Source organism: Schistocerca nitens, chromosome 3 (assembly GCF_023898315.1).
Source record: "Schistocerca nitens isolate TAMUIC-IGC-003100 chromosome 3, iqSchNite1.1, whole genome shotgun sequence".
Lineage (NCBI taxonomy): Eukaryota > Metazoa > Arthropoda > Insecta > Orthoptera > Acrididae > Schistocerca > Schistocerca nitens.
In genome coordinates, this window is record NC_064616.1 from 928,893,558 (window position 1) to 930,046,990 (window position 1,153,433).

A 1,153,433-nucleotide genomic window follows, 5' to 3' on the forward strand; every position below is an offset into this window, starting at 1 on the left:
TTCTCCTTGTAATTGGATATACCCGACGTCTCTGGTTTCTAATAGCTTTCATTGCTGTTTTACCTTCGAATGCCAAAACTACTATCAACATGAATATAAAAAGTACTTGCATCTATTTGCATTCTTTGCCTGACAGCGAAATTATATAAACAAATCTAATTCATGTATAATATCTCAGTTAAGTGCATTGTATATGGAGTAGTAAAATGAAAATGAGACTGATGGGAAAAAGTAAGCAAAGTGTTCATTATTTCAAAAGTAATCACAATAATAGTTAATAAATTTATCCCAGGGTGAGACAAGATGGTCAATGCCTTCATGGAAAAATGTTTGCTGTTGCCCACAGAGTTGTGACTGTACCTAGACATGTACCTCTTTGTCTGAAGCAAATCAGCAGCCATAAATGTTCTTCTTCAGGGCTTTGAAAACATGGAAATTGCATGGGGAGAGATTGCGACCCTATCGAGGAAGTGCAAGTGCTCACATGTTACCAAGGTTGTTTCAGCTACACTGCAGAAATTTTGCTGGAAGCCCTTACACATCCTCCATACAGTCACAATCCCTCCCCAAGTGACTTCCATATTTTTTGAGCCCTGAAGATAGACATTAATAGCTGTCAATTTGCTTCGGATGAAAAGGTGCATGCCTAAGTACAATCATTGTTTATTAGGTAACCATGAACATTTTTCCATGAATTCACTGACTGTTTTGTCTCACAGTGGGATAAATGTATTAACAGTTATGGTGATTACTTTTGAAATACTAAACAGTTTACTTTCTTTTTCCATCTGTCTCCTTTCAAATTGACCTCCCATTATAGGTAGTACATAAAAATTATAAATTCATACTTTTAATATGTCTTGTTATTAATAAACATAGTTTTCTAATAGTTTTGAGTTATGTTCTGTAATAAATCATGCTCAGACATGGGAAATGCCCTTCAGAGAGAGAGAGAGAGAGAGAGAGAGTGAGTGAGTGAGTGAGTGAGTGAGTGAGTGAGTGTGTGTGTGTGTGTGTGTGTGTGTGTGTTTGTTTGTGTTCGTACTCTAGCTCATCAAAGGATTTCTTTCAAAAGCTACTAAGTTTCATTCTCTTTTGTGTGTGCCTGTTGACAACTCAATGGTTAGTTTGTTTGATGAGTGATACTCTTTATGCTTACATAAATATATATATATTTACAACACTAGAACATAAAACTTTAAGTGAATCTTAATTGCTGTATTTTTGTTTCTGCCTATTCTTTTCAAAATTTTCCACGGTACTATGTCATTTTTGAATTTTTTATCATCAGTACTTTGAAACTGTCCTATTTCATACAGCACATAATTAGTTTTTGAGTTTTGATTTCTGATTTTTTCTGTATAATTATTTCATTACATAGAGTCCATACAAGTAAAACATGTTGCATGTATCTGAAAATTGCTGAGATATTGAATAAAATACCATTTGGACAAACAAACATTATATATAAGTTCTTGCTTTGTAAATTGCTGTCACATTTTGTTAATATATCTAAAGTTGAATAATTGATTATTTACTGGTTACATTGAATTGACAGGACATGGAAGAGACATTCCAAAATGTGAAGTTCGAGGACATTATTGATCAAATAGGTGGCAATGGAAAGTTTCAACAACAACATAACATAATTTTCATATGTTTATCTGGCATTTTTATGGCAATGATAATCTACAGCAAAATGTTAGCTGTTACAATTCCTGATCACTGGTGTTATGTACCAGGAAGAGAGGAGGCAAATGTAAGCAGAGACATCTGGAAGAACATGACAATTCCTAGGCAAGTAAATAAAAACTTTCATTGTTAAAATGTAGTAGTTTTCAAAAGTATGTTAAAGTTTTGCATCATGATGAAAAATTGCCAAGAATCATTATTTTATTAATAATTAAATAATTAAGGGAGTGGTATTGACAACTAATGAAATTATTAAGTCACTGTATCATGAACAGGCACATCAGCAAGACTAAGAACATTGCTAGCTTTCAGAGGAACCCTCCTTCTGATCTATAGAGAACATGAAGTAAAAAGGTAATGCAGAAGACATAGAAAATTACCAGCCCATTTCCCCACTGTCAACATTCTCAAAAGTAATAGAATCAATTCAGAAAGACAGTTTAATGAGTTAGCTGAATAAATACAATCTTTTATGTGAATCCCATTTTGGTTTCCAGAGTGGTAGAAGTACAGAATCAGCCATACTAGAATTCAAAAAGGTGGTAATTAATGCTCTTGACAAAGATGAGTGTGTCACAGGCATATTTTTAGATCTTTCTAAGGCTTTTGATACTGTTGATCACAACTTATTATTAAATAAGCTAGAAGCATTAGGAATAAGAGGAGTACCTAATAACTGGTTCTAATCATACATAGCTGATAGGGTTACAAAGATTACATATAACAAACACAGCACATAAGTCTAAAGGTTAGTAAAACACATATCAGGGCCAAAATATATTAATATAGATAGATTTTTAGGATATAATTTTATGTTCAGTACTGTTCTTAATACACATCAATGGCTTTCACACTAGTCACACAAAACCTCCATCGTGCAAACCATGTTTTTATCATTGGTATAAAAAAGTCTGAAATGTGAGACATACAAAAGTTTTAGACATACATATTCATGAGTATTTGAAATGGGAGATACATCTTAACACTCTAAATAAAAGACTGAGTACACTTATGTATACTTATAGAATTCTCACTCAAAACAAAAGATGCTCATTGGTGGTGACATTGTACCATACCAAAGCCACTAATGATGTATTGCATAATTTTTTGTGGCATTCCACACTCAGTAAAACACATTTTTGTTTTGTCTCCTATTTGTTGTTATATAATTGATATCTTTCCTTTACAAATACTCTTATTCTATGAACATTAGACGAATTTTATTGTTCTTTTTATTGGTATTTTCAAATTTTTGTGCATTTTGTGCATCAATCATATAATAAATACTGATGACGAGTGACTTATTGCATGAACTTAGATACTACTGGTTGTGACATCCTGTTCTGTTTATAGGTGAAAAATCAATACTTTCTGTTTTGACTGTTGTCAGGTAAAGATTTTTCTAATATAGCACTGTTTCTGTTCTATAAAAGACTTTCTGAATATGTAAAACAAATGTTACTTAAAATTTAGTTGTGTGAATAGAGGCTTAACTTTTAATTTGCCTACTATTTTTCTCGTACTATGTAGTACTGTAACTTTTTTGACTTGTGCTTCAACAGTAGCTGATAAACTTATAGTATAAGAATTTCTACCAACTTACTTTCACTCTTTTGCTTATGTTTGATATAACTGTATCTGCATTTTGACTTGTTGAATATAAGTTATCTATGATGAAACTGGACCAATAAAAATTAGTCAGTCTTTGTGGTCAACAGACTATTCTGATGGCTTTATGTACCATAGCAGGGGGGCTAAAATGACATATCATTTTGTTTTTAGGTAATTATTGCTTCATAAACCATGATGTTAAATAAAATTTGTATCAGGACCATATCACATTCATTTGTGGGTTTTGCTATCTTGGTGCCATGTTTTTAAATTAATACAAACCATACATTTTTGACATTCTTTTAAAAAGTACTAAATATGTTGTTTTAGACTGTTGTCAGGGTAAAATGGCATAGAAGTAAGGAAAGTAAGAAATGCAGACAAACATTAGATATTTGATATATTTAATATATAAGTAGTTAAGAACAAATAAAAGATTATTCTTGAAATAATTCTATAGCAGTATCAGTTAAGGTTTCCCTGTTTAGTTATACAAAAAAGTGAAGACTGAAAGCCGAATTAAAAATACACTCCTGGAAATGGAAAAAAGAACACATTGACACCGATGTGTCAGACCCACCATACTTGCTCCGGACACTGCGAGAGGGCTGTACAAGCAATGATCACACGCACGGCACAGCGGACACACCAGGACCCGCGGTGTTGGCCGTCGAATGGCGCTAGCTGCGCAGCATTTGTGCACCGCCGCCGTCAGTGTCAGCCAGTTTGCCGTGGCATACGGAGCTCCATCGCAGTCTTTAACACTGGTAGCATGCCGCGACAGCGTGGACGTGAACCGTATGTGCAGTTGACGCACTTTGAGCGAGGGCGTATAGTGGGCATGCGGGAGGCCGGGTGGACGTACCGCCAAATTGCTCAACACGTGGGGCGTGAGGTCTCCACAGTACATCGATGTTGTCGCCAGTGGTCGGCGGAAGGTGCACGTGCCCGTCGACCTGGGACCGGACCGCAGCGACGCACGGATGCACGCCAAGACCGTAGGATCCTACGCAGTGCTGTAGGGGACCGCACCGCCACTTCCCAGCAAATTAGGGACACTGTTGCTCCTGAGGTATCGGCGAGGACCATTCGCAACCGTCTCCATGAAGCTGGGCTACAGTCCCGCACACCGTTAGGCCGTCTTCCGCTCACGCCCCAACATCATGCAGCCCGCCTCCAGTGGTGTCGCGACAGGCGTGAATGGAGGGACGAATGGAGACGTGTCGTCTTCAGCGATGAGAGTCGCTTCTGCCTTGGTGCCAATGATGGTCGTATGCGTGTTTGGCGCCGTGCAGGTGAGCGCCACAATCAGGACTGCATACGACCGAGGCACACAGGGCCAACACCCGGCATCATGGTGTGGGGAGCGATCTCCTACACTGGCCGTACACCACTGGTGATCGTCGAGGGGACACTGAATAGTGAGCATGTTTGGGACTGGATGAAGCGTCGTCTCACGCGGTCTGCACGTCCAGCACGAACGCTGGTCCAACTGAGGCACCAGGTGGAAATGGCATGGCAAGCCGTTCCACAGGACTACATCCAGCATCTCTACGATCGTCTCCATGGGAGAATAGCAGCCTGCATTGCTGCGAAAGGTGGATATACACTGTACTAGTGCCGACATTGTGCATGCTCTGTTGCCTGTGTCTATGTGCCTGTGGTTCTGTCAGTGTGATCATGTGATGTATCTGACCCCAGGAATGTGTCAATAAAGTTTCCCCTTCCTGGGACAATGAATTCACGGTGTTCTTATTTCAATTTCCAGGAGTGTATTAATTCATGAGACAACAAAATTAGTTTCCTTTTTGAAAGAATAATTATCACCAATCCTATCTATTTGCAGACATCACAAACAAAAATTTTTATTGTGGCTTACTCTAGCACATTTAGTGCATACTCACAAATTACACTACTGACACCTTTACCATTGTTCTATGGGTTTTGCATGTGAGTATAATTCCAGGCAGTTCAAAAAGTGACAATCTTTGGAAAAATCACTGTTGTCACCTAAAAGGTCTTTTTCATACAATATTTATTTTCCAAAACAAAGTTTCCTCTTTGCTTTTTTCTTTGCAGTGCACTCTTCTTTTTCGCATTTCTCTTCACCTCTCTGTTGAAATTGTTTTACATAGAGGCTACTGGTGAGTACAGTAGGTATATTGTTTTCTTTTTCATTTTCTTTGGAGTGCATCTCCAAACGAGCTGGAAGGAATGGGGATGATGTTCGTCACTGCTACGTTAGTGAGAGTCACATTCACTTCCACATTTTTGTTTGGTTCTTTGCCTTTGATTTCACAAGGAGAGGTGGTTGATTCAGCAAACACTTCTGATGTCTTTGGAGGTTGACAGTACAGAATATCTATAGTTGCTGCTACAGAACAGAGGTGTTACAAAGATATGTCACAGTTACAAGGCCAGAGTACAGTCTGCTGAAAAACACTAGCATCATTAGCAAGAGTTGCTGCTTTTTCATAGGCTTTAGTAAATAGAGGACACATTTGATAACGGGAAACTGTTCTTCCTGGATTACACTTACATAATTTTCTTAGCTCTTGATCAAAATAAGTTTTTAGTGGGACAGAGAATGAGACATCTAGTGGCTGTGCATTGTTTCAGGAAAATAGAGCATAATAATACCACTGTTTTTACCAAAACAGACATTCTAATGACTTGTATGTCCATCTAGCAGGAGGATTACATTATTGTCTAGAGAGGGCTTCACAATAGAAAAAAATGCTTGAGGCAGCGAAAAAAAAAAAAAATGTTTCCTGTCACCCAGCCCATTTCCTGGACAACTCCAACAGATCCTAATGGAACCCCACTGGTTAACTCTTTTTGCCAGTTCTTTCTAGGGTAAACCAGCATTGATGCGCAGAGCGGGAGGGACTCATGCAGCATACTAGAGTAACATGAACACCTCTTTCTGCACTAGTTATTGTGCTTACCGGCTTTTTTCCGTCTTTGTGCAAATACTTTTAAAGACTTCTGGACACTACTCAGACCATATTCATCAATGGTATGAATGTTACATGATGAAATACCTTCACTGTCCATTATTTCTTCAAGAATTGAAAAGAATTTTTTTACAACAGGTTTGTTAAAACCTGCAGCCCTAGGTGCAGATGTTGCCTCAGGTTTACGTCGGCTAATGTCTAGATTTCACTTTAAGAAGCAAGCAACCCAGTCCCACCCGGCCATATTTTTGCTTGTTGAATCTGTGCTCAATACAGATTTTCTCAATTATTTGGAATGCAAGTTGTCTCACCTCCTTCATAGTTGTGAGGTAATGGGCGAGTTGTGGTGCTCTGAAAATATTCTGAGTTCGGAGTTGGCGTGGCTGCACGGGCCGCTCGGCAAGCTGGGGCTCGTCATCAACTGCGTGGTCCGAAAAGTAGCCGGAGCAAGGGGGGTAGCCCCAGGACATGGCCCAGGCTGACCGCGTGGTTGCGAATTCCATGTTGACACTGTGTCGAGGAAGATGCTTTGTGTCGATGAACGAGATTTGTATGCCAGTAGTGCCAAAGCTGGTGAACTTTGTGAAACAATAATGGCAGACATTTCACAGTTCATGTAAAAATTAATAGCAGCCAGAGGAAACATCATACCTCAAAAAGAAACATGTACATTATCATTATTTGCACAATGATTCTGATGGTGTAATCAGATTTTCAATATCTTTATTAGTTTAAATTTTAGTATCTGACTTAGAATTTCCAAAATCTAAATGGTTCATTCAATTTTGTCAATCAACATGTCCTTAGGAAGCTATTAATGTAAACGTAAATTGGTATGAATTACAGGCATGTAACATGAATAGTACAGGAGTTATTGGAGGTCAAAGTGGCCAATTACTATTGATCGTGTCGGGCCATAAGTACTCCACAGTTACACAAGAAAATGGTAGCAGCATGCTTATAAATATATATTTATTCATCTATGTCTTTGTTTATATCCAATATATACTATTCATCAAGAAATTGGTCATATATTTACTGTGTTTTAGAAAGAACATTAACATTAGGCTGCTGGCCCACTTTTGCTTCTATTCTTTTGATATATGTTTATTTAATTTGCTTATGTATTTAATAATGTGTGTTAGAGCATGTTTATGGTCCAGCCGTAGGAATATTTATTTAATTTCAAGTTATTTAAATGTAAATCCCGTATTTTGTAAGTGTTTCAATATGTCTGTGAGTGTGCGTTGGCGTGGAGACACGACGGGAGCGCTCTAGCCAATCACAGCGCTCGTTACTACAGTAGGCAACTATCAAAGTCAATGGAGAGACTGTATGGAGGTGAGGGAGGAGCATCAGGATGCACAGCACACGGAGTTCTGGATGGGAAGACGTGGCAGAGGGTCACATGAAATGCTTGGAGAGTGTTGAGAAGTTTGCGCGTGGTCACGAGAGAGAGAAATATTTTGTAGTGCCAACTTGTGCACATGTGAGATTTCTGTGGCTTTACAGTGAAGATGTAGTATGCATTTAGAGGTGAATATCTCATGAGCTATGTTGTTGTTCGTAACTAATTACGTGAAGTAGGCATCTATTGTTTCCCTGACACTCAACTTATGTTTTATTTAATTGCTGGATCATTGACACCAATAAGTGTTTTGCAGAAATAAATGGCATTCTTAAAAGTACTTCTGCTATCGTACTCATCATTTAAAGTCTTTAAAATAGGATCTGCAGATTTGGTTTAAAATGCAATCTTTCATTTATAAATTTCTATGTTACATTCAAAATTCGCAATTGCCAAGTGATAGGAACCTTCGACCATTCGATTCATGTGTGTATTCATATTGTATACTGTAGACTCAGCAGTATTTGGCATGTAATACAGCAACTACATATCCCACCTCCTAGACATCGAAACCAGCCAAAACTTTTAATATTTCAACTTTGAGTCTGAAGGGTATGTAGTCGAGGGACACATTTTTATTCAAAAGCCTGCATAGTCATACCAAACATGTGCAACTTCAATAGTTTCAGGTGTTGTCCAGTTCACACTCTGATGCAGTGTTGAAAGTTGGTTCGAATCTATACAGTCCTTTCTGAACACCATTCAAGATTTTGTTTGTATTCCTAGTCTGTCTTCTAAGTGCAGCTTGGGGAACTATGAATGCTTTTGATTCTTGCCTCTGGTAACAGCATCTATATTCCCACTGCATCTGCACATCTCAAGGCTTTCTTGACAGTTTCCTTACTTTATTTGCTGACATCTGAACAGAAAATTCATGTACTTATATTTGGCCTGTGTAAACTCATTGCACTTGCGTATCATTGCATATTTATCGATTCATGTTTAATTTTTCATTTAAATTATTTTATCACAGAATGAATTACTACTATTTTTGCTAAATTTAAACAGATATTTAAAATTAATAGCTCAATTAATATTAGAGGTCAAACAGAACAGAATTAGAATTGATATCACACATGGTATGTCACTGTATACTGAAATGCCTTCTTTGATTCATTCAAGAAACATTCAACTATTGTGTGCTCTAGCAGAACCTCCTTCACTCAAAACATAGTTAAAAGTGTGCTTTACTAGATAACTTATACTCTTCTCAAACATGTAATTACATACAATAGTAATGGATGAATATATATGAATAAAAGTAAAAAACTGGAGGCTTACCTGTAAGTTTTTCATTCACAGAAACAAGATGGAAGCTGGCAGCCCATGACCATATACATAGGAACAGGGTTGCCAATCGGCCTTTCTACACAGTTTAGTTCAGATGGCACCACTCAACTGGTTTCATCCACAGCCTCGCTATAACATTTAACATGGGTATATCATTATAGCCTGGCTTCCCCTACTCTAAGAGCACTTATGAGTGATCATTAGGTAATCTGCAGTCTTAGCTGTTTGTACTATAGTTTCAGTTGTGATATGTGCAGTCTTGTACAGTTACTTACTCACAACTCTGGAGCTACAACATGGTGTCTTACTACTTACAGAAATAACCTCCTGTTTGCTGTTTTTGTCCTCTTTCTATGTGCAACTGGGTCAGTACATTTTCCTTCTTCTTTTCCACCACTTGTTAGCTGTAGAAACGTACTACTATACAATGGCGGTTGTAAGTTTCTGATATGTTTTAGCTAATGGAAGTAACTGAAAAATGTCAATGCTGCAGATAATGATCTGGTAAGTTATTCAGCTCACTTTTCCAGCATCTTAGGGATATGGGTTTCCTAGCATCTCAAAAGGTAAACATTGGAAGGCCTCACTCACATCTGAGATGGATTAGCATTTGGACAAAAATCATGGAACAAGTGTAAAAGAATAAGCAGCAACAGAAGGAATGAATCATCCTCTTGCCTGACAAGGCTAGGTTCACAAGAGATGCTGTTGGGAACTTTCATAATTAATGTGTGTGGGCGACTAAAAATCACCACACATTTGCAGAAAAAGGGCATCAGAACCATTTCTCAGTTACCATATGGATAGGAATTCTTGGTGAGATGTTAATAGGGCTGTTCATGCTAGCACAAAGATTAAATGGGGCTCATTATCAGGATTTTCTCATGAATGTTTTGCCTACCATGCTGTAGAATATGCTGTGTAAGCTATGACTGTAGATGTGATACATAGGCAGTGGTGCACCAGTACATTTTGGTAACAATATGTGTGTAACTCTGATGTTGCAAATTCAAGACAACTGGATTGATAGGGTGGGCTCCACAGCATGGCCTCCTTTTTCACAAGGCCTGAGTCAACTATACTTTTGGTTATGGAGAAACTAGAAGGAATTGGTCAGTACCATTCACGATAATGATGTGCAGACACTGCAGGATCACAAATTCTATGCATGCCAGCATGTAAAACAACAGCAAGGCCAACTTGAAAAGGTGCATGATTCCTTATACTGAGGAGCATAAGGGTGCATTACAAGAGATGAACACCAAATTTATAATCTCCTCTGAAAAAGTCTTCAGATCTCAAAAAGTATCACTCCCAGACATGTGTTTATTGCACTCATTTTTCTTGTTTCAATGAGTGCTACAGCCTCTTAAAATATGTCACACTTTTCTGATCATCCTCTGTATCCTCTTCCTCCTGCTATTTATTCCAGGCCTGCATAGCATGGACAGTGGAAGCACAGGATTGACAGCAAGAGGGAGGGGATATATAATATGATTCACAGAAGACACTAAGTCATCAGGACCACCTGAGGATGCCAACAAGTCAGGATGCTGAAATATTACCCTTTCTGTAGAATAATACTTGGTTCAGTACCTGAGAATATTCATAAACCAGCAGAATCTAAAATAACACAATATTTACATTTTTAATTATGCATTATAAGCTATTCATTCTGCATCTTTCATAGAATAAACTTATTTCATGGCATAACTTGTTTAAATATTCTTGTTGTCATTCAGGAATGGAGAGACCTACAGTAAATGCCTCATGTACAACAATTCAGATGAAAATAATGAGACAATTCCATGCATTTATGGCTGGGAATATGATGACACTTGGTTCTCCCTCACTGCTGCATCACAAGAAAACTGGGTGTGTGACAAAGCAATATATGCTCATACATCACTTTCACTGACCCTCTTGTTCTCAACAGTTATTGGAATAGCATTCTTCTATATTGGAGATAGGTTAGTAAACTGGGGATATTTCCTCACTACTAGCCTTAGTTCACATATTAAGACAATAACTGAACAGATTTTCCAACTTCATAAGTAATGATGATTATGTGGATTGCTCACAATGTGATGTGAACAACATTAGCACTGGTAAGTTTTGTCTTATGATGTAATGATACAAATAATCAGCAAATATAATCACACAATGCTCTAACACTTTTAATGAAGACTAACAACAGACTACAGCAAAAGATACTTGCTTACAATAGTGTTCATTTGAATTTCATATCTATTACTTGTTTCTGTGCATGTTTATAAGTGTATGGCTCTCTGTGGTAACAAAGTTTCAGCAACAGCTGCCAGAGAACTTTATTAACAACTCACAATTCACGCAACTTATTTATTTACTGTTTGCCATAGTAACCATTCAAGTACATCATTTTTACATATGAAATAGGACAAATCAGAAGCAATACAATTAATTTACAATTACGGTAGTTAATATATTAACCTACAAGTTTTTAACATGCATCAAAGTAAAAAGTGGAATAATACATAATGATAATATAACAAACTATATTTTGGAACTCATATTTATTTATTTATTTATTATTATGCTCCGGAAATTCAGGGGCGTAGCAGAGACAGTGGTGAAGCAACAATTCTTGATACTCCAAAAATTCAGAGACATAGTAGAAGCAGTGAGCAAGCAACATTTCTTTCAAATTTACTTTAACTATATTGAATGTCAGTATGTGTTTTGAATAAGAATGAATGTGATTATATGAGATAACTCCAATGCAATATCCCCCTCTTCTGTGTAAATTTTTACTTCTGTTTTTTTTGAAAATTATTGAAAACCCCAGAAAAAATAATTCTGTACACCAGGCTTTACTATTAGCAGCTGCAACATCTATGAGTGCATGACTGATTTTAGCACCAAATGGATTCTCACAGAATCATTTGCAGAATAATTATTAATTGCTTACATTGTCGAATGTCTTTACGTCAATACACTGTGCACAGCTGAGGCTGCTTCCCATAAACATTGTCATTGCATTCAAAATGTTAAATTTTAATTATGATTTGTGTATTTAAGGGATAACAGATGTAGTCTCACCACTCCCCTCTCCCTCCTGAACTATGGATTTTGATAACGTGAGGTGACTTTCCTGTTAGAATGATAAAGACTGTTATACTGTAGGTATATGCTGTTGGGGTATCTGTGAAGAGATGAGACTAACCTGTGATTCATGAAAAAGGAGCAGGGAATGGCAATTGAATCTCAATGTAGAAAAGTGTAATGTGCTGCGAATACATAGAAAGATAGATCCCTTATCATTTAGCTACAAAATAGCAGGTCAGCAACTGGAAGCAGTTAATTCCATAAATTATCTGGGAGTACGCATTAGGAGTGATTTAAAATGGAATGATCATATAAAGTTGATCGTCGGTAAAGCAGATGCCAGACTGAGATTCATTGGAAGAATCCTAAGGAAGTGCAATCCAAAAACAAAGGAAGTAGGTTACAGTACACTTGTTCGCCCACTGCTTGAATACTGCTCAGCAGTGTGGGATCCGTACCAGATAGGGTTGATAGAAGAGATAGAGAAGATCCAACGGAGAGCAGCGCGCTTCGTTACAGGATCATTTAGTAATTGCGAAAGCGTTACGGAGATGATAGATAAACTCCAGTGGAAGACTCTGCAGGAGAGACACTCAGTAGCTTGGTACGGGCTTTTGTTAAAGTTTCGAGAACAGTATATTGCTCCCTCCTACGTATATCTTGTGAAGAGACCATGAGGATAAAATCAGAGAGATTAGAGTCCACACAGATGCATACCGACAATCCTTATTTCCACGAACAATACGAGACTGGAATAGAAGGGAGAACCGATAGAGGTACTCAGGGTACCCTCCGCCACACACCATCAGGTGGCTTGCAGAGTATGGATATAGATGTAGATGTAGAGAAGCTTTGCCAGCCTCCCCTTCCCATACCTATTGAGGTGCAGGCCATGCCTAGTGAAACCAGATCTACTGATAGACTCAAATGGCACCACTGAAATGTGACCCACAGCCTCTGCCATCAGTGCCCCTTCCAGCCCCATGTTAATGTGCCTAACAGCCACATTAAGATGAGGCTGATCATGGCACTGAAACAGTTGCATGAAATGCATGTTAGTGCCACCAGTTGGAGTAGCTGTCTTTACCAGGTAAGCACCTACATTACATTCCCTGTCCCTGTCAAGACTGTTCCCTGTTCCACCTACTATCACTACCTAATCCTTCTTCGTAAAATTCCTACATAACTCCCCCATGTTGTCAGTCACGTGAGCCAACCCTGCACTAGGCTTCACAATGCTGGTGACCTGGTACTCACTCCCCAACACTTTCTGCAACTGCTGGCCCACACCTCTACCATGTGAACTACCTAGAAGCAGAACTTTCTATTTTCTGTTAGACTTTGCAACTGACCTAGGCCTCGTAACTGCTGAGGACTGCTGCATGTTTCCTACACTTACAGCTATAAGAGGCTCCTCTCTACTCAACTCTGACAGTTGGTCAGATATATTGCATATACACAAAGTATAACTGTACCTATCTCCTCCTCCTAGCTGCCTTCTTGCCAACTGCCAGTTCCCATTCCCCACCACCATTCACCCTCCTCAACCTATCTAGTTCCTCCTTTTGCACATTGGAACTGCACCTGACGGGCACAGATGTTACGCTCCTGCTCCTGCTCCTCTATCAACTTATTTCTACTACAGATTCTGCATTCCCAGGAGAGGATCTCGCTAGAAGACCCACTGTCTTTCCCACTGCATTCCCCCCAATGAAAAAACTTTAAACAAATCCCACACCATAACCCACACTTCTCACTCATGGTAAAATTTTACAGTTACTGAAAAAACTATATGTCTACATTACCTAAGTTCATTTACACCAGTAGAACTATTTATAGAACTAACAATAGCGGTCTCGAAATTCTCTCTCTACTAAGAAAGCAACTATTTCTATTAATACTACTAAAGCACAACTAATATCTATACCAATAATACTTCACAAAATTATTAGCTAAAACCAAAAATTCAAGTGGCCACTGGAACACTCAATGAAGTTAAAACACTGAATGAAAGTTTTACTGAAATATTTCACTAGAAACAATAAGAAACATCAGCTGAAAACTAAAGCACAAAATTTACTAAACAATTTCAACACACAGAAAACTGCAGTTATAAAGAGCACGAGGATATGAAAGGGAAGCAATAGTTGAGAAATGAGTGAGAGGCAGAGTTGAAGTCTACTCCCAACATTATTTGGCCTGTGCATTGTGCTGTAGTAAATGAAACCAAAGAAAAATTTAATGAGGAAATTAAGGTTTAGGGAAAAGAAATAAAAATTTTAAGGTCTGCGAATGGCAATATAATTCTGTCAGAAACAGCAAAGGACTCATGAGAACAGCTGAATGGAATGGATAGTAATTATAAAAACTCTAAAACACAAATGATGGTATGGTGTTGATGGACTTTCAAACAGAATTCTAAAAAGTTGTTCCATCTTCCTAAGTAACATACTTAATTATATATGTACTGCATCACTGGCACAGGGGGTTTTTCTAAACAGATTAAACTATTCAATTGTTAAACCTCTTCATAAGAAAGGTGACAAGACAGACTTAAACATTTATCATCCAATTTCCTTACAGACATCTTTTTTGAAAATATTGAAAAAGTAATGTTCTCAAAAGTAGTCTCAAACTTAAGTAGAATAAATTACTTAGCATATCATAGTTTGGATTCCAGAAGAGTTGCTCAACTGAGAGTGCTATTTATACAGTCACTCATAAAACAGTAAATACTTTAAATACTAAAATATCATTAGCTGGTATTTTTTGATCTTTCCACAGCATTCGACTGCGTAGATAATGTTACTGCCTTAGAAAAACTCAACTTTTATGTAACTGATGGTTTTATGCACAGCTTGTTTGAATCATAATTAACAGACAGAATGCAGAAAGTTATCCTGAATAATTCAAATAATGTTAAAAGGGGAGAAAATTTTAGTGACTGGGGTAAATCACCAAGGGATTACTACAAGGTTCAGTTGTGTTCCTTACCCACACTGCTGAGAAAAAAAATCGTACACCATTTTAGATTTTTCCACTTCGCTCCAGATTTATTGTTGTAACAGTGCATATGGTGTACATGATATGATTACATTTACAAATCAGTAGCACAATAAATTACAAACACTAGTGAAAGGATTCATAATTAAAAATCATGTCCTTATTTTTGTAAAGTCCAGGGTATCATCATAAACTGCAGTGACTTCAGTGTAATTATTGTCTTTGACTAAAAGTGTCATTTACATTTGCCTCATTGTGTATTTCTTTCATTTATCTAATGTACTACACTGTAGCAGTTCCATCTCTGTATGGTCCAAGTATCATTCAGCTGTGTTACTTGACAGTTACACATCATGCAAAAGGTACTTTCATCCTTAAGTTTTGCACAATAGTGTAGGCTATTATACTTATTTATCAGAGCAGATCAGCAAGTTACGTAGACTGTGGGAAGCTTACCAAAATTCAAAACTGGCAGTAGTCAGCATAATAACTCAACATCACTTCATCTGACTGATGACATAGTAACTTTACTGACAGAAAATTTGTCCATTACTGACTGACACTGGAGTTTGCATAATGAGTGATGAACAATAACCGATTAACATAGATATCCATATTTTGATTACTGGGCACTGATTAACTTTGAAGTTTACATAACAACTAGCTAGCATGAAGAGACTGCTGCAGTGTACTCAATTTTTAATTGTGGATGCACATATTACAGAAATTACAAAATACTAAAATATAAATTAAAATATACAAAGATACAATAGGCAGTGATGTGTGTGTCACAGACATTACAAAACATTAAAACATAAAAAAGATACAAAGATACAATGTGCAAGAAAGTAAATTTGTTTAACCAATAGTTGTATCCTTTTAACCCTGGAGTGGTTACGCAGTATCTGACAGATGCCAGCTGCACTTCATTCTCTCACTGTTGTTCAGCCAATGTACTGATGGACGTGTGGTGGCATCTACCTTTCTGTTAACTAAATACAGACGTATTCAGCTCATCAACATTGCATTAGTCAGTGTACAGTGTTGGAGAGAAGAGCATGTTTCCAGAGCTGCATCGCTGGAGTCTACCAGATGCCACACGACCTTTGCTGCTACTGAAGGTATATATTACATTTTTATTTAATGTAGTAGTTTTTAATACTTCTTAGTAACAGGTATTTTTTTACCTTCAGATCCAACATGAGCTCATAGAAGACCTACAGTTTGGAAAATGAATGTGATAGGCAAATTGTACTCCGACTGTTGTTCGAGGAAAATGATGAATCAGATGATGAGTTTGATATTTACAGTGATGTGGAAGAAGACAATGTGGAAAAAAGAAGATTCAAACACTGAGTAAGGTGTTGGCTCCAGTGACAGTAACAGTGATGATCATGTTGATGAATGTTTTCTAGGAAGAAATAAATCCACAAAATGGTCAAACGTTTCCCCCCCCCCCCATATGTTCGTACTTGATGACAAAACATTGTTACTCATTTACCAGGAGTGAAAGGAGCCGCTAAAAATGACAGATCACTGCTGGAATGTTGAGAATTATTTTTCAGTAGTGGATTACTTTCTAATATTGTTCATCACACAAATAAAAAGATTTCTGAAGTACAGAAAAATTATTCCAGAGAAAAGGATGCTCAACTGACAGATGTATCTGAAGTAAAAGCTCTGTTATTAATATTGTATTTATATGCTTCAATAAAAGATAACCATACTAACACCCAAGATATAGGGGCAGCCAATAAAATAGGAATTGAGTTATGTCGTCTAATAATGACTGAAAAACAATTTAGGTTCCTGTTGTATTGCTTGAGGTTCGACAACAAGGATATCCTAGAGGAAAGGTAGAAGGTGGATAATTTAGCCCCCATACGTGAGGTGTTTTCTTCTGTTGTGGAAAATTGTAAAAATGCTTATTCTGTTGGGGAGTAGTGTAGTATTGATGAAAAGCTGGAAGCTTTCAGGGGCAAGTGTTTCTTAAGACAGTACATCCCTAGCAAGCCAAATAAGTATGGGCTGAAAATATTTGCTTTTGTGGATGTTAGGATGTATTAAACAGCCAACCTGGAAATTTATGCTGATAAGCAGCCTACAGGTCCATTTGCAGTTAGCAAGAAACTAACAGATGTTGTGAAACATCTCACTAATGAGATCTCAGGAACTGGATGTAATATAACTGTAGAGTACTGGTTCACATCATTAGAATTAGCTGATTACTTGCTTCAAAAGAATCTTACTTTGGTTGGAGCTATGAGAAAGAAAAAACCTGAGATTCCACCAGAGTTTATGCAAACAAAAAACAGGGAAATAAGAATAACACTGTTTGGATTTCAGAAAAACTCAACTTTAATGTCATATGTCACCAAGAAAAACAAGACGGTTCTGATACTATCCACAATGCATCATGATAATGCAATTGATGCCACTTCTGGTTATAAGAAAAAGACAGAAATGATAACATTTTATAATGCAACCAAATCAGGAGTTCATACTGTCAATCAGCTATGCGGCACCTACAATGTATCAAGAAAAACCAACAGATTACCAATGGCGGTTTTTTTATGACATGATGAACATTGCAGGTATAAATGCCCAAATAATATACCATGCAAACAACAGCAGTGCTCATGACCAGGTGCAGTGAGTTTCTGAAACTTCTGACATGTAATCTAGCTGATGATTACTTGCGTTCACATTCCCAGTGCTTATCGCTGCCAAGAAATCTCAGACAAGATAGAACCTTTTTCCAGATGCAGCTGCTGTCCAACCCACAGAAGAGGACCAAAGCTCAAAAAGACAGAGTTGCTGTGAATGTGGTCCTTCAAAAAACTGGTACACCAAGTACAGATGCTGCAGCTGTAAGAAATTTTTGTGTTACAACATGTGCAGCAAGTATACACTGACTGCTGAGAGTAGTGCTCACTGAATGTGATATTTCTGTTATAATTTGTACAACGCAATTTACTAGTAACATTTTCATATAAGGACTGTAATGCAAGTTTTTGAAAAGTGTATGATAGTTTTTCCCCTTTGTAATGAAAGGCATTAAAAATTATATAATGTGACAGTCAAGAGTTTTGTGATGCACATTTATACTTAAAAATAAGAAAAATAAAATATTTTCCATTGGTCATAATGTACTCATCTCTTTTAGAGTACTTGATTAGTGCTTTTACAAATATAAACTTGAACAGATTCAACTAAATGTACATTGTTGGCGAAATAATGCTTAAGGCATCTGAGAGATGCCACGCGACCTACAATGAAACGATATCCCACGCGACCACTGCAGGTTTTAACTGGTAGAAATGATGTGCGCTGTTTCATGAGAGGGAAGTATTAACATGCACTAGAGCTACCAAAGCCCACCAAGAATTTTCTGGAAAGCTACATTTTATAATTTGGATATTTTGTTGAATCATATTATTTTCTAAAGTTGTACATTTTGCAGTGAGAAAAATCAGGACTATAAAATTATAACAGTAGATTTGGGAAAGGTTTAAATTTGAAGCTTGGAGCATTCTGCAATAACATTATTTTGAATACAGGTGTGTATTGAAACACAATGTTTTTGGAAAAAGTAAAATACTTTGTTTGAAAAATAAGAACAAGGACCTTCAATCGAGGTATATCAATGTTACAGTGGAGAATTATTAAATGAGTTGAATTTTAATATGCACAGATGTTGTAAGTCTAGGATATTTCCTTGAATAAAATATTTCTACATGGATTATTTACATTGTTATCATCAGCAGTCAGTAAATTATACTATGAACAATAACTTTAAAAAATAAAAAATAAAAAAAATATTGGCATCAGGAGTGGTATAAGGACAATTAGAATTATCCTACCTCATGCTATTATACTTCAACTTGTGCATTAATTTAGTTTCATAAATACCTTATGCCACCTTCAATTCTCTGACTGGTCGCTACAAATCCTATGTTACTGTTATTCTCCTCATGGCACAAATGTATGCAATAAGCATAACATGTTATACTCACATTGAATCATCTTGTAGACAGTTGTTTAAACAGTTCATTATTTCAACTACAACCTCACAGTACATATTTCATCTCATAAAATATATTGTAAATACTGCTTTAAATTTCAGAACATAATAATTAAAATCTCCTTTTTATTACTCTTCTTCCTTGCTTTATTGTTATAGGGATTATGGCAAAGTAACCGACAGTGGATGGTCAGATATCCATCCTGATCCTGTGACTCCCCTCAGAATAAAATCTGTGTACCCCATTTGTCTGCATGAAGAGTAAATCTCATGTTCATATGTGAGAACACTTTCTAAATCGTGGCATAATGTGTATCTGAGGTAGGACAAGGGTTGTTGTTGTGGTCTTCAGTCCAGAGACTGGTTTGATGCAGCTCTCCATGCTACTCTATCCTGTGAAAGCTTCTTCATCTCCCATTACCTACTGCAACCTACATCCTTCTGAATCTGTTTAGTGTATTCATCTCTTGGTCTCCCTCTATGATTTTTACACTCCACACTGCCCTCCAATACTAAATTGGTGATCCCATGATACCTCAGAATATGCCCTACCAACCGATCCGTTCTTCTAGTCAAGTTGTGCCATAAATTTCTCTTCTCTCCAATTCTATTCAATACCTCCTCATTGGTTATGTGATCTACCCATCTAATTTTCAGCATTCCTCTGTAGCAACACATTTCGCAAACTTCTATTCCCTTCTTGTCTAAACTATTTATCATCCATGTTTCACTTCCATACATGGCTACACTCCATACAAATACTTTCAGAAACGACTTCCCGACACTTAAATCTATACTCAATGTTAACAAATTTCTCTTCTTCAGAAACGGTTTCCTTGCCATTTTATATCCTCTCTACTTCGACCATCATCAGTTATTTTGCTCCCCAAATAGCAAAACTCATTTACTACTTTAAGTGTCTCATTTCCTACCCACCCAATATTTATCTAGTTGGATGTGAGAATCTACCTGAAAAACCACATCCTGGCTGGCTGGCTCACCAGCCCTTGTCATTAACTCGTGAGGGGAATCCAGTCTGGGCAAGGCTCACTACGATAGTAGAAGATTAAAAGTACCTTCACTGTTCTTCATTAAAATTTTTTTTAGCTTGAAAATAAGTGAATAATGTTTCTACCAAACTTTTTAATCAGTTACCCAATATTAAATACCCGACACATAACAAAGTTGAATTTGAGAGTAAACTGTTAAATACCTCCTGGACAATTCCTTCTATTTTGTAGATGAATTTTCATTAGAAACTTGTATCTTATTTAGTGCAAAGGTGTTATGGACTTACTTTTGTTATTAAAATAAATACTGTTTTCTGTTGTGTGAACACATCTGTACATTGCCAGTGTGCAGCCACACTTAACTACCAATTATGTTAATAGTCTGTAAACTAACTCACTCCACATAATTACAATATATCATACAAAATGGTAACATGAATAGAGCAGCAAAATTTGTGTTCCTTAGTTTGATTTCCAATCTTTCCATCACAAGATAATTATTTCTCATTGTTCTGATTATGTAAATACATTAAATTAATGTGAAATAATATTACTTTTTAGAAAATATGTGAAATAAAATACAATCTCTGTTTCACAGTTAATAAACTAAGTAAGTGGTGTAGACTTTCCTATCAACTCTAGAACTTCAGCATTAGTACATAGATTATTAAAATCTTAATTTACTTCACTCTTGCTGAATCATCTTCAATTATAATGACTTTTTATATTCAAAATATGACACAGTGTTTAATGACACAAATAACTAGTATTTATTTTGTCAGTGGCTTGATAAGAAACTGCCAGAGACATACAGGTAAGCATAATTCATGTTGCCATTGGCTGCGTGCCTACAGTGGTTCTCATTAACATCTCTGACAAGTACAATAACAACTTCACTTGCTCTTGCAGCTATATACACATAAAAACATGCTCAGAGACAACATATAGATAGCCTACTGTACATAACAATAATTAAATTATCTATCTCTTTCTGTCACCCTTCACAAGAGAAAAATAAAACCCTTCTAACTTTCTTTACTTTATACTTCCCTGATTTCTGCAATTAAGTCAAACAGTGGATGCATTACAGTAGTTAATATTGAAAGTTATCAGCTACTGGAAGAGCGAACAATATATAAAGCTGCTGAAAGACAGTGTAAGAATTCCCTGCTGAAAGATGAAATAATGCAAAAAAGTATAAGGATAACAAAATGGGTAATTGGTCCAAAAGCCTGTAATATGTGGATAGTCATTGGATTAGGAGATGCACAGTACCATTAAGAAAATCATGTGAATAAAACTCAGAACTGAAATGTGTTATCATGTCACCAGACTGCAGATGGAATTATTAACATGAAAAAATAGGTAACTTCAAATATTTTGATATCTGAAGGAGGACACATTAAAACAGAAAAATTGGATATGCAAGAAGAACAATGGAAGATTCAAGAAACATGTTGTGTATTAGCAATTGTGAAGGCATTCTGATGGCTAAAAAGGTCTTAGCATGCTGTAATTATTAAATTCTTAAGATATAAAATGTCTAAATTCTAAAGGTATTCTGATGAAAGAGTAAAACTACCAACTTCCACAAACATCCTGAAATGTTTTACTGATCCCTCTCATTACCTGTATACTGCATTAGAGTCTTCAAAAAATAGTGTTAGTTGAATTTAACTTGATAGGAATCAGAGAGATAGAAAGGGAGTTTCTGTAGCAGTTAATAAGGCAAAATGTGGGGGTAAAAATTCCACAGCATATTAACTGCTTATAAGGAAATACCAGGGACATATAGGACTGCATTCACAATTTAATAAAAGATTAAATATGATTATATGGCCTTACATCAGGAAATGGAGAAATTGTGAACACTGACAGATGAATATGTGGCAGCTTATACATAGGGCCTATGATATATACAGGGTAATTCAGCTGCTCATATCAATGTCATTTTTGTCATTTTATGCAACCTGCAGTGTTTTATCTGGTCTCCAAAAACCACATGAAAATAAAAATGAACAGGGCATTTAGGTAGAAAATTTAATTTATTAGGTTGCTACATAAGTTCATAGCATTTTTGTTTTGCATGTTGTTATTCCAGTTACTATGCCTTTTGTTTATTGATTGCCAACTTTTATTTATAGTTAAATGTTGCTATTTGAGTTTACATTCTATCATTTTGTCATTTTGGTGTGGTGAGTGAAGCTGTGGTTACTAGAAAATAGAGTCCCAAGTGGAGAACTCAAAGCATTTCTGACATATTCTTCTTTTTGAGTTCAATAGAGGGGTGACAGCAGTGGAGGCAGCCATAAGCATTTGTGTCATGTGTACAGAAAATGCCACTGGACAGAGCATGGCAACAAAATGTTTTTCTCATTTTAAGGAGCACTATTTTGGCATTAGGGGCTTTCCACATTCAGAAAGAGCTTCAGGGCTTGATAAAGATTGTTTAAACACATTAATCCACAATTATCCATGCCACTGTACTCGATAACAGACAAATGTGATGAATTGTGATCATTCCACCATTGTGCAACATTTGCAGGCAATGAGAAAGATTCAAAAATCAGATGTAGGGGTACTGCATGCTCTAAGCCAAAACCATAAAAATTAGGGAGTCCCCATATATGCATCTCTGCTTGCTTGTCATCAATTTGCTTGTGACTAGTGCTGACCATTCTCATTCTGTATCATTACTGATGATGAGAAATGATGCCTTTATGCTAACATAAGGCAAGAGAGGAATGGTTCAGCACAAAAAAAGCAGCAACTCCCTGTACAATGACCTGCATGCATTTACAAAATACACTGAAGCACCAAAGAAACTGGCATAGGTGTGCGTATTCAAATACAGAGATAAGTAAACAGGCAGAATATGGCTCTGTGGTCAGCAATGCCTATATAAGACAACAAGTGTCTGGTGCAGTTATTAGATTGGTTACTGTTGCTACAATGGCAGATTATCAAGATTTAAGAGAGTTTGAATGTGGTGTTGTAGTTGGCATATGAGCGATGGGACACAGCATCTTCAAAGTAGTGATGAAATGTGGATTTTCCCATATGACCATTTCATCAGTATACTGTGAATATCAGGAATCCAGTAAAACATCAAATCTCTGACATTGCTGTGGCTGGAAAAGGGTCCTGCAAGAATGGGACCAACGACGATTGAAGAGAACCCTTCAATGTGACAGAAGTGCAACCCTTCCACAAATTGGTGCAGATTTCAATGTTGGGCCATGAACAAGTGTGTGCATGCAAACCATTCAACGAAACATCATCAGTATGCACTGTCTGAGTTGAAGGCCCATTTGTGTACCCTTGATAACTGCATGACACAAAGCCTTTCACTTTGCTTGGGCTTGTCAATGCTGACAATGGACTGTTGATGACTGGAAACAAGTTGCCTGATTGTAAGAGTCTCATTTCAAATTGTATCAAGTGGATGGTGGTGTATAGGTATGGAGAAACCTCATAAATCCATGGACCCTACATGTCAGTAGGGGACTGTTCAAACTGGTGGTGGCTGTGTAATGGTGTGTGGCATGTGCAGTTGGAGTGATAAGGACCCTGATACACCTAGATACAACTCTGACAGGTGACATGTGTGTAAGCATCCTATCTGATCACCTGCATCCATTCATATCCATTGTGCATTCTGAAGGACCGGGCAAGTCCAGCAGGACAGTGGGACACTCTCCTGCGAACCTTCTGCGAGAGCTTCTGCAAAGTTTGGAAGGTAGGAGACGAGGTACTGGCAGAAGTAAAGCTGTGAGGACGGGGCGTGAGTCGCGGTCGGGTAGCTCAGTCGGTAGAGCACTTGCCCGCGAAAGGCAAAGGTCCCGAGTTCGAGTCTCGGTCCGGCACACAGTTTTAATCTGCCAGGAAGTTTCATATCTGAGATGCCGTGCCAGCTGCTGTTCAGAAGAGATCTCAACCTCCTCATACTCTTATGAATTTGTGGATAGCCCTGCAGCATTCATGGTGTCAATTCCCTCCAGCACTACTTCAGACATTAGTCAAGTCCATGCCATGTCATGTTGCAGCACTTCTGCATGCTCACTGGGGCCCTACATGATATTAGGCAGGTGTACCAGTTTCTTTGGCTCTTCAGTGTAAAATGCCATGCATCTGGTGTAACAGTAGTCATGAGGCCTACTATGAATTGCTTACCTGAGGTGTAACCATCACTGCTGACATTTACTGTCAACAACTGAGATGTCTTGCAGATGCTATCCAAGAACAATGACCAGGCAAACTGCATGAAGTGATGCTACTCCATGAAATCGCCCGTCCCCTTTCTCCTAGAGGGGAAAAAAAACTATACAGAAGTTGGGTTGGGAAGTCATTCCACACCCACTTTATTCGCCTGATCTTACATTCTCAGATTTTCACCTTTTTCACACTGTATCAAACAACTTTTCCTTGCATATGAAAATGCACAGCAACATAGCTCAACAAGTTCTTCACCTCAAAACCATGTGATTTCTACAGTCACGGAATTGAAAAGTTACCCCAGATTGATAGACTGTTGAAAATAGTGAAGGAGAATATATTATTGATGACTAAAGTCACTGTCATGTGTCTCTGTTGTGTTTAATAAACTTATGGAGGAATGCTACAAACTTATGCATCATCACAAGAGTTAAATATTGCACTGGGACACACTTTCATTAGAGGCCTTAGTTTTCGAGTTACTCAAGAAAAATGCACAAAATTGGCATTCAAATTCACCTACACACCCTCACACACCTGCAATGGTCAGGATATTGGTATGTCGATCATGGCACTCCCTCCTACCTCTGCACAAAAATTTGCAATTTTACGAATTATTCACATTCAACCCTTTTCGGTGTTCATTGACTGGGCTTATTGTACCAACAGCTCAATCAAGCACTTACAAATTGTGAAATTGACATTTGTGTAAATTTTTCCTAACAATTTTGTGAATTTTAACAGCATACAATAAACAATAACATTGTATTCATCAGGCCTCTTGACTACAAGAATACTGTGCTTGTAAGGGTTAAGTTTGGATCAAATTGTCAGAGTAATTAGTTTTAGCATAACATTTACAAAAGTTGTTTTTCTTTCATTATCCTCAAGGGCCTGTTTAAATCAAGAATTTTAATGGAGTAGTTGACTATGTTAGTGGCATAATTGCCCATCAATAGAGACCAAAAATTATCAAATACTGGGAACAGATAATGCAGTCAGATATTTTTGTACAGTGATAGAAGGGTGTGCCACAAATAATATAATAGAAATCCTGACTAGTGAGGGATGAGTGTAGTGATGGAGGTGCATTTGAGGGTAACTTGTCTACATTTTTCTTGAATAATTCAAAAATCATGGCCCAGAGAAAATGTATCCCAGTACAAAATTTAACTACATTAAATTTCCTACGAGAAGATCCTGTTCATTCCTTCTATAGGTCAGATAATTTGTGTGTAGCAATTGAGAGAATATGAAAATATTCCACGTGGGATTTGATCACCAGATATAACATTGTGGGTTTCATAAACTGAAATTGGTAATGGCAGTGGAATCACCCTGTATAACTATCATGCTGTGTTTATGTTCTACATCTACATCTACATTTGTACTCCGCAAGCCACCCAACGGTGTGTAGCGGAGGGCAATTTATGTGCCACTGTCATTACCTCCCTTTCCTGTTCCAGTCGCGTATAGTTTGCGGGAAGAACGACTGCCGGAAAACCTCCGTGCGCGCTCGAATCTCTCTAATTTTACATTCGTGATCTCCTTTGGAGGTATAAGTAGGGGGAAGCAATATATTCGATACCTCATCCAGAAATGCACCCTCTCGAAACCTGGACAGCAAGCTACACTGCGATGCAGAGCGCCTTTCTTGCAGAGTCTGCCACTTGAGTTTGCTAAACATCTCCGTAACGCTATCATGCATACCAAATAATCATGTGATGAAACGCACCACTCTTCTTTGGACCTTCTCTACCTCCTCCGTCAACCCGATCTGGTACGGATCCCACACTGATGAGCAATACTCAAGTATAGGTCGAACGAGTGTTTTGTAAGCCACCTCCTTTGTTGATGGACTACGTTTTCTAAGGACTCCCCCAATGAATCTCAACCTGGTACCCGCCTTACCAACAGTTAATTTTATATGATCATTCCACTTCAAATTGTTTCGCACACATACTCCCAGATATTTTACAGAAGTAACTGCTGCCAGTGTTTGTTCCGCTATCATATAATCATACAATAAAGGATCCTTCTTTCTATGTATTCACAATACATTACATTTGTCTATGTTAAGGGTTAGTTGCTACTCCCTGCACCAAGTGACTATCCGCTGCAGATCTTCCTGCATTTCGCTGCAATTTTCTAATGCTGCAACTTCTCTGTATACTACAGCATTATCCGCGAAAAGCAGCATGGAACTTCCGACACTATCTACTAGGTCATTTGTATATATTGTGAAAAGCAATGGTCCCATAACACTCCCCTGTGGCATGCCAAGGGTTACTTTAACGTCTGTAGACGTCTCTCCATTGAGAACAACATGCTGTGTTCTGTTTGCTAAAAACTCTTCAATCCAGCCACACAGCTGGTCTGATATTCTGTAGGCTCTTACTTTGTTTATCAGGCAACAGTGCGGAACTGTATCAAATGCCTTCCAGATGTCAAGGAAAATAGCATCTACCTGGGAGCCTGTATCTAATATTTTCTTGGTCTCATGAACAAATAAAGCGAGTTTATGGAATCCATGTTGATTCCTACAGAGTAGATTCTGGGTTTCCAGAAATGACATGATACGCGAGCAAAAAACATGTTCTAAAATTCTACAACAGATCGACATCAGAGATATAGGTCTATAGTTTCGCGCATCTGCTCGACGACCTTTCTGGAAAACTGGGACTACCTGTGCTCTTTTCCAATCATTTGGAACCTTCCGTTCCTCTAGAGACTTGCGGTACACGGCTGTTAGAAGGGGGACAAGTTCTTTCGCATACTCTGTGTAGAATTGAATTGGTATCCCGTCAGGTCCAGTGGACTTTCTCTGTTGAGTGATTCCAGTTGCTTTTCTATTCCTTGGACACTTATTTCGATGTCAGCCATTTTTTCGTTTGTGCGAGGATTTAGAGAAGGAACTGCATTGTGGTCTTCCTCTGTAAAACAGCTTTGGAAAAAGGTGTTTAGTATTTCAGCTTCACACGTGCCATCCTCTGTTTCAATGCCATCATCATTCCGGAGTGTCTGGATATGCTGTTTCGAGCCACTTACTGATTTAACGTAAGACCAGAACTTCCTAGGATTTTCTGTCAAGTCGGTACATAGAATTTTACTTTCGAATTCACTGAACGCTTCACGCATAGCCCTCCTTATTCAAACTTTGACATCATTTAGCTTCTGTTTGTCAGAGAGGTTTTGGCTGAGTTTAAACTTGCAGCGAAGCTCTCTTTGCTTTCGCAATAGTTTCCTAACTTTGTTGTTGAACCATAGTGGGTTTTTCCTGCTCCTCACAGTTTTACTTGGCTCGTACCTGTCTAAAATGCATTTTATGATTGCCTTGAACTTTTTCCATAAACACTCAACATTGTCAGTGTCGGAACAGAAATTTTCATTTTGATCTGTTAGGTAGTCTGAAATCTGCCTTCTATTACTCTTGCTAAACAGATAAACCTTCCTTCCTTTTCTTATATTCCTATTTACTTCCATATTCAGGGATGCTGCAACGGCCTTATGATCACTGATTCCCTGTTCTGCACTTACAGAGTCGAAAAGTTCGGGTCTGTTTGTTATCAGTAGATCCAAGACCTTATCTCCATGAGTCGGTTCTCTGTTTAATTGCTCAAGGTAATTTTCGGATAGTGCACTCAGTAATAATGTCACTCGATGCTCTGTGCTGAATGGTCCTTTTAATATTATAGATCAGCCTGAAACATGTGTCATCATTACTCCTTCAAAAGACTAAAGTATATATCTAAACATTTATTGTACATATTAAAATAGTCTTTGTAGAACTCTGTAAAGGCAACAACAGAATTCTGTTCTGCAAAAATTTTAACACTATTTTTTATACTAACTAGTGTAGTCATAGATAAATAGTAATTTCTACTTTTAATTTGTGTACCAGAGCTATATTCTCAGCAAAATTACTGAGACAACTATTGACAATGTGTTTATAAATTTGAAATAAAGAGACTAAAATGTTGGTAAATGTAATATACTAATTATCAGTTTTTGTTGATATAATTTTCAACTTAGCATAACAAAGTTAAGATTACAAGTTCATCATAGTTTGAAATTCCAGAAGGTCCTCTTCAATGAACATGTTCCAAAATATTTAAATGTAAAAATATGACCAAATCACCCTGTTTAAGATCTGTTTATAGAATTTGGCTGCATTAAAATTGGCATTATTTTGCAAGAACTGCAATTGTATAGTTCTGAATGTAGAATTAGTAACTGTTTCATGTAATGTTTAAATAATAGGAAGGATCGTATTAAGGGGATACGGAATCACCTATCCCCGCAATGTTAATATATGCCTACTATAGGGAACATTTTCTCACAAACTACTGGAGACAGAGAGGTAAAAATTTTACTGTATGTGCATTCATATGTTACAACAATACTGAAACAACAGTTTATTGTCAAAGTATTTTCTTACAGAGATATTGTACATTTATTTTTAAGTAAATTTTTTCCATCGCTTTTTACTAGACTATCACCCCTAAGTCTTTTGTAAATCAAGTAATTAAAAAATCGTTGTTTCAGTATGTAATAGGGACCTATGTCACTACGTCATAAAAATTTCAGACTTCTAGGTTGACCAGTACCTGAGATAATGTTCCTAGATGAAGTAAAAAGTAAACTTACGGGAAACGGAGAAAGAAGATTAAAACATTCCTGATCCGTAGCTAATACCCCCTTCACAGTCTTCATAATCATCTTCAAGTCTTCTTTTGGCACCCCTCTGCACCTGTCTTGCTTTTTTCACTAATGTCTTGATTATATTATCAGCATGCCTTAGTCTGTGCTGATCTAAAAAGAACATAGCACGTACCGTACGGGAACCAACACACATACCCAACTTTTGAAGGACCTGGCATTTAGTTATATTTCCAAGATTGAAGGTTGCCACAGCATCATACACACCAAAATGTAGTGTATTAATTCCGACAAACACTGTTTTTGGGAGACGATGCCATATCACACTATTCAAGCACTCGTTGGGGTTCTGCGTTTTTCCGTGAAGACATTTCATCAGAAGACTTCTGTCAGCCAGATCTCTGAAAATGGGCTTTATTTCTGCCATGATGGCTGATGGTAGACTGTGGTGGTGAATGTATTTCTCTCCTGTTGTTAGTCCCCTATTGTATTTACACCAGCTGTTTTCACCTTTGGGGCACAAACCATGTTGTGGATGCTCATCCGTGGATGCGGTGTGGAAATATAAAGCCCATATAGCTCTCCTCATTTCTTCAAGATTGCCTGTATTTTGCCTGATTGCAAGGCCATAGCAGTTCTGAATGTGGTCTATTATGGAATCAGTCAATCTTCCTCTGCCATCCAAGGTTTTCCCATCATCTAGTTTTTTCCCTTTCATAACTGATTTTAACCTTCTCAGCCTGGCACCCATTCTCTTCTGCACATGTCCTATACATTCAAGTTTGCTTATATTTACACTGTTCCCATATGGTTTGCTTTCCAAAACTTCTTTGAATGCTTTAGAGTCACCATCTCCCAGATATTTGACATAGCGAACATTATACCACTGTGAAGAGCGATGAAAAATTTTCTTCACCCCAGCAACCTCCATGCCACCACTACTACCATAATAATTAGCAATACAGTCATCACTGTGTTCATTTTTCAGCCTGCCTGTGCACCTACAGTATTTAGACATTATTGCAACATCAATAACCTTGCCAGTATCAACACTAGTTGCTGTTACAACACCATTGTTGGAGGTGTGGCCCCTTTTCTGCCACGTGCCATCAAACGCCACTGTGAGGTCACGACTGCCGTCATTTTCTTCCACTGCTTCTTCCACAGCAACCTGCATTGACTTCTTTGCTACATCTTCAACTGCAGATCCTAGTACATAATTGTAAGCTTCAAACTTTGAAGGTGCACTTGGAAGATTTAGAACACCACATAGCATATCACCAGCTGCTTTGCCCTTACCAATTGCTCGCAATCCATAAACTAACCTAATATTTACACTATAAAGTTCAGTTTTCTTGTATCCATTATTTACAGTTACTGAAACCGAACTTGGAAACTTACAGCTGTATTTACAAACACTGCATATTAAATTGAACTGGGCAGCCAGGCCAACATGGGATTCTACTTTCAGAGAAACGTTTCCATGACATTTTTTGCAGCACAAACTGTTTTCAAGAGCTTCACACAATATATTCGTATCAATGAGTTCAAAAACTTCATTCCCTCTATCAAGTAAATTATATTTCTCTTCCAAATCTCTTAGTTTTTTATGAGAAGCACTGTTTTCATTTGGTGTAAGTTCGTTCGGCAAATCAGTAATAAGTGGATTCACATTTTCCAACAGTGATGATGATGAACTGCTTTGCTTTGCTAATGAATCATTATTTCTTTTCTTTTGCCAGTTCACACGCTTTTTAAATACTTTTGCTTTAGCTCTAGGCATTTTCACTGCGAAAAATGAAGCACTAAATACGAAATAACTCAACAACAACTACTTTCTTATATCACACTGTTTACAAAACAGTCCCGCCACAAAGTCAAAGAGTAACTTGAGGAAACCAGAGAGAAACATTTTCGGGCAACTAGTGTATAAATAGTCGCTGGAAACCGGGATATTTGAATTCATGTCACTTTAAAGGTACAGCCAAAAAGTTCATGGTCAGCCACGAGAGACGTGTATAACTAAAGCGCAATACCCGATCTCACAAATATATAAAAATAAAATAGTTATAATTGTAGTAGAGCTATGTATGATACGTCATTTTAAAGAGGAAACATGGCAGAATATAATACGCCAATAAAAAAAATTCGACTTTTTAACCCAAAATCCGATTCCGTATCCCCTTAAACAGTACCCTCAGTTTTCACAGTTGGTGACAAATTATAACCGGCATTTCAATGTGTATTGGTTTTCTGTAGATATGCCATAATTTAGATCAGCCAAATACATGGTACATACAATTTTGAATCTCATGTTACGTTTATGATACAAGTACTGTGAGTGTAACTGTTGATTATCATGATGAAATTGTCAAGAAGTTATCTTAAAGGGCATGTTTTCAATTTTTAATGTCATTTGGTCTAATATGTTATGATAATTTGCATGACGAAATGAACATTGACGATAATATGCAGTGGGCATCCTTTAACATCATGCAGCCAGCAGTTTAAGCAAATGGTAATTTTTTAAAACAGATTTCCTAAATTAGAGAATGTGGTGTGATTTTAAATATGCTGTCAGAGAAGCAAAAGTTGTGGCTAGTCAACTCTGTACGTATAACACAGATGCCAATGTAATGAAAATTTAATTCAGTACAGAAATGAAATGAATAATCTATATTGGTCTTAAAATGGTAATATTTTAGTGGCTATACAAGATTATTTGATGTTGAAAACATCACTATTACTACTACTACTACTGGAATATTCATTTGGTTAAACTGATTCTTAATGTTGTAGTGTTTGTAGAAGATGTTTACTCTTCAAGTGACAATGTTATAGAGAGATCATATCAGCTGGCGATCCAAGTATTTTTTCCATATATTTAAATAAACCAGGCTCTTATTTTTTTATTTAAAGCAAAGTCTTATATTTTGGCAAAACATTGTTACTTCAGTATAAACTTGGTCATGCAGTTACATGTTCACAAAGTGTATTTCTTTTTATAGGTTTGGTAGGAGAAAGCAATACATTTTCAGCACAAGTCTGGCAAACATATGCCGAGGAGTGCTGCCATTTATAGTTTCTGTATATCCACTCTTTATTGCAGCATCAGCAGTAGCTGCAGGAGCTGCAATGCCTGCTACAGAATCTGCCCTTGCTATTGGTGAGAACAAAATAATTATTCCAAATATTTATCTCATAAGACTGAGACATAAAAGATCTTACCCATACTCTAATCTTTTCGCATTTTGTTTTTATTTAATTCTCTGTATAGTCTTATTCTGTGGTGTATCCAACCAATCATTCTACTCCTGTCGAACCTCGCAATTGTTAGCCCATCTGACCTAATGAATTCTCAGGCTGACTGTGCACTGCAGAGGGAAAAAAACACAGACTGATCTTTTCACAAGCTCAGCCACCCACCAGCTTATTATCTGAACAGCACTGTGAAATGGGTTTGCTAGTTACTTTAGCCCGTTCTGTGTTGTGTTCTGCATCTGTTTTCAATGCATATCTTTGTAGTAACCAAGTAATACACAAAACCAATCCAAATAACACAAATATGGCTTTATTCATAGACCTCTGAATCCACACATAATGAGACCCAGAGCAACAGATGTAAGCAGTACATCTGGATGAACATAGAGAGAGTTATTCAGTGCTGCTCCATGCATGTATATGTGAGTGTGTCACTGGCAGATGGCACAGCAGAGACTTTGTTGCATGTGTACCTCCCACAGGCAACCTCCAGCAGCTGGCCTGTGCTGATATTGTTGGCAGCCAACTCAAGCACACACATGCGGTGACACCACACTTGGCACACTCACACACAAGTGCACTAGTAGCAGGATACTGCACACCTGTCTCTCGTGCAACGTGGGTGCTCAGGTGACAGATGAGACACTGATGGCCTGGTGAGAGAGACATCCATCACATCTGGAGTGGCGGCAGCCAATTGCTACAGAGGGGACTGGATGATGTGCCAAGCAGACACTAGAGCATAGGACCAGAGTGTGTGGGGATGCGAGCACACCCAAAGATGGAGGACCTATGCAGCACCCTATGACAGCACTGGAGAGGAGGGTGCCATCACCATCTCTCTGTTGTCATCAGCAGGCAGCTCCCAGTGAGGAGGAGATGGGGCTGGACCCACTGGCAATAATAGCTGAGACGATGAAGGTGATGGGCCAGTGGAGGGCACCTGACTGGAACAGCAGGCTGTGGCAACACACTGAGGTCAGAGATGGAGTGGCACACAGCACCAGGAAGCTAGCACTCCAGGGTGCCGCACATGGAGGAGGCAGCCAAAGTGATGGGGATGCTTCACAACAGATGACGATGGGCTTGAGGCAGAGGGTGACAGGGTAGTGTGCAGTGACAGGGCCCAAATCTGCAAACCAGTAGCTTCCAGTAGGAAGTAGGGATGCAACTGATCAAAGTTGCATACCAGCAGCCCATCGGTCTTGTTGACATCCCAAAGATGGTGTTCCCAGCAGTGGACAACAGTGGCTGGTATCTACTTGGGCCGGTGACCAAAACCTTGCCCACACACTCGTGATCCCGGCATGAAATGGCCAGACAAACCTGACCACAGCAGGAGTGGTGCAGGCTGCAGAAGGTATGGAGGAGCTTGTGTAGCTGCCAGCAATGATGCACCTCAGCTGGGCTCCACTTCCCCATAGGATGAAGCAATAGGTGCTCAGAAAATGGAGGAGTGTTGTCTCTCAAAGAATCCACAACAAAATTTTTCATTTGGGACTTGAACATATGCACTAGTCATTCTGCCTCACCATTTTATTGAGGGTGGAATGGTGGAGTTGTAACACGATGAATTCTGTGGTGGGAACTAAACAATTTAAAAGAGTGATAAACGAACTGTGACTAATTATCAGAAACTAAGGTACCAGGCAACCACTCAATAGAAAAACCCTAAAAAGTGTATGAATTTTGATTTCAGCCAACATTGATACACACCAGAGAATGTAAGGAAACCAGGAAAATGCATCCACAACCAAGAGCCAATAGGAATTAAAGAAGGGACCATCAAAATCCACATGAATGTATTCCTATGGCTGGCAGGGAGTTGGCCAAGGGAACAGGGATGCCTTGGGAGCAACCTGTTGTCAGGCACACTGCTCACAAAGTGCGACTAAGTGGACAATTTTGCTATGAATCCCAAGCCAAAAAACATGCCTCCTAGCTAACAGTTCAGTGCACAAAACTGCACAATGGCCCTGGTGGAGAAGGAGTAGAACATCATGTGGTAATGTAGTGGCAATGACTACTCTGGGAGAGATATTTCCCATGGGCAACAGCAAAACACTGTCACACACTGAGAGCTGATACCATAACAAAAAGTAGTTATGCAGGGGATCTGAAGCCTGACCCAGGATTTCATCTGGCCAGCCCTGTTGAACAAAATGAACCATTCGACACAGAACCGGGTCAGCAGCAATAGCAGCTGCTATGTGCGAGCTCATAGTTTGGAAACTCTTGACTGCAGCCTGCATTTCAGTATCAAGATGGACACAAAGCTATTTTTCATGATGAAAGTGGGTATCAGGACCTGCAGGGAGATGGGACAAGGTGTCCGAATTGACATGTTTTGATGTAGATCGAAAATGGATTTTGTAATTGTAGTGAGACAAGAAAAGCATCCAGAATTGTAGGCAGTGTGCTACCTTGTGAACCAAGGAAGTAGGGGGGTTAAACAAGGAAACAAAGGGTTCATGGTCAGTAATAATGTGAAGCTTGGAGCCATACAAATAAACATGAAATTTCCAGAGAACATAGATTATGGCAAGAGCTTCTTTTTCCACCTGAGAGTAATGCTGCTTTGCAGGAGTGAGAGATTTGGAGGTCAAAGCAACAGGTTGTTCAGAGCTGTTGACATATCGGTGTGCAAGGGCCATGCCAAGGCCATACTGTGAGGCTTCAGTCACCAAAACTGTATGCTCATCCAGAGAGAACATAGCTAAACAAGAGGCCAAGAGTAGTTTGTATTTCAAGAATTGAAAAGCACATTCACAATACAGGCTCCAGCAAAAAGGTACATTCTTGCATAACAAAGTATGATATGGGTGGGCCAATGTTGCCACCCCAAGAAGGAATTTATGACATTAGGCTATCTTCCCTAGAAAGGCCTGAATCTACTTTGTGGATGAGGGATGAGGCATAGACATAACAGTGGAGATGTGGTCTGGCAGAGGGTGAACCCCATCTCAAAAGACCTCAAATCCCAAAATAAATAATAGAAGGTTGAAAAAAATTGAGATTTTGTGAGATTACACTGTAAGCCTGTGGACTGTAAGACAGAAAACAAATTGAGCAAATTTGTAAATTTTTCAAGCGATCGAATCTGGAGAAGCCGATGACAACAATATTATCCACATAATTAATACAGCCTGGTACAGGCATAGTCAATTGCTCTAAAAATCATTGGAAAACAGCAGAGGCACTAGCCACACCAAAAACAGGGGCAAATATTGATAGAGACCAAAAGGAGTATTCAGAACTAGAGCTATCAGAGACTCTTTGTCCACAGTGACCTGCAGATATACTTCAGACAAACCAATTTTGGAAAATTACTGCTCACCCAATATTTTCATCAAAGGTTCCTCCTGGTGTGGAAGAGTATATGTATTCATGATCAACTGTGCATTGACAGTAGTATTGAAGTCACCACAGAGGTGAAATTTCCCTGACATCTTCTGAACTACAACCAAACAACCATTCATTAGCCATAACAGGTTTCATCATCCCTTGAGACTTGTTTGTCCAAATCTGCTTTGGCGTGATCTTTGAGGGCAACAGGATTATGATGCGCATGACAAAAATGAGGTTGAGTCATTGATTTCAAAGAAATATGAGCAGAAAAATTTGTAGCTCATGCTATACCTCTCAAAAATAAGTCCAGAAACTCCTCACACAGTGTTTCCAATTGAGAGTACGGTAGCTGATCAGATCCAAAGTGAACTGTGTCGGTGATAGAAAATCCAAATGCCTGAAATGCATCCATCCCAAACAAGTTCTCAACACTGGCACCTACAAACCACCAAAATTGTAATGGAACGAACCATTCACTCATAAGAGACAGATACTGTAATTTGTCCCAACAGCACAATGTTCTGTTTGTTATAGCTGATCAGCTTCCGCATGACCAGTGTCAATGGCAGTGAGCCTAATCTCACATAGGTTCAATAATTCGATAACGTCATTGCAGCACCTATGTCAACCTATAGCTGGAGCACCTGGCAAAAACACTTAACTTGATAAACAACTTGGGAGAAGTCACAAGCAGTAGAGTCTCACAGTTTACGTCCATGTCCATATCCTGAGCAACCTTCGGTGAAGGACACTTGGAGGTGATATGGCCTTTCCTCTGGCAAGCATTACAAATAGCTTGGTGCTTAAGGCATGCCAAATATTCATGCGGGACAAAACAGAAAGGACAAGATGTCAATGGATAACACTGATGTCATGGCTGCTGGGGCTGGCCTTGGTCTGCTCAGTGGGGAGCCTGCATGTTTACCATTGCCACTGCTGCTTCTTCAAACAAGTTATCTGTCATCCTAGTGGGCACACTTTGTAACACTGCTGCCACACTACCCCAAACTGCAATTTGGTCACCTGCTGCCCAAGAAATTTCCAAAGATTGTGCTATTTGCAAAACTTCTGCCAAGGGGGATTTTCACAGAGTAAAGCCTTCTGGAACATTTTCTTGTCAGGAGGTAACAGATAATTGTGTCATGCACCATAGGGTCCGCATAAGAGTCATTATGGGTATCAGTATTAATTGACATGTATGGCTAAGGCCATGGATTTTGGCTGCCCTGGCCCTGTATGACTCTTTTGGTTTCTTGCAGCATCGGTAGACTTCAACTTGTGCCACTATGACATGCATTTGTTTGTCACGGTAGTTCAACAAAAAAAGCACACGTGATTGAAAGTAATAGCTGCCAGTTCTTGTAAAGCAGCAAACTGACACAGCACTTATACATTTTAGGTGTAATCCATGAGAAGAAGAAAGCCTTGCACAAATTAAAGTTTGTCATGCAAAAAGCCAGCTGTCTGAGTTTCTTTTTGTAAGCTTCCCAATACTCAGCTGAATCATCATATAGAGGAAAAGTTGATGACTGGAGCAGTGGAATGGTGCCCTGTCTGTTGATGTAAGCTGATGAAGTGGTCACTGCCAAACTAAGCTGTTCAATCAGGGTCAGCAGCACAGTGTCCACAATGACAACCTTTGATGAAATCATTATTAAAGACAGCACACATGGAAACTGTTCCAAACCTCTCACCAATCATTTAGTGACCAAGTAATACATGAAACCAATTCACGTAACACAACTAATTATATATATATGATAGATCTGCATGTGATTATCTTCAGAAATTTTTTCCTTCAAACCATTCATAGCTGTTGCCTCTTATCATTCCATTATTTTTATGGCATTGTTATAAATGATTATATAGGATTTTGGAGATTAGATGTTCCTCTACCTGCAGCACATGACTGCTATGTAAGTTACAAATCACTTGTTTTTCACACTCCACTCCTTCAAAAAACTGCCACATATCTAAATTTTGTTTTCACGTGTCTAAACATTATTTATTTTCTAATTTTAAATGAAATTATAGGGTAAAATAGTTGTCCAGAAACTGCTTCAGCCATTTCCTCATCGCCTTCTATGGCAACACCATATAGATACCATGAAGAAGCATACTAGTTGGAAGCTCTGATTTACTCACTAGTTAATTGCATCAACTAATTAAATATACTCTGGTCAAATGACTGCCCACTTCCTCTGCTCAGGCTGGTGTTTGATTGTTTATCAGCTCTTACCATTGTACCAGTTATAACCTGAGAGAGAGCACTACTTGAAATCTGCTGATGCTAGCCAGTTGACCAGATCTGCTGACTAGCTCTACAATGTTTATTACATTGAGTGTGCATTACATTACCTAATTAAAAGTACCCAGAAATCCTAATTTAATATGGAGTTGACCACTAGATGTCATGAGATGTGGACCCCTCCATGTAAATGAGACATGGAGTATTGTGTTGTCAGTAGAAAAGCAGTAACAGCAGAATGAGTCAGTCAGGAAAGCCCAAAGACTTTGACAGTGAACTAGTAATTGGATGTCACCTGAGTAACAAATCCATCAGGGACATTTCAATCTAGTAATGCTGTTATCAGTATCCCCATGTTCTGATTCCACAACTGTTTGTTGAGTTAATGACAAACCGCTCCTGTTGCTAGTGAAAACTTTATTGAGTCCACTACTGATTTCAGCCTTTGTATTGGGCCAATTACAAGTGGTTCTGAAAACTGCTTTAATGCGATGGATGTAAAAAAAAAAAAAAAAAGAAATTGAGAAAACAGAGTTTACCTATGACTAATATAAGTATAAAACTTACATTATGCTGTAGAAAAGTAACATCCAATGTTACATGCCCAATCGTATAATGACGAATGTGGGTGTGCCGAGATTATAAGGATTGTGAAATTAATTACATTATAAGTATCCTTTGGGGTTAAGAGGATTTATGTTTTGGGTATATTCAAAAAATCAATATTGCACGTTTTACAAATGAAAGACTAAAAATAGCTTTTTTGGTTTAAAAAAAAGTGTAAAATAAAAAGTTTAAGATAGTTGCAGTGGATGGTGCATCCAAATCCAGTGTAGAATTTCATACTGTTGTACACAAAAGTTGGACCATAGAGAACTTTAGAGGTCATTAGCATAGTTTGGATGCATCATGGAGTACTTACAGAACACGTTTATAAACTTGTAGATACAGCTATGAATTTGTGAATTAACTTTAAAGGAATTCATAAACATCCAGGCAGGTGGAAGATGTCCAACAAACAAGTGCTTTTAAGTGTGCATTGCTCATTGAGCAACTTTTGTTTGGATCTTTTAGGTGTGTGTAAACTTCTAATTCTTTGTATGAAGGATTACAAGGTTGTGTTCGATATTGTGCACTGTATGACTTGTCTTTTTCATGTTTCAAGTCTGAGTGTGGCCTGAGTTGCCTGACAGCAGTCATTTGTGTGTGTGTTGCATTTGCATGAGTGTGTGTTTATTGTCTCATTTTGATGGAGAGCTTACTGGCCAAAAGCTATTTTTGTGACAGTCTTTTTGTTGTGCCTATCTGTGACTCAGCATCTCTTCTAAATGGTGAGTAGCAAGTTTCCTTTTCACAATATTGTTACATCTTTCAAAGTCATTTTTCTTCCTGAATCATTCCACCCTGCTCAGTATGAAAAGGTCTTCTTCCATTCTTCAATAAACAGGCTCCTTACACTGCCACTACATTTAATAAAATAGAAAAGGAACTTAACTGGTTATGAAACACAGCCCAAAATATTGTCTCTAACAGTATGATCATTGGTGAAAGTTTTAGTTTCACAATGTCTTAAAGGAATTCATCTGACACAGATTGAGTAGCTACATAAAAAATAAATTGCATTGCTTGCTTTCTATGGTCATGTCTCATGCAGGGTAAGGAACCTTTCTAGAAACATATTTTACACATTGCACATGAATCTCAACCTTCACTCTTAGGTGATTTAATACATGACATTAACATAACACAAGGCTTCCAGAATGAAGGCAAAAAAATGCAGTCTTTGAGCAATGTACACTTAAAAGCACCAGCTTCTTGGACATCTGCCACCACATTATTGATAAATTCCTTTAAAGGTAATCCGCAAATTATAACCATATGTAGAAGCTTGTAAATGTGCTCTGAAAGCAGTCCATGATGTGACCAATCTACCCTAACAGCCTCTTTTGGATGCTAGAAGACTTAATTCTACACCTGATTTGGATGCCCCATCCAGTGCAACCATTTTACACTTTTATTAAACCAAAAAAATCTATTTTTAGTCTTTTATTTGTAAAATGTGCAATATAGAAGTTTTTAATATATCGGGACATAAATCCTCTAAACCCTAAAGAATACTTATAATGTAATGAATTATAAAATCTTTATTACCTTGACACACCCATGTTTCCCATGATATCATTGGACGTGTAACATTGGACATTATTAGTCTACAGCGTAATGTAGGTTTTATACTTAAGTTATACATATTTAAGCCTTTTTTCATCTTCTATTATATACAAAGTTTTTATATCTGTCACATTTGAGGTAGTTTTCAAAATCACTTGAAAATGGCCAAATATAAAGGCCAAAACCAATAGTGGACTCAGTAAAATTCTCAACAGCAGCTGAAGTAGTTTTTCATTAAGCCTTTAAAAGCTACCAAAGTTGTGTGTTGGTTATGTGATTATGAAGTGGAAATGTGATGGAACATCTGCAACTAAACCAATAACAGGTAGTCCTCATGTACTGATGGACAGGGATTGTCAAGCATTGAAGAGTATGGTTGTTGAGACATTCATATCGATATGATGTCACCAAACACCAATATTGCAGCAAATGCACTTCCTGCTAGTGTAGTAATAGGACATGCACCATGGCAAGAGATGATTTTAAGTTGGTGTGCAAGCGTGAAAGAGGCAAGAGTGGACTCTTGGAGGATAACTGGAAAGAAGTCTAAGAGCAGTCATGGCCATGTGAATGCTGCATACCCACATTGACATAGATGGGTATGGAAAGACAGCAAGGCTAGCAGTCTGAAGCTGGTGAGAAATGGATATGTGTTTACACAGGAGGACATGGCATGTTGTTGCTGGCCTGGAGGTCATGTGTGGAGGAGCAAGTATGTTGTTGCTGTGGATTGTGGTGGCTGACTTCATCCTCTCAGTCTGTTCACATAAATAGTGAACTTCCATTTCTAACTGTTTTAAGCTTAGCTTCATTGTGCTGAGCTTAAATGAAACTCACTGACTGTGCACCAGCATAACAGCAACTCTCTGTGGAAGCTTATTAATCAACTAATATACTGAACTGAAGGGACTCGTACAGCACAAAAGTGTACTGGCCGACCTCATCTGTTGACTGACAGAGACTGCTGACAGTTGAAGAGGGCCGTAGTGTGTAATAGGCAGACATCTATCCAGACCATCACACAGGAAATCCAAACTGCATCATGATCCACTGCAAGTACTATGACAGTTAGGCGGGAGGTGAGAAAACTTGGATTTCATGATTGAGCGGCTGGTCATAAGCCACACATCTTGCTGCTAAGTGCCAAACAATGCCTCAGTTGGTGTAAGGAGCATAAACATTGGGCGATTGAAAGTGGAAAACCATTGTGTGGAGTGACAAATCATGGTACACAATGTGGCAATCTGGTGGCAAGGTGTGGGTATGGCGAATGCTCTGTGAACATCATCTGCCAGCGTGTGTAGTGCCAACAGTAAAATTCGGAGGCGGTAGTGTTATGGTGTGGTCATGTTTTTCACAGAGGAGGCTTGCAACCCTTGTTTTTTGCATGGCACTATCACAGCACAGGCCTACATTGATGTTTTAAGCACCTTCTTGCTTCCCACTGTTGAAGAGCAATTTGGGGATTGTGATTGCATCTTTCAACATGATTGAGCACCTGTTCATAATGCACAGCCTGTGACAGAATGGTTGAACATCAATAACATCCCTGTAATGGACTGGCCTGCACAGAGTCCTGACCTGATTCCTACAGAACACCTTTTTGAACAACAACTTTGTACAAGGCCTCACCGACCGACATCGATACCTCTCCCCTGTGCAGCACTCCATGAAGAATGGGCTGCCGTTCCCCAAGAAACCTTCCAGCACCCGATTGAATGTATGCCTGCAAGAGTGGAAGCTGTCATCAAGGCTAAGGGTGGGTCAACACCATATTGAATTCCAGCATTACTGATGGAGGGTACCATGAACTTGTAAGTCATTTTCAGCCAGGTGTCCAGATAATTTTGATCACATAGTGTACTTACAATTTCATCTGCAACAAATTGTCACAAGGAAGCACCTGTTGATACATGAGTAATTGCTTCGCCATGAGGCACATGGGTAGCGTAGGCTGTGTGGCATGGACTGGGCAGTTTTTTAGGTTAGAAGGCCTCGGGAAAGTACGGGGTGGGCTGCAATCTCAAAAGGTGCATGCCAAATACAGGATGTGCTTGGATCAAGGAACAGTCTGAATTGTAGTTGTAAGTTGTTGTAGTTGTGCTGGGAAAGTCCCTGAGCTTCAAGCGCTAATAGAAAGCACAGAAGCTGAAACCGTTATAGGTACAGAAAGCTGGCTAAAGCCTGAAATAAGTTCTGCAGAAATTTTTACGAAGTCTCAGACGGTGTTCAGGAAAGATAGAGTAGGCAGAATTGGTGGTGGAGTGTTTGTGTCTGTCAGTAGTGGTTTATCTTGTAGTGAAGTCGAAGTAGATACTCCGTGCGAATTGGTATGGGTGGAGGTTATACTTAACAGCCAAACTAAGTTAATAATTGGCTCCTTCTACCGACCCCCAGACTCCAATGATATAGTTGTGGAAAAGTTCAGAGAAAATTTGAGTCTCGTAACAAATAAATACCCCACTCATACGGTTATAGTTGGTGGGGACTTCAACCTTCCCTCGATATGTTGGCAAAAATACTTGTTCAAAACTGGTGGTAGGCAGAAAACATCTTCCGAGATTGTCCTAAATGCTTTCTCCAAAAATTATTTCGAGCAGTTAGTCCACGAACTCACGCAAATTGTAAATGGTTGCGAAAACACACTTGACCTCTTAGCCACAAACAATCCAGAGCTGATAGAGAGCATCATGACTGATACAGGGATTAGTGATCACAAGGTCGTTGTAGCTAGGCTCAATACCGTTTCTTCCAAATCCACCAGAAACAAACGCAAAATAATTTTATTTAAAAAAGCGGATAAAGTGTCACTAGAAGCCTTCCTAAGAGACAATCTCCATTCCTTCCGAACTGACTATGCAAATGTAGACGAGATGTGGCTCAAATTCAAAGATATAGTAGCAACAGCAATTGAGACATTCATACCTCGTAAATTGGTAAGAGATGGAACTGATCCCCCATGGTACACAAAACAGGTCCGAACTCTGTTGCAGAGGCAACGGAAAAAGCATGCGAAGTTCAGAAGAACGCGAAATTCCGAAGATTGGCTAAAATTTACAGACGCACGAAATTTGGCACGGACTTCAATGCGAGATGCCTTTAATAGGTTCCACAACGAAACATTGTCTCGAAATCTGGTAGAAAATCCGAAGAAATTCTGGTCATATGTAAAGTACACAAGCGGCAAGACGCAGTCAATACCTTCGCTGCGCAATGCTGATGGTACTGTTACCGACGACTGTGCCGCTAAAGCAGAGTTATTGAACACAGTTTCTCGAAATTCCTTCACCAGGGAAGATGAATGGAATATTCCAGAATTTGAAACACGAACAGCTGCTAGCATGAGTTTCTTAGAAGTAGATACCTTATGGGTTGCGGGGCAACTCAAATCGCTTGATACGGGCAAGTCTTCAGGTCCAGATTGTATACCGATTAGGTTCCTTTCAGATTACGCTGATACAATAGCTCCCTACTTAGCACTCATATACAACCGATAGATCTGTACCTACAGATTGGAAACTGGCGCAGGTCGCACCAGTGTGTAAGAAGGGTAGTAGGAGTAATCCATCTAACTACAGACCTATATCATTGACGTGGGTTTGCAGTAGGGTTTTGGAGCATATACTGTATTCAAACTTTATGAATCACCTCGAAGGGAACGATCTATTGATACATAATCAGCATGGTTTCAGAAATGATCGTTCTTGTGCAACGCAGCTAGCTCTTTATTCGCCCGAAGTAATGGCCGCTATCGACAGGGGATCTCAAGTTGATTCCGTATTTCTAGATTTCCGGAAAGCTTTTGACACCGTTCCTCACAAGCGACTTTTAATCAAGCTGCGGGCCTATGGGGTATCGTCTCAGTTGTGCGACTGGATTCGTGATTTCCTGTCAGGAAGGTCGCAGTTCGTAGTAATAGACGGCAAATCATTGAGTAAAACTGGAGTGATATCAGGTATTCCCCAGGGAAGCGTCCTGGGACCTCTGCTGTTCCTGATCTATATAAATGACCTGGGTGACAATCTGAGCAGTTCTCTTAGGTTGTTCGCAGATGATGCTGTAATTTACCGTCTAGTAAGGTCATCCGAAGACCAGTATCAGTTGCAAAGCGATTTAGAAAAGATTTCTGTATGGTGTGGCAGGTGGCAGTTGATGCTAAATAACGAAAAGTGTGAGGTGATCCACATGAGTTCCAAAAGAATTCCTTTGGGATTCGATTACTCGATAAATGGTACAATTCTCAAGGCTGTCAATTCAACTAAGTACCTGGGTGTTAAAATTATGAACAACTTCAGTTGGAAAGACCACATAGATAATATTGTGGGGAAGGCGAGCCAAAGGTTGCGTTTCATTGACAGGACACTTAGAAGATGCAACAAGTCCACTAAAGAGACAGCTTACACTACACTCGTTTGTCCTCTGTTAGAATATTGCTGCGCGGTGTGGGATCCTTACCAGGTGGGATTGACGGAAGACATCGAAAGGGTGCAAAAAAGGGCAGCTCTTTTTGTATTATCACGTAGTAGGGGAGAGAGTGTGGCAGATATGATACGCGAATTGGGATGGAAGTCATTACAGCAAAGACGCTTTTCGTCGCGGTGAGATCTATTTACGAAATTTCAGTCACCAACTTTCTCTTCCGAATGCGAAAATATTTTGTTGAGCCCAACCTACATAGGTAGGAATGATCATCAAAATAAAATAAGAGAAATCAGAGCTTGAACAGAAAGGTTTAGGTGTTCGTTTTTCCTGCGCGCTGTTCGGGAGTGGAATGGTAGGGAGATAGTATGATTGTGGTTCGACAAACCCTCTGCCAAGCACTTAAATGTGAATTGCAGAGTACTCATGTAGATGTAGATGTAGATGTAGATGTAGAGGCAGCTTGTGTATTTATATGTGTTTCTTTTGTTGTATAGTTCTGAATTGTTATTTGTGTGTACTAAATTAAGCTGGCAACGAACCTTTGTGAACCAGTGGATTTTGTACCAACTGCTGTTCCTGAATATGTTGTATCCCACAGGCACTTGTATCCATCAGACACTACTTGTCAGGGACTAGTGCCACAAACAACTTGCCAGAACCAATATACTCTGCCTGTTTTAAAAGTTTGCTGATATAAGCAATGATTTTAAACAAAAAATTTGATTTTCAGATCATGTTTTGATTGTGATGTTCCAGTAGCAGAGATTTTTTCCTTTGATACCTTGGTTGCATTTAAATTGTTAAGTGTTGCAGTAAAACCTGGCTGGGTTTAGTTAAAGCAACTTAGAATAATGGTTATGTACTATTGTAATTTAATATTATTTAGGGTGATATATCAAACACATTCAAGTAAATTCAAATAAGTCAGTAATGTATAACGATCTTTTTTGGATGTTGCAAATTTTCATGGCCCTTTTGCCATATTCAAGTTGTTTAATTAAATGAGCTACTCTTCCCTGTAAACACCTAAAGGCCTACAATTTTTTGCAGTATACTGGACCTACAAGACCGAACATCAAGTATCCCATAAATACACTCCTGGAAATTGAAATAAGAACACCGTGAATTCATTGTCCCAGGAAGGGGAAACTTTATTGACACATTCCTGGGGTCAGATACATCACATGATCACACTGACAGAACCACAGGCACATAGACACAGGCAACAGAGCATGCACAATGTCGGCACTAGTACAGTGTATATCCACCTTTTGCAGCAATGCAGGCTGCTATTCTCCCATGGAGACGATCGTAGAGATGCTGGATGTAGTCCTGTGGAACGGCTTGCCATGCCATTTCCACCTGGCGCCTCAGTTGGACCAGCGTTCGTGCTGGACGTGCAGACCCGTGAGACGACGCTTCATCCAGTCCCAAACATGCTCAATGGGGGACAGATCCGGAGATCTTGCTGGCCAGGGTAGTTGACTTACACCTTCTAGAGCACGTTGGGTGGCACGGGATACATGCGGACGTGCATTGTCCTGTTGGAACAGCAAGTTCCCTTGCCGGTCTAGGAATGGTAGAACGATGGGTTCGATGACGGTTTGGATGTACCGTGCACTATTCAGTGTCCCCTCGACGATCACCAGTGGTGTACGGCCAGTGTAGGAGATCGCTCCCCACACCATGATGCCGGGTGTTGGCCCTGTGTGCCTCGGTCGTATGCAGTCCTGATTGTGGCGCTCACCTGCACGGCGCCAAACACGCATACGACCATCATTGGCACCAAGGCAGAAGCGACTCTCATCGCTGAAGACGACACGTCGCCATTCATCCCTCCATTCACGCCTGTCGCGACACCACTGGAGGCGGGCTGCAAGATGTTGGGGCGTGAGCGGAAGACGGCCTAACAGTGTGCAGGACCGTAGCCCAGCTTCATGGAGACGGTTGCGAATGGTCCTCGCCGATACCCCAGGAGCAACAGTGTCCCTAATTTGCTGGGAAGTGGCGGTGCGGTCCCCTACGGCACTGCATAGGATCCTTCGGTCTTGGCGTGCATCCGTGCGTCGCTGAGGTCCGGTCCCAGGTCGACGGGCACGTGCACCTTCCGCCGACCACTGGCGACAACATCGATGTACTGTGGAGACCTCACGCCCCACGTGTTGAGCAATTCGGCGGTACGTCCATCCGGCCTCCCGCATGCCCACTATACGCCCTCGCTCAAAGTCCGTCAACTGCACATACGGTTCACGTCCACGCTGTCGCGGCATGCTACCAGTGTTAAAGACTGCGATGGAGCTCCGTATGCCATGGCAAACTGGCTGAAACTGACGGCGGTGGTGCACAAATGCTGCGCAACTAGCGCCATTCGACGGCCAACACCGCGGTTCCTGGTGTGTCCGCTGTGCCGTGCGTGTGATCATTGCTTGTACAGCCCTCTCGCAGTGTCCGGAGCAAGTATGGTGGGTCTGACACACCGGTGTCAATGTGTTCTTTTTTCCATTTCCAGGAGTGTATATCCAAAGATCCACTCAGATTTAACCCCAACATTATGTAAATAGCGAATGTATAAAGACTGTCAGTTATTGTTTAAACGGCACCTTTATCACTTTTTAATATTTGGTAAAAGTCTGTTATGTTATTTGATCGGTTTGGCACAGGAGCATTCCACATCTGGATCCTTGCACTCTATCTGTAAGTGTCACTGATCTGGTAACACATTTCAGTTGTAAAAAGTCACATGAAATCGGTGGAAATAATCACATGTTAGTTCCACAATACTACCACCAGTCATACTAGCACAATGACTGCACATAGATAGCTAAAAGGAATGGCTTATAGTGGTTGAACTGTTCTTCATAAGTTACATGTGAGTATTTCTGCAGTCAGTGCTAAGCAACATTTGGCATGATATAATGAACACCACCACTGGGTGATGGAAATGAGTGATTTAGAGTCATGAATCATGTTATATCCTTTGGCAATCTGATGGAAAGCTTTGAGTTAGGTGAATGCCTGGAGATTGTTACCTGCCATGGTGTGTAGTGCCAACTGGGAATTATGGAGGAGGCACTATTACAGTATCAGTGTGTTTCTCATGGTTAAGGTTCAGTCCCATTATTGTGCTTAACAATAAATATGGAAGGAGATGAACACATTTTATGAACTTGTGTGCTACGTACCATAGAGCAACGGTTTGGGATGATGCCTATTTGTATCAGCATGACAGTGCACACTGTCATACAGAAGTGTTGGTGAGGCAAAGGATTGTAAACAATAACACTCCTGAACTGGACTAAACTACCCGAAGTCCTGACCTGAAGCCAATGGAACACCTTTGGCATGAGTTAGTATGTTGATTTTGTTCTGGACCACAGTGTCTAATATCACTATCCTCTCTGGTACTAGCATTGATGTAATTGTTGTTTAGCCGTCTGTCTAGTTTGTTGAGTCTGCTTACTGCAAGACATTTGAGTTGTTGCTTGGAAATATGTATGTGGTGTCACTAACCAGTCTTTTAGCAAAATAATAAAAATGGTGAGAAATCTGCAATCAAGAATTACATTACAAGCCATGGGCTACTGGCCATGGTGTGGCAACATGTGGGTCAGATTAACAACCATGGAAAGGCATTGTGAATCAAGGCTAGACGCACTCAGTCAAAAGCTGCACTGTGCAGTAATATTAACAGTAGAAGACTGGTCAATGTCATCACACTGGGGAAAATCTCTTGATACAGGCTATGTGACTTGGTGCCAGATTTTGTGAAGCAAATATGCCTTGGCTCAATATAAATATGTCTGAATTTTGAGGCACTGTCACTTCCTTTTGCCAGAGTGCTGCAGTACTACCATGACACCTGGGCCATATCAGACAGTCAGATGACTGGGCATTGCTAGCAGCAGCCATGGGTTCACAACTAGGCTGCACCTGCCTCTGCCACCATGAGTTCCTCATGGGATTTAGTGCCACAGCACTCCCAACCTGCCATCCGTGCCTGCTGCTACCAGTACTGAATTCCCCGCAGGACTTATCAACCCAGCGCTAACCACCATCTGACTCCTGCTTGAGGGCAGTGGGTTGAATCCCATGTAAAGTAATCCCCACACACCACAGTGGTGAATATGTGTGGTGCTCCAGGTGCCAATGCTGAAGGAGAAGTTGGACGTTGCTGACTTCGTGGCCATCATGTACAGAGGCCACCAGCCATCCATGGGCCTGCTGTCAGCAACACAGAGTGCCTATGCAGTATCCTCTCACCAGGGCAGAAGCTGCCACTCTTATGTCAATGGCAACCAGTGTCAACAGAGGAAGGTGTGTTTAGTCTCACTGAGCCTTGAAAAAGCATTAGCTTAATTTGAATAAAGCATTATTTGCTGACAGTAGACTTTCCACTGGGCCCTCTGGTCCATCATCCACACCACTTATGCTATCAAATGTAGCTGCACTCTTCTAAGTGATGTCAGGGGAGTCAACATCACCACAGTCAACAGCAGGAGGAGTGTACCAACAATGCCTCCCCCCACCCCCCACACTCTACCAGTACTCACAGCATGATGTCTGAGCCACATTCTACAATATCGTTAAACTTAAGGGGTAATCCAGAGTTCCTGGAAGGAGTTCCCAATAAAGATAAATTCACTGAAAATGAATGCAGAGGCAGAATGTGCCACAGTTGGTATGATAGGTGGTAAATAATATAAAGTTTTTTTCAACACTGAAATACATGTATCAGCCTCAAGAGAGTAGGAGTTGTTGGAACCCAACATGTTACAAGTTGTGTGGAGTAGGGGATAGTGATATATGACCATTGGGGTCAGTAATGATGAAGAAAGGTGAAAGAAATGAGAAGTAGCAGAAATGAGAACAGCGAGAAACTTAACCCCATGACAGACAGAGCAAGGACATAAAAAACAGACTAGCACTGGCAAAAAGGACATCCCTGGCCAAGAGAAATCTATTAGTGAAAAACACAGGCCTTAATTTGAAGCAAAATTTATGAGCATGTTCATTTTGAGCACAGAATACTAAAATAGTGAAACATGGACTGTGGGAGGAACAGGAAAGAAAAGAATTGAAGTTTTTGAGATGTGGTACTACAAAAGAATTGTGAAAATTAGGTAGGATGATAACAAAAAGAGTGAGGTGGTTTTCTGCAGGATCAGCAGGGAAAGGAATATATGGAATGCACTGACAAAAAGCAGGACAGTGTGGTAGGAGATGTATCAGAGAATAACTTCCATGGCAGCAGAAGGAGCTGTATAGTGTAAAAACTGTAGAGGAAGACATACGTTGGAGTACACTCAGCAAATAATTGAGGACATAAGTAGCAAGTGCTACCCTGAGATGAAGAGACTGGCACAGGAGAGTAATTCGTGGTGGGTCACATCAGGCTAGTCAGAAAACTTATCACTAAGAAAAATAAAATAATAATAAAAAATAAAAAAATATGAATTTTTCATTGGAGGCAACCAAGCTTAGTCAGTGTGTGGCAGTGGTGTCTCATGTATGTGAGGGCTACAACGTGATCCTAATGTTACGCTTCCTGCATGAGCATCATGCCATAATTGACTTTTGACACTGTTTAGTGGAGCTTAGTGGGAAGACATTCCAGCTAGGAGAATCTGTTGTCAATGTTGATCTGTTGTGAGCATCATCTAGTTTACAGGACAAGGCAGTTAAAATTTAAATAGTGACATTAAGGTTTAGTTCACATGATTGTATTTTAAGCTGCACCAAAGTCTCACTATGGATAAATGTGGAACCTGATTCATCAAGCAATATATTGTGTATAGTGGAGCTGCTGAATGATAGTGAGGTACTGGATGAAGCTGGTGAGATGTAGTAGTGTACACTTGCAATAGAGGAACAATGGAAAGGCAGTACCCACCAATGGGGGTAATTTTAGAGCTGCAAAGGTTAAATTATTGAAGGTGACATTGTTGGCTACATTGGAGATCCTGAATGAGAAAGATTGCTGCACAGGAGGTGTAGGCTTTAAGAGCACAGGATACTTCTAGGACTGCATATCATTAAAAACTGAAGCATTTAAAGGGGACAGACAGGATACAGATGGAGGAACTGTTGATCTATTTCTTTTTTTTTCTCTCCACAATGGCATTTGCCTGCTACACTAGTAACACAACACAGTATCCCAACAGGGAAGAAGGAAGAAGGCACCAGTGTATTGGAGGCTGTACAGAATACCATGACCTGTGCAATAAATTTTGAGGGAATTTATTAATCAACAATTGACTGATGATGCGACAGAAGAAAGTAGTAGCCCATTGAGGGGGGAAGGGGGGGGGGGGGGAAATTGGAATTGTGCTGAAGAAGTCTGCAGAGAGTTTGAAGAAATATCATTTCAGTTGTGACTCCCACCATTTAAACAGTAAAACTGCTACAGATGCCTGCCCAGTTTTGAACACTACAGAAATGATTGATAATTTTAGGCCAAGCTATTACTTCTCGACAATGGGCTTGAAGAGTGGGTACCATCAGTTGGAAGTGGTCCCAGAAGATAGGGTGAAAACTACACTTGCAACACATTGGGGATACTATCAGCACAAAAGATGCCATTTGGGTTGAAAAAGGCACCAGCAACATTTCAGCATTTTTTGTTCAGAACAGTAAAAGAATTAAAACTGTGTCAGTATCTAGTGTATCTTGATGACATAATTGTCTTTTCAAGAGAGATACAGGAGCATAGACAATGACTGAGGGAAGTGTTTAAGAGGTTACTGCAGCGTCTGTCCTGTCTGCCTGTAACGTTGGCGTGCTGCATGACTGGACAGATATATGGGGTACCTTCATCATAGTGAGTAAACCCAAAGCAGATGTTTATGGTATGACCAAGGCTGCTGCTGGAGACAAAAAAACAGCCTCATGTCTCAGCCAACAGCCACCAGGGACCACTACCTAAGTACTGTGGATCAACGGAAGCACCAGAGGTCACATCTACATCTACAACTACATCTACATGGATACTCTGCAAATCATATTTAAATGCCTGACAGAGGGTTCATTGAAACACCTTCATAATTCTCTACTCTTCCAATCTCGCATAGCATGTAGAAAGAACAAACACCTATATCTTTCAATACAAGCTCTGATTTCCCTTATTTTATTGTGGTGATCATTTCTCCCTATGAAGGTCAGTGTCAACAAAATATTTTCACATTCAGAGGAGAAAGTTGGTGATTGGATTTTCGTTTTAATGATGTCCAGTCCAAATCCTGTATCATCTCAGTGACACTCTCTCCCACATTTCGCAATAATACAAAATGTGTTGCCCTTCTTTGAACTTTTTCGATGTACTCCATCAATCCTATGGTAAGGATCCCACACCATCCTATGGTAAGGATCCCACACCATGCAGCAATATTCTAAAAGAGGACAGACAAGCATAGTGTAGGCAGTCTCCTCAGTAGATCTGTTACATTTTCCAAGTGTCCTGCCAATAAAACACAGTCTTTGGTTAGCCTTCCCCACAACATTTTTTGGTGTTCCTTCCAATTTAAGTTGTTCTTAATTGTAATTCCTAGGTATTTAGTTGAATTTATGGTCTTTAGATTTGACTGATTTATCTTGTAACCAAAGTTTAATGGATTTCTTTTAGCACTCATGTGGATGACCTCTCACTTTTCATTATTTAGGGTCAACTGCCAATTTTAACACCAAATCATTTATATAGATAAGGCACAACAAAGGTCCTATAACACTACCTTGGGGAATGCCAGAAATCACTTCTGTTTTACTCAATGACTTTCTATCAGTTACTACAAACTGTGACCTCTCTAACAGGAAATCACAAATCCAGTCACATAAGTGAGATGATATTCCATAAGCACGCAAACAATTTCACTATAAGCCCCTTGTTTGGTACAGTGTCAAAAGCCTTCCAGAAATCCAGAAATATGGAATCAATCTGAAATCCCTTGTCAATAATACTCAAAACTTCATGTGAATAAAGAGCTAGTTGTGTTTCACAAGAATGATGTTTCCTAAATCCATGTTTACTGTGTGTCAATAGAGGTTGAGGGAATATACAATAGCTGTAGGTAAACAACTAGAATTCACTCAGATACAGATTTATTCACACTTAGCTTCTACACAGATACAAGTCCAGAGGCTAACTGCCGTTAGCGTCCAACATCCTGCCCAAAGCCCTCTCCTCAAAGATAGCACACTTACGCACAGAACAAATATCGATATTTATGGCGCTCTATGCCACAAGGTAATTCTTATGTTCAAACATAATATAGGTTCCAAAATCCTGCTGCATATTGACGTTAATGATTTGGGCCTGTAATTTAGTGGATTACTCCTACTACCTTCCTTGAATATTGGGTGACCTGTGCAACTTTCCAGGGTTTTGAGGAATGTACAAGGATAATTACCAACAGAATTACAGTTCGTAGCTAGGCTAAGCAGCCAGGTCAGTTTTAATCACTGTGGGCAAAGCGAGCATGTTTAATAGTTCTGCTGCAGGTTGCTGACTGCCATTTTTAGACACATTGTAAATCAAGAGGTTGTGATTAGGCTAGAACATGTATGGAAATTCAGGAGTACAAAATGCATTGTCTGCCACAGTTCAGGCAATGGTCATTTAAAATTAGCTGTGGACAGAGCATCTCGTGTTCCCACCATACCTGGTGGCAGCAGCTTCCAACATTGCTCTGTGTTTAATGAACAGCATTTGAGCAATTGTGAAATGGCCCACCATGGCTGCATGTTGCCTTTAACTGAGCAGTAGCGGATGGGGCAACACTGTAGCATCAAGTGATACATGGCAACTATCAAGTAATTTTAAATGAACTATAAATATATTCTGGTCACAAGGACTTGACTACTTGTCGCAGAGGATGCTGGGAGTGTTATTTGTCAGTAGAAGTCAGAATTAATCATTTTAGGAGCAGTTACCAACCTATGCAATCTAGCAGAAGATGGAATTCCATTATTACTAGCACACATTTGTTATATACATTGAAGAGCAGAAAATAACTGGTGTGCAGAAGAAAAAAAAATTAAATAAATTATTGTATCTATTGGAGCAAGCTGTGCAGCCTGCAGCTGCATACAAGAGTCATAGCTGCAGAACTATAAAGAGAATTCTGCAGTCTGGCTGTAATAATAGAGTACTGTACTGCATTTGAAGATGACTGTCTCTGTAACCTGCCAACACAAACCCTTGTTACTTCTGTGTGTAATTTATACCATAGCTACAGATTGGTACAAGATGGACCCATCAGTGGGTTGCCAGCCCTGGCCAACAAACTCTCCCCACTTGTGCCTGAGATAAGCTGCCTTCTTTCCATAATAGATGATTTGTGCCGTACTTCTCATTTGTACTCAAAAAAATATTAGTAGGCCTATAATGCTTTGCCATACGTATGCAACCTGTAAAAAGAACGAACTCGTGAAACAGCATGTTCTGAGTCATAACTTGTAAGCATGGGATGTTGTTAAAGTCATTAAGTGTGGCGCCCCAAAGGTTTATCTTTACCAGGATTATCATACATCTTTCACTACACACGTGTAATAAAAAATTAATATATAAAGGAGAAGACAGAATCCAGCATGGCAAATCAAGGGCATCAAACAACTAAATTACAAAAACACGAATTATTAAATTAAGTACTGGTATTTAACTAAGGGACAGGTGCAAACCAATGTTAGAACACACCATTGGAAATTACAAATGATTTGTGCACTTATACCATTCAAAGAGATGATGAGCAAAATACAAATTCATTTCACTGGCAGTTTTTTCAAATTTGTTCAGAAACTTTCTCTTGTTTTGTTGGTAATGTAACTTGGTATTCCCTCTGACTCATTTGTTATCAAGTCTTCGAAGGAAGCACTTGAAATATGAAATCACAACTTCCAGAAATGGATGGCTCCAGTATGCCTAAGTCAATACATTTGAGTGTCTATACATGAGGTGCGTATGGGACCTGCAGATAGCACATTGAAATGCTGAAACTGGTGTTTTTGTTGTGTTGTGGTGATCAGTCCTGAGACTGGTTTGATGCAGCTCTCCATGCTACTCTATCCTGTGCAAGCTTCTTCATCTCCCAGTACTTACTGCAACCTACATGCTTCTGAATCTGTTTAATGTATTCATCTCTTGGTCTCCCTCTATGATTTTACCCTCCACGCTGCCCTCCAATGCTAAATTTGTGATCCCTTGAAGCCGCAGAACATGTCCTACCAACCGGTCCCTCCTTCTTGTCAAGTTGTGCCACAAACTCCTCTTCTCCCCAATTCTATTCAATACCTCCTCATTAGTTATGTGATCTTCCCATCTAATCTTCAGCATTATTCTGTAGCACCACATTTCGAAAGCTTCTATTCTCTTCTTGTCCAAACTATTTATCGTCCATGTTTCACTTTCATACATGGCTACACTCCATACAAATACTTTCAGAAAAGACTTCCTGACACTTAAATCTATACTCGATGTTAACAAATTTCTCTTCTTCAGAAACACTTTCCTTGCCATTGCCAGTCTACATTTTATATCCTCTCTACTTCGACCATCATCAGGTATTTTGCTCCCCAAATATCAAAACTCCTTTACTACTTTAAGTGTCTCATTTCCTAATCTAATTCCCTCAGCATGACCCGACTTAATTCGACTACATTCCATTATCCTCGTTTTACTTTTGTTGATGTTCCTCTTATATCCTCCTTTCAAGACACTGTCCATTCCATTCAACTGCTCTTCCAAGTCCTTTGCTGTCTCTGACAGAATTACAATGTCATCGGTGAACCTCAAAGTTTTTATTTCTTCTCCATGGATTATATTACCTACTCTGAATTTTTCTTTTGTTTCCTTTACTGCTTGCTCAATATACAGATTGAATAACATCAGGGAGAGGCTACAACCCTGTCTCACTCCCTTCCCAACCGCTGCTTCCCTTTCATGTCCCTCGACTCTTATAACTGCCATCTGGTTTCTGTACAAATTGTAAATAGCCTTTCGCTCCCTGCATTTTACCCCTGCCACTTTCAGAATTTGAAAGAGAGTATTCCAGTCAGCATTGTCAAAAACCTTCTCTAAGTCTACAAATGCTATAAACATAGGTTTGCCTTTCCTTAATCTTTCTTCTAAGATAAGTCGTAAGGTCAGTATTGCCTCACGTGTTCCAATATTTCTATGGAATCCAAACTGATCTTCCCCAAGGTCAGCTTCTACTAGTTTTTCCATTCGTCTGTAAAGAATTTGTGTTAGTATTTTCGGCTGTGGCTTATTAAACTGATTGTTCAATATTTTTCACATCTGTCAACACCTGCTTTCTTTGGGATTGGAATTATTATATTCTTCTTGAAGTCTGAGGGTATTTCGCCTGTCTCATACATCTTGCTCACCAGATGGTAGAGTTTTGTCAGGACTGGCTCTCCCAAGGCCATCAGTAGTTCTAATGGCATGTTGTCTACTCCCGGGGCCTTGTTTCAACTCAGGTCTTTCAGTGCTCTGTCAAACTCTTCACGCAGTATTGTATCTCCCATTTCGTCTTCATCTACATTCTCTTCCATTTCCAGAATATTGTCCTCGAGTACGTCGCCCTTGTATAGACCCTCTATATACTCCTGCCACCTTTCTGCTTTCCCTTCTTTGCTTAGAACTGGGTTTCCATCTGAGCTCAAGATATTCATACAAGTGGTTCTCTTTTCTGCAAAGGTCTCTTTAATTTTCCTGTAGGCAGTATCTATCTTACCCTTAGTGAGATAAGCCTCTACATCCTTACATTTGTCCTCTAGCCATCCCTGCTTAGCCATTTTGCACTTCCTGTTGATCTCATTTTTGAGACGTTTGTATTCCTTTTTGCCTGCTTCACTTACTGCATTTTTATATTTTCTCCTTTCATCAATTAAATTCAATATTTCTTCTGTTACCCAAGGATTTCTACTAGCCCTCGTCTTTTTACCTACTTGATCCTCTGTTGCCTTCACTACTTCATCCCTCAGAGCTACCCATTTTTCTTCTACTGTATTTCTTTCCCGCATTTGTGACAATTGCTCCCTTATGCTCTCCCTGAAACTCTGTACAACCTCTGGTTTAATCAGTTTGTCCAGGTCCCATCTCCTTAAATTCCTGCCTTTTTGCAGTTTCTTCAGTTTTAATCTACAGTTCATAACCAATAGATTGTGGTCAGAGTCCACATCTGCCCCTGGAAATGTCTTACAATTTAAAACCTGGTTCCTAAATCTCTGTCTTACCATTATATAATCTATCTGATACCTTTTAGTATCTCCAGGCTTCTTCCATGTATACAACCTTCTTTCATGATTCTTGAACCAAGTGTTAGCTATGATTAAGTTATGCTCTGCGCATAATTCTACCAGACGGCCTCCTATTTCATTTCTTAGCCCCAATCCATATTCACCTACTATGTTTCCTTCTCTCTTTTCCTACTGACGAATTCCAGTCACCCATCACTATTAAATTTTCGTCTCCCTTCACTACCTGAATAATTTCTTTTATCTCATCATATATTTCATCACTTTCTTCATCATCTCCAGAGCTAGTTGGCATATAAACTTGTACTACTGTAGTAGGTGTGGGCTTCGTGTCTATCTTGGCCACAATAATGCGTTCACTATGCTGTTTGTAGTAGCTTACCCGTATTCCTATTTTTTTTATTCATTATTAAACCTACTCCTGCATTACCCCTATTTGAAACTGGTACTGAAAATAAAATAATTGCAAGGCTATTTGGCAATTTTCCATATAAAAAATCATTCATCATTAGTTTGTTATTGTTACTATTATTCATTCACTAATGGGAGCTTTCCTATCCCTATTATCAGCCAACACACATTACCAGTGGACCTGGAAGAATAGAGTATTGGATGTTTCGAAATGTAGAATAAGCACATTTATCTTGGCATCTCATTTCTAGAACAATAGGAAAAGTCCAATAGGAAAATATGACAATAAGAGGCTGGTGAAACAGGCTCTACTGCAACAGTTTCTTCTGATTTAGCCCAATGGTGACAAGTAAACTCTTCTCATATTGTATTACACAACAGCCAAATATATAGTATGGACTCTGCCACTGCTACAGATACCTACAAATTTGTTACCACCACTATGGGTTACCATTGGCTCAGCTGCTGATTACAGTGTCGCAGTTGTAAATGGAAAACTATGTTTGATAATTTTGTTCTGCTGCTGTTCAATTGAGTTACGCCAATGGATAAATTAAGGTCTCTTCTTGCTTTTATTTCCACAGCTATGTAAACTTACATGAAAATTCTGGGCAATCATGTGTGAGTTTCATTTTTCATAAGCCATCTCACAACCTTGATCCAGTACCTCATGGGAGCAGGTATAATGGTCTGCCATTTGAATACCAAGCAACAACACACAAAAAAAGTCACTGGAAAGATTCAAAGGAGCAATCAGTGTCATGGATTTGGATTCTTTTCATCACTTAGGGAATAAACAAGAAGTATAAATTACAAAAGCAATGAACAAGCTAGTTGGTATGCTTTATATGTGTAGATCTCAATCTGAAAAACATATGAAGGTGAAAAATAGGTTCTGTGTTAATTAACATAAATTTCAGTTTCTTCTCTTCTGAACCCTGAAATGAATTGACTACCACATGGCATCAAATAATTATTCAACTATATTTCTTCTTGTTTTCATCCCCACTTCTGCATTCTGGTAGCCATGAAAATCTGTTTGCCTACATCACAAGAATATACGTAGACACAGTCAATTTCAAGGTGCAAAGTGTTGTATGCTGAATGAGGGGCAAATGTATTAGCTTTGCTACCTCTGCAATGAAATGAAATAATGCCAGCATTAACAACACCCTTTCACATTTGAAAGCACAAAAAAAATTATTAATTTGAGATGAAATTTAATTGAATGCCTTCAACATAGGTAGACTGAAAGGCGATGTTAGAAAATATTGGCAGATAACACTGCATAAAGAACCTTATGCACTCCTGTCAGCCCTCTGAGAGCTAGTATAAGATGGGCACAACAACCACTTTATGATATTGCTACCCTTAGCCCAGTAAAGAATTGCCAACATTGCTGCAAATATTTGGAAACCCTGTAACAATGCATTTACTTCTGCATGTGGCCGTGAATTGGTCCACTAAATTCATTCTTTTTCCACTTTCATGACTCATGCTACATAATCCTCATGGAAGGTGAGACACTGAGAGAGAAAATTTAATTTTTGTATTCCAGGAATTGTGTGCTTCATATAAAGAATAACTGTTTTTATCTTTAACATAGTGTTATCAGGCTCAGTGACCAATATTGTGATGAGAGAGACCTACTCCCAACAGCATCTTCGTTAGCTCAGGTGTTCCACACACATCTTGTGATGCAAGGACAGTGTGAGTTGTCAGTTCTAATTGCGGCGAAGACCAGTTCACCCTAGGTTATTATTTTCCGTTTTATTGAATGGTGCTGCAAATTACTAGAGGAAATTCCTTAGCAAAATGTGAAGAAAATCTTTACACATTAAGTCTTCTGACAAACTTGACTCACTAAGCAGTGTTAATAGTCATAGATGTCTTCTTTGTGAATGCCAGGCTTCTTCGTTATACAAACACCTCTGAAGAATTTTGACTCAACCGGCAATTATATGAATTTCAGTTTTGTTCATCACGTGGTATCCACATGTCAGGGGAATAATTATGAAGTGAATATCATTTCTGCTAGCTAAATCTGTCTTATAGAAATTAGGCAACCCTGTAGACATTTTCTAACACTAGAATTAGCAACTCCCTTCCACTCTACAAGTGGGAAATTTTTTGTGGAGCATCACTCATAAACAGTGAAGCATTTTATGCTCTCCAAAGTCATGATCGGTAGCTGACACTTTTAACAAAGGGTCAGGCATCACAGCACTGCCATGGTAGCCACTGCCAGGTAGTAGCAAATGGGTCCAGAGAACTCTAGTGCATGTGGCATTCAAATGCAGATTATCTATGTGATGCCTGTTCTTTTGGACTGAAAATTTATGCTGGACCGGGATTCAAACCTGCGTCTTCTGCTTACTAGGCAGATGCTCTGACCACTGAGCCATGCAGACACAGTGGTCATCACTCCTGCATGAAATTCCCCAGCACACCTCCTGTCAGAAACAAATTCTCAATTTATCCACACACTACTAATGTAGAGCCTCTTGCCATTATTCTCATTACTTGCAGAGTTTTGCCAGTTCCCGTAAGAGTTTGAGCCTGGCGTGGTATCTGCTCTGAAGAGATCATTGGCAATCCTCACCTTAATTGCATTTGTATTATATATATATAACTGAGACAATGACCACTGTGTCCAGATGGCTTAGTCGTCAGAGCATCTGTCTAGAAGCCAGGAGACCTGGGTTTGAATTCCCGCACAGCACAAATTTTCAGCTTTCCCCAATGATTTAAATCAATACCCATTTGCAGCCAATATCTGTGATTCATTTTTGTCCTAAAGGCAGATCATCTGCCAATAAATCTTTTGTGGGCAACAAACAGTTTTCACTGCAAAACGTTGCATTCAGACAATGCACAATTTACCACTAGACTGTGGTCGTAGGCAGAGCATAACAGCTAGAATAGAATACAAGATTTTCTGCAGGAACTGCCAAAGTCTACAGTGTTGGCAGATTGTGAAAATAGCCAGACTTAGCTAACCATCAGCCTGGCCATCTTATTTGTTCAGTGTGACAATCAGCATGGATTTAGATTCTGTAGTGACTGGCCACCAGCCAGGTTTTATGTCAAAGTGCATTCACCAAAATAATGTAATAAAGCAGGCTACTTTCTGCAAATCAACTTTTTACTGAATATCAAACCCATCAATGCACAAAAGTCAGAATACTTGTTTGTAACTTAATAAAATAATTTTCAAAGTGAATTTACAGTCCAGCACCTCATGCCAACTTCCATCTTGTTACTTGATAACATACAGACTCCAACTACTTTTTTATTATTCTATTGTTACACAAGTTTCACTTGCTATCAACACAATCGATTTTTCAAAACTAAAGAGACACAGACAATTAATATTTCACAAACCAAAGCATTTTTTATTAGTTTTGTCATTTTGAATAATTTTAGATAAGTGTGATCATAATACTGCATCAAAGGATTCATAATGTGAATTTATTGTGAATCATTAGTAGTGTATTTTCATGTTCTATGGATCACTTTCATGATAAATTGCAATTATATGGAATGAGTCATTTTAAGTTTGCATCACAAATAGTTTTGTAAATCCATCCACATGCTGGTCATATATAAAGAAGGCATACAGATAAGAGTTAGTAATTCCAACCCACCACCTTTTACACAATACAATAATAGAAATTCTTCATCTACATCTACATCTACATCTACATTCATACTCCGCAAGCCACCCAACGGTGTGTGGCGGAGGGCACTTTACGTGCCCCTGTCATTACCTCCCTTTCCTGTTCCAGTCGCGTATGGTTCGCGGGAAGAACGACTGTCTGAAAGCCTCCGTGCGCGCTCTAATCTCTCTAATTTTACATTCGTGATCTCCTCGGGAGGTATAAGTAGGGGGAAGCAATATACTCGATACCTCATCCAGAAATGCACCCTCTCGAAACCTGGCGAGCAAGCTACACCGCGATGCAGAGCGCCTCTCTTCCAGAGTCTGCCACTTGAGTTTGCTAAACATCTCCGTAACGCTATCACGGTTACCAAATAACCCTGTGACGAAACGCGCCGCTCTTCTTTGGATCTTCTCTATCTCCTCCATCAACCCGATCTGGTACGGATCCCACACTGATGAGCAATACTCAAGTATAGGTCGAACGAGTGTTTTGTAAGCCACCTCCTTTGTTGATGGACTACATTTTCTAAGCACTCTCCCAATGAATCTCAACCTGGCACCCGCCTTACCAACAATTAATTTTATATGATCATTCCACTTCAAATCGTTCCGCACGCATACTCCCAGATATTTTACAGAAGTAACTGCTACCAGTGTTTGTTCCGCTATCATATAATCATACAATAAAGGATCCTTCTTTCTATGTATTCGCAATACATTACATTTGTCTATGTTAAGGGACAGTTGCCACTCCCTGCACCAAGCGCCTATCCGCTGCAGATCTTCCTGCATTTCGCTACAATTTTCTAATGCTACAACTTCTCTGTATACTACAGCTTCATCCGCGAAAAGCCGCATGGAACTTCCGACACTATCTACTAGGTCATTTATATATATTGTGAAAAGCAATGGTCCCATAACACTCCCCTGTGGCACGCCAGAGGTTATTTTAACGTCTGTAGATGTCTCTCCATTGATAACAACATGCTGTGTTCTGTTTGCTAAAAACTCTTCAATCCAGCCACACAGCTGGTCTGATATTCCGTAGGCTCTTACTTTGTTTATCAGGCGACAGTGTGGAACTGTATCGAACGCCTTCCGGAAGTCAAGAAAAATAGCATCTACCTGGGAGCCTGTATCTAATATTTTCTGGGTCTCATGAACAAATAACGCGAGTTGTGTCTCACACGATCGCTGTTTCCGGAATCCATGTTGATTCCTACATAGTAGATTCTGGGTTTCCAAAAATACCATGATACTCGAGCAAAAAACATGTTCTAAAATTCTACAACAGATCGACGTCAGAGATATAGGTCTATAGTTTTGCGCATCTGCTCGACGACCCTTCTTGAAGACTGGGACTACCTGTGCTCTTTTCCAATCATTTGGAACCCTCCGTTCCTCTAGAGACTTGCGGTACACGGCTGTTAGAAGGGGGGCAAGTTCTTTCACGTACTCTGTGTAGAATCGAATTGGTATCCCGTCAGGTCCAGTGGACTTTCCTCTGTTGAGTGATTTCAGTTGCTTTTCTATTCCTTGGACACTTATTTCGATGTCAGCCATTTTTTCGTTTGTGCGAGGATTTAGAGAAGGAACTGCAGTGCGGTCTTCCTCTGTGAAACAGCTTTGGAAAAAGGTGTTTAGTATTTCAGCTTTACGTGTGTCGTCCTCTGTTTCAATGCCATCATCATCCCGGAGTGTCTGGATATGCTGTTTCGAGCCACTTACTGATTTAACGTAAGACCAGAACTTCCTAGGATTTTCTGTCAAGTCTGTACAATAGAATTTTACTTTCGAATTCACTGAACGCTTCTCGCATAGCCCTCCTTACGCTAACTTTGACATCGCTTAGCTTCTGTTTGTCTGAGAGGTTTTGGCTGCGTTTAAACTTGGAGTGAAGCTCTCTTTGCTTTCGCAGTAGTTTCCTAACTTTGTTGTTGTACCGCGGTGGGTTTTTCCCGTCCCTCACAGTTTTACTCGGCACGTACCTGTCTAAAACGCATTTTACGATTGCCTTGAACTTTTTCCATAAACACTCAACATTGTCAGTGTCGGAACAGAAATTTTCGTTTTGATCTGTTAGGTAGTCTGAAATCTGCCTTCTATTACTCTTGCTAAACAGATAATAGATACCTATTCTATGGAATAGAAGTTTGTTTTCAAATTTTATTTTGCTATCTGTCAGATTTTTTGCATCACTGGGTAAGTGATCAAAGATTTTAGTTGCAGCGGGGTGCATCCCTTTTTGTGCTAAATACAACCTTAATGTGCAGTAATGAATGTAACTTTTTATTCTGGTATTGTAATTATGTACATCATTGTTCCCTTTGAGCTGCTATAGAGTATTTACGAGAAACATCATGAGGGAATAAATATACTGCAAAGCAGTAGTCAGAATGCCCATCTCCTTAAACAAGATGATTGTGGGTGAGCACCACATATTATTCTTACAGCACATTTTTGAACAACAAAGACTTATTTTCTTAAAGATGAGTTACCACAGAATATTGTATGATATGACATTATTGAATGAAAATATTCAAAATATATAAGCATACTGATTTGTCTCTCCTCATGATTTTAAGTGATTCTGAGTGCAAACGTGGCAGAACTGAGTCATTTTAGCAGTTCCAAAAACTACCTTTTCTAGTTTAAATTTGCATCAGTATGGACACCAAATAATTCTGAAGTTTCCACCCTTTTATTATTTCCTTACCATGTGCTACACTTATCATTAGTGTAGTACCTCCAGATGTGCAGAACTAAATATGTTGTGTATTTCTAAAATTAAGGGTAGATCATTCACATAAAATCAGTGAATTATACTTTTAAGGACATTGTTTGCCATTTTTTCTGTTTCTGTATGTATGAATGCATGAATTGATTACAACACTACTGTCATATGCTAAAAGAACTATTTTTCCTTGTTGTACACTAAGGAACATTGAAAATATCACTGAAAAAGGTGTGCAATTGATTGAAATTAAATTTATTAGACTTAATTATACAGATGAGAGATTCACTTGATCCCAAAATCAAGACAAGTAAACAAAGACAGTGAGTACAAGCAGAAAAATACAGTGTAACATCAATAATATGTTGGACCACCTTGTGCTGCAATACATGCCATAACATGGTCTGGCATTGAGTTGATTAGATATGTAATATCATTCTAAGACAGGTTGATCCACAAATCTTGAACAGCCACCTCCAAATCATGCACAGAGAGATACTGTCACATCTGGCATTTCAGCTGGTTCCACTCATGTTAAGTCTGGAAAGCAGACCGGTCATGGAAGAGTTGGAAGTCTTGAGCAACTTGAGCTGTATGCAGACAAGCATTATCTTGCTGGAAATGTGCCCCTGGAGTCCATGCAGGGAAGACCCCACATGGGGCCAAATAATGTCATCAACATAACAATGACCCAGTAAGGTTCCACATACTAAAATTAGAGGGGACTGGCTATCATATGATATAGCACCCCACACCATTAATTTAACTGTGGATGGTGTGGCATGCAACAGAATGGGTGGAACTGTACTGTTCAGCAGGTTGCCTCCATACTTTTATGCAGGTATCACATACCCAAAACAAACAAGGTCTCACGGTACTTATCTGCAAAGTTTCATGTTTACACTTTTCTTCTCTCTAGATGTGCTGTTTTCAATGTTCCTAAGTGTTTATTAGATGGCAGATTGTTTAAATAAATGAAGAACAATAGCAGGCCAAGAACTGAGCCTTAGGGAACTTCATATGTGATTCCTCCCCAATCAAAATCATGTCCCAAGACTACATAAGTTGAATTATTAAGTACAACTTTCTGCTTTCTTTTGGTTGGATGTGACATCATCCTTTGGTTGGCTATACCATCAATGTAAATGGCATTCCCAGAAAAACAACACTTCTGAAAGCCAAAATGTGGTTTACTGAGGATATTATTGTTGCTCAGCTGAGAAACTATTGTAGAATTAATTACAGTCTCAAAAATTTTGAAAAATGATTTAAGTAGTAAAACAGGTTGTTAGTTATTGAAATCTTTCCTATCACCTTTCTTAAAGATGGGTTTAACAGCATATTTGTCTCTCTGGAAAAATGCCTTGACTTGCTGATGCATTATATATTTCTTACAAGATTAGGCTTATTGTATTGGAAGAAATATTTAGCATTCTGTCTGAAACATCATAAAATTCCGATGAGCTTTTATTTTTAAATGAATATATAATTTCCTAATTTATGAAGAAGAAGTTGGAGACACATTCTCATGATAAAATTTTCTGAGAGTTGCTTTTTCAACATATTGTTGTTCTGTACTTTCCAAAAAAAGGAGGTGTGTTGAGCAGTTTCAATAAAAAGTCTGTTAATACGTAGATTCCTAGACTCTTGTGATCAGATAATGTATATTATGATTGTTGTTTCACTTTACAATAATACTTACAAACTTGCCTCCTATTTCTTTTGATCTGTGTTCTGATTGAACTGTCTAGTGTTTCTGTCTTCCTGTTTGCATATATTAATCAAGATGAATAAATCTTTGTTATTAAACTGAAAGATATAATATTTATTTGTTGGATTTTCTCTTGGCATTTTCAAATATTTCTTAGTATTCAGGTTGTAGATCAGATACTAATTCATTTATTCATTTTTAAGAGACTAATATTTGTTTTTATTGTCCTTAATAAGTTCATACCATATTTAACTGCTATTGTTTTTACTAAAAGACACACCTCACAGAAACAGGAGACACAGCACATGAGCTACAAGAATGAAAAAATTGGAATTAATTATGCAGTGTCTAACAAATATTAAAACTGATAAGTAATTACATAAGAATTTAAAAGTCTCTAAAATTAATACAATTGTAAGAACACTAAGACAAATATTGCAATTGACTATGACATTTCAAATAAATTCATTATCTAGTGACAATTACTGTCAGAGACAGTAGAAGGCCAAAGATGAACAGTTCTAATCTTTTACACCACTTCAGTAGAGGGGACAGAGTTAGAAGTAAAGATCAGTTAAGAGAAAAAGTGGAAAGAATTATGCACTTAATAAATAGAAAATAAGGATAAATGAGTGGCAGTGGAAAAATAAAAATAGAAGTAAGTAAAAGAATAAAAATTATAAAAATAATATACACTGAAGAGCCAAAGAAACTGATACTCCTGTTTAATGTCATGTAACACTCCCACGAGCATGCAGAAGTGCCACAACATGAAATGGCATGGATTTGACAAATGTCTGAAGTAGTGCTGGAAGGAATTTACACCATGAATCCTGCAGGGCTATCCATAAATCTGTAAGAGTATGAGGGCCTGGAGATCTCTTCTGAACATTTTGCAAGGCATCCCAGATATGCTCAATAATGTTCATGTCTGGGGAATTTGGTGGCCAGCAGAAGTGTTTAAATTCAGAAGAGAGTTCCTGGAGACACTCTGTAGCAATTTTGGATGTGTGGGGTGTCCCATTGTCCTACTGGAATTGCCCAAGTCTGTTGGAATTCGCAATGGACATGAATGGATGCAGGTGATCAGACAGGATGGTTACATACACGTCACATGTCAGAGTTGTATCTAGACATATCAAGAACCCCTTATCACTCCAACTGGACCTGCCCCACACCATTACAGAGCCTCCACCAGCTTTAACAGTCCCCTGCTGACATGAAGGGTCCATGGATTTATGAGGTTGCTCCATACCTATACACGTCCATCTACTCAATACAATTTAAAATGAGACTCGTCTGACCAAGCAACATGTTTCCAGTTACCAACAGTCCAAAGTCATTGTTGATAGGCCCAGGCAAGGCATAAATCTTTGTGTTGTGCAGTCATCAAGGTTACACAAATGGGGCTTCAGCTCTGAATGGTCATATTGATGATGTTTCATTGAGTGGTTCACACACTGACTCTTGTTGATGTCCCAGCATTGAAATCTGCAGCAATTTGTAGATGCGTTGCACTTCTGCCACGCTGAATGGTTCTCTTCAGTCATGATTGGTCCTGTTCTTGAAGGATCTTTATCCGGCCTAATTGATATTGGAGATTTGATGTTTTACCAGATGCCTGATATTCACGGTACTCTCATGAAATGGTCGTATGGGAAAATACCCACTTCATTGCTACCTCAGAGATGCTGCATCCCATTGCTCATGTGCTGTTTATAGCACCATGTACAAACTAACTTATATCCAGATGACCTGCCATTGTAGCAGCAGCAACTGATCTAACAATGCTGCCAGACAACTGTTGTGTTATATAGGTGCTGACAACTGCAGCATTGTATTCTGTCTGTTTACATATATCTGTATTTGAATATGCATGCCTGTACCAGTTTCTTTGATGCTTCAGTGTACAGTCATGAGAAGGTATAAAAATAAAATAAAAATAAATTAGTAAATGACGAAGTAAGTAATTTAGAAAAATTATTTATTTCTAACATGTGAGTTTTTGTCACAGGATCATTATTACTTGCATTATTACTTTATTTTTCTATTATTTTATTTATCTATACGTTTCTTTTTCCTCTCACTATCTGTTCTCCTGGCTTTCTGTTCCTTAACTGCATTATTCTTCCCTCTTGGCATTACTTTTTGTGTTTTAATCTGTCTTATTTCTCAATCCATCTCTTCCAGCATGTCTGACTGAATCTGGCATAGCACCCACAGATGTTTAATTATTGACCTCCTGCTTTCTCTGATACTTTCTCCTTCATATTTACCACATTTTATCTGAGTATTCTGTGTGCTCCCACAGCCATATCCCACAAAAATTCCATTTTTAATCTTCACTAATACACCTTTCCCCCCTGAAGAAAGGAGTAGTAATTGTGTCACCTGATAAAGAGTATTTACCAGGTTTTATGTTTCCCACTAATTTTAATGACTTTCTCAGTTGAATTTTCACTATAACATTATTTTTTGCCTTATAGATGATTTAGTTATGGTTTACTTAACATTAAACTCTCTATTTTCTTTGTTTCAGGAATAGAATTATGTGGCGTCAAGCATCGATCAGCCAACAACTTTAGATCGTCTCTCTGTTTTGCTTTTGGATTTATCACCATAATATTGCTAGCTTGGCTTTTGAGAAACTGGATTTATTTCATACTTATTACAGCAGTTTTGAGCTGCATCCCATTATTGTTTGTCAGGTAACGTTAAAAGTTTGTAAAATAGAAATTTATTTCCTAATATTCTGTTAAACAAGCAGAACATTGAGAAGTGGTTATGAAAATTGGGAATATGTTGATAAATGGAAAACAAAGAAGAATGCAAAATACCATCAGATTATGTTCATTACTTAAGAATGAACGCCGGCCGCGGTGGTCTCGCGGTTCTAGGCGCGCAGTCCGGAACCGCGCGACTGCTACGGTCGCAGGTTCGAATCCTGCCTCGGGCATGGATGTGTGTGATGTCCTTAGGTTAGTTAGGTTTAACTAGTTCTAAGTTCTAGGGGACTGATGACCTAAGATGTTAAGTCCCATAGTGCTCAGAGCCATTTGAACCATTTTTTAAAGAATGCACCTAAAAATTGTGGTTATGCTGGACCAGTTCTCGAACCCAGATTTTCCGCTTGTCGCAGGGGGTTGCCTTAACCACTGTGGCTATCTGAGAATATGCCAATATGTCAATTTGTCCTGGTGTCTATTCTCCGTTTTGCTCACGCTATGTTACCGTGATTCCCATGTGGGATAAGATAATGTTTCCTTTCATCATTGCCTTGCTGTAGCATGAAATACTGCAGTGTTGTGTCTGAGGCAGTGTGTTGATGATCAACAGCAGCATTCAGTTAATAATGGACTTATCAATTGGGATTATGGTTTTGCATCAGCTGTAGAATATTTCAAAACAAGTGTAAATATTTGCCAGAGCAGGACTCAAACCCAGACTTCCTGCTTGTCATGAGCTGTTGCCTTAACCATTTCAGCTCTCTGGTCATGCTTCCAGCAGCAGCCCGATCTCCATTTGTCCTACTGTATTCCACAAACCATTCATAAACTTGACTTTTAGAGTTGACAGTGTAAAGTCTAGGTGCTTTATCATAAAGAAAAGTGAGAAAGTATCTTTACCCATGCAAACCATGAATTGAATGAGTCCCATTCATATCAGTATGAATAATCTCTAATGTTTATTGTGTTTTGCTTCTATTGTTTTGAAACTGTAAAATTTGCATTTTATTTTCAGTAGAAATGTTACTTCATAAACTTTGATTCTATATTGGTTGGCAATCCACCTCCTAACTGATGTTTACACAACACATTCAGATTGTTAAAATTTACATTTCCAAGTATATGATGCTATTTCTGCTTTGCTGACATAGTATCCTTACTACCCACACTATTTACATTAATCTCTTTCTTATAAATTCTACTTGTCATTTTGTACAACCTATCTTCTTTCAAAACACTCACAAGTAAATTATTGTCCTTAAAAAAAAATCAGATATTGCCTGCATAATAATTTTGTTTTTCAGCCACTTTAGCATAACTAATCGATTTTCTTTGATGTAAAATACATTATAAACTGGGAAATAACTAGCCGTGTCTCCTGTTTTTGTATCTTCCAGAACTTTACAATCCATATAACTTACATCCACAGAGTCTTTTAAAGTTACGCACTCAGAAACAGAATTGTCATTATTAGCAATGCGATTTGTGCAACCTCTGTCTAATAACCAATTAATGTGTACATTGTTACCTGGCTCAACATTATTACATGTCACTGTAGGTTGTACGTCTGTTACAAAGCTGCTTATGCTTTTTTTGTTCTCCTGATATCCTCTGTGTCTTTGATGATGTCCACCTCTGGAATGACACTGTTTACTTCAACCACATGACCAGCTGTTTTTATCCCCACTACCCTGCTTACTTGGCTCAGATTGCCAACTACCACATGTCCATGAATCTCTGCTTGTTCCTGCTGGCACATGTTCCTCTTGAAATGTCGTGGTTTGACACATCCATAACATAACTGCTTCTGGTAACTTAAACTGGTTTCCTTTTCATCACGAAATGCGTTGGATTTTGTATCCTCACTTCCATTCTTGCCTTTTAAATCAAACACTTTAATTTTGCTTTTAACATACAATTCTGTTTGATTTGTTCCCGGGTTTGATTCCCGGCGGGGTCAGGGATTTGCTCTGCTTCGTGATGACTGGGTGTTGTGTGATGTCCTTAGGTTAGTTATGTTTAAGTAGTTCTAAGTTCTAGGGGACTGATGACCATATATGTTAACTCCCATAGTGCTCAGAGCCATTTGGACCATTTTGATCTTCTTTTTTTGAAACATTGATCAAGTCCATGATTTATCTCAAAGATTCTGGCAAGTTCTCAGGTTGTTGTTTAACTTCTCCCTTTCTGCTACTTTTTTGCACTCTAATTTTAGTTCATTCACTTTTTTCTCAAAAATAATGAAGAGTATTGCCATATAAGAATTGTCTTTAAATCTCAGTTTGTCCAATTTGTTTCTGCAAGCAGTTTGCAGTGCAGTCAATTCCTCTGAGTATAATTTGTTGAACTTTCTCATTATTTCAAATGCAGTTTCCTTATCTCTCATGAATTCTAGTTGCTCGTTTGAAATTGCTCCACATATGTACTTCATTGCAGTCACATTTTCTTCTTCCCAAGTATCCTCCTTGTCCATGCTTGTTTTTACTCTTGAAAACATTGTATAACATTTCGTCATTTTCACATACTTGATTTGCTGTTTCCCATTTCCATAATCTTCTCTACCAAACACTGATATCTTGGTGTCAGCTACATCCAGTTTTGCAAAACAAACTTTTTGCATTACAGATTTCTTTTTTAGATCATAGCTTATCACTTCATTTTTGAATAAAAATTTCCTTTTTATTAAACAACTGTACTCTGCTACCTATTAATAGTATTTGTTAAATAAAAGTTAAATACAATGTACATCTCTCTTTCTAATGTGAACTCATAAATGGCAAGGAACTGACTGATTGTTTTGTGTCTGTGTGTATATCCCTCTTGATATTGTTGATACTAGCAATATAAATGTACCACATTCCAACACATTTAATGGCTTATGATGGTTCTGACCTTGCTGCTAATACTGCTCACGAGCCATTGCACAGTCCACAAATCGCCCTCCCCCCCCCACCCTCCACCCCCAGAGCATAACTTATTGCTCCTATTTGTCTGTGCTGCCCTACCAATCCTAGTGGCTTGTTGTGCTACCTTTGCAAAGTCTATATTCATCAATGTACATTTAGTATTCCAGGTGATATCATTAACCTTATACTCAAAGTAAGTATGCTGATTATTTTGTACCTCACATTACATGTCTGGCTGAGGAATAAACAGAATTTAAATAAAAGTTAATCTAAATGACAAAAAATGCACTTAAAACTAAATTATGCTATTTATCCCTATTGTATTCACAATATTACACTCTACATGCAAATAATTATTATGGTTTTATTTAATGTAGCAACCAAAATTGTTACTGGCCTCACTCGTTTGGCACTATGGCCAGAATTAATCATATATATGCTACTTATTCTCATCATTAATTAAGTATAATGTTTGATTCATGCCTCATGCTTCAGTTAAAGGGGGTATCAACCATAGTATATTTGCTGCAAGGTTGTGTTGCACACACATATTATTGTGGATGACTTTCTTGTCTTTCATCTGAGTTATCACTGGTTTCCCTACATGCAGGGTTTTTGGAGTGCAGATGAAATCTTAGTCATGCTGCACTCATCACATTGATGTGGTGAAATTGGTGTGCTTGTATTATTTGTATAATTTATTCCATACGTTTACAGATAGAAGTAATTTTGTTACTCCCAAGATGTGCCATTTTCTGTGGAAAGGTGCCACATTGGCATTTATCTTTGGGAGTTCCCAGTCTCTTAATCATCACTCTTCAGTCCTTTGACTGTTGTACTAGGGAGGATAGACTCTGCTCATGCCAACAGAGTGTTCTTCACCCATTAAAGTTTTCACAGCCCTGTTGGCACTGAAGCGTAAGTGTAATCTCACAGGCTCATGCAAGAATTTTTTAAAAATTAATACATAATCTTTAAATACAAATCACTTGCATTTTTGATAATAGCATAAAAGACAGGAGTTGTTGGCAATACTTCTACAGAGTTAGAAATAGAATTATTTTGTTTAACTATCAGCTGTGCATTCTTTAAACAGCTTTGATACTGGGTTCCACTTTTGTGGGTGGATTTACAAGCAAACATATTTAACCAATGTTTTCTAACAAAGCCAACCAAAATTGCTTTAGAAAAGATTTTGTGTTTGAAATATTTTACTAACAGGATTTCCCATTAATGGTTCAAATGTGTTTACATCCTACTAATTTTACAACCTCTGTTTCTTATAAGAACCTTATTTTTGCATATTAATATTCCCTATACTATGAAATTTTGGAAGTATTCAAAGTTTCTTTTCTGGGCTGCAGAATGAGGTACTAGTATATTTTAAGTGCAGATGGTTCTTCTGGATTTTAAATACTGAATATTTTCTCACGTACCAGTACATAGAAAGAGTGCCACAAGACAAATTGCCTATTGTGACAACCCATGGGAAAATTGTACAAGTACCACATTTTAAGTACCTGGGAGAAATCATCCAGCCATCAGGGATCAACCTAAAGGCCAATGAGGAAAGAATAAAAAAACTACAGAAAGCATATAAACTCACGTGGAACTATTATAACAAAAAGTCCATATCCATTAACGCAAAATTGAGGCACTACAACACCGTCGTACTTCCGGAGGCACTGTATGCATCTGAAACAACACAAATAGGTGGGCAAACTAAAATCAAAGAAATAGAGAAACAAGAAAGGAAAATTCTCAGGAAAATTTTTGGCCCGATACAAGAGCAAGGAATCTGGAAGAAGAGACCAACATCAGAATTATATAAATACACAGACAAGATTACAGGTACAATAAGGAAAAGAAGAATGCAGTTCTACGGACATATCCACAGGATGAATGAAAACAGAATTTCAAAGCGAATTCTTAAAGTCATCAACTCAGGCAGGGGAAAAACAAAATGGATAAAAGAAGTTGAAGAGGACCTCAGACAAGCACACATAACAGTAAATTATGCAGAAAATAGAACTGAATTCAGGAACATCATCAAAAAACATAAATTTGACACCACAACACAGAAGAGAACAGGATGCAAATGGACAGCGGAGCAAAAGAAACAACACAGTGAACACATGAAGAAAATTTGGGCTCAGAAAAAACATAAACAATCATCATAAAGGAATTCAAGTTCAAACGCTCTCTTAAATGGGAATAATCGAAAATAATAATAATAATAATAATAATAACTGTTGTTTAAGAATTTTTATGCTATTGCAAATACTATGTAGACACTATAGATCAAAATTGAAGAATAGTGTAATGTGTTTATTAGCAGTGATATCAGAAGAAGTAGGGCTGTTCTATCTTCCTCAGTAAATGTTTTTTATTCCTTATCCTTCACTGCAACTTTTGTCTATCAGCAAAAATATTGATAAATTTTGATCTCTACAAGTATTGTCGCATTTTGTGGTTCCTTATAATATATGGCTTGCACTTATTGTTGTGCAGTGTTTATTTTATACATTTTAAAGTTTGAAGGCGAGTCTACTGAACGTATATGGCATGACAGTGGTGATGAGAAATTGGTTACAGCTTCATTTTGTATCTACATTTTACAAAATTACAAGTCTTTTATTTACATTACTACTCACTTTTCTAGAGAAATGATACTTAATGGTATGTTAATACTATTTTATCATGGACCATAAAATTTCTCTAGATTAGTTAATCTATGATTTGATTCATTTATTTTTATTCTTCAAAGCCTTTGTTGTCCTAAATGCTTTGGTTTATCTCTTTCTTTTAAAACTGTGTACCTACATACAGTTTTTGCTTAAGAATCTACCCTTTAAACTTTAGCTAAGATACAAATAAAACATTCATAGCTAGGTATCTAGGGCATCCCAGGAGCAATATGCAACATATTTGGAAACTGTTATTGTGTTTAAAATATTTGAAGCTGAACATCATCAGTTATTGTTTGTGTCATACATATCTCAAAGATGTTTTATAGTACATGCTTATGGACATCAATCTTTATTTTAATTTCATTAATGTCACCATAGTACAATTAGTGTTTGTACACATGGAAACATTCCAGCTGATTATTACAGCTCCACTGAAATATCCAGGGTCATTCGACAGTAACTGTAAGACTTCGTGGGTGTAATGTATACATAAAAATAAAACATTAAATAAAGTTTATTCTGAAATGGCTTTATTTCAGAGTTATGCAACAGATTAGAGATCACAAGTGCACACAAAATTAATTTAGCTCAGAAAGCAAGGACACAAACGGAACTGAAATTCAACTCAACTGTTTACTGAATACAGTGGTGTGCTTGACTTATTACTGCACTCAGAATGTTGCATACTCTGTTCATCTCGTTCTTCACAGTGGCACAGCTATTTTCAGTTGGCTGCTGTAGTTGTGCTATATTCTCAATTCCAGCATCATACGCAAACTAATTGAGATGACACAAAGATAGAAGTCCGGGATGTTAAGTTCCAGAGATCTGGTGGGTCAAGCAACTGGTCCTGCATGACCTACACACTTATTGGGATAAAGAACTTTGACATACTCTCTTGTCTCCTGACTGAAATGAACAGGTACACCATCAACAAAGCAACATCAGTCAATATGCAGGCAAACACGACATACCAATAGCCTCTGCAGGCTCATGATGTTGAGGTGGATGTTCGGGTCAGTTACACCAAACAACACCTTATTATCAGGAGTTCATTTATCCACCTCTTTACACAAACAAGGCTTACAAAGAACTGGATGGTGGAACTGCACAAAGATAATGTTTAGCTTAGTTCAAAGATGATACTCAGATCGATACTGGTGTCGACCTCGAAGAACGGCAGTATGGAGTACTATTGAGTGGCCGGGGGGGGGGGGGGGGGGGTGACTACGGCGTCAGCAGGGGTGGTCAGCAGGAGCTGGACCACGGTCAGCTCAACAGCGTTGTTGGGGAGCTGTTTGGGTAGATGTCATCAAGGAAGGTCCGGTCACTGAACCTGGAAGTCGTTGAAGTGCACCGGGCGTCGTACTGGGTGTTCTGGTCGTGCAGTGACAGGTAGGCCGGCGGTTTGTGGGGGCAACAGAGCGACGACGACAATGTCTCCGGTGGGCATAGCGATCACACGAAGCATGTCCAGGTTGACATCGGGCGAGAGGGAAACACATTTCACCAGGTGGCAGGGAATGGCGGAAGTTGTGTCATTAGCACCGGATGAAGGGAAACACACGATGAACAGTATTATAGATGTGTCGTGGATTATGTCCAGGGGAACAGGCACACACACCTTGAGTGAGGGCACATTCAAGATGGGAGGGGGGGGGGGGGGCATGAGAAACCTCAACAGGGCAAGGCAGGCGAAGGGGGAGAGGTCGAAGGGACTGGCGAAGGGCCTAGCGGCGAGGGCGTGATCGTAGGTAAGCTCGACATGGGGAGCATGGGGTCACTCGATGGAGTGCATGAGACCGCAGTAGAGAGCGAGGTCAGAGGAGAGCTCAACGAATGGAGCAGGAAGTCACTCGACCGAGTGTGTAAGTCCGACGTAGAGGGAGTGGTCGGAGCGTTGTGAGCCACGACAGTGAGTGGCGTGGTCGTGGCCTGAAGGGGGGTAGAAGCGTGCTCGACCTGAGCAGGCTTAAGTCTGTTGGAGAGACTGTAACAGCTGAATCTTTTATCTGGATGTCATAGGTGTTGGCTGAGCGCCATAGAACTAGGTACGGGCCGGTATATGGAGGTTGGAGGGGAGCACGGACAGTGTCATCTCAGAGCATGACGTATTCGTAATTGTCCAGAGATTTCGGGATGTGAACCTTACGGTGGGAGTGGCTGGCAGGCATAGGTTGATGAAGTGGCATCTGACACAGTCCACGAAGGAAGGTAGGTCAGAATGAGGGAGAGAAGCGGAAGGGCTCACAAGTTCACCGGGGAGAACAATGTTCTGGCTGTATAGGAACTCGGCTATTGTGCCCTTGAGGTCTTCCTTATAGATCGCACGAATGCCGAGTAGCACAAGGGGAAGGGCCTCCGTCAGTGGAGAGTCGTGGCATCGAAGAGCCGCCTTCAAATTGCGGTGCAAGCGCTCAACTAGCCCGTTACTTTGCAGGTGATATGCTGTGGTATGGATGCACTGGATGCCGCAGATATTACAAATCTCGTTGAACGGGGCTGACTGAAATTGTCTGCCCTGGTCAGTCGTGATGATAGCTGGACATCTGAAACGCGATAGCCATGACTCGACGAAAGCTCAAGCAACAGTTTCTGCCGTAATATTAGGGAGGGGGACAGCCTCGACCCAGCGAGTTGTTCGGCCGATAGACGAGAGGACATAATGAAAGCCTTTAGAGGTGGGGAGAGGGCCGACAATGTCAATATGAATATCTTAGAAACACCCAGGAGGGATCGAAAAGGCTCCGAGGATGGGTGAAGTGTGCTTGTGTACTTTGCAGCATTGGCATGCAACGCAGGAGCGTGCCCATTGCTGGCAGTCCTTGTTGATATTTCTCCACACAAAGTGCTCCGCAACAAGGTGGGCGGACGCACGAATGCCGGGCGGGTTTGTAATGGCCGCAGCTAGGGGCTTGTGGTCCGTTAAAACATAGAAAGTGTGTCCCTCAACGTCAGTCTTGAAATGCTTGATCACTTCATAGACCGCGAGCAACTCCCTGTCAAAAGCGGAATATTTCCATTGTGCGTTGTGAACTTGCGCGAGAAGAACTGCAGAGACGAAGTCTGGCCATCGATTGTCTGGCTAAGGACAGCGCTGATGGCAGTATTGCTCACATCTGTGGTGATGAAAAGCTGTGCATTGGGATGAGGATGCGTGATGTTGCAGGCCTCGGCAAGAAGACTTTTGAGGGCGGTGAAAGAGTCAGTCATAGCAGGGGTCCATGGAACAGTCCAAGATCCAGAAGAGTGTGTGCCTGCCAAACCTGAATCTCCGCAGCCCTTCATTCATGAAGCATTGCCAGGTCTGGGTTGCGTTTTTCAGACCAAAGGGCATGAATCGAAACTGAAATAACCAGATTGGGGTGGTGATTTCTGTCTTATCGATGTCTTCAGGTCCCATGGGGATCTGGTGCTAGGCCCGTTTACAGTCAATGACAGAGAACGTGGTCACACCTGTGAGGGAACTGGTAAAGTCGGCAATGTTGGGTATGGGGTAAGTGTCCATAATTGTTTGTGTGTTTAGTCGATGGTAGTCTCCGCACATGCGCCATGACCCGTCTTTCTTGGGTGTCATATGAATGGGCATAGACCAGCTACTGGCAGAGGGTACAATGGCACCGGAGTTTAGAAGTTCAGAAATCTGATTTTTAAGGGCAGAGAGGCGCTCGGGACAAAGTCGACGTGGTTTACTGGAGATCGGGAGGCCTGGTGTGAGGCGAAGCTTGTGAACTGTTCCGTTGGTGATGACGGAAATGTTGCCGGCGGCACTGGGGGCTGTTTGTTTACAATGTGTGGCGGGTGGGGCAGGCAAGGCGTGGTCCTGGTGTTCGGAGACACTCGGCGGATCTGACGGGAGCTGAGGTGGCGAAGTGTCCCAGGAGTCAACGTGACAAGATGGCCACCGGCCCGAAGCAATGGCACCGCGGTCGGGTGAGCTCGGTAGAGCTCGTGAGCCATTAGTGAGTGCATTGTCGGCGGGCACGGCCTGTGACAGCACGGTTGCGTGCTAAGCGCTAGGTGCGAGTGCACTGTCTGTGTTGTCAGTGGCGGTCGCACGGCAGTGCGCAGGAGCCGAAGTTGCATAGTTTGAGGTGCTGTCCGCTGTCCGTGAGGGGAGGGGTAGGAGCTGTCAGTTCGGAACACGTGACGGTTGTCACGCAGGTGCACTCGTGTCCAGCCGAGTGTCAAATGCTGTGGTGTTAGGGGGGTGTGGTCCTGTGGAACTGTCAGTATACGTTATGGTAGACTTGATAGCACAGTTGCGAGGGGTAGCGGGATGTAAGCACATGGAGGCTCGATTGCTGGGACTACAAGCAGATTTGGTGCACTTACTGACCTTGCTTTGCCCTTGCTGCATTGTCTGTAATTCCTTTGCTGCGTCGGAGAACTGGAGCTGAGTTTCGTAGAGCCGGAGGGAGAGCTCAAAGTTTTCCTTGAATAGGCGAGCGACATTTTCAAGCTCAACAAGGCACTTGTGCATTGTTTCTTGTAACGTCGTCGACAGAGACGAGTATGTATGGATGAGATGAGCCCCGAACCACATGTCACGGGGGGGTTTTGCTCAATGGAGCACAGGGGAAGTGAGTTTTGGATGGGTGATGAAACACAGTGTTTCGCACTAGGTCTGGTGAAAGTTTGTGGTGTCGCAAGAAGTCAATGCCTAGTATAGGTTCCTCAATATCGCACACTAAAAAAGTCCACTCCAGTTTGCAGTTTGCGCAGAGTGTGACGACATGGGAGATTGAACCCAAGCATTGTAGTTTAGTTGAATTCACGGCTTGCAGTGAAGTATGATGAGGGCGGATGTTCGACGACACTAAGGACGTAGGTAGCAGCGAAACATCAGCGCCTGTGTCCGCTAGGAAAAAGTATCCCGACGAAATGTCTTTAATATAAAGTCGTCAGTAATTTCAGATTGTTCCCGGACAGAATGGAGCACTGGGAGGTGCCTGTCATGTTGTGCGCAGGAGGCAGCACCTGGACCTACCTGCGAGTAGCGTTTGGGAAGCAGCAGGGTGGGTTGCAGTTTCGTGCCCTCTCACCAAACTGTGTGTGGAAGTAACAGTATGGGTAGTGTGGTAGCATTTCCTGTGGAAACTTCGTTGTCAGAGGCAGTGGCCGAGGTTCGGTGGTCGCAGCAGGTTCAGTTGCAGGAGGGGGCGTGTCCATGGGCGGAGCCGGTGACGTCCCAGCTGCTTGTTTACTGCTTCCCTGAGCGAGCGGAACAGTCGGTACAGTACGGCCCCGTCCGCGTGATGCAGGGAGGCTGCGGAGGTGCGGGCTGTGTGAATGTTCACTGTTCATAGTCACTCCACTCAAAACGGTGTGCGGATAAGGTGAATGTCGTGGCACAAAACACTGAGACGTAGCAGTAGGACAGAGATGGAGGTCAGGCACAGATAACAAGTTATTGTTCCTGTTGCAGGCTGAGGTATCGAAGCAGGAAGGCATGTGTTGATGCTGAACCGAGGCAGGCGTGGGTGTGGTCGGATGCTGAGGAGGTTGATCTGTGAACAAAGCGGTTCTGGCCACATGGCAGGAATCTCCGTGGTACTGCACGGATTGCGGCATGGCAAATTGTTGTCCTGGCGGTGGTAGGTTGTCCAACGAAGCATTTGCAGAAATCGGCATTGGTCCTGCACTGCACGGAGATCCATAAGAGGTAACTGCACCGTCGATGAGGGAGGGCACATGTGGTGGGAACAAAGACATTTGATAGCTGGAGTCATGCACACTCCTAAACTCACTTATTGTTGCAGGCTCGAAAACGTCTGTCGATATCGGCGTAATCGTCGAGTGAGAGGCTTCGTGTTGCAGTCCTGGTGGGTGTACATCGCCCGCAACACGATGCATGTCGATTACAAAATCTGGCGTTAGGTATTGGGCCAAAGCCATTGTTCGAATGTTGTGTTGATGTAGTACACGTGAAAATAACCGACGCGTAGGTCACGGACACAGTAAAACAGCAAAAACAGAAGACGTTACAACTCGGGGTCACCAGTGAGATGGATTTTTGGGTCAGTTATACCAAACAACACCTTATTATCAGGAGTTCATTTATTCACCTCTTTACACATGCAAGGCTTACAAAGAACTGGATGGCAGAACTGCACAAAGATAATGTTTAGCTTAGTTCAAAGACAATACTCAGATTGATACTGGTGTCGACCTCATCGGCACCACAATGTAATTCCTACCACAAATGATATTATGTGTCATAAATTGGAAATAAAGCATTTTCAGAAAAATCTGTATGTCACATTTTACTCTTGTTTTGATTCATACAGTACATCCATGAAGTGTGTGCAGTTACTTTTGAATCATCCTATATATGTTAACAGGTAAATTTTTATTGTGGACAGTGTTGAGAATGATGCAATAGGCTACTGAACAAGTGTTGTGTAATTATGTGTTGGTGAAGGTATCTCACATCTGCTCATGTGTGCAAGGTAGGATGAAGTGGCTAAAATGATCCAGAAGTCTGCTGAGCAAACCATAGTGATGACAACTTAGAAAGAAAATCCTTTGTGGATTTATAAGTGTTATGCAGCACTGCAAAATTATGAACAGAGAGAACTTAGGCATTAAGATTTTATCCATTTAAAAAACTTAGAAAGTGTATGGCTAAAATATTCAGAAATGTATCATAAAATTATGAGAAAAAGAAACTGCCTGATAACATTAAGTAATAGACTAAAATATTCATGCAAAGTTTAAAAAAATTGATTGAGGAACTTGTGCAATGATGAGATAATTGCTTATATCTTCAAAGAAAAAGTGAACATGATACAGAATTTTAATATATCTTTAAATGGTGTTCTGGATAGAGAAAAGTGTTATAACCCTCCAAAAGTACTCCAGATATCAGTATGTTGTTAATATAAAGTAAATGAAAGCTAATAAAGAAACAAAAATAAATTATTAGAAGAAAGAATGAGAACAGGAAAGCTTTTGAAGATACAAAACTCAGTGCAAACTTAAAGTATGTTGATGAAACTATGGTGAAACCTTTGAAATACTCTTTGTAGACAATTACATAACATAACATAATAAAATATAACCCCATATGTTTCATGAGAGATGTTAAGACTTACAGAAGAAGGATGTTGAAAAAGATGTTAATAACTAGAAATCATGTCCTTTACTACTCATGAAAGAAACATATCAAAGAAAATGCATACGTCTAAAAAATGAGTCTGATGTAAAATGCAAAATGACTCAACAAGAATAGCTAGATGACAAATGGAGGGCTGTAGAAGCATGCATGACTACTGGAAAGGTAGATGCTACCTATGAAAAGATTAGAGAGACTTCTGGGGAATAGAGAAGAAGCTATATGATTATCAAGACCTCAGATGGCAAGCTGGTACTTGTAAAGATAGGAAAGCTAAAAGGAGGAAGAATTATATGGAGGACCTGTTCAAAGGAAGCAAACCTGAGGACAATATTATGGAAAGGGAAGACGAAGTAGGCTGAAGATGAGATGAGAGATATGATACTGTAAGAACAAAGCTGGCAGTGCACTGAAAGACCTAAGTTGAAACAAGGATCCCTGGAGTATATGGGATTTCTTCAAAATTTTTGAGAGGCTTGGAAGAACCAAGCTTGACAAAATTATTCCAAGGTGTGCAAGATATGCAAGGCAGAGGAAATATCTTCAGGCTTCAAGAAGAATGTATTAATTCCAGTTTCAAAGAAGGCTCATGCTGACAGGTGTGGATACTGCTGATACATCAGTATCCCAAGTCATGACTGTATTGATATAAATTACTTGCACAATAATGGAGAAACTGGTAGAAGCTGAGGTCAGGAAAGGTAAGTTTGTGGTGCAGAGAAATGCAAGAACACATGATGCAGTACTGACCCTTCATCAATAGACTAAACTCTTTGAAATTTTGAAGGCAGCAGGTATAAAATGAAAGGAGCAAATAGTTACTTACAACTTGTTCAGAAATCAGAGTGAAGCTATAAGGGTAGAATGATGTGAAAGGGAAGAAATGGTTGCGAAGGGAGTGAGACAGAATTGTAGCATGTCCTCAATGATATTCAATCTGCACACTGAGCAAGCTATAAATCAAAACTGGGAGAAATTTGGAAAGCAATTAAAGTTCAGAGAGAAGAAACAGCAAAGTTTGCTAATGACACTGTAATTCTGTGAGACATGGCAAAGAACTTGGAAGAGTTGCTGAACAGCTTGGATTATGTCTTGCAAAGAGATTATAAGATGAACATGAACAAAAATAACACAAGGATAATACAATGCTATAGAATTCAATCAGATGATTCTAAGGTAGTTAGAATAGCAAATGAGACACTAAAAGTACTCGATGAATTTAGTTATTTGGGCAGCAAAATAACTGATGTGGCCAGAGCAGAGAGAATATAAAATGCACACTGTCAGTGGCAAGAAAAGTATTTTTGAAAAAGAGAAATTTATTAATGTCGTATATAAATTTATATGCTAGGATGCTTTTTCTGGAGATATTTCTCTTGACTGTAGCCTTATGCTGCTCAGACAAAAAAAGGAAAATGGATATGTTAGTAAGGAGATTGATCAAGCACTCCATCAAAAAGGAGAAGAGGTCAGATGAGCTGAGCGTTAATGGCTGCCATCTAGAAAACCTTTTCTTGCATTCATTAATAAAATTATGGATTGTGCTGGGAAAATCTTGGCCAAGTATAAGGTTGAACTGATCTTTATGCCCACCAAGAAGAGTAATGAATACTTAAGAATGGTAAAAGATCCACAACACTGCTTAGGAACAGCTGGGGTGTAAGAAATTCCATGCAGTTGAGGACAAGTGTATATTGAAACCACAAAAAGAAGTGACAGAATCTGCATAGCTGAGCACAAAAGGAACTCTCACCTGGCACATACCAAAAAATTGGCTTTAGCAGAACGTGTTCTTCAAGATGGGAACCATGAAATGTAATTTAGTGAAATGAGCACTTTAGCAGCAACACCACAGTGTCATGATGCATATATAGAGAAGCAATAGAGATTCATAACAAGCATAATAATTTTAACAGAAAAGAACAAGGTTGGTGTGCGTGTGAGTTACATTTGCATGTGTGTATGTTGTCTAACTCAAATGAAGGTCTTTTTGGCTGAAAGCTTACTAGTTTAACAGTCTTTTGGTTGTGCCTATCTGTGACACAACATCTCAGCTATATGGTGAGCAGCATTCTATCCTATTTATAATATGGTCAAGAAGGTTTGAAGTTAGATAAAATATGGATGTTGACTTGATGTCAACAGAAGGGCAATCAATTACTTTTAATCGAGAATGATGATACCATCCAGACATAGTCACATAGTTGGCATCACGTGATGGATTATGGTGTCCCCTCTGCACTCTATAAATGTGAGAACCCCTCAAGCCTTAGTGGCAGTAGCCATTGTATATCAGAAAAAGTCCCCGACAGCTGGAGATGAAATGTCAGGAAGCAGTTTTATACCATCAACCATGCCCTCTCAGCCCAGAAGTTTTAACTGACAAAGACACCAGCTGTAAAAGCCTACATTGTAGGATTAAATGTCTCTACAGGAAAGATAAGTCAGTTTAGGTTCAGAAACTGGTGAGACTGTGCAATAACAAAGCTCAACAACTGTGTATGCTCATTATCCTGGTATTACACTGCTGGGATATTGCAACAGTTCCAAAATTTCTGAAGGTGATGAGAATGTTGCACTTGGCAAAAGCTAACTATGTTTACAACCACATGGAACCAGCAATGCTATGGGAATGGATCCACCAAACATGGTGAGAACTGGTGCCAACTAGCAGTAAGTTGTTATACCTCAATTTATACATCAGTAATGTGACTGGAATAAGGTGGATAGGACTATTGAACTCGGTGCAGAAGTTTTAAATTTCAGATTCAAGAAATCATTCACACACAAGAATCATACAAACATACTGTCATTTGACCATTGGACAGACTTCTGTATGGATGACATAATAATAAGCATCCCTGGCATAGAGAAACAGCTGAAAGATTTGACAGAAAATAAATCACCATATCTGGATGGAATCCCAGTTTGATTTTACAAAGAGTACTCTATAGCATTGGTCCCTTACCTAGCTTGCATTTACCATGAATCTCTCACCCAGCACAAAGTCCCAAGCAACTGGAAAGAGGTGCAGGTTACTCCAGTCTATCGAAATGAAAAAGAATGTTCCCGCAAAATTACAGCCCATTATCCCTAACTTCTGTTTGCTGCAGAATCCTTGAACATATTCTCAGTTTGAATATAATAAACTTTCTTGAGACTGAGAAACTTATGTCCACAAATCAGCAAGGTTTTAGAAGGCATCACTCATGCAAAGCCCAGCTTGCCCTTTTTTCACATGATATACTGCAAACTATGGATGAAGGGCAACAGGCAGATTCCATATTACTAGATTTCTGGAAAGCATTTGTCACAATGCCCCATTGGAGGCTTGTAATGAAGGTACAAGCATATGGAACAAGTTCACAGATATGTGAGTGGCTCAAAGACATCTCAAGTAGCAGAACCCATTATGTTGTCCTTGATGGTGAGTGTTCATCGGAGGCAAGGGTATCATCAGCAGTGTCCCAGGGAAGTGTGATAAGACTGTTATTTTTCTCCATATACATAAATGATTTGCTGGACAGGGTGGGAAGCACTCTATGGTTGTTTTCTGATGATCTGCTGTGTACAGTAAGGTGTCAAAGTTGAGTGACTGCAGAAAGATACAAGGCGACTTAGACAAAATTACAGTTTGTGTGATGAATGGCAGCTAGTGCTAAATGTGGAAAAATGTAAGTTAATGCAGGTGAGTAGGAAGAACAAACCTGTGTTGCTTAGAGGCAATGTGAGGACTGTGGTGGGGAAGGTGAATAGTAAATTTTGGTTTTTTGAGAGAATTTTAGGAAAGAGTGGTACACCTGTGAAGGAGACCATATATAGGATGCTGGTGCATCCTATTCTTGAGTACTGCTCAAGTGTTTAGCATCTGTACCAGGTGAGATTGAAGGAAAACATTGAAGCAATTCAGAGGTGGGCTGCTAGATTTATCAGTAGGTTTAAACAATGCATAAGTGTTATTGAGATGTTTTGGGAACTCAAATGGGGAATCCTTGGAGGGCAGGTGACATTCTTTTCGAGAAACACTGTTGAGAAAATTTAGAGAACTGGCATCTGAAGCTGACTGCCAAGCTATTCTACTGCCACCGACATACATTGCGCTTAATGACCATAAAGATAAGATATGAGAAATTAGGGCTCATATGGAGGCATATAGATAGTCATTTTTCCCTCACTCTACTTGTGAGTGGAACAGGAAAGGAAATGACTGGTAGTGCTAAAGTGTACCCTCCACCATGCACCATACAGTGGCTTGCAGAGTATCTATGTATGTGTAATAGGCAGAAGGGGAAGTTTGATGGCTTACAGAAAGGCAGATGTGAAACATCAGTCACTGAAAATTCTCAAACAGTTTTTAACTTGTCTGAGAGAGAATGAACCAAAGAATAAAATTCCATTCTATTGAAAGGAGGTAATTTTGCCACTAAAGTTTCCCACGGAGGACATTATAGCCAATGTGGAAACAGGAATCCATCTGTTATCATCACAATCTGTTGATGAATTAGGACAGAAAAGGCCAGAATATTATGCAAACTGAAGCCACCTATCAGTAATTTGTCTCAATCACAAAAAAGGCAGAGATCAATGCAGGTAAGTGCATTGTTGTACGTACAGCTGACAAAAGTAATGGCACACTTTTGATGAAGAGCATATGACTCACCAAAGTTTTCTTTGAGACAAATTGTCAGTGCCATAGGATCTCCAACCCATGAGATCGTCCAATATCTTCCCTCTGTGCAGGTAGAGCAGACAGTTAAAATAAAAACTCTGTACGTTTTCTTGAAACACTGAGGAAAATTATGTAAGCCAATGTGATATGCTTGTCAGCTTTTATATAGTGTCCCTCTTCACTATCATTCCTGTAAACAAAGCTATTTCATTCAGATATTTTTCCAACTGACGTAGTTGCTTTATTTAGACACAGCCATACCACAACTTATTTCCAGTACCACAATTAATTTTATGAACAAATTGATAGGGTGGCTATGGGCAGCTCTCTTAGTCCAGCTGTTGCTGATTTACACACATCAAAAAAAAGTTTTCCATTACCCAGTTCCCAGAACTCCTGAAGATAGACGTTGACTGTCGATATTGTATCACAGAGACAGTCCTTTTGGCTTGTCAAAGATGTCACTAAACCCACCCAAAGATGTAAACAACCATGCATGAGCAGCTCTTATTAGACTGAGGGAGTCCGACAGCTGATCAGTTCCAGTCGTTCCACCAGGAACACGGCTTGTGTTGTCTGTAGTTCAACCATGCCTAGACCGTCAATACCATGGTTTGATTGCATCCAAATTGTTACTTTGTACCAGGAATGGCTCTCAACAAGGGAAGAATCAGAGTGAACCAAAGCAGTGTTGTTTGGACATGAAGGAGATAGAGAGAGACAGGAACTGTCAATGACATGCCTTTCTCAGGCCATCCAAAGGCTACTACTGCAATGGATGACTGCTACCTATGGATTATGGCTCGGAGGAACCCTGACAGCAATGCCACCATGTTGAATAATGCTTTTTGTGCAGCCACAGGATGTTGTGTAATGACTCAAATGGTGCGCAATAGGCTTCATGATGTGCAACTTCACTCCCGATGTCCATGGCAAGGTCCAACTTTGCAACCATGACACCGTGCAACACAGTACAGATGGGCCCAACAACATGCCAAATGGACCGCTCAGGATTGGCATCACATTCTCTTCACCGATGAGTGTCACATATGCCTTCAACCAGACAATCGTTGGAGATGTGTTTGGAGGCAACCTCGTCAGACTGGAAGCCTTAGACACACTGTCCAGCGAGTGCAGCAAGATGGAAGTTCCCTCCTGTGTTGGGTTGGCATTATGTGGGGCCCACATACACTTCTGGTGGTCATAGAAGACACCGTAATGTCTGTACGATATGTGAATTCCATCCTCCAACCAATAGTGCAACCATATCAGCAGCATATTGGTGAGGGATTCACCTTCATGGAAGACAGTTCGCACCCCCATCATGCATCATCTTGTGAATGACTTCCCTTAGGATAATGACATCACTCGACTAGAGTGGCAGGCATATACTCCAGACATGAACCCTATTGAGCATGCATTGGATAGATTGAAAAGAGCTGTTTATGGATGACATGAACCACCAACCACTCTGAGGGATCTACGCCTAATCACTGTTGAGGAGTGGGACAATCTGGACCAACAGTGCCTTGATGAACTTGTGGATAGTATGCTATGGTGAATACAGGCATGAATCAATGCAAGAGGATATGCTACTGGGTATCAGAGGTACCGGTGTTTACAGCAATCTGGACCACCACCTCTGAAGGTCTCACTGCATGGTGGTACAACATGCAATGTGTGGTTTTCATGACCAATACAAAGGGTGGAAATGATGTTTGTGTTGATCTTTATTCCAATTTTATGTACAGGTTCCAGGATTCTCAGAACCAAGGTGATGCAAAACTTTTCTTTGATGTGTGTATTTATGGAGTCCTTCAAACAGCAGGCACTGCAAACAGCCAGTAAAAGACAAGCTAAGTGGTACTGCTAGGTGAATGACACCTTTGTAGTATGGACTCATGGTGCAGAGGTGCTGGTTGTCTTGGTGTATCTCAATAGTATTAACCCAAAGGTACAGTTTATGATGGAGAAAGAGAGCAAAGATCAAGTTAATTTTCTAGACATTTCCATAATCAAATGGGTGGATGGAGCTCTGGGCTATAATGTAAACAGAAAGGATACACACACTGATTGATACCTCCATAAGGAATCACACCATCACCCTTTTTTTTAAAAAAAAAAGGTGTCATTTAAACTTTGGTGAACAGAGTCAACAAAATGTGGTAGCCAGTTTATTTGCAGGGTGAATTAAAATCACTTACAGTTGGCCTTCAGAAAAAATGGATATGCTGGTAAGGAGACTGATCAGGCACTACATCAAGCAAGAGAAGAAGTTGGAAGTACTGAGCAACAATGGGTGCCATCTGGAAGAGTTTTTCTCCTGTTCATTAATAAAATTATGGAATGCATCATGAAAATTTTTGGCCAAGTATAGGATCGAAATAATTTTTAGACCCCCAAGAAAATCAATGAATATTTAAGAATAGCAAGAGATTTACAGTTCCCTGTAGCAACACCTGGGGTATATGAAATTCTGTGCAGTTGAGGACAATTGTATACTGGAACCACAAAAAAGAAGTGTCAACACCCGCATAGCTGAACACAAAAGAAAGTGTTGTCTGGGACATGCTGAAAAACTGATTGTAGCAGAACATGTTTTTCAAGATGAAATCAAATTAACTGAGATGAGTATTTTAGCAAGAACATTTTATTACAATACATGCATGTATAGAGAAGCAATAGAGATCCATAAACACCATAATAATTTTAACAGAGAAGAAGAAGAAGAAGAAGAAGAAGAAGGTTTGAAGTTAGATAAAATATGGGTGTTGACTTTGTGCCAACAGAAGGACACTGGATTATTTTTCATCAAGAATGATGATGCACTCCAGAGATAGTCACAAAGTCGGCGTCATATGATGTATTGATGTATGGTGGTGTCCTGTATGTGCTCTATAAATGAGAGAGCCCCTCAATCCATAGTGGTAGTAGCTGTTTTAGCATGGAAGATGTCTCCTGCAGTTACAGATGAACCATCAGGAAGCAGTTTTATACAATGACCGTGGCCTTTCAACTCAGAAGTTTTAAATGAAGAGATACTGAACAGTTGGCTTTCTTTACACAGTCACTGAACACTATAAATTTCTGATAACTGATATCAGTATGTAGATGTTCGTGTTACTGACACATGTTGTTATCACAGTGAATGCTGCCCTCCAACTGACTGCTCAATGTCAAGAGGGGGTATATAAAGACAGACATGTGGATAATTTATGAATTCAGTAATTACGATTTTCTTGTTATAGTATAAGGATCACATTTAATAGTGGTGTCCCTCTTTTAATTCAAGAAATAACTTTATTTAATTGTGTGACAGTTATTTATAAAAATATTAAAATTCAATCTACTATATGACTGATGCACTATATACCTACGTGATGGATCACCAGTGTTCATGTAAAGTTATCAGCTTCATTATCTAAGGAAGTAGAATGGTATAATATGTGGTAAATCCATCTCACTATGTTTCAGGCTCCATTCTCAATATTTCTTCTTGTTGAGGTCCTCAGTCTAAAGCCTGGTTTATTACAGCTCTCCACACTCGTCTATCCTGTGCAAACCTATTCATCATTGCATAACTACTGCAATTTTTAACTTGCTCATGGTAGTGGAACTTGTCTCCCTCTGCAATTTTACTATCTACAGTTTCTCCTTCACCAAATTCACAATTCCCAGATGCGTCCAGATGTTTCCTAGCAACTGATTGCTTCTTTTAGTTAAGTTGTACCATTTTTTTTTAGATAAATGGCAAATATCTCAAGAAAACACTACATAACACTTAAATTTATATTAAATGTTCTTTTCAGAAATGATTGTTGTGGTAAAGCCAATGTGCATTTCACATCATCTTTACTTTGGCCATGATCAGTTATTTAACTGCTCAAATAGCTAAACTCATCTGCCACTTTTAGCATCATTTTTTGTAATGTAAATCCTTCAGTACAACATGATTTCATTTAACTACATTGCATTCTCCTTGTTTTGCTTTTGTTGATATTAATCTTATAGCTTCTATTTAAGAACATTACCCATTTTGTTAAAGTGACCTTCCAAGCCCTTTTCCATATCTGACAGAATTACAATATCGTCAGAAAACTGCAAAGTTTTATTTGTCCCTAAAAATGCTTTGTTCATTTTATTAATTGACCCAGTGACCCTTATGGAGTTCTAGGCTTGTCTTAGGATACATACATTACTATACACTAAAACCTCCAAAATGTATTAAAAACAGATATATTCATTGTACAGGTACCTACCAGAGTCTCCACGTTGGCTTGTTGCCAAAGGATATCCAGAGGATGCTCTTAAAGTGCTTCAGAAAGTGGCTTCAGCCAATGGCACAGAATTGCCAAATGATACCCACACCAAGCTAAAATGCTTGTCTGACCAAAGAACAGAAAAAATGGGTTTGAAGACCTTATTTGTGAACAGAGTGTTGTTTAGAAATACACTTCTTCTCATTTGGGACAGGTATGTGAAGTACTCTCGTTTATAATATTCTCCCTTTTAAATATACAATCTCTCTCTCTGTCTCTCTCTCTCTCCCTCTCTCTCTCCTTCCCTACCTCCCTCTCCCTCTCCTCCCAGCATGAAAAAAACTGAAACACCCAGACAGTTTTGTCAGATGTCAGCGTAACTTTATACACATATATACCATTGATGGGTATGTAAAAGATTAGAGCTGCAGTTCTCTGTGATGGCAATTATGGCCACTAGAGTTCATTAGTGTTGGCCATGTTTAGTGTTATCACCAGGCCTGTTATGGAATATAAGAGGCATGGGCAGTGTCAGAAATTGAAAGGGGATCGTGAAGGACACAGCGATGCCACATACACATGTGAGAAAGAATTATAAGCACCTGACAGGGTTTAAAGCTGTATCATTCTGTGGCTCCACTTGGCCATCTGGTTGAATAATTCAACATCCAGATTTTTGGGGCATTTGTATATGACAGTGGCTTGATGTTAGACTGCATGGGAAGCAGAGGGCAGACATACTCATTGTTAAGTTTCTTGTCAACCATGTTTGACCACTATAAAGGAGGGTAACTGTAAATTGCACCAAGCATACGGTAATCCCTTCATATCTACACCTTCCATCTGAGAACAAGTAGTGGACTCTCTGCAATATTGTGTGTAATCACACACCATTGACCAGAGACTATCAGCATCCAGAGTTGGAAATTAGGTGCAGGCTACCATTACCACCACTATACAGTTGGATGTGTTAGAAGTGGTGCCATGATTAGGGAACATGGACTGTTGATGAATGGCATTGCGTTCTGTTCGATGATGAATCACAGTTCTGCACTACCCTGGCCATCATCGACAAGCACTGTGGCAACTTGGGGATGATTCCCATTCTTGTAGTGTTTTGGGGTGGTAGAGTGGTGTTACTCCTGTCATTGTGGCTTGGAGAGCCATCAGGTATGACTTCATATCAATTCTGGTAGTGACTAAGGGATCTCTGATGGTACAACAGTATGTTTCAGACATCCTGCAACCTCGTGTGTTACCTCTACTGTGACAGTATTGTGGAGCTATTTTTCAGCAGAAAATGTTTGCCCACAAATGGGATGAACCAGATTATTGTTGAGATACACCTACAGCCAATGAGTTCCCCAGATGTGACCCCAACAAAACGTGGTTGGGACAAGGGTGGACATCAACTCCGCCCCAGCGCCAGTACCCAGGTTATCTTGGCAACAACAGTTGTGGACCAGTTTACTTCAGGAGAGGGTAAAATGGCCTTATGATACCATTCTAAACTGAATAAATGGATGCATTTGGGCCAGAGGCAGTGCAATGTCACACTGATGTGGGCTCATTCTGCCAATCTGACTCAAATTTGTAATTTCTGGAGTAACATCACATACCCTCTCAACCCATGTACTTCTGGGTGCTCTGGGCTTGGAGATCATCTTTGTGAATAAAGTGTTGTTTAAAAATACACAACTTCTTATTTGGAACAGGTATGTTAAATATATTTATTTATAAGACTTCTATAAACACTTGTTATGATATCTGTTGAGCTTGGAGCTAAGCACAGTCAAATGCATGTGTAATATTGAATTAAAAGTGAGAATATACCAAGAAAAGAATTCCTGAGCAGTATTTGCAGTTGATGATGGGGCATTTCTTTTCTTTATTTACATTAATAACCAAGGTAGCAATGTTTGCTAATACGCAAGACTCTACATTAAGGCTAGCAGCTGCACTATGTAGTAATCAAGAAAAACAACAATGAATAAGTAATGTGAAAACTTGGTAAGCAATAGTTTGACTGTGTATCTTTGAAAAATTTATTTTATACAGTTGTCAGGAAATATTTTAACCCCAAATCTTTCAAAAAATAATCTTACTCAGCTTAACTAGTTCTTGGTCAAAGCATTAGCTGCTGTCACAGTAATCACAAAATATTTCTGCAAGGCATTTGCTTATCATCTTCTGGACCTGCTATATCTGCAATATAGTGGCAAGCTAATATATATGATGGTTCAAAAGAGAAGTAGAGGCACCTGGAGGAGGGGATGGACTATAATGTCCTTTAATGGAAAGTTGACATACAGAGCGACCTCTGCTCCAGTAATGAATCGTAGACAGTGTACTGAATAGTATATGTAACTTGACCACAAGCTACAGACTCTTGCTTATGGACCTGAACAAGTTATTAGTGGTCAGCCTGGGTGTGCTGTCTTAGAGATCCTATCAGTATGTTTTTACTGAATTTATTGTTCTGTAAATAATGGTGTCTTAGTTCCAACTGTGATGGTCCACACACTTTGGTCAGCTGTTAGCTCTTTCTGATACTGAACCAACACAATGACATCAATAACTTTTTTCTGTCTACTAGCATGTAAACTCATTCATCTTGTTGTACTATCTTTGTTTATGAAGTCTGCACCAACATTTTTAAGGTCTATAAAGTAAGGACTGCATAAAATTTTGCTGGGAGGGACAGACTGTTAGCATATAAAGCTACTCAAATTGTTGAATGTTTGTGTAGAATGAGGATTGCATGCAGCTGAGTTGAAAGGGTCAGATAGGTTGCAGTAATACTGTTTTCCTAATAAATAATTAATACCTTCATTACAGCACAGGACCAGAGACAAACAGTAACATTGGTTTAATATTAGTAAGGAAGTAGCTATACGAGGTGCGACAATAAAGTAATGAGACTGATGTGAAAAAAAAAATTGTTTAGTGTTTTAGTCAAGTTTAGTGTTGTCTCCTTCAAAGTAGTTCCCTTCTGCCATTGATGGTAACATTTCTGGAACTCATCTTCTGTAATATCCTCCAAGACATTCATCACAGCTTTTTGGACATCTTGTGTTGTTTGAAAATGGTATCCCTTGACACCCATTTTGACTCTTGGAAATAGAAAAAAGTCGCACAGAGTGATATCTAGTGAAGAAAGTGGCTGTGGTAGTACTGACATTTGTTTTGAGGTTAAAAATTGCTGTACTGACAGAGCAGTATGGGATGGTGCATTATCGTGATGCAGAATCCAATTATCAGCAATATTTGCACGGACACGCAGAACTCTTTTACGAAGTTCAGTTCTTCTTCAATCATTTTCACAGATAATCTTTGATCAGATTGTACGAGTTCACACACCCTGACCAAGTCGACACCCGTTCGTGAGGTTGATTGTCGTCCACTGCCGTCTTCATCTTCAACATTCGTTCTGCCTTCACTAAACATTTTATGCCAAAAAAAAACTTCAGCTATTGACATAAACTCCTCTCCAAAAGCCTTCTGAAGCTTACTGTAAGTTGTCGAGGCGCTTTCACCCAATTTAACGCAAAAAGAAATGGCATACCATTGCCCAATATTATGCGGTTCCATTTCCATGACGAGAGAGACAAACACATATTAACTTATTAAAGCACAACTCACGACTGAGCTGTTGCATTGATGTGCCACTTGGACTAGAAGCAGCTTGTAGATGAAGGTCAAAGATATTGTGCCTACACAAGCCTACAGAGTTGCCACATCTTGCAAAGAAAATCAGTCTCATTACTTTATTGTCGCACCTCATACACATAGCTACTTATGTATTCTGTCCCTTGCTGGGAAAAATTAAATGTACTATTGGTCACAGAATGTAGTTAAGAAACTAGTTGAAGACCTGCTCATCTGATCATTTTACTATATTGCAGGGTAATTTCCTAGGGACTATTAAAAATAATGTTTCATTTTATAAATATAATTCATATTTGTGCAATTATCTTCCTACATTTAATGATTTTATAATATTATATTGTACTGCACCTAAACAGAGTGAAGATCAATGACTTGTTTACAAATATCTAATATTCCCCTCACTACAATCTATGGAATATTAATGTACAGAAAGTTCTGGTTGAAAATTATTAATTATTTAGGAATAAAGGAGATGACTCACCGAAAGGCAGAAATGCTGCATTATTAACAGGCACACAAACAAAAGGTAAGGGCTTGGCTAGCTTTCAGAGTACACTTCCTTTTTGTAGCTATAGCAAAAACATGCACACAAAAAACACACACACACACACACACACACACACACACACACACACACACACACACACACACACTTACTCACATGCACACTCCTGTTCCTGTGCTCAGCTGACTGCCAGCTCTTTACTGGTAAAGAGCTGGCAGTCAACTGAGCACAATGGAAGGAGACAGTTGTATGCATGTGAGTGAATGTATGTGTGTTTGTGTGCATGTTTTTGCTACAGCTAGAAAAAGGAAGTGTATTCTGAAAGCTGGCCAAGCTCCTTACCTTTTGTTTGTATACCTATCAATGACACAGAGCTTCTGCCTTTTCTGAGTCATTTCCTTTATTCCTAAATAATTCATAAGCAACAGAATATGATTTGTAAATAATTCATAAGCAACAGAATATGATTTGTATCCTGCAGTGTAGAAGCTGAGACATCTGAGCATGCCTCACATGCCACATCAATGCTTCAGTGTACTAGGTGCAAACCCCTAATTTTGCATCAAGTGACCCATAAGCACTAAGCAGAGCATAAAGCCACAAATATGCAGATATTAATTTTTAAAAAGTGGCTACAAGAATGGAAATGTGCAAATCTGTCAATAACTTCAGTAGCAAAGTCTGTTTTCCTGATATTTTGATATTGTTGGTGGCACAAAAATTAGTGTCTTGATGACACAGGGACTGAAATGAGCAATATAAAAAGGTAATATGAAATTATGTCTTGTGCGTTCCAATGCAGTTCCACAAAGGCAGAACAAATAAATCCCCTCTGTTCAATACCACTGGAAATGGAAATTCCATTTACAGGCACTGGCAGACCCAGCAGTACCTACCAGCTGCCATGTCATCCTCAGCCCACAGGCATCACCAGATGTGGATACGGAGGGGCATGTGGTCAGCACACTGCTCTCCTGCCAGTATGTCAGTTTCTGAGACTAGAACCACTACTTCTCAATCAAGTAGCTCCTCAGTTTCCCTCACAAGAGCTGAGTGCACTCCGCTCGCCAACAGCGTTCAGCAGACCAGATGGTCAACCATCCAAGTGCTATCCCACCCCGACAGCGCTTAACTTTGGTGATCTGACGGGAACCAGTGTTACCACTGTGGCAAGGCCATTGGCACATTCAATACCACTGCTGCTGCTAAAATAACAGCAATGTTAATCAGTACAATATTTTTACACCTCATGAATAGAGAGAGAGTGGTAGGGAAGCGTGGAGGGGATGAGGTCTGCTTATGACATAGTGGCACAGGAGGGGAGATACTGTCTTTACTGTGAGATCTTATGAAGTGTTACTGTGGATAAATTGTATCAGCAGCATATTATGGACATATCACATGCTAGAGGAGGGCAGTTATTCTGCATTACTTGAGGCAAGGCATCCAGGATAAGACTAATAATTCTTGTTGACTGCTTGCAATGTGGGGGTTGGAGGGTGGGTGGTGGGGGCAGCGAGGGTGGCGAGAGGCTGGGATGAAGCAAAGAATGGTATTAAACAGGGCAACTTGCAGACGTGACTTGCACTAAAACAGTGTTGAAAAGTGACTAAAGTCACTAGTTATTCTGTTATCATGTGTGATAATCTTTAAAATCATTTTTTCATTAGAGTGACTGACAAAAGTGACTATTTTTGTTATCTTCTTTGCCTGTTGCTTATGATGTACATTAAGATAACAGAAGTCATAGGATAGTGATATGCACGTATACGGATGGTGATAGTATCACATACACAAGATATAAAACAATGGGGCATTGGCAGACCTGTCATTTGTACTTGGGTGATTCATGTGAAAAGGCATCCAACTTGATTACGGTTTCATAATGGGAATTAACAGACTTCAGACACAGAATGGTAATTGGAGCTAGACAAATGGGACATTCCATTTTGTAAATCATCAGAGAATTCAATATTGTAAGATCCACAGTGTCAAGAATGTGCCAAGAACACAAAATTTCAGTGATTACCTCTCACCACTGACAACACAGTGGCTCATGTGTTTCACTTACCTAGAGCAGTGGCGTTTGTGCAGGGTTGTCAGTGCCAATAGACAAGCAGTACTGCATGCAATAAATGTATAAACCAATGTAGGATGTACAATGAACATATCCATTAGCACAATGTGGTGAAATTTGGTGTTACTGGGCTATGGCAGCAAATGATCAACACGAGTGCCTTTGCTAACAGCACAACATTGCCTACAGTGCCTCTTCTGGGCTTGTGACATTATTGGTTGGACTCTAGAATGGAAAACTGTGGCCTGGTCAGATGAGTTCCAATTTCATTTGGTAAGAACTGATGGTGTGGTTCAAGTGTGGTGCATGAAGACATGAACCCAAGTTGTTAACAAGGCACTGTGCAAGCTGGTGTACACTTCATAATGGTGTGGGCTGTGTTTACATGGAATGGACTGGGTCCTCTGGTCCATCTGAACCAATCATTGATTGGAAATGGTTATGTTTGACTACTTGGAGATCATTTTCAGTCATTCATGGACTTCATGTTCCCAAAAAATAATGGAATTTTTGTTTGAAGAACATTCTGGACAATTTGAGTGAATGATCTGGCCACCCTCACCACCCGACATGAATTTCATCAAATATTTATGGCACAGACTTGATCAGTGACTTCATGCACAAAATCCTACACCAGCAACACTTTCACAATTATGGATGGCTATTGTGGCAGCATGGGTCAGTATTTCTGCAGGGGACTTCCAATGACTTGTTGAGTCCATGCCACATCAAGTTGCTGCACAATGCCAAGCAAAAGGAGGTCCAACATGATATTAGGATGTATTCCATGACTTTCATCATCTCACTCTATATATTTAGTCCACATTCCATTACATACTGAATATCATCCTCTGTGGCTACAGTGTTAGTCATTGATACTCAGTGCAGCATTATTTAAAATGACACACCACATGAACCAAATTCTCCTGTAAATAGTTCTTCTTGAGTTGTCTGCTCCAGTTTAAAGAAAGTACACATTTAAAGAGCTCAATCCTTCGTTTTAGCCAATTAAAACACTCCATTTGAAACTGAAGTAAAATATTTAACAAAAAGATCTCTATAAATTGTAATTCCAGGACTTGCCTCTTTATGAGAAATGAATTGGTTCAGAAATGGCTTATACCATGTCAAACTCAAACTTTACTACACAACTATGAGGGTATGATTATAGACGAGCTTTCTATCCCTATGAACAGATTGCCAAATTCATGTTCAGTGGCAAATTTGACTTACCAGTTGCAAAGAATGCTGCTCAGATTGACTTTGTCAACTTTTACATCTTCTTTACAACACATGCCGTTTGGATATTCCTGACACAGTGTAACACTACTGTCTCTCAACTCCAGTGGAAAATATACTTTCTACATCCCAGAACCCTCTTAGTCCAACCTCTATTTAACCCCGCCATCAATTAGTTTCTGCTGCCTTTCTAATATCTTGGGTCTGACTTACCCTATCCACAATTTTTTCTTTGTGATCCCCATTTACCTTTTACTATTCTCTTCCATTTTCTTGTTTCCAAGCTACTGATCCCACATTATTTTCTGTGAAAGGTGTCTATGGCAATGCATTTCTATGCCCCTCTACACCAGACACTATCACTGCCTATTATGTATGCATATATTTTTTCATTTTCATGGTAACAGTTCACGCCAATACATATGTATGTACATATGTTCATACATACCATAATGTGATCATGACACAAACTCTGGTAAGGAGAACATAGAAATAGGTATACAAAGTGGTGAAAAGTAACTAAAAAAGTTGAAAAGAAATAAGTGTACAGGTCCTGATGGAATCCCCCACATACTTAGCTTGCTTCTATTGTGAATGTCTCATCTGGCAGAAACTCCTAAGTAATGGGGGAAAAGTGCTGGTGTCTCCTGTATATAAGAAGGGTAAGAGAGCAGATATGTAAAATTACACACCAATATCCTTAAAGTTGGTTTGCAGAGGAATTCATGAGCATATTCTGAGTTCAAATATAATTAACTTCCTTGAGAGAGAAAAGCTTATACCTACAAATCACATGGATTTAGCAAGCACTGTTCATGTGAAAACCAACTTTCCCTTTTCTCACACAATATCCTGTGAGCTGCAGCTGATAGGCAGTAGGCAGAGTCCACATTCCTAGCTTTCTGAAAAGTATTTGACACAATGCCACACTGCAAACGTGTTACTGAAGGTCCTACCATACGAAATGGTTTCTCAAGTATGTTAGTGGCTTGAAAACTTTTCAAGTAATGGAACATAGTACATTGTCCCAGAGGTGAGTGTTCATCAGAGACAAAAATATCTGCTTCATTGACCAAATATTATTGACATAAAACATAAATGTGACAGGGAGAGAACCACTGAAATAGTTGCAGTTATTGAGGTGACTTGCTTGCACTATACATTTAGTATCTTGAGTATGAAGATGATGGTTGGCAATACTGTTAAAAATTCACATCTTGTGCCCTAACTTTGAACACGAGTCTAGTTCTTAATCCAGTGAATGATAATTAATATAACTAGCAGAATGTCCAGTTGGGCTCTTCTGGGCAGTGACTGTGGAAGTCGTGGTGCTATCTTGATGCACAGTATTGATACTGTTGAACTAACTGTTCACACGCTTTTCCATGTTCACACACTCTTCCTGAGTGGAGCCATGTGTCCGCTTACATTTGCATTTTCAGATGGTTGTCCGCATGGGAACTATTTGTGTGACATAACAGGAATTACAATGCAGTCCATGTTATGTGCGACTTCTATGGTTTCCGACCATACTATGTTGTGCCTCTCTAGAAGCTGGTCTTGTCATGTCTCGCCCTCTCTATGTGTGGCTGCATACATATCTTCTGGTGGACACATCATCCCTCCCCTGAATGATGTGGAGAGGGGGTGTGAAGCTTCTTACTTGCAGACACATGAATTATGCTAGGTGCCCTCATGTCACTACCCCTGGCATTCATCCATGATATCTGAGGAAACTATACCCAAAACCTGAATGAGGGAGCAGCCAGTCAAGCTGATCTCCCACATCAACATCCATATCTTCATCTGTGGGATAAGCTGCAATGACTAATTCTAAATGGACATTATGGACTTACTACTGCTGGTGGTGATGTTGCGGTCCAATGATGGATGCCATTGAAGAGCCCCAAAATGGCTAGCTGCATCAGAGTTGTGCAAGCCCGTATAAGGAAACAGCTTATTGGTGCTCGCTTCTGATGTATGTGCATGTTGCAGCCTCATTTGGTTTCTGTCTCAGGTTGTGACATCATTATCATTTTGGTCTCTCTATATTATGGGTCTGAGCTCTTGTATCACTTCCTCTGGTGCCCATGATTTCTTTCTATTTTTGTGCATGGTAATGAGTATCTGATCACTGACTTTGAAAATTTTTTTTACTTAATTGTTGTGTCTGCATGAATGACTTGAGTATGGGCAGTAGAGTCCAGTGCAGTCTGCCATGCAATTTTTCTTCTCGTGATTTTGTATTATGTTGGGTGGCTCTGTACTGGGAAAAAAAGTTAACAATCCGTTATCCTTATTGTACTGCCATGGTCAGCTTTGTCATATGAAATCTGAGTGTCCTTAAAAATCTTTCAGCAAGGCAGTTTGCTCTCAGGTTAAAAGATGTGGTTTTGAAGTGTCCTGTGTCATTTCAATCACATAATAGTTTGAACTCCTGGTATGAAACTACTGATTTTGGCAACCCTTCAATGACAACCTTTACAAAGCTTGGAATGTTTTCAGAGAAGTTACAGGTGATGTTTGTATTACATATGGTAATCTAGAAAATTCATCCATGACAATTAGCCAGCAACTTCCAAAAATGGTCCAACATAGTCTGTATGTGAATGTGGCAAGGATTCTGATCCCTATGGCCATGGAAAATCTTGCTGCAGGGGAGCTGACTGGAATTTTTGGCATAAATGTGGTTTAGCCCACATCACTTCTACATCTTTATCTACATCTACATCTACATGGTTACTCTGCAATTCACTCTTAAGTGCCTACCAGAAGGTTCATCGAACCATTTTCATATACTACTTTTCTACTATTCCACTCTCGAATGGCACATAGGAAAAAGGAACACCTAAATCTTTCTGTTTGAGTTCTAATTTGTCTTATCTTATTATGATGATCATTTCTCCCATGTAGGTGGGTGTCAACAAAATATTTTTGCATTTGGAAGAGAAAGTTGGTGACTGAAATTTTGTAAATAGATCTCGACTTTTTTTCAGTGATTGCCACCCCAACTCACGTATCCTATGAGTGACACTTTCATCCCTAACACAAAATGAGCTGCCCTTCTTTGCACTTTTTTGATGTCCTCTGTCTATCCTACCTGGTAAGGATCCCACACCACTCACCAATATTCCAGCAGAGGATGGGCAAGTTTAATGTAGGCTGTCTCTTTAGTGGGTTTGTCGCATCTTCTAAGTGTTCTGCCAGCAAAGCGCAGTCTTTGTTTCGCCTTCCCCACAATATTATCTATGTGGTCTTTCCAATTTAAGTTGCTTGTAATTGTAATTCCTAGGTATTTATTCAAACTGACAGCCCTTAGATTTGTGCGATTTATCGTATACCCAAAATTCATCGGATTTCTTTTAGTACCCATGTGGATGACCTCACACTTTTCTTTGTTTAGTGCCAATTGCCGCTTTTCATACCACACAGAAATTCTCTCTAGATCATTTTGTAATTGGAATTGATCATCTAATGATTTTACTAGATGGTAAATTACAGCGTCATCTGCAAACAATCTAAGGGGGCTGCTCAGATTATCACCTAGATCATTTATGTAAATCAGGAACCGCAGAGGGCATGAAACTATCTTGCAGAATGCCAGATGATTTACTGTCTATCACTACAAACTGTGACCTCTCTGAGAGGAAATCATGAATCCAGTCATACAACTGAGACAATACTCCATATGCACGCAATTTGGTTAATAGTCACTTGTGAGGAACGGTATCAAAAGCCTTCTGGAAATCTAGGAATATGGAATCAATCTGAGATCCCTTGTTGACAGCACTCATTACTTCAAGGCAATAATGTGCTGGCTGTGTTGCACAAGAATGATATCAGTCTATTCATCTATGCCTTTTGAAAATCAATGCTCACTGGCAATGAATGCAGTACAAAAGGAAGGTAAGAGGACAGGGGTTAATGTTTGGTTGACAATGAGGTCATTAGAGATGGAGCACAAGCTTGGATTGTGTCAAGGATGTTGAAGGAATCAGCTGTGCCCTTTCAAAGGAACCATCTTGGAACTTTCTGGGAGCAATTTAGGGAAATCATGGGAAACCTAAATCTAGATGGTCAAATGTGGATTTGAACCATCTTCCTCCCAAATACAAGTTCAGTGTGCTAATCACTGGGCCACCTCACTCAGTGCATTTGATATATATGATATCCCAGTGGCACTGATGTAGCATTTTGTGGAAGTGGCTATCTATTTGGAGGGAATTGTGTATAGTTTTTTGTTATTACTACTACTACTACTACTACTACTATTATTATTATTATTATTATTATTATTATTCTTTTTTCTTTATTTTATGAGTAGATTCTCTTTCATTCCAGTCAGGTATTGCTGGCTGCTGTGGGACCACTCCCATGGCTCACACTCATTAATTGGCCAATGTTGCTAGCCTAGCAAAGTTCTAACAGTTGGAGATTGCTGGTCAATAATGAGAGTGTAGGATAATGATCACATGAGACCTCAGCAGATGGAAGCAGAGTGATGGTTCCAAAGTGGATGCTTTCTCTGCAACCATCTCTTAGCCTTCAGCACGCCTCCTCCTGTACTCTCCCATCCTAATGTGCAGTTCAGTCTTAATAGCCCCCCTAAAATGTTTGGAATCTTCCCCGGTGTGCCCTCTGTATTCCTAATCATGAAATATACCAGGTTATTTGTCTAACAAATATGTTCCCTGTTCTTAAAAGCTACCAGACGTTCACTCCTCAGCCTCAGCTTCCCATTCTGTACATCTGGTGTCAGTCATTGGGATCTGACCCACGTTATGGTCCAGAAACAACCTATATTTTTGCAACTGGATGCTGCCATACACACAGTGTCACAGTTGGGTGAGAGGCTTGGCTGTGCCTAGTGATCGTCCCTTGATGCTGTGGTGTATGAGCCTATTTATTGTACCAGATGCATTTTGTCTTCATTACCCACTAACAACAAGTGGGCTGAGAGCCATGAGATGCTCTTCAGTTGCTGGTCCACAGCAGCCATGTCCAGATGCCATTACTGAGATGCTACCTGCCTGCCCTGCCATGCCGAGTGGCACCGAGCAAAGTCCAGTCAGAGTGTCATGTACTGAACTTATGTTGCAGTGCAGCCTGCTTGACCACAGCCCTGCTGCGGACGCACCTGCCACCATTGCACCATCACTGGTGCATGATTGGATTGAGAAAAGTCCCTGAGAACACTGCCCTGTCTGCTGCTGTGCAGGTGGTCCAGGTGATCACACTGCCTTACACTCTTGCTATTGCACAGCCTGTTTGATGGCCATTTAGTCAACACTATGGACCATGCTGTGTGACACGAGTCACACTGCAGCCTCCAAGCCCACCCTTCAGTGCAGCTGACTGCTGTGCACATGCCTGCTCTACCTGAGGTTTCTATATTCAGTGCTAGGGGCACCCCATGCCTTGCTTCCATTGTAGCCAGCCCCTGCAGTCAACCATGCCACAGCCCTACTGTCACAAATTTCTGCACCCAATGTAATTGTTGGCATGCCAAATATTGCAGCCACAGACTCATGAATGACAAAACTGTCTTAGACAATGGCACGATAAATCATTGTCTTTGCAGTAGTTACTCATTAGAGTGGAACATTTGCTCTGTTTTGCAATATTGCATTAGCAACCTTATCCCTAATCCATAGAAGAATGCCCATCACACACGCGCACAGGGAGAGAGTGGTGGTAGTGAAGATCATTTCAAAACTTTGCAACAGTGTGTTGACATACTGGCACATAAAACTTTTGACTTAGAGGAGAGATTAGAGTAGTTTTACGTGTTAAAGGAAAATGTGGAGACTCAGGCTACTGCTGTGGGGCCCAGAGAAACTGAAAGTAAGACTGCTGCTGTCCCAGAGTTTAGTATAGTGAGCAGCTTCCCTGATTTTGGAGGATTTGCTGTTAAATGTGGCATGCTTAAACTTTTCAGGTGGTGTGCTTACCTATGTAGAGTCACTTGATGCACTGAAGCATGCCAAAAAGGCTGAAATTCTTGCATGGATGTTAACAGAGAAGAACACAGACAAGAGAATCATCAGTTATTATTGCAATAAGCTAGACGCTCTTCAGCAGAGGCTGTGGAAAGATTTTGAGGCAGACAACAGAATCCAGATGATTTCATGTTGTGTCTATTATATTTTGGGAAGAGATGCAACACATAATGATGTCTTACTAGAAGAAGCTGAAGTTTGGTCAGTCAATATATTTACCTGAAATATCAGTCATAAAATCAGTGGTGAAATGAAAGTTACATCACTCTTCTCTTTAAATGAAGCAGTCCATTCAGTGCCACTGCACAAGGAATCAGGCTTTTGGATGGGTCATACTGCCAATGTTGAGCCCCCTACTGCCACCATTGCTAAGAAATTGATTATTTGGGTGCTGACTGCCCTCAGTCACAAGTTAGAGCAAATTATGCCTAGGACAGCTATCAGAAAATAAGGACCGTAGGAGAGCAAATCAAGAAAACAATAGGGGAGCAGTAGCAGCCATCTCTCTGTATTCCCAGTAAGATTCTTAAACCCTGTTAAATTTAGTGGCCTAAAAGAAGTGGCAGTCATGATTGCATTGGGAAAGATGCGAAGATGAAAAGTGAGAATTTTGGTTCATAATGGTGCTCAAGTGCATAGTATTCTTATCCCCTGGTGATAAGCAGGTGTTAAAGTCTTCCCACTATAGCATCAGTAGTTTAGGGGCTGAAATAATTAAGCATGTAGGAACTTGGTATGTCATATAGACAACTGATGGGAGGGCATATGAATTTGAGGTGGCATCTTTGATGAGGCAAGGGCAGGGAGGATTTTGATGTCATTCTGGGGAATGACTTTCTTCACTGTTATCAGGTTGTGATTGACTAGCAGTCACTAACTGTCTGATATGGAGAATTAATTCACCATTTTTCCAGTGACAGCACTACATAGATGAGAGAAACCATAGAAAACAAGTCTGTTCCTTGAGTGACTACTGAGCCATGTATCTTGGTGTTAAAAGCCATCACTCCTGTAACTATATGTGGTGCTATTGGAAGGGTTCTCTGAATGACAGCCAAAAGGAACTACTTTTCTGGTCAACCTGCTCAGCCAGAATGACATTCTTGACAGTCCTCAGGTTCATGTTGAATGAGGCCTTTGTAGCGTGGAAACTGTGAATAGCAAAATGTGTATCCCAATTTGCCTAGAGAGAGATTTTGTTATAACACATGAAATTATGATGGCTAGTATACAAGAGATGGAAAGAGAAAAATTCCAAAGGGATAGTAAACAGAGTCATTCCCATGAGAGAAGTTTATACAATCCCACCACTCCTTAGGTACTATTTGCAGGAGAACTTGTCCCATTTGTTTGAATCAAACTGAAGTATCCAGTATTGGAAGAGGTAGCTTGGTTGCTATCTACAGATCTAGTCTACCACAAAATGCTGACTGGAAATGCTAGGCTGATAGCACAAAAACTCTACTAAATATCATATCACTTTTAATCAGTTGTGAAAGAAAGTATTCAGCAACCGCTTGATACTGGAATCATACAAGCTTACTCTAGTCCCCAGGCCTCACCTACTGTACTCATTCCCAAAAAGTCAGTTAATGGTGATAATTCCTATCACCAGTAAATAAAGTCATCACCTATCTACTACCTCATATGGGCAATACTTTTAATAGGTGGGGGAATTTCAAATATTTTACTATCCTGAATGTGAAATCAAGCTATTGTCAGATTCCTATTGTGCCCCAGGGTAGGCTGAAAACTGCTTTTGTAATGTCCCCTACACTATACAAATTTTTGAGCATGCCTTTGATTTACAAAATGTGTGCTCCAAATTTCAGTGATTTGCTGATTTGTTGTTAAGGTCTGTTGCTAGTGAATCCATATAGAAAAATTGATTTTTTGTTTTTCATCTTAAAACAATGTTTAGTGTTTTTTGAATAATATGGTAGTTAAAAAAAATTGAATTGGGCATTGGGAAGTTGTTTAAAAGCCAACTCAATGATCTTTCATTGTGCAGCCACACATGTTTCCTCTGCTTTCACACATCAGATGTTGTCATTAGACACCTGTTTGAGCAAAGAATACTATGCAACCATTTTTTGAGTTGGTGGCCCTGTTACAGGATACACTTTGTGATGCTATTGCATTTTCTCTTATATATTTTTGGTTTCCAAGCGTTGATTTGCTTATGAACTTGTGTGTAGTTTGAGTTGTTACTGATCTGATATTCCTGGAGGTTATAATGCCTCCAGAAAACTGTTTTGGTAGTGGAAAATGTAAGTTTTATGGCAATTTGTTTATTGTGCCTGATTGCAGATACTGTGTAAGTACAATTACAAACTGACTGGATGTTAGGTTGACAGGAAAACATGTGCAACTAGTGAAGTTTATGTTCACCATCACTCCCTGCCATTTGCAGCTTTAGATGCAATGAAGCCTATATACAGGGGCCTGTGTAACAGTTAAGTCTTGTCATGGTACTTACAGAGAAAGACAAAAAATGTGAATGAATGTTGAACCAATTGATATCTAAATGCCTGCCAAAAACAGTGTTTGTTGGATTCAGAACTATGAAATTAAGTTTGTTGAATGCCATAATTTGTTTTAAAGATGATGCAAGTAGCATGTATCAAGTTCTAGAGTTGCTAGAAATATATTATGGGCTCAATATGAGACAATCACTGGTGGCAATTGATTCCATGAGAGTGGCTGCAGCTGAAAAGTGGAGCCTTGAGATAACTAAAGTTATTAGGATACCAAGGAGGAAAACAAAAAGAAGGAGAGAAAATGAAAACATGTAAACCAATAAGATTATGCAATGGGAATGTGTTAGCAACAACAGACTGTGTCTTAGATCAAATATAGCTTTGAATTGAATTTTCCAAGAATTAAAACGTCTGACATGTTTATTTTGCACTCAAAAACCTATTTGAGGTAACAATCTGAAAATTTTTGGATATTTCAGGATATTATTTGGAATGAAGTAGACTACAGACATTAACATACTATCAACAGGAAGAAAATAAATACTGATTAATTATTTAAAAAAGCAACCTTGATTTTCAGAATGAGATTTTCACTCTGCAGCGGAGTGTGCGCTAATATGAAACTTCCTGGCAGATTAAAACTGTGTGCCCGACCGAGACTCGAACTCGGGACCTTTGCAAAAGGGCACACAGTTTTAATCTGCCAGGAAGTTTCAACCTTGATTTTGATTATCAGATGTAAATATTTCTAGAATAATAACTTGAGACTGAAATGACATTATTGTAGTCTGCTTTTTAGACAGCACATTGTTAATGTGCACTTACAATTTCAAGCCCCTAAGTCAAATAGTCATTCAATGCATAGCTTCCAAGTATGAACCGGCAAATAAAAAAGGTAATTTTCTGATCTTCACAAAAATATTGTAATAAAGTCAATGTGATGACTAATGTGATTAATTTTACGTCAAAATGTTCAGCAAGAAATACTCCAATTGTCCTACAAGTTTCATTCTACTAAGAGTTCACTTTTTTTTATTTATTTTTTTCTTAGAGTAGTGTAAACTTTAGTTATTTAGGCATTCACAGACAAGTCACCTTAAGGGGTTCAAAGCCAGTTATGTGCTTGGTTTATTTAGATGATATTACTGTATTTTATGAGAGATGGAAAAACAGGCCAAATGACTAAGAGGCGTATTGTCACAACTGCAAGAGGTACATTTGAGACTGAAGTTTTAGAAATGTTCTTTTGCAGAATCGCAGGTTCAGTACTTTGCTTATATTACCAGTTTTGCTGGATTAAAACCAGATCTGCAGTTAACGGAAGCAGTAGACAATTTTTCTGTGCCCACCAACATAAAGAAATTACAGAATTTTATCGGTCTAGTAAATTATTATCATCATTTTGTCAAGAATTATGCTACAGTAACCAAAGCCTTAATGAAATTGTTCAAAAAAGCCATAAATTTGGGTGGATTGTGGAATACAAGCCTCCAGTGCAACAGGTAAAAGATGTCTTAACAAGTTCTTCCTTGCTGATACACCTTTATTTTGGGAATCTACTCCCAGGGCCTTGTTTTGATTTAAGCCTTTCAATGCTTTGTCAGATTCTTCATGCAGTATCATATCTCCCTTCTCATCTTCCTCTGCGTCCTCTTCCCTTTCCACAATATTGCCCTCAAGTTCAGCTCCCTTGTACAGACCCTCAATATACTCCTTCCACCTTTCTTCTTTCCCTTCTTTGCTTAGGACTGGTTTTCCATATCAGCTCTTGATATACATACAGTTAGTTCTCTTTTCTCCAAAGGTCTCTTTAATTTTCCTGTAGGCAGTATCTATCTCACCCATAGTGATATAGTCTTCTACATCCTTACATTTGTCCTATAACGATTACTGCTTACTGAGTGAATATGATTATAAAATGTGTCATTAGCTGGGGACGCTTCATCAAAAAGCAGATGGTTTAAGTTGGAAGGTCTGTGTATTGCAAGCAGATGAAGTGCTTATTGCAGAACTGAAAGCAGCTCAGAGACAGGATTGAGAATATCAGCAGTATGCCACCCTCTCCAATGTTATACTCAATGATGATGTTATTTACCACAAAACCCCACTTTGGATCCACTTAGTGACACCCAGAGTGCTTCAACAATGGCTAATATCCAGTGTTATGATAGCATGCAAGCCTGCCATAGCAGAAAATGTGTCACTAATGCATGAACTGTCACATACTACTGATGGAAAAATCATAGCCTGATGAGAATCATATGTGCTTGCCTTCTGTGTGCCAAAAGAGCACAGCAAATGTGAGCACAGATTCTGCTGCAAACTTTTTCAGAAGCTTCTATGCCCTTTAAGATTGCAGCATTAGATGCTATGAGACCCTTCCCACAGAAACAACAGGAGAATAAATAAATTCTCTCATTTATTTATCTTTTTTAGCAGTGCCTCATTTTGGTAATATTTGCTGATATGGTGGTAGAAACCATAGTAAAGGCCTTTTTTGAATCACTTAGTATTATCGTTCGAAGTTCCGACACCATTCTGAAGGAACAAGGAACATGTTTTACGTATGCCTTATTTTTACATGTGTGCAAGTTGTTGAGGATTAAGACATAGAGAACCACCCCCATCCAACTTAAAGCCAATCCCCATGTATAATGTGTTTGTAAGACTATTGTGAAGATGTTATATTATGTAAATAACACATATAAATACTGGGATCAATATCTGCCATACATATTGTCTACTTATAATAGCAGAATTCACAAACCAATGGAATATGCACCTGTGAGGTAGTATATGGATGCCTAATGAGCTTTCCCTTTGAATTCAGTAAGTTACCACCAAGTGTTGCTTTGAACAAAGTGGAATGTTTAGCCCAGCTGCTTCAGATGATTTGGAGGAATGTCTAGAAAAGTGATTTCAAAGCAGCAAGGAGACATATTGAGAGAAACAACTAAGGTGTAGTGTTACCATCCTACTGACAAGGAGATGATGTTCTGTTGTGAAACCTGGAAAAAAAAAAAAAAAAAAACCTAAATAGCTTTTTCCACCCAATGAAAGGCCATATCAAATGACATATGACATATCCAGTGAATGTTGAAATGCAGTTGACTGACTGCTCTGTGGCTATCCGTTTCAATAGACTGAAACCTAATCACAGGGCCACCATGAGACAAGTCCATTGTTTTGATTCAATTCAATTCAATTTGTTATCATCCATTTTATCATATACATGATATAGAAATGCTCATATAGAAAGAGAGAGAGAGAACATGATTTATATTTTTAACAATTAAGGGAAATAACATGTTCTTAATTGCACTTTACACATCTTGTCTTATTTTTACATGGAAGATGAAAAAAAAAAAATGCACAGTTTATACAAAAAATATCAGTTAATGAAAATAACATTTTCTTAATTACACTTCAATATTTTCTTAATTACGCTTTACATATTTTGTCTTCTTTTTACATGCAAGTTGGAAAAAACGAAGGTTTATGCAGAACAATCAAAAGATGAGTACTATCTGTTTAGATAGCAAAGAAATTCATAAACATTATAGAAACTTTGACCTAATAAGAGCATCTTTAATTCTTTTTCAAATATATGTAAGTTTTTATGCTATTCATTTCTTTTGGTAAGGCACTGAACATTATTTTGGGTAGATACATCACACTATTTTGGTACAGGAACTTTGAATGTATGTTTCTATGGAAATCATTCCTGTTTCTGGTTTGATAATCATGTACTTCACTATTTAGAGAAGAGAATTCATGATTTGCCTTCAGGAAACATACTGATTCATAGATGAATAAACTAGGGAGGTTCAAAATTTTCAACTCCTTAAAGAGACCTCTACAGGGATCTCTCTAGGAAACACCCTTCAGAATATGAATAGCTCTCTTTTGGAGCTTAAGACAACATTTTGTGAAACCTGTATTCCCCCAAAATATAATACCATATCTTAGATTACTATGTATGTAAGAATAGTAAGCTCATAGTACTGTTTCAGAATTGCAGTTTTCTTTATGTTTTCTTAATATATAACAGCATTTACTAAGTTTTTTATTCAATAGTTCAACATGTTTTCCCCATCTCAAGTTATTGTCCAACCATACACCAAAAATTCTGTATAACAAGTTTGTTTTGTCTGACATTTCCCAATCTCAACTCTTATATTATTTTTTACTTTGTTCCTTATGTGCCTAAAAATCATCCAAGTGTTTTTTTGTCATTTATAATTAAGTAATTGTCCTTGAACCATTCAGCTACTTCATTTATTGTTGAAGTTAAGGTTTCTTGTAGGTCAGCTTCACTAATTCCCTTGATAAGAAGGCTCATATCTTCTGCAAAAAGTGCTGATTTTGCTCTTGTTGGATGGTTAGTAAAATCATTAATAAAATGTAAGAAGAGCAGAGAGCCTAGAACAGAGCCCTGGGGTACACCGCAGTTGACTTTCAGATATTTTGAGTAATATTTTGTGCCATTATGTATTATTTCAACACTTTGATATCTGTTGCACAGATAAAATTGAAACCAGTGGTACGCTTTTCCACATACTCCATAGAAATACAGTTTCTCTATCAAAATATCATTGCTGATGAGGTCAAATGCCTTGTATAGATCTAAAAATATTCCACATTTTAAGTCCGCATTATCCATTGCAGTTAAAACCTATTCCAAGTAGTGATATACAGCTGTTTCTGTAGACCCGTTTTCTTGAACCCATTCTGTGTATTGGTTATAATTTTGCATTTGTTAAGGAAACTCAACAGTTTCTCATACATAATCCTCTCAATTACTTTAGAAAAACCTGACAGTTGTGACAATGGTCTATAATTTTGTATGGTATATGGACAGTCTTTTTTATAAAGTGTTTTTATTATTGATTTTTTAAATGCAGAAGGGAATCCACCAGTTTTAAATGATGTATTAATATTATCAACTAGTTCAGTTATTATTTTGTTTGCACTTTGTTTTATGATCTTATCAGGAATACCATCAAATCCACAGGACATTTTATTTTTCAGCTTATTAATTGCATTTCTTACTTCTGAATGCGTAACTGGGTACAAAAACATTGTCTTATCATTTGCTGGAACTTTTGACTTACTACCTTTTGAGTTCTTGATACGATTTTGAGCAGTAGTCATTGAATTTATTGGCAGCACATCAAGGGTCTTCAACAACTTTTCCTCCCTTTTTTATGATAAGATTATGATTTGTCACTTTGGATTTACCAATGTTATGTTTTATGATATTCCAAACTGATTTGGTTTTATTGCTGCTTTTTCTGATAATTAAATCATTGTTCAGTTTTTTTGTTGCATGAATAACTTTTCTGTAGACTTTTCTGTAGCACCTAACATCTAGCTTTAATGCTGCGTTACGCTTTGAATGCCATCCCAGATTTCTAAGAGTACCTGGAGATTTTTTAATTCCCACAGTTAACCATGAATTAGATTTGAGAGAGATTTTTACTTTATGAGGGGGATAGCATCATCAAAGCAGTATTTATAATAAGAGAAAAATGGCTCATATTTAGAATCTACAGTTTTGTTTGAGTCTCTGTTCCATTCATCACTATGCAACATGCTATGAAAATTCCAATGGCTACTTTCATTAATGTATCTTATTTCTATACAGTTTCTACTGCCAGAAACCAATATCTGTTACTTTCACCTCATAACTACAGGTCTCTTTGTTAATAAACACGTGTTCAATTCCCGAATGAGATTTTCACTCTGCAGCGGAGTGTGCGCTGATATGAAACTTCCTGGCAGATTAAAACTGTGTGCCCGACCGAGACTCGAACTCGGGACCTTTGCCTTTCGTGGGCAAGTGCTCTACCATCTGAGCTACCGAAGCACGACTCACGCCCGGTACTCACAGCTTTACTTCTGCCAGTACCTTGTCTCCTACCTTCCAAACTTTACAGAAGCTCTCCTGCGGACCTTGCAGAACTAGCGCTCCTGAAAGAAAGGATACTGCGGAGACATGGCTTAGCCACAGCCTGGGGGATGTTTCCAGAATGACATTTTCACTCTGCAGTGGAGTGTGCGCTGATATGAAACTTCCTGGCATATTAAAACTGTGTGCCCAACCAAGACTCGAACTCGGGACCTTTGCCTTTTGCGGGCAAGTGCTCTACCATACTGGCAGAATAAAGCTGTGAGCACTGGGCGCGAGTCGTGCTTTGGTAGCTCAGGTGGTAGAGCACTTGCCCGCAAAAGGCAAAGGTCCCAAGTTTGAGTCTTGGTCGGGCACACAGTTTTAATCTGCCAGGAAGTTTCATATCAGTGCACACTCCGCTGCAGAGTGAAATCTCATTCTGGAAACATGCCCCAGGCTGTGGCTAAGCCATGTCTCCACAGTATCCTTTCTTTCAGGAGTGCTAGTTCTGCAAGGTCCGCAGGAGAGCTTCTGTAAAGTTTGGAAGGTAGGAGACGAGGTACTGGCAGAAGTAAAGCTGTGAGTACCGGGTGTGAGTCGTGCTTCGGTAGCTCAGATGGTAGAGCACTTGCCCGTGAAAAGCAAAGGTCCTGAGATCGAGTCTCGGTAGGGCACACAGTTTTAATCTGCCAGGAAGTTTCACGTGCGCAATTGTTGTCTCACACCCATCTCCATACCTGGTGATATCAGTTACTGTGGCTTCTTAATTATGTGAGGTGAAGAGATTTAGCAATTGATTCTTGTGTGCATTATTATTACTTCTAAAATTGACATTGAAATCACCCAGTACAACTGTTGATGTTGACCTAAGTCCCAATTCATTCATTAAATCCTCAGGATTTTTTAAAAAATAAAGGAATATTCCCAGAAGGTGACCTGTATATACAGACAGTAACCAAACCACAGTCAGTCAGTTCACAGACACAGTATTCAAATTCTTTTTCTATACACTTTACATTGCTTAACTTTACTTCTTTAGAATTAAGATTGTCTCTAACATAAATACAAACACCTCCATATCTGTACTTTTCTCTGCAAAATCTGCTTATGATTTTAAATTTGGGAAGGGCTGCTGTGCATATTTGAGAGTTTTGTAACAAGTGTTCACTGACACAGAGCACATGGAAGAGGAATCCTCCACCCACAGTGCAACTTAAATATGCTCTGCATGCCAGGAACCCTTACACTTTACAAGCACACGATTAAGCATGGTATTCTCTAAGTTGTTAATGATATTTGATCAGGAAATGGAATTTTCTCCATCATGGCCTCCACTTTTAGTAATGAGTAAGTAGTAGACCATTAATGCTCTGCCTTGCTGTGCCACTGTGTTAGTACTTCATATTTTATGTGCTTTATATGATGATGAATGTTGTATTTCTCACACACATCCATAGTTGGCATGGTTACTCTTATTGTCATTATGTTTCCAATGTTGTAATTTGTACTTTTAGGTAATTGTCATTTATCAACATTGAATTGCTGCCTAAGGAGATTATGAGATATTGTTAGCAATGTGGTGCATCATAGTGCAGCAGCTACATTAGGATTTAAATATCTTTTAACAAAGGGCACGTGGAGATAACACAGAGTTGTGGTGTCTCCTCAACCAGTATAATGGCTGATTTTCACACGGGCAAAGACTGTGCTGCCACCTGGCCGAGCCAACGCATGTAGATGCCAAGACTACCACCTGAGACATGAGTATGGCCTTCTTTTTGTGCATGAACTTATTACATGGAGAGCTTATGATCTCCTAATGACATGTATTCAGTTGTGAGACTTTACCCTGAGCAGTTCAGTGATTTCCAGTTGCTAACACATTCATTAGGAAGTTCTGAAATTGAAGTGTGAGTTCTAGGTTTAGTTTTATTGCAGTAAATTGTCCACTGTTGGGCTTTGCATAAATGAACAAAATGTTGTTAAAATTAAACCTAATATTCAATAAGAAGGTTGGAACATTTTCATTGTTTGAATATATTTTGATCATGGTTTGTTTTTATGTGGGAAACTTTGGCCGTAAGCGCAAAGTGCATTTACCTCGGTACCACACATTACTTTTTGTGATACTTATATCTACCTTTTGTCTTTGTGAAGCGTCACCATAAAGTTCTGTTGATTGTTTACAACTTCTTTATATATCAACCCCATTGCAAAGATGGATGGCTATGAGCCAGGAAGGTGCAAGCAGGTGATGGATGTGAGACGATATCCTACGATGATGACGATTAGTGTTTTAGGGTGCACAACAACGAGGTTATCAGCGCCCGATGATATCCTACGAGGCTTCACAGAAAAGCAGCTGTAGAGGTAATAAGTTCTTTACTGAAGCAACTGTGCTGCATAATATACCTGGTCAGTGACCAGCTGGCCAATGAATTCTATGGGGCTGGCTGCTTTCACACCCCATGATGCTGACATGGATCCTCCACTGAATGGCAACAACTATGTTGCACATGGCAGCACAAATCCTGGGCCAGCAGTGTGCACTTGATGATGGTGTCTCTGCTATGTCCCCAGGCAGTTCATCATAGCGATGGATGTCCATCATGATAATATGCCCATCCTACAATGATGGAAGACAGGTGACGTGCATGGGGTGTGACCCATTGCCCCTGGGCAGCAGACGGCCATGCTGCTGGAGTCGACCTGGGATGGCCGACTGTGCTGTAACACTAAGGCTGGGTGGGGAGGTGGGGGGGGGGGTGAGAGGTGAGGAGGTGGGGGGGGGGATACGGGAAGGGGGAAGTTGGGAGGGTGAGAGGTGAACTTAGTTCATAGAGGTGTTTCCTTGTCGTGACCTCAAATCTGACTTCTACTGGCAGGTCCGTGTGGCAACCTCATCCAGCATCTTGGCAGGGCTTCAACAGAGAATAATTTCATTACAAAATGTTTAGTACTTACAGGCAACATCGGGCTTCATGTTATGCATATCACCACTATCAGTAACGTATCTTAAAACACTACTGCCACTGTCAGTTAGGAAATCTACCTTGTCCTTTGCTGCACAAGTCTGCACAGCACCATTGCATTCACTGTTTCAGCAAGCATCACCCTTGTTGAATTATTAAAGTGACAACATCCCACACTCACTTGATGTCAGCACTGCTGCAGTCAATACAACATTCAGGCTAATGCTAATATGCCCATATATGGTTGGTACTCTACATTACCCATTTCAGTGAACAACACCTGCTCCCCAGAGTCAACCCTAAAACCAGTTTCATATGTTTTGTATTACTCTACGTGTTTGTAAACAGAGAAATTTATAAAAAAAGACAACTGACAGCTTGCCCATTTGTGTTAGATAGCACATCATATCTTGCTATGCTGCTTATTTTGTCTTTATTTATGTGTCTATTTATTAGCCTTGTTTTGTGCATCTGGAAATTTTAACTCCATTGCTAGTCCCATTGCTCCCGTTTCTCTTAACCCTTAATTTACATTTTTCCACATCCACAGTACAATGTTACAGTCTGACTCTCCCTCTTAGGCCCTATGGATCCATTCTACTGGAATCGTGACTATTGATCGTTTACATTGACCGTCGGCTCTCTGTCTCAAAAGAATAAATGCTGTGCACAGCAGATTTAGAGCCTCTGTGGCACTTGGTATTGTGGCACTAAAAATAACTGTCCTGCACTGTTGTTCTTCTCTTGACTGCTCTATGTGCTGCATTAACTGTTGAGGTTATACAGCTTGATTTAGAAATGTTATATTCAGTGCTGGCAATAATTCCAAAGGTACATCTGGCCAATACAACTGTTCCTGTGAGATGTTCACTTGTGTGATTCCTATAATCATGGCTGGCAGATGGAAGGTTGCAATGTCATGTAGTCCTATTGATTAGTAACCCATTTCCCTTAAGTTCAGTCCATCTGATCTCTGTGAGCTCCCATTGCTCATAAAAATCCACCACTATTACTATGTCATCATGTTTTTGTTGTGGTCTTCAGTCCAGAGACTGGCTTGGTGCAGCTCTCCATGCTACTCTATCCAGTGCAAGCTTCTTCATCTCCCTGAACCTGCTGCAACCTTCATCCTTCTGCATCTGCTTAGTGTAGTCACCTCTTCGTCTCCCTCTATGATTTTTACCCTCCGTGCTTCCCTACAATACTAAATTGATGATCCCTTGATGCCTCAGAATGTGTCCTACCAACCGATCCCTTCTTCTAGTCAAGTGCGCAAATTCCTATTTTCCCCAGTTCTATTCAGTACCCCCTTATTAGTTACGTGATCTACCCATCTAATCTTCAGCATTCTTCTGTAGCATCACATTTCGAAAACTTCTATTCTCTTCTTGTCTAAACTATTTATTGTCCATGTTTCACTTCCATACATGGCTAAACTCCACACAAATACTTTCAGAAAAGACTTCCTGACACTTAAATCTATACTCAGTCTTAACAAATTTCTCTTCTTCAGAAACACTTTCCTTGCCATTGCCAGTTTACATTTCATATCCTCTCTACTTCAACTATCGTCAGTTATTTTGAGACCCAAATAGCAAAACTCATCTACTACTTTAAGTGTCTCATTTCGTTATCTAATTCCCTCAACATCACCTGATTTAATTTGACTACATTCCATTATCCTCATTTTGCTTTTGCTGATGTTCATCTTACATCCTCCTTTCAAGTCACTGTCCATTTTGTTCAGCCACTCTTCCAGGTCCTTTGCTGTCTCTGACAGAATTACAATGTCATCAGCAAACCTCAAAGTTTTTATTTCTTCTCCATGGATTTTAGTTCCTGCTCTGAATTTTTCTTTTGTTTCCTTTATTGCTTGCTCAATATATAGATTGAATAACATTGGGGGTAGGTTACAACTCTGTCTCACTCCCTTCCCAACCACTGCTTCCCTTTCATGCCCCTCGACTCTTATAACTGCCATCTGGTTTCTGTACAAATTGTAAATAGCCTTTTGCTTCCTGTATTTTACCCCTGCCACCTTCAGAATTGGAAAGAGAGTATTCCAGTCAACATTGTCAAAAGCTTTCTCTAAGTCTACAAATGCTAGAAATGTAGGTTTGCCTTTCCTTAATCTATCTTCTAAGATAAGTCACAGGGTCAGTATTGCCTCATGTGTTCCAGCATTTCTACAGAATCCAAACTGATCTTCCCCAAGGTCAGCTTCTATCAGTTTTTCCATTCTTCTGTAAAGAATTTGTGTTAGTATTTTGCAGCCATTACTTATTAAATTGATACTTCGGTAATTTTCACACCTGTCAATGCCTGCTTTCTTTGGGATTGGAATTATTATATTCTTCTTGAAGTCTGAGGGTATTTTGCCTGTCTCATACATCTTGCTCGCCAGATGGTAGAGTTTTGTCAGGGCTGGCTCTCCCAAGGCTATCAGTAGTTCTAATTGAATGTTGTCCACTCCTGGGGCCTTGTTTTGACTTAGATCTTTCAGTGCTCTGTCAAACTCTTCACACAGTATCATATCTCGCATTTCATCTTCATCTACATGCTCTTCCATTTCCATAAAATTGTCCTCATGTACATTGGCCTCTATATACTCCTTCCACCTTTCTGCTTTCCCTTCTTTGCTTAGAACTGGGTTTCCACCTGAGCTCTTGATATTCATACAAGTGGTTCTCTTTTCTCCAAAGGTCTCTTTAATTTTCCTGTAGGCAGTATCAATCTTACCCCTAGTGATATATACCTTTACACCCTTACATTTGTCCTCTAGCCATCCCTGCTTAGCCATTTTGCACTTCCTGTGGATCTAATTTTTTAAATTCAATATTTCTTCTGTTATTCAAGGATTTCTACTACCCCCTCTTCTTTTTACCTACTTGATCCTCTGCTGCCTGCACTATTTCATCTCTCAAAGCTACCCATTCTTCATCTACTGTATTTCTTTCCCCCAATCTTCTCAATCATTCCCTAATGCTCTCCCTGAAACTTTCTACAAACTCGGGTTCTGTCAGTTTATCCAGGTCCCATCTCTTTAAATTCCCACCTTTTTGCAGTTTCTTTACTTTTAATCTACAGTTCATAACCAATAGATTGTGGTCAGAGTCCACATCTGCCCCTGGAAATGTCTTACAATTTAAAACCTGGTTCCTAAATCTAAATTATATAATCTATCTGAAACCTTCCAGTGTCTCCAGGCCTCTTCCCTGTATACAGCCTTCTTTCATGATTCTTGAACCAAGTGTTAGCTATGATTAAGTTATGCTCTGTGCAAAATTCTACCAGGCGTCTTCCTCTTTCATTCCTTACTCTCATTCCATATTCATCTAGTACATTTCCTTCTCTTCCTTTTCCTGCTATTGAATTCCAGTCACCCATGACTATTAAATTTTTGTCTCCCTTCACTACCTGAATAATTCCTTTTATCTCATCATACATTTCATCAGTCTCTTCATCATCTTTGCAGCTAGTTGGCTTATAAACTTGTACCACTGCAGTGGGCGTGAGCTTCATGTCTACCTTGGCCACAGTAATGCATTCACAATGTTGTTTGTAGTAGCATACCTGCACTCCTATTTTTTTTATTCATTATTAATCCTACTCCTGCATTAACCCTATTTGATTTTATATTTAATACCCTGTAGTCACCTGACAAGAGGAAGTCTTGTTCCTCCTGCCACCGAACTTCACTAATTCCCACTATATCTAACTTTAACCTGTCCATTTCCCTTTTTAAATTTTCTAACCTACCTGCCCGATTAAGGGATCTGACATTCCACACTTAGATCTTTCCATAAGGCTTATACCATTATTGTGAAGTCACATACCAACTCTCCATCTTTACTGTAGAGTCACTGCATGCATCAGTGTGCTTCTTCAGATTCTAAGTCTCAATTAAAAGGGTACAAAAACCAGGGATGGGTCCTTTTTTCCCATTTTGACTGCAGGTCATCATATAAATAGGAAATTGTACACCTGATAAACATTGCATTTAAAGTTCAGTGAAACATGCTCTTCTGCATTTAAAGGAACCATAAAAGGCAACAGTCACAGTGCTTTAACATACATTCAGTTTACTGTCTGACTGGACTGTTTTACTATCACAGTTTGACCATCCTCTTCAGAAAAATCATGTATTCTTTGTGTATAAGTTATCAAAGACACTTAGCAACAGCTCACTGTGAATTCTCTTTATTAAAGAATGCTAAAATATAAACACTAATAAATCTGGTGAGGTACATAATTTTATTGACTGAATGACATGAGTTGAATATTCCTATAATGTGAAAAGTTTACTTTCCTTGTTTACTGCTGGACTACTGAGCCTATTTTTGTATATACTATAAATCAAATGTTTCAAATAACTGGTAGCACTCTAAGGTTCTCATTTATATTACACTGTTCTGTTACAGGGCAGCTGCAGGATTTACTATGCTTACTCTGCTGCTGAGTGATAAGACTTTTGGAGGAAATCCTTTTGTTCCTTTTATTGGACAAGCATCTCTTCATATACCAGCCATAAGTCTGTCCCATTATGTTGGCAACAAATTTGGAAGAAGATGTTCACATTTATTTATAGTGCTAACTGCTGCTATTGTATCCTTCCTTACTGTCTGCTCAATCACAGGTATAGTTTAAAGTACATTTTGTCTGGTGAATGTTTGAACAACGGACATGAACAAGATAGGTGTTCCTCCATCATAAAAAACTTGTACAATATGTGTATATATTTTGCAGCTACTTCATTGCTTAAGATAATTTGTTTCTCATGTAAATGACTCAAAACACTTCTCATTTTTGAGTAAAGAAAAAGCAACAAAACTAATAAAAGTGTTACTTTTGCACATTACAGTCTCTTCACCACAGTGGGTGATAACTACCAGCTCTCTGTTTATTCAGTTCTGTAATCAAGCTTCGCTCTCACTCACAAACTTACAGAGCATGGAGATACATCCAACATGTGTTAGACAAATCAGTGTGGCCATGGAATACATGGTTTCAAATGCCATTAGTTGTGTGGCTCCATATGTCGCATATGTGGTATGTATACAGGAGTTTAAATATTTACACTTGATAATAAGATAAAGCCCTATTAAATGTTATGTGAAAGCCTTTTTTTCTGGGTTGTGAAAAGTGAATCAATATACATTTATAGCTTTACACAGCCATAAAATGTACAAATTTAATTAAAATATTTGAATATTCATCATATATTGCCATAAGCTAAGGCACACAACACAATGTGGTTAGTGGTCAGCAGTGTAGGTTGGCATGTGACTAGTTCAAGTGTTGCCAATTCAAACCTGCCCTTGAGCACCTGTTTGTATTTAAAATTTATCATTTCTGGAAAGTTCTTGAAATATTTTATCTTTATAATGTTTTTATGTTTTGCAATATTCTATGTTTGTGTAAATACCAGAATTCTGGAATATTCATTGAATGCATAAATATTTGCACTCTCCATCCAGGAGGTCAGTTCTATTCTGGCATTATACTGGTGTTAGTAATAAATGTGCTTTCCCACACCAAGTGTTGTACTTCATTTACAGGGTCATTACAAATGATTGAAGCGATTTCACAGCTCTACAGTAACTTTATTATTTGAGATATTTTCACAATGCTTTGCACACACATACAAAAACTCAAAAAGTTTTTTTAGGCATTCACAAATGTTTGATATATGCCCCTTTAGTGATTCGGCAGACATCAAGCCGATAATCAAGTTCCTCCCACACTCGGCGCAGCATGTCCCCATCAATGAGTTCGAAAGCATCGTTGATGCGAGCTTGCAGTTCCGGCAAGTTTCTTGGTAGAGGAGGTTTAAACACTGAATCTTTCACATAACCCCACAGAAAGAAATTGCATGGGGTTAAGTCGGGAGAGCGTGGAGGCCATGACATGAATTGCTGATCATGATTTCCACCACGACCAATCCATCGGTTTTCCAATCTCCTGTTTAAGAAATGCCGAACATCGTGATGGAAGTGCGGTAGAGCACCATCCTGTTGAAAGATGAAGTCAGCGCTGTCAGTCTCCAGTTGTGGCATGAGCCAATTTTCCGCGGGCTACGCGTGAAACTTGCCCGCATGCGTTCAACCGTTTCTTCGCTCACTGCAGGCCGACCCGTTGATTTCCCCTTACAGAGGCATCCAGAAGCTTTAAACTGCGCATATCATCACCGAATGGAGTTTGCAGTTGGTGGATCTTTGTTGAACTTTGTCCTGAATTGCCGTTTCACTGTTATGACTGACTGATGTGAGTGCATTTCAAACACGACATACTCTTTCTCGGCTCCTGTCGCCATTTTGTCTCACTGCGCTCTCGAGCGCTCTGGCGGCAGAAACCTGAAGTGCGGCTTCAGCCGAACAAAACTTTATGAGTTTTTCTATGTATCTGTAGTGTGTCGTGACCATATGTCAATGAATGGAGCTACAGTGAATTTATGAAATCGCTTCAATCATTTGTAATAGCCCTGTACAATGCTGCACTCAGATGCGGACTTGATTGTTGTTTGGATGTGTCATTGTTTGATAGAGATGCCATGTACCTTAAAACAATCACTTCATTATGGCCACAATTTGGCAATGTAAAAGTCATCACCTACACAATCAGGAATTGGAATACAGTACATCATTCCTAAGATCTCTATATTCAGGAGACAGATGGATTCAAAAATGGCAGTAAGTCAGTTGCATGTTCCACATCTATCCATGTTTCCCAGAGATGCTGATCAGGACCCAACAAAATGGCTGAAAGGAGTTTGTGAGTTGACATATACAACAGGTGAGATGACATGATGTATTTGGCAGATGTGCACTTTCACTTGGGTGGCACAACCCAGCAGTGGTTTGAGAATAATGAAGAGAAGCTCAATAGCTGCAACAAGTTTCTAGTCAAACTAAATAAACTAAACAAGTAGTACCAAGTCTGCTTAGTGGAAGAACTATTGAATCATTCATACAAACAACATTGTACATAAAAAAGGAGCAAATTTTACAGGAAGAAAAAAAAACAGTTTTTTCATAACCTACTTGGGCTTTCTTGATGCAGGTGGGCTATATCAGGTAAAACACCATTCTTCATATTATTGTAACAGCTATTACACAGTTGTTAATGTTGTGTTTGAGAAACCAGTAATCCATATGCTATTCTGTCATTTAGAGCTGATTGAGTTCAAGTATCACAATGTGCATTGTCCACGTCAATAAGTAATTGTCACCATATGACATTGTCTTTTGTTGTCAGAACTGTTTAACTTTTAATGGTCTGCTCAGTGTTCATCTCCTTCACTGAGTCACCAACTGTGGGAACATTGATCCAGTTTAAGACCTATGCACGCATTATACAAAAAAACAAATGAAATTTATTTAACCCTCTATTGCTCATGCAGATGACACATGATTTTCCCACTCTATTTTGTCTGAGTGGGCTGGACTGCATTTGCACCATTTTCAGTATCTTTCTGTTAAAAGTCCATCTGTTAATTTTACCTGTCATTGGCTTTCAGTTATGCAACTTGCAATGTTTATGAAATGTTATTGTAGCCTGGAGCACACTGATCATCCACGTGAACACTGCTCCTACAGTTTAAAATGAAGTGGAGCTTGTTACTTCACTGCTTTTGTAGATTCAATACAATTTTCATGTGCATAATTGTAGGTGTTTCTAAAATAATTACAAGTAATTTACTTTTTACCTAGAATACTTACCTACAAAAAGTAAATATTCTCTATACTTCTAGTTTGTGGAATAATGTCAAAAATAAAAACTCCTAATCCAGAGATCCTGACATATGGCAGGAGGCATGAATAGCTGTAAGAGCTGAGTTGTGAAGATCCTTACTATGATACTGCTGACTCAGAGAATGCATACTGTGTGCATGAAAATGGCCATGATCTCAGGAACAGCATAGGAAGTGTCAGAAAATCATGAATTTGAATCACAGGAAGAAGTAATTCAAGAGGACATATATCTTTTATGTAAAGACAGAAGAGCTAAAGTGATGAGAAATAAATATACTACCAATGTTAGAGTAGGAGTTTTTAATGTTGTTATGTATTTACCTCGACTGAAAAATGAAGATTGTATAATAAAGACAGAAATAGATATTACAAAGCTAACTTCAATGAAAATATAACATCCATTATTGCAACTTGTACTAATATTTACATCAATCAAGTTCATGGAAATTTTTCTAGGGAAAGGGATGCTAAAGAAATTTGATGTTATAAAGATCAGGACTTTATTGGTATGTAATATATGTGTGGCGGCTCTCTGAGATGTGCTAGAATGAGTTTATCAGAGTTGTGAGATGTTGAATCACACTATCTGTGCATGAGTAAAAAGTCATTAAGGTTGCACTTGAGATGTCTCAGGTTTGACAGTATCCTTGTCAGAGGTGTTCGCAGAGAAAATGATACATTGGCTGCTGTCTAGAGGTACTGCAGCATTTACTAACAATTGCCAAAAATATTTATCACCTAGAGTATACCAACCTGTATTTGTGTCTTAAATGTATTGTATTTACATCTAAAGAAAACACTTCTAAAATCCTTCATATATGCCATTGAAAGTGTCCAGATACACCATTTATGTTGTGAATGACACCTGTCATCCATGCAAGTAACCTTCTCAGGAATTATCACATGTGTAATGGAGAGTTAATACTTGAGCAGTATATGCAAAACAAATCACAGATTGTGATCAGGTCTGAACTAAATAGAAGTACAAAGACCACCGAGAAAAAAGGTTAAGAAAGTCAAAGATGTCACTTTTCTCCTTCAACAGCTATGTTCTACTCTCAGATTTTGTCATTGCCACAATATTATTGAATGAGAACATGCTAAATAAATTAACTTTCTTATTTATTTCTCCACAAAATTTGTAATGATTCAGTGTGCAAATTTGGATGAACTAAGCTGTTTTAGGAGCTCCAAAATGTGAATCTGGAAGTCGTTGAAGTGCGCCGGGTGTCGTACTGGGCGTGCTGGTCGAGCAGCAACAGGTAGGCCGGCGGTTTGTGGGAGGAACGGAGTGACAACAACGATGTCTCCGGTGGGCGTGGCGAACACACGAAGCATGTCCATGTCGACGTCAGGCGAGAGGGGAACACATTTCACCAGGTGTCAGGGAATGGCGGAGTTTGTGTCATGAGCACTGGATGAAGGGAAACACATGACGAACAGTGTGTCATCATGTAGTATTATGGAGATGTCATGGATTATGTCCGGTGGGACAGGCACAAACACCTCGAGCGAGGGCACGTTCCAGATGGGGGGCCATGAGAAACCTCGACAGGGCGAGGCAGGCAACAGGGGAGATGTCGAAGGGACTGGAGAAGGGCCCGGCGGTGAGGGCGTGAACATAGGTAAGCTCGATGTGGGGAGCATGTGATCACTCAACAGAGTGCATGAGACCAGAGTAGAGGGTGAGGTCGGAGAAGAGCTCGATGATTGGAGCTGGAAGTCACTCAACTGAGTGTATAAGTCTGACGTGGAGGGAGTGGTCGGAGCGTCGTGAGCCACGACAGTGAGTGGCGTGGTCGTGGCCTGAAGGGGGGTAGAAGTGGGCTTGACATGAGTAGGCTTACGTCTGTTGAGAGAGACTGTAACAGCTGAATCTTTTATCTGAATGTCATAGGTGTTGGCTGAGCGCCAGAGGACTCGGTACGGGCCGGTATATGGGGGTTGGAGGGGAGCACGAACAGTGTCATCTCAGATCATGACATACTCGCAGTTGTTCAGAGAATCATGTCGGGGTCACCAGTGAGGTGGATGCTTTGGTGAGATACACCAAACAATACCTTATAATCAGGGGTTCATTTATTCACCTCTTCACACAAGTAAAGCTTACACAGAACTGGATGGCAGAACTACACAAAGATAATGTTTTGCTTGGTTCAAAGATGATGCTCAGATTGATACTTGTGTCGACCTCATTGGCGCCACAGAGATAATTCACAGAAAACCACCTAGTAATACTTAATCACTTATTTTGTTGCTTTATGTATATTTACATTGATTACGATACTGGTGCCACACACTTGAAGTCATCAGCAGTAGACCCAAAGGATGACCTAAGCAATGTTGGGCTGATACAATTCATAAAGACCTTAAATGCATGAACTTCCACCCAGATATAGCCCATGATAGAGTGCAATGGAGATAATGGACCCATGTAGCAGAACTCGCGGGCACGCAGGACAAACACTGAAGGAAAAGAAGAAGACAATACTGGTGCTATTGACCAAAAGAACTAATTCTGCTTGCTGCGTAATAGATAGGAGATTGTTTATACATATTAGAAAAAACAGTAGACCTAAGACAGTTTTGTTGCATCTGAAATGTGATTTCTTCCCAAAGAGAAAAATCTCCTTTCCTTACATTGGTTAAATTATTAAGTACAATTAGCTGCATTCTTTTGGTTATATATTAGATTATCCATTCATTGCCTATACCCTCAATCCCAAAAAATTGCATTTTATATAGGAGAGTACTGTGATTCACATGGTCAAATGGCTTAAATACCTCACAGAAAATGCCAACAGATATTAGTTTTGTTCATTAAAGCTTGTAAAATTTGGTGATTGAACATGCAAATGGCATTCTCAGTTGAGAATCTCTCCTGAAATCAAAACTCTGATTTGCTGAAAGTATTATTGTTGCTCATTTTGCAAAATGTCAGTAGTAAAACAGGTCAGTAGCTATTAACATCTTCCCTGTAACCTCTCTTATAGAGGGACATATTTTAGGAATGGCAGCACTTATTACTTGGTAACAAGTGTTTAATACTCCATTGGAAACATCATCGAATTAAGATGAGCTGTTATTTGTGGGATAATACATAATTTGCTTAATTTCAGAAGGAGAAAAAGAGGTGATAACCCTATAATTGAATCCTGCGTGAGATATAATAAATTCTAATGACTTAAAGAATCTGCCTTCTTGAAAGGACACATTTCCCCCCCCCCCCCCCCCTGAAACATATTTTACCAGAGTTGTGGCATCCTCAGTGGATTTTTTCCTTTCTTTTTAGTGTTTCTGAAACATATAGAAGAGCCAATTTGAAAGTAATGAGCAATATTTTTTAAAATTTTTAATCTTTATTTTTTTATATAAACTAAATACATTATCTTAGTATGCATTCTTTCTGTCACTTTACGACATTGTCACCATTTCTTTACACACAGTTTTTCCCATCATTCTGTAACTTTGAAAAATACTCTTATGATTGAACTCTATTCCAGCTTCCTGAAGACACTTATGCACTGCTGTCTGATCATCTCATAGTGTTGGCCTCACATCTTTAACAGATCCAAAAAGATGGTAGTCAGAGGGTGCCAAGACAGGACTGTGGGAGGGATATGGAAGAGTTTCCAACCCAAATGTCCTGATCTCATTCACAGTGGCATGAGCAGTATGAGGACACATGTTACCATGTTGTAGGATGATCATCTTCACAGGACGTCATTTATAGCTTGTCCATGTTCAAGAAATTCAATCAAAATGCATCCCTGTACAGCCCAGAAGACAGTGCCCATATCTGTCCTAGATGATGGCAGTGTCTTCACTTTCTTTTTTGATAGTGAGTCCAAGCAATTCCATACCATAGTCAGGCATTTTGTTTTATATTAATAATGGTGGAGCTACTTTCATTTCCTGTCACAATAATCACCAAAAATCAACCACCTTCATTTTGATATCTTTGAAGAACATTTTTGGTGATGGTTCTACCCTGAAGTTTGTGGTCTTTGGCCAATAAACATAGACCCAAGAGGCACAAGATAACTTCAGCTTTGAATGATTTCTTGCACTCCACTGTGTCCTACTAAAGCTTTACAGTTATTTTGTACATTTTGACATTCCTGTATGTCTTCTCTAATGAGCTCATCAACTCTTTACTTGTTGCATTCTGTGAAGGCAGTTCAAGGGTGACTGCTTTGATGCTCAACTTCGATACTTTTGTTTCCATCTTTGAAATGTTTCACACATCTGCTAAGACTGCTGGGACTCATGCAGACATCTCCATAGGAATACTGAAGTCTGAAGTGGAATTCAATGACAGCACATTGTCAAAACAAGACATCATTTTCCAAAATTTTTGAGAAGGATGATGTATTCTAGAATCTTAGCAACAATAATGTACTCAGAAAATCACAATTTCAGTTTCAGGACAATTGCTCTACTGAAAATGCCATTTCATGTTCACTCACCAGATTTTACAAGTATTAAACAATATAGTACCAGTGTATTTTCTGCAACCTATCTAAGGCCTTGGAGAGCATGAATCACAGTATTCTACCAGATAAATTGAAGTCTTATGGGATTTGTGGTATAGCCAACCAATGGATAATGTCATACCTAACCAAAAGAATGCAGAAAGTTGTGCTCAGTATGAATATAAACCAGGACATAATTCTGACTGGAGAGAAATCAAGTACAGGCTTCCCAAGTTCCAATCTTAGGTCACAATTGTTCCTCGTATATGTTAACAATCTTCTCCTAACACACAACAAGCAGAATTATTTCTTTTTGGAGATGACACTAATATTGTAACCAATCAAAGCATACATACAGAAACAGAAAAAATGGTGAACAAAGTTCTTAAAATTATCGTTGACTGGTTTTCTGCAAATGGTCTCACCTACAATTTTAAAAAGATGCAACATACTCAGTTCTGCACATCTAGAGATACTTCACCAGTGATAACTATAACATGTGGAGAGGAAATAATAAATACTGTGGAAACTTCAGAATTCTTAGATGTCTATATTGATGAGAATTTAAATTGGGAAAAGCACATTTTGGAACTGGTAAAACAATAAACCTCGGCCATATTTGCGCTTAGAGTCACTGCAGATCTTGGGGAGAGGGAAATCATTAAGTGGGAAAATTTTGCATATTTTCATTGAATAATGTCATATGGAATAATGTTCCAGAGTAGCTCATGTTTAAGAAAAAAAAAGTCTTTACTGCTCAGAAATGTAAGAACAATATATGATGCTTGCCCTTGATTGTCTTGTAGACATCTGTTTAAGGAGTTAGGCATTCTGACTACTGCTTCAGAGTATACTTATTCCCTCATAAAGTTTGTTGTAAGTAATCCATTACATTTCAAAAGAAACAAAAATCTATATAATTACAATACCAGAAGAAAAAATTACATTCATTACTCCACATTAAGAATGTCTTCAGCACAAAAAAGAGGTGCACATTGCTGCAACAAAAAATTTGTTCACTTACCCAGTGATATAAAATGTCTGAAAGAGAACAAAGAAAAAATGAAAAGAAACTTCTTGACAACTCCTTCAATTCTGCAGAATAATTACTATTACTGTACTGTGTAAAAGTTGGTGGGTAGAAACTACCAACTCACATCTGTGTATCTTTTTTTCTTTAAAAAAAAGTTATGAAATGTTCATCATGTAACCATATGTACAAATTAATTTGCAATGTGAATGTAAGATGACTTGTTCCACATCATTATGATTTATCATGCAAAATGATCCATGGAACATAAAACTAACTATATTTGACATCAGCCATTTTGGAAGTACTGACTGTGGTCACATGATATATGCTAATTTCTGAAATAATGTGCATCTACTTTGTTTTTAAATAAATTTTCTTAGTACCTTTGAGAAGCTTTTATGGAGTTCAACTGCTGTAGGATCCTTACTTGTTCTTGCCAATAGATACAGTTCCCTTTCCCTCTCACAAGATACTTTAATCCCTATGGTGATCCATGGTTATTTACTTTGCTGTTTAATGTTGTTTCTGACTAGCTTATGTTAAAGTTGTTTTCAAATAATGACATGAATTTATCATGGAATCTATGGGTGGGTTTAGTGACATCTCTGAACAGTCAAAGGAACTGTGTCTGTGATACAGTATCGACAGTCAACGTCTATATTCAGGATTTCTGGATACTGGGGTGATGCAAAACTGTTTTTGATGTGTGTAGAAGGAAAAAAGTATTGGCATGCTCAGTAGTGTTAACACTGATCATGTTCAAATATCACATATTGTGTAAACTGGCCCATTCCAAATCATTTTGATGAGAGTATCATTCAAATCCCCTATAGAACATTTAACCAACTGTGGGGCTGGTGGAATGGGCTTTTGCAAGTACCTAGTGAATCTAATGGGGGCTGATGGCATAGGAGTGGCTTAATCAGTTGATGTCAATGTTGTCAGTGTCAGTTAAATGGCATATAACAGTAAAGAACTGAGTCATGTGCTCCTGTTGCCAGAACTGTCAGGGTGATAAAACCGTCTCATAAGAGGGCAGTGGTCAGTGAAGGTGGTGAAAGGGCTTACCTCAACTGAAGGGTGAAGTACTACACTGCCTCATAGAGGATGAGCAGTTCCTGCAATGATTGTGGGGGAAGCAGACCGGTAGGTGTGTGCCAGAAGGGCTCCATTGATGAGGTTGTACTTAGCTCTCTTGAAACTGGGAGGCTCCATGGGAGGGGTTTCTTACCATTTGTATGCTCACCTACCTGGCAGTATGGCAGTGCAATAGTGAGATGTTCCTGAACAGAGACTGCATTTCTAAGGGGGGGGGGGGGGGGGGGAGAAGAAGAAGAAGAAGAAAGCCATGCTTAGGAATCTGTGAAGCTCTTTATACATCATAGACTGTGGAAATTCAGAGATCATGCTGACTTTCTCAGGCGTGGATCATGAACTGGAAGTGGAAATGGTGTGCCCTAGGAATTCAATCATGTCTACCTGGAAAACACATTATTCTAGGTTGAGAATGGCACCTGCTCTTTCCAGGCAGCCAAAAATTTCCTTGGAAGTGCTCACATTGTTCTGCCATGTCTTGGGAGTAGTGAGGAGTAGATAAGAATATTGTCCAGCAGGTAGGCAAAACAGCCTGGTGTGCCAAAGAGCACACTGTCTAAGAAATGTTGCTAGGTTTGTTTAGCATTAGGGAGAGCTGAAGGTCAGGAAGGGGCCTTTGAAGAGGCCAAAAGGCATGATATTGGCTGTCTTATTGACCTCCTCCAGTGTGAATGGAATGTGTGAAAGGTTTCACATAGTCTGTCTTACTAAAGATGATGGGGCTGGAAATATCACTATAGCTGCATAAGATCAGGGTGTGATAATGGTTGGGGATAGGTCTCATATGGAGCCACCAATAATCACCCCTACGGTGCCTCCAGATCCTGTCCTTCTTAGGTGCTAAATGATGTGTGGAGGACTAAGAGTGTTTTGATGGGTGGAGAGTTCCAGTGGCAATGGAAGTCTTGATTTCTGTCTGTGTAAATGTGTGCTTGTCTGGTGGGAGTGAACTGGTGGGCTGGGAGTGATTGCAGTGTAGCGCAGTTGTGCCTCACGGTGAGCAGTGTGGGAAGGTGGGGGGGGGGATCAGTTGAGGAGCAGGACTTGGGAAAGGAGACTGGTGAAAGGATCGGTGAAAGAAAGTTGTTTAAGGGCAAGATGAGCAGTGGATCGGGAATTGGGGGGGGGGGGGGGGGGGCTCTGTGGAGAGACCTGTCAGGCCATTGATTAGGTGAAGTTGTGTGAGGTTATGGGGAAGACTGAAATAGGATATAAAATTTGGACTGAAGATTGGATTGGTAACATCAGGCAAGGAGAAAGTCCAAAGAAACTCCTGACATAAGTGGCAGTCAATGTGATGCATGTAGGGACTGTATGTAGTGATGATGGAACTGTTTGTAGTGGTTAGGAGGAAAGAGGAGGAGGGGTCTGGGCCAGGGCAGGAGTTTGCATGGGAAGATGGACAGGTCCCAGGTAGTGTCAGTGAGGTAGTGATTTGTGAGATGGGGTTATGGTGGTCATGCATGAATGGGTGCTGGAAATTGCTGAGCAACCAGGTGTCTACTGCTGGTCACGGGCTGCATTTCAATGCCATGAGCATGGCCATCTGATATTGATGGCATCACTGCCAGAGTGGTTGTGGTACCAGCACAGACATGCACCCTGGAGGTCCCTGTGGAGGAGGGAAGCACAGTCACATGAGATGCAGGACTGGTGCAGGTTGGGGGGCAGAAACAGTTGGGTGTGAGCAGGTGAGGGCAGTAGTTAGCAGTTAAGAATTTCCTCTTGCTGCTCAGACATGCCATTATTTGCACAAGGTCTGGCTGTGCATCCTGAGTTGCAGGCTGTTGGGGCACCACTACAAGCTGCACTTCTGGATGGCTGAGGGACTAGTTGCTGTGGTGGTGGGAGGTGGCTGGAGGAGTTGGTGGGGGGCAAGGGTAAGGGGACTGGGTGGCGGTTGCAGCTGGCAAGCGAGTGGTCGATGGATTGAACACTTAGTCTGCTATAATGGTGGCAGCATCATTGCCTGTATGGTTGTGCATGGCATTCACTGTACTGATTTGTGGCAGGCAAGCAAGAATTCCGGTTATGGAATAAAAACTTGTTGAGCAAGACATGGGGTTTGGCTAAGGCATGCAGGTGCTGCAGGAATTGGGTGGACCTCATGTTGAAACACTCCTCCAGAGAAAATAGTGCCAAGGAGCACTGCCATTTGGACAATGCCAGTTGCATTATTAACTGCTTTTTTATAACACGGTAGATGTTGGGCTACAGAGGGCTGGTGATGATGGTTTGACTCTCTGCTGTGACAGCAGGATAGAGCTTAGCAATAATAAGGGAGAACTTTTTGTCACTCATCATTCTGGACCCAGCAAAGGTTAGCTTGGCAGAGAAAAACCACAGGTGTTATGGTGCAGAGAAGTGGGCAGAAGCTCTGTTTGACTCGTGGGTTGGTGATGGGACCTGTGCCTGAGGCAAAGCAGCACTCAAGATTTGTGCAAACTGAGTGAGAAACTGATTTAAACTGGATGCCTGAGCCAGCAGTTTGGACAGGCTATATGAAGGGGTCTGACTGGACAAAACAAGTTCCCCCACAGACAACATTTCTGGGGTCAGTTCATTGGATGGCTTTGCAATGTAGATTGCATCTGCATGAGTGTGATATGAATCTGACTGGGAGGGAGAGGAAAAAGATGTATGTCTGGCACTCACGAGAGTGCAGGCACATGGTGGAAATAGTGACTTAACATCACATGGAGCTTGTGAAGCAACACAGAAATACATGAGAGAGCACTTGCCTTTGACATTTGCACTGTTGTGCAGGTATTTTCACTTCAATACAGATACAAAGATAAATTAGGGGAATAAATCAAAGGAAATGCAATTAGTCTGTAATGAGCTACCAGAGATCATCCTTTTACCAAAAGACGCAGAAAATGTCCCTGAGCAACTTCCAAAATTTTGTTGATGGAGTTCAGATTCATCCTGTATAAATTACACTGTTCTACAAAAAAAACCTTTTTTTCTATTTCTGATAAAAAGTATTGTGATCCTAGTTGTAATTTGAGTGCTGAATTGAAAACTGTTTTTGGTTTTTTTCTGTCAGGGATAGTTTATGAGTAATCGCAATTTTATTTCTCTTTTCAGTTTCTGATATAGTGTAGCAAACGTGAGGTTAAATTCGACAAACAAATGCACATCTTTATGATGTTATAAGTTCATCACATTAATGGAGGGTGGGATCTAACATATAACACAGTAACCTTTGTGTATACACTTTGAAGTATTTATTTGACATGAGAAATTACAGAAAATTGACAAACAATGAGCCACTGCCTTGTAATGCACATCACTTTTTTCTCTTGTATTGTGAATCTTTCTTCTCTCGAATGATATTCCAGCAATAATCTACTAACATAGAAGGTACCCACTTCCCTTCATAGTGCCTTTCTATGATAGAAATGTCTTTATGGAATCTTTCCCCATGTTCATCCGATACGTCACTACAACTCTCTGTGAAGTAGTCCAGATGAGAGTCCATCATATGTACCTTTCAAAGACATATTGCACCCCAAATCCTGATATGCTTTGATCATATCCTTCACCATTGCTTTGTAGTTAGTAGCTGTTCTTCTTCCGAGGAAGTTTTCCGACATCGTCTTGAAACAGTCCCATGCGGTTTTTTATCGGTTAAACATGCTTCAAAATTTGCATCTTTCTGCAGCTCTCTGATTTGTGGGTCCACAAATACACCTTCCTTTATTTTTGCAGCTGAAAGACGGGGTAATTTGGTAGCTAGATATACAAACCCACAGTCTGTTGGATCCATGGCCTTCACGAATTGTTTCATCAGGCCAAGTTTGATGTGAAGCGGTGGAAGTAGTATATATTCAGGAGCTACCAGACTTTCACGTTGTACATTCTTTTTGCCAACTTTCCCTCTTCGCCTAGGCCATTTCTTTTTCACGTAGTGAGAATTTTGGTCTCGACTATCCCACTCGCAAAGAAAACAGGCATACTTTGTGTAGCCTTGTTGCATTCCCAGTTCCATAGCAATTACCTTGAAATCTGCACATATTTTCCATTTGTGTTCATTGTATTTTAATGAATTTAGCATCCTTTGTACGAATTCGTAATTCTCTTTTGTCAAACTAGCGTAAGATACTGGAACAGAGGGTATTTTATTTCCGTTATGGAGCAAAACACCCTTCAGACTTATTTTCGATGCATCTATGAAAAGTCTCCACTCCAGTGAAATATAAGTGAAGTTCAGCACTTTCATCAGGCCAGCAACGTCATTGCAAAATGTTAGTGCTTCGTCAGTTGAAAAATAAGAAATAAAGGCATGTTCTCTGTGCCTGAACACACTGATTTTAGTACTTTGGTGCAGTAGATTATACTCTTGTAATCTTGAACCAAGCAGCTGCGCCTTTTGTTTACCTTAGTCCTAGATCACGTACTAAATCATTTAAATCTGCCTGTGTTAACAAATGTGGCGATGACTCACTTGTGCAGTGATATAAAGAATCATCATCTGTGATTTCTTCAGTACTACTTATTTCACTGTCACTCAGAATTTGACCTCGAGCTCTTGAAGGTACTGGAAGGTTGTCGGAATGCTGAACTGGCATTCTCGCTGAAGGCAGATCTGGGTAAACAAAATGCCTCTTCGACTTTTTGCTTGTAAAACCCTGAATTTTTGTTAGACAGAAATAACAATCAGTAACATGGTCCTTAGGCTCCCTCCACACCATGGGAACAGCAAACAACGCCACATTCTCTTTACCTTTCCACCACTGAATTAGTTTGCAGTAACATGTAGCACAACAGAAATGTGGTGCCCATTCTTTATCTTGGTCTCCTACCTCTACTCCAAAGTAATGTTTGTATGCTTTCTTTATGACTGAAGAAATTTTCTTCCTATATCTGGCAAAAGTGAACTTCCCACAGATGTAGCAGAAGTTTTCCGGCTTATATCGACATCCACGATGACGTGGCATTTCTGCAAATTTAAAAATACCACTTTGGTAATACACCTGTATTAAATTAATAGTAGGGAACTAGAGGAACGCTGATGTGTAAAAACAAGCAGTCGTTTTACCTTCAGCACCAGGCTCAATCAGTTTACACACAGGAACTAAAAAATTCAACCGGGATCAGAAATATGACAGACAGTCACTTGTCAGCCAAAACACCCACTTGTTAAGACTGACACAAATTGCGCCTAACACCACTGTTGTAAACTCGATGCAACTGCCCCTAGGAGGCGTGAAGCTTTACTGCCGAGGCAGCGACCGGCTGTCGCCGTTCGAGTTAATGAGATGTTTCAGGTGGTCTTAATGACATAGGTGTGGCAGCAGTAACCTAATGATGTCTGATTCTTCCCACCTGCTGTTGCACAAGAAATTATCACGTTCTATCACTACTGGATGCAGCAACATAACCGTATTTCTCTATAACGTCTCTGTGTTTGCCATGAATTGTGAATATACATATATATACGTATTACACAAAAAGTATCCCTGACAACGATATTTTGTTAACATATTTGAATTTCCCACGGTAAAATGGTCTAGAAGCACATACTTTAATATCAGAAATAGAACCCATGTCGAACAGTGTTATTGGTTATCAAATAAAACACAGCACATTCAATTCTTTACTGCACAAGACCTGACTATACCTTGAAATTAACATGAGAGTGATTTGATAAATATTCTAAATTCTTGGCTGTACATTATGATAAGAACTCGATCATTTTATAATTCTAAACTCTATAACTTTTATGTAATAGACAATATCAGACCTCTGGAGTAACTCATCTTTAAGAAAGAAAGTGTTTATGCACAAAAGGATGTAATACAAGTAATATGTGGTGTCTACTCTAGAGCTTCTTGTAGACAGCTCTTTAAACAAGAAGGCATTAAGGTGACGATTTAATGTCCTATTGACAAGGTCTTTAGAGATGGGCTAGGGTATACTGACCGTAATCTTGTAGTACAGTTAATACTTCATGAAATTTGTTTTGCACTATTGTAAGAGATCACAACTGTGATCCATGGAACATGCATATAATTAAACTAATTTAAATTAAATTGCACATTTTTATGAGACTGGGGTTCATATTGCCTGCAAATATCTCAAGGTAAAAGTGAATTATTTTGTCTGTGCAAACTATAGAGCCTTTCTGTTCCTATTTACTAACTCATTCGTTCGATTTTGATACTGGTTGCTATAATTGTTTATCATAAGTGTGTATATCTTTATGAATATTCAATCTCCTTAACAGGATAGTACTGTTTACGTGCAAAGCTACAAAATCTAAAAAAAATATTACACTTGTTGCTAATGTCAATCATTCAACTTACTGCCTCTCAAGTTTCCTGTCATAAACTTTATTTTAGCACAGTAATTTTGTTTTAAAACAGCATTTGCTATATTCATTATTTTGTTCAGTTTTAATACAGAATTTTAGTGTTAAAATTTCTCTTAAACAGGGTGAGAGTTTCCACTTCATGACATCTCCTTTGACAATATTATCATAATATGTTAAAAACATGCTCTGTTGAGCTGTTGTGTGTATGTACAGTTCTAATAACATCTGCACCACCCAATCAGAAAGGTAATCAATAGACATATGAGGGTTAACATTAAGAACACAAATGATGGTGACTCCAAAACAAGCAGATGATAAATTTGTTCAATAAGAGAAAAATTTAAGTTCGCTCAAGGGCTGTCTTCATTGCCTCTAGCTGAATGCAAAAGTGAGCACTGAACTTGAATGATGATCAGGATTTTGTAGCTAGTTTGAAAAAAAGCTGAAAGAGTAGGAAGAACAGCAAGTTATCAAATACAGATTAATAAATAATGAACTCTGAATAAAGCTAGTATGAGTTTCACACATTTCAATTTTGGCACTGAAGACATGTGCTGGACAGTTCATGCCAAAAATTTCTCTTGATGACAGTATGGAGAGATTAAACCTAGTATTCACTTGTCTTGATCACAGAAACAGAAGTTCTGCTGTGAATAACAGCTGACAAAAGAGGAGAAATCAGGCTGAGATTGCATTTGGTATATATCATGAAAAGAGAGACAAATCTGGAAGTTGCTGAACTGGAATAAACATGGATAGAATTTTAATTTCTGAACTGGAGTAGACAAAGATGAAGTTACACACTCAATAGAAAAAGTGAGAATCATTCTCAAGTGCTTCCCTTCAATGTTTCCTTTAATCATAAGATACAAGAAACCATGTCCCACAAATTGATATAGATGTACATACTTACTTTTTCATTAGTCTCTGGGATTTCTGATTCATGATTACTATTTTCTCAGTGAAGATTTTGTATAGGAATAGATATTTTGATATTTTATTCTTCTGAGAAGGAAATTTTGATTAGATGTGTAGAAAAATAAGAGTACTAATTAAAACTTATTTCATTGTAAACCAAAAGAAAACTACAGAGAGAAATAATATAGAAGGGCTGATCAAAAAGTTTCCATTTGAGGGTGTTGCTGCAGTGTATATGCAATTTTGCATGACACTGATGTGGGTATATAAGCACTGATCTGCAGGCAAGGAATTGTTGTGGCAGTCATGCCTTTCAGACATGCTTGCAGTAAATGCAGAAACATGAACATTGTTGCCAGAGTAAGATTTTCACTCTGCAGCAGAGTGTGCGCTGATATGAAACTTCCTGGCATATTAAAACTTTGTGCCGGACCGAGACTTGAACTTGGGACCTTTGCCTTTCATGGGCAAGTGCTCTACAAACTGAGCTACTTGACTCACACCCCGTCCTCACAGCTTTAATTCTGCCAGTATCTCGTCTCCTACGTTCCAAAGTTTACAGAAGTTCTCCTGTGAAACTTTCAGGGCCAGCAATCCTGCAAGAAAGGATATTGCGGGTCCATGGATTAGCCACAGCCTGGGGGATGTTTCCAGAATGAGATTTTCACTCTGCAGCAGAGTGTGCGTCGATATGAAACTTCCTGGCACATTAAAATTGTGTGCTGGCCCAAGACTCGAACTCGGGACCTTTGCCTTTCACGGGCAAGTGCAATATCCTTGCAGGCAGTGCAATATCCTTTCTTTCAGGAGTGCTGGTTCTGAAAGGTTCACAGGAGAGCTTCTGTAAAGTTTGGAGGGTAGGAGATGAGGTACTGGCGGAATTGAAGCTGTGAGGACGGGGCGTGAGTCATGCTTTGGTAGCTCAGTTGGTAGAGCACTTGCCCGCAAAAGGCAAAGGTCCAGAGTTTGAGTCTCGGTCCAGCACACAGTTTTAATCTGCCAGGAAATTTCATGAACATTGTTACCAAATGCATCCAAACATTACCAACATGCTGTTATTCTTTTCTTGGCTGGCAATGAACAAATATCAGTAGCCATACATCAGAGAATGAAGAATCTGTATAGACAGCATGTCTGTCAGAAACCACCATTATGGAATGTTGCACCAAGGTGTGCTGCTGATTCATGATAACGCACATCCCCGTATCACAAATCCCCACATCCAGCCAGACGAGGATGTGCAACAGGCAGTTACAAACATCTTCATGTAGCAGGACACAAAATTTTACCAAGTGGGTATCTTCAACCTGGTCTGTTGGTGGGCTGATTGCCTCAGTGCTTTGGTGCTTTTTCCTGATTAGCATACCAGTTGTGGATTGTACAGCCTTCAAATGTAAACTTTTGGATTGTCCCTTTAACGTCAGGGATATTTATATTCTTTTTGTTAATGAGAAATAGTTTTAAAATTTACAGCTCTGTCAACTATAACATGCAGTTATCAAAGTCCAACTCTGTGAATTAGCTTCTCTGAGACATGGGGATTTCTGCTTTTAACATTTTTACTATTTTCTCATTTTAAAAATATTTCCCATATATTTCTCATCATACAGCTTAGCAAAAAATTGTTGTCATGTCATATCCTAATATATAGTAATATTAGTTATGGTTTTTTTTTCTTTTTCAGGGAACAGAAATTGAGCTCCGCTACATGTTCGGTATACTTGGAACTACAATGCTTTTTACTTCACTTTCAATATCATTTCTGCCAGAATCTTTGAATCAGAAGCTTCCAGAGACAATAGAGGATGCTACTGCATATGGTCAGAGGCAGAAATATTGGAGACTTTCACAAAAGAAACATTGTGAAATAGAAACTGCTAACTTACGTTCATCTGATCCTCCAAGCTGACAATTTTCATACAAGAATTGACCATTTATACTGTGAAAAAATTCAGAGTAACACTTCATACTTACGTTCTGCATCTTATCATTATTTCTTCACTGAGGATCCATATGCTACCAACTGGATCTTTAATTGAAAACAAGATATAGCTTAAAATATACAGAGGAAACATCAGTGATGAAATCAGCACAGTGAAGTTACTATATGTAAAAAAGAATTTATTGCTGTCTTGATAACTTCTGTTTAGGTGATCAAAGTCTTAGAATAAATTACTGTTTGGATTAGCATTTCGAGTGAAATGAAATATGCTGATAGTTTGTGTCACAATGTAAAATATCCAAATGACTAAAAATATTTGTTTGTGATTGTTTAGTTAATCTCTCACTTATCCAGCTTCTAGGAAAATGTTGAAATAAATAAATTCACCATTTCAATATTTTTATTTTTGATTGAGATTGTAATTGACAAAAATTTGTAAATATACAAGGAATATCTATATCAAGTGACAGAATATATCCATATTTTATGTTGGAATGGTAATCTATATCTTGTTTATTGACACATTTCTCCAGCCTCAGAACACTCTTCCAGTTCAGTCAAGACTGCTGTCAAGAAAGATTGTTCGATATACAAAGTGAAACAAGTTAGTAGAGTTTGCAAAGAAACTGACTTGAAATTGGATCCCCTCTGTGGTAGCACACTTCTTTATCACACAAAAGTGAAAATCTAATTGTATGTGTAATGGTGTTTGTTCACTGATGCGCACAACACTGTATTTTCCAGAATGAGATTCTGGAAACATCCCCCAGGCTGTGGCTAAGCCATGTCTCCACTATATCCTTTCTTTCAGGAGTGCTAGTTCTGCAAGGTTCGCAGGAGAGCTTCTGTAAAGTTTGGAAGGTAGGAGACGAGGTACTGGCAGAAGTAAAGCTGTGAGTACCGGGCGTGAGTCATGCTTCGGTAGCTCAGTTGGTAGAGCACTTGCCCGCGAAAGGCAAAGGTCCCGAGTTCGAGTCTCGGTCGGGCACACAGTTTTAATCTGCCAGGAAGTTTCATATCAGCGCACACTCCACTGCAGAGTGAAAATCTCATTCTGGAAACATCCCCCAGGCTGTGGCTAAGCCATGTCTCCGCTATATCCTTTCTTTCAGGAGTGCTAGTTCTGCAAGGTTCGCAGGAGAGTTTCTGTAAAGTTTGGAAGGTAGGAAAGTTTGGAAGGTAGGAGACGAGGTACTGGCAGAAGTAAAGCTGTGAGTACCGGGCGTGAGTCATGCTTCGGTAGCTCAGTTGGTAGAGCACTTGCCCGCGAAAGGCAAAGGTCCCGAGTTCGAGTCTCGGTCGGGCACACAGTTTTAATCTGCCAGGAAGTTTCATATCAGCGCACACTCCGCTGCAGAGTGAAAATCTCATTCTGGAAACATCCCCCAGGCTGTGGCTAAGCCATGTCTCCGCTATATCCTTTCTTTCAGGAGTGCTAGTTCTGCAAGGTTCGCAGGAGAGCTTCTGTAAAGTTTGGAAGGTAGGAGACGAGGTACTGGCAGAAGTAAAGCTGTGAGTACCGGGCGTGAGTCGTGCTTCAGTAGCTCAGTTGGTAGAGCACTTGCCCGCGAAAGGCAAAGGTCCCGAGTTCGAGTCTCGGTCGGGCACACAGTTTTAATCTGCCAGGAAGTTTCATATCAGCGCACACTCCGCTGCAGAGTGAAATTCTCATTCTGGAAACATCCCCCAGGCTGTGGCTAAGCCATGTCTCAGCTATATCCTTTCTTTCAGGAGTGCTAGTTCTGCAAGGTTCGCAGGAGAGCTTCTGTAAAGTTTGGAAGGTAGGAGACGAGGTACTGGCAGAAGTAAAGCTGTGAGTACCGGGCGTGAGTCGTGCTTCGGTAGCTCAGTTGGTAGAGCACTTGCCCGCGAAAGGCAAAGGTCCCGAGTTCGAGTCTCGGTCGGGCACACAGTTTTAATCTGCCAGGAAGTTTCATATCAGCGCACACTCCGCTGCAGAGTGAAAATCTCATTCTGGAAACATCCCCCAGGCTGTGGCTAAGCCATGTCTCCGCTATATCCTTTCTTTCAGGAGTGCTAGTTCTGCAAGATTCGCAGGAGAGCTTCTGTAAAGTTTGGAAGGTAGGAAAGTTTGGAAGGTAGGAGACGAGGTACTGGCAGAAGTAAAGCTGTGAGTACCGGGCGTGAGTCATGCTTCGGTAGCTCAGTTGGTAGAGCACTTGCCCGCGAAAGGCAAAGGTCCCGAGTTCGAGTCTCGGTCGGGCACACAGTTTTAATCTGCCAGGAAGTTTCATATCAGCGCACACTCCGCTGCAGAGTGAAAATCTCATTCTGGAAACATCCCCCAGGCTGTGGCTAAGCCATGTCTCCGCTATATCCTTTCTTTCAGGAGTGCTAGTTCTGCAAGGTTCGCAGGAGAGCTTCTGTAAAGTTTGGAAGGTAGGAGACGAGGTACTGGCAGAAGTAAAGCTGTGAGTACCGGGCGTGAGTCGTGCTTCGGTAGCTTAGTTGGTAGAGCACTTGCCCGCGAAAGGCAAAGGTCCCGAGTTCGAGTCTCGGTCGGGCACACAGTTTTAATCTGCCAGGAAGTTTCAACACTGTATTTTGGTTGACAAGTACACACACATTTTATTCATATGAAGTGATAAGTTTTTATACTATGAACAATCATTAGATTAGTCTACAGGCTAACACATGCAATTACAATGACAAGTAACTTATTCCATTGAGCCACAAAGCAAATATTCCTATTTATATGAAAATATGAAAGTTTTCATTTATTATGACACTGTTCAAATTTAGCATAGTCCTTAAGTAATTTGTTACAGCTTATTGTATGTAGGCCGTTCATTTAAGTAAGTCCATCACATGAATCACTGACTCTAGCAATATCTCCATCAAATGATAATGACAGTCCACAGTACTTGTTGATGACGTCACATTATGCAATGTTCATTAATTCAGGTCACAAAGATTACTTGTAAGTAATTAAACATGAAAGTTATTGAGTTTCATGGTGAGTGGAGTGTGTATTTTCATGAACAGAATATACATAATTTTGGTGTGAGTCAAACAATGAGAGTGCCATAGGTGTTACCTGCTCACTTTCACATCACGGTCTGACTATTCTGAGTGATTTTCAGTACTTACAGACTGGCATAAGAAGAAACAGTTATCTTGAAAAGTATGTAACATTTTAGAATATGAACAGGTTGGAATTCAATGTTTTTGATGGACTACAAAAATCATTAAAATTCTGGATTACAGAAAATGTTGGTGGTTCAAGTTATAAAAATATGCGGACACCATTTTTATGCAATATTATTCCCCGTGTTTACGTGACTGATTTCCATATTGCAAAAAATAGCAAATTACATGAAATTATTAATTGGTAAGTTAATCAATCAATGCTGTACATCATTTTGTACAGAAAAATTGAGAAACAAAAGAGAGTAGTCAAAGCCTGAAATTTTAACAGTGTTTTTGTTGAAATCTGCAATGCATAATGATATTAGACAAAAAATTGGATGTCAGTTATTGCAGCAGATAAATAGTTTCATGTAGTTTAATGTACTTTATGGGAATGTGGGAACATTTATCTTAGGAACTGTGTTGGTCACTTTCCACAAATTAATTGATTAGCTCACAAAGTTTTGCATGTCTCAAATTACAGTACTAACTTCAATTAACTGGAATTTTTCATTAACAGTGCCCCAATGAAAACAAATTATGCAAATGGAATCCTAATATTTTAAATGAGAATCTGAATGATAAATTCAAGTAAAATTTGGTCTAAACAAGAACTTGATGTATTTAAGCAAGTGCTATGTATTACTAAGTAAATGTATTGAAAGTAATATGAAACCCTGCAAATACATTTTACTTGTTTTTTGGAGTAGAAAAAAAAAGATGTATTTAGTTGATATATTTTTAGATTTTAATAGGTCAATAATGTGTCAGGTCATCCAAAAGCAGTATGCATCCTGAAAATAGTTACACATAATGCTGTATCTCAATATTCAGCGTCACGTGTAATATGTGAAAATGGTAAAGAAAGTTCTGTAAATTCTACATACGAGGTGCATTCACGTTCTAAGGCCTCCGATTTTTTTTCTAATTAACTACTCACCCAAAATCGATGAAACTGGCGTTACTTCTCAACGTAATTGCCCTGTAGATGTACACATTTTTCACAGCGCTCACGCCATGATTCCATGGCAGCGGCGAAGGCTTCTTTAGGAGTCTGTTTTGACCACTGGAAAATCGCTGAGGCAATAGCAGCATGGCTGGTGAATGTGCAGCCACGGAGAGTGTCTTTCATTGTTGGAAAAAGCCAAAAGTCACTAGGAGCCAGGTCAGGTGAGTAGGGAGCATGAGGAATCACTTCAAAGTTGTTATCACGAAGAAACTATTGCGTAACGTTAGCTCAATGTGCGGGTGCGTTGTCTTGGTGAAAAAGCATACGCGCAGCCCTTCCTGGACGTTTTTGTTGCAGTGCAGAAGGAATTTGTTCTTCAAAACATTTTCATAGGATGCACCTGTTACCGTAGTGCCCTTTGGAACGCAATTGGTAAGGATTATGCCCTCGCTTTCCCAGAACATGGACATCATCATTTTTTCAGCACTGGCGGTTACCCGAAATTTTTTTGGTGGCGGTCAATCTGTGTGGTCCCATTGAGCTGACTGGTGCTTTATTTCTGGATTGAAAAATGGCATCCACGTCTCATCCATTGTCACAACCGACAAAAAGGAAGTCCCATTCATGCTGTCGTTGCGCGTCAACATTGCTTGGCAACATGCCACACGGGCAGCCATGTGGTCATCCGTCAGCATTTGTGGCACCCACCTGGATGACACTTTTCGCATTTTCAGGTCGTCATGCAGGATTGTGTGCACAGAACCCACAGAAATGCCAACTCTGGAGGCGATCTGTTCAACAGTCATTCGGCGATCCCCCAAAACAATTCTCTCCACTTTCTCGATCATGTCGTCAGACCGGCTTTTGCAAGCCCGAGGTTGTTTCGGTTTGTTGTCACACGATGTTCTGCCTTCATTAAACTGTCACACCCACGAACACACTTTCGACACATCCATAACTCCATCGCCACATGTCTCCTTCAACTGTCGATGAATTTCAATTGGTTTCACACCACACAAATTCAGAAAACGAATGATTGCACGCTGTTCAAGTAAGGAAAATGTCACCATTTTAAGTATTTAAAACAGTTCTCATTCTCGCCGCTGGTGGTAAAATTCCATCTACCGTACGGTGCTCCCATCTCTGGGACGTATTGACAATGAACGCGACCTCATTTTAAAACAATGTGCATGTTTCTATCTCTTTCCAGTCTGGAGAAAAAAAATCGGAGGCCTTAGAACTTGAATGCACCTCTTACATACACCATATCCTGGCTGAAGAAAAAGTATATGTTAATGCCTGATACAAAATTAATTAATTCATATATGAGTAGTCAGCTTTCAATATATGTTTCATTCATTTATTATATTCTGTTGATCCCATTATGAAGGATAACACGCAACCATCTGGCAAGAGTCAAGGAACACATAATCAAGTGAAGCAGCTGTTAAGAATAGCATTAACAACTAATTATTGTTAAGCTACAGTGAAAAATATGTGCTCATTCAAGTTAAATTTTGCTTATGGTTGATAGGAGTGCACCTGTTTGAAAAAGGTTGCAGCATCCTCAGTAATATTGAATAGAAGCAATTTATCCACAGTTGCTAGCTGATCAATTCCCTGATGTCATTAAGATCATCATAGAACATCAGATATCTGTGTACCATGTGCCATAAGAATAAAAGCCTTTTTGCCTTTGATTTTTTTACTTGTTGCGCAGATAACAGGAATCATTGATTCTTGAATCAGATAATCCATCAACTCGCAGAAAGAGTAGCTAGTAAGTCACCAGAGGCACGTTTTAAATTTCCTTGAAAATTGATATGTATGCACAGTTTCTCACCGTACATAAGATGAGAGCTTGTTGAAGACCTTTGCACCACTCTGAATTCTGAGCAGGGAAGCAGAGGTTTTAGGGTTCTTATTTATCTGCACAGCATTGTGGTTGTCCAATTTTTATTATAACAATACACATCATTAAGGAATAAGAGTATCTAGGGCAAACCATCAAAGATTCATAGATCTAGTTAGTATGTGAGGTATATCATGGTAGTCCACAAGGTGAGATGCAGTGAGTGGCAGGGGTTGCCAATTGCCTCTGCCCTACCACTTCACAGACTGACATTCAATTTTAATCTGCCAGGTAGTTTTAAAACAGCACACACTTCACTACAGAGTGAGAGCACATTTTGCATATAAGGTTTTAATATCTGCCTGAATGTCCTACCTGTTAGCAAACTAATATGACAAATCTCATATAAACTGCATCCTCTCAATAAAGTAATTTGTAGATTGTAAGTACCTATTGCAAGCCTGTAGCATTAGTATGTTAACTGATTAACAAACACAAGTTTGAGTTTTACTTTCTAAGAGAGTGTGCTTTACCTCATTCAATCCCCTTTCTTCCATGTAATTAGTATAAATTACCCCTCCTTAGCTCAATATCTTGAGCACACTCAAGGAAGTGTATGATAAATGGATAATTAATCACCAGTTAATTCACTTAAGTGATGGCTTTATTGGTCTTATCATTGTATTAACACATAACACAAATCAAATCATATATCCATGAAAGCAGTATTGTAAGTTGATGTGAAAATTGGTGTTCAATTCGCTAGAGTTCAATATGTTTCTTGGCCAGTTGCCACTTTCTGTGCAGTCTGAAATATTATAATTGCGCTTGATTGATTTTTACAATTATGACTGTGTAACACTTTTGTGTCCTACGTTTTTACACCCATTCACACTTTATGTTTTGGCTCACAACAACCAAGTTGCAGAAAACAGTTCTATAACATGTATGCTATCTTCATCAATGAACATTTTATACAAGCAATAATTAGGAACAACCAAATTTATATTGTCTGTGAGTAATATTAATTTATTCATAAGTTTTCTGAATCATACCTGTACAGTACATGCACCTGAAGATATACAGAAAATGTACTCTACGATATTGGGCAAGTCATGGTATAATGTGATGGTTCCCGATATGAGATGATGTCAACAAAAACTTAAAATACATGACACTAATAGAATTTTACAAATTTTAAGTGTACAATTACAATTTCAAATGACCATATGTCGCTCTGTTCTAACCTTGAGAGTTTTTGTGGTAGGGGATGGTCTGATGCCCTTTCTGTCATCACCCATTCCAACCTCCTTTCTCCTCTACCCCACACAGGATGGAAATTTGTGCACCCCAACATCCTGTGTTGAGTGTTATCCCATGTGAAAGGGTGTGAACATATTCTAAATGTTTCTGAATCTTGTATTTGAAATGGGATATAGGTACCAGTATGGTACACATTCAGGCTGGTTGGCACACTGCCTCTTGTCATTAATTCACCAAGCAAATTTAGTTCAGAGCTAGCACGTCTCCCGGAATCCCAGAATCACTGTGCTTATGCATCAGGTATCTGGGCAGTTCGCATAACTGGCATAGCTAAAAATGATACAAAAATAGATTTCACATTACGGCTTATTTCTCTTGCAAAAATCATCCCTGCATTTCATTTCAACTTTACTTGAACACATGAACTAAACTAATCACCATCTGAACAGGCCTCAGAAGGCCCAACAGTACCATCCAACAGTCGTGTCATCTTCAGCCCAAAGGCATCATCAGATGCAGGTATGGAAGGGTGTGGTGTTCGCACACCACTCTCTCAGCCATTATCAGTTTTAGTGACCTTGAGCCACTACTTGTCAATCAAGTAGCTCCTCAACTGCCCTCACAGTGCATGGCAGACTCAGATAATCACCCATTCAAGTGCTAGCCGAATGATATTTAACTTCGTTGTATCCACCATGGTGAGGCCATTGGCAATTGAACACAAATGGATCCAAAATACAGATTCTATGTAAAAGTAATGATCAAGCAGGCAGTGTTTTAGATTCTGCCTAAACAAATATTCCTGAATGTGCTCTTTCAGAAAGATGGGAGTGTGGAAGGGCCTGCTGTAGTGAGGGGGATGGGGACACTTGGAGATGTTGGCCAGGTACTGAATTCCTCTGTGAGTGAGTGTTTGTGTTTGTGTGTGTGTGTGTGTGTGTGTGTGTGTGTGTGTGAGAGAGAGAGAGAGAGAGAGAGAGAGAGAGAGAGAGAGAGAGAGAGAGAGAGAGAGAAAGAGAGAGAGAGAGAGAGAGAGTGTGGTGGTGGTGGTGGGGGGGGGGGGGGGCGAGTTTTGTAATGGCGAGTATGCAGAATAATGTGCAGATACTGGTGCCACAAATTGCACCACTTGGTATAAAGCATTCTAGGAATTCTTGCTGTGTCAATTCAGGAAAACCTCAGTCTTTCAACAATTTCCAGTGTCATCTTCATCAGGAGCAACTTGATTGAAACAAATCAGTACACAATAAGTGATGAACATTTCAACAACATCAATACACAGCAAGACAATAATAAGAGAGAAGAACAAAGATAATAGAAGATTCAAAGACATAAAATCATACGTTGTTTATGGTATCACTTTTGTACGTCCATTTTGATCTCAGCAGTCAATATCACTCCCCCCCCCTCCCCCCTTTCCCACCTCGTGCACAGCACAGGGTATAGGAGGGAAGGGAACCCTCCTGCTGCACGTAATCTTGCAGAAAGACAGGAGGGTGGAAGGGCCTGCCGAAGTACATTACTGGCCATTAAAATTGCACGAAGATGAGATGCTGCAGATGCGAAATTTAACTGACAGGAAGAAGATGCTGTGATATGCAAATGATTAGCTTTCCAGAGCATTCACACAAGATCGGCGCTGGTGGCGACACCTACATTATGCTGACATGAGGATACGACTTTGATAAAGGTTGGATTGCAGCCCATCACGATTGCAGTTTATCACATCGCGACATTGCTGCTCGCGTTGGTTGAGATCCAATGACTGTTAGCAGAATATGGAATCGGTGGGTTCAGGAGGGTAATATGGAACGCCGTGCTGGGCCCCACGGCCTCGTATCACTAGCAGTCGAGATGACAGGCATCTTATCCGCATGGCTGTAACAGATAGTGCAGCCACGTCTCGATCCCTGAGTCAACAGATGGGGACGTTTGCAAGACAACAACCATCTGCTCGAACAGTTCGATGATGATTGCAGCAGTATGGACTATCAGCTCGGAGACCATGGCTGTGGTTACCCTTGATGTTGCGTCACAGACAGGAGCGCCTGCTATGGTGTACTCAATGATGAACCTGGGTGCACAAATAGCAAAACGTCACTTTTTCGGATGAATTCAGGTTTTGTTTACAGCATCATGATGGTCGCATCCATGTTTGGTGACATCACGGTGAACGCACATTGGAAATGTGGATTCGTCATCACCATACTGGTGTATCACCCAGCGTGATGGTATGGGGTGCCATTGGTTACACGTCTCGGTCAACTCTTGTTCACATTGACGGCACTTTGAACAGTGGACATTACATTTCATATGTGTTACAACCCGTGGCTCTACCCTCCATTTGATCCCTGCGAAACCCTACATTTCAGCAGAATAATGCACGACTGCATGTTGCAAGTCCTGTACGGGCCTTTCTAGATACAGAAAATGTTTGACTGCTGCCCTGGCCAGCACATTCTCCAGATCTCTCACCAACTGAAAACGTCTGGTCAATGGTGGCCGAGCAACTGGCTCATCACAATACGCCAGTCACTACTCTTGATGAGTGGTATCGTGTTGAAGCTGCATAGGCAGCTGTACCTGTACACGCCATCCAAGCTCTGTTTGAGTCAATGCCCAGGCGTATCAAGGCCGTTATTACGGCCAGAGGTGGTTGTTCTGGGTACTGATTTCTCAGGACCTATTCACCAAAATTACGTTAAAATGTAATCACATGCCAGTTCTAGTATAATATATTTGTCCAATGAATACCCGTTTATCATCTGCATTTCTTCTTGGTGTAGCAATTTTAATGGCCAGTAAAGTATGATTGGGCGGGTGCGAGAGGGCAGGGGGTTGGAATGGAAATGGAAAGGTCGTGTGGCTAGGGCCTCCCGTCGGGTAGACTGTTCGCCTGGTGCAGGTCTTTCGATTTGACGCCACTTCGGCGGCCTGCGCGTCGATGGGGATGAAATGATGATGATTAGGACAACACAACACCCAGTCCCTGAGCGGAGAAAATTTCCGACCCAGCTGGGAATCGAACCCGGGTCCTTAGGATTGACAGTCTGTCACGCTGACCACTCAGCTACCGGGGCAGACAGGGGGTTGGAATCACAGTCAGTGATACCTGGAGATGTTAGTCAGGTGTTTAATTCCTCTATGAGGGTATGATGGTCAACCAGAAGATCCATGTCAGTTGTAATGGAAATGGATGAAGGATTCTCTGGTAGCAGTGACAGGTTGTCCTCCTCTTCCAGGTCTCCCATCATCCAAGATTGCTTGAAGTGCTGGACCAAGACCATTGATGGTTTGCCATTAAGTTGGATAGAAAACACTTGTTCTCAACATCAGTGTACTACATAAGTAATCGGAATAAGGTTACTGGAGTGCATAACAGATGCTGTCATCTCAGAGTGTCATGTGGGTGCTCTCACCTTATGTTTTATGCATGAATACTTACTGGGCACTGTGATCTTGAGGAGATGACATACATATGTGAGGTATATCACATCTAACCTTGTTTACCAATGACAGTAACTGTGAGGTTGCCACTGGCAGGGATGGCAAGAGGAAGTCTGCAGGAAGCATTGAACATTCACCAAAAAATATTTCGGCAAGAAAAGATTTCAGTTCGTCTTTGTAAGCTGTCTAGATTCCCCATAAAATCTGCAGCAGTACTTTGGTCCACTGCAAATTATGACACCTCAATGCAACCTTCAGAGTACAGTGCCATGATTTGACCAACCTGTTACATTGAGGATGGTGGGCAGTTGTGTGAAAGTGTTGCACTCCACACGAAGTGCACAGTTCTGCACAGAGTTGTAATCCCATGAGCTGCCCCTGGCTGGTCTTGATTGACAAAGGGCACCCAAAATGAATGATACACATGTTGATGGAAGACAATGCTGTAGACTCCATTGTCATGTCTTTTAAGGGGACCGCTGCCATCTACATCACTGTCCTGAATGTCAATAGTAAATTGTGCGACATAGTCCAAGTGTCTGAAGTGACAGGGGAAAATGTTCTGTCTCAGATTATAGATTGAGTGGACTAATGGGTGGCAATTGGTGAAGAGCGTGAGGGGATGGCCCTCTATACTGACTTTAAAGTATTTCATAGCCTCATATATTGCTAACAATTCATGGTCATAAGCTAATCATAACTGTTGTGTATCCATCAGCTTATTAGAGAACTGTAGGGATTGTTGGCAACCAGCAAAGCTGCAAAACTGTACCTATAGCATTTTCACTTGTGTCAGTTGTGATATTCAAATGTGCCATAGGTAAGGGTTATGCCAAGGCTGCACCATTCTGTGAGCACTGTTTAATCTCTTTGAAAAGTTGAATCTTTTCCATCATTTAATGCACAGGTTGCTCTCCCTTTGTATCTTTCCTGGTAAGGACATTGGTTAGTGGCACCTGTATTTGAGTGGCCTACAGAACATGTCACCTGTAAATGTTTATCATTCCTAAAAATACCTTAGTTCCTTGCATATGGAAGACCTAGATGTCAGTTGTATTAGTCCAGTTCTATCTTCCAGTGGTCTGGTCCTGGAGCATAACACAGAATGTCCCAAAAATGTCACTGACTGTTGGTGTAATTTTCACTTTTCTAGATTGCCTAATTGATCCAGCATATTAAGGACCTGCTGCAGGTGTTCATGATGCTGTTAGGGAGAAAAAGAAAAAATTAACAATGCTGCCAAGTGTGTGTGGCATTTTTCAACTTCAGTGGCTTGTACAAAAAAACCTAACAACCCAAGGGCAATAATTATAACTGTCTTTGTTACATCATCTACAGCCATGGGTATCTGTAAATAAGCTGTTTGGCAGCCTACAACACTGAGGAATGAAGCACCTGATAATGAATGAGAGAAGTTCTGTATATTCAGTTTGGGTTACCAGTCAGGAATTGTCAGAGCATTAGAGGCTCTGTAATCTTGACACACTGGAAATTTACCATCTTACTTTGGAACAAAATGTACTGGGTAAGCCCATGCTCTCTCTAAATGATGTACAATGACCTTTTCTAATGATTCATCCACAGCACCATTCGCTATTTGCAATGCTTCTGTAAGTTCTCCATGGTTTCCAAAATCCCTGTGAGGTGGAAGTCAGATGATAGCTGATAGTTAATGTTGGTAAATGAGGATATTTTCAGTGATCATAGCAGATATTTATCATCTGCCAATTTGTTTCACTGGTCGTGCAGGTTATTGTTTAGTAAGGAATTCTCCTCATTCAGTGCTAGATGTTCTCTTTTGGTGTCCATCTACAGTTGACTTTTTGCAGCCAGTTGATCATTAAGGGAGAGTTGTAATCTTTGAAGTTTTTGTGTAGAAGTTTTGAATGCTTCTGCATGCTATGGAACACCTTATATCAATGGTCTACAGATTATATCTTCAATGCTATCACCGGTTGCTCTGTTGAAAAGTGCTCCCTCTATCAAATCATTGCACCAGTGAAAGTAGTGCAGAAAGTTTACCCCTAACAGGGATTCATTAACATCCACTAGCAAAAAAGTCCACATAAATGTTTTGCCATGACTGAAGCCAATGGTATTGGTAGTATAATCATATCACATAATGACTGATCTTTTTGTGACTTAGAGCTGGGGTAAGAGATCTGAAGTAGAGGACAGACAGTGTTGTTCAGCATCATGCTTATCTTGGAAACTGAATTGACCTGGTGTTAATGTCATTGTGGCTGTGATCTTTTCAGTTGGCCCAGAGGACCCAGTCCGTTCCATGTAAGACACAATCCATGCCATGATGGAATCACCACCAACCTATGCAGTGCCTTGTTGACAACCTGAGTCCATGGCTTCATGGGATCTGCACCACACTCGAACTCTACCATCAGCTCTTACCAACTGAAGTTTGGGCTCATCTGGCTAGGCCATGGTTTTCCAGTCGTCTGGGGTCCAATCTATATGAGCATGAGCTCAGTAGAGGCACTGCAGGTGATGTTGTGCTGTTAGCAAATGCACACATGTTGGTTATCTATTGCCATAGCCCATTAGTGCCAAATTTCGCCACACTATCCTAATAGATATATTTGTCATACATCACACATTTATTTCTGCAGTTATTTCATGCAGTGTTGTTTGTCTGTTACCACTGAAAACTTTAAGCAAACACTGCTGCTTTTGGTTGTTAAGTGAAGGCCATTGGCCACTGCATTTTCCTTGGCAAGAGGTAATACCTGAAATTTGGTATCCTTGGCACATCCTTGACACTGGATTCCAGAATATTGAATTTCCTGATAATTTCCAAAATGGAATCTCCTTTGCATCTAGATCCAACTACAATTCCTTGTTTAAAGCCTGTTAATTCCCATTGTGCAGCCATAATCATATTTGAAACCTTTTCACTTGAATAGCCTGAGTACAAATTACAGCTCTTCCAATGCACTGCTCTTTTATACCTCATGTATATGATATCACCATCATCTGTATAAGTGCATATAATTATCCCACAAATTTTGCCACCTCAGTCTAGGAACACATTACTAATAGTTGAAGTATGCTCACATACATGACACAGTAATGCGGAGTATTTCACTGTGTCATCACTAACATTGTAAGTGGAAAAAACAGATTCCACAACAGTGAACAGTGGGTTGTTCTGGTAGGAATTAAGGCATTTTTAGTGACACGCACATGTAAAAAGTGTTGGAAATATGACCATATGGCACTAACTGAGTCCATCTGGGGGTAGCATCAAATATAATCCAACTGTTTAGCCATGATGCAGAAAATTGAGATACCTTCTTGTGTGACTTGTCCAGCCAAGTTTGATCTAGAGACAGGAACAGATTCATCACCTTGACATCTGGCACAGAAGCACATGTCAAATCGGGAGGAGTGTGAATACAATTTTGTACTTGGGTACTAAAATCTGATGTAGACCCACTAACACTTGCTGCTATCAGTCTCTGCTGCTCCTTGGAAAGAAGCCAATTTGATCTGTCAAAGGTAACACAGAACTTTAGTACATGGGAGCAACACATTCTTCCACACACGTGGAAGGGGGGTTGTAATCACTTTCACTAGTAGCCTCCTACATGTATGTCTCCATATTGTTCATTGCACTATACAATCCATTAGAAGTACAGTCAGTATTGACAAAAGGCACTAATAGCCTTGAATGGTCTATGATGACCATATTCCTGATGGGGAGGTAGTGCCACATTTCCTGAGTGTGTTAAAACCTACCATTGTCGTGGGTCACCAGTGTGGGAATTTTGCAGCAGTGAGTATGCAGAATAATATGTGCGTACTGTTACCATCAATTACACCACTTTATTATTATGAACCAATACACAAATATGTGCATTATGCATTCCATTAGAAGCACAATCAATACTGGCAAAAGGTACCAACAACCTTGGATGTTCTGTGATGTCCATTGTCATGGTGGGGAGGTTGCCCCATATGTTTACTGAGTTTATTGAAAACCTATAGTTATTGTGGGTCACCAGTGTGAGAGTTTCATAGTGATGAGTATGTACAATAATATGTGGTACTGTTACCACGAATTATACCACTTTATTGACATGAACCAATACACAATGTGAGGCACACACTTTAAAAACACCAGTACACAGGAAGATAGTAATGAGAGAGAAGAACAAAGACAACAGAATATTCAAAGAAATAAACTCATCAGTTATTTTTGGTATTGATTTTGTATGCCCATCTCAATCTTGCTGGTCAATATTGCAGGCTTTTGTGATAAAAGGGAAATCATTAAAGGTGGAAGTTCAAGTTTTATGAACATTGACTTTTGTTTTCTGTCTGATACAATGATCATGGGGCATTCATATGTTTGCTAATTTTAGCAATGTTACTTTTAATAAAGTCATACACTTCCAATATGTGAAATCTGCCAAGAGGTAAAATAACTGATTTTTTAAGAGAAGCCTTCAGCTCTTTGTTGTCTTGCACTATGAATTACCCTCATGGATCTTCTGAGCATGACTGATGCAGGTCTTGCATCTGACCAGAATATGATTTTGAACTGCATTACATTATGAAACTGTGTATTGTACACAGTGTGAACATTCTCTGGGCTTCAGTTGTATGTAAAAATTAGCAGGCTGTAGTATGTTTTATGCAGCATTAATTATGCTGATATGTGTTTATCAGCCTAAATTGTGCTGGATGCATAAGTCTAAAAATATTGTTTCTAATGTGGGGGATATTTCAGATTCACGAATTTTTTCATGTTGGGCTCAGTTATCCCTATTTTTGGGTTAAAGATTATGTGTTTTTTATGTGCCAAACCACTAGCCCAACTCACATTTACCTTTATTTACGGTCTCCTGAAGCTCACTATCATTTTTCGATAAAATAAGGGAAAGGCAACCACTGGCGTATAGCAGATCGAAGTGCACAACAGAGTAACACACAATAAAAAACAGCATTCACACTGGCATTTGAGCACAAGCTCTTTTTCCAGCAATAGTACTCACATTCAAACCCACAACCACACAGACACACAAATGCACACTCCCATGGCCATGAAAAGACAGATTATTGATACTCAAATATTGAAAGCTTCGAACATTTTTGCTGTGGAGGAGGCGACTTATATCATCAGCAAAGAGTCCACTGGTTGTCATACTGATGATTTATGGTAACATTTAAGTTTTGACACAACAGGTTTCATCTACCTGTTGAACATAGGGATGTACTGTACCTTGAGCTATATCTCCATAATCTGAATAGAAATTTACGATTATGAACTTGATCATTGCTTGTTGCTACTTCATTTACAAAAAAAATGAGCTGAGCTACTTCAAAGGGATGCCTCTGATGCCACAGCACTACAATTTCTGTACTAAAAGTTTGAGGTCTAAGACAACAAATGCATTCGATAAATCTAAGGAGATCCCAATTTTTCTTGTTTTTTGTCAGTGTCATCTAGAATGGAGTGTATGTATTCATAAATAGCAGTGGTTGTGTATTGTTTTCTTCCTGGAGCCAGGCTGTGTATCACAGATAGTTTAGTTCCTTTCCAGAAAATAAATTAATATTTGATAAACTAATATTTCCAGAAGTTTCTTAAACGCTGGACACAGTTATATAAGTCTCATTTTGTACATTATTTTCCTTTCTTAAACAGTGAAATAACTTTCAGACTTTAAGGAGCTTTACTTGTCTCCACAGATTAATTTGACACATTATGAAGTTGGACAACTATTTTATTTATGTAGCTTTTTATGATAAAAAACGGAAATGTTTGCTTTTCTGGATGATAATTTATTTTTTATGCTCTTTGAGCTTAATTTAAATTCAACAACATTGGTTTTAGAAACAAATATAGAGACTAAGGACTATTTCATTTCGCTTTGTGTGTCGTGTGTTTGTAGTAATTGATTTACAATACTTCCACAGTAATTATTGAGAAGCTCTGCAGCTTCTTGTGGCTTCATCACTTTGAAGTTCCTGTGAATTAGAGTTATGTTCTCACGCATAGGAGACAGTTGATTTGTTTACATTCGTGCAATACTTGGGCAACAGCTTTGCCACAGTGGATACACCGGTTCCCATCAGATCACCGAAGTTAAGCTCTGTTGGGCGTGGCCGGCACTTGGATGTGTGACCATTCGGGCCATGATGTGCTGCTGCCATTTTTCGGGGTGCACTCAGCCTTGTGATGCCAATTGAGGAGCTACTTCACTGAACAGTAGTGGCTCCGCTCAAAGAAAACCATCATAACAACCTGCAGAGTGGTGTGCTGACCACACACCCCTCCTATCCACATTCTCAGCTGAGGATGACACAGTGGTTGGACGGTCCCGATGGGCCACTTGTAGCCTGATGACGGAGTGCTTTGTAACACTTGATACTTCTTTGATTTTTTAGCAAATGTTATCCTGTTATTGTCATTGGCCATTTGCCTGGCTTGTGTTACAAGTTTGTTGTGTGTTTTGACCTGTAAGTAGACCTTAATGTCCTTCCCTTGGGATTTGGCAGAGTGATAATTTTTTAAGTTGACAGTTTTGAATTATTGCTGCTGTGATATGTTACTTAAGGCATGTATTTCTTGTATTTTTTGAAAATAGAACATTTAGATGCTAGAGGCTTTGAGCACAGTTGTCACTACAAACTCTAGCCATAGGATCTATTGACTGAAAGGGACTTGTAAAGATAATGACCTTAGTATCACATATAATTTCTTACCTGTTGTTCAAGTTTTTGGTAAACAGATGTTCATAGTATTTTTTTTTAACTGAAGCAACAATGGTGATACTTAAATTTCAATCTATATACATTTATTTTCACAAACTCACACATGATGACTAGCTTGCAATTTACACTGTTCATTATTTTTCACAGAACTAGGTCAGTAAGTGCATAGAGTACTTGAGATCCAATCTATTTATACAAATGGTGGCTAATATCAGTTATCTACATCTACATTTCATAAATAGCTGTGACTTGATCATGACTTGAGTGCTGAACAGAGACTCTCTTTTATGCAAGCTTAGTAGTCACTGACTGCAGCATTGTCCTTGGTGCCTATTTAATAAAAGCTCACACAATAAATTTTCTACAAATTATTCACAATATCTTAAAACACTGACTAATTAGATATTCAATAATGACATAAAACATGGAAACTATACGCAATTCTATACACATTTGGCAATTCAGCTATTTCATTAACTATTGGCAGTGTGTCTTTAAATGGTTTTAGTTTTAAATTCAAATTTTATGGGGAGATTTTTAAAAGTGGACACTTCTCTTGTGTTTTCTAATAAAGCCCTCCAAGATTATTCCAGAAAAAAATCTTATATTTGAAATACACTGAAGCACCAAAGAAAGTGATATAGGCACGATGCATATTCAAATACAGAGATACGTAAACAGGCAGAATACGGTGCTGCAGTCAGCAACATCTGCATAAGATAACAAGTGTCTGGTGCAGTTGTTACATCACTTACTGCTGCTACAATGGCAAGTTATCAAGATATAAGTGTTTGAATGTGTTGTTGTAGTCAGTGCAGGAATGATGGGACACAGCAACTCCGATGTAGTGACGAAGTCGGGATTTTCCTGTATGACCACTTCACAAGTGTACTATGAATATCAGGAATCCAGTAAAACATCAAATCTCAGACATTGTTGCAGCCGGAGAAAATATCCTGCAAGAACAGGATCAATGACAAGAGAATCGTTCAGTTTGACAGAAGTCCAACGCTTCCGCAAATTGCTGCAGATTTCAATTCTGGGCATCAACAAGTGTCAGCGTGTGAGCCATTCAACAAAACATAGTCAACATGGGCTTTTGGAGGACATGACATAAAGCTTTATGCCTTGCCTAGGGCCCATCAACACAAACACTGGACTCTTGATGACTGTAAACATGTTGCCTGGTCAGACAAGTCTCATTTCAAACTGTATCGAGCGGATGGACATGTACGGGTATGGAGACAACCTCATGAATCCATGGGCCCTGCATGTGAGCAGGGGACTATTCAGGCTGGTGGAGGCTCTGTAACAGTGTGGGGCTTTTGCAGTTGGAGGGATATGGGACCCCTGATATATTTAGATATGACTATTACAGGTGACACATATGTAAGCATCCTGTCTGATCACCTGCATCCATTCATGTCCATTGTGAATTCCAATGAACTTAGGCAATTACAGCAGGACAATGGGACACCCCATATGTGCAGAATTGCTACAGAGTGGCTCCAGGAACACTCTTCTGAATTTAAACACCAAATTCCCCAAACATGAACGTTATTGAGCATATATGGGATCTCTAGCAATGTGCTGTTCAGAAGAGGTCTCCAGCCTCTCGTACTCTTACAGATTTATGGACAGCCCTACAGAATTCATGGTGTCAATTCCCTCCAGTACTACTTCAGACATTAGTCGAATCCATGCCACATCATGTTATGGCACTTCTGCATGCTCGGGGGAGGGAGGGGGGGGCTGCACAATATTAGGCTGCTGTACCAGTTTCTTTGGCTCTTCAGTGTATTTCATTAACTAACAGGTTTTCCCAGTTGTATAGTTGTATACATTTTTATCAACGTAACAATTAGGACTCATGAATGGTAATTCTGGGTTTCCGAGTAGTTTGCAGTCTATGCTTTGAAAAATCTGTGTTTCTTATGACAGTGGTACCTTTTAACAATAATATTTGACAAACAATGAAATTTTAACAAAGACAGAACGTTCTTTGCATACTAGCAGGTCAGAATTTTAAGTGCATGAAGGTTTGCTGTTTCTTAAATTATGTCTATCATGTAGACACAAACAAATATTATCTGTCTTCTGCATCTGACTCAAAAATTGATAATATTTGTTCTCATCAATGTGATAAACATAAATTAAGTATCATCTGTGGAAGAATAGCTGTAAATATCAACAATATTAATCCTAGTTATTCAATATTTCTTTAAGAAAAATACTTCAGAGGTAAGTTACAGTTTCAACAATAAGGATGAAGAAACACATCTTGTAACAGCATTTTGGTATTTCATACAAACACTGTAATTGGATTAGATTGGAAACAGAAAGAAAAACACCAACAATGCAGGAAAAAATAGATTGCTACTTAGAGTAAAGATGGCATGTTGAGTTGCAGACAGGCACAATTAAAAGACATTTACATAAAAGCTTTCAACAACAGCTTTTGTGAAAACAAGAAAGAGAAACATGTGTCATTCATTTATGCAGGCAAGTGCACCTCAGGCCCACATGACTAACAGCTCTGACAGCTTAAACTGAGCTGGTCAGTGCTGGCAGTCATGTGTGCCATGAGGTGTGCTTGCATGTGTGAATGAATGCTGGGCGTTTCTCTTTCTTGTTCTATATTTGCACAGCTTTCTCTCATGGATCATAGACCACAGGAGAGCACTTTCAGTGACATTCTTCTTAACTATGTTGAAATATGCTCTCCTTGGCTGCTCAACATGTCTTTTCCCATTTATAATATTTTAAAGGAATTTCTTGTCTGTCCTGGTTTCTTCAATCCATTTCATATAACCATATGGTAATAATCTACACTGGTGGAGTTTTTTCTGTAGACTGTATTTTGCACCTATATCCATTATGTTCATTCAATAACTTATTATTTTTGTTTGCCTCACCATAGGTCTAACAAACTTCATTTCAGCAGCTTGGATTTGGTAATTCTCCCTCTTTATCAGAACACACATCTACAGTGATCAGGTCAAAATGCAAATATACAAGGGGCATTCAATAAGCAATACAACATATTTTTCTTTTTGTTGAAAAAAAAAAAAAAATCCCCCCCCCCCCCCCCCCCCCCCCCCGTAACCTGCGTTCAGTACCACTCTGCTGGTCGATGTGATAGCCAACACCTCACTGCATCAGTTATGGTACCACCATCCATGTACTGTTTCCTCTAGAATGTACATTTCATTGGGCCAAACAGAGGGAAGTTGTAAGGTATGAGATCTGGACTGTAGGGTGGATGAGGAAGAGCAGTCCAATGAAGTTGTGAGGCCTTGTGTTGTCATGGAGAAGGAGAAGTTAGATTTCATTTTTGTGGTGAAAAACATGGCGAAACCATTTATTAAATATCCTAAGGGTAGCAAAATACATGCCAGAGGTGACTGTTGTACCATGTGTGGTACATCAAACAGAATAACCCCTTCAGAGTCCCAGAATACTGTCACCAAAATTTTACTGGCTGAAGGTGCAGCTTTGAACATTTTCTTCGGCTGCCATTTTGTTTCCTGTTTGAAATATTTCATTTGTTTGACAACAAATTGCCATGATCATGCTTGTAATGCACTAACAATTCCACGTAGTTGCTTCTTCATTGCTCTTTATGGTCTTCTGTTAGGCAGCAAGGAAGCCAACCTTCAAGTACCCCAACTTGAGAATGAGTGTGTTAGCACTACCAATGGAGTTGACCAGTTATGTAGTGAGGTGTTTTATTATAATCCATTGATCACCTTGAATGAGAGTGTCTGCACATTCCAATGTTGCAGGAGTCACAGCCAAGTGCAGCTGGCTGGAACGCAGGAGATTGTACAGGTTTGTGTTACCTTGTTGCAATGATGATAGATGCCTTGCCCAATGATTCACCATGCTTTTGTTCATTGCCAGGTCTCTATAGACATTCTGCAAGTGCCTATGAATATCTGCATTGCTCTGGTTCTCTGCAAAAAGAAAATCAGTGACACCTCTCCACTTAGAATGCACCTCTGTTGCAGATGCCATTTTGAAGACTGTGTATGGAGCCACCACTCAGTGGAACATCATGAAACTATAGGGGATGAAGCAGGAATATTAAATGATATTCCACAACAAATTGTGCGTTTTTTGACCAAAATTGGTTGAGAGAAAAATGTGTTGCATTACTTATTGAATGCGTCCCTGTAGCAAGTACTGAAAATAGTTTTGGTTTATGCAGTTCAGGTTATCCTGCAGAATCTGGTTACTAGATTCTAAAACTGAGCAGCTTTATGGGCATGGTTTAGAGCTTCACTACAAGTAAAGTTTTTATAATCTATCATACTTCCCAAATATGGGATATGTTGTACATTCTCCAGTGGTCTTCCATTCAATTGTATTTTGGGCTGTCCTCCTTCTCTACTAACTTTTTACAGTCTTTAATTCTCTAACAATGAGACCAAACTCCTGGTAATGATTGTTCCATATATTCAGTTTCTCTTGGAGCCCAGATCGTAACATCATCAGTGAACACCATTCCTTTCAGTTCATGTCAATACTGCTCATTCAGCTACTTTATCTTTTACGTGGTGTTATAGTGTGCTGCACATGAAGGGGGATGAGTAATGGTGGTGACACTGGAGGACCTAGGTGAAATGCTGTTGACAGTTACAAATGACTTTTATTGATTTCAGTACACAACATAGTCAGGCAGACATGCCTCTCCCCCTTGTCCCTGGCTGGTGCTGATGAACGGATGGAGGCTTCCGGCTGCACTTGCTGAACCAGTGCCCTGCATTGATGAGATTTGTTGCCTTTGGAGGCCTTGGCCATTGATATCAGTAATACTACATGTTGGGCTGCAATGGCATTCCGGTGCAGGAAGGGTTCCTGAGCTGTGCACATGATTGCAGAGGCAGTGTGTGGAGTCTGCTGCATGTGGGTTTGAAACCACTGCCTTTCAACAGGAATCGAATGGTGGCTGGCACTGTGGCACCAAGTCCCACTAAGAAATCAGCATCAGCGGTGGCAAGCACGAATAGTAGTTCAGCAGAGTTTTGTCACCAAGTCCCTTGAAGTACTTAGTGGTGATAACAGGCACAGCACAGTCTCGAACCCGTAGCTGCTGCTGTTGTAGCTCAGTCAACTTGCTGCCCTGCTTAGCTCTGGCATTGTGGTGATTCTGCTGGTTTCCAACAATGAGAAGTGATCCTTGCCTTAAAATCCAACCGAACGAGGTGGCACAGTGGCTAGAACACTGGACTCGCATTCAGGAGGATGGCGATTCAATCCCATGTCCAGCCATACTGATTTAGGTTTTCCGTGATTTCCCTAAATCGTTCCAGGCAAATGTGGGGATAGTTCCTTTGAAAGGGCACAGCTGACTGCCTTCCCTGTCCTTCCCTAATCTGATGAGACTGATGACCTAACTGTCTGGCCTCCTGACCCCCCCCCTCTCCTCCTTAAAATCCAAACTTAATTATATGCCTCCAGCACCTATTTGTTTCACTGAAAGTGAAAATTAGTTTCTGTCCAAAGACTGGGTTGTGGCACTGCACTGTCCTTTCCTACTGAGAAGAGACAGCCACCTGGTCCATAATTTGACCAGTCTTCCACCGTTACCCCTTACTCTACAGTTGAATTCAGTTGTTACTAAATCAGTTATTTCTATTTACTAGACAACTATTGCACTCATCCTAAACTTCACAATCTACTATCCACCCCGTTGCTTGGGGAACACAGTCCAAGGAATTCAAATTGTCCCTGGACCAGGCCTTTGAACATTGCATTGTCTCAGATACATAAAGACTAAGACGAACAAAGTCAGATTCACTACTGTGCTAGGAACTGTGAGACTTAAGTCAAGATTACCTGATGTCTTTGATCTAGATACTGACTTACATGCTGCAACAATTGATCTGCTGTGATTCATTCCTCCTTCATGGCTATTGTCTGACTGAACAAATTGTTCAAGTTGGGTTCCCAGGTGATATTAAGGCAGGTAAAGTTCTGTTGGGCAGCATATCTGGGGCTTCATCTGGCCAATACAGCTGTGGTTGTGTTATATTTAACAGAGTCACTCCCATCATAGTAGCTGGCAATTGGAATGTAGCCACCGTAATATCATACTTGATCCTATTGATCAACAATCCACTACCCTGTAACTCTAAACATTTTGCTCCCATGAGTCTCCCTTGTTCATAGAAACTGGCTATCACTACCACATTGTTGTATACTGAGTATATACACTGTAAATCTTATCTCTGAAAATACGGTTTTGATTCAGTCACCTCTTTTTGACATGGATGCCCCTCCATTCTGCCTCTGAATAATTTTCTGACATATGCACTTCCACCTATGGTGGCTCCACATCCCGGGCATATGGTAACCATCCCCTTTCAGCACTGCTGAAGCTCACCCTAGGTCATCACCACATCCCTGATCTTCCCCTGTTGATCCCTGTCTTCTGCTACTGGCCATACCCCCCTCTTCTCTCACTTGCACAAACTTCTCTACTGCTGCTAACTTCACTGGATAGGTTTTCACCACATAAAATTTGAATAGCACATGCTAGCTCATTACTGGTAGGCTCACGGACATGTACACTCATGCGTTATCCATCGTCACCTCCACTGCTGTATCATAGTGGTAGAATGGCAGGTTCTGGCTGCCCAGCTTGACTACTAGCTGCAGTTGTGGTGGAAATTCTTCCTGAACCTCCCTTATTCCTTCCAAATACTGCTCAGGGGCAGCAAGGCCAGATTCATCTGCCCATGAAGCACCTGATGCACAGCTTCCGTAAGTTTGTCAGCTCCACTTTTGCATCCCCAGTGCTATCCCCTAAGGACTGCAACAATCTCCTCAGTGTTATCCTCACACAAGTACAGCTTCCATTTCTTGATTCAAAGAACTAGCCAAGGCCTTGGCATAATCCATAACTGCCTTGATGAGCTGCTGAAGCATGTGTATGTCATTTAGCATTATGAGAAAAAAGTTATTTAAAAGCTGAGGATACAATGATTCTATGAACAATTATGACACAGATGTTACTCAAACATTGGGGAAACAATGACACAATGAACACTTACGTCATTATTGCACCAATGATTTTAGTTGAAATGATTCTCAGTCTGCAGTATTCATAACTTGTGTCACTATTTCACTGGATACGTTACTACACTCGCCAAACTGAAACATGCAACTGATAATTACGACAATGTTCTTTCCAACCCAAGTCACAACAATTGATATTTCCACAGAGACACAACTACCCTCTAGCAGCACCATGTATAACTACAGTTCTGATGGTCTTTCACTGCAGGCATTACCTTTTTCTGAGATGACTGGTGCAATAATGTTTATTTGGTGAATTTTGCAGTTGTGTCATTGTTCTTCTGGAACAGCAATATGTCATTGCTGTCAGCTATAATCACCACAAGGTCATCTTTTTTCAGTAGAATTGTCTGTGTTGTAATACTCTCCTCCACCGCATTTAACATGGCACCAGGCTTAACTTTCACAAAAAGTGATTGCTTTGAACATATACTTTCAAAAATGTATTTTGATAGGTCTTTTTGATGACTGTCGGTGTGCAGAAACAGTCCTTTGGGGAATCTTGGCATCAGAGAGTTCTTTTTTGGCTCTTTATTCAAAGTTTTACCATTTACTTTCTTATCTGCCTATGTTTGATGTATTACCACAGTCAGTAGCTAGTGCTGAGAATCTATTTGATAAGGGTATCACTGGAGCTGTAGTTACATCAAACTATAAGAGGCCTCTCAAACAAATCATATCAACTGCTTACTTCCATTAATGAAAGGACTGTCCAAGTAATGCACAGGTATTGTGTTTTATGGAGAACTATGTCACTAATAAATGGGCCATGACAGCTATAGTAAGCTATAACTTAGTAATCCAATATTTTAGGAAAAATATGGACAAAGATTGAGTAATAATTTATGTTAAAGGCATTGTAACATACATAGCCACAGACATTAAGAAATATTGTGTAGAGTAACATTTTGAACCATGTGCAGCTGAAATGAAATGGATATGTACTTAATAACAGCACTTACTATTTACAGGCATCTTTAGGTGATAAAAACATTCATACATGGTATGAAACTTCTGTTTTCAGTGTTACAACCCAAAAAAAGGTGTTGTAATTTTAGGCAATTTTAATGTAAACTGTCTGACTTAAAGTAAAAGTAAAGGTAACCTTACAAGTGTGATGACCACGTATAATCTACTGACAGTAACCAACTTTCCCATCAGAATTACATTTGAGTTGCAAACTGTGATAGACAATGTATTACCATACATTAATACATGCTGAAACTTCAATGTGAGTCAGGTTATATATGTTAGTTTACATCATGATGGACAAGTCCTGACTCCTTACAATATTAGTCTGTTCAAAAAACAATCTCATCAATGTAAATACATAAAACTAATGAACAAAGAGTAAAAGAAACTTTCAACCATAAGTTGCAACAAATGGATTGGTCTGTATTACATAGTCTTGATAATGTTGTTGATAAATTTAACTATTTTGTAAATGGGTTTTCTGCTCTTTTGAAGAATCTTTTCCAGAGAAGTGTGTTGGAAATAGTGCTTTCAGTTCTGTAATTACGCCTTGGATTACAAAATGTATTAGACAACCATGCAGAACCAAAAGGGATATTTACATTGCAAATAGAACATCTTAAGATGTAGAAATATGGGAGCACTACAGACTACATTGTAAAATTTTAAAGAAATTAATGCCGAGATGAAAAGTAATTTATTGTAAGAAGAAGATATACAATTCTAATAATGAAATAAGCTGGAATATTGAAAATTAGAGATAGGTACAAATGCAAACAAATACATACAACTGAAAAACTCAAATATGTGGAAAACTCCAAATGTGTGGCTGAGATTTTTAGCAGACACTCCCTGTCTGTCACTCAGGAAACTGGCTGTAAGCCCTCTCTTCATGAAGCCATGATTCTATGCCAAACTGCATACTCCTACATAAAAGCAGAAATGCACCTTAATCCTGTCTCTGTAGACTTGAACATGGCATTGTTCCATAAAGACTTGGTGTATGCCATTGTGAATTTCCTATGCAAGAAAGATGATAAAACTCAACTCACTAACTATTGCTCTATTTCTTTGTTAATAGCATTCCATAAAATTCTGTAAAAATTAATGTGTACAAGAGTTACTGAACATCTCATGAAGAATGGACTTCAAGCAATAACCAATTTTGGCTTTCTAAATGATTGTTCAACAGAAGGTGCAATACATGCACTTTCAAATGAAGTCCATGAGTCTCTAATCAAGAAAATGATAGCAGTCGGTGTCTTCTGTAGTTCATCAAAAGCTTTTGTCTGCACTAATCATCATATTCTCTTGCAGGAAGCAAAATTAGTTGGACTAACTGGCATTGCAGGTAACAGAATGCAAGTCTATCTAGCTCTGCTCAATCTAAATGGAATTCTGTCAGATGGGGGATGCCCCAGGGCTTCATTTTTGGGGCTTTGTCATTTGATCTTTATAAATGATCTAGCATTATGGGGAAACCTCCTTCTTAAATTTACTTTATTCACTAATGATACCACCATTTAATGAGCAGTAAATCAATTGACAGATGTGAGGAATCCATTAACTATATGTATGTATGTATGTATGTACAGGGCTATTACAAATGATTGAAGTGATTTCATAAATTCACTGTAGCTCCATTCATTGACATATGGTTACGACACACTACAGATACGTAGAAAAACTCATAAAGTTTTGTTCGGCTGAAGCCGCACTTCAGGTTTTTGCCGCCAGAGCGCTCGAGAGCGCAGTGAGACAAAATGGCGACAGGAGCCGAGAAAGCATATGTCGTGCTTGAAATGCACTCACATCAGTCAGTCATAACAGTGCAACGACACTTCAGGACGAAGTTCAACAAAGATCCACCAACTGCAAACTCCATTCGGCGATGGTATGCGCAGTTTAAAGCTTCTGGATGCCTCTTTAAGGGGAAATCAACGGGTCGGCCTGCAGTGAGCGAAGAAATGGTTGAACGCGTGCGGGCAAGTTTCACGCGTAGCCCGCGGAAGTCGACGAATAAAGCAAGCAGGGAGCTAAACGTACCACAGCCTACAGTTTGGAAAATCTTATGGAAAAGGCTAAAGCAGAAGCCTTACCATTTACAATTGCTACAAGCCCTGACACCCGATGACAAAGTCAAACGCTTTGAATTTTCGGCGCGGTTGCAACAGCTCATGGAAGAGGATGCGTTCAGTGCGAAACTTGTTTTCAGTGATGAAGCAACATTTTTTCTTAATGGTGAAGTGAACAGACACAGTGTGTGAATCTGGGTGGTACAGAATCCTCACGCATTCGTGCAGCAAATTCGCAGTTCACCAAAAGTTAACATGTTTTGTGCAATCTCACGGTTTAAAGTTTACGGCCCCTTTTTCTTCTGCGAAAAAAACGTTACAGGACACATGTATCTGGACATGCTGGAAAATTGGCTCATGCCACAACTGGAGACCGACAGCGCCGACTTCATCTTTCAACAGGATGGTGCTCCACCACACTTCCATCATGATGTTCGGCATTTCTTAAACAGGAGATTGGAAAACCGATGGATCGGTCGTGGTGGAGATCATGATCAGCAATTCATGTCATGGCCTCCATGCTCTCCCGACTTAACCCCATGCGATTTCTTTCTGTGGTGTTATGTGAAAGATTCAGTGTTTAAACCTCCTATACCAAGAAACGTGCCAGAACTGCGAGCTCACATCAATGATGCTTTCGAACTCATTGATGGGGACATGCTGCGCCGAGTGTGGGAGGAACTTGATTATCGGCTTGATGTCTGCCGAATCACTAAAGGGGCATGTATCGAACATTTGTGAATGCCTAAAAAAACTTTTTGAGTTTTTGTATGTGTGTGCAAAGCATTGTGAAAATATCTCAAATAATAAAGTTATTGTAGAGCTGTGAAACCGCTTCAATCATTTGTAATAACCCTGTATGTATGCATGTATTAATCCGGGGACCTAGAAACTATGGAGAGGCTTTGTCCCACCATAGCCTCAGTGGTTGACAACCACACAACGGGCCACAGCAGCCCACCAACCCCACCACCTCCCCACACTGAACCCAGGGTTATTGTATGCTTCGGACCCCAGTGGATAATACTCTTCTTATGGATTTACAGGGTTTTCATAAATGCAAAAGTAACCTTTCATTGTGAAAAAGTTAAATAACTTACAGCTCTGAGTGCAGTTTATCTTCAAGTTTTTCTGCCAAGTTCTATGAAGAAAATCTTGATATATGATGGCAACTGGTTGTGTTACCTGCTGTTGTAGCTAGCCAACATTTCCTGAAAGTTGAGGAACAAACACCCTGTCATTAATATAACACCATACACAAAAGTCCATTGGGGTTAAATCAGGTGATCATGGTGACCAGGATATTGTTCCGCCATTTCTAATCCAAGTGGGCACTTTCCTACAGAGCGACATGACAACTTCACAATGATCATGTGATGGCATGCTATTTTGCTGTAAATTAAATTCTGTGCCCATATTATGTTGTAATTGAGGCATCAGATAATGTTCAGTCATGTCTACATATGACATGGCATTTATAGTTGACTTGGCTAAAAAGAAAGGACCATAAATCTTACTACAGCTTACAGCACAGGAAACATTTACCTTAGGTGAGCCCCATACATGTTGAAGTATGTGAGGTCTTCTCTGCTAACCCCACATCTGAACATAATGTCAGTTCACTTTACCACAGGTATGGAAGGCGATTTCATCACTCAACACAATTTTATTAGAAAATCATCTTTAGTCTGCATTTTGTTAAACACTTCTACACAAACTCAGCTTGTTTTCTTTGTCACTTTCTCCTAAAGCTTGCTACAGTTCCAGTTTGTAGGCTTTGAATGACAGGCATTTCCGTAATAGCTTTCCCACTGTAAAACTAGGCATGTTCAGTTCTAAGCTGGCATGTCTCAGTGATTTACCCAGACTACGAATGTAAGACTGCCGAACTTGTTCAACTGCTGTGCCAGAGACTGCTGGCCAACACTGACCCAGAGTCTTATGTGATACACAGCCAGTTTTGGTGAAAAAATGGTACCAATTAATATCATTTTGTCTTTGAGGTGGTAGCTTGCAATATTTTGTCCTGAACTGTCTCTGAATTGTAGCAGCAGATTAGGATTAATGAAAACATAAACAACATTTTGCAAGCTCTATACTGTTATATGATTCCATGATGACAGTTGGAATAACTCATTCATGCATGCCACATAGTGGGAATATCAAGAACTAAAAGTACTAGGTGAAATAGAACCTGAAGATATACAGCATTCAGTGTCATATCAAACATTTCTGTAAGTTATTTGCCATTTTCATAATTGATGGTAGCTTTTGTAAAACTATTTGAGAAACACCTTGTAGAATAATTAAACCAGTTAAAAAGGTAAAAGGATTTTACAGCTCTCACAACATCTTGATAACCATAGTTTACAACTTCAGCTTTTGTACAAAGATCACAAATTTGAAAATTAAAAGGTATTCATATTATATTAGATCATAACAAAAACGTGTTGTATAACATTCTACATCCTTATGCTGACAAATATTAATTTACCCTGAAAAAAAAAGAAAAGAAAAAAATTACTGAGGAGGTAGGTGAGTGCAGATGCTTTCAGTTTCACAGTTTGTTATGCAAATTTTATATGTTCAGGTAATATATCATATATTTCCTTCCCTCTTGGAGTGAGCTATTCTGCCTGAGGGTTGTACTTTCCTAGGCACATGTAGGTCTTTTTTGTAAGTTGTATACATGAAGGTCCTCATTTATGACTGTCAGATCTAACATTTTCTCTATGAAGCCAGAAAGTACCTTTTGCTAGCAAGAAGCTTTGTATGAAACTGACCAATTTTTGTAGTCTTCCCTCAGTATCACCACTTGTTATCACCACAATGCTGAAGATCTACTTGAGTGTGGGATGACATTTGTTTACTGTTGTACATGAAATCATAATTTTGATGACATACACACACACATTTTATTCCATGTGAAGTTGAGTTATTTTTATGGTGAGAAGTTTTTACAATATTAACAGTTGTTGGCGTAATTATCCAAGCCACAGATGCTATTTGTTAGCTGTCAGACTGTTGACTGACTATTTCATAACTGATATGGTCTTATAAGTACCAGCATAGGAATGAACTGCAATTTTGAAAACTGCATAATGTTTTGAAATATATCTAAGTTGTAATTTACTGTTTTTGGTGAACTATAAGAATTAATATGATTTTAATTTATAGAAAACATTGCTAGTCAAAAATTTAGAAAAATGTATGAAACTGTTATCCTTATGCCATGTGAATCCCCTCATTTACATGAACAAGTGCCATATTGCAAAACTTATTACACTATACAAAATTATTAATTACTGAGTTAATTAATTAATGCTGTATGTCAGATGGTACAGAAAGATTGAGGTAACGAAATTAAATAGTCGAAGTCCAGATTCTAACAGTAGTTGTGATGAAATCTTTGATGAAAATTGAAAGGTGCCAGAAACTTTGATGTTGATTGTTGTGTAAGATAATCAGTTTCCACTAATTTAAAACACTTTACAGAAATGTGGGAATATGAATGTTTTGAATGCTGTAGTTCACCCTTCTGAAATATAAAAGTATTAGCTCATATGCAGCAAACTATTGTGTTAAATTTAAAAGACTCCAACTCTTAACTAACAGTCCACTAATAAAAACTAATTACATATATGCAATCAGAACTCTTTAAATAATAATCTGAATAATAAATTTAAATGAAATTAAGTTGTAAAGAGATTTTTATGTTATTTACAGAAACATCCAGATTATTGACACCAGCTCCATTGGTCGTAGGTTTCACACTCCACATGACTTGCATCTTAACGGACTGGGTAAGCAACTGATAGGCAAACAAACTGCTAATATTGTCACATCAACAGTAAAAGCTGGAATGTCAGCAACATCACAATCACCAGCAGCAGCACAAGAATCATCATTGGATCCAAATAAGGAAACAGCCTTCAAAACCTGGCAGCTGATACACCACCATCAACATTAGGGACCTATGGATAGTCATCTAAGGATACACTAGAGACTGTAGTGGCTACAACATTGACATCAGTATCAACAACAATTTCAGCACTGACAGAACAAGCAACATCTACACCAAATTGAGTAAAACAAAATCAACATCATCTGCAGCACAAACAACAGTGGCAGAAGCAGCACCAATTACAGCAGCTGTAGCAGCAACAGCAACAGTAATGGCAACAATAGTACCATCAAAAAGAGGGAAGAGAGCTAAGGAGGAAGAAACAGTCAGGTGTTATGGGTAAGTGCAAAACAGTGCCTCCTCTCCACCTGAATATTTTTTTAGTCAAAGGCAGCAGTAGGAAGAAACCTATAAGGTAAGTAAATGTAGTGTGATAGACTTTATAGCCCCTTGGCAAAATGTTCATTTGAAAGGAATAACAATTTGATTCAAAAATTTGTTATCTGAACATTCAAGGAATAAATGACAAACCATTTATTGTAAATGATTTTTGACTCAAGAATAAGTCTGATATTTTTTGTTTGGGTGAACATTGGTCCACTGAGAGTGAACTTACCAATCTATGCCGACCCACCACTCAGTTACTCTGTTATTACATTTGATTTAATTTTTTGTGTGTAGAACAGAACTTTGAAGCTGCTGGTATAGTTATTGATAGTTTTTAGTTAGGGATAATATCCTTCTACAGATCACGTAAGTTATCATCTGCATGTTTTTTTTAAAGAAATGGGAGATTCTGTTAGCTGAATGTAAAGAGACTAGTTGGATCCATTATGACATTGTAATAAGTGGGGATCTGAATGCCAATTTTTATGTAATGGCACATAAATGTAGTCTCACAAAACTGAAAAATTTACTAAGACAGTGCAATTTACACTCTATCCATAATAGGCTAACAAGAAATCCAGCTTGCCTTGACAATATTTTCATCAGTTTTAAAACTACTGAAGAATCATGTGAAGTGACAGTGTTTCTATTTTATTATCATAATTTTGCACCTTTAAATTATGTACAAAGGTTCCCCTTGATAAGAGTAACATAACTATGCCTGTCCGAAACATTGTCATTACTAAACCTGTCACTAAAGGGAAAAAGTCAGGCTTTGTAGAACACTTGCTGAAAGAGACTGGTTACAGTGACACACAATATACTTTAAGTAATGATTTGGCAGCAACCATAAGATTTGATATGGTTTTTATAGCGTTTTTGATACAATTTGATGACAACTTACCCATAAAGAACTGCTTCAAAATCAGGGTCCCAAACAAACAAAATCCATGGTACACTAAACAGCTGCCAAATCTGAAAAATTAAGTTACATTTGTTGTACGATATACACTCCTGGAAATGGAAAAAAGAACACATTGACACCGGTGTGTCAGACCCACCATACTTGCTCCGGACACTGCGAGAGGGCTGTACAAGCAATGATCACACGCACGGCACAGCGGACACACAAGGAACCGCGGTGTTGGCCGTCGAATGGCGCTAGCTGCGCAGCATTTGTGCACCGCCGCCGTCAGTGTCAGCCAGTTTGCCATGGCATACGGAGCTCCATCGCAGTCTTTAACACTGGTAGCATGCCGCGACAGCGTGGACGTGAACCGTATGTGCAGTTGACGGACTTTGAGCGAGGGCGTATAGTGGGCATGCGGGAGGCCGGGTGGACGTACCGCCGAATTGCTCAACACGTGGGGCGTGAGGTCTCCACAGTACATCGATGTTGTCGCCAGTGGTCGGCGGAAGGTGCACGTGCCCGTCGACCTGGGACCGAACCGCAGCGACGCACGGATGCACGCCAAGACCGTAGGATCCTACGCAGTGCCGTAGGGGACCGCACCGCCACTTCCCAGCAAATTAGGGACACTGTTGCTCCTGGGATATCGGCGAGGACCATTCGCAACCGTCTCCATGAAGCTGGGCTACGGTCCCGCACACCGTTAGGCCGTCTTCCGCTCACGCCCCAACATCGTGCAGCCCGCCTCCAGTGGTGTCGCGACAGGTGTGAATGGAGGGACGAATGGAGACGTGTCGTCTTCAGCGATGAGAGTCGCTTCTGCCTTGGTGCCAATGATGGTCGTATGCGTGTTTGGCGCCGTGCAGGTGAGCGCCACAATCAGGACTGCATACGACCGAGGCACACAGGGCCAACACCCGGCATCATGGTGTGGGGAGCGATCTCCTACACTGGCCGTACACCACTGGTGATCGTCGAGGGGACACTGAATAGTGCACGGTACATCCAAACCGTCATCGAACCCATCGTTCTACCATTCCTAGACCGGTAAGGGCACCTGCTGTTCTAACAGGACAATGCACGTCCGCATGTATCCCGTGCCACCCAACGTGCTCTAGAAGGTGTAAGTCAACTACCCTGGCCAGCAAGATCTCCGGATCTGTCCCCCATTGAGCATGTTTGGGACTGGATGAAGCGTCGTCTCACGCGGTCTGCACGTCCAGCACGAACGCTGGTCCAACTGAGGCGCCAGGTGGAAATGGCATGGCAAGCCGTTCCACAGGACTACATCCAGCATCTCTACGATCGTCTCCATGGGAGAATAGCAGCCTGCATTGCTGCGAAAGGTGGATATACACTGTTCTAGTGCCGACATTGTGCATGCTCTGTTGCCTGTGTCTATGTGCCTGTGGTTCTGTCAGTGTGATCATGTGATGTATCTGACCCCAGGAATGTGTCAATAAAGTTTCCCCTTCCTGGGACAATGAATTCACGGTGTTCTTATTTCAATTTCCAGGAGTGTATTTAATTGTCTGGAGACTGACCATGGCATATTAGCCTATGTTGTATGTAGGAATGAGTATAAAAAAAACATAGTGGAAGACAAAAAAAGCACACAATTGCAGCAGTATTGAGATTTCCATCAAGAAGTGCAAAGCTGCATGGAAACTAATAAATAATGTTGCCAAAAATGCAAGAAGAAAAGAAAAATTAATGTCAGTCCACAAAAATTCAATGGCAGCTGAAGAAGTAGGAAATGCTATTACCAAACCTGGTATCAGTTCATCAAAGCTACTTTCAAAAAAATTTCTGTATATCATCAACAAAGAGAAGTATGTTTACATTCTCCAAGCTCTCACCTCATTTCATTCTAAGAGTAGTAAAACAGTTGAAATCATCAGGCACCATAGATGTATATGACATGTCTTGCAACATGGTAAAGAAAGTAATTAGTTGTATTGTGTACCACTTAATGTATTATATAAACAAGTGCATAACCAAGAAATATTTTCCTGATGAGCGTAAAGTGTCTAGGGTAATTCTAGTGTACCAAAAGGGAGATATAGACTCACCTTCAAGCTACACACCAATTTCCATAGTTACAGTTGTGTCTAAAGTATTTGAATGTAATATTTACCAACAGTTATGTGATTATTTTGAAAATCTAGGTGTAATTAGTGATCACAATATGGATTTGGGAAAAACTTGTCAACAGTTGATGCTATAGACTCTGTAGTCAAATATGTTTTTTGGGTGTCTGAGGACAAAGGCGTAGCTCAAGTCACTTTTTGTGACTTAAGCAAAGCCCTTCACTGTTTATGGCATACGTACACAATTACTAGACAAAATGGACTTCTGTGGCATCTGAGATGGCAGCCTTAAATTATTAAAATCTTATCTACAGAACTGTAAGAAAGTTGTGTGTGGTGGGAAATAAATTTCGAGTGTATGCTGATCAGATAGAACATTATGACCATCTATCTCATAGCTGGTATGTCCACATTTGGTACAGATAACAGTGGCAATGCATCATGGCATGGAAACAATGAGTTCTTGGTAGGTTGCTGGAGGGAGTTGCACCACATCTGCACACACATCACCTAATTCCCATAAATCTCAGGGAGGGGATCAATGAATTCTGATGCCACATTCAGTCACATCTCAGATGTGTTCAATCAGGTTCAGATCTGGCAAGCTGGGGTGCCAGCACATCAATTGAAAATTGCCACTGTGTTCCTTAAACCAATCCATCACACTACTGACCTTGTGACATGGCGCATTATCTTGTTGCAAAATGCCACTACCATTGGGAAACATGATCATCGTGAAGGGGTGTACGTGATCTGCAACTAGTGTATAATATTCCTTGGCCATTATGATGCCTTGCATGATCTTCTTTGGGCCATGGATGGCTACATGAATGTTCCCCAGAACATAATGGGGCCACAGTACAGGTGTCAAGGAGAAGATGATAGATTATTGTCCTCCCATCACCATGATGAAGAAGGTATTGGGATTCATCAGACTATGCAATGCTCTGCCTTTACAACAACATCCAGTCCCAATGCTCACATGCACATTTCAGTCGTAGTTGCCAATGTCGTGGTGTTAACAGTGGCGCATGAATTGGTCAACAATTATATTCTGCCCAGCGTTGGAGTCTGATATTAATTCCACTGCAGTTCACTAAATGTTTTGTTTTACCAGTCTGCCCCACCTATGACATCCAAAATATACAATGAAGAGGTAGCCACCCAACCCCACAACATCTGGACATGGTTTTATCCTGGTTTTGTCACATGTTGAAGACACTGACCACAGCACTCTACGAACACCCAACAAGTCACACAGTTTCCGAAATTCTTGTGCTGAGCCTCCAGGCCATCACAATCTGCCCTTGTTCAAACTCAGATAGATTGCATGCCTTCCCCATTCTACACATGGACAGCATGCCGCTAATACTACAGGCACCATGCATGTGTCTGACTAGCATTCATTCCTTGCCAGGTGGTGCTGCTATCTCCTGGATGGTTTTATACGAGTAGTAGTCAGATGGTCATAATGTTCTGGCTGATCAGGGTAGAACAGATTAATGTAGGTGTTGGTCCTTTATTGTTCCGAATAATGAGAAATGACCTGCCATAATTTATTAAACCTAGTACAGTGCTGTATGCTGATGATGCTACCTTTCTTCACAGTTTCGATGATTTTAGCAGTCTTAAAACTTGTGCTCCAAAGACAACTGATCAAACATACTATTGGTTTAAAGCTAATGGATTCTTGTTGAGTGAAAAAAAACACAGCAGATGGTTTTTAGTCTAAAAGACAAGCTTCCATCAGATGATCCAAGTTAAGTTCTTGGGGTATAATTAGATGACAAATTATCTTTGGGTCAACTAGTCTCAGGTGATTATAATTAAAGTTAAACTTTCAAACTGCTCTAGAAATAACACCACTTGTCAGAAAGACAACAAATTGCAATGGAATATTATCTCTTTTGGTAATTTATTGTACAGCTTTATCCCTTGGTAGAAAATGCTGTTTTGAGTTTTACGTTTACTTTTTCTTAGTAAATGTAAGTTGAGTCTATCTCTTATTGCATGGTAATGGACAGAGCTGTTTGTGCAGTAATTACCAATGTTATTTTTTATGTGTATAGCTGACTGGTAAATGTATTCACATGGAGCAGATAAAATCCCCAGTGTTTTGAACAGATCTTTACAATGAGCTCGACTAATACTTTTGGTTATTATTCTAATTGCTCTTTTCTGGAGTTTGAAAATTGTGTTAACATTTTGTGCATTTGTTTCCAAAAAAAAAAAAAAAGAATGCCATAGCTAAGAATTGAGTATACTTATGAATAATATGTAACTAAAAGACACTGCATGTTACACACTGGTGATAGGATTCTAAGGGCATAACATGCTGATAACATTCTGTTTGCAAGTACCTTTGTGTGTGCACACCACTTCAACTGAGAATCAAAATTCATTCCTAGAAATTTTGCATTTGTTACACAGTCTATAGAGTTGCCATCTACATTCAATTTAACATTGTCGTTTTTCCTCTTCAAACTGAAATTCATGGCATTAGTTTCTTTATGTTCAGTGTCACTTTATTGCTTATTGACCAATCATAAAGTTCCTTGAGAGTTTCATTTGCTTTCTTGGCAAGGAGTTCTCTTGTTTTCTCAGTCATCAGCGAAGAGAATTTTTTCACCATGAGTAACACTAGTGGGAAACTCATTGATGTATGTCAGGAATAGTATTGGTCCTAATATGCTACCTTGCAGAACCCCTATATAAACGTATTTTGGTTCTGATAAGTGTTTTACTAAATGTTTAGATTTATTTGAAATGTGTGTTATCTCTACTCTTTGTATCCTATCAGCTAGGTATGATCAAAACCAGTCATTAGCTACCCCTCTTATTCCTAATGCTTCTAATTTATTTAATAGAATCTTGTGGTTGACTGTATCAAAGTCATTAGAAAGATCCAAAAATATGCCTGTGACACACTCATCTTTATCAAGAGCATCAAGTACAACTTTTGTGAATTCTACTGTGGCTGACTCCGTATTTTTGCCATTTCGGAAACCAAACTGTGATTCGCTTAACAGATTGTATTTATTCAAGTAATTCATTAATCTGTCTTTCATAATGGCTTCTATTATTTTTGAGAATGCTAACAGCAGGGAAATGGGTCAGTAATTTTCTATGTCTTCTGCATTACCTTTCTTAAGCAAAGGTACAACTCTTGGCTGTTTGAACTGCTCTGGAAATGTCCCTGATGTGAAGGATTCATTTATTATATTAGTTAAGGCTTCTTGTATAATCCCTATGCATTCTTTCAGTACACACATTTGTACTTTATCTAAGCCTACTGACTTTTTATTTTGTAGTTTTTGAACAGTTTTATTGACTTCATTCTCTGTAGCTGGAAGTAACATTATTGTATTTAGTGCAACATTATTTACAGGTGTTATATTTGTTTTGGTGAATTTTTGCTGCAACTTCTCTGCAATACTTGAAAAATACTCATTTACATAGTTTTTTGCAACAATCAGCACCTTCCTATAGATTTTTTGTATCTGTGATGGAAATTTAAGAATTCTGGATCATTGCAAATATTTTTCATGGAACTGAGGTGTTTAAGTCTTTCGGAGGACTTCTTTATACCTGCTGTTATACATCAGTTTTTGTGAGATGTTGATACAGGCAAGCATACTTTTGAAAATGCATTTTCAAAGCTCAATTTAAACAATGTGGAGAATTTAAAGAGTTTCATATTCACATTGGTTCCCTTACACACTTCATCCCAGCTTTGTTTTTCTAGTTCTTTTGAAAAATCTTTTTTTTAATTTCTGATAGATGCCATTTGTAGGCTTGTAGTTTAGGGAATGATTCAATGCCTTATTTTACTGCTGTTATTTGACAGAGATGGTCTGATAGTCTGAGATCTTTTACAGGTACATCACATTTTTCCCTGTCCATATTTGTGGCAACATGGTCAATTACTGATGCAGTCATTGTAGTAACCCTTGTTGCATTATTGACCAATAGGGACATGCCAAAACTTTGAAGGAAGCTTATGAAGGTGCTGCTGGAGTCATTTATGACAGTAGTGTTGATGTTAATGTCCCCACACAGAATTATGTTGACCTTTGTACTTGAGACTTTATCTAGTACTTCTGTTAATTTATTGAAAAAAAGTGTCCACACTACCACTGGATGATCTATACACATACAAAAGATTAATTTCTTCGTAATATCAAGCCCTGTTAATTCAATAGCTGATATTTCAAACTGTTCATCTTCACTTACATTACTGAGGTCATGTCTTGATTTGAACTGTGTTCCTTTTCTGATATAAATGAATGATCCTCCACCCCTTGAAGTAGTTCTGCAGTAAGAGTTTGACCTTTCGTACAATGATAATACTACATGTTGGATTTCTGTGTCTCTACACCAGTGCACAGTAATACAAACTACTGTGCAGTTCAAAGATTGGAGCTCAACTTCTAATAGTTGTATTTTATTTTTTAATGATTGTATGTTTTGATGGAGGATTGTTAAGTCTGTGAAATGCTCCATGTTACTCTTTCCAATGGTTTGTTTTTCTTTGTGACATCTGGTATGTGTGATATTTGAAGTGTTAAAATCTGTCTTGTGAGTGATTGTTTCAGTATTTTTTAAACTGTTGGAGAAACTCTTTAGGCAGGGGAACCTGTTGTCTGGATTTATCCTAAGAAAGACCTACTTTTTCTACCTATGGCAACAGGTATTTGACCACGTGTGGCCGATAATTCTAGCATTTCCGAAATGGCGCTTCGGCAGCTGCTTAACTGGATTTGCAATGTGCGGAGGTGTGCCATCTTGCACAAAAATGATCCCATCCACACTGTTGGAGAGTTGGAATGACATGGTTGTACAAAAGACACTCATAGAGCTTACCAGTGATGGTGCAGGTAACAGGATGGAAAACACCTGTATCTTCGAAAAAATATGGCCCTATCATAAATCATGCCATAAACCAGCACCACACAGTGACCTTACACACAACCACTCATCTCCTCCTGCATTGCTGTGGCCACTGCTTCCACTGATGTCGAGTCAATTCGAATCCTCCCTCTACCAGGTTGCACACCAAAAGAAACCATCTTGAAGTGGTGCTGGTTGATTTGCCTGTGAATTTTCTGTTGTCCATATTTGACAATTCTGTGTATTGACATAGCCTGTCAGATGGAAGTTTGCTTTGTCTGTCCAGAAAGTTGTCCATGGTGAATCGTTGTCCATTCCCATGTAAGCAAAAAATTCTAAAGCAAAAGTCTCTCTTGCTGGCAGGTCAACAGGAAGAAACTCACATGTGTAATTTTGAATGGATAGCAAAGAAGGATGTTTTGTAGGATTTTACACACCACGATCATGGGTATGTCTAATGTTTGGGCAATTCTCCGTGCACTACACGTTTGCACACAACCACACATCTCTTCCTGCACTGCTGTGGCCACTGCTTCCACTGATGTCGAGTCAATTCATTTCCTCCCTCTACCAGGTTGCACACCAAAAGAACCCATCGTTTTGAATTTCTGAACTATTTTCTGCAGACCCATGGCAGTCATCAGACCAACACCTTTTCTCAAACCCTTCAGTGTCCAGAACTTATGCAGAGTGATATGTGCACAGTCATTATTCATGTAATACAGCTTTACAAGCAGACTGTGATCCTGCATTGAGAAAGTCACGGTGAACGTCGCAGACGTGAAAGGAGGAAAAGCCGTTTATCCAGCATGTTTATACCAACTTCAATGGATTGTGTGCATGACAGGTGTTTTTATTTATGTATTCTATGAGGTACAGCGCCATCTATTGATTTACTTTCACATTATGTTTTTCTTCTGCTGTACGTTTGTCCCCTTCTCTGATAATATTCCATTGCAATTTGACGTCATTCTGACCAGTGGTGTTATTTCTACAGTGTTTTGAAATTTTTAACATAAATTATAATCACCCTGTATATTAGTGGTAAGTTGTCAAAAGAAATTTATCTATTAAGGCGGTTTAGGGATTGTGTACCTGAAATATATGTCAGAGCACCATATATATGTTTTAATTTACACAAAGAAGAAGTTACCAGAAGCACAGCACAGAGAAAATATGAATTGTCACAACAAAAGAAACAACAGAGTCAAAATCACTTAACAGCTGCAAAATGATGGGACACAAATTAATTAATAAGCTTCCATAAACTGTACAAGATTTACCAGAAAAACCATTCGAGCAAATGCTGTGTGACTGGTTAGTAGCCAACCCATTCTATGATATAAAGGAATTTACCAACTGTGTCATAAAACTGTCACGTTAATAGCTAGCCTTTTATTTCTTTTAAACTTAGCAACTGTATTATAATATGTATGTCACAGTGGCCTAATAACAATAAAATTATTATTATTATTTCTTTCTTTTCTCAGACGTTATGTCTGGTCAAAAATGGAAAGTGACGCAGACCTTGATCAAGCGTGACTTCCTTTTAACTGTACGGTATATGTTATATTGCATTTAGGAATTTTCGGGTAATTGAACATGTATCAATAATTGCGAATTTCTGTAGTTGTATATATAAGTTTGGATGTAGCTGTATTGCATTGATGTACTGGTGGATATTGTGTGGTATGACTCCTGTAGTTGATAGTATAATTGGTATAATGTCAACTTTATCCTGATGCCAAATGTCCTTGACTTCCTCAGCCAGTTGGATGTATTTTTTCATTTTTTCTCCTGTTTTCTTTTGTATATTTGTTGTATTGGTTATGGATATTTCGATTAGTTGTGTTAATTTCTTCTTTTTATTGGTGAGTATGATGTCAGGTTTGTTATGTGGTGTTGTTTTATCTGTTATAATGGTTCTGTTCCAGTATAATTTGTATTCATCATTCTCCAGTACATTTTGTGGTGCATACTTGTATGTGGGAACGTGTTGTTTTATAAGTTTATGTTGTAAGGTTAGCTGTTGATGTATTATTTTTGTTATATTGTCATGTCTTCTGGGGTATTCTGTCTTTGCTAGTATTGTACATCTGCTTGTGATGTGATCTACTGTTTCTATTTGTTGTTTGCAAAGTCTGCATATATCTGTTGTGGTATTGGGATCTTTAATAATGTGCTTGCTGTAATATCTGGTGTTTATTGTTTGATCCTGTATTGCAATCATGAATCCTTCCGTCTCACTGTATATATTGCCTTTTCTTAGCCATGTGTTAGATGTGTCTTGATTGATGTGTGGCTGTGTTAGATGATACAGGTGCTTGCCATGTGGTGTTTTCTTTTTCCAATTTACTTTCTTCATATCTGTTGATGTTATGTGATCTAAAGGGTTGTAGAAGTGGTTATGAAATTGCAGTGGTGTAGCCGATGTATTTATATGAGTGATTGCTTTGTGTATTTTGCTAGTTTCTGCTCGTTCTAGAAAGAATTTTCTTAAATTGTCTACCTGTCCATAATGTAGGTTTTTTATATCGATAAATCCCCTTCCTCCTTCCTTTCTGCTTAATGTGAATCTTTCAGTTGCTGAATGTATGTGATGTATTCTATATTTGTGGCATTGTGATCGTGTAAGTGTATTGAGTGCTTCTAGGTCTGTGTTACTCCATTTCATTACTCCAAATGAGTAGGTCAATATTGGTATGACATAAGTATTTATAGCTTTTGTCTTGTTTCTTGCTGTCAATTCTGTTTTCGGTATTTTTGTTAGTCTTTGTCTATATTTTTCTTTTAGTTCTTCTTTAATATTTGTATTATCTATTATTATTATTATTATTATTGCAGTAGCCACCAGAAAGATCGCGGGAGGCACACATCGGCACGGCGCGTCACGGACGGTGGTTGCCGCAAATAGAGTCCCATCCACCAGAGGGCACGCGAGAATTCGGCCGCGACCTCTGCCAACGGAACAACAACAACAACAACTCAGGCAGCACGGGCCCTGCCCAGTCAGTTCACATCGGGCATGCCTATGAGACTACTCTGAAGGGCGACGGAAAACGTGAACCGTGTTACTACACAATTGGCGACGAGTAGGGTCGTTCTTTCGCGTGTTGCGTCGTCGTTCCGGTTTCGCGCCTTATCCGCGGCATGGAGGATTTAGTGCGGGTTTTGGTTGAGCAGCAGACGGAGCTCATGGCCACCATGAAACAAGTGCTTCCGGCGTTGCTCTCCACGCCGTCTGCTCCGGCGCGGTTTCCTCCTCCCTTTCCCCTGTATGACGAGACGGCGGAGGATTGGGACGCGTACGAACATCGCCTTCGGCAGCATTTCCAGGCGTTTCATGTTGCCGATGCGGAGGTATGTCGTGCTCTTTTCTTGTCTTGGATATATCCCTCGCTGTATCAAGTTTTGCGGCGGCTAGCACCGTTGCAGGAACCCTCGTCCTTGTCTTTTGACGCATTGTGTTCCTTACTGTCTTCATATTATCGCCGCCGCACGAATGTTGTGGCGGCTAGGGTCGAGTTCTATCAATGCAAGAAACAGCCGCATCAGTCTTACTGGGCGTGGGCCGCTACCCTGCACGGTCTTAGTCGCAAGTGTCATTTTGTCACGGAGCAGTCGCGAGAGTCGTATGCCCACGTTATGGTGCGCGACGTCATTGTTCGTTCGGCCCCTGATAGGGAGGTCCGGCAACGGGGCCTGCAGTTGGAAGACCCTTCCCTCGAGGAAGTCCTGTCCATTGCTCAATCGTATGAAGTCTCACGCCGCAGGTCAACAGCTGGAAGCGTGGTGCGACGTCGCGGCGGTTCAGGGCGGCGCGGCAGCGTCCACTGCGTCCGGGCTGTACGACGTGCGAGCAGTACAATCCGGCCGTTACGGCCGCTCCCGCACGGCGCGTAAACAGAGTTCCGGCCGGCGGCCCCTGTTGCCGTCCTGTGCGTCGTGCTATATACATCATGATCGGTCAGAGTGCCCCCAGCGTTGGGCCGTTTGTCGCAAATGTAATAAAAGAGGACACATTGCTAAAGTTTGCCGCTCAGCCTCGAAGGAAGCAGTTACAGAGGACATGGGCGTTGACATTCAGGAAGTTTCATCGGGCCAGGCTCCCGACGCATCGGCCCACAAACTCTTTATCGAGGTGTCGGTCCGGTCGCGCCGATTACAACTGCAAGTAGATACGGGCGCGGCGGTTTCTTTGTTGAATGCACAAACTTACTCCGACCTTGGGTCGCCCCCGTTGGCGCCAGTTTACCGGCGTCTACGCGGTTATGGTAAACAGTTCATTCCCCTACTGGGTCAATTCACTACCGACGTGACTTACAAATAAGTCACTCGGCCTATTACTTTTATTGTTGTCAGTGATGCGAGCTCCGCTAACCTCTTCGGCTTGGATGCCTTTCAAGCTTTCGGGTTTCCTATCACTGACACCGTACAGTTGGTCTCCGAAGACGTTCCCTATCAATCATTAGAATCTTTGATCTGACTTTCCGAATATCTTTGAGGTGGGCCTGGGGCGTGTTTCAGACTTTGAAGCTCACTTAACGTTGAAGGCGTCGGCTCGCCCGCGTTTTCTACGCGCGAGGCAGATCCCCTTGGCTCTCCGCCCTCAGGTAAAAGAAGAGCTAGACCGGCTGACAGCCCTAGGGGTCGTTCTTCCCATTTCTTCTAGTGAGTGGGCTTCGCCCCTCGTTATTGTCAGGAAACCCTCGGGAAAATTACGTCTTTGTGGCGATTTCAAGGCCACCATTAATTCCCAATTGGTGGTGGACACACATCCTTTGCCTCATGCTGATGAATTGTTCTCCGCCGTAGCGGGAGGCCAATATTTTTCGAAAATCGATCTTTCGGAGGCTTATCATCAGATACCTCTTGATGAGGACTCCAAACGGCTGGCGGTTGTCAACACCCCGTTTGGCCTTTACCAATACCAGCGGTTGGCCTTCGGAATATCCAGTGCCCCGGCGATATTCCAGCGTTATCTTGAGCACGTCACGTCGACAATCCCTCATTGTATTAATTACCTGGACGACATAATTGTCACGGGCCGCAGCACGAAGAACACTTGCACAACTTTCGCACCCTCTTTCTCAAATTCAGGTCCGTGGGCTTGCGTTGCAACCTGCGTAAGTCAAACTTCTTCCAACCGTCCATTGAGTATGTGGGCTACACAATCTCTTGGCACGGCGTCCAGCCGCTAGGAAGTTTGGTCCGAGGTATCGTCGACCTTCCGCGGCCCGCTTTGCTGAAGGAGACAACCTTTTTAGGCAAGATTGCCTATTACCACCGGTTCATTCCCAGGGCTTCCACCATCGCCCGCCCCCTGTACTGCCTTCTGCACAAGGGTGTTCCTTTTGATTGGTCGCCTGCATGCGAGCGAGCGTTCACCTCGTTAAAAGGCCTCCTCACGTCAGCGCCGTGTTGGCTACTTTTGACCCCCATAAGCTGTTGGTCCTGGCTACAGATACTTCGCAGTATGGAGTAGGGGCAGTCCTGGCCCATCGCAACTCAGATGGTTCCGAGCAGCCACTGGCGTTTGTGTCTAAAACTCTTAGTCCCGCACAGGCCCATTACTCCCATGTGGAAAAAGAGGCTTTGGCCATTGTCTACACTGTTACCAAGTTTCACCCTTTCTTGTATGGCACGAACTTTCAGTTAATCACTGACCATAAGCCATTAATATCGTTATTTGGCCCCGCCTTTGATTCCGGATAGGGTGGCCCACAGACTACAGCACTGGGCCTTGTTCCTCTCTAAGTACCATTGACATTCATTTTCGCCCTACCGGACAGCATGCCAACGCAGACGCTCTTTCCCGACTTCCGGTGGGCTTGGATCCTAAGTTCGATCAAGAGGAGATTATGTGTTTTCATTTGGATGTGGCATCCCGCGAAGCGGTTGATGGTTTCCCGACCACTAGTTCTAGAGTCGCCAGGAAAATGGCAGCTGACCCGGTTCTCCGGCAAGTGGTTCGCCTCATTCAGCAGGGGTGGTCATCCCGACCTCCAGGCCGGGCCTCGGACCCTCTTCGTAATTATTTTGTTCTACAAGACCGCCTCTCCGTCTTGGAAGGAGTTCTCCTTCTGGCTACCGATGATACAGCTCCTCGCGTGGTTGTTCCTGCAAGTTTGTGAAGGGAAGTCCTCACGTTATTACATGAGGGGGCACTGGGGTGTTTCCCATACTAAAACCTTGGCTCGCAGACATGTGTACTGGCCCAGTATTGACAGAGAAATTGAGCACTTGGTGGCCGCCTGTTCCCAGTGTGCGAGCCAACAGCCATCTCCCAGGTCAGCGTTCTCTTCACGGCCGCCTGCAAACCAGGCATGGGAACGTGTTCACGTCGATTTTGCGGGCCTGTTTCTCAATGGCTTTTGGCTCATTATCATTGATGCTTATTCCCGATTTCCATATGTGGTTTGCTGCTCCTCAACCACTTCAGAGGTTGTAATCCAGGCACTAGCAAAAATCTTTACTGTGGAAGGTCTGCCAGTCACACTGGTCTCGGACAATGCACCTCAGTTTGTCGCAGACCTTCCAGGATTTTTGTAGGCGCTTCGGTATTCGGCATATTTGCTCCCCCTCCCCCCCTTTCATCCACAATCGAATGGGGAAGCCGAGCGCATGGTGCGCACGTTTAAGACACAGATGAAAAAGTATGTGCACGAATTTCCTGCGGAGGATGCGTTGACGTTTTTCCTGACGGCATACCGGACCACACCTATGGGAGAACGCAGCCCCGCAGAGCTCCTCCACGGACGCCAACCTAGGACTCTGCTGCACCTCCTTCGGCCCGGTCCTCGCCAGTCTTCGCAAAACAGAGTACCCGGCTTTCCACCGGGTATGTCGGTCTGGGCACGTGGGTTTGGTCGCAATCCACGTTGGACACCGGCGGTGGTCCTGCGCCGAAATGGCCGCCGGCTCTATACCTTGCAGACGGGGGACCGAGAGGTACGTCATCACCAAAATCGGCTTAGTCCACGTTGGGGCCCCCACCCTCCGACCCGTCGGGCACCGGCTTCCCCATTGCCGGCACCTGTATTGGTTTTTCAGGTGACGCTACCACCCGTCCCCCCTGTGATTCCGCTGCACTGCGATGGCTCTCAGCCTTGGCAGCCTCCAGTCACTCCAGCACCGGCATCACCATCATTAGCGATGCCCCAGTGAGAGCCGGCCCCCCTCGCAGGCCCGGTTTCTCAGCAGGCTGGTTCACCTGTGGTCGACCCTTCCCCATTGTCCCCGCCACTGGGTCTTGACCCTCCCGGGGTGGACCAGGATCCAGAGTGCGACGGCCTGTCTCCCGTTCTGTCCCAGGTTCCGGTGGTGGGACGTTGGGGGCCTCTTCGTGTGGGTCACTTCCAGCCGTATTCGAAGGTTCCGGCTCGAGGGTTGGCGGATCCCCTTGACTCCAGCCTTCCGATGGACGTGGAGGTCGTCACTCCTGCACAATGTTCCACCTTCCGATGCAGTGGATCACAGTGGCTTCACCCCCCGAGGGAGGAGGAGTGCAGTAGTCACCAGAAAGATCGCGGGAGGCACACATCGGCACGGTGCGTCACGGACGGTAGTTGCCGCAAATAGTCCCATCCACCAGAGGGCACGTGAGAATTCGTCCGCGACCTCTGCCAGCGGAACAACAACAACAACAACAACAACTCAGGCAGCACGGGCCGTGCCCAGTCAGTTCACATCGGGCATGCCTATAAGACAGTTCTCGGTCTACTCTGAAGTGTGACGGAAAACGTGAACCATGTTACTACAATTATCATTATTACTGATGTTATTATTATATGTCTGGAGATAAATGTATCAAAAAGAAGATTACACTTTGTGAAGAAAATGATTATTTTTGGGAGTAGAACAACATATGACATGTGAAGAATCCAACTGCTTTGTCACAAGTTTCCCAAAAGATTATCTCATATCTCAGTAGCAGTTCTACTTGGGCAAATATACGCTTTTCCTTGCATAGTTTATTTTTGTCTTTGGTTTTACTTTATGAGGATATGTGTCATCAGCAAATTTGACTTCCTTTGGATTGCACTGGAGGACTCAAGATCATTTGTCCTAGCATGGAACCATTGTGTGCATAATATTTAATATTTTGCTCTTTTGAATAGTACACTGGTGTGCAAAACATATGGACAAAAGTAACTTTTGTATGATGTGTCACTGTCAAGGTAACATAGCTTGATGAAACTTGTACCATAAATAGAAAATACTAAGACAGTACTGAACAGTACAGAGGGTAACTCAAGAAATACTTCATGAGATGGACAATTGACACTTTTATATGAAGACAAGAATTACACTGAAGTCACTGCAATTCATGCTGGTCCCCTGGACATTACAAGATTTCGGACATGGTTCTTTTAAAGCGTGTACAATCACTACAAAGGCAAATCATGCTCTGCAATGCATTTCTATGATGGTTACAAGGCTGGTAATGTGTTCTTCATTTATTTATTTATTTATTTTCATAGTCAACAAAGATGATGACTTTTGTAATTGTCATTTTTAGAATTCCTTGTATAATACAAACAAAATGGATAATTTATGTAAATTAACAAAACTGCAATACAAGCAAATAAAAGAGAATGTAAAACCACAAAAGTAGGTATACAACTAAAATATGTCTAATTTCTAATAAAACCAGTAAGATCACATGTTTTTCAAGTGAAAATTCAGATAGTGAGTACAAATATTTCTTTGTCAGGAATAATTAAGTTTTCCTTTGAAGATATTTCCATAATGTGCACATAAATCATTTGGCACTTTGTTAAACCAGATTTGACCACTGATGTATGGGCTGTAATCTGTTATTTTTTGATTAATTCTTTGCCTAAAGTAGTTTTTCTTCTGGACTACCAAAATGATCATTTTGACAATGCTGGATGGACTCTCATGTGGCAAAAGGTGAGAACATGTAATGCACCCAGGAACATTGTTGACCATAGTTTTGGGGCGGTCCAGGTTTTATAGTGTGGAGAGGTATAACATTGTGTGGGTCTACTGACCTTCAAGTCTCTGAACATGGTTACTACTGGTCAGTGTTACTGTGACACTGTACTCCTTCCCCTTGTGTGTGTCTGTTCACAGGTGCATTTGGCTCTGACTTACCTTTTATGGATGACAGTGCACATCTGCATCAAACAGCACATGTGCAGGAGCTCTTGGAACAAGAGGGTATTTTGCAAATGGATTGGCCTGCCTATTCCCCCAACTTAAATCCCATTGAGCTTGTGTGGAATGCATTGGGTAGACATGTTGCAGCATGTCCACATGCACCAATGATCACCCAGAAGTTGTGAGATGCACTGGTGGACAAATTGAGTACCCTACCACATGAGCTCCTTACCAACCTTATGGACTTCATGGGAGCACATTGCAGATAATGATTTCTCATCTCTGATCATCTCACATTCTATGAATAACAACGTTACATCTTTTGTGATGTCCATGGGACCATCACAAATTGCAGTGAGTTCAGTGTAATTATTATCTTTAAATAAGTGTCATTTCTGTTTGTATCATTGTGTACTTCTTTCAGTAACCCTCTATACTATATTGTAGCAGTTCTTTCTATCAATGGTCCATGTTTAATCAAGCTATGTTATTTGGCAGTGACACATCATGTGAAAGTTACTTTTGTTCTTAAATTTTGTGCACCAGTGTATAAATGCATATTATTGTTCTTTGAGTCTCATTTTCACTCTCCATTGCTTATTTTCTAGATATAATTTAATCCACTGTAGTGTTAATCCTCTAACACCTAAATTTTACTGTTTTATCAATAGCCAACTATGAATTATCAGATCAAAAGCTTTTGTAAAGTCAAGGAAGGTTGCTGATACACAGGCACGTAGCCCTTCCTATCTAGTGTGGTTAACACCTCATTTAAGAATGTGACTATGCCACTTTCTATGGATTTTAATTTCCTGAAACTGTATTGTGTACCACTAAATAAATTCTTTTTTCTATAGGAATTTTGTCTTTTGCAGAAAGTTTTCTCCACTATTTTGGCAAAATATGACAATAGGGCTACTTGCTGACAGTTCTTTACATCTGTTTCTTCCCTTTTTGCATAAAGGTGTTACTTCTGCCAGTTTCCAGTGGTTATGTAAACAGTATCAAGAAAAGCATAATGAAGAGAATACACAGAAGTAGCAACAGGCATCATCAGCAGCAGGCATAATAAAAATTGTGTTGAAAAAATCTCTGAACTCATAAACACAGCATAATAAAATGAATTGTATTGTATTGTATGTTAACTGGGGGCCTAGAAATGACAGAGAGGCACAGTCGCCGCCATAGCCGCAGTGGTCCACAACCCCCACGATGACTACCGCAATCCACTTCACCACTCCACCGCCCCACACTGAACCACTCTTTCAGGGTTATATTGATCGATTAAAGAAAGTAGATTCTGACAAAAGTAAAGTAAAAAATAATGTTACCATTTTTCACCAAAATATTGATTGAAGAATAAATTAGATGAGCTCCTGGTTTGTTTAGATGACATTGAATCTGAGAATGTAATAGATACACTATGCCTGTCTGAGCATCACATTGTGTCTGATATGGAAAAGGTAAATATCAGTGATTATAAACTAGCTGCACATATGAGTAGGTAGAATAAGGTGAGAGGAGGAGTTGCCATATATGTCAAAAGTTATCGCTGTGTAAAAAGCTTAGATACAAAAAGTTTTGTCTAGAGCAACATATAGAAACATTTGCCTGTCAACTTAAACTTAAGGAGTGCTCTTTTAGAATTGTATCAGTATATAGGTCCCCTTCAGGAAACTTTCATTTACTCCTGGAAAACTTGGATGCCATGTTGTGCTATATGTCAGATAGGGGAAAGCAAATTATTATTTGTGGGGACTTCAATATTTATTCACTGAAAGAGGGTAATAGGAAGAATGACCTGGAAGTCTTGCTCGGTTCTTTCAATTTGACATCTGTCATTAATTTTCGTACTCGGGTAGCAAAGGACAGCAGCACATTGATAGATAACACTTTTATTGACCAAGATAAGTTTAAAAACATAGATTCTTGGCCTGTTGAGAATGGCCTTTATAATCATGGTGCTCAGCTAGTTTTAGTATATGACATAGCTCCATTCAATAATTCAAAACCACCCTCCAAAGTTGTGCATTCAATTAATGACTCAACAATTAGAAATTTCAGAGAAAATCTTCAGCAGTTAGCCTGGGATGAGGTGTACAAGGAACCCGATGCTAATTTAAAATATAACTTATTTCGTGATACACTTGTAAGAGAATTTGAAAACTGTTTCCCCAAGAAAGTAGTTAAATCTAATTATAAGAAACCATGCAAAAAACCTTGGCTTACTAAAGGAGTAAAAATATCTTGTAACCACAAAAGGGAACTGTATCTAACAACAAGTAAGAGTAATGACCCAGAAACAGCCAAATATTATAAAAACTACTGTGCTACATTAAGAAAGGCTATTAAAAAGTCCAGAAGCATGTGCATCATGTCTGAGATTAATACCTCTGATATGATAACAAAATCAAAAGAATTTGGAATATTATTACAAGGGAGACAGGGCAACCAAGAGTACAGGACGATGGCATTGCCATCAAAGTGAATGGAAACTTGACAAACAACAAGCCAGAAGTCGAACACATTTTGAATAATCATTTTTTAAATGTTGTAGAGAAAATAGGATCTAAATGTTCATTAGAAGAAGCAAGGCAGTTAGTGGAAGAGACCTTACCCACACCATTTGATACAATTGAAATGCCACCCACCGCTCCTTCTGAAATTAGGAAGATAATAAACTCTCTCAAGAATAAAAGTTCACGTGGAATTGATGGCATTTCCAGCAGGATAATAAAAGCTTGTTCCCAAGAGATAAGTGGGATTCTTAGCCACATATGTAATAGCTCTTTGAACCAGGGTATTTTCCCAGATAGACTGGAGTATGCCATTCTTAAACTAATGCATAAAAAAGGGGATATGTCTGATGTCAACAACTACCACCCAATCTCTCTTCTGACTGCCTTATCCAAAATTCTTGAAAAAGTAATGTATTGTAGAGTAGCTTCACACCTTTGTAAAAATAAAGTTTTCACAAAATGTCAGTTTGGTTTCCAGAAAGTTTTTTCAATGCAAAATGCTATATATACATTCACTAATGAAATATTAAATGCTCTGAGTAACCGGAAGTCAACCGTTGGGATTTTTTGTGATCTCTCAAAGGCTTTTGATTGTGTAAATCATGGAATACTTCTAGATAAGCTCAATTACTGTTGTATGAATGGGAAAGCGCTCAAATGGTTTAAATCATACCTAACTGGAAGAGTGCAGAAAGTTGAAATAAGCAGTTCACATAATATGCAAAAAACTGGTGATTTTTCAAACTGGGGAACAATCAAGAATGGGGTGCCGCAAGGTTCGGTCTTGGGTCCTCTGCTGTTCTTAATATATATTAATGACTTTTCATTCTATATTCACGAAGATGCAAAGCTGGTACTTTTTGCCAATGATACAAGTATAGCTATCATACCAAACACACAGTAATTAACTGGTGAAATTGTAAACAATGTTTTTCAGAAAATCAGTAAGTGGTTCTCTGCAAATGGGCTCTCATTAAACTTTGACAAAACACAGTACATACAGTCCCACACAGTAAATGGAATGACACCATTAATAAATATAGACTTTGATCAGAAATCGGTAGCTAAGGTAGAATATTCAAAATTTCTAGGTGTATGCATTGATGAGGGGTTGAACTGGAAAAAAAAAAAAAAAAAAACACTGACGATCTGCTGAAACGTTTGAGTTCAGCTACTTATGCTATTAGGATCATTGCAAATTTTTGCGATATACATCTCAGTAAATTAGCTTACCATGCCTATTTTCATTCTCTGCTTTCATATGGCATCATATTCTGTGGTAACTCATCATTGAGTAAGAGAGTGTTCATTGCACAAAAGTGTGTAATCAGAATAATTGCTGGAGCTCATCCAAGATCATCCTGCAGACACTTATATAAAGAGCTAGAGATCTTCACTGTAGCCTCACAATATATATATATTCACTTATGAAATTTGTTATTAACAATCCGAATGAATTCAAAAGTATTAGCAGTGTACATGGCTCAACACTAGGAGAAAGGATGATCTTCATTGCTCAAGGTTAAATCTAACTTTGGCTCAGAAGGGGGTAAATTATGCTGCCACAAAAGTCTTTGGTCACTTACCTAATAGCATCAAAAGTCTGACAGGTAGCAATATAGCATTTAAAAGGAAATTAAAAGAATTTCTTAATGGCAACTCCTTCCACTCATTAGACGAATTTTTGGATATAGTAAGTGGGTAATGTCACCAACTAAAAAAAAAAAAAAAAAAAAAAAAAAAAAAAAAAAAAAAAAAAAAAAATTGTCATGTAATATTTTGTCTAATGTAATATCTTGTATAGACACCTTTTATTAACATGACACATTCCACATCCTTACAAAGTGTCATATTCATGATCTATGGAACAAGTACTAATCTAATATATATTCACTTGTAACAGGGCTCTGGGAGATGGAAACCAGCTTTCAAAACCCAAACAAACCTTGGATCTAAAAGAAAACAAGAAATTGTACATAAACTTCTTCACAACTTAAAAATACAATAATAAACATTTTGAACATTATTAGAGAAGTAGAACAAAGCAAACATCAGTTAAAAGGTAATAATATAATCATTAGTGACTTATAGGGACTCCATGCAGCACATGAAACAAATGGTTGTTCTGCAGCTGCATTGTATGTGAAGCTGTTTAGTAGAGAATGAAAGTGATTACCACTGTAATAATAACTGTGGAAACAGATCATATCCTCCATCTCACAGGATATCAATTAATGTTTATGAAAATTTAATCAACCTGGAAGAATAGTCAGAATGAATCCAGTCTTGGAGGTTATACAGAACAGTGGACCAGATATAGGTGGTTAAAGTGTAGAGAAATAATTCTTAGCATTTTTCCTTATATGACTGTAAAGTATAGTAGACACAGGATAGGTGGATAAGGTAGAAATTTGAAATCAGGCGCCAGAACACCTCAACAACATTAAAGGGTGTCAGTCCTAAAGTTTCAAGACTGGGTTAATAAAAAGTAGGGAAATGTTAACTTTGTGACTTTAATGCTTCAGGTGCTCCATATAGTCTCCCTCCACTCAAGTACAATGCACAGAACATTCATACAACCATGTGAAACTTCCATAAGTATCCTTCTCTTGAATGGTGTTCAACTCCTGCACCACATTGACTTGCATGTTGGTTGTGTCATCAAAGCATTCACCCTTCATGTGAATATCTGCCCTTCATCATTTTGTGATACTTTTTTATTGATAACACCAAGTCTCATCATCCATGATGCCTTTTTCCAGAAAAGAATTGTCTGTATTCTGCATTTAAATCAAGTCATGGCAGGCTTCCACATGTTGTTATTTTTGTTTGGGGGCTAAGTGTGCAGGGTAAACGTAGCCCACAATTTGCTCTTCTTCAAAACATTCTGAAGAATGTCCTGAACACTTGATTTAGAGATGTTGCTCCATTGATATTTGTGACACAAAGATGTTGACACACTATGGCTGCACATCCATTAGTTAACAAAGCCTGATCACAAGTGCCTCGTTGAAAGCACATCTGTTGTTTACAGTTGTTAGTTGAGGCTGTCACTGTAGTTACTGTACTGGCATTGCTTGTATGCTAGGTTATAAAATCATTCTCAGGATTATTTGAATGCATGGTGTAATGTTGGCATGTGAATGAGTTTATGCAAAGGAGAATGAGCACTCTCTGAGAAATGGATTTGCCTTATGTTTTGACTCATATAAGTCATACAGATAAGATAATGATGCAATTGTGAAAACAGTGGACAGAAGAAAATGATATGAACTGATCAGCTACGGGGAACAGGCTACCCACACTGACCATACTGTCATAATGAACCATACACCTCAATTCTGGAATGCTTGAATAGATGTTGACCAGTCTGCACCGATGGTTTTATATCATTTGCTATAGGCTGGACTGGTGGCACACATTCCATTGCATTAGCTTTCATTTTCCAGAAACCACAAATGCCTCAGACCACAGAATATTTGTTAATACTGCTGCTGGAATTCTGAGTGGCAGATTTCCAGCCTACTATCCCTTCAATCTACCCTACAGTAATGACAATGTCATGTGCTGGATACCAAAATGTTGGACACAGTGAGACAGCCTGAACTCAGGGAGGGCTTAGAGCATGCAGTTCCACACACTGTTATTCAGCACAACATTGTCTGTCCACATGTGGTGACAAATATGCAACAAGTATTTCTTGACCTACCTGTATACCTGAATTGTCACACATTGAACTATTATGGGATATTGTTGGTGAGTGACTTTTTCAGCATGGTACTTCCATAGTCAGTGTGGTTCCTTTGTGGACTCATATTAACACAGCATAGTGAAATCATATACATTTTATTTTATTTATTTACTTTCAAGTTCCATGGATCCTTGAAACGAGTGAATCACTAGGATGTAGAATGAGTCAGGTTGTTACAATAATAACATGTAGGCTAAATGATTATGACCCTGAGGCCAAGCAGTTCTAGGGGCTTCAGTCTGGAACCGCGCAACCGCTATGGTCACAGGTTCGAATCCTGCCTCGGGCATGGATGTGTGTGATGTCCTTATGTTTGTTAGATTTCAGTAGTTCTAAGTTCTAATGGACTGATGATCTCTGATGTTGAGTCCCATAGTGCTCAGAGCCATTTTGATTATGATACTTACAGTCTAAATCACATGTAAACATATACATGGAAAGCTATGTCAAAGTGTTCAAATAATATGTATCATAGTAGTAATAATTGTCACACAAACAAATCACAAGGCTTACATTCTGATTCATATAAAAAAACATTCTGTCAACAATTGATATACCAATCCTACAGAGTCAGTTCTTATACAAATGCTTAAAATTTAACACATTTCACTAATTAAAAGACAATATAAAAAATTTCCTGTGAAGAAACATAAAGACTTATCCAGAAGATGAAGTTTAAGTTTTTTTTTTGTTTTATTCATATTCCAAATGACTAATTTGACATTAATTGGAAGTTCGCCCACTTAGGATCAGACAGACATAACTACATTTTTGAGTTGTTAGTATCATAATGTACACAGAATCAAGACCTATGTTATGATCAAATCAAGTGTAACTCTATCTTATGTGGTGTCTGTTTTAGTTGTCAATGTATCTTCATTTTACAAAAAATAGTAAAGATCAGACAGATGAAAGAGCTGATCTGTTTTTAGACCACTGGATGCAGTGTTAATTTGTGAAACAGATTGGCTCTTATGTTTCTCCGATCCTAACAGAACTGTTAGAAGTTGCTTTTTCTTGCTACTTCTCTTTAGAAGCATTGTTGCCATCGCTCTGTGACAACAACCAAATGCGACTTCCTGACAAGGAAGATAAATACTGTTTCAGTTATGAAATATGTTTACAAGCAAGTAGGAGCACTATGGAGTCCAGAGGAAGAAGGATGGTGAAAATGTGCCTGGAGAAGGAACATAATTTAATTGAATGTTGTAAGTATTAGAACCTGTTTCTTAGTGTATATATTTCAGTAGTAAGTACTATAATAATAATAATGACTATTATTGTTATTACAAAAAAAAATGGTTCAAATGGCTCTGAGCACTATGGGACTCAACTGCTGTGGTTATCAGTCCCCTAGAACTTAGAACTACTTAAACCTAACTAACCTAAGGACATCACACACATCCATGCCCGAGGCAGGATTCGAACCTGCAACCGTAGCAGTCGCACGGTTCCAGACTGCGCGCCTAGAACCGCGAGACCACCGCGGCCGGCATTGTTATTACAGCTGTTGTCATTATTATTATTATTATTATTATTATTATTATTATTATTGCTATTACTGCTGTTGGCATTATTATTATTGTTTATATATAAACGTCAGGGGAGAGTTTTATACATCGACCATGGCCTATCAGCTCGGAAGTTTTAAGTTAAGACAATACTGGCTGTGAAACCCTACATTGTATGTCACTCCTTTGATTTTACAGAATCATGTAACCTTAGTCTTTATATGGTTTTGACAATGAGGATCTAAGTTAAACACAACTCTAAAGTCAGTTGTATTGTTAATACAACAAACTCAGATTGATGTATCTTCATAGATCATAATACAAAACATTCAGTATTACCACACAATTTTGTTAATGATATTACAATCACTTCAGCAGACCTGGAAACAATGAAATGAATACAGGATTAACTGCTTGCTAAGTCTGATTTAAAGTATCTTGGAGCCATAAAGTATTATCTGAGATCTGAACTTAATCAAATTAATAACAAAATCATATTATGTGAAGTCGTTGTGTCAGAGAACTTTAGACTAATTCAGAACAGATTATTACAAACCAATAAGGACTTGACTGGTAAATGAAGACAAGTAGGTTGTAAACACTGCAGAAGACAACACTCCAAATCAATTCAGTGAACTGATTGGAGGTCTGATGTAATCAGTGTGCAGACACTGGTGGATAAACCAAGAAGTAATTATAAAATAACAGAACAAAAGCCAAATTGTTGAATTCTTGATTCAAATGTTCCTTTTCAAAGGAAATTCAGGTAATTTTTTCACCTTTTAATGGCCATACTCATGAGAAGGTAACTCACATAATGGCCAGTGTTGGAGGTTTAGAAAATCAGCTTCAGTTATTAAAATCCAAATGGACCAAGGGCCATAAGTAGCAACTGTTGAGTTCTGTACAAAATTTGCAAGCGAATTATCTCATTTTGTGAGCCTTGCATAGAGAAAATGTCTTGAGCAGTGATATAGCCCTGTGATAGGAAAAAGAGGTAGTACTGATCTACATAATCCTGTATCACTCACATATATTTATAGCTCAACACTAGAACAAATTCTGATTTCAAACATTATGACTTACAACAAAATAACCTTCTTCAAGCAAGTTACCACGGAATCTGAAAACTTTAATCATGCAGAATTCAACTCATTCACTTTACACATGGTCTCCCCAGTGTCATGAATAGGAGAAACCAAGTCAGTTTGGTTTTCTAGACTTTTGAATGGCTTTTGATTTAGTGTCACATCAGTGCCCTCTAGAGTAAATATAGTCCTATGGGAGAGCTTATCAGGTTTATGACTGCATCAAAAATTTCCTGAGAGGCAAGACGGAGCACATGGAGCATCATCCATAGTCACTTAAATGATATTTGGCACGCCCTGGAGGAGCCCCATAGGACTGTTGCTGTTTATGTTACAGATTAATGACTCTACCAATGGTATATCTACCAGTTGCAGTTTCAAATTGTTCATAGATGGTGCTGTTATGAGAGTTGTGCTCTACCAAACCTATAATTTGGTAGTTTTGGTACATGACATAAATGAAATAGTAAATTGTATTATTACCAGTAGCAGTGGCCACTGGGAGCTGAACTGCACAATAACACTGGGCTCGGTGTGGGGCGGTGGTGGCGTGGGTGGACTGCTGTGGTCTACTGTGGGGTTGTGAACCACTGAGGGCGATAGCGGGGGATGAAGCCTCTCCATTGTTTCTAGGTCCCCTGTTTAATACACAATTCACACAATACATAAAGAAGAGTGTTTGAGAATGTTCACATGCATTTGTGACTGGTGAAAGAGTGCAACATAAATGTTGATTAATTTTAACTTGCAGACACACAAAGAAAGACATGCATCTCACAAGAAGCTGCTTAGGAAACTTCAGGAATGTGTTTCAGGGCAGGATCTATGCATACTCTGCAGCCTCCTACACATATATCCAGTAGAGATTGTGGGTATACGGAGTGATTTTGCAAAATGTGGACAAACAACAGGAAATGATCATTTAGACAATAAGAAAAAAAATCATATGAGCATATGTCCATAAATGTATCTCAATTGAAGTACAAACATTTGAAGTTGTAAATAAAAGATCTTTGACAATGTAGGTTTCAGTGTTATAGTTCCACACTCAAGAGGGTAATAATGTTGCACATGATTTTGGCACACTCACACACTGGTACTAGGGGACATCTGCTTCACTTTGTTACTGACCCAGTCTGCATCATGTAGCACTGTGCTGAGAGATGATGGCCTGGTATACCAGCCAAGAGCAGGTCAACATGGTCTTTACATCCAGACAGGCAAATCGCAATGGACAGAGAGCAGCATGAGTGTATCATGAAACACACCAACAAACCACACCATAAATTGTTTTCAACAATGTTTCGTCTCTTTTGTGGGACTGGTTTGTATACAGGACAGGTAACAATAAGGCATTTCATCATTTGTGTGAAGGTATCTCAAACTGGGCCTCAACCCTTTAGATTTCTACCTTTGGGAGCACCTGAAAGAAGTCATGCATGCAGAGCTCATCCTGGATGTGTGGATGCTGAAACAACACCTTCATGCTGCTTTTCAAGCCATTCAGTTGCAACTCGGCACATGTGAGCATGTGCATCAGTTGCTGCTATGTTAGATTTGTGCATGCTTAGAGGTCTATGGGGCCACTTGAAACCCCTTGTCTAATAGTGGTCTCATCACAGTATGTTGTGGACTGTATTGTTCTCTACAGGCATGATGAATTAGTAAGTAGCCTGTAGCACAAGCACCATGCTCTTTCAACCATATGTCATATGTTCACATGACCTTCTTCATTGCTTATATTCTCTGGCATCATTTGCTGCAGTTTTTCCCCATTTATCATAACATCCTGTAAAAAAAAAGGACAATATACTAAAAGAGAACATCTCCCACATTTTCACAGTGGTTTTGTAAGTATAGATGCAGATATAGATGTAAGTCAGTATGTTAAACCAGCACAACAGTAATCATAATATTGTACATGGGTTATTTCTTCAAGAGCAATGATGTTGTGACATTCATGCAAGTACAAAGCCATTATTCTTTCGTCAACTCAAACACACTCATGTGGAGCCAAAGAATGGTCATTCCACACTATGGCATCAGTAAAAAGAGAAATCTGGCACACTAAACATAATCTGCTTAGTACCGAGGTCACAGCGTAAGTCCAACTACTAGAAAGAAAAAGTGCCAAAATCATAATATGTGGATTAACAGTTCTTGGCCAAGTCAGAGAGTTCTGCAATACTAGTATGATGAGTTGCTAAAGCATCTGATCTACCTTTAATGTCATTACAGTGCCTCCCTCTCATCCTGAGGTCTGAGTGACTTGCCGTTCCTTTTTAACATTCTACAAGTTATTCCTCTCACCTCCCTGAGAAATGAACCAGTAGTTCCAACAGCTAGGACGGCATCACATACTTTTATTTTAGTACATGTTATTGGCAGTATTAAATATTTTGCCTCCTGTAAGTACTGCCACAAATTCAGTCTCATTTAATATGAAAAAAGCATATGTAAGCCCCTCTGAAAAAGTACTACATTACATTAGTAACTTGGTATACTATAAAGCTAAAATGGACAACATTTGATTTTTTACTATTGCTTTTATCTTAATCATGAAAACATTTATTTTTAAGAAAATTAATGATATTAAAAATGTCTTTTTGAAATGCAGGATGTAACTAAATTTTACTAACTTTGTAAATGCTTGCCTCACAAATTGTAGTCTGACACCTAAGGAACACTGCAGTCTAAACTATGTGCTACTCAATGAAGAAACATGTTAAATGTGTCTCTGCCTTCTTATTCAAATTTTGGTGAGGATATCATTTAAACAAATGATGTTAAATCAGGTTTTACATTTATATACACATTTATAAACAAAAAAATAAAGAAAGACCAGAAGAGAACTTGAATTTACTGTGAAAAAGAAACACAATGGGACGGAATGAGATCTTAAATATGTAAATCAACTGAAGCAGCAATGATAACATGTTGATTAAAATTTTACTTGAGCTTAACAGTGAAATTTGAAATGTGATTCATTCAACTCATAATGCACAATTTTCAAATCATCTCGTTTGATGTGTAGGAGACATCTCAAGATTTACAATAAAGAATTTTTTTTTTTTTACAGATGAAAATCAGATGAGGCTAAGTTGGGATCATATGGAGGATGATTGATGACAGGGAGCCCAATGTGTCAGATTGTTACTGATGTCACAGCACTCGTGTGTGGTCTGGCATTATCATGCTCTACAATATGATGCTCCATGTGTGGAAAAACTCATTGAATTCATGCTTTCAGTTTTCTGAGGCTGTAATAGTACCTGTTTCTCATGCACTGACACAGTTACATTTCACATATCCCTGTTACATGCTGAACTTCAAAGCCCTCTAGCAGTAGGGGGTTGCTACATGTGTCAGCAAAGTGAGAAAGTTGATTAAGTAATATGCATGACATGTAATACCTGACCCAATATTGAGAACAGAATTAAAAATTTGGAGGCAGTACTTTTCAGCACACCCATGTATACAAGTTTCTGAGATACTGCTACACAAACATAAACTACAGTTTCCAGTAGACAGAAATAAGATGTATACTTACCTTACGCAAAATATGAAACCGCCCTCAATGAGTTCTTCAACTGGACGATAACACTTTTCCACCAGATGAGGAAAGAATAATCTTTTCAGTGAACCAGTCTCAGTGTTAAAAATATTACTGCCATTTGTTTTACTGCAAATTTTTGACCCCATCTATTCTTTTATTTCAGCATAGAGTTTCAAATGTTGTGTCAGCAGGTTCAAATTCTCTCTGTGGTAAATGCTGTCGTTGTGGTCAAAATGAAAATAGTTTAGTGTATACTGATCTTTATATATGAATAACAACAAGTGATATACGAGGGTCACTCCAAAAGAAATGCACACTATTTATGTAAAAATACAGTTTTCATTATGCATGTGTGAAAGTTTTACGGTGTGTAGATACATCCTTCCCGCTTGTTTTCAAACTTAGTTCAACCTGTTCCCATGAGTGGCACCATCACATCATGTCTTCAAGATGGCTGCTACACTTGACGTTTGTCAGAAGCTACATGCTGTCATAGAATTCCTGTGCTGTGAAAACGAGACAGTGGAAAACATCCACAAGAGGTTCAAAAAGATGTTTGGAGATGCTGCTGTCGATCACAGTACAGTTAGTCAGTGGGCAAGCAGGTTATGTGATGAAAGCGGGCATGGCAATATTGAGGATTATCCTGAGTGGCAGGCCTCGTACTGCACACACTCCAGACAATGTGCAGAGAGTTAACAAATTGGTGATTGCTGACAGACACATCACAGTGAATGAATTGTCATGCCACATTGGGATAGGAGAAGGAAGTGTTTGTAGAATACTGAAAGTGTTGGCGTTAAGAAAGGTTTGTGCCAGATGGGTTCCCAGGATGTTGACAGTGGCACACAAAGAAACAAGAAAAACAGTATGTAGCGAACTTTTGGAGCAGTACGAGAATGGTGGAGATGAATTTCTTGGAAGAATTGTGACAGGTGATGAAACATGGCTCCATCACTTTTCGCCAGAGACGAAGAGGCAATCAATGGAGTGGTATCATGCAAATTCACCCAAGGAAAAAAAAAAAAAAATTCAAAACCACACATTCTGCTGGAAAAGTTATGGCTACGGTGTTTTTCGATTCTGAAGGACTCTTGCTTGTGGACGTCATGCCAAGTGGAACCACCATAAATTCTGATGCATATGTGTGTTCAACCACATCGGCAAAAGCAGGATGTTTTGCTGTTCCACGACAATGCATGACCACATGTCAGTCAAAAAACCCTGGAAGTGATCACAAAACTCGGATGGACAACACTGAAACACCCACCTTACAGTCCTGACACGGCTCCATGTGACTATCATCTCTTTGGGAAACTGAAAGACTCTCTTCGTGGAACAAAGTTTGAAGATGATGACTCCCTTGTGCACACTGCCAAACAGTGGCTCCAACAAGTTGGTCCAGAATTTTACCGTGCAGGTATACAGGCACTGGTTCCAAGATGGTGTAAGGCAGTTGAGAGGGATGGAAAGTATGTGGAGAAATGAAAATATTGTTCTTAAAGGATGTATCTACACACTGTAAAAGTTTCAGACATGTAGAATAAAAGATGCATTAAAAAAAAATAATAATAGTGTGCATTTCTTTTGGAGTGACCCTCGTATGTAAAGAGAGGGAATAGATAGTATGCTACTATCTTGCATGAACTACTAAGTTCATGCACATGAATGGATGTTTTCTTTATGATTAGTACAAACTCTAATTGAACCAAATACCTTTTTCAACTGCAATAATTATTTATTTCACAATTCAGTTTTCATCTTTTTTGTACGATGTTTTCTCTTATAAAGGAAAATATAGATGTGCTAATAGGCAGAGAGTTTCATACACTTTTTTCAAGATATATTTGTAAAACAGGTTAATATATACTTTGGAACTGCTTGAAATAGATAATTCACTTTTTAGTCACCGTTTAAATTTTTTATATTTCCCTAAACTCATAAGTGGATGAAGATCTTGTAGTTCCCAGCTATTGTATTGAAGCTGCATTTGTCTATGACACAGCTGCAATGAATCTGCTGTGAATGTGACACAAATTTACATAACACCTCTCATAACAGTTCTTAGAAAGAAAGTGTTGCCCAGTGTTATCAACACATACAATATTTACATCCAAAAGGTGTGAGCAGTCATTTTCTATGGTATCCATTGAATTTATGCACATTTAGCACCTCTCTGGTTGTAATTTGGTAGACCACTTCTTACTCTCACAACAATGGACAGACTATGTTAGGCAGATATCTGTATTGTAAGTTGGGTTGTACATAAATGAATGGTAATAAAATACTTTGTCCATAATTTTCAGATATAGCCTCAAGTTGAAATCCTTCATCTCTTGTAGAGGCTTTAATGTGAGAGTGGTATAGCATATGTTGTGTGTGCTACACTGCAAATTTCTTACCATTATAGCAGAAGGACTCCACATACAATGAGCTGCATATTTCAGATATGTTGAGTCTCACATGTACTTATACTTACCTGTGAAATTCAGAAATATGTGGTCCCCCCACACTCCTTTAAGAAGTGGCTAAATATCTGAAAGAAAGAATCTTAATTGTGGGGAGGAATGGACAATGGATAATAGCATGAAGGGACTTTATAAGGCAGTATACTCTAACGTCAGTTAGGTTGCACATAAAGAAGTGGTGGTCAAACACTTTGTCCATCATTTTCAGAGATAGTCTTCAGCTTATATCCTTCATCTCTCACAGTGGATTTAGTGGGAGTGAAGTATAGCACATACTGTGTGTGATAACCGCAAATTTCTTGCCATTACATCAGAAGTGCTCCTCGTCAGATTAACTGAATATTTGAAATATGTTGAATTTCACAAGTACCCATCCTTCTCTATGAATTTCTGAAATACATGGACTTGCTACACTACTCTAAGAAGTAAGTAAACATCTGAAAGCAAGTGTCATAATTGCAGTGCATTAAGTTTTACAAACTACAGCCACATCATAATACTAAAGATAAAATCTTGAGCTTTATGCTTCACATAAATCAGGCTGTGATCAAGCAATTTTTATTTTAAAATTGTATCCTTTTTTTGTTTCCTTATTAAAATTGTTGAGGTTCAAATTTTACTCCTTGGCATTTATAGATGTTGCTACACATATATTTTCAAATCAATTGTCAGTAGTTCTGGGTTATTCTTTGTGCAGTAAGTTACAAATACAAATGTTCTGTAATTATGTGCCATGCCTGTATTGTCAAACAACATCACAACAAAACTACATGCCTAAGGCTATCACTTTTGTCTTAGAGGTTGAGACTGTTAAATGCAGTCCCCCACCCTCAGAGCGCCACAATTAATTTTTAATCAATGTCTAACATATTACATACAGCCATATATGCATACTATGTTTTGTAACACTGTGATGTTACCTACAAAAAAATGGGCATACAGTACAAACTTTCCTGGACAGTGTTTACATCCCTGTTGATTTTTGTTCCTAGGGCATTAGACCACAGTCTAAGGCAGGCTTGTTTATAAAGTGGCTATGTGAGCACGAGTTCCTGGAAAGTGAGTGCCAGTGTTTAAATGGAGTTGTTAGACTTCATATAATGAGGGGGGGGGGGGGGGGGAGTGTGAACTGTGCACTGTATTCAGAGGCATGGAAATGGAAATGCCTTGTGGCTAGGGCCTACCATCGGGTAGACCGTTCGCTTGGTGCAAGTCTTTCAAGTTGACGCCACTTTGGCGAATTGCGTGTCGGTGGGGATGAAATGATGATTATAAGGACAACACAACACCCAGTTCCTGAGAGGAGAAAATCTCCGACCAAGCTGGGAATTGAACCCAAGCTGTTAAGCATGACATTCCGTTGTGTTGACCACTCAGCTACCAGGGGCAGACTTCAGAGGCACGATAATGCGTTAGAACTCGGCCTAATCATGATCTTACGTGTTAGTTGCTGCTTTTCAATTAAATTTTAAATAGACTTTTGATAAACATTTTTGTATGATTAATAACTTGAATACAATGTATTAATAAATTAAATACAATGTATTATATCTAAAAACAAAGATGATGTGACTTACCGAACGAAAGTGCTGGCAGGTTGATAGACACACAAACACACACACAAAATTCAAGCTTTCACAACGAACTGTTGCCTCATCAGGAAAGAGGGAAGGAGAGGGAAAGACGAAAGTATGTGGGTATGTATTGGGTATGTATTGTATGACAAGAAAGAAAGGTCAGTTAGTTTCCAGAAGTCATTGTATGTAAGCAAATCTTTGACACTTTCTTAATACCTGTCACTTAGTATACATATAAATGTTATGATTTATATTGGAGGGCATCTTTAAAATATATATATATATATATATATATATATATATATATATATATATATATATATATATATATATATATATATAAACCTTGTGAAAATTGTGTTTCTGTCTTCTAGCAAAGTTGTTATTTTTATAACGTGCCTAGATAAAATTTCCGTAGCTTGCTTTGTGATGTATATTGGTAAATCAAAAAACTCTAAATTTCTTGAAGGAGCAATTGTAGCATCCAAATACTAATGTTTTACACCACTGTTTGTTTTCATTTCCCTTTATCAAATTCTGAAGCATGGTTCTAAAATATTTTCCCAGATCTTTGAATACATACCTAAATGACTGAACATAAAGATGAATGAGAGTTTTGTATGTGAATTTTAATTTGTTTGGTGTCCATAAATCTAAATTTCAAGGCTTAAACTTTTGTGTGTAACTACACAAAGTTTGTTTTTGTGGCCACTAAATTATTTATGGAAAATATGTGTAGATATGTTACATTGTGGTATTGTCCTAACTTCGTCTAGTGGAGCTGTAATGTGTGTGTCATTGAGGGACATTAATATTTGTATCTACTAATTTATTGAATTAGATTGGATCCTGAACTGGACTTCAGGGGCTGATGTAAGTAGAGATACCATACCCAAACATGAAGTTTGTATTTTATCTACAATGCCATCTGTCTTGAATATCCAGTCTTTTGAATTGTTTAGTAGTCCATAGAAGCAAGAGGAGCTTCCAGTTTTTGCAGTATAAAATAAGCAGACAAAATGTGCACATAGGTCTTGTAGTTTATTTTACTTATAATTTCATTAGATACACTGACTAGAGCTGTATTCATATGATATTCACTGAGAAAGCATAATTGTGAAAGAGTGAATGAGTCATTTTCTGCGATGTGGCCATAAACCCATTCTCATGGAAATTTATCGAATGTTCTGCAGAAAATATCAGGTGTGATGAGTTGATAAAAGTAAATTGCCTAATTGTCCCTATTTTATCAGTTTGATTTATCTGGTACAAGTTTCACACTGTTGGGGAATACGATGACTTTTTTTGACACAATTTCAGCACTCATCATACCCAGAATATCCGGTATTTTAATGGCATTCATAACATCATCTTTACTTGAGAGGCCACTATATATGAAGATCCTGGATATTTTTGTTCCTATATTTCCACCAACTGTGAATAACAAGAGTTGTGTAATGTATAGCAGTAGAGCAATCCATTCAGTTTTCAATTTGATTTGATCCCTCCAGAGAATATTTTCATAAACAGAAGAGATAACTGTACAGTTTATATATTCATTTGTTTATCAGTTTTAACAAATTTGTTTATCAGTTTTAACAAATTTGTTTATCGGTTTTAAAAATTGCTAAAAGTCCACAAAAATGTCTATGACGAGTAAATCTGAAAGCTGAGTACGTGGAGTGACTGGGTATTGACGCTTTCTACATTTCTTTATATGTTTGACTATATGCTCATAAATAACTTCCAAGTCAAATGACTGAATAGTTTTTGATACAGGGTTCATATATGAAAAAGTTGTTGGTACAGGTTTTCTGTTCCTTTATAAATAAATTCGGAGTTACACATTTGTCAGACATGGAAGACAATTGGAAGGAAATGAGTGGAGTTATGGAATGTAGCAAAAGGAGTTATGGAAATGAAAATAAACATTTTTTTCATGAATTGTCATTTTAATGTTTTCTTTGCATCATTATACGATTTCAAAGTTTCTATTAAACTTTATTACATTTAAAGACACACACACACAACAGCACAGGATAAAACATATCTATTACTTTAATGTCAAGAATTTTATATGCAAACTCTACCAACTGCAGGTTTGAAATGAAACATTTTGAGACAGTTACTAAAACAAATTACACAGATATTCTGAAGTTATTTCTATGGTAAAATAAACAGCAATGCAGAATGCAGTCACAGTGGTGGGAAAGTAAATATGTCTCTCCACAAAATGCACACTTACAGAGCTGAAAATAAATGCGTTGGCAAGTGACAAAATGCATACTTTAACAGAATTATAAGCAATTCCAACATTTTCATTCCATACTTTTACAATGAGGGATATTTTAGGAACCTGTGAACATGGCTTTCAGTCTAGTAACAATTACCAATTTTTTATACTTCATGGACTTGAGAAAAAGTATTTGCTCAAATTCTACAACTTCAATGTTACTCTGGAAAACATCATGAAGATCTCAAATTTCCTTCAAACTTGAACTTTGACTTAACTTTATATGGCAGTGTTAGTGGAGTGTTTTGCAGTCTGAAGGTTTAAGGCTAATAAATGAGCAAATGCTAGACAAAATTGTATTTTTATAATAAATAATGAGATCTTTAAATGAATATCAAATAGTGAATGTAGGCTCAAATTTCAGTACACAGAATCTTCATAAAATTGCAAAGAAAAAATGGGTAATGTCATAACTCACTGAGTGAAGACAGATAAAACAGTGATCAATTATTTATTTGTTGTCCAATATAACAGTGTACTGTATCAAGCTGTTAGCATTAAGTATTCTTATGCTTTTTGTTTCTTTAAATGTTATGAATTATTGGAAGCTAAGTTGTTGTTAAAACTGCAGTGAAAGAAGTGGTGTAAAATCTGTGATATGACTTGTGGTAGTTTTATATATGTTTTAATGACTGCATGTATAATTTCAATAAGAGAGGATACGTACAGATTTATAAGTTTCACAGAAGTAGTTTTCAGTTATCGGTTAATAATTTTGTAGATGCTGTAGCACATTCAAGAATTAGGAATTACATTTTTCAGAACACTTGTTTTGAATACAAAACACTCCACAGCTATTAAGTTTGGAATTTAGCTACAAAATCAGTTTCTCTACAACCACAAAACGATTGTCTTTGAGGTAAATGCTTTCTCATTTGTCAGCCCATACCCAATCTTCCTTATGATAACTTATCCACATTTGTTAAATAAATATAAACACACAGTATTCATTGTTGCAGAGATTACAAACAAATTCAGTGAGACCATTTAAACATGCATAAAACTGTGTTTAGGTAGTTGTTTAGCAAGAGAAAAATAAAAAGACACTCTCAGCAACATTCATGTTTTTGTGCACAACATCAAACTCACACATACAGACATACATGCTCACACTCTTATAAGCTAAAACAAAAATATCTAATTTGTAAAAGGCATCATCAATATTACAGTGATGAAAATAATTAGTTACTGAATAACTGTAATAATAATGTCATAATAATAGTGTCATATATTGCAATTATCACAATTGTAATAATTTTTACACTAATAGGAACTTAAAGTAGAAGTAGCCAAACAAGTGTTTCATGGATCGTTATGAATTCTAGGAATGATTGTAATGGCATGATATAACAAAATAAAATTCTGTTGATCCTCAGTGTTTCTGTCAGAGTCCATGTTCTATAAATTCAGTTATTCCCAAATTACAAAATCGCATGTACTATACATAAACCAATAAATTTTGCATGAAAACTGTTGAATACAAAGTTGTAGTTTATTAAATTTCTGTAATTTTTTGCACCCTAACTCATAATTCCATACAAATACAGACTTTGAGGTAATTTCAGCAACTGCATACATTTAGGCTATTTTCAAGAAAATGTTGGAGAAAATTAAGATGTAAAAATAAATATTGAAGTGTTTTAATGTAACAAAAGTCACTTTTATAGACTTTTAGCAACATGTATGAGTTTTGCTTTTTGATTACAAAATATTTATTTTTGTTATCATATACTTCCGATATCAGATGAATGTATATACAATATAATTTAAATAATTCTGTATATCGAATTTTCAAGCATTTTCTATGCTAGAACATTTATACAAATTAAATCTGATACAGTGTTAAAGTGTATGATACTGGTATGACTGCTATTTTTAAAATATAAATCACTATTATAGTATAATAGTGCAAAGTTCTTTATAAAGGAACATATCTTTTTATTAAATTTACCATGAACAAGCAGTTAGCAAAGCATTGTCATATGGATCCAACAGCTTTTTTTATAATTTCATCATGAGGCACAAAATATAGTTTCTTCCCCCTTACTATTTCTAATGACATAATTATAAAACACTACATCCACACTATAGTACATGTTAGATAACTATTTTTCACGTAAATTTTTTTACATACCGTAGCATTATCAATATTCTGAATTTTAATTTTTTTTGTTTAATTTACAAAAGAAACATAATGTGTTTTCCCGGAACTGCTTCATAGTGAATGAAGTGGCTTTGGAGTGGAGTGCAGCATTGATGGATCTTATGTTATGAAATCATACCAAGAATCAAACGACCATTCCTTTCAGTTTTGCTATTATAGGCAGAACACAATGATTCCATGATAAAATACATCAGTAATTACAACCTTATGTTTTAAGCATTAATAATGATGTTGATGGTAATAATAACAAATATAATAGTGACAATAATAAAGTTAATTGTAGTAGTAGTAATAGTAATAATAAAAGTAATAATAGTGATAACCATGAACAGTAATAGTAGTAACTGAACATCATACAGTGAATATAACTATCTGGCATTGTTAAGTGTGATGTGTCTATAACGTTGAACAATTAACTAACGGCATACAGTTACTGTTAATCATTTCTCCAGAAAATTATCAACTGTATAATGTGTAATGATGAACTGTATTAGTTAAAACTATTGACTACAACATTCTGTAAACTATAATTATGGTATGGCATGTTAAAAATGTTGGAAGCAAAATATTATTTGATTAGTAACATGGGTATTACAGTAATAATTCTGGTAAATAATCAGGAAATACTGAGAGGACTAGGTCCAAAGGACATTTGTACCAATAATACAATTCAATTTGGGCCCCACATTTTCCTTGCAAATCTGTATATTTACATAATCCATCTTTATTTCTCTTATAATTTGCCACAGAGTATTGTGTACACAGTAAACTATATTTATCCATCATTATAAACTGCTAAAAATGGTTCCTGCAAGATGGCCAAGGAAGTACTTTGGAGCAAAGGAAGAAGGTATGTACTTTATGATTTTTTTAATAAAAGTCATCAGAATCACGAGTGTTGATTTGTAGTCTCAACAGAAAAGCAGCGGTCAATTTAATTTCAAATGATGCAGCATAGCAAACAGCATGTTTCTTTTGCATTGGCAGGGTACTGAATACTGCATGCTCATTTTGTATTTAGGAATGTTCAGTCAAAACTACTGGTTAAAATGATGTGTATCAAAGGGAGGAACTGAAGCTGTTGCAACATTAACACACAAAAGGGATAATTATATTCGTTTTATTCTCATTTTATAAGAGGCATCTTGAAGTCCACTGTCTGATAATTCGTAATTTTACTGTAAATGCATCAAGATACTGTCAGGTACTGCCCTTTCATAAAATATAGACAAAGGATCTCTTGCTATGTAATGCTTACATTCGATTCTGTACAGTGCACTTTAGCATATCTTATTGTTCAGTTAATAAGTTGCAGATCATTTCAGAGCTTTCATGGTGTTACATACTGCTACAATTTATTGTTGTGTTTAACTCACCAATGATAAGAAACTATGTCTCAATAGAGCAATATTGTTTCATTTTACCTCTCATACTGTCTTTGATCAGAAGCATTGAGGCATACTAACTGCAACAACTGATACAAAATTCTGAATTAATGTGGCAAATTAATAACTGAAATAGAGATAATGACTATGCTTAATACATGAAAAGAAAACGTTAAACACTTTAACTCTGTACTACATATGTATGTGCCTACTTTGATATAACATGCATTAAAATCTATCCTATTTATATGTTAATAGCAATATTGAAATAGCTGTATATTATGTGTACATATAGCCTAACTATTTTGTCACCTGTGTTATGCAATTCTGTGGACAGTTAACAAGTAAACTTAAATACATATTAAAACTGTAAGAGAAATATTCTTATCTCTAAGTGCACCTAAAGGCACACTCCAATGGAACACTGTAAAAACATCCATATGGTTTATCCAGTTTTCTTTGGTGTAATTTACAAGTAAAATGTGGTTTGCTTTAGTGGTCATCTGCATGTCCACAAACGTGGATGTGACTGAAGTCTGAAGAAAGGAAACAATTAGGCATAGGAGATATTTTAAAATTAATTTTGCTCATGTTTGAAGGACTGTACAAAAATTTGTATTCAGCAAAATCATTACTCTGAGTGTCACTAATCAAATTTCAGAAAGTATATTACTTTAACAAAGAACCAAAATAGACACAAATACTTATGAGTTATATATATGGGATGGTAGAACTTTTTAATTTATTCAGTTATAATAAGTGATTAATTGGCTCTTAAGAGCAAAATACTTAATAGAACTGGACTCGTTAGTCCTCTCAGTTTTTCCACATTTCAGTGTAATACATATTATAAATGTTTAAACAAAGAGCTTGTTATGTGGGTCATAACCTCACAATCCTGTTGAAATCATGCAATGATTGAATGAAACATGAGAGATGGGGCCATAACCTGCCACAGATCAGTACTTCTTGAACAAGCATCTGCTCTGGGTACAGCAATGATTAAATCACGTCTGAGAGCAGTACACAATTGAAGGCATATATAACATTTAACATTTTTATTTTCTGAAAGGTGTCAAATGAGTATTTATAACAACCTACAGTTTAGCTGAAAGCACTAGGACTGTAGATAATAAAATTAAAAAAAATGATGTGTAAAATTAGATTAATTGTGATACTTCAATGCTTTCATAGGCAATCAGCTTATCTTGTGAAACGCCCGTAACATAAATGGCATTACAAACTGGCTCAGAGAGGTTTATAAACCATAACAACCCAACTCTCTTGCCTCTTCTGTATTCTTTTCCATCTCTACAGCTTCATTCTTTCATAGTACATGGTCCGGAAACATAAATCTTACAGAACTACATTTTTATGTTTTTTATTTTTGAATATTTTGTTACTCCTGCAAGTTTAAAAATGGACACTTTACATTACTCAGTGTAAACTGGGTATAGATAAATAAAGAATTTCACAGTATTAAACAGAAAACCAACAACAAGTGAAAAACTTAAACCATATAACTAATACATGACTTAAAACTTAATAGATAATTTATTTTCTTTCACATATTACCAATTTCGATACACATGTAGGCCAGCTTTGACAGGATATATGCTTTCATATTGGGCCAATAACATACAATTTCAAATTTATGTTCTTAATGCTTAATTGCTGAACAGTGAAATCTTTACTATGTATTCACTTTAAAGAAATGTGTGTTCCTTTAAGCACCAAAAACTAGGTTCCAACATGGTAAAATTTTCAAAATGTACACAAATTATTTTAAAATATTCAAATACAGTACACTGTAGATAACTTTTAAAGTTTCTATTGCAAATTGTGATATTTATGTGTTACACACATTTGCCAGTGAAATCAACACTTTAATGCATGTGTTTGGCTATTGATTACATAAAAAGTTTCCAACTCTATGTATTTCAATGCTATTGCATTTTAATTATGTATACATACAGACACATACATATTGGAGTAAATGTATGTATATATATGCACTGCTAATAAGTAATTATTTTTGTTGAGAGAAGTTTCCACATGTAAAACAAGTTGAACTTGTGTTGCAGTGTGGACTATTGCAGTTTTGTGGAACACAACATTTTAGTAGGTTCACATAAAATGCGTGTTTAATAAAAATTATGTATTGCACATTGAGTGTTAAACTCAGTGTGCATCTGGGCTATTGCAAATTGTGATATTTGAAATACAAGTTATCCATAACTATGCCAGCTTCAATCCTTGACAAGCATGTTGACAACTTCCTGACCTTTCATATTTGTTGCTACTTTAAGTGACATTTATTATGGACAGCCTGCTTATGTGAGTATGGGTACACGAAGAATGTAGAACTCAATCGTGTATTGGGCTATTGTAATTCAGACTGTATATGTAGCCATACATCAACAAATATACAGTTAATGTGTTACATGCTGTGATACATAAAGTAGCAGACTTCTTATGTATTTGAATGCTATTCAGGTATGTGTATTGTGGATCTGCACAAGAGTGTAGCAACATCTTGTGCAGTTGGGCTATTGTACATTATGTCATATCAATCTGTTAAGTATCATACATATACATTTAGAGTATTTACACTCTGTATTATATATTTTGTAACTATTACTTTTACAAAGAGAGTTTGTTTAGTGTATGTGGTACATATCGAGTGTCAGACTCGATTATGTATTCGGGCTATTGCAGAATAAAATACTGTAAAATGTCAGCAGTAAATGGATACATTCGAGTGTCAGACTCGGAATGTATTTGGGCTATTGTAAATTATTGTAAAACTGTATTTCCTTATTTGTAGTATGGTACGCCTGAGTGTCAGACTCAAACGTATTTGGGCTATTGTAAATTATACTGTTTTGTATAACGATTATCATATATAATACATAACATGAGTGTGTGACTCAGAATGTATTTGTGTTGCATTTTATTTAAAGAATGTAATTTGAATATTTTTACTAGAATACATAGCATTTCGCTCAGGGCCCTCATATGTTTTGAGTTTTAAGCAAGAATATAAGGATACCGGTAGTATTTTTTCCGTTATTCTAGAACAGTTGACCTACAAGAAACCCGAATCAGCTTCAAATATGCAAACCACTACATATTACTCGGAGAGCTGCCGCACAAACCACAGTTTGGGAAATATTGCAGTGACTAGCTGTAACAGCTTACGTGTTCCAATAAAATTTATAAAACTGTACATATAATTAAATAAGCAGAAACAGAGATTCAATATTTATAGGTGAAACAAACAATTATGTGTCAACTTGTCAGCTTAAAACAATTTTGCAAATCTACATTAGAAGATAAATTTGATTATAGTCTTCTCATTAAACTATATACAAACTAACAAAGAATTAATATTATCTTTGGTCGGTGTAAAGAATAGTTATATAGTTATACTAAATTAACTCCAGTTCAGACTGTATCTGATACGAAACTTAAACAAATTTGAAAAGAAACTACTACCTAATTAACAAAACCGCTTCACAGTATTGCTTCTTCCGATTGTTCAGTTAGCCTCGGTCACATTTTCTCAAAAACTACTATCGGTACCATTATATTGAAATTTAGTACAGGCCGAAAATTTTTACAGGTATTTTTGAATATGTTCCAGCACGTAATAAAATAGCTGTCGCGGTACCTACTCCTCCGTCACGGCAGAACACGACTCGAGCAACGGGTACCGGGAATCTATTCACTCGGACAACTAAATTAACGGGAACTGTGCAACTCGACCTATAACGTACGTGTTGAAGGAAACAAATTTTTGCTGTCGGCAGTTGTTTCCGGACGATGTACCGCGAACGAAAGATGACTTACACGTAATAGGGCTGATACGAATTTCCACGATAACGAAAATTACAGTTTACGAATGAGGTAGGGAACGCAGTAGCTTTATTTTATTACGCGTGGAAAAGGAAATCGATCGATCCGAAGAGAGGGGATTTGTTCGAACAGATTTTGAGCATATTTAGAGGGAGATTATGTGTATCGACCAACTAAATATTATATGCAACCCAGTGTCAAAACTTTACACTACTATGTCCGTATGAGACGCGATGCAAGGTATCGAACTGCATATACGGATTTCAAATGGTCTTTATAGCAAATAACTACTCGTGTGGCACTGATTATAAAAAGTTACTGTTAATAATTACACGCGGAAGCGGCGTCTCGCGCGGAGACGAAACTAAAATTCTGCGCACCTAACGATCGTAACGATTTTGTACAAAACGGACAAAAAAATCCGGCGAATACAGCAACCTGGCGAGTTATAACAACTCGTAAGCAATTATTGTACAAGAGATTCACATTGAGCTCGTCAGGCGACCGTAACGGGAGGTGGCCGCGTACGGCGCGCCCTTACGGTCGTCTGACTATTCCTACGAAAAATATCCGGTATCACGCTGTACATAACCACTCGTACTGGTAGACTCGAAAACAAAGGAAAGCTGCGCTCGAACGCAGAGGAAGCGAAAACATTGGGTCGCGATTTCGCGAGGTAGAGCCGACTCGGGGAGAGAGGGCGGGTGCTCGCGGAAACGTGAGGCTGTCTATCCTAGCTACGAAATTACGATCACAGCCGACGTATACTTCCAGAAACTGAAGAGCAAAACAACGAGTACGTACAACGAAAAGGAGGAAAGGAAGGGGCAAGTGTGCAGTCTTTACGAACAGGAGATACTCGCCGGCTGGGGCTGGGCTGGAGGCCTAGGGGTTGGCGCCGCCGGCCGGGCCCTGCGCGTTGACGAGCGAGAAGCCGAGCGCGCGTGGGTCTCCGCCGTGCAGCCGGAGCGCCTGCTCCAGCCGCTGCTCCTGCAGCCGCAGCGCCTCGCTCAGGTCTGGCGACAGCTGCTCCTGCTGCTGGCCGTGCACGCCGTGCTGGCCGCCGCCGCCGCCCCCACCGCCCCCGCCGTGGTGGTTGAGGCCGGCGGCGGGCCCGTTGTGCGCCGCGTGGCCGCCGGGGCCCGGCCCGCCGCCGCCGCCCCCGCCGCCCCCGCCCATGCCGCCCCCGCTGGACGACGCGGCCGCCGCCGCCGCCTGGCTCACGGCCAGCCGCAGCGCCGCCTCCGCCTGCGAGCGCAGCAGCGCCTCCGCCTGGTGCATGCGCAGCGCCGCCGCCTCCGGCGACGAGGCCTGTTCCGACACACCCACATTACTTCCTCTCGCCTCTCTGCACAGTATTCGCAAAAAGGAGACACGCTGATACAGTGCAACACTGCTTTATATGTACAGGGTGATCAAAAAGTCAGTATAAATTTGAAAACAGAATAAATTTCGGAATAATGTAGATAGAGAGGTACAAATTGACACACGTGCTTGGAATGACATGGGGTTTTATTATAACCGAAAAAATACAAAAGTTAAACGAATGTCCGACAGATGGCGCTTCATCTGATCAGAATAGCAATAATTAGCATAGCAAAGTAAGACAAAGCAAAGATGATGTTCTTTACAGGAAATGATCAATACGTCCACCATCATTCCTCAACAATAGCTGTAGTCGAGGAATAATGTTGTGAACAGCATTGTAAAGCATGTCCGGAGTTATGGTGAGGCATTGGCGTCGGATGTTGTCTTTCAGCATCCCTAGGGATGTCGGTCGATCACGATACACTTGCGACTTCAGGTAACCCCAAAGCCAATAATCGCACGGACTGAGGTCTGGGGACCTGGGAGGCCAAGCATGACGAAAGTGGCGGCTGAGCACACGATCATCACCAAACGACGCGCGCAAGAGATCTTTCACGCGTCTAGCAATATGGAGTGGTTCTAATAAAACCCCATGTCATTCCAAGCATGTGTGTCAATTTTTACCTCTCTATCTACATTATTCCGTGGTTTATTAAGTTTTCAAATTTATACTGACTTCTTGATCACCCGGTACGTTATTAACTTCGGTGTAGGACAGTGGACAACGATGCTCTAGATATCAATTAAAATCCCCCAGTCTGACTAGAGAGGTTTCCCTCGGTCATTAGGCGAATGCCGGAACTGAAAAGCTCATCCAATAGTTTCCCATCTAGAATTCCTTCAGTCCCACTCCCAGCCTGTTGGGACGAGGGTCGAGTCCTACAACAGACCGCGCTGCTATGAGCTCCGAATGAGAGGTTTAAAAAGAGAAAAAATAATAAATAATAGAATGAATGCCCTCAGCTCGTCCAGGATGAGGCTCCACAACTTTCTTCGGGTGTCTATTTATTTATTGACGTTACGGAGTGACCCGCGGCCTTGGTAATATGGTGGGTTTTTTACTAATAAAAAGCAGTAACAGAGCTGCAGAGATTGCTTCCTCGTCTTTTTCTGCAGCTTCTCTCAGTGCTGTTATTTTTCTTCTCTTTTACATAATTACATTGTTAATTAAAAACAACACATGTCATACATAAAGTAAATTCTGGAAAAGGAAAATAAATTTTGCTACGTTCTTAAGAAGAAAGTAATAGGCGATAGAAGAGATCTAGATAATAAAAGAGGTCCCTTTATCTGTCTGTTTCAAATGCGAGGACTTCGGTAGACACTTCGAGACTGTTTCACCTCAGTTAGCATATTCTACTCGACTATGGTTACTGCTAAATATGGTCGCAAGGAGTGGGCGCGCGGTTCGAGGCGCCATGTCGCAGATTGCGCGGCGACTTCCGCCGGAGGTTCGAATCCTCCCTCGGGCACGGGTGTGTGTGTTGTTCTTAGCATAAGTTAGTTTAACTAGTGTGTAAGTCTAGTGACTGATGACCACAGCAGTTTGGTCTCTTAGGAATTCACACACTTTTTTGCTAAATATATGTGTGACATGAGATTAGCTGTACGTGGTTTGTCAGTATGAAGTTTGTTACTGCAATTAGTTTCACCATTGCCCTCCGCATAAGCGGTAGAGGACCCTCGGGTATGCTGTATCCAGTCAAAGCCACCCATTGGTGATCAGATGCCGCAGAGCTACCAGATTGTGGGGTTTCGATTGTTACGTTTCACCCGTTATCGCAAATAGAACCAGAAGCTTTATATGGCGTTCATATCGGTGATTTGGCGGCTCAGTGTGCGTAACTATGCATCAAACGAGTAGCGTATGCATACAGGCGTGTGAAAATGGTTGTCGCCACTTTGGAAGAAGGAAGTGTACACAACGTACTCATTGTGAAGATTTAGCAGACAGGGCAACATTTTGCCATTTTGCCATATAAACAGCGTGTCTCACTTTCACGGCAATGAGCGGGTACAGCTCTCTGTACGGAAAACATCGCCAAAAAGTCATAGACCCACCTCCGACCTAAACTACACGCTCCACACACCGCGGGTTAAACGTCTCATCTGTGCACTCGTCACTTTGCGTCGTCTGGAAAGAGGCAAAATCACGATTCGTCGGACAACCCCACATGCGTCCAGTCAGCTAGTGGCCGGTTTCTCTGTTGTTTGGCTCGTTGAAGATATGCAGCTTTACGTACTGATGTGAGCAATGGCCTTTTGCGAGGCACTCGACTCCAAATGCTCCTTGCATACAGTTCCCCTGTGGAATTTTCGCTAGGAAACTCGTCTATATGGGCTTACATCTACTGATAGCAGCAATTAATGTAGCATTTCGCGCGAATGTCACTGGTAAGGCGTGACACTTCGGTCCCTGTCGATTAGGATGTTGTTTCGAGCGCTATTCACGAGGTGTATATCATCCCTTGGAGACGTGTTCTACAGTCCGCGTTAGTATACCAGCAAACTAGGCAAGTTCACTCAGGGTGGGATCATAGGCACATCCAAACACGACATCTCTTTCCTGTCGTTCTGTCACGTGTTCGAGTCACCTCATCGCACTGCCCCGATTCCATATACAAGATTAGCTCGGCATGGCTTACATCAGTTTTAGAGGGTAAAATGACCGCCCGTTGACAGTTCTGCACAATCTTCAAGCGTCACACTAGTATTTCGGACGTTAAGTGCGCATTCAGAAAGATGATATAAATTGACCTGGACCGACAGTTGAAAATGTTTACTAGAACTAGGATTCTAGGTTGGAGTTGTTGCTGTTGGCGCACGGTCCCTCTGCCATTATCCTGCCTAACCACGCTTCTTCGCCTGACCCTAATTCTTAATGTCACTAGATGCTCCTCCCAGATGTCTATTACATGTTCTCCCACGAGGCGGAAACCTTTGGATAATTTACCCAAGAAATATCAAACCAAATGTTTACGTGAGTGCAGGCAGGGTTGTTCTGAACGGATGAATATGGTCAGTGTATCACGTGCCCAGGGCCGGTTAGAGAACGTTTTTCCACACAAATGACTTATCATTTGGCGCTCCCCTCCCCCTCCCTTTTCCCTCGTGTACTTTCACTAATTGCGATACCCACTGTATACAAATATTACACTTGGGCGTCCCTCCTGGCTTGGCTCGCCGAGCGGCCTTTACTAATGATGATATGCCCTGTACAGAAATGTAAGACTTGTGGCATCTTGGCGCACCAAGTGGCGACACGTGTCGCTTGCGCCTTAAGCCGACCCTGCGGGTGCCTCTTTGATAAAAGTGTTCCGTTAGAGAACTAACAGCACCGCTGAGAATAATCGTCGTAGAGAACGACGCGCTGTGGACATCACACATGAATGCCGAGTAGGACAACCTATGCACGAGCGGAGAACAGTAAACCGGAGTCAGCCGCGCGGGATTAGCCGAGCGGTCACGGGCGCTGCAGTCATGGACTGTGCGGCTGGTCCCGGCGGAGGTTCGAGTCCCCCCTCGGGCATGGGTGTGTTTGTTTGTCCTTAGGATAATTTAGGTTAAGTAGTGTGTAAGCTAAGCAGTTAAGTCCCATAAGATTTCACACACATCTGAACACAAAACGGAGTCAACCAGGCCCGAGTGTGTCACAAAAGTTCGGCGAAACCTGCTGTCCGTGGAGCTTAGAAGCAGATGCGCGGCGTCTGTTCCCCATGATAGCTACGCTGTATCGGCGGAAAAGATTCAAATTTTCTCAAGAGTTTAGACAATGGATGTTACCGCTTGGCGACTGGTGGTTTTTTGCGACGAATCACGTTTTATAATTCATAGAACAGTTCAACGAGGGCATGTCTGGCGAGACACTTCGAGAAACACCCTACTGGACGAACATTTCAGCTGCGGGAATCTCTTCAAGCGTTCTTTTGACCAGTTACGTTACGAATAACCATCATTCGAGCACGGTGACTGCCTTCTTTCGTGAGAATGAAATGTTTCAATGTCTCGAGTGTTCGAAACTGGTTCGAAGAACACATCCATTAGCCAAGAACGCAATTTCACCTTTGCGATATAAGCGATTTTCTGATATATTTCATTTGCTTATGGAGCAAAGCAAACGTTACTGTCTATAAGCGTAGACGCACACCCTAATTTCTCGTATCTTATTATCGTGATTCCTATGGGATACATGACGGCAGCAGACTACCACTTCTTTACCTTACCCAGCAGAATTTCACCAGAACAGAGTGGTCTTTCTTCTAAATTTACATTAACGTTCCTTGAGGATCTCTGTTGCACTTTCGTTAGTTGTTTATGAGCTGTCACGATCCTGGCATCGCATCTCTGAATTCGCTGGACGTTTACTACAGTGTCAATGACTGAGGATTTTTTTGTTAGGCAGGACGTGGCTTATCATTATCAGAAAAGGAAGTGACGTCATTTGTCGGCGGGGTAGTGTATCGTGACACTTGCTGTTCATGTACACACATCAAAAAAAGTTTTTCATCGCCTCGGTTCCGAGAGTTCCGGAACCTGTACAGAAAATTGGAATAGAGATCAACAAAAACATCATTTCCGCCCTTTTTATTGCTCATCAAAACCACACATTGCATGTTGTACCACCGTACAGCGAGACCTTCAGAGGTGGTGGTCCAGACTGCTGTACACACCGATTCCTCTGATACCCAGTAGCTCGTCCTCTTGTATTGATGCAAGCCTGTATTCGTCGTGGCACGCTATTCACAAGTTCATCAAGGCACTGTTGGTCCAGATTGTCCCACTCCTCAACGGCGCTTCGGTGTAGATCCCTCAGAGTGGTTGGTGGGTCACTTCGTCCATAAACAGCCCTTTTCAATCTATCCCAGGCATGTTTGATAGGGTTCATGTCTGGAGAGCATACTGGCCACTCTAGTCGAGCGATTTAGTTACCCTGAAGGAAGTCATTCACAAGATGTGCACGATGGGGGCGCGAATTGTCGTCCATGAAGACAAAACAGCAGGGAATCTCCACCTTGCACTCGCTGGACAGTGTGTCTAAGGGGTTCATCCTGACCGGGTTGCCTCCAAACACGTTATTCGACGATTGTCTGGTTGAAGGCATATGCTACACTCACCGATGAAGAGAACGTGATGCCAATCCTGAGCGGTCCATTCGGCATGTTGTTGGGCCCATCTGTACCGTGCTGCATGGTGTCGTGATTGCAAAGATGGACCTCGTCATGGATGTCGGGATGCGAAGTTGCGCATCATGCAGCCTATTGCGCACAGTTTGAGTCGTAACACGACGTCCTGAGGCTGCACGAATAGCGTTATTCAACATGGTGGCGTTGCTGTCCCTTGGGCGGCCTCAGCGAGGCATGTCGTCGACAGTTCCTGTCTGTCTGTATCTCCTCCATGCCCGAACAACATCGCTTTGGTTCACTCCGAGATGCCTGGACACTTAACTTGTTAAGAGCCCTTCCTGGCACCAAGTAACAATGCGGACGCGATCGAACCGCGGTACTGACCGTCTAGGCTTGGTTGAACTACAGACAACACGAGCCGTGTACCTCCTTCCTGGTGGAACGACGGGAACTGATCGGCTGTCGGGCCCCCTCCGTCTAATAGGCGCTGCTCGTGTATGGTCGTTTACATCTTTGGGCGGGCCTAGTGACATCTCTGAACAGTCAAAGGGACTGTGTCTGTGATACAATATCCACAGTCAACGTCTGTCTTCAGGAGTTCTGGGAACCGGGGTGGTGCAAAACTTTTTTGATGTGTGTAGTATATAAACGATATTGCAGACAGTATTAATAGTGACCTCTAACTTTTTACATAAGACACAGTTATTTATAATGAACCACTATCGGAAAGATAAGATTTGAAAGTGGTACAAAGGTTAGCAACTTGTTTTAAATAAACAGAAATGTGCCATTCAGAAAACACAGATTAGGTATCCTTTACTGGTTCAATAAAACGAAAAAAAAGTGATTAAGGCGTCTGACTTGAAATCAGATACCTTCTGGGTAAAAATAGAAAAAAATAAAGACACAGTAAACTGCCAGGCTGCGGATCCAAAGGTCTCGTGTTGGATGACCGGTCAGTCCTACGATTTTCATCTATCACGATCTCGTCTTTCACCTCTGGCAATGTTTATCGACTTGGTAAAGGCCGAACTGCACCGTGGTTCTCCTATAACTGGCTGGGTAAGTCAGTTCAAATGTGGAGGAAGGAAACGGTATTCCACCTGCCACTGCCTTGTAAAGTACTGTGGTGTTCACACCAACATTCTGATTGATGTAACGTTTACCTTATGGCTACAATATCAATAAGACACAACGTGTTATCAGTGAAATGATACAAGAATATGTGTGTAGCAATTTGTGAGGATATGAAATAAAATGATGACACAGTTGTAGGTATAGAAGGTGGCAGACTTCGGTTTATTCGAGGAATACTGGGAAAATGTGAAAAATATACTCAGTCTACAGAGCAGATTGCTCACAAAAGAGTCGTGTAGGACGTCCTAGAAAACTGCACAAATGTGAGGGACCTGTACCAAACAGGACTAACAGGAGATACTGAATGTGTATGAAAAAAGGGGGCCGCACGAATGGGCACAGGTATGTTTGACTCTCGGGAGTCGGCCGGGGTGGCCGAGCGGTTCTAGGCGCTACAGTCCGGAACCGCGCGACCGCTACGGTCGCAGGTTCGAATCCTGCCTCTGGCATGGATGTGTGTGATGATCTTAGGTTAGTTAGGTTTAAGTAGTTCTAAGTTCCAGGGGCCTGATGACCTCAGAAGTTAAGTCCCATAGTGCTCAGAGCCATTTGAACCATTTTTGACTCTCGGGAGAACGTCACTGAGATGCTGAAATAATTGTAAAGGCAGATTCTCTAAGATACACACAATCTATCCCGAAAAGGCCTACTTACAATGTTTCAAAAAACAATTTCAGGTAACGAATCTGGGAATACACCACAGCCCCCTCCGTACTGCTCCCGTAGGGATGTCGAAGACGATATGAGAGTAATTACAGCGCGCGCAGAGGCTTTAAGCTAACATTCTTCCCACACTTCGTACGGGAATGGAACTGGAAGAAGTCCTAATTAGTAGTACAATTGGAATATCCTTCACAGAGGATTGCAAAGTATTGATTCAGATATAGATACCTCGCATAGCAAAGACGAGAGAGAGATAAGAGTGAACAGAGTGTGTAAGGAGGGGTACAGTCATTTTTCCTTCGCGAAATACACGACTGGAATGGGCAAGAAAATGGAAAATATTGGTTCCGTGTCCTCTACACCTTGCACTGTGCAGTGGCTTGCGGAATATTTATGTAGATGTATATTAACTGAAATTCTGAAAAGCCTCAATTGACCGATTCTCAAGGATAGATGTCAACCGTGCCGCGAATGGCTACTAAAGAAGTTGCGAGTAGCAGTGCTTACCTGCTGGTGGTTGTGGTGCGGCTGGTGGCCGGGATGGTGGTGGTGGTGGTGAGAGTCGACGCCCATGGACTGGCGCATGGCGGCGTCCATGGAGCGCATGGAGTCGGCCATGGAGGCGGCGCGCATGGCCATGGCGGCGGCGTGCTGCACGTCTGCAGGCGGCGTGCCCGCCGCGCCCGGGGGCCCTCCGCCGCCGGCGCCGCCCCCGCCGCCGCCGCCGCCGCCCCCGCCGCCGTTGGCGGAGGAGACTGGCGAGGCGAGCCCGGTGGCGCCCATGCGCATCGCGGCGGCCAGGTTGACCGCCGCAGCCTGCACCGCGACCGCCTGCAACACCGGCCACTCGTCGCTGGTAGGAGCCCGCTGCGACAGGACACACACCGCTGCGGCTCGCCACTCCCACACTCTGCCACTGGTTTCCACAAATCAGAGCCAAGTCTGCTTCCTAAACCACACCGAGTAGCCGGATAGCCGGACTACGACTCCCTCAGAGCCGCTCGCGAACATACTGAGAAGCTTAAGCGCCACTCCTTATTTGGAAGTGCTTGTGGACCTGTAAGACTTAGATCCCTCGAGAGATTCCCGAACGAATTACTGAGCCTCCAAACGACAGGAGATTGCCAGGGGCGAGCACTCGAGATGGGACATCTGGAGCAGCCAGAACCGCGTTGGCGGAGGCTCGGCACCAGTGGAAGCAAAGGTGATCTAGTGAGGCCTTATAGATGAACCAGTAAACCTCCTATTCTTTAAGGTATCGAACTCCCACGCATAAAACAGCCTGGAACGTCTGATTACTTAAATTAATGTGTTAAATATTTGTTTTTGAGCGTATAATAGAGAAAAATTTAGGAATTGTTTGAAATTATGCTTAACGTTTGTTGGAAGTCGCTAACTGCTTTGAGTACGAATGAATATAGTCTGGATAATTTGGGCTCCATTTTAAGTAGAAGCTAGTTTTTCACACAACTCAATGTTTATGACTTCATATCTTCTAAACTACGTGTCGTACAATGATATAATTTTGCAAGTACATTCTGATACGTGTAGATACTATCTGAAGAGCGAGTTGCAAATAGAGTTCGTGGTAAAGAAGTAATAAATTAAAACGTCATACCTGATATTGAAGTTTCACCGCGCGTAATTTTGAACCAAAGTTAGTTTTCGACACTTCTAAATGTTTATGACGTCATATATGCTGAACGGTGTGTCGTAAAATGATTTAATTTTGCATGAACATTCAGTGATATATGCGGATAATGTCTGCAAACTGTGTTGGGAACAGAGTCCATAGTAAAGAAGTGATAAGTTAAAACGTCATGCTGAAGTTTGAATGCATGAGCAAAAACGAAGTAAGCGATAAACTGTCTTCCTTTCATCATCTGCGTGGGGTGTCAGCGAGAGCGAGTTTCGTAAAAGTTTGAAATTATGTGTAAATTTTGCTGGAAGTCGCTAAGTGTGCTCATTCCCAAATACTGGATGAATGGAGTCCGGGTATTTCTGCACCGTCAGTTACGCTGTTTCAAGAAAAACACACAGTTTCTAAATGTAAAACTTGTCTTATCGTGTTAAACTTTTAATGTAACGTTATACCTCTTAATGAATATATTAAGGCAGAATTTTAATTTCGGCCAATAATGACGCGAATTACTGAAAATTAAATTTTTGTTGGCCCTGAAAGCTGTTAGACGGGCGACCTTCAACTGTTACCGGCTTCCGAGAGAGCGGTTTAGTAATATAGATAAGATGAGAGATGTAACTCTGGCGAGTATCAGGGTATGGAACATCTCCTGATCTACACTAAGTGTCCCAGTAAATGTACACTCGATGAATTACGGTGGTTAAACAAGAAAGCATTGGACGCAGCTTAATTATAGGCTTAAAAAGTTTGATTTCTGGTCACGTAAAAACAAAATAAGTTGCAAAGCAGGGAACAGACAGTTGGAAACTGTGATAGCCATCGCCCAGGCACCATTTGCCGATCGAGCTGCGATCTACGACCGTTGGTGGTTTTTGCAGGCAGCCCGAACTCGGACAGAAATAAATGCTTTTTCGCCACTCGGAAGGAATAGTGCCACGATCCCTTGCCTTGCTGCTGCCAACGGAATGGTTACTGCATCCAGACATGTCCTCTACTCTCAACTTTCACTGCTCCCCCCAGATCCTCGAAAGCCTCGCTTTCGGCAACCTGTATCTTGAGCTATTTTTTAAAGTTCCCTCACATAGTCAGACATCCAAAACACTTTTCTGCTCCTATATCTGCCACCACACCGTGCAACATACCGTTTTCTGGTAGCACATGTGCGCTCGTCCAGTTACGAAAGCCCTGGGCCGATTGCCGGGACCCGGAGGAAGTAAGTTTTCGTCCTGGCTTCTCTAAACCCTACTAAATGGGTGGCTGTTCGGGCCATCTGTTATGTTTCCAGCGCCGAGTGATTTGGCCAGGATGGCTGGTGTCTCGACACCTCCTGTGCGAAATAAACTTGAAGAGCCCTGGCAGGAAACAGTTATTTGATGACTTCTATTAGTGGGAACTGGAAATGGCTAATTGAAAGATTGAAATTTTGTTCTTGAGGCTGACTGGTCGAAAGGCCTGAATGTCAAAATAATTTCTTGGAGAGGTTTTGGACCTCGTGAAATGGGGAAATCGACCGGCAGCCCTCTTAGTGTGCAAAAGGCACGTTTCGGTGCCTCTGGGCGCAGATAGTGTCGCGGGGTAGATTTTTGAAGTCGGTAGTCATGATCCTCAGCGATCAGTAACGGTGTTCTCCCTGTGCGGGAAGTTTCGAAAGAGTTCGGGAGTACGTTCCAGACGATGGGCGTCACAGCAGCATACTACCGAAATCTCTCGGCGAAGTTATGTGCGGCTATCAAGCTCCCAAAAGGGGTGTTTCGGTTCTACGACAACGTCCCAACTAATTCTGCACAGGACACAGCAACACATGCTGCCTCTTTGGACTATCAAGTGCCCCTCCTCTCTCTCAAATTCTTCTGACATGGCACGTAGTAACTTCACCGTCTTCTCTCATCCCTCAGATATAGACAGGTATCTGCAGAGTGACGACGAGATGTTTTTCGTGCTGTTCCCCGAACATCCAAAATGCAGACTTCTACAGTCAAAGCCTGCACGGAGTTATCCATCGTGGAGAAAAAATGTGGCGCGTGTAAGGGTGAATACATAGATAAGGACTAACATAACCAGCAAGTTTCATGGATGCAGCCTGATTTGTGCAAGGTGGTAATCAGAACTTTATCATTACCCCTCGTACTTCAACTTGTCAGTACTAATAACACGGTAATTTTAACTTCGCTCATGCACCGTGTGTTGCTCTCGCTTCATGTCGATTTATCTGTTTTCTTTTACACATATAGTGTATAGAATCTTGAACGGGAAATCCCCTCACAAATATTTTCGAATGGGAATCTCGTGTCCCAATCCTGGTTCTCTGAGATCTGAGAGATAAGTTCCGCGCTCACGGGTGGGTAAGATCTCAAACAATTTGCAAAAAAATCGCTTTCGTCATTTATGACGAATGTTTAGTTTCTCGTGGTGACTCTTTTACCTGACATTTGTAGATGCAGAATTTTTGAAGGATTCAGTTGCCATTTCTGAAAACTGTTGCCGTTAAATAAATGCGCAGTTAGGTCGAGTTGTTGCAGCGTGAACTTCAAAACGGCTAAATAACCGAAATTAAAATTCTGCAGAGTAAACATTTTAATAGTTAGAGGTGAAAAAATGTCATTGGCTAGAGATTCAGCGAGGCTTTGGACCCGGTAAAAAAGAAATGCATTTTTTACATTCGTAAATATGTCCTAATTTGAAAATGATTTGTGTTAGTTATGGCCGCATTGAATCAGTCCGTAAGGTGTGCTCGTAGGGTGTAATTGTCCGCCAGCGGGGTTGCACGCTCTTAACTTGTCACAAACAACTTGTTTCTCTGAAACTGCGCTTTCCTGTTACTTTTATGTCGTGTAATAGTGTCTACATTTGGGCTCAGTTTCATCACATGCTAAATGTTTTTAGTTATAGTTATTTTTGCAACTTCTCTTTAATTTATGGAAACCAGTGTTATTTTCTATCGTACAGTGACTTACTATTCTAACCTTCTTATCTAGTAGAATTATCGCTACTGTTACAAGTCAAACTTATTCAAAGGCAGAAAAGCAGATATACATCTGTGAATTGAAGGACAGAATGCAAAGAAGAAATAGTAGTGAAAATCTTACATCATGCTTGTCTCACAGTATTTTACGTTCACATTCGTTGTAAGCCACGGTTTTGATCCGCTCTCCGTGTTTTTCTATTTTGTTCAGTTTCCCGGCAAGATCAGAGATCATAACAATTATTGAAATTTCCGTGACTCAATAACGAGTTATTTTTGAAGAACTGTATGTTTACCATGTATTCTTTATTTTCTACCTTTTCCGGTCGTTGCAAACATCTTCATAGGAAGGGAAAGACTACATTAGATGGATATGCAGTTCAATTCTCCTTTGGATAGCCGGCCGCTGGTGGCCGAGCGGTTCTGGCGCTACAGTCTGGAACCGCGCGACCGCTACGGTCGCAGGTTCGAATCCTGTCTCGGGTTTAAGTAGTTCTAAGTTCTAGGGGACTTATGACCTCAGCAGTTGAGTCCCATAGTGCTCAGAACCATTTGAACCATTTCTCCTTTGGATAAACTGAAAACCGTCAGAGTTGAAATGCATATCCATCTAATTACAGCTGTTTTTTCTTCCTGTGAAGATAGTCGCTACGACCGAAACTGGTAGAAAGTAGAGAATAAATTTTTACAGTTGATTGCAAGCAATCACTTCTTCAAATTCCTGACACCTGTATCGGGTCACCTTATGAAAGCGTTAGAATTATTTTTGTTTTCTGTAAGATCTTTGCGTATCCTAGATTGAAGAAATGTGCGAGAAAAATTATCTTTTTAACGCTTTGTCCAACTAATCGTCTGGCTATATTCGTCTCCAGTAACTCGTTAAGGAGCTACATTTTAATTTAGTTTGAATGACGCTGCCTGTCGCCTGCCTCACAAGCAAGCACACACACACATACACACCACAACACACACACACACACACACACACACACACACACACACACACCAGCATCTCCTCTGCCGTGTGCCGCACGTGCACAAATCTAATGAAAGAGTCGTCCTTGGTTCGCTAAGAACAAACACTCCTGCAGCACGGCACAACTTGCAACACTGATAGGCGTTTCGAAAGGCGACCTTTGACCCGGGAGACGCATTGCTGTAATGAGAGGGCGCTAGCCACACGCTACTCGTCCCTTATCGAAGGGTCAAGGTCCGGTAGCCGTCGCTGTTGACTGTTTACCGTCCAGCCTGAAAATATCATCCCTGCGAAACAAAAGGAATTCCCTGGAACGCCACAATTGAGTATTAGTCGACGCACACCTCATGGCTACACACTTCTACTGCTACATATTGAATGAGGCTATGCAAACAGAGATAGCTCGAAATGAGTGGAAGTTATAGTCATTAAACGGCACGTAGAACAAAGATAGTTTGAAGTCACTTCTCACAGAAAATAACCTAAAGTAATCACGAAATTGGGAACAATTACATTTTACTTAAAATCAATTTTCAAAATAGGGTACAGTTTGGCATGTTACCTAACACAGGAATAGAAGAACTACTGTTACAAATTTAGAGTAATGACAGAGTAAATAAAATACAGTGCCTAAAAAAGGAGATATTTCTCTAGGGGACGTAGTTGCTAGGTTAGTGGATGCAGAAAGGCGTGTTTTAGTGCAAGATCAGCATCGTTCAAGATACACGGTGAAAGGAGTTGATCAGTGGTCAGCGGAGGCTCTTGTAATTAAGTCTGGTGTCAGCTGGTTGCCATGCTGCGTCATAGATTTTGCCAAGTTCTTTACCTACACGCCTTTATTGTTATTTCGCCTCCGTATGCAGGAGCAGATTGGCAGCGATTTCGAGGAATTTAGAGATCGCCTGCTTCATTTTAGTTCACGTTTATCAATTTTGGAGCTCCTGCCAGGTACACTATCCACGTAAGTACACTCTTCTGATTAGAAGAATCTGCATCTGCTTGCATATTCCGCAAGTCACCATACGGTGCGTGGCGGGGTGTTTTTGTATCACTGCCAGCCGATCCCTTTCCTGTCCCACTCGCAAATGGAGAGAGGGAAAACCGACTATCTGTCCCCTTCTGTTCGAGCCGTGATTTTTCTCATCTTATCTTCACAGCCCTCGCGTGAAATGCATGTCGGTGGCAGTAGGATTGCTCGGAAGCCTGTCGCAGATACCGGTTCTCTAAAATTTCTCAATACTGTTTCGCGAAAAGAACGCGTTCTTCTCTCCACGGATTACCATTTGATTTCGCGGAGCATTTCCGTAATACTCGCACGTTGATCGAACCTACCGGTACCAAATCTAACTGCACGCCTCTTAACTGCTTCGATGCCTTTCTTTAATCCGACCTGTTAGAGATCCCAAACACTCGAGTAGTACTCAAGAATGTGTGATAAAAGTGTCATGTACGTGACACCAATATTAGAAAATATATTTACTCCGGATATGTCTTCTAATTACGATTCCAAATTTCCAAAGCACAAATCAAGCATACGGGGACGGAATTTAAGGCAGGGTGGAATGGCCTGCTAGCCCGCTGTCTGCGGCTGGAACCTCAAACCATCGTCACCCACATTTTCACGGCTTTCGAAACCGTTGGAGAAGTGCCAGGCGTCTTCAGTCAATTCCGACAGTCCGTTCCCAACAGATCCAATGTCTGCTTCAATCCTGAAAGTGGAAACCTTAGGAAGTTATGGCTATAAAACAATGTGCCAGAAATTAAAGGTATTACAAATGGGAAGCCTGTCCCTATTCTCTCATTTTCTTCTACCTCTTTGGTAGGGGAAAAAAGTGTCCGATCCCCATTTCATTATATATAGAAGTTTCTATTCGTGTATTTAACAATTCATCGAAATTTGTAACAGAAGTTCTTTCCACGCATCGTACAAGGTGTCCCAAACATTTAGGGTCAACCTTTTACCCATGGTAGACTATCCTAAACTACTAATGGTTGGAAACCAACATTTAGTTTTTTTCGTACAATTTTCACACGTATAGCTACTATAAACTGTCCAAAGAAGCAACCGCCATTCTCAATGAACGCATTACAACGTAATCAACATATAGAATTGAAAAAAAAATCGCTTGAGGCCGGTACTCGCGCACGTCGTTTACGATAAGAGCGTACTTTATGCTTCGCTATTACTCGCCACGCTATTTCCTTCGGATCATGCATGATACAGGCAACTTTACAGGCGGTTTTTGATGAACCTTCTCCTACATTATCCAACACCGTCTCCTTAAATTCTACGGTGAGAACAATTGTCTGTCGAGAACCTTGCTAGCCCTCTGCTGCTTCACTGTTCCGATGTATTTATTCGGAGTAATATATTTATTTGGTGCAATATATTTTCTCCATCCGGGATGATGCCCATTACGAAACTGTTCTCCCTAAAATCATTCCGCTTTCCGACACGGTATTTCGCAGATTCCTATATTAAAAGCGTGTCTGTAACAAGTAATGTTCCATTTTCGACAAATCGCTCTGAGTTGTAAACAGTGGAGAACACCATGGACTCGTCACCGACTATTTTCTACTGTTTTTCGAGGTAGCACAATGGGCGTCGATTCCACAGGCAGTTGTTTATCATGCCGCATAAATTGTTCACAAATATCTGCATCGGTGACGTAGCTCATTCGAGATCTCTTACTGCCCAGAATATTCAGTTCTGACCACTAGTAGACTATTTCAAATAGCCCACTTCCATCCATATAACGTTGGGACACGACAAATTTGACATCAAGGACGACAGCAGGTCGTCACGTAGCATAAGCGGCAGGATTCACAAAATTTATGTCCTGTCTGCTTATCGTGGAAGGTCAAATGTTTGTGTAGGCATCTGGAGACGGCAACAGTGGCTATCGTCTCGTCATCGCCACAACCATGCACTAATTTCTACAGGCAGAAGACAAGCAAAGACATGGCCAGGCTACTGTACCTGCGGCCCGACGGCAGGACTGGCCACGCCGGACTGCCCCACGATGGCGGCCATGGCAGCCATGCGGCTCGCGTTGTGCAGGTCTTCACCGTAGCCTGCCATCTGATGTAGCCCGTTGTTGGGCCGCAGCAGCTCGCCCAGCTTTCCCGGCCCGTTGTTGTTGTTGTTGTTGTTCAGCAGCCCAGGACCTGTAACCACCATAGCACTCACACCTAGGGCAAATGCAGTCCGCCAAAGCTCACCAACTGGTGCCGCCTATTGTTGGGCTGGATAAGTTGGCCCAACCAACTTTTATTGATGTTGTTGTTATTCATCAACCTAGAAACAGGAACCAACCAGACCATTATATCCAGAACAAAAACAGTTGCCAGTCATCTGTTGCAGCCCATTGTTGGGTAAGCTGCTGAGTTGCCTAGCTTGTCCAGCTCATTGTTGTTTTTGTTGTCGTTTCGTCATTTGTTCTGTTTTGGATTTGATTGTTTCGGGGAGGAGACCAGACAGCGAGGTCATCGGTCTCATTGGATTAAGGAAGGACGGGGAAGGAAGTCGGCCGTGCCCTTTCAAAGGAACCATTCCGACATTTGCCTGGAGCGATTTAGGGAAATCACGGAAAACCTAAATCAGGATTGAACCGTCGTCCTCCCGAATGCGAGTCCAGTGTGCTAGCCACTGCGCCACCTTGCTCGGTGTTCTGTTTTCCGTCGTTCCTTAGTTGCTTCAAACTTCATGGAGGTATGTTCCGTCTATGCAACTAAATGAAAGACAGTTTGTTTATTGCCATACGACCTTCTTTTTACTTGTGAAGCATCTTCAGTGGTCTGTAATACATGCTTCTTTGTATAGATATAACAAATGTATTATTACGCAGTAGTTACAATATGTTACTATGTTATATTTTGTGATGTTTTTCTCTTGTTTTTCAGATTAGAATCAACTTTTGTGGCAAAAATTATGTGAGGTGAAATTATCGTCCGGTGCTATATTTCCAGTGCAGTTAGCCCAGATGTGTGGTCCTGGAGACGTGTTCATTAGTCCCCTTGCTCCAGCTGGCAGATTTCCGGCACTTTTTCACCCCCATTTGTTACAATACATCACTTACATCACTTGCACTTTTCATTTTGTAATCAACACGTGTGCGTTTACGGTGTATAGCGCTACCAACCGTCGCTGTGTTCACACATAACAAAGCACATACACACACACACCCACACAGACACACACAAAACAAATGACAAATATGAAACCACACAACAACACAAACAAAAGACAAAAGATAAACACACAGTGACAGTTGGCAACACTGTAAACACAGTTGATCAGAAAATGAAAAGTGCAAGTGATGAAAGTGATTTGTTGTAACAAATGTGGGTGAAAAAACGCCGGACGTCGGCTAGCTGGAGCAAGGGGACTAATGAACACATCTCCAGGATTACACATATGGGTTAACAGCACTGGAAATCGTAAGTAACAACGAACGACAATTCCACCTCACGAAATTTGTGATACAAAAATTGATTCAAATATGAAAAACAAGGAAAAAACGTGACAAAATCGAATATAGAAACGTATTGTAACTACTACGTAGTACATTTATTATATGTATGAAAAGAAACATCTATTACAGGCCACTAAAATGGCTCACAAATAAAAAAAGCGAAACTCGCATGACAATAAACAAATTGCCTTTCATTTAGTTAGATAGACGGAACATACCTCCATTAATTTCTTGTCTTTATTGTTATTGTTGCTGTTGTTAGCAGCCTGGGACCTGCAACCACCTGACCACCTACATATAGAGCAAAAGCAGACTGCCGTCTGGTGCCACCCACTACTGGACCACTGCAGCTCGTCCAGTTTCCCCGTCCCATGCTGTCTTTGTTGTTCGTGTTTTTGTTGTAAGGGCAACCACGGACCTTCAACCACTCGAACGCTCATGTCTAGAAGAAAAGGAGTATGTCGTAGGCCACCATCTGATACAACCCATTGTTGAGCTGCAGCAACTCACTCTTCTAGCCCTGCCTATCGTTGTTGTTGTTGTTGTTCTTATCTAGCAGCACTAGTTTTTCAGCCACACAAGCATTGACAACTAGAGGAAATGTAGCCTGCCGCAGCCTTCGATCTTGTACCGCAGTCTGTTAGAATGCAGCGGCTCGTTTAGATTGTCTGGTCCATTGTTGTTGGCCCATTTCAGCAGCTCGGGTCCTGCAGCCACATGAGGACTGACATACATTGCGAAGACAGTGTGCTGTAGTCCATCATCTACTGCTGTGCACTGTTGGGCTGCAGCTGCTCACCCAGTTTGCCCTCCCCTTTGTTACTGTTGTTGTTCAGCATCCCGCTACCTGAAACTGGGATACGTCCAGTTATATCCTCGAGGCACCCTCACCATACCTAAAAGTTCCTTCCAAACCATTGGTAAGAAAAGCAGAAAAATCCCATCTCTGATACGTTGTCTGGCAAAATGATGACGAACATTATAAGTCAAACGCTGGTGGAGACGTTAACGGTAGACCGCCACGAATAGAGTGACGAGCGATGGTCTTCACCGCCCTGTGGACTCGCGCCTGTAAGACATTACAGAGATCTGAAGGGAAAGTAGGATCCCCGTTTTTCGAGATGTAGAGCAGGGCACTCAACCTTCCAGTGGTAAGCGTATTTTGTGCAGGTGGTGGCGGACAGATCTTAAGTATTTGCAAGAAGTCATATCTGAAAACGTGAAGAGCTTGTGATAAAATTATTCTTTATTTGCAACTGGTTTAGATGATCAGATCTTCTTCAGGTAGCATAACATTATTTAAAACAATCTAAATGGCAACGTTCTTAGTGTGGTGTCAGATAAAATAAAATCCATCTTGCGTCAAGTATTAGTTGCCATCAATAGTAAAAAAAATTAAAAAGTCAGCACTAAAATTTAGTAACACAGTTAATCAGTCTTCAGATGCTGTTGGACTCAGGTTCCAGTAGTTCTGTTTGGACGCACTCTACAGTATGAAAATGTCATGTTTTCCTTCTTTCCTTCAGCAAGAGAGAACATAAGCTCACCGGACAAAATATTAGTTGCGCAATCGCAGGCGACAGATCGGTAGAAAGCAGCTTCCGTGTTTGGTGGTATCGAGGCATACTGTCGAACGGGTGAACAAGGGATAGGGTACCGTTTAACACGGTGGAAGAACAGTGGTCGTAATAATATACTGACCGACAGCGACCGGAGACAATTGTCACGTGTTGACAGTGAAAATCGGTTTCGATCCCGACGGGAAAACCGGCTGCCAGTGAATGGAGTTCGATCTTAACCACCTTACGAGTGATCACAGCGAAGGGAACAGCATTAAATAGACGTATGACCGGGTACCTCGCAGAAGGCCATTTTTCACACCGGAACGTAAAGCTGTTCCTTTTCAATGGGCCGAACGACACTGAAACCGGACAGTAACTTACTGGAAGAATGCAGTGTGCGCTGACAAGTCACAATTTTGGCGCTTCTCAAATGATACAGCCGGGCGGTCTAAGGCGCTGCAGTCATGGACTGTGCGGCTGGTCCCGGCGGAGGTTCGAGTCCTCCCTCGGGCATGGGTGTGTATGTTTGTCCTTAGGATAATTTAGGTTAAGTAGTGTGTAAGCTTAGGGACTGATGACCTTAGCAGTTGAGTCCCATAAGATTTCACACACATTTGAACATTTTTTTCAAATGATACGTGATGTCGAGTGCACCCATATGTCGCTTAAGTCACACTGTGTGGAGGTTTCAGTTCATGTCGGAGCTGTTTACATGCTGTTTTTGGAGTGTTTTTCGTACCACGACTTGGCTCACTCATTCACGATACAGTGAACAGGAACAAAGATATTTATTTCGACCGTTTCCTCGACATTTTCGCGATGAGTATGCTGTGGGAATTTCCGTCTTCCAAGATGACAACACCCGTGTTCAGAGGGCTGCATACACACACGTTTGTGGTATGACGAACTGTGAGGCGCCCCACTGCAACTAAGTGTGGCGCGCTAGACCGCCCGATGTTAATGCCACAGGAAATGCATGGGACTATTTAGGACAGCGAGTGAAACGTATCAGTGGACTTCCTCGCAGTCTGCCAGTTCTACGGTATCTGATCGTGAACGAGTGCCTTCTACATCTACATCCATATTCCGCAAGCCACCTGACGGTGTGTGGCGGAGGGTACCTTGAGTACCTCTATCGGTATCGCTTCTAGTCCAGTCTCGTATTGTTCGTGGAAAGGAAGATTGTCAGTATGCCTCTGTATGGGCTCTAGTCTCTCTGATTTTATCCTCACGGTCTGTTCGCGAGATATACGTAGGAGGGAGCAATATACTGCTTGACTCCTCAGTGAAGGTATGTTCTCGAAACTTCAACAAAAGCCCGTACCGAGCTACTGAGCGTCTCTCCTGCAGAGTCTTCCACTGCAGTTTATATAACATCTCCGTAAAGCTTTCGCGATTACTAAATGATCCTGTAACGAAGCGCGCTGCTCTCCGTTGGATCTTCTCTATCTCTTCTATCAACCCTATCTGGTACGGATCCCACACTGGCGAGCAGTATTAAAGCAGTGGGCGAACAAATGTACTGTAACCTACTTCCTTTGTTTTCGGACTGCATTTCCTTAGGATTCTTCCAGTGAATCTCAGTCTGGCATCTGCTTTGCCAGGTTAATATGGATTACCTGAAGAAAAGTGTGGGCTCTCTTCCTCGCCGCACTGAGGCCATTGTCGAAGTTGGAGCGTAGGTATAGGGTGTCTCCTCGAGCGACTAAGTTTTTCGTCCGGTGAGCTTATTACAATTGGGAGTTAAACGTATAAAAGTGGAGGAGTGTACAGTTAAATTGAAATAGTATTTAGAGGCCAGAGTACGTACCAGTGGCGGTGCCGGGCTCGGAGCCGGTGGAGGAGAGTCGGCCGCCGCCGGACGAGGAGTCGGACTGCGCCGACGGGCTGGCGCACATGGAGCTGGGCCCGCCCGCGGCGCCGGCGCCGCCCCCGCCGCCCACGCCGGGCACGCCGACGCCGACGCCCACGCCGCCCAGGCCGGCCAGGCCGCCGGAGGACGCGGCGACGGCAGCCGCCGCCAGCAGCGACTCGCGCTCGCGCCGCTCTGCGGCCGCGCGGCTCAGCACGTACTGCGCCGCGAACTGGTGCTTCGGGTCCATGCGCATGTGCTCCATGTGGCTCAGCAGCCCTGCGCAGTGAATAATATTGTGTCAGTTTTTTTGGGTGGGCATCACTCTTCTTGACAGGTTTGACGCGGCCCGCCTCGAATTGCTCCCCCGTCTCAGAGCAGAACTTGCACCCAGAGTCCACAGTTATTTGTAGAATGTATTCCAATCTCTGTGTTCTACAATTTTTGCCCTCTACTGCTCCCTCTAGTACCGTGGAAGCTATTGCTTCATGTCCTGTCATCCTGTCCATTCCTCTTGTCATGTGTCTTGTGTTTCCCACATTTGCGTCTTCTCGTCGATTCTGCGGAGAAACTTCTTATTTCTTATCAGTCCATCTAATTTTCAGCATCCTTCTACAGCATAATACCCGAAACCTTTCGTTTCTCTTCTTTTCCAATTTTTCCACAATCGATCATTCACTTCCATAATATGCTGTGCCCCAAAAGTACATTCCCATAAATTTCTTCCTCAGTCTAAGACCAATATTTGATAAGAACGTCGATAATAATTTATACTGATGAAGATGTAATTAATATAGTCTGTTATATAAACTGAAGGTAGGTGAAAGCCCGAAACGCTTCCTTCCATAAAATAATGTTAGACGAAAAAAATGTCTCCTTGCTATAGTTCTTAAAGTAACTGAGTCCATATCCTACGATATAAACTACGAATAATATGGATAAATTAATGTAAACATCTCTGTCGTTCCACAACACGTTTTCGCACTATAATGTTATTTTTTTTCCTTCCTCGGAAACCTTACTCCAAAGCTCTGCGATGGATAATACCAATAAAAAACGAAACTAAACTCCTCTAGAACAGGCTATGAAGGCCCAAAGGCACCGACCGGCCGCCGTGTCATCCTCAGCCTACAGGCGTCACTGGATGCGGATATGGAGGGGCATGTGGTCAGCACACCGCTCTCCCGGTCGTATGTCAGTTTACGAGACCGGAGCCGCTACTTCTTAATCAGGTAGCTCCTCAGTTTGCCTCACAAGAGCTGAGTGCACACCGCTTGCCAACAGCGGTCGGCAGACCGGATGGTCACCCATTCAAGTTCTAGCCCAGCCAGACAGCGCTTAACTTCGGTGATCTGACGGGAACCGGTGTTACCACTGCGGCGTCGCCGTTGGCAGATAATACCAATACCAACAACTTATCTCCTTTGCTGTTGTCATTGTAATCCTGTTCAGAGACGGTAAAGGACTTCGAAGATCGGTTGAAAGCAGTGGATAGTGTCTTGAAAAGAGGTTATATGACGATCATTAGCAAATGTAAAACAAGGACAATGGATGTAGTCGAATTTAGTAGATGTGGGTGTAGAATTAAATTAAGCGATGCTAAGGGAATTATAGTAGGAAATGAAATCCCAGATTTTGCTATTTGATCACAAAAATAACTGAAGATGGCCGAAGTAGTGACGATATAAAACGTAGCCTGTCAATAGCGGGAAAAGCGTTTCTGGAAAAGAGAAATTTGTTAAGATCGAATACAAATTTAAGCGTTAGAAAGTTTTTTCTGAATGAATTTGAAGAGTAGCCTTGTACAGAAGTGAAACGTGGACCACAAATACTTCAGGTCAGAAGAGCCCACAAAGAGTAAAATGTGGCACAAGTATATGCTAATGAAACATCTCTGTCGTTTCACAACACATTTTCGGATTCTTTTTCTTTTCTGGAAAATCTTACAACAAAGTTCTGCAATGGATAACACTAACAGCGTATCCACTTTGCCGACCCTTTTACAACAGAAGCCGTTTTAGATGCGATGGATGCTTACCTCAAGAAGGTCCAAAAAACTTCGTCAAAGATGTGACCGTCCCCCATGTGCCAAGTTTATCATTCTTTCCATAATCTTACGTAGCGTATCAGTCATTCTACAAGAACTTTTGCGCAACCAAAATATAAAATTTATGAAACAACTTAATTGCTCACAAAGTGGACAATGAATAGCAGCACATTAAATCGCTTAAAGTGGTCTCAGTTTTCCGATAAGATGCAATTTTTGAGCAAATGTGGTTCCTCTTTCATCGTCTTATACATTGGAATAATGTGGTATATTAAGACTAAATGTCCTACCCTCAAAGGTGGGTTATAACTGAGGCACAATCCTTTTCACTCCATATAACCGCCGCTTTGTTCTGTACATTGAGCAAGTAGTAAAGCAAAACAAAAGGAAATGTGGAAAAGAACTTAAGATTCAGGAAGGAGTAATAAATACTTGGATTTTTGCCGTTGTCGTAGTAATTCTGTTTAGAAACGGCCAGGGACTTGGGAGCGCAGCTGAAAGGAATATACGAGTATGATAACTCCGAAAGAGGCTATAAGATGAATATCAACATAAGTAAAACAATGGCAGTGGAACTGGGGTGGATGTTGACTGAATTATATTAACAAATAAAACACTGAAAGTAACAGATGAGATCTGCTATTTGGGTAGCAAAATTACTATTATGGCCAGAGTAGGAAGGATGCAGAATGGTGCTAGCAAGAAAAACATTTCTGAAAAGGAGATATTTGTTAATATCGAATATAAGTTTAAGTGTTACAAAGTCTTTTCTGAATAAGAAAAACATTTCTGAAAAGGAGATATTTGTTAATATCGAATATAAGTTTAAGTGTTACAAAGTCTTTTCTGAATATATTTGTCTGGGCTGTAGCGATGTGCAACGTGGACGGTAAACAATCTAAACAAGAGAAAAATAGAGGCTTTTGCAGTACAGAATACTCAAGATAAGATGACTACCTCGGATATCTGATGGCTAGGTACTGAATTTGAGAGCAAAGAAATTTATGGCACAATTTCACTAAATGAAGGGATTGGTTAACAGAACGCGTCCTGGGGCATCAAGGAATAGTCAGTTTGGTAATGGAAGGAAACCTGGGGAGGGTTCAAAACATAAAGGGAGACTAAGCCTCGAATACAGTAAGCTCGTGCAAATAGATGTAAGTTCAAGGAAGAATGTAGAGTTGAGCAGGCTTGCGCAGAATGAACTAGCACGGAGAGCAGTTCATGGATTGATAACCACAACATTCTCTTTCTGGATTCAATATCACACTGACTTTTCAGGCAGGCAAATGGGAAGTTGCAGTACAAAAAGTACAGGACAAAAATATAGAAACAACAAAAACGCAACACATCGTGATCAATAAGGTGTAAGAAACCCGTTGACATTCCAAACGGCGTACAAACATCTCGAAATAGATAAACACAGGTCCTGTATGGTCCTGAAGGGAATCTTATACAATTCTTCCTGCAAAATAGTGGAAAGTTCAGGAAACGATGATGAAGGTGGATAGGGATCACGAAATTTTATTTCCAAACTAGACCACAAAGGCTCAATAATAGTTAGATCAGGCGAGTGTAGTGGTCATGAAAGCTCATCCTCGAGCTCACAAAGCAGTCCCGGACGATGCAAGCTGTGTGAACAGGTGTCCTGTGTCCTCGGAGCACAGCATCACCACTGGGGAGCAAACAATGTACCACGATATGGAACTGACCATCCAGAATGGCCACATAATCCTTAACAGTAATGTATCCTCGCAGAGTAACCATGGGGGCCATGGAGCAGCACGATATGGCTGCCAAAATCATCACCGAATCCCAGGCAAGCTTCACTCTTAGGGCGTAAACTCGACTAGAAGTTGGAAACAGTGTGAAGCAAGACATATTCGACCAAATGAAGTTCTTCTACTGCTCCACTGTCCACGTTATATGAGTTCGGAACCACGTTATCATGTTCCGAGGGATTCCCTGCGGTTCCCTGCTTATGGAGCTCCCTTCGTGTTGTTTTGCTCCTGACAGGGTTCACGAGTGCGACATTCTGTTCTGCGCTGACTTTTACAGCTAATGTCCTCTTATTTTTCGTCACAATCCTCTTCAACGACCGTCCATGACGATCACTCGACACACACTTTCGTCCGCGTTGTGACTTAGCGGATGATGTTTTTCCGTTTTCCCTGTAAGCGGTATAAATATTCGATACGGTGCCTTTGAAATACCAAATTCTTCGGCTACCTTGATTACGGAAGCATCCACCATACGTAAACCAACAATTTGACCACCTTAGAATTCACCTAACTCCGATATTATGTACTCGCAATTGCACAGAACACTGTTCTAATCACGACTGACACTTGAGGACATTGTACAGGTGCTGTTCATGGTCAATTATAACAGCGCAAACTGCAGGCTTGCCTAGCATCTGCATTTGTGTTTAAGTATGTATTTATCGCGGTGTTTCCATACTTTTGTCCAACCCCTGCACAAAACAGCCATCACCATCACGGTCCTACTATCAGCTGATAGAGTCAGTATTGTCACAGTATAAAATTATAAAATAGTATCTGCAGTGATTCGTGTTCATAAATTAATGAACACTGTAGCACTAGCTTTTTACGTTGTTACGAACTTAATAGCAAGAATTTATAAACAAAAGAGAATTGTATACTAGTGATAAACTGTTTTGAATATATTAGCCTTGTATTTGGGAGGGTGAAAGCTCCAATCTCAATTCGGCCACCCTGATCTACGTTTTTCTAAATTATTTCATGCAAACGAAGTACCACCTACGTAGTATACAGAGTAGACAAGTGCTATAGTGAAAGCCACATATGGTGAACAGTCTGTGATGAACCTATCAGATCTCAAAAAGACATACGAATAATTTTAATTATGAACCACTGACTTAGAGAAGTGGGACGAACATTCAAATGAATGTGAATTTAATGTTGGTAAACTTACTAGCTGTGTAGTTTCCGAGATGCATTTCCTGCTGTGAGTTACTAGAGGACTGGAAATCTTGGAAGCAGCTATAGCTAACCCGTTTTTCCCATGGCAGCTGTGATCGGGGCGTTATCACAGCGTTTCGCAATTCTCGCAAGCTGAGGATTGGACTGGACTAGATTGAGCACAAGTGAACTCGCTTTTATTCATTGCATCTACTGTGTATTTGTGTCAGTGTGTACTACAAGCTATTGTTTACTTCTCGAGCACTGAGATATTTATAAGCTTTTTAAGAGGCATAATATACAATATCTACAAGAACCAAGAGGGAAGAGCGAGAGAGAAGTGTTCTGTTTAAAAAAGGTGGAAAGCAGGCTTTAGCCTCTACTGTGTAATATGTATATCGAAGAAGAATTACGGAAACAAATGAAAGGTTCATAAGTGGAATAAAAATTCAGCGTGAAAGGACATAAGTTGTAAGATTCACTGATGAAATTGCCGTCCTCTCTGAAAGTAAGGAGGCATTTACGGGTCTTATGACCATGTACGTCCGTAGTACGGCACTACATGGAAGTGACTCATGGACTATGGGAAAACCGGAAAAGGAGGGAACCGGCGCATTTGAGACGTGATCTTACAGGGGGATGTTAAAATTATTTTGATTGATAATTCCTTTGCAGAACTGGTGAGGAAATTAACACACAGAACACTTCAACTAAAAAAAGGAAATAGAATGATAAGACATGTTTTAAGAAATCAGCAAATAACTTTCATAGTGCAAGGGAAACAAAGCGTCAAGCAAAGGCCACGCCTTTAGTTCTAATTTCTATCATTATGCAGTGGGAATGGGAATTCATACGGCAGTATATTTACTCGTATACGGTTCACTAGAATCCTAATACTGTATACTACTTCGAATAGTGGTCATCGTCTGTTTTCACAGCATACAAATAGTACTTTTAAGCTATATTTAAAGCACACTGGTCTTTACAGAACCATTTCCAATTCTCACGAGTTTTGAGTATTATTTTCACTTAATACTACATGTTTTTGAATTTGTGACTGACTTCAAAAATTTTAAAATATGGTTCTCCTTGGCAGATTTCTGAGTTCTTCCTTTTTTAAAACTGCTCTACACATTAGATGATGACTCCATCTTCCAGTCATGTGTGGAATCATTTTAGAAAAAAGATAACTAAACTGCAAAAAAAAAGTTAGATACAATCACAACATTAACTATTTATGTAAACATTTGAATATAAATCATCAAGACATTGATTTAGCTTCCAAGCCAGAGAAAAACTTTCCTATTAATGAATTATTCGTCACTTCTTGGTAAAACAATTTTATACTTAAGGCTGAAAACGAAAAAAAACTGTGCTTTGCTGCATTAATATTTGCTGATTACGAACCAGTTTTCGGCTTAACAGGCCATCACCATTTCAAAACGCAGTTACCGTTTCCAGTGGCCACCGTCAGACTGCCTAAACGCATGTACTGCAAGCGATGACGTAACGTTGTCGACATAACATACACTCACAAAGCAACGGAAACAGTACATCACCGCTTGCAGCACATGCATTTACACAGTCTGACGGTGACCACTGGAACAGTTTTGAAATATATTTGTGACTGTTGTCGCAAACATGTAAAAACGAAGAATATAGGCAAGACAAGGATGCAAGATTTTGAAATGTCGTGCTACAGAAGAATACTAAAGATACATAAACGATGTAGGTGAGACTCTGAGCAGCCCTCTGAGATTGTTTATGGATAACGATTTCGAAGAGTTCTACAGATGAAGCACTCTCTCCTTCAGCATAACAAATAGTGGTGAGGTTGTGACTCCGTCAACAAAGTCAGACATTCTACAGTGGTAGCATCAACAAAGTGGTCTCTTGTTGTGAGAAACATGTTTGCCGCCAGGGTGACTATGTTGAGAATTAAATATGTAGACATGAAGAACCGGAGATGTAGAATGTTGATAAAATTCTTCTGGGTTGTTGACTGCATTATCAATATATAAAACTGTCCAATGTTTCCTATTAATGAATTATTTGTCACTTCTTGGTAAAACAAAACTTTTTCACGGCTTTGTGCAGCTCAGCAGAAAGCCCCGAGGAAGGCCACTTGCAATAGTGGTCGAAACGTCGAAAAAGTACCGGGTGATCAAAAAGTCAGTATAAATTTGTAAACTTAATAAACCACGGAATAATGTAGATAGAGAGGTGAAAATTGACACACGTGCTTGGAATGACATGGGGTTTATTAGAAAAAAAAAACCTCATATTTCTAGACGCGTGAAAGATATCTTGCGCGCGTCGTTTGGTGATGATCGTGTGCTCAGCCACCATTTTCGTCATGTTTGGCCTCCCAGGTCCCCAGACCTCAGTCCGTGCGATTATTGGCTTTGGGGTTACCTGAAGTCGCAAGTGTATCGTGATCGACCGACATCTCTAGGGAAGCTAAAAGACAACATCCGACGCCAATGCCTCACCATAACTCCAGACATGCTTTACAGTGCTGTTCACAACATTATTCCTCGACTACAGCTATTGCTGAGGAATGATAGTGGACATATTGAGCATTTCCTGTAAAGAACATCATCTTTGCTTTGTCTTACTTTGTTATGCTAATTATTGCTATTCTGATCAGACGAAGCGCCATCTGTCGGACATTTTTTGAACTTTGTATTTTTTTTGGTTCTAATAAAACCCCATGTCATTCCAAGCACGTGCGTCAATTTGTACGTCTCTATCTACATTATTCCGTGATTTATTCAGTTTTCAAATTTATACTGACTTTTTGATCACATCTACATCTACATTCTACATCTACATTTATACTCCGCAAGCCACCCAACGGTGTGTGGCGGAGGGCACTTTACGTGCCACTGTCATTACCTCCCTTTTCTGTTCCAGTCGCGTATGGTTCGCGGGAAGAACGACTGTCTGAAAGCCTCCGTGCGCGCTCGAATCTTTCTAAGTTTACATTCGTGATCTCCTCGGGAGGTATAAGTAGGGGGAAGCAATATATTCGATACCTCATCCAGAAACGCACCCTCTCGAAACCTGGCGAGCAAGCTACACCGCGATTCAGAGCGCCTCTCTAGCAGAGTCTGCCACTTGAGTTTGCTAAACATCTCCGCAACGCTATCACGGTTATCAAATAACCCTGTGACGAAACGCGCCGGTGTATATTGAAAATACGGTCAAGAGCACAGAAGAATTTTATTGACAATGACAACGGCCGCCGAAGCCTACGCTTACAAAGCTGTAGAATGTTAATAACGCTCGTTTTATTTAAAACGCTTTGAGAGTTCGGAGGCGTTACTTTCCAGCATGCCCTCGTATTTCGTTGACTTCCACCTATATAGAGAGAAATGTCCATCATGATGAAGTAAGAAGAAGCAGAGTTCGCATGGGAAGAATTAGGCGTCCACTATTCCCACGCTCTATTGAAGAGTGGAGCGGTAGAGAAATAGTGGCCCTATGAACCATCTGCAAACAGTTGACAGTGAGTTGCAGAGTAATCGTGTAGATGTAGTTGTAGGTTATATGGGTAGATAGAGTAACAAATCAGGAAGTACTAAACCTGATTGGGGAGGGTACAACCTAAGGGATCAACGGATAGTTAAACCTGTAATGGTGAGAAACGTGTGTGGAAGGGAGGGAGGTAAAAATTGTAGATGGAAACGCAGGCTTGAATGCAGAAACCAGCGGATGAATAATGGGGTAGTTATGCAGATACGAAAAAAAAAAAAAATGCACCAGGTGGACTAACATCAAACCAGCTTCGGAGGGCTGATTGGTACAACAACAAATGACGAGCTGGCGTGTACTCACCGGACTCGTGCGTGAAGACCGCCTGGCAGACGGAGCAGGGCCACATGCGCAGCGAGGTGGTGAACTGCGACGTTTCGGGGTGGCAGGCGAGGTGCTTCCTAAGGCTGCCCTCGTTCACGTAGTGCTTGCCGCACACGGGGCACGGGTGGTTCGCTGTCCTCCGCTTCGCTAAGTACGGATCGGCACGGGGATAAGCGAAAATAAACCAGGTCAATGCAGAAGCACGGGTTAGAGCGCCAACATACATACTTAAGAAAACACACACACAGCCCTCAACCACAAAGCGGAGACCCAGGACAGGTTATTCTGCAATCTGGAAAGGCGTGCATTAGTTTAAACATTTTCACTCTTTGCTCAAGCCGTGAGGTTACAGCAGTAAGCTAACTTTCTTGTTCTTCCAGCTCAGTTCTGCAGCGAAAGGCACGGAGAAATCGTTGCATCGCTAAAGAGAGAAAGGAAGAAGAAAATGAAGAAGCAAAGAAAAAGAGAGCTTCCAGAGTCGAGGAACAGCGACAATGTAATTTGACAAAGATAGCCGAAAATGTACACGTTCCAGTAAGGCAAACAGTTCTGAATCTAAGTTACAGCTGAACTGATCTGCACACCTATAATGACACAGGATAACTCAAGTAACCGGTCATACCACCAAAAAGACATCCGGTTTAACTACACGTTAACTAGGAAAAATGTAATCGTAGCCTAAAAAAATATTGTCAACGAGTACAGTAACAACTACATATTGACCCTCGGTTCCAGCTTGGTAACGCCTAATGATTTCAAAATCTTTCACACGCAGTAAAGTTTTCAAAATATGTTTCTACCCAGCACACTGGTAAAAAAAAGTTTGTTTGTGCCCTGAAGGAAAGGTATCGAGAATCATAAGCGACCGAACACTCGCTTGGAAACGCTGATTATTCGTGAAAAGTGATATTCGATGACCGATGATTTTCTCCATTTCAATTTTGCCCAAAGTCGTTGTTCTCTCTCAAAGACTCGGTACGTTAACTAGGGCGATCTTCCTTGGGGTGATATTACAAATTGTCGTTAAAAGTGATAATCTTGTGTTAGTGCACGCTCGCCTGTGAGTACAGAAGAGTGGCCGTGCGGTTCTAGGCACTGCAGTCCGGAACCGCGTGACTGCTACGGTCGAAGGTTCGAATCCTGCCTCGGGCATGGATATGTGTGATGTCCTTAGGTTAGTTAGGTTTAAGTAGTTCTAAGTTCTAGGGGACTGATGACCTCAGAAGTTGAGTCCCATAGTGCTCAGAGCCATTTGAACCTTTTTGAACGTTTACTGTAAACACCTCTTTTTATATCTTGACATAGTGCATGCGTTCATCAGGTAACTCGTAAGTGGTATATTGCGACAAGTTAACTCTCACTGCTACTTTTGCCTTTGCAGTATTTATCACTGTACCTTGTCGATGTTATTAATCTGAATGTTCCACAGAAAAACAATTTGTGGTGAGGTGGGAGATGTCAAAGGTTCTAAGCATATTTATGCTGAACAAGAACTGTGATAGTGAGAGACTTTCGCGAGCGTGCTTGTTTTCTAACAGCCAATAAAAAAGGGACTGAAATGACGATGGGAAATATAAAAACTCCCCTATGCGGAGGCAGACAGTGTTCTTACGAACGAAAGTCTACCTTTGTCTCTACGCTTATTTAAAAAAGTTATTGTGAACAGAAACTCATTCCCAGGCTGTGTATCGTGCCCTGTTTTCACAGTGACGGTTTACTTATTGGACATACACGTTCTTCCTTCCTCAGTGCAAGATCGTACTTTTTCCCATTCACTCATTCCGATGTAATTTGCTGAAGACCGCAACATCCGCAAGTGAAACATCCGTCTGGTCTCCAGACGAGGTGAAACAGGAAATAAGTTCTGCGCTTCATTTAAAAGTCCATTCCAGATGTTTGGGAATAACTTTCCAAGAGAAAAGTCAATAGCTTTCACGATAAAATGAATAAAAGTTGTTTTTAAAAATCAGTTTACTATAGGAGCCGCGCAAAGTTGGACCGCAGAGAGGCTTTCAAGTAATCAAGCGTAGTCCGGGCAGCCGAAGCTGCTCTAAGTGGCGAGTCGAAGCCACAGAAAAGGAGCGCGCTCTCCGATTAAAACGTGGAATCTGCAGCACAAATAGGTTCCTTCCGGTAACATCTTGCCCGTCCACGAGAAATAGGCTTCTGGAATGTTCATATTAACGTCGGCCTTCTCGCTGGAGCCCGTACCCGAGGAATTTGTCAATCAAATAACGGCACCGGCTGCGCATGCGAGACACCCTTTAATATGGTCAACGTACCCTGCCGGCAACCGCATACGCAGAGGAGATTCTTCTACGAAGGTAAACAACGACTGTTAGGGCATTCATAACTAACACAGTGTGGGGATTCCTAGTTGTTTAAAACGCCATGTTTCCTACGGAACATATACACTTTTTACTCGCCTACGTTATGCTAGTGAACACAATTTTCTTCTTAATTATCCTTCAGCACTTTTAGTAGCATTTGTGTACACAAAAGTAAAGTCGAAAAAGAACGAATTGTTACTCGGCAACTGCGACGTAGGGACTTCGGAAGGCACTTGAACGTGAAACACACAAAATTAAACATAACAGGAAGGATATCTCCGCTGGAAGTTTGTTCAATGAAAACACATTAAACATACACACTCTGGCGGCCACAGTCGCTAGAGAAGCCCGTGGCACGAATTATCTGCAATAAACAAAGTTTAGGAAATACAAAATATGGAAAACATCGAGATATTCTTACAGAACAGGGAAGAGGTTTTGATGAGCTTCCTGTGCACTATGCAAGGCAAACATTACAAATGATTGTGCAGTTTTATTTTAAACGGCTACCACAACTAGCCTACTTCCGTATCTTCAAGATTATTTTTTAGTATAGCGATATTTCCCTTTGTTAAGGCCGCGCGGTCTCAGCCCCCCCGTCGGAGGTTGGAGTCCTCCCTCGGGCATGGGTGTGTGTATCGTCCTTAGCATAAGTTAGTTTAAGTTAGATTAGGTAGTGTGTAAGCTTAGGGACCGATGACCTCAACAGTTTGATCTCATAAGACCTTACCACAAATTTCCAAATTTTTCCCTTTGTTAAGTCTACTAAATTAAGTGATTGCAATAAGCAGTGAGATGGAAAAATGTTGGTTCTATGAACAGTTTGTCTTGCACTCTGAAAGAGAATCACGGGTTTGCTACTGTAGTTTCATTTCACGGTTTTGATGGCCCGCAGACAACATGATCGTCATAGGTGCAAGGCTAGTTTATATTGGCGAAGGAAAAGGAAGGGAATCTTTGACTGCACTGAGAATAAAGGAGAGAATCCAGGAAAGAGCTCAATGAGGAAGACAGGAATAAGGCATTTGAGTGTCGCTATGATATTAAAAAATCTGCTGATGATTATTGTGTTTTAGACACCGACCACGTAGCTCCCAGCAATGAAAAGACAAATGGATGGAAGGGTACAGCCCTTAAGATGCACTCCCTCTGTGTCAGAAGCGGCCTAGTTTACCAAACTGCTGTACGGCGACGTTTTTCTGATTGTCAATCGGTACATAATTCAAAAGGAACTATTACACGAAGTGCAAGTAACGAAGCAATTGTAGCAGCGACTAACGTGTTTTGCAGTCCAGTTTGTTAAGAGTAACTTCCTGGTTCCAGAATATGTACAGATAAGTTTTCTGAATGCCGTCGCCATTCACAGCTCCCACAAAATCGAACCTAAAATGACTCATGATAGGTCTGAGAGAACTGGTAAACGGACCTACGAAACTCCACACATATTCTGGTGACGCTCTCTCTGTTTGAGGCAACAGAAACATACACTTGGAAAGCGGTTATTTATCCTCTAGAGAATTCTGCAGTGGTTGACAAATGACAACTAAGATATTCCTGTGGTTGGCTACACAGCGTAAACATTGGATTACTGTCGCCTGTCTAATGAGACGTAGGTCCTTGTTCGGTAGAGCAGCGTTTCGACACTGAAATGAGACATCGGAAAGAGCCCGATGGCGCGGTCACAAAGATTACTTACAGAGCGACCTATTATGCCAGTATGGTGAAGGGAACGCTCGGTGTGATCAAATGTATGGAACGTGTACCCAGCAGTACTCGAAACGATGAAAGTACATTCTGTGTCTTGAGAAGAATTGCAACACAGAATGTGCGTTATGCCTATATATGCCGTCGTTTTGAAACATGCCTGCACCATTTTGGTGTCGGATAAATCCAGCTCGTACAAAAACCATGAAAATAAGAACCGCCATCTTAAACCATTGCCAGTGCAATGTGCTGTGGCGTTAAGAACCATAGAATCACGCGCTCATACGATTCTTACTATTCACGCACCGGTCAAAACACAACGTGGAATATATGACACTACTCTTCACAGCAACAGTCCTGTTTACTCCTAAGTTGTATAATTCGCATGATGTTTGTACCAGGTAAGTATTTTTCACTAGCGATCTTGCGTGAGGACGAAGTAGGGCAGTACTCGCCTCCTGGCGTAGTCAAACCGTGTGGGTTCAAAATGGTTCAAATGGCTCTGAGCACTGTGGGGATTAACATCTGAGGTCATCAGTTCCCTAGAACTTAGAACTACTTAAACTTAACTAACCTAAGGACATCACACACATCCATGCCCGAGGCAGGATTCGAACCTGCGACCGTAGCGGTCGCGCGGTTCCAGACTGAAGCGCCTAGAACCGCTCGACCACAGCGGCCGGCAAACCGTGTGGGTGACGAACTAGTCCGCGGCACTGGCTATCCGACCTGCCTTGTCCTCAATACTTGTATCGATAATTTCACTGTTAATTCATTCAGTGGGCTAGCAGAGGGGTATGTTTGCGATATGCATATTTGATGAAAGCGAAACGGTGATGATTTACTTTAAAAGGATTCATTGTTTACATGATTTCTAAATATTTAAATGAGGAATAAAATTTTATTTTTAAAAAGTCTCGATGATACTATCTTTTTAAAATTTTTTTTCTTGTTCAACTCTGGTGGAAATTGCGATAGTAGTGGATAAAGTATTTCATAAAGTGAAGGACAAACTTCACGGACGTCTGTTTTGGGAGAAGGAAGATTGCATGGCTGTGGGGAGGTACATAATGTCTGGCCACAGCCGAACGAGGTCGGTGGAATGTATGGGTGGACGTTATGTAAAGGGTTTGCGGTTGATAGGATTGGAGATGAGGTGGTACAATGGTAGAAATTCCTCGTTAGGGTGAAAATGAAGGACTATGGAAAGAGAAGGATGAAAGGGAAGCACTGATTCAGGGAAGAGGGACGGTGTGAATTAGGTCAGGTGGGAAAGTCAGCAGCAGTAGCAGGCGATTTTGAAATTTCATACGGAAAGAGTTTCTGGTATTGTAAATGGGTAAAATTAAGGTTTGGAATTATTAGATTAGGATGTGGAGAGTTGAAGACGATTAAACGAAGTTGTGGAGGCAGCTGAAAGGAAGTGTACCAGCTTACAGGAGAACTTAGCTTTTCCACTTCTGAGTAAAGCAGAACAAGCTACGTGAACGGCAGTGTAGCTTTCAGAAGAGATGGTTCTTTGGTAGGACTATGTTCGGTTCGAATGATGTCTTTGGCTGTCGAGAATTGATGAAATCAATGATTCGGATGCAGACAACTGTAATGTTTCTGTGATGAGCAGTTGATCTTGGCAGTTGTAGGAGTACTGACACCAGCCAAAGTAAGCTGGAATTACACATCGCAATTAGTCGTTTACAAGATGGGGTAGGATCCCCCCCCCCCCTCTTTACCTCGCTATCTAAACTTCACCTCGACCCAGTCCAGTCGCTACGCGCGTGTAGTTCGTGAGAGGATTCTTCTACACACGCCTGACTTCGCAAGATGGCGAGGTGGTCATAATTCTCTTATCAATCTATGACGAATTCTACTACTAGTGCCTCAAAACCTCGAATTACCTGTTGCGGAATGTTATCTATACTGAAAAGCTACATACAAGAACAACATGAGTGTACCGCCGCTCATCACAGGATCTCCGAGACGCCTCATAACGACACCGATGCACACAATCGCTTTCGAGCATCCCTGCAGATGGAAATAGAGTGAATTACACTCGCACATGTAAAGCTACTGAACTGTGTGAGCAGGTGAAGCTTCTCGCCGGCCGGCTGCTAAGTGGGTGCGTTCCGCTGAAAGGAAAAAGGCTAACGATTATGTGGACCGGCAGCCGCGCTGGACGGACCAAGCTGAAAGGAGGTGAGTGGTGACAGAACATGCGCTGGGAACTTACTTGCCACTCCGGACGCGTTGGGGTCTTTGTGCGTGTGCTTCATGTGCTCCATGAGAGCTTCTCCGCCGAGGAACAGCTTGTGGCAGATTGGGCATGAGGTGGCGTTAGGCCCGCCGATGAGGGCCGCGTGTTGCTGCAACACAGGCACACGAAGCTGAAGTTCCTGTGGAGAACATAAAGTCTGGCCCAGCCACGTTTATAAACCAACTTCACGCTACATCTAGTTCGCGGCCTCGGAAACAGTGCGTGCTTTCGTCCCTCTCTGCAGCCGCGTCTAATAGTTTGCTGCCTCCCGATTGACGGGTTATATTTCTTGCACACGATAAAAAAATGTGTGATAAGCAGTTTTACGTTGAGTCAGGAAGCACGCACTGCGTTCCGAGAGCCGGAGTGTCATACAGTTTATATCATTTACTACCAATATAAAAAATATTTTTTAAAAAACTGAATATCAATAGCACACTAATTTTGCAAGTATGTGAAAGCCTAAAACTCTACTGACTCCTTCACATAGTTCTGAAAACATTAATTGAACATTTCGAGTAACATTATTCCACAAACGTAAATTTCTAAATATCAATTATCATTAGAATCAGTTATGTTTAGTTTGTAGACTTCATAGCGATTTAAAAAAAATAGTAGCTGACAGTTAAACTTTCATTTATAAAACCAGCTGAACATGCAACGTAAAAAATTTAAAAACTACGCCACATAACAAGGTGGAAAGGATGTTATTGAAATAGTAATCGAATATCATCTTTTGTACTTAACTCTAGTTTATTAGTTATGGCATCAGATACGAGAATGCACTTTTTTAGAACAGTCTTGGACGCTAAGTAATTAAGCATACACCAAGCAAGTTAATTATTTACACACACATTCACATATGAGGTTTGTCGCTCAGTCTGCCTTTGCAGCTGAAACCTAAATGTATAATGTAAATGAAGAAGTGCAAGCAGGAAACGGACGTAGTCTTTACATGAAGACTAATTTGCGTTCTTATGGTAGTCTGGCTTACGGTAAATATTGTCTTGTAAGCGGACAATGGTTTTACGTTACACATAAACAATGGCCACAGGCATAGCTGCTGGCGATAATGATGAAAACATCGCATCACGTGAGCAGCTCCTGCTTTCGGAAGCAGTGAACGACAGTCACGGAACTACTGAAGCCCAAATGTACACAGCACGAAAGTCATTTCAGAAGACCCAACTTATTTGGTCACACCAGTGACTATATTCATCCGCACTTTGTTTCGGCTTAAGACACCGTTAAAGAAGCGAAGACAGTTTACCCCTAAAGAAGGAAAGATTCGGAAAAAGGAGGCAGGTCGCAACTGAGGCAACTGTCGGGATTTTTAGAAGTGCAGGTTGTCTCCATCGGAAGACTTCCGTCCGGCTAACAGGTAACTGGGACGCGCCTTACACATAATTCAACAAGTTTAAGAGTGAGCGCTTCTCGCTTGTCGCTTTCAATCTCGTGCATTTTTAATTCGCTTTAAAGGTTACCCTTTGAAGGGAAAAAAAGGCGAGGAGGATTTGTTTGGAAGTTATTTTTAATTCATTTTCTAAGGTAAATGAACAAAGAAGAAGTATTGCTTTCCCAATTCATCCGCAAGGCAGAAGTGTTACTAGCCGGAGTACCACTTGCCACACACCTCCGAAGGGCGCTCAAATTTGATGAAACAAACCAATTAACACATTGATCTCAGCCGATGACCATAACATTATTGTCTTCGCTCATTGATGATGCCAGTTGCATAACACAGCAAGAAATAGTAACTGAAATTTCACAAAGTGAATTTAAAATAATCACCGTATGGCAGAAGAAAGGGACCGATGACTTCAGCAGTTTTGTCCCTTAGGAATTCACACACATTTGAATATCTGAGCAGAAGAAAAATTATAATTTTCTTCAGTCTTTGAGAATAAGCTTTCCCTATCATTTAGCACAGTTCTTGAATGAAAATTTTTTGTATATGTATTTGTGGGGGAGGGTTGTAATTAGAAAACACGAAATATAGTTAGGTCGTCATTGCGTGCCACGAACGAACGTCAACACTGAATTACCTCGAGTGGAAAGCTTCGTAGGGACATGACGGAGACTGAAAATGAAATGTTTGGTCTATGAAGGGGGTATGACGTAACCAGATCGTCAATGAGTGAAATTTTCGCTTAGGGAGAAACAAAAGAAATTATACAAAACAATTCATATTCCATTTATGTCGTACAAGAACGAAAATCGACGACAAAATTTCCATGAAGGAAGCAGAAACGAAGGCCCTAGAAGTAGATGAAGTTTTGAACCAAGTTTACCACACAAACAGCGAGTCAATTAGGAAATAACAATATTTTTAGCAAATGAAACAGAAAATATATAGAAAAGGGGCAGAAGGGAAACAATAGTGCAACTGGGCTGATGAGCCGTAAAGAAAGCTGTGGATACAGACCAAGAAGGGGAGACAGAGAGGTTAACGACGTCTTCCCTGAGCTCACAAATAGATTTTCTGTTTCGTTTTACAATGTGACGTGGTAAGTGACGCTGAGTCTATCCCGCTGTTATTGCAGTCAACCCCAGCCCGGATTTTATTCCACAGTCTGCTCCTGCTTCTTTCTAAATGCATCTCATTGTTCCACACGAATTAGATTGTAGCAGGACGAGAGATCCGCTGAAGGTTTCCTGCAATAGGAGATATTGAATCTTAAGAGAATAAGTGGCAAGAGATACGACTACGGGCGTTCGGAGACGCACAGGGGGGAAGGCAGCAAAAAATGAACGAAGAAGAAAATCTCTCAGGAAGACTCCGGCTTGTAAAGGGAATTATAAATTAAAATGTCGTACAGCAGATAGCCTTAAGTGCAAATGCTTTTTAAGGGGGAATTTAATTTGAGCGGAGCACAGTGTTATCCAGGTCGGCGAAGGACAATCCACGAACCCGTGTAAAACGAAAAAGAGGAAATTTCCAGTGTTACAGCGCTCTAGCGGCTATCTGCGAGACTAAGTTGCTTTCATAAGTTTGCCTTTTCATGACCGTTCACGGAAAAGGATGCCGTCTAAGAACGCGGTATTAAACCTCGACTGGATCATAGTAGAAAAAACGCTAAGTGGCGGATTGTGTACAGGAAACAAAACAAAATCAGCAACAGTTCGCATCGCGCTAACTGCACAGCTATAAGGCTCTTTCAGAGAGATGGTGTAATGGCACAGACACTCTGAGGGAGAGAAATTCAAACCCTCGTTCTGTCATTCCAGGTTACTTCACTCTTCTATCTGCTTGGGGGCCAGGAGCTCAGTGGGTAACTCTCAAGCCTATGAACAAAAGGTCCGGGGTTCGATCAGTAGTGACTCCCATAACTTTTTTTGTCACTTACCACTTATTTCATCTCTCGTAATGAATTGTGTATGTAAAAATTCCGAGATGAACCGTGGTTCGGAGCTCACTTTAGACTGCTGAGCTCCCTACAACTGGTTAGTAAGTAGGTTCGAAGGCAAGGGCATACCACATCTAACTAGACCATGCCTAATGAACCACTGTGATATTCAAACCAAATTCGCGGTTAATGACAACTCCACTTATTACATCATTGTCGGGATTCTTCTTGCCGCCCCTTTTCAAGTGAGCTCTGCTTGTAACTCCCCCCCCCCCCCCCCCCACCCGCTCACCCCCTCCCCCACGTAAGAAATTCTAGTCTGTATTCTTTTTGTGACATGAAACAAGACATGGACAGCGATCTTAACGCTTCTGGGGAACGTAATTGTACAGGTTCGTATCTTTGCTGCCACCGTATTTGTACCAGGGATCATACTGTCACATCTTATGAGTGCATCGTCTGCATTTTAAATTTACTTTTGGATTCAGTTTGCGTTTTGATGTCCGTTTGACGTTTTCCATCAGAGCGGTTAACGTAAGTACATTGCGACATATCGTCCAAGTCATTCGCGAATGTCCTGGGGAAGAATTTATAAAATAACACTGCGACTGCGATTCTTCGTAACACTGGGTGACACGTAATAGGGCAGTTATTTTTTAGGGACTTTCCCTGCCAGATGGATAAAAGATGCTTTCCTGGTGTTCGAGATTCAGTTCTGCAAAGAATTACGTCTGATTAGTCGTCAACGCAAGGCTGCGTTCCAGACAGGGATCACATCTGAAGTCTTTGTTCGCAACACTTTGGCGTCGAAATAGTGCGCACGAGGATGAAATTGTCAGCCACGCTGGTCACTTGGAAATATGTTTTCTGGAGCCACTGTTAGCCGCTGCATGCAGTAGGCAAAGCCAGTAACCGTGGGTGTCGAAATTGTTTAAAATCAAAAGGTAATGTACATATCACCACTTTCCACGACACGAAACTGGTAGAGATTGGAAAAGTAAGTAGCGAAACGTTGAAAAGACTAGAAAAATTATAAGATATTCTGAAGTGATGATGAGATCGCAAGTGCTGCGTGTAACAGATACCAGGAGCCATGTTTCTAGCACAATCTCAATGGAGGCAAATGACCTCACCAGCATCCGTCCCTTGTGAGGATATCTGAAGTAATAACAGATTTCTCGGATAAGATGGGTTTTCCCAAATCATTCCAAGCGAATGTGGGGATATATACTACCAGTAGGCTATCGCTGTACGAGAGCTGGATAAAGAGTAGTGGCAACAGTGCCGTAACTTAAGGGTGTGCGTCAGATTGCATGTGCGCTGTCTGTAGCCGATAGCAACGTCGGCTGAAGCAGTGAGCGGCGACAGCTGTGTTTGAGTCAGTTGCAGTGTGCACTGTCTAAAAGTGCAGGAGGCAGTTCAAGCACCCCAACAGTATGTTTGGGAAACACTTGCATCAAGACTGAAGTGGCACAATATTTTTAGGGACGGCGTGAGGGATGCGGCGTTGCCACATCGTACGATGGATAGATGTGTGAACCTGTTTCGGGATGACGTCATTCAAGATCGGCCGCATTTGGGGCGTCCACGGACAACATGACAACTGAGCTCATAGCCTCCCTACTGAATGTGGATCGCCGGTGGAGTTAGCCACGAAGGTAGACGTGTGCCACAAAAGGTGCTCCACATTTTGAGCGATATTCTTGAGTTCCGCAAAACTGCAGCGCGTCGGGTACCCCGTGCTATGACTGAGGTGCAAAAGTGGCATCCACCAGCTTCGTCCCGTACTGAGAAGAAAGCGACGGCACCTCCTGGGATTGCATACCTTCATCCTCCATGACAATGCACGATGCCACACGGTGAACCCCGTGCAGGAGCTACTGCGTACGTGGGAGAGCTAGATAGTGGAACTTCGCCGTGTTCAGCCCATGTGAGTCCGTGCGATTACGACCTGTTTGCGAAATCTTCGTGGCATGCGCTACAACACAAGAGAAGATATCATCCATGCCATAGGGCCGTCGCTGTGAGACATCGACAGAGGTCGACGCGCCGACAGTGTATGACGCCTTCCACCTATGTGGGGGAAAGAGATCGAGACGCGGGACAGTTACATTGAGGGCATGTAATGAAGTGAACGTGTATCAATTAAGTCTGGAATGAATTATGACAGTATTGCCACTACTTTTTATCCAACGGATGTACTTGCCCCTTTGCCATTTTTGAAATTAACATCTTAAATAAAGTAAATTTTCTATTATTTATTCAGTTTGTCTAATTGTGTCGTTGTGCTCTTCAGTCCAAAGAGTGGTTTGATGCAGCTAGTCTGTCCTGTGAAAGTCGCATCATCTCTGCATAACTAGTAAAGCCGACATCCGTTTCAGCCTGGTTACTGTAGTTAGGCCTTATCTCCTTCTACAATTTTTACCTCCAACACTCACCTCAACTACGTAATTAACGAGTAAATTATGCCCCAGGATGAGCCCTATCGACCGATGAATTTTAGTCAAGTTATTAATTATTTAACGTCGCAACACGTCCTGTAATTGGATGGTAGTGATACTTTGTTTCCGTGCAATAAGAAACTAATTAAAGACAAATAAAGTTCAAAAGGTCAAGCAGAGCGGAGCAGCGGGTCTAAGAGAAGAGTAGTTTTTGAGAGGAATGAGGAAGAATTGACGACGTCTGAAAGGCGTTTTGAGAAAATTCCAGCATGCAGTGTGAACAGTCTAAGAGAATATAGAAAATGTAAACAATACTAACATATTACAAGGGCGAGGAACTGTAAAAAAGGACGTTAACGAATAAAACCCTCACGGTTTTCCTGCCACGTCAGTCCTGGGTAACACTTCAAGCTTTCGACGGTGACATCCTTCTGCTTCGTCAGCATCACTGCCTGTCGTGGGTGCTGCCGTGGTGGCCTTTCTGCAGCCCACAGACGGCTTGTAATTGGTCGGTGTACGTTATCATTGCGGCATGCTGTCATAGGCGAGGCCCTCCAGAAAGAGAGGCCGCACTGCGTACGTCACACCACGTGACACTGCACGTGTTACGAGTGCCAGAAACTGTCTCCGGCAGAGAGCGAGTAACTATTTCAGACGATTCCAGTATGAGATTTTCACTCTGCAGCGGAGTGTGCGCTGATATGAAACTTCCTGGCAGATTAAAACTGTGTGCCGGACCGAGACTCGAACTCGGGACCTTTGCCTTTCGCGGGCAAGTGCTCAACCAACCGAGCTCCCCAAGCACGACTCATGCCCCGTCCTCACAGCTTTACTTCTGCCAGACGAGGTTAACAATTCTTGACTGCGTGTTTGAATGCTCTCGATACCGCACGTCAAAATTAAGACCTTCAGAGGGTACCTTTACAATTAAATACTGATTTCTGGGCCCTGCACGAAGCCGAGCGTTCGCGAAGTGTCGCGGACAAGCCGACTAGCGTGACGTCACAAGTTCGTTGCAGGGCCCGTATATCTCGCTGGTCCCGGTCACACATCGTGTCAGCTTCTGCGCTGGTGGCGCCACTTCCCAGTAGGAAAATTGACAATTCGACCCATTTCTCTGCATCTCCTCAGAATTGAGAGCTCGCTTCCGTGTACCATTAAGATTATAGCCACTGCTCGGGTTGAAGTTCCTCTCGCACATTCTGATTTATACTCCCCCTTTGTTAATAGAAATCCAGTTAACAAAAATATAGTTCAAGATTTTCGTTTCATGTAATATTATTCTGTGTTTATTTGAGAGGCTGTGCCAAAAAACAGCTGATTTCTCAATTTCCCCGTGGAAGTGATAGTAGAGATGGTTCAAATGGCTCTGAGCACTATGGGACTCAACTGCCGAGGTCATTAGTCCCCTAGAACTTAGAACTAGTTAAACCTAACTAACCTAAGGACATCACAAACATCCATGCCCGAGGCAGGACTCGAACCTGCGACCGTAGCGGTCTTGCGGCAGACTGCAGCGCCTTTAACCGCACGGCCACTTCGGCCGGCGATAGTAGAGAGCTTGAGGTTTTGCCCAGAAGTGATAAGAAAACGAAGAATGTTCATGCATGTTATGTCGTCGCGACAAACTTCGGCCCGTAAGGAAGATTAGGGCTGAATGTGCAGCCGACGACGAGCTCATTATATACGGAGCTGAAGCTCGGATTCGGGAACGAAATCGACCGTCTCCTTTCCATGGAACCATTACGGCATTCGCCTAAAGCGATTTAGCGAAAGCATCGAAACTGTAAGTAGGGACTGCCGGACAGGGTTCGAACTGCCGTCGTCCCGAATACGAGTGGAGTGTCTTACTACTGTGGCTCGGTCGGTTTTGCGAAATGTCACAGGACGGTTGCACCTCAGAGCAAAAGAAATTCGCGGTGGCGAACCCTCGAGGGCAGTGCCGTCGTTGGCTCGCTCGCCATTTTGGGGAGGGAGGGGAGCCTTTTTCTGCGACCGCCCACAGGCGAGAGGGTCCGCCCGGCGCAAAAAATGGCACGCAAAAAAATAATCGCGCCGATCGAAACGAAGGAGGCAGGGCGGGGCCAGGCGCGCCGCCCTTTTTTCCATCCCTCCCCCTCAGCGCTCCGACACAAGTAGGTCAGCGAGGAGCGGTTTAACACGCCCTTTTTTATTTTCTCGCCTCAGTCTTGTCCTGTCCAGTAAGTACTTAATGTACACCAATAAATACTCAGCCAGCCACTACAGAGTGCACAGTGGTAGCAAACTCGAACCAGTATTTTCGGTTTTCTTTCCTGTTCCATTCTCGCATTTCACGAGGATAAAACGACTGCCTATATGCCACTCTACGACCTCAAATCTCATTTACCTTTTTCTCATGATCCCTAATCGGGAGGCCGGCCGTGGTGGCCGAGCGGTTCTAGGCGCTACAGTCTGGAACCGCGCGACCGCTACGGTCACAGGTTCGAATCCTGCATCGGGCATGGATGTGTGTGACGTCCTTAGGTTAGTTAGGTTTAAGTAGTTCTAAGTTCTAGGGGACTGATGACCTCATCAGTTACGTCCCATAGTGCTCAGAGCCATTTGAACCTAATCGGGATATCTAAACCCACAAGTATAGTGTGTAAAGCACTGTCAAGCGCTGGCAGATGATATTTCCAACTGTACCACTATTAGGGCTTCATTCCGTTCCATTCGGCGGGTAGAATGATTGTTTGAACGCCTCTGTAATTAGTCTAATCTTGTCTTCGCGGTCATTACGGAAGCAGTACGTGGAGCATCCTAAAATATTCCTTGATTCCTCACTTAAAGCTGGTTCTTGGAACTTCGTAAGTGGGCTACACCTGTCAGTCCAGTTTTTCAGTACTTCAGTGAGGCTCTCTCATGGGTCAAAGAAACCTGTGACCATTCACGCTGCACGTCCGGCCATCCTGTTTTATTTTTTCCGTGATTTCCCTAAATCGCTCCAGGCTAATTCCGGGATGATACCTTTGAAAGGCCACGGCTGACTTCATTCCCCGTCCTTCCCTAATCCGATGAGACCGATGACTTCGCTGTTTGGTCTCTTCCCCCAAACAACCCAACCCTACCTCATTCACGTTGCCATTCTTTGTATACGTCCAACAACCAGTTAGTCCTACAAGAAGAGGCCCCACACAATTGGGCAATATTCTAGAATAGTCTGTACGAGTGTTTTGTTCGTAATCTTCTTTGTACAGTGATTGAATATCATAGTATCCTATTAATGAACCAAAGTCTGCCACCTGATTTACCTACCACAGGGCCTAAGTGCTCCTATCATTTAATATCCGAACAAATGCTTACACCCAGATATTTGTGTGAGTTGACTGATTACAATTATGACTCACTGATATTGTATTTATACGATACAGCCGGCCATTGGTGGCCGAGCGGTTCTAGGCGCTTCAGTCTGGAACCGCGCGACCGCTATGGTCGCAGGTTCGAATCCTGCCTTCGGCATGGATGTGTGTGATGTCCTTAGGTTAGTTATGTTTAAGTAGTTCTAAGTTCTGGGGGACTGATGACCTCAGATGTTAAGTCCCATAGTGCTCAGAGCCATTTGAACCATTTAAACGATACAACATATTTTCTTTTGTGAAGTGTTCAGTTTTACATTTCGGAACATTTATTAAGATCTGACTGATATGATGGTTGCACAGTCTACTTCGAAAACAAGTCCTCTACATTTACCCAGCAGTGTTTCTCGAGGAACTACTTCATCTGTCTTCCACATATTCCCGTTCAGTTTCCTCGAGAATTTCTGTTACACTTTCGTATCGGCTATACCAACCTACTACGTTCCTAGCAGCGCGCCTCTGAACTCGATTGATGTCTGGTGGCATGCCTACTTCATAAGGACACCAAACACTGAAACGGTAGAAATGGTCGCTCTAGCGTCTTGTGTATGAGTTTCTTTACACATGTAACGCACTTCCCCAGAACTCCTTCCAACAAATATAAACTTCTATTCACCTTCGTTAACACTGATTTTACGTAACCATACCATTTCATATCTCTGTACTCTGATAAGAAGTTTATGTTAATTTTTGTGCACTTTTACTCTCTCAAACCTTACTTTTAACGTTCATGTTTGCAAAGTTGAGAACATTACTGGCAAATATTACAGACTTGCAAGGACATAGCTTCAAATATCACATTCAGATATCTAAATCAGTAAAGTGAGAATATGGGCTTGGTAGCAGGAACGAGAGAGGAGGAAGACTAATTGAGTTCTGCAATAAATGTAAGCTCTTAAAAGCGAATACCCTGTTCAGTAGCCAAAAGACAAGGAGGCCGGGAGAAACGGGAAGATTTCAATTAGATTACATCATGGTTAGACAGAGATTCAGGGCCACTGATAGGTGTTTCGCTGCCGTAGGCAAGAAATGAAAAATGACACTCCTTCTTTGTTACTACCATTAGTGTCCCCAATATACCCCCTCCCCTCCGCCACCAGCAACATCCAACGTCACAACAACACAAATCTCGTATTATGCTTTCAACCGTCAAACTAAGGGGAGCAGACGTCCTCATTTTCTGGGGACAGTCCTCAATTTTCATGTTTTGTTCTCAGTGACATTACAACTGATTGAGGACAACAAATGTCCGCAGTTTCTTGGTTTTTGACCTTCAATTTTTGAAATTTCACAAAATAATTGAAATAGGAAGAAAGAGCTGAACATTTTAAACTGAAAATCAAATGAGTATACCAGTGCAACCAAATTTGGCGTCAGTTACTTATTTTATTAAATTGCAAGAAAATGGACTAATAAAGGTGTGAAACTATTTTCTGGGGTGAATGAAATTTTCCTTCAATTCAGAAATTATGCTATACTGATAGCTGACATGCCGAAGCATCAAACTAGTTCATCTGGATAATCATGGTGTTGTTTCATTTGTATTTTAATTGTCAACTTTTAAAATGAGGAATAAATTTAATATTTTTCAGCATTTACTTTCTTGCTATTAAATAAATAAATGACACATTGTTTTCATTTTTTATTGAGAGCTCTACGCCTTTTATTAGCCGCCCCGATGGTGCAATGATATAAGGGATTGGCTTCTGATCATTAGCCCGAGATGGGTCCGGGTTCGAATCCGGTGGGGCATGGATGTTGTGTTTGTCTAAAGATGATCTGCAGAGACAAAAACAAAAAGAGGTACTCAGGGAGATATGGTACCAAGTCGTCAGTGCACGTGCCCGGCCTCTGCGCTCGACAGATACGAAACAAGGTCATGTTTGTTTCCATTCCGTACTCAGTAGGGCTGCTTTAGTTTTGAGGTAGGTAGAGGCAATGTGTCCACTTTCGTAAAAGTAAGTAAAGACTTATTAAGTAACTGTTCCGTATGCTTTTGAAAGCAATTTGTTGTTATGGTTCTTCCTCTTTTTTTATTTTTTTTTCCAGTCATTCGCTAAAATTTATCGCTGTTCCATTTGAAGTTAATTTTTTCCGCCCTTTGCCTCCACAAAAATTGTACCGTCCTCCGCGGCCGCCTAGTCTCGTCTAATGGTAGAAACGGCGATGCAAAGATTGCGAAATCAGATATTGGTTAGTAACGCATAAACATGAGCAAATATAGACTCGATCACAATTTAGTAATGATGAAGAGTAGGCTGAAATTTAAGAGACGAATGTATGCGCAAAGAAATGGGATACGGATGAACTAAGGAATGAAGATATAAGCTTGAAATTCTCTACTGCTATAGATACTGCGATAATGAATACCTCAGTAGGTGGTTCAGTTGAAGAGGAAAAGACATCTCTAAAAAGGGCACTCACAAAAGTTGGAAAAGAAAAACATAGGTGCAAGGAAGCCAACAGTGAAGAAAGAATGGATTGCACAAGGATTATTTCAGTTGATCGACGAAAGAAGAAAGTACAAAAATGTTCAAGAGAAATCAGGCGTACAGAAATACAAGTCGCGTAGGAATTAAATAAATAGGAATTTCAGGAAACCTAAGGCGAAATGGCTGCATGAAACACGTGAAGGAATAGAAAAGAAAAAAAAAAAAAAGATTGTCGGAAGGTTTGACTCAGTATACAGTAAAGTCAGACAAGCGTTCGGTGAAATTAAAAGCAATGGCTGTAACATTAAGAGAACCATGAAAATTCCACTGTTAAATTCAGAGGAGATAGCGGATGGGTGGAAAGAGTACGTTGAAGGGGCGGACTTGTCTGATGATGTGATAGTTTCAGCAGGACAATCCTACTTCCGTACAACAAACACCACGACTTTCCAGGACCATTGTTTCCATGGACAAGTGATTTCGAAGAGTACTGTTTCCTTATTCATTCTCACCTGACTTATTCCTGCATGATACCTCAGAAACGATACTTACAAAACTCTCCCTGACACTTTTCCCGAATTGCAGTAAGAAACTGAACGATATGTTTGTAAATCCCTCAACATGTATTCAGGAACATGTAGCTCAGTTTTGAATTCCATAAATCGCATAATCGATGCCACTTCCACAACTTACGTAACTACCATATTTTTCTCAAAAGGGTGCGTTACTTTCCAAACACCCTCAAAGTACTGGCTCGATTTCCTCTCCACATCACCGGGGCCGCCAGAGGATTCACCCCATCTTTATCAAACGACGAAGCTACTGAGAGAGAGAAAGAGAGATGATGATGATGATATTTGGTTAGTGAGGCGCTCAACAGCGGGGTCATCAGCGCCCGTACAAAGTCCCAAATTCACACCGTCCAATTTTTGTTTTTTACACAGTCCAATCTAGCCACTGTCACGAATGATGCTGATGAAATGATGAGGACAATACAAACACCCAATTCCCGGGCAGAGAAAATCCCCAACCCGGTCGGTAATCGAACCTGGGACCCCACGATCCAGAGGCGGCAACGCTAGCCACTGGATCACGAGCTGCGGACGAGAGAGAGAGAGAGAGAGAGAGAGAGAGAGAGAAAGTGGAGAGGAGGGAGAGATATAGGGAATGAGAATGATAGAGGAGATAGGGGCGGAGAGAGGAAAAAGGGGGGAGGGGGACTACAACGGAAGCCGATGTAACAGTTACCAACTACGATTAGGACAGAGCAAACAGTGTGCTATAAAAACTAATACATAATTCATTCGAGAATCGCTGCACGGCCGTAGTTAACGTTTATACGACGTGGGATAGCTCCTGAAGTAGCCGTTGCGTGCGCTCCTTAATATATGTAAACAGGCGTAATGAAAGTAACACGTTATGGCCATCACCTGGCGTCCCCATGGCAGCCTGTGCCGCATCACGTTAACCAAGACTTGGCGACATTTTCAATGGGAAGTAAGTGATGGCTCTGGCAGATGCGATCTTCGTAGTCTATCTATTGGCGACGCGGCCGCTGCAATATACGAGGTGCATTCAAGTTCTAGGGCCTCCGATTAAATCGATGAAACTGGCGTTACTTCTCGACGTAATCGCTCTGCAGACGTACACATTTTTCACAACGCTGACGCCATGATTCCATGGCAGCGGCGAAGACTTCTTTAGGAGTCTGTTTTGACCACTGGAAAATCGCTGAGGCAATAGCAGCACGGCTGGTGAATGTGCGGCCACGGAGAGTGCCTTTCATTGTTGGAAAAAGCCAAAAGTCACTAGGAGCCAGGTCAGGTGAGTAGGGAGCATGAGGAATCACTTCAAAGTTGTTATCACGAGCCGGCCGAAGTGGCCGCGCGGTTCTGGCGCTGCAGTCTGGAACCGCGAGACTGCTACGGTCGCAGGTTCGAATCCTGCCTCGGGCATGGATGTGTGTGATGTCCTTAGGTTAGTTAGGTTTAACTAGTTCTAAGTTCTAGGGGACTAATGACCTCAGCAGTTGAGTCCCATAGTGCTCAGAGCCATTTGAACCATTTGTTATCACGAAGAAACTGTTGCGTAACGTTAGCTCGATGTGCGGGTGCGTTGTCTTGGTGAAACAGCACACGCGCAGCCCTTCCTGGACGTTTTTGTTGCAGTGCAGGAAGGAATTTGTTCTTCAAAACATTTTCGTAGGATGCACCTGTTACCGCAGTGCCCTCAAAACATTTTCGTAGGATGCACCTGTTACCGTAGTGCCCTTTGGAACGCAATGGGTAAGGATTACGCCCACGCTGTCCCAGAACATGGACACCATCATTTTTTCAGCACTCGCGGTTACCCGAAATTTTTTTGGTGGCGGTGAATCTGTGTGCTTCCATTGAGCTGACTGGCGCTTTGTTTCTGGATTGAAAAATGGCATCCACGTCTCATCCATTGTCACAACCGACGAAAAGAACGTCCCATTCGTGCTGTCGTTGCACGTCAACATTGCTTGGCAACGTGCCACACGGGCAGCCATGTGGTCGTCCGTCAGCATTCGTGGCATCCATCTGGATGACACTTTTCGCATTTTCAGGTCATCATGCAGGATTGTGTGCACAGAACCCACAGAAATGCCAACTCTGGAGGCGATCTGTTCAACAGTAATTCGGCGATCCCCCAAAACAATTCTCTCCACTTTCTCGATCATGTCGTCAGACCGGCTTGTGCAAGCCCGAGGTTGTTTCGGTTTGTTGTCACACGATGTTCTGCCTTCATTAAACTGTCGCACCCACGAACGCAATTTCGACACATCCAAAACTGCATCGCCACATGTCTCCTTCAACTGTCGATGAATTTCAATTGGTTTCACACCACGCAAATTCAGAAAACGAATGATTGCACGCTGTTCAAGTAAGGAAAACGTCGCCATTTTAAGTATTTAAAACAGTTCTCATTCTCGCCGCTGGCGGTATAATTCCATCTGCCGTACGGTGCTGCCATCTCTGCGATGTATTGACAATGAACGCGGCGTCATTTTAAAACAATGCGCATGTTTCTATCTCTTTCCAGTCCGGAGAAAAAAAATCGGAGGCCTTACAACTTGAATGCACCTCGTACAGTTGCAACGACTATTATCGTTCGCGGTAGAAATTTATAACAGCTTCTTTTCTTGTCTACAGCCGGCCAGTGTGGCCGTGCGTTTCTAGGCGCTTCAGTCTGGAACAGCGTGACCGCTACGGTCGCAGGTTCGAATCCTGCCTCGGGCATGGATGTGTGTGATGTCCTTAGGTTAGTTAGGTTTAAGTAGTTCTAAGTTCTAGGGGACTGATGACCACAGATGTTAAGTCCCATAGTGCTCAGAGCCATTTGAACCATTTTTTTGTCTACATCTACTGCCGCCGGCCGGAGTGGTCGAGCGGTTCTAGGCACTTCAGTCTGGAACCGCGCGACCGTTACGGTCGCAGGTTCGAATCCTGCCTCGGGCATGGATGTGTGTGATGTCCTCAAGTTAGTTCAAAAAATGGTTCAAATGGCTCTGAGCACTATGGGACTCAACATCTTAGGTCATAAGTCCCTTAGAACTTAGAACTACTTAAACCTAACTAACTTAAGGACATCACACACACCCATGCCCGAGGCAGGATTCGAACCTGCGACCGTAGCAGTCCCGCGGTTCCGGACTGCAGCGCCAGAACCGCTAGACCACCGCGGCCGGCCAAGTTAGTTAGGTTTAAGTAGTTCTAAGCTCTAGGGGACTGATGACCTCAGATGTTAAGTCCCATAGTGCTCAGAGCCATTTGAACCATTTTTGAACCTTCTACTGCCAAGTCAACAACAGAGACGAAAAATCAGTGAGCACATCGTAGACATCGTAGAGGGACATACTTTCCTTTCAGAGAACTCACAGAATTGTAAACCAGCCTTTGTGAGAGGAATCTAAATTTTAACTTGTAAAACGAATCAGCTTATAATTTGTATTTTCACTTCCAAATATTACAACATTTCTCATCAAGGCTAAAACAAAGTGCCTTTTCCAGATTCACGTGATATGCCGGTTATTGATCACTCCATCTTTTCCCTAATCTCTCTTCCTGGCCGTCCGCCCCCGGCAGCTGAGTGGTCAGCACGACAGACTGTCAATCCTAAGGGCCCGGGTTCGATTCCCGGCTGGGTTGGAGATTTTCTCCGCTCAGGGACTGGGTGTTGTGTTGTCCTAATCATCATCATTTCATCCCCATCGACGCGCAAGTCGCCGAAGAGGCGTCAAATCGAAAGACTTGCACCAGACGAGCGGTCTACCCGATGGGAGGCCCTCGTCACACGACATTTCATTTCTTCCTGGCCGGCTTTGCTTGGGATATCTCAGAGCCACGTGGCGTTTTCAATTTTCTCTGTACTTCTAGACCCTGTCGCTTACGGAAACGACACCTAACTGCCACAAAAGTCTTCATTTTTGACATTATCCAATGTGGACAGCCGAAAAGTAGTACTTAGGAATCTGGACAGCTGATTGGTCTTTCAGTGAGAATCCAGTTCCTTCTGTGCTTCGTTGTGTGTCACATTTTTCAAATGGTAAAGGACTGTGTCATATACGTACTGAAACGTATTAAGTTGGCTGAACTCTTCACGTAGCCTTCTCCTCTCGAAAATCACCAAGTGGCCCTCCGAGCTGAACGTCCCGTCCGACGGACGGATCACCTTCAATAGTGTCACATGTCCTCACTTCTTGAGACACCGTGGAGAGGTTTAGAATTGAACCAAGGCATTGGCGCAAAGGCTGCTGATCAGAAACTGACGCTGCCACCTCTCCTCCCCTTGCTGGCCAAATATTGACAGTGAAAACTTCATCCACCACCAGGACGACTCGAGCTCCACAGCATAGGCCCGTGTCTCGCTTCGAATGAACGAGTGAAGGTCGCCTAGACCACTTTAGGATAGTACGCCTTGCGTGAATTAGAAGCGTCTGGCCATTACGTGCGTTCTAGAAGATCGTTAACAGGATTTCAACCGTAGATTCGAATTCTGGAGGTGCGGGATTCCGACCTCTGGCGGCACGGTACTAGTTCTACAAATTTAAGTGATTTAAAATGGAGTGATCATATAAAGTTGATCGTCGGTAAAGCAGATGCCAGACTGAGATTCATTGGAAGAATTCTAAGGAAATTGAATCCGAAAACAAAGGAAGTAGGTTACAGTACACTTGTTCGCCCACTGCTTGAATATTGCTCAGCAGTGTGGGATCCGTACCAGATAGGGTTGATAGAAGAGATAGAGAAGATCCAACGGAGAGCAGCACGCTTCGTTACAGAATTATTTAGTAATCGCGAAAGCGTTACGGAGATGATAGATAAACTGCAGTGGAAGACTCTGCAGGAGAGACGCTCAGTAGCTCGGTACGGGCTTTTGTTGAAGTTTCGAGAACATACCTTCACCGAGGAGTCAAGCAGTATATTGCTCCCTCCTACGTATATCTTGCGAAGAGACCACGAGGATAAAATTAGAGGGATTAGAGCCCACACAGAGGCATACCGACAATCTTTCTTTCCACGAATAATACGAGACTGGAATAGAAGGGAGAACCGATAGAGGTACTCAAAGTACCCTCCGCGACACACCGTCAGGTGGTTTGCAGAGTATGGATGTAGATGTAGATGTAGATCCCCAAATGGATAGGGAGGAGAAGGGGGGGGGGGGTTTGACTGATATTTTGTTCGAAAGATGAGTAGGGTTCAACGTCCCGTTGACATTGACGTCATTAGAGACTGTGTCACAGTGGGGAAGGAAACCGCTTGCGCCCTGTCACAGGAACCATCCCAGCATTTGCCTGGAGCAGTTTAGGGATATCACGGAAAACCTAAATCTGGATGGCCGGACGCCCATTTGAACCATCGTCTTCACGCGTGCGAGTCCAGTGTACTAACCACTGCACCTCTTCACTCGCTGACATTTTGTCCAGTGGGCTTGCTGAAGGAGCTATTATTGTGAGAAAAATGTAATACTGGCAGTGTGAGTGACGTCATAGGGCGGGAAGTAGGCCGCGAAATTTTTGTAGGCGTGCGCTGGGCGGCGGCGCGGGGCTCGTCCGCGGACGCGGCCGCGGCGGGCATGAGTAAGCTGTGGCCAGCACGCACGCAGCGAGCAACCCCTTCCCAGGCTGCGCGGCGCTGCACTTTATTTTTGCCGGCCCCTCCGTTCGTGATGACGCATCATCGATCTCTTTCAGAAATAAGAATGGAAATGCTCGCTGCTACAAATTTTAAAACGCGCTTGCAACGGCGCGGACACACACACACACACAGCCGTACAGTTAGCCACTTTTCTCTCCCCTGTCATTTTCTTCCATCTTCCTGTAACTTTCTTCTTTTATTCCAGTTTTTATCCACCGAACGAAGCGGTGCAGCAGCTAAGGTACGAATGTTATTCAGATGCTCGAGGATTGCCGCGATTTAGGTTTCGAGCGGATTTACTAAATCAGCCGGACGAATGCTGAGACGGTTCCATCCAAAAGACGGCTACCAATTTCCTGGCCCGTCCAAATTGTTTTCTTACGATTACGGATAGTATTTTTTCAGATCAGTTTTAATGGAAATTAAACGGCTGATATTTACGACCAATATATCATTGAACACGTGAAACACAACTACTGAGATAAAACCCACTTATGCTTATGTCCCGCGGCCAAAAGTGAAATTAGAGCACACGGAGAAAGGGCGATATCTTCGATAATGTCACCGCATGTGTAAGCCACATTCACGAAAACGGTAGTTGTATCGCGCTTGTGGTTAATTTAATCGTCAGTAACAAAACACAGTTTTAAGTATTAACGATCCTTCCGTTTAGTAAGGCGTGATTGTAAAATACTCAAATGGCTGTGAGCACCTTGGGACTTAACATCTGAGATCATCAGTCCCCTAGACTTAGAACTACTGAAACCTAAATAACCTAAGGATATCACACACATCCATACCCGAGTCAGGATTCGAACCTCCGACCTTAGCTGCAGCGCGGTTCCGGACTGAAGCGCCTAGAAACGCTTGGCCACAGCGGCCGGCTGTAAAATACTAACACGATCTATTTCCAGTAGGATAGAACCACTGGTAGAAGCCGACACGTGGGATTTCCACAGAAATTTAGAAATATGCGAAGCGGTACTGACCCCTTGAATTACCTTCGGAGATCGATTTTTTTTTTTAAAGAAGAGAAACCTACATTTATAGCATCTGTAGTTATAGGAAAGATGTTTATGAGAATGTTGGGTGGGAGTCACTCTCTGAAATTTAGAAGTTGTTGAAACGTGCGGCCTCGTAATTTAACAGTAAACTCCTCTATGATACGCAACATCTCTCTTGTAGCGTCTGCCGGTGGAAATCTTTGAACATCTCCGTATCGGTCTCGCGCTTATCTAACGATCCCGTGACGAAACGAACCGTTCTTCTTTCTATCTGCTCTATTGCTTCTATTAATCCAACCTGGTAAGTGTATAACTTGCACAAAAACCTGACTGATGTTATAAGATTCGATAGACATGAAAAGGAGTTATAGCTGGGAAAGGAATGAGACAGCATAGAAGTAAAGGAAAGTACTATGAAATTGAGAAAAGGATAAGAATCAAAAGCTTTATGATTTACGGATGACTTTGCAATTCTCTCATGGACGGCAAAGGAATTGGAACAGTACTTGACGAAATGGATAGTCTCATGGGAAGAGATTATAAAGAACTGTAACAAGGGTATCGGAATGCAGTCGAGTTAAATCAGGTGACGCTGAAGAAATTATATTAGGGAAGGAGAGACTAAAAGTGGTACACTAAATTTGGTATTTAAGCAGCAAAATAACTGGGGAATGTCGAAGTAAAGGAAAGACCAAAAGTAAACAGATAATGGCGAGAAATGTTTTACTTAAGAAGGAAAATTTGTTAATATTGAATATAATTTTAGATTTTAGGGCGTCTTTTCTGAAATAAGTTGATAGCGTATACTTCTGTGTGGAAGCGAAACGTGGACGATAAACAGTCGAGAAGGTACGAGCATAGAAACATGGCAAATTTGGTGATAGCTTTCAAGCGTGAAATCATCATCTATTTTGTATTTCTAAGATTTACGACCAATTGAAGAACGCCAGTATTGCAAACGTACGAAGTCGATTACAAGTTTAGCATCCGGAGGCTTATGCGTTCTAAGACCGGGAAACTTACAATGCGACCATAGTGCAAGTAGTAGTAGTGGTAGTAGTAGTAGTCGTCTTCTGCCCAAAGACTAGTTTGACGCAATCTATGGAGGCATGCTGAATCATATGAAAAACTCTTAAACCTTTTTAAAACTGTTTCTAACATTTTACATTTTTATTCTTCCCGTCTACAAATTTGCAGCCCTCTGTTACTAGATCAATCCGAATTTTAGCGTGTGTCATGGCAGTGTGTAACGTAACTGGGTCGGTGCGTGAGAAACAGCGTGCTGTAACCGAGTTTCGAATTCGAAGAGTTCGTCCACACATGGAGCCCCTGTTCTTCAGCATGACACTGTCAGACCACACACGAGCGCTGCGACACCTGCAATAATCCGCCACCTTGTGTTCGAAGTCATCCATCCTACATACTCCTACAGTCCCGCCTTGACTCCACACGATTTTCATCTTTTTGCAAAACTTAAAGAACACACTGGAAGACTTCACTGTGATAGTGTAGACGAGGTGAAAGCAGAGGTGAAGTTGTGGGTCCTTCAAGAAAGTAAAACATTCTACAATGACGGTATCAACAAACTGGCCTCTCGGCGGGAGTGATATTGTAGTCGTCAAGGTGACTATATCGAGAAATACATATGTAGATACGAAGAATAAGGACGTAGAATGTTAACAAAGCCTGTTTTATTTAAACAGCTTTAAGAATTTTCACATAAAAAATGCGGAGACTTTATAATTTTCAGCAGGCCCTCGTACATCCATTTAAACCTGCTTGCTACATTTATTCCTTGGTCTGCCTCTACAAATTGTTCCACCAACACTTCTTCCGTTAACGAACTGACGATTTATTAGTGCTCAGGATATGTCCTGCTAACCTAGCCCTTCTTTTAGACAAGTTGTGCCACAGATTTCTTTATCTCCAGTTCTCTTCAACATCTCCTCATTAGTTGTTCCATCTACCCATGTAATTTTCACCGTTTTTTGCAGCATAACATTTCAAAAGTTTCTATTCTCTTCTCGTCTGAAATTTTTGTCGCCCACATTTCATTTCCATACGAGCCTACAATCCAGACAACTACCTTCAGAAAATACTTCTCAACACTTAAATTTATATTCGATGTTAACAGACTTCTCTTTTTCAGAGATGCTTTTCTTGATATTACGAGTCCGTATTTTGTACCCTTTCCACATCGGCTATCAACATTTATTTTGCTGCAAAAATAGCAAAACTCATCCACTTCTTTTACTGTCTCATTTCCTTACCTAATTCTGTCATAATCACCTGGTTTAATTTAACTATATTCCATTATTATAGCTATATTTTTGTTGTTAATCTTAAAATTTCGGCCGGCCGGTGTGGCCGAGCGGTTCTAGGCGCTTCAGTCTGGAACCGCGCGACCGCTACTGTCGCAGGTTCGAATCCTGCCTCGGGCATGAATGTATCTGATGTCCTTAGGTTAGTTAGGTTTAAGTAGTTCTAAGTTCTAGGGGACCGATGACCTCAGATGTTAAGTCACGTAGAGCTCAGAGCCAGCCAGTCTTAAAATTTCTTTTTGAGACAGTATCCATTCTATTAAGCTGCTCTTTCAAGTTCTTTGCTTCTCTGACAAAACTGCAATGTCATAGGCAAACCGCCAAATATTTATTTCTTCTCCTCGAACTTTAATTCTCTTTCCAAATTTTTCCTCGGTTTCCTTTACTGCTTGCTCAGTGTACAATCTGAACAAATCTGGAACAGGTTACAACCTGTCTCACTCCCTTCTTAACTAATGCCGCGACAGTATAAATAAATACTCAAGTATCCTTTTCCCCAGTAGGCTATTTTTGCAACGTCACTGTTCGGTTCGTCATATGGGAAGCTACGCTTCCCACGCACGATCTGTAACAGAGCAGGAAGAAGTCTAATATGTGTCGCAGAAGCGCTGTCACTCACACAGTTTTCCGAGTGTGGCCGCAGGCGGCAGACGATGTAAATTGGAGGCGCCGGCAGATACGTACGGATTTCCGTGTAAAACCGTTCCCCAGACGCCTGCATATCGATCAGGCGAAACTAAGGTCGCGGCCACGAAGAGGAGGCTCCCCTCCTCCATTGAGAAGCGAGGTCCTCCCCTAAATTAAAAATTCGCGCGGCTCGGCCAGTTTGCTTTCGCGCCGCTGACCGCTTATTGTCGCTTCATTATCGGCCCCGGGTGCCACTTCTGCCAGTCTCCTCAATTAACGCTACTTTAATGGACAGCCGGAGACTTTTTAGGAGTGCAAATTTGATATGCACTCGGAAGGTTTCTTCCTCCTTTTCAAACTATTGGCATAATTTGCGAGGAGGAGGAGGAATACTAAGGAGAGGGTCAACACGGCCTGCAGAGGGAGAGAGGCGGCGTCCCGGCCGGCAGCAGGCATATGGCAGAGGACAGAGGACAGTGGAGCTGGCTTCTGTTCCCAGCACGACCAATCGACCTGGGAAGGCAGCAGCGGCCCTGGTTTCGAACTACAACCGCGGGAGCCGTGTGCTAAACGCGTTCGCCTCCAACGAAGGATCTACATCTACATCTACATCTACATCCATACTCCGCAAGCCACCTGACGGTGTGTGGCGGAGGGTACTTTGAGTACCTCTATCGGTTCTCCCTTCTATTCCAGTCTCGTATTGTTCGTGGAAAGAAGGACTGTCGATATGCTTCTGTGTGTGCTCTAATCTCTCTGATTTTATCCTCATGGTCTCTTCGCGAGATACACGTAGGGAGCAATATACTGCTCGACTCTTCGGTGAAGGTATGTTCTCGAAACTTCAACAAAAGCCCGTACCGAGCTACTGAGCGTCTCTCCTGCAGAGTCTTCCACTGCAGTTTATCTATCATCTCCGTAACGCTTTCGCGATTACTAAATGATCCTGTAACGAAGCGCGCTGCTCTCCGTTGGATCTTCTCTATCTCTTCTATCAACCCTATCTGGTACGGATCCCACACTGCTGAGCAGTATTCAAGCAGTGGACGAACAAGCGTACTGTAACCTACTTCCTTTGTTTTCGGATTGCATTTCCTTAGGATTATTCCAATGAATCTCAGTCTGGCATCTGCTTTGCCGACGATCAACTTTATATGATCATGCCATTTTAAATCACTCCTAATGCGTACTCCCAGATAATTTATGGAACTAACTGCTTCAAGTTGCTGACCTGCTGTATTATAGCTAAATGATAAGGGATCTTTCTTTCTATGTATTCGCAGCACATTACACTTGTCTACATTGAGATTCAATTGCCATTCCCTGCACCATGCGTCAATTTGCTGCAGATCCTCCTGCATTTCAGTACAATTTTCCAATGTTACAACCTCTCGATATACCACAGCGTCATCCGCAAAAAGCCTCAGTGAACTTCCGATGTCTTCCACAAGGTCATTTATGTATATTGTGAATAGCAACGGTCCTACAACACTCCCCTGCGGCACACCCGAAATCACTCTTACTTCGGAAGACTTCTCTCCATTGAGAATGACATGCTGCGTTCTGTTATCTAGGAATTCTTCAATCCAATCACACAATTGATCTGATAGTCCATATGCTTACTTTGTTCATTAAACGACTGTGGGGAACTGTATCGAACGCCTTGCGGAAGTCAAGAAACACGGCATCTACCTGTGAACCCGTGTCTATGGCCCTCTGAGCGTGGACGAATAGCGCGAGCTGGGTTTCACACGATGAAGCAGTGGTCAGTGTCCATCGGTGAATCTTCTGCAATTCAGTGTGGGGCTAGGTTCATACTTCTTTAGTGAGAACAGCGACTACAGAGGACGACAAATGTGTTTCGTTGGCTGCTTTCCTGAGTTGGTCATATGGCTCTGACCTCTATGTGACTTAACATCTGAGGTCATCAGTCCCCTAGAACTTAGAACTACTTAAACCTAACTAACCTAAGGACATCACACACATCCATGCCGGAGGCAGGATTCGAACCTGCGACCATAGCGGTAGCGCGGTTCCAGAGTAAAGCGTCTAGAACCACACGGCCACGCAATCCGGACAGGCATTTCATTATCTCCTGGTATGTCTAATCTAAAACTCGAAAGTTGACTAGGACACGTTTCATTAAATTCACAAGACTGATGTTTTAAAGACTGTGACAGGAAATGCAAGTAGAGGAGTACATAAAACTTGCTGTAATCTCTCGGATTTACCAGAACATATCTGCAGATGTGAAAGTTACACGCGCTAAAGATGACCTCTAAAACAGATGGCGCACTCTATGATAGAATCATTCTAATGGAAGTCAGTGAGATTAGTGTTTATCGTCTCACAGGTGATGAGGTCAATAGAGGCAGCACAGCCTCGCTGTGGGGACCGATAGCGATATAAATCGGCAGCGTTCTTTCTAAAGAACCATCCCGGAATTTTCGTTATCCGGTTTAGGGAACCCATGACAACTTTAATCTGGACTGCTCAACTGGGATTTGTACCGCTGTCCTCCCGGAGACGGGCTCGGTATCTAACCAATGTGCCACGTCGCTCGGTTTTTATTGGAAATTTCAGGAATGAACCCTAAAAGATTTTGTTACACACACTCAGGGGGTCCCTGTGATTCATTCCCACCAGCTACAGTTATCAGCAACGACTCATGTCGTCGTATGCGGTCAACTGCTCTACCACTTCGATTTATTGCGTTGTTTGTGAGGCTTCTTTTCGTCACAGGGCGTCTTCACTCCGTACTCCGTTAATTCACTTGATCTTCAACAGCCACTTGTAACAACACATTTCTAATCATTTCATTCCTGTCGACCCCACTGTCCACGATTTGCAACAATACAGGGCTGTTTCGAAAACATGGGCTTTCATAAATTACATTGGTCCCCAAGGCCTATACTTTCTGATGTTATCGGCAGTCTCTTTTTACAGAAACCTGTTTTTTTTTCTTGTACAGTCCATACTACTACACTGCCGGGGAAAAACGCAACACTCCCAACGATTGTATTCAGTGCCACTGAGTACATAATGAGGGCATACTGAGGGATTGCAGTGATAGTGGTTATCTTGTCTCGGTCATAGGCGATCAGATGGCACTGAGGAGACCTGTTTGTGCTACAGTCTGGAACCGAGCGACCGCTACGGTCGCAGGTTCGAATCCTGCCTCGGGCATGGATGTGTGTGATGTCCTTAGGTTAGTTAGGTTTCATTGGTTCTAAGTTCTAGGCGACTGATGACCTCAGACGTTAAGTCGCATAGTGCTCAGAGCCATTTGAGACCTGTCTGTGAGCCTTCTGTTTTGACTCTGCAGGCAGTACCTACGCAGAATGAAGAGGTGAACAGAGTGCGCAACATTCATTCTAGGGTACAGCCATGTCCCACTGAAGAGTACGTACTCCTTCTGAACAACTTCAGGCATTTGAACAGAGTCGTATTATGGTCCTGTGGGAAGCTAGATGGACTTATCGACCAGTTTCCGCGCATGCTGGACCCAATGAATCGGTGATGTGACTGTGCTTTCAGTAGTGGTCTGTGGAAAAACCCCACACTCGCAGACCACGGGCGACGCAGTACAGAAGCACATCTAGATCGACGCACTACGAGAGTAGCAGTGGCCGGAAGAACATCATCCAGGGAAAAAATCTGGACAGAAGTTGCACCTGATGTGTTACGAAGCACCATTGGAACCGTCTGCTCGCAGCAGGACTAGACACCACGACACCGCCAAACATGGCTATTTTCCTGTCGTGAAACGGTCGACTGGAGGATGGAATGCCACTTTGTCTTCAGTGACTGTCTGTATGCGAGTAATGGACGTACACGTTTGAGGTATAGAGCCGGCGACCGGGCTATTCCGGTGTGTATTCGCCCACGACAGACAGGTCCCTCCCCAAGCTTCGTGGTGAGGGGGCCCTCAGTTACAACTCGCGGTCACATTTGGTGTTTCTGCAGGGTAAAGTAACCAATCCCCGCTACATTGCACAGATTGTTTTCCCCGTGCTACCGCCATTTCTTGGACAGGGGCTCAAATGGCTCTGAACACCATGGGACTTAACTTCTAAGGCCATCAGTCCCCTAGAACTTAGAACTACTTAAACCTAACTAACGTAAGGACATCACACACATCCATGCCCGAGGCAGGATTCGAACCTGCGACCGTAACGGTCGCGCGGTTCCAGACTGTAGTGCCTAGAACCGCTCGGCCACCCGGCCGGCCTTCGACAAGGGGGCGATGTGCTTTTTCAGCAGAACAATGCACGTCCACGTACGGCTGCTGCGATGCAAGTGCTCTTCGTCGTGTACAACAACTGCCATTTCCAGTACGAACTCGTTCTCCAGAGACTACAAAAACCTTTTTCTGTATTGTAACAAAAGGTGTAATATGATTGGGACGATCTGTCTCAGGTTTCCGTTCGGCACCTTTATTATCGTTTGCATGCGAGAATGCACGCCTGCATTGCCGCCAAACGAGGGTACACTGTGTATTGATGCGACTGTTTGGGCACCCTTTACTTGGCATTTGGTCTGAATCTGCTATCATACGCTCCTACAATGATGAAGTACCTGCCACATCACAATGCCCTATTCCCTGAGGAAGTTGTATTTCTTTGCGGCAGTGTACGTTTTTCATTTATTCTATTTCCGAGAGTTTCTTGTACAAGTTCAACATTTAGCCAGCCGGCGTGTCCAACCGCTGTATTCCTGAGCATATTATAGGCATGAGTTAGCACTCATGTCACTTCGGAAAGCAACCGACTCAGTTGCTAGCAGCTAGCTACATCATCAGCTGATCTCGGTGAGGTGCGAGGAGAGGGTGGAAGACTTGGTGACATTCACGCGGCTTCTGCCGACGACACATTCCGAGAGGGGCGGCCAGCAAGGCGCGGTGCGCATTGTTCTGCCCCCACCGCTCCCCCCCCCCCCCCCGCTTCTTTTTTTTAACTTTTTTCCCTTCGAGGATCACGGACCGGTCCTTTAATCACATTCATTCCTCGCCTGCCGCCACTCGGCACTCGTGTTTTATTCTCTTCGTTTTGTTTCTTCTCTATTGAGAATCTTTTTTTATACGCCCTCACCTAATAACAATTCTATGCCGAGGTATCCTCACTCACGCACGCCATTCACCAGTCGGAGAGAAAATCTTCCGAGGCCAGATGGCCGCCCGCGGGCAAAAACATAAAAGCTTTAAAGCTGCTCTATAATTATGAGTTCCCTTCTTTATTCCTTTTGGGGTGTGGAAACATATGTTTAGTTTAGGTGTTTGAAGGGCGGAACGGAGACGCATTGTGGCTCGCGAGTACAACGAAATCTCGGCGCCTTATTCGAAGTGAAAAAAAAAAAAGGCCGAGGCGTTTAAAAGTGTGACGACATTGGGAAAGTTTGCGGTCGGAGGAGGTACAGCCAGCCTGCAGTGACATCTCAGTGCGCCCGCGATGAATATATTTCCGGGCTTTTAAAATTTATTTCTCCGGGACTGTGCACCACGGACCGTCGAGGCATTTGCAAGAATCGTTCCGACCGTAACTCTCGACTCATTTTGTCTCTTTCCAGTCAAAAATAACTCAGAACTACTGCCTTCATTAAGCTGCAAAGTGACAGACACTATCTGCACGTACGAAAGTTAATTTCCGTACCTAACGCCCCCGCTATCCGCGGGACGTTAAAGCATAGCGCGAAAGAGAAAACAAGAACGAAATCCACCAGTAATGCCAATTAAAAGATATAGACGCAGTGAGTATTTTGTCCACACGTATTTCAGTTATGGTCGGTCTCAGATTATACAGTTTCTCAAGAGTATTCGGAAAAATTTCAAACGAATATGTAGACCACAGATTTATAATATGTAACCTGATTCTAGGAGCTGTACAGTTTTCTGTTGCTTTCCCATTTCGTGCAGTACTGTTTCAGCATGTGTTTACAGAAACTGAATTCGGCAACGCAATGCTATCAAGTACCTTTCTTGACGTGTTAGTCGCTGACGAGTAATGCCGTAATTTCAGGTAGACTCAATAGCCATTCGCAAACGCCATCCAGTTAAAGCTGCTGTCATAAGACTGTGAATTCTGTCTGGCTAAACCCAGCGCTATTCACACAGAGAAAAAAATAATTTGAAATAACCAGGACATTCTGATATCGACTAATTTTAACTGAAACAATTCTGCACTTGTCCCTGTTGCTCTTACAGAAACTACGATCACTAGCAGACGTTTCGGATGGGGCTTCATAATGAGAATGTAGGAACGCGCTTTACCTCCTCACATATTCTGGCGTCTACTCTATGTCAGCGAACCAAGGACGTCATGCCGGTAATTTCCTCGAGTTTTAAAAATTTTCCAGCAGTGGAGTATTGCTCGTAAACATGTAATTTAGCAAAAGACATGGAAATCTAAATTACTGAACAGTTTCTAGCTCTTTCTCAGTTTGCTCTTAACTAACACATCGTGAAAACATCCTATGTTGCTGTGCAGGAGTTGACCTGGGCACTACTGAACATCTATATCTACGTTATTCCAAGTAAATTTGAGACTACTGCACAAATTTAAACCTAAATGACTACTTGTTGTGGAGACATTGGCCAAGCAGAATATTCCACAACTGAAAACAAGTATAGAGTAAGAACACTTAAAGGATTTGTATAACTCAAGGAACGGAAAAATGAAAGAAGAAAAGAAAACTGAAGTCCGTTCATTTCGAGTATGTTACAGAAGATGAAGCACGAGGCAAATTCAGTTTCACTGAAGGAACACTCCCAGCATTTGCCTCAACTGAGGGAGAAAAAAAAAAAAAAAACTGTGTCAGACTGAAATCGGTTTGGACGAAAAGGAAATAGAAGTATGATCCTCGTGAATGTAACTCTTTCACCATACAGTGGAGTGTGCGCTGTTTTGAAGCTTCTGGTAGACCAAAATTGTGTGCCGGACAGGGATTCGAACCCGGAACGTTGATTTTCGCGGGCAGTGGTATTGGTGGCTTTTTTTCATAAGTTTGTTTAACGAATTAGATATTGCGACTGAGCTATTCAGGCAAGACCAGCTACCATCCCTCATAGCTTTAGTTTTTTGGAAACAATCTCCTAGGCCGTCGCAAAGCAATTTCTCCACAATATCCTTTCTTAAATGAATGCTACTCTCGCACTGTATGCACGAGAACTTCTGCGAAGTTTTGGAAAGAGGAGAGAGATGACATCGGAAGTACAGTCGCGAGTCGTGCTGGATGGGTTTGTAGACAAGAACATCGCCCGCCGAAGGCAAGGTTCCGCTTTCGAATCCCTGTCGGACACACGGTTTTTATCTGTCAGGAAGATTCAAATGAGGCATTGAGTGAAAAGTTAGTAAAGAACATCAGAGAAGACACGGTTTGAAGAGATAAGCACAGCGGTTATACAGGCTTCAAGAGAAATTGGTCGTACATCCTGCTGGCTAAAGTATGTGCACAAAGATAAGAGTCTAACTGGTGTGAAATGAACGAGTACTCCATACAAGAGAATCAGATCGCCAAACTGTGAGACAGTGCGAACAAAAATCCGAGTAAAGCGCGAACATCTCGGTGGAATGACATCGGAGAAAGAAGAACGGGAGGCTGAGGGCGTTTGAAAAGAATGCAAATTAGTTTAGAACAGGAAGTTGAGGGCAGTTTGTTTTCTCGTATTTCACATATGGCGTATCGATGCGAGTAAAATATAAGGGAAAGACAACATTCTGTGTAATATGGAACCGTACAGAGCTTATAATCTCATCCGTCTACGCGTTTGATACGAAGAAATAAAACCGAAAAATATAAGCAAAAGCCGGGAATGAGGCGAGGAGTGGCAGTGACCAGGTGGGGCTGCGCCGGCCACAATGCGAGTCGTTAGGGCCTCGCCTTCCCTGCTCTTAATTACGCCACCGGCAAACCTTGTGACATTTCACTTCAAAATGAACAGCTAACTACTTTCGCGTCGAACTTGGCCGGGAGGACGTTTTTTCTATTTTTATCTTCTCTACTGTCACCTCGCTGCAGCCCTACTGAACTACAGCCGCAAACCACGGGTCGCAGTTTGTGACATACGTTTCACAATATTTCATCAAGCGTAAAATAAAATCATTAAAAAGAATCGTATTTCAGAATCATCAAGGCCGATCATGAAACAAACCTTAATCTACCAGTTTCGATTAAACAGACACCATCAGGTACCGTATGAGCAGCGCTTGGTGCTTCTGAAGAACGGTATGGTATTTCTAAAATCCAGGGGTAGTCATAAAGTTTCAATGACGACATCGAAAATAGTATATAATGTCGTGTGACTAGGGCCTCCTGTCGGGTAGACCGTTCGCCTGGTGCAAGTCTTTCGATTTGACGCCACTTCGGCGCCTTGCGCGTCGATGGGGATGAAATGATGATGATGATTAGGACAAGACAACACCCAGTCCCTGAGCGGAGTAAATATCCGGCGCAGCCGGGAATCGAAGCCGGGCCCTTAGGATTGACATTCTGTCGCGCTGACCACTCAACTACCGGGGGCGGACATCGAAAATACTAAAGTTAGGTAATCAGTTTTTCGTATATTGATAGGTATACGTCTGCAGTCGTGGCACACAAGGAAATCCCCGTGTATAGTACCGTAGCACATGGCTAGAGAGCCAAAATAAAACAGCGCAGTCCGTAGATAAAGAGGAGTACGTGCTCGTATTTACCATCTGTGCAGCGACATCGAAGCAAAATGTAAAGCAACATGCCTGGCTACAGATTGCTGACTCAGTACTACGTTATACGTTTGGAAGTTTTATTCTTTAAGGTAATGAAGTCTGAAGGGATGCCGCAGAAACGTTTTCATTCCTCGACATAAAAGGCCAGATGAAGTAACGCGTGCACGTCTCAGCTCCAACAGCAGCACGCTTAGTTAGGTACTGTGCTGTTCTGCAATGGCTACTGCTTTACTCTGAATAGTAAAACCGGATATCGACAAAGTGGTTGTGTTCACACGTCATCTACCTCTAGGTAATACTTCATAAGCTACTAGACCGTGCGTGTCGGAGAGTAATTTGTACAAATGTTGGCGACTTTCTGTCTTATTTAATTCGCGTATGATGCAATGGAACAATGACTATCTATATGCCTTTTTACTTGTCGAAATCTCTCTTAGCTAACTCTCAGGATCTTTTCGCTAGGTATAATTACAATGGTGTCATCAGAATCGTAGCAGGTTATTACTAGAATACAGGTTCTCTAAATTTGCACAACTGTGTTTCGCAAGAACAGCGTCATCTTGTTCCCACAGTTTCCCATATAAATTCCACGCTCACTTCTCTTATACCTTCATCTGCTGCGCCCATCTGTTACGATCTTACCACCTGGTCCCTGAGTTCGTTCGCTACCTACCGCCATTCGCACTTTAAAAGAGCGAGCAGCACACTAAAACCTCACCGTACCAGCGTCTTGTATGCTCACTTCCAAAAATCCTTCCAAAAGATCCGTTTGCCTTCCCTAAAACTGATTTTATATGTTTTATTTCAAATCGGTTCTTAGTATTACTCTGAAATAAAGTATTAAAAAGTACCTATGCATATCTACAAACGCCGGCCGCAGTGGCCATGCGGTTCTAGGCCCTACAGTCTGGAACCGCGCGACCGCTACGGTCGCAGGTTCGAATCCTGCCTCGGGCATGGATGTGTGTGATGTCCTTAGGTTAGTCAGGTTTAAGTAGTTCTAAGTTGTAGGGGACTGATGACCAAAGAAGTTAAGTCCCATAGTGCTGAGAGCCATTTGGACCATTTTTTTATCTACAAACGCCTGGTGTTAGAATCCAAGCAAGCGGATAATGCAAGAATAAACTTTATGACAGTAAAAGAATAATGTTATTAAAAATAAAAATGATGCATGTAAAACCAAAATTTGATGCTGGGTGACATGCAATTCCGTGCTGCTCTACCTGGTGCACTGTAGCATTCTTGGATCCTCCTTAGCATGCTGTCCGAAATGTCGCTGCTCATACTCGTTCCACTCTCTGAGGCGACGCAGTGTTTGAAGAGGATTCCCGTGACACCACACAGCAAAGTTCAACTAGCCCCCCAAGCATTCTCGACTGGTTTCATGCCATCACATAGCGCACACCATATTCCACTCTGTTGATGTCTGCCTCCGGGTAGGAGGGGGGGGGCGGGGCAAGGTGTTCCTGAGGTGTACGCGGAATGTTCGTGTGTTATCATCTTGAAAGCCAACTCATCGCCGAAATGTTGACTGCAGGGCTAGAACATAGTTTGGAGGAGCCTGTCCTGATACTGGACATCCCACAATTTTCGTCTATAGCGATGACAGGCCTCCAACATCCGTACACGATACCGGCCCAAAACATGACAGATCCACATCCAGAGACGAGCATTGATACCTGGTCACCTCCACACTCTTCTAGGACGATAATCAACCACCAGACAAACCATGCACTCGTCAGAGAAGACTACCCGCTGTAGGTAGCAGTCATCAGCTGGTACTGTTGGCTGCGAGTGACCACTTCAATGCTTAGCCTCTCACGATAGCTACTGAATGTTCGAAAGACGTCGCTGTGATGTTCGCTAGACTACGGTCGCGGTGGCACCGAAATAGGTTGATTCCATCTACGACCGACATCGGCCGAGGATGGCTCATCTTTCTGAATCTGTACGCCTGTACGTGCGCGGTCACAATGTAGTCGATCTCATCGCCCGAACGAACAGACTTCGGACGACACTCGGTGAAATTCAGACCAGTTTGTTTTCTTCGGTCGAATCGGCCGGCGTTCGTGCATACGAAATGTAGACTTTGAGAAATTGAAGTTTACGTAAGAAGGAAGGAGTTTGTGGCATCCAGAAGATGAAAAACACCATAATCGTGATTTAGCTCGGAATCTATGGGCGGAAATCGCAATTTCATTGGAAACCACAAGTAGGCAAAATTTTTATCGGAAATTCTTATTTTCCTGCCACTCCAGGGTTAGGACTAGGCCTTGTTCCGGTCTCACCATCTCGTGCTCGGTCTTCTCACAATTCTCTTGCCCCCTGGTTTATAATCCGTTGCTAGTTTAGGAAATTTTATCGGAAACATTAGGCGTAAATTACAAGCTTAAAAAATAATTTGTTCGAGTAAGAGGGGTGGCGTATCGTATGCTTAAAGATACTAAACTAAACTCCACCCGAACAGGCCATTAAGTCCCAACGAAACCGACCGGTCACCGTGTCATACTCAGCCCACAGGCGTCACTGGATGAGGATATGGAGGGGCATGTGGTCAGCACACCGCTCTCCCGGCCGTATGTCAGTTTACGAGACCGGATCCGCTACTTCTCAGTCAAGTAACTTCTCAGTTTCCATCTCAAGGGCTGATTGCACCCCGCTTGCCAACAGCGCCCGGCAGACTGGATGGTCACCAATCCAAGTGCTAGCCCAGCCCGACAGCATTTGACTTCGGTCATCTGACGGGAACTGGTGCTTAAAGATAGTAGTGAAACATTTTTGGGTTGTGGCAGGTGGACGTCGGCTGTTTACAAATAATTTATTACTGATTACTGGAGTTTTTATATCAGTAGGGTGATGATTCTGTTATGTGAGATGATTTGCAAATGTGTGTGTTTCGACTTTTTGCTGAATTTATTAGAAGTTGTGAAGAGTGTAACTGGACGGCCTCTGGCAATTAATTCTTCTTGCCGTTATGGGTGCCACTCTGAACACGGCATTGGTTCGGCGGGAAACATCATGCTGAAAACACTCCATGCCGTAATGTGACAATCCTCCCAGCATCAAAGCTTGAAATCTCTGTATTTCCATCTTTTTAGCGATAGTCGAGGGATTCGGCTGTTCGATTGATGATGTCAAATTAAACACCTTTCAGCCGTCAATTTTCAACCTTATTTCATTAGGCAACCAGTTTCCGCGCTTTATTATGACATCTTCATGCCTCTGACCGACGTGTAGGAATAACCTACCTCGCTTTTGATCGAAGCGGGGTCAGCAATACTGATATCAGCAGATACCTACTTGCTACAACGACCACTTCAAAGGCGGGTGATTTTTGAAGTGGTCACTGCAGCAAGTAGATATCTACTAATATCAGTATTGCTGGCCCCTGCTTCGATCACAAGCGGGGTAGATTATTCCTATTCGTCGGTCAGGGGCCTGAAGATGGCGTAATAAAGCGCTGAAACTGGTTGCCTAATAAAATAAGGTTGAAAACTAACGACTGAAAGGCGTTTAATTTGACATCATCAAAGCTTGAAATGTCCGTTGGAGACATGTTGACAGACTGGACAATGTATCCTAAATGGCTGCAGGCAAATGGGATGGTCCCTTGGAAAGGCCACGGTTCATTTCCTTCCCCATGGTTAAACAGTCCGAGCTTACGCTCCGTCTGTAATGACTTCGTTGTTGACGGGACGTTAATCACTAATTTTGCTTCTTTTTTGACGGTATAGACAAGCCACACTGTCCTGTTCACGATTGGAGATAAAAAGTTCTCTTCTCAACAGCACAAAGAATGAAGGTTTACTTTTACGTCCATTGCACATCTGACTGTATGTAGCGATTTTTTGAGGTCAAAAGAGTGGTGGGAAAGAAGTTTCTAATAAAAAATCACAAACTGTGTGAGTCATGAGTGTTGCTCACGCAAATATACAGTACAGTTACAGAATTATACAAGATGGATGCGTACGTTATTAACAGTCATTAGCGAGTAAGCAGTTCGTCACATCATTGCGCCTTGTAGTCGTCTCTGCGGTATCCTCCCTGCTTAACTCACAGCCTCTCCCCCACCCCCAGCCACTAGTCAATGTTTATGGGTATGCGTGGCCGGGGGAGTGGAGGCGGAGAACCCAGTTTGACTGGGAATCAGAACCACAGTACAAGTTGAGTCTTGCATACACACAATAAGCACCAACTGGGGATCGAATGGCTGCTGACACACTGCTGCTCTAGCGTCGAGCCAAAATATGGGATAGCTGAAACTCGAAGAGTTGGTGGCTCGCGTTTCGAGTTTCGTCTTTCCAGAGGACCTATTATCAGCTGATTGCGTAGCCATATATCCGCAAGTAGTTGGCCTATTCATATCGTTGTTGTCGTATGTTCCCCAGCGCGTAGAATGGTCACAGCCGTATCTCTCTTGTCAAGGAGGAGGCGCTGACTGCTAGCCTAGCATGTTATCGTAACTGCCACTACTTGAACCCAAGCCTACCAGTAGACTTTCAAACGTCACTCCAAAGTGGCAGAAGAAGTCGGGGTTATTATCAAAACATTAAAACCTGCCGCATTACTTGACTCAAGTATAGAAGGATATTTCATGAGCGGAAACGCGCATATCCCGTGCTTCGGCTCGGGCACACAGTTTACTCGGTTGGGATCTGCAGTGAAAGTTGCCTTTCTGCAACAGCGTGCTCTTTGCCTCACGAATTCCTGTGTAATTGTCCTTGACAATATGTAGCTTTATACAAGACAGTATTTTACAACCAACAGCATCTAACAAAATTAATCATTCAGGTCTTCGTCGGGAGTTAAAAACATCGAAACTTGCACCTGTGCGTAATATTTTTCTTTTACTCTGAACAACTAAACGCTGACCTAGCTTACCTCAGTTCTAATGCCAAAAGTGTTCCACAGAAGATGAAGTGTCCAAATTTTATCTTATTTATGTTTTAAAAATCGATGATTACTCCTCGTCTTGCTATAGTCTAGCTGCGCTGTCCGTCTAATGTAAAAACATAACGGCATTTTTCTTTTTCTTTTTTGCTTTTCTTGGGAGTAAAGTTAATGTACGACGACATTTTCGGACGCAGTAATACTGTAGTTGAGATGGTGGAGCACTTATCACTTTAAACATGGTGGTTGTAATTAAACTTTCGCTACTTGAGAAGGTCCTCATGAAAAATGAATGATCGTAGGACATTGAAACTTTGTGGAAACATTTTTAAGGACATGCGGAAGGTAGATAGCGAATAAACCATTGAAAGAAACACATTTTGCTTTCCACATGAGAGAGGAACATATGTTAATTGCGTGCCATGTTTGTGTTCCAGGTTACAAATGTTGCTCAATGTCACGAACAGCTGCATCCATCCACAACAGCCTGGAACCGCACTAGAGATACGACTTCACAGCTGTTCGCAGCACTTTTCGAACGGTAGACCATAGAAATTTCAGCTGTCGTGACACAGTTCGCGCACTGCTTGAAGATCGCACATTGCTTCCAGAATTCTCAGCCATCAGTAACTTCTTAACAATTCGTGGCGCAATTGGCCGGCAGCGTTTCCCTGGAGCAATTTCCAAATCGTTAGCTAATTCGAACTTCGGAATCATGTTCTTCAACCCCGATGTGGAAATAGGACCTCTCCGTATGCCTTTAATGTGTCGATACTCTTGAGGAGCAGCAGTACTATTGCTGTTTTAGCTTTACTAGTAAAGCCGTGCTCACCTTGTCCAGACCCGTGTTGATTGTCTGCAGCTGTAATGCTCACTGATGCTTCTGCTTCAGCACTACGTCGCCGTACCAATACCGCCGCCTAACGGCAAGCTATCACACTATCAACGCGCATTCTGCAGAGCACAGTATGAACATCGTTTTTATACAGTTGTGTACCCTTACGGGAAATAGTTTTCCGTCCCCCAAGTAGCGAAAGTTTAATTATAATCACCCTGTATATCACCAAATTCATTAAGGCTTTGGCATCGTGAACTCAGAGCACTTTTGGAAAAAAAACCTGTCAATTCGGCAGGTACATTAAGTATGGAAATCTCCGACCGTCAACAAATCGGGTGTCTAATTTCAAAGTTCAGTTGTAACCTTGTGCTCAGTCATTCCGAGGAATCGGATAAAATATGACATTTGGGGATTTAACGTTGAATAAATAAATAATGGAAACACAGTAGTGCATCTATAAAAGGTATTAGGAATATAATTTAAAAACGAGGGGAAAAAAGGCAAATGCAGCGTATCATGATAGACGGCGGCTACAAGGTGTCAGCCAAACCTGTTCCCTTTGCGGCACTTAAATGTTGTACACATGTATGACAGCAGCATGAAGCCGCAGCTATTGCAAATAAGAGAAGCTGACGGCTTCCTCGGTGCCGACGTCCGACTAAAAAAAAAAGTAAAATTGCCCGCGCCCTTGAGGTAGTGGCTCTCGCGTGGACCGGCGGCCTGTATTTATTACCGAATTACCACCTCGTTAATGCGTAGCGCCTGTTTACTGAGATTTATGGCCAGAAACGATTTAAAACAGCTGCTTTAATTGAAAGTATAATCCAAGATTAGACTGGCCCCTTTGCGTTAGGGTGAAATTGCTCGTCTGCCAACTCTTTTGAACGAGAAACCGCGAAGCCTCTCTGCGATTCATCTCGCCTCAGACATTTCCTTTTCCCGCCGGGGAGAGGAAAAAGAAGAAATCAAAAATAAACCACCGAATATTTCGCTTTTCGGATCCAAAAACCCACGCTGCAGGAGAGTTTTTACAGGAGAGGGTATTAACACCGATTGCGAAGCTTAGCCAAAGGTGATCCGCGGATGCTGTAGCTTCCTCCCGGGTGTAATTTGATGGCCAGACGGCGTACCTTCTGTCTGAAAGTCGTCTTCCCTTGAAATTCCCTTCTTCGTGTACTCGGCCGACAGCCGAACAGAATTCTTCACAAAAATTTACTTCTTGCTCAGAACGATCAAACTTAGGCTCGGATTTAGTTTTCCAATTTACATACTTTGTTGTTGTTCCCAGTCGGATTAACTATAATTTAAAATCGCTGACAGTCGTTTTTCCCAATGCAAAACAGAGCAAGAAAATTTCTGCAGAGTATCTCTATTTTTACTTCTCATTTAATTAACTACCCTAGCTTTACAGTAGAGATTCGTCGTCGTTTTCTCGTACATATTTTTTTCGGAATCTTTGCCCAAGGATGAGTTGAACCGTACAAGGGAGTTTTTCATATCTTTCCGACCTATTTTTTCACATTTGTTCAAATTATTCACTTACAATAAGCGTGATATGTCGGCGTTAAGACTCTGAATATACTGTAGACGTAAATTCATAGGAAATTTGTACGCTTAAGTGTAAAATCGTTCCTCGCATTAGCTCTGCCTCATGTGTCCCATCTTTTTCCGATTTTTGCGCTAAGTATCTCCTTCTTATGTATTATAGCCGCGCGGGGTAGCCGTACGGTTTAAGGCCTCTTGCACGGTTCGCGCGGCTCCCCCCGTCGAATGTTCGAGTCCTCCCTCGGGCATGTGTGTGTGTGTGTGTGTGTGTGTGTGTGTGTGTTGTCCTTAGCGTAAGTTAGTTTAAGTTAGATTAAATAGTGTTAAGCCTAGAGACCGATGCCCTCAGTAGTTTGGTCCTATAATCCTTACCACAAATTACCAATTTCTTAGGTATAATAGTGTCTACAGTCCTCTGCTTGATGTTCTATTTCTCTCTCCAATACTTTCCCAAAATTTTAGTCATGTTCAATTTCTGACGTGATTATGAAACCGTATATAAATTCAGTTTTCAGATGTATCTAACATTACAAAGGTTTACTCTACTCTACTTCATGTCTTGTGTGACTGAAATCGGGTGTTGATATTTGGAAGAGAATGGAGACCAAATCCGTCGTTCCCTCATCAAAGGAAAGATTGCAGGATTCGTTGCTTAGCGGAGGCCATTACAAAAGACAATAACAATACGATATATTTGAAAAAAAAACTGTCTATTTGTGCGTTTTTCATTGCTTTTCAAACCGAATACGCTTCACTGCAGGTTTCTATGAATGAAGTCGTGTAGTGTTTCACAAGGATTTCAGCACTTCCTACCTCTTACAAATTTTAATTTGTATGAGAACTTACTTCGACCTAATTTTACAGTCTCTTGATGCTTTTCATCGTCGATTATAACATAGGAACCGCATAACCCATTTTCTGGGTCGATAACATTTGTTGTGTTGTTGTGGTCTTCAGTCCTGAGACTGGTTTGATGCAGCTCTCCATGCTACTCTATCCTATGCAAGCTTCTTCATCTCCCAGTACCTACTGCTACCTAAATCCTTCTGAATCTGCTTAGTGTATTCATCTCTTGGTCTCCCTCTACGATTTTTACCCTCCACGCTGCCCTCCAATACTAAATTGGTGATCCCTTGATGCCTCAGAACATGTCCTACCAACCGATCCCGTCTTCTGGTCAAGTTGTGCCACAAACTTCTCCTCTCCCCAATCCTATTCAGTACTTCCTCATTAGTTATGTGATCTACCCATCTAATCTTCAGCATTCTTCTGTAGCACCACATTTCGAAAGCTTCTATTCTCTTCTTGTCCAAACTATTTATCGTCCATGTTTCACTTCCATACATGGCTACACTCCATACAAATACTTTCAGAAAAAGACTTCCTGACACTTAAATCTATACTCGATGTTAACAAATTTCTCTTCTTCAGAAACGCTTTCCTTGCCATTGCCAGTCTACATTTTATATCCTCTCTACTTCGACCATCATCAGTTATTTTGCTCCCCAAATAGCAAAACTCCTTTACTACTTTAAGTGTCTCATTTCCTAATCTAATTCCCTCAGCATCACCCGACTTAATTCGACTACATTCCATTATCCTCGTTTTGCTTTTGTTGATGTTCATCTTATATCCTCCTTTCAAGACACTGTCCATTCCATTCAACTGCTCTTCCAAGTCCTTTGCTGTCTCTGACAGAATTACAATGTCATCGGCGAACCTCAAACTTTTTATTTCTTCTCCATGGATTTTAATACCTACTCCGAATTTTTCTTTTGTTTCCTTTACTGCTTGCTCAATATACAGATTGAATAACATCGGGGAGAGGCTACAACCCTGTCTTACTCCCTTCCCAACCACTGCTTCCCTTTCATGTCCCTCGACTCTTATAACTGCCATCTGGTTTCTGTACAAATTGTAAATAGCCTTTCGCTCCCTGTATTTTACCCCTGCCACCTTTAGAATTTGAAAGAGAGTATTCCAGTCAACAATGTCAAAAGCTTTCTGTAAGTCTACAAATGCTAGAAACGTAGGTTTGCCTTTCCTTAATCTTTCTTCTAAGATAAGTCGTAAGGTCAGTATTGCCTCACGTGTTCCAGTGTTTCTACGGAATCCAAACTGATCTTCCCCGAGGTTGGCTTCTATTAGTTTTTCCATTCGTCTGTAAAGAATTCGTGTTAGTATTTTGCAGCTGTGACTTATTAAACTGATGGTTCGGTAATTTTCACATCTGTCAACACCTGCTTTCTTTGGGATTGGAATTATTATATTCTTCTTGAAGTCTGAGGGTATTCGACTACATTAGTAATACAAAAAGAAAACAAGCAATATTCCCTTCTCAAAACTTCTCTTTTTAGCTTTCAGAGCTTTCTTGTGCTCTACAATTACTGCAATTATTGCAATTTATCGTATTTACAGACGTCATAACAAAAATCTTGTTTCGTTAATTTTTATCGACATTTAAGTAATGCGCCTGCTAAAGAACTAAGTCTAAAATATTTACATCTTTCAGTACCTTAAAACAAATCAATAAATGTCATCAGCAAAGTTGTTTTCTGACTGCTGCGATGCAGCATAGGAGTCAAATCTTCCTACCGCGAAACTGCTTCCGATTTCTCCTCGTAGTATTCTCCTTCACTGCATTAAGACGATTTTCTCTATGTTCAGTTCACTTAGATGATTCTGTTTTTGTCGTCTCACCGTGATTTTTCTGCAATTTACTCGATGAATTTCAGGAAAATATTTACTGTATTCTACAATTTGATTAAGATGGAATGTAAAAAAATTGTACGAATTGAGGGAATTAGCATTAAACGTGTTGCTGGAAGGGGCTCTCTGACAAAGTTTGGACACTTCTTGCTTTTAATTTTATTAATCAGTAGCATTTCTGTGTTTCTATATGAAATCATAATCGGTGCTATATGCGTTATTTCGTGAGTATTTCTGGTAACTACAGAACCGATCACAATACGAAAAAACTGATGAAATTTTAAGAAACAACATCCTCTAACCACAGTTAATCACTCAGAAAAACAGGCTTAAGTGTGTATACCCCGTTAGCCTAACGCTGAAAATACTTCTACTACACCATTAGATTACAGGCATATTCATGTCATTACCTGAAATACGGTATTGTTTTTAAAAAATAGCCCTGAATTCGTTGAATTGTCAATTAAATTTTCGTGCTGACTACCAGAACATTTATAAATGAACTAATCTCAACTTTATTTCAGACGTATTTGGTTCTCACTTACAGGCGTTCCAATGTCACATGGTTCCCTTGAGATATTACTCGGGATTTCAACTGCTGGGATAAATTTTGTGCTTGGAATTGTAAGGCTCTCTCCAATGGCTTTCGCGAGCAGGCGCCAATAATCTGTTTCTCTCAAATTTATTTAGATGTCTTATTAATTATGTTCAAATGTTTGAATTTACGCGCACAACGACCCGACTGGCTAACTTCAATGCTGATTATATCGCAAACGCCGCAACGTATCGATTTTTTTCTTAACAATTATTTCTCAGTACAACCTCCCTTGCAATATCCTTACAAACTTTTCAGGCTCTTTATAACGACCCTGTAAATGAACTGAACTAGAAAGGGCTAATGCCCATCAAAGTCAACATCTGATAACTGTCTACCAGGCTAGGAGCCAGTTGCCTCTACTCACAAGAATATCCTTTTTCGTCGCAAGATAGTGAGCAACTGAAATACGTGGAATTGTCACGGATTTCACAAGTGTTGTATGAAGTCTAGTAGCAGTAGGTGGAACAGAGGTAACACTCGTCAAAAAGTGTGTGTGTGTGTGTGCTTTTTTTTTCGACGCTGCAGCTGCTGTCGTGGGAAGAATGTAGCACAACACTCGCAATACTGCAGCGTTAAAGCGTCGATTTGTGGCACGGGGAACATTGTACACAGATAGTTACTCGCTTTCCCTGCATCGCGCCGGACTGTGAAGCGTGGTAGATTACTTGTTCTCGATATAAGTGGATGGGTCTGAAGAAGGCGATGTTTCAGTTTTTTGTGCGCCTCTAGCAATCTCTTGGCCAGGGGCTTCAGCATTCATATCGCCGTGCCTAATTCTGTTAGGACGCTATAGTAAATGTAACACTCACTTCTTCTTTCGCTCGTATTATTCACGTCTCGGTGCAAGTATCTATATGCTCACGTAAAGGTGAAGTGCCCACCAGGGGTGAAGCAATACCTGCACTTTGTAATGAGAAAGAGGAAAATATTAAAGTTTACGGTTTTGAACATTTCTTGAAAACGACTGCCAACAACCATTACGTATTTTTTTATGCACCAACACTCAGCTGTTTAATTGCATTTTGTTTTAAATACCGGCTTCGGTTTGTAGCATCATCTCATCTTAGGGTCTAATACTCACTCATTCCTTTTTATTATCTACACCTATACGTTATTCTATATTAGTCTTTCATTGATTCTGAGATGTTACAGTTTTCTTTTTCATTATACGCTTTTTCAACTGACTTGTAATTTTATTGCAATTTTTTATTCTTTACCTACTTCTGGAGTCAATGTTTTCTGCAACGTGTTGTAATAATTTTTAACACCGGATGCATGAAGAGGCATTACTTATATCTCTGCTCTGGCTTGTTTGGATACTCTTGGACATACGGCATTTAGTGCAAGAATACCTGTTTAGTACAGTAGACGTTTAGCAATTCAGCTGCGGCAGTAATTATACGGATTGCCATGTGAATATGATATGCTATAATATGTGATTAATATTTGATCATTTCTTAGTATTAATTTATACCACCTATGTATAATTGATTAGACTTCATGTATTTATAGTTGTTTCATGTTTTGTCTTGTCGTAAGCGGATACAGTACTGATGGTGTAAACCGAAGCCGCTAGTTATGAGGAAAGACAACTAGGCAGATACGTCTCACGTACGGTTCAGTGAGCCCTCTGCCAAACACTTATGCGTGAATTGCACAGTGGTTATGTAAACGCAGATGTATAAAAAAAACTAATGCTTTTGATTAGTATCGCGTGTTCAAATTGTGTTTAACGATAGTCAGCATGCTGTGTGGAATTTTTCTGTAGTAGCTGTCCTCTCTGCTATGTGGTTATTACCTCGTCCCACATCCACGAAGGTACGGAACACGAAATGTGAATGTACAACATATTGAACACATAAAGAATCCTACTTTGTGGCATAGTTAACAGAGAAGTTACGATGAATACCTTCGGCGTAATGGTATAGATATATTACAGCTTTCTCGGCACTAGAGTATTAAAATAATGAAATTCAATCAATTAATAACATTGTTGTGAGTTCTAGGAAAACAAATGTGGGAAACTACTTCATGTAACAGAGTTTTTACTAGTCGCATACCCAACGGGCAGCTGACATACGAGTACAACGGGGAAAAAGCACGGAGGGAAGATTGAGAATTAACCTCTTATACAATGAGCAAGTAGGCGACGTATGAGTCAAGTAACAGTTTGAGTACTTCTGGCACAGAATAGGCGAACTCTGAGCCGACATTCGAGGAAATATGAATGGCCTTCAGAACGTACCTGCGTCTTCGCTCGTTCCTGTCTGTTTTCACAATGGAGGAAGTACGTGGCACATTTGAATCCACTCTATTCCTCCCAAATGTTGTTTCTGTTCCTACACTGCCAACATCACCAAACCCTGGTTGTGCCCAGTAGAAGTGCCGGGCTCGAACCCTATTAGTGTACATTTTTATCGTCACAGGAGACGTGGCGGCGCATAGAGGGTGTGAGACACTGCTTACATCAACAACAAAAATCTGTTCTCAAATCGAAGTTTGTACTGAACAGCACAGTGTTTAATAGGCACGGATCTCCCTTGCCTTCCTCCAGCCTTACAACTGATTTATCCAGCCAGTCATAGTGGGACGCACAGATTAACATAGACTCTGAACCACGGTGCAACTTGACATTTTCTGCATCAAAAAATCAGTGCTAAAGATGAAAGAAGCGATGAGAGACAGACTTATCGACGACTGACCCTCGGACCGGGGCCCAAACTGGAGATGCAATTTTCTCCCACAGCCAAGGTTCGAACCGGCTGCCTCCGTATCGAGCGCCACCACACAAGCGTGCGTTTGCTTACTCCGCTACGAAGGAGGGTCGATATGAATATATTGGAGCCTTAGAAGCTTTTTACATGAGGTGCTGCGGAAGACTGCTAAAGATTAGGTGGGTAGATCAGAAAAATAATGAAGATGAGCTGAATCGCATTGAGGAGAAAAGAAATCTATTGTAGGACTTGACTAAAAGAACAGGTCGGTTGATAGGACATATAGTGAGGTATCAAGGAATCTTCAGTTTCGTAATGGACGCAGATATATGTGGAAAAATTATAGAGTGAAACCAAAGCTTGATAACAGTAAGCAGATTCAAGTCGAAGTAGCTTGCAGTGGATATGCAGAGATACTCAGCCTTGCACATAACAGACTAGTGTGAGAGCTACATCAAAACCAGTCTTCGGATTGAAGACCGCAACAGCAACAACAGACGTGTTTGTCAGTATTCGTTCCCAGTCCTCGTACCACTGGAAAGTACTTGATTGAAAGATACTCAGCACAACTTCCATCTTCCAAACCTTCTATAACGTGCCCGATCTGTCCATCCCAAATGAAGGCTCCAGCCCTCTCCCTTCCTGCCAAACCGAAATCGTACTATCCCCTAATTATCATGCTGAAACTATCTGTTCTTCGCAGCACGAACATCTAAAAACGTTTTCCACGAAATAATACACAATACTGGAACGTTATCGTGTGTGTCCAGATAGTGGCCCTACGCCAGACCCTCGCAAGCAGCTGTTGGGCGAGCAAGCTACAGAGCCACAGCGAGTCGTACCTTGGATGTGTGGGTGCGCAGGCTGGACTCGGTGGCGAAGCCCTTTCCGCAGATGTTGCAGTGGAAGGGTCGGTTCTTGGCCCGCTCCACCTGGGCGTCGTGGTTGCGGAGGTGCTGCTGCAGGTTCGACAGCTGGATGAAGGCGCGCCCGCACTCTGGCAGGTGGCACTTGTACGGCCGCTCGCCTGCAACGTCAAAACACACCGTACCAATCTCACACTAACACTTGCAATATTCATATTTTTTCATTGACGCGAACAACTTTCACCTTGCACTCAAAGCAACTGTTCAAACTGACGACCGCCTAGTTACGGTTGGTTACTGATGCATCCTCTCCCACACGATCTGATAGCATCTACTCAAAGTATACGTTAGAATCTCAGATAGGACTACAGGTCGAGACTTTAAACCTCATTTACTGACCTAGTGATACAGGCTGTCTCAAACCTTCAGGTTCAAAATTGTGCAGATGGTGGACCAGCTAAAAGTGACAAGGGAAGCATACACCCCAACCCAACAGGACACCGATTTTACTAATCTCTCACATGAATACACTACATACTTAACGGTAACAAATGCTGCTTTGATACGATGCGCTTGTCAATCCATTCTAAGAAAGCGAAGTTAAAAGTTTTACGAGCCTGTCGACTACCATACGAGGACACGAGCTGTCGAGCAGCGGCGTCAGCGTAACCGGTTAGGGGGGGCAGCCAAGCAGTGTACTGCCATCCAGCCTGGTAACTTTTTTCTGAACCTTCTACAGGACACATGTATCGCTACGGTTATGACCTGTTTACAAACAAATCGATCACTTCTAGTATCGAAATGAGGAGATCTGCAACACAGCACGTAGGAAAATAGGCAATCACGGCCCATTTCATTCGTTTAAATTCTGGGGAATTTTGCTGCCGAGCGAAGCTTCAAGTCTCTCGTTTTTACGTTGACTCGCGTGACACTACTGCCAACCTCGACGTTCGAGAGCTAGCTACAGATTGTCATTGTCGCTATGTCTGTAACTTGGCGAACTTGTCTGAGTACACTTATTTGTCCAAAAATAGAACTGTACTACTATTGCAGATTTCGTATTGTCTCAAACACGACAGAATATCGATCTTCCTGGCAGATTAAAATATATAGAGAATATCAGTTGAAAAAGTTTAATTTCCCTCTTACACTACTTCGGTGCTAGGAATTATATTAAACGTCACCTCTTAGATCACTGCAATACGATCTTTGTATGTATCACATAGTAATTTCACAAAATAAAGATTTCTTTGAACAGGTCTGCCGGACGTTTGTGTTTACAGGGCAGAGAAAAGAGTCGTAAGAGGTGAGAGCCGACAGCCTTAGGCTGGGCTTCCTCCTCTCATTTTCTAATTTATTTCTTTAATTAATACTAATCTGAGGTCCGATCATTTGTATTAAGACGAGTTTGATTTCGTGGGGGTTATGAGTGATTGCGAGATTTATCTTTAATTGGTTCTTTAGTTTATTTTGTCTATTTATGTCGTTTCATTTTGAATACGTTCTGTGCACGATTTTGGCGATACAAGGTGCACGGGGAGGTATTTACAGCCGCAGCCTACCCGTGTCGCGAGGGCCGGCCCCGTAAGAAGTTGGGAGGAGGACACAAGGGAAGAGTTGGCCTGGGTCGCATTCTCAAGTGGCGGGCGCCAGCACGTCGGAGCATGCCAGCGAACGACGGAGGTTTCCTCCGGAAATACGGTTGTAGACAACACGAGGGACTCAACTGTCTTTTCAAAGGACTCTCTATGGCGAGAGGGATCAAAAACATCACTCTGTTGCTAAAAAAGACGAGTCTCTGGAATGTCACTGAAGCACTGTTTTGAACAGATAACATGTTTCCTGTGTTTCGTGAAACTGAAGGGCACTGTGGGTTTCTTTCTCTGCTTGTGGGAGCGGAAATCGTAACCGATGTGCAGAGCCTCGGAACAGATTTGGGAGCCCTTCGCTATACGCGGGAACGTTTGTGATTGGCTTTTCCTTACAGATTAAGTGGTAGTTGATATAATATTGTACAATCCTTTCATCGGTATTGACTTCTGAGACGGAGCTCCTATTGGCTCTGGGAGTTGCCCAGCACGGAGATCAGGAGGAGAGAATCGAGCAAGTCTGGAGGGCTATTCGGTCACAGGCTGAGTTGGAGGATGTTGGTCTATTCAGCAGCAAGCAGTCATTGACTTGGCTTGCTCACCGAACTCGGTACTTTTCGCGTCGATGACTCGCAGAAGTGGAGGTTCAAATGGTTCAAATGGCTCTGAGCACAATGGGACTTAATTTCTTTGGTCATCAGTCCCCTAGAACTTAGAACTACTTAAACCTAACTAACCTAAGTACATCACACACACCCATGCCCGAGGCAGGATTCGAACCTGCGACCGTAGCGACCGCGCGGTGCCAGACTGAAGCGCCTAGAACCGCTCGGCCACTCCGGCCGGCGGAAGTGGAGGGAAGCAGTTGACGATATACATCTGGTCAAATCGCGACTGAAGTCGGCTCATTTACAGCGACGGCAACGCTTGCTTTCCTACCGCAGTCGTTAGTTCAGCGCTACCCACAGAGTTAGTAATGAAGTTTAGGAGCAGTCGATTTATGATTTAGTTAACATGGGTTTGTTAGATGGTGGACACGTGTATTTGCGAGACTCGCCGGAGCTTACTATCATAGAATCTTGGGCTTTGAGCAATGTTTATTACTTCAGTTGTGATTTTATTTCGAGTGTGATATGACAGAATTATTTTTCTCATTCCTTGCAAGTATGGTCTTACCTCCTAGTATTTCAGCTGAATGTTAATATCATTATTTTTGCTGTTTATGATGTGTTCTTGTGTACTGTCATTTTTTTTACATAACTCGCATTTGCTTGAATTTTTCTAAAGTAGAGGAGAGCATTTTCAAAACATTAAAATTGAAATATCCAGGACAGTGAATTTAATTTCGTAGTTATATTTCGCGCCTTTCCTTTACTATATACGGGGACTCCATCGCCATAACTTTGTTACTAGGGCCTGTCGAGGTACTTACTGCTGGCCGCTGTGGCCGAGCGGTTCTAGGCGCTTCAGTCCGGAACCGCGCGCCTGTTACGGTCGGAGGTTCGAATCCTGCCTCGGGTATATATGTGTGTGATGTCCTTAGGTTAGTTAGGTTTAAGTAGTTCTAAGTCTATGGGACTGATGACCTCAGATGTTAAGTCCCATAGTGCTTAGAGCCATTTGAACCATTTGAGGTACTTGCTAGCGTTTCCGTTGCGCGACACTTGTACGGTAACTGGGTTTATGGGAGCAGTCTATTGCATGAGAGTCCAGGCGTGACGGGCTCTTTAATCGAACTTTACTTCGAAGCTCAGACGGCGTCTCGCAGGTTAGACGACGACATGCACCCGTCTTGTTCCTTCGCCAACAGTTTTCCATACTTCGAAAGTTCGAGATCTGAAAATCAAAGGCCGGCCGAAGTGGCCGTGCGGTTAAAGGCGCTGCAGTCTGGAACCGCAAGACCGCTACGGTCGCAGGTTCGAATCCTGCCTCGGTGGTGGTGGTGGCGGTTAGTGTTTAACGTCCCGTCGACAACGAGGTCATTAGAGACGGAGCGCAAGTTCGGGTTAGGGAAGGATTGGGAAGGAAATCGGCCGTGCCCTTTCAAAGGAACCATCCCGGCATTTGCCTGAAACGATTTAGGGAAATCACGAAAAACCTAAATCAGGATGGCCGGAGACGGGATTGAACCGTCGTCCTCCCGATCCTGCCTCGGGCATGGATGTTTGTGATGTCCTTAGGTTAGTTAGGTTTAACTAGTTCTAAGTTCTAGGGGACTAATGACCTCAGCAGTTGAGTCCCATAGTGCTCAGAGCCATTTTTTTTTTTTTTTTGAAAATCAAATCTCTTTCGGAAAATCAATACAGCAAAGGCTCGCACAAAAGCTACAAGGTATTTCTGCCACAATATCAGTCGCACTGCTCATCTGCTATGGCCATTCGTACAACCACCCCTTTCGTAGCAAGGGAACACTCCAACCACAGAACCCAGAAAGATAGCAACGGATGTTTCTGATCACAGTGACATGTTCATGTTTCCGTGTTCTGATTTTGAATGAACTCTGATATTACTCACCCACTGGGCTGCAACGACTTCGGAATTAGTTTGACTTTCTACACGATGTACGTTGCTCTAGTTAATCACTGTGTGTGCTGTGGATCAGTGTCCTGGTATTCCTTGAGCGGTGAGCTGAAATAAAAATTTGAGCTTTCTTGGTTGGTTGGTTGTTTGGGGGAAGAGACCAAACAGCGAGGTTATCGGTCTCATAGGGTTAGGGAAGGATGGGGAAGGAAGTCGGCCGTGCCCTTTCAAAGGAACCATCCCGGCATTTGCCTGGAGCGATTTAGGGAAATCACGGAAAACCTAAATCAGGATGGTCGGACGCGGGATTGAACCGTCGTCCTTCCGAATGCGAGTCCAGTGTGCTAACCACTGCGCCACCTCGCTCGGTGAGCTTTCTTGCGAGTCAATAGGTACACTGTAATGGAATGTTTAGAACTAATTTAAGGGCCGGCCACTGGTGGCCGAGCGGTTCTGGCGCCACAGTCTGGAACCGCGCGACCGCTACGGTCGCAGGTTCGAATCCTGCCTCGGGCATGGATGTGTGTGTTGTCCTTAGGTTAGTTAGGTTTAAGTAGTTCTCAGTTCTAGGGGACTTATGACCTCAGCAGTTGAGTCCCATAGTGCTCAGAGCCATTTGAACCATTTTTGAACTAATTTAAGGAAGATTACAAGTAAACATTCTTTTGACATCCAGGTTAGAAGAAACGGAGCTCTACTTCCATCGAACAAGGACTGTGAGGGACATGGGCCGGCCGGCCGAGGTGGCCGCGCGGTTCTGGCGCTGCAGTCTGGAACCGCGTGACCGCTACGGTCGCAGGTTCGAATCCTGCCTCGGGCATGGATGTGTGTGATGTCCTTAGGTTAGTTAGGTTTAACTAGTTCTAAGTTCTAGGGGACTAATGACCTCAGCAGTTGAGTCCCATAGTGCTCAGAGCCATTTGAACCATTTTTTGACATGGGCCGGCGTCTTGTCACAAATCATCTGGGTACTGTCTTGGAGCACTTTAGAGAAGTCACTGGAAGCCTAAATTCGAGTGGTCGGGCAGAGTTTCCGGGCACAGAAACAGAGAAAATCTCGTTTAAAAATGCGACCGAGTACCGCAGTACAGAAAAAAAGTGAGCTGGTTAAAGCTGCTTCGCAGAGGAAACTGCCTGTCGCCTGCAGTAAATACTCATAATGTGAGAACTGCATTTCTTCGTGAATTTATTTTCCTGCGTAACGGTGTTTTTTATTTTAAATAAGCACTTTTCTCATTTTCGACAATTTAATTTCGCTCTCTAAAGCATCATCAAGCGACCTTTCACAAGAATTGCATTATGTGCTTAAAGCACGTCTTTTTAATTTTTAATTGTTGACCACGCCATGTGATGTTGCGTGATAGTACCTAGCTGAGCGAAATTTGTTATTCACAAATAAAATGAAATAAACTGTTTATTAAAGAAACATTTTCGGGCAAGAAAACGTGTCCGGCCATCCTGATTAAGGTTTTCCGTGATTTTCCTAAATCGCTCCAGGCAAATGCTGGGATGGTTCCTCTGAAAGGGCACGGCCGACTTCCTTCCCCGTCCTTCCCTAATACGATGAGACCGATGACCTCGCTGTTTGGTCTCTTCCCCCAAAACAACCCAACAACCCAACTCGGGTAAGAAAAGAGTTTATTCAAGAAATGTACTGCGGCTGTTGGCCAAAATATAAAAAGGGATACTGCATTTGAAAACTGAAATACTCGTAAATACCGGTATCGAACTGTTTGTCGCTTGACCTAATTTGTTTACAATGCTTAACTGAAAGAAATCGACTTCCTGAAAGTTTAGACATGTGAATAGAAAAATATACGCTATAAATAATAATGGTACAGAAGAATAAAAACGTGTTATTTACACGCATACGCAGACCGTTATTAGACGATTTACGCTATACGTTCCAAAGACACAGTTAGATTGGTTACATCTGTAGAAATACACGACAAACATGGTAAAACCGCAGAGGCTGCTTTCTACGAGTCGCTGCAGACTGCAGCTGGCGCGGTGACAACAATCCCGTTGTCACGAATAGCTTACAGAGCGCGTAACTCGTTTGCAGTTGAGGGCTGCGGCGGCGGCGGACAAGGTGAGGAGGCGCTAGTGGACAAAAAACGGGCCGTTGCGGTTCACATGTAAATTACTCATCTGCGCCGGAAGCGCTCTTGGCAACTCTTTCTTCGTGGCGCTCATGTGCGCCGAAGCAATTAAATTCGTGTAACTGTGCGTGGATTCCTGCAACGCCTCTCTCTAATTTCATCACCTAATTACGAGTAAAATAGAGTGAAATCGATACTCATTAGGGGTTCGTCAGGTACCTTCACCGGTTTGGGAGAAAATGATACGTCCACTCGCAAGGGGATATAATTAATGGGGCTAAATATATGTTTTATCGATTGAAAACGCTCGTTCATTTTAACACCGATGCGCGCTAAATTGGGCTGTGTTTTAAGATCTCACACCCTCTTTTCCGACCGACAACCTTTATTTTCACACAATCACTTACAGCCAACTGCTTTTCCGAGACTTTCGGCAAACTCCTTCGAAAAGGAGCAGCCATAACGGGCACAACGTCATACGTAAACAAACTTACTGCAAGGGAGATAGTTTACAGTTGCAGGTCTCGTATAATTCCAGCTAACTAGACGGCAGGATGGCAGAGGAAACTGAACGTAGTGTCACTGAAGGAACCCTCACAGTGTTCCTATCTTGTAATAACCAGCAACATGAAAGATTTTAAACTGCTTCAGCTACGTAAATTATGTACTGTACAAGCGACTGTACAGCGCACGATAGAGATGGTGCGTGCCCCAGTCCTCCTGATTACGAAAAGGAGATATCTCGTCGTGGGCAAGTATGTGAAGGAACCATCGCATTATACGCCTTATGGAGTTTAGAAAAAGCACGGAAAATCTAAATCTGGATCTGAATCAGCAGTCCAGTGCCGCCTGAACGGCCTTGCCTCCATAGTTATTCCGTACAACGCATTTACTAGTTTGCGCCCTAAAAAGTACTCAGAAACCATGCAGTTTCCAATATAAATTGCTATACCAGAGCTGAAAACTACTACATTGGACAGCAATATTAGGTTGTAAGATAAATTTAGAAGTAGAGCACAGCACACGCAGCCTTGTAGAGTAGATTAAAAAAAAAAAAAAAAAAAAACAGAACATAATGTAGATTTAGGACCACGCCAATTGAGGGAAGAGGCTCAAACTCTTGCTGACGTCATTGCCTAGTACTAGATAGGGCGTTAGCTGACCAGGAGCAAAAGGCTGAGTGAGGTGCTGCCTCCTAGACAGCATCAGTGGTAGTAGCCTACAAATCTAAACTCTTTCCTCTCTTCCTATTTTTCTTCCTTGCATACATATATTTTTTTAAAATTTTAAGCATTTCTGTTTTGTAATTAGTTATAAGTTTCCAAGTATTTAAAACTGATACTTTCTTAAAACTCTAAGAGGCAAATTTAACTTAATTTTAAGTACACGCACTATATACTATCGTGAAAACACGGTTAGTCCTAGTCGCTAGGCGGCTGGTCAAATGTAGATGGCAGCAAATAAAAATAAAAGTTTACGAATTGCTTATAACAACATACGTATTTAAGAACATGCTCCAAGTTTGCAAACGATACCAAACTGATCCGTCAGTAAGAAAAATATAAAGCTGTTAGTCTAGTAATCGTTGATTTATTCGCCAACATAGAGCTCGTGAATTTCATTGGAGTAATCACTACTTTTCGGTATCACTCTTGACGAGACTTTAAGCCGAAAGTGCATGACAAAAAAAAGAGAAACATTACCGAGCTGAACGTAGGTCACTGACATAAGCACAGTTGTATATTTCATTCGATTGACTTTCGACTTTGTGTAGCACTAAAGTGTCTCTAACATAAATCATAATTTATTTTTAATCCGAATAGGCGAAATGAGTAACGGGTTGGTTCGGGATAACAAAAAGAAAGGGATGCGCTTTCATTTGGTAAAGATTTTTGCAAAAAAATCGTTATTTCGAAATAATAGTTTTACGCTTATCATTCCTTACAGTATAGATAATCTTGTGTTTGATTCCATCCGCAGTTCCGGTGAAGGTGGAACTCCGCTCTGCTGCGGCGTTAAGCATATTTTGTCAATGAATTTGCCAGGCCCATATCACAGACATAAACACGAGTTTACATCAACTTTTACGGCAAACACAGGTCGCTCTGAAACGGCTGGACACCCCTGGGGGTTCCCAGCATACGAAGGAGATGAGCATTTTTTTCCCCTTTTCTGTTTAAGAAATTTGAGATAGGACGCGGAGTATTTGTAAAGAACGGGGGGCGAGGGGACAGATTGCTTCCCTACCCTTTTAGAGAATTTTATGAATTAACAGAGCGTTCATCATTTGTTTCCATCACGAATACGTCATCGGGAACAAATGGAAGGTAGCAGCGGGGGAATAAAGAATGCTAGCCGTGCAGCGGAGGCGCACCCAGCACTCTGACCTCCTCTTTTTCTACCCAGAAATACGGCTGCTTACTTGCGCCGAGATCTTTTTCCTGCCATCTGCAGGAATATATTCGTGTTCAGGTATGAAGCGAGCGTTTCCGTAGGAACTAGGCTTTGCAAGTGACTCTCGTTGGTGTGTTAAGCTCGCATATCTAGTATCACTGTAAAATGATCTGCGGATCAATAAACAACTAATATCCAGTCCCTGGGATGTTAAACACAGAAAAAATATATTGAACGTAATATCCCATTATCGGTGCGAACCTCGTCCATCGCCTATTGTTAGAGACGCAGAATATTTCAAAAGGCTTTCGGACTGATGATCCACACTCGGAGGCCTTCAGAATCATCTTCTCTCGCCACTGGATGTGACATAATTGCACTCGGCCTTACATCGAGTAACGTAACAGTATTCAGAGAAAATCTAATAATTATATCATAGCATTAGTAGTGATTTTATTAGCTAGAAGTCGCGGAACTTGTTAGCTTCCATCTGACAGACAGCAAAGCAGCAGGGTGCTAGATGACATGCATGGCTGATTACGCAGCCTCAAAGCATCCAGGCGACATGTAGAGAAACAAAAACAGTGGACAGTTCTGAGTCTCGTCAACACAGCGCTAACTGAGACGTTAAACCCAAATATATATTCTTCTTTAATAGGTGGCTAGAATTGCTGCCTCGGGATCACGGGGTCCCGGGTTCGATTCCCGGCCGGGTTGGGGATTTTCTCTGCCTGGGGACTGGGTGTTTGTGTTGTTCTCATTATTTCGTCATCATTATCATTCGTGACAGTGACTAGATTTGAACTGTGAAAAACTTTGGACTGTGTAAAAATTGGGACTTTGTACGGGCGCTGATGACCGCGCAGTTGAGCGCCCGACAAACCAAACATCATCATGCTTCAGTAGGTGAACCTGCGATAACAGTCGCCAACATACTAATGGTGTCCACCGCTAGAACAACTGAATTAAACAAGTCAACATACAAAATTGCTGGAAAACATTCGTCTGCTAAGCGCAGTGATGGAATTAATGGAAATGGCACAAAATTGATTGCTGAATTTAACGAGTGTCTGGAGAACATAATAACAACGAAAACGGCGCGTAGAAGCAAAATATTCGTGATAGGACTACCATTGTCAAACATCTTGTAAATTATACAGACGCAACAAAGAATTTTTGTGGCGCGTGAGACAAGAAGTCTGGTGTAGTATTTGATATGGCGGACGAGTCTCTTCCATACTGCTGGCTGTGTTTGTATGGAAGAATGACACTGCCTTGTGTCACCGTAGAGGTTCGGAGCGGTGTAAGAGAAAGTAGCAAGTAGTGTGTATTAAACGATTTCAGTTGTCAGTAGTGTTCCCTGACGCAAACTTTCTCCGGCATGAGGAGCGCATCTTTCGCGACGATAATACTCCAGCTCATAGGTTCGATTTAATTTTAATGAATACTAGAAAGAAATAACACGGCCTATCTAGGCACCACGGGACGTTAGATGTGACGTGCATGTACGGACGAACAAATGATTACAATTTCAGAAAAATTCGATGAATTATTCAAGAAAAAGTGAGTCACAAATTGAGCAAGTCAACAACGCGTTGCTCCAGCACTAGCCCTTATGCGAGCAGTTATTCGGCTTGGTACTGATTGAAAGAACTGTTGGATATCCTCGTAAAGGGTATCGTGCCAAATTCTGTCCGGTGAACGCGTTAGATCGTTAAAATCCCGATCTGGTCGGCGGTCCCTTCCCATGATGCTCCAAATTTTCTCAACTGGGGAGGGATCCGGAGACCTTGCTGACCACGGTATGGTTTGGCAAGCACGAAGGCAAGCAGTAGAAGCTCTCGCATTGTGCGGGCGGGTATTATCTTGCTGAAATGTAAGCCCAGGATGGTTTGTCGTGAAGGGAAACAAAACGGGGCGTACAATGTCGTCGACAAACCACTGTGCTGTAACGGGGCTATGCATGACGATCAAAGGATTTCTACTATGAAATGATATGACACCCCAGACCGTCACTCCTGGCTGTCGGGCCGTAAGCTGGGCGACAGTCAGATTGATATCCCTCGGCTGTCCGGGTCGCCTCCATCAGAGTTTAGTTCGAAGAGGGACTCATCACTGAAGACAGTTCTACTCCAGTCAGTGAGATGCCAGGCCGAACGTGCCCAGCACCACTGAAAACGGGCTTGTTGGTGTACAAAGGTCAGTGGTAGTTGGTTCATGGGGCGCTATGTGGTTAGCCACCTTTCTGTGAGCCGACTATGAATGGTCCTTGTGATCACTGAAGAACTCGTTTGATAATGATGAATCCGGGGCTCTGAGTTCCTCTCACGTTCTGTGGCCTCTCTAGGTAGACCGCGATTCACCCCTTCCTGGCAGTATCGTCGCATAATGGCATCGCTTCTGTTCAAAGGTCGAACGATTCGCCGATTATTCCAACCGGCTTCTTTGAGTCCCACTACACGGTCTGTCTCAAATGCTGACATCTGCTTATATTGTTCACGCACCTGTCTGCGAGGAGTTGTTACTGTCCAACTGAGTACACGGAATGAAATTCCCAAAGACTTTATGCCCTGGTGTCAACATGTCCCCTGTTTACTATCTTTGTCAGCTGCGCGGTGAAATTGCTTGCAGCGTTACACATCCATCCAGCGGCCGCCAAAGTTTACAATATTGCATTTTCCTTCGATACCTGTATGAATATCAGATTTGCATAACTCCTTCGAGGTGCGTCTTCTTTTTGTTTTTCTTTTCTTATAGTGTATTTCTTCTTCTTTGGTTGGTGAACTTGTGATAACAGTCGCCGATTTCTTGGTGTAATGCTGCGAAACTGTCCAAAGTGTCTACAAAGAATGGTGTACCACTCGCAACCATTTAACACTGCATAATAACAGCGGAAGTAAAAGGATCCTAACTAATAGCGATGGGAGACAAGCGTGAGTCCTTGTCAATGATAATCGGTTTTAAATCGAATAGGAATACTGCTGTAAGTGAATGAAAGGGTTTCCGAGCGAACACTAGGAACGGAACATCATGCACTGAACTTCCAGAGCCGGGTACCACACAACAGACGGCAGCACATAACGCTGCACGTCTTAAATGGATCAAACAAGACAAAAACTGGGCAGTAACTGACTGGAGGCGTGCAGAGTCGCCACTTTGTCTCGACTCAAGAGATGCGAGGCGTCCAGTGCACTGAAAGCCCGGTGAGGCGTTTAACCCGCGGTATGTGAAGGGTGTAGTTCACACCATAGGTGGTTTTGTGATGTTTTTAGGTTTTTTGTATCATTGCCTGAACACACTCATTCAGGTTACCGCGAACATGAATAAGGATGTTTATTCGACGTCATCGGTGACCAGGTGTTTCTTCTGCATCATCATGATGACTCTGTCGTGGACATATCCGCTTTCCAAGATGACAACAGCCTGGTTCACAGGTCTGCAAGCAAACCATAGTTTGACGAACATACAGGTACCCTACTGCACCTCGACAGGCACGCTGAACAGTCCGATCTTAATCTCATTCAACTTGTGTCAGACTATTAACGTAACGGGCAGATGCCTAACACTTGAAGAAAAATGAAAAAGAATAAGACTATATGGAACAGCAGGTTAAACGTAGAAAGTGACTTTCCTGAAATTTGGTACCTCTATAGGCTCTAATAATGAATGAGTGCATTGAGGTGGATATGGCATGCCTGAAGAAACTCTTCCTCGCGAGATGTCTCCTACGGCGTGCTTATTACCATGTGACGCGCAGCACTAATCTTGCAGTCGGATACCGAAGAGTGCTTTCTGAAGTATTATGGAGTCATTGTGGTCTGTAGCTCTCCTTTGCAAGTCTACATCTACATACAAACCTGCATACATATTCAAAAGTCACCATACGGTGCAAGGCGGAGGGAACCTTGCACCACAGCTAGTCATTCCCTTTCCTGTTCCAATCGTAAACGGAGCTAGGGATAAATGACTGGCTATTTTTGCTTCCGTACGAGTCCTAGTTTCTTTTATCTTGTCGTGGCGTGAAATGTACGTTGGCGACAGTAAAATCGTTCAGTCAGTCGCGAGAACCGGTTCTCGAAATTTCCTCAAAAGTGTTTCGCGAAATAAACGTCTTCTTCTGTCCAGGGATTCCCAATTCAGTTCACGGTGCATTTCGTAGTACTCGCGTGTAGGTCGGACCAACCAAATCTAGCAGCATGCCCCTGACCTGTTTCGATGTCTTCATTTAGTCCGACCCTGGTAGGGACGCCAAACACTCGAGCAGTACTCAAAACAGGTGGCAGTGTTCTGTACGCAATGTCCTTTACAGGTGACGTACACTTTCATAGAATTCTCCCAATAAACCAAAGTTGACCATCCGACGTCCCTACAGCTAACCTCACGTTTCAGTTCCATTTTATGTCTGTTTACAACGTGACTCTACATATTTAATCGACGAACGCAGCACTGATACTATATTCGCACATTACAGAATTACTTTTCTGACTCATCTGTACTTTCTTCAAATTTAGAGCACGCTGTCATTCATCACACCAAGCAGAAACGCTAATAGAGTCAACCTTTATCGTCATACAGTCACCCAACAATGACACATCCCCGTACAAGCGACTGGCTGTATGTATTTTATGTCTCAGAAGCACCATCAGGCTCTGTCCGTCAGACTTTTCGTATGAATTTGGATGTTTGGGACAGCAGGTTTTGGGATCTGAATGTGTGATGTGAGGGATTGTCCTCTGGTTTCCTGACAACCTACACCGAGCTAGCAACTAGGTTCAAATGGCTCTGAGCACTATGGGACTTAACATCTAAGGTCATCAGTCCCTTAGAACTTACAACTACTTAAACCTAACTAACGTAAGGACTTCACACACATCCATGCCCGAGGCAGGATTCGAACCTGCGACCGTAGCAACTAGGAAGGATTGATTGATGGATGAATAATGACTTGGAAAGGTGATGGCCGGAGACGTTTCGACAGAGAGGCTACTGCTCAGGCCTTGCCCGTAGTTCGACTTTCGTCGTATCCCGTACATTACAGCGTCATCAGCAACAGTCTCAGATTGTTGCTTACTGTAACCCTCAGATCGTTTATGTACGAGGGCGAGATGAAAAGCAATGTCTCCTAATTTTTTATGTGAAAACACTTAAAGCTTTAAAATATACAAACGTTATTAACATTCTACATCTTTATTCTTCAGGTAAGTTCATATGTTTGCAACCCACTGCCGCTAGAGGGCTCCGAACTGTAGCGTGTAACACGGTGGTGTGTAACGTAACTATGTCGGTACATGAGAAACAGCGTCCTGCAGTCGAGTTTCGAATTCGAAGGGTTCTTCCATACATGGAGCGCTCGCTCGTTGAACATGACAATGCCAGACCACACACGAGCGCTGTGCCGTCTGCAATAGTCTGACGCCTTGGATTCACTGTCATCGATTATCCCCCACATGATTTTCATCTTTTTCCGAAACTTAAGGAACACCTTAGAGCACTTCACTTTGATGGTGAAGCGGTGCAAGCAGAGGCGAGGTTGTGGCTTCGTCGCCGGCCGCGATGGCCGAGTGGTTCTAGGCGCTTCAGCCCGGAACCGCGTGACTGCTACGGTCGCAGGTTCGAATCCTGCCTCGGGCATGGATGTGTGTGATGTCCTTAGGTTTAAGTAGTTCTAAGTTCTAGGGGACTGATGACCTAAGGTGTTAAGTCCCAAAGTGTTCAGAGCCATTTGAACCATTTGTGGCTTCGTCAACATTGTCAGACACTCCGCAGTGACGATATCAACAAACTGGTCTCTCATTGGGAGAAATGCGTTCGTTGCCAGGGTAGCTATGTCCAGAAACAAATATGTAGACACGAAGAATAAAGATGTTGAATGTTAATGAAGTTCGTTTTATTTAAAAAACTTTAAGATTTTTCACATAAAAATTCGGAGGCATTATTTTTCAGCACGCCTCCATACATAGAGAACAAGGGGGTCCTAATTACACTTCCCTGGGGCACTCGACGGTAACTTTGTCTGAGACGAACGCCCGTTGTCCAGAACTACGGACTGGATTCTATTACTTAGAAAGTCTTCGAGCCACTGACGTACCTGAGAACGTATTCCGTGTACTGGGACCTTCGATGGCGGTCTGCAGCGTTGCACTGCGTCAAATGCATTGCGGAATACGGTGGTCAATGGACGAGAGGCGGCGAGAGATCCCATTGAGCAGTCGCAGGAGTTGGAGTGGGCAAGATGTGTCAGAAAGGACAACGAACCTTGGGCAGCAGCAGCGTGTGTAACGGAGCGCCGGGCGCCGGCCTGTGCGCGCGCGCATTGTTCGGACCCGAGCCATCTGGAAGGCGCGCGGCGCGCGGCGGCTGCGCCACAAAAAACCCGCGTTCCCACACTGGCCTGCCAGCGCCGGCCGGGCCCCCGCCCCTGCCCCCGCTGCCTTATTTAAATTATTACGTTATTTACGTACACTTTAAAATATATACCGTCTTATGACAGGGGCCACCCCCACATTCCGCTCTCTACCCCGCTACCCCGCCACGGCGATCATCATCAGCAGACGCGTCCCTATCTCTCATTCCTACTTCCTGTTGCTACTGCCTCAGCGCTTGAGACACTCGACCCCTAATCGTACGTAGCACGCGGGCTTCCACTTTCCGTCTGGGGACTCGGATTTGGATTTGCCGTGCTTTCCCTACGTCACTTAAAACGAATTCTCGGATGGTTCCTTCACACAGGTCACTGTAATTATATCCTTAGTCCTCGAAAGTTCCGAGACAGTGCCGCCTGTTACATAAATGGGACTTAATCTCTTACTTTTATTCCGTAATTCGAGTAAACAACGCGTATTTGGTGTAGAACCAATCTTGGTGCTGATTAATTATTTACGTTACTTATATTTTCTGGAAACGAAAAAGAACAGGGCAAGAAGCCCTGCAAGCATTAGGGAATAGGTTACTTTTCCTTCCAAAGTGCGGTCATTAGGAACTCAAATGTTGGCGAAGACCTACAAGATTTCTAGATTCTTAAGTATGTTTTAGAAAACTTGAAAACAATGTATAGAAGTGAATTCTACATCTACATCTACATCCATATTCCGCAAGCTACCTGACGGTGTGTGGCGGAGGGTACCTTGAGTACCTCTATCGGTCCTCCCTTCTATTCCAGTCTCGTATTGTTCGTGGAAAGAATGATTGTCGGTATGCCTCTGTGTGGGCTCTAATCTCTCTGATGCAATACTATAGAAATGGAAGGGGAAGTAACTGAGGATGAGGTGGGAGATACGATACTCCAAGAAGAATTTTAACACAGGACTGTAAGATCTAAGTAGAAGAAAGGCTCCTAGAGCAGATGACATTCCCTCAGAATTATTGAGATCTTTTAGACAGGAAGCCGTGACAAGACTATTCTGCCTAGCGTGCATGATATAAGGGACGGGCGAAATACCTTTCGGCTTCGAGAAGAATATAATAATTCCAGTTCCAAAGAAGACAGGTGCTGAGAGGTATGAATAATATCGAACTATCAGTTTAATAAGACATATATAGTTGTGGAAACAATGGTTCTTCCTTGAACAAACACAAATTCTTCTTGTTTAACAACCAAACATGTTTCGGTGAAGTTTCACCACCGCCTGTGGGTTAATTTATTTTGTTAGTATCACACTTTGATGTTCATGTGTGTGTCTGACATTTGCGGTACAGTCGATATTTCGTTGCAGTGTGTTATTTTTTCCGATTTTTCATGCCTCTACGTCGTATGTAAACTGTTCGTTCTAACACGCACTGTCACTGTTTATCAGATATACTCTTACCATACGCCGCAACGAATGTACCACACTGTTTATTATTATAATTATTATTATAATTATTATTATTACTATTGTTCTTTCTTTCCTAAAAAACATGATTCATCGTAGCGATATTAGTGTTTTAGTGGATGCTTGGAAGTTAGAAGAAAAACAGTAAATGGAGTGACCAGAAACCCAGTATGGGCAGAGCTCTAGTCAGGCGCTCTCGATTGATACGTAACAGGCTCGAAAAATTTTGCACTTAGATTTCTTGTAAATACTTGTAGAGAGGGTCCTGCTGGAGCAGCTAAGGTCTGTGACCCGTTGGGTGTGTGCTTCCCTTGTAAGTGACGAGCTGTCCCAGAATATGGTATTGATGAATGAAAATACGCAGAATATTTTAAGATGTTGATTTGTTTCTTTTCAAAAGTAGAAATTGTACGAGGAGCAGAAATTGGTGAACTTAGTTGTTTAAGCAGCTCAGTAATGTATTTGTTCCAGTTCAGGAGATACATCAAACAATTTGTAACATTCTGCTCTATTTACTGACCGCTGTTTATATGCTACATTAACTACTGCTGTTATTAGTACTTTTTTTTAGTTGTTTGTGTTGTGGTCTTCAGTCCCAAGACTGCTTCGATGCAGCTCTCCACGCTAATCAACGCTCTGCAAGAGTCTTCATTTCCGCGTAACTACTGCAATCGACATTCATTTAAAGCTGCTCACTGTAGTCACGCCTGTAGTCAAGTCTACCTATATAATTTTTGCCCCTGTTCTTCTCGCCGTCAAGCCTGTAGTCAAGTCTACCTATATAATTTTTGCCCCTGTTCTTCTCGCCGTCAAGCTTGATGTCAAGTCTACCTATATAATTTTTGCCCCTGTTCTTGTCGCCGTAAAGCCCGTAGTCAAGTCTTCCTACATAATTTTTGCCCCTGTTCTTCCTGCCGTTGCCAAATTGAGAATTCCTTGATGATTCAGAATATGTCCTATCAACCGAACCTCTCTTTTAGTCAGGTTGCGCCATAAATTTTTTCCCCCGGATCCGATTCAGCAATTCATGCGCTATCAGATCTACCAGTCTAATCTTCGCATTCTGAAGAATATTTCTAGCACAGACTTAAATAAACCGTTTTCTTTTCAAAACTAAGGGAGAGTCCGTTTTCAGAGATCCACTCAGTAACTGTTCGGAAACATCGTTAAAAAGCCTCGTGTCGCTTCCTCTCTTCTCGGTTCAGATAGCCGAAGCGCTACAACAGACGGTGTTTCCTGCAGGCTGCCGGGTTCGACGCCCGGCACCCTCCCGACGCCGCTCATTTCCATACGAGCACAATATTTTTTCCTCCTTAATGGCGCATCATTTACATACTGGCTGGCCGGCCCGGAGGGTCCGGGAGGAAAGGGTTGCGAGAGCGGGGAGGGAGCGGTGCGATAAAAAGTAAATCAAACGTGGCACCGCAGGGCCCGTGCGGACGCGCATACAACACAGGACTCCTTATAGCTAGCGCTGCAGCAGCCAGCAGTTGGACACGTGGCTTCGTTTTCCCGTGCTGCTCGACAGCATACGCTGCATACATCCTTACGATCGGTTCAGTGAGTGACGCTTACGAAGCTTCCCCCTCAGCTTTGACATTACGAATAGGTGGTAATACAGTGGCAGGAAGACGGAGCATCGAGCATTAACTCCCAGGCCTCCTCTGCCCCTCCCAGTTTTCCATGTTAGTATGTACTTATTCGTGTGGTCGGTTGACACTATTTCACATGGAGCTATACTCTACGATAGCCGGCCGCGGTGGTCTAGCGGTTCTAGGCGCTCTGTCAGGAACCGCGCGACTGCTACGGTCGCAGGTTCGAATCCTGCCTCGGGCATGGATGTGTGTGATGTCCTTAGGTTAGTTAGGTTTAAGTAGTTCTAAGTTCTAGGGGACTTATGACCACAGATGTTGAGTCCCATAGTGTTCAGAGCCACTTGAACCATTTTTTATACTCTACGATAACTCTCCTTTTCGAAATGAATTCCTCAGTACACAAAAGCGTGTTATGCAAGTAATGAATGGCGCTGGATGACGATCATCTTATCACCTAAAAGAAATCTTTTAAAGCGTCAGATATTTTAACAGCAGATTTACTATATGTACGAGATTTGTTCTAAATGAGCCGGCCGCGGTGGTCTTGCGGTTCTAGGCGCTGCAGTCCGGAACCGTGAGACTGCTACGGTCGCAGGTTCGAATACTGCCTCGGGCATGGATATGTGTGATGTCCTTAGGTTAGTTAGGTTTAAGTAGTTGTAAGTTCTAGGGGACTGATGACCTCAGATGTTGAGTCCCATAGTGCTCAGAGCCATTTGAACCATTTTTTTTTGTTCTAAATGATCCATCATAGTTAATTAGGAACTGTAATGTCCATAATTACGACGCTACATGAAACAAATCGGAATTTTTGGTTTTATCTAATGTTGACTTCGGCTCATAAAGTAGGAAATGATACTGCGACGATGATTTCAGTTCACCTTCCCAATGAAGTAAAATATATGAAGGATTACGAAGATAGTTTAAACCCAAACTGTCAATGTTTCCTCGTGGTAAGTTCTTTCACTCCACAAATTAATTTTTTTTTAGGCAGTTATAGCTTGTATAGCACATATTTCAGTAAACGGACAGCATGTATCCATGTTTGAACATTAATTATGTTAATAGCCTGTAAATAGTGACGATATGCTTGTCATAAACTGAGTGGTTACTGCAGACTTCTTGTATCTAACCATCCAAACAAGTCCTCTTACACCTCCAAAGTGGAATGCTGAACAACGATAAACCTCGTCCTTGAGAAACTGCAGGTAGGGGAACGCTACACTCCAACCTGGAGATGGGAAGCAGGTAGGGCTACTAGACATTACTGTTATCGCGAGGTCAAGCTTCATTATCAGATCAACCAGACTCCGATTCATGATGCTCTACAAAGAAACTATAATTGGCGAAACTTCTTGCAGTAAGTAAAAGAAAAAGCAAAACAACAAACACACACACACACACACACACACATACATACATACATACACATACACACGAAACCCAATAACACGATTTAATTTTTAGCGTCAGGATATAAGCATTTTGAATTAATAAGATCGTTATCAAACCGGCTGCTCCAGTCTGGCTGAGTCGCTGACTGAGGCGCCAGAAATCACGGGAAGACAAAGGATGCAATGTTAACAGCGAGTCGCTCCGTGGCCGAGCGGTTCTAGGCGCTTAGTCCGAAACTGCGCGACTACTACGGTCGTAGGTTCGAATCCTGCCTCGGGCATGGATATGTGTGATGTCCTTAGGTTAGGTTTAAGTGGTTCTAAGTTCTAGGGGACTGATGCCCTCAAATGTTAAGTCCCATAGTGCTCAGAGCCATTTGAACCATTTCGAGTCGCTCTTCTGCTGCTGAAGCCTGTACAGCTCTTTCCCCTCCATACGGTTCTGGTTGTAAAGGCATCCTGACGGACCACATACAAAACGGCGGCGATATGAGTAACAGTGAATAGTCGATCACCCGCCCCGTACGGCGCTGCGGAGCTAGTGTTACTGGCAAGGGAACCTCCCCATCGCACCCCCCTCAGATTTAGTTATAAGTTGACACAGTGGATAGGCCTTGAAAAACTGAACACAGATCAATCGAGAAAACAGGAAGAAGTTGTGTGGAACTATGAAAAAAAAAGCAAAATATACAAACTGAGTAGTCCATGCGCAAGATATGCAACATCAAGGATAATGTGAGCTCAGGAGCGCCGTGGTCCCGTGGTTAGCGTGAGCAGATGCGGAATTAGAGGTCCCTGGTTCAAATCTTCCCTCGAGTGAAAAGTTTAATTTTTTATTTTCAGACAATTATTATCTGACAAACTCGTATGTTTTCATCACTTTTTTGGGAGTGATTACCACGTCCGCAAGAAAATCTAAATCGGGCAAGGTAGAAGAATCTTTTTACCCATTTGTCAAGTGTACAAGTTAGGTGGGTCGACAACATATTCCTGTGATATGACGCACATGCCGTCACCATTGTCGTATAGAATATATCAGACGTGTTTTCCTGTGGAGGAATCGGTTGACCTATGACTTTGCGATCAAATGTTTTCGGTTCCCATTGGAGAGGCACGTCCTTTCGTCTACTAATCGCACGGTTTTGCGGTGCGGTCGCAAAACACAGACACTAAACTTATTACAGTGAACAGAGACGTCAATGAACGAACGGACAGATCATAACTTTGCGAAAATAAAAAAAGTAAACTTTTCACTCGAGGGAAGATTGAACCAAGGCCCTTTCATTTCGCAGCTGCACACGCTAACCACGGGACTACGGCGCTGCTGAGCTCACAATCTCCTTGATGTTGCCTATCTTGCCCATGGACTACTCAGTTTGTATATTTTGCTTATTTTTTTCATACTTCCACACAACTTCTTCCTGTTTTCTCTATTGATCTGTGTTCAGTTTTTCAAGGCCTATCCACTGTGCCAACTTATAACTAAATCTGAGGGGGCGCGATGGGGAGGTTCCCTTGTGGGTATCCGCCTTTTTAAGATCGCGTCCGGTCAGATGTTACAAGTCCAGCCTGTCCGGCTTTTGTTATGCTTTTTAGTGATAAAATAAAGAACTCACAACTGTGGCCCATTTGGAAGCTAATGACGAAAGCGCGAGGAATAAGTATAAGGAGGAATTAGGAGATATATCATAAGGACATGTAGATATACGAACCAATGCTATTCTTCCGCCTACATCCTATGTTTTTCTTCGAAGGTTGAACGAGCCTAACACAGACTGTCACAACCACACCAGGAGCAGAGCGAGTGAGGTAAAGTAGAATGTGCCGATCTGCGGCAACGCGCGCCTTTGTCCGCCTCCATATTTGTGCTTTCAGCGCGGCAGATTGTTAAGCGAAGTAGCCCGGGTTCGGTTCCTGGGTGCGTCGGAGATTTTCTCCGCTCGGGGACTGGGTGTTGTTGTGTCCTTACTCTCGTGTCGTCTTAGTTGACATTACTATTGAATTGGCTGAATGGTCACGGCCCGAAAGCAAATAACTTTAAAAAAAGAAAAAAACTCGTACCCTCACGCTCGCGCGACGCTCCTCCTACTCGTGTGGAGACACGCAAGTGTGAACGAGAGTTCGCCTGCATTGCGCCTTCGCCAGAAGAATAGATAATTGTTTAATGAATAACTTCTAGTCTATTTTAATATAAGATTATCTCAGGAAGAAGACTGAGCAGTTAAGAAGACTGTGCATTTAGTTGCTATCATAATTGCCAAATTTTAAACCTTTTTACAGATTTTTTTTTACTTTAAGCACATTAAATGTATACCTCGTAAAAACTGACAAAATGGATTATTAAGAATCGACTGAAAACACCCACCTGACTATTTCTATGTAAAACAGGTTGTCCAGATTTTACGGCAAAATGTCAGGCTAAATATAATGCCGAGACCGCCTTTTCTATTTTTGAACCAGCAACCCTACACGGAGGGGACGTGATGTCCATTCGTTTTACACTTGCGGTCATTTGGTGTTGCGTTTTAGGATTGTGGAAATACTGCCACTGCGTCATTTAAGATTCACCCTGGACACCTAGACACCGTTGACCTCGGAAACCCGAATTGTTGGGGTTTTCATTACCCATGCGTAATGCACCGTGAATCGTACCTCATTCAGAGTCGGGTGGATCGCGATGTGCTGGCAAATCCAATACACTCCTACCTGTAACAGGCTGGTTAATTCAACAGTTGCGCCATACGCCGCATCTAGCAGCAGTATACGTGGCACAACTTCAATTGGGACAACACTTCCCGTGACATTTCGCCTCTCAGTTCATAATTATTGTAATCTCTTCTAAGCCGTCAGAGTCTTTGACTCATCCGAACTACGGAGGAGCCGTTTGCTCGACTCTGGCGCATAGCAGTTGGCAAAAGAGATGACCCGTACTGGGAAAAAAATCGAACTGGCTGGTGCTGTGGTGCAGTGATGTGAGCTGACGGTGACAAGGACGGGGGAAGAGGGCTAGGTGGACAGGTAAGCCAGCTGACGCCAGCCCACAGCCCAGAGGGAGAAGAGCCGCTCCATTACGGAGTCAGCTGCGCCCCACAAATTGAGCTCGCCTCACTCCGTACGGGAAAAATAACGACACCGGATATAATCTGGAGAGCCGGCCCGCGGCTTTTTAAAACCGAATCGATACTGCCGGGCCGGGATCTCGCTCCGTCATTACGCTAATAAGGCGACGCAGCTGCAGGACCACCGCACCGTCGCTTCCGGTCGCGGGGGTCAAACCGAGGATCGAACGCGATTCTGTCCCTTCGTGCACTGCGGCTGCAGGAGAAAAACAATTTACATTTCCATAACGCTCACCGAAAAATGCATCCCACCTTAACGCCAGTTGGATCAAGAGGGTAATCGGTAAGCAATACACTTCCTGACAAAAAAAAAAAAAAAAAAAAAAAAAAAACAACTGAGGTACCCAGAAGAGAAACAGGAAACGGTTGGTAACGGTGTTATAAAGCCGTTGTATCCTCTGTTGTAACTGGCCATCCATACCCTGGACGCTGACACTCGGACGGAGTTGACGTCCGACTTGGTCTCACACATATTGGAAATTGGAAATTTGTGGTAAGTTCTATGGCACCAAACTGCTGAGATCATCGGTCCCTAGGCTTACTCACTACTTAACTGAACTTAACCTAACTTAAGCTACGGACAATACACACACCAATGCCCATGGGAGGACTCGAATCTCAGACGGGGTGAGCCGTACGAACCGTGGCAATGCACCTGAGACCGCACGGCTATCCCGAGCGGCTCCCACACATATACCACCGAGAACAGATCAGGGGGCCTTGCTACTCACAGGAGTACCTCAACATCACGCAGAAAGGTCATAGAGACACGCGCAATGTGTGGACGAGCATTGTCCTGCTGGAAAGTGGCATCACGATACTGCCGCACGAGAGACGGCGGATGACCGTGACGTATCGTTGGGCCGCCGGAGTTCCCTCAATCACTGCCAGCCGTGATCAGAAGTCGCACCCGATGGCTCCCCACACCATGACGCCAGTAGTATAACATCTACCCCACTACAACACTGCAAGAATGGGACCACTCGCCAGGTCGCCGCCATACTCGAGGACGACGGAACCTAGATTCACCGCCACTCATTTGCAGTTCGTGCTTCCCGGTCACAGCACGACTACAGACCTAGCCGCCGTATTGCTGTTTGGTAATTCCCTGATCCAGCTGGTGTTAGTCTCCGACCTATGAAGCGCGAGGACAGCGATTGTTGCAGGGAGTCAGTCACTTGTTCTCGGATGGCAGGTGCAGATGCGAAGGAGTTACGATGTGTTTGCAGCACAATACGGCAGTTCTCCGTCGTGGTGGTCAGGCACGGCCGCACGGAACATCGACGATGGGTGTGTGTGCCCTCGAGTTCCCATGCAGTCCACTGCCACGACCGAAGACCCAACAAATCTCGCTATTGCAAGATACGACTGGCCGGCCTAATGAAGACCCACAATGAGGTCCATTTCAGACTGACAGGTACTGATAACGCTGTCTCAATGACTACGCGTCTAACCGTGTCCATCACAGCGATCACTCATCGTCTGACGTTGTTCACGCCCATTATATGACCTACCAGGCATGGTGATAACACTAATGCACTCTGGTTACGATCCTACCTGTCACAGAGAACTGCAACTCTAATCATCTGCATAACTGGCGTTGGTCTGTACGTTTACAAAGTTACGTTGACGTCCCACCATGTCTTCTGAGTGCGTCCCTTTGTTTGTGAGGCTGTGTAAAAATGTTACTTACAAACAGTTACCGCGGGTACCTAGTCTGAGAGCAATTGGATAGGATGTGATGAGTTTGCTATCAAACCTGACTCTTGCTATGACAAAATCGCGAAGAGAATTGTGTGATGTGTATGTGTGTGATTTCCTAAGGGACCAAACTGCTGAGGTTACACACTACTTTAAACTAACTTAAACTAACTTATGCTAAGAACAACACACACACCCATGTCCGAGGGAGAGAACTCGAACCTCCGGCGGGAGGGGCCGCGCAATCTGTGACATGGCGCCTCAAACCGCGCGCCACTCCACGCGGCGAAGAGAATTGAAAACTGATATTATGCATGAGGGATATGAGAATAACTGCGAAAATAAATTTAAAAAGCTTTACAAGCGGGCCCCGAGATGCCAACAGGTCTTCTTGTCATCCTTGGCCTATAGTGTCTTTACATCTGGTATTGGATCAGCGCAACGCTCTTCAAGTCTTTGCCAGGTTTCCGAGCCTTTTAGCCGCTACTTCTTTAGCTCCTCTACGATCCTTTCGAAGCTGAGTGCACCCTTACAGTCTCCTCATACCAAGGAAAAATCTTTGACAGTATTGGGAATCGAACCCAGGTACTCAGTGAAGCAGTCAGACACGTCTAGCGCTCAGTTACTTTTTCTATTTCACATTTGTTACTTATTCAGAGCCTTCCTATACTTTTAAATTTATGGTACATCCACAAAAATGCGAAGTTTGTATTTTCAATGACAAAATTACTCAAATAAAGAAAATTTAACATACAAACAGCACCACACACATAACTACATGACACCCACTCTCTGGATATTTATCTGAGGATGTGGAATTGTGATTCATGTTACTTTTTTAATTCGTTATTTACATATCAGGCGAATCTCTGGCCAAAAAGATAACGGTGCACTATTGGAGGAGATGTTATGAATAGTTATGTGAGATGTGTGGGGGGAAGGAACTGGTAATTAGGATGTAAGTATTAGGAGATGATACGATTTCAGTTCGGCAGGAAGAAGATGGGTTGCAGCTTTCATTTTAGATGGAACAGGTGGAGCAGGTTCAACCGGTAGATCTCGGGGTCTGGGAGAAGGGGGCGGTTCTAAGCTACTCCCAAGCAAATCGTTTCCTGGCCCAGAAGAACTGATAAACACATGCTATGAGTAACACCGCTACTTCTGCCAGACGCATCTTCAAAATAGGACAGCTGAGTTACGGGGGATTTCGCATTACATTACTACATGCAACTGTGCACACCTGCTGCTCCGAGTCGATCGTGCCCAAAATATCCCTTTTAAAGTATAAAGCCACATGTGACACATCCAGCCTCATTCTAGCTTCGGATGGTGTCAAAAATGTTACCGTCCTCAGCTTCGTATGTTACTGTAATAATCAGTCAAAACCAAAACAAATGGAAGAATTTCATTTCATACGCTGATCTTTCTTAATTCGACTTGTGCCTGTGTGGATTGCCACGTTTGACATCCTTCTAGTTTCTCTCTAGTCAACTGGCCAAGGCATTCTTTCTCTCCTCATACGAACGGTTTCTCCGTTTTCCGGGTTCTGGTCCCGCTTCAAAACTTTGGTAAACTTGCCCTTGTCACTTTAGACATGTTTACCTAAGATTTTTTTCGTGTTCTCGCAAATAACTTCGTATTTTCTCTTTAAAGTGATAACACTCCATGTCTTCTTAGTCAGCTGGTCATATGGCATTCCAGAGATATGCCAGAAGAAGTGTAGTCTTCTTTTTCTAAGCGATGCTGCTACTGGTTGTACATTTCGACTGATTTTAATTTATCGGTCTATCAACAAATTTTTTGTCTAAAATGTTTCTCAATACCTTGCTCCCTCTTTTCACTAACTGACTGACTAATCCCTCTGTACTCGCTGCGATCGTATCTGAAGTTGATAAACCCCATCTATTTATAAAATATTCCTGTACAGAGTGAGCCACTAACTATTGCCACCAAGAATAGCTCCGAAATTATGATAGGAGCTTAAAAGTTTGTGGGACGAAAGTTGCATCGGACAACGGGGACCATAATATGACGTTGATTTTTTTGTTGCTAGGTGGGGTCGCTTCAGAGATATGAGGGTCAACTTTATTTATTTAAATGGGATGCTACAGTTTGGTACTTACTTTTCTGATAGCGGCTATTGAGGTGAATCCAATGACGTGTAACAGTAAGGTCTCTGAAGGTCAACGAACGTCACAAAGGTGGCATGAGCGTCCATTTACAGAAGGTGTTCGAAGTGATGACCATTGGTATCAATGCAGTGCTGCAATCTCCTTATCATGGATTGAGTGGTATTTCTTATCACATCGGCACTTATCGACGTACATACTCTGACAATTCTCTCTCGTATATCTTCAGATGTAGCTGGAACGTCTTTATAAACAATGTCTTTTACGAATCCCCACAACAAAAACTCATGAGGCGTCAAGTCCGGTGAACCAGCCGCCCACGACACATCTCCTCCGCGTCCAATCCAACGATTTGGGAATTGTCTCTGCAACTCATTTCTAGCCATCAGCGAAAAATGTGCCGAACACCCATCGTGTTGATACCACATTCTGCTCCTTGTTCCTAAAGGTATTTCTTCCAACAACAGACCGAATGTTTCTTGCAGGAATGTGGTGTACTTCCTACCATTAAGATTTCCTTCGATGAAATTGGGGGCCTATAATTCTGTCCTCCAGAATCCCACACCATACACTCACCGATCTCGGTTTTTGGTGTGCAGCTTGCCGCAGCCAACATGGATTTTTAGTTGCCCAATAATGCATGTTATGCAAATTAACATTTCCATGGTTCGTGAATCTAGCCTTGTCAGTAAATAAAATCAAATTAATAAATGTGTCATCCCTCTGAATTTGGAGTTGAGCCCATCGGCAGGATTCAATGCGACGCATACAATCCGTACCAGTTAATTCTTGGTGGAGACTGATACGGTAGGGATGATATTTATGGCGATTCAGAACGTGAACAACACTACTCTGGCTCATGCCAGATTCCCTTGCGATTTGACGCGAACTAACAAGGATCTCGAACCACAGTGTCAAGAGTACCAATTTCCGTTTCCTCGTTATATCTTTCCTTTGACGGATATGTTTCCGATGCGTTAAAGATCCAGTTCTTCTCAATTTATCATACACATATTTAAATGTACGCCGTGTAAGGTGAGTATGTTGAGGATGTCTTTCAGCGTATAAGTCTCTAGCTCTCACTGAATTTCATTGACATTCTCCGTAAATGAGAAGCATATCGACTTGTTCTTCGAAGGAATACATCATTCACTTTCGCTTGATTCGACAATATTAGTCTTACCGTTCCTATTAGTGTTGTACTGCGAAACCGTCGAATGGTGTTTACATGTCAATGGCACGTTAGATGGAAACGCTGTATTCGGCGACTATCTACTATTCGAACGATATACGAGTGCCGATGTGATAAGGAATACCACTCAATCCATGATTAGAAGATTGCAGCACTGCATTCATACCAATGGTCATCATTTCGAACACCTTCTGTAAATGGACGTTCATGCCACGTTTTTGACCTCCGTTGACCTTCAAAAACCTTACTGTTACACATCATTGGATTTGTCTCGATAGCCGCTATCAGAAAATAAGTACCAAACTATAGCACCCCATTTAAAAAAAATAAAGTTGATCTTCCTGACGCGACCCCACCTAACAAGAAAAAACCAACGTCATATTGTGGCCCCCGTTGTCCCACGCAACATTTGTCCCACAAACTTTCCAGCTAATATCATACTTTCGGAGTTATTCTAGGTGGCAATAGTTAGAGACTCACCCTGTATTTGTGAAGATACTCCGTGTGCTCGTATATTGGTTAGTAGTCGACGATAGAGATGAATGTCCCCCATAACATAGTACCGCCACCTTGAGAGCGTATTTGAACAGAATACGTATTTTGGTCGCAACTATACACTTGGTGCCACAGGCAGCGCGATTCATCCGACAAGGTATCTTATTTCCATTTCCCAGCGTGCAACTGTGAAGGACGATCTCACTGCACTATAAATGGTAGATGTACGGGTAATATGCTATAAGCATAATTGGTAACAATGTGCTATTGAAGACCTGCTACTGTTGTAATGTTACACTGCACTGCCCGATTCACGTAATTCGCATCACAGAGCAGACAAGTCTTCGACCGCCTTGCTCTTGCTCTAGACATGCACGCCCAACGTCTTCTTGGATCTGCTCGATGTTTTGCAGTCGTCGTGAACCGTTGTTGTATATTGATGACGAAAGCACACATTCGTTTTACGAAGATCGCTCTAGGTAGCACTCGAACATTTCAAACAAACTTTTTCTTATTAGGACAATATTCCATACTGGAATCAGTGGCGGCTCATAACCACACATTCGGATTTATCTCGCAAACAGCTCGTTTCCGTGCCGATCTCATTTTGCGTCCATACCGTCTTCTTTGACCAAAATAATTCCAGCAAGTTTTTCGCTTAACCTTTCTAACTTCATACACTTGAGATTAATTGCGGACTGGCGTTTTACGTGCTAACTGAGCTTAACTTTGCTCAGATTCACGAAACGGCTCTAATCAAGTCCTTCTTGTCGTGTAACAAGCAAAGTATCTTTATTCAGGAAGTTCACCAACTTTGTTTCTATTCTCTCGTCGGCAGAGATGTCAGGCTGTTAGTCCCTTTCGGACAGCGATGGAGAAGATTCTGTAGAGGACTTGTTGAGGGGACCGCGCCCTCCTTCTGCTGAAGAAATTTATGGAAACTAGCAAGATTTGAAGCCGGTTCTTTGCTGCTGTGATGCACACGTGATTCCACCGCTCGGTACCAATCAAGGCACGATCTGTGGTACTCCAGATTGTGCTGGCAACGAATGACTTGGCTGTGTACAATTTGAGCAGTTTCAGACGGGCGTTAAGAGGCGGGCGAACCCCGCCGTCCTCACACGCATCGCTTGGCCGCTTTATTGCAATCGCTGCGTCTCCTTTCGATTAATACCGCTCCCCTACGTCAGCATTCATTACGCAGTGAGGACCACGCATCACACTCATCGCGTTTCCATTTGGAGTCGATACGACGGGAAGCTCCTGCCATCTTCATTGTAAATCTACATATAAGGGTGGTCGGAAACTGTCTGAAAAGCTTATATGTATGTTGCTGGAGAGGTTGTGGTGAGAAATAACCGTTCAGAAAAATGTCGATATGTTTCGCTGAAGTTAGCAAATCAAGTCGTCGCGCGCGCAAATACGATGCTAGAGACAGCAGCGCCAAATGCATTCTTCGTTTGGTTCCCTCAAACCGAACAAGCGTAGCTTTAGCTCACTTAGCTTAGATTCATCACTTCCGATAAAGGCGCATTTTAACTGGTAATGAGCGTTTGAACAAGTGATAACACACGGACCCACATATGTCTGGGAATTACCGCATTTTTTAGTTGCTCGAATTTGCGCGCGCGACGACCTGATTGGCTAACTTCGACGCCAAATAACTCGGAAACGGCGCAGCGTATCGAATTTTTTCTTAACAATTATTTCTCAGTACAACCTCACCTACAACACCTTAAGTTTCTCAGACTGTTTCTAACCACCCTGTATACTCCACATGCCACTGTAAATGCATTCGGAGCAGGCCGAAGTGGCCCTGCGGTTCTAGGCGCTGCAGTCTGGAACCGCGAGACCGCTACGGTCGCAGGTTCGAATCCTGCCTCGGGCATGGATGTGTGTGATGTCCTTAGGTTAGTTAGGTTTAACTAGTTCTAAGTTCTAGGGGACTAATGACCTCAGAAGTTGAGTCCCATAGTGCTCAGAGCCATTTGAACCATTTTTTAGGTGCATTCGGGTATCGAGCGAAGGGAAAATGACTATATATATGCCTCAGTACGTCTCCTTATGTCCCTTATCTTCTTCTTATGATCTTTACACGGGCTATAAAATTGTGGTAGCATAATGGTCGCAAAATTTTCTTCGAATACAGGTTCTCTAAATTTAAGCAAGTTCCCCGAGCATTTCTTGTACAATTTCCTGAGAACTATACCGACCGGTTACAATCCTACTAGTATGTATCAGAATGCTTTCGATGCCTTCTGTCAAACCTACTCGACAAGGACTCCAAACGCTGCGTACAGTGTGTGCTCTGGAACTGTCACAGTAGCATTATGTATGCAGATTCCTTTACAGTTGCACTTCACTTTCCCAGAAATCTTCCAACAAAATGTTTTCCGTTATCCTTCCCTGCCACTGGTTTCGCGTCCTCATCAAATCCCATTTCAACGCCAAACGCCACCTTCGTGAAACACGCAGGAATTGTAACCCTGTTCCTGTCAAAACTCCGGACGTTGAGCTAGAACATACGATCACAGATCGGAGACCGGATGAAAAAGAACTGGAGACATTGGCACGAAGTTTCTCAAGAGCTACAAGAAGTAACGTGAGAAATCTGCGTGCGACGCAGATATGGAAGGGGAGAGAGGAGCCACGGACATACGCTATACGTAAAAGAAGGGGAGATGAAATAGGCGGGAAAGCTGCTACCAGGAAACGCGGCAGTGAGAACTAGGGGTGTAAGGAGAGCGCATTGTGGGTCCCTCGACCGTGACAACGGATGGCTGCCTGGCGCGACAACGTTCATTGGGCCTCGGAAAAAAACCGGGGGCTATCACGAGTTATCGGGGCAGCACACGTGCACCGATAGGCGGTGTCATTACGGGACAATTACGATTGCGAGCGTCCAGCGACGCGGGCTGCGCATCCGTCGTAAAAGCGAACAAAGAAGGCGGGCAGGATCGCTGCAACTGCAACTGCAACTGCACTCGCAGAAAAACCTGTTTGCAGATTGTGTTGCAACGGCGCGCCGCGCTGCAGACGACGCCAGCTGCCCCGTCTCTTCTAATTACAGCGCCCTGCGTCTCGGACACAGGTGCCATACTAGAAGAAAGGACGACACGTCCCAGTCCGTGACTTTTCGGAGTTGGCACGGCTATTCAGCTTTTTCCAGACCCTGAGGGTGCTAGAGGAGACTAAACTGCGTATAGCGAACTCCCGACTAACCAAGTCAGTGCTGCTGCGGGCCTGCACGGATAACCGGAAAATACGGATAATCCAAAATACACAGGTTATTTACTACATTCACAAAACGTACCAAATGTCACATTTGATAGCCCACTTTTTTACTTACGCGTTACCCACAACCAATTTACAAAATTAACTCATTAAAACACACGGTATTTCTTATCGCCTTTCATTCGCTTTCGGGAAATAATCGTCGTCATTATGTCTCTGTCTGGTTTTCATCACTTTTTCCAGAATACTGTTCTTATTTTTCTCGATCGCCTTCGCTTCGTTTTCTTCCTCTACCGAACATACTTTGTTCAATATATCAGTGTTGTGTTTTCGTCGTCTACGCCTTCACGACCAGAAATTTGTATTCTAAACGAAGAATATTCACTCTAATTATGACATAATACTTCAGGCGAGAAGCGAATAGAAGGTTTTGAAACGCGATGCTACAGAAGTACGCTGAAGATTAAGATGGGTAGATCGAGTAACTAATTTCGGATGCTGAAGCGAACCGGAAATCATAAATTTATGGTAGTGCTTGCTACAGAAGAATGCTGAAGATAAGGTGGGTAGATCACGTAACTAATGAGGAGGTATTGAATAGGATTGGGGAGAAGAGAAGTTTGTGGCACAACTTGACTAGAAGAAGGGATCGGTTGGTAGGACATGTTTTGAGGCATCAAGGGATCACAAATTTAGCATTGGAGGGCAGCGTGGAGGGTAAAAATCGTAGAGGGAGACCAAGAGATGAATACACTAAGCAGATTCAGAAGGATGTAGGTAGCAGTAGGTACTGGGAGATGAAGAAGCTTGCACAGGATAGAGTAGCATGGAGAGCTGCATCAAACCAGTCTCAGGACTGAAGACCACAACAACAACAACAACAACAATGGTAGTGCTTGATTAAAAGAGGGAATCTGTTGACAGGACACATCAAGGAATCGTCATTTTGGTAATGGAAGGAAGTGGGGAGTAAAAATTATAACGGGAGACCAAGGAATGATAGAGTAAGCAGGGTCAAAGGCATGCAAGTTGCATTAGTCATACGGAGATGAAGAGGCTTGCTCAGGTTATACTAGAGAGGAGAACTGCATCAAACCAGTCTTCCGTCTGATGACAGCAATGAAACAGAAACTGAGACTTCGATTTTCGTTTTTCTCGAAAATGGCCGAATTATGCACGGATAATCCGCACTCTGATAATCGGCAGCTTGATGTGCTTTTAGGGAAGAAAGTAACGATAGGGAATTTCATTGGAATAAAAAGCATACACCTTAGGCTAACAACAACAACAAATGCTCATAGAAGCTACCCAGACTGACAGTCCGCCCCCGGTAGCTGAGTGGTCAGCGCGACAGACTACCACTCCAAAGGGCCCGGGTTCGATCCCCGGCTGGGTCGGAGATTTTCTCCGCTCAGGGACTGGGTGTTGTGTTGTCCTAATCATCATCATCATTTCATCCCCATCGAGGCGCAAGTCGCCGAAGTGGCGTCAAATCGAAAGACTTGCACCAGGCGAACGGTCTACCCGACGGGAGGCCCTCGTCACCCGACATTTAATTTAATTTACTCAGACTGACGCCAACTAGCCTCAGTTCGTGGATTACAATATTTTTATGACAGGTATGTAACTGCTGCTCCACACTGAATTTGTTGAATTGCACATTTAACGGCTAAGAGTACAGCTGCTTATTAATGAATTTTCTCGCACGCGATCCAACACAAGTTGCTCAAATTCTTTGTCTCTGTGGCTTCAATAGCCCATTTTCTCTTAAGTTTCTATTCGTGACCACAAATTTCTTACAGTGAAGATGAGACACGTTTCGGAAATTTGTTCCGATTTCCGGCCACTAAATCCTGCAGCATCATACATTCAACGCATGTCTGCAAGTTCGTGTAATGAATAATGCTCCGTCTTCTACAACCACTCACGAACTTCAACAGCGGCAAATTCCACCGCGGACCCATCACGTGGGACTGGATACTGTTTATCGAGTTAGGGACGCCAACATCGATGCTGTAGGCAATTGCTGGCCTTGAAAACCACACCATTGTTCATTCAAAAACTCCTATCCCATAAAGCATTCATTTTCGACCATTTGTTGATTATTTCAAAACACAGTTTTAACCTGGAAGTTTGGGTCACTCAGTATAAGACGAATTTTCCACCGATAACAGTTTTAGTAATTCTCACCTTGCAATATTAGCTCGGTGCCAAGGTTCGAACAAGTTATTATCGCAGAAAAACATAATGCAATACATGTCACGAAACGTAAAATTCGTATCCTTTCACTGCAAGGTTTATAAGTCACAACTGTAGTCAGCTATGTCCTACAAGTTCCTGCAAGTAACAGTGCTTGGGGACATAAAGTGTAACGACCACAAACATTCAGTTGCAGATAAAGCAAATCGCAGTCTTCAGTTCCTTTGTAGGATACTGGGAAACTGCAGTTAGTCTGTAAAACAAGGTGCTTATAAAACACCTGTGTGGGATATAATCGAATACGGAACAATTCTGTATCAGCTCAGACTGATTGGGACAACGAATATTACGAGTAGGCCTATACTTGAAACGGCATAGATTGACTCGTAGAAATATGATTTATAATGCGAACTGGCGGGTAACTGCAGAAAAGCGCGTCTTATCTCGCATAAATTTCCAGCTACTGCTTTTGAGGACCGAATTTATGAGTACTCTTCAGCACCACGTGTATTGCTCGGCAGGGACTATGAAGGCCAAATTAGCTCGCACGAAGTCATATAGCCATATAAAGACTCATTCTTTCTACGAATGAAACATAAGGTACGTTAATATGGACCTATGGTGCAATAAGAAGGACATTTTCTCGCGCAATTTGCGAAACATAGGAGTAGTTGGCTAATACATGCAGCTTCACAATCGGTTGATAAGATAGCAGTGTAACAAGTCGCGTCAGCACGACGCCGCAGTCTTGAGTAACTTCGTCTTCCTAAGTTTAAAAACTCTAGTGCCCTTTATTACTGTGTCCTGTCGTCACACGGACACGTTACGCTCATTTGAAACGGACGGTCGCGTACTTCATCATTCGGATCTCCGAGTATTTTTTTTTTCGTTTTTAACTGCTTGTGTGTCATGTTTTTGAGGGCGCTAAGAGAAAACCAGCTCGGCATTTATGTAGACAGACTGACCAGATGGACGATCGTTACAGTTGTTGCAGTTCGCCTCCTTGGTTCGCTGGACAGCGTGCTACCGGCACTTCTAGCAAGGCAAAATAAATTTCTGCGGGACTTCCGGATATGGTGGGTGTATTGCTACGTTTATTCCAGAAATCATTGTGTCAGAAGACTTATAAAACGCCTGAAAGGAGCTCACTGCGAACAAGCTGTAATTATCTTGAACCTTACACACACATAAAGACAAACGAAATCCTGTTTCAGACTTTGGATAGATTAATAAAAAGTTGATGAAAGCTCCTTCTGTTCATAAGAGGTTTCAAGGATAAACCGAACTTTGTATGGGAAGATTCTGAATTAATTTAACAATACGTTAATGTCGCAGACGAATTATGCTGTTTCAGAAGAATAATGAAAGAATTACTGTCCGATAAAAAACATGGTGACGAGGAAATAGATCTCCCGTAGAGAAAAGAAATAGAGACAGTGACTAAGAAACAGTCCAACCGTCTACGGAACCGTGCAGTCGCTAAACTGAGAACTAAGAGCTGATGGAGCGCACCATTTTCAATTACCAGAGAAATATATTCCTGCTCTTTACTGATACATTAATTTGCTACTGACACTATAAGACGACCCAGCAGCACCATTTCGTCGCTCAACCGTTAATGGAATTATTCTTCGACTGTAGAAAGAATTTCAGCAGGCGTCGCGAAATGGTTTAACGAAAGTTTTGCTGGAGCACAAACAAACAAACAGGCGCAATAAGATAGACGCCTATAATCCACACACATGTAATGCGGTGATTATATGACTATAGAAGAACTGCGACGAAAACACTATTTACCTTCCGCGTTCAGCTGCGACATGTTATCAGAAAGTTTATATTTATCTGCTTTTTGGTTTTCCACGCTTTATCAAAGCGACTGGTAACGGAAAACTACGGCTAATCGATCATTTGAGACCTTCTTATTTATGGCACTCATTTCTACAAATTACGAGTACTGGAGTTCAGACAGCGCGTACTGAGGTGAAGACGATTTATGGTAGTCAGCGAAATATCGCATACCAAAAATTAATCTGTAACGCGACAGCTGAACATAAGTTTGATTGTTTACTTTGTGAAAGATATCAACTACAGCTTATCCTTGCTGGCTTCTCATTCTATGTAGGATGAGTCTTCCCAGTACTGCTAAACGGAAATCATTCATCATAACTGTATGCGCTATACACGACTAGACTTAAATATTGTACAAGAAATGTATTCCGCAGCGCTGACTGAGATGTGACTAGAAAGTTGGTAAGGATTCCGCATTCCATCTACGTACGTGCAATTAGATTACTTCTAAAGGCAAGGGGTGGGGGGTGGGGGCGGTTTCATCGTCGTTACTAAGGAATCAGGCAAGCATTCACCTGAAGTGATTCAAGGGAAGCCACGGAAAGCCTAAATCTGGACAACCGGATAGGTCGCAAATGATATTTCCGAGTCTTAACTTTCTCTATAAATTTAACTGTAATCCTGAAAATAGTGTACATTCTGTTCATTATTCCTATGCATAAAACTAACGGCAGTTCTGTGTGCATAACAAGCAGCGGTACGAATACACATTTCATACCTTAAAGCTGATTCTGCCAAAAAAAAATGTGTGTGAGAAAAAAATGTAACCGCGCAGCTACCAAATATGTCTATTTTGCTTACCAATTCAAGAGCAGTATAGCTCCAATTTCAATGGAAACGGTTCATTTCATTCTTTTAGGGTAGTAGTGTACTAAAGCCATGTCAGATCATAGTCCACTAGCAGTCAAAAGCAGTACAAGCGCCCAAATGACGTAGTACAATAATGAACATAAAAAGACGAAACAATAAAGGCCAGTTTCAAATTTTTTTGGCGAAGGAGCGTGTATGAACGGCAGATGTTCAAGTATCCTGTTGAGCGTTACAAAGGCAAGTGCATGACCTAAGAATCAAAATAGTTGATAGCACGGAGATTCTTTCTTCATTTATACCATGCAGGTCCAGTGCATTGACCACAGTCTTGAGAATCGTCAGGTATTCGCATTTCACTGAAGCATCCATCGTTCATTGTAAATTTGTGGTTCGAATTTTTCATCTGTTAAAAAATAGGGGAAACTGGCAAAGAGTACCGAGAACAGACGTTTCTGCCAGAGGACAGTCTGCTGAAGGAGCATATTTCACATATTTCAGACGGTGGATATTAAAGACCGCAGTTGTTGCAAACGTGACAGCGCCATTAACGGAAAGCTGATATAGTGGTGTGGACATTAGCGGAAGGGCTTTGTCTGATGCTGACGTCTCGCTAATGGGCGAGACAGATTTTCAACAAACTCGCATAATATTTTGTGGGAAAAAACGGTCTTTTAGCGATAGTCGTGGGAGAAGTCATTCGAATAAAATAATGAAACGAAACGCTCGTGGCGAAGGAACGAATGTTGCGTTAATGGAAAGTAATAGCGGACGCGCACAAGAATGATGCCGCCCGCTTCAGGAAGGAAGCGAAAAAAGGAAACAGTGTCTTCTGATTTATTGTGCGCAACGGAAATATTAAGAAAACCCTCTCCTTCTCGGGGCGCCTCTACTCGGCTCTTGTACTTAGGTTACAAACCTCGCTTCCTCTGGCTGGCTTTTGTGCCCGACGAAATAATTTTACACCGAAGACACAAATCAATTGGCGGCGGTCTAGCTGGCACGCACTCGCCACAGATAACACTTCTCACACCCCAGCCCACGAAATGGTACACGGCGCCGCCCTTTTAATTAGCGTATAAGAAAAGTTTTTCGCTTAAGCGGACCGTATTATTTGAGGACTTTGAAAATGGAAGAGTTTGGCGGCGAAATTCTGAAGCTGTGGGATATTAATATTGGATCGACACACGCGTTTCAACTTGCGGTTTTTTTAACCTAAAAGAAGGAATATAGTTCACGGAAGGTATTGTGGAAAATGGACTGTTCTAGTCAGAAGAGCAACCGGTATCGGTGCATGATATTATAGGCTAAATTGTAGAGGGCATATTAATTGCCTATTGCGATACTCGTCGACCGTGATAGAGATTCCTGAACCGTGGACAATGTAATTTCTCCGCGTCCGACACTAGTTGTTCACACCCGAAGATACTGCCTCCACAGGCGTCGCCAACTTTAGACGTACATTAAAGGCGTAAACGAGAGCAGCGGTGCTTGTTTTGAGTGCTAATAGAATTTAAAACAATGTCAAGCCTCACGCATAACAATTGCTAAAAACTGACAGCCCCACTGTCTGTAGTGGAAAACAGCTAAAGAACACGTTTTGGGGGAGTACTTTGTTGACAAATATTTCAGTAGGCGACGGGGGTGTGGCTGGCTTTGGGGCGGGGTGTCCGCGGTTCGACCCCCGCGTGCGCCATTGCTGCGCTAGGCCACGCCCCGCGGGCCAGCCTCCGGCAAAATGAGCAGGGCAATGACATTTGGCGCGCTCGCGCGATCGATACAAACATCATCGCATCGCTCCGTCCTTATTGTTTCTCCTGCGAGAGGGGCGGCGTTGCCAGTCTCGCGGTACCAAGGGCAATGTTTCCTCCAAACCACGCACGCGACAGCTGGACTAGTTCCTTACCGTTCCTTTCCTGAGCCTTCCCAAAAAGTGAGTTATGTCTACCATTTAAATTGCTAAATACGGGCACCAGTGGCGGCGAAAATACAGGTTGCTTTAGTTGTGACACGTTGCTCGTTGGGCTCAGATCACGCGTGGAGAACCAGTTCTGAACAAGAAAAAGTATTCGGGGACTTGAACTATTCATGAAATTCTGCAATATTTACTATTGGAATAAAGACATTTGACCCAAACTACGACGAAAGATAATGCTCACACTGCTTCAGTCAACACACTTTACACTTGAGATCGGCTACACAGCCGAAAGTACGTGGCAGTGAGCAGTATAAAATAAATGGATGGTTTAACCCAACAATAACAGCCAGTGCTGCACAGTCAAGAAATTTATCATGGCTGGGGAACCCACTGCAATTAAATTATTGAAAAAGTGGCTAGGAGGAGATTCTTTTTTCAAACAGCACAAAGTGCGCATCAGCACAGCGTGTTTAAAAGAAATTTTAATTACTTTTATATGTATGACAAGGATAACGTTTCTGGGAAAAAGATTCAAAACAGTTATGGTATATAGAGAAATATAATAGAACCACAAGTTATCTCAAGTGATTAGTGCGTCATAAAGGAATTGTTGCTGGATCGTGTAACACCCAGCAGAGAAAATTTACTTTTCAACGGCGAGTCTATATTTTTTCAAGCTCTAACAGTAATAATAGCTGTTACTAACCGTCAGATCAAAACTAGACACGTACAAGTTGAAATGATCTGTTCCGATTGAGATATGCACTTCCCTTTCAGCGCTTTTGTGGTATTTTAAGCATTTCTCTCCTTCCAGCGACAGGAGAACTTTCTGATTCCTCATTTTCTTGGAATCGATATATAATTATTAAGTTACTGTTTTAACTCCAGTTTCTGAACTAGAAATACATTCAAAAATTTTTGACTCATTCAACACCACTAAGGACCTATTTACTTACCTCTGGAAGGAACATTAACATATCCCTTGTTTTTAATACATTTTAAAATACTTCTGTCCATGTACGACTTCTCCATTTCCACTGTACTCCAATAAGTCCTTTATGTCTTTTTTATTTTGCTCATTTCCTCATTGCGTGACTGAAATCCTTTTTCTTTGTAATTTTCTGTTCCCTGACTCGCTGGGAGCGAAGCTTCTGACATTTTGTTTTGCAATCTATCAGTGGCGTTAGATCTGTTGGTATTATCAGTGGTGAACTTGACAAAATAATAAGCAACAGTAAATATTGCAATTGACATGTGTAGACAGGTGGGGCAGCCATCCGACTGGTATTCAGACTTACCGTTTAGAGGAAATTCTTCGTCGCGAGAAAAAATAACTGTCGTCAACGTTGCTGTGGATGTCCCATGTACTAAACTGTATAAACGAGTTACAGGCAGTCAAGTAACTGTAAAAGGAGCGGGTTATATTCGAAATGTTGCGTTAGAATTCTGAACTGACATCACCAGTGAGCTTGAAACCTTTTACGTTCTGTGATTAGTCCGGACTTAAATTACTTTGTCAGTTACCTTCTCGGTCAGGTACGATACAATTGTTGAAGCGCGATGTTATTGCTACGTTGTGATTTATTCTTCAGGTGGTCCTCTTTCTTAATAGCCTGCAAGTGCCTCCCAGTGACCGCGCAGTTTATCTATATGAGAAATCACCACAAATACCGAGCATTGCGATGTCTCTCACTGTGCGCATTCTTTCTCTTGTTACTTAAAACTTATGTTTGTCGTCTGGTTAGCATAAAATTCTCACAGCAGGCCTCTCATCTAGAATCGCTGCTGTCATTACGCCTAGATCAGTCTTCGCAGCCTTTCCTACATTCATTTTCTTGTTCACAAGTCCACAAACAGTGTTTGCACAGTCACAAGTTTGCCATTTGGTAGTAATCTAGTCGTTCACTTTGAACTCTACAACAAATCTTTTCACACCCTTAGATTAAAATACCTTAAAGAGTACGAGCACCTGTACTATTATTATCCTCGTATGTAGAACCTATGAAATGTTCTACCACGGGACTGGGGACACTCGACAAGCACACTGGCGTGTATTAATAAGTCTAAAGTTTTCACTTTCGATGCGTATCCATGTGGCGTATAGTGTGTTACACCGTCCTCAAAAAATGAACACCGGTAGTTGGGCATCCGGCAGAGACGCATAGACCAACTGGCAGCCCACATGAATGAGCTCTACAGTGGGGGTATTAGTTTACTTGGTTACTAAGTTCAGCTTAAACACATAATTATTCTCGTGAATTAATACTTCTCCAGAAGTAGCTGTGCTTTCAAATCCACAATAATCTCTTCCTATTATTTTCTTGGTATTTTTCCTTTTCTCGTGAATTTAAGTCCTTTCTTTAAACTCCGATTAAATAATTTGTTTCGAGGCATAAACTTCAGCTTTACTGAGGAACAATCTCTTTCCCGTTCTCTCTACAGGGTTACAATGCTGAAAACTGTGAAAGATTCAGGACAAACATTTCAACGAATGCAGTTTTTTTTAAAATTCTTCCGTTCTTAAATGTCTATTGTCTACGCAGGAAAACTATTCGTACCATATCTAAGGAACGTAATTTTTATTTTTACATCTATATTCTACAATCGCGTCGTTTTATTTAATTCGATGTACATTCTTTTTACTTTCAGTTTATTACACGATGGAAACAACAACTCTTTATAAACTATGTGCGTTGTTGTTATTTCATTGTGGTCGTTTTTATTATACAGTCTTCCACTGAAAATGAGAACAGAACACCTGTAATTATGAAAGATGGAAGGAGTAACAGCCTATACTGAAAGGTGCTGAAAGCCGAAGGCTGTGGCTCGTTACAGAAGACTCCGAAAAATAGCAACCGTTCAGAAGATTCCAACATGATTAAGAGTTCTATGGTTTACTAAGCGAATACTACGGAAGAATGAGAAGATACATTGAGCGCAGAAAAAACATAACATTTGTAATTTAGAGAACAAGTTTCGAATTTTCCATTATTCTCCTACGCCAATGACGACGAATACCGGGATAGTTTGTCACGGGAGAATACTTCATACACTGCGCTGTGAATGTAGCCTCGGGAAGAAGAATAGAGACTAAGAACTTGAATATCGAGACGTAACTGTAGAGACAACAGTTGAGGGAACTATACGGAAAACACGTCAAATTGTAACTCGTCTGCCCAGACCTGGTAATTGTAAGTAGGCTGTTTAGGTTTTTATATTGGTAACGCCACGTAGCGCTCTGTATGAAAATCACTGGCTGTGCTGTGTGCAGTCTGTGGCTGGGTGGCATTGTTGGAATAGTCGCTATTGTAGTGTTGGGCAGTTGGCTGTTAACAGCGCGTAGCGTTGCGCAGTTGGAGATGAGCCGCCAGCAGTGGTGGATGTGGGGAGTGAGATGGCGGAGTTTCGAGAGCGGATGATCTGGACGTGTGTCCATCAGAGAGAGTAAATTTGTAGGACTGGATGTCATGAACTGATATATATATATATATATATATATATATATATATATATATATATATATATATATAATGACTTTTGAACACTATTAAGGTAAATACATTGTTTGTTCTCTAACAAAATCTTTCATTTGCTAACTATGCCTATCAGTAGTTAGTGCCTTCAGTAGTTAGAATCTTTTATTTAGCTGGCAGTATTGGCGCTCGCTGTATTGCAGTAGTTCGAGTAACGAAGATTTTTGTGAGGTAAGTGATTCATGAAAGGTGTAGGTTATTGTTAGTCAGGGCCATTATTTTGTAGGTATTGTTGAAAGTCAGCTTGCTTTGCGCTAAAAAATATTGTGTGTCAGTTTAGTGTTGATCAGAATAGGTAAAGAGCGAAATGTCTGAGTACGTTCAGTTCTGCTCAGCTGTTTGTAAATCAAATAACGTAAGGGGTTTATCAGCAGAGTAATTCATTAAATTTTCTAAGGGTATGTTTCATAATATATTCGCTACATCTCTATGTATGGGTGACTGCACCAGGCAAGATCAACGATAGGCGATGAATTGGAAAAGACAACTTCCATGAAACCAGGCCCGTGAATAGGCTTACGTCAGAAGCACAGCCGTCGCCAACCGATCAAAATGCCAACTCACTCTGCCGACGAAACAGAGAAAAAATAGTCTATTTACGCACATTAATAAGTGTCGATGATATTAGACTACATGCTGTGCGAGCTACGGCACGGTGTTGCAACAGTGACTCATACGACGGACTGCTACGTTTCGTCTCCAGCGATGTACTAGTACAAGCAATAAAACACAGCTTGCAGAATTAGTTTCGAGTCGCCGTCTTTTTAATGGCCTCACTTTATGAAACTTTTACGCTTATTCGCTCAAAAAACTAAACGACTCGGAAATTATTTCGAGAGTCAGTTAGAATTTTTGCTGTCATATAATGGTTGACGGGTTTTCTAGATTTCTTAGTTATTAAGCGGCCTATAAAACGTGGGGAAGGAGCAGTAAGAATGCCATTACTTGGTAGGCCAGCGAGCACACACAAGCGCTCATTTATCTGCAGCGCAGTGATAATGTACTACTATATTCGCTGACACATTTAGCACGCATCACGAGAATGACACTCTTCAGAAAGCACCACACAGCATTCGGGACAGGGGCCGGCTTTAAGAATACGGCATACGACTGCTTTTTTAAAGACGATGTTAAAATAAGAGAGAGTACGGTAGTACCGCCACCACTTGAGGATTTATTTATTTATGCATTTATTTCACCTGGAATTTCTACCGTCTTCTAGTCTCCTCTTACATATGACCAGACATCCTCAGGGAGTTAATATTACAGTTTGTATCGTACATGAGCAATGTATAATAATAATAAATAAATAAATACAATAATAACAATGAAATAATGAACATATGGAATTTAAGTAATGCCAGTTTCATTAAAATTATCTTAAACAATTTCTTCATTACGGTCTTGTCGATTGTGAGTGATGACATCTACCAGAAATGTACGTCTGCAGTACAGAAGGAATCAATATGGAGAAGAAACTGACTGGGCAGAGAAAAAAAGAGAACTAATAGGGCAAGATTAGCAGAAATAGAAGGGGTTGAGATAAGCATGGAGAGATTACAGTAAGAAAGCAGTACAGGTTCCTTGTTGGACAGAACGAAAACAGCTGTGATACACCGAGAGGGAAACTACGTTGGTCATAACAGAGAAATCTCTTCTTGAGTACAAACTTGTTCTGGATGAAACGCACGTTACATGACAGTTTGTTCCAGAATCTTCTGGCTGAAACGGAGGAGATACATAAACACAAAACAAAACAATAATTTGTGTACTTGCAAAAAGGCGGACGCATCCTCCATTCATTATTATAATATTTAGTGTTATTCAAAGGCACAGCCAAGATGTTGGACGTATCCGATCTGAATTTATATGTAGCAGATACAAACACCACAGCGGAGAACGAAGACATACGCGCCACTTCGGTGGTCGGAATTATGTATGGGTGTGTGTCTTGCAAGAGTGGGATACGTGAGGCGGAATCCCCACAGGAGTATACTTGGTATATATGACATTCTGGCAAAACTGAAGTCAACCAGCTACCGCAATGCCTTCTGATAGAGAATCCCAATTATTTGAGCGTTCTTATTGCTTTCATTGATACTTCACAGGAGAAGTGAACAATGAAATGCTTGCCTGGAACGCACTATCATTGCTTCATTACGAGCACTTAATTTTGGACTCAGATAGAAATAACAGCAACCGGTGAAGTGGTCACTCTCGCCAGAATTTTTTATTTTATTGAAACTTGCCGGCTGTATTACGCATTCAGCACAGATTTGGAGAGTGTTTCGGACCGCCCATAAGGCTTCCATCGTAAGTACTAACGAGACATCTAGCACGCAAATCCTGTAAAGCTTCCGGCACACGCATTCTCTGGAGTACACCACTGCTACATTTATTCGTGAATGGCTGGACGATTTACATCAACAGCGGTCGGCTACAATTCTGCTTCCCACATCCAATGAGCAACTGCTCTCGGTTATAAGGGGAGATCAAAAAGTTTCCGCTCGAAGACCGGATAGGCCGAAATCGGGATACCAATCCGGCAAAATCACCGTGAGCACTTAGGCAATCATCCCACCGACACACCAGGTAGAAGATTTCCGTTTGGTCAAACACCGTGTCCTGCTGCGTGAACAAGTCTGTAACTGCCTGCTGCACGTCCTCGTCCGACAGAAATCATTGACCCGTCAAGGCCTTATTTAAGGGGCTGAAGGCGTGATAATCGCGTGGGGAGAGATCATGATTACAGGTCGGGTGCTCGAGTGTCTCCCACTTGAATTGGCGTAGCTTCTGCGTTATGACATTTGCGATATGGGGACGTGCGTTATTATGAAGCAGGAGCACCCTTTGTTGCAGTCGGTTTTCGACAGATGTGCTGCCCCACACACACATTCTTAATTCTCCGACGGATGTCTACCGATGTTCGTCATTCGGCAGCCAAGAAAAGAATAACGGCATGTTGATCCTGTTTGGACGCATAAAGACACGAATGCCACGCTAATCCCTTGCTACATGTCAGTGCTTATATACGCGCGTCGGAGTCTCGCTATGTTGCATATACGCTGCAACAGCGCCCTGAAACGGAAACTTTTCGATCGCCCCTAATGTATTTACGCAACGAGATGAAAACACTTCTTATTAAGAAACACAACAAAAAGAGAATGCACAGCTGTCACCTGCGGCATGGAGGACTGTCCATTTGCTGCGCCGGTGTAGGCAGCAGTGGGGCCGGAGAGGGAGTGTAACACAATCTGGCCAGTTATGAAGGTTACCGCCGCGGTTGCAGCGGTGCGCCAACATAATTGAGTCACTCAATGCACTTACTGAGAGCTGTTGACACTTTTAGATAAAATGCAAATGGTGTGAATTCGGTTACCCTTCTCACGCCATTATGTACACATGCGTTACTAACTAAGTAGTACTACGTACGAAATACACGCTCTACGACAAAAAAAAAGACCCAACACGAAGGAATTATCCGAATGCGACGGAAATCGGTAGATGTGGTGGACATATGCAGACAAACAAATGATTACAATTTCAGAAAAATTAGATAATTTATTCAGAAGAAAGAGCTTAAGAAATTGAGCAAGCCAAAAACGCGTTGGTCCACTTCTGGCCCTGATGCTTGCAGTTATTCGGCTTGGTATTGATTGCTACAATTGTTGGATGTTCTAGTGAGGGATATGGACCAAATTCTGTTCATTTGGCGCGTTAGACCATGGTTGGAGGGCCCTGCCCATAATGCTCCAAACGTTCTCAGTTGGGGAGGGATCCGATGACCTTTCTGGTCAGGGTAGGGTTTGGCAAGCACAAAGACAATATGTGCGGGCAAGCTTGCTATGAAGGGCAACAAAACGGGGCGTAGAAATCTTCGACGTACCGCTTTATTGAAAGGTTTCCGCGGATGACAAGCAAAGGGGTCCTGCTACGAAAGAAAATGGCACCCCAGACCACCGCGCCTGGTTGCCGGGCCAATGGAGGGCGAGAGTCAGGCTTCTATCCCACTGCTTTCCGGGTCGTCTCCAGACGTGTTCAAAATGGTTCAAATGGCTCTGAGCACTATGGGACTTAACATCTATGGTCATCAGTCCCCTAGAACTTAGAACTACTTAAACCTAACTAACCTAAGGACAGCACACAACACCCAGCCATCACGAGGCAGAGAAAATCCCTGACCCCGCCGGGAATCGAACCCGGGAATCCAGACGTGTCTTCGCAGGTCATTAGGATTCAGTTCGGTGTCACTCATCACTAAAGACAATTCTACTACAGTGAATGAGATTCCAGGCCGAAGACGTGCCTGAAGACTGTCTTGACAGCGGTGGGATACCAACCTGACTGTGCCCACATAAGCCGGCCGGGGTGGCCGTGCAGTTATAGGCGCTGCAGTCTGGAACTGCGAGACCGCTACGGTCGCAGCTTCGAATCCTGCCTCGGGCATGGATGTATGTGATGTCCTTAGGTTAGTTAGGTTTAACTAGTTCTAAGTTCTAGGGGACTAATGACCTCAGAAGTTGAGTCCCATAGTGCTCAGGGCCATTTGAACCATTTTTGTGCCCACATATGGCCCGACGACCAGGAACGATGGTCTGGATTGACATTTCTTTTCATAGCAGGACCCCTTTCGTTGTCATCCGTGGCATCCTTAGAGTACAGCGGCGCGTCGACGAAATTCTACGCCCCGTTTTGTTGCCCTTCACGGCAAGCCATCCCCGATTTACATTTCAGCAAGGTAATTCCCGCTCGCGGACGGTGAGAGTTTCTACCATTTGTTTTAGTGTTTGCCAAACCATTCCTTGGCCACGAAGGTCGACAGATCTCTCCTCAGTTGAGAACGATTGGAGCATTATGGGCAGGACTCTTCAACCATTTCGGGGTTTTGACGATCTAACGCATCAGATGGACAGAATTTGGCACGAAATCCCTCAGGAAGACATCCAACAACTCTGTCAATCAATGGCAAGCCGTGTAACTCCTTGCATAGGGCTGGAGGTGGACCAACGCGTTATTGACTTGCTCAATTTGTGAAATTCTTTCTCTTGAATAAATCAGCCATTTTTTCTGAAACTGTCGTCATTGTTTGTCTGTACATGTACATCACATCTACCGATATCCGTCCTATTCAGATAACTCCGTGGTACGTCGTGCGTCGTTTTTATGTCTTAGTGTGTATTAAAGCTGAGACTGTCCACTGCTGGTGTACCAGTCCTCTCGCCAGAAGGTACACTTAAGTCCACAATTTGCAGCGGCATATTATACTGAGGAAAATTTCAAACATTATAATTACGTGAACCAGTGTGTAGAGGTGTATGGGGGCTTTATGTTTCCAACATCTGATCGGTCGCGAAATGGTAACCACTGCAAAAATGAAAAATGTTTAGTTTGCACAATTTAGCCTCATCATCCAGCTGCTGCTCTGTATAGTCACCGTTACGACCTAGACATCTGTCATAGCGTGGTACCAACTCTCCAATACCCTCGTCATAGAAGTCAGCCATCTATGATTTCTCCCAGTTCCCTACACTGGTATGCAACTCGTTGTCTTTGCCAAAATACTGTCACCATAGTCACCAGAGGTTCATGGGAGCGAAGAGATAAAAACCATAGGGAGCCACGTCCGGGCTGTATGGTGTGTAATCAATTAAGTTCCTATCGAAAACGCTGCAGAAGCGTGTTCATCGCCCCTGCAACTTGCGGCCGAGAGTTATGAAGAAGGAGAAGAATGACAGTTACGTTATATGGGGTGAATGAAATCAGGCGAAGACATTCAGCAGGACTTCACACTCGGCGGGAGGCACTATTTTCTAAGCTTTTACGTGCTCACCGTCCACTCACACCTGTAAAATGCGACATGAGGCGATAGACGGGCATACTGGAGACATTGTGCAACACATTTGCGCAAGCTTCGCCCGACTTTCATTGTCCTTTTTTTTTCTTAAATTTCGCGACCGATCAGAGAGTGAGGAAAAAATATCTCTCGTAGGTGCCGGATCCATCTTCCATCTAACGGTTTAATGTTACAAAACGCGAATTTCGCATTGATACGTAATGACGGCGAGAATTTATCAAACAGGTCATAGTAATATTTCTTGCACAAGTTGTTCAACAATTTATGAAGAAACCGCAACACATGAACTATGATGGTTAGTGAGCACTGTGAAGAATGGCAATCCCATACGACGGCCAATTAACAGATTATCGAGTAGAATGTGATCAGTTCTATAAGTAATTGGCTGAATAATATCCACGATTCTTAGCCGAATGAAAGAATTATGTCATTTTACGAACTAGCCAACCCTGAGTACAAAAAATGGGCGTTTAACAAATTCAAATGGCTCTGAGCACTATGGGACTTAACATCTGTGGTCATCAGTCCCCTAGAACTTAGAACTACTTAAACCTAACTAACCTAAAGACATCACACACATCCATGCCCGAGGCAGGATTCGAACCTGCGACCGTAGCAGTCGCGCGGTTCCGGACTGAGCGCCTAGAACCGCTAGACCACCGCGGCCGGCTGGCGTTTAACACCATAACCACAGTAATGGGTGCTCAAGAATCTACGAGAAGAGCCGGAGCCCCGGTCATTCACTTTTTCATCACTCAGTTGCCTGCAGCATATGAAACCATTAGCTGCGAACTGTATTAACGATGAGCACTGAACATGCTCCCACCCGAGATGTGAGTTGTGTGTGATTGGTGGCACAGAGTTTCCCGTGGTCTGTACGGTCGTGGCTGTAAATCTACGTAATTTAGGATTTAGTTTCTGGGCTAGACAACTACACACTTCCTCGGCGATGTTTGCTTCAGGAAGCATCAAGAGAACCAAAACTCTTGTTAAAAAAAAGTCTTGCATCAAGTTTCTTTATGTGCATTGTAGTGTATTGTATTTGCAACCCATTAGGGAGGCAGAGCGCCTACAAAAGATCTATATTGTTACTGTTTGTTGGTGATACATTTGGGGGGGGGGGGGATGCAGCACCTACAAGGGCGAGACCATTTTACTGACAGAGGATGTCACTTGTAGTTTATAATTGTATGAGTATATGATAACAAATTCAGGCCAAATGGAACACACACATCGCAGTAAAGGGGGTCAAAACAGTCGCATCAACACCAATGTACCCCCTCTAGCGGGGACGAAGGCGAGTACTCTCGCATGCAAACGATCGTAGAAGTGCTGAATGGCATCCTGCAATAGATTGTTCGAAGCGTTTTGCACCATTTTTTGCAATTCGGTAATGGTTCTTATAGGCTCTGAAGAACGAGTAAGTTTTTGTGTTCAGCTGACGGGAGATCTGGTGCTCTTGCTGACCAGGCAGTTGTTGTACACCACGAAGAGGCAGTCATATCGTGCTGCTGTGGAAGTACATCGCACTCCTGTCGAAGAAGTGGCAGTAACACGGGGGTTACAACCTGTACCATGTAGCAAAATGGTTGGTTCAAATGGCTCTGAGCACTATGGGACTTAACTTCTGAGGTCATCAGTCCCCTAGAACTTAGAACTACTTAAACCTAACTAACCTAAGGACATCACACACATCCATGCCCGAACCTGCGACCGTAGCGGTCGCGCGGTTCCAGACTGTAGCACCTAGAACCGCTCGGCCACCCCGGCCGGCTGTAGCATGTAGCAGACACTGGTTGTCTAACTCCCCAGAAACACCAGATGTGACTTCGAGTTGTAATTGATGGCTCGGCCCGTGGTGGGACCTGTGTCGCGGCGCATGCTCACCGGAATAGGGTGCCCACCAGGTCTGCCGCGTACACGTGTACGTCCGTTACTCGCATACAGACAGGACTTACTATCATCACTGAAGACAACAGAGCGCCGTTCCACCCTCCAGTCGACTCTTTCACGACACCAGACTAGCCATGCTTGGCGGTGTCGGTGGCTGCCTGGTCAGATTCACAAGTGATTGTAGCCGTGCTGCAACAGACGGTTCCCAATGGTTTTCGGTGACACAGCGGGGGCAAAACGTGCCCGAATTTCTTCAGTGGACAATGTTCGGTCGGTCACCGTTGCTCGAACAATGCTTCGATCCTAACGCGCGTCTGTACCTTTTGTGCAGATGTAGGAATGTTCCACAGACCACTGCAGAAAGCAGCGGCACACCGCCGATACATTGTGCCCAACACGAGTAGCAATCCGTCCACGCGTCCATCCAGCTTCCCGCAGGTCCACAGTGCGACCCTGTTCAAATGGCTGCAGTTGTTCAACAGGAGTACGTAATCGTCGGTGGGCACGGTTGTACCCTAGAATGAATGTTGCAATCACTGTTTACCTCTAAACTCAGCACAGTTACTGCCTGCAGAATCAAAGCAGACGGCGACAGACAACCCTCCTGGCGCCATCTGGTCACCGATGACCGTGATCACTAACATAACAACCCCTCAGTATGATACCCTGGTACTACTGAACACAGTCCTCGAGGGTATAAATGTCACGAGTGCTTGGTAGAGACTGCCCAAGTTGCTGTAGCACATTCATATCGCTCAGAGAGGAATCTCATGCACTTTACGTCGTCCTTCTGCAAGGGACAAAGAACGTAGACTAAAGAAGATTCCTGCAGTTGTAACGCATCTGCAAGTGACAAAGCTTCGTTCTTCCCTGTGATTGACAAGCAGCAGGCACAGATTTTCTCTTAATGAAAAAAGCGATGCTCAAAACATTCTGATGATGTTCATATTGTTACTACAGGCGCTTAATCTGAGAGTCACAAATATTACGCCAATGTTTCACTCACTCACCTTCGTATACCGAAAATGGTAGTGTGTAAAGACGAAAATGGCGGCTATTTTCTTCACGGTAAGGGAATTATTCAAACCTGCGAGTCTCAGAAAAGAGAGAGAGAAGTCAAACAGAACTGTTTCGTTGAACGCTACCTGCCTCAAGACGCAAAAGAGCACAAGACACCGCAATAAAATGGGTGAAGATGTGCGAAATGCTCAAGCCCGTATCAAACCACAGAAGTTAGTGTTCCTGCAGCCATGGTGCCGCTGCAACAGGTGTTTGGTTTGATTAGTGCACTCAAAAGATGAGAACGTGCCTTGAGTCGAGAAGACGTTTTTCGCCAATGAACAAATGTAGTGTGTTGCAAAACTGCCGCCGCTTAAAGAAATTAAAAACTGAATGCACCGTGTAAAATTGTGCAATACAGTAGCCTAATATCTACTATTTTAAAAAGTTTATTTCTGTGGTACACTCCATTATTTGATACATTCTGTGGTAGCTGAAAAGACTACCGTTGTCCCTTCTTAAGAAAAATAATATCACTCATATTGTTTCATGTTGTCGAAAAGTTGTCTGGATGCGTCGAATCTGAAATCTGATGAGCTGCTGGAGAGGTTTTCTTGTAGGAGCGCTAGACTGATTCGCAGAATAACTTCCTGAACCTTGCTGCTACTTTTCCACTGGCTACATTTCTGTCGCAGGTTTCTGTAGTTTCCGATAGGGCAGCTCCGAACTTCGTTCACCCACTTTCTCACACAACAGAAAATGAATGTAATAGTAGAGCATGTACTATTAGTCTATGCTGCACAAGAGGGTGAAGTGAGTAGCAGCTAACGCACCTAGCTGTAGAGAGTAACCTAGAAAACCTGGTCAGTAGACGCAAGGGATGCTCTTAGCTGCACATCTGGATCTAGACATTTTGGGATTCACACTCGGAAAACATTTTCTAGTATTTACCAGCTGCATACAGTCCTTCGACGCTTGTAAAGTGCTATTTTATTCGAAAGCCTTCGATACATGTACGCTCGAAAGATTTGAGAGAGCTGCACTATACAGTTCGTTGGGCGCTTCTAAAAATTTAAGAAAGTTACACAGTTTAGAAACATTACTCGCATCTCACTGATAATATAATGTTCACTGTGTTCAGTGGAGGGGCCAAATAGAATTCCTTACCTTTATCACGCATTACGTAGGAAACACTGGAATTCGCAAAATTTTTTTAGGCTTAGATTTTCACGATCGACGACCGGCTGTTCCTTTCTTTTTGTTCACAGATAATGAATACGTGATATAATGATACAGACCTTGCTCTTTAACAGGGCTGCGCTACATGTGCCAACTGTGTTTTGTTAAAAAACGAGAAAGGTTCTGACTGCAGTTTGGTAGTCGACACACAGACATCACCCTTTCAGAATTCCGGTTCCTTTAAACATGTGCGCTCACTGATCGTAAGGAAGGCTGCGGAACGCTCTGTCGGCGTAGACGAGAGAAATCTCCAAGTATCGAGGAGGTCCTAACTTTCAGATAATCCTGTCTTCCGCAAATTTTCCTCTCCGCCAGCCCTCAAGCGCGCCTGACGAAATCATTCGATAGAATAAATCCATTATTCCAAGAAAATCACAGCACAATTCCAATATAATGAAAGAAGGGCCAGAATTGGTTTAGCACATTTTTTATCTCTTTCTTTCGGAGCGGGGGAAGGAAAGAATGAAAGAAATTATCTTTAGTTCTGGCCCCGCGCGGCGCGCGCGGCCCTTAGTTAGGCCTATTATTGAACTTTGAGGGGCGACCGCCACACCTTCCATTCTTTGCTTAAAAATCTTTTCAAAAATTAATCAGCTGGAAAAAATTAAAGGGGCAACAGACGTTAATTCTGAGACGCAATCGTCGGTGATGTGCTGCATATAAAACAGTGCGCTACGTTATTAAAACGTTAATATCGAGAACTCGAAAAGTTCGCCGTCAGGCGCGATGCCGAAGAAAAGTACGGAATGACCTGCCTCTCTCTCAAAGAGATACACTACGGCAGGTCGTGCAGCTGTGGAAGTTTTATTTGTACGTGCAAATCGACATGTTAAAGAGCTTAATAACGTTTTAAATACCTTAGACTGGGATGTGGAAACGATATATTTATTACAGCTTCCAAAAGTTTTCGCACTTGTCTCAACGACAACAGCAACCGAATTTGAAGCTCACCAAACACGTTTTATGTAGACAGAGTTTAATTTTCAAGGAGAAACGTTTTCGAGAAGGTACGCCGTTAAATATGACCTTTTCTGGAAACGTCTCGGAGTAATGAAGAACCTTCGGACGGAAAAAAGGGAGATCGCTAATAAAGGGACGTGGTGAAAGGGGCTGGTCGCATCCCTGATTGTGATTTAATGCAAATTATACGCGGCCACAAGTCTGTGCCGAGCTTTTAAAATGCCCCGACCCCTTCCTTTATTATCGTTACATCTTTCCCCTCAAGTTCACGATGGTATGCTGCCATCACTGTGAAAACGGACAGAGAAAGAAAATCACCACGACGTCGGTTCCTGCGCCCACAAAATGTAGATTGCCTCTCTGCGTGGAAGAGTGTGACGTAAGCCAGAACAGATACATACTTTGCTTCTAATACATGGAATCTGTTTTTGTGCGACCACTCTGCCGTGTTCAGTAGCAAATATCGCCACGTCTAAAATAAGCAGCCAGATTTTAACGCAATGATGCCAACTGCCAACTGCGATAAAAAGTGAAAGATAATTTCTTGATGGCAGTCAGTGGCGCGAAGAATAACTGCTAGTTTATGCAAATATGGAGGCTGCCTGTAAGTATGAAAAAAGCTAGTCGAGGAAAAAGGTGCTTCTCGGACACTTTCAACGTCGAAAGCTATGAGCTAAATTAACGGCAGTGTCCTCATATCCTTCTTACAAACGCTGGCCAAGAAAATCTTTGACGTGGCTCTGCAACGCAACAGGAGTTGCCTCAAACACATTCATTTTCCTTGAAACACGTAAGGCGCAATTGTTGAAACTGTTAACATTACTTATTTTTTAATTTATTCTTTGCAGTCAATTTCTGGTTTCATTGATATTGAAACCGCTTAGTGCAAGACTTCCACGTGGTTTTAATCTAGTGCTGAGTTGTTATTCGCAAATAACCATTAGCAGAGGTTTTCTTTGCTATTTACAGATTACAGAGTGTAGGACAGGGCACGTGAAGGAGACATCGCTGTTAAATCCAACAAGACTAGCACTTTGGCATTCAGAGCACAGTTAAAAAATCAGCACATATGATGTAGAATAAATTTTCAGTCTACAGTAGGATGTGCGATGATTTGAAACTTGGTGGCAGATTAAAACTTTGTGCCGGTCCGAGACTCGAACTTGGAAAGTGGGAGAGTGATACTGGAGGAAGCAAGGCTGTGAGGAAGGGTCGTGTGTCGTGCTTGGATAGCTCAGTCGCTAGAGAACATACTCGCGACAAGAAAAAGTGCCAGGTTCGTATCCCGTACCGGCACACAGTTATAATCTGCCAGAAATTTCAGCATACACATTTATGTCACACCGTATTTATTAGTTAGAGGAGCGATAACAAGATTTTTACATTGTCAGACCAATGATGGCTTGTACACAAAAAGGTTTTAGCAATTTAAAACATTTAGTGCAAAGTTTCTGCGTCTCTGGACTGCAATCTTGCTCTGATTCAATACATAATTGATGGAATAAATTTCGAAATACGTGGATCTGTCGGAGCTTACACTACCAGATGTAATGAGAAACTCGTTATGCAAATAGTGCAATTTCATTTTGTGTAACTTACTACAATATCTTATAAAAGTGTACAAATTATCGCTACAATTACGTCCAAGATATTTTTGCCTTATTGACGCGTTACTCTAATACAAATAGTCAGTGATTAATATCCGTATAAAAACCCATACAACTTCCACGTGCTTAAGAGACAATTAAAAGTCTGTGTGTCATTATTTCAGTCAATACCTGCTGAAACAAAGAGAAAATTTGGACCTTTCCCGAAAATTTCGAACATCACCTACCAGAGACCGTTATGGGCGAACGGCATTCATTCAATTTTCTGAAGACCACGCATAACCTCCGGAGGTCGTTGTGGTTAGCGTAAAGGTACATAACTGGTTGTTTTGTCTATTAACAACAAACCACATTAAAGAATAAAAAAAAGATCAGGGAGACATAACAGGACTGTATGTTAACGTGAACATACGCATTAATAATCGAGTGATTCACACGTGAAGTTCTGTTCACATAACGCAGCAGTTATCATAATGAGCGTTAATTTCAAATATGATCTGGTGCACTAAAATGTCAAACTTTCCTCGATTACTTAAAAAATTCTTGCAGCTGTGCAGATAGTTTAATAACTGTTCTTTTTGAAAGCATATACGTTGAGCGCTGTACAAGTACATCCGTTACTTCTGTCGAAGTAGTATCACAACCCCACAACACTGCTTCAAGCACTATGCCAATGCAAACATACCAACAGGACACGCAAGCGAAATGCTGCAGCTCCGTTGAGGGATTCTGCAACAGCATAGTTAATTGCAAAACTACACTGTCCAGTCACATTAATGTGGCCACCTGTCAAAAGCCTGAATATCCACATTTCGGAGCGCGGGGCGCTGCGAGAGGTGCGGGAAGAGAATCAGTGATATTCTGAAAGGGAGTTCATGGTGTGAGCAGCCCGATCGAAGTGGTCCTACAGATTCTCGATTGGGTTTAAATTCGGAGTTTGGTGGCCAGTTCAAAAATGGTTCAAGTGGCTCTGAGCACTATGGGACTTAACATCCAAGGTCATCAGTCCCCTAGAACTTAGAACTACTTAAACCTAACTAACCTAAGGACAGCACACTACACCCAGTCATCTCGAGGCAGAGAAAATCCCAGACCCCGCCGGGAATCGAACGCGGGAAGCCGGGCGCGGGTGGCCAGTGGATTACGGTAAATTCATCCTGGTGCTCTCTGAACCACGCAAGTTCACCACCAGCTGTGTGACCTGTTGTATTATCCTGCTGGTAGATGCCATCGTGCCGAGGAAAAATAAATTGCGTGTAGGGGTGGACATGGTCCCCAACGATAGATGAGTACTTTGATGATCCATTTTGCCTTCCAGAATGACGAGATCAGTGAGGGATGCCTCGACAATATTCCGCTTGCCATAAGACTCCCTTCTCCGACCTGGACCCTTCCGACGATTGCTGCAGGATGTTTTCTTTCAGGAGTTTCACTCCGTACAGGCCAACAGCCATCTGCCAGCGCTCAGTGGACGCCCAGCTACGGTACCGGCGTCCAGATTCCAGCCTTCGTTGCCGATGAACAGTAGCCAATACGGATGCTTGAATCGGTTGCCTATCGCGGAGGCCCATACGCAGCAACGTTCGCTGAACTGTCGTTGAGGAGACACTGTTGGTAGCCCCGTGGTTCATCTGGGCGATTAGTTGCTCAACAGTTGCACATCTATTCGCCCGTACACATCTCCGCAGCCGTAGTTCACCCGTGTTATCTATGCGCCGTTGTGTACCACAGTTTCCTCGGCACCGGTTTTGGATAGTGCCACTTTGCCACGTACGGTATACTTTAATCACGGCGGCACCCGAATTTACCAGTTTCGGAAATGCTTCTACCCTTGGCTCGGAAGCCAATGATCACGGCCTCTTCGACATGACGTAAATCGCACCGTTTCTGCATTACGACAAGGTTCAAAATGGCTCTGAGCACTATGGGACTTAACTTCTGAGGTCATCAGTCCCCTATAACTTAGAACTACTTAAACCTAACTAACCTAAGGACATCACACACATCCATGCCCGAGGCAGGATTCGAACCTGCGACCGTAGCGGTCGTGCGGTTCCAGACTGTAGCGCCTAGAACCGCTCGGCCACCCCGGCTGGCCATTACGACAAGGATTGCCGTCTTTTCTGCGTGGTATCGACACGTTTTATATACCCTCCACTGCTAGTACTTCCACCTGCCGTCTAGGAGTTGTTATTGCACACCGATGTCGAAGGTAGGTGGTGGTCACATTAATGCGCCTTGTATTCTGTTGTGTGGCCATAACATTTGTGCTGATATAACTTGTGGAGTTATTATAGGTTCATTCTGAAACGTAAGGCCGAGTGTGTTCAGAAAATGAACCTGTGCTTCGTAACAGGTGTCCCGAGTTTGTTTTATATTCAGAAAAGCAGTCACCAAACGCATGGAAAAGGCTTAAACGAAACGTTTTCCGCATCGAAAATACGCTGAAAGAGTCAGACAGAATAAACTTAAAATGTAGGCTCAGCCAAACACAATGCAAAAGCCCTAATTTAACACGTTTCGAAGGAACATAAATTCACCATCAGATATAGCTGTAAACAAGAATCTTCACTGCTCGGAATACATTTAAAAACACCATACACAGAAAATATCACAGTAGTGGTATTAAAGTGTAAAGGTAAAATGGTGAAAAGGAAAAATCCAGAACAATTTAGTGGTCACGGATTTATTTCTGCTGAAGTGCTGTTGCTGATGGTCTGCGTTTTAAGAAGAGGGCAAGGTTATAAGGGAAGCGACCACAAAATATTTATTGACTTTTCTTTTCTTACCCGTACACAGCAATGACATTATTATGAGGATTCTGTATGGATGAACGTTTGTAAATGTAATTCAGGCAATGTAGCTTGTTCTGTGTAAATATTTCCTATAATGAAGGCATGGTCTGTCTAAACGCCTTAAATCAGTGATTTGAGTGGAGTTTGGCGGACTCTATGAACGCTTGTAACTGTAGTACGGAAGTAAATCAGAAATGTTAACCATTCCATAGCACTAGAGAGGAACGGAAGAGTACGGAAGAACGTACACAAATTCCGGGTCACATGCTCGTGGACTAACTGTGCGTTTGTCCGCAGTGAAAAATGCAGCGGTACTTGGGCGGCGACTACTGAGCAAGCTGCAGCCAGTGTTCGGTCTTTGTTCACTGCAATATTTGAAAGTTTGGTGCCGCTCCTCCAGCGCGCTGTGACGTCACGCAGGCTGCCACCCTCGCCTCTCATGAAAATTGCTCGGCGCGTGTAAAGTGTGCCAGGAATACACCGACGCGCGAGCCGCCGCCTCCGCGCTCGCCCGACAACTAATATTCCGTCTCTGCGATGTGTAATCAGTTTGTTACCAGTTTGATACGAGGAAGGAAATGTAAGCTCGAGAAATAGTGCTACCTGGGTTGTCTGCACTAATCTAAATCATTTCGCGAACCTGCATTGTAAGGTGTGTAGCCGAGGATGAGTAGTCTAAGCCCTTCAAATTCCATTTGTGAGAAAAAGATTGAATGTCGTAGTCTTGACCCGAAATGTACTTAGTAGTTTTCAAACGTCTCCCGCTGAAAACGGAGACGCGCAATGTTTTGACTGAAGGACTTCCGAATATCTGCGATGGCCTTGAGCTGAGTACACAACCGAACAGTTCTATTGTATCGCTTCCGTTAATGCGAGATGGTAAGGATCCTGGACTGAAAAATAATTCGCGAGAATAGGTCAGATGAGAATTTTATGGATGTCCTCTTCCACAGACAAATTATACTAATTGTAACCACTAGATATTTAGTTGAACTGATACTGTTTAAGTTTCCGTGATTTACTGTATAACCGTAATTTAACGGATTCCTTTTAGTGCTCATGTGGATGATCTCTTCCTTTTTGTTGTTCAGAGTCAATTGCCACTTCTTGCAACATACAGATGTCTTGTCTAAATCATTTTGGAATTGGTTTTCATCTTCTGGTGACTTTACTATACGGTAAACGACAGAATCATCTGCAAAAAATCTAAGAGGGCTGCTTAGATAGTCTGCTAAATCATTTATATAAATTTGGAAGAGCAGAGGTCCTGTAACACTTTCTTAGGGAAAGCCAGGTATCACATCTTTACATTACATTTGCTTATGCTGAGTCAGCTGAAAGTCTTCACACTAAGTGATGTTCATATGAAATTATTCTTGCATTTTGTAAAAAAACAAATGTGTGTTCCACTACGCAGTCGGTGAACAGCGGCAAAGAGTTACTATCGATTCTTATTTGAATGTAACAGAGGAGGATGGCATTAACGATGAGACGAACTACTATTCCCTATGAATTACACAGCGACTTGAGCAGTGTAGAATCAGGCCCGTTTTTAGTTACTATGGGCTCCTAATTTACATCACATTTAAGGTACGAAAGTTAACGTATTTCTTTTGTAAATAGAAGTAAAATGAATTAATTTGATTTATAAAAAAAGTCCGCCACAGTGCATGGCGGAGCATGCTTCGTATTAATGTTAGTGACTCTCGTTCTGAGCGAGGGATACCTGTATCACAGACCACGGCCTAATCTATCTTTCCTTATTCTCATCGTCCCTAAGCTGCATAGAAATACGATTGCGACGGCGGAACTGCTGTGCAGTCTTCTTCAAACACCGTTCCCTAAATTAACCCAACAAGAGTGCGTCACAACAACGTCGCCTATCTTCCATAGACTCTGTTTTACGTTCCTTGAACCTGATATGGTCCTTGCAATGCGTCTCTGCATTCACCCGGTACCTGATATCATTCATACTATAAGGACTTCAGTGCTGGAGCAATACCAAAGAACTGGCTGTGAGAGCGTCTTGTATTACTCGTGAATATTTAAACGATGTGATTGGCGTCATAGGTTTATCACTGGTCTTGTAATCGGTCTACATCTTTCTCTTTGTTACGAGTGTTATCTTGAATTTATTCACATCTAGAGAGAGATGACATTCAGCACATCAATTCAAAATGTTGCTTTAGGGGTACTGTATTTCTTTTCAAACGATGTGGAGAACAGAATTGTCTGCGAATAATCTGAGTGTGCTGTTGAGTTAAGGTCCGGTTATATTTCTCTCGTCTTGCCTAATTGTGGAAATGCAGTTGTATACAAGACCAGCGGACCCACAGAAAAATGACTGCACCCCTTAACATACACACTAATTTCGTTCATTTGGTTTCTATGCCGGTTACTCTAGTCGTAAGATACAAGCAGAGCAATGTTATCTGTAAAAATTTACGATAAAACCTACGATAAATAAACCTGGGTGACACATAGCGTAAGCCAATAAGAACGACTCTCCATAAAATATCGTTGTCTCGTGGATCACGTCATGCTGGACTGGATTATGAAGATCTGAGATACCTGTAAGTGTGATGACACAAACAGAACTGTCCGCACCAAACATATCCTAATTAAAAACACGTGGCTTGCGAAAATGTGCAAAGTCCGAAACTTGTCAGCCAGTAAATAAACGACAGCTTTGATATTAAACATTTAAAAATGTTTTTTTCTCCAATATTTGATAGCTGCAAGACGCGACGTACTGTAAACGTTTGTAAGCTAAGACCATCGCGCAGCACGAGTGGCACATTGTCAGAAGAGAATACATGTTCTGGATTTCCTGCAGACACAAGTGCAGGGGTGAAACAGCGCGGTGACTGGAAACGTACTCCAAAGTAGAAATACGAGGGACTGTCGAATCTTGAGAGAAAAACGTCCAAACTGCATACAGACTCACCGTGAACTTATAGAGGGATGTGGATGAAATGCAGTCTCGTGTCCAGCCGTAGTTAATTGGTGCTAACAGTTTGACAAAGGCAGCAAAGACGTGGGCGATGCTGAACTGAAGGGAAGGTCATCGGCAACTGAGAAACCGATTCGTAGTGAGAAAGGTCATAAACGGTTTTCGCATGGCTCCGTGACCAAAGAGGGAACGTCTGTCGTCGAGTGTTTGACCGATTGGTAGAACGTTCCTAACGTTCTCTCAGGGACTTGGTGACTATGCTGAACAACAGTGTCATGTATCTGTGCGACTTTAAAGTATAGTGCAGCATTCAATAAAACTTGGCTTGCTACAAAAATACGTATATTACTTGTTGCATTCCTCTTGTATGTCTACTGTACTGGACCCCGACTGCGATGTATAAATTATCTCGAGAACGCCCAGATGTCTCACGTCTCCAAAAAATCTGCACTGTAGTACTATTTTAGTCAGAATGTCTCACGTATCCAAAGCGTCAGCAGTGTAGTAGTGTATGTTCAGGCGACCCTCTCTCACCGTGTGTGAAGCCTTGTCTCCGGCTGAGATTTACAAGCTTTCAATGAATCGGGTAACGACCTAGTCCCGACAAGAAATTGAGATTATTTTTTTATTTTTTGGTTGCTACTTTTATATATGATCTAAACCCTATAAGCTACACGGTTATTATCGTTATTGTTACAATCCACAGCACATTAATAAAACTGTTTCCTTCATTTAGAAATATTTATCCGTACAGGCCCAATTACTAACATCACGTTACATTATTTAACTATTCAAAAAATAAACATAAAAAGGTTTAAGGAAAATAAATTGAACTAGAGAATGTGAAAAGATAGAGGAGAAGGAGAGAACGAGATTGAGAAAAGCAGGGTACTGTCTAACTGCAATCAGACGTTTAAAAAACGTAAGACGTTGCCAGTAATGACAAGAAAAAAAGGGTAAGCTTCGAGAGGTACTGCTAGATGTAGGAAGAAGTTGTTCTTAATTGTGTCATTGTTTCATCTGGACTTATGGAGGCCGGTCCAGCAACCGCGGTCGACGACTCCGTATCCGCAGCGCGACAGCAGGGAGCAGAGGTGTCGCGAGCAGAGTGACCTGGGAGGCAGTCTCTAAAATAAAAGTGCGGGGCATGCAGGTCACGCCCGCTGCGGCGATCCCCACATTCCGGCCACGTGCAGCCATCACTCAATGCGGCGCCTCACCCCACCCCTTTTATGGGGCGCCTCCAATTAACCACCCCAACGCGGGGATCGTTTATCATTTAAGGGCCCTGCACCAGACCGCAGTACACATTCGCAACAATACTTAGAAACGCAATGTCACGGCGCTTCCCAAATCTAACGGAGGTTACAGCTTCATCTGTCGTTGACGTCTTCGTCCTTACAAGTAGGGAAGCTAGGTGATGTATTTAGGAAACATCCCGGCATTCGTCCATAGTGATTTCAGGTAGACGAGGTTCTCGGCCACTCTCTTCCCAGTATTCTGAACGTTTCTCCACGTCACCCATTCCCGCGCTGTAGGACGCCGGCCGTCCGCTGTCAATTGTGCGAGACACAGACCCGAAAACAGTATAACAGGGTCGAAGGGTAAACACGATACAATTCACTCTGTACATAGAGCAAGCTATGAAGGAAATCGAGAAGAAAAGTGCAGAGGGAAGTAAAATTCATAAAGAAAAAAGACAAACTTTGAGATTTGCCGATGGCGTCGTTATTCTGCATCTGCGTCCATACTCTGGAAACATGTACCAGCCCTCAGAGGTTCTTCCCGTTCCGTGCACGCAAGGAGCGCGGGAAGAATGATTGCTTGGACACCTCTGTGTGCGCTGGAATCAGCATCTCCCCACGGGAGCCATACGTAGGGGCTCTCGTTCGTCATTTACTCGCAGTACCGGTTTTTGAAACTTTGCAAGCAGGCTTTCACTTGATAGTATGCGTCTGTCCTCAAGCGCGAGCCACTTCCGTTCCTTCAGCATGACCGAGACGCTCTCCCATGGGTCGCCCTGTGGCCATTCGTTCTGCCCTTCTTTGTATACGTACAGTGTTCCTTGCTGGTCCTATCTGATACGGGTTCCTGTCCTGTCGCATGCAATGTTTAATTTACTAGACTCCTGTAAAGACAGAGAAAGAGCTGCTGGCATGCGTTCTGGTCGCTTCACTAGAAACTGAAGACACGCCAGGTGGGCTGTAGATTGTGTACCAGAAAATGCTTCGTAGGTACAGTGTCTGTAACGACGTTGGTGGTCGCCACTGTTGCAGTGCATCAGTACTGTTCTGCACTTACGGTATGCTGGGCTCTTTTTTCTTTTGGAATAATGTAAACACTTAATGTTTAAGTGTTAATACGAACAAACGTGCCCAGGTAATGAAACGCTGCTTAGTTATGTTTCCTTTCGTATTGTTATATTGTAATTGCACTGCGTCACACCTAATTCACTTCCTCAAGCAGAACTGGATGAGTTAAACATCTCAATTGAAATTGTCGTAGAACGGAAACGGTACGTTTCCGCACACGGGTTCCTATTCAAAATATTATGTACTCACTCACCTCTACAAGTCCTGCAAGTTCGTAATGGGAATTTGCGAACACCCTGTATAAGGGTCAGTCAGATGAAAAGGAGACAGAGGGGAAAAAAGTAAGTAAGCCGTTTATTATTTGCCTACGTAACCATGATTGTACACAGAACTGCACCTCTTCGTCCGAAGCCAATCGACGGCGACGAATGTCTTTTATTAGGGCTCCAGAAAAATGGGAGTCGCATGAGGAGAGATCGAGACTACATGGAGGGTGTGGGCGGGCCCGCATGTTGCAGAAGTTTCGCTGGGAAGCCCTTACACCTTACACATCCTCCATACAGTCCGATCCTTCCCCATGCAATTTCCAAGTTTTTGGAGTGTTGAAGGAAGACATTCGTTGCCGTCGATCTGCTTCGTCTGGGCACAATCATGGCTACGTAGGCAACCGCAAAGTTTTTGCGATCTTGTCTCACAGTGGGATAACTGGATTAACAGTTACGGCGATGACTTTTTAAATAATAGCATTTTAGTTACTTTTTCCATCCGTCTTGTTTTCATTTGACTGCCCCTTATAAGACGAATATTAAGAAAGGTAAAATAATGGCAAAGGAATGTATTCCAATTAAATCAGGCAAGACTGAGGGAATTACTGGGAAATGAGACACTGAAAGTAGTATGAGAGTTTTGTTATTTGGGCTGCAAAACAACTGACGATGGCAGAAACAGAAAGGACATAAAATGCAGACTGGCAATAACAATAAAAGTATCCCTGAAAAAGAGAACTTTGTTAACATTAATTAAATGCTAGGAAATCTTCTCTGAAGGTACAGATCTTGAATGTAGCCTTGTAAGAAAGAGAAACGTGAACGAGAAACTGTGCTTGCAAAAATAGAATAGAAGCTTTTGAAATGTGGTGCTACTAAAGAATGTTGAATATAATGGAGGTTCGTAAAAGAAATGAGAAGGTAATGTATCCTGTTGGCAAAAAAAAGTATGATACTACTTGTCAAAATGAAGGGATCATTTAATAGGACACAACCTGAGGCATTTAGGAATGGTGAGGTTGGTAATAGTGGAAAGTGTAGGGAGCAAAATTGTAGAGGGAGACCAACGCTTTTCTATAATACGAAAGTTCATTTACATGAATATTGCAGAAGTTAGGCAGAGATGAAGAAGCTTGTGCGTCGTGCACAAGTGTGGAGATTTGCATCAAACCAGCGTCCTGAGTGAAGACGACAACAGTGGCACAAACTCGTAAAGCTTACAGCCGGCCGAAGTGGCCGTGCGGTTAAAGGCGCTGCAGTCTGGAACCGCAAGACCGCTACGGTCGCAGGTTCGAATCCTGCCTCGGGCATGGATGTTTGTGATGTCCTTAGGTTAGTTAGGTTTAACTAGTTCTAAGTTCTAGGGGACTAATGACCTCAGCAGTTGAGTCCCATAGTGCTCAGAGCCATTTTCGTAAAGCTTACACGATCGGTACTAATATATTTGGTGATTTCTTTTTTATGGAAACTAGACCGTGGTCTAAGGCTGGTTTCTAATGTTGGCACCAGGGAACCGGCAAATTCGATTCTCCTATGCTATAGTTTTATCAAGGTCCAATAATGATACTGTACAGAGAGGCCATAGAAATTCATAAAACACAGAAACAACTTCAAGAGAAAAGAGAAAGCGCTGATAGCAGACAACGTGATGGACTTAGTGATAAATAAAGCAAACAGAGCTAACTTTTCTGCAGTGCAAGCCCGAAAACTCAGGTCAGCGCAAATCCGCGATCTTTGGTAGCGGTCGGATGACGTCACGGCCCGACCGTTGAGCTATTACGCACACAAACACTTGATGAGCTTGGTTAATTCTGAATATCGACTGACTACGCCTCCGTGGATGTCTTCAGCATTACGACACGAAACATTAGCCATTGAAAAATACCTTAGACAATGACCTGATGTTCATAAAATGCAAATCATCCAGAATACAAACCTGTAAGTTACAGCCTTTCTAATTAAACTTGTGGTGTACAGTTTACCTGTATACTGAGTGACAGAATTTTCAATTTCTTCAATAGTCAACATACACGTGACTTCACTAGAAAGTGCGATGATCAAACAAACTGCTGTCGAGTATGGGAAATTGAAAACAGAGAAAAAGTCCCTCGCGTGTTCTTGCCTTCGTCGAATAAAACGTCGTTACGAGTCCACCCCTGTGGCTGTCTGTCACACAAAAGAGCCAGGTCCACTGCAGTACTACTGAAGCAGGGCCATCACAGCCTCATGGGGAAAGCTGATGAGCTACTTGCAGAACAAGTAGCTCCCCAGGTTTCGAAAGCGAACCTTCGAGATAGGGGAGCCCTGGGAACGCCCTAGGGGGCTGTCACTAAAGAACCGGTGCTCAGAAGCAAACGTGGTAACTAGAACAAGGACACGGCGTTTCTTCCTGGATAAAGACGTTGCTTTAGGAACGGAATGCTGCTACTAGGCGCCGCAGCCCACTGTGGGATGGGTCAAAATGAATATGCCTGCGATGCTAGCGGTGTACTGCCGCGTCAGTCACTAATCTGATGTACTATCACTGGCTTTTCTCGAAGTACTACCTAGATTCAAGAAAAAAACAGAGTCTCAGTAACCCGAAATGAAAGGTCGCAGATTTGAAGTACTATCCTTACAGAAACAATAATAATTGTCAAGGTAATAACAGTGCCTGAACCTACTCTGGAGATATTTATCAAAAACTGATCTCAGAGTTTCTATACAGGCTGTGAACCACAGCGCATAAACATAAATGAGCATTTGGGTTGAAACATCGAGAGACGTTCAAAAGCTACGACCGTATTTGTTCTGTGTTTTCGTTGTTACCTTTCTATTTTTTTCGTTTACAGGAGAAGTCCTCGGGACAATCTAAACGGATAACAGAGGAAAAAATTGAAAACAATTCCTGCAAGCATGTTTTGTGGTTCTGAGAGCTCGTGAATGTCACACCTGTGACGATGCATAGGAAATTCTGGTAAAACGGGAAGATCTCGTCGCTGTGCGACTTCTTCTCAACAGATGGAAATCGTTGGAGCAGAGGTATCGGCACTCAAGCATTCGCCCTTGCTCGTTTTACGTCCTGAAACGCTATGACGACGCCAAACCCATTCAACATTAAGTCTTCGGTAGCCGAAGCTTTTCTTTTACATCAAGTGCTCGCAACCGCATTATTTCATCTTTTAGCCCGAATAAAAATCCGAAACTAACGCCGATATGACTGCTATGCTTCACGATAACTGATCTGATACATTAATTCGTCTATTGAGTAAAACGAAACAGTAGACATACGAACTACTGTTGCACAGTATGCTTATTCGCAGTGAAACAGAGCAAGCGTAAAGTTCCTAGTCACTCCAAAGCAACAAGTATTAAAAACTGCCACTGGTTCCATAGGGAACGCAACAGTGTTAGTTACTTGTTTTGACATATAACCAAGCCTACTCACTTCCAGGCGGATCAGTGGTATTCTGTACACTAGAAGAGTACATCTCACATCGCTGTGTTTCATAGCAATACTGCTGAATTCTTATCCGAAAAGCAATTAGCTACAAGGAAGAGATTATACGCACAAAAGAAGATGAAATGGGATAGCAATTTCCTAGAAGAAAGAGGTAAGCGGGCAGCGTCAAATTTATTAGAATCTGAAACAAAAACGATAGACCGGAATTAATACAAGAACAATGATGAACCTCGGTGACTGTGATAGTGCAGGAAGGTGAGCAACAAATGAGAGTTCAAAATTCATAGAGCTCTTCAAAGCTGTTGTTCGGCACAATAATGTCAATAACAGAAGTCTGAGCTCAGAAATTCTCTTAGGATGTAGACAAAGCCACCTATATTGATGGAAAAAATTTCAACGTAGCCAATTGCGGGGAATTAAACGGAGTTCATTGCACTTATTTTAACACAAAAATAGGTGACGAACGGAAACGTATATCACGCTCTCAGAATGATAACCGAGAACGATTTCTCGAACGGTAATGATATGTTTACAGACACTACACTGCGCAGGTGCCAATTTCTCTTTGAAACATTGGTATATAATCAAAATACATTAATGAAACGTAGCTGTTTCACTCAGTGTGCTACTGTACATTGTGTTATGTATCTGAAAGCGAATGAAATCTGGAAAGTAAGGCTATATCGTTCTTGGAAAAGACGTGTAAAAACAATTTGACTACCTTGGAAACAATACGATTTTCAAGGCGATAGATAACTAACCTACAATACAAAAAGAAAAAAAGTGATGCGGAAAAAAAAGATGGAAACGTATACATTGAAAAGCGGAACATGTTTACAGATTGTGTCGAGCACCTTCTCTGTACTGTTACGCGGCTTACGTTTTTTTCCACTGTCTCTCGAAGTATCTGTTAAGCACGGTGCTTCGTGTCTTGAGGAATGTTTACAGCTGTATAAAAATCTAAACCCGGAGCCAGCAAAGAGGGAATGACACGCTGTCAGTGACGTAACGAAACGAGTCGAGTGGGTTCTCACCGAAGGAGGAGAGAGAGCAAGATGTGTGGCGCGCGCCATGAGGCGACGATAAGCACAGCTGCAGAGCAAATAACTGGGGGATCGCGTGCACAAAATGTTTGCCAGTACAGACTGGAACACTGTCCTCCTCTTCGCGTAATAACGTTTCACATCGCGATAAACAGCCGCGTTACGACTGCTTCGCTTTTAGTGCATTATTTTTAAGAATATCCTCGAGGGGGAATAAGAAAAAAGACTTATCTAAGATGATCGGGCAATAAAATTAATGCAATCCGGAGCAGAGGAAAAACTTGAGAGAATTACCGTCAGTCTGAATGCGGCCATGTTATTGGTAGCGCCCGTCTCCGGATGACTGTTCGACTTTATTAAACTTCTAACCGAAAAGTTTTTGTCTTTCTTCGAGAGAGATGCTCTATTTTTAAACTGTGGGAGGAGTTCCACTGAAATGAAGGCGGACAGATGTTGTCAAGTTTAATACTTTGGCTCTGTTTTCCAGCATATAAATTATTGAACTTACCAGTGCACGGCGAAAGGAATATTCAGTTAAAAATCGCCTGTATTCCGGTGCACGAAGCTGAATCAGCCCGGGGCCCAAAGACACCTGTTCCATCGATTAGAAAGATGCTGCGCAAATACCTCGCCGATCTCACTCTCCGATACTGATACTTCTGTACAAACAGTCCCCCCCCCCCCCCCCCCAAGGACGTAATACTTACAGTTAAATCAGTTGCTGACTTCACAAGCGGATGGGCTACCTAAATTGTGACACGAAGAAAAAATCCAAATATCGTGTTGTTAGTAGTCGATGATGCTTTTAAAACAGAGTGGCAAGTTGCATAAGCCTAACGAACGGTCGATCATATTCACTGTTTGTGCTCAGAAGACAATAAAATTTGAAGTAAAAAAACTTTCCTTTAAAACCAGCATGTTTCTGCTGACGTTAGGACAAAAAGTCACGTAGACAAGAACTGAAAGTAATTAGATACAGGTACAGTCACAAAGTAAGGGAAGTACCGTCTTCTTGGAATTTCTGCAGGACCCAATAGTGAGATCAAACGTGTCTCTCTGTGAACCGGAAGTCGCGTGCCATTTTTTATAGCATCACAGCGTGTTTATAGTGGTTCAGAAGGTCTCTCCGTCTCCTATCGAGGTTGACAGCATGATGGAGAACCTCAATCTTCTATTACTAAACTCGTGCTCCGCTTATGCATTTACGATCCTCGGTTGTATTTGCACAGAAAGTTAGGAAGATAATTGACTGAGTAGTAACGTAGTGCAGAGCTTAGTAACGTGCGCAAGGGATTCTTGTCGACATACAGAGTGAAATGGAAACGGTGGGGAATTGTGTATACATACAGATAGTCATTTATTTCTTGTCTTACGCGACGTCCCCTCTTTCTCGGCGCGCGATGCGACACGAATGAGAAGGGATTCATGAAGAAAATAATTCTGTACGTGATCACAGCCGTGCAGCGTCTTCTGAGTGTGTTTGTCTTAGCATTAGTCTGTTTTGGTTCCAGTCCTGTGTGAGTTCTTTTTTTATTATTCTCAACGAATTTAAAATCTCGCACGTGTAAAATTCTTACACATCGAAAGTTGTAGGTCGATACTTGTTGATAGCTTCCAAGAGTTAACTTCTTATGTGTTACATGCAAGCGAATGATGTTGGAAAAGCACTGTTGTGCAGATATTCGAGTATGTTGCTCGAGTAAAGAGATCTTTTCTCTATTACTTCTTGTGCAGCTTATGTATTGGCGTATGTTTCCGATGTTAACGGTGCTAACATCTCAGTAGTAATGTCAAAAAAACCGCTTTCAAATATTCTACATAATGTTTTCATAAGTTTAGCGCAATTCCTAAACTACCCAACGGATTTGTATACAGCTGTGGTAGAATTTAAAAGTGTGTTTTGTACCCACAAGGGTAAATCAGGGTTCAAATAATTCATAAATCTGAGGATAAAAGAACTGATACAAAAGTCTAAAGATAACTTTATCGAGAACGAATGGCAAGGGTTTCACGAGGTACGTCCAGAATTCGGTTCCAAAATCTCATCATATGATTAATAAATACATATCCGTTTGACATCGTCATTTTTACTTTTAATGCGGAGAGTTCAGTTTTAATGAATGAAATGAGTCAAAGCCGCAACAGGTTTTGTGGACGGTTCTCAGGCTGCAACGAGTAAGATGACCAGAAAGAAGGAAATGAAGTATTTCACCTTAATGGCGCGCATAAGGTAAATGATACAGAAATGTTACCTGAATAGTGCTGAAAGGCATCAGTCCATTCTAAATTTGGAGAGCATAGATTCAAGGAAGCGTTGCGGAATATTGGACACTGTTTCTGTAACGGCATCAGGAAAAACGGAGCAGAGTGGGTTAGAAAGTATTCCACAGTTGATAAGAGAGAACATTGCGACAGATAAGAGTAAAGTAATGTATTTTCTATGGCATTGATTCGTGTGTTTATGAAAGTGCTGCACCACTCTCAGTTTAGGTGATGAAATCGAACAGGGTTCAGTTTTCAGTCCTGTTTTCCATAAACAACACAAGACTAGAGAAAAGTCGTCAACTGAGAACAGAGATTTCCTAATTTCTGTGACAATCGAAGGTACTAAATCGAAACATTCCCATAGGTAGGTAATGAATACGCCACATATCTGGCTGAAAAATGTACCTGGGTAGTACTTGATAATGTTTTAGTTTGTATAATACAACGACGTCTTCATTGCTTTCTTCTGACCATTTATCTCAAATTTCTGCAGTGAAGGCCGCTTTCCTGCCTTGATTTCCGGCAGTGAGCGGATGCAAAACCTCCAAAAAGGGTGAGCCGATTCTGACGTAGGCAGCTAGATTAACAAAGAATTACATCTGCACTGTGTGGATTTGATACTACTAAGGAACCACCGGATAAATCATCTCGTGTGGCATTTGACTATATTCATATAGTCGAACCTGGGATAAGAGCCAGCTCCCATATGCTTCGGGTACTAAGCCATGAGGATAAACTGTTCTAGATTAACTCAGCGCTCACCTAAGCTGAGAAGTGTGTTAAAAGCAGTCATCGACATATAAGTGCTTGTTTGGAGAAGCTGCCTACCCACACTCAGACAGCACTTCCGAAACTGGAAGTGACAGTCGCGTCAACTGTCTTATAAAATCGAAAAGCTAACCAGCGATATAACTCATTTACTTTCCTTATGGATAAAAACTTCGTGTCCAGTCTGAATATTTGCCTTTTACGGACAGTGCTGCACCGAGTACTCAAAAATGGTTCAAATGGCTCCAAGCACTATGAGACTTAACTAACATCTGAGGTCATTAGTCCCCTAGACTTAGAACTACTTAAATCTAACTAAGCTAAGTACATCACACACATCCATTCCCGAGGCAGGATTCGAACCTGCGACCGCAGCAGCAGCGCGGTTCCCGACTGAAGAGCCTAGAACCGCTCGGTCACAGCGGCCGGTGCCCGAGTACTCATCACGTACTGGCTCAAATCTCGAGTCTATCACATTTATCCTAACTTTTCATTCATACTAATAAAGAGTATGATATATAAGTGAGCAAAACTGAATACAGTTCCTTACGATCCTGTAATTAAGTATATGTATGTCGTAATCTGGAAATGTGCGAATTTTTTTACTTCTTTTTCTTTAATCTTTTTTATATAATTTACCGTAAAACGACCACTTCTACCGCATTTTAATCAGCACCGGCAAAGGAACTCGTCTCCGTAAAAATCTTATAAAAGTTTAGAATAAAGACAATGAGCTGATCGTACAACGCGGGACTGACTGCGTCTCTTGGTGAACAGTGAAATCTCGTTTAAATGTTGTCCTTCACTCAATATGTTGGTCAAGCAACAGAGTGCACATACTTTGCTGCTCCGCTACACACTAGGAAACGACTGTCTGAAACTATTATGTACGAAGTACAAGTTTGTAAGCAGTTTTTTTTAATTTGTCTTGTAATTTGATGAACAGTAGCGTAGCGGGTTTTTTTCCAAGTTGCTTTTGCCAGACTACATTATATACGTACTTTACTTTGACCACTGTCAATCATTTTTCTGCCCAAATAACAAAATTCGTCCCCTAGTTTTGGTGTCTCAGTTTCTAATCTAATATTCTCACCATCGACTGGTACAATTTGACTACAGTCCATCTTGTTTACTTTTGACGCTGTTCATCATATGAACGCTTTTTGATACACTGTCCATTCCCTTTAACTGATCTTCCAAGCCCTTTGCTCTCTCTGACAGCATTACAACGTTATCGGCAAACCTTGAAGTTTTATTTCTTGTCACTAAACCATAATTATTTTTCCAAACTTTACTTTAGTGCTTGCTCTATGTACAGACTGAATAACATGAGGGATAAGCTATAACTCTGTCCAACTCTCTTCTCAATTACTGACTCACTTTAATGTTTTCCGACTGTTACAACTGCAGTCTTCTTGCTCTAGAAGTTACAGATAAGTTTTCGCTCCCTATATTTCATCCCAGGTATCTTCAAAATTGTGAGGATTAACATTTTTTAATTTACAGTCAGCAGTTCAATTTACTTTCCTGAATGTTCCCAGCAGTTTTGTGTCTGAAACTATTTAAACAGAACATACATGAGACGTAAACGAGAAACTCGCTTGTTGAGTAGGCAGCAGACAGCGGACTTTAGGTTAATGCTGTGTTTCTTAACTTCCTTCAATACATTTGCGCACCATAGCCTAGTAAGGGAACCAAGTGGATGCGGAATATTCGAACTGACGTGCGATTGAATTCAAGACTTCGGAGTGAACTGAACTGTGTGTATCGAGAGGCATCGTGACTAGCGAGGAAAGCGTCTGGTGCGCCTCAGGTTAGTGTGACAGTACAGTACCTCCGTTATTCACTTGTGGACGCAGTTTCTAATTCCAAGTGGATGCTCGCAGATGACGCAGTTGTTTACAGCGATGTGACATCATTAGAAACTTGTTGCGAAAAGCAGAGATACGTGCAGATATTCACTGCATGGTCTAAAAATTGGCAACTGACCTTCAACATCAATAAATGTATTGTAACATAGTTGGGCAAAAGGATCTGGTATTGTTTCACTACGGGGTCGCTGCTCAATCACTGAAATCTGTCATTGCCTTTACGTACCCGGTCTCTGGTTGTGGTGCTTTAAAATGGAATGATCTCATAAATTTAGCCGTGGGAAAGGCAGATGCGAGAGTTAGATTTGTTTGACGGACCAAAAGAATGTGCAGTTCACGTACGAAAGACGTCGCTGATAGAATCCGTGTTCGCGGAATCCAAATAAGAACGGCATCACTCGAAAATGGCGTTTTTGGAGAAATAAAATCTGATTTATAAAAATCACCATTGATTCCGAAAACAAAGAGCTTGTAAAACTATTTTCGCTATGTTCGTCCATGAGATCCAGAGGTCTATAGACATTAGACATGGGCGCCTATGTTGATGGTGTGTTCCTTGACTTCTCTAAGGCATTTGATGCAGTTCCACACTGCCTTTTAGCGCACACAATAGGTGCTTACCGAGTATCGGGCCAGATTTGCGACTGGATTCAGGACTTTCTTGCGGACAGAACTCAACACGTTGCTTTTAACGGAACAAAATCGACAGACGTAAAAGTAATTTCAGGACTACCCAAAGGAAGTGTGTCAGGACCGTTACTGTTTACAGTATACAGGGTGTCCCAGGAGGAATGGTCAGTGTATATATATATATATATATATATATATATATATATATATATATATATATATATATATATATATATATATATATAGTCTTTAATATCGTTTGTTGTTAGCAATATTAGCTTATTCCCAAGAGTTAGCAGCTTTCACTCAGTTAATACTAGACAGAAATCAAATCTGCATGTGGAATGCACTTCCTTGACTTGTGCAGAAAGGAGTGCAGTATTCTGCTGCATCCATTTTCAATAAGCTACCACAAGAACTCAAAAATCTTAGCAGTAGCCCAAACACTTTTAAGTCTAAACTGAAGAGTTTCCTCATGGCTCACTCCTTTTAATCTGTCGAGGAGCTCCTGGAAGAGCTGAAAAATTAAGCAAATTCCAGTGTTACATTGTTGATTTTCTTTATTTAAACTTACGAATTGTCGCCTGAATATGTTACTTATATGTCATTTTATCTGTTTCTACTATCGTGTTATAATTTCATGTATTGACCCGTTCCATGACCGTGGAGACTTCTCCATAATTTGGTCCCACGGAACAATAAATAAATAAAAATATTCAGGGATTTGACAGAAACCACCACTCGATGCAAAAAAGTCTGATAAACATTGACTCTAAAATGCTGATATTAAGTGCTATGTGCGTTTGTTCAATAGAAGAGATGTATTTCAGAGCAGTGAAGACGGATGAGTGTTATAGCTCTTAGGGTATGCATTTTACAGTCCATGTTTACTAGACTTTTTTGCTTCCAATGATCGTCCCTGTCTTATCTTTGAAAAGTCGCTATTCCTCCAGGGACACTCTGCATCTAAAATATCTAGAGGAATCTTTATGAGGCTTTTCACAGTCGATGCAGTTGTTTGTTAGACGGTAACAACACCGGAAGACTGTAGGGAATTGGGAGAGAGCTGTGGAGAATCGATGGTTAGTGCAGGAAGTGGTAGTCGACTGTGAACGTAAGTAAATGGAACTCAGTGTTTAATAAAAGGCGAAGAAATCCGCTACAGTTCGTTTCACTATTAACAAGAACCGTAAAATGCTTAGGAGTAACCACCCGGAGAAACTTAAAAGTGGAATAATGGTTCAAATGGCTCTGAGCACTATGGGACTCAACTTCTGAGGTCATTAGTCCCCTAGAACTTAGAACTAGTTAAACCTAACTAACCTACGGACATCACAAACATCCATGCCCGAGGCAGGATTCGAACCTGCGACCGTAGCGGTCTTGCGGTTCCAGACTGCAGCGCCTTTAACCGCACGGCCACTTAGGCCGGCATTAAAAGTGGAATAATAAATTGTAGAAAACACGGATGCAATGCTGAGATTCAGCTTTAGAGAATTACACTGATCAGCCAGAACATTATGAGCACCTACGTAGTACCCGGTATGTTCACTTTCGGCACGGATAACAACGCCGACGCGCCGAGGCATGGAAACGATGAGGTGTCGGTAGGTGGCTGGAGGGAGTTAGCACCACATCTGCACACACAAGTCACCTAATTCCCGTGAATCCGGGAAGGGGGCGATGAGCTCTGACGCCACGTTCAATCGTATCCCAGATGTTTTCGACCGGGTTCAGATCTGGCGAGTTAGGGGGCCAGCACATCAATTGGAAATCGTCGCTGTGTTCCCCGAACCACTACATCGCATTCCTGGCCTTGTGACATGCCGCGTTATCTTGCCGAAAAATGCCACTGCTGTCGGGAAACATGATCGTCATGAAGGGGTGTATGTGTCTGCAACCAGTGTATGGCACTCCTTGGGCGCCACGGTGCCTCGCTCGAGGTCCACTGGACCCGTGGATGCTCACGTGAATGTTATCCAGAACATAATCGAGTCGCCGCCAGCTTGTCTCCGTCCCACAGTACGGGTTCAAATGGTTCAAACGGCTCTGAGCACTATCAGACTTAGCATCTGAGGTCATCAGTCCCCTAGAACTTACAAGGGAACCTCCCCATCGCACCCCCCCTCAGATTTAGTTATACGTTGGCACAGTGGATAGGCCTTGAAAAACTGAACACAGATCAATCGAGAAAACAGGAAGAAGTTGTGTGGAACTACGAAAAAATAAGCAAAATATACGAACTGAGTAGTCCATGTGCAAGATAGGCAACATCACGGCTGCTGTAAGCTCAGGAGCGCCGTGGTCCAATGGTTAGCATGAGCAACTGCCGAGCGAGAGGTCCTTGGTTCGAGTCTTCCCTCCAGTGAAAACTTTAATTTTTTTTTCAGTTTATGTGACAAACTCTTATGTTTTCATCACTTTTTTGGGAGTGATTATCACGTCCGCAAGAAAATCTAAATCGGGCAAGGTAGAAGAATCAATTTTACCCATTCGCCAAGTGTACAAGTTAGGTGGGTCGACAACATATTCCTGTCATGTGACGCACATGCCGTCACCAGTGTCGTATAGAATATATTTCGGTTCCCATTGGAGAGACACGTCCTTTCGTCTACTAATCGCGCGGTTTACCGCTGCGGTCGCAAAACACAGACACTAAACTTATTACAGTGAACAGAGACGTTAATGAACGAACGGACAGATAATAATTTTGCGAAAATAAAGAAATTAAAATTTTCAATGGAGGTAAGAATTGAACCGAGGATCTCTCGTTCCGCATCTGCTCACGCTAACCACGGGACCACAGCGCTCCAGATTTCACGTTCGCCTTGAAGTTGCATATCTTACGCATGGACTACTCAGTTTGTATATTTTGCTTATTTTTTCATAGTTCCACACAACTTCTTCCTGTTTTCTCCATTGATCTGTGTTCAGTTTTTCAAGGCCTATCCAGTGTGCCAACTTATATCTAAATCTGAGGGGGGTGCGATGGGGAGGTTCCCTTGTTAGAACTACTTAAACCTAACTAACCTAAGGACATCACACACATCCATGCCCGAGACAGGATTCGAACCTTCCAGACTGAAGCGCCTAGAACCGCTCGTCCACGGCGGCCGGCCAGTACGGGAGTCAAGGAGCTGTTCCCCTGGACGACGATGGATTAACGCCCTCCCACTGGCATGATGAAGGTATTGGGATTCATCTGACCGTGCATCGCTCTGCCACTGTGCCAATGTCCAGTGCCGACGGTCACGTGCCCATTTCAGTCGCAGTTGCCGATGTCGTGGTGTTAATATTGGCACAAGCATGGGTCGTCGGCTGCGGAGGCCCATCGTTAGGAGTGTCAGACACACTTGTGCTCTGCCCAGCGAAGAAGTCTGATGTTAGTTCCGCCACAGTTCTCCGCCTGTCCTGTTTTACCAATCTGCCCAGCCTACGGCGTTCGACATCTGTAATAAGGGGTGGCCGCCCAACCCACCGACGTGGTTTCACCTTGGTTTCGCCTCGTGTTGAAGACACTTACCGCAGTACTCCTCGAACACCCGACAAGTCGTGCAGTTTGCGAAAGGCTCGTACCGAGCCTCCGGGCCATCACAATCTGCCATCGGTCAAACTCAGATAGATCGCGCGCCCTCCCCGTTCTACACACAGACAGCACGCTCACTGACACTAAATGCGTGTGTCAGGCAAAAGTTAGTAGCAATTTGTGCGTACGTAAAAAGATCCATGCTCGAAGCATATAACAACTACCACCGCCATACTTTAGCAAAAGATCTTGCTAAGAACCCGAGAAAATTCTGGTCCTACGTAAAATCGCTAAGCAAGTTTAAGGTTTCTATGCAGTCACTCGTTGACCAATCTAGTGTGGCAATAGAAGATAGCAAGACAAAAGCGGAAGTTTTAAATTTAGCGTTTAAGAAGTCGTTCACGCAGGAGAATCGTACAAACATACCGTCATTTGACCATTTCAGGGCCGCGCGGGATTAGCCGAGCGGTCTGGGCGCTGCAGTCGTGGACTGTACGGCTGATCCCGGCGGAGGTTCGAGTCCTCCCTCGGGCATGGGTGTGTGTATTTGTCCTTAGGATAATTTAGGTTAAGTAGTGTGTAAGCTTAGGGACTGATGACCTTAGCAGTTAAGTCCCATAAGATTCCACACACATTTAAACAATTTCAGGGACTTCCGTATGGTTAGTAATAAACATCCCTGGCGAAAGGAAATAACTCAAAGAATGGAAAGCAAATAAGTCTCAATGTTCGCATGGAATCCAAAATCGGTTTTACAAAGAGTACTCAACGGCATTTGCCCCTTATTTAGCTTGAATTTATCGCGAATCTCTCCCCAGCGCGAAGTCCCAAGCGACTGGAAAAAAAGGGCAGGTGACTCTTGTTATATAAGAAGGGTAAAAGAACGGACTTGCTAAATTAAAGGCTAACATCCTCAACACCAGAATTATGTAACATGTTCTCAGTTAGAATATAATAAATTTCCTTGAGACGGGAACGCTTCTGTCCACGAGTCAGCCTGCGAACTATGGATGAAGCGCAGTAGGCAGATTCCATATCCCTAAATTTCCGAAAAGCATATGGCACGTGGCCCAGCTGCAGACTGTTAACGAAGGTCTGAGCGTAATAGGTTCCCAGATATATGAGTAGCTAGAAAAGCTTAAGTAATAGAACCCATTACGTTGTCCTCGACGGCGAGTGTTCATCACAGACAAGGGTATCGTCGGGAGATCCCCAGGGAAGTATCATAGTGCCGCTTTTATTTTATGTATCCGTCGGAGAGGGTGAGCAGAAGGCTACGGCTGTTTCCTGACGATGCTGTGGTGTAAAAGTATCGTCGTTGAGTGACTGTAGGAGGGTACAAGACGACTTAGACAAAATTTCTAGTAGGAGTGATGAATGGCAAGCACTAAATCTAGAAAAATATAAGTTAATGCAGATAAGTGGGAAAAACAAACCTATAAAAAACTTTGAGAGCTGTTTAACGTTTTACAACAAATCACTACGCGCTATCTCTCATAGTTCCCGAGTTACGATAGCGGGACTTTATGGACACCTCGTATTCCCTGCATAATTAGCACGGTGCCAAAATTAGGGAAATTCGGGCTCTTGCTGCGTCTTTGTTGGCCGGCCGTACGTACCCTCCACCACACGCCACACGAGACGTGAGCGGCGAGGCGCGGGCTGGTAGGAGGAAGCGCGTCCAGCGCACGCTCCCCCACGCGGCCTTGGAATCGTTGCGATTTTTAATTTAAAAGCTGATGATGCGCGTACGAAAAATGCTTGGAGTGCAGAGCGGAGGCGCCTGATTGATATTGGAGAGCGCTTCCCCGGGCCGGCCGACGCCACTGCTATTTTCTTATTAATAGTCGGTACCGAATTCCTTTACATATCACAGCCGGACACTCAGAAAGAGGGAGACTTTTAATTTAAGAGATTAGGCCAGTCATTTGAAAAATGGCTGACCGTACGGAAGTAAGCCTTTGGGGAAACGCGGCGATGTTCGTAATGAAAGAAGGGCAGGCGAGGGCCGCCTTCTGCCTCCTGGCTAATCGCAAGCGCCGCTGGCTGGACGCAGGAAGAGCAGCCGACAGCCGACAGCAGAGGGGCGGAAATGAATATTCCAGGTAGTGCGAGCTCTCACATCTGCAATGTGTGCCGGCCCTGTCTTTATAAACTGTGTATGTTTCGCAACAGACAATTGTCTGCCGAATCACTGGAAGAAAGGCGATGTAGCTGTCGCGAAACAGTGTTGGCTAAATTTAGAGAGCCTGTAATCGAAGAAACCCGTGCGACGATAATGCTGCCATCGTCGTATATACATCTGAGCGAGGTAGCGCAATGCTTAGTAAGCTGGACTCGCATTCAGAAGGACGACGGTACAGATCCTTTCCGCCCATACAGACTTAGGTGTTCCGTGTTTCCCTAAATCACTCCAGGCAAATTCCGGGAGTGTTCCTTTAAAAACGGCACGGTCGATTTCTTTTCCTATTCTTTCGTATTCCCAGCTTGTGCTCCGTCTCCGATGACCACGCTGTCGGCGGTACGTTACACTCTAATCTTCCTTCCTATCCTTTACCTCTATATATCTCGTAAGGGATCGTGATATTATGATAAGAGAGATTACGGCGCATACACAGGCACACAGCAAGTCATATTTCCCACGCTCAATACGCTAATGGTTCAAATGGCTCTGAGCACTACGGGACTTAACATTTCAGGTCATCAGTCGCCTAGACTTAGAACTACTTAAACTTAACTAACCTAAGGACATCACACACATCCATGCCCGGGATTCGAACCTGCGACCGTAGCAGTCGCGCGGTTCTGGACTGAAGCGCCTAGAACCGCTCGGCCACCACAGCCGGCTCATGCGATAGACATCGAACGAATTGAGATGTGCTGCTGGAGTCGTAACAGGTTTTTATAACCCGCTGGAAAGTGTAATAAAGTGTCCGGGGACCTCAAATGGGGATGTTTGGAAGAAAGACGAAATAGTTCTCTGGGAATACTTTTTGCTAAATTCAGACACATCTTCCTGTTTTACCTGATACAAGTAATTGTCTTACAAATTGTCTAGTTCGCAGTTACTTTTAAACAATGATAAGTTTTCAAGGACTGTTACGTTTGATAATGGGACAACATGTTTCATTACCATGAAACAAAATATTGGCAATGATGTATGATTTGTTTACAACAGAAATAGATGATTAAATGATATATACAGTGTTTTCCGTGGACATCATCTTTTATATCATAACAGAACCAATTTTGTAGGTTTATGCCTTTGTTGGCCGTGGATGTCATATGTAGAAAGTTGAAGAATTTGGATGTTGACCGAGTAAAGTAGTTTGGGTAAAAGCTTTCAGATGTGGAGTCCTTCGCTTCTGAAATGGTTTTAATTTTAGGTCGTTATGGATAGTTGTTTTTCTAAAATATCTTGCAACACTGGTTATTGTTGTCCGTGTATCATTTTAGACAGTCTGGAATAGGTTCATGTGCATAGGCGCACCACACGTGATTGAGGAAATCACGGAAAACCTGTGTTAGAATTGTTGGTTGAAAAATAAAATGGCTCTGAGCACTATGGGACTTAACACCTGAGGTCATCAGTCCCCTAGAACTTAGAACTACTTAAACCTAACTAACCTAAGGACATCACACACATCCATGCCCGTGGCAGGATTCGAACCTGCGACCGTAGCGGTTGCGCGGTTCCAGACTGTAGCGCGTAGAACTGCTCGGCCACAATTGTTGGTTGACTTCAGATTCCTGTTGTCTCGTAAGTAAGTGTAAATCTATGATCTCTCCAGGTGCAATTAGAGCAGTTTCCTGTTCGTTATAAGACTGCTTCTGTAATCTTTGTCATTCACACCGAGCGAGGTGGCGTGGTCGTGGGAGGAGGGTCGGTGGAGCGGAATCCAAACACACTTTCGGTCATCCTGTAATATCTTTACCGTGATTTTTGTAAGTCACTTTACGTGATTCCCCATACGAGGCCACGGTCTTTTTATTTACCTTCCCTTGTCAAAGAGAGTTTCTGCTACGTCCATAAAGTTCTCGATGTCGACAGGGCGTTAAACTGTAAATTCACGCTTCTTTCTTTTATTGCCCGTAAAAGGCAAATGTTAGGACACAGGCTGAGGGCTGAACCTCGGCGTGTTTGTTCGGTACTCACAATTAACAGTTACGCTTGTGCTATAAGTTTTTCAGCACTCTGGATAAATACTTGTTAGGACACGCAGTTCTCTCTGAGTTACCGCACAGCTGGTATTACACACTCACATCCGTATCATTAAATGGGTTTCCGGAAAGCAAAAGTGAAGGAGGAGATGCGCGCTGCGTGATGGATGACATAAAGAGATAGCGGGTGATAAAGTATGCAACCATCAAAAATATTGTTCTCTCCGCTCAGATGACCTCGTCTGCGAAAGAAGCAGTCCTTCACTTTAAAATTAATCGTTTCTCGTTCTTCGGGACTTAAACGAGAGGTAGGGGTTAGGGGAGCAGGCCGCCAGATAAAAATGAAAATGGAAGGAAATGAAAAGGCCGCTAAGTAGAAATCCTCTTTAATTCGGAACTTATGCCATAACTTTTCTGCGTCTTATGTTTTTTCTTTGTACCAATAACTCCGCTAAAGAGAGACTAATGGGCGGATTCTGTGTCAATAGATGAAAGCGGGCCTGTCATCACGCACAGGAAGCTTTCCTGCAGGGATAACGCCGGAAGTGGCATTGTCGGCTTATCCCAGTTACTTCATACAGGTACATCAGAAATAGCGATTTTTTTAAATCTAGTATCTCACTGGCGGTGTAATTCATAGAAAAGAATTAATTTAACCGGAGTTATTGAAAGTGGCTGGACAGTTGCGGTTCCGTATGCTGGATAATCGTTTAACCTGTGACGAAATACTAGGAGTGGACGAATTAACACGAGCATTCGTGTACAGAGTTTTTCCCTTGCATATTTGAGATTTCTTCTCGTTCTATGAAATGTTTTCAGTTATTGTGAGCCTATGCTCCTGTACGTGGGCGGTGCTGTGTTTTATCGGACCTCACAGGCAGCGACACGAGGACATTGTTTCCACTAATAACAAGAGCGCTCCCACTGAGCTTACTATCCGACAGTACGAAGAAACATTCCAAGAAGAATTGTTATTGTCATACATCTTGTAAAATAGACGAATTGAAAGTGCTGGAACGCGCAATAATCCTGAAATGTCTCAAATGAAAACATGTAGAGTTTTCGCCTGTACTGATTTGGCCTGCCAGTCATATGGTGGGTCATAAACGGAACGATAAAGTATATCGAACTATCTAGGTGAGCACGTTCATACAGTGGTGCTGGTATTGCACCGATCAAAGAACTGAATGTTACAAAATGATAATACCAGCATTCATAGCACTTTAAATGTCAAAGTTTCGTTTAATGAACAGGGGAATAAACTGAAACGTCCTTAGTGACCCCCGCAATCTGTGAATTTGACTATTGTCGATACTTTTCTGGAAATTGTAGATCGAGAGCACTACTTTAATTTTTTATTTATGTTTGCTTCTTTGATGCTAGTTTCGGGGTCATAGCTCCATTCTCAGTCACTCATTCTCATTTAAATCTGCCAAGCTTTCAATATGCAAACTGATAACGCAAGGACGCAACTTGACAGCTTTTTGAGTGATTACAAGAATGAACGTTTTAGAGTGGGACTGTAGCCCGGGAACTAGCAGCAAAGAAACAAATGAAAGTCAAGAATAACGCGGATCTGAGGATCAGCTGTTTCCATAACAATAGCTACAGTCACAAAAATACAATTATTCTTCCAAAATAATGGAGAAGATCATGAGAAAAAGGGATAAGAAGTAATCATCAGGTAGCATTCTCCAGCAACTCTGAAGTATATCAATGAAATTAGATTCGCAAGAATAAAATGAATCGATGACGCGGATGAAGTCAACGAAGATGGGACAAAACGAAATGACAGTAGCCACAAATGGTCAGAAATGCTGATTCCACAATGTACTGAACTTTTCTGTTCCAGACCGGGACTCGAACCATGACATCCTGTTGGCCCTGTAAAATATGAAGGTGCGAGGTAAGCGTGATTTCAGGATCATCCCAGAATTCTGCTACATAGCTGCTACGGAGCGTAGGCAGCAGCGCATGTTCTGCAAAGATGGAGAAATGTTAGTGTCACTTGGCACGGAAGTGGGTTGTTATCAATAGTCCCGCAGCTATTCACAGATGCGTCGAGTCTTCGCCGCACGCGTCCTGCGATTGCACAATTTTTATGCCCTTTACGCCTCTCGCTTATCTGTCCACAAACGTACCGCAACGCGCTGTTTACTGTTACTACACGACGCTTAGAGCCGAGCAGAGAAACTGCCATCACACGATGTGCAACAAAGCATTACCGCCGCTTACTTCTGATTCTGCTTGACCAATTAAATTGATTGGTTCCCTTGTCATTGCTTGCAAGACTGACAATTATCTACAGCGTCCGGAAACTAGTGATTTCCGCAATGCGACATATTACGACGGAGTACATGAACACCTTAGAACAGAATCCTCGAGGATCCAGATTGCAGATATGCGCTTGACAACAAAAGCGTTACAAGTGATCCACGCAGCCATCGTTTATGTGAAGGCAGGCTTCCCACGTCTCCTCATCGATGCACGTACTTGTTCAAAAATCCCAAGTGTATTCCGAATGCACTCACAACCATCCACAATTAATTTCTGGAATTCATCAACGCTGTGAACAGGGATAGAACACACCAAAGCTTTTAAATACCCCCACATTAAAAAATCCAACAGGTTCACGTCGGAGGACATGGGAGATAATGGCACTAGCGAGCCACGACCTTTATGCTTTGCTGTCGAAGATTCGTGCTACGATCTCCCGAACAGTCACATGGAGGTGTGATGGTGCACCATCGTGCACGTAACACATACGTGTCCTTTCACCTTAAGGTACACCATCCAAATGATCGACTAGCTTGTGTTGCAAGAAATGAAGGTACAGTCGACCGGTAAGTCGGCCAGGTAGGACATGTGGCCTTATTAACTGTACACTAACGACACCTGCGAAAAAGTTAACGGAAAATTTTTGATGATGTGACGTCTCCATCGTAGTATGTAGATTATCATAAGCCCAAAAGTGTGTATGTTGGATGTGCATAACACCGTCTCGGGTAATGCTTGCTTCGTCTGTATATAACGGAGCTGCAGATCATTCCCACACGGTGTAAGGATTCAGTGCAGAAGTTAACCAGGGTTGGAAAGGCAGCACCACGCCTTCTTTTGTCATGAAGGCAAAGGAAAAGCAGCCAACAGGGCTTCGTGTACCAATCCAAGTACTGACCACACCCAACGTTGTTCCGAAGAGCACAGGAGTATTCAACGAGGCAAGGCCCTTGGCATGGGTGAGGGAGAGAGAGACAGAGTGTGTAAGAAGTGAGGGATGAAATATTATCGATCGTTGGACACTTAAACATTTCTCCTGACTGATTGGTGCCGGCAGAAATAGATGGGATTGATGGTCCTACCCTGATGCAAATATTTTGTTTGTGGCGTCTAAGGAATAGAAAAAATAAAAAATAATAAAAAGCCCACTGATGATGGCGAGGTAGCGTGGAAACAAATTTGGGAATAACAAACGAAGAGTCTTCATCAAGGCGGATTCACAAGTCCCATATTTAAGTAATTCTACTGTACTCCTACATGTTGGTCACCTACTATGAGACACATTCCACTTCCTGATATCAGACGCGCGTGTGCGCTACTAAATGGTTCAAATGGCTCTGAGCACTATGGGACTTAACATCTATGGTAATCAGTCCCCTAGAACTTAGAACTACTTAAACCTAACTAACCTAAGGACAGCACACAACACCCAGCCATCACGAGGCAGAGAAAATCCCTGACCCCGCCGGGAATCGAACCCGGGAACCCGGGCGTGTGAAGCGAGAACGCTACCGCACGACCACGAGATGCGGGCTGTGCGCTACTACCTGAATACCAGAAGGTTGTTGATAATCCAGACATTGCAATAGTGAATGGAGCGATCAAGATTAAGATCAAGATATGCGACATTTATCACAGCCAGGATTCTTACTGAAAATGAATTCAATGCCATAAATGAGTCGAACGCAGTTGGCAACAAAGCTGTCCTACACAAAGCCTGAAACTGCCCCGCATACAGGAGTAGCCCTCTTGATTTGAACAGCCTCGGCCAATTTGGACTACTCTGAATGGCATCCGAACAGCACATGGAAGGTGTGCAGACACTCTGCATCTGAGGGGCGAATCGTCATCACTACCTTGTGGCTGTGGTGCCGAACGACAGACAGTTGCTCGTGTTGTATCAACGTGCCTGCAGGGGCCCTTCCAAAGACTTATTGACAGTGACGAGAGGTGTGATGACTTACATAAAAGACCTAGATATTAGCCTATAGCTACTGTCATTTGTGTTATACTGGAGAACTGTGTTGAAGTGTTGAAATGTAGTGCTTTAGTAATCTTTGTATATGCAAAGCTATTCTCATCTTTTATAAACTCTTAATGATGCCATACGATAAATAAATAAAATCTGGTCAAAGCAGAAATCAGATCTGATCGTCAGTGTAAACGACACCAATATTTGTATTCCAAGACATTGGATACATACGACCTCGAGTGTAACAGAAGGCCACTAGAAACAGACGAACAGCACTTATGCAGAACTGTTCGATAACTTTGCAGACAAAACTCAAAGAACGCATGTAACAGTAAAGAAATCTCTACAGAAGTTCCCGAGGGTTGTCTCCTTGTAGAACTTAGAACAACGTGGAAAAGTGATGCGTGGGGTCAAATTATCGTCCGAGCATTCTGACATAGATTTTCCGATTTCCCTAATGACAAGTGGTTCGTTCAACATGGTTACGATTAGGATATGCTGCACCAGCTTCAAAATGGTTCAAATGGCTCTAAGCACTATGGTACTTAACATCTGAGGTCATCAGTCCCTTAGACTTAGAACTACTTAAACCTAACTAACCTAAGGACATCACACACATCCATGCTCGAGGCAGGATTCGAACCTGCGACCGTAGCAGCAGCGCGGTTCCAGACTGAAGCGCCTACAACCGCTCGGCCACAACGCCCGGCGCTGAACCAGAACACAATAACAAACTTCAGAAGCTCCAGGGCAAGACACGGTCAATAATATTCGGTGCTTCAAGTTCAAATCCCAACAGTCTATAATGAACTTAAACTTTTAACTGTTCCAAAAGAGGTTCACTTCACATCTAAAAGATTTACCTTACGTGGCTAACAGCCAGATTCGCTAACTATCTGCACAAGAAAAGTACAAAAGTGTAAAGTTGTTTACGTTCTAATATTTAATTTGAGGTTTACGAACAAGACAATCATTATCTTTTAATCATATATTAGTGAACTTAAGCAACTCGTATAACATAATAAATATTTTTTCATAATAATGTAACGGTGGGAAACAACAGAACTGACTTTCTGGCCGGCCGGAAACAGAGCACGAACTTATGGAAGGACTATTTAGAAGAACTGTTGAATGTTGCTATGGGAAAAGGGCTGACTGAGGAAACTAAGACCTATGAGGACCACAACCAAAAGTGGATGAGCCTGCAAGGGAAATGAATGAAGTTCTAAAACAAATGAAGGACAATAAGATCCCAGGTACCGATGTCATGGCCAGAGAATTGCTGAAACAGGGTAAACAACAGAGTAAAGAAGAACGGAGAAAAGCAGCGGTATAGAATTATTTTGCAGTTCTGGAGGAATGAAAAGATGTCCGAAGAATGGCAACAAGCAGCAATAAATCCAACATAACAGAAAGGAAAAAGAACCATGTATGAGAATCACACGGATGTATCATTATTTCGTACCGCATATAAGATCTTTGCACGCATTCTCTTACTAAGGCTGTTACCATGTATAGAGAAAAACCGCGAAGAGAACCAGTCCGGATTTCGGAAAGGCATGTCAACAATGGACCAGATATTCATTCTCAACCAAGTAAGTGAAAAGATGTGGGAATTTGATAACAAGGTATACTGCCTATTCACAGGTTTCAGGAGAGCCTTTGGCAGTGTGCACTGAGAAGGTATATGGAGGATAATGGAAAAATCAGGGATACCTCCGAAACTAATCGGGCTAACCAGAATGTGCTCTGAGAAAACTAAATTTAAAGTGAGAGGTGAAGACAGGGAGCCTGAATGTTATTTTCGAAGTTTATAGTTATGAACATTAACCGTATAAGCAAAATAATCGTCCCTTTGTTTGCCTCCATTTGCTGGAAACGTGACTTAGATATCTTAAAGATTTCATTATATATTAGAGGTCACCATTACGTGCGACATACTGCCTCATGCATTTGAATTATCGTAATACACTTAACGTTTCATTTTCCAGTGTTTCGTTTTACATACGTATGAAATGTGTTAAATGTGTTGCCCCTATATTTACGATGTGTTAGTCATACTAGGTGTATTCGGTAAATGAGTGTGAGATCACGCTAGAAGAACGAAATGAAGAAGAATAAAAAAGGCGACCCCTTTCCAGTCTGGGCTATTTTTCAATCTATAATGACGTCGGCGTCGACGAGACATTAAACTCCTTCCGTGGAGTTGCTTCGTTAGAGAACTAGGAATACGTTAGCAGCTACCTTAAGTAGAGGTCGTTTAATGTGTAGCATCCGGTAGCTGAGTTGTGTTGCCCCGCAAAAGGTGAAGCTGGACTAGCGTCCTATGATTCAGACAGGATATGATGTTGTAAGTGTGACGTTTGCATTGAGTGTTGAGCGAGACTGTTTATTCCACAGCTACTGACTATGGGTAAGCTAGTGAGATGGCTCCGTATTCGTATAAGAAATGAAGACTGTTGCCAGCCCCCGTTAATGAAATGGCAGCGATCGTTACTGGGCGATGGCAACGCGCAGCCGGTATTTTTGACGGTGCAACGTAGGCCGGCGCGGTGCGAACCCCGGACACAAATATTTTTGCCGGCCGTTTTTGTGCGGCAGACGCGCTAAATTATTTGCAATGTGTAGGGGAGAGCAGCGGGGAGTGCTACCCCTCCTCCTCCCGCCCCAAAATGGAAATCATTCGTATCGATTGGTCATCGTCATCATCATGAGGGCGGCCATTGGTGCGCGATGACTGTCGGCCATTTTGGAACAATTGCGCCACTGGTGGAGGGGAGCCGACCCGGCCGGGTTGCGAAGCGAGGACCGCCTGCTGCGCAGCCCCGGGGGGAGCGCGAAAAAATACATCCCTCCCCCCCCCCCCCAACCACCACCCGAGCGCGGCCTGGGATTCGCATCCCGATCGCTGCTTTCATACATCATTCCATCCAGCGTTCCCAAACAATTTTTAATTCGTTTTTCAGGTCGCTGGTATATTTCGTATAATAACTAAGCGCGGCATCAGAAACACGGGAATTTGCGGGGCTGGGGTGGGCAACGGCGACACGTGACGCCGGCAGCCGGTAACGTGTTACCCCTGTCTGCCGTTACTCACCAGCCTCACCGCGTGACTTGTTCCCTACCGCATTCGCAGGAGCAGGTAAAAGGTACCTCACATCTTTTCCGTGTGATGTTTTTTACCCAAGGAAGGTTACAACGGAAAGTCAGGTTCAGGAGAGACGATGTACTAGCTCAGTTTGACAGAGGCTGCAAAGGAAACTGACTAATTGATTGGCTTCTCCATGGAGTGCTGCGTGCACAACGACCACATACGTGAAATTAGAAGGAAGGTCAGCGATGGCCGTAATATTGATGGTTTACTGATAGCAAAATCGATTTTCAATCACATAGTGGTCATCTTCAGTGCTGTGGTGTACAAATTAAACTCATAGGCTCTCGTATCAAGTTATTATCAGGAACAAAAACGATCACAATAACTTACTAACTGACTAACTTTGCATTTGCCAACTCTGATTTGGAGAAACCACGACAATTTTAAATCTGGATTGACGGACAAGGATTGACTGCGAGAGCACCATCTTCCAAACATGCCTCTGTTACAGAAATAAAACTACTTTGGTAATATCGCAAACGAATGGTGCGAGATTTCCACAATGGCAGGTGAGCATGTTATTAAATGACGCTTAGGAAACGCAGAGCTAATGCCATGACGCCACGGTCGTGCTCTGGCAGATACAGTTGTGGCATAGTCTCGTTATATATCTTACCTGAATGTATGAATATTACTGACGCCGTAAACAGTTTCGGAAAGTACATAATCATATCGTGGCTGTGCACCGACATCATTTTACTAACTGTGTTAAGGGGCGCCCCATTTTATAATTCTCGAGATATCTATTCGTTTCGCGACGAGAAATACTTAGAAAAGGGAACCGACGGTGCTGTAAACCGACAGTTTAACAACAATTGAACTGTTTCTCTCACAGCTGCTACGGGTAGGCAACCATTATGGATAACAAGCGCAGTTTCCTGAACTACTATTCAGGTGGAAAAGGGATTCGTCCTTCCGGACATAAGTTTCTGTGTTTTCCCTAAATCATACAAACAGAAAGCCAGGGATGGCGGGGAGCACATTCTTTGAAAAATCCACGGCAAAAAAGCTCCCCTAACGGAGCATTGCTCCACTTGTAATGACCTCATCGTGGACGCTAAGCGATAAGCTTTCATCCTTCAAAAGCAGTTGTTGAATCGCACACAATAATGATTTTTTCCACAACATAAAGAATCTTAAAACTACAGTAATTCATTCACATAGTGCATAGATGCCTTACGCCATAGAAGAGCAAACACGTACAGAGCAGCTAATTCGCGTGAAAGCATTATTTAACTAACAATATAATTAGACAGTCATCTGAATAAGTGATTGCGCTTTGCGACGAGTCAAAATACGACGATGCTCGAGAGAAAACTGCGATATCTGAAGTCAGTGGTAGTGGCCTATACACTGAGATGACAAAGGTCATGGGATACCTCCTGATATGGTGTCGGACCTCCTTTTCCCCGGCGTAGTGCAGAAACTCGGCTTGGGATGGAATTCAACAAGTCATTGGAAGTCCCTTGCAGAAATATTGAGCCATGCTGCCTCTGCAGCCGTCCGTATTCACGGAAAGTGTTGCCGGTGCAGGATTTTATGCACGAACTGACCTCGCGACTATGATCCAATAACTGTTCGATCGGAATCGTGTCGAGCGCTCGAATTGTCCACAGTGTTCTCCAAACCAGTCGCGAACAACTGTGGCCCAGTGACTTAGCGCATCGTCATCCATAAAAATTCCATCTTTATTTGGAACATGAAGTCCACGAATGGCTGCAAATGGTCTCCAAGTAGTCGAAAATAACCATTTCCAATGAATGATCGTTCCAGCTGGACCAGAGGACCCATTCCATTCCGTGTAAACACAGCCCACACCATTATGGAGCCATCACCAGCTCGCACCGTGCCTTGTGGACAACCTGGGTCCAGGGCTTCGTGAGGTCTGCGCCACACTCGAATCCTCCCGTCGGCTCTTACCAACTAACATCGGGAGTCACCCGACCAGGCCGCAGTTTTCCAGTCGTCCAGGGTCCAACCGACGTGGTCACGAGGCCACGAGAGGCGCTGCAGGCGATGTCGTACTCTCAGCAAAGGCACTCGCGTCGATCGACTGCTGTCGTACTCCATTAACGCTAATTTCGCCGCACTGTCCTACAGGATAAGTTCGTCGTACGCCCCACATTGATTTCTGCGGTTATTTCATGTTGTGTTTCTTGTCTGTTAGCACTGACAACTAGACGCAAACGCTGCTGCTCTCGGTTTCTCGTTACTGGCTCTGAGCACTATGGGACTTAACATCTATGGTCATCAGTCCCCTAGAACTTAGAACTACTTAAACCTAACGAACCTAAGGACATCACACAACACCCAGTCATCACGAGGCAGAGAAAATCCCTGACCCCGCCGGGAATCGAACCCGGGAACCCGGGCGTGGGAAGCGAGAACGCTACCGCACGACCACGAGCTGCGGACTTTCTCGTTACTGCATTGTCTGTGGTGAGAGGCAATGCCTGAAATTAGGTACTCTAGGCACATTCTTGACACTGTGCATCTCGGAATATTGAATTCCCTAACGATTTAAGAAATAAAATGTCCCATGAGTCTAGCTCCAACTACCATTCGAATCCTGCTTCGGGCATGGATGTGTGTGATGTCCTTAGGTTAGTTAGGTTTAACTAATTCTAAGTTCTAGGCGACTGACGACCTCACAAGGGAACCTCCCCATCGCACCCCCCTCAGATTTAGTTATAAGTTGGCACAGTGGGTAGGCCTTTAAAAACTGAACGCAGACCAATCGAGAAAACAGGAAGAAGTTGTGAGGAACTATGAAAAAAATTAGTAAAATATACAAACTGAGTAATCCATGCGGAAGATAGGCAGCATCAAGGAGAATGTGAACTCAGTAGCGCCGTGGTCCCGTGGTTAGCGTGAGTAGCTGCGGAACGAGAGGTTCTTCGTTCAAGTCTTCCCTCGACTGAAAATTTTACTTTCTTTATTTTCGCAAAGTTATGATCTGTCCGTTCGTTCATTGACGTCTCTGTTCACTGTAATAAGTTTAGTGTCTGTGTTTTGCGACTGCACCGCAAAACCGTGCGATTAGTAGACGAAAGGACGTGTCTCTCCAACGGGAACCGAAAACATTTGATCGCAAGGTCATAGGTCAACCGATTCCTCCACAGGAAAACGCATCTGATATATTCTATACGACACTGATGACGGCATGTGCGTCACGTGACAGGAATATGTTGTCGACCCACCTAACTTGTACACTTAGCGAATGGGTAAAAAGATTCTTCTACCTCGCCCGATTTAGGTTTTCTTGTGGATGTGATAATCACTCCCAAAAAAGTGATGAAAACATAAGAGTTTGTCACATAAACTGAAAATAAGAAATTAAACTTTTCAGTCGAGGGAAGACTTGAACCTAGGACCTTTCGTTCCGTAGCTGCTCTCGCTAGCCACGGAACCACGGCGCTTCTTGCCTCCCATTGTCCTTGATGTTGCCTATCATCGCATGGACTACTGAGTTTGTATATTTTACTAATATTTTTCATAGTTCCACACAACTTCTTCCTGTTTTCTCGATTGATCTGTGTTCAGTTTTTCAAGGCCTATCCACTGTGCCAACTTATAACTAAATCTGAGGGGGGTGCGATGTGGAGGTTCCCTTGTCAGAAGTTAAGTCCCATAGTGCTCAGAGCCATTTGAACTAAGTCAACTATCATTCCGCGTTCAATGTCGTCGTGCCGCCATAATAATTTTGTACCTTGTGTGCGCGACACTACCGTACATACCGCTATCCCAGGACCTTCGTCACCTCATTGTATAGCAATGTTTCGGTAGCGGTCATCGCCTTCGGCAGTGGCCCACGTAACATTACTCTCCAGTGCACGGAAAACACGAGGAGCACCTTGTCTCAACCTGTGTTCTACTGTATAAACAAACCAACTTCGTCCGAACAGGTGTTGGAGGCCCAACGGTATTGACCGACCGCCGTGTCATCCTCGCACAATGGGCGTCATTGGATGCGGATATCGGGGAGCATGTGGTCAGCACACCGCTCTCCCGGCTGTTGTCAGTTTTTGTGACCGGACTATTATACAAACAAACTCACATACAGCCCAAACAGCACAAAATGTTCAAACGTGTGTGAAATCTTATGGGACTTAACTGCTAAGGTCATCAGTCACTAAGCTTACACACTACTTAACCCAAATTATCCTAAGGACAAACACACACACACATGCCCGAGGGAGGTCTCGAACCTCCGCCGGGACCAGCCACCCCAAACAGCAACGGACGATGGTAACGGATGCACAGGCGTGTCCCACGAGCGATAGTCAATATTCAGAGACAGAACAGGAATGATTATTCGAAGGAAGAAATTACAGTAAACATGGGCCCTAAAATGCATACCTTAAGAGCTATGAGCACTTGTTCTGTAGAAAAGATGTGCTAAACGGTAGCAAAGATGAGCAAGTGCTCTTAGTTTTTAAGGTATGCATTTTAGATCCAATGGTTACTGGACTTTCTTGCTCCGAATGGTAGTTACTGTCATGTCCCTGAATATTGACCATTCCCCCTGGGACACCTTGTATAGAACATTAACTCGTGCTTCCTATTAGAAAGAAAGCATTGAGCAGCATAGTAGTCATCTCTGTTTCAAGACGACAAATGGACTCTCCGAAATGATAAGGTGATACAGTTGTGAGAGAAGTGGCGATTGGTAACAAGTTTAAAATGAGCCTCAGAAATGTGGATGCACATTTCTGTTTTCTTTTATTAATATTTTGCCGCCGCCATAGAATCTGCATAGTATCACGTTTAAGACACACATATACGAGCTTCAACGACATTACTGACAAAGTGGCACTATATAAGATCTGTTAAAGGCCACTTGGTACAATCGCTAAACTTTGACATGTATACAATGTGGTCAGATCAGTCTGAAAAGCTCATAAGGGTGTTGCAGGGTAGGTGGTGCTTCCGAGTTAACTAGCAGTGAAGTTAGCCAATTTGGCCGTTGCGCACGCAGACTGAAGCAGCCCGCCAGATACAAATAGTGTCAGTTGTTCTCATAGCGTAGATGACAGCACACGAGACTTCCCAGCCCCAAATTCGAGCCTTACTACCGTTCTATATCCAATTTTTGTATCGTTCTCTTGTTCTGTTTTAGGAAACAAAATACAAATTTGGCGACAACGTGTCTGGCGGGCCACTTCAATTTGCGCACACAACGGCCTGATTGGCTAACTTCAATGCTAATTAACTCGAAAACGGCGCAACGTACCGAATTTTTTTCTGAACAATTAGTTCTCAGCACAACCTACCCTGCAACACCTTTACAAGCTTTTTAGACTACACTCCTGGAAATGGAAAAAAGAACACATTGACACCGGTGTGTCAGACCCACCATACTTGCTCCGGAAACTGCGAGAGGGCTGTACAAGCAATGATCACACGCACGACACAGCGGACACACCAGGACCCGCGGTGTTGGCCGTCGAATGGCGCTAGCTGCGCAGCATTTGTGCACCGCCGCCGTCAGTGTCAGCCAGTTTGCCGTGGCATACGGAGCTCCATCGCAGTCTTTAACACTGGTAGCATGCCGCGACAGCGTGGACGTGAACCGTATGTGCAGTTGACGGACTTTGAGCGAGGGCGTATAGTGGGCATGCGGGAGGCCGGGTGGACGTACCGCCGAATTGCTCAACACGTGGGGCGTGAGGTCTCCACAGTACATCGATGTTGTCGCCAGTGGTCGGCGGAAGGTGCACGTGCCCGTCGACCTGGGACCGGACCGCAGCGACGCACGGATGCACGCCAAGACCGTAGGATCCTACGCAGTGCCGTAGGGGACCGCACCGCCATTTCCCAGCAAATTAGGGACACTGTTGCTCCTGGGGTATCGGCGAGGACCATTCGCAACCGTCTCCATGAAGCTGGGCTACGGTCCCGCACACCGTTAGGCCGTCTTCCGCTCACGCCCCAACATCGTGCAGCCCGCCTCCAGTGGTGTCGCGACAGGCGTGAATGGAGGGACGAATGGAGACGTGTCGTCTTCTGCGATGAGAGTCGCTTCTGCCTTGGTGCCAATGATGGTCGTATGCGTGTTTGGCGCCGTGCAGGTGAGCGCCACAATCAGGACTGCATACGACCGAGGCACACAGGGCCAACACCCGGCATCATGGTGTGGGGAGCGATCTCCCACACTGGCCGTACACCACTGGTGATCGTCGAGGGGACACTGAATAGTGCACGGTACATCCAAACCGTCATCGAACCCATCGTTCTACCATTCCTAGACCGGCAAGGGAACTTGCTGTTCCAACAGGACAATGCACGTCCGCATGTATCCCGTGCCACCCAACGTGCTCTAGAAGGTGTAAGTCAACTACCCTGGCCAGCAAGATCTCCGGATCTGTCCCCCATTGAGCATGTTTGGGACTGGATGAAGCGTCGTCTCACGCGGTATGCACGTCCAGCACGAACGCTGGTCCAACTGAGGCGCCAGGTGGAAATGGCATGGCAAGCCGTTCCACAGGACTACATCCAGCATCTCTACGATCGTCTCCATGGGAGAATAGCAGCCTGCATTGCTGCGAAAGGTGGATATACACTGTACTAGTGCCGACATTGTGCATGCTCTGTTGCCTGTGTCTGTGTGCCTGTGGTTCTGTCAGTGTGATCATGTGATGTATCTGACCCCAGGAATGTGTCAATAAAGTTTCCCCTTCCTGGGACAATGAATTCACGGTGTTCTTATTTCAATTTCCAGGAGTGTATTTCGGACCACCCTGTATGCAGGGTATTTGGGGTTATAGGTGGAGATCTTGCGATCATAGGTACACTAATATGGGTCCACTACCCACTTCAATATGCTAGCTGTTTTTTCCCTGTGTCTAAGAGAGCAAACACGTCACATAATTCACTATCTGATGTTTCCTGCACCGTCGCTGCACAACTAAGTGCACTAGACTGTCAGTAACTGTTTTGCGTCCACGCGTCCACACTTCAACACGTGACCTGCTGCTCAGGGGAAAATAAGCATCAATGGGTTACTTTCGCCACATGGAGATACTAACCAACCTAAGAACATACTACTACCGATAGCAATAATCATTATACTGCAAATAAAGGAAACACTGACGTAATGTTGTTCAATACACGGTCCTCAGTGACCCTAACACCCAGTGTATATAAGCCTACGAGCGGACATATCAGACCTGTATAGACAACAGGTTTTGTCTGTTTGAATGGATCGTTTGTGTCTCTGACTCTTTGCAGAATTTCTGATGTGTCTTTCCAAGATGATCTTTGCCCCACTCATTCTACTGGAATCTCTGCGATCTGAACGACAAAATGTCAGCTGTAAAAGCGAAATTTTAAGTCTTGGAATATCTCGAAGTTCTAAAGAACAGGTATAGTTGCCGCTTTCCGGGAAATTCGCCGATTGGCGAAACGGGTAGATTGAAATCCGTCACTGAAGGTATCTCGGCACTCGGTTCACGTTCGCGAGGAATGGGCTTCAAATCCGTGTGCGGTCATTCCGGTCTCAGATGCCTACGGCTTTCCAAATGCCGGAACAGCTCACGGAAAGAGGCTACAAATGGTCTGCTTCCTGCCGGAGCTCCCTCGTTTCCTTCGGACAGACGCGCAGGCCGGCCCACAAAAAACGCGGCAGGGAGCATAGCATTCTTTTATGCGGCGCGTATTGATTGACGCAGCGCCGCAGCGCGCCACGCCGCTCAGCGTACTGGGCCGGGGTTCGACCCCCGTAATCCGGCCCGGCAGATGAGTCACGGCAAGCTGGGGGGGGGGGGGGGGGGGGGCGACGGACGGCGTGTCTCTGTACCGCGCGCACAGCTCACTCTGCGCTGCAAAAAATTACACGGCCGGCGGTCGATGCGTCGCGGTGACCGTTGCAGAAATGCCCATTACTTGCGTCTCAATCCTGTTATCAGTATGACGATCGTCCGAAACAAGTCACACACAATTACTCAGTATATCACAGTTATTTAGTTACTTCTCAAGTTATTTGTGTGTTCCGTCGATCGTAATTGCGACAACTCGCTATTATATGGAACGATTAACTTCTACAATTAATGCGCATCTCCTCAGCGGAATATGTGGTAAGTTTATGGAGTATTAATCAAAGGAATAAGGACATTTGCTGTTTGTGGGCACTGAATTAAATCAATGGGGAAAGTTGAATATCAGCACCGGACAGGGAGTCGAACCCGGATTTTCCGCCTCGGCTATCCGGACACGGTCGCTGAGCGACCCAAATTCCCACCTTATCCACACACTACTGAAGTGCCCCTACCCATTACCTTCACTACTCGCAGATTCGGGCTTGTTTGGGCATCTGCACTGAAAGGATCATTGGCCGTACCGCCCTGTGTGTGTGTGTGTGTGTGTGTGTGTGGTGCTGTTCCTCCTTATGTCCGAAAGAACAGACACCGCATATAAATTCTACAGACTAAATGCAGTTGGGTTGGGTTGTTGTGGGGGAGGAGACCAGACAGGGAGGTCATCGGTCTCATCGGATTAGGGAAGGACGGGGAAGGAAGTCGGCCGTGGCCTTTCAAAGGAACCATCCCGGCATTTTCCTTGAGGGATTTAGGGAAATCACGGAAAACCTAAATCAGGATGGCCGGACGCGGGATTGAACCGTCGTCCTCCCGAATGAGAGTCCAGTGTACTAACCACTGCGCCACCTCGCTCGGTCTAATGCAGTTGTCAAGCATTTATGACTTCAGTGTGTGTTTGAAATTAACTGCATTATCGAATAAATTCGTAACATCACTGGATAGGTGGTCAAAGATTTTTATGGCTGAATTCCTCACTCGAGTTTAAGTCACAGAATTATGGATGGTGTAAATCAGTTCTCCTTTTAGTATTATGTTTCAGACGTCATAAGGTCGTAAATCTACTGTGAGGCTATTTTCAGTAAGCCAAACTGTTTAAAGAACTAGCTACAAGAGGTTCTTGAATGCTCACAACGTACTGTCCTTAGTAGTCGCTTTTGGACAACAATCATTTTTCTTCGCCGATGTCGAGATACTCCAGTCTCAAACGAAGAGAGTTTGGTAGTCCAGATCCGGGAGCGGAACCTCGACAACGGCTCTTGTAATGTGAAACAATACAGAACTCTACATCTACACTCTGCGGATTACTGTGAAGTGTGTGGCGAAGGATATTTCTGTAGTACCACATTTTAGGGTTCGTTCCATTCACTGAAGGAGCTTGGGAAGAATGCCTGCTGGTACGCCTCTGTTATTTGTCTAATTTTATCTGCACGGTCTCAAAGAGACGTCGTGAGCTGAAGAATATTCCTAGTTCGTGCCCTGATCCCTGTAGTGTAGTAAGCAGGTCCCCGCGAGATGTACGGGATCTGTCTTCGAGTGTCTGCCGCTAATGATTTTACAACATTTCTCTTAAAATATATCACCAGTCAAACAAGCATGTAACATTCACACTGTCATTCTTTCTATATGTCCCATGTGTCCTATGAGTCCGACCTGATATAGATCTCGTACAACTGAGAAGCATTCAAGCATGGTTTGTATAAGTGTTTTGTTTCCAATCTGTTTTACGGACAAATACCATTTTCCCATGATCCTGTCACTAAATAGTAGCCTGACATTTTCTTTGTGTACAATTAATCCCATGTGGTCACTCCACTTCGTGTCTGTACACATTGTATCTCCCAAATATTTGTATTCGGTGACTTACTCTATTTGTGATTCATTAATCCTGTAGTCAAAGTGTAACACACTGCTATGTTTCGTTTAGTGCACAACCTCGCATTTATCTACCTCAGCAGCTATTTCCAAGTCTTTGCACCAGGTTAATATTATGCCGAGTTCTTATTGGGTTTTACTACAATGTATATAATTTCAAGATAGATAGACTCGTTATCTACGAAATGCCCGAGACTGCCAGTGACAAGAAAAGCACCTGCTAAATCATTAATTTATAACATAATCGGCAACACTCCACCACGTATAACGTCAGCTTCTATAGATGAATCTCCATCCTACGTCCTTCCTGTCAGATAAGTTTCGATCCAGTCACGTAACTGGTTGGATATCCCATACTAACATATTTTCTTTGGGTAATGTGTACGTGGTACTGAATTAAAACCTTTCCGAAAGTCTAGAAAGACCGAACTAGTAAGGTTTCCTCGTCTATAGCACTGAGGATACCGTGTACAATGAGGGAGATTCTAGTTCCACGTGATCTATCTTTTGGGAACGTATGCTAATTTCCACAAAACAGGTTATTTTATTCCAGGTAAGTCATAAAGCTCGAACCAAAAAACTGTTCTAGTATTCGGCGACAAATACGGTGAGTGATATAGAACGGTAGTTCAGTGGTTCAGATATGCTTCCATTTTTTTGTAGAGGGGTGTGACATGAACTTGGCACAAACGTAACTGTCATATATGTACCTTGGGTATGTGCCTCTGGAAAGCTTCGTCAAGTATTCTTCCTTCAGTTTTTCTCGCCCTGAGACGAATTACTGAATCTAGTCCATCTTCAGAATTCTCGCGAGATATTCGAAGATGAGTACAGTGAGCGGAGTACAGACATTACTGTTACAGATTTTGGTTTCTGAATGAGATAATATGTATTGGTGAATTCTTTCGAAAGCGAGTTCCTTAGAGACGAGAAAGTTAAACGGCTCCAAAGGTTCGTGTTCTTAAGGCCCATATAAATAAAGGAAAAATTAAGCGTTGCTGATTTTAGTTTGGTTCCAATTCGAATTCATTGCAGTTAAGAAGCAATCGGTAGCCCGTGGAGGATGACACACATTACCCATTTGCCAATGCCTTATATACTTCTCAGAAATAACAGGTATTTTGTTGGAGGAGAGCAGCAATAATAGTAAGAGAATTGAATGATACGGCATACATCCAAAGGCACAGATTGGAAAGGTTCCAGAAGCCTAGAAGCGTTATCACGTGCCGATGATTAATTTTTGTCCTTTTTCTGCGAAAGATAGCACCCGACAACTAGACATACAAGAGTTCACAAACCAAACGGCTTATACCATCAACTCGCCCGTCTACGTGTTAAACGCGACCGCTTCCGGAGCGCGCAGGTATGCTGGCACCGGATCGAATTAGCTCAGCGCGTTAACGCAAGGTATCGGTGGATAAAGCTTGCATGTGGCTTTTAGGCAGTTTTCCACATGTTTTGCTACGAAAACACTTAGAACACTTTCTCATACTTGCAGACAGAATTTACGCTACACGCAGACAGATTGGGTACATTTCTCCTAGCCGAGCGGTTCTAGGCGCTACAGTCTGTAACCGCGCGACCGCTACTGTCGCAGGTTCGAATCCTACCTCGGGCACGGATGTGTGTGATGTCCTTAGGTTAGTTAGGTTTAAGTAGTTCTAAGTTCTAGGGAACTGATGACCTCAGATGTTAAGTCCCATAGTGCTCAGAGCCATTTGAACCATTCACACTGCTCCTATCCTGGTTTGTGAATAGGAGACTGATGACCTTCGCTGTTTAGCCTCCTTAAACATTTACTCAGAGTTAAACTTTTACCATTAAATCTGAAGTGCAGCAATCACCAATACGAAGAGTTGGAAGGTCATCACGACGTTTTACCAGGCACTGCGCTATTGATGTTACGGGCTGTTGTACTAATGTTCAAAAAAATGAAAGCTCAGCCGTTCGCCAATTGTTCCCAGGAATGAAATTATGTCTGGCACTAGGGAAAAAAACAGCTTTACGACCAAACGTGTATCACAGCCTAAATTTGTCGCTTATCTAAACTAAAACTTAGCCAACATAGCTTCCGAATCACGTAAACATTATAAAACAAAGATTTGTTTACGGAGTGATAATTTCAGGTATGTGGATGACAATAATGACGATTTTAGCACTGAAATAACAGATACTACACTGTTACGAGCAACCAGAAAACACAACAGGAAAAACAAATGAAAAATTTTCCTTTTTTTCTCGTGATCACGGATTGCGTGACTTACGTTTGGATTTGAAAGATTTGATAAGAAATATTCTTCGCTGTTGCTTGAAGAGCCATCGCAACGTTTTCCAGGATTTAGGATTTCCTTAAATAACTGAGGAAGAGAGTGTTGTGGTCCGAGAGCCAATTGTTCAACTTAGATTTACGTCGTGTACCGATTTATTATAAGTCGAAGTGATAAGAGAGCTCCCTCAATCCGCAAAGGTTCTCTCAACAAGCAGAAACACATCGCGAGCATGTCGGTCTTCAGACTCACAGACTTCTCTTTTTCTGTTTCATATTATGTGATAAAAAATTTTTGTTGTGTGTGAACAAGCTGCTACAGTTGACAGTGAGTTGACAGTGGTCGTCGCTGTAAGCAGTTGATAGTCAGAGAGTCGTAGGTTGAAGTCTCGCTCTAAGGAATACTTAAATTGTATCCTTTCGTTTTCAGCTAAATTTCCTGTGAAATCTATGTGGTGAACACATCATCTACTGCGGTTTAGTCAAAAGTAATTTAATCCGATGGTTAAATATATAAGATGTTGTACAAGGTTCAAATGGTTCAAATGGCTCTGAGCACTATGGGACTTAACTTCTGAGGTCATCAGTCCCCTAGAACTTAGAACTACTTAAACCTAACTAACCTAAGGACATCACATACATCCATGCCCGAGGCAGGATTCGAACCTGCGACTGTAGCGGTCTCGCGGTTCCAGACTGTAGCGCCTAGAACCGCTCGGCCACCCCGGCCGCTGTTGTACAAGTATAGAAGAAATGAGCAATGAAGCAGACACGCCACATCGCTAAATTCAGTTCAGCTTTAGAGGTTTGGAGCACTTTGCCAGGTATGTATTTACAAAAAACAATTAGCTTTCTAACGTAGGTCACTCAGATAAGTGAAGTAGGAAAACAGAGGAATCAGTCCGAGCCATGGGTTTCTATCGCAGCTGCAAAAATAAGACAAACGCTCGTTTGTCTTAATACAAGTTATTCGATCTCTAAGGCTGAAATAGTTCCCCACGTACGCTGTGTGACGGTGAAGAATAGTTACACTGGAGCTCCATCAGTTTTCGCTCTGAGTCTGAATCTGATTCATGGTGGTATGGTATTTGCGTAAGATTGGAAACCTTCTAATACCAGTGCGAGACGCAACTCTTTGCATCAGATGAGAAGCTAAATATTGTCTCCACTAGAACCTTTCCTTCAAAAGTATTATTCTACTATTGAAACAAAAATCTCGCAGCTGTCTAGAAAATTTGGGGGCCATTGAGAGATGGCAGCGACTTTACTTATCACTACCATTGACGCTCTAACAAATTGAAAAAGGAAGTTACATCTTTCCAGTCGTTCGAGATGAAGCTCAAAAAGAAAAACAACTAAATAAAAGAGGTTGTACTAAAATTCAGAATTTAGAAGAAACAGACATAGTTGCTGCGCCGACAGTGTCTGATAAAACAAAAAACACCCCTAAATAAGTGTGTCTCGAAGAACTGTTAGTAAGGGTATCCTGACGTGCCCGTTGTTACCATAACTGTGTAACAATTATTACATATGGAGGCCGTTCACAAACGTTAACTACTCTATCAAATTATTGCCACGGCTTTGCACGATACAGTTCATGCGCAAAACGAAATATCTAAACAGAAGAACTGAGAAGTAAGGAGGTAAATTTAATTTTACTGCGTAATTAAGCGCTGCTGTAGCGTAACGCTCCTTCTATACGTTTGTTTCCCCTAATATCGACGCCCCGAAAATAATGAGAATAAGGGACGCCAAACAAGTGGACGATTAAACATTAACAGAACTACGATCTTTGGACAGTGTTCATGACAACATTCAACAAATTTAATATACCGTACACCGCTGACCGATTAACATGCCGGTTTCGTGAAATGCTACGCGCCAAAGGATATAAGGTAGTAGGGGAAATCACTTTCGTAGAGATAGCCTGTATCAGAAAACAACAGTCAGTATTCTAAGGAATTCTTAAAGCGCAAAGTTTTCCAGTGCTAAGTTCATCTGTTGTAGGTTTCGAGAACGTATTACACTATTTGCACTCCTGCGGTACGGAATACATTTATCTCCAAAAATTTGTAAAAATGGGTAAATTATTTTTATGCATTTATTCAAAATGTGTTAACAAATTTGTTTTTAATGTATCCACTGATTCAGTCTTTCTACTTCCGCGACACTGCCGAGTTTAACAGCAGAATACGTCTGCCAATGCTTCTGCCAATGAAGGAATTCAGACATAGGCATTTTTTTTTTTTTTTCAGAAAGTGATATCTCTGCACCGCGTATACTCGTATTTTCCACCTTACCGCTAGAGAATTCCAGATTAGATGAACGAGTTGTACTTTGCATGACGTCACAGAATAGGGAGGCAGCAACTTGGATATCTGTGTCTTTGGGATACGGAATAGGAAGATGAAGACGTAAGGCAGACCAATTCAGGAGACGTTGGCGGAGGCTGTAAGCCGTCCACTGTGGGCCGAAACAACCTTTCGGTTTGAATCTGTCGGCAGCGGTGCTGCCTGAAGGTCGCTGGAGTTTGCAGAGTCAGCAGAGGAGGTATTTTTCGTGTTCAGCGAGTACAGCGAAATGACGTATAAAAGGTCGACAGAATTTCCCATTTAGACATACGCGTAGCAGTATACAGAGGCAAAATGCTACTACCGGAGCACAAAAAAAGGCTAATATACTCCAGTTTTAAAAGACACTGACTGAAAAGTTGGGTACCAGCTGCCTCATTCTACCTTCCTTAGAATCTTTAAAATTTTCACAAAAATCTTGGGATGAGAACATCCTCGCGATGTGTAACTCGCCCACACCCACGAGTCAACTGCCGTTAAGTCCCTCATACCCATGCACTCACACTTGCCCATTCTCATTCAGCCCAGATCATTGTTACTAACTGTGGTGTCACCGCCAGACACCACACTTGCTAGGTGGTAGCCTTTTAAATCGGCCGCGGTCCGTTGGTATACGTCGGACCCGCGTGTCGCCACTGTCAGTGATTGCAGACCGAGCGCCGCCACACGGCAGGTCTAGAGAGACGTCCTGGCAGTCGCCCCAGTTGTACAGCCGACGTTCATAGCAGTGGTTCACTGACAAATACGCTCTCATTTGCCGAGACGATAGTTAGCATAGCCTTCAGCTACATTTGCTACGACCTAGCAAGGCGCCGTATTCAATTGATATTGAGATTCTATTAATGTATCATCAAGAGCGATGTTCTACAAATGTGGATTAAAGTAAAGTATTCCAGAACCTACGTACTTTTCTTTATAGCATTCATTACGTATCCTGTTTCAGACCTCACGCCAGCCTGCGTGAGTTTAAGCGCGTTCCTTTCGGCTTCCTCTCATTGTGTCTAGGCTGTCTTGTCTAGACACAACACTAACTCTTAGTGTGTTTCTAACTGTCACAGTCTCCTGTCTCGCCGCCACAGTATCCTTCGTCCTGTCCCACTACTCCTGTCTCCTCTCATTCTAACCGTATCCCTCTTGCTCTCTCTTGCTGTTACTATATCATTTCTTCCTTCCCACTGCTGCTGTCTCCTCTCACAGTCACTACCTCGCTCTTCCTCTTTGTCATTATCATACACTCCGTCTTTCATTATCACAGTCGTTTCTTCCTCGCTCTATTTGCGAGTGGAACAGGAAAGGAAATGACTAGTAGTGGTAAAGGGGATCCCCGCTACGCACCGCACGGTGGCTTGTGTGGTATGTACGTGTAGATGTAGATCACATGTAGGTGTAGATTATTGGATCACCCCCCACTTCCACTTTCTACTTCTCTCCCACTGGCACTGTCTCCTCTACTCTTTTCCTAGCACTGTTCTGTCACTGTCAACTAAATTCCACTGCCACTGTCTCTCTCTCTCTCTCTCTCTCTGCCACTGTCTCCTCCATTCTCTCTATACCACAACCACTGCCCACTATCATCCAGCATTTATTACTTTTCTGTCTCTTTCCTGTTACCACTGCCTCCTCTCTCAGCATAAAAATGCGCGAATATGTTCGCATACCAAGGTGCTGAGAAGGGTAGAATGAGGCAGCTCGTACCCCACTTTTCAGTCCGAATCTTTTAAAACTGGAGCACGTTAGCGTTCCTCGGGCGCGATAGGAGTGTTTTTCCACTGGTTCCCCACATTTAACCTGCTACAGCAGGACATGTCACTCATATGAAAAGAACTTAATGGATCATTTAAAATTTTGATAGTTTACTTTTGTGAAATTGAAACTGATTTTACACCTCAGACCGGATGTTACGCGCATAAAAATTTTGCATGTACTTCAGTACTACAACATGGGTTTCCCAGAACCCTTCTGATGATAACGGAGACACTTTACGGCAAATTTCTTCGTGCTGCGTTATTTTATAAACTATGTTTTCACCTCACACCGGATATTACGTGTGTATTTTACGTGTACAAGTAGAGTAACTTTGAATATATGTATCTTGAAAACGGATAAAGATATAAAGAAAAATTTTAAGGTTGTTCGAGATCGGGGTCTTAGGAAGATATCGTAAGAATTTCAAACTTTTTTCTGGGTATAGCAGTCTTGGAATCCGCAGTTCGGTTTTAGTGCCCAAAGCCCGTGAACTAATTGGTTTCTCCATAAGCCCCTTCAGACACGACACAGATCACATCTAATGCAAAAAGAATCAATCGATTTTCTTCTATTGACTAAGCTGGAGGATGGTGTAATATTCAAATTTTGTCCCGGTACTGTAGGATAGTTACAGTACGACTATCATTCTGTTGGGCATACAAAGTCCCTAGCTCAGGGCTATCCAAAAAACTTGACCCTACCTTTGTATCACCAAGAGAACCCGAGATCTGAGCCCCGGAAGAATCCCATTTTTATGCTCGGTGTTTTGGAACATATTAGGTAGCGCATGCTGTTTCAAGCGTGCCGATTACGAAGCATGCAGTAAGCTGTACCAAGAAGGTACTCATTATATGAGCTGGAAGGGGGAGAGAAGAGCAACTCATTTTAGTTTCGCGGTGACGACGAAATAGTTTTTAGATTTCACGACCAATGCTCGAGGCTGCGCATCAAGCTGCTCTGTGCCCATCACATGTCCTCGTTTTTAGCTTTTGATACTAAACTGATATGTCTGTCTCTTTGATGGAGTTTTCCAAGATTTTTTTATGGGAGGAAGGGGCTATCCTCCCCTGTTCCACGCCCCCTCGCTGAGCTGGAATTCAAAGGTACCAATTACAGACTAAAACACACAAAATGCGACGAAGTGGCCTTTCACCATCATGTCTGCGCAAATTGGCCTTACAATCTTTTTTTATTTCAACACAACTTCAGGTTTTTAAAGAAATGGATATTACTAATGCACAACTTAAAAACGAAATATAAAAGACTGCGGGGCTCCCCTAAATAGATATTTGTGCCGTATGAAGTCCAGTTTTCATAGCTGCAGTTGGCTGTTAGTTTCTTATTCAATCTTTAGCTTCACTAATAGTATCGCATTAGTTTTAGAGGGGAGCTGTCTCAGTTTTGTTTTATTTAGCGCTGGAAACACGTTCTCTTCCCTACATTCTGTAAATGACTAATTTTCTTAGACACGGTAACAGGAACATTGTTATGTGCGGAAAATGTTGCGCTAACAAGAAGCTGTCCTTTAAGCACGGAGGACCACGTACTCCATCTGATCAGCGTTTGGTCCAACCACTAAATAATTTGAGTCGTTAAATCAGAACGCGGGCACGGAGCCGACAACTTTCCGCGAGGATCCGGTGACCGGTCGCCAGGTCTAAGCAGTTTTCTCCTGGCGTCCAGGTTGCCACCATCGGCGAACGCTGTCTAGCCCATTATTTCAAATATTTTACACTGTGAAGCAGCTGAGGCGATCTAGGGCAACGTAATATAAATCTTAAGTGTCCGGCAATGAATGCAAATACAACCACTAAACACGATGTTAACAATTACGGAAGTCGTCAGTATCATTTTTCGTCGTGTTGTTAAGAGTAGACGATATAAAAAAGTTATCGTACGTTCGTCTAGTGCTAGGAAGAAATATGCTGAAGTTTAGTCTCGTTTATATTAGCGTTTAAACAAAATCTGATCTAAATTGCAGTTGGGGACAGTGTAATGCATTTTTTTTTTTTTTACGAGTGATGTTTTCGCGTCCACGGAACAGCTTCAGACTTACGACATCGTACGTAAAAGACTATGGAATACAATGAAATGCTTTTTTGTTGATTACCAAAACACCTCGCACTGGATCTTTTCGAAGTTGCGTATCGCGTACTATTTGGCAAGCGTAAGCTTCGGTAAGTAGCGTTACTCTTTTGCAGTTCTGTCAATATGTAACTCGTAACAAGTATAAAGTTTAAAGTATATATCTCCTACGCGAATCACGAAATAATTTTGAAAGTCTCATAGATCTCTGCAGTCTCTCTTAATACGTGAAAAATCTGTATTTAAATTTTAGATAGAGCCGGCGTTACAATTATCTGTAAACTAGCGAAATTTTCGTTTCCCTTTGCGCACTGAAGGTGACAACACAGTGACAGGCTACTGCTTTAAATTTGGTTATAATTGCAAATAGGACTGACCTGTGTGGAGGCGCGTATGCTGCTGCACGTGGCTCAGCTGCTTGAAGCGGCGGTCACAGTAGGAGCACTTGTACGGCTTCTCTCCAGTGTGCACACGTATGTGCTGCACCAGCTGGTGGTTCGACGAGAACGACTTGAGGCACTGCTGGCACTGGTGCGGCTTCACCTCTGACCGGTGCACCGCCTCGCGAGCCTGCATCTGCATCGCCGACTTGTGCATGAAGATCTGTGAGCACGCCCGAAGGTTAGGAACACCGCCGGGGGCGACAAAAACTTAGGTCTAGGGGCCCGGCCGGGACGCCGCCTGGCGTGGCATCCCGCTCGGGCTGGTCGCCGTGTCTCGCCGCTCGCCGCTAGTCTCTCGTCGCCGGCCGCAGCTCTAGCTAGCCACACGCCTCGCATCCGGACAGCAGAGAATAAAGCGCGCCACCGCCCCACTGTACCCACAAACGGGTTAGCCACCTCATTCGCTACCGTTTCCCGCCTCGGCGAGATAAAATTCCCAGTTAGTCGTCAAACCAGTATCCGTCTCACAATCCGACAATCTGAGGGTAACGGCTGAACGTGTTTAGCTGCAAAGTGTCGATATTCTCGTTGTTACTCTAGATGCTTCGGGAACCACCGAAGCTTCCAGTTTTCATCGTGTGCTGTCCGTATGAGACGGCTGCGCTAGCAAAGTGTTTTCTTACTGCAATATCCTGAAAAAGACAAATTCGAGGGGAGAAAGAGTGCACCGGACAGCGAATTGTTCGCGATCCACTAAGAGGACAACCGAATAGCGTTTGCCCTTTGCAGTTCTAATCAATCTCGATCATTTGGCGGGTCAAACACACGCAGATGTTCTGAAGGCCAAAACCATTTTGTCCATCATAAACTGTTTAATTTACTGGAACAAGTAGAACATTTCCTTCGACACTTATTTTGTGAAACAAATGTCGAAATATATGTACAACCTGTGTCATTAAATTAAAAAGCCCTTGCTAAAACCATATTTTCCAACACCATAAAATCATTGAGGTTGAAGGCCAGAATATGATGACGCGTACATGCATTGCAGATAGCTGGAGCAGAAATAAAGACATTCACTAACCCGCCGCTGAACAACTAACCACTTTTCTAAAACAACTGTATTAATATATCACAATTTATTATAAACTAAGTTCGAGACATTGAATCGATTAATTATAAAGTAAGTTCTATTTGGAGATTCATTGGAAGAATCCTAAGGAAATGCAATCCGGAAACAAAGGAAGTAGGTTACAGTACGCTTGTTCGCCCACTGCTTGAATACTGCTCAGCAGTGTGGGATCCGTACCAGATAGGGTTGATAGAAGAGATAGAGAAGATCCAACGGAGAGCAGTGCGCTTCGTTACAGCATCATTTAGTAATCGCGAAAGCGTTACGGAGGTATAGATAAACTCCAGTGGAAGACTCTGGAGGAGAGACGCTCAGTAGCGCGGTACGGGCTTTTGTTGAAGTTTCGAGAACATACCGTCACCGAGGAGTCAAGCAGTATATTGCTCTCTCCGACGTATATCTCGCGAAGAGACCATGAGGATAAAATCAGAGAGATTAGAGCCCACACAGAGGCATACCGACAATCCTTCTTTCCACGAACAATACGAGACTGGAATAGAAGGGAGAACCGATAGAGGTACTCAAGGTACCCTCCGCCAAACACCGTCAGGTGGCTTGCGTAGTATGGATGTAGATGTAGATGTAGAAGATCTTATCAGGTGCCGGGGGAGACAAGTAATAAGTAAATAACAGAGAACAATTTTCAAGCTACCGAAGGGCAAATATGTTCGCACCCCGTTGTAGAACTACTAGACACCTGTCGAACCGTAGTTCAAATTTAGGTGTTATTTGAAAGAGAAGTTTTCAAAGCTGACATTAACGTCTCAGAGAACCGCGTGTCAACCCACCCCGCGTGAGGCTTCCAATACGACGACTACATCCTGAAGTTTATTTTAGTTTAGACGCGTGAAAATCATAACACTGGCTACAGTTCTTGAAAGAGAAGGAAAATATCGAAATCTGACACTGTCAAAATGGAAAAAACTTTTTATTGAAAACTGTCTAGATGCTTCTGGATTTGTGTACAACAGTTAACCGGTTTCGACTCTTTATATAAAAACTAAATGAGTGTATTTTTATTTTTTTTATTTATCTTGCACTTTTAACATGTGTATTTATTGCTAACTTTGCGTTTTCTTTTTTCTGTATTTTTTAGTTATGATCAGGACTCATAAGATCAAGCCTGGAAAACGGTTGTACGTCCATGCCATGCGATCAAATTTGTGAATAAAAAATGTTGAATATGGTCAATATGCTACAAAAAGTTGGGACCCGGAGGGCGTGGGATCTACATTGTCAGCCATTGAGAAGGCATTAAAGTGTGCCAGTGTCCAACACCAATTTAAGATTTCACACCGATTGGTGTCATTATAGTAAGTATTCAGTAGGATAATAATAATGACAGGGAGGATAACTTCCACACTGTCGAGATTGTCTAAGCGAAGCGAGAATACCAAATGATCAGAAAAATGGTTCCAGTGTGGGTTAGGATGACTTTTACAGCATTGGGAGAGAATGCTACTTACAAGGGAACCTCCCCATCGCACCCCCCGCAGATTTAGTTATAAGTTGGCACAGTGGATAGGCCTTGAAAAACTGAACACAGATCAATCGAGAAAACAGGAAGAAGTTGTGTGGAACTATGAAAAAAATAAGCAAAATATACAAATTGAGTAGCCCATGCGCAAGATAGGCAATATCAAGGATTGTCCAAGCTCAGGAGCGCCGTGGTCTTGCGGTTAGCGTGAGCAGCTGCGGAACGAGAGGTGCTTGGTTCAAGTCTTCTCTCGGGTGAAAAGTTTAGTTTTTTATTTTCAGACAATTATCAATGTTCAGGCACTCACACATAATCACCTTCGCTCTCCAAACTTCCAGGACATATTCAGATTTGCTTGGACATATGCAGGATTTGACGGTCTACACACGGAAAAATTTGAAAACGTTAAAAACATACGTTTTGACAGAGCACAGGGAAAACTGTGCTATTGTGAAACTGTTGCATTCATTTGTTGCAGTTTATGTGACAAACTCTTATGTTTTTGTCACTTTTTTGGGAGTGATTATCACATCCACAAAGAAACCTAAATCGGGCAAGGTAGAATCTTTTTACCTATTCGCCAAGTGTACAAGTTAGGTGGGTCGACAACATATTCCTGTCATGTGACGCACATGCCGTCACCAGTGTCGTATAGAAGATATCAGACGTGTTTTCCTGTGGGAGAATCGGTTGACCTATGACCTTGCGGTCAAATGCTTTCGGTTCCCATTGGAGAGGCACGTCCTTTCGTCAACTAATCGCACGTTTTTGCGGTGCGGTCGCAAAACACAGACACTAAACTTATTACAGTGAACAGAGACGTCAATCAACGAACGGACAGATCATAACTTTGCGAAAATAAAGAAAGTAAAATGATCACTCGAGGGAAGACTTGAACCAAGGACCTCTCGTTCTGCAGCTGCTCACGCTAACCACAGGACCACAGCGCTCCTGACCTCATATTATCCATGATATTGCATGTCTTTCACATAGACTACTCAGTTTGTATATTTTGCTTATTTTTGTCATATTTCCACACATATTCTTCCTGTTTTCTCGATTGATATGTGTTCAGTTTTTCAAGGCCTATCCACTGTGCCAACTTATAATTAAATCTGAGGGGGGTGCGATGGGAAGATTCCCTTGTTAGCACCATCTATAAAAGAGGATAAACATGACTTTATTATCCGGAAAAGTTCACATTATTCGAAGGGCTGCGTGTAAACATCAAGCTTTTGCCAACTTTACATAGTCTATAATGATGCTGAAGTAAGCTGAACGTTCGGAAATGCGTGTACTGTAGCGAGGGAGTCTTAAATTCACATGCACGCACGCACACACACACACACACACACACACACACAAGTACACGCTCTTCCGGAACACGTCTAGAACGCCCACATCAACCGCTTTGTGGCTGTTTCTGTATGACTGACTAGATGCGACTAATTCCTGCCCGGTGCACTGGTGATCCAACGCGCAAAACATCAGGTCCCCGACAGCCTCAGACCTATATACAAAGACGAAAATAGTCTCAAAGCAAATATCGTAGTAAATATTATTAATATTTAAAGTGTAGAACATTGCTAACAGAAGCACAGGCAAAAACTAAAATTTTCTAAATTACAGGGCTACTTAAATAAAATACATTTGTGCAATATACATTAAAAGCAGCAAAATAGTGCAGCTAATATCAAAGGGAAAGAGAATGAATGCTCAAGTCACACTTGTTACTGTTAAAATTACGAGATTTTAAGAGAAGAGTTGACCAGAATATTACGCATAAATCTCCTGCATGGCCTGGATGTTACGTCAATGAAATTTGAGCTCATTAGGAGGATTACTACGGGTCGCTGTTCCCGCACACCGTTTGTGAGTGGTGAGGGAAAGAAGTGAAATGGCAGCAGTATGTATGTCTACAGACGTAAATGATACGTCAGCAGTCCGTCATTCGGCTCTCCGTGTCACTCACGCACTCCACGCTGCCCCGCACTAGAATGAAATGCCTCCTACAAGCGTGGCGTCACTAATTGACGGACGGACCACAAGCTGAACGCGCTAAAGTGTTAAGTGATTCCTTCCGGGCGGTATAAAGAGATCAGTGGTCTGCCGCATACTTTACGGATTTAATCATACACGCCGCCGTTTCGCTTAATAATTACGCCAAATTACGAGTTTCTTAAATTACAGCGAAACGAAGGCGGGCGTCCCGGGTAGCGTGTTATTAGGCGCGTGCGGCCGACCGGCAATTTTGACACTTTGTGTATCTTTTCATATGATAATCCGGTGACAGATGCAGCGTTGCGCTCGACGCACGCAAACACGCCGCTCCCCGCGGCAAAAAAAGGAGCTGCCGCACAATTCTTACGGCGAACCTGCGCATTCAGCGGCCGGACATCTCCGCTAATACCAGCAAACTCGTCATATCGTACTCTTTTAATTTAGCCGTTCAGCTGCAGTCCGTGTTTTGTTTTCCGATTTTTTTTCCTTTCCTTATCCTAGGGATCTCGTTATATCTCCACTGCTGCGTCCCAATATCGAGTCGAAAGTCTTTGCCTCACAGCCTCATAACTCAGCTCTTCTCCTAATTACGAACATACTTCGGAAGTTTTTGATTTCTGCTCCAGTGTAATATGTCCTCGACAAAGCCAGAGTACGGGAAAATCGTGTGTTGATGTTAGCGCCGTCGGAGATGCTGGAATACAGAGACGTCTCGCGACAACAATACGTATTTATGTTGAAACGACACTGATCGTTTTTCAGTTATTTCATAAAAAAATTAAAAAACACACCGCCGTATCAAGACGAATTTTATGCACAGGGCGTTCCAAAATAACATCGACAAACTTCGAGGCGATGTAGAAGGTGTCTTGCGACGAACAAAATGAGGACAGGAACCCGTGTCCGGAAACGTACAGTGCGTCGAAGTTACAGGAGCCAGGGTCTGCATATATATGTATATTATACAGGGTGATTCCGCGATGATGTTACAAACTTTTACGGATAATCAATTTGAGGTAAAGAACCCTGGTCCGGAAACGAACGAGTCGAACTGTATAACGAAAATCATTCTGATACCTCTAACAAATGGCTCTGAGCACTATGCGACTTAACTTCTGAGGTCATCAGTCGCCTAGAACTTAGAACTAATTAAACCTAACCAACCTAAAGACATCACACACATCCATGCCCGAGGCAGGATTCGAACCTGCGACCGTAGCGGTCGCTCGGTTCCAGACTGTAGCGGCTAGAACCGCACGGCCACTCCGGCCGGCGATACCTCTAACAGTGCAATACATGTACCTGTACTGTTGTTGCTAATACTGTGGAGTACGCATCTTACAGAGGTGGTAGTGTGGACCAAAACAAGAAAAAAGTCTAGTAAACATGGGCTCTAACATGCATACCTTGAGAGCTATCAGCACTTGCTCAGTAGAGGAGATGTGTTTCGCAGCAGCGAAGATGAACAAGTGCTCATAGCTCCTCAGTTATGCATTTTAGAACCCATGTTTGCTAGGCATTTTTTCTTGTTTTGGTCCACACTGTCACCTCTGAAAGTGGCCTACCCCACAATCTTAGCGACAACAGTATTGTTAGAGGTGTCAGAACGATTTTCGCGTATAACATTCGACTCGTTCGTTTTCGAACCAGGGTCACTTAACTCAGACTGAAACATTTATTCTTCTCCATCATCCCTGCAAGTCTGTAACATCATCACGGAACTACCCTGTATGTACATATACATCGGGCGCTGGCGCTTATAACTTCGACACTTTGTACCATCGTTGGATGGCGTTTTCGGACACGAGTTCCTATCCTTATTTTGTTCCTCAAGACACTCCCTCGAAGATCGACGATGTTAGTTTGAAACACCCTGTATATTGCAGAAATATTGTATTAACGTAATGCACTTAACTAACACCTAGGTACCAATACCATAGAAGAAATTTCTCCTCCAGGTCGTCTTTTTTAAGGTGTCAGACTGAAAAAAGTTCTTGTAGTACTTTTTGGATTTACGGACACTCCGTCACCCTAGCGCACTTCCACTTGCCCACTAAACCATTCAATCTTAATCTCGAAGACAAAGCTGATGTGTACTTGGAATAGTGGCTGAAACCAGCAGTCAGCATACCCGAAATTTGATGGCTCTACGGGATGTAATCATCAGTGAGTGGCTTCAGTTGCATATGACATACAGAAGAAACATGTCGCCTCTGTCCCTCGTGGAACTGAGGATGTTTGGAGGCGATCTTATACGACATTAGCACCATGTCCCCTTGGGATGTCTAATTTTTGTCAGTATGTTTAGGTTTCAGAGCGAATAGGCTACAATGGGTAAATCTTTCAGTACAAAGAGTGAAGATATAAAATACGGTACAGACAGAGGGGTTGGGTTGGGTTGTTTGGGGAAGGAGACCAAACAGCGAGGTCATCGGTCTCATCGACTTAGGGAAGGACGGGGAAGGAAGTCAGCCGTGCCCTTTCAAAGGAACCATCCCGGCATTTGCCTGGAGCGATTTAGGGAAATCACGGAAAACCTAAATCAGGATGGCCGAACGCGGGAGGTACAGACAGAAATACATTATAGTAATATCATTAACAGTATTTGATTCTTCTCCCTTCGCTCTCTCTGTTTTCCCAGACACTCCTTTGCATATTAAAAAGCACCGAAATTCCGGCATCTGGGAAGCCGGACTCTACGTCTGATAAGGAAGGGAAGAGCAGGTATTCAGTAATGGAGAAAACATTTGCATCGTGTACGTGAGGAGCGGGCTTTGAATCCTCGTGCAGCTATCCAAGTATGCGTTTTTCGTTGTTTCCCTAAAGCATTTATGGTGAAAGTGGGAAGGGTTCCTTTGAAAACGAGATGGTGCATTTGGTTCGGTGTTCCCGTCCAGTCACAGCTGGGCAGAAGTGCGGCCGCCTGCCGCTGCTTGAGGTGTACGGCAGGTCGCGGCGAGGTGTCGCGACCGCTTTTTCTCCCGGCCTGCTCACTCCGCTTGTCCCAACAACTTCATTACCACAGACGCCGTTCGCCTACAAAATGCACCTCATCACTTCAGCCGTACCGATATATCCGAGCCCCCGTTGCCTTCCACAAAGGAGAGCGGGGAGTGCCGATACGTGAGAGAAACGCCAGTCCCTTCCAGTAACGCAAGCGAAATTCGATAAGTAAATGACTCTATGTAATTCGCAGAGATTGGCAACTGATTGGCCTTATAATTATCAAAAGCAGAGATGAACGGGCATACAATCTGTGAAGGCCCTATGTCTCCATATGAATGAGTTGAGGTGGTACCAGTCCGTGGTTCGACCAGAAAGCTCAGTTCTGCTTGCTTTGCACTTAGAAATCTGTCTCACTGCATTGACCTGCAAACGGGAAAGCTAGCATAGTCTGCACACTTTCATTCAATGCTTCCCTTCGGCGAAATGTTCTTGGGCTATTTAGCTAGGATCACAAAGTAGTTATTCCAGGTAGTTTTGCAAGGCGATAATTATGTAATGTTGAAGCCTTTCCAGTGTCATTGGGAGTCTTCCAACTACGTGCCAATCCATTTACTCCACAACGTCATTTCTGATTAATAATAGGGGCGAATTTAAGAGGAACTGTGAACCGCAACAAATAGAAGGAAGCGAGCACAATGGCGTATCTGAACGAGTTAAATATTAAATGAAGCATGAAAAATTTACAGAAATACTATCAAATATTCTAGACAAACACAATGTAACGGCGGACTTTGTGTGAGCTCAAAATTAGTTAATCAAACGTAAATAGGACGCAAAAAACTGCACTAAACGAGATAGTCTATCACTAACTTTAATAGAAACGAATAGATGTCAAAAGTAAGGTATGTTTCGGTCGTCCAAGTGTTTCATTGAGCGGTCTTCGTCGACAAATGATATTTAGGCAATTTTTGTTAACAATACAGAACAACTGAGATAAAAGTTTTATGAGTACGGTACGGAGTCATAGTGTAAAAACTAAAGTGGAGAAAAGTCATCATGACGCGGTACCGTACCCAGAAAACTTTTATGTCAGCTGACTCTGGCCACGGAAGCCTACACAGTTATAAAATATATAAAGCAAAAAAATCTCTGTCGACAATACTGCGACGCACGTTCCTACTGATGCACAGCTGCCGACAATGGAGCAGAGTACGGAAATAAATCTCTTGTGCCAGTCCGTAATGTGTAAAATATGGTTTGATAAATTACTGTAATTACGGAGAATTTATTCTTAATACGCTCGAAAGTATGTCAGTGATATATTATTTCCAGTGCTTTAAAGATACTACACAATTATGCGAAAATAATCCTAAACTGAGTTCTTATTTTCAAGTCAAAACGGCTAACTTTCCGAAAAAATTGGCAGTGAGGTGTGGGGTCCATGAGAGCTTGTTTGTGTGCCCCGTGGATACATCGACTGTGCTTGCGTGGGAGAGCGCAAGCAGGCTGAGTGGAGTCCCTACCACTATGCGTGGGATTAGCGGCGGTAGCGGCCAAGCAAAGGCGCTGATTATAACGCCCTCCCTCGCTCTTCCCGATTTTCAGCTCAAGTCAACCCTCCGTACTCGGAGTGATATTCTGTAATAGTAATTAGAATTTTGAAGATTCTTAAAGGACTCATTCCATCTTAATTTGAATATTTCCCGCAGCCTGAAGGCGATTTGAGAGAGCTGAAGTCGCCGGTTCCACTCGAGAAATCGGAGAGCAATTAGAGGAGCAAAAAGTGCCCGACCAGCCTCCCAATAATATCGATGCTCTCTTCCGTTACCAATGTGAGAAAACTTTATCCTGTGAGGTTCGCTCGGTGGCCACTGTCTGCTATAATGAGGTATGTCCACAATGTTTACTTTCCACGAGAAACGCGAAACAACAAAGAGGAAAGCTGGAAGAGATTCTGGGGTTTTTTGAGTGAATGTTAGGAGACTACACCGTGTAGAAATTTATTTGGTTCCCCAGAATATCGACAACGCTATTACAGTTACGATACTTACGAGTATGCACTTTTTATCATTTGGCACGATCCATTTCGGTTTCCTTTGTTTGTAACTTATATTTGGTACTAAATTACTTTGTTATTAGATACGAAGGTTCGAGTCCTCCCTTGGGCATGGGTGGGTGTGTTACCTTTAGTGTAAGTTAGTTTAAGTTAGATTAAGTAGTGTGTAAGCCTAGGGACGGATGACCTTAGTAGTTTGGTCCCAAAGAACTTACCACAAATTTCCAATTTTTTGTTATCAGATATAAAATTCCGTGCGCCTTAAATCAGTGTAGTACAGTAAGGCAGTAGACTGTATGTAATGTCAGAACAGTCCATGGAGGTACTGTCGGTCATCGTTATCCAACGGGCACAATATCGGGGCGAAAAATTGTTCGTTAGCGCAGCTGATGATGACCACAAGGTTTCTTCCCGAAATACTGTGCCCGTTGAACACCGGAAACCGCAGCACACCTGTGGACTTTTCAGTCAGAAAGATTTATCGGGCGAAGTTAACGAATCACAATATATGCAATGTTCCTACGTGCTAGCTTTCAGTCTATTGTCATCAAACTGGACGAGATGGAGCAGTACCGAAGACACTACAGTTGCATTTGCTAGAACTGTACTGCGGGTTGCTTCCATAGGACCCAGATTTCGTTAACCATTATCCTCCAGTCTGTTTTTGCTTCGACTCTAATGATCTCAGTCGATTGGGCGTAACACTACAAAGAGTTGCAGTCAAAGTGAAGTACGTCCGCATGCATACTAGTGTGGTCTTCTCATCCAAATATCGTAGAATTAAATTTTGTCTCGTTCACGTTATATATTACAAATTTGTGCAACGTTTTTGCGGCGTCATATTCCACGACCAACATTTTATAGTTTCCTATGTCGAAACACCGTTAATATAATGCAGCAAGCAATGTAGACTGAAGTTCGATTTCATTACATGTCTCTGACATTTGCAGATATAGAGAATCTCTCGATTTTACAAATGGCCTAACTACGATCATTGTTTTGACTTTGGAACACGGAACATCATTGTTATCAGCGCCTTGTGAATAAAATAGAACGTACTGAGAACAACAGTATAGGAGTTCCTTATATCAGTCATCTTACAAGTCGTAAATTGTCTGCAGAATGTAAACAATAGGAGAAAAGAAGCGTAGTACATGACACGAGGACGATTCAAAGAACATCGCAGATATGGCATAACGCTAATTGCTCTCAGTTTACACGACCGTCGGCTAATGAAGTGAACTGACCGAGCTTGTCGTCCTTACAATAAACACAGTAAACACTAGTAGCCGTTTTCTATTTGTCACGTGTGCGCATCAACAGAAACAGATTCACGACCTACTTGTTGACAAGCAAGTTGTCTTAGGTCAGTATTCACGTATCGTCCCGGTTTTTAGGTTCTGCTTCTTGCATAAGGCACATGTCACAGAAAGAATATCGGCCAAAGATCAAGGTCTGATTGCTCAATAAACGAGTACCGCTTTAGGATGAGCTGCTTGTCTGGTAGATACATGAGCAATTTTTTAGTATTGTGGATATCTTGAGTACAGGTCAGGAGTGTCACAGATATCATCAGCTGACGTAAGGCATATACTCGCCCTTCAGTCCTCCACTAAAGTGACTCCCCAACCCCGACTCCACCTCAAGTGATGCATACTTACAAGTTGAGAACTGTTGACTGTTGGACTCATTTCTTTTTTTAATGAACTGGTACTTACAGAGCTGGAAAACTGGAAGATTTACTCGAAGACGTTAAATACTATGTCAAGCTTTTCATTGTGTTATCGACAGCATCTGCTTGTGCTCTCGAGGAGCTACAAGATTAACAGCTCGAGGAGGTAAGGTGACGACACAATCTTTAGGAATGAAGCAGTCGCATTTGGAAACCTAGTGCCTCTATCCGCTGCTACAGCATCTGGCTCCTTTATATCGTTGCGTTAACACAAATTATTGATTCCTCACAAATGAAAAACAAAATTCGATCCCTGGGTGTCGAAATGTCGTACTGTGAACTGCAGACAGTCTATACCCGTATGTGTCTGAAGTATTTGACTAACAGAGACCACGGTTTAAACCCGAATTAGCCTCAGAACTTTGTCCTGATGCTTAACGCCGGAGACACGTGTATGGGTAAATTCCAAGATACGGTTAGTATCCTAAAGTATCTGTGGATCCAGCTCCTGTAACTGAAAGAAGATTAATGTGTAACTCGAGCCGGAGAAGAGGAAGGGCGGCCGTGCCCTTTTGGAAGATAAAACAGAGTGGATAGGTTTCGGGAAACCACTCCCGTAACTAAGTGAGTCAGAGGAAAGCAGTAGGAGTATCTGCCTGCAAATGCAGGATGTTGTTCGAGATAGATGTGATTATGGAGGAAACGTAGTCTAACTGCTGTAACTCGCACGTACAAAGGAAGATTATAGCATAAACTCTCGTCGATGGTTATTAGAGGCGGAGTACGTATTCCTGCTTAGTAAATCATCGAGTGACTTAGGGCAACTGCGAAAACCTAAACCTCTAAAATACGCCTGTCTAGCACTACAATGATGACACATTTTAGAAAATTTTATTGTTTCATACCAGTCTCGGTTTCAAGCATTTTGTTCATCCTTAGGTAACTTCATTGCATTTACGGAATTAACTGTAAATCATCTGATCTTTATTTTTATTTCTACTATGAGTTTCGGAGGTTGAACGCCCATCGTCTTGTCAATTAGAAAGACATGTAAGTACTGAATACGACTTTTGGGTAACTTGTGGTACTGTCTCCAGAGGTCACAGAGTGCTTTTCCTGCCATGTTTACATCACATGCAACCTAAATTCCTCTCGTTTTTATATCACATATGTCCTTAATTCCTGTGTTGAGAGCTGCGCGGAGTGGCCGCGCGGTTTGAGACTCCATGTTAAGGATTGCGCGGCCCCTCTCGCCGTAGGTTCGAGTCCTCCCTCGGGCATGTGTGTGTGTGTGTGTGTGTGTGTGTGTTGTTATTAGCATAAGTCAGTTTAAGTAGTGTGTAAGTGTAGGGGCCGATGACCTCAGCAGTTAGGTCCCTTGGCAGTTCTCTTTCTCTCTCTCTCTCTCTCTCTCTCTCACACACAGACACACACACACACACACACACACACACACACACACACACACACACACACTCCTGCGTTGAGAGGAATTACGAATGTCTGTGATCCTAACACAGTAGGGAAAGAAGCCTGTGATGACTGGAGATAGTACCACAGATTACCCAAAAGTCGTATACACTACACTTACACTTCTTTCTAACTAACATAAATCCATCTGATGATAGATGCTTAAACCTCCGAAACACGAACTGGATATAAAAATAATCAAAAAATTGTGATTGGTTAGAACAAACTTGAACTTTCAACTAATATTCATAACAGTCACTGTGAAACCTAATTTAAAAAGTTCGCATTTAAATTTTAATCAGTTGCCGAATGTCTGGATTACCACGGTGGCCTGCAGGACGTATAGCTGGAATCTTCCTTGCTTCCTTCGTGTTCGAATGCGAGATAACAAAACTGATTGATTCGCGGTAAGCCTCTATAGGCTGATACATAGCGGAAACAGCTACTCTGTCCGTTCGATAAGAAATTGTGTATCTCTGAGCTGGGACGACGATGTCGAGAGCCGCCGCAGGGGCCGCTAACGTTGCGGAACAGACACTGTCGCCGGCAAAACAAAAAACATCGAATTCGACAGACATGCTGCTCGGGAAGTCTGAGACTGCGGATGAGATTTTACGAGCTGATCGGATAAGCATTTTCTTTTTCTCCTGCTGGAGATGTGGCACGTGGAACACGAGCAGCAGATAGCAGGCACGGCCCTCCATAATTACTGCAGTACACGGCCGTTATCGCAATCACGGAGAAAATAAGCGGACGACAATATTTCGGCGCGGCGGCGGCCGTATTTTAGCGGAGAGATTTCCTTCCTGCCGTAATTCAGGGTGCGCTCCGCTTTCTTCGTCTGCGCAATCTGTCAGCGCGGCTTAGCGCGTGGCCCGCTGCAGCTCGGCGCATTCGCAACAATAATGCGAGCACCTGCACAGCAGTGGCGCACACATCTTTAAAATGCCGGCCAGCCTCGTCTGCTTTTGTAGCACAATCCAGATTCCCTGCTGTAGCGCTATCTCTAAATGGGTTTCTCCTGCCACTCGCTGCGAGACCCTACTTCTAACAAGGAAAACGTATATTATCATTAAAAATCTTATGATAGATGCAATAAATGGTAGAGAAGCTCAGTTCGCTGTGTTCGTTCGTGAGATCCAGAGCTCTGTAGACATCGGCGCCTCACTTGATGCCGTGTTCCCTGTCTTCAACAAGACGTTTGATACAGCTCCATACTGTCATTTAGTGAACAAATGCGATGTTACCGAGTTTCGGACCAGATTGGCGAGTGGATTCAGGACGTCCTTGCTAATAAAGCTCGACACTTTGCTCTTAACAGAACAAAAGCGACAGATGTACAGGTGATTGCAGGACTACTCCAAAGAAGTGTTTACAATCTACATCTACATCCATACTCCGCAAGCCACCTGACGGTGTTTGGCGGAGGGTACCTTGAGTACCTCTATCGGTTCTCCCTTCTATTCCAGTCTCGTATTGTTCGTGGAAAGAAGGATTGTCGGTATTCCTCTGTGTGGGCTCTAATCTCTCTGAATTTATCCTCATGGTCTCTTCGCGAGATATACGTAGGAGGGAGCAATATACTGCTTGACTCCTCGGTGAAGGTGTGTTCTCGAAACTTCAACAAAAGCCCGTACCGAGCTACTGAGCGTCTCCCCTGCGGTCTTCCACTGGAGTTTATCTATCATCTCCGTAACGCTTTCGCGATTACTAAATGATCCTGTAACGAAGCGCGCTGCTCTCCGTTGGATCTTCTCTATCTCCTATCAATCCTATCTAGTACGGATCCCACACTGCTGAGCAGTATTCAAGCAGTGGGCGAACAAGCGTACTGTAACCTGCTTCCTTTGTTTTCAGATTGCATTTCCTTAGGATTCTTCCAATGAATCTCAGTCTGGCATCTGCTTTACCGACGATCAACTTTATATGATCATTCCATTTTAAATCACTCCTAATGCGTACTCCCAGATAATTTATGTAATTAACTGCTTCCAGTTGCTGACCTGCTATATTGTAGCTAAATGATAAGGGATCTTTCTTTCTATGTATTGGCAGCACATTACACTTGTCTACATTGAGATTCAATTGCCATTCCCTGCACCATGCGTCAATTCGCTGCAGATCCTTCTGCATTTCAGCACAATTTTCCATTGTTACAACCTCTCGATGTACCACAGCACTATCCGCAAAAACCCTCAGTGAACTTCCGATGTCATCCGCAAGGTCATTTATGTATATTGTGAATAGCAACGGTCCTACGACACTCCCCTGCGGCACACCTGAAATCACTCTTACTTCGGAAGACTTCTCTCCATTGAGAATGACATGCTGCGTTTTGTATAAATGATCTAGTGGACGACATCGGAAGCTCCTTGAGGCTGTTCGCAGACGATGCAGTTGTCTATAGGAAGGTAGCAATGTCTGAAAACTGTAGAGAATTGCAGGGAGATATAGAGGGAGCTGGCGATTGATATATCGCTCATTGACAGACGAAAAAATCCACTACTGTAGGATTTTACTATTGGCAACAAGTTACTAGAAGCTATAACTGACGTAAAATACTGATGCGCAAACATCCGCCGCGGCATAATATAGAATGGCCACTCAGATGCCAGGCTGAGATTCATCCACGAAAGAACTGAATTACAAAACACTTGTTCGACCGATTCTTGAGAACTGCTCATTCTGGAGTCCTCGCCAGGTTGGATTAACAGAAGAGGTAGCTAAGATCCAACGAAGAGCAGCATGTTTCGTCTGGTGGTCTTTTAGTCGGTGCGAGAGCGTTACGGAGACGCTCAACAAATTCCAGTGCAGACGCTACAAGAGAGGCTTTCTGCGTTATGTAGACTGAGTACTGTGAAAAAGAAAATGTTCCGGGAGAGTCGGGAAACATTTTGCTTCCTCGCCCTGATACGTCCAGCTAAATGGTAACAACGAAGGAATTGTATACGCTGTAGCTGATGAGGAGGTTTGTCGACAATCGTTCTCCTCACGCGACATTCGCGAGTGGAACAGGGAAGGAAGACAAGATACGGTACCAGAAGTATGCTCCGCTATTCACCGTATGGTGGCTCGCAAGGTATAGATACGGACATACTTGTAGACAGCCTTTATGAGCTGAGTGTTTACGCCGCTAAGTAGTTGGAAAGAATAATCTGCGTGTACTCACCAACTCCTGTCCGCAAAAAACTATAGCCAAAACGTAAAGAACCTCAGCTTAGGAAACTTACATAATTTTCACTTGTACATCTTCCGTACTTCTTCTCAGTTTGCATGAAGCACGACGGAGGGGGATGAAGTTGAAGCTCTAATTGAACAAGTATATGGAAGGGAGTCACCCGTGACGTACTGAAAGAAAATATCCGAGGTGAAACGATTTAGTGAAACCACGGAGAACATAGTGCAGGAAGGGCGGGTGATGATTTAAACGTCCACGAGCAACCATTCCTGTTGTATGAATCAACTCTAAACTGTTCACTTCTGAGTTCCTGCTAGGGTGCAATTTTTGCGTATCTGAAAGACTTTGATTCCAGTGCTGTTTTCCAGAGGGCTGCCCTTCACCCCGTTTCCCACAGTTTCTCGCATACCTTTCTGTTTCTCTCAGTCACATTTTCCGTCGGCACTATAACAGCTGTAGCGAAAAACTGACAGTTATAGTAGCAAAGAAGCTGCGACACGATTGCTCAGACGAAAGGCAAATCCCTCGAACGCGGGCACAGTCGAAACGAAGTGAAAAACTGTTCTTGAATGGGAGTTGTAATTTAGCAAAAAGTAGCCTTGCTAAAGACGGCGTGGAGAATACAAGGCACGGAGCACCGTATCGCAGATGGTCGCCGGACTTCGTACAGTCGGTCGTTACTACGGCTCTTATTTTCCACATTTATACGGCGCGCTACCTCCTCCCAGGACACAATTCTGTAAACCGATTCCGGTAATGACTCGATCCTTTTCAATAGGGCGCCATTTTCGTATTCAAAGGAGACATTGTTGGATTTGTATACAATGTAGTAGAGTTGTAGCCGCCCTGACGGTGAGCCACCTGTTTCCTGTCCCAAAGCCGAGGTCTCAGCGCGCGTTAGCACTGCATTGTCGCCGTCTTCGACACGCAGCCAACAGCGCTGGAGCACGGTGCTTCCTAGAAAGGAGAATTCCCTATGTGCCAGAGTCACTTATGTGTTTAGACTATTTTTTTTTCTTATTTTCCACGGTTAAATGCCGACAGAGGCCTGTCACAGCGTTGACTGAGGTCCACAGAGACAAAGTGCTGTCTCCGTTGGGCAAGCATCTAGACGAAAATCGGCAGCTGACCTTGCTCCAGCAATCATTCCGACATTTGATATACGTGAAGGAGGTTTTATCTCCACTCCGCTCGAGTACGGATGTAGTGGTTACGCTACAACACCACCTCGCTTGGTAAATATCAGTACAATTGGCGGCAGGTAAACACGACTAAATTTCTATTGAGACCTGTAACCTTCGTTAGTATTGATCGGGATGTAGAAATTACTTACAAAGCAAATTAATCAATTTTTGACCTCACTCACTGTTCTAAAGACATTCTGCGAACAAGACTTGTTGACGGCATCGGCAGCTATACACCAAGCCTCGAGCTCACACAGCTTTGAAACAAGACAGTGATGTTGTTCTCGTGAGAGTACTGTTGCACGATGGGCCGAAGAGGCATCGTTTTGGAAGGTAGAGGATGAAAAATATTTGTCTTTACAGGGCAGTGAAAATATCTGCACGATAGTGCAAATATCGACGGTGTGTGACGCGCATTTTGCTTGTCTTGAAGCTTGTTCCAGACAGTCACGGTACTTACTGTTGGTAACAGTTTTTATTTTTTTGTAATGTCTTACGGGACCAAATTGGTAACAGTAATACCCACATTAGTCTTCGTCCTCAAGTTTACCTTTAGTACTGCTCGGTCCTACCTCAGGTTTTGTTTTCCCTGCAGTATTAGTTGTAAGATAATACTGATACACAGCAATATGGACAGGCTTACTGATCCACAAGATGCAAAAATTGGAGATGCAAAAGTACTGTGATGCCCTTGTCGTCTCTGAGGAAACAGATCAACGTAGTCACTCTCTCACTGCATTCAGAAATCCATAAACGACGTGCATATCGGCCATCTCCTCAAAAGTAAACCGGTCCTTACCGTTAACGCACAACTAACACTGTAGGGAAAAAGCAAACCCTACGCAGAACCGAGTAGTACTGAACGAAAGCTTGCGGGCGAAGAGAACAGTGGACATTACTGTTGTCAACAACAGGTAGCGTGAGTGAATGGAATAAGTTTGTTTCCAAACAAGATACACAGTACATAACATCAACATTTGTTCTGTTGGGCAGATATTTTCGGTGTAACACAAATACAAACATAACTGGGGGTAAGAAATCAAATGAAATGCAATTACTCTGTAGCTAGCCACAAGGGACCTCAAATCTCATCTGCGGTAAAACTCAGAAAAGATTCCTGAACAACTTAGGAAATTTTAGTGGTGGTGGTAAGTTCCTATGGGACTAAACTGCTGAGGTCATCGGTCCCTGTGCTTACACACTACTTAATCTAACTTAAACTAAATTGCGCTAAGGACAACACACACACCCATGACCGAGGGAGGACTCGAACCTCCGACAGGGGGAGGCGAAATTTTGTCTGTGGAATTCAGGTTCATCCTGCAGAATTCGGACAGTAAAATAAAAGAGATTATGGAATCAGTTTTCAACAAAATGTTGCTGCCTGGCTCCAAGTAGAACAGTAATGGCGGACAGAATAGATTAGATTAACAAATAATGTCAAATAATCCTGGAACGTCACAGAAGACAGAGACATAGAGAATGGTTGTCGATGACAATAATGACGACGTCGCTTACCTCACGGTAGTAAATGAGGTGCGTCCTCGCTTTCCGAATAAACGGCCGGAGAGCTAACTGACTTGGCCAGCTTCAGTGCGAAAGCGTTGAGCCTAATCCGCATTAAGCAAAGCACTTGCCTGGCGATGATACCTTTCTTAGTAAGCACGAGCTGTGTGCGTGGACGCATTGTCGCCATGCATCTCCGTTGCTGAATAAGGCGTCCAAGACAATGGCGACATTCATTCGTAAACATATTTACTGTGAATTCTTCTCTGGTGTATGCACCCCATTCAGGTAACTCGATCCTACCCGCTTCCTTGCCACTGAAACTCTCTTCGAGAAGAGCGTATTATTTTGCAGAGAAGTCTTATTTTCTTAATTTCGTTAGTCGTAATCGATGTTTTTGGAAAGCCTGCAGCTCTGTGATTCGTGAATTAAATAATAAAAAACTGCACCAGCTACTTATTTTTTTAATGCTTGGCACACCTGGTGTCGAGAATTTATTCTCATTTTCAAGTGTGTTTCTTTATATAATTTTTTCAATATGTTCACGACAGTCAGTCCACGTATTTCGCGGTGCTTGCGCTTCATTCCATTAACTATTAAATAATGTTAGAAACATTATTTCTGCTAAAGATATTTGTTAAGAATACTGGCACTATTATGCGGGTGAAACACTGTCAAAAATCTGGCCTTTTTTGGTGCTCTAAGCTGAACAGTGAAACCGAGGTCTGTCTTTACATTAGGTAAACATCAATCAGTTCCCATCTAATAAGCAAGCTGAGATAGTGGTTCGTCTCTGGTGACCTGGCTGTCGACGCGAAGATAAGCATAAAAAATTCTCTTAACTTGAAGAAATGATTCTTTACCAACCTCACATATAAACTGACGTAACTCCGACGTCGTTTAAGCAGAAGCGAAAATGTTGTAAAAATGGTTCAAATGGCCCTGAGCACTATGGGAATTAACTTCTGAGGTCATCAGTCCCCTAGAACTTAGAACTACTTAAACCTAAGGACATCAAACACATCCATGCCCGAGGCAGGATTCGAACCTGCGACCGTAGCAGCAGCGCGGCTCCGGACTGTAGCGCCTAGAACCGCTCGGCCACTCCGGCTGGCTGAAAATGTTGTAACCTCATGATTACAAACCTTTATAGATCCATTTTATTTCTCTGATACAAGAAAAAATGGGGTTTTTTGGCACATGACATTGGACAGAATCAGTTGTGGTACAAACCAGTTTACATTCTTAATCACCAGTCAATGAAGCAATGGCCGGACTGGAAATCTGATTCTCAGAGGCAGATTGCACGAAACCAACCGATTCATCAGATAACTTCAGTCTTTTGTACTATTATGGAAACTACAGTCATCTAAAATACATTTTCTTTCGATTTGAGAACTTGCAAGTAAATCACTATAGAAGAATTTTACACGGTTAAGCGCAGAAAAAAGTCAACACTCAGAAATATCGATACGAATAGTAAGCAGGAATAGTGAAAATGAAGATGGAGACAACGGTAGAAAAGGAGGAGGCCACATAAGAGAACGAGAAACAGGTATTGGAGGAAACATCCATCTGTTCTCTACTTCTGAAAACATTTGTTGTGTTGCATGCCACATGGGACCAAATCTAGACAAAACTCCAACAACCGCAAGGATTTACAGTGTAGATGAAAGCAAAAACGTGTCTCGTTCATTGAATGTCAACTGTTTACAAACAAGTACACGGCATGTGGAGTTGTGGGCGCCATCGCGTCCGAATGACCGAATGACCGAAAAAGTTTTCTTAACGCTGCTCACAGCGACGAATTAAAAAAAATAACATGTTAATTAACTAATTATCCAAACTAAGAAAACAAATGTCAATGAATCGTACTGTTACTGCGAAATGTGTTCGTAAATGTAATTATCTCACAAAACCTAATGAGGTTTCTAAGTGCATATAAGACTACTATTACGCTGTGTAAAAGTTCGATAAGCAAATACTTCTCAGTGTAGTGCCTATTTATAATCCATAAAAATTATCTCCGATTGCTCTTAGCCACTGAGAAAGTTATATATCTCTCCAACAAAAGGGGAAAAAACGTGAAATGTGAAGATAAGCTACTGCAGAGAAAGAGGAAAGAATTGCTGTGATTGTACAATGTCAGAGGAGACATTAGCCTGACCGTTTTAAAATGAATAGCCTCGCTTTAAAAGGTTCGCTCCCAAGTGGCATATTATTTAAGGTAGTGTGAAAATTCTCTTCAGAGAAAGCGGGTGATAAGAGCGAGGGGAAAAAAGGAATTGGAAGGGAGGGGATGAAATAAATTCCTTTGATATTGGAGTGTTCGGCGTGGCGTCCAGCAGAAGCCGTCGTAGGGCTTGCTTACTGCTGTCCTTAACGAGTGTCCCAGAAATGGCTCCGGGAAATGTCTGAGAAAGAAATTAAAAAGAATCTGCCCTCTCATCTCGAATAAAAAGGAATTTAATGAAGTGGAGGTATTTTACTGTGCCTTATGTTCGGGAAGGGGAAACGATTGGCTGCAAAGATTTCAAAATTCAAAAGGTCTCGCCATTTTTGCAACAAGTATTCATACCCTCGAGAAAGATATTTTTACAGTTGCGTGCGCAGATTTTTTTGCGGTCGAGTATAATCTTCTATAGACTAGCAGTATTTCCCTTCAATGTGCGACTTTTCTGTCCAGCGGATCTTGTCCAGGAAAATGTATACAGAATAAATTCCATAATCGATTATTTAGAAAGTTGTACGACCCCTGGCAACCGGATAGGGCAGTTAAAATTGCATGTGCCTCGTAAAAAATTAAAGACGCCGTTGACTATTAGTCAATTCGTCCTCTGAAAGTTCATTGATATAATTCGCGTAGTGAAATATCAAAACCGACGACGTTCTAAGATACTGTCGCACTGGTGACTCGAATTTATTTACACCGATTAAATAAAGGAATAGCTACAGATGGAAATGTACAACATGGCAGAAAAAGAGGTAATGATTTTAGATATGGATTTTTATTTTCTAATTTTATTGATTTTTACCGAAGTCATAGATTTGGACTCGGTTTTTCTTGGCCACTGACGAAAAAAAAAATGGTGGTTCAAAAATGGCTCTGAGCACTATGGGACTCAACTGCGGTGGTCATCAGTCCCCTAGAACTGAGAACTACTTAAACCCAACTAACCTAAGGACATCACACACATCCATGCCCGAGGCAGGATTCGAACCTGCGACCGTAGCAGTCGCACGGTTCCGGACTGCGCGCCTAGAACCGCGAGACCACCGCGGCCGGCACTAACGAAATTTGTGCGCATCTTCGAGTAGAATGATCAAACATGTGCTTTCGGTGTTTTACCTTCTCTTGCCCTTGAAAAACCCTTTTCGCACGATCACGACGCTGTTCTAGTCGAGTTTCGCACATAAATAGTCAAAAAGATATATACACTATCTCATCAAAAAGTATCCGGACATCCCCAACAACGTACGTTTTTCATATTAGATGCATTGTGCTGCCACCTACTGCCAGGTACTCCACATCAGCGACCTCAGTAGTCATTAGATAACGTGAGAGAACAGAATGGGGCGCTCCGCGGAACTCACGGACTTCGAACGTGGCCAGGTGATTGGGCGTCACTTGTGTCATACGTCTGTACGCGAGATTTCCACACTCCTAAATATCCCTAGGTCCACTCTTTCCGATGTGATAGTGAAGTGGAAACGTGAAGGGACACTTACAGCACAAAAGCGTACAGGCCGACCTCGTCTGTTGACTGACAGAGACCGCCGACAGTTGAAGAGGGTTGTAATGTGTAATAGGCAGACATCTATCCAGACCATGACGAATGACGGCACAGAATGTGGCGATCCGACGGCAGAGGGTGGGTATAGCAAGTGCCCGGTGAACGTTATCTGCCAGCATGGGTAGTGCCAACAGTAAAATTCGGAGGCGGTGGTGTTATGGTGTTGTTGTGTTTTTCATGGAAGGGGCTTGCACCCCTTGTTCTTTTGCGTCACACTATCACAGCACAGGCCTATGTTGATGTTTTAAGCACCTTCTTGCTTCCCGCTATTGAAGAGCAATTCGGGGATGGCGATTGCATCTTTCAACACGTTCGAGCACCTGTTCATAATGCACGGCCTGTGGCGCAGTGGTTACACGACAATAACATCCCTGTAATGGACTGGCCCGCAGACTCCTGACCTGAATCCTACAGAACACTTTTGGGATGTTTTGGAACGCCGACTTCGTGCCAGACCTCACCGACCAACATCGATACCTCTCCTCAGTGTAGCACTCCGTGAAGAATGGGCTGCCATTCCCAAAACAACCTTCCGGCACCTGACTGAACGTATGCCGGCGAAAGTGGAAGCCGTCATCAAGGGTAAGGGTGGGCCAACGCCATATTGAATTCTAGCATTACAGATGGAAGGCCCCACGAACTTGTAAGTCATTTTCAGCCAGGTATCCGGATACTTTTGATCAGATAGTGTACTTATAATTCTCTCCTTCTACTTTCGAGTGTAAGCCTGTTAGTATATTTTCATTCCAAGTAAGTAGAGATTTTAATTGGCCCGTGTCTATGAAATTCTAACTTATGGGCAACTGCTTAAGCTTCGTTGCAGAGGAGAGAACGATGACATGAATTGATCCCAGCTGAGTTTTCTGTGTCAGATTACTGTGCCGAGTATTGCTGGGATCCAGAGGCTAATCTATCTGCTTGAAAATGGTAAGTGCCAGAACAAAGTAAGGTCTTCCTTCACAGCTTCGTATCACAGAATATTCCTCTTCATCATGTGTCTCTGATAAAGAAGTACGAAAAACTATTGCTTTGTTTGGTAGAGAAATCACAAAATCTTTGTGACATTGGCGTAAGAAATCACTAACTATAAAGAAAGGAAAGAAGGAAGATAACGGTGTAACTTCCCATCAAAGACAGGTACGTAGAGATGGGGGCCAATACTCACATCAGCTGAAGGATCGGGGTGTAAATCGGCTGTGTCGTTTCAAAAGGAGCCAGATATCTCCAGTGTAATAACCACTACGCCACATCGCTCGCTTCAAAAGTATCAAATATAAACGTTCCACACATAACAACAAAGTTTTTTGCTGCCATTAATTGAATGAACAAAATAAACAAGTGATAAATGGCCCAAATGACAGTGTTACACTGACTTTCATCCATTTATTTCACATCTCAAATGTTAGTTTACAAGCTTAAAAGCCCAAACTCTGATAGCGTGATCAAAGCAAACATTTAACGTAACAGAGCCGTATAAAATGAATATTTTCCATTAGTAGGTAACTGTGATGAAAGTAAAACTATCGAACTGCATGTTTCCAGTATCACATTCAAAATCAAAAAATGGCTCTGAGCACTATGGGACTCAACATCTTAGGTCATAAGTCCCCTAGAACTTAGAACTACTTAAACCTAACTAACCTAAGGACATCACACACACCCATGCCCGAGGCAGGATTCGAACCTGCGACCGTAGCAGTCCCGCGGTTCCGGACTGCAGCGCCAGAACCGCACGGCCACCGCGGCCGGCCATTCAAAATCGAAGAAATTCTTCGTAACTGACACACTTGTTTAACTTAAGCTTGTTTCAGACGAAACTGCATCCAATTTGTGGTACTTTTCATATGGTGTGTTTGTCTGAAAAGCGACTGTTCTTAGCACGCTGTGAGGAACAAAGTGATTATGTTCGCCCTTGCAAAGGGAAGAATGTACAGAAGGTAGAATGCCGAAGGAATTTGTCTGAGACTCAGTATTTCAGATAAAATGAACGGGAATCAGATTCAAGAAAGTGAAACCTTAAATCTTATTCTAATATTTTTTATGGCGTTCTCTCATACCCATAAGTGGCATCTGGTCAACCCTGTAAACTACCCAAATATTATTTTAAGGACGCGGTGGTATACACCTTTTAAATATGTGATTTCGTAGGCTTTCCCAGGGTAATAAGTCTTGAAAGTCTCTTCGGGTTTGCTGCCGGGTCCTAAATTCAACTCGATTCAATATTTCGGTGGTCCGACTGTTCGCCATCTTCAGGAGAACGGTGCTTCTGCTGCTGAGTTACGCTGAGATTTGAGTACTCCTGAAGATGGTGAACAGTTGGATCGCCGAAATATTGAATCGAATTGATTTTAGGATCCGATACCTTTTAAATACTTTTTTTTAAAAAAAAGACAAAAAAGAGGAACAATAGCGATATGTCTTTTTAAACAAACTAGCAGTTTCAGTGAATTTACAGACCATCTTCAGTAATTACATGATATGCATAATTTGTATCTAGACCAGTTTTACACATTAACTGCATCATAGTTACGTAATGCGAGAAAGCACCCGGCAATACGTTAACAGAGCACACGGGCATACCTAAGGAGGGGCTGTTGTTTCACTGAAGCTGCAGTTTTAATAAAGTTACTAGTAGCTGTTATGTCAAACCGCGGTATTTAAAAAATTTCAAAATTTGTTTGTAAGCTCCGTTATAAACACTGAGGGAGAACTGGGGCTGTTAATACGACATAACAGCAGAAAATGTCTAATAAAGAACAGTGGAGACTCTCAGATCAAGCTACGCCTAATACACTTGTAGCACTCGTGGTGAACGTAGAGAGGTACAGAGGCGGAGTTTTCACACATCTCTTCGTACAACGTCCTAATCTAGAGCTCTGAAACAGGCCTACCACCAAATGGAGAACTCTCTAACGGCTGAGTCTCGAAGGGAGAGTTACCTGGTGGTGCGGCGGTGGGACAGGTACCGGCACGGGCACCGGTACCGTCAGCGGGTGCAGCGGTGGCGGTGGGGGCGGCGGGGGCGGCAGGGGCGGCGGGGGCAGCGGAGGCGGCGGCTGCGGAGGCGGCGGCGGCGGCCGCCAGTGGTCCTGCGGCGGCGCCGAACACTCGTGCTGGTACATAGCGCGCACCAAAAATGCCTACTCCGGCAGCGATTAATTCGCTGACTGAATCTTGACCGACATTACGTTTTTCACATTTATAGAAAAATTGCGCGCCCGATAAGAGGAAAATCTTGCGGACTAGGTCACACGGCAGGGACTCGGCATCCAGTGCGACAGCCGGCTAAGCGCCCTGTTCTACAGCCTCCCCCCTTCCCGAAGCCTCATCGCTGTTCCGTGACGCACGACGAAAACTTCCCTGCGCTGCCGAAAGTTGACAAAAAAGGACAATTAAAAGTGGTAACTGGTTCGAACGAAACGGCAAAGAAGGACACGCTGATTCGCTGCAAACAAGCTGCACTACGTGGACGCTAGGAGCGGCACTTAGGCGCTTTACGCTCTGAGTTCGGCCTACGATAAGACGCGTATTTTTACGAAATGTCTAGGCGGCGCCATTTTGAAAGAGTGTCGTCATGACCGCGCACTGCATGAGCAGAGGCAGTTGCCTGCTCCGATGGAAGCGACCAACATCTCGACCGTTCCTCAACCTGCTCGAATTTGGCCTTCGGTAACTGTGTTGTCATTGTTTCCATTTGGGTAAGAGGGTAATTAGTTGACATTTTAAATAGTTATTTGCGGTCCCTCCATCCACGTTATGGCTACATCAGCGTAAGGAACGAACACTGCCTGTTCTCGCTCTGTGTTCTCAAAATAACGATTTCCTCAATTCTTCTCACGTAGTTTGAACGACAACAGCAACTCAGACGCTTTATTGGAGCCTGCCTTTTTTCTCGGACAGTTCGAGTGTGAATACGCAGAACTTACAGAGTATGTAGTGCATTGGCAGACTTTATTTTGAGGTGGAATGTATCGATTTTCTTCAGTCGTAGTTTTAAATTGTGTCTGCAGCTGTTCAGAAACTTACGTGATAATGCAGAATCGAATGTTGGTGAGTGGTCCGTATAAGATATGTTCCCTATCTAAAATTCCGGCGAGATCAAGGTATCCGCTGATTTGAAATTCGTCAGGCCAGATAATTCCAAAATTATGAAAATATCTTGACGTTCCAGAGATCGAGCCAATGTCCCAAAAGGAGCTTACAATTATGAAACTCATACTGAATATTGGCTTTTTTATTTATCTGTAATGGAGAACCGCATACACTTCCTATTATTTTTGAAGAACAGGAGCCGACAATCCATTACCAGACATCCCGTAACAAGTCTCCGAACTGCACGACAAGACCAGCTAGACAAACCGGGAGAAAAAGAAACTGATTTCACAGATCACTAACGAATGTACAAACCTTCATGCCAATATTTCCACATGGTCAGTACTTTCTGAAAGAATTAGCCAAATAACAGCTACTACACATACGACGCTGAGGCTTTTGGTGTGCTTTTGCAGCATTACCTGCTTCGGTCCTATCAACAAATGCTTGGGCGCCGAACCGCACAATAACCCTGGGTTCGGTGTGGGGCGGCGGTGGGGTGAGCGGACTGCTGTGGCCTGTTGTGGGGTTGTGAAACACTGGGGGCTACAACGAGGACGTAACCTTTCCCTCGTTTCTAAGTCCCCAGTTCCATACAATACAATACGATACAAGTAAACTATTTATCATTTCAAAAGTAATTGCCATAACTGTTAATAGATTTATCCCACTGTGAGACAAGACGCTGATGGAAAAATGTTTGCAGTTGCCTACAGAGTCCTGAGTTTACCCAGGTGTGCACCTCTTCGACTGAAGAAAATCAACGGCGACGAATATCTTTCTTCAGGGCATCAAAAATATGTCAATTGTATGGAGAGAGACAGGGACTGCATGGAGGAACTGTAAGGCTTCCCACATGTTGCCAGGTTGTTTCGACTACGTTTCAGAAGTTTCGCTGGTAAGCCCTTACACTTCCTCCATACGGTCCCTATATCTCCCCATACGATTTCCAGATTTTTGGAGCCCTGAAGAAAGACATTCGAAGCCGTCGAATTGTTTCAGACGAATAGCTGCAAGCCTGGGTAAAATTATGGCTCCGTACTCAATCGCAAACATTTTAGCACGAAGGCACGGACCGTCTCGTCTCACAATGGGATGGATCTATTAACATTTATGATGATTACTTTTGAAATAACAAAGAGTTTACTTTCTTTTTTTCCGTCTGTCTCGTTTTCATTTGACTGCCCCTTATATATACTCGATGTCCCCTGTTAGTCTTACCTGATATGGGTCCCGTACACTCGAGCAGTATTCAAGTATGAGTCGTACAAGTGTTTTGTATGCAGTCTCTTTTGTAAACACACTGTATCTTCCCATCATCTTACCAATGAATCGTAGCCTTTCATTTGTTTCACGTGTAACTGTAACCATGTGATCTTTCTACTTCATCTCTCTACACATTGTTACTCGCCAATGTTTAAATGACATGAATGATTCTAGTTATGACTCATTATTCCGTCTGACAAAGGATGTCACGCTTTTAGGTTATGTGACGTGCAAAACCTTGCATTTCTGTTCATCAAGAACTAGTTTCGAAACTTGACAGAAGGCTGATATTTTGAGGTGCAATATCTGAATGTTACTACAATTTATACCGGCTACAATTGACCCATATATGACTGCATCGTCTATGAAAGGCCTGAGATTGCAACTAATTCTACCCGGTAAGTGCCGGCCGGAGTGGCCGTGCGGTTCTAGGCGCTGCAGTCTGGAATCGCGAGACCGCTACGGTCGCAGGATCGAATCCTGTCTCGGGCATGGATGTGTGTGTTGTCCTTAGGTTAGTTACGTTTAAGTAGTTCTAAGATCTAGGGGAGTGATGACCTCAGAAGTTAAGTCCCATAGTGCTCAGAGCCATTTGAACCTACCCGCTAAGTCTATAATGTGTTACATGAACAGAAACTGCCGCGTTACATTCCCCTGGGGCACAGTAGATGTAACGTTAGCATCTGTAGTATCCTGCCTGCCAGGAAATTTTCAGTACAGTCGCAGACTTTGTTAGATATCCCATAAGAACTTAATTAATTTATAAGGCGTCAAAAGCTTTTCGGAAGATTAGAAACAATGAATCAATTAAGTTTGCTTTATCCATAAATAAGAAGATATTACGCGAGGCGGCCGCGACCGATGTTTTCGGGAACCATTTCTGGCAGGCAGATACCGTTTCTCCCTCAGCCTGTTCATTGGTCTAACCTGCCGCCCACAAGTAAAGCGAGCGATAAGGTCATCTTTTAAATGACGAAGAAGTCCTATACTACGGGTGAAGAAATTGGAAGAGCGGTGCAGATAATGCTAGAAAACACGCTTCTAGTCTAGGTGGCGTCCCCAAGTTGCAGCACTGCAGGACACTGATGTTGGTGTGGGACTTGCATCACCGTGAGGTTGAGGCTGGTCGTGGCGCGCGCTCGCGATTCAGTTATGCAGCGCGCCTTTATTTATCTGGCCATCGCGGACATATGCAAGTCAGATGGAGCGCGGATGCAGCCAGCCAGCCCTTTGTTCCCAGTCGGTCAGCGGCCGCGCGACCCGTCAACATCGCAGTCCATTCACATACGCGGCCAGCACGTGGAATCACTCAGCAAAAACTCTTTCCTGGTACCCTCGCGTCGAGTCACCCTCAATAATACATTTTACAGTTGTGTTACCGAGCGAGATGGTGCACTGTTAAAGTCTTTCCGCTCCAATGTCGGATCTCGTCCGACATACTTATTTTCCGCTTTGGCTCCATTGTTCTTGTATAAAGTATTCTCGTTTTACGTGTCGCGTCAGATCTGGGTACAATCTCTAGCTTTCGACGAAATCCTTCCAAATCCAGGAGCAACTAACTATCGTATCTGTCGTCGTAGTTACTACTTATAACCCCTAGATACTTTATAATTTGCAGGCACACGTCGTCGTTATGTCATGCTGTCAGAGATCGTGTCGATGTCTGTGCTGGTGGTACCAGCCTTCTCGTAGGAACATAACCAATTCAACGCACATCTCTCTGTCTACTCAGCGTCGAGAGCGCATCTCCACCCGCTACTACGATTACAGCCGTTATTGATGTTGTCCTCTCACATTCTAATTTCTACTGCTTCTTTAATAAAACAACCCCAGTATCTACAACTGCAACAAATCTCGTCCTATAGCACCCACTCTCGTCATTAGATAGAGCAACTTTTCTGCTCTACAGTATACTCGTAGTATGCTACGTGCCTAGATGTTTGCAACAGACCGTGCACGTTCCACGTTGTTTTTGCTTGTCTGAAGGTGCCAGACAGAAGTGCGATAAGTGACGATGATACTGTGAAACTGCTTCGGGAAAAGACTGTGGACGGTTCAACTGGCTCTAAGCACTATGGGGCTTAACACCTGAGGTCATCAGTCCTCTAGACTTAGAACTAAGTAAACCTAACTAACCTAAGGACATCACACACATCCAGGATTCGAACCTGCGACCGTAGCAGGCACGTGGTTCCGGAGTGAAGCGCCTAGAACCGCTCGGCCACGGCAGCCGGCTAGACCGTCGATGAATGAGGGTTTAGGGATGATAGTGGGCAAGAAGAATCTCTTCCACAATGCAGTGTTATAAGTCGCACTGAATCTAAAATTAACGACGGAGTAAGCGGCGAAATTGTACAATCTGACGGATGAAAATGGACGGTTTACAGGACTGTGATCTTATGAACTTCGTGTACTCCGTCAGACAACAGGGCTTAATGCCTCCTCACGGTACTCGGCCAACTATGTAACTCTTAATACTTGCAGCCCTTTTTTACGAATGATCGTATTCACGAAATTGTACCCACAACAAATAAATACGCAGCAGAGAAACTATGGAACTGACTTAACGAACAAAACATTAAATGTCGCTCTCATGGAAAGATATTTCATTAGAAGAAATTGAGGTATTTATTAGGGTAATACTGAAAGTGGCTCTGAATTCGAAGGAGGAATTGGTTACTATCTTACCGACCAAACCGAATCCCATTATTCAACGGTGATTTCTCCTGTCTCCGAATTTTATAGATAAAAAAAATGAACGTATGGCAGTTTTGGCCGGAAGACCCCGTCTAGGGATGTTCACCCACGTAGTGCAAGTCTTTCTATTTGACACTACTTCTGTGACATGCGCGTCTGTGTAGTTAAGATGATATGAAGTGATTGCAACGCAAACATCCAGTCTTCGAGCGAAGAAAATCTCCGACCTGGCAGGAAATCGAACCCCGGACCCAGCGATCTAATCGCTACACCATGAACTGTAGACTTTGTAGATATATACTGAGCCTATATATTGAGCCTATTTCTTTCCTAAATAAATGGCAGTATGGTTGGTCAATTGGGAGACTTGTCCGGCCACCCTGGTTCAGAATTTCATTCGCAGTGTGTGTCTGGCTTTCACATCTGCACCTCACAGTCCATTCACAGATGGTGCACATCCGCATAAGCCCAGGGTTCTCGAGCCTTTTCTCTTGTGGTCACTAGGTAACATCTATGTTGTAAAACTTTCAACAACCCGAAGGTTGGTTTGACCCCACAGTGCCTTGCTATGCATGTTACTACTGGGGATGGTATGCCGTTGCTTCCTCCGACCTCATAACTGATTTAGCCAGACCGTTATTGGGGGAATCTACAGTCTAACGCAGACTCCGAATCACAGTACAACACGGGTTTTTCATGTTAAAAAATACTGCTAGAGGTGAAAGAAGTAAGAAACGGTGGATACAAATAATACGACTAATCGAGTCGCCGACTTTTCAAACTGTGACCTCTGAGGCTCCGAGCAGCACACCGGCTAAGTAATAAGTTTATTTATCCGTTTTGGAACATCCGGACTTCGAAATTTATATCTTTTAGTGGCGTACTACACTTCTTTCGTAGTGTTCTTCACTAGTCCTGGTTGATCAATATCGCTACAGTGGCGCGATTACTAAACTCTTTCATCAATTCAACTTGATAATGGTTCCAGCGTGACTCTATTGTCGGTCGGAGAATGCTTTTGTATGCGATCTACTTCAGGCAAATGCAAAGGTACTTCCTCCTCAATCCAGGGGCAACTAAGGTCATCTATAACAGCTGCGCGCTTTCCTAAATCGCTTAGCGCGAATGACTGGTTGATTCGTTTGAAAAGGCACGACCGGCTTCCATCCCCACTCGGAGCACCTGCTCCGTCTCTGATGATCATGTCATCGACGGGACATCAACCACTAAGCTCTTTCTTTATGCTTGAGTAATGGGTACTTCAACTGTAATTTGTTTCTTTTTTGGAGCACACAGGTATTTTCTTACCGATTTTGTCCAGAGATGTATCTGTTGTTTACTTTATTTGCAATCGATTGCGAAGCCTTTTGTAGCTTCATGTTAGGCACTTAGGCACAATTGTCTAATTTTATTGCTACACCGCAGCATCTTCTAATGTAGTAAATATACACTCAATAGCCAAAGAAAGTGGTACACCTGTCTAATATCGTGTAGGGTCCCGGCGAGCAAGCAGAAGTGTCGCAACTCGAAGGGGCATGGACTCGAATAATGTCTGAAGTAGTGCTGGAGGAAACTGACACCATAGGTCCTGCACAGCTGTCCATAAATCCGTAGGAGTACGAGGGGGTGGAGGTCTCTTCCGAACAGCACGTTGCAAGGCATCCCAGATTTGCTCAATAATGTTCATGTCTGGGGAGCCTGTTGGCCAGCGGAAGTGTTTAAACTCAGAAGAGTATTCCTGGACCCATTCGGTAGCAATTCTTTACGTATGGGGTGTTGTCGCATTGTCCTGCTGGAATTGCCAAATCTGTTGTAATGCACAATGGACACGAATGGATGTAGGTGATCAGAAAGGTTGCTTACATACGTGCCACCTGCAAGAGTCGTGTCTAAACGTTTCAGGGGCACCACATCACTCCAACTGCAGACGCCCCACACCATTACAGAGGCTTCACCAGATTGAGCATTCCCCCGCTGACATGCAGGGTCCATGGATTCATGAGGTTGTAACCATACCCTCACACGTCTATCCACTCAATACAATTTGAAATGAGACTCGTCCGACCAGGCAACATGTTTCCCGTCATGAGCAGTCCAATGTCGGTATTGATGGGCCCAGGCGAGGCGTAAAGCTTTGTGTCGTGCAGTAATCAAGGATACACGAGTGGGCCTTTGGCTCCGAAAGCCCATATCGATGATGTTTCGTTGAATGGTTCGCACCCTGACACTTGTTGATAGCCCAGCATTGAAATCTGCAGCAATTTGCGGAAGGGTTGCACTTCTGTCACGTAGAAAGATTCTCTTCAGTCGTCGTTGGTCCCGTTCTTGCAGTACCCTTTTCCGGCCGCAGCGATGTCGGAGATTGGGTGTTTTAACGGATTCCTGATGTTCACGGTACACTCGTGGAATGGTCGTATGGGAAAATCCCCACTTCATCTCTACCTCGGAGATGCTGTCTTTATAACCTGTCATTGTAGCAGCAGTAACCGATCTAAAAACTGCGCCATACACTTGTCTTATATAGGAGTTACCGACCGCAGTGCCGTATTCTGCCCCTTTACATACGTTTGAATACGCCACCAGCGGCCGGCCCGTGCATAACACCTTTGTCCAGTTAGTCTTCGATTTACAACATTAGAGGATGCAACAGCAACAATATACACATGCGGTGTATATCCTTTCGATAACTATGCACAACTGACTAAAGATGAAACTATAAAAGGCTTCGAAAACGATTTTAAATAAAGTACACAAGGAGCACAGCAGGGTAGGAATACAGCCTGCGTGCTCGAAAACAAAAGTGAACACAAAGCTCTCTTCATTCCTACTTTGGGGAAATGCGCTCAGTGGCAGACGGTCTGGTGCGTACGACATTATGACTAGACACCCTTTTAAGGACTGCGGCGCAGCGTCAAATGTAAATAGAAACGAAGAGGCAAACGGCTCCGCCGACAAAGCCTACGGTTGTCAGTCGTTGCGGCTGGTCCAGGACCACGTAGAGGTGGTAGCCAGAACGCCAGGCGTTTCAGCGGAAGGGAAATGTTGTGATGAGATCGCGCAGACGCAACGGGAGGCGGAGAGAAGGAAAGAAGGCTCGTCTGAGAAAATGTGAGAAACAGGCAGAAGGGGGCAGAGGAGAGAGTGAAAGCCGGCCTCTATTCCTGTCGCGGAAGGTCGGCGGACGTTCAACCCGGCATTTTATTTTTCGCGGGCCGGCTTATTTTGACCGCCGGCTCCTCGTTAGCAGACTAGACGGCAAGCCTGACCTGCGCCACTGGCCGCTGTGTTGTGCCTCGCCGCGCCTCGCAGTATTTTTAGGAGGGCCGGACCCACACTTCTCACGCGGCTCGCCAAAAAATCCGGGCTGCTGCGGTCAAGTGGACGCGCAGCGGAGGGGAGGTTAGCACCGTCGAGTCGGGGCTCCGCGCCTCCGGTCACTGGCGGAGAACACGGTCCAGGGTGGGCTAAAAAGGAGGAAGTGTCATCGTCCATTACACACCTCGGACGAAATTTGACCCAGAGAACGCAGCCCTATTCTTCTGCCATCAGAAAGCTTCTAAAGACGTCCCGCTTCAAAGCAAATACAAAATTTGCAGACGAATGTCACTAATGTCCGCCTGTTGTGGAATCGCATAGTTAATTTTAGGTCGAACATTATAATGTTCCAGGAGGAAAGTAGCTACTCTTAAGGAATCGGCACGGCATGAAACACTGTTCATTTTTCACTTACGATGTCTGCAAACTCTAAATTCATGTTAAGTCTTCGTAATTTTCGAGGGCGTTCTACACTGTACCACCTCGTCGATCAAGGATAAAGATACGATAATACTGTATCTACACAGGTATGAGACTGGCTCGAAGTAGCTTCTACTAACAGTACTCAGTACAAAATACTGGACGGTGAATGTTCTGCAGTAGCGAAAGCAACTTCGAGTGTGCCCGAAAGAAATGTCATAGAATCACTGATGCTCTCAGAATACACAAGCGATTGATTAGGTAGGGACAGCAGCACCGTCAGGCTGTTCCCTGACGATACTGTTGTCTAAAAAATGGCTTCTCTCTTTAAATGTGGAGAATTGGGAGAAAAGAAAAAGTACCCTGTAGCGCATGATTACAAGATTAGCGGTAAACTCCGGTAGCTTGGTGCAATGTTAAAACATTTAGGTTTAGTACGAACAAGTGACACCAAATGAAACATACCATAAACAAGCAGTAGGGAAGGTGAATGGAATACTTTCATGTTTTATGCACGTTCTGGAAAAGGGGAGTTCATTTCTAAAGGAAACAGCCTACAAGAAGTTAGTGCATCCAATACTAAACTATTACTTCAGTGATTGGAGTCTGTTTATCCCTCCGCTCAGTAGATGAGTGGAACAGGGTTGCTAATACAGGTACAACGTACCCTTCTCCATACACTGCGCTGTGGCGTGCCGGAATATGTACCATGTAGATACAGATGCAGAAGATGAAAGGATCGCCGTAGCCACGGGACATTAGAGTGTACAACACCGAAAGAAATTACAAATCATCCGATTGTGAAGAGTATAACAGTAAAGGGACGCGTCCCTTCACGAAGCAGTGAAGTGTAGAGCAGTATGAAAGGACGAGCTTGCGACAAGCGAGAACATCCAGCTTCTTGTGTTGCTTGAGGCTTTCCCGACGGACATGTTGTATATATGGTTCTCGGGCGAGACGTCGGATGTCATAGTGACGTCTCGCCCGAGAACCATATATACATCCAGCTTCTTGCTCTGGGCGCCGCCGGAAAGGTGTGAAATCTTCACTGGGCTCTCCATCTTCACACGGCCATTCTGATTATCATTTCCTATGGTTTCCCTAAATCGCTTGCGGCGAATATCGCGAAAGCACATTTCTGTCTTTTATTACCTCAGTGTGGACGGAACCTTAAGCTCAACCATTCTTTTCTTTTGTTTTTAAACCGATTTTCCCGAGTATAAACTAGTCTAGCCACTGAGCGTACTTGAGACAAACAGGACGTCTGGGTGTACGAAAAACTTGTTTTCCGAGTGAGTTATTAGATATTTACCTTCCAACCCCTCCTCCCCTCTCACATGTACACAAACGGGAACACACACACCCGATATTTTATTATAGTGTGATACGCGTCCTATTTTATGGAAAGAAAAGCGTATCATCGTTGCACGATGAAGCTAGAGAAATACAATTTATTATATGGACCATTTGTGACTAATAAGGAATACTTCCTGCTAAACAAAAAAAAAAAAAAAAACCACTAGTAATTCAGTACAGGGTGCGGTAGTGAGAGCTTGAATATCTTCTTGGGACAGGAATTATCCAAACTGCATGCGATGCGTTACGAAGTGGAACAATCACACGGAAACAGTAGTGGGAAGACAGCTGGAAGACTTCGGTTCACTGACAGAATTCTGAAAGAAAATGTTGTGCAGCTGCGCAAACGAGATTTATTCATGTACGTGTTCTGCGACTGGGATATTTACCAAGCAGATATAGCAGGAAATGGAGATAGATGAAGTTGGTACTCGAGATGCTAAAATTGTAAGCCCCCATTTCTGTCAGTACTAAAGTACTATGGTTTTTTCAGGCATCTTGGATATGGATCTTTAGAACAAAGACGAGGATGAAACTTCCTGGCATACTGAAACTGTGCCGGATCGAGTCTAGAACTCGTGTTCCTTCTAAGGACGAAGATATTTTTCACAAAACACTGTTGTAAAAAAGCGAACAGCTACTCGAGAGATCGTGAAATGATACCACAATATCCATCGAAAAGCTCGCAGAATCGCCACAAGAACGGAATAATGCAAATAGTTTAATATGGAAAAAAATTTTAAAAAATTGGAAATTTGTGATAAGTTCCTATGGGGCCAAACTGCTGAGGTCATCGGTCCCTAGGACTACACACTACTTAATGTAATTGAAACACAATAAGGAGAACACACACACCCATGCCCGATGGAGAACTCGAACCTCCTACGGGTCCAGCCGCGCGATCCGTGGCAAGGGGCCCCAGGCTGCACGGGTACAGTTTAATAGTGGCGCGGCGGCATACCCTCTCATGTCTCGCACTACATTTGCGAGGTGAACAGGAAATACCAAGAACGCTCGGCCACGCAATTTGCAGTAACTTGCACAGTATTTATGTTGATATAGACTGCGGGCCCATGTTATTGGGAGGTCAGCAGTCAAAAATGGTTCAAATGGCTCTGAGCACTATGGGACTTAACTGCTGTGGTCATCAGTCCCGTAGAACTTGGTACTACTTAAACCTAACTAACCTAAGGACATCACACACATCCATGCCCGAGGCAGGATTCGAACCTGCGACCGTAGCGGTCGTGCGGTTCCAGACTGTAGCGCCTAGAACCGCTCGGCCACTCCGGCCGGCGATCAGCAGTCAAACTTCTCACACTCTCACTGGACAGATACGTCCCATCGGTGACACATCTGTAAACTAGAAGGCCAAGAAAGAGGCTGTATACTCAACCCTCGGAAGACATTCCTACAATCAGATCGACAGGGGGTCTCACGCTAGCATGTTGGGATGCGAAACCACTACGAAACTACAATAATACTACGCCCTTAGTATGTCGTTCAGCAGCGAGATATTGAGCTCAAATTTTAGGTAGAGTCCCGAAAGTCGTCCCAAAGTGCGATACTGAGTCCTGGCCAGTATGCACATCATGGAGTCGGAGAGAAAGGGAATGAATGTACGATGTAGCGCCCCGTCCACTACGAGACAGCACTTGCTCGGAAGACTGGGAGGAACGTCGAGTCCTTTTTACAGGAAAGATCCCGAAGTTCGTCTGAACTGATCTAGGGAAAGCATGGAAAACGTAAAACCGAATGGACAGACGGGGATTTGGCAGCCCGTTCTTGCACAGGCCTAACTCGCTCTGGTGCAGCCAATAAAGGATCAATGAGTCAGGATAGATGACCTGTTGATAAGCAGTACGCTTCGGTCCGTATTCACAGCGAGATACCATAGGATACGATGGTGGACGATTAATGCAGACTGATCTTTGTGTGACATACTGTCTCCAGGTAAATTCTTAATTGCATATTAAAAGCCAACTTCGTTTTAGGTTTCTTCAAATGCATAGCCTTATATTTCTCCACGCTTAGAGCTAGTTGCAGTATACTGTTATATTTCCAAAATTTAAGTGTATATTACTGCATTATTTATCGTACATCGCTCCTTTATACGTGGTCCAGTGCCATTAATGTGACCACCGCCTATGTTCGACATCATCGTACAACAACCACTCACAGACGGCATGTGGTAATACTAGCAGTCGAGAGTATATAAAGCGTGTCGTGGTCCGTGGAAACAGTGCAGTCGCTGTCGTAATGAGGAAACGGAGCGATTTGTCTGGCGTCCAAAAGGGGATGATCACTGGATTTCGGGCCAAAGGTGGATGAATTTCCGAATCGGCTAAGTCCGTGCCCAACAGTGGTTAACGTGTACCGTGCATGGCAAAATGGCGCTATCTAAAACCGGCGCCGAGGCAGCTGTGGTGTCCCACGGACCATAGATGACAAGGGTGCACGATGGCTGCGGAGATGTTTACGGGCGAACAGGCGTGCAGCTGACCACTCAAATGAACCGAGAGGCTACCAACAGTATCCCCTTAACGACCGTTCAGCAAGCATTGCTTGTATGGGTATCCACAGCAGACGCCCGGTTCATGCACCCATGCTGACTGCTGTTCACTGGCGACGAAGGCTGGAATTTGCACACTAGTATCGCAATTAGACGTTCACTGACTAGCGACAGGCCAGGCCAGAGGAGGGAACAATATGAAGTGGGGAATCTTTTCATGGCATTCTCTGGTGATCTCGTCATTCTGGACGGCACATGCAGTTTGTTTTCCTAGGCGCGATGGTATCCACCAGCAGGACAATGCAACGTGTCACACAACTCGCAGTGGACGTGCGTAGTTCAAAGAGCACGAGGATGAGTTTACCATACTCCCCTTACCACCAGACTCCCCGTACTGAAACCCAATCGAGAATCCGTGGGACGTTTTATGCTCCTTCGTATTGAGGGCCACTGATGTCTATGGTGGCGCAACAATCGTCGAAAGGATCCAGGCCGGAGGATGATGATGTTTGGTTTGTGGGGCGCTGAACTGCGCGGTTATCAGCACCTGTACAAATTCCCAACCTTTGCTCAGTCCAATCTCGCCACTTACATGAATGATGATGGAACGATGAGGACAATACAAACACCCAGTGATCTCGAGGCAGGTGAAAATCGCTGACCCTGCCGGGAATCGAACCCGGGAACCCGTGCTCGGGAAGCGAGAACGCGACCGCGAGACCACGAGCTGCGGACCAGGCCAGAGGAGGGAACAATATGATGTGGGCAATCTTTTCATGGCATTCTCTGGTGATCTCGTCATTCTGGACGGCACAACGGATCAACACAAGTAGGCATCTATCCTTGGAGACCATTTCCCGCCCTACATGCAGTTTGTTTTTCCTCGGCGCGATGGTATCCACCAGCAGGACAATGCAACGTGTCACACAACTCGCAGTGGACGTGCGTAGTTCGAAGAGCACAAGGATGAGTTCACCATACTCCCCTCGCCACCAGACTCCCCGTACTGAAACCCAATCGAGAGTCCGTGGGACCACATCGACTCCACATCCTTGTCGGTAGCTACGAGAACTTCACTGACACCCTTCCTGCATGTCTGCGCTGCAACAGCTGGTTATTCAGGCCTTTGACAAGTGGTCACAACAATGTGACTGGACCATGTAAGTGAAGGCGTCACCTATGAGTAGTTAGGTATAGCAAATAATACTAATTAATAACACGAACAGTAGTGATACTACCAAAGTTCATGGGTATGCCGGAAGTGACATGTGTATCTGGGGACATCTCTATCTACCGATACATCCTGTATCTAGTCGCAAATGTGTTTAATGTCTGAAATGAACAAGCGCAGGTATTGAATCGAAAGATGACTTCTTTCACTGCAAATGACTTAACTTACCCTGCTCTGGGGATGACTCCACTATGGGAAAGTGACGCGTTACTAGTACATCTACTATTCCGATGCGATGGAGGTCTAATTTCGAAATAAATGCTTCGGAGGTAATAAATCACCATTTACAGATAACAAACTTACGATAGTCTGAGTGCAATGTTACGACAATATAGTGACCAAGCGTCGAAAACAGAGGTTTGTTTGCTCGCTCCTAACCATTCGATTGCTGGCCAAGTGGCCAGGATGGGTTGTTTGGGAACCGCCAAATTAGTGAGCTCTACTATTTTCTGCTAGGTGGATATGTAGCGTACGAGGTCCCAGTTGGAAATATTGGGAGGGTTATCGTACAACCAAGGAAAACTTGACTGGAAACAGTCTATTTTTACTTTATTTCACGTGTAATATATCTCAGACAAAAATATGTGTGCAGATGTGTGTAAACAAAGAATGCACAGTGTCGATGTTAAATAAATCTGGTGCCTGATTCTGTCGGAGAGAACGAGAGAAGAACTCACAAGACGCAGTAGTAGGTTGCGGAGCTGGGAAGATGCCAGCCGCAAAACCAGTGACCTAACCTTTAGGGCCTCTTTTGTCCCGTTCGAATTTTAACAGCCGACGGCAAAAAACGCCAGAGCTCGACCTTAAGCGACAGCGGCTGGTAGAGGGCGCGAATGCAAATCGCTTGTCGGGGAACACGGCCGGCGCATTACCACCCCGCGCATACTTGTAAACAACGGAAAAAGTCAGTTAGGCGCGACGGGCAGTCTCCTGAGGACTACAGTCGATGTGTCCGTCTAGTTAACAGCCGTCACGGAAAAACAGCGCGCTCACTGAATTAGTCACAAATCTGTCTGCGAACCGCGTCACGTCACAATATAACCCGATGTCAGCACTCCACGCAAGAAAAATGTCGACCTTTTTTTTGGGGCGTGAAAGGTATGTTCTGAAGATGTCAATAAGTTTTCGTTTCCTACGCTCAGTTTATTTGACCCCCTTCTTGATTTCCTACGGTCAGTTTGACTACCTTCTACTCCTTTAAAATACGATGTACTCCATGTATGTACTGAACTTATTTTAGGTGCGAGTAACGCTTTGACACATTATTTTTGAGCACTTATTATGTACCTACAAGTATAATTTGACGTTGATACCTAAATCAGAACATTTTACGATTTGAAGATGGCAATAGCCGAAACCGGTAGTAGTGAAGTGTAAAAGCTTGTGTGATCAAGACGGACATGTAAAATAAAGTGTCACAATATGATCACGGACTCATTTTCAGACTTTGGGTCTTCAATTGATAAACTTGATTGTTATATCAGGATTAACGAGATATTAGCGTAAGTAAAACGTCACTATAAATTTAAAAATAGGCTTCCAGATGTCCGCATCTGCTAAAGAGAGATACATTGACGTTAGGACACTTTCCTTGTACTGGAGAGGAACGGGATTCGTAGCCCCCGATTAGTATTTCAGAGGTTCATCAAAATCAACAAAGGAAAGTGCCAGTTTAAAGCCGTACTGGTTGTTGTTCGATCGTGACTGTTTAATAATATTCATGATCAATTTTTTTCGCAGACCACCACCAGTCAAAATTTTTGGTTACCTTGCTTAGATTACTTAACCATTCTGATGGACAGTGGAACTCACAGGACATGCCAAGACAATACAAAACTGCAGAGTAACAGGGCAGGAGACCTCAAAAGGCGTCCAAGAGGAATAAACCCTAATAAAAATCCAGTCCTCTAGGATGGGGATTGGTCGTGGGGTCAGTAACCCCAAATTGTAAAAATGCCATATTATGTAACCACAATAAGAGCCTCGGTTACTGTATGGGACATGCATTACACATGGGCGGAGGAAAGGAACTAAAGAGTTGGAAATAGTAACTGACAACATACGAAGAATGTTGAAACCTGAAAAATGGGAAAAATATTTGAAGAGGTCATGTTGTTTAAGTACAATATCGTGGCACTGCAAGAAGTGAGATGGCAAGGGCAACGACAGATAGATGTACCGAAATATTCTCTGCTGTATAGTGGACAGTAAGAAGAATAGCTCAATTTAGAACAGGATTTGCAATAAAAAAAGGGGCTAGGAGAAGTCTTTTGAACTTTGAAGCTAAACCGAAAGACTCATCAGACACAGAATAAAAGAGAAATTCAGAAATACAACGAAAGTAACAGCATATGCATTAACAAAGGAAGCATAAGAAGGAATAAAGTAAACAGTTTTATGAATGTCTTGTAAGAAAATGTAATAAAGTGCAATAATAGCACCTGATGCCAGTTTTGGACACTTAACTATACAGACTTGTCTCAATGAATGTGGAAGAGTATAAGGGAGATACATTTTACATGGGAAAAGTAATGATAACGGAACTATGCAATGTTTGCTGCTAGAAATAATTTACTCAAGAAGAGTACCTTTCCTCCAAACGAAATAATACATTTCTGGACATGTAAGTCGAACAATTAACCAAACAGACCACGTGTTCGTAAAAAAAACAATATGCCTCTTCAGTTATTGATTTACGGAGGTGCAGCGGTCCAAATAGTGATTTATACCACTATGGTTTAAAAGTTGTAGCAAGAAAGAACTTATCTGTAATACATAAAACTGGAATGGAAAGAAAAGAAAACTGGAAAATACTAAAAGTGAATGAACCCTAAACTTTAAAAACACATCAAATAAAAATTAAAGACGTCCTTACAACAGGTGAGGAAACAATATGAAATCAAGATAGGTGGAACAGGATACAGAAAGCGTGAAAGAGATAGCAGAGAAACAACTGGGACAAGAAGAAAGGAAATAAATGAACTGTTTGATGACGAATGTACACTAGCAATAGTACATAAAAATCCAGCAGACTTAGAATTGCTATACAGAGAGACAGGAAGATATATGGAGGTGTGTGAACATTTAAGGTTTAATATATATTGATTTATTTGTTGCTTATTTAGTCTGAACATATGATATACAAGAAAAAGAAAAAGGAACGGCTAAAAGCAAAATTACAAGAGACAGAACTCAAGAAGTAGAATGAAACAAGGAGATTCGATCACGGAACAGAGAAGACGAGGAAAATTTTCCAAAACCACAAAATTCACATAAAAATAGAAATGGTATGATAATCAGAGACGAAAAATATATTTCAGAGATGGGCAGACTATTTTGAGGATATTCTCAATACTGAATACCGACTCAAACCTGGCATCGAGAGATCTAAAAGAACAGAAGGTGAATACAGAGGCAAGAGAAGAAAAGAAGCAAAAAGACCAACAATGCGACAGGTGAAGTCGGTGATATAGCAATTGACAAATAACAGTGCGCCTGATGAAGTAGGTAGAGTATCAGAACTTATAAAATTTGGTGGTCAACCTCTAATACATAAAATACATGCACTAATAAACAACATTTGGGAAAATAAAAGCATGCCTGATGATTGGGAAAGTGGAATGATATGTAGTACACAAACGAAAGGAGAGAAGTTAGCTTGCTGAAATTATAGAGACATAAATTTATTGAATACAGCCTACAAGATATTTTCAAGTGTGCTAAATGAATGGATACAAAAGGGCACTGAAAATATCCTCGGAGAATACCGATGTGGTTTCCGACCAAATAGATACACTTCTGCCAGTTGTTTTTTCACTAGAGAAATAATAGAAAAATTTTGTGGATATGATATAGATCTCCAGTTGTTATTTTTTATTTTAAAGAAGCTTTTGAGAGTGTTAAAAGACCAGCATTGTATAAAGCAATAAAAGAATTAGGCATCTGTGACAAGCTACGAAGTTTCGTTAAGTTAACAGTGGTCGTATAGGCAAAAGTTAAGGTGAACAACAAAATAACCACGAGCATTAACTTCAGAGACGGAGTGAAACGTACCCAGCTGATACTGCAACTGTGGCAAGAGATGTAAATGTACGAAAGAATGGGAGCAGAAGGAGCAAAAGCTGGACCTTACTGCAAGCGAAAACGAGACAAAATACATGGCAACCTCGAATTCTAAGGCTAGCAGAACATCACATGACCTGAAGGACTCTAATAAATGTTTAAAGCTATCAGCAGCTTTCATTATCTAAGTGTCTCATTTCTTCCAGTCATCAGTCTTCTGACTGTTTTCATGCTGTCCGCCACGAATTCTTCTCAGAGTAGCAATTGCCACCTACGTCTTCAATTATTTGCTGGAAGTAATCCAATCTCTGTCATACTCTACAGTTTTTAGCCTCTATCGTTGCTTCTAGTACCATGAAAGTTAACCCCTGATGTCTGAACAGATGTTCTGCTATTCTGTCTATTCTTCTTGTCAGAGTTTTCCGTACATTCCTTTCTTCGCCGATTCTGCGGAGATCCTCCTAATTCCTTACCTTATCAGTCCATGTTCTTTTCAACGTTCATCTTTAGCACCACATCGCAAATGCTCCTCTTATCTTGCGATAATAGTATGAGACAATTTATTACAGAAAGGATAGAAGCAGGAAATAGAGCCTAGTGTGAGAAATTATACGTATTTAAGAATTCCCTATATACAAGAAAAAACTAGTTGAGAGTACACTATTCTCTTGTACGTCCAGTTATTTCATACGAGAAATGTGAACGATGACAGAAGTGAATATAAACAGCCTAAGGGCTGAAAGAAAAATCCTGCGAAAAATTTATGGGACTATGAGAGAGGCTGAAGAGTAAGTTACAACAATGACACACAAAGGTGATACAAGGGGAAGATAAACTGAAATTTATTAAATCTTACAGAATGCGCTATTTAGGACATATGGGGAGGATGGCAGATGTCACGATGATCAAACGAGTAATGAAAGACAGATCATATTTCTCCAGAAGGAAGGACGCCCAAGAGCTAGATGGTGTCGGCAAGCCTTATCAACATGGAGATCCAAGAATGCAAGAGAAAAGCAGAGAGCAGGAGGAGGAGATTAGCGTTTAATGTCCTGTCGACAACGAGGTCATTAGGGGCGGAGCACAAGCTCGGATTACTGAAGTACGGGAAGGAAGTCGGCCGCGACCTTTTTCGGAGGAGCCATCCCGGCATTTGCCTTAAATGATTTAGGATGGTCGGACGCAGGTTTGAACCGTCGTACTCCCAAATGCGAGTCCGGTGTGTTAACCACTGCGCTACCTCACTCGATAGAAAAGTTGAGAACAGAGATGTATGGAGGCAGAATGTTGAGGCCAAGCTAATCAAGGGCTGTATTGTCAAAGAAGAAGTGAGACAGCACAGGAGAGACCGGACACGTAATTCCATGCATACTCGTTCTATCGCATAGTGACCTCGACATTGACGGGGCGTAAATCTAAAACTTGACTCCTTTCCGTCAGTGTGGTGGGTAGGTCCCGAAGTGGTGTTACAGAGTGGGCGCGGCCGGAACATGGAAGCATAAATATGTTTGTTGGGCGATGGCTGGCGGTGGTAGGGAAGCCGCGGCGGCCGGCGAGCCGGCGCGACGCGCGAGGCCTTCGGGCGCGCTGACCTTGGCGGTCTTGCTCCTCTATTTCTGTCTGTTAGCCTGGCTCTCCTCTCCTCTCACGTACTGTTTAGCATGTGAACTCTTTGTACTCGCAGCCTACCTCCACAGATACCTACCGCGGCGCCACGTGTGTATTAAATACAATGCTCGCTAGCCTTTCTATTGTACCACGAGTTGTTCTCTGGCCTCCGAGTGAGTTTCGGTGGCATGCCGTACTTTTTACACCTGTGGAGGTAACTAATAAATCTGCACACCATTACCCGAAGCCAAGAAAACAAGAACTTTCTTTCCTTGGGCAACATTTTGATTGTCTCGGAAATATTGAAACTGCCGATACCACGATATTCTTTGACTAATAATGTCGTAAAAATAGCGGTCATAGACCATCGAGACAAATGTGATACGCGCAAAATACGTCCTATAGTAAAAATTTTAGTTACTTTCCTGATATCACATTTGTCAGCTTCGCTAACTGATAGCTATTCAGCTTGCAGTTTAAAAAACACCTCGGGCTACAACCTACGTTCCAAAAGACAATACTTCTTCCTAACAGGCCTCGGAAAGCCCAACCGTACCGACCGGCCGCCGTGTAATCCTCAGCCGATTATTAGGCGTCAATGCATGCGGATATGGAGGGGTATGTGGTCGACAAACCGCTCTCCCGGCTGCTGACAGTTTCCGTGACCGGACCGAAAGACAATACAGAGCAAAATAATAATTCTCAGTGTTCTGTTGCATCTTTGTTTGTGGACACTTAGGACGTCACACGCGACTACATCATTTCGGCACAGGTTAAAGTTGATCTCCTGCATCGGTAGGTTCAAGCCACCCGACCCGTGTTCGACATCTTCTATAGCTCGACATGACACTATACATTTCATAGTTGGAAGCAAAGTTTTATGTATTTTTAGCTTTCAGTCCAGCAAAATCTTCATTTTCTTACACACTACTGGCCATTAAATTTGTTACACCACGAAGATGACGTGCTACAGACGCGACATTTAACCGACAGGAAGAAAATGCTGTGATATGCAAATGATTAGCTTTTCATTGCATTCACACAAGGTTGGCGCCGGTGGCGACACCTACAACGTGCTGAAAATGGCTCTGAGCACTATGGGACTCAACTTCTGAGGTCATTAGTCCCCTAGGACTGAGAACTAGTTAAACCTAACTAACCTAAGGACATCACAAACATCCATGCCCGAGGCAGGATTCGAACCTGCGACCGTAGCGGTCTTGCGGTTCCAGACTGCAGCGCCTTTAACCGCACGGCCACTTCGGCCGGCACAACGTGCTGACATGAGGAAAGTTTCCAACCTATTTCTCATACACAAACAGCAGTTTACCGACGTTGCCTGGTGAAACGTTCTTGCGATGCCTCGTGTAAGGAGAAGAAATGCGTACTATCACGCTTCCGACTTTGATTAAGGTTGGATTGTAGCCTATCGCGATTGCGGTTTATCGTTGCTGCTCGCGTTGGTCGAGATCCAATGACTGTTAGCAGAATATGGAATCGGTGGGTTCAGGAGGGTAATACGGAACGCCGTGCTGGATCCCAACGGCCTCGTATCATTAGCAGTCGAGATGACAGGCATCTTATCCGCATGGCTGTAACGGATCGTGCAGCCACGCCTCAATCCCTGAGTCAACAGATGGGGACGTTTGCAAGACAACAACCATCTGCACGAACAGTTCGGCGACGTTTGCAGCAGCATGGACTATCAGCTCGGAGACCATGGTTGCTGTTACCCTTGACGCTGCATCACAGACAGGAGCGCATGCGATGGTGTACTCAACGACGAACCTGGGTGCACGAATGGCAAAACGTCATTTTTTAGGATGAATCCAGGTACTGTTTACAGCATCACGATGGTCGTATCCCTGTTTGACGACATCGCGGTGAACGCACATTGGAAGCGTGTATTCGTCATCGCCATACTGGCGTATCACCCGGCGTGATGGTATGGGGTGCCATTGGTTACACGTCTCGGTCACCTCTTGTTCGCATTGACGGCCCTTTGGACAGTGGACGTTACATTTCAGATGTCTTACGACCCGAGGCTCTACCCTTCATTCGATCCCTGTGAGACCCTATATTTCAGCAGGATAATGCACGACCGAATGTTGCAGGTCCTGTACGGGCCTTTCTGGATACAGAAAATGTTCGACTGCTGCTCTGGCCAGCACATTCTCCAGATCTCTCACCAATTGAAAACGTCTGGTCAATGGTGTCCGAGCAAGTGGCTCGTCACAATACGCCAGTCATTACTCTTGATGAACTGTGGTATCGTGTTGAAGCTGCATGGGCAGCTGTTCCTGTACACGCCATCCAAGCTCTGTTTGACTCAATGCCCAGGCGTATCAAGGCCGTTATTACGGCCAGAGGTGGTTGTTCTGGGTACTGATTTATCAGGATCTATGCACCCAAATTGCGTGGAAATGTAATCAGATGTCAATTCTAGTATAATGTATTTGTCCAATGAATACCCGTTTATCATCTGCATTTCTTCTTGGTGTAGCAATTTTAATAGCCAGTAGTGTATTTCCAATGGTTCAGAATCGAGCCAACTGAGACAGACTGCTTACTGACGAAGTATTGCTATTTTCCTCCGCCTTTCGCCAAGTCATTACGTGTTGGGGCAACCAACAATTATCTGTTAAAGAAACATCTCTTCTTGCCCCTACCAAGTGCGATGGCGCAGTGGTTAGCACACCGGACTCGCATTTGGAACGGTGACGGTTCGCTTCCGCGTCGGGACATCGAGATTTAGGTTTTCCATAATTATAATACATTTCTCCAGGCAAATGGCGGGATGAAGTCGTCGAAAGGACACGGCCGATTTTCTTCCCCGTCCTTGAAAGATACCGAGCTTTTGCTCCGTTTTTAATGACCTCGACGTCGACGGGAAGTTGTAGCCTAAACTTTCTTTCTTCCTTTTTTTTCTTTCCCCTCTCTTCGTTTTCATATCGCCTTAAGTCAGTTGTATGAGTAAGCCACGTATTTTGAAACCTAAGCGAATGTAGGTAGACAGTGGTCACGGATTAGATGTAGCTGGAAATACAATTCATGCAGACCACACGTTTACTCTATTCCGTTGGCCGATCACAGTGCTCCTGTGCCAATATAAGCGTACATGACGAAGTCACCGGTTCGAAAAGGCTACGTGGTACGGTTGTTTGCAGGGAAACGCCATCTGTCATTTACATTAGAGCTTGTTGCCACAGCGAGAAGCGAGTGTGCTTCGTGATAAGGCATCGACACCTGACGATTGCTGCCCCATCTCTTCTGAAACATTACTAAAAGCGGCAATGCGGCAACATTCTAAGGGCCCAATCGGTTACTATGGTGATCAGTTCCAGTCCCTGGCCCCTAAAAAAATGCTTTTGACACTGTCGCCTAAATTTGCACCTTCCCACTTTCGTTGTGCATGGTTGTGCATGGTTCATCGGCTTAGATTGGTGGCTGAAACAACATCCGCAGTCCCTATTATTTAGTAATAAACTCCGGAGGTTCAGTCTGAAACCGCGCGACCGCTACGGTCGCAGGTTCGAATCCTGCGTCGGGCATGGGTGTGTGTAATGTCCTTAGGTTTAAGTTGTTCTAAGTTCTAGGGGACTGATGACCTCAGATATTAAGTCCCATAGTGCTTAGTCATTTGAACCAAACTCCGGAGGCGGACGTTTCTTGTATTATCAGAGATACCATTTAGTTTGATAGCTTTACTTCTTTTTGCATTCATGAATGTAAATCTGAGTTTTATTATCGTGTCATGTATCGTACTCGTTTCTGAGGATAACTTGACTGGACCATATCGCTGTCAATGTGCTCTTAATACCAGACGGTTCGAGAAAACTATATACCTGACTGCCATTGCCCTACGCGGGTTCACAATAATAACTGCTCCCACAGACGGAAATTCAAGAACTACGTTCCTGATCCAACCAAACTGCCGTGTATAGTCTTTGAATGAGAATGAAGAATTGTTATGTGTGTAGGAAACGTTGGATGAAGCGATTATTTTGGTTACTAACAAGTCGTTTTCGTGACAATATGTTTCCCGCGTTTGGAACTCAGAAATAGCTTTGTCAGATAGCATTCTCGAGGACACGTTCTGCACATGCTGTATGTGTGAGCAGGTGGTTTAATAGAAAGAAATCTTTACAGAACAGTTTCAGATGCAACGATACAACAGTTTGTGCAAGCTTCTCTCAGTGGGTAGCTCGACGGAAGCTGCTTGAAAAAATTAAATGGCGTGGAGTTACTAAGTTTAGCTGCCGTTAATTCGTTAGTATGCCCGCTGCCCACTGCTCCTGAACCTGTTCTTGTGTTCGTGCAGGAGACTGACTGAATTGTAGGCTTGATTACTCTCATATCACAATAACTTGGCAGACGCGGAAGGATGACATCTCTGAGATCCTGGCTGTTGCCGGTCATTAGGCGTATTGCACTTAACAACGAGGCCAGGCTGACGAGAGGCAACTTGACACTGTGCACTTAAATAGTTTCACTGGCGTTATTCTCTGCTAAAATATGGAGGTTTTTCTTATTTTATTCCTGTCAGAAGTAGTTTCAGTAAAAGCGATACCACATAAGACGAACACTGTAAGCGTGCATTCAGCAGTGTCGGACATCTCTGTTGAACTGCAGTAGGAACGGGCACAAGAATCACAGACATCAAGTTCCAAATGTAGATCGCAAGAAGTGGAACCATGTGCTGGTTTAGTCACCGTACAAGCATACAGACACGTCAACATAAAACAGATACACTGATCTGTAATGTGCTGTGTGTGCTGGTATGGTGACTCATCCCGCACATGGTCGCACATTTTTCGTAATACAGACAGAACTTTATATCTGTGATCGTTGTGCCCGCATCTACTATAGCTGTATTCCATTATTAGAAGGAATCGCATTACATGTTGTTCTTTCCACAAAGATGTGAGTAAACCTACAACGTAACTTTAAGTGATGTCGCTTGATAATACCCAAGTGAGCCAAATTAGCTAATCTAAAGTAAAATGAATTGTTGCATACATTAATAAATATTATAAAAATTAGTCCTCCGCCACGTCTTACTGTCTGTATGAACAGGCTAATCTCAGAACTACTGCAGGGATTTTGATATGGTTTTCGCTAATAGACTGATTTACGAGGAAGGTTTATAGATATTTCGTGCAAACTTTCCAACGACGAAGAGGCCGCGCCTTTTGATAACTTACCTGGTGTCCAGTCATAGCCGGGCGGTGTGGCCGAGCGGTTCTAGGCGCTTCAGTCTGGAGCCGCGCAACCGCTACGGTCGCAGGTTGGAATCCTGCCTCGGGCATGGATGTGTGTGATGTCCCACAGTGCTCAGAGCCATTTGAACCATTTGCCCGGACATAGATACTTAATACTTCGTGCTACCAGCGAATAGCCTTGGGGGGGGGGGGGAGGGGGGAAAGGGGGGGGGCGGTAGTTTCAGATCAAAAAGAACCTCAAGCAGGAAAGTGACTTCTTTCAAAGCATTACAAAAGAGGCATGAAGGTAAGAGTTTGTAGTACGGCTGGGAATAGGTCATTAGGGACGAAGCACTAGACCGCTTGGGAGAATAATTCGTTCTTATTTTTTTTTTTTTTAGAGGGACAGCGCGAGCTGAAATGATGTAGGGAAACCGTAAAAAACCTGTATCTGGATGGCGGGACGGGGATTTGAATCACGGTGCCCGAATACCAGTCCTGTGTTTGCGAGATGCCTAAGAAAGAAGGGAGATAGGGTGTAAAATCCCGTCCTGGACAACAGAGCACGGTATCGGACTGGGGAAGGGGAAACTGACAGCAGTGTCCTTTTCAAAGTATACATTCCGGCATTTGTCTTAGTCACTTGAGGGAGAGAGGAATTTCTTAGTTGGACAAGAATGGTGAGGGGTAGGGTGAGGCTCGTGGAGGGGGACGGGGGAAGCAGGGGCGAGCCAGGCATTCCGAAATCTCGGTAACCTCAATTCGCCATGTCCACGAGGTGAACGGAAGTTGGTTACTCAGGATGAGTATTAGTGTGTGATACATTAAACGTCCCATTTAGGAACTTTTATTTCCGCTTCAATAGCCATGTAATTGGAGCAATACATTCACTGCTATATGAACCCACCAACACACTGTTGCTATAACCATCAATCCGAAGGTACTCAGTTCGAATTCCCATATGTGCTACACATTCCCATCGCTGAAATTTCGTGGGCAAGGGACAGAGAGGTTGTGACTGACTGCTCGTGATCCCATGGCCTGTGATAAGTGCCAGACTTCTACACACTGTGTCACGGAGTGCGGAAATGTGATACTGTTGATGGTGAGTCGCCAGCATGATAAGGACGCTATGCTCGGTGACCGCTTGGTGCTGTTCGAGAGAATTAGGATATCGTCTGACACCTGGTTCACCCTAATCCCTCACCATTAACAATAAAAGCAGCTTACGATATTATATACCACTGGGTTTGTACCGCTGTGTATTCAGTGAATCTAACCTCACTACACAAAATATTAGCCACCCTTTAAAGAAACATACTGGTCACTTCGAGGCGCTGTAGATGACGTAAGAACCAGATGATCATGTGAACGTCTACCGCTGACGGATGTCATGACAGTGAAGCATTGTGTATGTTTTCCGGTCGGTTGTATAAAATCAGCATACTAAGATGGGACAACGTTGAGACATGAGAGAATGGTGGAGAGAAATTATCGTGTTTTGGAGTGCCTATGACCATACCGTGAATTAAATTGCCAAATTTGTTGATGTACCGTTCCATACTGTCCAACGTGTCCAGAAGGAATTGTGTACCATTAGCTGCCACGCAGTACGGCGTAAGAACAGTGGTAGTAAAAACATCGTAACCGACAGGGACTTATGACGAGCTTTTGCCTTGTCAATGTCAATCGGTTTCAAATCAGATTGTAAATGCTACGGTCAATGAATGCAGGTCCATCTTAAGCAGTTTCCGACCAAAATTGTGGAGCCTAACACACGGAAAGGATCTTTGGAGCCTGGACGTTTCTCACAGCGGTGTACGAAGCTACAGTCTTCAGTTGGACAAACAACGCAAAAACCAGATAGTAGTTGTTTGGAGGCGTGTAGTCCGGTCCGGCGACTCACGATTTAGTCTCTTTTCCTATGATGCTAGGCATCAATGCACTGACTGTCCAATGAGGCGTTTAACGATCAGCGTGTAGAGGGTTTCGTTAAGGTCAGAGGAAGTTCTGTACGATTTGGGCTTCTTTGTCGGAGGTTGATTTGGCCCCGCTCAATTTCATCACAGTGACCGTGAACCAAGATATATATTTCAAAATTTTCAGTGACCAAGTATTGTCCTTTCTTCGATTTCTTCATAACGACTATGTCATGAACATTCTCAAGAGCCGGCCGGTGTAGCCGAGCGGTTCTAGGCGCTTCAGTCTGGAATCTGGCGACCGCTACGGTCGCAGGTTCGAATCCTGCCTCGGGCATGAATGTGTGTGATGTCCTTGGGTTAGTTAGGTTTAAGTAGTTCTATGTTCTAGGGGACTGATGACCTCAGATGTTGTCCCATAGAGCTCAGAGCCATTTGAACCATTCTCAAGAACGCAGCAGCCGTGTTCACACGGCTACCAACATACGTTCTTGGTTGGACACCCGAGTAAGCCGATCTCAATCCCATAGGAAATGTTAAAGACTGTTTGCACCAGCGGAAGAGACGTAGAAATCAACATCCTCGCAATTGGTAACTCTACGAGATCTATCAATGAGTGGATTTTGCTACATACTGTATACCCGAAGAAACTTGTGGACTCTGAGGTCATCATCAAGACTAGATCAGGTGTTACGCGGTATTAGCTTGATGACTCCTGAAGCGGACTAATTTTTTGTCCGGTTCGCTCACTATTACTCAATAACTTAAGCTTTGGACGCTAACTACCAGTACACGACAAAGTGCTAATCCAGTACCAGTCAGGTGCGGCAGAGTAATTCGGTGTTACGTTTCATTGGTGTACGAACCACCACGAATGCTACGCGTTCTACCCTCTAGCTTCTTACAAGAAGCATATAACTGAAAATGGCGCATGAAAAAAAGCATTTGTAAGCAACCAGCGCTGGTGATGAAGTTCTGTTAGCCTGCGCTGCTAGCCCACTGCATGATACGCGTCGCTATCATCTGGCCGAGCTTACACATTGTGAAGTTTAGAACCGCCACGGAGAATCACATGAAGTGACGGCCGCAAATAACGAGAACAAGATGCTGGCGCGGGGAACGACGCCGAGACAGAGATGAATCACATTTCCACTACACCGCGGCAACGCAAAATTCTATAAGAGCGCACTTGTAGTTCTTGAATTGTGCCAGAGTGGCTTGGAGGCCAGAGCCGCGAGCTCCGCGCCCGAGACAAAGGAGCGGCCATCCGGACAGAGGTCTACCTAAGGAAAATGCTGCCCGGCCGATTACCTTCCCCGTCGCGTCTCCACCTCCACTGAGCTCTTTTCGTGTTCCGTTTGAACAGAGTTTGAATTCTACCCAAGCTGTCCAAATTAAGGTTTTCCGTGGTTTTTAAAATCACTTCAGGTGATTACCGGAAAGAGTCCTACAAGAAAATCGCGACCGATTTCCTTCCAGATCCTTGACGAAATTAAGTCAGTGTTGGACCTATAGGGACATCGATATTGACGGGATAATAAATTGTAACCTACCATCATTTAACTGTACGCTGCTTTTACTTATTTTTGGTTGTATAGAGACTAGTCTCTACATTGGTGTAAAACTATAAGCTGCACATTTAACTAGAGTTGCGGAGAATATATTTCGAAAGACTAAATTAAATACCGAAAATACTGAGACATTAAAATTCTCTTAATAACGCAGCTAGAAGTGAGGGCAATTTCTTACGAATCATTGTCATATTATTATTAGCAACGGTGAGACACAGATTTTGGAGCAAACAACTTGATCCTTTTTCTTTTAGCACTGTTGACGTCATGGAGGTGGCCACTGCAAATGATAGTGTCTCATGACGCATGACGCTAATACAGCAGTGTATGCCACTTCTTGATCAACGTGTGTCATTCTGTCATTCTCTTTGCACGACAGTTGTGAAAGGAATGCTAGTCCAAAGGTATTTAAAAGATTTTAAAAGTTCTGAAAGGTGGAAATGTTTGTATCACGTTAGATCTTGAAGCTTTTCTCCATGTTCATAAGTTAGTTGTACTATGACTGAGATCTCTGACATGTGAAGCTGGTTGAAAAGCTTTAAGCTTATTTTACATCGTCAAGTACAGCGCAGCCGAAATGACAATAACAGAGTCGTTCAGAGCGAAATGTATCACAGTAACATATACATTACGAAAACACATCACGTGAATTTTCTGGAAGAGAAAATAGGATACCAGGGTGATATTCATCAAAGAAACAAGGTAAGTTGGGGGGGGGGGGGGTTGATTTGGTGGTAGAGACCAGAGAGGTCATCGGTCTCATTGGATTAGGGAAGGAAGTCGGCAGTGCCCTTTCAAATGAACCATCCCGGCATTTGCCTGAAGCGATTTAGGGAAATCACGGAAAACCTAAATCAGGATGGCCGGACGCAGGATTGAACCATCGTCCTCCCGAATGCGAGTCCAGTGTGCTAACCACTGCGCCACCTCGCTCGGTAGAAACTAGGAACCAATTCGATGTGCCTACTGCTATTACTCTTTCAACAATTTCACCACAAAATCATAAAATAAGACACTCATAGCAATTTACGTAAGTGTTTCCTACTCACTAAGTCCAACAGCGCGTCCATGATACTCGATATTTATTCCATATAGGACATGTAACCATGAGACAAAACGCCCTTACACACCATTGCAACAACGTTCTGAAGGATACGTAATGAATCGTCATAATAAAACAAAAATAAGGTGGATAAGTACAGAACACTAATTTAAAAGTTATAGCTTCAATTCTCTTTCGTTTTTAAGATTGTTTTTATAAATAAACGTCACTTGCACCTGTCCAATACCTCTCGCTACGCCTTGTAGCGCCATTGCATAACTGGTTAGACGGGGCAGTGAGGCTAGTGTAAAGTGAAAGCATATCACAACAAACACGATCACGCCTAGCAAAAGCCTTCTTTCCTACACCTTATCTGTTACACAATATCCACGTTTTACTTGAGATTTCACTCGTTATGTGAAATATTTAGAGGTGCACTAATATCTATAAGTACTATAACTACGTATTTTTAAAACTGGTCGATAAAAAGATTTAGGAGTATATTTAAGGGAATTAATGAGATGCATGGTAAGAGAAAACTAATAATTACTTAGAAAAAACTGAGTGTAACTAACTGCGTGTGGTACTGGTAGAACTTTTGTTCTGTTGCCTTAAAGAAAAACTCGCTCGCAGTAACTGTTCTTTGAAACAGTGTTAAATAGACGATATCCTGGAACACTAAGGGAAGGCTGGACATAACTATGGCTAAACCGTTTAGTCCAGTGCCTTGTTGACAGAAATCCGTCATCTAATCTATAGGTCTGTATGCAGCGTACTACATGCCTGAAACAAGAACGACTGGAATGTACAAGTAGTATTATTTCATTTTATATCTTTGCTCGAGGTAAATTTTGTATCATGTTTCGTTATTCGTTTGGCGAATACTTTTCGTTGATTAATGAATCTTCAGACAGTTGTAATGATAGCTGTGATAGTATTTGTTTCTATAAAAGACAAGAATCACATATTGTGGAGTCAATTTGTATCTGAAAAAGACAATAATAAGTTAATTTCACTTCACTTCTTTCAACTTTAGTGATGCTAATGACGTTTGGATTGTAGAGAAAGGTATCTTTGTCTCGAAGTGAACGAAAAGAACACAGAATTCCGGATTAAGAGTGAGCAGCGAGGGCACGATGAGGCGATTTGGCACAGAGAGTGGTACACCAGTAAAAATAGTCGCGAGCCAGAGGAGACGCGGGCTTCCCGAAACACTCACATCATCGAACACAAATCACACACGCGCCTGCGCCTTCTACCCCGATAGTCGTAAATCGTCCCGAATTTACAATTCTTAAAAATAGCAGTGGGCTTTTGGCAGCCGCGCGGCAAGGCGCGGCGCAGCGCCGGAGGCGAAAAAGTCTAAAAAAAAAAAGAGCGGTTCGCAGCCGCAGCCGCAGCCGCAGCGGGTTGTGGAATGTTTGGGCGGCGGGCAGCTTGAGGCAGGTCGGGAGCTGAGCGGGCCACTCTCTGACAGATGCGACACTTACCGCGACGTGACGGCGCAGCGGCTCCACGGCGGGCCACGAACCCGCGAGCCTCGGACCGGCGCTTGCAGAAAAGTGCACTCGACACCGGTAGGTGCACTCTTTTTGAAACGCCTTTCAAACATGCGGTGACCTTGTGTATGTTCCTTAACCCTGTGTAGGGGCGGCGGAGGGGCGGGAGGTGGGAGAAGGCAGCCGGGGTGGGGAAGTGGGAGGGGGAGCGGCTCGGCGAGAGCTGCCTACGTCACGTGACGCCGCAGCATCTCGCTTATCCTTTTTTGGCTCCTGTTATTTTTTCCCTCGCAGACTGTGTGAATTAACGAGATAGCTGGCGCGCCGAGGAGTCCTGCCTCAACATTGCGATAGGTCGCGGCCGGCTGTGTCCCCGCGTGCGTGTGTCGGTGTGCGCGGACTTGCCTGATTTCAGGTCAGTAACCTCGAGAAAGCTACTCGCTGGCCAGCCTAGTAAACTGATTGTATTCGAGCGCCGCCATAATACGAATGCAAAACGTGGGAGCCTCGCCTGATAATCGACTTTCACAGCAAAAGCGGGACGAAGGCACCGTTCATCCCTACGTTAACGGGTGCGACGATTATTTTACACTGACTCAGTATTCGCAGTTAAGATCATCACGTAAACAGAGTATCGGAACAGTTCATCTCCAAACTGATTGGATCTACTTCGTTTCCCTACCGCGATCTCTTCGTCTTGTCAGTCATCGTTAGTTTATTGGACAGTATGCGAGGTAATAGAGGAAAAAGGTAGTCATTCTGCTTATTAAATGGAAGTGAACGTAGTACGATGTGGTTCGGTAACAACAGACTGCATCTCTGACCTATGTTAACCGTATAAGTATGCAGTACAGTCGTCTACTGTTACAGGCACTGTCTGCTAGAAACGAAATTTTGTTTTTATGAAAGTACGAAGGGTCGAATTATAATAAACTTCCGCCAGTTAGAGATACGGGAGAAGTTACGATCTCCTTTTTTTGCGTACGTCTGAATGAGTGGCTCTTCCGCAGAGAAAGTAATTCGGTGTGTTATCAGGCAAGTGTGTGGCAGATAAAACCCAAGCCAATGCCCGATAAAGGCGGCAGCTGACGGCCACGACCTGCCCCAAGCGCGTGCCAGCCATTCGCTCGTTCCAGTAAACAAAACCTCGCTTCGGACACTGGATTCAAAAACAGTGCGAACAATGGCTTTGTAGCGGAGAGCTTCGCCGGTGATGCAGGTGCTGAGTTTTGGAGGTTATCACAACGAAACTGCTACATAAGCCGTTAATTTCTGCGTGTGAGTATTATCGGAAAAAGATAAAATAATACGCAATGAAAAGAAGGAAATACGACTATTTCTGTACAACTTACGTTACTGTGTGGCCGGCCGGAGTGGTCGTGCGGTTCTAGGCGCTACAGTCTGGAACCGAGCGACCGCTACGGTCGCAGGTTCGAATCCTGCCTCGGGCATGGATGTGTGTGCTGTCCTTAGGTTAGTTAGGTTTAATTAGTTCTAAGTTCTAGGCGACTGATGACCTCAGAAGTTAAGTCGCATAGTGCTCAGAGCCATTTTTGCGTTACTGTGTTGCGGGAAATTCTCGTACGCTGCAGGCACACACAGATACACGCTTTGTCTTACACTGGAGGAGCACTATAAAATTCCGTTCCCAAGAAGAATGCCATCTCTGACGTGTCTGCGGCTGATCCCAACGATTAAGGACCCGAGTGTTAGACAAGACTTTCTAACTGCGCACCGGCATACTTCAAAAAAACTTTGTGAAAAACTGAGCAAATGCTATAAACAATCAGGCAGACGAAACAAGCTTCTTCATGCCACTGTTGTCGCCTCCGTTGATCATTAATCGTTAACTGTTAGATGATTATATACTTGCAACAGTGCCCCCTTCCCCTCCTATTTTCGTAAGGGAAAAGGGGAAAATAGTGTTTACTGTCCTGTCGACGAAGAAATCTTTGGAAACGGAGTAGAAGCCCCGATTTCCCAACAATGAAATGGTAAATTAGCCGTAACTTTCCTTTATTCCCTCTTTTTATTTCTTTTTTCTTGCAGATATAGTCATTGTTTTCCGGTTTAAATGCCATCGATTTCGAAATCATAAGCCTGCATGAAACGATGTGTCTGCATCATGTACCATCTGATGTAGATCTTGTGGAAACTGGTCATCCATCCACGTGACAAACACCTCACTTCATCGAGCCAATGAGTGTGCCGCGTGAATCGGGATTGTTGGATGTGTGTGTGTGCCATCGTATCTAATACACCAAATAGCTCCATTCACTCTGCTTCTTTCGCAGTTCTTTCTTTCAGTTAAGAGTCCAGCACTGTTCTCTGTGTTACTACACTGGTATCCAAAATTAAAACAACAAACCACTATTTCCCCGTCCTGTGACTAATTCAGGACATAATCATACGAGCTGTCGACAGATGTCCTACGATCGTGTCCTGCACAGAAGATGGCAATCCGGTCAACGGACAATGCCAGCGACGACGTCAGGGCACGTATCAAACGGGATAGTGTTTGCCGGATAGTCCCACATCTACAGTCGCTATGTACACTGTCACAGACGGTGCAGTATGGCACAGAGAAGACGCCTACCAGGCTCTCTGCGGTGGAGGGCCATTGGAAGACGGGAGGCACGACAGTCTCAAACTGATGTGGGCCGGCGGTTTGATGCGAATCGTTCTGTTGTTTTCCGTATGTGGCGGCAGTTTATAGAGATCGAAACTCAATCCCGAAGACCAGGGAGGGTCGACCATGTGTAACATTAAAAAAAAGGGCTGTAAGGGTACGACGGAACAGCCTTACAAGGGAACCTCCCCACCGCACCCCCCTCAGATTTAGTTATAAGTTGGCACAGTGGATAGGCCTTGAAAAAGTGAACACAGATCAATCGAGAAAACAGGAAGAAGTTGTGAGGAACTATGACAAAAATAAGCAAAATATACAAACTGAGTAGTCCATGCGGAAGATAGGCAACATCAAGGAGAGTGTGAGCACAGGGGCGCCGTGGTCCCGTGGTTAGCGTGAGAAGCTGCGGAACGAGAAATACTCGGTTCAAGTCTTCCCCGGAGTGAAAAATTTACTTTCTTTATTTTCGCAAAGTTATGATCTGTCTGTTCGTTCATTGACGTCTTTGTTCACTGTAATAAGTTTAGTGTCTGTGGTTCGCGACCGCACCGCAAAACCGTGCGATTAGTAGACGTGTCTCTCCAATGGGAACCGAAAACATTTGATCGCGAAGTCATAGGTCAACCGATTCCTCCACAGTAAAACACGTCTGATATATTCTATACGACACTGGTGACGGCATGTGCGTCACATGACAGGAATATGTTGTCGACCCACCTAACTTGTACACTTGGCGAATGGGCAAAAACATTCTTCTACCTTGCCCGATTTAGGTTTTCTTGTGGGTGTGATAATCACTCCCAAAAAGTGATGAAAACATAAGAGTTTGTCACGTAATCTGCAACAAATGAATGCAACAGTTTCACAGTCGCACAGTTTTCCCTGTGCTCTGTCAAAACATATGTTTTTAACGTTTTCAAATTTTTCCGTGTGTAGACCGTCAAATCTTGCATATTTCCAAGCAAATCTGAACATGTCCTGGAATTTTGGAGAGCGAAGCTGATTATGTGTGAATGCCTAAACTTTGATAATTGTCTGAAAATAAAAAATTAAACTTTTCACTCGAGGGAAGACTTGAACCTAAGACCTCTCGTTCCGCAGCTGTTCATGCTAACCACGGGACCACGACTCTTCTGAGCTCACATTATCCTTGATGTTACTTATGTTGCACATGGACTACCCAGTTTGTATATGCTTATTTTTTTCATAGTTCCACACAACTTCTTCCTGCTTTCTCGATTGATCTGTGTTCAGTTCTTCAAGGCCTATCCACTGTGCCAACTTATAACTAAATCTGAGGGGGGTGCGATGGGGAGGTTCCCTTGTTAGTACTGCATGGCAACTGGCATCTGACCACGCAGCATTCTCTAGACGTGTTGAATCGAGGCAAACTGTGTGCAGAAGGCTTCAGCAGAGTGGCCTTTATTGTCGGAGACCTGCTGTATGTGTGCCTCTGATGCGTCTTCACTGAAGAGAACGTCTATAGAGTGGAGCCGTCAACATGCCACCTGGACGGTCTAACAGTGGGCCAATCTTCTTTTCGCAGGTGAGTCCCGATTTGGTCTGAACAGACGGGTTCTGGAGGGAATGTGAAACACGATTTCTGGACCCAAACATTGTGGAAAGAGACTGATATCGAATAGGATTCCTAACGGTGTGGGCAGGGAGTTTACTGACCACTCGAACACCTCTTCATGAAATTATACGACTAAATCGGCAAGGTTTAGCTGCTGTCAGGTATCGTTGGGGCCTCATGTGCGGTTGTTGCGAGGTGCTGCGGGCCCGGACTTCGTATTGTTGGACGATAATGCTAGACCTCATAGAGCACGGGTGGTTGATGCTTAGCCGGCCGAAGTGGCCGTGCGGTTAAAGGCGCTGCAGTCTGGAACCGCAAGACCGCTACGGTCGCAGGTTCGAATCCTGCCTCGGGCATGGATGTTTGTGATGTCCTTAGGTTAGTTAGGTTTAACTAGTTCTAAGTTCTAGGGGACTAATGACCTCAGCAGTTGAGTCCCATAGTGCTCAGAGCCATTTGAACCATTTTTTTGGTTGATGTTTTCTTGGAAACGGAAGATATTGCGCCCATGTCGTGTTCCGCTCGCTCTCTCGATTTGAATCCCACAGAGCGCGTCTGGGATGCACTAGGGACACGGGTTGCATCACTTCAGCATCCACCAACCATTCGCCAAGACTTGCGAGGAGCGCTACAGGAAAAATGGGCGTTATTCCCTCAGCATGACATTGATGACATCATTCACAGCATGCTCCGTCGTTTGCCAGGCCTGTATTGCTGCTACAGGTGGTAACACCCCATACTGAGCCCATTAACCACTTGTCGGAATGTGTGCGTGAATCCTTTAAGCTGGAGAAAACGAAGAACATTTTTGTCTACCGTTATGCATGTTGCAGGTGTTTACGTTCTGTATTCTTTATTTTGTTTCTACTTGACTGTCACCTGTTTATACTGTTTTGTCGGAAAATATACACAACCTTGCAAAATTTCGGTTTGTCGCTTTAATTTTGGACACCAGCGTAGGATGGTGACATGTGAGCTCCACAAGCGATCTTCCTTCTTCCACATAGCCACCGGTACGGAACGATGTACGCATTCTCACTCTTATGTAGGCGGACTAAGCCACCCCGTGTAGGGTAATTTCATGTGACTCAACGGTCTGGTGCGCCTTCCAATTGGAGGCCACTTCGGAGACTAGTGTTCCCTAAATTATCCTAATAATCCTACGGAAGAAAGGTGATCTACAACTGAAGGTGGACCCGAACAACGTGTCGTTCCTGGCGAATCTTCACATCGTCGAGAGACGAAGGCTACGTTAAAGGCAGATTAAAAGTTCTCTGGTCCGCCCGGGATTCGATCCTGCGACATTTCGGTTTCCCGGCGGGTGTTTAGCCAACAGACTACCAAATCGGACGCCAGGTAGAGTAGGAAAGAATTTTATCGCTCAATAGGCAGCGTATTTAAAAGCGAACACATAAACATTACAAATGATAGCAATGGCAATGCAATATTATTGCTGTACTGTTCGGCTATCAGAAGTGACACTATCACGATTGAGGTATGGAAACTGAGTCTCTCCCCATTCTTTGTTATGAAAAAGGAAGGAAGATTAGGAGCAATGGAGGCAGAGTTGTAGCCCGGAAGGGGTAAGAATAGAGAAAAAAGTCGCCGGTATCGTTTTCGAAGAAAATATTCTGACGTTTGCTTCAAGCGATTTAGGGAAACCACAAAAACTTACACATTGAAGGGAAATCCAGAAACACTGTCAAGAGCTGTGTTCAGTGGTACCTGAGTATAATATGTGCATACTTAGGTGTGTAGTTTTTGTGATCCATTTGTCACTGTCATCGCTGATAAGAGGAAGGCTTTCTGTGCGTCGTCTGTTTTGACTCTGCAGGCAGTAACTGTACTGTGGTCAGAGGTAAACAACATTTGCTACCTTAATTTTAGGGGAAAATCACGCCCCACCAAAGAGTACGTACTCCTGCTGAAAACCACTGTGAAATGCGTGACAGGAGGTACTTCCTATGGAGTGCTAGAATAAATTCACTACTGGTCATCAAAATTACAAACCACGAAGATGAGGTGCTACAGACGCGAATTTTAACCGAAAGGAAAAAGGTGGTGTGATATGCAAATTATAGGCTTTTCAGAGCATTCACACAAGGTTGGCGCCGGTGGTGACACCTACAACGTGCTGACATGAGGAAAGTTTCCAACCGATTTTTCATACACAAACAGCAGTTGACCGGCGTTGCCTCGTGAAACGTTCTTGCGATGCCTCGTGTAAGGAGAAGAAATGCGTACTATCACGCTTCCGACTTTGATTAAGGTTGGATTGTAGCCTATCGCGATTGCGGTTTATCGTTGCTGCTCGCGTTGGTCGAGATCCAATGACTGTTAGCAGAATATGGAATCGGTGGGTTCAGGAGGGTAATACGGAACGCCGTGCTGGATCCCAACGGCCTCGTATCATTAGCAGTCGAGATGACAGGCATCTTATCCGCATGGCTGTAACGGATCGTGCAGCCACGCCTCAATCCCTGAGTCAACAGATGGGGACGTTTGCAAGACAACAACCATCTGCACGAACAGTTCGGCGACGTTTGCAGCAGCATGGACTATCAGCTCGGAGACCATGGTTGCTGTTACCCTTGACGCTGCATCACAGACAGGAGCGCATGCGATGGTGTACTCAACGACGAACCTGGGTGCACGAATGGCAAAACGTCATTTTTTAGGATGAATCCAGGTACTGTTTACAGCATCACGATGGTCGTATCCCTGTTTGACGACATCGCGGTGAACGCACATTGGAAGCGTGTATTCGTCATCGCCATACTGGCGTATCACCCGGCGTGATGGTATGGGGTGCCATTGGTTACACGCCTCGGTCACCTTTTGTTCGCATTGACGGCACTTTGAACAGTGGACGTTACATTTCAGATGTGTTACGATCCGTGGCTCTACCCTTCATTCGATCCTTGCGAAACCCTACATTTCAGCAGGATAATGCACGACCGAATGTTGCAGGTCCTGTACGGGCCTTTCTGGATACAGAAAATGTTCGACTGCTGCTCTGGCCAGCACATTCTCCAGATCTCTCACCAATTGAAAACGTCTGGTCAATGGTGGCCGAGCAACTGGCTCGTCACAATACGCCAGTCACTACTCTTGATGAACTGTGGTATCGTGTTGAAGCTGCATGGGCAGCTGTACCTGTACACGCTATCCAAGCTCGGTTTGACTCAATGCCCAGGCGTATCAAGGCCGTTATTACGGCCAGAGGTGGTTGTTCTGGGTACTGATTTCTCAGGATCTATGCACCCAAATTGCGTGAAAATGTAATCACATATCAGTTCTAGTATAATATGTTTGTCCAATGAATACCCATTTATCGTCTGCATTTCTTCTTGGTGTAGCAGTTTTAATGGCCAGTACTGTAATTACTTAAACGCCTCTGTGTTGCTGTTATTAGGCTAGCTAGCATTGTCTTCGCGATCCCTACAGGAGCGATACGTCGAAGGTTGCACTATATTCCTGGTTCCCTCACTTATTGTTGGTTTTTGATTCTTCTTAAGTAGCCTTTCACGGGATAGCTTGCCTTCAGGCGTCGGACACTTCAGGTTTTACACTATCTCCAAGACGCTCTCCCATTGGTTACACAAATCTGTGACCATTCATGGTGGCCTTCTTTGTATAGTCACCCGAACCACGCAGTTTGGTATTTCTCTCTGAGGCATCCGAAGATCAACGATTGGCTTCAGCTGGATATGACGCACCTGAAGAAATTTGTGGGCTCTTTTCCTCGCAAAATTGAGGCTATTCTCGAGGCGGAGATACACTCCTGTCTCCTGGGGTTAACTAATTTTTCGTCCGATGTGTTGACATCTACATCTAGTTTCCTAGAATGCGAACACAGAGCTTTGATGTGCTCGCTCTTAGGTTGGTCAGACTGGCGCTAGTCTTGCCGCTGAAGCTTATTCTGATAAGCAGGGCAACGCAGTGCCTGCTGCCCGCGAACCGGTTCCGGTCGCAGCCGCCGGCCAGACGCTCTTTGTGCTTTCGCATTTTCTCTCGTCACTGGCGTCTCATCTCACGTCTCACTTCTTTACAACTAGTATAGCTTTTCACCCGTTCTGAAGCGTAGTTTCGTCAATATCCTGATTTTTATTTTATTTTACGCGACTAGTGCCGTTGGACCAAATTGAGGAGTGTATCCCCATGATCGTGGAATGTGTCAGTACATGAAATTATAACAGCAAGTGAAAACTGATAAAAAGTTTATGAATCCTAAAAAGACGTCAAGCTATAAGTTTATGTTAACGCAATCAACAATATAACACAGATATCAGCTTAATTTTCCAAGGAACTCTTCGACAGAGTAGAAGGAGTGACCCATGAAGAAACTCTTCAGTTTAGATTTGAAAGGGCGTTGATTACTGCTAAGATTTTTGAAGTTTTGTGGTTGCTTATTGAAAATGGATGCGGCAGAATAGTGCACGCCTTTCTGTAGTAGAGTTAAGGCACTGCGATACAAATGCAGATTGGAAAATGGGTATGGCTCTGAGCACTATGGGACTCAACTTCTGAGGTCATCAGTCCCCTAGAAATTAGAAGTACTTAAACCTAACTAACCTAACGACATCACACACATCCATGTCCGAGGCAGGATTCGAGCCTGTGACCGTAGCGGTCGCGCGGTTCCAGACTGTAGCGCCTAGCATTGCTCGGCCACTCCGGCCGGCAAACGACAGTAAAGAATACATATACTGAGAGGCCAATGTCAGAATATCCAGGCTAATGAACAGGGGTGGACAAGAGGTTCGCGAACTAACACCACATATTGCCCGAACCGCCCGTCTCTGAGGCAAAAATACCCTTTGAGAACGGGAAGAGTCTCCCCAATACATAATACGATACCTCATAAGCGAATGAAAATAAGAGCAAAGTAGACTACTTTTCGTGTCGAGCTATCACTTATCAGATATTGTTCTAATAGTAAAAATAGTAGCATTAAGTCTTTGAATGAGACCCTGAACATGGGATTTCCACGACAGTATTTATCTGAACAGCTAAAATGTTGAACTGTTTAGTCTCACTAATCATATGCCCATTCTGTGTAATTAGAACGTCAGGTTTAGTTGATCTGTGTGTGAGAAACTGTAAAAACTGAGTCTTACTGTGATTTAGCGTTAGTTTATTTTCTACAAGCCGTGAACTTATGTCTTGAACTGCACTATTTAAAACAGTGCCAACGCCGAACACAACATCCTTAATCACCTGTAACACTAAAGGGCATATCGTTTGTATAAATAAGGAAGAGGAGTGGCCCCAGCACCGATATCTGCCCCCACCCCCACCCCCTTTTAACTGTGCCCCACTTGGCCCCCACATCACTGCCTTTTTCAATACTGTGGAGAATTGCTTTTAGTTGTCTGTTCTTAAAGTAAGAAGTGAACCGGTTTTGAGCTATTACACAATGCTCCAATTTCTGGAGCAATATTTTTTGATCAACACCATCAAACGCCTTAGTTAAATAAAAAAATGGCCAGCATTCGAAACCTTTCGTTTAATCCAGCCAGTACCTCACAGAGAGGAAAATATAGCATTTTCAGTTGTTAAACCACTTCTAAAACCAAACATTACAGTTGATAGCAAATTATGTGATATAAAATGATCAATTGCCCTTACACACATAGCCTTATCAGTAACTTTAGCAAACACTGATGGCATGACAATAGATCTAAAATTGTCTCCATTATCCCTTTCTCCCTTTTTATACAGCTGTTTTACTAGTGAGTACTTAAATCGTTCAGGAAACTGACCATTCCTAAAGGAAAAATTACAAATATGGCTAAGTACTAGACTAACATGTGCAGCACAGTACTTTAATATTACGCTAGATACCCCATCATATCCATGAGATTCCTTGGTCTTCAGTGATTTAATTACTGACTCAGTCTCTCCCTTGTCAGTATCACAGAGAAGTATTTCAAATATCAGTCTCGGAAAGGCATTTTCCAAAAGAGTTATATGATTTCCTGTAGAAACTAAGTTTTTATTTAATTCAACGGCAATGTTCAGAAAGTGATTGTTAAATAATGTACATTTATCTGACTTATCGGAAATAGAAACTCTTTTATTATACTGACTTTATGTCCTTGACCTTGAGCTGCTGACCAGACACTTCCTGCACAACTGACCGTATGGTTTTAATTTTATCCTTTGAATTAGCTCGTTGCCTTTCTAATAACATTATTAAGCACCTTACACTACTTCTATTTGTAATGGCCTACTGCAGCTCGGTTGTGACAACTGCTAGCATTTTGATATAATTCCCACTTTGTTCTACATGATATTCTTAACCGACTATTCAGACACCTAGGCTGCCTTTTACTGCTAATACCCTGTTTAGACAGTTCTAATGGTATGCAACGTTCAAAGAGCATGAGAAGTATGTTAAGAAAAGCACTATACTTGTCATCTATGTCACCGGCACTATAAACATCCTGCCACTCTTGTTCCTTAAAGAGGTTTAAAAAAGTCTCTATTGCCGTTGGATTGGTTTTTCTAAGTAGTTTGATATTGTTTGTAATTATATACAGCATTTGTTTCAACACAAAGATCTTTTACTGTTAAAATTTGTGCATCATAGTCTGAAAGGCCGTTCACCCTTTTACTAACAGAATGCCCATCTAGCAAAGAAGAATGAATAAAAATATTGTCTATGGCTGTGCTACTGTTCTCCCGCACCCTGGCTGGAAAAAATACAGTCTGCATCAGATCGACGTATAATTAATTATCCTCCGCAACGTAGTTTTTCGCGACGATATTTTTCGATAAAATGACCTCGTTTTTCTTATCTCGTTGACTGTTAATAATGCCTCCAGCCTTCCCCGTCGGCCCTGTCAGAAGATGCGGCTTAAACTGACGCTGTGCTGGCAATCTTTACGTAGCATTGGTTCGTGACGCCACTCAGGTGACAATTAATGGGCATGCATATCGAGACACGAACAAATCAGCGGTTACTGAACACTGTCTCACAGAACTTAGGCTGCACACAGTCCTGATCGCTTCAACGTCCTACTGGAGCCGGCGAGTCTTCGTCATCCTCCGACATTTGAACTGACTCACCCAGCCAGTTACAGTTTAACGTGGACTACGAATCACGGAAAAAAATGACATTTTGAACAAATACAAATGATTTGCCAGAAGTGAGAGAAGTGATAAGAGATCCAGAAATCCAAAGAGACATCTGAGGATCGAAGCTTTCACGAGCGCACTCCGCCTTACAAGCGACTATGTATTATGTTCGTTGGACAAAAATCTTGAGGACGAAGGCGATCGACGAAAGCTTGAGATATCATTTAAACCTAAAGTGACAAGAAAATAGAGAGAATTTTACCCATTAATTATCCTTAATCGCCATATTTATCGAATCTTTCCCACGGTCGCTGTCTATAAAACTATTAGTTAAGCAGGTGGCGGTTACCTTGAACTTGTTGACTGTCAATGGTCCGACCTGATGCCTCGTACATAGCAAGAAGTCAGAGTCTTGTAAGAACATGATTACTTAGGAGGACGGAACATGTAAATTCTTAGGGAGACATTCGGACCTCGAAGAACAGGAGACGGTCCATATAGGTGACAGGCGAACCGAGAACTGTATAGCCGAGTGGAAAGGATCTTCGTTGGATATCATTAAAAAAAGGGAGACTGCATCTTCGCACACATCAATGGAATGGAAATGGAGGGAATCGAACTTCAGGTACTAAAGTTTCTCGTAAGCGAAAAATCAAAGTACGCTTGATTCAGGAGATACAACAGGATTTTGAAGAAATGGGAATACGAGACAGAAATTTACAACAGGGTAATTTTCAAATAGAAAATCAAGGCTGTCACAGATTTTTAGGACAGAATTAGATCCAGGACCAGAACGGCATGGACAGAGGAGATTTTTGCAAATTGTGACAGTGACATGATTAACATACACCACAGAGGATCGAAATGGAAAGAAGAAAACTAGCCTTTTTAGTAAATTTACAATCTAAAAACTTCTTTCTAGGTACCGTATTCTTATATTCTGCTCGTAACGCCCATTCTAGCTCATATTGTCTGTTCTTGTGCACAGTGGAACAGTTGAGGCAGAAGGGCATGGAAGCAAACCCGCTTTTACACAACTCCCGCCTTTCACGTACATTTGTGGCACTCTCCCCATCTTTCTGACCGGCAATTCTCCTTTATTGCTTCCTGCGGAACGGTCTATGAAGGACTGACACGCGGTATCGGTAGGGTCCTGTGAGTTCAGTACGTCCTAGTGGCGTAAACATTAGTAGTATGGTGTGATAATAGCGTAGCCTGCATTCTGTGCTCGCCCGAAGAAAGGAGAAAGCCGTGCGTAAGAAAAACAGCGATAGGAGTGGCCATCCGTTATTACCTTCTATGATTGCCGACGAGTGTGAACAGCGGCAGTAATGTCTACCCAGTCCTTCTCAACTTGCCAATGCGACTAAAAATTACACCAATTTCTGTAGTATTATAAGTTTGAGAAGAAATGGGTCGGTGAAATAGCTCGGCCAGAAGTTTGCTGCCTGATGACGGTGCGCTGGAGATATTTATAGCAGGGTTGTTACCAGCACGAGTGAGACCCCAGCGGTGGCCACTGCCTCCACCGTCGATTCCGCCAGTCGCCACGTAACACGAAAAAGAAAATAAAAAATCAAAAGAAAAATCGTTTCTGTCATCCGACCTCAGGTCATCAGACGCTGGACGAGGAAAAAAGGAGAAGCCATTTTTAGTCGGAGATGTGAGAATTTGATGTGATTAAGAAAGAGAATACAAGTAGATGTTGTGAGAATAACTGTAGATCCGAAGAATCAAATAACAAGATTCAATAACAAGATTGAAAAAGCTATGTAAAAGAAATCGTAGCTCATTCTAAACTCAGTGTTGGAGTATACAGGTTCGTTAGCGACGCTGCAAAATCTCCCTACATTTATATTCTGAGTGAAATAAATGTACCAGGTTAGTAAGAAAACGCCTCGGGGAATTCGAATGGGAATCGTTGGTAGATCTGTTCGCGTAACCTTTCTGGATACTCAACGATCTTTATGCTCTAAATTTCTTAAGTAAATTTTAGAAAAAATAGCTTGTGATTTTCCTTAGTAGGCACACGGACTTATCTCGAGAAACGAATTTTTTTGTTTGTGCCTACCATCGATGCCGAAAAATACTCCAACTTCTGCCTGATAAAGACAGAACATATTACAGGAGAGATATTATTCAGCAGAAACGAAAGTAACATCGGGTGTGTGTGTGTGTGGAGGAAGTGAGAATAAGAACCACTAATGTTTTCAGTGTTTCATAAATGATTTCACAGATATAGTCAACACCATTTCGTTGACGACACATTTGTCTTCTGGAAAGTATGATAACAACATAATGCAGAAACGATCCAGACTATATTACCGATTGCTGTAGTGAATGGCAGTACTCATAAAATGTGAATAAATACTAGAAATGCATTTAAACATAGGAACTAACACGACATAGCATTAGCGATAAACATCTGGAGCCTGTCACATTCATTAAATACATAGGTGTAATGTTGTGAAGCTATGTGAAACGGTACAGCCACATAAAGTAAGTAGCAGAGAAGGCGATAACTACAGTGTGGCCTAATCTAGGGCACTGCCCCAGCATTTTTTGTCCTATACCGTAGGTATGACAACACAAACAGGATCGTAACAGATCTGTACAATCCATATGAAAGTATACGAAAGATGCTCTGGGAACATTGGTGCAAAGGCAACAATATTCTCCTGAAGCCCTGTTGGGTAGCTTTATAGAACATCTATTCCAGGTAGACTGTGTAACGATTTTATTGCCCCCACCTCATATGTCGTGCAAGGACCATAAGACTAAAATGAAAGATTGCAGCACATAAGGATACACAGTGAAGTCATTTTCTCCCCTCTTAGGGCGTGAAAATAATAGGAGGGGAAGTGTCTAGCACGACACAAAGGCCGGCCGGAGTGGCCGAGCGGTTCTAAGTGCTACAGTCTGGAACCGCGCGACCGCTACGGTCGCAGGTTCGAATCCTGCCTCGGGCATGGATGTGAGTGATGTCCTTAGGTTAGTTAGGGTTAAGTAGTTCTACGTCCTATGGGACTGATGACCACAGCAGTTAAGTCCCATAGTACTCAGAGCCATTTTTTGAACGACACAAAGTAACTTCCGTCAGGCACAGTAAAATGGCTTGTAGATTATATGTGTATCTTTGATATACACACACGTTGCGAATTTTTCCTGCCAACAGGGCAGCTGCGGCTGGCTCAGGTCAGTTGAACACAGAACAGGATGGCCGTTGTAAGCTTCACAGATGCATTTAATACAGTGTACTGATATTCTGAGGACTTTCATTATTGCAATATTTCCGCGCCTCTATTCGACAGAACAATCAGATGTTTAAGGGTGCTTCTTTGATGTTGCTGGAGCACAGCAATCAATGTGAAAATGAATGGATTATAAATGCATGTATAATGTCCGAGTAGACTAAAAGCGATTTCCTTGTAACATACGACGATAACACCGTATAATGTCAAGAGTCACAGAGAAAGTTTGTGTCGGATAGCACAGAATCATAGCTCATATAATTCTGCTACTCCGATGGATGTTGTTTAGAATGCTACGTATCTCCCCTTTGTAGCAGATATTTTATGAGAAGGCGTCTGTTCTCGTAAGTTGTTGGACCTCTTGACTCTGGAGAAATGTGTTGTACTAATACCGACCAACAATGGCTGCAGAAAGCCCATCTAGCACACGTCTTCGGTATTTCTTACAAATTCATCAGTTCCAGTGACCACATCAGCAGTCGTGTTCTGCGGAGCGATGCGCTCACGAAGGAAGTCGCTGTTGAAACAAGAGGTCTGTGTCTGAGTGAGGGCTCAGATGAGAATGCCTGTCACATATCTTCTGACTACACGACAGTTTCAGTGGCCATAAGGCTGTGAGCATCAGCGTAATCAATACAGTCAGCATTTTTTCCTGACAAGGTATCTGTAAAACATGGTAAACCTCGATCCCATCGAAAAAAAGTGTTACGCATTTTTATTTTTTTGCCAATAAGGTAAGAAAATTAGGATGGTTAGGGCACATCAGAAGAATTTAAGAACGCAGATGGTACAAGTGAATGCTTTCATGGCAACCTCCTAGAAGGAGAAGAAGAGGAATACCACGGAAAGAGTGGCTAAAGGATGTCCAGGAAGCGACGGAGAGAAGAGGAATGAGGAACAATGGCGAAATCATGGCGTTTGGGGACAGAGATGCGAGATGCCGAAACAGCTGGAGGAGCCCCGCGATGACAAAAAGAAGATAAGAAACCACAAATTTGAGAATTATAGGACGGTAAATATGACCAATAACACATATAAGTTGCTGACTATAGTGCAAAATCGACCAATAGAGAGAAAAGCGAAAAACGTATTGGGCGAAGCTCAGAAAAGCAGTTCTGTGTTTGCACTTAGTAACGTTAATTAATACGATGACAATGTAGGGTATTTTTGTGCAACTGTTGACGTAGAACATTTGACAGAGGATCGAAATCCTGGGGAAACTGTAGGTAAAGTTCAAAGATGGACAACTAGTCTACAGTATACTATATGAGAAAACCGAAGGGGGCGGCAAGGGGGGGGGGGAGATGAAGATTTGGGGAGGGGGATATATCAAAGACGAAAGTCGTCAGAATATACTAACTGCACGTCGAAATAGGGGAAGACAAAGTAAAAGATAGACCTCTGTTATCTAGTAAATAAGGATACTCCAGATGGTCGGAGCAATGACTACTTTAGAGGCAGTGTGCTATTAAATGTGTGTTAATGACTTGGCAGACAATATTAATAGTAATCTTGGATTATTAGCAGATGATGCAATCATCTGTGTTAAATTACTGTCTGAAAAAAGTGGAAGAAACATTCGGTCAAAATCTGATAAGATTTCAAAGTTGTACCAAGACTGACAATTTGCTTTAAATGTACAGATATGTAAAACCATGCACTTGACAGAATGAAAAAACGTAGTGTCCTGTGACTATTCTATCAATGATTCACAACGAGAACCACTCAACTCATACAAATACCTGGATGTAACAGTTTATACGGATATGAAAAGAAATGATCATATAGTGTCATTCATAGGCAAGGCAGGTTCATTGGCGTGGTAATAGAAAACGCAGTCCGTCTACAGGGTCTACAGTCTCAGAATATCGCACAAGTGTGTGGGGCCTATACTAATAGGAGATGCTGACATTTAAAAAGAAAGGCAGCACGAATGGTCACGGGTTAGTTTGACTGGCGGGAGAGCGTCGCGGAGATGTTGAAAAACCTCAACTGGCAGACCCTTGAAGACAAACAAAAGTTTTGAGAACCAGTCTTAAATAAAGAATCCATAGATATCTCTCAGCCCCTACGCATCGGTTACGTAAGGGCTGTGAACACAAGATGAGATTAATTACAGCAAGCATACGGGCATTGAAGAGGTCATTCTTGTCGCGCTCCATACGCAACTGGAACGGAAAGAAATCCTAGCATATGATACAATAAGTATCCACTGCTGTTAACTTCAAGTTGGTTTGCAGGGTATGTGCGCGAGATGTAGATATGGGCTTATAACTGAGGAATATTTATCTGCACCACAAAATCTCCGAATCGTATGATACAATAGCAAAAACGGGACTTAAAAAAAAATTAAAAAAACTGGAAGAATTGAAATGTGATGCTACAGAGTGATACTAAAAGCCAAGTGGGGAGGTTCTCTAACACGTCCTGGAATAGTTAATTTCACACTGGAAGAAGCAGTAGCAGGGAAAGTTTGTAAAGGAACGAAAGTATGTGAAACAGATGTGGCTGGTGCACTGACATGGGCGTCAGGAAAGGAAGAGACGGAGGGTTGCACAGGACCGGTGGAAGGAGTAAGAAGCAGAAAGATAGCGCATCTCGGCGCGAGGGCGCGCGCGGGAAGAGGCTAGGCGAGGCAGCAACAGGTACAGTAGACGAGGCGCTAGGCGTGTACTTACGCGAGGAGCCGCTGCCCGCTGCAGCTGCTGGCGGCGTTCAAAAAATTCTCTGGCGCTCGCACACGCACAACTGAGGCTGAGGCTGCCTATTGATTGCGCGCTTCGAACCCCGGCCCGCTCCCCGAGCGGTCGCCATTACAAAACTCTGCCCTCCCCCGTGCTCGGTGCTGGCCGCTCACAGTTGCGGTGATAACCTCGCGCCGAAAAAGTCGGTCGTAATTGTGCAGTTTGCCGCCTCCGTCCGGCCGGCTCTCTGGAGCTTCGGCCGCCGAGAGCGTGCGAGGGCGTTACCACTTAGCAGCCGGGGGCCGAGTAACCAGCAGTACTCTCAGTAAAACTATATCATAGCTACGGTGGATACTTCCTTCTTTAGCGGTGTGGTTGTGTGTTAAATTTCTGGGCATCTTGAAAAATGCGTGCCGGGCCGGGATTCGAACCCAGAGCCGTTCCTTTGGTGGACACTGTTCTTAGCGATCGAGCTGTCCAGGAAGCACCCACCAAAACCGTCGTGGCAGGATGAACTCCCAGCACGGCACACGGTTTCGACCTGTCAGAAAGTGAAACTTCCTGGCAGATTAAAACTGTGTGCCGGACCGAGACTCGAACTCGGGACCTTTGCCTTCTGCATTCTGTCAGAAAGTCTTTAACACAGCGCCACTCCGTTAAAAGTATTCACACCCTAGATAAGATCTGTTTTGTCGAACAACTTTTTTTTTCTGAAATCACTGCTACAGGTTACTCCAATGTCACAAACTGCTACTTTCGCAGCTCATATGTTTCGAAATTTACTCTCTCCGTCTCACTGTACAAGAAAACGTTTCCATATTACCTACGAATTTATAACACGTCGGAGCTAAAACCTATAACTTTCTCCAAGTTTTGCAGTGGAATAATGTTGCTTAGCTATTCAAGGCGACACTCCTAATCATAAAAATTTACCCAAGACTATACCTGTGGTGGTTTTTAACGATTGCTTCTACCCTACTGGTGAAACTGACTCACAAGTGGAAATGAATTTTTACCGAGTCTAATTAGATTAAGAAATGAGACTCTGAAAGTGGTAGAGAAGTTTTTCTATTTGGGCAGCAAAATAGTTGATGACTGGACAAGTAAGGGAGACATAAAATCACACTGACAACAGCGAGAAAATTGTTTTACATCAAATCTGAATCCAAGTGTCAGGAAGTATTTTATGAAAATATTTGTAGTGCTGCGTTATATGAAACTGAAACATGGACGATTAATATTGCACACAAGAAGTGGACAAAAGTTATGAAATGTGGTGTTACAGAAGAACGCTCAAGATAGATGGGTAGATCAGGTATCCAATGAAGAGCTACTCGAGCTAACTGAGCAAAAAAAAAGTTTTATGGCGCTGAGAAAAATAAATGTACTGTTAATAGGCCACATCCTGAGTTATCAAAGAATAGTTTGGTAATGAAAGGAAATATATATGTGTGTGTGTGTGTGTGTGTAAGGGGGAGGGGGTCAGCGAGAAAAACTGCACACAAAAACCAAGGGTGACGTATAGTGAGAAGGTTCTAATTGATATAGGTTACAGCAGTTACATAAAGTTGAAGATCTGTACGGAATATGCAAGCATGGAAAGCTGTATCAAACCACTCTACGGACTGAAGACGATAGCCCATAATTCACTGAAGGTTTCCGATATCATGCTCGGACAATTTTCACAACAGGTTATCACTTCTTGCGAAGGCCAGCTGTGCGAGATGACTGTTCAGCACCCGTAACGCTTCGCTTATTTTACGTCTTAATTTATTCTGTAAATATTTCGTGCGATTGATTACACTGTCACCGCTAAATTTCAGTTAATATAAATGGTTTACAGCTTGTAAACTGGCCGGTCATAAATAATGTCAGATTTTTAAGTTCAATTTTCCTTTTTTTTCCCCTGAGACTTTTTATAAACAACTGAGAATACTAATGTGTACGTGAAGAAGTTCGCTATGATTTCGTAAGGTTATTTGCACTGTACTGAAAACACGGAAAGCCCTAGGAAGGTTGAACTGGAGTAGGTAACATCACCAAGACTATCACAGTCTGTTCGTTCGACGAGCAAAAGCGCGTGCGTTGGAGCTTCAGCCAGGCTAGTTGGCAAACATCAACAACAAAACTGTTTATATTTTTACGTGCACAAATAAAATCCACAGGAGAGGATATGAAACTAGGTGAAAAAGGAAATTACGGCTATGTTGTTAAAGTAAATTGAGGTTAAAGTTAAGAAACTAGCAGAGAGAATTTATTTATAAAAAGGAACTGACGACAGCAAACACTTTTTGTAGACGGACGGCTGTTTTTTTTCACTTTTATTCTAAATATCTTTGTGCTAGACAAATAGTAAAATGCAATTCTCAGGACTTGGTAGCAAAAGTAAGAAGTAGGTTCATCCATTTAACTTCCTTTCGACATTGAGTTCATTAGAGACGAAGCAATAGCTGGGATCTAACAACGATAGGGAAGGAATTCGAGTGTGACCTGAATGGTTAATCTGTTAAGTCTGTAAATGTGCGGTTACAACTGAATATTGCCCCAAGTACTTTTAACAGGTTGCGGTTAATTTTCGCAGGGTTTACCAGGAGGAATGGTTAGTATGCAGGGACATGACATGAACCATGATTCGAAGCAAAAAAGTCTGGTAAAATGCATATCTACGCTATGCTATGCTATGAGCACTTCGTCGCCGATAGTGTGAAAGAAATATCTTCCACCGCAATCTCTTTGTTTTGCATATTTTGAGAGGTGGGAGCATTAACGAAAACAAGAAACAATGTCCAGTAGGCATGAACTCTAAAGGGCATACCTTACGAATTATGAGCACTGCTGGACAACTGCTCATAGCTATTAATGTCTGCATTTTAAAGTCCATGTTTATTAAAGTTTTTTGCTTCGAATGGTTGTTTGTGTCATACCCCTGAATATCAACCATTCCTCCTGGAACACCTAAAATGTCTCGTTAGAATTTAAAACTGTAGTAAATGAGTTGTAGCAACAAAATAAGAGGAAAAAAATGTTTTAAAATTGAATTTAAAACACTCGTGAGCACAACAAAATGTTTATTGGCAACTACAACCGGTTTCGGCAAAATGTGACCATCTTCAGACTATATACACCATGATGGGTCTCGGTGGCGGTGAACGCCAACTGCTCATCCACGATACCTGCTCCGTTCACAGGCACCACTGCCGTCATGGTGTAATATGGCCTGAAGATGATCTCATTTTGACCGAAAACGGTTGTCATTGCAAATAAATATTTTATTGCCATCAAGACTGCTTTTAACTAAATTTTAGAATATTTTATCAAGACCGTTCACCTTCTCCACGAGAAATGTCAAAAATTATTCCAAATAAATCTATTTAAACCACTTCTTAAAAAAAAAATTACACGTCAAGCCCAGATCACAACAGACCTTACCTATCTCTCGTAACTATCATTCGAAAAAAGTAACCGCGCGTTGCTCCCCTATAAATTACGGAAATCGTTTATTACAAGATAAACATTTATTCCCTTTTTCTTTATTTTGTGCATAATAGTGATGAAACATTGAATTCTTCTTATACGTTACAGGGTATCAAAACTAAGCAAATAAAATATTTTAACCAAAATTGAAAGACCGTGAGGCTTAAAAAAGGTCTGAAATCATTAGAAGGACACATATCTGTTTAAAATAATGAGAACGTGCGTCACAGCAAGGAACTAGAATTAGCTTAAACAGGTATCAGACATGTGACACGTCGCACAGGAAACCAGCACTGAGACTGTTACCGGTCTAAAACATTTGTTCAATTTGAGTAATTCATAGATCGTTACTGAGCACACAAATTTGTAGGCGTTCTCTAATTTTATGCTATTGAAAGCTGGTCCTCTGCTCCAAGAGGCAACATCCGTCATATTTCACTCTATTATTAACGTCTACCAATGGTTCGTCACACAGAAAGCAGTTTTGTAACAGAACAAATCTCTTCCGGGCTCAAAAAGGTGCTGTCAACATGAAAAATTACAGTTCTTTTAGCACTTTGCTGTCCAAGATGTGCACATAACAAATGAAAGAGGCCGTGTTCTATTATTTTCAATTTGTAACTCATCTGGCTTCGTAGCTAACTTTTTACCGTCACAACAGAATCGAGAATTCAGCGTAAACAAAAGTTAAAATATGAATGAGGAATTTGAATCTACTATCTACAAAAATTTATCTGAATCACTCAGGCAACGACGAAGCACACTGAATCAGAAGGGGTTATAAAATTCGCACGAGTATTAGAATTTCGAAAAATTTATTGAAGCTGTTTTAGTAACTGATTTAGTGTTATCGTTTTGTGTTGCAACACACTTCTGAATAACATGTTGCACGAGGAAACGTGCGATTTGTATTCATTTATCGGAATATATATTTGCTCAAAATAAATAACTTGTGCTGCAGGAAAAAACAGCGCCGAGCAAAGCTATAGCTGCTCACGTGCAACATGTTCTCAGCAGCTCGGTTTTGCTAGTGTTACGACTTCTTCGTCTACGCGTGACGTACCATCAGCAAAATGTCGGCGGTAGCAGGGCGCTGACTGACCTTTGTTTAATTACTCGCACGGCGGAATAACGAAATTAGAAGCGGCCACTACCTGGAGGCGCACAAGTGGTCCATGAATATAAAGCATAGAAAAGCGAAACAAAAGCCAATACCCATCGTCATCGCGCTGCATTACCATACTTGACACACAGAGAGTGCGCCGGTATGCATACGAGCCGCTATTCTTTATATAAATAAATTGCTTTCTCATAATGAAAATGCAGACGGGCCGGGACCACCTCGGAAGGTGGCCGGTCGCGAATGTTTTTTGCCCACGAGAAACAAAAGGTGTGGCGCCGCGGTCGGCGGTCTAGCGAGCACTCCCTCTGCATTGTCGCCGGCTTAAGAAAAACGCACCGCGCCTATTTAAAAACTTCATTCATTTGCGCGGGGATGGCTTTTTTCTGTCCGCGCCTAAGTCGCCGTGTCTCGAGTAGAAAATTATAGCGTACCCGGCTCCCAGTCCCCGCGGCTCAGCCGTTACAGATGGGCTACTGCCGTGTCGTTGCGGTAGGGCAGCCACACTGCTGTGAAATCATGGGAAGCGTTCTAGCAACAATCTGCTACGAACATCTAATCTGAGGAAATGCTCACTCGCATTGTCACTTATTTTCCTCCTACACTGCAATATCCCACAATTTTATTACTTTTAATTTTTTTAAATATCAGTATCTTTACGCGAAACCGTGGATGCTACTACAAGACAGAGGCATCTACTGGTACACTGAGATATTTCTAGTAATGTTGTACATTGTAACAGTCTCTCACAGCATTCAAAGCAATTCTGGGCGCGGAGATTGTGCTTCCTGACTGTATGAGATTGTAACACGTGTTTTTTTTAATATATAGTTGTCATATTGAGTAGATCATTCACAGTGAAATTAAGTATTTCTAAAGCTACTGTAAACTCAATTTGAGTTTGTACTATTGCTAATATGAGTTGTTTCGAAATGAAACCACTGGAGCAGTATGTACTTTTGACAAAAATTTATTAAATTTTAGGCCCAGTTTTACTTTTCATTTAGGAGTATAATTTTTTTTTAGGCATAATGAGTTCATGGAAGTTTCGAGACGAAGAGTGTGTCTAGAAAAAATATGAAATTGCTTTAAAATATTCCTCATGAAATGATGGGTCGTTGACACCTCTGTGTCCCAGTGGTTCAAAAGTGAAATCGCAACTTTAAAAAAATTGATTGTTTACTTTTAGCCTATTTCTTCTTGTATTCGTTGCTTACTGCTATGATGCAAAAGGTCAGTTCTGTGAACAAATTTAAAATTAATTTTCCTATCGTATTGAGACTCGAAGGATTAAATTGAATACTTTGAGATAAGGAACTAATAGTTTATTGGAAAACTTAATAACAAATTCCATCTGCATGATTATCATTATTATTATTGTTATTTAGCACATCTCGAAATCACATCTTCGTCACCAGGCCTTACGTTTCTGTGTATGGACCTTCATTGCGAAGTCTATACCTGAAACGCGTATCTTCGAATTTCGTTGATTTCCTTTGTATATGATAATATATGGCATCAAAGTCAAGTATTCCCCACTCGCTGTTTACACAACATGTGGGAATTACTTCATTGTACTGTCGTATACGAAGGAAATCAAAGTGCTTCTGGTGGCTTAATACCGCAATGAAGGTCCTTACGCAAAAACTGAAGCCCTGATGACGAAGCCGTCCGTGACTTCGAAATGTACGTTGGCGTAGTGGAAACGCTATAAAAACTCAATAGACGAAATTTGTTATTAAGGTTTCTATTTATTTCACTGTCTAGGTTTTAGCCATTATGGCTAACAAGAAACAATAGTTTTATTGTCATAAATAACTATAGCAACAACGCCAGATTGTTGTAATTCATCAGAGTGACACCCTACACTCTCAAAGCATCCATTACAACGTTGTTTACGATTACTTGACCAGTATTCTCCATACTGTACTCTTCCAAGTGTCCATTTCAGGGAGCCGATGCTTATTCATGATTTTTTATCCCACGCGATCAAACCCCTCTCCTGAAATTCTGCTGCGTGAACCATATTTTGTCCAGAAACTTGACCACTTGTCTGTAACGTACAAGTTCGACAATTTGTTCGTGACGATACATTTATGTCCCGTCGACATCGACATCGAGATCATTGCAAACAGACCGCTATCCCAGATGGAGGGTTGAGCAAGGAGGCAGTGATGCACTGTCTGAGAAACCATCCAGTAATTTGCGGCTAGTGATTTATGAAAGCCGCGCGGGGTTAGATGAGCGGTCTGAGGCGCTGCAGTCATGGACTGTGCGGCTGGTGCCGGCGGAGGTTCGAGGCCTCCCTCGGGCATGGGTGTGTGTGTTTGTCCTTAGGATAATTTAGGTTAAGTAGTGTGTAAGCTTAGGGACTGATGACCTTAGCAGGTAAGTCCCATAAGATTTCACACACATTTGAACATTTTTGATTTAGGAAATCACAGAAAACATTAATCAGAACTGTAACTTGATCCGAATCCTAAAGCGCCTCTTTGGTCAGGCACTGTCATCGATAGTTGATCCTCAACATAAACAAATGTAACGCGCTATTGTACGGTGACATGAAACTGACACATGCATTCAATGTCTGAGGGTATGCGTACGGAACGACCACATAGAAAGTAATCATAGGTAAGACAAATGACAGACAGGTTCACTGGATAAGCCTGAGACACTGTAAACCACTTACAGAGGTAGCTTACAGAACCCTCGTTCGACCGATACTTGAGTATTTCTCGTCTGGCTAGGATCCTTACAGATAGGATTGGTGGAGCAGACAGAGAAAGCCCAAAGAAGAGCAGCGCGTTTCGTTATAGGTTCGTTTACTTAGTGCGAAAGCATCACGGAGATGTTCTTGCAATTTCAATGGTAGACGCAGCAAGAGAGGCGCTGCGCACCACGTTGTGGTTTGGTTTCGAAATTCTAAGAGCGGACGTTCCTACAAGAGTCAAGCAATATATTGCACATTCGCACGTATATCTCGTGAGAAGATCAGAAAAGTAAAATTAAACGGTTTCGAGCTCACACGAAGGCTTCCCAATTGTCTTTCGTCCCGCACACTACTCACGACAATGACAGGGAAGTGCGGGAATGACAGTGTTACATAAAATATCCTCCGCCACACACCATAAGGTGGCTCGCGGAATGTAGATGTCGACGAGTCATTGAACCTGCTTATAGTCAGTGTCTGGAATGACTGAGTTCAAAAGCTTTCATTCTACTGCAGGGAAAGATGCAAGTAGAACCAGGCGTGAAAAGCTCTGGTCAAATATTTACAAAATTATCTTTGGTTTTCTAAGCAATAGCAAACAGTGAGCTGTTAGAAATAGGAAAACTTCAGAGTGAGCACAGCTGCATACACTGGCTTCTGTAACATTGACATTATTGATGTATATTGTGCAGAGGCCTTTTAAGAATTCACTTAAGTTTGTTGCGTTTCTAGTGGGAGTATGACGTCTTGTGGGACAGATATCTAGTAAGCAGTCACCAACTGTTCGCCATGCTTCTAAATCAAAAGGGGTCTGTGTTCAGAGAAGAAAATTCTGCACATAACCATACCAGAATTTACAACATACCATCTACTATTTAAATGGTGCAGCCATCTAATAACATACAGTTGTCCTGAAACAAGCTCTGGTCTGGAATCGAGGCAAATGATTAATGGCCAGGGTTTACAGGCACGTTCCCTTAGATTTATAACTGTTCAACATCTTGATCACAGTGCGTTTCGGGCATGGGTGTGTGTGTTTGTCCTTAGGATAATTTAGGTTAAGTAGTGTGTAAGCTTAGGGACTGATGACCTTAGCAGTTAAGTCCCATAAGATTTCACACACATTTGAACAATTTGAACAGTGCGCTTAACTTGTCCTACAATTTCTCGTATAACTTTGGAGCTAGTAGGCTTAATAGATACTCACGAGCCAAATGTCTCAGTTTGTCTTTGTTATTTTCTTTATAATCTCAAAGAAAAAAAAACCTACCTGTTGTACTATGCAGAAAGTATAGATTGGACTTTCTGAAAAGACTAACGGTCCCGGAAAACAGTAAAGGCGAAGTTCGTTTACTTTTCTGATTTCAAAGGCATAATTATGGGCAATTACGCGACATATAATCACATCCTGGAGTGAAGTAGAGGGAATTAAAAATTGACATGAAGCAAGAGCGGCCCGGGCTCGCTCGCATGCAACGGCAGGTGACCTGCCACTTTCTTGTAAAATGCACAGAGACACAGCGGCCGGCCTTTATTACTACTCTAAGCAACCTGGACGCACAATTGTAATGAGTGGAGCTGGCCATTGTTGGCATGGCTCAAATGGAAGGGGTAAGTGACAGAGGTACACAAAATTACCCTCCGCCACATACCATAAGGTGAACTGTGGAGTATAGATGTAGATGTTTATGTCGATGTCACCACTATTTGTAAGACTTACTTCTGAGTAAGAGAAAAGAGGCTGATTTGCCACACGTTTTTATACTTGCTTGTGAAGGAGATATGGCTTTCTACGAATATGTAGCAGTGGTAAGTGATGCAGTGTTGTTGACAGCTGTTTTAACAAATGAACGGGAACTGTGAAAGGTAAAAAGATAAAACTTTGAAATACAACGAAGAAATTGAAAAGACTATCAGTCTTTGTAAGAATACAGTTTGCGAGATAAAGCTGCATGAGACCAGTACGTGGTAAATGTGAAATGTTTTCAGACGTCTGTTCCCACGGTTTCTGGTTGCAGTCAAATGACAAATCAATGAGCAACGGGACAGCAGAAGCGGGGAAGTCGCCACCCATACTGTCGCAGTAAGTACAAAACTAAATTTTCGGATCCAAATCGACTGTGAACAACACTCATGGCGATGCATTAAAGCAAGTTCTATCTTGTTGTCACAGAGCCAGCACCCAGCAGTATGCTTGAAATATCTATGTAACTTCTAGACAACCATCTGATTATGAGCCTGAAAAGGTTCGAAAGTCGGTTCATGGAATGAACAAATAACTATTTCAAAAAAGGTGACTGTAGTTTTATGTGTTTACACTGAATAAACAGTACGGGTTCTAAAGCATCTGTAGTGGATAAGCTTCATCGGAAACAAATGTTTGTGTGGGGACGACTTGCAGTCCGTATACAGGATGGTTATAATTAAAGTTTCGCTATATGAGCCAGTGTAGACGGAAAACTATTAACCTTATGGGTATCCAAGTTTGTAGGAATGATGTTCAGACTGTGTGCTGCAGGATTTGCGTTTTTAGTAATGTTAGTGTTATGATTTGCTTGCCGTCAGGTGCTGATAATGGTACGGTGAGGTAGGGTTGAAACACAAGAATCAGTGTGCATTACAGTTGCAGTCAACGTGTGTCTGGTTATGATGAGCAGGCCTTTGCTCGTAACCAAAACAGCAGAAAAATAGTGCTCCTACGCATTACAGGAACACGGGAGGTTCTCTTCCCGCACCGGGGTTGAAGAACACGATTCGCGAGTTAGAATTAACTGAAAATTTGGCAATTCCTCATGGGAGAGCCACAAATTGTCGAAGTTATTGTTGCCACGGCTGAAAATGCTGTACGCAATGTGCAGTATTCAAGCAGTGCGCGACAGCTGAACATTTCATGGTCCACCGTTCGAAAAGTGCTGCGAACAATTGTGAAATACTGTATCTAGTGCGGTTCGAGGGTGTGGTGCATGCAGATGGTGGTCACAATGAGCAACATTTGTAGCCTGGGACGTAAACATGGAACGCATTAAACAAATGTTACCTTCTCGTATGGAAATTAAAATGTTTCTTTCAATGGTTTATTAGTTATTTCTCTTCCGCATGCCATTACAAATGTTTCCACAAATTTTCTTTGTCCTACGTTCGCTCGTTTTCATGGGGACCCTCACAAGTACCTTGAACTTGAGGATACGTCAAGTGCTAGCTATAAGAAGAAAATCGAGGCAAGGTTGAAAAACATAGTTTATACGGAGTGCCGTTATCAAACGTCACATCTGTAATGAGTCATGCTACAGAGTCAACTTGGCAAAGCAGACCTCTGAGACATGTAGCCCGAGCCTGGAAATCTAGGGAAGTTTTCCAAAACAGGCGAGGCGTAACTATTCGATAAAGCCGTGGAAAACGGCAAGAAACGTTTAAATGTGGATTTAGTGTGCATGATTTTAGATAATGACACTAAACATAACCGACGCGATTCAGTGACAAATCACAATAGGATACAGCAATTCAACACTGAAATTGGTTCACAGAAAAGATTAAATCATACTTTTTGGCATAGGTATACATGATGTGACATTCACTGCACAAGAACAAGTCGTTTGAACCCGGATAAAAACTGCCCTCCATTACAACCACATTCAAATGAGATAACGTGTTCACTTCTGTATAACAACGAATATCAAATGCTAGTCTTCTTATAACGTAAACATGCCAGCTCGAATGGTTAAAACCGAACGAAAATGGATTTCAAGTACGAAGATATGCCTCTTCTTCCACCTGTCAAAGTCTTTTATGTGTAAAACTGTATTTGTGTACAATCAATGTCTGAAGGTAAACGAATGTAAAGAGTGGAGAAGCACAATTGGCTGAAGAAACTATACCGTGTACCAGACAGCTATAACCATCAGCTTCGCCACACTCGTAAAAGGTATATCATTAGGCAAAAAAACGTCAGATTTGCTCGAAACAATATATGTTAACACATGCATTACTTATAGATTCATATTTCCAGAAACAGAAGTTGCTGTGTTGTCATATGCTCTTCCTTTATTCGTCATCAAAATTCAAATGTGGAGTTTCAATGAAGTAATTGAACCCCAATGGAATGGGACAGATACGGTAGCAAAGATCCGGATTATTTTATCACTGTGACTTTTGATATCGGACTCCTACAGCGCGGATACGCAGAATGCGATGTAAGACGTCTTCACGTTGCACTTGTCAAGTGCGCATGACATTCCATGTCTTGTTCAGCGATTTGTGCTCTTGAGGTTCGTAAACCTTCAGAAATCGATCGTACACAAATGCGGAATTTTACACATAAATGACTATTTATTTATTGTGCCTATGGCAATACAAATGGTAGTGCAACTGACATTCGAGAATTGCAAAATTTTACAAAATGAACAGAATTAAACAACTACATTCACAAATTAATATGTAAATTTTCAGCCCATTCGAGGGCGCTAAGCTCGTCTGCTACAGCTAGATACTACGTGTTTGCTGGTCTGATGTTCATTGCCGCTGTCATATCGAGAAGATGAAGCCTTTCCCCATCGGTGGGGGCCTTCTGTACAGATGTCGTGGCATGTACTATTCCTATTAATTGATTTACAAGCACGTCTTGGTAATGCCATGCCGGCAGACCTTGTGCCAGATCTTATGACAGTTTGATATCCATCACGGCTGATATTATTCCACTTTTCTGACCACTTTCGGCTCAAGCTGAGATCCACAGCTTGCAGTGTTTCTGAGAATATGATAAGTGACTGCTTGCATTTTAATCAGCTCATTCTAAGTGCACGCACTTCAGAGTCGATTAAAAGCAAAGAAATTTTAGTTAATTTTTCATACTCTTTGAGAAGGGCAATCTGTCTTCGAAGATCTGGTGGCGCGATGTGCTTAGAGGTGGTAACCAGTGAAGAGGAGCAAAACCTGATGCAACTTATTATTGTCCTCACAGCTGCATTTAGCTGAACATCGACTTTTCTCACATATGGACTATGAAACCCATGAGGTACCATTCATCTTCTGTATGACTTCACTGCACTATCTCAGCTTTGATGCGGTGTTTTCTGTGTGTTTCTTGTACGAAAAGGTTCTATCAAATATATCAGAATCAAATATAATAAATGACTATGATAGACTTTGAAGCAGTTATACCTCCGCATATTGTAAGAAATTTTATTTGTATTTAGCTGTTCGACCTGGAGAACTTCCTCTCTCAGACAGACACAATGCAGCTATTGACCTCATGCAGGAAAGAATTTCAGATGTTCACAGTAGTCATGTCTGTAATGTAAGTCATACATATATCTGAACTAGAGTGAACCATGACTGCTCGACGATACGAATTCATACATTCTACAGGCTGGAAAATACTTTCCTTCTCACTTTTTTTAGTAACTCGAATACAATAATAAATAGACTAAATTCCAAATATTTCTTGTAGAAAAAATGACGCCGTCCTGTCATTCAGTTTCCGTAAATACTTCTGTGCTGGAGTCATTAACTCTTGTGCGTCGTGTCACCAGTCATAACTTGCACCTTCAAGCAGTTTCTATAAGCCAGTGTCACATTTATATTCGACCATCCTCTTTCAAATTTCCGGCAGTTTCCCTAAACCACTTTAGTTTAATGCCGGGATGAAACATTATTAAAAAATATGACCAACTTCTGTTCAAAAAAATGGCTCTGAGCACTATGGGACTTAACATCTGTGGTCATCAGTCCCCTAGAACTTAGAACTACTTAAACCTACTAACCTAAGGACATCACACACATCCATGCCCGAGGCAGGATTCGAACCTGAGACCGTAGCAGTCGCGCGGTTCCGGACTGAGCGCCTAGAACCGCTAGACCACCGCGGCCGGCAACCAACTTCTGTATCCTGAAGGTCAAATTACGCTAGTTTCATCACTGTCGCTGGGTTATTTATTATACAGCAAAAATGGAGACAATAAGAAAATACTTCTCCAGGTGTCAAGTATCGAAGCTAGGTGACCCAGTGGTAAAGACGGAAAGAGCTATGATCAGATCCCCACACAACCGTAAAGGTTTCCCAACATCGATTACCGGTAAGGCGAATGCCGCAATGGTTCCTACGAAAATGATCCGGTCCGTTTCCTTCCACAGCCTTGTCCAACTAAGTTAGTGTAGTTTATGTAATGTGAAGTATAATAAGTGTTGTTACTCATGTAATGGATTCCTGTTTACAAAAGTAAACATGTCATATGATCTACATCTGGATAAAAACAGTTCTCAACCTACCTCGTAACAAATATTTGTCCTCCTTGGGTTTCATCCCACTGAGAACGAAGTTGTAGAATTTACAATAACTTGCCCGGAAACCACTCAAACAATCGCCCGAATGGTTTAGAGGTGCTGCAGAACATCTAAAACAGATCTGACCCTCAGGACAAAAGCAGATGTGTAACGATCTGATGAACATGCTAGGATGGAACGGCCAGCTTGACCTCGGGAGCTGTTGGGTTACTTGCGATAAAGTAACGATGACTTCGCGAAAACGCTATTGCAGCAAAAAAGTTGCAACTGTTAATTAGACGAACAAGAGGAAAATGATATATTCAGAGTCGGAGGCTGCGGCCAGCTCAACCGGTCGGTAGGGCAGGGCTCCACGACGCCGCCTTCGTATGCACCCTTTGATGACGCTGCAAGAAAAAATTTCCCTAAGTCTTTTATTATATTATTTTTCACTGTTGCCTGTGCCACATTTACGATAGCTGAAAAAGAAAACCGGTTTCCCTCGCCTGCGCCGAGTGACGCCGCACGCACTGACACGCACACACACACCCAGTGTGACGAGGGTAGAGAGAGAAAGAGAGAAAGAGAGAGAGAGAGAGACCTAGGGAGGAGTGGAGAGACGTAGACGAAGCCGTAGAGGATCGGAAAACGAGTAAAAAATGGCTACATGCGGCGTACGTGAGAGCCACAGACGAGAAATGTAAAGAGCGTGGCGCATTTGCATATGTCTCCTGGCTTCTTTGTTCTTTGATCTGGATTGTCAGACGTTATAAAGAATGTTGTCGACGGGGGGAGATAAAGAAATAAAATGAATTACGCTCGAACAGGTTCCGTGCAGGTAAAAAAAAAAAAAAAAAAAAAAGAAAAGAAAAATGAAGCTTCTTGGGGATGGAGGAATTGCATCTCGGCCTAATACAGGCCGAAAGATGGGTAATACATTTCTGCTCAGATGGCGTTAACAGTGCACCCAGATACTAGAACGACTCCAATAATGGACGTGCATTTAGCTTGTGATGATCGCACGAGCAACAGTTATTTGCGCTGCAAGGCGGATCGGAGCAGCTGAAAATTATAGCGACCAAATTCATTTTAATACCGAGAATTGTTACTAGTGTTCCAAGTTTGGCAGAGTTGTTTATTTTCTACTAAAACTGGAGATACTATCCCTCTAAGGGAGCAAAGCGTCAAACAGTTCTACCGAATATTTGGTTAAACAATGTTTCCAGTAATTCGCTAGCCACAGTCACTAAATCTTTTCCTGTACGATTATAGTATTCATTTTGTGGAAGCCTTCGATACGAATATTCTGGTCCATGAAGAGTCTCAATGGGAACTGATTACGTTCAAAATATGAATGAAGAGTAGCCAGGAAGGTGCTTAACGTCCCACCAAAGTCGAGGTCATCACTAAAGGAGCATAAGCTCACACTGATAAGATTGTGATAGGAAATCGGCACAGACGTTCTGAAGGAACCTTTCAGCATTCACCTAAAGTGAGCTAGAGAAATCATAGGAAACGCAAATAAAGATGTTCGAACGAAGGTTTGAACTCTGTTCTTCCCGAATAGCCGATTAGATGCTGCAATTCTTAACACACTAAATTTACTTTTGGGAGGACCGGGATTCAAAACCCCGATTTAGGTTTCCTGTGGGTTCCCTAACCGCTAAAGGCATATGACATGAGAGCAGTCCTCCAAAAAAGACGCTTCTTATTTCCTGTGGCATCCTTACCTATTCTGAGCTTGAGCTACACCTTTAACGATCTCGTAGACGCAGGGAGTTAAATCGTAAAAAAAGAAACAAAGCCATCTTAACGCTAACGGATTTTAACACTATATTGCATGGACCTCTTCGAGGTAGTGTGTTCTTGCCTTGGCACTGCCTTATGTAGCCATTTATAGGTGGACCAAAAGTTTGGCGCGTACGCCAAACCAAAATGCGACTTGGCTTTTTCACTGTAAAAAGATCGTTCACAGAGGTAAAAAGGCGATAAAAGACAGCAAAAAGTACTAAGACAGACCGACGGTTGAATTTCCGGTCTTTGGACTTGTAGTCTGTGACTTATCTTAGAGGATAGACTGAAGAATGCAAGCCTATGTTTATAGCATTTATAGATTTAGATGAAGCTTTCGACGATATTGACTGGAATATACTCGTTGACACTTACCAGGTAGCAAGCATATTATGCAAGGAACAATAGTTAACGTACAACTTGTACAGGAATCTGGCTGTAGTTATAGAGTGTCGAAGGACAATAAATGCAAGCAGTAGTTGAGAAGGGAGTGAGATCTGTTGCATCTTCTAAGTATTCTGCCAATAAATTGCTGTCTTTGGTTCACCTTCCCCACAACATTATCTATGTGATCGTTCCAATTTAAGATGGTCGCAACTGTTATCCCCAGGTATTTAGTTCAGTTGACAGCCTTTAGATTTGTGTGATTTATCGTGTGACCGAAATTTAACGGATTCCATTTAGTACTCATTTGGATGACCTCATATATCTCATTATTCAGAGTCAACACTTAACACAGTTCAAATGGTTCAGATGGCTCTGAGCACTATGGGACTTAACATCTATGGTCATCAGTCCCCTAGAACTTAGAACTACTTAAACCTAACTAACCTAAGGACAGCACACAACACCCAGCCATCACGAGGCAGAGAAAATCCCTGACCCCGCCGGGAATCGAACCCGGGAACCCGGGCGTGGGAAGCGAGAACGCTACCGCACGACCACGAGATGCGGGCCTTAACACAGTATTAAAAATTTATATTTCATTCCACATAAAAATAGATTCATCTTGTAATACGTTGATGGTGCTCCCAACTACTTAAATTCCCCCTCCCCCTTAATGAGAGCATTAATATTGTAATTTACAATCTCAATTCGTTCAATCTCAATCTAGGAGATTACCGAATTTATGCTAGCCTGTCAATTATTCGAAGTTTTTAGTCATTATGGTTGTAAGTGGTCAACCTTAACATGGTGCATCATCAGAAACTTGCACCAACACATATCCCTAAAATACTACAATGTGGCTAGCGTGTGCAACTGCAGTGAGATCCACACAAGTCAGTATTACTGTTATGATTGCCTGACCCAGTACAGCCTCAAGGATCTCACTTCAAAAACTCCCAATGAAACTGGCGTCCGTCTGTTGTGGGCAGACTAGTCTAACCACTCTGTTTTACCTTGCACATTCTTTACTATAATGGTTATAAGTGTTCTTGTCTGCTCTGCAACAATAACTTTTACTCCACTTTTTCTTACAATCTGTAAACTGATGCTACTGACACAAACATTAAACACTGAAGTTCGATACTAAATATAGACCGGTAATGATACGACTGCAGTTCTGGAGTTATCTGAGCCTGGAATGTATAATTAAAAAAATACAAGATAGCCATTATGGCCGTATACCTAGTCTGGTAACTATCACCAAAGTTACCAACTGCACAGGCAACGAAAAGCTTGTTGCTTTTATGACAGGAAATGCCTGAGCTATGCTGACAGAATGAAAAGTTTTATGCCAATGATATCCAAATACTGCCTGAATGGAGTGTGCAGTACACAGCATCAGCATCTTGATAAAAGATATTATGGCTCGAAATGTCCGTGACTTTAACCTTGTAGCGCAAAAGAAATCTTTGAAATACAGCCGGGTTTCTAGTGCAGTATTGGAGGCATGTAAGAAACAGAAGCGGCTCATCTTCTTTCAACCTCAAATTTTCATCTGATGCAATGGGCTCATGTAGTGATACGTTTTGATAGCTCATTACAGAAGGGCGGAAACTGCCATTTTAACAAGGATATGAACCAAAAAATGGTAGAGTCTGTACAGCTAGTGAAAGGTACATCTCATGTTAGGACACCAGCAAATGCAAAACATAGCATTTTCAGATATATATCAGTACATGCTGAAGAGCAGCAAAGAGTTTAAGAGGGAAACAAGCAGTGCTGCAGTAAACATTATGGATCCACAGAGTAAGAGAGTATTAAATGAGGAACGTCAAGTAATGGAGTACAAAGCAACACAAAGAAATTTGCTTCAACTTAATTCCGGAATTATTGGGGCAAATCTCGTAGAACTTCGATCTGACTTATCGCCTCCCAGCCCACTTGTAGTTCCTCATCGAACATTTCTATCTGCACTGCTGTCAACCATGTCCCACAATTAAGATGGTCGTGAGGACTTTGCCCCGAGCAACATTTGTGTTTGGATATCCAGGATGTTAAATGTGCCACCAGCAGAATGCAACTGGCCCGCTCGTTGTCAGATTCGCATCACAGTTCGAAACTAGTTGGCTCCAACATAAGAACAAAAACAAATGTCATTGCAACAAAAGTAAGATACAATGGCAATAGAGTAAATGTACAAGATCCACCAGCAAACACTTTTTCTTCCCTCTTTTTCTTCTTCTTCTTCCTTTTATTGTATCAGATGGATGTCTGTGTATCATAAACTGAGTTAGTAATTCAGTGTATTTGGTTGAAACATCAAATGATCTTTCTGTGCAAACTCTATTTGCTGCAGTTATGTCTTTTAGTTAAGAGTAAAAACAAAGGATACAAACCATTTAACGAATATTGAAGATTTCTACATCTTTATTCATGCGTTGCAGTACAATCACATTTGTGACTTTATCTGTACGTCACATCCTTAACAGCCGGCCGGAGTGGCCGTGCTGATCTAGGCGCTACAGTCTGGAGCCGAGCGACCGCTACGGTCGCAGGTTCGAATCCTGCCTCGGGCATGGATGTGTGTGATGTCCTTAGGTTAGTTAGGTTTAATTAGTCCTAAGTTCTAGGCGACTGATGACCTCAGAAGCTAAGCCGCATAGTGCTCAGAGCCATTTGAACCATTTTGAACCACATCCTTAACATACTTCGATATCCCCACGCTTCAAATACCTCGAGTTTCTTACCTAATACTGCGGTAAGTGTCCATGCCTCAACTCCACAGAGCAGAGTACCGAACATGTAGCACTCAAGCAGACGAGCGCGAAGTGTAACTCTAATGTTACAGCTAGTCAGAACTTCCTTAATTTTTCTGGGAAGAACTTGTGGGCGTTCAATTCTGCAGAGAATTTCTTGGGAGAAGTGTCAGTTATCGTTGATTTGGCACCCAAAATATTTGTATGGCAGTACTCATTCGATCTTACTATTACCGGGTGCAAGAGTAGCCTGAATTTCGTCTCAATTTCTGCTGACACCCATCCGTTTTGCCTTTTTGGCGTTCACCCGCAACACTATGACATTGCTCTAGCATAAAATGGGCTTACATTTTAAAATGGTTCCCATCAAGTACAAGTCTCCCTCCGTCTCCGCCCCCCCCCCCCCCCCCTCTTCGCATGGCAGCACTTGAAACTGTGCATATACACTTAAATATTCCAGGTAGAGATTTGGCTTTTGAGCTTCTCTTCTTCTCCAAAATATAAGTAATTTACAGTAGGAAATGAGACACAAAGGTAATATGGAAGAGTTTTGCAATTTTGCAGCAAAATAACTGATTGGCCAAAGTAGAGAGGATATAAAATATAGGCTGGCAGTTGCAAGAAAAGCTTTCCTCAAAATGGGAAATTTGTTAACATCGAAAATAAGTGTTAGTAAATCTTTTTTGAGGGTACTTAAAGTTTGGCCTTGTATAGAAGTGAAACATTGACGATAAACAGTCCAGATAAGAAGAGAATAGAAGCTTTCGAAATGTGGTGCTACAGAAAAATGATGAAGATTACTTGGTTTGACCGTATAACTAATGAAGAGAAATGTGGTACAACTTGACTAGAATATGGGACTGATTGATAGGATACATTCTGAGGCAGTAAGGACTCGTCAGTTGGGTAATGGAGGGAATTATTGGAGATAAAAATTGTAGAAGAAGACTAAGATTTGACTACAGTGAGCAGGTTGCTGTAGTTATGTGCACAAGATAGACTATCGTGGAGAGCTGAATCTGATCAGGCTTCAGACTGAAGACCACAACAAGGGCAACAAAAACGGACATTTTGACACTGAGCCAAAGAATTCAGAGTTAAGCCCTAATTTTCCTTTTCCTCGTGAATACCTTATCAAGATGCACCCAGCAGTGAGTAGATAATACAAGGAGAAAACGGCTCAAAGTCTTAGCACATTGGCAGCAGCTAGACAACTAAAGGTTGTATAGGTGCTGTACCTCAAAGAAAAGCCAGAATTCCATCGGTGCCAGGAGGAGAAAGGACCCTCAAGTGACAAATGTTTAGTGTACCATCATTCACTGTGAAATATAAGGACCTAATGACAGGAATTTTTTGAGTTTTAACGGAAGGTGACAATCGTGACGTTTTATTCTGAATACTGTCTCACAACAAGGCTCTTCCGTCTCTGGCAGAGAACGCACTTTTAAAAAATGAGAGCACACTTGCAGAATTTTAGCTGCGTTATTTCTGAGCCCGAAACCAAGCATTCACATGTCCGTGCCCCGATTGAGCAGATGGCTAGTGGAAAACCTGCTCTGTGATTTGGAAGAATGAAGAAGGACAGTTCCTTGCAGCTCTGTAACAGTCCTTTGTCATCCGAGCCTGCTCATCTGGTTCAAATAGATCGTCATTGCCATATGCAATCAATAAATCCATTACCTGTCAGGTCAGCAGAAGAGCAATAGAGGCAGATGTAGGGACTACAAAAATAAGATGTTCGCCTCTGGTGATGAACAGAAATGCTTCATTAGAAAATTACTGATGATGTAGTGGCAAATAAAGGATTTTCAATTGTCTGAGCGTATTTAGGACTGATAACAGCCGCTTCTGTTATTTTTAATGGCCGGATAAAGTGTTTTGATTCATAAACGTTCATGTTGAGAGATTTGGTAATGATGGTATATATGTCTGCGAAGAATACACAGGCTGGTACCGGATCCTATTTGCATTACTGTAGCAGTTGTCTAGAATTGCTGAATCTGATGCTACCATGGTAACAGTTCTGAAGCTCTTGGTACAATTTAATGACATTCTTCATATAACTGTGCTATGTCACACCATTATCAACGTATAAAAAATCATTGTGCATTACGCATTAATAACTGTTTGATCACGTGAATGTTATACAAAGAGCGACTTGTAAATAAATGTGTGTATTAGACAATCTTATAATAAGTGCATTACACTTTTAATATTATGCAAAATATTTACGGTCGAAGTCTAGCTTCAAGTTACCATGCCGATTGGGTTAAAAACGAACAAAATTGTGTTCAGAATTTATTGTTGATGTGTTCGAATCAACTGCCCGAAATCAGCTTAGATTCATAACGCGTACAGTACAGTAGAAGTAAAATAGACCTAGTGATATAATGGGACGCTATCAGCAAAACTAACCGAATTTCGTAGTACAGTCAGGAAGTTTCCATCGTATAAAAAGACGAAGTGTTTTCTTTCGTTTGTTATCAGTTTGAGGCAAGAGGTGTTTGTATACGAACACAAAACAATAGTTTTATGAATGTGCAAAATTTATACATGCACAGTTTGTTCATAAACGTACCAATTGTGAGTGTACAGTTGCGGAGATGTGTGTATATTTTCTACAGTTTTTTCTAGTATCTAAGGAAGTTTCAGATTCCTGTACGTGTATTTTTAATACGTCTGTGAAATGCTACCAAAATGCCAATGATTTGGCGCAGAACCTGATAAATATTTGTTACTCAGTGTTCTCGTAGTAAAATAATACCATCAACGGCATCGTTGAAGGAATTGAAACAGATGCACTCGGCAAGAAGTAATATGGGGATGAATGCAGAAGTATCTGGCTTCCTGGAAAGGAGCCATTAAACGCTAACGAGCTATATTTTCCTCCTGGCTTCTTCAGTCTTATACATTTTCGTTCCTCTGTAAGAATGCTGAACATCCATCCATTTGTATGAGTGAACATGGTGCATGTGCTCAACGAAATGTCATTGTCATCATTTTGATTAGTAAATTGTTTGGAAAGGAGAGAAAAGGGGAAACATCCTTTGCTTTGTTTATAACATTATAAGTTGATGTTATCACAAACAAGGATCCCGTGCAAACTGTTTTGGGACGAAATGCAAGTCAAAGCAGAACAATTCAACAGAAACCGGCCGGAGTGGCCGAGCGGTTCTAGGCGCTACAGTCTGGAACCGCGCGACCCCTACGGTCGCAGGTTCGAATCCTGCCTCGGGCATGGATGTGTGTGATGTCCTTAGGTTAGTTAGGTTTAAGTAGTTCTAAGTTATAGGGGACTGATGACCTTAGACGTTAAGTCCCATATTGCTCAGAGCCATTTGAACCATTTTGAAACGGCTTATAAACTTAGCAAAAACTGACAGAAGCAAAGGACCGATACATATAGCGTAACATTAGATACAATTTTAAACAAAATAAGCGTAAAATAGTTAACATCGGAAGTAAAGAAGCAAAACCACTGTTCTGTCTGGTAGAGCATAGACAGAGGGGAGGAATACAGTAACACAGTGCAAGCATTTGTGATGGGCGCCTAGAAGCGGGACATAAGAAGTGCGAGCCACCAATAGGAGGGAAACAGAAAATTCAACAATCGGTATTTAACACGACTTTCAAGAATTTAAACTTAAATGCAGCAGCTGGAATCGAGAAAGTATTAGTATATTAAAATCATCAGTGGCCTTAGTAACTACAAGATTATGCAGTCTAATGTCAAAATTTTCTAATGACAAAGATGTTACCAGACTTTCCATAAATTTGTATTTACATCCACGAGCAGATAAAACATTGCACAGTCAGTCTCCCAACAAGGGAATTGAAGTTGTTAACTAGACAAACAGATAGGAGGAGAGAGAGACCAAATTAAGACACAACTACAAATTTAGGTTAAAAGAAAATAAAAGTAAACTACCATCAAGTTTACCATTGGTTAAGTGAAAACACTATAAATTTATAGCAGAGAAAGATTGTGCCAGTGGTGTGTGGAACAGTATTAGAAATCATGCGGAACGTCAGACTCAAGTGCATTACTATAATCACAAAACAGTCGATGAGAAGCACATATAAAAACACGAATGACTGATAGGTTGAAGACGTAGTGAAGCAGAAACAAGAAACATTCAGAACTGGAATGTGTATATAAGCAAAAATAAAGTAAATGCCGAGATTCAAGAATGACATTTTTCATTTGAATGTTGGTAAAGAGGGCGCATTAGAACTCTTGAAAGTTGAAGAGGAACTATTCAGCACAAAATTCACCGGAGTAACCTGAACAGAATCGAGACTTATGATTCGCAGCAGAAGGAGGTACTAGGAGATTTTAATCATAGAAACAGGAGAAAGTACATTTGAAGAAGTGGTGTACAAAACTGACTGGGAAATAAGAGAGTACTTTTGAGTAAATATGTTACACGGTAGTGACAAATAGACCATAGGAGAACACGGTGGGACGCCTTGGACGCAGAAAAACATCAACTGGTTCCATGACATTGTTATTAATTTGCACTACATTCTTTCCTATCTGTTTATTATACATTATTTTAGTCGTGATATAATTGATTTGCGTGCCTTCTTTCAAAACTGGTCTGTTAAGATCGTTAATTCGTTGTAGAAGTTTATCCGCACTAGAGGAAAGCAGTCGAATGTCATTAGCAAATGAAGCAGTTTTTCGTATGTTGTATTAACACACGTCATTCTTTGCCCCATTTTAGTATCTGCTAGGGCTGCTAAGAATAGTTTTTGTAATACCGAATGTGCTTTCCGGTCTCTGTTTAAAGTTATAAATTTCCTGACGTACTGATAGTCTATGTCTCACACAAGTTGTAGCATTTTCTTCAGTATACAAGTATCACTCACAATGCGACAATCTTCCAAAGAAGAAGGACCATTCGCCTTCACCCATAAGTGAACGCTAGAATCAGAATTTATCTTGATACGTCTACGACAAGACAAAGACAAATTCCCGTGAGGTAAAAGGTAGGAACCCTCACTAGCAATAATAATCTCGGAAACAGGAATAGTACGGTAGGCTAAGATTTCCCGAGTTTCAAAGGATTCCAAACCGGCTCTTCCTGCATTGTTGCAAGCAACGAAAGCTACAGTTAACCATCCGTTACCCAAACTGGAGGAAGAAGAAACTTTCATTAAGGAAAAATTTAACCTCGCACCACAAAATAAAGTAGGTCCATTAATAAGAACAAATTGAGTAGTTTTATCTACTCCTCTTGTTTCGTTCTACCCGCCACGGCACATTTTGACAAAATTAAGTCAAAAGTTTTCTCAAAACCCATGAATACTAAGCAAAGTCGTAATTAATTCCCATGTATTCATTAAATGTCACTAATAGTATTGTTACTCACACCTCTAGTTTTTCTTCTTTTACCTTCATACGTCTTTTGACGTATTATTTACATAGAGTGTGGTAGAAGTCTTATAAGAAGTTCCATACTACTCTGCTACGCGTAGGTTATTCTGAGTAGGAATGGGTATTGCGAGGAAATGTAGAGGTAATATTATTTGGGAAGAATATCACACATCCCTTCCAATAATTAAAAAACGCGAGTTAGCACCTATTAGGTCTCTCGCCTGATAAAAGCTTAATAAGCCACTTTGAAATGTAAATAAAATCCGTTAGTTCACTGCATATTATTATCGTGTCACAGTTGTTTCCTTCCATGGAAATTTTAACAGGTTGTTCCATTTTGCAAAAGACTGTTATGTTCCATTAAGACAGGGAGAAATGACACTTTTTATTGTACTGAAGATATTTCGGCCTGAAAAAGACTAAAAGCTTCAGTAGTATAACAGGGAGCAAAATTCTCCTAATAGGAAAAAAAGAACTCTTCATTCCCTTGACAACTCATTCTACATTCCGTACAGCATTTGCCTAGAAATATGGTGCATTTGTGTGTGTGGTTTTTTGCGTAAACACTTATTTCTATTGATGTTTTAGTTAGCTGTAAATTATCAACATGTAAGCAAGTACATGACTAGATGATATGGAGACTTCTTCAGAAACTGATATAGGTCGATGTGATGCGAAACATGCTTGAACTACAGAACGTGTCACTCACTCAACACCAGTGAGAAAGGCAGAAAGCACAAGCAGATGGGTGTTAATTGAAAAGATGCTCCGTGGTTCACAACTCGCGAAGTCTACTGTGGAGTGCTGATGGGTAGATGAGATTGTTATTAGTTCAGCAATCAAAGTGAGTAGGATTCTCTTCTTTCGTGACGTAGGCGAGTAGAAAACCTCTAAGAGAGGATTACTGAAGTAAACAGAGGAACAATGTAAAAGAAATTGCAAAAATGACTGGAAGAAGTCAACAAATTTGGAAGTAGACCTGACTTTCAGTTATGATACGACTAATAGTGGTTAACCAACATAACAAAAATAAAATATCACAAGTTAACTACTAAGTCATACAATCAGTTGAGGAATTTTTACATTTAGAACACTTGAAGATAACGACAGGGTGGAGGGCAAAAGAAATTAATAGAAGAGTAAAAATTATGTGCACTGTTTCTGTGAACTAAATACAGTGTCTGAAAAACAAAAGCTTACGAGCAATGTGTATTATAAATTTTGACTTACGACACTATGACATGGATTTGCAATGCGAGTCCCAGCGGCGCAGAAAGTCACTGCATTAGTTGCAGACCAGCAACCATATTCACAATAAACTTTCATAATTACGCATGTAGAAAAAAGTGTGAGAATCAGAAAATAGGAGTGGAAGTAAGGCTTAAGATCTCTCAATAGAAGAAGAAAAACGAATACAAGTGGGATTGTAAAATAAGCAAAGTAACGAACTGCTAAGACGAATGAGTACCACAAGTAACAAAACTGAAGGCTGCGATAGAAAAGTTTCACAAAACTGGCGATAAAGCTGAATGTGGCCTGCAGGAGGCTTAAACACACAGTCTAGCAAAATTGCTAACCAAAGTCTTAAGGCTAATAAACTCAAAAATTGTCATAAGTGTTCTGTACAACGCAGTTAATAAGTAAAAGAAGAAAATTTGAAATAGCATTACTTTTATGACAGAAAAGAGAAACGAAATTTTGCTTTGAAAGGGAATCCAATAACATTTCATAACAGAAAATCAGAGCGTGTAAGAGATAAATGGAAAGATGCTGAGAAACAAAAGCCACACTGTAGAAGAAAGGCAGTACATGGGCCAATTAAAATAAAAGTCACTCTGGATAAAGGGGATTTCCTTTATTTCTGAAACCGTGCAGAGAAATGTATTTGAGCAGGAAGAAAGGACACAATGAATGAAAACACGAATATGAAGACACATAATAAGAATTCACTAATTCCTCTCTCCAGGTGAAACAAATAAGGAAAAATTGTGTAAGAAAATGGTATCATAAATGCAAAACAGAATGATATAAGAAAAATTAATCTAAACAGAATATATGATACTTCGAAGAAGGCACCAAAATTCATGAAACTGATTACGTGAGATTAAAAAAGGCTACAAAATCTAAGTATATAGTTGAAATAATACAACCAAATGCTTTGTAAAAAGAAGCTACCTTAGCAAGGCAACGAAAACTGAAGTGGCTTTTTAGTTAACAGGAAATCTCTACAACAAGAAATCTATTTCCATAAATGCAACTCTCCAGCACTACAACGCTGTCATTAGACCATAATGCCTTTATACTTCAGAATGTCTTTTTAATACAGTCAAACATTTCGGTGAAAGAGAAAAGAAGGAAAGGAAAATAAAGAGTACAATCTTGGGACCAAAATAAGAGAATGAGAAATGGAAATCAAGAAGCAATAAAGAACTTTATGAAAGAGCAGAACGAATATTAGACATAATGAGCAAAGACTAAATGATAGAAGAATAACAGAAAGAAATTTTAACTCGTTTGACAGAAATCCAAAAACATCAGTGAGGGGAAAAATAGATAAGTACCGGAAAGAATGGAAGGAGAAAAGAAAGAATATGTAAGTCATCTCATGTGGTTTTCACCAGGCCACACCAAAAAAAAAAAAAAAAAAATTCCCGGAAATTTTCAGATTTTGAACTCGCAAAATGATGAAAGAATATGTGTTACAGGAGCATATCCAAAGCATTTTCGCTTTGCTTTTGACAGTGTGCTGTTTGTCCCTTGAGCGGATAAACTTTGCAACGAATCGAAGATCTTAATAACGTAAGTTTGAAAGTAGGGAGTGAAATACATTATAACAGGGTTAGAATAATTTACAATCAACACTGCGAAAAGAAAACCTAATAATTTAACAATGAAGAGGTTGAAGCGACTGACCAGTTTTTGATTGTAGGACAGCTAAATGCATAGCAAATGAAATGAGCTCAAGAATAAAAAATGGCCTGTAACAATTTTGACAACCCAAACACTGTTTTGAACTGTAAGCTTTCGATGTGGCTGAACCTAAAAGCTTAAAATAAGTGTACTAACAGTTTTGAATTACGGCTATGCGACTTGGACTTCGAACGCGAAAACCATTCAAACACAGAGGTTTACTCAGTGAGCAATGGAGAGGTGCTGCGATTACTGTATGCAGTGGAGATGGTCAGGACATGTAGCTATGCAAATGAACCAAGACAGTTCTTCACTGGATTTCAGTAGGTAAAAAGAGACTGAAATAAAGACCGGATGAAAGTGGAAAAATGACTTTAGAAGACATGCAAAAGCATCTTCGATGCGTACAGCTGAAGTTTATGTTGCATGAAGGACTATGAAGACTATGTTAGAGGCCTTTATTCAGCAGTTTAGATGTTAATGATGACTCCATTATCATGAGAAATAAGTACAAACATTGACAATGAGAAAAACATTGTCGTTATTCTGATTTAAATGTGACTAAGGCCACAATGTAGACCAAAAATATTTTTAGGGGCGGAAGTGTTCGGTGTATTTCCAAATAAATTTTCTTCAGCTAACGACGAAACACGAACGGAAGTATAATCTGCGTACATAAAACATATCCTTGGCCACAAAAGTAATTTTTAGGGAGAAACATTATTCTAATTTTTATTTCCAGGCAAGAACAGTGGAGTGGACTCATTTGTCACGATACAAGCAATTACCAACATTTAATGTTTGAGCACTGCACCTGTTGTCGTTTATTTAACAGTGATAATACAAGGGTATACACTGCGATAACTGATTTATTTTAATATTTGCGCTTAGGGGGAGATCCACCCTAAAACATCACTTATACTAAAAAAAAAGAAAGAAAGAGAGAAAGAAAGAAAGGCTACTTCACGTCTTTGTGGTGTTTACTCTTAGATCCCAAAATGATTTGGCTACATTACAATTACAAGTGCGCCTAAGAAACATTTCAAATATAGACTGCGCAAGGAGCTGAGGCGCACTGACAGTTGCCATTGTGGTCAAGACAATACCTGTCTATCAGGGACTTGCATCTGATGCACTACTGACCAGATGCACTGATGGCAAGACACAAAATCCAAATCAAAATTTGCATAGTGCCATTTGGTCCAAGTGTCCCAAAGAAAAAAATAAAAGAAAAAGATACTTTTGGGTCTTGTAGAAGCTATTTCTCAGTTCAGTATAAGATGTTTGAAAACTGAAGAAGCCAGATATTCCAACACTCCTTTTATCACCCTCACAGAAGAACGTCTGCTTATCTAAAGATGAACGATGGATCAAGGGGTCGACAAGATTCCAGAGAAGGAAAAATTCAAGGAAAATGCTACCCTAGTCTTGAAATTACAACAAGAAGAAACCTTACAGGAACAGGGAGGAAAACTTGTGGTGCTGGTGAATTTTAATGGGTATACGTCTTTTACTAGCACTCATTTTCAGTAAAACTTTAAAATCCGTTTTGCTGTAATTTTGGTTTTCTATGTTCAGTGCCAAATATTTCATCCTGAGTATTGCCCAACCACAACGGATTTTTTTCAGAAAGTACTCTTGAGGAATGTGCATTCTTCCATGCATTAATATTATTGAAACTGTAGTTTGTTTATTTTATTAACACGTTTATGTACCTATTATTAAAGAAAATTTAATTTTGAAACTTGAAAAAATTACTTTCTCATAAAATGAATGCATAGAACTATTGAACAATAACTTGCGAATGTGCGTAAAAATCTGGAATATGATAACTGATGTGTTAGTACTAAAAATTGGTTTTAAAAATATCATAAAAATCATATTAAAAATTCAAAAATCAGCAAGTGTAAGTGATAGAGATGCGCTTAAAATTCGGCTGAAATTGGCAAAGAAGAAGAAAAGTTAAATTCTTGGGTGAAGTCTCCCTGAAGTGTCGTGTGGCAGAAAATACAATACACATACACAGTAAGATGGCCCCATACAATATGTGAAACAACAGTATAGTGTGAGATTTAGCCTGTGTGTATTAGTGCAGTCACCAGTGACCACCAAGTTAGGCTTAGATGAAACCTTGATGTACTGAGGCACCTGAAAAGGTAGATTACTGCGAGATGTGTCAAAAAGTACAGAGACAAGTCAGTTAATTATAATTTTTACAAACAACAGATGTTAATAATGAATGTAGAAAACAGTGAAAGAGGAAAGAAATAGCGTTTTTTTGGTCTTACCTGATGCTAAAGCCAGAAATAATTATACGGTGATAAAGAATGAGCACGTACATGAAAGCTAAAGCAGATATATAAGGGACAACATCAATGAAAACAGCAACTACTAGGCGTCATAGTGTAAAAAAATTATAGGATGTACGCTGTTTGACGAGTCAGACTACAGAAGACATTGGAATAAGTAAAATACAACAAAATTCACCAGCAGAGTAAGTGCATTCGTAAAATGGGATGTGAACATAAAGGAGCCAGATGTTAAATATTACATGGCTCGTGAGAAAACACAAGACGTAACACGATTACAAAATCTTACGAGAAGATGCAGTACGCTGATAGAACGTTCCGCTTCCTACTCCGTATGAAAGCAGCAATGAGACGTAAAAAGGTAGGGGTTGAATATCTGGAATGTGTTGTGAGAGACGTCATGAGGCAATGTAGCAAAGGAAGGGGGATCAGCTTGCAGAAATAGACATCACATCTCCTAAATTACAAGCTGTGGGCTAGCGGGTGTTTTAAAGCTACACGACGAGCGCATCTACTAAACAGAAAAAATTCTTTAAATTTCGTAAAGTATGTATCAAAGATAAAGGTAACCTCTTTGGTTTTTGAAGAAGTGAATGTATCCGATAAACACAGTGTCGTGCGGTTAATAACGGGGTGAAACATCAAGGAAATTCAAAATTAAAATCTTTCGTAGAACTAAAATCACATGGAATTTGAATGCCTGAGGAAATTAACAATTACTAGAAACCACTCGCATATCTTTTGCGAAGCGGGGAACGAAGCTAGATGAGTGACAAAACTATAAAAGGAGCTGATAACTATTGCCAGCCTCAATTTTAGGAGTGCACTGAAAGTTTATAGATGGAATGAATAAAATGTTCAGTGAGAAATTTATCTATTTAATAAATATATTTGAAATATTAGCTATAAAAGATTGTAAAAATTATCTTAGTCGACGAGTATCGACGACTGACGGGATACATAACGAACGGTAGAAACAAATGAGAAGAGAACACAGGAAGCGATAACGCATACGAACGTGAGCAATTGAAGCTCGTTAAGCACTGACGCGAGATTAATGTAGAACTTCGGAAAGTCTCGTTTTGGGCACACTCTGCACAAAAATATTTGCCTTGTTGAGGACGGTGCTGTGGATATCTTAACGTTCGCCATGATGCTGGATCCCTCATCTCTTCCCCTCTGCTTCTGGCGTCCGCTAATGTTGTACAGAAGAATATATTTGAAACACAGTATTCTGGGCCACTATACGTTGTCGTTCTGTTGGCAGAAAAACAATAACTATTAGTGATAAATTTTAGTAAGCAGAAATTCGAGAAGTAAGTGTGAAACTTAAATTTTATCCTCTGCGGAAACTTGCCACTCTTACGAGGCTAAAGGTTGAGTTTTAATTATCAGTCCAAACGATGTATGAATACCACACATTGCTTCTGCTAAATAGAGCCATTTAGGCGTACCCCCAAGAAATTTCAGTGATATGTATTATTGTTAATAACGGTGTTCAACTCTCAAATAGTTCTGATGACCGTCAGTTCTCTTTCTAAGGAACAGCATGAAAGAAAAAAAAAAGTTTTATGACGAAATGATTGAGGCTCTACATGGAGCACGTAGCAAAACTACGCAAGCACTAAGCAATGTCTACTGTGCGTGCTGAACTACGAGTGTTAAGAACGGTTACCTTCTCCAGGAAACCAGTCTCCACCACAAAGAAAATATTCGTGCAAGCTACTTACGTTTCCGCTCATCTGACCATCACAATAGCTACAGCGTTAGTAAAACTGCAATTACAAACATGATAAAATTGAAATGTAACTCCGAATTCATGCTCTACTTACGGCTCTCTGCGGCAGAGATAACAGAATGAAAGTAAATCTGTTCGGGTGAAGTTTACTCACCTCAACGTAGACGGCAATAGGCGACCCGTAGCGTGCTTCTATGTTTCATCTCACACCGCGGTCTGAGCTTTTATTTGTACAGTACATTAGCGGCAATGGAAGGTGTGAGCAGGTAATAGAGAAACCACCTCTGATTTGACTGGACTTTAGAAGCTTTTAAAAGTGTAGCAAAACTGAGGGTAATTTTTAAAGGAAATGTATGTCTTTTTCTTTCTCGTCGGTGATAAATGTAGACTGATGCCACTGCACGCTTTGAGCCTCAGATGGTTTAGTGCGACCAGTTAATAGTTACGTGTGCAAGCTAGAGTCAAGATCTAAATACTACTGTATTTACCATGCAGTCGAAAACACTAAAATGCAGATCATTATTGTAATTCGCCTTAATCCTAGTTATAATAGTAGTAATAATAAATTGATGGAAGAATACTATACACAACGGAAGAGATGCCAACTCACTCGTTGAAGCGTCGACCAGCATTCTTCAAGAGTGCGGTCGTTTATAGCGGAATTCGATCTAGACTGTTGATCCATGGTAAGCACAAGAAAAACGATAGCTTCCATTATTTACAGGTAAACACATGTCACGCAAGTACACTTCTAATAGTTAGTTGAAACTACTTTTCAAAATTGTGGTAAAAATGAGACAGAGTCATCTATAATATTAGAAGCATGATTCCTTACACACTAAACACCAGAACAGTGAAAACAGTTGTTCACAGCAAAATGAAGAATTAGTATATTTAGAGCGAGAAATACAGTGAAACTAAGAATGAACCCATAGTACCTTAAATCCATTTGCAAATAGTCAGCAATTTTGAGGAAGCTGTAATTATGCACTACTGATAATATATGACTAGTTTTATAAGGATAGCACGAATGTGATGTTACTCTGCATAAAGACAAAACAGGTAAGTAAGGCACCAACACCGCAGGCGCGCCAATTTCAAAATACTGACACCCACACCAATCAACAAGAACACTGCTCGAGGCTCACGGGAGCATACAACGAGCTTTTATTTTTAAAGAGAAGAATGAAGAATACGTATTTATTCTACTGTCGTAAGTGTTTCTGGTCCTATTCAATCTTTACTTACTTGCAGGAAAGAGCTTTCAATAACCGCTAGCTTTCAGTTTCCTTACTCGTTCTCTCGTTATATCTTCCGCCGACGCGACCTGTAACCGGTGGCCGTGTCTGTATTACTATACACTGACGCTACAAGAAATCCAAATGTAGGAGTCAGAACACTGTCAGTAATGTCTCACTTACAATTCCGATTGTGCTGATGGCGGAAATGAAACAAAGGAACAACTTCAAATTAGCAGTGGGACACTTGCCCTTACTTGTCCCAAATTGTGCTACGAAAAGCCTGTTTCTGGAAAAAAAAAATTGCAAATAAAGTCTAGAAAAGGATGCATACGGTTTTACAAGTAAAGATAATAAAAGTCGAAGTATCTGGCTTGGAGAAAGGAGATTTACTTTTGCTTATAAAAATGTTACTCACAAGGGAACCTCCCCATCGCACCCCCCTCAGATTTAGTTATAAGTTGGCACAGTGGATAGCCTTGGAAAACTGAACACAGATCAATCGAGAAAACAGGAAGAAGTTGTGTGGAACTACGAAAAAAATAAGCAAAATATACAAACTGAGTAGTCCATACGCAACATAGGCAACATCAAAGAGAAGGTGAGCTCAGGAGCGTCGTGGTCCCGTGGTTAGCGTGAGTAGCTGCGGAACGAGAGGTCCTTGGTTCAAGTCTTCCCTCGACTGAAAATTTTACTGTCTTTATTTTCGCAAAGATATGATCTGCCCGTTCGTTCATTGACGTCTCTGTTAACTGTAATAAGTTTAGTGTCTGTGTTTTGCGACCGCACCGCAAAACCGTGCGATTAGTAGACGAAAGGACGTGCCTCTCCATTGGGAACCGAAAACATTTGATCGCAAGGTCATAGGTCAACCGATTCCTCCACAGGAAAACACATCTGATATATTCTATACGACACTGGTGACGGCATGTGCGTCACATGACAGGAATGTGTTGTCGGCCCACCTAACTTGTACACTTAGCGAATGGGTAAAAAGATTCTTCTACCTTGCCCGATTTAGGTTTTCTTCTGGTTATGATAATCACTCCCAAAAAAGTGATGGAAACATAAGAGTTTGTCACATAAACTGAAAATAAAAAATTAAACTTTTCACTCGAGGGAAGACTTGAACCTAGGACCTCTCGTTCCGTAGCTGCTCTCGCTAACCACGGGACCACGGCGCTCCTTGATTCCCATTGTCCTTGATGTTGCCTATGTTGCGCACGGACTACTCAGTTTGTATATTTTACTAATTTTTTTCATAGTTCCACACAACTTCTTCCTGTTTTCTCGATTGATCTGTGTTCAGTTTTTCAAGGCCTATCCACTGTGCCAACTTATGACTAAATCTGAGGGGGGTGCGATGGGGAGGTTCCCTTGTCAGTTAATCCGTCCCTTTCATGTTTTGCAGTCGTATATATGTTATTTACTTGAGTTACTCGTGTGGGTCTTAGCCATCAGGTGTGGTTACTGCCCTACAGACTAGACCCTGCGTACCCACATAATAGGACGCTTCGAATGTCAACTACATGCATTTATATAAATATTTATTTTTCCTTAAGGCACTGGCAGAACTCTGGGACAGGGGCCTCTGTATCTCGACAGTACAAATAACTGAGCCGTACACTCTATTAGGGTCCAGTGAAGACGTAACGAGTAATGTACCTCACAGCCTAAGCAAACAGATTACAGGTTAATGGAACAGAAATTGTGCAGCAAGAGTGTGAACTGTCTGGATAGCAGGACTAAGCTGTGGTCTTATCTGACTCTGACACTGGCATGCTTTCCGTTACACGGGCAGTGTGGCTTTGATTTCGCGGCGTTACTGCATTCAGCCCAGTTGCTTATCACTGCCTAGTTCCTTATCTGAGCCTTATCGGGAGGCCTCACACTGCACTCCTTGTGTTTAATGCCCTTCGCGGTGCACACAGGAATCGCACATAGTTTCATATGCCGGTTTTCTCGCTCAGTGTAGAGTCTGCAGATGTTATTTCATCCCCGATGGGTATTAAAATGAACGCTGCTGAGTGCTGTAAGATGCCTCTTACAATTACTATACTACACTACACTTAAGTATTGTTCGGAAACGCGTGGCAATCTGGCGAAGGACACCGAATCGATTATAAATTCAAATAAAATGCCCAATCACTAAATACTACTATTGCGGTATGGAAAATACTCACTTTATCCAGTTGTACAGTGGGATTCCGAAAAGGAGACTTTCGCCTGTGAAAATATTTTGCGCTAGTAAAAACTGTAAAACATCACCATTTTTTGGATTCACGTGAAAGTTAGGATACCCCAGCAAGTTAGATAGAAGGACGCCACGCCCCCAGTGCTGCTCGGAGCACCCTGTCACTTAATGATGCTTGAATATTTTACTGGAATTAATCAGTGAATGATTCGGCAATTATTATACTCAAACAGAACAGAGACTATTTGCTCTGCTGTGTATGCGCTCGCCTTCATTACGGAAAGAAAGCTAACCTATTTCGCTGTTCTAAGTTCGGGAATCGGAATGACATATCTCACTGCCCAGCGCTACTTTACCGATTATTTTCTTATCCACCGAGCTTTACCGCTAAAATTCACCCGATGAATCATTTCTTTCCATTGTTTACTATTTACTGTAATGAAGCAGTGCTGTCCGCAATCGCGAATTTTTTTAAGACCTTGCGAGGAAGTATCGCCCAAAAATTTGGTCCACAGTTTCAGTAACTTCATGGCCGATTCATGTAAAAGTTACTTGACGTCCTGCAATGTTTGCAGATGTTTTTCGCGCATTAATGATAATCTTGTCATTATCAGTATATAATCCACTTCAAGTTAGTCGTCATCAAAAGGAAGCGATTATCAGCATATAATCCAGTTCAAGTTAGTCGTCATTAAAACGAAATCAAAAGAACAGTTAAGTGGGGTAAAGTGCCTGAAATTAAATTACGCAGCTAACGTGAGATAAATCGTCATTCACTGACGCGTTTTTCAGATGTATTTATTTTTCTTTCCTTTAGACGAGCGCAAAGATCTAGTAAGAGATGACCTTACGATAGCAAAACATGGACGTTCTCTTCCGAAATGCCAAAGTGGCTTCCTAGATTGTTTATCTTCTTCCCACTGTACCAGAAAAGTGCTAGCAGAACTAGACTCTCAGAACAATATCCTACCGACAGGATAGTACCTGTCGTTATTGTTTTATACAGTGTAAAAGTTTTAATCGGGGGAGAAATGAAACACAGAAATTTAATTAAGGTGGCTGTTGCATGTAAGCCTTTAGGAATAATATATAGTTTTTTCTGAGTGATATAAACAATAATTTTTAATGGTATAAAGCGGACACTAAAGTATGTCTTTTTGTACGAAACTCGTAGGACGGTAGTTATAATGTGTAATAGCAGCTGGTAGCTGTGGATCCGTGTTTCACTGAGCATTTTTAATTTTCATGTACTGTCTTGCATGGTTTTGACGTATGTCCTGTAAATATTTTACAAAATTAAAAGGCTGATCACTTGGATGACTGCGGTAGTTTCAGCTGCTACTATCTGTATAGATAATAGGAACAATAATTCTTTGTTCACAGTTGTCCTTGATTAGCAGTAAACGATAATACCAAATATATTGTTAATATTTGCAGGCATCCTTTCTCAGTTGCTGTTCCAGTGCTGTTTGCCTTGTACATAAGAACGGCTATTACTCCTCGTATGGAACTGAATTTTATTTTTTGTTATCTCCTACAAACAGAAATAAAATTCAGTTGCAAAATACAAGTATTCTTATGCACAAAATAAACAGCAATAATAGCGAATCTAGATTTCGCTTTCTTGCATACAAGAAACAGAGATTTTAAGACAGAATATTTCAGTAAGTATTTTATAATTAGTGGGTATCGTGGTGTGATAAGTTATGACTTGGCTAGGCGAGCGATACACGAGGGAGGCAGACTCGGAAAAACTATATCGAATAGTTTCTCTCAACTTGTGGATGACAACGTTCCTTCTTGCTAAATTGAAAATGAACTCTACTCCACGAACTATAATACAAATCGCCCGATAGCTAAAAGTACATTCGTGTCGGAACAGTTATTGAGCGCGACCTTGTGTTTTTAAGGGCCTACGATGTCACTCCGTCCCGATTTTTGACTCGCGGTCTGTGATCTGTCAGAAGAAAAGAGGACGGGCGCTGTTTACAAGATGATGGATGAGTTCTACAAAGTTGAAGTACAGAAAGCAAATACAATAACTCTCGAGTCATAAAAATCAGAACTAAGTGCCTGACGTGAACATTAATAACGAAACGAGTTTTCTCAAATATTATTTTCCTTCGAGTGAAATCTGTACGAGCACTGTTCTTTCCAGAATTATCAAGGTTGCGGAAATAAGGATTATATATTATTTCGATGAAAACAAAAACAAAATTACCCTTAGTCCACCGTGAAACTGTATTATTTTTGGTTGGTGTAATATCGAGTTTAAATTATATGTCAAAACTGGAGATAAACTTTAGGGGTGTCGTTAGTGTACCCAGTTTTATTTTTATTCTCAAACAACCGACCAGGACGTAGTAATGCGTCCCACTAAATGGCTAGATCTCTCACCGTTTCTGATGTATACGTATACATGTTTTCATATGCTCAAATAAAAATTCGGAAAATTCGCCGTTGTCACTTTTCTCATTACAGTCCTTATTACAAATGTACGAATCCATGTTATTGGAAATGCTCTTGTTTGAACGGCGCGCATTGAATTTCAGTTTCATTTACGAAAACCTCAACAGGCGTGCAATCTAAACAACAGTTAATCCTTTGTTGCTGTATACAAATTCTTGCAAAGGAGAGAAGAAGTAGGAAGGCAGCTGAAAAAGGGGGGGGGTGAGGAGGAGGAGGAGGAGGAGGAGGAGGAGGAGGAGAGGGAGGGGAGCAATGTGAATCACATTTTGGGCTTCACGCAGTTTTTGAAAGCCGTCGGAGGAAATTGAATTCGTGGAGGCTGCGGGTGGACTCAATCACGTTACTATTACAAGGCATAGTCAATATCCGGCCTCCCCTGAGAACATAATTTAGTAATAATTGACGGAAAGGCGGTCGCGCGGCTACGCCGACAGCCGTCCGCTTCGAATTTCTTTTTAAATTTCTTCCGCGTATGGTTACCTTCACAGGAAGCAGCTTCTTACAAAACGGATCTTTCAAATTTCGTTAGATAAGACTGGTTATACAACTGTCAAACTTATAAACGGACAAGATGCAAATATTTACGACGTCAAAGGGTCAAACATTAGACGTTACATGGTAACTGGGAAGATGAACACGGTTTCTGTATTTAGCCTTTATTTCAAGTTTTTAGCACTTTTTTTTTAACGGACAACGATGTGTTGTTCGAATTTTGGTTTTGGTAATATAACACGATTACCAAATGCGATTGTGAGGACGAAAACATGCTGATAGAAAAGAGTTACGATGTAAAAAACAATTTGATATACTTCTCACGAGTTGAAGTACAAAAACTGTTAATAGTACACTTAGGGTAACGGACCGTGACGGGTAATCAAAGTTATTTTTAATGAAGCAGATCACCAGGTAAGAGTAAATACTTATATCCCACTGTCCCATTAGGGGTGGTTCTGATACCCCCGCGTTCTAAAAGTGTTACATATGTTAGATACAGCAAAAATTGCCTCGGAAAATGTTTGCTTAAGGAACGTCAAATCCAAATAGGTGTACGGGTGAGAGGGTGGCATGGCAGGTGTGGTACTGAAATGAAGCTGCACGTGTGGCCTGGAACGCGGGTTGGGGGGGGGGGGGGGATGGGGAGGGAACGGAGCCGGACCAGCTCCGCGAGACGCGTGCTGCTCGGGCCACGCAGCGCGCTCGACTGCGGCCACGGCGCGTCTCTACGGCGGCATCGCTATCCGCGCATGCGCACTCGCGCCCACAGCACGCGCCTCGACAACACACCCTCACCCTCCTCTTCAGATTTTGCCCGTTTTAGCGCGCTCCCTTACTATTTCGAACGGAACTCAGATGCGATGCGAATTTCCGCGATAGTCGAATACGTTACGGAAAGCTTTTGTGGTAGTATCACCAACTGTTCACCTAAATTCTACGCTGCGTCTCGTCCCGGATTATCTGACACGATTAAAATTTAATTAATCTTCCAAAGTTGTTTAAATACCCGTCCACTATTCTCTTTATTTTATCACAAGGCTATAATGAGGTGACCTCTGTCCTAAAATGATGACCGTATCCGTGATTATTATGCACTAGGATGACGTCAACACGACTAGGAATTCCACTATTGTCATTTCGCTTCAGGCGTTCACGGTTCCAAAGTCCCAACCCACGAGGTCCCTAAGCCTCACCTTAACTGGTTAAGATGAAAGGAATTTATCTCGTGTACTTTTTCTGAGCAGGATGAATGCGTATATTTATTCATAATGCTCATCAGTGGGTGATGAACATATTGACGATTGTCACCTTCACTGCGTATCATAGTTCCTGTTGCTATTATCGTCTCCTCTTCTAGTATGGGGACTGGAAAATTATTGTTAAATGAGAGGAGCATTGCAGCTGAAATTTGTGGTTGGCGTTAACAAGATTATTGCACTGGCAAGAGTACTGCTTTTGTTATCGCTCTGTGTACAATAGTTTCAGGACCCCTTGAGGTCTCACTACACTTATCTCTTGTCATTTTTAATGAATGTGGGCTCTGAAAGTGTCGGGGATCCGGGAATGCTACATCGCTCTTCCCGTACTTACTGCTCCTCAGGACAGCGCATTTCTAAGTTGCCATCAATTAGGAAACAATTGAAAAGAATAAAAAAAGATTAGGGTTTAAGGTACCGTCAATGATGCGGTCATTACAGGTGGAGCACGAGCATAGATTGGGGAAAAGTGGAAACCACGCTGGCACTCGTCCTAAGTGATTCAGAGGAACCACGGGTAGTTGCCGTTCTGGGATATGAACCCCATTCCTCCTGAACGTGGGTCCTGCGTATTACCACGGCTCTACGTCAGTTCAAGGCCGAAATAACATTCTTACGTATGTTCCGAGTCCCCTCATCCAACCAGATTTTTAATCAACTGAGGTCTGGACTGTTGGGGGCACGAACAGTTTTCTGTGTTCCTGCCACACAATAGTCGCAGTACCGCATAATCACAGTTATCACTACAGGCTCCTTCTGCATTCAGTCCACAATTATAAAACTGTACTCACGATCGACAGTAACTGTTTTCTCAAAATTCCGCGAAATTACACGAGAACGCATCAATCCATTTTTTCATCTGGTGTGTTCAAAGTCCACTTTACATTTTTATGATGTATGGATTACATATCCAGTTTTACGTTCGTTTTCCATTTTATATGGCTGTGTGACGGATGGGTTGCATACCCAGCTACTCTTACACAATCTGATTATGCCCCAAAAGGGTGAAAAACGTTGTTGCTATCAAATAACTTCACTACCAAGGCTGTTTTTAGTCTGAATTTTTTTATTTTTATTTTTAGTGTTCCTAATATATATCCTCGACCGGCCAACAACAAGGTACTTTTATTAGAATGTCGCTTCAAAGAGTTGGCAGTGGCGATTCCCAATTGTGTTTGGTCGATAGTAACATTTGAACTGCCTGTAATTTATCGGTTCCACATCACATATGTTAGGAGAGTAAATTTTTGCAAAAAATGCTTCAACGGTATTGTTTTTCATTTGGTGGTTATACAGCTTGCGAGAAAACATCAAAAAGTGTTCCCCCGTAGCAGTGCCCCTGCAAGTCATTCGATTGTGGAACATTTATTAACGGCGCTTCATCTCTCCATTGTTTTGAATGATCTACTTTTACATGGACTGTGTAATTTGTAAAATGACTATCGTTGGTCTCTATTCCCGAGTTTTGCACCTGCATCGATGCATGTAATTTCGTCATTATGGCCGTTACGCAGTGGAGGGTAGCTTCGCTAAGGTTACCCACATTGCTTCTTGAACGGACAGAAATACAGCTAGCATTCTTAAATTATGACTCGTGTCAACATAACTTGCTATTAATTTCACGACGAACAGTAAGTATTTCAAGACATATTAGAATAGAAAATTTCTAGTGAAAATATTTACAGGAACTTAACAGAGTACAAGGTACAAGGGACTTTTTGATCTCTCGCAGTCCCAACGATATCACCCTCGTAAAAACAACACCAAGTCTAAGGGAAAACAAAACCGCGCAGAAATATGTTTCGGAGTTTTTAAGAATTTAGTTCGAGCTGCCCGTAATTATTGCATTTTTCGATATGCATAATTTAACACTCGGTTTGAAGTTGGCGGATGCAGAACCGACGACTGCAATTTTCCGATGGACATTTGCTAATCGCTTATTAACTTCATTAATCATGAATGCCTTTTAGAGCTGCAGCTACTTTCACTGATGACGACATCAACAGCATTCGTAATTCGATAAAACGCTCGTGCCATCGTTCAAAAAAATTTTGATCGTCACTGCTCCGTAATTGTGTGGCGCGGTTTGACGGTGTTATTAGGAGGTAGTTAGCAAGACCATGTCGTTTTGCACCAGTCGTCAATCTCGGCTTCCCATAAAATTATTTATATTGACGGAAGAAACTGTTTCGGTTATTAGCACAGCGGAGCCTCCTGTGTTATCCGGACATCACGTCTGTTGCAAAAGTACCGTTCCGTGCCGCCCTCTCTCCCCAGGTTCGATATTAGTTCTTCACATTTTTTTGTGAAAGTGGGCGAAAAACTAAACAAAGTACAAGAGACTGTGTGATCTCTTGCAGTCCCAATAACATCACCCTCACAAAAACAACTCCAAGCCCCAAGAGAAAACGAAACCGCTCTCGGCTATGTTTCGGAGTTCTAGGAATTTAGTTTGAGGTGTCTGTAATTACTGTATTCTTTTTAAATAATAAAAGCATCACTAAGTTATTTGAGATAGTTTGGCGTTTTCATTATACTCTTTCCACGAGTAACATTCAGTGGCAGTAATTTAGCATGTATTAAATATTGGGCACGTCTTTTTATTCAGAATTGTCCTTCTGAATTTTAATCTCTCCGTCGTTGTTGATGATGGCGGGGTCACGCAGCCGCTATGTATTTCACTACGTGGAAAATTACAGAGTCCTTCAGGCTGCACGTTACTTATGTTGATCATTGAGACAACAGAAATGATCGTTTTAGGAATAATCGTTATAGTATCACATGTACCTGTACAAAACAAAAGAATCATAAGAAAACATCAGAAAAAACTATCTTCCTCGTTTTTAACAAAAAGTTACAATGTGGAAAACGTAATACAAAAATAACATGAGTCAAAAAATTGCTACCTTCGTTACAGTCTGAAATGTATAGTTATTCTCTTTCAAAAGTAGGCATAAAAATAGAAAATAACGGTAATAATAAAAAGATATAAAAAATGTAAATTCTTTTAGATATTTTTTGCCGAGTTATGTCATTATATGAAAAATCTAAGGTATCCGTGGCGGGTATATTACGTTGCGAAAACTGTCTTTTGCCTAGAGCTCTTTTGCTTCAACGCATTATTATTATTTTTTTATGTACCGTTTCACTACTCTTCCGATAGCCCATTAAATACAGTAATGATGAAAATTTTTTTATTCAGTAGTAACACTCGTCTTGAAACGATAATAATAATGACAAATATATGAAATACTATATACGGTAAATGACGTTACGTATAAAACCGCGTGGGACTTTTCGTCGTCATCGACAAACACTATAAAACTTCATCTTTGTTGAAGTAGCCGCGTGCAGCTAAGCAATGAAAACACGAATAGCATATCACACAAGTGGCGATATTTGACAGTAACAGAGAACTCATTTTGAATCGCTTTTCTTTTTAAATCTTAAAATTTATTGCAAAGTGAGCAACGACATCCATTCCGAAAAGAGCCATTTTAACTGTTATGGAAACAAAAATTCATCTGAAATTATATCTAAATTGTAAGAAACGGATAAATAGTTAAGCTAAAATATTATTCCAAGACGTTCTGTACGTATTAACAGCTTTTTTTCGAAATACGGGAGCATCGTCTACGCTCTGCAGTGTTAGCATCTCAGTGTATGCAGTTTCAAAAATTCTGAAAGACCTACATTATGAAAACAATTAACTATATAGTTTCGTTCTTTTTCTTCCCTTGTTTCACTCCGAATACTTTTGCTTCATTCAGTTAAAATAATGACCTTTTTTTTTCTCAAAAGCAAACGTCAGCGGAAGTCGACAGCTCTGTTTGACAGTTTCTGCTGGTGAAACAAAGTACTGCTTATAAAATGTACTATTGTAAATACAGTGGAACTCAATATTATCGCGAGCTGAAAACTGTGCGTACAAAAATTTCAGTATTGGAGCTCAGAGAACCTGAAATAGTGAATATTTCAGAGTTATGTATGTAACTACTGCTTATAAAACGAACTGGCATTACTATTGTAAATACAGTTGAACTCAATGTTAACGCGAGCTGAAAACTATGCGTGCAAAATTTCAGTACTGGAGATCAGAGAATCTAAAATAGTGAATATTTCAGAATTATGTATGTAAGAGTTTTGTCATCTGTATAAATAAAACGTTAATTTTGTAACATGACATACAGTTCGCTAGATATTAGGTGATTCTATTACACAGATTTAGCTACAGTGAACGGGACATTATACTGCGTCTAATTCTAGTTTTAAAATAATAAAAACCGTACAACAAACATTGCTTGCAACATGTATTAGCAGAAATTGTATCATAGAGTCGAGTAAATTCAAAATGATCTTAGAAAACTTGAACTCTGACTGGATAATAATTGCATATTGATCTTATTAGGTGTATTTTCTGGAACAAGTGACTAGGCGTATATTTTCTAATTTAAAAATCTTACTAGCATGCTCTCTTAGATATGACAAGAAGCGCTGTTTAACAGACTCTTCTTACAATTGATACAGAAAAGAAAACAATTGGGATTTTTAGATTTACTGATATGTTTCTGTCGCTTTGCCGAATAAGTGATAGGGTATTATTATTACTGACAAACAATCAAGCAGGAAAAATGTAATATTATTTATAGAGCTATCATAATGCTGCAGCAATACAAACGTGACTAGCACGTTCTTCACATTAAATATAGGATTGTCTTTTATAAATATATGAGATGTTTAGAAGCTAGCGAAATATAATAAAATCGCATTGCACAAACTATACTAACAGGTGCTAACAGAACAACTAAAGGATAAGGATACCATGGAAGCAATAATTGTATAGGGGCCTAGCTGTCTGTCTTCCTCTTCTCTACTATCAGGTGAAAGGATAGTTCTTTGTCACACTATTTTATTTATCAAAATAAAAAAATTGTTCAAAAATTTTATAGCGTTATAGTACCAGATTTCCGATATTATATTAAATATTGCAGCTACAAGCAACACTCTACAATAGTAAAGCGAACGTCGCAGAAGAGCTCGGAACACTACAAAAACCGTTCTGCGTTTTCTCTCCCGTCGCGCGCACAGCACGAGGAAATTTTGCCGGAACATTGTTTTCATATGACAAGATTCTACTATTCGCGATATATTCAAATTGTACGAAGCGAAATGCTACACACTAAAATCTACGCAAAATATTTTATGCCTAGTTCTAAACTTTAGCAAGTTTCCTTGACAGTGTGTCATCGGTAAGAATTTCATTTCCCCACAGAGTCATCAGAAAATCAAATTTAAATTTCATATGCACTAGGTACAAAATTACTACAGTGGAATTTTATCAGGGTTTCGTATTGAAAATCAAATTCCGTCAAGCGTCTCTAGACTGCTGACGTATTTTATTGCGAGAAAGCGCAATCTGACAGTACTTTTTGATGCAAAGCGCGTGACATATCTAAAAAGTAAGAATACTGCTAACTCATCTAAGCTTACCGGCATGCATTGAAATTGTAGTTCGCTTCATAAACACTGCATGATTGGTGACAGCATAAAACTAAATAGTATTTGATTCCGGGTATCTAAAACTCAACAAAATTCTGCAGGTATGTCAAGAGCGATGATTAAAAACCAGAGTTTACGTCACTCAGAACTATAAAATAATTTCCCCTATGTCAAGACCACAAATATTACAAAAGTTTTAATTATTTGATTTCCTGTCTAACGACAGAGCGTCAACACACGGGGGGTCTGCAGCAAATTGGGATGTCAGACCAGATTCGGTATTCTCCGCTTATTTTCTTATTAAATTTTAGATCTCATTTATTGAAACTAAGTTCTCTTCCTTAATAACGGTAGAACACTTCACAACGTGTAAACATGGCACACTTTTCACTGAATATGAGTCGGCTGATTCGACGCAAAACGACAGAGTAAACTAGTTTTGTAAGCTCATTTCGTATATTACGATAGTACATTATTCGTATAATGTTTGCAGAATAAAATGCGCAGCTATAAAATAAAAATATACCGAACTCAAGATGAAAATTTCGGCCTATGTGCTTCTGTGCGTGTGGTACATAGAAAATTAGACTACATGCCTTTAACGGGAGATGGTAAATTCGGCAATTTCTATAGTTATCAGGCATCATTTTAATCGCTAATTCTACTCGTTGACTCCAGTACGAGAGTCTCGTTCAGATACGCAGAATGTAAAAAATATACGCCCACTTCCACGCTGAGAATAGCGTGCTACCCTCTGGCTGTCCGCTGAAACTGTGTAGTCGCAGCACGGCAAGTCTCATTTCCTTATTCTAAAGAAATGAACATTAACCTTTTTTCAATTTCCCGATGAACATTGCGACAATATAGGTGCTGCCGAGGCACAAGAGGTTCGAATGTTTGAGAAACAAAAGTTCACAGTGACGGGTAGCATTAATTTTTAGACTATTATTAGAATACAGTATGTGGCCGGTTCCGCAACAAGTATTAAGTTTTATTTAGTCAACAGAAAGCGTATTTCCACAGCGACACAATTTCTGTCAAGACCTGCAGTGACGTACCTTCCTTACGCTTAGGAATTCAAGACTACGAGAAGACTTGCACGAGCTAAGTCACTGAACAAGTGATAGACAGTAAAACCGCGCAATTTCACTCGTAGCGCTATTTGTAAGGCCACTTTACAATCAAACTGTAAAAGTTCCACGATTCTAGCTACAGATCGCAGAGTTCATTCCACTAATATTTCTTGCAAAATATTGAAACTGAAAACATACGAGCAGAAACTGTCTACGTCTCTAAGTAGTCATCTTTGTCTAAAAATCTTTGCTCAGCTTAGCTAAAGAGGCTGCCGGGGTGATAGAAATTGTTTCGAACGGCAAGCCTGCAAATTATTAGAATCACATACAAGTTTTTCTTACGAAACATAGATGACGAGGAAATGCAGAGTCATCGTGTCATCTTCACCGTGGCGATGAAGACGCTAAGCGCGGCATGGGCTAATCGTATGTGCCAGTGTGGTATTTAGTTACATACGATATAATGCGGCATTATAAGTTGTGTAGACGAGCGATGCTACCAAATACAATAAATAGCAACGGCCCGTGTGTAAATAAGAAAATGAGAGTGTGTGCTTGTAATAATTTGCAAGCTCATTCCGGTAACCTCGTCATCGACAACTACAAGGAGCTAAGGAGGCGGCAGCCGCCGCGTCGGACGCGCTAGGCGCAAATGTTTACGCGAAGCGGGCGGTTGTCGCCCGAAGTACGGTGACGTAAATAAGCCGAATGTGGAGGAGAGGTGTGAACTGTGAGGAAAGAAGTGTGGAGGGGAAGCGGGGCGCGCGGCTCACCTGTAACTCGTTGACCAGCTTCTCGGTCATCATCTTGCTGTCGTCCGGCGGCGGGGAAGGCGCGCCGGAGCTGTTGGGCTGCTGCTGCAGCTGCGGCGACGACTGCGGCGGCCTCTGCTGCTGCGGCGCCTGCTGGGGCGCCTGCTGGCCGGCCTGCTGCTGCTGCTGCTGCTGTTGCTGCTGCTGCTGCTGCTGTTGCTGTTGCTGCGGCTGCTGCTGCTGCTGCTGCGGGCCGGGGCCCTGCGTCTGCGGAGGCCCCAGCAGCGGAGGCCCTCTCGCCTGTTGCCAGAAGTCCGGGTCCATCTTGAAGACCGACCGCTGCTGTTGCTGCTGCTGCTGTTGCTGCTGCTGCTGTTGTTGCTGCTGTTGGAGCTGGACGTCGGCCGACATGGCGTCGGGAACCGGCGTCGCTCGCAGATCCAACGGCGTCGGCAGCGAGTTGAGAGTTATGTCCGTAATCTTGGAAGGTGGCGTCGGACGTCTCGGGGGCAGAAGTGCGGTCCGCCGGCGTGCGGGCGGCGACGACGAGGAAGGAGGCGGGGCGGCGGGCGCGCACTCGCGCCTCTGTGTCAGCGTGCGGGCTCACTCAGCTGCCTTTTCTCCTCCGCGTCATTTACTCGCGCGTCGTCGTCGTCGTGAGCCTGGCCGGGCGGCGTCAGTTCGGTGCGGCGCTCCTGCAAAAAGAAGCAGGCGCACGCGGGCGCCGCGTTAGCTGGGAGCGAAGACGTGAGCCCGCCGCCGTCGCGCCACCGACTGCTAGGCACCTCCTCCGGGACGACCGACTTATAAGTTGAGACGGTGCAACGCCGGCAACCCCCGAGCCCCGAGCCGGCCGTCACACGGACTGAAGGCGCAGGGCCTTTGTCCCCCCCGGAAAAGGAAGAGCGCGCGCGCGCGCCGCGAAGGAGAGGCGCAAAGCGGACGAAAGGAAGGGAGCGCCGCTGCTTAGACGTCGCCGCGACGCCGCGCCCCCGCCCCCGCGCCGCCCCCGCCGCCCCCGCCGCCGGCGCCGCCACCGCCCCTCCCCGCCGGCCGCCTTTCCTTAGGACTTTGTGCGCCGCCGCGGACCTCAGACTCGTCCCTCCGCCGCCCGCACCCCCGCGCCGCTCCTAGCGCGGCCCCGCCGACGCCGACGCCGACGTCGACGCCCCTCACCCCGCCGCGGGAAAAAAAAGAGAGACACGCGAAAAAAATAAGCGGGGGAGGGAAAGAATAACTCGTAGGGGTAAAAAAGCGTGCGCCGGCGAGACTGGCGCGTCGCCGTCTGAGCGGGTGATTTTTTCGCTCCCCTCTCTGCGCTCCCCCTACCGAGGAGACGGGGAGGGGGGTGCGCGGCGTGGCGGGGGCAGGGCGCCGCCGCAAGACGCTCAGCTGTTCACAACCCCGTGCCGCACTCGCAACTCTTTCGACGCCGTGCCCGCCGGCCACTGCCCGGTAAGCTCCTAGCTCCGTCTCTCTTTCTGTAGGGAATCGCACCCTCGCGCTGAATAGCTTCTCACAGCCTGCCCACTCGGCGTGTGTGTACGTGTGTCTTACTCGGTGGGCAGGATCAGCATTGCGCCCGCCGTTTCCTCACATCGGCTACCGGAGCACGCTCCGAGACACGTAGGCAGCACGCCGTGCACACTCTCACCTTCCGAAGCACTCGCACTATTGAGACGGCGACCGGGCCCACGGCTTACAGCTACCGTTCTGTTAGTACGGGAGGACACTCACACTTTAAGAATCACCCCTTATTGCATCTTCTAACCCTTCGACATAAAATAAAAAACACTCGGGCCCAGTGACGCGGCACGCCAAATCGGTCCGAAAGGCACTTGGCTGCAGACAGTGGTCCCCCCAGCAAGTGCACTGCGCCGGGGAATCCCTGGTAGCGTGGGCCATAGCCAGTGTGTCAGTGTGCCGGCGACAAGTGCTTTTTTGTGTCTGGCCAAACCGGCTGGGTCGGCGGCCACTGACCCGCTCACGCGCCACACTCGCCCCCCGCCTAATTGGGCGCTGCCAAAAAGAAGCCCGGCTCCGAGGACGTGCGCTCAGCTGCACTTGTCCGGCAAGAGTCGGAGTTAAGCTCGACCCGAGTGTCGATGCGCTAGAGCACCTGGCCAAGTTATATGCACATTTCGGTCCTGGAAAACATCGTCGGAAAGTAGTAGCACAAAAATTTTCTAGGACGACTGAAAAAATCGGTAAATATGCGACGCCTCTGAGACGCCGAGAAACTGCTCGAGTCGATGATCGAGATGTTGCTACAAAAGTAGCATACCGTATTCCACTCGATTTTTTCTGGTTCAGAATAAAAGCAGAATTGCAGCATTTTATCGTCTCCACTGACTGATTTTACACCGAACGTTGCGTAGTGTACCCGTACTGTGAATAATATGTACGGTATACGGTACTGCAGAATTAACGCATCCAGTACGGCGTTTCGTGCTGAGCTTACGCGTTTGGCACGGCAGTTGTGTCATTACACGCAAAAGGCTCATATTACAGAGCAATACACAAAAATTTTTGTCTTCGTCCGCAGGTGATTGCAAGAATTGTTTTTTGAAAAAAAACTGCGAGCGAGGCTTGCGAGTACGGCGCTGGCTGGAGTGGGGATGTTGATGGACTGGTGGCGCCTCTAGCGGCCGCAGCCAGTTTGAAACAGCGCGGGAACGCAGCGGCAGCAGGGGTGTAACAGGCGGTGCGCGCGTGCAGCCAACAATGTTTACTGTGTTATTCGGGCGCTACGAGCTGAAGATGGGAAAAGGATATTGCACTGTAAACAGTGGAAGCTTTAGGGGAGTTATTTGTGGACGAAGCAAAGTGGCGATAGTCTCGCATGCGCTTGCGAGAGAATGCTTTGAAAGGTAGACGTGTCATATTCAGTAGTAGAAACATGCTGTGCTACGGCTAGCGTCAAGCAAAACTTATTGTAGGCTATAAAAATGCTTACATTCTCTACGCGTGCGCCTCGTAGGGATTGCAGTTGGGCTGTATTGCTGTTTCATTTCAGGTTAGCATTAATTATATAAAGTATCAAACTCTGCTTCATTAAGCACCAAACGCTACTACTTTGGAACACACGAAAGAATCAAATAATGTTAGTTTAAAATACATGCACAATATTGTATTGCACTAGCTACTATCTAACAACTCACATAAACAAAGTAGATTACTTTTCAAGACGCGTAAAGCAAATCAATGGCAATTTGGTGAAATATGAAAATTCCTTGTCTAAATGTACGGCACTACGAACGCAACTCTGCATGGCTATTGAAGGGCTGTGCGCATTTATTACAATATGAGCACTAGCGACAACATTTCGTACTTGTCTGCTTACGAAAATGGCGAGCAAAAAAAAAAAAAAGATTAATTTAGCTTCTCAGTAAATATGGACTGTATTTAGATCATTATACGAAAACTCGTTTCAGGTACGTAGTACGCTAGCATTCCAGAGAGAAAATATATGGAATTCGAGCTTCAGTTAACTCAGCCATGTCTGTTGTGAACCTAGAGGGCTTACAACCAACCATTCTCGGAAACAGGATCCGCTACACCGATTATTTTCAGACACCTTCACGAAAGAGGTACAGTCTTCTACAATTCTATGAATCAACTTAACCATACTGCACACCTATAACTCAATTATGCGAAATTCTTTGGTTTTTTTCTTTTTTAAAGAAAAGACAGCTCTGTAGATCTTGTCGGATTTGAAAACTCCATCTTCAAACAGATGTTACGGGCCTACATGGGTCTTCGGATTTCGGTCTTTTAGTGACGGGAAGGTGCACAAGAAGTTGAAAGAAGACCTGACGAAATCGGTGACGAACATGTCAGATAGCAAATAACGTATTTAAAGCAAATTTGTATCAATCTCCTTCTTTCAGTTTAAAATTCTTGCATTATATTGTGTCACAGCCATAGTTCTCGTAAGACTTTATTTTAGGAAGTAAAATTATATGGACATTCATTGTCATCCTAAAGTATTTGCGCTAAGTTTCAGTGGTCACTCAACTTGTTAATAATAAAGGAAATTTTATTTCTGTTATTAATTACGCACAGAAATGAATACTTTTCTTCATTCAAGCAAGAAGCCAGTATGTCCGTCAAGCCACAATCTTGTCCAGGTGGATTTCAAATAACAGCCATCCAGATTTGTTTATTCCGCAGTTTTTTCAAACTGCGCAAAAGACTGGTCTGCATTACGCCAGTTCCTTGCAGATTACTAACCTTTCTAAAATGAAGTAAACTCTAAAGCAGAATATTTATTATTAGTCAATCTTACTTTCATTTCAGCATTGTGTGGTTCAATGTTTTGATATTTTTAATTTCAATTTTTTAAATGTTACGATAAATAATGGTGTGTTCGCGATCATGTATCATGGACATGCGGCACGATTTGGCTGCTTGACAGAATTCTAGAAGACTGTACTCCTTTGCGTAAAGGAGTATGTGGGTAAAAAAGTAGTGGGACGCATTCTGCTTCTGAAGATCGGCGGCTACAGGTTTCTTAACGATCATCATCATAACAAAAATTTGAAACATTGATGTAGCAGATCAGTTTCGCTTCTTAATTCGGTGAGATATAATATTTTTCGAAACAGAAATAAAAAAATTCTACTTATTTTTAAATACTGTTGACACTCTACAAGTCGACAGATTATACTGACGGAAGGAAACGAGGAAACTAAAAAAAATAAAGGAAAAAAAGCACGGAAATTGGAGATTATTCTCCTTTATCCACGTCGTAACCCTGAAAAAAATCTGTGAAAGTGATATTCCAGCAGTCTGTATCATTTGTTTTCACTCTGTCGTCTTACTTTATTTATGTGCTTGAGTTTGGGTAAGTCAAATGCCATTTAGAAAGATTGCTTGTGTGCAACAGAAATAAAAATAAACATTTTTCGAAAGAAAATAGACAGTTATATTCCTCCTACAGGCCTAATTTGTTACTTATAAGCTAAAGTCAAATAAAAAACATATAAGAAATGTAACGGCATGCAGATCGGTGAATTCTTCTTTGGTTTTCTTCGAGGCTGCAGCATAAGGCATGGTAAACAAACCTTCATCTATAACCAAGTTTGATTCCATCAGAACAATTGTGTACAGCGACTGTGGTATACTTAAAAAAAAGAATTAAGCAATCAGTCGCAAATCCAGTATGTATTTGATTGCAGATCTAGATTTCAGCTGGTGCGCCTCGGTAGCTGTGCGGAGGTACTACACTAGTGAGATGACTGAATGACCACGGCCAGAAAGCCAGTACACTGAAAAAAATAGATTTCAGCTATTGAATAGCTATCCCCATTGCCTTTAAACGGAGTCATATAGACTGTCAAGCTTATGTCAACACACGTCACTATACCACTTTAACACGTAGATTTCCAGATTCCATCTGAGTCTGGCTATGCACATGTTAAAGTCGTATAGTAACATGTGTTGTCACAAGCCTGACGTGTCTATATGGCAGGCTGTAAACGCACTGTGGATAGCTAATCAATAGCTATGATCTAGATCTGCCAAAAATTACAGATCAGATTTGTGACTGATTTCTGAATTTGTTGTTTTATTTATAACATCCAGAAAAAATCATCAGTTTTTGACAACATTGTACTGCATAGAATAAATGCACATTGAAACGAGGCTGCGGCTGCGAAAATGCGCTCAAAAGTGAAGCCATATTCAACAAATTACAAACGTAATCATTATTTTTTAAAAATCACATGGAGAGGTCAGAGTAGCTACTCGCTCGGCCTTTTGCAAAGTGCACTTTCTCCTCTTTATATTCTGAGCAAATGTTGCGAGATATTTCATCCTCTGGCGGCCACGACTGAATTAGAGCAACGGTGATAGACTTTAGGCTGAGCGAAGCCGGCAGCACCACGCGCTCGCGATACTTCAGAAGACGTGCGAGTTGTCTTTGCGCTGGGAGAGAATGCCCCAGCGAGACAAAGGGCCAGAACAGCTGAGCTGCGGGATTCTCCAGGAAGCAGGTGCAATGTTTACTGCGCGCTTCGCCTTACAATTAGTACGTAAGCGAGATATCGGCGATAGCGTACGCCAAACATTCCGCACGCCCGTAACAGACGAGCGGAACTGGAAATGACTATTTTTTGGCAGATGCGTCGCGTAATAATGCCGCGTTCCCCCACCAGGTGGGCGCCGTCGAATGCGCCGGCGTGAGCTGCTATCGAAATGTTACGGAGGGCGAGGCTCGCAATATCTTTGATCGACAGAGGTGCAGTATACGGGTAATTGTACAGGAAGCAGGTGCGCCTCGGCTGGGGGCGTATCGGCTGCGCATCTTGTGCGGCGCTTCCTCTCGCAGGGTCACGTCTCTTTTCTTCTGCAACACGAGCTCCCCCTGTAGCGCATCAATCCGAGCTACTTTGCTGACAAATGTTTCTACCTCTATCCATATCTTAACGACATCATTGGTCTCCTCTCCTGATGTTTCTGCTCTTCCTTTCCTTTCCTTTTCAGCCGGTTTCCCGACAACACTGCCATAAACACGGCTTGTACTTTACTTCATTTTCATCATCGTAGCGTTCGAAGGCTCTAGTTTGAAAAGCGGGCACTCTACAGCACAAATATCAAATTGTCCAATCTCTGCAGTACGGTTCCAGTATAGGCACATCACTTGGTATCATATTGTGCGATAACAGTTTCTCGAAACTACATTTAAAGATGAATTCTTACTCGAAAATTTACACATGGGAAAATCATATTGGTGGAAAAATCCTCCGAGTTGAATGCTGGAAGGGTAAGCTACTGACTGTATAGTATGTGGAGGACGTTCATTGTATACTAGTATCATTTCCCTTCTCGTTCCGTTTTCCGTTTTTGTATGGTGAACTGTACGAATGACTCTACACAACCCCTAATCCATGTAATTCATAACTATTACGTGGGACAAATGTGGATGGAAGAATTATGGTTCTTAGACCGTAATGGAAAACTCAGTCTTTGATTATGAAAAAAAATGGAGATAAATGTCGACAGTAAGATGACTGACTGAAACTAATTGCAATAAACTGTGTGTTCTAAACAGTAGCTTTTTGTTGGCTTCATTTGGACACTCTTTTAACTCTTAAAAATCTGTGGCGCAGTATTTCCACCATTCGAAGGGAGTGTGAGGGGAAGCATTTACAATGTCTTTCCTGTAGAGTTTACCAGTGGAAATTGTTGTGTATAACTGTGACGATATCGCGATGATTAAATCAACCCCTGTCGCATCGTGTGGCTACTCAATGGATCATCTTCCGTAAGTCCAAACTGACAAATAATATTCAAGAATCGGCCCGTTTTGCAAGTAACCTCTTCCTCGGATGAATAAAAATTAGGTTTCTTCCAGTGCATCTCACCGTGACATCAGTCTTTCCCACAAGAGCACAATTAAATGTATGTGATCGGTCTGCGGCATGTACATATTTCACAGCTGGGACTTATTCCAATGACTGAGCGGTGCTAGTGTAATCAGACAATACCTGGACTTTCCGCCTATTTACAACCAATAACATTTCATTTGCGCCGGCCGGTGTGGCCGTGCGGTTCTAGGCGCTTCAGTCTGGAACCGCGTGACCGCTACGGTCGCAGGTTCGAATCCTGCCTCGGGCATGGATGTTTGTGATGTCCTTAGGTTAGTTAGGTTTAACTAGTTCTAAGTTCTAGGGGACTAATGACCTCAGAAGTTGAGTCCCATAGTGCTCAGAGCCATTTGAACCATTTTGAACCACAGATGTTAAGTCCCATAGCGCTCAGAGCCATTTGAACCATTTTTTGAATTGCATTTGCAAGTAGGATTTTGATCCCTGTATTCATTCGCGCGGTCAAAAACTCTTAACAGATCTCGCACGAGGAGTACAATTTGATATTTTGTTGCATTTAATTTTGTAATTTCCTGCAGAACGCGTATTTGTATTGACCTGGGCATTAACATTGAGGGCGGAAAGTTATTTTTGTAATAACTGTCTTCTCGTTCTCCCACCACGTATAAAAGAACGTAAATAAGATTTCTGCTGAAGGAAAGGAAATTAAATAATCGGCCGTATCGGAACACGATCTGCTATGTAAATGTGGTGATTAAGGTAATGCGACAGCGGTGCGCGCTGACCGTGTCATCCAGCGCGGTCGGTCACGACATACAGCTGCCTCCGCTATGGTAAGACAATGGCAGTTTAAGGAACCGACTAAGCTGTTGTGGCCACGTTTCAGTTCTGAGTGGACGCAACCGTGGCATGCAGCTGGATCTTCGGTTCGTTCACTGTCGATAAAGTTCCAACAGTAATCAACGACATTACCTGCTCACAAAGAAAGTACCTATATATATAGCTATTTAACATGTATATTTGATACGTATATTTGTACAACCCACAGGCAACTCGCGGACGAAAGCTTTTCTCATCTAGGGATAACATGTCAAACTATCGAATAAGTATGGGGTGGGCTTTATCTTCTAAGGTTTGGAACAATTTATTAGCACCAACATCGCAGACGTTGACAAAGAGTGTCTAATTAAAAAATTCTTAACAAGAATAGTGCTACTTACAGTGTCTTACGGCATTGTTTTGGGTGGGAAAATGGAGGGTGGTCCACAAATAACTCGCGGAGAACAAAGATTTTTATTCCGTACACGAACAAGTAGGTATGCGGAGATGAAGAGGTTTGCCCAAGAGAAACTAGAGCTGCATCAAACCAGTATTTGGAATGAACGGCAACGCAAAGCAACGTCCGAATTCTTCCTCGGTAATTGTTCCTAAAACGGAGCAATGACAGCGTAACTGACGGAGCACGGAAAGCCGAAAAAGAAAGCGCAGGAGAAAGACTGCGAGTAGAAACACGAGGGCAGCGTTGTGGGCCCGGCACTGCTGATTCTACTAGACATCACCAAATAGCGGCAGTGGTAGACTGCGCGGCAGCGGGACGGCGACTAACAAAGAATGTGCTGGCGGACCCACGTACTTACCGATCGCCGCCGACTTGCTGCCACGCTGCCTGCGCTAGCGACGCGCACCCATTTCCGCGCAATCCGCACTTTTCCATGTGGAAGGAATGCCGCTCTCGCTGGCGACCGTTCGAAAGAGGTAACACCTGCATAATAAAACGGCCACATCTTTCGAAAAACAGACGACGAGGAGTTGCGCCGGCTCGCCTGCCCGCTGCCCCCACCACCGTCCCCTCCTCTCCCCACCCTCCCCCCTCCGCGCGGTCGCGGCTGCATCGCCTTCACCTTTTCTCTGCACCGCCACAACAAATACGCAGTCTCGCCTCCCGCCTACAGACTCCACCTATCGAGCAAATTCTGAATACGGTATCGATAGCGAGGGTCTGGACGGAGCTGTGTATACGCCTGTCCACATACCCTCGCTCCTTGGACACACACTCACAGGGGGGAGAGACAGACGGAACGAGATTTAAGAAGGGTGCAGCTTTCACTTCTGTATGCACCACGGATGAATTCGCGCGTGAGAATGTAAGTTTCCCATAGTAATAGCACGAGCTGCTATTCCACCACTACACATCGCTAATTTCAATTAATATTCTAGAAGAACCTGAGTAGGGACACATTCAGCGAATAAGAATAGTGGATGTCTACATTTCCAAACCAATCTCCGCCGTCATTTCCAGACAGCTGAGAGTTTCAATGCTGGACGGCAATCGCTCATACAGTTCCACTAGTTCGGTATTTCGTTTTTCTTAAAGGAGAGCGGTATAGTGCAGGATTCACTTGCACTGCACGTCTAGTTAGTAATCTCTCAAGGAAGGTCGATTAGGGTCTTCCAGGTGACACAACCAAACAGTACTGTGATTGCTCGAGGAATCCCCCGAGGCCGAGGCGATCCATAATGAAGACAACGTGCTCCTCTACTAGTACGGCCGCAGTCAAAACTTTCCAACGCATCAGATATCGGCTTCTTCTTAGAAATACTGATAAAACATCGCAAACATAAGCTGAAGGCAATTTAACATTGACGGGTAAGCAATCTTGAAAATAGGGCAGGGAAGAATTGGCACTTACCGACCGAGGTGGTGGCAGTGGTGAGACAATGGATTCGTATCCGTGAGGACGACCCTTCAAATCCTCGTACGTCCATCCAAATTTAAGTTTTTCAAAATTTCCCTAACTCGCTTAATGAAAATTTCCGGATGGTTCCTTCGAAAGAGGACGGCCAAATTCCTTGCCCCTCCTACCCAGCCCTAGTTCGTGTTTCGTCTCTAATGATCTCGTCATCGACGTCATGCTTCCTTCCGTTTGGAATCTAACTTTTTAATTTAGATAAAAATTCTCGTCGCCATAGAGGCTGGACCAGTTTGTTCGACTAAAGAATTACTGCAGTACGGGCCACAGCTGTCAGCCTTCGATCTCCGAGAAGAAGTAAATGGTGTTATCCATACTCAGTCGTTGTAAATAGCTAGGTGCAGAGATTAAACAGTCTTCTTTGTGGATCTGACCATCAGGACTGAAGCATCTGTCTAGGAAAGGCTAAATCGAAACTTACCGTATATTGGTAGTAGGTCTCTATAAGACGAATCTGAGAAGTGCTGATTTATTGAGAAGTGATAGATGCAACAGCCGCTGGACTCTGTGATGTCGAGAAATTGCGCATTCGAATCCTTCATCGGGCATGATTGTGATTTTGAAACGTTCCATTACTAAATACGTCCTCTTTAGTTGAAATATTAAATGAATGAATTTGCGTACAGAAGTGCGAGCGATCACAGAAGTGAAGAAAGACTAAAGAAAAAAAATGGTTCAAATGGCTCTGAGCACTATGGGACTCAACATCTTAGGTCATAAGTCCCCTAGAACTTAGAACTACTTAAACCTAACTAACCTAAGGACATCACACACACCCATGCCCGAGGCAGGATTCGAACCTGCGACCGTAGCAGTCGCGCGGTTCCGGACTGCGCGCCTAGAACCGCGAGACCACCGCGGCCGGCAAAGACTAAAGACACTCATTGTAAACGTTAATGTAACATTAGTGCGTGTAATGAGTAAAACCAATGCTGCCTTAAGCTTCTAAAACAGAAGATGTGAAAGATATATGCCCTAGCTATCCAATAACATTTTCCTTTCTTCTTAAGAAGAAAATGATAGTAGTGTTAACGTCAGTGTCAAAATTATTCGAGTGCCTGAAGTAACGTGGCCTATGGCGGGATGAGGTGAAGCCATATATTTAGAACGAAGTGAAGTTAATGAAATGTAGCGACGCGTGCCATCATTGTTATCTAATCTGAGCGGCACCCTATCTCAGGCTTCTGCGTCTCTGCTCACTCTACGGTAAGGAAAGATGATCGATTTCTCGGCTCGCGTGGCATTAAATTACTCACTTCGGAAAGTACTGCCAACATCTGTGCGGTTACAGTAAACGTGCGCAGAAATCGTAGAAAAATTTAATACCTCCCTACGATTGACCAGCGAAAGCTTTTGTTACTATAAGGTAGAATAAGATGTTCGCAACCCAGAAACGAGCTTTTTTAAGTGGTAGACAGAGACGAGTAATGTAAATCATCCACAAAAACCCAGTAGTTGCAATAAAACTGACAGCTCAGGGAAGGAAATTCCGTGTTGAGAAAGGTGTAGAGCAGGTTTTCGACTCATCAATACTACTACTTATCCTGTGCCTCGAAGCGGGGCTGAAGAATATGAGATAAAACTTCTGAAGAGGAATGAAAGTGGAAGAGGAGCACATACTAAAGATGACGGCATATGCTCTCTGGTCTTAAGTAAGTAAGACTTAGAAGAAGACCTGTTGAATTGAATGGACAGAATGCGAGTTAACGATAAACAAAACTAAGACGACATCAATGATTCATAATTAGCATCAGTCAACTCATATAAATACCTAGTTGTAAAAATCCTAACATATAGTATCATGCTATGTGCAGTCTACAATGCACTTAACAGTGGTTTGTAGAGTATGTATGTAGACGCATATGTCGTACAAAGCGGGGCAATATCTACTTGAAATCAAAATTTATAATGAGACACTTGTGAAATAATTCTCCTATGTAATATGTAAGATCATACAGCATAGCCGAAGAAAGGAAGATGTCACAAGTCGACTGGTATATATGAAGAAAGTTTTCATCAATAAAAGAGCACTTCTTGTACGAAATATTTGTGTGGAATGGAGGAAAACGTTTCTCAAAGCTTTCGAGTGTGACGTCTTGAAACGAAATAATCAATGTGATGATGATAACATAGTAAAGCAGTCATCGCCAACACAGCGTCTGTCATTACGTCCAATCAACTATTTCCTTTTAACGTGTCGCGAACCTCAGCAAGGATTTTCGCTCTTTCTAATTCTCGGACACTCGTTATTTTCAAAAATGGTTCAAATGGCTCTGAGCACTATGGGACTTAACATCTATGGTCATCAGTCCCCTAGAACTTAGAACTACTTAAACCTAACTAATCTAAGGACAGCACACAACACCCAGCCATCACGAGGCAGAGAAAATCCCTGACCCCCGTTATTTTCATCAGTGAGTTTTAATATACATGATCGTATACTGTTTCTCGTTGACAGCGATTATAAGTCGAAGATACATAGCCCAGATATCAGTACAGGAACTTGGAAATACACAAATGATAATCTAACTGTACGGCCACACTGCTAAGGATAGAAGGCACACAACGATAAGCAGAGCCACTATCTGAACTATATTTATCTGCACCAAAGTTTTATTAATTTTGGTTACACTTTTTTAGATACTGGTCTCTGTAAAGCCAGTTTATATGTCAAGCCTATTTTTCAATGAGTCAAAAATTGCGTAGAAATGAGAGGTGGCAGAGCGTCGAAATTTCAAAGCGTCACTCCAATGAAAATCTACTTTAGTTTCGAGTTCGTTATTAACGTTATTTCGTATGGCTTCTGTCCAGTTCCACAGTTAAAAATTTCGCCGTAACTTCGAGATGAATTGCTTTCATCTAAGTGCCAAATACCGTTTCATTTGCCTGTTATACTAGCAAACGTTAAGCGAGGCTTAGTTTTCAGACTAGTGTCTGCAATAACGACTTGTGTAGTTAACCAATATTTACACTGAAGCACGTTCTGTTACTCTACAAGAATTTTCAGGACTGGAACGTTTCATTTACAAGTCTGTAGTACACAAAAATATAAATATTACCTGGTTAGATTCTTTTTGAGTGTACCAACGACCTAACATCAAATGGTACTGTGATTTTGTCCTCTTAATAATTTGCTCAGGTCCACAACTTAAGTGAAGGTTCTTTGTTTACAATCACTAACCTCAGATATACAGGAACTGTAGGTAGGAAATTCATTCACGACAGCCAGTTTTATTTCTAAGGTTTCAAGCACAGCCGCAAGTAGAAGACAGCAAAGTTTGGAACTACTGTGTGAAAGGAACATTGTTTGTGCAGTCTTAAACGTAATAATATTTGATGCAAACCTTTTCTGTGTGTAGTGAACAACAAAAACAGTTACCAGGCACTTCTTGTTACGTTTTTAAGGTTTTATGATTTTCTTGTTTTAGGCAGGTTTCAGAGGTGATATATGCCCTATCATTCTACGGCAAATTTTCTTTTCCGTTCTCCTGTGTTGCAATACGTTAATGTAACTTAGCGCTGTTGTATACACAGAGTATTTCGTTAGAATAGGCTTATGCGGAAGATAAAAATATCAGCAATATACGATTCAAATAGGCGCATTACTGCAATGGAACACTCAAGTTCGCGCAGATCAATTTACGGAGCCCAACAATATCTGTTAAATAATTAAATTGTCCCATATCCTACTAAATTACTTTACTTAAACTGTGTGGAATGAATATTTAATCCAATAATATCAATTCATGGGTGAAACACATATTTTGTTACTGGTTTCTCCGACATGACTCACATTCACAAGGACTTCCCAGCTTGGACCTCTGGAATAAACAATTTAATCTAACTTAAAAAAGAATAAACACTAAGATGTTTCTTTGTTTTACGTGGTTCGTAATACATTTCTTTATGCTCTCTTCGTAGAGAAGCACAAAGTTTGTTAGTGCATTATAACGTATGTGGTTCACTTTGCTGAACAGTCACACGCTGTCTATAAGGGTGCCTGACTAGCAATGGTCTTTCGTTGTAAAGTGCGAGTCGAGCTTTGCATTACTTCTTGTGTGACTAGACCGAGAGACGACAAACGCAGTGATGGAGTTTATGTAGATGTCAGATAAACGTTACTGCTTGAAATTGTCACAGAAGCCACGAAGAATCACTGATCACTTGTAAAACACATGCTAAAACACCAAACGGACACGCTACATAGGATAATGACTGCTACGTGACCACGGAATCCAAGAAACTGGCGAAGGAAGGGCATTTTACTGTGACACGAAGAGCCTCGTTCGTTCGTAACCGTTCTGAAATCTCGATGGCGAGTGTCAAACCACTGGCAAAAGAGTGCTTCTGCATGGGTAAGCATCAAAGTGCTAGGTTGCGGGAGCACAAGGTTATACAGGGTACTCACTCTTGTAGCTGCAGGAGACGCAGGTAATAAATGGCTGTCATACGACGCGAGAGGCGCATTGGATTTGTCGCGACTCGAGCCAGTGAGGGTTTGCGAGCCGTCCCCTGCGGCTGCCATTGCCGGCTGGCTGGCCACGACGAGCCCTGCGGCCACCGCCGCGACTGCACAGCTGCACGCGCGCCGCCAAAACTGCATAAGAATCCAAGATGGCGGCGCGCCGCCAATGTCAACAAGTGAAGTGAGCCCAGCGTCCGGGCTGGCAGGGCCCCAAGCCTCTCTCAGCTGAGCACGTACAACAGCCCCGCCGCCGCCGCCGCCGCAATTGATTCGCGGTTATATATAGCGAGATGGTGCTACTTCTCAGGGCGCAGCCTGGTGTGCCTTCCCTTCCAACTCGCGGGTTGGCGACTGCCATTCAGAGGGTCAGCTGACACTCTCGCGATGGCATTCCATTTGACTGCGATAAGTACTAGCCCAATACGACTGCCCAACCGAACCTTCAGATTGCATCCCACCACTGGATGTAATGTATTGCGAATATCACTCAGGTTCAGTGCAGCGTCACCTGGTTATAAGTTGGCGTGTGGGCCTTGTTCACTGTGGCAATGTGCGCGAGTCATTTTACCAGTCCACGGCTGTCAAGTAGACCCCAGAGAAGTTGTTTAGCAGCCCAATGGCTTTTTTTTTCTACGCGCACTCTCGCCTTTTTTTTATTTTTTTTATTTTTTGCAAAGTAAGAGGGCTGTGTCGTAAGTGTAACGTGTTTATGCTCTCAGAGAAAGAGGGAAGAAGGTGAAAATGGGTGCTCTCACGTAGACTACTCTTCTGTAATAGCACCTGGAAGGCCGCCGAATTTCGAGGCTCCTACCGACGAACGTGCCATCACTTTTCACATGTTCATGACCCGTCTGGGGTTTCATCCGGGTCACTGACGCATAATCTAGTGGTCATCAGGAATTGTACACCAGCAGCTCTCCACACGACAGCACACATTTGTTTTGCTTCGACGACTGCTTTTAATGCGACCTTGTGGCGATCAGAAACACTCGAAAGAAACTGAAGAATGTGTTGCACAAATGCATTTTATGCGCGGTCTCCTTATTGGTGCGCTACATTTTCCAGAACTCGCCCAATGAACAGTAGTCGGCCATTCACCTTCCCTACAACTGACCTTTTGTGCTCTTTGCATTTCGTGTTGTTTCACAACATTATGCCTAGGTATTTGAAGAACCTGATGACTAAAGCAGCTTACCATTAATAATGTTTGTGAGCATTTCTGGAAAATTTATCGTGTCCATTCGCAGCAACTTGTAAGTGTCCACATTTAAAGTCAGCTGCCATTCATTTTTCCAATATAAATTATTACCAGAATTCCTCATCATTCTGCAAGAATTTTCTAATAATGAGTCAAACTTTTCTTCTGTTACAGATTTATGCTAGACTCCACCGCTTTTTTGGGTCTTACCACCGGCACGCTAGGTCTGGACTGTAGGTCGAAACGGAAGAGCCGTGAATATCTCCTACGCGTGAAACGGGCTCAACCGGAGATAGAGCTTCTTACAGGTGTCGTCACCGCCTGCGATGTGATGGCACGTTCCTCGGCTTGTGAACGAGACTTGTTTATCACTAGGGAAGAGTTGCAAATATCTCGCTCGAACTCGCACAAGGGTGATACGTTTCGCACGGGCTGGGTACGAACGCGCGTCGGGGTTGCACAATCGAGAGTAGGCTACTATCAGCGCGCATGGAACACGTGGGTGTTAAGGTGCGTCGTGATAGAGCTGGCGCGTGCACACCACACGCTCGTGGCGTAAATAAGCCTCTTAGATAATGTAGCTCCCAGCTGCAGCTTTTTTCCTTCCCGCGATAGCGCCGGCAAGACGCTCTGGCAGCTGTGTTTCTGCAAACTGCGATACGAATTTGTGCCGCGCCCTTGACCGAGCTACTCGTCACGTGCTTGAAGGTGCTTTTCGTAAGACAGGGACGCGTGTGGGGCAAAGTGCGAAGCAGCGATGACCGGCCAGGCATTCGTGTAACGAGGGAAGCATACTACCAGCGGGGCGCCGATTTTGCTCACCTTCGCACGTTTGTATACTGAAGCGTCAAGGAAACTGGTAAGGTGTATTCAAATACAGAGCTATTTAAACAGGCAGAGGACTTCGCTGCGGTCGGCAACGCCTATATATGACAACAAGTGTCCGACGCAGTTATTAGATCGCTTACTACTGGTACAATGGCAGGTTATCAAGATTTAAGTGAGTTTGAACGTTGTGTTATAGTCGGTGCACGAGAGATGGAACACAGCATCTCCGAGGTAGCGACGAATTGGGGACTTTCCCGTACGAGTTTACCGTGAATATCAGTAATCCGGTAAAACATCAAATCTCCGACGTCGCTGCAGCTGGAAAAAGATCCTGCAAGAACGGGACCAACGACGAATGAAGAGGATCGTTCAACGTGACAGAAGTGCAACCCTTTCGCAAATTGCTGCAGATGCTGAGCCATCAACAAGTGTCAGCGTGCGAACCATTCAACGAAACGTCATCCTTATGGGCATTCGGAGCCGAAGGCCCATTCGTGTACCCTTGATGACTGCACGACAGAAAGCTTTACACCTCGCCTGGGCCCGTTAACGCCGACATTGTACTGTTGATGACTGGAAACATGTTGCCTGGTCGGACGAGTCTCGTTTCAAATTGTATCGAGGGCATGTACGTGTACAACCTCATGAATCCATGGACCCTGCATGTTATCAGGGGACTGTTCAACCTGGTGGAGGCTCTGTAATGGTGTGGGGCGTGTGCAGTTGGACTAATATGGGACCCTTGATACGTCTAGATACGACTCTGACAGGTGACCCGTACATAAGCATCCCGTCGGATAACCTGCATCCATTCATGTGTATTGTGCATACCACCGGACTGGGCAGTTCCAGCAGGACAATAGGACACCCAACACGTCTAGAATTGCTAAAGAGTGGCTCCAGGAACACTCTTCTGAGTTTAAACACTTCCGCTATCCATCAAATCTCCCCAGACATGAACATTATTGACCATATCTGGGACGCCTTGCAACGTGCTGTTCAGAAGAGATCTCCACCCCCTCGTACTCTTATGGATTTATGGAGAGCTTTGCAGGATTCATGGTGTCTATTCCTTCCAGCACTACTTCAGACATTAGTCCATCACATGCCACGCCGTGTTGCGGTAATTCTGCGAGGTCGCATGGGCCCTACACGATAGCAGACATGTGTACCAGTTTCTTTCACTCTTCAGTGTATAAGGGGCGATCAGATCGTTTCCATTTGAGGCCGTTGCTGCAGCGTATATGCAACCCAGCGCGACTCCATCGACATTTAGGCAACGGGCTAGTGTTGCCTTCAATCGGAAACTTTTTAATCGCCCCTTGCACTACATTAATGTGCAAAACTTGAAGACGAAAGTAACTTAAGCTTGATTTCGCTCTTTTCAGTTCTGAGAGCACAGTGAGTACGTAAAGATGCCTAGGAAATAGCGTCTCCCGCCAAGTACGAGTGCCTGGTGACATATTCCGCCTAATGTCATGCAGCCCACGTAAGATAACTCTCATGCTCTTCCTTCTTCATGACAATTCTCTGCCGCACTTTGCAGGGGCAAAAAAGATGCACCTGCAGAGTTTTTGATGGGAAGTGGTTGATCATCCACAATACAGTCCTTAACTGGCTGCCCATGAGTTTTATCTCTGCTCACATGAATCACTGGCTTTGAAAACAACATTTTGGTACAGTCAACGAGCTTTAGACCAGCACAGAGTATTGGCGGAAAACCACAGGCGGCTGCCTTCCACTATGAAAGTATTGGAAAGTTGGCACAACGCTACGACAAATGACTAAGCGCGAGCGGCGACTATGTTGAGAAGTAGGGGGGGGGGGGGGGGGAGGTGTGGCTAACTGTTGCAAATAATACGTTTTTGATTTTCACAGTGGTTTCCATTTCGCTACTGATCGGAACTTACTTGACGAACAGCCCTCGTAGAAAGAACTGCTACAGTATAGTACAGAAGAAAACTGAAAGAAACGCGCAATGGGACGAAGCAGACTGACATTTTCAGTGAAAGGCAATAACTACAGTGAAGGTATCGCGATTTACAACGCTCCCCTAGACATTACAAAAGGCGAGACGTGGTTTTTAGTAGAGTGTGTGATCACCGTGGCGCTTCAGTCTGGAACCGCGCGATAACTACGGCCGCAGATTCGAATCCTGCCTCGGGCATGGATGTGTGTGACGTCCTTAGGTTACTTAGGTTTAAGTATTTCTTAGTCTATGGGAGTGATGACCTCAGATGTTAAGTCCCATAGTGCTCAGAGCCATTTGAACCATTTGATTACCATGGACAGACAAACATGCTCTGCAACGCGCTCCCACGCTAGCAGCAGGTTGGTAAGGAGTTTTTCGTTGTAGGGCCTTCCGTACCTCCAGCAGTGCGGTTGACAACTGCTGGATGCTCATAGGTGCACGAATACGTGATAAAATACGTCTCCACAATCCATGCAGCACGTGCTCGATAGGATTTAATTCGGGGAAATGGGCAGGACATTCCACTTGCCGAATATCCTCTTGTTCCGAAGACTCCTCCACCTGCTCTGTTCGATGTGGTCGCGCATTGTCATCCTGAAAAGTGAAGTCAGTGCCGAATGCGCCACTAAAAACATACACACGGGGAAGGAGTATAGCGTCACAATAACGTTGATGGGTGAGTGTACCGTGTTCAAGTGTTTGGAGGTCAGTTCGCCTATGCAAAATTATGCCTAGACAACCAAAACAACCATGTTCGACAATGTTCCGGGGCCCATTACGTGTTACTAACTCTCGCCATATGAGGTTACGTTCAGAATCACCACTCAGACTGAATCTGCTCTCATCCGGAAAGATCACGCGACCCCACTCATCGCTTGTCCAGTCCCTATGTCTTGGTATTGCCACGAATGGTGCCTCCGATGAGTGGTTGTCAAAACGCAACACACTGCTCTTCGGGCAAATAGACGACTCTATGCAGACGCCTTGCCACTGTGGAGCGTGAGATTTGGTGTCTTACAGTCTTGTTAAATGTGGTTGCAATTGCATCCGATCCCTTCTTGCCCGTTGCCCAATGTAGCCATGGGCTCAGTAGACCACCTCCGCCGGCCGTGGTAGCCGTGCGGTTCTAGGCGCTTCTGTCCGGAACCGCGCGACTGCTACGGTCGCAGGATCGAATCCTGCCTCGGGCATGGATGTGTGTGATGTCCTTAGGTTAGTTAGGTTTAAGTAGTTCTAAGTCTAGGGGACTGATGACCTCAGATGTTAAGTCCCATAGTGCTTAGAGCCATTCAAGACCACCTCCACTCCTACGGGCAGCACTGCATGTAGTTCGGAACGCTCTCCATGACCGTGAAACAATGTTGTAAGCTATACCAAACTCGTGGGCTACACTCGTCACACTTTGTCCGTCCTGTTTCTCGACGATTGTTCCCCGTGTGACGTCAGCCAAATGTTGTCTATGGGCTACGTTGTAATGAAGAATTCGACCACAGTGCACAGTAACTGCTCACTTATTGACACACACTGTCTTTTCCCGGTCCTTCAGCTGCCTCGTGTTGCTTGCTCAGTCCTATTTGGCGCTATAGTCACGCTGATCTCACGCCATGTGATGTCCAACTTTCTGTGCACGACTGGGAGACCTCTGGCTCCCGCACATTCATTTCTTTCCAATATTGTTACTTTATCTAACTCGCCCTTAAGTACATATTTAAACTAAACTCTGCTCGAACAGGCCACGAAGGCCCAATGGTACCGACCGGCCGCCGTGTCATCCTCAGCCCACAGGCGTCATTGGATGCAGATATGGAGGGGCATGTGGTCAGCACACCGCTTTCCCGGCCATTTTGGCAGTTTACGAGACCGGAGCAGCTACTTCTCAATCAAGTAGAGCCTCAGTTTGCCTCACAAACGCTGAGTGCACTCGGCTTGCCAACAGCGCTCGGCAGACCGGATGGTCACCCATCCAGCTGCTAGCCCAACCCGACAGCGCCTAACTTCGGTGATCTGACGGAAGCCGGTGTTACTACTGCGGAAAGGCCGTTGGCTAAGTACATGCATAGGAGGTATAAACGCGCTCTTGTTTTATGCGCTTTTCAGGCTTTTTCGGAAAATCGAGATTCAAAGTCTTACTACCCAATTGAATACCATACGAGAGCACCAGCCGGCCGAGACGGCACACTAGAAGCCTTCCAGTGGTCCGTTAGAGACTCATAATTTTCTTTCTAACGGTTTCACAGCTTTCTTCTTTCCTAGTCTCAAGAAGCTGAAAGGAAAGGAAAGAGTTGTTGTCGCTGGATGGAGACGCGGGCAATTCGCCCCTCTGTGCGTCAGCAAACTGTGGCCAGTGAAGAGGTGTGGCTGAGTTTTGGAGAGGTCGCCGATAGCATTATCCGCCCAATGGAGGCTGTCAAAAATGCTGTCCGCGGGCCCGGTCTCCTTATTGGGTAGCCTCGCCCCTCGCCCGCGGAGACTGCAAATATTCTTATCGCCGCCGTTCACAGATAATGATGGACAGTTACTTCTTTTTTTACGAGAGGAATGGCAGCAGCGCCAGCGATTATGGTGAGCTGCCTCCCGCAGAACATCTTCTTTGAGTACGATATTGTTGTCAAATTTTACTCATTTCACAACAGACAAAACAAAAAACAAAACAAAAAATGGTTCAAATGGCTCTGAGCACTATGGGACTTAACATCTGTGGTCATCAGTCCCCTAGAACTTAGAACTACTTAAACCTAAATAACCTAAGCACATCACACACATCCATACCCGTGGCAGGATTCGAACCTGCGACCGTAGCGGTCACGCGGTTCCAGACTGAAGCGCCTAGAACCGCACGGACACACCGGCCGGCGACAAAACCAAATGCAGACTTTTAGCGTAACTGAAGGCTTTCACTCTGGGGTGTGTGGTTTTTTGTAGATACGCCCTATTCCTTTTTTTATAATCCTCTAATTCTGATTAGTGCTTTTTTACACTTACAGCTACATACATTTTCTTCAAACCAAAAGGAGTGTACCACAGAGGGTACACACCACAGTAGTACATGTGAGGGTTGTACTGAGCGTGGAAAGAATGACAGCATAAATGCCTCGTGCTGTAATTAGTCCAGTCTTGCCTTCGCGGTCCCTAAGAGAACGATATGTACGCAACTGTAACAACTCGTAGATTCCGCACTTGAAACATGTTTTTGGAACTTTGTAAGTTGAATTTCCCGGCATAGTTGGCGTCTATCTTAAATTGTCGGGGTGACCGTGAGGCTCTCCTATGGGTCAGACAAATCTGTGACCATTCCTGCTGCAGTTGTTTCTATATGCTCAACATCCCTTCTCAAACATATTTGGTACGGGACCCAGAGAGTTTTGCAAGCAACCTCCCATGCAGACTAACTGATTTTTCTCAGTATGCTACCAATGTACCGAAGTCTGCCACGCGCCTTACCTGCCACTGAGTCGATGTGTTCATTCCATTTAATAGTCCTACATACTGCTACAACCAGGTATTTGTAGTAGTTGACCGCTTCCAGTAGTGATTCATTGGCTGCTTACTGGTTTTTTTCATACCTTGTGGTAGTTTCACCAGCAGAGTAGTCAGTTCTGCTATCACTCCACCAGTTCCGTGATAGCTGATGCCTCGACCGTCGCACATATACAGTGAAGAGCTCAAGGTCAACGGGGCTCAGCTCGAAGTGGGCCTCATCACTGAAGACAATTCTACTCCAATCAATGAGGTTCGAGGCCGAAGATATGCCTGGAGACGCCCCGGACAGAGCGTCCTTCACCATACTGTCGGACAACCAGGAATGATGGTCTGGAGTGTCATTTCATTTCATAACACGACCCCTTTGGTTGCGATCCGCGGCAACCTTACTGCACAGTGGCACATCGACATTAATCTACGCCACGTGCTGTTGCCTTTCATGTCAAGCCATCCTCCGTCGCATTTCACCAGGATAGTGCCTGGCTGCACACAGCGAGGGTTTGTACTGCACACCCTACCTTGACCTGCAAGGTTGCCGGATCTCTCCCCAATTGAGAGTGTTTGGAGCATTATGGGTAGGGCCCTCCAACCATCTCGGGATTTTGACGATTTAACGCACCAGTTGGACAGAATTTGGCACGATGTCCGTCAGGAGGACATCCAAAAACTCTATCAATCAACGCCAAACAGAATAACTGCTTGCGTGTGGGCCACAGGTGGACCAACGCGTCACTGACTTGCTCAAACTGTGAAGCTCTTTCCCTCTAATAAATCATCGATTGTTTTCTGAAATTGTAAACCATTTATTTGTCTGTAAATTTAAATAACATATTCGGTTAATTCTTTCGTTGTGCGTCACTTTTTTTGTATTAAAGTGTAAAATTGCTGACTAAGAGGACACCTAGATAATGGAAGCAGCTGACAGCATTTAAAATTTACCATAGTCCTTCAGGTCAAGTGGTGTTCTTCTAGCATTAAAATTGGAAATTACCTCGTATTCTGTCTATTTTTCGTTTACAGCAAGTTCAAGTTTTGCTCCTTCTGATTCCATTATTTCGTACAGTTTTCAAGGGTGTTTACATCTCCTGCCACAGTTGCAGTATCATTTGATTTCACCATTATTTTTCGTTTCTTATCTACTTTTGTGTCAGACTGTACAGAGCTAAGTTAAACAGCACTACAGAGCGACGATCACTCTGTTTCATTCCATCCTAAAGTTAAAGCTCTTAGTCCTTTTGTCTCCTCCTGTAGACCCTACTGTTGCCTATACGTCCTTCGTTGTTAACTCAACAAACCATCTTAGCCTGTCACAGTTGCCCAATTCCTTTAGTGCTCTTTATTCAATGATGGCCTGTGAACATCATCAAATTCTTGTATAAAATCAATAAACAGGAAGTAGAGGTCTGTATCATATTCATAAAATTTTTCCATTATTTGTTTAACAACTAACAATTGGTCAGAAGTTCCTCTGTTTGGCCGGAATCCATATTGGTATCTCCGAGGATATGTTCAGCGAACTTTTTTATTCTTTGGTTCAGCACCCCTGAGAATATCTTGGAGGTTGTATTCAATAAAGTTATGCCTCTACAATGTTCACACGTTAACATTTCTCCTTTCTTACAAGTAGGGCATATACGTAATATGTAGCCGCAATATTCTGGCGTGATACTCAGACATCTTTACGTGAGACAATACCCTCCCATGACTTCTGGCCACTCTACTATAAAACTATTACACCACTTCCATCAGTAGGAAGGAAAGAAGGAAAGAAAATCATATTTTACGTCTCGTACTTCCATATGAGGCAGTGCTTTTGTGTTACACACGACAGTGCTTCATTAGGCGTGGTCTTATTCGAAGCAGCGTTTTCATCAGCTCACCTAGTCAGATACACTGTCTACTTAAAATTATCCGGTCGCATATCAGAGCATATAAATATGCGATGTGTCCACCCCTGACCTTTATGATGGCTTGGATTCTGCTGGGAAAACTTTAAATGAGGTATTTGAATGTCATCTTTCTCATGAGCCCAAGCCAAAGAAGGTAGTGACGTCGTACACAGGGGTCTGGAGCGAAGCGAATGTTCTTACTCATCCCAAAAGCTTTCTATCGCGTTCAGGTCGGGATTCTGAGCAGGCCAGTCCATTTTAGGATTGTTGTTGACCTCAGATCATTGCCTCATAGATGCTGCTTTATGACAGGGTGCTGTGTTACGCTGTTACAGCCAGTCGTGGTCTCCGAACTGTTCCTCTGCTGTACGCAGTACTCAGTGCTGTAAATATGTTCATATCCTTCCAAATTTAGCGGTTTCTTAAACGCTATTCAAAAATGGTTCAAATGGCTCTGAGCACTATGGGACTCAACATCTGAGGTCATAAGTCCCCTAGAACTTAGAACTACTTAAACCTAACTAACCTAAGGACATCACACACACCCATGCCCGAGGCAGGATTCGAACCTGCGACCGTAGCAGTCCCGCGGTTCCGGACTGCAGCGCCAGAACCGCTAGACCACCGCGGCCGGCTACTCTTAAACGCTATAACGGGACCACACCATAACGACTAGACTGCTACGAAAATTTTCCTGACGCATTAAATCTGCATGCTCGACCACGAGTTTAAAGTAGCGACTGAGCCACCGACGCGTCCCTTACCATTCACTAGGCCGGCAACTGTTTCTGAAACTCTTCCGTTTTAACACTCCCGAGGGGTAGGATCGGCCTACTGTATGGAGTTTGCGAAGTAGTAGGGAAATAGTGTGAAAATGAGCTCTGGATAGTTCAGTGGCAGTGATATTGGTGGTGCTACCTGGGGAAAAAATACATACTCGTCTGTGGTATGTTCAGGTACAGTTTACCACTGCTTACATTCCACGGCTTGTCGAAGATTACTCGTAAACAGGAACTTGCATATGTGAATGTAATAGGTGGCTCTGCATTATGTAGTGCCGTGATAGCCGAACGGATATTCAGGGCAACCGACATCCTATTTGGATAGAAACTTACAAAAGCTTTGTCGCTCAAGTCTCGAGTAATAACTGTTCGCGCAGTAGAATTTGAGGAGGAGGTGTTGGAACGTATGGGAGAAGATGCAACAATAAGTAGCCGTTAACTTGTCTCAGAAACGTCCGCTCGGAAGAAAACAGTGTGGAGACTAGTACTGGATCTTCAGTTACCTCCTGTCACCAACAACGATGTAATGTATGTTTTCAGACCGGCGATCGATGTTTTGAACTGTTGGTATGAGTGTAAGTCGTTGCTATGAAGTGTCAATTGTTTATGTCAATAAAAAAACTAAATATTAGTGTTCGACCATGAGTTCCTTATCGCAAAGAACTCATCTGTGGATTTTCTACCGTGTATATAATTTTGATCCTAAAGGTTATGGGAATTCAGGTCCGTCTATTATGCAAACAGCTATTCTTTTTAATGCTCGAACGTGTTTCGGCTTCTTTGTGCTATCACCAGTGGTATTTTTAGTCTGCTCTCACTCTCTAGAATGCTAGGTGCTAAAACACCGTTTTTTCATCATTCCGTGATAATCGACCCTAAATCTTTGGGACACTCCGTATAGGATTTTTACTCTCGCATTGCAGAAGGTTAGGTACCATCCCTCACATATTCGTTAGCCCCCTCCCCCCCCCGCCCTTCCCAAATTATTTGTTCCCAAATCATACGAGTTGTGGCTCGCAGAATTGACGTATCACTATGGAAACGGGAGCAGTAGAAGAAGCGAGCCCGATATGGGGCGTCGTCCCTTTTGTCCTCAGCGACGGGCGCTGAGGCTGGGAGTCCGCCGATCGAGTCCCGAGCAGCGAGGAGCGGCAGCAGTGGCAACATCGCAGGGGCAGGTCTATAAAACACGTTAGAAAGTGGTCGGGTCCCGGCGAGCCGTGCCGTGCCGTGTGAGGTCGTTTTGCTCGTACGCCCAGGCGAACTTGACAGTCTGACCTATCCCAATAGCCCGCGCTTTGCGTAAGGCCGAGACGGAATCACATGTGTGGCCGGCTACAGTCACCGCCGAGCCAAGTGGGCCCGCGCCCGCCGCGCCGCGCCGCGGTCTTGTCCCGAACTAATGTGTCGCTCTTGTGTTACGGGCAGACACCAACTCGAGTCAGTTCCTCACGACTGCTAGTCGCTGTGCGTCACTAAAATATCTAGAAGTTGGACAAAATTTAGTACATTGCAGGGCGGGCAACGGTATCTGGGGATGGCTGTCTGTACAACGTTTCAGAACTTTGGGGTCAAAATTATACAGACACGATATGGTCCTAATCTGAATATTTTGAGACAAGGAACACCTCGGACAGAATATTTCGAGTCGTTGTTTTGTTGCAGTCTTCAGGCCGGAGACTAGTTTCGTGTAAATTTCGACGTCCAGCAAGCCCTTTCATCTCTGCAACTGAAAGAGAAACTGAGTGGTCCAAGCTTTGTGTCGGCTCCAAGTTTCATCTCTGTTTTCTCTTTCAATCAGCAGTAACAACGCCAACAAGGCATTTCTCTTGTCAAAGTCGCAGTAGCACTCACTGTTTGCAGAGGAGACGTAGGCAGAGAGTGCCATTTTACCCCCGGGGAATAAATGCATCTATATTCATCAGTCTGAGGGAGCCAATTGTACGGTCTGGGGCTGTGAGGACTTCTCCCTGTGGTTTTACTTTTAGGATAAACTTCTTTCTTCCTTACATGTGTAGCTTCGTAGACACACATTCTGGGTCGATGGATAGTCGCGTCTCGAAAGCTCATGCGGAGTCTTGCTTACGAATTCTGCCTGCCTGTGTGGTTCACCTGACTGGCCTACAGCTTACCACATTCCAAAGGAGGATCGCACTTCGTGCAATCAGTTAACGTAATAGACAAGCCTTATTTGAGAGTAAACCATATTGCGTTTCTTTCTGAAGCATACAGGTGACGGTAACGCGAGCTGCGTATTCAGAAAAGTGTGTAAGAGGTTCGTGTTCTCAATGCAGCATACATGCCGTCACTTTCACTTAAAGGCGATCATTGAAAACACCATCTTTTTCTTCTTGTGAACGGTCTTTCTTAGACGAATATTTAGCTTTTTGGCAGAATTGTTCTCCAGGTCTGTACCATAAAACAACTGTGTTATTCTGTTTCGCCCACGACTGAAACTGAGAAAAGCTCAAACCCGTCAGTTTCTCAGTTTGCTCTGTCCCGACTTCATGTGGCTTTATGTGATACTCTTGCACAACTAAGAGGCACTCCTGGGAAGTGACGCAATGGGGGATTATATCAGTTCGTGCCCGTCGGGATGTGCCAGATTGAGGACAGGCAAGTGAATCTTGAGGCTGGTGCTAATTTGGCATCGGGTCACCTTAAACGTACTATATTGAATATTCTCGTCAGTCTGTGATACGCGCCAGATAGGATCGACAGAAGAAATAAAGAAGATCCAAAGGAGGGCACAGCGTTTCGTTACACCTTCAGATAGTATGCTGAGAGCATCACTGAGATGCTCAGCCATCTTCAGACTCTGCAAGAGAGGTGTCCTGCATCACGGTGTCGCTTACTGTTGAAACTACGAGAGTGTATGTTCCTAAAAGAGTCAACCAATATACTGCTCCCTCCTATGCCTATCCCGCGAAAAGACCACGAACGTAAAATTAGAAAGATTCGAGCTCAAAGGAAGGCGTACGAACAATCGTCATTCGCGCGAACCACACGTGACTGGAACAGAAAAGGTTAAAATGACAGTGGTTCGTAAAGTACCCTCCCAACACAGCATAAGGTGGCCTCTGGAATATAGATGTAGATGTAGATGAGTGCTTGCTGGGACTTCGTATCGAACGAACTATGAGGTCGCTGCCCTGAAGAGAGGTTTTTGCTCGACAGAACTACCCTGAGAGTAGGCTCAAAAACCCTCTGTAGGATCGTTATCTTTAACTGCGTAACTTAACAATGTTATTGAGGATCGAGTTCTGGGGCTAGTCGTTGCTCAGAACCAGAAGTACGAACGTGTCATATACACTGTCTAACAAAAAGGTAAAGCTCCCAGAAGACATGGTCGGATGTAAGTTCGTAAATGTACACACCGTAGGCGGGCATGTAAATATTAGTGTTGCAATTCAACCAGAGCGCATTAGTGCTTTTCGTGTTTGGTTTTGTTGTCAGGCCTGGTAGGGTGTATAAGATACGTGGATAACGGGTACCTTGAGTGATCATTGTTGAGCACACGGAGATGCCATGTACTCGTGTGAGACAACGTTATCAGCACCTTACACAGTTTGAAAGAAGCCTCATTGTGTGTCTCAATTTGAGCAGCTGGTCGAATAGTGCAATGTTCAGAATTGTGGGGCATTCGGATGTAACAGTGGCCCGATGTTGAACTGCATGGGAACGGGAGGGCAGGCTTGCTCGCCACCATTGTTCTGGTCGACCACGCCTGACCACCACGAGGGAGGATCGCCATATTGTGCACCAAGCACATCGTAACCCCTTCACGTCTCCGCCTGTCAGCCGAAAACATGAAATACACTCCCTGCAACATTCCGTCTCACACCGCACCATTGGTCGGAGGCTGTCAGTTGCCGGATTTGATAATTATCGTCCAGTGTGTACACAACACAGACGGCTTTGTTTCTAGTGGTGCCTTGGCCGGGAAGCATGGACTGCTGCATGGCGTCGCACTGCCTTCAGCGATGAATCGCCCTTCTGCACTACCCCGGCCAGTTTGGCGGCAACCTAGGGAGAGACCCATTCTTCCAATGTTTTGTTAGACATAAAACGGTGTTTACTCCTGGGGAGCCATCGAATATGCCTTCAGGTCACGGCCGGGTAGTGACTGAGACATAACAGTACGTCACGGACATTCCACGTCTTCATGTATTACACATTAACACATTTTCAGCAGTACGATATTTGTCAACACATTGCACATGTCTCTGAGAACTTTCTGCATGATAATGAGTACTCCTGTGGCCAGTAAGACACACAGATTTGCTCCTGATCGATTCTCTATCCATTGTAGCCCCCATGGTGACTGCAGCTAACCTGAACAGATGTCACAGGATTGCTTCCTCGAACGAAGGCTGATGATCAGCTGCGGTCACAGGCGTCTTCTAATGCACCGGAAGGAAGGAGAAACAGCACTGTTTACGTCGGCATCATTTCCGACGGATATGTAACTCGAAATGGTTCAAATGGCTCTGAGCACTATGGGACTCAACTGCTGAGGTCATAAGTCCCCTAGAACTTAGAACTACTTAAACCTAACTAACCTAAGGACAACACACACATCCATGCCCGAGGCAGGATTCGAACCTGCGACCGTAGCGGTCGTGCGGTTCCAGACTGTAGCGCCAGAACCGCTCGGCCACCAGCGGCCGGCTATGTAACTCGATGGGGGAAGAAAGAGTGGAGGAAGTAACAGTGGTCAGTTGGCAGAAGCCACTGATTCATGGGAAAATTCAAGCAGGAGCCTGCCTGTCCTATAGTAAATACGAGGCGCAGTCAAACGAAAACGAGAAAGATGGAAAAAAGAAGGAAACTGTTTATTATTTCAAAAACAATCACCGTAACTGTAATACATTCATCCCACTGTGGGACAAGATGATCATATCTTCATAGAAAAACGTTTGCCTACGGAATCATTATTTTCCCCAGGCGTGCAACTCTTTGTCCGAAGCAAATCGACATCCACCAATGTCTTTCTGCTAGGCTCAAAAGTATGGAAATCGCAGGCTGAGAGATCGGGACTTTATTGTGTAAGTGCTTCTTAGTGAAACGTCTGCAACAAACTCGAAAGGGGCCCCCATGTAGGCAAGGTTGTTTCGAGTACGGTGCAAAAGTTCTGCTGGGAAACCCTTTCACATCGTGGATACAGACCCTATCTCTCCCCATGTGATTTCCATGTTTTTGAAGCCCTGAAGAAAGACATTCGCACCCATCGATTTGCTTCAGACGAAGAGGTGCACGCCCGGGCACAATGATGGTTCCCTAGGCAACCGTAACCATTTTTCCACGAACGCATTGGCAGTCTTGCCTCATACAGGGATAAATGTATCAACCATTATGGCAATTAGTTATGAAATAATAAACAGTTTAATTTCCTTTTTGCACTTGTCTCGTTTTCATTTGACTTCTTAAACATCTCGCACTCGCAACTATGAGCTTGCAGCAAAGAATGAAGATTAGCTGTTAACATCCTTCCGACGATGAGCTCATTAGAAACGGAGCATAAGGTACAGTTGTGATAGGAGCGGGAAGGACCGTGTTCTTTTGCGGGGAGACCTCGACCATGGGCGATTTACGGAGACCACGAAAATCAAAATTTAGGTGGGCTGGTAGAGATTCGAAGCTCGCTCCTGCCGACTGCGAGCTCCTGGAAGGCTACCATTTCTGCCCCCCTTGCGGCTGGGCTTGACAATGAGTTTTCGAAACAAGAACGGAAGGCAAACCTACAGCGGTCTAACGATCCTTTAAAAGTCTAGTGGCTTGTAAATAATCACGCTCAGTCGATTACACTCTCAAACACAAAAGTAGACGAAAACAAAGAACGTACTGAAATGGGCAAGCAGTGACTGTACGGAAGCGACCAAATCTTTCACGAATAAAACGAGGGGGCGCAGGTGGATTCAGTGAACACCCGACTGTCAGGAAGGGTACTGCAACGACGGCTCAGGCGACTGCCTTATCCAGACTCCGAGCCTCACACACACTCTGGAGAGCTGTTATTAAAATCCTCTTCCGACCGTCCCGGTACAGTTTTCCATGGATCCTCAGCGCAAATGGACAGATGGCTCCTTTGAGTCGAACATGGCTGATTTCCTTCCCCAAACCGAGCTTCTACATCTAACCATATATTCCGGAAGCCAGTTTACGGTGTAAAGCAGCCGATTGGTCTCGTACTTATATTGCACCCATCCTTCCCTGCTCCATTCACGAAAGGTGCGTGGTAACAATGACTGTCGATAAACCTCCCTGTGAGGCCGAATTTCTGTGCTTTTCTCGGTGTAGTCGCTTCGTGAGACGTATGTGGGAGTAAGTGGGATGTTGTCAGACTCTTCTCGGAGTACACACTGGCTGATTTGCAATACTAAAGCTCTTCGTTACACTCAACGACACTCTTGTAGCGTCTGACAAGACAATTTGTCGAATGTATCCATAACGTCCTAGCGTCGACTAAACGATACCTTCGTTGGATCTTCTCTATCTGTTCTCTTATTTCATCTTGGTGAGGGTCTCAGACTAATGAATAATACTCAGAAGTATTTTGTAAGCCACTTCTTTCGTTGACGAATTTTACTTATTTAAGATTCTCCTAACGAATCACAGCCTGGAATGTTATTTTGCTACATTTCTTTTTCGTGCTCATTTCACTTTTGTCACTACAGATGGTCACTCCTAGCCATTTTTCGGTAGTTACAGTTCCCAGCGATTTGTCGCCAACAGTGTAATCGAAGAGTGGTGTCCCTTTTCGCCGGCCGGAGTGACCGTGCGGTTCTAGGCGCTACAGTCTGGAGCCCAGCGACCGCTACGGTCGCAGGTTCGAATCCTGCCTCGGGCATGGATGTGTGTGATGTGATGTCCTTAGGTTAGTTAGGTTTAATTAGTTCTAAGTTCTACGCGGCTGATGACCTCAGAAGTTAAGTCGCATAGTGCTCAGAGCCATTTCAACCATTTGTCCCTTTTCGCCTACTGATGTGCTGGACGTTACATTTATTTATGTTTGGCTCAACTGAGAGTCCCCGCACCAACTGCTGATCCTACGCACGTCGTTCTGCGTTTCGCTACAACAGAATCGTGAGCCTCCCGCGTTATCCATTAGATCATTAATAAAAACGCAAACGGTAGCGGTCCTATAAGACTCCCTTTCTCACGATCCCTCTTCGTGACCAGTCATTGGAGGGACGTTAAACGGCGATCTTTCTCTCTTCCTTCGGAGCCTGGCACCGAGCGACGTGGCGCAATGACGGGAGGATGGTGGTCCAAATCCCCGTCCAGCTATCCGGATTTAGGTTTTCCGTGGTTTCCCCAAATCGCTCCAGGCAAATGCCGGGAATGTGAAGGGCACAGCCGATCTCTTTCCCCATCATTCCCCAACCCGAGCTTGTGCTACTTCGCTAGTGACCCTATCGTCGACGTGATGTTAAACCTCGATTTCGTTCCAGAGGTCCAGAGCCGAAGCCGACAATGATTCTGCGCGTTGCGGCGCGGCGGCGAGCCGGTGTCCGGTGGCCGGCGTGCGGGGCAGCGAGCGTACCGCTGTAGCTGGAGCCGCGCTGGAGCTAGAGCTGGAGGGGGCAGGAATGCCGGCGCGCCGCTGCCGCCGGGTCGTTGCCCGCCGCGACCACCTCAACAACAACGCAACCGCTTTACGACCGCATAAATCCTAAAAGTCCGCCATTTATATTCGGCCGCGCAGACTGCCACAGAAAGAAAAAGGCGGCGAAATGCGTTCGAAAATAACGACGATCGCGCTTGCACTCGCTGCCCGGACAAAGTGGCCGACGGGCCGACGGGCCGTCGCAGTAACTGGGGGCAATCGCTGCTCGGGGCTGCAGGAGAGGGCCACAAGTTGTTATCGCCCTAATTCGCTCAGGTGGTTGCCGGGACAGTCGAGGAGGCCCTTGCATGTCACAGTCGGCTCATCTCTACCTGTAGCGGTTATGTATCAGCTTCCAAGAGAAGCAGCAGATTCTTCCTTCGCTTCCGAAAGCTCGACTGATCCTTCGGGTAGACTACGCACACAGTCCACGAGAGATGCACTCAACACCGCGGACGACGGACACCGCCGGCCGTAGTGGCCTAGCGGTTCTAGGCGCTACAGTCTGGAACCGCGCGACCGCTACGGTCGCAGGTTCGAATCCTGCCTCGGGCATGGATGTGTGTGATGTCCTTAGGTTAGTCAGGTTTACGTAGTTCTAAGTCTAGGGGACTGATGACCTCAGATGTTAAGTCGCATAGTGCTCAGAGCCATTTGAACCATTTGATACCATCGCCGTCGGGGAAGACATGGAGCTTGAATGGACGCAGGAGGTCCGCAATAATATTCACACAGTCCACAGCTGTTACGGAAGCATAAAGCTGTCCCCACTGGCCTTCGCATGTGGCTCAGTGCATGTTTCGAGCAACCGTTCGTTTTGTTGACGGCGTATCCGGACAGGGCCCTCGACCTGACGTGGTTCATCCTACCAGCTTATCTTCGCTAGAAAGATTGCCCATTTGTCTTTGCTCGTCTTATCTACTTTTCTTACTGCGTCACTGCCCGCAACACTACCAGACCGCATTAAATATCACGCTGGGCAGTGATCATAATGTCTTGGCTCATCAGTGTTTTTGGAAAGACGATCCCTCGCTTTGGAGAATGACAAATATCTGCAAGAGATTTCAGTTCCCTTTCAACAGGGCAGTGACGATTTTTATGTGCCTGACGTCCCTGTAGGCCTTCAGCTCTTAAACTAGGTAAACCAAATTCCACCGATAGCCGTGTTCACACAAAAAGGGTTCACTGAATATTATGAAAATGAAAATTTCAATATTTACCGAAAAGAAACTGTTCGCCCTATACAGAAGGTCTGTCACAACATCCACGGTTCTTAAGGGCGGAATAAGGTAATTGGTTCAAACTATCAGGAGTGCGTGCGAGCCTATCGTGGAATTCTGTCAGCTCACTTTGTTTCGGATAGCAGTGATTGGTATTGACAATGTTTTGTGAAACCTTCCTACAGCACACTCAGCAATACCACAACATCTGCTACCTACCAGGAAAGCAATTTGGGGATATGAACGTGGCAATCTGGGTTATGAAGTGAGGAGGTCACCTGTGCGATACAACTCAGCAGTCAGCAACAATCTCCTGAAACAGCAGGAGAAGCGAATGAAGCAAGGCGAGAGTCGTTAAACAGAATGTAATCCTCCGTACGACAGTCATTTATGTTCTATGTCTTTCGACCAGTGTGCGATTTGCAGGGGGGAAGGGGGGGATTTCCCGCCCTCTGCATCAGACCATCCCCTCCTCTGGTTTTACTTTATGCATCCCAACCTGGGATGTTTATTTCCCACGCTCTGGAGTAAAACTTTACGTACATATAATTTAAATTTGCGGAGCCGAGCACTGAAAGTTTTTAATACAGTCTTGCTATTAATACTATTAATATGTTTACTTGTTAATTTTGAAAAAGTGTTATGTGGTAGTTAAGCATTTCAAAATCTGCTTCTCTCCTCTATCACCTCCTACCCGCTCCGTCACTCTCCCCTTCGCTAAGGTCAATTTCTCTCCCCCCCTAAGTCAATCTTCTCCTCCCCTCTCTTTCTGTCCCTGTGACATCCAACATTTACGTATTGAAAGCAGTAATTTGCGTCTACAATTGCCATAAGGACAATGCTGAATGTTTTTTTGTAGTTGATGTATTCACTTCCAGTATTCGGAGGACACATAATTTGCACATGTTTGCCATATTTGGCTCCTATGCAGTGAGGGAAATTCCACTTAACTTCGAAATTTCTTGCTACCTTCTGCCATTCTTCAGTATGCTTTGGAATCTGAAAAGTAAAACATACTGATTACTTTCCCTATTTTTTCAGACTGATGACACAGAGGACACAGTATCAAAAGATGACGGTGATGAAGCTCTTGAAGAACATGTACCTCCCACATATATCAAGCACATATTTTCAAATGTTCTTTTTAAAGCGGCCTTGCGGGAGTATGAACAGCAAACTCCGAGCATCGAAACATTGGTTGCAAAACCTAGCTGTGAAATTGTATATGTAGACAATAATAATTGTGACGAATTTGTTCAAACAGAAACAGAAGAGCTCGAATTAATTCGATTTTAGAAATAAGTATTTTTTAACAGTTCTTTAATATCCATTTTAATTTGCTTAAAGTGCCAATAAAACATTACTTAAATGAAATCAGTATTGAATGTTGCGTGCTTACCTTTATGTAATTCTTCAACACCAATGAAATAGCTTCACATACTTCTGGCACTATGAGGGAATTAGCAGAATATGATACTTTAAATAAGTACATTAGTGACTTATATGAATCGTCAGTGGCTAAAAATCGTAATGTGATGGTCCATCGAATTCTTGGTGAAATACTGTCTTGGCAGTTGTTATCTTTCTTTACAATAAGAGGTGTAGTTTACTGTAGTAAGTAATTAAAGTCTTCAGTCGACATTCTCGTAAAATTACTAAATAACACACCATCGTCTGCTTCTAGTTCCTAGGATACTATTTCGTGGACCTTCTTTAATACTCTTCTCTTCCACCATCGTTTTCTTTTCCTTTGGTTTTCATTTCTGTTGTTAGCTGCATTTGCAAGTACCAAGTAGGCTGCCGCTGCGATCACTTTATCATCCATTATACTGCAAGACCGACACACGTGTGGCACAAATTCTGTTGCTTTGGTATAAATTGACCTGCCGCATGCAACATACGCCACCAGATGTTGCCTGTTGTAGCATGCTACAAGACGACGCACGCCACTTTTCCGTAGCATGCCACAATGTTGCAAGACGTCGCCCCAGCGTAAACGAGGCATTAGAGCCAGGTCTGTATTGTATGGTGGATGTTATGTGTTGCGCACGAAACTAAAACCTGCAATCAGATCCAAACGTCGTGGAAAACTGTGAAGAGGTGTCATCCTGCAGCAAGATAACGCTCGCCCACATTCTGCCAAACGGGAAGCCGACGCAATAAAGGAGTTGAGATTCTAGGTGCTGGAATATCCACCATACAGTCCAGACCTGGCTCCAAACGATTTTAACATATTTGGACCCTTAACGGAAGCACTACAGGGAAGAAGATTTGAAAGTGATGAAGACGTCATTGCTGCGGTGCAAAATTGGTTACAGATGCAACCGAAAAACGTATTTTCTGATGAAATAAAACGTCGGGAAAACTGCACTGAAGTCCAGGGAGGTTACGTAGAAAAATAACGCATGCTTCAGTTTTCTATCATCAGAATAAATACAGCTTTTCACAAATGTGCCTTTACTTTTTGAATTCCCCTCGTATACCTGCATGTAGATGATTTTGTAAATGAGCTTTACCTATAATGTACTTTTAAAGATATAACAAGGGATGGCTTTTCTGATAGTGCATACGCCATGGGTAACGCCACGGTCCAAGCTAGTAACATATATAATTAAGACATCCCCCCCCCCCACTGGTAAAAGCACAAATCGCACACTGCTTTCGAGGTAGTCTCTTGTGTGAAAAGATAGGCAGCTGCTTGTCGAGATTCGTGCTTGACTGCCGGATGCGCTGAATGCCAGATGAGCAGTGAGTTTGGGCCGATGAAATATGGAAATCTGCAAATGTGTTCATCGGGCAGTAGTAATGCGAGAGCGCTGGTGGCGTAAGTATAGCATTAGCATCACACCGACGACGTTACCTGTCTTACCCTACAAGCAGCTACCACGCCGTCTGGAGCAGTTGGCAAAATATTGATATGGTATTCTGAAGAATCAGAGCTCACATTCCAGTCCATCCAATGAAATGAAATGTCTTGTGGCTAGGGCCCCCAGCTGAGTGGCCACGCGATTTGAGGCGTCATGGCCGGCCGGTGTGGCCGTGCGGTTCTAACCACTTCAGTTTGGAACCGCGTGACCGCTACGGTCGCAGGTTCGAATCCTGCCTCGGGCATGGATGTGTGTGATGTCCTTAGGTTAGTTAGGTTTAAGTAGTTCTAAGTTCTAGGGGACTGATGACCTCAGAAGTTAAGTCCCACAGTGCTCAGAGCCACTTGAACCATTTTTTGAGGCGTCATGTCACAGACTGCGCGGCCACTCCCGCCGGAGGTTCGAGTCCTCTCTCAGGCATGGATGTGTTTGTTGTTCTTAGCATAAGTTAGTTTAAGTAGTGTGTAAGTCTAGGGACCGATAACCTAAGCAGTTTGGTCCTTTAGAAATTCACACACACACACACATTGGGCCTCCCGTCGTGTAGGCCGATCGCCTGGTGCAAGTCTTTTTGGTTGACGCGACTTCGGCGACTTACGCGTCGATGGCGATGATATGATGATGAAGACGGCACAACACCCAGTCCCTGAGCGGAGAAAATCTCCGACACAGCTGGGAATCGAACCCGGGCCCCTTTGCATGGCATTCTGAGGCGCTGACCACTCAGCTATCGAGGCGGGCAGTCTACCCAATGCGCCAACCTCTGCATCACCATTTCTTGGACTGGAGCTCTTCGGATTTTAATGGGCAGTACGTTACATTTACTTATGTTCAAGATCAACTGCCAGTCAGTCTCTGCACAAACTGTCGATCCTCTACAGATCTTCCTGAATTCTCTACAGTCTTCTGGCGTTGAACCTTCTTATAAACAATGACATCGTCTGTGAACAGTATAGTCCCTCATAGCACTCTCCTGCAGAATAGAAGATGCCAGGTCTCTCTCCAGGGTAAGAAGAGCAGATGGCCTACCTCAAGGCAATGTGCTCGCTCTTGAGCTCTTCAATATTTCTGTTAACGATCAGCCCATTATAGAACACTACAGGAATTACATCTATGCTGATGATGCAGCAGTGACTGATCAAGGGAAAATGTTTAAAGGGGGGGGGGGGAGAAAAGTTGATTTCACGGTTGGATACCCTTGGTCTTTACTGTGAGCTCACTTATCTAAGGGGAAATCCCAACAAAACTTAGAAGTGCGCCTTTCAGTTGCGGACTAGAGAAGATCTGCACCAAGTGGACGTCACATAGCAAAATATACGACTTCAGCTTTGTCCAACTCTTGTACACCTGGGATTTAGTCTTGACCGTACACTGTTCTTCAAGAAACATTGCATAAAAGCATGCTAAGGCTTAGTGCAAGAAACAGTACCTTGAGCCATTACCTGAGGGGCTAGTCCTCAAGTACTAAGAACTTATGCTCTTTCTTTGTGTGTGTCAGCTGCAGAGTAGGCCTAATATGTATGAAGTTATCTGCTGACACCAAGCGAGTTGACACTGCAGTCAGTGGGACTGCCCGAACTTGTCGGGATGTGTAAAGCCAACTCCACTCGCCAAACTCCACGCTACTGTTGTAAAAGCTCTACACTTTGTCAGAAGGGCCGTAGCTGGAAATGCGGAGAGAGTGACGCGCATCAATGACCTCCGTCATCCACTGCATGATCATCAAGTCCTAGTCTGTCGACTGAAAACCAGAAAGAACTTAACCGCTAAGAGTCATCCACTAAAGGTAACACAGCTGCCTAGCCCTACCACACAGTAAGCTGTCACCGGGTATCCTGGCAAAGGTAGAGCTAGCCCAAAGAAATTATCTGACCTACCCTGCCTCGAGATCACTCAATCGTCTTAAGGTGGGAGTCCCTCGTTGGAAGACCGACGTGCAGAAATGGGGCATGGTCCTCTTCCACATACCACCTCTACTGGAACAATCTTGTGAAACACAGGACTTGATCGAGGCAAATAACGAGGTCATTCGAGTTACAGCGTTCTGGAAATGCTGACCGGATACGAAAATAATGATGGTAGTCACTCAGTGACTGGAAAGCTAATTTCGATCCCACAGATTTTCATCTCCGGAGATGAGTATTTGATGTTGAATGTTTATATGGTTTTCAGTTAGCTTCCGGCACTCTAGATACGCAAAAAATATTTACCTACCACTCTTAACATTCCTTCTTATTCTTATAGTCACTGATGCTATAGCAGCGTTAACTGATTTGAAAAACTCGCGTCTGTTAGTTACTACGAGATACTTTATGGCAGTCTGGACAATGGAAACGCAAAAACACCCTCTTTACGGTAGGGATGCGGCCTTACCGCATCGTTATCAATGCTGATCGCTGTAGTACAGGACAGACTGTAATCAGGGTTTTCTCAGTGTTCAACTTCCACGTCTGTATTACTTGATCCACTTGTTGTAGTAGGTGTAATGTTGTGTAAGTGGGAATATTGTTCCTAAATCTAAAATACTTGCAAAATAGCAGATAATATTAACTGCAAATCTGAGACTTGCCTCAGATTAAGAATTAGATCTTATGGAAATTCTGTGCTGTAAATATTACAGTAATATCCACTTATATTACGGCAAAATATCAGTCTGATGCAAAGCCAGACAAATAGCTTTTAATAGCTACAAAAAAGGGTTTTGTCCTTCATGAAATGTAGAGGCGTGGTACTCATGGACAACAAGTTTGTCAAGTGGCAGGTAGTACGTAATGTCATACGAATATTTGACAGTAACAACGTGGTGAGATATGAGAGCCATGAGTAAATCAAATGGTCCGCTACGAATCATTGGTAGGTAACAGGGAAACTGCAGTTATTGTACAGAATACTTGTGCGGTCCATATTTGAATACTGCTCGAGTACATGGGACCCATGTCAGTTCGGACTAACAAGAGACTTCGGTCGTATACAAAAAATGCTGGTGTGAATGGTCACTACCTCGTCTCCCTGTCGAGAGAGTATAACAGAAGGGTTGTGACGTTTTAAATGACAGATACTAGAACGAAAACAAGAACCACCAAAATACTTCAGCCCCTACGTACCTATCACGTAGAAGATCAAAATAGCTCTAAGCACTATGGGACTTAACATCTGAGGTCATCAGTCCACTAGACTTAGAACTATTTAAACCTAACTAACCAAAGGACAGCACAAACACCCATGCCCGAGGCAGCATTCGAACCTGCGACCGTAGCAGCAGCGCGGTTCCGGACTAAAGTACCTAGAACCGCTCGGTCACAGCGACCGATTTCCCGTAGAAGTCTCTCGGACAAAATACCAATTCGTATAGAGGCGTACAGACAGTCATTCTTCCTACGTTCCATCCAACCATACACTTCATTGTGATTCACAGAGTGTGGATGAAGAAGTAGAAGTATATGAACAGTGGGAGCCTAGGGCAGAGACCAGGATTTGTCGCGGGTTTTATTAGTCACCGCGATGAGCTCGCAGAAATGAAAATCAGAAAAGTTAGAGCTCATACGGAGGTTTAGAGAAAGTCTTTCTACCCACGCATCATTCGCAGATGGAACAGGGAAAAGAGGCGATGATACTGGCGACAGAAATGCCCTCCGCCATACACTGTAAGGTAGCTTGCAGAGTATGGCTGTAGATACAGGCGCAGATTGAAATGTGCAACATACTCCAGTGAGGGACACTGAAAATAAGGTAGTTTACAAGCAAAATTTGTGGAGCATACTCTCTTATCTGGCCTGATACAAGGAGAAAGTGAAAAGTTCTCACGAAGGCAGTAACATAATTTTTACGTAAAAAAAATTCACAATTTTCTGACGTACTCCTCTCGCTTTGCCCAACGTTTTTCTTGAGACGATGCCATCCTCGAAGTGCGATTCTGGGAAACTGCTTAAAAGTCGTCGCTTTATTCAAAGTGTTTTTCAGTCACACATTTCTATAGGTGTGAAAATGCGTGCAAGTCAGTAACTGAATGGAGTGGGCGTTTCAGAAATGTTTGCACTTTCCACAGTTTGTGGACAGGTGCAATTTTAATGAAGAAAAAGACTCTTTTTTTATTTTCGAAGCCAGGCTTCTTGATGCTTACTTAGTCCAGACGGCTTACATGATACAATGTTGGAGGTGTGCACACTGATGTTATCGTGCTGGAAGTGGATGTTAGGCATCTCTTTTGCCCAATAAAGAGGCCGAACGACTACTGGCATCCATTCTTTGCTTTATTGTGCTCGAACTGTATGCTAGGCATTTAATCTGTAGTATAAAGACGTCGAACGGTTGCCAGCATATGTACTTCTAAAATTTCCATCTCCCATTTCAGCTGCAATCATCTAATCACAAACGATCAAATTTATCATTCCTCTTGTTATTGAAGCAAGAATTTATTTTGAGAGTGCTGAATGTTATAGGGTCTCTATGAAGGCATACTGTCGTGCCATTCCGAACGAATTATTTCTTCCTGTGACCATACCAACAAATCCAAGAACTGTGCCAGCTGGAAAGCCCTGGAGACGAACACAGTGTGCTTTTCTCACTGAGATACAATGGCTTTCATTCTCTCATAGTTGCGGTGAGGCATGCCAGCAACATAAAGGCGTCAGTAATCGCACTCGCAGGTAGACTCAGGTTTCTGCCACTTCTGTAGCTGAAATGAATGGATTCTTAAAACTGGCATCTAAAACGGCTCAGTGTGGGTGCCTAGTAATTGCTATTTGACGGCTAAGTAGCCTTCTCCCATCTTGATAACTCCTTATCGAGATTTTTTTCAATTACCTCCGAGACGCGAGTTGCTTCTGTAATGCGGGAAACCGCATTCCCACATACCGACAAGCTGCGCAGAGTGGTCGCGCGGTTAGAGGCACCATGTCACGGATTGCGCAGCCCCTCCCGCTGGAGGTTCGAGTCCTCCCTCGGGCATGGGTGTGTGTGTTGTTCTTAGCGTAAGTTAGTTTAAGTAGTGTGTAAGTCTACGGACTGATGGCCTCAGCACTTTGGTCCCTTAGGAATTCACGCACATTTGAACACACCGACAATGTGGTCCCAGCTACCTCAGATAAGTAAGACGTGGCTCTAAAGGAACTCCTTACAGTTAATTTTTTATTTGTAATTTCATTTTCCTTTTTGCGGGTTGGCCGTGGCTATATCTGAGCTTCTGAAATATGTATACAATTTATTTACGAGAGTTTAGAATAATATTGTAGTAAACAGAAGACGATTGTTAAAAAAGTAGTGTTTATGATGTGGTAATCGGTACATGAATTGGTTTCATAGTCATTGATTTTGGGATATGCAGGGATTGGTGGTAAGATTTTGTAGAGTTTCGCAGTACAGTTTTCATTTTGTTTGTAATTATGCAGCAGTGAAGCCACACATATAATCTTGAGGAAGTCTCGGGTTGCAACGACGAAAGCAATGAGAGCGCAGCTCGTTATTTCCAGTCGGTTGTCGGTAAAAAAAAAAAAAAAAAAAATGGTTCAAATGGTTCTGAGCAGTATGGGACTTAACATCTATGGTCATCAGTCCCATAGAACTTAGACCTACTTCAACCTAACTAACCTAAGGACAGCACACAACACCCAGTCATCATGTCGGTAAAAGATGCGTCTGATAGTGACCGTATGTATTGTACAATACGACGATGAGCTTAATAAAATCAGAGAAATTCCGGTTTAAAAAGTCAGATTTTATTCCTGCGCCCCATTGCATAAGAAGGAGGCCATACTTGCTCCCTAGCACGCACTATAAGATGGCTTATGGGTTATTCATGCAGATGCAGATGCTCCGTCCGTTCCTCGTTTCGTATATTCTTAAGCCGAATCGTTTATCCGATACTGTAATCGTCTCATTTCACTTTTTACCTCCCCCTCGTCTTCGAAGCAAAAAGGAGAAAGGCTAGTGTTTTAACTTCACACTGGCGGCGTGGTCCTGATACACGGAACATTTATTCAACTTTACAAGAGTGCTCGAAGTAATGTTAGGTAAAACTATGGAAAGAAAGCGACTGAGCGGGGCACTGACGCCGTCGCCCCCGCAAGCTGCCCCCGTACTAGGCCACCCGCAAAACACCTGCTGGCAGCTCGCATTTGAAATTCATTCGCTGTGCCAGCTGAAGTCCCGCTGCTCTCCCGATTCTCCTTATCGCTTCGCAGTTCGTTAACCGAGTCGGGCAGCGACTAGCTGTCAACAGGTAGCTGATACCGTTCCACCGACCACCTTTCGATTCCTACAATGTTAAATGAATGGCACTTCAATATTGTGAAACGTAACATTCCATTAGAACTACTGATGGCCTTGGGAGAGCCAGTCATGACAAAACTCTGCCATCTGGTGAGCAAGATGTATGAGACAGGCGAAATACCCTCAGACTTCAAGAAGAATATAATAATTCCAATCCCAAAGAAAGCAGGTGTTGACAGATGTGAAAATTACCGAACTATCAGTTTAATAAGTCACAGCTGCAAAATACTAACGCGAATTCTTTACAGACGAATGGAAAAACTGGTAGAAGCGGACCTCGGGGAAGATCAGTTTGGATTCCGTAGAAATGTTGGAACACGTGAGGCAATGCTAACCTTACGACTTATCTTAGAAGAAAGATTAAGAAAAGGCAAACCTATGTTTCTAGCATTTGTAGACTTAGAGAAAGCTTTTGACAATGTTAACTGGAATACTCTCTTTCAAATTCTGAAGGTGGCAGGGGTAAAATACAGGGAGCGAAAGGCTATTTACAATTTGTACAGAAACCAGATGGCAGTTCTAAGAGTCGAGGGGCATGAAAGGGAAAGGAGTGAGACAGGGTTGTAGCCTCTCCCCGATGTTATTCAATCTGTATATTGAGCAAGCAGTAAAGGAAACAAAAGAAAAATTCGGAGTAGGCATTAAAATTCATGGAGAAGAAGTAAAAACTTTGAGGTTCGCCGATGACATTGTAATTCTGTCAGAGACAGCAAAGGACTTGGAAGAGCAGTTGAACGGAATGGACAGTGTCTTGAAAGGAGGATATAAGATGAACATCAACAAAAGCAAAACGAGGATAATGGAATGTAGTCAAATTAAATCGGGTGATGCTGAGGGAATTAGATTAGGAAATGAGACACTTAAAGTAGTAAAGGAGTTTTGCTATTTAGGGAGTAAAATAACTGATGATGGTCCAAGTAGAGAGGATATAAAATGTAGACTGGCAATGGCAAGGAAAGCGTTTCTGAAGAAGAGAAATTTGTTAACATCGAGTATAGATTTAAGTGTCAGGAAGTCGCTTCTGAAAGTATTTGTATGGAGTGTAGCCATGTATGGAAGTGAAATATGGACGATAACTAGTGTGGACTAGAAGAGAATAGAAGCTTTCTAAATGTGGTGCTACAGAAGAATGCTGAAGATAAGGTGGGTAGATCACGTAACTAATGAGGAGGTATTGAATAGGATTGGGGAGAAGAGAAGTTTGTGGCACAACTTGACTAGAAGAAGGGATCGGTTGGTAGGACATGTTTTGAGGCATCAAGGGATCACAAATTTAGCATTGGAGGGCAGCGTGGAGGGTAAAAATCGTAGAGGGAGACCAAGAGATGAATACACTAAGCAGATTTAGAAGGATGTAGGTTGCAGTAGGTACTGGGAGATTGAAGAAGCTTGCACAGGATAGAGTAGCATGGAGAGCTGCATCAAACCAGTCTCAAGACTGAAGACCACAACAACAACAACAACAACAGAGAACTCACTTCACCAGGAGCGAAAACACCGTCTCATTGTCAACAGCTCACAAGAAACACATTGCGAGACAACACATTGACGAAGGCTTCATATTGGACCTAGAACGAGCTAGGTTATAGACAATGCCTGTACCACAGTGGTTCACCTTGTAGAGCACAGTTTAGTGGTGTGGAGGACAAAGACAGATTTTAGCCACAGGTGGCTGGTAAAGGGATGGTTGAGCTTCGAAGCTGAATATAACTGCAGGATAATGCTGGAAATGATAAGAAACCTGCAAGCGATGTGGATGACAGTTTCAGTTGCAGGTAAACAGTCTTGAGTTTCATTCATCATGGCCTATCTGAAGCACAGGAATGTCACTGTGACTCGTAACTAAAATGAAAAAAAAAAATAAAATAATAAAAACATAATTCTGCGACAGTGATGAAGTTTTTATTTTATCCACTACACGTTTTATCAGGCTGGGACACTTGCTGTTGATGTACATTCATTATCTGGTAGACAACGTTGACAATGAAGTAGTATCTGAATAAAGCTGCACAAATATTCGGTTTGATATGAAAAAAAAATCAAAGTGTGCAAAGATTGAAAACTTGCTTTAAATGTTCAGAAATGTAAAATTCTGCAATTCACAAAATGAAAAACCATAATATTCTATGACTGCTCTATCAAAGAATCATATCTGGAATCACTCAACTCAAACAAATACCTGGGCGTAACAACTTGTAGTGAAATGAAATGGAATTGTCACATTGACTCAGTCGTAGCCAAGGCAGGTAGCAACTTCACATCACTGGCAGCAAACTGGGGAAATGCAACCAGTCTACAACGAAGCTGACTTACGAAACACTGTTCGTGAGAACCCTCCTAGAATATCGCTTGAGTTAGGATTATTATCCGCCCGGGATTACCGGAGAGTCCTGATTTTTTAACACTGTTCGGTGTAATGTCCGTGGTTGAAAAATGTCCGTGGACTGAGAATTGTATGACTGTCAAGGATTTTTTAAAAATTTCAGGCCCATGTATTGGACATTCTCTTACAGCCTTGCCTATTTCAGGCGAACTCGGAACAAGCGCTGAAGTCGTCGGGAGTCGGGTTTCGCCAGAACTATTCACTATTGCAACACAACAGGGCAATGTGTTTATGTTGCTTACATGTGTGAAGTAACTCGTCTTCATATTTTTGATCATTTTACCTCTATTCGTTTTCTGTCTCATCGTTCAGCAATGGGTAAAAGAACGTGTGCGTTTACTGTTGACCTGCAACAGGAATAATTGTGTACTGAGAGTAACAATTAACGCGTTTATACGATTTTCTGCCAATGGAATGCTATGCACACTAAAAGAAAATAGTGATGTTCAGAAACAAAATGTTTTCTCAAGCGTAGAATTTTTTTATAATTCCATTATCCAATACTTGTAGATGTGGAAATATTGTCTGGTAAAATTAGTAAGTTTCTGTGTATAAATTTACGAATTGCAATTACCTTGTCCGATTTAGAAGAGAGTGCACAACTTGTTAGCAAAATTATAAAAGACATCATAAATTTAATGACTGTTTGATGGACATACATTATTGAACCATTCAATTAAAAAATAAAGGCAGGTTGTTGTTCAAGTTCTGAGAAAGTACTAGGTACTGCTGAAGTGAAGTTGAAAGCAATTTTTAAGTTGTTTCAAAAGACTGATATTTCATGTTGCGACATTTCTAAAATGGTTACGGTTGCGGTGTTTTTGCCTGGAACATCTGCTGAAGTTCAGAGAGTTTTCAGTTATGGGGAACAGTTGGTCTGGAGAAAAGGGTACACTTTTCGTATTTACTGTTAAACATCTGCTAGATGTTAAAGTTAATTCAGAATTTTCTTGTTATGAAACTTTATATATAATTGAAACAAACAAACCATTTCTGAGAAATGTCATGTATAGCGAAAAGTACAAATGAATAAAGAAAGCTTAATGTTTCGGTAAAATGTTAAGACTTCAAAAATATGTACTAGCTTGGACCCAAAAACTATGGTAGTACGTCCTGTGTTGTACCCCCAAAAATATATGGTAAGTCTAGCTTCAGTGTTTGGGACCCATACCAAACAGGACTAAGAAGGGCAGCACGAATTGTCACAGTTCTGTTTCAACCATTGAAGAGTGTCATGGGAATATTGAAATTCCTGTCCTGACACACGCTTCAACAGCTCCAACTGTGCCGCGAAAGCCTAATTACAAAAAATGGCTCTGAGCACTATGGGACTTAACATCTATGGTCATCAGTCCCCTAGAACGTAGAACTACTTATACCTAACTAACCAAGGACATCACACAACACCCAGTCATCACGAGGCAGAGAAAATCCCTGACCCCGCCGGGAATCGAACCCGGGAACCCGGGCGTGGGAAGTCCTAATTACAAAGTTCCAGCCGGCCGTGGTGGCCAAGCGGTTAAAGGCGCTACAGTCTGGAACCGCGCGGCCGCTACGGTCGCAGGTTCGAATCCTGCCTCGGGCATGGATGTGTGTGATGTCCTTAGGTTAGTTAGGTTTAAGTAGTTCTAAGCTCTAGGGGACTGATGACCTTAGAAGTTAAGTCCCATAGTGCTCAGAGCCATTTGAACCATTTTGAACAAAGTTCCAAGAACTATCATTAATTGGTGACTAGAAATATACTACAGCCCCTATATATCGCTCCTGTAGGTAATACGAAGACAAGATTATGCTAATTATAGCCCGCACGGAGGGGTGTATGCAGTCATTCTTCTTTGTGCTTCATAAGCGAATGGAACGGGGATGGAGTTCAGTCCTTGCTTCCCTGGAAGTACCCTCAGCCATGCGCTTCACTATGGTTTGCTGAGCAGGGATGTGTATATTGATGTGGAAGGCATCTTTTACATAACTGGTTTTAGTTGCAAATGCTGGCGATTTTTTGCAGCAGAGTGCGGGGTGGTCACGAGGTTCTGTTGCTTCGAATTGATAATAAATAACTGAGTTAGCCACAGTATTTCTAGATGTGTGACAGCAAATAGTTTAAAGATATGAAAGTTACTTACAGGGCAAGAAGAATAGTATATCTGTTGCATTCTAACACAGAAAATAGCATATGACTCTCACTGTATATGGAATGACGCAATGTTATGATTGTTTTACAAAGAAGTTAAATCTTTGACAAAATATATAAGTTCATTGCCACACAATCACAACATCTTTGACTAAAAGTAAAACTTCTTTGCACTATTACCGAGAAAGCATCGAATCCTCATTTACGCAACTGGACGCTTAAGCGGCGGGTCTCGTAGTTGCAGATCGTGCATCACATCAGATCTCACATAGAGCAGCAGGAAATATTCATAAGTGTTTTTGTTGTTGACTAGCCTAAGATGCTCCGCGGCTGTTCCATTCAACGTAATCTGCTTAAAGTTCTTCCTAATACAACTGAACTCCATGCGCATTCATGCACAGGCATATTTATTTCCCACAGGCACCGTCAGTGGCATGAAACACACCCATGCATTATTTTGCGCTGATTTGTCTACTTTTTAATATTTCTGAATCGCAGTAGTCCTATTGCTGCGTTACACCTATGCTGTTCATAGAAATATTTCTGTATTGTGCACTAATTTGAAAAAATGCGACAAGAATATTAGTATTTCTATAAATTATAGACGCATGCGACGCTAGAAATAATTTGGACACTATAAGAGGCAAAATGGAAAAATCTCTGCTAAGAAGATAGTAATAAGAATCTTGCAGACCGCTGCGAGTGCCTAATTAAAAATGAAGAAGGAGAACGCATTTGGTAGATAAAAAAGGACTATTAGTTCAGTCTGATGTTGATAGACTTTGCACGAGGTAAAGATGTAGTTTCGTTTTTTCGTTAACGTGCAATGTCCGATTAACAATTTTTAATTCAAATGTGAGATCTAAAATAGGAATGCTTTAACGTCCAATCAGCGAGGAGATCATTAGAAACGGCGCACAGGCTCGGCATGTGGAAGGAAATCGGTCCTTTCAAAGTTAACAACCCGACATTCGCGTTAAGCGATTTAGGGAAATCACGGACAAACTAAGCCTTGTCCAGTGTTCACTTGGAAGTGTTTCTAGCTACCACTGAGAAACAAGTTCAGGAATGGTCAGAAGGTGACCGATGTTCTCGGCATTATGAGCTCAGTGTTTCAACGCAACGACATTTAGCTTGAATTTTTGTCACGGTGTTTCCACGTACGCTGCTCAGACCGGTAATCCAGATACAAATACGGTGTACTTTCGTCGTTGCTTTTAGTTTCTATAACTCGCTTGTAAACGAGGCGGAGCGAATATTGAGCGTTATAATCGGGCGCTGTGCACGACGAACTAGAAAACTCGATGTAACTTGAGCCCGTCAACTTGCACTACCCCTGCCCCTACTGGACTGTCCGCTGCTGTGTGGGCAGCCACGTGGCAGCCCCCTCCCCTCCGTGACTCACGCTGTCCGCCCTCCTTGCCCCTCTCTGCATCCTTTCCCCCTCCCTTCACACTCTCCCGCGCTCAAAACAAATGACACAGTTTCGTTGCTGCTATCCCCCAGTACCCGAAATGATTGCTTCGCGCAAAACACACACACACACACACACACAGAGAGAGACAGAGAGAGACTCGGAACAGCACTAATTTTATCACTTTTAGTTAGCAAGGTGCTTCCTACAGATACACGCACACACATTCTCTGGCTCTCACATTGAAATAACTTTTTTCTACTGTTTCCTGTCTCGGAAAAAAAGGCAGGAAGAGAGGGACACTGAGTACTGCAACAAATGATCTATAGTTTTCGTCACCTACTTCATATTGTCATTTGCTGTAGTTTAGTGATCTTTTTTCTATAGCTGTAAACGTGTTAATGGAACTGTCTCTAAGTTAACAGGATTAGTTTTCATTTCTCGAGTAAAGTATACAATAATACGTTATTTTTTAATTTCCCCACACACATGTATAACGAAATAATGCGACGAGCGCGTTTCGTTTCTATGTATTCTGGAGCAGCGTCAACAGTTACATTTGTCAAATCTTACGTAAAAGTTTGATTAATATTGGGCGTCATTTCAGCTAGTTTAACATTTGCTTCAGACTACAGAAAAATATTAACTACTAAAATCTCAGATTTAGAATAAAACTAAGTAAAAAGGATGTAAGATCGCTATTCGTGACTATAGCAGCCAAAAATTCACGATTTGATCATCAAACCTAGGAGTTAACAGAAACGGAACAAGTATTTTCCGGTAGTATTGATTTAAATCACTAATATGACACAAACATCATCTCGATGCAAATAATTTGTCTTACGCTGATGCCTAGTAAGTAAAACACTTGAGATGTAGCTGCAGGACGTTAGATGACTGCGATTTTTTTTTTTTTTAGTAAAACAAGGGGCGAAATACTTTAGAAGGTAAACCTTAAAATGTGATATACTTTTACTGTCATAATCGTAGCATAAAACAGTAAACTAAATTCAGTGTTTCAAAAATTGTTTGTGTTTATGTTGTTAATGTTATGTGTAGTAAAGGGGTCGCTGTAATACTGATCGTGTATCTTCTTACATTTGCAGGCGAGGCGATTCTCCCAACTCCTTGGGCGACGCTGCGGTTCCTGCTGAGGCCAACAGATGGCTCCAGCTGCTTGAAAGCCCCCCGCGGCCGGCTAAGAAAACGGTTGCGAGGCAACGCTAGCAGGCGACGCCGCGTCTCTGCCTCTGTAGGGAGTTTCCAGATACATCACCGGCTCTCAAAGACAGATTCTGACAGCGACTATTCAGTGAATAAAACACACAGTTCTTTTAATTGCCCATTTCTCATTCGAGTGGAGAGCAAGACAGTTCTTCTTCGCCCTTATAAGCCTGTTGCAATAATAAAAAAAAGAACAGTACTATCTCGATAAAGAGCTCGAAAATGTTTGTTAATTAAATTGCTCCTTTTCGGTACTCTGATGAAGATGTTATATCAATAGATGATGAGACGGGAGCGTTTTCTGACTTCACTTGAACGAAACCAAAGCGGTGTTATATTCCTGCTACAGTTACCACATAGTTAAGCGCTGCAATTGTTTCTTGTTAACGTGGGAAAACATCAAGCACAGTATAGTGTTAGTGAACACGGAAACCGGTGATAGTGTTTTGTTTCGATTGAAGGCAGCGAAGAAAGACGCCATCGGCTCTTGTTCGAATTTTGCGCCTCTCCTCTTGAAAACTAGTCTCCAGACGAAACGAACCAAAGGCCATGCAACCCACGGCTTCGCAGATGTGTGAAACGAGAACCTAAAATTGCAATTACGTCGCTGCAATCGCGCTTAATAGAGGGATGTGCTAGACAGGGGACGGGATCATTCACGTGTGACTTTGCGCGATTTCAATCACGTCCCAAATTAAGTAGCAAATTATATCGAAAATTACGCAAAATTGGACGGCAGGGAGAGTGTGTGATGACCACGTTGTGGCTTTAGCTGCGCATTTTTCGCTTCAGTTGTCAATCAATTAACGTTTGTCCCGGAGTAATCGTTTACCTGAGTGTGGCTGTGACGGCCAAACTTTCCATAAAACACCACAGTTCGTGAAGGTTTCGGCAGAACAGAAGGGCATTTAGTGAAAATCCAAAGCAAGTTACAACACGAGAAAGGCCTCATCGTGTGAGTGGTCGTCGGTCAACACCAGCTCGCTAACTAAATCAACATTTATCCGGATTTACTACAAGATTAGGACGCAGGACCTTATAGTGAAACTCAAAGTCAACAGTGCTGGGTGAGTACAAAATATAATAGCGAATTACTTCCAGAACAGGAGACTTGCGAACTAACGGTCGTGGAGGAGATCGTACACTTAGAAAATTACGTATTACAAACAACTTTACGCAAAACGTACAGCGAACAATTGTCACCAGACATCACATAGCTCAATCTCTATTCGCTGTTGACGCAAATGAAAGAAAACTGGCATCGATTATAGATATACTGCACCACAGTTAACGAAAATATCGAAGTGTTGTTAATACAATAAGATGAAAATACTTTACAAAGATGAGACAAACTCTATCGACCAATTAAATACTAAATGGGCACAAACACTGGAATAAAATAAATAAACGCCTAGAAGTTGTAACAGATAACAGCCTCCTATTCACAAAACATCTGCAATAGGAAATAAACAATAAAATAGGAATGAAACTAAAATTACTGTTCCTCTCATATATGAAAGTATACATCAGAACTAATTGTAGGTTATACGAAGCAGCTGTATTAGCTGTAACAGTGCACGGTACCTAGTCAGGGAGCTACCGCTAGTTATTAACTACAAATGAAACGAGTGTTTAGAAACACGTGCCTAAGATGAACCGTAAATACTCCGCTCTCTTGGAGGAACCGTAAATGCTCCATACTCACTATACCTTAAATCTTCACACACACACACACACACACACACACACACACACACACACACACAAAATCATCGGAAATAATTGAGAATAAACGGTGATAATATGGTGTAGTTCAGATACAGAAAATAGTAACATCTGAACCTCAACCTTGTTAGAGATGTATGATCCCCAAGTCCTAATTAGAAACATAAGATTGAAACGCAGTCGAATGCTTGACGAAACAAGCGAAAAGCAAATTGCCAACAATGCGAATACCAAGATATCAAAAGTGACCCACAGAAACCCAGCCTAAGAGATAAAAATAAAACTGTCCTTTTAAAATAACTTCTTGAATTAATAACGAAAGAACAAACAGCCAGTGGAGCTATAAACCTGGCACTGTTATATGCCCAGTCACGTCATCATCACTCACAAAGCGGCGAAGGCCTGTTTGTAGATATGTTGGTAAAATTTCCGCATTCCAACAACCTTTTCGAAATGACAGCTGAGAATATGGTTAATGTTATTCAGAGCACAAAACATGAATTGTTTCCTTTGACTGAGGCAGGTAAAACAATTCTGCATGCACCATTCAACATATAGTGGATAGTTCTCACATTTTCTGAATGTTCTAAGACACTGAAATATTTTTTACACAAGTGTTACTATCCAAGGGGACCCAGAACATTTCTACCTTGCCGGTATTTTGAAGCAAATGTAATGTAATTTTTTAAGCACATTCGATAGTCCACGAAAAGAGAAATGCATAGATATAAGGATTAGAGTAAAACTTTTAGCTCAGATATCCGGGCAATATGTTTAAGGAGAAAGCAAAGGTTGCTGACACAATGCAGTTACACTCGCTAGCATTGAAGAGCGCGGCTCAACAGACTTGGACTTCACTTTTAGTACATCTCACACATACTTTTCCCAAATATTAACAAGCGTTGTTTTCCTCTTATCGTGAACTGTCAAAAGCCGTTAAGACAGTGCAGTAAAAAAAAATGCTTCTTCAATGTCGTGATAAATACATTCGATGCTTGAAGAAAGTAAGGCGACAGAGGATGCTTGTGTTTCAGTAGAAATGATTAAAGCATGAGAAAGAGATACACAAAAGAAAATTGCAAAAATGTCTTCAGAATGTTTGCGAAAGAGGAAGGTTCAAAGCTGTAACGAATCTCCTTCAGAAGACAGGTACAGACAAGATATGAAACACTATAACACCATCCGTGATATATTAACAAAAATGGCTCTGAGCACTATGGGACTTAACATCTATGGTCATCAGTCCCCTAGAACTTAGAACTACTTAAACCTATCTAACCTAAGGACATCACACAACACCCAGTCATCACGAGGCAGAGAAAATCCGTGACCCCGCCGGGAATCGAACCGGGGAACCCGGGCGTGGGAAGCGAGAACGCTACCGCACGACCACGAGCTGCGGACGATATATTAACAGCAACTATAGAGAAGCACATCAGGCAGCGGAAGACGCTGGATTCATAAGAGAATATTGGCCATTTTCTAGTTGTGAAGCGGAGCAGTGACGGTTTAAACAAGAGCCTGTATTGCCAGCTCTTGAGAAACTGGGCCCTGATTCAGTATATGTTAATATTTTTTCATGATCTTCTCTATTACTTTCGAAGAAGTTTATTTGTGGCTCCGCAGCTGATTGAGTATTTTTCTAGAAATAATAACTCCACAGATACACTTCAATATTTTGATTTTATTTGTTTACATATTTTTCTTCGCGACTAGATTTGGGGGTCGCAGTCCCATTCTCTGCGTTCATCCTTATAATCAACGAAGTAGTCAAGCTGGACTTTGGCATCACTGGTCACAAATTGTACCCAAGATTACGCAAGGTGATTGCATGATGATGTTGCAAACTTTCAAGAATGATGGAGAAGGGTGAATGTATCAATTTGAGGTCAAGGACACTGGTACAGGAAAGATCAAGTTGCATCGTTTCTAAAATGTATACCTTAAGAGCTACAGGTACTTGTGCAGTTGAAGAGATGTGTTTCACAGTAACGAAGATGAACAAGTGCTCACAGGTTGTAAGGAATGCATTTTAGAGTCCATGTTCACCAGGCATTTTTTTCTCGTTTTGGTCCATAATGTCACCTCTGAAAGTTGCCTAGCCTACGATCATAGTAACAACAACATCGGTACTGTCAGAAGTATGAGAACGATTTACGATTATAAGTTTTGACTCGGTAGTTTCCGGACCACGGTCCCTTACCTGAAATTGACACATTTACCTTTCTCCACCATCCCTGAAAGTTTGTAACATCGTCATGGAATCACCCAGTATACATCAATGCTACGAGTTCATCAGGACAATGAAAAATGGAAAGTTGAAAGAGGAATAAGGCAAGGAGCTTCTGTATAGCCATAATTGTTCCCTGCAGTCCTAGAAGAAGTTTCTAGGTCAGTCAAGTGGGAAAATGAAGAAGGAACACGTGTTAACGGGACATTTCTGTAGCATCTACATTTTGCTGGTGATGTATTGTTTGCTTGTACTGCAATTGAACCTCAACCACGAATGGAAGAATAAGTTTGACAGTAGGGCTGGAACTGAATTAGAGTAATATTATACTATCCATGTTGGATTTTGTGAACTTCGTGACCGTTAATGATCTTTCGTGAATAAAAATAAGACTAAAATAATATTGAAACAACACAAGCAAAACAACAGTAAAAATTAATAATAAGGTCATAGAAGGAGCTAATGAGTTTTATTTAGAGCTGCCGAAAACAATGGCTTGCTGTACAGAAATAGAAATAAAACAGTAGAAAGTGCCTACATTACTTTGGTGAACTAAATAGGATTTTAAAAATTAGGCTTCCGATTTCTGTGGAATGGAAGCATACAATTAGTGTGTATTCCCAGTTATGTTACATGGCAGTGAAATATTAATTTAATTATAAGGATTCTAACTTAAGTACAACTAGCCATACGTATGGTACACAAGATTTATTCACATTTAACCACTACCGTTTTCGGACTTTTTAAATCCTTGTAAGAGCCATCTGACGGGGGATTTAAAACTAGAAATCGGTTATGGTTAAATGTGAATCACTTTCCATACCTTACTTATGGCTGGTTGCTACATTCAAATTATAAACCATATAACTCTACTATATTTGCGTTTCTCATAAAGCTTCTCTCTACAAGACAGCGACTTGTAATTTAAAGTGAAAACCCTTAAAAAACTGAGGGTTTCTCAACGAGCAACAGCGAGATGGTTCAAATGGCTCTGAGCACTATGGGACTCAACTGCTGAGGTCATTAGTCCCCTAGAACTTAGAACTAGTTAAACCTAACTAACCTAAGGACATCACAAACATCCATGCCCGAGGCAGGACTCGAACCTGCGACCGTAGCGGTCGTGCGGTTCCAGACTGCAGCGCCTTTAACCGCACGGCCACTTCGGCCCGCCAGCGAGATGCTTGTTGAGAATTACCAGCTGATACAGAAAACAAATGGACCAGGGAAGACACTGGAAAGGGAGACGTCGTGAAAAGGATATGCAGGTGAGAGGGATCATAGCCGTGCGAACTGATGTGAAGTGAATCGAGGAGGTACTTTGCTGAATGTCAGGAGACGGGATTATATTGAGACGGAAGGTGGGTAGGCGTCATCAGAAAAAAAAAAAAAAACTGCAGCAACAGGCTCCTATGGCATTGGGGGACTTCAGCAGAAAATAATTTTTTTATGGAACACAGATTCTATTTTCAGTGTTTTCACTCACCTGTGTTTGTTTTTTACTTCTTTTGCAATCGATTTCGAAACCTTTTACTTGTTTATGTTCAGGCGCTGAGACACACTTATCGAAATGGTCTGCACTCATAAGTCCTGTTGCTGTACAATAATAGCCTCTGCTGATTTGGTTCAAATGGCTCTGAGCACTATGGGACTTAACTTCTGAGGTCATCAGTCCCCTAGAACTTAGAACTACTTAAACCTAACTAACCTAACGACATCACACACATCGATGCCCAAGGCAGGATTTGAACCTGCGACCGTAGCGGTCGCGCGGTTCCAGACTGTATCGCCTAATACTGCTCGGCCACTCCGGCCAGCCTAGCCTCTGCTGACATAGCAAATGTAAGACCCTATTTAATTAGTATGAAAATAGTCTTTGTGACCCATAACAGCAGGGATGTGTATTTCTGAAGTCATTTATTAGGGGGAGATCTTTATCCATTGGTGTACGTTAAATGACCGATGGTGACGAAAAAAGTAGAAAGCTTTTTTTGGATAACTTCTGGTTTTAGGAGCACCCACGTTATTCATTGTAGCTGCAGCACTATTGGCTTTGCTGCTGTTTAAAATTTGCTTCAGTCCGACCATGTAGGGAATCTTGTTTACGTGTTAAGCAGGACTACACAGTCCTTGGCCAGGCGTCGGCATGTGACACTTGTTAATGGCACTCTTCAGAGGATTCGCAGGGGCGCTTGTCATCGTCGCTAAACGAAGCTGCGCCGATGCCAGAAAGAAAATTCCAAGCTCCGCTTCGATTTACGGTGGTTGCCATGGTGAGAACGACAACAGCTGTGTACCGGTGCAACAAAATTTCCCATTACCCTGAAGCTTTCTAATTTTTAAAAGTATCTACGGCAGCAGCTATTTATTATTCACTACGGATTTTTTCGTGTCTTCGCCATAGCTCGGATGACAGCTGTCAGGTAGTCGTCGTCACTGTTTTCTGAAGATAAGCGTTGTACAATAGAACTGGTCCACCACTGTTGTGCATTCTGCACACTACCATCTTATCTGTTTCGTTAGCTAAAATCTGCAACACGTAGCTCCTTTTACATATTTATCATCTCTTCAGAACTCTAACAAATTGGACTTAAGGTTAAAAAGCTACATCACAGCGTTTAAAAGCGTTTTTATAGTTTTTTCGTGCAACTGACTTACCACACAGCAACAAAATTCTTGGATAACCAACTTTTGTGTAAATTAAAAAATATTTACCTTTATGGAGGATTTGGGAATAATGTACAGTCGTAACGATGAAGTTAACTGACCTAGTGACGGAAATCTTCTCTAAACGCTGAAATGGAACTGACTCTTGTAGGACTGTAAGGTTTCATATACAATACTTATTTTGTAGTAACTGTGGTTTTCGGAGTTGTTAATTATTGTTTAGTTCCCTACGAAGCTGCCATGAAGTGGTGCAATTAACACAGCTGCTTTTTACGATTTTACTTTAGTTTTGATGTTTACTTTTCCTACTTGCGAAAAATTGTGATGTCACGTCCATTCTTACATTTTAAATTTGTTTTCTGTTGTTCATAGTTACTGAATGCGATCCAAGAACCAAGTATAACTCCAAATTATTCGTTGTTTGTAGCTTGTAATAATTTTTATGCTACTGACGACTAACACAATGTTGCAAGCATCCACAGTTCATGACTAGACGGTCTCGAATTCACATTCGTCTCTTAAGCAGTAAATGCGGGCTACGAATGTTTATTTCATTTATGGAGACAATGTACGGTCATATGGCCGTCTGTTAATGTAACCAGGTATGATTCATATTTTATATTACATTCATTATGACACGTATGTTATAAGAATAACAGTGAGTGTGAGAGCTAACACATAGAAACACTTATGACAGAAAGAGAGAGAAAAAAAAAAACGTAATAGCTCTAGCAGAACACAACCGCAGTTTCCGTTCATCTGAGAACGGCGTAACAAGAAAGATAATCTACAGGCTGGCGAATTTAGCTATGGACGTGAGAACGAAGTGTGGTGGAAATTGGAACTTCGTAGATCGAAAAATGGTTCAAATGGCTCTGAGCACTATGGGACTTAACATCTGTGGTCATCAGTCCCCTAGAACTTAGAACTACTTAAACCTAACTAACCTAAGGACATCACACACATCCATGCCCGAGGCAGGATTCGAACCTGCGACCGTAGCAGTCGCGCGGTTCCGGACTGCGCGCCTAGAACCGCTAGACCACCGCGGCCGGCCATAGATCGAAAACAATGAAATGAGACCAAGAAGTAGTTAGTGACTAACTGAAAAAGTCAAACAGAAAGACACGTAAGTGTGAGAAGTGAGCACTTGTTCAACAGTTTGAAAGAGACAAATGGCCATTCGTGCTAATTGTTGCTATAAAAATTACAAGGATTACTAAACGAAGTTTCCAGTGCAACAGGGCATTGTAATAACTCTTTCCAGAGGCGGACAGCAACGATGGACGATACTGATAATGTTATTGTTTTACGGATGTGCGCAGCTGTTATAAGAGATAAGTGAGAACTGGCGTTGCGATTGTGATGAGCTGGTAGCTACTTGATCTGTGATGCAAGGTACTGGGGGACGATGCCGATAATGTAGTTCAAGGATGGGTAAACTCTGTTCAGAGCATGTTGGACAGCAGAAGAAATGGGCAGTATGAACACTAATGTATGCTGCTAACTACATAGCAATGAAAGAGAAAAAAGCAAGAACTATGCATGCGACTGGTTGCAACTAATCAAATAACCCTTATTACCAGTTAACGAATTCAATTTATCCTCAATGAAAACAATGCCGCTGTGCTGTTAATTAATAAACAGGGCACAGAGAACCGGCCTACACCTATCCACTCAGTATATCGAAATATTTTTTCCTCGCGATTAAAGTTGAGGCGAGTCCTCACAATATTCGCAGTTACACTTGCAAAATCTTTCAGCCTCGGTCTGACTAGCGTAATGGACGGCCGCACGTCGGCTTTGAAGTGGGCACGCATTTTCGAAATAAGTTGCCGTACTTCCTGCGGCGGGCAAGACAATGGCGCAGCACCTGGCGCGCCAAGCGCCAACTGCTTGCCACCCATCTCCGTATTATTTATTGAAATGCACGAATTAGCTGGTGTGAAACGCACGGCTGCCTCGTCGGAGGAAATGCTTTCACTTAGACCTCGCCGCAACGAACCCTCCGTAGAGTTGTCATACACTGGCCTCCGTTGTGACGTAGGTAGTTCCAAGCAAAAAATTTTGTATTAGGCGGCAAGTAAATTATTCAAAAGTAAACCTACATATAATCAGGATATCACACTCACTCATAATCCATAAAGTCTTTTATATGTCAAAACAAGGTTTTCGGTAACGAATAGTAAGCAAGAGGACGAGTGTCTATAGGATTTAAGATTTGCATCCCAAAGAAACGGTTTGAATGATACCACTGGCTATGATGCAAACATTTATTTCTGAAAGTATTTTTTATGCACAATCCTGCGTAGCTCCTTTATATTAATTTTTTTAAAATTGTAGAACCACCAGCAGCTGTTGTGATGAATATTTATTCGCAGACAAATAGTTATAGTCAGGCGATCATCAAGTCACATTTTAACACTACATCTAGTTCAAGCTACAATGCTTGGCGTCATATAAGTATTTGATTTTGTTTGGAACATTGGTCACATAGACGTGCTAAGTATACTGTCTGGTCAAAGTCGTACCATGTAGAAGAAAATGTATGTGTCAGATGCTACAACTAAAAGCAATTGTGTATTTGACGGTAGGGAATCTCCCTTAAACTTGATGTGGTGTTAATCCGTGACATCGAGATGGTCGCTTCACAGAAACCCTTCGTCTGCGAATAAATATTCATTACAACAGCTTTTCGTGGCTCCATTTCTCACACTGAACGTGTTTCACAAAGGTCAATTTTCATAAGTCACAAAAAATGTATGAAACCTTATATTAGCTCGGTAACCTCGCCACGAAAATACGTGTTTTACAAGCTCCTCCTTAATATGAAACTTAAATGTTAATATTTTCGAGACGAGGCTCACGTAGATTCTCACAGTTTTTTTTGGCACGACGGAAGCTTATAATGGGCTTTGGTTAGTTTTTAGAACTATCAGCTACTGATGATACATTTAAACTGTGAATGCCTGAGTGATCCAAGTTCATCGAAATCCGAATGAAGATGTGGTTCGACGATTTATGATATATGTAATCCATATCCATTAAAAAATAAGAAACGTTCTTAATGTCGCTAGACAGAGAACTACGATACGTTTCATGGGTCTGAAAATAGGATTGGAAAGAAGCGATCTTCTAGAGTAGTCTCCAGAAACGTCAAGCAGAAGCAACAGCAACTGCTTAAAAGTGTTATTTTGGACATGACGGATGTTTGTTTTAGTACTCGTCACAGCTTAAAATTGTATTACGACCCAGGATTATAAACTGTTACAAACACGGATACGTTACATATTTGATGAAATCTACTCGAAACCTTTTCAGTCCATGGCTTATCAGAAAAACATCCTGTTCATGCAGAAAATTGCAAATGATAGTAGGAATTTATCTCAATTTACTTCACTAGAAAATACATGGGACAGCTAAAATTGAGATGTGCACTTGGAAATTCACTCCAAGACTACCATTTTTGGAGCTTCCAATGAGTTAGAAGCAGAACTGTCTTATACTAACTGGCCCTATATGTGTTAATTAATATTGTACTGTCGAAATGCGAATAAAGATGTAGTTCGACAATTTACGTCTGCTTAAAAAAGAGGAGGAGTTCTCGATGTCCCTGGACTGAGACCTACGACACCTGTCTGTCAACAACATTACAAAGAAGCCATCTATTAGAGGTGTATATAGAAACGTCACGGAGAAGCAACGATAATGGCGTAATAGTATTGCTTTGCACGTAAGACATGTTCATTTCAATAACTGTCATAGCCTAAAGATGTATAATATATTACCTTGTAATTATACGAATTCCTTTATAGTGGAAGAGGTTGCAGAGTGTCAGCTGTGTAGGTTTCAGTTTTGGTTGTGAAAAATTTACTACGTTTTGTTCGTTTTTATTTACTTTTTTTGTCATCGCTTTCTCGAAACTGGCTATTGAGGGACGCCTAAGGATTCATCCACATCCATTGTGGATAAGATAAACCTGAGTGATGATGATTTTGTGCGCGCGGAGGAAAAGTCGTACGTACACTGAGTATTTCAGTAAAGGAATATGTCTGGTCGTACGAATCAAGCTGTAAAGTAACAACGAACCCCATGCTTTTTAATATATTTTCTAAGGCACCGACTGTGAGTCTATTGAACGTATCCTGGATTTCGACATTGCAGCATCTAATTCTGGCAGCAGCTACTCATTGTAGACCTGGCAGTATGTGGCTGAGCACTATTCCTTTTATAAGCAATTTAAGAGTTTAATAAATGAGTTGAATGTATGAAGAAAAACATAGAAGGTGACGAAGTTTTTCTGACTTATTCTTAGAGAAAGAACAGAAAACGGAGAAAAATAATAGCATAACACATGTTCTCAATTGGTGCATATTCAATACAAAAATGAAAGTCATGTTAAGCATGCTAAAGACAAGATATTTGTTATACGAAAGTAGCAGGTGTACATCACTCTGAAACAGAAATTATTTATTCTCAAAGAGTACTGCGTTTCTCTCACTTAATTTGCTAATTTTCCCGTTCGTCTGCGCAATATCAGGCCTTCTCTTCTCGGCGTGATGTTGACCACACGACGGTGTAGGCCCACGTGCGTAACATATGGTGTGCTCCGAACTACATCGTGGGGCAAACTGAAAACTACGGACACAATTACACCGAGGTGGACAATGAGTCTTCACGCACAAAATAAGGTTGCTTGTACTGAAAGTAAGCTCAATTTCGTCTTCGCGTTACAGAAAAGAGTAACGTTATGCGACAGTGAAAGTGGAATCGGATCGGACAGTGAACTGTGTAGACCACACACTTCTCCTCTGTTGCAGGGAGCGTTTATCGGAAAGAGAGCCGCGGTCACGGCGAAAGCTGGGGAGTAAAGAGCGGCGCGTTATTAGTGAAGCTGTCGGAGTGCACGACAGAGCGTGGGAGGCGCAGCTGGTCAGTGTGTATCTGTGTTGTTTTATTGTGGCGTGCCTACTTGAAGAGTGCAGCTGCCTCTCAGTACACACCCGTGACATACAAACTTACCCCGTCGACCGCCGCAGCGCCGGGTGCGCTATCCGCTATCCACTTCCTCTCTCCATCTTTATTCTCGCCTTTTCCGAACATTTCGTAAGGAGGCGAGTACCGAAAGTGCTCGCGCTCCGCGTGTGGGTCTACTCCGCAGTTTAGCTCCAGCTTTGACCAATTTGTGCCGTAGAAAATGCGCAGCTTTTACGACGTAACACCGAGTTCCTTGCGGAAAGAAAGCGATGTTTTGGGTACGGTCTCCAGTCGGTCTTTATTTACTGCCAACCAGGTATAAAGGGCAACGCCTCCGTGTGGAAGCTACAGGTTTCAGTCTTTGTCGTAGCTTCAAACTCGAGGGTAGTGACCACGGTCGTTGTAACGCCAACAGCTTCGTAACAGTTTGTATTGTATTCCGGTTAACACAAGCGACTTCGAATTTCTGATTCGTGACTATGATTCTTCTTTTCCCGTGCACGTATTAGACTTAGCTTGTTTCTCTTAAATCTGTAATTAATCTAAATCTTTCCTTATGTCTTAGAGTCTACCTACACTTCTTCGTGCTGTCAGTTTGAATTTTCATACTAGGTAAACTACTGAAGTCCAATATACTGTCTTCCCATTTTCTTTTGTATTTTTGATGCTTTTAATTTTCAGTAATTATGTCCATTTCTGCTACTGTTCCTGTGATTCTTTTACGATTGTCTTGGATAAATTATTACGTGCCTGTGAAACCGCATTTCGAGATTCTAGTTTATTAGAGTATCCTTTTTATTGCTACCCAATATTTGCTTTCATATATTACAAGTGGGAGTAACAATGTTTAGTAAAATTTCAGATGTACTTGTTTCCTCACTTTCCTTTGTAAGGTGCGACCGAAAGAACCAATTGTTACGTTAAATTTCCAAACCTTATGCTAAACATTAATGGCATATCAAATATTTAAAATTTGTTACTTGCACCACTATTTTCCGCTTAATGCAACATTAGACTCATAAAAAGCCATCACCTTTGTTTCACTATCTGATGAATAAAAACCGCACAAAACGTAGATTCTTTGTAATTGATTTTCTGCTCTCAGTACATGATTTTTCCGTTTTACCGATAATTTCCTGGTCACCTGCAAACGTCATGGTGAGTACAAAGCTCAGATTTTTACGATTAATCGTCCCAGAAAGATTTAATCCATCTTCAACTTTTAAATTATTTGCTAAACATAGCTTTTCGTTGGTTCCTCTTTTAAATCAGTCTATTCTTAGATTTAACGTTGTCTGCAACAACAGTTTGTAATACTGCTAAATAGAGAGGCATATTGCGAATGTTTTACAGTACATATTTATCTTAATAACCGTACTTAGATAAATTATACAGAAACGATGAACCCATCATCGGTGAGGAGCAAACTGCTTTTCGAAAAGAAAGATCATACTGTTATGGCTATTTGTAATTGAGATTGCTAATAGGAGAACATGTAAAACTTAATATAGAAGCACATATTTTCTTCATTGACTACAAAAACTCTTTTTTTAAGTCACGAGAAAGAAATTATTAGATTCTGGCAGATGATCATCTTCCCCAGCAGTTTATCGACAATATATACAAAATTTACAGAAAAAATTTAATCTCTGTCAAGAAAGACGGCAAGGTATCAGAGTGGGGCAGAATACATGCAGGCGTACGACAGGGATGTGGCCTTTCACCACTGTTTATTACATATACGAATATAATCATGCGACAGTGGAGAAAAATGCCACACAGCTTCATTCATATCAACAGAAACGAAAAACTAGATGTTTTACTTCTTTGCAGATAATTCGGCCCTTCTAGGATCTTCAGAGTATGACTTGCAAGATTATGCGCACAATTTACCGATTATATCCGAGAAATACAGTATGGACATCAACACCGAAAAAACAAAACTATGGCCTTCTGCGGGAAATACCCAGTACAAAATAAGATCTGTTTGAAAAATAAAGTTCTAGAAAGAGTGAACACACTCACATGTTCAGGGTATACAGGGCGCAGCGCTTAAACCCGGAAAAACGAAACTTATAAAAAAATATTAAAACAAAGCGCTGCTTCCATAGCGGTGCGTACAGGTGCCACATTAGGGTGCCTCGTTTTATTGGTACGTCTTTCGATACTGCTCGAAACATAGTAGTCGAGGGGGTTCAAATCCGGGCTCTTCGGGGTCCAAATCTCCTTTGACCAGAACATGTCAACGTTATCTGGGAGCCAGTTTTGGACTAAATGGCTCGTATGAGCCGGTGCATCGTGCTGTTGAAAGACATACTGTCTCTTCGAGGCCACAGTTACCAGCCACGGTTTCACGACATTCGTCAAAACTTGCAGATAAACTTATTTAGTGACAGTTTGTCCCTTTTCAAAGAAATGTGGCGGCATGATATCACCCTCACTGGACACAACAGCTAGGACGTGAACCCCAGACTTCTCCGAAACATTATACTTGGCCACAAGATCTTAAACAGTTGACCGCGGGTACCCGAAGAATCGAACTATTTCAGTGGGCGAACATCCAGGGTGAAGACTTTCGATAATCGCGGCTCTTCGGTTGTACTCCGCACTTGTCAGTACCATCTCGGCCATTTTGAGGTTCCGATAGTTTAGTAGATGTCTATGGCTTTCAAGAACGCCAATCGCGACCTCCGTTGGAATTACGAATGCCGGGAAATTCAGATTGAAATTTCTCCGTATTTAAGCGCGCCGCACCCTGTCTACTAAACTTTCTGGAAGAAACGGACCTAGCTGAAAAAGCCATCAGGTATACAAAGACAATGGGAGTCATTAATAATGTAATGGAACCTTTCCTAGTTCAGAAGCACAACAGAATACGCCTTTATAAGACCTTAGCAAGAGTTGTGCTGTGCTGTGACAGTGAAGTCCGGACAACAAAGGCATAAATTCTTGAGACTAACTGCTAGTTAAACTAAATGGGATCACAAAAGGAATGAAGATGTGTTGGAAGAACTTAAAATGGACCCAATTACACATTGTATTCAAAAGTGTCGAAACAACTGAAGAAAAGATTTATAACGAATGAGGTCGAAGATGACCCAAAAACCCATACTACACCATCACCACAATGATGTAAGATGGCTAGGTCGACCAATGGAAAGATGGCAGAAGAACTTCAAGACGAGACCGTAACAGGTCAAGAGCCTTAATACATGAAACGAAGATGATGCTGAGATTAACCGTATTTTCCCTTTCAGAGCCATCATAAAACAGTGTAGTCTGATCTGGTAAATAGGCTGCATGCGTACAACGTCTCTTCAGTTACGTATAATTCTTCAGTTTTATTATTATACATAAACCCATAGTGTTATTTGTCACTTATGATAGTAGGTCATTATCCCTTCGGTTTTTTCATTTTTTTGACTACTTAGCTTTAGCATTTTCTTCTGTGCTTATGTTGCACACCAAAGATTTACTCTGCACTTTTTTGTAACAAAATATTCACTTGTGATTTCTATCCTGAAGTCGTACACCAGCATGATATCGCAATAGCCGACCATTCTGATTTATTGTCTGAGGATGGTCCTCTAAGGAGAACACCGCTTAGTAAGATAAATAAAGACAGTAGACTATACCAATTTCTTTGTTTTCTTTTATTAGTATGAAATTATTCTACCAAATAGCAACTGAAACAACCCTTAATATCACAATACGTAATATTTATCAATAAATGTAGGTATCTAAGAGGTTACCATTTCAAATAGATGTTTACACGAAACTGTTTTTCCGAAAGGACTGGGAAGAGTGTAGTAAGTAAAATACAATGTCGCAAAAAGGCGTAAGGCTCAGTGTGTCGGTGAGCAAGGATAAGACTTGTGTGATATTTTCTTGAAGGCTACATAAGATGTGTAACCGAGAAGAGGTTTCCTGTACATTTATGGGACAGATAAAATCTGATTGCGAAGCGTACAGGCAACCAGTCGTTCTCATCGGCATTACTTCAAGAAGGCGGCTAATCCTGCCGTAGAGCGATTTTAATAACACAGATCCACGGCACGGCGGTTCAGAACCAGACCTAATATGATTAACTTTCCTTATTTGTTATTGTTAATTATATGATTGATTTACTTTTTCGTATTATACTTTACTAACAGCTTGTTACAGTGGGTCTGAAATCCAAAATTATATCTAACAATTTCCACCCGACATTCTGACACTACGATCACCTTTTTACATTATAGTAAAAGAATAGCCTATCAAAGTTAAGCCTGTGTGATACGTATTTCGTTTGACCCCCAGGCTTTAATTAAAAAATGTTAAATATGAAATGCATTAAATAACTCATCTTACTGGTTGCTTTTTCAGCATTAGTATCGACACATACCAAATTTCATATAGTCTATAGCAATAAGTCGCAGTAATTTTTGCATTCTAAATCAAGACAGTGTACGTTGTGAAGTGGCGTAATTATACGAGCAGCAAAGAGAATCAGAAACTGTGAGTTGGAAGTATATCGTCGCGTTGGCATTGATCCGGAATTCTAAAATACAGACGCGTTTTAAAAGGGTTTTTTTCATTACTTGTCGCAAGTTGCTCACAATGCTCCCCTAGAACAATGTACAGACAACTGTTTTTTCCGGAAAGAGGAAGTCATTCTCACATTTATGCAAGAAATAAGTAAACTCGATGTCTGCACGTTACGTCCCCAGGGATACGGTCCATTTTTCTCATTTCTAGCAACAGTTCTAAGAGCATTATTTTGCCACTTTGAAAGCATGAAGACCCAGAAATGTCGATTGGTCTGTTATACACGGAAAAATTCCTAACGCAACACACGGGATGGCATACCCGGATGTCATCACGAGGAAACCTCAGTTACACGTCGGATTACACTTACAATTTTAGCCTCCTTGATTTATTGTTTCGCTGCTATCGAACGTTAACAACAGAGAGGAGATAAAAGGCAAAGCATTACTTTTTGTCATCGTGTTGAAGGTTTTACTAGTACTGAGCTCTTGTATCTAGTTTAAATTTATTGCTCTGCCGTTACGATGGCGGCACATTTCAACTGAGTCTTCTCTCCATGCTGGTTACATTCGTCACAACTACTGATCGACAGTTTTCTTAGTTATGAAGCAGCCCTGCAGAGTTAGTTTTTTGTACGTTTAGGACGTTCTCGTTAACATGTACATGACTGTGATTACTCTCTCCAGCCTTGGTATATGTATTACATCACGATTCACAATTTTTCGACCCCTGTTTTTTTACACCATTTAAAAATTTCAACAGAATTAAGTAAATATAATTATATAGGAGAAATAGCAAAATAACTCTAAGTTGCCTGTTGGTCGAGATGGCGAGCTGTGCATCAACCAAGGCTGCCTTAACAGACATTAGCACTGCATCACATGGCGTAACTGGTGTTATATTTCGCGTACTAGTAAAAGAAAAAGCACAACAAAAATGTGAAAAAGACGTCTCATAATAGAAAAGAGTATTAATTATTGCGTTTAGTTAACTTGCAATGGCCGGCCGGAGTGGCCGTGCGGTTCTAGGCGCTGCAGTCTGGAACCGAGCGACCGCTACGGTCGCAGGTTTGAATCCTGCCTCGGGCATGGATGTGTGTGATGTCCTTAGGTTAGTTAGGTTTAATTATTTCTAAGTTCTAGGCGACTGATGACCTCAGCAGTTAAGTCGCATAGTGCTCAGAGCCATTTTTTAACTTGCAAGGGTGCTGATTTTGATGCGTCGTCAGTTGAATACTAGACACTAATAAGAGAAGTGAGTAGAATTGTTTGAGGTAACTAACGTGGATCATTAACACTGAGATTCCTCTCTTAGGCTGTCATAGAATTAAGCTTAATCAAGAAAATCTCCTTCCATCCGTAGGCTATTTGTGAATGTTGCTGTCGCACCTATTGACGGACAGCATAACCTGTGAAATAATAAACATGTCACTGATGGCTTTAACCTGATTATCTCCAAATGAAAGCAGAAGAAAACAGATTGGTAAATATTCAAAAAACGACACTTTGTAATGTTCAGTATTGCTTTATAGTTTATATTTGTACACCAGATAGGCGACTTCCCGCAACAGACTCTCTCACAAAAGAAAATACCACGTCTTCTTAGACATCATCCGCGAGAATCGAAGGCAATGCTGACGTGCGTCTGACCGTGCTGACAGCCACGCCGCTTATCTGATTTGCAGTTTGAAATGGGACTTTTCGATAGGAGGTAATTAAACTGTGTTTGGGTACGTGGTCTTAAGAAGCCTCGGTCGCTGTCGTAAAGAGAAAATTTCAGAAGATATTGACAGTTTTTGACAGATTAAATGAAAATTGTTCCAGCACGAGCTAATGATTCCAAGGCTGAAAGACCTACTCATGAAACGCCATACGCTAGAAATGCGAGGAAAGAATCGAGCCTAGCGGGAGGTGAGAGCTGGGAAAGGAAAGCGGCTTGCGGCTCGAGTAGCTTCGACATAGAAGAACAACAGCGGTTATATGTGGAAAAAAAGGATGATGGCTCGGCTGTAGCGCACAAATGAGGGGAAGCTACTTACAGCGGAAATATCACATTATTCCATTGTTCAATATGATGAAAAAAGAACAAAAGTGGCTCAGGAAGTCCGACGCATCGAAAACTTACACGAAGGCTATTTACATGGCGCGATTCATCATCCACTCGGTGAACAGATAAGTTGTTTAGATCATTCACGGTATGGCTCCAGACACGTTTCTGTGGAATGAATTGCTATGTACTAGCACTTAAAGAGAGAGGATTTTGGCACATGTGCGAGGTTCGTATTTCTGACAGAATTTTTGGGTACTCCTCAGGAAAGGATCACCTCCAAAGTGATCTTTCTTGGCAGAGATGTCTTAAACCGAGAGCTGATTGACAAACAGCGTCAGCCGCAAGTTAGTTCTGCTGCTCGTAACGCAGCTGGAAGCCTGACCAGAGGCTCAGAAAGATGTTTCAGTTGCCAGTTCTACAAGGAGCATACGTTCCGTATGCACGAGTGATGTCATTTACTATTCAAAAGAATGCGGGGCGAGCCTTAGTGCTAAAACAGCGCCGACTCTGATGACGGACCTGAGGAGGAGCGAGGGGTTAAACAATTCATCTCTGTGCTCACCGGCGAATTCAATGCAGAGAGAGGCCGTGATCACCACTTAGAGTGTGGCAGTCGTGGGAGGGGCGGCTGCCGAAGCGTCGATCGAGTTGGCATTTTCCGAGGATGCTGTCAAGTATTTTTAGGCGAGATGGTGTGTGCCCGGCCAGGTGCTTGTTTTGCTTGCGGGCTGGTGTCCGCACGCATTGTAAACTACCACTGCCGGACGCCATAGCCACTGTGGCATCTTTACCGTCCGGCTGAGCTCCGGGAGGAAAGGGCAGGTGAATATTGTTTTCACTAATGGGAAACCCTAGAACGTTCACTATCGTATGATAATGAGACAGCATAGGAAAGGTTAAGACCAGAGTAGTGCTCCTGAATCCAGACTCTAATTAAACTTTAAATGAAAAATGCGAACGCCACAAAGTGGTGGTAGATAAATAATATTTACTTCGCATTGGCAGAGATAAAACTCGCATGTTTTTGTAAATTTTTTTTTCATAAAATCCAACAATGATGGCCGGCCGCTGTGGCCGAGAGGCTCTAGGCGCTTCAGTCCGGAACCGCACGACCACTACGGTCGCAAGTTCGAATCCTGCCTCGGGCATGGATGTGTGTGATGTCCTTAGGTTCGTTAGGTTTAAGTAGTTCTAAGTTCTAGGGGACTGATGAACTCAGATGTTAAGTCCAATAGTGCTCAGAGCCATTTGAGCCAACAATAATGAGCCCACGTGTCGATTAGTTCTGCGTGTTTTTGTACATGTCTTTTTTCTTTTAATTGCTATGATGTCAGCAGATACACATCATACGTCATGCTCCAGTACCTGAACACTGATCTGTAAGTACCCGCTTACTGGTTCGAACAATATATGTAATTTGTCCAATTGTTCGGGTTATAAAACATTTAACAATTGTGATTAAGGTGCAGAAGCACTTGACAATGGCCTGAGTACCGAAACTATAATCGTATATTGAAAAATAAAACAATGCATCCATCGGTGGAGAGACAACGTCCCTCAAAACAGTTCAATTTGACTGTCGATCCGAACTATCAGAAATTAGATGAAAATCTAGTTGCAAGTTGTAGGAAACTGAAACAGTATTATAAAGGCTTTTTCCAATAATAGTCAATAGCAATATTTCGCTTACATGTTACCAGTTCTGTTAAATCAAAAATCTGTTTTCAATGTGTCGTCTTTACGCAAACAAGGAAAACGTTCTTAGAACCTGGGTGTTTCCTTGCCAGTTTCCGAAATGAAGGAAATACTTCCTAAAAAGTTGTTGCTGATGAAAGATTGCTGGCTACTATGACAGCGTGGAGAGTAAGATAATTACAAAGAAGAGCAGATATGACCTCAAGTATTTTGGTAAACAAAACTGGGTTTAAGAACGAAGCTTTCAGTGCGTCTGAGGTCGACATTTTATAATCACTGTTTCTTACCAATTCTGACTTTAGGTAGCGAGTCACGGACTTTGTATACAAATATCGTGGAAATTGCACGCTGACAATCGCTAGGAGAGACCGAGAAACAAACGAATGGATCGAAAGAACAGGCTACAATAAAAGACGTAAATATAAGACAGTATATGGCCATCTTATATAGGCAGGCGAATAAATGGTAGAAGTTCTTTGCTGGATTCCAAGAGATAATAATCGCTACCTTATGATATATTTGTAGACTACAATAAAATGCACTGGACCTACATAGATGCGTGCTGCTGATGACCACAGTCCGTGTGAAGTTTAGAAGAGGCCTTTGTTCAGCGGTGGATGTCAAGTACCTGATGATGAAGACCTACTGAATATTATAGTCTAACTAAAAGTCGGGCATCAATATTATTATTTTAACATGACTAAGCCACAATCGCGCCCTTTTTTTAGCTCGGATTTGCAATCAGTGGTCAAGGCGAAGAGCTAAACCGGAGGTGTGGAACAGTGGAACGATGCGTTTACTGTGTGTCTATGTAAAGTGCCTTTTTTTAAGGAACATGCACAAATTACAGTATCGTAAAACTATAGTAATCTGTTAGAAAAGAGATCCGACAATAGCCCTAGAGGCATATGCGCGAATTTAGCTCACGGTTGCAGAGTTGCAGTAATAAAACATATTCACCAGTTATTTGCAGCCTTATTCTTCCATTTGACTGCATAGGTTATGTGATTGATTCCTATAAGAAATGACGCACAATCGGCGAGTAACAATCACCAAAGAACGGAAAACATACCGGGGCAGCCTGCCAAGGCGATCGTATCCTGGATGCCCTGTGTGAGTCCGCCAAGACTCACGTTCCTTTTCAGACAGCGTACGTTCACCTCGTTAAGTCATTTCCCAGAGCCGAATGGAGGTCGCAGTCTCATGCAAGCTATCTGCAGGCTGGTCAGTGAAGTTGGACATCAATGCGACTTTAATTCGAATTACTCGTGCACAGGACCGGAAAGCCAGAAATGTAACTATCAGGCACAGTGATCGGAAGCTTGCAATAAACATCCGGAGTAGTACACACTTGTTAAGTAAGGTGGCAATGTTATTATAATCGATGTAGGGAAAATGTTGTAGGTGGAAACGCCAACGCACTATCAGTGCAAATTTGTCTCCTGCCCTAAAAATGGTTTTGTTATTCCTTCGTAAGTCAGTGATGATGTGGAATCAACTGAAATTAACACAAAACTACGTATCCAATATAGTGGTGCTTGTTCACCACAACCGCAAATGCGTAACAGAATAGGAAGTTCACCCATAAGGTGTCATGGCTCCTTGTCTTATCCAGACTCACAGAGTTGGGATTCGTGAGACCAGTGCTGCATTTGAAACCATAGTAGTGGTAAATCGCCGAATAATCAGCTTATATGAAATGGATATTTGCCTGTGTGTTCCTGCGTAGATTTAGAACAACTCGAACAAAGCTTGGTACAGATTTTATTTATTTACACAAGTTCCGTGGGATCAAATTAAGGAGCAAATCTCCAAGGTCATGGAACGTGCCAGTACATGAAATTACAACATAAAAGTAATAACAGATAAAAATAAATGTTTCTGAATCCGAAAAAAGTTAGTCCCTAAGTTTAAGTAAACGCAATACAATAAGAATCAGCTTAATTTTTCAAGGAACTCCTCGACAGAATAGAAGGAGTGACCCATGAGGAAACTCTTCAGTTACGATTTGAAAGCACGTGGATTACTGCTAAGATTTTTGAATTGGAGGGGTAGCTTATTGAAAATGGATGCAGCAGTATACTGCACACCTTTTTGCACAAGAGTTAAGGAAGTCCGATCCAAATGCAGGTTTGATTTCTGCCGAGTTTTAACCGAAAGAAAACTGCTTATTCTTGGGAATAAGCTAATATGGTTAACAAGAAATGACAGTAAGGAATATGTATTGAGAGGCCAATGTCAAAATACCCAGACTCGTGAACAGGGGTCGACAAGAGGTTCGTGAACTTACACCACTTATTGCCCAAACCGCCCGTTTCTGAGCCAAAAATATCCTTTTAGAATGGGAAAAGTTACCCCAAAATATAATACCATACGACATAAGCGAATGAAAATAAGCAAAATAGACTAATTTTCGTCTGGAACGATCATTCACTTTAGATACCGTTCGAATACCAAAATGACAGTATTAAGTCTTTGAACAAGATCCTCAACGTGGGCTTTCCACGACAGCCTACTATCTATCTGAAAATCTAGAAATTTGAACTGTTCAGTTTCACTTATCATATGCCCGTTCTGTGAAATTAAAACGTCAGGTTTAGTTGTATTGTGTGTTAGAAACTGTAAAAACTGAGTCTTACTGTGATTTAGCATTAGTTTATTTTCTACAAGCCATGAACTTAGGTCATGTACTGCACTATTTGAAACCGAGCTAATGTTGCACACAACATCCTTTACTACCAAGGTAGTTTCATCAGCAAACAGAAATATTTTAGAGTTACCCGTAATAATAGAGGGTGTATCATTTATATAAATAAGGAACAGGAGTGGCCCCCCACTTGACAGTACCCCACTCAGACCCCACATCACAGCCGTTATCAACATTGCGAGTAATGACCTTTTGCTGCCTGTTGCTAAAGTAAGAGGTGAAACAATTGTGAGCTACTGCCCGTATTTCGTAATGGTCCAACTTCTGCAGCAATATTTTGTGATCAACACAATCAAACACCTTACTTAAATCAAAAAATATGCCTAGCGTTCGAAACCTTTTGTTTACCCATCCAGTATCTCACAGAGAAAAGAGAATATAGCATTTTCAATTGTTAAACGACTTCTAAAGCCGAACTGTGCATTTGACAGCAAATCGTGTGATATAAAATGATCAATTATCCTTGCATGCACAGCTTTTTTAATAACTTTTGCGAACACTGTCGGCATAGAAATACGTCTAAAATTATCTACATTATCTCTTTCTCCGTTTTTATAAAGCGGCTTTACTACTGAGTACTTTAATCGCTCAGGAAACTAACCGTTCCTAAAGGAAAAATTACAAATATGGCTAAATACAGGGCTAACATGTGTAGCACTGTACTTAAATATTCTGCTAGATACCCCATCATAACCATGAGAGTCCTTAGTCTCCAGTGATTTAATTATTGGCTAAATCTCCCTCTTGACTGTATCACAGAGGAGTATTTCAGACATCAATCTCGGAAAGGCATTTTCCAAGAAAGTTATACGATTCCCTGTAGAAACGTAATTTTTATTTAATTCACCAGCAATGTTCAGAAAATGATTGTTAAATACTGTACATATATCTGATTTATCAGTAACAGAAATATTTTTACTGCGAACAGACTTTATATCGTCGACCTTGTGCTGCTGACCGGACACTTCCTTCACAACTTACCATATGGTTTTAATTTTATCCTCTGAATTAGCTATTCTATTTGCATACCATATACTCTTTGCCTTCCTAATAACATTTTTAAGCACCTTACAATACTGTTTGTAATGGGCTACTGTAGCTTGATTGTGACTATTTCTAACATTTTGATATAATTCCCGCTTTGTTCTACAAGATATCCTTAACCCACTAGTCAGCCACCCGGGCTGGCTATTACTGCTAGTACCCCATTTAGAACGTTCTAAGGGAAAGTAACTCTCAAAGAGCATGAGAAATGTGTTAAGGAAAGCATTGTATTTATCATCTATGTTATCGGCACTATAAACATCCTGCCACTCTTGTTCCTTGACAAGGGTAAAAAAACTCTCTATTGGTGTTGGATTAACTTTCCTATAAAGTTTGTAATTAAATATGACATTTTTTTTAGTACAAAAGCCTTTTAGTGTTAAAATTTATGCATCATGGTCTGAAAGACCATTCACGCTTTTACTAACAGAATGCCCACCTAGTAATGAAGAATGAATAAAAATATTTTCTATTGCTGTGCTACTGTTCCACTGCACCCTAGGTGGAAAAAAACACAGTCTGCATCAGATCATATGAATTTAGGAGATCTACCAACATCCTTTTCCTTGGACCATCATATACAAAATTAATATTGAAGTCACTACATATAATTAATTTCTGGTACTTCCTACAGAGTGAATCAAGAACCCTCTCTAGCTTCAGCAGAAATGCTCTGAAGTCGGAGTTAGGGGAACTATAAACAACTGCAATTAGAAGTTTAGTTTCAATAAATTCAACTGCCCCTGCACAACATTCGAATATCTGTCCAGTGCAGTGTCGTGATACGTCTATGGACTCAAATGGAATACTGTTTTTACGTGCATAGCCGTATAACTTAATACCGAAAGACAGTTAACGACAGGGTAAGACACACCTATTTGTAGGTGTGAGTAAGAAAACAAACTTGATGTGTACACGACTTACTATCTAAGGAACAAAATACTGAGCAGCCGAGGCACCACTAGTACGGCTGTGAGTGGGTTTGGCGAGAAGTGACACAAAAAAATAACCGAAACCGACCGATATTGCTATCGAATGTGGGGTTGTCGGCTAATTGGTGGCAGCCGAATTATTGTCAAATTCATGGTTGTCAGCTAATTGTTGGCAATCCCGATAATATTCTGTTCCTTGGCGTGAGAGCACGCTTGGAATAGGACTGACATTTAAAAATAATTGAAAGTAATTGATATCAGTGTCGAATCGACACTTTTATGAATCTACAATTTTCAAGTTAAATTAATATTACAAGAGAGAAATGTTGAGATTAAAAAGGGCTTAAGGTGAGATGTAGTCTGTCTCACCGTGTTATTAACCTGTAATCCGAAGAGGAATTGGCGAAAATAAAAGTAAGTTTTAGGTGTGAGACTAAAAATTAAGCTGAAAAGGTATCGATGATAAGATTCGCCGACGATATTGCTATCCTCAGTTAATGTGAGGGCGAATTGCAGAGCCTCTTGAATGGAATGAACAGTCTAATGAACACGGAATGTGGATAGAGAGTAAACCAACGAAAGTCGAAACTAACGAGGAGTGCCAGAAATGTGATTAATTATAAACTTGACATCATAACTGGAGATAGCGACGTAGACAAAGTGAAGGAATTATCCCGCTTTGAAGCAAAATAACGCATCACAAACGAAGCAAGGAGAATATAACAAGCAGACTAATACAGGCAAAAAGGGCATTCCTTTCTGAAAGATGTCTTCCAGCATTAAACGTAGGCGTCAATTTGAACAAGAAATTTCTGAGAGCGAACGTTTGGAGCAAAGTATTGTGCGGGAGTTAATAACTGATAATGGGAAAACCGGAAAGAAGGCGATTGATATGTGGTTTTATAAAATGCTATTGAAAACCAGATGCCCTTATAAGATAAGATATGAGGAGGTTCTCGGCTGAATCGCCGAGAACCGGAATATGTGAAAAATATTGACAAGAAGAAATGACATGATGATAGGCCAGGCGTTAAGACATCAGGCCATGACTTCCACGTACGACAGGGAGCCATTCAGGGCAAAAACTATAGTGGAAGACAGAGACTGGAATATATTCAACAAATACAAATAATTGAGGATTTTAGGTGTAAGTGCTACTTTGTCATGAAGAAGTTGGCACAGGGCATGAAGAGGTGTCGAACCGCATCAAACCTGCCAGAAAACTGACTGACAAGACAAAGAAGGAATTGTAAAATTCTTCACTTTGTGATCTGTGTACGGTATTCATAATTTTAAAGCATATGAATAAACTAAACTTCTTTTTTTATTTGTAGACTGATTTAATTCCTTTTCCTATCTAATATAAGACGGGGATAAACAGGGAAGCATAACTCATTTTTTAGGCAAGTAAATATGCTGTATGGAGGTGCATATGGTCAGCACTTCGCTGTTCTGGTCGGTATCACCTTGGAATCGCTACTTGTCGATCGAGTAGCTACTCATTTGGACTCACGAGGTTTAGTGCATCGCGTACCAGTCGTGCCATCAAGGAAAAATCCCCAGCATTGTCGGGAATCGAACCAGGGTCCTCCGCATGGTAGTCAGTTGAAGCTGAATCCCACCATGAGGGTAAGAGAATAATTTCGTTAGCGAAAGGAAGACAGAAAGCGTAAAAATGTTTTATAAAACTCAAAAAGATATGAAACGATCCGTCTGCTGGAGGATCTAAAGATACGTCGTGTTATAAGAGAAACAATCGACTCCTGCCATAAGATTTACCAGAAATCTCTTACGGCGGTTACAAAAGGAGTCATAAGCAAGATACAGTTCTTAAGAATTACACATAGGTTCATGGTTTAGGAAGAGACTTTCTAATAGAACACACTAGAGAAATAGTGCATGCAGTACTGTTTAGAATGCGGGGAACTAAACCGTGTGTGTCTGGAATGGTCAAGCTAGTCCTAGAGAAGAAGGTATTTGTAACAGTATGAACTACAAAGGCAACGGAGACAAGTTAATCTCCGTAACTAAAAAAAGATAACAAACGAGCATATGGTGACTTTCTTGTAAGGCAAACTCCTATCGACTGCCACTAACAGAAGACTGTTGGCACACAATGCTGTATTAGTAAGTGAACAAATTTATGATATGATGGCCAAATTACGTTAAATACTTATATTCTTCTCCTCCACTGATAATTAAAATATGTTATTGGAGATAAACTGAAGAGTTCAACTAAATGAGCACAATGTATACATAGAGTTTGATACAAGGCAATTTTAGTTTGACCTATAGTATTTTATTGTTTTTACACGAATGAGAAGTGGTATTAGTGATTTCACGATGATACTATTTACATCCTTCATCTCGTTTAGCCCAGTACTCAAAATGTGTGTGAAATCTTATGGCACTTAACTGCTAAGGTCATCAGTCCCTAAGCTTACACACTACTTAACCTAAACTATCCTAAGGACAAACACACACACCCATGCCCGAGGGAGGACTCGAACCTCCGCCGGGACCAGCCGCACAGTCCATGACTACAGCGCCTTAGACCGCGCGGCTAGCCCAGTACTAATATATAATTCTTTATAATATGGTGGTTTGAATTCTCGTCTGTACATCTACATTTCTATTTTCCGTTGTTTCCATAAATGTGTTAAGAGAAATACCGGTGTGATAACTTTGCAAAAGCCACGGCCGAATGATGCGCCATACTTCCCTAAATCCGAGCTCATGCCCCGTCCCTAAGATCTCGTAGTCGACGAAGTGACCTGGTACAGGCACTTCACTTGTTTTGGAAATGCGACATATTTGTCAGCACAAGTAAAAACAAATTAAAGTCTGAGTTCATAATATTCATCAGAGTAGCAGAAGGCGGTCCGGTGTCCCAATGGTGTTAAGCAGTTATACGTGCCATGTCCACAGAACCAAAAAGAGGGACTCAACATACGTTCTATTGCTCCCGCAAGCCGACAAAAAATTTCTGAAAAACACCTCTTGTCCAGTAACAGATCCTTATTTGTGGCTCGCACCAGTATAAACATAGACATAGTTTTTCTGGAAGAGATGACGTTCGCCGTGGCCTGTGCTAACGTTCTGTTTCTGCTGAAGAGAAAAATCAATTTTGCCTGACCGAGTAGGAAAGGCGGAAGGAACACCGACTGAGGAAGAACTCTTAAAGATGAACGGAAACTTAAGAGGTAAGTTGTAGATAACTGCATCAGACAAAGCTGACATCATACCAAGAGCGAAGAGTTTAGCCTTTTTGACCATCGCTGTTGATATTATGAGCAAGTATGTGTATTTATAGCGCTTTTTTCCTTTCTGTGGTACGGAATAGGAAATTAAGAATTTACATGAACAATTGCACATTACTCGCTTATGCAAGGATCTTTAGAGGGAAGACGATGCGTATATTTCGCTAATGAACTTCGATGCCTTTCTGGGTGGAATAATACGTTAAGAGAATGCATACCATAAGGATTGAATAAGTGCTCAAACAATTACATTTAGAGTAAAGAAAGGAAGTTGAGTGTACGCTACAAAGAGAAATTAATTTAAAGACATTTCCCTTGAATAACTCTGTATAAACGATTATATTTTCTTGAGAAAGATTATTTTCTCAACAGTGGACATACCACATCATAACTGATTATCTTGGATGCATTCTTGGTTGCAGATGATAAACTAGATGTAGATGGAGATATATGGGCTAGTTTTATCAGAAAATAGCTTTTACGGCAAGAAAAGTATCTTGTCATTACGGTGAAATAATAGTGAAAAATTTCGATCTCCAAGTATTTTGTGACAACTTAACGTTTCGCTTTATTTTTTAATACTGTCAGGGGTGACTTTACATCGTGTAGCATCGCCCAAGTGTAATTACTATAGAATCTCATGAGCGACGAAATAACTTCGCTACAAAGCGAACAGCGTCAGAAAGTTTTAACTTTTACCGCTTACCACCATTTGCAACTTAAAGCACACATATGCTAAAATTAAAGAAAATCAGTGAAGTTGAAAAATGCGCCTTCCTCAAAATAAAAGTCGTATAAGTCGTAACTTTTACTGACGGTAGTTGCCGGCCGAAGTGGCCGTGCGGTTAAAGGCGCTGCAGTCTGGAACCGCAAGACCGCTACGGTCGCAGGTTCGAATCCTGCCTCGGGCATGGATGTTTGTGATGTCCTTAGGTTAGTTAGGTTTAACTAGTTCCAAGTTCTAGTGGACTAATGACCTCAGAAGTTGAGTCCCATAGTGCTCAGAGCCATTTGAACTGACGGTAGTTAGCTACAAAAGTAAATTTGAACATAATCTTGTCATGTTCCTAGGAACATGAGTGCCGTCATTGAAGATCGAACCGGAAAGGCTCCAGCGTGAGGCAGTAGCGAGTGGAACAGTGGTGAAGTATGAGCTGTAAGGTGTGCTGGGAGGAATCTGAGGAGAAGCGCGCAGGTGCGCCAGCAGCTGCGGTTGTGGCAGGTGGCCTAAGATCAGGGGTCCCGTTACAATCTCTGTTTACTCCCACGCGACCCGCCACCCACCAGATAAACCAAATTACACGCTGCTAACCATCTGCTTAGCACTTAGCGTCAGCTACGCTATGACGAGCAACGGTTATACCAGTTTAATTGCGGGGGATGGCGAGTTCGTCTTAGATTCCAGGATTTTAAGAGGCGTTAGAGCGTTCGAATTCCAGCCACGGTACAGTTGAGACATGCCTTCCTAATACAATGGAAAGTACAAATTTGTTCTCCGTTTTAAAATTATTGTTGGCCTTTTTGTGGAGGGTATTTGAAAGTGTCTAATTTAATGATATGAAAAGAATCAATAAGGGCAAGGTTACGAAACACGGACGTCCCATTTTATTAAAAAAAAAAAGCTGTTTACAGCAGGTCAAAGCGGTTTTCACAAGTGGAAAAAATTCAACATTAAAACCACTTATTCCGCTAAAATGCACATTCACTTAGAGGCTTCGTTTATCCCCTATTGCCGGCCAGTGTGGCCGAGCGGTTGTAGGCGCTTCAGACTGGAACTGCGCGACCGCTACGGTCGCAGGTTCGAATCCTGCTTCGGGCATGGATGTGTGTGATGTCCTTAGGTTAGTCAGAATTAAGTAGTTCTAAGTTCTAGGGGACTGATGACCTCAGAAGTTAAGTCCCATAGTGCTCGGAGCCATTTGAACCATTTTTATCCTCTACTACATTTACATCTACATACATCCATACCCTTCAAGCCGCCTTAAGGTGTGTGGCGGGCGCTAGTTTATGTACCAATGTCAACGCGAGTGGTATACAGGAGGAAAAATTGTTGGTAATCCTCCGTATGAACCTGAAGCGTCCTTATTTAACCTTAATGGACTTTTGGCGACATATACTTAGATGGAAGCAATATGTTAGTTGACTTCCTTTCTTTGCATCTCTACTTACATCTATAATCACACTCTAACGACTTTAAGATCACAGATTCCCTGTTCTATGCTGAGCCAAAATATTGGGTCCTATGTGTAACCAGGATATCTAAGACGTCAAAAAAGCACTATGGGACTTAACATCTGAGGTCATCAGTCCCCTAGAACGTAGAACTACTTAAACCTAACTAACCTAAGGACGTCACACACATCCATGGCCAAGGCAGGATTCGAACTTGCGACCGTAGCAGCCGCGTGGTTCCGGACTGAAGCGCCTAGAACCGCTCGGCCACAGGAGCCGGCTCTAAGACGTCAACCTCACGAGTCTATTCTCTGATAAACTGATATGCGTAATTTTCGGATGAGGCATTTAGAACAAATTCATTATTTTCCATGTCCCTACTAACCGATCTAATCACTTTAGTCCCCCTGTCTATAGCTGTTAAGTTGAAACTGCCTGCTAACGCTGTAATATGATCATAAAATTTACGCGCATCCTACTCGAACTTGATGATGTTTCAAGTGTTCACAGCTGAAGTAGTTCAGGAATTCAATAAAACGCACAACTGTCACTGTTGGCACTTTTTTGTTTATTTATTCACATAACGTGTTTCGAGACATTCAAACTCTTATCAAATAATAAGTGGAACTTTAGGTTGGACGGCCAAAAGTTTGATAAAGTGAGAGAGTGCCGCTAAACGGACTTTCTTTTGTCCGCGTCGACCATAAACAATACTACGTACATTAAAATTAACTGCACCACTTAATGAAGCATGTATGTGAAACACACAAACTGTTATGAGCCAAGTATACAAAACAATAATGGCTCATTACATGCTCTTTAATGCATGGTTCACGAAGTGATCCACCTTACTTTATTGCACGTAGTTTCTGACTTTCGGAAACACAAAAAAAAAAAAAAAAAATCAGCTAATAGTATCAACTACTTTTAATTTTTGACCATCCAATATAATGATCCAGTTAACAGTTGATAACTAAACAGAATGCCTAGAAATACGAAGTGTGAATAAATAATAAAAAAGTCCTAGCAGTTTCTGTGAAAAGTTTTATTCAATGCCTTCCTGAAATACGTAACTGACGACAACGTCTTGGTCGACTAAAGTAACACAAAAAAAGTCGTGTGGTAAATTTGAGGCAACAAAACAATAACAGAAACATCTGAAAGAACCCTATCAAGCTGACAAAACAAATGTGTAGCTCTTCGAAAAATAAAGAGAAAACTCTGGCTTAGGGAAGTACATGAAAATCTGCAAGAGACTGGCATAAATAAGCAGTTTGGAGACAAACAGACGTAAAGACCAAATAAGAAGTAGTCAGGTTTCCAAGACCACGTAGTGGGAAATTAAATAGCAGAAAAGAGTACAAAAAAGTGAAGAGATGTAAACAGTGTTGGAAAATATATGAAGTTGATTTTGCTATTTAAGCGTGTTCCCTAGTTGGCTGGTAACGGAAAACAAGAAGGATACTGTTGTAGCTGTTCAAATGTGAAACAGTTTTATTTTTAATTGCCTGGAAAACAAGTCTAAACTTTCTGAAGGTCACTTTAGTAATTTAGTCTTCCCTTCCACTTTCTTGCATATCCTTTAGTTTGCGTATTTACCATGTAAAACAAAGGCTATACTAGGAGACATCCATCCATCGAGAGCAGCAGACCATTTCATATCTGTTTATAAATCATACGCTACCGGTACGAGTCAGATTAAGAAGTGACAAAAGGATGTATGTGATTTTGGACTGCAAGAAACGCCAGGACTTGTCGAGCATCTATAACACGATTATGTTGCAGATGAGGACTAATATTGAATAATTCGGAACAGCATATATTACATTGTTTGGACCACTAACTGTGAAATATACACAGTACATCTGCTGATAGTTCTGTCGTCACAAGGCACACAAGATTTATGTGAAAGAAAGTAGCGCAACAAACAAAAAGAGATATGTCTAATAATTCAGAGAGCAAACAGAAGAGGAAAAAGAAGAGCCATAGAACAGTACAACGAAGAGCAACTATAACAGATGAAAACATCTCAGTCTTCTAAGGCATCTGTGAGTTCATTGCTATTGGCGAAAACATAACTTTGAAACACTACGCCTCAGGTACTTTCGTATTTTACATTGTTTAAGAAACGTACCGGAGGTGGCCAAACATGGAAAGAACAAAAACACAATGCTTTATCATGCCTGATACGATGTAGGAAAACCATTGATGTTCAAAACAGCTTCCAGTAGTCTCAGAACGCATAAACATAGGCATTTTCAAGGGAATGTCAGACTACTCTTCATACAGAAACAGTGACAAGTCGAGGTAACGATGATGGAGGTGGCTAACAATCACGCACCCTTCTCTCCAAAGTAGACCACAAAGAGTAAACAATATTAAGACTGTGTCCACAATACCTCCTTGTGTTCACAGAACCAGTCTTGGATGATCCGAGCTGTCGGCCCTATTTTCTTGGAACGCAGCATCACTACTGGCGAACAAACACAGTATCGAGGGATGGAATTAATCAGCCAAAATGGTAACATAATACTTGGCAGCAATGCGATCTTGCAGACGAACCACGGGGCCCGTTGAATACCACCATATGGCTACCCAAATCATCGCCGAACCCCAGCGATGTTTCACTCCAGAATTTGGAAACCGTGAGAAGCAAGACTCATCCGACCAAATGACATTCTTCCATTGCTACATAGTCTAGGCTTTATGATTTCGGCACCAGGTTTACCCGTTACGGACATTCTCAACTCTAATGAATAGTTTTGGAATTCTATCTCGCCCTGCAGTCCTCTGCTTTGGAGTACCCTCACTGTTGTTTTGGTACTGACAGTGTTCAGGAGTGCGACTTTGTCAGCTATCGTACTCTCATTTTTGTTTACAATCCTCTTCAAAGACCGTCCGTCAGGGTCACTGAAGACACACTTTCGTCAGCGTTGTGATGTTTTTCCGCTGTTCCTGTATGCCGTATAAATCTTCGTTACGGTGCCTCTTGAAACACCAAACACTTCGGCTACCTCGTTACGGAAGCACCCACTATATGGGCACAAACAGTTTTTCCAAGTTCGAATGCACTGAGTCACAACTTCACAGGACACTGTCGTGACCAGGACTGACGCTTGCAAGTTATTGAGGACGTTGCACATGTGCCGTTCGTGTTCAAATGCAATAGTGCAACTTGCAGCCTCGGATAGCATCTGCATTTATGTCCAAGCATGCGTTGCTCGCGGTGCATCCAGACTTTTATCGAACCCCTGTATGTCGTGAAGATTAAATGATTAGACAGAATCACTAAAGAAGAAGTACCGAATCGATTTGGTGGCAAGAGAGATTTAACCGCCAGCTCCTTTAAAAGAAGGCGTAACCGGGTAGGACACGTCCTGAGGCATCCAGGAATTGTTAACGCAGTAGTTGTTGGAAGTATGGGGGAGAAAATTGAAGAGGGACACCAAGCCTTGACTTCTGCATCAAACCAAACTTTGGCCTTATGACAACAGTAAGAGAACAAATATGTAGGAATACTACCACGCCAGAAAACGAAATAATAGCACACAGTAATAAGCGTAAGGAGAGTAATATCATGCATGGTACGCGACAAGGAAACAGAATGCAGCAATGTGGAACACATGTACTAGTCTTAGATACAACAACTATTATACTGATGATAAAGTCCAGAAACAAGTAACCTATAGTTTAAAATACTACCTGCGTTGTTTTGGAAGGAATTGCTAGGGTAGTTGTCTTGGCGCGGTTGCTCCGTCGTCTCGCGCCTACGGTGGCTGACAACCAGGAGTTGCTAGAAGCAGAATATTGTTTCAGGAGCGTTAAGACTGCTAGAAACAATTATCCAAATGACACAGACGTAGATATCCTTGTAATAATTCTACAGTTTTTGTGAGACAAAGAAGCTGTACACTCTACTTCCTTAATGTAAATATTCCTATAGCGACTTGCAATTTTAACCAGTAGACATAGGCAGAAAAAATTATTTGTTCATCTGAATACCACAAATTTCAGCATACCTAAACAGACTCATCTGTCCTTCCTTACAACATGCGACTGAGAGGAAGATGTAGAGGAATGACACCCCGCAACTCTCTCTCTCTTTTTCCCTCCCCTCTCTCTCTCCCACTCTCTCTCTCTCTCTCCGTGTATGTGAGATGTATGGGGAGACCTTCAGAGACATACGCTACTTCTGTACGAAGCGATGTGTTACACGTGATGTGGGGCAACATGCAGAAGTGAAGTTCTCCAGCCCGTCGGAAGCCTTCAATTTTGAGACAGAGCCGCTGCCACTGCTGATCTGGAGAGGCTTATTGTGTAATATCGTCAGCTTTCCTTCTCCAGGACTTCTCTGATCGGGGCCTCCTCATTACCAAACAGAGACAAAGTTTTTTTAGCCTCGTTTCATTGTAGACATTGCAGACTTCCTTCGGTATTTTGAATATTCATTTTCTCTTCTGTTCACGCCAAATGTATTCAGCGATTACGCTGACCATGTGGCTTACGTCGTGTTTCTGTTACCAAATGTCGACGACGTAGAACTGTTGAAATTTCAGTCATTGTGTATGACTGTGATGATTCACATTTTCCTTGGTTTTCTCAAATCTCTAAAGGTGAATGTCAGGATGATTTCTTAAAGAGGCCACGGTCGCTTGCTCTCTCATCCGTTCCTTAAGAAAACTCGTTGCTCTGTTGCTAATGACCCTTTAACCTTGCTGTCTTGTACCTCTGGGCCATACCATGTGCGTCTCTTTCTCTCTATGCACTTACACTCTTCTGTCTTTCTCGTCATTTCAGTACCTTTAGGGATTTCATCCCTCAGTTGTTCCTGATGTTCCTCCTATAAAGACTTCAGATGTGTCTTCTTCTTTTGGACGTGTTCAGGCTTCCTACGTTCTCCTTCTGAGCACCCCTTCTTTGTTAACAATATTTCTCCCAAGTCCTTCCGCAGCCCCAGATCTCTATATTTTCTGCTTGTAAATGAGGTATACGAGCAACTCTTTGTGCTACTTAGATAATGTGCACTGGTAGAAGGTCCGCGAGAGGTAACCAGCCGAATATTTAAGCACGAGCTCCTCAGAAATACGGGAGGAGACTGTCTCCATTACGTTAGTGTTTGTGAGGAATGGAGAACAGGCCAGTATCGATAGCACGTATTTGCTGTGGAAGCAATCATAAGCCGACAATACACGGTAATTATGAACCAGCTCATCAATCTTATTGTGTAATATGTAACGTAAACCGGATTCGACTTGGCTTTTTTACGTATACAAGGAAATGACATACCTGAAAACTATATTCCATTGCAGAATGAAAATCCTACGACCTGCCAGGAAACTAATTCTGACATTTCGTATTACTTGCTCATCACTTAAAATAACATAATTCTTCCAGACTGGCAGCTAACGTCAGCTGCGTGTTTACTAACTAGCACTGACATAAAAATACCCGTCTATAGTTGCTGGAGAAGTGGTGCTGATATGCTGCGACGAATACAGTCTCGGAGAATGTACGTTAGAGTTTAACTGAGATCATAAGAGAGGGAGCACTAGCTTCGAGTGAATAGGGATGGGCGAAAACCAGCTGTGGCCATGATTATGGTATCACCCTGAGATTCGCGTTAAGTACGGAAATTCTAACTCGGAATCTTCTTATGGGTACATGAACCCGCTCCTATCGAATATGAATGCGCTGTGATACTTCATTCGGTGCGATGTTATGAAATTATTTGTTCCTTAATGAAGATACTGCCAATGTATATATCGTGCCTCATTTTGCCAGACTCTCTACGATTTCCAGTCTACGCTTCTCGAAGATAAGAGATTTGAGGAGACGTGGAAGGGAATATGAGCTCTATAAAGATTTGGAAAGATGTGTGAGAATAAGACAGAACTAACGCAGAAAGTTTGCGTTTCATTAAGCGGAGGGGCTATCAGTCGTACAGTTGTGCGATTCGCCGAGAAGGTAAGAGGATTATGTAATTGTTATTTTTTTATTTCTCTCCAGTATCACCAGATGTCGAGGTCTTTGATAAAGAAAGAAAATGGAACTACTTATCTGTCCTAGTGGCGGGCGTTACTAACTATAGCGAGCAGTGAGACACACAGCGAGATGCGAGTCTCGCTTCATACAGAAATAAACGGACCCATCCGCTACAGCAGGGAAGATGTTAGTTCAGAGAGCACTAATGCTAATGGAAATATGGCAGCACCGTGTTACCCCACACGTTTGTAACTGAAGAATTAGGCTGAAATTTATCCAACTCCCTCGCTTTTTAGGCGCTTGTTAAATGAAAAGATTAAATTTGGCGAATAGAATCTTAGTCTGTAGGTCTACAACCACAATGTGGATCGAATAAAATATGGAGTAGGGGTTGATTCTTACAAGAAAGTAAAAACAGCAACATAATACTGTTAATAATGCTATTTACTACTTGGAAGAAATAGCTCCGTTACCGATTTCGAACGGTCAGCTTCGTCCTTAGACGCCTGTTTAGGTTTAAAAATGACTTTGGGCTTAGTCTGTACATGCGATGTTGACTGTTTTGCGGTGGGACGGAAGTTTGTTGGTGTGGTGGTAGCATCGAAAATTCTGCGCTTTCTTATGTCACTGTACTCTGCTTTTGAAGTAATTCATACATATTTCGACGAATAGTAAGCAAGACTGAAAGTTTTTCTGAACACACACACACACACACACACACACACACACACACACACACACATACGTTTCGTTCATTCGGATATTTTAATATTGGCACCGCCACCCCAATGAACTCTCTCCACAACGAATAACAGTCAACATAGAGCGTATAGCGTAAGCAGAATGTAATTTTAAACGTGAACAGTCATCTGATGAATATGCCAGGACGAAACCGGTAATGACGCTATTTTTTTCTTATTAATACCATTATTAACAGCGGTCGGATGCTAGTGCTTTTGGTAAGCATTATCGTGTATTTTTATACAGTCGTGGTCTCACCATGTCAATGAACGACAAAACAGAAATATACAGCGGGTGAGGAGATTTTTTCCTTACACTCATTGGTTTATCCATTGCTGATGTGTCCTCTTCGTGTTTCTCGCGCATGAATCATCCTGAAGAGAAAGATGCTTTTTAGAGGCTACAATAGTAGTAATAGCACATACTTTCACATCCTTGGGTGCCGGTTTGCCATCGCAAAAATAAGTCCATCCTTTACCGCGATAGCCGGCCGATACAGAGAAATGTCTACCGATTACCGTTATAAGTGCAACTCACATACAAAACTCAACTGCAAAAATAGCTAAAAAATGAGTCTAGTGAAAAACGCGAGCCGTCTGTATACTCAATGAAGAGTGGCGTCAAATGTTAGGTAGTGGCATCTGGGCTGTTTTTATTTGTATTTTTCCATTGTAGACGTCGGTCATATATTTTGTTTATGACAGGCCTTTTATTTCATGTGGGTGGTATTTTATATTATGTAGTTTGTTAGATCTATATAGGTGTAATGGAAATGGCGAGCAGTATACCTGGAAATGATTGTCTATATGAGGTGCGGTGATACACCGCACTGTAGCGTAGCCCGATGCCTAGGTTAGATTGGAAGGTGACAGTTTAGTACGACCTGGCGTTACCAACAAATGTGCCATGATAATATTTTTGTTATACACGTCGCGCATTCCATAGTTACATTTACATCCTTGATCAAACCCTTAATTTTTCTACTGTAATCTGATATTTTCAAGTTTTTAGTGTGTTTGAAGCTGTTAATGTAAAGAAAACTGTCGGTCTAATATTCTCTACTCCCGTGGTGGTCCTGTTCTGTTACCGGATTGCATGTGGAAAATATTTTTGTGTTGTTAGTAACGCCAACCGTCGGTTATTTCTCAAGGCTCGTATCTCAACCAAATTAATGACGTCTTCTTATCACGTTGTTATCTAATCGCAGAACACTACTACCGGATAAGATGACATAGTGCTTAGGATTCGGTATCCATTTCATTTAGATTTTCCACTGCTCATTTAAATCATTTGAGGCGAATGTGGTATGATTCCATAGAAGAGCTCACATTGGATTTCCTTTCTCATCTGTGTCCAAACCGAGTTTGGGATACATTTCTAATGATCCCGATGTAGATGGGAAGTCAATGTCCTTCCTTTCTTTTAACACATATAGCTCCGAAGCCTGGTTATACATTGTTAGACAGCACAAGCTGGTATTCCTGCTGGAACATCCTGTTTACCACTGAGAACTAACTTCAGTATGGGAAAGCAATACCTGCAAGACACAGTCTTTAGGAAGATGAGATGAGTAGAAAAACAAATTCTAATCTGTGCGGCTACTGCAACCCGTACGTGTTTTATATCACGGGACCGGTAAAGGTTCTCGTGTAGTGCTCTTCACGTTACTGTTTTCTTGATCGTGTCTGAATGACTGAAAATACGGAAGAGGGACAGAGAAGAGATGCACGATCTGTGGTAAGCTTTCTTGGCCCGAAAAGAGTTGCAAAGGCGCTTAGTCTAGTATGAGAGACACTACAGAAAAAGTGGCGGCAAATGTGGTGAGCAGCTTTTCCGGAAACTCGTATTCACTTTTGTAATCATACACGGATCACAGTGACAATATCAGACAGATCAAACCACACACAAAAGCGTTTCAACCGTGCGACCTACATGAATAGAACAGGGTGGAGTGCAGATAATAGAAGTTTCACAAATCCTCAGCCAGAGATAACCTACAATGTTGCACAGGCGGCGGACACCACTATATCACGGAGAAAGTAGAAAATCTGATGAGAGCTGAAGCTGCCATAGTAGAAATGGAGTAAGGTAAAATGGTGGAGGTAAAACATTTTTAGTAAAGCACTAACTACAGGGAGTGGACAAAAATATTTCAAGACAGAAAGAAATGCATGCTTGAACATAAATGGAGATACCAGCCAAGCATGCAGTTTTCACTGTTGCATCCGACCACGAACGGGAGATGGGCAGCTTCCTCAATACGTTGAAAGTCTCAGTCGAGGCCAGGTGAGTGTTCTGTGAAGCTGTGAGTGCATTGTGTAGGAGCTCAGTGCATTCGAACTTGGACAAATTGTTCGTGCTCACAGGGTGGGTGCTTCCGTAACAAAGGTAGCCGAAGCATTTGGTGTTTCAAGAAGCGTATTATCAAAGATTTTTACGGCGTGCAGGGAAAACGGAAAAACATCGTCCGAGCCGCAAAAGTCGCTGCAGAACCAAATTTCGCACTCGCGAACTTTATCTGCACCAAAACAACACAAAGGGAGCTCCATAAGAAGGGAACTGCATGGCGAGCTGGAGTCACAAAAACACCCACTAGTGTTGCAAATGTCCATAACAGGTAAACGTGGTGCCGAAGCCATAAAACCTGGACTACGGAGCAATAGAAGAATGTCATTCGGTCGGATGGGTCTCGTTCCTCACGGTTTCCAACATCAAGTTTACGACCCTAGTGTGAAACGTTGCTGGTGTTCGGTGATGATCTGTGCAGCCATATCGTGGTGTTCAACGGGACTCACGGTTACTCTGCAAGATCGCATTATTGTCAAGGATTATGTGACCATTTTGACTGATCAGGTCCATCCTATGGTACAGTGCTTGTGTGTGAAGATGACAGGGCCCCTGTTCACACAGCTTTCATCATCCAGGACTGGTTCTGTGTACACGAGGATGAACTGTCACATTTCCGCTGCCCGCCACAATCTCAATATTATTGAGGCATCGTGCTCTACTCTGGAAAGAAGGGCTCTTGATCGTTATCCACTTCCTTCATCGTTACCTGAACTTGCCACTATTTTGCATGATGAATGGTATAACACCCTTGAAAACCATACAGGACCTACATTTATCCGTTCCGGAGACGACTGGAAGATGGTTTTCCTATAGTGTGTGAGGTATGGTAATGTGTTGAGTTCGGGGTGTTTCCACATTCTTTTGTCCCCCGGCAGTACATCATCTGAAAATGTTACAGTGAAGTGTCAGCTTCATCAGAAAAGTGCTTGAGTCAATGTTTCTATACTCACTTCGTAATAATTGGGTAATTAAGTTGAGAAACCGTCAGAGCGAATAGAGAGTGTTGTAGTGTACGAAGCAGAGAAGATATAAAGTAGTCATGCGCAGTGGTGTAATGAAGGCAAAGCGATTATCATTTTATGGAGATACATCATAAATTTTTCAAGATATGATAAGGAAAGAAGACATGGAGAAGAAACAGTAGGTGTGAGTGACAAAAGAAGCGACTAGACATATCTCAAAATAAATAATCAACGTACAAATGTGGAAAATCAAGGAAAGAACCCAGACGCCAACAGATAATTCAGTTTCCGGGAAAACTTAAAGATATTGCACAAGTCGAGGTAAAGCTGTTAGCATTATAAAGGTGGAGTGGAAAATCACGTTAAGAAGAGAGGGCGAGTTGCTGTTAGAGTGATGGCAGAAACGACTACAGTCGTCGATGAAGGAATAGGTGATTCAAAGCTATGCTGTAAATTTAGAGCTGGTTTGGTAAACTTACGCTGAACCAAAGTTAATTTTACATTCATAAGGATTGCAGCATTTATAACATTTGTAGACTTAGAGAAAGCTTTTGACAGTGTTGACTGGAATACTCTCTTTCAAATTCTAAACGTGGTAGCAGTAAAGTACAGGGAGCGAAAGGCTACTTACAATTTGTACATAAACCAGGTGGCAGTTATAAAGGTCGAGGGGCACGAAAGGGAAGCTGTGGTTGAGAAGGGAATGAGCCAGGGCTTTACCCTGCCACCGATGTTATTCAATCTGTACATTGAGGAAGCAGTAAAGGAAACAAAAGAAAAATTTTGAGTTGGAATTAAAGTCCAGGGAGAAGAAATAAAAACTGTGAGGTTTGCCGATGACATTGTAATTCTGTCAGAGCCAACAAAGGACTTGGAAGAGCAATTGGAAAGAATAGACAGTGTCTTGAAAGGAGGCTATAAGATGTAAATCAACAGAAGCAAAACGAGGATAACGGAATGTAGTCGAATTAAACCAGGTGATGCTGAGGGAATTAGATTAGGAAATGAGACACATGAACTAGTAGATGAGTTTTGCTATTTGGGCAGCAAAATAACTGATGATGGTCGAAGTAGAGAGGATATAAAATGTAGATTGACAATGGCAAGAAAAGCGTTTCTGAAGAAGAGAAATTTGTTAACATCGAGTATAGATGTGTCAGGAAGCCTTTTATGAAAGCATTAGTGTGGAGTGTAGCCATGTGTGGAAGTGGAACATGGATGATAAGCAGTTTAGACAAGAAGAGAATAGAAGCTTTCGAAATGTGGTGCTACAGAAGAATGCTGAAGATTAGATGGTTAGATACGTAACTAATGAGGAGGTACAGTACAGAATTGGGGAGAAAAGGAATTTGCGACACAGCTTGACTAGACGAAGGGATCGGTTGGCAGGTTGCAGTGGTTACTCGCAGATGAAGAGGCTTGCACACGATAGAGCAGCGTAGAGAGCTGCATCAAACCAGGCTTTAGACTGGGGAGCACAACAACAACAAGAATTGTAAGTTTATTCAAAAAGTATGAAACTGGTGAAATCATTGCTCCTTCACCTTCAAAGAAACGAATAAATTTCGAATGCGAATTTTTAAAAGAAATAACTATTAGTTTTTTTTTTCTTTTGTGAGTAACCAGTCTCCTGACTGGTTTTATACTGCCCGTCACGAATTCCTCACCTGCCCCAGCGTCTTCATTTCAAAGTAGTACTTGCAGCCTATGTCCTCACTTATTTGCTAGACGTACACCAGGCTGTGTCTTCCCCTACAGTTCTTACACTCCACAGTTCCCTAGAGTACCACGTAGGCTATTCCCCGATGCCGCAACACATGTCCCGTCATCCTCTCTCTTCTCATTGTCAGCGTTTTTCATATGTTCCTCTCTTCGCCGATTCTCCGGAGAACCTTCTCATTCCTTATCTTATCAATCCACAAGATTTTTAACATTCTTCTGTGGCACCACATTTCAAAAGCTTAGATTCTCTTCTGTTCCTGTTTTCCTACTGTCCATAACTCACTGCAATGCTGTATTCCAAACGCACATTCTCAGAAATTTCTTCCTTAAATTAAGATCTGCGTTTGACACCAATTGACTTCTCTTGGTCAGGAATGACCTCTTTGGATGTGATAGTCTGCTTTCTAAGTCATTCTTCCTTCGTCTGTCATTGATTATTTTGCTTCCAAGGTAGCAGAATTCCATTACGTCCTGTGCTTCGTGACCACCAATTTTGATGTTAAACTTGTCGCTATTCTCATTTGTGCTACTTCTCATTACTCTCGTCTTTTTCCTGTTTACTCACAATCCACATTCTGCACTCGTTAGATTGTTCATTCCATTTAACAGGTTCTGTAATACTTGTTCACTTTCACCGAGCGAATCTTGTCGTTGATAGCCTTTCACCCTGAATTTTAATCCCATTCTTGAACCTTTCTTTTATTCCCGTCATGCTGCTTCGATATACAGATTGAACAGTAGGGGCGGAAGACCGCATCCCTGTCTTATACCCTCTTTAATCCGAGAGCATCGCTTTGGTATTCCAGTATTATTGCTCACTCTTGGTTCTTGTAACATTGTATATCAGCCGTTTTTCTCTGTAGCCTACCCCTGCTTTCCTCTGAATTTCGAACATCTTACACCGTTTTATATTGTCTAAAGCTTCTTCTACACCGACAAATATTATGAGCATATGAGCGTATCTTGATTTTTCTTGAGTCTTGCCATTATCAAGTGCAAAGTCATATTTGCCTCTATGGTGCCTTTACCTTTTATAAAGCCAAACTGATCGTCACCTAAAATACCCTCGGTTTTTTTCATTCTTCTATGATTTATTCTTGTCAGCAGTTTGGATGCATGAGATGTTAAGCTTATTGTGCGAAAGTTTCCGCACATATATGCCCTTGCTATCCTCGGAAGTGAGTGGGCTTGAATAGTCGTTTCCTTGCTATTTCTGCAAATTATTTTAGAAATTTCAATGGAACGTTATCTACGCCTTTTGGCTTATTTGATTCCAAGTCTTCCAGAGCGATTTTAAATTCTGACTCTAATACTAGATTCACTATGTTTTCCATATCGTCTCCAGTTTCTTCTTCTATCACTTCATCAGACAAGCCCTCCCGCTCATAGACACCTTCAATGTACTCTTTCCACTTATCCACTATTACCTCTGCACTTAACAGTGGGATTCCCATTGCACTCTTAATGGTACCAGCTTTGCTTTCAGTTTCACCGAAGGTTGTTTTGACTTTAGTGTGTAGTGAAATAGTCGGTCCAACGATCATATCTTCCCCGAAGCCATTACGCCTTGGTTGCCCTGCTCTTGCTATTTATTTCATTTCTAAGGGATTTATATTGCTGTATTCCTGACTTTCCGTGAACATTTTTGTACTTCATTCTTTCGTCGATCGGCGTAAGTATTTCTTCTGTTGCTCAAGGTTTCTTTGGAGTTATCTTCTTTGTATCTTGTCTGATTGTCCAACAACTGTGAGTGTTCTTTTTAGCAATGTCCACTCCTCTTCAACTGAACTGTCTGTTGTATTATTCCCTATAGCAGTATCGCCATCCTTAGCGAACTTCAAACGCATTTCATCATTCTTCAGTGCTTCAGTATCCCACTTCTTTTCACGCCGATTTTGCTGTACGATTCTCGTAAACCTCACTCTTCTCTTCGTCATTACCAAATTATGGCTCTGAGCACTATGGGACTTAACATCTATGGTCATCAGTCCCCTAGAACTTAGAACTACTTAAACCTAACTAACCTAAGGACATCACACAACACACAGTCATCACGAGGCAGAGAAAATCCCTGACCCGGGAACCCGAGCGTGCGAAGCGAGAACGCTACCGCACGACCACGAGCTGCGGACACCAAATTATGATCTCAGTATATGTCAGCTTCTGGGCACACCTTACAATCCACTACCTGATTTCGGAATCTTTGTCTGACCATGATGTAATCCAGCTGGAATCTTTCCGTGTCTTAGGATCTTTTACAAGTATACTTCCTCCTTTTGTGATTATTAAGATAAAGAAAAGCGTTCTCGAGAAACTTTCTTGATAGCAGGATATGTAAGATGCTATTATAACACGCGTAGAAAGTTTTTCTTAATTCGGTACCGACTGAGCCATTCATACTATGTTACTAACAGAGAGCTCTGACATTTCCGCTCCAATTAATTGACCATTCGAGGAACATTCCAAATTTTTCGAAAGAAAGAGCCATACTTCAGCTAATTAACATTTCGTCAGCTGCATGGATGATACTTGACTAGATATCTCATAGTTACTGAATAAGAGCAGGGATGCATTTGTTAGGCATTGAGTATTTCTTCAGTTGTTGTACCTTGCGGAAGTGGAAAGATATACCTTTCTCGTTTACTAAGAAATAATGTTAGAGAGAGAGAGAGAGAGAGAGAGAGAGAGAGAGAGAGGGAGGGAGGGAGGGAGGGAGGGAGAGGAAGAACAACTATACATGGTCAGGGGTAATATTAAAACTGTACAATTCAGAAGGCACAATACAATGCTGGTTTCATTACTACAATTTACAAGTAGTTTATTTTCCTACGGGCTATCTGCATTCATAATGTTATGGAATAATCTAGCCCAAGTATAGATATTTGTTCTCATACTTCATTGCTTTACCGAAATTGTTTTCTAAAGGACAGTATGCTGAATCCTTAGGCCAGATGTGCCTCCGGGCAGGGTAGTACTACCAATATAATACATAATGTGATACAAATGTAATTTCACAGTCGTAAACGATAATTTTGTTATCTAAATAAATTTGAGGATCCGGCCTTAATCGAAACATAATTTTTTGCTGTTCACTATTTCGTATGTATGCTAGTGCTGTTGCACCGAAAAGCCTCAACATGAATTTAACTTTTGCTACAGCATCTTCAGTGCCTGACAATGATTCAAGTGTGTCCATTGATCTTCAGTTCTCCACATGTAATATCACTTAATTTGATATAAGGTAGCGTTCACATTTATGTCCTAAAGAATAATAACATTTGAGGTCTCCTGGTTACGACAGGTATGCTAAGTTTCAGTAGTCATACTCAAACAAGTCGAATCTTTAAATCAAGGTGCTTTTTACTCTGAGTTTACCGTTCTGCACTCTAAGATTTATTTTACTCTACGAGCTATAGAGGCACCAACTGCAGTGTCTCGAACGAATTTTCGTCGTAATATCTACAATTTCAAATTTTTCTTAGGGGCTTCCTGCGCTTTACCGCCTTTCTCGCCTGATGGGTGTCTGGTTATCTGAGATATGCTTCGAAACGCTTTTTATTCTTAAATAATACGTTGTTCTATGAATGTGTGACATATTAATAAATTCAATGAATGTTTTTGTCTGATTATGAACGTTTTGTTAAGTAGGCAGGATGAAGCAACGTGTTTTGTTATTCAGATAATACAAAAAATGATTCAAATGGCTCTGAGCCATTAAACCTAACTAATCTAAGGACATAACACACATCCATGCCCTAGGCAGGATTCGAACCTGCGACCGTAGCGGTCACGTGGTTCCAGACTGAAGCGCCTAGAACCCCACGGCCACACCGGCCGGCTATTCAGATAATAGTTGTCATAATGTATTTGCAAAGAAAGTGCGACTGTGACGAATATTAATTCCACAACTGAACAGCTAATACCCTTTTAGTATTTGAAAATAAAAAATTGTTTCGAAAAACAGGAATTTACAGTCAGTTCACGTTTTGATTATTTATGTTATTGTGACTGCAATTACCAAAGCAGGTACGATTGAAAAATAAAGGAATCTATGAGCAAGTATGTGGTAAAATCTTAAGGATTTTACGAAATAAATAAAGTACTAAAACATTAATAAAACTCTGTAAAATTACAGCTTTACTTACATTAACGTACGTAAATTAAAATTAGACAACAGAAAAAAAGTAGAAGCATTCAGTAGTAATTCTTTACGTATAATTCAATAGTGGCCAGTCTTGATCGACAGATACTTCATAATATATTAGAAAGCAATTTTGTTAACTCATGTAATATGGTTGGAAATTGACTGATTGCTGTTTCAGTTATTGCATTAAGTGTAATTTAGCCTTATGTGTAACGTGAAGTATTTTTTGCCTGGCTACAAGTATGTGTTACGCCTATCCAGGGGTTGATGGTGACCTAATAAAAGAAGTTCGTACTTTCTGGTGACAGAATCGGACATGGATTATCTCAGTAACATTTCAACGTTACCTCATAGACAGATAATTTGTACACAGTGATAGGGTCTATGAGCTGTTTTCGCAGCTATCATTACCTAAGAGAGTTCATGCTTTAGATAATGACGCGGCGCTCCGTCATTGACACTTGGGCTGTGATGAAACCACTCCTGCTGCCAAGAATAAATGATGGCAGTAGAACCGAACCTATTAAAAACCACAAGTAACATTCATAATTAAATAAGTTTGTTGATAAATTCAAGCAGAATTGCCATACTTACACCCTTATGTTAAATCGGCTGCTTCTAGACAATGGTGTAATTAAAGAGGCACGTAATTTTCTATCACTTTCACCTCGCCCCGTTATCAGTTTAAATAGGAGGCAACAAAAAGGACCCGAGACAACACCCAGCTGCAGCTGATGAATATTTTGCCGATGAAAAGTTACAAGAGGCTAACGAAGTTAGTATTAACTGGTAGTGACTCGATAGGAATATAGAACTAACGTCTCACATGTTACGTTTAGTGCGTGATGTTGATCTGTCTGCACAGTTTGCAGCTTGAGGATATCATCTCAACGAGAGGAGCCTGCAGCACCTACCAAGTTAACTTGCCTTGGCTGGTTTGAAAATTATTACATAATCTGCCCACTAAATACTCAGTATTCCATTAAAAATTAATTCTAAGGTATGATGAACAGGGCTTCGCAATTCACGCGCTAGTGTAGTTAATAAAATATTACAACGGAATAATACACAGTAAAAGTACTTTCTACTTGCACCTTAATTTTTGGTACCGTTCTGTTTTATGGGGGAATTTCTTCCGAGTCGCTTTGTTCCGCGCCCGTTGTCGATGACGTTAAAAATTCTTGGTTATCTTCACTGGATTTGTCCTAATTTCTCAAGTTATTTGCTTGTACAGACGTTATTAATATAGATTTAAATTGTTTTGGTTCTACTTTTTTCTGTTGAAGCTGTAAAATAACATCACTCCAGTTTGGGAAGAAACCTTAGGTGAAGTGTTTCAAATACACAAATTATGTTCTGTACAATCAAAAACCGTAGAACATTTCATCGTAACCACCGTGGAAAGCAAAATAGCTGCTACGCTGCAGCACGCAAAGGCGATAAAATAATATATATGAGTTCTTTTTATTGCAATTGCAATTAAATTTTTAAGTGAAGAATTTACACCTGTCTCAAAGCAAACCATTACCCTCAAAGAGTTATGGAGCAAGCAACAGCAACACATTGGGCAGAATCATGAAGCAGGCGTCGAAGATGAAGTTTTCCAGCATCAGCTTGGCTTCCTATGCTGATAATGTTACCAATATTTATGATAATTCAGCTTTTTTGTGTCCGCAAAACAACAAACACTTTTTCTACTTGTAGCAGCTATAAGATACGACCACAGATCTGAAACGTGCCAATGATCCAGCATATTTACAGTATCAGCGTACTGTGCGAATGAACAATGTAGCACTAATTTTTTACATTACGAAATAACTTCTTTGCAAGAACGTGTAAACAAAACAGTATTGTACATCAGGGATAAACCAAACGAGGCTGGACTGTTGTTAACAGAGATACACTGTATTCGTGAGAATGGTCGCTCTAATTCAAATCCACCCACCGTGGTTTTGGTTTTCTGCGGTTTCCCTACATTATTTCAGGAAAATTCATTGGTGGTTCTGCTATAAGTTCAAGGCCGACTACCAGCTCTTTTCTTGTCAAACTAGACTTGTAAATATGTAAATGCCTTATATATTAATTATGTTTTTTTTTGTTCTTTACTGTAATATTGTGACATGTACTGTCGCTTGGCAAAAGCGGTCCCCCGATGCATAAGATTACTGTTACTACTACTACGATCAACAGTTCTGACTCGGTATACAATTTTAGTTGTGTATTTCTATGTGGCTTCCTCGGCAGTTTTGCACAACTGTTTATTTTGTTTAATAATTTTATGCCTTCTTGAGTTGAAATATATTATTTTTCTATTTGCGTCTATCGCTTCGGAGCTAGAATTCCACTTTTTAGGGCGACACTCATTTTCGAGCGTTTCACCTGCTTTAGTTTTACCGTCGCTTACATACAAAAGATTTCCGGTCTATATCAATGATAAGCACCTACATGTTTGAGAATCTGTCATATTTTTCGCACATACTGAGACAGTGTAAAGTGTTAACTTTCGTGCAACGTAGATGCAAATGTGGAGCTTGTCACTGGTGCAGAATGTGGAAAACTAAAGCAATTGTAAAGCTCTAAGGCATGAATGTAGTCCTTGAAAATGGAAATGTGTCAGACCCTTATAGAAAAATTAAACGTTGTAACTGAAGACGTGATGACATTAGTAAGTCAGTTAAAGCTTAAAACGTCGCAAATTGGCCTTGTCTGTCAATAATTTTATTTTTTCAGAAACGGTATCCATAGATGAAAGAACAGAGTGAACGTCGAACACTTAATGCGTAGTTTTTCTACGGAAAAGGTCACATAGAGATCGTGAACGACGCAGAAAGAGCTGGCGAACCACTTTACACAGACTGCTGCTAAACTGAAGGAATCCAACTGCCATGATTCAGAATCCGTAAGTATGAGCTATGGACAGATACAGACCTATCATCGATGGGACAGATGAGGAAATTGCCGGTGTATGCATCGACAAGGTGCACCAGAAATCTAAGTAAAGACCGCAGATGACCAGAAAATCATAGATTTACATCCATTGTAACAAGTACAATGATACAACAAAAATATGTGCTTTTATTCGTTAATCCAAACAGCATCACCAATAAAAACAGCTAAAATAGATGACTGTGCAATTGTTGATGGAATTTCGAGCTGGGATACTTGAAGCCTATGTATCTGGACTTAATGTAGAAAAACGAGTCATAAAAAGGTGTGGCTTTGCTCCGAAAGTCTTAGAAAATATTTTAAGTGATGTTAATGGGAAAATGACAGCGTTGTCTGGTGTATTAGTCTCAACATTCCACCATACTCAAGGAATAGGTCCGGACAGTAACGTCAAGATGAGCCACATTTGGAAGACGTGTCCTTATTTTCAAGGATACAACTGCAACATTACGTATGTAGCACAAAAAATTGACGACAGTGGAATAGGACAGAAATGGTGTGTGTGCTAAATAAGCCTTAAATTGTAAACGAAAGACAAGAAATAAATACGAGTGATTTGAAGCAGTTACAGCACTCAATACGATGTGTTTCAATACACACCGTATCGCTAGCTGTCGTGGCATTATATCTACTATGAATTTCCGTCTTACGAGAAAGAAATCGTTAATCAGAATAGGAAACAGGGAAGAGTACCAGACACTTCAGCAAATCACAACGGCTTTGCCAATGAACCTTTTCAAACTATTAGAGGAAAGGAGTAATAAAACTTATGCTAGATTTGACACATCAGAAATGCATTGTATTACGGCGGATAAAAAACCAATTCACTGTCGAACAGAATCGAACTGAAATGCAGTTGGTGTTTTTGGAGGGTCGGCTGTGCGACGTACGAAATCGTGGAGATCATAGTTTCAAACGATTATTCGCCAGCTGCAATGTGAGAGTAGCATTACGACGATATCCACTGTAGCTCTTGAATTACTGTAACGAGGATCAGCATCAAAGGCGAACCAGTCATTAACGCGTTTCGGCTCCGGACTGATTCTTCGGCCTCTTGAGCATCAAAGGCGATGCTAACAATTAGAAATCTACCACAGTACGGCAACGCCGTTTAATAGCTTCGATCGCTGCACTGGAAGACGCAGTCGATTAGACATGTAATGGTCAGTTCATACTCTCTGCTGAGTAGCCAGCACTACTATGATACAGGTAAAGAACCTGCAGAGATGCCCAACCATCTTATGCTGCGTGAGAATGAAGAGGGTATTTAAAATATGACACTATAAATTATTGCTGGTATTTGAAAGTTATGGACTATAGTAGACCTGTAAGGTAGCGACCAAATAAGTCCCCACAGTCAAATTGTGTGTTAAATTGTATTGAATGTAGCAAATTATGTCACACAGCTCGTTAGTCATCTGACTTTTGGAGAACATAGAAAATTAAGCTCAGAATGCTGTAATTGCACCAAAAATGGGGTTCGACAGCCAGATTTACTGTTTCAATAACTGGTTGCTCAACTGGAAAAATATTTTCATCCTCAGAATTTTATTCGACAGACGTCGAACAAAGAGGCTGGACCAAGAAACTAAATCCCATCTCGTTACACAATAGCACGGATACTATGACGTATGACGTATCAGAATGTGTCATACAAGGTTGACGAAAGTTCTGCCACGGATTTTCTACGAACTACCCGTGGCAAACATAATACGAACAAAGAGCGCAAGAGCGAGAATTCGAAAGGAACACTCCGTCAACACAGATTATTGGTTCCAGCGGATTTGTTACATGTAAAATTAAATTTCAATAGGACAACAAATGAACTGTTTCAGTTGTTTCGAATAATTAAAAAACTTGCGTACAAATTTGAGTGTAAAAATATTTGAATCGTATCTACGAGATAAATGAATTAAGAAAGGAACCACAATATGGAAAATAAAATTAGAATGCAGGTCGACGCCTAGTTTGTTGTGCTATAGGGAAAGCAAAGATATACACGGCATCCCTTGTAAGGGTCATCAGGCGCATTTTCTCTAGTGTTTCGGCAGATATTTGCAATTACGTTTTTGCAATGTGTAGCTGAAGTCAGCCCAAGCAAATACTGTCTCATCACGTCTTTCATACAACGCCCACTGTCGACAGAAGGTGTCGGTTTGTTGCCAGAAACAAACAAAATGATCTGACACCGGATTTTTACGTGCCCATTCGATATTACGGTCTCTGGTCAGTCTAGTATGATATTCATTTTATCGATGTGTATTAACAGCGACAATAAAACACTAAGAATAGCGAGTATTTCAGCAGTGACAGCACAAAGCCATTCCTGGAGTACCAGTTATTCTAAAATACACATCGGTAAAACGAATATCGCACCAGACTAATTAGGATCTGTCTGTCGAATGGGCATGTGAAATTCCACTTTAAATATCATTTCGTTTGAAACGGTGAACAAACCGCCGCTTTCCGTCGGCACAGGTCGTCGTATGAAAAATGTGATGAGCGTCGTCGTATGAAAAATGTGATGAGCCGTTCTTATCTGGGCTGATTCGAGCTGCACATTGCAAAAACAAAATTGCAAATATCTGCCGAAACAGCAGAGAGAATGCGTCTGACGAATCTTAGGAGGGACACACGGCTTAGTTCACGACTACCAATGGATGATAAGCGATTGAGTCATAGAATGCAACTAACGGAATGAAGAGGTTTAGAAGCAAAGCTCAGGAAAAGAACTGTTCATAGAAATTTATTTTCTAGCTAAGAACAGTTGCAGATTGAAATTATTTAAATGATCTTGTAGTGTAGGTCTGTAGTCCTACAAATTAGAGAAAAGACGAGAAGAACAGTTCCTCGGAGGACTTTCGGGTTGAAGAAATTTTGGTATGTGGCCATTAAAAATATTCTTACTCAAACGTGTGAGCAGGAATGCAACAGAGCACCGTGATACCGTAAAAAATGCAAGTCGCTTGCAGTTTGCAACTTGTGAATTCAGAGAAAACCAATTTCCACGTGTAGGTGACAATAGAAACGTACATCAAGTTACATGAATAACGATAATAATCAACGGGTCGAAATCAGACCTTTACAAGTTAATAACAACAATTTCACTGCTTGCGTGTCGGCAGGTACTCTCCAAAATAGACGCGTTGCTGCCAAAGACGCCTAGAATCAGGATTAACGTCAACGCTTCGAGCGCCTTTCTTCTCATAGGCTCACACTAGCCTATCACTAATCTATTAGCGTTGAACATGTTTCCGAATATTCATCAGTTCAGTGCGGGTAGATACGACGACTGACTTATTTAATTATTAAATAACGAGTGGAACAGCACTGCAATAAATTGCAAATGGGCATACTACGAAAAAACAGACGAAAGTATACAACGTATAGTTACATATTTAGAAAGATATCCAAAAAATAGGAGTGTTTGGAAAATAAGAAAAAATGCAGTAACGATATTAGTAATGTTACAAGGCTTTTGATCAAGACTCTGAAGATAAAAAGTAAGTTTACGTGAGATGGTCGAAAAAAATCTGTTTATTTCAACGGTTAGACGTTTATCATCAAATGAAGTCCCTCTTATCTCTTTGCAAAACTACTCTAAAACAACATTGCGTCTGTTTTTGCAAACTGAAAAACGTGCACGATTTTGCACATCAAAATGTAGCATATATCTTGTATTTATTCCACGCGCAACACGCTGTAACATCTTATGTCGCCCTCGAATGCTGATGCGCAAAATAATCAATGTTTCTGCCAAAACCAGTAATGTAAAAGGAGGTCTTTTGTCTGATGAGGATGGAAACACCGTTGAAACATGTAGAATATATCGTGGATAACATAAAATACTCGCGATTAGCGCAGATTGTCATTCTGATCAGCAGTCACAGTCCTCAAGATACAGCAAATAATGGATTAAGTAAATTATTCATCTATTTGTAAAATAATTGATGACATTCGCATTTAGATAATGGAGACACGGTGAACTGACCTGTCAATGGATCCAAACCCACTTGTACACTCTGAAAGTCTTCGTTAAGTGCGTGGCAAGCACTACATTTCATTGTACTGAGAGTTTGAGCTCTTGGTGTTCAGTTCTAGTCTCTGACGGCCTCGTTATCGACGGAACGCCTTCCTTTCTGTTCAGTTCACTGCTATTATGCTCGTGATATCTGTACAACATTCCTAGATTCCTGATCACAATTCCATTCCCGAAATATTAAATACAAGATAAACTGCACATTCCTGGTATCCGGACAACGAAACTATCTTGACAGTTCCTTTACTGGTGAAAAAATGTAAACGATATTTCCATGTCGCATAACCACGCTACGTTACTCCACGAGATATTGTTGTACTTTCGAATGAAAAATAACTCCAGCTTGCTGACAACCGTCATCGAGAGTTTTGTAGTGCTATTTTATCTCTGGCACATAATCTTACTTCCATATCCGCAAAAGAAGCGTAAACAAACGCCCGAGATTTCACAAAATTTTCATACATGATATGTATTCATGTAAAAATCGGAACACTTGTACTGCACTGAAATTTCATTTCAGGCTCAACTGCAAAACATTACGTTCAGCTCAATGCCGCTGCTGTGTCATCCAGTGTAGTCGCATGTAGCGATGCGCAGAAACCGTCGACATCATTAGACGGTAGGGCACAACTCTTGCTCGTTACGAAGATGCCGTTTTTACTTATGAGACAATCGATCGTTTTTGATTGCGTCCGAGAAAGAGGATGATCGCAGACTATAGAAGCAGTCGTCCATTTCTTGCCTTACGGTTTGCGATAACAGCTGCGTGAGGATGAGAACGTCGGACGTATCTCTGCGAAAACACCTGAATTTCACGTTATCGGTCAATTTATTTGCCAGGTAGCTCTAAGTCAATACAATCGGTTTACGTAGCTACTCATTTACCGCAAATTTTTTTATGTAACTGAAGACTTTTGTGAAAACCATTCTGTATTCTCACATAAATGCTTTCATTATCTTTGGGTGCATTTCTAGGCTTGAAAACTCTCTCCAGAGAGGCTGGATCTAGTAGCGTGCATTTCATAACTTTTGCAACATGCCTCATGAATTTTTTAGATGTGTCCTATTTTTAGTGTGTTCTTAGGAAGCTTCGAAGTCCGAGGGTATTTCTGAGGTTCCTGCTTATTATAGCGCAGTCTCAGAACAGTCAATTCCCTTTGGATACGGGAACAACGCTACTTAGCCCATACTTCCACAGATTTATAGCTTCCATTGAATAATAATGCGTGTATTGTTAACTGTAGTAGACAGTGTTGGAGAACTTCTGTTATTCGCTGAAAAAAAAAAATTACTTTCTACGTGTCTCCTTTCCTTGGTCATTCCCTGCACATATGATTAACAAATCTCGAAATACTACATGTTCTTACACTACATGTTCTTACACTTGACAAATTGTAAGAAAGGAGTCTTGAGATGATGGCATTTCACTAAAAATAATCGAAGCCTTCAGCGAATGTAATAAAAATTAAGTAAATTTCAAACATATTTTCAGAATGTCTGCAAAAATAAAACAATCCCTCAAAGTTGGAACAGTGCTGGTATAATCGTTTTCCACAAGAAACATGACAGACAAGATATAAAAATGATGGATACATCAGCCTCCTATCTATAATCTAAAAGATATTAGCAAAAATAATTACTAACTGCATAATAACATTGGAACAGAGGATACAGTACAATAAACCATTTACAAGTCAAGTATGAAGTTGCAGAACTGGACTACTAGGGTGAATATTCACTTTGCTCTGGATTCAAAGATTCTAAGAAAATATTTGATTCAGTTTTCACAAAATTTGGACTGTCATGCCTTGAGACACAAGGTAATTTAGTAATTGAGTATATATACCGCTATGGCATAGCCTCAATAGGACAGTGGAATGTTCGTAACTAGAAGAGGAATTTGTCTAGGAAAGTTTATGTCTCCGAAACTATTCCCACAAGCCCAGCAGGAAGTTCTCAGTACGAAATTGCAGAACTGGACCACAAGTATGACTCTCCACTTCACCCAGTATTCAAAGACTTTGAGAAGGTATTTGATTCAATGTTCACAAAATCTGTACTGTCAGTGTAGGAGACACTAAGCTGAGTATATATGTTGCTATGACACAGCTTCATTAAGACAGTGGGATATTCATATTTGGGGGTTTGCCTAAGAGAGTATATGCTACGGTCGCAGGTTCGAATCCTGCCTCGGGCATGGATGTGTGTGATGTCCTTAGGTTAGTTAGGTTTAAGTAGTTCTAAGTTCTAGGGGACTGATGACCACAGATGTTAAGTCCCATAGTGCTCAGAGCCCCCTAAGAGAGTATATACCTTCGAAACTATTCCCAGAAGCCCAGCAGGATACCTAAACTGGAAAAATGAAGTATAAATGCAGGTTACTGGAGAGTAACTGAAGCACCTCTTTACATCTAATACAGATAACCTTCAACATCTCATACAAGAACTTGATAATGAAAATGAAGTGGATGTGGGCTGGACATATAGATGGTGGATCCACCAATGAAGTTATGTGCTGGATTCCAAGAGATAAGAGAAGTCTGAGGGGAAATTACATTGATGACGTTAAAAAACACGCATGTGTGTAACTGCAGACTGTAAAGTATGGGGCAGTCAGGGATAGATGTCAAATGGCTGATGGTGACCACGTATTTCGCTTCTCGCGAATTTCTAGTAGCAGCTTATCAAGGGAAATTTGGGAATCTTAAGAAAGCACAGAATTTGAAATTTGCAAATATTTTGCAAGCTGTGGGCCAGAAACGCGGGTGTAACGATGGAACACGAAGAGCCACAAACTAGCGTCCGGAGCGTATTTCGCTTTCCTAGAACTTACAAAAACATTTGTCGACAATTTTGCATAGTGAACAGAAAGTTAATTAATTTAAGGAAATAAAAGATTATATCAGACCGATAAGATGGCATTTCAAGTAAAACATCATCGTGCTTTTCGGTCTGGAAGTCTACGAATGAATTCCCCTTCTGAATTACTCTCTTTTTACTTACATACTGCAGAAAGAACTCCGCAAGGCTCACACGCCTAGCTGTGACTTAGCTCGCTTTTAAAGGCTGCAGCAACTATTTCATTAATCTCTTTAGTATCAACAGACATATCCACCCAAATTTGAGTGTATTAAGATTCAAATTAACGGCTCTGAGTAGGAAATAATCATTCATGAAAGCACAGTAACAAGAGTTTACGTAATCTGGAACAATTGCACAGCCCTTGGCTGTATCGTTTTCCAGAGACAGGACAGCAATATAAATGATCGCTTTTCGCAGACAGTTCCGTGACTTTTGACCGTATGGCAAATAAAGTAGATCGCCATACTCATGAAAAAGGTACAAGTAAAATTTTTATGAAGTAGACTATATACTACTGCAACACAAACTAACGCATTGAGGAAATGTTAGCATTTTCATGTAACGCAATACGACAAAAACTATTTTCTGTGGCACTACACATCCCTACTATCTAATCAATAAGACAGAAATTCAGTTATCAGTTTTACGCCAAATAAAGCTTAACGTAGATCCAAATAAAATGAGTTCAGACACAGACCTGTGAGCCGCAAACGGACCAGCCACGGACAGTAGACTGAATCACACCGCGATTTATTAGCAATCAACAAAAGGGCTTAAACTCAAAATAATATAAGTAAAATATTCTTAACAGGTACTCCGTCGAAACTGTGCAAATAATAATTAAGAGAAAATAAATGTATCTAACGTAGATAAGGCATTAATAAAGACATCTAAGTTTAACGTGAGAATAAACGGTTATGACTTCAATGGGAGAAGACCGAATAGTTGTGAAAACAGTAAGAGAAGTTACAGTTGGGATGAGACAGCAGTTTGTCGATACAAAAAAAGAAGTATGTACATTAATTGAAACGAGAAAACATTAGTGCCCTGAAGGTGCCGTGAGTATAAATAAATGAGCAATAAAAACGTCTAATCAAAGACCATATATGATCAATGGAAGAAAAAGGCCAACGCAAGTATGCTGCATAAATTAAAACTGGGGTATTTTTTACGACGTCCAGAAGACATTAAATCACAAAAGTAGACTGACTACTAAAAAAAACTTCAGTGAATAAGTCATAAAAGACCTTATAACAAGAATAGTATCCTTACAGGATAGCTAACAGTTATTTTGATTGAAGTCTGGCAAAATCGACGCCATTCAAGGAAACGACTGTTTTACATACACATAGGAAGGGAATGAAAACATTGGTGAAAGAGTGAAAATTGGTGTGATACATGGGAGACATATATTACAACAGAAGGAAGGAAGAGATGTGGTCTACAGACTAAATAAACTGCAGAGAGGAACGTAAACAGCTACGAAAACCATGGGAAATATTTCAGCATTTTCGGATTTGAACATAAAATGCGAAAAAAGTGGGTACTGTCTTTTAGATTTCGAAAGAATAGCATTTCATGCTAAATACACAGAAGGGAACAAAAGATTTAAAATTACAGTCAATATCTGCCTTACAATAACGATGAATTCTTATTTGCATACGGTATAGAAAAGATTACAAGTATCGCCAACAAAGAGATGACTATAAAACCGTTAGCCTTATCAGTGAAGGAACATATTTATTTAAAAACGTGTTTTCCATTTCATCAGTATCGTGACGAACTTATACACATTCGAAGATTTCTGGAAGGCATATTTTGGTGAGAAATGGGCACATGTGTTCGGACTTTACAATGGCGTGGGATTATTGTATCGAGAAGAACGAATAGTTACGTTCTGTAAAAGTCGAATTTGTGTGATACATGGCTAAGGAAAATAATGATAACTGTTGCAAGAAAAGTATGAACGTAAAACGAAGAAAAGGAGAGACATACGAGAGGACAAAAGTTAAAATGTTGTTGTGTACGTTACGCCTCTACTGACAGAACAGCATCGCTGAAAGAATGCAAACTAAACGCGAAATTTGTGAAACATAGAAAATAACTAAAAAGTATCCATTAGCATGAGTTTAAGCTACAGATGCTGTTATTATCGAAGCAATGCTATTCATGGCAATTCCCGATGAGGGATACTTATATATGCGAGATGGGCAAGATATTCAGTTCTTATAATCCATTTGAAGAGTATTAATCCTTAAACACGAAAATCGAGCCTTTAGGACGGAAAATATTCTTGCCGGTTCCTGAGAGATATATTCTGACAATATCAGAAATTAAATATCTCGCTGTAATGTGGAATGAGGTGTCACAGAGAAGAGAAACAGCGCAAGCTTGTTGGAAAATCGTGCCAAGATAACGCGCTTGGTTTTCGCGACACTGCACTTTTCATACGGCTCCAGCCTGTTGTAGTTCGATACCAAGACAGAGGAAACTGATGAAAATTTAGATTTTATTCGGAGAGTAAGTTTCGACGTCATCTGGCATATTAGGGTTTCGTTGTTTCCAGGTGTAGCCATACATCTGCAACAGGCTACAACAGCTGCAAATCTAATACGTTTTTCGAAGTGTTTATCCTCAGGTGGAGGATTTCTATGGTTCATTTAATACCAAACGTTTACGAAAACGCAACGTTACAACATTTTTTTCAAGTAAAAATGAACAAAAACTTGTTCATCGTCAGCTTGGTGAGTGACATTCATAGAAATGAAAACGCTTATTACCATGCAGATAGCACGTACTTTAGAGGGCAGCTTGGCAATTACTTTGGCTGGCACTCTCGTTAGCATCAATGTACAGTTTTTCTGACACCGTGTGGGAAAGGTAAAATAGCTACGAATACTGACCAACTTGCGATGAAATAGTGTCACAGCTTCCTGAACGTGAACTACGAATCGGACTGTGTTTTCGAGAAGGTATCTCCAGGAGAGAGTATCTCTGCCGTCGCAATAACGTCAATAAACTGACCGACCAAGTACAATTTTATTTTTCCTAGAATGCGCAAATTTTTGGTGACAGCTATTCAAAGATCACGTCGGGCAGTTTAGATATCACGAGAGATTGAAAAAGTTTTCGAATTTGCAGTGCTGTGAAACTCCTCTACTGAAAATTCTCTTTGAGGATATCGTCGTTTCTATGCCAAGGATAAAAAGACTGATTGTTTCCAAAGTGTAGCGTCAGTGTGGACCTGAAAATGTGTGTATGGAAGCAGATTTTCAGTACTTTCTAGAAATCTTTGTGTGGTATAATGTTAAGGCATAAACCTAGGAAAATTATCTCGTAAGAGTTTTTCTTCTCCAGGCCTTGAGATACAACCGACTGGGCAACTGTCTTTATTTAAAATCCTAGAAGAATTTAGAGTTGCCAGAAACATAATTAAAAGAACTGTGTGAGGTTGGTCTTCGTCTTCGTGAACCGGTTAACACCATAAATGTAGTAACATGTTCAAAGCGATAAACATGAAATCGTCGTTCAGTTATCGAGGGAAGAATCCGTTGACATAATTAATATACTTGGACAAACTCTCGAAAACCACGTTACAAATTCAAGGGTAGGTGTTAGACAGACAGATGGGCTGCTCCAGATTCTCTCGGTGTGTGTTCTAAAGAAAGAAATATCTGTGTGGAGCGAGAAAGCGACTGTTAGGGCCAAAAATGTTGGGGACAGACATAATTTGCTTATCCTTTGCTGTATTTTTTGAAAAATATCCGACGGAATTTGTACAAGCACACCTCCTAATTTCGTAAATCTGAGAAAGCTGAATTTCAAATATCTTTCGAGAAAACAGAATTCGCAATCAGTACAGTAACCTCGCGTAAGTTGTTAGTAACAGAATAAGGGAGAAAATGATACGATTGCTAACTGTAAATACTTATGTGAAATAACACATATCACTCAGTTAAACGAAGAAATTAAAAACCAAGAGCGGTCAAACTGTAAGTGAAATACGAACTGTCTAAAGAAAGATTAAAAGAGTCTCACCGTCGACACCAGTGATAAAAAGCAGTGGGTCTCCTTGCTACAGATATATACTGTCTACAAAATCAGACAAGTACAAGGCAGAAAAAAAAGAAACAAAAATTGAAAGAAAAAGAACGGAGAATGACGAGTTTGGATACACAAAAAGTGAAGATCCACACGAAAAATGAAAATGTCTTACATTACCGGCAAAAAGCGGAGAAGATGGACAACAGAACCCAACAAACTGAATTTTCAGTCATACTTACAAGAGTATAAAAGGCAACCAGTGGATCCAAAGAATACAGAAAGACATGGCATAATGAGCCTAAAAGAGACGCGACAGAAAGCAAAATTAAATTTACGAATTAGGTACAAAATTTCTATAATTTCCTAGAAAATAAATACATAGAAACGACAGGTAGACGTAGGAAAACGTGAGAAATCATCGTAAAAAATGCAGAGCTTTGAGAATGGCAATTCGGAAAAGGAGAACAAACGAGAATGAATGCTGTGGGCTGTTTTATGTGGTCTCTGAACGTCTGAATCTCAGAGACACTAACACTGGGCAAGACACACTGATACTACTGACGAATTTCCTTGCGGATGCGAGCGCATTCTTTGTGAAGTTACAGTAACTTTCTCATCTTTTGTTATATGCCGTGAATCATGGGTTCACGTCTGTATGTATCGTTATTGGGTATACAGAAGGTAGCTCTCCAAGCAAACGGTGCTGCAACTAAAATGCGTATGAAGGTGGTCAGTACTGCTACATTACAACTTATGAACAGGAGCGTTAGCAAGTCCATCGTCTGTCTTTACTCACTACACGCACAGTTCGTAGGGGACAGGAGCACGTAATCGGTTTTCCTACGTGAATGAAGCTATTTCCCAAAAACGAAATGTTTCACATCTTATAATAAGTACCCGAAAAAGCATACTTTTTTTCAATAACAGACTTATTTTCAGCGCGTGTCGCCTAATAAATATTGCACAGAACCTGGGAAATACACGCATATGTGTTGATTGCACTAAGAGACACGAAAAGTATACTTTCTTTCATCAATCAAAAAAGTAATCGTCATGAAAGGCTGCACCGTTATACAGTAGTACTCTATAGTTTTCGTCGGCTGATTAATGAAGAGTGTACGGTGCACGTTCGTCTGTTTCATTCTGTCTTTGCAAATAATCGTGGATCCGTTGATTTGCGCTGAAATTTTTATTCGGACTCCAGTGAGAGCTGTCACAGGCTGTAAACAGTTTTCCGCTACAGGTAAGTCACGTGTTCGTAAAACACGACACAATTCTCACGCTTGTGTTTGCTCGGCGCGAAAAGTAAACGAAAGAACGGCAGCGAAGGCAGAGTGCTTTTGATATTGGCAGCGAAGGGTTCGACGCCGCCGCAGACACGCTTCTTTTTCGGCTCAGAAATTATTGACCACTGCTGTCAAAGAGGTTCGCTTCGCTGCGGGGCAAGGTATAAACGTGGGAACATGATAAATTACAAAAATGTTTGACCGATAATCAAAGAGAAATTATCGCCAAATAACTGCCATTAACGGTGACCGTGGATTCGAATATATTTGTCATGTTTTACTTCTGCGACTCCAAAGGGAATGAATTAATTTTCTATCACCGTGTCGAGTTCTTTCTGCTGGAGGTCTTCCAGTCGGGCAGAGAATACCGAGAAAACAAAGGCGTGGGCAATTTCTGCAAATTGTAGACAGGCAGTCTGTCCTGGAGGGCTACCTTCGGAAACAAACGCGCCAATATGTCAACCGAAATATTTTTAATAATCAGACAACGCAATTTTGCCCGTTCGGCGATTATTCTACGCAATAAATATGTAGCCGAAATAAAAGGAAGCTCGCCAGGGGGGGGGAGGGGGCGGGGGTCGCGTAATTTATGTGTGCGAGAGAGAGGGAGCGAGGCAACATGGCGGCGGTCCTGGGTTCGACCCCAGAGGCCGGTGGCGGGGGCCGGCGCCATCATGGCCGGCAGTCATCGAGGCAGCCAATGACGATGATGATGACGATCGGACCAATACGGATGATTCCGCCCCCACCATCTACCCCGCACCCCTCCGCCCCGTCCCTAATACAATGTAGCATACATAAACAAATGATGGATGAGACACTCGGCAAACCCGTTAAATGATTTTTGTATTAGCTACGGTATTATTTTTGCAATGAGTATTATATGTAATGTAAACTGCATAGTGATGTATTTTGCTGTAAATTATTTATAAAAGCGTCATTCCTCTGACTGGCGCATTATCTGCGAGAAGAGCCTTTCTGAAGTTTATTTCGCAATTATTGGCAGGTTGCGCGCGAACTACTTGACATTATAAAACAATTCTTCTGGACGAAAGAGCACGCAAACAAATTACAAATGTGCGCTGCGGATCAAAACCTTACACACATGCAAAGAAGCAGAAAAAAGAAGGCAAATATGGTATGCGAGAGCTACACAGCTATTTAGGGAAAGACTAATTACCGTTGTAAAACAACACCGATTAGGAAAGAATGTTATCATTCACCATGGAAGTTTGAACCAGAATAAACACGCATGGCTGTTATGCAGTCACCTATTTGAATCAGCCATAACGTACATGCTAAAATTATTTGTGGCGCTGCCGCTGTAAGTATAGTGAAGGAGGATGGACTTTTGGAAAAGACTAAAGATAGCTTAATGGAAAAGATCCAGCCTACTCGTACGAAAAACTAGAATGAGCCACAGTATTATGCACGAGGGTAAAATAAATGTCTACAGACATACGAACACACTGTATGAAATCGAACTATACTCCTACAGAAAGACATAGCTGGAAGACATCTGAAGTTTGATGCGTGATTCCCATGCTGAACAACGAAGAGATGAGCATCTAACATGTGAAGAAAAATTTTCAGCGAAAATTTTCCGAACGATTCATTTAATGTTTTGAAATATTTCTTGTAGGAATGAAAGTAGAAACATTTGTCTGTAATGTTTTGGATTAGAGTTGGACACGAAATATGTAGACGATTGTTATCTGGTGGGTTAAAACGAATCGATACGAGCGACGCTAAGTGTGTCCACGCTCGTAAGTTGAGGAAGTATTTACCGAAGATCACTTCTTGATTACAACTTTGCAACTACAATAACCTCTAATACGACACAAACGAAAACTGAGTAATTTTATAACAGATGCGAATATAGCAAAACAGAATGAATTTGGAACGCATGTGACCTATCTACAGACTTACAAGCAACAGTAACCATTACAAAGAAAAATTTTTTACAGTGTAGATCACAGACAGAAATATCGCTGCAAGTGTATAACAATATTCGTATACCGAAAAACTTTTGTCGGGAAATGAGCGATGCTGTTACGTAAAACGAAAAGAAGAAGAACCGAGCCTTGCATGTAGTAACGTTTCTCAATATCTGACAGCAGTACTGGGGCCGGAGTGCTTTTGCTTTCGTGATATGAGCTGTTCTACAGAAGACAACCAGGCTGAATGAGATACTTTTATGATACTGAAAGGAAAAACGGTAACCTCAAGTCACCTTAGAACTGAGAAAAAGAACGGGTGTCTGTTATCGGAGCTCTATTGAGACCAGTGCTCTACTTGAGACACGTTTGTGATACTGTGTGGGAGTCTAGTACAGAATTAGAAATCATCCAGTGAAAAACTGAAATTCTGCAAAACAAGATTCGCAGCAATAACTGTTAACAAGTATGTGTCAATGAAGAAACAGCAGTTTGCTCAATTTTGTTCTCCTTAGTGAACCATTCAGCAGATTATAAATACTCAAAATACTGTTCCATACTTTATCGAGGAGAAATGAACAGGAAGACAAGATGGTCTCTGGATGGAAGTCCATCTAAGATCTGAATAAGACTAAACCGGTGTAGGTGCATAGTTTTTCTTTTTTTCTATGCAACCGTTGTAACCTACGGATTCAAATCCCTTTGATATTGAAAAGAGATCCATCCTACAGTAATTTACAACAAGACAGGCGTTCGGGTTTTATTCAAAATGTACTTTTGTACTTTTCTAACGGTATAGAACACGTTCCGCATTGCTGTTGCTTATGCTTAGTTAGTGGCAAAGTCGTACCTTCCTTCCCCTTTATCCTATGCTAACAATGTTTGCCTCATCCATAGGCTCTTCGTGCTATATAGTTATAGAAAATGCTTTTCTTACTATTTCTACTTCTGTGTGAATATACTTGTTGAGAATTCTCAATAAGCGAGATTTAATAACACATAAAACATGCTAACCTGAGTGGAGAGCGAGTAGCGAAATAAGGCATGGCACGTGAGGGTAGCCCCGTTTGGCTGTTTTCTTAGCCGTGCAAGTCGGTGCAAGGGTGCGCGCTCTATCCATCATTGCGGCCGCTTTCGCACGCTTACAGCACACGCCACTGAGTTTTTTCAACTTGTCTTCCTTGCCACGTACTTTGAAACGAGACGACTTATTTTTAATCGTACCAGCTTTGTATTCTGCCGCCTGAGTAGGAACTCAACTTGGTTGTAAAGGTAATCCTGCGTGCCATACGGATGAGAGGACAATATATTGTAAATTTAAATTAGTACCGAGGAATAATTTTAAGAAACGTCCACGTAAGGTAATGGTAATTGGTGTGTGTCTAGACCTGATAAGTGAAAACACAGTTTGTAAACTGGAACAAACTCTTCCCGTTTAGCAATAAAAGGAAATGCATGTGGTCGACACCCCTGAACAAGCGAGCATCTTGCGGTATGAAGAAGAACATTTCAAACGCTTGGAGCGTACATTTAATAGTAGTACTCTCTTGGTGGATCGGAGATGGAAGGTTGAAGACTGACAGAAGGTCAAGTCGCTGCCTATTGTAAGCCTCATGTCTGAGGTAACTATAAACGTAGGACAGTTTACCATTACTCGTGCACATTACGCAGCAACGATTACCAGTCGCAAAGGCAGTATCACGGTGTCGTTTAATGACATAATTCCCACACATTATTGCTTTACTGTAACACAATTCACACGAAGTCAAGTATATGACAGCATCAATTCAAACAACAGAGGAGAGTGCTCACTGCGTTGAGGCGGGCGACATTGCGGCATTGCAGAATGGACTGCGCGCAGCTGTGTTACACAACACCACGTCTTCCTCGCAAGCTTACCGAGTGAGAGTCTTATGCCGTCGTTAGTGTGTCCATAGTTGGGTAGATAACTTCTTCAATCCGGGATTTACACTGAAATTAGAAAGAAACAAAAAGAATAGAATTAGGAGGTGACAAGTCATATTCCTTTTGTTATTGCGCGTGCAGTTGTGCAAATGCATGGAGATACTAAAAACCATGCTCTTAAAATGTTAGACAAAGGACCGATACATAATATATATACTTGAAGACAGCTAGAGCGAGTTAGACATTCCAAGAAAATCATCATATGTCAAATTTGCCGTCTTGGTACTTGATAAGATGAGAATTTTCTTTATTTTTTTTATTTGAACGTGCCTTTGCCATTAAAAAATTTCTTCGCGTACTATATTATTAGTAATTTTTCACGAAATTTCTATGGAAGACTAAGGGGTAGCTTGACATGTATGAAGCAAATGGTTCAAATGGCTCTTAGCACTATGGGACTTAACATCTGAGGTCATCAGTCCCTTAGAACTATTTAATCCTAACTAGCCTCAGAACATCACACACATCCATGACCGAGGCAGGATTCGAACCTGCGACCGAAGCGGTCGCGCGGTTCCAGACTGAAGCGCCTAGAACCGCTCGGCCATACCGGCCGGCTAGTAAACCAGTCTACGGTTATACTGATCGAATTACCTAAGTAAAGTTAGGAGAGATACACTTGAAGAAGTTCCATTAACGTGAGCGTTTTCCAAATCAATGGTGAAACATGTTTAGTTTACGGTAGTACCGTAAACTCAGACCGAGAGGTAAAAATGAGCACAATAATATAAATATTCTGGAGAGAGGATGCGTTGTGTGAATATTCAAAGAAAAATGATGAGGGACATGCGAAGAAAGTAACAGAAGTCACTGGAACAAACTCTTGCCGTTTAGCAATAACAGGAAGCGCATGTGGTCGACACCCCTGAACAAGTGAGCATCTTGCGGTATGACGAAGAACATTCCGCATCATATGCGGATGTAACATATAGAAGGAATTAGGATTTTAAAAAGCTATACATGGGTGAAGTCTCAATTCAAAGTTGGAGATCGTTCTCACGCACTTGTTCTTATGTTACACAAAACAGTGTGCTTCACTGCAGTTTACGACGATTTTCCACACACAAATAGTCGACTGCTCCGTTGATGCAGTTTTGGGGTATTCTTGAATATATGGTACTATTCTTCAACTTAATGTATCTTCTGCCAAGTTTGAGACACAGGGCGCTTTTTATTTTTGGACATATAAATATTCCTTCCTGTGGGTGCCACAGATGGAGTGTAGGAAAACGGCAACGTATGTGACCTTATGCGGACTATAATTTAATGGCTCTGAGCACTATGGGACTTAACATCTATGGTCAGCAGTCCCATAGAACTTAGAACTACGTAAATCCAACTAACCTAAGGACATCACACAACACCCAGTCATCACGAGGCAGAGAATATCCCTAACCCCGCCGGGAATCGAACCCGGGAACCCGGGCGCGGGAAGCGAGAACGCTACCGCACGACCACGAGCTGCGGGCGACTATAATTTACCGTATTTCATTTTCACAGTCTCTGTGAGAGCGATAAGCAGAGAATATTTGTAGGTTCGCCTCTGAAATACTGATTTTGGAACGTTATTGTAGTTTTTAGAGAGATGTTAGGAGTCTTTCTTGGAATATTTGACAATCCAGATTCCGCAGCGTCAGCATTTCCCGGACGCTCTCTCGCTAGAGCATTCGCTGGAACATCTGCCGGAGCCTTCGCGCTACCTCTCTATGTATCGTACTTGGACAATGGTTTAATCGCAGCGTGGCGTTAGTACATAGATCTCGCCAGCTCGTAGTACTTTCAGTGGAGTCGACGAAAAAACAGAAAGTAGGAAGGCGAGCGGTTAAGTTTGGCTGCAACCTGAGAGACCCAAGGTCGACGGCTGAGCTGCACCGCATCTCACAACAAAGCCTGCCTCTGAGGCCGTTATCAGCCTAACTTTGGCTGTCTCACGTATGTTTACTCCACGGTGTAACGAAGAGGAGATGCGGCGCATTTCCGACGACGACCCTGTTCTCGATTTACGCATGTTTATGCTATTCGATTCTCCAGCAATATCGGAAATCGACTCCCATTTCTTGTTCACGACATTATATTTTTGCTTAAATCACAGTCCTGTGATTCGCTACACAGGTTCGCAGTCAGTTCTTCCCTGGAAACTGGCACTATGAGCACTATGGGACTTAACATCTGTGGTCATCAGTCCCCTAGAACTTAGAACTACTTAAACATAACTAACCTAAGGACATCACACTCATCCATGCCCGAGGCAGGATTCGAACCTGCGACCGTAGCGGTCACGCGGTTCCAGACTGAAGCGCCTAGAACCGCACGGCCACACCGGCCGGCACGGTGTTGTTATAGACGAAGGCCGAAATACCGATGGACGAGAAGAAAGAACGATGTGGCGGTATACCGGAGCGCAGGCCTGGGCATCTTCTGTCTGCGCCAACATCCTGGCGCCTATTTTTGAGCCGAGGTATCGGCAGAAAGTGGCGAGCCGCCGTTATAACGAGAGGCCGTGTGGAGGTCTTCCCACAGGCCGTGCAACGAACCCCGTTTTAAAAGGCTCCTTCTTCGAGTGGGCAGTTGGTAGGCGAAGATGGGGGAAGCTAGTACTGAGAACTGGTTTCTTGTGGCGGCTGTATCAGTCGGCCGCTGGACGCTGCACGACTATTAGAAGCGAGCTCAGCACGCCACCAGACTCTCACTTGGCCGAGCGCAAAATTACTCTCATTGTCAAATGGAGTGAAACTGGCCGCGCTAAACATGGCCACCCGTACAAACTCGCATTTGCTGCGGCATTACGCGTGTCGTTTAACGGTTGCCTCTGTTAGCCAATAAAGCTCGCCAGCGGGTTAGGGTAGCAGATTTTCTCAGTAAAGGAAACAACACTGCCGAGACTTGAACCGAGCTGTAGGGGATCTAGAGTGTTTTTTGGGAGGCCTAGACACGAAGTCCTTAATTAGTGACCAATGTCGGTGATAAAGGGTCCACTACGTACCAACAACGCCGAGAGTAGTCAGATAAGGGTAAATGTCGAATCGTTCAAACTCTGAGAAACACTGCTGCTCAGGCTCAGAACTACTGTATTGCAGCTTTGAGGCCTTATCTCAAATCCCAGGTAACCGGCTACAAGAGGCCTTGCTATACATTTCCAATTAATGAGCACAGAGTGAATAGGTCTCAGAGGTTTACTACGATACTTAACTTATATTTAGATTAGTTCAAAGCTAAATTATGAATGCTATATCTCTAATTATACGAAATCACAATTACAAAGCAATTTTCAGGTACCCTCTTCGTGAGGCGAGAGTGTCAAATTCAAGAAAGCTAATTTGATACGGAAACAACACAGTGAATTGAATTTTTTTTAAAAATAGCTGTATTTTCAGCAAAAGTTCGCAGTCTGCCGTAGGATATAAATTAATTACCAGAATGTATGTTATATGTTATCTAGAAACGTAACTACTGGATGAACAGAGAAAAATGTGATATCAGATGCACGAACAAAAGTAAATAAATAACAATTGTAAAAACGTCTCCGCGGAGAAACGTATAAAGACTCGTTTTTCTTTCTCAGAGCCACTGTTGCTCGGTTCCCAGCAGGCATCGTCACAGCCAAGCCTCTCGTGCCGCTGGGAAGCCGAATGTTGCACATAATCCGTTCACAGAACAGGCACTGAGTGTGGGCGGAGCGCGCTGCGCGATGCATCTGCGTACCTTGCTCTCTTTCTTGCACGCACATCACCTCGACACTTGCACAGTCAGCCGAGCCTCTTCATGTTCCTTTTCGTCGCACTAAGAAATCAGTAGCGTACCGCTCACTTTCAACTTCACGTCAGAGTTTAGAGTGTGTCGCTGCATTCACTTCACGTCTTTTTCCACAAACAAGTCACTTCCATTTCGGTTTTCCAAACCGGCACTGCAACAGAAGAGATATATCAGCTGCAACGCGAATCGACACTACGCAACAGTCGGGTGAGGTTTTTTCTTAAAAAAAAAAAAATATCGGAGAAGAGGGACGGTCAACTGCTGTCGGAGCGGGTAGGGAGCGGACCAGATATTAAATACGTAAACGGCCGCGATCACGAGACGTCACAAGACCGGTGCCGCACGCAACTCGTAAAGTCGGAGCCGTCGGAAAACAACAATAAAAAACAAGTATTTAAACGGAAAAAATCTTAAATGCAGCGAACAGTATTTGTGAGAATGAGTCAGAAGGGAGAAAACAAGTAACGTGCAGAGAAAACGTTGCAAATTACACAGGTCGTGTTATGCAGTTTGGAGCCGGTGTCGGTGGTGGCTGCGCTGGCGGCAAACTGCATAGCACTACTGCATCTATGCAACTCGTCCGCGCCGCCACCAGGCCTCTTTCAACTCTGCCCCCATGTGATCGGAATATGAGTGAGTGCATGCGCTCGCACACACGTACACATACACACACATACACACTCGCAGGCGGGCGCTCGCTCTCTCGCTCTCTCTCTCACTTGCATCCTGCACACACGCGGGCGACGGAGAGGGGGTAGTCGTGGGCACCGCGCGAGGGGGAGGGGGGTGCCTGACCAGCGCCGGCCGCGGGAGGGGGTGCCGGGAGGGGAGGGGCGCCGGCGCAAAGTGGGAAACAACGGCACGTGCACGCACACGACGCACGCAGCACGCACCGCAGCTGCGTCCGCGCCAGCGCGCTGCATCTTGCACCCGGCCCGCCCGCCGCTCACCTCCTCACCTCCCAAACGGTGCTAAACGGCACCGACGGTCGCGATCGCGTCCGAAATTATGCGGCGAACCGCCTTCCGGCTGAAATTTGGCGCGTGGCGGAGTGGGGAGGGGGCGGAGGGGGAGAGGGGGCAGGGGCGGAGCGCGGCACCCCCTGCCATTTTTCGCTCCTTTTTTTTATTTATCTGCTTCGCTTCCGTTTCGGACGGGCCGCGCGACAGACATGGCGAATGGGCGAACAATAGTGCACGGGACACTTTGCGATGGGACCGTCTACTCGTTTGCGATAGTTCTCTTTTTGTACCAAAATTGTTGGTAAACAGTTACACTGTGTCGCTGATATTATAGTAATAAAAGAAGGCTGACTTCTCCTTTGCACACGAAATACATAAGAGAATATCGGGGCACCTGTCCTGACACGGCTGTAGCTTTGATTTACGCTCATCATCGGGTCGTTATTTACGAAACGTACTAGTTTCTGTAAGAAGAAAAATATGTTTTTCTTCATACAGAAGTCGTCTTCTTCATCGACAGCGGTGACTTTACAAAAATAACAGTGTAACAGGGTCACGAGGCAAACCGTGTCACTTAAGACATAAATCTGCGTCAGCTGTCTCGATCCTCCAGTCAACCACAGGAAATTATATCATTGGGATATGGCTGATCTGATTTGGAGCTACCTTCTGACAAAGCCTGAATCCATTTGATTGTCGAATTCATCCATGTTTAAGATACTCAACTCTTGAAGTCGCGTTGGAGGGAGACAATTTTTGTTACTGTGACACGTTTCGATACATCATCTACATTCATGAGGAGTGTTATGATGTCTGTAAAAAAAATGGCGTAACATTGAAAAACAATTTCCAAGATAATGTTTCACAAACTATAAACTTCTGTGTTATCGCTTACACGTTACGGTGTCTGTGCGCCAAAATAAATTTTTATTCATGACATACGTTATGCTATTTGTAAAAATAGATGTAACATTAGAAAAGATTTTTACCATTGTATTTCACAAACTGTAAACTGCATCATGTCGATATGCCATGTTTTCGGTCTTTGATATCATAACCATCTGGGCCTCCATGAGTTTATCGCGTTCACGAGGTTGCAACCAACGACAGTTTGGCACTCAAAGGCTCATGGTTAACAGCTTCGATTCGCACGTGGACATCTCACATGATAGCCTACATTTTACGTGTACTTTTTCTAGCGCGAGCATTTTTGACCAATTTGTAACTACTTACTTTTCGTTCTTGCTGCTACTTGGATTTTTCTTTATCATGTATCGTATCATGTTCTGTTGATAGCTTTTGTATTGTCTTTTATTGCCACGGTTTTCTCAAGACGATGCATCGAAACGCGCCACAATAAATGAATTTGTATTCGACCAAGATGTCTCCAAGAACTTATTACATGCCAAAACGTGAATATACAGGTTTACCTGCCTCATATTATCGCGGAAGGTGGCGTAGATTTTGGAGACTGAACTGAACGCCCCGACACTTCCGTCGACAAGGCTATGAGCGATATCACTGTCCCATATTTTTCTATCTGTCACTCCTCGTCTGTAAAGATTGCGATTGTAAAACCTAACCTTCCCCTTCTTTCGCGCTCAAACTCCTTGACCCGAACACTTAGAAACCCCCCCCCCCCCCCTGGGTAACAGCATCCGTTACACAGGCGGCAGGCGGTGAAAGCAATTGCATTCGTCCTAGTGAAAGAAACTAAATCGTCCAAACATCCCCACAATCCCCTGAAACACAGATCTTACATGTGGTGTCCGGAAACAAGGCTGCCTACAATTTGTATAATCCGGTATTATGAGTATGCATCTTCAAGATACAGATTTAGTTTCTGACACTTTTCAAAAATAATGTAAGTATGTGTAATTTTTTCTGATTGTTCCGTTTGTTTTTTGTATTACATTTGCAGCGATATTAATGTGTAACATATTGGTCGCAATCAACGGTTCAAGCAGCTTAATGGATATAGCAGGGTCTCCTTGGATGTCTATGTCTGAAGTACTCGATTGCCAATATATAAAGTTTTAAATCATGGGCACTATAAATTTTGAAAATGCCGTCATAGGAAACTGAGACGCATGATAAGCAGAGACAGAGTCTTGGCAGTGATTATATTCTTAGTATTATATTCTTCACAGGCAAAATTAACTACTGCGAAACACTTAATTTACACGAGAATGTACGTATGATTATGGTAAACAACCAATTTCCTTATTTGATACCAACAGTCGTTCAGTTCGAAAGGCTTTTTAAAATAGAATTGTCATTCAGATTGAAATTAGACCGACATTGCTCCATCCTAAATTGGCAAAAGGTGCAACTGTGCTCCTGGAGATTTGTGGAATACAAAAATGAAAAACTGATTCCATTGGTTTGCCATTGAGTATCTTGCTACGTATATGTCGAGGGGACTATTTAAAAAAAAAAAAAAAGAAAAGAAACGGAATGTGCCCGGCCTATGTGATCTAATGGGCCAATTTTACTATAACTACTCGATTTCAGTTGTACAGGCTACTCACGATCTGCCACGAGCCACATGACCTTGAACTGGGTCTTACAGCACAGAACGTATCAGGAACGTTCCGGGTCAATGAGCTATGCGTTTGACATAAGTGAACCAAGTGGCTTGTTTTCGTAATACTTGCCACTAGGATCCTCAGCTGCATGAGGTTTAACATAGAAATGACATGTGGCATAAAAATAGTCTTCTACCTCGATGGGAATCGAGGAAAGACAGATTTGAAACCCATATTGTCGTTACAAGTGATACAGAACAAAACGAGAAAAAGGTCCAAATGGTGAAGTCTGCAAAATGTTCAAATGTGTGTGAAATCTTATGGGACTTAACTGCTAAGGTCATCAGTCCCTAAGCTTACACACTACTTAACCCAAACTATCCTAAGCACAAACACACACACCCATGCCCGAGGGAAGACTCGAACCTCCGCCGGTGAAGTCTGCAACAGGAGTTCATAACGGTTCAAGAATGTTATCGTACGAGTTCCTCGTTCGATTACTTACAGTTCAGTAACAAAAATGTCAAGAGGGGAAACGTCAAGGGGACTATTTATATATACGAGAAATCGGGGAAGCATGTAATTATAGTGATTTGTTGCACAATTGCGAAGGTATTGCCTGTTGAGTTGCGATTGATGCAGCATCTGCTGCTGCACTGCATACAAAACTGACGGTGCGCTATGTCGGACAGAGACCCTTAAATGCGTGTAAGGTGAAATAATCGGTTAAGTATTGAAATTTTGATTACTGTAATTCGAGATACATAGCGGAATGTGAGAAAAACGTGGCGAGGGCCAAGACATGGCTGATGGCTGATGCATTGTCGGTGGCGACACTACCAGTACACAGTTATTCCCTAAGAACTAAAAAAATTCTCTGTTGAATTTGTCACCGCTGCAAAATTCTGTTAGCCCTGCGTTCGTCTTGTAGGAGCCCATATTGTCTCGGATTGTTTTAAGTTATTGCGGATTCTCGCCTGGTACGTGTTGTGATAGGGTAGAAACTTTGTGATGCCAGCACGCTCCTAGCTGCCTCGTATGTGGCTGACGGCGGTGCGTCTCCCTAGGGCAGAAGCAGTAATAGAAGAGAAAAAGGGTGACTCATCAGCCGGGAGCTGCGCAGGGGGAGTGCCTGCACCGGGGGTCGAACGGGGACAGCTTTCCATTGGGGCGAGCAATTTTGCCGCCTTTTTCCAGTACACGCACGCTCGCGCAATATCTTCGCGCAAAACTGCCCTCTGCAGCACCGGCGCATCGCCAGTCTTACTTCCTCCTGTCCGTCACCTCTAAAATTATTTCTTTTGCGCTGTTTTGAGAACTCCCTTTCTACCGAAACAGTTACGAAATGAAAGACAGTATACTTAAAAAACACGCGCCACATGTATCTAAATATCGGAAAAATCAATGTAATATGCAGACACAGCCTAAATATTTCTTCTTCCGGTAATGAAAGCACGGCTTTTGGAAGCTATTGAACATAAAATGAGCAGAATATTTTAAATTCTACACCATGACATGCCTTGGTTTCACCAGGGTCTCCTTAAATATCAGTTCCAAACATTGTCTTCTAGGTGCCATGTTCTACAGCTTACAAATATTGAATATATTTAATGGCATTTTATCTAGATAGAAGTAAGATACCCAACAGAGAGAACTTTTTGTTTTTTTATTTTATTACCGGATTGGTATCAGGCACGTGCCCTTCTTCAGCGGCACGTGCGTTACAGAAGACGAAATATCTTTTACAGTATGTTTATCTCTAGCGTATACACAGCGTATAAATATTAAGTATTCCCATAGCACACATATTAAAAACTGAAAATGAAATTTTATAATCTGTCGTGTCAACAACTCATTCGTAATCAATGGATGCAAAGCACATTTTCTCTGCCAACTGCACAACATCAAAATTTCTTTGCCGAATATCACGGTCATCTGATTAGATATTTACACGAATTTTCTCAGTAAATGTCTCTGGCAACAAAAATCGCGCATGTGAGGCATGTAAAAGTATGATATGTGGAAAAATAACAGTCACATTAGTTCGTACAAAATACTTGATGCCTGAGATAAATGTAATGTTAAAGCTATTTTGTCTTCCGTAACAGCGGAAGTCGCTAAACATGGGTGTGTGCCGTTAAAGAGAAAAAAAAATTAGAAGCACACTGTATTGAGCAGCTTATGTCACCTAAATATATAACAGCAGGACCTATTTTCATTTACAAGTTTGCTTTTGTGATTGAGATAGTAATTCAAAGCATGTCACTGCCGCTTATCTACAGAAACGATTAAGCAACTTTGATTTTTTTTAAATATATTTTTTAACGCACTGCTAGAGCAATTGGAAATAGAAGTACAATAATCTAAAAGTCGATCATACTTGCAATGAAACTTTCCAGAGAAAGAGGGGAATAATTATGCTTTTAATGTCTAGGTCTAGACAACGCCTCTAACTCCCTTAATCAGAGGATAAGCTCCTATGCACACGACATACTTTGGAGCCTTAACAGAGCCAACAATCTATATAAACGGATTCATTTAGAGTGGATACCGGATACTTGATATCGGGCAAAACATTCAACAACTATTTCCAACTCTGAGTTCACGGGAAAGAAACTGTCATTATTTGCAAACTAAGAGGTCACAAAAATACTGATAAAAAGAAGATACTATTTAAAATTAATATACTCTCCGAAGTGTGACTTAAACCTCATGGAGGAGGATATTGTACGTATTTTAGCGGTATGTGATAAATACGTTCAAGCATGATAAATCACTCTACACGATGCTTAAAAATTACTGATAACTTTTCCCTTAGATAAGCTCTTAGTTGCTTGAACAGTTCCGTTGCTAAACGTACTTTCTATTTATTCGTCTTTGAAAAACGGACCTCTAAACTTATATAGCTGAAATCTTTATGTGTTAACTATGTATGCGTGCATATATGTTTATGTTTTGCATTAAAAATTGTGTCTTAGCCTATATCTAAATGTAGTTCTGAGACAAATATCTGGTTTTAGACTAATTACATAAAATTATTGTACGCAATGTCTGAGCAGCAGTAGAAATCAAACTCACTGCGTAATTTAACGTTATATCTGACCTGAAGCAGGCAAAGAAAGAAAAAAAAATATGTTTGGCGATTTTTACATGGCAGTAGACCTGTAAGTGCATCGTACTGCCATACTTACCGGCTATTACATTTTAAATATGAACGAGCGTTACGTAACTGTATTCGTATTTTCACTGCTTTCAAAATGAATATCGTTACATTAAAAAAGAAAGCACTTGTTTCAATATCTCAGCATATAAAAAGTTACGAAGCTAACGATGCATATAGCCCTCATCCCTTGTCGAAACTTTACATATATATCACAGACCGTTTACGAACGGATGTTTCTTCGTTACATAATACATCTTGTACAACAATTATTAAAATTATTTTAGACCTGTAAATTCTTGCTTGGGATAAAATGACTTTTTTTGAGAAAATGTGGAAACCAGTGATATAATAATTAGCCATTTACTGACAGTTACTAAATTTTTAATCGCGCCTGATGTAGTAGTAATCAATAACACGCCCTGAAATCGGAATCATGAAGAAGGTACATTTGTTTTATCGCTGCTTCCGTTCGATGTAAAGATTACTGTATTTGAGACAGTAGAAAAAAGTAAAAACTAAACAAGAATAAACTGTTTGCTGAAGGGAGCTTGCAAGGGAAATATTAGTACTCGAACAAAGTCCAAATAAAGTAACCGGTGGGAAGAAAATATGAGAGTTATTACTTTCGCGATTCGTAAGAATAACACTAGGAAAATGACTCCGTTTAAAAAAATTGTTGTTGAAGCAATTTGGAGCAGGAGCGTTCAACTGGACAGAGCTTCCTGGAAAAAGGCCGCCAATCATAAAATCAGTGCGAACTCTGCACTGTACTTCATTTAGTTCTCTGTATATGGAGCCCGAATGATTTATGTTTCGTCTTAGCCTACACGTTTCCTCAACAGCTGCTACCGAGCAAGACTGAGCGGTACTGAGTTTAACTGCTTGTCAGGGTAACAGTATTCAAAATTTTCATTTTTCTTTTAAATGCAGCATGCGAATCTTGAAAGAGCTCTTTTCACAACATTAGGTCGATATTTTCCTCATCCCTCTTGAAAACGAAGCTAGCGACACACTTCTTTGACACAGACCCTACTAAAAAAATTAACACCTGCTTCCGGATTTTCCGCTTGAAATAGCGGCATACTTTTTTTGTCTCTGCTGTCGAATCAAATTACAGTTGATAGGAATGTTGAAGATGTAATCAGTGACTGTTTCCTGCACAAAATACATACACAGTCGTTTTTAAGAAAAAAAATTATACGCTCAATCGATATCGCATTACAGCTTCCTAACGTAACCTACAAAATTTATAATTTTTTATAAAGCTACATAAATGTTAAAATAACAAGTTGTAATTGATATAGCGATGTTAATTTCCATAGTATCTTAATGGGAGCTGGTCGCAAACCTTATCTAGTCAACCTAGACTATATCAGAAAGAACCTGAATGCTGTCATCGTTTAGTTTCTTCCTAGAAAGCATGAAACCTGAGATCATTAAGATTTTTCATTACGCTGTACAACGATATGTTTTAATTTTAGATGTAAGGTATTTCAGTACAGCTTCAGCAGAAGCGAACATCATAAAAGTTGCCTACAGAAAATGGTGGCAGCCAAGTAAAGCCTTTTATCTTCGGTACACTTAATAAAATACTACTATACTGTGGTCATACACTTAAAAAAATTTAACACGGAAACACACAACATTGCACTAAAATCATTTTCGCTAAGTCTGCATCCTAAATAACCCCTTCATCATTTATATCGGAAAAAATAGATGGCGCTACAGTCAGTTTAGTTTCCGTGACGGATTTCCTTACAAGCAAAGCCTTTATAGCTCAAATGTTCTCGCTAGTCTCTTGATATTCATTTCTAGCGTCACACTGTTTTGAAGAGAAATCTGTAATTGTCATCTGTGTAAGTGTTCTTTTTCGGTTGATTATACAACTCTTTGTAACATTTAAGGGAGTACTCAACTTTTCTCTTTACTATTGGACTCCTTGCCTCTTCAGGATCACGTTCCTCAAAAATTGTAACATCACTGCCTATCATTCTGAAGGACTCGACCACTATCTTCGTTGTCAGCTTTGTAACACGCTGAACTTGTTCGACTTTTGTTTCTTGTGTACTACTATTGTCAACTATCAAAAATTCGTTACTCAGATCCATGGGAAGAGAGTTTAGGAGGGGACACACATTCTCCTGATCGACATCAGTGAATCAAGTGTGACGTGCCATGTCCGCAGTCTCTCTCGTTGCAACGGTTATATTAGTGATCGCTTCATCTTGTAGCACTGGTACAGCATCGAGGCACAGCTTGCTCCACACACCATTCATACATGCTACAGTGATGTCAGAGAACCCTGTACTTCTCTACTTAGTTCATTAAAATAGTCATTCAATATATCAGAAGTCATCTGACCTTTTTTATTCCGTCTCCAATGAATTCCCAGACTGCTCTTGTCACAACCATTTAGTGTCCAAGGATTTTGAAAACAATAGATCATAAGGTGTTTTAATTATCAATCCCCTCTAAATTTTCTCCGAAAATAAGAATTCATTGGTCAATGGAAAGCTTAAATCCTGTCGCTGTTTTTTCTTCAATAGAAATCAACGTGCGGCTAAACATTCGTTTCAAAATAAACCCGTTTCATTATGGTTGAAAAGCTGCTTCACAGTATAGTCTTTTTCTGTGACTCTTACTTCAAATGTCTTTTTAAACCCCTCGGCTTCAATTCCATCTGTCGCAACTACTTCTCCTGTTATTTTAACTTACGAAAGCCAAAACGCTGCCTGAAGTGATGAAACCAACCTGGCCTGGCCGAGGAAGGTGGTTAAATCTGTGTGCAAGATCTTGGCTTTAGATTGAATAGCAGGTCAAGGGACAAGCATGCGCTGTTGTTAGGATTTTCTTCCATTCTTTCCATCGCCTCCGAGCGATATTTGGCGACCGAAATCACACTTGAGTTAGTTGAAGACTGAGCAGTTTTTCAAATTGAAGGAAATGTGCTGCAAGAAAACGACTTTAATGGAACGAGGTGACATAGTTCCTGCAACAGCGAACATCCGTTCTTCGCAAGAGGCAATGGGGTGAATGTTGGTACCAGTCTTTACTTTTATTCTAATCTTGGAATTTGCGTAAAAAGATTCTTTAAGTAGGCCAATTTGTATTATTTTATCGCTAGGGTATTCTCGCAAAATATACCACGAGTAAAGTCCATATTCTCTTGAAGTCATTAGTGAAGAGATGTTCTCTGAAATTTAAGAACTGTACTTCATGTGACTGGGAACATATTTCTTATCGCTTAAATTTTTTCTGTATTACAGTGGAACTGATTGAGGTCCACGAGTGTCATGAAATTTACAAAAAAACTTGGCATTTTTCCTGCATCAGTCAAATTTGATTAGTCTGTCAAGATGTTTTTCGGCAGCATACTGCCATCCTCAGGCATTCATATAAACTGAGCACACCGTTTTGTGTCGTATACACTCCCACGAAATACAAAAACATCATTTACACTACATCGAAATGTTTGTATTTTCTGTGTTGAGTGTGTCTGAATTAGATTATAAAATTATAATTTCTCCATGCAGGCGACATTTCGCCGCCTGCCATAACTTGTACACCGAAAGCAAACATCCTAAGTGATAGGAGTATATACAGCACAAATCAATCAGTCATAAAACACGGGCACCTGAAGACAGAAGGGTGTCACATCACGACAATGGAAATAAAAAAGTAACTGCAGTAGAAACCGTGAGATGTTTTGTAAATTTCTGGAAGCGTCTCCCAGGCTGTCGCACTAACTAAGCAAAATCTACCACAGGGTAGGGCGAGTCTTTGTCGTGCGTTCTCATTCTCTTTAGGAATTCCCTGAAAACGAATAAAAGTCATGCGAGTATCTTGCAACAGTTCCTGATACACCTCCTCAAAAGCGTTACCTTCGCGAACGGCACAATGACTCTGCCGGTCAATAAATCCTCGTATATGACCAGCCAGCTTCCCTTTCGTGTCTTGTACGTTTCTTCCAGATGACTTCGAGTCGTCTAGCTTCTGTTCTGTCTAATACGTTTTTTTCGGATCATTAAGCCTCTTACATATATGTATGCAAGAAGCAGTTATTTTTCACCGAGCAAAGGAACGAACCAGTTCGTGAATAGACGACAATGGATCATTTACGATATGTTAGTGAAATTAAAAAAAAAAAACAGAGCAATGAATATAAATTACTACTTGATCTGAGATTCATATATTTGGTGAAAATACAAACGTTGCTGAAGCTGAGGCAAAAAATCTAAAATCCTTTGAGATATAAGACTTTGATTATGTCAGTGTTAGTACGTATACCTGAGCCACTTTGGCTTTGCTGATAACACTAAAGTTTTTGTCTCTACTGAAAATCAACTTCCTAACTAAACAGTGAACGTAACAGAACACGTAAAGAGTACGCCTGTAACGAACTCAAAAAAAGAAAATAACAATAAAGTCTTAGAAGCAGATGAAGAAAACACTTGACGAACAACAAAAGAAATAAACGGAAACAGAAAAATTGCCTGAGGTGTTTTAACAAAATTTAGAATGTTCTCTAAACTAGGCTTCCGCTGTGTCTCAAACGGATAGTCTGCAATAAACGTTTATTTCCAAATCTGATTTACGACACTGGGACATAGGTATTTAACGTGAAAATCTTTCAAAAACGGAGGGTTTTCAGAGATCACTCGAGATACACATGTCGGGACGAGAAAACAAAGAAGTGCTTGGGGTAACAGATTTGTGTGGAGGAAGCAATAACGATTGCAACGAAAATAAAATGTAGTCTATAGTAATAGCTAGGCGAATGGATAGTAAAAGGACTAAATAAGTTTTGGCAGGATAGCAAGACAGAATAAAAGACCTAGACGACGACTTATTGGAATACCGTAATTCATAGAAGAACCTAGATGAGACATTTAATCAGCAGAGAATGTCAAGTGGCTGAAAACGTTGAAGGAATGTGCCTAGATGACGGGTTGCTTTGGGACACGACAGATCGCATGTGCTTACAGTTCATACTCGATTATCGAAAGATCTTCCTTACTAACTTATGATGAAACGTAAATTGTAAATTAAATAGTCTAACCTATTACACTTTTGTTTATCTTATCTGTAATGGCCATTTCAGAGGGGCAGATTCCAACAACTTTCAAATAGGGAATCTTTTTCTCGAACATGATCATGAATCAGTAGATTGCAATGATAACAGAGATTTATTCTTTATTTTTAACAGCATATGGGAGGCACTGTTAAACAATTATTGATTTATTATTGACAGGATATAGTCATTTACATACTGGCGTTTACAAACTAGCGATCACCACGTAGTGACGTTTCACTATAACAGAGGCATCGTGCTCACGACACACTGAAAGCGGCGAAAATAATAATAATCTGGTGGATTGCAATTAGGACCCTGACGCATTTGGGCTTGATGGTCTTATAAATTCAATCTCGCCTCTCAAAGATAGTTGTTCAGGCAAAACCAATGGCTAATCTGAAGACGTTTTCTGAGATCATCTGCTGCGTCACTGGGACTGAATTTCAACTGGAAGTTTAGATAGGCTGTAGAATCCACCTAACCTGACCATGATCGACAGTGATGTGGAAGAAAAGCGCTGAACCCTGTAATTCTCCATACCATAAAAATTCCATTTCAGGTAGCGTCTTCCAAACCACCTACTGGAGAGTGAAATCTGTGGCTTTGTATCATAGCTAATGGAGCACACACAGCATACAACATTAACTCATTATGTCCAACGATTTTCTCCGTGCGGCATTATCTTCCCCTTTTGACTATTTATACTTATGATTTAAACTGAAATGTAAAAAAATAATATGACAACAACGAAAACTTGTGGTTTTCCTTCTGTTTTGTGCAATAATCTTTTCTGCGGCGCCGGATTTAAAAATTTATGAAACTTCTTCCGCCAAAAATAAAAAAAATTCTGATCCTCTCATCGTTCATGCAAAATGTATACTTCAGTCATACAGTTCAACACGATAGATGTTATATAAATTCCAGGCGATTCGCGCTAAAAATAAATGGTTGTGTAGACTTCGACATGTGTGTAGCATTCGGTTGCTGATTATGTCGGTATCTCTCATACACATTTAGGGTGGGTGCAACGTGATTTTTATACGCTCTGTTTTATAACACCCTCGCAAATAAAATGTCTATCATCTTTATACAGCACCAGTACGAGATCTTTCTTGGCTTTACCTATGCATAACAATAGACATTTTCTCCAGACGTTCGTATTTGGAACCGACTACCCACTAGCTGCGTTTCACCCTAAACTACGCTGTATCAAAAGGAAATCGAAGCCCTTCCTGGTGTTATCGCTGTGGCTTCCCTAACGTCGTTTTCCAGGTGTCTTCCTCCTGTCCAATAACGAACCAGTATCGACCTTCCACTGCGCACATTTCCCCAGCTTTAATCTGCTCGTATTTTATATTTTCCTGTTTTAAAATTAACCAAATATTTCTTCTGTGCTTGACAGAATACGACAACAATATCAAAGGGGAAACACTTTTCTGGAGTTCTGTAAATTATTATGTATTCGACCACGAACCGGTCAAAGGCTTCTGTGACCATCGACAGGTGACAAGTTAATTTCGAGAACGCAGATATTGGCCTAAAAATCCGAGTGCCTGTTCGTGACCAAATAAATAATATTGGAAAAGTCGAATACACAATACTGATGTTTTACTATTATATTTATTTAATAGTTCGTTACGCACCGGCTTTCGACGGCCTGTTCATCACATTTATCAGTTTGCCCATATAACATTGTAGTCTTTGCCATTACTCACTTACACAAAGTTTTTTTCTTATACATTCCTATACTTTTAATCTGTTAGTATGAAGTAATAAAACGTTTATTTCTTTAGAGCTTCTTTGTGAATTACATTATGCTTGTGTGTTTGTATCAATATATAGTCACATATCTTTGAAAAACAATCTTTGTACAGCTGTGAACTCCCGCTTATGTTGTGTGGAATGTCTGTTTAGTATTAAGTTATCTGATGATGGTCTAGAAATCCGAAAGCCGCTTCATAACGAACTATTAAATGAATATTATTGTGGAATATCGAAACAGTGTACTCCAGTTATTAATATGTCTTTATTACTCCAAGTAACTACAGAATATCAGTAAATGTTATCAAATAAATAATATTTTGTGGAACATCACGGCAGTGTTTCTTATTTAATACTTTTTCTTCTAGTAACTTTTATCCTATTATTTCTGGAAGCTCCCTTGACTTGATTATAATATTTCGGTACTGCTCTCATATCTTTTCGCTAGGAACATTGTATTATGAGAAAAGTTCTTAAGACAGTTTAACTAGGACTGAAATACTGCAATACCTCTGTTCATTCTTATAACTACTATTACTGCAATTATCATTATTATGTGTCTTTCATGCATTATGTAGATTACAATGGATAATGTATAGAGAAGCTGAAAGATTGTCTGTTGAGATGTGAGAGAGCCTCGCTAGCCAAAATAAATAGTAAAAACGCTGTTCTGTAACTACACAGCAGTTCATCTACATGCTGAATGATAATAGCTCTAGTGAGAAAAGACGACGCCACAGGGAAGGCTGAGCAAATGCAGTCATCAAGACGAGAAGACAAGCGAAGAGTAATGAAGGTTCTGGAGGTCGTTGACCACGGTATTACGTTGTGCAAAATTTACACAAGCGCACAGAGTGTTTCTGCGACGGACAATAAATACAACCTGTGCCACTCAACTGCGTCTCGAGCACCTTCCGTAGTTCTGCTGATCAGTTTCAGCGATATCTGAGCACTTTCCAGACATGGCATTGCCAAATTTTCTTTTGCTTTGTTAATGGAAAACTGCATGATTTGAATAAAAGAGAGTTGGCCTGTGTGTAATATGGGGTTTATCATTTCCAACCCAGTAGTTCAGATACTACTGATATTATCCTATGTCAAAGGAGAAATCCATTTGTTAAACAGAACATTTTATGTTTCACAATAGATGTGAAGTTTATTTGTTACTCTCGAAGTCAAGACATGGATACAAACAGGACGCACAATTTTCAGCAGCAGAAAGTGTCCATCCTCAGCTGCTCCGACACATGAAAGATTGTTTATCGTGCTTATTTGTGTTGTGTGATATGATATCATGACGTAGTATCTTCTGCTGCGACTCGATTTGGTGATATTCCTGTGTGACTGGACTAATGTGCAGCATCAGCAGTACCGACATAAATAACAAAAGGCCTCCTCTAATGTGCAATACTTATAATTCCAGTGCTGAGGTTTCGGTAGAGAAACAGGAAATCAGAATCTAAACAAGGCCCAGATGGTAGATTCCATTCTTTTGAGCTCGAAAATAAAAGAAATCTGTTATAGTGCTCAAGCGGAAGCTTGATAGTGACAATATAATGAATTTTGTTCAGATTGGGAACAAGTAAATACGTTAGACATGCATATTGTGTTACCACTGACGAATCTTTTGAAAATTACAAGTTAGAGGACATATGTGAATACATTTAACCGACAGTAAAGGCAAAAGGATACACAGGAACAATGTCACGAATTTATTAAATTCCCAGGAAAGTGTACTGAGACGCTTGTATGTTAATGACGTGGCAGACTATATTGACTGTAACCTCAGACTTTTTGCAGATAATGCTATTAACTATAACGCAGTACCATTTGAAAAAAAGCTGCACTAATATTTAGACAGGTCATAGAAGATTTCAAATCGTTGCAAAGATGAAAATTTGCTTCAGCTGTTCAGAAATGTGAAACTGATCTCTTAACATAACGCAGAAAAGTAGTATATTGTGACTAAAACATTAATGAATCATCACTGGAATCAGCCAAATCATACAAATGCCTGGGTGTAGTAATCTGATGGGACGTGAAGTGGAACGAGCACACAGGGTCAGTTGTACGTGAAGCAGGGTAGCAGACCTTGCTTCATTTGTAGCATACGGCGAAAATGTAGTCTACAAAAGGGAATCCCATCATAGAACTGCTCAATAGGACTAAAAGGGGATACTGAAAGTATACAAAGACAGTCAATACGAATGGTTACATGTGTGGAAAAATAATTTTTTGAGTTAACAGCTGTGCAATTTTATTTATGCTCTACCGGTTTCGGTACTGGCTACCATCTTCACAGGAGATGATAATGTACACCAGCAGGTAAAAAATACATCTCTGCCAAATACGGCAGCATCAAGCACAGAATGTGATGAAGCATCACAATAACTGCGTAATTGAATTTCCACTATAGCTGATTTACGCAATAGAAGCGTGGAAACATATACACACTCAATCTTAACCTCGAATAACCATCACAGGCTAAGCCAGAACATGATTTTTGACCTACTGACGTACATTATTTTCTCCTCTGAAGATGCCTGCCAGTACCAGAATCGGCAGAGAATAATTAAAATTGTAGAGCTGTTGGCACTAAAAAGGATTTTTTCCAAATATTCAACGGTCTGAAGAAAGGCTTACAGGTTTATCACATAGACCCAAGAGTGTTACCAAAAGTCTGAATAACCTGATTCGGCAAATCCTCGAAGATAGGCCCCAGCTAGCTGTGACAGCCTATTTAAAAAGTTTCAAGAATCAGTATCGAGTGAGAAATCTAGCAATATACTTGAATGCCATACGTACAGCTCGCTAGGGGCCTCGAAGACAAGATGAGACTAAATACAGCACGCATAGGGACATTTAAGCAGTCCTCCCCACGTGAAGAAAATCTAGCTCGGTACAATGGTATGTACCCTCTGCCAAGCACTGCCAGATTATGTGTCTGGTTGTAGATACAGGTGTAGTTGAATCAAAGTAAGCTGATTTTTCCAGGGGTTTCAGAATTTTCGTAACACTCTTGGGTCTGTGTGATAAACCTGTAACCCTTTCTTCAGACCGTTAAATACAGGTGTAGTTGAATCAAAGTAAGCTGATTTTCCAGAGGTTAACTGGTATGTTCTGTAAAAGCTTTCCGACAAGTTTATTGTAAAATGCAGATAATAATACTAATATGAACTTTGTGTATGGATCTTGATTTGTGGACCGTCTGAAAGGATTCTAACAAAAATCGAGAGTTCATCTTACGCAAATCTTCATTTGACGAAATAACGAAACGACTAATGGTTGCCAATATGTAGTTGTTTCAGTGGTTATGAGCTTGACCACCATCTTCTTATCATGTAAGATTTTATCGCAGTAGAATAATTCTTGAGACCACGCTAACTAATGAAAGATGCTTGATCAAATTGTCTGTGAATACAAATCGACAGAAAGTTAGGAGTTGGTCTTTTGTTGTATTTCCACTCTAACGTTTTTCAATATCCAGATTAAGAGCAATATTTTTTGAAACTTTTCGCTTAATGTAGCCCGAATTCAGATTCAATAAACGTCAAAACCTAGCTGAGAAACAAAAACTGAACGAAGTGAAAATGAGCGTAAGAAGAGCAATGAGACAAGCGTTCAACGACTTTGAAAGCAAAATTTCATCACCTTATCTGAGTAAAAACTCTGGGAGGTTTTGCTCTTATGTAAAATCAGTAAGCGATTCTAAATCATCTATTCATTCACTCAGAGACCATTGGCACCGAAATGGAAAATAACAGAGAGAATGCCGAAATAATAAATTCGGTCTTCCAAAATTGTTTCACAGCGAAAGATCGTAACACAGCCTCTCCTTTCAATCATTACACGAAAGTCGAAATGACAGAAGCAAAGATAACTGATCGCGGAATAGAAAAGTAATTACAATCTCTTACTAGTGGAAGGGCATTAGGGGCACATGAGATACCTATGAGATTTTACAAAGATTATGAAAAAGAACTTGCTCCCCCTCTAGCAACAGTTTATCTTACATCGCTGGAGCAACGAAGTGTACCTAGAAACTGGAAAATAGCGCAGCTTATTCCCCTAGGATAGATCCACACGATTATATACCTATATCGTTGACGTCCATCTGTTGTAGAATCGGATCGGACGACATTTTACTTCCTCCCACATATATCTCGAGTAATGACCACGACGAGAAAATTCAAGAAATTAAGGCCAATACAAAGAATTAACGACAATCATTCTTTCCCAGTGCCATTCGCGAATGGAACACGGAATGGGGGATCAGCTAGTAGTACCAGAAGTACCCTCCGCCACACACCATTAGATGGCTTGCAGTGTATGATGCCCATGTAGATGTATCATTTTTCTCTTAGAAGCAGGCATCCATCTTCTTCCCCAGGTCCCCAATTCAGAAAAGAACACCTACGCTAAATGCTGGAGTGAGTACTTTCTTTTTAATATTTGTGTGCAGCTTTACTGAAAGAGAAAAAATTTTATTGGTCTGCTTGTATACTCAGATCAGCACTCACAGATGGATGGTTCCTGTTTCCGGGCTCAGCATATTGAAATCTAGGCGAAAAGTATGAATATTAGGTCAAAGCGAAAACGTTCTCTTGGCGTAAACACGTGCAGAGAGCATATTGTGCTCCTACTATTTTATTTCCTTAACAACAGATACAATTTTCAGTAGGTTCCTATCGAACATAAAAAATGAGAACTACCAGCTACAAACTTTCTGATTTAAACGGGAAATATAGCTTATGGCATATTTCTTCTTTTCAGTACTAGAATGTTTGGTGCAAAAAACAAAGAGTTTCTTTGTAGTTAGATACGTGGGCCAAATTGAATTCTTCGTATTAGGTATTAGTCCTGTCACCGTGAAAAAAGTTTGTGTTTATTATTAATATACAGATATGTTGCGCCCAGCGAAACTTCGACTTCTGTATTACGGTAAACACCTGAAACTCTGGAGTTAATAAGATAAACATGTTTCTAATTTAGGCCTATATTTGGCATTTTTAGATAAATTCAGGCAGACCTACTCACTATGCATCAGGCTATGTGTTGCTTTTCTTTTCCGTCTATAAGACCGAAATAAATTCGGCACGATGAAACTAAGGCATCTCTTAGTTTGCAGCGTGAAATTGTTGCTTAAGTCAATTAATCTTTATGTGACAGTTTCGTGTAATAGTGCCATTCATAAAGGGCCAAGGCATACAAGGAAGGCTCTGACCCTACAAGATAGTTTCCCATTTTTCCATCATAAACGCGGCTCATAATGCCAAAAAACGTTAAGTTCAGCTCTTCACAGCAGGTAAAAGTACAGTGCACGATCGCATAAACCCATCAGTAGGTAACGCAGATGACAAGCTTGGAATCATTGTAAGGTCAGTGTGTAGATGGATTTCATCTGCAAAATGATTGCTTATAAATTATCTGTAATGCTTGTATTGGAATACTGCTAACGTGATTGAGATCCACAGCTTGCTGTAGGGATAGTGAAGTCTGCGAACCAAATAACAGCCTGCACTGAGACCTGCAAGTCGTCATATTTCCAAGAGACTAACATGGAACGAAATGGCAGGACACTTTAAACATACGTCACAATAAAAATAACCTTCTGCCTCGATAGTTACTTTGATTTGCATAGTATAGGTGTAGATGTAAAATTTCTTTGCCTCTAGTATTTTCTTAATGGCCATGGTAGATGGTGGTACAGTTCTAGTACTTTTGTTGACTATCGTCACCCAGAATACGCTTTGCAGTTTCGTATTCATTAGTTTCTCCAACTGGTGTTTATTAGAAAGGTGTCAGTAGGATTAAAATGTAACAGGCATTAATGAAGGCGCGAGGCAAAGATTGTTTTACGCCACGATTTTGCAAACGAATGAAATTATAGTTTAGTCACAGTAAGCCAGAAACAATTAGACTTCGGTGTCAGTATTAGGAGCAATTGCCGAACAGACGACCAGGCTGTATAGTGCTCAATTAACATTTCAAGTTCATATGTTGTAGGAAAATGTACTTACAGCCGAATAGAAAATAATCTTTTTTTATTGACATAAGAGTTAGATGGCGGTATATAAACTACTCGATATGCGACAAGAACGATGCCATCAGGAAGAATTATCAAGTTACATACATGTTTTATCAATATTTAAGCTTTTTTAGACGAACGGTAGACATAGCATGCTTCACACATCGATTCGGACCGACAACCAGTGAAATGATCACATTTACGCCTGTCCATAAACAGCACGGAATACTTTTGATTACATTAGGAAACTGAGAAATGGGACAATATCAACCTAATTTGGTTGATACTGTCTTCGTTTCTCCTAACTAGTAATTTTGAATTGTCTTCATAATAGAGACTACATTGGTATTACATTATGTTTATCACTTTGTATCATACTTCACATATAATGATTCGGATCAACATCCAGTGAAATGACCACATTTACACCTATCCATAAACAGCACGGCATACTTTTAATTACAGCATGAAACGGAGAAACACAGACAGTATCAAACAAATTTGGTCTCCGTTTCTTCTAACTAGTAATTTTGAAACATATTCATGCCGTAATTGAAAGTATTCCGTGCTGTTTATGGATAGGTGTAAATGTGACCATTTGGTCACATGTTGGTCAGAATCATTATGTGTGAAGTATGATATAAAGTGATAAACATAATGTAATACCAATATAGTCTATTATTTATAGTATGAAGACAATCACGTAAGATTACTTCTGAAATGTTCACCAAACGCACAACCGATTAATAGGTCTACGGTTCTATTTAATATTTTCACATACTTTGGCAAAGATGACAGTAAATGTAAAAGGGAGGAATGAAGAGATGAGTGTTCGTCTGGTCGAGGTCGAAATATTTACAGACGGAGCACCATTTCAGTTGGAGGAGGGAGGGCGAATGTTTAAAAGTGGCTTCCATCTTAGTATTATATAGATAGTTCAGTTAAGGCAGAAGCCAAAACTGCTTGTAGTGGGTGAAGAATTTCAACTCTGCAAAAAGATGTATAATTAAATAAAGTTACGTGTTATGCCTAATTTTTGTACTTGTAAAATACCTATTCTTCATTCTATATACGGAGGGATTTTCTTCTTTCTGTTATTCGATACATGTTTAGTACCACAATTGCTGCATAGCTCTGTTCAATGGCCACTGTTTCAGAGAACTCATGCTTTATCTCGACAAAAACTGTCATGAGAAAGTGGCAGTTAAACTATGAAACTGAGTATGCGTACAAATTGACTATTAGGATAGCGATAATCAATCGCATCCTCAAGATGAAAGTATGAATGTGGGATTCACTAATTACCTGGATTCATTGTCAGAAACGACGTGACTTTCAATAAATGACTGCTTTAGTGAGAGTTTTTTTTTTTTTTAAACATGCCCGCTGAGAAAACCACGTGGATTCGGAAGAAGATCCCAAGCTTATCTACGAAGTCCTCCCAGGGAAATTACTGGGCGAGATGGCTTAGTGGTACGAGACTGGACTCGCATTCGGGAGGACAGCGGTCCCAGCCCAGCCATACAGATTTTCCGTGAATCTACCTAAATCGCTTAATGCAAATGCCAGAATGTTTCCTTCGAAAAGAACGCCGCCGATTTCTTCGCGCAGTCCGAGATTTTCTCTGCTGTCCTCGCCAACGAAGGGACGTTAAAGACTAATCTTACTCCTTCCTTTCCTCGAGAAATTATGAGCTCATAAAACTGAAACGAGTGATACTCGGATTCGGAAAAATTTTAATAATTTCACTTTAACTCACCAGCGAAAAGCAATTACTTTCAATTTGGTGATAACTCCTCGAGTTTTCTGACAACTTCAGAACTTCGATGTGATGCTGTACGAAACTCGTCGGTACAGTTCGGAGCAGAAATATTCCGTTTCGATCTCTACTTACCAGGTTTCGCTTTCCTCCTTTTCTACTGACAATGGCTGTGTAGTCCATATTTACGCCGATTTGTCGCAGAACGTGTTACGTAAGTCCCTGCTGTGCAAGCAGTTTCTACTTAGCTGTCTGGATCATCTTCTAAGCTAAAGTACTTTCGTTTCCAGCTAAAGGGGGTGACTGGAGTAGCATTCAGCCACCCCGAGACCCTCGGCCCGGGTTCTCTGCGCGCACCTCACGAAAAGCGTGCCTACACTTCCGTAACCTGCCGCACTCGATTCACCGAATGAATGCGAGGGAGCCCAAGCCCACCTGTGTTCGGGGGCGAATACCAGTTTGGGAGATGATGGCTGTATAATAAGTCCCGTCTGGCTGGCACCCCTGCCTAAACGGCTCGCGAAAAGCAGCCGCGTGGGTCACCCGAAAATGGGGCCCACGGCACGCGCCCACCTGGCCGGTTTCGGCGCCCTCTTCACTCCTCATTCTGAAAGAGTGGCCCCCTCCCGTTGCCCCTCCCGCACTCCCTGCTCAAAAGTACCCCTAAAGAATGTTGCAGGTGTATTTGATTCGCGGTCGCAATGAGATTACTTGTTACGGGCCGTTGTGTGGAGCTCATAACACGCGCAAATTGAGTAGACACTCGCGCGGTGGCTGATGGGAGCGACCGAGTAAGCGTTTCCCATTGGCGATCGCTTCCGTCAACCACCGCCTCGAGTGTCAACTTAGTGTGGTCGTATAATAGAGCTACAATGCGATACGGCGGTTCAGTGGCTAAATGGGTGCAGAAACATAGCCTAATTATATGAAATGCCCTTTTGTGTATCAGAATTAGAAAGAAATTGGAGGAAATTACCGCCCCCCGACAGCTGATTGGTCAGCGAGACAGAATGTCAATCCTAAGGGCCCGGGTTCGATTCCCGGCTTGGTCGGAGATTTTCTCCGCTCAGGGACTGGATGTTGTGTTGTCCTAATTTCATCCCCGTTGACGCGCAAGTCGCCGAAGTGGCGTCAGATCGAAAGACTTGCACCAGGCGAACGGTCTACCCGACGGGAGGGCCTAGTCATACGACATACATACACCGCCTTATGGGAGACACAGCGCTTTCTGTGCTGTCTTCAGTTGGTTTTTATTTGTTATTCTGTCTCTAAAAATGGTTCAAATGGCTCTGAGCACTATGGGACTTAACATCTATGGTCATCAGTCCCCTAGAACTTAGAACTACTTAAACCTAACTAACCTAAGGACAGCACACAACACCCAGCCATCACGAGGCAGAGAAAATCCCTGACCCCGCCGGGAATCGAACCCGGGAACCCGGGCGTGGGAAGCGAGAACGCTACCGCACGACCACGAGATGCAGGCATTCTGTCTCTTATAACGATGCTTGTTATTTTGTGTGGTAGGCTCTCCAAAAGTATGGCAGAGGTATGAGGAATGTCTTACGATCTGGCAGCGCGGGATTAGCCGAGCGGTCAAAGGCGTTGCAGCCATGGACTGTGCCGCTGGTCCCGGCGGAGGTTCGAGTCCTCCCTCGGGCATGGGTGTGTGTGTTTGTCCTTCGGATAATTTAGGTTAAGTAGTGTGTAAGCTTAGGGACTGATGACCTTAGCAGTTAAGTCCCATAAGATTTTACACACATTTTTTTTTCTTACGATCTCTTAGTCAATGACGGGAAAAACACAATCTGTACCTTCTACTGGAGGAGAGCAGGCAATGTTTCAGGCAGCTGTCGTAGGTGAGGACCGAATGGTTGACAGAATAAGGAGTCAGCCACTACCGAGTGCCAGCAGTTTCCTTGGAAGGCAAATGAGCAGGTAGCGGAAGCACATCCCATTACTCCTGAGATGGTAAACTGTCCTTGAAGACGGATAAGCCACCAAGGTCTCCGGCATGGATATGAGGAAAGCAACGGGAAACTATCAAATTAAAGATCAATTTGGATATCCCATGTGTAGCAAGCACGGCAGTATCAAATAATGTTTGTATCCTTACTGATAACGGGTTTCGGATCCCAACGTCTGGCAGAAGGAATGGCGAGGCTTCTCAGGTAGTCACTCCACAAAATTCTCGTAGAGAAGGAACAGGAAGACCAGAAAAAGAAGGAAAATACAAATTTGACATCGGCACATTGAACAAGCGGACACTGTTAAATCTTGGAAAACTGGGTAAAGTCAGAAGACTATGGCAAAGTGTCAGCTTCATATTTTAGGACTATGTGAGACAAAATGGGCTGGAAATGGTGATTAAAGATCAAAAGGTTTCAGAATAATTCATAGTGGAAGCCAACAGCCATCGAAGATTGGAGTAGCTACTATATTAGAGCACCTACTACGTAAGTAATATGATATTAATGAAGAGCTGGAAGCTATTCCAGTTGTCATAATAATAATTTAACTACATTTATCAACGACAAATACTAACGATGAAGAAACAGAAAACTTTTATGACTCCATTGAAGAAGTAATGGAAATGATAAACACCAAAACCTATGTTATTGTCTTGGGAACTTTTCTCACAAGAGATCAGTAGGCATCCAGGAGGACCCAAAGTGTGCTGGTAAGTTCGGAGTGAGATAAATGAATTCAAGAGGTTAGGAATCATTAGAATTTTGGGAGCAACATGAGACAGTTACAACAAACAATTGTTATGAGGCTCCAAAGATAAGACGCTACACATGGAAGACACCTCGTAATGGTGGGGGGTATATGACTGATTACATAATAGTAAAGCAGAAGTACAGAAAGCTAGTAAAATCTAGTCATAGTTACCCTGTGGAAATATAGTGATTATTCACTTCTTGCGGCGAATTGCAGATCATGTTCAAGAAGTACCAGCTGAAATATCCAAAGCAATGGACTATGTATAAATTGAAGGATGCAGAGGTTGTGCAGAAATTAAAGCATGCGACAACGGACTCAGCGCGAGAAGAAAATACAACAAATGCGGCCATAGGTGTATTAGCCATAAGGAAGTTAAAACCTAGGAAGCCTTGGATGACCCCAGAAATATTGGAGCTTGCTGACGGAAGAAACAGACTAACAATTTTAAGAGGAAAAAGCCCTGTACAATACACAGCAATCACAAACAAGATAACAACAATATGCCGCTCAGAGAAAGAGAAGTGTTTGGGAAAAACTAGCAAAGAAGTAGAATATGATTTTAAATATAGGAAACACAATGAAACTTATTTGAAGATTAAACTGTTGCTGCGGGGACAAAGGACCGAGAGTAAGATAGTGAGAGATTAAAGTGGGAAGCTGATGAATGACATAGAAAATGTAAGAGATGGGGTGAGTATGGTGAAGACCTGTGCAGTGCTGATGAAACTGGAAGTATAGAGAAGTATATTGAAGATGAAAAGCTAATTGATGAAAACAATAAAGGACTAGTGGAAGCAAAAGAAGACTTTTTCCTTGCACTAAATAGGTTAAAATCAAGAACAGCAAAGGGTATAGATGATTTACCTGCAGAGCTCCTACAAAGCCTTAGTGACAACATCGAAAGTAAATTGTCTGCTGTGGTATCTATATGTTATGATGAGAATTTCATACCACCTGACTTCACGAGAAGGTATATTATTGCATTACCTAACATGGCAGATGCGAAGGACTGTGAAAATCACAGGATACTAGGCCTTCTGTCACATGCATCAAAAATATTATTGCCAACATTTAAAGAAAGAGAGTATTAAAATGAAAATTGATTGGAACTTAGCCAATTATCAGTTAAGGTACAGATCAGGAACAGGAACGAGAAAAGCAATACTGGCACCATGTCGCCTTTTGGAAAGAAGATTAGAAGTAAACATAAAATCATAAATAACATGTACTGACCTAGAAAATTAGACTGCTGTTTGAAAGTCATTATTAAAAGTAATGCAAAAGCAGTAATACTGGTAGACAGGCGACTAAATTAGAGTATATACAAAAGTCAACGTGCTGAAACGGGTAGTAATAGGAGCCAGAAGGAACCAAAAACCAGAAGGGGGTCAGACAGAGCAGTCTTGTATCACCTTTCTTATCTAATATGTTAATCGAGGAGGCAAAGAAAACAATGAAAGAAAAAACGACTGGAACCAAAATTAATGGTGTGAGCATTCACTGCACCAGATTTGACGATGATTTTGTAATAGTGGTAGACTCAGAGAAGGTGCTAAATGAAATGTCTACAGCCTTAAATCAAGAGATAACAAAACCAAAACTGAAAATAAATGCCAAGAAGACGGAAGACTTGGTTATAGACAAGAAAGGAGGCTGGTACAAGACTGGCATAAGAGTAGGCAGTGAGCAACTCGACGAAGTAACCGAATTTCACTTTCTCGGTAGCAATGTGGAGTAAAACAACAGATATCTCCAGGAGGTGAACAGAAGACTAGCACCGGCCATTAGTAGCTTCCAAAATAAGGTGAACCTTCTGCTGAACAAGCACACCACCTTCCACAGTAAGAAACAAATTTATAAAGACCTCAGTGGAATGTATTGACAAACGGATGCTAAAGTTGGACGTTTGCAGAGCAGGAGAAAGGTCACCAAGAAGCCGTGGAAATATGGTTCTGCAGGAGAACTGCAAGAAGTAGCTGGACCAACAGAAAGACGAATGAAATGTTTCTACAAAAAATAAAAGTGAAGAGAAAACTAATATAAGTTATAAGCCAATGCAATGTAAAACTCATCGACAATTTAACTAGACGTGATAGTCCTTTACAATACATTGTCGAAGGAATGATCGTAGAGAAGAAAACGAGGGAACGACCGAAAACATTATTTAAAATATATTGTCGGTGAGCTAGGATGTTGTTCACATATAGAGATGAAGATGGTTTGTGAAGAGAGGAATCTGTGGCTGCACAGGCAAGACTTAGCCTTTTGAAAGAACCTGTCGTATTGTTTCCCGTAGTTGTTGTTAGAAGTGTTAAAACATTTATTTTCTTCTCTATCACCGTTTTTAACTATTACTCACGCATTTCCTTTATTTCATCACAAAAGCTCAAGGTTTATGCCGGCATCTCAGGTGTTATTGTAGCTATATAGGACTTTCTGTCATCTACTCACGTAGCTATATAGCTATAATTACACGAGTTCTTGGACTTTTACGATTAAGACCATTCGTGACGAAAAGCACCACCTTTCTCCTACAGAACTTAAATGGCTCTGAGCACTATGGGACTTAACATCTAAGGTCATCAGTCCCCTATAACTTAGAACTATTTAAACCTAACTAACCTAAGGACATCACACACATCCATGTCCGAGGCAGGATTCGAACCTGCGACCGTAGCAGTCGCGCGGTTCCGGACTGCGCGCCTAGAACCGCGAGACCACCGCGGCCGGCTTACAGAACTTAACTTGGTAATCCTGAGAGGATCTTGCGCTGACTAAACAAGCTCGTGGTTATTTGACAGTTGTGTTTTGAGTCTTCTGCAGGTAAGGCGCTCAGGGAATCGAACAATCATACAGAATCTCATGAGCTCCTTTCTGTTGCTGTGTGATTAGAGCGTCTGGCTACCATGAATAGCACCTGGGTTCGATTTCCAGTACACGCAGGGCCCATTCTTTGGTGGGTCGACTGGGACCGTTGAAGACACTTTCATAACAAGGATAAAAAGCTGACGGTAGGTTCACCTGCTCCATCCACGGATTGATACATTCTAAGCAGTGAGCAGTGTGTGTTGCGACTGTAGATCATAGACTTGTGACATCGTGGAAACCACACCACTAACAAAAAATTTAAAAGTGGCGAACTGTGTTTAATTATTTACACAGAAGTGCTTGTCACACTTGTGAAAGACAAATCCGCGTTCCAGTAAAAAGAAAGCTGGATGTTTCTCCTACAATATGTCTCAGAATATCGCTAGAGTGTGAAAGATCCATAATCGGTTGCACTAGCAGGGATGTCGAATATATGCAGGGCGAACCCTAGTTAAAACGACAAAATTTCGGCGGTTGTCCAGGGATGTTCTCCTAATATTTTGTATAAGGAAACCGTGGTCTCCGGTGGCTCGTTACAGACTAATTGCATTTCGTTTTACTTCTTGCTCCCATTTATCTCGGTGTTTGTATTGCACTGAAAATATCTGCACAATAGTGCAAATGCCGATAGTATGCAACTTGTTTTGGTTAATAAATGGCTCTAAGCACTGTGGGACTTAACATCTGAGGTCATCGGTCCCCTAGACATAGAACTACTTAAATCTAACTAACCTAAGGACGTCACACACGTCCCTGCCCGAGGCAGGATTCGAACATGCGACCGTAGCAGCAGCGCGGTTCCGGACTGAAGCGCCTAGAACCGCTCGGCCACAGCGGCCGGCCTAGTTTTGGTAAAGAACTTGCTCCAGGCAGTTGCTGTTGACAATATCAATTCCCACTTTACTCTTCAGCATAAGCTTACAATCAGTGCTGCCCGGTTCTATCTCGGAGTTAGTTCTCACGGAATTGTTAGCTGTACGTTAACGGTGATGGTCAGCAGAATGGACAGTTTTCCTGATGGATAGTTGTCCCACTTGGGCTTCGCGTATGGGTTCACTGAATGTAATGGAAGGGCGGCACGACTCTATGCCGAGCTGCTTCCGCAGGGATGGCGACCACTTCACGATGCTTCTGCGTCTGTCTTATGGTCGTTACATGTTCTGTGTTCTGCATTGTTAGTTTTGGTGATTGCGTATTACAGACCATTTTCACTGTTGTGCAGGTATTTCCAGAGAGACGCCGGTAAATGGGATCAAAATTGAAATAAATCGTAATTACATTATTACTCTGAAACCAAACAAAATATTCAGAAAATATCCCTGAACCATCTCCGAAATGTTGTCGCTGGAGTTTACGTTCAGCCTGCCTAGAGAAAGATAGCATAGCGCACAGTTTTGTTCCATTCAAGATGAAGCGTCACAGAAAGAATTTGCCGACTCTCCGAGAAAGAAACCAGTCGTGTCACAAATAGATACTTTCATAACTGTAAGAACAGGTTCTGAATGGCTTTTTAATAGGTCCCTGCTACTGCTGTAAGTATCACGAGGATAACGTTATATTAACTGCGTCTCCTTCTGACTTACGAGGCGGCAGCTAGCGACTTCCGTAGTATCCGCAAAGACAAATAAGACGCTTCTTTGGTGCTGAATGTTACACCAAACTTGAATATCACTTTACCGAACTGAGGTACTGAGTTCAAATATCTATGCTCGATTTCGTTTTAAAGCTGGTGACTGGATCGATTGAAATGAAATATGTTACATACGTTTAAACGTTTTATTTCTTATACCCACGATGCTTTTCAAAGAGACATTTTCTGAACTGCAGATGGACAGTGACGCATTATTACTCTCCTGGTGGCCAGCAGAGCAGGATTTTAAAATTGTATGGTGGTCATTGGATCGAAACTACGGAGCTTTGTTACACGCATTATCATCTTTAAATTAGAGTTTCTTAGCTGCAGTCAAAAAGAATGAATCTTGTGTTATTCCGCCGAGAGGAAGGGAAGTTAGAATTTAAAGTACTGTCAAAACCGACGTTATCAGTTATGTGCAGAGAAAGAATGGAACTGACCCTGGTCTCTGTAAAGGAACGATCCCCCACATTCACCTGAGCTGACTGAATGAAAGGACAGAAAATCCATTTCAGCATGTGATGGCTGGATGGAAATCCGAACATGGCTACTCTCAGACCTGTGACTCCTCCCTGTATCTTACATAATATCACAATATTTCAGGACTTCTTTAAACGTTTGTATAGTTAAACAGATCAATCGGAAACATCCACAGATGCCAATGAAAATGGTGGCATTCCGGAAGTCGTGCTAGATTAGGTGTGTAAGTAAGGGGTCGCCTGAACATTATGATGCTTCAGTACAAATGACAAAAGCTAGATGCAGAGTAACATGAAACGAACTAGCGAAATGGAAGTCTACGGAGGAAGAAAATTGCCCGAAATTGGAACAATGCTATAGAGAGGGAAACAGAGAGTCCATAAAAAACCTATAGTTTACCTCTAAAAATTATCCACTTAAATTATCATCAACCGCGTAGAAGAATCTGTACTGATACTGTTTGTCTTCAGTGCAGCTATATTTCAGTTAATTAATGGAAGAGTGGGATGGATGAAGTGTGAAAGTAGCCTTGAGATTGAAATCTAGTAAGGCAAAAATATAAACAACATATCGATAAGTCATAAAACCAACTGATGATTTCTGTATTTGGAACAGCTGAAGACTGTAACTGAATGGATGGCAAAAGAAAAGAAAACAAAACGAAACAAAACAAAAACAGGACAGTGTAAACTAAACAGAGTTTTCAAAAGCAGGTTTTCAATGTTTTTGTAACATAAAGTTTACAACCAGTGCGTATTACTAGTTTTGACGTAAGACAGCAAAGCACTGACGTTCAATGCAAAAACTATTCAGTAGTTGAGAGAGGCAAACATAGAGAGGACAGACCGTGGTGGAAAACGTGACTTGGGAAGGACACAAGGGGATTAGATGGCAGCTGGGCTTAACCAAGTTCTTTGCTGCATCGCAAGAGATAAGAGCAGATGGACACCTATAGCTGGGGAACGACCTCTATACATCCATCGTTTGCGCGTTCCTCATGCTTATGACTATAATCGAGAAGGGCTGACATGTCTGGGTCTTTAGAGCATGAAGACCTCGTGTCTAATAAGGAAATAACAACGCGTCTCACACTACTTCCTAACAGTAGCGGTTGGCTTTACTGGAATCACAGGGAGCGAAACCGCACAGTAAAGTCAGTTTCAGTGCGGGCAATAATGGACCAAGACCACTATTGTTTTTATCTCCCTGTATTAATCAATCACTCAAGCCTGACATGTAGCTATGAGTGCATTACACTCTCCCCGGCGCAGAGCTATTAGGTGTCCGTCCTACACACCTACGTAGCTTGCAAGGTTTTCCTGGAGAGAAGTGTTGATCATTGATATAAACGCATAAGAAGAACAAAATTACCAATTCCCAATTTTTGGTGTAGTTGCTTAATATAAAAAAGGGAAGTCCAGTGTGTAATCAGTTAATGTCAAACTCCTTCCCATACAAACAAACATAGAAAACAGATGAAAATTATGGACAACGTTTACGTGTTCACGTCTATTAACTGGTTGTGCGTTAAACGCAGTGTAAATATTAGATAATTTACGGTGTGGACCCGAACATCACAGAACAAATTTCAGAGCCTGCTAGGGAATATTTTCTGAGTATTTTGGTATAAGGGAGGTGCGGTCTCAGTTGGCTCGTTACAGAGTAATTTCATATAATTTGATTTCTTTGAATATTTAGTGCATTGAAAATAACTGCATAGTAGTGCAAATGTTAACGATGGCCGGCCGAAGTGGCCGTGCGGTTAAAGGCGCTGCAGTCTGGAACCGCAAGACCGCTACGGTCGCAGGTTCGAATCCTGCCTCGGGCATGGATGTTTGTGATGTCCTTAGGTTAGTTAGGTTTAACTAGTTCTAAGTTCTAGGGGACTAATGACCTCAGCAGTTAAGTCCCATAGTGCTCAGAGCCATTTGAACCATTTGTTAACGATGTGCGCTTTCTGTCTAGTTCGCAAATGAACTTACTCCAGCCACTCGCGGTACTTGCTGCTGACTATAGTAAGACCTACTTGATTTTTCGTCCCTATCTTGCGGTCAGTACTGCTCGGGATCTCTCAGGTTTGGTTTCCGGGCAACGTTAGTCGTACGTTAACTGTGATGTTTAACAGTATGGATAGGTTTACTAACTAAGAGTTGGTCAATATGTTCCTCGCCTGTGGGTTCGCAAAATGCGATGGAGGCGCGCGTAGTTGCCGCGTGGTTTGAGGCGCCATGTGACGGATTGCGCGGCCCCTGCCGCCGGAGGTTCGAGTCCTCCCTCGGGCATTGGTGTGTGAGTGTTGTTCTTAGCATACTTACTTTAAGCTAGTTTAAGTAGTGTGTAAATCTAGGGACCGATGACCTCAGCAGTTTGGTCCCTTAGGAATTCACACACATTTGAACAAATGCGATGTAGGAGCTGCACAACAACGCGATGGTGAGCAACAACAGCAGCAACATCATAGTACTTCAGCATCTGCAACTCTTCACCAGTAAATATATTCATACTGGAGTGTATCACTGTCAAAATACAACTGTCGTTGCTGGAAACACGGACATACGACACTTACCATCGATTTTTCCACCGTTATGTAAATATTTTCAATTCGATACGAAGATAAATGGTGGTAAGAAATCAGACGAAACGCGCTAACTCTGTAACGAGCCGCCGGAGCGCCGGCACGCTTATACTAAAACTCCCAGAAAGTTTCTCCTGAATAAACTCCGAAATTCTTACGTTCGAGCCTGTTATCAACGTACATATCGTCAGTTCCTATGAAAGTCATAGTTAAGGCATTGTTAACAGTAGTTGACAGCAGTGTAGTTTATATGACGATATCTCCTACTCAGCGTCGATGCGGCGTAGTACTGTCGACGTGTTCTGTATGAGAATGAAAGACGTCTCGAGAACCGTGTCTGATATCAACCGTCGCTACACTGTCCAGACAGTTTCTGGCCTAGCACTATTTGATGACAAAACTCCTATCACATTTAGATCCCGTGACCACAGTGTAAAGAGTGTACTAACGAAGCTACCGCAGTTATATTTTTTTTCTTTTTCGGAGAATGAAAATCTCCCCTGTAAAAAGAAACATGGATTCCGCAAACAGAGACCTTGCGATACGCTACTCGCTGTGAGATTCATAGCGCTGTAGACAACGGCTCTCAGATTGATACCGTGTTCCTTGACTTCGGGAATGCATTTGACACCATCCCGCACTGTCGTTTGGTTAAAAAGATCCGAGCTTACCGAGAACCGGAGCAGACTTGCGACTGGATTCAAGAGTCCTTGCGGACAGTACACAGCACGTCACATTTAATTAAAAAATGACATACTTAAAGGTAATTTCGGGAGTACCCCAAGGATGTGTGATAGTACCGTTACTGTTTACGTTGTAGATAAATGATCTATTAGAAAGCTTCGGAAGCTCTTTAAGACTGTTCACTGTTTCTATAAGAAAGTAGCGTCGCCAGAAGACAATATCAATTTGCAGAATGGCCTGCAGATGGTTGATGAATGGTGCAGGTTGACCCTGAATGTAAATAAATGTGACATATAGCGCATACCTAGGACAAGGAAGCTACTCCTGTACAGATTCACTACTGATGAGAAACTGCTGGAAACAGTATCTACCGTAAAAAATGGTTCAAATGGCTCTGAGCACTATGGGACTCAACTGCTGTGGTCATCAGTCCCCTAGAACTTAGAACTACTTAAACCTAACTAACCTAAGGACAGCACACACATCCATGCCCAAGGCAGGATTCGAACCTGCGACCGTAGCAGTCGCACGGTTCCGGACACCGCGCCTAGAACCGCGAGACCACCGCGGCCGGCTCTACCGTAAAATATCTAGGATTAATTATCCAGGACGCCCTTCAGTGGAGTGACCACATTAGACAAATAGTAGGAGAAGCAGATGGCACACTAGAGATTCATAGCAAAAATCTGAAGGAAATGTATCTCAGCCATGAAGCAAGTGGCTTATATGGCCCTCGTTCGACCTGTTCAAATATTCAGATGTGTGTGAATTCCTAAAGGGCCAAACTTCTAAGGCCATCGGTCCATAAACTTAACCATTACTTAAACTAATTTAAACTAACTTACGCTAAGGACAACACACACACCCATGCCCTAGGGAGGACTCAAACCTCCGACGGGAGGGGCTGCGCAATCCGTGACATGGCGCCCTAGACCGCGTGCCGTTCGACCTGTTATTATGTATTGTTCATTAATATTGGATCCTTATAAGCTAGAACTGATAGAAGAAATAGAGATGAGCCAATGTAGAGGGGCGCGGGGCCGGCCGAAGTGGCCGTGCGGTTAAAGGCGCTGCAGTCTGGAACCGCAAGACCGCTACGGTCGCAGGTTCGAATCCTGCCTCGGGCATGGATGTTTGTGATGTCCTTAGGTTAGTTAGGTTTAACTAGTTCTAAGTTCTAGGGGACTAATAACATCAGCAGTTGAGTCCCATAGTGCTCAGAGCCATTTTTGAAGAGGGGCGCGTTTCGTCATAGGATCGTTTAGCCGGCGCCAGAGCGTTACTGAGATGCTCAACAAACTTCAGTAGCAGAATGTTACAAGAGAGGCGTTGTGCGTCACGAAGATGTTTACTATTGAAGTTCGAGAGAGCGCTTTTGGAGAATAGTCTGGCATCATATCACTCTCTCCCATACACATCTTACGAAATAATCACGACGAGAAAATTCGAGAAATTAGAGCTTACCAACAATCATTCTTCTCAGGCGCCATTATCGAGTGGAACAGGGTAGGGGGATCAGGTAGTGATGGCAGAAATTGGCTTGCGTGGTAAAATATAGATGTAGATGTTGGACTCTTAAAATTACGATGCATGCTCAAACGTCTCCTATTCAGAGTCTCGAAGCACATCTCTTTTGAATTTAGAATTGCGTATGTGGAAGTTGAATAATTCAATTTTCTTTGGTAAGGTTCCACTGTGCTTCGGTTTCGACCATCGTAATGATATCACACCATGACTAAGTCGATATTTCGCGTGATACGCAGCAGAAAAAAAAAGTTGCGCGTATCTGACATGTCTCCTCTCGGAAGTAAACCCGTTGTTATTCTGGATGAAACGCGTACGGAGCTTGCGGCTCTTGGGCTGTGCATGTAAATTGGTTGTGTCGCTTATCGTACTAGCCAGTAGGTTTTGCCGAGGTGGAGACTGCCCGAGGTTCTCAGATAATACTGCGTGCAGCGGCAGAGGTTTGTAGTGTTCGAGCGCTATCGAAAACATCCGGAGGACGCTCAACCTGGGAGCAGAATACACCTCAGTGAATCGAAAAACCAGAAGCACAAAACTAATGTGCTTCGTGATACGTCAGATATTAACTTATGCGTGAGGGACGCGCAAAATAGTGGGAAAAATTAAGACTATCCACACCATAAATAATTTTCGTTGTAAAATAACAGGATTGATCAACCTGACACTGCGCAACGAGAGATGTGGAGCAAGAGTCTCAGTATGATTACTTAACTGACTTTCTACGGTATATTAGAAAGACAGTTAAATATGTTGTCAGTTTTCGCAACAGCTTCTTCGTATCGTAAATGATTTTAAAAAATCTTCTTGAGTTATTCCTTTCAAAAGAAATTTTTCCTTACTTCTGTTGTGAAACCCACTGTTTTCGCCTTCATCGACGGAACTGCTGGGGTAATATTTAATCAGCTATATATTCTGCGCCTTAGAGGTACGATCTGTAGTGACTTTACCAGTAAAAAGAAGCAGCAATTTGAAATGAGAACTTGCTAGACATCAGGATAGATATTAGTATTTAATTCAGTATAAATTGCGAGAGCCTTTACTTCACGAAGCTACATTTGAGAAGAACATGGTTCCTATGACAAGAACATGGCCAGTTTCTTTCTCCATTCTTGGACAAGCAAACTACTTCTTCGCTCTGTAGCTAAATTGTTGTCAAGAGGATGTTACAACGTATTTGCATTTACAGTGTGTAACGAAGGGTACAGTGGGTTTCACAATCATTTCCCAAATTCCTTGCTTAAAGAACGGCTCCTGGTGAGCCTCTGTATAGGCTCTAAGTTCTCCCGTCAGGGTCATTTTGCGAGATGTCTGAGGGGGGAAGTAAAACGTTGCCCAACTCTCCAGGATTTCAAACGGCAAACCAATCCGTGGTGCACGACAGCTCTCTCGGAGCGTCTGCACTGAAAGATGACTCGCTTCTCCGCAACGCTTTCGGGTTTGCTAAACGAACCTGTGTGAAAAAACACTGCATCTTCTTTTCTTTCCCTATTAAGCTTACCCGCTGATGGTCCAGATTACCGAGCATTACTCAAGAACCAATCGGACAAGGGTTCTGTTAACTACCTACTTGTTTACTTAGTATTGTTCCAGTGAATCTCAGACTGGCATCTTTCTTCCATAGACCTGGTTTTGTGTGGCTATTTCTTTTAAACCTTACCTGGCGCATAACCCTAGAAACTATACTGCTGTGATTGTTTACAAAAATTGACCAACAATCGCGTAATTCACCAATAATGGCTCCCTCTGCCTACTTCTGTGCAACGCGTTACATTCATTTACGTTGAACGAAAACTGCCAGTCCCTGCATCAAACGTCACACCTCTTGTACTTCGCTGTAGTCTCCTGATACTGCATCTTTACCTATGTACAACAACATCATCCGCGAACAGCCTTACCTCTCTTCCGATGTCATGAAGCAGAACATTCATATTTATCGTGAATGGTAACATGCCTGTAATTGGCGACAGAAGGCACCGGGCCACCCCTTAACATTAACCTTACCAAATCCGCCCCTAACCATGTCGACCCTGTGAAACCACGGGATAAAGGCACAAGCAAAAGAAGAAGAAGTGGTATCGGGTCTGTAACACTCCCTCGAGGCAAGCTCAAAGCTAGAGTCACATTTGACTACTTCCTTCTCTAAAGAGCAACGTACTCAGCTGTATTTGCTAGGAAGCATTCAGTTGAATCACAAACCAGGTCTGCTAGCATTTTGCTTACTAAATGGCACAGAAACGCCTTCAGAAAAACAAGGAAGAGGTGACGTCGACCACTGCCTCATGGATGAAAGAGCTAGTTAATTTTCACGGGATGGTTACCGGCTATAGGAGATTTGCGGTTTCCAAATATTACTTAATGCGGGAGACTAAAATGTGTTCCATAATTCTACAAGAGCTTAGTGTAAACGATAAATTCCATTCTATAATCCCTCTTCAAAAGAGAAATGAGCTACGACTTTCTTCAGTCGACTTCTTCGAATCACTGCTATGGTTCAAATGGCTCTGAGCACTATGGAACTCAACTGCTGAGGTCATTAGTCCCCTAGAACTTAGAACTAGTTAAACCTAACTAACCTAAGGACATCACACACATCCATGCCCGAGGCAGGATTCGAACCTGCGACCGTAGCGGTCTCGCGGTTCCAGACTGCAGCGCCTTTAACTGCACGGCCACTTCGGCCGGCTCACTGCTATGAGCACTGTATGTTTGTTTCTAAGACGCTTGTGTTACTGCCAATACAACAACGAAAAACTCTAGCTTAATAATTGTGTTGTTGTTGTAAAGGAGCGTTCGTTGCTTTAACCTAACGCTATACAGGGTAAACCCGAACTCAACCATCGATATTTCGGAGATTGTTCATGGATAGTTTTTGAATATTTTGGTGTAAGAGACCCGTGGTTTCCAGTGGACCATCAGCGGGTAAGCTTAATAGGAAAAGAAAAGAAGATGCAGTGCTTTTTCCCACAGGTTCGTTTAGCAAACCCGAAAGCGTTGCGGAGAAGCGAGTCACCTTGCAGTGTAGACGCTCCGAGAGAGCTGTTGTGCATTACGGATGGGTTTGATGTTTGAAATCCAGGAGAGTTAGGCAACGTTTTACTTCCCCCTCAGACATCTCGCGAAATGACCCTGACGGGAGAACTGACAGCTCATACGGAGGCTCACCAGCAACCGTTCTTTGAACAAGGAATTTGGGAAATGATTGTGAAACCAACTGTACCCTTCGTTACACACTGTAAATGCAAATACGTTGTAACATCCTCTTTGCAACAATTTAGCTACAGAGCGAAGAAGTAGCTTGCTTGTCCAAGAATGGAGAAAGAAACTGGCCATGTTCTTGTCATAGGAACCATGTTCTTCCCAAATGTAGCTTCGTGAAGTAAAGGCTCTGGCAATTTATACCGAATTAAATACTGATATCTTTCCTGATGACTAGCAAGTTCACGTTTCAAATTGCTGCTCATTTTTACTGGTAAGGTTACTACAGATCGTACCTCTAAGGCGCTAAATATATCTCTGATGAAACATTACATTCCAAATATTGCTTAATGCGGGAGACGAAATGTGTTCCATAATTCTACAAGAGTTTAGTGTAAACGATAAATTCCATTCTATAATCCTTCTTCAAAAGAGAAATGAGCTACGACTTTCTTCAGTCGATTTCTTCGTATCACTCCTATGAGCACTGTTTGTTTCTAGGACGCTTGTGTTACTGCTAATACAAGAACGAAAAACTCTAGCTTAATAATTGTGTTGTTGTTGTTGTAAAGGAGCGTTCGTTACTTTAACCTACCGTTATACAGGGTAAACCCGAACTCAACGAAAGAAATTTCGGAGATTGTTCACGGATAGCTTTTGAATATTTTAGTGTAAGAGACCCGTGGTTTCCAGAGGGGCGTTGCTGAGTAATAACACCATTACGATTTATTTGGATCGTTATCACAATTGCCTTTATTTTTGTGAAAATGAATTCACAACAGTGAAAAAGCTTATAATATACAATCACCAAAACGTACAATGCAAATCACGGAGACAGATGCAAAATTTCTGAGATGCGATTGCCTTCACTACGGTAACACCTGAGCATAGCGTCGTTACATCGGTCTTACACTGTATTCAGTGAAAACATACACGAGATGCGTGTATCGACCAACTCTTCAGTAGTAAACCCAGCCGTGCTGCTGTGTGTATCGCTATTAACATACAACTAACACAGTCGGAAAAACAAACCCGACACAGCACCGAGCAATACTGAACGCAAGCCAGTAAGTGAATTTTCGCTGCAATGCAGATGTAAAGATAAATATCTGTAGGAAATCAATCCAAACGCAGTAACTCTGTAGAAGCCACAGGAGCCCTGGGTCACTGATACTAAAATACACAAAACGTATTTCTGAACAACCTCCGATATTTTTTCGGTAGAGTTTGATTGCACCCGTACCTGTAATTGTGCAGGGGGAAGAAAATTAGTGTTCGGCAACGCAATGACTCAACTGAGGCGCTAGCGCTTTGTCCTGCTACACAAAAAACACTGAGTACAAGAACAAATGCTTTTAGTCGCTTAGATTAGTATAAAAACGCTGTAATTGGTCTGTGGATCAATTCTGAACCAGCACCATACGCAGGAAAAGATATGCTGTTTATTCCTCTCTTTTTATTTTCCTTTCTGTATGCTCATAGCTGTATTCACTGTTTTTCAGCTTAGTTACAATCGATTTAAATGACGAATGGCTCCGTCTTCAACCAGAAAGATGCGAGATTCGATGTAAACCAGCACCATAATCATCTGATAGACAGCGTAACGGAACTGCTCTGAAATCTGTGTCCCTGACGTGAATCTATAGCAGAATTACGGACGCAGAAGGACGTTTTTCGGCAACGGAAATCTCGTCTAAAAAAGTCGACATAGATTCCGTAAACTGCGATCTCGAGAAACGCAGCGTGATCTGTTCGTCCATGAAATCCGGAGCGCCAAAGACGAACTATTTTGTATGGCTCAGAAGTTGGGGGCATGTCTTTCAAATGGATGCAACCTCGGAGGCTTGTATGTTCCTGATCTACCCCAGTTATCCAACCGGGGAAATGGGACCTGTGGTTTAAATTGCAATACGAACCATGCGTCGGACTTGGCGACTTCTCACATCGCAGAAAGATGATGGCCAGATTAAATATATGCTGAGAATTTCCTGGACCGACAGGGATTCGAACCCGCACTTCTCACTTCTCAGACACGTGCATTATCACTAGCCCACAAGGCCCGACTAGCACGAAAGACGAAGGCGCCCCAGGTTGGTGCTGAGTTCTACATCTACATCTACATCTACACAGATACTCTGCAGGTCACCGTAAGGTGCGTGGATGAGGGTACCCTGTACAACTACTTGTCATTTCACCTCCTGTTCCACTCGCAAATAGAACGAGAGAAAAATGACTGTACGCCTCCGTATGAGCCCCAATTTCTTGTATTTTACCTTCGTTGTCCTTACGCGAAATGCATGTTGGCGGCAGCACAATCGCTCGGCAGTCAGCTTCAAATGCTGGTTCTCTACATTTTCTCAACTGAGTTTCCCGAAAAGAACGCCGCCTTGACTTCTCCAAGGCGTTCGATATAGTTCTGCAACCTCGTTCAGTGAACAATATACGAGTTTACCGTTTGTGACTGATAGAACGAGCAAATAGAATTAGTGACTGTGTTATTAACGGCGCAAAATCTAGAAATGTTAGGGGAATTTCGAGGGTATCCCAAAACGAGTGTTAAAGGGCCGTTAGCGCTAACAATATATGTAAAAGATCTAGGAGAGTACGCCGGGAGCGCTATGAAACTGTTCGTGGACGTCGGCGTTTTCTGTAGGAAGGTTACAACGCTAGAAGGTTAGCGAAATGCAGAAAGACCTGCAGATGATCGACGATTAGAGTAGGAACTGGCAGTAAATAAATGCAACGTATTCCGGATTAATAGGCGCAGAAATCCACTACTGTCCGATTATGCTATTGGTGGCAAATCACTGGAAACATAAAGTACCTTAACATACCTAGGACTAGCTATCCGGAGTAACCTAAAGTGGAATGGCACATAAAGCATTGTACGAAAAGCAGGTTCGAGGCTGATATTAACTGGGAGAATCTTTAAGAAAATGTAATTCCTCTACGTAAGAAGTGAAATAAAAAACACTTGTAAAATCCATTCTTAAATTTTGCTCATCAGTTTGGTATCGTTAGTATTAGGTTTAATAAAAGATGCAATACTGCAACAAAGAGCAAGAGATGTGACGAAGAGCGGTGTGTTTCATCAAGGACTCTTCTAGTCGGGTTACGGAGCTGCTCAGCAAACTGAAGTGGCAGACGCTACGAGTGAGGTACTGTGCAGCACGGAGAACATGGTGTTCCGATTCTTATAGGACCAGTCAGGTAACTTATACCTTCTCCCACATACGTCTTGCGAAATGAGCACAACGAGAAAATCGGTTAACTTAGCGCTTATACCGAGCCTCACCGGCAACAATTCTTGCCATGCGCCATTTACGAATGGAATAGGGAAGGTAGGATAACATGGTGGCATATAAGATTCCATGAGGAATACAGAGATAGATGACAACATATACACGTCAACCAGCAATTCGCGCTAGCCAAGGAGCTATCATTATATTTCCGCACAGTCACAGCAGGCTAATACAGAGTACTACTGGAAGCTTTCTTGCCAGGGATGAGATATATTTTTGAGTGTATGTGGCAGAGCTGTTGCGTATTAGCCAGCTTTCTCACACGAATCATAATTTGGAGTCCATTGACCTGAAGTCTTCCATAAGTTGGAGCTAACAGTTTATCTGTGGCAGGAAGGAGCACACAGGCAACTTCGTAAGTAGTGCCGTGTACGCCTCAGGGATATGTGATGAGGAACGTACTGATCTAGATACATCTTACAAGGGAACCTCCCCATCGCACCCCCCTCACATTTAGTTGTAAGTTGGCACAGTGGATAGGCCTTGAAAAACTGAACACAGATCAATCGAGAAAACAGGAAGAAGTTGTGTGGAACTATGAAAAACAATAAGCAAAATATACAAACTGAGTAGTCCATGTGTAAGATAGGCAACATAAAGGCTGGTCTCACTTCAGGAGCGCCGTGGTCCCGTGGTTAGCGTGAGCAGCTGCGGAACGAGAGGTCCTTGGTTTAAGTCTTCCCCCGAGTGAAAAGTTTATTTTCGCAAAGTTATGATCTGTCCGTTTGTCCATTAACGCCTCTGTTCACTGTAATACGTTTAGTGTCTGTGTTTTGCGACCGCACTGCAAAACCGTGCGATTAGTAGACGAAAGGACGAGCCTCTCCAATGGGAACCGAAAACATTTGATCGCAAGGTCACAGGTCAACCGATTCCTCCACAGGAAAACACATCTGATATATTCTATACGACACTGGTGACGGCATGTGCGTCACATGACAGGAATATGTTGTCGGCCCACCTAACTTGTACACTTGGCGAATGGGTAAAAAGATTCTTCTACCTTGCCCGATTTAGGTTTTCTTGTGGATGTGATAATCACTCCCAAAAAAGTGATCGCATCGGACGGACGGGCGGACAGATAATAATTGTCTGAAAATAAAAAATTTGCGTTTTTCACTCGAGGGAAGATTTGAACCAAGGACCTTTCTTTCCGCCGCTGCTCACGCTAACCACAGCACCACGGCGCTCCTAAGCTCAGACTCTCCTTGATGTTGCCTATCTTGCGCATGGACTACTCAGTTTGTATATTTTGCTAATTTTTTTCATAGTTCCACACAACTTCTTCCTGTTTTTTCGATTGATCTGTGTTCAGTTTCTCAAGGCCTATCCACTGTGCCAACTTATAACTAAATCTGAGGGGGGTGCGATGGGGAGGTTCCCTTGTTAGAAGCGTGGCAGACGGAATTAGTTGCCTCCTCAGAATTTAAGCAGTTGTCTATGTGGAACTATTACCTCATAAAACTGTAATAATATCGATAACGCCAACAGTATCTATAGTCCTAAGGACTTGACAGTGTGGTAGAAGGTACCTCGGGCACCTGTAGCATTTACAGTATTTCCTGTCCCATTCGCGAGCGGAGTTGGTGAGTCCCCACGTGAGCTTGAATTTATCTGATTTTTCAGCTATGATCATCGCACGAGGTATTTGTGTGAGGCTGTAATGTGTTGCTTGACACGTAGGTTCTCCAAATTTTAACAGAAATCTCCCCCGTGGCCTCTCTTGATCCATCTGTCACTGGAGTTTCATGGCTGGACTCGCGCTAACTTGAGTGTTCTTTGGTTCTTCCCTATCACCTCAAATAATTCTACGGGCTTACAGTCGCCATATGACGAGCCAAGTAGACCTAGAAAAAAGACTAACCTGGCGCAAAGAAAGATAAGCAGCAGAGACATGTCAAGTCGTGCTCTGATCAAAGAGCAATATTTTAGTAGTTTTCCACTATACGTCCAATGAGTCTTAACTGAAATCAGCCATTCGACTTGCGACTAACAATGATTCTGCCTTCTGCAATTGGAGGAAGTTTCACTCTAAACGGCGTCTACCTACATCTTGACATTATCGTACCATTTGCTAAATTAAGTGATTTTATTTGATGAAAACCTGTACAGTTTTTTCACCGCTGATGCAGGGTGTGGATTAAGGAAATACGGCATAATGGTTTCGAATGCTGTTACGGTAATGAAATAACGATCTGCCGCATGTTGCCCCTGGCAGTCTTCGTAAGCCTGTCTAACCGCTAATATACAAATCCTCTGCCTCTCTTCTCATTCTTCGAAATGTTACCCGCAGTAGTTGTTAAACATATAAAAATTTCACGGTACTGTCAAAACTCATAGCTGTAATTCAGAGTAACAGTTATAATCTACATGCTTCACTGTGTCGATAGGTGTATTGTATATAGCAAATCCTGCGCAATATTAGTTTCATCGGAAACATGGCATGTTCACGTCTTTGGCTTTGTTGTATATCATCCATTGCTTTGCCCCCATAACTAGTGTCGGAAAGTTTCTCAAGTGCCACATCTTCATTTCTCTTTTTTAAAGCTGTTCATTTCTGTTTCCATTTATAATAGTGCAAGCAGAGATAAGAGTCATAACACTGAGTATTTTGACTTTCATAGACATCTCTCATCGATAAATATTTCGAAAACATTTAGTACCGAAAGCCCCCAGCAGCGTTAATAGTATCAGTTTTAACCGTATAAGTACTGAAGTAACAGCAATTTTTCATCATTAGATAATCCCTGAAAAGAATATCTTAATACTACATTTAATGAGAAGTTTAGAGAAATTTTCACAACAATAGCCATATGATGTGATAAAACTAAATTGAAAAACTGCCATCACAGTGTCGTGCCACCTCTATTGGCATGTAAACATGACATAGTGATGCCGAAATGCCCATTACAAGTAGATGTAGACTATGCTTGGGAGAATGTTTTCATTTAAACAAATGGACTCTACATTTCTTTTAGAACAGCCACAATTGTTTGCAAATCGAGAAACTTAAACACGATACGGTATCAGCCAAGCAACAAAGTAATAGTCCCGAGTATATTACCAACTGATGAACCTTGTCAGATGTCTTGAGCGATGCTTGTAATATCACAGACGTCCGCGTTTCGTGCACAACAAATATCTTTTGAACCCGGAACAATTTTGAATATCACGATGCTTAATAGACATTGAGCCATTGCAGGTGAAATATACTTGCCTCCCTTCCATCTATCATGACAGAAATCACATACCTTGTTTGTCTGCAATGTGGCAAACTTAAGAGAAAAATGAAAACTGTTCAAAGTATCGTACTTTATGATATAGAGGTTTCTGGCGACGATATTCTTGGATAAAACGTTCTCAGTGTACTTGTCACGTTAACTCTGGGTAGCAATCTCCCGCTTTTAACGAAATCTTCCTCAGGAACAATAACTGCCTTGGTTGCTATTGTGATAACCATTTATAGCTCATATATGGCTTGTGATTGATGGGTGAGCGTCGTTATTTCTTCAAGTTGTCAGAGATTGTGCGCTTTTATGCACGGGTGGTGCCATTGCTCTCATAGGAAAGTAAACGTACTGAGATTCTGTTGTTGAAGAAGTAGTAGAGATTAGAATGTGCGAGAACAACCTCAACAGCGTCTATAATCTTAGTAATGGGTGGAGGTGAGCTCTCGACGCTAAGAAGATACAGAGAAAAGTGCTGAACTGTTTATGTTCCGTCCGCAGCTCGTGGCCGTGCGGTAGCGTTCTCGCTTCCCGCGCCCGGGTTCCCGGGTTCGATTCCCGGCGGGATCAGGGATTTTCTCTGCCTCGTGATGACTGGGTGTTGTGTGATGTCCTTAGGTTAGTTAGGTTTAAGTAATTCTAAGTTCTAGGGGACTGATGACCATGGATGTTAAGTCCCATAGTGCTCAGAGCCATTTTTTTTGTTTATGTTCATAAGAGGTGACTGGCACTGTCAACGCACTCATGAACACAATCTCAGACAGCATAACGTAATGACGACATGCGCAATCATAAGCCATCTATGGGGTATAAATGGTTACCACAACAGCAACAACAGCAGTCAGTTGTTCCTGCGGAACACTGTGGAGGGTTTCGTTGAAAGCGGAAGATTATCAGCCAGATTTGACGGGACAAGTAAAGTGAGAATGTTTTATATAGTGCCACATTTTCTTTAGATCTATAAGGCTGTTGACACAAAAATTTTGGTAAAGAGGGAATCGAGATAAAATAGCCGAACCCAAGGAAGTTTTAAATCAGTTAATATAGAAGGTAGCGAAGAATTTCTCTTCTACGAAGAAACGGGATGCTAATAGAAAAAAATGTCATTGCAGAAACGTTGCCATTCAGAAAGCATTACGCCACATGAAAAAGAAAAACAAGTGCGGTTCCATCACCAGTACGCTCTTTACATTTTGGTGATGGAATCAGCCTTCTGAAGGAGCTTTGTCGTCAAACAGTGCTTGGCTAAGAACTGTCTGTGTGTAGCAATGGCTGACATCAGGGACGATTCTCAGGACACCCGTCATTCTCTTATGGATCACCATCCATCTAATCCATTGGTGTTTCTTTTAAATAACCTCAACGCCGCTCAGCACTGAGGCCGACGAAAAGTTACTTTTATGGACAAAAGAGAGAACAAAGAATAGAGCTGCGTTTAGAATAAATTACTCTTATGTTCCAGCAAACTCATTTTTGACAACTTTGTCATCAAGAATTCAGGTTTATTGTAAGGAAGTTCACTGCAATGTCGATGAGCTGTAAATGTTTATCTGCCAAATTTGGCTCATTTATGTTGCGAAAAACACGCATATTGCCGTTTCTGGAGTGTTGAAATCGCAGTGAAGGTTCTTACGTAACACGTGAAACCTTAATGATGAAGCTGTGCTTAGAAATGTACAGTGATGGCGTGAGAACGTCCATTCATTTAATTATTTCGGTTTCACAAAGAATAGCCATTATGCTACAATAGGAAAATGACTCGAGCATGGTTGTAGTAAGGATGTAATTTCTTACATCTGATAACTGCTGTGTAGCTGTCTTTTATCTGCGCTGTTCCACCAAATATCGATGCATTAGCTCTCAATTAACTTAATTCCGCCCGAACAGGCCATGATGGCCCAACGGTACCAACTGGCAGCCGTTTCGTTCTCAGCCTACAGGCGACACTGGATGCGGATGTGGAGGGGCATGTGGTCAGCACACCGCTCTCCCGGCCGTACGTTAGTTTACGAGACCGGAGCCGCTACTTCTCAGTCAAGTAGCTCCTCAGTTTGCCTCACAAGGGCTGAGAGCACCCCGCTTGCCAACAGCGCTCGGCAGACGGGATGGTTAGCCATCCAAATGCTAGCCCAGCCCGACAGCGCTTAACTGCGGTGATCTGACGGGAACCGGTGTTACCATTGCCGCAATGCTCTCGTTTCACTCGCTATGTTCACGCAGTGAGAGGGCTGTTGGCACAATCTCTTGGACAGAAAACGAAGAAGCTCATGATCTGAACATATGAAGATGAGCCGCTACAAACTGATTATGTATTGCAAAACACTCACAACGAAAAACAATTATTTGTGGTAATCATAATAACACAAAATATTGTATTTCCCTGTCACGGAACTGTGTCAGAGTCCTTGTTATTCTGTGTTCTTCAATTCGAAGACTAATTTGACGGAGCTCTCCTCGCTCCTCTATCCTGTGCAAGCCTCTTCGTCTCCGAGTAACTACTGCAACCCACATCCACTTGAATCTGCTTACTGTACTCGTCTCTTGGTATCCCACTGCAATTTTCACCGCCCACACTTCCTTCGAATACGAAACTGAAAATTTCTTGGTGTCTCAGAATGTGTTCCATAAACCGATCCCTTGTTTTAGTCAAGGTATGCCACAAAATTATTTTGTTCGGAAACGATTTTCTTGCCATTGCCATCCTCTCTAATACTGACATCATAAGTAATTCTACTTCCAAAACAGCAAAAGTCATTTAATACTTTTAGTGCCTAATTCCTAATCTAATTCCCTCAACACCGCCTGATTTAATTCGACTATATTCCATTATCTTTGTTTTGCTTTTGTTGATGTTTATCATATATCCTCCTTTAGAGGCACTGTCAATACCGTTCAACCGTTCTTACAAATCTTTTGCTGTCTCTGACGGAATTACATTGTTACCGGCAAACCTCAAAGTTTTTATTTTTTTCTCCCTGGACTTTAATTCCTTCTCTAAATTTTTCTTTGGTTTCCTTTACTGCTTGCTCAAAGTAAAGATTGAATAACTTCGGGGATAGGCTGCAACCCTGTCTCCTCCCTTGTCAACCGCTGTTCCATTTCGTGCTCCTAGACTCTAATAACTGCCGTCTAGTTTCCATACATATTGTAAACAACTTTTCGCTGCCTGTATTTCACCATTGCCGTTTCAGTTAGCCCTGTTCAACACCGTTCCATGTTATCATTTCCACTGGTTCGTGCTTGTCTTTTTTTAATAGAGACTGACAGTCGATTTACATTGTGCAATGACGTATTGCGTTGTATGTGTAATTTATATTTCCTTTAAGCCTTTTCCCACTTCCGTAAAAACAGAAACCCTCCTTATTAGGTTTTAATGAAAAGAGGAAGCTCAATAAGAGTTTCTGTGTTCGGAAGTGGGCAGAAAAGTAATTCGCATCTAACAGGAGAAAATATGACCGGGGTCATTAGTGCGTCTTCTGTCTTTGACGAACCTTTTGGTGTATGAAGGGTTCGAAGCGGAATTATGTTCGAGATCCAGTTGTTAATACTGTGCCAAAAGAAGTATTGGGGTACCTGGATGTTTCGACTTTCGAGCGTCTTAGGTAGACGAAATTCTATGTTAACAATAATGTACACTTTAGTATTATTTTCTATTGTGAAACACAAGGAGATTTAACACTAAAGACATTGAGTCACATGAAGTAAAATTTGGGATAGTCCCCCGTTTTCAACGTCTATTAATTGTTTGGGTAATTGACAATGCGTATTCAGACACCTCAGTTCCTTTTAACAGCTTTGAATGTTTCCCGTGTGAAAATTCTTTTGCTGATGTACATCTAACGTATCTATGAATTCACAAAATGGATTCTGTTACAAAACATAGACGTTGTAATTTGTGTAGGGACATATTACCGCGTGAATATCGACGTACGGAAATGGTTGAAAATTCGGAATGAATCCGTCTCACAAAGCCGAAATATTTGGGTTTACAACTTTTTTACACTCACTGTTTGCATTAAATAGGTCAAAGTACGATGCTCGGCAAAGCTCTGCGTCTTCGAGTTGATGGATATTTAAAGAAAAGTAATAATCAATCCAAGACTACCACAATGGTATATTAGGCGTGGCCTCTGGTTCGTGCACGGAAAATGAATCTTCCAGGCAGTTAATAGATGCAGCTTGTCAGTTTTCATATACTCATGACTCTACTTAAATGTGAATTCTTGGGAGATAATTCCCATAAGAACGAGAGAGTATCCGATCAAAAGATTAGTTGATAACTTCTAGAGCCATCCAACGCTTAAATGTTTTAGGGTAATACTGAAGAGCGATACGGCATGGTACGAACACGTAACAACAATCTTAGTGTAGGCGAATAGAAAAGTTATGTGTTTTTAAAGGGAATATTCAGTGAGTCTGTAAAGAAAACCGTATGCAAGACATTAGAGCGACCAGTTGCAGAGTAGGTACTACTTCAGCATTTCGATTCCTTGCCAAGTAGGCAAAGCAGCAGACATGGAAGAGCCCAGCCAGAACCGTAAGAGGTCAGTAAAGGCCGTAAGTATAAGACAGAGATGATCAGGGAACGTAAATGGGATGCTTTGGATGAACGGCGATATTGTTCCCGACAAATATTGTTGGCTAAATTGAAAAAAACCGGTATCTGAGGAAACTCTGCAATAATTCTGCGGCCTTCTTCGCATAGGGTGAGGTATTTTCGCAGAATAGGTAACTTCGCGGTATTTCGTTATAATATTGCTGCGATGAAAACAGCCATTGTAGTGTGTCCTATTGTTGGAAACAGCTGACATGACACTGTTTTATCGACTTACACTACAGCTGCTGTCTCCCGCAGCCAGTGGAGTGCACAAGTTACTGTTGTGTGACGCATCTCTGGCGGGAGCAGACTGGTTTGTTTCTTCGTAGCTGCACATCTATTTTAGAACGGCAAGAAACAAGTTATTTACTTTTGTTTGTACACAACAGGTATTATGAGACCTATAATGTTACGCTTATTTATTTTGTGAAGTATTTGGAGACAGGAAGCTTAGGAAGTCAACGTTCGCTTTTACGATAATGGGACTCCATTTTAGGTCACTTAGTTGGACGACTGTTGCATCAGTTCTACGCGTTTGTGGAAGAATTCTATTTTCAAATGTTACTCGACGCTAGTATTTCATAGACATAACGAATCTTTCCGAACAGGTCGTGAAGGCCCAATGGTATTGACTGACCCCCGTTCCATCTTCAGCTCATCGGCGTTTCTGGATGCGGGTATGGAGTGGCATGTGGTTAGCGTACCATTCTCCAGGCCGTTGTCAGTTTAAGAGACTGCAGTCGCTACTTTTGAGTCAAGCAGCGCCTCACAAGGCCTGAGTGCGCCCTGCCTTCCAACAGCGCTCGACAGACAGGGACGGTTACCCATCCAAGTGCTAGCCAAGCCCGACAGTGCTTAACTTTGGTGATATGACGGGAACTGGTTTTCTCAATGCGGCAAAGCAGTTGCCTTTTTACAAGTAAACAAATCATTGCCAACTTACCTAACCTACTATTTCCAAATTACCTTGCCTTACTAATACACAGCGTTAAAACGAATTTTATCCTTTTTGCTAATATAGTTTCTTTCAAAGATTTCATGATTTGGTTCAACATGGCCTCTAAAAGAAAACTACTGATAATCAAGGAACGCTTGTGAAATTAAAACCTAAAGAAACCAACAAAGTTAAAAGTGAAAGAGTTGCAGAAATTTCGAAACTTAGGATCTCTTGGCTGCTGCTAGACCAGTGAAATATGTACATATAATTATATATAAAGCATCAAATCTACATGGCGTCCCATACAACACAATCAAAAAGTTTTTGTTGGACAATGAATATTGTGAACATCCGCAAATGCAAACACTGGGTCGGCCATTTGCGTTATCAGCTGAAATAGATCGTCGTGTTGACAACTACATTGTTGAGATGCAGGAGCTGGAGTTTGGATTAACTGTTACAAAAGTCAGAAAACTTGCGCTTGTCTGGACCCGCGCGACCGTTACGGTCGCAGGTTCGAATCCTGCCTCGGGCATGGATGTGTGTGATGTCCTTAGGTTAGTTACGTTTAAGTAGTTCTAAGTTCTAGGGGACTGATGACCTTAGAAGTTAAGTCCCATAGTGCTCAGAGCCATTTGAACTTGCGCTTGATTTAGCTGCAACCCAAGGAAGAGAACATATATTTAATTCTGGAAAACAGGTGGCTAGTACAGTGGTGGTGGTCGAAATTCATAGAACGTTATGGTTAGAGTTTAAGGATCCCAGAAAATGTGAAATATCTGTTGAAGGTTTCTAATGCACCTAAGGAATCAACACCACAGGAGAACAGAAGGAAAAAGGATTCACTGCCTAAATGTCGCAATGTTGTTGAAAGCAACAAAGATGCCAGACAAAAAATATCCAATTCCGCAATTGTAAACGATGCCCCAAAAACTGCAGTCAGTTCATCCATACAACTCCTAGGCAACAGGAAAAGCGAATATTGGATTCGTGACGTCTGCTTGAAGACTTATTCATCTGATGTAAAGGCAAAATAGGTGCATCATGGACACAATCCTCCTTTTGCTTAACACCATACCATGGCAGCGTCTGAAAACCGCTGACGAAGTTAGCTGTCCATATGTCTGAAAATTTTTGTGAACATTTTACTTCTAAAAATGACGACTGAGGCAGTATGGTGAATGAGACTTTTTATTGCGAAGTTACCTTACCTCTGCTGCAGAGTTACCTTACCTATTGCAAAATTACCTTCTTATCTATGTTTCAAGTTTATCTATAATTATTGTGAACGGTGCCAATAATAAGAATAGTGTAAAGCGTTTATAAAAAGTTACTTTAAATTAGTTATAGTATTTTTTTTATTCTGCTCTGATAAAACAGTACGTTTTGTTGAAAATACTGAAAAATTACGTTGCCTTAGCCATAGCAATCATCAGAGTGAAATACGAAAGAATGGGTCGCGCACAGATAAAAACAGATATTTTTTTCTTATTCCCGAACGATAAAAGTGGTCAACGACATTTTTGTCCAAAGAATGTGAATAATGAAACTTCCTGACAGATTAAAACTGCCTGCCCGGACAGGAACTCGAACCTGGGACTTTTGCGTTCTTCGGGCAAGTGCTGTACCGTCTTTTTTTGCATTTCTCCCTATCTATTTCGCCGTACTTTTTTCGTTTCCGGTTCGGGGCGGATCTTGCATGACACCTTCCAGATTCCATCGATAAAAAATTCTCTCAGTTTTTTATTAGGGAGAGTGATCAGTCATCCATCTGGACACACTAAGCTACTATCTGACCTTGCTCCTTTCATAAGGTATTCCTTAGACTTTCATTTAGTTCGTTCAGTGTTAGGTAGAATATCGGGCAACAAATTTCTTCCTCAGAGCTCCATCAGCTGACACGTTTTCAGCTTCCTCACAGTTCATCTCGAGGCACAAAAGATCTTTTACGAAAGTACGTTTTCAAGTGTTACGAGGTCTTCCTGTATTTTTTTATCCATCCGTTGGTTTCCACAACAGTGCTGATTTGGAAATGCCTCCATTTTTCATGCATAGAACGCCATCTGCTTAGCGAAAAGAATCTCCGTTAAATTGATGTGTGTGGACCAAGCATGACTCAAGGCCCGCCCTCACAGCTTTACTTCCACTAATACCTCATCTATCTTTCAAACTTCACTGAAGTTCTGTATAGTGAGCGAGGTGGCGCAATGGGTAGCACACTGGACTCGCATTCGGGAGGACGACGGTTCAATCCCGCGTCCGACCGTCCTGATAAGGTTTTCCGTGATTTCCCTAAAATCGCTCCACGAAAATGCCGGGATGGTCCTTCGTAAGGGCACGGCCGACTTCCTTCACCGTCCTTCCCTAATCCGATGAAACCGATGACCTCACTGTTTGGTCTCTTCCCCCAAAACAACCCAACCCAATCTCCTGTATACCTTGCGCAACTAGCATTTCTGGAAAAAAGAATATTGTGACTTAGCCACAGTATGAGGGACTGTTTATGGAATGAATTTTCACCCTGCAACGGTGTGTGAGCTGATCTGAAACTACCTGGCAGAGTAAAACTGTATGTCCGACCGGGGATCGAACTTGGGACCTTTACCTTGGGCCAGGTTCGAGCTGTGATGTAAACAGGCCTGAGACATATTAAACACTGTTCGATATAGTCGCGTATCGTGTATTTCATTTTATAAATTTCTACGTTCGTATAAAACTATACCCACTAAAGTTCACTCTTTCCTACATAACTATTTATATCTTATACGTATAAAACAAATTTCGAAAATTTAACTTAAAAATCTGTAAATTTAAGTCTAATCACTAATACTAAATACTTATCAAAAATGGTTCAAATGGCTCTGAGCACTATGCGACTTAACTTCTGAGGTCATCAGTCGCCTAGAACTTAGAACTACTTAAACCTAATTAATCTAAGGACATCACACACATCCATGCCCGAGGCGGGATTCGAACCTGCGACCGTAGCGGTCGCTCGGCTCCAGACTGTAGCGCCTAGAGCCGCACGGCCACTCCGGCCGGCCAATACTTATCAGTTAATGTCTTTGCTTTACATGTTTCTTTGTTCTACTTCTTTCGTCTTATTGGCAGGCCACTTAGAAAATGTAACAGATCTACTAAGGAGACTGCCTACACTACGCTCCTCTTTTAGAATACTGCTGCGTTGTGTGGGATCTTTACCAGGTAGGATTGACGGAGTACCTCGAAAAAGTTCAAAGAAGGGCAGCACATTTTGTTTTCTCGCGAAATAGGAGAGAGAGGATTTGGGGTGGACACCATTAAAACAAAGGCGTTTTTCGTTGCGGCGGAATCTTATCACGAAATTCCAATTACCAACTTTCTCCTCCGAATGCGAAAATATTTTGTTGACACCGACCTACATAGTGAGAAATGATCTCCATGATAAAATAAGGGAAATCATAGCCCGTAAGGAAAGATATATGTGTTCGTTCTTTCCGCACGCTATACGAAATGGTTCAAATGGCTCTGAGCACTATGGGACTTAACATCTGTGGTCATCAGTCCCCTAGAACTTAGAACTACTTAAACCTAACTAACCTAAGGACATCACACACATCCATGCCCGAGGCAGGATTCGAACCTGCGACCGTAGCAGTCGCGCGGTTCCGGACTGAGCGCCTAGAACCGCTAGACCACCGCGGCCGGCGGCACGCTATACGAGATTGGAATAATAGAGAATTATGAAGGTGGTTCGATGAACCCTGTGCCATGCACTTAAATGTGATTTGCAGGGCATCCATGTAGATGTAGGTGTAAATGTAGAAGAGGGTGGACAAGTGTAGTGTAAGTAGTTTCTTTAGTAGACTTGTTGCATATTCTAAGTGTTCTGCCAATAAATTGCAGTCTTTGATTTGCTATCCCAGAATATTATCTGTGTAATCGTTCCAATTTGTTATTCGTAACTGTAATCCCTAAGTTTTTAGTTAAATGTATAGCCTTTAGTTTTGTATCTTTTATACTGTATCCGAAATTTTGCGAATTCCTTTTAATACTCATGTGGACGACTTCACACTTTTCATTGTTTAGAGGCAATGGCAACTTTTCACACCATATAGATATCTTGTCGAAATCGTTTTGCAGTTCATTTTGATCATCTGATGACTTCAGAAGACGATAACTGACAGCACCATCCTGCAAACAATCTAAGAGGGCTGCTCAGATGTATCCTAAATATTTTTATAGACCAAGAACAGCAGAGGAGCTGTAACACTTCCTTGGGGAACGCCAGATATTATTCTGTTATACTCAGTATGTTTCTGTCAGTGGCTACGAACTGTGACCTTTGTGACAGGAAATCACGAATACAGTAGAGCAACTGAGACGATACTCCACAGGTACGCAATTTGGTTACAAGTCGCCTTCTGGAAATCTAAAAATATGGAACGAATTTGACATCCTCTGCCGATAGCATTCATTAATTTGTGAGAATAAAGGGATAATTGAGTTCCGCAAGAACGATATTTTAAGAATTCGTGTTGGCTGCCTGTCAATTAATCGCTCCCTTTGAGGTATCCGATACTATTCGAACACAGAATATGTTCCAAAATCCTACTGCAAATCAACGTTAGCAATGTGAGTGTGTAATTCAATGGATAACTTCTATTTCCTTTCTTCGGTTCTGGTGTGAATTGTGCAACTTTCCAGTCGTTAGGTACGGATCTTTCTACGAGCTAGCAGTTGTCTATGATTGCTAAGCATAGGGCTATTGTATCAGCATACTCTGGAAGGAGCCCGACTGGTATACAATTTGGACCAGAGACCTTCCCTTTATTTAGTGATTTAAGCTGCTTCGCTACACGGGGACTACTAAGTTACTCGTGTTTCTATCCTCTTCTTATCTGAACTGTTTATAGTCTACGTTTCACTTCCGCACGAGGCTACACTCAACACAAATACCCCCATAAAGGACTTCCTTACACTTAAACATATATTCGATTTTAACAAATTTCTCTTTTTCAGAAACGCTTATCTCGCTGTTGACATTTTGTGTTTCGTATCCACTCTACTTCGAGCATTGCCAGTCCTTTTTGCTGCCCATGTAGCAAAACTCATGACTGCTTTTAGTGCTTCATTTCTTACTTTAATTCTTTCAGCATCACCTGATTTAACAGACTGCATTTCTACGCTTGTTTTACTTTCGCCAATATTCATCTTTTAACCTATTTTCAAGATACTATCCACTCCATTCAATTACTGTTGCAAGTCCTCTGCTATCTGTGGCAAAATTACGGTGTCGTAGGTAATCTTCAAAATTTTTATTTCTTTTCCTTGAACTTCAATTACCTTTCCAAATTTCTCCTAGCTTTCCTTCACTGCTCGCTCCATGTATAGATCGAATTAACACTGGGGAGGGTTTACAACCCTGTCTCACTGCCTTCTCAACTGCTGCTTCCCTTTCATGTCCCTCGACTCTTATAACTGCAGTTAGATTTCTGTCCAGGTTCCAAATAAACTTTCATTTCCTGTACTTTATCTCTGATACCTTTAGAATTTCACAGAGTGTATTCCAGATAACACCGTAAAAAGTTTTATCTAAATCTACAAGCGCTATAAACGGAGGTTTATTTTTATTCAGTCTTTCTTGTAAGATAAGTCGAAGGGGCAGTACGGTCTCTCGTGTTCCTACATTTTCCTGGCCTCAAACAGGTCTTTCCCGAACTCTGGATACATAGGCCTCCGTAGTCGTATACAAAAGCCATTAATCCATCAAAACGGAGACAGCTGCACAAATTTTGAAATTAGATCTGTATTCACAGGCAAGTTATGTTGCAGGAACAGTGTACATTGCTTTTGTAACTGATTTTTTATTTATTTTATTTTATGTTACTTTTTTAGCGGTGTTATGGGATAGGACAGAAAAGGGTTAATATTGCTAGGACGTATCATCCGTGACTCACTGCTTTTAGAAGTAGTATACTCTCACGTATTACTTATAGCTGATGCTGAGAAACATAGCGCGTGGAGACGGGCAGATTCGCTAGGAGCGGCGGCAGGCGTCCCACGGCGCCGAGTAATAGGGTTGTCAGTTCGCTGATTTATGCCTCGCTCCCTCAGTTTCCCAGACCACAAACACTAGTTACCTCTGCTTTTTCTCAGATGAGAACATACCCAATAAATGGTGTCAAGTCTTTAGTGAAATCACGATACGACAATTCTAGCTTACGCTTCGTGTAGTTGCTGAAAATGACTCGGCAGTTCCGTGGACAGGGACATCGTCGGTTTCTTTCGTTATCTCTGGCCAAATGAATGACCTGTTCCCAATGATTTCACTCGCAATGCAGTTTACTCATAAGAGGCCAATAAAGAAACTGTTGGCTGGTTAGTTTAGAGAATTCCTTATGCCTTACTGTTGGCGTTTTTCGGTTTTATGAAAAGGGATATTTTGATTGTCACCGGCGTTTATTTTAAATATGTACGCTCCCGCAGCCGCTAACAGCTGTATGAATGTGAAAGTAGATATAGATTTGTTATTTTCCAGTAAACATGAGATAAAAAAATGGCTCTGAGCACTCTGGGACTTAACTTCTGAGGTCATCAGTCCCCTAGAACTTAGAACTAGTCTGGAATCACGCGACCGCTACGGACGTAGGTTCGAATCCTGCCTCGGGCATGGATGTGTGTGATGTCCTTAGGTTAGTTAGGTTTACGTAGTTGTAAGTTCTAGGGGACTGATGACCTCAGAAGTTATGTCCAATAATGCTCAGAGCCATTTGAACCATTTAGAGCTTGACGGAAATGCTGAAAAATCCGAATTGCTGATCGCTAGAAGACAGATGCCAATTAACCCCCGAAGGCTAGTTACAAAGTATCAAAAACTAATATCAAGTCAAGAATCTAGAGATATGCTTTCGTGCCTTGTGTATCATTCCCGCAGAGATTGAGTAGACCGAGCGAGCATAGAGATATTTAAGCACTCATTTTTCCCGTCCGTCATATGCGACTGAAACGGAAAGAAATCGTATGATATGGTACAATGTCAGGTACCCTCTGCCATGAACTTCTCAGTGGTTTATATAGTATAGAGGTAGAGGCATACGTGAAGCCTTGACCTTAAACCGTTTATTTACTACCACGGGTTGCCACATGAGGTGGGATACTTCTAGGTACAGGAACTTCATTTTACGTCAGATTTTAACGTTGTTTTTCTAGCTGGCAAAGTGAGCATGTGACAGGCTAGGACACCGAAGACTTATATTTCATTCGTCGGTCGATGCAAGAGTACTTTTTTCTCACTTATCGCTTCTTGTACCTCTGGCAATAATCAGTTAGTGAGAAAAATGTCACATTGCACCATAGTTCACGACATTCACTTTCACCTGGGTGGGAAAGTCACTTCTAACGGCGGAGAAAGCCAAGGCTATACAACATCAAATAAGACCAGACCTAGTAAGGAACAAGGGTATTAAAACCAGCATTCGGGCTGATGTCAGCATTACTGTTTATCGTTGGAGGAGTCCATGTGCTCAGTACCGTGGAACGTGTCTCATTCAAGAAGGTAATAAACAGTTACAGTCCTACAAAGCCGACAGTATATCTATTTCTTTTAGTTCATACTCAGTCACATAGAATTTCAACTCGACAGTTTATTTATAATTGCTAAAAAAATTCGAACTGGGGTTGCCACTAGTTCGTGCTGGAAAGTAGCAAGTAAGACTCGATCATTTGCCAATGTTTATGAAACATCTTAAAGTTATTGCACAAAAAATTCGTGTTAGGAACAACATTACATAAGGCTGAGTGAAATAAACCGGGCAGCATAAGGAGACATCTTACGTGCAACAGCATAAACGATTGAGTGTTCAGTTGCCGAATACTATGCTAGGTGTGGACTACAAGCAGTTATGTCAACAAGATTGATATCCAATTAAACGAAACAATGAGAATTGACACTGGCGCGCTGAATTAATACCAGTTCCCTGGAACCGTATCCTACCTGGTGTAACAGTTCAAGATCTCAGACCATCACAGGCAGTGGACCCAGAATTGACGAAGGTATGCAACAGATCAATACCTAGAAGCCCTACAATCAACAAATTTCTTTCTCACATTCCACATACTGGACTTAAATGTAGAACGACAATAGGATCTCTCAAGAGTCTTCATTCACCTACTCCTTGTGATTTAGAAGAGCACTGGAGAGCTAAATGGCCATTGCGTGGGACAAGGGCTGCAGAATCAGACTGCTCGAACCATACCGCGTATAGGCGTGTACCAATCAAAAACGGAGCCGCCTCGACCACATCAGAACCAGACGCAAAGGAACCTTTTATAAATGAGAATTCCATAAAGTCCGGAGTGTGATTATAAATTGTAAATTACGTCACATTATTAGTGAATACCTAATATGAAGATTTCAAGCCCACTGGAACGACTTCCTAAAAGTCTCCCCAGAGACAGTTATATGATTACGTCGCCTGGACATTAACTATGATACTGATAAAATTTCTTAATGATCCCTTGCTATAATTTTACTCTGACTGTTGATATTTTCGTATGTTTGGTTAATGTGTTATTTTTCATATACGTCATATTTTACTGTAGTTTTGCCATACACTTCGTAATAATAATTAGTAACTATCTTCAATGTTGTACACTTATATAAAGAATATAGCATGGGCTGACAACGCGTTTCGCCAGAAGATGCTGCACGCTAATGGGTGATTGTGCTTGCCTCACTGTGTATCTCTTATAGGGAGCACCACAATGTAAGGAAGTAAGAAATAAGGTGCTTACATACCCTGCAGACCTTGTCGCTGTGAAACATCACATGGTGCGCTTTTTTCCGAAGTGCTTACAACTTGTGCTATTGCTTTTATGAATGACAATAATGAGTCGCAATGATAATCGCAGCTTAGATTGGAATATCCCTTCGTTTTGTATTCTTGACAACTGCATAGTTTCGGCTGTCTAGCCATTTTCAAGAGTATGATACAACCAATTCAACGAATACATATGGGCTACAATCAAAACTTACGTTGGTCAATATGACAGCCAGTGTGAGGCATTATTGTCAGTGAAATATTTATTTCGGCTGTGGCCTACTTGCAACTAAAAAAATAGTTTTATGCTGTGAAATGCATATTTAGATAAACTGTTGCTGAAACGACCTCAAAAAAAATGGACATTGCTATCCTATCTGGATCAAATCCTGTTGGAGAATATTTCCAACGTTATAATTTGGCCACTTGGGTGCGAGAGATGGAGGCGTACACATGTTAACAGTGCTAATTCTTTGACAGCGTTTCGTAGAGTGAGAGGTTGAGATGCTGTTGACGCATCCGTCGGGATGCACTCTTCAAACTCTGTGGCTATCTCGGCACTTTTCGGAATAAATGGCCTTGTGGTAGCAACGGGTTTCATTCTCACTTCCACTTACACATCATATTGTCCCTAAAAAGATAAATCACTTGAACCAAAATATTTCCTAGAACCTGAATTCGAGTCTCACTCACAGTCAACGTACGCATAATCTACATATAATTACGAGTGTGCGTGGACAACTTTCTCATTATCTGTACTGAGCTTTTATGAATGGAAGAGCTCCCAGAATTATACCACACGGAAGGTATTGACAGGTATTATTTATTGAATTCCTAAGGGAAAACAGATAAGTTCTCGAATAAAACTGAGCGTTGATTTTTCACTGCTTGATTTTTTGGCCTCCTGTAAATGAAGATGGATACGGTGCAACTTATTTTAGATTAGAGCACGCTTGCTGTTCTAGAAGTATTGCTGAAATAATTGGGTTCGGAGGATATACTGTTCTCACGGTGTTTCAAATTATGATCATTATGATCATTAACGAAACCTTCGTAACTGAGTGAGTTGGAAATATGTTGACAAGGGTTTTTAGAGGAATCGGATTTCAAGTCCATGAGACGCCGTAGCGGTAGCAGCACATCTGGTTCCCTGTTTCGGCACTGATGCACCGTATAAAGCCACTAATGATCTGCGTATCATTAGGCCACAAAGCGCGCAGAGAATTTAAATCTGATGACTGCAGTGTTCCGCAAACCGGTCCTAGATTTCAAAAATGCTCACGAAAGTGGTCTGGCAGTTTCGAAAATGTCACAACCAGTGCAATAAGCCTCTGCGGATGGCGTGAAGTAAAAAAAAAAAAAAAAAAAAAAATCAAATCAGTATAGGACAGCAAATTAAACTAAAAGAAAAGCAAGTGATCACGTTGTATAAAAATATTTAAAATGTAATAAAATCATTCTAACAGATAGTTTCAGATTTTCAAGTATTTCTAGTAATAAACGCAATAAAGGACAGAAACCAGAAATGACTGATATTTTACTAAAATTCCTGTGACCAGTCAGATCTTAATTATGGTAACGTCTTTAGAGAAGCGAATGCATAAAATACGGCCACAATATTAAAACTACAAGAAAGGACAATAAGAATAATAACTAAAAACTAAAAGTAGGGTCACCATAAACTCTGTTTAAAGAGTGCTGGATTCAAACTGTATTAATACACCTACAAACCTATTATGCTTATTCAGAAAAAAACGTTATTAATTGTCTCACTAAAAGCTCCATTCAATGAGCATGAGAAAAAGAGCCAAACGTAACTAACTCTTATCGGAAAAATTAAGAAAAAGAACCGTATTTTCTACTAGGGAATCTAACTGTACCATAAATTTTCCAATAAAATGAAACAGATAACTAAAAGCAACATGTTTAGAAACTCAGTTAAAGCACGTCTCTTATGCAAAACTTACTATACTTTAAGGAACTACTTACACAACGCGAAGTCGTGTATGATAAAAAAATGTTGCGTTGTCAAAAATGTAAAAAATTAAACATCTCTGTCATTCCAGAATATGCTCTCAGTGTACAATGTGTATTACTGGATTAGCTGTATGATCAGGATCAGTGATGGGAAATGCTAACACACTTTCATCTTCCTGAGCTCCTGTATATTGGAAGGATGACTCAGTTTTTCAGGCAGACCAAGCGAAGGACACAGAATATAATGAAGAGACAGGACAACTCCGTGGTCCTTACGTCAGACGGAAGGATGTGTGTCTGGTGTGTACGGTGAGTGCGGTGAGATGTGAATATATTGTATAATACTAACTCTGCAATTAATTAGACTTGCGTGTTTGTTATCTTTTACTTGTGTAGTGTTGTGTATTACGCTGACATGTCTACTACTGCTGGAAAATGACATGTGGGTGCCTAAGCATCTGACTAAGTAGCTAAATAATTCTGGTGAAGTAATCTGCGAAGAACTTAAGGAGATGTTGAAGGGAATGAGTTGGCGCATTGTAGCTAGCACCAGAAGTCTGCTTACGTCTTCTGTTCAGTCCTCAACTGCTGCAGCCGCACCGTTGCTGGACAGATTTGGCCTTCTTTGTTGGATGTCTTCAGGGTTGATGTCCTGCAAAAACAAGAACGTTCATGTCACAAAAGCGTCTAAGACAAACAAGCAGTTAAATACCATCTACGAGGGCAGTTCAATAAGTAATGCAACACATTTTTTTTCTCGGCCAATTTTGGTTGAAAAGACCGGAAATTTCTTGTGGAATATTTTCAAACATTCCCGCTTCGTCTCGTATAGTTTCATTGACTTCCGACAGGTGGCAGCGCTGTACGGAGCTGTTAAAATGGCGTCTGTAACGGATGTGCGTTGCAAACAACGGGCAGTGATCGAGTTTCTTTTGGCGGAAAACCAGGGCATCTCAGATATTCATAGGCGCTTGCAGAATGTCTACGGTGATCTGGCAGTGGACAAAAGCACGGTGCGTCGTTGGGCAAAGCGTGTGTCATCATCGCTGCAAGGTCAAGCAAGACTGTCTGATCTCCCGCGTGCGGGCCGGCCGTGCACAGCTGTGACTCCTGCAATGGCGGAGCGTGCGAACACACTCGTTCGAGATGATCGACGGATCACCATCAAACAACTCAGTGCTCAACTTGACATCTCTGTTGGTAGTGCTGTCACAATTGTTCACCAGTTGGGATATTCAAAGGTTTGTTCCCGCTGGGTCCCTCGTTGTCTAACCGAACACCATAAAGAGCAAAGGAGAACCATCTGTGCGGAATTGCTTGCTCGTCATGTGGCTGAGGGTGACAATTTCTTGTCAAAGATTGTTACAGGCGATGAAACATGGGTTCATCACTTCGAACCTGAAACAAAACGGCAATCAATGGAGTGGCGCCACACCCACTTCCCTACCAAGAAAAAGTTTAAAGCCATACCTTCAGCCGGTAAAGTCATGGTTACAGTCTTCTGGGACACTGAAGGGGTTATTCTGTTCGATGTCCTTCCCCATGGTCAAGCGATCCTCTGAAGTGTATTGTGCTACTCTTCAGAAATTGAAGAAACGACTTCAGCGTGTTCGTAGGCACAAAAATCTGAACGAACTTCTCCTTCTTCATGACAATGCAAGACCTCACACAAGTCTTCGCACCCGAGAGGAGCTCACAAAACTTCAGTGGACTGTTCTTCCTCATGCACCCTACAGCCCCGATCTCGCACCGTCGGATTTCCATATGTTTGGCCCAATGAAGGACGCAATCCGTGGGAGGCACTACGCGGATGATGAAGTTATTGATGCAGTACGACCTTGGCTCCGACATCGACCAGTGGAATGGTACCGTGCAGGCATACAGGCCCTCATTTCAAGGTGGCGTAAGGCCGTAGCATTGAATGGAGATTACGTTGAAAAATAGTGTTGTGTAGCTAAAAGATTGGGGAATAACCTGGTGTATTTCAATGCTGAATAAAACAACCCCTGTTTCAGAAAAAAAAATGTGTTGCATTACTTATTGAACTGCCCTCGTATTTATCTTACACAAATGATGGTGGGGATATGAGTTTTGAGTCAATTTTCTACTGCACTAATTGTGAACTAGAAACTCCGAACGCATGTATAATTGATCAATGAGTCTTCTTCTTGAAAATTTTCTAAGGGCTGAAATCTCTTCAGCGGCTTCTTTGTACATAAACATTGCCTAAGCAGTATCGAATTCAGAAAATTCCTCAATGTGATTTAATGAGATAGCCATTATTATAAAGTATATTTAAAATACTTATGATTTCTACCAACACACTATAATTTCACCATCATTTTAACGTGTGTGATTAGAAAGTTTCTTAGGTATAATAATGAATATTCAGTGTTGGCAACGACCTGTAGGATTTACAAAACTTTGGTGAGAAAAGTTTAGTCCATACTACACAGGATGTTCCAGAAATGTCACGAACTTCGAGGAGTTGTGGAGGGTGTTCTGAGGAACAAATCGAGGATAGGAAACCGTGTCCAGAAACGTCATCCAGCGAAGCTACAGAATGTCGAAGTTACAGATGCCGGCGCCCGCCACTGGGCACCGATTAGGCAGCGAGGGTGACTTTGTGTGCTGAACGTCTAGCAATGTTGTTTGTTATTCAGTGATCGCGATTGATTTCCATGATCACCAGTGGAGGAGATGGAGCTAGCTGCCGTGCAGAACGGCCTATCTCCTAGGATTGCGATGCTCTGTTGCCTCGTTGAATGACGGTTTCGCGCATGGGTTTCCAGCCGCAGTTTATTTTTCACCTGACACGGTCTAAAATATCCAATGTTTTTCGGTGTACAGGAGAAAAATAAACTGCATACGGAAACCTGTGTCCGAAAGCGTCATCCACAAAGGCAACAGGGCATCACATTCATAGGAGACAAGGCCTGTCTTAGCAGCAGCTAGCTCGGTCTTCTCCACTGGCGATCGTGGCAATCAATCGCGATCATTCAATAACAACAAACATTGCGAGACATTCCGCCTACGGTCCGTCAGCGTAAAAAGTAACAGTTACTGACGAAGAGGTTGCCTAGTGGCTATAACTTCGAAGCTCTGTAGCGCCGTTGAATGATGTTTCGGAACACAGGTTCCTATCCTAGATGCGTTCCTCAAGACTTCTCTACATCCCTCGAAGTTAGCTCACCCTGTATTCAAAGAATGTAGACTCTTCACTCTTACACTTCTTTACTTTCAATATAAATAAAAACTTCCAACGCTACACTGAAATCGTTCGAAATATAAGTGAAATGTAAGTTTTTCAAATGATAGAGCACAGCAATCATTCGTCCTTTTCTTTCAGGTTTTATTAGGCAAATCTAGATTTCAGCTAGTGCCTAGCCACTGTCAGTGCGCTATTTCATAGTAACAATGCATGTCCTAGTACGTCAGTCCCCTGTTGTTCGGTTTTCTGTCACGGTTACCCAATAGGTAAATGCAGAGGTGCATTTGCATAAAATAGAGAACCGGCAGAATGAAGTTTTAAGCATGATCTTCTGAAACACTGTTAATGCAGGTACTGCCGAATTTGTGACTAATAATATGATGAATGCTGTGTTCCGCATTATCTGAAAAAATTATTTTTTCCAATTAATCTTAGATGTTACCCAATTTCTGTTGCAGTTTTAGTGATAGTCCAAAGTTGTTTGTTCTGAAAATATATAGAAACGCCGCAAAGTATTCTATTAAATTACTGTAGCATCAACTTCAGTTTAATATAGGTTGACTCTTACAGAGGAGATAACAACAACCAGACAAATTTTACGAAGATATTTATTTATTAAAAATAGCGTCGTTACCGGTTTCGAGCCGGCAGGTTCATCTTCAGACTGTTTTTTCACGTAAAGATAGATTTTACATTAGCTTTCACTTTTTGTTTTCCCAAATGATGAAATTTCCCTGGAATGTAGTCAAATTAAGTCGGGTGATGCTGAGGGAATTAGATTAGGAAATGAGACACTTAAAGTAGTAAAGGAGTTTTGCTATTTAGGGAGTAAAATAACCGATGATGGTCGAAGTAGAGAGGATATAAAATGTAGACTGGCAATGGCAAGGAAAGCGTTTCTGAAGAAGAGAAATTTGTTAACATCGAGTATAGATTTAGGTGTCAGGAAGTCGTTTCTGAAAGTATTTGTATGGAGTGTAGCCATGTATGGAAGTGAAACATGGACGATAACCAGTTTGGACAAGAATCGAATAGAAGCTTTCGAAATGTGGTGCTACAGAAGAATGCTGAAGATAGGGTGGGTAGATCACGTAACTAATGAGGAGGTATTGAATAGGATTGGGGAGAAGAGAAGTTTGTGGCACAACTTGACTAGAAGAAGGGATCGGTTGGTAGGACATGTTTTGAGGCATCAAGGGATCACAAATTTAGCATTGGAGGGCAGCGTGGAGGGTAAAAATCGTAGAGGGAGACCAAGAGATCAATACACTAAGCAGATTCAGAAGGATGTAGGTTGCAGTAGGTACTGGGAGATGAAGAAGCTTGCACAGGATAGAGTACCATGGAGAGCTGCATCAAACCAGTCTCAGGACTGAAGACCACAACAAGAACAACAACGTGGTGCCCTACAACCAAAACAAGCTGTGGGATAATATCTTTTTAACTCTAATTGTGTCTCACAACGATTTAAACGATGTAAACAAATTATTTAAGTGAAGATGCTTTGGGTAGTTACATTGAAAAACCCGTGCCGTTACTTTCCAGTGATGCATGATCACAAGCAGCCAGCACTGGAAAGTAAATGGCGCAGATTTGAAGTGTATCTTAACGAGAAGGAGCTGTCTGAAAATGAACCTGTCGGCTGGAATCCGGTAACGGCGCTATTGAAATAAATAAATAACATTACAAAAGGTGACTGGCTGCTGTTATCTTCTCTGTAAAAGTCAATTTATATTTTGTACACAGGCACGGGCTCAGAGCATCACTTTTCGACGAAATAGCATTAACTTTAATTTGCTTATCGCTTAGTTTGACGTTTGGTGTAGTTAGTGTTAGAGGTTTCTACAGCTTTAATGACGTCATTTCGCAGTCAGAGAAGCAAGTTTTCGACAAAAAGTGTCATTATTTATTCACATAAGACAATGAGTTGGCTACCGTAAAAAGCTTAAAGTTGAAGCAATGGAACCGTGTAATTCTGTTATTGAACAGCAGAAATATCTGTGTCAGCAACTTTTAACACATTTATCAATCTGAGAATGGCAAAGCACTCTAGTTTTCGCGTCTGTGCAAAGGTTCTACCTTCTATAATACACAAGTCTTATTGCGTTACTCCAACATGTTTTCACACACTTCACCAATGGATCTGTTCGTTTGAATTGCAGTTTGGAAACTGCAAGGGAAGGCTGAAAATGTTGACTGGTGCTTAAAGTCAGCTGATAAAGACGTTTATTGTATTTCCATCCGTACTCCGCAAGCCACCTCACGTCGTGTGGCGGAGGGTACTTACTGATACCACCATCTTTCCTACCCTTCCCTGTTCCACTCGCCTAAGGTGTGTGGTAACAACTGTGGAGAAAACTCCATATGAATTGTACTTTGTCTGATTTACTCGTCACGGTCATTTCGTGAGTCGTAAGTGGGAGGCAGTAATATGTTGCCCTACTCTTCTTAGGACGCCCGCTTTGGGAATTTCAACATTAAGCCTTTACATGATACACAATGCCTTGATGCAGCATCTGTCACTGGAAATTGTGTAACACTTCTGCGGTTACAAAGCCACCCCATAATGAAACATTTCGCTCCTCGTTCGACATTATCTATCTATTCTAGTAATCCAAGGGGCGTGATGAACACTCAAGAATCGGTTTTAGGAGTGTTTGGTAAATTACCTCCTTTATAGATGAATTATATTTTCTTAAGATCCAGCCAATGAATCTCAGTTTGGCACTTGAATTCTACAGTAGGTTGCTCCTGTCGGTTACTTCTAGGTATCCAGTAGTGTTTGCCGAATACCATAATCGAACAGTAACGGATGAGACACAAACTGAGATACGACAAAAATGGGGGAGATAATGAGCCGTATTTTTATGAAGTAACCATGCCTGCATTTTCTTGAAGGGATCAGGGAAACAACGGAAAACCTAAATCTGGAAGTTCGAGTAGGGGTTTGAGCCCACTTCCTCCAGAATGCGAGTCACATGTCATACCACTGCGCCACATCGTTAGGTCTCTGGAATTGGTGTTGATTGTATGAATTTTATCCATAGTGGATGCTACTGAACTCCTTGAGTGTAGTGTTAATATTGTGTAGTTATAAACAACTGTCTCATTTTATAATTCAGTTGCTTTTAAAGGTTGTCGTTGCATTGTTGTGAGAACAATTTTAATGCAACGATCGACTGAAGACGCCAGAATGGCGCTGAAACATCATTTGACAACAAAATATACAGAAGAAAAGACTTGCGTTTTGAAAAAGGTGGGAATCCGTCGTCCAGTACTTCTAACTCATGTCATCCTAAAACAGTCGTGAGTGCTAATGGTATGTTGTAGCTATAGTTGTAGGAGTCTATAAAACTTGCAGTGCCAAATAATGAGATATTCTAAATAACAATCTAGCTAATTCGTCTGCCACCAAAGATGCAAAGGTGTAGTATTTTTATACGCTTCTTAATCTATTTTTTTAAAGATAAAAAGAGGACAAGAAATGTTACTGATTATGACACAGCAGAAATGCAACATTTCTGATTGCTCTAAATAAACGTACGTTTTACGTAAAGTGAACTATAACGATAAACGTATAAATTCCATCACGTAGTTTAAAACCTCCTGGATCCAAAGATATCTTCCACATTTTCCGGAGCATTCTTTACGTCACCGTTCTTTTAGTAATCACGTGACATTCGAAAACTAAAGTAACTTTCCCTCCAGCATTTTGTGACTGTTGTCACGGATTTGATAGCAGAATGCCTGGCACTAGTGCAGTGCCTGCTGCTAAGAATCGACTGTTAAGTAACAAAACGTTAACTTCAGAAGTTGCAAACTCCTCGTACTTTTGGAATGAAGGCAGAACAAAAAAGAACGAAAGACACAAGGAGCTTTCTCTTCGGGAAATGTCAACGCAGACGTCTCTTTAGTGTCAAAAGTTTGTTGAAATGAATAACACTCTAGTAGATGGCCTCTATAACGGTAGCGAAGTATGAGGAAGATGGGAACTCAGTATGGTGTGGTATTATAACATGAACCATGACGTTGACATTGGTGGGGTGGCTTGCGTGCCTCAGCGATACAGATAGCCGTACCGTAGGTGCTACCGCAATGGAGGAGTATCTGCTGAGACTACAGACAAACCTGTGGTTCTTGAAGAGCGGCAGCAGTCTTTTCAGTAGTTGCAGGGGCAACAGACTGAATGATTGACTGATCTGGTCTTGTAACACCAACCAAAACGGCCTTGCTGTGTTGGTACTGCGAACGGCTGAGAGCAAGGGGAAACTACAGCCGTAATTTTTCCCAAGGGCGTGCAGCCCTACTATAAGGTTAAATGATGATGATGATGTCCCCTTGGGTAAAATATTTCGGAGGTAAAATAGTCCACCATTTGGATCTCCGGGCGAGAACTACTCAGGAGGACGTCGTTGTCAGGAAAAACAAAACTGACGTTCTACGGATAGAAGCGTGGAATGTCAGATTCATTAATCGGAGAGGCATGTTAGAAAATTTAAGAAGGGGAAAGGATAAGTTAAAGTCAGATACAGCGGGAATAAGTGAAGTCCGATGGCAGGAGAAACAGGACTTCTGGTCAGGTGAATACAGGGTTATAATTACGAAATCAAATAGGGGCAATGCAGGAGTAGGTTTAACAATGAATAAGAAAACAGGACTGCGGATAAGCTACTATTAACAGCAGCGTGAACGCATTAATGTAGCCAAGACAAGAACGAAGTCTACGCCCACCACAGTAGTACAAGTTTATATTTCAACTAGCTCTGCAGACGATGAAGATATTGAAGAAATGTATGATGAGATAAACGAAAGGAGACGAAAATTTAATTGCAATGAGAGACTGGAATTCGATAGTAGGAAAATTAAGGGAAGGAAAAATAGCAGGAGAATATGGAATGGGGAAAGGAATGAAAGAGGAAGCCGTCTGGTATCATTTTGCACAGAGCATAATTTAATCATCGCTGACATTTGGTTTAAGAATAATGACAAAAGGCAAATTAAAGAGGTGTTTGGAGAAAAGAGAAGGAGCTGTATAAATATCATGAGCTCGGATGGAAAACCAGTCATAAGAAAAGAAGGTAAAGCTGAAAGGTGGAAGGAGTATGCAGAGGGTCCATACAAGAGAGACGGAAGAGGACACAAATGAAGATGAGATGGGAGATATGATACTGAAAGAAGAATTTGAAAGAACAGTGAAAGACCTGAGTCGAAACAAGGCCCCGGGAGTTGACGATATTCCGCAAGAACTACTGACTGCCTTGGGAGAGCTAGCCATAACAAAACTTCTTCCATACGGTGTGCAAGATGCATGAATCAAACGAAACACCCTTAGGCTTCAAGAAGAATTTAATAATTCCAATTACAAAGAAACCAGTTGTTGACAGGTGTGAATATTACAGAACTGGTGGTTCAATAAGTCATGGCTGCAAAATAATAACTCGAATTCTTTATAGAAGAATAGAAAAACTTGTTGAAGCAAACCTCAGAGAAGATCAGTTTCGATTCCGGAGAAACTTAGGAACACAGCTTATCTTAGTAGATAGGTTAAGGGAAGATAGACTTAGTTTATGGCATTTGTAGACTTAGAGAAAGCTTTTGACAATGTTGACTTGAGGAATCTCTTTGAAATATTGAAGGTAACAGGGATAAAATACAGGCAGCGAAAGGCTATGTACAACTTGTACAGAAACCAGAAGGCAGTTGTAAGAGTCGAGGGGCGTGAAAGGGAAGCAACGGTTGAGAATGGAGTAAGACAGGGTTGTAGCCTATCCCCAGTGTTATTCAATCTGTGCACTGAGTAAGCAGCAAAGAATACCAAAGAAAAATTTGAAGTGGCAACTAAAGTTCAGAGAGAATAAAAAAAAAAACATTTGAGATTTGCCGATGACATTGTAGTTATGTCAGAGACAGTAAGGGACTTGGAAAAATAATTGAACGGAATGGACAGTGTCTTGAGAGGAGGATGTAACACGAACATTAACGAATGCAGAACAAGGATAATGGAATGTGGTCGAATTAAATCAGTCGGTGCTAAGATAATTAGATAGGAGAACGAGGAGCTAAAAGGAGTAGATGAGTTTTGCTGTTTGGGAAGCAAAATAACTGATGATGGCCGAAGTAGAGAGGATATAAAACGCAGACTGGGAATGTCAAAAATAGCGTTTCAGAATAAGAGAAATTGGTTAACATCGAATACAGATTTATGTGTTAGGGAGTCTCTTCTGAAACTATTTGTATGGAGTGTAGCGATGTATGGAAGTGAAACATGGTCGATAAAGAGTTTAGACAAGAAGAGAATAAAAGGTTTTGAAACGGGGTGCTACAGAAGAATGCTGAAGATTAGATGGATGGCTCAGGAACTAACGAGGAGGTACTGAACAGAGTTGGGGAGAACAGAAATTTGCAGACGACCTGACTAGATGAAGTGATCGATTGGCAGGGTGCATTCTGAGTCATAAAGAAAGCACTAATTTAGTACTGGAGAGAAGTGGGGGAGGGGGGGGGGAATTCGTAGAGGGATATTAAGAGATGAATACACTAAGCAGATTCAGAAGGATGTAGATTGCAGTAGTTATTCGGGACGAAGAGGCTTTTGTAGTGTAGAGTGGCGTCGAGAACTACATCAAACGAGTCTTCGGACTCAAGACCACAGCGACTATAACGTGAGAAACCGTAAAATTACAAAGTTGTGTAAATTTAATCTAGATTGCGAAAGGTTACTGCCTTATCTCAATCATCACGAACTAATGAAAACTGTATGACATTCTTAACATTTATTTCGGATATCAATTTACATGAACTGTTGTTTCCTTATGCAGACGAAAGTAGTGTTGTTGCACTCAGCGTCACTGTTTAGAGGACACCGCTATACGATATATTTTGCTGTGCCCACCTCGGCACATTTAGAAAAATTGTCTAAGTTTCCCCGTGGCTGGAACACATTCAGGATGTCACGCAGCCGTTGCGGGCTGCGGCCCTTGAGGCATCAGATCCGAGAGGCGTCGGATGTGTCGATGATGTATCGCCTCGCCAGGGTGGGAGGGGGGAGGGTGGGGGCGGTGGGGGTACTGACGGGTGACAAGCTACGGGACCAAGTCCTACTCACGTCCGACCGGCGAATGCGCAATCCATCTAGAACTAACTACTATTTATTTGTTTATTTTCAATAGCAGCTCCGCTGTCTAGATTCTATGACGTACCCCGAATTCTATTAATGACCAGATAAAAATAATAGTTACAATAATTTAATCATACAGAATTAAGCATTCAGTCACAATTCGTGCGTACAATGTAGTTTGGAAGCACAATAACAGTATGAAGAACAACAGTTCTGATAGTAGTTAGTACAGCCTATTGCCACTTAATCTAATAGATATGAACTATTTGGAAAACTGAAGAAATGTAACTAATAGGCTGTAAGAGAGAAAGACGCATAGAAACCAGGAGGAGATGTGGGTAGTCCCGTCGCAACCGCTGGGCCTTGGAATGTACATCGTGTGTATCGCCCGCGGCTAGTTACGTACGTTCTGTTACTATTCCACTGCTATGCAATCCTTCAGATGTGACAACTTGAGACTCTGCTCCCGCTCCAGGGCAGTTGATTGTATTCACTAAGGAACACTGTTTTGATTATGAAGTTGCAGGTGTATTTTACATTGAAAGGTGTTGTTATTATCACATTAATCTAATTTTGATAGCTTTCTAAGCCTAAGTGTTTGATCTGTTCCAGATGTGGGAAGAGCACTTCTTTTTTCTATCGTCCAGGCAGCGTGCAAGTATGGGTGTTGACACTGAACACTTCACTTTCGCTCTCCACTCACTGTAGGCTCCTACTCTCTATTTTCCACCCGCAATACTCTGGGAATTCCACGGCGACACTTTTCCCTATATCCCACTAGCAATCTGTTACATATTTAATCACCAGGTCAGTAGTTACGCACTAATTTTCGAAGTATCTTACTGCAATGTAAATACTCGATGTAAACGGAATGTCCTGTCTAGAAGTGTTCAATGATGAACAGTGAAAGGTATCATGTTCTGGTGTTCATTCGTCTCCATACTCTCAAACGCCGCTCTGAGTCGTTCACGATAGTTGCGTGAGGATAAGGTCTCGAATGGGCACGGCGTATGCATAGGTAATGGTGGAGCTACCTTGAAAACAATACACAATTATCTGTGATTAGTCTTCCATAGGTTTACAACGAGTCTGATAAGAGAAAATATGTAATGTGGGGCTGGAGTTAAAGTACTGAAACCCTTGAATGTTTGTCTGCATGTTGATAGCGGACGAATAGAACTGTGGAAGGAGCAAATGGACTTCTGAAGTGCACATCAACCTTGTTCTAAGAAACAGAGTTAGAGATTCACGCACTGCCGACGTCAGCGTCAATAGAAATAGATATGGGAAAGAACTGACCGTGGCGTAGTCGAAGGAAACACTCCACCATCCATCTGCAGTAACGTAATGCAACCTCTAAAAATATTGTAAAATATGAACGTAACACAAGAACCAGAAACAACCTCCTCATAGACTTAAAGGTGTTCATATCAGAACAACAAAGAGTTAGTTAACGCACATAATCTCTGTCCACAGGACATACAGTCTGTAACTGAAGCAAAATCATAATTTCTCTGTGGTGTCACCGCCAGACACCACACTTGCTAGGTGGTAGCTTTAAATCGGCCGCGGTCCACTAGTATACGTCGGACCCGCGTGTCGCCACTGTCAGTAATTGCAGACCGAGCGCCACCACACGGCAGGTCTAGAGAGACGTCCTGGCACTCACCCCAGTTGTACAGCCGACTTTGCCTGAGATGGATTACTGACAAATACGCTCTCATTTGCCGAGACGATAGTTAGCATAGCCTTCAGCTATATTTGCTACGACCTAGCAAGGCGCCGTATTCAATTGATATTGAGATTCTATTAATGTATCATCAAGAGCGATGTTCTACAAATGTGGATTAAAGTTAAGTATTCCAGAAGCTACGTACTTTTCTTTATAGCATTCATTACGTATCCTGTTTCAGACCTCACGCCAGCCTGCGTGAGTTTAAGCGCGTGCCTTTCGGCTTCCTCTCATTGTGTCTAGACTGTCTTGTCTAGACACAACATTCTCCACTGGCAAAAGATTCCGGATTAGTCCCCCGTTCCGATCTCCGGCAGGGGACTAGCGAGGGCAGGCAACAGTGAGAAAAAGAACTTTCGACGAGTCGGAGAGTGTAATGTTAGAAGTTTAAACGTTTTAGGGAAGCTAGAAAATCTGAAAAGGGAAATGGAAAGGCTCAATCTAGACACAGTGGGGATCAGTATAGTGAAATGGAAAGAATCAATTGAAGACAAAAAGTCTGTAAATGAGTCCGCGATCATATTATGGCACGTTATTTGTAAAGGCTCGTCTTGACTACGACAGACCTTACAAATAAAATGGAAAGAAGACAAAGATTTCTGATCAGACGAATGTAGGGTAATATCAACAGCAGTAGAAAATGGTATAATGAGAGTAGCATGAATAAGAAGGTAACGCAGAAAATAAATTACTCTGAACAGTTCAGTGATAGGATTGTTTCCATCAGAATCGACAGCAAATCAGCGCCAAAGACAATGGTTCAGACATACATGCCGATTTCACAATAGGAAGATAAAGAGACAGAGAAAGTATATGAGGATAGTGTAATTCAGTACATAAATGGAGAAAGTATATGAGGACAGTGAACTGGTAATTCAGTACATAAATGGAAATGATAATCTAATAATCGTGGGAGATTAGAATGCAGTAGTAGGGGAAGGAGTATAAGGAAGGCTTACTGGAGAGTATGGGCTTGGCAGACTGAATGAGAGAGGAAACTGTGTTCTCCAATACATTTCAGTTAGTAATAGCGAACACAATGTTCAAAAGCAACAAGAGGAAGAGGTTTACTTAGAAATGCACTTGAGACAACGGCAGATTCTGGCAGGATTACATTATGTCGATACAGCGATTCTGAATTCAGATACTGTATTTTAAGGCTTACCCATGAGCAGAAACAGATTCGGATCAAAATTTTGTAATGATTAACTGTAGACTGAAGTTTAAGAGAATCGTCCGGAAGAATCAACATGGAACGAAGCGGCATACTGAAATACTGAGGAATGGTGAGATTCGTTTGAAGCTCTCAAAGGCTGTAGATAACGAATGTCACAGTAGGAAGTTCAGGTGAGAGGAATGGACGTCTCTAGAAACGGCAGTCTCAGAAGTTGGGTAGTCAAAACTAAATACAAGCAAACCTTGGATAGCAGAAAAATACGTCAACTGACCCACTAAAGAAGGAAGTACAAAAAGATTAGATACTTTCAGTAATACAGAAATATAAGTCACTTCGATATGAAGTAAATAGGAAGTGTAAGGAAGCCAAGACGAAATGGCCGCAGGCAAAATATGAGGAAATTGAAAAATAAATGGTCGTTGGAAGGACTGATTGCAAATAGAAAAGTCAAAACAACCTTCGGTGAAATTAAAAGCTAGGTCTTTAAGCGAAGAGGGGAGAGCAGATGGGTGGATAGAGTACATAAGGAGCTCTAAGATGGAGAGGAACTGTTTGATGAAGTGACGGAAGAAGAAATGGGAGTCGATACAGAAGGCATAGGAGATCGAGTATTGGAATTAGAATTCGGGAAGGATTTGGAAGACTTGCGATCAAATAAGGCAGAAGGGTTAGTTAATATTCCTTCGGAATTTCTAAAATCATTGTTAGAAGTGATAACCTAACGACTACTCAAGTTGTTGTGTAGTATTTATGAGACTGGACACATACCATCAGACTTTGGACAAATATCATCTACACAATACCGAAGATAGCAAGGGCAGATACGTACGAGAACTATCGCACAATCAGCATAACGTCCAAGGCATTGAAGTTGCTAACACGAATAGTCTACAGAAGAATGACAAAGAAAAGAAAATCAAGCAACTGTTAGATGACAGTCAGTTTGGCTTTCTGATATGTAAAGGCACCAAAGAGGCAAGACTGACGTTAGGATTCATAATGGAAATACCACTGAAAATAAATCAAGAAACGTTCATTGGATTTGTGGCCTTGCAAACAGATTTCGACAACGTAAAATGGTGCAACATAATCGAAATACTGTGAATAAATAGGACTAAGCTATAAAGGAAGACAAGTAATATCAATAACGTACAAGAATCAAGAGGGAACAATAAGAATGGAGGACCAAGAATGAAATGCACTGGTCCAAATGGCGTGAGAGAGGGATGCAGTCTTTTGCCCCTACTGTTCACCCTATACATCGAAGAAGCAATGACAGAACTAACGGAAAGTTACAAAAAAAATGGCCCTGAGCACTATGGGACTCAACTGCTGAGGTCATAAGTCCCCTAGAACTTACAACTACTTAAACCTAACTAACCTAAGGACAACACACACATCCATGCCCGAGGCAGGATTCGAACCTGCAACCGTAGCGGTCGCGCGGTTCCAGACTGTAGCGCCAGAACCGCTCGGCCACCAGCGGCCGGCAGGAAAGTTACAGTTGTGGGACCAAAATTCAGGGTGAAAGGATATCAATGATATTATTCGCTGATGACGTTGCTATCCTCAGTGAAGGTGAGGAAGAATTACAGAGCCTGTCGCATAGAATCAACAGTCTAATGAGTACAGAATATGAACTGAGAGTAAGCCTTAGAAATACGAAAGTAATGATGAGTAGCAGAAATGAGATTAGCTATGAACTTAACATAAAAATTATCGCCCATGAAGTTAAGCAATTCTGCTACCTTGGAAGCAAAATAACACATGATGGACTAAACACGAAGTTAAAAATCAGATTAGCATGTGCAAAGGGGGCATTCGTGGCTAAAGAAATTCTGATAGTATCAAACATAAGCCTTAATTTGAGGAAGAAATTTCTAAGAATGTACGTTTGGCCACGGCATTTTATGGTAGTGTATCATGGAATGTGGGAACACCGGAAAAGAAGAGAATCGAACGGTTTGGTATGTAACTCTATTCAGGGATGTTGAAAATTAGGTGGACTGATAGGATAAGGAATCGCGACGTTCTTCACAAACTTGGCGAAGAAAGGGACATACGGAAAACACTGTCGACAGTGCAGGTTTGGAACATGTCTTAAGATATCAGGGAATAGCTTCCATGGCAGTGGAGAGTGCTGTAGAGTGTGAAAATTGTATGGGTAGACAGAGACTGGAATACATCCAACAAATAACTGAGGACGAATGGTGGAAAGCCTACTCTGAGATGAAGGGGTTAGCACAAGAGAGGACTCATGGTGTGTCGCATCAGACCAGTCAGACGACTGAAGACTGACGACTCAAAATGAAATAAATTTACGTCAGAGACGTGGCTACTCGCGTTTTCAACGACTTGTCAAAGCATTTAAAACGTATTGCAGGTAATAATTTCTTTTGAACAACTCCTCGAAATTGATTTTCAGACGTGAATGCTGAGTATTTATAGAAAGTGCAAATATCAGGCCCTAATAAGTATCGAGAAGAATACATTCCTTGAAAGAAATCGAACTACAGATTTACTATCGCTGCAAGAATGGCAAATAGAAGCGAGCTACTTAGCTACAACCCGAAATAACTAATCAACACGCTGGGTGTACGAAGATACGTGGGAATAGGATAAACAATAAATGATTATCCATTACGTAACAATCTGTCGTTATATCTATAAAACAAACTGCAAACGTCTCTGTTCAACCGTTTGTCTATGGAAATTTTTTCTTATAAATGCAATAATGAAAATCTTCCAGAGGTAGATATTGCGCTGATATTGGGAACTGGGAAAATTTGTAAAATACCCGTCTTACATCATGCTGGAATTTCAGAATGGTAACGGATGCATTTCAATACTCGTCAAACAGTTTGCAAACTGTTCTTCATTTACGCAAATAAAAATGACATGATAATACACATTAACTCAGCATATCTTTGGCTGGAAGTGGAGTTGTCCGAGATACCTATTAAAATATATCTTCTTTACAGTTTCCGGTAAAGAATGTCATGACATTTTCCGTGGCTGTATGGCAAAAAGTAAGTACTAAAAATTATCTGTTAAATATTTCTAACTGGGAACATGTTTCCAGGCACCGCGGGGTTTTTGCGGAATCGGTTGTAAAAGACAAAGATAAAACTGACTCAATACAACTTTTATAAAATGGCTTATTGTAATTAATCTTAAAAATAAGGAACAGAACATTCTTAGAAAACAGTAGGAACTTAACAATAAGCTTAACGTGGTATGCTGATAAGAAGGGGAGTCGCTCGCTACCAACTTGAGGTTTTTGCAGACGGTACTTTTAAGGATTCCTGTAACCAGTGAAGTTCAGGCGTAAAATATAAAGGATTAAAAAAACAGTAGAATTAGAAACACAGCTTGCTTTGTTTGAATGGACAGTGGAAGTAAGAAAGCATTGCGGCCAACCACAAATAAAATTATTTATGTTGGAGTTTTAAACAGAGACAAAACTCGCTTTTAACTGCTTCCTTTGCTAACCGATTAAACGTCTCATTATCAATTGTTCCATAATGATTTATATGCAAAGTGAATTCAGTTGCTTTTCTATACATTCCATTAGCGCCTCTCCTACTGTAATAATAAAATACTTTGCTTCTTGTTGCAGTTCCTTACTCCAAGAGTTTTCATTACAGACGTAGATTAATTTTTTTTTGTTGCATCTGTTATAACAAAATTCAATGCCTCTCTTAATGCAATACTTTAGACCGTAAATATGGATGTTCTCAAGGTAGTTGGAAAGCGTTGCTTACAGAGACTTGAGGACGTGAAAAGCGCATCCTATATGACATTCAGTTTTCCTTTGTAATCTGGCGTTTCTTACCACCGCTAGTGTGATTATCTGTCAGACCGTTGCTGGTGTAGCAGCAAAATTTTTTAACCATTTGCGACAAAATGACGTGTTTATGAGATGTTAGCATTTCGTACGTGTCGCTTTGGAAGGAGCCAGCTTGTAACCTTTTTTACTGTTGCATTAATAATTTCCTACAGTTGATCAGAATTGTGAAGGAAATTAAGCGAATGTGTGGTGAAGTCTGATACAAATGGGTGACGAGTCTTTGATCAGGGAAATATACAGGTCAACGCCACACATCCGGTCGACAGATGGAGAAGGGGTCGAACTACGTTATCAACGCGCACTAATCGAAATTCTTGCTAGTCATTTACTGGCTGTTTGGACACCATCGAAATATGCTCTGTAAATTATTTCTAAGTGTACCGTATGAATATCAGACACAGCGGTACTGTGGATCGTTGTTTGAAGTCGATAACACAACATAGTGCAGAGTCCTCTTCATTGATACTGGGATTCCTATAATCAAGAGTCTGTAAATATATTCTTTAGCGGAACGCGAGGATGAATTGTGAGTTACACAGCTGTAAACAAAAAATAACTATCTTCCTGATTTTTCTATGACAGTCTAAAAATAGAATGTTACTATAATTGTTGTTTGCGTAGCGCGGAGAAGTACACGGTGGTTATAATCACACTTTTGCTGCTTGAGCCAGGGTAGAAGGACAAACTTTTACCATACGATTATCCAACTTCATGGAATGATGTTCAGACTGTGCACTGCAGGATTTACATTGTCAGTAATGTTAGTACCACGGATTTCCTTCGGGCGCCGGTACTGGTGCGGTGGCGTAGGGTTGAAACACAAGCATCAGTGTGAATTCCAGTTGTAAACACTCAGTGTGGTTCTGGATAAGGCGAGCAGGTATTTACTCGTTTATTTAAACAACAGCAATAGTGCTGCTGCTCTTCGCGGGTGTCGACGCATTGAAGGAATACGGAGAGGTCCTCTTTCCGCACCGAGGTTGAAGTATAGGATTCGGAAGTTCGAATTAACGGGCGATTTGGAAATTTCTCCTGAGGGAAGCCGACGGCCAATTGCGCCGCCAATTGCCGAAGAAGCTACTGTCGCCATGGCTGAGAACGCTGGACCCAATTTGCGATCTTCAAGCAGAGGACGAGCTGTATCACAACAGCTGAACATTCCGTGATCCACCGACCGGAAAGTGCTGCGACCAAATGGTAAACTGTATGCCTAGTGCGGTTCCAGGCTGATGTGGCTGGAGATGGTCGTTATATTGAGCAATGTTTGTAACCTGGAACGTAATCAGGTACACCATTAAGAAATGTTACCATATCAGGTGGAATTAAAATGTGTCTTTCAGTGGTTTGTTCGTTATTTCTCTTCTGCATGTCCTTACAAATGTTTCCACGAAGTTTCATTGTCCTACGATTACTCTTTTTTCCTGGGAGCCCTCTCAAGTAGCGAAAGTTTAATTATAACCACCAGTAGTTTAGAAACTCTTTTTGTGTACTAGAATATACCATGAGTCATTACATTTTCCTGAAGATTCTTCTTCATGATGGAAACTACCGTTTACGATGTCTTGATTAATTCCGATTCAATGATTCATAGCTTCTGACCATACAGGTTCCACCAACAAGATTTAGTTGATGCCCACATAAACAGGGTGAAAAGACTATTGTGATTAAACAAGAGAAATCGGAGCTCTTACGGGACGATTAGATGCTTATTTTTCCCTCGTAGATTTGAGAATGGAGCTGCCGAAAAATAATCTGAAAATGGTTCTGTGAATCATTTGTCAAACGTCTAAATGTGAACTAGAGGCAAATCATGTAGATGTACACGTAGACTGTGATTAGGGACATCTCATGAAGCAAAACTATCTCCGGTAAGGTAAGAATCATGTAGAAATTTACATTAGAAATCCGAGAAAGCAATGCAGACGCAATGTTAATATCTATCTGCCTGGTACTTCTTCAAAATTTTGTTTCATCACAGGCAAAGGGTTTTAGTAACCAGCTTGAATCCAACATATGCTTACCAACTTACTTCACTCAAATTCCGAAACCTCTCAGCCAAGCGTCTCCGAGAACTGGAGAGTAAGAAAGCATAGAACTATCTCTCCTTTATTTATTACTTACCCACATAGTATTTTATTTAGGAAGGTGTTTACTTAAAAACTAGAAATACAGCAACAATATTGCTACATAGCATAATCAGGTAGACGATGCTTTGTTCGCCTAATGCACGAACTCCGGACCTGGTACCAAGAATACCGACTTCTCTTCCGTCAAGGCGGTTCTGTTAATTACTGACACAATGATAAGCACAGCTACACGTACTGTCCAGTCATCGCCTTGTTCTTTCTACAGGCAAGAGAACGTATACGCTTTGTTATGGCTGAATCTCTTAATTTTAGTGTGTGAATATTCATCAAGGGGGCCGTTGAACCCCGATTTACTAAACAACAAAGTAAATGCGAATGAAGCATGACATCCAAGAAGTCCTCAGTTCTCCACGTGTATTGGAGTGACACGTTCAGTAAATTCCAAAGATGATGAGGCAATTTATGGTATCAGATAACCCACGTGGTGTGGAATATCTTTGAGCACTCTCCAACAGAAGTCAGGTCTCAGCAATATATTGAGATAAGAAATAAGGAATTTGTTTCACGCATTAAAATGCGACGTGTTACATTTGAAGGAGGATCACTGAACTCAAGAATATTTGTGTATTTTGCATTTACTACAACAGAGGATCCTTCACAGACGGATTTATTTTCTGCGAGTAAATGCAGATTTAAATAGGTCTGGCAATCGTATTTAATATCCAAGCCTATTGACCAACAGAACAAGTATGAAACGGACCTGAAATTAGATTATAAGAAGATTTAGTAATGTGTGCCCAACGTGTCAAAATTAGAAAAGTACAAACTAACAAAGAAGTCGCATGAGAGAGTGTGAAAGAAATAAACAGAATAGTGAAAATGACCTGGAGAGTTTTGCGTGAACTACAGAAGGTTTTCAAAACTAGCCCTTCGATGTGTGTGACAGATAGTATGTGACAGATGTGTGTGAAAGATAGTATGTACTACAAGTTTTGGCAATGAGACATGGACTCTCACTTTGAAAACATTCAAAAACATGAAGTTTGTTCCGTGAGAACTGAAGAGGTGCGTAGTAGGAGCTATTAGCAAAGACAGGAAAACAAGTTAGTGAATCGAGGAATGAATTGGAGAGGAAGACGAGGAATGAATTGGAGAGGAAGACATTATTATAATCTGTCTGCTAAGACATGAGGGAATGACTTCCATGGTACTAGAGGGAGCTGTAGAGGGCAAAAACTGTAGAGGAAGACAGAGATTGCAATACGTCAAGCAAATAATTGAGGACGTAGGTTGCAAGTGCTACTCTGAGATGAAGAGGTTAGCACAGGAAAGGAATTCGTGGCGGGCCGCATCAAACCAGTCAGTAGACTGATGACAAAAAAAAAAAAAAAAAAAAAAAATGCACGAGGGTGGGAGATCCAGACAGGCAAATTGCTGATACGGGGACGAAAGAAGATCTTTGCTGGATTTCAAGAGATAAGACAAAACAGAGACAACGACCGAATGGGAGGGGGTAGAGGACTTTAGAAAACATGGAGTAGCAATGCGGATGCATATAGCTGCAAGCCAAAATACATGTTAAAATGTAGGGAAAGCATTTGCTCAGCAGGGAATGCCAAGTAGCTGCTGCTGCAGCTGCTTCTGATGCTGATGATGGGTGCAAGGTATCGGAGTATTAATGAAGTGGCGTATGAAAGAAATGACATATTAAAAATGCGACGCCAAAAATCTGTTGCCGGCTGTAGTGGCCGTGCGGTTCTAGGCGCTGCAGTCTGGAATCGAGCGACCGCTACGGTCGCAGGTTCGAATCCTGCCTCGGGCATGGATGTGTCTGATGTCCTTAGGTTGGTTAGGTTTAATTAGTTCTAAGTTCTGGGCGACTGATGACCTCAGAAGTTAAGTCGCATAGTGCTCAGAGCCATTTTTGAAAAATCTGTTGTTTTGGTAATCATTTATTTTTTATATATTTAATAATTTGTCAGTTCGTCGTATCTTGATTACACATATTTTAAGTCAGTTTCGTTTTAATTATCAGCTTATTGCCCACTCTTGTAGCGAAGAACAGTAATTTCCAGTTTCAGGTTCATATTCGAATAACTTTAATAATGAAAAGCACGGAGGCGGTTTTACGGGTGTTGACGATCTGGAATGGTCGAGATTTAAACTTCTTCTCTCATACCAGAGAGGAAAAAACGAGGGGAGGGAGGAGGATTTGGTGGTTAGACTTTGCCGAGTGCAGATAAAACAATTTTAGATACAGCAGTTAAAATCTTTCCTCTGTTTTTATACGAAATGGGTAAGGTATGTCAGTAGCTACCGCTGGCGGAGTTAAAATCTTGTGTCAAACGTACAGTGGTCGGCAATCTCTTTTGAGTCAACAGAGCTAAATGTCAACAGTACAACAATTGAAATTTCTTTAGAGAGCCGTCGTTTCCATGAATATGCAGACCACCATAAGGAAAGAACAGAGAACACTACTTTTTTCAGCCGATTATGATATAACGTATGAGGAATACTATCCCAGGTGTTAAGAATCAATGTATTTTCTTCTCCAGGTCACACTTATGCTGTGAACTAAGTTCACATTTACTTTTCTCCAGTATTTCTCTATCAGCATAAAGACGTTTAAATTACGAGTTTCGGAACTCTTTGTTTTTTATATCCGTTACAGCAGTGTTAAGGGTTTCTTTTTAACAAAGGCTAATGTCGCTTTGTTGTTTCTGAATTCGTGAAAACTCTTGAGAAGAGCTTCTCTCATAATTAAAAGTGTTGTACTAAAACAGCAAATGTCAATTTTCTTTGCAGTTTTTGAACGGGCTACGAAAGTTGATCAAAGTATCCCTTTCAAAATCTTGAACAAAAAGAGATAATGCGTTTCGAATGAAATAACTTTTTATAACATCGAAAACAACTGTATTTGCCTTGGTCTGTAGTTCACGACTGAGCTGATTTAGATGAGATAAAATTTTTGGATCCAGAGATCGTTCGTTAGTTCTGGATGCTGAACACACTTCTCAAGGTGAAATGCTTTAATCTTTGTTAATGAGGAAGCTAAACATTTCAAAACTTTTCCTCTTGGTAACCAGAGTAAATTGTTATGCTGCAGAAGAGCTGTGTATTCTTTAACTACTCTGATTAAGAGCTTTAGCTACAGTCTAATGAAGTTGATAATCTTAATCACCAGTTTCATAACTTTGCTAATTTCTTCTGGAAATGTCTGCACACAAAGCTCTTCTCAATGAATAATGCAATGGTAGGTAACTATCTTGAGATTAATTTTTTCTTTTAAAAAGCATCAAATCTTGTCCTTACGCCAGTCATATTTTTCATCCCGCCTGTTGAAAATGAGACAATTTTATCGAGTGGAAAATGATGGTTTTCAGTACATTCCACTACAGCATTTGCTGTATCCTCCCCACGTGTTTGATCTTTGAGTGCGTATAAACTCAAAAGTTCTTTTTAGAACCGGTGGTTGAAATAAATCGCACAAGAAATGAAAGTTGCGCTGTACCCTTTGTGCCACAAGACTCGTCAGCTGCTATTGATAAAGCTGAAACCCGTTTAAGATTTTAGACTTTCTCATGGGTTATACTCGAAGACATTTTAACTGCTCCAACTTTCGCTACTTTTGCACACAATGTTAAGTCTCTAATGTTCTTGGAAGAGCAACACTCAACGGGCCAAATATTCGCATGTGGATCGCCAGCTGCGGTTTACCGACCACTGTACTAGTAGATGGAGCACAGGGGGAACCAAAGTCTGCACTACTCAGCGTAATACTCTGTTTACATAATTTTTCTGGCATCATCATTACGTGAGATGCGTGTGGAAGAAAGATTACATTTCTCAGAATCTAAATAGTAAGCCTTCTCGTTGTCCATGTCGCCTTGCGTGTTTTCATTCTTAATGGAGGTTGTTGAGCATTTTTGTAACGTTTCCGCGCTGATTAAAGAAATATACGTGTACCTTCCTGGATTCCCTCAATTCCATTATTTAATCCATTTTGGCAAGCCAAGACTGACGAGAAAGTAAAAAAAAAATTATTGACTGAGAATTATGTAAACAGCCCTTTTGGTGGCTCATTGACTCTTCATCAGAGCTGCATCTCTCATTTTATCGTTCAAGGCCAAGGCATCAAAGTATAAATGAGACAAGACCTCTGGGATATACAACTTGATGGACTTTAAATGCGAACATTTTAGGTAAGGCTTTACCGTGACTGTTATTGACATTAAATGAAAACAACAAGTTTACTGTTACCAGTCACCGTTTTATTTATTTCCACGACGCGTTTCAAAGGTTTAAACCTTCATCATCGGGTGGATTTACATTAGTTAGTATGACATTTGTGTTTTTTTTTTTTTTTTTTTTTTTTTTTGGAGGAACTTGTGGCACTGTCTAGTGGAGGTGAGTTTTGGACTTGGAAAGATTACGGAGTAAAGTTATGCTTGCAGTTTTGCGAACGATTCTTTGTATCTGCACTGCTGTCCACAGCTCTATTATCCCTAAACTACATCTTTCCTTTCATCACCAAATTATTATTTTTTTAAAATAAATTCTGGAAGTACTATATGCGACAAGTACGAGCTTTACAGACCCTTGAATCCCTTATAGTCCAGTATCAGATTTGTTTAAATTTTAGTGTGCGTTTCGCAAACTCTTCTTTTCCGGTAAATTATTGAAAAAGTACGCACAATGCTACAAGCCAGGTCTACAACACTGTTTTTAAGAATGGTTTTCATTTACCCGTGACGCAGGTATAAATTTAAATTCTGCGAAGATGGTGATTGTGTGTCATGGAATCTATCTCAGAATGGAATACGTGTTTTGTATGAGAGCATTCGTAAATGAAAGATGCTACACATTTTTATAGAATCAAAAACTGCTAATATGTTCGTTGCACTGTAGCTTGTTCCATCAATATACCACCATCTAGCAGATTTTAGAGTTTTAAAATGATATCTATCACATGAAATAACTTTAAATATTTTGTATGTGTATTTAGTGCTATAAAAATAAATTGTCCTGGAGTGTGACACAACATCATCTAACCCAGCACACAGTATGTATGGGTACACAACCAAAAGAACTTTCTTAAAGGATGCCATTTTACTGCGTGGGCTATTATTTTATTTTGAAACAGACAGTTTCATGCAATTATTTAACAATTAGCTAAATTCACTCCCTTGGGTATCATCAAGCTACACTGCAATAAGAACGGTTATAGTTGCAGCATGTTATGATCCACACAACCATGGCGGGAAAGAAACAACATGTGATGGCGGAGTTTTGCACAACAATAGCAGATACGTGCACAGCTATCATTAATGTCAAGTCCATATGTAAAACAGAACAAGTCCAAACCTTATGCATTTTTTTTCAGTGTGCTAGCGTAAATAACACATTGAAATACACTAGTGTAGCCACTGAATTGGAAAATGCTGTAGCCTGATCAAAAGAAACTGTTTTGCAGACACACAGTAACTCCGTACGGAAAACTATTTTTCCTGGCCGTAACAACATAGGTAACTGTTGTCGTCACTTCGTCAACGCAGAATGTAGTCATATTTATTCAGTTTCATTACAGAGCGTCTGCTCACAGTGAAATCTAAAAATTGGCCGACAAAATAAAAATATAACATTGTTAAGTACTTAAACAATGCAATTCGTCAGACACTGAGGATGAAGTACAGATTTTTATTAAGTTTATGTTCTATATTTGGAAATTAATCACTATACGGGAGTATTGTTCGAGCTCTATGTAAAATAAAATAACATTTTACAGAGAAGCTGTAACAGCAAAAATAAGCTCAAAATGTGACATAAAAGAAAACATAAAGGAAGCATATTGGGATACAGACAAAAATGAAGGCAATTTAACTTAACTATTGGAAGTGTAAGGTAGTTTACTAATGAAAGGTCACAAACCGCTTCCAAATTTTTTTTACACTTAGGAAAAAATGTGAAATATTCACTTCCATCTTAAGTGATACAGTTTCTTGTATTCACTATTCTCCATGCGTGAGAAACTGTAAGGAATGACGCCTATGATAGAGAAAGTAGAGAAACGAGCAGCCTAATGTGATCTTGATTAAAGTAGACAGAAACACGCTGAGGACGTTTTAACAGTTCAGAAACATCTGTGGGAAGGAGTGAACAAAAATAATTTTCATTTTGCTGCAGGCGGCATCTTCAAATGTTGATAGAATTAAATCACAATAGTAAACGTATTTACATGAATTTCGCTTAAGATGCCGATGGTCGACTAGCAGTTTAAGAAAACACTATTATTTCATTATCCATTAGGAAGATGCAGGAAAAATACTGATTTACTATGTCTTACAAAATGTTTTTCAAACAATTCAGTTAGAAAGTATTAACTTCATTCTTAGAAGAATCTATCACAGAAATTTTGTGGAACGTTACGGGAAAGTTGGGGATAAAATGTATCGTTAATAGCACCGTGTTACTGGACACTGCAAAAGGCACAGAAAAGTTAAGGTTTTACGTAACAGTAGCGTGACAAGGTCGAGGTGGTAACTGACGTTTCCTCTACAACTCGTCACACATCGCAGTTTATGAAGTGTTTTCCGTCGCAGAGTTCTGTTAAAAGGGTAATACAAATAGTTAGTAATGAAACATCACTGTCATATCGCTACACAATTCCTCTCTGATATATTTTGTTTTCTGGGAAACCTTACACCGAAACTCTGGCTAATACCAACATCTTTTGCTCTTTCTGAGCTTGATTCTCTAGGCAAACGAATGGAAAGCAGTGGTACACAAAATGGAAACCAAACATCACCGCCGTAGTCCTGAGGTCAGGCGAGAATGTATGTAGTGTTACATAACGAAATAATGTGTGTATAATGCGGGTACAGTGTGCAGTGACTGGTGTCGACAAATTTATGAGCAGTGTAAACCAGATTTTTGCATTATTAAAAAACGTTTTGCAAGAGTGTGTAAATAAAACACCATTGTACACTGGGGATGAAGGAAATGAGGTTGCTCTGTTCTACGCAGACGGGCCTTGCGTTCGAGAATTTGGAAGCTATAATCTCCAGCTGGCCATCTAGCTTTAGGTTTCCCGGGGTTTCCTTAAATTACTTCAGCCAAGTTCCTGGACGGGTCTCACTATAAGGCCATGGTCGACTACATAATATTTTCACCGTGACGCGTTACTTTTTTTATTTTGTTCGCTATTTCGATAATCCTTTACTCCCCCAACTTTCAGAGGAATTGGTTGTGACAGAAAGAGATATTTAATAACTAATCAGATTCTAGAAGACATTTCTGTAAAAAATATAGCATTACTACTACATTTCATATTTAAGTCGATCTGACAGAGTGTGTACCAAGCTATATATTTACGCAGTTTTATTGCTAGAACACTCTGCTTTTAGCAACACACCTACAATTGGACACTACAGATATCAGTATTTCCCAGCGGTTCCTCACCATCTTGTACATGTATCCACTGTTGGTGCACGTTTACGAAAATTACGCTAACTTGTTTTTCAAAGTAAAAACTTTTGAGTAGTGCAAATTCATTTGAGTGCATGAAAACAGAAAACAAACAAATGGAGTACAAGATAAAACACAATTTTGTAATAGCTGCTGGTAAATCTTCCGGGCTGTGTGGTCGTAGTCCATTAATCTTTTTCGTCCTGCCGTTTCTTTCAGAGCTGTGCTGGATGTCTTCAGAGGTGCTTCCAGCGCAGTCCCTGAGCAGAACCAGGAGCAACTCTGAAGACTTCTAATGGGGCTCTAAACGAAACGTCAGGACGAAAACGTTTAACAGAACACGGTCATGCAGCCAGGAAGATTTACCAGCAACTAAGACATCCTGTTGTGAAAGCCTTAAAGTTGGCAATGAATTTCGCACCAGAACCGATAGTTATAAATTGTTTCAAATTTTTTAAATGATTATTCGTAATAGAATGTTGCGCTATCTATAAAATTTGTAACATCGTTATAATGATATGTGATTACTGATACACTCTTAAAGCAAGGAATAAACTGGGAAAAGCCACGATTCTATTGCCGTAAGCGTAGTGTTCAACATCCGTTGTGCGAAACATGGGATTACTCTTATTGAGGTCGTTGAGCTTAAATTACTGAAGTTAATTTCATGAAATCAGTCTGGAAAGTTGTAAAACGCCGTCTTGAATTCTGACTTGGATGAATCTCCTTAACGACAGAAAGCTCATGCTAAAACGAGTTGATAATGTCAATGAATGGTCAGAGTGATATTGGAAATTCATCGGCGAGTTGTTACTGCGGCCTATCGGGAAAGCGATGGGCTTGATTTTAAAACGAGCACTGAAAAGATACTCCGTTTATGTCGTTAAAAATTATCGTCTGGTATCGTGTTATCAGTACGTTACTTTTTGCCACCACTGATAATGTCTTTGAGCTCTCGTACATGACCCAGTACTCTAGCTCAGAGCTGATTGACCAAGCATCGCTATAGCCCTTACAGGTTACAAACGAAAGCGGCGATTGAAGGACAATGAAACAAGCAAATAATTTTAATAAATGTAGGTGTAGAACCCAATGGCTTTTCAGATATCATTTGTTGCGACCGAGTACACGAGCACCTTATAACAGAGTCCCCGAGGATCCAAATTTCAGATATGCACTTGAGGACGAACGCGTAACAAAAAGTGTTCCACACGATCACCGTTCATGTCAAGGCAACTCTCAGCACGTCTCCTTATCAATGTCCGTACACGTTCAAAAATTCCAAACGTGTTCAGAATCCATTGAAAACCTCCACAATACGTTTTCGGAGTTCATCGACACTATCAACAGCACTGGAATACATCAAAGCTTTTAAATATCCTCATTTACAAAAATCCAACGGGTTCAAGTCGAGGTATGTGCGAGCCACGACCGATACACTTGTTGCCGAAGATTGGTGCTACGTATTTCCGAACAGCCAGATGGAAAAGTGCTGATCCATCATTATGCATGTATCATATACCATCCTTTCATCGTAAGGTACATCATCCAAATTGTCTATTAGCTTGCGTTTTGGGAAATGTATGTATATAAGACCATACGTCGGCCATTTATTAAATGTAGCCGTATCGAGGAAACCATTGGTTTCCAGACCTGTATTTATTAATTCGTTTGTTTCTATAACAATCATACAACCTGTATAAACGATAACAGAACTAGTCTCCCCATCTGCACGTATTTCCGATTTTGTTGCGCTCTGCCCTTATGAATCGGTATGTCGAATCGCACTTGTCCTTAGCCCTTTCTCACCACCACGACTCAAACCTAGTGTATACTGCATATAAAAATAAATTCAATCTTCTTTCAGGCAATTTCTTGATCTAAGGATCTGAGAGAAATAAGAAAAGAAAAATATCAAACTTTATTTGAAAATTTAACTTAGAATTCATCAAGAAGCATCTCTGGATAACGAATCCATTCAGTTTCACCTGATTCCTACAATAAAGATATACAATTTCTCACTGTTCGTTTATCCACTAATGCAAAGGTTACACAAAACCGCAACAACACAGTTTTGCTGTAAATGGAACATCTTTTCATCGTTGTTTTAATATTCAGAAGATGTCTGCGTGAAAGAATACACAAATATAGTAATCTTCAGAGCCCTAGTATAAGCAACTCCCAACTCTTGCTTGGTTGTGTTCATAGGTTTTAGTTATTATCTCAAGTTGCGCTTCCACTCTGTCGGTTGAAAAGAGAGACGAACGATTACCTGAAATTTCTAGAACGTATAGTATTTCCTTGTATTCACTCAGTTTCAGTATACAATTAAAATTCTCCTTGGAAGGAGGAAGAACGATTAGATTTTAACGTCTCGTCGATGATAGACGAAATTTTTCTTGGAAATAAATCTAGAGATCGACTACATCATATTTCATTGTGACCTACAGTTTGAGGAAAGACGCAGTAATTGAGATTCATCAGTGAATTAATATAATGCAGTTTATATTCCCAGCTGCGTAAATAGATACCTTGAAGACCACATTTCAGTCAGTGAGGCAGCTGCATATATTTACTGCCAACAAAATAAAATTTTAAAGTGGGAAAATATCATGAGCTGGGATCTTCTGAGATTTATGTGATGTATCTAAATGTACCAGTCATGACAGTAAGGCAACTATTTTGCATCGTTTCATTCGTTAACCTTCTGTTGAATGATGTTTTTAGGTAATTATTCATTTAGGACCTCATACGTGTCACGTCTTCAGGGTCTCTATTTACGCAGTTGGGAATATTAACTGTAGTAAATTAATCCACGGGTGAATCTCAATTACTTCGTCTTTCCTCAAAAATTTTATTCACAATCAAGTATACTGTTTCAATCTCTAGATTTATTTCCACGGAAAATTCCGTCAATAATGACCTCGTCATCGACGGAACGTTAGCTCTAATCTTCCTTCTTCCTTCCGAGGAAAATTCGAACTGTATACGGAAACTGAAGACGTATAAAACGAAATACTATAGTTTGTAGGCGTCTCAGCTAATCGTTCACCTCTCTTCTCAAGGAAAAGAAATGTAGCACAACTTGAAATAATAACTAAAATCTATGAATGTAAGCAACTAAGAGGCAGAGCTTGTTGACACTGGGCCAGTGACGATTATTATAACGTTGGCCCATCCGAGCATATTCAGAATGACAGCAAATCTGTGGACAGAAAGTACGGCCAACATATTTCCTGACGTAATAATCACTATAATTGAAAACTTTCTGAAAATGATCGCTTTGTGTTTGGTGGAATACGCCGAAAACATGAAAAAGGAAGAACGTTTATAGCACAATTGACAGCCAACGTTCATGCCAAGTGTATACGCTACGTTTTATACTAAAATTGTATTCGAAATAACATCGGAAGACTATGACAACAAATTTAATAATACGAAGGATAAGAAAGCTGAGACGAAAATAATTTTAGCGACTTTTCTCACATATGTTCACCAAACACTCGTACACGAAGTCAACAACCTGAATCTCTTACCATCACTTACAAAACTGTCATAAACTCTTAACTGAATTAAAATTTAAAGCCACGTGTCTGCATATAACGTGTTGTAAGTATTCCGCTGCCTGACAGACTGCGGTAGTTATGCAGGATGTCCCATAGTAATACAGATCGTGGACGGTATTAAACCGAGTACTTTGAGTTAAGGAGTCACCTACTTGTGATCTTGTGGTTAGCATTACTGATTCGTGATCACGGGGCGGCTTCGATTCCCGGTCTGATCACGAATTTTCTCCGCTCGGTATTGGGTGTGTGTGCTCGCCTCCAAACTTTTTTACATGCTATATGACTCTCCCTGGTCACACGGACAACATCTAAGCGATAATGCATTTCACGCCATACACTCTGACGCATACATGTATGGAGTCGCCGATGAGAGCGAATCAGAAATTCGGATTATGTGTTTGGAACTCTTTTGGGCAAAGGAGTCACATATGAAAGATTATTGACAGAACCTTATAAAAAGAATACTGTGTGTGTCAGGTCCGGAGATGGAGGTAGTCAAGAGCAGATCACTGCGTCGTCATGTCCAGTACCACCGACTCAACGGTTCACTGTAATTGACGTAACGATCTACATTTGGAAACTTTGTTTAAATTTACTCACAGTATGCTGGATGGCAATAGGCAGTAACTTACTATGAATCAATCAAATTGAAAAACCGACGAACTTACACAGAAGTTTTTTTTTTTTTTTTTTTTTTTTTTGCATTTAAATGGCGACCAGTTTCGGACTTTTATCCATTATCAAGCCGTCCACGTAAGTCCTACGATAACAGAATAATGTGTGTACGTTTCTTTTGCGAAACTTTGAAGTTTTTGTGAACTCATTTGTTTACATTCTCTGTAAATTTGTAAATTCATTCTTTTACATTCTTTGTAAGTTTTATAAATTCACTCTTTTACATTCTTCGTAAATCTTACCGATGTATCTCAATATATTAAATAGTTATAACTATTTGTAATTGCTATGTTTATTTTGAACTGCCGTTTATTTCTTCCAATTTGGATGACAAAAGTAGCGAAATCGTTATCTATACATTCGTTCGGCTTTCAGGGCACTACATCTCGCAACATTATAAATTAAACGCCCGTCTTCAAATTTGTCTAAAGAATAAGGCTTCATGTACGAGGACCAATCATGGACACTCAAACAGTGATAAACTTTACTAAAGACACGTCACAGGCGATCGCGTATAGCGTTTTAAGATAGAATCACCAACCTTAATTCGGCAGGCCGTTCTTTTGTTGAGGAATCATAAGCAGTTTACAAATACATGGGATACACACACTGTTGTTTCGAGAGATCGTACTTTATGAAATACTCATTCACAGCCTTCTGTTTATCGTCCCAAAATGCTCAAATAGAAGATCATCTGATGTCTGTATAATATTAAGCCAAACTGTATAAAGAACGCAATAGATAATTTAACGTATTATGGAATTATGGTTTGCTACTTACATCACGTGGTACCCCCTGATATAAGTTATTACAAGCAACTACTGAACCGCAAAGACTACAACGTAATTTAAAACGCACTGTATTTTAGGAGAAACGGTAATTATTTCTGTAAGAAAAGCTTAGACCAAAAATGATTAACACACAAAGGAATTACAGACATTGGCTGCGAATGGGCATATATACAAAAATGATTAATCTCTGTCAAGCCATAGCAGAACTGTATCACGGCACGGTATGAGTAAGGAGATTATGACTCACCAGTTTTCCAAATACGTGATTTATTGAATTAAAAAGATAACACCTTCCGGGAAAATTTGATCACGATATCAAGTTCTGTAACACGGAAAACACAAATCATTACTTCGCGCTGTATCACATACTGACATAAATGTAACTGATATCTGTCTATATTACCCATGTAGTACTAAGTACCTTGAAAATATTATGCCTTTACGCACAGTCAAAAATAAGCAGTAATATATACATAATAAGATACTACAGTTTTTGGTACGTGATTGGCAGCTGAATTTCGTCAAGTAGTAAACAGAGCTCTGTGAGTGTGTTACGAGCCACCAGTAATTACGGAAGTCATATCATGATAAGTGGAGAGTCTTAAGGTGTGTAAAGTCACGTATACTGTTTGCTTATTTTTGACTATGCCTAATGGCATAATATTTATAAGGTACGTAACATTACATGGACAGTATAGACAGATTTTCATTACATGTGTTTTGATACAAGAAATAATGCGGAGTACCGATTTGTGTTTTCCTTGTTATAGAATTTGATAACGGGATCACATCTTCCCGAAAGATAATGTTATTTTAAATTAAATAAATTACGTAGTTGGACAACTAATGTATCATCGATCGTGTCCATATTGATAAAAATGGTTAAATTAAGATGCATCCAAATTTCTATGTATATGGATCACAATATTACACAGAAGAGAAATGTTCAAAGAATGATAAAGAGTACAGAAATGACTTGTGAATTACTTCGAAATCAGCAGTTTCAATTCTAGTCCAATCTCAACACCGGTTTTTGGTCCTCTTTGACAGAGCAGCTCTTTTGTGCTCATTTTGGCGCTTCGTTGTGAGATTAATGGTGATATTAAGGCTTATAATTCGACTGTAGCAGACTCTTGTATTTTCACGCAAATCCACAGACTGTATTGGCGTAACATCTGATACCTCGCAGTCACATGGCTTGATCACTGTTGCAGAGACATCCGACGGAAAAGAAATGTTATCTCCGGCTTAATGTCAGGTGAATGTTGCAACGTGGAGGAGATACGCCCAGCAGTGTTTGTAGTTGAAGGAAGCCGTTCCAAAAATAGCAGGCATCACATACGTGATCATTGCAAGGCCGTTGGGTAAGACAGAAACGGTCGGTTACACTTTAACATACAGGGTTCGCATAGTTTCTCGACATGTCCATACAGTTAACCGCCAGCAGTACCGGACGTTGCTGATAGCATAAAAAACCGGACAAGTAGCAATAGGTCTCGCACTCTGAGGGTTCCGTACAAACTTTGTCGTTCATGTAGGCTGTTCATCTATAGGTTTTGATGAGTGAGTTTGCGAATATCAAAATAAGTGACATAACCTATCGAATAATTTGACTGCATTGACTTGAGAAACTTAATCTTTTTACACCACCTTCGGAACGTAGGCCGTAGTATTTGACATAAATTTCTTCTAGGTACCTCTATCCGCTCCTCAGAGAAAGGGGTCCTAAGAGACCCCACAAACAGACACACGGACAACATAGTGCTCCTATAAGGGTTAAAAAGTGATAATAATATGATCAGAGACATCAGTTACGAAATTAATCGGAGATAAACACCTGTACATCCGTCTAACTGCAATTTAATACCGAAGTTGTTGCACCCGTTACCTGAAAAATGTTGCGCTAAGGAATATTCGAACTTTTTCACTTGAAATCGTTTATATTTTCGCCTTTTCAAATATTTACTCTTGATTCTTAAACAGCTTGTATAGTTGTTTCAATAGTCCACAATATTGTGTACATGAGAGGAAGATTGTCATCACAGTTGATTGTCTGACTCGATTCAGAATGAAATGGTTAACACACGGTGGACTCGTTTTCGGCAAAATAATGATAGGAAACGGAAAGTTTTCGCCGTAGATGAATGTATTAAACAAGCTAACCATAACTGGAAACTGATGAACAATTGCACCTTTATTACTAATAATTTATCGTTTGTTTCCAAAAATGTTGGAAGATTTGGCTTCTTAAGGGCAGACTCCATTCCAAAATTTCAATTTCTTTCAAAAAAATTTTAATGGGTATTTCACATCTTTGGAGCGTTTACGCTTCGATGCCACAACGATTTGGCTGTATCCGAATTACAAGTACAGTTACATCATAGAGCACAGAGGTAATACTCAGATTCGTCTTAATATGGATGTTGAGGTCAAGATAGTGACTGTCTGTCGGAGACTTATATCTGATGTACTGCTGGCAAGATGCAGTGATGACAATACGTAAAATGCAAAATGTTTGGACTGTGTCATTTTGTTCAAGTGTCCCCAAAAAATTTTGTGTCTAAAAAGAAGATACGTTTCGGTCTTGTAGAAGCTGTTTCTCAGTTCAGTATGGGATTTAATAGACTGAAGAGAACAGGAGTCCAAACATTCATATATCATCCTCCCAGAAGTACCGCTGCTTATCTATAGATCGACGAAGTAGTCTACAAGCTGCTGCATGGAGAGGGAAAGACTCCAGGAAAAGGCTACTCTCGTCTTGAAATTACAAGAAGAAGAAGCCTTACAAAAGCAGGAAGGGATAACATACGGTGCCGGTGAATTTTAATCGGAATTTGTCTTGTCCAAGCATTTACTTTTTTGTAAAATTTTAAAATCCGTTTACCCTCAAGTTTGTTTTTCTAAGTTCAATGACAACATTTTTACAGTAAATATTAACCAATCTCAACGAAGTTTTTGCAGGAAGTGATACTAGCATAGGAACCAGTGACTCCTTCTTCTAAAGATCTGAAGAAAATTGCTTATTCACTGGCCCATTTATTTTATAAAGACAACACGTTACTTAAAGGGAGAATACATCCAGAAATTTAAGTTTTCTCCTACTTTGCTGATTTCAACCAAAGTTTAAAATCATGTCTATCACGTACAGATGCCGCAGTATACAGGTTTTGAAGTCCAGAACTTGGTCTTGAGGAATCTGAATTCTTATATGCATTAGTGTTATCGAAAACGTAAGTTGTCTGTTTTATTATCACATTTTTATACGGCTAATTGAAGAAAATTTAAGTTTGAAATTTGAAGAAAATGCTGAAAGTAAATTAATAACGTTTCTCAGAAAATGAATGCATTGAACTGCTGAACTATGTCTTGTGAATACACCTAAAAATCCTGAACGTAAAAACTGAAGTCTGTATCCAAAAAGTTGGTTTTTCTAGAATGGCATTAAAATTATCTTGTAAATTCGAAATTCCGAATACAATGAAGGTCTGGACTTCAAAACCTGTACACTGCGGCATCTGTACGTGATAGACATGATTTTAAACTTTGGTTGAAATCAGCAAACTAGGAGAAACTTAAATTTCTGGATGTATTCTCCCTTTAAGTAACGTGTTGTCTTTATAAAATAAATGGGGCAGTAAATAAGCAATTATCTTCAGATCGTTAGGAGAAGGAGCGACTGGTTCCTATGCGGTATCACTTACATGTATTGTCTAAGCGATCTAAGTGATAACACTTTACCGTATGAGCTGCCATTCAGTGAAGTAAAACTTGCGTTCATTTTGTTTCCATCACTATCCAGTTTCGGCTGTCAAGCGATTTTCAAAAGTACAGGTATGTGCAAGTACAAACCACCAGACTAGCTGTTATTAGCTCAGAGCCAAAGAACTCATAAATGCACACGTATAATAGTGTCACCGCTGTAGGATGGCCACATCTTCAGACTTCACGTTAAAAGCCATGACAGGAAGAGCATCTAGTAAGAAGTACAGTAGTATATTCTGATGAGTTCTACTAGTGTGTGAATTTAAAAATGCTTTCATAGCCGACTCAGACTTATCCGTGGTAGTTTTTAATTGCAATAAATAAAATTTCACATCTGTCACAATGACAATTTAATGCTGCCAGTTTCGGAGAATTAATCCTCTTTATTCAGGCATGTTGTTTCCGAAAGACGATATGCCGTGTTGTCCTATACGCTAGGTCTATGGGCTCCCTGGTGTCACGGCCACATGTGGCTGTAACTATCCACATTAAAATGCTGAAGAAATAGGATTTATCTCCGACACAGGCAGCATTACTAATGAAGAAAATTGTGGCACAGGTGGATTTTTATTTGGAAAATTTAATAATAAAAACCGCTTACTGTCTTTTCAATAGTGTGTTTTACTTAACCAATGTACATTTTGAAGTCACCTCTTGATAATCAACGCTTTAGTTGTCATGTAAGGACTTTAACAGCCACGCCAACACGCCATAAACGTGTGTCCGCCAATTGTGTGTGGTATCACAATTCTGTATAGTCAGCATGCTCTTTACCCTGTCATATTAACATGCAAAGTCTTCAGACATGACGATGTGTATGAAAAATATGTATGTACGTATAGCATCGTAAACAGCATGTCAACGTTACTTCAGTGTGATGCCGTATACGATACAATCAACAAAATCCGCAGATACTCGTTTCTGGCCTCTTGACATCGCAGTGGACATTTTCATATCAAAATGAAGCTCAAAAAATGGTTCAGATGGCTCTGAGCACTATGGGGCTTAACATCTGAGGTCATCAGTCCCCTAGAACTTAGAACTACTTAAACCTAACTAACCTAAGGACATCACACACAGCCATGCCCGAGGCAGGATTCGAACCTGCGACCGTAGCAGTCACGCGGTTCCGGACTGAAGTGCCTAGAACCGCTCGGCCACAGCGGCCGGCTCAAGCTGAACCACCAATAATGAAGTTGTGACTCCGAAATGTACGTTGGCAAGAAAAAACGCTATTGAAAAGAGAGCAGATCTGTTTTTATTATTAAGTTTTCCATTTATTCACTGTCTCCGCTTTGGAAAGAATAGTCACAATCGCTACCGAAAAATAGAATTTTACTTAACTAAAATAGGGACGTTACTATCCAGTGGCGGCTGTGTTAGATTCAGACAATTTGTGGTGGCTGTGGATACTTTTGCGACCGTAATAAGGGACTTACATGCATACAGTGCGGATTGCTGCTGTTCGTAGATTCTTCATTCACAGCAAGCTATATGTGCGTCAGCAGGACTAACGCCGGCACACGTGTCGGTTGCGTGGCAGTCTTTGCAACGGTTAGCCAGCACCCCTTCCCTCGTCGCTACGGAACGCAGTTCGAACCCCGGAGAGGGCAGCCGTTGGAGCCTCGCTAGCGCCCCGCCAGATGGCGGGCGCGCCTGTGAATGTTGAACGAGATGTGCGAACAGGAAAAATGGATGCCTCGTTCCGCTTTCAGCTTCGCATTATGAGAGCAGGATCGCTGCGATGTTCTGTTTGTACGATGGTCCGCCGCCCACCATCTGAACAGCAATTCATTTCCGTGTGAGATTACCAACACCAAGTAGAACGAGCAAGCACAGGATTTCAGAGGAATACAGCTGGTTATGAAAAGAAGAGCTGCCGTTTTATCTTGACGTTCTGTGTGACAAAAACCAGTCTATTCTGTAGTCCAACGGAATATTTACTACCATGGTGCACTTCAACACGATGAAAATCGCGGAATCTTCAGTGGACCCGAGCTAGCCGTGAATGCTTGCGCAATATAAGTGCGTAACATTCTGTTACCCGTAATGTGAGTCCTTCCTATTCTCAGTTAATGTGGATGCGACCAGATAGGCGATTTCTTAGTCACCGTAGCCCTCAATACCACTTCTTGCATATGAACTACCAACCATTCTATAACTGTAATATGAGATGTAATAAGTTCAGCTTCTTGCCTGCATCTATGCATAACACTAATTTTTTTCAATATCCTCTCCTGTTTCTCCCAGACGACTGTGGAACGAACAACCCACTGACCTTCGGCTAAAAATCACTCTACGTTCAAAACGAGAATAAAGCTTCACCTTTTAACTTCCCTCTTGGCATACTCCAACTACTTTCTCCTGTACAACAGCGAACCAGCGTTTCGGTCACACTGTTAAGTCCATCCATGCATAATTCATCCCTGTCTATTCCTGTTTTTTTATTTTTTTCTCTCAAGTCTTATGCTAACTTTACACAATTATCTTTGTATGTCCATCCTTGTGATAGATGTCGCAAGGACTTCGGCTGTTCAATATGAAACGTAAATTAAAAAAAAAATCTGCAGCTGTCTCTTTTATGTTTAATTTACTTACGCGACCAGTTTCGGTGGTCCATTAGGCCATCTTCAGGCCCCTTGACCAACGTAAACTAGGAGAAATTCAATCTCGTGGGCATTCGTAAAAGGAGCCAATGTTAAATAACCAGTATCCATAGATCTCTGGTTTACACGACACAATCCCCTAGTTCATCAACCGACGAAGGGATAATGTCGCGTAAACCAGATATCTACGGACACTGGTTATTTAATGTTGGCTGCTGTTATGGCTGCACAAAAGATTAGATTCCTCCAAAGTTACGTTGGTCAAAGGGCCTGAAGATTGAGTAATGGAATACAAAAACAGACTGCGTAAATAAATTAAATACAAAAGCGACTGCTGCAGGTGTTTTAATTTTCGTTGCATTTTTACCCAATAATTTCTCTTATTTCCCTGATACAGTCAACTACTTTTCCAGATTTGCTTCCTTCTGTACTGCTGCCAGTCATCTCTGTTAAAATGTCATTACTCGGCTACTTTTGACAGGAACCTAATGAGAAAATTAGTTAACAGAATGCTAATAAGACTGACATTATTGTAACGCTATACACGGTGTTTTAGAGCTCGTATTACAGGCTTCTAGGGACTGTAGAGAGAACTTAGTAGATAAAGTTCTGAGAACCTCATGTCCGAAAATGTGCCATGTGTTTGTAAAATAAGTTTGAAAAATGGTTCAAATGGCTCTGAGCACTGTGGGACTTAACATCTGAGGTCATCAGTCCCCTAGAACTTAGAACTACTTAAACCTAACTAACCTAAGGACATCACACACATCCATGCCCGAGGCGAGATTCGAACCTGCGACCGCTGAGGTCGCGGGGTTCCAGACTGTAGCGCCTAGAACCGCTCGGTCACCGCGGCCGGCAAAATAGGTTTGAAGATCGGATCACTTTCAAATCTCCCGTTTCAGTTTAGACGGAGAAAATGAGAAGAGGGCGTCGTCGTCAGACCATGTTGTACTTACATCACATACCGTTTTCGGTTGACTACAGTAACCGCTGCGAGAAGCCGGCAAGTTGGCAACAAGGAGGGTCGACAAGGACTCAACGCGCTCCCGACTTTGAAGAGGACGTTCTTCGCCACGTAGAAGAGAACATGATGACGAGTACTGGAAAAGTTCCCCATGCTGTGAGCCTCTGTAGAATACACAGGTCACAGCTCTGTGTGCGTACTGTGAAGTGGGAGGTTTTAAAGTGATCCACTCTTCAACTTATTTTACATCCAAACGGCACATTTCTGAACATGGGTTCTTATCAAAACTTTGTGTACTAATTACCCTCTACGACTCCTGGATGCATGTAATACGAATTATGAAACGCTCTGGGTATTCTTTAATATATCATATTATTACTGTTATTGCTGGGTATAGATCATGTACTATTCGCATTATAGACTTACTGCCTAAAGATGTATATTTAGATTTACAAATGATTTACAAGTGATATAGCACAGCAATTAGTCGTCCTTTCTTTTTGCAGGTTTTATTCCGCAAATCTAGATTTCGGCTATTGCCTAGCCATTATCAATGCCCTGTTTCATATTAAATGGTTCAAATGGCTCTGAGCACTATGGGACTCAACTGCTGAGGTCATTAGTCCCCTAGAACTTAGAACTAGTTAAACCTAACTAACATAAGGACATCACAAACATCCATGCCCGAGGCAGGATTCGAACCTGCGACCGTAGCGGTCTTGCGGTTCCAGACTGCAGCGCCTTTAACCGCACGGCCACTTCGGCCGGCTCCTGTTTCATATTATTAATGCGTATCAGTCCCCTGTTGTTTCGGCGTCTGTCACAGTTCTTTCAAGGCTCTTGAAGAGTCTCGAAAGAACTGTGACTCTTCAAGAGTCTTGAAGAGTCTCGAGAGAACTGTGACTCTTCAAGAGTCTTGAGAGAACTGTGACGGACGCCGGAACAACAGGGGACTGACATGCATTGATACTTTGAAATAGTGCATTGACAATGGCTAGGCACTAGCCGAAATATAGATTTTCAGAATAAAACCAGCAATAAAGGGCGACTGATTAGTGTGCTCTGTCAGTCGTAAAACATGTCACAGTCGCTGAGTGCACCCACTTTCCTAACCTCATGTATATTTGGATGCCACAGAACGCCTGAAGGCTCTAATATTTACATATTAAACAAATGCATAAGTAAATAAAATATTTCTCAAACACGTCAAGTATCCTTCGCTAAGAAATCATATCACGAAAAGCAATTCTTCAGAATCATTAACAACCTTAAAGTGACACAGTTTGGATGACACCCATAGGCCTTTATCTCGTGAGTGCATATCGCACTAATAACGAAGACAAACAACGAGTTTCTCCCGATATGCGGTCTGAGTAAATGAATTTTAACAAGACAATTCATCGAATGGAAAATAATACGAATTAACAATGGAGTCTTAGAACTAGCTGATGACTTCTTTTTATTTAGGTCAGTTGCAGTAAAGCACTGGATGGACATAAAAAATAAACGGGGGTGTTAAAGTGGCCTGGTGTACTTTTAGTAAGCTACATAAAATTTCCAGAACTACGTTTCCGATGTGCCTGAAAAGTGATGTTTGCGGTCGCTGTTTACAAACGATTCTTACTCATGACAGTGAAATATGGTCCTTTAACGCGAAATCTATTGAAAAAATCGAGGGACGCTAAGCCATTAGTGGTGAAATAGAAATTGAGGTTCTCTGGGAGAGATGGGAAAAGAAAGTAATGGGTCAGGGAAGAAACTGGAGTGAGAGATGTAATTGTGACGGATAGAGGTGGGAGGGACATATAGCGAGGCGAATGGATGGCAGATGGACAAGGGAAGTTGTCTGCTGGATTCTGAGATATACGAGAAGACCGAAAAGACGGCCAAATGGAAGGTCGGTCGACATCTGAAATCAATCAGGAGTGACATGAATGTATTTAGCTCAACACTGTAGAAGTCTACAGGAGGCATTTATTCTGCAGTGGACGTCAAATAGCTGATGATGGTATGCACTGCCGAGAAATGGAAGCGAAGACCTATAATTGTTTACTGTATTATTATTATTCAAAAACTACCATATCTAAGTACGGCTATCTGAGGCGACTATGTAAACATATGAAATAAAAACGTTTTAGTGAGACGACTGTAAGGGATGTGATGTCCAATTTATTCCACGACAGTTTCGCATGCAAGCTATTTTCAAATGATTCTGCAATGCCATAATATATTATTACACAAATATTTGAAATACACTTTATATACTCAGAACTATATTAAACTTGCTTGAAGCTCCTTTATGTCACATTGCGCCGAAAGTAAATGTAGTTCTCGTCAAGAGTAGCTGAAGACGGAAATCATCAGAAGCACCCTAAAGAAGTTAACATCTTGCCGCACCGATTCTGAGTCGGCATCGCATTGTTTGTCACTCCGAGGCGCTTACGTGGGTGAACGATGGAAGAGATGGGGAAGTTCAACGAAGGGCTACCTGATCCGTAACCCGCTGTTTAGTCATTGGGAGAGCGTTACTGAAATGTCAAGCGAGCCATCTCCAATCAAGACCTTATGTAATTACAGAAATGCTTACTCTTGATCCCTACCACTAATATTTTTTGCCATCCTTTTCGTTCCTGGGTGCTCTTTATTTTAGGCGGGAAACAGAAAGTGTCAACACCTGGGGAAATCGGAAACGAGAGTATATGTAAACTTTAGTAAAATAGTCACCTAATCACACCATAGGATGTAGACCAATGTTCAGTATTACCCCCAGAAAAGCCTTCATTTCTTCTGAGGAGGTAGCTGTGCTTGAGTGCCATATTGAATATTTTGTTGGTGGAGTCGTTTTCTGTATATTTTCAGCTGCATGTACATATGTTGCTCTAACTATTGGTGAACAATACCGTCCATAGGAAAGAGCTGCAAATGTCTCAGTTCCGTAGCTGGCAGGAAACTCTGAGGAAATGGGAAACCATGTGGTCACAGGGAATGAGGAATATTCATAAGAACACCACCACGACGAGCCTTCCATTTACATGCGACAGACTACACATCATCGCCACTTCCTTCTTTTTCGCTAATTTCAGATTCACTACTACTTATTTCATTGCATAGAGGAAAAGATTCTTCTTGCTCACTCCTATCACTAAAGTCTCCTCCACTTCACAATATCTTTGTCACTTTTATGCTTTCTGCGTACAAACAAAAACCCGCCCGCAAAGGACGCGATTGATACACACTTCTAATCACGTGCTCTACTATTGTGTAGAGCTGACCACTAGCAATATCTGGCCTGTCAAACTTGGTACTACATGATGAAACGTGTTGGAAAGCCTATTACGACAAACCAGTAAGTTGCAAAACCAAAGCGTAAAAATAAGGATATCGGACGACGTCAGACATTGGAGCGAAAAGGTACAGGATAGTGAAGTAATTCGGCTGTAGTCTTTTTGAACGTATCCCGAGTGTTCACGTAACAATGAAATACGTCATTCTGGCTGCTCTTACGGTAGCCCGACAGGGTCAATATTTTCAGTAAGAGCAGCAAACATATTCCAGTAAATGTGGGTTTGCAAACGAGCCTTTTAAGACATAACTGCGAATGTGTGGCTGCCAGTCGGGCCCTGTTTAAGTACAAGATATTCAGCTGGTTAGAACAAATGTATTTAAAAAGTGAATTTTTCGATTAAGTCCCACTTTAATTGGGCTCAAATTTCACTCGTGGCCTACCTTAACGAGAAATACAATTCTGCTGCAGCACATTATATGTACGACTTACTGTACATTCAGACCTGTTAAAGGAGATGTTCCACGTGTCATTCTCTCATTCGGGTGGAATACTGTGCTGGTCTCTGTAGCGAATTATGAATTCTTTCAAACACCCCCCGGATCACCTCGCAAATCTACAAAACCCTGTACAGTTCGCTGCTCCAATTCTACAACCGCATCAATAGGAGTGCTTTAGACTACACTTTTGAGATTCTCCAGACAGAAAACCTCCAGAGGACTGAGGTCAGAGGACCTGGGATGATGAGGTACAGGTCCACCTCGACCTTTCCGTCTCTGGCCCGTTAGATGTCTGACATCAACGGGAAAACGAGACGGTACTTCATAATGCATCTACCACATTACCCAATCATGGTTTATGTGTAAAATTTGAGCCCAGTTAATGGAAAAGTTGGACAATATCTTATACTGGAGTCTGTAGCGGGTCTTAAACACACATTCGCAATTATGTTAACTAGAATGTTTTTACTTCAATTATCGTATATTTTCACCCGTATCAATTTTCGCTATTAGTGACGATACACCAAACATATGTACAGAAGCATTCCGACAGCCATTTTTATCATACACCACCCACAAATGGCGTAGAATGTGAGGTTGGTAATGTTAGTACAAAATCTACAATCCATCACGCTTGGGCCTGTAGTGTAATGGAGTAGTTTTGGTCCCACAGGTCGGATGACAAAGTTACAGCGGGAAGCATTTGTAGGATAGGCATGAGGTGAGTGTTCTGGAACACGGTGCCGGCCAGGGGGGCGATGGAAACAGTGGCTGGAGCCGTTTGCGGGTTGCGGTCCTCTCGACACCTCGTGGTCGGTCAAGAGCGCAGGAGGCCTGAGCCGCTTAATTTCATGTAACCACCCTTCACGGCCAGCTAGGCTAGGCACTGACGGAAATGGTGTGGCTTGTATTTCCTGCTCTCTTAAATGAATGATTGGTAACCGAAGGATTGGTGTTTCGAATTCCCTTCCCTCCCCCCCCCTCCCCACCCGTTCCCCAAATACCCCTATACACTTGCCCACTCTCTAGGGGCTGTAAATAATCGTATGTCTGCTGGCGGTTGACACTGACACCTACTTAAGCTGCTTAAAATACTTCGTTAGTTACGGAATACATAATTCTGTCTACTGTGGGGCATGTGCTTAAAGACGATTTCTATAATGGTTCAAATGGCTCTGAGCACTATGGGACTTAACATCTATGGTCATCAGTCCCCTAGAACTTAGAACTACTTAAACCTAACTAACCTAAGGACAGCACACAACACCCAGTCATCACGAGGCAGAGAAATTCCCTGACCCCGCCGGGAATCGTGATTTCTATAAAGGCTCCACGCTTTTTCCTCAAAGCACTACAAGGGAGTATTGAATCTCATCAAGCTTTCAGTATACATATCGGGATGATGTGCCAGTTGAGACTGAACAGATTTTAAAAAAAGCACTTTAAAAATGGATTAAAAGCATCTTGAGAGCTTTTATACTATGATGGCAGGCGGTAGCGGTGAACGGAGCAGATGTTATGACTACACGAACGTAAACGTCAACTGTAGGTCTGAAGGAGGCCACATTCTGACCAAAAGCGGTAAAAATTGTAAATAAATGTCTTATTGCAATCGAGACTGTTTTCAATTCATTTTAAAGTACTTTTAGCCAGACTGCTGTTTCTCACGAGAAAGTTCTCAAAAATTATTTACGAAATCAGTACATTTCTTAATAACTAAATTACCATCATCTAGTGAAAGTATCAGAAATTTTTATGGAAAAATTTCACTGCCTTACATCTTTCCTCCGTATAGATTAGGAATATGCGTATGCAGTACTTTTTTCATTCATTTTAATTAAAGAAAAGAAAGAGTGACGAAGGACTACAGTACGATACGACCAACAAGAGGTACTTATACCTTCATTCGATTTGACAGCAGGCTGTCAAGCACTAGTGTAGGTCCAGCAAACAGTTGTTTCCTTGCAAATTAATATCGGTGCTACGGAGCAGAATTGCATTTGACTTACGGAGCGAAGTATGGAGTAGCACGTAATAGAAGTGATTACTATGAGTTTTAAAACTGACGAAGCTCTGCAATTTACTATCAGAACACATTTTTGCTATCGTCTGAGTACGTGAGAAAATACTTTATAAAACTGCTATTATTTGTTAGGAATACCAACTTCCTTTCATTCTCATTCATTTTGTACGAGCGTCTAATGAAACTCTCCAATTACAGTGAGCTATCTCACATTACATCCGTTGGTAATATCACTAAGATATCGCTATGCAATAATATTCTTCACAACAGTTGTTGTGTCAGAAACAGAAGCTGATTTTGTTATGGCCATATACTTTAGTTTAAAATATTAATTATGTTATTTACAGTTGGATTTCATCAACTTAAACTCCTTCTCAACGAGGCAGCGCTGATAACTTTGACGTTGAAGGTTATAGCCCCGTTCTCTTCCATAAAGCAAACATGCGGACCAGTTGGTAAGGTAATTAATTTGTGGTAAGGTCTTATGGGACCAAACTGCTGAGGTCATCGGTCCCTAAGCCTACACACTACTTAACGTAACTTAAACTAACGTATGCTATAGCCAACACACACACACACACCCATGCCCAAGGGAGGACTCGAACCTCCGACCGGGAGAACCGCACGGACAAGGCGCCCAAGACCGCGCGGCTACCCCGCGCTGCAGTTGGTAAGGAAAACGCCTCTGAGTGACATTAAAAGTGAAGGCTTACAACCAAGTTAGACGCTGTAACCAACATGACAGTTATTACGACTATTTCGAGGACGGTTCCTAGTTCTTTTCGTGAAAGTTCAAGGTATATATTTCCAAAACATGGTATGCTAGTACGAAAGTTTAAGAAAAACGTAAAGAAAAAAGGCTTCAAGCAAGTAAGTAGTTCTGTTTGGTAATACAATATTTTCCATTTATTTATCGTATACGTCAGTGAACTTTCTTTCGCCTACGACTTAACAGTAAAATTTCTGGGATGTTCTGATGATACTGTAGTTAAACTATTAATTGTTTTCTTTCTTTTAAATTTATTAGTTTTCGGTACCTGCCCATACAGCCATCTCAACACAGTAAATATGATTCTAAAATTTGTTTTGACAGTGCAGAGTATGCATTACATTAAGTCATACCATGATCTGAAGTTACGTAGGCTTAACAAAGGAAGAACTGTTTGTTGGTTTTTGTGAAAGAATTCTGAACTACTTCATCAAAATAGTAGGTATCATATTATACTGGAGAAACAATCGACCTACACGTGGCTAAAGAATTCTAATGAAAACGAGGTATTTGTGACAGACTCGACGTAAAAGCGTTAAGAGTTAACATTGTCATCTGTGACACAAAACCTTACTTCAGGCGTTTACAGATATGTGAAGCTAAATGTAACTGACGAAAGTGTACCTTGAATTTTGAAATTAGATGATTTTTCCGCTGACTGCTGTAAAATGTGACCAATAGTTTTCATACATTTTCACACTCTCAGCGGACCCACTAAAAATTTTAGAAATTTTTCCTTATGTTAAGGAATTGTGCATGTTGTGAAAGAAATGTGACTACTTTTTACTTTCTGAAGTATAGTTATTCCGAGCTACTTATTAGAGCAAGTAATTATATTTGTCAAGGAAATAAATCCTGATCCTATCTTGATAACATTATATTTGAAAAAATCGCTAGTAACTTGAAACAGAAAGATGTTAGGAATATGATTTCAAAGTTAGATGTAAAGAGGAAAACAGAGTCCCATGTTAGTTACGCTTCTAAAATCATTTTCTATGACAAGAACGATACGGAAGAGAGTTGAAGCAATGAATGGGCCTAAATGAGTGACTGTAATGATATAAAACTACTGTCATACATGAAGACTTGTGCAAGGACGATAAACTGGACCTATATTTCTTCACGAGGAATCGTGTTACCATTACCGCTATCAATGCTTACTTTCTGTAATTGGGTAGCGTTCTGGGTAAGATTACTGCTCACGACAAGCAGGAAATTTTCATGTGTCGTTTTAGATGTATAGCGCCGCGGTTTGTGCAATAACTGCCGAGATTCACAGAAAACTTACTTTTTCGATGTGACAGCAGAGTTTACATTTCACACATGACATGGATTAAAAACAGGTCAATCTTCTGATTGCTGTCAAACTGTAGTGACTCACAACCAGGCAGATTAAGAAAATTAATTTAGTCTCTATTCCCTGGCGTTATTTTATTTTTCAGCAGCAGACAAAGAAACGGACGTGACTGCTGTATTTACTACAAAGGGCGCCTGTACACAGTAAATTCTAAAACTCACAGTGTCAGTTAAGTACAATGTTACCAGTAAATTCGATTAACGTGCTCTCTCGCTTGCGTTGCGCATTTGTTTAACCGGTTTCGCTAAGTAGGCACATTAATAAGCTACAACGCTGGATATATCATAAGTTTGTTGGTGACAAGAAGTTTCCGATAGACGTTTTCCTTCATTGAAGATTACTTTACTACAGTATCTAGCTGACTGAGCATTAAATTACTAACGGCTTGGCACACAAACGGTGCACATGACAGGAGCAGCTTAATGGACAAGTATGTTCCGTGTTAATTACGTACGAGGTTTAATAATATTCGTTTTAAAGATTTTATTATTCATTCCGAATGAAAGAAATGGCAATGATAGTCAACAGACATTGAAACTAATACACGATCTACGGAATGCGTGCTGTGAACACTGGATGTTACTGTTTCCAGCCCACGGTCTTGGAGGATCCTCGACGAGTGTTAACAGTCTAAGTAGTATACAAGACGTACTGCTGGGTAAAAGTTTACTATCTCTCGCCATAAAGGCCCCATTAAAATGTGACGTTTTGAGCGTGGCTAGTTTGTTTTAAACGTTTTGTGGATTCTGTCACCTAGTAAGCAAAATCAGTCCATGAAGAGGTGCTGTGCTCAGCAACCCAAACAGACCTCTGCTCTGACCAACCCAAACAGACCTCTGCTCTGACCATATTAGTCCTCCCCCCCCCCCCCCCCCCCCGGTCCCACGCAATGAAACAAGTTGCTATTGCTAATGAGCGCCCATTTGAGTCAGCAATCGGGGTGTCGTGGGTTACCCGAATCGCTACGGCACCCAGCTGGAAGTGGGATGCGAAGTAATGTTAGAGGAAAAGGCAATTTGTAATACCACTGATCTCACTACCCGGTTTGTCGATGGCGCTATAGCAGACCACGAACTGTCATTCTAGACAGAATGTCAAAGAATGTCAAAGAATGCCGATCTTAATATAAAAGTGACGACGAAGATTAGTAGCTTCAACACCTAGAGAAATAAAGCAGAAATATCTCTTCGTGGGAGGAGCTTCTGGACATTAATGTGTTTAGAAGACTCACAGTAGACACCCGATGCAAGTATTCCCAAGTATTTCATCTTGAACAACAGAGCTCTTTGTATCACACTAGTCCGCTCAATATCGAAAAAATATCTCAAAACGTTTTCGGGTTAGTTTCTCCAACAGTATTGTCAGTCAATTAGGCGAAGAAATGTATTGTTATAGAGAGAGAATGACGATCTGTTCACACCAAAAAGCAAACACTCACGTTGCATTTCTTACGGTACGAAATATTTCATGAAACTCTTAAATCCCGAAATAGTTATAAGATTTTTGTACATTATCCACTAGCTCAACAGAAAAAATGCAAGTTGGGCTATTGCTGGGAGTAAATCCTAGCTTAAAATACACAAAAGTGATTCGCAATACTTCCATCACTCCACACGCATCCGGAGGATACCCGCATGATTCTGTTATTTTCTGAAACTTGTTACAATTTTTCGTTATGCTTACAAGATCAGCTGCAAGGCTGTTAGCTTCAAATATTTGCAGAACCGGTGTAAATACCGAAAAAAATTTTTTTTTTAATTTGTCGAGGTATTGAAGCAGCAACATTTTTAAATATAGCTATATCTTGCTTTAGCTACTGTTAATTGTGTACCAAAGTATTCATTTGTGACATACTAAAACAGGATTTCAGTATCTACAATCCTTGCAAAAAATTTTTAGAGGGTACCCCTAAGAAGAACCATCTTCTATATGGCTTCAATACAAACGATGAGTGCAAAAAGCACAATACAGAAGCATCTGTGATTTTCTTAAATTTAACTAAATAGCACTGTAACTGTAACGGCTATTCTTGGCAAGAGCTAGACAGATATATGAATGGAAAGCGTAATAATGAAATCCACCTGCTGTTTTTTCAATAGCGTTTTTATTTCTTTCGAAGCACAACGTGAGATGTGATGTTATCGAAGGACCTAAGTTGTGCTCTGGCGCGTCGACTTTGCAATTTAGGCCCTTTGATAATAATCAGAGCCCTGATGCTGATGCTGTGCTTCGAACAAAATTTCAAACACTATCGAAATAAAAATTACGGATTTCATTTTTAAGTTTTCCACAAACCAAACACTTCTTTTTAAGAGATTCGAGTTCCATTGACATCCGCCGTGTCTTAGTTGTCACTGAGGGTTTAGCCAAATATGCGAGCATCTTTGCACGGTAAATATTAGGAGATAGGACGGACGTCGCACTACGATCGAAGTCATTGCCTCCGTATTTAGCACAAATCCCGTTCTTTTTGCAAAACGTTTTGCCACTATGCGTAACAATTAGTCTTATCACAATACTCCTCTCTTCAAAAGCTTTCAAAACTGACATAAAGTACACAGCTATATTTAAAAAATTTTTTGGCCCCCCTGTGAAAGAGCGGAAAATTTCGTACTGCAGTAAAATTACGAAAACATAGTTTACGTTTTTCGTTCGGTTTCCATTTTTATTTTTTACACTTTTGAAAATTTCGCCGCGTCGCACACACGTTTCGTATGCGGATTCCGCAACGACAGATCTGGTGACGTACACAGACGAATCCAGCCGAACACGTTGTTTTCTTTCGAATCTTTTTTTTAAGTACAGCGAACGAGTACGTGGCACAGATTCCTCGCAGCGAGCGCAGCGGAGGGGAGTGGTTTATCTGCGGTGTGAGTGGTGGCAGTAATTCGGCGCCGCTATCTCCGGAAAGAGGCGATAGGAGCAGCGCGACTCGCACACATAATACGTTTTCCGATTGGGCGGCGCGAAGTCGGCGCCGGCGCCGAGCTCTTTGGCACACGTCGGCAGGTCGGTGCGCATGCCCGCGGCAGAGGCACTTACATGCGCGTCGTCTGGGCCAGCAGCGGGCGGCTGGCGGCGTTGAGGCACTGCAGCGGACTGCGCCGCTGCCGCGCCGCGCCGCGCCGCCCGGGCTGCGAACCCGGGCCCCCGCCCCGCGCCGCCGCCGCCGCCGCCTTGGCCTTCGCCGTCGCCACCGCCTTCGCCCCCCGTTAGGCGGGAGGCGGGAGACGGGAGGCGGGCCCGCGATGACTCGCGCGGGGATCGAACCGGGCGCCCGGCGCACACATTTGCAGAGCCGGCGCTGGCGGCTGCCGGCTACGCATTTAGCATGCGTTACGGCCGAGGGGGACGCGCAACTCGTTCTGCCCTAGCGCTAGCGACGCTGCCTAGTCTCCGCCTAGGGGAGCACCCTTTCATTTCTAGATAGAGTTTTTTTCCTCGCAGAAAAATATATTCTCACATATCCTATTCATCTCATTTCTCTATGCTCCGCCCTCATTCATTTCTAGATGTACAAAGAACGTTTCTTCCATCTCTCTCGCGTTATGGAAATGGTACTTCCTAAGCACGTTTTGCAACTGAACACCACTCGACTTCGAATATTGGTCTCTCCTCGTATTTTTGGTGGCTGAGGTGCCACCAACACAGGTTGAAGGTTTTCACTAAACACTTGTCTTCATCGCCAAAATAATTTTATTTCATTATCTCATGGCGCATTTCGGGACAACCCGCAGATCGGATCTGTTTCGCGAAACATACATAGGATATAATACAGGGTATTGAAATGTCGTGTGGCTAGGGCCTCCCGCCTTGTGGACCAGTCGCCTGGTGCAAGTCTTTCAGTTGACGCCACTTCGGCGACTTGCGTGTCGATGGGGATGATATGATGGTGAAAACAACACAACACCAAGTCCCCGAGCGGAGAAAATCCCCGGGAATCGAACCCGGGCCCCTTTGCACAGCTATCGAGGCAGACATACAGGATATTAAAAGGCATACATTACAACGATACTGCAGCATATTCCTTTTCTGCTTCTTCTTCTTCTTCTTCCACCTTGGACCACAGCTCTTGTTTTGACTCATTACAAGGGTCTTCTGGTTCTTCTTAGCCCAGAAAGCTTTCATTTTGTCTCTGTAAGCAAGATTTTTCTCCTCTGTCCAATTCGATCTGTTGATTTTCCTGGAAAGGGACACTGGGAATACTCCCTGTAGAGTGACCTACCGGAATGTGGACAGGTCTGTATGTTTTCTAATGGAATTTCAAAGTTGCTCCAAGTCTGATTTCACTGTGGCGATCCATTTGTCCCTGAAGGATTTCTCTCTATGTGTCGCCGAAGATTCTATTCGTGAATCTGCAGGAGTTCCTATGGCTCTGAGCACTATGGGACTTAACATCTGTGGTCATCAGTCCCCTAGAACTTAGAACTACTTAAACCTAACTAACCTAAGGACATCACACACATCCATGTCCGAGGCAGGATTCGAACCTGCGACCGTAGCGGTCACGCGGTTCCAGACTGAAGCGCCTAGAACCACACGGCCACACCGGCCGGCGGAGTTCCTATGGGGCCAAATGTCTGTAGAAGACCAGTCGCCTTTACTTCAGAGATGCGATTATGCCTACGTGGAGATGGTACAGCTCACTTTTGTGTCTGATCTTGTAGATGCCATGATCTTCTTCTCTCATTGGCCCTAGTATTTCCCTCAGGATTTAACGTTCCTTGAACCCTAGTTTGCTGAGTGAACCCGTCCTGTTCATCAACAATCATTGAGAGGCATACGGTACGAAGGGCCTTACTGAGTTGTAATATTTGAATTAAAGGTTATTGGAGAGGTACTTGGAGATGTAAATGCTTTTGCAGGAGTGGAAGACCCTTTCCAACTTGGCACATGTGGTATCTACTGCCAAGTTCTCACACTCATTTGCTGAAATCCAGTCTCTTAAATATTTGTCTGCAGGGAATTTAGGAATGGTGGTCCTTCCTAATGGAATTTCACATGGCGCTCCCTTTATCTTAGTAATGAACTCAGTTTTTTGTATACCTACCTTCACACCGGTCTTACCTGCTATGCTGCAGAGGCTCTGTAGTTGTTGCGTACCTTCCTCCACACTGTTGGCTAATAAGACCAGGTCATCTGCAAAGGTTAGGCAGGCTACATCAAGGTTATCTTTCTCTTATCTAGTCTTCGTTCCACTTCCCGACTGTAGTATGCAAGTCCATTCCCTGATGATCTCCAGTACGCAGTTGAAGAGTACACACGAGAAACCATCACATTGTCTAAATCCCACCTGAATGGAAAACTCTCAGTGAGCTAATCTCTAAATCTGACTTCGGAGGTGGTGTCGTCTGGACTGATCTGGTGGCCTTCTCATCTCGGTCCGGTTCTTCCTCTTAATGTCTTGTCTTTTGGCCTATGGTTCATTCCACATATCTGATGGTAGGATTCTCCCGAAACTTGTCATGAGATGATAAAATTATTTTGGAGATCGAGACAAGTGCTTCATCATTTAGTGACAATATGGTCACGGATCTCCGATAAGGCCTTTTGTCTAAAGCGATAACGTTAGAAAAATGTATACCAGTAAACATGCCAACATGGACATATATCAATGTTTACAGAAAACAAGATGAATCCGCCTTCGTGGTTATGGTTAACGTAGCTGTCTCCTTCGCGATAGTCCCTGCATCGTTTCTCGGTTATCACCTCAGATACATTATTGGTGGAAAGGACTGGAAAAGCGCCTTTTCCGCCTCGTAAGGGCATTTGCAAAGATGCTGGACGGATAACAAAAAAGAAATTAACACGTAAACAGCCGAAGGGGTGACAAATCAAACTGCTTGCATCACGCTGGAAGAAGTACGACGTTTTCTTTTTTGTTTTCTTTTTAACGAAATAAACACCGACAGACCACACGAACCAGCGACCTTTGCCTTTAGCGAGACACTGAAAGTAGTAGATGAGTTTTGATTTTGGGGCAGTAAAGTTACAGACGATGACAGAAGTAGAAAGAGTATACACTGATGAGCCAAACAAACTGGTACAGTTGCCTAATATCGTGTAGGGCCTCTGCGAGCACGCATAAGTGCCGCAACACGACGTGGCATGGACTCGACCAATGTCTGAAGTAGTGCTGGAGGGAATTGACAACATGAAGACTGCAGGGCTGTCCATAAGTCCGTAAGAGTACGAAGGGATAGAGATCTCTTCTGGACAGCACGTTGCAAGGTATCCCAGATATATGTTGGAGATTTGATGCTTTACCGAATTTCTGATATTTACGGTACACCCATTAAATGGTCATAAGGGAAAATCCCTCCTGTCGCTAGCTCGGAGATGCGGTGTCCCATCGCTCGTGCGCCGAATACAACACCACGTTAAAACTCACTTAAATCTTGAGAACATGTCACTGTAGCAGCGGTAGCCGATCTAACAACTGCGCCAGATACTAGTTGTCTTATGTAGGCGTTGCCGACCGCACCACCGTATTCTGCTTGTTTACATATCTCTGCATTTGAGTACGCATGCCTATACTAGTTTCTTTGGCGCTCCAGTGTAAAATGCAAACAGAGAAAGCGATTCTGAAAAAGAGTAATTTGTTAATATCGAATATAAATCGTGTGTTAGGAAGTATGTTCTGAAGATAATTGTCTGGGGTGCGACCATTCACGAAAATGAAACGAGGACGATAAACATTTCAGACAAGAAGCGCGTAGAACCTTATGGAATGTGATGCTACAGAAGAATGCTCAAGATTATACGAGCAGATCGGTTAGCTAATTAAGAGTTACTTAACCGAGTTCGAGAGAGAAAAAGGTAGAACTTGATTAAAACAAGAGATCAGTTGACAGGAAACGTCCTGAGGTATCAAGGAATACTCAATTAGGGAACAGAGAGAAGTATAGGAGAGTAATAATAGTAGACAAGCGAAGATTTGCTGTTGTAAAATGGTTGAAATGGATGTCGTATGCAGTAGTTATGTAGAGTTATGTAGAGATGAAGCATGGAGAGCTGCATGAAACCAGTCTCCGGACTGAAGGCAGAGAAATTTCTCATACAGTATTAATAATGAAAAAAAGTGTCTACTAACTGAAAAAAGATGGTTCAAATGGCTCTGAGCACTATGGGACTCAACTGCTGTGGTCATAAGTCCCCTAGAACTTAGAACTACTTAAACCTAACTAACCTAAGGACAGCACACAACACCCAGCCATCACGAGGCAGAGAAAATCCCTGACCCCGCCGGGAATCGAACCCGGGAACCCGGGCGTGGGAAGCGAGAACGCTACCGCACGACCACGAGATGCGGGCTGAAAAAAGAGAAATTAAATTGCTTCATAATGAAGAAATCTTCCCGGAAGAGATGTAATATTCACATGAATAAGACGTAATCACTGCCACAATAGAGTGTTTTTGAAAGCTTGCTGAAAGAGGGCTTCTGACGCCGAGACACGCAATCGAAGACGCGTCTGTTGTGTTTGTAGGGCTACTACCATAGCTCTACTTGTCAAGAGAGATAGTCCAAAGTTCAGAGATAGAAGGGAAATTCGGCCACCGCCACAAACAGAAACAGAATCTCACAACCAATCTCATTACATCGTTATCATGATTTGTCATTTGTCATCCGTGTATGACCAAGAGTTCATCCTGATCTCCCAGTGTACTGTAGTCTTCACATACAGGTATCTGTGTTACTCACACATGCTTTGGAATGCTATCTGCCCGCATCTCGTGGTCGTGCGGTAGCGTTCTCGCTTCCCACGCCCGGGTTCCCGGGTTCGATTCCCGGCGGGGTCAGGGATTTTCTCTGCCTCGTGATGGCTGGGTGTTGTGTGCTGTTCTTAGGTTAGTTCGGTTTAAGTAGTTCTAAGTTCTAGGGGACTGATGACCACAGATGTTAAGTCCCATAGTGCTCAGAGCCATTTGAACCATTTGGAATGCTATCTATTCTTCTTTCATTAGGTTGTCGTTTCGGCCTTTCCTCATTTCTTGGAATCTGTCAAAGAACTTCCATATCCATTCGGGTGGTTGCTCTCGCTGCCCACCTCCATATCAATTTCATAACCTATTTGGTTGATCAAAATAAGCCCAGTCCGTTTAAGCTCCTTCTGTGCTTCTTCAATTGTACATCGAGTCGTTCCCTTCAGCTGCCCTAGCCATTCATTCTATTAGAAACTTCCTTAACTCACCTCAGTTACACAAGGATAGAGAACTAAGTGCTGTGGTCAACTGAAAGGAACTATCCCGGATTTCGCTTGAAGGGATTCACAGATAGCACAGGAAATCTAAATCTGGGCAGGCAAACGGAAATTTGACTCATGTTCCTCGTGAATGGTACTATAGTGCCTGTTACCATACTCAGTGAGCCGAGACTGATTATAGCATTCACATTCGGGAAGAGTGTTCTTCCAATCTCCATTCATAAAACCTCATCTAAGTTTTCCATCGTCTTTCTTACATCACATGGAAGCTTGTGAGAAGTTAAAAAAAAAAAAAAAGAAAAAAAAAGTCCTGTCGATTCCATAGCCGAGTGACTCTGTGCTGGAGCGGGAAAGTGAAGGTATATGGCATCATCCTGAGCTCTGTTTTTGTTTCTACTGTCCTGTGGATTTCATGGAAGAACAGAGCGAAGATTCATAAGTTCCATGTTAGCGGAATCCACGGTGATTAATACACAGAGATTTTCGCCCTCAACAAAGGTCAACTCCTTTTAAATCGGTAACAGGGCACATCATCAGACGAATTACTTATCTCTGGTTACACCGAAACTGACATACACTCTATATGTCAAATATCTCCGTGCATCCATCATGTTCATTCCAAATACACTAATTATGTAACTAATCACACTGGGTACTTCATTATACTGCTGTTAAAAAGTTACCTTTTTAAGGAAGGCTTACCAATAAGTTTTGATACACGGAAGGAGGAATCTTCTCGCATTCCTCCAAAAGTATGGCCAACAGCTGTTACCCAGTTTTGGGAAAATTGATATAGCACGAACAAATCACCCTAGTACATTTCATTGTTGTTCGTTGTTGTTTATGGCTCTGTGGAGAAAATCTGTTTGATTTTCTTCAAACCAGTATTCAGTGGTGTCTTATTCCTCGACGGCAATACACATACGAGGATAAAATACAAAATGCAAAATGACATCTGCATTTTTTACTGTACCAGACTGAGGTTATAAGATCCAATGACGTGTAAAGATAGCGGTAACTGAGAACGGGGTGAGACACGATTGTAGTCTATCTCTCCTGTTATTCATTATGTACAGTGAGCAAGAAATAAAGGATACCAAGAAGAAATTTGGAAAGGAAGCTGGAGCTGATGTAGAAGAAACAAAAATTTTAAGGTTTTCCGATGACATTGTAATTCTGGTAGAGACGACAGAGGACTCCAAACATCAGTTGGGCGGAATGGACAGTGTCTTGAAAAGAAGTTGTACGAGAGTTGAAACTTAAATAGTGGAAACAATTTATTCACAACCGATACAAAAAAGTTAGATGTTTGCAACTGTTACTGTCCTTCAAAGTAGACACCAGCATTGTGTAGAACCCGTTGCCTGCGATGTGGAAGGCGTAGTATACCGTTAGCGGAGCCTGTTCTGTTGATGGTGCGAATGGAGCGGTGTAAAGTTATGGTGATTCTCGTGTACGACTGTGATGGTGTTATCCTAACGCATTACGTTCCTCCACGGCAGACCGTCAGTGCACAGTATTACTGTTCGTCTTTGTAGTATCACCTACGACCAGCTTTGCGAAAGAAGCTGCGACACTTTTTGCGCAATCCACCCAACATTTTGCACGACAATGCGCGGTTGCATACAGCGCAAGCTGTGTCTGCTCTGTTCGGTCGATGAGACTGGGAAGTACTGTACCATCCACCATACTCTGCGGACTTAAGTCATTGTGACTTTGATTTGATTCCGAAGATGAAGGAACCACTTCGTGGCATTCGCTTCAGAACTGTTCCAGAGATTCGACAGGCAGTCGATCGCTCCATTCGCATCATCAGCAGAACAGGCTCTGCTAACGGCATACTACGCCTTCCACATCGCTGGCAACCGAAGGACAGTAACAGGTGCAAACATGTAACTCTTTTATTTCGGTTGTGAATAAATCGTTGCCACTATTTAAGTTCTAACCCTCGTAAGAGGAATATAAACAAAACTAAAACAAGCACAATGTAACGCAGTGGAATTAAATCACTCGATTCTGAGGGAATTAAATTAGGAAATGAGCCACTGAAAGTAGTAGACTCGTGTTGCTATTCGAGAATCAAAGTAACAGACTATTGTCGATATAATATGCAGCCTCCCGATAGCAAAGAACTGCTCTTCTGAGAAAGAGAAATATTTTAATATATAAATTTACGTGTCAGGAAATCTTTTATGGGAGTGTTTGTCTGGAGTGCAGCCTTATACCAAAGTGGAACGTGGACGATAAGTGTTACATGCAAGAAGAAAATAGAAGCGTTCGGTACGTAGTGCTACAGAGAGTTCATGAAGATTGGATAACTATTGACGAATTACTGAATCGAAATGGGAAGAAAAGACATTTGTGGCGTAACTTGATTAAAAGAAAGTATCGGTTGATAAGACAAACTCCGAGACAAAATGAACAATTGATTTGGTACTGTGGTGTACGATTGTCATTCTTCAGCAACAGTTGAAACCAGAAACGGTAGTCGTAAGCGACTATGGGGTCTAGAGCGAATTCGACGTTCTGTCTCATTCCAAAGTTGTTTCATTGGGTTCATATCGAGACTCTGGGCATACCAGTCCATTTCAGCAATGTTATTGTCCGCAAACCATTGTCTCACAGATTCTGCTCTGACAGGGCTCATTGTCATGCTGATAACAGTCATCGTCTCCGAAATGTTCCTCCACTGTATTCAGTGCTGTAAATATATTCATGTAGTTCCACATTTAGTGCTCTCTTAAGCGCAATAAATGGAACCACACCCAACCACGAAAAACTCTCCTGTATCTTAACACCACCGCCTTCGTACTCCACTGTTGACACTATATTTGATGGCAGGTAATGTTTTCTAGGCATTTCGCTAAACCTAAACCCTTCCATGGATTAACACAGGGTAGGGAGTGACTCATTACTGCAAATCAATCGTTTCCAGTCATCCACTGTCCAGTTACGTCTCTTTTTACGCCACCTTAAGCATTGCTTATCTTTAACTACAAAAATGTGTGCCTTATGAGGGGCTGCACGGTTATTGTACCCTGTTCTGTTTAACTCCCTACACACAATGTCCTAGCTGGTCTGCTGGCAGCACTTAATAACTCACGAGTGTTTTCTTCCTCTGATTTCATGCGGTGTTCTTACAACCACCCTCATCAATGCTCGACGATTCCTGTCCTACAGTTCATGAGGTCTGCGTGGTCTTGGTTTAGCTACCGTTGTTCCTTCGCGTTTCCACGTAGGTGGTACTTCACCAACAGTCACCTTGGACATCTTTAGAAGGGTTGAAATACCGTTGACGGATTTGTTTCCAGATAACATCCGGTGACTAATCCACGTTCAAAGCCACTGAACTCTTCTGACCAACCCACTTTGCTGTCACTGCTTCTCCTCTGATAACACAATACTCCCTGTTTTCTTTTATACTGGCGGGATCGCCTCTCGTGACATCTAGTAATCAGTTCCGCGTTGCGTAGGGTGTCCGGGTACTTTTGATCAGATAGTGCATATATCAGTTTACATGTTGTTGTTGTTGTTGCTGTGGTCTTCATTCCGGAGACTGGTTTGATACAGCCTCTCCAGGCTATTTTAACCTGTGCGAGGCTGCTCGTCTCCGAGTAACCTACAACCTTCTGAATCTGCTTACTGTATTCAACTCTTAGCCTCTGTCTCCAATTGTTGCTCCTCACACTTCCCTATAGTACTATATTGGTGATCTCTTGATGTCTCAGAATGTGTCCTATCAGCCAATCCCTTCTTCTAGTCAAGTTGTGCTACAAATTTCTTTTCACTCCTGTTCTATTCAGTACCTCCTTATTAGTTATGTCATCTACCCATATAATCTTCAGAATTCTGCTATAGCACATAGCACCACATTTCTCTTTTTGTCTGCTCTGTTCATCGTCCATGTTTCACCTTCATACTAATCATTTCCACACAAACACCTTCAGAAAGGACTTCCTAACACTTAACTCTAAATCCGATGTTAAAAAATTTGTCTTCCTCTGAAATGCTTTTCTTGCCATCGCCATTCTATATTTTATATTCTCCTTACTTTACACGTACAGACATAAATACTCAAAACAAAATGAAATTAAATATCGTCGTCGGAGTCTGTTAGGTAGGTTCCTATTATGTGGAAAATCGTTGTATCATTTGTACTTAAAAGGATAGTAATTGACGTAGGTAATGGTACCTTCAACTCGTTCAGTTTTCGGGATAATTTTATTTTCTGTGTTCGGTACTTAGTACATACCAGTATCAAGTAATTTAATAGGCTTCTTCTTAACTCTCATGATTGCACATATAGAAGTCTAATATTGTAGAAGTGACTGGGTTAACTGTCGTAGCCAAACCACATTCATATTATGGAGCTCTGGCACCGTTTACTCATTCTGACTCCATGAAACCGTGGTTTCCTGGGTAGTTACGGCTGAATATGGGCATAAAATCTTTCTTTGTTCCTTTGGATTATTTTCCACTCCATGTTCCATAATTTCCCGTGCTGGTGGGAGCACTTTCCTCATAAATTCTTTAAGTGAGAGTCTGATTCCTTGGAATTTGCCTTCAGTAAAACCTTCTGTTCTCGTGCTTACAGCCTTCTGTTCAGTCGAACGATCACGGAAACAGCGATCTATTACTTCTCAACAAATTGTTTTATTACTGACCTGTGTATCTGGGTTGCAACGAAAGTGCTCTGCAGTACGTTAGAAGAATGTCTGACTATTAGTTCGCGTAATGCATTTATCGGTCATTGTTACAATCACGCCAACTTCACAGTCCTCGCGTTTGACTCATGCCGACAGGAAGGATGTCTTATCCTAACCCTTCAGTGTCAACATTCTACGATGGTAACAGGGTTTTTAATTTAGGGAACTTACCGTCAGAAATGAACATTTAGTTTCTTATAGAATCAAATATCCTGTACCTTATAATAATAACTTGAAATCATAGCATTTCTTTAAACTCAAGTCCACCAAGTTCCTTACTTTCATTACAACCACTGATAAAAGTCAGCTGCACTTTATAATCAAGCGGGTTTACAGAATACTAACAAGGAGACCCTCTTTATTTTATACTGTGATTTCAAATATTAAAACATTCATTTAGCCTCGTGGTAAAATCCATAGAAACGAGATCCAACGATTGCGCTAGCCATGGGACAGGGCGTTGCCTTCTAAATCCGGTGCTTATGGACATTAATATCCTCACACCGCGTAATGAGCACTATTCAGGCAGGCTGGTAACAAATAAGATCCTATTAGTTTCTTGTAAAATTCCAGCCCTCAAGTTGATAGACATTTGTTCTTCTTGATCTGAGAGGTTCGTAGCGTATGACGTTTAAACACTACAGACATGGTTATTATGGTAACAATTGCTGTTGAAAGAGGCCTCATCTGCGAACAAAGCAAACTTCAGCAAGTTGGGTACAAGAGTGCTTCGCTGGATAATCCACTGATGGAGCTCAACTGCGCTGGATAATCCACTGATGGAGCTGAACTCTGGGTTCAAAGTCATTTGGCTCCAATGTTTGCACCCACTGAATGATATCGGTGTTAATCGTTGGAATGTGCATTTCATATTTCATGGGTACGTTGATAAGTGATTATTGATGAACCTTCTCTCATACTGTCCATAATTGCTCCTCAATTTGTAATGTGAGGATATTCCTTTGCCGAAAACATTGCTCTTGTCCTCTGTGTGTTGAGCGACACAGTTTTTCGTAAATTTTCTATGAATGACTATAAATTTCTCCCTTTTATAGATTGAACCCTTTACTCTTCAGCGGAGTATGCGCAGTTTTGATGCTTCCTGACAGACTGAAAGCGATTGTTGTACCGCGGCTCGAACACGGAACCGTAAAATGTTTAGGAACGCGCGTCTGGACACCACCGCAGCTCGTGGTCTTGCGGTAGCGTTCTCGCTTCCTTAGCACGAGGTCCCGGGTTCGATTCCCGGCGGGGTCACGGATTTTCCCTGTCTCGAGATGACTAGGTGTTGTTGTGTCGTCTTCACCATCATCATTCATCCCCATTACGGTCAGAAGAAGGCAATGGCAAACAACCTCCGCTAGGACCTTGCCTAGTCGGCCTTGCGGGTGTCTCGCATCGTTCCCTGCGCTCCTCGGAGTATGGGACCTCATCATCATCTGGGCACCACGAACGTGAAATGGGAGACTTTTCAACATAGACGTCAACCATCCCGCAAAATCCTAATTACAAAATTTCAAGCTCTGGTATCAAGTGAAGAGTTTAGGAATATACTACAGCCTCCAACGTTTCGTAAACGTACGGATCGCGAAGACAAGATCAGGCTATACTTGGCGAACAGATCATTTCAACAGCTATTTTTCTAGCGCTCCGTATGTGAACGAGAAGAAATCTTAATATGTGGTACAGTGAGAAGCTTACAAGGTAGGAGAAAGGAACTCGTGAGTCGTGCCTGGATGGCTAACAAATCAGTGCCTACAGCGAGCCACTCCAGTTTGAACGACGTGGTCACAGGCAAAGCTCCTAATACAGAGAAACCGTTTTGGACTCCGCATAACTACATCCCCATACAAAATATGTTCTGCGGTGGCATCCTTATCCCGTCGTTTTCTTTGTGTCAATGCAATATCTGGAATGATATCCGGAAATAGCTTGGGTTATACCTACGTCAGCGCCACAAATGATATCGTGCAGTCGTTCATTTCCAGACTTGAGTTTCTACCCAGCATCCTCACATAATGGCCTTACATGGATAATAGGGCATTTTAGTTATTACACATTATCAGTGAACAAGCCAAAGGTAGAAGACTACTGCACATGAGCTGTAAACTCTACTTGTAAGTAAGTATAAGATAATATTTCAGATCTCGTTACAATCAAGAAGAGTGTATTCTCAGTTGTGATTAGAAGATGTAAGGATTGACAGATTGACATAGATTATAAGTCTGTAGCAATGTGGTAACTTCCTGTACTTTTATTTTAATTTGTTCCGTAGTTCATTATTTTTTATTATTAACTTACATAATTCACTGTGCCCAACAGATTATTTGTATTTTTGTGTTCCTGACGGGATGAGCCACTTTAGCAGGTTCTAAATGCAGAAGATAGAGTAGCCTCATCCAAGATATAAATTTATCACCGAAGTTTTCTACTTTCACTCTTAGAAAAAACCATGGAATACAAACATTTCAGTATATCTTCTTGGGAAGGGAATTTTTTCAGCCAAGAGTTAACGCTGAGAAGCCTATTATGGCGAGTGTAAACAGGGCTAAATGGGGAGGTTGAAGGGAAAAAGGAGGAAAAGTTCAGTCGGTAAGAGGATTTATAGCAAAACACAGGGTTCTGGCTTCGAATACCGATCCGGCACAGAGTTTTAATTCAACACAAAGTTTGTTCTAATTAGTTTGACGCCTGTTGCGAAACTTTTCTCTGAATATTCGTTCGACATTCCGGGTACTACACTACACTACACCGTGCATAAAATGCATGACCCGAAGTTCCTGAAACGAGTAATACTCTATTTACGACAGCCAGTCCATAACTGGAAAGCAACGTTAAACTACTACGTCAACGTATTACGTGTAGCTTTTCAAAGTGTCGCTTTAACGTCGAAGCGTCACTCAATCGAGACTTCGTACCGCCTCAGATTTTATATATCTCAAAATATAAACTTTAGAGTCATATAGCCTCTGCAAAATTTTGGCTGTGCGTATCACATGAAATCACACAGAGTCGGATCAATGGCGTGTCCTGTGAAGTTTCACGAGGTAGAGGATGAAAGAGGAGCAAGCCGTTTGCCCAATAATGTACCACCCGTATGAAATAGTGCCATTCTGGACAAGTAACAATGAACATACTACAGAACCAGACACTGACTTGATTTTCATGCCAATCTGCATCAGATTAGAAACATCAATATGGTGTTTGGAAAGTGTAGTCATTTTATGTAGTGAGGCGGGTTAGTCACTGAAACAGAGTTGTGGATGGTGTTAGATTTTTTTGAAAGCGACTGCTTAATTAGTGTACGCACGTTGTAGTTAGTCCAATCTTGTCTTAGCTGCCACTATTGAGTGACACGTTGGAGGCTGTAGTGTATTTCTAGATTCTTCTCTGAAAATGGTGCTTAAAATTTGGCATGCAGACTTTCGGGGGAGAGTTGACATCTGTCTTCAAGTGTGTGGCAGTTCAGGTTCGTACTGTCCTTCTTTGTATAAACTCCAGACGTATGCTTTTGGATATTTTACTGTTGTGTTCGATTCCAGTGATAAATTGTCAATCAGAAATCAAACAACAACTAGCCTTCCCGTTACTTTATGCTGAAGACGTTACATTTGTTTATGTTGCTGCTCAACTGACAGTCAGTGCACCGATTGGTGATCCTGTTCGGGTCATCGCGCTTAGCGCTCCAGTTCACTAGCATTGCAGCCTTCCTATAAGCAATGACAGCAGCATCAGCAGATTCCCACCTATACTCACCAGACCATTCACATGTGAACTGTAACGGTCCCATTACTCTCTCCTAGGCTACATTTTAAGTCCAATGACAAAACTGGTTCGATATTCCGTAAGTTAGAATCCATTTCTATAGGCAGCAATGCGGATGTCTGTCGAACGACTTCTGAAATTCAAGAAATACGGCTGCAACGGCATTTCTCACATATACTGGAGAAACAAGACTCATCATTCATTTTTGTAGTACTTTCGGTAGATGTGCATTCGCTATGAGTTAGTTCTTATACCTCCCTGAGCGATAATTATTGTTTCTTTGACCTGTCTACTTCACAAACATAGCCGGCCGCGGTGGTCTCGCGGTTCTGGGCGCGCAGTCCGGAACCGTGCGACTGCTACGGTCGCAGGTTCGAATCCTGCCTCGGGCATGGATGTGTGTGATGTCCTTAGGTTAGTTAGGTTTAAGTAGTTCTAAGTTCTAGGGGACTGATGACCACAGCAGTTGAGTCCCATAGTGCTCAGAGCCATTTGAACCATTTCACAAACATATGTCTAACGGGTTGCCGTGAGCTCACAAGGTAGATGTGAAATCTGTACGAAATTCTCGAACTCCTCTGTCCTTACAGCCGTGCCACATTGAATCTCGTCCATTTCTCTCCGTTACCACATTCTGACGGTGTGCCTCTATCACAGATAAACTGACTGTGAGTATAAACTTAAGTGCGCTGAGACAACACACAAGTCGCTCAGTGGGGATCCGGAGAGTATACAATTTTGTACATAGACGACGAATTAAAAACAAAAAAAACTTTCTGATTTTCGTTACAACACTGAGAACGAAACCACCGCCGAGACGTGCGGGTTGTGGCTGCTTATTAACCAGAACGTGTAGAGTGGGAAGGTTCATCGTAAACAGCAGTTTGCTATCACTCTACGGTGAAGGCGGCATCGTATAATATCATAAGCCGTCAAGCCATGTATCTTTTCTGACTGGAATCGTCAAGCAAAAGCCAAAATACTTCTTATCATTTGTAACCAACACAGGTCTTGTTGTCTTTATCCAAGACACGAAGAAAGAAATACCATACATCTCTTCTTTCGAGTGAAACCACTGTTCACTATTATAAAAAAGAAGAGCTATGGTTAAAATGAAGGATTCCACGTACAGTGACAGAGTATGAGGTACAGGAGGCTTCACCCAGACTGAGGAGTTGTGAATGCACTAAACGTAATTTTCCCAATATCGCGTAACAGGACCGTTGCTTTGTTCTATGCAGGCAAGAATAAATACACTGCTGGCCATTAAAATTGCTGCACCACGAAGATGACGTGCTACAGACGCGAAATTTAACTGACAGGAAGAAGATGCTGTGATATGCAAATGATTAGCTTTTCAGAGCATTCACACAAGGTTGGCGCCGGTGGCGACACCTACAAAGTGCTGACATGAGGAAAGTTTCCACCCGATTTCTCATGCACAAACAGCAGTTGACCGGCGTTGACTGGCGAAACGATGTTGTAATGCCTCGTGTAAGGAGGAGAAATGGGTACCATCACGTTTCCGACTTTGACAAAGGTCAGATTGTAGCCATCGCGATTGTGGTTTATCGTATCGCGACATTGCTGCTCGCGTTGGTCGAGATCCAATGACTGTTAGCAGGATATGGAATCGGTGGGTTCAGCAGGGTAATACGGAACGCCGTGTTGGACCAAAACGGCCTCGTATCACTAGCAGTCGAGATGACAGATATCTTACCCGCATGGCTGTAACGGATCGTGCAGCCACGTCTCGATCCCTGAGTCAACAGATGGGGACGTTTGCAAGACAACAACCATCTGCACGAACAGTTCGACGACGTTTGCAGCAGGATGGACTATCAGCTCGGAGACCATGGCTGCGGTTACCCTTGACGCTGCATCACAGACAGGAGCGCCTGCGATGGTGTACTCAACGACGAACCTGGGTACGCGAATGGCAAAACGTCATTTTTTAGAATGAATCGAGGTTCTGTTTACAGCATCATGACGGTCGCATCCGTGTTTGGCGACATCGCGGTGGACGCACATTGGAAGCGTGTATTCGTCATCGCCATACTGGCGTATCACCCGGCGTGATGGTATGGGGTGCCATTGGTTACACGTCTCGGTCACCTCTTGTTCGCATTGACGACACTTTGAACAGTGGACGTTACATTTCAGATGTGTTACGACCCGTGGCTCTACCCTTCATTCGATCCCTGCGAAACCCTACGTTTCAGCAGGATACTGCACGACCGCATGTTGCAGGTCCTGTACGGGCCTATCTGGATACAGAAAATGTTCGAATGCTGCCCTGGCCAGCACATTCTCCAGATCCCTCACCAATTGAAAACGTCTGGTCAATGGTGGCCGAGCAAGTGGCTCGTCACAATACGCCAGTCACTACTCTTGATGAACTGTGGCATTGTGTTGAACCTGCATGGGCAGCTGTACCTGTACGCGCCATCCAAGCTCTGTTTGACTCAATGCCCAGGCGTATCAAGGCCGTAATTACGGCCAGAGGTGGTTGTTCTGGGTACTGAATTCTCAGGATCTATGCACCCAAATTGCGTGAAAATGTAATCACATGTCAGTTCTTGTATAATATATTTGTCCAATGAATACCCGTTTATCACCTGCATTTCTTCTTGGTGTAGCAATTTTAATGGCCAGTAGCGATATCGTACATTTAATACACGTCTGACATCTACATTAACTTCCTTGGCTCAACAACGTCAAACACGAGGAAATAAACGTAGAAATGAAAAATTAAAACAATAATATTTAGAATCGTGAAGAATGAGGACCATTGTGACGCAGATAATGCGTGTGTCTAGGCCGGGAGACCCACCTGTGGGGAGCCCGGCTGCCTGGTGCAAGTCTTCTTAGTTGACGCCACTTCAGCGACTTGCGTGTCGATGAGGATGAAATGATGATGAATACAACACAACAGCTAGTCCTCGAACGGAGAATACCTCCGACCCGATCGGGAATCGAACCCGGTCCTCGCATGGCTTCCCGCTGCACTGAACACTTTTTTTTCGTTTTAATAGTGATTGTCCCCGGCATCTGATCTATGTGGATGTCACATGACACCTGTTCAAGTTGATCGTCGAATACTTTAATCAGTTTTTTTTTTTTATTACAGTGGGCAACCAACCCTCTGACCGAACACGCTGAGCTACCGTGCCGCTATGGAGGAGAACGGTACCGCAATGAAAGTTAGATACAATTCCAAAATAAAATCGTACTGCAAAAATCTACAATCGTATACAGCAGACTTTGAATTCACAGCCTGCTGTCGAAATGCGTCCCAAAAGGTGGTGTTCTTTGCAGAAATCTAGGGTACATTACCATCAGCAGTCAGTTAGAGATATTTGATCTCGTAGTATCTGAAAGACAGGGACGTTTCGATTCAGTTAACGGACGAAATGGAAATCAGTGACAGTAAAGCTGTCGTAACATCAATGAATGCAGGTGGTAAAAGGAATGAATGTTAAGAACGGTTCTAAAATATTTCTGCGTAGCAAGTAAGGTAGAAAGATGATTGCAAATTTTCTGAGCAGTCAATACAAAACATTCATGTAGACGAAAATGCAGATTAACCATTCATAAACGCCAGAAACCAAAACGAAAGCGTTAAATGAATTCTAAACCAAAACAGGGATTACCGATCAGATAAAAAATCCTAAGAAGTTTTGATTTTCTGTAAAGTCATTAAACAGACAAATATCTGTACAGTCGATATGCGATCGCAGTGATTGTATAGGTACCGAAATGATGATTATTATACGATTCCGCATGTAAAACAAACACGAATGACGAAATGATATTGAAATATGTGACTCTCGAATAGAAATTCAAACTAGTGATCAAAGGAAAAGCAATTGGACCTGATAGGTCACCTGGGCAATCTTATAGAGCTTATGCGGGACATACTTTTCAACGCCTAGCAGTACTTTATCGTACATCGTTGAAGCAATAAAGCGTTTGGAAACATGCACAGACTTTTAGTGTTTTCAAGGCTGTTGTTGGACAGAGGTGTATAACTGCAATGAAGGAAGAAAATATCGCAAGGCCAAGAAAGAGCTGTGCGACATAAACGAAAGTTGGTAGACGTGTTTCTTCATGAGAAAGATGGTGTCTATTCAAATTTCTCGCCAGTCGCGTAAGAGTGGCGTTAATAGCACCACTATGAGGACGAAAGTCAGGATTGCTGCCAACACACTGTAACGGTCGTGATCGTTAGCACGTGGTGAGTTGGTGTTAGTCAAGAATGCCTTTCAGGGGAGGTTTACTATCTTTTGGTTCAAAATATCGATTATTTTTTAAATTGAATTTTTGGATCCATGAAAGTGTTTAGAATCCACCCCTGAAACTGTTTTTCCGAATACGGAAGGGGTATGCTTGTTATTCGCCTGAAATCGGCCTTTTTCTCGGACCAGTGTTTTTCTTTCGGAGGACGAGTTATTGTACCGGTGCTTGGAAGGAAACACTCAAAATTCAACTGAAAGTTTGAACGCGTGTGTTTGGAAGTTAGCCCCCAAGCATTTGCATTCTGGTACGAAGACTGTGGAGATTGCGACTTTCCTGGCAGTGAACAGCTTCAACGAAGGGTATTCAGCAATTCTGAAGACCGTGACAACGATGGATGTCACCCTGGGACTCTATTCGACGCAGTTCGCCAAGCATTCGGACGACCACCGGATTCAAGCAGCCGAAAACCGCTTGTCACCGGCCGTACGAGCGGCTCTGGAGCAGCGCAGGATGGCCCAGATCGAGCTGAACGCCCTCTATGAGGAAGAGGAAGGACTAGTTTATGGACCCGGAATAGTAGATTGAACGTAAGTTTCAGAATATTGTATTTATATGTAGTCAAAACTTCAAACGCGTTTTTCTCGAAATGACTCTTTTTTATCGCGCGGTATGGTAACTTCAAATCTACTGAATCGATTGGCATGATTCTTTGTTTCCGACGAAGCCAACTAAATTGTCTAGGAGTTTTACCACTTTTATTCCGATCCATCAACTATAAATATTTTTACTTAGAGACGAAGTGGAAAAATCAATGGAAAGAACCTTACTTTATAAAATGGTCGCCGTTTTGTTTCCTATGGTCCAAATAACTTAAGCGAGGTACAGCTCCTAAAGAATCTTATGTATTTCGCTAACGTCAACTCAATTTTGATTTCAGACGAGCCGGCTGACCTGTGACATACCGCACGTGGAGGTCACTCTTAGACGTTTCCGGTCGAAAAAATTCCAGTTTGTAGACAAAATATCAATAAAAATTTTGACCTAATTTGACATTGATATCTGTGGGTCAAAGGTAGTAAACCTCCCCTTCAGGCGACAAAGACACCAACACCTCAGTGGGTTTGAACAAGGTCGTGTAATGGGGCTACGAGAAGCTGGATGTTCCTTCTGCGATATTGCAGAAAGACTTGGCAGGAATGTGGCCACTGTATATGATTGCTGGCAGCGGTGATCACGAAAATGTACGGTCGAAAGAAAACCGGGCTCCGGAAGACGACGTGGCACTACAGAGAGGGAAGACCATTGTGTTCGGCATATAGCTCTAGCGCATCTTACTGCTTCTGTAGCAGCTGGCATCATAGTGACACAACGAACTGTTACAAATCGGTTACTTGCAGGACAGCTCCATGACAGACGCTCTGCAGCGTGCATTCCGCCTATCTCAAACCACCACCGTTTGCGACTGCAGTGGTGTTCAACAAAAGCTCACCGAAGGGCAGAACTGAAGTCTGTTGTGTTTTCTGATGAAAGTTGGTTCTGTCTTGGTAACGTTGATGGCCGTGTGTTTGTTAGAAGGAGGCCAGTTCAGGGTCCGCAACCAGACTATCTGCTAGGAGCATCCTCGTGTTTATCCCCAGCATCCTGACGGGAAATTTGCACGTCAGTCTGGTAACTCGACCTGTGCCATTCATGAACAGAATTCCAGTGGGTGTTTTCCAATAGGATATCGCTTTCCCACTTACCGCTGTTGTAACCAACATGCCATACAGCCTTGGCCTGTTCGATCACCAGACGTATCTCAAATCGATCACATATGGGACATCATCGGACTATAGTTTCAGCGTCATCCACAAACAAAATTAACCGTCCCTGTAGCGACCGACCAAGTGCAACAGGAATGGCACTCCACCCAACAAACTGACATCCGGCACATGAACAACACAATGCATGCAGGTTTGCGTGCTTCCTATTCTGGCCGTTGCACCGGTTATTAATAGCACAGCATTTAAAATTTTCAATGGTTTATCTCGAGATTACATTAAGCTGTGATCTTGCAATGTTAATCACTTCAATATGTTACCTAGACAAATGTATTCCAGAAATTTCACTACTCTACATTAATTATTTTATTGGTGTTGCGACTTTTTTTGTCAGTGCATATGCCTACATCGCAGATGTCGATGTGAAGTAGAATTATGGAACACATTTTATGACCTGCTTCCCATGACCAGCGAAACTGAGAAACTCACAATGTCTTTTCGTTGATGGGACAGAGGAGGTAGTAAATAATGGCGCAAAGACTGATGTCATGTAAATTCACTTCTGGGAGGCATTAGGATCATTTCAGAACTATACCTTACTGAGTAAAATACGAGTATACGAAATATCCAACAAGTTTTGTTATTGGATTTATGATTTCCTATCAGATGGAACATCAGGATGACAATACATGTTGGAGGCACTTAGAGGCCCCCTGCTAGGTCGGCACAGGCCATAATAAACTAAGACTGAAATGCTCGGGAAACTTAAACAGGGATCCTTGGAAAGGAAAAGACGTCTTTCACATGAAACATGCAAATTTGGAGAACCTACACTATGTGATCAAAAGTATCCGGACACCTGGCTGAAAATGACTTACAAGTTCTTGGCGCCCTCCATCGGTAATGCTGGGATTCAATATGGTGTTGGCCCATCCTTAGCCTTGATGATAGCTTCCACTTTCGCAGGCATGTGTTCAATCTGGTGCTGCAAGATTTTTGGGGAATGGCAGCCCATTCTTCGCGTAGTGCTGCAATGAGGAGAGCTGTCGATGTCGGCCGGTGAGGCCTGGCACGACGTCGGCGTTCCAAAACATCCCAGAGGTGTTCTATAGGATTCAGGTCAGGACTCTGTGCAGACCAGTCCATTACATGGATATTATTGTCGCGTAACCACTCCACCACAGGACGTGCATTATGAACAGGTGCTCGACCGTGTTGAAGGATGCAATTGCCATCCCCGAATTGCTCTTCAACAGTGGGAAGCAAGAAGCTGCTTAAAACATCAATGTAGGCCTGTGCTGTGATAGTGCCACGCAAAACAACAAGGGGTACAAGCCCCCTTCATGAAAAACACGACCACACCATAACACCACCGCCTCCGAATTTTACTGTTGGCACTACACACGCTGGTAGATAACGTTCATCAGGCATTCGCCATACCCACATCCTGGCATCGGATCACCACATTATGTACTGTGATTCGTCACTCCACACAACGTTTTTACACTGTTCAATTATCCAGTGTTTACGCTCCTTACATTTACCGGCATTGGCATTTACCGTCGTGATGTGTGGCTTATGAGCAACCGCTCGACCATGAATTCCAGGTTTTCTCACCTCCCGCCTAACGGTCATAGTACTTGCAGTGTATCCTGATGCAGTTTTTAATTCCTGTGTAGTGGTCTGGATAGATGTCTGCCTATTAAGCATTACAACCCTCTTCAAATGTCGGCGGTCTCTGTCAGTCAACAGACGAGGTCGACCTTTACGCTTTTGTGCTGTACGTGTCCCTTCACGTTTCCACTTCACTATCACATCGGAAACTGTGGACCTAGAGATGTTTAGGAGTGTGGAAATCACGCGTACAGACGTATGACACAAGCGACACCAATCACCTGACCACGTTCGAAGCCCGTGAGTTTCGCGGAGCGCTCTATTCTGCTCTCTGACGATGTCTAGTGACTATCGAGTACCTGGCAGTAGGTGGCGGTACAATGGACCTAATACTTTTGATCACATAGTGTATATTCGAAGGAGACTGAACCACAATGCTGCCGCATCGTTTACCTCGCGCAGATATCATGAGAATAAGCCACAGGTAAAGACAATCAGAGGGATGCATTATTTATAACTTTCGAAGAGCATTTGACTCCGTATTATACTAACGCTTATAAATGTAAGTACGATAATTTTGGGCAACAAACGAACTTTGTGATTTGACTGGGGATTTCTTAGTAAAGAGGACACTATGTGTAATCTTTCAAATATGTCATCAATTATACATAAATAAATGCAATGTATTGCACATAAATAGGGAGAAAGACCCATTAGTAGTCGATTAATCTATTGGCAATCAAAAATTGGAGTCAGTTATAAACATTCAATATCTAGGATCATGCGTACAGAGTAACTACAACGGCTCGACCACCTAGAACTAGCTGTATGAGAAACAAATTTTATAATAAGATTCATTGAGAGTATCCTAAGGAAATGTAACTCATCCAGGAAAGACATCGCTTACAGAACATATGTTCGACCGATTCCTGAATATTTCTTATAGGTCTGCTACCGTTACCAGCTATGATTAAAAGATGAATTAGAGAAAATCCAAAGAACAGCGTCGAGCTTGGTCAAGTCCATGCTCACCCATTGGCAGAGATTTGCTGTAAAAATTCCAATTTGTGAGACAATATATTGCTTACTTATAGCGAAATGACCGAGACAGAAAATTTACAGAGTTCCGAGGGAGGCTAATGGCTTATCTCTTCCTACAAACCGTTCGCGAATGGAGCTGGAAAAGAGGAAAATGATCGTGATACAAATACCGTCCGCCACAAACCTCGAAGTGTACATGTAGACGTGCATGAAATGAAACAGAAAAGTTCCTTCTTCCGTTTCATAAATTTCAACCTCAGCCCTAATGTGTTATTTTTGTTGAAGCGGTAGGAGTAAAAGCAGAATATCTTCTGTTTTTGTGGACGGCTCAAGATGTTTGATGTTCTTAACTCATAAAGGACTGGTGATGTAATAACGTGGAGAATAATCTAATCAAACTGTCGGTTTGTGCTGTCTGACCTTATAATCGCTTCGGAGGACGAAGAACTGGAAGGTAACTTTAATTACAAATAAACGGCGACTGCTTTCTTGTACAAAATTTCACAGGAAACGTCATTCGAGGGCAAACAGATATGTTTGACCTAGAAGTGTAATTTTTCGAGCGTGGGTGTGCTTGCGCACCCGTCCTTAGCATTCAGGCTGTTTGTCCGCAGCTGAGTGCGGCACCACGGCCGGGCATAAATCAGTGCTTGCGGACAGTTGGGTGTGGCTCGCTTCGAGGCCTGTGGAATCATTACAACAAGAAGAGAAGTAACCGCAAACCTCGAACGACGCAAACTGGCGTAGAATGAAACTCACACTATACTCGGCAGACGAAGTCTCATACAAAGGACAAGGCTCATTTAATGCTCAAAACGAGGCTCCACATCTTGGTGAGCTTCACTTGCGACGAGAGAGGATATGGAACGTGGAAACAGACAGCAGTGTCCGAAAGCAGTCGAGACAAGAACGCACTGAACAGCACGCAGTCAGAAGACGCTCTACCTGTATGATGTTAAATGAAGGAATAAAGCAGCGATTAATGTCCACCGGAAAAGATTTGGGACAGATTCAAGCTGTTTACTTGTAAGGTACTCGAAATCAGACGCTTACCTTTCGCTTGTGGGTGTCTTCGATCAGAGTTGTTCCAGCTAGCATCGATACTTCAACATGCCTCTAATTCCTTAATTCTTTTGTAGTCTCCAAAGCAGGTATTGTAACTGAGAGGAAAGATATAGCACCGACAATCACTTTGTATTAGCAATACTGTTCTTATTGAACAGATGTTTTTTAATCAAAACAGTTGTATATACGTGAGAAGTAAGCAATCAATTGTGGATCAAGACTGCAACACATGTAGATGCCTATCTCATTTAGTCCTCTCCTGAGTAAGTCTCATAGACAGAATACACCTTTATCTCTATGTTTATCTGTACAAAGTTAAGTCACACAGGCAGACTCGCTTCAACGACCGTATGTACAGGATTATCTGCTCACTGCCAGTCACGTGATGAAGGCTACTTCCGGTACTAAAATTATTTCCTGTTCCATTCTCGAATAGTGTGCGGGAAGAATGCCTCCATATAAGCGTGAATGTCTATGACTTCCTCATCACTGCAGTTTCATGACATGTGTGTGCCACAAAATCGTATTTTTCTCCACTCTTCTTGTAACATACGCTCGAGGAATTTTAAAAGTAAACCTCTCCGTGAAGCAGAAGACCTCTTTGCCAACATCTAACATTGTAGTCTATTATTTTAGTGTTTCCTAAACAAACCAAAGTTAATTAATTGTGCTACTTTGATAAATATGTCGGCTACGTGGCTGTCACTAAATTCTTTGCTGATGAGTGTGTATAAGCGGATTGTTGTGACAGAATAAGAGAATTTGACATTTAAGAACAGTCGACTTCCTGAAATATATTATGTATATGCCTATGAACAGCAAGGACACCAATCTGAGCACGCGTTCTTTAATCTGTGTCTCAATTATTACATCCACTTGAGAAATAAACCAAGCCTTCTGCAGTTTCAAAAAAATGGTTCACAAGGCTCTGAGCACTATGGGACTTAACATCTAAGGTCATCAAAGCCTAACTAACCTAAGGACATCACACACATCCATGCCCGAGGCAGGATTCGAACCTGCGACCGTAGCAGTCGCGCGGTTCCGGACTGAAGCGCCTAGAACCGCTTGGCCACCGCGGCCGGCTGCAGTTTCAATATATGTAATTAATTGTGCATATGTAGCCGTTTTGGTGGCTCTTCTGGCAACCTCGAACCCAAGGGGGATTTGCGGAGTATAAAAATTAAATAATTTTTCCTCTCAAAGTATTTATTATGAGCGTCGCAGAGATCAGTATCTTAAAAGAGACGTATTTCTATCGTTGTTAAGACGGCGACTGTTTCTGATAATCAGTATTACGGTTTCTCTTCCCTGCGCGGTTTATTGCAAGACACACAGTAATCTTTGCCACTCAGAAAGACAAATGGATTGATCGTACTGCATATCTTCACCATTCCCATGTTCTGTCTCTCGATGGCTGTAAAGATTGCACCACAGAACCTGTTTTCTTTCCGATTGTACTATGTTGACGATATTCCTGATCATTTCACGCATGAAGGCTGAGATGATTACTTATCGGTTTGTAAGTAATGCGTACTTAACTTTATGTTGTTTCCATGAGGCCTACCGAAAAGGTTCGAAAATAACTGTGTCGTATTCGATTGATGGACGGGAAGCCTTTGGAGGCAATCTTATCGTTCAAATATTTAGGGAAAATACACTACTGGCCATTAAAATTGCTTCACCAGGAAGATGACGTGCAACAGACGTGAAATTTAACCGACAGGAAGAAGATGCTGTAATATGCAAATGATTAGCTTTTCAGAGCATTCACACAAGGTTGGCGCCAGTGGCGACATCTACAACCTGCTCACATGAGGAAAGTTTCCAACCGATTTCTCATACACAAACAGCAGTTGACCGGCGTTGCTTGGTGAAACGTTGTTGTGATGCCTCATGTATGGAGGAGAAATGCGTACCATCACGTTTACGACTTTGATAGAGGTCGGATTGTAGCCTGTTGCGATTGTAGTTTAGCGTATCGCGACATTGCTGCTCGCGATGGTCGAAATCCAATGACTGTTAACAGAGTATGGAATCGGTGGGTTCAGGAGGCTAATACGGAACGCCGTGCTGGATCCCAACAGCCTCGTATCACTAGCAGTCGAGATGACAGGCATCTTAGCCGCCCGGCTGTAACGGATCGTGCAGCCACGTCTCGATCCCTGAGTCAACACATGGGGACGTTCGCAAGACAACAACCATCTGCAGGAACAGTTCGACGACGTTTGCAGCAGCATGGACTATCAGCTCGGAGACTATGGCTGCGGTTACACTTGACGCTGCATCACAGACAGAAGCGCCTGCGATGGTGTACTCAACGACGAACATGGGTGCACGAATGGCAAAACGTCATTTTTTCGGATGAATCCAGTTTCTGTTTACAGCATCACGATGGTCGCATCCGTGTTTGGCGACATCATGGTGAACGCACATTGGAAGCGTGTATTCCTCATCGCCATACTGGCGTATCACCCGGCGTGATGGTATGGGTTGCCATTGGTTACACGTCTGGGTCACCTCTTGTTCGCATTGACGACACTTTGAACAGTGGACATTACATTTCAAATGTGTTACGACCCGTGGCTCTACCCTTCATTCGATCCCTGCGAAACCCTACATTTCAGCGGGATAATGCACGACCGCATGTTGCAGGTCCTGTACGGGCCTTTCTGGGTACAGAAAATGTTCGACTGCTGCCCTGGCCAGCACATTCTCCAGATCCCTCACCAATTGAAAACGTCTGGTCAATGGTGGCCTAGCCACTGGCTCGTCACAATACGTCAGTCACTACTCTTGATGAACTGTGGTATCGTGTTGAAGCTGCATGGGCAGCTGTACCTTTACACGCCACCCGAGCTCTGTTTCACTCAATGCCAAGCGTATCAAGGTCGTTATTACGGCCAGAGGTGGTTGTTCTGGGTACTGATTTCTCTGGATCTATGCATCCAAATTGCGTGAAAATGTAATTACGTGTCAGATCTAGTATAATATATTTTTGCAATGAATACCCGTTTAACATCTGCATTTATTCTTGGTGTAGCAATATTAATGGCCAGTAGTGTACTAAGAAGGGTTGTGAAACGACATGAACCTATAGAGTTTATCTGTCCATGGATCCTTAATGTCCCTCTATACGCCCACATTTCAAATGCCTCCAGTTTCTTATGCAATATTGGGGTAAATGTTCATGAGTCAACTGCACTGAGTACGATACTGAACACGTAGCAGCAAAGTAGTCGAATAGGATGTAATACTTGTGTCACGACTAATCAGCATTTTCTTCACTTTCTGGAAAGAACTTCTGGTCTGTTGAGTTCTGCAGCGAATTTCTTGAGAAAAATTCTAGTTATCGTTGATATGACATCCCAGATATTTGTATGGGGTAACCCTCTCGAGCCTATCATTAACAAATGCAAGAGTACCCTGAATTTCATCTCTGTTTCTGCTGACAAGTCTTCTTGATGCTTATATGTAGCCCGGGACTGTTATTCCCTTCAGTAACAGCGATTAGTACTTCTTCCAGAACTTCCAGCCTGGTTTCAAGTAAGAAACTGTGATCTGCATATCTGTTGTTATTGACGATAATTCCATTAACCATTAACCTATCTGGCATTTTAGTTATGTAACTATAGGTACTTCATATCCGGGAGGAGATACTGAGGACAGCAGTAATTGAAAAACTGATGACGAAAACAGAGTGTGCGAAAATGACGTGACTTATCTGGTCGCTTCTGTCTGAGCGTCAGAACTAATATGGTCAGATAACGAGAGGATACACATATACGTAACGTAAGCATTCATGAAAAAGTCGAGTCGACAGACGTTTTCACTGTTTTGCACTGATGAACTACACTGTCCAGTCACATTAATGTGACCACATGTCAAAAGCACGGACGGCTGTGAGGCGTGCAGGGAGAGAGTCAATTAGATTTTGGAAAGTAACGACAGGGACGTGAAGGCATGACGACTCTAGTGCGGTGGCCATCTGCGCTGGGTTTAAGGGCTGAGGATCCATGATGCGAAAGCCCGATTGAGGTGAATCCACAGATTCTGGATTGGGTTTAAATCGGGGTAGCTTGGTGGCCGCGGAATAAACTGATCCTGGTGATCTTCAAGCCACTCACATACACTGCGAGCTGTGTGACACGTTGCGTTGCCCTGCTGGTAGGTGCCATCCTGCCGAGGAAGAAAAGAACTGAATGTATGGGTGGACACGGTCCTCAAGGATATACGGATACTTATGTTGATTCATTGTGCGTTCGAGAATGACGAGATAATCCACGGAATGCTACGACAACATTCCCCAGACCATAACTGTTGCAAGTTGTTTGCTTTCAGACGTTTCACGCCGTACAGGCCAACGACCATCTGTCCGATAGTGCACGAAACGTGCTTCATCTGAAAAGGGCAACTGTCGGCACTAATTGGTCGTGCAGTTGCGGTGCTGGTGTGGAAATTCCAGCCTTCGTCGTGCATGAACAGCAGTCAGTATGGGTGCATGAACAAGTGGCATGCTGCGGAGGCCCATACGCAGAAACGTCCGCTGAAGCGTTTTTGAGGATGCTCTGTTGGTAGCCCCTTGATTCATCAGTCTATTCGCCCGTGCCGCATCCGTCGTTCAACCCTGTCATCTATGGCCGGTGCTGCACCATAGTTGCCTGGACTTAACTGCTGAGGTCATCAGTCCCCTAGAACTTAGAACTACTTAAACCTAACTAACCTAAGGACATCACACACATCCATGTACGAGGCAGGATTCGAAAATGCGACCGTAGCACTCGCGCGGTTCCATATTGTAGCGTCTAGAACCGCTCGGTCACTCCGGCCGGCGCCGGTTTGAGATAGCACCATTTTGCCGTGCACGATATCCTGTGACCATGGCAGCCCGTGAACAGTTTACAAACTTAACTGTTTCTGAAATGCTTACATCGTTGGCCCGAAAGCCAATGATCATGTCCTTTTGGACGTCAGATAAATCTCTTCGGTCCCCCATTACGACAACGAGTGCACTGTTTCCACGTCCGCTCGACACGCTTTATATACCCTCCACAGCTTCTGCTTCATCTGCCGTCTGTGAGCGGTTATAGAACGTTGACGACAAACATAGCAGGTGGTCACATTAACGTGACTGGGACGCGTATATTACAATAGTACGTTTCGTTTAAACAAACTTCTCTTAACTATAAGTGGAAATATTCCTCTAAAGTTTAGGAATGCGAGTTGGCGAAAGGGATGTTTCCTACATGCATGTGACATTGTTTTCTTCCCAATTTGGATTCTATTATAAGATTATGCCGAGATTTTTTACTGTTTTTGACAGAGTAATTGTATACCATTAAAGAATACAGAAAGAACTGTTGCACGAAAATGTTCGCTGATCAAGTTTCGTTTTGATGTGAGGATGACCTATGACTTCTCGTATTTAGTTTAATACCTAGGTTTGGTATCCATCCAGACGCTTAATTATATGTCGTCAGTCATACTTAATTTGGCAACTGCAAGTATTTTAGGGTTGGCGCTCAGATACACCTGGATTTCGTCAGAATATAAGTGTTAATTAGAAAAATGTAGCACAGATGTCTGTGCTTCAAGAACTGTACCGAGTACAAGTTTACAGCATTACTTCTCTAGCCCTAAGGTAAGTCATTGATAACTCATTTTGAGCTGGCTGTTGAAGGAAAGTATTTCACTTTTTCTGTTGTTTCATTTTAATAAGTAATATGTCGAAGTCAATAGTGTCAAGCCTGCCGAAATAAAGCAGTGTTGAAATGGTCGCTTCACGTTTGCCCATCGAACATTTGACCTCGTTGGTCCCTTTGTTTAACACAATTGGTTGTGTGTGAAATGTTATGGGACTCAACTACTAAGGTCATCAGTCCCTAAGCTTACACACTACTTAACCTAAATTATCCTAAAGACAAACACACACACCCATGCCCGAGGGAGGACTCGAACCTCCGCCGGGACCAGCGGCACAGACCATGGCTGCAACGCCTTTGAGCCAGATCGAAAGACATTCCTCATACCTCTGCCATACTTTTGGAGAGCCTACCACACAAAATAACAAGCATCGTTATAAGAGACAGAATAACAAATAAAAACCAACTGAAGACAGCACAGAAAGCGCTGTGTCTCCCATAAGGCGGTGTATGTATGTCGTATGACTCGGCCCTCCCGTCGGGTAGACCGTTCGCCTGGTGCAAGTCTTTCGATCTGACGCCACTTCGGCGACTTGCGCGTCGACGGGGATGAAATGATGATGATTAGGACAACACAACATCCAGTCCCTGAGCGGAGAAAATCTCCGACCAAGCCGGGAATCGAACCCGGGCCCTTAGGATTGACATTCTGTCGCGCTGACCAATCAGCTATCGGGGGGCGGTAATTTCCTCCAATTTCTTTCTAATTCTGATACACAAAAGGGCATTTCATATAATTAGGCTATGTTTCTGCACCCATTTAGCCACTGAACCGCCGTATCGCACTGTAGCTCTATTATACGACCACACTAAGTTGACACTCGAGGCGGTGGTTGACGGAAGCGATCACCAATGTGAAACGCTTACTCGGTCGCTCCCATCAGCCACCGCGCGAGTGTCTACTCAATTTGCGCGTGTTATGAGCTCCACACAACGGCCCGTAACAAGTAATCTCATTGCGACCACGAATCAAATACACCTGCAACATTCTTTAGGGGTACTTTTGAGCAGGCAGTGCGGGAGGGGCAACGGGAGGGGGCCACTCTTTCAGAATGAGGAGTGAAGAGACAATTCTTGGGAATTCAGTGAATGAAGCATTGCTCAGTAGGATGCGTACCACCAACAAGAGAGAGACTGAAGATCCCTGTTAGAACAGTAATAATAATATCGGCAAAGCTTTTCATCATACTGATGATCACTCCTGCATTAAATACTGCCCCAGAAGATATTCTCATGATTGTTTTGCATATTGTGCAGTAAAAAATAATTTTAAGAGAAATGCATCCATCGTGAAGGTACTACTTTGTGGCTGATAATTTATTGCAATTTGAGAGCTGAAATCTGTTGAGAAAAAGTCATTAATTCCTTTGCAGAGACTTACGAAACAACATCAGATTATGCCTTTCTTATACCAAATCTCTGAAATGTTTTTCATTGGACTGCACGAATCAAATCCTTGCATGCAACAAAATGGGATGCCTGATTTTGATGATGTATGTATTTTTCTTCGTTTTGATCTGCAGCTTACTGTACATTTCATATAGCACAGCTGTTGCATTCCTCTTGAATCATGCATTTGTAGGTACTTGTATAATCATTATCTGGTGTAGTTTTGTAGCGATGGAGCAAGCCATGAATCAAGCCCTGAAACTGAATTCCTTTTCAACATTTCACTTTAGTTTTCGTTACTATTTGTTTACTGTACTGACTGAATACGAACGAGGATAGCTGTCTTCTCCACTACTGACTGGCTTTCATGTCTTCGTCTCGTATAACTCAGTGTGGTTTCTGTGCAAGTTGCAGATTATCCTTTTCTACCTGCGTTATACCCCTGACACCTTCGGAATTTCTAAGAGTATATTTCAGTCAACATCGTCAAAATATCTCTTTAAATCCACGAATGCTGTAATTGTTGGTTGAACTTCTGTGATCTGTTTCCGAGATCAGTTGTGTTCCCACATTTCTCTGGGACTCAAACTGATATTCTTTAATATCGCCTTCTACCAGTCTTTTCGTTCTCCTATAAATAACTCATGTTAGTTGTTACTTGGAAATTTGTGCCAAAATTGTCATGCAACCTTTTTTATAATACAATGTGCATATTCCAATAATCAGTATAGACGATTCTTTAATGCCACATGAGAACTGCATGTCAGTGATTGTACAGCTAATTACTTCTTATTTTCATTTCCTTTCATTGCAGTGTGAGGGACCTGTTATTTTCTCCAGCTTTGGGAACTTTCTTCCGCTGGGTCACAATAGGAAAGCTAACTTGGAAGGACTAGAGCGCCATAAACTTGTTCAGCGCTGAAAGCAGCCTCCGAGCAGGCAATATTGGAGAACGTCAGTTTGAGTTCCAGAGAATATGACAAGGAAGTGACTGTGTCGCATCTCTGCACAGGAGGCACATACGAGAAGGACCAGCATGCTGTAAAACTGCCCTTTATGAGACAATAGAAGGAAACCCTTTTGGTGAGATAAAGATCTGAAAGCCAGATATAGCACTCAGAATAAAGCACTCAGAACTTGGGACACTGGGATGTGCCATGGTCGTGCCACAAAGGAATATTCATTTAAATCCAGATAACAAGGACTTTGATGCCTCGCAATAATTATTTTGGTAGAAGTCGTATTTTCCCGGTACTTGTCTATGTGCAAGCCATTTGGTTGGCTAAGGTTGATACCTGTCATGTATTGCAAGAGATTTTCCGCCTTCCTTCCTGTGCCACACCATTATTGGTTAACCAAGACAAAATCTAAGAGAGTAGGAATTTGTTAAACTTGTTTATAAAATTGTTATTGGACGGAAATGGCAAAGTCTGCTGCAGCTGGACAGTGAGATTCCTACACTGGCGGAACCAACTAAGTTTTGGAGAGAAATCAGGGCGACTTGCTGCCGGAAGATCACAGAAGCCACTTGCTTCAGGAATATCAGAGAGAAAGCACTTGTGGTAGAGAGGTTGAGATGAACACTTCCTCCAGATCGTTGCAGAGAACTGCAGAGAGGGAAGTCTTCGACGTAGAGCAGTGTACAGAGATCCAACTGGACACAGAATTTCTAGCCCTTACTGCTACTGTCTTTCACATTCATTCTACTTAAGAATGGTAGGAATGAGCTGGCGATGCAGTCACCGAGTCGAGGGGGATGCGAGGCTAGTTAATTTACGTCAGAGTTAATTATGCAGTTTTAAAGTTTTCAGCCACTTAGTTGCTGCCTTACTGCTCGTTGGCGAATATGTTGGGATTCGTATTTTCTTTTCTAGGATTCTTTCTTTAAATCACTAACTATTTTCTCAGTCATTCGCCATATCTGCTATTTAGTTTCATGTTATACTTTCATGTATCCACCCACCTGTGTCAAGACTGTAGATCATAATTACAGCATTTTTTGTTATATTGACCGCTAGTTCCCTTTTGTAGCTGGATGAGCCCCATCGTTAATATGTCGGTTTGATCAACAATTTTCACTCAATAAGAATTTATCCGTTGCTCCACATTGTTTCTCATAAATTTGGATGCTCTTATGGGGAGCATCCCTTGTCTGTATGTCACCGGTGATGGGACTTACAGCATCTAAGGCGAAACTTCCTGGCAGATTAAAACTGTGTGTCGGACCGAGACTCGAACTCGGGACCTTTGCTTTTCGCGGGAAAGTGCTCTACCAGTGCTCTACTGGCATCTGAAGTTGAGATACCAGAAATATTCAAATATATATGCTTGAATATTTCTGGTATCTCAACTGCAGATTTTTCAGCGCTCATTTAACTTTAGGACTCTGTATCTCAGAATGAACAAAAATGGACTTGTACCACTATTGCAATAAGCCCTTCATATGCACAACTGCCTTGAAATCATTCACAATGCAAAGCGTTTTCCTTTACGATAACGGCCACAGGAGGCCAAGTGCAGTAATATCTTGGTCGCGTAAAATAAGGCATCGACGTCGGTGGCGCTACCTTGACGGACACTACCACACCATCAACAGTGTGGAGCTGATCATTGCCTATGGCTTCTGACTGGGTGCCTAAGGTTATAGGAATGCTCAGATGTATAGTATAACAGAATGTAAAGAGAAAAGCTGCAGAATACGTGTCATAGTAACGAATGCGACGTGATTTTTGCAAACTACGTCTTCATCATCGGTTTCTTAGACAGGACCACTCTGCATTCAGGTGGAGATTAAAGCTATATCTGTTATCATCGGTGTAGCCTCCCTCTTGGCATACTTGAGCTCTCTTCCTTCTGTCCAACAGCGAACCAATGTCAACACATTCCCTGCTTCCCTCATTTCTATCTTTTCTGTTTCCTTGCTTCCATCTCATCTGTTAACTTTAACGTATTCTTTCTCTCACACGACCTCTGATCGGTAAACTTATTCTCCACATTTGACTCCTTATGTATAGCTGCCATACATGTCTGTTAGCTGTAATTACTCACTTTTGACGAAGACCTAAAATATACTTAACACAGTGCTAATTACACTGACGTTTCTTACATACGTTATAGTCATTAGTGTACCTATTGGTACTATTACTAATCTTATTTGTGATCTGCATATCCTATGCATATTGCAATCAGTACTTCATCTATTGTTATTGTGGTCTTCAGTTTGAAGATAGGTTTGATGCTTCTCTTCACGCTAGTATATCCTATGCAAGCCTCTGCATCTCTGCCTGAAGTACTGTTACCGATAGGATTGATGATACTCTTGACGCTAGTATATCCTATGCAAGTCTCTTCATCTCCACCTGAAGTACTGTTACCGATAGGTTTGATGCTACTCTCGACGCTAGTATATCCTATGCAAGCCTCTGCATCTCTGCCTGAAATACTGTTATCGATAGGTTTGATGCTACTCTTGACGCAAGTATATCCTATGCAAGTCTCTTCATCTCTGCCTGAAGTATTGTTGCCGATAGGTTTGATGCTACTCTTGACGCTAGTATATCCTATGCAAGCCTCTTGATCTTTGCCTGAAGTATTGTTGCCGATAGGTTTGATGCTACTCTTGACGCAAGTATATCCTATGCAAGCCTCTTCATCTCTGCCTGAAGTACTGTTGCCGATAGGTTTGATGCTACTCTTGACGCTAGTATATCCTATGCAAGCCTCTTCATCTCTGCCTGAAGTACTATTACCGATAGGTTTGATGCCACTCTTGACGCAAGTATATCCTATGCAAGCCTCTACATCTCTGCCTGAAGTACTGTTACCGATAGGTTTGATGCTACTCTTGACGCTAGTATATCCTATGCAAGCCTCTTCATCTCTGCCTGAAGTACTGTTACCGATAGGTTTGATGCTACTCTTGACGCTAGTATATCCTATGCAAGCCCCTTCATCTCTGCCTGAAGTACTGTTACCGATAGGTTTGATGCTACTCTTGACGCTAGTATATCCTATGCAAGCCTCTTCATCTCTGCCTGAAGTACTGTTACCGATAGGTTTGATGCTACTCTTGACGCTAGTATATCCTATGCAAGCCTCTTTATCTCTGCCTGAAGACCTGTTGCCGATAGGTTTGATGCTACTCTTGACGCTAGTATATCTTATGCAAGCCTCTTCATCTCTGCCTGAAGTACTGTTACCGATAGGTTTGATGCTACTCTTGCCGCAAGTATATCCTATGCAAGTCTCTTCATCTCTGCCTGAAGTACTGTTGCCGATAGGTTTGATGCTACTCTTGACGCTAGTATATCCTATGCAAGCCTCTTCATCTCTGCCTGAAGTACTGTTACCGATAGGTTTGATGCTACTCTTGACGCTAGTATATCCTATGCAAGCCTCTTTATCTCTGCCTGAAGTACTGTTGCCGATAGGTTTGATGCTACTCTTGACGCTAGTATATCCTATGCAAGTCTCTTCATCTCCACCTGAAGTACTGTTACCGATAGGTTTGATGCTACTCTCGACGCTAGTATATCCTATGCAAGCCTCTTCATCTCTGCCTGAAGTACTGTTGCCGATAGGTTTGATGCTACTCTTGACGCTAGTATATCCTATGCAAGCCTCTTCATCTCTGCCTGAAGTACTGTTACCGATAGGTTTGATGCTACTCTTGACGCAAGTATATCCTATGCAAGTCTCTTCATCTCTGCCTGAAGTACTGTTACCGATAGGTTTGATGCTATTCTTGACGCAAGCATATCCTATGCAAGCCCCTTCATCTCTGCCTGAAGTACTGTTACCGATAGGTTTGATGCTACTCTTGACGCAAGTATATCCTATGCAAGTCTCTCCATCTCTGCCTGAAGTACTGTTACCGATAGGTTTGATGCTACTCTTGACGCTAGTATATCCTATGCAAGCCTCTTCATCTCTGCCTGAAGTACTGTTACCGATAGGTTTGATGCTACTCTTGACGCTAGTATATCCTATGCAAGCCTCTTCATCTCTGCCTGAAGTACTGTTACCGATAGGTTTGATGCTACTCTTGACGCAAGTATATCCTATGCAAGTCTCTTCATCTCTGCCTGAAGTACTGTTACCGATAGGTTTGATGCTATTCTTGACGCAAGCATATCCTATGCAAGCCCCTTCATCTCTGCCTGAAGTACTGTTACCGATAGGTTTGATGCTACTCTTGACGCAAGTATATCCTATGCAAGCCTCTTCATCTCTGCCTGAAGTACTGTTGCCGATAGGTTTGATGCTACTCTTGACGCTAGTATATCCTATGCAAGCCTCTTCATCTCTGCCTGAAGTACTGTTACCGATAGGTTTGATGCTACTCGTGACGCTAGTATATCCTATGCAAGCCCCTTCATCTCTGCCTGAAGTACTGTTACCGATAGGTTTGATGCTACTCTTGACGCAAGTATATCCTATGCAAGTCTCTTCATCTCTGCCTGAAGTACTGTTGCCGATAGGTTTGATGCTACTCTTGACGCTAGTATATCCTATGCAAGCCCCTTCATCTCTGCCTGAAGTACTGTTACCGATAGGTTTGATGCTACTCTTGACGCTAGTATATCCTATGCAAGTCCCTTCATCTCTGCCTGAAGTACTGTTACCGATAGGTTTGATGCTACTCTTGACGCAAGTATATCCTATGCAAGTCTCTTCATCTCTGCCTGAAGTATTGTTGCCGATAGGTTTGATGCTACTCTTGACGCTAGTATATCCTATGCAAGCCTCTTGATCTTTGCCTGAAGTACTGTTACCGATAGGTTTGATGCTACTCTTGACGCTAGTATATCCTATGCAAGCCTCTTGATCTTTGCCTGAAGTACTGTTACCGATAGGTTTGATGCTACTCTTGACGCTAGTATATACTATGCAAGCCTCTTCATCGCGGCCTGAAGTACTGTTACCGACAGCCTTTTGCAGCTGTTTACAGTACTCAGATTTTGGTCTTCTTCTAAACTTTTTACCGTCCCCCCCTCCTCCCCCAACTTCCTTCTGTTACGAATGTGACTATTTCTCGATGGTGCAGTATGTTTCCTGTCAAACTATTCCTTCTTTTGCTCAAGTTATGCCATAAATTTCTTTTTTCCACAGTCTGATTCAGTACCACTTCATTAGTTATTCGATCTAATTTTCGACATTTTTCTGCAACATCACATTTCGAGAGTTTCTACACTCTTCTTGCCTGAACTGTTTATTGTGCTAATGCTTTTGACTGTGTCGACCACAGTAAATTAATTGAAGTACTCAAAAACACGGGAGTACCAGATCTCCTCATTTGTATGATAAATAATTTATACTCTGACGAAGAAGCCACCGTGAGAACGCTACATGAAGCAATTCAGTGGGTCATGATTCAGAAAGAAATGTAGCAAGGTTGCATATTGTCACCTTATTTATTCAATCTATAAGGAGAGTTCACCGTGAGGAATGCCAGGTTAGAAGAAGAAGGAATCGGAATTAATATAGCCGGGGCAAATATAAATAACGTTAGTTATGCAGAGGGTCCCATCCTGATGGCGGAAAGTGAAGAAGAGTTAAGGCTCTTCTTGTTGTTGTTGTGGTCTTCAGTCCTGAGACTGGTTTGATGCAGCTCTCCATGCTACTCTATCCTGTGCAAGCTTCTTCATCTCCCAGTACCTACTGCAACCTACCTCCTTCTGAATCTCCTAAGTGTATTCATCTCTTGGTCCCCCTCTACGATTTTTTATCCTCCACGCTGCCCTCCAATGCTAAATTTGTGATCCCTTGATGCCTCGAAACATGTCCTACCAACCGATCCCTTCTTCTAGTCAAGTTGTGCCACAAACTTCTCTTCTCCCCAATCCTATTCAATACCTCCTCATTAGTTACGTGATCTACCCACCTTATATTCAGCATTCTTCTGTAGCACCACATTTCGAAAGCTTCTATTCTCTTCTTGTCCAAACTGGTTATCGTCCATGTTTCACTTCCATACATGGCTACACTCCATACAAATACTTTCAGAAACGACTTCCTGACACTTAAATCTATACTCGATGTTAACAAATTTCTCTTCTTCAGAAACGATTTCCTTGCCATTGCCAGTCTACATTTTATATCCTCTCTACTTCGACCATCATCAGTTATTTTGCTCCCCAAATAGCAAAACTCCTTTACTACTTTAAGTGTCTCATTTCCTAATCTAATCCCCTCAGCATCACCCGAATTAATTTGACTACATTCCATTATCCTCGTTTTGCTTTTGTTGATGTTCATGTTATATCCTCCTTTCAAGACACTGTCCATTCCGTACAACTGCTCTTCCAAGTCCTTTGCTGTTTCTGACAGAATTACAATGTCATCGGCGAACCTCGAAGTTTTTACTTCTTCTCCATGAATTTTAATACCTACTCCGGATTTTTCTTTTGTTTCCTTTACTGCTTGCTCAATATACAGATTGAATAACATCGGGGAGAGGCTACAACCCTGTCTCACTCCTTTCCCAACCACTGCTTCCCTTTCATGCCCCTCGACTCTTATAACTGCCATCCGGTTTCTGTACAAATTGTAAATAGCCTTTCGCTCCCTGTATTTTACCCCTGCCACCTTCAGAATTTGAAAGAGAGTATTCCAGTTAACATTGTCAAAAGCTTTCTCTAAGTCTACAAATGCTAGAAACGTATGTTTGTCTTTTCTTAACCTTTCTTCTAAGATAAGTCGTAAGGTTAGTATTGCCTCACGTGTTCCAACATTTCTACGGAATCCAAACTGATCTTCCCCGAGGTCGGCTTCTACCAGTTTTTCCATTCGTCTGTAAAGAATTCGCGTTAGTATTTTGCAGCTGTGACTTATTAAACTGATAGTTCGCTAATTTTCACATCTGTCAACACCTGCTTTCTTTGGTATTGGAATTATTATATTCTTCTTGAAGTCTGTGGGTATTTCGCCTGTCTCATACATCTTGCTCACCAGATGGTAGAGTTTTGTCATGACTGGCTCTCCCAAGGCCATCAGTAGTTCTAATGGAATGTTGTCTACTCCCGGGGCCTTGTTTCGACTCAGGTCTTTCAGTGCTCTGTCAAACTCTTCACGCAGTATCTTATCTCCCATTTCATCTTCATCTACATCCTCTTCCATTTCCATAATACTGTCCTCAAGTACATCGCCCTTGTATAAACCCTCTATATACTCCTTCCACCTTTCTGCCTTCCCTTCTTTGCTTAGAACTGGGTTTCCATCTGAGCTCTTGATATTCATACAAGTGGTTCTCTTCTCTCCAAAGGTCTCTTTAATTTTCCTGTAGGCAGTATCTATCTTACACCTAGTGAGAAAAGCCTCTACATCCTTACATTTGTCCTCTAGCCATTTTGCACTTTCTGTCGATCTCATTTTTGAGACGTTTGTATTCCCTTTTGCCTGCTTCATTTACTGGATTTTTATATTTTCTCCTTTCATCAATTAAATTCAATATTTCTTCTGTTACCCAAGGATTTCTATTAGCCCTCGTCTTTTTACCTACTTGATCCTCTGCTACCTTCACTACTTCATCCCTCAGAGCTACCCATTCTTCTTCTACTGTATTTCTTTCCCCCATTCCTGTCAATTGTTCCCTTATGCTCTCCCTGAAACTCTCTACAACCTCTCGTTCTTTCAGTTTATCCAGGTCCCATCTCCTTAAATTCCCACCTTTTTGCAGTTTCTTCAGTTTCAATCTGCAGATCATAACCAATAGATTGTGGTCAGAATCCACATCTGCCCCTGGAAATGTCTTACAATTTAAAACCTGGTTCCTAAATCTCTGTCTTACCATTATATAATCTATCTGATACCTATTAGTATCTCCAGGATTCTTCCAGGTATACAACCTTCTTTTATGATTCTCGAACCAAGTGTTAGCTATGATTAAGTTATGCTCTGTGCAAAATTCTACAAGGCGGCTTCCTCTTTCATTTCTTCCCCCCAATCCATATTCACCTACTATGTTTCCTTCTCTCCCTTTTCCTACTGACGAATTCCAGTCACCCATGACTATTAAATTTTCGTCTCCCTTCACTACCTGAATAATTTCTTTTATCTCGTCATACATTTCATCAATTTCTTCATCATCTGCAGAGCTAGTTGCATATTAACTTATACTACTGTAGTAGGCATGGGCTTTGTGTCTATCTTGGCCACAATAATGCGTTCACTATGCTGTTTGTAGTAGCTAACCCGCACTCCTATTTTTTTATTCATTATTAAACCTACTCCTGCATTACCCCTATTTGATTTTGTATTTATAACCCTGTAATCACCTGACCAAAAGTCTTGTTCCTCCTGCCACCGAACTTCACTAATTCCCACTATATCTAACTTTAACCTATCCATTTCCCTTTTTAAATTTACTAACCTACCTGTGCGATTATGTGATCTGACATTCCACGCTCCGATCCGTAGAATGCCAGTTTTCTTTCTCCTGATAACGACGTCCTCTTGAGTAGTCCCCGCCCGGAGATCCGAATGGGGGACTATTTTACCTCCGGAATATTTTACCCAAGAGGACACCATCATCATTTAATCATACAGTAAAGCTGCGTGTCCTCGGGAAAAATTACGGCTGTAGTTTCCCCTTGCTTTCAGCCGTTCGCAGTACCAGCACAGCAAGGCCGTTTTGGTTATTGTTACAAGGCCAGATCAGTCCATCATCCAGACTGTTGCCCCTGCAACTACTGAAAAGACTGCTGCCCCTCTTCAGGAACTACATGTTTGTCTGGCCTCTCAACAGATACCCCTCCGTTGTGGTTGCACCTACGGTACGGCCATATGTATCGCTGAGGCACGCAAGCCTCCCCACCAACGGCAAGGTCCATGGTTCATGGTTCTTACTGAAGGTGAAAGGAGAAAGTGTAAGGCCTGGGATAAGAATAAATCTCAGGACAACTATACCCATCATTTCACTGCACGCAGGAGGAGTAACAATGGACTTAATTTCTGTGTTCAGTTATGTCGACTCCCAGGTTTCTGCTGATCAGGGGACGCTTGTTACTTGGTAGAAAGGCAATGTTCAACCTTACCAACGTTGTAGCGAGTTGAGACACAGATGAAACAACAAAGATTGGTATAGTAGTTGCTACGGACTTCCCAGTAATATTTTATGCATGTGAGGCCAGAACCATAAGAAAGGCTGAACGTCGCAGCTTTGAATTGTGGTGTTGGCAGACTCCTTCGAACTATGGTGTTGGAGGAAACTCCTTAGCCAGAATAGGTCTATAATATATAAAAATATAACCGAATTTCTCCAGATGCTGAAACAAAGACTGTCCTACTTCGGACACATCGTGAGAAAGCATGACTCGTTGGAAAAGACGTTAATACTGGGGAATATCGAAGACACAAGGAAGAGAAGAAGGCGGCAAAGGATGAGATGGAATGATGGCATAGCAGAAGTAATGGATTCCAAGCAGGAAAGTCTTCGGGAGGTAGTGAAGGAGAGAAGAAATTGACGTGCTTTAGTTTATAGGGTCTCGGAGAGTAGGAATCGATTAAACGTTGAGAGAAAGAGAGAGAGAGAGAGAGAGAGAGAGAGAGAGAGAGGGAGAGAGAGAGAGAGGGAGAGGGATGGAAGGAGGGAGAGAGAAAGATAAAGAGAGATTTTGCATCGTCTTTACTTCAGTTACTTTGCTACTCAAATAGCAAAATTCATCTATTTTTAGTGTCTCTTTTTCTTAACGTAATACTTTCAGCGTCATCGCATTTAATTTCGCTGCATTTCCACATCTTGTTTTAGTTCTATTGAAATTCATCTTATTATCTCTTCTCAAAACATTATCCTTTCCGTACAACTGGTCTTCTAAGACCTTTGCCATCTCCGCCAGAATTACAATGTCACTGATAAGTCTCAGAGTTTTTTTTTTCGTCTCCCTGAACCTTAATTCCTTTTTCAAATTTCTGCTTGGTTTCCATTATTGCATGCTCTACAGACAAACTGAATAACATCGGGGATAGGCTACAGTCATGGCACATTCCTTTCTTAACTACTGCTTCCATTAAATGTCCTTCGACTTTTTATAATTGCAGTTTGGCTTCTACGCAACTGGTATATACATTTCCACTCCATGTATTTTATCGCTGTTACTGTCAGAATTTCAAAGATGTCTGTTGTAAATATTATTCTTCTTCTTTCCGAATGGTTCGCTCAGTACCACTCGAAATCAACACTTGTTGAGTTTTCTTTTACTCCGGTTTTCTTTCGTGAGCAACGAATGATATGATTTTCATTGCTCCATCCGTGTATGTTGTTTGGTCCTTCTCTGCTCTTCCTCGAAACCGCGCGTTTATGTGACTTCCCTTGTTAAATTATTATTGTTATTATTATTATCGTAATTGTGTACTGCTCTAGGACTACAGATACTGTAATGTTAACCGACTTGTAAAATCTGTTTAGATGTAAGACATGGTCTCTAAAACATAACCAGTCTGATCAGATGTAACAAATGCATAAATAAATAAATAATTCCAAGAAGTTTTACGTGCTTGACAGAAACTTATGAGAAGTTAGATCTTTTATGCCAGAGAGAGTTAGCCATGTTTCTCGACAAAAATTATCTTAGCAGACTAGTATTTGAAGGATGGTGATGGATCGTGTGAGAGAACGTCAATAAGCAGCTGTCAGCTTGGCAGACCCTCTACCGTCTGTGTTATTTTCGCCGTACACATTTGGGACCCCTTCTGCATTTCTTCTTTTAGACACCAATTGCCAAACATTGCACAAGAGTTCAAACTTGAATATATTTGGATCTGTATTCGCACAGGTGACTAGGCTAACAGATTATCATGCAGATCTTAGTCGTGAAGCGCATCCGAATTGATAGCTGCCGCCTCTTTTTCGTACATCCATTATTTTTTTAATGTAGACAACGGCAAGTAATGGAAGTGCCGTGCTGTGCGCACACTGGACGTAGCGCTGTCAGAAGTGGAGGAACTGTGATAGAATATTCGCTGAGACTCATAGATCGCCTGGAATGAGTGCTAAGACAAGCGCCACAACATGCTCTCCTGAACCACATTCGTTTTGCCTGATCTCCAATAGTAATTATTTGTGTGGTATCTCAAAGAGGTAACTACGCTTCCAAGGAAAATATAATATTACTGTCACTCTGCAGTCCTTTGTTGGTTGTGTGCGGAATGGTTTTCAGTGCTCAGCTTACACGACACCAACATTTGTGACTCGCGTGGGGGGATGTCAGCCGTGACGTATGGAATTGCCGTCCATTTGCAATGAAATTCGGACTCATTCACGTGCGGTAGGGTCTCATTTCTGGTACATTTCTTACAGATATTCACAAGATTGAAAACTGTCTCATTAAAGTGATGAAAGAATAAAAAAATAACAAGTATTCAAAATAAGTTATATCTACAATTAGACGAAATTACAGCTAACAAGCAGAAAGAAGTCCTTAAAAACGTGCTAAAATAAGTGGACTACAAATCTTTTTTGAAGAACTTAATTTAATCCATCATAAACAATGTTTTTCGGAAGACTGCAGCTGTGCGAATGATATGTTCTCCCTTGAGCAAACACAGTTTTTGTTTGTTTTATACCCAAATGCTTTAATATCCAAATGAAGTTTCACCATGGTCAATGGGTTAATCTATTTTCTTAATATCACATACTGTTATTTATGTGTCTATCTGCCATTTGCGGTACAACAGATATTTTGCCCCAGTTACATTCAATTTTTGTTTTCTCAAGACAGAACCATATTTCAGTAACGATATACGTTATGAAGCACACATGGGCTAAGGTTGAGCTTCAGTCACAAGTTGGATTCATCAGTAATGATATAAATAATGAAATACTGCACCAAATACCTTTTTTATGCATAGAAAGACGCGTTTCAGTTCCGATTCCCATTTTCAAGTGCTGTAGAAGTTTATGTTGTTACTATGTGATGTCTGCGTTTGTGTTGTTCTGATTCTTTTGACCTGAAGTCTTCTGTTTATGGTTTTAAGTCGTTGTGCCTCCTCCATTACAGTTCGTATGCCATTTCCGTATTCGTGTCAGACGTATTTCTCCTTTTTTGTGTCTGTTTTATTTAATTTCAGAACTAATTGTTCATTGCACGAAAGCGTCAACCTTTTTACGTGATATTTTTGTTCTTAAAACGGCATTTTAACCTACAGTTTAATAAATAAATGAATGACCTTATATGAGAGGTACAGTCATGCCCAAAAGTATCCGAACGACCTGAACCGCATTTCGCCTGATTCGTATGCAACCGGCATAACGCGGCTGTCTAGCAGGTCCTCTAATCGCTCCTTGCTACAGTCGTTTGACTATTGAAAATGGTTCCAACAAGTCACCACTAGAAAACACTGCCCAGTATCGCAGTAACTCAAGATGTAAAGTAATACCACGATGCTACAAATATCAGGGAACACCTTATCACAGATAAGACTGTCCTTAAGGCTTGTAAGCTCACATTTATTACAATAAATAACATACCTGAAATGTTACCACTCTCATTATTACGTCAGATAGGTAATGCACGTAGTATGTTCGTCCTATTCATGATTTCCTCTTCAAAGTAACATACAGTACTTATTAGTTAACACAAAATGACATTAAAAATTTAAGTTATCCACGAGCAGGTAGTTGAGAATATGTATGAACTTCAAATGACACGACGAACCGTCTCGTTCTGCATATGGATTCAAAAAATGTGGCTCGAAAATGTGGCCACAATGGTCTGGTGGAACGAATTAGCACAGGTGCACTGCGTGGGTTCAGGCATTTACTTTTAAGAGGCAGAAACAGATTTATTTTACCCCTGGTAACCTCAAGAGAAAGACGTTATAATCCATAATCCTCATTAAACATCACGTTCCGTCATTACCAAATGGGCAGAGCCGGTTTACGTTGGAAAATGACATAGCGGAAGTCATGGCAAACAGAAATACGGTCGCCAGTAAACTTACTTACATTAGAAAATTTTATTTTATTTGATGAACCGCTAGCCATTTAAAGGAACAGGTCTCTTATTTTACTTGTACTTGATTGAACTAGAGACGTTGAAAAATTTGGTGCTGGACTGTGATTCGAATTCGTATCTCCTCTTTCGAGGGTCTGAATCTCTCAGAACACTATAGTTCAATCATTTCGTTCCTTTTCCCAAGACTGCAATCTTCTCTAGGTTTCCTCCAAAGGATCCAGTACAAAAATATTCATAATTTCATTTCAAGCCCTATCAAGTGCACACCCACCTGCTAGTGAAAATTAACGTGCATTTTTAATGTCTGTTCATGTGTTGCCAACAATCGCAATAGGTGTCGTTATTTCTGGTCAAACACGCACACATCTTACTGTTGGTGAATAAGCAACTGATACTTAAGCCATATTCGTGGATGCACGGTAGGTATGCAGTTCGATGGTCGCTTAGGCACAAAAGTTTGTATCCTTATTTTAGATTCAAACACCTAGCAGCTCGTAAGAGAAACCGATACGTAACATTTGATTTTTATTAGTTAACAATCCGATTACGTGCTGGGTTCGTATCTCCATCACAGCACTTCACATCATGCACTTCATCTTTAAATGCATTCACACTTTGTTACTTCAGAATGGAGGTATATCAGTGATCTTTCGTGGTTAGCTAACAGGGACGAAAGGGTCTTGATAGGAGTCCCGGTTTATTACAAAAATTGTCGTCTTTTATTTTCAAGTTTAGATTTGGTTACTGGTATTGGCAAAAATTTCGGTAATTCATGACTCTTCATGGCTAGTCATCAATATGATGTGATTAGATTAGATTAGATTAATTCTTGTCCCATAGATCATGAATACGACATTTCGTAATCATGTGGAACACGTCATTTTAAATGAAAGATTTCCTTACATACCATGATTCAATTTCTTTACAACAATTTTTTACACACACTCTCTCTCTCTCATTCTTTTTCATTTCTCTCTCTCTATCTCTCTCTATCTCTCTCTCTCTCTCTCTCAGCCACACACACACACACACACACAAACACATTCTTTTTTATTTTTATTTGTTTGTTGTGCTCGACTATCGACGAGGCACGAAAACGCCTGTGAATGAGTTTCTTAGTTTTGAGTATACTTACGAAAGAAATATAAAAACAACTATGAGAGTTACTGATTTATGATGCTTAGTTTCCATTTAATTCTGAGTATTATTACTAACTACGCTCCAGTCCCTAAACCTAGTTACAGAAATGCGAATCAGACGCATTACGTATTCCAGGCCGTAGCAGCTGCGACTTGAAGACACCAGCTATGGTCACTTCCCAGCTCGCTGTAGGATCACATCGGTTCGTCTTCTTCCTGCTGATACTGTAACTGAGATTTGGCAACAAGGCAACGTATGTTTGGCAACTCTGTGATCGACGAATTACTTCCTTGTGTGCACGGAATTAAGCCTCAAAGTTCACTTGATTTTACCCGTCATTTCCATTTAATAACCTGAGTTATTATTGATTTAAGTGTAACAAAAGATTGTAAACTTACGGTTTTCAGCCCAGGAAAGTCGTTGCAGGTGGATATCGCAACTAATCTCGTCCTTTAAATAGCGGTTTATGGGTTCTACCCACTATTGGCCTCGTAAGAGGAAGCTAAGACACATACCTTTCGCCAACTCTATGGTAACGTGCTGACCTGTGAAAAAGCGTCTGTTATAGTTCCAGTCACAGTGACTTCAACATTTTTACCCCTTCTGTGAAAGAGCTACAAGCAGTCAGATCAAACATCAATAAGGAAATCGCAAGAAAATGCTTTCGGCTTATAGTGCAATGGTGAATAACTTACAATGCTACACAACAGGTATCGCCTCTCTCCGTTGCTGACAAGCAAATTTTGGGTTTCTAGAAATACAAAACTATATTCATGAAATGCCACATTTGCATACCTCTTGAGTATGACACAGCATACCAATTAAACACAGACCCAATAAAAACATAAGTGAGTAGTATTTTACTAATTCGTGTCGATACAGGCAGGCTTGTGTACAGATACTCAGTTTTATTAAAACAGACTTTCGTCGTAAGGTTATCGTGGGTAGTTTTATTTGATTTCTTGTAATACAGTGCACAGTTTTCGTAAGGTTGCCTTTAGTGTTGTTGAAACAATAGTAAACATGAGAGAGAAATTAATAATCAACGATACATGCGAATTCTCTGATGTTATCTATAACAGTCTGACAATGTACATGCACTTTATTGATTACATGGATGTAGAAAACTTGTTCTGAGTTAAAGCTGTCAAACAATGTTTGAAGAAGAATAAAATACCACTACCACACGACAGCTAATATAGAAAATACTTTTCTGACGCATTTTGGCACGATGCACCCTCCCCACACATAATACAAAAGCTTCGAGATGCATCTGCTGCTTGGCTATCTATTAAACCTGAAAAGAACAAAATGTCACAGAAGTTGGCCATTTTTCCACATGCGACTATTTTGGATTGAGAAGTGAAGGGAATTATGCTCAAAGTTCCATTAGATTGGTAACTTCAGCAGACAGCAGAATTGCGTTTAAAAAAAATTAGTAGTAAATGCATTCGAACTCGCGACATCTTATCTATGATGCACTACACTTACCATTACTCTACTAGCTGACACAGCTAAAACAGCTCCAGAGCTGAACAACAATGCCTCCAGAACTGCTGCATACCACAGCGCTGAGAGATAATGCAAATGGCCGGGTCTAGACTTCTGAGAGAAACAGTTACAGCTTTTCTTTTGCGCTGCACGACGTTATCTACAAACAGATAGCGCAATAGAACAGCTAAAGTGGAAAAGAACACTTCCTATTTAAATTTATGCATCCTACACCGTTGGCAGTTCTGTGTAGGTGGCAGTTACGGGAATTTATTTCGGTGATTACCTTGAACTAGCCGAGGCAGCTAGTTCATGGTGATTCGGTCAACCGAGTAAATGTATTTACTGAACATGCTGCAATTTACTACAGGGAGCCTGTGTGTCAGAATTCTCATCCAGTGAGGCGCAACGGTGCTATGATAGAAATCCGAGTATCAGAAAAGAGGATTGGTGGTCTGTTGGACTAATGATAGGTTCTTATAACTCTGGTCTGTTTTCGATCCCCACATCTGTCAATGATTTTAGATAGGGAGAGAAAGATTCCATTCTCTTCTGGCTACACCATGTGAAGAAGATATAATGGCAGTGTGGTCTGAAATTCACATTAAAGATGATATTCCTTCTCTGCCAAGTAGCCGTTAGGTTGAACCACAGTAAAGTCTGGAGTGGAGACATCTAGAAACACTATCATCAGAAACCTTTCTTATACTAGTTATTTATTTCTAGTGACGAAACAAACGCTATGTAGGGTCACAGGACACTTATTCCATCTTTTATCTGAGCTTCTGTATGTCGATAAAATTGGTTCTGAACTGAGAATGCAACTCAGACCGCCCTTAACGCGGAATTTGATCCCTTCGTGACAATACAGCTCGGCTACAATTTGTTGTTTGTTCAAAACTACAGATTCCTCAACATCTCCACATATTACGCGTGAATGGGTTCGAATCCTGGCCGGCACTAAAGATTTCATTATGTATTATCAAGCTCTAGCTTGAGAACACCTATCTGCTGGTAGATAATAATTTTGATTTTTAATGTTTTTTCATTCGTTGTGAACACTAACGATATCTGACTCTTTTGACTCCCAGTGGGACAGAACTATTTGCGAGATCGCCGGCCGAGGTGGCCGTGCGGTTCTAGGCGCTCCGGTCCGGAGCCGCGCTGCTGCTACGGTCGCAGGTTCGAATCCTGCCTCGCGCGTGGGTGTGTGTGATGTCCTTAGGTTAGTTAGGTTTAAGTAGTTCTAAGTTCTAAGGGACTGATGACCACAGCAGTTGAGTCCCATAGTGTTCAGAGCCATTTGAACCATTTATTTGAGAGATCACTGTAAGTTCAAGATGTTATTCCGAGCTACTGGTGGAGAAAAATTCGGTAGGTGACGTTTCTTTGTGTGTAGTCAACAACGATATGTGTGGGGCTCTATTCCCAGTGAGCATTGAACTCTTCGTCACATTATTTCTAGTTCAAACATGCTCACATGTCGCTGCTGGTGCAACAAACCCATATTTAACGTTCGTTTTCTCTAGAATATAACAGCGATAGGTGCCGGGTTGGAGTCCTGGGAAGGAAAAAATTAATGTTTCGTCTCGTCATTTCAGTTAAAACATCTGGCTACTGCCGAGGAAATCCGATATGTCATAGTTGGTTCTGTTTCGATATCAATCCGATTAGGTTCTGGGTTCGAATCCCTGTCCAACACAAAGCTTTACCTCACGGCATTTCAAGCAAGTTACTTGTGAAGAAGCAATATTTAACATCTCTCGTAGTTCGTTAACAGGGACAATAGATGCTGGGTAGGAATTCGCGTCCGTTAAAAATGTTTGCGTTATGTAATTTAAAGTTGCTGTTTGCTAACTGATATTGTTTAAAATCGAGGTATATCACTATCTGTATGCCTAATCAGGAATGTCTGTTAGTTTGCGTCACTCACGAAATCTTTGTTTGTCTGCCTGACCTAGGTTTGAGTCCATATGCAGAACGAGACGGTTCGTCGTGTCATTTGAAGTTCATACATATTCTCAACTACCTGCTCGTGGATAACTTAAATTTTTAATGTCATTTTGTGTTAACTAATTAGTACTGTATGTTACTTTGAAGAGGAAATCATGAATAGGACGAACATACTACGTGCATTACCTATCTGACGTAATAATGAGAGTGATAACATTTCAGGTATGTTATTTATTGTAATAAATGTGAGCTTACAAGCCTTAAGGACAGTCTTATCTGTGATAAGGTGTTCCCTGATATTTGTAGCATCGTGGTATTACTTTACATCTTGAGTTACTGCGATACTGGGCAGTGTTTTCTAGTGGTGACTTGTTGGAACCATTTTCAATAGTCAAACGACTGTAGCAAGGAGCGATTAGAGGACCTGCTAGACAGCCGCGTTATGCCGGTTGTATACGAATCAGGCGAAATGCAGTTCAGGTCGTTCGGATATTTTTGAGCATGACTGTACATCTGAACATGCAAATTCGAATACAGTGCTCTGAAGGTACGAGGAGGTGACGTATAACTGGCAGCCTGCGAGGTTAATGTAAGGCAGAATCTATTGCTGCGCCTGTCAGATGTACCGCCAGCCGCTCTGAGCGGCTCTGTTCCATCTCATACACGGAGGCGCGACCTTACCTGCGTACAATCGTGGTTTCGTAGGCAACCGCAAACATTCTTCCATGAAGGAATCGGTCGTCTCGTTTTACAGTGGGATAAATGTACTAACATTTATGACGAAAACTTTTGAAATAATGAACAGTTAACTACATTTTTCAATGTACCCCTTTTCAGTTGACTGACACATATATTTTTTCTCTTGAAATTTGTTACAAATAATCCATTAGACTTCAGAATCTATAAAGATGTACGTCATTGTGATACTAAAGAAGAAATGGCCATTATTGTTCGTAAAACTGACTCTCGATCAGAAAGGGGACAACTATGCTACAGCAAAAATCTTTTATTACTTAGCCAACGATACTAAATGCTGCTAGACTGAAAAACAGTACTTAACACTGAGCTACAGAAGTTGTTTCTGAGCAGTTTCTTCTATTGCAGAGAATAATTTTAGTTGGAAAACTTGTAGTTTCTTTAGCGCAGTAGTATTACATAGTTACGCTGTTATGTGAACCCATCTGTAAATGCTCAACATGCATCTATATTTAAATAAAAATCCAAACAATAACCTGTGGATTTACTTACTCTACGTCCTTACGGTACCTGGCGAAACTGACCCATGAAACACGTAACTAAGTTACTTATATGTTTTATTATACAGCGAAAGGACGAAAGCCATGCAGTTATTACCTTATATTTGACTGGACCTTCTCATTCTCCGCCACAAGGCGACTCTTCGAACTGTCGAGTGTGCTGACGACTACTGCAGGCACATCTTACAGTTACCTAGTATCTTATAATGGAAAATCATTCCGATTTTCTTTAATAATCCTAAAAAAAATGGTTCAAATGGCTCTGAGCACCATGGGACTTAACAGCTGAGGTCATCAGTCCTCTAGACTTAGAACTACTTAAACCTAACTAACCTAAGGACATCACACACATCCACGCCCGAGGCAGGATTCGAACCTGCGACCGTAGCTGCAGCGCGGTTCCGCACTGAAGCGCCTAGAACCGCTCGGCCACAACGGCTGGCAATAATTCTCACAGAAGTCAGAATATTGCTTACAGACTGCGCATAAAACGAAATTTGAGCACTTATTTCGCTATAAGTCAGTTAAGTAGTACGTAGGAGTTACTGCACCGTTTTGAGTGGGGTGACCTGTGTAGGGATTTGGCGATCTTCTAGCAGCTTCCAAATGTACGGATGTATAGTAAGAGAAAAGTTGCCGCTATAAGCGTGCCCGTTGCTTAAGGCGGGTTTCCTGTTCAAATGTTTCCAGATTACAACGTTTCAACTAACGTCTTCATAAACCACAACGTCGCACAGTTTATGTAAATCGGCCTTGACGGAGGCACTGCAACGACAGATTCGTTGGTTTAGTGAGTTTGTCCTGTCTAGTGAAGCACACACGAAGTAACTACCTCAGTTACAATTAGAGAATATCGAGACGATATTTGGGAAACAACTCAGTGGTCAGAAATCCGTGTTAGATGACTACACAGATTTTGTAAAGTAAAAAGTCGTTTTTTCAACACGAAGATATAGTCTTCAAGGCTGCATAAAATTCTAGAACGTTCATGAGCGAGTCATTCCCTTTTATAACCAAGGTACCGACCGTTCCAGTACATCTCTATGTTACAAGCTATAATAAACGTGACATCAATTCGAGGAGGCTATAGGTATCTAAAATTGAATTCTGAGTGACCAAAAAAGTGCTTGGAGGTAATATTTATTTAGAATGTTAATACTAGAGATATTATATTCCGATTTCTCCAGTGTATTTTCTTCTTTTCGGTCTACGTGTCTTCGTAGGTCTACCAGAACGTGTGTACGTTTCGTTCAAAATTGTCATGTCCATCTTTTACTGTTTTCCACATATTTTATACACTCTGCTAATACCACATTAACTGTCACGGAGACTCGGTGGTGAAGTGTCAGACTAAGAACCGAAAACTAATTTGGGTGAGTATGTGTTACATACTAACAGAAGATATTCGGACGTGAAGAAGCCTGTGTAGGATAGAGTGGCGTGAAGAGCTGCATCAAACCAGTCTTCGGATAGAAGACCTCAACAACAACAATAACAAAAGAAATTTTCCCTGTCTGCCTTCTTTGTTCTCTATGGCTGACAGTCAAAATATGAGAGTAATTTAACAGAACGGTGCGCTTGCATTGCTGATTCGTGCTAAGGATTTTTAAAATGATATACACCATGCAAAAGAGTTGCCACATTTTCGAAACGATGTAATTGTTTCCCATTCTGAAGATTAAGTTTGAAATTTGGCTCAAAGGTGCCTGAAGCGTTCCTATGTAATGCTGCAAAAGACTTTATCAAGTACAAAAATGTTGGGTATAATTTTACTTTGTCATGTGAACTCATCGACAAGATCAATTGAACTGGGTGTCCCAGAGTGTAGATAAGTACAAAATCACCAAAATATATGGCAGATTAATTCACACAACAAAAGCCCGAAATAATTATAGTATAATAAAATAAAGAAGTCGGTACAATCAAATGTCGGAAATATCATTCAAACGGTGGTCACGCTTTTTCAGCTCTCCTGTTTCACGCCATCCTCTAGCATGATCGTGGAGGATTGAACGACTGATATGTGCATGAATAAATCAGCAAAGGGTCTCTCTAAGGTCTCCCAGTTTGGCAACATCCTCAGCGCCACCCACGCACCTTTGTTGAACATATTATAAATTTACTGTCAGAGACATCGACATCCATCAGCTGAGTAGTGCCTCACTGGTGCCCTAGCGCCTGAAAGCAGGCAACCCCTTCGACACTCTTAAGGTGAGGTTGTCTGGCCTTGGCCACAAGAGCAGCCACTCAGCTGAATGGTGCTAGGTTGGTATCCCAACACGGTCCAGATTGCCTCCAGATGCACTTTTGCTGGTCATCGGGGCTTAGTTCGAAGCGGGATTCATCACTGCAGACAATGAGATTCCAGGCAGAATAAAAGTGTCTAGTGATGCCGTGGACATGGACAGCTGGAATACCAACCTGACTCTAGCCCGCCATACGGCCTGACAACCAGGAGTGAAGGTCTGGGGTACCATTTCATTCCATAGCAGGACCCCTTTGGTTGTCATCCGCTGCAGCCTTACAGCTCAGCGATAAGACGGCGATATTCCAAGCCCCGGTTATTTTCCCTTCATGGAAAGCCATTCTGGGCTTACCTTTCAGCAAAATATTGCCCACCCGCACTCGGCGACTGTTGCCACACCCTAACTTGGCCAGCAAGGTCGCAGAATGTTTCCCCAATTGAGAACGCATGCTACATTATAGGCAAGGCCTCCCAACCATCTCGGAATTTTGACGATCTAATGAGCCAGTTAGGCATAATTTGGCAGGATATCGCTCAGTACAACATCCAGCAATGTGTCAAGCCAAATAACTGCTCACATGTGGGCTAGAGTTAGCTCAACATTTTATTGACTTGCTCAATTTGTGGAGCTTTTTCTCTTGAATAAATCGTCCAGTTTTTCTGACATTGTAATTATTTGTTTCTCTGTACATGTACATCATATCTACCGATTTCCGTCCCACGAGTATAAAGTCGACTCTTTTCTGTCTCCTGGTACGGTTGGATTCTGTTCAACATGTAACAGTCATTCATTTCGATCAGAAATATAGTTCAGTAAATTACTTTCCGAATATACTACTTTATTGCTTTTAAACAAATCTTACTTGTAAAGTGTGGTATTGTGAGAAATCTATTGTCTAGTCAGATGTAACCACATTCTCTTACACAGGGTGCATATAGTTACTTCGCTACTTGAGGCAATGTAGACGGAAAACTATTTAGCGTGTGGGTATCAAACTTTATAGGAATGATTTACATACTGTGCGTTACAGGATTTGCGTTGTTAGCAATATTAGTGTCATGACATGCCGTTAGGCTCCGGTACAGGCGTGACGAAGTATGGTTGAAATACAGGTCTCAGTATGCGTTACAGTACAGACAATCAGCATGGGTCTGGCTTGTTGAGTAGGGCTTTACTTGTAAAGCTGTTTTCCTAAAACAACAGCAATAGTAGTGCTGCTCTTCACGAGTATCGACACATTAAAGGAATACGGAGAGGGACTCTTTCCGCGCCGGGGTTGAAGAGTGTGATTCGGAAGTTCGAATTAACTGGTGACTTTGGAATTGCTCCTGGGAGAGGTCGACGGTCAACTCTGCCACAAATTGCTGAAGAATTTACTGTTGTCATGGCTGAGAATGCTGGACGCAATGTGCAATCTGCTAGCAGTGCACGAGATGTGTCATGACAGCTGGACGTTCCATGGTCTCCGTTTGAAAAGTGCTGTGACCATTAATGTGATGTAGTAGGATTTTGAACTGAATTTAGGACAAGTACCTATATGGGATGTTTTTGAATTTCTCACCATTTAAACTTAGGGTATCTGGTCTAGTTGAGCCAGTTTGTGTTTTTTATATTTATCAGCATTTTAAACTTACCACAAAAGGACTTTTAAATTCTGTATTTAGCACAAGTAACCTGGCAGACATGCTGTCTACACCAGTGAGTTGCGATATCAGAAGGACGGTGGAAAATCCAATTTTAGTTAGATAGTTGGTTAGTTAGTTACTTTCATGTTCCATGGATCATTTTGCACGATAAATCGTCATGATGTGGAACGAATCATTTTGCGTTCACATTGCAAATTAATATATACATCAGTTTGTACTCTAAACATTACCATATAATTTTTTCCCGAAATGAAAACATTATATACAGATTGAGTTAGCAATTCCTACCCACCACCTCTTACACATTACAAACATAGAAATTCTTCTACTGAATATAAGGATTTGTCAAGGAAAAAAATTTTCAATTTATTTTCAAATTTTACCTTGCTGTCTGTTAGACATTTTATGTCACTGGGTAAGAGGTCAAAAATGTTTGTTGCAGCGTTGGGCACATCTTTGTGTGCTAAAGACAACCTTAATGTTGATATGAATGTCATATTTTCTTCTAGTATCGTAATTGCGTACCTCATTGTACCTTTTGAACTGTAGTGGATTATTTACAACAAACTTTATGAGGGAATAAATATATTGTGAAGCAGTAGTCAGAATGCCCAAGTCCTTAAACAGATGTCTATAAGATGATTGCGGGTGCGCACCACATATTAATCTTAGAGCACGTTTTTGTTAAACTTCGGACAAGGATTCTACACTTAGCACAAGTGATCTATTTGCACCGTGATATCAAAGGAGTTCAGGGAAATCCAGTAGAACAAGTGAGCTAGGTCCGCCATCTTGGATTCTATAGTTAGCAGAAATTATGTATTTCCAGTGTGGTATCAGAGGGATGGGGTAAAGTGTGCTGATGGGATCTACTAATGTTGCACGATGCCATTGGGTGACATCATCATAAGGTGTCATCGAAAATGTGGCGACAATGCAGGTTGCACCAGCATCGGAATTTGTCTAGTACTGACGTTCGCTGTCTTCCTCAAATATGACGACAAGTAAGTGCAGTAGAGCGGCTGCTGCTTTCAATAAATCATGTCACAATGGTGCGACCTAGTCATTAATGTCTCTTTGACATACGCAGCCTTCTGCAAGAAACATTGCACTTCTGAGACGTTCGAGGGAGAGACTCGTCACCACGTTGATAGCCTAGCATATAGAGGTGGAAGTCCCATGTCGCTTTGCGCGGATGATATTGTTACATAAAAAGAAGTTGTAATTGAAAATTGTAGGAAGGTATGCAGAGGGTCAAGGGTTGGTGCAGGGATTGGCGACTGACCCACAAAGTACAAAAATCTAACGTCTTGCGCATAAAATGGCGGAAAGGTCCATTACTGTATGACTACGCGGCTGCAGAAAAAAATCACAGGAGGCAGAAAAACCATTAAATATCTGAAATAATACGTTCGGAACGATTTAAAGTGGACCAACCACGTAAAACTATTCGCAGGTAAGGTAGATACAAAACTGTGATTCGCTGGAATAATCCTCAGGAAGTGTAATCCACCCACGAAGAAGGTAGCTTACACACCCTCGTCCGACCAGTAGTTAATATATTGCCGTCAGTCTAGAGTCCGTACCAGCTAAGACTGATGGAGGAAACGGAGAAGATCTGCAGAAGAGCAACGCGTTTTGTTACAGATTTATTTAGCAATCCTGAAAGGCTCATGGAGAAGCTCACCCAGCGCCAGTGGTAACGCCAGAAGAGAGGCATGGTCTATTACGTATTGGTTTTCTGCTAAAATTCCAAGACTGTACATTCCTGAAAGAGTCAACCGATATATTGTTTCTTCCTATGTATATTTCGTGAAAAGAACATGAAGTTAAGATCAGAGAGATTTGAGCTCACAGGGAGGCTTACCTACAATCGTTCTTGCCACGAATTATTCGCGGCTGGAACAACAGAGAGGGGGTATTGACAGTGGTACACGAATTGCCTCAGTCACAGACCACAATGTGGTTCGTGGAGTACAAGTTGGATGTAGAATTTAGGTCTCAGGATCTTGCAGAATTTAAATGATCAAACGGTGAACTATGTGTCTAATAAGTAATTTGATCTAGAGCAATATACGCAGAAGCCCCAAAGAAACTGGTATAGGCATGTGTATTCAAATACAGGCAAAATACGTCGCTGCGGTCGGCAAGGCCTATACAGGGTGAAAAGTATTTAAACCGACAAACTCTAGGAGGTTTTAGGGGACATCAAAACAAATATTTTTCCCTAATGTCATTTTTTTTCTACGAGGAGTATTTAAACTGGTAGAGGAAGATTTCTCTGCCGGCAAATTAATTAAACCAACAAACACTTTTCCATTTTTTATGACCAAGAGACAACACATTAACACAACCCAATTTCAATTACAGTAGATTTTCAAAAGTGTCTCCATTGACACGAAACGAAAGGTTACACTGCCGGGTCACTTTCTGTCTGACACGGGCAAAAACATCAGGAGTGTCCTGGATTGTTACCCACATAAAAAAGTGGGTGGGGATCGAGCAGGCCATGGTACAGGACCACCTCTGCCAATCCACGTGTCTGGGAACCGTCGGTCCAGGAATCGATGCACACGACGACTGAAATGTGCCGGCGCCCCGTCATGTTGGAACCACATGCGTTGTCTTGTAGGGAGCGGGACGTATTCCAGTAATTCTGGCAATGCTCTAGCGAGAAAATTGTAATAGCGCCTGCGATTTAATGGCCTAGGTAGCAGATACATCCCAATTAAACAGTCCCCAACAACATCGACCCACACATTAACGAAGAACCGCACTTGATGAGCGCTAGTAACTGTGGTATGTGGGTTATCCTCACTCCAAACATGCGAACTGTGCATGTTGAAGATTTCATTACGCCCGAACGTTGCTTCATCGGTAAACAACACAGAGGATGGAAATGTAGGATGCATTTCACACTGTTCCAGGTACCACTGCGAAAACTGTGCTCTGGATGGATAATCAACTGGTTCCCGGTTGTGGACACGCTGTAAGTGAAATGGACGTAAGAATTACTCTCGAAGGACTGTTCTTACACTCGTCTGATTCGTCCCCATTTTACGTGCAACTGCACTAGTGGTGATTGAAGGATCCCGCTCCGCATGCTGCAAACACAGCCTCCTCAAATTGCAGCGCTCTTACCGTGCGACGGCGACCCTGTCCAGGTAATCTTCTAAATGATCCGGTCTCACGCAAACATTGGTACACAGCAGCAAATGTCGTATGATGCGGGATACGGCGATTAGGATATTGTTGTTGATAAACCCGCTGTGCAGCTCGTCCGTTGTGGTGCGCTACGTAGTACGCACCAACCATATCAGTGTACTCACTCCAAGTGTATCAAAGTGGCTCAAATGGCTCTGAGCACTATGGGACTTAACATCTGTGGTCATCAGTCCCCTAGAACTTATAACTACTTAAATCTAACTAACCTAAGGACATCACACACATCCATGCCCGAGGCAGGATTCGAACCTGCGACCGTAGCGGTTACGCGGTTCCATACTGAAGGGCCTAGAACCGCACGGCTACACCGGCCGGCTCCAAGTGTATCGCTCCATTAGTAAACAGCGACAATGCACTTCTACACTGGTGGACAGCAGTTTCCTACAACTGAAGAGCGTAATACGCCCTCTAACAACTTAAGATTGTAATACGACCTCTAACAACTGAAGAGCGTAATACGGCCTCCACCGGGTTAAATAATCCCCATAGGAAAAAATGACATTAGGGAAAAATATTAGTTTTGATGTCCCCTACAACCTCCCAATGTTTGTCGGTTTAAATACTTTTCACCCTGTATAAGACAACAAGCGTCTGCAGTAGTTGTCAGAACGGTTACTGCTGCTACAATGGCAGGTTATCAAGATTTAAGTGAGTTTGAACGTGGTGTTATAATCGGCACACGAGCGATGTGACACAGCATCTAGAGGTAGCGATGGAGTGGGGATTTTCATATACGACCATTTCACGAGTGTACCGAGAATATCAGGAATCGGGTAAAACAACAAATCTCCGACATCGCTACGGCCAGAGAAAGATCGTGCAAGAACGGGACCAACGACGACTGAGGTGAATCGTTCAGAGTGACAGAAGCGCAACCCTTCCGCAAATTGCTGCAGATTTCAATGCTGGGCCGTCAACAAGTGTCAGTGTGCGAACCATTCAACGAAACGTCAGCGATATGGGCTTCCGGTGCCGAAGGTCCACTCGTGTACCCTTGGTGGCTGCATGACGCAAAGCTATACTCCTCGCTGGGCCTGACAACAGCGACAGTGAACTGTTGATGACTGGAAACATGTTCCCTGGTCAGACGAGTCTCGTTTCAAATGGTATCAAGGGGATGGAAGTGTACGTGTATGGAGACACCCTTATGAATCCATGGACCCTTCATTTCAGCAGTGGACTATTCAAGCTGGTGTAGGCTCTATAATGGTGTGGGACGTGTGCAGTTGGCGTGATATGGGACCCCTGATACGTCTAGATGCGACTCTGACAGGCGACACGTACGTAAGCATCTTGTCTGATCACCTGCATGCATTCATGTCCATTGTGCATTCCGACGGACTTGGGCAATTCCAGCAGGACAATGCGACACCCCACACGTCAAGAATTCCTACAGACTGGCTCCAGAAACTCTTCTGAGTTTAAACACTTCCACTGCCCATCGAACTCCTCAGACATGAACATCTTTGAGCATATCTGGAATGCCTTGCAATATGCTGTTCAGAAGAGATTTCCACACCCTCGTACTCTTACGGATTTATGGGTCCCCCTGCAGGATCATGTTGCCAATTCCCTCCAGCACTACTTCAGACATTAGTCGAGTCCACTCCACATCGTGTTGCGGCACTTCTGCGTGCTCGCTGGGGCCCTACACGATATTAGGCACGTATCCCAGTTTCTTTGACTCTTGAGTTTGGTATGCAGAGGATATATTTTTTATACAAAATTTTTAACAGCGTGCGTAAAAAGCAGAAAGGCCGAAATTGCGCAATAGTTCGGAAAACAAATTAAAAATTAACAGTTGCAGGTGGCATGAAGTCATTAAAAAATAAGTATTTTCGCTGTCGCTTCGGTACAAGAACGATTGAGCCTATGTCTGTAAAATGTCCTTAGCTATTCTAAATTTCCACACCTCACACAACGATGAATCACTCATACCAACGTGTTGAAGTTGTTGCAGCCTCACGAGCATTGAGCGAAATATTGTTGTAGTTGCTTAGTTAAAAGAGGCGTGTTAGATTGTACGGAAGGACGAACAGATGAGCAGACAACTGTTTTCAGTTGTGGACTCGCTTTTACTACCAGAACCAGTTATACAGTATCAAATTTTCTTAGCTGCTTCATCTCTTCCTGTTGCGCGACGCTTTGTCAGATCTGCAACAATTAAATGGTTCAAATGGCTCTGAGCACTATGGGACTTAACATCTGAGGTCGTCAGTCCCCTAGAACTCAGAACTACTTAAACCTAACTAACCTAAGGACATCACACACATCCATGCCCGAGGCAGGATTCGAACCTGCGACCGTAGCGGTCGCGCGGTTCCAGACTGAAGCGCCTGGAACCGCTCGGCGACACCGGCCGGCTGCAACAATCATTCGGCGCTTTTACTGAAACGAAATGTAATAAAATTATTGCTAGGAGTTAGTATTCATTTCGGACGCAGCTGAAATTAGTACTGATTTTAACATACCAGTAAAACCAGTACTTCCTAAATTATCTTTTCATCATACATTTACAGTTCACATAAGCTCTTCGAGTTTGCATTCTCAGTCTTTAGAGTACTCTACATTTCTCTTCAAAACTGGGCTGTGCTGTAAAGATGTAATTCCAGAAAGATCCTCGTTTATCGCTGGTCTTCTCGGGGCACCAAGAGTGGTCTTTGGTTGTGCCTTTTTTACATGCGATCTTCAGTACAGCCTTAACCCCGCTTTTACTGCTCGACTTAATTCTCGCCTTTCATTTCCTCGTTATTAAACCAAACTCTCCACTACCTGCCTCTCACAAACAATGCAAAAGTTGTCAGAGAACTCCCTCACATTTAAGAAGAAAGGCAAACTATAAAATTGTTGCCGTCTCTTCTTGCAGTTAAATCTACTTTCTGAATTTTTATTACCTCTACAGCCTGAATTTGTAGTAAGAGAGAGAGAGAGATAAGTGTTCGCACTTAATTGTAGCTTTAAAAATATCGATATATAATTCCTAACATTCCACTTTCATTATTACGATCTAGTTTTTGTGATTATTGTCTCAAGCGACAAAATTTTATTGAAGTCTTTCTTTTATCAAGATATCGAATATATTACTGTATTTTGTACTGAAAGGTGGTATCATCTGACAAAAACATATACTAGTTTTCTCATTCGTGCAATCTAATATTAAGGTCGACATCATACGACGCCGGGAGTCTTAACGGTTTTGAGACCAAACTGCCCCAAGTCCAGACTTAGGTGCATGTGGTATTCAACCGATTTTAGGCTAGTTCTCACGGGCAGCATATAATATTTTCTTCGCTAGTATAGATATTTTTCATTTGTGTGCCTCTTGTTACTCAGTTCCCGGACTCAATACTCAGTAATGAATTAGCTCTGATTAATCTAAATTTTCTATTCACTGGATTATTCCTCTAGTTGGGATCAATTGATTTGATTGGGATCAATTGATTTGACCTGGTATCATGCTTAATTGTTTCCTTTTTAGCTGCTTCGTACCTCAATAATTCCGCGTTAAACGTTTTGAATATCCTGTTTATCGAGCTTCTATCTACCCCTACTCCGTCTAAGCTAGTACATTTGAGAACGTTTCCACGAGTCTGAATATGTCTTCATTAAAGACGCCCGTAAGGCCAGGATCCTTTAATCGCAGTTATTTCTTCTCCAACTGCAGTCATCCCTTCTCTAATACAGTACCTTCCCCTTTTGTGCCAACACTGTCAACGAGTTTTTGTAAGCCATCATTTACAACTACAGTGTTTAAAAAACTCACGAATTGTGTCTGATCCGTTGGAAGGTTATTTTTTGTATTATTTATTTCGAATTTATTCCTTTTATCTCTAAGTTCCAAAAGACAGTTACGTTCTGATACAGATAGTAATTTCACATTAACATTCGCTGACGTCTTAACCACAAGCTCCTGTAATGACTGCAGCTAGTGTTTCATGTATCTATCTATCTTTTCGCAGTTTCTGCTATTCTCGTCTTTCGGGGAAAAAGTGGTTTGGTGCGATCTACTGAAACTGTTTGTATAGTTCTTACGGAACTTCCTCCTTTTATTTCTTGCTCTTAGTTCATTTACAAGCACACTGACGTTTTGCGCACTTCTACACTGAGGTGACAGAAAGTCATGGCATTCAATATGCAGATATACAGAAGGTTACCGAACTGACTATGGCCGCGCCACGGGAATTAACAGACTGTAAACGCGGAATGTTAGTTGGAGCTAGACGCATGGGACATTCCGTTTCGGAAATCGTTAGGGAATTCAGTATTCCGAGATCTACAGTATCAAGAGTGAGCCGAGAATACAAATGTTAGGCATTACCTCTCACCACGGAGAACACAGTGACCGATGACCTTCACTTAACGGCCGAGAGCAGCGGCGTATGCGTAGGGTTGTCAGTGCTGACACACAATCAACACTGCGTGAAATAACCACAGAAATCAATATGAGACGTACGATGAACGTATCCGTTACGACAGTGAGGTGAATTCTGGCGTTAATGGGATGCGACAGCCCGCCGGTGTGGCCGAGCGGTTCTAGGTGCTTCAGTCTGGAACCGCGCGACCGCTACGGTCACAGGGATGTGTGTGATGTCCTTAGGTTAGTTAGGTTTAAGTAGTTCTGAGTTCTAGGGGACTGATGACCTCAGATGTTAAATACCACAGTGCTCAGAGCCATTTTTTTGGGTTGTGACAGCAAACGACCAACGCGAGTGCCCTCGCTTACAGCTCGACATCGCCTGCAGCCCCTCTCCTTGGCTCGTGGCCATATCAGTTGAACCCTAGAGGACTGGAAAACCGTGGACTGGTCAGATAGGTTCCGATTTCAATTTGTGAGAGCTGATAGTAGGGTTCAAGCGTGGCGCAGACCGTACGAGGCCATAGACCCAAGTCGTTAATAAATCTCTGTGCAAGTTGGAGATGGCTTGGTAATGGTGCGAGCTGCGTTTACATGGAATGGACTGATTCCTCTGGCCCAACTGAATCGATCATTGACTGAAAATGGTTATGTTCGGCTACTCAGAGAATATTTGCAGTCACTCGTGGACTTCATGTTCCCAAACGACGTCATGTCACCGGGCCACAGCTGTTCACGAATGGCTTGCAGAACATTCTGGACAGTTCGAGCGAATGATTTGGCCATCCAGATCACCCAACATGAATCACATTGAAAATTTGTGGGATGTGTTCGATAGGTGAGTTCGTGCATGGCATCTGGCGCCTGCAACGCTTTCGCTGTTATGGACGGCTGTAGAGGCAGCAGGGCTCAGTATTTCTGCAGGGGACTTCCAACGACTTATCGAGTCTATGTCACGCCGAGTTGCTGCACTAGTGGGGGAAAATGAGGTCCTACACCAAATTAGGTGGTATCCCGTGGCTTTTGTCACCTCAGCGTAATGTTGCATCTTCAGACTTGTGTAATAACTGCGCGACTCGAAATGAAGTGCAACCAGGGAAGTTTTCAGTGACATAATATTTGTATGTTACGGAGATCAATCACAGAATTAAAAAGCCCCTGCAATCCTGATGACAGGTTTTATACCGTTCCCTCACCAAAGCGTCAGTCATGGCCAGCGCTTTCCATGAACCGTAGTGGTAAGTTTATCCAAAATCCATATTATGGAGGAAGTCATCTGTTTGCTGGAAAACACAGAAAACACACCGCGAGGAAAAGAGAATGGTAAAGGTTATGTGCACCGCCTCTCGATGGTGGGACTGTTGTAGAACTTAATAACTCAAAAGTATGTTTCTATCACCCCAAGAGATTTCCCGCACACTTCGATGTTCCTGAAATGAAGAGGCAGCTTTGTGTCTCTGTATGTCAATTTCAGCCCAGTATACAAATCATGCTGTAGGTCGTAGCTGACACTTTCTCATCAATTAAATCTCGAAAATGAGGCTATATACAGCCAAGTATGTGCAGTCGTTACTCTTTATGGAATACTAATTTCCCTTATTTACTCGTGATGATTTACCGGGAATAACATCGTCTTTACTTCTGTATCATCTTCAAGTTTCTAGTGTGTCTGCGTAAAGCTGTCGTAGTAATTCGTATATTGCAAGTACATAAGCACTTTTCTTATTTTTTTCTATCTCTTCCTTCAGACCAACGTGCTGAGAATGGTAAATACCCGAAAATTGCTGAACTATAAGTTTTCAACTCAAATGCGCTGTAGATGCATGTAAAACTGGACCTTAGGTACGTACCTACATCTGCATCTATGTCTACAATCTGCAAACCACTGTGAAATACATGAAAGGGTACTTATCATTTTACCGCGTAGTAAAATTTCTTCCCGTTCCAGTCGCCAGGGGAGAATGACTGTTCAAATGCCCATACACTTGCTGTATTTAGTCTTAGCAGTTCGTACGTGAGCGATACGTAGGTCACTGAAATATATTGCTACATTTTTCTCTTAATAGTGATTCTTGAAACTTTGTAAGTAGTCCCTCCCGCCATAGTTAGCACGTGCTTTCAAATGCGTGCCATCTTAGGTTTTTCAGCATCCCAGTGAGGCTCCCCTGTGGTTCAGACAAGCCCGTGGCCAATCGTGCTGTCGTTTGTATTCGTTAAATTCACACACTGGAAAGGTATTCTAGGATGAGATGCACAAGTATTATGATACTTGAATGAAATAACTGTTTCCACTTGTAACAAACTGCTGTTGTAATCACAGGATACTACGTTACGTTTTGTGACTTGCAAGATTTTGTAATCATGAACATTAAAAGTAGTATGCTAATCTTCGCACCAGATTCAAACCTTAGGAAGATCTGATTGTATATTTGTTCAGCTTTTACCAGACAGTATCTAATTAAGAGTAACTCTATCTGCAAAATGTTTGAGTTTACTATTAATATTGTACGCCAGGTCATTGACACCCAATAGGAACAGCAACGGTCGCAGCTTCCCCGGGGAAACAACGTGTGGCATCAGCTTTCGCCTTACACGTCGACACGAGACACCGACATCTCACCCGTCACTCACAGCGCACTGAGACTAGCATTCCGGATGCTCAGTAGGACTGAGGTTGTGGTGTTACCGGAAGAGCGAGGTGCCAAAGCAACGTTGGTACCTCAAGACGCAACCACAAGAGAAGATAGTGGCTGCAAGCCGCATCCATGAATGAGCGACAGTGATGTAGCCACATCGGTTAAGAGTTTCGCTTCGCTGCTACAACCGATCTTCTACTTACGGCCGAGTACAGGACCGCTGAGCCCATTCCCCGGTCGTTAACTAACACGAAAGCATCGTCTTCTAGTAGGCCAGCTGCGTGATCAATATATTAGACACAACTTGTAAGTAGGCTGTTTAGGTTTTTATGTTGGTATCGCCATGTAGCGCGCTATATGAAAATCACTGACTGTGCTGTGTGCAGTCTGTGGCTTGTTTGCATTGTTGGAATATTCGTCATTGTAGTGTTGGGCAGTTGGCTGTTAACAGCGCGTAGCGTTGCGCCGTTGGAGGTGAACCGCCAGCAGTGGTGGATGTGGGGGGAGAGATGGCGGAGTTTTGAGAGCAGATGATGTGGACGTGTGTCCATCAGAGACAGTAAAATTTGTAAGACTGGATGTCATGAACTGCTATATATATTATGACTTTTGAACACTATTATGGTAAATACATTGTTTGTTCTCTATCAAAATCTTTCATTTGCTGACTATGCCTATCAGTAGTTAGTGCCTTCAGTAGTTTGAATCTTTTATTTAGCTGGCGGTAGTGGCGCTCGCTGTATTGCAGTACTTCGAGTAACGAAGATTTTAACTGCAAAAAGGTGGGAATTTAATGAGATGGGACCTGGATAAACTGAAAGAACCAGAGGTTGTACAGAGTTTCAGGGAGAGCATAAGGGAACAATTGACAGGAATTGGGGAAAGAAATACAGTAGAAGAAGAATGGGTAGCTTTGAGGGATGAAGTAGTGAAGGCAGAAGAGGATCAAGTAGGTAAAAAGACGAGGTCTAGTAGAAATCCTTGGGTAACAGAAGAAATATTGAATTTAATTGATGAAAGGAGAAAATATAAAAATGCAGTAAATGAAGCAGGCAAAAAGGAATACAAACGTCTCAAAAATGAGATCGACAGGAAGTGTAAAATGGCTAAGCAGGGATGGCTAGAGGACAAATGTAAGGATGTAGAGACTTATCTCACTAGGGGTAAGATAGATACTGCCTACAGGAAAATTAAAGAGACCTTTGGAGATAAGAGAACGACTTGTATGAATATCAAGAGCTCAGATGGAAACCCAGTTCTAAGCAAGGAAGGGAAAGCAGAAAGGTGGAAGGAGTATATAGAGGGTCTATACAAGGGCGATGTACTTGAGGACAATATTATGGAAATGGAAGAGGATGTAGATGAAGATGAAATGGGAGATACGATACTGCGTGAAGAGTTTGACAGAGCACTGAAAGACCTGCGTCGAAACAAGGCCCCAGGAGTAGACAACATTCCATTGGAACTACTGACGGCCTTGGGAGAGCCAGTCCTGACAAAACTCTACCATCTGGTGAGCAAGATGTATGAAACAGGCGAAATACCCTCAGACTTCAAGAAGAATATAATAATTCCAATCCCAAAGAAAGCAGGTGTTGACAGATGTGAAAATTACCGAACCATCAGTTTAATAAGTCACAGCTGCAAAATACTAACACGAATTCTTTACAGACGAATGGAAAAACTAATAGAAGCCAACCTCGGGGAAGATCAGTTTGGATTCCGTAGAAACACTGGAACACGTGAGGCAATACTGACCTTACGACTTATCTTAGAAGAAAGATGAAGGAAAGGCAAACATACGTTTCTAGCATTTGTAGACTTAGAGAAAGCTTTTGACAATGTGGACTGGAATACTCTCTTTCAAATTCTAAAGGTGGCAGGGGTAAAATACAGGGAGCGAAAGGCTATTTACAATTTGTACAGAAACCAGATGGCAGTTATAAGAGTCGAGGGACATGAAAGGGAAGCAGTGGTTGGGAAGGGAGTAAGACAGGGTTGTAGCCTCTCCCCGGTGTTATTCAATCTGTATATTGAGCAAGCAGTAAAGGAAACAAAAGAAAAATTCGGAGTAGGTATTAAAATCCACGGAGAAGAAATAAAAAGGTTGAGGTTCGCCGATGACATTGTAATTCTGTCAGAGACAGCAAAGGACTTGGAAGAGCAGTTGAATGGAATGGACAGTGTCTTGAAAGGAGGATATAAGATGAACATCAACAAAAGCAAAACGAGGATAATGGAATGTAATGGAATTAAGTCGGGTGATGCTGCGGGAATTAGATTAGGAAATGAGACACTTAAAGTAGTAAAGGAGTTTTGCTATTTGGGGAGCAAAATAACTGATGATGGTCGAAGTAAAGAGGATATAAAATGTAGACTGACAATGGCAAGGAAAGCGTTTCTGAAGAAGAGAAATTTGTTAACATCGAGTATAGATTTAAGTGTCAGGAAATCATTTCTGAAAGTATTTGTATGGAGTGTAGCCATGTATGGAAGTGAAACATGGACGATAAATAGTTTGGACAAGAAGAGAATAGAAGCTTTCGAAATGTGGTGCTACAGAAGAATGCTGAAGATTAGATGGGTAGATCACATAACTAATGAGGAAGTACTGAATAGGATTGGGGAGAAGAGGAGTTTGTGGCACAACTTGACCAGAAGAAGGGATCGGTTGGTAGGACATGTTCTGAGGCATCAAGGGGTCACCAATTTAGTATTGGAGGGCAGCGTGGAGGGTAAAAATCGTAGAGGGAGACCAAGAGATGAATACACTAAGCAGATTCAGAAGGATGTAGGTTGCAGTAGGTACTGGGAGATGAAGAAGCTTGCACAGGATAGAGTAGCATGGAGAGCTGCATCAAACCAGTCTCAGGACTGAAGACCACAACAACAACAAAAACATAGTTTAATGTTAGTCAGGGCCATTCTTTTGTAGGGATTTTTGAAAGTCAGATAAAAAAATAATATTTTGTCTGTAATAAGTGATACGTTAATGTGCAGAGCTCGTTATAAATACTCACAACATCCCTGTGCAAATGGGTTGTACAAAGTGAAGTAATTTTTCTTATCTGTGTTGTAATAAAGTGAACTAATTTTGTATATGTTACAGTGTCCACGCGATCTCCTCGCAGAGCAAGAACTCACTTAAATCTTGATAACCTGTCATCGTAGTAGCAGTAACCGACACTTGTTGTGTTACATAGGCGTTGCCTACCGCAGCGACGTTTTATGTCTGTTTACATATCTCTGTATTTTAATATACATGTCTATACAAATTTCTTTAGTCTTTCAGTATATAAATGATTGTTATCTGTCCCAGAATGAATTTTCTATCTGTAACGTAGTATGCACAGATTTGAAGCTATCGGAAGATTAAAACTGTATTTACCAATTAAAATCGCCAAACAGCCGTATGTTTTGAGAAGTTATTTTATTTAGGAAACCGGTTTCGGCATTTCAGTAATGCCATCTTCAGGCCCCTATGCACTTCATTTGTAGACAATCAGATATATCGATACTTGCATACTGGGGCCATCAGTATCTGGATTCCGTGAAATCGTTTTTGGAATGTTTCCTTCGAAGACGTGACACCAAATGTCAGTACTCTAAGGCGTTAATGAAAAGTTTTGGTTTGAAGCAGTACTGATACAAATAACTGATACGATGTAGTTTTAAATTATAAATAACATTATATCATATCTATTACATCATCGATTTTATTATCTAACAGTTAGCCACCTGATGAAAGAAGAATGGCGGAAATTATCACCGCAAGATGCCATCGATGTATAAATACGTAAAAAAATAAGTGACCGTCTCTGGAGTAGCACCAAGGAGGCAGAATGTAACAATCGCGCAGACGGATCACTATCAACAGTGTCATATACTTCATCCTACGAGACACTGCGGAGAGGCTTCGAATTTAATACGGGACATTGTCACAATCTGATGATTAGAAATTTAACGCCACCTTCCCTGCCCCGCTTGAAATGAAGGAAAATGGTAAGCAGCCAATCGAACGTGGCGTACGCGGGTAGTTACCTATCCAAGTATTCGCCGCGCCCGACGTTGCTTAATTTCGCTGATATCACCAGAACCGCTGTATTCAAGCAGGAAAGGCCACTGGTTGGTTTCCAGATATTAGCTTTGTTTCCTTTACTCCTTTCTTAATGTACAGACTGGATAACGTCGGAGGTAGGCTACAATCCTGTCTCACAGTCTTCTATATCACTGCTTCCCTTTCACGTTCTTCGATCCCAATAACTGCTATCAGATTTTTGTGTAAATTGTAGATAATTTTAAATAATGATTTACTTCCTGTGTTTCATCTCTGCTACCAGCAGAATATGAAATCGGGTATTCCAGTAACATTGTCAATCTATGATACACATGTGTTGGTAGAAGTACAGAGTCATCCTAAGAAGAATTCACAAAAGTGCTACTTGATACTCTTGACAAGTGTCAATGTATCTCAGGCGTGTTCTTACACTTTCTAATGCAGCTGGCCATAACATTCTACTAAATAAGCTAAAACAGTTGTCTAGTAAATGATCCCGAACAAATAGGTTACATAGAGCCGAAATAAAACAAACCTCAAATGAGGTTAAATTTTAGTGAAACACTTATGAGAGCCAAAATACATTATACATAGTAGTTCTTCAGGTTAGCATGTTAGGACTAATACTCTCCCCGATACTCATGATTTCCCAGTAGTGCTGGCTGTGGGAAAAAATTCTCTTTCCTGATGGTGACAATATTATAATCACAGGGAAAATAAGAGAAATTCTTGCAGGGAAAACTAATGAAACCCTCAAGGAAATTTGAAACGGGTCTATGCAATAAAGTTATGTTAAACACAAAGAAAACAGATGTTTTAATTTCAATTTAAAGAAGAAAAATGACATTATTAATTTAAATATGTATGGTGTCACTGTAGAATGCATAACAAACAGAAAATTTGAAAATTTCTAAGAATGAATACTGGTTCTCAGATGAAATGCTGTGAACATGCAAAGACAGAAGGGCCGTTTTTTTTTCTTTTTTTTTTTTTTTTTCAACCTCTGATCTGTCGCGAAATGGATATCACAGTGAAAATCAAAAATGTTCATTTGCAACTTTTAGTTACACCTTCCAGCAACTTCTCTAAACCTTCCAGCAACTTCTCTACACCTTAGACTTTTGATACAGCGTGGTAACAACTTTTCAATACCCTCGTCATAGAGGGCAGACGCCTGTAATACCCACCAGTTCCTTACACTGGTTTGGAACTCCTTGTCTGTGCCAAAATGATGTCCTCATAGCCAGCGGTTCAGGTGATCGAAGAGACGAAATTCAGAGGGAGCGAAGCCCGGGCTACATCTACATCTACATTTATACTCCGCAAGCCACCCAACGGTGTGTGGCGGAGGGCACTTTACGCGCCACTGTCATTACCTCCCTTTCCTGTTCCAGTCTCGTATGGTTCGAGGGGAGAACGACTGCCGGAAAGCCTCCGTGCGCCCTCGAATCTCTCTAATTTTACATTCGTGATCTCCTCGGGAGGTATAAGTAGGGGGAAGCAATATATTCGATACCTCATCCCGAAACGCACCCTCTCGAAACCTGGCGAGCAAGCTACACCGCGATGCAGAGCGCCTCTCTTGCAGAGTCTGCCACTTGAGTTTATTAAACATCTCCGTAACGCTATCACGGTTACCAAATAACCCTGTGACGAAACGCGCCGCTCTTCTTTGGATCTTCTCTATCTCCTCCGTCAACCCGATCTGGTACGGATCCCACACTGATGAGCAATACTCAAGTATAGGTCTAACGAGTGTTTTGTAAGCCACCTCCTTTGTTGATGGACTACATTTTCTAAGGACTCTCCCAATGAATCTCAACCTGGTACCCGCCTTACCAACAATTAATTTTATATGATCATTCCACTTAAAATCGTTCCGCACGCATACTCCCAGGTATTTTACAGAAGTAACTGCTACCAGTGTTTGTTCCGCTATCATATAATCATACAATAAAGGATCCTTTTTTTCTATGTATTCGCAATACATTACATTTGTCTATGTTAAGGGTCAGTTGCCACTCCCTGCACCAAGTGCCTATCCGCTGCAGATCTTCCTGCATTTCGCTACAATTTTCTAATGCTGCAACTTCTCTGTATACTACAGCATCATCCGCGAAAAGCCGCATGGAACTTCCGACACTGTGTGGTGAGTGATCAAACACGTCCCATCGAAAACACTGGAGGCGAGTGTTAGTTCCGCCTGCAGTGTATGGCCGAGAACTGTCATGAAGAGTGAAACGCATGACAGTTACGTTAAGTGAGCTGCATACACTCAAACGAAACCTCTCAGCAGGGACTTCATACTTGGAAGGAGACACTATCTTTTAGGCATCTTTAAGTGCTCACTGTGCGCTCAGAACTGAAAAGTGCGACGTGATGCGACAGACGAATATACTAGAGACACGGCACAAAATACCTGCACAATGCTTCACCGGATTAAATTTAACGACTGACCGGAGGCTGAAAAAAATAGTTCCCATGCTTGGAAACAGAATGTCATCAGCGTTTTGCGACATCAGTGCATAACAGCCATTACCATTTAGTCACATACTATTCATATGTATGCACAATTCGCAGCTCTGGAATGCTTTTCTGGGAAACAATGTACAAAACATGAAAGCAGGTTTCCAACTACAGAAAACAGTACACGGAAACAGTAACTAAAAATTGCAATTGGGCCTGTTGTAAAAAGCTGTTCAAGAATTGGGGATTTTAACTACACTATGTGAGTACATTTACCACTCAATTATGCAAATAAAAATGACGCTGATAACTGCTACACAAACAGCACTGTCCACGACCATGGGACAAGATTGTCCAGCAACTTACATTTGCTGAGAAATGATAAACATAAAACTGAAAGGACAAAGGTGTACAAATGCGCCCTATGAGATTAAAGAGACTACTAAACCGAACTGATTCAAAAAGAAAGTTAAAAGTACCTATTAAGCAACAGATTCTATATAGCGACGGATTACATAGCTAAGACACAACGTAGATTTGATAAGAATGTGTAACAAATAATAATAACAGTAAGTATTCATCGTCATTTTCCTTTCAAGGATTTGGCTATGCCCGTTCCGAACTCACACAAAAAATAATTCCCACCTTTCCTCAGTTCTTCCAGTATTTCTTTTCCCATTCGGCTTGTAGTTCAGGATCTTCTGGGGAATTTTGTGGCCTGGCATGCTCATGAGGTATTGTCTCCAAACGTGATGATTCCTTTGAATTTTTCAGTCATGTTGAGAATCAGTAATTCTGTTTCAATATCTTCATTTCCAGTTATGTCTGTCGTGTGCAGGCCTTCATCCTCTTTCAGGACCTCATCTCTATTACTTGAATTTTATTTTATTTTATTTTATGGGGTTTTACAACTTTCGTTTCCATAGGGTAACACAGTAACCGCCATCACTTTATAGAATTTTTGATGGTTTCTTTTTGTATTTTATGGCTACCAGTGTTCTGCTAATGTTACCACAGAAATCTGGGAATTTGTGTATTTTATTTTCAATATACAAATAATAATAATAATGAAACATCTCCGTCATTTCACGTAACACTTTAGATCTGTAATGTATTTTTCTTTTCTTTTCTTTTCTTTTCTTTTCTTTTCTTTTCTTTTCTTTTCTTTTCTTTTCTTTTCTGGAAAACCTTACCCCCAAAGATCTTCAATACAGAGTAGCAACGCGTTATTCTGTTTCTGAGCATTACATCTTAGTCATTGTATAGGGACGCTGACACAGTTTTTCAGGCAAGCAAATGGGACGCTGCCGGACACGAAATGGAAACCAGACATCGTCGATATGGTCCCAATGTACAGAGTGCGTAGTGCTACACTAGAAAATAATATGTGTGTAGCGCGCGCGGTGATTGATAGTCAGAAATGAATAAATGATGTTGCACTAGCTTTTAACATTATTAAATCAGTTCTTGGCAAACTAGCATTGTACACTAGGGATACACCGGACGAGGTTGCACTTTTTTAAACAGAGTGGCCTTGTATTCGGAAGGATGGATGTTTCAGTCTCCTGCCGGTCATCTTGATTTACGTTTTCCACTTTTTCTCCAATCTACTTCAGGTAAACGTTGGTGTAGTTCGTGCTATAAGGCCACGGTCGCCTATCTGTCCCACTATAGTCAAAATACACCTACGTGAAAGTACGCAAATGCATGTATATATGACTTACTTTTTTTCTTGTTCTTAAAATTAAATACCACGACGTGTCCAATATCTTAGCAAAAGTAATCACAGATGAATAAAATCAGTACTACAATTACTAAATATTAAATGAAAATGCGGACACCTGTACCGATTAACATCTGTCTGCTTGAGCTGCAAAATGCATTGTTATTGTCAGAGGAGTTTTTGAAACTTCACTGTATATGGCACTGACAATAAAGCACAAAGGTTTAATTTTCCTTACTGAGAGTTTCGAAGATCTGCATCTCGGGAGCCACTGTGAACAGAGCTTATGTAGGGTGAAGTGCCAGCTCTTAAATACGTCTGGAACGAATTAATTTATAATAATTCAGTTTTCATCCACGCGAAATGTGAGAATATTATCATTACACGAAGTATAGTGGCATCGCTTTGTGTACTTTCGGTCGTTTCTTAGTCGCGAAACTGAATATTGGTATCTCCTTAGGGTATGAATTTCGTCCCTGCGGCTAAATGAAACGTTCTTCGCTTGGTTGCCAGTCGCGTTTGTCTTCTCCTATATTTGTGAAGCATCTCCAGTTAGTAAGTCAGCTATTTTATTGTTCCGTGGATCATAACTGCCATTTATCGGTTTGATGTGGAACTAAACAGTTTTTATGATTGCAATAAACGTACTCAGTAAAACATAAGGCAACATGTGCAACATAGTTTTAATCATTTTTTTCATACATTGACGTATGCTCAACTATGAACAAATCTCTCACTGAAACACACACACGCACACACACACACACACACACACACACACACACACACACACACACACACCGCCATCACATTATTATGCATTCTGAAATTCTTCTGTATAGCAGAAGGAGTTGACAGGCATGTGTGTTTTCAGTTTGTGTTTGAAATTACTTTCTTATCTATTACATTATTAACATCTCTGAATAACTGACTTCTCTCTGTGCCTCTAGGCTGAGTGAAGCCTAGTGTAAGGCCTTCCCTTTTCTGGTGTTATATTTATGAACTTTACTGTCATTTTTGAATTGTGATTGACTGATAACAACAAATTTTATTAAGGAGTAAATTTACTGTGAGGTAGTATTCGGTATGAACAGCTGTTAAAGAGCTATCTGCTATAGCCACTAGACTGGGAACCACAGATTATACAACATACACTTCCTTCCTCGGTAACGGGTTACCACAGAAAATGATGTTGTAAGATATTTGTGAATGAAAATCAGAAAAGTAAGTATTATTTTTGATATTTTCAACTTTAAAATCTGATATTATCAGTAGCACTTATTCAGTGGCATATAATATGTATTTTTCTCGCTTTCAAATTTATATATTAGATACTGTTGTGGTGTTTCTTAGTACGAAGACTGATTTGATGTCGCTCTCCTCGTTAGTATGGCCAGCGCAGGCCTATTCATCTCTGCGTAAGTAATACAATCTACACTGGAGCGCCAAAGAAACTAGTACTGGCATGTGTGTTGAAATACAGAGATATGTAAACAGGCAGAATAAGGTGCTGTATTATGCCGAGCGGTTGGACGTGTACGGGTATGGAGACAACCCCGTGAATCCATGGACCCTGCGTGTCAGCAGGGGACTGTTAATGCTGGTGGAGGCTCTGTAATGGTGTGGGACGTGATCAGTTGGAGTGATATGGGACCCCTGATACGTCCAGATACGACTGTGATCGGTGACACGTACGTAAGCATCCTGTTTGATCACCTGCATCCATTCATGTCCATTGCGCATTCCGACGGACTTGGGCAATTCTACCAGGACAATGCGACACCCCACACGTCCATAATGGCTGCAGGAACACTCTTCTGAGTTTAAGCACTTCCGGTAGCCACCAAACTCCCCAGAAACGAACATTATTGAGCATATCTGAGATGCCTTGCAACGTGCTGCTCGAAAGAGATCTGCACCCTCTCGTACTCTTACAGGTTTATGGACAGCCCTGCAGGATTCACGGTGTCAATTTCCTGCAGCACTACTTCAGGTATTAGTCGAGTCGACGTCACATCATGTTGTGCCGCTTCTGAGTGCTCGCAGGGGCCCACACGATATTAGTCAGGCGTCCCAGTTTCTTTGGCTCTTAAGTGTGTATCCATTTGAACCTGCTTACTGCATTCAAGCATTGGTCTCCCTCTGCAGTTTCCACTCTGGGCACCTCTCTCCTTTTCGTAACTGACGGTTCCTTGATGCCTCATGATATGGCCTATCTACTGATCACTTCTTTCGGCCAAGGTGTGCAATAAATTTATCCCCCCCCCCCCCAGTTCGATTCAGTACCTTTTCCTTAGTTAATCGATCTACCCACTGTAATGTTATGAGTATGTGTGCGAGTTATTCACCCACATAGGACTGGTACTGAGAAGAGCTGAATTTGCTTGCTGGATTGGGTGCGAGTCGGCGGGACGAGGACGACAAGCGGCCGCCTCTGGAGAGCTCAGATTCAGAGAGGAGGGCGTCGCCAAAAATGGTTAAACCCCAAAGCTGGGAATCTGGACGGCTGATGCTCGTCTGGCCTTTGTGCAGGAGATGCGCCATAAATGGCGGAGTGTCAGACAACCTGAAAGATCGTTTCTTAAAACTCTTTGAGAACCTATAATAATTGACAGCCAAACATTAACGCACATTTGAATACAACGGTGATCCAAGAAAAATGGGGCGCAGCCAATGACACAGCCAGAATTTCAATATCTTTAAAACAACACGTCTTCGTCTGTTACAGTGAACAATGAACCTCTGAATCATCAACTTTTCAACACTTTATGCGTTTTCAACACACAATATCTCAGATGATATTATTGCAAAAGAGTTATAATCCCAGAAAACAAGTCACCTGTGTCAATTCGTTATATTGGTTTATGGCGTCTTTTATAACATTGTTATTACGCAAAAATGTTTACCAGAAAATTGTATTTCCGCAGTTACACGGCAAATGAATACAGTCGATAATAAATCTCGTACTATCGTTTTTGTGTTAGCAGAAGAGCCAACACCGTGTTACGAGTGGAGGCCGAAACGCACGCGTTTTAGCTCACGCAGGCTGGTGTGAGGAGGGAAGAACCATACTGACGTGAGGTATGGAACATGACAAGGAATGAGTATTCAGAAAGCGGACGTAATTAGTTTGATACTTAACTTTAATCCATTAATGATGAACGTCGCTCTTGACGGTACATGATTCACAATATTAACTGTTCAGAATACATTCTTGAAGGTACTATCATTATTAATTGAATATGGCGCCTTCCTAGGTCGTAGCAAATGCCGTAGCTGAAGGCTATGCTAAACTGTCGTCTCTGCAAATGAGAGCGTATGTAGACAGTGAACCATCGCTAGCAAAGTCGGCTGTACAACTGCGGCGAGAGCTAGGGAGTCTCTCTAGACTAGACCTGCCGTGTGGCGGCGCTCGGTCTGCATCACTGATAGTGGCGACACGCGGGTCCGACGTATACAAACGGACCGCGGCCGATTTAAAGGCTACCACCTAGCAAGTGTGGTGTCTGGCGGTGACACCACAATCCTACTCGTGTAGTTGTTAAAGATCAGTTTACTCTTTAGCCAGTGACTTTATTTGAATATTGATGGCAAGTGTTATTAAAAACTGTGCTAATTTAAAAGTGGTCAGTCGTAAATGCTGGTGGACACCACTGTTGCAAATGGAATTAAAAGACACTTCTGTCAAGAAGGCATAAATAATTGTTTAAACAATATTTAGCGACAATTAGTTGTCATTTAACGTGAGTGCACTTTCGCAAGTATACTAGCTTGTTTATTTATGAACAAACTCATATTTGGAACTCTTGTGGATGATATGAGTGTGACCGAATATTTATAACATTCCTTTATTTATTGTTCTAATATATTAGTTTAGTCCAGGAACTAGTCATGCTGAGTCAAATGGTGTTTGTGGAATATAAAAACGATGTATTTCTAGCGGAGACGGACATCAGCCTATGGAAAAGCAGACAGCAGAGGAACACTTCGGAAGTCAAGTGGAGGCTACGACTTTTCGGGTAAACAGGAGCTGAAGGGAGCGATTTAGGGGACTATATGTGGAGTTCTTGAAGAGGGCAGACCTGCCTGACGTGACGTCCGTGATTCGGTCGTATAGGTGACTCATTCTGGGTGGTGAACGGCCGCTACAATACCCTATCTTCTAAAGAGACTTTATATTTCTTGAGGTTTTAATGTACTCCAGTATATGACTCTTTTTCTGCTGAAGATGGACAGAGTATGAGTTACTCTTCTTTGTATCGCACATGGCAGCTTCTAATTCATCGTGTTGAATTCTGAACTGTTTTCATCTGGCGAACATTTCGTGTATAGAGATCAAGAAATAGACTTAGTTCTTGCGTATTTTGATGACTATTTAATGTGGGGATTTTTCTACCATTCTCGTAATGCTCTAAACGTAACTTTACTGCATTTGATAAGGGTTTCACTGTCTGTATTTTAACTGAGTACTGTAGGACCACTTCCCGGTTATTTCAGATGTCATTTCTTGAATAATCTTTGTTCAACATAATTCTCTGTCTACATCAGTTACAGGCGTTAGAATAGAACCCTTGTTATTAAATTATGCATTTAACTTTTATTTTCTATTTCTGTGTATTTCATTAACTCGCAATTCTAGCTTATGCATAGATTATTTGAGTGCAAGATCACAGCTACAGGTTATTATTGCATGAAAGCAGACGTGTGCTGCTCTATCCTGTGACTACATCGAACTATTCTTTTTAAACAGAGCCGCGAATAGCCAAAGCGCCTTAAGTACGAGAAACCACAGGTAAAGACGCAACATGTATGGTCGTATGGGATGCTGTATAGTAGAGCAACTACTCAGCAGTAACCGTTAGGTACCGTCTCATCATATAATCTTCAACAATCTTCTGTATCACCAAATTTCGAAAGTTTCTATTCTCTTTTTCTCTGAACTGTTCATCGTTCACGTTTCACTTCCGTACAGGGCAACACTCTAGCCAAATACACTCTGAAAAGACTTTCTAACACCTACATTTATATAATATATTTACAAATGTTTCTTGCTGTTACCAGCCTGCGGCTTATATACTCTCTCCTTTGGACATCATCAGCTATTTTGCTGCCCCAGTAGCAAAACTCATCCACTACTTTTAGTGTCTTTAATTTGACTAGATTCAATATCTCTTGTTTTACTTTTGTTGATTTTCATCTTTTGCCATTTTTAGAGGCGCTATCCATTCCGTTCAACTGCTCTTCCACATAGTTTTCTGTCTGTCATACAACTACAATGTTGTTGGCAGAAGTCGAACATTTTATATTTCTCCCTGGAATTTGATTCTTTTTCCAAATTTGTCTTTGATTTCTTTTGCTGCTAGCACACTTTACAGATTGAATAACATCGGGGATAGGATACAACTATGTGTCGCTCTCTTTTAAACCACCGCTCGCCTTTCATGTTCTTCGATTCTTATAACTGCTGACTGATTTTACGACAAATTGTAGACAACCTTTCACTCTCTGTATTTTATCCTAGTTGCCTTCATATCTTCAAAGATTGTACTCCAGCCAAAAACTTTCTCTGTGGCTACAAATGTGATGAATGAGGATCTCTTCTTTTTCAGCCTATCTTCTAAGATAAGACGTAGGCTCAGCATTGCCTCGCGTGATCCCACTTTTCTCTGGAACCCGGACTAGTCTTCCCCAAGACCGGTTCCTCTCAGTTATTTCACCCTTCTGTATATAATTCGTGTTAGTATTTTGAAACAGTGACTTATTAAACGGATGACTGGATAATATTCACACCTGTCAGCATCTGCCTTCTTGGAATAGGAATTATTACATTCTTCCTGAAGCCTGAGGTTATTTCACCAGCCCATATATTTTGCACACCGGATTGAATAGTTCCATCATGGTTGGCTCTTGCAAGGATCTTAAAGAAGACATTCTGACGCTGTTTTTACATGACAGTTGTTTGTTCGGGAACAGGTTGCAGGCAGAGTACACGCCTACATTTATAGCCGCAGCCACTCAATACGTTTCACGAATGTTGAGTGTTTTCTTTTCTTTTCTTTTTTTTGTGCACGGGCTGAAATCCCCCAGTGGACTGGTGATCAACTGTAACCTACAATTATCATCCCTTTCACTACTGTTTATGATGTCATTTAATGGCAAATTTCTCCTTATTGTCGTTCTTAGAAGTCGGAAGGAAGTGAGAGGTTCCAGAACAGTTTCGTAATTATGGGTAAAGACATGTGAACAGCAAAACATGACGTTTCACTGGGCAAGGCGTTCCCTCTATACTTGATAACGAACTGAAATTATTACAAGCTCCATCTGCATGCACGAATTACTTTCTTGCGCCAATTTTTTTAGAGGTATATGTATCAACTCGGTATTAGTTATGGAGCTAAGTCCAACATATTTATTTATTAATTTATTTGTTTATACGTCTAGTTCCGTAGGACCAACTGAAGAGCGAGGTCTCCAAGGTCATGGAACGTGTCAGTACATAAAATTACAACATAAAAGTAATGACAGACAAAATAAAATGTTTAGTGAACCCAAAAAAGGTTAAGCCATAAGTTTAAGTAAACGTAAGCAACAATATAACATAGGAATCATCTTAATTTTTCAAGGAACTCCTCGACAGACTATAAGGAGTGGCCCATGAGAAAACTACTCGGTTTCGATTTGAAAGGGCGTTGATTACTGCTAAGAATTTTGAAATCTAGTGGTAGGTTACTGAAAATGGATGCAACAGTATACTGCAAACATTTGTGCACAAGAGTTAAGGAAGTACGATGCAAATGCAGATTGGATTTCTGCCTAGTATTAACTAAGTGAAAGCTACGAATTCTTGGGAATAAGCTGATGTTGTAAACAAGAAACGACAGTGAAGAATATATGTATTGAGTGGCCAATGTCAGAATAGCCAGACTAGTGAACAGGGTTCGACAAGAGGTACACGAACCACTTATTGCCCCAACTGCCCGTTTCTGGGCCAGAAACATCCTTTGAGAATGACAGTAGTTACTCCAAAATAAAATATCGTATGACATAAGCGACTGAAAATAAGCAAAGTAGATTAATTTTCGTGGCGAACAATACTTTCTTCAGATATCGTTCGAACAGTAAAAACGGCAGCACAAAGTCTTTGAACAAGATCCTGAATGTGGGCTTTCCATGACAGTTTACTGTCTAGATGAAAACCTATGAATTTGATCTGTTCAATTTCACTCATCATATGCCCATCCTGTGAAATTAAAACGTCGGGTTTGTTGAATTATGTGTTAGAAACTGTAAAAACTGAGTCTTACTGTGATTTAGCGTTAGGTTATTTTGTACAAGCCATGAACTTATGTCACTAACTTCACTATTTGAAACAGAGCCAGTGTTGCACCCAACAACCTTTATTACCAAGCTAGAGTCATCAGCAAACATAAATATTTTAGAATTACCTGTAATACTAGAGGGCATATTATTTATATAAATAAGGAACAGGAGTGGCCAAAACATTGTTCCCTGGGGCTCCCTCCATTTGACCGTAGCCCACTCAGACCCCACATCAAAGCCATTCTCAACACTGTGAATAATGACCTTTTGCTTTCTCTTGTTAAAGTAAAAGGCGAACCAGTTGTGAGCTACTCCCCGTATTCCATAAAGGTCCAACTTCTGGAGCAATATTTTGTGACCAACAAAATCAGACGCCTTAGTTAAATAAAAAAAAAATGCCTAGCGTTCGAAACCTTTTGTTTAATCCATCCAGTACCTCACAGACAAGAAATATCGCATTTTCAGTTGTCAAACGACTTCTAAAGCCGAACTGTACGTTTGATAGCAAATTGTGTGATATAACATGATCAATTATCCTTACATACACAGCCTTTTCAATAACTTTAGCAAACACTGATGGCATAGAAATAGGTGTAAAATTGTCTACATGATCCCTTTCTCCCTTTTTATAAAGCGGCTTTACTACTGAGTACTTTAATCGTTCAGGAAACTGACCATTCTTAAAGGAAAAATTACAAATATGGCTAAATACAGGGCTATCATGTGTAGCACAGTACTGTAATATTCTGCTAGGCACTCTATCATAACCAGGTGAGTCCTTAGTCTTCAGTGATTTAGTTATTGACTCAATCTGCCCCTTGTCAGTATCACAAGGAGTATTTCAGACATCAGTCTCGGAAAGAGATTTTACAAAAGACTTATAGGATTCCATGTAGACACTAAGTTTTTATTTAATTCACCATCAGTGCTCAGAAAATAATTGTTAAACACCGTACATATATCTAACTTATCGTAACAGAAATATTTTTACTACGAACTGACTTTATATCGTCGACCTTGTGCTGTTGACCAGACACTTCCTTCACAACTGAGCATATGGTTTCAGTTTTATCATGTGAATTAGCTATTCCATTTGCGTACCACATACTCTTTGCCTTCCTAATTACATTTTTAAGCACCTTATAATATTGTTTGTAATGGGCAACTGTAGCTTGATTGTGACTGCTTCTAACATTTTGATATAAAGGTATCAGCTGACTTCAATCTAAAAAAATGTGCAGCTCTGACATCAGCTACTAGAGGAATTTTTCCATAAGTGATCCCACCACCACCCACTACACTGTCACCTTTAAGCTTTGCCAGCTTCTCCTTCCCATACCTACTGAGGTGCAGGTCATGCCTAGTGAAATCCGATCTACCCGATCGATTGGTAGACTCAACTGACACCACTGCAAGATGACTATACGTCTCTAACCTTCAATATTTTCGTAACGTCTTTATTTCAAACATTGACGTGGTTCGCATTACCACAGAAATGTTTTATGATGCATAGTTTCTCTGCTGTTTTGGGCAAAGAAATAGAGCTGACTGACTAATGAAAACGCAACTGAAGAAGTGCTAATCGTGGGGTTCTGCATTAACCTGACCGGAAAACGTGATAACAGATGCAGTTCTACTGACCACCCGTAACTGGCTGCTTTACACAAACGAAAGGAACGCTTTCATGAAGTACGTTACTTCCATGCCTGTTCCTCAGAAGCGATCAGTTATTTATCCTGTTGATTTATAATTCGTAGCAACAGAAACGTACTATCACTTCAAGGTTGGAGTTATACTGAATCGGGATACGTATCGTGTTCTACAGTAGCTACTTCTTTTTACTGTGTCAGCTGCTAAAGCTCCTGATGCCACACCACATGTAAAAGCAGTTTCATATATATAGCATTCTGACAATGGGTTGTTTGAATCAACTGGAAATAAAAAATGTATAACTTGAATGTTCGAATTCAAAAGTATTTGAAAGATAAAGTCCGGTCTTCTTGGTGACATAAATTTTCGCGTTAGTGACTATAATATATATAAATATATATATATATATATATATATATATATATATATATATATATATATATATATATATAAGGCTGAAATCTTCTGTGTATTGTTTCCTCGAAGCTTCTAGCACCTCAGAATTATCCAGATTATAATTTTTAATTATTAATTTGCATTTTACAGTCTTAAATTCTTCAATTTTGTTGAAATCATTTCGTGATTTCCGGAATCAGATTTAGTTTTTAAGCTCGGAGATTTCTCACAATTGCTGTAGTTGCTTTACAGTGACGTTGAAACTATGAAAACGTGCACTCGGTCTGGCACAGACCTGTTAAATTTCGATAATCGTGTTGAAAAATTCACACAGCTGTAATTTAGAATTCTTTTATGGAGTTACCAGTTTCAGTCCTGCGACAGACGTTTCTCAAGTATCTGCATACACCATAAAAAGACAATAATTGAGGAACTGTAGTACAATGTGATAAAACACTATCAGCCATCAAGCGTACTATACTTATTCAAAATTGACATACTAGCTGAGGGTGCACGTGTCCATACAGATTTCTACATCAGAAGTAAATCGGTAGGAAAGTTATTGGAGGCAAACAAAATTTCGAAGATTGTGATTGGTATAGTTATGCAAGACTTGCCATATTAATAAGTCAAACCCAATTTATAGCTCTGAAGACAAAACATTAAGTCTTTCGCAGAAATGTCTTGAAGTGACGCACTTGTCACTATACATCGTGGCACATACTCGTCTACTAAAACGAAACTCCATCCACAATAATCGATTAATAAGTGTTGTGCCACAACTTCTTTTACTTGTCCATTGAAAACCCGTGGCCGGATGTCACCACAGATTGACGAAAAGAAACTTAGAGAGGTGGAGCAGACGGAAGCCAACAGAGTGTACTTTCACAGGAAGTTACAAGAGACTTGGCTGACACAGCAAGAACCGCTGCCCGGCCCTCACAAGTTACCACATATCTGAATTAGACGACCGCTGCTGGGGCTGTAACACCTTTACACCGCGGAAGTTGGTTGATTTGGGGGAGGGGACCAAACAGCGAGGTCATCGGTCCCATCGGATATGGAAATCGGACATACTCTTTCAAAGGAACCATCCCGGCATTTGCCAGAAGCGATTTAGGGAAATCACGGAAAACCTCCCCCCCATGAACCACGGACCTTGCCGTTGGTGGGGAGGCTTGCGTGCCTCAGCGATACAGATAGCCGTACCGTAGGTACAACCACAACGGAGGGCTATCTGTTGAGAGGCCAGACAAACGTGTGGTTCCTGAAGAGGGGCAGCAGCCTTTTCAGTAGTTGCAAGGGCAACAGTCTGGATGATTGACTGATCTGGCCTTGTAACAATAACCAAAACGGCCTTGCTGTGCTGGTACTGCGAACGGCTGAAAGCAAGGGGAAACTACAGCCGTAATTTTTCCCAAGGACATGCAGCTTTACTGTGTGATTAAATGATGATGGCGTCCTCTTGGGTAAAATATTCCGGAGGTAAAATAGTCCCCCATTCGGATCTCCGGGCGGGGACTACTCAAGAGGATGTCGTTATCAGGAGAAAGAAAAACTGGCGTTCTACGGATCGGAGCGTGGAATGTCAGGTCCCTTAATCGGGCAGGTAGGTTAGAAAATTTGAAAAGGGAAATGGATAGGTTAAAGTTAGATATAGTGGGAATTAGTGAAGTTCGGTGGCAGGAGGAACAAGACTTCTGGTCAGGTGACTACAGGGCTATAAACACAAAGTCAAATAGGGGTAATGCAGGAGTAGGTTTAATAATGAATAGGAAAATAGGAATGAGGGTACGCTACTACAAACAGCACAGTGAACGCATTATTGTGGCCAAGATAGATACGAAGCCCACACCTACTACAGTAGTACAAGTTTATATGCCAACTAGCTCTGCAGATGACGAAGAAATTGAAGAAATGAATGATGAGATAAAAGAAATTATTCAGATAGTGAAGGGAGACGAAAATTTAACAGTCATGGGTGACTGGAATTCGAGTGTAGGAAAAGGGAGAGAAGGAAACGTAGTAGGTTCAAATGGTTCAAATGGCTCTGAGCACTATGGGACTTAACAGCTATGGTCATCAGTCCCCTAGGACTTAGAACTACTTAAACCTAACTAACCTAAGGACATCACACAACACCCAGTCATCACGAGGCAGAGAAAATCCCTGACCCCGCCGGGAATCGAACCCGGGAACCCGGGCGCGGGAAGCGAGAACGCTACCGCACGACCACGAGCTGCGGACAAACGTAGTAGGTGAATATGGATTGGGGCTAAGAAATGAAAGAGGGAGCCGCCTGGTAGAATTTTGCACAGAGAACAACTTAATCATAGCTAACACTTGGTTTAAGAATCATGAATGAAGGTTGTATACATGGAAGAACCCTGGAGATACTAAAAGGTATCAGATAGATTATATAATGGTAAGACAGAGATTTAGGAACCAGGTTTTAAATTGTAAGACATTTCCAGGGGCAGATGTGGACTCTGACCACAATCTATTGGTTATGACCTGTAGATTAAAACCGAAGAAACTGCAAAAAGGTGGGAATTTAAGGAGATGGGACCTGGATAAACTGAAAGAACCAGAGGTTGTGCAGAGTTCCAGGGAGAGCATAAGGGAACAATTGACAGGAATGGGGGAAATAAATACAGTAGAAGAAGAATGGGTAGCATTGAGGGATGAAATAGTGAAGGCAGCAGAGGCTCAAATAGGTAAAAAGACGAGGGCTAGTAGAAATCCTTGGGTAACAGAAGAAATATTGAATTTAATCGATGAAAGGAGAAAATATAAAAATGCAGTAAACGAAGCAGGCAAAAGGGAATACAAACGTCTAAAAAATGAGATCGGCAGGAAGTGCAAAATGGCTAAGCAGGGATGGCTAGAGGACAAATGTAAGGATGTAGAGGCTTATCTTACTAGGGGTAAGATAGATACTGCCTACAGGAAAATTAAAGAGACCTTTGGAGATAAGAGAACCACTTGTATGAACATCAAGAGCTCAGATGGAAACCCAGTTCTAAGCAAAGAAGGAAAAGCAGAAAGGTGGAAGGAGTATATAGAGGGTCTATACAAGGGCGATGTACTTGAGGACAATATTATGGAAATGGAAGAGGATGTAGATGAAGATGAAATGGGAGATACGATACTGCGTGAAGAGTTTGACAGAGCACTGAAAGACCTGAATCGAAACAAGGCCCCCGGAGTAGACAACATTCCATTAGAACTACTGGCGGCCTTGGGAGAGCCAGTCCTGACAAAACTCTACCATCTGGTGAGCAAGATGTATGAGACAGGCGAAATTCCCTCAGACTTCATGAAGAATATAATAATCCCAATCCCAAAGAAAGCAGGTGTTGACAGATGTGAAAATTACCGAACTATCAGTTTAATAAGTCACAGCTGCAAAATAATAACGCGAATGCTTTCCAGACGAATGGAAAAACTGGTAGAAGCCGACCTCGGGGAAGATTAGTTTGGATTCCGTAGAAATGTTGGAGCACGTGAGGCAATATTGACTCTACGACTTGTCTTAGAAGAAAGATTAAGGAAAGGCAAACCTACATTTCTAGCATTTGTAGACTTAGAGAAAGCTTTTGACAATGTTGACTGGAATACTCTATTTCAAATTCTGAAGGGGGCAGGGGTAAAATACAGGGAGCGAAAGGCTATTTACAATTTGTACAGAAACCAGATGGCAGTTATAAGAGTCGAGGGTCATGAAAGGGAAGCAGTGGTTGGGAAGGGAGTGAGACAGGGTTGTAGCCTCTCCCCGATGTTATTCAATCTGTATATTGAGCAAGCAGTAAAGGAAACAAAAGAAAAATTCGGAGTAGGTATTAAAATCCATGGAGAAGAAATAAAAACTTTGAGGTTTGTCGATGACATTGTAATTCTGTCAGAGACAGCAAAGGACTTGGAAGAGCAGTTGAACGGAATGGATGGTGTCTTGAAGGGAGGATATAAGATGAACATCAACAAAAGCAAAACGAGGATAATGGAATGTAGTCGAATTAAGTCGGGTGATGTTGAGGGTATTAGATTAGGAAACGAGACACTTAAAGTAGTAAAGGAGTTTTGCTATTTGGGGAGCAAAATAACTGACGATGGTCGAAGTAGAGAGGATATAAAATGTAGACTGGCAATGGCAAGGAAAGCGTTTCTGAAGAAGAGAAATTTGTTAACATCGAGTATAGATTTAAGTGTCAGGAAGTCATTTCTGAAAGTATTTGTATGGAGTGTAGCCATGTATGGAAGTGAAACATGGACGGTAAATAGTTTGGACAAGAAGAGAATAGAAGCTTTCGAAATGTGGTGCTACAGAAGAATGCTGAAGATTAGATGGGTAGATCACATAACTAATGAGGAGGTACTAAATAGGATTGGGGAGAAGAGTAGTTTGTGGCACAACTTGACCAGAAGAAGGGATCGGTTGGTAGGACATGTTCTGAGGCATCAAGGGATCACCAATTTAGTATTGGAGGGCAGCGTGGAGGGTAAAAATCGTAGGGGGAGACCAAGAGATGAATACACTAAGCAGATTCAGAAGGATGTAGGTTGCAGTAGGTACTTGGAGATGAAGAAGCTTGCACAGGATAGAGTAGCATGGAGAGCTGCATCAAACCAGTCTCAGGACTGAAGACCAGAACAACAACACGGAAAACCTAAATCAGGATGACCGGACGCGGGTTTGAACCGTCGACCTCCCGAAAGCGAGTTCAGTGTGCTAACCACTGACAGCGGAAGTCCAGGAACAGATTGTAGCAATGACAACCTGGATTACCACATGACTAGGCCCGACATCGGGTCACTTCTTTGGTCTGTGTGACGAGTAGTGATGCATAGGAAAAACAATGGCGGGTCGAACCGACACAAATACTGTCAGTTTCCGCTATGCAATTTCTGTCACCGCTTGTCTGCAGCCAGTTACGAGAAATACTTCACACGAATCGTCCACCTGAAATGAGTCATCTAGCTGCTGCTACTAGACCACTTTTGCTAACAGTGGAGTTACTGACTTCGGCACCCGGGAGTCGAAGTGGTACCACCCAGCCGGGGTACTACTAGCTGGTCGACTTTTACCGAGCTCAGAGAGCCTACCTGGCGGCACATTGTTCACACCCGGGCCTGAGTAGGTGCCCAACAGCAGGCTTCCCCTGTAGGCCACCGCCGAAGCACCCTACGCTGCGCGCCAACGTGATAGACTTCTGCGCGGTCTGTTATATCGGCATACCGACCGTCTGCCTAAGCTCTGAGTGGGACAGTGCCTATTAATATTAACAAATTGCAAGTAGGGTAAATTAGAATCTCAGTGGTGTTTGCTGCTTGATTCTAGTGCGAATCGTTTACGAGATATCGTATTTTTAAAAGTTCCCACACTGTACAATATCTGTGGTACTACGCAGGTACGTACACTAGTTATGTGGATTCTGACTAGTAGCGAGGTAACTGACCATCACAGGTTGCGTTAAAAATGACCGCCGTCAGGGACAATACACGCTTCTTCCCTGTTGTTCACGTGCTAGCGTTTCAGCATAGATGTCCGAGCAGGCTGCAGTAATATGTCGTTGCATATCATCGAGTGTAGCTGGTATGTGCTTGTGGACAGCGTCTTTCAGCTTTTCCCACAGAAGAAAGTCTACTGGCGTCAAATATGGGGAACGGAATAGCCAAGGTAGATCGAATCCAAATATTTGGAAACAATTCGTGAAGACATTCTGTAGTACTTCGTGCACTATGCACTGGACAGTCATCAAATTGGTACCACAAGTTTCTCCTAGTCTGCAGAGGAACGTCTTCTAGCATCCATGGTAGATGGTCTGTTAGGAGGCTGTAATACTTGTGCGCGTGCTTCTATGAAAAACGGGCCTGTGAGCTGATGGTTCACAACACCACGCCATACCTTTACACTCCATGGATGCTCAAGTTCCACCTGATGATTGTCAACAAACCAATAGATCATGTTTTGGCTGTCTACGTGGCCATGATTGGTAAATGTGGCTTCATCACTAAACAAGATACATGATACATCTGGTATCCTGTGGTAATGGTCACTACAGAAGTTAACACGATTCGATTCAGCTCTTAATGGAGAGAGATATGATAGGGATGAAACCTATGACGATGAAGAATGCGCAGCACACTCGCCTGACTCCTGCCACTTCCTCGTGTGATTGCGCGGGAGCTAACGCGCAGATCAACTGCAACAGCAGTTCCTCCTCTTCTGTCGTCACTGGTTTCCTTCTGTTACTTTGTCTAGGTGTTACACTACCGCCGGCCGAAGTGGCCGTGCGGTTCTAGGCGCTGCAGTCTGGAACCGCGTGACGGCTACGGTCGCAGGTTCGAATCCTGCCTCGGGTTAGTTAGGTTTAACTAGTTCTAAGTTCTAGGGGACTAATGACCTCAGAAGTTGAGTCCCATAGTGCTCAGAGCCATTTGAACCATTTGTTACACTAACACTGTCACGGACTGGTAGAAGAGGTCGATAAATAACTGGCTAGATGGTTAACGTCAACTGGGATATCTTACTGCAAACACCATTCAAGAACGAACTGCATTCTTCCTACACTCTTCATATACCATGAGCATGTCGGCTTTTTCTGCACTGGTAAATCCCACCGCCCAGTCAGGACCTGCTGCTTGGACTGTCACATAATAACTGACTAGCAAGTCGCAATGCTCTCAAGGCACACTCAAGCACACTGTAAGCAAACAACAACATCGCACCTAGCGACTAACCAAGTTCTAACAAGTGTCGGTGTTGAAACTTTGCACAATACGGTATCTCGAAAACGACTCGCACTAGATTCCTGCAACAAATACCACTGATATTCTAATTTACCCTACTTTTAGCTTGATGATGTCAATAGCCATTGTTCCATTTAAAAAAGTGTATGTTTGCACAAAAAACCACTCTGCAAGTATTATTACAATCTGTATATTGGCTAACATTACCGGCCCATGACTATCAATACATTCTGTGAAAACCGCACATCAGTAGCGTATTCCGTTTCCGCAATATTTGCGGTGCAAATTTTAGGTGATTCACCTGGGTGGTCTATTGCACGACTAAATATTAAATCTGCGATTTCTATTACGACAAAATGTTGTGTTACATCACAACTTTACAAAAGTTCCTTAAATCTGCCAGCAACTCCTGCTGTTTTTTTGACGTTCTTATTTAAGGATGAGAAATAATGATAGAATATAATGACAACAGACCACTTATCACAAGGAGAAAACAACTTCACATACCGGTACACCCTTTTTAATTAATTAATTTGTGATGCTATACCGGACTTAAGCTATCCTGGGACCTTATGAACACACAAGACGTCATGCTAACACCGTGCAACACGGTATCTTGCCTTGTAATGGCTACAGTGCGCCGAAGAAGAGAGTCCACACATTTCATCAGGTATGCCATACCCAGCTGAGGCCTCTCATTGACCATTAGCTCCTGTAAAGCAACCAAATTATAGAAATGTTAATCGCGGCGTTTGATTCCAGTACAGGTTCTTGATGACTGGCAGTTCTCTTTCCTCAGTATTTCTCAAAATCTCCATCAGATTGTCGTGTTGTACTTCATCAAAGGCCTTCTGGTAAACTATTAGGCAAGCAAATACATTTTTATTTACATCCCTACGTCTCTGAAACAATACTTGTACATCGAACAAGGCTTCTCTCGTACCCACGGCATTAACAAATCCAAACTGATTAGGAACTATCTGTTCCTCACATAGTCTACATAATCTTCTGTGTATCAGCCACAAAAACAATTTCAAGATATGGTTCATTAAGCTTATCGTACTATAATCTCCACATTGTTTTGCATTTGACTTTTTAGGCAGAGTGATGAACTTAGATTTCAGGCATTCTAATGGAATGTTTCCAGACAGATAAATTTGACTGAAAATTTTGGTTAACCATATTACACGATTTTCATACATCAATTTTAATAACTCTGCTTCTACTTTATCTGGTCCCACAGCCTTTCCGTCCTTCATCTGATTGATGGCTGTCTTAACATCTACTTCTAGTATATCTGTAACACTTATTTCATTTGTAGTTGAATTAAAAGCACATTATAGAGTGTATAAACATTTGCCTATTGCTTTCGGAAAACAACTGTGTCCGGCACGGCACTATGGAGTGTGTTTCAAAATTCCTATTAAAGGCTTCTAGGAGTTGTAATGGTGACGACGTAGATAAAGCTTTTATAAGCAAGTCACGTCCGAAACTGTACCGTCCGGAACTGTACCGTCTTGATGTAAAATAAGTTGGAAGGTCGGTTCACTTCGAGATCTTTCGCTTCACGGTAGGCACACAGCGAAGACAATGATCCTTGACCTTCGTGCTCTACAGGAGATGGTGCATGTGCAAACTATTATGTTCGTTGCACAAGGTATATCTGCGAGGCGTTCTTCCACACGTACGGTCCACGAACCCCGGTGTGTGCTGAGTAATTTCTGCTGTCGCCAGAACTCGTGCAAGGAGATCTTCTTCCGACTGTGCAGGGTCTCGTACACAAGAAGTCGAGAGGATTTACAGGGTGTTTCAAAAATGACCGGTATATTTGAAACGGCAATAAAAACTAAACGAGCAGCGATAGAAATACACCGTTTGTTGCAATATGCTTGGGACAACAGTACATTTTCAGGCGGACAAACTTTCGAAATTACAGTAGTTACAATTTTCAACAACAGATGGCGCTGCAAGTGATGTGAAAGATATAGACGACAACGCAGTCTGTGGGTGCGCCATTCTGTACGTCGTCTTTCTGCTGTAAGCGTGTGCTGTTCACAACATGCAAGTGTGGTGTGGACAACATGGTTTATTCCTTAGAACAGAGGATTTTTCTGGTGTTGGAATTCCACCGCCTAGAACACAGTGTTGTTGCAACAAGACGAAGTTTTCAACGGAGGTTTAATGTAACCAAAGGACCGAAAAGCGATACAATAAAGGATCTGTTTGAAAAATTTCAACGGACTGGGAACGTGACGGATGAACGTGCTGGAAAGGTAGGGCGACCGCGTACGGCAACCACAGAGGGCAACGCGCAGCTAGTGCAGCAGGTGATCCAACAGCGGCCTCGGGTTTCCGTTCGCCGTGTTGCAGCTGCGGTCCAAATGACGCCAACGTCCACGTATCGTCTCATGCGCCAGAGTTTACACCTCTACCCATACAAAATTCAAACGCGGCAACCCCTCAGCGCCGCTACCATTGCTGCACGAGAGACATTCGCTAACGATATAGTGCACAGGATTGATGACGGCGATATGCATGTGGGCAGCATTTGGTTTACTGACGAAGCTTATTTTTACCTGGACGGCTTCGTCAATAAACAGAACTGGCGCATATGGGGAACCGAAAAGCCCCATGTTGCAGTCCCGTCGTCCCTGCATCCTCAAAAAGTACTGGTCTGGGCCGCCATTTCTTCCAAAGGAATCATTGGCCCATTTTTCAGATCCGAAACGATTACTGCATCACGCTATCTGGACATTCTTCGTGAATTTGTGGCGGTACAAACTGCCTTAGACGACACTGCGAACACCTCGTGGTTTATGCAAGATGGTGCCCGGCCACATCGCATGGCCGACGTCTTTAATTTCCTGAATGAATATTTCGATGATCGTGTGATTGCTTTGGGCTATCCGAAACATACAGGAGGCGGCGTGGATTGGCCTCCCTATTCGCCAGACATGAACCCCTGTGACTTCTTTCTGTGGGGACACTTGAAAGACCAGGTGTACCGCCAGAATCCAGAAACAATTGAACAGCTGAAGCAGTACATCTCATCTGCATGTGAAGCCATTCCGCCAGACACATTGTCACAGGTTTCGGGTAATTTGATTCAGAGACTACGCCATATTATTGCTACGCATGGTGGATATGTGGAAAATATCGTACTATAGAGTTTCCCAGACCGCAGCGCCATCTGTTGTTGACAATTGTAACTACTGTAATTTCGAAAGTTTGTCTGCCTGAAAATGTACTGTTGTCCCAAGCATATTGCAACAAACGGTGTATTTCTATCGCTGCTCGTTTAGTTTGTATTGCCGTTTCAGATATACCGGTCATTTTTGAAACACCCTGTAAGTGTGGCGACCGTACTGGTCTAGGAGATGGCCAATCTCGAGGTAGCCACCTTTCAGCGTATGTTTGGTTAACACGCGTGTGTAATTTCGTTGCAACCACATTCGTGCTTCCTAAACTCCACTAGTGCACTTTACGATAAGGAATTGAAGATGGGCCTCACTTCTCAGTTTGTGTGCGTTCGTGAAGCAGGAGGTTCGAAAGTGATCTGTTCTTCAAACTTATTTTATAACCAGATGGTACATATCAGGGCATGGTTTCCTTATCAAAATTTTATATACTAAATTCCCGCTACAGCTACTAGAAGACTGTAATAGAAACTGTGAAACGCCCTGTATATGACACATTGTCAGTTAGTTTTATAGATGGCTGTTTCATATGGTGATTAGCACACCGGGTGACAGCTGACTACAGACAGTTATTCAGTGAGACAACGGAGCTGTGAATTGGGTGCCCAGAGCGACATGCGGGGGCGGCGCGATGCGGCGCAGGGAGCGCCGTGGCTTTCTTTGAGACGTCTGCTGCTGAAGCTACGCACACGCCCGCAATATCGCTAATGAACATTTTCATTACTGCTAACTAAGTGCGCGCACATATTTTATAAGACCACTCACTGAAGGCATTTACAGTAGTTTCACTTATTTGTGGTGTGCTTCGCAGGAAACATTGTAGCCCCTCCGAACAACTGCGTCGGGGGTTGCAGGCTACACTGTATATGGCGGAACGCAGTCGTAAAACATAGCTGGCTCGTTATTTAAACACAAAACTCGACGAATTTTCTGGAAACATGGAACATGAGTCCGATAAAATGCCGTAAAACTGACTTAATCATGAATTCAGCATTCGAATCAATATCTGTTTAGGAATACCACAACACCGACCGAGGACTTGATGACCTTAGCCAGTTAACTTTTCTATCCTTTGATTTCGTCTCGCCCGCATCTCGTGGTCGTGCGGTAGCGTTCTCGCTTCCCACGCCCGGGTTCCCGGGTTCTATTCCCGGCGGGGTCAGGGATTTTCTCTGCCTCGTGATGGCTGGGTGTTGTGTGCTGTCCTTAGGTTAGTTAGGTTTAAGTAGTTCTAAGTTCTAGGGGACTTATGACCACAGCAGTTGAGTCCCATAGTGCTCAGAGCCATTTGAACCATTTTTGATTTCGTCACTTGCTTTCTCGTGTGTTCATAAATAAAGTCCTTGATTTAAAAAGTCGAAGTTTTTATTTGTTTATAGCTTTCTTGCCATCTCGTTACACGAGAACAGAATTATATGTTCATAAACCTCTTTATTGATTTTAAAATTAGGTGGGTAATGTTAACGAAAGGGAAGCAGCAGTTAAGAAGGAACTGAGGCAGCATTGTTGACCATCCTCCACGTTTTTCAATCTGTTCAAAAATGGTTCAAATGGCTCTGAGCACTATAGGACTTAAGATGTGAGGTCATCAGTCTCCTACACTTAGAGCTACTTAAACCTAACTAACCTAAGGACATCACACACATCGATGCCCGAGGCAGGATTCGAACCTGCGACCGTAGCAGCAGCGCGGTTCCGGACTGAAGCGCCTAGAACCGCTCGGCCACAACAGGCGGCTATTCAATCTGTACAGCGAGTTAGTAGCTAAGGAAACCAATGACAAATTTGGAAAGGGAACTAAAGTTCAGAGGAAGAAATAAAAGACTTTGAAGTTTGCCGACAATACAGTGATTCTCTTTGGGATTTGTAAAGCAGTTGCATTGAATGTCCTGAAAAAAAAAAAAAAGCCTGTAAGGAGAATATCTACAAAAATAAAACTTGGCTAATGGAGCTTCGTTTTATTGGGAGAATTTTGGGAAAGTGTATCTCATCTTTGAAATAGACGGCGCATAGAACGTTAGTGCGGACCATCTTTGAGTACTTTTCAAGTGTTTCGAGTGTTTGGGATCCCCAACGGGTCGGGGTGTGTTGCTAGATTTGTCACCGGTAGCTTCGATCAGCACGCGGGTATTGATGCGATGATTCGTGAACTCAAGTGAGAGTCCCTGGCAGGAAGACGACACTCTTTTCGCGAGTCAATTTTGCCGAAATTTAGAGAATGATCATTTAAGGCCGCCTGCAGAACGATCCTACTGCTGCCAATATAAATTTGGCGTAAGGACCTCGTAGATAAGATGGAAAATTAGGGCTCGCACAATGGCTTATAGAAAGGGGTTGGACATGGTGTCCTTCGCATGCACGTTACTTTACTTACAGAGAATGTATGTATATGTAGATATGCATGTGCATGTAATTCAATGAAATCAGACGATGTGGAGGGAAATAGATTGGGAAATGATACACTAAATGTAGTAGATGAGTACTGGTATTTGGGCAGCAAAATAACTGATCATGGCCGAAGCAGAGAAGATATAAATTACAGAGTACCAATAGGAAAAAGACGTTTCTGGGAAACAAAAATTTATTAACATCGAATATAACTTGAAATGTTAATAAGTCTTTTTGAAAATATATGTCCAATTGGTAACATAAATGATTTGGACCTATTTATGGGGATACCTAATGCTGAACGAGGCTATCAGTTCCACTGCCGATACAGTAATTAATACTATTTGGAATAGCTATAGTGACTAAGAAGTAATACTAATAACCATAATACTGTTAAAAAGGAGTGGAGTGAACAAAAAGGCTTTTGCTCTGATGGAAACTAGTGTTACTGCTGTGTTTTTCTACTATTAGTAGAAATAGGTGGGACTATGCAAGTCGATAAGACCGCAAATGAGACATTCTGCACTTGTCCACGTGTATTCTCGATAACTATACATACGATTGTGACATATGACAGACATACGGCACGCAGGTACTCTTCACCAACCCCAAGCACTGTGAGTTTTACGAAAAATACCAGCAGGACTTTAAAGTCCAAAGAAAACAGCTTTTCTAATTTTGTAACGTGGGGTGTGAATGATGCCTCCTTGTAACTGTGGGTTCAGCTCAGTTTAGATTATATTGCATATCTAGAGATTTCCATATAAACTAGGCAGTGTTTTACTACGCTTACCACATTTCTGACATCACTTTCTTACAACCGTCGTGTGACAAGGAGTACGAGGAAAGAGACTGCATCAGACTGTATAAAGTAACGTTGTGGCCGGTCTGGCACACAGAAAACGGAAACGGGGTTGTAAAAAAAAAAAAAAAAATAAATAAATAAAATAAAATAAAAAAATTAAAAAAAAACTTTAGAAATGGAGCAAATCATCTGAGAAGTTAAGGGATTTGAAATACTTACCTGCTACCTGCAACACGAAGAAATCATTTCGGTATCATACTGATAACTTTGGCTGTGGACTTTCCAAATGCTGCTCTTCTTCAAACGGTGGAGAGCCCAAGAACCTGAATAGCAAACATGAAATAAATGAAAAATGGCATGCCCGACATTGATTAATGATCTCTCCAGATATGCTGCAATCTCGCATAACTTACAGCAACATGTTGGTGTCATCATTTATTTCTTGCTGTCTACGGAACAAGAGTTCAGTCGTTTACTTCGCTGTGTCTATGACTGTGATTATACATTGAGCTATCTGGGCTATGTTGTCACAGAAGAATGTGTAATGAAAGGAATGGATGGGGTATAAGCCGATATCAGCAAAATGCTTACAGTTCTCAGAAAGCAGTGAGCTGGCCACTGAAGGTAACGGATCTCTATTATCTGTGATACTTGCACTCGTTCTGCACTCATCAGTATTTGAATAGGAGGTAGCTGCTGTTTACAGGGGAGCAGGCAGGGCGTGTCATGGCGTCACGCCTTCCTCGTGGCAGTCGAAGACAGGCTACACATCATCGTCTACACTTGCTCTCCACAAGCCACTTTATGCTGTGTGGCGGAGTGTACCAACTCGAGAGGGTAACGTGTTGGACCTCCTGGGAACAAACAGACCTGAACTTATCGAATTAGTTAACGTAGAAGAAGGTATCAGTGATCATAAGGCTGTGATAGTATCTACGACGACAGGTCCTACAAGGAATATTACGAAAGGTGGGAAGATATATTTGCTCAGCAAGGGTGACTGAGGCGTCGCAGTTAGGGCGCGATCACCGATTTGTCTATTAAAGCTTTCTTGTATGAATGTATGTGGGCTCCAGTGTAAGCAGTCAGAATCTTATACGATCTGCAAAGGGCGAGCTGTGTCCTGCAGAAGTGCGTCATGACCATATGGCGTGACTGCAGTGTGTGAAAGTAGCGGAGAGGCGCTTATAGAGTAGTTACATTCTCTGGAAATATAAAAATTTATAACTGATCTAGAAATAGACTGAGGAACTTCATATTAGGTACATAACCTTCTGTTGCGTAAAGGAACAACCTGTCAAAATCTGAAGTCAATAATTTGGAAGTTACAAAAAAGAAAAGTCAGTAAAAATCGTAATTGTCCGACACTTAAAAAACTGAATCAATATATATATATATATGTTAACATTTCACCAACTGTGACTATTTGAAAAGATATGATAACACCCTCAGTGTTTGGATTCAAATTTGGAAAGTTCTTACTTTAGAAAACCTTTCGTAATTTTGCTGTAGTAATAACTTTAAGAATTTCAAGTAGATATTTATGTTTTGTGTTAGGGTGAGTGTGAAAGAGTACTTGTGTGAGTGTATGTGGGACATTCGCTAATATTAAATTTTCTGTTTTTAATTCTCTGTAGGAACTTGCAAGTGTTCCAGCTTTGTATCGTGGGAACGAATCCACTAGTGGTTCCCCTAGTAGTGGATGACGGATGTCCAAGCATGTCTGAATATGTACGAGGGCTATTCCGAAAGTAAGGTCCGATAGGTCGCGAAATGGAAACCACGGTAAAAATCAAAAATGTTTTATTTGCAACAGTTAGATACACCTTGCAGCTACTTATCTCCATAGTCGCCGACCCGACTTAGACGTGTATCGTAGCGTTGTACCAACTTTCCCATACCCTCGCTATAGAAGGCAGCCGCCAGTGCTCTCCGCCAATTCTCTACGCTGGCCTACGGCTCGTTGTCTTGTGCCGAAATGTTGTCTTCATAACCAGCGGTTCATGTGACCTGAGCTGAAACTCAGAGGGAGACAATTACGGGCTGTAGTGTGGGTAATCTCACATTTCCATTTGAAAACGATGTAGGAGCATCTTCATTGCCCCTGCAGAATGCGGCTGAGAATTGTCTTGAAGACGAAACAGCACGACAGTTATGTAAAGTTAACTGCATAGCTTCAGGGGAAATTTCTCACCAGGCCCCCGTACTTGGCGGCAGACACTATTTTCTAGACATCTTTACGCACTCACTGCGAGCTCAGAAATGAGAAGAGCGACGTGATGCTAACTGGGGTTATACTAGAGACACTATCCAACACATCTGTGCAAAGCTTTATCGGATTTTCATAGTCGTTTCCATTTCGTGACCGATCGGACCTTACTTTCGGAATAGCCCTCGTAAGAGACAGCCAGAACGTTCGCGACTATATAGTTAAATTCCAGACGTAAAGTGCAGCTTAAAGTTTATTTCAATTTATTTGTTTAACAAGAGAGTTTTGTGTAGCTTATTTTAATGACGTCAATGAGCTGAGAGCAGTGGTTGGCTCTTGCTAGATTTTGGCGCGAGCCGCGCCCTGAAAGTCAGTTCTGATTGGCCGCAATTCTGTGCAGCCAATATGAAGTGAGGCGGTTTGCCACCTAACCCATGAGATAGAGGGTCTTGTAGAGGCAGAGAGAAGAAGGAGGTGATGGACTACCTTTCGAAGGAGCCGGTCATGCTGAAAGTGTCCGAAAGCATTATGTGTAAAATGAAGTGATATTGTGACTTCCGCGTTTCGGCACAGTGATAAAGGTAGCTCGTGTTTACCATTAACTATTTGTGAAATTTTAAGAGTCGAGAGATATTTCGTTTTGGAGAAAATCACGTGTGTAAACTTTCAAATAAAAGCGTCTCGGTGCTAAGTAAATTTTTTTCATTAAGTATTTATACCGAGCAAAAACTCTACTTAAAGACAACCACTGAATGCCGAGTGCAAAAGTAAATAGCAGTTTATTGACTGTGTTACTCTCGTAAATGATTTCGGAATTGGATAGGAAAATTTCTAGAATGAGATTTTCACTCTGCAGCGGAGTGTGCGCTGATATGAAACTTCCTGGCAGATTAAAACTGTGTGCCCGACCGAGACTCGAACTCGGAACCTTTGTCTTTCGCGGGCAAGTGCTCTACCAACTGAGCTACCGAAGCACGACTCACGCCCGGTACTCACAGCTTAACTTCTGCCAGTATCTCGTCTCCCACCTTCCAAACTTTACAGAAGCTCTCCTGCGAACCATATCAGCGCACACTCCGCTGCAGAGTGAAAATCTCATTCTGGAAACATCCCCCAGGCTGTGGCTAAGCCATGTCTCCGCAATATCCTTTCTTTCAGGAGTGCTAGTTCTGCAGGTTCGCAGGAGAGCTTCTGTAAAGTTTGGAAGGTGGGAGACGAGATACTGGCAGAAGTAAAGCTGTGAGTACCGGGCGTGAGTCGTGCTTCGGCAGCTCAGTTGGAAGAGCACTTGCCCGCGAAAGGCAAAGGTCCCGAGTTCGAGTCTCGGTCGGGCACACAGTTTTAATCTGCCAGGAAGTTTCAGGAAAATTTCTGGCTGTTTGAGTGTGACGAGGACTGTGAACAGGAACTTTAATGATTTGAACACATGTGGGCTGATGATCTTGCTTAATATCAATAAAAGAACTCCTAATGTAAGTTTAAAATGACCTTTGAACTTAGAAATTTGATCAGCAACCCATTTCAGATTTATACTTTAGAGTTCACAAGACTATTTTCAGCTTTTTATACTTTTATAGCGGCCTCCGACGTGTGGTTATGAAATCTCAGTTTCTTCAACACTGCTTTTCTGAGATCTTAAGTAGCTGCAGTCAGGAGTTACGTGTGTAGTATCGAGGTAGGTGGGCAATTTATGTTGCAGAACCGCCGTCGATGTGCGAAAGAGCGCGTTACGTCGCAGTGACAGGATACAAATTTCAGAATATCTCAGAAGTCACCATCAAATATTCGGTGATGAGGACGAAAATGTGGAGAACAAATGGAAAAAATTCAAAGGCATCGTTCAATATGCTCTCGACAAGTATGTTCCAAATAAGGTTTTAAGGGATGGGCAAGATCCACCATGGTTTAATAGCCGTAAACAAATAGCACTTCATCTCAGATTCTAGAGAAGTAGAAACCTAGCTGACAAACAAAAGCTGAACGAATAGGAAATGAGCTTGAGGAGAGTAATGAGAGAAGCGTTCAATGATTTTGAAAGTAAGACGTTGTCCACCCACCTGAGTAAAAACCCTAAGAGATTTTGGTCGTATGTAAAATCAGTAAGTGGTTCAAATTCATCCGTCCATTCTCTCAGCGACTACACCGGCACCGAAACGGAAGATAACAGAGAGAAGGCCGAAATACTGAATTCGGTCTTCCGAAGTTGTTTCACCACGGAAGATCGAAACACTGTCCCTCCTTTCAATCGACGTACGAACGTTGAAATGGCAGAAACTGAGATAACCGGTCGCGGAACTGAAAAGCAGCTACAGTCGCTTACTAGTGGAAAGGTGTCAGGACCAGATGAGATACCTATAAGATTCTATAAAGATTATGCGAAAGGACTTGCTACCCTTCTAGCAATAATTTATCATAGATCGCTTGGTACCTAACGACTGGAAAAAGGCGCAGGTCATTCCCGTTTCTAAGAAAAGCCGTAAGACAGATCCACACAATTATAGACCTATATCGATGAGGTCAATCGGTAGTAGAATTATGGAACATGTTTTATGCTCAAGAATTATGACTTTTTGGAAAATGAACATCTCCTCTATAAACATCAATATGAATTCCACAAACAGAGAACCTACGAAACTCAACTCGCTCTTTTCCGTCATGTGATCCACAGTGGACAATGGCGCTCAGGTCGATGCCGTGTTCCTTGATTTCAGTAAGGCATTAGACACCGTGCCGCATTGCCGTTTAATGAAAAAAATACGAGCTTATGGAGTAACGGAGCAGACTTGCGATTGGATTCAAGACTTTCTTGTAGAGAACTCAGCACGTTGATCTTAACGGAACAAAATCGACAGATGTAAAGGTAATATCCGGAGTACTACAGGGAAGTGTGATAGAACCGTTGCTGTTTACAATTTACATAAAAATGATCTAGTAGAAGGCGTCAGATGCTCTTTAATTCTATTCACAGATGATGCAGTTGTCAATACAAAAGTAGAAACGCCAAAAGATAGTAAGAATTTTCAGAACGACTTGCAGAGAACTGATGAATGGGTCAGGCTCTGGTAGTTGACCCTGAACGTAAATAAATGTAACATGCTGAACATACATAGGAAAAGAAATCCACTACTATACAGCCACACTATTGATAACAAATAGCTGGAGACAGCGTCTGCCGTATAATATCTGGCGTTACTATCCACAGCGACCTTAAGTGGAATGACAACATAAAACAGATAGCGGGAAAAGCAGACACCAGACTCAGATTCATCCGCAGAATCTTAAGGAAATGTAACTCATCCACGAAAGAAGTGGCTTATAAGGCGCTTGTTTGCCAGATTCTTGAGTATTGCTCATCTGTCTGGGATCCAAACCAGGTAGGACTCATAGAGGAGATGGAGAAGATCCAACGAAGAGCGGCGCGTTTCGTCGCGGGATCGTTTAGCTGGCGAGAGAGCGTTACGGAGATGCTAAACAAACTCCTCTGGCAGTCGTTACAAGAGAGGCGCTGTGCATCGCGAGGAGATTTACTATTGAAATTTCGGAACAGCACTTTTCAGGCGGAGTCGGACAACATATTACTTTCATCAACATACATCTCGCGTATTGACCACGAGGAGAATTCGAGAAATTAGAGCCAATACAGAGGCTTACCGACAATCATTTTTCTCACGCACCATTCGCGAGTGGAACAGGGTTCGAGGGATCAGATAGTGGTACCGAAAGTACCCTCCGCCACAGACCATTAGGCGGTTTGCGGAGTATGATGTAGATGAAGTTTACTGTATGTACAACAGTCATTTCCATAATTTACTGTTCCAGTCGAGAATAGTGCACCAGATGAAAGATTATTGTTAATACTCCTCGTAATCCCAACTCTCTCTAACGGTCTTTATTGTTTTCTCGCGAGACGCTCATAGGGGGGATTAATATATTGGTTGACTCTTCTAGGATCATATGGCCACGGGATTTTAACAGTAAACCACACTGTGATGCAAAGGTCTTTCTTGTAACGTCTTCCACTATAGTTTTTAAGACCATCTCCATAACTCATTTGCAATTACTGATTAAACCTGTAACGAAATGCGCTCTATACTATTTCGTAAACACCCCGAAATGACGAACAATATTCAAATATAGACTGAATGACAGTTTTGTCTGCTATCCCCTCCGGTGGTCGCCTACACTTCGTAAGTATTCTGTGAATGACAGTCTGGCATCTTCTATTTCTACAATTAACTTTATGTGGCCGTTCCACTTTAAATCGATCCGTACGCATACTTCCAGCTACATCAGTGGTCACATTCAAAAAGCTAAATAAGACAGCTTACAAAACTATTTCTTTACGAACTGTAATATCTTGGGACATAACCACATGCTGTAATCGGATAAATCCTAGCTCATACAGAAATTTATACACAGTTGTTCTTCTCGTGTGCTGTTCGCAGAAGGTAAAGGAAATAGAGAAAGGATAGCCGCACATGAAATACTCTCCGCCACACGCTGTAAGCTGATTTTCGGGCTAGAAATATAGATATTTATGCAGACACACACTATGCATAGCAAGGTTGTAGACGTTTGCTTTGTTTAAACTCACGAAAGACATTCGTTGCTCTAAAAATACTGCCACGGAATATACGAGGGCGTGCCGAAAAGTAGTGCCACCGGAAAAATGTAAAAACTCTTGAAATTTTTTAAATAAAAGAAACATTATTAACATTCTACACCACTATTCATCATATCTACATATTTGCAGCCATCTGCCGCTACAGGACACTGAACTGGGGCGTCTAACAGGGACGTGTGTAACATACACTACTCGCCATTAAAATTGCTACACCAAGAAGAAATGCAGATGATTAACAGATATTCATTGGATAAATATATTACACTAGAACTGACATGTGATTACATTTTCACGCAATTTGGGTGCATAGATCCTGAGAAATCAGTACCCAGAACAACCACCTCTGGCCGTAATAACGACCTTGATACGCCTGGGCATTGAGTCAAACAGAGCTTGGATGGCGTGTACAGGTACAGCTGCCCATGCAGCTTCAACACGATATCACAGCTCATCAAGAGTAGTGGCTGGCGTAATGTGACGAGGCAGTTGCTCGGCCACCATTGACCAGACGTTTTCAATTGGTGAGAGATCTGGAGAACGTGCTGGCCAGGGCAGCAATCGAACATTTTCTGTATCCAGGAAGACCCGTACAGGACCTGCAACATGCGGTCGTGCATTATCCTGCTGAAATGTAGGGTTTCGCGGGTATCGAATGAAGGGCAGAGCCACGGGTCGTAACACATCTGAAATGTAACGTCCACTGTTCATAGTGCCGTCAATGCGAACAAGAGGTGACCGAGACGTGTAACCAATGGCCCCCCCACCACGCCGGGTGATACGCCAGTATGGCGATGACGAATACACGCTTCCAATGTGCGTTCACCTCTATGTCGCCAAACACGGATGCGACCATCATGATGCTGTAAACAGAATCTGGATTCATCCTAAAAAATGACGTTTTGCCATTCGTGCACCCAGGTTCGTCGTTGAGTACACCATCGCAGGCGCTCAGGGATCGAGACGTGGCTGCACGATCCGTTACAGCCATGCGGATAAGATGCCTGTCATGTAGACTGCTAGTGATACGAGGCCGTTGGGGTCCAGCACGGCGTTCCGTATCACCCTCCTGAACCCACCGATTCCATATTCTGCTAACAGTCATTGGATCTCTATCAACGCGAGCAGCAATCCGACCTTTATCAAAGTCGGAAACGTGATGGTACGCATTTCTCCTTCTTACACGAGGCATCACAACAACGTTTCACTACTCCACGCCGGTCAACTGCTGTTTGTACACTCCTGGAAATGGAAAAAAGAACACATTGACACCGGTGTGTCAGACCCACCATACTTGCTCCGGACACTGCGAGAGGGCTGTACAAGCAATGATCACACGCACGGCACAGCGGACACACCAGGAACCGCGGTGTTGGCCGTCGAATGGCGCTAGCTGCGCAGCATTTGTGCACCGCCGCCGTCAGTGTCAGCCAGTTTGCCGTGGCATACGGAGCTCCATCGCAGTCTTTAACACTGGTAGCATGCCGCGACAGCGTGGACGTGAACCGTATGTGCAGTTGACGGACTTTGAGCGAGGGCGTATAGTGGGCATGCGGGAGGCCGGGTGGACGTACCGCCGAATTGCTCAACACGTGGGGCGTGAGGTCTCCACAGTACATCAATGTTGTCGCCAGTGGTCGGCGGAAGGTGCACGTGCCCGTCGACCTGGGACCGGACCGCAGCGACGCACGGATGCACGCCAAGACCGTAGGATCCTACGCAGTGCCGTAGGGGACCGCACCGCCACTTGCCAGCAAATTAGGGACACTGTTGCTCCTGGGGTATCGGCGAGGACCATTCGCAACCGTCTCCATGAAGCTGGGCTACGGTCCCGCACACCGTTAGGCCGTCTTCCGCTCACGCCCCAACATCGTGCAGCCCGCCTCCAGTGGTGTCGCGACAGGCGTGAATGGAGGGACGAATGGAGACGTGTCGTCTTCAGCGATGAGAGTCGCTTCTGCCTTGGTGCCAATGATGGTCGTATGCGTGTTTGGCGCCGTGGAGGTGAGCGCCACAATCAGGACTGCATACGACCGAGGCACACAGGGCCAACACCCGGCATCATGGTGTGGGGAGCGATCTCGTACACTGGCCGTACACCACTGGTGATCGTCGAGGGGACACTGAATAGTGCATGGTACATCCAAACCGTCATCGAACCCATCGTTCTACCATTCCTAGACCGGCAAGGGAACTTGCTGTTCCAACAGGACAATGCACGTCCGCATGTATCCCGTGCCACCCAACGTGCTCTAGAAGGTGTAAGTCAACTACCCTGGCCAGCACGATCTCCGGATCTGTCCCCCATTGAGCATGTTTGGGACTGGATGAAGCGTCGTCTCACGCGGTCTGCACGTCCAGCACGAACGCTGGTCCAACTGAGGCGCCAGGTGGAAATGGCATGGCAAGCCGTTCCACAGGACTACATCCAGCATCTCTACGATCGTCTCCATGGGAGAATAGCAGCCTGCATTGCTGCGAAAGGTGGATATACACTGTACTAGTGCCGACATTGTGCATGCTCTGTTGCCTGTGTCTATGTGCCTGTGGTTCTGTCAGTGTGATCATGTGATGTATCTGACCCCAGGAATGTGTCAATAAAGTTTCCCCTTCCTGGGACAATGAATTCACGGTGTTCTTATTTCAATTTCCAGGAGTGTATATGAGAAATCGGTTGGAAACTTTCCTCACGTCAGCACGTTGTAGGTGTTGCCACGGGCGCCAACCTTGTGTGAATGCTCTGAAAAGCTAATCATTTGCATATCATAACATCTTCCTCGTGTCGGTTAAATTTCGCGTATGTAGCACGTCATCTTCGTGGTGTAGCAATTGTAATGGCCAGTAGTATAATTATGTTGGCGGTGAAGAAACAGCATTCTGTAACAGAATTTCAATTTTGAAGAGTTCGTCCACACATTGAGCCCCCCTCCTTCTGCATGATAATGCCAGGCCACACACGAGCGCTGCGACATCTGCAACAATCCGACGCCTTGGGTTTACCGTCACCGATCATCCTTCGTACTGTCCCAGCTTGGCCCCATTCGATTTTCATCTGCTTCCAAACTTAAAGAACGCCTTCGAGGAGTTCACTTTGATAGTGATGAAGTGGTGCAGCAGAGCTAAGGCTGTGGCTACGTCAACAAAGACAGTATCAAAAAGCTGGTCTCTCGCTGGGATAAGTGTATTCATCGCCAGGGTGACTATGTTTGAAAATCAATATGCAGATATATAGAATAAAGATGTAAAATATTAATAACGTTTGTTTTATTTAAAAAGCTTGAAGAGTTTTTACACAAAATATTCGGAGGCATTACTTTTAAGCACGCCCTCGTATTTGACGGATGTAGCTTCTTCATTGCTTTTATGGCAGTCGTGTTATCGCACCGGATGTGGTTTTTCACATTTATGAGCATTAGATCACATTTTTTTATGTTCAGGGTTAACTGTCAATCCCTACACCAAGTATCGGTTCTTTTCAGGTCTTCCTGTGTGTCGCTACAATTTCATAGCGTTACGACTTCCTTTGTACACCAGCATCATTCGCCAACAGCCTCATGGAGTTTCCGAAGTTATCCAATAGGCAATATATACATTTTGAACAGTAACATATACATCTAAATTTACAAAAATACTTCATAAGCCACTGTACAGTGCATGGCAGGGCTGCCGAGCAGTTGCGACCCAAACAGCACATCAGTGAAGGTGCTATAACACTCCCTGAGGGTATTCCAGAAATTATTTGTACGTCTGAAGATATCTCTCCGTTAAGATTGACGTGCTGGGTTCGATTTGATCTTTGGACTTTTCAGTCCAATCAAAAAGCCATTCGGATATTTCGTACTCGTATTCTGGTTATTAGGTGATTGTGCGGAACTGTATCTAACGGTTTCCGGAAGTCAACAACTAAGGTATGAACCTAAACTCTGATATCGATTGTCTTCTAAGTCTCATGTACGAAGGTAATAAGACGTGTTTCACACTATTGTTGTTCGCGGAATCCATGTCGGCCCCTGCAGAAGGGATTTTCAGTCTCCAGAAAGGTCATACTGCGTGGGATAAAACACGTTCCATCATTCCACAAGGGACGGACGTTAGCGATATGGGCTATAGCTTTGTGCGTCTGTTCGACGATTGTTCTTGGAAACGGGGGTGAGCTGAATATATTTCCTGTCGCACGGAACTCTTTGTCCATTTAATGACCTGATGTAGGTTACTGTTAGAAGAGGAGCAAGTTCTTTCACATACTCTATGTAGATTCAAAATAGTTCAAATGGCTCTGAGAACTATGGGACTCATGATCTGAGGTCATCAGTCCCCTAGAACTTAGAACTACTCAAACCTAACTAAGCTAAGAACATCACAGACATCAATTCCCGAGCCAGGATTCGAACCTGCGACCGTAGAGGTCGCGCGGTTCAAGTCTGAAGCGCCTAGATTCGTGTGGGTATATTATGATGTTTAGGTTCCTTTCCTCTGTCGAGTGATTTTAGTTACACGTGCCATTTCAGTGAATTTGATCGTGGAATCTCCGAATACGGGAGATCCCATTTCCGTGATGGTGCAGGCTCTGGGCTTCCCATGCCAACGTCTCAAGAGTGTACCGTGAGTCCTTCGATTCGAGGAAGACTTAATATTTGAGCCGACTGCCATGGTCTATAACGTATCGATGAATGGAACGCCACCGGTTATCGCAGCTTGTAACTGCTGACAGAGAAATCAATCACCAGTTCATATCTATACAAAAGATAACAAACGACTGTACCATGCGGAAACAATTCCTCACTGTGATCGCCTACACTGATGAATCACACTATACGTTGGTTGACACCAATGTCAGGATCGAAAACCACACGAGACGATGCATACCGCTTACCCACAGGAAACCATTCTGCCCCTTAGTGGGAGCGGTGGGGACCTCATCGAATCTCACTGGTGAACTATACAGAACCATTTAAGTCGTTCATACTTCGGTAAGCGGTCGCGGAATACATAGAACATGAACCATATTGCTTAGTTATGTGATGGTATGTCGACCGGATGAGGTGCCTGTGATTACAGCGATTATGCAAGAATACTTACTTGCCTTCCAGCAATAGTTCATCATAGGTCTCTGGAGCAACGAAGGGACCCAGAGACTGGAAAAATGCAGAAGTCGCTCCTATTTGCAAGAATGGTCTTGAAGCACAAGCTCGCACTCGTAATCATAAGCCTACATCGCTGACGTCAATCTGTTGTAGAGTTGTGGAAAATGTTTTATGCTCACGAATTGTGAGATTTATGGGGAACGAAAATCTGCTCTATAAAGGTCAACACGGATTCCAGAAACATATCCTGCGAAACGCAGCTCGCTCTGTTCCTCCATGAGATCCATAGCGCTGTAGACCACAGCGACCAGGTTGATTCAATGTTAATTAACTTCAGGAAGGACTCTGATATAGCTCCCCTCTATCGTCTACAGAGCCGAGTATCAGGCCTCGTTTGTGAACTCAGAACTTCCTTGGAGAAAGAATTCAACAGTTTGCTCTTAACGGAACAAAATCTGCGGGTTTAAACGTAATTACAACAGTACTCAAAGTGTCATAGGGTCATTACTGTTCACGATATGTATAAATGATATATAAGATAACATTGGATGCTCCTTGAGACCTGCAGAGGATCAATGATTGATGCAGAGTCTGTCGTAAACAGGTGACGAAATCACTCTGCTGTTCGATTTCACTAATGGTCATGTATTACTGAAAACAGCAAGTAATATGTAACATCTAGGAGTAGACATTCGGGGCGACCTAATGTTGAATGACCACATAAAACAAATTGTTGGAAAAGCAGATAACAGGCTGACATTTATTGGAAAGACATTAAGGAAATATGACTCGTTCACGAAGCAAGTATGATGAGAAACACTTGTGAAACTGGTACTTGAGAATAGCTCATTAGTTTGGAATCCTTATCACTTCAGACTGAGAGGGAGAGAGAGAGAGAGTCGTTGCCCTGGGATCGTTTTATCGACGTGAGAGCGTTGCAGAGATGCTCAGCAATATCCAATGGCAGACGCTACAAGAGAGGCGTTGGGCATTGCGGAGAATTTTCGAGAAGGGCTAGGCGATATATCACTTCTTCCACATACGTCTTGCGAAATGATCGCAACGAGAAAAATCAGAGAAATTTGGGCTCATTTAGTTTACAGGCAGTAATTCTTTCCTAGCACCATTCTCGAACGGAACGAGGAAGGGGAGAAAAAGTATTGATACACGAAGTACTCTGCGTCATACACCGTCAGGCAGCATGCAGAGAATAACTGTAGACGTCGTACGCATACCCGATCATGCTTATTCGCATAATCACCCACACACCTGTACTATCTGCAAGGCACTGCACCACCACATAAGCTTTGAAATGAATCATAATGGTTTGATGTGAATAGTTCAACATTTTGAAACTTACTTCCAGATTGAAACTGTGTGCCGTCTGGGAGTCGAACCTCGGACCTTCGCTTTCCGCGGGCAAGCACACTACAGACTGAGCTATCCAAATACGACTCACGACTGGCTCTTACAACCTTGGATGTAATAACACTTCACGCTAGTTTGACGTTAGTTGCATTCTGTCTTCATGATGTTACAGTTTTAATGGATAGCAGTGCACCATTGATTACGATGAAATACTTGTACACGACCTTTGCCTCTGACAGTTCGGTACAGTGTGAGGAATTCAGAAGATCTCAGCGTTGCGGCAGGAATCAGAGTGTCTCGATACGTTCTTGAAGAATTTTCTTGCAAACACAGTGTTTGTCAGAAAACGCGAAGAACAAGTTGCCGACCAACAAACTGCCAGGCTTAGTGGGTGGGCAACATGCGAGGCGAACGTTTGGACTAGGAAAGGAGTGGTGGCTATATTTATCAGAGGAGGGCCTTGTGAATTAACGAGCATTTCACTCTCATTTAAGTATATGGCCGAAAGAGATAGCCTTCATGAATTGTGAAACGAACCCTGTCGTCCAGGACCGTGAGTCACAAAGAGAGCAGATTCGCCACGAGATCGGGAAATTCATAGGCGTCTATTGTGCTGAATGAGGCCTAAGCGCTGTAGTGTGCGAGTGAGACAGACGAGAACCTACGTCATAGGGAAACCCTGTAGAAGCTGTTTGTGGCCAGGGAGACGTAGCAGTGTTAAACAGTGCGAACCTAAGATCGGCTATAAAGGGAAACATTTATGAAAACTATTTAATTCTGTAGTAATTCAGGGAATGAAGCCACAGTAATTTTAATCTAACATCCTTCATAAATTTTCATGCTGATCCCAATAAAACTTGAATATTGATCATGTCTATAATTGTTTAGGATGTACTGTTAAAGTGAAATTAACAAGTATTGTAATAAAGACTTGAATGCTAAATTCTGAACGCTTTGGTCGATCTTAACGATCGACATTTCATATATAAGCGCATCATTAAAATGAAAAATGTTGTAAATATCAACTCTGTAACTTTATTTGTTTAAAATATATAATAAATTTAAATTATCAGTATTTTCAGTTAAGCATCAGATCATCATTTCCTCCACACAAAACTCATGACACCTTATTGAATCATTAGGTAATAGAATATTTGTTGTAAAGTTTAGTGCACAATTGTTACTTTTGTTCTTTATTTATGTATCAGAAGGCACATTGGTGCAAGGCTACTGGCCGTGGCATTCAAAGCTAAGAAGGAAATTGTATTGGTTTTATGTAAAAGAATTTAACGTTTATTATGTAATGGATATTATTGTTATTTTATTTAGAACGTGACAGTGGTCAAGCTTTGATTATTTAAATATGTTAAAATGTAAAATAATGTAGAATAAGCTGTAGTCAATCAGATGGACGGCTTTAGGAAAGGGAACTGCCCCAGTCAGTTGAGCGAGGATGTTCGGCGCGCAGGAAACGCGACTGGGGACGGGCAGAGGGACAGCGCTGGTGGAGACGCGAAAGCCCACAGTCGATCTTTAGGTAGCTAAGAAATGAAACGACTTAATAAATTTCGCGTTGTATGGTATCGCAGGACTTAGTCTGTGAGCGGTGAGCAACCGCGCGCCTGGTGTGAACTCTAACTTTTCGCGTAGTTAACGAGGTGGAGTATTGGACTTGCAATTCGCGGTGAGATTGTGAATGATCAAACTGTGTGAAATGGATATACGCTCGAGTGTAATAGTAATTCTAAATACGGTCACTTTCGCTATTAGTTAGCTTTCTGAATAAACATTATTCTAACCAAGTCGCAACTGTGTGACCTACATCATTTATGGGTCGTTAATTTAGCCCCCGATATTATTATTACTGTTGTTATGTGTTATATTAACTTTGTATGTTTCATACAATTTCGCAAACTTGCCATCAGCCAGACAATTTAACCAAAGGGTCACAAGTGTTTAATTTAGGGCGTGTAATGCGACACGTGAGGGTTCAACCCCTAGACGAGTTTGAGCCAAGACATTTCGGCGAAGAGGAACCGCAAGTGGCCCCGAACATCTTTGGGGTGTTAGCTCGCAACCTGTTAATTCCTAATCATATACTCCCGCTGTAATGTTACATGTGGATCGGCAGTACCTCCCAGTTGCTGTTAATGGTTCAAATGGCTCTGAGCACTATGGGACTTAACATCTGTGGTCATCAGTCCCCTAGAACTGAGAACTACTTAAACCTAACTAACCTAAGGACATCACACACATCCATGCCCGAGGCAGGATTCGAACCTGCGACCGTAGCAGTCGCGCGGTTCCGGACTGAGCGCCTAGAACCGCTAGACCACCGCGGCCGGCTAGTTGCTGTTAATACTGGTAGAGTCAGTCTGTGGTGTTCCTACTTCCTGGCGCTTGAGGCTTAGACAAAGGCAGGCGAGGTGTCCAGCCCACGGTGGTTGGACTCTCAACAGCGTTATAGTGACCTTTTACGTAAATGAAAATAGTCGCTTGGGGTGAGTCAAAATTATATCTGAAACTTCCTATCAGATTAAAACTGTGTGCCGAACGCGGGCAAATGCTCTTACTTTTTTTCCATTTTGTTCGTTGTATTTGGTAATAACGGACGTCAAATGACAGCCGTTGAAATTCGTTGTTAATCCCTTCACTCAATTTTTTTTTTTATTACATTGACCAGCCAGCGCTCCGACCACACACGCTGAGCTACCCTGCCAGTAAACCATCTGAGCTACCCAAGCACGACTCACGACACGCCTTCAGAAAATAAAAAACAAAAAATATGTTGTCTAGCCATTACGATGGGAAATTCGAAACGTAACTGTGGACATCAGATGTAAATTGTAAACATGACACAGTGTACACCAGCATACCGACATCCTTCCTGAACAATTTCTTTTTAACATATTACGCGCCTAGTTCTTGTTCTCTAACGTGTGTCATACATATTTTATCCTACAAAATTAACAATGGTACATCATTAATTATATAATTTTTTTTTATTTGTCTGACTTCGATTGTAAATGTAAATGAAAATGGTCCCTAATAATGTATTATAAATAGTATTATGTATCTACGTCTTACGCTGTATACAAGACGATAGTTCTGTCAACCGCCACATTGCCATCTGGTGGACGTACATGGTGGTCTTTGTGTGTCAGTTGTCAGCTGGTGACGCAATATAATTGTGGTTATGCTTGTACATAATAATTTTATATTTGATATGCCTATGTGTTGTGATCTTCATGGAAGTGAGAAGTGGATATGCTATATGAAGCAACTTGCAACATTCATGGACAACATGTTGTAAAAATTTTAAGCCGTAAGATATGCTATAAATCCATAGCTTATGTAAAAATGCAGTTTGTCAAGTTTTATTATCATGTCTATCAACTTCAGTTCATCATTCTGCAGAACCATTGATAAAAGCATAGCTATGACGAAATCGATCATCCAATAAAATGCTTTTTCTGCTATCTTGGCTTGTGAAGTTCTCATGCCAGAATGGGCTTACCCACAGTAGCCTGCAGTATGCCGTTCGATACACCGACGCCACAATCAGCTCGTCCGTCGAGATACCAGTCACCATCTTAAAAGAACACATTGGTCGCTTCGGAGCGCAGTGGATGGTACAGAACTGGTACCAACCCGCCATGTGAGTCTCCACCGGTGACGTAAGTCGAGGCAGTGAAGTGGTGTGTGTATGCCAGTCGTGTGGGTGGAATCAGCACGACGTGGAGACGCGAGAGACTGGCAGGAAGAAGCTCTGCTGTGTGGACGTGACGTGTCCATGTGAGTGTCACGCGTTGTCAATGGCAGTCGCTTTCAAACTCGACCGAAATTGTTACTGTTAATGAATACAGGTCCATATTAACTAGTTCCCGTGAGAACACTGCGATCGGGCTGCGTGAAATGGACATTTGCAGTCGAGCGCCTCGCAAAAGGCCATTGTTTACAGCAGCGCACAAAGCTGCGCATCTTTACAAGGCAAAACAATACGAAACCTGGACAGTAGCTACATGCAGACGTGCAGTGCCATTCGACGAGTCGCCATTTTGATTTTTTTTCCAGTTATGTAAGGCGTCAAGAGCAGCGACAGCCCAACGAGGCGTTTAACTCACAGAATGAGGTGGGATGATACAGGTCGGAGGTGGGTCTGTGAAATTTTTTGGAGGTGTTTGTAGCATTTTGATTTTGGAACACTTAACCACGTTACCTCAAACATTAACTAGAATTTATATTTCAACACTAGATGAGCACCTGGCGTTGCCCAGAATGTATTTGTTTCATTTGCCCATCTCCTCTTTCCACCTCTCTTTGTCCACGTACTCCGACCTCCTGTCTCTCAACTCATCATCCCCTCTCTCTCGGTCCTCCTCCTTCCTCTCTGACTACTCCTCCCACCTCTCTCTGTCCATCCGCAGCTACCTTTCTCTGTTTATCTCCTCATCACTACCTTTCTGTCCATCTCCCCCTCTCCCTCCCTCTGTCCATCTGCCCCTCTCCCTCCCTCTGTCCATCTGCCCTCTTTCCTTCCTCTGTCTCTTTCCCCTCCCTCTGTCCATCTCCTCCCCTTCGCTCTCTCTGTCCATTTCCCTCTCCCCCTCATTGTGTTCACCACCTCCTCCCTTATATCTGTGTCCATGTCCTCCTTCACCCTCTCTGCCTCTCCATCTCTTCCTCTCCCCCCCCCCCCCACCCCCTTCTACCTACACATTACCATGTCCAACCCAGTAGTAGGTTCCTGGTTCTTACACCCACACTATTTCCTTCCAGATTCAAATTTAGTTGAAATCGGTCCAGGGGCTTAGGAGGAGCTTAATCTCCACGGCTTTTCCAGAGTACGCACGTGTCCCATACATTTCATACATACAGGGTGATCAAAAAGTCCGTATAAATTTGAAAACTTAATATACCACGGAATAATGTAGATAGAGAGGTAAAAATTGACACACATGCTTGGAATGACATGGGGTTTTATTAGAACAAAAAAAACAAAGTTCACAAAATGTCCGACAGATGGTGCTGGACAGCAAAACGTCAGTGCTACCGTGACGGGTGAGAGGTACGTCGATATGTTACAGAATCGCATCATCCCCAGCCTGGCTGACAAACACTTCCTGGAACGTACGATGTTTGTGCAGGATGGCGCTCCACCCCATATTGCTAGACACGTGAAAGATCTCTTGCGCGCGTTGTTTGGTGCTGATCGTGTGCTCAGCCGCCACTTTCGTAATGATTGGCCTCCCAGGTCCCCAGACCTCAGTCCGTGCGATTATTGGTTTTGGGGTTACCTGAAGTCGAAAGTGCATCGTGATCGACCGACATCTCTAGGGATGCTGAAAGACAACATCCGACGCCAATGCCTCACCATAACTCCGGACATGCTTTACAGTGCTGTTCACAACATTATTCCTCGACTACAGCTATTGTTGAGGAATGATGGTGGACATATTGAGCATTTCCTGTAAAGAACATCATCTTTGCTTTGTCTTACTTTGTTATGCTAATTATTGCTATTCTGATCAGATGATGCACCATCTGTCGGACATTTTTTGAACTTTTGTATTTTTTTGTTTCTAATAAAACCCCATGTTGTAACAACAACAACGTCGCTGTACTATTGCACATATAAGTAATTTTTTTCCATCTGATTTTTCGATAAACTAGTGTAATTGATGTTCTGATTTCATTTTTTTTTTGTTTCATGCCATTGTGTTAAGAAAACTGTAAACAAGTTTCAATGTGAAGATTAACGTTTATGTCAAATGTCAAGTAATATTGTGATAGAATTGAAATGTAACGAATTTTGAAACTGTTGTAAGATGTTTAAAATTGTAACTGTGCGTCTGGTCCATACGTAGGCAATGTGTTAGGATATATAGAATGCCAAACCTCGGGTGAATACCCGGTCTGTCAGGGAGCGGTAAAAGGTGGATGGCAGGCGAGCGCGGGGAAATGCACGCGGGCACTGCACGGCACAACGGGCTCAGCAGTAGTATTTGGAGTTTGGCACTGGTCTACACGTTCTGGAGCGAGGAGGCTCTCCTGGAAGACGTAGTTTCACTGAGCCTCGGGTATGCTGTTCCAACGCCCTCACAGCATGGCAAAATTCCATAGGCACTAAATGGAAAAGTATTGCGACGCTAAGAAGAATTGAAGTGCCGGTAAATCAAGAGCCATAGCTGTGGTTTTATGTTTGCTCTGTGCCTTGCCATCTCGCCGCTCGCCAACCGCCGCATCGATACGAGAAGGTTGAAACTTTTAGTACTGTATTCGTATGGACCATAGAGTATACTGTGTCACACGCGCACGTTACATTATTCCATGATTTATTCAGTTATCAAATTTATACTGACTTTTTGATCACCCGGTGTTTAACATATTACACTCATATCTGTATATATATTTCACGTGTATCTCTAGCGAATTTCGTCCAGCAGTTTCGTTTTCACGCAGCTCAGTGTTTATGACGGCACATCTCCTGAACAATGTGTCATACAATGATATAATTTTGCAGGTACATTCACTGATATATTTGGATACAGTCCGCAAAATATGTTATCAATACAGTTAGTAATAAAGATAATAACAAATTGAAACGTCATGCTTGAATCGGAAGTTTTATGGCATCAACAGTGAAAATGTAGTAGGCGATAAACTTTTTAGCTTGCATCATTTTGTGGAGGTTTCCAGGGAGAAAAATATTTCGTAAAGGTTCGAAATTCTGTGTAAAGTTTGTTGAAAGTCACAAAGTGCGCTCATTCTCAAACAGTGAATGAATGAAGCCTGCGAATTGGCACGTCGTGAGCTACACAACATTTTTACCCCCACCCACGCCCCTTTGGCAGGTACGTGGTTCTTCGCCACACATTGACTGTCTCCAGACAATAAGTGATATGGGTGTCGAGTTTGGTAGAAATCGGTCCAGTGGTTTGGAAAAAATGTGGAATATACATAAATACTTATACACGTACATCCATCTTTATAATATAAGGGGTATTCTAAAAGAAACGAGCCGGGGCATAGTTACAGAAAGCAGTAACTGTATGTTAAAAGTATTGAGACACTTGTCCCACTGTGACACAAGGCGGTGAATGGCTGTCTCATAAAATTCCCTGGGCTATGATGTTAACTAGTTCCGCACGTACAACTGGAAGTCTTCGTCTGAGGTGAATCGCTTGCCCCTCAGAGCCTTTTTAAGGGGACCAAAAATGGCGTAATGACAGGGATAGAGGTCCGGACTGTGGAGAGTGGCCGAGAACCTAACATTTGAATTTATGCAGGAGGCCCGGTGTTCCCCTTTCTCCTACAGATTCATGATGAGTAAGCTGAGAATATTCCGATCTTTTAAGATGACAACAATTTTGTTCACAGGACTTAACACATACGTCCCTGTACGGTGAACACTGAGATAACCTATCGCTCTTTTACTGTCCCGTTAAAAAAAAAATGGTACAAATGGCTCTGAGCACTATGGGACTTAACATCTATGGTCATCAGTCCCCTAGAACTTAGAACTACTTAAACCTAACTAACCTAAGGACATCACACAACACCCAGCCATCACGAGGCAGAGAAAATCCCTGACCCCGCCGGGAATCGAACCCGGGAACCCGGGCGTGGGAAGCGAGAACGCTACCGCACGACCACGAGATGCGGGCTGTGTCCCGTTAAATCATCCTGTCATAATCCCACGGAAAATATCGGCAACTATTGGAAACAGCGGGTGAAACTAAGCAATCAACATACTCTCAATTTGGCAGCTAGATGGAATGTAATCATCAATGAGTAGCAGTGTGGAAAAGTATTAGCGTTACTATACCTTGGCGAGACTTTTTCTGTCCTGCCTCCTCAGAAGAAGATAGCAAAAGGAGCCCTCAAAGCGCCAACTTCAGTGTCTATAATGCGATTTGTATTTGGCGGATTAACACAAATAGACATACACTATTTTACACTACTGGCCATTAAAATTGCTACACTACGAAGATGACGTGCTACAGACGCGAAATTTAATCGACAGGAAGAAGATGCTGTGATATGCAAATGATTATCTTTTCAGAGCATTCACACAGAGTTGGTGCCGGTGGCGACACCTACAACGAGCTGACATGAGGAAAGTTTACAACCGATTTCTCATACAAAAACAGCAGTTGACCGGCGTTCACTGGTGAAACGTTGTTGTAATGCCTCGTGTAAGGAGGAGAAATGCGTACCATCACGTGTCCGACTTTGATAAAGGTGGGATTGTAGCCTATGATTGCGGTTTATCGTATCCCGACATTGCTGCTCGCGTTGGTCGAGATCCAATGACTGTTAGCAGATTATGGAATCGGTGGGTTCAGTAGGGTAATGCGGAACGCCGTGCTGGATCCCAACAGCCTCGTATCACTAGCAGTCGAGATGACAGGCATCTTATCCGCATGGCTGTAACGGATCGTGCAGCCACGTCTCGATCCCTGAGTCAACAGATGGGGACGTTTGCAAGACAACCATCTGCACGAACAGTTCGACGACATTTGCAGGAGCATGGACTATCAGTTCGGAGACCACGGCTGCGGTTACCCTTGACGCTGCATCACAGACAGGAGCGCATGCGATGGTGTACTCGACGACGAACCTGGGTGAACGAATGGCAAAACGTCATTTTTTCGGATGAATTCAGGTTCTGTTTACAGAATCATGATGGTCGCATCCGTGTTTGGCGACATCGTGGTGAACGCACATTGCAAGCGTGTATTCGTCATCGCCATACTGGCGTACCACCCGGCGTGATGGTATGGGGTGCCATTGGTTACACGTCTCGGTCACCTCTTGTTCGCGTTGACGACACTTTGAACAGAGGACGTTACATTTCAAATGTGTTACGACCCGTGGCTGTACCCTTCATTCGATCCCTGCGAAACCCTGCATTTCAGCAGTATAATGCACGACCGCATTTTGCAGGTCCCGTACGGGCCTTTCTGGATACAGAAAATGTTCGACTGCTGTCCTGGCCAGCACATTCTCCAGATCTCTCACCAACTGAAAACGTTTGGTCAATGGTGGCCGAGCAAATGGCTCGTCACAGTACGCCTTTCACTACTGTTGATGAAGTGTGGTATCGTGTTGAAGCCGCATGGGCAGCTGTACCTGTACACGCCATCCAAGCTCTGTTTGACTCAATGCCGAGGCGTATGAAGGCCGTTATTACGGCCAGAGGTGGTTGTTCTGGGTACTGATTTCTCAGGATCTATGCAGCCATACTGCGTGAAAATGTAATCACATGTCTGTTCTAGTATAATATATTTGTCCAATGAATACCCGTTTATCATCTGCATTTCTTCTTGGTGTAGCAATTTTAATGGCCAGTAGTGTATGTCAACATCGACTGCCTTAAGTCAATAGTAATTTACACGTACTTGCGCAAATTGCGGCATCTCCGATTAGCTGCCCTTCCCTTTGAACTCAGAGGCCTGAATGGATGCTATCTCCCTTTGCTTCCGCGTTACCTGTGTGCAGATGCCGCCGATAGGCCGTCTCATCTACTTGCCAGCAACACGCTACTGCAGGGTGTCCCACTCGAAAGTGGCCCCGCAAACAAACATTTGCTGAATTTACACTTAAAGGCTTTACAGATAAAGAAGAAAATGAAAAAAATGAACATCTCATACGTTGTTCATGAGGAAATAAAGGTGAATCACGAAAGGTGTCCGCCCTCGACTTGTAAACAGAGCTGAACACGACGCTGCAGATTCTCTAATGTTGCTGCCAGAACCTCTGGTGTCACTACCTGGGTTTCACGGATTATGTTCTCTCGCAAATCTTCCAAATTGTGTGGCTTGTTCCTCTAGACCCTGCATTTTAGGCCACTCCAGAGGAAAAAGTCAGGTGGTGTTAAATTATGTGATCTTGGGGGACCACAGCCCTTCCGAAATCAGTCTGCCAGGGAGAAATGATTCGACATCAGCCGTGGTCACTAGAGACCTGTGGCACGTGGCGCAATCCTCTTGGTACGAGCTGAGAGTAAGTTCTTCATCGTCCAACTTGTTCTCAAAGTCCCAAAACATTTCGATGTAAAATGCACTCGTCACAGCATACTCGAAAAAAAAAAAAAACTGGTCCTATGATGCAACGCTGTGATATTACACTTACTCGACCTGTGCACGTGGATTTTCATTACACCAAAAATGTGTGTTCTTAGAGTTTACAGAGACAGAGACGCCTCATCACTGAACCATGTGTACTGAAATATTCCTGACCTCTGAGTAATAAATTTCTGAAACCAACGGCAAAATGTATTGCATTTGTCTTTGTCATTGACATTCTGTTCCTGAACAACTGTAAACCTGTATGGATATACGCCAGCTTTCTTCACAGCTCTGTGTCATGTGCTCTGTGGCATTGCACATTACTGAGATAAAAACTTCGAACAGAGTTTGGCTCAAATGGCTCTGAGCATTATGGGACTTGACTGCTTAGGTCATCAGTCCCCTAGAACTTAGAACTACTTAAGGACATCACACACATCCATTCCCGAGGCAGGATTGGAACAGAGTTTGCAAGAGAGGCCAACAATCGTTGTTTCACGTCAGTCAAGTTTTCTTCCGATAGTGGCGGGCGTTCCCCGCCCCGTAGATCCAACACTGTTCCACTGCTCTCCATCTTGTGCACTAACTTTTGTATGCAGCATTTAAACGATATACAGGGAGACAAGCATTTAAGCCGACAAACTCTGGGAGGTTGTATGGGACATCAAAACAAATATTTTTCCCTAATGTTATTTTTTCCGCTGAGGATTATTTAAACCGGTGGAAGCCGTATTACGCTCTTCAGTTGTTAGAGGGCTTATTACGCTCTTCAGTTGTAGGCAACTGTTGTCCACCAGTGTAGTAGTGCATTGTCTCTGTTTACTAATGGAGCGATACACCTGGAGTGAGTACACTGATATGGTCGGTGCGTACTACGTAGTGCACCACAACGGACGAGCTGCACAACGGGTTTATCAACAACAATATCCTAATCGCCGTATCCCGCATCATACGACCTTTGCTGCTGTGTACCAACGTCTGCGTGAGACCGGGTCATTTAGCAGATTACCTTGACAGGGACGCCGTTTCACGGTAAGAACGCTGCAATTTGAGGAAGCTGTCTTGCAACATGTGGAGCGGAATCCTTGATTCAGCACTCGTGCAATTTCTCGTAACATGGGGATGAATAAGACGAATGTAAGAACAGTCCTTCGAGAGCAATTGCTACGTCCATTTCACTTACAGCAAGTCCACAACCTGGAATCAGTTGATTATCCACGCAGAGCACAGTTCTCGCAGTGGTACCTGGAACCGTGTAAAATACATCCTACATTTCCAACCTCTGTTGTTTACCGATGAAGCAACGTTCGGGCGTAATGGAGTCTTCAACATGCACAGTTCACGCGTTTGGAGTGAGGATAACCCACATGCCATAGTTACTAGCGCTAATCAAGTGCTGTTCTTCGTTGCCGGCCGCGGTGGTCTAGCGGTTCTAGGCGCTCAGTCCGGAGTCGCGCGACTACTACGGTCGCAGGTTCGAGACCTGCCTCGGGCATGGATGTGTGTGATGTCCTTAGGTTAGTTAGGTTTAAGTAGTTCTAAGTTCTAGGGGACTGATGACCACGGCTGTTAAGTCCCATAGTGCTCAGAGCCATTTGAACCATTTGTTCTTCGTTAATGTGTGGGTCGGTGTTGTTGGGGACTGTTTAATTGGGCCGTATCTGCTACCTAGGCTATTAAATGGCAGGCACTATCACAATTTTCTCGCCAGAGCATTGCCAGAATTGCTGAAAGACGTCCCGCTCCCTACAAGACAACGCATGTGGTTCCAACATGACGGGGCGCCGGCACATTTCAGTCGTCGTGTGCGTCGATTCTTGGACCGACGGTTCCCAGAAACGTGAATTGGCAGAGGTGGTCCTGTACCATGGTCTGCTCGATCCCCAAATATGTCCCCTTTGGACTTTCTTGTGTGGGGAGAGATGCGCAACCTTGTTTACGCGACACCTGCTGCATCAGAAAAAAATGGCTCTGAGCACTATGGGACTTAACATCTATGGTCATCAGTCCCCTAGAACTTAGAACTACTTAAACCTAACTAACCTAAGGACATCACACAACACCCAGCCATCACGAGGCAGAGAAAATCCCTGACCCCGCCGGGAATCGAACCCGGGAACCCGGGCGTGGGAAGCGAGAACGCTACCGCACGACCACGAGATGCGGGCGTTGCATCAGAAGAGGATGTGGTTGCCCGGATAGTAGCAGCAGCAGGAACAATTCAGGATACTCCTGGGGTTTTAGCCCGTGTCAGACAGAACATAATCTGATGGTGTAACCTTTGTTTACGTGTCAATGGAGGCATTTTTGAAAATCTATTGTAATTGAAATTAGGTTGTGTTAATGTGTTGTCTCTTGGTCATAAAAAAATGGAAAAGTGTTTGTTGGTTTAATTAATTTGCCGCCAGAGAAATCTTCCTCTACCGGTTTAAATACTCCTCACAGGAAAAAAATGACATTAGGGAAAAATATTTCTTTTGATGTCTCCTACAACCTGCCAGAGTTTGTCGGTTTACATACTTTTCACCCTGTATACTGGTCACTAAACCGTTCAATAAACATTCACTGACGTGTCTTAATGGAACCAGTAATCCAGTACTGTTGCACAAGAAACTCGCATTCGTCGACGAATTAGCGATACATTGTCACTGAACACTGAACACTGACCTCTAGGCACAACGACGTGCGAAATCACACTGTTGCGTCAAACGAGGTTGCAGAGTGCAGTGTTGCCACGTAAAACGTCACAAATTACGCGGTACAATTACAGCGCAATTGCTACTCGTGATTGTGGGGCCTCTTTCGAGTGGGACACCCTGTACCACCCACGCAGCTGCGAGAAGAAATCAAATTCGAGCCGCTTGCTAGCTCTAAGACGCCGCGTGACAGCGATCATCACCCGTCACAAGTCCTTGTGGAACCATCCATTACTCATGCTAGGAACTACTGGATACGGGGGTCGCCTGCTGCTATCGGGGATGAGGCACACCCCGAAATGCAGGCCGTTGCAAAAAGTTAATCAGCTTTCACAAGTAGATGAATGACGATAAAAACATTACGTAATTTGAAACTACACTCCTGGAAATGGAAAAAAGAACACATTGACACCGGTGTGTCAGACCCACCATACTTGCTCCGGACACTGCGAGAGGGCTGTACAAGCAATGATCACACGCACGGCACAGCGGACACACCAGGAACCGCGGTGTTGGCCGTCGAATGGCGCTAGCTGCGCAGCATTTGTGCACCGCCGCCGTCAGTGTCAGCCAGTTTGCCGTGGCGTACGGAGCTCCATCGCAGTCTTTAACACTGGTAGCATGCCGCGACAGCGTGGACGTGAACCGTATGTGCAGTTGACGGACTTTGAGCTAGGGCGTATAGTGGGCATGCGGGAGGCCGGGTGGACGTACCGCCGAATTGCTCAACACGTGGGGCGTGAGGTCTCCACAGTACATCGATGTTGTCGCCAGTGGTCGGCGGAAGGTGCACGTGCCCGTCGACCTGGGACCGGACCGCAGCGACGCACGGATGCACGCCAAGACCGTAGGATCCTACGCAGTGCCGTAGGGGACCGCACCGCCACTTGCCAGCAAATTAGGGACACTGTTGCTCCTGGGGTATCGGCGAGGACCATTCGCAACCGTCTCCATGAAGCTGGGCTACGGTCCCGCACACCGTTAGGCCGTCTTCCGCTCACGCCCCAACATCGTGCAGCCCGCCTCCAGTGGTGTCGCGACAGGCGTGAATGGAGGGACGAATGGAGACGTGTCGTCTTCAGCGATGAGAGTCGCTTCTGCCTTGGTGCCAATGATGGTAGTATGCGTGTTTGGCGCCGTGCAGGTGAGCGCCACAATCAGGACTGCATACGACCGAGGCACACAGGGCCAACACCCGGCATCATGGTGTGGGGAGCGATCTCCTACACTGGCCGTACACCACTGGTGATCGTCGAGGGGACACTGAATAGTGCACGGTACATCCAAACCGTCATCGAATCCATCGTTCTACCATTCCTAGACCGGCAAGGGAACTTGCTGTTCCAACAGGACAATGCACGTCCGCATGTATCCCGTGCCACCCAACGTGCTCTAGAAGGTGTAAGTCAACTACCCTGGCCAGCAAGATCTCCGGATCTGTCCCCCATTGAGCATGTTTGGGACTGGATGAAGCGCCGTCTCACGCGGTCTGCACGTCCAGCACGAACGCTGGTCCAACTGAGGCGCCAGGTGGAAATGGCATGGCAAGCCGTTCCACAGGACTACATCCAGCATCTCTACGATCGTCTCCATGGGAGAACAGCAGCCTGCATTGCTGCGAAAGGTGGATATACACTGTAATAGTGCCGACATTGTGCATGCTCTGTTGCCTGTGTCTATGTGCCTGTGGTTCTGTCAGTGTGATCATGTGATGTATCTGACCCCAGGAATGTGTCAATAAAGTTTCCCCTTCCTGGGACAATGAATTCACGGTGTTCTTATTTCAATTTCCAGGAGTGTATAAATTTACCACTTGTAAGTTGCCGGCAAAGCCATTGGCAGACAGACCGTGCCTTATAACGTCAACGTTGAGCGTGCCGAGTTAAACACGCTGCTGAACGCTCAGAATCGATGTGACTTGTCCATACGGTACGTCTGCCTCAACTTCGTACAGGCGATTGCAGCGCGCACCAGCGGCAGTTGGTGGCTTGCAAATCACACTGTTTGCAAAATGGACGGGTGTAAAACTCCTACGTTATCTCTACTAAAATGTGCAGTTCCTCCCTTTTCCATATGTTAGCCACATTGTTCTCTCTGTATTATACATAAATAAAAAGTATAATACCAATTAATATCTTATAAGGAAAAAAGGAAACTAACATGCCCAGTCATTCTCACTTTTTAGTAAGATTCTAAGAGCGTTCATACCTCATCACTGTCCCTGTTCAGTAGCAGAATGTTTACAACATATGAAGTAAATGGTTCAAATGGCTCTGAGCACGATGGGACTTAACATCTATGGTCATCAGTCCCCTAGAACTTAGAACAACTTAAACCTAACTAACCTAAGGACATCACACAACACCCAGTCATCACGAGGCAGAGAAAATCCCTGACCCCGCCGGGAATCGACCCCGGGAACCCGGGCGCGGGAAGCGAGAACGCTACCGTACGACCAGGAGCTGCGGACATGTGAAGCAGAAAAGCTGAAACAAGAAACTGCAAATACATACAGCTGTCTTGTGGATAAAGCCAATAGAACAAACTCACTCCTCAGAACTGCGCGCTCATGTTAATGCAACATCGAATATTATAGAATATACTTCAAATTAAACTATTAGGAAAGTATCAGAACGTATTAGAAAGCTCGAAGGTCAGTAAAAAATGCTTGGATCCAGGGAGAGGCAGACCAGTAACACATCACCTCTAGCCTAATTATTCTGCAACTCTGCTCAGTACGCTACTCCAACCACGACTGTTTTATGGTGATACTTTGTATCTTACCATCCTCTGAAAGCTTTAATCGTAGATATGTTTTTAACTGACATTTAGCTATAACAAACTGTACCGAGAACAATGCGCTTTTGACGGATCCGCAATGTGCCATTGCCTTTAAACGGCATGCTTTCATTATACGCAAGTTACACTATCTGTTTGACCATCAACATGACGGGTGTTAGAGAGATTCTCAATCTGCTGGTGCTTAGAAAGGCCATATATTTATATACATATGGGCTTCAACTGAAAGCCACTATGGCATCTTGCGACTCTGTACTGGAGAGAGATGGCGTCATGTGACGTAAGGGCGTTCTTCCATCTGAATGGTTTACGTTCAAACGAGTGTTCAGGATATTTGACATGCTAGGTATTGCTTTGCACATCAGGAAAGTCTCCCCAACGTGCTTTTTGCATGCTACGGCGTCAGAAACTCGTCACACTGAACGTTTAACATTCGAATGCACGGTCCGTGTGCCAACGGCTTGCGGGTCTTCGTGGTGCAGGCAGCTCGCTTGGTCACTCGTTCATTACCTAGTGCGCTTCGAGTCGAGATGGCGATAACACAGTAACAAAAAGCGCTTTGTCTTCTCCGTATCGACATGTGATACTCAGTTGTAACTGTGCGGAGTATTGCTCCACTTCCCTCCAAGGCCGCCTGACGTCACGGTATGGCCGTGTTTTCTTTTTTGTTGCGAGAGTTTTGAAAAACTTCGTCCATGTGCCTCTCTTCCAACAAATGTAGGTGAATTACGTCGCCATATAGCATCAGCAATGAGTCCTAAGACACGAAATGGTAAGCGCAAGGAAAGGCATCAGGTGAGGAACGACGTCCTAGGAAGTTCAAAAAAGGAGGAGGAGGAGAAGGAAAAAAAGAAGACAGATGAAGAAGTGGCTCAGTGTAATGCAGTGAGAGAGCGGCAGCTTCAATCCCCTTCCGATCATCGGGGTTTTCAGTCCTTTCCTTAAATCTCCGAAGGTAAATGTTGGGAAAGTTACTTTGAGAAGGACACGGCTAGTTTCTTTTCCTGTCCTTCCCCAGTCGGAACTTGAGTTCCGTCGTTAATGACCAAGCCATCGATGAGCCCCAATTTTCCCTGTGATTGTTCCTTCCAGCATCATCTTCTCGGTGAACAGCGCTCACTGTCTAATCCAGGAGGCCGGGGAATATTTTACGCTCTGGGATTTAACATGTGGTTGACTGAAATATCATTAGAGACGGAAACTGGACTCACTTGTTACAGACACAGTTGACGGAAAGGCTTGTCGGGCTGAGAGAAGGGACAATTGCATCTAGAAGCGAACTTCTCTCTGTCGAAATAGATGTTCTGTGTGGTACAGCATCTTCTTCCTATGGTGTTTCGTTATTAATGCGAATGGAAGGTGCGGACTTCAGAGTCTACGATGACAAAGCATAAATGAAAATAATCACTAATCGTTAATGGCAAACAGCAAATTATGAAGAAAAACAAACAGAAAAACTCTACGAGGAACAGTCCACAGGTATTCTGAAACTGCTAAGAAATTTCAACACTTCCCAAAAATTTGTGTTCTCGGAGAATAAGAAGATATTTAAGGACTGGAGACTAACAATTATAATTTGTGGAAGAAAATTAGCCATGGAAAGGAAACAAAAGTAGTTAATGGTGTAGTCAGCATAAGTACGTGTACAGATGTTGGTGATTTCGCAATTCCAGTTCTCACACATATCTTCAGTATGTCTCATGTTTGTGGTACATATCATAGTGAGAAGGCAAAACTTAGTTCGACCAGTACCCAAAATGATCTCTCAAAATCAGGAGGCAACCATTGACCGATCAGCATACATCCCAAAATATCTAAAACCTTGGCGTACATTGTTCATGACCAGCTGACAGATTATCTTACTGTTTATAACATACACGTTAAATTTCAACCAGCCTTCCGAAAACACAATGCCAAAGGAACTGCATTAATCAAAGTGACTGACGTTATCAAGCATGCCATGGACAGACGTGGAGCAACCATACTCACTCTACCTGATTTCAGCAAGGCTTTTGACTCTGTTGATTACGACATATTATTTTTTAAAACAAAACAACAAAATTTCTCGAACAGTATAATATTTTCGGTCAACATCTATCTCAAATTCAATTATCAACTAGTTGTCTGTGGACAAATAAAGCACTTTTGAAACGTGTACTCACTGGACGCCACCAGGGTTCAGACCTCGGTGCACTGCATTTCTCGCAGTATATCAATAATACTTCGTTGGTGCTGCATTCTTGTAACTACCAGTTACATACTGACCACATGAAATTGTATCTAAGCACCAGCCCTAAGAACATTGCTGCTGTCATACCAGGTATGAAATAGACCTATATTCAGTATCACGATGGGCACAAAACCTGGGTCGTAAGCTAAACCTTAAGAAGTTACGCATCATACTTATACCATACCGGAAACTTGATCAGTGGATATGTTCTTGAAACAGTCCTCTAATACCTCTTTGATAGTTTCTAGTTACCCTATAAAAAAATTAATAGGTATCGGCATAAACTCGGATGAGCATCAAAATTGAAAATAACAAACTGTTACAGCGTGATCCAAATCTCTATCTTGTCTAAATAAAATACAAAAATTTTGAAAAATATTTCTGTCTCAAATAAAAAAAATTAGTCAAGTCCTAAGACCATCCAATTTTTTTTACTGCCACGATGTAGTAAACACGGCACAGATAGTGAAAACTCCTGGCGACTCGAACTATTGATGAATGTTTGCGTAAGATATGTGTGTAACATTTGGATTTTTAATCACGTGAGTCCTCACTATGCTCATTTAGGGTGAAATAAGCGATATGAGTTTCAGATGCTCCGTTTTCATTATGGTTTTTTTTACCACTAGCGTCCTCCCTACCTCTCCTCATTCCATAACTGCAATACCAGATCAGAAACATCCAGCATTTTGGCTGCAAATATGCATAATTTTAAATCTTTCTCCATCTTCTTTTCCATTTTAGACATATGACAAGGAAGCAAACCTATCCACTAACCTATGCGTTATCCAAAATCTCTTGCCATCATCATAGCATTTCTCTTGGCATATACCGGCTGAGTTACCATCCAACAACAAGTCAGTATTTCTGTCATATTGTCAATAATCTCCATCCACTCCTCATTCCTGTTTAGTTCTGTTTTCTTTCATCGATCACATCTGTTAACCTTAACCTGTTGAGGCTCGCGCTTTCTACATCTACATCTAGATCTACATACATACTCCGCAATCTACCATACGGTGCGTGCGGAAGGTACCTCGTACCACAACTAGCATCTTCTCTCCCTGTAACACTCCCAAACAGAACGAGGGAAAAATGACTGCTTATATGCCTCTGTACGAGCCCTAATCTCTCTTATCTTATCTTTGTGGTCTTTCCGCGAAATGTAAGTTGGCGGCAGTAAAATTGTACTGCAGTCAGCCTCAAACGCTGGCTCTCTAAATTTCCTCAGTAGCGATTCACGAAAAGAACGCCTCCTTTCCTCCAGAGACTCCCACCCGAGATCCTGAAGCATTTCCGTAACACTCGCGTGATGATCAAACCTACAAGTCTAGTAGCCCGCCTCTGAATTGCTTCTATGTCCTCCCTCAATCCGACCTCATAGGGATCCCAAACGCTCGAGCAGTACTCAAGAATAGTTCGTATTAGTATTTTATAAGCGGTCTCCTTTACAGATGAACCACATCTTCCCAAAATTCCAGCAATGAACCGAAGATGACTATCTGCCTTCCCCACAACTGCCATTACGTGCTTGTTCCACTTCATGTCGCTCTACAATGTTACGCCCAAATATTTAATCGACGTGACTGTGTGAAGCGCTACACTACTAATGGAGTATTCAAACATGGCGGGATTCTTTTTCCTAATCATCTGCATTAATTTACATTTATCTATATTTAGAGTTAGCTGCCATTCTTTACACCAGTCACAAATCCTGTCCAAATCATCTTGTATCCTCCTACAGTCACTCAACGACGACACCTTCCCGTACACCACAGCATCATCAGCAAACAGCCGCACATTGCTATCCACCCTATCCAAAAGATCATTTATGTAGATAGAAAACAACAGCGGACCTACCACACTTCCCTAAGGCACTCCAGATGATACCCTTACCTCCGATGAACACTCACCATCGAGGACAAGTTATTATTTACATTTGATTTCTTCCGCACTGCTGCCACACATTTCTGTTAGATGGCATTACCTACATTCGAAAAGAACGTAATTAGGAAATTACGGAATAAATTGTTAATAGGTCTGACCTTTCTTAACTTCCATGTAGGCTCTACACATTACTACATCAATTATTTTATTATTATTACTGTTATTATTAATATTACTATTATCATCATCATCGTTATGCACTTCGCATGTATTATGCATATTCTAATGTCAACTCATAATTAACGCCTGGTTAACTGAAAGAGAAGGCTAAAGGTAATAAGTTTACTATGCGTAAATAAATAAATAAATAACAGTAGGGTCAACAGCACGCGTTCCTTCTGAAGTGTATTTATTCACGGAAATTTGTAACAAATTATTCCTCTTTCACTGTCGTTTCTGCGTAAGTTCAATCATCTGGCCACACTGACGACAACCTCACTGTACATTTACTCCTTTGTGATCTAATTCAATAATCAGTCACAGTTCTAAACCTAGAATTATCTTAATAAATGCACCACTAAAAGGAGTAATTACTTTAAATACCCATCAATTAGCGTTAGCGTGGTGCATTTAAGTCTCAGCGCCATAGGAGAAAAAGGTAACTTATTAATGTAGTATTGTAATAGGCAGACATGTAAGTAGTCAGCATGTTGCACTATGTTTCACTGAGGATAGCTGTTACAATAATGTACTAACTGATTAATCACTTGTCGTAGTGACAGATCACAAATAAGATCCATTGAAAATCCAGATAACGAATTAATTGATAAGCTGTCCCTTTCTTTGCGTTCTTACCCGTCCCTTCAATTCTTTATTTATGAGTGACGTCATATTCAGTCATTACGCCGCTAAAGCACTGAACAAGAGTATACCACCTTTCATTGATTTTCACTTGTCTGCCACCAAATACACAACGCAATACAGTTCTCAAAGTGGAGACCACATCTGCCTCAGAAAGGGCTAGGGCGTGTCATCGAACTTTGGGCGGTCAGTATTTTTAGATGATGTCAGAGAAAACCTCGTTTTAAATATTGGATACAGAAGACTAAAAACATCCACATATTGCTATAATTTATAGAAAAGTGAGTTCTTCCTCCATTATTGTGTACCATACGAATAGTTTGTTATTTGACGAAGGCGATATAAGTGCCTTAACCACTATACAATCTCTTTTGACATACACGAAATCCTTAACTGCATACTACCCCTTTCTGCAGTCCGTCAAAATGTCGCACGTTGTTTCATTTACAAGGTTATTGCTCCCTACAAAACCATAAAACCATTTTGTATATTATGTACTTCTTTATCACAACATTCAGGATACCTCTATTAATTAGTCACTGGTAATTCGGAGACGTACTGAAAAATGTATTTAAGAATTTATTACCTCAGTTTCAGGTGACATAGACACCGTGTCTAAGAATAAAGAAGTAGTGGGACGTGTTCATGTCAGACGAGCAGCAGGTCAAGCAAGTGAAAGGCTTTCGTATGGTTCTGGAGACGTGATATACCTCACAACGTACTTATGACGTCAGTTTAACAAGAAATGATTGCAAAATGCCTGCACCGATTCTCTGGAAGAATGGAAAAATTGGTAGAAGTCCATCTCGTGGAAGATAATTTTTTGAAATTCTGAAGGTAGCTAGTGTAAAATACAGAGCAAAGGTTATAAATGAATTGCGCAGAAACCAGACGGCAGTTATAAGAATCGAAGGGCGTGAAAGGAAAGTAATAGTTGAAAAGTGACTGAGCAGGTCTGTAGCCTATCCCCGATGTCATTCAGTCTGTGCATCGAGTAAGTAGTAAAGAAAACCAAAGAAAAACTTGGAGAAGGAATTAAAGTTCAGGGAGAAGAAATAAAAATTTTGAGGTAATTCTGTTAGAGACAGCAATGAACTTGGAGAGCAGTTGGAGAGAATGGACAGAGTCTCGAAAATAGGATTTAAGACGAACATCAGCTAAAGTAATACAAGTGTAATGGGATATGGTCGAATTAAATCAGCTGACGCTGATGGAATTAGATTAGGAAACTGGACACTAAAAGTAGTAGACGGGTTTTGATGTTTGGGAAGTAAAATAACTGATGATGGTCGAGGTAGACAGGATATAAAATGTAGCCGGCCGACGTGGCCGAGCGGTTCTAGGCGCTACAGTCTGGAACCGCGCGACCGCTACGGTCGCATATTCGAATCCTGCCTCGGGCATGGATGTGTGTGATGTCCTTAGGTTAGTTAGGTTTAAGTAGTTCTAAGTTCTAGGGGACTGATGACCTCAGAAGTTAAGTCCCATAGTGTACAGAGCCATTTGAACCATTTTGAAACATGTGAACAGACAAGGTACCTAATATCTGACAGAAACCTTCCCAAAAAATTCAAAGATTGGTAGTTTCACGCTCCATTATATGTATGACTAATCATAACGATGTGGAGCCAGTGATTATACATTCGCATTAAACATTCAACTTTAAATATGGATACATGCTGACCATTTGCAAGGTCTTTTTTCTTAAAAAAAGGTGTAAACTAATAATTCCTGCGCACCGCTCTGAATAGCAGGAGTAGTCAGGGAGAAGCTGTTTCACTTTTTGCTGTCTGTCAGACTTTTATGTCACTGGGAAACTGATCAAAAATTTTAGTTGTTACATTGTGCATCAATTTTTGTGCTAAATAAAAAATTAATACGATGTAATTAAGGTCTCTTTTCTTCTGATATCGTCATCATGTACATCATTGTTCTTCTTGAGAAAATTTACAACATAGGCTACCTCACGATGGAGTAAATATACGGCAAGACAGTAGTGGAATTGCTAAATTTCTAAACAAATGTCTGGAGGTTCATCGAGTGACCACATATTATTCTTACAACATTTTATGAGCAATGAAGGCTTGCTTTCCTAAAGATCAGCAACTCCAGATCGTTATTCCATACGAATGAAAATACCGAAAACCGGTCAGCTTACTGACTTGTCTCTCACTAAGATTTGCAATGATTCGAAGTGCAAATTTGGCTGATCCAATTTGTTTTAGGAGTTCCAAAATGTCTTTTCTTTTTCCAGTTAAATTCTCAGTTCTACATCTACATCTACATCCATACTACGCAAGCCACCTGACAGTGTGTGGCGGAGGGTACCTTGAGTACCTCTATCGATTCTCCCTTCTATTCCAGTCCCGTATTGTTCGTGGAAAGAAGGATTGTTGGTATGCTTCTGGGTGGGCTCTAATCTCTCTGATTTTGTCCTCATGGTATCTTCGCGAGATATACGTAGGAGGGAGAAATATACTGCTTGACTCTTCGGTGAAGGTATGCTCTCGAAACTTCAACAAAAGCCCGTACCGAGCTACTGAGCGTCTCTCCTGCAGAGTCTTCCACTGTAGTTTATCTATCATCTCCGTAACGCTTTCGCGATTACTAAATGATCCTGTAACGAAGCGCGCTGCTCTCCGTTGGATCTTCCTATCTCTTCTATCAATCCTATCTAGTACGGATCCCACACTGCTGAGCAGTATTCAAGAAGTGGGCGAACAAGCGTACTGTAACCTGCTTCCTTTGTTTTCGGATTGCATTTCCTTAGGATTCTTCCAATGAATCTCAGTCTGGCATCTGCTTTACCAACGATCAACTTGATATGATCATTCCATTTTAAATCACTCCTAATGCCTACTCCCAGATAATTTATGGAATTAACTGCTTCCAGTTGCTGACCTGCTATTTTGTAGCTAAATGATAAGGGATCTATCTTTCTATGTATTCGCAGCACATTACACTTGTCTACATTGAGATTCAATTACCATTTCCTGCACCATGCGTCAATTCGCTGCAGATCCTCCTGCATTTCAGTACAATTTTCCATTGTTACAACCTCTCGATATACCACAATGTCATCCGCAAAAAGCCTCAGTGAACTTACGATGTCATCCACAAGGTCATTTACGTATATCGTGAATAGCAACGGTCCTACGACACTCCCCTGCGGCACACCTAAAATCACTCTTACTTCGGAAGACTTCTCTCCATTGAGAATGACAGTTATATAGATACCTGAAGTTTTGAATTTGCCTTGCCTTATTTTTTACTTATCATTGATGATATACCACTACATGTGCAGAAGTGGAAATGATGTCTCTTTCTGTAACTGAGAATGAGAGCATTCGCAGAAAATATGTCAATAATACTTTAAAGAAAATTATTTATAAGTTATTCTTTTGTTTATACTTCTAGTGTCATTCACAAAAAGAACGATTTCCTCCACCCTCATAAGAGAAGTTCTGCTGCTTACAGTGGTTGAATTATTAGCTATAACTTTCACCATTTTTTTTACTTACGTATAACACTATCCATTGCTGGGCTAAACCATCAGTTCCCCAATCCCTCAGTTTGTCTAGGAAACATTGTCGTTCACACAGTCAAATGCCTTAGATTCTCACAGAAAATAGCGACTGCAACTAGTATGTTATTTAATGCTTGTAAAATTTGTTGAGCGAATGTGCAATGGCATTCACAATTGAGTATCTCTTGAAATCCAAACTGATATTTACTGAGGCTATCACTGTTGCACAGGAGAATGCAATTCTACACACATCAAAAAAAGTTTTGCATCACCCCGGTTCCCAGAACTACTGAAGACAGACGTTGACTGTGGATATCGTATCACAGACACAGTCCCTTTGACTGTTCGAAGATGTCACTAAACCCGCCCAAAGATGTAAACAACCATGCATGCGCAACTTCACTCCCGACATCCATGGCGAGATCTATCTTTGCAACCACGACACCATGCACCGTGGTACAGATGGGCCCAACAACATGCCGAATAGACCGCTCAGCATTGGTATCACTTTCTCTTCACGTATGTGTGTCGCATATGTGTTCAACCAGACAATCGTCGGAGACGTGTTTGAAGGCAACCTGGTCAGGCTGAACGCCTTAGACACACTGTCCAGTGAGTGCAGCAAGGAGGAGGTTCCCTGCAGTTTTAGGGTGGCATTACGTGGGGCCGACGTACGCCGCTGGTGGTCATGGAAGGCGCCGACCGACAGTACAATCATATCAGCAACATATTGGGGAGGCATTCGTCTTCATGGACGACAATTCGTGGCCCCATCGTGCACATCATGTGAATGATTTCCTTCAGGATAATGCCATTGCTTGACTAGAGTGGCCAGCATGTTCTCCAGACATGAACCCTATGGAACATGCCTGGGATAGATTGAAAAGGGCTGTTTATGGACGACGTGACCCACCAACCACTCTGAGGGATCTACGTTGAATCGTCGTTGAGGAGTGGGACAATCTGGACCAACAGTGCCTTGATTAATTTTTGGATAGTATGCCATGACGCATACAGGCAGGCATCAATGCAAGAGGAAGTGCTACTGGGTATTATATGTACCGGTGTGTATAGCAATCAGGACCACCACCTCTGAAGGTCTCGTCGTATGGTGGTACAACATACAATGAGTGGTTTTCATGAGCAATAAATAGGGCGGAAATGATGTTCATGTTGATCTCTATTCTAATTTTCTGTACAGGTTCCGGAACTCTCGGAACCGAGGTAATGCAAAACTTTTTTTGATGTGTGTAGAATACATTTTGGAAAAAGGTGTCAGTAGTAAAACGGGCCGGTAGTAATTGACATATCTCCTACCACCTTCAGTCTCTCTGAAAAAAAAATTCTGCGTTAGTGACGCTTTGCATATTTGAGAGAAGACTGTGCTGAATCTATGGGAACATGTCTTTAGTAATCTGTTGGAAACACCATCAAATTCAGATGAGCTTATATTTTTGAGGGAATACATAATTTTCTTTATTTCAGAAGTAGAAGCTGGTGGGACATTCACTTGATTGAATTTTATACGAGGTCCTTTCTCAACCTACTGCTCTAAGTTTTTTCATGAAATGTTTGTCTCTGTGTTTTCTGCTACCTTTAATAAATGATTATTAAATATATCTGCTACATGTGACTGCTCATTTATAGCATTTCATTTAAATCAATAGCGATGTTATCCTGTTCCATGATTTGTTATCGTGTCTCTCGTTGTCAGATTTACTAGTGCTTTAATTCCTCCAGAGATCCGTGATTCTATTAAATGGTTGTAATAGCCTTTTTGGGTAGCTTAGGTGGAAAACTGTATGAAAGGAACGTATTGAATTTTGTACCAGCATTCGGTCCAGTATAAATTTCATTCTAGGCGATCTCTTATAAACTATTCGTAAAAGTATTTGTGTTGGAGCCATTAATTATTCTAACTGATTTCCACTGAGGAGTATCTGTAATGTAAGGCACTACCTTATTTATCGAAACTAATTCTGCATCATGATCAAAGAGAGCTTTTGCTACCGGGTACACAGTTATTTTCTTGTTTTGAGCTTCATCAAAGAATTCGTTATAAAGTACAGCCCTACTATCTTTGTTAACCCAGTTTGGAAACTTTTTTGCTCAGTACAAACTGTAGGATCCAAATAAGATTTCCAGATTATTTTTCCTGTCATATTCCTTTAGAAAATATACACTGAAATCACCACTGCTGTCTGACGGACAGCATACGCCTCATAAGCAGTTCAAAATTTCCGTTTGGGGACCTGCATATGGTTACAATCAAAAGCAAACTAATTTTCAATTTTAATTCACAACGTCACAATCGCATGTGCTGATCACTACAAAATATACTTCTTTCAATGTTTTGTAACGTATTTTCTGTCTTAACATATGCAGCAACCTTTTCCCACAATAGTTTTACAAGAGTGAGATGTTGTTGTTGTTGTGGTCTTCAGTCCTGAGACTGGTTTGATGCAACTCTCCATGCTACTCTATCCTGTGCAAGCTTCTTCATCTCCCAGTACCTACTGCAGCCTACATCCTTCTGAATCTGCTTAGTGTACTCATCTCCTGGTCTCCCTCTACGATTTTTACCCTCCACGCTGCCCTCCAGTACTAAACTGGTAATCCCTTGATGCCTCAGAACATGTGCTACCAACCGATCCCTTCTTCTGGTCAAGTTGTGCCACAAACTCCTCTTCTCCCCAATTCTGTTCAGTACCTCCTCATTAGTTATGTGATCTACCCATCTAAACTTCACCATTCTTCTGTAGCACCGCATTTCGAAAGCTTCTATTCTCTTCTTGTCCAAACTATTTATCGTCCACGTTTCACTTCCATACCTGGCTACACTCCATACAAATACTTTCAAAAACGACTTCCTAACACTTAAATCAATACTCGATGTTAACAAATTTCTCTTCTTCAGAAACGCTTTGCTTGCCATTGCCAGTCTACATTTTATATCCTCTCTACTTCGACCATCATCAGTTATTTTGCTCACCAGATAGCAAAACTCCTTTACTACTTTAAGTGTCTCATTTCCTAATCTAATTCCCTCAGCATCACCCGACTTAATTCGACTACATTCCACTATCCTTGTTTTGCTTTTCAAAATGGTTCAATTGGCTCTGAGCACTATGGGACTCAACTGCTGAGGTCATTAGTCCCCTAGAACTTAGAACTAGTTAAACCTAACTAACCTAAGGACATCACAAACATCCATGCCCGTGGCAGGATTCGAACCTGCGACCGTAGCGGTCTTGCGGTTCCAGACTGCAGCGCCTTTAACCGCACGGCCACTTCGGCCGGCTGTTTTGCTTTTGTTGATGTTCATGTTATACCCTCCTTTCAAGACACTGTCCATTCCGTTCAACTGCTCTTCCAAGTCCTTTGCTGTTTCTGACAGAATTACAATGTCATCGGCGAACCTCAAAGTTTTTAATTCTTCTCCATGGATTTTAATGCCTACTCCGAACTTTTCTTTTGTTTCCTTTACTGCTTCTCAATATACAGATTGAACAGCATCGGGGAGAGGCTACAACCCTGTCTCACTCCCTTCCCAACTACTGCTTCCCTTTCATGTCCCTCGACTCTTATAACTGCCATCTGATTTCTGTACAAATTGTAAATAGCCTTTCGCTCCCTGTATTTTACCCCTGCCCCCTTCAGAATTTGAAAGAGAGTATTCCAGTCAACATTGTCAAAAGCTTTCTCTAAGTCTACAAATGCTAGAAATGTAGGTTTGCCTTTCCTTAATCTTTCTTCTAAGACAAGTCGTAGGGTCAATATTGCCTAACGTGTTCCAACATTTCTACGGAATCCAAACTAATCCTCCCCGAGGTCGGCTTCTACCAGTTTTTCCATTCGTCTGGAAAGCATTCGCGTTATTATTTAGCAGCTGTGACTTATTAAACTGATAGTTCGGTCATTTTCACATCTGTCAACACCTGCTTTCTTTGGGATTGGAATTATTATATTCTTCATGAAGTCTGAGGGAATTTCGCCTGTCTCATACATCTTGCTCACCAGATGGTAGAGTTTTGTCAGGACTGGCTCTCCCAAGGCTGTCAGTAGTTATAATAGAATGTTGTCTACTCCCGGGGCCTTCTTTCGACTTAGGTCTTTCAGTGCTCTGTCAAACTCTTCACGCAGTATCGTATCTCCCATTTAATCTTCATCTACATCCTCTTCCATTTCCATGATATTGTTCTCAAGAACATCGCCCCTGTATAGACCCTCTATATACTCCCTCCTTCTGCTTTCCCTTCTTTGCTTGGATCTGGGTTTCCATCTGAGCTCTTGATATTCATGCAAGTGGTTCTCATTTCTCCAAAGGTCTCTTTAATTTTCCTGTAGGCAGTATGTATCTTACCCCTCGTGAGATAAGCCTCTACATCCTTACATTTGTCCTCTAGCCATCCCTGCTTAGCCATTTTGCACTTCCTGTCGATCTCATTTTTGAGACGTTTGTATTCCTTTTTGCCTGCTTCACTTACTGCATTTTTGTAGTTTCTCCTTTCATCAATTAAATTCAGTATCTCTTCTGTTACCCAAGGATTGCTATTAGCTCTCGTCTTTTTACCTACTTGATCCGCTGCTGCCTTCACTATTTCATTCCTCAAATATACCCATTCTTCTTCTACTGTATTTCTTCCCCCCATTCCTGTCAATTGTTCTCTTATGCTCTCCCTGAAACTCTGTACAAACTCTGGTTCTATCAGTTTATCCAGGTCCCACCTTTTTGCAGTTTCTTCAGTTTTAATCTACAGTTCACAACCAATAGATTGTGGCCAGAGTCCACATCTGCCCCTGGAAATGTCTTACAATTTAAAACCTGGTTCCTAAATCTCTGTCTTACCATTATATAATCTATCTGAAACCTTTTAGTATCTCCAGGGTTCTTTCATGTATACAACCTTCTTTTATGATTCTTGAACCAAGTGTTAGCTATGATTAAGTTATGCTCTGTGCAAAATTCTAGCAGGCGGCTTCCTCTTTTATTTCTTAACCCCAATCCATATTCACCTACTACGTTTCCTTCTCTTCCTTTTCCTACTGTCGAATTCCAGTCACGCATGACTACTAAATTTTCTTCTCCCTTCACTACCTGAATAATTTCTTTTATCTCGTCATACATTTCATCAATTTCTTCATCATCTGCAGAGCTAGTTGGCATATAAACTTGTACTACTGTAGTAGGCGTGGGCTTCGTGTCTATCTTGGCCACAATAATGCGTTCACTATGCTGTTTGTAGTAGCTTACCCGCACTCCTATTTTTTATTCATTATTAAACCTATTTGATTTTGTATTTATAACCCTGTATTCACCTGACCAAAAGTCTTGTTCCTCCTGACACCGAACTTCACTAATTCCCACTATATCTAACATTAACCTATCCATTTCCCTTTTTAAATTTTCTAACCTACCTGCCCAATTAAGGGATCTGACATTCCACGGTCCGATCCGTACGTAGAGCGCCAGTTTTCTTTCTCCTGATAACGACGTCCTCCTGAGTAGTCCCCGCCCGGAGATCCGAATGGGGGACTATTTTACCTCCGGAATATTTTACCCAAGAGGACGCCATCATCATTTAATCACACAGTAAAGCTGTATGCCCTCGGGAAAAATTACGACTGTAGTTTCCCCTTGCTTTCAGCCGTTCGCAGTACCAGCACAGCAAGGCCGTTTTGGTTAGTGTTACAAGGCCAGATCAGTCAATCATCCAGACTGTTGCCCCTGCAACTACTGAAAAGGCTGTTGCCCCTCTTCAGGAACCACACGTTTGTCTGGCCTCTCAACAGATACCCCTCCGTTGTGGTTGCACCTACCGTACGGCTATCTGTGTCGTTGAGGCACGCAAGCCTCCCCAGCAACGGCAAGGTCCATCATGGTTCATGGGGGGAGGGGGTGGAGAAGGGGGGAGGGGGGAGGGGTGGAAGAGTGAGATACTAACGTGTAATATTTTATATTAACTTCCGTAACCCTATTGTGGTGTTCAGACAGGCACAGGATATCTGTCTTTTGAGATCTCTCTAATTTTCAAAACAGACGAGAATCTCTTGTATTTAATTACTCAGTCCTCTAATGTTCTGATCAAGGAAACTGACCTTACATTTCTGTGCATTCGTAAGCATTTTGTTGGGCTCTTTTGTTATTTGAACTTCTTGCTCAACGGTGTGCCTGTTTCCTGAGTCTAACCTAAAACAGGTACCCCTCCGACACTAGTAACCACAACGATCGTCGTTTATGCGATTTCCGTACATTTTCTGCAGGAAGCTCAGCCAACCGGTCTTCCTCTCTCTTACTAAGGTGCAGATAACGTCTACACAGATAAGCCAAGTCATTATGAACACTGCCCTTCGCGAGGTTGTATGTTGCCTAGTGGCACTGAGGGCACGTGACGACGTAAGAGAAGTGTATGAGAAGAGCAGAAACGAAAGGGGAATCGTTCTAAGTGGTGGAAATGCGGAAATCCGTTAACTTAAGCGACTCTAACAGAAGCCAGGTTGTCGTGGCCCAGTGCCTGGGAGCGAGCATCTCGGAAACGGCGAAGCTGGTCGGTTGTTCGCGTGCTACTATCGTGAGCATTTACGGAAAGTGGTTGAAAAATGCTGTAAACACGAGGAGGCGACAAGAAGTTGCACGTCAACACCACATCATAGAACATGCTGTGTAAAGCATCTATGGCAGATCTCACGTCAGAGCACAGTGTTCATCATGGTGTTTCGCAGCAGAGGACTCCCGCGTGTTTCCATATTGATCCAACAAAATCACCCATTATCATTACAGTGGGCAAGGGGTCAGCAAGTTTGGACCGCGGGTCAGTGGAATCGTGTCGCCTGGTCGGATGACTCCGGTTTATTGCTAAACCAAGTCGATGGTCATGTCCTGATATCCTGTCATCCAGGCGAATGGTTGCTGAAATATGCAGCGCGTCACGGACGCAGTCTGGCAGGAGAAATATTCAGGTATGGTGGGACATTAACCTGGAGTTCCATGGAAGCTGCGGTAGTAATAGAAGGCACTATGACAGGTGTGGACCACGTGAGCCATTATTAGGGAGCACCTGTAACTGCTTATGCTTGATGTCCTCCCCAACAGCGATGGCATCTTCTAGCAGGATAACTGTCCCCGTCACAAGGCCAGAATCGTGCTGCAATGGTTTGACGAGCATGATAGTGAACTCACTCTTTGATCCCTTGATCATCAAATTCGGCTTATCTGAATCCGCTGAAACCCAACTGGGACACTATCGGCGGCCAGTTCTGCGCCCACAAAGCAACGAACCGTAAATTACTGGAAGTGTGTGACCTGTGCTTAGGCGTGTGGTACCACAAACCTCTGGAAACGTATGAAGTTCTTGTCGAATCTGTGGCACGCAGAATCACTGCTGAATTGCCTTCCAGAGTTGAATCAACACGCTTTTAAGTAGGTCCTCATAATGTTTTGACTCATCAGTGTGGTATATGTTCATCCCCCAATCGTAGCAACAGGCGCTCCACTCATACAGTCAGCGGCTGCCTGTTGAGCTCAGTGTTCACACGACTTTCATCAATGTTCACCCAAGGCTGGTCATGGCACTGTAGGACCTCCACAGCAGCTACTGTTGTACGTGTAGTTCAAATTCAAATGGCTCTGAGCACTATGGGACGTAACATCTGAGGTCATTAGTCCCCTAGAACTTAGAGCTACTTAAACCTCGCTAACCTAAGGACATCTCACACATCCATGCCCGAGGCAGGATTCGAAAGTGCGACCGTAGCGGTAGCGCGGTTCCAGACTGAAGCGCCTAGGACCGCTCGGCCTCACCGGCGGGCTGTACGTGTAGTTGCTACTCTTACCTCATTCAGGTCTCCCCCAATCCTGTAACTTTTGTCTTTAGCCAGGCTGTTCCCTGCTCCACCTACTATGATCCTCTTTGCAAAATCTTTACACAAATTCGCTGTGTTCTCTGTCACTCGGCTAAGGTTGGCACTTGGCTTCACAGTATTTATGACGTGGTACCCTGTTTCTAATTTGTCCCATACCATCTGGCCTACACCCCTGCCACGGTACTATGTAGCAGCAACATTCGTTTCTTCCTAATTTTCTCTTAATTTCCTTTGATACCAATCTGCACTTGCTTTTGTAGAAGTCTGCTGCATCTTACAATGACCTACAGCTGTATGGGTCTCTTCCCCTCCTGCGTCAGGTAAAAAGAAAAATTTAATAAATACTGCAACCTCAAAATTAGTTGAAGAAATGTTCTCCTTTCGCCTATTACCTGTTAACTGTATCCATTTCCCACCGTTTTCTTCCACCTTCAATCTGTCTAGTTCAAAATTTCACGCAGTCTAAATGAGCCTGAAGAGCACAAATTTTGCGTCCTGGTCCGCGATTCTCTCATCCTTTTTCAGAGCCTACAGTTCCACGGGAAAGCCTCGTTGTCTTCCCCATTCAATTTCGCAGTATCATCGTCCAAATGGAACTTCAACCAGCAATCTAAACATATCCTACGGGAACAACGAATCTTATCACGAAATGCAGCACCGATTAGACACTTTAAAATTAAACTGAATCACGTAATACACTCTACAGCTCACGAATTTTTGACTTTTTACGGGCTGCAAAATTTAGGCCTACAGTTTGACGCTTCGGGTGTATGTTACAACGTAATAAGTTAGTTATTTCCTCTTAAAATTCAACTCAGAACTCAGTTTACTGCAGGGTATGTTAATTAACTTATTCACAAGAAAATTTAGCTTTTAATAACGACCTATCACCAGTATTACTTGATTTTAGGGAAAGTTTTCCTATAGGCAAAATATAGTCACTATGCGTGATGCGATTTTACGTAACAAACCTCAGATAACGATATATTTAAATACCCAAATGAAAGAGAGATGAAGTAACGATGTTACGTATAAAATATGACTCTCAGACTAGTACTTCCACTCAACATCTGCTATTGCCTGTTCTATATTTTTCAGTTTCTGTCTTATCCTACATTTTTGCCCTCTATGGCACCTTATGTCACCATGGAAGTTATTCCCAGATGACTTGAAACACGTCCTATGTTCCTGTCCCTTCTTCACGTTAACATGCTTTCCTCTCTTACTTTGAGGAGACACTCCACATTTCTTATTCTGTCCTAATTGTGCTATCTTCGCAGCTCAGAATACGAACTAAATTACGTTTCATCTGAGGAAGCCAGAACGTCAAGTGTGCACATATAATCGCGTGTGAAGTGCGCATTCAAGTGAGCAACAGGAGAAGCGGGATGAGTTTCAAATGGAAACCATTCAGAACAGAGATTATGCTGATCCGAAGTTTTCCATCGCTTCCTCATGTAGCACCCTCAGACACCTTACAGAATGTGATTCATTACGAAAAATTACAATTCTGAGTCAATATAAAGGTTTTTATTTCAAATACTACCTGTTTCAACGATTGAACCATCATGTGCAAGTTATCTCTTACATAACTGATTTGAGTGGTAAGCATTCACGATTCCTTGCAACAGGATGGGTCATTCGATTCTAGTGTCCAAGGTACTGGCCGGATATCTTAGACAACATGTAATAACTGTATTTGAAGGCCATTACATCTATGACAACCCACTGCTACGGGCATTTTACGTGAGTAGCAATACACGTCACAGAAAGGACAACAATGGTTGCCAGTAACAGTTAAATTTAACGACTGTGAAGGTCACACAATAAATTTTAACAACTAATGTTCCATATTTTCAACCGTGTGACTGAGGACATTGCCGTCTTGGAAGATACAATTCCGCTTTTAGGAACGTTGCCTGCACCATTGTAGCAAATGCGTATCACTTACCTTCATATCCTGTGCGCTCATGGGAGCCACTGAAACCTGTTGCATGAGTTTGACCACACAGCCAATTAAAGCACCCCTACCTTGCTTCGCAGACGAAATAAGTGAGCGATTGTACGATTTCTCGGTCCACCCTTTCGAAAATACGTCTAAGTAGTCATTACTGTCGACGGTGATCGAAGTTGAGTGCTCCTCGCATCACTGAAGCGTTTATTCTGCAGTGACTTGGTTCACAACAGGGTTTGCATGAGCGGCTCTGAGAAGATTAATACATCGGAACACTATTTCAGTTGACACTATGTACTCTAGATGTATATTATACTCGGTAGACCATTCGATGTCAGCAGTCTTTTCAATAAAGGGAACAATCTTCTTTAAGTCCATTTGTTACAGTAAGATTACTTTTTCTACCACTGTTGTATTTAGCATACGCAATTCACCATGAACTTTGTATGCTGTCATGATACGATACATTGGCTGTAGATAACTCTAAAAGATGCTCCATTGATGTTACAGATACACCAACTCAGAGGATTCCTACAACTTACTCTCACTGGCTATATGTGTGGCTTGGTATGACGGTAGAATGTAACGACGATGACAAAATTACAGGTGCCTCAAAAGACACCCACGTCGAGAGACGCTATAGTGAAGAAAAAATGTCACTACTCTGGGGTTGAGTCAGAAAATAACCTCCGTATGTAAGATACTTGAGCTCGAAGTGAACAATATGTTAGCTCTACACTCAAAAACTAGTTTTATGTGGTACTCTTTTGTTATTTATAAATAGTACACTTATAAATAGCAAACTGCAATTGGACAGTCTAATCAGAGTAGTTCATTTGAGTGGGATCTCGCAATCAATAAATTTGGAGAAGCAGATGCGGCAGCTGCAGAAATGTATTTGAAGTACATCATAATTGCTTTTATTTCCTAATGAATTAACCAGTTTGAGCAGCAGCTAATTGTTAGTACTTACCCTCTGCTCAGTTACTTGATACCTTATTGAGAAGTACTTAAACCAAAAGTGCAAACATTTTTCCATCATAAATCAAGGATTAAAAACAATTCTATTAATGATAACCACAGTGTTGCTTTCATGGATATTAACTACTTTAAAGGAAAGAAAACATTAGCAGCTGGGCTTTCACACGGACACTTTACAGCCTGTCATCACCAGGTGGCAAATTATTTGTCGGCTGTCACGTGGCTTGCATCCGAAAGAAGGCAGCATTCGCATGAGACAGCCTTACGCACAGCTATGGCTGAATTTGACTGGACTGGGCATCTAACAGCAATGACACTGATGTCGCCATCACTTGCCCTCACGAACAAAAATAAGAGAGACCTTCCAAGTGTTTGGATCAAAGTGTACGCCAGTAGGAATACTTTACATTCCATTGCCTCCACTGATGTTATGCTCTGGGTATAGCTTCAGTTTTGAATGGATAGTTCGTCTAACCAATATAAGCATTTGTTAGCGCTTGTCGTTGCTCTTGAGCATAACACTTTCCTATGAATGGTCCTTCTAACAGCATTTCACAATAATGTTTAGTTCGCCGGTATCAAAGCAAACTCCATGTTCCACTGGATTGCAATGTTTTCGTCTGTTTGACAGAGCTTTGCGCATTATGACCTGAAAGTTGTCTGCTGTTAGACGTCTTCATGCTATGTACTCATGCACACTTTGACTGGCATTTGTTCTGCCTCATAGAACCTTAGACACTTATCTATTTTCTACAGTAACTTACCTTCGAATGGGAACTGCAAGACATGTTTCAAAGAAGTCATCTAATGATGAGGTGAACCAATCAATAAAAATGTTTGGCAGGCAGAATTGGTTAGTGTGGGCCGCATGGTCATTGGAAAAAGTGAAGCATTGTGTTCTTCACCTGTTTAATATAGGTGTTGTGTCTTGTGATAAAGAAATAGGAAAATTGAACGGACATCGTTCTAGATTGTGGTGAGACGTTTGCTTGCATGCAATGCATTTGCGTTGTTTGCTCTGTTGAACATCAGATTTATTTACGCGAGATACTTTGCAGTTGTTTTCAGTGTAGGGGATGTTAGTTCTTTGTTGGAGTTCACAGTTTCGTTAGAAAACGTGTGAATGAATACCAAATGTCTGTTCGGTCATCTGGGCTTACGAGTACATCATCTCATTGATTTTCCACTCATTAAATAATACGACGAGCGTTAACACGAATATAAGGTAATCTATCCATGTCTTTTGTACACGTATATTCATGTAAACTAAATGATCCATTCAAGTGGACTTGTATGTGGAACTTGAAATTTTATATTCATTTTCTGAACAATATGTCTGCAGTACTCGTATAATTTAGGATTCTTAAAAACCTATTTTCCACGTATTCACTTAAGAGCTACGTTCTCGAACGAACTATTTTTCGCTTTCACTGTATTTCAAGCAGAGAGAGAATAAACGGCCTTGAGCAGTGATGGCACTTACTTATTTTTAAATGAAATTTTTAGCTAGCCGGCTAAGTTCGTGTTACAGCGGAACTTCAAAGCGCGTGGCTGAAGCGACGGGCACTTCTATATTTTCTATCACACTAGCTCAGATCCTTACAGTTTATTATGTGTTGTATGAAACAGAGTGCAAACACGTTTGCACTGCACGAATTACACATATGAGGTGTAATTCATAGAAACATATGGCGAGTGGCTATATGAAATCCTTTGCAAGGATTTTGGTTTCAGTTTTGTCTTGGTTTAGCTTATGCGAAGCCGCACTTTAAATACTAAGTTTTGCTTTGAGGATGTTCCTTGTTACTGCGAAATTTACGAGGGTCAGTCAAAAAATAATGCCTCCTATTTTTTTTTATACGTTTAATTGTCAGGAAATTTAAATGCAATTACATAGGTTGAAAACCACAACATTGAGGATCATTTTGTCATTTTTCAATGTAATCTCCACCCATCTCTACAGTTTTGGTCCATCTTTGAACAAGGGCATGTATCCCAGCACGGTAAAAATCACAGCTCTGCTTCCTAAGCCATTGACGCACGGATGTTTTGACGGCCTCCTCATCTTCAAAATGAATCCCACGATGAGCTTCTTTTAGTGGCCTGAACAGATGGAAGTCTGATGGTGCCAGGTCAGGGCTGTATGGGGGATGAGGCAAAACTTCCCATCCAATTTTGACAATCTCGTCAGAGGTGTGACGACTGGTGTGTGGTCTTGCATTGTCATGCAAAAGAAGAACATCTGCCATTGATTTTGTTGGGCGAACTCGCTGAAGACGTGCTTTAAGTTTTTTGAGGGTTGTGACGTATTGAACAGAATTTATTGTGCATCCCTGCTCCAAAAAATCAACCAGAATCACACCCTCTGTATCCCAGAAAACTGTTGCCATAACTTTCCCTGCCGATCGCACAGTTTTGAATTTTTTCTTCCTCGGCGAGCTTGTGTGACGCCACTCCATTGACTGCCTCTTTGATTCGGGTTCAAAAAAATGCACCCATGTTTCGTTCCCGGTCACAATTTTTTTCAGAAACTCATCTCCCTCCAAACGGAAGCGCTGCAAGTGTTGGGAGGCTATTGTTTTCCTTGCCTCTTTATTCTGATCGGTTAACATTCTTGGAACCCACCGTGCACAAACTTTTGAGTACCCCAATTGTTTAATAATCGTGATCACACTGCCTTTACTAAGAGAAATAATGCGACACACTTCATCTGCAGTCACCCGACGGTCACCACGAATGATGTCATCAACTTGCTGAATGTTGTGTGGAATCACTGCACTCACCGGCCTGCCGCTCCGCTTTTCGTCAGTCAACGGTGTTTGCCCTTCAGCTTCCTTACAACGACGAACCCATCGTCTAACAGTGCTGACATCCACTGTCACAACACCATACACCTTCTTCAGTCTTTCATGAATGCGTATGGGCGTTTCACCTTCTGCATTCAAGAATTCAATCACACAACGCTGTCTCAAACGAACATCGATGTCGGCCATCTTACAAACTTCTGCTGTGCTGCCACCTGTTGACACAGAAAGTTACTACTGCAGTGGATTGCAGAAGAAGGTTTGAGGAATGGCGCCAAATTCAAATTTTTCACTTAACTTAATTTCTTTAAGTAGAAAAAAAATGGGAGGCATTACTTTTTGACCGACCCTCGTAAAACAAAGTTACTGAGATTGAATTTGTTCACGTATGGGTCAGACTTCATAAAAGGTGGCTATTTGAGGGCACTGAAAACTTTCAACTGTCGATCTTTTGTCAGGATTTGAATTTTGGGAATCTTCTGATAACTATTTTTATTATTTTGTGAATAGTTCTGTTAGTAGTATGTTCAATGAGCGTTCTGCTATGAAGATTTTTTTTTTGGCAAGCATTCAGATTTTCCTTGGCGCCATTTAACTGCAACTTAGAGTATTTGTAAAAGACTAATTAAGAAATTGTCAATCTGCCATTGATTTCCTTGGGAAAGTCTGTGATATTAATACATGCAGCAGCCAGTTTTACCGGAACGTATGACTGTTTATGAGTCTACTGTTCAATTTATTTCGTCATTGTATGCATTTAAATTCTTTTCTGGCACGTTTCTGATTAATTACTCAGTTTCACTGTAAATTCTCGTTATTCTACATCCATTCGGCAGAGCTGTGTAATAGCTGGAGACGTATTACAGATTCATTAAAAGTAAGGCTGAGGTAATGTGTGGTTTTTTTTTCAATAGCGGAACAGAATTATTGCTGAGTGCATTTACTGTTGTTCATGCTGGTGATTTTGATATATGTATTGGTGTACTGACATGCCTATAATCACTGTAGTTCTAGAGGGGACAGTGAGCTATGAGCAGTATTCTTTACGAAACGAATCAGTTCAATGAATCTTATTTCTGATATATCGTCGATGAATTTATGAAGTTCTCATGTGAAGTGCTGAAACAGCGGTGATTATACCGTTGCAATTTTCTGTGGTCAAGTGACAATACTTCTGTCTTTGGCAGATCATCTGCAAAATAGAGTCATTGTGTAAAAAGATGAGTGCTTAAGATAAATTTCATTTCAATACAATGTCAAGGAGAATTACGCATTAATTCCTTGCAGCTGCTGGAATTCTGAGACGACAAAGCTATGGAAACTGATTATTTTATTTCATGTTATCAATGGTTCGTGATTACTCATATTAGCTGTTGTGATTAATTTTATCAGGTTTCTGGTAAGCAGTGCTGCTTAACGGAATTGATTTTTTTTTTTTTGAGTTACAGTTTCCTTTCAATATTGACTTGCTTTCATGAAACAAGTCTGAATGACTGAAATTGCCTTGATGGTGTGCTGCGAGTTGAGCATCCGGTGACCATACTTTTTTTGCTTCATTATATTTTTTGTGTCTCCTATTCTGCAGCCTCAAAAAATTCATGAAACGCAAACTGCTGTAACGATAGCACCAGTGCTGCTTTTTTGTATGAATAAAATGCATAACACTTTCAAAATTACCCCTAAATATGAAACAGACAAAAGTACAAATTTCATAGTTCTAAAAATAACTCACGTCGGTAGCGTTCATAAAATTTGAATATTATGTAAACCAACTACAAGTGACTGTATAATATACAAGTTATGGTCCCACGCACTTGCACGTAAAACAGCATATTTTCATGCCATGGTAGATTGTGTCATTAGATTTCCCCTTACTAAAGAAAACATGGAGGCATCATTAGATAGAACTAACGATTACAGTCCTAAAATAGTCAGTAAAACGTACAGAAAGAAAATTAGAGCAGAATTTGGAAATTAAAATGATGAAATAGCACTAGTGTAAACAGAAAGAAAGAAGAAAGGAAACTTCAGTTTGATACCATATATGGGAAATATTTCTCAAAAAATAATTAACCCATATTCGTAATAACAATTTTAAAATTACATCTTGCACAAAGTATAAGATAGGAATGAACATATTACACAGAGCAGATAAAGTTAACAAATACGACAAACAGGAATACATAATACAGTATTAAATGCAGCGACTGTGGCATGCTCTGCATCAGACATTAGGACGAAAATGTACTTCAGCATACAGAGAACACATAAACAAAAGCTAAAATTGTCCTGGCGTAACCACAAGCGCCGGAACGAAGAGGAAGAACACAATACCAGAGAAGGCGGTGAGGAAACGCCAGCCAATAGCCCGCTGACAAGGACCTCGCCGCACCAGGAACGACCTCTGCAAGAAGTGAATATAAGCCGCGCTCCTACCAGCCTCGGCCGGACATAGTGAAGGGTGCTACGAGAACAGTTGTAATTCACAAACTGTGTGACGGACTTGCCCGCACATGGCATGTATCACAGGACTCTGATTTATGTTGCATGTCGCCCATTGCTTACGACACCTTTGTACATTAAAGTTAAGTATTGTCAAGACGAGTGGGCAAGACACAATAAAAATGACCTCTCCACATTTATTATGCATCTTTCAGAAAATCGTCACCACAGTAAACATAATCACTAATCTTTCCAGTCTTCATAGAGTCACAAAACGAAGCTACATGTACACCTTAGAGCACATTTAAAGCTACACACGTCTGGCCAAATCCCAAGAATATTTTAAACAAATAAACATAATTTAGAAATACAGAAATTGGGAAGTTTGGTAAAGTTATTATTGGTGATATATAAATCAGAAGAAAAGACAACACTAAATTTTCTGTACAATAAAAATCAGTTTTTATCGAAGTGATGAATTTAAAATAAACATGTGACAATTATGCACAAATATGATAAAACGGAAATAGATCATAATAGAAATGTAACATTTATAATCTTATAATGTTTGTAAAAATGTACTACCGAAAGTTATATATGCTGAGAACATATTGGTTGTATCAAGATACTGCTTGAGAATAAGTCATTTCTCGAAATGGTAGTGGTAAATAAAATGTAAAAAGGCAGCTGTGGTGGATTATTCTTACAACAGTATGAACTTAACTGTGTTCCTTGGGTGCTTAAATGAAGAAAGAATACATGTATTATCCTGATTTTAATTAGAAGGGGTTAAGCAACCGTGAAAAATAATGTGGAGTCTGCATGCAAAAATGGCTCTGAGCACTATGGGACTTAACATCTGTGGTCATCAGTCCCCTAGAACTTAGAACTACTTAAACCTAACTAACCTAAGGACATCACACACATCCATGCCCGAGGCAGGATTCGAACCTGCGACCGTAGCAGTCGCGCGGTTCCGGACTGCTCGCCTAGAACCGCAAGACCACCGCGGCCGGCCAGTCTGCATGCAATTATTTGACAGTTTACTTTATCCATGGGAATGCTAAGATTTTTTACAAGTGTATTATACAAGTGGTGAATTTGTTTACTGGCGATTGGACATTATCTTCAAGATATTGTGATGAGAAATTTTGTCTTTTTCATGCTGGTATGTTAGCAACACATGTTGGTAACATCTTCTGCAATCAGTCCGTATTAGAAGTGAAGTTATGAAGAGATAAGGTTATATTAGAATGTTTGATGTTCCTCTCTATTGGATTATTGAAGTTCAGCAGTTTTCAGGGTATTTGCTGTAGAGTGAGTAAGGACTGGTGTTGTGTTTCATGGAAGGTTAGGTGTGATCCCTGATTTTAGGTACAGTTTATGTGAAAGTAAATTTTCAATTTCAGTGAGGATTCCAGATGGACTGTGAAATTTTTGTGCAGGTGGAAAGATAAGTTGAGTAATTGTGTACTATTGTCAGAATTTCATAGTGATAATATTGTACAGACATTCAGATTGAGTGACTGCAATTCTGTGGAGCAGTTTCTTTTTTTCTCTAGTGATTCTGTGGATAGTTGTATGATATTTTGCTACCAGTATAGCGTGAGAACCAACTGATTTTTCTTTTGAATTGTTACCTTATTCTCTTGGTACAGTACTTATGTTACTGACGTTGTTGATATGACTTGCGTAGTGATGAATGTTGGACTATTCTATAGCTTCCGCTTTTCGATTGAGATTGTGAGATACCGTTTTTGAATTAATATAGGTTATTGTGTGGATTTCCGTGTACGAATTTCAGTCTCAATTCACTGGAACAAAAAAATGGTTCAAATGGCTCTGAGCACTATGGGACTCAACTGCTGTGGTCATAAGTCCCCTAGAACTTAGAACTACTTAAACCTAACTAACCTAAGGACAGCACACAACACCCAGCCATCACGAGGCAGAGAAAATCCCTGACCCCGCCGGGAATCGAACCCGGGAACCCGGGCGTGGGAAGCGATCACTGGAACAGTGTTTATTCTGTTGATTATTGTTGTGGGTTTGCTGCGTACCAGATACCAACGGGTGGTCTGACTCTTTTGGATGAGGTTCATTTGGCTTAGTACAACAAACTGCAGTGTGAGAGTGGGATGATAGAGGAGATTTTAAATGCAAGAGACGGCTATCACCGATAGTGGAGGAAAACTGGTTGCCTTGACAGGGAACTGCAAGTAATCAACACACCCCCCTACTTAGTCCCCCATTTGTTGGTCTTGAATGATTTATTGCTACAGTGGAGTTTATAATTATTTATATAGAGGGTGTTACAAAAAGGTACGGCCAAACTTTCAGGAAACATTCCTCACACACAAAGAAAGAAAATATGTTATGTGGACATGTGTCCGAAAACGCTTACTTTCCATGTTAGAGCTCATTTTATTACTTCTCTTCTAATCACATTAATCATGGAATGGAAACACACAGCAACAGAACGTACCAGCGTGACTTCAAATACTTTGTTACAGGAAATGTTCAAAATGTCCTCCGTTAGCGAGGATACATGCATCCACCCTCCGTCGCATGGAATCCCTGATGCGCTGATGCAGCCCTGGAGAATGGCGTATTGTATCACAGCCGTCCACAAGACGAGCACGAAGAGTCTCTACATTTGGTACCGGGGTTGCGTAGACAAGAGCTTTCAAATGCCCCCATAAATGAAAGTCAAGAGGATTGAGGTCAGGAGAGCGTGGAGACCATGGAATTGGTCCGCCTCTACCAATTCATCGGTCACCGAATCTGTTGTTGAGAAGCGTACGAACACTTTAACTGAAATGTGCAGGAGCTCCATCGTGCATGAACCACATGTTGTGTCGTACTTGTAAAGGCACATGTTCTAGCAGCACAGGTAGAGTATCCCGTATTAAATTATGATAACGTGCTCCATTGAGCGTAGGTGGACGAAACTAAAATGAGCTCTAACATGAAAATTAAGCGTTTCCGGACTCATGTCCACATAACATCTTTTCTTTATTTGTGTGTGAGGAATGTTTCCTGAAAGTTTGGCCGTACCTTTTTGTAACACCCTGTATATTTCTTGGGTGCTCAAGATTTTGGAATTAATGGTTTATAATGATTCTTTCTAATTTGTTGTATTTTGGAGGAGTGTTTTGGGCTTCGAAAATTTTTGAAATCTTCACTATTGAGTTCTTGGAGATTCTCTATCATCAGAGCTGACCACAGTGAGGTGTCAAAAGTTGTGAGAGAGCGATACGTACATATACAGATGGAGGTAGTGTTCCATACACAAGGATAAAAGGGCAGTGCATTGGCAGAGCAGTCATTTGCAGCCAGATGATTCATGTGAAAAGGTGTCTGAAGTGATTATGACCTCGAACGCGGAACAGTGGTTGGCGCTAGACGCATGGGACAGTCCATTTCGAGAATCGCAAGAAAATTCAGTATTCCAAGATCCGCAGTGTCAAGAGTGTGCCGAGAGTACCAAACTTCAGACATTACCTCTCACGACGGACGACGCAGTGGCCGACGCCTGCACATAATGACCAAGAACAGGATCGTTTGAGTAGAGTTGTCAGTGCTAACAGTAGAGCAACGCAGTGTGGAATAACCGCAGAAATCAGGGTGGGACTTACGACGAACTTATCCGTTAGGACAGTGTGGCGAAATTTGGCGTTAATGGGCAATGGCAGCAGACGACCGACGTGAGTGTCTTTGCTAACAGCACAATATCACCTGCAGCGCCTCTACATCTACATCTACATCTACATCTACATTTATACTCCGCAAGCCACCCAATGGTGTGTGGCGGAGGGCACTTTATGTGCCACTGTCATTACCTCCCTTTCCTGTTCCAGTCTCGTATGGTTCGAGGCGAGAACGACTGTCTGAAAGCCTCCGTGCGCGCTCGAATCTCTCTAATTTTACATTCGTGATCTCCTCGGGAGGTATAAGTAGGGGGAAGCAATATATTCGATACCTCATCCAGAAACGCACCCTCTCGAAACCTGGACAGCAAGCTACACCGCGATGCAGAGCGCCTCTCTTGCAGAGTCTGCCACTTGAGTTTGCTACACATCTCCGTAACGCTATCACGCTTACCAAATAACCCTGTGACGAAACGCTCCTCTCTTCTTTGGATCTTCTCTATCTCCTCTGTCAACCCGACCTGGCACGGATCCCACACTGATGAGCAGTACTCAAGTATAGGTCGAACGAGTGTTTTGTAAGCCACCTCCTTTGTTGATGGACTACATTTTCTAAGGACTCTCCCAATGAATCTCAACCTGGCACCCACCTTACCAACAATTAATTTTATATGATCATTCCACTTCAAATTGTTCCGTACCTATAGTCCCAGATATTTTACAGAAGTAACTGCTACCAGTGTTTGTTCCGCTATCATATAATCATACAATAAAGGATCCTTCTTTCTCAGTCCCTGCACCAAGTGCCTATCCGCTGCAGATCTTCCTGCATTTCGCTACAATTTTCTAATGCTGCAACTTCTCTGTATACTACAGCATATTCCGCGAAAAGCCGCATGGAACTTCCGACACTCTCTACTAGGTCATTTATGTATATTGTGAAAAGCAATGGTCCCATAACACTCCCCTGTGACACGCCAGAGGTTACTTTAACGTCTGTAGACGTCTCTCCATTGAGAACAACATGCTGTGTTCTGTTTGCTAAAAACTCTTCAATCCAGCCACACAGCTGGTCTAATATTCCGTAGGCTCTTACTTTGTTTATCAGGCGACAGTGCGGAACTGTATCGAACGCCTTCCGGAAGTCAAGGAAAATGGCATCTACCTGTGAGCCTGTATCTAATATTTTCTGGGTCTCATGAACAAATAAAGCGAGTTGGGTCTCACACGATCGCTGTTTCCGGAATCCATGTTGATTCCTACAGAGTAGATTCTGGGTTTCCAGAAATGACATGATACGCGAGCAAAAAACGTGTTCTAAAATTCTACAACAGATCGATGTCAGAGATATGGGCCTATAGTTGTGCGCCGGCCGGAGTGGCCGAGCGGTTATATGCAGTCTGGAACCGCGCGACCGCTAGGGTCGCAGGTTCGAATCCTGCCTCGGGCAAGGATGTGTGTGATGTCCTTAGGTAAGTTACGTTTAAGTAGTTCTAAGTTCAAGGGGACTGATGACCTCAGAAGTTAAGTCCCTTTGTGCTCAGAGCCATTTTAGTCCGCAGCTCGTGGTCGTGCGGTAGCGTTCTCGCTTCCAACGCCCGGGTTCACGGGTTCGATTCCCGGCGGGGTCAGGGATTTTCTCTGCCTCGTGATGACTGGGTGTTGTGTGCTGTCCTTAGGTTAGTTAGGTTTAAGTAGTTCTAAGTTCTAGGGGACTGATGACCATAGATGTTAAGTCCCATAGTGCTCAGAGCCGTTTGCACCATTTATAGTTGTGCGCATCTGCTCGACGACCCTTCTTGAAAACTGGGACTACCTGTGCTCTTTTCCAGTCATTTGGAACCTTCCGTTCCTCTAGAGACTTGCGGTACACGGCTGTTAGAAGGGGGGCAAGTTCTTTCGCGTACTCTGTGTAGAATAGAATTGGTATCCCGTCAGGTCCAGTGGACTTTCCTCTGTTGAGTGATTTCAGTGCTTTTCTATTCCTTGGACACTTATTACGATGTCAGCGATTTTTTCGTTCGTGCGAGGATTTAGAGAAGGAACTACAGTGCGGTCTTCCTCTCCTGGACTAGTGACCATATCGGTTGGAGTTAGACTACTGGAAAACCGTCGCTTAGTCAGGTGAGCCCCGGATTTAGTTGGGAAGAGCTGATGATATGGTTCGAGTGTAGCGCAGACCCCGCGAAGGAATGGACCCAAGTTATCAACAAGGCACTGTGCAAGCAGGTGGTAGCTCCATAATGTGTGGGCTGTGTTTACATGGGGTGGACTGGGTTCTCTGGTCCAAATGAACATCATTGCCTGGAAATGGTTATGTTCGGCTGCTTGGAGACTATTTGAGCCTCTTATGGACTTCTTGTTCGCGAACAAGAATGGAACTTTTATGGGTGACGAGGCCGCACGTCACCGGACCACAACTGCTCGCGATGGTTTTGAAGAACATTCTGGACTGTTCGAGAGAATGATTTGACCACCCAGATCACCCGACATGAATCCCATCGAACATTTATTGGACATCATCGAGAGGTCTTTTCGTGCACAAAATCCTGCACCGGCAACACATTCACAGTTATGGATGGCTATAGAGGGCAGTTGAACGGAATGGACAGTGTCTTGAAAGGAGGATATAAGATGAACATCAACAAAAGCAAAACAAGGATAATGGAATGTAGTCAAATTAAATCGGGTGATGCTGAGGGGATTAGATTAGGAAATGAGACACTTAAAGTAGTAAAGGAGTTTTGCTATTTAGGGAGTAAAATAACTGATGATGGTCGAAGTAGAGAGGATATAAAATGTAGACTGGCAATGGCAAGGAAATCGTTTCTGAAGAAGAGAAATTTGTTAACATCGAGTATAGATTTAAGTGTCAGGAAGTCGTTTCTGAAAGTATTTGTATGGAGTGTAGCCATGTATGGCAGTGAAACGTGGACGATAAATAGTTTGGACAAGAATAGAATAGAAGCTTTCGAAATGTGGTGCTACAGAAGAATGCTGGAGATAAGGTGGGTAGATCACGTAACTAACGAGGAGGTATTGAATAGGATTGGGGAGAAGAGAAGTTTGTGGCACAACTTCACTAGAAGAAGGGATCGGTTGGTAGGACATGTTCTGAGGCATCAAGGGATCACAAATTTAGCATTGGAGGGCAGCGTGGAGGGTAAAAATCGTAGAGGGAGACCAAGAGATGAATACACTATATAGCTTCAGAAGGATGTAGGTTGCAGTAGGTACTGGGAGATGAAGAAGCTTGCACAGGATAGAGTAGCATGGAGAGCTGCATCAAACCAGTCTCAGGACTGAAGACCACAACAACAACATAGAGGGAGCATGGCTCAATATTACTGCAGGGAACTTGGAACGACTTGTTGAGTCCAAGTCACGTCGTGTTACTGCACTACGCCATTCATAAGCAGGTCCGACATAATATATAGAGGTATCCCATGATTTTAGTCACCTCAGTGTGCAACAGCATCTTCCACAAAAAGCCTTGGTATCCACAAGGTCATTTATATACGAGTATATTGTGCAAAGTAAAGGTCCTATAATACTCCCCTGGGGTATCGTCGACGTTACTTTTACATCTGAAAATGTATAGCGATTGACAGTGACATGCTGGTTTTGTTTGCTGGGAACTATTGAGTCGAGTCTCACAGCTTGTCTGCTATTCCGCACGCTCACATTCTGTTCATTATGTGGCAGTGTGAAACTGTATCGAACATCTTCCGGAAGTCGAGGAACACGGCTTCAGAGTGGTTCCGAGGCTCGACGATGAACAAAGCGAGATGGATTTCACACGATCATTGTTTCTGGAACCCGTGTCGATTCCTTCGTAGAAGGCCGCCAGAAATGTCATAACACGTGGGCGTAAGTTGCAAAATTCTACAACAAACCGAAGTCAGAGATATAGGCCTACAGTTTTTGTGTCTCTGTTCGTCGACCTGTCTCGAAAATGGGAATGAGCTGTCCTTTTCTTCCAATCACTAGGAACGCTTCGCTTCTTCAGTGACCTCCGGTACACTGCTACTAGAAGGGAAGCCAGTCCTTTACCAGATTCAGTGTTGAGTCGTACAGGTATCCCGTCTGGTGTAGTGGCTTTTCCTCTGATAAGCGATTTAAGTTCTTTTATATCCCATGGTCACTTATTTCCTGATATGTCAGTTTGGCGTTCGTGTGACGATTTAAAGGAGGAACTTCAGTGAGACCTTCCTTTACCAGATTCAGTGTTGAGTCGTACAGGTATCCCGTCTGGTGTAGTGGCTTTTCCTCTGATAAGCGATTTAAGTTCTTTTATATCCCATGGTCACTTATTTCCTGATATGTCAGTTTGGCGTTCGTGTGACGATTTAAAGGAGGAACTTCAGTGAGACCTTCCTCAGTGACACAGTTTTGGAGAGTGACGTATAGTATTTCTGCCTTCGGCATCTCATCCTCTGGTTCCACGCCATTTACGGTTATAGAGCCTCTGGACAGACAGTTTCGATCCGTTTAGTGATTTAAAGTAATACGATAACTTCTTAGGATTTTCTGTCAAATAGGTAGGTAGAATTTCAGTTTCGGGTTCACTGAACGCTTCACTCATGGCTCTCCTCATGCTAATTTTGGCTTCGTTCTGGTTCTGTTTGTCAGCGAGGCTTTGGCTAAGTTTAAATTTTCAATGAAGCTCTCCCGGCTTTCGTAGCAGCTTTTTCATACGGCAGTTGAAACACGGTGGGTCTTTCCTATCACTCACAACTTTGTTCGGAACATATCTGTGTAACACTTATTGTACAGTACTCTTGAACTTTGAACAGCGATGCTCAGTTTTCCAATGCTGGAGATATTTTCATGTAGAGTGCCTAGGTAGTGTAAATCTGTTCCTTGTCGTTCTTGCTAAGTAGAAATACTATATATTCTTACCTTTTTTGTATTCTCATTATTTTTATTTACATTCGTATCGGTAATGCTGTAACGGTCTTGTGATTACTGATTCCCTGTTCTACGTGAGCTAAGTCGAAACATTGGGGCCATTTTGTTACCGAATCTAATATGTTATTTTCATGAGTCGATCCTCTCATCAGTTGGTCTAGGGAATTTTCGAATAACCCACTTAGATTTCTACTACCCACCTTAATAAGTTTTTGTGAATAGGCCCGTTGGACTACACCTTGGGATAAGCTATTGTAGATTCTGTCTCAAGTATCAGTACGTGTAGATAATAGTTAATTGTGTCATACTAATTTAGATTTTGATTTCAGACAAAAACGGTGCACACCAAAATAATAATTAGTACTGTGAGAGCCAAGTTGGTAGTGCATGATTTTCTTGTGAAACGGAGACAACGAAGTTGGATAATTCGCTGTATATAGCAAATGAAGCAAGATGTCAGGTAACGAGAGGATAAGGATTCAGTATAATCAAGAAAAAGAGGTCACTACGAGGGTAAAGATGAATCATTCAAATTGCATAATGTAATATATTACGGGTGAGGAGAAGGTAAGATTTTAACTACTACAGGTATGTTTTTCATGGTGGTAACCTGAAGAATTTTTCATTGTATTATAATATATGTGCTTTATATTCTCACGTTACTATTGAATTATTTTTCTTGTTATTACTGGGAACATCTTGTGTTGTTTTTGGAATCAGGTGATGAGGTTTTGTTTGCGTCGATGATGTGGTATTGTAATTGCATCTATCACAAAGCGAAAAAAGTGGTCCAACTAAAACATTCATATTTCTTTACGTACTACACGAATATGTAATAAAAATGAGGGTTCCTATTTAACAAAAAACGCAGTTGATATCTGTTTGACCTATGGCAGCGCCATCTAGCGGGACAACGGTAGCGCCATCTGGTTTCCCCCTTCAAGCTAGACGACTTTCGTTCTTTGTAGTTTTTTCGTTTGCTGCTTATTTCGTGAGATATTTGGCCCGGTCACTATCGATGGACCACCCCGTAAAAAGACGGCCACTGCATGTAAAAGAGAGTGTGAGGATGCTTGGCTTTTGGCAACAGGAAGGCGGCCTGGCCACAAAATAAAATACATAAATTTGCTAAATCGTGAAAAGAGCGATCTTGTACGCCAGGACTGAGAGGCTTTCTCATGTTTGCTCTGAAACGTCAGTGGCTTTCCTTGAACTTCTGAAAGAACGTGTCGGGAAAAATGGATCTGAATTTCCTTCTGAAAACTAATTTGAGCTTTTCAGAAAAGCCAGTGTCACTTTACGTTTTAAATGCCGTAGTTTCGTGCGAACAGAAAAAGTTTTAAAATGATGGTCGGATGGGGTAGAGGCAGTAAACACAAAATTCCAGAGGTTTTTGCAGTTTGAAGCACAAGTCTAGAAGGTCTAGGAGTGCTTGCCGCTTGGTCGCTAAGTTATATTACATGAGTACAGAAATCTCGTAGTAACAATATTCGCCGGCCGGTGTGGCCGTGCGGTTCTAGGCGCTTCGGTCTGGAACCGCATGACCGCTACGGTCGCAGGTTCGAATCCTGCATCGGTCATGGATGTGTGTGATGTCCTTAGGTTGGTTAGGTTTAAGTAGTTCTAAGTTCAAGGGGACTGATGACCATAGATGTTAAGTCCCATAGTGCTCAGAGCCATTTGAACCATTTGAACAATATTCAACAAATGTTCCCTCGCTCTGTGTGTGCAGATATATGTGAGGCCTTGCATTGTCATGGAGAAGAAGAAGTTCGTTTAGAGTTTTGTGGCGACGAACATGCTGAAGCCGTTTATTCAAATGGTAGTCACACTCTTTGGCCGTCCGGCACGCTGGAGATCGGACGGGTTTGCGCGACTGTGTGGCAACGATGACAGATGCCTCGCCCTACGTTCTTTTGTTCACTGCCAGGTCTGCGTAGACATTCTGCAAGCGCCTATGAATGTCTGTGATAGTCCGGTTATCAGGCAAAAGAATCTCAATGACAGCTGTCTGCCTCGAACAAACCTCCCTTACAGACGTCATTTTCTACGCAACGTATAGCCCAGCCACCTATTATGAACTATAGGAGCTGAAGCGAGAATATTACACGATTCCCCGCAGCGAATTCCGCATATTTTAAACCGAAACTGGCCGAGAAAAAAATTGTTGCATTACTTACTGAACGCCCCCCGTAATATTAAATTCCCTGTACGATGCTGGGATTTGATTTTTCTGGAGAAAGAGGAGTGACGAAGGTCTTCCAGCTATTCGACGAGCTTGGTGATCCGGCTGGCACAGGGTACAGGGAGTATGCAATGTGATACAAAGAGTTTACAGGGAGTGGTATGACGTGGAAAGTGAGGTCCATGCAACATTTTTACACTATCGACAGCATCTTTTTTCGAGCACACTGCTCGTGCCTCTCACAGCTACGCAGGAGACAGCACCTCCAAGTTTCCCGCCTGTGCGCCGCTGGGCGATCTCGCTCTTCCACCACTCGCCGTCTAAGATAGGTAGCGCCACGCACCACAGGACGCCGAATCCACGTGATCTCACTGCCTGTCACGCTAATTGGCCGACACGTCTTTTTAAGCAGCCGCAATTCAGATCTTCGCCACAGAGATCCAGTGAACTTACGAACATCTCAACATTATTACGCAAGACTGCAGTGAGGACAATACGTCGACGTAGTACGCCGCTACTAAGCTTTACTACGTGTCACTGACTTACCTGAGTGTATCAGCATTCGAGACTACTTTTTACTATCAAGAACATTACTCTATTTGTATGTAATTCAGCACCACAAAATAACCTTCAGCACCTCAAAATTATGTATGTCTCAGTAAGTGTAAATATTGTAAACAAAACTGTTAACCTTTTCGTGGATCTCTGATTTTGTTTATTGACCATCTCACATACATCAGTTTGTATATCCCAGGATGGAGTGGTTCTGGCCTTTCTACATACGTGTGATGATCGTGGGATTTAGTTCCCCGCTTCGTTCAGATAGTAGTTTCAGTCTAGTGTGGGCTTCCTTTTGGACGGTTAGTAGGTGCAGAGTGCAGGACACCTTTTGGTCAAGTTTTTGTCCAAGACCATTTAGTGTTTTAGTTAGGTGGTTAGTGGATTGGGTCGTTATGGACTGTAAGGCAGAGTTCAACGGGACGAAAAGTTCGTGTGGGTTTTCCTACGATTTCTGCATGAGTTTTTCGAGTATTAACCGATAAGGTGAAATTACTGAGGAGAAGTTGAAGGGGTAGTAGTTGATTAAGAATGCAACGCACCTGAAGACAGCAAAAATAACTAAATTTTAATAATTGTGAGCATGTAGCAGGCTAAACACATAATTAAATGTATAGACGGTATGATGGTAGACAGGGTGAAATAGACTGAAGAGTCAAAGAATATGGTATAAGCAGGCGAATTGAAATACAGAGTTATGTAAACAGCAGAATACGGCGCTGCAGTCGGCAACGCCTATAAAAGACAAAAAGTGGCTGGTGCAGTTGTTAGATCGGTTACTGGTGTTACAATGGCACGTTGTCAAGAATTAAGTGAATGAGATTTTCACTCTGCAGCGGAGTGTGCGCTGATATGAAACTTCCTGGCAGATTAAAACTGTGTGCCCGACCGAGACTCGAACTCGGGACCTTTGCCTTTCGCGGGCAAATGCTCTACCATGTGAGCTACCGATGCACGATTCACGCCAAGTACTCACAGCTTTACTTCTGCCAGTACCTCGTCTCCTACCTTCCAAACTTTACAGAAGCTCTCCTGCGAACCTTGCAGGACTAGCACTCCTGAAAGAAAGGATATTGCGGAGACATGGCTTAGCCACAGCCTGGGGGATGTTTCCAGAATGAGATTTTCACTCTGCAGCGGAGTGTGCGCTGATATGAAACTTCCTGGCAGATTAAAACTGTGGGCCCGACCGAGACTCGAACTCGGGACCTTTGCCTTTCGCGGGCAAGTGCTCTACCATCTGAGCTACCGATGCACGATTCACGGCCGGTACTCACAGCTTTACTTCTGCCAGTACCTCGTCTCCTATCTTCCAAACTTTACAGAAGCTCTCCTGCGAACCTTGGAGGACTAGCACTCCTGAAAGAAAGGATATTGCGGAGACATGGCTTAGCCACAGCCTGGGGGATGTTTCCAGAATGAGATTTTCACTCTGCAGCGGAGTGTGCGCTGATATGAAACTTCCTGGCAGATTAAAACTGTGGGCCCGACCGAGACTCGAACTCGGGACCTTTGCCTTTCGCGGGCAAGTGCTCTGCCATGTGAGCTACCGATGCACGATTCACGCCCGGTACTCACAGCTTTACTTCTGCCAGTACCTCGTCTCCTACCTTCCAAACTTTACAGAAGCTCTCCTGCGAACCTTGCAGGACTAGCACTCCTGAAAGAAAGGATATTGCGGAGACATGGCTTAGCCACAGCCTGGGGGATGTTTCCAGAATGAGATTTTCACTCTGCAGCGGAGTGTGCGCTGATATGAAACTTCCTGGCAGATTAAAACTGTGGGCCCGACCGAGACTCGAAATCGGGACCTTTGCCTTTCGCGGGCAAGTGCTCTACCATCTGAGCTACCGATGCACGATTCACGGCCGGTACTCACAGCTTTACTTCTGCCAGTACCTCGTCTCCTATCTTCCAAACTTTACAGAAGCTCTCCTGCGAACCTTGCAGGACTAGCACTCCTGAAAGAAAGGATATTGCGGAGACATGGCTTAGCCACAGCCTGGGGGATGTTTCCAGAATGAGATTTTCACTCTGCAGCGGAGTGTGCGCTGATATGAAACTTCCTGGCAGATTAAAACTGTGTGCCCGACCGAGACTCGAACTCGGGACCTTTGCCTTTCGCGGGCAAGTGCTCTACGAACTGAGCTACCGAAGCACGACTCACGCCCGGTACTCACAGCTTTACTTCTGCCAGTACCTCGTCTCCTACCTTCCAAACTTTACAGAAGCTCTCCTGCGAACCTTGGAGGACTAGCACTCCTGAAAGAAAGGATATTGCGGAGACATGGCTTAGCCACGGCCTGGGGGATGTTTCCAGAATGAGATTTTCACTCTGCAGCGGAGTGTGCGCTGATATGAAACTTCCTGGCAGATTAAAACTGTGGGCCCGACCGAGACTCGAAATCGGGACCTTTGCCTTTCGCGGGCAAGTGCTCTACCATCTGAGCTACCGATGCACGATTCACGGCCGGTACTCACAGCTTTACTTCTGCCAGTACCTCGTCTCCTATCTTCCAAACTTTACAGAAGCTCTCCTGCGAACCTTGCAGGACTAGCACTCCTGAAAGAAAGGATATTGCGGAGACATGGCTTAGCCACAGCCTGGGGGATGTTTCCAGAATGAGATTTTCACTCTGCAGCGGAGTGTGCGCTGATATGAAACTTCCTGGCAGATTAAAACTGTGTGCCCGACCGAGACTCGAACTCGGGACCTTTGCCTTTCGCGGGCAAGTGCTCTACGAACTGAGCTACCGAAGCACGACTCACGCCCGGTACTCACAGCTTTACTTCTGCCAGTACCCCGTCTCCTACCTTCCAAACTTTACAGAAGCTCTCCTGCGAACCTTGGAGGACTAGCACTCCTGAAAGAAAGGATATTGCGGAGACATGGCTTAGCCACGGCCTGGGGGATGTTTCCAGAATGAGATTTTCACTCTGCAGCGGAGTGTGCGCTGATATGAAACTTCCTGGCAGATTAAAACTGTGTGCCCGACCGAGACTCGAACTCGGGACCTTTGCCTTTCGCGGGCAAATGCTCTACCAACTTTTTTTTTTTTTTTCTCGGGACCTTTGCCTTTCGCGGGCAAGTGGTAGAGCACTTGCCCGCGTAAGGCAAAGGTCCCGAGTTCGAGTCTCGGTCGGGCACACAGTTTTAATCTGCCACGAAGTTTCAAGAATTAAGTGAGTTTGAACTCCCTTATACTCGGCGCACGAGCGATGTGACACAGAATCTCCGAGGTAGCCATGAATTGGGGATTTTCCCTTACGAACATTTCACGAGCGTACCGCATCAGGAATCCGATAAATCATCAAATCTCCGACATCGCTGCGGTCGGAGAAAGATCCTGCAAAGACGGGATTAACGATGACTGAAGAGAATCGTTCAACTTGACAGAAGTGCAACAATTCCGCAAACTCCAGCAGATTTCAGTGATGATCATCAACAAAGAAATGGCTCTGAGAACTATGGGACTTAACATCTATGGTCATCAGTCCCCTAGAACTTAGAACTACTTAAACCTAACTAACCTAAGGACATCACACAACACCCAGTCATCACGACCATCAACAAGTGCCAGCGTGCGAACCATTCAACGAAACATCATCGATATGGGCTTTCCGAGCCGAAGGCCCACTTTTGTATCCGTGATAACTGCGCGACACAAAGCTTTACGCCTCGTCTGGGCCCGTTGCCTGGTCGGAAGAGTCTCGGTTCAAATTGCATCGAGCGGATGGACGTGTACGGGTATCGAGACCACCTCATAAAGCCATGGACCCTGCATGTCAACAGGGGACTGTTCAAGCTGGTGGAGGCTGTGTAGCCGGCCGAAGTGGCCGCGCGGTTCTGGCGCTGCAGTCTGGAACCGCGAGACCGCTACGGTCGCAGGTTCGAATCCTGCCTCGGGCATGGATGTGTGTGATGTCCTTAGGTTAGTTAGGTTTAACTAGTTCTAAGTTCTAGGGGACTAATGACCTCATCAGTTGAGTCCCATAGTGCTCAGAGCCATTTGAACCATTTTTTTTTTTTTTGGAGGCTGTGTAATCGTGTGGGGCGTGTGCAGTTGGAATGATATGGGACTCTTGATGCGTCTAGAAACGACTCTGACAGATGTCACGTACGTAAGCATACTGTCTGACCACCTGCATCCATTCACGTTCATTGTGCATTCCGACGGACTTGGGAAATTCCAACAGGACATTAAGACACCCCATACGTCTAGAATTGCTACGGAGTGGCTCCAGGAACACTCTTCTGAATTTAAACACTTCCGCTGGCCACCAAACTCCCCAGACATGAACATTATTGAGCATATCTGGGATGCCTTGCAACTTACTGTTCAGAAGAGACCTCCACCTCCTCGTCGCTTGTAGATTTACGGACAGCCCTGCAGGATTCATTGTGTCAGTCCCCTCCAGCACTCCCTCAGACATTAGTCGAGTTTATGCCACGTCGTGTTGCGCCACTTCTGCGTGCAGGCGGGGTCACTACACGATATTAGGCAGGTGTACCACTTTCTTTGGCTCTTCAGTGTATTTAGTGTGCAGAACTGCCACCTATCGCAACACTTATGACTGTAACGCGACTGGAAATTGAGTCCAGCTGAACTTGAAAGACAGGTAACAATACGTCTTTCCAAGCCACTTCTTCTCTATGCCAGAGTCCATCGATCACAATATTTTGCAAGTGATGGCGTTGCAATCTGTTTGTAAACAATGACCAGAATCGGATTTTTTTTAAATTTTAGCAAAGATCTGGAGAATGTGCTGGGCTAGACAACCGTCGAAGTGTTTCCGTATAGAGGCAGACCATATCCGCTCCAAACAACATGCTGTCTTGTGTTAACTTGTTGAAAGATAACTTCAGGGAGACCTGGAGGACAGCCCGCAGTCACCGGCCTTAACACTTCAGGAATGTAACACCACCTGTCCAAATTACTGTCTACGTGAACTGGAGGTGACCATACTGGGTACCGAATGGCATTCCATACCATCACGCCAGGTGCTGCCCAGAACGACAATGACGTTCGTTCTCCTCGAAGCCACCACACACGGATACGTGTACGTGTACGTGTACGCAAACCCGGGACTCGTTTGAAAAGGTGAGGTGCTGCCACTCCTGTGTAAGGTGTTGTCTACGCAGCTACCCCTGTTGCTGCGACAAGCGAAATTTCAGCAATAGTCGCTGTGCTGGCGATCTGTGGTGCTCCAGACGTCGCCGTAACGTCAGTGTGAATACTTTCCATGTTGCAAACACGCTCATTTCTGAATTAAAAATATGTTAAGGGACTGTATGAACCAGAACTTCCGAGTGAATAAAATAGCTGTGTTCTCGAGCGCTAGCAGCACGTAGACGCTGAGGTCTAGCATGGCACTCGCTATGGCCCTCTCGAACTCGTAGATTCGATGCTGGAATCGTAGTTGCTGGATCGCCACCAACGGCAGCAGCAATGTCGCGAAACAGTAAACCGTCGTCTGTGTAGGCCACGATACAGCTGCTGTCGAATTCTGACACCTCGTGGTAGACGTGCCTCCTGTTTACATGACGCACAAACAGCTCACATTCGCCGGTCCGAGTGGCCGAGCGGTTCTAGGCGCTACAGTCTGGCACCGTGCGACCGCTACGGTCGCAGGTTCGAATCCTGCCTCGGGCATGGATGTGTGTGATCTCCTTAGGTTAGTTAGGTTTAGGTAGTTCTAAGTTCTAGGGGACTGATGACCTCAGAAGTTAAGTCCCATAGTGCTCAGAGTCATTTGAACCATTGTGAACCAACTCATATTCAAAAGCTACTTCTGAATGAGAAACCCATTGGGTAATCTCTACTTACATAGAAAATGTTGATGGCGTTAATCCTAACTACTTTGTACAGTTGCAGAGAAATGCTAGCATATTTCGTATTCAAGCGTGTAGTACTCTGAATAAAATTTTCTCTGGTTTCCAACCGCGTCAATTGCTTAAAGCTACACGAGCTTTCGGCCAAGCACTCCTTTGCCATTGTCAAGTGATATGACTGCCGGTAGGCTGTTGGTGCGCCCTTATATACGCTAGCTGCCGGCTGTGACGTCACTGGTGCCCGTGACATTGCCATATATGGGCATGTTTTGAGTCGGCGTTCGGTGTGCCCTCTTCAAACGCGCGATCTCTGGATCCCACGCTGCGCTGAGCTGCAAGTCACCGTCTCTATTCAGGGTGTTTGCGGTAATTTTTATTTCAATAGCTTCCTTTATTAAACTGTCCCAGAAGCCGTTAGTGCGAGCCACGACAGAGGTGTCGTCAAATTTTATCTGGTGACCATTTTCTAACGCATGCTCAGCTAACGCAGATTTCTCTGAATAGCGTAGGCGATAATATCTTTCATGTTCTTTCCTGAGTGGTTCCACAGTGCGCACTGTTTGTCCGATGTACTTCTGGCCACATTCACAAGGTATTTCGTAGACTCCAGGTGTTCTGAGACCTGCTGCGTCTTTAACTGGTCTCAGTAATTGACGGATTTTCGCTGGACGCCTGAAGATTGATTTGATCTTGTGTGTTTTCAACAGGCGGCTTATCTTGCCGGACACAGAGCCACTGAACGGCAGCAAAGCAAGATTCTTTTCCTGCTCTTCGTCGGTGGTCTTATTCTATTATTTCCCAGAAATCACATCTTTCACTTGATGGGCGCTGTAGCCGTTATTCCTGAAAACCTTGCGTAGGTGGCTCAGTTCATGGGGCAGGTTATCGTCGTCTGATATTACTCTTGCACGATGTACCAATGTTTGTAAAACTATGCGCTTCTGTGCTGGATGATGATGGCTGGTGGCGTGCAGTTACAGGTCTGTGTGGGTATGCGTTAGGAAACGGTCACCACATAAAATTTGACGATACCTCTGTCGTGGCTCGCACTAACGGCTTTTGGGACAGTTTGATAAAGGAAGCTATTGATATAAAAATGACCGCAAACACGCTGAATAGATACTGTGGCTTGCAGCTCAGCGCTGCGTGGGATCCAGCGATCGCGCGGTTGAAGAGGGCACACCGAACGCCGACTCAAAACATGCCCATATATGGCAATGTCACTGGTACCAGTGATGTCACAGCCGGCAGCTAGCCTATTTAAGGGCGCACCAACAGCTGACTGGCAGTCATATCACTTGACAATGGTCAAGGAGTGCTTGGCCGAAAGCTCGTGTAGCTTTAAGTAATTGACGCGGCAGGAAACCCGAGAACATTTTATTCAATGTTATCGCCACGAGACTGCATTCATTTAGTACGTTTCATACCAATTTGACGTTTATGCATGCCGTTTTCATGGTGTTGTAATATATTAACGGCCAGCGATTTAGTTTAACGTTTAGGTTAGCTGGAATGGACGGCTGTGTACTGTGGGATGCGGTAGAAATTCCGGTGCAGAAAGCTCCGATGGTTTTTTCTATAATTTCTGCACAAGATTTTTTGCAAGGTTGGTAATGTGGAACCCCTGTTTATCCTACGAGTTGGACTCGAAGGGATCGTTGCCACGAATGATTTGTGTAGTTATATTCAATGTAATGCAGCAATAGCCACCAAAATAGGCAACGGTAGCGTAGCGAGAAGCATTGAAGGCAAGTTGTGTAGCGGAAGTCTGTCTTAAGAAGCACAGACGAAGGCGCAGATTTCACATACGACGAGCAAAACGAATGATCCCCGTTGTGAAACGCCCGGGAGGAGTACAAGTGAGAGGGGAGGCAATAATTTAGCGTTCAGTAATGGTGAGGGCAGGTGTGGCGCTTTGCATACGCCATTGTGCTGCGGGCCGGCAGCGCGGCAGATGGTCCCGGCGCCAATCTTGGGATCGTATCGCTCCGCCGGCCCCTGGCTCTTTTGCCAAACGACTGCATCGTTCGCGGGTCTGCTACAGAGCTGCGCAAACGTCTTGCAGTCTTATTACTTACCCTCAAAAACTTTCGTGACATTTGGGGGACGGCGGTCGAAATTTCTGTCCTACCGTCCAGGATGAGGTTTTCCGTGGTTTCCCTAAATCGCGTAAGTCAAAAGCCGGGATGGTTCCTCCGAATATGACTTGCCAATTTCCTTCATATTCTTCCCCAATTCGAGCTTGTGTGAAGTCCCTAATGACCTAATCGTCGACGTGGCTTTAGGCCTTAATTTCTGTGCATTCATTTTCTGATGGATATTGGGATAGCAGCTGCCATATTTATGGCAATTGTGATAAACCTTCAGCTGCACGTACTAGTTTCATTTATTTACGACCGGTTTCCGAGGTAGGATTCACCACTTTCAGTCCCCCAGACACAGAAAAACGTATAATTTTTCTTACTATACAAAAAACATCATTATTTCTATGTTTATACTTTTTAAATGTTTAATATATTAGAGTGTAATAATACTTTTCATTGCATATGTTTGTGTGACCTTTACAGTATGAATACAGTAAAGACCTCAATTATAATGTATATAGTATGTCCACTGTAACAAATTTGTAATAATTATGAGAAAACCAAACAGTTTATACTGTAGGTTCATTGGGTTGTACAGGATCGTCATTTGAAAAGGTAAAAAAGTTATCTATATAGGGTAGAAACATTATTTTGAGTTTAATATGTTACACATGCCTGCCTACGAAGCTCGAAACACTTCGTCAAAGTAGGGCAATTATGTGATCTGGAATGGGATTCCTGTAAGAGATGAATATTGTAACAGTGAGATCCAATTAATAACAATGCAACATAGCGTTAGTATATCTGATTTGTGGCGAGCCTCTCAAAGTCTCCAAACACAAATGTTATTGAAGTAAACCTGAGTAGTAATTTTTCTTCACGTCTCTGATTCATGAATGCGAACTTCCGTACACTTCAGATGTCACATATCGGTGATGGTACATCTATATGTTCAACTGCGCCACCTTACGTATGTGGCGAGCTGTTTTTGGATACCATTGTTCCCCCTTTCTGTTCCATTCGGGAAGAGCGACTGTTGGTAAGACTCCGTATGAGATTAATTATAGGTCGATGTCTGAACGTAGTCGGCAGTAATATTAAAAAGGAAACAATTTCCCGTCGGTCAACTAAATATGGTTTATCTGATCACGAGTGAGCTATAGGTTTCGCAGTCTATCTTTAGGTGAGAACTGAATGTTAGAACGTGGGACAATATCGTAAAACAGGTAGTGGGGAAGGTGAATAGGTTTATTTACTGAGAGGACTCAGCCCGCATCTCGTGGTCGTGCGGTAGCGTTCTCGCTTCCCACGCCAGGGTTCCCGGGTTCGATTTCCGGCGGGGTCAGGGATTTTCTCTGCCTCGTGATGGCTGGGTGTTGTGTGCTGTCCTTAGGTTAGTTAGGTTTAAGTAGTTCTAAGTTCTAGGGGACTTATGACCACAGCAGTTGAGTCCCATAGTGCTCAGAGCCATTTGAACCATTTGAGAGGACTCACAGGGAGTCTGATGCACGAGTAAATGAAAGTTACAAGGGCGGTACGTTGTGAAGTATTGGTTCCGAGTTTGATGTCATTTTAAAGCAAGCGTGACAGAAGAAACAGAAAGAATTCCAACACCCGATCAAATTATTATAACAGCCCAAAGGGACGTGTTTGGGGAAAAGGTGAAACTGCTTTCATGACATCCTGTACGGTAAATTTATGGAAATTCAAGGAAGACTGTGGCATAACTCCGATGCTTCCATCATACGAGGGGAGCACAAAATTAATGTACTCGTTATCACGACAGGCCAAGCAACTTTTATTGAACGCTGCACTACACAGCTACGTAACAGTGTTTTTCAATATAGTCGCTAAATTTGTAAACAACGGCGAGAACGTGCTGTTGTTGTTCAGTTACTAGATGATTGAAATCCGCTCCTTGGTCGCGGAAACATTCGAGAAGCGTTGTGCGAACTTTCTCATCGTAGGGACATCTGCGACTGCTGCGAATCAGTTCCTCGAGTTTCTGGACGTTGTGGTCTGTGTCGATGTCGATGGCCTTCCTTCCCGATCAGCATCACACTCGTCCCTGCGGTATTGGTCCATTTGTCAGCATCATTTCACTATGACAGGGCGTGACATTGCACTTAGTCTATACAGGATGTTTACGTAAGAGCGTGCAAAAATGTGACAAGACATAGAGAATGCTCCACTGGAACAATATGAGGTACGGAACCTGGGGTCGGAGGGGCCAGCTTAAAGAGCTGTGGAAGTAAACTTGTCTACCGCTTTGTCTAGCAGTACTGTTTCCCAACTTATTTACAACTAACATGCGTACAGGTTTACGCGTACTGGGCTGTTTGTTACGTGTACATTCTTTATTTCCTACAAGGGAACAAGGAGGACGAGCCTGATTACTAGGAAGTCGTGATACAGGTTTTCTTTACTTTACTTTCGCATAAGGTGGCTCTGTTGTATCGTACGATGGTGAGTCAAATGAAAACCTTAAATATTTTTCAAAATATTATTATTTATTGTGCATAAGTGGTACAAAGCTGTATCACTTTTCAACAGAATCTCCCCCACACTCAATGCAAGTCCTCCAGCGCTTACAAAGTGCATAAATTCCTTTAGAAAAAAATTCTTTTGCTAGTCCGCGCAACCACTCATGCACCGCGTGGCGTTCCTCTTCATCAGAACTCAACTTCTTTCCTCCCATTGCGTCTTTGAGTGGTCCAAACATATGAAAATCACTTGGAGCAAGATCTGGTGAGTATGGTCGATGAGGAAGACGCTCAAAATGCAGGTCTGTGATTGTTGCAGCGGTTTCGTCCCCAGTAACGATTCTTGCAAGGAAGCCATCACCTTCTCGTTCAAAGCGCCGAAGAAGTTCTTCACAAGCATCCACTCGTCGTTCTCTCATTTCAGGAGTCAGCTGCCGTGGCACCCATCGTGAAGACACTTCGTGAAACTGTAGCACATCATGCACAATGTGGTTTGCTGACCCATGACTAATCTGTAAACATGTTGCAATGTCATTCAGTGTCGCTCGGAGGTTTTCCTTCACTATGGCTTCAACTTCTACAATGTTCTGTCGAGTCATAACTCGTTGTGCCTGACCTGGACGAGGAGCATCTTACACTGAAGTCACACCATTTGCGAACTTCCAACTCCATTCGTAGACTCGCTGCTGTGACAAACATGCATCACGGTAGAACCTTCATTCGTCGATGAATTTCAATAGGTTTCACACCTTCACTATGCAAAAATCGAATAACAGAACGCTGTTCTTCCCCGGTGCAAGTCGCAAGTGGCTCCGCTATCTTTATACTGATAGTGTGACGGTATGTGTGCATCTGCACTATGGTGCCACCTACAGGCCATTCTGCACGCTGTTTGCCGGCCGGAGTGGCCGAGCGGTTAAAGGCGCTACAGTCTGGAACCGCACGACCGCTTCGGTCGCAGGTTCGAATCCTGCCTCGGGCATGGCTGTGTGTAATGTCCTTAGGTTAGTTAGGTTTAAGTAGTTCTAAGTTCTAGGGGACTTATGACCACAGCAGTTGAGTCCCATAGTGCTCAGAGCCATTTGAACCATTTTGCACGCTGTTTGTAGCACGCTTACCAACTTACAGGATAACGGCGCGAAATTTCGATTTGTTATTACAAATTTAAGATACTAAAATGTAGACTTTCACGGCCGGGAATATCATGTCCATTATAATTATCCGGGCTGTTATGCCGTGGTCGGTTGATGAATTCTGTGTCAATTCCCAACGTTTCGTCTCCGACTGCGGGAGACATCTTCAAGGGGGTCCGTAGCTCGATGGAAGGTCCAACACACCCACTGGCTCGCTACTGACTGACTGAAAAATTTAAGGTTTTCATTTCGCCCACCCTCGTATTTACATTGTCCCATGACAGAACGCGCTATGGATCAGCGACAGATCAAATAAAAACAGAGACGTACAGTGCAATACGATGGAGCAGTGCCGATACAGTTTCGCAAAACTCATTGAGATACACCTCTTGTGTTGCAAAGCTCTCTCTGCTAAACGGCTGTACAGGGAACGATTTCCTAACAGACATCATCCGTCACGACGAGTGTTCATTTTTTTCGATCGACTAATGCGGGAGACTGGTTCAGTGGAAAGAAGAAACGAGGGACCTGGCATGACGAGGACCACTCGCACGTCCTATTTTGAAGACGAGGTGCTGTAACGTGCTGTAGCGGACCCCACTCCAAGTACTCGTCGTATTGCACCTCAAATGGGCGCTGCACATACTAGCGTGTGGCGAGTACTCCACGAACAGCAATTACACCCATATCACCCACAACGAGTCCATGTAGTGCTCTTGACTGACTTTGCATCATGGCTCGCATTGTGTCAGTGATTCCCCAACAATGGATTGATCGACCAGATTTCCTCAAAATCGTGCTGACGAGGCCTCATTTGATCGCGATGGTGTTTCGAACTTCAGGAATGGCCATCTGTGGGATGAGGAAAACTCTCACGCTATAGTAGTGTCACACCATCAAGTGCGTTTTGCTGTGAATATCTGGGCCGGCATAGTAGGCGACAATCTTAGTGGCTGCCTGAATGGTCACCATTTCTTGAGGTTCGTACAAAGAGTTCTACCTGAGTTGTTGCAAAGAACGTACCCGTGGCTGTTCGAGAGAGTGTGTGGATACAATATGACGGTGCACCGCCTGTCTCACTTCAGTGTGGATGTCGGTAACCATCTCAATACTACATTTCCTGGTCGCTGGATTGGAAGGGGAGTTGCTATTCCATGGTCTGGGAGGTCACTTGACCTGAGTCTCCTTGATTGTTTCCTATGCGGATATCTAAAGTCACTTGTGTATGAGACCCCAGTTGATACTGAGATTGAATTAGTTGCCAGAATTGTAGTTGCCTGTGATATGATTCGAACACTGTCACAGTGCGTCAGAATCTTATACGCCGATGTCATGCTTGCACTGGGGTTGATGGCCGTCAGTTTCAGCACATTTTGTAAGATGCAGTACAAACGATACGTTCATTGTGTCATTGATGGTACTTGTAGTTAACTGTAACTAATGTAAATAAAAAAGCACGTAGTAATGTGATTTTATTCCTATTCTCTCCTTAAGTTGGCTTATCCGACTCCAGGTTCCTCCCTCAAATAGTTCAGTAGAGCATCCTCTATGTTTTGTTAAATTTTTGCACGCTCTTAAGGAAACACCCTGTATATTGGCAGAATTTCACGGTGAATATGTACATAATTTAGACGTTTTACCCACAAGAGGTGGTGGTGGTGGTGATTAGTGTTTAACGTCCCGTCCACAACGAGGTCATTAGAGACGGAGCGCAAGCTCGGGTTAGGGAAGGATTGGGAAGGAAATCGGCCGTGCCCTTTCAAAGGAACCATCCCGGCATTTGCCTGAAACGATTTAGGGAAATCACGGAAAACCTAAATCAGGATGGCCGGAGACGGGATTGAACCGTCGTCCTCCCGAATGCGAGTCCAGTGTGCTAACCACTGCGCCACCTCGCTCGGTTTACCCACAAGAATCGTACTGTCCCGCCTACTTGAACTTTGGATTACGTTAACACTTTCTGCGTCAATCAACTCCCACACTGTGTTGCATCGGTTAACCGAATGGTAGCAGAAATGTGTCTGCAGTCAGGCCGGAACATGCACTCTCTTCTGACAACACACCGTTCCTTTTGCGCAGTATTCTTATCGTTGTACGACATGTGTAACTTGATTTTTGAAATCCCGTTGTATATCTCGCCTAGGAACATTAAAAAATTTAAGTGAGCGTTGAATAATATAAACTTTATAGGTGCAACATTATAACCTTATAGGTGCAACATTATCTGTTCCGAAATGGTGTCTGTGAGTCTCTCATTTCCCCATAATGAAGGACGGGAGGATTAAGTGGTGCAGCGTTGTATCGGTGTGTCGTTAACTGGAACGGTGTATACGACAGGGGCTGCTATGGCGCATTACGCACCTCACCTTGGAGCAGGATGATGCACAAATGTACTGTTCTATGTATGGGTTTTTACCTACACGCGTCTGTCCATGAAACTCTAAACTCACGTCGTGTCAACCTTTGAAAAGAGTTATTCGTTAGCTGCAAGTCCAGGGTGAAGCCAGTCGACTGGTACTGGTGAAGATATAGACAGAATGGTTCTCTAGAAGCCTGAAAGTGTTCGGACCCACATAACGTGACTTCTTCCATTCAGATCCCCAGTATGCAGTTCCCCAACTTCCTGTATTATTTGTTCCATCACATCTGAAATCTTTTACTTTCCATATACAGGGTCAACCAGATGGCCACCGATATTTTGGAGATTGTTCAACCATATTTCCTGAACAGCAATGTAATTATGATTTATTCAATATTCGGAGATGAAGATGCTTGCACAGGATAGAGCAGCATAGAGATCGGCATCACACCAATCGTTGAACTGAAGACAACCACAACAACAACAACAGTTTCTTACGACAGTTACCTTTTTTCTGTGAAAGTACTTTAAGAACATGACAAAGCCTGTAATACGCAATGACCAAGATGTACATCTAAAACCCAAAGTACTGCAACAATCTTGGGGCAGATGCAAAAACTGCAGTAAATTAGTTACCAGCCCTGCAAAAACAGCGCAGCCTAGCGTCGTTGCTCCGCTCTTCCGTTATAGTCAGTGAATCCATACATCAGGTGCACAGTGGCCAATTCTTCATCGGTAAATCTGTCCATCATTGTTGACATATAACCAACGCTGCCTGGAGAACAGTCTCTTGGCGCCCTCTACAATTTTTGACCTTAAACTTTCCTCCAGGACTAAACTGGTAATCCCTTGATGTCTCAGAACGTATGCTGTCAACCGAACCCTTCTTTTAGTCTCGTTGTGCCAGTAATTTATTTTCTCTCCAGGTCTGTTCCGTCCATCTTATTAGTCTATCCATCTAATGTTCAGGAACTCTTCTGTAGCACTACATTTGAAAAGCTTCCTTTCTCTTTTTACCTGAAATGTTCGCCGCTCACGTTTTATTTCCATACAAGGTTGGTTTGTGAGATTAAAGGGACCAGACTTTCCATACAAGGCTACGCTCCAGACAAATACTTTTAAAAAAGACTTACTAACACTTAACTCTATGCTCTATGTTAACAAACTTCTCTTATTCAGGAACACTTTCCTTTCCAGTGTCAATCCACACTGTATATCCTCATCAGTTATTTTACTGCCCAAATAACAAACGTCATCTACTACCATTAGGGTCTCGGTTCGTAATCTAATTCCATCAGAATCACCTGATTTAATTCATTTATATACCACTATCCTTGTTTTGCATTTGTTGATGTTTATCTTATATCCTTCTTTCAGGGCGGTGTCTATTCCGTTCAACAGCTCTTCCAAGTCCTTTGCTGTCTCTGACAGAATTGCAATGTCGTCGGCGAGCCCTAAGATTTTTGTTTTTTCTCTCCGAGCTTCAATTCCTTTTCCAAATTTTTCGTTGGTTTCCTTTCCTGCTTGCTCAGTGTACAGATGGAATAACATAGGGGGATAGGCTACAACCCTGTCTCACTCCCTTCTCAACTACTGCTTCCCTTTCATGCCACACGACTCTTGCAGTTACCGTCTAGTTTCTGTACAAGCTATAAATAGTCTTTTGGTCCCAGTATTTTACCATGGCTACCTTCAGTATTTCAAAGAGTTTTGCAGTCAACATTGTCAAACGCTTTCTCTACGTCTACATATGCTACAAACGTATGTTTGATTTTACTTAAGGGGAGCCGGAGGTGGTCAAATCCAAAAGAATTACGATTTTTTTTCTACCGAATATTAATTGGAACATTCCTCTTTAATGTAAACTTTGAACTATTGTTCTACTCGCCCTAGAAGTGGAGTTATTACCATTTTCCCCCACGCCTGCAGAGATAATGGGCTGCCACTGAATGCATCTAACACCCTCTCGTGACTTCCTGGCGAACTGCTTGGGATTTTCTCGGCCTGTTACGCATACAGCGCCTTATGTTACGCATACAGCGAGTGTGCAAGGGTTGGCCACATTGTTTTCTGTGACAAATATTACCCGTATTTCCTTACAGCTTACTCCTATTTTCCTCAGAATTTCGAACATCTTGCTCCATTTAATATTGTCGTACACTTTTGTTCTGGTTACGATGCCAAGTTTTAGTAACCGTGTATATAAGAAGAGGAAGAACGTAGGGAAAAGAAAATTAACACTAATACCAAGTTGCGATACTACAATGAATAAGAGCGCGGAACATCGTCTCTTTGCTGTTTACCGTTTCGAATTAGTTCAGTGTTGCGCCTGTTGTTGGTAGTATTATACTTCTTGTGTAAAGCGGGTAATATGCAGTATGTACAAGAATCAGGAGGGAACAATAAAACACGGAAAGACGCAGAATCCTAATGAGAGCGTAAACAATTTGATTTGGAAAGTGATTCCTAAAAGGGTGTTTGTAAGCATAAAACACTGCACTTTGGCATTTATGATGCAATAGCAACCTACAACCGAGGGAACAGTGTGAAGTGTGAAGTTCTGAAGGCATTAGGATTTACAGCTGGGGTGAACACTGTACGAGCACTAAGAAATATTGACAGAGAAAGGATAAGAGGAGCAGAAAGAAGAGAAAGGCATATGAAGTATGATGGAACAACAGGCCAGAAAAGAAGACAGAAGAGGAAGCTTTTGGAGGATGAAGAAGAAGACCCTGATAATCCATCCTATAGTGCAGGAATGTATTGAGAAACTTTGATAGCCATTTCCCGTAAATTAGAATTTTTCGAATATAAGGAACATTTTCTCAAAATCCACTCAAGCTAGAGTGATGAAATTTTTATACAGCACTCCTAGTGGTCAAACTTACATTGTAACACAGCCATTTGGCAATATGTTCAGTTTAATTATAAAGCAATTATTTTTTTAAAAATTTGGGTCATTAATAAAAAAAATAATTGGAAGGAAACTAGAAAAGATACTCCAAAATCCCTCTGTCATAACTGCAATACTAAACCACACTATATGTAAAAAAAATTCAAATTTTTCTATTTGGTAGTTTATTCACACAAGTTCCTCTATTTTAGTGATATTAACATGGGCAGCATAGGCACCCCGGCTCCCCTTAACCTATCTTCCAATATAAGCCAACGGACTTGGCGCAGTGTTAACATAGGTCCCCGTCGAATCACCGAATTTAAGCAGTGTCGGGCTTGGCTAGCACTTGAATGGGTCACAGCGCTGTTGGTAGGCGGGGTGGACTCAGCCCTTGTACGGCTAAATAAGGAGCTACTTGATTGAGAAGTATCGACACCGTTCACGAAAACCGCTCTCCCAGTGTGCTGACCACATATCCCTCCATATCTGCATCCGGCGACGCCTAAGGGCTGAAAGTAATACGGCGGTCGGTCGGTACAGCTGGGTCTTCGAGGTCTGTTCGGACGGTGTTTTGTTTGATCTTCCAATATAAGTCGCAGAGTCAGTATTGCCTCTGGTGTTCATACATTTCTCCGGAATCCAAAATGATTCTCCCCGAGGTCGGCTTTTACCAGTTTTCCCATTCTTCTGTAAAGAATACGTATTAGTTTTTTGCAGCCATGATTTTTTAAGCTCATAGCTCTGTAATGTTCACACCCGACAGTACCGGCTTTCTTTAGAATTGGAATTATTACATTCTTCGTGATGTCTGAGGGTCTTTCGCCTGTTTCATACATCTTTCACAGCATATGAAAGAGATTTTTCATGGCTGGCTCTCGCAGGGCTATCAGTACTTCTGACGGAATGCTGTCTACTTCCGGGATCTTGTTTCGAATTACCTCTTTCAGTGATCTGTCAAGTTCTTCTCACAGTACCATATCTCCCATTTTATCTTCACCTACGTCCTCTTCCATTTGTATAATACAGCCTTCAATTTCCCACCTGCTTAGTTGCGTTTTGATCCACCTTAGGACGAAGTACAGCAATGATGCTGCGTGGCATGGATTCGGCAAGTACTTGGTAGGTTTCTGAAGGTATGTGGCATCAGATGTCAACCGACAGAGAGGGCAATTCCTGTAAATTACGGGCCGATGGTTTGAAGGTGTTTGGCTGGCGCACGATAGCTTCCAGATGTTCAAATGGTTCAAATGGCTCTGAGCACTATGGGACGTAACATCTGTAGTCATCAGTCCCCTAGAACTTAGAACTATTTAAACCTAACTAACCTAAGGACATCACACACATCCATGCCCGAGGCAGGATTCGAACCTGTGACCGTAGCAGTCACGCGGTTCCAAACTGAAGCGCCTAGAACCGCACGGCCACACCGGCCGGCGCTTCCAGATGTATTTCATTGCTTTCATATAAAGCGAATTCGGTGGTCGAGAGATCAACATTAGTTCACTGTGATGTTCCTTAAATCGCTATAGCACGATTCTGGCCTTGTAACACGGACAGATAACCTGCTGGAAGAAGCCTTCACCGTCGGGTAAGATATCAAATGTGAAGGGATGCAGGTGGTCCAGAGTAACGGTCACTAAGTAGACCGATGTCGTGGTGGTATCGATTACTTCCACAGGTTCCATATAAGCCCAGGTCATAGCGTAAGACTGCCCCATCTGCCTGTGTGCGAAGCGCACTGCATCTGTCGGGTTACCATTCCTGTGGTTCAAATGGTTCAAATGGCTCTGAGCACTATGCGACTTAACGTCTGAGGTCATCAGTCGCCTAGAACTTAGAACTATTTAAACCTAACTAACCTAAGGACATCACACACATCCATGCCCGAGGCAGGATTCGAACCTGTGACCGTAGCAGTCACGCGGTTCCAAACTGAAGCGCCTAGAACCACACGGCCACACCGGCCGGCGCTTCCAGATGTATTTCATTGCTTTCATATAAAGCGAATTTGGTTGTCGAGACATCAACATTAGTTCACTGTCATGTTCCTTAAATCGCTGTAGCACGATTCTGGCCTTGTAACACGGACAGTTAACCTGCTGGAAGAAGCCTTCACCGTCGGGTAAGATATCAAATGTGAAGGGATGCAGGTGGTCCAGAGTAACGGTCACTAAGTAGACCGATGTCGTGGTGGTATCGATTACTTCCACAGGTTCCATATAAGCCCAGGTCATAGCGTAAGACTGTCCCATCTGCCTGTGTGCGAAGCGCACTACCTCTGTCGGGTTACCATTCCTGTGGTTCAAATGGTTCAAATGGCTCTGAGCACTATGCGACTTAACTTCTGAGGTCATCAGTCGCCTAGAACTTAGATCTATTTAAACCTAACTAACCTAAGGACATCACACACATCCATGCCCGCGGCAGGATTCGATCCTGCGACCGTAGCGGTCGTTCGGCTCCAGACTGTAGCGCCTAGAACCGCACGGCCACTCCGGCCGGCTACCATTCCTGTGGATGATGGCGTATCCGGGCACGACCACCGACGTTGTGTAACAGGAAACGTGACCCATCCGACCGTGCGACATGTTTCCATTGATCCACGGTTCAGTCTCGATGATTGCGTGAGCACTGAAATAGTAATTGACGGTGATGCTGGGTCATCGTGAAAAAACACAGGGGCCGTCGGCTGTGGAGCTCCATGTTCAGCACTGGACGCTGAACGAGGTGCTCCGAAACACTAGTCCCTGCACTAGCATTGTGCTCTATCGTCAGACATTCATCATATTACCGCCTGTACTGCTTTACATAGCAGGTATGTCTCCGTAATCCATGTCTGACGTGAGACGTGCACATCCAACACCTTGTCTCCTGAGCATGGTTTCACCGCCCTGCATCCTCTTTCTATGGATCCTCGGGACAGTGGCATTCCAACATCCGATGCTCGTTTTTAGGCGGCGGGAGTAACAATCTCCCTTTGTCAATTCTGCTTTTGTGAGCGGCTTTCTCCATTTGTGATGCGTATTGCCGCTTTCTGCTCAACTTATACACATTTGTTACCAGCGCACGTTCCCACAATGCTACCAGGGCGGCATTCAGTTTCTCAGTTGGCGGTGGTCATCACGTTTTGACTCGTCAGTGTACGCCTTCCACCTTCCAGCTTCCCCCGCTTCGTTTAGGACTGTTTTTACATCTGAGCTCATGATATTCATACAGCTGCTTCCTTTCTCACCAAAGGCCTATTTCATTTTCCTATAGGTGTTATCTATCTTTTTCATAGTTAAAAATGCTTCTAAATCCTTATGCTTGTCCTGCAGCCATTCCTACTTAGCCAGTTTGCACTTCATGTCAGTTTCATTTTTAGACGTTTTATTTCCTTTCGCCAGCTTTTCTCCTTTCATCAGTTAAATTCAGTGTCTCCTGTGGCACCCAAGTATTTCTGCTAGGCCTTCTCTTTCTACCTATTTGATCCTTTGCTACATTCACTATTTCATCTCCCAACGTTACCCATTCATTGTGTTTCACCGTCCTTTTAGTGCACACTAATCTTTCTACGTGTCTCCTTTCACAATACACCACTTCCCGGGAAACATATGCTGTGTAGTAGAACTAAATATAATATTTTTACTTCTCCTTTCACAATACACAGCTCACTCGGGAAGGATGTGTTGTGTAGTAGAACCAAATGCAATCTCCTGTGAAAGCATTAGAGTCGGGTCAGCTTGGAACATTTTTGTGAAACTTCAAGTAAAACGAAGCAAAACGCAACAATAAAACTGAGGACGTGTAACGTAATATTCAATGCAGTAAGACATTGCACAATTTCATAACAAGTATCACAAAAACTAAGAGATCTGTAAACATACTTGCCAAGAATTCTTATTGAGTGCTCTGTTCGATGTTACAGTTAAAATTTTTTTTAGGTGATTCTTCAGTGACCCCTATCGTCCGTGGTGGGAGAATAATTCTCCTTTGTTTCTCCTTTCTTTTCTGGTTCGCTTTTAATCGATATTATCTTCTATTTTCGATAATATTTGGTTTATCCATATTATTAAAATGTCAATGCATAAACTTTTTTATTCAGGATTTCTGATTTCCTCAGGCTGATCTCGCTCGCGGTCAAAGAAGGATGCATAAATAACAAAATTTTATCTGAACGTTGTCCCAAAGAACGATAAGTGCATTGTGTCTTATAACACAATACGCATCATGCTGGCTGAAAGCAGCAATTTCATGTACACTTCCTAAGTATGTAGTGCTGTCTAGTTTACACATGAAACTAATACTTAAAATGTAATTAGAAAATCTGTGTCTTAGTACACAAAGCTTCCGTACTGTGTGCGGGTCTCATTAGACCACAAAATCATTTTCTTGCATTTTTACTGTGCTACTTTATTCAGAAAAATTTTCATTAATAGTATCTTTGCTCCGAAAGCTGTGTTTTGCAAGAGTATTATTTTACCCATTCCTTTCGGCTCTCACTTTGCGTCGCTCTACAGCCATATTGTTATTTTTGAAGTTTCCAGTATCACGATAAAGGAAACTGAATACTGAGTTGTGTAACAATTTCTAGAGCCAACAATACTGCAGAGCTATCCGCAAACTGCGAACGCGCACTATGGCGACACTAGACGTATTTCTGAGAAACGACCAAACGAGAGGTCAAATATGTATACCAGAGATGACAGAACTTATTGGGACAACTATACGGCCGAACACTTACTGTTACGGCAGGGATTTGGTACTCGCGCAAAATAAAGCCTTGTGTGGAGATGAGATTGGAGAAAGGAACCAACTCTATTGCCCACTACACGTTAACCGCAAACGTTCACTGCGCGTGCAGTAATCCACGGATCAGCTTGCAGAACAATTAACACTCCGGCATTTCCAAAATGGGAAGAAAATAAGAAATTTTCACTAATGGGATCTGTGCGGTGGGTTCTTGCGCTGTAATGTAGCTTAAGAGAAGAACGGTAAAATTGTACTACTCGAAGTATGAGAAAATAACGAAGTACAATGTAATGTGAACAGTATAAGCACTTCAAGTTAAGCACCACAGTCTGCTGACGCAAGCGTAAACGTCGGTGATATTTGCAGATTACGCAATAAGAGAAAAAGTACTACAGAAATATACTTTAAATTCTTGTTCAAACAAAATTATACTCGTTTATTTTGCTTACGTAATAGCAGGACATGGACAACATCGGTTTCGTGGAATAGATCTGTTATTATCGTTTTGCACTTTCGATTTGCTTGATTTTTAACTTCTTCCCATAACATTACATTTTAAAAGTCTCTTCTTTGGATTTCAAATGGTCCACTTTTGGCGTCACTACGGTGCTATACCCCTGATGTGCAATTTCAAGAAGACCTTCCAAAATTACGTGCTTTACAGTTGAAAAAAGCTTTCTTCGTCAGCTCCACTCTACTTCAGATATCTTGTTTACACTGGCCATCTTACTTCTTAAGAGAATTATTTCAGTTCTATCAGTATTGTTCCACCCCCAGTTTTGAAGTGAAGCAAGTTTCTATCTGCTTTATATTACCTTCATCGCTTTATTTATTTAGCAGTGTTCCTCTTAAGCCAGTTACTTGGTCCATTCTCTTCAACTGGTCTTTCACATGTATATTTTGAGAAGAAGCTCAAAGTAGTCTGCGAATCTTAGCATTAGTATACTTGCGCGTCGCTTTTATTACTTTTTTCTGTCACTTGCTTCAATACTTGAAACGACAGTACAATAATCTACAATCCAGCATTCCACTCTTGCAACACAAACTCGTCTTTGCTAATCACGCATTATTAGTGTTTCCATTTAGTTCTGACAGATGTTGTGTATTAAGCGTATTAATCTGTAGTTCGCGAGCATTTGTCTAAAGTTTTTCAAGATCTTCTCCAAACCTACAATGTTGAAAGTTTTCTACACACTCTCTAATACTACACACACCAAAAAAAACTTTTGCATCATCCCGGCTCCCAGAACCCCTGAAGATAGACGTTTACTGTTGATATTGTATCAGAGACACAGTCCCTTTGACTGTTCAGAGATGTCAGTAAACCCACCCAAAGATGTAAACAACCATGCATGAGCAGCACCTATTAGACAGGAAGGAGGTACACGGTTCGTGTTGTCTGTAGTTCAATCATGCCTAGACGGTAAATACTGCGGTTCGATCGTGTCCGCATTGTTACTTTGTGCCAGGAAGGGCTCTCAACAAGGGAAGTGTCCAGGCACATCGGAATGAACCGAAGCGATGTTGTTCGGACATGGAGGAGATACAGAGACACAGGAACTGTCGATGACATGCCTCGCTCACGCCGCCCAAGGGCTACTACTGCAGTGGGTGACCACAACCTGCGGATTATGGCTTGGAGGAACCCTGACAGCAACGTCACCATGTTGAATAATGCTTTTCGTGCAACCACAGGACGTCGTGTTTCGCAATAGGCTGCAAGATGCGCTACTTCACTCCCGACGTCAATGGCGAGGTCTATCTTTGCAACCACGACACCATTCAGCGCGGACAGATGGGCCCAACAACATGCCGAATAGACCGCTCAGGGTTGGTATGACTTTCTCTTCACGAATGAGTGCCGCATATGCGTTCAACCAGACAATCGTCGCTGACGTGTTTGGAGACAACCCGGTCACTCTGAACGCCTTAGACACACTGTCCAGCGAGTGCAGCAAGGTGGAGGTTCCCTGCTGTTTTGGGGTGGCATTATGTGGGGCCGATGTACGCCGCTGGTTGTCATGGAAGGTGCGGTAACGGCTGTACGATACGTGAATGCCATCCTCCGACCGACAGTGCAACCATATCGGCAGTATTTTGGCAGGCATTGTCTTCCTGGACGATAATTCGCGCCCCTAGAACTTAGAACTACTTAAACCTAACCAACCTAAGGACATCACACACATCCGTGCCCGAAGCAGGATCCGAAACTGCGACCGTGGCGGTCGCGCAGTTCCAGACTGAAGCGCCCAGAACCGCTCGGCCACAACGGTCGGCCGGACCACCACCTGATCCTATGCCAAACTTTTTTTGATGTGTGTATAAAGTAATCCTGATTGTTCTTTATCTTAGTTCCATTAGCAACTGCATCACGAGGACTATTTCTGTTCTACCTTCGCTTACAGTAGCCAAACTGATTTACGTGTGGGATATCTTTAAATTCTTCTTCAGGTCCTATGTATATCGTTATAATGAGCAGTTTGTATACATTATGTGTCAGACTGTTGTGTAGCTTGGACAGTTATCCGTTCATGCCCTCTTTGATCGTACGATGACAAATACATTCTGGAAACATGAATGTGCGCCTCCTTTCTCAAATATTTTGATCTAAGATCAAACACTTTGTACTAGCTATTATTCCAAATTAATTTAGTCATTATGATCGTTTGTAATTGACTCCTGCCTTGTCTGAAGTTAAGTTGCCTAGTGCTTTGTCAAGTTATGTTTCAATAACTGACTGACCTGTTCCTAGTTCACCGTCCACTTGATGACAACTTTTCTCCATTTACTGAACTAAGACGTCCGCCTGTTGCATCTTCTTCTGCACGTAACAGAGATTCCCCAACATTAGCTCTTAAGAATTATTCATGTTTTACTTCTCCGATACTACATTTAATCTTTCTATATGCCACGTTCATTTTTCCTAAGACCATTTCTTCCTGTATTTCCTTGCAAGCCCCTCTTAACCAATCTCATTTATTCTGTTCTCCGTTACTGATGGGTTCATTTCTAGGAACCCAAATCTTTTGATTTCCTCTTTAATTCCTTGTTTTCTTATATATTCTTCTTTCTTCGGTTAACTGCAGTGTTTCCATCTCTATGATGAACAGACAATGTGATGTCTTGTCATCTCCAAGACGTCTGCCAGAGGAACAGTTAGAAGGAGTCAGGGATTAAAAAGACTTATAATGACCTGAAAAATTTGAGACAGCGCTGTGCTTGGTAACGTAGTAGTAAACAGTGGGCTGAAGCACAAGAGTGAAATAAAAATATATTTTAAGGACAAGCACAATACTGCAATGCCACTCATCTCACAGCTTGCTACGGAAACACTCTAACTGTTATTGGAGTTATTCGTTTTTATTATTTTTGTTAGAATTTAACGACACAATGACCCTATGGGCACCATGTTTCTGAGCGCCTCCTAGGGTTTTAATAGCGCACTGCGTTCACTGGGCTATGTGTTACGTACATTTATTACATGTGCACAGTACATTTCAGATACATGTTTGACGAATATCTTCATTACATGTGTTTTCTACTTGTAATTGAAAGCCAGTTAAACGAAGACAATCAGTTTCGTTTGTGTCATATAATGCTTTATGGCCGCACTTCAGAGTGAAGATAGAGCTCAGTACATTGTCTAAATTGATTATGTATTTTGTGACTAAACCGATCAGTGCCTTATAAGCGCATGTACCCTACTAAAAGTATGATGTATCTTCTAGAATAACTGAATGGTAGCTTTATTGTGTTTTGAAATATTAACGTATCGTGAACTTTGGCCTCAGCATGGACAAGCAAGGTTATATCTTCTCCACTTCATATGATTCTGACAGAGCCAATACTAAAACCTTTTCATATTTCTCTTCCTTTTGTTATTAAACACGAGACTGCTAATTTGCTGTCACTCACTCTAAAGCTAAAATGATAAATATCACTGGTTTCTTCAGGTATTTCCAATATTCTTCCCGAATCAACTCAACAAGTTATATGCACTGAGTGTGAAACGTATTATGTGACAGTTTTCGCACTTGGCGTCTCGTGCTTGAATTGTAAATGAGATGGTTCTTCGGTTTCATGTGTTCAAGACATAAAATTGAATAACTTACAGTTAGTCCAGCAACACCAGTAATGCTTATTTCTTGGAACATCTTATAGTGTTGTAGGTTGCCTTTTTGGGAGTTATTTCAATCACTTAGGAAATTCTAACTACCTCTCAAAAGTATTTTTTTAATTTGTGTGGATGTTCAATGTATTACCCCCATTTCCTGTTCATTTATCTATGATTTATATCGGTGATTGAGCTCTGGACACATTAAATCGCGAGTGCCCAGCACTTTGTTGAATTTTCACTTACGCTTTACGAGACATTCACTTATAATTTTTGCTTTCCGTTTCTTTTATCTTTTCTCTTTTCGTACTTCTGCATACATCCCTCATCAATTTTTTAAGTCTTCTCATTTAATGAAGAAGTCTCGAAATATGGTTCGTACTTCATGGCAGTTTTACCGCTACGTTTCTCCTACCAACTGTTTCCTCTTCGGCTCTAGCCACTCCGTAGAATTTACTCAATACAGTAGTTGTGGCCTCTCAAGATCTAAAAACTAACATCGTTATTCTTTCATCGGTCTGTATTCCTCTGAGTCACTACAGATCTTTTAATTCGTTTAATTTCATAGGTACAGGATTAAAATCTTGCCCGTGGGCATCAGTTTTCGGAAAATATGATTTACAAGTCTGTATAAAAGTTCCTCGAAGTCCTCATATGCTTTCTTTATTTCATTTCGTGACTGTGAGATATCAGTTCGAACAACAGTTCTAATTCTGAGATAAATAAATTGCGTTGCACATTATGCGTATTAACTCATTTTGACCTCTACTTATGAATTCCTGAACATTCTTATTGCGTAATTCGTTGTTCCAATCGTTTTTAATTTAGTTTCTCAACGTCGGCAACATTCTTCGTCTTTTTATTTACATCGCTTGTTTCCGACACAAATAATTTTTATATATTAATTTTTTCTCTTCAGGCATATTGATTTACACATGCCACTTTGATTATCAAAATATCTCCACGCGTCTCCTAGAAACTTAGTTAAACGTTCCTTTTTCCTCTCAGTTGCTCCTTATATGATAGGGCAACGAATGTTTGTCGACAGGAGTATATTCACCATGGCACTGAAGAGATATTTCCTACTTTATATTTGCGTTTTTCTTCATTACTTCTGTTGCCTTCTCCATTTCCATACTGTTTATCATCGACAGTTCTTTTGCCTTCATGGATAGTTTCCAGACTTACGTCAACCCGAATAAGCTGCTTCACTCTCTTCTGCAGCAGTGTGATGTGTCATGTCATCCGGCTGCCGGAGATCATCTGTGGAAACAAGAAACACCATATGAAGATGAGACTCCAAGAGGCTATATGTGGCTTACGCAAATCGCTAAACACTATGGAAAGCGTGGAAATACGTAAAAGAGAGAATTTTAAATTTTAACTCTCTGGAAGCACGTAGTTAGAACATCGTTTAAGAAATCAGTTTCTTTTTGACAACTCGGATGTAAACAGCTATATCATAGTGGAAAATTCGCAATGAAGATACTAAAAAATCAAGACGTAGTCGACAAAATACAATTCTGTAAATGCGTTTCCTCACATACGAAAAAATAAACCGCTTTCATGTTCAAAGTCTACAGAAGTGGGTGTTACACGTCAAGTTTCATTTGTTTATGTGACACTGACATTGTTCCACATTTCGGTCTTTTATTGTTTGTCTAAGGAATCAACATGATCATATACGGGAAAACTGACTGTCCTTATCATCCGAAGCTTTAAACCATTTTTTTCAGTTTTTTCCACTTTCCTACAACAGGCATACGAACACAAGATGTTCTTTCTTTTGGTAATCATGGGGACATCGACTGATTTAGGAAATTCTGAATTCGTGTTATCGACATACTCCCCATTAGGAATGGCCAGGGTGCCTCTCTTCTACATTTGATGTACAAATAAAAAGAAGGGTAACTATGATTTGCACAACGTTAAAACCGTTATGACACGCATGGCAGTGAGCAGTGTTCTCTGTAGTATTTTTGGTGAATCGTGGCTGCTGGCAGCTGTAGGTAAGGAAGGTATTGCAGAAGCTGTTCTACGGGAGACGATCTACATCTACATCTACGTGAGTACTGTGCTATTCACAATAAATGGCCTTGAAAAGGGTTCAATGAACCGCTTTCAAGCTGTCTCTGCCGTTCCACTCTCGAACGGCGAGCGAGAAAAACGGGCACTTAAATTTTTATGTGCGAGCCCTGATTTCTCTTATTTTATCGTGATGATCCTTTATCCCTATATAAGTGGGCCCCTACAGAATGTTTTCTCAATCGGAAGAGAAAACTGGTGATTGACATTTCATGAGAAGATCCCGTCGCAACGAAAAACGCATTTGTTTTAATGATTGCCACTCCGATTCACGTATCGTGTCTGTGGTACTATCTCCTCTATTTCGCGATAGTACTAAACGAGCCGCCCTTCTTTGATCTTTTTCGATGTCATCCGTCAGTCCCACCTGATGCGGATCCCACACAGTTCAGCAATACTCCAGAATAGGGCGGACAGGCGTGGTGTAAGCAGTCTCTTTAGTAGACCAGTTTCAACTTCTAAGTGTTCTGCTAAGGAATCGCAGTCTTTGATTTGCTCTACCCACAACATTATCTATGTGATCGTTCCAATTTAGGTTATTTGTAATTGTAGTCTCTAAGTATTTAATTGAACTTACAGCCATAAGGCTTGTGTGACTTATCGCGTATTCGAAGTTTAGCGGATTTCTTTTAGTACTCATGAGAATAACTTCACACTTTTCTTTATTCAGGGTGAATTGCCACTTTTCGCACCATACAGATATCTTATCTAAATCACTTTGCAATTCGTTTTGGTCATCTGATGACTTTACAAGGCGGTAAATGTCAGCATCATCTGCAAACAACCTAAGACGGCTACTCAGATTGTCTCCTATGTCGTTAATATAGATCATGTACAATACAGAGTCTATAACACTTCCTTGGGGAACGCCGGATATTACTTCTCTTTTACTAGATGATTTTCCTTCTATTACTACGAACTGTGTGACCTTTCTGACAGGAAATCACGAATAAATTCGCACAACTGAGCGTTATTCCATAGGCACGCAGTTTGGTTAGAAGACGCTTGTGAGGAACGGTGTCGAAAGCCTTATGGAAATCTAAAAATATGGCAATCAATTTGACATCCCCTGTCGATAGTACTCATTACTTCATGAGTATAAAGAGCTAGTTGTGTTTCACACGAACGATCTTTTATGAATCCTTGCTATGTGTCAGTAAATCGTTTTCTTCGAGATAATTCATAATGTTCGAACACAGTATATGTTCCAAAAACCTACTGCAAATCGACGTTACTGATATGGGCCTGTGGGATGTATATGGATGAAGAAACTAATAGTAGAAGAAACAAATGTAGGAATTAGGAAACGAGTAGGATTTCAGGTAGGCAGGAGGAGGGTGGGCTGAAGCCTTCAAGAGATTGGAACAGGTGGGATAATTACAGTTCATAGTACGGATAGATCTCAGTGACTACTTCATATTGTTGGAGGGAGAGGTGGTTAAATATCCCTGGGCGGCGATGTCAAGTTGTTTTTCCATCTATTTTTTTTGTAATACTTTTTATTTTCTTCAGTTGAAAGTAGAAAGTACTCACAGAATGGGGTAAGAGTACGCTAAATTATATTTAGGGAATCTTTCATTACTCCTCTAATAACAATTGGGTGGCATCGAAACTTTCACATAGCGTTACCAAGATGTCAAACTAGGTGTTGCATGTGTAATTGCTATAATAGAAGAAATAATTATTTAAATAAAACTTTTTTTAAAACGGTCTTAAAAGGATTAAATAATTTCTCCTAGCCCCATACAGATTCCTAACCTCGCACAGACACTCCTTAAAAATTTGTGCTTGTGAAATTTTAATAGCTATGAAAATACACTCCTGGAAATTGAAATAAGAACACCGTGAATTCATTGTCCCAGGAAGGGGAAACTTTATTGACACATTCCTGGGGTCAGATACATCACATGATCACACTGACAGAACCACAGGCACATAGACACAGGCAACAGACCATGCACAATGTCGGCACTAGTACAGTGTATATCCACCTTTCGCAGCAATGCAGGCTGCTATTCTCCCATGGAGACGATCGTAGAGATGCTGGATGTAGTCCTATGGAACGGCTTGCCATGCCATTTCCACCTGGCGCCTCAGTTGGACCAGCGTTCGTGCTGGACGTGCAGACCGCGTGAGACGACGCTTCATCCAGTCCCAAACATGCTCAATGGGGGACAGATCCGGAGATCTTGCTGGCCAGGGTAGTTGACTTACACCTTCTAGAGCACGTTGGGTGGCACGGGATACATGCGGACGTGCATTGTCCTGTTGGAACAGCAAGTTCCCTTGCCGGTCTAGGAATGGTGGAACGATGGGTTCGATGACGGTTTGGATGTACCGTGCACTATTCAGTGTCCCCTCGACGATCACCAGTGGTGTACGGCCAGTGTAGGAGATCGCTCCCCACACCATGATGCCGGGTGTTGGCCCTGTGTGCCTCGGTCGTATGCAGTCCTGATTGTGGCGCTCACCTGCACGGCGCCAAACACGCATACGACCATCATTGGCACCAAGGCAGAAGCGACTCTCATCGCTGAAGACGACACGTCTCCATTCGTCCCTCCATTCACGCCTGTCGCGACACCACTGGAGGCGGGCTGCACGATGTTGGGGCGTGAGCGGAAGACGGCCTAACGGTGTGCGGGACCGTAGCCCAGCTTCATGGAGACGGTTGCGAATGGTCCTCGCCGATACCCCAGGAGCAACAGTGTGCCTAATTTGCTGGGAAGTGGCGGTGCGGTCCCCTACGGCACTGCGTAGGATCCTACGGTCTTGGCGTGCATCCGTGCGTCGCTGCGGTCCGGTCCCAGGTCGACGGGCACGTGCACCTTCCGCCGACCACTGGCGACAACATCGATGTACTGTGGAGACCTCACGCCCCACGTGTTGAGCAATTCGGCGGTACGTCCACCCGGCCTCCCGCATGCCTACTATACGCCCTCGCTCAAAGTCCGTCAACTGCACATACGGTTCACGTCCACGCTGTCGCGGCATGCTACCAGTGTTAAAGACTGCGATGGAGCTCCGTATGCCACGGCAAACTGGCTGACACTGACGGCGGCGGTGCACAAATGCTGCGCAGCTAGCGCCATTCGACGGCCAACACCGCGGTTCCTGGTGTGTCCGCTGTGCCGTGCGTGTGATCATTGCTTGTACAGCCCTCTCTCAGTGTCCGGAGCAAGTATGGTGGGTCTGACACACCGGTGTCAATGTGTTCTTTTTTCCATTTCCAGGAGTGTATATGTATAGTTTAAAACGAAAAACGTGGGGTTACATGATATAGACAATAGTAATGAGATGAACGCTTCATGCATCCATTATGTGTCCCATGCACGCCACGTTTTCGTTTTAAGTGCTACAAGTATTTTCATAATTATTAAAAATTCATATCCATTAATTATAAAAACTGTCTGTATAGGACTCGGAGAAACTGTTTTAAACATTTTAGACCGTTTTAAAACATGTTATAAGAAAAAGATTTTTATTTAAATAGTTATTTTTTGGTTTTTAGTCTTGTGTATGAAATATTTCAATCGATTTCAAACATTTTGATGAGATTACAACGGAGACATGCAGTAAATTTCAGGATTATTTCAGTTTCTTTCTATCTGAGTCGGCCAATAGATTACGTCCTCCTACGACTACCTCACGTAAAGAACTCAAAGGTTAGAATTGGAGACTGGAGCTCACATGGGAACTTACTAGCTACTACTCTTACAACGAAATATTTACAAGAGGAACAAGAAAAGCGGGAAATTGCAATGGTACACAAAGTACACTCCACCACACACCAGATAAGAAAACAAGTAAATATTGCATTTCTATCTAGTTCTGAGCTGTACTGAAAGCTTCAAGTTTCTAACTCATAGTGAAATGATAGTGGTAAACAAAGTACCCTCGGCCACACATCGGGCAAGAGACGGAGTTAATATTGTGTTGCCGTCCAGTTCTGAGCTATGTTGAAAGTTTCAAGTCTCTGGAACAAACAGACGAGAAAGCGACCTAATAAAAACGTGTTACAAAACAGATATGGCGTTCTACCAATCGGTGCATTGAGTATTAGATCCCAGAGAAATAAATAGGCTGAACTGTAGTTATTTTTAGTCTCCTCCCGAACGAGTCTACTGTATAACCACCACGTCGCTCTGTATGTTCTTCTTTATTTTCTTAAATAATTTCAAACGAATTTGGGGCGATCATTCAGAAGTTCCCATCGGTAGCATTGTTTACCGTTACGCAAAGAGCTATTACTCCGTCTGTAGCAAATCTCGATGGCAAAGCAGGGCAAATCCCTTAAAACTGGGGTATGGAAGGACTGAAGTGGAGCGCGCGGCGTGACAGCTCCTGCCGTGGGAAGGCTTTTTGCCACACGACAGCACACGTGCGCCGCACGCGTTCCAGGAAGCCTCGCTTCGACACGCCGCCTGCAAGAAGAACGCTAACCGCACATATCGCAAAGAACCACTCCTGATTTTATAGGAACCACATGTCGTTCTTACAGAACAGAAATCTTCGAGCGCCAAATCCTCACACGTAAAAGTAGCTTCGGACGTGCCTTCTGTTCGAATTACCAGACCATTACAGTTCACAATACATAGAAATGACCTAATGTATAACGTCGGAAGCTCCATTACGCTAAACGTGGGTGATGAGTTGCAAGTAGCGAAGCATCGACGCTAGAAAATTGTAGTGAAATGCAGAAAAACCTGCAGAGGGTCGACACTTCGCTCAGGAATTTGCAGTTGATTCAAATGTAAACAAATGTAGCGTACTGTGCATAAATAGGCCGACAGACGCGTTATTGTATGACTACAGGTTACCGAACAATAACTGCTATACACTGCTGGACATTAAAATTGCTAGACAACGAAGGTGACGTGCTACAGACGCGAAATTTAACCGCCAGGAAGAAGATGCATTAGCTTTTCAGAGCATGCACTCAAGATTGGCGCCGTTGGCGACACCTACAACGTGCTGACATGAGGAAAGTTTCCAACCGATATCTCGTACACAAACAGCAATTAACCGGCATTGCCTGGTGAAACGTTGTTGTGATGCCTCGTGTAAGGAGGAGAAATGCGTACCACCACGTTTCCGACTTTGATAAAGGTCGGATTGTAGCCTATCGTGATTGCGGTTTATCGTATGGCGACATTGCTGCTCGCGTTGGTCGAGATCCAATGACTGTTAGCAGAATATTGAATCGGTGGGTTCAGGAGAGTAATACGGAACGCCGTGCTGGATCCCAACGGCCTCGTATCACTAGCAGTCGAGATGACAGGCATCTTATCCGCATGGCTGTAACGGATCGTGCAGTCACGTCTCGATCCTTGAGTCAACAGATGGAGACGTTTGCAAGACAACAACCATCTGCACGAACAGTTCGACGACGCTTGCAGCAGCATGGACTATCAGTTCGGAGACCATGGCTGCGGTTACCCTAGACGCTGCATCACAGACAGGAGCGCCTGCGATGGTGTACTCAACGACGAACCCGGATGCACAAATGACAAAACGTCATTTTTTCGGATGAATCCAGGTTATATTTACAGCGTCATGATGGTCGCATCCGTGCTTGGCCACATCGCGGTGAACGCACATTGGAAGCGTGTATTCGCCATCGCCATACTGTCTCTCAACAGTTGAAAACGACTGGTCAATGGTGGCCGAGCAACTGGCTCGTCACAATACGCCAGTCACTACTGTTGATGAACTGTGGTATCGTGTTGAAGCTGCATGGGCAGCTGTACCTGTACACGCCATAGAAGCTCTGTTTGACTCAATGCCCAGACGTATCAAGGCCGTTATTACGGCCAGAGCACTGATTTCTCAGGATCTATGCACCCAAATTGCGCGAAAATGTAATCACATGTCAGTTCAAGTATAATATATTTGTCCAATGAATACCCGAGTATCATCTGCATTTCTTCATGGTGTAGCAATTTTAATGGCCAGTAGTGTATGTCTGGCAGTAAGTTTACGGAACAGTATAAGTCTAACGATCACATAAAATTAATCGTAGGATAAGCAGATGCCAGGCTGAGAATCCTTAGAAGAATGATCAGGAAGTGTAGTCCAACCAAGGAGGACGTAGCTGGTGTTCAAAATGTGCTAATGTGTGTGAAATCTTATGAGACTTAACTGCTAGGGTCATCAGTCACTAAGCTTACAGCCGGCCGCGGTGATCTAGCGGTTCTAGGCGCTCAGTCCGGAGCCGCGCGACCGCTAAGGTCGCAGGTTCGAATCCTGCCTCGGGCATGGATGTGTGTGATGTCCTTAGGTTGGTTAGGTTTAAGTAGTTCTAAGTTCTAGGGGACTAATGACCACAGATGTTAAGTCCCATAGTGCTCAGAGCCATTTGAACCATTTTTGAACAAAGCTTACACACTACTTAACCTAAATTATCCTAAGGACAAACACACACTCACCCATGCCCGAGGGAGGACTCGAACCTCCGCCGGGACCAGTCGCACAGTCCATGACTGCAACGCCCGAGACCACTCGGCTAAACCCGCGCGGCAGGATGTGGCTTACAAAATCCTCTCGTTCGACCAAAAACTTGACTTTTGCTCGATAGTGGTTTGCTGTTAAACTTCCCAAAGTGCATGTTCTGGGAACCAATATAGTGGTCCCTCCTACGTATATGTTACGAAAAAACCGTGATGGTACGAGTAGTTAGATTCAAGCTCACATAGGGTCTTAGCAATAATAGATCTTGCCACGCATCATTCGCGACTGCAACAGAAAAGGGTGGAGGTTACAGAGGCACACAAAATACTCTCCACAACACAGCATCCTTTGGCTTACGGAGTATAAGTGTAATTGTAGTTGGAGGTGTGTAGTCTTTCCTCGACTGTCAAGTAGACATTCTGAGGCCACGACACATGCCTCACTCATCTCACTGTAAAATAGTAGTTTCCTCTGATTCAGGTACTGATGAGTGTAGAATTTCACAGAAAATATTGATCCTTTAAGTTCACTGGCTAACTTATTACTTTCCGAGCACAGTAATAAACTTGCCGCGATCAGGTTACATTCTATGTATTTCTCTCGTTCACACCCGTCCATAACACAACCAGCTGGATTGCACAATACAGACATAGAGGTAGATGTAGTAGCAGATGGATATGTCAGCGTAAGCATGGAACGTGCTACGAGACTTCCAGAGACGCATTGTCTCCACATTTTTCCGAGAACCCTCACGTTTTGAAGCCAGAAAAGCGAAGCATAATCACCCCCAGTGTGTAAGATTTCTTCGAAATTCCTCCATAGCAACTTCTCGGGAGTTTGAAATGCTCTCCAGACGAAGAGACATGAATGTTCAACATCTCGTCGATGGCGATGAATTTCAAAACTGAGCGTCACAAGGATGGAGAATGTAACTAGCTGTGTCCTTTCAAAGAGAGCCATTGTGGTATTCTGCTTAATCAGTTTAGGGTAATGGCGGTAAATGTAAATCTGACTGCATGGTGGGGACTGTAGTCCGCACCACATCGCAAGATCAACGGCTTGCTTCTGGTCTGTTTAGAAAGTTAAAGATATTTTAACGTGGTGGCCAGAGGACCAGCTTAGAGAACTATCACCCTCGGTACGTTGTAAAATCATTGTAGTTCATGTGTTTCCCGTAAATAATATTGGTTTAACCGCACAAAAATTCATTTGACACCCGTTTGGATAGCGAGTGGAACAGTCAAGAAAGTGATGAATATCGATATGAATTAGGATCCATCATACACTCTACATTAGATTGTGGGGCATATATATACATGTGAATGCAGTGAAGCCAGAAGTGTTATTTGTTGCAATATGGTGGGCATCAAGTAACATTACCCAGCTGGAAATTCGATAAGAATGGAACCAAAACGAAATGAACTTTAGGTAGCAGCAGGCGACCATCAGCAACAGAATTGACAACTGTGGTGGCAAGAAACTAACTGTAGATTCTTCTAATAACAAAGAAAGAATTAGTTTGTAGGATGGTCTGAATACTATTATGATTTAAAAGTAAAGATACTCTTGATTATGAAATTTTCTTGTACATATGGGTCCAGAGAATGACCTCGGCCAAACAGAAACGGGAATTAAAACATGCATAAACATCTACACACATTTAAATCTTCGTCTATTCTACACAAGCCACCTAACGGTGTATGGAGAAGGGTACATCGTCTACTACAAAATTCGACATTTAGACAATAGAGGTACGTAGTGTAAAATTAGTAAAGGTATGCAAACCTTTTCTCTAGCTTCTCGCAAATTAGTTTGGTGTTGTAACTGAAGAGAACAGACAGAACGCCGAAATACTAAATTCTGCATTTCAAATTCAATTTCGCATACGGGTACTTACTGCCATTCAGCGCCGCGCTAATTTACCAGTTAGAGATACTGAAGTAATCGCTCCCGGTATTGAGAAATAATTGAGACTGTGCATAGTTTTCAAGGAACCAGACCCAGACGGAACTCTAATAAGATGTTGGAGGGACTACGCTGTACATTTAGCCCCTCTCCCACCTGATATTTACCGACATTCTCTGTCTCAGCGAGTATCCCGAGGGACTAGAAAAGATTGCAGGTGACTCCAGATTATAAATATGGGAAAAGAACGGATGCACAGAATTAGAGTCCAATACCACAGACGTCCATTTCTTGGATGATCCGACAGCATGTTGCATGTTCGGACGTTACAACGCTCGTGAATAAAAAGAGGTTTCTCTGAAAGTATCAGCACAGGTCACAGGGAAACCACATAAGAGTCTGTGTTCCTAGATTTCCGAAAGGCGTTCGACACTATATCACATTGTCGATCGATAGCTAAGATTTCAGAAAGGAGCGCATGCTGGGCATTTGAGTCATACAAAAGTGAAGAGCAGACGAGGCAGTCTCTATTCTAAAATATCATAGCGAAAGTCATGATATGGAGACTGAAGCATAATCGTTACCTCTCCACATTCCCCATTGCATTACGACTTATTTTGCAAACAGTTACACTTTCATAATTATATTGCAATTTAAACAATACTATTTGTTCAATACCACTAGCTTGGTGATATTTTTTTAGAGATGTTTATTAAGATATGTGTTTTAGATTAACTTAGCTTAGACCGCACCTACCACAGTCAGACAGGAGTCCACCTTGTTCTGGGTACTTTAGGCACCCTCTAGCAAGGGCTACATGGGCCGGAAGAAGCTCCTGAAAGCCAGGTGCTTCTGATGGAGTCTGTGTACAGATTGTGTGTGGCCTGAAAAATGAATTCCCAACTATATTCAAGTTTGTTTACTGCAGTGCTTGAAGCAAAATCTTAAGACTGTTCTTTCGAGTGCTTCTGTTCTAGCGGACTCTACCGAGCTTTTCTGTAGAGTGATGCTGGTAACGGGACAAATCAGTGCTAACTTTTTCCAATACCCAGAAAGACGAGAAATACTAGATAATTGTGCCTCTAAGCAATACCAGAGAATTGTGCCTCTAAGGAGCCTCCTTGGCAAATAAACTGCACTTCTCAGGATACTGCGCAAGAACCGCTGTCTGCCGTTTTTGTTCTCAACTACAGTTAGTTACATGCTTCTAACAGCCGACTGAGATATTTGACGGGCACGGCGGTCAGTAATGATTCACCCCTTCCGCTGAAGCAAGGCAGTTTAGCATCTTTTCATTTAACCTACGTATAAAGTCATATATGCTGATACTTAGCGCCGATCTAATCTGTAAACGTAATAGACAAACGATTAGGGTACCATTTTTATGTTTCCGTACCTAAGCTCAGTCGGTAAAAACGGAACCTTTTAGGATCACTTTATTGACCATCTATTAAGACCCCTTTTCCGCAGCAACGGGTCAAGGTACCAAGTTGAAATTATATCAAATACTTTTGGCTACTGTCCCTAGACGGTGTAAAAAAATCTAAGCTTCTAACTCAATGTACAGCTATTTATGTAAAATACTTTGATACTCGCAAACTCATCCGTCAAAATCTATAGATGAACTATCTATAAATGTAATTAAGTTTGTACTGAACCCACAGACCGCGATCCCACTCATACTTATCCGGCTTTTTTATTTGTTATCGATTGCATAATACTTTCACTAAACTAGAAGATAAAAAGTACGGACAAGAAAAGAAAAGAAGCTTTTGGAATGCAGTCTTACAGTAGAATGCTAAAGAGAAGTTTGGTTGTTCGGGTAACTAATGAAAAAGTACTGAATAGAATTGTGGAGAAATAGTTTTATGTCACAATTTGATTAAATCATTTTGTAGGTTGATAGTTCACATGACACATAGATGACTTACGTTATTACACTAGTGGAAACGTGGAAGTGAAGATGCTGACACTATGCTCCCTAATCAATGAAGTTTTATCCACATACTGCAGTGGTTATACGGTAAGTGTCACAGGGTAATATACGTGTGAAGATATTGTCCTGGGTAAAAACTTCAGTGTCTTGTTATGCATTCTCTATCTGTAATGTGGTTTTGCAATAGTGCATAAAGCCAAAAATGGTGCCTGCGACCTTATCTGTTGTCGTAACTTGTCAGGGGATGTTTCAAGGAATTCGAGCCGAAACAGAAGTTGTCCTAAAACTGCCACACGTCCTCACTGGAGTGAGGAGTTGACCAATATTTCGGAAACCTCCTTGGGTAATACGAGAAGTGCCCATACGTCGTAAGGTCACGACGGGACTGGATGACGATTTGGCACTCTTCAGCTTTTTTTCAAGAAACGCGGCTAACAAATGAATGTTTACGTTGTTAATGATAAACACTCCACTCAGTCTGATAACACCTTGAGCTCTTATCAGTTGTTCAGACTCACTCTCTCTAATAAATACACTCGACAGAAATTTGCCATCGGTAGGAGACATCACACTAACATCGCCTCTAGCCTGGATGATGATCCCAATGCTGCGAGGAAGAGAGGCCACAAATTTTATCAGGCATGCCACACCAAATTGAAGTCACTCATTGATTATTAGATCCTGAAGAGCTACCAAATTACGGGAATGTTGATTGCCACGAATTATCCTCTCATACAGACGGTCCGATATTTCCTATGCTATTAGGATCGTGTACCTTAGCGGGCCAGGCGAGATGCGACACGGTGCCTGAGGATACGTCAAACCGGGAACGTAAGAGAGCAGTTCAGTGAGCAGCTGTCAACTCGAAAGGCGACAGTGTCCACAGCATACTTACTCTGTAGATTTGGAAGAAAGAGTTACCGAGTAGACGGCCACAACACAAGCAGCAACAAGGAAGTAACCGATTTTGTCACTTTTACGAGTTCTTAACCAGGAGAGAATTTTATAATATCATCTGTGTGCTTTAATAGTTTAGTTTCTTGTATTTCTCTGCGTTTATATTTAACAGCCACAGTTCTCGCGTTTTCGTTTGTGCCGGAAAGTAAATCGATTTTGCGACATTTTACAGGTTCCTAATCATGGGCGAATTGTTTAGTTTCACCTGAGTGCTTCGGTAGTAAGGTTTTTGAATCTCTGCGTGTTCATCTAACTTATTAGGCACAGTTCCTGCGTTTTCGTTAGGGTTTACAGTAGAGCTGCGCAGCACGTGCCGGTAGTCCGTTTATTTGCATGTTTTAGTTTTCCACGGTCTTTGGACAGGAACTGTGATTGTTGTGTGCGGATGCGAGCCGAGTTGGTGACACTTCGCTCTCAGCTTCAGACTGTGATGGCTTCGGTTACACAGCTTGAGGCTGCGGTGGAGGGGCACCACTGTTGTGGGCCGGCCGTGGGGATCCAACGGACGTCCAGCACGGCCGAGTCCTCCGATCGGTCCTCACCGGTGGACAGCCCAGTTACTCTTCGCAGTGAGGTTGACCCCATCACCTGTGGTCGAGTGGGAGGTCGCCCCTGGGCGTAGCAGGCGGCGAAAGACTTCCCAGGCGGCCGCACGTAAGGCCTCCCCGGTTTGTCTGACAAACAGGTTCCAGGGGCTGCCTGTGGCTGACGCTGTCGCTGAGCCAGATGCTGTCTCCTGTCCTGTTTCAGGGGAAACCTCTCAGCCCGCATGATCCAGACAATCACAGAGGGTGGTGTTATTGATAGTTGGGAGCTCCAACGTTTGGCGCGTTATGGGGCCCCTCAGCAACATGGCTGCCAAGAAGGGAAAGAAAACCAATGTGCACTCCGTGTGCATACCGGGTGGAGTCATTCCGTATGTGGAACGGGTCCTCCCAGATGCCATGAAGAGCACAGGGTGCAGCCAGCTGCAGATGCTTGCTCACGTCCGTACCAATGATGTGTGTCACTTTGGACCAGAAGAGATTCTCTCAGGTTTCGAGTGGCTAACAGAAGTGGTAAAGGCTGCCAGTTTAGCTTGCAAGATGAAAGCAGAGCAGACCATTTGCAGCATAGTCAACAGGACCGATTGTGGATCTCTGGTACAGAGCCGAGTGGAGGGTCTGAATGAAATGGAAATGGGCGTTTGGCGTCTTTGGCCGGGCGGCCCCTTACGGGTCAGTTCCGGCCGCCTTGGTGCAGGTCTTATTACATTCGACGCCACACTGGGTGACCTGCGTGCCGGATGGGGATGAAATGATGATGAAGATAACACAACACCCGGTCCCTGAGCGGAGAAAAATCCCCAACCCATCCGGGAATCGAACCCGGGCCCCTTAGGACGGCAGTCCGTCACGCTGACCATTTTTTTTTTTTTTCATTTTGTTCGATATAGTTCGTTGCGTTTGGTCTGGGCGGATGTCACAAGACATTCGTTCAAATTGATCGTTGATCTCTTGACTCACCTTTTTAATTACAGAGAGCACGCAGCCCCCTGACCGAACACGTTCAGCTACCGTGCCGGCACCATGCAGCTATCGGGTCGGACGGAGGGTCTGAATCAGAGGCTCAGACGGTTCTGCGACCGTGTAGGCTGCAGATTCCTCGACTTGCGCCAAAGGGTGGCTTGGTTTCGGGTTCCGCTGAATAGATCAGGTGTTCACTATACGCAAGAGGTGGCTACACGGCTAGCAGGGGCTGTGTGGCGTGGACTGGGCGGTTTTTTAGGGTAGAGGGTCTCGGAGAAACACAAGAAGGACTTTAGCCACAAAGGGAGCAGGCCGAACACAGGAAGAACGTAGATACAGGAACCATCGGTATAACAGTTGTAAATTGTCGTAGCTGTGTTGGAAAAGTACCAGCGCTCCAAGCGCTAATAGAAAGCACTGATGCTCAAATCGTTATAGGCACTGAAAGCTGGTTAAAGCCGGAGATAAGCTCAACTGAAATTTTTGGGAAGAATCAAACGGTGTTCCGAAAGGGTAGGCTAAACACGGTTGGCGGTGGCGTGTGTGTTGCTGTTAGAAGTAGTTTATCTTGTCGCGAAATTTAAGTAGATAGTTCCTGTGAGTTAGTATGGGCAGAGGTCATTGTTGGCAACCGGAATAAAATAATAACTGGATCCTTTTACCGACCACCCAATTCAGATGATACAGTTGCTGAAAGGTTCAAAGAAAACTTGAGTTTGATTTCAAACACGCACCCGACTCATACGATTATAGTTGGTGGTGACTTTAATCTACCCTCGATATGTTGGCGAAAATACATATTTAATTCCGGGGGCGGTTCTAGGCGCTACAGTCTGGAACCGCGCGACCGCTACGGTCGCAGGTTCGAAACCTGCCTCGGGCATGGATGTTTGTGATGTCCTTAGGTTAGTTAGGTTTAAGTAGTTCTAAGTTCTAGGGGACTGATGACCTCAGCAGTTAAGTCCTATAGTGCTTAGAGCCATTTGAACCATTTAATTCCGGGGGTACCCATAAAACATCATCCGAAATTGTGCTAAACGCATTCTCTGAAAATTATTTCGAGCAGTTAGTTCATGAGCCCACTAGAATAGTAAACGGTTGTGAAAACACACTTGACCTCTTAGCAACAAATAATCCTGAGTTAATAACGAGCATCAAAACGGATACGAGGATTAGTGAACACAGGGTTGTCGTAGCGAGACTGAATACTGTAACGCCCAAATCCTCCAAAGATAAGCGAAAAATATACCTATTCAAAAAAACTGATAAAAATTCACTTGACGCCTTCCTAAGAGACAATCTCCACTCCTTCCAAATTAATGATGTAAGTCTTGACCATATGTGGCTTCAATTTAGAGAAATAGTATCGGCAGCAATTGAGAGATTTATACCAAATAAATTAACAAACGACGGAGCTGATCCTGCTTGGTACACAAAACGGGTCAGAACACCGTTGCAGAAACAACGAAACAAACATGCCAAATTTAATCAGGCGGAAAAACCCCAAGATTCGTCATCTTTTACAGAAGCTCGAAATTTAGTGCGGACTTCAATGCGAGATGCTTATAACAGTTTCCACAACGAAACTTTGTCTCGAAACTTGGCAGAAAATCCTAAGAGATTCTGGTCATATGTAAAGTATGTTAGCGGCAAGAAACAATCAATTCCTTCTCTGAGCGATAGCAATGGAGACACTATCGAAGACAGTGCTGCCAAAGCAGAGTTACTAAACGCAGCCTTCCGAAATGCCTTCACAAAAGAAGACGAAGAAAATATTCCAGAATTACAATCAAGAACAGCTGCCGACATGATGGTTCAAATGGCTCTGAGCACTATGGGACTTAACATCTGAGGTCATCAGCCCCCAAAACTTAGAACTACTTAAACCTAACTAACCTAAGAACATCACACACATCCATGCCCCAGGCAGGATTCTAACCTGCGACCGTAGCAGCAGCGCGGTGCCGGACTGTAGCGCCTAGAACCGTTCGGCCACAGCGGCCGGCCGCCAACATGAGTAACGTAGAAGTAAATATCCTCGGAGTAGTGAAACAACTTAAATCGTTTAATAAAAGCAAGTCTTCTGATCCAGACTGTATACCAACTAGGTTCCTTTCAGAGGATGCTGATGCATTAGCTCCTGCTTTACAATCATTTACAACCGTTCGCTCGACGAAATATTCGTACCCAAAAACTGGAAAGTTGCACAGGTCACACCAATATTCAAGAAAAATAGTAGGAGTAATCCACCTAATTACAGGCCCATATCATTAACGGCCATATGCAGCAGGATTCTGTAACATATATTGTGTTCAAACATTATGAGCCGGCCAGGGTGGCCGAGCGGTTCTAGGCGCTACAGTCCGGAACCGCGCGACCGCCACGGTCGCAGCTTCGAATCCTGCCTCGGGAATGGGTGTGTGTGATGTCCTTAGGTTAGTTAGGTTTAAGTAGTTCTAAGTTGTAGGGGTTTGATGACCTCAGATGTTAAGTCCCATAGTGCTCAGAGCCATTTGAACCATTTTGAAACATTATGAATTACCTCGAAGACGACGGTCTATTGACACACACTCAACATGGGTTTAGGAAACGACGTTCTTGTGAAACACAACTAGTTCTTTATTCGCGTGGAGTGTTGAATGCTGTTGACAAGGGATTTCAGATGGATTCCGTATTTCTGGATTTCCAGTAGGCTTTTGACACTGTACCACACAAGCAGCCTACAGCGAAATTGCGTGATTATGGAATATCGTCTCAGTTATGTGACTGGATTTGTGATTTCCTGTCATAGAGATCAGAGTTCGTAGCAAATGACGGAAAGTCATCGACTAAAGCAAAAGTGATTTCTGGCGTTCCCCAAGGTAGTGTTATAGGCCCTTTGCTGTTCCTTATCTATATAAACGATTTGGGAGACAATCTGAGTCGCCGTCTTGTTTGCAGATGACGCTGTCGTTTATCGACTAATAAAGTCATCAGAAGATCAAAACAAATTGCAAAACGCTTTATAAAAGATATCTGAATAGTGCGAAAATTGGCAGTTGATCCTAAATAACGAAAAGTGTGAGGTCATCCACATGAGTGCTAATAGGAATCCGTTAAACTCCGGTTACACGATAAATCAGTCAAATATCAAGGCCGTAGATTCAACTAAAGACCTAGGAATTACAATTACAAACAACGTAAATTGGAAGGAACACATAGAAAATGTTGTGGTGAAGGCTAACCAGAGACTGCGTTTTATTGGCAGGACACTTAGAAAATGTAACAGATCTACTAAGGAGACTGCCTACACTACGTTTGTCTGTCCTCTTTCAGAATACTGCTGCGCGGTGTGGGATCCCTACCAGATAGGACTGTCGGAGTACATCGAAAAAGTACAAAGAGGGGCAGCACGATTTGTATTATCGCGAAATATGGGAGAGAGTGTCATAGAAATGATACAGGATTTGGGCTGGCCATCATTAAAAGAAAGGCGTTTTCCGTTGCGACGGAATCTTCTCACGAAATTCCAATCACCAACTTTCTCGTCCTAATGCGAAAATATTTTGTTGATACCGACCTACATAGGGAGAAACGATCACCACGATGAAATAAGGGAAATCAGAGCTAGTATGAAAGATATAGGTGTTCGTTCTTTCCGAGCTCTATACGAGATTGAAATAATAGAGAATTGTGCAGGTGGTTTGATGAACCCTTTGCCAGGCACTTGAATGTGATTTGCAGAGTATCTATGTAGACGTAGACGTAGAGAATGCTGACGTAAACATCCTGGCTCATGTTAATTGTGACCTGTATGAGTTGATTTAAGTCATGGAACGAAATACAAGCCCAAAACATCAAAGGAGCACATCCTGCCTGTACTACACCCCGCATACGCTGCGGCATAAACAACTCACTACTCTGGTGTCTTTAGGATTTGTTGTTATTCTCTTACGTAGAAACTCACGTACATTATACATCACTTACAGCTGACAGTCCACAATATATGTTAACAAAATAAACGTGTGCTCTGGACTATCAACTGTATAAATGATGTATAATATGTGTGAGTCTCTGCATAAGGGAATAACAAGGAATTTTTAAGGCATCAAAATAATGGAGCAGCTCACACGTCGCAAACATTACGCCTAATACTGGGAATTATTTCCCTAAACGAGTCGTGCCGAGGATAAATGGAAGACAGTAATGACAGACAGTAGAAATTATTATTTTATAACGAACAAAATCATTGTTTTTACAGTCGCAGACCTTCACGTACCATTCCTAGTGGATAAAATAAAAACTGAATTCTTTTTAAGTCTCTTGTACATCTTAAACATTTAGCAATTCAAGAAGTTTACACAGATTATAACAGACGTTCTCACAGATGTATTCATTCTGAAGATCAGTCAGCTAGTGACATCTTGTCAGTGAAAAGCTGAGTGAAGTTTGGAGATTCCCACGTGGAATTCGGCGGTAAAAATAATCAGTATGTCATTGAAGGGACGGAAAATGACCAAAGACTGCTTTTTATTGGCAGAACACTTAGACGGTGCAACAGAAGTACTATAGAGACCGCCGACACTACGCATGTCCTTCCGTTTTGGAGTACCGCTGCACGGTGTAGGATCCTTACTAGATAGGATTAACGGAGTACGTCGAGAATGTTCACGGAAGCGCAGCACGTTTTGAACTATCGAGAAATAGGGGAGAGAGTGTCACAGTCATGTCCAGGATTTGGGGTGGAAATCATTGAAACAAAGGCGGTTTTCGTTGCGGATGGATATTCTCACGAAATTGCAGTCACCAACTTTTTCATCGGAATGCGAAAATATTTTGTTGACGCCGAACTAGATAGCGAGAAACGATCGTCGTAATAAAATAAGGGCATTAGAGCTCGCTCGAAAGATATAGGTGTTCGTTCTTACCATTCTGTTCGAGAGTGGCATAATAGAGAGTCAGTGTGAGGGTGGATAAACCCTCTGCCAGGCACTTAAGTGTGATTTGTACAGTAGGCATGTAGATGGAGATTCTGACCAGAATGTCTGAAATATGCTCCAAAAACGGGAACGACCAGTCTGCTTGTTCCACAAATGTAAGCAGTTATCGTTGAAAGCCTCCGGAGATGGGATAAGGCGACCGATATATAACGCTCGGAAGCTCTGTTGTCCACTGCTCTTGCTCTTATATCACGGTTATTGTGTGAGCAAGTCTGCATTTATATGTACACCTAAGTCTGTGGCAAAATGATGTACCTGCCTTTCCCGTTTGTTCACGGATGGAGAATGAGGAGAGTAGATGGGTATATGCTTACTTGTACAGTGCGAATTGTCATTCATCTCATCTTACGATCGAGATCCCGACGGATGCGACTAGATCTGTGATTTCTTGCCATAAACGGAACAGCTGATAGTAACTGACGAGGAGTAATCAGTTGAAATCTAAGTTATATCTCGGGATCCCCAAGGAAACCTTGATTTAGGGACTATCTCTCAGATTCTCTGTAGATGATGCCGTGGTTTACCGTGTAGCAAAGTCACCACAAGATCAACACGAATTATAAAACGATTTAGACAGATGCCTGGTGGTATGATCTAGAATTATAAAAATTTTAAAGTTCTCCAGACGAGTACCACAAAAAAAATCCATTAATTTCAGTTATAAAATAAATCATACAACTTAAAAGTGGTCAGTCGAAGTAAATACCTACGGAGTACAGTTATGAAAGTAGCCATAAAATAAAATAAAATTGAAATATGGGAGGGAATGTTAGGAGTGTGATAAGTGGATTGGAATGGCAATCCTAAAAACAAAAGCGCTTTTTGTTGCGTTAGGTGTTTTCATGACGTATCAATCACCATTTTTCTCCACTGCATGCCAAAGTATTTTATTGAGTCCCCCTACGTAGGGAGAAATGACAGTTAAGGTAAAGTAAGAGAAATCACGCATGGAAAGATGTGGGAGTTATTCGAGTTTGGAACAGGTAGAGAAATAGTTTAAAAGTGGATCATTGTAATTAATAAATAATATAATTAATAAATAGCTAAAAAACTAGTTTCGCGTCGCTTGAATATCTGTGAAAGTATGTGGGTATAGATTCAAGCAGCGCAGGGAATGTAAGAGTAAGTCTTAAGAAATGATTCTAGGTTTTACCGGGGTAGGAAAAATCTTGAATAGTTCTCGGGTATTTAGGTGACTGGCTTCGTCGTCCAGAAGGCGCCTTCTGGTCGACGCCACCTCGTTTAATACCCGAGAGATATTCAACTGTTACGCAACTAAATCTTGCTTTACTGTGATGCAAACACAAACTGTAACCGAAATGAAGGCAGTTTCTTCAAAAGTGCGCATCTGTGAAACGGAAATCTACTGCCGGATGACATTTAGTATCGTGGTGGTCCAGCTGGTGCATGGCTCGTCCTCGGCATTCTGTTCTCAAGTTGGTTGTGACATAGCTGCCCGAGCCTGACCCATTCCAGAATAGTGGTCGTCCTGAAGTGATCCAGTGCCTGAAGAGGGTTCATGAGACGATGCTATACAAGTTCCTACTAGCACCAACCATGCTCAATCGGGGCCAGCATATTCCACACGTCATTATATTCTGCTGATTCCTATAGTCGTGACATCAATTCTGGACGCTTTATTGAAATGTTCATTAGTTTTAACATCACCAAAACAATGTTGTGGTACGGCGACTAAATCAGTAATTTATGCTTCAATTTTTTTGGCTCTGAGGACTATGAGACTTAACATCTGAGGTCATCAGTCCCCTAGAACTTAGAATTACTTAAACCTAACTAACCTAAGGACATCACACACATCCATGCCCGAGGCAGGATTCGAACTTGCGACCGTAGCGGTCACACGGTTCCAGACTGAAGCGCCTAGCACTGCTCGGCCACATTGGCCGGCATCTGTTTTTTTTTGTTTACGATACGTATTTAATATAAATGAGAACATTATAGGTTAGGTTTTTCGTGATTGTTACTGACATTGAATGAGCATTTCATTCGATACGATATTTTTATCAAATATTTATATTTTTTTTTTAAAAAAATAGGATGCGTTATTAAAAATAAATAAACAAACTCAAGTGACAACGAATTAAAAACTTCCGTATTTTACATGCTTGTGCGCCTGCAAAGCAAGTTTGTCATTTGTTCTGTTCCTACAAACCAAACAAGCAATGCATATTATTACTGCTTTATCCAGTGAGAAGAGCGTTCTGAACATTGATGTAACAGTAATAGTCAGCAATACATTGTTGCTGCTGAAATGTAATATTTCTTTAAGGCTAGCTGAAGTGAGACAGAAAACAATGTTTGTTTACCGAAACGTCACAGAGTAAGAGGAGTAAGTCAATAACACTCCGTGAAGAAGGTGACACTTTTGTAGAAACAGCAAAAAGGTTGGTGGAGGCACTACAGTATCGGGTGTGAGGAAAGTATGCAAGCAGAATGATGAAACTGTCTCGACCAAAACTGGTCCAGGAACCCGCAGATAACGAATATTGACTGTTGTGGAATCTGCTGTCTTCTATGTAAGATCGTTCGTACCGTACAATCTGTAAATGCCATCTTGAAGACTTCAGGAGTTGAAGTTTCTCATAGAACAGTCGAAGAACTCCAGAAAAGCGGGGACTGCAACAAAAACAAGTCTTATCTGAACAAAACGCAGAGCCAGAACCGTATGCAATGATGCAGTAAGCTTTAGCACAGAGAGAAGGCTAGGTTAGTGCCATATAGAGTGACGAGACTAAGAACAGCAACTTTGGAAGCGATTGAATTAAATTCGTTCGTCGTCTACCAGCCGAAGACTTGCCACCATGAAACATCCCATCAGTGTACTGGTGTAGGGCTGCATGGCGAGACACGGAATTTGGCGTCTGCAAGTATTATAGCGCAACGATAACGAAAATACCAAGAAGTAGTCTTAGAGTTGAAATTGCAGCCCTTTATCCGCGATTTGTTTCAGTGTAACAACGACCAGTGAATCTTTCTGCAAGACAGTGCGCTACAGAGTCAGTGAGAAATGGTTCGCTGAACATCGGATTAGTGTACTGAGTAGACTGGCAAACGTCCCGAACTCAATCCGATTGAGAACTTGTGGTCAAGACTGAAAATAATGGTTATACGACGGAATACCACTAACAAGAGGTTAGTCTGGTAGACATGATGCCGCACATAATCGAGGCAGTTATTAAATCAAATGGATATCTCTCGAAGCACTGAGAAATATTGCAATAATAAAAATGGTTCCAATGGCTCTGAGCACTATGCGACTTAACTTTTGAGGTAATCAGTCCCCTAGAACTTAGAACTAATTAAACCTAACTAACCTAAGGACATCACTCACATCCATGCCCGAGGCAGGATTCGAACCTGCGACCGTAGCGGTAGCTCGGTTCCAGACTATAGCGCCTAGAACCGCACGGCCACTCCGGCCGGCTATTGCAATAATATTTGTAGCAAATAATTTGTAGCTTTCTGGGGTTGTGAGTATTTTGTTTGAGTTTTAGTTGTTCAATTAAATCTTTATATTTTAACACGCTTTTCCAGACAGGACACGTAGTACTGGTATTGAACACATGAAGTTTCCACAAGTTTGAGAAAAACTTCCAGCAACTGGCAAGTTCGATAAATCCTTGCAGCCAGACGCAAGAAACTGTTTCCACTTACATCCGGAAGATACTTCTGCAAGTTGACGGCACTTGCGGAAGTCGACTCGCTGGGGTTTTTCCGCGTTAAACAACTTTCAGAAGTAACTCTTGCAAACGACTTACAGAAGTTTAGTTGCTAGTGGACACACGCCTTTACGATTCAGACAAGCCGAGCGGTCTAAGGCGCTGCAGTCATGGACTGTGCGGCTGGTCCCGGCGAAGGCTCGAGTCCTCCCTCGGGCATGGGTGTGTGTGTTTGTCCTTAGGATAATTTAGGTTAAGTAGTGTGTAAGCTAAGGGACTGATGACCTTAGCAGTTGAGTCCCATAAGATTTCACACATTTGAACATATTTTTGATTCAGACAAGGAGGGATGTTCTCTGATATGTCGGTACAAGCGGCAGGCGAAGCGCCTGCAAGTGCGGCTACCTGCCGAAGCCCGGCCAAGGTTCCGTTATCGGGAGACTGCGGGCCTTGGTCTGAGCTTATAACTGAAAGTTGTGATTTCTTTTATGGTGCGCCGGCGGCGGTGGTCTTGCGGTTCTAGGCGCTCAGTCCGGAACCGTGCGACTGCTACGGTCGCAGGTTCGAATCCTGCCTCGGGCATGGATGTGTGTGATGTCCTTAGGTTAGTTAGGTTTAAGCAGTTCTAAGTTCTAGGGGACTGATGACCACAGATGTTAAGTCCCATAGTGCTCAGAGCCATTTGAACCATTTTTTATGGTGCTGCGTAAAACGTACTCGTGGTTAAGACAAATGACTAATTACACATATGGTGTGTAGTATTTTGTTATGTCGATGCCAAAAATATCATAAACAGTTTGTAATAAACGTCGGTAAGATAAGCAACCGGCCTAGCTGCGTATTGTACCGCTAAGGGGCAAAATCATGTGAATGTGGGACTCTGTGACATCACTTTACTGCCCACAATTCCAAGATGAGAAGAATCCAGTGCTACTGGGTAGACAAACAACTGAATCATGCATGGCAACTCGAAATATTGCATGCGACGTTTCAATAAGCATCTTTGCAATATAGCTACAAATGACTATCAGGATGCCCTATAATGCAAAGCTGAATAAATGTCGTTTTGTTGAACTTGTACCTCTTCTCAGTGACTAGAGCGAAAAGCTGATCCATCATTTAGAGTATTCTTCTGTTTTCTCAGAAGAGTAAAATATGATAGAGAGTGACTTGATTGCTTCTGTTTGAAACACGCTCACGAATAAAATAAAACAAAAGAAATAAATGTATCGATTTTTCTGTCAGTCATTCTTGACGAAGTAACTGATGTACGTCATTTCCTGTAGGCCTCTTCAGTACTTCACTATGTCACAGCTATTGGTCAATCTGATGGAAGATTTCTAAAAGTCATGAGTATGCTCGGAGTCACGATGGAGCTACAGCTACGGCTGGTCTTTTGAACGGATTGCAATCAAGGGCGATAAACACGTTATCTGCTACAATGCTCGTTCATCGTTTCGTTTTTCAACTGAACCAAGTGCTATCACAAGTCGTGTCAAAGACAAAAAAAAATCAAAAAATTGTCCCTTAGTTCGAATGGTCTTCCTACTTTTTCCCAGGTCAACCAAAATAACCTGGTCTCTAGATGAAGACGTAAAGAAACGACTACTTAACCGTCTGCCACGTGGAGTTCTGGATCTCGTTTGATGAAAGATTTCAGCCTAGATTGCGACTGTTCATTGCTAATCAGCGGGTGAGCCCCAACGTTGTCAACTTTGAGTCGTTCTTGATCAGCAAGGACATCTTGATGAACACTTTGGGGTGCAATGGCAGCAGGACAGTATATCTTCTCAATAGGAGTGGGATCTAGACATCTGCCGATTAACCTGAAAGTTTGTTCAAGGGACTGTCCACAGTCTTGGCGTGAGTCGACCTATACCACACATGGGATGCATACTCTGCAGCGCACTAGCACAGAGCCAATGGTGTGGTTTTAATAACTTGTGGTTTTGCACCCCAATTAGTAACTCTTAGCTTCATCGCGATGTTACGAGGGTTGAAACTCTAATAGTGGCAACTATTTATTTACAGCTCGTACAAAATAGATACGTGTTTCAAAGTTTTAATAACCTTCAAAATAGTCACCAGTATTGTGTATCACTCGTTGCCAGCGATGCGGAAGTCGCAGGATACTCTTAACAGTGCCAGTCGTGTTGACAGTTCGAGCGGCGCGGTCTTTTACCCGACGAATTTGTAGCAGTTCTGAAGCGAATGCCGTGAAGTGCTTCATTCAGTTTAGAAATCGAGTTGAACTCACGAGAGCTTAAGACAGGGGAGTGCAGTAGGTGGTATAGCACTTAGCAGCCCCTTCAGTCAAACAAATCAGTAACAGCTTGCACTATATGTGCTTAAGCATTGCCCTGCAAAATGATGGCCAGGTCCTGCAGAAAGTGTCATCGCTTCTATCTCTATGCTGTTCATTTTTGGAACACAACCTACCAACAGGCTCTGTTTTATTGGCAGAATACACAGAAGGTGCAACAATTCTACTAAACAGACTTATGCTACATACTTCGGCGCGGTATGGGATCTTTACCAGATAGGATTGACGGAGGACATCGACAAAGTTCAAAGGCGGAAGCTCGTTTTGTATAATAGCGAAGCAGGAGAGGGTTGAGAGAGAGAGAGAGAGAGAGAGAGAGGGAGGGAGGGAGAGAGAGAGAGAGAGAGAGAGAGAGGGAGAGAGAGAGAGAGAGTCCGGGATATGACGAGTGAGTTGGGGTAACAAACATTAAAACAAAGGCGTTTTTCGTCACGGCGAGTTTTTTCACCAAATTTCAACCACTAACTTTTTCCTCCGATTGTCAATATTTTATTAACTCCCACCTACACATGGAGAAATGCCCATCGCAATAAAATAAGAGAAGTAAGAGCTCTCACAGTTAAGATCAGATGTTCGTTTTCCCCATGTGTCATTCAGGAGTGGAACAATCTAGAATCTGGAAGTGGTTCTGTGAACCCTCTTTCACACACTTTAGTGTGAACTGCAGAGCAGTCATATAAATGTGATGTAGTTAGTGTTAGATGTGAAAGTAGTGGAATGGACCACCTTAAAGTCATGAATGAAACTATGAATGAGAGTCATGAGTACGAATTATCATCTTTCCTAGGATTCCTAGATTCCAAGAAAGCGTCTCGCTGAATTTCAAAACCTGCACTAACAGCAGCAGATAGTTAGGCCATTGATTTAAGCTATGTTTCACTGAATAATATACACCCAAAGCTGCCGCTTCCATTGGACTTCGTGAGATTAGTGGGAAATTCGGAATTGAAAGAGGAATCAGACAAAGTGCATATTTCAGCAAAGCTATTCCCAGCAGCCCTAAGAAAGTTTTCATATCCTTAAACTGGACAAAACGTTACAGAATACTTGTGGTTGTAACATACATGAATTTCCTTCCTTTTTCTGATGTAGTTCTGCTGATTACGTCTAGTAGAGAACAGATATATTTAAAAACTAAATAGAGGAATTTGACGATACTTGATGTCTACTTCATCGGCTCCTCAGTACGCATACACATCTGACCTCGCATTCCAGATTAAGAATTTGTCACCTAAACATTACTGAAACAAGAGGTCTTGTATTGTATCCTAGCTGTGCCCATACATGAAACAAATATGGTCCCAAAACTCGTTATCCGTTGCTGCCGTTCCCTGTGGAACAAGGTACCGTGCTCTCAGCTCACGATACGGAAGCCTTTTGCTTATAAGAAGAGCTGAAACACTTATTTTGTCAACCTCATAACGTTCCCCTAAGAATCAACGTATATGCTGGAATTCCTCTGCCACACAGTAAAGAAAATAACCCCTTCTTCCCCCAGCCAGTCTTCTTCATCCTTTACTTTCTCAGTCAGTCACATCTGTTTCTTTTCTCTCTCTTCAGCACTTAAGTAGTATAACGTTTCCTTTCTCCTTCACTTCCACCCATTCTATCGTATTAAGTGATGCTGGAGCTCACAATCTAAATCACCCTGCCTGTAACTTGTATTCTTTATTGCTGTACGTCTCATGAACGAATGTTGACATTTTTGTCTCTGTTTATGTCATAGTAATTCCTAAATTTTGGATTCTGTGTAGTTGTACCTGTATCTAATAAAATGCTTATCACAATTAATGTAACGTAAAATCAGTAGAATGCCTGATTAGATTTGACAGAGAGTATGACGACTATAAACTTGTCAGGATAGATGAATAGGTTTGAAACTAATGTTGATATCAGTTCTTGTTGTTGCGTATTCAGTCCGAAGACTGGTTTGATGCATCTCTGCACGCTAGCATATTCTGTGCAACTCTCTTCATTTGTGTATAACTGCTGCAACCTACTATACATCCAGTCCAGTTTTCGAGACTTTGTACCCCTCTACACTTTCTGCCTCCCTTCCCCCAAACTGTTCTCTATTAAAAAACTGACTATTCTTGATGCTTCAGAATGTGCTCTATCAATGTGATTCCTTCCTTTTTTTCCAATTAAGCTCAGTACCTCCGTATTCTACCGATCCACTTAATCTTCAGTTCCTTTTTTTCCAATTAAGCTCAGTACCTCCGTATTCTACCGATCCACTTAATCTTCAGTATTCTTCTACAGCACAACATTTCTGTTCTTGTCTGACCTATTTATCGTCTATGTTTCACTTCCGTACAAGTCTGCACTGCAGACAAATAGTGACTAGTAGATCTCAAGAGACTGATGACTATGATGATGAAAGAAGAACAAAGTTTGAGACAGATTTCCTACGAGGTACGCAGGATGTCTGGGTTTAAATTATACACTCCATACAGGACCGAAAGGTGAGTCTTGTAAGGAAGATATCACCGAATCTTCCACTCTGCGTCGGCGTGCGCATTGTTTTGAAACTTCCTGGCAGATTATAACCGTCGAGTGCACATGGACCCGAAACCTCAAGTCTTATCTTTAGCGGGCATAACTCTTACTGTAAAGTTTTCTGGGCGAGAGTCCCGATCCGGCACGCAGGTTTTAATCTGTTGGGAAGTTTCAATTGAGCCCTGATAGGAAATGAATATTTCAGGCAGCTTGAGGTCGTGAATATGTGAAGCGCATGAGGCATATGTTTGTAAACAGTTTATTTTTCTTATCAAACAACTGATAGCGATCTTGAAAAACAATAAACAGTCGCCTTGGTATATCCACGATTTAGTTTACCACTGTTTACAGTTCATGGCTGGCTGTCGAAGACGTGAGATTACCCGTTGCAGGAATTTGGAGACATGCATTTAATGTATGATGGTGCAAGATGTAGTGCTCGGACCTCAAACGAGAGCACAGAGAAAAGGTTCGCTACATTCACCATACTAATTGGAAGAAATGTATCGCCAACAGTAGAAACTTAGGAGAAACTACGTCATTCTCGTCACATAAAGGCTTCGACAAAAAGCTGCTCCGGCTCTACAATTGGAAGCGGTGGCGCTGGATGTGGAGCAGATTCACCCGTCCTCTTGGCCGTGACGCACTCTTAGAAGAATGCTATCTGCAGAGCACTACCGAGGTAGCAGTTACAGCCCTATCATGAACACCGAGTGCAGACAGTGGAGTCAAAAAGATTTTTTACCAAGAATTCAGCTTTGTAGACTGATTACGTAGTGAGACAGGCGTCGATCACTTTTAACAGTTGCTACATGCTTAAGCCGTTTCTGTAAAGTCCAAGTTTTTTACGACAGTAGAGATTCGTTTTCGACCATTAGCTACTTCTCTCGAAGCACTCACTTCAGTTCAACTACAATTTGCAGAAACTGGAAGCTGAAATGCGGCGAAACCTCGTGTGTTCTTTAGTATATTAATGTATTTGTAATCTGTGCGTTCTTTCTCAGCACAGTCAAAAGCTGTATAAAAATCTGAATATCCCAGACGAAGTTATCATTTACACACGTTGTTATGTTCTATAATTTCGTTCACAAGTCGCAAATAAACTATTCTGGCACTTTCTTTCCTTATACAGCGACTGGCTTATCTCACTTCATCTGCCATTAATCGTGACCTGTCAGTACTTTCATTACTAATTGTGTTCCCAATTAATCTATTGAAGAATACAAACATTAAGGAAATTTTGGAATGCTCGTACAATTTTCTTTCAGTCTTTAGTTAGAATCTATATGTTGTCTTAACTGAAATCTGCTGTCGTAACTGGAGAAATGTGTTTACGTAGTACCAGGATACACTGTCTGATGAGAAGTATTCGGACTCCCATATGTAAGGCGGAATTGACCATTAGATGCCACGAGAGGTGGACCTGCCATAAAGAAGGAGGTATGGAATATTGCACTGGCCATAGAGAAGAAGTAACAACTGAATGGTTGGGACAGGGCAGCTCTGCGACTTCGAACGTGGAGTGGTTCGCTGGACGTCAGCTGACTGACATATCTGTCACGAGTATTTCAACCTCTCTGAAGCAGCCCAAGTCGACTGCTGATGATGTGATTGTGAAGGAACAGCCCAGCTAAAGCAACGCCGAGCAGACCTCACGTAGTGAAGGGCAACGACCGTCAAGGACTGCGGAGGGTGGTTTTAAAAAAAATCGCGTAAAATCAGCGCAAAGAATGACTCATGACTTCCAGGCAACACGATGACTGTGCGCAGAAGGGGGTACAAAGATCGAGCAACTCCTTATAGGCCATACATTTGTGCAATCTGTGCTAAGCGACGCTTGAGAATGGTTGGAATGATGGAAAAGAGTGACTTGGAGTGAAGAATCACGATGTACCCTGTGGTAATACGATGAAATGGTTTGGATTTAGTGAACGCCTGTAGAACGTTGTCTGTCATCAAGTATAGTGCCAATAGTGAAATACGGAGAAGGTAATGCTACGATATGGAGGCGTTTTTAGTGGTTAGGGTGTTGTCCCCTTATTGCGCTTAAGAAAACGGTAAATGTGAAAGGATATGAACACACTTTACAACATTGTGTATTGCGTACAAGAGAGGAGACGATAACTTTTCCAGCATGACAATGCACCCTGTAATACAGCAGCATCTGTGAGGCGACGATTCGTGGACAATAGCATTTCTGAAATGGACTAGCCAGCTTTGAGCCCCGACCTGAACCCAATGGAACAGCTTTGGGATGAGTCGGAACATCGACTTTGCTCCAGACCCCAGGGTTCAACACACCTTTTCTAGCTTCGGCTTATAAGGAAAAATAAGCTGCCATTCCTCCACTGATATTCAGACGCATTATTGCAATTGTCCCCAGCAGAGTTTGAGCCGTGATAAAGACGAAGGGCGTGCACATCCAATATGAATGACCACTAATAAGGTCCGGAAGCTTTTGATCATATAGCGTATGATTCGCAAATTTATCATGACATCAAAATGGATAAATTCGAACGGATGCTTACCCCGTCCTCTCCCCCATACACAAACACACACATCCACACTACCGAAAATGAAACAGAATGGAGGGAGAGCGTTGCAAAGACGTTGAAAATTCTTATCTGGCAGATACATGGAGACACATCTCACGACAGGCGGCTTAGGAAACTGGAATAACCGCCTTTCACAGCAGAGTCATCAAAAATTATCAGCGCATAACGTAACACCACCGAAGTTCGGAGTTTGTTCATCGATACCTCCTGAGTATTTGGTAAAAGGGACCCGTGGGCAGCGGTGGTTCGTTACAGGTTAATATCACGTATTCGATTTGTTACCTAAGTACATTAGTTTCTGTGAGAAAATCTTCACAGCAGTGAAATATGCATTCCTCAGATGGTTGCAAGTGTACTGCTGTGTAGCTGCTGTCGCTGAGGGGAAACCTCAGCATGGCCTCATTGTGTCGTCCTTCTATCGCATTCACTGTAGCCATATGAGAGGTTAATGTTGGCCATCTCTTCATCAGTAAACCCATCACTGCTAACGTACAGCTAACACTCTCGAAAACATATCCGAGACACAGTCTAGCAATATTGAATCCAAGCATGAGGGAGGAAGTGAAGTGGGCGTTACTGCTGTTAACTCAAGTAGCGTCAGTCAATGGGACAAATTTGTTTCCGAACAAGACGCGCAGCGCGTGTCGTCGACATTTCCGCTGTTGTGCAGATATTTTCAGTGAAATAGAAAAAAATGGTTCAAATGGCTCTGAGGACTATGGGACTTAACTTCTGAGGTCATCAGTCCCCTAGAACTTAGAACTACTTAAACCTAACTAAGCTAAGGACATCACACACATCCATGCCCGAGGCAGGATTCGAACCTGCGACCGTAACGGTCGCGCGGTTCCAAACTGTAGCGCCTAGAAGCGCTCGGCCACCCCGGTCGGCAGTGAAATAGAGATTCAAACATAAATGGGAGTAAGAAATCAAACGAAATGATATTTACCTGTAACGAGTCACCTTACGCCACAGTCCCTTTCACCAAAACACTTTGAAAGTATCCCTAAACAGCCTCCAAAGTTTTAGCGGAGGAGTTCAAATTCAGCTAATATTCCGTTGAGATTGAGCAGTGGAAACCAGGCAAATAACAGCTCGTACGGAAGATCACAAGCAGGCATTCGATTGGAACGGGAAATAACCTTAATATACCGTACGCACATTAATACCTCCTTCCACGAACTTCACTTTGATTCGTAACTGAATAATAGGATGAGAATAAAGACCCATAGCTTGTACCACTTTCAGCATTTCCATGATTTTACTTAAATCTAAAACACATTATCTGAATCTAATGCTAATAATGTGTAGTTCAGTCTCTGCGTCACACATGGCGGAAGTTTCGAAAATAATTTTTCTACAATTTAAAATATATAACACAATAGGTGGAGAGGTACAAAGTGGTACAGTTGTAAGCAGGTGTTCAACATTTTACCACTGGCGTTATAAATTATATAGCTAAAACTTTTCTCCACTATGGTGGGAAATACTGAAATCTTGTGAGTACGAAAAATATTTGTTGTTATTTTTGGGACACTGGCTAACAGTTTTGAACCATTAATACATATTAATTATGTAAAATTTTAAGCTACTTTTAGACTTACATTGAGCAGTTTCTACATTAACTACTGTAAGTAGTCTGTTTAGGTTTTTATGTTGGTAACGCCACGTAGCGCTCTGTATGAAAATTACTGACTGTGCTGTGTGCAGTCTGTGGCTGGTTGACATTGTTGAAATATTCGCTATTGTAGTGTTGGGCAGTTGGATGTGAACAGCGCGTAGCGTTGGGCAGTTGGAGGTGAGCCACCAGCAGTGGTGGATGTGGAGAGAGAGATGCCAGAGTTTTGAGAGGTTGCTATAAGCGGACGATCTGGACGTGTGTCCGCCAGAAAAAGGAAATTTGTAAAGTGGATGTGATGAATTGATAGATGTATATATATGATGATTTTGAACACTATTAAGGCAAATACATTGTTTTTTCTCTGTCAAAATCTTTCATTTGCTAACTATGCCTATCCGTAGTTAGTGCCTCCAGTAATTAGAATCTTTTATTTAGCTGGCAGTACCGGCGTTCGCTGTATTGCAGTAGTTTGAGTAACGAAGATTTTTGTGAGGTAAGTGGTCCATGAAAGGTATTGGTTATTGTTAGTCAGGGCCATTCTATTGCAGGGATTTTTGAAAGTCAGATTGCGTTGCGATAAAAAATATTGTGTGTCAGTTTAGCGATGATCAGAATAAGTAAAGAGAGAACTGTCTGAGTACGTTCAGTTTTAGTCAGCTGTCTTTGTATCAAATAACGTAGAATTTCACTGTCACAGTCATTCATAATTTTTCTAAGGGGACGTTTCACTACTCATTCAGGTTTGCACCTATCAAAGTAAAATACTTTCCCCTTCGCACTTATATTCGTACACCGAGTGTGGAACTATTCATAATATTTTGTCCTCCTGGTCTACTTCGCAGAGCTCGCGGAATCACCTTCAAGACGTATTGCCACTTTTGGCTTCGCCAGTTTTAGTTTTGTTCTGCCTACTTTTGTCTTCCTCAGATTCTTTGTCAAGGACGAGCCTCTTGTAAGGACTAGCGGTGATCTCAACAGCAGCCGATGTTACTCTGTTTTTTTTTTATGCAGAGTTAGGATAGTGGATATATCTTGTGGGCCTACTGACACCTTACTACTAAATATTTGTTTTGTAGAATTTGAAGTATTAAGGTGTACGTCATTTCCACTATATCGTCTTGATTTCGCTCGGAGTTTTTAACTTCCCTTGTCCACTCATTTCTCGTTCCTCACTTCTAGCTTCTGATCCAAGATTGGATTTAATCACCACGAAGTCCGAATCCTGAAAAAATGTGTGAATCCAATGGCGAGATTCCAGTTTTTGAGAAGCCACTAATATCGTTTTTTACGGTTGCAGCCCTACCATGTGACTCTCCGAACAGCTGAGCAATCCTTTTCTGAGTGATATTGCTGTCAGGGTTTGTGCGAAGCCATTTGTCAGCTACTTGGTTGCAATGAGCTCCAAGGGTCTTAAAACTTCAACATTTAATGACTGTAGCCTGTGAGTTGTGTGTTGTGGCAGACAAAGTACAAATAAACCACTATCTCTAGCTAAAGTAATAGCAGGCATCACAACTAACTGTACAATTATTAGATAAAATCAGTTGTTAAAACGTGTATAGTGAACATTATTTTGAAATGTACTCGCAAAATATATAAGAAAGGTGATGGTACGATTAGAGGACGACGCCGCTTTGTACCGCGCAAGAACTAGGGTGGTTTCCAGTGTTTCTACATTATATTATGAGGACTTTACATACTTGGGAGCATGAAATAAATGTGAACCACTCCACGACAAAATTCTGTACGGTCTGATGAAAAGATCACGTACAACAGCTAGATACAACATAATACGCATTTTGTCCAGCATGCGATATCACCATAGAGATCAGGGATGTACAGACCGTAGCCAGCTGGACGCATGCAGCCCACCGTTAATCTGTTGGCTCCACATCGTTAATTCTCTTGATATATTTTTTTCTCTAACAGGAATGGAGAGGGCGGGACCATGTAGTACATAGTTCTTTTGAAAAATTTGTCGATAGAAACAATTGTAAGTTCAAATGGCTCTGAGCACTATGGGACTTAACATCTGTGGTCATCAGTCCCCTACAACTTAGAACTACTTAAACCTAACTAACCTAAGGACATCACACACATCCATGCCCGAGGCAGGATTCGAACCTGCGACCGTAGCAGTCGCGCGGTACCGGACTGAGCGCCTGGAACAATTGTAAGTTACAGGTAGATAGTGAAACAAAATTTGCTAACCACTTCGGGCGAACTTTTATATGTGAAAAAACATTTTTGCATAATGAACATTACCTAATCAACAGTACAGGAACCGAATAACCAACGTCAATTTTGTACTTGTCTACGACAAAAACTTAGCCAAACATCAAAGCAACTGTAAAATCAGTGGACGGTCACGTTTCAAATTAAATGGTATAACCAATGTTTCTGTAAAAATACATTCTTGTAATTATATTTGTTATAATTATTAAGCTTGTGTCCGTTATGTGGTCGCAGTAAGCGGTTTGTGGCCCGCGGTACTAACAAGTCTCTACACCCGTGACGTAGACAGTTCGCTATATATTTTGGTGGTACAATTTAAAAAGCCCTACAATTTGTAAGACTCTACCCGACGTTCCCCCGCCGCACCTCGTAAGCATACTTGCAGATATAATTGTAGATGTAGGTGACTCGATATGACGCTATACAGTGGTGGCATATTGTTTGTAAGTGACGTAATCGCGTTCTACTTCACTTGAGAAGCTGAAAGGCGCAGTCGTCCTCCGGCGGGCAAAAGAAGCGGCCGTCTGGAAGGAACGAGCTGCCAGCAAAAATGACGGCCCGCTCGGCTCGCACTTATCTCTTCCAGTCTCCATACTCTCAACACTCATCTGCGTCACAGAATACGCTACCTACTTTCCCTTGGTATGGTGGATTACGTCCCACTGAAATAATATTTCTGTCTACCGTTATCACTTTAAATATACTCCCTAGTCATGCGAGCACTAACAGTTGTACGAGAAACTCAAAAATTACATAATCCTGTCTTCCAAATAAGAAATTAAATAAATTGCTAAGAATTACATTAAATTACGTTAAATTAGTTATTTTCTTTGGATAACTCAGAGAGACGTCTTTATAATGTCGAAGACGCACATTCAATTTTAATTAATTGCATAACAGTCAAATGACTTAGTACTGTAAAAGACTATTGTATTACAGTGCTAATATTAATTAAAATAACATGAAACAGTAATTTTGAGATTTTATGTGAAGATACTCTTCAATAGTGAAGAAGGAATTTCTCAACAGAAGGTTCATTAATTTAGCCATAAACTCCACCATATTACCGATAAGACATTTTATGTGCTATGGAAGGTTTAACGTATGTGTATCCATGTATCTCATTCTTTTCTTCATTAATAGTAACCCACTGAAGTCTTCGTAGACTCTGATTTTGGTCCTTCTGTTATATACATGATTTTTATAACGTCTCGAGAAAAGATAAATATTGGTAATGACGAAGTACGGTAACGAATACATGTATTGTGAAGTAACTGTCCAAATATCAAATTTTTTGAAGAGGTCTCTACGGGATCTAGAATTAGCACCTGGTAGAATTCATATAATTTGCTTGTGTATTCTAAAAATCTTCTCCCTGTGAAATGAGTGTCCAAACTGCTGATTCTGTAACACATCAGTGAAAGGAAATGCGCAGAATAAACTTGTACTGTCGGTTTCAAATCACCTATTTCTACTGCTAACGTACCTTAACTAAAGCGCTTCATTAATTCTAGTCAGCGATTTTCACATTTAATGTTGTGATTTGTCATGTGTCTACTTTCCACCATTGCTCATTTACCCCAAAGCTGTGCGCTCACAGTCAAGGAAATGCGTTTCAATAAATGACTTGTAGCGTTCTTCTTTGGAGACATTTCATGAATTAAAAAAAAAATGTCTTCGCACGATTACATTTGTTCCTACATACACTAAATTGCTCCATAGTCAACTACTTATCGCGTAGTAATAAAATATTGATACCTGATGCCATAAGTGGAGCAAGATATGTCGAGAACGACGACAACAGGTTTATTAACCATTACCGCGCTTGTGGAAGTGTAACTGAGCTAGTGACTGTGCCATCGATGTGTCGTAATATCCTAACCAGGAGAGAAAATGAAAAGCCGTTCTCACTATCAAAAACACTCGAAAGGGGCAGCACTACGTACTCATACGTTTTCCAGCACCTCACAGCGACTATTACAGTGTTACTGTGCTTGTTTCAGTGGTACTACCGACTTTCCCCATGTCTTCCTTTTATCGGGATTTTAGCTACAAATACTGGCGTAAGTTTTTTGTCTCCATTATAGCCTCCTTATTATTGGCAGCACGTTTTCCTAGTAGCCTATACCTGGAGAAAATGCTTAACATAGCTAAATATAGCTACAGCGTCTTCAGAAATATTGCTGTTATTTGTAGCTCGAGCTGAGTGTTGGCGGAAAACTAAGTGCGAGCGAAAACGCAAAGCAGTAATAAAAATTATTAAAATGTAAGAGACACTATGTTTGGCGGTCTAATGCGTTGTATGATCACCGTAAGGTTAATAGCGTAGATAGTGATTTGTAACTGTGCTGAAAACTGACAAAATACAACACTGTTGTAATCAAAGTTTGTCTCATTACAAGCAATTACGACTAAGTGAGTGTTTCTAATTTCTACCGAATCCAGAATGAATAGGGTTGACTTTTAAGCAAAGAGCGTAGCTGACTATTATTTTTCAGCAAAAAACTGTACCTTTGGTCTAGCAGTAAACGTTTATATATTTCTGAACGTTGTAGCTTGAGATTCTGGCACGCTTCTACGTAGAATACTGTACCTAACAGTGGAAGAGTCAGAGAATGGTGTACAAATTAAATCTGGAAATTTGGATCGAAGACTTACTAGGAAACATAACTCAGTATTTAATTGTTGCCACAGTGTTTAAGTGTACAGACAATGGCTATGTGAAATAGTTACTTGTGTTGTAATGCTACCAGAGACATTTATATATATTTAAATGTGAGAGGTAGCAGTATAATGCGAATAATTAGAACTCAGTACGTCGTACTCAAAGTCAGAGTAGCACCCCTGCGAACTAAGACAGAACGATACATATAATGATTGATCTAAATGACACGATAGATGATGGGGTGAGCTGTCTGAGGTTGTTCAGGGCGTCGCAGTTAGATACAAAGAAGTGGGACCATTAGATAATTGTTGCGACACCCACAGAAGTTAGTGAGTAATCGACACATAGCGCAAAGACTGGCAACTTAGCTACAAGTTAAGCAAATGTATTACAAGTTTATAGATGGAAGTCTCGATATTGTTGATTATGTCATCATCGAGCATGCACTGGAATCATTCAAATGCGCCAAATAATTTAATCTGTAGCTATTTAAAGTGGAGCGATGACATAAATCCATCGAGAATGCAGCTACCAATATCAGAATCGTTAGATGAATTCTGTGTAGGAGTAATACTTCCTCGATAGAAATCGCTCACGAAAATCTCGACTGAGCGATTACTTCGCGTTTTCATCAGTCGAGGCCCCCAGCAAACTGAGTTAATTAAGGAGATAGAGAGGATTCAGAGAAGACCTGTGGAATTCATCACGAGGCTGGTTCATTAGCATGAGATAGTCACAGAACGTCTCAGTAGAGTCTTGTAGGAGGCATCACGGAAAAGCTTAGTCTTAAAATTCAACGAGTCGACGTTAGAAGACGAGCTAAGAAAAAAATTACATCCCCTCAGACACTAGGTCTGCTCAAAAATTTTATTTTACGCGTCAACCAAGCGTCCAAGGGATGTACAGTTGGCAGGTATCATCCGTCACGACCGCCCAAGTAGCCATGACAGTGAGACATCATTTACTTTCCCAGATGTTGTAATTTAGTGAAAAGTGACACGGTGTTGGTAGCGAATTATATGGTGAAAATGGCAAAACATTTTCGAAACGCTTAAATTTTTGTAACAAGCTTACGAAGATGTTCTAGGCCACATGCAGCGTTCTGCCTATTCAAAAGCAATAACAAGTCAGCTGAAGATAAATGCCAAGAAGATCCTGAACGTGTTGATGTTTACATCCAGAAAACCAAGCATCTGATGCGTGCCAGTTGTCAGAAACTCGCAAAGGAGATTGGAATGTAAGTTGGTTCCTTTTGAAAAGGTTGCGAAGAGAGGCTAATCGACGCAGAAACACAACTTATGTTCCCTTCAGCATGACAACACGCCTGGCCACCACCTTTATCTGTTATCGTGACAACAATGATATAGCCGTATACCCATAACCAACACATCCACCTACCTCGATCATTTGTTTCGATTTTTTTTCAAACTGAAAGTCAACGTCGTTTCGTTGCCGTTGATGACATTAAGGGGGATTCACCACGGACCCAGAAGGACTTCCAAATGAAGGTTTCCATAAGATGAGGTCTTTGATACGAAAATGACTATAAGGACTATTCATCTCTTAATTCAATATAATATTATTAAAAGAATTTCTTTTACTCTTGAACATATCTCGTAGATATCACATACTAACTACGACAGTGAAAGCAGAGATTCGGACTTACACGGAGGTGTATCGACAGTTTCCTTACCACGCATTACCTGTGAATGCAGTCCAAAAGGTGGAAAATGATACTGGTACATCCTTCCTCCCATAGCGCACAGGCTACAGAGATACAGTAGGCGAACTGCGAATTTAATTGGGTGAACACATTAAATTCTGAAGACTGGAGATATTAGCATATAAAATGACTTCTCCTCTACTAGTGAACTAGACAGGGAAGAAACTAAGAAACTAGACAATGTGTTGCTGGTAATGAGGCTGGAGTATTTTTCTCGTACTGAGAACTTGAACCGACTAAAAATACATCGCGATATATATATATATATATATATATATATATATATATATATATATATATATATATATATATATATATTCAAGTGTCTATTGTTTACCGGTAAACATTACTGCGCAAAGTTAATACGCTTTGCGGTTGATCCTGTCAGCGTTACGTTAAAGCGATTGCTTCAGGCCTGTCATAACCGGCACCATCTTATCTTAAACAATCAGTACCTGCTGCATTCGCTCTCCATTGTCACCCATTGACAATAACAACTGGTGTTTTATCCCAGGCTCAGAAGAAGATTTTAAGAATACCATCAAACGACTGGAATCCCCGAACAACAAAACTTCTTTTCAAGGTGAGAAGCACGCCATCTAAGTATTTTCTCAACAACGAGTAAAAATGCCTATCGAACAAACACTGGGAGGACGCAATCATATGTGAAGACGGTAATAAATTTCATCAGGCAATGCCATATCTATTATACCTGCTGTCACTGGTGTAAATGGAAACTGGAGAAATCCATCTGTACACTTGCTGGGCGTGCACCGAGGGATAGTCCCAGCTACCAGATACCGGCCTCACTTGTTAAACAGGGGGCCAAAGCTGAACCTGCTGGAAGCCCTGAAAATTAATATGCGGGTGGTGTACGACACTCTTTGCGCTTTGAATGTTCAAACGAAGCTTAACACCTCTGCCCTTCCACTCATCACCTAATTCAGCCAACCATTTCCCTCGCTTTTCTTATTAGTTTTCCAGTCCTTTTTCACTTTTTTTCGAAAATTATGCTTTTATTTCTGTGATTTCCTCTTCACTATAGCTTACTACAGCAGATAATTCGTCCATTATCGATGTCGACATAGCTATACCATGTTTTTAAACCTGTAGTCTAATCTATTTCTCTATGTCTATTGACACACAGCATGCTTTGCAATACGCATTTCCACTCTTACATCTGTTTTCCAGAGTTATTCACCACAATGAAATCATCTCTGAGGACTAGACCTTTACTGTCTTCTGTTGTCCTCATTAGCCTAAAATCAGTCAACAGTAATTTTTAATCATCAATACAGGGTCCTTTTTCCAAATATTCTGGTATTTTCTGAAAAAGTGGAGCTATATTTGTGTACGTGCCGAACAAAGATGCTCGACTTGAGTTTACGATAACTACGTCTCTTCTTTTACAAAGTGAAGGGCGGCCACCACAAAAGCAATGTTTTAGAACTAATAATTCAGTGGTTATTGTTCTAGTTATAAACTCATGTTGTGTTTAGGTGTTCACTACTTGAGATTTTCATTATTTGGATTATGAGGATGTGTTTTGTTTTTATTGTTGTTATTGTTAAGGCTGTAGCCTTGAGCCGAAGGACCGGTTTCATGCAGCTCTCTCTGCTACTCTAGCCTGTGCAAGGCTCTACATCTCTGAATAATTACTGCAGTCTACATCTGTTTAAACCTTCTTCCTGCCTAGGTCTCCACTACAATTTTTACACACCACACTTTCCTCCATTGCCAAGCTTACTACTCCTTGAGGCCACAGGTTATGTCCTATCAACCGATCCCTTCTTTTGGTGAAGTTGTGCCATAAATTCCTTTTTCCCCATTTCCATTCAATATCTCCTCAGTTAGTCAATCTACCTACGTAGTAATAAAATTCTTCTGTAGCATCACGGTTTCAAATGCTTCCATTCTGTTCTCTTGTGAACTGTGTATCATCTACATTTCGCTTCTGTACATGGCTACATGTAAGACAAATATCTGCGAAAATATTTTCTAACATTTAAGTCCTTAATGCCGAGTGTCGCCAATTCGTATCATACGAGTGCTGTGCCAATAATTGGACGGTTAACTGTTTTTGAATGCCAATGCCGGTAGGTGCCTATTCTTCATGAAGCTACCAACACTTCTGACAAGTGCTGCATTCTTCTGCGTGTTTTGGGTACCTCTAAAGAGCTACGATTTTTTATTTTTATCTTTCACCTAGAAATTAATTCAGGCATTAAGGGGTTAAATTTATATTAGAGGTTAACATTTACCTTTAAAAAGAAAAATGCTTTTCTTGCTATTGCCAGTCTGCATTTCATACCCTCTCTGGTTCGGCCATCATTCACTTATTCTGCTACCCAAATAGCAAAACTCAATTGCCATCTTTTATGTCCCACATTCTCATTTAATTCCCTCTGCATTGCATGATTTAGTTCAGTTTCATTCCATTACCCTCACTTTACTATTGCTAGTGTTCACATTTAACCTTTTTTCCGGGTACTGTCCATTTCGTTGAACTGCTCTTCCACGTCGTTTGCCACCTCTACCAGAATGACAATGAGATCGGCACACCTCAAAGTTCTTATTCCTTTTTCCTGAACCTTAAATCATTTTCCAAATGTATCCTTGATTTTCTTCCTAACTGCTCGGTGTGCAGACTGTGTTATGTAAAAATTATTGAGATCGATAAGTCCTTCGGATGCAGCTAAATTTGAAGACAATGCACAGTGCAAGGAGGTATGCACCATTGTGGAGGAACCTCTGTGTCAGTGTGAGTTACGTTATATCTGAAACTTGACTGTTCATCTATAAAAAAATATCTTTCAACTGCTAATTATTGTATACTTTAAGACTTCAATGCGAGCGTAGTAGTCGAGAAAACAAACGAATATATTTTTTTTACACTTTAATAACACGGTTTACGAGATGACAAAGGAAGACTGTTTCAATCTATTGGGTCCTTTCTTCACCCTAATGACTTACCCTTAAAAACTTCAGTGAAACCCAGTTTGTCCTGAAATTTTGTTTATAAAGCTATCTCAGTACTTTTATTACCTGCATAACATGACAGAAGTGTCTCTGAAATGATTTTCGCAGGCCGTCGTTTGTGGTAAGACGAGGCACGATAAGTTTACAAATACCCAGAAGCATTCTATGACTGTATCTTATAGACCGATTGAAATGAGTACACTCTACCCAAACGCAGTGGGTATCAGAAGGACATAATAGACTATAATGAGCACACTGTCGCCATTGCAATAAAATTAAAATTAAAAACTTAAGCACATGTATTTGAACTCTGCACTCGAGATTTTTTCCTGCCGTATGAAAGAACCATTTTGTAGTTTTGTTACTGTCCAAACACGTTACAGCACTTTATGAGAGTAATATAGCAAATTACTCTACAACACACGTTGTTTGCACTTGTGACTCCATTTCTGCTCATCGTTCCTAAGGTATAAGATTTAAAACCCATGTTTACTGAGACTTTTGTGCTTCTGTTATCGTGTACTTCCAACTGTATGCGTTTACGCCATTTATTATGATACACCCTGTATTCAGGGTGAACCACGACACCACCGACAAATATTCATATGTAAGGTATGGACCAAAACAAGGAAAAAAGTCTGTTATGAATGTGTTCTAACGTGCGTGCATTAAGATCTTAGAGTGCTTGTTCATCCCCACAACTGTGAAACACATATCTTCCACTGAAGAAGTGGTCATAGCTCTTTACATCTACATCTACATCTACATGATTACTCTGCAATTCACACTCAAGTGCTTGGCAGAGGGTTCATCGAACCACAATCATACTATCTCCCTACCATTCCACTCCCGAACAGCGCGCGGGAAAAACGAACACCTAAACCTTTCTGTTCGAGCTCTGATTTCTCTTATTTTATTTTGACGATCATTCCTACCTATGTAGGGTGGGCTCAACAAAATATTTTCGCATTCGGAAGAGAAAGTTGGTGACTGAAATTTCGTAAATAGATCTCGCCGCGACGAAAAACGTCTTTGCTTTAATGACTTCCATCCCAACTCGCGTATCATATCTGCCACACTCTCTCCCCTATTACGTGATAATACAAAACGAGCTGCCCTTTTTTGCACCCTTTCGCTGTCCTCCGTCAATCCCACCTGGTAAGGATCCCACACCGCGCAGCAATATTCTGAGGACGAACGAGTGTAGTGTAAGCTGTCTCTTTAGTGGACTTGTTGCATCTTCTAAGTGTCCTGCCAATAAAGCGCAACCTTTGGCTTGCCTTCCCCACAATATTATCTATCTGGTCTTTCCAACTGAAGTTGTTCATAATTTTTACACCCAGGTACTTAGTTGAATTGACAGCCTTCAGAATTGTACTATTTACCGAGTAATCGAATTCCAACGGATTTCTTTTGGAACTCATGTGGATCACCTCACACTTTTCGTTATTTAGCGTCAACTGCCACCTGCCACACCATACAGCAATCTTTTCCAAATCGCTTTGCAACTGATACTGGTCTTCGGATGACCTTACTAGACGGAAATTACAGCATCATCTGCGAACAACCTAAGAGAACTGCTCAGATTGTCACCCAGGTTATTTATATAGATCAGGAACAGCAGAGGTCCCCAGGACGCTTCCCTGATATCACTTCAGTTTTAATCGATGATTTTCCGTCTATTACTACGAACTGCGACCTTCCTGACAAGAAATCACGAATCCAGTCGCACAACTGAGACGATACCCCGTAGGCCCGCAGCTTGATTAGAAGTCGCTTGTGAGGAACGTTGTCAAAAGCTTCCCGGAAATCTAGAAATACGGAATCAACTTGAGATCCCCTGTCGATAGCGGCCATTACTTCGTGCGAATAAAGAGCTAGCTGCGTTGCACAAGAACGATGTTTTCTGAAACCATGCTGATTACGTATCAATAGATCGTTCCCTTCGAGGTGATTCATAATGTTTGAATACAGTATATACTCCAAAACCCTACTGCAAACTGACGTCAATGATATAGGTCTGTAGTTTGATGGATTACTCCTACTACCCTTCTTAAACACTTGTGCGACCTGCGCAATTTTCCAATCTGTAGGTACAGATCTATCGGTGAGCGAGCGGTTGTATATGATTGCTAAGTAGGGAGCTATTGTATCACTGTAATGTGACAGGAACCTAATCGGTATACAATATGGACCTGAAGACTTGCCTGTATCAAGCGATTTGAGTTGCTTCGCAACCCCTAAGGTATCTACTTCTAAGAAACTCATGCTAGCAGCTGTTCGTGTTTCAAATTCTGGAATATTCCATTAGTCTTCCCTGGTGAAGGAATTTCGGAAAACTGGTGTGCATTTCGTAGCCTGTATTTACTAGACTTTATTTTCCTGTTTTGGTCGACACTTCTACCTCTGAAAATTTATCGGTGGAATTCTGGTTCACCCCGCATACTTCTAAACCATCTTGTTCCTTTACTAGATTAAAATCTAATGTTTTCAGCGCAGATAATTGTAATTTTTGTAAATTATTTCCAATACTGAGAAGAAACTGATGAGTCTACAGTCTTTTAAGCATTTACTATCCGCTTCCTAATATCTGATTTAATCTCATATGCCTCCACAATCTTAAATAAATTCTTATAAACTATATTACTGATTTCCTGTCACATCAGTTCGTTTCTAGTTTATATGTACTTTTACTCTACGTATTATTAATCAAACATTTCCTTTTGTGGTTTAAGACAGTCTCATATTGATTATTTGTGATTCAAAACAATAAAATTAATTTTTAGTTGCATTTGGTTCATGTAAAGCACATTTTTTTGCTTGTTTTTCTGTGGCGTAAAATATTAAAAACGAACCTGCATATCTTTATTTAAATATTTTACTAATGAACGAACTATTGGAATTTTCAGTCAGTTTTAAAGAATCATTTCTTAATTTCTTGTTAATTTTGCGCTACAGGACCCCATCATTGTCTTTTTGTGGGCTCTTCTGTCATTTATCACTTCTTCTGTATCTGCATAGATGTACTATACTTACCCAACATAGGTTGGAGCACATGCTTAAATTATACCTGTATATCAATTGTTATTGGTTTCTCCGTCTTGAGGTTACTACAGTTAATTAAAGTGACTTTTACACCAGACGCATTTAGCTTTTTATTTGCAAAGCACCTTCTATTGTCATTCTGCAAATATTGATACATATGTTTGTGGTTTTTGGTTGTTTTAGATTAAAGACAGTATTTTTTGTGAAGCTGGTGTGCAATTTACTTACAGTGTATGTGCCGCTTGTTCATATACTGTACAAACCACTGGTTCTTCTCATCCCTTCTCTTCCCTTCCCTTCCCTTCCCTTTCCTTCTGTTCCCTTCCCTTTCAATGTAATTCCAGCGTTTCTTTTTAATTCTTCTTTGTGATACTGAACACAATATAAAAATATGAGCGCTTAATACTTTGTTGTTGTGGTCTTCGGCCTGATGAGTGACTGGCTGCAGCTCGCCAACATCGTCTGTCCTGTGTGTTCAAGCCTCTTCATCGCTCTGTAACCACCGTAACCAACTTCCGTTTAAACCTGGTTGGTGTAGTGAAGTCTCCATAATACTTACACCCCACGCTTCCCTCTAGTACCAGATTGACAGTTCCATGATGCCTCAGAATGTGATCCATCAGCCGATTCCTTCTTTTACTCAAGTTGTGCCAAAAATTTCTTTTCTACCCATTTCGATTCAGTACCTCATCTTGAATTGTGCCATCTATCTCCAGCATTCGTCAGTAGTACCACATTTTAAAAGATTCTATTACTCTCCTCTTATCTGAATTGTTTATCGTCTTCGTTTCAGTTCTGTACAAGATTACACTCTGGATGCACTTATCGTTCACAGAAGACTTCCCTGCCAGTCTTAATTTTATATCCTCTCTACTTCGGCCACCACCAGTTATTTTGATGCCTAAATAGCAAAACCCATCTACCACCTAAGCTTCTCGTATCCCGACGTAATAATCTCGGCATTGCTCGATTTAATTCGATTACATTCCATTACAGCTACATCTGTATCCTTACTCTATTAGCGACTGTGAAGTGTATGGCTGAGGGTATTTCCGATTCTACCTGTTATTAGGCCTTATTCCCGTTCCAGCCTCATATGGAGAGCGGGAACACTGCTTAAACGGCTGTGTACCCGCTGAAGCTTTGTTTTAATTCTTTAACTGGAGTAGTTTAAGATGTGTGAAGTAATATACTACCTGCTATAGGCAGATAGGGGCCTATTAGCGTAACCCAGCAGTGTCAATAAATGTTGGACGACTTGCTGCAGTACTTGACAGCTGAACGAATTTTCGTCTGCGTAGTTTATGGGTGATTCAGCATTACACGAAATGTCAAGTTGTGATGTATCTGCTACGGGCAGCCGGACAAATGTGTAGCCGCGAATGTTGACGAGTACCATCACTGCAATGTCATTCAAACGGGTTACATAGAATAAGTGTTTGTAATTCAGGTAAATGACTTGCCGGAGAAAGATGCCGTGATGGTATACTTTTCTTGCTTTAATTTAGTGAAGCAGGGGGCAAACCAATTACACGCCGTCTTCTAACACGAGCTGTTAATAGTTCTGACAACAACAGCAGAGTTTCCGCATATTTACGACAAAGCATAAGTAAATGTCACTGTAAGAACAATATTCATTGAAACCCCAGGGGACGCACATTTCTTAAGGGGTCATTTGCAGTCATACGCCGGAGGGATACACGGAACGCACGCCACTCTGGCGTCTCGAATCACTGACTTTTTGTCCTGTTGTGTCATTAGACTTTATGGCCACATCGGAGCGTAAATAGAACGGTTGTTTCACCGTTTCAATTCAGTTCCGGAAGTGCGTAGTCTAATGAGAAACAAGCGACAAACGCAATGTCACTTTGGTAGGGTGTGCCACATAAATTTAGAACTCTCTGCTTCGCGCACGTAAATACTGGAATTATCGTCATCGAGGAGAACTAACAAGTTAAGTGGATACCATTACGGGCTAACTACTATCTGTCTACGGTCTCCCCACAGCGTTTTCGCAAATTACTTCCACATGTGCGTCTCCAGTTTGCAAGTCACCGCAAAAGGTTAATTTTTAGACGGCCAAATATTTATGCTTCTTCAGGTTTCAGTCACATACGGAGCATGAAAGCTTACATGGCCTTGTAGAGCTGTTATTAGCCTGATTTTATCAGTAGTCTCCTCGGAATGATGTGAAGGAAGAAAGATTCCAGCTCAACGTCCAGTCGACGACGATGTTATTACTGCTGGATCGGATAGATATGCAGAACACTGAAGAATATTCGTAGATTCCACTGTAAACGTTAGTCTGAGGGATTTTCTCTCATGGTTTAGTAGAGGTGCAAGATGTCACTCCTTATATGCCTGCAGATTCAGATTTCGCTGCAGTTTTGTTGCACTCTCACATACAATAAAAATGCCAGCAAGTATTCAGGCTGTTCTTCTTCGTATACGATCGATGTTACCACAAGCTAATATATTTTCTACACACTTGTTCATTATTCTCGTGTAGTTCTTGAAATCTGTTTCCAAGCTAAAATTCAGTGTTACAGTAGCCTACCAATGAATCGAATCCTATATTTTACCCAAGGTCACCGCTCATCCAAACTCGCATCTCCACGCATTATTATTCTCAGATGTTGATGTGAGGTGATTCACTCCGGTAGTGACTCGTTAATCCAGCACGTTGTTGCTCTTCATTAGAATTTACACGCACGCAAATGGCTGATGTTTTGTCGAGATCTGAGTGGGTATTAATGCAGTTTTTATAGGATAACGCTTCTTCATAGTTGATTGTGACATCTGAAATTTGCCTTTATCCTATTTACTATCCTCATTCGGGAGACTAGTAGTTCAAATTCGTGGTCAGTCCTCCAGATTAGGATTACCTGTAGTTTCCCTAAATCACTTAAAGCAAATAACCACCTGTTTTCTCTGAAAAGGACATGGCCGATTTTCTTTCCGAATCCAAGCTTGTGCTCCGTCTCTAATGCCTTATCTTCGATGGTCCGTTTGCCTGACGTCTGCTTCGGCATTTGAGTACACTACAGACAGAAAACGGACAGAGAAATTAAACTATTGAAAAAAATATAATTGTGTAAACACGAAATGTCTGTAGCGAAATGCAAATGTCAATAATAGGACATTCTGTACTATAGAGGACAACCCAATATAGTTTCATCACGGCACATGTATGAAGAAAGCAGCGAGCAAAATGTGCAGTGGAAACAAAAAATTGTTAAGACCTAGGGTAATTTGTGCACCAATTAGTTCTTTTCAATCTATCAGTGGAAGGTTGACGCCAAAAACTGTAAAGTAATAGCTATTTCAATGTTTAGAACTGTTCTATGACATACCGTCAACTATTTTTTTCTTTTTTGAACTAATTGATATGTCCGCAAATGCTTGAGAATCATCATACACCCTTAGTCTTGCTGTTTAGTTTCACAGTTTGTCGAAAAACGACACATTAATAAACCTATTACACATTAAAAAATGTCGATGGTAAAGCATTCTCAGAAAGGGACTAAATTTACAATTTGTGCTGAAATAAATGGAAATCACCAAACAATAAGAGTGAATCGACATTCAGAGTAAAAAAACTCATGACTGGGAACATATACTCACAAAAATGTTCAAAACATAATAGTGGGCAGCTTTAAAATCACACATTTCGGACTTCAAAGTGAAATCTGAAATTTTCATCATAAAAGCAAATGCTGTCACACCTAATTGCAATAATGCTTCTTTATATAAATTATGTGTATCACATTGTGAAAATATTCGTCAGACATGCATGGGAAACAAAAGCTCTTCGCTCTGTCAGTTGTGAAAGACATTAAACCTCGAACTTTGCTTCTCCATCGAAACGACGAGGACTCTCTTTTGCCTCCTTCTTTCACAATGAGGCCTGGTGCGCTGTTGTTTTAGAGGGCAGAAACTTTTCTTCAATTTCAATGGTTCGATGTGAAATATTAACCCTTCAGCTGCTTTTCACTGCTCATTTCCATACTAAACACTGCAGGGACAGCATGTTGCAGAGTAATATCGTCATAATTTTGATCTTCGCCGTTCCAGAGCGGTTCTAACGCATCTCGGCATTATAACAACATGCAAAACAAAAAAAAAAAAAAAAAACGGGCGATCTGTAAATTACTCCGGAAAAGTTGAGAAATTCTATTTTGGTAAAGTTGTCCCCTTCCGACCAATCTTCCTGTCGCAACAATGCCAAGAGGTATCTTTGAGCCTATGTACAAGATAATAAGGTTCCATGTTCTGGACATAGACGAGCCAATCTAGCCCGGCCGACCTCCGTGTCGTCCTCTGCCGATAGCGTATGGAGGGGCATGTGGTTAACACACCATGCTCCCGGTCTGTGCCGGGTTTCTTGACCTTGGAGCCGCTATTAATCGGTCGATTAGCTTCTCGGTTTTTCTCATGAGCTGATTGCACCTAGTACCAGCCTTCCCATCGAGGAAAAATCTCTGGCAGTTCGAGGATTCAAACCCGGGTCTTCCACATGACACTCAGCCGTAGTAAGCACTCAGCTACGCTTGCGGACAAATATAACACACTATTTATACTTAAAAATGAATCTGAAATACAATTCTATGCTCTATTAAGTAAAACAAGAGGTTTCTACTGATTTGTGAATGAATGAGCAGGACGAGTCAAATGGTTGAAATGGCTCTGAGCACTATGGGACTTAACATCTGAGGTCACCAGTGCCATAGAACTACTTAAACCTAAGTAACCTAAGGTCATCACTCACATCCATACCCGAGACAGGATTCGAACCTGCGACGTAGCGGTCGCGCGGTTCCAGACTGAAGCGCCTAGAACCTCTCGGCCACACCAACCGGAGGGGCGAGTCACTTTCGTTGATAACAAAAAGAAAGCATCTCCTTCCAGATGATAAGGAAATATAGAGAAAGACTTGTAAACACCAGGCAATGCTGAAAAAGTGCAAGGGGGCCGTTCTCAAATTTATTATGTGTGCAATGCAAACAGTGGCTCCTCTATTCGATAAACAGAGACTTAAATATAATCGTTTTTGGAAACAGACAGAGTTGTCGTACATGAAAGTTGCCTCAGTTGAGGGTATCTATTATTGATAAATATGTACCTTAAAAAGAAAAATATGTATTACATTTTGCTCAGGATGCTTCAAAAATAAAAGAAGCGACATGCGTATGGCAAACAAACTTAGAGCGTTTTGTCTAGTCGCAGAGACGAACCTTAATCACTAAGATAATCTAGTTAGTGACTAAGGAACAGACAAATTACCTTTATTCGCCTTCATAGTTATCTCCACTCAATATAGCTGCAGGAAATTGTTAGCGAGGCTGTTTCTTTTTCGAAACGCAGATGTCGCTGGTTTTTGACGACAGCTGTGCTCAGAGTGCGCTAGTTGTAGTTGCCTACCATACTCCAGGTCCGACAAATAGCACTGGATCTCATCCCTGTGTAGAAGATGTAGATAATGGTCACGCGTGTCGATGAACTCTCCAGCAGTCTCCAGCTAGCAATAGATTTTGCACGTAAGGAAATCCTTGTGGGTGATGGCGTTAACACCAAGTTTTTTTATGTCAGTCTCTGAGACGGTGGCTGTCTCTCTCACTCGTCGACGTTCTGATCGATAGTCGCCCAATTTACCTCCAAATGTCTGAAGTAATCGTAAACATATTTTCGGCTCACGGCTTCTGTTTACATCGCTAGCACCAACATTGCATGTACCTCAATTGCAATTTTTCGAAATTTGCTAAAAGCAATAACGTTTATGCTTTGCTCCGTTTCATATTCATCAGATACGATGACTTATGGGTGATCATGAGTTGAACTGGAACACTGGATCGCCGTTTTCAGCAGTGTCTTTAGTTAAAAGACGTCACAGGTCACGAAAGAGGTGAAATAAGGATAGCTATTATGTACAAAATCGTACTCGACTAATCACTATGGGAAAATATAAATAAAATAACCCAGAAGATATCTAGAAGAAAGATGCAGATATACCTTCAAAGAAAATAGAAGGGAATAACAAAATTATCATAAGATACTAACCATATATGTAAACATAAGTAACGATCGTGAGGTAGGCGTGAGCTGAGCTGCGTGTGGTGTGCTGATGGGCCTTGGGGAGCGCCAGGAGTTGCAACTTGTGACATGTTGCAGCACAGCGACTCACGAAGAATACTTGGTACTCACCGAGGTGCAGACTGCGTCCTTTCTGGAGCCACGGAGGACATGTGGCGGTATAAATAGGGACGCTGACAAAAAACGCATAAGGGGCGACCGAAAAGTTTCTGTTCGAAGATCTCACTAACCCCTTGCCTACATGTCGGTGCTTATATACCAGCATCGGAGTCGCTATGGGTTGTATATACGCTGCAGAAACGCCCTCAAACGGAAAGTTTTTGATCGTCCCTTATAAATCATGTTTTCAGTTATTGTAGAAAGTACAATGTTTGGGCTGCCCAACCTGGCCAAAAAACATAATGCAGTTGCTGTGCTCGTAGTCCTGTCGGTCTCTGTTTAGAAGTGTTGTGCAGCATAAATTTTAAGCCGCTGCGCAGAATGTGATACTGATAATTACTATTACTCACACACAAAATGTTGGGAGAAACAGCGACAAATCCATTGATAATAAAGAATTCACTATTTACAGACTGGCAGCAGGGATGGAATTTCTTAGACACAGGAAAGGGAACGTTTAAATTTCTTCGTATTTTGAGCCAAGTATGGGAATGATTTAATACCTGTCCAGAAATGGAGCATATTATACATATCAGAACGGAGTTTGTAGCAGGGCAGTTACGGTTGTTGCGAAATCGGTACCCGAGGCCATATCCTAAATGACTGCTAAAGAAACGGCTAGGACTGTTAGGCACGCTTTAAGAGGTAAAACTGTTTGCGACATAATCAAATTAAAAGAGGACTTTGATTCTATAAATCTTTTTGCTCATGCTGTCTCGGAAAAAGCAAAACGTAACTATAGATAAATGGGCACCACAGCAAAAACGACTAAAGCCAGAAGACGAGCCTAGGGGAGCAAGAAAGAAGCCCGAAAGCTCTACGATCACTTGTTCTAGTAACGGAACAGTGAACGCGAATCAGTACAGTGGTACCTGCAAAGAATCAGTGGAAGGGAAGTGATGGGCTCTGATCTGTTGCCATGCGATCTGGAGGCATCAAGATGTTATTGCACCCAACTGTCTGGTACACAATCTACACAGAAAAAAGATACGATCAGATAATAACAAAATGTGTGTGTCCATGTCAGAGGACGGGGAAGAGAATCTAAGTGCAGCTAGACATGACAATACACTATCAAACTGTGACAGACGTTCAGCGACCCTAACTTCATGTTAAGTAACAGTAGTATAAGTATCAGCATTTGTGTTACTAACCCAAGTTTTAGTATCGCACTGTAAGAAACTCAGGATGGTGGCAGTAGTACAAGAGCGCGCTGAAAAGTAAGGCCTCTGATTCTTTTACGTGAAAACTCTTACAGCTTTTTAAATAAAACAAACGTTATCAACATTCTATGTCTTTATTCTTAATCTCTACGTATTTCTTTCTAAGGTGTTCTTTAAGTTTTGGAAACAGATGAAAATCGGATGAGGCCAAGTCGGGATTGTGGGGGGATGATCGGTGATACTGAACTTACAGAAGTCGCAGCGCTCGTGTATGGTCTGGCATTGTCTTGCTGAAGGATGAGGTGCTCCATGTGTTGACGAACTCTTCGAATTCGAAACTCGATTACAGCACGGTGTTTCTCACGCACCGAAATAGTTAGTTCAACACTCTCATGGTACTTGCTACAATTCGGAGCCCTCTAGTGGAAGGGGGCTGCAAATACGTGGATATGAAGAACAAATACGTAGAATGTTAATAACGTTTGTTTTATTTAATAAGATTTATGAGTGTTCACATAAAAAATTCGGAGATATTGTTTTTTAGCACGCCCTCCTAATAAGGCCTTCTAATAAAATTGATAGCTGCGCAGTTGTTGTCCTAGTAATAATAGCACACATCTGATTAAAAGTGCCCGGACACCCTATGTAGTGCAGAACTGGTCACTAGATGTCACGAGAGGCAGAGTTGCCAGCATAAAAGGAGGCAGGGAATACTGTGTTCTCAGTAGGGAAGCCGTTAACAGCAGAATGGGTCAGTTAGGTGAACTCAGTGACCTCGAACGTGGACTAGTCATTTGATGTTACCTGAGTAACAAATCTATCAGGGACATTTGAACCTTTCTAAAGCTGTCCAACTCCACTGTCGGTGATCTGACTGTGAAGCGGAAACGCGAAGGAACAAGCATAGCTAAACCAAGACCAAGCTGACATCAGATACTGACCTATAGGAGCCGTCGACAACTGCGGAGGGATTTGCAAAAAACACATCAAATCTGTGGAAGGAATCACTAGCGAGTTCCAAACTGCTTCAAGCATTGAGTGTGGGTAGGGAATTAAAAAGACAGAGGAGCTCCTCGTAAGGTACACATTTTTGTTGTCAATGATAAGCGCCGCTTGAGATCGTGTTAAGATGAGTACTGCCGCGCAGTGGATGGCTTGAAGTAGTGATATGGAGTAATGCATCACGCTACATCCTGTGGCAATCCGATGGTAAATGCCTGGAGAACGTTATCTGTCATCATGTGTAATGCCAACAGTGAAGTACTAAGGAAGTTCTTTTACTGTATTGTGGTGTTTCTCGTGCTTAGGATGTGGTACCCTCACTGCGCATAAGAAAACGCTAAATGTGGAAGGATACGGGCACATTGTATAGCATTGTGTACGTAATACACTGGAGCAGCAGTTTACATTAAAAACCCTGTCATAAAGCAGTATCTGTCAGCGAGTGGTTGGTGGACAATAACATCCCTGAAATGGAGTGACGAGCCTAGAGTCCCCACCTGGACCCAATGGGGCAGCTTTGGGATGAGTTAGAATGATGAATTCACTCCAGACCCCAGAGTCGAACATGACTACCGTCTCTGGCTTCGGCTCTTGCGGAAGAATGGGCTCTCATTCCTTCAGAGACATTCAGATACCTCATTGAATGTGACCCAAGAATAGGTCAAGCCGCCATAAAGGCGAAGTGTGAACATACCCATTAATGATCATTAATAGTTGTCAGGATACTTTCGATAAGGTAGTGTATATGCAGTTGTAATAGCACTAACAGAAAAATGTGATTAAAATAATTCTAAAATTTGTTAAAACAGATGAAGTAACGAACCCTATTGCTCTCTCGCTGTCACAGTAAAAGAACTTCTGGTGGAGTGGATAAAATATAACAGGACACCTTAATGGAGAGTGTCATACAGGCAGGCATTTAAACATTGTTCACTAGTAGATACGTACAGAGATAAGTAACAAGCATGATAGAGTTTATATACATAGTTCAATATTCAGAATAAAAATATAAATAAATATTGACATAATGATATAATATCAAATGTTATTTGATATGTAACGGTCAGTTGTTATCAAGAAAGTAGACTGGAATGAATGAATAAATATATTAATCGTGTAAATACATGTAATCGATGCGTAACGTAGGATGGAAGCAAAAGAAACGACCGTTACCTATGTGCCGGCCAATGTGGCCGAGCGGTTCTAATCCTGCCTCGGGCATGGATATGTGTGATGTCCTTAGGTTAGTTAGGTTTAAGTAGTTCTAAGTTCTAGGGGACTGATGACCTCAGATGTTGAGTCCCGTAGTGCTCAGAGCCATGTGTACCGTTACCTATGTATTTGGTTAACGTAGTATTAGATGAATTTAGATAGTATGTAGTGTGTCTGTTTTAATTAGTGAATTAGCTGGAAAATGGTACATCTCCGAAAATGGCTACCAAGGAATTATACGAGTAGAATACCACTTATTACAGACAATAAAATGTTGTTGTTCGCGTTAGCTTCTAGGCGGAAGAGACACTATAAATAAATGTGTACTCCGTTTTATTTTGATAAGTGTGTTCTGTTTGACTGCAGAAGACAAATCTGCTTGGGTTAGTGTGCCTATCACTACAAGCTGCTTGTGGGAGGTTTCTCCATAGGCTCACTCGTTATTAACATACTGTACGTTTCCACTTAGATATCGGGCTAGTCATCAACTCTTTCAGATGCTCCTCCTAACATGAAACGATATGGACAACGTATAGATGACAGGGGCTGGAAGGTAAGATGGAGAGACAGAATCGTTCGACAACGGGAACCTAAATAATGTCTTATGTCGTAATTGTCCAGGGTAACTCTTCACGTAGAAGTGCGGTATTGCTTACGTAAAAGTGAGCATTGAGATTAATATGAGCTTTTTTTACCAACCATCACCTAGTAGAAGCCTCCTCAAGATGTTAAGTATTTTGAACGCTGCTACACAGTACATTTGCTGACTAATGATAGTCCTCGTCAATAATTCACCACGTTTTGAGAAGAACAATTATGCTCACAGATACAACACCAGAATAAACTATTGATTTTACTACTCATTACTAAAGCTGCCAGTTGCTCAGAATGAAGCTCAATATGCAGCCACAAATATCCTTTGCCTCAAATGTTCCAGAGAACATGTAACTAACAAAGTAGCTATCATCCTGTGAGTGTAGAAGAACTAAGTGCAATAATTAGAATTGTAGTCGCTGCCGATAGTGGAATCTTAGAGGTGCAGCGTAAGTGCACTGATATAGAAAGCGTTTCCCAAATGCTGGTGTGACTTTCGTGTGTGCTGAAGAAGAAATATACAGTTAGCGTATTGTAAGATATATCCCACCTCTAGTTGCTCATATCTGTTTCCTACTTTAATTTCAATTTTACCTCTAACAGCCACATCGCTGCTGTGACATATCATTTCCAGCATTTTTGTAGAAGCCCTACATTTGTTATGCCTGCATTGAATGTTGCCGTTTATGTAACAGCTTTGTAACTTTTGTAGCGTTTTTTTAATGAGGAATTAAGTCTGTTCACATCTCGAAAATGAAATAAAGTAAGAGTTACCGTTTTAAAGATGTGTCTGAGCTGGAAAAGAACACTGTCCACAAGAGTATTGTCAAACTCCCGCCTGTTATCTGTTATTCAAAACCTGTTTATAGTACTTGGAACAACTGTACCTGTACTCTATAAGATGGCTTATTTAGAATCATTACATCATCGTATATACTCGTAATTTCTTTAACTTTGAAAGCATGAATGTTTTTTATTGTAGCTACATGTAATACCTTTCAACAAACAAAACTGACGTGACGGAGATTTTGATGAGTTCAACTGTCATATTGCACATCTATTTACTGTTCGCGCTTAATCTGGAAGTATAAATACTATACGTTAATCTACGTGTGTCGAAGCGCTGTGTTTCCGTGCTGGCATATAATGCAGCTTTTTAAAGTGTCTCGCTCCCAACCTCCTTTGTAATGTGAGACGTACCTATCTAAATAACAATCCTACCTTTCATTTGCACTCATAATTCTATAGAATTGAGCATTTCCATCAGCATCACAAACGCAGAGACTACCTGTACATGGCATTCAATACAAAGATCCTGAAAGTATCCAACTTCTCACGATGAGCCTGCAGTGGCTCTAAAGCTGGCTAAAGGGACAACAAAAATTGCAAAAGCATTTTAAAGTTACAAAAATAAAAATTCATGAACGAGGAAACTGGGCATATATTCATTGAGATTTTTCATTTTTTTGGTGTCTCATACCCGCTGGCAGATTAAGACCCACATTTAGGACGCTCCCAGTCATTACTTGTGCCAGGTATTTGTGCTAGTAGTGAAATAAAACATTGTTAAGTTATTTCATTAGCGGAATCTGACACTCTGAGCTATTAAATTTAGAACTACGCATATACATTGCAAGCTACTATTTTTGGATCTACATCAATTCTATGTAATCCACTGTTACTTCTCCCCATTCCTGCACCAGTCACGAATGATCTACGGGAAGTACCATTGTTGGTAGCCCTCCACTGAGCTGCAATCCCTCTAATTTTATTTTCACGGTCCAGGCCGAGGCAATTTATTGGTTGACTCATCTAGGAAGTTACGTGAACTTTGACAGAACCGCACCGTGATGCAGAATGCCTCTCTTGTAACGTCTGCCACTGCAGTTGCCTGGAAACTTCCGTGATGATTTCGAGCTTACTAAATGAACCCGTAACGAAACACACTGGTCTTTTTTGGACCTTCCCTCTTTCCTCCATAAATCCTATCTCCTATAGATCCATCACTGATGAAAAATATTCGACTGTTCTTCGAACCAGTACTTTTTAAACTACCTCATAGATGGGTGGACTACACTTCCTGAAGATTCTTTCAGTGAATCTGTCTGGCAACTCCATTTACTGGTATTAATTTTTCGCGGTCGTTCCGCTTTAAAACGCTGCGTACACACATTCATATTTAATGGATGTGACTGCTTCCAGCGACTGTTCTGAAAACGTGTAATCATACGATAATGGGTTTTTGTATGTGTTTATGCGCATTAGGTTGCATTTGTTTATTTCAGTCCCGGCCATCCCTTAACCGAAGGTCGACCCACTTTCTGTATTTCGCTACAGTTTTCTAGCGTTTCGACTTCTGCGTATACAACGGCATAATCCGCTAAAATCTCACGGAACTTCCGACGTTATCCACTAGGCCAAATCACGTAGTGCGGAAGAACTATTTGGCCAAAAGTGTAGGACAGAAAGACAGCATCAAATGATGGAATTCGAGCATAGGAACAAAGGGGTCGCCATTGAATATTTACGGAGCTATGCCAGCTCGAAAACGGTGGTCAGTTGACATACTTAGGTTAATTAAGTAGTGGCAGGTCTGTGTACAAGAGCACACTCATTTTTCATTTACTGTGACTCTTTTAAGACATAGTGAAACATGATTGTTTTCATTTCTAAAGAAGTGCTGTAGCTGTGTCAGCTAAGTATAGACACGTATATGTGATGCTTTAAGTTCTTCTTTTTCTCATCATGAGTGTCGGTTAGACCAAATATTTTGTTCACTTATACTTTTTGTCCAAATTACATTTAATTTTGAGTAAAGACGGTCCATAGGTTAGTTTTCAGTCACGTTCCTGTAGCGCTGAAAATATTCATGTGCAACCCCTCGTTTCTATACTCAAATTCCTTTATTTTGTGCTCCCTTTCCGCCCTACACTTTTGGTGAAATTGTTTTTCCGCTATTGACGATCTCTCTGCGTTAAGAATAACAAATTATGACCCGTTTGCTAGGAACTCATCTATCCAATTAGATATTTCTGTAATTCCATCTTGTGTGATGGTATGGAATTGCGGCTGTTCGAACATTTGAAGTAACTAGATACCAACAGCAGTAATTTTATTTAGCTACCAGTTTCGGTCCCTCAGCGTAACAACCTTCAGAGTTCTACACACGAAACTAGGTAAATCATCTAGTCGTTTGTGCTACTGTAGGGACAACTATATCCAGCTGGTTTCCGCAGACTTCTAAAGCTTCTTGGTAGATGTGGACACTTCACATCTCTCGTTTGAGCCGCAGCCTCAATAACGATTCAAGCGCCCCTTCAGAAATCCTACAGAAAATCCCCAGAGAGTCCATTAAATAAATTCCGAAAGAATCCAGTCCGAAAGAGGAACACTCGTTTAGACTGCCCCCAGAATGAACTGAAAAACTTATTCGACCGCATTTCCGATGAGTGTGAAAAGCAATGTTTACAATCAGTGAGCGTGATCAGCTTTGACTTATAGCAATGAACATTCTGTAAAAGTCTTTTCGTAACGGAGCTAGTCACTGAGCAAAGAAGAGATGAAGGTTGTGAATTACTGGGAGAGAGGGGCAACAAATAAATGGTTTGCGGTAGGAGCTAGAACTGAAGATGTAATTTGAACTCTAGTATAAATAAAATGCAGGTGGCAGCAGATATGGCCAGAAGAATGGATGGTAGACGTACGAACGAAAGCCCGAGACGATAACCTAATGGAAGATTACCAGCTAATATTATAAACGTGCAGGATCGACACGGATGAGTATGATTCAAGGCAGTAATTCGTGGAGACTTTTATCCGGCAGCGATGTCAAATGTCTGAAGACGATCAGTGACGGACTCAAACTTTTCTTCTGTTCTTCTTCCTTTGGATTGTATTTCTTCGAAACTTTTCCGTTTCCCGATGAAAGACAAAAGACGTGATGCTTATCTTCCGTCGACGGAAAACAGTAGTGTGTCTCTGTGTATATAACGTTATAGACAATGAAATCACACTGAGTCCTGTAGTGAGATTTGAGACCTAAGCCCTTGAATATTAATGTCCGTAGCTAACACTACAGTGACATTATAGATATTTGAATATTAAGATGCTAAGTTTTTGGAAATTTATAACGTAGAAGCCGACCTCGGTGAAAATCAGTATGGGTTCCGGAGAAATGTACGAACACACGAGGCAATACTTGTCTTAGAGACAGGTGAATAAAGGCAAACGTATTTGTGTATGTAGAGAAACCTTTTGACAATGCAGACTGGAATATACTCTTTCTAGTTCTGAACGAAAAATCTGTGAAGCGCGGAACGGGAACTTCTTTACACCTTGTACAATAATCAGACTGTAATTATAAGACTCGAAGGATATGAAATGTCAGCCGTAGTTGAGAAAGGAGTAAGACAGGAGTGTAGTCTGTCTCTGATGCTATTCAGTCTATACAATGAGCAAGCAGTAAACAAAACCAAAGAGCAATTTGGAAAGGGAATTAAGGTTCAGGAAAAAATTGATATTTCGAGATTATCGCAATTCCGGCAGTGGCGGCAATTTACTGGGAATATCAGCTGAATGGAAGGGATAGTGTATTTAAAATATGTATGCTGAATATCACCAACACCAAAACAAAAGTAATGGGATGCAGACCGAATAAATCTGATATGACGATGGAATTAGATTAGGCAATTAGACATTAAAAGTAGTAGATTAGTTTTGCTTAGATTAGGAAATGAGACATTAAAAGTAGTAGATGAGTTTTGCTCTTCGGGCAGCAAAATATCGGGCACTGGCCAGAGTAGAGAGGATATAAAATAGAAGGAAATTTGTCCTGAAAAGGAGAAAAATGATGTCAAGAAATATAAATTTGTCAATGGAGGATAAGGCCTGAATACAACACGCAGGTTCTGATGGATATACGCTCCAGCAGTTGTTCACAGATGGAGAGGCTTGCACGGAATAGACTCGGGTCGAGACCTGCATTAAACCAGTGTATCGACTGAAGACTGCTACAACAGCAATGTGGTTTATTAGATTTGTTTTTTCGTCTTATACCGAAGCACAAATGGAAATGAGACACTGGAATTCTATCGATAGCTTAAGACAGCGTGTGTTTTTATTCTACAAGATACTCTCTGTACAGAAAAAGCTAACACGGCATTGCGTTAAAAATAAATATGTGACGGAGCGTCTTCAACGTTTCTGTTCTTGGCGCATAGTACTGTAAGTAAGAGTGAGAAACTCTGCGGCTGGTGTGTGTGCAGTTTCCTTGATATTTGGAGCCAAATGGAATTTAAAATGACTCCAATAAATCGAAATTCATGATTAAATTACTCTTTTATGTTAGCAGGAAGCACTGCAGAGGTGTATCGAAACATATACGGCATCCTCGCTTCAGTTTGTGGCGTAGGAGGGTACGAGGCAATGTTTATTAGTGCCGCTAATGTTTAGAGATCAATTAACAGTCAGTTCGTATATTGGTGTTCGAAATTTAAGCTTAAATAACATACGCGCAGCTTCAGCATACATGCAATGCTTGTTTAGAACTGTTTATAAGCAAAAAAAATTTGGGAAACATAACATCCCATATAATCATCGGATGTCAATCTAGCTTAAATGACGTCGTTTGCGAACTTGGTACGTTCCTCTGCTTCGATAAGTATATTAAGTATATAAAAAAATCTATTAGTAGAAGTAAACGCAAATTCGTTCGTCTGATACTGGTTGCCATACGCAGGGAAATATTGTTACCATTTTTTTCAGTTTCTTTTCTTTCTTTCAGTTTACTTCAGCATTCCTTTCATGTGGACCTGTCACAGCTGTATGTCAGTACTACGTAATCCGAATGGTTAATTAGCATTAAGGTCGTCGGACCAACCCATTAAGAAAATTGTTCCCTTTGTAGCTCAGCTTGGACAGGTATCGTAGCTGTGTCGGGGAACTCGGAACCGAGTGGAAGACAAAGGGGCTTGACGGATTCTCTGTGCAGCACTCACTTTTAATCTCTACAGTCTGCTGGAGAGTGAAAGATACATTCGGTTTTCTGTTTTCTCTCTACCAGCACGGAAATTCGTTTTAATGTCGTGATCTGCCTCTGGTTAGAAGAAGGAGAATTCTTGCGGCTACACACCCGAAACTTAATGGAACTACCTCTGATACGTTTGCGATATCAACTGATTTGCGAATAGTTTAAGATAACTGGACACCTTTTCTTTTCGACGGGGCTTACAACATAGAATACGTCATAATATGACATTTTGTAATGAATAATTCCAGGTAAGCAACAGAAGGTTTAATTAGCAATCCTTCTTCTTTACTAAAGACTTGTTTCGGCTATAGCGCCATTCTCAAAGAAAACCTGTAGATGTTACTCTTGGCGAATTTACTTACGTTTATAAAAGTTGTACATTAATGTCAGTTTGCATACATACTTACATCTAGTTGGAATAGATGCCCATATTGCTTCAGTGAGTAAATTTTCGACTGTCTATTCCTTGTTTGATCGCTATAACCCCGTAAGTTTTGTTTGTGTAGATTATTTTCGTGAATTACTTTTGACAGCTGGATTAACAGTTTATTTTTGTTGATACTTAATAGTTACAGCGTTATCTTTGCTAGTCAGTGATGTTAGTTGCGTTTTATTTGCTATCATAATTTTGTTTTAATTTGTATCTACGGCTATATTTTGTTTTCTGTTTATTGTGATTTTTATCCGTTGCTTTCCAACATTTAAAGGTGTACTTGAAAATGACGCTACAGCCGAAACAAGCTTATAGTAAATAAGGTTCAAAAATGGTTCAAATGGCTCTGAGCACTATGGGACTTAACATCTGTGGTCATCAGTCCCCTAGAACTTAGAACTACTTAAACCTAACTAACCTAAGGACATTACACTCATCCATGCCCGAGGCAGGATTCGAACCTGCGACCGTAGCAGTCGCGCGGTTCCGGACTGAGAGCCTGAACCGCTAGACCACCGCGGCCGGCAGTAAATAAGGATTACTAATTAAACCTTTTGGAACTTACCTCGAATTGTTCATTACAAAATATCATACCGGACTCCTGTTCGGAAGAAGTGCTGTTGACACCCCGATAAATCTACCCTAACTTACGTTTTCTATTATTCTGGAGGGGACAAAGTCGCTGACACAACAGATGTAAGTCCTTATCACGAATGGGGAATTTTTAAGTTCAGGAAGATACGCTTGCAACATGTTCAACAGAATTAGTGGTACTATCAGACGAAACATGTGCCAATTAATAGCATTCTCTAACTGTTACATCCGACAGCTGAAACAAATTCCCTTACTATTGTAAGGCATATTGTCATTCAGTGAAACCAAACATGAGTGTATGTACTCGTAGTTGTCTAAAATATCTATATCTGGACATTGGATCGAGAGGATTTCCGTCAACGACTAAACACCAAGACTTGCATTCGTATATAAAAGAATGGAAGGAACTCTGAAGGCTGTAGATAGGTAACATGATTGACAGAAGTTCGCTGAAACGGCCGTTGATGTACACGTGCAATATGTTGACCGAAACATCACCTAGTGGTCGATTATCACCATTGTATGGTGTTAATATAAGCAGGGTATCCCTTGTTAACCAACTCTTTAGAGCTACAGTGAGGCCTTACCCGCAGAATGACAAGAAATGATGTAAAATACAATTCACTTGACTACACAGCAGTCACATATGACACACGTAAACGCATTCCTGGCTACTGAGAAGTGACTCTAATTCTTAAGCTTAGAGACCAAGCTTTAAATACCAGTGCCATTTAAGTGACTTATTTTTCATAAATTAATCTAAGTAAACCCAGGGCTGGGTGTGATACAGTCCCATCAACTACTTTTTTAAACTAAGTTTTCCCTGTAATTTTCCGATGACGAACAGACACGCACGCCAACAATTTATTTCATATTTCCATATAGTGCCGTAATAGACACATCCGACGCGACATGCGTTCCACTTACGCGTCTGCTAGGTATTAGTCAAAAGACTTCGTTAGATCTGGAAATGATCCATAGAATTTATCCCAAAATTTGGTAAGTTTGGTGAGAAAATGACCCATATCCCCAACTCCGGGTCTAAGATCACTCTGATTTTGTCAATTATAAAAGTTTTTGTGAAAGTCTACGACTGTGAAAACAGATGGTTTGTTCATAAATGACTTTTCTGCTACCAGTCATGATCTTTTTTATTCCTATTTTACACGATGTGTTTCGGGAACAATTTCCATTTTCAAGTGTGTTTTCTCTTTGTGCTATGCCATTTTTACCTAATGTTTTCCATGTGTTAGGCTCCGCTTTGTTTTGTTGACCTTACTGCAATACATAAAAATGCCCAGTTTTTAGTTAGTTATCGATTTTTATACGTAGTTAGTAGCGAAATTTGTAACAATGTGTATTCTATGTGTGTGTCTGTTGCTAATGTTTTGTGTTACAAGATCCAACAATAAATAACTATAGTGAAATAAATTGCAGTTTCCAATGATTATATTGCTTCCATGGTTGATACAGTCATAGACAAAGTGAAGAAAGGCCCAAACACAAAATGCACCAGAGAAGAAAATGGCAAAAACAAATGTATATCTAGCAGCCCATACATTGGCAATATATCACAGAAGATTGCAAATATATTCAAAAGTCACAAAGTATCAGTTGGGTTTTCTACATCATATAAACCATAACAAAAATGGTTCAAATGGCTCTGAGCACTATGGGACTCAACTGCTGAGGTCATTAGTCCCCTAGAACTTAGAACTAGTTAAACCTAACTAACCTAAGGACATCACAAACATCCACGCCCGAGGCAGGATTCGAACCTGCGACCGTAGCGGTCTTGCGGTTCCAGACTGCAGCGCCTTTAACCGCACGGCCACTTCGGCCGGCTATAAACCATAACAAATACTTGTACATAATATAAAGCGTAATCATGACCCATACCCAGACTCCGGAATATACAAAGTAACATGCCAGGAATGCTCCATGCTCTACCTAGGGCAAACAAGCCGGAATTTAACACCAGGTACACAGAGCCCATTAGAGCCTAAACACACAACAGACACACAACATCAGCAATAGCGACACACATACATAATACAGGACCCCCACTTGGATAAGTAGAGTAAAACGTCGAAGTATTCTAGCGATTAAATAATGAGCGCAAAATGGATTTATTAGAAGAACTGGAGATACATTCACTTTACAGAAAATATGAAGACAAAATGCTAAACGAAGAACTTGAGAGTGAATCAGGGAATTGATTCAGATGCTTTGACAATATACTCAAATAATAACTGTAATACATAGAAATAAGCACCATTGCAAAACAGACATATGCAAATTAGGATCCACACTGTTAAGATAAATACCCTCTGTAAAAAGTATCTCATTCTCTGTAGAATACCTGTAACATTATCTCTGTCAACTACATCTAAAAACATTTTTGTAACTGTTTGTTTATGTAAGTTATTCTCGGTGTACACTGTCCACCGATAAGGTGTGTGATGTTGAACATGTGCTAGACTCTGCACAAATGGACCATAAGGAAACTGAAAGTACAAATTCTTCCAAATTTCGCCACTAACTACATATAAAAATAGATATATAACTGGAAAATGGGCGTTTTTACATATTGCAGTAAGGTCAACAAAACAAAGCAGAACCTCACAAATCGAAAACGTTACGAAGATATGACGTAGTACAAAGAGAAAACAAACTTGAAAATAGGAATCATTTTTCGAAACACGTCGTGTAAAATATCAATAAAGGAAAATCGTGACTCGTGGCAGAAAAGTTATTTACGAAAAAAAACCACTAAGATCATTCGAAAATCCATCGACCAGGTACCGATAGCCGAGCACTGCGCTGTAGTAATTTGACTGGAGCCTAGATATGGTTTTTGTTTCTTGATTTTCTTTTCTTTGAAATGTTTTGGTCTGATATGTCCATGTTTTTCGACGGAACACCTTGGCATGCAGCCATAGGCTTGAGAGGGAGTTCCATGCATTTTAAAGGATGAGGATTCAACGCTCACGCGATAAAATGTGCCACAGTTGGAGAATCTACATCTACATCTACATCCATACTCCGCAAGCCACCCGACGGTGTGTGGCGGAGGGTACCCTGAGTACCTCTATCGGTTCTCCCTTCTATTCCAGTCTCGTATTGTTCGTGGAAAGAACGATTGTCGGTATGCTTGTGTGTGGGCTCTAATCTCTCTGATTTTATCCTCATGGTCTCTTCGCGAGATATACGTAGGAGGGAGCAATATACTGCTTGATTCTTCGGTGAAGGTATGTTCTCGAAACTTTAACAAAAGCCCGTACCGAGCTACTGAGCGTCTCTCCTGCAGAGTCTTCCACTGGAGTTTATCTATCATCTCCGTAACGCTTTCGCGATTACTAAATGATCCTGTAACGAAGCGCGCTGCTCTCCGTTGGATCTTCTCTATCTCTTCTATCAGCTCTATCTGGTACGGATCCCACACTGCTGAGCAGTATTCAAGCAGTGGGCGAACAAGCGTACTGTAACCGACTTCCTTTGTTTTCGGATTGCATTTCCTTAGGATTCTTCCAATGAATCTCAGTCTGGCATCTGCTTTACCGACGATCAACTTTATATGATCATTCCATTTTAAATCACTCCTAATGCGTACTCCCAGACAATTTATGGAATTAACTGCTTCCAGTTGCTGACCTGCTATTTTGTAGCTAAATGATAATGGAACTATCTTTCTATGTATTCGTTTAAACAATTTCTGTGTCATATTTATGTGGTATTAGCTATCCGAGAGAAATCTTAAATGACTATAACATTTGAATTTCTCGTCTTGACTCAAAGTCATATATGCAAACGCTTCAAATCGAGAGTTGAGACAAAAACGTAGTTCCGAGTAGAGATTTCCTATGGTCGCATTCTCTGTTCTCCTCTCCTCTCCCTTTTCATCTGAGAGTCTCCTCCGCCAGTCTGCCGCTGTTACCTGTCGAATAATGCGATTTCCGGCCAATAAAGTGCCACTAGAGGTAGGAACAGTTTTCAAGCTTTGTAAGTGAATTTCGGAATTTTCACGCATGGAGTACATGTGCACTACCATGCCCGACAAGCGTCACCCACTTTTGCAACTAAAATGAAACTAAGTTAGTGTATCTAGCAGCTACCACCTACCTCGCTACGTCTCCACATTATTGTGTAAAGAAACTACTGGCAACCAATCACAGAGTATACAAAACTAGAATCTGGTGTGTTTTACAAGAATGTAAGAACTAATAAATGACATATTTTCTCTTCATTTAGCTTTTAAAATTTATGATGATCATAACGTCTTGCGGAAGTCTGAGAAATTGCAAAACCAGTGAAGTTCGCAAGAGGAATATATATTTCTAATGGCCACTAAACGAGATATTTCCCACATAAAGTACTTCAGAAGGAACAGAAAAAATGTTATTATCTAGTAGCGGCCACCGCAAGAAGTAAGGTGGATTTGTATGAAAGTTGCGATTATGTATGGAATTATATTATAAAGCAGAGCAGTTGCGCTACTGAATTTTCATCCGTGAGTATTTGCCAGTCACCCAGTAATTCAATTTGCAATGTTCAAAACTAGTTACCTGTCAAAACCACATTATTTATCCGTTAGTCGCGGCTTATTCAGTATCTAACCGGACCTGATCAGTGTCGGATGCACAACTAAGACATACCAAATATGTTTCCTTCATGTTCCTTAAATGTAACTGTTATGGACTCTGAACTGTAGGAAATTATAAACAGCACAGTAGCTGCCATTTATAATAATCTATGTATTGAATATTTCTTTAGAAGTCCAGGCGATCTGAGATTAGAATGCGAAAATATAACAAATCTAACGCAAAGCGAAAGTAAAAGAGCGCGTGCTGTATATTGGAAGTGTTCGGGAAAAAATGACGGAGTGCCACTTCTCGCACCGTCGTTTCAGCTCCGTTAGTACAGGCACGTCATTGAAACGACTCAGATGTCAATATGCGCTGACAGCATTGCTGATCCCATCTGAATGCTTAACTTCGTCGTTAGGAATCAGTTTTCCACGCATATTTGAGACGCGTTGGTATAGTTATAGGCTGCATGGATAATGAGATCCACAGTAATAATTACTTTGCGAATAAAAGCCCACTCCGATGCGGATATCACAGCGTATATCTGAGGAGATTCGCTAGTTAGTTATAATTATTACTGATGTAAGGCATTGTTATCATCCATTCGGGACAGAACGCCACTGTTTTTGTTGGAATTTACAGTATGATGGAACAGATGGAGGCACTACTGGCATATACAAAGGTCCTGCTTTTCTACACAATGGCACTTAACTCCTTTTTCCGTCGTATAAGCAGCATTATGCCTGAGTCATTCCAGTTTCGTTTTCATTGACGGCTGTCACTAATACAATTACAGAAAGTTGTCACAAAGCGATATTAGGACTGTTCGAGGACTCTTCATCCTTTAGTACGTCCGTTCCTTGTTCTGACAACTGTATGTGTTTCGCGCGCGACATAAATAAATTACTGTATAAACTCCGCCAATATCTCAGCATTTCTCTTAAATTTGTTAAAAAGTTAACAATTCAAAGGTTATTAGAAGAAGTGTAACACCGTACATGATTTATTAGTATTGAGTATTAACGCATATTTGATAAGCTAACTATATGACAAACATTTGACAGTATGGAATATATGACTTCAACTTTTAACGATTTCAGTTGACGTCCTAGCGTTGCATGAGAATTCCACCGAAAAGTTCACAAAATTACTTTCCGAAATTATGACCGAAAATAGTAGCTTTCAGGACGTATCAAGAAAATGATAGGCTATGTTGTCTTAAAAAATGCTCATGATCGCGCTTTGCGTTCTTAGTCTGTGGAATGTAAATTAGAAGGTCCGAATTTCAGTAGACGAAATTTCGAACCAGGCGAGTTTGTCCTAGCTTCAACGTACTGAACGGATGAAAGGGGTTTACAAAACTTTAATAGCTGCAGATGGGAATCAAGGCTTGCGGGTCTAGTTAAGGGACTTGCAGACTGGAGACTTTCGGAAGCAAATAGCATTTCTCTTACACGAGCAGAGAGAACATGTTTTGTCCTCCCCAAGACGTAATTTGCAGTCTCATAACTAATTTCGTTTGATACCCGATAAGATTAATAAATTTTGGTGTAGTAATCAGTCAATCGTTTTCTTGGAAGTCAAGAAATGTTGGGACTATCTAACAATAGCTTTTTGGCTTCAGTTTCGTACGACTGATGTTTTCGAGTCCATGCTGGATAGCATGCAGCTGATCATGCTCTTAGAGATACCTATTTGCGTTTGAGTTCAGAATATGTTCTAAGATTGTAGGACGGGAGGAAGATGTAACCCCGGATACGATGTGTTTGCTTACTCTAAGTCACGGTTGGCATTGCGGAGGACGACGGTTCAGATGACCGTTCGGCCTTTCACATTTAGGTATTCTGTGATTTCCCTAAATCACAAAAGGAAAATTCTGGAATGATTCCTTTGAAAGGGCAAGGGCGATTTCCTTTCCCTAACGTCCTTAATCTGAGCTTGCGTTGCGTCTCTAATGAGCTCGTCGTCGACGGGATGCTAAACACTACTATTCCCAGGGAACCCACGTGTGATTCCTCATAAAGTCGAGTTAGTTTCCACCTTAAATATAATATTATGTAGGAGATTGTTTCTAAATCACCACAGAAGACATGTGCTTTCACAATGTAATGGAGATTGATCACAGTGCATACGATGTGGACGCTTAACATTCAAAGTAAAATAATACCACATGAACGAAAGAAAATGAATATGTTTCATTTTATTTATCTTCTGTTAATAGTCGCTAACATCATAATCATTATTTCCTTTGTACGTGAAATACTTCTGTGCTACTGAACTAAAGGCTCTTTGCTAGCCTGTCATGCGCGATTCTCTTCTTTTATATTTCAAAAGCTATAATTTTTCTGTAATGCTCATCTTTTTCGTAGGAGATACGTGTGAACATAATTTTAAACTCTTGTATGATGTTATTGTGGTTCTGAGTCCGCCGACTGGTTGATGAAAGTCTTAGGTGCTTGCCTACCCTATGCAAGCTTCTTCATCTCTGCGTAATTATTGCAACCTACATCCACTAGAATCTGCTTACTGCAGTAAATTTTTGCACTCCACACGTTTCTCCACTGCCAAATTGACAATTCGTTTATGACTTAGAATAAATAAACAGATCGCTTCTTCTCGCCTAGTTGTGCAATAAATTTCTTTTTTCTCCAATTCGAATCAGTACCTGTTGATCAGTTATCAGATTACCCATCTAATGTACATAATTATTCTGTAGCATCAGATTTCAAAAGCTTATATTCTCATCTTATCTGTGCCATTTATTGGCCACGTTTCACTTGTATACAAGCTACACTCCAGAAAAATGCTTTCTGAAAGGACTTCCTAGCATATAAATTTATATACAATATTAGCGACTACCTTGCTTTTAGGATCACTTTTCTTGATATTACCTGATTTCGGCAATCGTCATTTATTTTTTTTCCCAAATTGCGAAAGTCATCCACCACTTTTAGCGTCACATTTCCTACATCGTCGCCTGAGCTGATTCGACCACAAGCCATAACACTTATTGGTGTTCATCTCACAGCTCTTTCCATGAGATTATTCATTCCGTTCAACTGATCACCCAGGTCCTCGGTAGTCTGTGACAGATATGCAGTGTCATCGCTAAACCAGAAAACTTTTATTTCTTCTCTTTGAACTTTAATTTCATTTTCAGATTTCTCCTTGGTTTTATTCACAGTTTACTCAGTGTACAGATAGAAAAAATCGGGACTGCTCTACAGCTCTGTCTCACTTTCATATCAGCTACTGCTTGTCTATCAGATCCTTCTAAACTTATAACTGCAGGCCGGTATCCAAACAATAAGCATATAATATTTCGATCCCTGAATTTTATCTCTGGTGTCTTCAGAATTTAGATATCGTCAGAAGCTTCCTCAAAATCAGCAAATATTATAAATGTAGGATTGCCTGTCTTCATTCTGTCTTCTAAGATGAGTCATACGGATAGAACTGCCTGGCATGTTACTTCATTCCTCCGGAGGCCAAACTGATCTCTGACGGCTGCTGTTGCCAGTTTTTAAGCTCTTTTGTAAATAACTCTTGTCCCTATTTCGCAAACATGAATTATTAAACTGATAAGTCTGTAATATTCATACCTGTCGGTACCTGCCTTCTTTGTAATTGAGAGCATTGCAGCCTTCTTGAATTATGAGGGTATTTAATCTGTTTCATATATTTTACATATAGGGCGGAGTACTATTGTAAAGACGTATTCTCTCAAGGATTTCAATAATTCTGAGGGAATGTCATTCTCTCCAGTGTCTTGTTTCGACTTCAGTATTTGAGTTCTGAGTTGAATTACTTTCTTACTATCATACCTTCCATATCATTTTCCTCTTCTCGTTCCATAATATTGTCCCCATGTTCATTTCCTTTGTATAGCCCTTCTATATATTTTTTCCATCTTTCAGCCTTCCCTTCTTTGCTTAGTACTAACTTTCCGTCTGAGTTCTTAGTACTCATACAACTGCTTCTCTTTCATCCAAAGCTCTCCTTAATTTTGTTATACACGGTATTTGTCTTTCCCATTGTTGTTGTTGTTGTTGTGGTCTTCAGTCCTGAGACTGGTTTGGTGCAGCTCTCCATGCTACTCTATCCTGTGCAAGCTTCTTCATCTCCCAGTACCTACTGCAACCTAAATCCTTCTGAATCTGTTTAGTGTATTCATCTCTTGGTCTCCCTCTACGATTTTTACCCTCCACGCTGCCCTCCAATGCTAAATTTGTGATCCCTCGATGCCTCAAAACATGTCCTACCAACCGATCCCTTCTTCTAGCCAAGTTGTGCCACAAACTTCTCTTCTCCCCAATCCTATTCAATACCTCCTCATTAGTTACGTGATCTACCCACCTTATCTTCAGAATTCTTCTGTAGCACCACATTTCGAAAGCTTCTATTCTTGTCCACACTAGTTATCGTCCACGTTTCACTTCCATACATGGCTACACTCCATACAAATACTTTCAGAAACGACTTCCTGACACTTAAATCTATACTCGATGTTAACAAATTTCTCTTCTTCAGAAACGATTTCCTTGCTATTGCCAGTCTACATTTTATATCCTCTCTACTTCGACCATCATCAGTTATTTTATTCCCTAAATAGCAAAACTCCTTTACTACTTTAAGTGTCTCATTTCCTAATCTATTTCCCTCAGCGTCACCAGATTTAATTTGACTACATTCCATTATCCTCGTTTTGCTTTTCTTGATGTTCATCTTATATCCTCCTTTCAAGACACTGTCCATTCCGTTCAACTGCTCTTCCAAGTCTTTTGCTGTCTCTGACAGAATTAGAATGTCATCGGCGAACCTCAAAGTTTTTACTTCTTCTCCATTAATTTTAATGCCTACTCCGAAATTTTCTTTTGTTTCCTTTACTGCTTGCTCAATATACAGATTGAATAACATCGGGGAGAGGCTACAACACTGTCTCACTCCTTTTCCAACCACTGCTTCCATTTCATGTCCCTCGACTCTTACAACTGCCATCTGGTTTCTGTACAAATTGTAAATAGCCTTTCGCTCCCTGTATTTTACCCCTGCCACCTTCAGAATTTGAAAGAGAGTATTCTAGTTAACATTGTCAAAAGCTTTCTCTAAGTCTACAAATGCTAGAAACGTAGGTTTGCCTTTTCTTAAGCTTTCTTCTAAGATAAGTCGTAAGGTTAGTATTGCCTCACGTGTTCCAACATTTCTACGGAATCCAAACTGATCTTCCCCGAGGTCCGCTTCTACCAGTTTTTCCATTCGTCTGTAAAGAATTCGCGTTAGTATTTTGCAGCTGTGACTTATTAAACTGATAGTTCGGTAATTTTCACATCTGTCAACACCTGCTTTCTTTGGGATTGGAATTATTATATTCTTCTTGAAGTCTGTGGGTATTTCGCCTGTCTCATACATCTTGCTCACCAGATGGTAGAGTTTTGTCATGACTGGCTCTCCCAAGGCCATCAGTAGTTCTAATGGAATGTTGTCTACTCCCGGGGCCTTGTTTCGACTCAGATCTTTCAGTGCTCTGTCAAACTCTTCACGCAGTATCTTATCTCCCATTTCGTCTTCATCTACATCCTCTTCCATTTCCATAATATTATACTCAAGTACTTCGCCCTTGTATAAACCCTCTATATCCTCCTTCCACCTTTCTGCCTTCCCTTCTTTGCTTAGAACTGGGTTGCCATCTTAGCTCTTGATATTCATACAAGTGGTTCTCTTCTCTCCAAAGGTCTCTTTAATTTTCCTGTAGGCAGTATCTATCTTACCCCTAGTGAGACAAGCCTCTACATCCTTACATTTATCCTCTAGCCATCCCTGCTTAGCCATTTTGCACTTCCTGTCGATTTCATTTTTGAGACGTTTGTATTCCTTTTTGCCTGCTTCATTTACTGAATTTTTATATTTTCTCCTTTCATCAATTAAATTCAATATTTCTTCTGTTACCCAAGGATTTCAATTAGCCCTCGTCTTTTTACCTACTTGGTCCTCTGCTGCCTTCACTACTTCATCCCTCAGAGCTACCCATTGTTCTTCTACTGTATTTCTTTCCGCCATTCCTGTCAATTGTTCCCTTATGCTCTCCCTGAAACTCTCTACAAGCTCTCGTTCTTTCAGTTTATCCAGGTCCCATATCCTTAAATTCCTACCTTTTTGCAGTTTCTTCAGTTTCAATCTGCAGATCAGAACCAATAGATTGTGGTCAGAGTCCACATCTGTCCCTGGAAATGTCTTACAATTTAAAACCTGGTTCCTAAATCTCTGCCTTACCATTATATAATCTATCCGATACCTTTTAGTATCTCCAGGATTCTTCCAGGTATGCAACCTTCTTTTATGATTCTTGAACCAAGTGTTAGCTATGATTAGGTTATGCTCTGTGCAAAATTCTACAAGGCGGCTTCCTCTTTCATTTCTTCCCCCCAGTCCATTTTCACCTACTATGTTTCCTTCTCTCCCTTTTCCTACTGACGAATTCCAGTCACCCATGACTATTAAATTTTCGTCTCCCTTCACTATCTGAATAATTTCTTTTATCTCGTCGTACATTTCATCAATTTCTTCATCATCTGCAGAGCTAATTGGCATATAATTTTGTACTACTGTAGTAGGCATGGGCTTTGTGTCTATCTTGGCCACAATAATGCGTTCACTATGCTGTTTGTAGTAGCTAAACCGCACTCCTATTTTTTTTATTCATTATTAAACCTACTCCTGCATTACCCCTATTTGATTTTGTATTTATAACCCTGTAATCACCTGACCAAAAGTCTTGTTCCTCCTGCCACCGAACTTCACTAATTCCCACTATATCTAACTTTAACCTATCCATTTCTCTTTTTAAATTTTCTAACCTACCTGCCCAATTAAGGGATCTGACATTCCACGCTCCGATCCGTGGAACGCCAGTTTTCTTTCTCCTGATAACGACGTCCTCTTGAGTAGTCCCCGCCCGGAGATCCGAATGGGGGACTATTTTACCTCCGGAATATTTTACCCAAGAGGACGCCATCATCATTTAATCATACAGTAAAGCTGCATGTCCTTGGGAAAAATTACGGCTGTAGTTTCCCCTTGCTTTCAGCCATTCGCAGTACCAGCACAGCAAGGCCGTTTTGGTTAATGTTACAAGGCCAGATCAGTCCATCATCCAGACTGTTGCCCCTGCAACTACTGAAAAGGCTGCTGCCCCTCTTCAGGAACCACATGTTTGTCTGGCCTCTCAACAGATACCCCTTCGTTGTGGTTGCACCTACGGTACGGCCATCTGTATCGCTGAGGCACGCAAGCCTTCCCACCAACGGCAAGGTCCATGGTTCATGGGGGGGGGGGGGGGGGTCTTTCCCATAGCCATGCAATTTTACAACTTTGCATTTCTTCTCTGGCCATTCTGATTTTTCATTGGCAATTTCCTGTAAATCTTGTTTTCAAGCGTCCGCATTTTCTTTTGCTATTTCACTTACATAATTTCTGTATTTTCTCCTTTCGTAAATGAAATTCATTATTTTAAATGCTATCCAAGGAAATTTGCTGGACTTCGTCATTTTCCTTATTTTATACTCCGCTGTCTGTGTCCTTTAACGAACTGAATAATTATTTTATGTAGTGATATAGTGTTCCAATCTCTTCATCATCTGTGGAGTTAGTAGGCATACAAACGTGTACTACTGTGATATGTACTGGCTTTGTGTCTACCTTGATTGTGATGATAGGTTTCACTACGCTGCACATAGAAACTCGCACTTTTCTGTATTTCCGTTTGCAACCTTCGTTTTCAAATGTTAGCTTGAAAACAACAAACAGCTTTGAGGCTCTTATGCTAGGGTCTTATTATGGTGTTCCGTGTTCCTTTCTTCAAATCTGAGCCGCAGTGAAACTGTGTTTTGTTGTGTTATGAAAATCTACGTGCACAAACCGTAGTCTTCAAGTTGAAGAACTGTAGAAAATCATAAATGGTGTCATGACATATTCAAGTGGCATACCCGCCAAAATTGTTTTTAACCTCAAAATGGCAGGTAAATGTAAAAAACTGCTAAGTAAAATTATGTTTTAAAATTTTTGTTACGAAACAAAATGTCTTACAGACCACCGGTTATGCTTCAAATAGAAAAGAAGCTAAATTCCTACGGCAGACAGTAAATTTTATTTAATAACAGAGACAGGCTGCAATTACTAACAAAATAGTCATAAACAAACAAGTTACTGCAGTTTGTGTCTATTCAGAACCAGTGACCGCTTGAAAGTTAAAAATTCGTACATGAAAAATGCAATTACTTGGAAAGACCTTAACATCAGAATCTTAGATAGAGACAATGAAATCATATTTATTCCTTTAATGCTGTAAGTATTCGTCAGAACCGTCGTAGAACAATGGCTTCTAATAAGGAGGCAAACTATAAAACTGTTGGTAATAAAGACTAAATTCTGTTATTGGCTTATTACGATTCGCCCTTTATTTAAATGTGTTGGAAAATAAACTGCTACGTGCACAAGGCAATGGAACCTGAGGAAGGAACAACGGCCGCTGAGCCCAGAGGAGTTAGAAAAGTTATTATTGCCAAGGATTTACTATAAAATATGGCAAAGAAGAAATAGGAAATGGAAAGGAGAAACAAATGATTGAAGGAAAGAAGATTATGATTCACGGTCAAGTCTAAGAGAAATTATTAGAGATCGGAAACATGCCATCGACATTGACATCGACGAGGCACTGGAGTCGATGGGATAAAAATTTGGGAAAGCTGCCTTCTGCCATTCACCTGATATGATTTAGCAATACCACAGCAAAAATAATTCGACGATAGTCGGGTGGGGCTTTGAATCCACCATCTGCTGAATTTCATTTCAATATCTTATCACTGCATTGACTCATTTGCGAGAAGAAGTGAGAACGATGGAAAACTGGGTGGATAAAGTATCCACAAACCAGAATTCATAGATGACAATCTGTCAAAATTCAAGAAGATCCCAAAACGATGAATAGAAATTCTCCGTAGTAAGAGTTTAAAATATCTCAGCCAACAACAATCATGAAATAATGAAACAATGACTGTCCGAGGAGGCAGACTACTGTCAAACTAGAGTCACAGTCAGGCTCATTGGTCACTACACTCTCATTAACTGAGCTAAAACGTGTACCCACAGAATAGGAACACTGATAATCAGCCAGGAATTGTGAAGAATAACTACACGTATTGAAGAGAAGCCAATGAAACGGAGTTATTTCAAGACTGCAAATGAAAATTATTGTAACGGAGGTGTGGAAATAGCTATGGAGGAACGCTGTTTGTGAGGATGAGAAAACTCTGAAATTAGTGCAAAATAACCCTAGTTATGTAGAGATTTGAAGAATTCAAACATGTAAGAATGAGCACAAGTTAGATGTGCAGAACGACTTAACAAGTTTCGAGGGTTAGCAAACAAACAGAGATAGAAGAGAGAGAAAAAATTCAAAAGATTTGTCTGAAACCTTTACATGCAATCTTCGAAGATATTTATGCTTCAAAAACTGTGTAAAGGAAACAACTCGTTGAACACGGGACCAAAATGATTCAAAGAACTTACGAAATAATTTGAACTAGTTGAAGTTCCAAAAACCAGAAATCAAATTCCTCATCTGAGCTGGAAAGGAATGTTTCGGTGTGGCAAAAGCTGTTACAACGACGATTCATACGATAAAGATAGCTCCTACCATCTTCAGCAGTACGTTGACGGAGCACATGAAAAATAGCTGAGAACAGAAATACGTAATTATTAGTTTGAAGGGAACATCAGTAATGTCAACAGCTACAAAGAAATTTTGCCTTTCCGTTTGTATACAAGGCACTCTTCAAGAAACTACGTTCTCAAATAGAAAAGCGTCTTAATATATAAGTGGTTATCATTTCTTTTTCTTACTTCTGTGTTTAAAGGCAAGTGGTAAACAAAATCACACCAATGTAGAATGGTGAAATATGCAGTACTTTTCAGCTTTTCTCATTCTAGATAATCAAACATCCAGAAGAGGTATTAACTTCATTACATTCGCCACTAATTGAACGAGGTAAAACGACAACTAAATCAGTGTCATACCATACTTTGTTCACAACATTTTCGACTTGAAGATTGATTTCTAATGTATTTTTCTCCATATATAAGTTAATTTTCTTATTCAAGCGCTATCTACAAGTGTTCATTATCCTTTTTCCATTATCAGTTGACATTAAACCAGTCTTGTTTTATTTGTTTAGTTTGATATTCTTCTCGTTACTATTTTGCCTCTCATTTCGTGTTCAACTTCTTTTATTGCTTGTAGCCTGATATGTTTTGTGAAGCTTTCATTTACTCACCATGAAATATCACACCTTAGAACTTCCAAATTTTATTGTAGACTTGTCAAGCACTCACTAACCTCGAAGTTTAATTGTGTTACATTTTTCACTGCATAACTCTAGTGTTGTGCACTTTCTCATCACGCACAACTATTTTAGACACCATATTTCTCTGCTTGGGGACATATTACACTGGGCGTTACACAGTGTTTGAATATGGGTCAATTATTGCTTTTTCTTTGTGTTAATGATCTACTATTTTATTTGAATCAGGAAGTAGAAAATGTCTTTCTGCAGATGATGTTTTCAAACCAACCAGAGAAATTTCAACGAATAAAATAATAAATTATGTTTTGTGAAAATGATTAACCATTTTTAAACATAAAAACCAGTTTTCAACTTCCAGAAAGTACTAGCTCTCAACCTCCAATTAATGTGCAGTATCGAAAAGATATAATAAATAACGCAAAAAGTTACAAGTTCTTGGGTGTACAAACTGATGTAAACTTAAAGCTGAAAAAATCTTTAGTAGACGTGCTGCATTTTTAAGTTCGATTACTTACCCAGTCAGTGCAGTTTCCGAATATATGGATATATAAATTAGAAATTAACATAATTTGCACAATTTCATCCTATGATGTCCTACAGGACAACACTTTCTGCAAAATTCTCACTTATACGAAAAATATTAATTGCACAAAATAAAGCAATGGCAGTTGTTAACGTGTCATCAAACAGAAACTACCAACACCCTACTAGCACATTTACTCATGAAATAAACTTATTTTAGGAAAGAAGTTAAATAGGCAGCTAGTCTACAGATAGCAATAAAATTTCTGGCAGATGATAATAGTACTTTATGATGCACATAACTATATGTTTTCCTCCATAATTCATTCTGTACGTAATAGAAATATGCATTCAGTTACAAACGGTAAAGATCCAACATGAAGCTATACAAATATTCTAAATTAATATATGTCTAGAGCCACTATTCGTTTTTTGTTGAGTGTTGTTAGTTTGGGACTCTCAACACCCTGGGTTAATGGGAGAGATAAACAGGATCAAACGACAAGTGGCACGTTTCTTCAAGGTTGCATTTAGTACGTGCGTGAGCATGGCGGAGATGGTTAAAAGCTGTAGAGCTAAACGCTGCAAGGTAGGTGCTTTGCATCACGGAGAAGTTTGCTATTAAAATTCCGAGAGCGTACGCTCCAAGAAGAATCGGACAACAATTCACTTTCTCCCACACACGTCTCGCGAAATGACTGTTGTGGTTGGCAAGAGAGCCAACACCGTTTTACTAAAGGAGGCCGAAATGCACGCGTTAGCTCACGCAGGCTGGCGTGAGGTCTGGAACATGACAAGGAAATTAGAATTTAGAAAAACGGACGTAGCTGGTGGAATACTTAACTTTAATCCATTAATGATGAACGTCGGTTTTGACGGTACATGATTCACAATATCAATAGTAACTGATAATGGTGCCTTGCTAGGTCGTAGCAAATGACGTAGCTGAAGGCTATGCTAAACTATCGTCTCGGCAAATGAGAACGTAAGAAGGCAGTGAACCATCGCTAGCAAAGTCGGTTGTACAACTGGGGCGAGTGCTAGGAAGTCTCTCTAGACCTGCCGTGTGGCGGCGCTCGGTCTGCAATCACTGATAGTGGCGACACGCGGGTCCGAAGTATACTAACGGACCGCGGCCGATTTAAAGGCTACCACCTAGCAAGTGTGGTGTCTGGCGGTGACACCACAATGACCACGATGGAAAAATCAAAGAATTTGGAGCTCATACTCTGGCACATCGAGAGTCACATTTCCCCGCTCACCATTCGCGAACAGGATAGTTAAGGGGGGACGGTGGATGATAGTGGTACTGGAAGTATTCTTCGGCCCAGACCTGAAGGTTGCTTGCGAAGCATACATGCAGAGGTAGTTTCAAATCCATTCCGCAACAATCAGACAAAATTTTCTGGGAAGGGATAAGGGAGCAGCTAATATACAGGAGCCTCTCCAGCCAAGATGTTCCTCTATTAGAAGAGTAATGATAAGGTTTCGTTGCATTCTTTCGTAATGGAGCACTTGAGTTTACTGCGATCCGCTAACATCAACCCACAGCTGGATGATCAAACATGCAACATTTGCAGCGTTTCTCAAAAACAGAGCAATACTTGCATTTATGCATCCAGTTTTCAAAGGATTCACCACTTTTGGATGATACGTGTATAGTTTTAAAAATGAGATCTTGTCGTTTAATATTTGTAACATTAATTCACGACACCATTTAAGGACAATTGACTCGCTTACAGGACATTCGTGATTCGGTTCCTAGACAGATAATCCTTAGTGAATAAATCACTACATGCTCGGGATGATTTAGACCAACATAGTGTCCATCTTAGATAGTCTTCCGACCTCAATAACCTCAAGGACGACAGGATACCAAATTTTAGCCTTCCTTCATTGTAACGAAGTCTTGTTTTTACACTGTTGCTTTACCAATGGAAACGAGCTGTTTTTCATACCTACAACGATTCATAAAATTTTATTCACATGGATTACACGCTTTTGATATTCTAGTAGCAGATGGAAGCAACGATGTTGGAGGATATAGTGCATATAGCGTAAATAACCAGTACAATAGAAATCTTATACAACTGTAATGGAAAAATAGTCTAACAGAGCTTTAAAATGCTTTGAAACCTCAATATTAACGCTAATGAAGTATGAATATTATGTAAATAAATGATAAAAGTCTTAAGTGAAAATTGGTAGCAACGACCTAAAGTGATTATTTAAGAGAGGTTACGTCCTCTTGTTCATGATACTTGCTACACTGTTTTACTGCATAAATTATTACTTTTTTTCTATTTGCAAACTGACCACTTAGAATCAAGGTACAATTTCATATGCAGAATGGAAATTATTGCCTTTATATTTCAGCACGGAGATTAAAATAACCCAAAATTCAAGTTTTAGTCACAACAAAACTGGAACGAATAGTTGCTGTATGAGTTCATGTTCCTCTACTCTATGCTCTATAGTCTATAAGCACCAAATGAAAGACTTTTTGTACTGTAGCATAATTTTTGCAATCTTTCGTCAGTCACAGTTGTGTAAATAACGGTAACTTGCATAAATATCTTAGGTAACTGGTTTGCGTAAGGGGACAAGCTTTAGGCATGTGGATTTCAAAGTACCAACTGTGCCACCTTATGAGATGTCTTACTCGTTGAACTGTGATATACGTAGCGTAAAATTTATGTGAAATGTGCGCATAGCTGTAGAAAATTGTAATGAAGTGAGTGGTGTTAAAAATGCAACCGAGATCCAGTTTATAGCATAGAAGCGATTTTGTATTCCATTAAAAATGAAAACTCTAGGAAACATACGTCATGCGATGCTGTCTTAGGTTGCTTTTCAGACATACCACAAACTAAAATTGCTCAAGTTAAGAAATAATTCGGGTCCATAGTCTCCGAAATAAAAATTCCTTCTTTCAGTAGAGCTGCACAAACTTCGATCTTTAACAGTATTGTCCGTACTGTATGTGAATGAAATTCCATTTCACATCAACGAATGTCGCTCGTCGCATTTAGATATACTATACTAATGCTACATTATATTGTATATTATACGCAGAATACTATAATTAATCTTAATCTGGCTGTAATAAAAGGTGAATATCTATACGATTGAATTTTTTCATGATTATAGAGTAAAATGAGATCCTTGAAAAGCAATTATTATTTGTGTAAGGCTCTCTGAAAGTGTTTCTCCTTGAAAAATTGATTCCATTCCATTGCTGAAATTTTGCGTAATGATGCGAAGTGGATATAACAGAAAATAATAAAGAGGTTATTACCGTTACTTATTCCTTTTCAGGTTATTGTATAAACTCGCGTTTGAGTGAGCAGTAGGTACGGAAACACACAAATGAAAAACCTCATCTTGTAATAGATTATTTTCACTTAACTGCGTTAAGTGACGTAACTATCTAATTCACCAGCCAGTCTATCAATTTTCACCGCACACATATTTCAAGAATACAATTTTTTCCGTCTTCAGATCGCTCGTTCTTGAGTTTAAGCCCTTTTGGTTATTGAAAGCTTACGAAGTTACATAGTTACATCCAAAAACAAAATTCATAAATATACACTACTAGCTGAAAAAATACTTTATGATCAGAATGTGTACCTCAGATTATACTTCTGACTACCTAGGCTCTTATAGAAAAGGCTGAGCAAATGTTACTACATTGTCTTTTTTCAATCTTCTTCTGTGGACAAAAAGAGCGCGAGATACACGGTGATGGAAATAAGTGCTGCCTGCGCAGTTTACAAACTGGTGGCGTTTTTAAATAGAAAGACACGTGATGCAAGAGATGTGCCGCAATGCCGGCAAGTGAGAACATCATTGCCAGAGCGTCGGAAACTTTCGACGAATTGTTATGCAGGACAAAGTAATAAACTGCGAGAAAATACTTGAACTGAAATTTAGAAATATAAATTTACTGTAAAAAATTTAACTTTTGTTCGATAAATATTGCAAACAGGACCCTCACAATAATACACATTATTCAATTCAATGGTTATTGATGTTTTACTTTGGGGTAAACATTGTGGTGTTCACTGAGTGACTGCTGCATTTACGTTTGTGGCAAGGCAAATCTCAGCAAAAATCGCTGGAAGGAGTAATTTTTCACCGATGAAAGCGACATATGTGTCTTGGAATTGTTTATGCGCTTCTGCATTAAACGTCAACGAATTTTAATGGGAATTACTCTTGTAAAATATATGAACTTGAAACTACCTGACGAATTTAAATAGTATGTTGCATGGAACTGGATCCATGATCGCCGCCTTTTGTTGGTAAATTCCTTACCGACTAGCAGATAGCCAGTACCTCTAGTTCCAAAAATTAGTTTGCGTTTTTCAGTCCAGGGATAACATTGTGGAGGAACTACTCAACGCTTTCGTGACACGGTTCTCTGAATGACTGCCGTGAAATGTTTTTCTTAACAAAAACTAAGTCTAAATTTCAAATACACACTCTTATAAGTTACATCAGAAGGTAACATAGCTTGTATGCTACGAAGTAATCTGCCATTTTCGTGCAGTGGCTAAACAATTGTTACACAAGGCAGAGAAGCACAGCTCCACACCGTTACAGAGCGCAGGCAAACCATTATTGGCTGAGTGACAGAAGGTCTTCTATGACGATCGACGTTTTAGTGTACATAGATTAATAAGCTGTGTGGCATGTTAAGCAGGAAACTTTTGAGTGTGATTGGTTTTAGTTATGAACGTGGAAAATTTAATGTTCCAGCGACGCCGAGTTAAATGGAAATTAGTTTTTGACTTTATTTAAAAGAAGGCATGGAAACTACTGTTAAGTAAATATAATGTTGTAATAAATTGTATACTTCATATTACGGATATCACGCCAGTAAATCTTGCACTTGAAAGTGTGAAAGTGAACGCTAAAAAAAAAAAAAAAGATAATGTCATAATCATTGGATATGCAATATACTGTATAATGTGTGTATTCCGAGAAGTGATGGCATAGCTAAAAAAGGGAACATTAACGTTCAACGGCCGTGCAACTCATTAAAAACCGGAACAACCTTAGTTGGACAATACTGGGGGATCACATTGTCCGTCACATTATTTACGATATTAAAGTAAGTGGTTCAGGAAAACTGTGAGAAACAATGACATGGATTTGAACCATGACACTTGTGAATTTCAGTCTAGTCTCTCAGTACTACACCATCTCACCACGTGATTACAAATAAATGAGACTATGGCTGGTGGAATCAGATGACTTCCAGTTACTCAAGTTAAATAATCAGTTACATGTCAAATTGTGACATTCACAGTAATTGTTTGGGAGGGACATATTGAGTTGTACAGAATCATGTTCAGTTGATTGCAGTGTATGAATATCTTTTACTTGTGTTTGTGTAAGTTTACAGTCTCGGCTTCCCTTCTGCAGTCCTTGTTATTTCCCTTCGGACTTAAGACTTGTATCTCAGTAGCACAGAAGAAATAATCTTCGTCTCACTTCATATCAACCGAGCGAGGTGGCGCAGTGGCTAGCACAATGGACTCGCATTCGGGAGGACGACGGTTCAATCCCGCGTCCGGCCACCCTGATTTAGGTTTTCCGTGATTTCCCTATATCGCTCCAGGCAAATGCCGGGATGGTTCCTTTGAAAGGGCACGGCCGACTTCCTTCCCCGTCCTTCCCTAATCCGATGAGACCAATGACCTCGCTGTCTGGTCTCCTTCCCCAAAAACAACAACTTCATATCGCAGCCAAACCTTTACATTTCAGCTGAGCAAAGATAGTTTCATCTTACGATATTGCCCATAACTTTTACTTTTTGTATTTTATTCTTAAAACTGAGCTCATTGAATACAACTAATTTCTTCAGTAACAAGTCTACTGCTTTCTGTAAACAATAATTATTTAAATGTATTGCCAAGGCATTTATACATATATGGACCAAAAATATAAACGCAATTTGTTTCTTTCGTGATCTGTGCCAGTGTACGGAGTAATGAAATATTGCATAACATAAGCTATTTAATAGATATACCATATGATTTCTTCACATTCTGTTCCCTTGTATAGCCGTTCCGCAGCAAAGTTTAAAGCATTCTATCTGGTTCATTGATGCCTTTGATACAACATGTCCCTGGAAGGTTTTCTGCTACGAGAAATTGAATATATTAACTGTTTACATAGGGTAGCAGGAAATACAAAGTGCGAGTACTGGACTTTTGATGGTTGACTGTAGCCTCTCCGTGCACAATTTCTCGACAAGAATTAGTAATCATGTTGCCGGTTTTATAGCTCTTTATACTGTTTTGGATCAATTCCAGATAGTATACGAATGCACTGTACACCTTTTTTTAAAATGCAGGTTCAGAGGCAGACCTCGTCTCCGAAGCTCCTAAATCTATTTGATCGAGCGGCGTTGAAGTGAAAATCTATTAATATTAAAATGTCTACTGTTACCCTCTAGGAGAAGTGACAGACACATTTTGTATTTGTGAGATAATAAATCTGCGATAAAACACTTACGGAGATGGAAACAAAAATAAAGTATCAAAGGAATACCGGTTTCATGGAACAGTCCTATAAAGGGAGAAACTGTCAGTAGCATCTCTTGTTAAACGAAAGAGAAAAACAAACAGCAGACGCGAAGAGTCATTGTGTGGGCTAGACAAGTTCCCGTTCCCCATCCTCCCCTGGGAAGTGAACACCTGGAACTTGTCTAGGGACTATGCTAGACTAACGAATCCTCGCAACGGTGCCACAACTGGTTCTAGGCCGAGCAGCTTATCTAGTTCTACCAACTGGAAATAGACGCAGCTCCTGTACGCCTTGACTGACCGGCTGCTTGAAGGGTACAAGAACGCAAACTTCTAAGAGCTGCTTAAAGATGTGGCAGCTGTCACATTTCGTGGTTACGTTTAAGGAATTATAGAGACAGAGTTTGATGCAGCGATTGTTCGATGCGCTTTTCGTAAATGGGAAGTTTGATTTCAGGCGAGTTGTAGATTATTCGACATCCCGTTAGAGAACCATGACGTGCGCTTAATTCTCCACTACACGGTTCTTCTTAAAGACAGTCGGTATCGTAAGCTGGCCAATGTCCGTCTTCCACATAAGAAACTCTTGGAAGATGAGATCTGTCAGATATGGTTTTGGTTCCTTTACCGCAGGACGCGTCACGACGCAAAGTGAATTCCCCGCGTTTGCAAACGAGCTATATTACTTTAAATAACTAAAAGTAAACCTCTGCAGACACGCCTACACTTCATCTGTCGTGGTAAGACTGACGCCACTTGCATCTTAACTCTATTTTCCATCAATAAAATCATTGTTACAGTTATATATTCCTCACCAAGTACAACCAAATACATGTCTAATTAATATGCGTTCAAGTATTTCAAGAAAAAAGTTTTCATAGAATTTTTACTGTATGTTGTTTCCCAGAGCAACCACTCGCAAACAATGAGTTGCTCATTTTTGCGGTACGCTGCTCACGAAATATCAAAATGGTTCACATGGCTCTAAGCACTATGCGACTTAACTTCTGAGGTCATCAGTCGCCAAGAACTTAGAACTACTTAAACCTAACTAACCTAAGGACATCACACACATCCATGCCCGAGGCAGGATTCGAACCTGCGACCGGAGCGGTCGCTCGGCTCCAGACTGTAGCGCCTAGAACCGCAAGGCCACTGCGGCCGGCCACGAAATATCAAACATCAAGTGTGTGGTTCATTCATTTGGTACGATAGGGGAGTATCACTGCACATCTTCTTGATGTTCCCTTTACAGACATGTGTGCGGCTTCATTTCATTTGCAGGTTTAGCTTGTGGAATGTATGATTTGTAATAGGTGAAGTGTAATTGCTTTATTCACTCTTGTTGGCGATCTTAGTAATGCTCCAATAAGTCCTGCAGAAATATCCATCTGGACTCCTTCAAATCTTCCGTATTAATTTCGCTCAAGTTGCGCTGTTATACACCGTAGCCAAGTCAGAAAAATGCAAAATGACGTGCTGCCACAATTTCGCTTCCATTGTCACTGTCATTTCTGACGTTTCATCAATTTGTAATTAATCCAACACCTGCGAAAACATGTCATTGGTAGGGTCAACAGTACGCAGACTCCATTATTCCACTACTGAAAAGAGGAACTGATTAGCCTCTACTTACCACTGGTTACAAATTGAAACCACACATGGTTATTTTGTTTATTGCGAAATCTTACGCGTAGTAATATCTTGAGGCATATAAAACGTTATCTGAAAGACACAACAACTCGTATTATCAACGAAAAGTGAATTTCTCTGAACAGTACAGCCAAAATCAAAGAATTGTCTACTTAATACAAGTTGCATAAGCCACAGCAGTGATCTCAAGCACGGAGGCGCCCTAGGCCTGTTACTTTTCATTTCTTTTTTGTTATCGACTTTCAACATTTTAGTCCTCAAGCACAGTGTACAGCAACAACCTGTCAGATAACCTCGTTAATAATCCAATTCCCCAGCTCATTGAATGTTTCATTCTCAGTGTTCGCATCTTTAATAAACAGCTTTGGCACAACGCCCTCGTTTGTACTCCGGCCATATGCGTCAATTGTTATTTTTCTTCCGCACACTCTTCGCGACTTTTCTTGTTACTGCTTCTGTTCTCTATTTCCTCGTTTCCATATGCTGGCACCTTCATGATACCATCAAAAGCTCCTGTCTTCAATCACCACTTCAACGCTGTCATTAAATGGTGTCACATTTTCAGCTGACTGTTAAATGTCACTTCTACCAATCGGGCGGTTGACATTTGCGTTTTCATGCGTAGAAAATTTTAATGCTGGTGTTGACTATATATTCATTTAAAGTCTTTTACACTGTTGTTGTTGGCTAGATTTTCTCTATAGCTTATCAAGCTTCCTCGTTCCGCATATTACGTCTTCATTTGGTAGCATGTCATCGTTTGCAACTCGGTACAGTTCAAAGAAAATCCTTAATCAAGCTGTTATATATTTGCTACAGGTTACTCCATTGAATCTTTCCATATAAGGTTACCTTTTTAAAAATTTTCATTTTCTTTCGAGTGGTGTCATTTTTTCACACTATGTTACTGACAAAACATCTCTATACGCCCGTAACGTCTGTGGGATGACAATGACACACCAACATTTATGATATTTATTGCATGAACCATAACACAAACGTCACTGAATGGCTGGTGTTATATTTAGAAGGCTTCAGACTCACGTTACATCACTGAGATTATGATTTCGTTTTATTCTTGTAACACATGTTAAGAACAGCCCATTGTTTCATTTGGACTTTCGTTCCATCTGAATTATCCTTGCAGTTCATGTAATGAAAACTCAACCAAAAACAAAAAAACCCTTAAAATTTTACACTTCTGAAAGAAGGTGAGGGTGTTTCTTGAGATATCCAGTCTATAAGAACTCAAAATTAGGGTTTTCTGAAAGAAATTTAAGATATGTGATTAAATGAAAGGGTTCTAAATTATGAATTCTACCAACGTGTCACATATCAATTTATAAGCTGTCACTTCACCATACATTACAAGTACAGCAAAGGAGGAAAATACCTTTCGCAATTACTATTAGAATAATTACATAATGTTTTTGTTTGCGTTATAATGTTACTGTTACGTTTACAAAGTTTCAGGTACAACGATTTGTTATATATAGACGATCCTGGCTTCGGTTTTGCGTACTGTACCTATATCACTAGAGGCAAGACAACGGTTCATTTCTTCCCATCCATATCCACCTCCAACCACGGTCTCCACAAAATGCAATACTATAAAATCTCTCTCTCTCTATCTATCTATCTTTCTATCTATCTATCTGTCACTTTGTATGCCTGTCTATTACTTTGTCTCTCTGTTCTTCTCTAGCTTTACAAAATACAATTTTAGTTAAATATATCCACTGCGTTGCCAAACTGATAACACTGAGAACATTTTTCTTTTGATGGTGAATTTTAATTTGCATTTACAGATACAAAACGGCATACACACCTTGAACTATACAGAGTTGGTCCCTTCTGCTCTGCTTAAGTGGCTTCATAGTTTCTGCGGGTACACCATATGTTACTTTAGTTTTGTTTTGTTTTCTTCCGAGTAATTGCTAGATTGTTGTTGTGACCTTGTGCAACTTTTTGTAGTGCCAACAGTTATTCAACGCCTTTACCCATCTTATCCTAATTTATCATATCAGGTATGAGCTGTCGAGTACGTTTGCTACGGTACAGGGAATGGTCTACTTGATGAAGATTCGAGTTCAGGCATTTCATGTATATGAAGTTCGTTTCTCATTTCTCACGAACTTTATTAAGTTAAATGAGGAGGAGTTTCCGAATTACTTCATAATTTAAGGTCGATTTACGTTGTAAACTTTATTCGCTTAAAGAGCCAATGGTATCCATTTTTTAGAATCACGAGATTTTTGTTTTGTTTGACGTGTCTTTTCTGTATCACGAAGTTTGTGCGCTTTTATTACGTCTACCTGAGACTGTCCTTCCTTGTTCGCAAAGATAACAACTTAGAAGTACTTCCGCAGTGGATGACCATAATTTCATTTTTTAAGTTAATATTCGTTCTTAAGATATAAAGTTTTAGGATTTTATTATAAAAATTATTAAAGATGCAGCAAGAAAAGGCGGTTTTATTTACGAAGCAAGTATTATTATGGATATCTGCCAATACAATGTTCGTAACGGACGCTGTTAAATATATTAATGCTGCTGTTCTGCTAGCGGTTGACAAGAGTTCATTCTCTGTATTGATGGGGGGACTGATGACCTTAGCTGTTTAGTCCCCCTTAAACATCCCAACAACCAACCAACCAACCAATCTGTATTGATGTAAGAGCAGTATGTGTTGTAACGATAAATTTTCAATTCATGAATTCGTCGATAATAAGTGCAATTTAGAGCCTTTTGGTGTAACCAAGTATCTGAATTTTCGTTCTGAAAACCAAAATGTGGGGCTCTGGTTGACCATATATTTGAGGACAAGTGCTCAACAGTCGTGCCTTCTTTTCAGAAATAGAAAGTTTTAGTTTTTGTTACGTTTTTCGTACCGTGAATAGAAAGTGTAATTCAGATGGAGCTTAAGTTCAAATTGTCAAGCTAATTCGGCAGTGAAACATTTCCATGAAATAACGCGGTATCCACCTGAAGGATTTTAAGAGTATGTTGAAAATATTATACCCTGTCTAAAAACTTATTATACATGCGACTATACCTTTTCACCAATGTGTGTGTGTCATCCACAAAAGTAATTCAAAAAATGTTCAAATGTGTGGAATCTCATGGGACTTAACTGCTAAGGTCATCAGTCCCTAAGCTTACACACTATTTAACCTAAATAATCCTAAGGACACACAACCATGCCCAAGGGAGGACTCGAACCTCCGCCGGGATCAGTACAAAAGTAATTGATGAGCCATTGTTACAGGATAATAAATCCCTTGCACTCGAAAAACAATGTTTCCAGTTACAGGAAATATATTTCATTATTCATTTTATGAGAGAATGCTTCTAGTTTTGAGCAAAGCTATTGTAATTTAGATTGTTTAAAATAGCTAGCTATACATGTAAACACGAGTATTATGTAATCAACGGTCAATTTACACATAAATGTTTAACTTCACTTTATCTTTCATGCTACAAGTGGGACGCTGAACCTGAAACTGTGAACATGGAAGGTATATTTTCGTTGAGAACAAACATTTACGTTATCAGTCATCTTTTATTGAATATTGGTCTAAGCAAGAAATATTCTGGAAGATTATCATTACCAGGTGCTTTCGGCTTAATACTGTTACATTAAATCGGCGATGCGTTTTTATATTACGTCTTAGTTTCGCAGTGAAGCGGAAAAACGACGCAAGTATACCTCTTGAAAATTTAAAAGTATGAGGGCGTATACTCGCATACCAAAACGGGTAGTTATTTTGAAGAAAAGATTACTTTATATATATAAATTATATTTCAGTCAAAGTTGATTACACGTTACTTTTAAGATGAAGCTATGTGATTTTTACTTCTACAGAGACATTGTGCCTGAAAAAGAATGCTTTCAGTCACTCACAGCAGAAGGCTGATCTCACCTCGTCTGACTGCAGCGCAGGTGAAGTTGCTGCATCAACTTCGAACAAAAAAAGGAAATTTTGTTGTTATTTCATTTGAATATGATAGTGTGCCAGCTAGAGAATCATGACACAATTATCGGTGCTGCTTGGTTATTTGAATTTTTTCCTGGGATGGAAGGAGTTGTTCTAAGTACAATATTGTAGGTGAATGACTACAACGCTGTGTCAGAGACTGCGCTGGAAGAACAACTTTGCATATCTGTCGGAATGACAGAATTAGTGCATTATTCAACAATACAGATTAGAGGAAAAGAAATATACAGACCAAGTTGTTACCATGAATTGCATAAACCAAAAATAGGTTTTAAACAATTAAAACGATCATTCGTATTTCGCTGAAATTGTTTAGTTTTAAGTCGTTTGTCCAACTGATGGAGAGGCAGTTATTCTCAAGATTACTCCCTTCTTCGCTTCCTCAGGTTTACGACCATCGTAAGGGCCAACAATATTTATCATCTTTGCCCCGTATCGTGAACTGAGTTCATGAACTCGCCTTCCATTTGTTACCGTTGCTTTAGACGACCTTCATTGCCTCGCTACGAAAAGAATTAATTAAAATTTTCAGTTTTCTGAGTATGTTTCGAAAATTATTTCGCAAAGTTTCACCGAGCGATATATTTAGATTACAATCGATGTGAGGTAACGTAGCCATCTCTTGTGCTTTCCTGAAACATTGTGGCGTGACTGGAAAGAGTACTATTGAGTTGGTATTTTGAGTATCTATTTCTCAATGAGAGTTGGGCACGTTTTATTGACGGTGACATGGCGATTATTCTGATCATCTGCTCTAGTGATGTAATGAGAAGGACTGTAAAAGACCTGCCCTCCAACGCCGCACCGCTTCTGATTCCGTTCGGTATCGGTCCTCGGCTCAGGTAATACTGTAACATCAGTAGCTATATTGAGAGTTTGAAGAGTATTCAGCGAAGGAAACTGATGAATCACTTTCAACTTTTTAGTAAGTAGCTGTACCAGAAACTATGTGTCTCCAAATTGCATTCCTTTTCGATATCTCTAGATATGTTTAACACACTAAACCTCTGAGGGTAGACGATCTACACTAGTATCGAAGAGTGATGCCTAATCAAAAAGTTACAGGACCTTTTTCCAACAGAACTGCGGAGAGCAACAGAACTAAATAAAGGGTAATGACAACGCTGTTGTGTCCAAAACGCAACCCTGTAAATTCTGGGACATCGTGAAGCAAAATCTGTCGGCAGGCAGGTACACAAGGCATATCGGTAAGTATTCACAAACAGAAAAAAGCATGATTTGCATTGAATGCAAGAATTGGTGTACAAATTAACTGGAGACCTTTACATGGCAGAGAGAAAATGTAGCCAGACTTAACGTAATACCTGAAGAAGACTGGATTAAAAGGTTTAATCAGCTATTATGATATAACTAGCACACACAAGAAACTTGGGAGCTAGAAATCTTAGACAGGTGGCTTGGAAAGGACAAACTGGGTACGAAATTAATAGAACTGAAGAACAGAAAGGCAATAGGGACAAATGGGACAAATCGGCAACTAATTAAGTACAGGTATACCCTATAAAAGTGTAGTATTCTACATAATTTCAAAAGCTGCTGGGGAAGGTACTAAATACCTGACAGATGGGACACTGTAGACGTTATGTCTCTTTTCTAGATATGAAACCGAAATAATAGCAGTAATTCGAGAGGTATTGGGATCTGAAATATAGATTGCAAATTACATGGAGAAATAATAACATCTCCAATTCTGTGATATTTAAAACTTAGCTGCGTAGAAATCGTTCAATGACATTTCGGGAGAACTTCCGAATGTGAGTAACTTGCTGCCACAACATTTCGGTGCAGAGTCTTCTCGCCTTCTTCAGGTGTATATAGCTGAAGACGACCAAAAGGCTCTTTGACAAAATATCATGGCAGCAAGTTACTGCCGGCCGCTGTGGCTGTGCGGTTCTAGGCGCTTCAGTCCGGAACCACGCGGCTGCTACGGTCTCAGGTTCGCAGGCTCGGGCATGGATGTGTGTTGTGTCCGTAGGTTAGTTAGGTTTAAGTAGTTCTAACTCTAGGGTACTGATAACCTCAGATGTTAAGTCCCTAAGTACTTAGAGCCATTTGAACCATTTTGAACCAGCAAGTTACTGATTTCCGGCAACTGGCCCGAATAAAATTAGAAAGCCAACAATATACAAACTCCTGACTGTACGCTGTCCATGAAACAATTCTAGAAGGGCAAACTGTCGGACGCAATGTATAAGCTACATCTCCTGAGCCATACATGTAATTAACAAATTTCAAGACCAAAAAGTAAGTTAATGGCTTTCCTAGTAAAGAAAACAGTGAGCTCAGAACTCTACATAAGTTCTAGGCGCTACAGTCTGGAACCGCGCGACCGCTACGGTCGCAGGTTCGAATCCTGCCTCGGGCATGGATGTGTGTGATGTCCTTAGGTTAGTTAGGTTTAAGTAGTTCTAAGTTCTAGGCGACTGATGACCTCAGAAGTTAAGTCCCATAGTGCTCAGAGCCATTTGAACCATTTTTTGAACTCTACGTAAACTGTAAGACACTGCAGCAAGTTCTCGTTTTCAGAGCTTCGGCTGCAACGTAACCTGAGGAGAGGATAAAGACGTAAAGATAAAACAAACAACTATCCATGAATTTGTGTGAAAATTGTAAGTATGAGAAATAGAATACCTCAGACGTATAAAAATTTGCAGCAGGAAGATAAAATCAATAATGGCCGAATCAGGTAAGAGATCTAATACAGAGAAGGCTATACAGAACGAAAACTTATGGAAGCAACTTGTCATATCCCAAATCAAGTCTTACATCATAAACCAAGCACAAAATGGCGGAACCCGAACATTCTTATCTTATGCTGAACCTGGAATATTAGAAGAAGAAGATAAGCTCGGGAAACGGAAGGTACACTATGGAATCAAAAGTATCCGGACACTTCTATGCGTTGCGGAATAGTCCACTAAATGTCAGGAGACGCGGTCCCGCCAGTATAAATGGAGGTAGAGAGAACTGTGTTCTCATTAGCAGAATGGGTAAAACGTGAATTAGTCATTTGATGTTACCAGGGTAACAAACCATGAGGGACTTTACGACCCTTATAAAGCTGCACAAGTCGCCTGTTGGTGATGTGGTTGTGAAGCGAAAACGCGAAGAAAAAAACACAGGTAAACCATGACTTGGCAAACCTCGTGTACTGTAGAAGGGGCATCGAGCATTGCGGAGGGACGTTGTAAAAAATCACATAAAATCAGCGGATGGGATGAGCCGTGATTTTCAGAGTGCTACCAGCAGCCCATCTGTGCGTGGGGAGTTAAAAACAATGGGGTACGAAGGTCAAGTAGCTCCTCTTAAGCCACACAACACTTTAGTGACGCTTAAACTGGTGTAAAGAGAGACGCCGCTGGACGTTGGTTGACTGGAACGAGCAGTTTATAGTGGCGGATCAGGCTATAGCCTTTGGAAATCCTATGGAATGGTATGGATTTGGCGAATGCCTGGAATACGTTACCCGTCATCATGAGTAGTGCCAAAGTGAAGTACGGAGGTGGTGGTGTTACCGTATGGCTTCTTGGTTAAGGTGTGGTCCCTCTATTTCGCTTAAGAAAACGATAAATGTGGAAAGATATGTACACATTTTACTGTATTGTGTGTTGGGTACAGTAGGGAAACAGCTCGGAGACGATGCCGGTACCTGCCGCACGGATTGGCCGCGCGGTTTGAGGCGCCATGTCACGGATTGCGCGGCCCCTCCCGCCGGAGGTTCGAGTCCTCCCTCGGGCATTGGTGTGTGTGTTGTTCTTAGCATAAGTTCGTTTAAGTAGTGTGTAAGTCTAGGGACCGATGGTTTCAGTAGTTTGGTCTCTTAGGAATTCACACACATTTGAAAATGTTTTTGATGCCGGTACCAGCATGAAAATTCAGTCTGTCAGAAAAAATAATGAGAGGCAATGGTTTGTGAACACAATCTCGACATGAACCTAGAGGTACACCTTTGGGATTAGTTAGAACGTCGACTTTGCTCAAGACCCACAGCATCCAACATCACTATCTTCCCTAGTTTGAGTTCTTGAGGTTGCTATTCCTCCACAGACATTACGGTACTTCACTGACAGTACGCCAAGCAGTGTTCAAGCTACCGTAAAGGCAAGGGTGAACACATCCGATATTAATGTCCATCAATAGGTGTCCGAGTGCTTTTGATCAGATAGTGCAGATATTTTAAAAAAACAATTAACAAAATCCAACAATCTCATTTACAAGAACAAAACTTGTAATATGGGATGTGGTTCTCCATACGCGTCAGACGTGTTTGGTGGAGACATTTAGTCCTACGTGCCTCTATGGGATCGTTCAAGAGCTCTCCTGTCATTCCTGAGAAAGATCTGGTGAGAAGTCTATTGCTTCTCTTATACTAGACATTCCCTACAGTCACCTCACTGGTCTTCCCATATCATCATCAGTAATAAATGATAGCTACGCGTATGATGCCCCTTGAATATTATCTCTAGAACAACTGTAACTTTGAAAAGTTAATGTGAGTTTTCTGTTCCTCACCTCTGTACTCGCACCTCCTGGCGTTATCAGAATTCCTCCAACTATTAATGGAAATGAAAAGCTACAGCACGTCCTCATCAATTTCTAGTTCTAGATTGACCACCAGGAAATTGGGATCTTGCCATGATTAATGTTGATTATATTCGCTACCCTAACTAAACTCCGCCCGAACAGGCCTTGGAAGCCCCAACAATACCGACCGGCCGCCGTGTCATCTTCAGCCCACAGGCGTCACTGGATGCAAATACGGAGGGGCATGTGGTCAGCACACCGCTTTCCCGGCCATTTTGGCAGTTTACGAGACCGGAGCCGCTACTTCTCAATCAAGTAGCTCCTCAGTTTGCCTCACAAACGATGAGTGCACCCCGCTTGCCACCAGCGCTCGGCAGACGGGATGGTCACCCATCCAAGTGCTAGCCCAGTTCAAAATCGCTTAACTTCGCTGATCTGACTGGAACCGATGTTAGCACTGCGGCAGGGCGTTGGCATATCCGCAACCCACTGGCAAAAATAAGAGCGATGAGAATCACTTCCAAAGCTGAAGTGAGATTCGTCTGTGATGATCGTATCCCTCCATTCATTAATGGCCCAACCTCGATGTTGTTAATTTCACAAATAACAGGCTTATCTTTGACCTGATGAACATACCACTGAGTGGTTTACATACAGACCAGCTGTTCTGAGCTCACGATACGCACATTCTAGGAAAACTACAGCTTAGGGTGCGGCTGTAAGCTCTGCAACAACTATTTTGTAGATTTTGACGTGGAGTTAATGCCACACGTTGACCCTTTACGGAGTAGTTTCTATTCTTTGGACTTTTACTGGCTACGAAGAAATTGGTGCACTTTCTTTCTCTGTTCTGTATTCCGATGATATTTATGAACCTCACAAAATACAATGGAGAATGAATTCTAGAAAATCGTATATCGTGTTGCCAGTGAAGTAATCGACAAATTCAGTCAATACGAGTGTGTTACAAGAGTCACTGAAGATCTTTCCGTAGCGATCTACGTCTGGATCTATACCGATCTCTATACTGTGCGAATTACTGTATAGTGCATGACGAAAGGTATTTTTGATCGCAGCATACGCTTCAGTCTCTTCCTGTTCAGCGTGGGAAGATTACTGCTTGTATTCCTCTGTGCGACGTACAATTTGCTCGTTTTTATTTTATTGGCACATACGTTGGGAACTGAAGAATATTTGTAGTTTCTACCCTGAAAGACGCATCTTGAAGTATGCTAAGCAGGTTCTAGAGACATGAGTGTCTCCCAGATAAGACTAACGATATTTCTGTTAAACTGTCGCTTGCCAAACAGTCCTGTTGTCATTCGCACAGTTCATCTCTGCATGCTTTCCATGTTCTCTTTTAGTAAGACATAATTAAGGCACCATAAACTTAATTAATACTCACGTATGGGATGCACATGTGTTTTGTATGCAATCTCTTTCATAGAAAACTGCAGTTTCCCGGTACCCTACCAATGAATAGTAATTTGCCATTTTCGTTCCCTATATTTGATCCTAATGATGATTTCAGCCCACAGTTTTGCACGTTGTTTGCATAGCGTCCATTAACTAAGTATTCAGAGGAGACCACGAGTGTACGTTTCGTGGCGTGCCCAAGTTCGACTACCTTGGTAGGTGATATTCTTTGCGTGACTGAGATATCGAGAACCAGTACCTTTTAAAATTAGTTATCGATTCAGATGCAGTTTTGGAGCAAGTAATAAAAGGTAGTTTGCCGCAGTACATCCCGTCAGCAGCTAGATGCTACAGACAGTTCGCGTATGACCAGATGACGATGGCAGAGGACATCATACGATGGCACTCATTTTCTCTCTTCTTCATGAAATTCTACATCTACATATATACTCTGCAAACCACCGCGAAGTGCATGGCATAGAGTAAGTCCCATTATACCAGTTAATAGGATTTCTTCCCGTACCATTCACGTATGGAGCGCGGGAACAAGGATTGTCTGAATGCCTCTGTGGGTTCTGTAATTATTCTAATCTTGTCGTCACGATTCCTATGAGAGCGATAAGTAGGGGGTTGTAGTATATTCCTAGAGTCACCATTTAAAGCAGGTTCTCGAAACTTTCTTAGTAGACTTCCTTGGGATCGTCTATCTTCAAGAGACTGCCAGTTCCGTTTCTTCAGCATCTCTGTCACACTCTCCTTCGGCTCAAACAAACCTGTGAGCAATCGTGCTGCCCTTCTCTGTATGCGTTAGTCTTATTTGGAACGTGTCCTACACACTTCTAGAATGGGTCGCACGAGCAGGGAATCTTACACCATTCAATGACTTTCGTAAAAGAAGCGTAAAAGCTAAAGCGTAAGTAGATTGTAAGCACTTAAAAAAAAAGGCAAAGTGATCGCTTACGAAATCTGATGATTTACCTTATATATTAAACCTTATAAATTACCTTATATATTAAACGCACACATTTAATTCCATTACGGTCAAGAGACTTGCCACCAACCGAAATTACAATGCAAGTTGTATAAAATGTGGAAAATTTCACTTACTTCTCACGGCAATTGTCTGTTCGCGACGTGGAACTATTAGATTCTGTTGGCTCTTCAGTAACTTCGTTTTTAACTGAAGTATTTAACGAAGCCGAGCTCCCGGCTACCTGACAACTCTTTGGAAAGTGACAAGTGGAAACAGCCCAACAAAACCAATGCCAGCAGATTCGTCCCCATTCTAATAACTGGCGAAGTCCCAGGAAACTACGTGATGCTGTTCATGTATAAGACTTGGGTCTCAGCTTTATTAGTGAATTTAATTCAAACGTTTTTATTTAAATTACTGTAAATTTTGTGCGTTAACTGACGCGGGGAAAACAAGGCCAAATTTATATTTGAATTTCTACATCTACATCTACATCTACATCTATACTCCGCGAGCCACCTTACGGTGTGTGGCGGAGGGTACTTATTGTACCACTATCTGATCCCCCCTTCCCTGTTCCATTCACGAATTGTGCGTGGGAAGAACGACTGCTTGTAAGTCTCCGTATTTGCTCTAATTTCTCGGATCTTTTCGTTGTGATCATTACGCGAGATATATGTGGGCGGTAGTAATATGTTGCCCATCTCTTCCCGGAATGTGCTCTCTCGTAATTTCGATAATAAACCTCTCCGTATTGCGTAACGCCTTTCTTGAAGTGTCTGCCACTGGAGCTTGTTCAGCATCTCCGTAACGCTCTCGCGCTGACTAAATGTCCCCATGACGAATCGCGCTGCTTTTCGCTGGATCATGTCTATCTCTTCTATTAATCCAACCTGGTAAGGGTCCCATACTGATGAGCAATACTCAAGAATCGGACGAACAAGCGTTTTGTAAGCTACTTCTTTCGTCGATGAGTCACATTTTCTTAGAATTCTTCCTATGAATCTCAACCTGGCGCCTGCTTTTCCCACTATTTGTTTTATGTGATCATTCCACTTCAGATCGCTCCGGATAGTAACTCCTAAGTATTTTACGGTCGTTACCGCTTCCAATGATTTACCACCTATGGCATAATCGTACTGGAATGGATTTCTGCCCCTATGTATGCGCATTATATTACATTTATCTACATTTAGGGAAAGCTGCCAGCTGTCGCACCATTCATTAATCCTCTGCAGGTCTTCCTGGAGTACGTACGAGTCTTCTGATGTTGCTATTTTCTTGTAGACAACCGTGTCATCTGCAAATAGCCTCACGGAGCTACCGATGTTGTCAACTAAGTCATTTATGTATATTGTAAACAATAAAGGTCCTATCACGCTTCCTTGCGGTACTCCCGAAATTACCTCTACATCTGCAGATTTTGAACCGTTAAGAATGACATGTTGTGTTCTTTCTTCTAGGAAATCCTGAATCCAATCACAAACCTGGTCCGATATTCCGTAAGCACGTATTTTTTTCACTAAACGTAAGTGCGGAACCGTATCAAATGCCTTCCTGAAGTCCAGGAATACGGCATCAATCTGCTCGCCAGTGTCTACGGCACTGTGAATTTCTTGGGCAAATAGGGCGAGCTGGGTTTCACATGATCTCTGTTTGCGGAATCCATGTTGGTTATGATGAAGGAGATTTGTATTATCTAAGAACGTCATAATACGAGAACACAAAACATGTTCCATTATTCTACAACAGATTGACGTAAGTGAAATAGGCCTATAATTATTCGCATCTGATTTATGACCCTTCTTGAAAATGGGAACGACCTGTGCTTTCTTCCAGTCGCTAGGTACTTTACGTTCTTCCAGAGATCTACGATAAATTGCTGATAGAAAGGGGGCAAGTTCTTTAGCATAATCACTGTAGAATCTTAAGGGTATCTCGTCTGGTCCGGATGCTTTTCCGCTACTAAGTGATAGCAGTTGTTTTTCAATTCCGATATCGTTTATTTCAATATTTTCCATTTTGGCGTCCGTGCGACGGCTGAAGTCAGGGACCGTGTTACGATTTTCCGCAGTGAAACAGTTTCGGAACACTGAATTCAGTATTTCTGCCTTTCTTCGGTCGTCCTCTGTTTCGGTGCCATCGTGGTCAACGAGTGACTGAATAGGGGATTTAGATCCGCTTACCGATTTCTGTGCAAGTAACTTTCTTAGATGCGTTGTCATTATTTCATTTTGTTTAGCAACTATTTTAGTAATCACAACAATGAGAGAAATGAATGACTAAAATTTTATATATTGCTTTTGGTTACTCTGAGGGGAAGTATAAGTTTGAAAACGAAGTCTGATCACAAAATAGTTAGTGAATTTTTAAAGACCTTCCGTTCAGACCAGGAGCGCAACGGTAAGCAGTGCTACGAGTATAAGTGTTGATGCGTATACATGGCCGCCAAGAAACACAAATTCCCTCGATCTTTGCTAACCGTCTGATTGGTAGTTCTGTTTTGGCTGTCACTGAATTGTTGCCGATCACAATACTCTCCATTCTCACATCCGTAGCAATGATTATTGCACTGCTTAAACATGGTGTTTTAGCAATATAACTAAACGAATGGAAAGAAACTGTAAAATTACTGATAATAGCACTTGCGTACATCACATTCTCGGCCAGGATTTACCTGACATACAATGAACATACTTACAGGCAGTCGACATAAGATGATGACAACGAATATACAAGGAAAGAAGTGCTTTTTGTTAGCGCCCAGAATACCTTTTCACGAATGTAAATACGATAATGTTCTGAACTTACTAACGGGGGACAGCAATATTTCAACACTTTTTCGAACGAATATAAATCACTGACTCTTTCGTACTTCTAACACATAACCGATAACAAGAGAGTAATGACTTGCCAGTTTCGGTTCTAGGTAAATTTTCAAGTGGTCCTATAATAAATTACATCGATGATATTTCTTTTGTATAAAACTGCACTGATTCACAGAAATTATATTAAAAAGCATTAAAATTGGGGCAGTTATGAACACACATTACCAAACGTATTTGCTTCTGCAAACCCCTGTATGTAAGCATATGAAGGAATCCTTACCAGAATGAGATCCAACCAAACTACGTATCACTATAATAAGATAATAGTTTCCATATTACCGCCAAACGACAGAGAAGTAAAAAATCCCATATAAAAGAGCATAGCACCTTTTCACTCGCGTGGATGTACAGGCAGTTGTTAGCAAAACACGGAAGAGATATTTAAAAGATAACACAACTGATGGAAAGAGCCTGGGAAGAAGGGAACTGACCTAATGGCTCGAAAACAGCACTACCCATACACTACGCAAAACGATGGCAGAGGTGATCTTTTACCTAGTCGCTGGAAAGGCACCTTAAAGTGGCTGAAATTGGTTTACGATGTCAGTCTATATTTCATTTCTACTTTTGTCAGTGACACCCGATCCGATGCTACTCCCACAACAGGATTTGTCGAACTGCCTGCTAAACACGATTCCTATTGTGTTTCTGTAATTATATCCCATCCTCAGTTGCGAAATGGGTTTTTGAATACGAAAGTTTTCAAAAATAAAGTCTAAGTGAGAAGTACGATAATCATAATTTTTGGAAATGGATTAAGTAGCTTTATGTACGTGTTACAAACACGTTGTGCTTGGATATGATTCTTTTTGAGAAGCTTATACAAGTCACACAGAGACATGTAAACCCACGCTACATGATCAAAAACTACATATTCAAGCCGTTAAAAGGTTATAGAGAATTCCAGAATTGCTTGTCGGAATTCCGAGAGCGCCTTTCTCATACCAAAATAAGGGAAAATGTGCAGACATATGATACAGCTCTCGCGTTGTTACTTATAGGAACTACACAGTGGTACATTATCTGTTTCAAATAGTTACCTAATAGAGGTTTATCATAGTGAGATCAGTTTCTGAAAACAGCAAAGTGTTTCCATCCATTACCTGCAGACGCGTATCATTGATGCTTCGTCGGTGATGCGCCATTCCAAAAGGCAACAGCTTTCACATGTGCTCGTGACTGCATCTCTACATATGCAATATCAGCTATAAAATATGATCTTAGGTAAAATTCTGAAGGATTAAGGCAGGGGGGAGGGCGGGGAAACGGCAGAACACGGAACTCGAAGGACTGACACGGCGCACCATCAAGTTGACTTTCATCTGCTATATCACATAAAACTTTCTTAGAAAGGCATTCTTCTAGATAAATCATTTCTTGGTAATTTTTCTTGTACTTGATGAAAAAGAGGCCTTGAAGTCCACGCAGTTATTTTGATACAGCGTGTATGTAAGTTATGCGTCGGAACGAAGTCAATCGTCGGAACGTTATTGACTCCTGACGATCAAGCTGTGTCATCAAAACGCAGGGTGGTCATCAAAAAGAAGAATAACACAGGCACTTCATTAACAATAAATGATGTCATTTCTGTTGTATTCATTTCTCATCTATGTTTTGCGTTTGTCGTGTGTAATTCGATTCAGTGCTTGCGTCCCGTGAAACCGATAGGGAGGTATCATCTATACCAACTGCTGTAACTATACTTCTCTCAGTATTTGAATCTGTTATTAAAGGGAAATGGATACACTGTTAAAAGTACTAAATGGAGTATTTTCTTGAAAGTAATCACCATGATGGTTAAATCCCTTTGCTATACAAGATGGTTCACAGAAACTGCTCTCCACTACTTCGGATGCATTACAAATGTACTGTTCTTCTGGCGTACGGCGCAATTCCTTTTGTTTCGTAAGTTGCATAGCTACTTGCTCCTCTCAAACTAGAATGCACCTCAACGCTCGTTTTCTGAAGCACGCTAATTTCCTATAAATATATATTTTAGTCTGTTTAAACAATAAATGTACAAAAGTTGGACATAAATATGGAAACATCAAAAACACAAAACATTACCATGTCTAATGAAGTATACGAAACTCTTTGGCATTCAAAACCGCTTCCAGTCGTCTCGGAATGGATGAATATAGGCGACGTATCATTTTAAAAGGGAATCTTATACCGTACTTCATGGAAAATAGTGGCAAGTTCAGGAACGAGAATGGAGGTGGAGAGCGATCCCGTACACTTCTCTCCAAATTAGACCACAAAAGCTTCATAACATAGGGATCTGTTAAATACACTGGCCGGAAGACATGCGAAAATGCTAGGATGCTAGTCCTCATAAAACAAGTTCTGGACGATGACTAGAGTGTTAACAGCGACCCTCTCGCTTCAGAACACAGCATCACACTGGGGAACAAAACTTGTACCATGAAATGGATGTGATCTGAGAAAATGGTCACATAACCTTTGATAGTAATGCGGCCTTGCAGAGTAACCACGTGGGCCGTGGAATGCCACGATGTGGCTGTCAGAATCATTACCGAACCACCGCCATGTTTCACTCTTCCTTCCATTCCTCCATAGTCCCGGTTTTATGGCTTCTGCACCACTTTTCCCTTTTACGGACATTTGCATCACTGATGAGCGATTTTGGAACTGCAGCTCTCCTTGCAGTTCCCTGATTTTGAAGCTTACTTCGTATTGTTTTAGTACTGACTTGGTTTGCGACTGCGACATTCAGTTGTGCAATGACTTTTGCAGCTACCGTCGCCCTATTTTTCGTCACAATCCTCTTCACTGACCGTGTGTCACAATCACTCAACACTCACTTTCGTCCGCGCTATGACTTAACGGATGGCCGCGCGGGATTAGCCGAGCGGTCTAGGGCGCTGCACGCATGGACTGTGCGGCTGGTCCCGGCGGAGGTTCGAGTCCTCGAGTCCTCCCTCAGGCATGGGTGTGTGTGTTTGTCCTTAGGATAATTTAGGTTAAGTAGTGTGTAAGATTAGGGACTGATGACTTTAGCAGTTGAGTCCCATAAGATTTCACACACATTTGAACTTAACGGATGATGTCTTAGCGCTTTCCCCGTATGCGGTATAAATCTTCGATGCAGTGCCTCTTGAAATACCAAACACTTCGGCTATCTTGGTTACGGAAGCACCTACCATACAAGCACCAACAATTTGACCACATTGTAATTCACTGAGGTCCGACATAATGCACTCACAACTACAAAAAACACTGTTCTCTTCATGACTGATAGCTGCAACGTATTGAGGACATTACACAGGTGCCGGTCGCAGTCAAATACAACAGTGCAAACTGCAGACATGGTTAGAATATCGAATTATGTTCAGGCACGCATTTCTTGTGGTATTTAGATATTGTTGTCCAACCTCTGTATATAAGGGTTGTTAAATAGACATCCTCATACAAAAGTTACAAAAGATCTCTCGCTTATTCCGGGTGGCGGTGCCTCATTTACTGGCGTCAGAAAGAGTGTGTCTGGAAGGCTTTCATTTGTAAGTGAATTTGAATAACTCACATAGGTTTCATGATTTTTACATGTACTACCGTGTTTGGGAGTGTGGTTCCTCATAAAAATCTTGCTCTTAGTGCATTGTACGCCAGAATGTCACAGCTCGTAACGTGTTGACCACGTCGCTTTTCACTCTGTATCAATTTATGTTAAGGGTAGATACAAGATGCAATCTTGTCTGTCTGTGAGACAAATTCTGTTCTGAACAACAGATACTGCTTATTTACCACAGTGAATTTTCGCTCTGCAGTGCACTGATCTGAAACTTAATGGCAGATTAAAACTGTGTATCGCACCGGGACTTGAACCAGGGGACTTGACCTTTATTGGGATAGTGCACGACAGCCTATATTTTGAAAAATGGACTTAACCATTTACAGCGTGAATAAATAGCTTCTTCTTTAAAAGAAAAAAATATGTTCAGTAAACATAAACAGAAACAATTTTTCTCGCTTCTCCTTCTGTGAAAACAAAATCTTCATAATATTTTCTTGAAATAAAATTAAAATGAATTCCTCTTCCTTCCTTTGTGCACAACAGTGGAAAAATGTTCTGATAAAACTTTTTTGCATTTATTTTATTCCTTCTAAGTCGTTTACAATTAGTCATTTGCTAATTAAGTAATAGTGAGTTTTAAAGAGTTTGCCATCATTCTCTTATATTTTTTGATCTTAGCTGAATTGCTTTGTAGTGATATAAAGTCAAAAATCTTCCTAGCTTTTATTTTCTTCTGTGAATGTGTAGTGTGTTGTCTGTCCTTTCCTCCAGCTCACGGCATTGCGTTTTGTGGTTAGATACGGAACATCATCTGGCTTTAGAAAATCTGCTGCTGTTATACTTTTGGGATATTTTTTATATTTTCTACCTGCTGCCCGACATTTTAACAAATTTCATTTACGTTTTTACACACAAATGTGTTTTCTTCGCTGTCGATTAAGTTAGAAGATATACACATGGGATATATACTAAATGGGTATGAAAGAGTCTTGTGTTGGTCCGAAATTTCCTGTTAACTGCTTTGTGTCAGGTCGCCTTCACGTTTGATGACAGATGCCGGCAGGTGATATTTTTCCAGGTAGCTTCCTAATGCTAGGCTGGGAATCTTTGTTCCATCGCGATAACAGTACTTTTATTTTCCAATAGTTTAAGATGTATTTCCTTTGTCTTCGTCATATTCTCCGCCGGAAATTTTGTGTATATGTAACTGAATTCGATTAAAAATGCATGAAATGGTGAAATCCATTTGTAACATTTTGCACGCCTATAGGCGGCTAAATTATACAATTACGACTCACGATCCACCATCACAGTTTTCCTTCGCTAGTACGTCATCTCCTACATTCCAGTCTTCGCAAAAGTTCTCTTGCACATCTTTCGGAATTAGCTCTCTTGGAAGAAAGGAACTGCAGAGGAATGACTTAGCCACAGCCCGGGGAACTGTAGGATTCATAATTATAATTCATTCGGAGCGGTTTCACTACCTTTAAGTGCATCATATCTGTTTTATTCCTATGAAGAAGTAGTTATTTGCTGGTAGATCACGTATATATTTGTCACTTAAACTAAATTTCAGGCATTGTAGATATTAATCTTCGATCGCGTTTTACATAAATTAAGGGGAGTATAATGCTGTTAGAATATAATTTACCAAAATTTTTATCTTTATCATGTGACGTAATTCTTATGTACTATTTTTATTCAAGATTTCTTGAGAATGAGGCTGTGACCCCAGAAATAGGCACAAAAAAACTAAAGACAGAAACAGTATGTAGCTACGGAACATATATTTTCAGAACAAAGATGTTTGGAAGCTGATGAGGTTTCTGGCCTTGACCCAAGTGACGCCCATCGTTAGGGGAACTGCTGGTCTCGTTTGTTAGCATGGGTATTCAACACACAGGCTATTTCTCCATGGGAAATAGATTGCATGTATTTTGGAAAGCAGTTATTACTGCACAGAACTTGTAGATGTCATGAAGCACTAAAATAACTTTTACCTTCATCGTCATAACAAGCAGTTTAACGTAAAAGACTCCTCTAGACTTATTCAATGTTTTCTTATCTCTCTCGGAATCCAGCAAAGTCCTTACCTGTTCTCTTATCCTAACTGAACGTGATCATCTCGTACACCATTGACTGCATCGTCTTACAATGAGGTAACCGTTCTAGTAACTAGGCGGATTACTTGCAAGGTTCCAAATCCTGTTCATAAACATGGTTCTTTTTTGAATATGCGAGGTATTTAAAATTTCACGTATTTTATACTCTTCAAACATACTTACAATCTTTAGTTGTAAGACTACACAACGTTCTATACATTCAGCATTCTTTTACTTGGGGACTCATTTTACTATTTCTCAGTGCTACCATCTCCTCGATTTACTTATCATTTTACAGAAAAAAATAGATTTCCTCGATAAGAGTTACTCCGTTTCATGGATCGCCACCAGCAGTTAATTTTAAGGCGGACGTGTTTCTTTCAAAACACCACTTTATTTGCTTCCTATTCTTTTAACGAGTCCATAATGACTTCAGCTGACAAACAGACACCGTTGAAGATTTACGTTTTATAAATAAAACTGAGACTACTGTCTGTATATCCATTTTTATTTGCCTGTCTTTAGGCTTAAAGGTTGAATTGAGACTGTCCACCGAGACCTGTCGGGTGCTGCACCTTAGATAGATTATATTGTTAAATAATTAGGCAATATTTAGGAAATTTGGTGAAAAACGAACTACAGCATTACTAAACGACAGATCTGTGACAAAACGTGCTGAAATTCTACTGGTCACTGGGCAGAACCAGCAGTCGATAGACTTATTACAGTAAACCTAGGTTGTGTTTGGAAAAGTGACAATAATTGAAACAGTGACAAAAAAGGGTTTTGCCTTATATTTCTAATAAAACTGTTAATTCTTTAACAGCAATACTGTTCCCGGAACATAGTATATCCATAACGTAGAAGTACATTAAACGAATGTCTGATATTAGACAGCCATGTTTCCAATGTTTTTCGTGCGTCAGGTCGTTGTAAGTAACTAGATTTTTGCATGATTATGACGTTTAACAACGCTGTAGTTTGTTGTCCGTTAAGACTCCTACGGGTCCCCCATTTATTTATTGGCGAAATGACTCTATTGAAACCTTTAATTCTTGAAGATGGAGCTTTTGATGTGAAGTACGCATACGTAAATAATAAAAGGAAATACAAACAGTTGAAAGACTACTATTCATCAAATACGCAGTGGATCATATCTCCACCGTTTGTTTCTTTAGGGTCATTTTCTACGTATTTTGTTACAAGGTGGATCTAGTGGCTAGTTACAGAATAATTGGATTTCGTTTTATTTTTTCTCGTTGTTTATCTTCTTGTCTATATTGCATTGAAAATATCTGTACAACAGCGCAACTGTCGAAGACGTGTACTGTGTGTCTTATTTGAAAACAAACGGTACATTACCTTGACAACAGTAAAGTTCACTTAACTCTTCATCCTCGAGCTTGCATTCAGTACTGCTCGTTTGTGTGTCAGGTTTGTTTACCCCACTGTGTTGGTTGTACGTTCACAGTCTCTCTACACTGTGCCCTGATAATGGTGGTCGACATGTTGAACAATACAGTAGTGGTTAAAAATTAATAATATACATCTGGTTTGATACTGACGAAAAGTTGCCCCATGTGCACTCCGAGTGTGGGTTCAGTGAATGCAGTACAACAGCTATGCTGATCTGTTACTACACCGAGGACAACCATATCGTAATGACTTGGCCTTCGCACATATGCGCCTTTGAGAAAACGGGTCCTTTCTTGCTGTAGTGATTGCGTATGACAGACGATTTCACTGTTGTGAAGGTATGTTCAAAGAAACAAAGGTGATTCGAATAACAACCACAGTAAATTATAATTACATTATTACTTTGTAATGAGCCAGTGCAGTCCGCTCCTTACGCATAACTATTCAGAAAATATCGTTGAACAACCACAGAAATGTTGTCGGTAGACTTCGCGTTCAGCCTGTATTCCTTAATCGCGACCTCGTCGAATCTTCGGTGAAACGAGAACTAGCTGTATGTTCTGGTGCTGTCGTCGTGTTCAACGCACTCTGGCGAGGTCTGCTAGTTAACAGGTGGCGATATATGTGCTGAAAATATCGGCGCAAGCAGATGTTGAGGGAACGGAAGCGAAGCGGGGCCACATCCGGCCAGGCAGCTGCGTAACATCCGCGCCAGATTGGCACAGCGTTGTCTCGTGCCGGTACCAGACAGCACTGATTCCACAAAAAACAGCCCAATGCTCGGCTATTTTCTTACCGTTGTCACATTCCCGACGGGGAAGCCTTGTAGAGGGCGCGGATTTTGCATGTGTGCCACGTAGCTGTATACCTAATAGTGCTTGCAAGGAGAGGCTGACCGCACGTCGCTATATCTCAATCACATCTTCATCTCGTAATACCAGCGAATTCAACGTAGCAAGAATGGTTACTCATTTGCCTCTTGGTGAGTTCTTACTAATCTCCACGTGTCTACACGATCGCTTTATGGAGAGGGAATTCGTAGTTCCCACTCTGAAAAAGGCAGTCACGTAGTTGCAGTATTCCTTGACTTCTGCATAGGTAATGATGGAGTACCGCAACAACGCTTATAATCAAATAATCTTACTGGCTACCAAGCAAAATTTTTGACTAGATTTCGAGCCTTTAAGCAGTTATTATCCCCGCGCTCCATTAGTAAATGGAACGGCTAAAAGTCTTCAAAAGTGGCACAGTGGGAAGTACCCTCTACCATGCACTTCATTGAGGTTTGGAAATAATGGTAGGTAAGAAACAGCAAGTTATTTTGAATGGAAATTCGACGGCAGATAAGGAAATAACATCAGCTGCTACCCAGGGAGGTGTGCTGTTAGCATTGCTTTTCCTGTTGCATGTTAATGATGCTGCAGAAAATATAAAAGTACCCACAGAATATTCTCAGATTTTTTGGTTATGTATAACGAAATACTGTCTGGTAAAGGCTACATTGACTTTGTCAGATGTGCGGCTGGTCCCGGCGGAGGTTCGAGTCCTCCCTCGGGCATGGGTGTGAGTGTTTGTTCTTAGGATAATTTAGGTTAAGTAGTGTGTAAGCTTATGGACTGATGACCTCAGCAGTTAAGTCCCATACGATTTCACACACATTTTTGAACTTTGTCAGATCCTGATAAGCTTTCAAAATGGTGCAAATATTGGCAACTTGCTTTACTTGTTCAGAAATGTGAAATTGTGCGTTTCACAAAATGAAAAAGTGTAGTATACTGTGAGTATAATATCAGTAAGCAACAACTGGAATCAGTCTATTCATATAAATACCTGGGTGTAGTAGGCTGTAGGGAAATGAAAGGGAACGATCACATAGATTCAGTCGTAGGTTAAGCAGGTGACCAACTTCGGCCCATTGACAGAATACTAGTGAAATACAGTCTACAAGGGAAACTGCTTACAAAATACTCGTGCGACTCATACTGAATATTGCTGAAGTATTTGGAACCCATACCAAATAATACTCTCAGGAGACATTGAACGTATACAAAGAACGGCAGCAGGAAACCTGCGAAGGTTTGTTTCGACCCATGGAAAACGTCATGGAATAGCTGAAAAAACTGATCTGGAAGCAGTTTTAAGTAACGAATGTAGGAATATACCTCAACGCCCTTAGCGTCGCTCCGTAGGGATCGCGGAAATGAGATTTGACTCATAAAAGAGCTCACAGGGGCGTGTAATCAGTCATTATTCCCCTGCACCGAAAGTGAATGGAACGAGTAGAAGACTTAGTAAGAGGTAATATGGGAGGTACTCTGTGACATGAACTCAATAATGGTGTGGAAATTATGAATGTAGATATAGGTAAATATGAATATGTACAAAAATGGCTCTTTGAAAGCACTGGAAAGGTTTTTGCAGGATTCTAGACGTGTTTATTTACGTTTCTGAGAGTACTATTTTCAAATATCTTTCTACATCTGTACTGTCAAAGCCAACGTGTGGTGTGTGGTGGGAGTTCCCAATGCTCCAGTATCGTTTTCCCCTTTGGTATTCCATTTGGGGATGGTACACGTGAAGAAAGACTTCCCGAAACCGTCTGTGTGAGGCAGAATTTCATTTTAACATCGTGGTCAGTACGCGATGTATGTAGGATGAAGTAGTATATGTTTCTTGACTGGTTTCGGAACGTGGCCTCTTGCTGTTTTGTGAGTAAGGCTCTCGGCCTTTCTTGTAGCGTCTCCCTCCGCACTTTGTTGAATGTTTCTCTGAGGCTCTTACACTTTATAACTTTCCCATTAATAAGACTTGATACAAATTGCAGGCAAATGAACAGTCCTCAAGAATTAGTAGAACGCGTGTTCTGTAAGCGACCTCTTTTGTGCATGAACTAAACCTCCTTATGATTCTACCAATGTATCTGAATCTGGCATCTGCCTTTCCCAACGTTCACTCCGTCATTTCGTCTTAAATCACTCCGGACGGAAATAACTAGTTACCTGAAAGTAGTGACTGACTATAAAGTAATGAATCACTGCTCGTGTAGCTAAATGATAACGGATGAACTCCGCACTGCATTACACTTATTTATGTATAGGTTCAGGTGCCAGCCTATTCACTAACGATTTGCAAGCCCATGTTTATTTCGCGGCAAATTTCTAACGATATGATCTCCTTGTTTACAGCTGCGTCCCTGCGAACAGTTCAAATGGTTCAAATGGCTCTGAACACTATGGGACTTAACTGCTGAAGTCATCAGTCCCCTAGAACTTAGAACTACTTAAACTTAACTAACCTAAGGACATCACACACATCCATTCCCGAGGCAGGATTCGAACCTGCGACCGTAGCGGTCGCGCGGTTCCAGGCTGTAGCGCCTAGAATCGATCGGCCACCACGGCCGGCTCTTGCGAACAGTATCATAGGGCTACATAGTTTATCTGCCAAGTCATTTGCGTATATCGTAGTCATGAGTGATCTTATTACACTCCTTGAGGTACGTGGACACTAGAATCGTTTCTAACGATGCCTTTCTGTTCGCATACCTGTTCGGACATTCCATGCGTACGTATTTCCTAGGGCACTCTGCCGAACTGTACCCAACTTCCCTGTAACTCCAATGTGATTTACATCTATGTCAGCAACATTTTAGTGGCTGATGCGTATCATCTATGATAAAAGCATTGTTGACCTCATGGGTTTGAAAACTTTCTTCTATGGACGAAGAGAAATAAATATAGGTGTTATACGGCGTTTTCGGCTGTTGTGTGCTATTATGGTTCAACCGCCTAATTCTTAAAGATTTCCACTTATTCACGCCTACTGGGCTCCTTTCCTTCGCGTCTCAGGTGCAACTATCCGTGTAGGTGCCTTTGATGAGTGCATGGAGAGTACAGTTTGGTATTTTTGTTATTTATGGTGGTGGTGGTGGTGGTGGTGATGATGTTGATGATAATGATGGTGACGAGCGAGTGAGAACGGTGAAACGAGCGACAACACCCAGACCCACCCCACAGAGGAACTGTCGTAAACAGTATCACATGGTCTCGTTCCACGAGATTTGCGACTAATTTCAGAACAGCGCTGAATTAATCGGAAATCACACAATTTACACATCTTCTTGCCTCCAGATGATGAACGTCTCTTGTAACTGGCTACGTTCAGGACGAGTCCAACTGTAGTTTCGTGGTGGCGCGATCTTGGCTACAGAAACCAGTGACTTAGATCATTAAACGCTACGAATTAGTTGTCACCCTAACAGATATCAACCGTTTCTATGGGAGGAACCTGATCGCCATTTAGACATGATCTTAGGTTCATTTCTCACTTCATCGCCAGCGTATATTATTGTCACACACTTCCACGAGCAATGGTAATTGTGTCCTAACTACGCATACGAACTGCCCGCTGTATGCGACCTTACAACCCAGCAGTGTCTGCTTAGGCACGCAGCTCTCGTAATTAGAGGGCACAGAGGCGCCATTCGGCAAGTTTTACATCGCGTTGTGGCGTGTTTGCATCGACAGTGGACACACAGCCTTCACTGCGGGTCGTAACGGCAGCACAGGCTTCTCACGGCCCCTGCGACAACACCGCACATTGAACTGGTAGTTTTGTCCCACTGAGGGAGCTACGTGGCTCTAATAAGCAATAAAAAATCGTAACGATCTACCTACAGTAAGATTTTTTAAAATATACACGGCTGGCCACTTAAACTGCTACGCCATGAAGGTGGACTGCAACAAACGTCAAATTGGCACTTAATGGACAAGACGCTTGGATTTGTAACTGATTAGAATCAGTCTGTATAAAAGCAGAGATTATGCAGCGGGTTTCTCAATCATGAACCTCATATGGACGTTGGTTGTTCGTGAGAAGGTTGTGTTATGCCTCGAGTAAAACGGATAAACGTCTACCAGCACGTGTCGCAATTCGAAAGCTGTAGGATCGTGTTGTACCGAGAATGCGGTTTATCGTTTCGTGACGTTGCTATGCACGTTGAATATGACATCGATGGGTTCAAGTGTGCTATATTCAACACGATGCTTGATCTAAGAGGCCCATCGAGACTACCCCCCCCCCCCTCCCCCCCCCCCTTTCCCCGCTGGGACAGACTGGGACAGACTTATTGTTCGCTCAGTTCTGCAGGATCTTACAGCCACGACACGTAACTTTAGACAGGAAATGGGCTTTTTTACTGTAAGACAAGCATTTAAACAGCCAGTATGATGATGTATGGAGCACTACGGAATGTTACCAAGGCTTCCCTTGACACGGGAGCGCGTCGACGGTGGTGTGCTCAGTGACAGCACTGGACGGAGGAGTGCTACCAAGTCGACTTTTGGGACTTGTGGAGGCTCCGAGGAGAACTAACGTTGCCAGGGTACACTCGCCATCGCCATACGGGCCCACCACCTTGCGTAGTAGTATCGCGTGCTATTGCATACAAAATATGATCGACTATGCTTCTCATAGTCGGTGCTTTGGAGACCAGCCTTTACGTTTCTGACTTATTAAGGCTAGTGGCTGTGCGTATCTTAGAGGGATCCGTGACGTTAGCTTTCAACAAGATAACGCAGCACCGCATATTGTCAGTGGTGTCCTGCCCTACCTCGATTGGTGTGTTCCACTGTTATCGATAGCCGGCCGGTGTGGTCGAGCGGTTCTAGGCGCTTCAGTCTGGAACCGCGCGACCGCTACGGTCGCAGGTTCGAATCCTGCCTCGGGAATGGATGTGTGTGATGCCCTTAGGTTAGTTAGGTTTAAGTAGTTCTAAGTTCTAGGGGACTGATGACCTCAGATGTTAAGTCCCATAGTGCTCAGAGCCATTTTTTGTTATCGATAATTTTTTTCTGTTTTACGCAAAAACTTGTTGTAAAGCAAAAAATAAGGAAAGAAAGAAAGAAGATTATGATTATCGACGTTTCGAAGACGAGGTCATTGGAGACAGGGCAAATGTTCGGACTGAGGAAGGAAATCCACCGGCTCATTTTCAAAGGAAAACTTCTAGTATATACCTTACGCGATTTAGGTAACTCACAGATCACCTATACGTGGATGGACAGATGGGGATTTGGATCTTGCACTCCCAAATGTGGTCATCCTAAGTTTTCAAGATTACAATCAGCTGGTTCTATTGAATGCAGCGTGCCTGAAAAATGTCATGTTACAACGTGACGTGACAGTCTATATATACAAAGAAGAATGTCCGTTTATTTGTTAGTAATTCATACAAAACTACAATTGTATTCCGATCTTGATGGAATTTTGCACATTTTACCTTCAAGACAAGAGGAATACCACTGCCTACATAAGATTTCGCAATCTGACGTGAAACAATGTACGTAATATATAAAAGGGAAAGGCTGTTGGCCGGCCGCAGTGGCAGAGCGGTTCTAGGCGCTTGAGTCTGGCACCGCGCGACCGCTGCAGTCGCTGGTTCGAATCCTGCCTCGGGCATGGATGTGTGTGATGTCCTTAGGTTAGTTAGGTTTACGTAGTTCTACGTTCTAGGGGACTAATTACCTCAGATGTTAAGTCCCATAGTGCTCAGAGCCATCTTAACCATTTTTTTGGAAAGGCTGTTACCATAAATCTCTAAAAGCTCTTGGCCGATTTACTTCACATTTCTACACGATCCGCTGATGAACATTTGGGCGGACATACTCTATGTATATTTTTTAATATACACAATATATAAATAAATATAAAAAGTACATGTAAAGGAGAAACGTTGTTACCAAACATCTCGAAAACTTCTTGACCAATTTACCTCAATTTACTTCAAATTTCGACATTCAGATGAAACAATGGAGAAAATTAATGATAAATTAAATGCCTAACAAACGTAATCTATCGTGGTGAAATGACTGTAACTCTTATTGCGAGGATAAATTACAGTGGCAATACCCGTCTTAGAGGTAAGTACCATCAAATTCCACCAGATAACTGGACGAGTGAAAACTCGAGAATTTGACAGAAACATGATTGTCAACTCTTATTTATTTATTATTTGCTGTTGTTAGATACGAGATATAATCTAAAAGATTCACAGTTACTTTTATCCTTAAAATCTACAGTGTCATACAAACGCTTAGGCAGGTCGTGGATATTGTATCAACGAAAGTCACTAGATTGTGGGCCTATCAAAAGATGGAACAGAACCCGAGTGTTTTCGAACTGAGACGTAAACTATTCGAACACTTTAAGGGGTCCTCAAACATAGCCCTACATGAAACAATGAAAACTGGGCTGAAACAATAGGAGACGTATTCTCCAAAAACACAATGCGATACTTGCCGCAAAATGTAACAACAGATGGTGCAATTAGTCACCTTTTTATACAGGTGCAGACGTATTCATTCGTCGCATTCGGTAGACACCAAGTGACTCAAATATGCTCTTCGATTTAAAGCGATTGCAGTTCCCCACACAGCTTGCATTCGCCATGAGTATGAACAAGGCAGAGTACCAATCAATTCGTGTGGCAGATATTAAACATCCAGGGCAACGACGGGCACTGAAGCTAGTTTTATTAAAAATGACAGTCTAGCGATGATATTCTGGTACATACTGAGGAGGGCATATAGTACTACCGTTTAATATAAGTAAAGCTAGATATTAAAAGCATTTTCGTTCACTCTTCGAATAAAGATACGTTGGAGACAGCGCACAAACTTTGGGTTGGGGAAGGTAATTGGCATGTTTTTTTAGAAAGGAAACATCTCGGCATAGGTCTTTATCGATTTATGGAAGTGTAGAAAAACCTAAATCGAATACATTCATAAAACTATCCAGCTTTATTCGAAGACGAAGAGTAATTGCAGGTGAATAGGTATACTCAATCTTTCTAAACATGATATCTCTTCGAGATTGCATCCAGTTATCATCTAATAATCAGGATGCAACAGGCTCCATGAATTTTCCAATAATTACACAGAACCGCAACTATTCAAACAGAAACGAAAGGAACATAGGGTGCGACTCAAACGTGATACGACTGTTAATGTTCCCAGGGTGGTTATAATTAAACTTTCGCTACTTGAGAGGGACCCCATGAAAAACGAGTGACCATAGGACAATGAAACTTCTTGGAATAATTTGTGGTACATGCGGAAGACAAATAACAAATAAACTGTTAAAATAAATAAATTTTAATTTTCACAAGAGAGGGTTCGCGTCTGGTGATCTTGGTGGTTACGCGGTTTGGACCGATCGGACAATGATTCAGTTCTCTCGAAATGTTTTACATAGTGACCGAATGACGCCACGAGCAATGTGAGTTGGAGCTCCATCATGCATCAAAACAGTTGAGTTCAGATCACCTCTATCTTGTAGAGCAGGGATCACATGTTGGCGAAGCAGATCACAGTAAGCCACGCCGTTCACAGGTGAATTTCCTTGGGGCTTGGGCTCTGAGTTCCTCAAAGAAAAATGGACCAGTCATGTACTATGCCGTGAAGCCACATCATACAGTCAAGCCTTCACTATGCAGGGGAAATTCATTAACGATCGTTGGCGGTGACGATAGCCAAATTCTACAATTGTAAGTCTTCACTGCCCCAATCAGCGTAAAGTATGCTTCATCATACCACAATATGTTCCAAGGCCACATGTCATCAACCTTAACCCTTGCAAGAAAAATGAGAGCGAAGTCTACTCGAATTGCCTGCGTCGCGTGACAAAATGGTTCAAATGGCTCTGAGCACTATGGGACTTAACTTCTGAGGCCATCAGTCTCCTAGAACTTAGAACTACTTAAACCTAACTAACCTAAGGACATCACACACATCCATGCCGGAGGCAGGATTCGAACCTGCGACCGTAGCGGTCGCACGGTTCCAGACTGTAGCGCCTAGAACCGCTCGGCCACCCCGGCCGGCCGCGTGACAAAAGTTCGTGAGGAATGTGAAGCTTGTACGGGTAACATTTCGCAGTTGTTCGCAACACTTTTTGAAAGAAGAGCCCCGACAAAATTTCCACTTGCTGTAATGAACAGCATTTGTCTTTAAATGTGGAAAAATGGAAGACAGTGCTTATAACAATGATAAAAAACGGTACGAATAAATCTAAAACAATGTTTACAACAATGGCAAAAAACCGTACAGCATCTGATACCAGATTAGTTCTGAACACCTGAAGCACGTCACTTCAAAAAAATGGTTCAAATGGCTCTGAGCACTATGGGACTCAACTGCTGTGGTCATCAGTCCCCTAGAACTTAGAACTACTTAAACCTAACTAACCTAAGGACATCACACACATCCATGCCCGAGGCAGGATTCGAACCTGCGACCGTAGCAGTCGCACGGTTCCGGACTGCGCGCCTAGAACCGCGAGACCACCGCGGCCGGCACACGTCACTTCATTTATATATTTTGGGGTAATACTAAGAAGTGACATGAAATGGGCCAGTCATGTCAATTCAGAAATAGGGAAGGTTGATGGAATACATGGATTAGGGTTCTGTGAAAGTATTTTGCGTCTGTAAAATAAATCACAGAAAATGCGCCGGTGTGACTAATTCTAGAGTATCACTCCCTATCAAATAGGCAGAACAGGAGATATCGAATGCTTTTTTCCAAAGTATAATTAGTCATCAGCTGCACTACTAAAATAATGTAATGCATTTAACAGGGTTCGACAGATTAATCTATAATAAAATATTTCAGTAGTGCAGTTGACAATTGTATACATTTTGAAAAAAAATACATACCACAGTTGGTTAAAAATGGGCAGCTATGAACAAAATCGTAGATACCAATAAATTGAGAGATGGACAACTAGTATCGTAAGAGTTCGGTACAATCCACACGAAAGTAATAGAGACGCTCGGGGTACTTAAATGGTAATCTATAAAGGCGATATTGTTCTAGCGAATCCTGTTAGCTAAATTTGCAGAAGCAATATTCGTAAATGAACTATCGCTTATCGCGAGAGTAAGATGAGAGATTAGAGCGCACGCAGAAGCATAGAGACTGTCATTTCCCCTTTTCTCAACATGCCAATGGATTGGGATATAAAATTGCTAATATTGAATAGAATACGCTTTGCCATCCAGTGTACAGTGGCTTGCGGAGTATATATGTAGATGTAGGTACAGGACAGCCGGTCCTCCCGCCTGCGAATACATTGTCTAAACACTGGGCCAGTTCACCAGCGCACATCAATTAGACAAGCGAGTGATAGGTTGGCATTGCTAAATTGTAGTAGACCCAGAGGTCATCGAATTATGGTGCTATTGTTCGCTGCTACGAGCAAATGTGTCAGGCACAGTTTCTCAGCTACATCGACTATCAGAATGTATGCAAGGCAGGACAGAAGTTTGTTAGCTACAGTACCAGGCATCCAATGATATTGTAGAGTCCTAAACTAAAATTTGGTGGACTGCAGACTGCTTTTCAAATAATGGGAGTTGTCCGAATAAGATTAACGAGAATTTCAGTATCCTCTATAGGCAAATAACGTCGTTGTCTCTTGCTCACTGTCAGTAATCTGTGCTGTTTTAATGTGTTATATCGGTTCTAACCCATTAAGCATCTTGTGGAACAGAACTTGGATGACAGACATCGTGAGTCGTGGTGTGCCTGATTCTAGGCAAACCATGAGCAGGAGTTTTCAGTGGGTGCGAAATGTGGAGAAAGAGATTAAGACAAGCCAGGACAGCTCGGGCAACATGCAGTAATGTATTATTTTGTTGAAAGATAATGTCGAGAGGCCTCGAAGATAGAGCACAGCCACCCGCACTAACACGTCAGAAATGTAACGACTGCATTCCAAACGACGTCATTGTGAACCTGATGTGATCATGTTTTGTACCTAATGGCATCCCATAACAAGTCTATCTCTGCTGCCCGTCAATGGAATGCCCAACAGAGATCGTTGTGGTGACTGTCTGTATAGCTCCAGACGTCGTCTCACTGTGGTCACTGGTCTCGCTAGTAAACCCATTTCCCGATTCAAAGTTTGTGAAGTGTCTTTACACGCCTGCATGGCCGTGCGAACAGTATGTATGTCCTCTCGGGTGCTAAGCGGGTGGGGCTGTTGGCATCTCGCATGCCACTGAGTATAGCCTCCTTCAAACCGTCGACCCCAAATTCGCTTGACAATCGTCGGAATCCCACCAACGAGAGCTGCAATATCTTGGAATGAAGAACCACAGTTTCGATACGGCACGATCCTGCCGCTGTCTAATTTCGCTACGTGATGGCAGACGTTTCGTCTTCACAGACGAGGCCTGATGCCAAACAATCAACATTTAAATATGATTTCAGAGTGAGAAATCAGCAGCTAAATCTTTCCTTTTAGACAGAATATAGACAGCGCTACTCCTACTTTCTTCGTGCATTTGCGCTGAAAAATTAATCATTTGTCTATCAAAGCATATAGTACTCGTACGCTTCATGCCTATTTTACGTTTTCTGCATTCCAACTTCATATATATTGCGAGTTATGCACATTCTCGCACCTAATGCATAGGGTATTTGGAAATTCCCGTTACAAACTTCTAGGGCTTGTAGAGGGGAGTGAGTGTATAATATTTTCAACAAGAACCCATGTCCGAAGAAGCCATCCAACGACACTACAGAACGTCAAAGTTATAGGCGCCGGTCCCTGTAAACCCCTATATTTAAAAGGAAATGTCCTGTCTGACCCATCATAGCCCAGCCCAAACCGCTAAGGACAGAAACTTGAAATTTGGAGCAGGTGCGGACCTTATACTGTAGGCGTCGTTTAATAAGGGATTTTTAGAAATCCCGACCATAAGGTGAAATAGGGGATGAAGAGGTTTTTGAAAAATGTCGCTATTAATGCAATTTTGAAGCTAGACTGAAAACTGGTATTTGGTTTCGGAAATAAAGAAATATGTGTTTCAGCATTTTTGGAAATTTGACCCTATAGGGGTTTAAGCAGTGGGTGTAAGCTTTTTTTTGAAAATACATCGTTATTAAAGAACAACTAGAGTATTTTTAAAGCTATATCTATGAACATTGGTATTTGACTTCTCGGTTACAAATAAAAAATACGTGTTTCAGTGTTTTTATAAGGGATGAGATTTTTTTATAGAAATATTAAGAAAGCGTTTTTAAAGCTAAGTCTATTCAAATTTAAATTTGGCTTCTCAGCTGGAAATTAAAAAAACGTGTTTCACTGTATTTGGACATTCAGCTGCTATGGAGGTGAAACGGGGGGTGAAAATTTTTATGGAAATACTTAGCTAAATCTATGAAAATTTGTAATTTGGCTTCTCTGTTAGAAATAAAACGTACGCATGCCACTATTTTTGCAAGTAGGGGGTGAAACATTTTATGAAAAATTTTTCGCAAGACATTTTTAGAGCTAAATCTTTGAAAACTGATGTTTGGCTTCTTGGTTAGAGATGGAAAAACACATGTTTAACTGTTTTTGGAAATTCAGTCCCTAAGGGGGTGAAATAGGGTCAGACTGATTCACTGACTCATTGTCTCCCAGCAGAAACCGCTAAGGATGGAAAGTTTGAAGAGGGTGTGGATCTTATACTGTAGGCATCGTTTAAGAAGGGATTGTCCGAAATTCCACGCCTAAGTGGGTGAAACAGGGGATGAAAGGCTTTTTGAACGTATGTCACTATTATGGGAATGTTGAAGCTAAAACCACGAAAACTGGTATCTAGTTACTCAGCCTGAACATAAAAAAATATGTGTTTCAGCATGTTTGAAATTCAACCACTAAGTGAGTAAAATACTGTGGGGAAGTTTTCTTGAAGCTTAAAGAATTAGTAAAGGAATTTGGCCAACGGCCTTGCTGCAGTGGTAACACCGGTTCCCGTCAGATCACCGAAGTTCAGCGCTGTCGGGCTGGGCTAGCACTTGGATGGGTAACCATCCGGTCTGCCGAGCGCTGTTGGAAAGCGGGATGCACTCAGCCCTTGTGAGGCAAACTGAGGAGCTACTTGATTGAGAAGTAGCGGCTCCGGTCTCGTAAACTGACATACGGTCGGGAGAGCGGTGTGCTGACCACATGCCCGTCCATATTCGCATTCAGTGACGCCTGTGGTCTGAGGATGACACGGCGGCCGGTCGGTACCTTTGGGCCTTCATGGCCTGTTCGGGAGGAGAGAGTTAGTAAAGGAATTAAATGCTGCATCTATGACAACTGGTATTTGACTTCTCGGTTAGAAATAAAAAAACATGGGTCTTTCAGTATTTCTGGAATTTCAGCCCCTAAGGAAGAGCAATAGGAGATGAAAATTTTTAAGAAAATATTTCGTTACATTAAAAAAATTTTAAAGCTAAATTTATGAAAATTGGTATTTCACTTCTCGATTAGATATAAAGAAATATTCGTTAGGCGATGAAAGTTACTATGGAAATATTTCCACAAGAACGCAAAATGTGTGCTTAACAAAAACTTTGGACTTCACCTACCAGAGTCGCTTTTTTGTCAGAAGTACTTTCGGAAAAGACAATGCTTGTATGGCCTTGATTAGCGTGAAAAACTTAGAAGGTGTTGCTATTTGTGAAGAATATCAAAATTCTAAACAATAAAAAATATATAGTCTATGCGAGCGAATCGGCGGGAGCTAAGCTAGAGTATGTATACACAGGGTGATTCCGTGACGATGTTACAAACTTTCAAGGATGACGGAGAAGTATAAATGTATCAATCTGAGGTACGGGTCCCTAGCTCGGAAACGAACTAGGCAAAAGTTACAAGCGAAAATCATTTCAATACCTCTGGCAGTTGAATATATGTACCGGTGTTGTTGGAGCTCAGAATGTAGGGAAGTGTGTAGTAAACATGGGTTCTAAAATGTATACCTGAGGAGCCACGAGCAGTTGGTCATGCTAACTGGCAGAAGTAAATCTGTGAGGACGGGGCGTGAGTCGTGCTTGGGTAGCTCAGACGGTAGAGCACTTGCCCGCGAAAGGCAAAGGTCCCGATTTCGAGTCTCGGTCCGGCACACAATTTTAAGCTGTCAGGAAGTTTCATATCAGCGCACACTCCGCTGCAGAGTGAAAATCTCATACTAGAATCATTTCTGTATTGATCAAAGTGGCAGGAATTTGGGGTGATTAAATGAACACCTAGCAATTATTCGTCTACAACAGGCAAACAAATCATCTCATTATCTTGAAACTGGACACTTGCAAAAACTATTCTACAGAGCAATATTTGTGTTGTTTTCCTTTTTCGCAGTTTTCAGAACTCGATGTGGTATTAGTTGCAATGTATCCTTAAGCTATTACTTCCTCAGAGTGGCTTCGAAAGCGATAATACTTTGTTGAGAAATATTGCAGTCCGAACATAGCACCCGGGCTACCTCGAGGTAGTGAGTGAGTGCCTCTCCCATTCACGATGACCAGGAGGGTCAAGTCTAGGAGAGAGTGTACAGACACTTGACACACAGTGCATACAGACTTTCAGAGAATCAATGTCTGGAGCAAAGATTGCTAACATAAATAAATATAATGTACGGAAATTCAAGAAAGGATTCGATATCATTTGAAAGCTTTATCAGCGGTCAACCACGAGAATCAGTCACAAGCTTCAAGTATCGAAGGACGTCCGTCCGAAGTGACTTACGGCGAAATAACCACCTGAATTTCACCGTGGGGAAGGCAGATCTATGACTCAGATTTATCAGAAGAATTCGAAAGATTTTGATTGATACACTAAAAAGGTCGCTGAAAATTTACTCTTTTGGTCTGCTCTAGAGTATTTTATTCGGTCTGTGATATCTGCCAAGATGGATTAGCGAAAAATTTAGAATATTTTCGAAGAACATTGAAAGCCTTTTACTAATTTATACTTTAGCCTCTGGGTTATGAGAGACTACGACCCCGCGTTTTACTTCCTTAAAACATACTATTCTATACGAAATCTCACAAATATGTGAATAAACGCAGCCTGACTAACTTTGTTATAAATTTCATACTGACAAGAACTTTTCAATAGCACAACGAAATAATTAGAGGTGTAATAGGAGTCAAACCAAGACAAAACAAACCACACTCCCCACAACAAATCTCACGCAGCTACTGACTGTGTAACTATATGAATAACACCTTACAGACGTATATCTTACGATGCAAATGTATTTGCATTCTGTATAGTACAACACCGTGTAAATGGAAAATAATTGAACTAGTGTGGTAACAGAGATTTATCTCGAAGTCTGCGCCTCCGCATGCATGTGTCTTGAAGTTCAACAGCAACGTGAACTTACCTGGATGGCTGAAAATTTAATTTAAATACAAATTTCTTCAGTGCTGAAGTTAGTTTATTCCCTCTCTACTTTAAGTGTAGTTAAAGTGTACGCAAAATACGTTGGTAACGATCCCAAACTTACTGTTCAGAAACTGAATACAAGTCTCATTCTTCACACGCAATTCCCATTCAGCGAGTCATGTGTCTTTATATGACAATCCATACACAAAGTACCAAGAAAATCATCATTTTATTCATATTAACACCAAAGTATTACGTGATGAGCGGAAAAGCAACGAAATAACAACTTGAAACCTAAGATGGCTGAACAGAAATTGGGTATTGATTGCCGTGTGTTCTAACTCGAATAAACACCTTACCTTGCCTTCTTTAAACACGACTGCAAAATATCTCATGGAAAGAAATCTAATGCTCAAAATTCTGGAAAGTCAAGTAACGTGCAATCACCCAAATGCAGCGCAATGATGCAGCCAGGAACTACCTCAACATAATCGAGAACGAAGTGGCTTCAATGTGCCCATTTTGTTATCACAAGACAAAGCGTCTGTACTTCCTCACAGCACCAGGAGCAAGAAGATAATGTCCTGTTGCCCTCTGACCATACGGCTACATTAACCACCGAGCTCAATTATTAGCTGGCTCACGTCAAAGTCTACGTGACTCGCTGACATATAGTCACAGTCTTCACTCAAAGAGAAGCTATGTTAACAGGTGGAGAAGTGACTACAGATTATTTGAGACAGACAAGTGCCTACCCACGTGCAAGTGAATACATGACATGAAACGTGTCTGACAGCAGATGACGTTCAAGAGTAGACGATTCGCCACGGTTTTGTTTGATCAGCCTGAGAGCATCACAGAAATCCTCAACGAACCACAGCGGGACACGTTACAAGAAAGACGCCGTGCATGACGGACAACATTACCCACAAATTTCCGAGAGCCCTGGTCCAAAAATGTCAAGAAACGCACTACTTTCTGCAATACATCCAGCTGCCCTATCGTTGTCAGTTTATGCAACCTGCAATGTTATATTTGGCCTTCAAAAGCCAAGCGCGAGAGTCTCATATTCTCTCGCTTGCCATGCGAAAACTATTAATCCCACAGAAAAAATTAACAGGACGCTTTTGTAGGACAGTTAATGTAGCTAAATTTGGTGCTGGGATGCATTCTCGCTAGAGGCCATAGTTTTAGAGTTATTTAAGAAAAATGTACAAATGTTACCTTCAAACACCCCCCCACTCCCACACTCAGCATCGATTAGGATTTGTAGTATGTTGTTCATGGCTCTCTTTCCTACCACTGTAGGGGCCGATGACCGTAGCAGTCTGGTCCCTTTAACCCCCCAAACCAACCAACCAACCTACCACTGTACAAAAATTCGCGACTGCACGAATTATTTCCCACAGGCGATCTATTTTGACATTTACTTATTGACCATATTACGAAAAGAGCTTAATCGAGCACTCAAAAACTTTAAAATTGACGTTTGTGTATATTTTACCTAACAATTTAGTGAATTTAACAACATAAAATAAACAATTTCATCGTTGTATTCGTCAGGCATTCTGACTACAGGGGTGCTGTGCTTGTAAGTGTTAAGTTTGGATCGAATTGTCAACGGAATTAGTTGTAGCATAACGTTTACAAAATTCGTTTTTCTTTCATTACCCTCACGGGCACATTTAAATTAATAATGTTTATGAAACAGCCGACGATGCTGCTGGCGTGATAGCCCAACGAATAGAGATTGAAAAGGGCCGAATATCGGGAATAGTTCGTGTAGCCGGAAATTTTTGTACAGTGGTAGGAGGGAGTGCCATGAACGGCATACTAAAAGTCCTGACTGGCGGGGGACGAGTGTGGGGGTGGCGGTGCGTTTAAATGTGAATTTTGTACGTTTCTTTCGAATAACCGGAAAACCGTGGCCTCCAGCGGAAACGTATCCCTGAACCAAATTTAACATCATTAAATGTCCTACATAAAGGCCCTGTTCCTTTTTTTCTGTAGAATTAATAGTTTACGTGTAGCGAGCGAGAGAATCCGAAAATCTCGCTGGTGGTTTCTGATGGCCAGGTACAACGAGATCGGCAGGGGCAGTAGAATCAGCCTCTATTTCGCATAAGGACCACAACGGTAAACCGAGAAAAATTCAGACTCACCCAAGTGGGTATTTACAATCTTTCTTTCGCCTACCAACTGTGAGTGGAATAGAAATGAGACTGGGGCACCATGTGTCCTGTCCGAAAATCTCCATTGTAACTAACCTATGAGCAGACCCGCACAGATGGCCGTACGCGTTAGCACACTGCTTTCGCGATTCTGGGTGAGGCGCCGGCGCCCGGTCGAATCTCCCAGGCGGATTGATGACGAGGGCCGTTGTGCCGGCCAGCGTGCATGTTCCCCTTATCCGACTAGGGAATATCGGGCTAGTACCCACGTCCCGCCTCAGTCACACGATCTGTAAGTATTTCGATAACGTTCTCACAGTTTCACATGGGATAACATTAGAAGCAGTCAGATGGGGTCCAAAAGTTCCGTCCCAGGTTGAATGGGTGGCGACAGGAAAGGGATGTGGCCACCCTCTACCACTGACATTGCCAAATTCAGAATAATGTGATGTAAGAACGCAGTGCATAATCTTATAAAGGTGCTTGAATTATCTACGATAGTCACTCTAAGGAAGGAGCTAAGAGATTACCAGACGACTGACTGTAATTAATACCTTCAGTGGCTTCAGTATTCAACAGTACGGTGAAATCCCTGCAGTATTCTTTTGCATCACACATAGCTCGCTCAGGAAAATTACCCTGTTCTCAAGTTAGGAATTTTCATAACTCTTGTTTGTGATTAGAATGCTATGTTACGAGAGAAGGAAAACATTTTACGCTCTCCATCTGTTCACCTAAGAATCAGGCGGTAGTGCTGGAGTTTTGAGGAATATTATTTCATTCTCTTTAAAAGTTAAATGACATTCGAAGCTATATGGTTTCTTTGCTCGTCTCTTTTTACGTCTGAACTGCAGCTGCTCGCCGGCCGGTGTGGCCGAGCGGTTCTAGGCGCTTCAGTCTGGAACCGCGCGACCGCTACGGTTGCAGGTTCGAATCCTGCCTCGGGCATGGATGTGTGTGATGTCGTTAGGTTTAAGTAGTTCTAAGTTCTGGGGGACTGATGACCTCAGAAGTTAAGTCCCATAGTGCTCAGAGTCATTTTTTTTTGCAGCTGCTCACATCACTGCAGGTGAGATGGACCAGCTGACTGGCCCGTGCTGACCAAGTTTAATGCACCGGTAATTCTGTTGGTCCTCATTATCGCTCAGTCTATGAGCGTATAACACAGCCCAAAACGTATCGTTATGATCGTACTTAACTGTATTGGACACAGCTTGGCTTTCGCTCCACGTGAAACGAAATCCAATGAGAATCAAGCAAACGCGCAAGAATACATGTTTACATCAGGATTATTCTTGTAATGAACAGAGTATAGTTGCTTGTGTACCACTTGTTTTCCAGTTGTATACTATTTTCACACATATTTTTATATGCAATGGTGATGCAAATGGATACAGAAATATATGTGGTCCAGTGAAATTAATGTGATCGCTGCCTATATTCGACGTTAACGGCCAACGGCCAATAACCACACATAGACGGCATGTGGCGGCACCATCAGTGGAGGACATATAAAGGGTGTCGGACGGACGCGTATAACAGTGACGTCGTTGTCGTAATGAGGAAACGGAGCGATTTATCTGACGTCACGATCATTGGCATTCGTCCAAGGCTGGAAGTATTTCCGAAGCGGCAAAGTTTGTAAAATGTTCGTTTGCCGCCCCAGTTAAAGCATACCGTGCATGGCAAAATGGCGCTTTCGAACTTGGCGAGGGAACTGTGGTGAACCACGGCCCATAGATGACAGAGGTGATCGACGTCTGCAGGGATGGGTACGAGAGAATAGACGCGCAACTGTTGAACAACTGATTGTCCAGGTGAACCAAGAGGCTACCAACAGCGTCTCCTGAACGACCGTTCAGATATGGGCCTTCGCAGCAGGCGCCCGCTTCGTGCATGGGGGAGCATACTTTGTGTAGCCGCTACGACTTCCTTCTTCCCTATTTGTCTCGATTGGTACGCGGGAACAACGATTGGTGGTAAGCAACCTTGCAAGCTCAATTCTTTCTAGCATCGCCTTCATGGTCTTTTCGCGAAATTTACCTACGAATAAGCAATATATTCCTCTACGAACGTCTTGTCTCGGAATTTTAAACACAAATAACCTGTAGCGTCTGCTGTGCAATGTGTCGGATTTGTTTATTCTGTGGTCAGCTGCGAATCCTTGCATCGAGCGTCGGTCCTCTGCAGATCTTCCTGTACTTCGCTATAGTTTTCTATTTTTCAAACTTCTCTTCACAAAACTGCCTCATTCACGAACAGCCTCGTAGAGCTTCCTTTCTAGGGAATTTAACTAGCAAATAAATAAAAAATTACTATGGAAAATATATGGGCCAAATGTTACGGATTACGGGAGGAAGGAGCCATCATTGATTTCTAAAGCGGTTGGCTGATGAGAAGTGTCAGATACACTTTATCGAGTAGGTTCTGTGACGTATACCCCTGAACATGGTTAAACACGTTAGCGACAAGAAGTGTTAATAAGAACATGAAAAATTACGGAGGAAAACGCTTGGGGTACCCAGAAATAATCACTGAACGCAGTGCAGATAAATGCGTGCCAATGAAGACCACTTGATATCGGTTTGCTTTATAGATTCGAGGTTTGAATCATTCTTTGGCAAATATCGTAAGTTTCATATGTACTCTAGCGTGTCACCCATTGTTAGGATGCATGTCAGCTCCGACAACGACGCGATCTACTGGCCGATATACAAGTTGCTAACGTTTCTTTATCAAATTCCTGATAAACGTTGGACAGCGGATATACTCAGCACATGATTGCATTTCCTTCTCAGTAGAATACGCTCTGAAATTTTCCATGTCCTATTTTCAGACGCGCTGTGTGAAATCTATGTTCCTCAGAAAAAAAAATCCATCCCCTTCTCTCTGCAGTCGTCTTTCTTTGTGCTTCCACGGCTGAGAGAAATATTTGTTGATGCCGTTTCTGGAGTGATTCCTTGTTTTGCACTGCCTATAGAACAGTCCCTGTGTTGAAGCAAAGCCCTGAACATAGTCGCACACTCACGGATGCAGCAGGATTAAATCCGGCGTATCTGCTCGTCAGTATCTTAAGTCGTTCATTATAGCTCGTGATGTATTTTTCCGGTACCGAAAAGTATCTCGTCTGACAGTTCCTCTTGCGCCTTCTGGGGGCTTTGCTTGTTAGTCACTTTAGATATATTTCGTGACATATCTTGAGAATTTAGCAACCAATTAGAAGCTCAAATTCTTTTGAAATACAGTTCAGTAATACATAGACTCTAGAGCATAACAATGAACTACATTTGCTAGTAGTCTTATTCTTAGCTAACATTTACGGGACGAAAGCGTCACACGGAAATTAGGCTGCTTTTTAGATATTTACGCAATACTGCAGTATTGTGGAATATATTTCACAAACTGTTTACGTATTGAAGGCCTGTAAAGTGTGAACAGCTTGAAAATGGCCACCCGACAGGCAATATCGGTGTATTAAAATAATGTGTACAGCAATAGCGATCAGACATTTTCGAACGTTAAATGATTATTGCTCTACGCTTACAACGCTTCATGTTTCACACATTTTCACGAAACATTGTCCAGATAGGGAAAAATATGTAATATTGTGTCAGTCCCGAAGTTTTTACTTCGAATACTCTTCGTTTCGACGATTAAACCCTCATCATCACGGGGAAAGTGTCTTTTACATATCTCCCTTCAATTGCAAGGAATTGTCATTTCTGATAATAGCATGTGAGATGGCCATAATAGGTTGGGTTTGCAAATGCAAGAACAAGATTAAGTTTATTTATTCATTCTCGTTTCGGAAACATACGGATTATACACAGTTATGACGATATTACTTTTTATCAAAACTTTGCCGCTTCCAACGTATTTTGTGTTCCTTGGCGAAGTTTATCTTCTGTGCAGGAGGCTAGACACAGTCGTCATTGAAGCATGAACAGTCTGGTTTCCTCCACAGTCACACTGAATATCATCTTTACCAGTGTAGTCCCATTTTGCCAAGTTAAACTCTGGTCTGCCGGGTCCGGACCTCAGTCTATTAAAAGACTTCCAAGTTGTCCATTTCTCATCGTAGTCAGGAGACAGAGCTTCTGAAACACTTTTCCACCCGGGAAGAGGTAGATCGTAGCCCTCCATAGTTGCAACCTGTCTTTTTCAGCAGTGATTGTGAATGCCGTCGATGTTCTAAGTAAACTCTCCCTTGTCTTCAGTCATTGTGTGTGCGGTTGGTGCCCATACAGAAGATTACTTCTCTCATGCTCCACTTCCTTTCTTTCCTCATTCGCAGCTATTTCTCTTCGTACAGGTGGTGGTGCTATGCCCGCGAGATAGTAAAGCCATTCGACTGGAGTGGATTTCAAGCAACTTGTTATGATTCTGCAGATATCAAAATTGGTTCAAATGGCTCTGAGCACTATGGGACTCAACTGCTGAGGTCATTAGTCCCCTAGAACTTAGAACTAGTTAAACCTAACTAACCTAAGGACATCACACACATCCATGCCCGAGGCAGGATTCGAACCTGCGACCGTAGCGGTCTCGCGGTTCCAGACTGCAGCGCCAGAACCGCGCGGCCACTTCGGCCGGCCTGCAGATATCATTGAGAGCCAGGTCTACTTGTCTGAAATATATCACACACTGTCACAGAATAGCATAGGGCCACTGCAGAGATCTGTAAAGTTTCAGGTTGACTACCCCACTGTGTATCGGCCACTTTTAGCAGAAGATTGTTCCTAATGGAAACTTCTGACTTGGTTCATGCAGTGCTTCTTGAAAGTAAGAGATCTCTCAAGTGTCACTCTTAGATATTTTGGGGTCTTACAGTGTTCCAGTTCGACAACTGCCCATACTGTCTTTAATTTGTGACTAGCATCCCCGTTCCTCAAGGCACACACTAGTGTCTTTGTGGGACTGGTTTAACTCGGTTTGCGTTTCTGTACTTGGAAAGTTGTTTAAGGGCGTTCGCGTGGGTTTTCTCCACTGATTAAAAATCTGTGCTCTGACTGGCTAGAGCAAGGTCATCGAACATACAAGAAGGTCCAACTACTGGGTGCTACGGGTTAGGCATTCGTATAAATATTGAACAGAAATGGAGACAGCCGACTTCCTTGCGGAAGCCTGTTTTCTGTAGTCTCTATCGGCTGACGAAGAACCTGCGATTTTGCAAAAGCGGACGATAAGCCCGGTTAGGCTAAAATCCTTGGTCAGGTTGTAGACGTTGGCAAGTAGTAGCTGGTGATTACATGAGTTGCAAATACACTCCTGGAAATTGAAATAAGAACACCGTGAATTCATTGTCCCAGGAAGGGGAAACTTTATTGACACATTCCTGGGGTCAGATACATCACATCATCACACTGACAGAACCACAGGCACATAGACACAGGCAACAGAGCATGCACAATGTCGGCACTAGTACAGTGTATATCCACCTTTCGCAGCAATGCAGGCTGCTATTCTCCCATGGAGACGATCGTAGAGATGCTGGATGTAGTCCTGTGGAACGGCTTGCCATGCCATTTCCACCTGGCGCCTCAGTTGGACCAGCGTTCGTGCTGGACGTGCAGACCGCGTGAGACGACGCTTCATCCAGTCCCAAACATGCTCAGATCTTGCTTGCCAGGGTAGTTGACGTACACCTTCTAGAGCACGTTGGGTGGCACGGGATACATGCGGACGTGCATTGTCCTGTTGGAACAGCAAGTTCCCTTGCCGGTCTAGGAATGGTAGAACGATGGGTTCGATGACGGTTTGGATGTACCGTGCACTATTCAGTGTCCCCTCGACGATCACCAGTGGTGTACGGCCAGTGTAGGAGATCGCTCCCCACACCATGATGCCGGGTGTTGGCCCTGTGTGCCTCGGTCGTATGCAGTCCTGATTGTGGCGCTCACCTGCACGGCGCCAAACACGCATACGACCATCATTGGCACCAAGGCAGAAGCGACTCTCATCGCTGAAGACGACACGTCTCCATTCGTCCCTCCATTCACGCCTGTCGCGACACCACTGGAGGCGGGCTGCACGATGTTGGGGCGTGAGCGGAAGACGGCCTAACGGTGTGCGGGACCGTAGCCCAGCTTCATGGAGACGGTTGTGAATGGTCCTCGCCGATACCCCAGTAGCAACAGTGTCCCTAATTTGCTGGGAAGTGGCGGTGCGGTCCCCTACGGCACTGCGTAGGATCCTACGGTCTTGGCGTGCATCCGTGCGTCGCTGCGGTCCGGTCCCAGGTCGACGGGCACGTGCACCTTCCGCCGACCACTGGCGACAACATCGATGTACTGTGGAGACCTCACGCCCCACGTGTTGAGCAATTCGGCGGTACGTCCACCCGGCCTCCCGCATGCCCACTATACGCCCTCGCTCAAAGTCCGTCAACTGCACATACGGTTCACGTCCACGCTGTCGCGGCATGCTACCAGTGTTAAAGACTGCGCTGGAGCTCCGTATGCCACGGCAAACTGGCTGACACTGACGGCGGCGGTGCACAAATGCTGCGCAGCTAGCGCCATTCGACGGCCAACACCGCGGTTCCTGGTGTGTCCGCTGTGCCGTGCGTGTGATCATTGCTTGTACAGCCCTCTCGCAGTGTCCGGAGCAAGTATGGTGGGTCTGACACACCGGTGTCAATGTGTTCTTTTTTCCATTTCCAGGAGTGTACAAAAGATGAAGAAACTAATTGAAAACTACATCGACCAACTGATATGAAAACTAGCAATCTCTCAGGTGACATCAGCACGGACAAACATGAAAAAGTCACTGAAAAATCGTAAAATTAAACAGCAATATACATCGCTTAACCTCCAACTAGCATTGTAGCATCAGAAATTACGGCACAACAAAAAAGCAAGCCAAACAAAATAAAATGGTTTATTCCCAGTTTCACGTACCTCATAACGGCCGTTAACTTCCATAGTTAGTTATTTGTTCTGCAAGGTTGCCATCGATTCGTTACACCATCCTATTCTGACTCCATTCACTATACTTTGAAAAACAAAACTGCTGATCACCCGAAGCTCCCACCGCGAAGTCAAGCGCTTCTGCGTCACACAACAACACTCAAATTGAGATGTTAGCTACACAGAAACGGAACCTGTTCTTGTAGTCTTTCCATAGCTGGTAGATGTGGACGAAGCCCTATGGACAACAGCTTTCAGATACAGAACTAAGACGTCTCACCTATCCCCGACGAGGGACAACAGCCGACTCGTCGAAAGCACGCGTACCCAGCGGTCCCTGACATTTTTAAGATCCATGCATTTTCTCTAATCGCCTCTGTAGCTACACTTCGGCATCTTGCCACACCCTGGGCCTTTATGCTGGTCTAGCCTCCTGTTCCTCTACAAGTGTTACTCTACAATGTGCTACGTTCTGACCAAAGCTCAAATAAATCTTCCACCGTAAACGTCAGAAAAGTTCTCATGACGTCACAAAAACCGTCACATCAAGTCCACGATAGCCGGCAGAAGTGGATTCCCGTCATTAATGACTGTATACAAACGGAGCCACCCAGCTTGCCTACTAGTCGAAGCTCGTTAGAGTGAGAGAAAGAGGTGGGAGGGGAAATTAAAGGTGAATAACTATTAGAAGAAATTTTTGGGACCATGAAGGAGGAAGCAACAGAGAGCAAGAGAGATATGAATTTAAAATAACAAAAAATAGCCTCAAGAAAGTCCCTCATAATTTGTTACTTTTTAAGTATGAGGGCAGAGAACAAATGAAAGAGAAATGTAATACGTGAAAACGTATTTAAAAGAAATTTATTTCAATTAAAACGGCAAGTTAAAGAAAACCTAAATGATATTTTACTATATCGGGTTCGATACTTTTCTGTCGCCAACTGACCTTCACAGGCTCTCACTGATAGAAAATTGAGCAAAAGTACAAGCAAAGTAAGTAAAATGTTCTCAGTGCTCTAATATCTTGTTCACTACCCAACATTATTGCTAACGTTAATCACGTGTCTCGGTATGGAATCTATAAGGAGTCGGACGTAATTTGCAGAAGAGACAACTTCCTCCCAGGCTTCAAGAACACAGTCTCAGCGTGAATCAGACGCATCAGGTTGGTACCGTGGCCAGTTATCTGACACTTTTCGTGCTTCCTCAGCTCAAATGATCTCTTTTGGATTCATATCGGTAGCATGTGGCGTCCAGTCCACAACGTGGTACCCATACTGGACAGCTGCTGCTAAACGAATGCCGAATTGTGCACGAGAGAATGATCTTCCTGTAACGTGAATTCTCCTTCACCGTGTAGCAGCTCGTGGTCTTGTTGTCAGCATTGCAGACTCTCGCTCACGAGGCCCCTAGTTCCTTCCCCGCCCACGTCGAGGATTTTCTCATATCTGGGCTGTGCGAGTGTTGTCCTCGTCATGGAGGTGCAAATCACCGAAATGAAGTCAAATCAAAAGACTTCCACCAGGTGGCCGAACACCCCAGATGGGGTCTCTCGGCCAATAATGCCATAGACACACTTCGTCTACTCTTTCAGTCTATAGCATTCGCACTAAAGGAAGCATCACATCTTCACTGTACGGGCGTACTGTCTGTTGTCAAGCGTTCCCTCAATTCTGAGAAGTACTCATGCTTCTCTCGCAGAAATCCAACTCCAGCAGGAAACCGATAGCCGCCCACTTCTCCTTGTAGTCGCAACATATTCTTCGCAATTTATTGTCCCTCGCGGTCTTTAAATCACGCTTCGACCATCCTTGCTCTTGGAATACACCTTGTCGTTAGTGAAAATTACGTTTTCCCATGCCGCGTTCAGACGGAGCTCCACGAATGCCAACTGGTATAAAACATTTTCCTCTCTTGTTTCACAGCGGATCTTTGTGCATGAGCCCGTTTTCCCCCAGCCCTCGACGAACTGTGACACTGTAGCCGACCACATTGGTCTCTCGCCGCAACTGCTTCGCGTTTAGGAAGGGAAACTGTCGGCTTTTAAGCGCAAGATCTGTGTTCTCCTGGTGTGTTCCCAGCCTGTTCCTCCCTGAGCAGGAACTCTGTTCGTAGTGCCTCATTCAGCATAATTCCTCAAAAATCTCTTTGCAGTAGTAGGTGGCCCACCATACGTCTTGCCAGCATCTATAGCTGAAAACCCTCCTTCTTCAACCAGTCTTCGTCAGACACCCTTCTTCTTCAGTCAACCTTCTTCAATCAATCGGTCTCTAACTGAAGGTTCTCAGTCAGCAATTGTGATTACCTGCCGTCGATCTGATTTCTGCTTTTCATATGTATACTGATGCCTGGGGAGTAAGTAACGCCGGCCGCCGTGGCTGAGCGGTTCTAGGCGCTTCAGTCCGGAACCGCGCTGCTGCTACGGTCGCAGGTTCGAATCCTGCCTCGGGCACGGATGTGTGATGTCCTTAGGTTAGTTAGGTTTAAGTAGTTCTATATCTAGGGGACCGATGAGCTCAGATGTTAAGTCCCATAGTGCTTAGAGCCATTTGAACCATTTTTGGAGGAACTAACATACACTCCTGGAAATTGAAATAAGAACACCGTGAATTCATTGTCCCAGGAAGGGGAAACTTTATTGACACATTCCTGGGGTCAGATACATCACATGATCACACTGACAGAACCACAGGCACATAGACACAGGCAACAGAGCATGCACAATGTCGGCACTAGTACAGTGTATATCCACCTTTCGCAGCAATGCAGGCTGCTATTCTCCCATGGAGACGATCGTAGAGATGCTGGATGTAGTCCTGTGGAACGGCTTGCCATGCCATTTCCACCTGGCGCCTCAGTTGGACCAGCGTTCGTGCTGGACGTGCAGACCGCGTGAGACGACGCTTCATCCAGTCCCAAACATACTCAGATCTTGCTTGCCAGGGTAGTTGACGTACACCTTCTAGAGCACGTTGGGTGGCACGGGATACATGCGGACGTGCATTGTCCTGTTGGAACAGCAAGTTCCCTTGCCGGTCTAGGAATGGTAGAACGATGGGTTCGATGACGGTTTGGGTGTACCGTGCACTATTCAGTGTCCCCTCGACGATCACCAGTGGTGTACGGCCAGTGTAGGAGATCGCTCCCCACATCATGATGCCGGGTGTTGGCCCCGTGTGCCTCGGTCGTATGCAGTCCTGATTGTGGCGCTCACCTGCACGGCGCCAAACACGCAAACGACCATCATTGGCACCAAGGCAGAAGCGACTCTCATCGCTGAAGACGACACGTCTCCATTCGTCCCTCCATTCACGCCTGTCGCGACACCACTGGAGGCGGGCTGCACGATGTTGGGGCGTGAGCGGAAGACGGCCTAACGGTGTGCGGGACCGTAGCCCAGCTTCATGGAGACGGTTGCGAATGGTCCTCGCCGATACCCCAGGAGCAACAGTGTCCCTAATTTGCTGGGAAGTGGCGGTGCGGTCCCCTACGGCACTGCGTAGGATCCTACGGTCTTGGCGTGCATCCGTGCGTCGCTGCGGTCCGGTCCCAGGTCGACGGGCACGTGCACCTTCCGCCGACCACTGGCGACAACATCGATGTACTGTGGAGACCTCACGCCCCACGTGTTGAGCAATTCGGCGGTACGTCCACCCGGCCTCCCGCATGCCCACTATACGCCCTCGCTCAAAGTCCGTCAACTGCACATACGGTTCACGTCCACGCTGTCGCGGCATGCTACCAGTGTTAAAGACTGCGATGGAGCTCCGTATGCCACGGCAAACTGGCTGACACTGACGGCGGCGGTGCACAAATGCTGCGCAGCTAGCGCCATTCGACGGCCAACACCGCGGTTCCTGGTGTGTCCGCTGTGCCGTGCGTGTGATCATTGCTTGTCCAGCCCTCTCGCAGTGTCCGGAGCAAGTATGGTGGGTTTGACACACCGGTGTCAATGTGTTCTTTTTTCCATTTCCAGGAGTGTATTTTCGTTAAAAAGAGCGATAGTTGTGTCAAACTAAGGAAGAGCTATTAAAAAATTCTTGGTGTTTTAGGTCTGCCCTTAAGCCAATGAGGCTCCGTCTCGTGGACGTCTTGTGCGCCATGACACTAAGACGCATATTCGAAGATCATGGATTCGAAACCCGCACGCGAAATTGACGATGTTGTATTAAGTTTGTGCTCGTCCATATGTGTCTGCGTGTGTCCTTGAATAAACATTTTTGAACTAGTTACAGAGAAACTTGCTTGAATTTTTAACAAATAATTGATAGCTGTACTGTAAAGTTGCTAAATACCACTAGCTTGAGTCTTTAGCAAGCATGTGCCCAAGGCCAGTTTTGTTAAGACGTGTGTCTAAATAAAGAGAAAAAGTCAGTTTGGCCGACCTGTTACTGCAGATCGCTGGTTCGAACGTATTCCAGGGCACGGTGATTTTCCTACTGTGTTTGTGTTACCTTTTTGCATACTCAGCGAGCAATAACGATGACGATGAAACACATTGAATGGGTATTTGGCCAAATTGTCGAATGCTAGTTTCGCGAATTTGAACCATTGTAACATGTACGTGTAAAACGTCGAATCCGTAAACGAAAGGAAAATGAATCATATGTACTAGTAGTATCTGAAGCAGACATACCGGTATAGGTAATGGATGTCGGTCTGCTGTTGGTTTCCCCTGAAGACCAAGCATTTACTGGGTCCGGAGCTTGAGTCTAGGAATAAACCCTTGACATTATGAGGTTACAGTCACCGCAAAGGCTGATATTTATTCGACAGTTCCCAACACACAGGCAACGTCTGTTCCTTGAAGTGAACATGTTTAGCTTCTGACAATAAATGTTAATGTGTTACTGCCACTTAATCACTGTCGTGTGGGCCGAAGATATCTAAAAACTCATAAATCTGCCAGGCACGTCATGCACGTTGATGGAAAGTGAGTTTATCTGCATACCGTAGGCCTTTGCTGAATCTTGTGCGGCTGCGGTTGGGCTCATTGAAGGACAGGTCATGTGGCTGAAGAAAACTGCTTTAAACGCCTTTGGCATCATCAGTACGACAAAACAGATGAATAAATATCAGATCAATATGCTACTTCTGACGTAAATCATAAACCCCTTTGATAACACCTCAGTTACAGACATCCATCCACAGTCAGCACCACGAGCATAACACAGTTATTAGGAGGTGAATAGTTTGAGTTTAACCCGGAAGATGAGTAATAGCGTGCAGTGGTCTGTTCGTTTGTTTGTCTATGTTTATTTCTCATATTTGTTACTAGAAATTAGTATCCTGCGATTGTTGAAAACTTTTCCCACTACTCTGTGGTCCCGCGCTACTGCTGCCAATGGTTCATCCCATGATTGCCACTCATCTCACTATCTTATTTCTCGTCTTTTTTCTCTTTTAGGTGTGGTTAATCTGTTGTTGATTTGTTTGTAAGTAACTGCAGGAGCATCCACACGATATACAGTGTCCCAGAATTCGCGTCCAAGACATCAACCGTTACAAAGAAAATACACTGCTGGCCACCGTAAATGCAACACCCTGAAGGAAGCATCCGAATCAAGTGAAATTTACACCATGGGTTTGCAGCTATGAGATATGCAACTGATTAGAATTTCAGCGCAGACGCACATCACGCGCGCCTGTGGCGCCACCTCATAGCGCCATTTAAGGCTTGGCGATTTCGACGAGTGTACGTTCGGCACGTGTGTTTACCTTGTGGTTGTTTCACAAGACGATCAGTTATGCCTCGTAGACAACAGCGAACATCGTTTGATCAAGTATCCGAGTTCGACAGAGGAAGGATAGTGGCTTACCGAGATTGTGGATTATCATACAGAGAAATCGCTAGTCGTGTTGGACGAAACCAAACAAATGTAGTGCGGATATGTGACCGTTGGATGCAGGAGGGTACGACGGACCGACGTGGTCGATCGCATTCACCTCGGTGCACCACTGCACGTGCTGATAGGCAAATTGTGCGCATGGCAGTGACGGATCGCTCAGTGACATCCCGAACCATAGCACAGCACATTGCGTCTGTAACGCATCATCCAGTGTCTGCGCGTACCATTCGACGCCGTTTACAGAAGAGTGGTCTGTCCGCAAGACGTCCATTGCTTCGTCTACCATTGACGCAGAACCACAGACGTCTCCGTCGCCAATTGTGTGATGACAGACGGATGTGGACGGCAGAATTGAATGACGTTGTCTTTACTGACGAGGCACGCTTCTGTCTGCAGCACCACGATGGTCGGATTCGAGTGTGGAGACACCGTGGAGAGAGGATGCTGGACAGCTGCATTATGCACCGCCACACTGGTCTTGCACCGGGTATTATGGTATGGGGCGGTATTGGATATTACTCTCGCACGCCTCTAGTACGCATTGCCGGTACTTTAAATAGCCGGCGCTACATATCCGAGGTGCTGGAGCCAGTTGTCCTTCCTTACCTTCAGGGCTCGGCCACAGCCATATTTCAACAGGATAATGCGCGACCACACGTGGCACGCATTGTCCAAAGGTTCTTCGTCAATAACCAGATTGAATTGCTTCCCTGGCCGGCTCACTCTCCGGATCTTTCGCCGATAGAAAACATGTGGTCCATGGTTGCTCAACGAGTGACCCAGATTACATCCCCAGCTGCCACACCAGATGATCTTTGGCAACGTGTGGAAGCTGCTTGGGCTGCTGTACCCCAGGAACACATCCAACGTCTCTTCGACTCAATGCCGAGACGTGTGGCAGCGGTGATCTCCAACAATGGCGGCTACTCTGGCTACTGATTCTGGCAGGAACCACATGTCACAGACGTCTGTAAACGTAATCATTGGATACTTGGTCAACATGTTATCTACAAAATAAATTTTGTTGTGCTACCTTTTGTCTTTCTTGGTGTTGCATTTACGGTGGCCAGCAGTGAATGAATAATATTACAGGTCCTATACAGAAGGCCGGCCGGAGTGGTCGAGCGGTTCTAGGCGCTACAGTCTAGAACCGCGCGACCGCTACGGTCCCAGGTTCGGATCCTGCCTCGGTCATGGATGTGTGTGATGTCCTTAGGTTAGTTAGGTTTAAGTAATTCTAAGTTCTAGGGGACTGATGACCTCAGAAGTTAAGTCCCATAGTGCTCAGAGCAATTTGAACCTATACAGAAGTTGGAGACTTTTTGCATAGAAGGGTTTGTGGAATTGCATTTCACAGCTTCGATAGTGCGCTGATTCCATGCTCGCATATTAGTCATAGAATGGGAAGTAAAATAGTATTTCGGCACATGTGACGGATGACATTTGTAGGTGTATAATAGTGCATCGTGATGCAAAGTTTTCGTTAACTAGACCAGTGACAAGAAGCTACAGCTAATCTAGAATTTTTACTGTATGAAGGCAGAGTCTCGTGGCAATAAAAAGCTCTCAGCGTTCCAACAACGTCAGGTTGTTAAAATTACACGAGCTTTCTGCCCAGCATTCCCTGTCTATTGTCAAGTGATACGACTACCAATGGGCTGCTGGTAAGCCCATTATATACGCTAGCTGCCGGCTGTGACGTCACTGGTGTTCGCGGCATCACCATACATGGGCATACTTTGACTCAGCATTCGACGCGCCCACTTCAACAGCGCGGTAGCTGTATCTATGCTGAGGTGCAGGCCACCGTCTCTATTTATCGCGTTATCGAGGGTTTTTATTTCAATAACTTCTTTAATTACATAGTACCAGTAGCCGTTAGTACGAGCCACGATGGAACTTTCGTCCAATTTTATCCGGTGGCCGTTTTCTAAAGGATGCTCATCTAAAGCAGATTTCTCGGGGTAGGCGATGAAACCTCTGATGCTCCTTCCTCTATCGCTCCACAGTGCGTACTGTTTGTCCGACGTAAGAATGGCCACACTCTCAGTATAGCTTTTAGACACCAGGTGCTCTGAGACCTGCTGCGTCTTTAACTTCTTCTTCTTCTTCTTCTCTTCTTCTCCTCAGCCATCACAGGCCCTGTGGACCAAGCGCTGCATCAACTATCTGCTTCCAACGCCTTCTATCTCTCGCAGTCTCTCTCTACCCTGCGGAAATTCCTAATGCTGCGATGTCCTTTTCTATGTCATCTTTCCGTCTAGTACGAGGTCGGCCCAATGGTCTCGTTGCCTGGAGAGTTCCATCAAATGTTTTTGGTGATTCTGTTGTTTTCCATTCTAGCCACATGTCCAGCCCATTGCTGTCTCCTGCTTTTTAATTTCTGGATGATATTGGGTTGCTTCATTAGCTGACAATTTCATTTTTCATTCGAATTCTTCATGTGCCATTCTCCAACACAGGTCCCCAGATTTTTCTCATTACTTTTCTTTCGAAAACATTCAGATTTTCTCTTTCATTCTTTGTAAGCGTCCAGCTTTATGAACTGTGCAGTATTAGGGGCAGATGATAGTGTTGTATATCTTCATCTTTGTGGTGACTGACAAAGCTTTACTTTTGAGTGGGTTGCGTAGTGAGTACAGACATCTTGATCATGAGTCTATTCTTTCGTTTATATCCATTGTTATGATATTTTTACTCATGAAACGTGATCCAAGGTATTTAAACTGAAGAACTTTTCTGAATTTAGAATGTTGGTCAATTTCAAAGTAAGGATTTGGGTTTATGACTCCAACTATTTCTATATATTCAGTTTTCTCTTGGTTATTCAAAACCCCCATTTTGCTGGCACTGTGCCTGAGAGATCTGTACATGTCTTTCAGTTTTTAACAGTCTTTAACTGGTCTCAGTAATTGACCGATTTTTGTCGGAGGCCAGAAGATCGATTTGATCTTGTGTCGTTACAGCAGGAGTCTCACCTTTTCCCACAGAACGGCAAGAAAGTGCGTTTCTTTTCCTGCCCCGTAATTATGGAATACGCATACTGTGATACGAAGATCTGCGTGCTACTGGACGAAGATGACTCCAACTATTTCTATATATTCAGTTTTTTCTTGGTTATTCAAAAACCCCATTTTGCTGGCACTGTGCCTGAGAGATCTGCACATGTCTTTCAGTTTTTAACATTCTTTAACTGGTCTCAGTAATTGACCGATTTTTGTCGGAGGCCAGAAGATCGATTTGATCTTGTGTCGTTACAGCAGGAGGCTCATCTTTCCCCACAGAACGGCAAGAAAGTGCGTTTCTTTTCCTGCCCCGTAATTATGGAATACGCATACTGTGATACGAAGATCTGCGTGCTACTGGACGAAGATACTTACCTGAAATTCCTACACGAACGAGCATCGAGAATAATAAGAAAGATATCTGAGCTTCTCAAGCGCTCTTCGGTGGAAGACTGTGTGGCCAAGAATTTTCTCCTGCAGGCACCTAGCCCATCTACTGTTTATACTTTGCCGAGTATCCACAGAATGGGACGCCATTCCGGCTCGTCGCAGCCATCATTGTTCACAAGCATACAAGCTGATGAAGAACTTGGTCAATTTATTGGCTCCACGTGTGGGGCACCACGAACATTATGTTAAAAACTCAATAGATCTTGTCAACCAAATTAATCGTATTCGACCTTGCGAGGGAAACATTACTGTCAGTTTTGATGTGGTGGTGCTGTTTACGAATGTGTCTGTCAAAGTCTCGTTGGACCTGGTATCCCAGTTATTTGTAAGTGACGTGGTCGAGCTGTTTAGGGACACACTTACGTGTTCTTATTTTCTGTACAACGGCGGCATTATGAGCAGACGGACGACGTCGCAATGGGTATCCCAATGGCTCCAGCTGCTGCAAACCTCTTCATGCAGGATTTTGAGGATATAGTCTTAGACACGGCGCCATTAAACCATAGTTGTTTCTTTCACTATTTTGACGGCACCTTCGTCATTTGGATCCGCGAACGTGAGAAACTGGACAAGATCTTGGAACACTTCAACAGCATTAACAGTAACATCCAGTTCACCAAGGACGTAGAAAAAGACAATGCGTTGCACTTCCTCCTCATCCTTCTCCGCCGCAAACGAAATGGCTGCCTTGGCCAGAGCGTCTATAGTAAACCTTCCCACACCGATGTCCGCCTCCGTAGCGTAGCGGTAGCGTTTCCGCTTAACACGCAGGGGGCCCGGGTTCGATTCCCGGCAGGGGAGTGGGTGTTGTGTGTCCTTCATCATCATTGACCCGCAAGTCGCCGAAGTGGCGTCAACTTAACCTGTAGAACTGATCTCTAGATCTTTCGATTACTGCTCCACTCCTCTAGCCATCACGCCAGATGAGCCAGATATCATAGCACTCTCCCTGAACACTTGAATCCATATGCTCACGGAAAGTATTTTTGTGGCTCTTACCTTCATTCTAAAAAGTTGAACTTTATCATTTCAACTTGCAAAAGACGAATATGAGCGATGAAAAAAGTAAATCAAACCAGTTGGTAAAATTGGTCTTACATTCTTTCTTAACCCTGAACCAGAGGTCGAGAGGCATTAAACACTGGCGGAAAAAAACACAGCACCGAGAAGGAGTTGTGTGACGAAAGTTGGTAGGCGTGTTTCTACACCTGAAAGATGATATCTATTTAAATTTCATGCCAGTCGCATTAGGGTGGAGCGACTATGAGGACGCCGATCAGGTTTATTTAAGTATACGCTGTATCGGTCGTGAGCGTTAGACCGGACGTGATGTGTTGATGTTACTCAAAAATGCCTTTAAGGCGACAAAGACGCCATTATCAACACCTCACTGAATTTGAACTAGATCGTGTAATAGGGCTACGAGAAGCTGGATGTTCGTTTTGCGATATTGCAGAAAGACTTGGCAGGAATATAGCCACAGTACATGATTGCTGGTAGCGGTGGCCACGAGCGAGTACAGTCGGAAGAAGTGAAGAGCGTGATGTTCGGCGTATGGCTCTGGCGCATCGTACTCCACCTGAAGCAGCAGTTGGAATCACTGAGATACAAGAAACTGTTACAAATCGGTTACTTCTAGGACAGCTCCGAGCCAGATGCCCTGTAGGTGCATTCTACTGAACCCAAACCAGCTCCATTTGCGACTTCAGTGGTATTAAGCGAGAGCTCATTGGAGGGCAGAGTGGAGGCCTGTTGTGTTTTCTAATGGAAGCTGATTCTGTGTCAGTGATGGTCGTGTGTTGGATAGGAGGAGATGAGTTGAGGACCTGTTACCAAACTGTCTGCGTGCTACAGCCACTGGGCCTACAACTGGAGTTATGGTCTGTGGTGCAATTTCACATGACAACAGGAGAAATTTCGTGGTTATCTCATGCACACTCACTGTAAGTGTGTATATAATTCTTCTGATTTGACCTGTTATGCTGCCATTCATGAATAGCATTCCAGGGGATGTTTTCTAACGAGATAACGTTTGCCCACATACCACTGTCGTAACCCAACATGGTCTACAAAGTATCGACATGTTCCCTTGGCCTGCTCGATCACCAAATCTGTGTCCAATAGAGCACATATGGGACGTCACCTGACGACAATTCCAGCGTCATACACAAGCAGCTATAACTGTCCCTATATTGACCGACCACAAAGAGGCATGAAACTCCATCCCACAAACTGACATCGGGTACCCGTACAACACAATGCATGCACGTTTGCACGCTTGCATTCAACATTCTGGTGGTTACACTGGTTACTAAAGGTACTAGAATTTCACATTTGCAATGGCGTACCTCAAGCTTACATTAACCTGTGATCTTGCAATGTTAATCACTTAAAAACATTATCTAGAAAAATGTACTCCCGAAAGCTCATCACTCTGTGCTAATTATTTTTGGCGTTTTCGATTTTTTTCCGTCAGTGTAAGCTTATACTTCAAACTTTTATGGCCCCTGTGTCTGATATTTGTTGATATTCAGATGCTGCCACTGCGATGCGGACATTCAGTCAGGTCCATAATCTGTGTCGTAAGATACGTGATCCTTGGCACACGGGGCATAAGTAAATACAGAATGAACGTCGGATATCTCGTACTTCCTCAATCAATGACCCACTTCAAAAAAAATGGTTCAAATGGCTCTGAGCACTATGGGACTCAACTGCTGAGGTCATTAGTCCCCTAGAACTTAGAACTAGTTAAACCTAACTAACCTAAGGACATCACAAACATCCATGCCCGAGGCAGGATTCGAACCTGCGACCGTAGCGGTCTTGCGGTTCCAGACTGCAGCGCCTTTAACCGCACGGCCACTTCGGCCGGCAATGACCCACTTCCACTGTCTGATGTCATTCCCTGACCCTGTTTTTATACTGCTATTCCTAAACGGTCTGATTTTTCTGCCGTTGTGTCTACAGTGGCCTAGTTTTGTTGCCGTTGACTGTACATTAGTTTTCTCATTTTCTTGTTTCGTTTTCAGTCCGAAAATTGGTCTGCAGCGTTGTCATACCTTCATTCCTATCTTCCACAAACCTTTTCATTTCACAGCACGCTGTTAATATTACGTATTGTGTGAAATGATTAACGTACTGAAATCTTGGGCTTCCACTACCATTTCCCTGGTATTTTTCTTTATGTATTTTTCAGTGTGAAACGACACAGCTGTACAGTCAATCAGTCCCTCTCTTCCGTGGCGGCCTTCCACAATGATCTGTTTCTCCCATGTTACTAATGACGTCTGCACTGGCTGCTCTAACTGTCAATGAGGTCTTTAGCGCTCTCCTCCAACACTATGCCTTCCCCTTTAATTCATGCCTCTAGACCATAGAGAGCAACGATTAAAAAAATTACATACTGTTTCCGAATTTTTAAATTAATACTGCGCGATGTTTGTTTCTCCTTATTATTATTCTTATTATTGAATGCTGTTTTGTGTTTAATCTCCTGGCCTGATCTAGCATCGCCCTTATTCTGCACCTAGATACTTAAAGCATATTACTCGTTTCACATTCTTATGTATAGATTTACGTTTGCATCTACTGGAACTGTCTTGTATATCAACTTTTCAATTTTATTCTCATTTATTTTGGTATATGTTTACGAAATACTTGGTTCTTGCCTGCTATGACATGTATGTTCAGGGAATATATGAAAATTCTTAAATTTGCAGATGATGTGGGCCGAACCAGGACATTGTCTTTAAAAGAATACAGAAGGTATGGACGAGATCTTTACAGAAACGTATAATATAAAAATAAATCGGAAGAAGGTGGAAATCTTCAATTTTGCCAATAAGTGCAAACTATGGCCGGTTCACTTCTCAGAAAGTGTTACGTTAAACTGTCACAGATGGTTGCGGATAATCACATATACATTATAAGTCTGCTCATTATAAAACGCTGCCCATATGTTCTATACCCTTCAATTTTATTCATTGCGCCTGTGGTATTCTGAGAGTAACGCCCGTGTGAGGATGTGCCACTGCCCACCGATGTTAATAAGTACACGAGGAAACGCAGGTAGGTAATAAAATGTGCGCGCTACATTCAAAAAACTCAAAGGAATATTTTCCACACTGTGACTGTCTAATCGCGTATTTCACAACAATTAAAGTTTTACTTACATGGGGCACATTTTTAAGCTGTTATTTCTGGTCAGTCATTATAAAATATTAACTTACTTGTACGAAACTGCAGCAAATTACCATCAAATTATCCTTACCTTTTCTTTATTTTATTATCAGAAAATGGGAAATCGTACATCAGGTTTTAATTACCCAAAGGTTTTGTATAATAGTTTCATTTTTTCTTTTACCTTCTATCCGTCTACGTCATTGCATTTAATTATTTCATATTCATCGCTACCTACACTGTAAGACAGTGTCCACGCATGCAGTGTCCATGCATGCCATTGTTATGGCTGTATCTGTCACTGTCATGCTCCACTAGTGTGTCAGTGAATTTAGAACGTTGACAGTGCGATAATATGAACAGCCGGAGCAGTAATTCTGCATGTGACTGGAGAGGTGTGATAGATATACTGTTTGTTTTTACTGAGTATTAAATATTTTAATAAAGAGATTAGATGTCAATGTGAGACTCACGTGGTAATACTTGCTACAAATTATTTCTTATGAACATTCGTGTAGAGCAGTGTTTTGAACACTGCTATATGCCACCTGGCAGAGGGTGTTTTTAGTGAGGTTTTTCTGCCATTCCAATTGTGGATGGGTGTGGGAATTTTGGCTGCACATCCACGCCTCTGTTATCTTCTGCTAGTCTTATTTTATCTTTACTTACCCTACAGCCAGCGGTATCGAAGGGACTTACGAATGTTTGTAGACTCTTTCCCCAACATCGATTCGTAGGATATTCCAAGATGGTTTTCGATAAAGGTTTGGACTCTCGCCAGAAGCTTACGGCAGTTGCAGCTCCTACCATTGATTCCATCGGCAGGCAGATAAGCCTATAACCCTTCATGTTGCCTTTCTTTGGATTCGTTTGGAATATTTTTTTGGTCCAGTCTGATACAAATCCTACGCACCTGAGAATTCTCTAGGTGCACAAATTTGCCGCTAAAAGCAAAACTGCTATTTCACAGTATTCAGTCAACGAACAGAAGGAGGCCTGTTGCTTTGTCCACAACTGAGCCCATCTATCACAAAAACAGGACAAGTCGTGCACGAATAGATGCGCTCGAATATTGGTAATATGGAAAATAATGATTAATAGTGAGCCTCCGCGCGTTCAGCCGAGTTGTTGTTTCCATTTTCTGCTCAAGAAAACAAAATGGAAACAACTCGGCTAAAGACCCGGAAACACACTATAAATCAATCACTCCGAGAAAACCTGAGAGATCACGAGAAATAATGAACCTATGTAGAGCGAATTAGCAAAATACAGTACTTAGGTAAAATGAAAATATTCCTGTGTGGAAGTGAAAGTACATTTTCAAGTAGGAAATGCACCCTTTAGGACAGTGCAGATATTCCTACATTTCTCCAGCGAGCAGATTCCACGCTATTCTGGAAGGACTTAGAAAGCAGTCTAAACTCACACGCATCCACATGTGAGGATTGTTGAAATACAGAGGATGCCATATCTAGAGAATCGGGTATATTTTCCAACAACTTGTACTCCAAATCCATTAGTTTTCCTGTTGCCACAAACGGTGCCTTGGCGGCACACTACACCTATTCTCATGTATTTCTTTCAGTCCGAATCAAAATGACGTGTGTAGTATTCCAAAGTTATTGGCTTAGACTTTTATAAGGTAATGCTTTCTGGAACCCAGACTACCTGAACCATAGCGTTTAAATTTCGTCTCCTTTGGTACAGGACCATTGGATCTCAAACACTGCATTGATAAGTGTTGCCTTCCTTGAGTGGAGTAGTGAAGTCAGAATGAAACCATCAAGGTTCTTTTCTCAACGGTCTAAACATAAATACATACAGAAAATACCACGTTCAGAATAAAAATTAAAAATTTCATAATAAATGACTTCAGCATCCAGTTCAGTGTCAAAGAAGGACAGTCTCTATTAACTTCACCGTAGTACTCGTAATACAAAAAGGCATCAGAATTGTAAACAAGGGCCACAAATGGTTCAAACGGCTCTGAGCACTATGGGACTTAACATCTGAGGTCCAGTCCCCTAGAACTTAGAACCACTTAAAACTAACTAACCTAAGGACATCAAATACAACCTGCGGTCGTAGCGGTCGCGTGGTTCCAGGCTGAAGCGCCTAGAACCGCTCGGCCACTCCTGCCGTCAAGGGGCACAAAATTTAAAAATGAAATTCAAATATTGCTTCAATCCTATGACATAGTTCTTTTCGAGTCCGATAAAAGAGACATTATTCCTCTCATACAATAGGAATCAATAGGAATAGAAGTCCTCAGAGAAAATTCTTTGCTAATAAACGTCAGCAAAATAAAATATTTTGTATTTAGCTGTACTATCAAGTCCAATCTGAAGCTTTTGAACATGTAAAAGTGTTTAATTATCCGGGAATCTTCTTCAAACGCTCAAATAATGCAAGCGGCGTCCCGTCGACAATGAGGTCATAAGAGACGGAGCTGAAGCTGGCATTGGAGAAGGATAGTGTCTTTTCCCAAGAATCCTTCCTGAATTTCCTGGATATCTCAGCACGGACTTCGGTGAAGTCGATGATATTATAAAACCCGACTCAAAATGATGCTAGAAAAATCACAAATACACTCCTGGAAATTGAAATAAGAACACCGTGAATTCATTGTCCCAGGAAGGGGAAACTTTATTGACACATTCCTGGGGTCAGATACATCACATGATCACACCGACAGAACCACAGGCACATAGACACAGGCAACAGAGCATGCACAATGTCGGCACTAGTACAGTGTATATCCACCTTTCGCAGCAATGCAGGCTGCTATTCTCCCATGGAGACGATCGTAGAGATGCTGGATGTAGTCCTGTGGAACGGCTTGGCATGCCATTTCCACCTGGCGCCTCAGTTGGACCAGCGTTCGTGCTGGACGTGCAGACCGCGTGAGACGACGCTTCATCCAGTCCCAAACATGCTCAATGGGGGACAGATCCGGAGATCTTGCTGGCCAGGGTAGTTGACTTACACCTTCTAGAGCACGTTGGGTGGCACGGGATACATGCGGACGTGCATTGTCCTGTTGGAACAGCAAGTTCCCTTGCCGGTCTAGGAATGGTAGAACGATGGGTTCGATGACGGTTTGGATGTACCGTGCACTATTCAGTGTCCCCTCGACGATCACCAGTGGTGTACGGCCAGTGTAGGAGATCGCTCCCCACACCATGATGCCGGGTGTTGGCCCTGTGAGCCTCGGTCGTATGCAGTCCTGATTGTGGCGCTCACCTGCACGGCGCCAAACACGCATACGACCATCATTGGCACCAAGGCAGAAGCGACTCTCATCGCTGAAGACGACACGTCTCCATTCGTCCCTCCATTCACGCCTGTCGCGACACCACTGGAGGCGGGCTGCACGATGTTGGGGCGTGAGCGGAAGACGGTCTAACGGTGTGCGGGACCGTAGCCCAGCTTCATGGAGACGGTTGCGAATGGTCCTCGCCGATACCCCAGGAGCAACAGTGTCCCTAATTTGCTGGGAAGTGGCGGTGCGGTCCCCTACGGCACTGCGTAGGATCCTACGGTCTTGGCGTGCATCCGTGCGTCGCTGCGGTCCGGTCCCAGGTCGACGGGCACGTGCACCTTCCGCCGACCACTGGCGACAACATCGATGTACTGTGGAGACCTCACGCCCCACGTGTTGAGCAATTCGGCGGTACGTCCACCCGGCCTCCCGCATGCCCACTATACGCCCTCGCTCAAAGTCCGTCAACTGCACATACGGTTCACATCCACGCTGTCGCGGCATGCTACCAGTGTTAAAGACAGCGATGGAGCTCCGTATGCCACGGCAAACTGGCTGACACTGACGGCGGCGGTGCACAAATGCTGCGCAGCTAGCGTCATTCGACGGCCAACACCGCGGTTCCTGGTGTGTCCGCTGTGCCGTGCGTGTGATCATTGCTTGTACAGCCCTCTCGCAGTGTCCGGAGCAAGTATGGTGGGTCTGACACACCGGTGTCAATGTGTTCTTTTTTCCATTTCCAGGAGTGTACATCTGGATCGTTTGTCAGTATTTTTATTATGTGATAGCAAAAGAAGAGCCAACACTACTGGAACACACGAGGCAGTGCTGAACTGTAATGCATCCGAGGTTCATATGTGAAAACTCTTAAAACTTTTTAAATAAAAGAAACATTATTATCAATTTAAGTCTTTGTTCTTCATGTGTCCATATTTGCAGCCCTGCAGCCCTCTGCCGCTATAGAGCTCCGAATTGTAGCGTATAACATGCCGATGTGTGATGCGACATCTGCAACAATCGAAAGCCTTGGGTTTCCCTGTCATTGATCATCCTCCACTGAGTAACGACTTGGCTCAATGTGATATCGATCTCTTTACAAAACACTTTCGAGGACTTCATTTTGATAGTGATAGTGATAGTGCAAGCAGGATCCATCAACAGATTCAAATATTCTACAGTGCCGGTTTCAACAAACTGATCTCTCGTTGGAAGGAACGTGTTCGTTGCTAGGATGACTATGTTGAGAAATAAATATGTACACGTGAAGACTAAAGACGTATATTGTTAATAATAGTTGTTTTATTTAAAATGCTTAAAGAGTTTTCATATAAAAATTCGGACGCATCACTTTTCGGCACACCCTCGTATAACTTAGCCTGTTAAGTAAGATCGTGGTCGGGTTAATCAGTAGAAAAAATTCTTTGAAAATGAACTAAAACATATACATAAATCATATATAAACACAAGAAAAATGCAGTTACAATTAGCTAAACATCAACTCACCCGCAGCGTCGATAATTGCTTGGCATCTCTGAGGCATGCTTGAAACCAAGTTTTCCGCGTATTCACGTGGATGAGGCCTCCAAATGCGTCAAATTTGCACTGTCACCTGTTTTTTCCGTGTAACTTCTTTTTGGCTCCAAACATCTCTGATAAGTTTGTAACATCGTCTGTGCATTTAAATTGTTGGTAAAAAAGTGCAAATCTCAGTCGAAAATTCAAAATACACTAATACTTTATGGACATTGCATGAAGGATAAAAAGTTCCCAATAGTGGGTTGTGAAAGAACTAAGGCGATATCTTTTACGATCTGTGTGTAATATCGAACACTTTCTTAACGGACTGTACGTCTTGGAGGCTCATCACCGTAAATAGCAAAACATCTCACGTATGTTTCTATAGACTTTTACTAGCTGTGTTACCACAAGAAGGAGAATACGATTTTAGTATTACTTAACTCAAGAAGAATTGATTGATTCCCTCCCATAAGAATTGAGTGATGGACATTAATTCACAGAATCATACAACGTTATCACTTATGGTTTCTTATTTATTTATTAAAACTACAAGATGTATAATTTATATTATGCATGGTTGTGTAGATAAAGCTATACGGCCTCAAGTTACGTAGTATGAATAATGATGGCAGGAGGCTCGTCATTAATTCATGTATTATTAGTTTGCCGTTCAAGAAGGTATTTAACTTGCAAAAGTATGTTTATTATATTTTTTACGAAAAATCAAATTAACTTGTAAGGAGATGCCTTTGAAAAAACAGTAACTTATAAATCAATAAATCAACTAACACTTAACAGGAAGAAAGTTAAGATCTTAAGAATCAAAAGCTTTCAGCAAATTTTAAAGAAGAAGAATTAGTTAACTCTGCAAAATGCGAATATAACTGTATGAAGATAGCCGATAAAGACATTATCTGGCCAGCCCAAGTACGGTCTGTAGGGTTGGTTGGAGCCCCCCGGACTGAATGCTCCAACTTCGAAATCCTCAAAAAATAAACGAAAAATACGAATATCTATTCAAAAAAGCATATAAAAATTCGCTTGACACCTTCCTGAGAGACAATCTCCACTCCTTCGAAATTAACCATGTAAGTGTAGACCGGATGTGGCTTGAATTTAGAGAAACAGTATCGTCAGCAAATGAGTGATGTATACCAAATAAATGTACTGAAAACCGAGCTGATCCATCATGGTACACAAAACACGTCAAAATACTGTTGCAGAAACAATGGAAAAAACATACCAAATTTAAACGAATGCAAAATCCCTAAGATTGGCGATCTTTAGCAGAAGTTCGAAATTAAGCACGAACTTCAATGCGAACAACATATAATACCCTCCATAACGAACCTTTGTCTCGGAACCCGGCAGAAAATCCAAAGAGATTCTGGTCACATTTAAAGTATGCTAGCAGCAGCGTGACATCAATGGAGATACTATCGATGACAGTGCTGCTAAAGCAGAGTTACTAAACACAGCCTACCAAAATTCCTTCACCAAAGAAGACAAGGTAAATAAACCAGAATTCGAATCAAGAACAGCTGCCAACATGAATAATTTAGAAGTAGATACCCTCTGAGTAGTGAATCAAATCAGTTTACAATAGCAAGTCTCTCGTGATGGCTGGGTGTTGTGTGATGTCCTTAGGTTAGTTAGGTTTAAGTAGTTCTAAGTTCTAGGGGACTGATGACCATAGATGTGAAGTCCCATAGTGCTCAGAGCCATTTGAACCATTTTTTGAATAGCAAGTCTTCTAGTCGAGATAGTATACCAATAAAGTTCCTTTCATAGTATGCTGATGCAATACCTCCATACTTAACAATCATTCACAAAAGCTCGCTCGACGGAAGATGCGTACCCAAAGTTTGCAAAGTTGTACGGGTCACACCGATATTCAAGAAATATAAAAGGAGTAATCCACTAAATTACAGGCCCACATCATTAATATCGATATGCAGTAGGATTTTGGATCATATATTGTGCTCGAACATTATGAATTACCTTGAGGAGAACAATCTATTGACAGATAGTCAACACGGAATTAGGAAACATCGTTCTTGTGAATCACTACTAGTTTTTCGTTACACGAAGTGTTGCGAGCTCTCGACAAGGATTTCAAATTGATTCCGCATTTCTAGGCTTCCAGAAGGCTTTTGACGCCGTACCTCACCAGCGGCTTGTAATAAAATTGCAGCCTTATGGAATATCGTCTCAGTTATTCGGCTGGATTTGTGGTTTCCTGTCAGAGAGGTTACAGTTCGTAGTAGCTGACGGAATGTCATCGAGTAAACCAGAAGGAACTTCTGACGTTCCCCAATGTAGTGTTATAGGCACTCTTCCTTACGTATACAAAAGTTTTAGGAGAAAATCTGAGAAGCCGTCTTAGATGTTTGCAGCTGATGCTCTCGTTTATCGGCTAGTAAAGTTATCAGAAGATCAAAACCAATTGCAAAACGATTTAGATAAGATATCTGTATCGTGCAAAAATTGGCAATTGACCCTAAATAATGAAAAGTGCGGGGTCATCCACAGGAATGCTAAAAGGAATCCGTTAAACTTTGGTTACATGATGAATCATTCAAATTTAAGGGGCGTAAATTCAAGTAAACACCTACTAATTAAAATTACGAACAACTTAAATTGGAAAGAACACATAGAATATGTTTCGGGGAAGGCTAACCGAAGGCTCCGTTTTATTGTCGGAACACTTAGAAGCTGCAACAGATCTAATAGATTGCCTACACTACGCTTGTGGGTCCCCTTTTGGAATACTGCTGCGCTGTGTGGGATCCTTTACAGGTGATATATACAGAGTACATTGAGAAAGTTCAACGAAAGGCAGCTCTTTGTATTATCCAGAAATAGGGGAGAGAGTGTCCCTGCAATGATACAGGATTTGGGGTGGAAATCATGAAAACAAAGGCGTTCTTCGTTGTGGCGGGATGTTTTCACGAAATTTCAGTCTCTAGGTTTCTCCTCAGAATACAAAAATATTTTGTTGACGCCGACCTATTTAGGGAGAAACTTTCACGATAATAATACAAGAGAAACCTGAGTTCGCAACGAAATATATATGCGTTCATTTTTTTCTGCGTGCTGTTCGAGATGGAAATAACAGAGAATTAGTGTGAAGGGGATTCGATGAACCCTCGCACTTAAGTTTGGTTTGCAGAGTGTCCATGTAGATGTAGATGTAAGGAAAACGCATCGAACAATGAATCATTTCAAGACAGTTGTGCAGATACAATCAGGTGTTTCAGCGTGTCCTTATTAAATACAGCGATAAAAACGCGCGATAAGTCGACCAAAGCGCACTCACTTCCACGTGCAATAATACTGTGTTCGGCTAATAAACAATGTCACTGTTGATTTTCTTTGTCTTCCTTTAAATACACACATTATAAATCACCTTCATAATGTGCAAAGGGACTCCAAAAAGTAAGTTATACATTATCATTACGGGCCAAGTAATCTTTATGGAATGTTGCATTGCACTTCGAAGTGACACACATGCCTGCCACTATTTTTCAACATAGTCACTAAGTTTCGGCAAACAACTGTCGGAATGCTCTACCTCGACGATAGAAATCCTATCGTTTTGTCATGGAGCCATTCCGAAACTCCCTTGTGTAAACGTCCTTATAGTCGGAAAGTCTCTTTCTCCAGATGTTCTTTCAGCATGCGGAAAAAATGGAAATCGCATTCGCAAGATCTGGACTTTCCTATCAGTAACACATTGCTAAAATTATTAGCACCATTTTACTATGGCTGGACGTGATATTCCATTTTTCGGAGTACGTTTCCAGTTGCCGTGCCATTTCGCCTGTAGGAGGCCGGGAACGTGTACTATCTTCTGACAATACGCCACTCTCGTTGTGGTCTTAGCGTGGGACGACATACGAAACCTCCTTTCTGAAGATCCGCCTCGGCAGCTGCGAGTTCTAACCGAAGGTGCCCGGGTGCGATTCCCAGCCATTTCAGACATTTGTTTCCGCTGAGGGAGTGGGGTATGTGTTGTCTTTAAGTTCGTATCGTCATAACTGACATAGCTCTTATGGGAATGCGTGGTGCCTCACCTTTCGGACATGTCTGAATGAAAAAAACAAAGAACAGACACCATGCAGAATTCTCAGCTGTTATACATTTCATGTAAATTGAAGGTGGAGGTAGGGAGAAAGGAAAGGAAAGGGAAGGGATTACTGACGTCACCTGCATCGGGACATTACACGGTATCAGTGGCGACGAGTGAAAATGTATACAGGACCGGGATTCAGAGCCAGTATCTCCTGCAATGGATCCACCGCTTCAATGCGGATGCGCAGGTACGTCAGACCTCGTGCGGGACTCTCAGAGTAGCGAGCATGGATGAAATGGACAGGGGCTGCAGATAGGTGAGAATGTGGGTCGGCGGTGAGGCGGACCGGATAGTTCGCGCAGTTACAGCCCTGTGTCCCAGATGGAGCAGTGGTTAACGCATTTGCCTCGTCAGCAGGAAGTCCCAGGTTCGGTTCCCATTTTCACTGGTCACCGCTGATTCCGTGTGATCTCCTGATGCAGCTGACGTCAGTAATCCATTCCCTTCTCTTTCCTCCCACCTCCACTTTCAATTTATATGTGACGTAGTACCCTTGAGATGGCGGTCTTGGCACAACCCGAAAGCCAATAAATTTAAAAATATACTCTCTGACGCCCCTGCGTAGTTAATGTTCAGCTACATCGTTAAACGTGCTATATTGTTTTGTTTCATAGTTACTTGAAGTTGTTCTGTATTCGAAGAAAATAAAAATCTCTCACCTGTTAATCGAAGATGGTCCACGTATGATCCACTGATGGGTAAGTTACTCCTTTTTCAGATTTTTCATTGATTTAAAAACATCTTTCAAGAATATAGAGAAATGAACTGGTGAAGTGGACTCTCCTTGCTTTAACACCTCTTCTAATCCTGAATTTTTTCTGTCTTGGCATCCTCTAACTGAGGCTTACTTAATACAATGAAGCGATTTCTCGTTTCTCGAGAGCTCTCAGTACATACGTGCACAAAACAGAATAATATTTGTAGAAATCGCTAAAGATATGAAAACAGTAATTCATATAACATTGCTTTTCTGTGTAGCAAATGGCTTTCAAATGGCTCTGAGCGCTATGGGACTTAACAGCTATGGTCATCAGACCCATAGAACGTAGAACTACTTAAACCTAACCAACCTAAGGACATCACACAACACCCAGTCATCACGAAGCAGAGAAAATGCCTGACCCCGCCGGGAATCGAACCCGGGCGCGGGAAGCCAGAACTCTGTGTAGCAGCTATTTGAAAATGCAGATGGCCCAGTGCGCTGTATCCATGCCCAAGACCTATTTCTTGTTTGTTCTGGTGATACTCGAACGCGTGCCGAATGGTAAAAGTGGTTCAAATGACTCTGAGCACTATGGGACTTAACTTCTGAGGTCATCAGTCCCTAGAACTTAGAACTACTTAAACCTAACTAATCCAAGGACATCACATACGTCCATGCCCAAGGCAGGATTCGAACCTGCGACAGTAGCGGTCGCGCGGTTCCAGACTGTAGCGCCTAGAACCGCTCGGCCACTGTGGCCGGCGCCGAATAGTAATGCATCCGAAATTTTTATTCTGTTCTCAATATCTGTTGAGGTATTACATGCCATGCGTATTACTCGGTCGACTTCCCATCTTCGCTGATTCAAGTCGCAACCCTCTGAGGCTAGAGGGCTCATTACTCTAGGGTGTAACATGACAGTGTGTAACGTAACTATAGCGGTGTTTGAGAAACAAAGTGCTCAGTGCGTTGTAATCGAGTTTCTAACCATAAAAAACGGCCACACGTGCAGTACCCTCACCTGCATCAGACCACACAAGAGCGCTACGACATCTGCAACAATCCAACACTTGTGATTCACTGTCATCGATCACCCTCCATACAGTCCCGACTTGGCTCCATTTGATTTTCATCAGTTTCCAAAACTTAGAAACAGCTTCGAGGACTTCACTTTGATAGTGATTAAGATGTGCAAGCACAGGTGAGATTGTGGCTCCGTCTACAAATTCAAACATTGCGCGAATACAGCGACGGTATCAACGAACTGGTATCTCAATGGCAGAAATGTGTTCGTCTCCACAGTAAATCTGTAGACATCGAGGATAAAGATGTAGAATGTTAATAAAGTTTGTCTTATTTAAAAAAAAACTTCGAGAGTTTTCGCATTAAAAACTCGGAAGCATTAGTTTTCAGAACGTCCTCGTATTTAAAAAAACTATCATGAGAATTTCGGTTATAGCGTTGTACACTGATGACCAAGAACATTATGACCACCTACCTAACAGCCGGTATGTCCACCTTTAACACGGATAACAGCGGACGCGTCGTGGCATCGAAGCAATGAGGTCTTTGTTGGTCGCTGGAGGGAGATGACACCACATCTGCACAACCAGGTCACCTAATTCCCGTAAATTCTGAGGAGGGAGACTCCACGTTCAATCACATCCCAGATTTTTTCTATCGGGTTCAGAGCTGGCTAGCAGGGGGCCAGCACATCTACATCTACATCTACATCCATACTCCGCAAGCCACCTGAAGGTGTGTGGCGGAGGGTACCTTGAGTACCTCTGTTCTCCCTTCTATTCCAGTCTCGTATTGTTCGCCCCCGGCGCCAACCTTGTGTGAATGCTCTGAAAAGCTAATCATTTGCATATCACAGCATCTTCTTCCTGTCGGTTAACGTGGTATGTAACGAGGGATTCGAACTCGCCACTGTGTTCCTCGAACTACTCCATCACATTCCTGGGATTCTGACATGGCGTATTATAAGGTTGAAAAATGCCACTGCCGTCGGGAAACATGATCGTCATGAAGCGGAGTACGAGGTCTGCAACCAGCGTACGATACGCCTTGGCCGTCACGATGCCTTGCACGAGCTCCATTGGACCCAATGATGCCCACGTGAATGTTGCCCAGACCATAATAGAGCCGCTGCCAGCTTGTCTACGTCCCGCAGTACAGGTGTGAAGCAGCTTTTCTTGTGGAAGACGACGGATTTGCGCACCCCTGTCGGGATGATGAAGAAGATTCATCAGACCGTGCAACGCTCTGTCACTGAGACAACGTTCACTGCCAACGATCACGTGCCCATTTGAGTGGTAGTTTCCGGTGTCGTGGTGTTAACATTGGCACATATATGGGTTGTCGGCCAAGTGGGCCCACCGTCAGGAGCGTCCAGTGTACTGTGTGTTCAGACACACTTGTACTCTGCCCAGCATGTTAGTTCCGCCACAGTCCGGTGCCTTTACTGCTTTACTAGTGCGCCCAGCCTACGACGTACATCTGTAACGAGGGGTGGTTGTCCAATCCCACAACGTCTGAACTTGGTTTCACATTGATTTCGAAACATGTTGAAGACACTCACCACAGCACTCCTCGAAAATTTCCGAAATGCTCTTCCCAAGCCTCCGGGCCACAAAAAAAAAAAAAAAGAAAAAAAAATCAAATGGCTCTGAGCACTATGGGACTTACATCTTAGGTCATCAGTCCCCTAGAACTTAGAACTACTTAAACCTAATGTTTTGGTTGGCAGGAGAGCCAACACTGTGTTACTAGAGGAGGCCGAAAGGCCCGCGTTTTAGCTCACACAGGCTGGCGTGAGGTCTGGAACAGGACAAGGAAATTAGAAATTAGAAAAACGGACGTAGCTGGTGGAATACTTAACTTTAATCCGTTAATGAAGAACGTCGGTCTTGATGGTACATGAATCAATATCAATAGTAACTGATAATGGCGCTTCGCTAGGTCGTAGCAAATGACGTAGCTGAAGGCTATGCTGAACTATCGTCTCGGCAAATGAGTGCGTATTTTGTCAGTGAACCATCGCTAGCAAAGTCGGTTGTACAACTGGGGCGAGTGCTAGGAAGTCTCTCTAGACCTGCCGTGTGGCGGCGCTCGGTCTGCAATCACTGATAGTGGCGACACGCGGGTCCGACGTATACTAACGGACCGCGACCGATTTAAAGGCTACCACCTAGCAAGTGGTGTCTGGCGGTGACACCACACCTAACTAACCTGAGGACAGCACACACATCCATGCCCGAGACAGGATTCGAACCTGCGACCGTTGCAGTCCCGCAGTTCCGGACTGAAGCGCCTAGAACCGCACGGCCACTGCGGCCGGCCCGGGACACACAGTTTGCCCTCGGTCAAACTCATATAGATCACGCGCGTTCCCCATTCTCCACACGGACAGCACGCTCAGTGATACTACATGGAACGTGCGTGTGTCTGGCTAGCAGTCATTCTTCGCTATCGCCTGGACGGGTTTATATCGATAATAGGTCGGTGGTCGTAATGTTGTGGCTGATCAGTGTATATCCTTGGCGAAAGTCTCTATGGTTTGTTCTCTCTTTCCTTTCCCATGGATTATATGAATACTTGAAAATTGCCTTTTATGCAGAGATTTATTTTTGGATAATTGTGCAAGTTTCACATTACCTTCCCCTGTTTTAACTACTTATCACTCTCCCTTGACTGTCAAATGTAGTTCAATTTTATAGCTTTATCTATATCAGTTTGCCAAATTTGAGGAACACATTCATTCTGAGACTATTTTACCGGAACATCCGTTTCATTAGGTCGACTATAGAAAGCCTTGAACAAATTTTCGAAACTTAACGGCATCAAAATATTTCATATTTTGCCACCCTGCACTCTCCTGTTTCATCTGCTCTTCAGTGTCATGTGGTTTTGTTTCGTCTGGTACTTTAAAAATGACCTTGATTTCGCTGTAGATTTGCTATAGAATGCTACCTTTTCTGTTATTTATCATGTCTTATGTCAATAGTTTTGGGTCTGAGGTTACTCTCTAAATTTTCCTGATGTTCTTCTTCGTTGATATTTAGACCTCTGATTAATTTAGTGTCTAAACGTATTGTACGTGTTACTAACCTGTGAGCAGCCGGGTAGAACGAGGCCACGAGTCATACGAGCGGCTGTGCCCTCCTTGACACTATGGATACTGCCAAAAAAATTGAAACTAGAAATGTAAAAAGGCAAGGCAGGTGGAGTATAAAACTGTTTTGTTCAGCACAAATCCTACACTCCATCTAAGAGCTAAAATTCTGTAGTTTTACACGTCCTCTTTTTTTTATTTGTTTTACTGGAGGAACAACTGACATTTGACAGGCAAACAGTGAAAGTTAAATAAATTTTGGCTGTGATGTAACGTGATTCAATCGGAAATGACTCCGAATGGTAAAATAAGACATAGCCAACTGTAAGCAGTATAAAATCAAGGTACATATATTATTATAGTACTAGAATTCTTTGAATAACGGGTAAACGTTTTCAGGTATTCTGATGCGACTATATACCAAAGCCTCTTTCCAGTTATTTTCCTTTATACTTACATTTCTGTTTGCTTTATAGCTCATATGTATTTTCTTTGCATGTTAGGTAAATTTGTTATACACTGACATTACGCCTCGTGTTAGTTTCTTCGGGCTTAGTTCATTATTTTGTCATGTCACGATTTTTTTTACTAGACCATAGTACGTTTATGGTTTGGAAATTAGTGGTAAGGACTATGGTACCAAACTGCTGAGCTCATCGGTCCATAGGCTTACAAACCACTTAATCTAACTTAAACTAACTTATGCCAAGGACAACCCACCCACCCATGGCCGAGGGAGGACTCGAAACTCCGACGGGGAAAGCCACGCGAACCGCGACAGGACGCCTCAGACCGCACGGCTACCTCGCGCGGCTATGGTTTGAGTTTTATTGTAATTTGTGTATGTAATGGAATACTTCAAAACTTGGCCCACTCACATATATAAGAATTTCTTCGCAACAGGCTACACAGGGTTTAAAAAAAAAAAAAAAAAAAAAAACTATTCCATATTTTGTGAGGTGGTAGTATGGACCAAAATGAGGCAAAATGTTCAGTAAGCATAGGTTTTAAGGTGGATACCATAAATGCTGTGAGCACTGGTTCATCTTCGCTAGAGAGAAGCACATCTCTTCTAATGAATATGTGCCCATATGCATTTTACAACTCAGGTTTACTGTACATATTTTTAACCGACAAACTGATAAAACACGACTGTACACTGATGAGCCAAAACATTTTGATCGCTGCCCACGGCGAGGTTGAATGCCTCTTGTAGGTGTTGCGGGCACGTGACGCAGTAAGGAAAGAATGTAAGAGACGAGAGGGCAGCCACTATAGCGAAGATACGGGCCCCAAATGTGGCGATCCCCTAGTATAAGCGGTTCTGACAAAGGGAATATTGTTGTGGCGCTGCGGCTAGAAACGAGGATTTCTGAAACGGCGAAGCTGGTCGGTCGTCTGTTGGCGTACTACTGTCGTGAGCACCTATGGAAAGTGGTTGAAGGCTGGTTGAATAACGAGTAGGCCGTATGGTATTGGACTACCACGTCTCATCACAAAACGTAGAGGTCGGAGAATCCCCCTGTGTGATGTATGGTAGGCAGCAATTTGCGGCGGGCCTGACCTCAGAGAACAATGCTGACGCTGGCATAATTGATTCGGAGCACACCCTTCAAAGGCCATTGTTGAACGCGGAGCTCCACATTACACGACGCCTACGGTTTTCTGCGTAGACCCAAAGACATCGTCAGTTACGATTTCAGTGAACACAGCATCACTGAATTTCCGTGGAAGCTCGGCCGCCAAGTGCGAGTCTTATTTAAGTGGAGGCCACATTGGGCCACTCGCGTGCCGGTGATGAGGATGAAATGCTGATGCGGACAACACAACACCCAGTCCACGAGCGGAGAAAATCTCCAACCCGGCCGGAAATCGAACCGGGACCCGCTGCATGGGAGGCAAGCACGTAGCTACTCAGCTAAGCAGGCGGACATCGCACTGTAGGTGCAGGCCGATGAGAGGGAAATTGTGCTACTGGGTACATTGGTTGGGCTTCTGTGGGACCTGTGGCAGGACTCAAAGGCATCATGACAGCATTGAACCACGTGAACATTATTGCGGACTCCACCGAGCGAGGCAGCGCAGTGGGTAGTACGCTGGACTCGCATTCGGCAGGACGACTGTTCAATCCCACTTCGGGCTTTCATGATTTAAGTATTCCGTGCTTTCCCTAAATCGCTTCAGGCAAATGCCGGGATGGGTCCTTTGAAGGGGAACGGGCGACTTCCTTCCCTAATCTGATGAGACCGATGACCTCGCTGTTAGGTCTCCAACCCCTATCCCCCCCCCCCCCCACCTACATTTCATCACGGTTGAAGTCTTCTCTCCCTGCGGAGGTTCGAGTCCTCCCTCGGGCATGGGTGTGTGTGTTTGCACTTAGGATGATTTAGGTTATGTAGTGTGTAAGCGTAGGGACTGATGACCTTCGGAGTTAAGTCCCGTAAGATTTCACACACGTTTGAACATTTCTGAAATCTTCTCTGATGCCGATGACATCTTCCAGCAGGATAACTCTACGCGAGACAAGGCCTGAATCGTGCTGCAGTGATTGAGGAGCATGATAGTGAGCTCACATTTTGATGTCTTAGCCAGGAAATGTCCCTGATCTGTAACCACCGGAGAACATATCGGACGCCAGCTACGTGCCCGAAAACCACCGTCCCGTAATGTGCTGGAATTTAGTGACCTGTGAGCAGACATCTGGTGCCCCATACTTCTGGAAACCTATCAACGACTTGTAGAATCCACCCCAAGCAGAATCGCTGGTGTGCTGTGTTTGAAAAGTTGACCAATACGTTACTGAACAGGCGGTCGTAATGTTTTGGCTCATCGATGTATAATAGAGCTTATGCAACATGAGTGTTTTTAATGCAAGTAATTTATCATTTTTGGAATATTTTTGCTGCTTTGTCTTCACTTTATGTAATGTCAGTTTGTTACAGTGTTAGTTCTCTGTTTCGTTAGCGCGTCACTAAAAATGGATGTGACGCTTGTACTAATTTCGTAATACTTTAATTAAAAACACTCATATTTCACAGCTTTTGTCGATTTTATTATATAAAAATGATCTACATTTCGCATATGAGTTGCTTCAATGAAGTAGAGGGATATGTCAGGCATCTTTCGGAACTGATAACAGAAGTACAAATGGAACCAAACTTGGACTCAAAAAGAAACGACCCCCTAGAATCTACACCTGCGTCAGTACGCCACATAGTGCGTTGCGGATGGTGCAGAAAGTAAACAACCTTAAGTTTGTTCACAGTCTGAAGGTTGGATTGAACGCCACGGAGCTTCACTAGGCGTGCTGGTATGCTCCTGCCTTCGTCGGACCTTTCCAGTCAGCTACAGGTGGATTTACAATTTAACGTGGATGGACTCCAAACTACTGTGCAGCTTGACATATAGTTGATTGTCAGAAGTGAAAGAAGCAATAAGTAACAGAAAAAAAAACCGCCGACGGGCTGGGGATCGAAACCAAGACGTGTGGAATTGTAGTCTGGTGCTTACCCACTGAGCCGTACGAGTACCATTTTCTGTGTTCGTATTTATTTTGTGTATTTTGCTCGGGAGGAAAACATATGCAACCCTTTAAGACATATTTATCTAATTTTACCGTAATGGCACATAAAATGATGTCCCTGGAAAGAAGTAAAAATTTCTTTGCTCGCCTAGGAGTGTGCGCTCTCAGACCTTGAGAGGAAGCTAATACGTCTTCCCTGTGGCGTCTAACATTGGCGACATTCGGTTCCTTAGGACATTCGCCAACCTCGACCTTGAATTTCTCCCAGCGAGCTGTCGCAGTGGTCAGTACTTTTCAGTCACATGACGGAGGACGACTGTTCAAAAAGGGCACTGCCGATTTCATTTTCCATCCTTTCGTAGCCTAGCTCCGTCTCTAATGACCGCGTTGTTGACGGGACGCTCAATTCCAATATTCCTTCCTTACTTTCTTCCTTTCCCTGAATTTAATTCGTTAATGCTATTATTAAAAATGGTATACTGTCGAACTACATTCAATAACTAGTCAAAGAAAGTTCTTTAAGCAATGTAGATATGGATGAACTAAACTCACTCGCAAATCTTTTAGCAGTCTCAGTCTAGGACCTAGTATTCTCGTGAGCAGTTTGTTGTATTAAGATCAATTTCAAGCTGTTCAGGACGGATGCCCCTTTTCTGGTGACGGTGTAATCGATCAGCACTGCTCGTCTGTTTACACACATGACGTTTTGAGGTTCATCTGACAGTCGTTGCACCAAGTGTCGATCATCTGGAAGCTCTCCTGCATTTCGTAAGAGTTTTATAACCATACGACCTCCCTGTGTGATACTGTTTCTCGTGAACAACTTCGGAAAGATACCTGAAAGCCTCCTACAACACTTCGTTGATGTGCGGCTGAGTGTACGTTTGCTCCTGAGAGTGCTACAACTTCTCTTTTCGGTTTAAAAGCCGTAATCCTAATTACACACTGATGTGATTGTTTCACAGTGTTATTTACAAAAACGCAAACTTTTACAGACGTAACGTAAGTGTGGCACCACAAAACACGTCTGACGGAGATAGAGGTGTAATAATAGAAAGCTGCGATAAGTAATAATCGTCAGTATTGAGGCACTTGATAAATATTGGCGATATTTTACAGAAGCTAGAAATTTAGCGCGGACTTCAGTGCGAGATGCTTACAACAGTTCCCACAACGAAACTTTGTCTCGAAACCTGGCAGAAAATCGAAAGAGATTCTGGTCACATGTAAAGTATGCTAGCAGCACTATAATCAATGCCTTCTCTGCGTGATAGCAATGGAAATACTATCGATGACAGTGCTGCTAAAGCAGCGTCACTAAACACAGCCTACCAAAATTCCTTCACCAAAGAAGACAAAGTTAATATTCCCGAATTCGAATCAAGACCAGCTGCCAACATGAGTAACGTAGAAGTGCCTGTAGATATCCTCTGAGTAGTGAAGCAACTTAAATCACTTAACAAAAGATAGTCTTACGGTTCAGACTGTATACCAGTTCGGTTCCTATCAGAGTATGCTGATACCATAACTCCAAATTTAACAATCAATTGCAACCGTTTGCTCGACGAATGATCCGTACCCAAAGACTGGAAAGTTGCACAGTTCACACCAATATTCAAGAAAGGTAGTAGGAGTAATCCACTAAATTTTAGGCCCAAATCATTAACGCTGATATGCAGCAGGATTTTGGAATATGTATTGTGTTCGAACAATATGAATGACCTCGAAGACAAAGGTCTATTGACGCACAGTCAATACGGATTTAGAAAACATGGTTCTTGTGAAACACAACTAGTTCTTTACTCGCACCAAGTGTTGAGTGCTGTTGACTAGAGATTTCAAATTGATTCCGGATTTCTGGATTTCCGAAAGGCTTTTGACACTGTACCACACAAGCAGCTTGCAGTGAAATTGCGTGCTTATGGAATATCGTCTCAGTTATGTGACTGGATTCGTGATTTCCTGTAAGAGAGGTCACAGATCGTAGTAACTGACGGAAAGTCATCGAGTAAAACGGAACTGATTTCTGGTGTTCCCTGAGGTAGTGTCATAGGCCCTTTGCTGTTCCTTATCTATATAAACGATTTGGGAGACAATCCGAGTAGCCGCCTTAGGTTGTTTGCAGATGACGCTGTCGTTTATCGACTAGTTAAGTCATCAAAAAATCAAAACAAATTGCAAAACGATTTAGAAAAGATATCTGTATGGTGAGAAAATTCTGAATTGACCATAACTAACGAAAAGTGTGAGGTCATCCACATGAGTGCTGAAAGGAATCCCTTAAACTTCGATTACACGATAAATCAGTCTAATCTAAAGGCCGTAAATTCAACTATATACCTAAGAATAACAATTACGAACAACTTAAATTGGAATGTACACATAGAAAATGTGTGGGAAAGCCTAACAAGAGACTACATTTTATTGGCAGGACACTTAGAAAATGTAGCAGATCTACCAAAGAGACTGCCTACAATAGGCCTATCCGCCCTCTTTTAGAATACTGCTGCGCGATGTGTGACCCTTATCAGATAGAACTGACGGTTTACATCGAAAAAGTTCAAAGAAGGGCAGCACATTTTGTATTGTAGCGAAATATGGGAGAGAGTGTCATTGAAATGACACAGGAGTTGGGGTGGAATTATTAAAACAAAGGCGATTTTCGTTGTGGCGAAATCTTCTCACTGAATTAAAATCAGCAACTTTCCCCTCCGAATGCGAAAATATTTTGTTGAAGCCGACCTACATAAGGAGTAACGATCACCATAATAAAATAAGGGAAATCAGAGCTCGCACGGAATGATATAGGTGTTCGGTTCTTCCGTGCGCTATACGAGATAGGAATAATAGAGAATTGTGAAGGTGGTTCGATGAACCCTCTGCCAGGCACTTAAATGTGATTTACAGAGCATCCATGTAGATGTAGATGTAAAGGCGGTTCTGAAAATAAAAGCAAGTATTTTTGGTTTCAACGGGATTTAGTACTGAAACAAATTTTCTGAACAATAATTTGTCACTTTAATTAGCATATCCTTTTATTTTGAGTTCCTTGCTACCACAGAGTTTCGACTGTGTAACAAATCTCAAGTGTCTGAAGTCTTATTATTTCGTTTTTACCCGGACATTCGTTCAAAGATTGTACTGTTAATAAGGAAAATAGGAGACCGCGTGTATACTTGTCTTATATCAATTGTAGCATATCACACGACCTAAAATAATAATAGCTACGAAAACTATTGTGTTTATTTATAATGTTTCATCCTGTAATCCGGATGTTCCTTCAGTGTTGCCGAGCTAAGGAGGAAGATGGGAAGCTGTCCACAGGCTGGTTTTATGTTTGTTCAGCTAAACTGTGTAAAACTTAATTATCACAAAACTGTTATCACATTTCATTTCTGTCATAACAACTTGTAATTACGACACCATCAACGTAAATACGACCTCTCTTCGAACCGTACACATAGAATAAACAAAAGCTAAACCTTCTTTCCCTTCCTGCCGTTCATTCGCGTACTGTGTCACTGTCGTAGGTGAACAAATACGTCTTTAATATTGTTTTTACGACACGTAGAGCTGTTTAGGAAATACTTGGTCTCGAGTTGATTAAAGTGCGATAATGTAGTAAAATATTTTATTATAATATATTATCCCTTATTGTACGCCTACAACGTTTTAATTCTGATTGTACTTAACTGTGTACTAGGCCAGCCTATTGTATAAGCAACGCCGGTATGTATCCCAAGCACGTCCGTTTGAGCATTTACCATACGCAACTTCTCTATTATTTTGATTTAATTTTTTAATTATTATTCTGTCGACTAAACAGCTAACGACTGCTTTATATTTGTATTTTAACGGTGTTACGTTTGGTGTGTACTCGAGGCACTTGAAGATGGCTGCACATCCGCAACCGAGCAACAGTGAAGCATACAAAATGAAGAGGTATTCTAATGAAAGTAACGACAGCCACTGGGGCAAGTTACTGTCTTCAGGAAACAATGACTCGTTTCTCTAGTGTAGTAAGATAAATGGAAACAGTTGCTTGTTTGTGATGAGAGGATTGCATAGACGGCTGATACAGACCATACCGAGCGGTAGACAGAGCTACACCAAACTCTGCGACAGCACGTCCTTGAAGAGTGACGAATCACCAGGATTCGAGTGCGATCCTTGCGCATGACTGCGAATTCATTTATCCATCTCCCAGGTATTTTAGTGGACGCTGAACAGACAATGTTTTGATAATGGTATCATGTTGATAGACAGCTTGGTTTCCTCATTAATATAAAAGCAAAATTAGATTCAATGCGTAACAGTATCACTTCTGCTGCAGTCAAAGCGTCAAAAGAGCTGCGTGCTCAACCGTGTGGTACATCAAGGCAGACAGAAGTTACTCTCTGCGACCGTTTCCAACAGAAGTGCAGGGAGATTGCGAGGAGCAGTCATCGGATGTAGCTCGCAAGGAGACCACAAAGGGATCGGATTTTAGTAATTTTTTATATTTGTGGCATGTGAAGATCATAACCAAATATTCCTCCAGAGGAATTCCCTGCAACTCTCAAACATTCTCGAGAAAATCTAGCTGAACGTCTTTAAATCAGTAAAGAGAAGACAATTTTTCGTTGAACCACGTGGCTCTGTGATAGAATGGTCGCCTTTCCTTGAGTGTGCCGGGTTCTATTTCCAGGCGGTGCGAATTTTTAAACGATGGTACATGTTCTACGACCATTTTCGTGAAGCGTAAAATACATCAAGATGAAAATAATTGAGTTGTAATTTTTTATTTTAAACAACCATTATTAACAATATTTTAAAAATGATCGGTAATTAAGAGTCTATATTTGCAATGATATCTGAAATTTTGTGTGCAAATTGTTATTAGAAATAAAAAAAACTTGCATTTTTCTTATAATATGATAGATATGTGTTAGTTAGCACATATTCGATAAATTCACTTAGGTATTCGAACAGCGAAAAAAAGACTAAATCGAGACTCGAATCAGCAGTTCAGCTACTACCAGTCTCGAGAACTATCGATGATTTTATATTTGTGTAGTCTACGCTTCACAGAAATTCTCGTGCAACACACACCTTCCTCTAAAAATTTGCATCGGGTGGTGGGGGGAAGCGAACCCGTGCCACCCACAGTGCAGGCAATAATTCTACCACAGAGCCACGTCGCCCATCGAAAACGCGTTTCAGCTACAGAGAATTAAAGATACTCGGAAAACTTTAAAATCTTTTCTCGACAATTTTCGAGAGTTGTATCGAATATTTCGGTGAACTGATGTTTGAATTCTGAACTTCACATCCCATAAATACAAAAAATTACATAAATACGATTACCGTGTGGTCTCCTTGACAACTTCATTTTTTCTTGTTGCATATTCTTATTCGATTCCTATTTCAAGACTCGTAATCTGTAATGAGAATTTCGGAGAACTGTTTGTAAGGGTCATCCGTAAATATTTGAGAAGATGGTTAGGAAAAACTGTAGGCAGAAACCTGTACCTGCTTGGCTCGTCAGTTTAAAACGCTCTCTCCGTCGTCATCGCCAGGGCCCGATGTATTTTGACCAGGAAAAGCCAATTACAAGAAACTTCTTCACTGCAGAAGGTAATCACGGAGGCATCCTTCCATCACCTTTTAAAATGGAGAAATGGAATCTAAAAATGACCCACAGTTTTTATTAGAAGTTCATTGAAATCTGAAAGAATGTTTAAGAACATAGCGTTGAGTAACTTCCTGGGAGATAAAACTGTATGTGTCACTACAGTTAGCTATGAGTCTTTGAATTTCGCGCTTTCTACATCTAAAACTATAACTGTATTCGGCAAGCCGCCTTCTTCCGGTGTGTAGCGGAGGATTCATTGCGTGCCACTTTCACTCCTCTCTCCCCCCCCCCCCCCCCCTACCCACCCTGTACCAACTGACAATAGTCTGCGGGAGCAACGATTATTGGTAAGCTTCTGCGTGGGTCCAAATCTCTGTAATTTCACCTTCGTCGTCTTTTCCAGAGGTATATGCAGTTGGAGGCAATTATTGGTTTACTCTACTAGAAAAATTCACCCTAGTGACTGTAAGAGTAAACACACCGTGATGTACAACGCCTCTGCTGAGACGTTTGCCAATGGAGTTCGATCAGCATCTGCGAGACCCTTTCATGCTTACTAAGCGGACCTGTGACGAAACGCGCTGGTCTTCTTTGTGCCTTCTCTAGCAATCCTATCTGGTAGAGATTCCACACAGACAAGTAATATTCAAGTATTTGTCGAGCGAGAGTTTTGTAAGGTACCTCCTTCGCGTATTGACTGAATTTCCCGAGAGGTCTTCCAGTGTATTTTAGTCTGGCATTTGCATTACATACAGTTAGTTTTGTGTGGTCATTACACTTTAAATTGTTCTGAAATAGCCGGCCGCTGTGACCGAGCGGGTCTAGGCCCTTCAGTCCGGAACCGCGCTGTTGCTAAGGTCACAGGTTCGAATCCTGCCCCGGGCATGGATGTGTGCGATGTCCTTAGGGTAGTTAGGTTTAAGTAGTTCGAAGTCTAGGGGACTGATGACCTCAGATGTTAAGTCACATAGTGCTTAGAACCATTTGAATTTGTTCCGTAAAATTACTCTCAGATATTTAATAAATGTGACTGCTTCAAGTGATTGTTCCGCAGTCGTGTAATCTTACAATAATGAGTGCCTGATTGCAAAACAGTCACTCAAAGCAGTGATACCCATTACATTTCATGACTAGACATCGGAGTGATCAGTTCTACGAAAGTTTTTTCGGCAAAAATCAATAACTATGATTCACGTCCCGGTCAAGCAATTCGCTTAATATGTGTAATCTGGAAACAAGCCATGGACTGTCGTGACGCGACTTCTCACTTCCCAGGAATACTGTTCCGGAAAGAAATGCGGGAGATTATATGGGAATAGCAGGAGAAAGGTGTCGGGCTGTGAGGCATTCTGACGTAGCTCAGCTGGTGAGACGACAAATAAAGATCCAGGATGGAGTTGCGGTCCACCATGTAGAGAATTCTATCGAGCGAAGCTTTAGGGTCTCAATTCGTAATAAGCTATTTTTCACCAGCAATAAAACTACAAGTTAACACTGATTATGTGGTCAAAGGTAGTCACCGTTAGATTATGAATGGGAAAATGCTTAGAGTGCGGTAACTGTAGTATCATCGTCACTGGCCATTCACATTCACTTCCGGATAAAGGCTAGAGGAGTTCTTCACACATTACGGCAACCAGTCGTAAGAATCCTTGCTCTTTCTTCATATATTTAAGATGATCTATCTATATTCCATGACAGCTGCCAGGTTAGCGTGCCAGACTGACAACCGAAAGGACCGCAGGTTCGTTTCCCGGTCAGATCGGAGATTTTCTAGGCTCCAAGAGTGGATGTAGAGTTGTCTTCATTTTCTTATCGTCATAACTGACACGAAACTTGCCTGCGTGGTGTCATATGACAAGTCTAAGCCTTTGTAACATCTTACTCGGGTACGGCTTGACCCTAACGAATGTCCTTAATTTTCGGAGCACACTGTCGTATCGCCTTTCCACTGTTGAGATGGTTTTATCGGCACATCCCGAAAGCTAATAAAATTTTTAAAAAATACCTTCCATTATGTCATGTCTTTGTCATTTTGGTATACTGAAATACATCAGGGAACGTCTTTGATTCGTATGCTATCCGTTCGCACGGCTACGCTACACGTCCTGCGCATTTGTATCTTAGTTTCATTACAGTTATAAACTTTGACCAGTGTCAACTACAATACATTACTTGAAATTGTAAGGGTAGCAGTGACAAGATGATGGTCATCTTCAACTTGTACAGGATCTGTCTACGGTTGCAAGCGTCGAAGGACATAGAAGGGAATGGTAGTTTAGAAGGAAGTGGGACAATGTTATTCAGTCTATAGATTCAGCAGCAGTAAAGGAAATCAAGGTTAAATTCGAAAAGGTAATCAATGTTCACGGAGAAGAAATAGAAACTCCGAAGTTTGGCGATGATACTGTAATCCCATCGGAGAGAGCAAACGACATGGAAGAAGATATGAATGGACTGGATAGTAACTTTAAAATGATTTGTAAGATGAACATCAACAAAAGTAAAATATGGGTACTGGAATGTAGTCGAATTAGATCGGATGATGTTAAGGGAATAAGGTTCGGGAACAAGACACTAAACGCAGTAGATGCGTTTTGCTATTTGGGCAGAAAAATATCTGATGATGGCCAAAATAGGAAGCATGTAAAATGTGGACTTGCAACAGAAAAAAAATAATTTCTGCAAACGAAGAATCTGTTAACATCTAATATAAACTTAAGTGTTAGGAATGCTTTTCTGTGCGTGTTTATCTGGAGCACAGCTCTGTACGGAAGTGAAATGTGAACGATAAGCATCCAGACAGCGCAGTTCTTTCTATTTCAATTGTATTTTCACTGATATATATCAAAACTAGTAACACACAATGATTTTCTATCCCTCTTCTCGCATATCGGAAGGTTAGTTTTGAACTTTATGTTTACGTTAGCAAAAGCACTCCAGGCTGCTTTTGCTCTTCTGTTTGTATCTCCAACTACTATAAAAATAAAAGATCATCAGCTGCTTCTGTAATTTCTTTGTTAATTTCCACACATTAATTTTGGCTGCGACGATTATAAACGGTTTTAGCCTTGCCAGAGTTGATTTTCAGATCTACTTTTAAATTTGTTGTATTAAATTTTTCCATTTGTTGTTGTTCATCTACACAAGAGCTAAGCAGTACAGTGTTATCACATGGTTTAGATACTTTCGATTAACACATATTCCTTCTTCGTTTTCTCCTTTTATGAATCTGACAAATTATCCTAGGATAGCTGAGCATTGTTTTGGCGATCTACTTCCCTGACTACTCTTTCAAGTCTAAATTTCCTATTATCATAATCGTATATTCTTCTTTGCAAGATGTCGAAAGTGACTGTAAAGCGCTGATTTACGTGAACTTTATGTCTCCTATTTTCAGCATGTGGCTAAAACAGTCTTATGTGTAAAAAGACATTCTCTGAATTGGAGGGAGAAGAGCAAACTCTTACTTTGGCCTACTTTCTGCCTGTTTAGAACTGGACATCTGTATAAAACTCGCATTCACTTAATTTTACAGGTAGACAGCATGTTATGATTGACAACATGCTATGTATTGTTATTTTTCGTATTGTTAACGCAGGGAATCCCTTGTTACAACCTAACACAGTCACTACTTAGGATTTACAGTTTTGTAGATTGTAGATCAATTTAAAATTAGTTGACCGCTTGTGTGAATGTAGACGACGCGACGTTAGTATAGTTTTCCCTTTACACAATAAGACTTTAACAAAATCAGTTTTCACAATTTATTTTTTTCCGTAGAAAAGAAAACAAAGGAAACCCATGGAATGTTGTCGTAAAGTCTGCAGTGTGGAACATAGCTGTTGACCGTCACCGTCAACGTCGGTATGGAGAAAATATTTAAGGTGTCGAAGTTGAGTGACTGTAGGAAGATACAAGATGACTTAGACAAAATTTCTAGCTAGTGTGATGAATGGCAGCTAACTTTGAATGTGGGAAAATGTAAGTTAATGCGGATGAGTAGGAAAAGTGTACGTGAAATGTTCGGATACAGCATTAATAGCGTACAGCTTGACACGTCCTTTCAGTATCTGGGCGTAGTGCTGCAAAGCAATATGAAAAGGGACGAGCATGTTCGGTCTGTAGTAGAGAAGGTGAATGGCCGACATCATCTGTAAAGGAGACCGCAGATAGGACGCTGGTGCGACCTATTCTTGAATACAGCTCGAGTGTTTGGGATCCGCACCAGGTCAGATTGAAGGAGGACACTGCAGCAGTTCAGAGACGGGCTGTTAGGTTTGTTACCGGTAGGTTCGAACAACACTTAAGTGTCACAGAGATGCGCCGGGAACTCAAATGAGAATCCCTGGAGGGAAGGCGACGTTCTTTTCGAAGAACACTATTGAGAAAATTTAGAGAAACGGCATCTGAAGCTGACCGCCATAGCACATTTCGCGTAAGGACCACTAAGATGAGATACGAGAAAATAGGACTCATATGGAGGCATATAGACAGTAGCTTTTTCCTGTCTCTATTTGCAAGTGGAACAGGAAATGAAATAACTAGGAGTAATAGCGTACGGAGGCTTGCGGAGTATCTGTGTAGATGTAGATGTATTGGATAATTTTAAGAATGTGTAAAACCTCAGTGTTGTATATCTTCAGCCTTGAGAAACTTGCAGCCAGACAGATAGAGATATACGAACTTGCAGCATACTGCAGATGAAAAATACGTCCGCAGGGGCATTTTTCTGTACATGGGCTATCGCCTGTATTTGTCACACCTGCAGCACGGTATGCAACTAGCAGGCCAACATGTCAATTGGAACACATGAAAAATTTCCGTACCTTGCACGTGTATTAGTGCACTATAACTGTATTACGAATATGTACCTCGTTTGTATGAAATTGTCATGTTAACGCTAATTGTCTTTGTGCGATGGTTTGAAAATGGACACAGTGGTCCGAAACTAGTCACCATCAAGAAATAGAAAATATATATCTTTCAAAGCAACTTATGACGGAGCTACTACGATTTATTTCAGATACAGCTCTGCTAAAACAATCAGGTATAAAATATTTAGGCATTAATGAAAGCGTGAACGGAAACAAAGACTGGGAATATTTCATAACATTTATTGATAATGTTGATCGCTTTCCTATTCAGAAGACTATCGTCGGACAGTTGCAGTCAAAGACGGTAGCATTCATATGAACGACTTCGGAAAATATGTGTAAGTGAAACGGAGTGCTGCAAAATAGTTACATTTCACAGGCCAAACAGGGCCAAAGGCATAGTGCAACACTTCACTAACAGAATATAGGAGGAAAGGGGGAGAAAGGAGTAGTTGCTGAGGTGCCAAAAACGATATCATATTTTTAAACTGTGCTGCAAGTAAATAGAAATTTGTTACTTAGGTGTTAACGCTTACGGGTTATAAATAATAAAAATCGTTTACACAAATCAGTATGAAGCAAAGCAGTTAACTTCAGGCGGTACACGCGTTTGATCAAACGAGAAGCCGTTTCAAGTTCAGAAAACATTGAAAATTTATTGTTTTCGTCGTCTTCTATCTGTGTTTAGTCCAAAAATAAAAATTATAAATTAAGAAAATTAAAAATGGTAGGAATGAAATATAAATGGCGCCCATTTAATTTTCGAACTCCATGTAATACGAAACAAAAACAGTTTATGTTGGAATCAACGTAATTGTTGATTTGGTATTTCTGATGTTTCATGACGTGTTGGTGAGTTTTTTTTCCTATTAAACAGTTTTGAGCGTTCTCGCTCGTACGGACCCATCGTATTAGTCCACTTGTCCTTTTCATTGTATGTACGTTTTGTGGTCAAGTTCTGGGTAAAACTTAACAAATTTGTTACCTGATTTGTCTGCAGTCTTGAGGAAACATTATTATAAAATATTCAGATACTCTTCTATTATATTAGTACTACCGACTAATTTCAACTCTTCAGCATCAACCGAAAAACAAGAATCCCATCACATAAACATTACCTCCTGTACGCATTGCAGTAGTGAAAATGTCACAATTATTTACATAGCCTTCGAGCCGGGGAAGAAATTGACTTTTATTGCTTTCATCTGGAGAGATGACAACTTTCAAACACTCTGCATCCTTTATCATGTAGCTTTCGGCGAATTCAGTCCTTTGTTTTACTTCCTCCTGGCTGATCAACGGTGTTCTCTTGGTTACTCTTCCGTCGTAGCTTTCGTGATGAAGTGGTTTCTGGGTGGACTTCGTTGTAGTAATTCCGCCGCGCTCAAGCGGACATTTCCTTTTCCCTTCCGTATGTCGAGTCATCTTTCTCTGTCATCCTAGAGGCGTGGTAGGCTTTCCTGTCATAAAGACTCTAAACTATTCTCATTCTGGTAACGGTGGACGATATCGCCGGCGGTATATTTGGCAAACATAAAATTTCTCTTTTCAGCCTTCTGAGGAGGCAGCGATAACTATCAAGGGACAGTTGAAGGAAGAACTTCGTCAAGAGTGGAATAATATTAGCTCGCATGTTATAAAACTAGTTTGCATTCCATGTCAGAGACATCAGAATAAATTATTGGAGGAAGATATAATATTAACAAGTTTCGTTATAGATTTTTAGAAATAAACGAGGCAGTCAAATGGAAACGAGACAGACGGAAAAAAGGAAGTAAACTGTGTATTATTTCAAAGGAAATCTCCATAACGGTTAGTAAATTTATCCAGTATAAGACAAGAAGATCAGTATCTTCATGGAAAAAACGTTTGCGGCTGTATCCGGAAGCATGATTGTACTTATGCGTGCACCTCTTCGTCCGAAGCAAATCGACGACCACGAACGTCTTTCTTAAGGGCTCCAAAAATATGAAAGTCACATGGGGAGGGATCGGGACTGAGTGAAGTATGTGTAAGGGCTTCCCAGCGAAACAACCTTGGCAACATGTAGGCGGGCTCACATGTTTCGATTACCCCGCAGACGTTTCGCTGGGAAGCGCCGGATTTTTAAAAATAAACAACACCTCTCTTGTAACGTCTGGAGTTGAGTTCTATCGTTGAGTAAACGAACCAGCGATGAAACGTGCCACTCTTCTTTGGACTTTCTGCTCTATTTAGCCTTACCTGGTACGAATCCCGTAGAAATGAGTAACAACCCAATAATCGAACGATCAAAATTTTGTGAGCTACTCCTTTTGTGGGGAACTACAATCTGACTCTCTACCGTTGGTGCAACGCATGATAATGAAGTTCTGTGTGTGAGAGTTTGTTGTGTGGTATCAGCGCACTGAAATGGGTCAACGTGGAAACGTGACAGAAAGGCATAAAGGAGCTATCGTATTTGGACGTAGCCATTGTCAAATTTTGAATGAAATTACCCGACTTGTTAGTGTCTCAAACTGGACTGTCCGTCATGTCTACAGGCCATGGTGCACCAATTGCAGCCATTTAACGTACAGTAACAACAGTGCTCGCAAAAACATCCTGACGTATAGGAACCCTAGGCGAGTGTTACGCCTTACGATGATAATCAGTTTTAAACCCGACAGGAACTGCTGCTATACATGGATGCAGGTCCATCTCAACCAGTTTTCGTGCGAACACTGCGAAGGGGACTGCATGCAATGGTCACTTCGAGTCGAATGCCTCGCAAAAAGCCTTTATTCCCAGCAGTATATAAAGCTGCAAGTCTTTAACGGGCCAAATAGTACACATGAATGTTGTGGTCCAACAAGTCGCGTTGTGCCTCTTTCCAAATGCTGGAAGGCGTCGATTGCACAGAGGATCCAGCGAGGCGTCTTAACTGCAGTGTGTAGAGTGTGTAGTTTTGTGAGGTTTTGGAGGTGTTCCCGGTACCATGACTTAAACCCATTTACTCACGTTACCTTGACCACGAACCAGGATGTTATTTCTACTTTCTCGGCGACAGAGGGTTGCCACAACTTCTTCTTTGACCTACTTGAAGAATGTGCTGTGGACACTGTCGTACTCTAAAATGAAAACGGCTGTGGTCACAGGGTTACCGTATCACAACTCTACTAGCCCGCTAAATTACCCCATCTGAATCCCACACCAAATGTCTGCGTCTGTTTGTAACAGCGGCTGAAACGTAGCGATCAGCATCTTCCCAATTTGGTTTCCGTTCGGGATCTAAACATCAATGAGTTTCTTCAGCTGAATATGGCACACCAGAAGAAACATGTGGACTCTTTTTCTAGGAGTGACTTTTTTTAGTACAGTTAGTTACGTATGTATTTCCATTTACGGTCTCAGCGGACAGATAATTAAAGGTTTCTTGAGGTTGGTGCTGTTTCCAGAGATTTATCATTTATTTGCCTGAAATATGTTACATTTAAGTATTTTAAAGGTCTCCCATCAGTCTTTGAACTAAGCGGCGATATCCTGCACATCTTGACGAGTGACAGTTGCAACTGCTACCAGTGATTGCTCGGTTATGGTCCATTTGTGGCAACGTCGAGTTTTTGCACCACTCTCGTCCGTTAACACTCAAAGTGCTGTAACCGCATAGCTATTGACAATTGGACAGCGACTGCTTACAGTAGCTGCTCCTCAAATATTTGCGCTACCTCCTGAAAGCCAGCTTGTACTGGCTCGAGTAATACGACCTGGCTCAACACTGCCTAACTAGGTACACAAACCAACGAGTCCAGCTGTTCATAGCACTAGCACCCTCTGCAACAGATACAGACGGTATACGCGGACACGCTAGAATTACGGTCTGGACCACTCGAGTACCCGGAAAGCTGCGAGGTGCATGTCACTAGTCTAACGACACGTTATTTTCTTATCACAATAGGTCTAGTAACTACGCCGAAGGACAACTGGTGGAAATCGGCAGCTGAGTTCCAGCAACGCATTCAGTTAAGTAGAGAAGATCATTACTCAGAAAAAACACGCGACTTCAGCATTATTAAAAACGTGAAAATAGGAGTTAAGCAAAATTCATGGATGAAGGGATTAGAACCTACAATTGTTCTGGAAAGGAGTTGGATCCATGTAATACAGTTGTGAGAAAATGCTTGACTCGGGAAACGACCTAATGGCACTGTGTATCATATTGTCCCAATTAACGTAGGCATTACGTTTTCATTTAAGTTTACGGACATCGAACTAAAACTTCCGATAAATGATTATACGAAAAGGAGCGACTACTTTAATGTGTGAGTAACGCGAGCAATGTTTTATCAGTCGAAATTCTTTAGTAAATGTGTTTTGTAAGTGAAAAAGTGCCGTTTTTCAATGGTAACACTAGTCTGCAAGGTATCAGATGCTGAAAGCTAATATGTGATCCTACCTCAACACTTTACGCTGATTCCAAATCTGTTTTCAGTTTTTCCCATCACGTGCAGTTCCGCCACAATTTGACTTCAAGTGTGTGAAGATCGTAAATATTTTCTGTTACATTTTTGGGAACTACACGGTGGCTAAAGAGAATTTGTGTAAGAAGCTTACTATGCTTACTTTAAAATGAAACTTGGTGACCAGAACAAGGGATGGGCGCCAGAGACAGTTTGCCGCTATTGTTGGGAAAGGTTCGCAAAAATGTCTTGCTTTCTATGCAAATGGGACAGTCGGGTAAGGCGAAGTCATTGTAATGTGAGAGTTTGGTCAGAGCGGAGAAATTATGCGTATTGTTGGAGGGAAATTCCTCAGCAGAACCCTGTATACCTTTAGGTTGTTACACCTGTTGATGCTAGTTATTATTGTGTGTCCCTGAAAGTATTCCTTGTCTCACAGGCATGGATTACCAGTGCTATATTGTGATTAATCTGCATATTTAAGACAGTATTAATAAAACACTTCGCCCACTGTTGATAGTTACTACTACGTCAACACTCAAGTGTGTGAAGATCGTAAATATTTTCTGTTACATTTTTGGGAACTACACGGTGGCTAAAGATAATTTGTGTAAGAAGCTTACTATGCTTACTTTAAAATGAAACTTGGTGACCAGAACAAGGGATGGGCGCCAGAGACAGTTTGCCGCTATTGTTGGGAAAGGTTCGCAAAAATGTCTTGCTTTCTATGCAAATGGGACAGTCGGGTAAGGCGAAGTCATTGTAATGTGAGAGTTTGGTCAGAGCGGAGAAATTTTGTGGCTGTAACTAAAAGTATCGTGCACGAACTGCTTGTAAAAAAAAAAAAAAAAAAAAAAAAAAAAAAAAAAGTCTTGCTTCCACCTCTACAAATAAAATAAATAAAATTGGGCTTTATGAAGAAAGCCGTAAAGGCTCTACCATAGGATGACCCTGCATCAAGTACCTTTCCAAGAGATTTCCCTTCACAATATGAGACAAATTCAAAGCTGGAATTCTTTTTTACTCCTCAAATAAAGAAATTGGCAAAGGATGAAGATTCTGAGAAGACAATGAACAAAGGAGAAGAAGGTGCATGACCGCCTTCCGATCAGTTACTAAGCACTTCCTATGGTCGAATGGAATAACAAAGATCCCAATTACAAGGTCATTGTTGAAAAAAGTTGCAAAATTTCAAGAAGATAGGTTGTTAAATGAGTGTGAAATTCCACTTTGCACATTCACGTATCGACTACTTTCCGGAAATTTGGGACATTATATCGAAGAGCAGAGTGAGCGTTTTCACCGAGATATTAAGAGGAGCACCAGTGGCATTGGACATCAGCAGTGATGTCCGGCTACTGTTGGATGTTGAAAAGGGACAGTCGTCATATGCAAGGATCTGCAAGGAAGTCAAAGAAGAGAAAGTAAAATTTATAGAACACTGTTGACTTCTTGTTTTTATTCATGGTATTCAAGGGACAAATTAGGGGAGTTCTGAGGAGTAATTTTAAATGTATTTTTTTTCATATGTGTTTTGATTAAAAACTCACCTTGTGTGAAATGATGTTAGAATATATTTGTGGGCTCAGAAGTGAAAATCGTCAAAACATTACTTCTTATTTTGTTTGAAAATCTGACGTAATAGACAAAAACGGTAGTTATTTCTAAAATCAGCATAAAATTGATTCAAGATCACCTAATTTCAACAAATCATCTGGTAAAAAGTTTTAAAATGCAGACTAGTGTAATCGATAACTCTTTAAAAAGAGGAATATAAACGGTTTTGACAAAAATACGGAGACACCGCGAGGAATGCATGCTTGAACATAAATGCAGATGCTAGCCACTGTTGTGTTTGATGACGAGCGGCGCCTGTCCATTGCCCTCAATACGTCGCAAGTTCAGTCGTGGTCATAACAGTGCTTTATGTCAGAGGTAATTGGAGCGCGAGTGAATTTCTGATGCTCGTATGGGAGCTGCTTCCGTAACCAATGGAGCCAAAGTGCACACAGGGAAAGCGAAAAAACATCATCTGCTAAATCACAACGCGGACGAAAGTGTGATTGTCACAGACGGCCACTGAAGAGGTCAGTGCCGAAAATCAAGAGGACGACGCCTCAGAAAGTCACTGCAGAATTCAATGTCGGACTCGCTAACCCTGTCAGCAACCAAACAACACGAAGGTAACTCCACGAGGTAGTAATTGCAGGGCGGACTGAAATCCCAAAACCACTCATCAGTGGAAAACGTGGTGCCGAAGACATAAAACTTAGGCTATGGACGGGTTCGATGACGATTTGGACAGCCATGTTGTGGTATTCCATGGGCCAATAGTTACACTGCAAGGCCATATTACTGCCACGGATTAGAGTCCGTTTTGGTTGATGAGGTTATAAGTAGGCTGTTTAGGTTTTTATGTTGGTAACGCCACGTAGCGCTCTGTATGAAAATCACTGTGCTGTGTGCAGTCAGTGGCTGGTTTGCATTGTTGGAATTCGCGGACTGTCTTCATGGACTGTGAGAAAATTTTAGCTTTTGACCAACATTGTATTAATAGGTGTGTGCATTTGATTTCTTTGTTATTGTAATTTTGAAATTATTTTTCAAATCTGTATTGGCCACTGCCCAAAACAATTTGTAAATTTTTTTTGTGGGGAGCATGGGGGCTATGTAAGTAGGCTGTTTAGGTTTTTATGTTGCTAACGCCACGTAGCACTCTGTATGAATATCACTGACTGTGCTGTGTGCAGTCTGTGGCTGGTTTGCATTGTTGGAATTCGCCATTGTAGTGTTGGGCAGTTGGCTGTTAAAGCGCATAGCGTTGCGCATTTGGAGGTGAGCCGCCAGCAGTGGTGGATGTGGGAAGAGAGAGGGCGGAGTTTGGAGAGCGGATGATCTGGACGTGTGTCCATCAGAGACAGTAAATTTGTAAGACTGGATGTCATGAACTGATATATATATTATGACTTTTGAACACTATTAAGGTAAATACATTGTTTGTTCTTTTTCAAAATCTTTCATTTGCAAACTATGCCTATCATTAGTTAGTCCCTTCAGTAGTTAGAATCTTTTATTTAGCTGGCAGTAGTGGCGCTCGCTGTATTGCAGTAGTTCGAGTAACGAAGATTTTTGTGAGGTAAGTGATTCATGACAGGTATAGGTTATTGTTAGTCAGGGCCATTCTTTTGTAGGGATTTTTGAAAGTCAGATTGCGTTGCGCTAAAAATATTGTGTGTCAGTTTAGTGTTGATTAGAATAAGTAAAGAGCGAAATGTCTGAGTACGTTCAGTTCTGCTCAGCTGTCTGGAAATCAAATAACGTAAGAGGTTTATCAGCACAGTAATTCAATAATTTTTCTAAGGGGACGTTTCAAGGTCCATCCCATGGTACAAAGTTTGTTCCCCAGTGGATACACTGTCTTCCATAACGACAGGGGCTCTGCTCGCATCGTCCAGGACTGGTTTTGTGAGGACGAGGATGAAGTTTCACATCTCTCCTACAGTCATCATATCTCAATATTATTGAGCCTTTGTGGGATATTTTGGAGACAAGCGTGCCTGACCGCTATTCACCTCCATCATCGTCATCCGAACTTGAGACTATTTTGCAGGAAGAATTGTGTAAGATTCCCTTGAAAACCTAACATGACCTGTGTTCATCTGTTCCGAGACGACGGGAAGCTGTTTCGAGTACCAACGGTTTTCTTACACAGTATTGCGCATGGTTATGTATTGTATTTTGTTTTGGTGTTTCCATATTTTTGTCGACCTCTGCAGTAATATAAAGTTTGCTGTAGTTTTATGTGAACCCTTTGTGGAACATTTGCTAAATATGGTGTTCAGAGTAGTCGAAAAAATTTAATTTCCGCGTCGTAAAGCGTTGTTAATGTGACAAAGCTATTGAAATTACATAGGATTTCATGTTTATAAGTTCCCGTCTCTTTTTGTCGAATATTTTCAATACACACAATAACGAACTTCATATATGTATAGTCCTCCTTTGAAGAGCCATGCTGGAAATATTGTTTCCATTTCTTGACATTTTTATGAAGTATTAGTGGAGTATATTAGAAACTGTACTCGAGGAACAAATGGGACATAAATAAATTTAGGGAATATATGTCCGCAAAGAGAAGTACAACCGTAGCCAGTCCAAGTTCAGTAATTATAACTGCAGCGTCCAGACGACAAGTATTAACGATTAATTGAGGACCTCTATTGAAAGCCGTAACGAGTGACAAAAGTAACAATTGAGTGCTGTAAAATAACCATAACGGGCAAAGACAAGAAGAAAGATGAGGGTGTAACGTTCCGTCGGCAACAAGGTCATTAGGGGCGTAGCAGAGCTCGGATTAGGGAAGTAAATTGACCGTGTACCTTTGAATGGAACCACCCGGCATTTGCCTCAAGCGATTTACGAAAGCCATGGACAACTTAAATCTAGAATCCTGTAAGTGTAAATAAAGCGTCGTTCTCTTAAATTTTTGTCCAGTGTCTTACCATTGGACCACAGAGAAGTCCCAACGCTGGAAAATTGTAGCCAAATGGGGGAAGACCTGCAGAGGACCGAAACTCGGTCCAGTGACTGAAAATGGAACCATAACACAAACAAATGTAACTTATTGTTCATTATCAGGTGAAATCACCCATTGTATTGTGTATTGTGTATTTAAAGCGGGGACCTAGAAACGACGGAGAGGCGTCGTCCCGTCGTAGTCCTCAGCGGTTCGCAACCCCACAACAGGCCACAGCCGCGCGGTGTGGCCGCGTGGTTTGAGGCGCCCTGTCACGGATTGCGCGGCCCCTTCCGCCGTAGATTCGAGTCCTCCCTAGGGCATGGGCGTGTGTGTTGTTCTTAACATAAGTTAGTTTAAGTAGTGTGTAAGTCTAGGGACCGACGACCTCATCAGTTTGCTCCCTTAGGAATTCACACACATTTCAACATTTGAACAGGCCACAGCAGTCCACCCACCCCAGCGCCGCCCCTCACCGAACCCAGGGCTATAAATGACCCATTACTGCATGATTACGCGATTGCAGAACCAAAACTGGAAACAGTCACTTCCAGTAAATATCTGGGAGCACGCAGACGGACCGATTTGATGTGGGAAGACCATATGAAATTTATTACAGTGAAGGCAGATGCAAGAATGCGATTCATTGGAAGCATCCACAGGCATTGTAGTCCACATGCAAGGGAGGCTACTTAGAAAACGTAAGTTCGACCGATTCTTTAGTACTGTTCGACAGTCTGGGATCCGAACCAGATAGGTTTCATACAAATAATAGAGATGACCCAAAGAAGAGCAGCGCCTTTGTGACCATTTGTTTACCAAGCGCAGAGGGGTCAAGGCGATGGTCGGCCAACTCCAGTAGCTGACTCTACAAGAGAGGCATTTTGCACCAAGAAATAGTTTTCTGTTAAAATATCGAGAGTTTACTTCCTAGAAGAGTCAACCAATATATTGCTTCCTCCAACATATGGTTCACGAGAAGATCATGAAAGAAACATTGGAGAGATTCGAGCTCACACAGACTCTTACCAAAAATCGTTATTCCCTCGCATAATTTGAGACTGGAAAAGAAAAGGGGAAATGACTACGCTACCCAAAGTACCCTTCGCCACGTACCATAATGTGGCTTTCGGTGTACATACATATCTGTAGTAAATGTGCCATCTCACTATGTCTCTATTTCAGGACAGAACCAGCGAATATTTTTCAGCTGTTTTACGTACCCAGCGACCATGAAGACAAAAACACACTTATAACAGACTCATATCAACTGTCATTCCCTTAACTTCTGTCAGCTAATGATCCGGGAACAAACCTTAGTATGTGTTATATCGTTAGACTGAAGACTATTAGTCCCGTCTATGCATGAGTATAGGTACCTGACGATGGGAATGAGATCTTTTAATAATGTTTTAAAGGAATGTTTTCAGCGTTCACTTAGAACACCTCTGAAATATTATTAAACGTAGAAGAGAGCACAAGAGACCAGATCACACGTCTCAGTAAAATGTCAACTGACATGTGCACGAAGGACTTCTCGATAGATCAGGTTCTGTAAGATGTCACGGGATTCTGATGTGCAGACGTACTGTAGCTCACCCTCGTATTTATACGCGTTTTGTTATCATTCATTTAGGACTACGTAATTCTGATGCAATTATTTGTACCTTCGCGAGAACAGCCAGGCTCTGAGAGTGACCCGTTAGCAGAAATTCTCTTTACAGTAAGTAAACTACGAAGAAAAATAGTTACAGTCCCAAAAAAGAGAAAATTTTGAAGAAGCGGTCAGGGAGTTCTCGAGTAGACGGCCAGCAGCGCAATGGCAAACTTTGAAGTGGCTCTTAAAAGTAAAACAGAAAGAACGGCTTCTGCGGGGGCGGCGACGTCGCGCACTGCGGCCTGCTAGAATATCTCTTTGCGCATTTGCGTCGAGACAAAATAGCCCGCTCTCAAGGAAAGAAATGCTCCTCCAATCGATAGAGAATAATGTCGTAGCTAACAGACTAAAACCTGGACGGATCCAAATGATTTTGGGTCTAGGCATGTCACAACTGGACCGTTAGCGTCCTATCATAAATAACATGGAATGAGGGAGAAAAAATCGGCACTAGCTGTTGTGTTTTGGAGATGATCTGCGAATTCTCTTTTTATATTCAGTGGTGATGTGATTTAGTATTTCTCCGAAGTGTGGTCTGTATATCAAACATATGGCTGTTTCGCTTGCAGAGTGAAATGAAAGGACGCGTAAAAACGATATCCACCAACGACACGTAGCCAACTTCTCTTAAAAATAGTGACATAAATAACTCAGTACATAAAATGCAGTTACCTCATGTCTGAGAGGCTGATTGAGCACTTACTCATAATTGTGTACTCAAAAAGTTGTTGAGAAGTTCTATTCACGTTCATAAGTGTGTAGCACCAGTAAATGGCGGAGGGCCCAACGGGCTAATATTTCTGATTTCATTTGCTAGTCCACTGGCGTATTCGGCGAGGTAAAAATAAGTATAGTGCAAGAACAACGGCGTCTTTCTTCCAAGGACTCCCACTTAAGTTCCTCGAGCATTTCTGTCACACTTTCTTATAGTCTATATCGACCCGCTACGATTCTAACTGCACCTCTCTGAATTCATACGTTTCTGATCGTTCCTACGTGACAAAGACTCCCAACACTGGAACAATTGCCTACAATTGGTCGCACTAGCATCTTGTTTGCGATTTCCTCTACAGAAGTATAGCATTTTTCCAAAACCCTACCAACAAGTCACAGCCTTATGTTCACGTTCCCTAATAATAAGTTTAAATGACCGTCCCACTTCGTATCGCTTCATAGTATTAACCCTAAAACATACGATATAACGTGCTCAAAAACTTAAGTAGCGCTTTTTTAATCAAATACTATCCAGTTCTTTGTCTTGGCCTTACATTTATCCACATATCCTTGTACGCAACAGTAACGTCTACGATCATTCTTATAGTGGTGATGATAATAGCTCGCAAACTTTTTATTTACCCTGAAAACTTTTAGCTTTCCTATTACGCTCCTTTGGATCACATCCGAAACTGCTTTCGGTTCTGTAGATCTTGTGCCGTCCAGTATAACACACCGAATTCTTGTAGAACTTTCCTACAACATTTAAACCGAGTTCTGTCAGTTAAATACTCCTCTAGTCAGTCACATACGACGGCGGGCTGAAAATTACTACCTCCGAATTTTGAATGTGAAAACTCTTAAAGCTTTTCAAATAACACAAACTTTATTAACATTTGACTTCTTTATTCTTTGTATCTACACAACTATTTCCCAATATAGGAACCCTGTCGACGAACACGTTTCTCAAAAGACAGGTTGTTGATACCGTCACTGTAAAATGTTTGACTTCGCTCACGGACCCAAAACCTCACCTCTGGTTGGACCGTTTCATACTATCAAAGTGAAGTCCTCGAAGGCGATCTTTCAGTTCTGGAAGCAGATGAAAGTCGGATGTGGTCATGTCGGGACTGTATGTAAGATGAACCCAAGGCATCAGACTTTTGCCGATGTCACAGCACTCGTGTGCCATGCTGAAGGAGAAGGTGCTCCATGTGTGGGCGAAATCTTAGAACCAGAAACTCGATTATATAACGCTGTTTCTCACTCACCGACATAGTTATGTTTCACAGTGACATGTTACACGATGCAATTCGGAGCCCTCTAGCGGAAGGAGACTGCAAATATGTAGATATGAAGAATAAGTACGTAGGATGAAATAACACTTGTTTTATTTAAAAAGCTTTAAGATATTTCATATAAAAATGCGGAGGCGCTACTTTTCAGCGCCGGCCGTTGTGGCCGAGCGGTTCTAGGCGCTTCAGTCCGGAACCACGCTGCTGCTACGGTCGCAGGTTCGAATCCTGCCTCGGGCTTGGATGTGTGTGGTGTTCTTAGTTAGGTTTAAGGAGTTCTAAGCCTAGGGGACTGATGACCTTAGATGTTAAGTCCCATAGTGCTCAGAGCCATTTTTACTTTTCAGCTCGCTCTCGTATTTACGAAGATAATTCATATGATCATATCGTTGTCGACAATGTGGCACAACATCAAACACCTTTCGGAACTCTAGGCTGATGGAATCTATCTGTTCGCCTGGATCTATTGTTTGCAAGGTGTCATGTATGAATAAAGCAAACTGTTTCACACGAGTTGCATTTTTTGAATCCGTGCTCATGCTGTCAGTGCAGCTTGTTGTACTACAGAACTGTTGTAATGTTTCAGCTCAGAATACCTCCAAATATTCCACAAGAGACAGACGTCAGCAGCAATATTGGTCTGTAATTCTGTACATACAATTTTTGGCCCATTCCTTAAACAGGAGTGAACTGTGCACTTATGCAGTAACACGGAACTATTGGCTGTGCAAGCGACTTCCGATAAATGTGAAGTAGAAAAGGAGGTAATTCCGTGGAGTAGTCAATGCAAAATTCCATCACAGACCGTTGACTTTTCCGCTTTTACTAGTCTTAAAAATCCTTTTACTTTTATTAAGTTTCATCTCCACAGCCAACGGGAGAGTTAGGAAGACACATAGAGAAACATTTTTCCTTAATGTGATCTAAGGATATTTATATGTGTAACTGGACAGCTTTTCTAAACCATCTGCTAGTCTACGTCATTGGTACTATCTCCCCCGAATCGAACAAGTTGTGGCATACATACTATCTTTCTTTGTACACATTCGTCGTTCATTATAATATTCGAATATTATTGCAAAATAGTCTACATCTACGACGATACTCTGCAGTCCACGTAACGGCGCATGGCGGAGATTACCGCGTACCACTACCAGTCATTTCCTTTCCTGTTCCACTCGCAAATAGAACGAGGGAAAAATAACTGTCTATTTGACTCCGTATGAGCCATAATTTGTCGTATTTATCTTCGTGTTCCTTACGTGCAATGTATGTTGAAGGCAAAAGAATCGTTCTGCAGTCAGCTTCAAATGCCGGTTCTCTAAATTTTCTCAATATTTTTCGTCGAAAAGAACGTCGCCCTCCCTCCAGGGATTCCCATTTGATTTGCCGAAGCATCTCCGTAACACTGTGTGTTGCTCCAATCTACCAGAAACAAATCTAGCAGCACGCCTCTGAAGTGCTTCAATGTCTTCCTTTAATGCGACCTAGTACGTATCCAAAACACTCGAGCAGTTCTCAAGAATATGCCCCACTAACATCCTACACGCGGTCTCCCTTACAGATGAACCACACTTTCCCAGAATTTTCCCAATAAACCGAAGTCAACCTTTCGCCTTTCCTACAACAACCCTCCGTATAGAAATTTTTTCTTCATAGAAAAATTGTAATTTCTCGGTGTACTACCAAGAAATTGATATGTTTCATTTTCTTTGTTTACGGCAGAGACTATTTAATTGCACACACCTACTATGTTTCGCTTCTAGATGTTTCTGTAAGATGATCCAGTACTGATTTATTTTTACGTGTCGCGAGTGCACAGCCTTACATTTCCATACTTCTAGAGCTAGTTCCCAGATGCCAAGCTCATATTTTATTAAGATCTGACTGAATGTTTCCACAATTTTTATCAAATAATATTTACTCATAGATAACACAAGCCTGCCTTTTTGAAATTTTTGTCAGACGATTTCTCAAAAGTAGGTATTCTGGAATCAGTCTGTAATGTTGATTCTGGAAATTAGTCTCATCTGTCATGTCAGTATTTTTCACAAACGTAAATTTCATAATTTAAAGATTTAAGTAATTGACGCACAAATATTAAAATTTCAACTAAGGTTTATATTTTTAAAATTATTGTTTCAGTTTTTTAGGTTTGTACTAAAAGTACCAGCACACTAGCAACATTATGAACATTCTGTTACATTTAATTTTCAAACTTTCGCATTTTGTTGATTTCCTCTCAAAATCATCTTTACATCTACATAGATACTCTGCAAATCACACTTAAGTGCCTGGCAGAGGGTTCATCGAACCGTCTTTCCTGTCCCTCTTCAACATCGGACAATAATAGTCTGCCATCACACTTTAATTCCATCTTTTCTGGTAACTTTTCTCCTTCTCCATAACATTCTGTTTGGTGCGCAATTCCTTGCTTGTCACTGTAATGTCCCAGATTGTCAGAAAACTAATGAATTTGCGAGTGGAGGATGTGGACTTTTCATGTTAAAGTCCAACGCCTCGAAATTTTCCAACATGATTTAGACAATGTTCTTGTAACTTCAATGTTGATATTTCAATAACAGACCCGAAGGATCGGCAAAAATTCCGGCCCTCATCGTTTTTTCACTGATGGAAGAAAATTTCATAAAAAGTCAATTAAAGCAGAATCCATCTTGAGAAAGAGCTCTTACGAACTGCTTCATCAAGCTCAGTTTCTCATACAGCGATGGAAGTAATTGTGATCTACAAGCGTTTCAAGCAAAATCTTTTGTAGTCGCAGGCACAAAATGTTTACAACTGGACAAAATCTCTTCACCCCAATTCTTTTTGTTTGTCTGTCTACCACCCTCGCCTAAAAAGTAGGGCGCCATCGTGTATCCTGCTTGCAGTCCCAACAAAACTCCTATGGCTAAAACTAAAACTTTGTCCCATTACGAAAAAGCTGTACGTAGTAGAAGAAAATTGAGAACAGTTTTGAAGTCAGCATGAAAAAGCTTGTTAAGAGAACGTTTTATATTTTCAGTCGTCTCATATCATACAGAATCTGTTTGCGAAATGTCTTAGACTGTCAGCATTGCGGTCTGCTGGGCTGTATAGGTAGTCAACACTAAGGCTGCTTTGATTCAGTCCTGCATTCCTCTTTCCCTTCAGCCCTCCACTTCCCTTCAGTGTTAAATAATGCATCAACTATTTGCGTTGTCTACTCACATTTACGCCTGGCTCTGCGCTTTTTCGCTTACAGTCTCTCTTCAGCTATACCTTCCATATGTGCCCCGTATCACTTCGACTCATTGCGTTATTTATTACAATTTTTTTGCGTTAACTCGTTGCTGGACGTCTTTACTCTTTACTCAGTCAATTTATGTGATGTTCAACAGGGTTCTGCAATTCTACATTTCAAAGACACCTGATCACTCCATTTCTGTGTTAGCCATATTCCAAGTTTGGCACCAGACTGAGCTATGTTCCAAACATAAATTTTCCGGAACGTTTTCTTGACCTCCAAGTTTATATTTTTGGAGCGAGAAACGAAATTCTTTTTCAAATATGGCTATTATGTGGCTGCCATAAAGTCAGCATTTTCACTCTGCCATCATACCAAAATACATAATGAACTCTGTAATGAAGTGTCTTACCAAAAATGGAGTGAAGAAAGCTGCAGAAAAATTCCTATGATTAAAACTAAAACTTTGTCCCATTACTAACAGGATCATGTTCTACCCGCAGACCGATGGGGTGTCTTCATCACTTCTCCATTCATTGCCCATTTCATAAGGCTAAAACACAGGGAAAGAAATATTTTCTATAATTTGTACGAAAACTCGACTGTGGTTATAAGATTCAAAGGACTTGAAAGGAAAACAGTGGTGGAAAAGGGAGTGAGAAAAGGTTGTCACTTAGGTCGGATGTTATTCAGTTTGTACACTGAAGAAGCACTAAAGGAAACAAGGGGGAAATTCGGATAGAGAACGTAAGTTCCAGGACAAAAATAAAAACTTTGAGATTGACCGATGACGACATAATTCTGTCAGAAATAGCAGAGGACTGGGAAGATCAGTTAAACGGAATGGATAGAGTCTTGATATTATAAGTTGAACATCAACAAAAATAAGACAAGGATAGTCGAATGTAGAGCAGCCTAACCAAATCGTGTCATGCTGAGGGAATTAAACTACGAAATGAGGCACTAAAAGTATTACATGGCTTCTGCTATTTGTGCAGAAAAATAACTGACGATGGCCGAAATAGAGAGGGTACGAAGTGCTGACTGGCAACAGCAAGAAGTGAGTGTCTAAAAAAAGAGACTTTTTAACGTAAGTATAATTTTGTGTTAGAAAATCTTTTCTGGATGTATTTGCCTGGATTACTGCATTACATTGAAGTAAAAAACGAACGATAAATCGTCGAGAAAAGATGAAAATAGAAAGTTTTGAAATGTGGTGTCACAGAAGAATACTGAAGATTACGTTGGTATTTCGGATGACCCATGAAGTGGTACTGAATTGAATTGGGGAGAAATGGAATTTGTGGCACAACTGGACTAAAAGAATGGACCTGTTAACAGAACACATCCTGAGCAATTAGGGAATCTGATGTTTGGTGATGGAGGGAAGTGTGAGGGGAGGGGTAAAAGTTGTAGTGGGAGACTAAACCTTGACTGCAGTAAGCAAGTTCAACTGTATGCTGGATAGACCATGCCGAGAAGAAGAGACTTACACAGGATACAGTAGCGTTTAGACTGACTGAAGACCACAGCAACAACCTACCGATGATTATAAATGGTTCAAATGGCTCTGAGCACTATGGGACTCAACATCTTAGGTCATAAGTCCCCTAGAACTTAGAACTGCTTAAACCTAACTAACCTAAGGACATCACACACACCCATGCCCGAGGCAGGATTCGAACCTGCGACCGTAGCAGTCCCGCGGTTCCGGACTGCAGCACCAGAACCGCACGGCCACCGCGGCCGGCTCTTAGATTATACACCGAGTAATATATACCTCACTAGGATTACACAACTGTCTACATCATCGTTATAGAGTTGAACCCCCATACATTGTAAACGGAACGTCTAATTTTCGTGGTCTGGAATCAAGCAGCTGATAGGCGACTTTAACGCGGAATAAGTTGACGACCAACCGATTGACAGATATATTCACTGTTAGGCTTACTGGTACAAAGTGCAGTGATATCTGTAGAAGACTTAAATCAGAAAAGAAACTACACACGCTAACAAAAATTACAGAACTTTTTCAGTTTCTTTCCGAACTTGTGGTTCAGTTACGCACTGAGATGTTGTTATGAGGATAAATGACAAATAATTAGCGTGCATAATAGTAATGGTAGCATTGATTAAAAATAACATTAATATAGTTTAGCACTTGCGAAACAGTGTTTAATATGAACAGAAACAGGAGGAAAATGAGAGAGGAGAAGAATGAAATGACAGTAATGACAGTTTCTAAGATAAGGAAACCAAACTGATAAACTTATTCAGCAGAGGGATTTGTAGACAAAAGGGAGGGAAAGGCGTAGTGGGAGGGTGAACGATTTCACTACCGTGAGAGCAGACCACAGTGTGGGCGAGATAGCTATTGTGATAGAAGGTGGACTATTGGCTGTCTTTTAAAGTAGGAAAGGAGTTCAGTTTCTATGGCAATCCGAAGATGATCTTACCAAAGTCGGGTCCGTCATGCAGAAAATTATTTTGTGAACGTAACTGTATTGTGTAGTGTTACAGGGAGTTGTGGTGGAGTCTGTATGTATGAATACGTTTAACTTTTTCCATGTATTTACTCGGTACCAGTGGACACCCCAGTTTATTCGCCTAATACAATATTTGTCGTGTCTGCTAAGAAAATGTAACCGAAGATTTGGGGCTGCGAGGCACGGCTACAATCTTAACGTGTTTTACCCCGTGCCCTATGTTTTGTGGGAATACCTGAGATGTCTGCCTAAATTTTACAGTCAAGAACCCCAGAGGAAAGGTGGCACCCAAACAGTTACAGTTATAGTGTTCACTTATTTCAGGTAGCAAATGGTACAGCAGTCAGTCGTAAAAAAATATTTATTCGCCTGTTTTCTAGAACTTAGTCAAGTGAGTGGGTATCATACATTAACATCTACATCCCTCAAGCAACCGTAATGTATAATTATATTACTAGCAAACACCGCAATGCTTCGGAATTGCTAAGTATGTATAGTAAGTGTCTATACGTCCTAATCTCCTCCTCCTCCTCCTCCTCCCTCTATCTGACCCACCCCCCCTCCCATCCTCTCTCTCTGTCTGTACATCTCTCTCCGTCTCTCTGACCCTGAGTCTTATTTGTTGTTATTGTTAACGAAACCTTGATTTGGAATTGAAATCCTTTAAAACAAAAGGGTAAGTCGATTTGGATCATTGGTATACGGGGTGTGAGACATCTCCAGCTGTTGGATCTGTAAGGACAGTAGCTTCAGTGACATTTTTTCGCATTATTTTAAACTGCAAAAGACTAGGATTACAAACTTTCGATGACTCAAATTCTGTAATTGTAAGACGATGAGCCATAAATACAACTTCCCTGTTTTCTGTTGAAACGGAGTGCGAGGGAAAAAAACCAAAACAGCACCACTGTGTAAAGAATTTTTGTTCACAATTGTATACAAGAAGAAAGAATATACAAGGTGAGAAACAATTTGCTAATGATTTGAATGTTCTCCTCTCATAGCTGCGAGAAACAATAGGAAAACACAGGTTTCATAGCAGAGCGGCAAACAGCGTCATATTTATTGCAGTTGGTTTCAACAGACCATCTGTACATTGTTGTTTAAAACAAATATGTAGCTCATGTCCACCAGAATGTTTATTACAGTAGTGTGTAAAAATCTGAAGCAAGTCGGTCAAGATCTTTTCGAGGTTTTTGCCAACAGCTCTTCCCTATTATGTTTAATATCTTTATTTATATTTCATAAATATTAAAAAAGATTGCAGCCTGTGTCCGTCCAAATGTCTATTAGAGTATCGTGTAAGCATTTGAAGTAAATCGATCAAGAACTTTTCGAGGTTTTTGTTAACAATAATAAACAAGTAGTTGTCTTGATATAGTAACATAGGTTACTATATATATCTCTCTCCTATTACTTCCCTCCACCTTTCGGTAGGCCTTTACATAAGCCCAGCATTCTCTAATTTGTTACACTGCATGTGTTTGATATGGAGAAATCAACATATTTACGAATTATACTTTTATAATTGCTTATCATTTTCTATACTTGATAAATAGGTGTGCGTTCACAAATGGCTCACAGCAATCAGTCGCGAATAATGTTCGTTGCAGATTCAGATTTCAATCACTAAGTGTCCATCTCCAGTGCTATAAGACATGCAAAGAGCCAGTTATAATAAGGTAACATGCATGATTCTTATACGTACAGTTGTATAAGCTTTAAATGTGAGTTAATGTTAAAATACATACTAGTAAATGTAAGTTAAAACTCTAAACCCTCTGATGTATACAGATAGTCCCAACTGGACAAATCATGTCAAGAACTGAGTTCACATGAGGACACAGTTTACAGTTAAAACACAGCTGGCTTCCGCATGCGTCATATTAATCTGCAGTGCCTTCTTTACACGTGTGATACCTTGACAACATGTATCGGCTTTACTTTACAATTTGTATGTTTTATCATTTTATTTATTATTTTACGCTTTATAGAAACTTACGTACCGAAAACGAATAAGGCAGTAGTAACAAAAACAGTGGCTAATGTTTTACAGTTATACATACTCGGTGGTAATTGTGTGATCTTCAGTGGCATTGATTATCGCTACACACGTTCAACTTACATGGCTAAAAAATACAAAACATTTTGTTCAAAAGATCTAAGTTAATAAAAAATTGAAAAAACATTATTCCAAAAATTTAAAAAATTTTATTAATTTAAGCCTTTTGAACAAGACCTTGTGTACTTTTTGAACTATTTTCAGTTGTAAAATGTGTAGCAGTAACCGATGCCACTGGTCGGTTCATACAATTACCATCGTGCGTGTATAATTGTAAAACATAATTCACTCTGTTTCGTTACAACATCATTATTTGCTTCTTGTACGTAAGTTTTTATACAGTGAAAAGTAATAAATAAAATGATAAAACCTAATTATTCTAAAATAAAATTGATTTATATTGCCAACGAATAATACGTTTGAAGAGGGCGCTGTAGATTAGTATGATGTACACTTAAGCCAACTGTGTTATAACTGTAAACACCGGCGTCACTGTGAACTCAGTCTTTTACATCAATAGTCCAACTGGGACTACGTTTATATATAAGTGGTTGTAATGTTTTAACTTGGAATTACTGCTATGTATTTTATGAGTGACACATTTAAAACTTATACAACTGTACATATAATCAGAAGTGCATGTTACCGTATTGTAATTGGTTCTCTGTATGTCTTATAGCACTGAAGAAGTCCATACAGAGACCGCAATATGGATTTGCAATAAGCATTGTTTCTGGCTGATTGCTGTACCCTTTACTATTTGATATTTCCTAGTAATAATTAAGAAGTAATAATTTACACTTATGGCACTCACGGAAAGCCGTAGGTGAATTGCTAAGAAATCTGTATGGTAGCCGAGGAAGGTCGTTTTTGTAGAATATTTCTGGTATGGAGAGATACGCTTTTAGAATGGATGTACTTTTGGATCATTACTATATTATGCTGCCTGACAAAAGTGAAGCATCCAGAAGATATTATCAGATGTCAGTGTAACTTCGTACACGTACACACCATCGGCGAGTATTACATGTTTAGAGCCGGCCGCTGGTGGCCGAGCGGTTCTGGCGCTACAGTCTGGAACCGCGCGACCGCTACGGTCGAAGGTTCGAATCCTGCCTCGGGCATGGATGTGTGTGTTGTCCTTAGGTCAGTTAGGTTTAAGTAGTTCTAAGTTCTAGGGGACTTATGACCTCAGCAGTTGAGTCCCATAGTGCTCAGAGCCATTTTTTATTACATGTTTAGAGTTGGAATTCCCTGTAACGGGTAGAACGGCCAACAGTGTGCTCCTGTTTAGTGTCGTTAGCAGGTCTGGTAAGACGTAAAAGTGACGTGAACAACGATACATGTTATGTGACCACACGCAGATGACGCAGTCTTGTGAGACTGCGTTAGCAGCACTTAACAGAGTGTGAAAGTGAAGTCAATGTGCGTCTCCATTTGGCCACCAAGTCGAATCGGGAAATAACCTGATCTGTGCAACATTCGGATGTACCAGTGGCCCGAGGTTGGACTGCATGGGAGGGTGATGATGTACATACTGTGAGTCAAGGTTTCTGCCGACCACAGCCAGGATCAGCACCTCACCTCTGCATCTGCCATCCCGTAACATGCAATTCCTCCCTGCAGTACTCTGTGTGATCGCACACCAACGGTCGGGTCTAGCAGCAACCAGACAGGGAATTAAAGTCCCGTGCGTAGGCTGGCGTCAACGCTACAACACAACCACTGCGCTTGGAGAGGTACAGAGACCTGGAAGCATGAACTGCTGACAAATAGCATCGCATTGGGTTCAGCGATGAATCGTGGTTTTGTCCTACCCCGGATGACCACTGTCGGCGAAAATGGCAGCGACCTGGGGAGAGATCCCATTCTAACAATGTTTTTGAGAGCTCCAGCGGTGTTACTCGTGGTGTCATGGTGTGTGGAGACATTCAATTCACGGCTAGTAATGACTGAGGGACCTTTGCCTGACAACGGTACGTCGGGAACATGCAGCGTCCTCACGTGATACCTCTCATGTGACAGCATCGTGGTGGCATTTTTCAACAGGTCAGCGCTCATTCACATGTGGCGCGTGTTCCTATGAACTTCTGCGTGATACAGAGATACCCTACTCCGGTAACAAAGAAGATCCCCAGATATATTATCCATAGAATATATGTGTGATCAGCTCGTAGGTGAACTCTATCCCAGAGCCAGCATCCGGAGTATCAAGGACTAGTTACAACATATGTGGACCAGCTTGCCTCAGGAGAAGACGCAACGATTTTATGACAGCCGAATCTGTGCATGCATCTAGGCCAGAGGGTGTGCAAATGATGCTAGTTTGTCGTTTCGTTATGCCAAGTTATTTGTAAATCTGACTCGATTTTCTAATCACCGAAATGAAATCACGTATCCTCTCTAGCTGTGAATTTTTGTTTAGTTTACGCGTCCCCTTCTGGGTGTATAACTTTTTTTGCCAGACAATATAATTTTTCACAAGCTACGACATCGTCGCGAAAAGACAGTGACCCGTATATGTAATAAGTTTCCTTTAATTTACGTCTATGTTCACAAACTTTTCGTTAACAGATTGCCGGTTTCGGTCTTTAATGACCATCATCAGATCTGTTTCATAAAAACAAAGTCCTAATGTACTGCAGCCATAGTGGCATCGTCAAATGTTAAATGCGGAATCAGCACCAGCATCGTCAAATACATATAAATAACATCACATGTCGTCAGTAGTACTACAATATAATTTTTCTTTACTTATCATAAAGACTGAGTATTAATCATAGTGCCTTATTCTGAAGCTTCGGCAGTTTATCTTTCTGTGGAAGAAGTATGCCCCAATATGACTCAGTTGTAATATATTACTTGTTTTGGTGTCGATATGCACAAGACACACCTTTCCTCTGACTTACTGCGTTATGTAAAACACCTAAAACAGTATTTGCTTTTGTGTGGAGCTTCTTGAATGTACGGCGTTACCTAATCGAAGTCAGAGGTATTTGATGGAATCTATATCTGACATACTTTCAGGCAAATACAGAACAGGTTTTTGCAGGAAACGTCACTGGTATTTGAAGAAAAAATGCTTTTGAACACGTGCATTCTACCTCACCAGTCCAGATATCAGGTTTAATGTGTCATCAGAGAATTCGCATGTAATATATTAGTTCATTATACAATTCTCTGAGTGATCTGCTGCTATGTTGATGAGTTATTGAGACAACAAACAGAAAAGTTAGGGAAAAAAGAGTTAATTCTAGATAGAAACCTTGGGGGACTGATAGGTAAATAAGGTACATTTGACGTGCAGAAACACAAAAGTACGAGGGCATGCTGAAAAGTAAGGCCTCGAATTTTTTATGTGAAAACTCTTGAAGTTGTTTTTAAATTAACAGACGTTATTAACATTTTAATCCTTTATTCTTTACGTCTGTATACTTGTAGCCCTCTGCCGCTAGTGGACTCTGAATTGTAACGTGTAACTTGGTTCTGTGTAACGTAACTATGTCGGTGCGTGAGAAACAGCATACTGTAATCGACTTTCTAATTCGAAAAGTTCGTCCACACTTGGAGTCTCTCTACTTCAGCGCGACAGACGCAGACCACATACGAGATCTGTGACATCAGCAACAGTCCGACGACTTAGGTTCACTATCATCCATCATTCTCCATATAATCCTGACTTGGCCCCATCCGATTTTCATAGTTTCCAGAACTTAAAGAATCATTCGAAAGTGCTGAAGCGGTGCAAGCAGAGGTGAGGTTATGGTTCCGTCAACAAAGTCAAACATCCTGTCAACGAACTGGTCTTTCGTTGAGAGAAATGTTTACGTTGCTAGTGATACTGTATTGAGACATAAATATGTTGATATCAAAAATAAAGACGTACAATGTTAATAACGTTTGTTTTATTTAAAAAAACATCAAAAGTTTCGACACAAAAAGATCAGAGGCATTTATTTTCAGTATTCCCTCGTATATTCAAAGTACGATCCTTGAAATCCGAACGGGTTAGCCTTAGGATACCAAGGAAATTATAAGATTATCTGTGGTTGTAATAAACTATTGTACCACACTGTATGCGAAGTATATAGTTTATTTGCTTTATGATGTTCAGTTCTTGCTTCGTCTAGTCGTAATAGTTAGGGTGGCACTGAGTATTCTGACGAAAACTAGCTGAGAACTTGTTATAATGAATTTATCATTTCATATTTTACATATTCGAAGACGTATGATCCTCTCAGCCACTTAAAATTAATTTGTTTCTTTTATGGAATCGTATTGTTTTTTCTTCGATTTAGGTGTACTTATTACAATGACGTGCCTCGACATACCGTGAAATTACCTTAAACGTAATTTTTAATGCATTTACAAGGTAACCATGGAACTTACAGCGACTTTTTTTCTCACGTCACATTGCTTGTTTCATGAACTTACAGGGGATTCGGTTATGACAGGATGTTATTAATATCACGTACATTAAGTCCTTCTGCCACTGAAGTACAACCGTGACGCATTCTGGCTTGCTAAACGAGCTCCTTTTTCCTTTCGTCTTCTCTATCTCGTTGTGGTTCCATAGATACTGAAAAGATGGCCAGAGTGGCCGAGCGGTTCTAGGCGCTACAGTCTGGAACCACGCGACCGCTACGCTCGCAGGTTCGAATTCTGCCTCGGGCATGGATGTGTATGATGTCCATAGATTAGTTAGGTTTAAGTAGTTCTAAGTTCTAGGGGACTGATGACCTCAGAAGTCCCATAGTGCTCAGAGGCATTTTTTACATACGGAAAACATTTATAGTCTACAAGAAAGCCACGAAAATTACTATTCGTCCTGGTTTGAATAAATGTAATTCGTCAACATAGCAGATAAACTATCAGTACGTCGTGTTTATGGAGCAGCTACACAAATAGAACAGTGGTTAGCACACTGGACTCGCATTCGGAAGGACGACGGTTCAATCCCGCGTCCGGCCATCCTGATTTAGGTTTTCCGTGCTTTCCCTATATCACTTCAGGCAAATGCCGGGATGGTTCCTTTGAAAGGGCACGGCCGATTTCCTTCCCCATCCTTCCTTAACCCGAGCCTGTGGTCCGTCTCTAATGACCTCGTTGTCAATGGGACGTTAAACACTAATCTCCTCCTCCTCCTCACAAATATAACAAGAGATTAATCAAGAAAACTCACTGATACAACGACAAGTATGGCCAACTACACAGGAGAACCTTTTATTGAAAAAGATGAATAAGATCCGTCAAGGACTCTCGTATAAGCTCGGGTGTTTTCCGAAGGAGCATTGACACGTCTTAGTGAATAAAGTTACGATCGGTTCATTGACCAGATCCGTCAAAACGCAGCTGTGTATTGACCGACAAGGGCGAACTAAGATAAACTAATAATTTTTCCCCAGAGGTAATGAGACAGGATATCACACCACCGCCGGCCGGGCTGGCCGAGCGGTTCTAGGCGCTACAGTCTGGAACCGCGCGACCGCTGCGGTCGCAGGTTCGAATCCTGTCTCGGGCATGGATGTGTGTGATGTCCTTAGGTTAGTTAGGTTTAAGTAGTTCTAAGTTATATGGGACTGATGATCTCAGATGTTAAGTCCCATAGTGCTCAGAGCCATATCACACCACCGTTTTACTCTTGGTTTGAGATTTTTTAAATCAGTAGTTCTGGGTTTTAAGTAATTCATTATGCGGAAGCGACAACTTATTATCAGTCTCAGCCGAAACTCTTAGTTCCGCGAGGCACGTACACAGAGTGTGAAATTACTCACTGGCTACGAGAGGTGCTAGCTAAAAGCATAACAAAGATGATGATCAGTTTTCGCAGCATCGAACATGCTCCATCTGGAAATACTGTACCAGATCGTCCATAATCACTGATTGCTTTTCAGACTAGCAAGCAAAACTTGCGGAGCCAAGATGGAAGTCTCGTGACAAACTGAGCTTCTTTCTGAGTGACGAAAATATAACCAGGAGATTTCCAGAAAGATTCTCTGAGGTATAATCTGACGTCAGAACAGCAGGTGTCAAGTGATAGGAGTTACCGGCCGGAGAATGTATAGTCATTCTGAGATTCTGACTGGATATATTTTTGCTCCTTTTGGTATACTGAAATTCTTGCCCTTCGCCGTGTTTGTGTGTGTGTGTGTGTGTGTGTGTGTGTGCATTTTCTAGAAGTCAGTGGTATTACTAATTTTGACTTTACTACAACATTCTGATACGAATATTCTTATACAGAAATATTTTTTCACTCGTCGTGTCACTAACTGTCACACGCTTCGAACAGCACCGAGCAGTGTTGTGGTTCGAAGGCTTCCATAAAACATCTCTGTATCATGAATGAGTGCTGTGCGAACAATTTATATTAGATAATACTGCAAAAACTAATCCAGTCTATCGTGGTTGGGGAAACAGGGTGGTTACTATAGCAACTGCCTATTTTTCACGGTCGATATCATTAAGTACATATCCTGCAGATAGCCTGGAAGCGTGTTCTGAATGAAGTTCTTTGTAGACGGAAGCTGTAAGTCGTTCTGGGAGAACATGTGGATCTACTAGAGTCACCTGCATTTACTGCCACACATTACTCTCAAATTACTGCTGGTGTCTATACAGAAATGCATCGCAAGGATTTCCATGGTCTGGTTGTGGAAATCGCTATTCCATCTCATCCAAATGTTATTTCATCGGCCAACAAGATTAAAGGTGCAAAGAACTGATGAGCAGTTTGTGTGGTAAGCCATCGGCAAAAGGACTCCCATGTTCAGCGAGCGGCAAACGAAACATACTGCATATGTCGATGACGGTACAGAAAAATGAACTACACGTTATGAACTCTTCAAATGGTAGTACTACATGTGTTACATGGTGATGCTCGGATCTTTCTCGATAGGTTTCAGGACTTAATCTTTCTAGTCATACGAGCGTTTGTGGTGCTACTGATCTCGTAACAGCATCGTGATGATAAACACCAGAAAAGATTTGACGACTCACCACTTGTATGTCTGGTACTGCTTTTTAATACAACTCTGCAGTGTCATGTCCATTAATGTAGGCTCGGCTGTGCATAAATGATGTATCTGACAGCTAAGGAAATGATTGTCACTGATACGACGCACATGAAACATACAAGACAGAATAACCGCAAATGTACAAAAGTCTCCATGGCAACAAAGCGCCATCGAGGATATAGTGAGTGCATCATCAGATTTACTTGTACCGATAACGTCACTCGATTTTCTAAAAAAAATTAATCTTAAGTGCTGTTTACAAAATTCGGTTGTCGGATTTTAAGTTAACTTTAATTGATAACAAAAAAATAAGTTTTAGGACACAAATCGATCTTTTCCTAGGTTTTGGTGAGTGGTAAACCGCTCCTAAGATTTTGTAAAACTTTCTCAAGCACACCTTGTATAAAATCAAGAACGCATAAGTTCTTATGTAACTTTATACTCATTGTCTCAATTTCATATACATTTACAACCAAAAACACAAAATCTAGAACAGCTATACCAGCAGAATTTAATTCCAAATAATAATTAAGGAAAATGTGGCTGACTGATCATTCTACCTAGACAGGAGATCAGACATCACAGACGTTCCTGAACACAGACAGCATCACTTGACTCTCCCGACTGTTAAAGAAAGATACCTAAAACAAGTGTGCGCCAGCACGTGTGCAGCTTTACTGAGAGTGGAAAATCCTCTTCGCAATAACACGAGGTCCTGTTCCTCAACATCAAGTGACCCCATCGAGAGAATGTCTCAGACAGGCATGTCAAAATGTTGTGGCAATACCACAGGGTAGTCAAAGAAGTGGCTTATAACTGGGGTATTCATTAAATGGCTGCATTTTAAAATTGGACGAGAGGCATTGAAGGAGGTAGATGAATTTTCCTATCTCAGAAGTAGATCAGATAAATGTAGCCTGTAGATGATCCCGGAGCCGGTCCTGCTGCCGCCGCGAGCTGTTTTGAAAATCGACATAAATGAACAGAATCTGTAGGCTGCAAAACAATGAAGGCCGCTAGGATGGTGTTATGAGCCGTGCGCACCTCGCCGCCAGATTACTTGTAGTTGCCAGTTGGTGCCGAGCGCTACAGTGAATTGTTGATAGCATGCTCTATCGGCAAACACTCAGTGGGAGCACTTAGACGCACGCCTCTGTCGGGCCTCCGCTTATAGCTATCCGTATCTGCCACAAGTTCTCAACAGTGTAGCATCTCTTCACCCACAAGGTCAGTACAATTTATTTACTTAAAGTGCACTTGTGTCAATTAATGATTTGATTGCCTCTCCAGATTCCTACGGCGACAGGTCCCTTTGGACACCTTCCACCCATTTATCATCAGCAACGAGGACGTAACATTTGGCTCCTCGGAACATCACCAGCTCTAATCATAGCAATAAAGAAGGAAGATGCAAGGAAGAAGTAGTTGTAAGGATTTTACAGAGTCAAATGGCTTTCTATGAAGAGGCTGTTTACAACCTTAAATATTAACCATGAAATCAGAAAAATACACGAAAAGCTATGTGTAGAGCACAATCCTCATGGATATTAACCGTGGACAATGGAGAATACAGAAATGAAACGATCAGAAACTTCGAAATTTGATGTTGATGAGGCTTATGAAGCATGGAGGATTATAGAGTATGGAGTGAAAACGTCTTGCAACGAGAAAATAAGAGTCGTAAAGACCACAATAAATCGAAAGGATGGAACTAATGGGCACATAATAAAATAGGATGCGTTATTGAAGACTGTAGCTCAGAGGGTAGTTGAAGGACAGAATACCAGAGGCAGGCAGAATATGAGAACATAAGGTAGATCGTTTATGGGGTGGTATGCGTTGAAATGTTTACAGGCCAAAGACAAAACTATAGAACTGTATTCAACCAAGTTTAGTTAATGATAGAGACAATAATCGACGACCGCCATGTCTTCCCGTGCCAATGGCGTCATCGGATGCAGTAAGGAGTGGAGTAGGGTCAGCATACCCCTCTCTCGGCTTTCTTCGCCTTGGAGCCGCTACTTCCCACGTACGTAGCTCCTCAGTTGACATCATGAGACTGAGAGCGCCCCGTTCCAGCCCTCCCACTAAGGAAAAGTCGCTGGAAATACCTGCAATCGAAGGCGGGTCCTCTGTGCGTAGCAGCCAGACAAACTGACCACTGACCGACGGAGGCGGACTAATTCACCAATTTTAACAACACTCAGGGGTACAATCTCTGTAATAGTATAACAAATGCCCCCAAGATAGATAAAATAAGCGGTGTTCTGATACTTTAGCAATACTTGTGTGTACACTACACACACATTTGTGCGTGTGCATTTCTGAATGTCACGTGTCTCCGAGCGTGTATTTTGTATTTTGAGTTTAACCACGCTTGTCACATTTTTAATTCCTCTGACCTAAGTATGAGACTCAGTAACCTCAGAAAGGGACATACGTGAGTTTCATATTCTGCAATGTTCTGTCTCTCACAGCTGAAGGCAAGACCGCTGAATGCACTGTATAAGTGCCTCAACTACACAACGTGATTTGCAAACAGGACGCGTCTGTCTTAGTTTAACAGGGTTTAATAGGCTCAGTTGGGCGGTATAACACGAAAAGCCTAGCAAACTGAGGCAGACACGTTCTGTTTGCAAATCGCGTTGTGTAGCTGAGGCACTCATACAGTGCATTCAGCGGTCTTGCCTTCAGCTGTGAAAGACAGAACATTGCAGAATGTGATACTCACGGATGCCCCTTTCTGAGGTTACTGAGTCTCATACTTAGGTCAGACGAATTAAAAGTGTGACAAGTGTGGTTAAACTCAAAATACAAATACACGCTCGGAGACACGCGACATTCAGAAATGCACATGCACAAATGTGTGCGTAGTGTACACACAAGCATGGCTTAAGTATCACAATATCGCTTATTTTATCTATCTTGGGGACAATTTGTTATAGTATAACAGAGATTGATCTTATGTCTGAGTGATTCGCAAAATTCTGCAGCGATTTCTTTAAATCATAAATTAAATAATAGTAGAATTGAAGTTAGATTGTAGTCCCTGTTTCATTGATCATTCTTAATTTCCTCGAAGAAAATATTTTTAATGATTTTCATAAACTATGAAATGGACGATTAAATGAGTAAATAAAACCAGTGTCGGATGAAGACCATTTTCGGATCTCTAAATTCTTTTATCCTAATTATACCTTGGTCAGACTTTCGTGTTAACCAAGAGATGGAATATTGCGAACCGAAGCTCTTCTATTCAAAAAGATAATGAAACATAGGAGGAACACCGTTGCCCAATTCCTTACGAATAAAACTGTAAGTTTTTGATACTTTTATAATATATCTTTATATGAAAATATTTAGCTAAGCTTTTCTTCTCTTCAACGTACAAAAAGTATCAGTATGCAGTATGCTACCTGTTATTTCATAAACACAGAAATAAAACGAAAAAATTTTATTCTAGCAACTGAATATATGCTAAAACACGAGGCGATATAGCCGGCCGATGTGGCCGAGCGATTCTAGGCGCTTCAGTCTGGAACCGCGCGACCGCTACGGTTGCAGGTTATAATCCTGCCTCGGGCATGGATGTGTGTGATGTCCTTAGGTTAGTTAGGTTTAAGTAGTTCCAAGTTCTAGGGGACTTATGGCGTCACATGTTAAGACCCATAGCGCTCAGAGCCATTTGAACCATTTTTTGAACGAGACGATATCTGTTCAGCAAATAACATGATTCTTTGTTGTCAGTTTGGTCTTTACCATGGTATTCTTACAAAGATTCCACAACTCACCTGTGCCCAATATGCATAAAATCTCAAGTTTATTTAATCTCCTCCATATTCGTTTAGTACGATGGAATGTGCAAAAATTTGTACGCAGACTGGTAGCGCAGAAATATCGCGTTGACAAATTAATATTCAACAGACAGATCAATCGAGAAAGGAAAGGCCGACTGCGTCCTACTGGCTGCAACCTCTTTCCAGAGAATCAATAAGATCCCAACAGAAATTCACGTTTACCTTCTATCTGCACATTAATAAATGACACCGACGCATTAATAACAGACGCGGACTGTTTTATACCAATTACCGATTCTCGTGATAATGAACGCTGAAGACTCGAACATACTGAGCCCGAAAAAACAGAACTGTTGCTGAATTACTAAATACGGCATCAAGAGAATTCACACATTAAATATGTATTCAGACTTCTCGGGCTTAAACTTCCTTTGTATCTCATATTTACCGAATTGATTTGCCGAGGAAAACTGAACAGTTGTTGTACATGGTACGCCAACTTCGACCTGTCCTGCTCCCTGTCGTCCGCTTTTATAATGTGTGTAATAACGACGGAATTATAACCTCTAGGATATTGTTACAGTTCTATTACTCGATAAGTCTTGTGAAGTGAAGGAAGAGACGTTGTGCAAAATTGAGAGGTATTCGAAAACGCCCATTCATTCTCTTTCCTCGAACTAGTTCAGAGGATGCTGAAACGAGCCCATCGCATTGCCTTAAGCTCCTATAAAACCAGATGATAACCGTTTTCCACTTGGAAATTCTCTAGGGACCGGTTGTGCGTCGAACGTGAGAGGAAACAGCAGGCTATCAGACAACTAAACTATTCAAAAAGAAAATCCAAACAAAATTTCGCGTATCTTGGACTGGAGAAATTATTTTAAGGGTCGCATGTTGCCAGCGATGTGCCTTACAAATACATCTGGACAAAGCTACTACAACACTATTACAGACAGGTTAGAGGAGCATGTAGCCAAGCTACATGAGTTAAATGGCAATAAAAACCAACTGCTGAGTTTTATTACTGATACAACTGTTATAGTGTAATAAGACTTTATCTTTTGATGTCATCAAGCAATGCTACAACCAGTTTTTTTTTTTTTTATTTTGTCGTGTTGGCTAAATGCAAGTACGGTGAATATGTTGACTCAGTTAAATTGTTGTTCATGTTTCCAGTGAGGTCCATTTACCTTCAGGCTTCGTGCGGTAGCGTTCTCGCTTCCCACGCCCGGGTTCCCGGGTTCGATTCCCGGCGGGGTCAGGGATTTTCTCTGCCTCGTGATGGCTGGGTGTTGTGTGATGTCCTTAGGTTAGTTAGGTTTAAGTAGTTCTAAGTTCTAGGGGACTGATGACCATAGATGTTAAGTCCCATAGTGCTCAGAGCCATTTGAACCATTTGAACCTTCAGGCTTACAGTCGACAAAAGTGTCAAAATTGTCTCCAAACTTAATCTTCAGGTAGGTAAGATACAATAAAGCAATGCATCGATTGGAAGTGGTAGGAATAACGAGTTTCGAGCTTGCTGACGTTGGTACCACATGTAGTTGTTCTTGGTTGTTACTGTGCCATGCCGTTGTGCATGTGGGTCACTAGGGACAGAACAAATTAGAGAATTTTATTTTTAGATGTTTCTGATCGGTAAACTTCTTACAGAGAACTTAATATTATAGCTTAAACTTATTTGGCCGTTAATATTATTTTGTCACTTAACACATTATCAACCATACGTGACAGGAACTAGATGACTGCTTATCTCACTCTGGTTGAAGTTGTATTGTCACGCTTTACTCACATTCTCTTCACAGATTTACCATTCCATTTGTTTCAAAACGGAGGATACCTGAATCTGTTTGCTGGCATGCATCTTTAAAAACCATCGAAATGTAAAAAATAATAATAATTTACCATCTTGTAAAGTCATCAGATGACCGAAACGAATTGCAAAATGATTTAGATCAAATATCTGTATAATGCGAAAAGGGGCAATTGACCCTGAATGAAGAAAAGTGTGAAGTTATTTATATGAGTACTAAAATAAATCGGCTAAATTTCGATTACGCGGTAAGTCACACAAATCCTAAGGCTGTAAATTCAACTAAATACTTAGGGATTACAATAACAAATAACCTAAATTGGAACGATCACATAGATAATGTTATGGGTAGAGCAAACCAAAGACTACGATTCCTTGGCAGAACACGTAGAAGGTGCAACAGGTCTACCAAAGAGACTTCTTACACTACGCTTGTCCGCCCTATTCTGGAGTATTGCTGTGCGGTGTGGGATCCACATCAGGTGGGACTGACGGATGACATCGAAAAAGTTCGTTTTGTACCATCGCGAAATAGGGGAGATAGTACCACAGACATGATACGTGAATTGGAGTGGCAATCATTAAAAGAAAAAGGCGTTTTTCGTTGCGACGGGATCTTCTCATGAAATTTCAATCATCAGTTTTCTCCACCGATTACGGAAACATTGTGTTGGCACCCACCTATACAGGGAGAAATGATCATCACGATATAATAAGAGAAATCAGGTCTCGCACGGAAAAATTAAGTGCTCGTTTTTCCCACACGCCGTTCGAGAGTGGAACGGTAGAGAGACAGATTGAAGATGGTTCATTGAACTCTGCCAGGCAGTTTATTGTGAATAGCAGAGTAATCACGTAGATGTAGATGGAGTTTGTTGTTGAGCATCTCGCAACGCTGTCGCGCTGACTAAACGACCCCGCGATGGAACGTGGCACTCTCCGTTGTATCTTTTCTACCTCTTCTATTAATCCTTCTTCGTAACGGTCCTTGATCGATGAACAATACTCAAGAATCGATCGAACAGTTGTTTCGTGAATGAATTACATTTCCTTAAGATTCTTGCAGTGAATTTCAGCCTGGTCTATCTTTTTCTTACAATTAGTTTTATGTGGTCATTTCACTTTAGATTGTTCCGTATGGTTACTTGGTTGGTTGGTTTGGGGGATCAAAGGGACCAGACTGCTACGGTCATCGGTCCCTTCGTATGGTTACTCCTAGGGATTTTGCGGCAGTTAATGATTCCAGTGATTTTTTTCAAATATTGTAGTTAAACAGTAGTGGATCTATTCACATTTTTTCAGCAATACGATAGATTTATTAACGTTCAGGGTCATCTACCAGTCCCGAGATCAGCCATCGATCCTTCCTGTATTTCTTTTGACTTTCAGCGCTCGTAGTATATATTGTATAACGAAGGGATCCCTAAGGATCGGGGAAACTGTACGTACCATGCCGTGCCTGCTCGATGTACTTCCGTCAGGCGATCGGCAGAATGATTCTGATCATTGGTTGTGGATTTTGTCTTTAAAATTACATAGGACGATAAGACCATTTATATCACGACTTTAGCACAACCCGGCAAACTGAATATGTTCTAAGAACGAAACGGATCGTAGCACAATAAATGTGTAATTATACACCTGAGGTAATTACTATTGGTCATTAAAATATGTAATATCAGTTTTCCCCAGTGCTAAGCATGATTGGAATTAGGCAGAGTCGCTTTCGCGGCCTGAGGCCATTTCAGTAAGTTCCTTCTTACCGTGGGACCACATCACGATGTGAAAGAACTACCAACTTTTCGCCTACTATTGCTGGCATCTTTCATTAGACTAAATGTCGATAGTTTTAACATATCACGAGGCGGTATCACATCCATTTGATGGTTATTGATCATAGTTCTAATATTGTTAAATAAAGCCTCTGCCATACGCTGTGAAATGGCTTGCGGATTATAGATATAGACGTAGAGAGCCTGCTCCCAGGGGCTGTGGTGGGAAGTTGCCTGCTACGAGACTAAGTGGCCATGCGTGTAGGTAAACACGACACTACTCGTAAAATTAACGCCAGTTGGCAGGTGGTCGTATGCGCATTAGTATCGATAAATAAAAAGGTAGATCAAATTCGTTGATGTATGGCAACTTTTATTGGCTGTTTGCGCTGCTAGCGCTTGTTATAACTCAGGGACATGAATTGCTGCTGTCGTACAGCAGAAATTTGTTGTGTAACTTCCAGGTTTCTCTTTGGTTCGGTGTTTGTCAGGGTATTTACTTCCGTTTCGAATAAAGAACGGGTCGCCAGTTGTTTGGTGTCTGGATATGACACCGCATACGGTTTTACTCTGTATCCACATATAATAGCTGCCAAGTCAGACGCCAGAAAGTGTGAGGACCATCCACTGTGCAGGTGGCTTTGCATATTCTTCTTCGGCTTCTTCACGTCACGGTGTAGCTCTATCCGGAGCGTTGTTCTCATCTTTTCTGAGCTCTTCCGTCGTCTCTTCGTCCTTTATGTCTACACTCATGGTTAGGTAGTCTTCTGCGGTCCATACTGTCGGTATGGGCTTCCCATTTACTTCTATTTTCTTCCATTTTTGTTCAGATTTTGTTAACATGTAATTCTGTTCGTATCTCATGATACCGCATTCCATAAAATGTAGAGACTCTTTTCAATTTTCTTAACATTTTCATTTCGGCTGCTTGGATATCGTTCAAGTTGCTCTTCAAGCGTACCTATATCGTAAACGGTAGCGGCATTATTTTGTAATTTTAGCTCTTGCATCTTACCTGGTATCGTTATTGTGTATCCTGCTGATTGCCCCACATACGCATTAGAAGTGTTGTTTTTCCATATCTCTGTCTTTGCCGTAGTTTACGAGACATTTGTTCACTTGAGTGTCAGAGACAACTATGACCGGCGTGTCTTTAGCAATCTGTTATAATTTGTAGGTGAACCGTTGTACGTAGTCTTACGTTTTTTTATAGCAATTATATGGCCAGTGTATAAAATAACTTATTGTATTTTACTTCTGTAATTATTCCGTTTTTCTCTTCATTTCAGATACAGTCTACTTATACGGCGTGAATTAGAACGCCACCAGCAATATTTCGGAGGTTGTTCAGAGATATTTTCAGAGCATTTTAATATAAGATACTCGTGGTCTCCGGTGTCTTATAGAGTAATAATATAAATAATTTATTTGGCTTGTCGTCTCATATATCTTCATTTCCGCTAACATATCTGCACAACAGTGAAACAGCTTATATTATGCAGTCACTAAAACATATAACACGAAACAAAGAGTAATGCAACAACACTCGGAGGAAAGACTTACAGTTTTGTCACAGTGTGTTCCATCTGTTATTTTAGTATACTTTACAGTTCATAACAAATAGAGCACTGATACATTACGGATAGTGTTCTAAATGTCAATTACCATGATTACAGCCAATTGTACAGCGACTGTCAACGCTAACTAACATTACTAGGGAAACAAACCCTACAAAACACCAAGCAGAACTGAATGCAAGCTTGAGGGCGAATGATAACATGTAAATTACTGTTGTCTTCAGCGAATAATATGAATGAAAGCAACAAGTTCGTTTACAAATAAGACACACAGTGTATACCAACGAAACTTTACTATCGTGCAGGTGTTATCTGTGCAGTACACACCCACACAAAAAAAAATGCGGGTAAGGCATGATACGAAATGCAATTACTCTACAATGAGCTAGCAGAGACCTTGTACTAAAGGTCTCAGTAAATATCACTGAACAGCGGTCGAAATTTTGTGTCGATGGAAGGAAGATTAGACTGTAACGTCCCGTCTACAGTTAGGTCATTAAAGACGAAGCACAACATCAAATTATTAAAGGATTGTGGACGAGATCGGCCGTGCTCTTTTCAAAGAAAATATTCCCTCATTTGTCTGGAGCGAAACTACGGAAAACCTAAATCGAAAGGGAACTGAATCGTCGTCCTCTCAAAAGTGAGTCCAGTGTGCTAACGACTGTGCCACCTCGCTAGTTTTGCAGTGGACTTCGTATATAGTATACATGGCGATTATGCTTAGCTGTTCACGTCAGGTACTTCATGAATCTTTCAGAATACTGTTTTCACCAAGATGAATTACGAGAACGTTCTCACTAAACGACGTTTAGTCACTTTTCAAAACTATATTAATTACAGTGCTATAGTTATCAACTTGGCTTTCTCGAGTGGAACTGTAGTAATTACCCTTGCTTATATCATAGTTCAGCCGGCCGGGGTGGCCGAGCGGCTCTAGGCGCTTAAGTCTGGAACCACGCGACCGCTACTGTCGCAGGTTCGAATCCTGCCCCGGGCATGGATGTGTGTTGTCCTTAGGTTAGTTAGGTTTAAGTAGTTCTAAGTTCTAGGGGACTGATGACCACAGCTGTTAAGTCCCATAGTGCTCAGAGCCATATTATAGTTCTAAAAGAGACGAATGCAACGGGATGTCGGTCTTCAAAACCTTTTATTTTTTTTTTCGGAATAATTACAATATTTTGAGCTAAGGCTGTATCTGTTTTGAAATGAAAAAAGGTTGCTGTCTTATGTGGAAATTCGTTGTTACCCAACCAGGGGAATACAGGGTGGTTATAATTAAATTTTCGCTACTCGACCTAGTGTGGACGGAATGGATACCAAATGTTATAGGATGACGTTGAGACTTTGCGCCACAGAATTGGCACTGTTAGTGGTGTTACTGTCATGACTTGCCGATAGGTAATGGTACTGTTACGACCACGTAAGCATCAGTATGCATTACATTTACAGCCATTAAACATAGGTCTGGAAAAGGCGAGCGGGGCCTTACTCGCAAAGCTGTTTTGAAAAAGCAACAGCAGTAGTGCTGCTGCTCATCGCTAGTGTCGATATATTAAGGGAATACGGAAAGGCACTCTTTCCACTCCGAGGTTGAAGAACATGATTCGGAAGTTCGAATTAACTGGCTATTTTGAAATTGTTCATGGGAGAGGCTGACAGCCAGTTTCACGACAAATTGTTGAAGAAGTTACTTTTGGCATGGCTGAGAGAGCTCGACGCAATTTGTGATATTCTAGCAGTGCACAAGCTGTGTCACGACAGCTGAACAGTCCACGTCCCACAGTTCGAAAAGTGCTGCGAACAATTATGAAATTGTATCTCTAGTGCGGTTCCAGACTTCCGTGGATGAAGATGGTCGCCACATTGAGCAACGTTTGAAATCTGAAACGCGAACATTGTGCGTAATTAAAAAATGCTACCCTCTCGTGTGGAAATTGAAATTAGTTTCTTTCAATGATTTATTCGTTATTTTTCTTCCACGTGTCCTTACAAATGTTTCCAAAAAATTTCCGTACCCTACCATCACTCGTTCTCCAAGGGGCCCCTATCAAGTAGTGAAAGTTCTATTGTAACCACCCCGTTCGCCACGATGCACCGCCACGATACCGGTTCAAAAGGGGCACAGAAGAAACATAGTTTTCATCTGTCTGCGTCGTCCACCGTGCTAGTGCTTGTTGACTTGAAATAAAAAGAAATGGGGCTTTATCAAGGGTAATGCAAAAGGAACACGAAATGGACACTTCATTTGTATCAGTTCAATTGTATCCCCACAGACGATGTTAAATGAAAACGACAATTCAGCAAAAGTGCAAAAAAAATTGCAATAGCACAGGAATATACACAAGGATTAAGTAACAAGCTTCCAAGGAGATGAGTGAACAGAATAGACGTTCTGGCAGCTGTTGCTCATGACCCACATCTTAGCTACAGAGTCTGCCCGGAGTTGCTCGCATTTTGCACGCAAACAGGTTCTGTCCATGTCAAGTGTCACCTCACCAGCAGATTAACCAGCGGGACTGCAGAAGACGCACGAAATTCTGACACTCGGTTCTAACGGGGCATCAAGTAAGTAGATTCGTTCTCCATTACTTTTCTTTACCGATTAAGCTGCGTTTAATAGCAATGGCTTGCTGAATGTAAGAAATATGCAGTACTCGTCCTCTGGAAAACTGCACTGGCTAAGGCATATCGATCATCAGAGGCAGTGGAGGGCGAAAATTTGCTGCGAGGTTACGGGAGACTACGTGATTGGTCTTTACTTAATTGAAGACGCCTTAATGGGTAAAAGATACGTAAAATTTCTTAGCTAAGTACTATCATCTCTCCAAGAGAAAGTACCACTTGAAGCACGTAGATGTACTTGATACCCACACAACTGTCCGGTTCACTACTCTCTTGTGGCTAAGCCGGCCGTGGTGGCCGTGCGGTTCTGGCGCTGCAGTCCGGAACCGCGGGACTGCTACGGTCGCAGGTTCGAATCCTGCCTCGGGCATGGGTGTGTGTGATGTCCTTAGGTTAGTTAGGTTTAAGTAGTTCTAAGTTCTAGGGGACTTATGACCTAAGATGTTGAGTCCCATAGTTCTCAGAGCCATTTTCTTGTGGCTAGGAAAGCGCTCACCCTTGTCTTTCCTGGTAGCTGGATAGGGAGTGAAGGCTTTAGCAATTGATCTACCACTGGACTTTTTCTCTGGGGCAAATTCAAAGAAGAGGATTTAAAATATCGCATTGTTGTGGCATGTGCAATAATACCGAAGAAATGTCTCCACCCTGTCTCGCCACTTTCAGGAGTGATGATGAAATGATGAGGACAACACAAACACCCAGTCATCTCGAGGCAGTTGAAAATCCCTGACCCCCGCGGGAATGGAACTCGGGACCCCGTGCCGGGAAGCGAGAACGCGACCGCGAGACCACGAGCTGCCAAACCCGACGTCCTTCAACCAGCGACTGAAAACGTCTTTTGCAATAGCCAATAGACATGGAATTTGAATGATGTGTTTATGAAAACATTTTTTGTTGTTTCGTGTTTTTTGTTATTACTGATGCAATTTTGCAATATTCTAGGGGCATTCAGTAACTGATGCAACACATTGTTTTCTCGACCAATTTCGATTCCAGGAATGGGGAGTTTGTTATGCGACATGTTGGAATATTCGCGCTTCATCACCTATAGTTTGATCAAGTTCTGATAGGTGGCAATGCCACACATAGCCATCAAAATGGCGTGTGTAACGGAGGTTCGTTCCAAGCAGAGAAATGACTATGAGTTTCTTTTGGCGGAAAACCAGAACATCGCAGATATTCACAGGCGCTTGCAGAATGTCTACGAATACCTGGCAGTGAACAAAAGCACGGTGAGTCGATTGGCGAGACGTCTGTCATCATCGCAATAAGTTCGCGCAAGCAGCTTCGACTTCTGGAATGTTGGAACGTGCTGACACTCTCATTCCTGGTGATCGACAGGTCACAATTAAACACCCCTCTGCTCAACTGCACGTCTCTGTTTGTAGTGCTGACATACTCGCCCCCCGCTGCAGTACTCAGCCGTGTGTGACCCCCGCGTTCAAAATGGTTCAAATGGCTCTGAGCACTATGGGACTCAACTTCTGAGGTCATCAGTCCCCTAGAACTTTGAACTACTTAAACCTAACTAACCTAAGGACACCACACACATCCATGCCCGAGGCAGGATTCGAACCTGCGACCGTAATGGTCGCGCGGTTTCAGACTGTAGCGCCTAGAACCGCTCGGCCACCGCGGCCGGCTTCCCCCCGGGGTTCCTTGCCGCCAACCAGATGACCATAAAGAGCAACGAAGGACCATCTGTGCGGTATTGCTTGCGCGTTACGCAGTTGATTATGACAATTTTTTGTCGAACATAGTCACAGGCGATGAAACATGCGTTCATCGCTTAGAACCGGAAATAAAACGGCAAGACATGGAATGACACCACACCACTTCTCCTCCGAAAAAAAAGTTCAGTGCCACACCCTCAGCCGGTAAAATCATGGCAGCTGTCTTGTAGCACTCCGAAGGGGTTATTCTGTTTCATGTCCTCCATCATGGTGAAATGATCAACTCTTAGGTTTGTTGCGCTACCCTCAGAAAACTGAAGGAACGACTTCCGCGTGTTCGTAGCCACAAAAAGGACAACGAACTTCTCCTTCTCGGTGACAAAGTAATGTCTCACAAAAGTGCGCTCACCAGAGAGAAGCTCACAAAATTTTATTGGACTGTTCTTCCTCTAATTCCCTACATCCCGGAACTCTCGCCTTTCAACTTTTTTTTTTTTTTTTTTTTTTTGGACCCAGTAAAGGATGCACTCCGTGGGAAGCAATTCGTGAATGATGGGGAGGTTACTGATGCACCAGGATACTGGCTCCGACTTGGTCCATCAGAGTGGCATACAGGCCCTCCAAGTAATTTGATGTAAGATCGTCGCACTGAACGGAGATTATATTGGAAAGTACAGCACTGTAGCCAAAAGAGTGAGCAATAATATGGTGTACTAGAATCCTTTACAAAACTAACCTAATTTCAGAAAAAAATGTGTTCCATTACTTACTGAACGCTCCTCGTTTGTCGCTTGAGATGGTTCAAATGGTTCATATGGCTCTGAGCACTATGAGACTTAGCTTCTGAGGTCATCAGTCCCCTAGAAATTAGAACTGCCTGAACCGAACTAACCTAAGGACATCACGCACACCCATGCCCGAGGCAGGATTCGAACCTGCGACCGTAGCGCTCGCGCGGTTCCAGACTGAAGCGCCTAGAACCGCTCGGCCACCCCGGCCGGCTGTCGCTTGAGATTAAAATCATGACGCGAAGTTATTATTCAACAGTGTTCCTCAATTCTCTGGTTTGAAAATACATTCAATTTTGGAGTTACATATTTCTGTTAGGTCTCTGACAAAAGCAGAACTGTTACCATAGTTAACTAGTGAATCATCTATGGATTTCATGATCTATTTTTCTTCAGCTGGTATGTCAGTCCAACCACATGTAGCCAGGAGCGATTAGTATCAGTTTAAAATTAAATTTCTCTCCACTGTTCCGCTTTGGTAAGCCAAGCTAGAGCGCTCCATTAGTATGAGGCGCCTGTTCCGTATAACAACACGAATCTCGCGTATAACAACACGAGTTTCCGCGTATTATTAACTTAGCGGAATTTTGTGCTGCTACGTTGTTTTATGTTCAAAACAGATAAATCCTCAGTTCAAAATAAGGTAATATCTCCGAAATAACTAATCGGAGTTTGGAGAGTGAAACCCGATGAGTTCCTCTCGTTTGGACTACGGCCCCACGTGCGTTTTTTCCAGCAGAATTTGGGCTGGAAAAAACTTTGCAGAAATAGAACTGCAGCGTCTAAGTGGAGGTCTCACATAGCGCTGGAATTCATGCCGCCACAGTAGAGAAGAGGTGCGTTTCCAAGGTCGCACGCAGAAAAATGCACTGCGCCAATTTTTCTGCTGGAAATCCAGCTGCCTGAATGGCCACCCTAGCAGTTTTCCACGTGGAGTTCCGTTCATCGCGCGCTCCCGACTAGAACTTCTGACTGGTTTGCATCCAGTATTCAGTCGTTGCTTGTTTCCATGAACTCTTTTCTGAGCGTCTCCTACAGAACCACTCTCGTATCGCAAGTAATCCGTCCAATCGAAGAACGACCACGTAAAAACTCGAAGTGAAGTGAACGGAGTGAATTCCTTGAGCCTACGTACCTGAAAGTTATTTAGAAATTATAATCCTCGGATTATAATGTATACAAATTTTATGTTGGGTAAGGAGGTACAGAAACGTTGGAAAGCATGAATGATCGCTCTCTGAGAACATTAAAAATGCAGGACGGCGTTTTGTAAAGGCAGCAAATAATAAGAAGCCTTATCTCTATAGCAAGCAAATGACCTTTCTGCGGCCATGGTTTCAAGTACGAGAGTGAGTTATTGAGGTATATTAAAAATTTTGTTAGAATGTTGCGTTGGTTTTAAGTACTGCAGTACAGAAAAAGAGATAGCAGGACAATAGGAATCAATGCGCCATCGCCAAATGATTCAGCTGCACCTTTCGTTGCGCCTGTTTCAATGGTTGCGAGATAGTCTAAAGAAAGGAAATATATTCAAGTATCATTAGAACAGGAAATTCTCAGTGTAATTAAAAATAATGTAGGACGATCTCCCCAGAATACAGATCCTGATGAAATGTTTTTACTATCCCAGATTCTAGTGTTCAATAAATTCAACCAAACATACAAACTTGATTTCCAGGCGAAATTTTTACAGTTAGTGCCGTCTTACTCATAAACATCAGCATATCCACCAGCACAGTCCCCCAAGACTGTATTTGTTTTAGAAATGTTACTTTCCACCATAGAGAACGGTCTTTCGAATCAATTAACTGACATTCGGTAATACTTTAAAAATTATCTGGATATCCCTTTAGTACCTTTTTTAGGAGAACGAACTTTCCTTTTCTTGACCTGTCACTCAGTTTAGCATGTCTTCACCACTTACTCTGCTATCTTTCGTTTCGATGAGGACGATGAACAAGTAAAAAACATTGTTACCTAAGGAAACAGTATCCATTACTGCTCTCGCGACATTGCTTCTCTGGAACCTGCAGTTTTTCCTGCTCTGTGTGGCCGCCACACTTGCTGGAATTCCTACCACGTTTTCGCCAGCTCGAATCCCACTGGAAGAAACACCGAGCGAGGTGGCGCAGTGGTTAGCACACTGGACTCGCATTCGGGAGGACGACGGTTCAATTCCGTCTCCGGCCATCCTGATTTAGGTTTTCCGTGATTTCCCTAAATCGTTTCAGGCAAATGCCGGGATGGTACCTTTGAAAGGGCACGGCCGATTTCCTTCCCAATCCTTCCCTAACCCGAGCTTGCGCTCCGTCTCTAATGACCTCGTTGTCGACGGGACGTTAACCACTAACCACCACCACCACCACCACTGGAAGAAACGTACGTGGCTCCGTAGCCTTAGAGCGACGGCACTAGCACTGGAAAACACTACAGTTCCATTTGAACCTATGAAAAGAGACTATAAGACATTTAATTAAGAATATTTCGCTATTTACCTCAGCGAAAATGGAAATGAGCGAATGCGGTTATTGTCCTGTGGACCGCATCTGGTGTTGTTCGTTCTCCTGGTGCAAGTCTATTTATCTGACGCCAGCTCGGCGACTTGCGTATCGATGACGATGAAATGATGATGATCACAACAAAACACCAAATCCCCGAACGGATAAAATCTCCAACCCGGCCGGGAATCAAACCTGGAGCTCCAGCACGGCAGTCAGAATTACGATATCTGAATCACCCGGTATATTAAAAAGGATGGGTGATATTCTACAAGCTGCTTCTACTTAATTTATCATCCTTATTTTAATAGCCTTACTTCTTCCCATATTAAGAACAATGTGTGCCGTTTTGTAATTACATACTTTTTAAAACTAGAATGAGCTGGTTGGCTTCTAGCTGAATAATTCGCTGGTTCCCAAAAATACCTCTCAAACCAGTCGCAGTAGTACACACACTTTCCGCTCGCCAATACGGGCTCGTAAACCCAATTCCTCTGATTGCTGCACTCACACTCTAAAAGCGCTAGGTTCATTGACGTCTGAAAGCTTCAGAGCCAATGAAATAACAGAATCAAATTAGAGAATCTACTTCCGTTTTGTGGCTCTGATTAGGATAGTACCACTATGGATGTGTTAAACGATTATTGGGAAGGACATGCAAGTGGCACATAGGACTGTCAAGGTACGAATAACAACTTGTCGGCGCTATATATTGCCCCGGAGGAATTAGGATCAGCTGACTTTAATCCTGTCAAAATAAATGCTATGTCTCTTCACAGTGGTGGTTAAACCGGAGCCCTCAACAAATATACTGTGCGCTAATAGAAAGGAGTTAGAGGTAAGCAGCAGTTTAGACCAACGAAGAAAGTCCGGGTTCGAGTCACGGCATATAATCCATAAGTCCTACTTTTAGGACTATGGGCACGATCGTACCGCCACATTCAACAGTGTTTTTACATCGCGGCCTGTAACAATTTGTAACTAAAGAAATTTACGTATTGTAAATATTGAAGCTAGTTAGTAATACACTTCTTAAAAAAAAAAAAAAAAAGGGAAGCTCCCGGAGTGGGAGGATGAACCGAAATGAAAATTGACGTACTCAGAGCGTTGCGCCAAGACCCCGCCTGGAGCAGCAGAAGGACCCTGCGACCGTCTCAGCGCCTGACTTAATGATAAGGAGTACTCATTTCCATCCAGGGCAAGCGACCTACGTTGAGGTACACTGTGTGCCTGGACTTCTTAACTACCTAGCTGCCAGCCCTGTGTGCGCAATATCTCTTGCTGGCTGACGTCCTGTACAATCAAACTTCATGACTAACAGCTGCCACCGCTCGCACTTGGACCACAGTTTGGCTCCGCACACTTTGATGCCTCCTGTACGAAGCACCAGCCGACGCGGCTGCCTTCTTCGGCGCCCGGGTTCTGGTCCGAATCGGCGCCACACCAGTGCACCGCTGACCACATAGCTTCGCCTGTTGTCGGCTGGACGGTGGCGACGCCGCAAGCTGGCTGTGACAAGAGGCTGCCTGCACGCTTCACAGTTCGAAACCAGCCTGTACCTTGGGGCGGCTGACCACCACTTAGTACCACCGTGATCGATTTATTTTGGCACAGAGTAAATGTATGGTGGGAACTGCAGGTTTGATGACTGGACGTGGGACAACCACCTCGCAACACTACTGCGAGCATGCCCTGGCTGGAGCTCTGAAGGCCTTCCTGACCATTACCGCCTGGGCTGCACTGCCCACCAAAGAGGTCGCACCAGTGCTTCATTTGAGTGATGTACACCGACTCTCCGTACCAGTACCTGTGACGAAAGAAATATCAAAACCGCAGATTTTTAGATGTGATACAACAGATCTTATTTTCTACCAGTATGAATGTTGTATTTGCACTTTTAAAATGCGCAGAAAAACGTTGAAATAACGATTTAAGAAGTCGAAATTTCAAACCACTCCCTCGGAAGGTCATCGTACTGGAACTTCTTTATTTACAAATCGAGTACTTGGTCACACACCCCCGACCTCTAAAAGTGGACAGCTGTAGCAAGGAAGACGTCAGCATCCGCAGCGGGCAGAATCAGGATCACAATAGGTTAAGAAAAGAGTATTCTCCCCACCCCCCTCCCCGCCCCCTACATGTAGCATGAGGTGTCAGTGGGTCTTCTACCATGTCAAATTATACGAGGTATTAGGGGTATAAGTATGGATATTGTGATCACTGGTACCTTACAATTTGCTAACGAATGTTTTTGAGCAGTTGTAACTCCACCGTTAAGTGGACTACACGTGTCAGTATAGATTAGCTGGTTTGTATACATGCGCTTCAACATCTGATCTTCTGTCCACAGGAAAGTAAACGTTAATGGCTTGCTCTTGTCGCATCTGGTTGGAGGTACTAACCAACCTAAAAACATACTATTACTAACAGTTATATTTATTAATCTTGAAATGATGTAAATACTGATGTAATATTGTTCAGTACACTGTGCTGTGTCATGAGCACTCGTAGAAATATCTGCACTTATAACCGTAAAACCATATGTGTTAATTTGCCCCTGGTTAGTTTGAGCAAGCGTCTTGTTGTGGGCAAGGGGTATGGCTCGTTGTTTTCAAGTGTATAAAGTAGTAATCATGATTACCAACTTAGGTGGAGAAATCAAGTTACAGTAAGAAGTTTTACGACAGTGGTTCATTTCAATGTCCTTTTCGTCATCCCATGTTATTCTCCTGTTTGTTTATATGCTCTGAAAAGAGGTTCCGCGGTGTCTGTGTCGGAAACACTGGGATCACACTTGAGGAGATGTCGCAAGCTTTGGCAGTTCAGTTAACTCAGTTGAGTGCAGACAACGCGAATATGCGCAGGCAACTGAAGGTAGTAAGAGGGAACAGGTCTGGGTGCAGTTCACCTGCTCCCACACTATGTTCAACTACTGTTCGCCGACTTAATCGTGTTGATTGTTTTATGAAGATGAGACGGAAAAGGTGCGAACAGTGGTGGGCTAGATTGAGGCAGTAGATTGTTAATCCATGTGTTAATTATGTCAGGCATAAGGAGATGTTAACTAAGAGTTGTACTTTCACGAAAGCAGCCAGGAAAAAGGAGTTAATATTGGGACTTTAACTGATGCAGAAGGTATTCAGATTGCAGAAGTTCAGGAAACTAACGTGGGATTAGCATCTCGAATGTCCTGTGAGAATACATAGTCAGATTAAACTGTAGTGTAAGACGAAATGAATTAGTGTTGTGCGGAGGTAAATGAGTACGTGAGTAACAACGTGTATGATATTCATCTAGCTGCCGTAACATATGCGTCATTGGAGGTTGATGGGTGCTAGACAAAGGCCGTAGAGCCTGTGTCAAGTGGTCAGGTTTCATCCTGGATGGACACGTACAGTAAAGTACACGTGCCAACAATTTTTGTGACCTGTTGAGTACAAAACATTCACCTGAAGCTACTGATGCTAATTATGTTGTAAATGTTGGGGTAAGGGAGTGGTGCAGACAAATTTAGTGTGAGAGGCAGCAGATTCGTCGCCACATATTAGGGCGGTGTTCTCCCAGAAGGAGCGAGGGTAGAGAGAAGAGAGAGGATAAGTGCTACTG

The 1,153,433-nt window shown here is 41.9% G+C and overlaps 2 protein-coding genes and 1 pseudogene across 2 annotated transcripts; 1 reads left to right on the forward strand and 2 right to left on the reverse strand.

Moving 5' to 3' along the window:
• The first annotated feature begins 1,561 nt into the window (after positions 1–1,561).
• LOC126249494 (solute carrier family 22 member 7-like) lies at positions 1,562–137,884 on the forward strand. The gene is made up of 8 exons (XM_049951146.1): positions 1,562–1,797; positions 10,701–10,928; positions 31,962–32,119; positions 67,707–67,875; positions 89,527–89,748; positions 118,790–119,004; positions 119,230–119,417; positions 137,644–137,884. The coding sequence occupies exons 1-8, from the start codon at positions 1,562–1,564 to the stop codon at positions 137,866–137,868; spliced, it is 1,641 nt and encodes a 546-aa protein (XP_049807103.1). The 3' UTR covers positions 137,869–137,884.
• A 73,209-nt stretch (positions 137,885–211,093) lies between these two features.
• LOC126249004 (uncharacterized) lies at positions 211,094–748,043 on the reverse strand. The gene is made up of 14 exons (XM_049950589.1): positions 748,000–748,043; positions 698,586–698,672; positions 634,403–634,474; positions 520,094–520,389; positions 519,716–520,051; positions 505,305–505,391; positions 400,450–400,675; positions 294,345–294,529; positions 249,776–249,938; positions 243,494–243,673; positions 234,623–234,943; positions 229,756–229,943; positions 221,703–222,026; positions 211,094–214,215 (listed from the first exon to the last, which is right to left on the reverse strand). Exons 4-14 carry the CDS (start codon positions 520,103–520,105, stop codon positions 213,790–213,792), a joined length of 2,448 nt encoding a protein of 815 aa, XP_049806546.1. The 5' UTR covers positions 520,106–520,389; positions 634,403–634,474; positions 698,586–698,672; positions 748,000–748,043; the 3' UTR covers positions 211,094–213,789.
• LOC126250009 (5S ribosomal RNA) lies at positions 235,940–236,057 on the reverse strand (annotated as a pseudogene).
• Positions 748,044–1,153,433: the final 405,390 nt, after the last annotated feature.

What these genes read in the sequence shown, in the direction of transcription:
- LOC126249494 (XM_049951146.1), top strand. Translation starts at nt 1,562, where the DNA reads ATGGAAGAGACATTCCAAAATGTGAAGTTCGAGGACATTATTGATCAA. An exon ending in AAGAACATGACAATTCCTAG is followed by an intron (nt 1,798 to 10,700) that starts GCAAGTAAATAA and finishes GTTGTCATTCAG; the next exon opens with GAATGGAGAGACCTACAGTA. An exon ending in AGAATCTGCCCTTGCTATTG is followed by an intron (nt 32,120 to 67,706) that starts GTGAGAACAAAA and finishes TCTTTGTTTCAG; the next exon opens with GAATAGAATTATGTGGCGTC.
- LOC126249004 (XM_049950589.1), bottom strand. An exon ending in GCATACGCGCCTCCACACAG is followed by an intron (nt 294,530 to 400,449) that starts GTCAGTCCTATT and finishes TTGACGTTGCAG; the next exon opens with GCGAGCGGCCGTACAAGTGC. An exon ending in TGCGCACCCACACATCCAAG is followed by an intron (nt 249,939 to 294,344) that starts GTACGACTCGCT and finishes TGTTCTCCACAG; the next exon opens with GAACTTCAGCTTCGTGTGCC.